Here is a 1,153,433-nt window from a genome sequence, read left to right on the forward strand (position 1 = left end):
CTAGCACGCAAAATTATTGTCACACGATTGACTACCTAGATGCTTGCGACTTCTGTGGATTGACAAAAATAACTTGCTCTTCTAAAGTATGTCTCTTCAGCTCTTCTCAGACGGTATATTAGCAAACATTATCGCCTTCATATTGAGTTACAAAGCACTCGAACAAGGTTTATGATTTAACCCTACAGCATCGAAATTATAGAGGAATATACATAATTTGTCTCTGCGGGCCAATAATATTGACCAAAAAGTGTCTGTCAACTGCTCTTCCACTTTTGTGTAGCGCCTAATTTGGCTACCTACAATTCAGTATTACGCGAAATTGTTCTTTTCATAGTGACAGTACATTCTAAAGTACTTTCCTTTTTCGTAGTGTAATTTAAATCGAAACTAAATCATATGCGTGTCTCTACAGTAGTAATTTTGGAAAAATATTTTGACCATAATTTAAAATACATTTGATTACCAGTTCATGAGTCATTTTGGTGAAGCAACTGCTCATATGTTTTGAAACTGAGCAACGTTAAGTCAACCTGAACAACTCAACAGATTTTCAGAAATAAGTGTAACAACGCTGCTTCAGTTTATTTAAATTTGACACAAATCTTTTTAAATTTTGATAAAAAGGTGTTGCAGAGTAACACTCATCATTGCAGCTTTGTAAAGTACGAGATTGATAAAAAATTTTCTTTCCTTACCGCAACCATCGCCACCTTCTTTTTTTTCATCATCATACGTGTTGATAAGCATGATATGCAGTTAATGGGCCGTACTAAAATGTTCCATACTCGCTATGGTCATCCCAAATAAGTCACGAAAACTACATGACACAAGAATGTTTCACTTGAAGCATTCAGCTTGAGAGCAAATTGCATGCCTATTACTGCAAGAGTTAAATCTCTTTCGCACAACATGACATTCGGAAGCACCTATAATTGCGGTAACAGCTCCTAATCCAGTCTCAGGTGAGCCAGTGGCTAGACTACCTTGTTTCCTCTCAGCACTTGAAGATAGATTATCTAATACGTATCCGCCTCTCCGGCTATCACTCATTTAGAAAATGACGGATTAACAAGTTTCCAGGAGACGCGTCAGTTGTGAAAGTTAGTAGTAAAACAAGATTTATCAGTAGTAATTACAGGTTCAGTTAGCGCAACTCGTGAATACAGATCATATTTACATACCGCCTTTGCAGCTTTTGTAGTTACTACAATTTATTGGGTTGCATCTAAATTTATGCAAATATAAAAGGTAACAAACACCACAAAAACCTGACAATCATTAAAATACTAATGCAGTAGACGAGTTCTATTATTAATGCTGGAGGGATTAGCAGATTACCTTACAAAATACTTTTCTAATTCCCGAGGATATATATATTAATAGGTTGAAAGTCTGGTCAATGAGTACATGTATTAAAGATTTACATATAGTAAGTTTCACTAAAGGAAGTTGAGCAAGTCTTACAACCAATTAGCTGTGTAACAGTTTGTGAGGTCATCAAGTAACAAACCGAACTAAATGATGTCATACTTTGAAAAGGCAAATTCCAGCCAGCGCCTTTTTAGTTACCAGCGAATGTTAAAAATGTAGAGTGCCCATAGAGTGAAAGATTTTCTTCAATTCCTGCCTAAAGACTCATTAGCCGACATCGATTCAGGTTCTACTCTGTGATATGGAACTTCTGGGCTTGTCGGCAACGACTGAATAATCTCCCGGAGGTTAACTTTGTGATCCTTGCTTTCTGTTTTCTGGTCATGCAGCTGTTTACATGAGCAGATGAGGAGGCAAAGGAATAGCACAGTTAAGACAACCAGCCAGAGCAAGAAACCAAGAATAAGGTCGCCGTTCACCATTGAACTCGTGTCTAGAGCTCCGAAGGCAGATGGTGGGGAAATTACAGGTACGTTACCGCAATCTGTAAACAATGAGCAATATGTACTAACTAGTTTAAAAGTTTATCACTATTTTTATTTATACCTATAGAATATAAAATTTATAGAATTTACCGCATTGTAAACTTGTTGAGAAGATTCGGAGAAAGAAAACTTACCTTCTGAGCAGTCTATATAAGCCCTAACACGGCATTTTAAAAACTTTAACTTACAAACTTTTAAAATTTAATTTTAACTTTTAATTTTAAAAACTAAAAATTTAAAAAAAATCTTGAAAGTTATAAATGACCAACTCTGGGAAAAGCAGCATACCCGCGAGAACACTCTGAATTGCTGAAGTTACGACACTTGCATACACTAAATCCATAGCAATTAAGCTACTTATTAGGTGATTGGACTAAAAAATTAAAAAAAAAACCATAAGAACAGTGTGACACCACTCGCTATGCATGATGAGATTATAGCTATAAGTCTATCAAAGCAATAGCTTCCAATTGGTTGCTAAGGACACAATCATTGTCAAAACTGAGGGAGACATCTAATTAATTCTCACTGCCACATCTAGAGACAGTGGCAAGGACCTACATGCATCATGCAAGACAACACACAGGTTTCACAGAGCCCTACACACATGTATATCACATATAGATCTACACATGGACTGTCTGAGTTTTCACACAGATCACACAGACTCCTAGACAAATAGCAGAGGCCTCTATACTGGTTACATAGCCTCGTATAGGCATTGTGCAGTCGACTTTCACAATGCTTACGGATATACATATTAGCTTTGGATGGATGAAAACAGTGCTTTGGAATAATAATGCATAAACCAGTTCAAAGTTTAGTAAGGATTCTGACATCATCAACAAACAGCTCAGCAAATGATAAAGTGTTCAATGACTAGCACTCTGTGAAATTACTTGAACATTTTCTTGGAACTTCAGCGAACATATGACTAGAACATCATGAAAAAATGAAACCAACAATTTTACACAGTTCCAGGCTACGTCTAACATTTGCTATTTGTTATATTTTGTGAATGTTTCCCTTTGCTATTTGCTACAAGTTGAAAAGGTAAGCAAAATAGGCTTGTTCTATTTCCCTTTTACACCCTTAAAATGGGCTTACACAAAGTGTCAGTAGATTTATCAGAAAGTATTGGTATTTTTCTATCATTTGTGGTTGTTTTTTATGTTTAAGGTGATCTGACTGCCAGGATGCTTCAAGATTAAAATCAAACTTGATAGCGGTTAAAATGCTCAGATTATGCAAATGTGCGATTATGATGATGTCTATAGTTGCAAAAAGACCAACAGAATAGAATGCGTAACACTGCAACTTCAATATCAACTCTAGCAATGACAGCAATTAGTGATATTATTTTGCACACATTTTTCTTCTGAGCGTTTTAACCGCGATCAAGTTTTATTGATTTTAATCTTGAACTATCTTGGCAGTCAGATCACCTCAAAAATTAGAACCAATGCAAATGACAGAAAAATACCAACACTTTCTGATAAGATCTAGTAATATTCTGTGTAAGCTCATCCTTGAGGTTAACAGAGTTGATTGATGCCCTAGTTACTTGGAATGTCAAGCTAACTCTGTGAGAAAGAAGTTCTGGCTAGTATACTAAAATTGGTGGTTCAATATATGAAAGTAAAATGGAAGCCTTCAATTTTTAAGATATTAGGCAGTTCAACAAACCTGAATGTAGTTTTTGTTGTTGCAAACATGATTAAAAACTAACGTATCCAGTCACTGAAAAACCAGCAAAATATGGATAGTGTATTTTGAAATAGACGCACGTAATACCCAATGTTTATAGTAGAACATTTCTATCAGCTCACTGGAAATTTAAGATTGGTTCATGCTAAGTACGATTTTCTTGAATATTGTTCAGACAGAGCTCTCATCATTGGTGCTCAAATGAGCTTTCCTTGTAAACATGTAACATGTTTTTGCCTATATTATAAAGCTTCAAGAACAACTTCAAAACGACAGCACTACAATGTCTTGCAGCAATTAAAGCTATATCAATACTATTTGAAGATTACAGGCAATATTAACAGTAGTAAGGGAGATAAATCCATAAAAACGCACCGGTGGTAAGAGGAAAACAATGGAAGCTTCCAATAGTGTTTATGCAGAGCTCATTTTGGGAGCACCCACTGCTTTCTATGGCACACTCATCGATGTCCACACACGACTGACTGTCCCCAGCCAGCGTGTAGCCAACAGAACAAGCGCAGTAGAAACTTCCGACTAGGTTCTTACATTCATCTGTACATCCTCCATTGTTTACACTGCACTCATCGAAATCTGGAAAAACGATAAAATTGAATCTAAACTTGATTTTGCTGAACAAAGTTAAAAGGTTACAATTTGTGACAAAGCCTAGATAGATCAATAACAAAAACAATATAATTAAATTTGCAGTGTTGACGCTGGCTCATGACAGATGTCATGTTATGCATCATCCACAGTTTTAGTACAAGAAAAAAGCGTTTCTTTGAAATAAGCAAGATATAGCAAGACAAAACTGCGTGCTGGATGACATGTGAACAACTGAACAGAATTAAATATGGAAGGGTTAAAACCTTAAGATGGGAGCATCGTTGATACAGCTGTAGACTCAAGGTTAAGTAAAATTCAAAAATGTGAAAGACTACATATAATATACAATATGATATATATTATATATAATACAATATATATAATATACATAATAAGAAGCAACTGGGTAAGAAAACAGTAATAGTTGTGATTTGAAGCCAATAAAAGAATAAGGTTTGGACATCATTCAGAAAAGCTATATTTCAGGGAAGATGACTTCACATAAAGTCATTAACATGAGCTCTCAGCAGTTCAGGTCTCTCTTTGAACACTGAGATCATTTAGAAAAGCTTTTTGTCAGGGGAGATGACTTTACATTTCGGCGTTAGCATGAGTTCTAATGAGCTTAGAAGTTTCTTTGTGATTTTAACAGTGGTTGACAACCATCTCGAATTCCTATAGCCCTTGGACTATATGATTAGTCAGTGATAACTACTAGTCTTAGAGCTTAGACAAAGCAAGTAAGAGTATTAACTGTAAAGATGTGAGACTGATAGAGATGCTCATCTCTCACTTCCGTTGAACTGATACTCCCTAAAAGGTTATTCATAAACGGAACAAATGACAGATAATAATATTTCAAAACAACTCATTACTCTTTTGGACTGACACGAAAAAAACATGTAGCATTCATAGAGAGTATATAGCATCACAGCTTCTACCGTAATAATGGAACAAGATGGCAGATGAGATGAAAGGGCAAGATGAAGTGCCCTAGGCATAGGATATTACTAAGCCACTTTACAGTGTTTGCATAAGAAGCAACAGGACACCCTGGTCAGACAAACAAAGATGAACACAATCAGACGGATTAGTAAAGCCTATTCAATCTGACCAAATCATAATTTTCTTGTGCCATAGAAAATAAGATTGACAAAAACATTAAGAAAACAAGGAATAGAGAGAGCAGTGAGTATTGTTAGCCTAGGTGCAACAGCTTTTTACGAAGCGCCAAGCTTATCATCACTAGGTTCGTCAGAAGGTGCTGAGGCTAGCAAAAGTGTGACTTGCAAAACACGGGACACCTGCGTACATAGAGTGAGTCAGAAAACTGGTCATTTTATGACTGTAATAGGCTCTAAATCGCCGTGCGAGACTCAATTACCTATTCAGGCACATGGCAAACAGCCACCAGGAGTTGCATCTACCAGAATAACACAGCCAATAATAAATTAATTTTATGCACTCTATTTCCAGAACGATTTTATGCATGATGGATTGCGTCCTGTAAAAGAAAAAAAGCATTTTCCATATCAGCGACTGCAACCATATGAAGATTATTAACACCCCAGCCGGCCAGAACAGGATGTCTGCATACTATAAGACAGTTTGACATAAATCCTACTCATTCCCTCTCAACCATATCAAAAAGCATGAAATATCATCATGATTGAAACGTCGTCTCGCGTTCTTTGAACCCGATAATTTTAGACTACTGTAGTCTTCAACTGCAGTTGTCTTCTGTTGTCTCCCTGCGATTGTTAACAAACTAAGTCACCATCAGAATTCAGCCAAACGCCATGATGGTTCTGAGCAAAGAAACATAATCTTGAAGTGTGATGGAAAGGTAGATAACAGCTATCATGGTAGCCTGATGCATCTTCTTTAACAACTACATGTACAACCATTGTTTTAATTATAGGATTATTTTTTTGAACTACATGAACCAATGTTATCATGACAACACACTATAACAACTGTAACTATAACTGTAACACTATAACAACAGTTATTTATAACTGCTTCATTACAAAAACGCTGCAGTTACAAAAGATAAAAGCGGTTTTTAGAAGTGTTTTAGCTTTCCAACTCCTTGACCCAATGTTGTTTTAGTATAAATACCATTTTGGTAAGACTTCACTCTCTATGTCTATGTTTCCATGACAGGCATCATGCGGATTTGGAGTTGTGTTACCGTGCGAATTAAGTATTTCTATGGATATTTGCATGATGCGGGTTGACTGCGGCTCCTTGTTGAAAGAAGGTAAGGAATTGTATCTTATAAGTTAATAATTAGTGACGCAGTTAGCGACGCACGAGTTAGCGACGCAAACATGTGAAACCCGATTGAGAAAGGATGAACGGAAGTATTGAAAATGTTTAAAATTGAATAGCTGGCGCTATTCAATTATTTCTATTGAATATAATTCACAAGTGCTGTTTCCATTATTAGCAAGCATGAGGGATTCAACAAAAAATGCGAATCGCAAAACCTGCTTAGCTTGCTGATTTATCCCATTTCCATGATGCAGTTAACTTGCGGATTGGCTCAAATTTGAAATCATGCGCGTCATGAAAACATAATGCCTGATATTTTTTTCTTACCACAAGCCGTTCTGTGCCATGCACCAATCATAAGAGAGTACTGCTGGGCTTTTGTAGCGAGTTCTATAAACACATTTTTAGCTCCCTTCTTTATATCTTCATCACAGAAGTTGGAATAATAATGAGCGGGGGAGGGGGGTTGAAAATAAAATTATGTAATGAAAGCAGAAGTGAGATAATTGTTGTGGGTATTTTTGTCAATGCAACCAAAAGAAAAAAAGCTAATTAGTTTGTTTACAAAAAAGACAAATATCACTTGCTAGTTACTAAGCCATCAACTAAGGAGTAGAAGAATGGAGAAGAATTGAGGAATGGAGAAGGAATAGAAAAATTATTCTGTATCAGCAGCCAAAGAGAGAGAGGCAGCACTGATTATAGACCAATGAGGAACGTACAAGGAAAAGAGTTATAAACCAACAAGGAAGCGTTCAAGGAAATAACAGCATTGTTTACACATCGATGTGGGGATAGGAGTGCCTACCTACGCAACCACCAGTCAGACCATTCAGTAGTTTTCCTTCTGAGCAAGAGGGTAGTGTAAGAGGTGTCGTCGTGGACTCTGAAACAGATCACATATGCAGATAACCGCTTTTCTACCTTTTTGACACAAGAAAACGCAACTCGGCTAATGGCTTTACAGTTATAAAATTGTGAATCCCCTGAATTGTTTTGTAATTGTAAGAACTATTTTTGCAACTTAGCTGAGCTCGGTACAGAATTCCCCAACAGCTTGAGTGCAGGTGCCTACCACCGACTTTCTTTTCTAATTGGTTCTATATTTTATTATGATTCAGCAAAAATAACTTAGCTTACCAGCTTCAAGATCCTTGCATAACCGGTAGTACCTGGACATCAATATGACAACATCAACAGCGCAAGAAAAACAATATATTTACAACACTAAAATTTGATTTAAGATGTGAGCCGCGTTGCCCAAAGCTGCGGTTCCTCATGGACCTAAGTTAACAATAACTTAATATTGTAAGATTGCAACATTTTCATTAGATGTAAATTGCTTAGGGTTGATCCAAATAAGCGGAAAATGAAGTTTCTCGCATAAAAACTATAAAAAACCTTAAAGATAAACTTATGCAAAATTAATATATTTTATCAGAAAGTATTAATATATTTTATCAGAAAGTATTAATATATTTTATCATAAAAGTATTAATATATTTTATCATAAAAGTATTAATATATTTTATCAGAAAGTATTAATATCTTTTATCAGAAAGTATTAATATATTTTATCATAAAAGTATTAATATATTTTATCAGAAAGTATTAATATATTTTATCATAAAAGTATTAATATATTTTATCATAAAAGTATTAATATATTTTATCAGAAAGTATTAATATATTTTATCAGAAAGTATTAATATCTTTTATCAGAAAGTATTAATATATTTTATCATAAAAGTATTAATATATTTTTTCATAAAAGTATTAATATATTTTATCAGAAAGTATTAATATATTTTATCAGAAAGTATTAATATCTTTTATCAGAAAGTATTAATATATTTTATCACTTGTGATTGTTTTTGATGTTTTGAGCCGATATGACTGCCAGAATGTTTTGAGATAAAATTGACAAAACTTTATCGCAGCTGAAACGCTCAGATTCAAACGAAAAAGTGATTATGACGTCTTTAGTTCTATAGTTGCAAAGAGACCGACAGAATGATCAATAACAAGAGATGTTCAGCCGAACACCTAGTGACACCATTTTGGAACATATTTTTTTCTGAGTATTTTAACAGCGATTGAGTTTTATTGATTTTAATCTTGAATTACCCTGACAATCAGATCACCTCAATCATCAAAAATAATTGCAAATGATAGAAAAATACCGATACTTTCTGATAAAATCTTTTAAAAAGTTGTGTAATTCCATCTTTAAGGGTTAAAGAAATCTTCTACAAGGAGGAGATGAGTGCACAAAATGATAACTTGGACAATATATTACAACAACAATTGCACCATACTGTTAAATTGCTTGTAAGTTTATAAACTGAGTTGGTTTACCAGGAGGAAGGAGGCATTGCATAGACACACAGATATGACCACCCATAGTATTGACACATGATTGTGCTGCTGTGCAGTTGTGTAGAAAGAGGGCACATTCGTCTGTGTCAACGCAGCTCCTGCCGTCTGCAGCAATAGAGTAGCCCTCTTTATGACACTCGCAGGCATAACTCCCGACAGAGTCAACACAGACATCAGCACATCCACCGTTGTTGTGGCTGCATTCATCAGCATCTGCATAGAGATATCTAAATAATAATATATTTCACTTGATACTAACTCTATTAATGTTGGAAATTATCTGGTTATGTAAGCTTTATTACATTATATAGTTACTTACGCATTACAGTTACATTACATTATTATTATATAACATTATTATTACATTACAATACATTATTATTACATTACATTATTATTACAATGCATTATTAGTTACATTACATAACACTGGGTAGCACAGCTAGTTACATTATATAGTTACATTACATTATATGGTCAATAAGTGGTTATATCTCATGATAAAAAGGACACATTCTCCTCTAGATAGTTGCTACTATAGCTTTTTGTATTTAATTATGGTTACTTGACCATATTTATGTCATGAATAAAATGTCAAAAATTGAAAGAGTCAGCAAAAACAGAAATGCTTTTGATTTAAATCCCATCACCTTTTCTTGCTTGTAAGTTTATCACACCGGAATTGTGCAAACTTCTGTTCATTCCACATACATTTATAATTTTAACTATTAAGACAGTTTTAAATTTACCTTAGTTATATGTCTAGTGGTATAAGATTAATATCTGTGAATTAAGTTGTTATTAGTAGTAAAAATCTTGTAAAGTCATGACTAAATTCATGTGAACTCTATTAGAAGATTAAATATAATCTTCTAATAGAGAAGGCAAGGACTAAATCACAGCGAGTCTAGTTCACTGTGTGATGGCATTTTCTGTAAAGTTTGATTTTAAGGGCTTGAATTGCTACAAACCACTCTAATTATAACCATCGTATGAAGAAAACAGATGAAATTAAACGATATTTTAGTATATTTATCAGAAAGTATCAATATTTTTCTATCAATTGCAATTGTTTTTGATGTTTCAAGTGATCTGACAACCGGGATGTTTTGAGATGTATACTCTTATAATTGTATCAACAGAAAAGTGAATACAAATCTGAAAAGTGAAATCGACAAAATCTGATCACGATTAAAATGATCAAATCAAGCAAAAGTACAATTATGACTTCTGTAGTTACAAAGAGATCAACAGAATAGAGACACATAATGCTGCACATTGAACACAATAGCTGATATCAACTACAGCAATGATAACAACTAGTGACATCATTTCACACGTATTTTTCTTCTGAGAGTTTTAACTGCGATCAAGTTTTGTCGATTTTAATCTTGAAACATCCTGGTAATCAGACCACCTCAAACATCAAAATACTTGTTAATGATAAAAATACCAACACTTTCTGATAAAATCTACTGATAGTTTGTGTAAGTTTATCTCAAGACCAAACTCAGTTCAGTTAAGCTGTAGGGCATATGGCAGACCTGACCTAATACGTATGTGGTACTGAGCTATAGATATCACTACATCGAAGCAACCGCAACATTAAAGACAAGAAATAGCCAAGAGATTATCAAAATAGAAAGCGGCGCTGCTATCAACCCATAATTAATATACTTATTCATAATATACAGAGTGGAAACGGAGGAATCAGTCAATAAAATAGCATTTATATTGATTAATTTGTGTATCTTCATGTAGTTGACACTTGAACACATTTTATGGACTTGAGAAATTTGAAGGAAAGACAAAGACCTCTTCAACTTCTCCATGTTGATCTTTTGTGAGTTTAGAGTACACTTGCTAAGGTGAGGTTGGGTATCTTCATGGTGGCATTTGTGCCCGTGCCCAAAATGTTAACTTGGTAAAAACACTTTGTCGTTTAACAAAAGGAAATAACCACTGATGCTCCTGGGAATAGTTCTTGGGGTAAAAAATCTTCTCGCGTAATACCCGATGAGTCATCACCCTTTTGTTGAGCAAGAGGCTGGTGATTGTGTAAAAGAAATTCTGTCACCACAATGTTGAGATTATTGTTACCTGCGAAGTACTAATGCGCAATACAGAATGATTAGGAGGTTCACCAATAGTGGCAAATATTTAATTTCATAAACATGTTTTATTTACTCATGAAGCAATGCAAATATTGCTTTTGGTTACGCATATAGGTATTGCATTTATAATAATATTTATTCGTGAATTGATATCACAGAACATGCCATATTTCAAGTTTGTTCTAAACTGACAGTATACTCCTGTAATTGTACTAACAGAAAAGTGAATACCAAATGAGAACCAAAATTCAGGAGTAGGCTATATCTACATGTACTTTTTATTGTGGAGTTTTAAATACATTTGATGACCATTTTTGAGGTGAAAATAAAACTTTTGCTCAAAAGATACTACAAAATGAAAGAAATATTTATTTTCAGGCACCTCAGTTTTGTAAAATAACTAACAAGTTATAGAAGCATTTTAGTCTCGCAGAGTTGATCTTTCATCGATCAATCTTGCTTACGATATTACTCTGACATATTATGAGTTAAACCAAAAACTAATAAACATTTCATATATGGAAAAATTAGTACTTCGTTCTTCAATAGCTAACTTTGTCTTACACAATTTAACATCCATAGGATAAATTCGTATAGGTCAATGAGGTTCCTCACTAAAATTTATGTAGGAAAGCGAAACAAAAGGCATGTAGAAGAAAAACCTTTTAATTTTGTAAAAGAAAACAAACTACAGAAGAAGTTATAAAAGTTACTAATAAATAAAGAATACGTGTTTTTAAACTCATTTTTTACTATTTAAGAAATGCATAATGGGTAACATACATCTATAAATAACTTCAACTTCTTCTAACATGATTACTTTAGACATACATGCAATATTATTAAAAGATAAATTGACAGAAAATTTTAATAGATTTTTTCAGAAAGTTTTAGTATTTTTCTATCATTTATGATGTTTGAGGTGATCTGACAGACAGAAGGTTTCAAGATTAAAATCGATAAAACTTGATCGCGATTAAAACGCTCAGAAAAAAAAGACATGCAAAATGACATCACTAGTTGCTGTAGTCGATATTGGCTATTGCATACAAATTGCAGCGTTACGAGTCTCTATTCTGTCGGTCTCTTTGCAACTATAGACATCATAATCGCACTTTCGCTTAATCTGATCGTTTTAACTGCAAGCAAGTTTTCTCGATTTTAATCTTGAAACATCCTGGTGGTCAGATCATCTCAAACATCCAAAACAATCACAACTAATATCAATACTTTCTGATAAACTCAACTAAAATGTCAAGTAAGTTCATTTTAAGTGTAACTATAGAGATGACTACTGAGTGCTCAGCGTTGCATGTATAACAAAAAAAGTTTATACATTGAAAATTGACTTTGAATTAGTTAAGTTTTTTACCCAATGAATTTGAGTAACTTTAACTAGTCTAAATTTTTACTATAATAAGAGCCATGTTCGTTCCTTTGAAGCCAACGTTAGGAAAATAAATTGCGTCATGATCTCTCATGCAATCATGATCTTCAAGCGATGGAGTGTGAAAAGTATTTTAACCAATCGGCATTAAAGATTAGCAGGTGTAATAAGTATGATGTGCCCAATTATTCTGTTGTATGTAGTCTAGTGGATAGCACTCCTGTCTGGAGCACGCGCTGAACTGGAGGTTCTGAGTTCAATTCTAGTGCAAAGCTGATTTTTCGTTTTTATAACTTTGTCGCTATAACTGGACACACAGATGACAGACGACAAACAAACCCTGAGATTTATATAAATGTACGTGTGCAGAATCCTCCTAGCATACAGAAGTGCACTTAGATGGAATGCTAGTGCTGCTGAACTCTCTCTTTTACCCCATTCAAATGGTTATCAAATAGTCAATTCATTTATCACTTGACCTACACCAATATCTGCGCATCCAGCTTGTTACCAAAACCATTATGCAGACAAAATCATCCATTTATTTGATGTAATCTATTTTATAGCTATTAAAATTTCACAATCACCTTGTGAATGCAAAGCAGTTACGATCAGAACATATCATTACAAAGGCATTGAAGCGCTTGCTAATCCTATTCCAACACGCTTCTGAAGAGCCGCTGATTAAAGGCGCGAGGAAACACTCGCCTTGTATTGCCAACAGTCTGTTACATAATTCCTTTCAGACATTTACAATGAACGTGAAACAAGCTAGACTTCCCTTCATGACAAATCATGCAGTATCCTATGGATCCGATGTTCTTCTTAGATTACTGCGTTTCCTTGCGTTGATGAGAGCCTTTGTAGGAGTCGTTATTCTTTTGATGTATGTAACAAAATTTTATGAATTCTAGTTGACTGCAGTGATGAAACCAATGCAGAAATATGAGCTAGTAAATTTCTAAGCACATGCTAAACAGTTGGTAACCAGAACTGGTTGCTTATTCCTATAAATTTGCAATATCACATAGTCTTATTTAAAGTAAATTATAGTTATTAGTTATTTTTCACTTGTGCTTTTATTAGCAATGACATTAAAAAGATTTTTATTGTAGCAAACAATATTTTATTGTAGTAAACAGTGTTTTATTGTAGTAAATAATTGTTGTAGGAATTATCAAATGCTGTTTTGACAACTGTATATCGTTCACATCAGTTCATGATTCACTTGATATTATCTGCATCAGATAATATCTGATGTGATAATATAGATCGATAATATCTGATGAGTAACGTATGAATTAATGACTAAAATATTATTTTAGTCATGAATTCATACGATACTTCTAATAGGCTACCAATGATTGGTTTACAGGCAATAAAGAGTCATAGTTGTTACATACGAGGAGTGACCAAATAGTGTTGTCGGTGATCCATTTGAGAAAGTATCCAATAGGACTCTTAGTGGGATCACACTCTTAGCTTTCTATTTTTTATGTTTTATCTTAACCTTTACTCTTCCATAAAAATACATTCATTTTCACCCAATTTACTATAACAGTGGTTTGCATGAGTTTAAATAAAATAGGCCTGGCAAGGTCAGAAATGTTAGGACTGCGAGACGAAAATTAGGGTTAAAAAATATATATTAGAAGTCAAGTTTATTATAGATATAAAAAACAGTAACAATCGCACTAAATAATGCAATAGAAATAAAACTAGTAAATAAACGTTGGCTAATGTAAGTATGTATGTATGACAAACTCAAGCAAATGTATGAAGGGTGAATATGGTGAGTTCATATTACTAATAAAGCCACATTTATAAGTTCGGGAAAAGTGTGTGTTTGTAACAAGAGTCTTGCGAGTTTATTTTTTGAGTTGAATTGTTTGTTAAAAGTAAATATTTACTTAATGCGATACTCTTTCAGATAGTTGAGCAGTATTTACATATTTTCAAAAGACAATGAACACAAGTATTAAATTGTATACTCTTTTATATTATATAACTCCAACTTTATTTGCTGCACTGAGAATGTAAATTTACATGTAGCTATGAGCTGTGTTTAATATTTAGGATCTGTATCAGTAAGAAGTGCAACGAAAATGGCTACACACAATTCCTACACCCAGCTCAAAACCACAACAATAGTACAGATGGAAAAAAAGAGAAAGGGAGAGATAGAGAGAAAGAGAGGGAGGAAGGGTGGGAGAGAGAGAGAGATAGAGAGAAAAGATAGAGAGAAAAGATAGAGAGAAAGATAGAGAGAAAAGATAGAGAGAAAGATAGAGATAGAAAGAGAGAAATAGATAAAGATAGATATATAGAGAGGGATAGAGAGAGATAGATAGGTAAAGAAATAGAAAGATAGAGAGATATAGAGAAAGAGAGATAGAGAGAAAAGATAGAGACATAGAGAAAGAGGGAGATAGAGATAGATAGAGAGAGATAGAGAAAGAATGAGAGAGAGAATGAGAGAGAGAGGAGAAAGAGTGAGAGAGAGATAGAGAGAGAGAAATAGAGAGAGAAAGAGATAGAGAGAGATAGAAAGAGATAGAGAGAGATAGAGAGAGAAAGAGAGAGATAGAGAGAGATAAAAAGAGATAGAGAGAGGTAGAGAGATAGAGAGAGAGAGAGATAGAGAGAGAGAGATAGAGAGAGAGATAGAGAGAGAGATAGAGAGAGAGATAGAGAGAGAGAGAAACAAATAGAGAGAGAGAGAGATAGAGAGAGAGATAGAGAGAGAGATAGAGAGAGATAGAGAGAGAGATAGAGAGAGAGAAACAAATAGAGAGAGAGGGAGAGAGAGAGAGAGAGAGAGATAGAGAGAGAGAGATAGAGAGATAGAGAGAGAGATAGAGAGAGAGATAGAGAGAGATAGAGAGAGAGATAGAGAGAGAGAGATAGAGAGAGAGATAGAGAGAGATAGAGAGAGATAAATAGAGAGAGAGAGATAGAGAGAGATAGAGAGAAACAAATAGAGAGAGAGAGAGAAGAGAGAGAGAGAGAGGTAGAGAGAGATACAAGTAATAAGTGAAGCATGTTTTGACTAGAGCCTAAACTGATTACTAGCACTTGTTACTGGAAGAGATGTCTTGGGAAAGATGTCATGGTCATGTCATGGTCATGTCATAGTTGCCACAGCTCGCCTAAAGATGGGCTTGCAAAAGATTTTAGTACATTATATCAGAAAGTATCACTATTTTCTATAATTTGCGATTGTTTTTGATGTTTGAGGTGATCTGACTGCCAATATGTTTCAAGATTCTAATCCACAAAACTTGATTGCAGTTTAAACGCCCAGATCCAGCCAAAGTACATTTATTATGTATATAGTTGCAAAGATCCTAATAGAATGGAAACGCAAGATGCTGCAATTTGACCGCAGTAGTCTATATCAATTGTAGCAATGATAGCAACTAGTGATGCCATTTCGCACAGATTTTACTTCTGAGCATTTTAACCACGATCAAGTTTTGTCGTGTTTTCAATCTTGAAACATGCTGGCAGTCATTCCCTCAACCATCAAAAACAATCGCAAACGATGGAAAAATACCAATTCTTTTTGATAAAATCTACTAAAAATGTTGCACACGTTCATCTCTGATGATGACGATGATGATGTCAACACTATACTATATAATTACTGCTTCTATAAAGTACAATTATATTAGTATGCAGTGAGTATCTGTGTAAAAGGGTATATATTCTCCAACAACTAAGAAGCAGTAGGGGGTAAGAGACAATAGCCAGTGAAACCAATTGTTTTGATTCAGCAAGATGTACTCCTAATTGATCTCTACAATATTTACTTTTCATTGATCTCTACAACATTTTACAAAATAATGGCATGACCCTTGATGTGACCATAGATGAACTGTATAAGTATTTGGTGAAATTTCTTAGTACAGATAATTCAGCACTGAATTCCATGACCAGTATCATAGCAAGTTGAGGTAGCTCAGAGCTGCTCTATCTCTTGATTGTAAAAGTTTGTCTGTGCAAATGTGGTTCGTTTGGAGGTCAATTTTTCTACCTGCGTATACTTATTTTTTGCACAAAATTTTATTACACGTTGCAGTCAATTGAAGGTTGTCTAGATGTTAAAATGCTGTTAGTATGATACCTATTATATGTTCCATATTTGGAGCTTATTTTTTCAGATTTTAATTTTTTAACTTTTTCAAAATCTGAGTATTCCTATCTTTTCAAATTGATTGCAGTTTTTATGAAGCCTAAAGTATGCTGCATTATCTACGCAAGTATAACATATTCATCATCTCACATTCACAGTCATGAGAATATATTATTTTGCTGTAGACTTACCGCAGTGTCACGAGAAAACCCTAAAAATCAAATACTTTTCTAAAGAGCGCCTAAACCTTTTTTCATAAAGCATTCTTAAAGGTTAATCAATTGTTGCTAACTTGTAACTCATGTCATAGCTGACAACAACGTAGTAAAACAGTAAATTCTTCACCTACGCAAAAAGTTCTTTTGATGAACACAGTTCGGTTTGTGTGTTTCATAGGTTTTCTGAAAATATACACCATGATTCAGAACATCTTCCCACACAAAAATTTAGATACTTTGCTATTTATAGCAATTTCAGTTAATGTTGTGGTATGATTATTGTTCACTTACAATAGATAGTTACAGCTAATGTATTAACTGCACTACGTGAGCAGTACAAGACGAACTAAAGGTTTAACTGTTTAACCTAAAGTTGGTTTGTAGCCAGCATGATAGCTGACCTAACGTAGCTAGCGCGGTGCCATGATGGCCTTTCTTGACTGTTTTTTATAATTTTAACATCCTGAAGGCGTCATTTGCTGAGGCTATATTTAAATATCTTGAAATACAATATGAACTGATCACATTAGGTTATAAAATAATTATATTTCCAAACTTTATGGTCAGTTTTAATCATTGAATTAGATTTAAACTGATTCGAAAAACAAGTCTTTTACCACGTATTATGCTAGGGTTTGACGCATTGTTTTCACCCTTGCATTTTGCAAGAAAATAGTGAATCAACTCAGAAGATGGAAATAACTATGAACAGTGAGTGACAAACGAGGAAAAGGCTGAGAAATTCACTTTGCGGTTTGTCATCTGTGACACATTTTAAATAGACACGGGCGAAAATGGTTGCTGGATACTTGGAAGAAAATAAAGGTTACTGATAAGGTGTATCATTATAAAGTCATTTGTAATGACACCTGCTAGTATCAGCCCTAGAGGGATCTGACACAAACTTTTGCAATTATTCATCTCCTGATTTAAGTTAAGATGAGATTTATATTATTTATTATTTACACTTATATTTATTTATTTCTAAAGATGAACTTACATAAGATTTTTGTAGAATTTATCAGAAAGTATCAGTATGTTTCTATCATTTGCGATTGTTGTTAATGTTTAAAGCGATCCGACTGTCAGGATGTTCCAAGATTAAAATCAACAAAACCTGATTGCAGTTAAACCGTTCAGAGGATACATATGTGCAAAGTGACGTCACTAGTTGCTATAGTTGCTGTAGTTGATATCAACTATTGCTTTCAAGTTGCAGCCTTAAGAGTTTCTATTCTGTCAGCCTCTTTGCAACTATAGATGTCATAAGCAATTATAGATGTCAATAGATGTCTGAGCATTTTAATCGCAATCGAGTTTTGTCGATTTTAATCTTGCAACATCCTGGCAGTAAAAAACAAAAACATTATAAACAATCACAAATGATAGAAAATACTGATACTTTCTGATAAAATCTACTGAAATTTTGTCAAAGTTCATCTTTAAGAAGGCCCTTTGAGTGACTCTCAGTATCAGCAGGTTGTGATATTTGGTAATAGCTGAAGATTTTCTATAAAAACAATGTAAACATCTGCACACATTTGCCAGATTGTAAAAATTATCTAATAGTTCATTGTTCCGAAGTGAAATCCAGCCAATTGCCTCTTTTCGAGCATTAAACAATATTTTCACATATTAATGAGAAACAGGCTACGAAGATTAGGTTAGATTTGCCTGAACCGAGCGCTACTTCCAACTCAAAATTTTTGGCGTTACTCCACAGTTGAATGCTGCGGTGCTACTGGCAAGATTTGCCAAACAGCTTTCAGATTGTGTTGTACTTAACGACAGAAAGTCAGGAATTCTACTTTGTACTAGGCGAGTATCAAGAAATAATAATCATCTCATAGAAGTAGAGGGTCACTTACCAATGCACACATGAAGGGAGTCATCCAAAACATAACCCTCCGTGCATGTGCAGTAGAAGCTTCCTATAGTGTTCACACAACCATCTGAACAGGGATTGTCTACTCTCAAGCACTCATTCTCATCTGCAAAAAGGTTTTTAGCTTTAGATAGCTATTAAATTTCCATTTAAACAAAAAAAACATTGAAACTTTGGCATAAAAAAGGGGTTTTAGCACAAACCTACGCAAGTATTTTGCTAGAAAGTATGCAACTAGGTATTCTGTGTAAAAGTGAGTGTAGGGTAAGTGTCACTGTGTATTTTTCTCTCATCTTATGTTAGCGAATGCTACAGAAGTACCTGCCTCATATACACTACTAGTTGTGCTACCCGGCATTGCCCGAGTAATAAAAATGTCTTTGGTCAGAAAACTGATCTGTATTTAACATATAACAACAGTTCCCATTCTAACTTTCAAACTACATATCATGAGAAAAGTGTTTTGTGTAATTCAAATAAATTAAGAGAGAAAATAAAAACAACTGTTAAGGTTTTCAAACTTTGTCAAACAACTTTTAAACTTCATATCATGAGGAAAGTGTTTTGTGCAGCTCAAATAATTAAAAAAAAAAGAAACTGCTATAAAAAGGTTTAGGTGTAAATGTGAAATAATTAGCAAGTAAGATTAAGTCGGTTTTGTTACGATTACAATAAAAGATGATTCGGTAATGATACAATTAATACGAACTTAGAAAACAAAATCAAAATCCTGAATATGTAGAACCTATAATAACAATTCTTGCATAGAAGTGTGTGTATAAAAAAGGTTACTGTTCCACCACAAGCTATCCAACAAAACTTTGAATACGACTATGCGGAGACAATATAATTGTCCGCGTGAGAAGAATTGGCCTTGACCTCAGATATAGTGATTGAGCCTTACGGAAAATATTTCTTAACAGGGGCATTGTAACCAGTGGCCGCATTGGTATAATAGTCAGCGTGCGCTATAGCAATAGCCAGAATGACAGACAGATCCACATACTTTGAGAAATATATATATAGGTTTACGATCATTGGACCAACATCTCTTAAGGCTATCATAATCCTCACCCACCAGTATCATCTCCTTCTATATTTTAAAATTTGAAATGCAGCCTTTCTCCCACCTCCCATCATTTTAATTTTATGACATTGTATGTTATATCTTACCACGATGTCAAAAAATTTTATGAGCACGATAAAGTGTTGATGCCTCACAAAAAGCATTACCTTGGTACACTGGACCCATTTCTCCTTTACTTCCTTGAGCTCCAGCAGTACCTGGTTGTCCATCATCTCCTGTCTGACCTTGACTTCCTTTTGGGCCTGTTACACCTGTAGAACCAGTCTGGCCAGTAGAGCCAATGGCTCCATTGATTCCAGTTGCACCAGTCACGCCAGGTTCTCCTCGTATTGAGATGCCTTGATTACCCTGGATCCCTAAATGATGACATAGAAATCTTAACATAGATCTGATGACTTAGGAGCTTGTTTAAATAAACTCAAAGGTGCGCCTAACAAAGTTTTAAGTAGTTGTGCGCCACTTTGTCAACCTTGAGTGTGTGTACCAGTTGATTACGAAGGATACCTGGTGTGGCCCTAAACGTAGTAATAAATCTTACTGCATAAAGTTCATTGTTGTTATGCTAATTCCAAAAAAGTAAAAAATTATCTGACAGAAATTGCTAAGATAATACTAAGCTGGTAACATAATTAGAATAAATTCGAGTGGCAATTGTCCACTTTTTCTCACCTAAATCCCAATTAATTTACTGAATAGGAAAACAAAATTTAACAAAAAATACAATAAATATTTTTTCTAGGTGTAAAGCATGGATCCAGCATAGTGTAAGGTGAGCATTTTAAGCATCAGGAAGATTGTCTTTGATTCAAAGGTAGTCTGGAAAAATGCTATCTGAGTGACAGCAAAACTTTAAAGAATCGAATTTGAAAATAAGGAGGATATTTGAGTTTGTATGGCTCATGAACGCCGACAAGGTTATCATTGTTTGAGCTTCCTAATTGTAGAAAAGTAAATTGCAAAGTATTATTTTTGCTAAAACTTGTTAGGAAGTACACCATTGATGTCTGGCCATTGATGTCTACGTTATGCTAGTTTTGTTAGGCAGGTTGAAGCAATTTGATTAGTTTTAAACACAAGTCACAACAGAGCTGTTGGTGGATCGGAGTAAGTCCTTCAAGTTCTACCTTTAACGCCTTCCATTCCTGTTACACCAGAAGGTCCGGTAATACCGGTTGCACCGGTTGTCCCAACAGCTCCCGACTCTCCTGTTGCCCCAGTTACACCGCGTACACCAGTCAGGCCTGTTGAACCAACATCCCCTTTCTCGCCATCCTTTCCGTCAACACCGTCAGCCCCTGAATCAGAAGTAAATATTGGATGATTCCTTGATCACATGATGTGTCCAACTGGCCTTCATCTCAAAAATATTTGTATACATTCATTATTATATACCAAAACACATAAAATGCAAGCAAATAACGGGATCAAATTCTTCAAGGTTAACAATCCTATTAGCAGAGCTGCGTGACCTAGTTAGATATGGGTAGCTTATCTCTCACTCGGTCATTCACGAGTAAACATGACCCCTAAACATGATAGCTGTCACATTTACAATTTATCCTTAGTCACTACTATCTCTGATTCACAGGCTAAACAAAACTGAGATCTCAAGAGATCTACTCAGGCCTTGCAGGAGTCGTCTCTGGCTTTCATCGGGAGTAACAGATACCATTTAAGGGCATGAGACATTTTGGCGACTGTTAGTTCAGAGAGATAGCATCTACATGTATTTCTGATGACTCTGGTTGAATTTACAATGATTTGCTGACAATAAACTTCAATTAGTAAGAGGAGAATCACTCTAGTAAACTGACCAAAGTAAATTGAGTGATGCCAATGTTTAGTCAGAGGGAATGAGCAGTCATAAGACAATAAACAATGAAGTAAGGAATGCCGGCATATACTTATAGTATTATCTCTGAGCCATTCAAGTCAACAGAAAAAAGGAGGTTTGGCATCAGCTGGCTGGATATCTTTGAATAACCAAAACCTGTATATATCCCTCCTGATGTTTTTCTGTGCCACAAAGAGTAATGGTAGAGCTGATTGAGAAATGAACAGAGTTGTTGCTCAAGAGTGTGCCAGCAGGTAAATTAAAAGTTGCAAAATCATTTAGTACCACGCATACCTGGGTTACCAGGAAATCCGTCATACCCAGCAATGCCAGGTGGCCCTATGACACCAGGAGGACCAACTGGCCCAGGTGGCCCTGGCGGACCCTCAGGGCCTATAATAATGGGAGGAGTGGATGAGCTAGTAGAAGGCTCGGTTGGTGGTACAGTTGGCAGGGTGGCCACAGGCACATATGCAGCGCAATCTTCGTTAATTGCTGAGTCACCATCCATATCTACAGCAGAGATAGATATTATGGCTAACAATGTCTTTACGCACTTACACTGCTTTTAAGGCGAGAGAATTTTAACTGCAGGTTTTATTGTCTAGTAAACTCAACTTTCTCCTACAAAATTTTCCTGCTACTAATGAATCACCAGCGTCAAAAATAATTTTGTTGAAGAGAAAACCAAAAGAGAGAGTAGGTCAGGTTCACTGTTATAAATCTTGGAAGTTACCTAGCCATTGCTAGAAGTTATCTGCCCATTGCTAGATGATTCATTACTGGCACTGACTCGAGATAACTGATAAGGCAAACCATGACATTTTATGGGTTGATAATAAGATTCAAGTCCCTATCAGCACACACTTCACATGTAAACGTGGCTCATTGTGCCAAGTAAAAAGCACATTGCCCCAGCAGTTTACCGTTAATTGACATGCAAATAATCTGTAGCTAAAAAATCAACTTTTTCCGCGCAAACTCATCGCAAACAACCTCTATCCTCTATGCTATTAACGTAACCATGCATAATATTTCTGTTATTTTGAGGTGAATTCAGCGACAGAGCCTAACATAGGCCCTATATCTCGTTTCCAAAGCAATAAAACTGTCGGGATTTTGTAATCAAAGCTTTTGCATCCTAGCTGCCAAGCATATAAACATTAAACAATTATTTTCATACACTTTATACAATGTTAATTTGCAGTTTTCATAAATTTTTTTAATTATAATTACAAGTCTATGAGTCAATTATAACGTCAGTAAAAGTGGTGGGAGTTGTCTGCCCTAATAGTAATGATCACGGCTTATTTTGCAGCAATAGTTTAATTTGTCAGCCCATATCATAGGTCAACTTTTAACCGATGCTTAACTCTATTATATTTACTGCTGTTTTTAGAGGCGCTAATATTTACATGGCTCTGTCAATATTCTGGTTTTGGCTTCAAACCAGAAAAACTAGCAAAAGTTTTACCAAAAGCACTCTATCTTTACTCCATCAGACCTTTTGCATTGTATCCAATATACTAACCGACTAGTGTACATGTCTAACTAGTTGTCAACCTTGCCTCTCCAAGAGTACAGAAAAGAAAATATTACAGAGACTAGAGCGACCAAAGCACGCATTGCGTAAATATGACAATAATATTTGTGCCTTCTTTTTTTGGAAACAACAACAATGGTAGTGTTTTAGATGCCAATGAGTCTGATGTTGATATACGCAGGTTTGTGTTGACCCTGGCCTGAGTTCAAATGTTATCTTGTACTCTTGCAGACAGACCTTGCCTTGCAGTCAAAAACCAATGAAAGATTATCAAACCATGATATGACATGATGCCAATCTTGCAAGATGTATGCATAAGCATCGAATGTGATAATTATCGTTTTATCTGCCCGGGGGTGCCAACGGGCTGGCCAAAAAATTCTCAGCCTCGACCCATTCCCAGGCACCATTAAATACACACAATCGAATATATTGCTTCCTTGACATGCTTCTTCAGCTCATCTAGAAGGAAGTCTTCGTTCTAGAAGGAAGAGGAAGACCCAAGGGCTGGTTCACACTATATTACCGTATGTTGGAGTTGTCCTCTCAGCATTCATCATCGACTATGTGCAGTGTAAACCGATGATGACGAAGCAATGGTGATACATCGAGCAAGTTTGCAGCTGTCAAACTTTCCTGTTAGTTTGCTGAGCATCAACAACAGCCAGACAATGTGAACAATTTCGGTGATGGTGATTCGATGTCACATATACCGTATATGATTTATGATATATTGCGATATATTTATATTATATTATATTTTATTATATTATGTATATATTATATTATATTTTATTATATTTTATATATATATTATATTTTATTATATTATATTTTATATATATATTATATTATATTTATAATATCGCGATATTATTTTTTTGTAAAAAACTTGTAAATTTTGTTAATAGTTTTTTGTATATTTTAAATTGAAAAAAAACTGTTTTGTGTTTGTGATAATTACAAACATTTAATTCATGAATGCCCGTGTGTGTGGAAGGCCATGGAATAAGCTTATTATAAGACTAGAAGGCACATGCGTTTTAGTTCCAGTATCACTCATTCTGAAAATCATCAGATGTAAGATAAATCATCGTTACACGATTATATCATTCATACGATAGGCGATATCTCTTTAAATGGTGGCGATTTTCAAATCCTCTACCTCCACAGTCACCATCAAACAATTAAATATCCATATCATGAAGCTCTAATCGAAATGGTTCTCCAGGTTACTCATGCCCAGTTTTTACACAGATTCGTCCATGTAGATTTTGTTGAAGAACTCTTTTGGCCAACATACCAACCAGACTCATACTTGAGCCTTTTAGTCTTACGCTACTAACCAGAAGTAACAGATACCAGTGTTACGTGAAGCGTGTAGACAATTCGTAAACATCAGATCTTGGGTGATCCACAAAATTAATAACAGTAGTCTATACAGTCAGGAACAAAACCGTTCAGGCTGTAAATGGCGATCTTGCAGACTAACACTTTTTAGATTGGTATCTATACATAAATAAAATATCGGAATACGTTGCTTTTTTCACTGTTTGTCACACACCGTGCAGCCAAATTATTTAATGTTACACATTAAATACACACGTATTATAATGTATGTATAATAAGTGTGTATTATATACACACTAAAATACTTCAATTTCAAAATGCTCAAGATTTTTAACATTTTGTGCCTAGTTTGAGAGTGAAACTTATGCCGAGTTGGAAATAATGCATTTATTAGATGAGTTAATATTTGGTAATTTTTTATTGGTGTCATTGCAGATTTCTTTGCTTGGCTCTCACACTGATTAAAATATTTAATCTTTTGTCCTAACGGCCTAACAAGGAAATTTATTTTAAGTGCTGCATGAGCATCTTAAAAGAGAACACAATTTTTTAAGTTCTATGAGTAGGCTTACACTGAGCTACTTTTATTACAAAATTATTAAAAAAATATTAGTAAAATACTGTAAACACAATAGCCATTGGTAATATGTTTGTATCGTAGTTTAGTGTATAGCACCGCCAATAATTTGCATTTGTAGCTTAATAAAACGGCTATTTATGAAATGATTTTCTAATATTCAGCTGGGTGTCAATATCCAAAACATATTTTATAAACTAAAGATAAGTGGAACACTTTACTTCACTTTTTCTATTACAAGGCTCACTCGTGACCTGCCTATGATAAAACATTTTCTCGCATGGAGTACCCTAAGGTTCTTTGTGTAACCAAGGTGAGAAGAATGCCTACTTAGTTGTACTTGCTGTTCCTAATTGACCTTGATGTGTTTTGATTTACCCTTTACATAAACACCAAATTGATGTAATTTGTAATCAAAATTGCTTTACATTGGAATTGAAAAACAGCCAGACAAAAACTCGTGCCAAAATGGGTGACCTAGCATGAAAAAAAATTATGCTTCTTTAAGGCTGAAGTTCTCTCTTTTTCTCTACATGTCTTTGCCAGTGAATTCAAGCACGTTTTAGTAAATGCATCATAATTAGTAGATATGCATTTCTATGTAGTCATACATACAACCTCAACAAACTGATCAAAAGTAAACAACTTATTGCAAAAATCCTGTCTGTGTCTATAAACTAACTGTGCACCTCAAAGTCTGCCAAGACCATAAATATATAAACCTTATATATCTATGTTTTATACATATATCTATGGCCAAGACATAGCTTGAACACATGTCGAGAAGACAACTTCTATAAAGAGAGAACATCTCAGTTCTCCATGGCAAACCTGAGTCCCAGGATTAAGGCTAGTTTTTCAACGTCAAAGAAGCAAGTTTTATCGCCAAATTAATAAGCTATTTCAGTTACGGAAAGAAGTTTACTGAAAACTGAATTAACTTAATTTCCGTCTCCTATTTGCCACAGAGTTAGACAGGCTGTGCACTAAAGTTCCTTCAAAACAAGTGACAGTCTATATAAAAAGTACAATTATTTCACCCGGCAAAATAATATATCATACACTTTCATCAATAGATCCTGTAAAAATGCTTTTAGCTAATACATGTTAACCGGCAGCACTAGCCCTGCTTTACTCTCAGGTTCAGAGTGCCTATTAAGGCTGTTCCATGTACATTTGAGTGGATTGCACTAATACAGGGCATACAGAAAAAACAGTGATTGATTTGAATACGATTACGATTTTTACATAAAGCCTTCCTAAGCCGAGAACCAAAAGAAGTATTAATAGCCCAATACTGTTAGCTAGTTGTTTAACTAAAGCATCACTATACAGTGTACTTGGTTAAGTATAGATCTAACCCACTTTTAAACACAGACTATTTAACTCTCTGAACTTTTATTAAAAATATGTACGATGGAGACTTAGTTCATTGTCATATAGAATTGAGCAAGCATGGCAGTTTTTTGTCTGAACTGCATCGACGAGCACTGCTAATTGATAAATTATCAGCGCGCCCTGCGTACAGAATTACAGATATCCGAGAGACAATAATGACATGGTTAAGAAACTACTAAAAATCGTTTAAAATTTTAATATAGGCTTTTTTACAGAATAGATGTGTGACACAAAAATCATTATGATGTTGATCAAAAGATATACTCAGTTAGTACTTTAGCCAAAATTTTTGTATGAAAATTCATTGCTTTAGTTGACAAATTATTACAAGCCGGAGTATTATGACGTATGAACACTTAACAAAAGCCTAGTGTTTAACATAAGTTATTAGGAGAGATAGCCTCAGATCTAACAATCACTCCTATAACAATACTGAAATTGGCTTCTGAATCTACGTTACAGAAAACTAATCCTAAGGGTAGACAAAAACATTTACGTTGCCTTCTCTTTAATTAAAAAAACAAACTATATCAACACAAAAGGCTGAATATTTCAGGCTAATGAGAGTTGGGCAGCATCCCAGTGTCAGCATATGGGTATATGTATTGAAGGCATGTTCTCACAGAACTCTCTTGCATGCACAAATGAAAACTTTATAAGAACATGAGCAGCAGTTTTAAGCGAAAATTTAAACTATTTCTTGTGTAATGGATCAAAGTAGAAAGATTCAATATTGAAACATGTTCCTTTTGCGAGAATATGTTTATTATGATTTTACTATGAGAAACTGTGACTAGTGCAATACAATAAGACCCAACTTTACTATTACTACTCCACAAACACAGAGGTAATTACAGCCTGTATATGAATCAGATGCCAGTTTGCTAGATTTCCTAGATAAACAGTTTGCGGAGGCTGAAAATATAAAAACCCTAAAGCACCATCAGTTTTTATTTTTGATCACTTTCTAGAAGCTTCCTTTATAACTATAAAAACTAGTTTGCAATGAACTTACAATATTCAATAGTTCTATGTTATACCAGCCAATGTCATCATACGTTGTTACTTCCTTACTGTTGAAACCCAAAAAGTTCTGTCAAAACACGTCACATTTTTAGCAATAACAGTTATTCAAAAACAACACCCAAAAATGTGACAATCATACAGATCCTATAACTTACACAAATCTGTTGATATAAGTTCCTTATCTACATATCATGAGTTGATTTGTTTATTTAAAATCTGAGTCAGGAAAAAGAGCTAGTCAGAAGTAACTAACTGATAAAACTAATTACGGTTTACAACAATTTAAGATTTTCTATTTATAAGATATAAGAGTTGCCATATAAAACGATGTTGGTAAAGCTTGTGTACTTTAGTTAAACATTCAAATTTAATTGAAACCTATACGTATTAGACTTGTGATAAATACTTTATATAATTTTATTAATTGTTAATTAGTCTGATCTCCATAGCCTGGCAGAAGATTTCATTGTGACTTGAAGAAAGTCTACCTTGATCCTAAATACCTAACCTAAATCCTTCTCATTCTTCATTTATAACTGAAAAGCTACGAATACGCTTTCAGTTTATAATTATTGCTATGAATAAAACACAATTTTCAACTACACCAAGAGATCCCCTCATCACTCAAGTGTATTGAATGAAATATGAGTTGCCTGTCCTTGCCATCTGAAGCAGTCACAAGTCTATTATAATGTTCATTACAAATCACCAAATTCATTAGATATTTAAAATGGCATTCGAAGAATGGCATCATGGTGGAAGAATTATGCTTTACCCAACCTCAGAAAGTAACCAGACAGATGTGCATTACAACAGACTATCTTGTTTAGAAATGTCAAACATGGAATATTATTGGGTATACACGTCATTTTGGGCAATCGTTGCTTTTTTTCTAGGTACAGTCGTACCTCAACCACTAGCTCAATGGGTTCTGAGACAGAGCTCGTATGTCAATTTTCTTGTATCTCAAATCACCATTTCTTATATAAAATAACTAAATAAAAATTAATCCATTCCCATACTATGACAACTAGGACAGCGTGTTTTCAATTGTTGTAATTCACTACCAATGCTCGCAAAAGTAACAAATACTCAGTTAGTGGTAATGATTCCAATAAAATGTAACATTATTATGTACAGTACTGAATGGAGTTCATACCTTCAAGTCAGATGTAGTGGCTAACGGCAGTGTGAAAGAAACTTGATAGCAACGCATTGAGTACACTAGACCTTTATGACGCTACGTAACATAAACTTTGAATGTAATTTAAATGAAATTAGCCTACTAAACACACACTTGAAGCTAAATTGTAATCTTTTATAAACTTAACTTTAATGTTGCCTTCAGTTTAATTTTTTATTATCTTTTGATGGCTTGGTGCTTTTTGCCTCGCTTTCATTATAACTTTTAGCTGACCTTTTTAAAAACTTTTTTAAACGGATTCAACAAAAATGACCAAGCAATGCTGTTTACAAAAGCAACCTCTCACAAACTTGGTCACTTAATTGTCGCAGCAAAAACCGGTGCGCATCCCAAAGTTTTTTTAATATCTCAAAGTAGAAACGTAGCTTAAAATTTTGCTTGTATCTTGATTCTCTTGTATGTTTGGACACTCGATAATGTTGATGTATGACTGCACTTACCAAGGTTGGTAGTAGATAGCAGATTCTAATTTAAAACTATCAAATAGAAATAGTAATATTGTCCTACCCATTCCAGTCTTTTCTCCATCACAGATTTCTTCATCGATACGGCCATCACAGTCATTGTCGATCCCATCACCACGTATGCTTGGAGTCACCTCACATGGCTTTAATGACCCAACGAATAACAGTCTCAAGTATAACTTGCAGGAATTGGTTTGATCAATCCATAATGGTAAAAATGGTAAATCATAACAGAGCGATGATTGACAACTATAACATGCAGTATTAATAGAAAATTTAGGAATAATTTATTTTAATTTATTTAATTTTATTCATTATAATTTTAGGTATAGAAAAATAAATTTGTGCTAAACAAATAGGATTAAAAATATTCTAACTTAAATTAGTTGTTTTACTGAGACACTAACAGTTGCTATTTAATGTCAACGTTTTTCCCTTTTTTTGTTTTACTATCGTTGTATGGCCTAATTTGAAAAACATTTATATTTGTGAAATGAAATTATTGCCAATATAGTACTATAATTTATTATTTATTCTGCAGAGGGGTGTTACATGAAACAGTCACACAAGTGTGTGAAGACCTCTACCCATAGCAGGCTTGCGTAACAATGGATTAAACTACATACAAAAAGTGACCTATATAGGACTAGTACATCACAAGAGAATAGTCACGGAACAATAATTATTTATTAAAACAAAAACTAAATATCTAGCTAGTTAAAAAATGTTAAGAAATAACTTATGGCTATCATACTTATATCTGATGAATATTCAAAAGTAATTGTTTTCAATAGTTTCCTAGAATAACTATATATAATAGTTGTAATTATTATTTAAATATTTATCATGTCTGAAAACGAAGCAACATGGATGTACTGCGCTTTTCAACAGGCACAGTAATCCATCTGGGTTACTTACAGCATTGATTCGTGCTAATCTCATTCCAGCAGCAAAGCCATAGCTTTCCTTGTCAGCATTGCCATAAACTATGACACTAAAGGTGATTGTAGGATCAACATGCTGTATGGTGTGAGCTCCTTCCAAAATCATAAATGATGTACCGGTGTAGTTGGTGCCTCTTACAGTAAACCAGGTGGTGAACAATTCTGGGATATACTGTAACAAATTAAAGCCAAACAAAATGTTCATCATGTTCCTTTTGCAAATGAAAGTGTTTACAAACCTTAGATAGTGACTACAAACCTTAGATAGTGACTACAAGCCTTAGATAGTGACTGCAAACCTTAGATAGTGACTACAAACATTAGATAGTGACTACAAACCTTAGATAATATGGAGTGCCATTTGTAAAATTTTGTGATATTCACACTATAAAAACATATTTAGTATATCAGTTTACATGTTTAATATGTGAAGATTCATGTTTAGTATGCTAACTTACATATTTAGTATGCCAACTGACATGTTTAGTATTTGAAGATTCGTGTTTAGTATGTCAGTTCACATGTTTTATATGGCAAGGTTCATGTTTAGTTTGCTAATTTACATGTTTAGTATGTGAAAATTGTTGTTTAGTATGTCAAAATTCATGTTTGGTATGCTAACTTTAATGTTTTATATTGCGAAACGCGCATGTTCGCTATTCCGTTGCGATCCTGTTTGATATGCCAATACACATGTTTGTTATTCAACTTTTATTTTATATGCGATCTCCTTTTTATTACATTTCGAAGAAATGCTCCTAAGTCAATCGCGCCCTTTTTACACGTAGCCCGCGGCCCATCGCTAAATAGTTGGCAAACTATTTAGCGTAAGTAGTCAGTAGTCGTAACTCAGTAAGTCGACGGATAACTTCCCGAATATATTAGAAATAAAAAGGCCGATGAAGAAATCCACGTCGTTGTTACTACAAAACAGAACAGCAACCTACAATACTCACTTGCTGAGGTAAAGAAAATCAGATGTAGAAAGTTGAGTCTTAATAGAATCTTGCCTTACCTTTTTTTCAAAGTCCAAGTAACTTGAATTTGAAAGATTTTTTTATTAAACGAACGAATGTGGCAAAGCTAGCTTCGGATGCACGCGGTGAGGAAATCTCGCTAGTGTCTTCGCTCTCCAGGGTCATCGATCGAAATTCTCCAAGTTTGCCAACTATTTAGCGATGGGCCGCGGGCTACGTGTAAAAAAGGGCGCGATTGACTTAGGAGCATTTCATCGAAATGTAATAAAAAGGAGATCGCATATAAAATAAAAGTTGAATAACAAACATGTGTATTGGCATATCAAACAGGATCGCAACGGAATAGCGAAAATGCGCGTTTCGCAATACAAAACATTAAAGTTAGCATACCAAACATGAATTTTGACATACTAAACAACAATCTTCACATACTAAACATGTAAATTAGCATACTAAACATGAACCTTGCCATATAAAACATGTGAACTGACATACTAAACACGAATCTTCAAATACTAAACATGTCAGTTGGCATACTAAATATGTAAGTTAGCATACTAAACTTGAATCTTCACATATTAAACATGTAAACTGATATACTGAAAATGTTTTTATAGTGTGAATATCACAAAATTTTACAAATGGCACTCCATAAGATAGTGACTACAAACCTTAGATGGTGACTAAAACCTTATATAGTGACTACAAAACTTAGATAGTGATTAAAACTTTAGATAGTGACTACAAATCTTAGATAATGACTACAAACCTTAGATAATGACTACAAACCTTAGATAATGACTACAAAACTTAGATAATGACTAAAACTTTAGATAGTGACTACAAACCTTAGATAGTGACTACAAACCTTAGATAATGACTACAAAACTTAGATAGTGACTAAAACTTTAGATAGTGACTACAAACCTTAGATAGTGACTACAAACCTTAGATACTGACTACAACCTTAGATAGTGACTACAAAACTTAGATAGTGACTAAAAACCTTAGATAGTGACTACAAACCTTAGATAGTGACTACAAAACTTAGATAGTGATTAAAACTTTAGATAGTGACTACAAACCTTAGATAATGACTACAAACCTTAGATAATGACTACAAACCTTAGATAGTGACTACAAACCTTAGATAATGACTACAAACCTTAGATAGTGACTACAAAACTTAGATAGTGACTAAAAACCTTAGATAGTGACTACAAACCTTAGATAGTGACTACAAAACTTAGATAGTGATTAAAACTTTAGATAGTGACTACAAACCTTAGATAATGACTACAAACCTTAGATAGTGACTACAAACCTTAGATAATGACTACAAACCTTAGATAGTGACTACAAACCTTAGATACTGACTACAATCTTAGATAGTGACTACAAAACTTAGATAGTGACTAAAAACCTTAGATAGTGACTACAAACCTTAGATAGTGACTACAAAACTTAGCTAGTGACTAAAAACCTTAGATAGTGACTACAAACCTTAGATAGTGACTAACCATAAATGTTAAGGTACAGATCCAGCTTAACATGACATACTAAACTCCCCAAATAATGTACAATCATACGGTATGTCAAGGTATGACTCATATGTCAACTTATACCTTGAGTCATACCTTGAGCCCCAACGTACGAGAAAATGGAGATACAAGCCAAATTTTGAGAAAGTTTCAAAATACTTGAGAAACTCAAGAAGCTTGAGATACAAAAAACCTCTGAGATACAAGCATACAAACCGGTTCTTGATGGGCACTAAAATAAGAAGTCATTTTCGAGAGCAGTATCACTTGGTATGTTTTGTCGAATCAGATTGGAAAAAGTTTATAAAGGTCAGCTAAAAGCTACAGTAAAAGTGAGACAAATAGCACTAAGTTGGAAACAGATAATAAAAAACTAAGATGAAAACTAAAGTAACATTAAGTCTAGCAAAAGATTAAAACTTTGCTTCAAGTAAGTTGAGTAAGCTAAAGTTATTTAAGTTAAATTCAAAGTTTACGTTATGTTACGTAGCGTCAAAAGTCTAGTGTACGAACACATTGCCATCAAATTTATCTCACACCGCTGTTAGCCACTACATCTGTCTCGAAGGTAAGAACGCCATACAGTACTGCACATGTTGTTTTTTATTGCAGATCATACCATCAAATAGGTATTAGTTACTTTGTGGGTGTAGGTACTGAATCAGAACAATTAAAAACACGTTTTTTCATCGTAATATCTTGTTTTAGGTGATTTGTTCATAGTAGTATGGGAACAGATTAAATTGTATTTAGTTATTGTGTATAAGAAATATTGCATTAAGATAAGAAAACATTGGCATATGAGCTCAGTCCCAGAATACATTACACTCGTATGTCAAGGTATGACTTACTATCAGATACCTCATAAAAGATCTTTTCAATTTGATAGTATCGCAAAATCTTTGTCACACTCACCTGGCCATCAAGTAGAAGTCCACCTATTTGGTCTTCAGGACAAACTATGATGGCAAATGACTGGTAGTCACCTCCCCATTGTGGGTTATTGGCTGGCGTGGAAAAAGTATATGCATTGGCCCACTGTTCGACGGATGGCAAAATTATCATTGTCGGATCTCCAATTTCTAGAATATTCTGCTGACTCTGCGAAAGCTGCAAAAGTAGAATGAATCCATAAAACTATCTGTAAACCTGCCTTCTCTCCAGAACATATTACTAAATCTACCCGCTGTATATATCTGACAAATTTTATGGATGTAGTAAGCTGAAAAGTCCATGTATGTACAATTATAATCTTTTGTAATAATACCAAGATTTAGTACTTTGTTCTAGGTACCAAATTTATGCAGTTAAAGAAAACACCACAGCTGTATTAGAAATTATGGAAAACTTGTGCTATCTTTGGTATGCATCGCAATTAATGCAATTATATAGATTTTTAATGCGTTATCTTGCTACTACCATAGTAGTTTGGGTCTAATGTATTAATTTGTCAGTTTATTTTTAGCAATTTATTTCATGAGGGCAAAAGTAGTTCTAATTTTGTGTAAAATGCAATAGCTTAATCTTTACTATAATAAGGGCCGTGTTCGTCTGTCTGAAGCCACGCTAAGAGCGTAAGGAAAAGATTTTTCGCACAGGAGTTACAATTAAATATCCAGCATTGCAGCCAATTTTGACACTAACTGCGCCACTGCAGTACCTTGCAGTGTCATGGAATAATTGTGCACATACTGTTTATAAATGATGATCTCTTGATGTGCAGAACTGCCAGTGCACTAGTAATAATAATAGTAACAATAATAATAAGATATGTTAGAAGCTGTGCTGGTCCATTTAAGTTTAAGGAGACAAAATTACTACTTTCACCATATAGTAGGTTAAAGTGAAGCCCATATATGCAAACAATATATTATTAGTCTAAACTGTACCTGAGTAACAAGAATAGACTTGTCAGCCTGTATAGCAAGGTGCTCAACAGAGGATATGATGAGTTGTCTCGCCTCGCCTGCCTGCATCGTAAACGCCTCCTTACCATGCACCTGCACAAATGTGTCATTCTCTGCCGCTAGAATGTAGAAGTAATCACCAGTGCTTCTCTCTGAAAATTTTAAAACAGTATAAAAGTCGGCAGCAAAGAAATGAGCTGGGTGGTAATGTCATCGCTGCCAGACATCAAGATATTGTCACATAATAGAAGGATATAAAATGGTTAATTTTGACTTTCATTTCAGAGACACTGATGTTGCTTCAAGCAGCGTTTAAGATTATATGCAAAGCATGCCAATGATGTGTGTTTTAAAGCACAGCTGCCTGAGTAACTGAAACTCCCTTTAGTGTAACTTTTGAGACAATACATCTCGCGCAAAGCAGCTATCATGTAAAATAATAAGTTTAGAATAACAAGCTTGTAGAGAACTGGAGCTTTTTGGCATGAATCTATAGTGGTTCATATTGCTCGATCGTTATAACTCAAACGTTAAACTTCTTGATGAACCAAATAATCGTCAAGACTTAAATAACAAGTGAATACATGAAGTCTTTGTGACTGATAAAAGTGGTACATAATCAAACACACGCAAAATGTAAAAATGAAAGCCATAATTATGATCCTAATTGCAGCAACTGCAAATTACAATTTGTTCTGAATGCACGAACATTTAGTTATTATTATATACTATGTTATAATTATATTACTATGTAAATTATAAAAAAGAAAACATATAACTCTGTATCTATTAGCTCCTCAAAAAACAATTCACTAATATCCATTTTTTTGTAATGTTATAAATCTTTATAATCACTCTTTCTGAATACTCACTTAGCTAGCAATGAAAGTTTGAGGGCTGTGGTTTGCGCTCAAAGGATAAAATGTTGTGTTCGATACAGGGCTGGCCCCAGCAACCTGTCAGCGCACCCGCATTGCACCATTGCTTTTAATTTGGGCATGGTCACTCGTGCTATTATATTTCACTACAGAGCTACTCTTCCCATGTAATGAAAAAACTCACTAGTATATCAACTAGCAAGGCCAATACAGATCTCTTATTTACAGTCAAAAAAAGAGTTTACGCATCACACTTGGGTAGCATTGCTGCTAGCAACTGTTGAACTAAAAGGGAGAAAAAACGAAAAGTACCTCAGGTACAGCATATTAGCTACTAGAAATTTACTTCAAGTGTTTATTTAAATAAATCGATATGTCATGGTAGCTAAATCTAATATAACTTGAGTGACTGCGGTAAGTTAGAAAACTGGCTGAAAGACAAATATTAATATGAATGAACAGATATGAGCATGAACCAAAGGAAAAAATTTTTTGTTTGATTTACAACCTCTGACTCATCTTTGTTTATCACACAAAAAGCAAGCCACAGCTTTGCAGTGACATCAGCTTTTGACCATAAAACTTGCATCAAGAACCAACGTTTTATAGCCAATTCAACTTTAGCAATAATTAAAAAATAATGCTAAATTATGTCATGTGGTCTTGTTCTAACTCATTTAACATCTGCCTATGGGTAAGATAATAAGACCCCCTCCCTGGTGTTTAGCTTATCATTGTAACATCAGAAACTATATAAACAATGCAATCTCGTCACATCTTGCACAATCTAAGTTAAACCAAGATCGCCACCTGGTATGGGTACAGTGCAGTACAGCTTCCCCCAAGACTCCGTTGGTGGTAGCATAGCAACGAGATGATCTCTAGAGCTGCCTGAACCGACAGATGTTCTTGTGTTGCCACTCAAGACAGCCACACGCTGAGTGGACTGCACGTGGGTGCCTGACAAATCTCCTACAAAATGAATGAGCAAACTAGCCATGTGCTCTAAGCAGTATTGAATGAGCATACATGTATGTCTACCCTTTAGCTATGAACATGACTTCTAATCAGAAAATAGAGTCTTGAATGTATTTCTAGAAGAATCACAACCACTATGTTTATGGAGAACTCTTTACTAACTTGGTTTGCATTTTTAGTCAAATAACAATAATAATAACAATTATAACAACCTATACAATAATCTAAATATAAAAATCTCAGTGGTTGCCATTTGTTGTTTATGTGTCCAGCTGTAGCAATAAAGTTTAAGGAATGAAACACCCACTTTGCACTAGATTTGAACTTGGATCCTCTAGATCTACAGGCAGACATCCTATCCACTAGGCCGAGTGGCTACAATGCTATATAAAAGAATAATTGTGGTCATATTCATTACACCGAGTAAAATTCGCACTCTCGAAATGCTTGCAAATATACTAGCACATTATGCCACACATAGCAATAACAACCAGGCTTCAGGGCTTTTACTATAGTAAAGTTACTAGCTTACTACTCTACTAGCTTAAATTACTAGCTTAAATTACTCAAGTTAGCCAATTTGATAATTTTGTCATTAGCTAATTAGTCAGCTTAGTTAATGGCGACTATTTTACCTGCAACTGTTCATAGGCTGTTTTTATTACTCATGTGACTAGTCATTCACATAGTCCTTAAATATGACAGCCATAAATAAATTAATACGTGCGAGGCGCTACTTTTTCTCTAGAGTTGCTCAACTGATCACCAGAGTTATTCCATTATAGAAAACTAGGCTAAAACACTTTCGGCCATGACCTTTTTAGCTACTATTGCTGCCACACTTCTGATGACATAAAAAAGAGGATATTACATAATATTATAATGATTTGAACTGAAGAAATTGTTGTCTACCAATTTTCTGACAGCAATGTCTTTAGTAAATTTAATTGTTTTACTGTAAACTAGCCTGTAGTAGCTTATGGTGTACATATCATGGTTTTTAAAAGCATTTAATAAAGATTAAGTCATAAAAAATGGGTGTTTTAAGTTGTTATCATAAAACGTGACTGGCACAACAAAATTCGCTAATGGTCTTTGAAGGGTTAAACACTAATAGCTATTCCTTTCCTAATCTATGCATTTTATCGCACTTCAATATGTCAACAAGGGCTTACACTCTGATTCTCTCAATCATAATTCTGGGTGTTACCGTGACCATGCCCTATTATGCCCAGAGGATTGTAAATATTTAAGCCAGGGTGACAGTATAACTTTGCCAAATATCTAATAAGATATCAGCAAAAGGGGCTCATGCCAGGTCTGTTGAAATGTCACGCACATTTTGTTCCTAGTTATGAGTCAGTGTTTATTGACACCCTGTCAGCATATAATTCACTGAAAGCATGGTATGTGTTTTTTAAATTTTGCTTCAATTTAGTGTTGAATTTAATTTTGGTTTACTAAAAGATCAGCTGTCAACTTTTTGATGCCTATCATTAAAACTGATCTATTTGAAACATGCTCTTGTAACCTCTTTTTTGAACAGGAACCAGTTTATTTAGAGTGAAACACGGCAGTAAATGTACAAAAAAATACTTTATTTTATTTCCTGATCAACGCAAAAAATTGATTGCTGCAACTAGTGGTATATGCAAGCAAATCAATAAGTAGCCAGCATCCCTTCTTTATTCCATATTATCTTTTGCACCCTCACAAATAAAAGTATACCTACATGTATTTCGATGACCTAAAATCTTCAAAAAAAAGAATTATTTTGGAATAAATAACTGAACATGCCTAACCAATATTTTAGATAATACATGACCATTTTTAAGTTTATTACAGTAATAACCTTTTCATGCTTGAATTTATACAACAAATATTATGGATTTGCCTCCCTTAGTCTGCACTTTTTGTGAAGGGACGATGGAATGCTGATAACTACAGATTTTAATTGCTGACTATGCAATACTTTGTATATGCATGAATAGTGAAAAAGTATAACATAATGTTTTGTTTTTTTAGTTTTACTGCAGCTAAAAAGGGGAGACTTGGCATGTGCTGTTTTTAATATTTAAACAAGTTGGGTGAAAACAAAAACAATACTACATATTAAAGTTTGCTAACTTTTGAACTGCCGCAATAGTAATATAATAATGCTCAAATTCATAGCAATGGTCATCCAGATGTCATCCAGAATTTTAGGTGATAGCCCAACACCTCCACAATTACTTTAGAGGTAAGATTTGTTTTCATATATATTAAGCTAACTTGAACAAAGTTCTTGAAGAATTTGACCAGTAAAATGACTGCTGCAATAATGGGTTGCTCAAAAAACTAAATTCTTTAGCTAGGCGAATAGATAGCCCGTTACATAACAATAATGAAAAGACTTTCTGCTTGTTATTGACATATGTTACAGCTCATGCTCAAGCATACCAAAAGATCATAGGCAGTTTCACAGGAAAATTACTCTTCAATTAAAAGAAGTTGTCTACCCTTAACTATTTTCATAAATGTCATAACTCCTTTAATTTTGGGGTAACATACATGTACGTGTTCTTGTCAACAACTTTTGCTAACAGCAGAACATAAGAATTGTTCTACATGCATGCAAGCAAACAAGGGGAATACAACTCTCAAACTACAATTACTTATTCCTTCAAAATAATAACGTGTGTGCAACAAATGCGTACAGCATGTTTTATAAAATCCTGCAGAAAACTATTTCGAGCAAAAATACAAGCTCATTGTTCAACAAATTATTTGTGGTAAAGACCAAACCAGAAAAGATGATGAATCTATGATGATAATGCAAACCAGATGAATTTAAATTTCTGCTAGTTAGTGGGCAGGCAAATCTTCACATGGCCAATACATAAACAACAGCCAGCAAGATTTTAATCCTTGTCTAAAGGATTTGTTTAAAGCAGAAACATAAATACAAAAGGTACCAACTGCAAAACTTGATCCGACATTTAAACAGCCGATCATTCAAATTGGGAAATCATTCTCAGACAGAGTACTTCTTCTAATATATTTTGTAAATTAACAACTCCGGCCTAACAGGCTATAGGCTAACAGCCTGTGGCCTGTTAGCTTATGGCTTGTTAGCCATTGGCGAACAGGATGTCAACCTAACAGTCTTACAGCCTGCCTAGCTTCTGTTAAACTTTTTGTGAAAGCCTAGCAGAAGCTTTGGAAAAAAACTAAAAATGCCATCTATTTCAACATTTCTATAATCAAGCTACAACATATTCTGTTCTAAACATCATCATATCCAATGTGTAATTATTGAGTTATGTCACTATGCATTCTCTACTATGCAACAAACAAGGACTACTCATTGAGCAATAGAGTGATTCAAAGAAAGTACACGGAGAAAAAAAAGGTGAACAAATCTACCTCTACTTTGGAGCTGCAGGGTAGAATATCTGTTCATAACAACTGACAGAGTATCACCATTTCCATAGATTTGATCATTGTACTCCACCTGCAGGCCAGCCTTGTCGACGGGGAAGGTAATGTTGACACGAGTGCCATCACTCACACCTATGACTCCGATCTGACAGAGGGATGAGTCTGAGTTAGGCCAGTGGGTCACTAAAACACAGATTTATATTGGTTACAGCATCGGATTTAGAGGGGTGAAAATGATCATGATTATTTATGATGTACTTTATAAAAGACACAGTAGGGCTTCTATCAGCTATGTGGTAGAAGATCATGTAAGAAAACTCTCACTCAATGTTACTTAACTGACACGAAATATACTTCGTATTATTTCATGTGAAAATTACAGAGAGGTCAGAGTACAAGGTTTGAACTTAGTTCATTATCTTCCTTTTTTTCGTAGTAATATTGTTACAAACCGATTTTTCGGCAGCAATGTCTTTAGTAAATTTAACTGTTTTACTGTAAGCTAGACTGTGATAGCTTATGGTGTACATATCAAGGTTGAATGCGATTATGTCTGATATAATATAAGACATAATCACACTTTCAGAACGTTTTAGTCGCAATCAAGTTTTGCCAATTTTAATTTTAAAACATTCTGGCAGTCAGATCACCTCAAAAATTAAAAGCAATCAATAATAATAGGAAAATACCAATATACTTCCTGATCAAATCTACTGGAATTTTATGCAAGTACATCGTTAAAGTCGACAAAATTGCTTTTTTAGTAGTTCTGACAGTTAGAATTCTTACAAAGTATTATCTAAATAAAAAGAAAGCGCTCAAAATTTTAACTATTAAAATCTGAACCATGTAATGATAGGCTTGCAGCGAGAGCAGGTAGTTGCTCTTTACTAATTGATACCTAAAACATTGAAAATTAGTAACTTGCCTACAGTGCGTGACACTGACTACAGGTGGTTAATCCGCCAGGGCCATACCTTTGACACTGGCAACAGGTGGCTGAGCTGCATCAGGGCCATATCTTTGCCACTGACTACAGGTGGTTGCTCTACATCAGGGCATACCTGCATAATAGTCCTTTCCAAGCACATCAATAGGCAGAGCAAGAAATGCATCAGCAGAGTACCTCTCCTTATTCACAGCATAAACCGACACGTCGGCATCAGATGTAATGAACAGGGCCTTGCTAGTCATTCCCGTGCCAGTCTCACGCATGGTGTAGGGAATGTAGAATACATCTACTATGCCAAATGCGACCTACATGTAATACACACTGATGACATCATTCTGGTACAAAATATGGAAGAGGATATTTGTCGAGCTAAGGTGTACATATACATTGTGACCCTGTATTTTCTTTTACAATGATGAAGATTAACATAAGGCGTATAATCTAGAGTACTTTGGGATACTAGATATATCAGCAATAAAATATCACTTTTATAGTATATAAATCTCACAACTAATAATATTAATATTAGTGAAGTAAAAAATTAAATTACTAGGGAATTCTTAAATATAATTAAATAGGCAGGTTTGAATGTTTGTGAAGCTGTAAAAAGTGTTAGAAAATCAAGAGTTGTTTTACCTCTGCTGTCTGATAAATGGAAGGCTCAAACCACCGGGGGCTATCAATCTGTACAGAGGTGATTGCAGCTCTCAACGGTGTTACGTAGACCTCCAGAGGTAAGTAAAGAGGTGCTTCTACAGCATTTTCCATGAAGAATATCACAAACTGTCGCCCTCCGCTGTCTGGAACACCTGATCAAGAACCAAATATAGCTTAGCTTAACACAAATATACGCGATTAGAATACAGTGTTAGCATGATGAAGCACTCCACTTCCAACGCTAGCCAATTGTTTGCTACAAGCAGATGCCAAAACATTCTAATAGTTTACAAATCCAGTACGACAGGCTGATATTCAAAATAAATTTCTAGTTTCCAGTATACCTTACCATTATCAGGATACTTATCTGCAATATTCATCGTTATAAATGTATTTATGAGTGATTAAGATAATATGACACACCAAGGTGGGACAACTCTCCATACTCAAGACTAACTAGCTATTATGACAGTTTTCTTGGAGAGGAATAAAAAATGTAGCAAAGCATTATATTATGCCACATTTTAATCACAGTTTATAATAAACTTTATAATCTGAGAATGTTTATGAAAACTAAAACCATTTAGTTAATTGCATTTATAAAATCTCCCATAAACTAGGTAAAATTTTGCTTTATGCATTGTATTAAATTCTACTTTTTACAAAGAGATGTCATAAATGCATTCAAATGCATTATTTTGAAAAAATTACTTATTTATGATGAGGTTTTGTCATAAAAGCCTGCAAACTTTGGATTTTTATTTTTTACCAAGAAATAAAATAAGATAGCAAAAGTATTTAAAATTGCTGCAACTTTCATTTGCCGCATTTTACTTTATATTTCATTTTTGTCAAAGATGCCCGGTGAATATATTAGCTGTGCACAAATAAATACTAAGGTTATTATATACGCATTCTAATAAGAGGCTTACAAATGGAGCTGGTATCATATAGCAAATATTTTATATAGCCTACTGCACTTCACAGTGATATCACTTTGTTAAATGCGTGTTTAATTTCATTTTTTTCTCTGCAAAATAATGCTAACAGTTTCAAACAATAAACATGATTTTAGACTATTTAAATATATTAGCTGCGCACAGATGATTGCTATGTGGAATCTTTACAAGTTTTGTTATTATCATTTTGGTCATGGTTGTGCATAATTAATAAAAACAATGATATAATAGTTAAAATTAATGTGGTCAGCTAATGGTTGATTAATTAAAAAAAACTGCTTCAAACCAGCATAAAGGCTAGCTGGAGTTTAACACTAGTACAATCGGTGTGACTATAAATTTGCTGTTTAAAGCAAAGAAAGTTTGTTATATTCCTTTTGAAACGGTGAGATTGTTCATAGATTTGCTAAATGAAATTCATATCTCTAAAAGAGACTTTATACAGATCAAATAGTTCATAGGAAGAAAAATCTCAATAAAAGTTTTCAATAGTGGTTAAGTTATTACTGATCTACATTGTTGATCAGTAATAACCCAACCGCAATCATTACTGATATTCTATTGTACGATGACAAGCTATTCGTTGGACTATGTTTACTGATACGACTATAAATTGGCAGACAACTTTTAAACTCTGGACTAAACATGAGGTTGAGCTAAAATGACTAAATTTTTAGCCATGTGAAAAAGGTGATCGAAAATGTCAGAACATAACTTAAAAACATGAATAGTTGTCTCCTCAAAGATATAGTACAACTATATGTTGCTCATTAAGATTCTACAAAACCAAGCAAACTTTCATGAATGTAAGATGCCTTTAAAATGTTGTTAATTATAACAACTCAACTTAACTGAGACGTTATCTCTTTGTTATTATTTATACTTTTTCTTTGACCAATTTATTATCAGTTTACTTTATGTTCATTTTAAGTAACCAGAGGAATAATTTAAAATCAGTTTAATTATTTAACACGCTTTAGACAGGACGCAAGGTTTTTAAAAATACATAATAGAAACGCACGTGTCCGGTGCGTATTTAAGGCACTTGTATGATATACCACTGAATCACCCTTGGGAGCGACATTGTATAACTTCTAAATTAGCTCAGATTGTCAAAGAGCTACATAAATATATTCAAACTGTGTATCAAAAGCAGAAAGAAACCTGGGAAGGGCTTGCGCATTGACCTGAAAAGATTTCAATAATGCATGATTTTTTGCAATTGCACTGGGCAAGTGCTTTTCTTTCTCCACCACCATATCGAAACCTATACAAAAGTCTAATGCCAGGTTTATACCTAGTTGTATGCAGAAACAGAAAATTTGAAATATACATATAGCATTGATTTCTAATAACAGATAATCTTTATCAAAATAAGACTATCTAACACAAATAATCCCGTTACCAGAAACTCAGCTCCAAACATTTTAAAAAGGTTTAAAATAAAGAGGAAACACCTACATTTCAAAGTATCCTAGTTTAAAGTTGAAAAATTAGAAATCATTTCGTTAATTTCACTTATAAAATTCACCATAAGCTGGGTTACTCTATACACTCTATTAAACATTACTTCATTTAAGGAAATATCATAGATGATTTAAAATACTATATTTTAATTAATTTATTAATTTATGATGAGGTTTTATCACAAAACTCTGCAAGTTTTTGCTTTTTTTTCTTTTGCTAAAAATAAGATGACATACCAAAATTATTTAAGGTTTCTGCAATTTGCAGTTGTCGCATTATATTTCATATTTATTTTTTGTCAAAGATGACCGGTAGATATGTTAGCTGTACACAAATAAATTCTAGGGTTATTATATACATATTCAAATCAGAGGCTTACAAATGGTATGGTATCATATAGCAAATGTTTTATATAGCCTACTGCACTTCACAGTGATATTACCTTGTTAAATGTGTGTATAATTTCAGTTTTTTTCTTTGCAAAATAATGCTAGCAGTATCCAAACACTAAACAGGATTTTAGTCAGTTTAGATGACTCGACAAGAAGTAAAAACAGCATGACCTATTTGTGTAAGTGTCTCCGATTGTTCAATTTGTTTTGACTTCCTGAAATGAAAAGAGCGGTAACGCAACATTTCTTCAGCTTCACTAGTAGTATAGTTCCTGCTTAGGCTGTTAGTTTACCTGATGTGATTATAGGAACTTGGTGAACTCTGCAATATTCTTGTTTAGTTAGATATGGAGAAATAGGGACTTATCCATGATTAATTAACCAAAGACTTTACATGTAGGTTGACTGAAGTATAGTAGATCTCATGTTGTTACCTTGTTGAATGTCTCTATTGATAGAACAATCCTCATCTACCATGCCATCACCATCAGTATCGGTGTTTATGCTTTCACCAGTACACAGTTCCTCGTCTATCGCACCATCGCAATCATTATCCACCCCATCCCCAAACAGTGAAGCAGTAGGTACACATGGCTACAAAAAACATAAACCATATACATACAATATTACAACTTTAAAAATCTTTACTAGAAAATGTGACAACACAGAAAACTTCACCGATGATCAAATAACAACTAGATGTACATAAAGTTGCATTAAATGTTCCAAATGATCATGTTGATATTTAATTTATTTATTGTATTTAGCTTTATTATTATTATATTGTTATATTATTCAGTTTATTTTTAAAAGATTTTACAGAAATATTATATAAATGAAAATGTGTTTAATTATTTTAAAAAAATAGAGCAGTAGCATGGAGCAAGGGCTATTAGAACAGTAGAACAAACTCAACGACATACTTCACTAGAACCAATAATTGACCAATGTAATTGGCCAATGTCAGCAAGAGAGGAGATGACTCCATATACCTGATTTATGGGTGCCATGCGAGTACCAATCTGAAAAGAATAGCTTTCCTTATCAGCTGTCCCATAGACATAGCCACTGAACCTTGCAACAGGTGATATGTGACGTACGGCATGCGCACCTTCCTCAATGCGCAGCTGGGTACCTACGAGATCCGTCCCTACAGCAGACACATAAGTTGCATGAATACCAGAGAATACGAAGAACTGTAATTTGGATAATGAAAAACTGCTGAGGCAAAGATCAATGTCCAACAGATGAATTGATGGCCGCATAACTTTTAGCAAATTTTTGTCTGATTGGATTATACATGTATTGCTGAAAGCGGCATGCAGACGCAACTCTAATTCTTATTTCTCATGCTTATCATGCGCTTCATTTTACAACAGGTTGTATTTTGTTCGTTATGCTATGCATACCCCTTTAAGGTACACGTAGAAAATCCAAAAATGACATCAAATTGTAGCTGATGTTTTAGCCTTTTATTGGTCTTAATTTTATTTGATCGACTTTTTTGACGCAATCATATCTTTAAACAAGCCTTAGGCAAGCAATAACTACATGACATAAGTGAGTGGCATATTTTTCCACTGTAAGGCACTAACACCATACAGTGAGAAAATATCTAATAATCTAGTAAGATGAAATTTCTTGATAGTAAATTAAATTAAATCTATTTTTTTCAGCTTTAGCCGGACTAAATGCTTACAGAATTTGTTTTACTAAATTTGTATTCCCAGATGAGTAGCATATTATCATAAGTGTTCACTTTACCTGGTAATGGTGACCAGATGGGATGTAGTTCTGCAAGAGGTCTATTGTCCAACATGAGACCTGTGATGTCATAGCTATACGCTGCCAGCATCAACCAGTTCTCATAGCTGCCTGTAATAGTGCAAAGTATCATGATGCCATGATAAGAGTGAATGCTGACTTATGATTTTACAACTTACCCTTAAGTTTCATAAACCATTTAAACCTCTTGAAAAGGGCCTTTAAGGCTGACTTCCATCCTACATCTTAACGTTTTTTTTCTTTTGTTTGTTTTTTGTTGGTCAGTTATAGCAATTAAAATTTAGCAATGAAAAATCCACATGGTACTGGGATCAAACTCGGTAAACCGGAACTTAAAACACATCTGTAACCCACAACACCGCGCAGTAATCTTGCAGCTCTACGGCGTAGAACTCATATTTATCACACATCCCAATTAAAATGCGCTTGGTTTCATATCCATGCATTTGCATGCACCCGGCTCGATTGCTGGGAGGTGCATTTTTTTACCAAAATTTTACCGATGCAATAGTCTCAAACGAGTTTTTCTGTGAGCTGTGTTCGGTTTAAAAATTTGTGTTTTTAAAACGTGCGCTTGAGCTGGCTTGCGTGCTGGACAGCTTGCTTGTCACAATCATTGACTACGAACAAAACTTCACCTCCTTTCTTTATTTACAGTTTTAAGTTCTTTAATTAAAACTAATTTTTTATATAACAAACAATTTTTGATCAATTTTATTTAAAAAATTGTTGTTTGTGTGAATATGGATAAAGTACACTAACACGCCCAATTTCCTTTCTTCAACTGATGAATATAGAGATCGCTACTCGCGTGCACCCTAAAAGTTCATTACAGTATTGGTTTGTGTATTATCTTACACATTTCTCCTTCGAATTCCACAAATTCATGATTTAACCAACCACACTTTAGAACAAATGTAGTTACTATACTATTTTACTGTATTATAGTGTAAGGTTATAATTATCAGTTAATCCTCACTCTCTTAAACTTGTAAAGCTATACAATTATTCAGTCGTATTCAAAATTTTGATGGATAACTTCTGCAGCAACAGTAACCTCTTTTATATACACACATTTCTATGTACTCATTGTTATTATTAATTTAACATAATTATGATTTGTATTTTGTTTTATCATTTCGTTTTAACTGTATCAATATCAATTCACTTTTCATTGTAACCATTGTAACAAATCATGATTTATCTTGCTATTACTTGCTAATTATTTCACATTTAAATACCTTCTCAGTTGTTTTAGTTTTTTCTCTTAATTTATTTGAACTGCACAAAACACTTTTTTCATGATATGAAGTTTTAAAGTTAGAATGGTAATTATATATTGTTGGTTGGTTGTATATGTTAAATAAAAATAAATCTTTTGTGCAGACATTGTTATTACTCAGGCAACGCTGGGCATTCAGTAGTAGACATATAAATATATAGTAAAGTAAATTGACCGCTTAAAAAGATGAACTTACACAAAATTTTAGTAAGATTCGTCAAAAAATATTGGTAATTTTCTATTAATAGCAATTGTTTTTGATGCTTGAGGTGATCTGACTGCGAGGATGTTTCAAGTTATGAGGGTGAGGATGATCAAGGTTAAAACGCTCAAATCAAGCAAAAGAGCGATTTTGAAATCTATAATGGGCATTGTGGCTTGTTTTTCACAAAACTGGTGTTTTCGAGTTCAATTCCAGTGCGAAGCAGTTTGTTCATTCCTATAACTTTATTGCTATAACTGGACATACAGATGACAGACCAACAAATACTTGGATTTATTTATTAACATAGATTGTGTATATAGTGTAGTATATAAGCATAGCAAGCAGTGATCATCAAGATGCTGCTATACTGAACTTGCAGAAAGTTAAGGCTAGTAAAGTAGCCCAAACCTTGAATAGTTTCAACTGTGCTTAAAGCGGTAACAATAACAAATAAACTTTGCAGCTAAGAATGATATAAAACAACCATGTAAATGAAAAGGTAATAACGATGGCTAGTTCTTTGAAACTGAAAGTATAAAATGACAACCTTGAGTGTGGTTGTCTTAGTTACATCGAAGAATCAATTAATGTTTCTACAACAATCAATCAAGCGTTTTAAAAGCGATCAAGTTTTGTCGATCTTATTCTTCAAACGTCTCATCCTACCAGTCAAATCACCTCAAACATCAAAACAATCGCAAATGATAGAAAAATACCAATAATTTTTGGTGAATTCTACAAAAATGTCATGGAAGTTCATCTCTAAGTACATTTAGACTTGCTAAGAATCCAGCAAACAGATTTGCATTTCCAAAACCACCATGAGCAATAGTTTTAGTGGAAACTAAACTTACAAGTAAGTAATATCTTTTTAGTTTTCATATACATACCTCCATCATAGTATTGCGGTGTGCTGAACACGTAGTCAAACATATACTGAGAGATGGCCGTCACGATAAACATGGTCGGATCTGACTCCTGATTTGTTGTCTTCTCCTGGCTTTGAACAATCTGCACGACCATTACTGGATGGTCAGAGGTTAATGTACTACTCACATTGCTAGCTATTTCAAAGTCCACATAGCTGCCAGCAGCCGCAATTTCATACGTCATGGTTGAGCTGCTTTCCACTGATATACGAGTGTTAGCGACGGAGGACACAACTCTCACTATATCACCGAGTGAACGACCTGGTGTTGGTATTATAGGAAAGACTTTACCATATGCCTGTACGGGAGGTAGCTGGGTAGCCAAGTGATCTCGCGAAGTCTTCGCTCCTACCCAAGTGCGGACATTACCAGAAAATGCTGCAATAGGCAGATTTGATACAATTCGAGTGCCAGTCAAATCAGCATTATCGAGTGTCAAACATTGAAAGCTCTGAAACGCATTGAGGGTAATATTTAGCACATCGTTATTAGTAATAATTCTATTGTCGTACGCTATGTTCAACGGAATATTATCTTGCATGGGAGGAAAGGTAATCGTGATACGAGTATCGTCAAACTTGGTAGCCAGCGCAAAGACTGTGTACGAGTTGGTAGGGGTGTGTGACACTGTGTAATAGTCGTAGCCAATTACATCTGTTGGATAGACGAGAAAGCCATCTGTCGAGTGTTTTTCTTTATTGAGGCCATAGACTGCAATCTCATTGTCAGCTTGTACGTAGACAACTTTGTTCTCGATCTGAACCCACCGCAGCCTCAGCAAGTAGCTCAGATCTATCTACAAGCGTATTCAGGTATGTTCAGCAACAGGTAGCTGATACCTGGTATGAGATTTAACTGTGCAATCCGAAGCTTGGGAATTTCTGGGCCGCTTTTAACAGACAGCAAACATGAAAACAAAACATAAAATGTTGATTTTGTAAAAGAGCTAAAGAACTACATTGACTTTGTTAAAATCAAGCCACTGCAATAAAAGCTAAACAAGAATTAGGCCTATTAGTGATATCTTATCAAGTGATGTTTAACATAAATTATGAATTATTATTATGAATATGGTTAGAGCTAATAATTTTTCTAATTAAAATGGTGGGTGACCAAATCTTCTGAATATCGGTTATTGAATATCGGTTAAGAGATTTACAAATCAATACAAAAGTTTGATTGTGTCATTATGAGTCTTAGACGATGAAATAGTGTGTACGCATATACAGTAAAATTAGTTTCAAGTGATATCATTTTAGATTAGGTAAACCGGAAAGCTAAGCAAAGGACAAGTAAAAAAGAGTCAGTAAAATAATGCTTTCTGCCATCTACAAATGTACGTATGTTTTATTCAATTTACAGAAAGTAGAGAGATTTCAAGTGATGAGTGATATGTATACATCTCACAAGACTTTTAGGTAGGAACTCTGTGCTTGTTTGTAATTAAATTAGATAGACATGCATTCAATGTGTTGACAGAATAAATGACAACAGAACTGTATTTATATACAAAATAACACGAGGAATACATTTTGAGTCTTTTTTATGAAGTGTGTATTTAGTTAAAATCATATTGATGTACATCTTAGTCTATATTTAGTGACGGTCTATTGGCTTCATTACAAACTACATGTATATCAAACGAATGAAAAGACTTAAGCTACAAATATAAGCTGCAGACTGAATTCTACAGTACCAAGACTCTCTTCTTCTAACTTTTAACTACTGAGAAATCAGATCTTCATAGATGTGGATAGTTTTCACTTTTTCACAATATTCAGTTTACCTTTTGGACTTGACCGGAGACAACGGTAGTTCTAATACTAGTAGGGGCCTCAAGATAGCCAGGAGTGGTGACTGTGACCTGAACAGGGATGGTACGAGAAGTGGTGATAAACAGTTCTAACGGGATGTTCAAAGGATTCTCCACTTCATTTCTCATGAAGACAACAAGAAACTCGGTTCCCAGATTGTCAGCCAGACCACCTAGAAAAGCCAATAAGGATTATATGCAATCAGCGTGTAATCAAATTAGCGAATGTACAACGGTCATCATACTATAATCTCTAAACATTTCTTCCGAACGAACGTTACTATCCCAGCATTACAGTTCACCAGAAAGTTCTCCAACGCTGATAATCGTAATTAAACTATTAGCTATCCAACCTGAAGAACAGAAATTGATATCGCTACACAGCTATTGATATTTCTACATAGCTATTGATATTGCTACATAGCTATTGATAAAGCTGATTGATAGGGAACTCGAATGAGCTGGAAACTATGACTGCTAGAGTTACTGCAACCAAGAGAGCAGTCATAGTGCGTTGCTTGTCCAAGGAACCTGAAAAAATGATGGTTGAAGGATAATTAGTACTTATGCTTGTCTTACAACTTCTAATCACCAAATTTTAGTATTAATAAACCTTTGCTATAATAAGAGCTACGCCCGTCCGTATATCTGAAGCGTTAGAAAAAAGGATTGCGCCTCATGAAAATCGAACTCGTATATTCGGCTTTTTAGCCAGAGACGCTGCAACCTGTGACACTCAATCGCCTTGTCGCATCATGGAGTAATTGTGCACATAGCTATTACAACTGATAATCTCTCATGGCACACCAGACTACCAGGGTACTACTATAGATGTAATGTTAATTATACACATAGTTATTACACCTGATAATCTCTCATGGCACACCAGACTGCTAGGGTACTACTATGGATGTAATGTTAATTGTACACATAGTTATTACACCTGATAATCTCTCATGGCACACCAGACTGTCAGGGTACTACTGTGGATGTAATGTTAATTGTACACATAGTTATTACACCTGATAATCTCTCATGGCACACCAGACTGTCAGGGTACTACTATGGATGTAATGTTAATTGTACACATAGTTATTACACCTGATAATCTCTCATGGCACACCAGACTACCAGGGTACTACTATGGATGTAATGTTAATTATACACATAGTTATTACACCTGATAATCTCTCATGGCACACCAGACTACCAGGGTCCTACTATGAATGTAATGTTAATTGTACATATAGTTATTACACCTGATAATCTCTCATGGCACACCAGACTATCAGGGTACTACTATAGATGTAATGTTAATTGTACACGTAGTTATTACACCTGATAATCTCTCATGGCACACCAGACTGCCAGGGTACTACTATAGATGTAATGCTAGTTGTACACATAGCTATTACACCTGATAATCTCTCATGGCACACTAGACTGCCAGGGTACTACTATAGATGTAATGTTAATTATACACATAGTTATTACACCTGATAATCTCTCATGGCACACCAGACTACCAGGGTACTACTATAGATGTAATGCTAGTTGTACACATAGTTATTACACATGATGGTCTCTCATGGTGCATCAGACCACCAGCTTGCTAGTCTTTACTATAATAAGGGCCATATCCATCCGTCCAAAGCCACAGTTGGACGTTGGGAAGGGATTGCGTCATACAGGATTTGAACCTTCGACATCCTGCTTTGCCACCTAGCAAACTACCACCTGCACAAAACATTCCTTCAGGACTCATAATAATTGTGCACATACTTATTCTCTGTGCTTTATTGGCACTCATGACGATCTCACACGGTGCTCCAGACTACCAGAGTAGCCTACTAGTGGCTATATAAAGATGATAGAAGCGGCTCCGCTGCCCGTCGTAAAAGTTAACGGAAGAGTTCAGTCAGTTTATAATCAATAGAAAGTGTCATTACCAGAGGAGTATATGATTAATTCAATTAACTCCGATCAATTGTTATTGACAATTCGCCTGCTAGGAACAGACACTTTGTAATAAAACCTTCCAACTATACCCTTATTATCTGTAGATGAACTGGATCATGAAAAATGCTAAACCAGCGCAACAAATACTTACACCGACAATACTTACACCGACAATACATACTCCGACAATACTCACATCAACAATACTTACACCGACAATACTTACACCGACAATACTTACGCCAACAATACTTACGCTGACAATACTTACGTCGACAACACTTACGCCGACAATACTTACGCCGACAATACTTATGCCGACAATACTTATACTAACAATACTTACACCGACAATACTTACACAGACAATACTTACACCGACAATACTTACACCAACAATACTTATACCAACAAAATGTAGAGCTACGGTGTAGTGTTGATATTTGTTGTGGCTAGACACACCAACACTACTAATTGATATGAGATCGACCAATGAGTATTAGCCTCAGTCCCATAAAGGTCATGACGCCCTTGTCAGATTTTCAGTGTTGTTATTAAAGTTTTGTTAGCGTCTTGCTATTTAATATGATCATTGAAAATTGTGATAGCAATAATCTTTTCACAGTGATTTGCACCGCTATATTTTTTTACAAGGAAAGACGTTCGTTAACGATGGAAACGGCAATGTACAGAAATGCTTTGAGTGCTTGATAGGAAAGTCAGGGTGTTAGCAAATTTAATTACTCAAACAATAATCTAAAGGCTTTCATGAATAGTTCTAATTTACACTGTGACCACCATATATCTGTCACAAGTGAGAATATCTTTATCCATATATATAAGTTTCAGTGCTTTATTTTTGTCGTTTTGTTAAACCCTTTGTCCAGTTACAGCAATTAAGGTAGGGCCACACGAGACAAAATTCTCACGAAATCGGCGAAATTTGGACGAAACGATTCGTACGAATTGACATTTAGACGAATTCGTCCATCATTGGCTGCGCACGATGATTGAATCCTGAATTGGACGAAACGTCAGAAATTCCTACGAATCGTTGTTTGATTGGTCGGTTGAAAAGGTTAGTTGAATGTTGAAGGTCGTTTTCTTAAAACGTTTTTGTGTACTGAAGCAAATGATTGAAACGGAATCGGCTTCAATTTATCACCGCGTTCTGATTGGCTAGTTGAAAGTTAGTTTCGTACGAATCCGTGGTGGGGAAACTCCGTGTCGCAGGTCAGAAATTTCGTACGAATGGAATTTCCCAGATTAGTTGAAATTACACGATACGTGTGGCCCTACCTTTAATATATATCACTGGATTTGATCTCGAGACCTCCAGATCTAGAGCCGGCGAAATTAACCATTAAGCTACATGGACAGGCAAATAGTCATTACATTGGTTAAGATACTCACACTTAAGGCACTTGCTTGTAGTTAATAACTAACACTGTTGACCGTTACGCTTAACTATTGTTAAACCATAACTGTCACGAACAACTTTTATCGTATTTTCTAGGTGAATCAGACACGCTGATTCCGATTTTGTACTCAAAATAAAGATTAGCCCACCAACCTTCAAAGTCATTTAGGCTTTTTTAAAGCATTTCAATATCCGTTTCAAAAACAACACAATCGGCATTACAAGCTCCGCCCATAAATATGTGACGAAACCTAGCTTTTCAGAAACGGAAGTTAGGAATGTTTAGTCCGACTTAGAATAATAGAGATGGGTGTCTTAAAACCCATTATTATCTAAATCCAGCCTGTAAAATAGTTTCAGCTTTTTATGAAAGGGATATAAACTATTTAAAATTGCTCGCAGCTTGTTACATGACGTTTAAATGGGCTGGACGCCGAGAAAAATGAGCTCAAAAAGCGCGGGTTTATCACGAGCTAGCGTTGTTATTGCGCTTTTTAAATATGCAATGCTAAATAGCTTATCTACCTTTCAGAAAAAACTGATATTATTTTTAAGGCTGAGTTTAGATATTAATGGATTTTAAAACACCCATATCTATTATTCTAAATCGGTCTAAACATCCCTACGTAACTTCTGTTCCTAAAAAGCTAGGTTACGTCAAGTATTTATGGGCGGAGCTTGTTATGCCGATCGTGTTGCTTTCGAGACCGATATTAAAACGCTATAAAAAGTTCTTCATTACTCTGAAAGTTAGTGGCCTAATCTTTATTTTGATTACAAAATCGGAATCAGCATGTCTGATTTACCTAGTAAATATGATAAAAGTTGTTCGTGGCAGTTATGGTTTAAGCTGGCCCAAAACGCTAGTACCGTTTTATTAAAGATTTTAGTAAAGATCTAGCTTTCAAAGTAAGTTACTCAAATTCATCAGGTTATTATTCTATTACCCGTGCAACGCCGGACATTTGAGTAGTTGTCAATGGAACAAGCTTGTCTTAAAAATAAATAAAACAAAATTGATACTATGATCATTAAAATAAACCATTTCAGCCAATCACAGGTGCTCTGGTTTTATCTTTACTAACATCGTCAAACATATTCTTTTGGAATCGACACACCCGATGATGCATTGCTGAAACATCATCTACGTGTCGGTTATGCAAAACAGCCATTTCATCGATGTGTGTAGCCAGCCCTTAATGCTACACTGTTGAAGGCATGACACATAATAATACAACAAAAATGTTTGTTTGCGCAACATGACTCTTTAAAACACACACAGCCTCTGCTTGCATAAGCAGACGTCATACTCCATCTTCGAGGAATTGCTTACACATAATAATGAAACTTAAAAACATTAGAAATCAAGAGACATGATTTTCATAATTCAATGAAACACAAACACATTGAAAAGATAGTTTTCTTACCTTCTCTTGCAAAATACTCTATGTTGCTAGTGTATAATTTGCTGAATATGTTAGATACAATTCTTTCAAACCAGCTGAAAATATAGAGTCGGAAATCCTCAGATGTTGAGATTTTCTGCAATGGTGCAATAAACCAACAGGATTTGTTGGCAGAACTAAATGAAGCGCATATACTTACCAACGAGAGAGAGGAGGCTGCATATCAGTACGGTGAATGTGAGAAGAGAAAAGACGATATTTCTTCCAACCGGCATTGTGAAGCGCTGCGTGCCTAAAAGCAGCTTTATAACTTTATCTCTCAATATCTATGATCGTCAGCTTTTTTGAATTTTACCGCAAAGAAGAGTTTTTTCTACAAGTGAGATTCTGCATGCAAATTAAACATGACCATCTACTAGCTAGGCTAGTCATGAAACTTCAACTTAACTGTTAACTCTTGTATGTAACCTCACTTGTTGTGGGTAAGTCAGTCGCTCCAGCAAGAGGTTGGCTTGTAAATTATGTGACAAAAAGTACACGCTAGCAGTTATTGATGACTTACACAGTGTCACTAAATTTTATCAGAAAGTATCGGTAGTTTTCTATTAGTTGTGATTGTTTTTGATGTTTGAGATGATCTGACTGTCAGGATGTTTCAAGAGTAAAATCGACAAAACTTAATTGCGGTTAAAACACTGAGAAGATAAAATACAGGCGAAATGGCATCACTAGTTGCTATTGTTGCTATAGTTAATATAGATTATTGCATTCAAGTTGCAGCATTACACGTCTCTATTCTGTTGGTCTCTTTGCAACTACAGACATCCTAATCACATTTTCACTTGATCTGAGTTTTATAACCAAAAAATCGCACTTTCAGAGCCGTTTAACTGCATTCAAGTTTTGTCAACTTTAACCTTAAAACATCCTGGCAGTCAGATCACCTCAAACATCAGAAGCAATCGCAAATGATAGAAAAATACTGATACTTTCTGATAAAATCTAGTGAAACTGTGTGCCAGTTCATTGTTAATGATGGAAACTATAGACTTATTTTGCTATCATCAGTCTTGTTCTAACTTACCTGCATCACACAACCAAATCTCTCAGAGTGCCTGCCAATTCGGCAAAAGTATTGCGCAGTCGACTAGAGATTCTAACGTGACATTAAGTGTCATATAAAGCCCGATTGACAAGAGACAAAAAACAATGTATGCCGATGAATTCATCGATGAACTCGGCATTCAAGCTGTTTGTAAACTTCATCCGTAATCAATCGACTTTCTATAGGTTTATAAATAATTGTACATAATTACTAAAATAATGCCTACTACTGCGAGGTACTGCTATGAAAGACTTCCAACAAAAGATTACTCCATGCGCAAGCACAATGAGAATGTGCACTCAGCGCCAAGCAGAAGGGTCCACCTAGAATACATAGCCTAATGTGTATGACAATTTCCTGTTTTTTCTAACAGCCTCTAGCAACTGCGGAACACCACTCTTTACTAGAAAAATTTATAAGCTTAAAGATCTACTTGTACAAAATTTTAGTAGATTGTATCAGAAATATCGGTATTTTTCTATCATTTGCGTGATTGTTTTTGATGTTTGAGGTGATCTGATTACCAAGATGTTTCAAGATTAAAATCGACAAAACTTGATCGCAGTTAAAATGCACCTCAAACAGTAAGGACGATTGCAAATGATAAATACCGATACTTTCTGATCTTCTGATAAAATCTACTAACATTTGTTTCAAGTTCATCTTTTAAGTTTTCTTCTCCACATCAAATGATTACTGCTTACTCTTTCTGATATAAATGTAGTCAGGTGATCTTTCCATCATGGCTTAAAATCCTGGGCTATGATAACATAGAACCATAGGCTATAATAACATAGAACCATAGACTATAATAACTTAGAACCATAGGCTATAATAACATAGAACCATAGACTATAATAACTTAGAACCATAGGCTATAATAACATAGAACCATAGGCTATAATAACATAGAACCATAGGCTATAATAACATAGAACCATAGACTATAATAACTTAGAACCATAGGCTATAATAACATAGAACCATAGGCTATAATAACATAGAACCATAGACTATAATAACATAGAACCATAGACTATAATAACATAGAACCATAGGCTATAATAACATAGAACCATAGGCTATAATAACATAGAACCATAGGCTATAATAACATAGAACCATAGGCTATAATAACACAGAACCATAGGCTATAATAACATAGAACCATAGGCTATAATAACATAGAACCATAGACTATAATAACTTAGAACCATAGGCTATAATAACATAGAACCATAGGCTATAATAACATAGAACCATAGACTATAACAACATAGAACCATAGACTATAATAACATAGAACCATAGGCTATAATAACATAGAACCATAGACTATAATAACATAGAACCATAGGCTATAATAACATAGAACCATAGGCTATAATAACATAGAACCACAGGCTATAATAACATAGAACCATAGACTATAACAACATAGAACCATAGACTATAATAACATAGAACCATAGGCTATAATAACATAGAACCATAGACTATAATAACATAGAACCATAGGCTATAATAACATAGAACCATAGGCTATAATAACATAGAACCATAGGCTATAATAACATAGAACCACAGGCTACAATAACATAGAACCATAGGCTATAATAACATAGAACCAAAGGCTATAATAACACAGAACCATAGGCTATAATAACATAGAACCATAGGCTATAATAACATAGAACCATAGGCTATAATAACATAGAACCATAGACAATAATAACATAGTCTTCTCTGTTGTCTACTTACGCTATTCCTATCAGGGAAGATATCAGACCTAGTTGAAGGTTTACTATGGTTGTCATAGCTTTGGATGGGGTTCTTTAAAGCTCCATCTAATGAGCATAATTGTTCCAACCATCATGTTCATTGAAAGGGTTGGTGTTACTACACATTCTGAGGCTATATGTGATAATAGGTAGGTATTGTTAAGGCAGTCGATAATACTCATGACTTATAACACCTCAGCTACGATTGCCTTTGATTATTCTCAGTTATGTCTGTATAGAATTGTCATATGGAAACTTTATCTCATTTCGTCGAGTCAGTCACGTGATGAATGATAGCTCACAAGGCATCGCAAGACTTCACCTTGTCCAGATCGTGATGCCGTGGTCACACAATGGCACCGATTACCAATTGCTGGCCTCGAATGCAAGTGTGATTGATCCAATACTGTTTTCAATGGCGATTTCCGTGCGAAACTTTGGTTAGTAGTACAGAATCAACTCAACACTCGCTGTTGTTTCAGCAAATCTTGCGTGGCTGCAGCTATGAGTCGCTGTCGTATAACATTATTGTATTAATCTAATATGTTCTAGTATTATTGTGTTACGGAAACAAATGTGTATACCACCGATCTAAAAACTTATTCAGCTGAGTTATATGTACTCAGTTATACCACTTACAGGCAGCATAAAGTTACAGACTAGCTAAACTTATAGTTGACGTTAATACACCATAACAACCAGGTAAACCATAGCAACCGGGTAAGCCATAGCAACTACGTAGGTAAGCCATGACAACCAGGTAAGCCATGACAATCAGGTAAACATTAGCAATCGGTTGAGCCATAACAACTAGTTAAACCGTCACAGCCTACCTTGTGATTGAGTTAATTTTCTTAGGCAATGTTATACCACTGATGCTATACCACTAACGCTATACCGCTAACGCTATACCACTAACACTATACCACTAACACTATACCACTAACAGTATACCACCAACGCTATACCACAAACGCTATATCACTAATGCTATACCACTAATGCTATACCACTAACACTATACCTATTGTACTATACTACTAATACTACACCATATCAGATACTTTATCAGATAGAATTCTATATATGTACCCTTGCAGCGCTACACTTAATTGTAGTGTCACTAGTGTGCGTTCTCATTGCAAGTAGTATTGTATTGCACATTCAGTTATGCTCGATGAAATCCTTTTTCTGTCGATCTGCCTAACCACATCTCATGAATATTTCATGTGTTGTGTGAGCGTATTTCTCAAATACGTCAGAAAATGGAGTTAGATTTAAGGCTATGTTTAGCAGGTAAATCATATAGAAGTAAGGCTAAAAATACTACCTCTTTTCTCTCAAATAGTTGAGTTAAATGTGTGGTTGCTGCTAGAGCTGCACAACAATTATAAAAATTAATCGCGATTAATAACTGGTCTGAACCAGTTAATCTTCGATTAGTATTAAAATTAATCTAGAAAAAACCTGTCTATTCGAAAAAAATAATGCAGCTTTATATAAATTAATTATATTTAAGACAATTATTGTTAACAGGATTACATGTTATGTAATCTAGCAAAATCTATACATGTAATTAATCTAGCAAAAACCTGCCTATTCGAAAACAAATAATACAGCTATATATAAATTAATTATATTTGAGACAATTATTGCTAACAGGATTACATGTTATGTATAATGTACCTAAGTTACAATGTAATAACTATTATGAGTATGAAAATAGTCTATGAAACTCTATAATTAAGCCAGCCCAGAGTTGAGGCAGCACAATTTAGCCTATTCACTTTATCCAAATGAAGAGATGCCCTCTTCGTACATACAGTATTAGTAGTTATTGTCTGCAACAGCTGGTGATGATTTCTGAGCAGTAGGATGAGAATTAGTTAAATGATATCTTAATGGTGATGTGCTATGGTGGTAGGCAGATTCTTTCTGGCATATATTGCACGCCGCTTTCTTGTTATGCTTCCAACCACATATGAAAATGCGCTACCTAGTACGGAGGACATTTTTCTGCTTTCATGTTCCATTAAATTGTCAATCTTATATTACTATCATTCTCAAGCTGAAATATGAAATTGCAATTTTTTTGAAAAATGAAAATACATGTATAATTCGCCTTAAGAAGTTTTGAAATATAAACAAAAAAAGGCTGTAAAATATTAAATGATACTGAAATCATTTTTGTTGCTATTACCTAGAAACATGTGCAAACAACTAACAACATGGCCGCTTACGGCAAGACTGACAAGGCACTCGCGTTTTTGTATTGTATAAACAAGTTTATGTTAGTGACTCACTTCATGTTTTCATAGTTGATTACAAAATTATTGTGGTTGTCTCTAATTAGTAAAAAAGTGTTGCTTGTCATAGTATTTATTTGTTAGTAAATTCAATGGTAGTAACCTGCTATGTTAATGTTATACCGTATTGTGGCGGACGCCAGGCCACAAATTTATTTCTTATATTTTTATATACTCGCATATAATTACTTTTATATATTGCATGTTGTGTCTGTTTTTATTGTGTTTTACTTGCATATAATTACTCTTTTATATATTTTGCATATTGTGGTTGTCTTTATTATGTGTCTTATCGCTAATACTTTGTTAGTTTGGCCGTAATTAAGCCAATGTGTTAGCGAGTCTATTAATCATCTATACTTTTACGGTTTCTTACCTGGTTCTATTAGACAGTTCGGGGAAAATATATGTATATAGAGAGATTGCTCGCGCAGAGAGCAGAGTAGTCGCAGCTCCACAACTAATTGCTTCGGAATAAAACGAACGGAAAACCATACTCACTTCTTTTACAATTTATGCATTATTATTGCAATCTAGATCGTGCCTTAGTAAAGGCCGGCAAATTCCTTTACAATATATTAAGCAATACAAAGGAATCACATCATGACCATCACCTCGGTTACAATTTATTTGAAAATTAATTGACCAAACTCAGTTAATCGTGTATTTGTATTGATCGCGTTAATCGTTTAATTAACGCGATCATTGTGCAGCTCTAGTTGCTGCTGCTGTTGAGCTTACTTACTTACTTACTTACCTACTTACTTACTTACTTACTTACTTACTTACTTACTTACCTACTTACTTACTTTAAAGCTTTGAGTTTACTATTTTTAATCTATATATATATATATATATATATATATATATATGATTCAAAGGCATGACTCACTTGAAACTAAATTGAAGACAAACACTTATTTTCTATTCAACCACTTAAATTTGAAAGTGCTCCGGTAAGCGTTTGTCTAGCAAATTCAGTCATCAACTCAATAGGAACTGTTGGTGAGATTAAAAGAGACACATAAGATTTAATAGCTATCTTTTTAAAAGCTTAAAGAGTTTCATTCAAGGTTATTACTTTTTGTATTTTGTAACTGTTTGCCTCAGACAGATAATAAAGTCCCAATGAATAGATTGCTGAATGAAGTGCCCATTCTATTGCGAAAACAGTATGAGATAAACAACTCATCTAATCAAAGACTAGCTCTGCACATTCTATAGAAAACTTGTTTAAATGAAGTTTACTCGGACACACTGTGTCAGGTATGGCGCGCTGTCTTTTCTTATACAATGTAAACCTAATTGAGGTGCAAAAGGAACAGCGAGTAAATGTAATCCTTTTTCTCAATTTTTACAAAATATTTTCATATCAAATAATGATGCAAGGATAAAGTTCCAAGTGGAAGATATCGAGAGTAATTTTGAGAAAAGCACATATTGTGTAAGAGTTGATATACTGTAACTGGCAGTAGGGCCTGTAAGCAGCAGCAATTCCAGGTTTCGATCACCTTTCATCATGTCATGTTGCAAATAAGTAGGCCAAGTATCAATACAACGGAACTGAAATGTTTCACTGCGGAGTTGTCCTCTCCCATTTGCTCCAGTGTATTCGGGTTTTCACTTGCAGTGCCTATGCGAAAAATGTAAATAATAAATTTAAATGAAAAAATAAGTTTACAGGAGATTTTGAGTAATCAATTTTTCCATAAATCTCAAATAGTCATCTTTTCTTTAGAAATAACTAACTCGAAGATGCTAAGCTGTCCTACTCTGTTAAGCGTCTTCAGTTTGTAACAGTATAGTTTCACCTGTTACGATATAGAGTTTTCTTTAATGGTCCAACTAGACATAGAGCTGTCACAGATATTTGTCTGTAAGACATATATTTGTAACAGATATAAAACAGCTGTTTGTAAAACCTGATTTTAGAGCCTTATTCAAATTGTTCCAGATCTCAGAGTAATCAGTTGAACTGTATTAGCTGCCAGCGTCATCAGTTAGACTGTACCAGCTATCAAAGTAATTGGTTAAACTGTATTAGCTGTCAGCGTCGGCAGTTAAACAGTATCAGCTCTCAGAGTACCAGGTTAAACTGTATCAGCAGCGAGCAAGTATTACGCTGACCCTCAATGACCTCTTACACTGTCTAAAGCTACAATTTGTGATGTCCGGTTTGTAATCTTTAATAGTTTTTGTGATATTCACTATGTTTCTATGACACATATGATGCAGAGTTGGAGTTGTGTGCACATTGGGTTACCATGTGATAAGTGTTCAACAGATATTTGCATGATGCGGATTAATGCAGGCGCTTTGCTAAAAAATGAGAGTTTTTACGCCTAACTGCTCAAATCAAAATAAGGGCGCCGGAAGTTTGGAAAATGTTTAAAATGGAATAGCAATTGCGCTGCATTTTCTTGCACAAAATCTGTAAGCGTTATTTCCATTTTTCGCAAGCATGAAACATTCGATAAAAATTTGCAAGTATCAAACTTGACAGACTCGCTTGACTTGCGAATTTTTGTTGTTTTCATTTTATAGATGACACAAACTAACTGCGTCATGGAAACATAGCGACACATTCTGAAAGTAGTGGAAATTTATTGTTTGTATAATTGCTTAATATTTGCTGTCAATATTTGCTGTCAATATTTGCTGTCACCTCTACATGAGAGTGGCAATTGAGTATCAAATAAAGTTTGTAGCTTTTACGCTGCTAGTTACTAGATGTTCAAACCTTAATGAATCTCTGTTGTGAGGAAAAACATTTTCAACGTGTCTGTTGGCTGGGGACAAAAGGATTGGACTGATTGTAAAGTTTATTTAAGCTGTGACCTCTGTTACTACTAATTAGTCATTAGAAAAAAAACATATCTTGGGTCGGCTAAAAATTTTTAATGTTTTTCTAGAATATTCTATTATAAGACTGTCCAATATATTACTGATAACTTTTTTATCACGATTATTCTGAGCAAACTGCAGTGCTTTTCAGGCTCACCACACTTGTACTGACACCAAGTAACATACTACAAGGCAATCACTAAACCATAATAGTATGAGAAGCACACTAATCACTAATTTTTCGTGGTTGCTTAGAATCGCCGCTCAGCACGAAATGTGAAAATCTGCAAAATACTAACAAATAAACTCATATTTAATAAAGTCACTTTCTCCTTAACCAAGAGCACTTTCCCTTTTTTTTGAAGCTCATTAGATAATTTTGCTGGTCAAGGTCATTAAAGAGGCATGATGAAGAGTGTCACCAATACTTAGCATTTTTATACTTTACAAAATGTAACAGGAAAACAGCGAACTGCGACAGCTGATATTACAATGATGCTCGTCGAGAGATCTCATTGGGTCAGAGTATGAGAGAGATTTATGTAATTGATATATTTTAGTTTTTTTATTTTATTTATTGCCTTTAATTTATCGCTTGTGTATAGTTTTGAGAATGCATTAGCGTTTGCTGAGCAGTCCACTACTCTATTAATGCTTATTCAACCGACAGCGTTTGACAGCATTTCAGGGACTGGGACCACCCTCCATTCCCTGCAAAAACAGCAATAGCAATTTAAGCTTAGCCATGTTTTATACACCTAGTCCTACCATCATAATTGCTGATCAAATGAACTACATGTGGGTTGCTGACAGATGCCTGTTCCATCAAAACTCTTTTCGCTGTATTTATTTTCACGCCTGCTTCGCAATCAACATCGTCTGAGTCGACGCTTTGTAATAACTCCCTTATGGTCACTCAACGCTCACTTTACGGAGCAGACTCTATACATAATTAATATACTGTTTTGCTTTGTGCAACTATGTAATAGCTTGTTGCAGGCCTCTATAACTTGCAAACTTTGACATTTTTGACCTCGAGAAACTTTGCTAATTTTAGCTCAACATGGGAAGAATAATACCTTGCAAGATTTGAATTTGCATTCTTATAAATTTCTAACACTACTGCAAGGAGCTGTGGTACACATTTTTAATGTTTGTGCCAGGTAGTTACCATAAAACCTAAACCCTACGACAGTCATTGTTGAAACAGCCTGCTGCACGATAAAAAGGAAGAGAGAAAGAGGGAGACGGAAAAGAGGGAAGAAAGTGAGAGGGTGAGAGGGAGAGAAAGAAAGAGAAAAAGGGAGGGAGAGAGAGAAGAGAGAGAGAGAGAGAGAGAGAGAGAAGAGAGAGAAGAGAAAAGAGAGTGGGGAAAAAGAGGAGAAAGAGAGGAGAGAAAGTACAGAGAAGCTGCTACAAGAGAGATAGGGAAAGGGAGAGAGGGAGATGGAGAGGAGAGGAGAAAGAGAGAGGGTGGGAAAGAGACAAGAGAGAGTAGAGAAAGGAGAAACAAAAAGGAGAGAAAGAGGAGAAAGAGAGGAGAGAAGAGAGAAGAGAGAAGGGAGGGAGAGGAGATGAGAAAGAGGAAAGGAAAAAAGAGGAGGAAATAGAGATTTTTAGGAGAAAGAAAGTACCATAAAACTGAAAATGTATGTTGATTTCCTACTAGAAAGAAACAGTCCACGTTCTCTCTTACAGGACTTATTAATACCAATCAACGCTGCCAACCTGAGTCAGACCAGTCAAATTGGATGATTAATATTTGTGTTTTTTAATTGATCTAGTGTCAATATTTATTAACAATATTGTAAAGGTTTTGTGCGCCACATTTACTGCTCCACAAGTACAAGGCTCAGTGCAAAGAGTTTACACATATATTGGTCTGCATTGTCATAAAGAGTTACAAGGAATAGCATGCAACATGGAATGATCAGACAAAGAACAGCTCTGCCTTCTCATCTGAGTACGTGTTCTTATATAGTAAGAGGCCCCCCTCTCGTTCTACTTGGCTGGACTCAGCTTGGCTGGGCTTGGCTCGGCTTGGCTTGCACAGTCCTCCACACACTCCCCTCATTGGCGACTACGGTCTCCAATTAACGTCCTGGGGGAGGGCCAACAGGGCCAGAGCCTCGTGTTGGCAGACGCCCCAGTGGAGGCGCTTTATTTCCTTTGCGGAGGAGTTGTCGCTCCTGGTCTTCCAGTCTTTCTTTCTGCAGCAGGGTCTGCATGGCCTCGGCCGCCTTCTCCCAGTCCTTATAGCAGCCACTCAGCAGACTTCATCCACTCATTCAGTCAATGTTTCCTCTAGCAGAGCCTCTCCGCCCTCGTCGTTTATCTCCAGAACGGCTGACTCGGAGTGGCGTATGTTGGCTCCGTTCGTGGTCTCCTTTTTTTTCTCTACTTCCCTTATAGGCTACAATATTCGCCGGCTTTGGTCCACTCAGTGCTTCCTCAGCTTCTTCCAAGCTTTTTGTGACCGAAGACAATAACTCTTGTAAAGATGTCTCGCAGGCGTTGTCCATTATTTTCCAGTAAACTGATAGCGCCTGAAGTGAGCGAGTGCTTTAATAGGAAAGCTTTGGTAGCAGCTGTAAGAGTCAATTTACCGCTTTCCTTTTCGACCTCCGGACCATTTTCCGGTGACTCTACTGAATAGCATATCCTATCTCCGTACCGATCCGGCCTCCTAGTGGCTCAGGCTGGCTTAGAGTTGTGCCGGACTGGTTCCGATGGGACTATTTTAGTTGCCACTTTTTCGGGTTCAGCTGGAGAAGTCACGGGTTCTGCCGAAGCCATCTCGGGTCCGGCCGGATCTTCTGCCGGGCTTGGTTCTTCACTATTTTCCTTCCTCGGCTAGGCTACTCTTTCTGCAGGAGTTGTTCTCTGCTCGCGGTCTTTTGCTTCCATGAGCAGTTTCCTTCAGTCAGTGGATTGTAACACCGGCATGGGCTCTCCCGGAGCCTCCATTGGATTTTTTCTTAGCCTGTCTAATCTGGCCCCCTTCATGTCAGGCCTCCTTTTTGGCTCTAAGGTGGCTTGGGCCGATCCTAATTTTTCTGGACAGGCGTGGTAAGGCTTTAGTCTTGCCTCGCTCTGTATCGACGACTGGCCCTGTCTCTCCACCAAATACATGTAGTTGTTCTATGCTTTGAGGACCTGGTATGGCCCCACAAACTTCGCTTGCAACTTGGATTTTTCTCCCCATCGTCTGCGCTTGTTCATGAGCCACACCCAATTGCCTGGTGCGTATAGTGGAGGTTCCTCCCTGTCCTCTTGCCGGATTTCCATCTGGCTTTGCCGCAAGGTTTCGTGTATTGTCTCTAGTTTTCTTTGTGCCCTCAGTGAGTGTTCGTGGGTTGGAAAGAACTCAGTCGATGGGAAATGGCTCTCCAGCTGGTCTGGCAACCGTAGTTCACGCCCCAGCATCAGCATGTTTGCGGTTTCTCCGGTCGCGGAGCGGGGAGTGGCTCGGTATGCCCTCATCAGCTGGGGAAGTAGTGCTTCCCATTCATCCTATCTGCAATCTAGCAGTAGTGCTCGTAGGGAGTCTCCTAGTCCATGGTTGTTCCTTTCCACTATGACGTTTGCTTGTGGATAGTATGGGGTAGTGCGGGTCTTCTCCACAATCCAGATCTGGCACATTCGGCCATCAGCTGGCTTTCAAATTGTACCCCCTGGTTCGTGTGGATTTGCTCCGACAACCCCAAGTAGCAGAATACTCGCTCATACAGGGCATTCGCTACCACCGAAGCTATTGCATCAGGCAGTGCCAGTGCATCTTTCCACCGGGTAAAATGATCTGCGAGGACCAGTACCCATTTGTTTCCTTTCGGCGTGGTAGAGAGTGGACCGACTAGGTTGACAGCTACCTTTTGCCAAAGCCTGCCCGCGCACAGTCTCTGCCTCCCCCGGCTGTCCTGGTTCTGCCATTCTTTGCTGCCTGGCACACCTCACAACTCTTTACTAGCCGTCTGACAGTAGAGGTCAGGCCCGTACCAGATTAACTGGAGACGGCTCGTCGTTTTCCCCACCCCAGAGTGGGCCAGGGCATGCGTTTGCCACACAATGGTCTCTCTCATGGCTGACGGACAGACGGTGCTTCATCTGGCGTGGTTCTGAGGAGCCACACGTACCTCCAACACACCGTCCTGTTGAATGCGGAGAGAGCGTCGCATGCGGTTCAGGATATCCAGTTCTCTGCTCCCTACTTCCAGGTGTTCGGTCGGCGCTTCATTCCCTGTAGCGATGCCATGATAAATAAGTGCTACTAGCCCGTTTCAAGTGGCCCTCCAAAGCTGTTGTGGGTGCCCAGGTTCAATCCCGCCCTAGTTGAGGCAGGAGTCTCATTCGGGTCACCCATTGGCGTTACGAGGTATGCGGTGTTGCCCAAGTTCAATCCCGTTTTGTCATGGGCAAGAGTCTCATTCAGGCAACTGCTTGGTACCCGTGTGGTTGGCAGCCTCCATTCTTTGGCCAAGTCCTTCTTTGAAGGGCCTCCGTCCCTCTGTTCAATGCTCGCGCACTGCCGGCAGTCCTCGCAGGTTTGCCTACTTAGGTCGTCTGCGTTGCCGTGCTTGGGGCCTGATCTGTGTTCCAGCAGGTACCGGAACTCTGCCAAGATATCGAGCTATCGAGTTACTTGATTCAAGGGTTCCCTCCTTGGGCATAGCCATTGAAGAGAGGCGTGGTTGGTTCGAAGGAAGAATTCCTGGTCGGACAGTTAGGGTCGGAAGTGCTTTACGGCCTTGACGACCGCTAGCAGTTCCCGTCGGGTGATGCAGTAATTGCGCTCCGAGGAGGCTAAAGTCTTGCTGTAGAAAGCAATGACTCTTTCTCAACCCTCTTGCACTTGAGACAGCATGGCTCCTACCCCTTGTCCACTTGCGTTAGTATCCAGAATATACTGTTCTCGGAGATCCGGATAGCTTAGGACTGGTGTAAAGCTGATGCTGTCCTTCAGCTGGTCGAAAGCAGTCTGTTCCTCACTGGTCCATCTCCACGGTTCCCTCTTGGCCGTCAATCGATGCAGGGAGTGGGCTATTGTGGTGAACTCTGGGGCATACTGTCGGTAGTAGCCAACGGCCCCCAGAAACCTTTGGAGTTCTTTAATCCCGCGTAAGTTTGGCCACTCTGTGACCGCCTGCACTTTGGCTGGGTCTGTGAAGACCCCATTCTGGCGAACGATACCTGGTGGATACCTGGTGTCCCAGGTATCGTACCCAAGATTGCAGCAGCTCGCACTTCAAGGGCTTTTGCTTTAACCCAGCTTTGCAGAGTCTTTGAAAGACCTTTTAGAAACAATGGAGGTGTGTGTCAAAGTCTGGTGCAATGACTATGTCATCAAGATACAATAACAGTGTTAAAATATGATATAGGGCCAATAACATAAAAAAGCAGTGAAGAATTTTAGTAAACTGACCTGGATAGCAGTGCTTCATACAAGGGCTACTTTGAACATCCTGTCCATCACAACGCTGACCATCTCGCCCACTTGGAGGTGGACTATCGCACTGTCTCCACCTTTTCTGGTAACCGTTACCACAAGCAGTATCACACTTCTCCCAGTTGGACCACTGGGACCACCCTCCATTCCCTGCAAAAACAGCAATAGCAATTTAAGCTTAGCTATGTTTTTACACCTAGTCCTACATCATAATTGCTGATCAAATAAGCCACATGTGGGTTGCTGACAGATAAGGTGCCTGTTCCATGATAACTCTCCTTGCTGTAATTACTTTCACGCCTGCTTCGCAATCAACATTGTCTGAGTCGACGCTTTGTAATAACTCTCGTATGGTCACTTATTGCTCACTTCACAGCAAAGACTCTATACATAATTAATATACTGTTTTACTTTGTGTAACTATGTAATAGCTTGTTGCAGGCTTCTATAACCTGCAAGTTCGACAACTTTGACATCTGGAAACTTTGCTAATTTTAGTTCGTCATGAGAAGAATAATTCCTTGCAAGATTTGAATTTTTATTCTTATAAATTTCTAAAATCGCTGAAAGAAGCTGTAGCAAACATTTTTAATGTTTGTGTTATGTAGTTACCATAAAACCTAAACCATATGACAACCTTTGATAAAACAGCCTGCTGCACGAGAGAAAGGGAGGACGAGAGAGAAGTGAGAGAGAAGTGAGGCAGTAAGAGGAGAAAGAGAAGGAGGAGGAGATAGAGATTTTTAGGAAAAAGAGAGAAACCATAAAACTGAAAATGTATGTCGATCTCCAAGTAGAAAGAAACAGTCCGTTCTCTCTTGCAGGACTCATTAATACCAATCAACGCTGCCAACCTGAGTCTCGTCTAAAAGTTAGAGCTTAATAACAAAATGTTTAACAATACAAATGTTTTAAAAAAATTGACAAGGTACTTAAATCTCTCGACCTTGTAAAACCTCGTGAGCATTAAGTGTTTACCAGAGCCATTCTAGTTAGCTTGTAGAAGCTCACGAAGGGACAGCTATGCTAGACAATGGCAGCGCGTAGTAGCGCACTGAGGGACAGCTGGAGACGTGTTTCTTTATGTTTCATCCTTTCACCGTAAGATCCTAATTTTGTTGTAACACAAGATGATAGCTCGGGTTGTCGAACAGTTAAGGTGAAGTCGATTTGACAGGAAAGTATCCCAAGTCACGATTGCTATCGTTTGACGAAATTTAATGAAAATCAAATCAAACATCGTTGGGCTCATTCATGCATTCCTAATTGTCAGCCATGTTGATGTTTGCACCAAAAAAGTGAACCTTGACCTTTTAAAGTTTTACTGCCTCTACTTTACCAGTTACCAATTTGATGAATTACCATGAAATAACATTTAGGCTTCCTAAAGAAAAGTGTCCAAGATTGAACTCTGATACAAACAATCATTCAGTCAGACTGGATGATTAACATTTGTGTTGTTCAATTGATCTAGTGTCAATATTTATCAACAATATTGTTTATTTGTTTAATATCATATTAATAATATTATTTAGTGAATACTGAAAACAATACACAATACTCTATTACCCTATAAGTCGCTTCATAGTGAAGGTGCACATTGTACTCTGATCCTATTGGTCCATTATTCCGCATAAAATTGAACCTTATCAAATGTGTGTGTGTATGGGTGGGCGTGTGTGTGTGCGTGCGTGCGTGCATGCGCGCGCGCGTGTGTGGTGTGTGTGTGGTGTGGTGTGTGTGTGTGTGCGCGCGCGCGTGTGTGCGTGTGTGTGCGTGTGTGTGTGTGGGCGTGCGTGCATGTGTGTGATTTATTTCATCAAATATATGGTACATACATTTGCATACATACGAACAAGAAAACAAAGAAAATTTTCAAACATTTGTATATCAAGAATCAAACAAAAGCTGAGATGATGGGGCCAGTGCGAAATAGCAGAGCTAACCGGTCGCAGGTCCAAGTCGAAAGCATAAGGCGTAGACACTAATGCTCACCAAGCCGAGCTAAGGTGGAGCCTTATCTCCGTTTTAAACTCACCAATAGGTTTTATTAATTTCAACGATGCTGGCAGTTTATTCCACAGTGCAGACATCACAAAGTTAGATGTTCGTTGACCAGCAGATGAAGAATAAAAAGGAGTAGGAAGTGAGGATGATTGAAATCGGGTATTATAATTTGAAGGTTTTTGAAATGTTTGCGAATGATATAGTTTGTGTGCTCTAATAAGTGATTCGTAATGATACATTCTATCAGCAGTCAAAATCTTAGAGTCGTGAAATAAATCAAAAGTTGGGTAACCAAAAGGCTTTTTATATATAATACGCAATATTTTCTTTTGAAACCTAATTAATTTGTCAAGGTGAACCCAAGAAGCATTTTCCCATGATTCTATAGAGTAGCATAATTTAGAGTGAATAACAGAGTAGTAAAGCATTATCAGGATCTTTCTTGGAACAGTAGTGCTTAATTGAAAAAACAGTCCTGAAATAGGTCTTAAGTCAATCAGTAAATTGCGTGTGTGTGAGGACCAACTCAAATTCTTCTCAACTGTAATGCCTAAAAATTTAATTTCATCAACCTCAACAATATTTTTATCATTTAAACTTAATAGTTGTTCAAACTTAAATCTTTTTTGGTAGTTTTTGAAAAAAATGTAAGCTGTTTTTTCACAATTAATTGTTAGTTTAATTAAATGTGACTGACAGGAAACGCTTGCAAAAGATTGTTAATATCTATAAACGCTGTCATACACCAATTCTGGATACTATATTATAACATTGTCTAGAGAACTCACTGTAGACATGGAGCTTGGCTGGTTCAGTCGATCTGGTGAAAAACTCGTTGTCTGCAACGCATGTGTAATTTCCTTCATCTTGAGCATTCACATTACTGATTACGAGAGAACCTCCAGTGGTCACTGAATATTTTGATGGGTAGGACTCCGTGTCTATTCTCACATTGTTCTTTTTCCAGAATATCTGCAACAAAAATATAAAATACTGATTGTATCCATCACAACATTTAAATGTATATTATTGGAATTTTATTATTATTATTTTACTTATTATTTTTAATTTATTTTATAGTATTTTTAAAAATTTTTAAAAACAAATTACAAAAAAAATTGTCTAACAGATGTCTACATCTTAATGTGTAATAAATCACTAAATATACAAGTTAAATTTCATTTAAACGTAAGTAATTTATTGGAGAGGAGAGTTAGACCATACTTACGTAAGGTTTCGGAGTTCCATCAGGAGCTCTACAAATGAGGACAGTCTCTGTTCCAAACTCCTGTGATATCTCGATAGGTGATTGTGGGAATGTATTTTCCAAGTCTGCAATCAATATGCTATGACAGAACTGACTAAACTGAAGAGCAGGCTGGCAGCCGATATGGCATGATGTTAGCTTAAGACTGCTCAATCACCTACCCAGTTCCTGTGGCAGCATATTTAAACGCTGTAACAGAATACTGTGTACCTGAAGCAACATCCTCTTACACATATGAGCACACACTGGTATTCAATAGAACACATTCTTCTGGTTCTTGCTAAGCAAAACAGTTTTATGGGGAAAAAATGAAGTTGAAACCATAACTGCCTCATACAACTTTTATGGTTTTTATGTCTAAGTAAATCAGACACGCTAATTCTGATTTCCTACTCAAAATAAAGATTGGTCCACTAACTTCCAAAGTCATGATGGCTTTTTTACAGCGTTTCAATATCGGTTTAGAAAACAACACAATCGGCACAACAAGCTCTGCCCATGAACATGTGACTTATGCTAGCTTCTTAGGAACGGAAGTTGGGGATGTTTAGTCCGATTTAGAATGATAGAGATGGGTGTCTTAAAACCCATTATTATCTAAATTCAGCCTTCAAAATAATCTCAGTCTCTTATGAAAAGTAGATAAACTATTTAAAATTGCTCATAGCTTGTTACAGAATGTTTAATAGAGTGAACGCCGAGAAAAATGAGCTCAAAGAAGCCCAATTTATCACAAGCTAGCGTTGTTATCGCGCTTTTTTGAGATCTTTTTTCTCGACGTTCAATCTATTAAACATCCTGTAACAAGCTACGAGCAATTTTAAATAGCTTATCTACCTTTCATAAAAGACTGAGATTATTTTGAAGGCTGAATTTAGATAATAATGGATTTTAAGATACCCATCTCTATCATTCTTAATCAGACTAAACATCCCAACTTCCGTTCCTAAAAAGCTAGCATACGTCACATATTTATGGGCGGAGCTTGTTGTGCCGATTGTGTTGCTTTTGAGACCGATATTGAAACGCTTTAAAAAAACCTTAATGGCTTTAAAAGTTAGTGGACCAATCTTTATTTTGAGTTTAAAACCAGAATCAGCGTGTCTGATTTACCTAGAAAATAACGAATAAAAGTTGTATGAGGCAGTTATGGTTGAAATCAGGCCAGAATTTAACAGGGTGGGACACAGATTTGAAAAACTGTCATCAAGGTTCAAAAGGTCAGCTGCCACAATACTGGCTAATGCAAGAGCCAAAGCTCTCTTAGCTTTCTCTTGCACTGTAATTTCTGTTTATCAAGCAATTAAAGATAAATTTTAGTAATTAAAATTTTTCTCAAAAATTCTGTTTATAATACACAGATTTTAATGAAAAATAGTCATGCTTGGGCTTGCCTACAACTTACCGTAAAACCTCTAATCAAACGCCATGGTGCTTTATTTTTCAACCTTATTTCTATAATGGGGGTCAATTGGAAGCAGCATTCAAATAGAGGCTAGCATTGTATTTTTCAAATGGTTCGTCAGAATGTTGGAAAGATAAATTTAGCCCTGTTACAGGTGAAATGAATGCCGCATATATTTTGCCCTCTTTTTTCCAGTAGAGTGATATTAAACTTTTGGATGCAATAAATCTGCTAACATACCTCCGACTTGTCAAGGATATCTTAATAAATATTCTTTGAGAAACCGAGAAATATCTCTACCAGTTGATATCTATTGCTTGCGAGCAACTCTTTCACTACTGCGCTAAATTCGCTATTCTGACCATAGTAATTCCAGCGGGTTTTCGAAAATCTGATAAACCACTAGTATTTAGGCGATATCTCGAGAATCAATGCAGATATTGTTTTACTGTACAACGCATCTTACTCAAAACAAAATTTTCTACAAGATAAGTACAAAACTGTTTAGAAAATCTCACTCTTGTAAAATTTCTGACGTTTCTGATCTTTGCACTGAACGAAGGCGGTGAATTTCTTTTCGACATGATAATAGCGATTTGGTTTTCCAGTTTCAAAAAATAAATAAATATGGAATTGCTTAGCAAAAATACTTTTCATTTTTTGCACATAATTGGCAAGAAGGTTGTTTTATTGGAGGCAAAATTTGATTAGTCTAGCTAATGCGTAACCTTCGTAATGAAAAGAAAAGGGAAACCCTATTGATTAGTCAATTCATCGGCTTACGGTCTGTACTTCTATCACCACGATTGCTGATACATTGGTTCACTGTAGCGGAAGAGTGTAGCGTGTGTAGTGTGTTCACTGTAGCGGAAGAGTTAACATGCAATTATATTATAGTCTGTGTCCTGCTCTGCTATTTGTTTGAGTTTTCAAACAAGTTGCATTTGCGCTAAATGCAATATATAAAAGTTTTGCCCAGCCAAAAATTGTTTGGGCGCTAATATCGACTAGTTCAGCAGTGTAGAAAAAGTGTTGAGGTCAGATGGCATTGTGGAAGGTATTGGACAACCAAAACATGTTCGTTTCATTGACAGCAACAATCAGAATGCAGCTATCTGAGAAAAGGGTGCAAATATTTTTGTTTTAAAAATTTTTGTTTCTTTCGTTAATTTCGTTAAATTTCGTTAATTTTTGTTTCTGCGTGTAATATAACTATGGTTCGTTTATGTCACTTGTTCATGAATATATATTTGTGGCAATCGATAGATTATCATTATATAATTTATAAGTTTGCAGATTTATAGCATAATATTGTTAAGGTTTTGTGCCACCCTCACTTACTCCACCAGTATAAGACTCAATGCATTAGTTTATACATGTATTTCTGCTTTGTTCATAAGAGTACAAGAATAGTCAAGCACATGCAATGAACTGGCCCAGAACAGCTCTGCTCTCTAGCACAAATATTCAGGCATATATAGCGGGTAAGACCCGCCTCCCGTCTCACTTGGCTGGTCTTGACCCGGCTCGGCTTTGGCTTGGCTCTCCTCAGCTCGGCTTGGCTCTACGCAGCTCGGCTTGGCTCTACGCAGCTCGGCTCGGCTTGGCTCTGATTAGCTTAACTCTCACCTCGTTATTCTGCCTGACTGAGAACAGCCCCGGCTTAGCTCAGCCCTAGGCTTAGCTCTCAGTGGATCACATTCCACAACAGTATTTGATAGCATCATTGCTTACAATCTTACAATTGATCGGCGCTCGTAACACATCTTGGTTGTACATAAAAAACTAGTTTTGGCTGTAAATTAGTGAACATATCAATAAGTGCAATGAGTTTTTATGCAACATTGGTAAATATAGGTATAAAATGAAATATGTCTTCAAATTTAGAATGGAAAAAATTGAAAGCTCCAACAAATTGCAAAGCAGAACACAGGCTATAATATAGTGGCAGGTTAATTGCAAGCAAAAGATATCATCTGGTAGAAATATCTGTCGGCTTCCCAATGCATATTTATTTAGAGATCTTTGACAAGTTAAAGGTAAGTTAGCAGATTTATTGCATCCAAAAGGTCCAACATCACTCCAATGGAAGAAGAGGGCAAAATATAGGCAACATTCGCTTCGCCCGTGAAAGGGATCAATTTATCTTTCCAAAATTCTGACGAGCCATTTGAAAAATACAACGCCAGCCACTATTTGAATGCCACCTTTATTTGACCGCCACTATAGAGGAAGGGTTGAATATAGAGTGCCATGGCGTTCAATTAGGGGTTTTACAGTAACATAAATGAATTTAGCTTACTAAACACATACTTAAACTAAGTTTCAGCATGTATTTTTTCAAACCAAACTTCAACTTTGTCATAGGCTAAAATTTTATCACTTATCTGTTTTCGGTTTGGTTTCTGTGAAGCACCTAGTTTTTGTTATCCTTGATTACACAGCCCATCAAGACCTGTCATTCTGAGACAAAGGAACCCGTAATGTGATTCTACTTCTATATTAATATTTATGCATCCTGTCGTAAGAGTATTATACACCTCTTGCAGAACCACTCATACCTTTTTATATAACTACTAGCTGCATTACCCTCCTACAGGAACAGATTCACGCGCAGCATAAGGTTTATTGAGAGTTGTCTTTCATACTGTATAACAACTCCAAATATGCAGTCTACTGAAATTGTTGCCCTGATGTATTATTATGTAAATTGTCTACTGAAATTGTTGCCCTGAATATGCATACACATATACATGTCAATAATGTTGGGGAGAACAATGGAAATCTGCAATGTGTTTTACAGCTAGATGCGTGTAAAATCTAGTAAATATTCTAGATTCATGTGTCTAGATTCATGCATCCGCTCATACCCGTCTATATTTGCAGTTGACGATTGCGCACTTCTGCCGCCAAGCCCCCGCCTTGGCTGACCAGTTTTTACCCGCCGAGCAGTTGACAATCGCGCTCTTGCACTCGCCTCGCAATCAATCGCTTCGCACTCGCAATTAATTGCCTTGCATTCGCCTCGCAATCAATTACCTCGCACTCGCCTTGCAATCAATCGCCTCGCACTCGCAACCAATCGCCTCGCAACCAATCACCTCGCACTCGCAATCAATCACCTTGCAATCAATCGTCTAACAATCAATCGCTTCGCAATCAATCACCTCGCACTGGCCAACTCATCCATCTAGAAAGCCGCGCCTGGATACTCCCGCTGCACTCGGGGCGAAAAAGGTCTCCCAGGCATCCTCGAGTGACGCCACGGCCCCAAACCGTTAGCTGCATTACCCGTCCTCGAGAACAGATTCATGTACAGCAAGAGGTTAATTGAGAGTTGTCTTTCATACTGTAAAACAGCTCCAAATATGCAGTTTACTGAAATTTTTTGCCCTGATCACACTATGCATACACATATGCAGTCATATATGTCAATAATGTTGGGGAGAACAATGGAAATCTGCAATAAGTTTTACAGCTAGTCTACAATGCATCAGTCTCAAACCACTCAAGTCAGAGTTGCCCTATTTGTGTACAGAGAACTGATTATGAAATTGAAATTGCTAGGCAAACTGAAGTTCTTCAAACTGGCAGTATTGAAAAGTTTTGCATCTTTTAAAAAATTATACAAAATATTTTGCTATCGCCAGCATTTATTGAATGGAGACTTCTACATGCTTAAAACACTAATTATGGCTCACCAGTTTTTCGTCTATAGCCTGTGTTTTGACACGGTATATACAAACAGTAATGAGGTCGTGTTGATAAAATTTATATGTATAACAGCACAGACAGTATGATGTCAAGGCAGATACAGCATTAGCACCTTACAATAATAAAACATAACGCCAACATGATAGCCTTTTTATGAGATACAATACGGAAAACGAATGCATGAAAATATATATATACTGAAAAATATGTTAGAAAATGCTGCATGTGGTATAGTAGAACATGACGAACATAGCATGACATAACAATAACACAATGTTGGTTCAACGCAACACTTTCGGATAGACAACATTTTTTGTTTTTCTGTCGGGTGTATGAACACACAGTTTTCAGCTTGTGCCTACTTTTGAGCAGGCGACGTACAGCTGGTCATGGCAAAGCAGGGTGACAGTAAGTCGATACCAGCTGTTCTCTTTTTTCACCATTGCCTATCGCAACCCTTGGAGTACTCGTGCAAGTTCTGTAGTAGTAAGTTACAGTAGGCCTACTCGTAGCTGGAAAAAAATTAGTTACTCAGCTGCTGAAGGAAATGAACTTGTCCCACTATCACGAACAGTGGCAAATCCAACGAGATTAAGTAGTTGAGGTGTGACAACTCATATACAATACACTACAACATTGAATGAGAAGTACTTACCTTTTTGAAGTAGAAATTCAGTAGGTAAAACACAGTAGCAGTACCTGTGCAAGTTCTGTAGTAGCTGTAGTAATGGCAGCAATTTTGCTGTTTAAAATGGGACAGTGCCGTTAGGCACTGTAAAGAGGAGCACTAACAGGCAATTTCGGTTAATGCGCCTTAGCGGTAAAAGAAAAACCACAGAATCGCCACACCTTCATATAAGCTGTTTGGCTCAAATCATCAGAAAAAAACAGCGGCTAATAGTCCGAAAGTACAGTATTTATTACTCATATTACGTAATTCAGTTAGCTTCGTACGACCGAATGGAAAAAGAATGACCGCTCTATAATTTATTTGCTGTTACTACTCATATTAATTCAGTTCACTTCGTACGACCAAAATTTGTACGACGAAAAAAGGAAAGACCGCTCTATAAGGTGGATACACAGACAGACAACGATTGCAGTTTATATAGAAGATTTTTGACATAATTACATGTAGGAAACAGATTTCTGGACTCTTGGTAGCCTGACACGCAATTTGTTATTCTAACTTTCTAGCAACTGCTACTTTACTGCATAGCATAAATTTTATCTGCTTATTTGTACTTACTCACTTACTGCCTAAGAAGTTTTGCAGCGCCCAATCATCTGAGATCTACAGATATGACGGTTGGCTGACTGACTAGGCAAACTTATATAAGCATGCTTAAATCAGAAACCATTTGAATTCCATATTTTACTCACATTTTAGGTATCACTCTGCTCTTGTATTCCTTTCTACATTTTTAATTTGCGCAATTAGCATCAACTCTTGACTTGATTAGCCTTTATATAGTTTTGATTTTCTGCTATTGAAAGTTTGTATCGTTAATAAATATCATCTGTTTTAAAGTTTACCAGCTAAAACAAACCAGTCTCATTCTTGACATTAAATCTACACCTAAAATACAGTCCTCTAAATTCGAAAATCATAAACCAACTACTTGAACCACCAATCTAGCACTTATAGTTAATAGTCCTTAAATCAGATCACCATTACATTTCTACTATAACTTATAACGAATAACGCTGAACTGAGATAGCGAACATCGTATTTCTTTCAAGCGTTGTGGGAGGTATTTCGGCGATTAGCATATCGGCATTTTCATTATTTTGGCCTAACCAGTACACAGACTGCTGAATTTTAATTTTGAGAGAAATTCTTGTTGATATCGTATGATAGAAAAAAGTCGAAGATTTTTTGTCTTGGTATGGTAAGGATGAATAAACACCATGTTCCATATAATAAGACAAAAATTTTATAACAGTGGCATCGTAATCCCTTATCATAAATCATAATCATGCGCAACCAACCGAAAGTTTTCTGTTGTTAAACAATTCCATTTACTGAAGATCAAAGATAGTCAAAGTCACGTTCAAATGGAGTCGGCGGTCAAATGGAGTTGGCAGTCAAATGGAGTTGGCAGTCAAATGGAGTTGACGGTCAAATGGAGTTGGTGGTCAAATGGAGGTGGCGGTCAAATGGAGTTGGCGGTCAAATGGAGGTGGCGTTCAAATAGAGGTGATGCTCAATTAGAGGTTTTACGGTAAGGTCATTTAGCAAACAGCAATTAAATTGTCGATAATTCTCGCTATACTTGTACTTGTACTTGGGGTTGTACTTTTCAATAGCCCAACACGATGTCATCAATGTCAGCTATCATCAAACATGACAGATAATGCTGCCTAAAGCCATTTAGCGTATCTTTGTAAAGATTGTTGTGAAATCAGTCGATGACTTGGAAAATTTAAACATATACACTGATATCTAGTACACTAGTTATTTCTGTTAATATTGACTCAGGTAACTCTTTTTTATACAGCTCACATGGTACAAAAAACTTGAATTTGACCAGCAAACTGTTTCGAACAAGTTAGATAGCCATCGGTTTCCCATTTCAAGGTTTTTTCATTGTGATTAATCTCTAAATAAAGAAGCCACTCATGCAAAATTTAAAAAAAGTAAATTTTCTTATTAAAATTGTATAGCATACACAAATCACTTTCTTCAAGTATATATGTCCATGTAAACATTCTCTGACAAAAAAGCATACATTCGGTTGTTCAACATACCACAGTTTTGGGATGCACTTTATGACAGCGCCTATGAGTTCGACAAATACTCGACAGCTGCCGACCATCTCCACAAAAAATGAATGATTGTAAACCCTCTGCTTATATTCTACTTACAAGCGATTCTAAATTCTCCAGCCCTACTGCGAACTTGTCTTTCACCTTCATCGAGTACGGCAATGCAGACGCACGTGTACCTCGCTAGTATCACAAAAATAGTATTCTTTGTCACCTCAGAACTCACCTAAAATGTAAAAAACAGTCAGTATAATACAAGTACTTTACTCATGAGGAAACGATATGACTTGCATTTCTCGATGTACTGGCAAACAGCTTGTCCAGCCTGTTGTATTGCTTTTAGTTTGTTGCATGTTTAGATAAATCAGAAATTTATTTTAGCAAACGCGCTAGAGCTATCATAGGCGTTTACACAGAAAACATGCAAACAAGCTAACACTCACTATAAGCATTTCTATGCCATTGATTGTCGCTGTAGATTTGCTTATCTCAGAATCTTCTATATAAGTATCTCGGCATTTAATGTGAATGTACGCTGCAGTTTTGGCAGCGCATTTGATTGTAGCTGAACGGTTGGTTGATACATAGTAGATCGGTTCCGGCTGGAGAGTAAATACTGAGTCTGCTTCCTCATCTCCAGCATCTGCAAACAAAAACACTAACATTAATCACAATAGCGATAATATTTACTAATGGTGAAGGTTTTGAAGATCGAAAACCTTCAACGGTACAATGGTTTCTAGTATATCAAAACACCTCAAACGTTACTGCATTTGTGTTATTCGTGTGACATGTTTCAAAATCCTGCATAAACTATGCCGAGAATATTTGTAGTTATCTTTCCACACATATGACAAACAGCGTTTCCTATCTCCATGACACCAACATCCTATATTTACCATCATATGTTTCAGTTTATGAACTTTCTGTTAGTACAACCTTCTACTCACTATCCTGACTCCTCCGCAATGCTATTAGATTACGAACAAGATCTACAAGATTTACAAGACTTTTGTTCAACTCACTCAATAGTTCCTGATTTAATTTCTTTTTGGAATGTAATGAAAAACAGCATTCTATTAATGAATACTAATGCCAATTAAAACAAACAATAAAACAAACTTTATTATTGCATCTAGTCTTTATCTTACCATATTCTACTACCATATCAAGCCATAATTTATTGATTGAAGAACCTTTATTTTAAGGGCACAACCAATTATAGAAGTCTCCACAAGGTTGGTGAGCTTTACCGAATTGCAATCCAGTATTAACTCCTCCAATTCAAGATTTTTGTAAATACATGAACTTACAAAAGTTTTTTAGATATTCAGAATTGTAGAATGTTAACCACACTTATTATTTATTTATATTTGTAAATGGTAATCAATTATACTTTACACTCCAGTCAGAGGTTAAAAGGTACTGAATGCTAATGACTAGCAGAGAGTCAATGCCACGATTAAAGCCAGAACTTCACAAATGAATGTTTGTTTTCTATGTGATCAGCGGTGCTATCAATATACTCAGTAAAACCTGTACATTTATGTTGTAACTATTTGATATTGATCACTTCTAATTGGCTAAATATGTCATCACCTAATGCATTTCTTTTTTTAATAAATTTATCCAAAAAGGAGCGCACAGTTACGATGCTTCTTTTTTGTGATCAAAAGTTGAAAAAGCTGATTGAGGTCTTCAAGGTGTAAGATCATTGGACGATGGAAATTGCTAGAGCAGAGATTATTACAAATAGCTGAAACAATTAATCAATCTTTGTCCTTTGCCAATAAAAAGTATTCTCTGTAGCCCATAGTTGAAATGGTTTATGATGAAAAATACGAGGATATATAATACGAAACTGCTTGATGAAAAAGTTTGTCACAAGGGCCAAGCGCTAGCTGCAACTCGGAACTCGTTAGCAAACATCCTTGGGAACACACATTGGCAAGAAAAGATAAAATATATGACAATGAGTCTATCTGTTTAACATTTTAACTGAAATGCAACTGTGTCATAAAATAATTCTGCATAACAAAACTATCGATATTCAAAAACTTTTATAGTTTTTATAAATTAATGACCTCCAACAAGACAGCAACATCGATTTAGATGTGTGATGACATATAGCTGGAATAACTACAATGCATTTATATAGCTACATTATGACATCATTGTAGCTATATGTCATCATTATAACTATAATGATGACATATATCTACATTAACTACAGTGCAGTTATATAGCTACATTATGACAACATTGTAGCTACAGGTCATCATTATAACTATAATGATGACATATAGCTACATTAACTACAGTGCAGCTATATAGCTACATTATGACAACATTGTAGCTACAGGTCATCATTATAGCTACATTGATGACATATATCTACATTAATAAAGTGATAAGTGGTTGGTTTGAATATAAAAGACAGTATCAGAAGTCCATATAATTTAACCTACGGAATAATGTTTCTACATGACTTTACAAGTGCTGCAGAAGGCACCACCCTACTAATAACTTACTAATATTAGGTACATTCGGGGTACATTCACGCATATTTTCTATCTATTCATGCTCTTACCGTTGCCACGTAACAAACTCGCCGGTGCCGTACCTTCATTACTATCCTGTGCAAAGACTTGACAGAGAGTCAGAGTAAGGCAGAAATATTTGACAAGTGTATATCCTAGCATGTCAAAATCTAGTTCGTTTCTTGCCAAAGTCCATAGTATTTTGATGCTGCAGTTGCATTCGGTCAGTCATGAAACTTGTTGTTGTATAGTCCTGTGAAGTTATATCCTGTCGGTATCTCTACTTACGCCACACTGAACTTAAGTTTACCAACTCATGCTTGTCTAGCTTCATCACACAACAATGTGATCACAACCTTCATTCATTCCATCTAATAATTACTCAGCACGGGCTTTAGCATTAGCCAATGAGCTTTTAGAAAAGTTGAGGTCGAGAGGTCATTACGGTTGATCGGTGAACAAGGCGCCTGCAGAGACGCACGATTCAGGTACACCTCGGTATTGGTTCTCATCACACTTGACTGCTGAAGTACCACTGACAGACCCGTAATAAGCCACTCTCTCAACAAAGGCATCCTTTTCATCTAACTTAATATCCCTATCCACAAATTTATGTTCTTTCAATTACGTATTGTCTATTATTTGACTTTGGTATCTCGCAAACATCTGTTCTCATCTTTTCATGTGACACCTTGTAACAGGAAGTGAGATATAAATTATAAATTCCTTACTAGGTCACAAATAACGAAATCTAAAGTTTGTGCTCTTTAAAGAGCTGCCAGAGCTAGAGACAGAGCATAATTTTATCAATAGTATTTTGTTATTTGTGAATGTTTTAATTTTGTTTAGGCTTTTAAAATTTATTAAAACATACTTACATAAACATAAGCATAAAATTTACACGAGTGCCAATTCTTATTTTAAAGTAAACAAATTAATGTTAGGGCGACAGCATCCCTACTGAATGGAGAAACCTTAGAGCCATTATGGTGCCATAGTCCAGCACTTTCAATTTATTCTCTGACAACAGTAGGCAGCTGCTCAACATCTGCATTTATTTACTAATAAACAATATTGATTAGCTACAAAGGCAGCACTGGCAGCCTTTAAATTATCGCTACAACTTATATTATTTCGATTTTAGTATTTCCAATCATTATTATTTATTATTGCACTCTGACTCAAGGGTGTTATATAATCATGTTGTAAAGATTTGTATACTTTCAAGACAATTGTAGATGTACGCTGCATAAATAAACTCTCTCACTCATAGATTCATTTAGCTGTTTGTATGGGCATTTCGGCAATGAAACACACACATATGTGGTGATCAAACCAGTTTCCTGTTATTTACACTAAAGCTGTTTTGTTAACCTCGCGTTTTAGTGTTGCTGACCTTGTTATTGTCGCGTTTCTTCCGGGTAGCTCACACTGTCATTATACCAGAGTACGGTTCTAAGTCTGGTGGGACCAATAGAAGAATAAAGGTCCAAACACATTAGGCGATTTTATCGGGTGCGTTATGAGGAGCGCGGTGATATCGCTGGCATGCGCCTAAACACACTTGAGCGATTCACCAACAAACGATAACGTAGACACACTCCAAAACTGCCAATAAAATTCCGTATCTTTAGTTCTTCGGAGTTCTTAATAAATTTAAGTCAAAATTGCGTCTTCTAGCCAATGATGTAAACAACTTCCGCTTTTGTTATTAGACCTATCGCTTTCACGGATTGTTCACTACAGGAAGGCATATGAAAAAAACGATTCTTGTACTTTAACAGTAATATTTTACGATTTTCATATATCCATCGTTTTTTTTATGTCATCAAGTCCTTTGCACATGCGCTCGTTCACGAAAAGCCGCCATATTTGTAGAAAACGATGATTTTTCTTTTATTTGCTAGTACTTTTTGGTATTGTTTTGATACTATAATAAAAGAATTGCAAACAAAAGCATCATTTTCAAAAATTCATTGCTAAAGCTTTGTGTTTTTAACGATAAAATTTAACGACAACGATACAATGACGTCACGAAAAAATGAAGGATAATTTACTTTGATGGAGATATCATTGTCTAGTTCCCACAGTTACATGTGTTTATATAAACTCATCATGCTTACTCATTAGTTTACCTAAGCTGTGCTTTACGGTTGTGCTGTTTTTGCATACTTTCACAACCCAATATGTAATGCTTGCTCTGTCTATTGTATGTCAGTTGGTTATGGTATCTTGACAAATAAACTTGCACTTGTTTCACACAAACTCATAATTCTAACAGGTTATGGGCCCAGGAGTGCAGTTACATTATACACTGTGACAACTATTACAACTTGCTATGGAAGAAATATTAGAAGAAAGACAATCAGTCGACAAATTATCAAGAGAGAATTACAGCACTTAGAAATTTAAATTGAGACATCTGTTAATAGCCAAAGAGCTATGGGGCTATGTAGACAACTTTATAACGGAACCTGGCAGCGAAGCGACAGCTGCAGCAAAGTTGGATTATCTAAAGAAGTCTAATCAGACTATGTCAATCATTGTACTGTCAGTAAGTGATGATCTACTCTACCTTATAACATCTTGTACAAAACCAAAAGATGCGTGGGACACTTTGCAAAAACACTTCGAGCGTGATACCCTCACTATCAAACTGTTTCTCAAAAAGCGATATTTCAGAGCTACAATGGAAGAAGGGTCATCACCAGAGCAACATATACAATATATGAAGGAATTAGCCGACAAGCTAGCTGCCATAAATTCTACTCCTGAAGAAGAGGATCAGGTAGTTACGCTGTTAGGTAGCCTGCCTGATATCTATTCAACTCTTGTAACGGCATCGGAGGCTCGAGTCAATGACATCAATCTTAACTATGTGCAGCAAGCACTCATGACCGAATATCAAAAACGTAAAGAGAGACAGGCAGCAACAGACGACGCTAGAAATTCTGACTCGGCACTTAAAGCAGGAAATCGTAACTCGAGGCAAAATAGCATCAATAAACAGTGTAATAGAAAGTGCTATGAGTGCAATAGTCCGTTTCATGTTAAAAGGTTTTGCCCTAAACTTAAAGGTGATCATGATACAAAACCAGTCTTGGGGGCTGATAATAAAAAGGATGACTGTGCATTCATAATTTCTCATGACAAACCACAGGATGCTCGTTGGCTTATTGATTCTGGGGCTACATCACACATGACGTATAACAGAGATCTGTTCAAAACATATAGAACATCGGAAAAACTGCAGAAGGTCAGTCTTGGCGATGGCCACATCCTTGAAGTGGTTGGCATTGGAAATGTGAAGGTCTTTACCCAAAGGAGTTCAAAAGTCAAACCGAACACAATGTATGACGTGCTACATGTACCTCAAATGACGGCAAATCTACTTTCCGTAAAATCAGCAGCAGATAGAAGCATAATTGTGCAATTTGGCCAGTCTCGCTGCTGGCCGAAGAATAAGCAAGGAAAGGTACGTGCCACAGGAACAATACACAACAAACTTTACTATCTGAATACTGCTGACGACACCAGACATCATTGTTCCTCTACAGCAGAGGATACCAACATATGGCATCAATGCCTTAGACATGCGGGCACAGCTAGTATTCAAACTGCTCACCGAAATAAGTTAGTAATAGGGGGGGTCCTCCCATGTTTTGTGACGATTCTGACGACCCGACGACAGGGATATTTAAAAAGTGACAGACGAGACGACCATTTACCAATGTAGGTGACGAGGATTGCGTAAATAGGATTACTAAAGGTACGGCTGCACGTAACGAATTTTTCGTTGGTTCGGAGTTCTGGCCGAAATCACGAAAAACGCAGAATTAATCGGTCAAAATTCACAGAATTACTTGAGCTGTGCATGCCCACCGAGTTCGTCGACGAAACGCTTTTAACAGATTAAACAAATTATTAGCGAGCACGATTCTAGCAGCTTTAGCAATTAGTATAGTCCAAGACATGTACCGTGACACACAATAAAAATACGGAAGCATTTCAACATAGAACACACGATGTAACTGTCTAAGTCGCGCTATTATTAGTTAGCAAACACGACTTTAGCAAATTTTAAGATATACGTAGTCCGAAAACATAAAGCGACACACAAGAAAATTATTACAGAAAGTTATCATAGTAAATACGATGCAACTGACTTGTTTGCGCTAGAGATGTCGACATTCTCTACCACAAAACTTTTGCTGCTAAAAAGGAAATATAATTAAAAAATAAACAAATTGTAGCTATAGCGTCCAAACAATAAATACATTCAATAACGCAATTTAAGCAATTGCATAGTGTGTACTATGTTGATTTGCACTTATACTTTTACTATTGTGTGTCATTATACGTCTCTTTGACTATACTAATTGCAAAAGCTGCTGAGATCGTGCTCGTTAGCACGATTCTAGCAGCGCAGAATAATTCTGTGTGTTTCAATCATTTCGTGATTTTGGTTAGAACCAACGGAAATTTTGTTACGTGTTGCCGTGCCGTTACTAACTTATTATTTGTTCATAAATCACCACGGTCAACCGAAACTTCACTAGTTTTGGTTTGAAGCATCTGGCCCAGCATTTATAGACTGCCAAATAATTAAAGCAATGAAATGCCACGACATTGACAGCAAATCCGTTTCCAAGTCTGTGACTGACAGTGATTATTAAAGGCAATCTCGGTCTATTTTCCGTACAAGAAATATAGCTCTAAAAACCTAAGACGGCTGTCACCCTTCGCGGAGTAATCAGCAACGCTCCCAAACATCACTAATATGTTTGTGAAGGTCGCTGGTTGAGCCATGCTTTTGGTTAGCAGAAGTTCAAACCTAGCGAGTTTCAGATTTTTTAGCGCAACCCAGTGCCACCAGTATAGATATTTGTATTAAAATAACGAATGTGAAGAAAGAAGTTGTTTTGGTTACCACTTTAAAAAAGATGACAGTGATTTTAAAAGTGACGACAGTGATTTTAAAAGTGACGACAGTGATTTTAAAAGTGACTATTCTGACGACAGCTTTGTGTGGTAGGACCCCCAATAGGTGCTGACTTATCTAATGTGAACGTTGACTTATGTGAGCCATGTATGAAGGGCAAGATGACAGGAAAGCCTTTTCGAAGCCATGGTATTGTGAAAAGTACTAGACCATTTGAACTAGTGCACACTGATGTTTGCTGTCAAATGCAAACAGAGTCTCTAAGAGGTAGTGAATTTTTTGTCTCATTCATTGATGACTTTACCAGATATGCATTTGTGTATTTGGTAAGCCAAAAGTCAGATGTTTTTGAGAAATTTAGAGATTTTGAGATGTTTGTTACAAACAAAACGGGGCTAAGCATTGGTGCGCTGTGAAGCGACTGTGGTGGTGAGTACATAAATACAAAATTTGAACAGTACTTTGTCTCAAAAGGCATACATCATCAGCTAACAGTGAGATACTCGCCAGAACAAAATGGTGTAGTCGAAAGATTTGACCGAACTGTGTGTGAATCAGCGAGAGTCATGATCATTGATTCTGAGCTGCCAAAGTCGTTTTGGGCAGAAGCTATCGCTACGGTTATGTACACAAGAAATCGACTACCCACCAAAGCAATGTCAGCTACTCCTCATGAATGTTGGTTTGGCTGTAAACCTAACATTAGTCATATGAAAGTCTTTGGCTGTACAGCTTATAGTCATATTCCCGCAGCCCTGCGCCAAAAATTTGATAGCAAAGCAGAAAAGATGACATTTGTAGGCTATTCTAGCAGATCTAAGGGGTACAGATTGTACGATCTCATATCGAATAAGGTTGTAACGAGGCGTGATGTATTATTTGATGAAGCGAAACTTGGACCAGGCGATGTGAATAAGAGTGATAAGATAACTCCTAGCAAAATAGCAGTGCATATTGATAGCCCACTGCCTAGCACTTCAAACACATCTAGTGTTGAGCCTGTGTCACGTCGATCTAGTCGCACTCACCATCCACCTGTAAGATACGGTATTGACGAATACACCGGTGCTCATCACAGTGCATGCTATGCTCTTAGTATCATTGAACCACAGACTTTTACTGATGCTGTAAATGGCCAGCAATCCAAAGAGTGGCTAGATGCAGCTGAAAGTGAGTACCAGTCTCTGGTTGCTAATGATACATGGGAGCTTGTTGACTTGCCAGAGAACCGCCGTGCTGTCGATTGCAAATGGGTATTTCACGCAAAGTATGATCAAGATAGAAATTTTGATCGATTTAAAGGTCGTCTAGTAGCTCCAGGCTTTACTCAACAAGCAGGAGTAGACTATGATGAGAGGAAGGCATCCGTAATAAAATACTCATCATTAAGAGCCTTGCTTTCTTATGCTATTGTTCATGACATGCATGTACATCAGATGGATGTGGTGACTGCTTTTCTCAGCGGCCACTTAGAAGAAGAAATATTTATGCGCCAGCCGGAGGGTTTTCTAAAACCTGGTAGCGAACATCTAGTATGTAGACTCAAGAAATCTATTTATGGACTCAAGCAGGCACCTAGATGTTGCAATGCTGTGTTAGACCAATTCTTAAAATCACAAGGCTACAAGCAATCATCAGCCGACCAGTGCATTTATATACATGACAATGGCAATGCTCAAACAATAATTGCTGTTTATGTGGAGGATCTTGTTATAATGGCAAGAACAGAACATGCTTTGTTACAGGCCAAACAAAAACTGGCTGAGCGATTTGAAATGAAAGACCTTGGAGAGCTGCACTTCCTGCTTGGCATGGCAATACAATGTAACAGCGATTCTTTGAGTATCAACCAGCAACCATTCATTAAACAAATCCTAAGTAAATTTGGAATGGACAGTTGTAATCCAGTGTCTACACCAGCAGCCACTGATGGAAAATTGCTCAAATCAGATGGAAGCAAATCAGTGGACCCAAAGCTTTATCAATCAATAGTTGGTAGTCTCCTATATCTGGCAGTTAAAACTCGACCTGACATAGCACATTCAGTGGGAGTTTTATCAAAGTTTAACTCTTGTCCGACCGTAACACATCTCACAGCTGCCAAGCGCGTGCTACGGTATTTGAAATAACATGATACATTCAGTTATTTTGTCAATGTCCGGTGTTAGCTGGCAGAAGAATGGGTTTCAGCTTCACTTGTTGGTTTCTCTGATATGCATTTAGCTCATCTTCTGTGGTTGATTATTCTCAGTTTGGAGTTCTTAATTAGCTTGCTGCTGTTTTCTAATTATTGGACTTTGGATGCCTTCAGGGGTCTTATTGCTGGTGTGGCTTGCTATCTGTACGTCCCGTTGCATGTATTGTATGTACAACTTCTGAGGTTTACTCCATTTTTTGGCGGTGTCTTAATATCTCCAAGCAACAGCATAATGTATGTATATCCAGTAATCTGTCCCATTCCCTGTCGGTATCGAGTTTTGGTGAAATGTCAATATAACAATGTTTTCCCAAATGTCAACTGCTTGATTGATATAATTTACTAGAAGAATGCCTGTGTAATGTCTTGGCTTGACCACTTATTATAACCAATTACTAATTACATAATACTGCTCGTTATATTTAGTACTTAGCATAGTAGTTTTATGTTTTTAGACTTCGCGGTGTTGGTGTTGTTGTCAATGTTATAAAGTAATAAAGAAAAGTCCAGCAACCACATCATCGTCAGTAAAGTTCTACGTCAAAAGTTCTAGCAACTCCAAAGGTTCGAAATAAATCTGCTAAAATTTGGGAAGTAAAAAATTAAGCTCTAAGTTCTGAGAGCTTTTTAATCATTGAAACGTGATCAGGAGTTCACAGGCTAGTGGTATGTAAGTCTATTCATACGTAGCGCTACAAGAATCCTCAATGTCCTCAATAGCCTCGGTTTGTATAAAAAGAAAGTTTACAACTATTAAAAACTTATTTGATTGGTTGACAGTTTTCTCCAGACTAACACAGTATGGTACTAATGCTAGCTGCCAGCGTTGCTTTTAACGGAGTCTTTGTTTTACGTTTGCATCATAACCTTTACTCTTTACTTATGAGGAACTTATAATGGTTTTATATCTTTCTGTCGCTATTTGCTCTTTAAAAGTTTTATTTTTAGACCAAAGATGGCCACCATCAGCAGCGTTACGAAGGCTTAGACAGTTACTATGCAGATAAATAGATCTGTGAAAAGTGAGATTTAAAGGATTATAACTGATAACTAAATATTCCAGTAATGCTCTTATTGCACAAGACCTTTTTGGACTCAACTATTTTGCCTGACATTTCCTTAACTGCAAAGAACAGCACTCTATCAGTTTAAAAGGTCTATCACTTTATCATCTTTAAAGGTTGACTTGCATCAAAACTCACATTACAGTTATTTGGTATCAAAAGGTTCACCATGTCTTACTCTGCTGTGTTGTACGCTCTCTGATGAGAAGGCAGAGCTGATCTGCGCCTGTTATACGACTTGTTGCATGCTATTCTTGTAACCACTGTATACTAAACAGATAAAATATATGTATGAACTCTTGCACTGAGTCTTGTATTTTGGAGCAGTAAAAGGCAGCGCACAAAACCTTTACAATATCACTCTCTCTACAGCCACCACACCATTACACTCTCTGCAGGTCCTTCCAAGACAAACAATAGCCAAATATGAGTGTCTTCTATGATAACTCTATCTCTTCCCTTTCCTGCAGAAACACTGACAGACCATCAACTAAATGCAATAAAAGCAACTTAGTCTCTTAATAACAACAATTCCATGTGATATTTCATCTCCGCTGAATGAGCCGACAGTTGAATGATTAGCCAATAAGAAGAGGTATGGCGAGTCAATAGATAATTAGCTACCCCAATTGGTCAACAAGTTTTACATTGTATAGATTATAGAGGCATTGCTTTTGAATAGAGATCAAGACAGTGGGGCGAGTGCAGTATTCCATAGATTAATCGTATACAGAGAGAATGATAATAAAACACTCAAGCGGATTAACTTTTATCGTCGCTGATCAATCATGACATTTTGTTTCTCTTTGGTTATGATAGTCGGATGGTTGGCCCATGAAATCACCCAAAGTCCTATGCTAAAATATAAGCTTCCTAGTGAACTGGCTGTCCTGTGCGCTGTAAGAGATCTTCATGTGTAATAAGTATACGCATAGTTATTTCATGGTGTAGCAAGGTAATTGAGGAGCGCAGTTGGTAGTGTGGGTGGCTAAAAATTTAAATATTCGGGTTCAATTCTTGTGCAGTCGAATTTTTTTTTCTAACGCTCTTAGCTAATTCTGTGAGAAAAAAGTTTTGGCTAGTACACTAGAATTGGTGGTTCAATCTGTGAAAGTAAAACGCAAGCTTTCAATTTTTAAGATATTAGCCAGTTTAGTAAAACTGAATGCAATTTTCTTGCCATAAAGTTGATTGAAAACTAATGCATCCAGTCACTTAGAAACCAGCAAAATATGGATAGTATATTTTGACATAAACGCACCTAGTAGCCTACCTAATGTTGATGGTAAAAGATTTCTATCACCTCACTTAAAAATTTAAGAGTGGTTCATGCTATGTAGAATTTTCTTAAAGATGTGATCGCGTCAAAAAAGTCGATCAAATGATAAATGACCAATAAAAGGCTAAAATATCAGCTACAATTTGATGTCATTTTTGTCTTTGTAGACGGACTCTGTCCAGAGATATAAGCATTTGAAACGCTTTTTTGAAATGCTCAGATTCGAGCGAGTGTTTTATCGTAATGTGTATGATGATACATGTAAAAATAGCTCACGAGCGATAAATATAAGATCTCTTCTTTAGTCGATCATCAGCACAAAATTTTTACATACGTCATAATAAATGTTATCGCTCATAAAACGCATTGTCTGTGATCTCAAAGTTAGGGGTTTTACTCGATTACTAAATCACGCATCGACATTGACTGAATTAATTAACATCGTTAATTTACTGAATTACTACATGGACACATTTTATTGAAGAACAACAGAATTGTTACAATGCTTCCAGCTCCTGCAAAGGTGACTCTGAGTTTTCTGAGCTTTAGCTGGCTAAAGTTTGGGGCAGACAGCTTATGGTTAGAGCTGATAGGTGTCAGCAGCGTTATGCTGCAGAGGAAGATAGGAGAATGGAGGTAAATTTATCTTTAACTTTGACTCTCTTATATATATACTGTTGTGTTTACATTCAGATTATATTTCCCTGTTTGAGACTATAATGTAACGTCCTGCGCATGTGTGGTGCGTGATACGGATGCACAGTGAGTTCTTGGTACAAAATAAACAATGTTGATTATTAAATTGATGGCTTCTTAATTAATCTGTAGCATCTAGCAATATAATGGCTTAGATTGATGAACAAGTGTTAACTATACTAAAGGTAATAATTTTAGTACTCATGAATACATATACTAATTAATAAAATTATAACTTTTGCTATCACCAATCATGGTTCCATAACATTTTTATCGTTTCACCTACATGTAGCTATAATATTTGCTTGAAATTTTCTTTGGCAGCTTTAGCTAGTAAATTAGATTTATGATTAGAATGAATTTATGTTCACTTTTCACTTGTAGAAAGCGAGGAAAATTGATTGATCAATGCTCATCTTCAACTCCCAGAAACAAAGCTTCGAATTGTTGGCTTGGCGTACTTATGCTTTTGTTAAACATTTTTTCATTTTTAAAATTACACTCGCAATCTTTTTAACTCCCAATTTGAAAGCTTTCAGTAGATCCGTGTTAGAACGACATATCTATGAATGACATATATATATATATATATATATATATATACATATATATATATATATATATATATATATTACGTTTGTTTTATTGATTACAGGATGTTTATGTGGTGCCATCAGCGGAACAGTTATGTCAGTCTAGAAACTGCCATAAATGGGAAAGAAAGACATGAATGTGTGCTGCACAAACCATGATATGTCTTGTTTGAGTTTGCTGCAGTTGATTAATTTGTATTATTATATGAGCTGAAACTATGTGAGTGGCCACGACTTGGATAGATGTTTTTAATAAAACTTTATGTTGAGATGAACATTTTTTGCTTATTAAAATTATATAATAAAACAATATTGTTGAAGATAATGCAAAACATGATTTGCAGAACATATTGAATACATCAAAGCCCCATTGCCACCTGCGCTGAAATCTTGTCTGATAGATGGATTCATGAAGAGTAATCAGAGCTGTGTTGACAGGTACTTTTGCATAACAATACAATTTATTGTTTATCCTTTCAGCAGGTTTTTTCTTCATCCTCATCTCAATATTCGTCCACTTGTTTACAAAAATACTGGTCTTCAGTTTTTTTAAATCTAAACAAAAAATGCTATAAACAAGAAAAAAATTGGGTTTAAAACAACAATTTTAGTGTGCCTAATCTTTACTTGAGCATGTGATTTGTTCATTTCAGAAAATAAAATTTACATTTTTTGCACTCTTTAATAAAATAAATACGGTAAGAATGAAAACCTTTCATACAAGTTTGTAAGTGAATGAACATTGATAACACCTGCAAACACTTATTTATATCAAAATTTGGAGATCGGTCCAATGGTAATTATTTGCAAATTAATGAGATTTTCTCTAATGCCAAAGACCTTCCAATATGTAATAAAAAGCTTAAAGGGAAACCGAACACAATTTACTGATGAAGGCCAACTTTTACCCTATTTGGTTTGTGCAATTACTATGTTTAACAAGATATAAGTTATTTCTTACAACAGATAAATACTCAGAATAATATTTTAAAAACAAAAAATGCCAGTGCATTCACATATAACTGAGTACGGAGTCTTTTTTTAACTGCATGTTTTGCAAAAATCGTATAGATAATGCCATTGCGAAAATGAGTATGAAACGAACTCGCCACTGGGAACACTGATTCTCAATCAATCATCCAATCACGAGACACGTAGCGTTTGACTTGATTCGTTATTATCTAATGTGATGGTGACCGCACGTCTCCCGCAATTGTGACAACCCGGAAACAAGTGCACATATAGAACACATTCTATAATCATCATTGCTAATACGTACTATTAAAAAATTTCAACTGTAATTTATTTCTTTAGCTCGTTTGTTACGTTTACAATACAAAGGCTAAAAGACTCACTGCTAAAACAACTACTCCTTGCTCGTCTACGAGTACCTTGGAAGAAAAAACCGTTAAGTTATTCCTTCATGCATGGTTTCCTACTGCCTGATCCAAATGGGAGTTATGCAGGCTTCAAAAATGCAGAATCAGAAAATGATGATCAGAATGACGCAGATGAAGTGGAGCTTTTTATTATGGATGAAGGAAATTAATATAAGTTCAGTTGTGAGTTGAGAAAAATATAGTTTTTAGAAATATTTTAAATGAATCTGGCAGGATCTTTACTTAGCTGATGTTCATGTTTTGTACAGTGAATATGTGATCTTAACAAAATAATACAACCATAATGTATGGTTTGATGAATAATTATATTTCAATCATTTGACTTGCGCCATGACATAAAAACACCACATTTAACAGCTTACGTTGCATAAATTTAAATCATGTTATACAAAGAACAGCATAATATTTATAATTTGTATAGCCTGTTATATTAATTTTATCAAAACGATACGATTGGGTATAACTTTCATGTGAATCTTGGCCTGTGCATTTCTATTGCTGCTCTACTATCTGGTTTTGTAAGATGTTGTTATATCTGATTTCGGTAGTTTTCGATTAGCACTTGGAACTTGGAGTTGCCTCTTGACCTGGATAGCTCATAGAGCGATGTGCAGTCACCAGGTTATTTTGCGTCGCTTGCGCTTGTGCTGTGTTACGGTACTGGTACCTATTCGTCTCAGATCGCGGTTGACGTTTGAATTACCCTAAGGGTGGCGGGATTTTCCCTTAGCCAATAGATTCGTACCAGCAGGTCGGCGTCACGACCTAAAGCCCAAACTCTCTTTTAGTGGGATAATTTCCTGATAACCGTCCCTCCCTTGACTGTAAGCAGCAAGTGATCCTGTCTACACTTCCAGGAGTTTAGAGAGATCAGATTTCGCTATTCTACGCGGCGGGCCTTCTTTCTCTTGGATCCATGGTGAATAGACGTGAGATCCTGCTGCTGACTCAATCAACAACCAAAAATCCACGCTTGTCGTCCAAACTCGCCATGCGCGCTCTCTACAAAACAGGTATGCTGAATCCCTGTATACTTTCGTTTTGCTAAGCTATTAATAATAAATGTAATCATGTAATAATCGCCCCTCTGAATAATAATCCTTAATTAAAAGCAATAATAATACTTTGCCTTTGAGTTAAGAATAAGTTAATAAACGTATAAACTCTTGCTCCAAGTGAGTGTAATTATTAATAATCCTTGTTATACTGGATTGAGTGGCTAGTCGCTCGTGTTATTAATCCCCTCACTACCTCTTGTTAACTCGAGTATCTGAAAACGCCCACATCCCGTCATAACAATGTTTTGAAAGTGGAACTGCTCTGTCCTGCAATTCATATATTTATATTTATTCACAATATAACTATTATCTACATGTACAGCAATTAAAAGTATAACAAACTAGTTGAAATTTTTTTGTGTGTTACACCATCATCATACTAATTTCAGAATGTCGCACAGTACAGTGGTAGGGTAATTTAAGTCGCATGGTGACTGTATGTTTATGCATTATTCTGCAGACTGTGTGACAGTGACTAACTGAACCAACATCTTGACGCAAAAATGTGCTTTTAATACATTGCAGTTCAGGTATGACTTACTGCAGGTACTTTTGGAGTTGATCCCATAGATTTCTTACAGATAATCTTTAAAAGCTCTCTTCGAAATTCAAACGTCTTTCCAGCATATAAATTTCTTGTGCAAAAGCCTTTAGCTTTTTTAGAGTAATATACTGTCATCTTCAGTTCCCCATCGCTATCTTTAATAAATAATTTATAATAATTAAAATTTAATGCCAGTTATCACTTGTGTTAATACAATTTCTGCATAAATTTATCTTTAATGTTGTTCAAGCTGTAAAAGTGGTATCCCTGCTGAAGAGTAGTATAATCCATATATAATTTTATTGTATATACAGCTTACCAGTCAGAACTTCTCTTCCCACATTCGTGTTGTGATCTATCACTGCTAGTTTGATTCTCGTAAAATATTCTGGGGGATCAAAGTCTATTCGCTTTGGTGCATTACTTAATATGAGGCTGTGGAGGTTTTCTAAAGCACCAGTGTGTTGACCATGGTACAACAGACGCAATGTGTTTAGCAGTCTCGCTTGCCCTTACGCATCACAAAGGACTTTGTGCCCTGCACTTCCTGGAATTAACCATTTCACCTTTCTTTCCATTTCTCTGTAAACATATCAAATTATTCGTTGTTATTTTTCAATATATTATAAATCTGCAAAGTATTTGTTTATTCAAATGTCAACCTGCTCCAGAATATTGACCATTTGTACAATCTCTGTTTAGTATTATGCAATAAATGACTACATCTTCTTATATCACAAACCAATGGCATTGTAAGTGATATATAAAATATTATATTACACATTTACCTGTGCTTTGTTATTTCTGAATATATTATTAGGTATAACATACAGCTTTCATGCCAACATTGGGTGCAAATAGTATATTTTTTCATCCCTCACGGATCAATTGGCTCATGAGAGCAGTAGATGAACTTGTCATGTCCTGCAAAGCTCCTATGAATATTAGCGACATGGTATCTTATGCTAAGTACTATCTCAACCAATAGCTTAGCATCGCCTTTACATTGAACCGCAGAATATCACACATGGTTCTTTATTTCCTTTATCCAAGGAAGCAACTCTTATTGATCTTTGCGCACACATGCTTTAGTCAGATTTTTGGCCAGATTCTTGGTCTAATGTCATACATCCTATCAAATAAATAAATACCACTAAAATTAATATGTTTGAGTTGCTTCTAAACCATTACCTACAGTGTCACCACCACTACCACAAACACTATCACTATAATCGCTATCTACCACCATAACCAACACACTCTAACACTACACATAGTTAAATAGTTATACCTGATTGTAAGTATAGGCTAATCACTTCAAGTGATCTGTAAAGCCTATATTAGTAATGGTAGCATGAATATAAAAATAATAATGTTATCCAAATTTTATGATTATATTAGTCATGTATTTTATGAACAATTAGGGCATTTCTGACAATCCAGACCGAACAGAAAATTTAAATTCCCTGACTAACTTTTAATCAGTTAACCAAGTTAATTCAAGTGAATCAGGTTAAAATCAAATGTATGAAACTCAGCCTGAGTCTCATTGTCACCCAGTCATACTAAATCATTGCTTTGTACTCATGTACAGTATTAAATATTTTTAATTATTATATTTATCAATTTATATTATGAAACTACTATATTGGTTATTAGTATTTATTTAAAATTTTTTATAAATTACTTACAGTTGATGTTTTCTTGTTCAATGATCCCATCTTGCTGTATGGTACAACACCACTAGGAAATGGAACTTCTCCCTTTTTCTTCCTTAATCTTGTGGTTGTCCCAATTTTTTCAGAATAAAGCTGGCTCTCGTGGAAATGCCTAATGCACACAACCGCACTAGCAGATAGGCGCGAAAGGTAATATCGGCACGCTTTGCCTTAGACAGCCATAATTTTGCAAAATTTGATGACTGAGATACAGGCACTCTAAAAAAGATTATGCCACGATTTCTTGTGTCAGATTCGCAACTAGCAAAGAGGCATCTACCCATTGTAACTAACTGATTGTGGCTAAACAAAAAAATTAAATGCGTTGGGCGTTATCTCGCTAAGGAATAAGTAAAGAAATTGTTACCGGAAACGGCCGCATTGAGAATCAGTGATGTCCCGAGAATGCACCAAAATATATTTTCAACTTTGAACTTGCTAAACTAGTAAAAATATCTGCTGAAATTTTGTTTTCTTGTTCAATTAACATAGTATCATGCATTACCAATCATATAAAACATTCTTAAAATTATGTGTTTGCTTTCACTTTAAGGCAAAAGATTTACTTGGCTAAAACATCACTATAGTTCAGATGTGTAGTTGTATTCTAAGTAAAAAATGACATTGCAAACATAACGTGTGAAGAATGTTATTGGTAGAGATTTGCTGATGCAATGAGAAACAATTTCACTATCATATCTGTAATTATATTTAACAGTTAGACACCTATAAAACTGTATGACTTCTTTTCTCTCATTCATATGAGGAAGTGACACTCTGCCAACTTGGCATTAGCTTTTTAAACTTTCCAACAAAATGATATAATAGAAAAAGTACAAACCAATTATATAACATGCAAAGTAGAAAAGTAGGAAGTAGAAAGATGCTTCTAAGGAGAAAAGGTAATACGGTATTATAAGTTATAGTCTATGTTGAAAATCTATCTTTCTACTGAGGATGAACAGCTACGGAAACTACAACAAGATTTGTTCATGTTTTAGGCTGTGTGCAGAACACTAGTTGAGCTGCCACCATAGGCAGCAAGCAATTGCGCATCTTACAATCTTTTAAATTGGATCTTTTTCTAAAATGGGAGTTCTCATGGCAGCAGAGAGAAGAGCTCGCATTGCCAAGGAAGAGTCGAACCTCCTGATGACTGGGGTGACGCTAAAATTGTTGGTGGCGAGTTATAGTGGTGACGGTCAAGTATAGCCTATGGCCATTGGCCTTGTACGTTTTTACCTGTGGATGATCATAGGGGCTAAATATTTATAGATAGAATACAGTTAAATATATTTACTTAGCTTGTTGTTACAATAATAGAGGAATACTGATGGCAATGTTTTTTTTGTTTTTTGGGTAAAATATATATTTGTACTTGAATTGCTTTTATTCTTTATAAATGAACAAACAAAGAATGTAAAAAGTTTACTATTTTTTATTGAGTAAAAAATAGTAAACTTTTTACTATTGCTAAAAATTTACTATTTTGTTTGTAGTAAATTTTATTTAATTATTGTTAAATAAAATTGTCATTTATTTAACAATTTTATTGCTATTGTTATTCATATTTTTTAAACTTCATTGCTTGTATTTCTTTGGCAAATTTTGGGTACTCCACTTTTTGGGCTAATCTGTTTTTTGTACGAGGTGCGTTGTACATAACAAACTTTGAGTTCTCACATACATTTCTTAATCGACCAATGTTAGACTAGTTAGTATAGAACATTAGTTTAATAACCTATGATATATGACAGCGACTCATGACTGCAATCAATGAGCTTGTTGAGGTAAACAATAGGTGTAGAGTTAATACAGTACTGCTCACAAATCACCTTCTAACCTAGGTCACTCAGTTTAGAGAACTAACTGTTCGCTTTAAAATTAGGTCACTCAGTTTAGAGAATTAACTGTTCGCTTTAAAAATAGGTCACTCAGTTTAGAGAACTAACTGTTCGTTTAGAAAGTACAAGGGGCCAGTGACAAGCATAACAAGATTTATGCATGTTTAAAAAAAGACACTTAAGTTTGAGGTCAAATTGCATATTAATCATCAGTGAACCATCAAAACTTACTTTTCATTCATGCCCTATTGCTAACCTAAATTTAACCCAGAGGTTTTTTTAACCAACATATTTTTTTGTTTCACTAGTATTTTCCGGTCGAATATAACAAACTGAAGACCAGCAGTTTTATAAACCAAACATATGCGTATTAAAGTAAAAAAAGTCAAAGATCAAGCTGTTGAGGGGATAAACAATAGGTTATATTTAGTGTAACAAAGGTGTTAAAAACAAAGTAAAACAAAAACACAATGACAGCAAGGGCCAGTCCCAAGAAGTCAGTGTGTATGTAATGTTTGTCAGGGTCATCTTGCTGAACATAGAAACAAAGATTTGCGTATTGTTAGTAGAAGTCCATGCAGAAAAAATAAATTGAGTCATTTCGTTTCAAAAGTTCATGAAGTGATTCCTACTATTTGTCACTGAGTCAACCGTCGGAGCTTCTGGCAGTGTTAGTAGGTAAGTCCTAAAGTTACTGTTTTCGCAAAACCACGGGAAGGTTAAATAGGACTGGGCCTTGCAGTGAAGATGAGTTTCGTTGAAGTTGTAATGGAAGAATTAGAGTTTGAAAGACAAGACATTGGATGACTGTGGGATGAGAATTTCGAGCAGCATTGTCTCATGTAATGGAGACTTCTTGTCAAAGAGAAATCGGAGTTTAGTATCTACAAACAGATTTAGTCAGTCAGTCAAACTATATTTTTGTAAAATTGACAAACATCATGAAGCGCAAAACTTAAAAATGAAAGTTTTATGTCAAAACAGTGAAAGCAACTTTAGTACTCATATGAAGCTAAAGGCACCTACTCAAATTGTCATGTCCCATACTTTTAAGGTTTAATTAACAGTTTTTTTTAATATTTCGATGCTATAGTTGTCGTAAATATTTCACAGTTGTGTATTCTTTGTTTAGTTACCCCTTTTCAAGACAGGAAATTGACAGCTCATGTTAGGCTCATGATTGAGTTTTAGGTAATTTTTTTTCTTTTTCATTCCTTGCATCTTTTCTTGCTTGCATTCATTCTCTTCCTTCAGCGTTATGGAATTTTCTTTCTTTATCATACATTTGATTTACTCTTGCCTACCTTAGTTTTATACTACATGAACAATCATTATACGAGGGTCAGTCAATAAGTAGTGAGAATTTTGTCATAACATTTTATTACAATAAGATATAGCTACATTTTTTTCACTTTTCAACATGATCCCCTTCTTTTTCTATGCACTTGTTCCACCTTCCTGGAAGTTTCACAATTCCGGCAGAATAAAAGTCTGGCCGCTGGGCTCTAAACCATTCACACACAGCTTCCATGATGGCTGCATCAGTAGTGAAGTGTTTGCCTCTCATGTGGTTCTTTAATGGTCCAAAAAATGAAAATTGCTTGGTGCTAGATTTGAACTATAAGGAGGGTGTGCTAACACGTCCCAGCCCAGTTCCTCAATTTTGGCCAGTGCGTGTGTGTGTGTGCGTCTGCGTGTGCGTGTGCGTGTATGTGTGTGTGCGTGCGCGCGCGTGCGTGTGTGTAGGAAAGTTACAATATTGCCTTTTTTGTCTGGAGAGATTTTGGTGAGTCATTTGTATCAATTGTATCTACTATATAAACGGCAATCGTTGTCTGTTTGTCTGTCCGGCTTATAGAGTACCGTACTTTTTGGACTATCAGCCGTTACTTTTTTCTGATGGTTTGAGCCATGCGGCTTATATAAGGGTGCGACAATTCTGTGGTTTTTTCTTTCACCGCTAGGGCGCATACTAAAGCGATGTGAGGCTACGAAGCCAAAACGATCCTCGATAATGTTCCTTATTTTTACAAAACCAATACTTTCACCATCATCAGAGTCAGTGCTGCTAGTGCTATTTTAATTATCTGTGTAATCACAAAAATCTGAATCGCCTATAATGTCATCAACATAAGTTATTGTTTTCTAACTCGATGGCATTTTCAAAACTTACACAAAAATAATTGTTTTTAAGTTGGAAATTCTCAAACAAAGATTTAAAATTAAATTGTAGGCTAGTTTTATAAAGAGATCTTTGGACAACACTGTCACAACCACAAAAGTCTTAAAGATTGTTGATTATGTTATCAACAAATAATAAAATTCAGTTACTAGCAATTGCTGGAAAAATCGCAAAAATGTGTTAACGGCGATCGACCATAGAAAACGCATAAATGACTATACTTCAGTGGAAGGGTTGAAAACATTGAATTTGCCACTGTTTGTGATAGTAAACATGTCCATTTCCTTCTGCAGCTGAGTTACTTTTACTTTTTTTCCAGCTATGAGTACTACAGAACTACAGCTACTACAGAACTTGCACGGGTACTGTTACTGCGTTTTACCTACTAAATTTCTACATCGAAAAGGTTAGTACTTCTTATTCAATGTTCTGTTGTCTATGAATTGCCACACCTCCACTACTTAAATCGTTAGATTTGCAACTGTTCGTGATAGTAAGCATGTTCATTTCCTTCCGCAGCTGATTTACTTTTTACTTTTACTTTTTTTTCAGCTACGAGTACTACAGAACTACAGCTACTACAGAACTTGCACGGGCACTCCGAGCGTTGCGATAGGGGACGGTGAGAAGAAAGTGAGAAGCGTATATTACAAAAAAGCACACCATCTCATTCACTTTTAGAAACGCTTGAAGCAGTACAATGCCTCCCAAAAAGCCTACTGCCTAAACGCAAGAACAGATTGATTCCCGTAGAGAAAGAGACCGAATTCGCCAAGCAGCAGCTAGAAGAGCAGAAACCGCTGAACAAACACAGGTACATCGAGAGCAGGCCAGAATAGATGCTGCAGCTGCTAGTAAAAGTGCTGATACTGCTGAGCCGACCTGCTGAGCCGACCCAACAGCAACTCAAACGGCTCAGAGCAGCCGCTACAGCGGCCAGACGTGCAGAAACCTCCGAGCAGATACAGAGATATGATGATATGATGCACTAGCTACAACAGCTGCTCGACGAGCTGAATTTTCAGAGCAGATGTAACGGCGACAACAGCAAGATGCACTAACTACAGCAGCTGCTACCAGGCACCGTGTATGGACAGAAAACTTCGCGCTTGACTACATTCTTGCAATACAGTATAGGATCGAATTTTTCTATGGGACGAATGTCCAAAAATGCTCCAGATGTAATGCCTTACGTTGGAAAGGTGAGGCCATATATTTAGTTTATATAGTAGATTTTATTGATGATAAATTTTAATAACACAACTACATGTACATTACTGCTGCACTGTTTGTATATACCATGTCAAAACACAGGCTATAGACGGAGAACTGGTGAGTCATGATTAGTGTTTTAAGCATGTAGAAGTCTCAATTCAATAAATGCTGGCGATAGCTTAGCAGTGCAATAGCAAAAGGTTTTTTAGAATTTCTTAAAATGTGTAAAACTTTTCAATGCTGCTAGTTTGAAGAACTTCAGTTTGCCTCGCAATGTCAATTTCATTATCAGTTCTGTGTACAAAATTAGGACAACTCCGATTTGAGTGGTTCGAGACTGATGCATTGTAGACTAGCTGTAAAACACATTGCATATTTTCATTGTTCTCTCCAACATTATTGACATGTACGACTGCATATGTGTATGCAGTCTGATCAGCACAAAAATCTCAGTAGATTGCATATTTGGAGTTGTTTTACAGTATGAAAGACAACTCTCAATAAAACTATTGCTTTACGTAAATCTGTTCTCGAACACGGATAATGCAGCTAGTTAGAAAATTTGTGTCTGCGTTTTGGTTGAACTGAAAAAGCGATGACATTTTTCTTTTGCTGCCGGTTTCACTAAACTACCAAAATATTTAGCATTCATTTTGTTTGTCAAAGCATTGATTCTTGTGCAGACTGTTTTGCTGATTAAAGAAAACTGTAAGTTAAGGTTCTATGACAGAAACTCAGAACAATTTCAGCATGACTTAATTTCATCCATATGAGCAAAAAAATTTGCAGTGAAAGATGTTTGTTAGACAAACAGTCAAGGGGCTGAGCTAATGCGTGCGTCAAGTTAGTGGTTGTAGTTTATTGTTATTTCGATATATTGCCATCGGTCAATTTTGGTAAAAATTGATAAAAAAAAATTGATTTTGTCAATTTGGGTAAAATGAATTCAACTGATTCATTAAAGTCAGGACAAGTAAAGAATTGACCATAGAATTGTGGTGTTTTGCGGTTAATTGAATGAATTCTTACATGATCTATGATGTAAAGGAAGTGAGAACTAAATTTTTAATTTTTTGATAAAAATTGAATTGAATCGAGTCATTTTTAATGTCTTAAAACATTTCGAGAGTTACTTTTGATAAGCTTCAGCACGATTGGTCATTGTTGGTGTGGTGAGAATGCCTCATATGTTCAACAGTGTGTTATAATATATTTGGTCCGGGTTCAGTAATACCGGTCATCATGCTCTGCTGTCAGCTGAGTAGCCCCTCATTTTGTGGATGATACTTGTTAGAAAGCTGTCTTGGTGATAGCATCTGGAGTTCGCAGAAGTTGATTTTGGCTCAACTAAAAGCGTGCAAGAATTTATAATAGTATGAATTGTATGAGTTAATGCAACCACTGCTAGAAATATATATAACTGTATCTTTGATTATTTTTATACCACATAATCGAAATATTGTACTGCCCGGTGACAATAAGGATAACTTTGTTTTAGTCAGTTATTGTAAAGAACTAACTGAACGGGAAGATGATAGAGCATGTGGGTATACTCGAAAAACTCAAACAAATTTTGTTGAAGCATTACATGCAATACATGCAATACATGGAATACATGCAATACATGGAATACATGGAATGCAGTGAAAGTGACCGAGGCAATAAAAGATAAGTAAACGGAAAATTCGTTATAGAAGATAGAAAACAAGTCGTTGCAACAGGAAGTTATACTGAAACAAAGTATGTACTGTATGTGAAATGTACGGACTTTTTATAAATGAGCGTAGTGGACATAGAAATTGTATTCAAACTAATTCTTGTTTGCAGAAAATGCTTACGTATCTTACAAGTTGTGGCAAAAAATTCCAACTAGGATCACCCCGTAAGTTAGTAAGTGGATAGCTAAGCTAGCTAAGGTAGTAGTAGGTGGATAACTTCCAAATACATGTAGCAGCGTTGTTGAAATATTGGATGCTCAACACTAATGGACATTTTGTAGATTTTTTCATACAGGAAAATGTATTAAAAAGGTTTTTCAGTATACGCTACATGGTGATGTGTACTGATACAAGGAATAAACTAAACATATACATTACTTATTATTCCTTTTTGTGTGCGTAATCATTATACTGTATGTGTATATTAGGACTAGCCATAATATAATCATGTGTTGAGGGCGGAGCCTGTAGCCATTATATAATCATGTGTTGAGGGCGGGCCTGTTTTCATTATAACTCTTATATAACTAGCCAACTTCTTTACCCTCTTGAACTTTTTACCTACCCCCTTGAACTTACCTGCCCTCTAGGATATAAATACCTATACATGGGCAAAAACTATTCAATATCAAACAACCTTTTATTGGAATAACCTACCTGACAGATTGAAGAAAATTGTAAACAAATTTGACTTTAAAAACAAGTAAAATTCTATCTCCCGTCTCTCTGACTGGGGTGGGCTGAGGCCTGCCTTTGTTCTGCTGCTGTTGGCTGTTTTTGGGGCTTGCACAACATTAGCTGGGCTACAGTGCACCTATGGCTCCATCATCATTATCTCGAGCTCAGGTTGAGTGAATTTTGCTATACTTTTTTCATTTTCTCACTAATTTGTATTTAACCTGATATATTTACTAATATGCAGTTTATTTTTCGGTATTGTTTCTGTTGATGAAAATAAATACACACACACATATATGGTTACATTCATTCTCGTGCTCAATACAAGACATCTACATCTGCAAACATCAACTGGCTAGAAATCTTCTGCATTGCATCAGTATCACACTGCACTAGCAAACATCATCATCAATAAGCAGCTAGGTTGGCAATCTCAGATTGCACAAGCATCTCAGATTGCACAGCATCACAATGCACCAACAAACATCATCACTAATAAGTACCTGGGTTGGAAATTTCCTAGATTGCACCAGCACACAAAGTGCACCAGAAGGGCAGTTGTGTATCTTTGGCCATTTCCACTTGTCAGGACTCAGCGAAAGTGGTATTTTTCTTCAAAAAGTAGTGGCAAGTTTGGAGTTGCGATTCCTGCCAGCAGAGGGTGAGAGATCAGACAACCTTTCTTAGCCTGCTAACCAAAATCCACTTAAATAGATTCAATAGTTATAGCGGTTTATTGTGTGACGTTTTATAGTGAGTGTTACAGGTAAGTTAAGTTTGCTGCAATAACTTTGTTCTGGTATGAATGACAAAACTTCATGTTATTAAAAAAACTGCAATAAATTATTGAAAGCAAGGGTTACAATAACATAAAAAACAAACTTGGAAATCACGGCAATTTTACTAATCCATACTGTGAACAACTAAAGACGTTGAACGATATTACGTATTTATATATTGAGAGGAAGTACCAGTTTGTGGTAGTGGTTGTCAACCTAGATAAGCGCATTATCGAGGAGGGAATAATTCTCCAAACCTATTTTTAACCATGATAACTCTATAGCGCGGAAATCAAATGTACAGAAGTTTTTACACATCTATGCTTAGAAATGTTGATTATAAAAACAACTAGAACGGAATCGCGTGTACGATTGACGTTTTGTATTTTATGCTCCCTAATATGTGACGGTAAATTAGTTCAAAACCCGTCGTGTGTACGTATTTTTTAACAGCCTACCACGTGTACGGCCATCTTTCTTTATCTTAGCAACATAAACAATACATTCTACTATTCTTAATATTTATAATATCGTTAACTGCATGTAAATAAAGAAGGTATATTTTGCATTAGAGAACGAGTCGGTGAGTTAGTTATTTTTATATTAAATACAATAAATCATGCTTTTAGATAAAGACCAATACATTATGCATGAATAAATCTCGTTATAGCACCAATGATATACAGGTATATAGCACTTAGTGGATATTTTTTGTAGAGGAAACGCAATGTCAGTGTATGATCGAGCAGTAAGACCCACTGTCAAGCCAGTTGGTTCTACAGGGCTTCATGTTGGTCCGGGAGCATATGATGTGGAGCTTACAGACAAATCAAAGATACGATCGGGTCCGTAAACTTTGTTTAAAGATTTATTATATCGTGGTACATAAATTGCTGTTGACGTTATTTAGTTCAGAATTCAAATGTAAATTAGTTAGTAAACATACCTGCTAACTCTTACGCATTGGGCGTGAGACTCACGCAATCACCCCAAAGAAAAAAACGAAAATGCGTGAGATTTTTGTCCCAATTTCCACAATTTCATATATACTATCATTGATACATCAATTGCCCCAAAACCAAATTTCACGCATTGCCCCACTCTTGGGTTGGCAGGTCTGTTAGTAAACCGCCAACAATTTGTGATAGTGTTAGCCATACATCTCCTATAAAATAAAAAGTTTCGTAGTACCTTTCAGAAGAAATCAGCATTATGTTGGCTTTTTAGTCACTTCTGAGTTTTTGTCATGACTCGATTATACCCCTAAAATTCTCGTGGTTTATATGGTTATGGCAAGTAGATTATGCCAACCAACGTTTATAACTAAAAGCACTTTGCCATACTTGTAAACATACTAAGTTGTGTTACTTATGTATCCATTTAAAAATTATTATTTTCTTCTAGAGCATTGATTAGGTTAAATTTTGCTTCAAAGCACGCTTTTCTGTGAATAGAATTTTAAAACTACATAAATTTTTATCTATATCGGATTAATTTCAGATGGCTATGCGCCATTCTCTTCTATGACAAGTCGAGACACACATATAAATCTTCATGATACTTCTATTGCTGCACCCGGTCCTGGGCAGTATGACAATCACATGATCCGTGATCATGTTAAAGTGAGTGCTCTATGTTTTTAATTACACTCATCGCACTATATATATTATTACTAAAATGCCATTGTTAGGTTAACCAAGTTTGCGAAGCTTGTGTTTCTAGTATTGTAGTTCTCTGACATCACGGTGCTAATATTACAGTTATTTTTTTTATTGTTGGTAGGACTAGCAAAAAACAGACTGTCTTTTTTTTCAAAATTTTTAAAAACACATAGTATAAATACTCTAAAATTTTAAGCATTCATTTTGTTGCATGTTGTAAATAGAGAATGTCTATACTTTTATTTTAGGGTGGCTCTACACTCGCCAACACATCTTCTAGATTTGTCGAACAGGAAGCATTTACTCCTGGCCCTGGTGCGTATCAGCTCAGAAACTTAGAGGTCAACGGAAAGTCAAAAAAACCGCCAACGGAAAGTAGAGTGAGTAGAGTGCATATAAATTGAATTTGTGTTTTAAAAGTGAATATTCATGTTATAAAATGCATGATTATACATACTAGAGCTACCTAATGGAGTCACTACTGCGGCAGGAGATGACGAATGTTGATAGTAGATGAGTAAAATGTTTGACATTGCAATAGTTTTAAGTTCATCGGTTAAGATCTATGAAATGGCATTGAAATTGCTGGGATTATCAATGAACAACTTTCTACATTATATATCATACCAACAATATATGTCATCATATAAAATATTATATATATACAATGTTAATCAGACCGAAGGTCTACAGTGTTAACGCAGTTGGTCTGCCTCCTGAGATGACAGTACAAGTTTTCTTGGGACTATAAAAGCTTCTTTCTGTGAAAGATGTTTGTTATTGGTCTATGTCATATTATATATTGACTACGTATTGATTATGTGACAGCATTTAGTAAACACTATTTTCTCTAATGATTGTCATTGTTCAGAAATTATTCCTAGTGTGTATTGCTCAATGGTTGGATTGCAGGCGCGTTTGGTTATTGTGAGGAAGCCAGAAGCACCATCTATTCCCACACCCGGGCAAGCGTATGGTTTTGAAGAAAATGAGGACGGAACATTACGACGACAAGATCCACCTGAGCGAGACACGAGTATCGGGCCTGCATTTTACTCAGCAGAAAAGGTTTGCTACGACCATTTCTTGTAGAAATCATTGTTCTAATGCCGTGGATTTTAAAAGTAACCTGATATGCTAAAAGCAATACTCTTTTATCATAGCCCTTCGTTCAAAAAGATACCCTCTTGTTCATCATAGAACTAATAATTTTTGCATAGAAGTTATCTTGATTAAGGTAGTTAGGTAGACAACTCGTAAAATTTTATATATAATAATGCAGTATTTTAAACAAAAAATTGTAAAATGAAATTAAAACAAAATATTGGATTATCAAGAGTTGTCCTATCAATATTCTAAATTGGAAAATGTTCTAGTGTTTTGGAGGCAGGCTATTTGTAAAAAATTGTTATAATACAGTAGCCTTGATTCAATAGACTTAGTAGGTTTACTGAAGGCAAAAGTTGATATAGTCGTACTTTATATAGTTAAACTAATATGCATTGATATGGTTGTAAGAGGCTGATCTGAGAAAACTAGCAATATGAACTGGTATGTGACGATTCTGTTGGTGCATTCATTTTCAAACTTGCCAATTCTAAATTGTGGTGGCAAATGTTGACAGGTCATAAACTGACCAGTTAGCTGGCTTTGCTTTAGCCCCATACGAAAGTAACAGAAACTTACAAGGGAATTCATTGGGGCAAGTACTCCACAAAGAGGACAGACTTCTCTGGTAAGGCTGGACCAGGGCCAGCGGAGTATGACCCTCAGCTCGATATAACTACTGGCATGGAGCATCTAAACTTGAGGAATGAAGACAGAAGCAAGAAATTTGATGCAAAGATTCCTCGCTACCATGAGTGGGTAGTCAAGGAGGAGGAGAAGAAGGTGAGTTATGACTGGGTAGTCACATAGGAAGCAAGACAAGCATGTAAGATGAGCGAGAATGTCATTTTAGGAGTTGTCTATTCTTTTGAATGGTGATATGGCTAATGCCATATTTGACTTCGGAAGGTACCAATCTAGCTGACAGCAATTGACACATTAAGTTAATAAGAGTACATTGAAGGATTAGTAGGTTTTCAGCCGTTTTCTTGACAGTTTAATTTATAAATTCAACCCGTGTTTGTACAACTGGTTAGCAATAAAAAATTTCAATAAAACATATGATGGGGAAAGAGAGAAGACTGCATGAGACAAGGTTTGTTAGAATCAACTTACGACCAAATTGAGTTCTGGCTACTCCTTAATAACTAAACCGTCTGCTCTTTCCTAGTAGATCGCATCAGATGGTTGGTTGAGCATGCTGTCAATTGTGGTCCCTCACAACTTCTCTTGGTAAAATAACGCTTTTGTAGTCTTTTTTGCTATATTGAAATATCATTATTTTGTCACTGAGCTAAATGGTTCCTTTAATTAGTTTTTATACTATATTATGTCAGTACAAAACATTACTTACAATATGGAAGATCCTAATGATATCATCAAGATAGAAAAACATAGGCAAACATTTAAAGCACTCATCTTTATCCGTACTTTCTGGTACCTGTTCGCTGTCTAAAATTAGATTTTTATTAAATGATTGATTTTATCTTTGTTGAAAACACCGTTTACACGATTAATTGGTTACCAGTTATTATACATAAAAAATTAAAAATAAATATAATATAATTTATAATATATAATACATATAGTTTATATTATTTTTATAATATATACAAATATATAATATAATTATTAAAATTATTCTGTAAAATGTATACGTACATACAAGGTGTTACGGGCCTTTTATTTAACATTTTAAGATGTTCTCACATATAAAATTTGAGTAATGAGGGGCGAGTTTGTATACTCATCCGCCAATTCCGGTGTGCATAATAGCCGGTAGGTCGGCCTAAGAACTCGCAAAAAATGTCTAAAGTTTGTGTCTCACATAGCTATCAGAATTTTTTTAAAGATTTCCACATATTTGAGAATTAGCATTGGATCAAAGCATTTAGTTATTCCTGACTGTAGCATCTGTCTGTGATGGCATCAGATGAGGGTCTCTGTTAGTAACAGTAAAAGAATGTGTTTATAAGTTTATAGATAAGATCGTAACGAGAGTCAAGTTCATGCTTGGCATCTGCAGGAGTCAAGTTGTGTCTAGGTTGAAGCTTTCATAATCGTACCTGTCATATTAGTAATTTAGTACCTTTATCAGCTGTCAAATCTGTACAATACCTGAGTTTTCTGTTTATATTACTCATTACTTTTCTATTATTTTAATAGTAATGGTTACTAACAATTGTTAAAATCTTTATAGTTTTTATTTTGTAAAGTTTTGATATTCGAGCCATGCAATAACTTTAACTTTTTTCAAAGAATATTAGCAATTGTGTCATGTCAGTTGCTAATTACAGTTACAGATGTTGGGAGGATGATATAACTTATATAGGCTGTTGGTTTATGTAATTTATTTAGATAGTGAATTTATACATTTGCATCATCATTTTATATACATGTAGTTGTTATTATTTTGTTGCCCAAACATTTGCTTTCCATTGAGTGCCAGCAACCGTCAAATTCATAATTTGTATATAAGTACATAGGCTGCCAGGAGAAAGATTAGGCTCTCTGAACTTCTTGAAAAATAGAGATGGAGAAATAGTTACTCCAGGTGTAGTTACATTTATTGATGGTAGTTACATCTATTGATAGTAGTTACATCTATTGATGGTAGTTACATCTATTGATGGTAGTTACATCTATTAAGGGTAGTTACATCTATTGATGTTACATCTATTGATGTTACATCTATTGATAAAACACTTTTCTGTTGAATCATTTCTACCAGTCTCATTATAATTTCAGGCAGCAAATAGCATAAACAGTTGCTGCCTTCAATTAATATGTCATATTCTTATAACTGAGTCAAGGGGCTGAATCATGCACACTTGATACCAAGTAAACCCTAGTCTGCTTAAGTCTATGATGTCATTTGTTTACCTTCTCATCTCGCATGCAGCAATGTCTAACTACAATACCTGCTGCAACAAGAAGGACAACTCCTGTTTAATATGCTAAATACATGTATTCAGAATAGTTGTTATTTCAGTCAGTTCCAGGCCCTGGGAGATATGACATTAATAGTGGATTTGATCCTGAAGTCAAAAAACTCAACCAGGAAGGGATAGAGGTAGAGCATCCTCCTTTCCTTTCACAGTCCAGAAGATTTGGGGCTAACAAGAATGCGATACCTGCACCAGGCACATATAATGATCCTAGAACTGCTTTAGGCTCGCTTAAGAAAATAACGGGGTTAAAACGAAGTCCGTTCGGACAAACGGCTGTTAGATTTGCTCCTACACATCATACAAGGAAAACCCCAGGTTTGTAGAGTTATGTTCGCGTGTGAGTTTCTATTATTATATGTATTGTGTCAGCAGTGTTAAACATGATGGAGTTCAGCCTGAAAATCAAGCTAAGATGTTACTACTCAAATGGATAGACAATTCCTAAAATGGCTTGCTGGCTCATCTTACTTGTTTGCGTTACTTGCTTGTTTGGTGTTTGGTTTATAGTTACTTTTCTATTATTATTGCATCAAATGTATTTCCTTTTGATTAGCTGTCAAAAAGCATTTGCATTTGCTGCCTTCACTTTGCATAAATAACTTTCTGTGTTAAAAACAAGTTAAAAAAAATTTATTTGAAAAAGTTAATATATTTGAAAGATTAGCTATGCATATTCATGAGGACTATAACATGAAACATATTATTTGCCAGTTTTCCTTTTATGACTACCTTTTGAAGTTGTCCTCTCTTCATCATCGCCTATTACCGCTTTTCATTTTGCAGGTCCTGGAGCATACAACAAGGTAGGAATCGGGCAAGAAAGCATGAAAAAAGCGTACATAGAGAGCACGAGACGCGGTGTATTTGGCACAACGTCTGCAAGAATAAACGCTATGGTGAAAAGAGATGATTACTATCTACCGGGCCCTGCTCACTATGCCGTAAAGGAAGCAACAAAAACAACGGCCGAACTCAAACGAGGCCAACCGATGGGAGTTTTCTCCTCTCTTTCTAATAGAGTGCATGAAGATGTAGAGGCTAAGGTGAGCTGGTAACCAAAGTTTAGATTGGTAACTACCTAGACATACAGCTTTAAACTGTTTGTCTGCGGTTAAGGTGACTCAGAAGATTGGCCGCTCAATTAGAAATAGTATTATTTAAACCAGATAAGACCCTTTAAATAAAGTTATTCATCTTGCCAGCTATAGATAAGATCCTGGGCTATTTCTTAAACGCGTTTTGATTAGGAGAGTCGCTATGAGCACTGTTGCTTATAAAACAATAATTTTATCTTTAGTTGGTTATGTTGAAAGGCTTAAATCCACTTGGCAAGGTGCAGGCAAGCACTGCGAGGCTCCACACGAGTGCAAACTCGTTCACTTCTCGCCCCGCTTAGTTCTGGACCCAACAACGTGTGACAAGGGTATGCCAACTCACAAACAGTTGTCCTCGACTTATTTGCTTACACTGAGAATTTTAAATAAAAATATTGTTACTTCTTTTGATTAATCTTTGACAGGGGCCATCGTCTCCGACGCATAAACATTATCAAATAAAAATATACACTGCCTTTCTACATATCTGGGGCTTTAGTGACACGCAGCAAAAAATTACCTGTCTACCACCAGCCCACAACAAAAAAGTCCTAACTATGTAAACAAAGCGTATTTGGCATATGACTTGTGTTGACGATAAAGCTTTAGATTGGAGGGCTCGTTTATACTGTAAGAGGCTTATGAAGGGCCAATGGTGGGCTTAATTATGCACGAGCATTCGTTGTCTATACATTATCAAAACAAAGATCCTTCACGAGCACAATGTTTTACATGATAGCCTAGCCTCAGTTTCTTGTATATGTGCATAAAGAATCGTTAAAGATCGGACATAAAGTTACGACTTATCGTCAAAGCGTAAAGATGATGTCAGAGTATTGCAGACTAGATGGCTATACACTTAGTCGAGTATTGCAAACACTACAACGGCATCATTCACCTGTTTCGATTTTTATCCTCTTGAGTGCTTTGCTTTCTTTATCCCACTGCTGGCACCGATCCGTTGCAGGCAAGCATCCACGCCACTAGATTTGCATAATAACCATTTATAATTCTCATACGCTATAACAAGATGGAACATAAAAATGTTGACTCTCATGCCAGCCAGCTATGAACTTATTTAGGATGATTGGTATTCAGACAGAGGAAGGAAACTTTCTGTTTGCTTTAAGTGTTAAAAGATATCAAGCTATTTTTGGTCTGTCAGATAAAAATGAAAGCTTCGTTATGAAAAATAGCGAGATAAACCAGACAGAGTTCCAAATATGTCTTTAAGCATAGTTTGCATGGATCAAAAAGTGGATGAATACGTGACAGGTCATATCATTTTCAATACAAATGAGGCATTTCATATAGTGTACAATGGGCTTCCAAAGTGAAAATTGTCAATATGGCTTCTTAGACTTTAGTGAAACCAAGTCTTTTCCAACATTCATGACAATGTAATGCTTGTAGCGTATGGTTGCTACGACCTTCCTAAACATCAACAAATCCATCATCTTTGAAGACAAATTTTTAAGTTTTTTTGTGTTTACCATATTGACCAACACCACCTTCGATAAAAAGCTGTATCTCAGGTTAAATTGCTTCGATTTCAATCCCGAAAACAGTTTTAAAAAGCTGAGAAATTTTTCTATTACATAGGGCTAAAAAACACTTTTGTGGTCCAGCTTCATTTGTATTGAAAATGATATGACCTGTCACAATTATTCTGTTGAAGGCTGTGCCATATTTAGGAAACTGTGACATACTGCGGCTGTATGTTATTATCACATGTTGTAGGCCGTGCCTCCTCCTGGTTCTTATGATGTCGACATGTCCTACAGACAGTCGCAACTCAGAAAAGATCCAGCTCCTCCTAGAAACGAGACCGCGGCAAAAAGAAAGGAAGCATTCGCTACTTCTTCATCTCGTTTTGCACCACCTCGTGACATTCAAATCAGGAAACCTGACGCTGTTAATCCAAGTACGTAGGCATATGTTATACCCTCACATTGAGTGAATGGTGAGTGTCGTGTGCGTGTCAGAGAGTCATATATGCATACTAGAGCAGTAACGTTAGCCTTTTTCTCTTTTCTAACAAAAGAAGTTACTGATCATTTCGGAGTGGCACAGCAGTTGCTAACCGACTTATTCTCGTACGTCTTTTGCCACATTTATGTTGACCTTTGGGTAAATTTTAAATACCAGAAAATACTGATAATTGCATTTATCACAGTCTTTCATAATTTAAGGCCTGAAAAGCATATCTACGGGTGATATTAAATGTCTTCTAGCCGTTGCTCGTCTTTTTAAGGAACGTCCTTCGCCTGGTCTTTGTCTCAAGTTAATTGGCAGGCATAGCTGCTCGCAATTACTTCTGTAACTAAAGCCTCCCTTCTTGCTGATAAATGCTACACTGCTTGGCAACATGAGCCAGCTGTTTATAAAAGAATTGTTCTTTCGTTATCCTTGATGTTTGATTTTAGGAGACACATGTCTCTTCACTAGTAGTGACTGTTGCTGCTTTGTAAAAAAATTGTCATGAAATCACAACGCCGTTGCTTAACTGGGCTGAATCCTGCGTCTCTATCGTGTTTTTGGTTTTCACCATCATGTAGGTGACTTTATATTGAACAAAATTATTTGGGTTAAAAAAGTATAGATTTGCTAAAATAACATAAGTATATCAAATTTGCATGATAAAATAGCAGTATTCAAGTTTTAGTAAATACCGAGATTGGCTGAAACTGAATACTTAGCAGTTTGAACTTTCAAACTTATTTTCGACCTCCGAGCATTGCTTCGACAGTTTAAAGGATTATCAGAAAGAAATCGTTGACCCTCGCTGACTGGCACATGGGACTAATTAGCAGCAATGGTAATCAATCGAGCCATTTTTTAAAATTCTTTCTAAACTATACAGTGTTGAAAATTGATTTTTAAATCAATCTATAACTTTGCATTCAGTTGTTTAAATTTTATCCGTGTAGCTTTTGTTTCAATTATGCTGACTTTACGCAGCAAGAATAACATATCATTATCAACCTAAGATGTTGTTTCACATTATAAGTTTTTGACGTTAAAGAGAGCAATAGATTCTGCAATAGAGAGAGATATTACAGCCGGCCTATAATAGACAAGACGTTTAGATGAGGTTTAACGATAAACTAAAGCAGAGCTAAGTGGGGATTATATTGAGAGCTGCGTCAACAGATATGCCGATTGGGAGCGGCTGGGCTCACCCCAGATACGCGGCTAGAGAAGTGCCTGATCACTTCTAGTGTTACCGCGTATGCATAAACTGCTCGGACGTGTAGAACACGATATCCTTGCTTACATAGCTTTATTGTTTGCTTGTAAACATTCTGTGAGCAAGACGGGTCTGATCTGCGCTACGTGTGGATGGCAGCGTGTCAGCCGAATGTTCTTTGATAATAAAATGATTTTGTGTTCGTAAATGTTGATATTTAATAGGTTGTAAATCTTGTGAAGCTGTCTGTTTTGAAGTCCGCTCTAAACTAGATGGATAATGTAAACCTTTGATGAAATGAATGTTTCTTTTTGTGATGGTCTAGTTCAGTTGTAACAGTGCTGCCTCATGAAACAGGCAGCACCTAAAGTACAGACTTCAAACTCATGTTTTACTTGTTTAATATTAAAGATAAACTTAGACAAAATTTTGTTAAATTTTATCAGAAAATATCGCTATTTTTCTATCATTTGCGATTGTTTTTAATGTTTGAGGTTGTCTGATTGCCAGGATGTTTCAAGATTAAAATTGACAAAACTTGATCGCGGTTAAAACTCTCAGATCAGGCGAAAGTGCGATTGTGACATCTATAGTTGCAAAGAGACCGACAGAATAGAGACCCGTAACGCTGCAACTTCAATGTAATAGCCGATGTCAACTCTAGCAACCAGTGATGTCATTTTACACATATTTTTCTTCCGAGCATTTTAACCGCCATCAAGTTTTCTCGATTTTAACCTTGAAACATCCTGGCAGTCAGATTATCGCAAACATCAACAACAATCGCAAATGAGGGAAAATGTCGATACTTTATGATATAATCTACAAAAATTTAGTGCAAGTTCATATTCAATTAAGCGTGTAGAAAAATATGATAGCAGGTAAAGCTATCATAGCAGGTAAAGCTATCATAGCAGGTAAAGCTATCATAGAAGTATAGATGTGAAGCTGGTGCTCAGAGGGTTAAATTAACGTACAAACATCGTTCTGTCCAATCTGATCAGGTCTCACACTGGGCCATGTCTGATTAATGTAAAGTTGACCAAGTCCATAAAAAGGTCAAGCAGCTCCCAAGCAAAGCATTGAATGATTGGGTCTGTTAGGGGCCTATTTTAAAAATGCTAGCTGTGTTTTATCGCAGCACGCGCGGAGAGTCCCATGAGAATTCATAAGCATCCTTAAAGTGGTAATCACGCAACGACGTTTTTCTGAGTACCTAATTACAAGCAATAACTCTTTTTCTAAAAGAAGATGATTTCTCACATGTTCACATTGCTGTGGAAGGCTTGATATTTAGAATAACCGTGATCTATATATGGAACTAAACGCTGCAATTGTGGTTAGTTGTAATACGCTCGCGTGCTGAATGAATCAAAGGATATACCGGTGGTGTGCGGTGGTATTTATCCAATTTCTGACCACTAACGCGAGTTTACAATACAACGCTTTTCATCCCATTATTGAACAAGTGGTTGGTGGTCTTGTAGAAATAATATCTATAGGTGCTTAGCTGGAGTTGTTGATGTTAGTTTGTGGCATTACTTTTTGGTTCCAGCAGGCGTGCTGCCTGATAAAAATATGGGAACCTATTTACTACGCGGAGCTGGGGCCAACCTTCTTAAGACATTCTGTTGGTGCATTTCGAACTATCGATACTTTATTTAATACGTGGGCAGGTTGAAGGTCAAGTTTTTCTTATTGAACAGGTCCTGATGAAGTTAGAATTATGTCTTGGTTAGGTACATGCAAATGTAAAATAATCAAGGTTAAAAGGAGACAAGACACAGTTTCATGCTGCCATTTTTTACTAAAAATTTGGAAATGAAATATGTTATTGCTGACGCATCAGCGTGGGAACACAGGCTGCCGGGAAGACACTTGCACGGGAGTTGAGATTAGCTTTTTGGACTAGGCAATGTTTGTAGGGGATAATCATAGCCAAGCTGATAAGCATTTCCTTGGTGGAGTCACCTGATATGATGACAAGACAGTGTCACTTGTCTGGGTGAGAGTGATCGAGGAAAAGAAGAACAGGTTGCGAATATGGCATGACTAGAATATTTAGGGAGTGAGATATAACTGAGAAAATGTGACAGAAAGGATGAGGGAGAGGAAAACCAGAAAGGTGACAAACTGAAGTTTAGGGAGAAGTAAAACATACAGAGAAAAACCTGTTACAAAGTAGGGAAACTTAGTCATAAAAAATATAGGATGCGATGATGGTTTGAGGAAGGTAGGGATTGCAGGAGCCACAAGGTTTAAGAAGTGAATTAGAGTTTTATTGAAAAAAACATGTAAAGATAAAAGGTTAAAAGAAATAAATAAAAATATAAAAAGTGGAAAGTTGTGTCTGAAGAGAAAGACAATGCCAATGACAACCAACCTTGTTTGTCATTGCCCATATCCCTCTTAACTGTCATGAATAACGCAAACCCTCTTCTATCATAGGTCCGGCAGCGTATGATCCCAATGTAAAGGCTATTGATGACAAGGGAGGCAAACTTGTGTACAAGGAGAGGAGATTTAGGGACTTGTCAAAGGAGGATGTGCCTGGCCCGGGAACCTATGAGGTGAGATTATATGGTCGATGTATGGCTGACTGAAGGTATTAATCTAGGCTGCGTGCGATGAGCTGTCTAGATAATGATTCATAGGTCTAGTCTTACAGTTAGCATCGCTAAGCATCTGTAACTGTTGACTCCTCGCAGGATGATAAGAGATCTGCTATTACAGGAACGATTCACATGAATGAGCGAGCGTTTTATTTTTATTCATCAAGCTATTTTGTGAGAGATGATACGGGTGATACGGCGGAATAAGGGAAAAATGTTATCTATATATCATCCATTCAAGCATTGAAATTTTAGCTAGGTTTTTGCGACGTCTTTCGACCATCAAGAGCCCGTGTCCATTTCAAGAGTCGAGTACACATTGTTTTATTGTTAGTTTTTCTTATTGTAAATGTATATTTGATTTATGTAGATACAGTCAGTCATATTTCGGTCACATTGTTAGTTATATCAGCTCAAATATTCTCACATACTTTAATCATGGGCGGCTCAGGGTATGGAAACCAGCTGCCATGTTGTTTCGCAATAACATGCAGCAAAATATTTAAATATATCACCCCCACAATTTCTCTGATTTTCCTATAAGGATTCATTGTTTGTTCAATTTTTTTAATCCACGAGTCTTTAAAAAAGTGTCTAGTCTTGGGGACATAATAATTGATGCACTCTAAAATTAAGTGTAAATATCTTACCAGAGGATATTATTTGCTTTAGATGAACAGCGAAAGTTTTATATATATAAATGTCGACAGCGTAGATAATAAACCATGTTTTCTCTTGGCATATAGCAACAGTATGGCTCAGAGTTTAGTCTGTGGCATGTTTCAAGGGTGTGTTTAGCGGAAGAGTTGTGCTCTTTCTAGAACATTCCTTTAAAAGTTAGGAGGTGCTCCGCTTTAAAGCGTTTAAAAACGTTATCAATCATTGTTTTGTTGTAAGCTTTTTAAATTTATATTACTAGAGATATGCTTCATAAGCGCTTTAACAGTTTAGACAATTTCAAACTGTAGGAAAGCATTGTTACAATTATATTTGATTTTATTTGTGTTTATCAAGATTTTGCACAAAAATAAGCATTGGAGAAAACTTTTCAAGGTGTGAAAAGTTTAATATGCTAAAAAATTTTAAGAATGAATAAAATTGGCATAATTATTTCGTTCAACTTTTTTGAACAATTTTTCACCCTTATTCTGATGTATCACGTTGGTTTAATTATATTAATTTTGCATTGTGTGATGTTATATGGTATGATATTATATGGTATGATGTTACATATTGTTATATGATATTAATTTGTATTATATTATATTGTATGATATTACAGTATGTGGTATTCTATTTCTTGTAGTATTCACCGCTTATACAAGACACAGTCCTCAAAGGTACATTCAATGCTACCTTGAATAATCCAATCACGCAGCGGATTCAGGGTAGTCAGCCAATCAAAGGGCAGCAAGCATTCTTGCTCGGAATATAACAGCAGATACCAGTCAACGAAACACTCGCTAATGGCATGGTTGGATCCATTAGCCCACATTCCATACACCAACTATGCGCAGACAATGGGATACATAAAATACCACCCGTACTCGCAAACAAGGGGTTTGGATAGGAACCTGATTGTATCTCATTAAGAGGCACCCGACTCTTCAATTATTTTGTTATTAAAACAGATTTTACGAGGGCCTGTAATTTATTCTCTTACAAACCACTGACCACATAGATTTGATGTAATAAAATATTTATTGGACCACCAGGACCTAGAAATAGAAGAGTCGGCGCTAATCACCATCTTAATCAGATATCGAGTTAGTCTTTGTCATTTTGGCCCGCATAGCTGAGCGGGGAGTGACTCGCTACGTGCCACAAGCATTAAACTTGACAGGAGACATCTGCTGTTACATTCTATCTTCTACCTCCTCTTAATTCCATTTTTATACAGTTGTTTCACGACTTGTCACGACTATAAGCGAGATGACAGCCGTTTGCAGGTGCTTAACAAGTCAGAGCACTTGTTATACAATACCGCACAGTAAATATACGTGTGATAGCTTGAATCTGATAGTTGGGTGTTATCTTGAGAACGACTGAGCAGGTTATATACTTGATCCCACTGCACTCGAGAGCACCAGATCTGAACTTACTTGCATCAGTAAAACATTTGATGTTTTTTAACTTCTCATAGTGATGTCAGTCAAAGTTTAGTGCACTGTGATGTATTAGTTGTCTATTAGATTATGTCATATCTTCACAGATTTTATTATAAATGCTCTGCTCAAATGTGCGTGTACATGTATATAGTATAATATTTATTTATAATTTACCTGTAAAATTTTGATGTCTATAATAAAGAAAGACAGAAAGCAAACAACAATATCTGATGAAACAAATATATTTGAAAGCTCAAGTTTTGCAAGCTCTTTATATAGTGTAAAATTGAAACATAATTAAACTTGATTTGTGGTAAAATTTTCAACAAGTTATGGAACTACATAACCCGTTATTGGCAGTGAGTTGCCAAAATGCAGTTCAAACCAATATAAGCCAAAAATGGCATAACACTCCATTGTACACTATGAACTAACATGCTTCAATGAAAGGGTTTCTTCTCAACCTTGTTCAATTTGATTAAAAAATATTTTCAAAATTTTTACTATAATAAGAGCCATGTCTGTCCGAAGCTGCTCTAAGAGCATTAACAAAGAAATTCCACCATATAAGAATTGAACCCAAATGTTCAGATTTTCAGCCACCCACACTACCAACTGAGTCCCTCAATTACCTTGCTACACCATGAAATAACTATGCGTATACTTATTACACATGAAGATCTCTTACAGCGCACAGGACTGCCAGTTCACTAGGAAGCGTATATTTTAGCATAGGACTTTGGGTGATCTCATGGGCCAACCATCCGACTATCATAACCAAAGAGAAACAAAATGTCGTGATTGATCAGTGACGATGAAAGTTAATCCGCTTGAGTGTTTTATTATCATTCTCTCTGTATACAATTAATCTATGGAATACTGCACTCACCGACTGTCTTGATCTCTATTCAAAAGCAATGCCTCTATAATCTATACAATGTAAAACTTGTTGACCAATTGGGGTAGCTAATTATCTATTGACTCGCCATACCTCTTCTTATTGGCTAATCATTCAACTGTCGGCTCATTCAGCGGAGATGAAATATCACATGGAATTGTTGTTATTAAGAGAATAAGTTGCTTTTATTGCATTTAGTTGATGGTCTGTCAGTGTTTCTGCAAGAAAGCGAAGAGATAGAGTTATCATATAAGACATTCATATTTGGCTATTGTTTGTCTTGGAAGGAGCTGCAGAGAGTGTAATGGTGTGGTGGCTGTAGAAAGAGTGATATTACCGTTCTTATAGAAGATGTCATGGTTAAACAATGCTGGATATATTTTGCTGATGGTGCTGCTCGTCATCTCTTCCCAGGAAGTGCAGAGTAAGAAAAATGGAAAGCGTAAAGGTAAGTTACTTGTCGACCACATAGTCTCACAACTGATAGAGTGCGGTTCTTTGCAGTTAAGGAAATGTCGGGCAAAATATTTGAGTCCAAAAAGGTCATGCGAAATAAGAGCAATACTGGAATATTTAAAGATGTACTATACTCTTTCAACATTTCTCTAGCGTTACCCAAAGTATTGTCATGGGCAACCTGTTGAGTGAGTCTGCTATGAGCTGCTATTTTCATAAAACTGGTAGTATTGCGTTCTATAAGAGCAAGAAGTTTTAAATACAAAAGTATCGAATACGACGTAATTAAAAGTTTTATGGTTTTGAGGTGTAAACTTTAACCTTTGCTTCAACTCAACCATTTGTTTGGACCGCATACAATGATGTCACTCTATAATGATTGGTTAGTTAAAAGCTCGGGCTAAATTAGGTGGCTATGAAAATTTGACTTGAATATTGAAGGATTTTGAATGGCGTTCTATAGCACATGTTTTGGACAAGTGCGAACTTTTTGCTTAAAAGAAACAGCAATGTTCCATGCCCTATAATGAACATGTGTATCTTTCAGCATTCCGTAAACATTTCATGAACAGAGACCGATTAATTTGAGTCTTGCATGAGAAGCTCCGTGCAGCCTCCCAGTATGCATACAATACAGCCATGCCTGTTGAGTACTACATTAAACACACAGCAATGGCTCTCTGATCTTGCCGTCTAAAATACAACTACTAGTTGATGTGACTACCTCGCAGTGCGGGTCTGCAAGTTTTAAAATAATGTGAGCATTTGTTTATAGATAATATTATATAAAGCTTTTTATCATAGACAAATAGATACTCTGCGCGCTATCAGTTATAATCCTTTAAATCTCACTCCTCATAGATCTATTTATCTGCATAGTAACTGTCTAAGCCTTCGTAACGCTGCTGAAGGTGGCCATCTTTAGTCTAAAAATAAAACTTTTAAGGAGCAAATGGCGACAGAAAGATATAAAACCATTATAAGTTCCTCATAAGTTAAGAGTAAAGATCATGACGCAAACGTAAAAGAAAGATTCCGCTAAAAGCAACGGTGGCAGCTAGCATTAGTACCATACTGTGTTAGTCTGGAGAAAACTGTCAACCAATCAAATAAGTTTTTAATAGTTGTAAACTTCTTTTATGCAAACCGAGGCTATTGAGGACATTGAGGATTCTTCTAGCGCTACATAGAAATAGACTTGCATACCACTAGCCTGTGAACTCCAGATCATCTTTCAACGATTACAAAGCTCTTTGAATCTAGGGCTTAATTTTTACTACCCAATTGTTTCATTAACAAGTTTGTTTTTAATAACTTCAATTTAGTTGCATCTCTAAAGGTACCAACAAGTACCTAATTAGGTGTTACCTTCATTGCATCTTAACTCAGTTCTCAAAACCTATTGAGGTAAATCCCCTGGAATCAGAGTGAGAAACTCTCAGCTAATACACATGAGAAAGCATTAGATCTAAAAGCGTGACATACCATCTGCAGACACGGGTGTAGCCAGAGACATGATGGCTCAGACAAAGTGATGGGACAGATCTCAAATATGTACTTACTGTGGTTATGTAAGTTGGCGGCAACTAACCCACTAGTTATGGTCTGGCGACACTGTCTCTCTCGCAAGGGAGACCACCATAAGATGCAAGGGTTGATATATAAATATAGATATAAGCTCCGGCAGTTTGATCAAGCTCGTAATTATGGGCTATGAGTAGAATTAAACCTAGATGATCCTCTGATAACAAGAGTGAGATATAAAATCTCAGGCAACTACGGAGAAATAAAATTCTTTAAGAGTGTAACCATAACCCTTTGAAGTTTGTTTACTTCTCTGGAGCAATTATGTCGGCGAGCCTCGCTGATTAGCATGGGGGCTGGTAATTTCGCAAGCTACAAATGTGAAGCCATTTTAATCATTTGTCTTGTCGATCACAAAAATATCTGTTTATGTAAACAAGTTGGATTTACGAGAAAAGACAGTACTTGCAAGTTTACCACTCGAATGCTGTGCTTGACAGTGTGTTACCATGATAGCCATGGATATGTGGTATCGTTAACAAATATTCATCATCAAATTACCTTGTGATTGGGGCTAGATGTATCAGAGTTAATTTAGGTGATTGTCTAGAATGGCGAAGGAAGGCTCCTAACAGGAAGCCGGATCACATTATATTATCACTGCGTGGTAGCCGTTTGGTCCCAGGTTTGTTTGACACTTGTGTCGAAAGCATAACATTTGACCAACAAGATAGGAGTGCAGTGCTGCTTGAGTGGACAGTCTCCAGAACAACCTTGTCATCAGAGATAATTGTTCTGGCAAAGATTTTCTAGATTGCTACAATAGATTTTCTAAAACTACATAGATTTCCGGAGTCATTTTGTCATTTGTATTTTATACAATTAATTGCGTCCCAAAAATAATGTATTCAAAATCCATTTTACTAATTTATCAATGTTGAAGTTGGCTGGTTTGAGTACAAGCTTCAAAGAATCTAAGATAAAACAGAAATACATGCATCTTTAGACAAGAACTCTTTTGAGAAAAAGGAAAAAATATAATAATTTGTGTTCTGTGTTCTAATGTAACAACCACTTGGTCTCTAAGTGGAGTTGTGCTCACTTGCACTTATTTGGTTTAAGTCAAGAAAGGTGGTAAAAATATAAATCTAGCGTTTGGTATATGAATACATGTCTATTAATTTATAAGGTTGAAGGTGTAGTCTAACAAACAGGAAGTAGATGTCAATAACAAACATGTGTTCGAATCCCATACGATGTTATGTTTTTTCCAACTTCTAGCGGTGGCTTTAGACAGATGCACGGGCGTACATGGCTCTCATTATAGTAAAGATGGTTGAAATTTTAGCATATTAGGCTATTATCCCTTACAATATTGGTACATGACACAATAATTTGTGCAAACCATTGCTAACCTTTTAGCAACAATATAGGAACTGGAAAAGGAGAATTCATTTTAGTTAGATAACATTACATCTTTTGACAAAGTAAATACGTCAATGACTTCAGCCTTGAATCTTTGTTTTGTCTATGGTGCTACAAGTTATTTAGATTATGATAACAACATGCTTGCAAAAGTTTTTTATTCGTAACAACACTGGCAAAATTGCTAAACGCATATAATGTAGTTTTCAGGCTGGTCACAAAAAATAAGTTGTGATGTCAAAGCCATAACACTGCACTTTGAGCTGAGAGTGCGCTCTATATAATATTGATGTTTGGTGTCCACGTAGGCGCACTAATGAGCGCACAGGGTGTAAAATTACCGCTCTGCTCATAGTAACTGGGAACTTGGGATACCGATGAAGAGTTAAGCAAACTTGATTTATTCATAACAAGTTTATTGAATTGAAAAGTAGAACTTGAAGAGACTTGACATGTATTAGATGAGTTATCTATAATATGGCTAGTTGTCTCTTTTCTCCTCTTATGAATATCATTAGGACTAAAGTGTCTACAGGGCTTGAACACGAGAGATGGTTTATGGGGAAAGGCGTGAAGGGAAAAACAAGGATGAGGGAGACAGAGAAAACAAGGGAAGAGAGAGGGAAAGAGAGAGGGAAAGAGAGAGGGAAAGAGAGAGGGAAAGAGAGAGGGAAAGAGAAAGGGAAAGAGAGAGAGAGAGAGAGAGAGAGAGGGAGGGAGGAAGGGAGGGAGGGAGGGAAGGAGGGAGAGAAAGAGAGAGAGAGAGAGAGAGAGAGAGAGAGAGAGAGATAGAGAGAGAGATAGAGAGAGAGAGATAGAGAGAGAGAAGAGGGAGAGAGAGGGAGAGAGAGGGAGAAAGAGAGAGAGGGAGAGAAAGAGAGGGAGGGAGGGAGAGAGGAGAGAAGATAAAGGAAGGCTGAGCCAGTCAGATATAACATTAAAATAAAATGTTGCAAACTAGAGTAGAAAATGAACAACATTAGTATGAATATAAAAATAAGATTAATAATATCCTCTCTGATACAAATAACATGTATAACAGCATCACAGCACCAAAACTGGTTGGCTGACAAATATTACTGTACAAGATCACTGATATCCTTTTTTTCAAATCAGGAGTCAAGGAAACAATTGCATTCCTCCCTACAGATAGAGTGCACATGCGCTCACATGCGTGCGTATGTGTGTGTAAGAAATTAGCCATTGTGGTTCATGTCAACAATAGTAAGAATAATAATAAAAGTTAGTCATAGCGCAAAAAGATGGTGTTGGGGGTTGAAAAAATGTACAACAAAACCAGTTTTCATGTCAAACTTCTGCACATGGCGCATAATTATGTATTTTAAGTTACAAGAGATAAAGTGCAACTTCTACGAGTTTTAGTGGCTTATTTAGGAGAACATTTGGTTGAGGGGAACATTGGGAACTGGAGTTCATGAAAACAAGCCTCTTCGCTAAAGCAAAACCTCTGATTCACTGAAGAGTTTTGACTTATAATCTTTCAGTATAGCATCCATAACCCGCACTCACAAGGATAGTCTCCTCTTTGCAACAAACCACTCCGCCATAAATTTTATATCATGTTAATGTTGATGGATAAAAAAGATTTAAAGGAGTAAAAATATATTTAACTTAACAAGTTTGATGTAACCTTCGTAAGCCTTTATTTCTGAGTCGCAGTTGACTATTTGTTTTTAAACAGTAAATACAATTTGGAGTTTTATCCTCATGCTATTGTGTAAATGTTCACTGCTTAGTCTCAAAATAGTTGCAATTTTACACTAATTCAACAGGATATAAGGTCATAACTATTTTATCTACGGTATCTTTCAGCTTTTTTTAACAACTAGAAAAGTACATTGACAAACCAAATCACAAAGGCTTGTTTTATAAATTTCTTTCTTTAAATCTGAATATTTTCCACAACGACCATAATAAAAACAATTGTAATAAAAATTAATGCTCTTGTAGCAGTTATCAATATTTATCAATTTAAGTAAAACACATTATATGGTTTTTATTTTAGTTTGCTATTTACTATAGACTTGAATATTAATTTATTAAAATAACCCAAAAAAGGAGTAATTTATGAATTCTTGGCTAACCAGATCTGCTATCTAAACGCATGAACCTCTGCTATAACCTATGTGATTATGTAAAGGTATACAACAAACATTTATTAATCCTTTATTGCTAGGTGTCCAGAAACCTTATTACAAACCTCTTGGTTTGGATTTATCGTGCTACCATCTGCTTGGCACACAAACGCAAACCTATACACCGCTGTGCTGCTATTGTGAGGCTGCTTTTCAACATATCTGCCATAGCCAGCCTCTCAGCCCTCTAACACTAGGGAAATGCGTATTTGTATGAAAGGAGACTAAAATTTTGACATGCAAACCTTTGTCGGCATTCAATCCGGTATTCTATTGTCAGCTGTAAATTCGTAAAATAATTAACTAGAGTTTTCAAGTTTGCGTGTCGTGACAAGCTTTCAAGATTGGTGATTATTCAACTTGATGATGGCTGCCATTGTCCTTGACATTATATTCAAGCACTAGGATAAAAGGTTAGCTGAAGAGATGATGTTGTTTGTTAAGGCTGAGTCAGACACGGCTGAAAAACTCTGATGAAAAATTGAACATTTGGCTTGTCAATTTGAAAATGACTAAACTGGATTAAAATTTGTCAAACAATAGGAAAATATTCTCATAGATAGCAAAATATTTCCACCAAATGTTTTATTACGCCAAACATCATGAATAAATAAATGTGAATGATTCAATATGTTGTTAAACAAGCTGAAATGAAAAGAGAGTGAGATGTAAAAGCAGTACTGAGCAGGCTATCAAATATAGAAACACTTTGATATAACCAAAATATTCAAATAAATATAACCCTAATCGCCTCTTTTAAGTCGATATATCAATAATCTTTTATCAAAATATGCTTTCATAAATATAACTTTATTCATATCCATTTAGTCATATATTCATATTTATATATTTATCTATATATTTATATATCTATATATCTGTAGTAACTAAAAGCAGGTGCAAAAGCATATATAAAGAGAACTCTACACTAAAAACATAAAAGATAGTAAGTGGAGTAAAAAATAATAAAAAAATATTAAGAAGAAAGTAAACTTTCAGTAATAGCGCTATTACTGAAAGTTTACTTTCTTCTTAATAGTTTTTTCTATTATCTGTAAGTCTATATATCTATATATTTATTTATTCATATATCTATATATCTGTATATCTTATTATGGCTCCATAGATCCATAAATCCATAGATGTATTTATCCATAGAACCATACATCTATATTCTATATATCCTTATACAAAAGTAAAGTAAGAGAATTTTTACGGAATTTGTAATTAATGATGAGCAGAAATTAAATGATTCAGCAAAACTGAATTTGTTACTGCGGTATTTCATTTATGCCATATAAATTTTCCTATTCCACCATATTTTTTCGCCTCCAATGCAAGATTTTTTAAACAATAAAAAAACAGTTTATCAATTTTGCTGAAATATATAAGAATAAGGTTTGTGATCAGCCACTAATCATTGATTTGTTGTAAACCTGTTTGGTCTTTTAAAATATATGCCATAATCTCGTTTGCATCATCGAGTAACATAAAGATCATAGCCTTTTTTTATTCATGTTTGTCTCACAACTCACATTGCGTAGATAATATTGGGTATCACATTAACAGGAGATATGGCAATGATTTTTTGCACTAGATATTCCAATATAATCAATATAGTAACTAATAAAAGGAATTTTTCATGTTAATTATTAGTTTGGAACTTTTCTGCTAACAGCTGGAATTCCCAACAGCAAATTGCTAAAAGGATAATTGTAAAAACGTTTTTGATGTTTGAGTTTTAAAGTTCTATGAATGAATCGCTGTATCACTTATATGCGACTTACACTTAAGAGAGTTAAAAGCTTTTTGTAAAATCTTGCTAAAAAGAAACTTTATTCTTTTCATGACTAGAATGTAACACAAAATAATTTGAGAAAACGAAGTTGAAATCTTTCTGGAGTTGTACTTCCATGGTGTGTATAAGGCAACTCCAGATTAACCTAACAAATGTTTTGTATGCTGAAGAATGTTTCAGGAGTTGTAACTTTTTATAGTTTCTTGCAAACGATTAGGACTGTGGATGTTTCGCAAAGTTTAAAGTGAACACAACTTGCTTCTAATTTATATCCCAGTGTGGACATAAATTATGTGTAGTAATATGTGGACACTGTCCACACAGTTTTTGTGTGAGCTGTGTGAGTTTGTGTGAGTTTTATTTGAGAGCTGTCTTGGCTTTTATAGAAGTAATGCATAGGTATGGGATATGCATTACTAGTAATAAAAACAAAGAAATTGCTGCTTTAAAAAAGCTAGTTTGTTGATATTTGACACAATTTTTTTAATTTTCTGAAATTAGCTAGAATTTCATAGATTTATGTATTATAGAATGCCTATGACTACTTTTTTAAAATAGGCACTGATCATTTTTGCAATATAGTCTTGTTTGGTAGTTTTATTGTACATATATTTATTTTTTGCTTTATTGCTATACTTAAATTCAAAATTTGTTAAAGCAAATATTTCTATGATCCTAGTAAGTTATCTGTGTATAATATTGCATATGCATAATCTAACAGTGCACAGTTTTGATCTACACTCAATTTTTTCTTGCTAAAAAATATATTAATCCACTGTGACTAATAAATAAACGCAAGATTGACATGTACAAATGGAATCTGGAGTTGTCTAACTATATAACAAGGTAAAGTAACTCCAAATAATAAACATCTGGTTTTGCGAATAGTATGTTTGTAGTGCAATTACTGTCAAAACCTAAATTCATGATATGCAAATGTTAAGCAAAAAGTTTTAAAAAAATGGCAAGTGTATTTTGTGTGGCGGTAAACAAAGACTTGCATTTGAAACATAATCTAGTCGATTAGCTTTTAGGTTAGTCGACCTGCATCAACTATCAATAAGAAGAAATTTTTCACCTGCCACAAAGGAAAAAGATATTATTCTTTGAAAACAAGTGACCCTCAAGTGTACTGATTCATTGCGTGATAAGATTTAAGGCAATGCCGCCCGAGTGCAGTGGTTGACGTTATAGAAGCACACAATGGCACAAGATTTTGAATTAAGCGAATTGAATTGTTGTGTGTGTTATTATATTTACTGCGAATGAATCGAAGTTGGACATGCCAGTGAAGCAACTATTATAACTGACTGACCTTTTTTGTCTTAATTTAAACAAACATGTGTTCATAAATAAAACATAATGTCTATAGGCTTTTTATGTCGAGGTTAAACATCTTATTAAAGTTTGATAAGCCTGCAAACTATGGAATTTGTTTGGTTGAGCATCTCGGGTAAACGAAGGCTGATTGAAAGAGGCTCAGGTTACAGGTGAAACCAGCAGTAAGCGTTGACGCTGAGTTAAATACACGTCTGCAGCATACTCTTAGCAGCCAATCACATATCTTATATGTTCGCCCATGTTTGTTATAATGCAGTTGTTGTGGCAATTTCAGAGCTAATAATGCTTTCAACTCTAAATGATTTAGTCCAAAGTCTACTTAGATGTTTCTAATATACTATTACGAATGTACATTATAGATGTCTACAGGATTAAGAAGAGTTTTATTAAACTCCCCAGATTCTGAGCTACTTTACAAATGTATATTTATCAGATTGTAAAGAAGGATATATCTAAGTATATACGTAAGTGCTTAAAATATAACCTTTATTGTATATCATATTATGTTATACTAAATTATAATATATCTCCATATATACTATATACATATATTTCATATACTATGTATACATATATTACATATACTATATATACATATGTTACATATACTTATATACTAAATACTATATATAGATATATTACATATACTTGTATACTATATATATAGATATATTACATGTATACGTATATACTATATATAGATATATTACATATACTTGTATACTATATGTATACATATATTACATATACCTATATACTATATATACATATATTATATATACTTATATACTATATATGTGCATATATTACGTATACCTATATACTATATATACATATATTACATATACATATATACTATATATACATATATTTATATACTATATATACATAAATGTATATATCTATCTTTTTTACTGATATATTTTTCAGACAGGTAGATAGACAGATATCTTTCTATCTGTCTGATATATATATATATATATATATATATATATATATATATATATATATATATATATATATATATATACACTTGATACTTTCAACAAATCTTATTAAGTAGAAATACTTACGAGTTTGTTACTAGGTTATGAGAACTTTTCCTGAATTCTCTGATGACATTAATTTATTTCGGGAGCTCATAACATGCTTCAAAAACTTAGAATTTTTGTTCAGTAGAATTATTTCGCTTTCTTCGCTTGCGCTAGTTACTTAAAACAATAATAAGTGAAACAAGACTTATCGGGCAGCAGAAAACGTTTGAGTCAAATTAATTGCTTTTGTCGAAAAGACCATGATGGGCTGACAGGACTTTTTAAAACTGCAAATAATACAAAACTGTAATCCCAAAAGTAGCTTAGGCCCAATAGACCGAATAACTACATTTTTTAAAATTGTTCGGACGGTATTTATATTTTATAGTGATGTACTTTCAATCTCGGCACAATTTTGAGAATTCCTCTGCTCTGTTGATCACCTGATAACATGGCATAGAAGCTGTGAAATGTCAGCTAGTCATAAGCATAAAGGCGACACAACTGCTGACTAGCAAGGGCTGCTTATAATAGGAGTTACAAGCATTGCTGTTCTCATCTCATGCCAGCAGCGTCTACAACACAAGCAAATGGTACACACTAGCATGATTCTGGACTATAACTAGCATGACTACAGTAAGCCGCCTATTTATCTCAGCAGTCATATTTGTATGTCTATGTTTTACACAAACTTTCATTCGTCTGGCCTTAGGACAGGAAACTTTGCTCAAGTGCGCAGCGTCTGCATAAAAAGTAGGAACAGCAAGGATTATACTAATTTATCCCTTGCGGGAAGCTTACAAGGTTACCTGGCAGGCTTATTGCGGTTAGTACTGCAGACTCGAATACGAATACTAGCTGGTCTTGCGGTTAGACCATGTTTAAGTCAATTATTTTAATAAATTATAACATATATAGTTATACCAATTTAATTAGCATAATTGACTGATAGTCAACTGAGGGGAGTTGAGGCAAGACCAGAGGCCTAATGGATGACCAAAACTTCTTTGTACAATATTAAGCAGTGTTTTAGTTACACCCTTTCGCCGTTGTTAACTTAATTTCAATTCAATGAATAAGCAAACAAAGAGGCTTTGCTAGGCTTATGTTCAAACACGGATTTGATTTATGCGCCAGTGCTCAGCGGTCTAATGCTAGTATGTAAACAGGAGCCGGACTTAAAGAACAACATGATTATATAACATCCTTGAGTCAGCGCGCAATAATAAATAATAATGATTGGAAATACTAGCATCGAAATAATATAAGTTGTAGCGATAATTTAAAGGCTGCCAGTGCTGCCTTTGTAGCTAATCAATATTGTTTATTAGTAAATAAATGCAGATGTTGAGCAGCTGCCTACTGTTGTCAGAGAATAAATTGAAAGTGCTGGACTATGGCACCATAATGGCTCTAAGGTTTCCCCATTCAGTAGGAATGCTGTCGCCCTAACATTAATTTGTTTACTTTAAAATAATAATAGGCACTCGTGTAAATTTTAAGCATATGTATATGTTAGTATGTTTTAATAAATTTTAAAAGCCTAAACAAAATTAAAACATTCACAAATAACAAAATGCTATTGATAAAATTATGCTCTGTCTCTAGCTCTGGCAGCTCTTTAAAGAGCGCAAACTTTAGATTTCGTTATTTGTGACCTAGTAAGGAATTTATAATTTATATCTCACTTCCTGTCACAAGGTGTCACATGAAAAGATGAGAACAGATGTTTGCGAGATACCAAAGTCAAATAATAGACAATACGTAATTGAAAGAACATAAATTTGTGGAAAGGGATATTAAGTTAGATGAAAAGGATGCCTTTGTTGAGAGAGTGGCTTATTACGGGTCTGTCAGTGGTACTTCAGCAGTCAAGTGTGATGAGAACCAATACCGAGGTGTACCTGAATCGTGCGTCTCTGCAGGCGCCTTGTTCACCGATCAACCGTAATGACCTCTCGACCTCAACTTTTCTAAAAGCTCATTGGCTAATGCTAAAGCCCGTGCTGAGTAATTATTAGATGGAATGAATGAAGGTTGTGATGATCACATTGTTGTGTGATGAAGCTAGACAAGCATGAGTTGGTAAACTTAAGTTCAGTGTGGCGTAAGTAGAGATACCGACAGAATATAACTTCACAGGACTATACAACAACAAGTTTCATGACTGACCGAATGCAACTGCAGCATCAAAATACTATGGACTTTGGCAAGAAACGAACTAGATTTTGACATGCTAGGATATACACTTGTCAAATATTTCTGCCTTACTCTGACTCTCTGTCAAGTCTTTGCACAGGATAGTAATGAAGGTACGGCACCGGCGAGTTTGTTAGATGGCAACGGTAAGAGCATGAATAGATAGAAGATATGTGTGAATGTACCTAATAGTAGTAAGTTATTAGTAGGGTGGTACCTTCTGCAGCACTCGTAAAGTCATGTAGAAACATTATTCCGTAGGTTAAATTACATGAACTTCTGATACTGTCTTTTATATTCAAACCAACCACTTATCACTTTATTAATGTAGATATATGTCATCAATGTAGCTATAATGATGACCTGTAGCTACAATATTGTCATAATGTAGCTATACAGCTGCACTGTAGTTAATGTAGCTATATGTCATCATTGTAGCTATAATGATGACCTATAGCTACAATGATGTCATAATGTAGCTATATAGCTGCACTGTAGTTAATGTAGATATATGTCATCATTGTAGCTATAATGATGACATGTAGCTACAATGTTGTCATAATGTAGCTATAGGCTACAGCTGCACTGTAGTTAATGTAGATATATTTCATCACGCATGTAAATAGATGTCTCCGTTTTATTAGAGGTCGTTAATTTATAACACTATAAAAGTTTTTAGATAGGCTATAGATAGTTTTGTTATGCAGAATCAATTTATGACCCAGTTGAATTTCAGTAAAAGTGTTAAAAAGATAGACACATTGCCATCTCTTTTATCTTCTCTTCTCTCAACATAGTTAAACTTCTAGACAAAATGTTGAGATCTATCGAAAGTCTACAAATCTTTCATTACGTTTATCATCTTCAGCATAGGAGATAGAGAGCTTAACTCTCAAAAAGCCGATTTTGAATCATTGTAAAACAATGACTGAAACATCCGAATCCGATGCGTTCCCAATGTGATTTATTTCTCACGGAGAGATAAGCATCTCAGCCTAATCCATTAAGTGTCAGTTTACCTGTTTTTTCATCAACTAACTCGGTACTCCGCAGACAATAAGCTACTGTACTATATATATAAAACTACAGGAAATCTGCCTCACTGCGCAACACCTGTGAAGGTGTTATGTATAAAGTTTCAACCAGTTTATAAGATGCATACGAATTGATCCTAGGGTCCATCACAGCTGGCTCTCAAACAGATCTGCTCGGTTATTGTTTCACTGAGATTAGGTTACTTAAAAAGACCAGATCTAGCCGTGTGTTTTGTGTCAAGCTAAATAGCCCCCAGGAGGCGTCCCAATTGAATTGCATAATTAAGCATCTATGTAAATTAAATGCTGTTGGCCAAACGTTCGCCACTATTAGTTGTTTGAGGTTTGAGAATGAAGAGGTTGTTTCTTATTCCGACCACAGGCACTACTCCAGCGAGACAAACCACTCGGCTAGTCTGCGCAGGCAACCAGACGATCCTTTGCAAGCTTTAATCCAGTAGATAATGCGTGGATACCCTTCATATGTATTGGAAAAGCAGTTTGCTGCGTAAACACTATACTGTTTGATATTAAGCTATACTAAATTATTCGAAAGCAGTGTTTACAGTACTTGGTATACACTGGAGGTTTATCTCTCCCTTAGAGTTTACCGAGCAAACGTGGTACTCACGGCTAAGCTCGATGTTATCCTAGCCCGCTGACGATATACATGTTAGGTTAGCTGTTGACTTAAGGGTTTAGGGTTACAGAACCTATGATTAAACGCTGCTACTCTACTCTTAAAATATATAAAAGCTGATAATTACGCGCTGAAAAACACACCTGGCGGTCTGTTCGTCATTCTTCAACATTTGACATTTGACTGTTGATGACCTCGGCAGCTTCTCTAGATATTTTATTTTTGCCGATCTGCAGCAGCAATTAAAGTCACAAATTATCAAAGTCCCTTATCCGTGTGCCGACTAGTAAAGTCAACATAATTAGATAAGGGTGTTTGCTAGCGAGTGCCGAGTTGCAGCTAGCGCTTGGCCCTTGTGACAAACTCTTTCATCGAGCAGTTTCGTATATATCCAGATATTCTTCATCAGAAAATATTTCAACTATGGGCTACAGAGAATAATTCTCATTGGCAAAGGACAAAGATCAATCTATTGTTTTATAACTAGGTATTTGTAATAATCTCTGCACTAGCAATCCATCGTCCAATAATCTCTGCACTAGCAATCCATCGTCCAATGATTTCTGCTCTAGCAATCCATCTTCCAATGATCTTACACCTTGAAAAAGTCAATCAGCTTTTTCAACTTTTGATCACAAAAAAGAAGCATCGTAACTGTGCGCTCTTTTTTGGATAAATTTATTAAAAAAAGAAACGCATTAGGTGATGACATATTTAGCCAATTAGAAGTGATCAATATCAAATAGTTACAACATAAATGTACAGGTTTTACTGAGTATATTGATAGCACCGCTGATCACATAGAAGACAAACATTCATTTGTGAAGTTCTGGCTTTAATCGTGGCATTGACTCTCCGCTAGTCATTAGTATTCAGTTCCTTTTAACCTCTGACTCCAGTGTAAAGTATAATTGATTACCATTGACAAATATAAATAAATAATAAGTGTGGTTAACATTCTACAATTCTGAATATCTAAAGAACTTTTGTAAATTTATGTATTTACAAAAATCTTGAATTGGAGGAGTTAATACTGGATTGCAATTCGGTAAAGCTCACCAATCTTGTGGAGTCTTCTATTGGTTGTGCCCTTAAAATAAGAGTTCTTCATTTGGTAAATTATGGCTTGATATGGTAGTAGAATACGGTAGGACAAAGACTAGCTGCAATAATAAGGTTTGTTTTATTGTTTGTTTGAAATAGCATTAAATTACTAATCATTAACAGAATGGTGTTTTTCATTACATTCCAAAAAGAAAATAATCAGGAATTATTGAGCGAGTTGAACAAGTGTTTTAAAAGTTGGTAATCTAATAGTATTGCGGAGGAGCCAGGATAGTGAATTGAAGGTTGTAGTAGCAGAAAGTTCATAAACTGAAACATAAAATGGTGGATGTAGTATGTCTATGTTATGGAATAGAAAACAATGTTTGTCATATGTGTGGAAGGATAAATACAAATATTTTGGGCATAGTTTATGCAGGATTTTAAAACCTCTAACACAAATGCAGTAACGTTTGAGGTGTTTTGATATACTAGAAACCATTGTACCGTTGAAGGTTTTCGATCTTCAAAACCTTCACCATTAGTAAATATTATCGCTATTGTGATTAATGTTAGTGTTGTTATTTGCAGATGCTGGAGATGAGGAAGCAGACTCAGTATTTACTCTCCAGCCGGAACCGATCTACTATGTATCAACCAAACGTTCAGCTACAATCAAATGCGCTGCCAAAACGGCAGCCTACATTCACATTAAATGCCGAGATACTTATATAGAAGATTCTGAGATAAGCAAATCTACAGCGACAATCAGCGGCATAGAAATACTTACAGTGAGTGTTAGCTTGTTTGCATGTTTTCTGTGTAAACGCCTATGATAGCTCTAGCGCGTTTGCTAAAATAAATTTCTGATTTATCTAAACATGCAACAGACTAAAAGCAATACAACAGGCTGGACAAGCTGTTTGCCAGTACATCGAGAAATGCAAGTCATATCGTTTCCTCATGAGTAAAGTACTTGTATTATATCGACTGGTTTTTATGTTTCAGGTGAGTTCTGAGGTGACAAAGAATACTATTTTTGAAATACTAGCGAGGTACACGTGCGTCTGCATTGCCGTGCTCGATGAAGGTGAAAGACAGGTTCGCAGCAGCGCTGGAGAATTTAGAATCGCTCGTAAGTAGAGTCTGTGCAGAGGGTTTACAATCATTCGTTTTTGTGGAGATGACCGGCAGTTTATTTGTTGAACTCATAGACACTGTCATACAGTGCATTACGAAACTGTTGTATGTTGAACAATCGAATGTACGATTTTTCGTCAGAAAATATTTACATGTACATATTTACTTAAAGAAAGTGATTTGTGCATGCTATACAAGTTTAGTGAAAAAATTTATTTTTTTACTTTTGCATGAGTGGCTGCTTTATTTAGAGATTGATCACCATGAAAAAACCTTGAAATGGGAAAAACCATGACTATCTATCGTGTTCGAAACACTGCCTGTCAAATTTAAGTTTGATGTACCATGTGAACTGTATAGAAAGGAGTTATTTGAGTCAATATTTACAGAAATAACTAGTGTACTAGACATTAATTTGTATGTTCAAATCTTCTAAGTCATTGACTGATTTCACAACCACATTTACAAAGATAAGTTAAATCATTGGCTGCCTAGAGCGTTATTCGTCATGTTTGGTGATAGCTGACTTTGATGACATCGTGTCGGGCTATTTGAAAAGTACAACCCAGGGCAGTGACAATGACCACGTGTAAATATCTAATGCAGACTTCCTTACCATGGCTTGTCACAGCGTGGTTTGTCTCTGCAAACTTCTCCTCTTACTGGCTATAAGAATAGGGAACTGCCTAAAGTGACATTTTTGCTGCCAAAGTGTTAATTAAGATCTTAACATGAACTCAGCAGCGGCGTAACGCTACTCTACCAGTGAGGACGCAGGCAGCCTACCCTATTATCCATGGCTTATCTAGTTACATTCAATTAGCATGGCATTAGCATACATTACAGCATAGCCTGATGAAGATTTTCTTGCTGAACATCAGTGTGACTGATTCTTAGTCCTATGTATTATGTTTATCTCTTTTAGTTCAGCAACTTTACCTCAGCTTACTTTTCTGTAAGAACAGAAATATTGTGATCTTCATAATATTTTAAAATAGTTTATTCATATTTTGTTTTTATATAGAGGACAACCATAAGAACAAATGATCTATCAAAGATAATAATAATATAATAATATTTTATTACTAATTACATATATTAATATGTAATAATAATGTATTGTTATAATAATGTATTATTATACTATTATATAAAATATAATTATAATATATTATAACTATATTGTATATAATTGTAATATATTATAATAGTATAATATTATATTATAATATATATACTATATTATAACAATATAGTATAATGATATAGTTTACGAGTATATTATAGTAATATACATGTATATACACCTTAATAACACATTGTTTGTTAATACAGCAACAGTTTAATTGAATGATAGAATACAAGCACTTTATTATTGCTAATGGTGATAAGTGAAGTGTATCCGCAGCATTGCCAATGACAGCATTGCCAACGAGCGGCACTTTAGAATTTTATAATCCAATAAAAGTGGATTGACATACTATGAAAAGGATAGATTAAAATTTAGCCATCAACACTGAAAGAAATCCAAGATGAAGGAGTAGAGAGAAAGAGGCTCACACAGTTCTATTTACCAAGAGATTACTTGAGCTTAGGGGTTGATCCATCAGTCCTAAGTATATGCGACCAGCCAGTCTACACGATTTTCTAAACTACCTGTTTTCAGCCTAATTAATGCTGTCGGCATCTTCTAGGCTTAGCAAAAATTAATGTACAAATTTAGGCGGCATTCAATTCCCAGGGTACCTGCTCCCATGTGTCATTGATGCGCATTTGTGATTGCCGTGACAGTGTGAAATATGTAATGCCTGGGTAGCTTTAGCGTGGAAGAATGTTTGTAGTGATCAGCATTGAAAGACGTTAATGGGTTCTTCGCTGACTGAGTTCTGTCAAGAAGGCTTTATGATTAAGTATAAACATGCACTAGACAAATGTTACGCTTTTGTGAGACTTTCAAAGACAATTGAATTTATTTTGCTCTTTTATATAGCGAGAATTATCAACAAATCAATTGCTGTTTGGTAAACGAACTTAAGATGTAGGTAAGCCCGAGAATGGCTATTTTCCATTAAGAGCTGTGTACTATATAATAAGTTTTTTAGAAGAATTTTAATTACTAAAACTAGTTTTTTAATTGAGTGATAAACAGAAATTTCACCGCAAGGGAAAGTTTCACCGCTAGGAGAGTTTTGGCTCTTCTTGTATTAGCCAGTACTGTGGCAGCTGACCTCTTGAACCTTGCTGACAGTTCTTCAGATTTGTGTCCGACCCTGTTAAATTCTGGCCTGATTTCAACTTCATTTTTCCCACATGAAACGGGTTCTGCTTAGCAAGAACCAGAGGAATGCGTGCTAATGAATACTAGTGTGTGCTCATATGTGTAAGAGGATGTTGCTTCTGGTACACAGTATTCTGTTACAGCGTTAAAATATGCTGCCACAGGAACTGGGTAGGTGATTGAGTAGTCTTAAGCTAACATCATGCCATATCGGCTGCCAGCCTGCTCTTCAGTTTAGTCCGTTCTGTCATAGCGTATTGATTGCAGACTTGGAAAAGAAATTCCCACAATCACCTATCGAGATATCACAGGAGTTTGGAACAGAGGCTGTCCTCATTTGTAGAGCTCCTGATGGAACTCCGGAACCTTACGTAAGTATGGTCTAACTCTCCTCTCCAATATATTACTTATTCTTTAATGAAATTTAACTTGTATATTTAGTGATTTATTACACCTTAAGACGTTGCCATCTGTTAGACAACTTTTTTTGTAATTTGTTTTTTAAAAAATTAAAAAAAAAATTTTAATACTATAAAATAAGTAAAAAATTATAATTAAAAGAATAATAATAAAATTAAAACAATATATGTTTAAATGTTGTGATACGATAATGAACGTTCAGATTTTTTATTTATTGGTTGCAGATTTTCTGGAAAAAGAACAATGTGAGAATAGACGCGGAGTCCTACCCATCAAAATATTTAGTGACCAGTGAAGGTTCCCTCGTAATCAGTGATGTGAATGCTCAAGACGAAGGAAACTACACATGCGTCGCAGACAACGAGTTTTTCACCAGATCGACTGAACCAGCTAAGCTTCACGTCTACAGTGAGTTTTCTCTAGACAATGTTATAATATAGTATCCAGAATTGGTGTAAAACAGTGCTTAGATATTGACGATCTTCCACAAGCATTTCCTGTCAGTCTTCTTTGATAAGGTTTAATTTTATGCGAAATAATGAACCAATAGGATCAGAGTACAATGTGCACCTTTACTATGAAGCAACTTATAGAGTATTGTGTATTGTTTTCAATATTCACTAATTAATATTCTTAATATGATATTAAACAAATAAACAATATTGTTGATAAATACTGACACTAGATCAATTGAACAACACAAATGTTAATCATCCAGTCTGACTGAATGATTGTTTGTATCAGAGTTCAATCTTGGACACTTTTCTTTAGGAAGCCTAAATTTTATTTCATGGTAATTCATCAAATTGGTAACTGGTAAAGTGGAGGCAATAAAACTTTAAAAGGTCAAGGTTCACCTTTTCTGGTGCAAACATCAGCATGGCTGACGATTAGGAATGTATGAATGAGCCCTACGGTGTTTGATTTAATTTTCATTAAATTTCGTCAAACGATAGCAATCATGACATGGGATACTTTCCTGTCAAATCGACTTCACCTTAAATATTCGACAACCCGAGCTATCGTCTTGTGTTACAACAAGATTAGGATCTTACGATGAAAGGATGAACATAAAGAAACACGTCTCCAGCTGTCCCTCAGTGCGCTACTACACGCTGCCATTGTCTAGCATAGCTGTCCCTTCGTGAGCCTCTACAAGCTAACTAGAATGGCTCTCATAAACACCTAATGCTCAGGAGGTTTTAAAAAGTCGAGAGATTTAAGTAACTGGTCAATTTTTTTTAAATGTGTGTATTGTTAAACATTTTGTTATTAAGCTCTAACTTTCAGAAGAGACTCAGGTCGACAGCGTTGATTAGTATTAATGAGTGCTGCAAGAGAGGACGGACTGTTTCTTTCTACTAGGAGATCGACATACATTTTCAGTTTTATGGTAACTCTGTCTCCTTAAAATCTCCATCTCCTCCTCTCTCACTCGTTTCTCGATTTTCTCTCTCTCCTCCCTCTTCCTCTCTTCCTTTCTCTCGATCGGCAGGCTGTTTCAACAATGGCTGTCATATGGTTTAGGTTTTATGGTAACTACATGACACAAACATTAAAAATTTTTGCCCCAGCTCCTTTTAGCGTTGTTAGAAATTTGTAAGAATAAAAATTCAAATCTTGCAAGAAATTATTCTTTCCATGTCGTGCTAAAATTAGCAAAGTTTCTAGATGTCAAAGTTTGCACGTTATAGAGGCCTACAACAAGCTATTACATAGTTACACAAAGTAAAACAGTATATTAATTATGTATAGAGTCTTTGCTGTGAAGTGAGTGATGAGTGACCATAAGGGAGTTATTACAAAGCGTCGACTCAGACGATGTTGATTGCGAAGCAGGCGTGAAAGTAATTACAGCAAAAAGAGTTCTGATGGAACAGGCACCTTATCTGTCAGCAACCCACATGTGGCTTATTTGATCAGCAATTATGATGTAGGGCTAGGTGTAAAAAACATAGCTAAGCTTAAATTGCTATTGCTGTTTATGCAGGGAATGGAGGGTGGTCCCAGTGGGCCAACTGGGAGGAGTGTGATACTGTCTGTGGTAACGGTTACCAGAAAAGGCGGAGACAGTGCGATAGTCCACCTCCAAGTGGGCGAGATGGTCAGCGTTGTGACGGACAGGATGTTCAAAGTAGCCCCTGTACGAAGCACTGCTCCCCGGGTCAGTTTACTAAAATTCCTTATTGCTTTGTTTATGTTATATATCGTATTTTATGTTATATAACATAGTTTAATTGTTATGAAGCGATCATGTTTAGCAGGTTTTAAAGAAGAGAATAAATGATTTTTAGGTGCAGGCTTTTGTAAATTTATAAATCTTGAGTTAGAGAACCCGACCCAGGGTTAGGGACCCGACCCAGGGTTAGGGACCCGACCCAGGGTTAGGGACCCGACCCAGGGTTAGGGACCCTTTACAATGACGAACTCGAATTAAAAATAAGTCAAACAAATCCAAAGATATGTGATTCATGGTTGATAAACAGGCAGAGCCCAGCTTGTAGAGTAAAAATATAAATCTATGCACTAGCTTCTTAGGCAGAGATAAGGTTGCGTTATTCGGTCATCTCTCCGCCTTGCCAGATTAGACTGGGCAGTGAAGAAAACCCCTGCTAAGTAGAGTGAGAGTTTTTTATCAATCTCACTGACAGGTGCTTGTTTATAGCCTCTGTAATAAGATTTCTAACTTATGAGCTTACTTGTACCCTTAAGCCCTTAAATGAGCTATATTCGGGAACGAAACCATCCCGCCCTATTACAAAATGTAAAAAAATGCTTTGGCATTGAAGGTCACAACATCACAATGGGTTCTGTATTTAACTAGCTAATATAATGATAGAGGGTGCTTGTGAACCTAACTTTTTTCTAATCCAGTCAAGTATCAGGTGTTATTAATACCATCCATTGTAACTGAACGTATGAACAAACCATTTGGTTTAGTTGCAGAAACATCGGATAGAATTGAAAGATAAACAGAAAAATTGAATAGAATAGGTAGATAAAGAGAAAAATTGTCTAATTTTAATCTCTCAAAGATGTACCCATTTATGATTACGGTTTTATAAACGTAATTTTTGTTGAGGCCATCTTAAGCTCTGCTGACCAGGAACGGCATAGCATTATAGCATAAGCTTTTTGTTTGGTAGTTTTAATCTAATTTCAATGCTAACAAAACTTTTCTATATCAACTCCTGCTTACGGAATAACAGCCATCTGTTGAGTTTAAAGCTGAAATTAACTTTTATCAAAGCGGATACTGAGCTTATAGATTCCCATAGCAAAGCAGCAGCTGATACGCGGCTATACTAAGCGTCTCTCAAAGCCAACCCCTGTGTTTGCTTATGTGATTTGCCTTTGAATACCGTGTGTACGAATTCGTTTTTGAGTGCAATACTTGTATTAGATTTACATTTTCAAGTGTTACGAACACCGGGCGTGTTTGCGCAGGGGATGAGGTGACGAAGGAACGTATGCACGAGGCCTTAGCACTCGAGTGATCATCCATATTGACGTAGCATGTCACACTCACGTAGCTTTTTGCATGTTTATAGTAGATGGCGGCTGGTCAGAATGGGGGCCGTGGGGAGAGTGTGATCATACGTCATGTCAGGTGTTCAAAAGAAGAAAGTGTGATAATCCCCCAACAATTGGTGAAGGAAAAGTCTGTCCTGGTGCGGACTTTCAAATGACTAACTGCAGCGAGCAAATCTGCAGCAAACCCGGTAGGCTATGGTTTAAATAATTTCATTTGTTTGAAGCTTGGTTTGCAAAGAATGGAGTTTTATCCGTAACTATATTTGTATATTCAGTTCAACTGATTTCTATTTCAGGCCAAAGAAATGGATTTCAAGGCAATAATGAAGGTAAATACATAACAATTCACCTGCTATGACCTGCTATGACTTGACAACTGTCAGCCATTCATGATCACTCCAGTGTTCAGATCATAGCTTTCACTGTTTCAATATTTGTGACACCAAAATGTTGAAGCTTGTTTGTTTGTTCATTATTGTTATGGGTTTATCTACAGAAGGTTCTGGAAGCATATCTACAGAGGGTTCTGGAAGCATATCTGCAAAAAACTAGCTTGTTAAATTAATCGGCATACTCATAGGATTGCCTATTTGAATATTTCTGATCTATTCTAATCTATGAAATCTCTAGTTTCTTACAGTTTACGAGAAAAAATTCCTCGGGCAGTTTTTTAGTTGGCGCCTTCACGATTTATTTGAGACTACAAAAAATGTGCTTTTTCGCACAAACTTGCAAATTGAAGAGCCAAAAAAATTTGTAACATATTTTATGTGGAACATCATCTAATTACAATAAATTAACAAAATAATTGTCTAGAAAACACCTTTGACCTATTTAAGCATTGTCATATCTCTCATATCACTCATGATAAATTGCAGTCGACAGTCAAAACATCATTCTGTGGGTTGTGCTCTGCGCTGCTGTCGCGGTATTTGCCATCATCCTTGTCATCATAGTTATGTGTCTTATGAAGAAGAAACTGAGACACGACAGCGTATATGAGAACAGACCAGCTGATGTCGGTGAGTGTTTTACCTATGTTATACACAAAGCACTGCAATCATGATGCAAAAATGTTTGACTTTTTATTAAGTAGGCCTATTCTTTAGATGCCTCGATAGTTTACTTTAATCTGTAAGCAACCAAGAAATTGGGTCACTCTAAAGTTCAATCATTAGAAAGTTGACTCATAGAGATGACTCATTCCGTTATGTAGGCATAATCATTGTTCTACCACATTTTATAAAAATGTATTATGTATGTCATTTATGCTCGTTGTACGTTACTTTCAAATGCATCTTATTCAAATTAGATTTTGGTACAGAGTTGGAGCTGGGGTTGCATAGGCACAATGATATTTAGTTTATGTATTTTCAAAAAGATATATATAAACAATAATGAAATTTCTTTAAGTATTATTATGGACAATTTGCAAGGAATTTTCTTATAGGCTTTTTATTCATGTTTTTGGATCGACTGTGAGAGTATTTACAAATTCATAATTAGTCTACAGAGACTAGGCAGAAAATATTTTTTAAATAGTGTCTACTATCATTGTAAACTCATTGCTACTTAGATAAGATGTGCACTCGGGTTTTGATCCCTAAAATGCCAAATATGTCCTAGCATCTTGATTTAATATTATAGAGTAGGGTCATTCTCAAGAACATCACAACATTGCATGTAAGTTTGCATGTAACAGTGAGGTGAAGGCAGCACGGATTGGCAGCATCAAAGGATGCATAAATAGTGAATATAAACTGATAACTGATGCACCGGCAGCGTGTCAGCCATACAGGCTGACTCTAATAATCACATCAAAGTATACAACGCCAGCTCTCTCATTTCAATTACCAAAGCCTCTTGTTGCCTGCGTTACATCCCTTCATTAAGGAGAGCAGAGCGTTTGTCTTCCTTTTTTGTATTTGAACAAAAGGAGGCAAAAAGTCACAGACGAAAGGCGAAGCCAGCAGTCGACAAGTTATTGCAGATCTTCTATTAGTCATCCTTTTCAATCGATTGTTGTTTTACAGAGAGCAGAGATAGTCGAGACGGAGAGAAGTTTGACAACACTAGTCATGGTAGGTGACTTGAGGCCGTGAAAGGAGACTTATTCATATAATTTATCTCTTGTGCTCTCAATAACACTTGTCTAATTACGCTTTCTAATGACCGGCAATCAGGGCCTTTCCATTCCCACAACAGGCAATTATCAACCTCTGACAATCATACGCGACCGACGCAAACAATTCTGACAAGTAAATTATAGTCGACTCTCTCGCAGTTGCATTTCTTTGAACTCCTTATAGCGTAATTTAATTTATTCTGAGTCAGCTATGAGAAGGATCTGTCTGAATCAACTATCTCAAATATGATAGTTACACCATATCGCTTTCCTCCACTGTTTATTTTATTCGTATCGCAGGCTGCTAATAATGTCAGCTAATCAACCTGTTCTGTAAGACGACCGGGTACGATGCGTTGTGTTACATTTCTTGTAACCTTTGTTAGGTTAGCTTACTTAGCCTGAGCTGTGCGACTAGGTGTCCGGTAGGGGGTCATGATGCGCTGTAGCTTGTGAGTCATGCGAAATTCATGCTTCAGAAATAATCACTAATTATTGTATCTTTTCCTAGCTGTATATCATCTGTTTTGGGAATTCACTAAATCAGTATAAACAAAGTGACTTCTTTGTTTCAATATCGTCTGTATTTTATTTCAGGCATCTCCACGCAGCCAGATATTATGGCTAGCATGCCCTTGCGACATCAAAGATCCTATGCGACATCTCGAACTGATTCCGTTGGCACTGGATCGGAAAAAATGCCAATGATCTCTTCCAATTCTCGACCTCTCCCGACACAAAGAGAATATTACATGCAGATATCGCCCAATACTAACTGCGATGCTCACGACTATATGCAAATAGGTGAGACAACTTTTCGCTTTTAAAATGGTTTTTAATTGACTGAAAAATCATATATCATTTTTGCTTGCGAGAAAACACCTTACGATAGGGTCAAGGACCAATCGTGGGTAGCTAATGTTATTGTAGACTTACTTTTTAATAGAATACTTATTATGTTTGCTTGATCAACTAGAAACATTGTTTCAACACCGGCTGTACAAACGTTTCATTTTCAAGAAATACTTCTATAAAGTCATTCCAGTTGATAGCTTCGAGGAGTGCCCCATATGCAGGCGATACTCAAGTCAGCAGTGCAAGCAAGTTCTCCATAGAGAACATAGTTTAGTGGAAGTAGACAAATTTCAACACCAAATTTAACATCAAGTTTCCAACTTTGAACAAAACTGAGAGATCATTGCTAATGCACACAAAGATTAGGCCTTGACCTTAGAAAGAGAGCACTATACAAACTTACTACTACAGCTGCCGATGCTATTATTAGTCAAATGAAATTAGAACTCACAACCCACAAATTTCGCAAATCTCAAAAATCTCATAAAGTTACGATTTTCTTAAGAGCCAGAGCTAGAATACGACTAAGAGGAAGACGTGCCAAAACAGAGATGTTTCATCGACAATTTACTGCGAGTCAGTTATTCTTGCTAGTCTACGGATGTGAGTTGAAGGAGCGAGAATGTCTCAGATGTTTCTTATCTCTAGCAACGCTGAATCGCCTCAAGCCTCCGGGTGGCAATGAGTGCAGCACTGATTGCACAATGAAGGTGTATGCTAAAGCTCAGTCAGTTAAAGTGACTTTTGTTCTTGCATTAACTAGAAATTATCGGTGAGACGTCTGAGTATAAAATGGGAGGTACCAGTGCACTGTCTACCTTCTATAAAATTCCCTACTAACATCTTGTTTCCTCGTGTCATTTACTAGCATTGTTATCTCTTTTGCGAGCTTCATAGACATGCATAGTTGTTGTGGTCTTAAAGTTATAGGTTCAATCCCAGTCAGGTGCTATCTTTTGGTGAAGGCGCAATTAAATTCAGTTCCAGCTGATGGCTACATTAGATCTGTTAAATAGATTGATATAGTCACATTAAAACTAGGATTAAGGTTTTCAACACGCTTCACTATAATATTTACTATAAGGGCCGTGTCTGTCTGTCCAAAGCCATGCTTACTTGTTTGAAATGCGCCACTCAATTACCTTGCTGCAATGTGGAATAATTGTACACAGAGTTATTACACATGATTATCTTTCACGGCGCATGGGATTGCCAGTTCATTAGTAAGCATCTATTTTTGTCAAACAATATTTGCAATCCGTTCGGAAATCACGCATTCATTAAAAAGACTGTTTTGTTTTTTTAACTCACGAGAGTTTCAGCTATTAAATATAATCTGTTACATAATGTAAAACAAATGGGGCTGTCGAGTGAACCAATTATATGACGCTGCCTTTAGGTCGGACCACTCTAGTCTTCAGTTATTGCTTCACCACAATTTTCTGCTGTCCTCAAATAGTGATAGATAAATTTCACTCCGTCAAGTGAAACCTTTTCTTTAGCTGATGTCCTACTGAATAGGGCGAGACAAAAAATAATCTTGATTTCTAGTTTCATCAAAGGTTACTCAGTCCAACTGCCCAGATTCAGTGAGTAATCATTCTACAATTAAAGCAGTCTTAAATTTATCTGGTCGCATCTACAATAGCGAATTCACACACAAACAGATGCTTACAGACCATAAAAGAAGTGTTTGCGTAGTAAAACCGGCAGGAGTGAACCAGCCGCATAAAAGTTGCAAAGAATTTATTGTCCTGTATAGGCAGATTTTTATCTGCTAATTGAATATGGCCTTTATATGTGAATCAACAATGTTCTTCTAGGAAGTGGTGGAGATTCAGACGAGAGTGGAGACGGGGATGATAAACTCTCACACCATTCTTCGAGTCCTGAGTCTGGTATTTGTAACTCGAGTGACCGACAATCTATAGCTTCAGGTGCCTCGCCTACGAGGAGTGAGTTGGAGGCTCTAGCCTGGGCCAACATCACTCATGTGGGTGGAAGGCTATGTATAGTTGATACAGGTATGTAACTGGAGGCATGCGAAATATTAGATTGTAATCTTTTTTGGTATTTTTAAAGACTTTTTTCTGTCAGTCATCTTTGTTATTTTAAACCAAGAGTTGTATGAACTGAAATGACCTGTTTTAAATATTTCAACTACTAAAAAATGACTTTTTTGGCATTCAATCTCAGAAACTTGTTCTTTCATTCAGAAACTGTACAAAATATGCTGGAAACACTAAAAAGATTTTCTCAAATTAATGACTTTTTTGGAAAGTTTGCTGTTCAACTCTGTGCTACAGACAATATTGAAACATTTAAATTAGAATGTATGCAGCCCCTTGACTTGATAATATTTGAGAAAGCTGTGAAGGGTGACTGCATTAGACCTTTCATATTCCCGAAAGATTCTTTGAAGCGTTTTGGATGTCTGCGAATGCTATAAACTATTCCATCATGTTCTAAAGACTAATTTCATGGTGCTTGCTCTAATATAGGAGTCTCCATGACAGTTCCGGAAGGTGCTATAGGAAGAAACCAGACAGAGGAAGTCTTTATAGCATCGTTACGAGAAGACAAGGAGAAGCCCTCACTATTAGGTGAATAATCTTACCGATGTCACCAATGTCATTCCCTTGTCTTCTTTACCAATTGGATAAGTTGAAAGATTACATATGAGCGGCAAGTGTCACGAGGAGTAGTCGTATGTAAATTAGTATACTAAAGTAATGATTTGGTTCGAAGTTCATTACGAAATGCATTTTATATCAATACATAGTTCATTTCCTATACAATTACCTCTTAATCCACGTTTAATGTTTGTACAATATAAAATATTGTGAAGAGTTGCGAGGAGTTGATGGAAGTGCACTGGCATTCTCATCGCTCATCGCTCTCTCATCAAAGCAGCTGCCAATCAAGGTTGATGGTATTATCATAATTGATCTCCTATACATTTCAAGAATCCTGTATTTTGGTCTTAATACTCGATAACTAACGCAAAGCTGTGGATGTATTCAAAATCATTTTACCAAAACTATGCGACTTTATTGATGGCAAATACGCTCACAAATAAAAGGTTGGATGAATTGTATATTTGCTTTTAAATTCTTTATGAAGTTGGCTAACAAAATCAATATATGACAACGAGTACTGTTTTTATCAAGCAATTCTCAAAACTGGAGATGATAACAGAAATAAATAGAAGTTAATTGCTCCGCCATATATTGTCCAATCACTTTTATCTCTGATGAGAAAAATTTGTTGATAGAAAATCGATATAAATTGCTTCATCTGATTCAGCAGCGAAACATCAGATGATGTTAACGTAATGTTGTGTATGTGGCCAACAAATCTAGCCATGACTACATCGGTTTATCTTGTTACAGAGAAACAGACATTGCTCAGCCCTGTAATATTTTGTGGACCACAAGAAACTACTTTCAACAAATCGCTCATCATCTCATTCGACCACTGCGCTAGTCTCAAACTCGGCCAGTGGAAGTTGTCCATATACAGTAGCAACAGCGCTTACGATGAGCCCACCCAGTGGAAGGTGAGTCACCCATAACAAAATTCCAAACTCTAATGATAAATTAAATATTTTATTTGTGAAAAATTAATACGAAAATAAAAGCAAGTAAAAGATAATTACCAGAAAATCAAATAACAAATTTCTATTTTGGTAGTGGCTGGGGTGTAATGCTGACGTTCCACATTTCATAAGTTATATTACCTAGGCTAAATTTGAAATTATTGAAATGATTGCTTCCTGATTTACTACTCTATTGCTTCAGTTCCATCATACAGCTAGTATATCTGAGTCATAGTGTCATGGCGGATCACAGCTAGTTTCACAAATAACAAACCTGAATATTGAAACACCTGGCCTGGCTGTAAGCGACGTGTATTTATGCTGGGACTGAATAGCCCCTAATCACTGACAATCAGATATAATCATTGTTAATGACTACAATATTATAATATGTCAAATTATCTAGTCTTATGGGGGATTATTACTGTTGTGACACAGGGGCGTAGCTGAACTAGTTAATGGTAACATACCTCTGTAAAGTACTTCAGTGTTAGGAAGGGTTTTTGGTCAAGGCATGCAATAAATTTTGTACTAGTGGTATAGAGGTTTTGCTCTGTTAAGCGGTTGCCGTACTTCCTCTCAAGATGAAAAATTGTTTCAATAAAACCGGCTCTGTAGAAAATGTTAGGGATCAATGAATTGTCAAGCATTCCTAATGTTCGTTTGAAGCCTATTAAGGTAGAGTGTACACAGTCTACGTGAGTCATAGCTATAAAATGAAACTGTTTTTACCAATACAGAAAGGTTCATTTCGTTTTCTCAAATGAGTGAGCGAAGGAGAAATTTTCTCCTCCGGGTGGTATGTGACTCAAAGACTCCTAGAGCATCGGATTGCCTAAAAAAACAGGTTGAGTGCATCAATCCCTAGTTGGCTACAAACCTTCCACTCGGAACCATAATTTAATCAAGCCATCACTGGCTTTCTTTGTTGCCTGACTCTCTAATGTCAATTTGCAATGCTGCCATCTTCACACTCTTGCAGTTCTGCTGACTTTTACTGTTTACAGAGGCTCGTCACTCTCAACCAAGAGCTGCTCCACATGCCTGTTTTCTGTCAGCTAGACAGCAACCGCTGCCACATTATGGTCGACCAGCTAGCATCGAGATACTGTCTAGTCGGCGAATCGATGTACGGCAGCAAAGCTGTTAAACAACTGAAACTGGCAGCATTCGCGCAGCCATTCTCTAGTTCGCTGGACTCGTGCATCAGAGTCTACGTGTTGCCAGATACCCAAGATGCTTTCTGCGTAAGTAAATTTTATAAGCTCTGGTATCGCTTACAATTTTTATGAAGAGTGTACAATAGGAGCTGTAACAAGAAAATATGTTGTGATTGTGAAGTGTTGCTCTTATAAAGAAGTTGATGTCGAGTTCTGCTACTACCAGTTCTCATGACATTCGCAAGATGGATACGTCAAAGTTCCGCAAGGCAAAAGTGTTTTATTACTCGCAAATTGTTATCGAATGTGTAATCCTCGCAAAAGATGGAAGCGGCTAAAGATGGACGACTCTTGCGAATAATACGCATACGAAGCTATTCCATTTTTAACATTTTCTACAATTCAGTCGTTCCTATTTCGAATTGAGGGAGACAAGAGTGCAAATGTACGATTCTGGGGTAGAGTTCCTTACTCTTTGTAACAAAGCTTCCGCGTTGATCGGAATGTCGATTGTCCATGGAAACACTTATCGCACGGTAACTCGACGTGCGCGCAATTCCCAATCCGCATCATCTGCGCAATAGAAACAGTGCTTGCCTTTTCTCGCTAAACCTTGAAGAACAAAGAACTGCTATGAAATGCTCAGCATGCATTTAGTTGACAGATTTGAACAGTGAAAAGTTTATTTTTCTGTATACATTTTTAACCTAAATTCCAAGAATTGTCAATGATATTTAGAACTGTTTTCAATGACTTTATCCTAAAATGTTAAAAATCGTTTTCGTCCAAAAATTATTCATTATAAATTATATAGCCCAACTAAAAACTTTCCTATGGTAAAAGTGCCTGTAGTTGTCTTTCTGTAGTGCTAGGAGGTCAAGCTACAGCAAACATAAAGCACGTAGGCAAGATTTTATCGGTGTTGTATTCAACGATGCAAGTCTTGTGCCCATGGCAACCAAGCAACTCCCTTTACTACTGGTGCCTAATTCCTTTTTCACGTTGACAGTTAGAGGGCAGAGAGCGTGGTCTCTTATCAAACCAATCTTATTTCAATGTCGCGTGCGCTAGGTTTGATGTGGCTAGTTTATACATGAATTGTCTTTTGGTCTCCATGATCAAAAACGGCAAAACCATAACTAAAAGTTGTGCTTGATGTACCATAACTAAAAACAAAGAGCGACCATTCTCATGCGTTACGCTTAATCTAAGATGTGATTGCTGATGTATTGTAGAATGTGGTACAGCAGGAGAGCAAGCTGGGTGCAAAATTGATGGATAGGCCAAAACAAATCGCATTCCAAGATGGTGGCCATAGTCTATGCTTAATGATAGACAGTATTTCCAATGGCTGGGCGAGCAAGATGCCGGCTCAATACCAGGTGAACAAACTGAATAAACAGCGTAATTCTGGTCTGAGTCTACACTTAGACGGGCTAAATTTATTTTAGGAAGTCAATTAAAAATATATGTAAAGGAAGCCTTTTCTTACGTTTCCTAGCTTTGATTTAACTTCTTCTAGATGGAAAGGTGTAATTTTTACTTTACTACTGTTGCTTAGGTTTTGAGGTTGTTGGTTAAGCATGAATGCTATACTTTATTTTCTTACCATATTACAAACGGAATACTCACATACTGTTACAGCAAAGTTATAAAGCGATAAAAAACTTAACAATACAAGCGATAATAACTTAGCGATACAAACTTGAAAGCGATAAAAGTAGCATTTATTTCAGTTAAAATTGTGGATTCCATATGCCATTCTACATAAACTTACTGCGGTGTTTGTATGATTAACATGATGGCTGGTTTCAACATCAAAGATGTTTTCAAGCGAATGATGCCAAAACAAAACAAAATATCACTGTTGGTCAAACAAGTATTGTAAGAATTTATCTCATTCTGTTATCTAAATGTTGCACTAGCTAAATTAGTTAAAGAACAGCTAAAATTTATTTGCGAACCAAGTTTTGTGTATTAATATTATTTTCAGGGGAGGTAAATCTAAACTTTAATGCGAGCCTTATGATTGAAGAGTATATTGTTGTCCTTTAATTAGTTTAAGTTATTTTAAATAAAATTGGAATATTTGTAGGAGATTCCTTTCCGTCACATATGGAATGCACATTCTAATCTTCATTGCTCATTCGCTTTCGAGCGCGTACCAAACCACCCCAACTCGACATTGAGTTGCAAGATTCAAGTCTACCAGAAATCAGTGCTAAGCAACAGACAACAGATCAACATTAATGGCGGAAGCCTTGAGGTAACTCAAGACTAAACATGATAAGCCCTAACTTAATGAGCAGCCCATAACTGGACTCTTGTGAATAATCATTTGTGGTCACCAGGATTTTCTGCCTTCTTTGAAGTTGAATGTTGAAAATATGCTGAGTGAAACATGACTATCACGGTCGACTGTTCCCAGCATACAAACGTGACTGTAATATGTTTTTACAACTTTGTGGTAAATCTAAATTTACAAGAAATATCTTAGATGCTAATCGTCCTCCGTTGATCTTGTAGTCGAGTTTCAAGGTGGTTGGTCAGAAAGACCTCTCAAGTACGGTTACTGTGAACACACAATCTAGCTCTGGCTGCAGTAGTATGGTGGCTATTGACAATCGAGACCAGCAGATATTCAGGCTGCCGACAGCGTTAAAGAAGAAACTAGCTAATCATTTAGACATGACCTGTATGAGGGGTAATGATTGGAGGATGTTGGCCGCCGCACTCAGTTCTGATCGGTGAGTGTCGCTGCTGTGATTCTTTCAAAGTAGTTGATCAATATACAATAATCAATAATATCAATAATACATTCATAGGTCAAAAATCATAACTTTTGGTTTCAATTGATAATAAACTTTATGACTTGATAGTGGACAGTTTCTTCATGCTGGTTTAGATCAATGTTTCCTGATCAGTGGTGCTCAATTGATTCTTGCACCCCGACCCCATTAGCAAACAACAGCTCTCACCACTAAGGGGTGCGAGCTGAGGTTCAAAAGAAGGCAAGAATCAATTGTGAAATCGAAAAAAACGTATTTGTCATCGCGAAAACATTTGAGTTATCAATGAGTTATCAATGGTATCAATATGAGTTGTCAGTCGCTTATCAGCACATCCAAATGGCGAAAAATCATGAAGTTTTGTATATAGTGTAACACATTTTTCAGCAAAAAATGATCACAAATGATAAGTCAATAACAGCTTCAATTCTGAGTTATCATTTGACAAATCTTTCATCGCTTTCCGATTATTGGTAGAATGACCTTCCAATAACATATTGTTTCCATACAACGTGAATATGTTTGTTTTTCATTATGTTTAGAGCCTTTGTTGTTTTATGCCTAACAAGAGGGTGTGGAATTGCGAAATGAATAAGGAAGCGCTGTTTTAGATGGAATAGCTATTTTTCATAATAGCTGCATTAATTAGTCAACTAAATTACATGTTTAGTGTTTAAGACTCCTTTATTACTCCCTAAAAGATGCACGCCTATCATTCCTACTAAATTTTAAAAGGCAGAAAGTGTACTAGTTGTTAAGAGAGTTGGCCAATGAAGTGTGAGCTATACAAATAGGTTCTGTCCGAAGTACACACAAAACACATCGGTGGCATATCAGTGCCAAACATTGCTATGTGTAGCCACTTCCTAACATTACTATTAAAGATAATATATTAATTTCTTATCATTAGTTAACAAACAACGGCATTATCTAGGTGTTTATCTTTTAAGAAACTTGGTGCACTTGTGGGAGAATAAAAATGTTCCGAGACGTTCCTAGTGCGTGTCAGCTGTCTAGCCAACAACAAAACAAGCAAATCGCCGGTTGCTGGCACCATAAGAAAAAGAAAAGCAGTGTACGACGTTGATATTTGAGTTATAAGGTGATTGTGTTGACCATTTTTGGCTTATAATCCTGATAAAAAATGGTGATAAACATATAAAAAATGATGAGAATCAGGGTTTGCAATATAAAACAAGTTAAGGGGTGACTCATAAAGCCTGACCTTGACATCAAGTTTGTTTCACTTAAAATTTAGCATGTACAATCGGTCTTAATTTTTGGCTTGACCAGAGAGTTGGTCCACTAATAAGCATTTTTCCTCACAACTCATGAGAGTTACATCACTTACTCGTTTCGTCTTGTTATTTTATTTATTACTACTGTTCATCCTAATTGTTATTATTAATCTTTATTGTTATATGCTTGCAGACAGCTCAACTTTTTTGCATCTAAGCCAAGCCCAACTGAAGCGGTGTTGGATTTGTGGGAAGCTCGAATCACCTCAGAAGAAGCGCCGGTAGCTGAACTAATAAACATTTTGCGAGCGATGGGGCGGCAAGATGCCGTCTCAGTCTTAGAACAAAACATGGGCAATGCCTGGGTATAACACCTATATTTGGAGTTATCTCATCTTGATGATATCTATTACTAGTGGCACTAGTCACCCTATATTCTTATTATATAGCTTTAGTTTTATATACCGAGTGCTGTAAATAGTGACCACTGGCTACAGCGCTGCCACAATGAATTTTATTGATATTTTTCATATTCGTCCAACCTTTTGACATTTGGATCTAAAAACAGTTCAAAACACAATGGTGTCAAAGACTCCATATTATATTATTTCTACAACTAACAGACATAATCAAAGTTAGTTGAACTTTTTTAGTATTTTTCTATAAATATTTTACTGAAAGTGAAAGAATGTCGATCAATATTTCGTTACTACGGCTACAAAAAAGGCAAGCCGTGACAGCGTGTCTATAGTTAGACAGGCTATATCGTATGGTGCTGCACATGCTACATACATTACTAATCTCTTTCTATTGTTATTTTGGCTGTACGAACTTCGACAACAGTGAACTTCCATGTTTACTGTTGAAGTTGTTCTACCCTGCTATCCATAGAATCGCGCATGGTATATACTGCTGAATGCTCCTTTCCCATCTTGATATTTTTTCTTTTCCTACCCTTACATATCTGATTGTTTTTATGGTTGAATGATGAGCAGTCTACCATACTGTTGATTTATTCGGTGTACATATTAAATTTTATTGTATATTTCTATGGAATGCTCCTCAACCTTTTATTTAACTCTGAATGCTACCAGAAAATAAATATAATATTTTGACAAGGAACTATCTGTAAACTTGTTGTTAAACTCTATAGCAGTTACAGAAGGGCTAACCGCATCCATTCTGTGCCAAAAATATCTATTTGGCTTCTCCAGAATACATAACAAGCAAATCATTGAAATGATATGTACGCTGCAATGGCCAACTGTTTCCATGTTGAGAAGAAGAAATAAGGGAGAGTTTTGTAACTTTTTGGATCACCTAAATTGATGGTTAAATTTTGAATCTGTAAAAAAACAATAGTTTGTCGCGCAGCAAAAACCTTCCTCTTCAACTCTTTTGAGATCGGATACTAAATATTCAATGCTATACAGCGAGTACTTGCTGAGAAATCACAGAAAAAGTGCATGGTGACAATTGAAACAAGTTAAGCACCTGTGACATATGACACAGGTGCTTTCAACACTCGTATTCAGCAAACTTGACCTCTTGAGAAAAAAGACCGGTAGAAATGAAACAAAACTGATTATGAATAAAGCATTGTTCAGGAGATCACAGTGTGATAAAAGAGTTGCCCAATAGATAAAAAGTATGATCAACAACCAAGCAGTGTAATTTATTGATTTTAGTAGACATCAGCATATTGTAAGTGCAACAGCTAGCAGTGAAGTTAATATGAAGTGATTAGAATGTATGGTGAACAGAAATGCTGCTGAAACTGGAGTGCAAGAAAAGCAGACAGCTCCAATATTCGTGTCTTCGCACACTCCATAGCCCTGGTATTCCAATTTGCAGGTAATATCACATTTATGAGGTAACAAAGCGATCAGCATATCAACGCAGCCTGCAGTAATACCCTTGTTTCCAAGAACTTGCCAGCATCCCGATCTTTTGTCACATGACAAAGTACCTGCAAAGATCGTAGTGGGTCTATATTTTACTGAAAATGAACTGACTAGAAAAGAGAGCAGTTCTTCAACCGCATTGTTAATTTTTTTAAATGATTGAATGCCAACTTAAACGAGTCACTGGAGCGAGAATTACCACCAACTTATTGCAACTGTTAGGCCTTTATCAGGACTAGTATCCTGGCAGTCCTGAGCGCAGTGAGAGATGTCAGACGTAATAAATAATTGCACAATTATTCCAGAACATGGCAAGGTGATTAATCAGCTCAGTTATTAAAGCTTCAGGCTAAAAAGGTAAATGTAACAAGTTCAAATCTTGTAGGATTCAATCTTTTTTCCAACATCTAACTGTGGCTTCCGACAGATGGACGGATGGGGGTCTTATTATAGTCTAAATTTATGCATAGCACAATCTTTACTATAATAAGAGCCGTGTTCATCCATCCGTCTGTCTGTTCGTCCGTCTATCCGTCTGTCCGAAGTCACTATAAGAGCAATAGGAAAAAAGATTGCTCCGCATAGGATTTGAACCCAGATATTTGGTTCATTTGATATTAAAGCCAGCCGCACTGCCACTAAACCACAAAGCCACTTTGCCTCATTTCCAAGGTTGTGCCTATAGTGATAACACATCTTGATCTCTCATGGGCATGAGACTGCCAGCAGCCTAGTATCATCAAATAATATAATACAATTTTCTTATGAGTCATGCTTGTAAACAATACAGAAAATTTAAATAAAAAATACTTCAGTTACAAAATCGCTGATTGTGCCTCATCTTGCTTTAGGCAAAGGAGTGAAAACAAATCTTAGGCTTTAGCCTTGACTCTTTGCTATAAACTACAATATAGCTGTATTACAAACTAGTATGCTAGTAATTGTACACTAGTTGCATACAAAACCATGTACCAGCACTACCATCATTGTAGGCTTACAAAGATTTAACTGAATAAATACACCTTCAGTCATCTGTTCCAATCATCATCATCATCTGCTAGGCTTGGAATGCCATCACTCACATTTTAGTTAGCCCGGGCATGGCTCTTATGGGGGGGAGGAGAGAGCCATGCCCAGGCTACATTTTAGTCATCTCCGTGGGAAAACACAAATTATTCTTTTATAACGCACAGCATAGACTTGTAGCAACCGTAGGACAGAGTTTACATTATTTTTGTGCAAATTACAGAAGATGCAGTTGAAATCCTGAAATTCTCCAAGTTATAATTAAGTAACCGAGCAGATGTGAATTGTTGCGTAAGACAATTTTCATGAAATATTTGGCCGCCCATCTGGATGATAGTGACAGCCATTTCACATGGATGGCAAGGTGAATGCGCTGCCACGGCTGACATATCAGACGCACGGGCAGACTGTATCTACTCTTTCCAATTAATATGATCACCTAACTATCTGTTTATCTATCAAATTATACTATCAAGTGGTTAATCGCCAATTTAACGGTTACTTCTGCAAGACATCTCATCTCTATATTTGGCCAGCCCTGCTATCTCAAAATCTGACAGTAATTGCGAGCTATTGCAAGATCAAACTTGGCTGACTTTGGCCAGTTAGTTAAAAGGGCTCTTAAGCTTCAATTCGATCGTGTTTATTCGTACCCTTCCCAAGATGCACTGAGCTTATCTTGCTAATGTGAGCAATATGCATGGTCAAAGAATTGAGGATTTTACTTGGCCTGAGAGTGACTGCAAATTTCATAATACATGATGCACAGCTGAAATGAAAAAAATGCCTTCTAAACTCATTTTACCTTAATTCTTTCTATTTGAAATTGCGTAACCAAAAGCAGAGATAGCAAAAGATCTTATCTCCTTACAAAGCAAGCACTGACTGATAGCATTTCATTCGGTGCATTATACATAAACACTGTATGTTAATGGTTTATGCCATATATGTGACTATTTAATCTCTAAGTCAATGATAGAACTTCAAAAGCACATTTATATTCAACTAGTGGTGTTTGATTCATGAGTTCAGTCAAGTATTAACACCGATATGGGAAGTTTGTTAACAATATGTATGATGAAATTTACCAAAATACTCATAAAATAGATTTTTGCTTTAATAAAAATAGCTTCCGTAAAAGTGGGCAGAGCAGAGAGTATAATATTTGCAAAAAATAGTTGCACATCCTTGACTCAATAAAAAGTTATAATGTATCAATAGCCTGTGTTCCAGCAGTGATTCATTAAAACTTTAGGTGTTTTAATTGCACGAGTTACATTTCTAGCTATAGTATTGTAAAAAGATTTAAAGTATTCAGAACAGATTGGCTGGCAGCGGTAAACTTAAATATATATTTTTACATTATTTATAATCTATATATAACAAGCTCAGTTCCTCTCTGTCTAGTTGTAGCGATAAATCTACTTTGCAGAGGATTTGATTTCAGCACCTCTATTTCAAAAAGTGTTGAGCTTATTCATTTGACCACGGTGTTGAACAGGTAGCAAAAACAGCTTATAAACAGTTGCAAGTAATTCAATGTACAGGTAGTATAGTAGGTAAGGTAATGTGGGTAATATAATGTTTGTAAGCTGTTTTTTATTACAAGTGCAATGCAGGGCATTTAGCTAGTATTTTTACAACTTAGAGATTGATAGTGTTATCAGGTTCTAAGCAAGAGTGTTTGAAAGAAAGTTACAAAGTGTAGCGTTTAGCCATGAGTATTATTTTTTAGGTTTTGCCGACACTTTTGTTACAAAAATTATAAACTTTGTGATAAAATGTGATATAAATTGTGAAAAATACTCACCAAAAGAATGACCTTGAACTACATGGGGGCATGAGACAACTTGCTGGTAATGTGACTGATAAGGTGAACACCTCCTTGTCTCGCAGTTGTAGAAGAAACCTGGAGCACAACTACACTTGTGGTTATACATGCAGTTGTAGCCTATGTGTGAGGTACACTTGTCAGACACCTGCACGCAGTACTCGTCCAACAAACTTGAACAGTTCCCGTTTACTGAGTGGCCATGCTTACATGGTGCGCATGTCTCCTCGTAATCATCATAAAAACCTTTGCCTGTAAAAAATAAAATACTAGCATTTATTAAAAACGCAAAAATTAGCTTGAAGCAGATGACCTCTTTAAACACCAAAAACTGAGGCTAATATCAAATTTTAAAATTGGAGTTGCTGTTTTTCGTTGGTAAAAATTAATAAAATGTTTTAGTAAAATTTCACCGTGCAGTTTATCACCGAACAGAGTTAATTAAAAGAAATCTTTTAAAAGGTAGTTTGAATGAAATTTTTTTAGATTTCAAAAAGACACCCTTTTAGCATTCAATTTTGCTGACCGCATTCAAAATAGAAGCAGTTGAAACTCTACAAATCGCCTTCGTCAAAAAGACTATAACCACGATAGAAACATTATGTTAAAAATTTATGCAAATAAGTTATTTCTGATGAAATTATAACAGAATCACTTAAAACTCCCGAGCCGTAGCAAGGGTGCTTTTTGCCTGTTTGGTGTATTTGAATCCTGATCTGAGAACTCTGCCTGGTGCCAAAAACTGGTGCCAAATTTGACTTCACTTAAAATTATAGATGATGAGCTGATGCTAACATCCTGAAACTACTGCAACAAACACAGTCTAAACTCTTGATAAATATCATAATGCTTGAACCTAGTCATTGCGCAACATATCAATTTACTAGTCAAGCATCTAATGGGTTAATCAAAATGAAAACTAGTGAAAAGTTCCCACAGTTATCTGGTGATCATATCAACGCTATCTGATAAGACTGTGGGAGTCATTGCCAGCTGTGCAGAATGCTACAAGAATGTTCAGAATGCTGCAGATCACAACTGGCTGCTGTTAGATGATGCATTTTTTACACTTAATTATTTGCTCCTTTGCGTTGACTTACTCCAAGGTTGTTAAATGCTACCACCACAAGCTGAGCACAGTTGCAAAAGAGATAAGTGAATTTACTCATGTTTCAGTTTATGAACTTTCTGTTACTACAACCTTCAATTCACTATCCTGATTCCTTTGCAATCTTGTTAGATTACCAACTTTCAAATACTTTTGTTCAACTTCCACAATTCCTGATTTCTGTTTTTAATCTTTTTTTTTTCTTTTTTAGGCATGTAATGAAAAGCATTCGTAGAGAATTATCTTAAGGATTATGGAATTCAACTGCTGATTAAAAAGAGTTACTACGGTGTTTTTATTTAATTCATGTACAACTGAGGCAGATACAAGTCAGCACTAAAGGCCATCAAAGTTGAGTACATACACTAGCTAGTCACACAAGTGTTGCACTCTTTTACAAACCGATACGAAGAGTAGCTATATAAATACAAATTTCTAATTTTAAAAAATTTTTTAAAACGAAATATTTTAGAAATCAAACTTTTAAAATGTCTTTGTTCAATTCCCTCAATTTTTTATTTCTGTCTTTTCATTATTTTGAACCGTAACAAAAATATCATTTTGTTGATTATTACAAAAGTTATTCGTGCATGCATAGGCTACTCAATGAGAGATCTGATTTCTGCAGTCAAGGCTCAATAGGAGCTGGAATGCATGTCACCTATCTCGGCCAGTGATGTGTAATGAATTAATTGTTTACTTTTGGTGTTTGCTAATAGAATGCAATACGCAACAGTTCGTGGTAAAAAAGAATTAATGGTCAATATATCCATTTCTATTTAAAAATTCATTATTAACAAACAGTCTAAATGACCTTGTAAAAGTAACAAATAGAAACTGTGTAATAGATATCATCTACTTATCAATTGGTTGTAGAGAATGAAGTGAATTGCTCGTGATTATTGTTGGCGTAGCTCGGCGCAGCTAGTATGATGCTGGCAGGCATGCAATTTCCTAACACAGAAAACTGTGTCAAGACCGTAAAACTGGTTTAGAACTGTAAAGCTGTGTACCATAAAATTCTAGCATGAATGGTTCTTAAGCCGCTGTGCTATTTCTCACGGTTATAGCGGTTATATGAAGCTGTTGAACAGCAAGAATTCAATAAACTTCAAAGCTTATCAGATCGAATTGATATTAAAGATAATATTGCACAGATTATCCATATGAATTCACGCTGAGAATCTGCCAAGCGAAGTTAATCTGCCATGGAATTATTTTTGATTGCAGATTATATTTTGACTGCTGTCGGCTGGAGAGAAGCGTGTTGACACTTACTATAAAGTACTCACACTACTGCATCATAGAATAACTGTTAAAACATTCATGTGTAGTACTTGTGTCTAGTACAACTCACCATAACCCTGTTGGTAGAACACAGGTCTTAAAGTTGTGAGTTCTAGTCGCAGCTTGAATGTTTTTTTTTACGAGTTTTTGTTAAAAGCAGAATAATCTTCAATCTCTTATTTTGTTCAGATTAAGATGTACAGTATTAGATGGGATAAAAGTTTATGATTAAAGATTAGCTGACATTTCTATAACAAGCGATAGAAGAATTTAATATGGAGCAAAGAGCATCTTCAAGAGATTTCTGTTTGGTGAAGTAGGTGACAGCATGGTCGAAATAATCATGACAGTCTGTGCAGTCAATTAAATAAACTATTCCTTTGCTGTGATGCCAAAAATTGATAAACAGAAAAAAGAATATATTTCTGATACATTCAGTGATTCTCAAAAATACAGTGGTAACACATTCCTTTATATCTGAGATGCTTTGAAGAGACATACGTGTAAATGTAAACATCTTTTTTCAACAGAGATAGGTGAAGTGCAGACAGAAAATGATAGGAAGTAATTTAGGCACTCTTACCGCCGCCGTGCTTAGAGTTGGAACACATACAAGCGCCGTACTCTGCCTGAGCAGTGTCACATACAGCCAACCCACCCATCCTGTGCTTGCAGATGATGTCACCCAACTGACAAGATGACCTGTCAACTTCCTCTGGTTCCATGAGTGACGTTCCATCCGCGTAAGATGACAGGTTCACGCTGCCTGCGAGGCAAATTATTATTTCTCTTAAAACAAAAATTTCTATAAGTGGAAATATGTCAATACAATATCTGTGTGGATCACGCTTCAAATTGTCTTAAGCAGAAAATATAATAAATAACATTATCAGAGAGTGACTGTGGGAGTTGTCAGGGACTGATGGTAGGAGTTGTCAGAGACTGGCTGCAGAAATTATTTTATAACAAAACCCTGCCAAGTACACTTAGCAAATAAATTTTATGTTTTTGCTGTTAAGTTTTTACTTGCTCATAAATTAAAATGAATAGCAAAAAATTTTGAGACACATAAATTCACTTTCAAATTTACTTTCAGATTTACTTCAAAATGACAAAAGATATTGCAATTGCTTGTCTGAACTGAAGTAAAAAATGAACTTTGCTGCATGGTAAAAGTATAGTTTTCCAATTTGTGTAAAGAATTTTGGGTTTGATTCTCATCCATTATGCTTTTAAGATATTATTTTCATTTTGTGATTTAATAATTCTGTACAGTCTTTTTAATATCCAACTTTAATCAAATGCGAAAGAACAGTTTGTAATCAAATATTGCAAGTGGAAGCAAAAGAAAGAGTGGTTCACAGCAGTCAAATAACAAATCCTGAGGTTAGTATAAAAATGTAGATTTGATATTTTCCGTCAGCTCTCGCTAGTAGCTGTTTGTATCTGCTGTAATGTACAAGTTGACTGCTATTATTTTTGTACTTTTTGCAGATTACTAAAGATATTATAAAGCATTTTTTTTCCAACTTTTAAAAAACATGGCTAATGCCACGAACATGCTAGCAATTGTTGGGTTGAATGGGAAAGTGACCTGCAACAGGCTTTTTTTGTTTAAACTTACAAGGACTATTTGAGTTAAGAATTAAATTAGGAAACAAGGAAAACCAATATAATTACCGACAAGGTGATGCTCTGTAAAGTCTGCCACACAGCAGGTACTGCCAACAGGGTTGTGAAGACAACTCCAAGTTGATGCAACAGGATCAAAGTGAGGAAAATAGCTGTGTAAGCACACGCACCTGTGGCTGTAAAAGACATTTATGGGAATAGAAAGTATCAGCATGTGTGTACTAAAATGGTTGATTGTGTGAGGTTATACTGTGTTTGGTTCTACGAGCTTCAAGCCATACAACTTTTTATGAGTTTGATCTAGTTTCTACTGTCTTCTAATTTCACTAAAAAGATTGTGCTCAATTTTTAACATATATTAAACTGTTAATAAAGTATATAATAAAGAAAAATACCTTTTTTGCGCAGTCATGTTCAAATCAACACTTTCTACATAAAAAATAACTCCAACTGCAGTGACTTTTTGAGAATAAATAATATGATTTTAGTACAGAAGAGCGTATTGTTTCTTTTAAAACTAGATAAGGTTGAATTCCAGTCAGTATAGTGACCGAAGTCACTATCAATGTATCATTTTTGAAAATTTGTTAAATCTTTTTTTGGTTTCTCCCATTTAGCGGTTCCACTGCAAACAGAATATCTTGGCACAAAGTATATTGGGACCATTTGCAGCTGATATTTGGTGCAAGAGTAATTGTGGCTGGATGTCCTTCCTAACACCACCAATGGTCTTTCTGTGATTTGAACCACCGACTTACCGATTGTATGCCAGCGCACTAACCACTAAAGCACAGCTGCTGTCTTAGAACTTTGCTAAATGTTGCGTTATATTTACGTGAAAACCGTGTCAAAATCAGCAAACATCGCAGATCTAAGATTATTTTTGGAAAATGTGCAATTGAAATGCATACATTTAGCATTTGTCTACTCATTTTTCTTTGGTTCTTATTGACTATAAATATAGGAAAGCTAACTCCTGGCTATAAAAAAGGTTTAATACCTGTTTTGTTCATGGGTCAACTTTTGCTCATTATCAACATGATTAACTGGATCTATTAACCCTTAACAAATGAATCCACAAGTCTGAGCTCCATAAAGCTAAACTAAATAGTAATGTTGACAAGTAGCCCATGACATAGAACTTGTATTAGCAAGTTACCATGGTGTAAAGGTATATAGCAGCGCGTAGTGACAGCCTATATAATATGGTAGTATTTATTATCACTTTCAATAAATTCTGATAGTATCCAATACTAAATTAGACAATAGGTAAATTAAGCAGAAAACGTTGCCAACTTACTTGACGCAAATAGAATGATTTGCCTTGCAGTCTATTGAGCTCTGGCAGCCTGAATCAACAGTGGACAAACTTCCTGTCACAGTATTTGACGAGCGATAAGTTGGAGTGATCTTACTTGCAGTGGAAACAACTCCAAGAGTACTAACATCGCCGCTATAATTCTGACTTGTAGAATTACTAGCACAAGCTAATATTTGAAAAACAGTTAAGACTAAATACTGAATAACTGCGCAGCACACACAATGCATGTTAATATTATTAAATGTCAATTATTAAACGTAATGTTAAAGTGATGAACTTCTAGATGGCCCCGGCTAATGTGATATCTGATAAAAAGAATTATGTACAATATGTAATATTGGCTAACAGTTAAAATAGAATGAAAAGAAAAGTTCGCAGAAGGAAAAAATTGATGTACACAAACTAACATGCATCAATAAAAACAAATTAAGTTCTTATTTGTAAAATAATACAGTACTGTATTCTGAAAAACTAATGTCGACTCCAAACACTAAGCTTTGCAATATTTTTAACTGTGTACAAAATCGACACTAAAAATTATATTGATAGTTGCCACTACGAGCTAAAATTGCTATAGCAAAGGACATCACATCATTACTTATAAACATTTCAATAATTTCATGAAACATACAAAAATATTGAAAGGATAACTTGACTGTACATAAAGCTCAGTTCATTTTGCATAAAAACCTGTTAAGAATGAGCAGAACTGTACACAAATACCGGTAGATACAGATGAGCGTATAAACATGTCTTTTGAGACAACTCAGCTGATAATGTTGAAACAAGTTTATCAAATGGAATGCAGTGCCAAGTGAATGACTTTATGCCACGTGTATGAAGCGCACAACGCCGAGTGAATCCCAAGTGCCAAGGACTTCACATATTTAAATGAGCTAAACTGAAAACTGTCTCCTCGTCAGTCCGTGGTGTCCCCGCAGTCAAGGATGAGCTCCTCGAGCCTAGTGAGTTTATATCTGCTGCACAAGTCAAGGATATCTTTAATCACTTCTTGTCCATTGCGAGAAAGCAAAAGGTTGACGAGAGCGATGAGACGAGGTCTTTCACAGCTGCTGTTCATGTAGTTAAGGAGTGAAGGAGTTGTCCTCTCTGACAGCTCATCATCTTCAGTTTGTGATACATCTGTTTCCTAGATTATAGAAACGTGAGGTGACTGACTCAAAGTAGGCTAAATCTCCTGAGAAATTGCTTTCTCATGTTTTAACAATGCTGCGCAATAACAGAGCTAATCTGGCTCGAAAAAGAGAATAATTGTGATAGGCCTGACATGGGTAAGAAACGTGTGGAAGCAACAAATCAAAGGCAACATCTAAATTTATGATGAATTGTTCAAAACGTTACGAGGCTTCTATCTAAAGATGAAAAGATTGCTAAACCCACCAATAACAAACTGCTAGAGCACTTGTAATGATTCATACAATTTATTAAATGACATAGTAAAATGCACAACATGCTTTGATTGGTTGCTCAATTGTTGCTAGCACAGTCACAACATCAAAGAGAATTGTTTGAGTACTACCCACTAAAAATTCATCTGTCATACAGCCCATGACAAAAGTGATAAAGGAAAAAGAAAGGGTACTGCCAGTTGAGAAATGCGATATTAGCAGTCAAATGGCACTGCAGTGCAATAGGAGAACTGCAATGGTCGCTGCAATGGTAGCTGTAATGTACTGGGTGTTATTATGTACAACAAACAGCAATAATGAAAGGAAAATATTATATGTTTATCTCTCCCCTGCAATAGGAGAAATGCAATATTAGAAGTAAAATGGCAAGCTGCTGTGTAATATACACAGGCTGGGGGGGCTGTATATCATTGGTCATAGCAACCAATATCAAGAAGTTGTGATATTTATCTAGAATTCTGTATTTATATCTAAAAAATTATGCTGAATTTAAAAATCTAACAGATTTTAGCTGGTTTTCATAGAAATAGCTGTATATCTATAAGAAAATGTAGGCTTATTACTTAATTTTGCAGATATTAAAAACGGCTTGGCAGTACCGCGATATTGGGCACAGCCGCAGTATCATCAACAAAACCTTTAGAAAAATAATAACAGTAACATATTGCACACCATCGGTCACTATATACTTCAATCTTGTAAATTTGAATGATTATTCTTTTAACTAAATCTTATAATAATCTTATAAAACCGAGTAATTATTCTTATAATTAAATATTGTAAAAATCTTATAAGAATTGTTAGAAAAATATCTCGTCATTTCCTTTACTTTCACTGCTTTGGACATCAGTTGGAATACTAAAGTACTCATTATAAGTATCCAAAATGTCAGAGTCTGGTAGAATCGGCAAAAAAGAAACGATTACTTTTCAGTACTTCTACGTTAATTACAGAAACCTTCGTCAATTGGGCAATGCCATAGACTGATGAAATGTCCACGTTTTTTTTTCGTGAAATGCGCATGACTTAATGGTTCTACTATCTGTCGCACAGCCTCATCAGCGCTTCGTTGGCCGGTCTTAATTTTGATTAACAAAGGTTTGTCAAGTTTTAATGGCGATTTTAGGCCAAATTAATCTGTCTATTTATGTATAATCCGATCAGATGGGTTACTTTTAGGATATTGCGTCAACTTTTCAAAGACTTGGTAACATATTTAAATAGGTTTATATGTGTTTTGTATCATTATTATACTTGAACGACTCTACACAAAAGTGGTTAATTTTTTTCATGGGATTTTGGTACAAGGGTTTGGCAACGGCCGTTGACGGATAATTTTTGGGAGTTGTGTGCGCATATGCATTTATCATAAAGCTCCCAAACAATCGCTTCGCTCGTGTTTGGTCGTGGGATTAGCTGTAATTACCCCTTTCTGGCAACCATTAAAGAAACTGTATGTAGTCAGACTTAAACAGGCATTGAAAGACAACAAGTATAGCTCAAATAGTTGAACAAATTATCACACCATGTTTAAAACTCAACCACCATCTATTGGCTGTTTAAATCCCCTTGAAATCATGTGGTTATTTGTATGCAACAATCTGGAAGCTTCATCCTTATGAACAGTTTTTTCTCTCTTACCAAAATCAATTTACAGTAAACCCTCGCTACATCGTGGCGCACCTTTCGGGTTTCAGTGCTTCGCGGTTATGAAATGTTCATTAAAAAGTTGAAAAAAATTAATTTTAAGGCCTTAAAAAATTAAAATACATATATACATGTATATGCTTACATAAAATACACTTACCATAATGTGACATCCTTCTAACAATGAACCCAGTTAATGACAAGTATGAATATTCAAACCAGATGTAGTCTGAACTACAACAGTACTGCGTGAGTGCATTATCTGGCTTAAAATACTTGGACTGAAGTTGAAATATAAACTCAAAGTCAATCAAGAAAACTTCAATTTACTTACTTATACAGGGAATGAATACAATATTTAGAAAGCAGTTTGTGTTCTGGTTTTAAATTTTGGCTCATAAATTACATTTATATATATAAATCTCAATGTTTGTCTGTCTGTCCTTCGTCTGTCCAGTTATAGTGATAAAGTTTTAGCAACGAAAAATCGCTTTTGTACAGGATTTGAACTGACGAAATTCAAATTGCAAATCTACTAACAAGCGCGTCTAACTACAAGGCTAAACCGTTCTTATCATACCGACCGCTTTTACCATATACTGCATATCATTTTTGTGATTGCATACGCTAAATGTGCACTTTTTATTATTAACTACCATTACCTTTTGCATTTGTTTTTTTTTCAACTTTTTAAAAGTTTTTTACCATTCCTTTATTTTTAATTTGTAATTTTCAAATGGGCTGTTTCAATTTAAAATGTGCCGTTACACTCATATTTCTGGTTTCGGTAAATCTGTAAAACTAATGTTTTTCACATAAATAATTGTATTATCTGGAGTAGGAATTGCCTCTACATTCTCTCTCCATTTGGTCAGACAAAGTACCAAACAGAGAAAGTTCAATTTCTCATTTTTACGTTTGCACCAGTATCAAGAGGTATCAGTATCGAGGTATCAGAGTCGTACATCAAGTCATTGAATACATTGAGCTTCTGCTGCAACAGTAACCTTTTTTATATACACACTTCCACGTACTCATTGTTTATTTTTTCTCTTAATTTATTTGAACTGCATAAAAACACTTTTTTCATGATATGAAGTTTAAAAGTTAGATTGGTAAATGCTATATATGTGTAGGATTTTCTATCATGAGAATCTTGGGTAAGATTTGGTGAATTTGTCAAAGTTTTTCAAACATTCTCAAATTTTCGTTTGTCATAATACAACATCTCATCTATCTAAAACTTTAAAACCTTTTAAAATCAACCTATTGGTCCAAAGTATATTGACAATTTTGTGACGTCTCATCCGAACGCGAATGCATGCGACAAAAGGGCAACATGAGTCATAAGACACTAATCCCCTCGATAGCACAGCATGGTGTGACACCCTGTGTTTACTGACTTGCAGGAATATAGTACACCGGCTTGATGTTTTGAACACTTCATTTCTCTTAGCTTGTCTCTTTTAATCAGTCATATTGTAATTATAATTATGACATTACTGACTGTTGTTTTCGCCTTATTCTTTCTATTCTCTGCAAAGTTTTTAGTAACTTTTGCCTTCTTTCAATTTAGGTGGCATTTCTCTTAAGGGCCTATTTAAAATGACATAATTATGTTAGTTGCACCAGTAGAGTATTATACCAGGTGGCCCGCATAGCTGTTATAGTGCTTTATTCCCAAACCGATCTAAGTAAAATACTGCTTAGTTGATGTATAGAGATTAACACCATCTCAAGTATTAAAATAAAAGAGATTTAATTCAAATAAAATTGCATCAGTATACAGATGCTATCAAACTGCGACAAAGCTATCTATATTTAATGAATAATATTTGAAATGATTTATTTTACTAATTCCATCAACTAAATATTAGTAACTATTCTTGTGACTGGCTAAATTGTTGATAACTAACATTTGAGACACTTAATAAACATTTATAGAATATGAACAATAAATATTTACTAAGAGTAGTTGTAATCTGAGCCTTGGTGATATTTTAATATGTAGTGTCGGACTATTAATATTAACTAATAATAATATAACTAGTATTAATAATATTATTCTATATTTATAATGAATATAATAATTATCATTTAGCTAGTAAATGGTAATTTAAAGTTAAATAAACAATGAAGATAAGGCAATACATTACACCTTGTAAATATAAAATCTTGTTAGATATTGTATTTCAAAAATGCTATTCAATTTCATGTGAAAATAAAAACATTATAATTTCGACTTGACATATTAATAACCATATTGTTAAAACGAAGTGTTTTTTTTAATGTTTGCATTATCGTTATTTACTATCTTACCATTTACTATCTATCACGATCGTAATTTAGACGAAACTAACAAATGACAAGAGTATTTCAAAAGCACATTAGCCTAATCATTAGTGTAAGACAAGCGCATAGTTACCAGTATGTTATATAAAATCTTGATTTTAAATAAAAAATTTACTACCAGTCTAGGTATTTGCTTACAACGCAAATCGCTAATAGAAATGTAGTTATACGTACACTAAAAAGTAATGACTGTGACAATCATCCCTGCTCATACACATCCTTATCAGTATTACTATTTAAAAAGGCGTAAAGCGAGTCTATGTTATTGAAACGAACAGGACTAACTATGAACAGGCAACTAACTAAGATCTCTTCTACAATTATCTGTATATTCAATTTGGCAAATCAAGTATATAGGTCTTTTTTCATTCTTGAAGTTGAAGTTTGGGATAATTTCAAATTAGCCCTGAAGGGTGATAATCATAGTAGTTGAATTAGAGTGTCATATAGGATGCATCATGAGCTCATGAACTGCATCTTGTCTGTTTTGTATGAGGGCTCATGAAATCGTGTCATTATGTAAACATAATTGATCAAAACAATATTTTTATATGAGCAAATATTTTGTTTGATCAATTATGGTTAGCAAAAGGTCGTCGCATAAACTTTGAGCAAAACAGCGATTTTAGCAAATAACTCGAAAATTAAAAACTAGGACAAAAATGGCAATCAGTATAATAAAAATCACTCAACCAAACTCGCTGAAAAAGTTGCATCCTCAAGAATGTAACACTGTTTCTATTATTTTCCATTCTATTTATGATTTTTACTGATAGTAAAGATATAAGCTTGCGTCTACATCTACTGTATATATATATTTCTCCAAGTATGTCATCGTCTTAGGATCTGACTGTGATTTCGACTATAGCTATTAAAATTTTGATATTAAAATTCCGTGTTCTGTAGGATTTGAACTCACGACTAATGCATCAACGAGTTCCTTATTCGAACAATCTACCATTGAGCTACAACAGCATATTACTCAAAAATGTTTTCATATACCGCATACCCCATGCGCATGCTAATTATTAAGCATTGCACCCACGCGTTACGATGCCTATGTTCAGAAATATTTTGCGACCAAGTATATGCATGCGATGTTTTCTCGTCTTTTTTCGTTAGAGTTAGGTAATAGTTTATCTTGAACTTAAAATTTGGCGATTTTTGTACTGATTATATACGTTACTAAAAGACAAACGTTGCATCGACATTTTGTATTTTACATACTCGCTATTTATTTCACATCTACATTTGTTTGCTCTCCTAATTTATTTCCGCTGCTCCGAAAACTTTTTCCCAGCCACGCTACGTTTTCTTGATTCCGATAATAGCGCATTAATTATAAGTATTTCCACGCTAAATGACTTGTTAATTGAAACTCTAAGAATTCTATTAATTCTATGAAATGATGTTTTTTCGTCTTCGCCGTATTAGAGCTAGTTTGTTTTTCTCAAAATGGCAATAATTTCTCCCAAAATTGAAATTTGGCGATTATATCTCAGTTCAGCGTCATCCGTTATAATAAAAATGGTTGGCAAACAGATGATAAACAGTGATAGAATTTAAGTTGAAAGTTTACTAAAATGCATACGAAAACTTCTTTCAAGTATGTGTTTAATAACCTAAATTCATATAAGTAAGATTCAGCCTTTGTGTTACACGTCTGTCTTCAACGTAAGAACCCTGCACGAAAAACATTGTAATGTTACATTTTTTGCAGATCATACCCACAAAATGCACCAAAGTTATGTAGGTAACTATAGTTACTAAGGTTAACATATTGTTTCGTTACTATTTTTAATGATGATGATTTTGATAATTTCTGACAGGCAGTGATTGCATTAGATAATTACTATGGGATTCTATACCACTAATTAATTACCACGGGGTTTCTATACCCAGTGGTCGTCTATACGATATTTTCACCTTATGATGCCAACACTAAAACAAATTAAAATCATATAATCATATTACCAAATAATTTTTCACTGTAATCATAGCTAAATGAATTATATTTAATTATTACTTGCTAATGATTTCACATTTTCATTTAAACACCTTTACAGTTTTATTTTTCCTCCCAATTTATTTCAACGAAACAGAAACACTTCTTTCATGATATGAGATTTAAAAGTTATAGTTGTTTAAAAAAGCTTGAAAACCTTTACAGCTGTTTTATTTTTCCTCTAAATTCATTTGAACTGCTTAGAATTATTTTCTTATGATATGAAACTTAAAAGTTAGAATGGTAAATGTATACGGTATGTTCAATAACAATTGATTTTCTGTGCAAGAACATTTTTATTACCCGGGCAACGGCGGGTAGTACAGCCAGTTGACTAATATAATACATCGCGCGATTAAAATGACTAAATCAATGACACATCTCCAAAATGAAGTCTTTTAGCATTAAAAACTTGGCCAACCATTGCCATGAAATAAAGAGAGAAAACCGTGCTCACCTCAGTATTCATGATAGTCACAGTCTCGGCTATTATAACATAGAGAACTTCTTTTAAAGTGCGAATAAGGCTGCTATTGCCAGATGTGAGGCTAGGTGAGCTCTTTGGTGTGCCAAGAATAACAACCTCTTTGTCACACGCATATATTATCTTGAGTAGACATCTGATACAATCACCTCCTGTAGCAGAAATCAGAAACCAGTTTTACTAAGGCTGAGGAATTGGAACAGAAATGGCAAGTAAAAAACTACTTTACTCCCATACCAAATGTCTTTCTGAGATCTGAGGCTATGAAAATTATTTTGGTTTCATCCTACATGTAGTTAATACCTATCAGACAAGGTACAATCTGGAGAAAATTTAAATTACATATCAGGAAACCAGATATGGCCAATGAAATGCCTAATTTAATTATGTGAAAATACAAAAAAAATTTTCAAATCTGAATATGTTTTCTAAATTTAGCATGGTAGAGGTTTTTTAGTCTTGGTGAAATTTTAATGAGGAAACCAAATGACGATGGTTAAAAATAGCGACTCCAATTTTACTGGAGGCAACAGCCCTAGTGCGCTGCCTAATAATGGAGAGAAGACGTATGTTATGTCTATTAGAGCTGATAATAAAAGAAATAGAGAAACTGGGATTACAAACCAGTTTAATCTACTAGATATAAAAGGTAAGACTGTCTACCAGAGCTTCACAATATGGCGGTCATCCTTTGGTGGTGATGATTTTTAAGGTATACGATTAGAGGTAGACGGTAGAGGAGGAAATCGTATAAACGATACGACAATGTAATGGTGATTTATCTCACATTTGGTGATTTTCAGAGTGAACGATACTAGAAGTAAAACGCTTAAGCCTTCTAGTCTTAAGATAAGCTCATTCCATGGCCTTCCACGCACACGGGCATCCATGGAATGTTTCCAATTGTCATGAACACAAAACAGTTTCTTTTTATGTTAAAATACACAAATAAATCTTATCAACAATTTACAAGTATCTTTACATAATAATATAGCGATATATAGCGAATTATCTATAAATAGACGATCCACTATATATCGCAAATCGATATTGCAAATTTGCAATATCGAATCAAACCGTTTGGTGATTATTGGAAATCTTATGACTTTGTGGTAAGTTATGGTAGTTACCTCCTCATTACAACCTATTTACTTAAAACTGGAAACAATGATGATTGTTTTAGAAAATAGAAGTGATTGTAATTTTTACTCACAATTCACATTGGGGAATTAAATTAAGAAAGCTACACCTCAACTTATGGTGATTTCAGCATACAAATTTTTAGACAGATGATTAAAATCTTGAGCTAATAAAAGTGATACACATACAACATTCAAATTTTCTTAAAATATTGTTCTTGTTTACATAGTTTGATCCTACAGAAACAAATAATAAACATCATTGTTTTTTTATAATAATATTAGCTGTAAACAATCACAAGACACCCTATAAAACGACTACATAGAATATCTCTCTAACCACAGGAAATGAGGTAATGAACCTGAATAAAGAAGGCTGTAACCAGCAGGAGAGGATGTAAGCATTATATTCAACACAGATACCGCTGATGCTACTCCAGCTGACCGAGATTCTGAAATAAACCAAGAAATATTTTCAAAATTGCACACTTTTAACATAAAAATATGAATTATACTTTCGCACCCAAAAATTATGCATTATGAGAGTGTGTACAGCAATATGAATACAATCAACCCTCAACACACAGTCAATTCATTCGTATGTCAAAACGCGGTATGATATTATTGCTATAAAAATACAGGGTGTTCGAGCCATAAAAAAAATACATATTTCAAATAACAATAGACAACATTAAAACAAATTTATTACATAAAACTAACAAAAAAGCTAAAGTGAAACACCTAGATTATATATATATATATATAAGTTTATATTTATATTAAGTTTATAGAAGAAAAATCTCTCTTTTAAGTTTTTATATATATATATAACCAAATAAAAATTGTTATTCTTACTTTACCTCGAAGACATGTAAACAGAACTGTAGACTCGGCAATGCGTACTTACAGTGTTATAGTAAGTGGTTGAAATATGGGGTTTAACTTTCTCCAATTTATTCTAGTTTATAAGTTGATTTAAATATTACTTATTATTTTTATAACTTGGGTTTAATATTTAGTTTCATTATTTTTACTTATATAACTTCAATGTTTTGAGAAATTTCAAATGCTAACTAATGAAAATTACTTCCCATGTTCAGATGAATATTTTCAAAAATTTTACGCCGCGTGAAAAAATGGCATGTATAGGTGATCTTAAATGGAGGTTTGATTGCGCATGTCAGGAAAGCTAAAAACAGTACCTTCCAAGTTGACTATCTCATCTTCACAAATTTTAAGTAAGAATTCGACAAGAACATCTGCAATCGTCTCAACCTGGTCGACAATGGCTGAGACACCGCTAGTCTGTGTTGATATGAGCTGGAGACTATGCAGTAAACTATAGGTACCTTCCTCATTACTCAACCTGCAGTGTACAAAGAATTGCAAGCTACGCATGGCAAATGTTAAATCATATTGCCAACTGCGCAGCCGCTGCTAGAAAAGGATGGGAGTAATGGGAAGCTGGTAAATAAACAATAATAATGGTGATATTAATATTAGCCCGTAAGATAATTAGTCACAAAACTAACAAGTAACCCGAGAGACAAACAGCAATGTTGGCTACTAGCAACAACAACAAGCAAATCATCATGAAAAGGAGAAATCTTTACTATAGTTAGAGCTGATTCCGTTCGAAGCCACGAGTGTAGGTTGAAAAAAATACTGCATCCTTCTGGATTTGAACTAATGACTTTTAGCATGTTAAGCGAGCACCCTAACAATTGCACCAGTCGATCGCTCAACAGGATTATAGAATAATTTTAGGCATGGTTTTTACACCTGATAATCTCTCACAACACCCTAGATTGCCACGGTTGGGAAAACAATTACGTCCAACATGATTTGAACTTGTCTTTACTATGATAAAAACCATGTCTGTCTGTTCGAAGCCAGGATTGAAAGTTGCAATAAAAGATTGCTTCACACAGGGTTCGAACTCCTTTCATTCAACTTGGTAGACCGACACTTCAACAACATTTGTGCAGATACTGTTCTTATTGTCTATCGACACACCTGACAATCTCCCACGCAAGACAGCCAAAGTCGTAGTATATACAATAATTAACCAAAATAACTGACAGACTACACGGTAGTGGTGAAAAGAATGACTAAAACCGATAAGTACGAACTATATACATGTATACTATACTAAGATACTACCGAGTAAGCAATCAGATAAATTGTCAGCTACTAGCAAACACACAGGCCTATAAATACCAAAGCATTGGTTACCCGAGCTGTTTGAGAGCTTCTATAATGGAAGTAACGAGCTGGACTGATGACCAACTGGCACAGAGAACATCTGAGAGATCCAAGAGGTTGTCTAGTAGATTGGCTGAGTTGGATATTAGATCCCCTACAATGAAAACACATATTTACACATTATACAGGGGATTGGACCCATTAACAGAACCACAGCTTCACACAAGTCGCTACTAATTTGAATGCAGATATTATGGAGTATTGAGACATGAATGTAAATTCATATGAATGACGACTCATCTGAACAAAGACTCGTATGAATAAAGACTCGTATGAATAAAGACTCGTATGAATAAAGACTCGTATGAATAAAGAGTCGTATGAATAAAGAGTCGTATGAACGAAGACTCGTATGAACGAAGACTCGTATGAACGAAGACTCGTATGAACGAAGACTCGTATGAACGAAGACTCGTATGAACGAAGACTCGTATGAACGAAGACTCGTATGAACGAAGACTCGCATGAATGAAGACTCGCATGAATGAAGACTCGTATGAATGAAGACTCGTAAGAATGAAGACTTGTATGAATGAAGACTCGTATGAATGAAGACTCGTATGAACGAAGACTCGTATGAACGAAGACTCGTATGAACGAAGACTCGCATGAATGAAGACTCGCATGAATGAAGACTCGTATGAATGAAGACTCGTAAGAATGAAGACTTGTATGAATGAAGACTCGTATGAATGAAGACTCGTATGAACGAAGACTCGTATGAACGAAGACTCGTATGAATGAAGACTCGTATGAATGAAGACTCGTATGAATAAAGACTCGTATGAATGAAGACTCGTATGAATGAAGACTCGTATGAATGAAGACTCGTATGAATGAAGGCTCGTATGAATGAAGACTCGTATGAATGAAGACTCGTATGAATGAAGACTCGTATGAATGAAGACTCGTATGAATGAAGACTCATATGAATAAAGACTCGTATGAATAAAGACTCATATGAATAAAGACTCGTATGAACGAAGAATCATATGAATAAAGACCCGTATGAATAAAGACCCGTATGAATAAAGACTCGTATGAATGAAGACTCGTATGAACGAAGACTCGTATGAATGAAGACTCGTATGAACGTAGACTCGTATGAACGAAGACTCGTATGAACGAAGACTCGTATGAATGAAAACTCGTATGAATGAAGACTCGTATGAATGAAGACTCATATCAGAATGAAGACTTATATGAGTGCAACCTTCCATGAATGCAACCTTCTATGAATGCTGACTATTACGAATACAAACTATTATGAACACCTGTAAATAAGCATGCATGATCACAAATTCACAGAGAACATGTATTCAGAGTGAAACTCCAAAATGTACTAATATTTGAAATATTAATATTATAATATTTAGTACAATATGAAAATAATGTGGTATATATTATTTCCATATTATATTAGTACACTTATAAAAGTGTACTAATATAATATGGAAATAACTACAAATGCGTAAGAATAGCGCAACTGTAGAACACATAAAGCTAATGATAAGACATAATTGTCAATGAGACAATTTATGCAAAAAATAGAAAACCCACAACAAACACTAATTCGATCAAGCCTGTGAGTGAACCATGATATAGCTGTCGTCTCCTAAATGCAACCATCTACTCCTCAATGTATCAGTTGTTATTACCAGCCCACCTACATGTTCCTACACCTAAACAAATGGGTCACAATACTCACTGTTGACTGAGCTACTCAGTATGAATGCGATATTTTGGCAGTGCTGAGTGTCAGACCCCCACGCTTCTAACCATGTCTCTTGACACTTCTCGCTAGAGAGAACCGTGGAGAGAAATCTGGTGGCCTCAACCAGAGTTGGAGTGTCAGAGTTGGTGAGTAGGCGGAGTGAGATATCACTACAATTTTACATACCGGTCAATAACCAAAAAGAACAAATCTCTTGTTTTCTTGTGACTGAAGCGCGAGAAAGGGTCAAGAATATCAAAGATGGTACAAAGCAGAAATTGTTGGTATGAAAAAAAATTGCTGCGAGAAACCAGAACCGCGGTAAAAAAAGTGGTATTATGAATGACTGTGGATAAGAAAACAACATTAGTGTGAAAGAGGAATTGTAAGCAGCAAGAAAGAATCAGTTTGTATAAAAAAAAATTTTCGAATATAAACTGTTCATGTAGAAGAGGAATAGTGGATATGAAGAAGGAATCATGGGTATGAAAGAATTTAGCCTGTCTTGACAAACTGTAGTTTTGTGGAGTTGTCCCCCATTGAGCGGGGCGAGCAAAACAACAGCTTGTCACAAGATGCACTGCCCCTGACGCATCAGCTGCACCGAAAGGGAGTTGTTCTCTTCCGTCTATGTGGCTTGGCTGTGATGTTGTCGGTCGCTCCATTGGTAATCATAACGGATTTCACACAAAAATTTATGTAGAAAAAAATATATAACGTTAAACCAGAGACCAGTCTCTGTGGTAAACTTTAGTAAAACTTAAAATAAAACTGACTGAGCGCACAAATAACAACACGTTTAGTTGTTGTTGTTGCCTAATAAGTTCTTAAGTTCTACTAAAGTTTACCGCAGAGAATACCTTTTTTTTCTACATAAATTTTTGGGCGAAATCTGTTATGATTACCAATGGAGCGACCGACATAACATCGCAGCCAAGCCGCATAGACAAAAAAGAACAAATCCCTTTCATTGCAGTTGATGCATCAGGTGCAGTGCGTCTTGTGACAAGCTGTTGTCTTGCTCGCCGCGCTTGCCGGGGGACAACTCCACAAAAACGACAGTTTGTCAAGACAGGCTAGAAGGAATTATACATGTGAAGAAGAAATCATGGGTATGAAGAAAGAATTCTGGGTATGAAGAAAGAACTCCGGGTATGGAAAAAGAACTCTGGGTATGAAGACTGTATGGTGAATAGGAAAGAACTCTGGGTATGAAGACTGTATGGTGAATAGGGAAGAACTCTGGGTATGAAGACTGTATGGTGAATAGGAAAGAACTCTGGGTATGAAGACTGTATGGTGAATAGGAAAGAACTCTGGGTATGAAGACTGTATGGTGAATAGGAAAGAACTCTGGGTATGAAGACTGTATGGTGAATAGGAAAGAACTCTGGGTATGAAGACTGTATGGTGAATAGGGAAGAACTCTAAGTATGAAGACTGTATGGTGAATAGGAAAGAACTCTGGGTATGAAGACTGTATGGTGAATAGGAAAGAACTCTGGGTATGAAGACTGTATGGTGAATAGGAAAGAACTCTGGGTATGAAGACTGTATGGTGAATAGGAAAGAACTCTGGGTATGAAGACTGTATGGTGAATAGGAAAGAACTCTGGGTATGAAGACTGTATGGTGAATAGGAAAGAACTCTGGGTATGAAGACTGTATGGTGAATAGGAAAGAATAAGAATGTGAAAGAGGAATTAGAGATCGAGATGAGGAAAATATGATAAAAGTTTATAAGTTGTATTCAAAGCAGCATTCGTAAAGAAATAACAAACAACACTCCATGTTCACCAGCAACTAGGCACCTATAACCTATAGTCATGAAATATCTGATAGCATTGGAAGTTCAGTAAGCAAAAAGGGATGAGCAAAAAGAAAACAGATCCAAAGAGTCTTACACAAGAGTCATGCAGTCAGCCATGCTTTCACAAACGCTTGTTGTACAGGCCATGTTTCCAAGTATTCCTACAGCAATCTCCTACAAAAGAAACCAACCTCTCTTCGTTGAACTGCCTAAAGAATTGCTCAACTAACTTCAGATAATTTTCAGACTAAGCAGGAGCACAAAACGTAATATAGAGATACATATACATGTAGGTGCACTGTGCATTTCCATGACCTACAGTAGCTCTCGGTGCTTCTGACTGGGTTATGACTTCGGAGAGCAATTCTACAGCCTTGTATTCCTGTAGCAGTTTAGCCACGTCCTCATCTGAGCTCATGTCCCAGAGCTGACAGAGTTCATCCTGCAGGTCATCATCTATGTTCATAATTCTGGTCTCTTCAGCTTTGTTCTCTTTGTCTGCTGATCCTGTATCATAATTACTAGCTAGCAGCCTGCATAGAGCTACATATTAGCTGTCCACATATTAATTATAGAGGTACTTCCTAGGAGCATGCATATGAATTGAGCTACTCATTAGGTTTCCACTTATTAATAGAGGTACGCACTAGCTGTATATATATATATATATCAATAGAGCTACCCACTGGCTGCACGCTTAATAATCAGAGGTCATCACCAGCTGTATGCACCTGAATAGAGGTACTCAATAGCTGTATGCGTATTAATATACCTACACACTAGCTGTATGTATGCAGTAAATGTCCCTGCGACGTGAATAATCCGTTCCAGGAACGTTTATGTTATAGACATTTCACGTTATACAAACAGTAAAATACATGTGAACTGCCTAATTATTTCCAAACTTATCCCTTTGGCCCATCAGAAAAGAAAAAAATTAAACTTAACTTTTTAATTTAATGACTGAAGCAATTGGGGTATCATTGGTTTGTATCGACAATTTGTTTCTCTTATCATTTACATCTAGTTTAGGATCCATTTACTGTAATTTCGTATTACATTAAGGGGGCCACACACCTTCAATGGCAATTTAAATCACTTTTTTTGCCACAACACGGTCTGTGCTGCAAAGAAAAAATATATTCCATGTTTAAAATGAAGTCAAAGAAACGCAAGAGTAGAATAAAAGCAGCGTCTGTCTGTCCATCTGAAGTTATGGTTAGAGGTTAGGATAAAAGATTGCTTTTAGTGGAACTCGAACTCGTGATATTCAGCTGGTAGACTGGTACTTTAACAACTACACTAATCTACCACCTAGTAGCGCTTGAGAATATTTATGCATATATTTATTCTCAGTGCTTTACCTGATGATCTCTTACAGCACGCTAAACTGCTAGGGTGCTAGTATATGTGGGCCTGTTCAGAAATAATAATTTGACATTTAGAGTTATTTGATGCCGCTACACATGCACAATTGCTCCCATTATAAAATTCTTTGAATTAATTGATGCAGTATTTTCTTGGCTTTCGCGTAATATAAAATTTACTGCTTTCAAAATGGTAGTTCTGGAGCTATGAAGTGCAACATGCGTAAATGATGGGACATTTTGCTCCAGAACCACTGTTTTGAAAGCAGTAAATTTTATACTATTTGAAAACCAAGAAAGTACTGCATCAATTAATTCAAAGAGTTTTATAATGGTAGCAAATGTGCATGTGTAGTGGCATCAAATAACTCTAAACGTCAAACTATTATTTATGAGCACGCCCATATAATAGATATCCCAGATACATGTGATACATACCAGATTCTAGATGTGGCAAAAAGAAAATGATACTTTTAAGGCTAACTTTGGTACTCTCATTATTCAAATCGAATTTGAGAATTAGCACCGACTTGACACTTTACATTATATGAAATTTCTTACATGATACAAAGCAAAAACTACATAAATTACTTACATCCAGAGGTTTTACATAAAAGGAGGTTTATATTTTAAGGTCTACTAGAGTGCAAGAGCAACTTCTTGCTATAACATATTAATAAACTCGAAAGCTACAAGATCAGTAAAAACACCATGATGGATATCTGTCATGGTTAACCACTTTGGCAGCAGACACACTCCCAACCTAATACACAACGGCAGTGTCGATCTGTCATGGTTAACCACTTTGGTAGCAGACACACTCCCAACCTAATACATAACGGCAGTGTCGATCTGTCATGGTTAACCACTTTGGTAGCAGACACAGTCCCAACCTAATACATAACGGTGGTATCGATCTGTCATGGTTAACCACTTTGGTAGCAGACACAGTCCCAACCTAATAAATAACGGTGGTATCGATCTGTCATGGTTAACCACTTTGGTAGCAGACACACTCCCAACCTAATACATAACGGCAGTGTCGATCTGTCATGGTTAACCACTTTGGTAGCAGACACACTCCCAACCTAATACATAACGGCAGTGTCGATCTGTTATGGTTAACCACTTTGGTAGCAGACACAGTCCCAACCTAACACATAACGGCAGTGTCGATCTGCCATGGTTAACCACTTTGGCAGCAGATACACTCCCAACCTAATACACAACGGCAGTGTCGATCTGTCATGGTTAACCACTTTGTCAGCAGACACACTCCCAACCTAATACATAACTTTGTAATATGATAAATGTTCAAATAACTCTAGTCAGTTACCTATAGTGTCAAGAGGCTATCCTAAGCACTGGTTCAACGACCTAGCTTAGGGTTCAACGTTAAGATTAAAGCTAATCATTGCCAACAAACTATTGATACTTAAACCGGGTATGACAAAAAAATTATACAAATGTAAAAAAGAATTACTTTTAATACATATGTACAATGGAACCTCCACTTACAAAATTAATTCGTTCTGGAAGCCATGTCATAAATAGAAAATTTCCTAAGGAATAACTGAACATACTATATGAATGCCCTAATCAGGATATAACAGCTGTATAAATTATAAACACATGTAATGGTTAAAACCTATAACAAATACCTTGTTAGAACCATAAACCTGTTAGAATTATACTACTACATAATAAATAGAAAAAACACATATGGAAAGAGCAGAAAAAACAACAAATAAAAACTGAATGGTACGCTTGTTTACAAGTTAACTTTAAGCCGTCTGAAGAAGGCTAAATGTAGACCACAGGAAGGGGGAAGACGGCGAACAGAAGATATGGTTGTTGTTTTGTTGCCTTGATTTGTGTTGCTCAGAATAAAACCTTTTAACCATAAGTCCTGAACCAACTAAAAAACTTAAATGAAAAAACTTAAAACCTTACAAAAAACACGGAAATTGAACTGCTAGAAACAAAAGTTGTCCTACTTTGTATGTAATATATGATAACTCCAAATTATAAAACGAATGTAAACGAAACGCTTTTCGTTTACTGTACTGACTTTCGCTAGCAAATAAAACTGAGCGAGACAGGCTGTGGATTGCACCAAAAAAAAGCAAACGGGCAAAATACAAAAGGCGTGAGTCGAAGCATTTTTTTATAATAAAATGTTGAGTAATTTGAAAATTTCATATGTAGTCCTTTGTAAGAAAAGATTCCACTGTATATAAATATAAGGGTGCATGTACATACATCGCATGCATTTACACAGTACTGCCTCATTGCAGGTCTGTACATAGGGAGTCAGGCATTATCACCATTCTGATGATATTGACATATATTAAAACCATAACAGACTACCATATCAACCATAGGAAATATGCAGAATTCAATCAATTTGTTTGCCCAATCGTGCTCGTTTAAGCAACATTCACCTCTTGCAATTGAATTGTAGTAGCACTGATTATGTGATGAGCTTTGACAAAAATGTGCTGTGATTCTATGTATAGTGTAACGCATAAGTTGCTACTGCATCTAGCATTGCAAAATACATCCAAGCAACACTCCCACTACCAACAGTACTGTATTAAAGTACAGTATGTAATGGGAGCATTGGTGCAGTGGGATAATACCGCCACGGCATATATTCTGCTTACTGCACATTGGAAAATAGTTGTAATGCATATACACTGTGGATTGTGCAGTGGTAAAAGTATGCAATGCAATTATGCCACAGCTGTGACATACTACTGCTACTGTGACTACAACAATACCCACATGTAAAAATTAACTGTAACGTTAATGTATTTTAAATCTGGGCATCATCGAGTAGTCGATTTTCTTCAATGTCCACAACCCTGATACATACTAATAAAGATACAGGTGGCAGGACAACTAAGGACCTCACCTCCATTCTCTGGTGCAGAATTTTTGCTAGGAGAGGTTGCTTCAGGGTCTACCGACTTGACCGGTTCATTATCTTTGATAGAAACAACCGGTGTTTTTTCTGGAAACATACATTGTACCTAATGCTGTATTACAGGTGCCGACAGAGATATGTAACTTTATTATGTAAGATTATATGTAAGCTGGGAGTGGTGGTTCACTCTTGTAATCCAACTACTTGGAAGCTAGGTTTGGTCTTATGTAATATGCATTATCTAATATTATGTAAGATTTATAGAATAAGAATATGTAACATATGCTCAGTGTTGTCTGTAACTCTTGCCTAGTAGACTGAACTAGACTGACCTCTGGTAGCAGCAGAATCATCCGTCACCTCATCTGTCTTTGGTTTCTCTATTACCTGTATCAGACTGGCTCAGTCAATCGCAAAATAATATAACTAATGAGTGAAAAAATATGGTCATCTGACAATAAAATTAAAATTATGCAAATTAATGAGTGACAATTGGTTATGCTTGACTTGTAAGTGATGAAACTGAAAACAAGACCCTTTAAGACTAAATGATAGTCGAAGCTGAGCCAAGTTTATAAAACTTCCATGCAATTTTCATGTTAAAATAAATCTTAAAAGTATCAATTATTTTGGTATGTACATGGAAGTTATTGGCACACCTTAATTAGTTTCATTAAAGTTGTAAAAAACCAATGTTTGCTGAAAGCTGTCCTCCCAATGCTATCAGACAACCCAATAAGTTCGTTTGGAGGTGATGGGTTTCTTAATGGTGCAGGACTGCAGCTTCCTGGTACCGGACTTTCTCCTCCAGCCAACTTGAAAGGACAACTACTCGCCACATCTTCGTCACAAGACGCACTCATGACTTTCTTCGAATAAAAGACAATACATCGACATTACTGGCTTTGAACTAGAAACACAAAATGATATACATGTATATGCCCAATCAGGTAAAATGATTCGAATAGCGCTTAATCACGGCATTAGATACTTGCACAACTGCGTTTGAAGCGAGAGCGTACATAACAAAAGATACACAAACAAAATTGGAGTACAAATCACAATAAATTGTTAAAAACACATCACACCTAGCAAATAACTTCCACATGTAAACTGTCGCCTTTATAAATTATTAATCAACTAAACTGAATCTCGTCGCAAAACAATAAATTGCCGCATTGAAAACAGCGAGGGCCAATCGTAAAACTGAGTTCTAGTACTGGCTAATTGATAACGAAGTGGATAAATGGTGTCCAGCTCTGGTCAAGATTTTAGGTTATGAAGAGTCTTGACCTTTGACAATTTTTACAACCTACGTCTTATTGACTATGGAGAGGGGAGGGGCAAAACGAACCGTTAGACAACGTCGTAAATGGAGATTGAATAGAAAACCAATAATCGAATCTGTGGTTGCCGACAGTATATTTGTCAAAATGGTAGACTATCGTCGAAGTATTTGAACACTTTCACGGAAATGTTAACTTTTCAAGAGAGCATAACTTTAAGTAGTAACTAACAGCTTGCTGTCACTGCCTATCTTCTGATTTTGGTAGTTGCTACTTGATACTACTATCAAAGTTGTGGTGCAGTAAAACTGCACTGAGTCAATGTACACTAGCAACACTTCCACTGCATCTAAAGCTGCACACTGTACAGTAAGCAATACCACCACTGCACTATTGCTGATTACTGCACATTAAAAAATACCGCTAGTTGTACTGCATGTATGCTGCAGCAGTAAATGTAAACACTGCAATTATACTGCGTACTTAGCAGTATTAAGCATGTTTATTATTGCTGCTACACAGCTAATGCAACAACATATATATCCAGACAACGATTTACTGCGAAGCATTTTAAATCTGAGGATCTATATAGACTTATCAATGCAGCTATAACTTTTTTGTAATCGTTACAGCCCTAACTATTATATACGGGTAATTTGACTTCATCGCAGAAGATGGTATTACCAGGATATACCGTAAAACCTCTTATTGAATGCCATGGCACTCTATTTTTCAACACTTCCTCTATAGTGCCAGTCAATTGGAAGTGGCATTCAAATAGAAGCTGGCAGTGCATTTTTTAAATGGCTTGTCAGAATTTTGGTAAGATGAATTTAGCCCTTCTACCGCCGAAGTGAATGTAGAGTGATATTAAACCTTTTGGATGCAATATGTTTGCTAACTTACCTCCAACTTGTCAAAGATCTCTTAATAAATATACATTGAGAAACCGAGAAATATCTCTACCAGTTGATATCTAATGCTTGCAATTGACTTGCGATGATACAGTATTATAGCCTGTGTCCTTCTTTGCAATTTGGTGGCAGTTTCAAATTTTTTCAATTCTAAATTTGAAGACATATTTTTATTTTCTATCTATGTTTACCGATGTTACATAAAAGCACTCATTGATATGTTTGCTACAGTTTGAGCCAAAACTAGCTTTTTATGTGCAATAGAAGAGGAGTTACAAACGTCAATCAATTGTATGATCAGATTACCGCAAAGATGCTATCAAATAATACGCTATAAATTTGCTATATTATAAGTTACATAATGATAATCTACCAAATGATACAAACATATATTTATGAACAAGTGACATAAATGAACCATACTTATATTACATGCAGAAACCAAAATTAACGTTTTTTAAAAATAATTTGAATTGTTTGCTCGGATAGCGGTATTCTGATTGCTGCTTTCGATGGAACAAATATCTTCTAGTTGTCCATGACCTTCTACAATGTCTTCTGACCTCAACTGTTCTTCTGCACTGCTGAACTAGTCAATATTAACATCCAAACAATTTTTGGATGGAGTGAAACTTTTACATGCTGCTTTTAACCCATTAACCCTTTAAACGTAACCTTTGGCCCAAAATTTGCAAAGCATTTTTATATATGTAAATCGAAGTATTACGACCACGTTAAACAAGGAACTACTATTAGCCTGAGACAGTTATTAATTATTTCTATGGTGTTGCTTTCAAAGTTCATCTACCATCGTAAATTAAAACTATTTTTATATATGTGGTTCGAAATATTAAAATTGCGTTAAATAAGGAACTAGTATTAGTCAGAGACCGTTATTGATTATTTCTATGGTGTTGCTTTCAAAGTTTTAACAACAAAAAATGCGAAAAGCTTTAGAGTGGAACAACAAGAAAATTGATTGTTATTAATGTAAGTGATTCATTATTAATACGATTTTATGAACACTTTTCTACTGATACCTTTATATTATGGGTTCCTAAAGATTTCAGATAGTCAAAGTGGGGTTCAAATAGAGGGTGACGCTCTATTTTTCAACCCTTTTCTCATAGTGGCAATCAAATAAAAGTAGCGTTCAAATAGAGGTGGCGTTCAATTTGAGGTTTTACGGTGTGTGTATATATATATACACAGTAAAACGAGTATATATATGCATATACATATGTATACATATACATGTATATATATACGCAGTAAAACCTCTACTTGAATGCCCCCTCTATTTGAACGCCACCTCTATTTGAATGCCACCTCTATTTGAACACCACCTATATTTTAACGCTACTTGTATTTGAACCCCGCCTTTGTTTCGTGCATAGCTCATCACTTTTGTGATTTGAGCACTCTGGTGTCAGAACACTGACATTCTTAGTCTGTGCGACAACTTAGTTGTTTCATGACACGAAGTCAACTCTCATTGGCAATGGGATTTGTCTCCCTTGCCTCCTCTGAGCTGCACTGATGAGGCTTTACTAGCCAAAACAGTACTGTCTGTAGCATGAGTATATATATAATATATATACATATATATATACATATATATATATATATATACTGTATACATATATATACATATATATGTATATATATACATATACATATATATGTATATATACATATATATATACATATATATATATATATATGTGTATATATATGTATATATATGTATATATATGTATGTATATGTATGTATATGTATGTATGTATATATATATATCCCACCCCCAGCAATCTAGATAAGTGATGGCAGGTCAAATATAATCATTGGAACACAAAGTCAACATTGTACAGATGTGGAAAAAGAGTAAGTTAAACAACAACATCTTCAAGTTCCATTTTCAACTTGTTTTTAATGATATCATATTTTTTGTATTGCAACTGTTTGCATCTGTTTACTAAATAACTTTGGAAATGTTTGTTACATGTAGTACGCCAATATCATCATCAACCAGTGATGGGCAGATAAATGTATGTTCTCATGGTACATCTCCATCTACTCTACAGTCACAAGATAAAATAAGACATAGTACATAATTTTAATTATTGTACAATTATGCGTAATTAAATGTGATCTAAATGTACATGTTTGTTAGACATTACATAGTATCTAATGTAGCTATAAGCTACTATGCATATAGATCCTGTCACCCATTTTGTACACACACACATTTGTACTAATTTGTACTTTTATCAGTTTGATAACTGTCAGGCCCGTATTCCCTGGGGCGGCTGGGCCACCCCAACCTTTTAGTGATTTTCGGTGGCTGAATACTAAGAATTGCAGTCTAAGCTCATTCACTTGAAATTTCCAACTAATGATTATTAGCGCTCTAGCGCAACTCGCGATGAACTGAAGAGGCTCACTAATCTAGTATCGGTTTTGCCTGCCACTAATGCAGTGAGTGAGAGATCTTTTCTGCATTGAAGCAAACCAAAACATCTATGAGGAGCGCTATGGGACAGGCTCGTCTAAATAATCTTGTAATATTACACATGCATAAAGATGTTGAAATAAATACAGAATCAGTTGTGAAATATTTCTGCCATAGACACATTGACAGGACAAGAGCTATTGCAATAAAGAAGTAATAGCTCTTGTTCTGTCAATGTCCCTTGCGGAAATCTGTAATGTCATGAGTTTTATATCATTCATTGAATAAAAAAAGGTTTTTCCTACCATGAACCATAAGAAATATATTTATGTAGTTTTTGATGCTTACAATTGATTGCATTTATGCATACTTTGAGAGTTATTGAGGCTTAAAAGGTTTAGAGCTTCAAGACGCTGCCCCAAACACCATTGGGGGGCTTACATCGCCCCCAAACCTTCAGGTGTTCATAACTAGTCGCCTAACTTTTGCAGCCCCAACTTGCAACCAGGGAATACAGGCCTGATAGCTGTTATCAATATGCTTCAATCTAATTCAGTTTAAACATGTACATCATATGCACGTTTACCAGTTGCGCTTTGCAAATAAAGTTGATAGAGTTTTACACATCTACAAAATAGTATTTCTGTACTTACAATGTGATTACATAAAAAATATTTTCTTCAATTTTTTAGAAGTCATTTTCTCTATTGTAATGAATATCTGGCACACTGTAGGGTAACACTAATACATAAAGTGTTCACACACAAGCAAGATATTCTAGTGTTGTGATGATTAATCTAGTTTTATTTGTAGAAAGTAATGCAACAGTAGGATCCATTGTAACGTCATTGATGTTTACATAATCACCCTTTATCCGAAAGAGATGAAGAGTAAGCACTATAATAGAATATAGGATGCCTGACTCAGTAAGTCTACACTCTACAGTTTTGTGCTCATACGATGTGAAAATTGTAAAAGCTCATACTCTTGCAGACTACATCTTTTATAAATCAATCTGCTAGGAGACATGCTCATCTAAATTATATTTTTCTTGCTATTAGAAAGTTTGTTGTCTTTCAATCTTATTTCTGCATAATTTTATTTCGTGTTGACAATAATGACAATTTATTACAGATCATTAAGTCAGCGTACTTTATTACCACTAGCCAACAAAACACAGAATGACAATTTCAATTTAATAGATGACAACCGGTCACAGCTAAATCCACGATTGGAGAGAAAAAGGTAATATGTAGAAATTAATGTATTGGAACAATTTGCAAATTTTTTTTATTTTATTTTAGAGATAATCAATAATTTTAGTTTATTTTCTTAATAATTATTAAAATTCGCATGATCAATTTATTCAAAATTAAATAAACTATTTTAAATAAACCGGAAATTATGTATGATGCAGGGACAATCATATAATACATTTTGCAAAAAAAATAATATCATGATGACCTATTTACTTCCTGGTAGGACAAGTGTGAGATAGTAAGTTGAACAATTGCATCACAGCACATTATTATCTACACTTTATATAGGTCATACACAACTTGAAGTGCCCCATCAACAAGAAATAAATCACAGCCATGAGATGGAAGCAGTTTGAAAGAGCAGGTCGGTGTTATAAATCAAGAAGCAGATTCAAGGCAGGTTAATGGTACAGATCAAGGAGAAGATCCAGGTCAGGTAGATGCTATAAATCAAAGACCAGATCTAGTCACCGGTATAGATCAAGGAGCGGATCCAGGGCAGGCGCTATAGATCAAAAAACAATTCCAGGGCAGGTATATGATATAGATCAAAGAGCAGATCCAGGACAGGTCAATGGTATAGATCAAGGAGCAGATCCGGGTCAGGTTGAGACGATAGATCAAGGAGCATATCCAGGTCAAGTCAACGGTATAGATCAAGGAGCAGATCTAGGGCAGGTAAACGCTATAGATCAAAGAGTAGATCCATGTCAGGTCGACACTATAGATCAAGGAGCAGATCTAGGTCAGGTCAATGCTATAGATCTAGGAGTGAAAGTACACCACATAGAAGGTATACATTTCTTTAATGACATCACAAATTTGAGCCATAAAAGTGTTAACAAATTGTATATAAAAACAGGACCTACAGCACATTTTACACATTGATTTTTAAGCTGGGGATAAAAATGTGTTAATAAAGTTCTTAAACATATCTCTTTTATAACTATTAATACTAATAGCACAGCATACAATATGGTAATATCATATTGTTGATAGCAGGTCAAATTCCTCGTCATCAATAATGCATCTTGATCCAGGACCTGATGACTTCAACAACAGTGACACTGATGATAGGCAAGTCTAAATAACTATAATTATTATTAGCAATAACCAGTAAAATAAATATCCCAAAAAACTTCTATAGCTTCTTTATTATATCATCATTACAATAATAAGTGATTTTCATACACTGACTATACGATAATGTCTGTGGGATTCATGCATAAAAGAAAACGCAAATTTGATGTCTAAAGGCCCAAAATTTTTAGATCGATTCAAACTATGAAATTATTGATTGAGATAGAAAATCGATTGAGATGAACATCTATGTAGTCGTGTTATGAGGCGGTACCAAAAACATCGGTAGGAAATCAATGGAGAATCAATCTACGAAAAATGGGATGTGGTGAACGTTGCTGTTACAATTGTATTGATATTGGCCTCATGCGACTGCACTGATGTCTTGGCTTTGGCCCACATCAACTAACAGATCGATTGTATGGATTTTTCGCCAACACAGTAATAATAAAAGGAAGCATTTGTGCATTTTGACTCAAATCGTTTTGCTTACTGCAAATAGAGAATTTAATAAAATCCTTTATATGACAGTAAAAACTCGATTCAATTCTTAGTGGTAGGATGCTTGGAGTCAATACAATTCTACCTTAAGTAGAAGATACCGGAGAATAGATTCAATTCATTTGTGAGATGAGCTCCAAGAAATGTGCCTTAAGGGTTGCTCGAGCAAACATGCTAACTCCAGTGCCTATCTCTGATAACTAGCTATAAAAAGGTGAGTAGAAATACAAAATACATTTTTTCTTCCGCCATGAGCAATTCACCAAATCAGCCAATCATATATGTAGATCCAGATATGGGTCCATTTTTATACGGTGGGTATTCGCTTGTATCAATAGCAGTTAGGTATTTAGTCAGTTTTCATTTTTGCTCAGTGAGAGGCTGTTGTTATTACTAGTAGTAGCAGTGAGTATTTTATATCTCTACCTAAATTGATTCTCACCGCTAGCTATCATGGATTTCATAGTTAATTACAATCCAGTATCACATCCTAATAAGCTTATATGCCTTACTAAAGAAAGAAAGCATAGAATCTGATGCTTTTGTGAGCTATGGGGCACTATTTACAAACAACCTGCAAGGTTTGTTGCAAATTAAACCATAGCAACAATGTTGATTCATCCAAATACAAAAGAGTGAATGAGGTTTGCTAGTGAGCCAAAATATCAATCAAAGTGCTTCTCACACTGCAAGGAATCTTATACTACTTGAAGAAACCAAGGTGAGAAAATAGCGAACTCATTTACTCCATCCTTCAATGAATAATCAAATGATTAATCAATTAGGAAGTAAACGCCTTATTTCATTGAAAATTCTGCATTATCTTACCAAATCATCCATCTGCCACAACCATGCACTATGTTGTATGAGAGTGTGTACTGTAGGCAACTGTATGATATGAATATAACCACTATAGGTAGGCCACTGGAAGTAGCTAAGTTGGGAATGATTCAACCACGATAACACCACTGCGAAGGAGCTTTATAGCGAAGGAAGTCTACTATTATTGCTCCTGTAAAAAGGACAACTGTCGCATAGTGTATATGCAAACTGTTCCCCCCACAATTGAAAGCAGTAACTTGAGCTAACGATATTGTGTTGATAAGCCGTATAAAGCGAAATTGAATCTTTCACAAGCCTTTTTCACATGAAAAACTGTCTAATGTTTTGTCTTTGAGGAAGTATATAGTACATCTATTTTGCGTGTTTTATTCAGATATGATAGTAAGTTCTATACCTAATCCATTAGCCTTTTTATAGGTTGTATGCAGTTGAAAATGTGAAATTATTTACACCATTTTTGTAGGCATTTCCAGGTGAAATGGAGTGCACCTTCTAAATGATACCTATATTTTAATAAGGAGCACGAGTAAATTTCTCAGCAATAATCTTCTCCATGAAGACAATTTGCCTAAAAAAAATCTGGCTTACGTACTATTCTATACAGCCAATAGAGTCCCAAAATTGTTATGCAACAAGATATGTTATCTAATTAAAACATCTAATTTCATTGAAAGGTTGCAAAACACCAGGACCACCAAAGGGATATGAATGATACTACTGGCAAGATAAAGACGATGGGTCCAGATGGTTGTGGTAATGGTCATGATGAGAAGATCAACCATATTGTTGACATTCGTCTGAAAACGCTCTATAAGCAAAATAAATAGCATGTCCTGTTTAACATTGCAGGAGCCAAAAATTTGCTGTAGATACAAATTAGTGTCAAATAGCAGAGTGCCATGATGGTTGTTTATTATGAATGAATGGCATTGGTGATTATGTAAGACCGATAGATGAAGGGCTACCAAAAGTGTTCAATCTCTATCTTGTACAGGCAATTACATACATTGTACATGGGTGAAGTGCTAATGTAGTGAGTAACCATGGCTGCCTCTAGACACAATGGTTAAAATGTCTTACAATTATCCTGATCGTTTGACCATCCATTTCACGCGTTCCCTATAATTCCCAATTACTCAACATCTGCTGGTTTGCTCTTGAATTTTTCAATTACAGAGATTTATTGAGTCACAAATAGTTTTTCTACATGTTGTTTTCTCCATTACACTTTTACCATATAGTTTGTGAAGGTTTGAATGGTGTAACTTATATGATAAATTCACTAATCTGTATTGTTATGTAATCCATTCAACCCTACTCAAACAACTTATTGGCTGATGCATTTTTGACAGAATTCTAAAATTTGTGCTTGGGAAAGATTTATCCAGCACACGCATTGGACGTTAAGAGATCTGACTAGAATACTAAAAAAACGTGGCAAGTTATAAGACTGCAACAGAGTTCATGAGACATATGTAGTTGCAGATATATAGGCCATGTGGGTACAGCAACAAAATCTAATCAAAGGCAGACAGTAGTTTGATGTATAGTTTATTATCTATATATATGATATGGAATAGTAGGCCTAAGGAATTATAATCTATATCATTGATACATTGTATATTGCAATACACGCCAACCAATAATAAGTCAGCTTGTCTTTGCAGATGTGTAATTAAATGAATAGTATGAAGAGTTTTCAATGTAGCGATGCATTTTATGATTAATTAATCATTTGATTATTTATTAAATGATGAAATACATGTAGAGTTTGCGAATTTTTGGTATTAGTTGCTTGACATTCCCTGCAGCTCAAGAAGCTCCTTGATATTTCAGTTCACAAGTAAATGTCGCCCAGCATTCAGTAAAGTATTTACAGGAGACGAGCAGTTCGAGTTATTAAGGTGACCTTAACTATTTTTCAATGGACATCTCAGACTCTTTATAGATACAGCTCAATAGCTCACAAAAACGTTCGATTACCGGCTTGGTTTCATTAGCAAAGCTTATCAGCTCACTAAAATATAGCACTATGTTATAATGAAGTAAGCATTCTACTATAGTTAGCAGCGGGAACCTATTCAAGTACAAATATAAAATTTCTACAGAAATTACCTGCAATTAAGGTACAAACTTCAACGACAGTTTCTACCCGTGAGATATCGGAAACAGAACAAGTACCTAACTGATATCGTTGGGCCCAAATAGCCGCCGTATTAAAAAAAAAAGATTTTTTGGCCTATAAAGCTGATTGGTTAACATGGGTAATTACGCATAGCGTAAGAAAAAAGCTGTGTATGTATTTCTACTCACCCTTTAGATGGCTAATTATTGCTGCTTAATGATGGTATCATTGGTAGTTAAAAATAAAAAAGTAAAGGATGCTCCAGTCTACATGTTAAATCTAAACGCTGTTATACTCCATAACCTTGCCTCTTTCGTAAAAAGTGACACCCAATGCCTTGTGGCACCATATCAGACTATATGAGCCTCGATCCATCGCAAGCCCGGTTCAGATGACGGCTTCTTGGTTCTCAAACGGTAGAGTTAGCCAGCATAATGCACCTCAAAAGTGCCATAGAGCAAAATAATTATGCATATGAAATAAAAAGCCTGGAACCTTTTTACAAGATAATATGTTATGCACTTATGCTGGCAGTTCACATACACGAATATCTTACAACACGTGTTGCGCATTATTGAAAGTACATGCACGTCTATTTTTATTTTGTATTCTGACGCACTTTTGGACTCCGAAAACATTTGTAACAAAGTTTTATAGAGGCTCATTGCTATGATTCAGATGTTTTGTGTTTTTGTATGCACTTGAAGTGTACACGATATGCAGATGGTTACGATCGCATTTATTGACCGAAAAAACAGATAATTGTAATGGCGTTTAAACCTCGCACATATAATGATATATATCACGTGACTTTCGTTAGAATATAGCATAGTCTTTAAACACAAAGAGCATCATAACTCTTTGGACACAACATCCCTCCAAGACTTTAGATGGTGAAAGACAATACAAAACAAAAAGTACTTAGTTGTCCTTTAGTTATGTACTCACAATAAAACAAGACAACTACTAACTGGAGCAGTCTAAATTTTATGTGGACAAAATACATGAAATGCACCGAGTAAATGAAAATATAAAACAAGACAAGTACCCCAGCAGTTTGTAGCTAATACGTTTGGAAATCATCAAACCTTGAGGGTCGCTTATGATCCCGAGAACTACACCTACGACTGGAAAGGCCATCCTTCATAATAACACTAGACCTAGATTGCCCGCTTGGTACCTGTGCTACACTTTTATTTACTTGTTGGCTGTTGTCAGAAAAACTAGGAGATACAAGCTGCTTTGCATAAGATGTATTTCGTCAAACCAAAGAACCATTTGGAATCGCACAAGCCATATCATAACCTTGAAGCCTAACAACTGTATGCTCTTCTCGTCCATAGTTGGTGTCTAACTTCCCCTTGCTCTCCTCTTTCATAACCCCCTTATTTCCCACTCCAAACTCGGTCTCTCTAGTGCCCCTATCGGCATAGCTTTTCATTCTTTCCTTATATTGACCATCACAGTCTCTAGCCTCACTGTCTATACCACGAACAACATCGCTGTACATGATCACTTTGTTCTCATTTCTTTTCCAAACATCAAGGAAAAAGGTGTCATTACTGTTGCTGAATGCTCAACTTGTAAGCAATAGCGAATTCGCGCACAGCTTTCTCAAGATCTTTGCCCTCATTCTTCACAACTTTGAGAACCTTAAAAAAGGTTCGGTTCATGCGTTCAACTTCTCCATCGGCTTGGAGCCACAAAAGTGTAGTGGATACACATTGCACCCCACACTGCTTCAAGTATCCTTGAAATTTGCCTGAGACAAACTGAAGACCATTGTCTGAGCGAAGCAACTTCGACTACCCATACAGTGAAAACTCATTTTCTAAAAAAATAACAACTTTCTCCACCGTAGTATTTTTCAGAAAAAAACATTAAAGATTCTACCAAAATAATCGATTAGAACCAAAACAGGATGACCATCCGGTAGAGGACCCAATAAATCAATGGCACAAAACTTCTAGGGACCATTTGGCATTTGGGTGGGATTGATTGGTACAGGAAGATCACTATTACGATCTGACATGAAGTGCACTCTCTACAGAACAATTCAGCCTCCTTATCAACACCCGGTGACCCGACTTTCAGGCGCCATTGTTGTTTTATCTTCACAATTTCTCGGTGCCCTTTATGAGCTAAAAAAGAACTCTGTCGCAGTGGCACCGGAACGAAAATATGGTTGCCGCGGTGTGGAGACTTTTGTCCCGCTTATAAAACTTGAGGTTGCTTTAAAAAAGTTTGAATTCACTGCTAATCTTTATTGTACTAAGATTACCGTGAAGTCTGTAAAACACACTTCTCATAAGCAAAAAGATTACATAACACTAATTCAAATTAATTGATAAGGACATGAGATGTACTGGCATAGCAAAAGGGATATAATATTAGCATAATAACATGAATATAATAAAGCACAACACTTCATATGTAACACTGTAGAGGTTACATGTAGTCATGAAGATAATGTTGGTTGCTGCATAATCTCTGTTCATTATTGCTAGAATAAACTGAGTTACTATTAAACGTATATCTTTCCAACAATTAAAAATATTACAAAAGAGCAGACAAGCTAAATTCAACTAACTGACCGTCTATCTCCTTATTACAACCTTTGTTGATAATATGAATGAACAATCATGTTCTGTGTAAAAACTATATTCACGGTTGCCAGTACCAAGTGGCCAGTAAGAAGACTTCTAACTGACTGTTTATGAAGGTGACTGACTTATTAGAATTTGAAACATAAAAAAATAGATGAGCAGAAAGGTCCCAGGATTGGTCTAACATTCCATGACGCAACCTGACAGTTCAATCCAGCAGCAAAACACCAAAACACTAGCACCAAAACACGCAGCAGGTTGCAGCAAAAACGTATAGAATTTCACACTGACTGACTCAGAGAGACTAACAAAGAGGGTTTGCCTTATTCAAGTGCTTGTAGCTGGTTAATAGTTTCAAGTCTGGTCACTTTAGTGCAATACTCCCTCCAGTGGCTGACCACTTTTGAGGTTTTATATTTATATAATGTGTCAACCGTAATGGTAGTAAAGCTGTGTATGAGCATACCATTGTGGAGCTGGAAACACGAGCTTTCACATCATACTAAGCATGAGTTTGTTCAGCTGAATCTAATCTATGTAACCTTCAGGACAGAGAATGCCTTTGCCAACCAAAAATGACGATTTTCATAAGCAGAGTACAATGTACTGCTTTACTCTAAATACTAAATACTCCATAAGACACATTATTTCTAAATCTACTAATTACTGATTGTTTATGAATTCAACTATGCATGAATAAGCGCAACAATTTTCTGAATGGGTCTTCTCAAGTATGTGGTGGGTGATATGGGTTTGCCATTTCTGTCTAGATGGCTGTTTCTCAATCTGGCATCAACTTTTCTAATAAGATCGTCAGCTCCTCTAACTAGATTAGTGATGATTCTGATTTTCCATTGGTTTCTTGGAGTGGGCTCATCTTTTATAATGACGACATCTCCTGCCTTGACATTTCTTTGAATTATTGTCCATTTTTGTCTAATTGGCAGCTGTTGCAAATAATCAGCCTTCCAGGGATTCCAAAAGTCTTGGAAAAACTGCTGTGCCATTCTTCACTGTTTTCTTCCATAAATCTCATCGTCACCAAAGATTCCAGGCAGCCGGGCTGGTAACGATGTTGGGTTTTTGGTGAAGGGGTGATTAGGCGTAATCACCATTTCCGCTGGGTCATTGATAGTAGAGGCGATGAGTGGGCGGCTGTTGAAAATATTGGCGACCTCGTAAAATGCTGCTCTCAGTGTCTGGGAAGTAAGTCGCCTGCTGTATATTAATGCTATATCATTGAGGACTGAATATATCATTCATATAACACTCCTCCTTGGTGGCTAGCCTCTGGTGTGTTAAACTTGAACTCTATGCGGTTTTCTAGCATGTAATCTTTAATCTTACCACTCGACAGCTCTATCCGCTTGCCCAGTTCGTTATTCGCACCAACGAAATTTGTTCCATTGTCACAGCGTATTGTACTGGTGTTACCACCTTTAGCCATAAAACATCTCATCACGTTTATAAGAATGTCAGGGCTCAGATATTCCAGGATTTCTATGTGAATGGCTCTCGAGTAAAGGCATGTCAGCAAGAGCCCCCATTTTTTAAGCTCGGTGGGTCGATTTTTAACAACATTCGATCATTCTTTTTTACATGAAAGTTGTAAAACATATTTTCGATATCACAACATGCTGCGATTTGCTCTTTTCGACATCTGCAGAGAATTCCCACCAGACTATTAATGTGATCCGGACCTTCTAGCAAACGATCGTTGACGAATGTACCAGCATATCGGGGACTACAATCGAACATTATCTTTTTTCTGAACTTCTTTTTCTGTACTACACTTCTTTTTCTGCGGGTGAACTACAGGAAAGTGGGGTATATACCAAATCTTCCCTGATTTTTCCATTTCCGTGTCAAGAACTGGTTCGGCATGATCATTTTTTATGAGTTGGTTCATGAAGGTTTGGTATTCATTGTTTAATTCTGGATCTGAGGCCAATCGCTTAACAAGCGAGTTTAATCTTTTTATGGCTTGGTTCCTGTTGTCAGGCAGATTTGGTCTCTGTCGAAATGGGAGTGACATCCGGTAAAATTTGTTTTCCAGTTGCTTCGTCTCCTTGGCCATAATCGGCAAGAACTTCAGATCATCCCGAGAAATCGTTTGTTTTTCTTCACGATACTGCAAACACTCATATTCTTGCTGAATACCTTTCGTTAGAGTGGTGTTGACTTAAACCTTGGCTGTCACGCTTTTATGTGAGCTTTCCCTAGCTGATGCCTTGCCTCCACAAACAGTCCAGTCTAACAAGGTTCTGATGGCAAATGGTTCTCCGAGGTCTCCAAGTACAGACTCTATAGGCGCTAATACTTCAGGACAATCGGTCCCTAGCAAGAGACCAATTGATATATCATCCATGTAAGGTGGTAGACTGTCTTGTATCGTTTGAAAGTGTGACAGGTGTTGAATGTCTAGTGGGGTAGGAATATGTCGACACTCACAAGGTAGGCTGGCACTTTCATAAGCTGAGATAGTTATGCTTGAATCTTTCCAAAGGTCTTGTAATTCAATATTAAAGTATTTTGTGAGCTCTATCGTTGAGGAACCTGTCATAGTAGCGATAGTTATAGTCTCCCTGATGCTTTCAGGCTGTAGCATAGAAGCTACCGATTGTGAAATGAAGCAGGTGTCCGATTGAATGTCAAGCATGGCGTAGACGAGTATCTTCTTGCTGGCATTTGTTGATATGTATACTGGTAAAACCATACTGAGTTTATCAGTTTCTGTGCCTTGTGTTATGTTCACAAATTTGTGTGTTATGTGATTTGACAATCTGATCATTCTTGATTTTATGTTCCTTAGCATTGGAGCGAACTTTCATCTGTTTCGTCATTATATTCGGCCTTGCTTCCTTAGGTTCTGAGCTTGCATATGAGGCTTGTGGCTCTCTATTATTCCAATCATCTGGTCTTTTGTGCAGACATGAAGGGAGCATTTTCTTACAAGTCTTACATGTCATCGTTTCAGGGCAATTAGCAGTCCGATGCCCTTCTTTAAGGCAGCCAAAACAAAGTCGCCGTTTTTTTTATGAAGGCTATCTTTGCTTTATACGGCTTAGCTTCAAGTTCAAAGCAGTTACTTGTGAGAAGCACTTTGCCGCAGAATAAACACTCCCATTTAGGAGTCTGCTCCATTGACGTTGAAAAGCTTTGAACCTGTCTTTCTCACCAATGTCTGCTGGGTGCTTACTCTTTCTCTTTTTCTAGTAATGGCTCTGTGAGTAGCTCTGCTTCATCAGTGATGAAATGATCAAACTCTGCAAATGTCGGCTCCTGACTTTCTCGTTTTCTTATATCTATATTCTTTCTAGCCCAGTTGGTCTTCATTCAGCTGGACAATTCGCCAGCTAACTTCTTGATCTTTTCACTGTCATCGAGAACCTTAAGCCCTGGTATTGACACCATTGAGCTGCAGACCTGATTGAGGTAGTCTGCTAGCTTTTGCAACTGCTTACCATCTTCGGGTGGTATCTCAGGCCATTCCTCTAAATGTTTTCTCAGCGCATGTGTCAAAGCCTCATTCTTCCAAAGCATTCTCTTAGTTGCCCCCTAGCTAGAGTATAGGCTTCCGCAGTATTTGTTATGAAGAACCCACTTAGGCACTCTCTAGGCTCACCAATGGCAAACTTTTTTAGATAACTGAGTAGATATCTGACTGGATATACGCATCAAAATCTGTCTCCCAATCAGCAAACTGGAGAGGATCTCCTTTGAAATTGGCTGGAGTAAGCGTTGTACGTTTTGTAGATCTTATCATAGTAACCAAGCTTTTTGCTAAGTGCTCGATAGCGGTTACAGCATCAACTTCATTACATGTGCTGTGGTGCTGGTGGTCTATCGACTCATTACTCCGAGTGGTTGTTAACTCTTTTGCTGGTGGCTGCTTGCTGCTGCTGTGAGTTGGTTGACAACTAGGTAAGCTGCAGTCTTGTAAGAACTCTTCCTGCTGAATAGGCATATCTGCATGAGTAGGTTGGTGGCTACCAAATTGAGCTTGGCCAGTGCTGTCAGATTTCTTGGCATGTAACTGGTTGAGGGATTTCATGCGTACCTGACCCTGAGCTTCTTTTCGTTCCTCGAAGATCTTTCTTTCTTTTTCTAGTGCGTGTTCCATTTCAACAAGCCGTTCTGCATCTGCTGAAGTTCTTCACTTTCTGCAGAGGCTTGTGCTGCTATTTTTTCAAACTCAACAATCTTTTTCAGAATATTCCTTTAATCACGTCAACTTTTTTAATGTGACAATCAAACTGGTTCAGCGTTTGGGGATCGATTTTATCCGATGACGACAAATACAATTTATCAAACACATCATTGGCCTGGGTTGTAGCATCTTCTACATCATACAGTGCACACTCAAGTTTTTCTACCGTACTTAAGCTCTCAAAGTTGCGGTAGATGACATCTAAGATATGCTGATTGTGATTTACAGTTTTGACAATTGAATTGAGTTCTGTTAGTCGGTTTTGTTTAGTTAAGGCTGAGAGGGTTTTTGTCCTAACTGGTCTTTCACTAAATATCCTGATTCTGCCATTTTATCCAACTCGACATCCTTACTGCTGAGGTTTGTATTTTGAAAAAGTTCATGCACACTGATTTCACTACTACTACCTGTTTCACTATTATTTGCATCTACTAATAAACACTGGTCAGATTGGTCAGCCATTTCTAGCCCGCTGCACAGCTCATGAGATACAGCAGTTGTCATAGACTTATCGGTGAAATTGCGCAAGGGCAAATGTCAGTAAGACAAGCAGTCAACTTATCGCAACGGGTCACACCGTTATTTTTAGCCGATAATGATGTTTGCGTTCGTGCGCACTAAACTTCTTAGTGCACTGTCTAGCATCAATTTCTGTCACTACAGCTCTAACAGTTCAAAAGAAAGCAGATGTCCACCAATATGTTAATAATACAAAGGACAATACCCTTTGGTAACAGCTAGGCGTAGTGTCTAAGGGGTAATAAAATAAATGGGGTGACGCCACTCAAAGTTAAATTTGGACAAGATCCAAAAACTTTTGTCCAATACCATGAAGATCTATTACAATCAAATCGAATAAACTATGCCGTGCTAATTATACTGCTGTCCAAGTTTGTTCAGGCTATGGTAAATGTAATTGATGTGATGCCAATTATATGACATACACCGACTGCTGATCCGTTGCACGGACTTACTTAGCTGGCTTCTGCGCTGGTTACATCTACTTGATTAAAGCTTTGTGCTGATGAAGGTGAATTCCTGCTTTCTCCGTCAGAACAGAAGGCTTGATTATAGAGACTTATGCCGATCTTTAGTGTGGCAATTATGAAGGGTGCTGGATTGCTGGAGAGGTTGAGGTTCACTGTAGAGGTGGAATGAGACAGGTTTTTTAAGTTCGAGACGAGACACTGTCTTGTAAAAATTCGAGGCTCGAGACACGAGACAGTAAAATAATGAGCATTTGGTGATGATTTCACTACACAAGGACTAGCGCACTTGCTATATGAAACTGATACACCTCTTTTTAAATTGAATTTTCTCCTGGTGTAAACGATTTACATACAATATTTTAATATGCAATAATAACATCAATATGCATGTATTTTTTGTAAACAAAAGTGATAAATTTTTATTTATCACTTTATTTATCAAAAAAATTTATCTTAGAGTAAACAGATTGCTAGTTTTAGTTCTTATTCGTGTAGTTAAACTCCCTAAAAATGTGAAATAGGTATGTATGTAAATTACACTATTTTATATTTTGATTATTACCTCTTCTCTGATAATTCGATCTCTGCATGATTTCTTTTGAGATGTTTATGAAGCCTTGATGTGTTTGGATCTTTATAGGATACAGTTCTTCCACTTTTTCTGCATATAGGCTGGTTAAATCCTCCATATTCCGTTTTAACGCCAAAATACGACCACACCACACTTTTAGATTGTTTTGGCTGGTGGTGGAACCAAAATTGGCAAAACTTCTTCTGCAGCCATGTTTTAATAGCCGTGCGCAGGCGCTTTAGTTCTATTTCCAGACTCGAGTTTGGCAATAGTTAGGTCGAGACAGGATCGATCCGGGACGAGACAGGTCGATACTCTAGATATCTCGTGTCTCGTTCCACCTCTAGTTCACTGACTTTTTATTTATGACCGATGACCGTGAAGCCTATTAGAAAATGAATAACCATGCTTGAAATATGTTTACAAAATTAGAGCAAAATACAAGTTAAAGGAACAAACAAAGCAATTAATGATATAATAGGCTTCAAATAAATTGCGTAATTATTACAAACCTTCGTGCTATCTGTGCCCCTCTGACACTTCTATCTCTGATGTTAAAGTTGCTGTAATAAGCAAACTGGGTGGCAGAGCCACAAAACTTCTATTGAATTATAGTAAAACTCTCAACTGTCTTTAATGTGTGAGCTAGCATGGTGACACCAGAAAATAAACCGGTGTGACGGAAATGTAACTGGAACTCGATTGGATAAAATAGCAGGTAATGAGAAAAGGAGTAAAATAATTGGTGCAAGTTTACCGCTACTCCCACGCCACTCCTACGTCAATCAGTCCCAACTCTCACCAAGCGCCAAACCCGAACAATAGGCATCAAATGGACCACTTGGAAAGCAAGAAAAAGTTGAGCGCTGACTTGTCACCTTTAAGTGATTTTTGGCAGCTAAAAAAATTCCATTAGTATTGCTCACTAGACAAAAGAACCAATGAAGGGCTAATTTCTTTACAACATTACTATTTTGACAGCCTGAGATTTTTGCGAATATTTATTTCTAGATCTATTTAACAATATTGGCAAGGTTTTTTTGGTACACTAAGTTAAAACTCGGAGCTATCTGAATTTTGGCAATATTTGCCGATCTGGGGTCAAGAATTAGTCTTATAAACTAACATGACCCAGGTCGAATTGTATCGATGTCAGCCACTTGGAGAGGACAACTCCAATCGAAATATTTTGATGTTAGTCTTGGAAGTGTTAAGTAATTATCAGACAGAATTAATTCAAGAAAACATTTAGTTTTTTTTTAAACAGTTCACACCCACGGTGTACATGGGGTGTACGTATAGTATTTAAGAAGCTACAATTCCTCGGCGTGCTTCATGAGCCAAAGAACGAACTCTGTGTCGCAATGACACTGGAACAAAAATACAGTTGCTGCGGAATATTACCTCTTCACAACGACTCAGCTCATTGCGAACAGCTTTTATTGTAGAAAACTGCTGCCGATTACCAGTTTGAAGCGCTGAATTGATTGTCTTAAAATCCTCACAAGTCAGAGCCGTCTCACACATTTTTTTCCAAGACAGTGCACAAGGCATAGCCGTTTCCACAACTGCCCTGATGTATGAATCATTGGTGACAGGCTCAGAGACATCCTTGGATACACCCAAAAGAGACATGGCATCAGCAATATTCTCAGAGCCTCACCGGTAGACAAGATTGAAATCAAATGTCTGAAGCCTAAGACTCCATCTTTCTAACCGAGGGGGATTGGCCTAGATTCTAGAATTTGGGTTATTAAAAATAGCTACTAAAGGTTTATGATCATTGACCAACTGGAAACTGTTCCCTAGCAAGTACATTTTAAAATGCTCACAAGCTCAAATCAAAGCAAGCGCCTAACGCTCAATCTGACAATAACGTCATTCAACATCTGTCAAATGTTGATGACCATACGCCACAATGACAGAGACTCTCTGTTGAAATTGGCATAACACCTCACTAAGACCAGTAGGACTTGCATCTGCGATCACAGTGGTAGGTGCATTTCTGTCATAGTATGCTAAGGTTTCATACGAAATCATCAAATATTTGATAGCTACCAGGGCATCCTGGTGTACCTGCAACCATTCGAAACGAACAGAGCTTTTTGTCAGTGCCCTCAAAGGAGAAGCAACAACAGCAAGATTGGGAACATATCGACCAACAAATTGCACAAGTCCTAAAAAACCCTTCAATTCGGTGACATTTCGGGAAAGTCTAACTGACAAAATTGAACTGATCTTACCCAGGTCAGGTGAGCCACCATCACTCGAAATGGCATGACCTAAGACTTGATCGAGGAAACACCAAATGCGCATTTAGCAGAGTTCAAAGTAATACTACACTCGGAAAAGCAACTCATCACCTTTACCAATCTGACTTTGTGCTCAGCGCTATTTTAACCAAAAACAGCAATGTCGTCAGCTATTTTCAAATTGTCAGCTAATTTAAAATTCCTTCAAGCCGATTTAAAACTGTCCGAATAGTGTATTGAAAGATCTCAAAAGCAGCAGATTCTCCCTTTCCTAACCGCTTAATTTTGAACAGACTGACATGTGTGACAAAAGTAGTAAAGTTTCGAGATGGAGGATCCAATTCACACTGAAAAAACATGTTTCAAACCCAACTTTGAGAACACTTCGGACCCATTGAGCTCAACGAGCATTTTCTGCATGGTAGGCACAGGATAGCATTCCCTAACAATGGCAGTGTTAGCTTGTCTCATATCAACACACAGACAAACCTCGTTCCATTAGGTACAACAACCAAAGGACTTATGCAAGTGGAACCTAAACCTTGAACCTGCTCAATGACATCCTCTTCAAGTAATTTCTGTAAAGCCTTTTCAGCTTTGGACTGGTAACTGAGAGGTAGACGTCTGCCTGGCTGAGTGACTGGTTTCCTGTCTGGATTAATGTGTAACTTTACCTGTACATTTAAGTTTACCCAGACCAGAAAAACACTCACGGTACTTGTCTTTCACAACACTTTCCAAACTGGCTTCAGTACTCAAGCTACTAAAATTAGTCAAACAAAATAGCGTTATTCTACTAGCAGTAGTAGCCCTCAACAAATTACATGCAATTTGTCCTAACATACGTGAAGGTGCACATTGTCCATATGCAAATAATTTTTTTGGTAGCCAATTGTAACAACACTATTGCGCAAAGTCTTGTAAGTCTGTCTATCAAGTACATTATCTACAGCATTTGAATCTACAAGACATGCTACTGCCTTACCCGCCATTGATGTGGTTCACGTAGGTGTACCCTTATCAAGCGTAAGCCCATGCCCTACAGTAAACTCGTGACCAAAATTGTCTACAGTGATAGCCGTAATGCAATAGGCTATAGCAGCGTTATCGACAGCGATAGCGTTCACCCTTGTAGATTTCTTCTTCACTTCATGACAGAAATTAGAGCCCCAAAATTTCCTTCCTTCTTGCATTGATTACAAATTTTACCCAGTGTAGGACAGGAAGTGTCACTAGCTACATGGCCAGCCATTTAGCATCGTAAGGATGCAACAGTCTTGGAAGTCTTCTGTCCTTATTTAGTGTTATTAGTTGCAAAACTGTTATAGTTGGATATTGCACCTCCTTTATGAGCAACAGGAGCGACGACATTAGGAGTAGTGGCAGAGCTAGCTCACGAATCATTATCTACTAACTGAACTGTACCAGCAACTTCCATAGCTCTAGCTAATGTCATACTTCTATTGTCCTCAAGGAGTTTTTTTGATAATCTTGACTGATTAACTCCAGAGATGAATTGCTCCAACAAATTTTCATCAAGTCTATCTTCAAAGTTACATTATTTAGCCGCTTATGCTCCAGCCTCATGTTTCTAGGCTCACCAGAGTGTGATTGTATGCTCAGCTTCAAATCGTCATAATCAACTAATTGTGGCACCGCAGGCGAAACAGTTTCTTAAAGTCTGATACTGACCAGCACTAAGTCCCATTAATAAGATAGATACCTTCTTTGCATCCTCGATACTAGACACAGCAAAGTAGCATTCTAATATTTTTTACAGCGAGTCCACTTCGGTGCCGTCATCAAACTTGGGAACAGGTAATCCAGCCATTGCAGTTAATAATATCAAGTTGAATAACCAGAAAACGAATCAAAGGTTAGCTAAAATCTCTTTGTCCCCAATATAAAAACAGCATAACTCTATAGACACAACAATATGTTTGCTACAATTTGCAGCAAGAACTAGATTTTTATAAGCTGTAAAAGATGAGTCATGAGCCTCAATCCACCGCAAGCCCAGTTTAAATAATGGCCATTGCATTATGTAACGGTATGCCATAAATCTGCAAATTAGTAAGTTATATAATAATCCATCAAATGTTGCAAAGATAGTCATTAGATAGTCCATAATATAATACTTGCAGAAACAAAAATAAAAGAATTAGTAAAAAATTATTTAGCACCAGTTGCAATTTGACTGACTGCTGATTCCACTTTAACATTTCAGCTTCGTTTTGCTTCTCAAATTCTTCTTCGCTGGCTTTTAACCTGAAATATTCCTTTTTACTGCTGTGCTGGTCGATATCAGCACCCAAATGAATTTTTAGAAAAGGAATATTATTGCATAGCTTTTATGAACACTTCACAAAACGGAAAAAACATTCCATCAACCTGCAGAGCCTGCATGCGTGCTAAGCACAAATAATAGCTTTAAAATAGTAGTACAGATTGTGTCGTAAATGCTGAAATTGATAGTTGGTTGCTTATCACACAAATTTATATATACCGTATATACTCAATTATAGGACGCACTTTTTTGACCTGAAAATCAGCCTACATTTCACCTGCGTTTTATAATCGCAACATACCACAAAGGGCCATGTGTTTCTATGAAGCAGCACCGATTATCAGGCCACTGCTATACCGTATACCATGTATACAAGAGGGGAATGGACACTCGGTAGACGGAAGACAATCGCGGCGATTTTAACTGTTTTTAACTCCACTTATTGCTTGCAATATAAAAAGAATACGAGTAAGCCGGTTTTGACATTAAAGAATGATTTAATCCATTACGTTAAGACTATTTTTAATAAGCCTAGCGAGTAGTGAGCTGAAATTTGTTTCTTCACGTGTTGTCTCAAAAATCTGACATGTTTCTGTTTTCTTTTTGTTTACAGGCGTCAATTGCACTCGCGAGGTGGCAGCAGCGTCAATCACGGGGGACGCGTCATTCGATTCTTGTGAGAGGGCGGAAGTGCAATTAAATTTCGTTGAAATTGATGATCAATAAACGATTTTGACAACAAATCTGAGTGAGGTGATAAATAAATGGAATTATGTTTTTACTTCACGTTTTCGTAGCTTTTTATTATTGAGTCAAACGGACGCCTTTTTAAGGAAGATTGAGAATGATTGCTCACTTCCAAGATATAGTCACGTGACTGACAAGAAAATAACAACCAGATTCGTTTTCAAAAGATTTATTCATGACAAACAAAAACAACACAAAAAAACAGCGCATGTGAAAAGATTTATTGATTCCAATTACAAAATTGATTGCCAGCAGACTTCAGTTGAATTCACTCCAGCGTTAAAACTTACCTATCAGTCAGTCAACTGAGCCCTAAAAGTGAGAAAACAATCGATTGATCGTGCGAAAATTTCACTTGTGAAGAGATCAATTGAAGTGCGTCCTATACTTGAATTACCCTTTATTCTCAATAATTGGCTGAAATTTATGCTGCGTCTTATACTAGGGTGTGTCCTATAATTGAGTATATACGGTAAATTGAAGGATTTTAAAAAATGTCTATCAAAGAACGAGTTCTGACAGGCTACATCGGTATTGGTATGCTTCTGTTAAAAATAATGGCAATAATTCATATCAAACCTTGATTCTTTACAAATTTTCTGCATGCCGGTTTAAAAAGAACCTCCAACTGCATCTGGTCCACAGGCCGTAGTTTCCGACCTTCGTTCTAGATGGATCCGCCGGCTGTTTTCATACTGGCATGGTCACCAAGCCTTTTCAGCACTTCAAAGGCTTTCCGGTCTGCTTCGGCCTACTGCCAAGGTGGGTTTGGCTGGTCAGCCAAAAAAAAGGTGTCGCTTTGCTAGCTTAATCCTGTAAGTATTGTTTATAATACCCGGCAGTTCCCAGAAATGCCTATGGTTCGACCAGGTTTTTGGGTATGAACCATTCTTTTACCTCCGCATTTGGCACTGACCATTCACCAAAGAACCATAGTTGAAGACAGAACAGCTCTCATTTCAACTGTTTGAATTGTAGCCCTGCCTTACGCATGCAATTCAGTACCTCCCTAATCTCACTCACATGAGTTTTAAAATCAGGTGCCACCACCACTATATCGTCCAGAGGCAGCAACAAAATCTTCCAAGATAGACCTTGGAAAAACTGTTTCATTAGTTGTTGGAATGTGGTTAGAGTCAAGGTGAACCTAAAAGGTAGCACTTTCCATTGCCATAGTCCACTGCGTTTTGCGAATGCAGATTTTTCTTTTTATCCTGGTCTAGCGGCACCAGTCAGTACACACTGGTCAGGTGTAGTGTACTGAAATGTTGACTACCCGACAGCACGTTTAAACTGTCATCAATTTAGGGAATATAATAAGCCTAATGTTTTGTGGTAGCATTAAATCTGCGGTAATCAACGAAAACCTCCACTTGCGCTCATTCTTTTTTATCAAAACAACGAGGGAACTCTATGCACCGCTCACAGGGTCGATCAGTCCTTTTTCTAACAGGCCTTAAACTTGTTCAGCTTCTTTCTGTGGGCCCAATCAGTGTGGCGCTTGTCACATGAGACAGGCTTTCTCTATGATGGGAAAAGAATGTTCCGCCTAGTTTGTATGTCATTGGTGGTGATGAATACTTGGCTGTACTCATTTAGTAGCAAGCTAACAGGCTAACTGTTGTTGTTCTTCCTCATTCTCACAACCACGGCATGCGTTACGTTACTGTTGTTGTAGATGCTCCAAAACATCTAGAAGCCTGTCCTCGTGTCTCAAAATTGCTACCGCAGCTCCCTAGGGGCTCTATCTCTAGAGATTTTATGTCATCTTTCTTTGCGCCTGTGTAGGTTCTCACATTTTGCCAGCGGGGAATCTCAATGGCTTATCTGGCAGGCTCATACACCTAACCACAATCCTGCCACCCTCATTGGGTTGATTGAAGCTGGTAGCCAAGGGTACTTTTCTTCTGCCTTTCACTACTTCCACTGGGAAGTAATTCTGAGTCATTATCCGACACATCACCGTCATTTCGACACGAGCCGGGTTTCATCGTGTTGGACCATTTGAACCTTGTTCCGTGCAATTACACGTAGACGTCCACACATAGCCCTTATGGTGAATTGGCCAAAATTCATCTGGCACCTATGAGCAGAGAGGAAAGGCATTCCCAAGATCCCATCATCACTAATATTGCTCACAAAGAAATCTCTTTAAACTTCATATCTCGGAGACAGCCAGACAGCTTTGCTACTCCATAAAAGCCAGTGTACTCTTGTCTGCCAGTTGTCCATGTTACACAACTAGCTCCAGCCTCTTTTTGACCTTTGTTTGTTGATTAAATTTGTATTGTCACCAATGTCTATAAGGAACAGTACTGGCTTGCCCTCTACTTTTCCAAATAGGTAATAACTTGTGCTTATAAAGGTGTCATCGTGTCTTTAATTTTTTATCAAGATAGCGTAAGATGCACACCTTGCAAACTAGTTCTGTTTTAGATCAATTCGGAGTTCAGTTTTATTGCCTTTTTTGTATTTCATCCTAACAGCCTTTGCCTGTAGCAATGTGTCATGCATTGAACTATTTTTATCTGAAAAGAAACCAAATGTCGGCATTGCACAGGTAATAGAATAGTTTTCCAGTGAATTTGAATAACTTACCTGGAAAGCTAGATCTTTACTAAAATATTTACTAAAAAAATACCTGTGTATTGGACCAGATTAACAATTGTCACGCATGCTAGTTGTCAACAGTGCTAGTTATTACCCCCAAACAAATGCTTTAAGCTTGAGTATCCTAACCAACGTAATGACTATTTGCCCGATGAACTCATTTTATTCCGTGTAGCTGAATGGTTAAGTTTGCTGCCTCTAGTGGTCTACTTCTACCTAGCTCCACCTCTGGAGGTCTTGAGATCATATTCAGTACCGTGTGGCTTTTTTATTGCTAGATTTTAAATGCTCTGACTGGACACAAGGTTTAGCAAAAAGACAAACACTGAGATTTATGTGTATAGATAGAGAAACGTATGAATCGTTTATCTTCGAATTTCCTATCTTTCCTTCTCTCCTTCACTCTAATAACTGCTATTGTTTGTAAACACTGGTGTGTAAGTCATGGCACACTATTGTCGATGTGCTAAGTAGGGTATGTCTATCACCCAATAATTTTCCCGGCCCTAAAAAGCCTAGGTTTTCTATTACCAACCTGGGAATTTTCCTTGGTTTCAGGACCCTTTAATTAATTACAACTACAATTAAATTAATGACAAAAATAAAGAAGACCCTTTAGTTCAACGATCACGTTGTTGTATTTAATGGTCATGATGATGGATGGTAACAGACATGGTAGTTGAGAGGTAGTCACGAGCATCTAGCTGCCAAGAAGAAACCCCATACAGTTTACTGGCTTGTCTTTGGTTTGGTGACACATATATGCTTCTGTGCACAGCTGCACATGGTTTTAACATATTTTAGATACAGAGATTTGGGTGCATTTCTGGCTTGAAGGTTACCTGCAGCGCTATTATTTTAGTGACCTGCATCATCACCTTCCACATAGAGAGTCGTCACATAGTCTTTTAGTATGATGAACTTGGTGCCATAGCAGTGGACATGCCGTAATGGCTTGGGCTTATGTGTTGTTGTGCATTTGATCCACATGTATGTCCAAGGTTTGACTTTAAATCCATCCTATTTATAACATAACCATACCCCTAGACTTACTCTGTTGTAATGAATGCAGTAATAGTTGCAATTTTGACAAGCAAGTCACCTTCCAGTTTGTCGTACGAGAGATGTGAAGTGGTTTGGGAGTGTTCAGTGATGAACTGAATCAGTAAAGCAATGTACAAGCCATAAATGCTTCTTAAAAGTTTACAATACTTATAGTTATTAACAGTGTTTGCCTTACCTCTATCACCTACCTCAGGTTTTGTTGTACATAGTTTCTAAAAAAACATTGAGTTGAACATGTACAGTTAAATATATCAATAGCAACCTTGACCTATACAGGTCAGTGTTCACCTCAACTAATTTTGATTATGAAGAGGAGATTTACAGCTATTTTAAACTTGATTTTTTAATGTACAAGCAAGAGGTACCTTATTTTAAAGTGGTCAAACCATTTTTGTACAGTAGTTAAAAGTTATAGATTATTTGGCTATAATAACTCATTTTTAGTTAGTTATATATAGCTATGTAAAGCTTATATCACAAAATTTATTTTTCGCATCAAAACTTGCAAAAGCAATTAATAAAGGTTAACTCGATACAAATTAACGTGGACGCGTCCAAGGACTAACTTAGGGTTTTTCATCACACTATCGGTAGGACCTGACCTTTGTACATCTATAGATATATTAAACTCATTTTATATGAAATGGGTTTTTGTATTGTAGCATACAGTACTTCATTGTACTTTCTAAGCATAGTTCAACTAGTCTTTTGATTCCTTTATTGCTAAAAGATTATTTGTAATAATTTGCATCAAACCTTGGTATAAGTCTATAAAACTTGGTGTATAAAACTTATGTAATGTAGGAAATTTCATGTGTAAAACTTATGTAATGTATGAAACTTGATGTGTAAAACTTATGTAATGTAGGAAACTTGATGTGTAAAACTTATGTAATGTAGGAAACTTTATGTGTAAAACTTATGTAATGTATGAAACTTTATGTGTAAAACTTATGTAATGTAGGAAACTTTATGTGTAAAACTTATGTAATGTATGAAACTTTATGTGTAAAACTTATGTAATGTATGAAACTTGATGTATAAAATTTATGTAATGTAGGAAACTTGATGTATAAAACTTATGTAATGTATGAAACTTGATGTATAAAACTTATGTAATGTATGAAACTTGATGTATAAAACTTATGTAATTTAGGAAACTTGATGTATAAAACTTATGTAATGTATGAAACTTGATGTATAAAACTTATGTAATGTATGAAACTTGATGTATAAAACTTATGTAATGTATGAAACTTGATGTGTAAAGCTTATGTAATGTATGCAACTTGATGCGTAAAACTTATGTAATGTAGGAAACTTGGTGTATAAAACTTATGTAATTTAGGAAACTTGATGTGTAAAACTTATGTAATGTATGAAACTTGGTGTATAAAACTTATGTAATGTAGGAAACTTGATGTATAAAACTTATGTAATGTTGGAAACTTGATGTGTAAAACTTATGTAATGTATGAAACTTGATGTATAAAACTTATGTAATTTAGGAAACTTGATGTATAAAACTTATGTAATGTATGAAACTTGATGTGTAAAACTTATGTAATGTATGAAACTTGATGTATAAAACTTATGTAATGTATGAAACTTGATGTATAAAACTTATGTAATGTATGAAACTTGATGTGTAAAACTTATGTAATGTATGCAACTTGATGCGTAAAACTTATGTAATGTAGGAAACTTGGTGTATAAAACTTATGTAATTTAGGAAACTTGATGTGTAAAACTTATGTAATGTATGAAACTTGGTGTATAAAACTTATGTAATGTAGGAAACTTGATGTATAAAACTTATGTAATGTTGGAAACTTGATGTGTAAAACTTATGTAATGTATGAAACTTGATGTGTAAAACTTATGTAATGTATGAAACTTGATGTATAAAACTTATGTAATGTAGGAAACTTGGTGTATAAAACTTATGTAATGTGTGAAACTTGATGTATAAAACTTATGTAATGTAGGAAACTTGATGTGTAAAACTTATGTAATGTGTGAAACTTGATGTGTAAAACTTATGTAATGTATGAAACTTGGTGTATAAAACTTATGTAATGTAGGAAACTTGGTGTATAAAACTTATGTAATGTAGGAAACCTGATGTATAAAACTTAGGTAATGTAGGAAACTTGATGTGTAAAACTTATGTAATGTAGGAAACTTTATGTGTAAAACTTATGTAATGTGTGAAACTTGATGTATAAAACATATGTAATGTATGAAACTTGATGTATAAAACTTATGTAATGTAGGAAACTTGATGTATAAAACTTATGTAATGTTGGAAACTTGATGTGTAAAACTTATGTAATGTAGGAAGCTTGATGTATAAAACTTATGTAATGTAGGAAACTTGATGTATAAAACTTATGTAATGTTGGAAACTTGATGTGTAAAACTTATGTAATGTAGGAAGCTTGATGTATAAAACTTATGTAATTTAGGAAACTTGATGTATAAAACTTATGTAATGTAGGAAACTTGATGTGTAAAACTTATGTAATGTGTGAAACTTGATGTATAAAACATATGTAATGTATGAAACTTGATGTATAAAACTTATGTAATTTAGGAAACTTGATGTATAAAACTTATGTAATGTATGAAACTTGATGTATAAAACTTATGTAATGTTGGAAACTTGATGTATAAAACTTATGTAATGTAGGAAACTTGATGTGTAAAACTTATTATATCAAACTTTGTGTAAAACTTGATGTGTAAAACCTGATGTGTAAAACTTAATGTATAAAATTTTTCAACTTTGAATTCCAACTAATTCATTTTCTATGTTTAATTTAACTTTTTCAACCCGACAAGAGTTTAGTTTTTTTTCTTGTTTTGTTTTAGAGGAAATGCTAATGCCATCACCATGCGCTTAAAGTTAGCAAGAGTGATGTCGACCCATGCATCCTGTTTATTGCGCCAAAACTGCTACTGGAGAATTTTTGACCGTGGACCCTCTCTATCTAGAGGATATTGCTATAAAAACAGAACCAATCCTGATGTGGCACCGAGTGGTATACATAATGTGCAATCAATACGTGCAAAATGGGCTGAACATTTCAAATATCGTAATGTTCCAGAAGCGGAGGTTTCAGCGGAGCTCATTGTCGCACATGTTCTCGGGAGTAAAACGGTTGGCGCTCCATTTATTGTACATTGACCTCATTTCTAAAGGTGGCTTTGCATTGCTTCAATGTTTTACTTTATGTTGACCTGCTGTACCCAGTCTTGTTCCTGACTGGTCTTTGGATTTACCTCGGTGAAAAAAATCTCTTGCATTTAATTGTATTTAAATGTTCGTATCAGTAATATTAGTAAAAGCATTTAAATTTTTCTAGAGTTCGTACTGACGATGAAATCTATTTGTATTTGTCACCTGATTTAAAATCTCTCACCTTTTAGGTGTACTAAAGCACTAGAATTTATCTCATGTCTATGAACAGTGAGGTGATGCTATTGTCTCTATTTAGCTTGCAGGAATCGCTTCATGGCAAATAGTGTCTAAATCAAAGATCGATAGAATTAATGAACTCTGTGCCCTGAGGCTACGAAGGTGAGCAATAACAGACATGTGAGGTAGTTTATTTTATTCATAAACTATATTCATACTTAGTCAATGACTCCACTGGTGTCCTTTTAAAACTTCAACGGGAAAGTATACAAGATCAACAGTATTACTCAATCACACAGCAATCAGTTGCCACAAATAATATCTGTATAAACAAAGAAGAAATAGGGGCGACGACTCTCAGTTTTCATGTTGGTTTCAGGATACCTGTGCAATATGTCATCAAGGAATGGGATTTCCGTGACCTCGTGCTTGAGATGCAGCCTCCTGTGTTAATTCCTCGTCCCGAGACAGAGGTAATTTGTTGCCTTTATCTCTAGTTCATTACTCTGATTAGCAGAGAAGGTTGTAAGGTGTTCTCTTTTGTAGATTCCTTTACACTGTAAAATCTACAATATTTTTTTGTGCCAAAAGGGCTCTAACATATATAATGAAGTACAGTTTTGAATACTCTTAATGTATGGTATACCACATAGGAGATACGGGAGTAGGATAGTAATAAACTAACGGTCATTTATCTGATTTGTTCATAAAACACCATTTTTATATTCATCAAGTAGAGCATATCACAAGTTATTCAAGAATTAACTTCTCTTGGATGTCTCATATTAAAACATGAGGATTATACGTTATAAACTGTGGAGTTAAACGCAGCTAGTCCTGATACTTAGTCGAGTTTCTTATAGTTTTGAGTTCATCCTCTGAATCTGTTAACTTTGGCATCACGTAATTTGCTTTAAAAAAATTGTGGTTGAAATTTCAGAGTATTGAGCGTTGTGCACAAGCCCGATAACATTTAAGACTTTAGCTATATTAAAATGATCTATCTCACGGTTGATCTATTCAGAGGAATTTTAAAGCTGGGTAAAAGCTTTATGGGAAACAAGATGAGAACGCCACTGTTTTCTCATGTTATGCTAAGCTTCTACCTGGTGCTACTATTGTGATACAGTACATGAGAGAGCTTTTAATATCACCTAGTTCACAGTCTCACTACTAGGAGGTTTGGTAGTATGTACTATTTTAGATCAAGGTCACGATGATGGCTTTCACATCAAAATATAAATTTGAGAGATTTTACAGAAAGCTGACCTACAGGTTTTTATTGCCTAATTGTTTTGGTGATTTAGATTAGGTAATAATCTGCACCAAACGTTGCCAGGTTTACTCTTTGCTGTAAATATTCTCACTCACCTGTTTTTCTAACTGACCAATGGTGGGACATGAGTCTTCATTATGTTTGGTGGTCCTCCATAATTTTAAACAACAATTTAATCTTTCTCATTACTCAATACAGACGATTGTTAGCAGGAAATTCAACAAAACTAACAAAATTTCTGAAGTCATTTCAGCTACTGTTAAATTATGAACTATTTAACTATGAACAATAGATCGTTTACCAATAGTCTGGTCACATGCACATTGTTCTATTGGTGCCATCCAATTTTTAAAGCAAACGTTTCATCCACATACTATTAAGTTTTATTGAATGCCCAAACACTCCTGTTTACACGTCTGACTCTCATCTGACTGTTTTGCCCATTGCCAACAGGAGCTGATTACGCACATTGGCAATTATCAAACCATTCAGGATTTGTCTCCACCTCGCAGAATACTAGAGATAGGCTGTGGCTCAGGTGCTGTTATAATCTCTTTGGCTAAGGAATACCCAGAATCCTTTTGCATGGGCCTGGATCAATGCGCAGTGGCATGTGAGCTCACAAGGAGAAATGCGATGAAACATGATACTGCACTCTCTGTGAAAAACATTGAGTTCAATGACACCACAGTTGAAGGTAAGTGGCAGTAGGTGGCAGGTAGCAGCATGGCACTATGTGACAGAAAGCGGCAGTATGTGGGAGGTAAATGGCAGTATGTGGCAGGTAAATGGCAGTATGTGGCAGGTAAATGGCAGTATGTGGCAGGTATGCGGCAGGTAGTAGAAAACAGCAGTAGGTGACAAGTAGTGGCAGTATGTGGCAGGTGGCAGAAATGAGTATGTATTTAAAAAACCTTTCATTATTGCTGTGAAAAAGTAATATTTGAATGCTCTATTACACTAATGTGCCCAAACTTTATGAGATTTTCCACTCTCCAGTTATAGAGCTGGTCAGATCAGCATCTAACACCGATGACACCATGTCTCAAGTCTAACCAAATATTGAATAGAAGTTATCTATTATTCTCATTCAGTAGCTTGTGAGAAAGAACGTTACAGAAATGAATCCTCGATAATTTCTGTTAAGGGCCAATTGAACTGTGTTCATGTAAAACAATACGTTACCCACGTGCCTTGAACCAAATATAGTTATCAAGTTTTGGGCCATCTGAAATATGGAGTTATATGCGCACTGGTGAGTCTCCGATGTTGGTGTTGTTTTGATAAGTGTGAATGAGTCGTTCTCATTTCACTGAGTAAATTAAATGAGAACGACCATGTAATTGAACATGGGCGTGAAACTCAGTATGCATCTAGCTCACTGATTGGTTAATGTATAGGAAGGCGTGGTCAGTTGCACCATAACTACAAAGCGGGTAATATTGAAAGGTTTAGTAAAATGGTCAGAGAGTGATTGGTTTTGTACGATTTAGCCAATTCTAGCTACAAAGAATGCTTCTGCAAAATTTATATTTTAACTCTCAAGCTAGACAATAGTAAGTTGCTACATATATTTTGCTTTTCTGTTAAACATTATTAAAAAAACTCACCAAATTTCCAACAAGAATTGGTTGAAAGTGACTATTGAGTTTGTAAACTACGTATATCTTTTAGAGCGTTGATATCTGGCATGATATCTGGCGTTGATATCTGGCATGATTGAAATATGAGAAAATGTTTGAGCTGTGGTTTGAGATCATGTGGCATGTTAAAGCTTATCTGTTGTAGGTGAGGAGGTATTTCAGAGCAAGTATGACATGATTGTTAGTAATCCTCCCTATGTTCCAACCATTGACCTTGAGTCTTTATCTCCTGAAATACTGCAGTAAGTTGGCAAAGTGTTATTTAGATCATTGCAGACAGACCATTGCAGTGTGTGTAAAGTTGTCTTTCATTTCATGGTGTTAGATGGAGGGTTTTGTTATGAACGATTGCGTCAAAGGATATGCAACTCAAACATAGTAAGACTAGGTTAGGTGCGGCTTTGATTTTTTTTTGATACCACCTGCTGTTTGATGTCAATGTCGTGTTCCAGAGTTGAAGATCAACTTGCACAAGATTTTAGTAGATTTTATCAGATATCATCAATATTTTTTCATCATTTGCAATTGTTTGTTTGGTTTAATCTGACTGTCAGGAAGTTTTAGGATTGGAGTCGACAAAACTTGATCGCAATTAAGACACTCCGAAAAAAAACGTGTGAAACGATGTCACAAGTTGATATGGTTGCTGTAATTGATATTGGCTATTGCGTTCAATTTGCAGCGTTACACGTCTCTATTCTGTTGGTCTTTTTACAACTATAAATGATAATCATGCTTTAGCTTCATCTGAGCATTTTAATCGTGATCAAGTTTTGTCGATTTTAATCTTTAAACATCCTGACAGTCAGATTACCTCAAACATTAAAATAAAAAAATAGACATCAAAAACAATCACAAATGATAGAAACATACCGATACTTTCTGTTAGAATCTACTAAAATTTAGTGAAAGTTCTTTTTTAAACTTCAATAAAAGCAAAAGGCTTTTTAGCTGTCTGCAAGCTAAAGAAAACCAATTTTTTTCATTTGCTGGATTATATAGCGAGCAGCTTTTGTTTTAAATTTCTGTAAAGTTTCTCTTTCTCTGTTCCTGCTTTTGGCCAAAATAGCTTCAGTGTCAAGATAATAGAACTAACTTAGACTTTAGCCACTAGAAAATTTTGAAAACGACTAGTTCATTTATTTGATATGAGATAAAGCAACTCCCATATTTTCTATTTGGTATAAATATTTGTTTTCTCTTTTGTTTTTTTTTTTGAAAAAAATTGAGCGTGGACTACATTGAATTTCTTGTCCGGTTGTCCGATCACTTCAGACATCAAAAACAATCACAAATGATAGAAACATACCGATACTTTCTAGTAAAATTTACTAAAATTATTTGCAAGTTCATTTTTAAAGGTTGACTTGCAACAAAGTTCGCATGACAGCTATTTGGTATCGATAGGTTCTCCATGTCTTACTCTGCTGTGTTGCAGGTTCAAAATATGTAGAAATGTGATTACAAGCTCTTAAAAGCTAAAAAAACGAACAGTTAATCGCAGTCATTGCGAAATCGGCCGTAAGTTGGAATCCCTTATTTTGATGACGTATTTAACTTGATGTGGTTATTTTTTGACACGTGACGTTAACACATGAAATGAAAAGCCTATAAAAGGCTCAATAAAAAATGTCTCATAGCACTAGTTTATGACAAACGCTTCGGGTTCTACCGTAGAGCCATTATCAAATATAGATGCTCGTCACTTTACATTTTGTTTCAGCTTGGTCTACTCATCTAGTTATAATCTGATCATGTGACTCATACTTCCCACCAAATGGCGCGAACAATTTCTGCAGCATTTTTTGACTATTACAGGCCAACAGGCTCCTCATGGTAATCAGAGGATGATATGCAACCCTTCAAGCTGAAGTTAAAAAACTAAAGTTATTTTTAGGCTAAGTTTTGAGATATCAGCTCTCAAAGTGACTGCATGACAATTTTAATGAAATAGACGCGTAAGGACAATAGACATGCTTTTATTGAATGCGTGAAGTTTATATGGGAAAATATTTTGACGAATGGGGTTGCATGAAAGTGGAAACAGAAGCACATCGTGTTCAACTACATCACATTTGAGCCTTTAGAGAGGGATTCCAACCTATGGCCAGTTTTATAATGGCTGAGATAAACTGTTCGTTTTTTAGCTTTTAAGAGCTTGTAATCACATTTCCACATATCGTGAGCCTACAACACAACAGAGTAAGACATGGTGAACCTTTTAATACCAAATAACTGTAATTTGAATTTTGTTGCAAGTCAACTTTTAAGATTATAATCTCTTCTCTGAACCAAATCTTGCACTGGCTATGTGCCGCCAGTCGATCGTGGCGGACATACACTAATCATACCCTGTTAATCCATCGTTTAAAGCTACCGCTTGAGATTCTTTGAAGTTATCCTCAGTTTTAACACATCCCTTTGCTTATAAAAATTTGCAAGACAGCGATTCACCTTTGGACTTACATATTTTCTGGTTTTGAATTAGGGTGGGGTGAACGCGTCTCAACACTAATAGAAAGAACACTTGCTGAATAACACATGATAGTCTGTAAATTATGAAGGCCTGCTTGTTCTAATCATTAACAATCCATAAAGTCAACTGTTCCTAAAAATTGTCAATAGCGGATAACACATTTTTCATTTGTTGGTAATGTCATATAAACCATAATTTGCTGCTTGTTTTGCTGTTGAGCTTGTGGAGATGTATGTTAGAAAGCAATATTGAATGGCTGCTAGCATTCATAGATATCTGTGTTAGGTACGAAGATGTGGCTGGCGCCCTGGATGGTGGTCAAGAAGGCTTGGATGTCATCAAGAGTATACTCCGGAATGCTAGTCGTATTCTTACCAGCGATGGGTGAGTCCTGTCGATGTCATTTCCGTTAGCGATTGACATGTAAAAAGATTGACAGCCCGAGCCAAGCAAACATTGAAATATAAGAATTTTGGCATTTTTATTCAAAATTAATATTCAAAATTTGAAAAATTGATGTAATTTGAATAATAATCTTATGCAATGAAAGACATCGCAAGGATGTAAAACTGATTCGTTAAGGTAACGATGTTGCCGAAAGCAACCTATCAGTACTAAAGAGCGTAGTCTATTTTATTTTTATTATTATGAATTTGCACAAAGAAATCGTCATCCGTATGAAATGCATTGTTTGTTTAGGAAACAAAATCGATAGTTTCATGAAACTGAATTATATTTGTTAATACTTGCCTTTTCATGAGTTTTCAAAACGCAAAGCTAGTTGTTTCAGAGTCAAAAGCTGGTCTCTTGAATTTCAAATTGTTGAAAACTTAACTTTTGGTGCAACGCGCATAACAAAGTGAATTATAGCATAATATATGATATAAAGAGCTCCTAGCTGTTAGTTAGTTATGCCAGTATATAGGAAAGCAGTTGCACCCGTGATGATAACTAGTGGTAGACGAGAACCATATGTGAGAACCTTATTTGTTTTGCATGAGAATTAAGAAACCGTTCAAATAACTGCGGCATTAAATGGATGTAAATATAATGACATTAGCAGAATGTTTGGTGTTGCACAGGTATTAAAAATCGACTTATATACAAAAAAGGTAATGTAGTTGCCTGACACTTGCCATTAGCCTGGCGAAAGCTGAAGAACTGATAAGAGCTAACTACTTGCTCTCACGTGAGAGCAAGCATAGCATTACTTTGCATCATAACGGAGAGCGGTTGCATATTTTCACCCATATAGTGACATATATTGCGCGATGAATCCATCAATCTCGTGTAGCTAAATTGGTAAGGCATTTGCCTGGTGGACAAAAGGTTCTGAGATCAAACCTCCTACGATATGTAATTCTTAATGTGTATTATTACGGGCAGTACAAATCAGAGCACATACTATTGCATATACAACCATTGTTGTAAACAGGATGTTATTGTCTCCTCACGCGTGTTGATTTCTCTCTAGTCTCTTATATGTCGAGCTACACGTGTCGCGTATGCAAAAAGATTATCACACCATTTTTACTCTAGTAAACATACATATTAGTTCACTTATTCATCACCCTAGATTTAAATTAGTCGACTTTACGCCGATGTCGCACTTGATTTCCAAAGAATCATAAACGGTTAGGTGTCTGTGAATGATGAAGATTTTTATACTCTTGGGTATCTCCATATTACTTCTTCTTTGGTAATATTTAGATACCCGATCGGTCCCTTTTCCACTAAGGGATGTCGACCGTTGACTGTAACAGATAAATCCAAGCCCACGAAGGCTTGGGTGGTCAACAACTGACTCCTAGTGGCTTTTGGCCTCCGGTACCAAGTTCGCGCTTGGTACTGGCATAATTTAAATAAAATAACCCTCATCAAATAATAGCAGCAGAAATATTTCATTTCATGGATGCTAGTTTATTTTTTTCAAATCTTATAGGTAAAATTTCATGCCCAAAATTGGGCCATCGGCAATAAGTACGCGAGGCCAATTTCAATGCATATTTGTTATACCGAATTATTAATTTTAGTAAAAATAGTACATGATTTGTTAGTTTTCAACGAAACGGGAATGAAAATGAATTGTTTTTTCATCAAAGTTTTTAAAACTAATCATATAAATGAATGCGGTCATATAAGTTTATGATATCTTTAGGACTCAATAAAACCCTCGAATTTATGTGTGTCATTCAGGTTTTTCTAGGTCACAGCTTTCATTCTTCTATATTTCTTGAGAAAACAGGTTGTAACCGTGTTTTATCCGTTAAAATGACCTACCGAATCGTAATAGAGCACTTTACACTCTGTAAGCATGACACGAATTAAATGGCGTAATAGGTTGTGGTCGATACAGAAAATATGAATTCAGTAAAGCGATGGTCAAAGTCTTGAAAACAGAGAATCGATTCACAAATCTTCTTCGAGATTTACGGAAGCGGATCCCAAACTTCTAAAGGCTACGTAATCACTATTTCATTGTATTCGATCTATTCATCTACAGCGAGTTTTGTTAATACGTAATATTTTAATAAACCTAATCTAACAGACATATTTTAATAGCTTTTGGTTGTGGTCAATGAAAGACTTAATATTATCGATGTATAAATATCTACATAGTTCAGGAAAAGCAAATGTTTCATGGTTTCGTTAATTAATTTCATTATTGTATGCTAGCGACTGTAATGTTCATTCGCTATATATGAATTATTCTTACAATTTTCTTGAATAAGCATTTCCGTTTTTGTCAGATCACAGATTAATTCAATTTGCAGATCACAGCTGACATTTGCAATTTTAGACATTAAGAGATGATAACTCTAGTGTAATCAATAGTCGATGCCTACATATGTTTTATATTCAAAACAACTTTTTTTTATCAAGCATTTTCAGTATTTATCTCGCAATATCATCTCAAAACCTTTCAGCCCAGTCATCTATATCTTTACCTCATTGCATCCCTATGGCCAACATGATCAAGTTAATTAGCTTCGGCATTCCTTATTGTTGTCGTCTAAAACTTTTAAACAACCTGATATTACAAATACAAGAGTCACTTTGAATGATTAGGTGAAGTCGAATATGAACAGTTGATATTCGTAATCTCAGACATTAAAAGCTGACAACTCTGACATGTGTGATCAAAAGCGAATGCTTACATCACCTAAAAACTGCAATTTGTTCCTGAGGAGAAAGCTCTTATTGTAAAGCATCCTAAACACTAGCAGTTCCTTTTTTGATCACAAATATTTAATTCATAACGCCTTTGTTACTTACCCAAATGCCAATTTTTTACTGAGAAGAATGCATTAATCAAAAGTTTGGCAACAAAGATTTGGTTGCCAAAGTTTTTATAAGTTCTGTTATTGCAAAACCCCACTTTTAAAAGTTGTGTAACATCCTTTGATCCATTCAATCAATTCATCAACAAGAAGTTGGATAATATGTTGTTTTACACATCAGCACGTTTTTTGTTTTGATCGTACTGTTGGTGTTTCTCTAACCTCACCAAGCGCATGTCGTCATACAAGTTTTGTACTCCATCAGAAGTATATGTAGTCACACATGTCATTTCTTTGAATGTGCCAAGAAGCAATTGCGGTCATGTTGGTAGTTTTTCTGTAGGCACCAGGAATCGCTTTCAGTCGTTTCGGTTTTGTCTTTTAATGCTTTAGGAAGCGCATGTGGAACCCCAGAATATTTCTCTATCGCAGGGGCAAATCTACTATGGTGCATATGGTGCAAATGCACCACCCTAAATATGGCAAAAAAAATTTAAAAAAAGATTTAAAATCCCTCAAGAATTGAGTGGATTACATTTCATTGAGAACTAGCTTTAGGAGGAAATATACAAAAACGGCCTAGTAGGGCTCGTTATAATGATCAAGATTCAATAACATTGACCTGAATTTGTTTAGCTTATAAACAAATAAGGGTGGTCCCAATAGACATCCCCAATTGAACCAGAACCTTTTTTAAAGAAGTATTACAAGCAATTTTAAAAGCAGTCTCAGAAGAAATGCCAAAAACGATCTTAGGATCATTTCTTTCAACAACAAAACCACAATTCCAAAAAGTAGGCCCTCGGATGTCTGTTTTATCAGACCATCGTTGTGTAGCTAATACTACAAAACATTTTTTATGGTAGTTTGCAGAGATGATGGCTTATTTCTGCAAAACCAAACCAAATGGCTTTGAGGTTTTGTGATTGATTTTGTCTTGATCTTATTTTATTGCACAATTGTTTGTTAACTTTCTGAGTAACAATGTAATATTGATATACATAATATAATAAACATTATAAAACACCAATTTAATTAATCAACCCAAATTCAATTTTTACCTCTAAACTTGTTGTTTGCTTCAAACAAATGATTAAATTTTTTGGGCTCAAAAAACCTCTCCTTCATTCTAAGATGCCTAAATTTCAAAAGGCTAACACGGACCAGGCAAGGGGTGGCCCCACGCACCCCCTCCGACCCTAGATATACTACACAAATTTTGCACCACACACTTTTTTCCTTAGATCCGCCCCTGTGTTGACACCGAAAAGTGCCTGTGTTCACACAGGTTATTTCTCTCTAGTCACCAGGAGGTACATGCGGTCACACAGGTTATTTCTCTGTAGACACCCAGACTAAACAAAATAAAATGTAGTACAACCAGTAGAAATAAGGAAAAGCTCAGGTCAATCAACTTTATGTGAAGTAGAGACCTGATTTTCTCCCTATATTTGCCCAGCTGGTGCTAAAAGAATCTTTTGCATTTGAAAAGTTCCAGACTTCAAGGGCAGATGGCAATGCAGTCAATGTCCAAACTATAAATTAGAAAATTTATACTTTTTCAAATGAAACAAATCAATTGAATTAGCGTCAGGCTCGGCATTGCTTGGGATTTTGGTCATTTTGAATCAGCTAGCCCGCAGCATTCATGTAGGTTTCTCAATACAATAGGTTTCTCAGTTTACCCTCCACCGCTCTTACGACAAAATTCTATGATTGCGCTTATTGAGGGAATTTGCCCTCAATTTGCTTTTTTGCGAAGCGGCATTCTTGAATTTCCTATCAGATGTGTGGTTAATAGGCGGGTCTTGAAGTACTAGACCATGTTTTGAAAACGAGTACTTTTAGTTACTTGACAGAAGGGTCAGAGCATTTGGGTGTGGAGTTTGGTTAAAGTCTACCAACAAATGTGGCAACGTATATCGTTTACGCCGGCTAACAGACACCCTCGCACAGTTACACGCGCACAATGACAAAAGGGGTTTTATTAACAGAGATTCTGCAAAACTGGAATGCTTCATGCTTGGTGAAATCATGATCGTTTTGCAACTTGTTTGGAATGGTCACACTCAAGAAATTATATAGGCGGTCGGATTGCTTCATCAAATATTGCTTTGTACTGGACTGGAACTCATGATGTACAGCTTCATATACTGACACTTTATTATCAGCACTAATCGACTGTCCGACGTATTTCCATGCTAGTAGTAACTTGAAGTAGTAGTATGCTTGAACTCATGATGTACAGCTTCATATACTGACACTTTATTATCAGCACTAATCGACTGTCTTCCGACGTATTTCCATGCTAGTAGTAAGTTCAGTGATGCTCAGGACGCTTTAAAAGGCTCGTTTTCAGAAACCAGACAGAGTTTTCAAGTCAAATATGTATACCGCCCTGTAGAAGGCAGCATAAGCGTGTGATGTTTAGTGAAATCAACCAAATCATATGAAAACACATATCAGTTACATAGACTCACAGAGACAGATGTACACACATCTTGGGATTTCTTAATGTAGATTTATATAAATAAATATATAAATTTATATATTTTATATGTATATTCATATGTGTTTACACAAATATGTATAATTATATATATTTATACGCTTTTATAAATATGTGTTTACATAAATATATATTTTTATAAACATACTAGCTGTAAGCTTGATGATGCATAGGATTCCTTTCATGTACAATCAGATAACCAGCAGGTGGGTTTTTAAGAGGCTGGTTCACAGGAACTAGACGAAGTTTTAAACAGGAATTACGTGGTTGTCACACTTTTTATTTCCATAATTCATTTCCATATTATTTCCATTTCCATAATTTATTTCCATATTATTTCCATTTCCATAATTCATTTCCATATTATTTTCATTTTTATAACATTTCCATAATTCCTTTCCATATTTTTTTCCATTTTCATAACATTTCCATTATTTATTTCCATATTATTTCCATTTCCATAATTCATTTCCATATTTTTTTCCATTTCCATAATTTATTTCCATATTATTTCCATTTCCATAACGTTTCCATAATTTATTTCCATATTATTTCCATTTCCATAATATTTTCATAATTCATTTCCATATTATTTCCATAACATTTCCATAATTCATTTCCATATTTTTTCCATTTTTATAATTCATTTCCATATTATTTCCATTTCCATAACATTTCCATATTTCTAAAATAAAATGTCCATATCCATTTCCATAAAATTATGGAAATATTTATGGAAATGGATATGTAAAAGTAAACATTTCCATAATATGTTTAGCGATACCTGGTTTTAAAACCTGGTAGAAGGCACGCAGCGAATATGTGTCGAGTTTTGATGATGTCAGAGAAAAAAGATTTGACAAATTTGTTGCTTTCTCTCACTTCATTTCATGTTAAGCTCTTTCTAGCTAGGTTTACCAATATAGATAAATAGATGGCTAATCATTATTTTAAAACGCATCAACGACAAGTAGGCATTTGAGACTATGCTGAGGTCTTTTTGTATACCAGGTTTTCGCAGCATTTAACTTTTACAATTTTAAAACATAATTGGCACCAGACTACATAATTTCAATCAGTAGAAGTAAAAAATATTTTTTAATGCAACCTTCTTTACCAGAGTGTTTCCTCACCATTTGAGTTACTCTGATTTGATTGCGTAACATATGTATTGTAGCCTACATGGTTTTTTTTGTTTCAGTAATTCTCGAAAAAGTCAATGTCATCTCGACCTATAATTTTTCAAAACTTTATTTTTTACTTTTGTTTCCGTATAGTCGGTAAGCATATAGGTGTCATATTTTCACAAAAAGATTTCTTTCGTTCTCCGTTTTACACATAGCAGATGTCATTCTATTATATTTTCTCTCTATTATATTTTATTTTAATTGTTGAATTATAAGTCTCGCATCATTTTATTTATTTTATTACTGACACTTTATGTATTCTCTAACACTTCCATTTCCTTGTAGCCTTCTCTGGTTGGAAGTCGATTCAACTCATCCAGAGGCTATTAAGAAGTTAGTAGAGGACAACTCCCACTGGAATATGAAATATATTAAGACTTGCAAAGACTTCATGAACAAATCTCGCTTTTGTCTTCTTTCTTCTAACACTGTTTGAAAGTTTTTCTCTCATTGCCCACTCGGGGAAATTTTCCTTAGATTACAGTTTTTAGTTGCCATGCAATTGTCAAGTAATATGTACATGTACATGTATTATAAAGCCATTATTTATATGATAGAACTATTGATACTTCCTATTTACGGGTAAATATTTGTATTTTTTTACTTTAAGGCAAATAAATAAATGAGGTCAATCCTATACTAGATTAACAAATTTATACCAAGCTATTTAGGGGAAAATGACTCCATATAAAGTCTTCTTGTTCTTCTTTGTATTCAGGTATGCGGCTGCATCAAAATCCACTCGCTCGCAATTCTTGTAATTAACAACTGCAGTCTTATGATACTGTCATTAGAGCTACGGCATCACCAGCTAGGTTTCTCCTCTTCTGATTGGAGATGAGTAATTATACTTATTGGTTCTTTACGGTAATTAGAAACAGAGTGGGTAAATCATAACGTTTCACCCAGTCAGATACCTGCAATCACCCACCATGCCTTATGAATACCTTAATGAGTTCACAGTAATCCTTTTAGACTAAGCTCTCTCTCATTAATCGAACAGAAGCATCCCTCCTCCACTAACCTTTCGGCTAATAAATGCTCGAGAATTAAGACTAAATATCAGGAGATGTTGCTGCAACTTATTGCCTTCACTTACTTGCCGGCGAAAGCATCAGCATCTACCTTCGGAGGAGTGCTCTTTTGTTAGATTCCAGTTAGGTTTGTCAAAGAAAATAAAACAAGATGGATCAGATCAAGAAAGCCATGCTCTCTATGAAGAATGACAAAGACGCAGCGACAGATAAGGCAGACCAGCTTGACCAAACAGTCATAGAGAAAAGAGATGAGAAGGAAAAGGTTTGTATCAAACAATACATATAGAGTGATGAGTCATTTCTATGGCAGTTTAATAGCATAGCTTGAGTTCTATGCTGTTGCAGATAGAGGAAGAGAGAGATAACCTGCTGAAAAGAGTAGCACAACTTGAACAGGACACGAGCACTGCCAAAGACTCACTTGACGAATCTACAAAAAAACTTGAGGACTGGAAAGAACAGAAAGAAAAGGTTAGATTTTTGGTTGTTCCCTTCTGTCAATACCAGTACATGCGTGAAGAAGGGAAGTTAGACCTTTCCTTGTCAATAAATACAGTAACTGTAGATGATGATTTCAAATCCTTTTGGTCGATTGTCAGTTCAATTTTTTTCAGTTGGGATTTTTATCAAATCCATCAGTAGGAGTTATCTTGACAATATGAATTTTTAACTCAACTAGGTATATGAATTGCCCAATTGTTTCAGCTCATAAACCAGTTCTTTTTATGAAGTTTATTAGCTATTAATGCCTTAAATGGTAATACAGACAGAACTAATTTAAATAACGCACAATTTCCAGTAGAATGGTTTTACTCAATAGTTTCTCCACCTTTTTATAATGTCTAGAAATAACTTTTCGTCAAACTGCTATACGCGTAGCACATGTCTACTTTTGAGTAAGGATATCCTATACCCATCGTACATGAATAGCTAGACCAACTGCGCTGTACATTGAGCAATTAACACTAATTATCGCTTCTACATATATTTGCTGAAGACACATGCAATTTGTGCGCTTTGTTCATTGACCATATAGAGTAGGCAGGAGTTTTGTATTACACACAGTGTATTATTATAGGTAGTACAATTATGATAGCTGGTTTTTGATGGTTTCTCAAAACATACATTTGTATACTTTTATTGTAGTTGTGGAGCACTTTAGCTACATCTTGATATAATAGTATTTACCACTACCAATTTACAATTATATAATTCTTTTCATTTTTCTAATAATAATGACACATCACTTAGTATCTTCAACATAGCAATGATGTCTTTAAATGATTCACATATATAGTTACCTCTTGTAAAACTGTATAATTAAGATTTAATGGTTAATTTCTCTTTTTAACAAATATAGATGTATTTGTAATACAATGATTGTGACATATCTATCACAAATTACATGATGTGGCAGCACCCTAGGATGCCAACACGTCTATAATAAATAGGATATTGTTCCCAATTATGTTCAGTGACACTAGAAGAGTTGAACTCCTAACAGGTGGCTATTTTATCTATCTTTGTCACTTGAAGCCTAAAAGATTCAAACAGAATAATGAGTAAAAGAAAAGTGGCATAAGTCGATAGCTTTTATTGCATTTAGATTGTAGGTCAACCGAAAGTTAGAGCATTGAAGTCAGTTTTAAATTTTTTGTCTTGAAAAATTCTGTTGTGCCAAGTTTTTAGCAATTTCAAACACCTTAATTTTAGCATAGTTTTAATCTGCTACCTACTGAACTGTTTACTTCGCACACATTGATAGTAGGATGAGAGGCTGAGTGCATAGGCTGTCACTAAAACAACATAATATTTTTTATTAATCTTTCTCTTAAGGTCATAAAATTTAGAGACTAACTCTGCAGCAAATTGTTTTTAAAGTTACGACTCGCTGAGATTTATAAACTGGTGCCAATGTCATCACTCGAATAGTTGAGATTTGATTGATAGACATGTGATGTCACCATTAAAGATCTCCACGTTCTCTAGCTTAACATCAACTATCTAACATTTATGAACTGAACTCTGGATCAACTACCGTATATAAAATAATTTCAGGGATTCTTTTAGAACTGGTCTCTATGTATAGACAGCGAGCAGTCATCGTTTGAGCATGCTGCCTCATATCCATGTTGTTTGCTATTCATTTACTTTCTTTGATTTTTAAAATCTGTATTAATTTTTTTAATTAATATCGGTTTTAAACTTGTTTTAAAAGTCAGTTTTTATTTAATTGATTTTTAAAATAGTTATTAACTAAATTACACAAGTTATACCAACCTGTAAGAATGGCTATTGTGTACTTCAGAGCTGCAAAATGCATCCTAATCTTTGCCAAGTTTCCTAAACCAAATATGCGGTAACTTTTATTTCAAGTGAATCGGTACTCTATGTGAAGAAACAAAAATGGTTTTCTCTGCAAATACTTATTATATGATAGATCAGGTTTCATCCTATACATATACTGTTATTATACTGCATATTGAAAACCTCCGTGATAAGCCAAATCATGGCATAGTTTGTAGTGGTAAATAATAGGTAAAACTCATTACATTTTGGCTAGTAAAGTTTTTTATGACCAACAAATATTGTGCTGGGATTTGTCAAAGAAATATAAAAACAGTTTGAAGCGTGATATGATAGCAATATCGAACTTCAAAAGGCTACCTATTATTGCTCAACATTCCAGCATTTATGAAGAGACCAAATACTTTGATAAAATTATTATATGCCTGTCAAAATATTAACAGCGAACACTTTTCTGCATTCGCTGCCTTTCAATTTTCTTTCTTCTGTCTTCATTGTTTACCAATTTTCCTTTAGTGCTGCAAGTTTTAAACAGATTACATGCAGTTTGACATGGCAACCACATTTGTTTGGTAGACGTGGACGTTCGTCATGAGGAAACAACTCTTTATAAGACTCATTTGACTAAATTGAGCTTAGATACCTATTACAGTAAACGTAATTGTGACCATTATAATAGGAGTTAGTTCCACCGCTGTTTTACAGAAAAGGACAACTCTCATGTGATAATGTGTTTGCCTCGCTGTGCCAAAAGCGAAAGCTCGTGTTTATCCAGTAAGTTAACGTGGAGGAATATTTGCCATACTCGTTTTGTATTTACGGAATAAAGTAATAATTAGATTTTGTTTTAAATTATAAACCACATTTTTAAATAGATTGTAATAAATTTCAACGTTTTATTTACAAACAAGCCATGTTTGTTCTTTCCTGATAACGTTATTTTGTAAGCGGATTTATTATGCGGCGATAAGATCGGTTGCTTTTCCGGGTCTCCTGTCGTCAGTCTTCTAACCTACTACCGGCGGCAAGAACAGCTTTCGGTGACCTAGTCTTGAATAAATATTTCTCGAAACACATTCCTTATACATAATTGCTAACATGTCTCATCACTCGAGCGATAGAGGAGTTGTGTTGGCATCTGTGAAAGGGCGTATGCAAGCTCTCCGAGACGAATTAGACAATTTGCAAGATAATTATGACGCGAAGTGCAAGGAATGCGCAGCTTTGATTCAAGAGAAAAATCAGGTGATTTAATCATGATATAGCCCTGAATATGATAATTATTTTTGATAGGAATTTAAATATAAGTTGGAATTGTATATGCAAGTTTTTATATGATGCTTTTTATTTTATTATGAATGATCGTTCCAAGAATCGGAAGATCTCTATTTAAACATTTTTAGCATGTACTTATTTCAATGTTAAAGTTGCATCATTCAGGATTATTTCTTGACTCATAAAGTTATTGATTCATGGTAAGCTAGAGCACGGTAGCTTGACAAATCCTGTTGTGCCATTTGGTACATCAAAAATGTTTGCCTTCTCAGTTATAGGCTACTGGTGTTTACAAAAGTAGCCTGTAAAAGCCGACTCAATGATAGTATCAGACTCCTTAAAGTCATCGGTTCATATTAGCTAGCTGTTAAGGATATGGATAGTTAAACGTGATGGTTATGAGGTTTTCATGTGCAAACTAAACTAGTTCAGGATCATCGATTCCTGAATTTTATTTTATTGATCAATTCATCCAATTACAAACATTGTTTATTATCATTGTAAGGAGTAGATAAAAATGTTGAAATAATTGGATGTTTTCAAATGAAGTGGCACAATTTACGAGTTTTTTGTAATTCTCATATCGAGTTCAAATATCTACGAATCAGACTATCGTTTCAAGTTGTAATCTCCGTAATAGTACTGGCTGGTGAGTAGCGCTATCCATTGTGAAAGTTGCTTGGACCACTTCTAAATGTACTTTTCCCTTTCGGAACTGTATAGGAAAAAACAATGTGTAGTGAAATTCTATGCGACTTTCACGTTATTATAGACCAATAATTTAAATTCAATGTTTGCTTAGAGTTAATGGTGCAGTGTCTATGTTCACTGTTCTCCTGAATGGTGGTGTTGTTTATGTTTACTTTTGCAATTTATGTAAGAGTTTATACAATGTTAAATGGTTTCTTTGACATGGTCTGGCGATTTACTGCGCTTAAAAGAAAAAAAAATGATATTTTGTTCATTTTAGATGTAATTTTGCCAACCTCTGCCTTTGTTTCATCCATTACATTCATCTTACTGGCACACCTTCACATAAATTTATGGTTGAATGATAAGATAATATTATCTGTTGTCATCCCAGACCTAACTATGGGGTCACGTAATCCATGTAAGGAAGAGAGGTGGCCCATATCTTTGCTTTTCGTGTAAAGATTCAGCTTGGTCGATTTTTACATGCCATTTTCCTTGTATAATGACAACTGAACGCATTGTGGTTGCCAGAAGAAATAGTAGCAACTTATAAAACTAGCTGCACTATTTTATTTCGCTAATAAGAAGTTTCAGACCCTATAATTCAGGATGAAAATATCTCTGTTGAGAACCTAGTCATTCGCTTCGCTCTTTTGAATGTTAAAATAAACAAAAACGTACTGTTACTTTGTCAAGTAAGATTATTTATTTGCTGTTTAGATTTGCATGTAGCCTGTGTGCCCGGTGTTTCATAAAGCTATAGTGCATTGGTTTTTTATGGCCAGTAATTCGGAAGGTGGATGTGCCATCGGACTTGGAAAGTTACATGTAGTTGTCTTGAGCTTAATCTTGGTGTCTTCTTTTAGTATGACGAGGAGGTGGCAAGTTTAAACAGAAAACTTCAGTTGACTGAAGAAAAACTGGAAACAACGGAGGAACGTCTGGAGCAGGCCAATGAGAAGTTTGACGAGACCTCACATGCCGCTGATGAGAGCGAACGGTTAGTGGGCATAAAACTAAATCTTGTGCTGTTCTTGACCTTTTCAGCTGTTCTTCTTGAATCAATGTGATATAAAGATATAAATTCATCGCGACTGGCGTCTGCGCGCTTCACCTCCCACAGTATATCATGTTTCGCAATAGTGCGCCCTGATTAGGTCTGCATGCTGTTGGTTGGTTGGAAAGGTAGAATTCTTGCCGACTTAACTTGGCCGCCACATCTAGGCAGGGCTGACTTTAAGAGCTCTTTTTATGAGCTGTCATGTTTCTTTCAGACATTTTTACTTCGTGTGACCTACAACAGCCCACTCTCCTAGTTCTACGAGCGATTAATAGATTAATAGTTCATCGTTAAATGTACTGGCAAGTGTCATGCCACAGTCAGATTCAGTTGAGGGTGACACCGCAGTACTGCATTGATGTTAGCAGTTGCTGTTGATATGGGAACCTATCTGATTATGGTGAGATAGTGCGGGGCCTTTGTAGAGCACTTGGAATATGAGCTAGTGTTGCATTCCCTAGACAGTGAGATTATCTCTCATGTAATAAGACCTCTATAGCCTACTTAGCTTTATCTCAAACTTGTTAGAGCTTGAATTAGCTCTTAGGATAACTGCTTGTAACCCGCTCTTGAGCACCTGCTAAGCCAACCAAGCAACATCGTGCCGTAACATTCGTTCCCATGGAGTGTTTATGACTGTATGCATGTATGTTCAGTGAACATTCTCATTTCCTGTTTGTTTTGTTAGTGGTTTACTTAATGTAAATACAAAATATATTTACTTTCAACTCTCCCGCAGAGCTCCCAGAGCTGCAGCCGGGGGGGGGGGGGGGGTAATGGGGGTGTCTTTCCAAGAAATAATTTACTTCTATGTATCGTTTCTAAAAAAATTGAGTCAGTCTCTGCATTTGGAACTTCGAGGAGTGTTATAGTCATGACATTTTTTACTTTCCCTTAGAAGTTCGTTCAAATTGTTTGCTTCTCCTTGCGAATGCAGCCCAGTTGTCACCATGTATTGTGTGTGTGCATGTGCAGTGCCAGAAAAGTGCTGGAGACTCGCAATATGGGTGTCGAGGACCAGTTGTCAGCCCACGAATCACAACTACGAGCTGTCAAAGAGGCCGCAGAAGAGAGAGACCGCATGTATGACGAGGTAACAAGCAATCTTAGCTAGTCGAAAGACACGTGGACAAGTTATTGGCTGCTTAAGCACTTGTCAGGCTTGTTATCAGAAAGCACGAGCTGCTGGCCGAGCTACTACTGCCTGATGAAGATGAGTAGTATATTGATAGGGCATGAAGTAGAGAGAAGATAGCTATAGTATCGCATGTCATACTCTGCTGTGTCCACTGTATCTTTGCTTCCACTGCCATTGCCTTTGTTTTATAACACACCTTTTTCTTTTTAGTGTCCAAAATGAAAGTGTTGTTTGCAGTCAATAGTAATAGATGGTTTATTATGCTCTTGTTTGTTTGTAGGCATTGCGTGTGAATAGCTTCATCGCTGACTGCGTTGTACGACCATTCTTATTCATCCCTCTATATTTCTTCTCCGTAGCACCGTGTGTCGAATGCTATGTCAGCCATACTTGATGAACCAAAACCTATCTTACTGTCTGGCTTTGTCTGAGAAGTGCATTTATTTCTAATCGCTGCCATTTGATAAATACTGTGTGAACACTCCATCGCTTACTGATATTGCTTGAGTAGGACAGTGCAGGCATTGCTTCTCGAATATATGGTTCTGTGATTACAGCGAAATGAAAGGGATGCTGTTGGTGTACATCTAATTAGGTTATTAACCATTGCATGAATGAGATGATATGGGCTCAGAGGCCAGCGACTCGGCCAGGTGTCATTGGCCACTGTAACCTACTTAGGATTTATTTCTCAAGTCTTTAGCCATGCTGACGCTTTGAAGGAGCTCATTATGCAACACTGTGTATTCTAGTGGACGCAAGGTACTCGAGACAAGGGGTGCCAATGAAACATCCAAAATCTCTCAGCTAGAGGAAGAACTGAAAGAAGCTCAATTTATATCTTCTGACGCCAACAGGAAGTTGGAGGAGGTCAGCCCGGCATGTAATTGTGTGTTTCCTTTGCATGGACTGAGTAATGTTTGCTGTTTTTGCAGGCCGTCATGCCGGTCTTTAAAGCAGCTCGTATGACCTCACTTACCCAAGCAGCCGGTTTTTCTCTGGTAGTTGATTCGATGTTGTCTCGTTTGCTTTGGGTTTTGACTCAGCTACATTTTGAAGGTTGACTTGTTTTGCAATAAACCATGAATTGATTGGCGATGTGGTTGAGCCACTTGCACTGTTGTCGTGAAGTTGCGGCCGGCGGATCCTTGTGAAAGGGATACGGTCATGCTCTGATACCCACCAAGTATTTGCGCTATGCCCAAGACGTGCCATCTATGGTCTACAACCAAATGCCAACTAGATGAAACGCCTCAGATGATTCATTGCTAGTTCTGTAGTAATTGTTGCAGTGTAGCTTTTTATGTGACTCATCTTGACTATTTCCTTTGTAGCTGGAGAATACCTTTCTGTTTGCTCTTGTAGACAGCTCGTAAGCTTGCCATGGTCGAGGGTGACTCGACAAGAGCAGACTCCAAGTTGCTGACTGCCGAGCAGTGAGTCTTCAGATTGGCCATTACCCTTTGAGTGGTGTGCTAGTGTTTGCATCCCCATTGGCATGTATCGCTTTGTGTTTTAGACTGCACGTAAATTAGTTATTGTGGAGAATGAGGCAGCACGCACTGAAGAAAGAGCAGATGCTGCCGAACGGTAAGCAAACTCTGATGTCTCTTTGCTAAAAACTAATTTTTATCGCCAACAGATTTTCCAGTAGCAAAATTATTTTCAAGTCATCAATATGACTCATCTTGCCTAAAAACAAAATTCGTTTAGTTTCAAAATTGTTGCACGTGTATATGTCAAAATTGATCATTAATTGCTTGCGGAAAGGATGAAAGAGAGCAACTCCTTTCTTTCAGAGCTATTTAATGCATCTTTTATGAAAATGAGCAGCAAACCGTAGTGGTATTTAATTTATTTTTTATGGAAATGAGCAGTTATCGCACGTGGATAGACGCTGATGCAGTCATCAATCAAAATCAAAAGTTTTGCGTTCACATCGATGGCTGACAAGAGCGTGTGGTTTTCCCCATAGGACCTGTGGTTGGACTAGCTGTGGTCATTTTTGTGAACTCTCAATCGCAACCGTGGTTTTCTGCATGTTTCAGTTACATCCCTTGAGTGGTGTGTGCGATGCTATGCATGTTTGTTACAGCAAGGTCAGAGAGCTTGAGGACCATCTGCACGAAGTCACATCTAGTCTAAAATCCCTAGAAATTAGAGAAGACCAGGCAAGTTTTCATGTCACTACACAGTTATGTTGTTGGGTAGCTTTAAAGGATACAAGTTTGGGAAAAAGGGAGGGGTAATGATAAATGCAGGCATTCTACAGATGAATGAGTAACAATTGTACGCGTGTCCAACTGCTAAACAATGAGCAGCGATAAATTGACTAGTTCATGGCAAAGTACTCCTATATTGTGCTAATTGGACATACTCGGTTGTCCTTCAATGTGTCAAAGTGAACCTAGGCTGTGTTCAATAAATATAATGGATAGGTTTTCTGTGTAGAATACATGCTGCCATGCTAAATAAACGTTTAAAGCATTGCCGAATTGCATGATTGTGTTTATATGTTTTCGCATGTTTCTTGCAGCAGGTAATATTTTGTGTTTCTGTTCTGTTCCCTCTGTATGGGTATGAGCACTTTACAACTGGGATGCCAAATGCTGTTTGTTTTTCTTTGGTGTTATATATGCTCCGGATTGTTAATGGTATCCTGTCGATTATCATTTGTTGGCCAACAACCTTGACAAGTGAAGGTTGGTGTCTAACTTGCTAGACCATATCTATTCTCTTCTCTGCTATAGGTGTTTACTATAATATCTCAGGCCTACAATTATTATCATGTGATACTATACTATCAATGCATTACGTAGAAAAATCACGGTGTTGGAAGAGCAACTTAGGATTGTGGGAAATGCTATGAAATCCCTTGAAGCTAGTACATCAGCGGTAAGTAGAGTCACTGACGTGACAGCCTGGCGACGAGACTCCATCACCGTGTGTACCCCAACGCAGTGCTAGCCAGTTCTTTCTCTGTCTTTCTGTCTGCTTTCTATCGCATCCCTACCTGTTTTTACTTTACAGCAAACTCACCGATCTCGAGGAACAACTGCAAATCGTTCAAAATAATCTAAAATCGCTGGAGAACTCAGTGGCGAAGGTATTAGACCTCTCGCATGACTTGAGCTGATCCAACTCTTTTGTTCTTGGGTTTTGTAATAGTTCGTAGATGTTTGCCGAACCCAAGAGTCAAGATTTTCTCGCGGTGGGATAAATTTTGTTGTAGATGGATTTATGTACTTGCCTCTCATTTGCGTTAGCTTGAGTGTCCCCCCTTAGTATTTTCGTCTTGTTCGCCGCTGATCCAATCCCGCCATTTATTGACTTGCAATGCCTTTCTAGAGGAGACTTTCTGTTTTCCGTTTCCATCGGAAGTTGGTGATTTGAGGACTTCATTCCTTGTAGAGTGTTGAACATGGAGCATGTTGTGGAGTGAGTCTGGGAGTTGGATCTTGGTGAAACTTTTGCTTCCCTTGTAGATAGATGAGCAGTGGTTTTGTTCGTTATTTTTATTTGACTTGAACATAAGAATAGGTTTATTAATGTGTGGCTAGCTTGAATCTGTTGTTTTCACGCGGCTTTGTTTTCTGCAGGCTGCCTCACGAGAGACAACCTATGAGGATACAATCAGGGATCTGAATGAACGACTCAAAGATGTAAGTAACTTGTCTTTCACTATCCTTTAAGGTGATACGTTGGTCAAATGTTTATTGTATATCGTGCATCAAACCGCAGCTTCCTAACGCTCCCATCAGATCTAGATCTTCAAGTGCTGATTTAGTTTCGCAGGCAAGTTACATGTGTAATCTTTTAAATGTCTGCCTTAACAACTGTGTACACGTTAGTTGGTTTGATAGTGTGAATACACTTGGATAGTATCATGGGCACAAGGCAATATCAGCCATACAGCCTTATCTATTCACTTCACTTGTTTTCTGTAGCATATTTGAAATATATAGCCCGTGTCTCATTGCTATTGATGTTAACAAAGGACTTCTATATAAGGTTATTTTATGTGGCAAGCCACACGTAATGCTATGAGCCAAGACACAAAAGCGGGATATGCATTGCGCTTGACAAATCCAGTAAAGGAAATGCCATGCCAATGCAACTGGCATGTGGCTACGAGGGTTTGGCACGCCTTATTTGTATGTAACTAGTTGTCACATCTCTTGCCCAGGCTCAAGAGAAAGCAGTAGATTTCGAAAAGCAGGCAGCTGAGAAACAGAAGAACAATGAGCAGCTAGAAGGTAGCTGAGAGTTTTGTGTGAGGTTGTCTTTTGTGACCCCGGGTTGACTGCATGGTATTCTCTTGTTTTACGCATGCGTGTCTTCGTTTGCTTTCCTCACAGGCTGAGAAGCGTGCTGATGATGCTGAAGGCAGCTGCAAACGGTTAATGAAGGAAAATGAGAAACTTGAAGGTAACAGGCCTGTTTCATGCTTATCTATTAGCATGGTTAGAATTTATCCGTGTTCCCAAATGTTCCCACCGCGCTAAGTGAGGTTTGATGTTGGCTTGTTAGTCAAAACATCTCCAGTTTTGGATACACTGTTCCATAAGTCACTTATTTGGCTAATCTTTTCACCTTCTTTTCTGAATTTGAGATTTCACAGCAAATGTTTTTATTCGAGTTGAAGTACATATTAAAATGCTTTTGTGCGCTTTGTACCGCATCATGCATATTATGTGAACCCATTTACTGCATGTGCAAATCATCCATCTAGAGTCATTGATGATATAGAGGTTAGTGCCACTATATTAGTGGAATTGTTGCTTTCAGTCAAGCCGGGCCAATGTGACAACTCAATTCATCACGAGCCGTGTAGGTTGCTACTCATTAATAATGCAAAACTAACCAAAAATTAATATTATAATTCCATCTGAAATTTGTTGTGCTTTTTGGTAATGAGTAGATAATAATTGTGTCAACTCGACAACTTGCTCATGGCTAGGAAAGGGTTACTAAACTTTGTGATAAGATCAGTTTTACGCACTCTCATAGCTTAGTTTCTTTGTTCCTAAATAATCGTCACGCCACAACTTTGATAAAGTTCTGATAAAAGTCAGCATGTAAGAATACTAAACCTGGGAATTAACTGTTGTGTTATGGCTGTCATGAAATGATTGGAACTGCTTAATAACTGCAAATTTTATGAACTTGAGTGCTGAAGATTTTCAAATTGAAAATTAAGAGCGATTTAGTCGCTACTGGAACCGGCGATATTGCCACTCGTTATTAGGCTTCTATGCAAGATTTGTTACATAAGTGGTATTATTTGTATGAATTTAAATGTTGGGAAATAAAAAAAGGGTATTTTGTTTTCAAGTATTGCAATCCTGTGTTTTTTCTGACATAAAATTTGTAAAATGATTTTACAAATTTAATTGTTTTGATGTTTCCAGTAGGCAATTGAAACAGGCAACTTCGCTGCTAAATCTGTTTAGCAAATCACAATGCAAGATTATATACAAGACATCAATTTATGTCAGTAATTTAATTAATTTGTTAGCGTTTAGCGGTCAAAAGAGGCTATTATCAAATGTTCACTAGTAATAAATGATTAATATTATTCTAGTCTGTGAATAAAATGAACATGCGCTAACACTGACAAATGATATTGGAAACAATTATTGCCGTCTATTTGACAATTGACTAATATCACTGATAGATTGCAGATGAATAGCACATATGCTTATTGCAACCTTTGTTGTAGGTGATTTGAGGCTGCTGATTACTCAGTCAGGTCTTTTGCTGTATTACACACTCGCATATTAGTGAACAATCATTGAATTCTATAAAAATAATTTGTATTCTACAATATAATGGTCTAATCAATTTTTTATCACTTACTGAAGGTACTGACTCGCATCATTGGTCCAAGTACTTGTTTCAATGCGCCATTTCATTCATGGTGCATTAAAATTAGCTACAAATTTGCAATAAATGTTCAGAAATACTTCGAGTGATCATTTTAAAATCTATCAACCCATAGAACACTATTCCAACAGTATTTAGTCAAATAAAAACATGGCACTTTTCATGGCTCTTTTAATAGACCAGCTTCTTATAAAGTAAGATGTTAACTGTTTGTTGAGACAGCCCAAAAACCTAATCAAACAAAATTTGTGGTGTGTTTTTATTTGTGGTGAAATTTTGAAACAAGATAATTTTTCCACAGCGCAGTTGCATTATTTGTCAGCCAAGAAATAATGTGGGAGTTGTTTATTCATAAATAGCAATTTTTGGGATGAGCAGATAATTCTTATTTTTTCTCTTAGATTTCAAAAATGATAAATCGATAGTTATTCTTTAGTGTAACTAAAATCATAATGTAATGCAACTGTTTGCAGAGGATCTGAAGAATGCGAATGAAGCATACAGCGCTCTAAACGACGAGCTGGAGCACACCCTCAATGACCTCGGAGGAATGTAAAGAAGTCTTAAAGCGTCATACGATTATCAATAAAACTTTGACATAAGTCATTTAATGAGCGGGACCGTGTAGGATAACACACAGCGGTATGCATTGTCGTTGACGATAGATTAATTTGTTTGTACTCCGTTTTCATCTCTTCTTACTATTAATTTTTCTGACAATAAGGTGTGCACTGCAGTGCATATCAATATTGAAAATTGTATCAAAAATATTAGAGACAAATATTTTCTTTACGCGCCCCATGATCGACTTCTTGGAGGAATGCTACATACAACCACCGTGGATAAGATGTTTAGATTTGTAGTGTATTCCAGACCTGTACTATCATGTCATGCTTTGTTTGAGCCCAGCTACACTTTTTTTCGTGCTTGACCATACTAGCTTTTTGCTCGTTTCTTACATAACTAGTACTTGCAGCTAACTGTCACCCTTCACAATATTACTTTGACTTTTCTAATTAGTAACGTGAAGAAGTTGGCAAAGTTTGCGTTTGTATTAGAAATCCTTTACTACTGACTTACAGAATAATATTTGCTTTTTATCAGCTTTTTATCAAGATTGGTGATGGTTTTAATATAACATTATTGCTATAGCTGTCCAGGTGGAATTGTAATTACGCATACATGTGTCTTGTCTACCCATATCTAATCTTTGATTCAGATGTTTTTCTGTCTGTCATTCAATCTTATGTTCTCTCGTGTGTACTGTAGCTGAGTACGAGCCCAATCAGCTCAGTCTCCACTGGTCTCCAATGATGGCATCAGCCAACATCTAACAGGAACATATCAAAAATATAACTATTTATAATTATGGGTTCTATTTTGCCTAGTGTAAACACTTGCGCTCTGTCAGCATGCATGTAGGCAGGGGAGATCAAAATAAAATTCTGCTGGCTACATGAGAAAATTTTAGTTTGCATTGCAAACAGCTCAACGAGTGGTCAAAAATACATTTTGTTTATTTAGATAATTCTTTTGACGCAGAGTTGCATGAAAGTGACAAAACAGCTACTACAGTTTTGATAATAGCAACCTTGGCTTAATGTAGATAAATACGGTTTCGCTATCGATATAATAAAGTTATGAACTAGCCCAATCTATAGTTACCGAATAGCATGAAATGAACTCGACAAGCATTATAAAATGGCATGCAAAATGTGTTGGTTGAGACAAAGTTGATCACTCTCGCTTGCAAGCAGGAATTGTGAGAAGTTTAATAGCTAGACAAATAGTGTATCAAGCGGTTTGTAACTGCAGTGTGCAATACATCAATCGTTACAAAATGAAATGCATACAATAGTCACCAACCGCTCTAGAAAATTAGATGAATTTATTCTCACAGAGAAACGTTCTCCTTAGCAAATTTATGGTTTTGTAAAGGAACTTCCGCATGTGTGAAATGATCCATTAAAAATTATCTGCCAGATTCGCTCAGCAGACAAAATGGTTTTATATTTTGGATAAGTTAAACATAAAATGTGATTGATTACGTGGATTATGTTATCTCAAATCTTCACGCATCAATGCTCTTAAGACAACTAGATAATATTCCTTGTTACATGAGCAATAGGAACTCTAAGGACTAGTGTGTACGTATGTGCAACAAAGCAGGTTCTAATAATAGTCCAAATACAGTATTTGTTAGCAAACTGGCACCTGTATTGGTATAAAATACATACCTTTATGCATACTGGTGTGTGTATATAGCTATGTACACGCCAATATAGTACACCCCATATTAATGGGGTGTACTGACTAAAAATGTTGACCTTGTTCACTCGAAATGTTCAATTACATATAGTATAGTGTTTATTATAGTTTTTCAGAGAAAGCCCATCCATTTTTGCACTTGCATATTTCAAGCTTGAACTTTGTTGTTCAGCAAGCTTCTATTTGTCAATAAAATGCATGTAGTGTACTACACAAACATTTATTTTGCCATTGTTACCAGAAATGGCTATTATCACAGCTATTACCTATTGGAAGGGATAGGTATTTTAGGCAGCTAGTCATTAGATTTAATATAAAGCAAAGATTGAGAACACAAATATGGAAAGGTAACATTTTCAGTCCATCTTATTAAGATTGTTAATATACAGAGGCATTACTTTTTGTGAAACAGTAAAATCAGTTCAAATTCTTGACAAAATTTTTGTCATTTTCGTTTTGTAGTTGCAATATAGAAACATTATATTGTTAATTTTGACTTGGCATCCTCAACATATCGGCTGGTTCTTGGTCACAATTGACAAGTTGTTCTCAAGTAGTACGCTTTTACAGAGAAAAAGTTATTTATCATCTCAGTAATTATTTGCAGAGTTGTTCATTACATTCGTAAAACACAAATACCATAGGAACACATGTTGATTAGTTGCTTTATTTTGTAGTAAGTACATGTAGTTAGCATACCTCGACATTTTATTTTTAGAATGAGAGCTAGTATTATAATAAAAATAAATGGAGCGTTCTGTGTTTTAATGTCATCAGTGTAGATATGATTATCTAGCCATTCAGTTTTTTAAAGCAGATGCATTTCTGGACAATTAAGCCAATAAGAGTTATTTCAACCTGCTCAAATACATGTAGATGTCCATGTAATGTACATATATAAACGTAGCTTGATGGCTTGTTTATATTTTTTGGGAGTTGTCATTTCAGAAGTTTAAGAATAGACATAACAAAGAGAGAACCCATAACTCTGTTATAAAATTAGCCGGATATCAGTTTGTCGAAGTATCGCGAAATCTCGTTCTTTTGAGGGTACCCCCGAAACAAAATGGTAAGCACGTTTTCTTAATAGATTAATTTATATTGGATATTGGTTCGTTTCACAAAACTGTGGACTTATACTGCTCATTTTAAATCTAAGGTTTGGAGTACTAATAGCTGTTAGCATCTTTTATTATATTGACGCTGAGTGTAGAGGCAATACGAAAAGACACGCACGCGAAAGCACTTCCTTGCAAACGTGCCGTCTTGTAGTTTTGCGATCGTATTGGTTTATTTCACTTCAACACCTGCCTGCGGCTAAGAAAAATAGTTCAACTGTGTACAGCGACATTTTCATACTGGTTTAATACCTATCATTTTGTGTCAACTGAAGAACATAATTTTGGGGAATCCTGCTTTTAATAATGCACACTAACGCTAACATGTCTTTTAGTAGGTATTAGTTCGCTGGTTAGTGCTTAGTCTTATTTGTCTCACTTTTGGTTATTCATCAAATGTGGATTAATCATGCTGCTGAATGATCGGTCTTCTTCAGTTCCAATGACACGTGTTCTTTTAGTTTGTTTTTCTAATTGTAGCCACCAAAAAAGGGAGGTAAAGATACCAAGACGCCTAGCAAGGCTCCCGCGAAAAAGAAAGAAGGAGGTGGAAAAGCTAAGAAAAAGGTTTGAATGATTCACTTCAGCGTGAAATATCATCAGTTTGTGGCATCATCAGCCACGTATCAATGTGCTTGTATGTTCGATGGAAATATTTAACAGGTTATCTGGTATTTCAGAAATGGTCCAAGGGAAAGGTTAGAGACAAACTTAACAACTTGGTCCTTTTTGACAAGTCAACTTATGACAAGTTATATAAAGAAGTGCCAGCGTATAAGTTGATTACCCCATCAGTAGTGTCTGAGAGACTCAAAATTCGAGGCAGTCTTGCCAGGTCTGCTCTTATTGAGCTCCATTCTAAAGGTTAGTTATTGTAGCATTATATGGAACAATTTTTAAAATGCAAGATTTGTGATATTTTTGTTTCAGAGATTTTCATCAATTTTGAAATCGTTCATTTTGGTGCAAAATCTGTCAAGCAATGTACTAAATAAGCGGCTTATATTTTCAACCGTTTATGTGTGCAAAATATTCGTCAGCCATGTTTTTGGGAGTTTAGTATACATGGAAATTCTTAAAGGTTGACTTGCAACAAAATTCACATTACAGTTATTTGATATGAAAAGATTCACCATGTCTTACTCTGTTGTGTTTTAGGTGCAAAATATGTGGAAATGTGATTACAAGCTCTTAAAAACTCAATAAGAACAGTTAATCGCAGCCACACGAGACCGTCGTAGTTTGGATTCTCTTTCCAAAACGGCTCAAATGTGACATAGTTGTGAGAGAAGGTTTCTGTTTACACTTCCATGCAACCTTATTCGTCGAGATATTTTCACAATTATACTTCACGCTTTCAATAAAACCTATTGTTCTTACGCGTCTGTTTTATCATCGTTGTAATGCTGTCACTTAGCACTGATATCTTATAACATACCATAAAAATTCATTTAACTTTTCAACCTTACCTCGAAGGAGTACATATCATTGTCTGATAATCATGGCGAGTCTGTTGGTCACCTGTGATAATCGAAAAGTGCTGCAGAAATTATTTGCGAAGTATTGGGTCACATGATCAGATTACAACTTGACAATTGAATAATGCCGAAACAAAACTGTAAAGTAGCGAGCATCTATATTTGATACGGGGGCTTCGGTAAAACCCGAAGTGTTTGACATAAACTAGTACTACGATAAGTTTTATATTGAGCTTTTTATTGCCCTTTCAATTCACGGGAGAACATCACGCGACAAGACGATAACCAAATTTCATGGCTACGTCATCGAAATAAAGAGATTCCAATCTGCGGCGGCTTTTCGTTTTTGAGCTTTGAAGAGCTTGTAATCACATTTCCACATATTTGGCACTTACAACACGACAGTAAGACATGGTGAATCTTTTGATACCAAATAACTGTAATGTGAATTTTGTTGCAAGTCAATCTTTAAATACAGTTCCGATCAATTAGGCACAACCAGTGCCATTTTGTAATCATGCCCTTTTCTTAAAATTATGACGGATAAGCTAATATGCAGATTCAATGTTGTATTAGATGAAATTTATTTATGTGTGGTTGGGTCCATTTTTTTAAGGGCTGTCTTTTTTATAGTAGCCATGCAACAACCAAAATGGTTGTTTGCATGAACCTACATGAACCATTAACTGTTTTGGACGAGCCAATATTTTATGACAGTAGAATCAGTAGCAACTTGTTGAAATAAACCTACTAACATTGTTTAATTGAAACTTACAGTAAGGAGTTGATTCTCATAGAATAATTGTTTATAAATCTTTCGCAGTGCCCCCAAAACTGCTTTCAAATAAATTACTGTTACTCATACTATTATTCAATTTAAACCTTCATGTTATTTTTTGTGGATATTGCGAATAGTTTAGTTAGTTTTATATTTCTATTGCTGGTAAAAATGAAGTAGATTTTGCATATTTATTGTTTATATTAACTATTTGATTCAAGAAAGTTGTGTGATGACTTTGAAATATTAGTTTTGACATCGAATGGTTTGTATTGATAAACATCAGCACATGATCTGCCTAAGTTTTTTTGTCATACATACATCATGCCCACAGTAAATGGTTTAATAGCTAAGCCCTTGCTAATATAGTGGTAGTGATTTGTTTTCTTCATTGATTATCTCGAAAGAAGTTTTAAGTTTTTCAAATTATTTATTACCCACATATAAGTTTCAATCTGCACATATTTTGACCTGCGCTACTACTTGCATGCAATCATGTCAGTCAATTACGTGTCATCTCACCAAAAACACTACTGTTTAAAATTATCAAAGTTGTCATTCCCTTTTTAACAAAGTGTGCACTCTCATGTCATAGGTGTCATTTATTAGGGTTGGCATGCAGTGGTTTATTTTTATAAAATAGTTGACTAGATTAGGTCTGAATTATATGGGCAGTGCTAACAAGAAGTTGTGGTTGTTTTACAGACCAAAACTCGTCAAGACACAATTTTTATTTTGTTTCAAATTGTGCAATAATGTACATAAATAAAATCAAGGGTCTGTCGACATTCGGATGTCCAGTTGATAGCGATCGGTTTAAGTACGCAGTCTTGTGCGTTGTGTGAGATCATGATGTGTAATGGTTATACCTGCAAGTATTCCAAAGCATGGCCAGGTTGCTGCATGGTTTAGCGATAGTGCGCTCGACTTCACATTGGTGCATCCAAATGTACAGGTTTGATTTCTGTAATGTGCAATCTTTTTTCCTAACATTCTTAAATTGTTTAGGACAGATAGCTTTGGCAGACATGGCTCTTGTTATAGTGAATAGTACAATGTTAGCTCGAGCCACTCAATTTCATTGGGTAAAGAAACTTGGCCAATGGCAACTGCTCTAAGCTGTATTAAAACTTGAGCTAATCTGTAGCATAAGTAAGAAATATTTGAATGATGCATTGGTCGGACACACGGTGGAATGAACAAATGCCTTAAACCATAACTGTCACGAACAACTTTTATCGTTGTTCCTAGGTAAATCAGACATGCTAATTCCGATTTTGTACTCAAAATAAAGATTAGTCCACTAACCTTCAAAGTCATTTAGACTTTTTTAAAGCGTTTCAATATCCTTTTCGAAAGCAACACAATCGGCATTACAAGCTCCACCCATAAATATGTGACGAAACCTAGCTTTTTCAGGAACGGAAGTTAGGAATGTTTAGTCCGATTTAGAATAATAGAGATGGGTGTCTTAAAACCCATTATTATCTAAATCCAGCCTGTAAAATAATTTCAGATTTTTATGAAAGGTATATAAACTATTTGAAATTGCTCGTAGCTTGTTACATGACGTTTAAATGGGCTGGACGCCGAGGAAAATTAGCTCAAAAAGCGCGGTTTTATCACAAGCTAGCGTTGTTATCGCGCTTTTTTAAATATGCAATGTTAAATAGCTCATCTACCTTTCAGAAAAGACTGATATTATTTTTAAGGCTGAATTTAGATATTAATGGATTTTAAAACACCCATATCTATTATTCTAAATCGGTCTAAACATCCCTACGTAACTTCTGTTACTAAAAAGCTAGGTTACGTCACGTATTTATGGGCGGAGCTTGTTATGCCGATCGTGTTGTTTTCAAGACCGATATTAAAACGCTGTAAAAAAGCATTCATTACTCTGAAAGTTGGTGGACTAATCTTTATTTTGAGTAAAAAATTGGAATCAGCGTGTCTGATTCACCTAGTAAATACGATAAAAGTTGTTCGTGACAGTTATGGTTTAATTTAAACTTCATCTTATGAGAAAAGTGTTTTTTGTGTTCAAATGAATTAAGAAAAAAAGAAAACAGCTGTAACGGTTTGCAAACTTTTTTGAACAAACATTTTTAAATTTCATATCATAACAAGTGTTTTGTTGAAATAAGTTAGGAGAAAAAATAAAGCTGTAAAGGTGTTCAAATGTAAAAGTGAAATCATTAGCAAGTAATGGCTAAATATAGTCTATTTTGCTACGATTACAATAAAAATTTATTTGGTGTACGATTATATGATTTTAGTTCGTTTCAGTGTCGACATCATGAGGCGAAATTATCGTCTAGAAATTAATTCAATTATTAAGTCATTTAGCGTGTGGAAAAGGTAATACAGTAATACTTCAACTTACGAGTGCTCTAACGTACGAGAAACTTGAGATACGAGCCAGCAGTTAAACAAGTTTTAGCGCTAACATACGAGCAATGTTTGAGATACGAGCCCGTGAGTCAGTTGTAAAGTATGCCGGAGGTGTTTTATGAGAACAGCATCACTCTGTATTTTTCAACTACTCTAGTTATACTTTTGTACCGTGTTTTCTGTGTGCAATTTTCAGTGCAGATTTATGTGAATTAAAAGTACGGTGCGTAGACCGAAAGTTTGCCAGTAAAATGAAAGATAATGGAAAGAAAAAGCAAATGATAACAATTGATATTAAACGGAAAATTATTGTAAAATATGCGAAATGTGTATGCGTGATTGATCTAGCTCAGCAATATGACAGAAATACATCTACAATTATCAAACCGAAGGGTTATTTTCAGGGCATTTAGTTTGCAAAAGGACTAACCATAATGCGTTTCTAAACGACGCCACGATCTTCACGACCGCTGATGGAGAGACTGCTCAGGCATTGGAAAACATAAAAGATAAACAATTGGCCGGTGACAGCGTAACTGAAACGATGTTTCAATACAGGCGAAAAGGCCTATGTGAAAAGGCCGGTGCTATCTATAAAAATAGACTTTCGGACAAGTTGGCTAGTGGTCGTGCATTAACCCTTAGTGACGACACCAGTGTTCGTTCTAATCGCAACACGTTGAAAGAGCGACAAAGGCAAACATCCTTAGATAGGTTTATCTTAAAACGGCCGGCTAGTCGTGAAAGCGAAAACAAAGGAAAGATTAGCTAACCGGCGAGAAACTTCCAATTATGAACGCCAAAGAAATTTTAATTACTAAAATGAAAGTTTGCTTTTAAGTTTGTTTTTTAAGACTGATAAAATCCAAATTTATCAAATTCAAATGTTGTAATGCAGAATAACACTTATATCTCCCTCCCTGGCAAATGCTAGCGTTAGCTGCTACTGTATGTATTTAATTTTACCTTTTTCATTAATCACATTTCCTTGCATTGTTTTTATTTGTTGCTTTTTGAAAGCATGTGGTAAGTTAGGTCAATAATCAACATGCCTTTTCTGTTACAATATCTTGTTTTGAGTGTTTTATTTGCATTTTTAGAGTATAGAAACCAATTAATATATATTTATTTGTTCTATATATAAATAAATTGCACCAACATGCGAGTAAATTGACATACGAGCTCAGTCTCGGAACGCATTAAGCTCGTAAGTCGAAGTATGACTGTACACTATACATGTACAATAACACAGATTTGCTCTTTTCTTTGCTGATTTTAGGATCGTTTGCTTGATGCTGCTGCGAATTGTAGCATGTGTGATGTTATCAACAGCAAATTGACAACTTTTTTTGTTCAATGAGCAACTGAAAAAGTTTTCAGTATTCAACAGCAATAGCTAGTGGGTCTTTGGTGACAATGATGTAAATGTTTATTACAGGTTTGATCAAGTTGGTGAGCAAACACAGAGCTCAAGTCATCTACACTAGGATAACCAAGGGCGAGGACGAAGCAGATTCGTAGTTGTTTTCTGTCTTTTCATTTTCTTGCTAATAAAACTTGAGCTGTCAAATCTCTCAAACCTTTGTTGTCAATATCTACGCTGATATTAGTTGATAGCAGCAATAATCTTGTTGTGCTATAGGTCATTTTCGAAAAAAGTCAATTTTTAATTAAGAATTTCTTACTTAGTAACTTGAATGTTCACTTGACAGAAGTATACTTTTAGTTATGCTTGTTTCTAAGCGGATCTTGCAGCATGTGCTGGGTGTTTAACATGATATTGTTGTACAATTAAATGATATTTGCGTGTTCCAAATTTTTGAACTCTTTGGTCAATAGCAGTCAAATCCTTCTGAGAACTCGCAAAATCTTAACTAGATTTTGCGTAGTGCACTGATATTATCAGGAAGCAGGCTAGGTTGTTTGGTCTAGGTCTTGCTACAGTTGCTGAAGATCATAACCACATTGTGCCTCAAATTAACTGTAATCATTTGATAACATTAGTACTAAGAGCAACCATGATAGAAAGTTGTGAATCTTACCATTCGGTCACAAGCAAATTTTACGTGCTTCACCTAGAACCATACATTGCCATCTGCTGCATTCCTTGCTAACATCAAAGCTTTCTATTCAGATACGAAGCTAAAGGTGATGGCATACTGAGGCTGTCTGTCTGCCTGCCTTATGCTTGACAGTAGCAAAAATTAATGCAACACTTAACCAAAGCACATTCGTTAACCATGCCATTTATAGTGCCTCTTGTGACCAGTTGTTCTTTTTAGTAAGTACAGCCCCTCTGTCTTTTTGAACCGGAAGATGCGTCTAGGTTTTTGATGCACCTGCAGTGTGAATGTGTGTAATACACTAATGAATGGATACTGTGATAACAATTGGGCTTGTGACTTATAACGAGGTTGCATTAATCATGTAGTGGTATATGGAGATTAAACCTACAGAGCTAGTTGAGATTATGATGTGGTTTGTAAGTTGTTCATACTAGTAAGCTAAACTTACTATTTCGATCTCTACTTACCTGTTACTTCTTCAAAAATAATTGAAAGGTAGATGCAACTACTAAGAATGTTGCAACAAAGTATAAACTACTCGAACTTCTCATTTACAGATGTTTAATTAATGATGAGAAAAATCCCTTCATAGTAGTTTATCTCTTACACTTATTTACATAGAGCTGCTAAAATGCTGGTTGAGTGCAGTCAGGATTTTATAAGTATCAGATTCTGTTTTTTTAACTCATTTTTTACTATTACATGTACATGTTAATAAATTCAAACAAACTAAGAAAGGTAATTTTAATGAGACAGTGTTATTCAGGCTGGATATTTTCAAAAACATTTTTATTGCGGATGTCTTTTAATTTTATATCAAAGTTGTAATTTTTGGCTATACACAGAACATGCTGCGTATGTCAAAAATGATATAAAGCGTAGCAGTTTGATTAGTGCCTCGTGGGGTTTTCTGAGTGTACAGGCTGCATCAAATTATTGTGGCCGCTCCAGCTAGCTTTTATACACTTGTTTTGTTTTGTATGTATAATGTTAATATTGCAACTGTTTACAATTAAGACTGCTATGGCGTTTGCACTTGGTAACAAAAGCATCCTTGTCTTATGGCTCATCTGCCTCTAGCGGCAAGACAACCTCTAACATTGCTCCATTAACAAGTTTGCTGTCATTGATACAAGTGAATATATACAACATCGTTCTTACAGACTAGACTAGGCCTAATTACAGTTTTATTGCTATCCATATTTTCTCATGGAGGCTTCTCTACCTATACTGGTTTGTATACAAGCAACTGGGTGAAGGACCAAGTGCAGTGGGAGTCAGACATCATGGAGAGCCAGACAGTGGCAACTAGCAATGTTACTGAAGAGACTGGGGCTTTACCAGCCATCACTCTCACACTTTCTCTCGCAGGATACATCTATGCTGTTGTACTGATTGTATTTAATCTGAAGTTTAAAAATTTAAGGTGAGTAGGGAGCAGTAAATACTTTACAGGTTGTTTCTTTCTGTAAATCAGTTCAGGAAAGAACTCATGTCAGATTCAGACACATTGTTTCTCAAGAACAATTTAAAGTTATTTTAAGGTGAAACAGTGCATGCGCTCCTAAGTCTAATCTCAACATTTGTCTCTTACTTATAAAACATTTTATTGTTTGGTATCAATGCTTCTCTTTTTGGTTTGGTAAATTTCTAACAGGAGTCTTGATATCTAGAATAAGCAATTTCAGCCACACAAGCTGTTGATTGCAGTTGTAATATCTTGAAACATGTAGGTCAATTAAGTATTTTTAAGTTGGTGCTGAAACGAGAAAACCTCCCTAGTTCAGCTAATCGCACCTCAATTCTGTGGTTCTAAATTCCAATATAGTAATGCTTATCAGTGAGAGATGCACATACGTATTTACCTTACCTTCACAGATGTGATGATGTACTGGCCAATCTATGCGTCGAACAGACTAATTTGTGAACAAATTTCTTACTTGAGAACTTTTGACAATGTTTTGTTTGAACTCCATTTCAAGCATAATAAAAGTAACAGCTTCCATAGTCGTCAGATATAGAACGGTGTAAACCTCATCACAATCACTGCTGACCATTGTGGCAACTATACATCTTATCAGGGTTTGTTTTATTTTTAGTTTTGCCGACCGCTTCGCAAAACATGACCAGTGTATTAGCTTCAGATATGGATTAAATTGGAAGTTGATCTCTGTTCACAGTTAGCAACAGTAAGGTTTAGTTTGTAAGAATGTTTGGGAACGCCATACTGCTACAACAATCTTACCATCATGCTGGTCTTTCCTATTATTTTTAGGTTTATAAAAATGACGAGTCCAAGAATAAACCTAATAGCAGTGTTTGGTGCCATGCTCATGTACACCTTCACAGCTATGACTGCACTGCATCCTACAACAGTGCTACGTGTTCAACTCAAGCAACAGGTACATACATGTACATGTGCCTTTTCTCCTTGAACAGTTTTGAGTTTAAAATAGTGGCCTTTGACAAGATAACTAGTAGACAGTGCTACTTGCCTTTGAATTAGCTAAATGAGTTCCATCAATTGAGGTAAAAAAAATTCAGCAGCTCATATGCCAAAGAAAAGCTGGTACAGTGTTTAATCATTAAATTAATTTAATTTGTCATAAATAAATTTCATTCAATTGGCTCAGATGACAGAACTAAGCTCACATTGTATATCACTGGTTTTATGAAATATATTTGTAATACTTGTATTTACTATGTATAATAGTAATATTTGAAATACTTCTCATTGCATCTAAAAATGTTTGAACACTGAGTCTCAACATGCATCAGATAGCAAATATCCCATCACAATTCTTTATTAGAGTCAGTAAAATGTTTCATTATGTATCGTACGGCCTTTTCTTACCAATATTAGACATTTGGTAGTTATTCAAGGATTACTGCACTAGAACTTGTGAATTCAATAATTGATGCTATTTTAGGCAATATATTTGAATGCCTTTAATAGAAATATGGCACACAAATGACCAATTCCTGTAAGAAAATATATTTTTATGCCTGTAAATAACAGAAATTTAACATTCTTCTAACAATGCTACTAAAGTTAAATAATACAGTACCTATAATAGTATGTAAGTAATTACTTACTTAATGATAACAGCTCCCTTGAAGAGTTCATTTAAGTTCCATGTAATTAAGTGTCGTCCTGAATACATGTTGGATCCCAAAATTGTCTGCATATCGTTTCATCGTGTAACAAGTCTACCTCGACAGGTACATACATACATGTATAACTTGTTAGAGATGTGAGCTTCTCTCACAACATTTTACACAAGTGATGTCTGATTGAAGACCACGCTCAACACCTAGTTACTATATACTAGTTGCTATACACTAGTTACTGTATACTAGCTACTATATACTAGTTATTATATACTAGCTACTATATACTAGTTACTATATACTAGTTACTATATACTAGTTACTATATACTAGCTACTATATACTAGTTAATATATACTAGTTATTATATACTAGTTACTATATACTAGTTATTATATACTAGTTATTATATACTAGCTACTATATACTAGTTAATATATACTAGTTATTATATACTAGTTATTATATACTAGTTACTATATACTAGTTAATATATACTAGTTATTATATACTAGTTATTATATACTAGTTACTATATACTAGTTACTATATACTAGTTACTATATACTAGTTACTATATACTAGTTATTATATACTAGTTACTATATACTAGATACTATAAACTCTGAGGTGTTCAAATTATACTAGTCACTCTTTGTCATTTAACTGTGATAAGTTATGGGTTATTTATATTTCTATATCTTGCCCCACCTTATGAGTATCTTGTTAATATCCTGTCATTAGTATCTTGCTGTCAACAACTTGTCATGGGCATCTTGCTGTTAACATCTTGTCATGGGCATCTTGCTGTCAACAACTTGTTGTATGCATCTTGCTGTTAACATCTTGTCATGGGCATCTTGCTGTCAACATCTTGTCATGGGCATCTTGCTGTCAACAACTTGTTGTATGCGTTCATGTGCATCTTGCTGTTAACATCTTGTCATAGGCATCTTGCTGTTAACATCTTGTCATGGGCATCTTGCTGTTAACATCTTGTTGTATGCATCTTGCTGTTAACATCTTGTCATGGGCATCTTGCTGTCAACATCTTGTTGTATGCATCTTGCTGTTAACATCTTATCATGGGCATCTTGCTGTCAACATCTTGTTGTATGCATCTTGCTGTTAACATCTTATCATGGGCATCTTGCTGTTAACAACTTGTTGTATGCATCTTGCTGTTAACATCTTGTCATGGGCATCTTGCTGTCAACAACTTGTTGTATGCGTTCATGTGCATCTTGCTGTTAACATCTTGTCATAGGCATCTTGCTGTTAACATCTTGTCATGGGCATCTTGCTGTTAACAACTTGTTGTATGTATCTTGCTGTTAACATCTTGTCATGGGCAACTTGCTGTCAACATCTTGTCATGGGCATCTTGCTGTCAACAACTTGTTGTATGCATCTTGCTGTTAACAACTTGTTGTATGCATCTTGCTGTTAACATCTTATCATGGGCATCTTGCTGTCAACAACTTGTTGTATGCGTTCATGTGCATCTTGCTGTTAACATCTTGTCATAGGTGTCTTGTTGTTAACGTTCTTTCACAAACTTCAGACTGTACTTCAATATTTGACTACAGGCTACAACTACCGCATGTGTAATTTGAGCTCCAGATAACTGCATTCTAGGGAATGATGCCACATCAATGCTTTGGTTCATGTGAAAACTTGCAGCATCGTGTTGAAGTCGGAACAGATGGGGCACATTCTTTGACTTGCCTATTCATTAACCTAATATGTGGTTACTCCACTAACCGGGCACCCTTCCTCATCTGGTCATACTAGTTCTACATTGACTTGTAACAACTTTACCTTAGCTAGCTGTCACTATGAGTCATTGTCACATAGGATCAACCTTACCCTGTACTACTGTTGCCCTGGGGAACTACTACCTTTTATGTGTTTTACTTTAGCTAGCTACTCTGTGATGTCACCCATCTGACTTCAAGTAATCATTACTATGGGATATAAAGTTACTGTTACTTTGAGTTGGTGTTACCTGTGACAGGTGTCACCTGCTGTGTATGTCATCTGTGATAGGTGTGGCCTGCAGTATGTATTACTCTTGTTGTATGTGTTACCTACAGTATGTGTTACCTGCAGTAGGTGTTACCTACAGTAGGTGTTAAATGAGGTAGGTTCAGTTGTAGCTAATTTATCATTCATCACTGCCTTCATTCACTGTTACTTTGGCTCAAGGTTAGCTCTAGCAGTATTTACCTAATTTTTATATAGCATGTGTACCTGTCAGTTACTTTGCTGAAGGCCTCTTTAAACCTCCTCGATAGACATTATACTAGGAACTTACCGAGTTAACTATCTCCTCTATCTTCCACTGTGTTCTTTGCTAATCATGTAACCTTTTTCAGCTTCAATACTGGCTGCTGGTCATCGGGTTCACCCTGCTTGTGGGTTCCATGTTTGTCAAAGGCTGGAGAGTCTACCAGCTCTTCACATATCAGAGAAAGAAGAACAAGGTGTGTTTGTTGGTTCATTAAGAAGTATTTATAAATTAATTTTTGTTATTCTTACAATAGCCAATATCTGCTCTTAGATTTTCTCTGATATTTGGGATAATCAATCACTGTAAGCGATCATTGGTGAGCTGAAACCAGTGATCGTGTTGCGCTTGCTTCTTTCTATTTCATTCTCATTGATTGCAAGTGCAGATAGCACAAACCAATAATGTTGGGTCAATTAGTAGGTTAAGGATATACAACTTTTTCTGGATGCCATCTGTAGACTAGGCATTGTCACATTAAAACAGCAAAATCTGTTTTAGAGTAGTAGTCGGTACGTCAAATGTCTAAGTCTGAATTTTTTTATGAGAATTTGCTGATATGTTTAAGCCTATCTGGTTATAAGAGATACAAGGACTTGAAAAGTTATGCGCTTTCAAGGGTTATTTGTTTTCTGTAAAATTTTACACTCGTCATATTGCAAAGGTCTACTCTATATTTTAATAAAAATAATTTAGATTTTAATTTTGTTCATTCCTAAGCATCAAAACTACTTAGCAATGAATGGACAAACGAAAGCTCATTGCCTGACTAAACTAATAGATCAAGTGAAATGTTCAAGTTACCTTTTGGTGCATTAGTCTCTCAACTTTGGCATTTTGACACAGCTCAACTCTGGATGAAAGCTAAATTTCAGTATAAAATTTGACTTTGTTAAAAGTTCAGCAAAGCTATAAAGTAAAAAATCTATTGAATTTTTTACTTTATTGAAATAGTTTTAGTGGTTTAACTAAAGTTTGCTTTCATGTGATCATTGATGACTTTTTAAGCCTGTTGTGACATAACATAAACTTGTAGCTCAATGCATTTATTATTGTTAACAAGTTGCAACGGAAATAGTTACATGTAGTTGAGGAGCTTTATCATACCTTGTAGAATAATTTTAAGGCTAAAAACATTGCAAAGTAAAACTAGTCATTTTACATAATGAAATGAAACTATGTTCGTTGAAATAAATATCTTTCTCATTGGTTATAATGACAGAATAATCATGTAATAATAAGCAGTCTGAATTTTAATTGATTGTTCAACAAGTTTTTGATTGGGCAGTAATACAAAAAAATTCCTTATGCTTTGAAAGGTTGGTCAAACCAGTTTTTAGTTAATTAAATCTCTATAATTGTTGACCAATGAACACACAGTTTTAGAATGTGCAGAAGTTGTTAGTTTTAAGTGGTTCCCAAATACTTGCAGCAGTTGCCCTTGCCAATGAGCAAAGTCTCAAACACATGTATAAAGCTACTATGTCACTCAAAATCTCTGTCTCTGTAGTTAACTGCACAAGCTAGGCTATTAAAATATATATTTCATAAATTGATGTATTGTTCTAAGGTAAAGAAAGTATACAAAACTATAATAAACCTTGAAGCTGTTTTATTCCTGAAAATAATAGCATTACAACAGCTTTGGAAGCTTAATGATGCTATGTATAGGCACCTGTAAACACCTGTTCACGGCTGTAAGCAATGAACTGAGGTCAAGCTTGGTGCTCATCTCTGTAAGCACTCTGGCCTCATATATAGCGCATTAAAAATGAAGTGTTGGTATTATATGAACAATCAGTGTATTGACTATCCACAAAGACTAATTTTTTATTACTAAGCCTTACAGAATTGTTATGTAATTGGAGTTTTAAAGACCAGCTAAGCTTGTTTTATGACGGAGCACTTCCTGCTCCATTATACCTCAATGTAAACAGCCAAAAGAAGACTGTACAACGGCTGTTACTAGCATCTTCTTTGCGTTTACTTTCAGCTGATCAAAGATGGAAATCTTGTAGCTGGAATCCTCGCCCTCCTCGTCCTTGATATATCCTTCATGCTGGGATGGCAACTGTCAGACCCCATCATATGTGAGTCGGTGTCCACATGTACCTCGGCGCATCACTCAACATGGTTATTGGTTCTTGGAATATACAAGAAGTTATTTATTCTACTCTGCTGTGTCATTGGGTGAGTTTAGCAATCACACTTGTGCTAATAGGTGAATATAGTAGTTTATTTGTCCAGTAGGTAATTGTTGCATTGATGGGTGTAGTTAATAAAATCATGTGTCGCTAGGGTGATGTGAAAGGCTATGTTATGAGAGATATGTGAAGGGATATGGGTTGTTAGGGCAATGTAACGCTGCCATGAGTAATCACGACAATGTGACGCTGCCATGAGTAATCACGACAATGTGATGCTGCCATGGGTTATCAGGGCAATGTGGCAGTGTCATGGGTTATAAGGGCAATGTGACGATGCCATGGATTATCAGGGCGATGTGACGATGCCATGGATTATCAGGGCGATGTGACGCTGCCATGGGTTATCAGGGCGATGTGACGCTGCCATGGGTTATCAGGGCGATGTGACGCTGCCATGGGTTATCAGGGCGATGTGACGCTGCTATGGGTTATCAGGGCAATGTGACGCTGCTATGGGTTATCAGGGCAATGTGACGCTGCCATGGGTTATCAGGGCAATGTGACAGAGCCATGAGGTTTTAGAACTATGTTACAGTACCAAAGGTCAATAGGTCAGAGTGATTCATAAAATCTTTGAAAAACTAGTTTTTTAATGTTTCTATTAATTAATGCGAATCTTATTAAGGGAACACAGTTTCATTCTATCAGTGTGTCAGCCTAGGCCATGTCATCGTAATCTATTCTAGTTTTGGAATCATGTACATATGAAAAGACAACTCTTTGCGGTGATACCAATTCACCTTCCGTTGAGATAAAAATCATTTTGTGTGAATGAATATGCACAGTATTGAGCTACTGTAAGGAATTTAGCTTTGTGTTTGATGAATGAGAAAGAGAAAAACTTTCATTCCTTCAAGTTAAATGTTGACCGTCAAGAGCTGCATAAGCGCCATAAATACCACCCATGTGTTGAGCTATATATTAGTTTTTTTATCAATGTTTGTATATTAGTCAACTGTTCTCAGTTTCCTCTAAAAGCCTAATATGCAACAAGACTAGCAAGTGTTGTATTCAGGGTCCAACTCATCAGTTTTTGATGCTTGTTACCAACAGGTGGTCCATTCGTCATGTAACATTTCCTGCACTGGATGAAGGAAAAAGCATATTACTGACAGCTGGTATCACCCTCATCTCCATATCCGCAATATCCGCTGTTGCAGCTCTATACACAGACAGTCCTCAAGTTCTTGAATATATGGCTGCCATGTTGTGCTGGCTTACCACCACTGTTGGCCTTTCCAGTGCCTTTGCACACAAGGTAGGAAACGCACATTTTGGTAAAATTATTTTGGCCAAAAAGTAGCCTAGTCAGTTGTCAGTCAAAATTAAGTGTGTAGACAAACCTGCACAAAATGTCATCATAAGAATGGCTGACAAACCTGCACCGACTGTCATCATAAGAATGGCTGACAAACCTGCACCGACTGTCATCATCAGAATAGTAAACATCAGATCATTCTGAAATCTTCTAGATGGTTCACTTTATTGTTAAAACATTGTTAGAAAGTCATTTCTCAACATGAATAACTCTATTGTTTCATTGCTTATATTGAATCTCTTCACATCAAAATTGTTTTTTGATAATTGATAGTCTGCATTAAACCCCACTTGCCTATCAAATAAATTTGACAAATATTAGCTCTAGATAACTCTAGCGGCATAGATATAACTTGTTAGGTAATTTTAGTAAATAACTGGTATTGCTCTATTGTCTAGAGGAATATCACAAATATGTTATTATAGGGTCAGCACTTTTTGTTAACTCGGTGTCAGCACTTTCTGTTGACTCGATGTCAGCACTTTATGTTAACTCGGTGTCAGCACTTTATGTTAACTCGGTGTCAGCACTTTATGTTAACTCGGCGTCAGCACTTTCTGTTAACTCGGCATCAGCACTTTTTGTTAACTTGGTGTCAGCACTAGCTTCATCAGTTTGTTAGTTTATCCCCAGCTCAACAAAGTATAGGGCTGAGAATAGAATAGGAGAATATAAATAACATTTAACTGCTGTTCATTCAACTGTCCTTTTAATCATAGTTCGTTAGTACCCTGGTAGTCTAATGTGCCGTGAGACAGCGTCAGATGTAATAACTTCCAGTACAATTATTGTGGAATGCCTGGTGGGTGATTGGTGAAGTAGCTGGGAGTAGTATGTAGAGAGCAGATCTACACATAAAAGTGACGGATCCAGCGGGGGGATAGAAAAAGGGGGTTGCGAATTAAATTGGCTAGGGGTGTAGATTGAATTGCGTGGAGTTGAATGAGATGTTGGGGTTTGGGGGGAAATTGTGGTGTAGAGTAGGGGGTTGAATTCGAGGGGGTATGGATCCGCTCCTGGCGTAATCGGCGGATTATCTGTGGATGAGTCATCCGATTAGTGGGGGGATGAGTCATCCGATTAAACGCGGATTATCGCGGGATTAGTCGGGGGAATCGTCGCGGATTAGTCGGGCGAATCGTCGCCGATTATCGGTGGAATAGTGGGGGTGAATATCTGGGACATCGAGGGCTGGATGGTTTTCCGGAGTGGATCTCGCGGATTATCGAGGAGAGCGAGAGATTACCTACCGGATGAGTGAGGGGGTTAATATCTGGGACACCGAGGGGTTGATTTTCCGGAGATTGTTATATATTTGGTTGAATGAGAGATAAGTTCTTATTATAAAATATAAACTATAAATGTTACAAAAAATTCAAAATCATTCTGTCATTCGTTTTAAAAAGGAAAGTTTTGGAATACATCTTTCTTGAATTTCATTCAATCCCAATTTTCTTCTTCTTCTTTCATTGTCGAATGAGAATGAACTGTCTACAATCAAAACATACATTATTTTTAGTGAGATATAGTAAAAGTAAGACATACAATCAGATTAGATCATTCATTCAAACTAAAAATCAAATATAATGTAATACTTACTGAAGAAGAAGAAGATCCATCCTTTTTCTGAATGGAATCTTCCTGTTGAGATACGGGAGCCTGCAATTGCAATGATTACAGTCAGGATGGATTACTATAACCTTGCTGAGATAGTAGACTCTACATTCACAATGGACTCCAACTTAAATTGTAAATTTCAATTGCATTAGTCATCGAATCATAGAATGATATGCAAGATGTAATGCAGACAGAATAGGATATGCAATCAGCTAGAGTAGGACATACAGACAATAAGAAAAACAAATATGTTACATCACATAGTCAGACTAGGACACACAGACAGAGGAGGATATTCAGTTAAAATAAAGAAATAAATATAATGTACTACTTACTGAAGATTCAAATTCATAAAGCCTTCTCCGAAAAGGACTATATTTAGTTCGGTGATGCCCAGGATCCTACAATTGCATTGATTATAGTCAGAGTAGAACAAGCAGACAAATTAAAACACAGTCAGGTCTTACTTTGAATTTCAATTCCAACTCCTTTTGTTTTAAAGTGGAGTTATACAAAATATTAATTACTGTTTTCACAGATTGATACTCATTTTAACATTCCTACATACCAATTGGAGTGAATTTTGTTGAATGTATTTGATCTTTAGTTACATGTTTTATCATTATACAACGATATTAGACGAAATAAATATAATGTAATACTTACTTTTAAAGTCAATGTAACATCGAAGTTACGAAAGAACTCCTCTCTTTGCTGCTGCATGACCAATGATTTCTACAATAATTTCCAAAATTACTTTGTATAATTTAATTGTTTCATTTAAGCAAACCCTATAATTCGAAATATATTTAATATGTAGTTTATATTCTCAAGTTTCCTTTAATCAAAAATATAATTTAGTAAAATATTATAATGTAGTACTTACTTTCTTTTGAAGGTTGATCTTGAATCGAAAAGCCTTCTGTTTTTCAGGATCTACCTCTCTACCCCAAGGGCAGTAGCCCCATATCTCCACACACGTGTCGATGCAATTTGTCTGAGTTAGGAGTCTATCCACGTTTTTGTCTCGAGCACACATTGTAAACTATTATAAATAAAATGAGATGAAAAACTTATTCTTTCTCGTTGCTTATATAGTAAGTAGAAGCAATGTTATGGTTCATTAAATTTGTGTAATTTATGTTCACGAAATTGTAAAATCAGCTAAACAGTTTTCGCGAAATTCACTTTCGCGAAATTCAATTTCGCGAAAGTTGACTATATAATATATATGTGTAATTTCGCGAAATCCAATTTCGCGAAATCCAATTTCGCGAAATTCACTTTCGCGAAATTCAATTTCGCGAAAGTTGACTATATAATATATATGTGTAATTTCGCGAAATCCAATTTCGCGAAATCCAATTTCGCGAAATTCACTTTCGCGAAATTCAATTTCGCGAAAGTTGACTATATAATATATATGTGTAATTTCGCGAAATCCAATTTCGCGAAATCCAATTTCGCGAAAGTTGACTATATAATATATATGTGTAAATTCGCGAAATCCAATTTCGCGAAATACAATTTCGCGAAATTCACTTTCGCGAAATTCAATTTCGCGAAAGTTGACTATATAATATATATATAATGTGTAATTTCGCGAAATCCAATTTCGCGAAATTCACTTTCGCGAAATTCAATTTCGCGAAAGTTGACTATATAATATATATAATGTGTAATTTCGCGAAATTCACTTTCGCGAAATTCAATTTCGCGAAAGATGACTATATAATATATATATATAATGTGTAATTTCGCGAAATTCACTTTCGCGAAATTCAATTTCGCGAAAATCTGTTTACTATTTTCGCTTCATTGATTCTGTTGGATACGCCACTATTCTTCAATACTCTGTATAAGAAGCTTGCTCAGTGTAATTTTCCTTTTCATCACTTAGTCCTGCTCCTGATGCCTACTTATATACAGATTGAGATTTTGGGGCAATCGAGCGTTGATACCATAAGGCTTGTATGCTTCAGCTAGAATTCTGTTAGCCGGCTACTCGCGATTAAGTTCGTTGAGTGTCGCTGTGTTCAGGCTGTCGTGTGGACAAGCGCCTTGGCAATCGACCTGAGTGTTTTCCTAGGCTTGCCTATGGAATTCTCCTGTTTGGTTTGGCTTAACCATTCCATAACAGTCTCTTGCCCAGTAAATAGAGGGATGAGCAAAAAAAAAGAAGGCCCAATGGACAGATGGAGGAATTGTACTAAGGTAGGTATAGGTAAGTATTCGTTTTGAAGAGAATATAAAGAAAATGAATATATGTATTGTTTTGAATAAATGTAGTATGTATCATTTATTCTCTCAAAGATTGATGAATGATAACAGGGTTCTCTTTACCAAAAGTATTTTGTCATGATTTTATCGAAAGATTGTGTATTATATATCACTTCACAGTCTTTTCCATATTTTGAAGATATCAGTTAGAATGTGATGCTAGCAAGTCTACTAGTTTAATTTAATTAAAGGATTCATGGGTGCTTTACCGCTTCATGGAATAATTCTCAATATACTGATTACTCATGATGATCTCTCACAGTGCAATCAGGAGTGTTAATAAAGTACTGAGAATAAGTATATGTACAATTATTATAAAGTGTAGTAAGAGATCATCAGGTGTGTTAATAAAGTACAGAGAATAAGTATGTGTACAATTATTATAAAGTGCTGTAAGAGATCATTAGGAGTGTTAATAAAGTACTGAGAATAAGTATATGTACAATTATTATAAAGTACTGTAAGAGATCATTAGGAGTGTTAATAAAGTACAGAGAAAAAGCATATGTACAATTATTATAAAGTACTGTAAGAGATCATCAGGAGTGTTAATAAAGTACTGAGAATAAGTATATGTACAATTATTATAAAGTACTGTAAGAGATCATCAGGAGTGTTAATAAAGTACTGAGAATAAGTATATGTACAATTATTATAAAGTGTAGTAAGAGATGATCAGGAGCGTTAATAAAGTACTGAGAATAAGTATATGTACAATTATTATAAAGTGCTGTAAGAGATCATCAGGAGTGTTAATAAAGTACTGAGAATAAGTATATGTACAATTATTATAAAGTGCTGTAAGAGATCATCAAGAGTGTTAATAAAGTACTGAGAATAAGTATATGTACAATTATTATAAAGTGCTGTAAGAGATCATCAAGAGTGTTAATAAAGTACTGAGAATAAGTATATGTACAATTATTATAAAGTGCTGTAAGAGATCATCAGGTGTGGTAAAAAAGTACAGAGAATAAGTATGTGTACAATTATTCTAAAGTGCTGTAAAAGACCATCAAGAGTGTTAATAAAGTACTGAGAATAAGTATGTGTACAATTATTATAAAGTGCTGTAAGAGAACATCAGGAGTATTAATAAAGTACAGAGAATAAGTATATGTACAATTATTATAAAGTGCTGTAAGAGATCATCAAGAGTGTTAATAAAGTACAGAGAATAAGTATATGTACAATTATTATAAAGTGCTGTCAGAGATCATCAGGAGTGTTAATAAAGTACAGAGAATAAGTATATGTACAATTATTATAAAGTGTAGTAAGAGATCATCAGGAGTGTTATTAAAGTACAGATAATAAGTATATGTACAATTATTATAAAGTGCTGTAAGAGTTCATCAAGAGTGTTAATAAAGTACAGATATTAAGTATATGTACAATTATTATAAAGTGCTGTAAGAGATCATTAGGGGTGTTAATAAAGTACAGAGAATAAGTATATGTACAATTATTATAAAGTGTAGTAAGAGATCATCAAGAGTGTTAATAAAGTACAGAGAATAAGTATGTGTACAATTATTCTAAATTGCTGTATGAGATCATCAGGAGTGTTAATAAAGTACTGAGAATAAGTATATGTACAATTATTATAAAGTACTGTAAGAGATCATTAGGAGTGTTAATAAAGTACTGAGAATAAGTAGATGTATAATTATTATAAAGTGTAGTAAGAGATGATCAGGAGTGTTAATAAAGTACTGAGAATAATACAATTATTATAAAGTGTAGTAAAAGACCATCAAGAGTGTTAATAAAATACAGAGAATAAGTATGTGTACAATTATTATAAAGTGTAGTAAGAGATCATCAAGAGTGTTAATAAAGTACAGAGAATAAGTATGTGTACAATTATTCTAAAGTGCTGTAAAAGATCATCAGGAGTGTTAATAAAGTACTGAGAATAAGTATGTGTACAATTATTATAAAGTGCTGTAAGAGAACATCAGGAGTATTAATAAAGTACAGAGAATAAGTATATGTACAATTATTATAAAGTGCTGTAAGAGATCATCAAGAGTGTTAATAAAGTACAGAGAATAAGTATATGTACAATTATTATAAAGTGCTGTCAGAGATCATCAGGATTGTTAATAAAGTACAGAGAATAAGTATATGTACAATTATTATAAAGTGTAGTAAGAGATCATCAGGAGTGTTATTAAAGTACAGATAATAAGTATATGTACAATTATTATAAAGTTCTGTAAGAGTTCATCAAGAGTGTTAATAAAGTACAGAGAATAAGTATATGTACAATTATTATAAAGTGGTGTAAGAGATCATCAAGAGTGTTAATAAAGTACTGAGAATAAGTATATGTACAATTATTATAAAGTGCTGTAAGAGATCATCAGGTGTGGTAAAAAAGTACAGATAATAAGTATGTGTACAATTATTATAAAGTGTAGTAAAAGACCATCAAGAGTGTTAATAAAATACAGAGAATAAGTATGTGTACAATTATTATAAAGTGTAGTAAGAGATCATCAAGAGTGTTAATAAAGTACAGAGAATAAGTATGTGTACAATTATTATAAAGTGTTGTAAGAGAACATCAGGAGTATTAATAAAGTACAGAGAATAAGTATATGTACAATTATTATAAAGTGCTGTAAGAGATCATCAGGTGTGGTAAAAAAGTACAGATAATAAGTATGTGTACAATTATTATAAAGTGTAGTAAAAGACCATCAAGAGTGTTAATAAAATACAGAGAATAAGTATGTGTACAATTATTCTAAAGTGCTGTAAAAGATCATCAGGAGTGTTAATAAAGTACTGAGAATAAGTATGTGTACAATTATTATAAAGTGTTGTAAGAGAACATGAGTATTAATAAAGTACAGAGAATAAGTATATGTACAATTATTATAAAGTGTAGTAAGAGATCATCAGGAGTGTTATTAAAGTACAGATAATAAGTATATGTACAATTATTATAAAGTTCTGTAAGAGATCATCAAGAGTGTTAATAAAGTACAGAGAATAAGTATATGTACAATTATTATAAAGTGCTGTCAGAGATCATCAGGATTGTTAATAAAGTACAGAGAATAAGTATATGTACAATTATTATAAAGTGTAGTAAGAGATCATCAGGAGTGTTATTAAAGTACAGATAATAAGTATATGTACAATTATTATAAAGTTCTGTAAGAGTTCATCAAGAGTGTTAATAAAGTACAGATATTAAGTATATGTACAATTATTATAAAGTGTATTAAGAGATCATCAAGAGTGTTAATAAAGTACAGAGAATAAGTATATGTACAATTATTATAAAGTGCTGTAAGAGATCATCAGGAGTGTTAATAAAGTACAGAGAATAAGTATATGTACAATTATTATAAAGTACTGTGAGAGATCATCAAGAGTGTTAATAAAGTACTGAGAATAAGTATATGTACAATTATTATAAAGTGCTGTAAGAGATCATCAGGAGTGTTAATAAAGTACTGAGAATAAGTATATGTACAATTATTATAAAGTGTAGTAAGAGATCATCAAGAGTGTTAATAAAGTACAGAGAATAAGTATATGTACAATTATTATAAAGTGTATTAAGAGATCATCAGGAGTGTTAATAAAGTACTGAGAATAAGTATGTGTACAATTATTATAAAGTGCTGTAAGAGATCATCAAGAGTGTTAATAAAGTACAGAGAATAAGTATATGTACAATTATTATAAAGTACTGTAAGAGATCATTAGGAGTGTTAATAAAGTACTGAGAATAAGTATGTGTACAATTATTATAAAGTGTAGTAAAAGTCCATCAAGAGTGTTAATAAAATACAGAGAATAAGTATGTGTACAATTATTATAAAGTGTAGTAAGAGATCATCAAGAGTGTTAATAAAGTACAGAGAATAAGTATGTGTACAATTATTCTAAAGTGCTGTAAGAGATCATCAGGTGTGGTAAAAAAGTACAGAGAATAAGTATGTGTACAATTATTATAAAGTGTAGTAAAAGACCATCAAGAGTGTTAATAAAATACAGAGAATAAGTATGTGTACAATTATTATAAAGTGCTGTAAAAAATCATCAAGAGTGTTAATAAAGTACTGAGAATAAGTATGTGTACAATTATTATAAAGTGCTGTAAGAGATCATCAAGAGTGTTAATAAAGTACTGAGAATAAGTATGTGTACAATTATTATAAAGTGCTGTAAGAGATCATCAAGAGTGTTAATAAAGTACAGAGAATAAGTATGTGTACAATTATTATAAAGTACTGTAAGAGATCATTAGGAGTGTTAATAAAGTACTGAGAATAAGTATGTGTACAATTATTATAAAGTGCTGTAAGAGATCATCAAGAGTGTTAATAAAGTACTGAGAATAAGTATATGTACAATTATTATAAAGTGCTGTAAGAGATCATCAAGAGTGTTAATAAAGTACTGAGAATAAGTATATGTACAATTATTATAAAGTGCTGTAAGAGATCATCAGGTGTGGTAAAAAAGTACAGAGAAGAAGTATGTGTACAATTATTATAAAGTGTAGTAAAAGTCCATCAAGAGTGTTAATAAAATACAGAGAATAAGTATGTGTACAATTATTATAAAGTGTAGTAAGAGATCATCAAGAGTGTTAATAAAGTACAGAGAATAAGTATGTGTACAATTATTCTAAAGTGCTGTAAAAAATCATCAGGAGTGTTAATAAAGTACTGAGAATAAGTATGTGTACAATTATTATAAAGTGCTGTAAGAGATCATCAGGAGTATTAATAAAGTACAGAGAATAAGTATATGTACAATTATTCTAAAGTGCTGTAAAAGATCATCAAGAGTGTTAATAAAGTACAGAGAATAAGTATATGTACAATTATTATAAAGTGCTGTCAGAGATCATCAGGAGTGTTAATAAAGTACAGAGAATAAGTATATGTACAATTATTATAAAGTGTAGTAAGAGATCATCAGGAGTGTTATTAAAGTACAGATAATAAGTATATGTACATCTAATCTGATTGTATGTCTTACTTTTACTATATCTCACTAAAAATAATGTATGTTTTGATTGTAGACAGTTCATTCTCATTCGACAATGAAAGAAGAAGAAGAAAATTGGGATTGAATGAAATTCAATAGTCTTTTTTATATTATGTTTTAGCATTTTTATATACAAAACTTTTATTCAATAACATATCCATTGATAGTAAGTTTAAATCCCTATGATATATCATCAAATAAACTATATAAAATTTAATCATAATATCATTTCCTTAACTCATTACTGTCTTGATATACAGAGTTTATAATCTTCGTTTAATTTCTCTCTGAATTCCTTCAGATTGCATGCTCCGTCAATTCTGAAAAGTTTTAATCCTGATGAAGACTTAGAGTTCATGTAAATCTCACTTCGATCCAATATCATGAGAGCTGGTGTCAACCATTGAAATGATGAGGGAATGTTATACTTTTGAGGTTCGATGATCGAACATAATACCACACGCTCTCCCTTACGTTCAACGAAGAATTGCAACGCAATCTCACAATTGTCATTTTCTTCAGACTTATTTGCTTGTATTACTTCTAACGAAGCTGGAATATCCAAAACTTTTAGATCAATCCATTTCCATGGTTCTTGCATTTCCTCGGTTTTAAAAACTGTTGCAATAGGTGACGTAATTTTCTCATCTCCTTCCATATAATTTTCCTTGGATTCGAATAACCGCTTTACTACCGAACTTTTTCTTGATGATCTTCGTAATGACGTAGTTCTGTTCAATCTAGACTTGGTTGGTCTTCTATACTCTCTTTGTTTCATATTCAATTGGGAAGTTCTTTCAGAAATAATGTCGATATTCATACTATTGGAAGTTGACTCCCCAGAAGCTCCAGTAACAATCAACACTAACTAATAATACTCCATCAATTTATACATTATCTTTAAAAAAGTAGTGGAACCATAACAGCGATGGATAATTTCAGAATTTATGAAGTTTACAATCAAAATGAATATTCGTTCGCAGACACATCATTCTCATTCGGGATCGGAAAAAAGAAAATACATACAAGCTCCGACGATCTCGAAATCCATCCGCCACCGTCCGTCAACCCGTCGCCACCGAGCTCTCCGTCAATCCCCGAAACGGCACGGAAGAGCGACCTCTACCGGACGCCAACGAAATCCGATAATCCCAAATACAACCGCGAATCGTCTCGCGGCCCGACTCACCACTCGGCCACCGACACCACCACCGCGACGTCACCAACCAACTCACACCATTACTCGCACCACGAATCACACAGATCGCCATGACTCACACCATGACTCAACACCGCCTAGCTCCGCCCCCCAACTGTCAATCAAACAGATCCTGATGTGATGTCACTTCCTGCTCCCTAAGCTCCGCCTATTATGTGTAGATCTGCTCTCACTATACTACTGCTGGGGTATAATTGGTTTACCATGCCATGGGAGTTCGAATCCTATATGATGCAATCTTTTTTCTGGGCCTCCACAGTTGCCATAGATGGATGGCCATGGCTCTCTCTATAGTGAAGATTGGGCGATACAGCCAACCTGGTCTGACGATTTTTATCATGGATCTAATGCATGATATATCAGTTACCAATAATATTAATAACTACGAGTCATCGACTCGATCAGTCTACGGAAGTCTATTGTGTAACCTGACACAGGGTATCGTAGCACTAGTTTTACTATTAAATATCCAAAATACTGTACTGAAACATTTGCGTTAGTAACTACCCTCAAAATTAGTGACTAAACTTAACATACATCTTGTAGTTTAATACATGCATTACTGCCAAGCCTCAAATCTCAGTTTATATACAACAAACTCGGTGGGATGGAAAAGCAGGTCTACCAGAGGTCACACAAATTTAAAAGGTAGTTCATAACATTTAACAAACAAGCAAACATACTTGAACCTATGTAATTTCAAGATGTTGAGCTTTTTTGTAATGAAAATTTTCAGAATAAGATAATACGGCTTGAAATCAATAATCTAGCTCCATTAGTTTAGGCATTTACGGCTTACTGTTGCATGGGCTTGCCATTTCACAAAGTGGTATCACCTACAAATGTTAACTTGGTTAGAGCATCAAATTCTGCAGACCAGCAAAGGTGACCTGTCATAGCCTAGCTACGGTAATATATTATAGCAGTAATTACGTACAAGAGAAGATGATCCCAAACTTGTATTGCAGATAATTGCTGTCTGCAGCACCAAGGGCGATGAGCCATACATGGCCTCAGCATCCAAGTACATACAGGAGCCGATGTCTAGTAATGTTGGGGACGAACTGCTCAAAATATTAGGAGAGAACCACTACCTTAAGCAACAGCTAGATGAGGTGAGAATAAAAGATGGCTGCACTAGGCATGAAGGCTGAGGGCTGAGTTTTTGTATGTTTCTATTGTCGATGTGTTCGGTAGCACCAGTGGGCTGTTTGAGTACATAAATTATGAAGGCTTGCGGTTTAAATCCAATTTCATCTAATGCTTGGAGGCCAACTGAGCTGTATATCTGACCTATCAATACTCCGCAGTGTAACCGATGTATTACGGGTAAGCACTTGGTGTGTGATTGGCAAGTAGAGCTGAGCTAGTCAGAAATCATTCATTTTAATATGACACTCCAGCAATCTCTCCGACATCGTAGAGTTATGTTCCAGACCCACCCGTGACGCGAGAATTTCCGTGAAGCAGAAACTAAGTTCCTTTCTAAGTATGAGTCACGATTTAAACATCTTAGAACACTTAAAAGGCTCTATAAACTTTCACAATTGCTATACTGGTCAGCGCTCACTGATCTCTAACAAATTTCACTCTTGCATAAATTACATTGCACTATCCAAGTATACAAGGACATGTACATGTATGTACATGTCCTTAAATGTGGTATACTTGGATACTATCCAAATATACCTCATGTATATGTACACATACATGTACCACATGGATTGTACATTGTATATGCAAAAATGAAACTTATAAGAGATGAATGAGAACTGAACAGCAAAGCGTGACTGGGGCAAGAATAGAAATAACTGCTAAATATTATTGAACAATCAAGATAGCAAAATATGGATATATTTTGAAATATATCCATATTTGTATTGCTATACGTGTCCAAAAGATGGTACAAACATGAGCTAGTTCATGGTAGTCTCTCGCTGCCTCTCGACAGAGAGCAACAGTAAACAACGCAACTGATACTGCTGGTCTTTCACTGGTCAATTGGACTTGATTTAGCTGTTTGCTTCAGATAGACTCCACCTTACTGCACTTCAATCATAAAACCTGTTAAGATTTGTTAGATTTTATAGTTATTAACATCGGTCTGTCTGTAAACGTTCAACAGCATGGAAATATCCGTATACATTTTGTAAATACACAGTTACTGAGCTCAAAGCTCATCTAAAATATGTGTGATATCAGATTTACCCCCGATTCATGCCCCTCTTCGTAGAATCATAGGCTATCAGCTCTTCAATATTAATATATTTATAGGTTATGGAAACAACTGGTAGCAAGTACTTAACAAAACTCATCATCATGAACAAAACAAGTTGGGTATTTGATTGCTGCTAGTTGTGGAAGGAGGACATCAAACGTTTGATTGCTCTCTATCTGTGAAATCAATTAGCCGACACCCGAAAAAACGATCTACCTAATAAGAGAAGAACAATTTGGATAAAAAGTGATTTTACTACTAATAGACATCATCTTGTGCTGCTGAAACTGAGTTAACCTGCTACACCCAGTTTCATGAAAGTGGTCATACGTAACATGAAACATGATAATTACTTATATACATCAGGGAATGACTGATCAAGGCCATACTTGCTTTTCGAGTAGCTGTCAAACATTCCCGTAAGTTTCAGCCAGTTGAGAATTGTTTCTCCAAATGACCTGAAGTTTGTTGATTCCACAATGAAGACGCTGCTTAGCTACCAATATTAACAGACTGTTTCACCTGAACAGGACCTCACTGAACCTTTAATCAATAGTCTATCTTTGGTGAAACGGACACTAAATAATGCTTATTTGTCTAACTAGAATCTTTCTGTAACTGAATAAGACTGCTTGTCAACTTTTTATTGACAGAAGCACATCCTTTTTCAAAGCTGGCCAAGACAAGAGTGACATGAAATTTTGATCATTTTATGATAACTGCTGGAGTTAGAACATCACCTAGAGTGACAATAAAAATACATCCAGTGCCTTCTTGGAAAGGTTCTACATTAGAAAGCGGTGTACCAAGTTCATATTGAATAGCAGCTGTGTAACTTGACACTCTCACTACAAGCTACATAAATGACCCAAGTTGTAAGAAAAGTTGTACGTAACATGATAAATTTTAAGGTACAGCTAGCATTGTTTTGGTTTTTTTTTTCTGCAGAAAGACAGAATGATAAACCAACTAAAGAGGGCACCACACCTACACTCGGAGGTAGACAACTATCGAGCTGGCAGCGAAGGCTGTGAATCAGATCAGAACAAGAATTCAACAAATGGACGGTTTCATTCCAAGTTGCACCTTCTCCAACAGCTGTGCATCTGTTGTCTACCCACTTCGGAGCAGCCCGTAGGTCCAGCGACACCTCTCCATAGTCATAAACTAATGATGCCTATGTCGCTGCCAGGGAGCCCTGTCCCGCGTTCCGCAATGGCTGTTACAGGGTCACCCATGCATACTAGGGCTATTCTATCAACTACCGGTGATAGCCCGAGGCCGTATGCTGCAGACCTTAGAGGTGTTACCAATCTTGACTTGATTTGCTCAATTGCGGACACCTATGATTTACCTAGTGACTCAGATACCTATTCGTATATTAGTAATTGTCTGATGCAGAGAAGTTATGAAAGCACGGCTGATTCCCGCAGCAGACGCTTAAGGCGAAGTCAAGGTAGTCTCCATGATCCCAAATTGGCTAACAATGATTCAAATGAAAACCATTCACGACGAAGGAGCAGATCACATTCAGCTTCAAGAAAGACGCGGTATAAATGTGGCAGCAATGTGAATGCAACAAACATGACAGACTCTAACTGCAGCACTGTAATCCTTTAGTAACTGCAGCACCGTAATCCTTTAGTAACTGCAGCACCGTAATCCTTTAGTAACTGCAGCACCGTAATCCTTTAGTAACTGCAGCACCGTAATCCTTTAATAAACTTCTAGTATCTGTGCATATTCTAGTTGATAGTAATGTATAAAGATAAAAAGTTTAGGTATGTATATATTATTGGCTATCATACAGATAAAGCATGCAGAATACTTGCAAAGCTTTTGTGTGGATTTGTCTTACCCTTTAACGTATGGTAGCAGTTCACTGCTAATTGATAACCCAAATCACTTGCCTCTACAGTCAGCATGGAGCAGCGAAGACAATCACAAATCACAATAGCAGCAAGCTTAGTTGTCATTTTTGAAATATAACGAGAGGGGATATTTACCCAACTAGCTAGATTACTGAACAGACCATGCTATGTGAAATCTCCCACAAAGCTGCCTAATTAAATCATAGGGGATGTCTAGCCGAAGGATCTCTTGGACCTGTTGATACTGAGTGTCTTACACATACCGTGACTCCTGATGAATTTCAGCATATCTCAGTAGGAGACGATAATAATTGTGGGTCACTCATGGTGCGCTTCAGTATTCGTACCATTTCAGGTTCACCATTTATTTGTAGCTCAGGAACAAAACATACAGTTGGAGTAGTTGGAGTGTGTGCAGATGACCCGCCGGCTCGTCTGTATTTGTAGTAGGAACCACTTCTACTCATGTGTGAGACAGGAGTGAAACTAGTGCCAGGGTTGTCATATAGGGCTGATATACCGCTCCTCTGGCTGAAGCTTGAGGTCATTAGGCCATAAGAACTCTCCGAGACAACCCCCTCTCTCAGTTGCTTTTGCCTTCTGGAGGCGTAGTTGCGAGATGTGATACACACACAAACTGCAAAGAGCCAGCGTGTGACATGTACTGGTAGCGTTAGGATGGGGTCATGACAGTTTGCTTAGAAAGACCGTGTATAAGATACTTTCATATAGCTTGTCATTGTATGTCCCACTCAACAGCGTAGGCCATAACCATAAGGCACAAATAAAAAGGGATGTGCTGGGGTTTTAGATACACGAACAATAACTGCTCATGTTTGCCCAATGCAAGCTACCATACCATACACAGACTTGTGCTGGGGTGTCAATCCATCACATTGCTCAATTAACTAGCTAGCAGTGAGGATACCGTCAGTCCCTTCGTCAGTTATGAGTATATGTATCGAAAATAAATTAGGTATTTATTTATTTAACAAAATTATCTAAGAAATGAAGTGATTGGCTAACCAATCCATGGCAACCTGACATAACATCTAGCTAGCCAATTAAAATTCGAGCCACCATTATAATTATGTAGCCAATGATGGCAGTTTAGGCTAACACCATGAGAATTGAAGGTTAACTAACAAGAGGTGAGATACCATCACCAATGAACATTATTTAGCCAGAAAAAGGGGTTTTAACATTTCATACACACCTTAGTGTTTAGATATTTGGAAACCTTCACCTAAAATATGCGCTAGTGGTATAGTATGCCAGTTTGAGGAAAATCTTGCTAAATTCTGCTTCATACTTGCTTTGCAATTACCTGATACTCTGAATGGCTCATAAAATAATAAAATTTATCTCTTTTCTGGGCTTATAGCCTTGTACATAGCTTTAACCAACTCCACCATGTCTTATATTGTTTGCTCTGAACTTTTTACACCCTAGCATAGTTGATCTTCTGTCTGGAGTAGTGAATGTCTACCCTCAAGAATATAAAAGTCACTTTTACAGCACGGAAGCTTTTAGTATCAGATGCCTCTTTGAAACCACTTCATTATCTGGCATTTCCTGATACTATATGGCTCCCCTTGTTAATACATGACACCACTTGACAATACTTCAATCTACCTGACACCACCTGTCTACTTCTGTAAAGCTCACAACATTAGCCCTAGGTCATGAACAGTGGGTTATATTGTTAGAATCAAACAGCACTGGTGCCAAGCAGGTATCTTTATTTAAAAGGCTGAAGACAGTATTAGTAATGGCTGTTTGAAAGACTTGTGCTATCATTGGAGGCGTTACATGAACCTGGGAATACAAACTAAAAAAATATTTTATTTTAAGAATATTTGAGCAACACTCGACATGAATTACTCGTCAAACTCAGCACAGTCATAAATATATAGTACTTGAGAGCTGACTATAATAGACTTAAGCTAGTAACCAACTCACGGAAGACTCATAGATATAATAATTTACTCTAATCAGTAAGCCCGGAACTGTGGATTTTTTCAGGATTTTCCGTCAGATTGTAGATCTTCAATGCAAATTGCTACATTATTCCTACACTGTTTTTACAAAAACAATTTATGAACGTGTTCATTGAGGATGGTAGCCTTAATGTATGAGAAAGTGCATTTTTGAGTTCCTAATCAGACTAGCTGTACTACCCAGCATTACCCAAGTAATAAAAAAATCTTTGACAGAAACTTGATTTGTATTTAACATATAACAACATTTGCCATTTTAACATTCAAACTACAGATGCGACAAATATTTTGTGTAGTTGAAATAAAATAAGAGAAAAAAGTTTTAAATTTGATAACTTAAAGGAAGTGTTTTGTTAAAAAAAATTAGGAGAAAAAATAAAAATGTAAAGTATGTGAATGTGAAATCATTAGCAAGTAATGGCTAAATAAAGTTAGTTTTGCTACGATTACAATGAAGAATTGTTTAGTGCACAATTATGCGATTTTAATTCGTTTCAGCGTTGGCAACCAAAGATTGGTATGCCAGATTTCGCATGCCAGTGTTGGTATGCAAAAATATCGTAGGCTATAGACGTACATAGAGTGGTATAAAAACTCATAGTAATTATCTAATGCATTCACCTTCTGGTAAAAATCATCATCATTGAAAATGATTAACAAAACAATATGTTAACCTTAGTAACTATAGGTACCTACAATGACTTTAGTGCATTTTGTGATTAAGATCTGCAAGATAGTATAACATTACAAGATACTACGAGGAGAGTTCTCACTTTCGAGACAGACGTGTAACATAAACATTGAATCTAACTTAAATGAATTTAGTTTACTAAACACGTACTTTAAGAAAGTTTTAGTAAGTATTTTAGTAAACTTCAATTGTTTAACGAAAATTTTATCATTTATCTGTTTGTGAGCAGTTTTTACCACAACTGATAAGGCTGAACTCGCCATGGTGATCAACGTATATCTTTTAATAACATATATAATCAGTACACAAATCACCAAATTCTAAGTTCGAAATAAATTATTGTTGATATCATGGGGCGGAATAAATTGGCCGTACCGAAAGAAAGACGAAGAAGCATCATGTTTCATATACTTAGGGCCAAAATATTTCTTAACAGGAGCATCGTAACGCGTGGTCGCAATGCTAAAATAATTAGCGTGTGCATGCGCCATATGGTATACAATAACGTTTTAGATCATTATGCCTTGTATGGCTCAGTGGTAGAGTGCCTGGTTTTTAAACTTATGATAGCAATCTCTGTGTGTTCAAGTCCATCAGACTGCAGAATTTAAATTCCAAGATTTTAATAGTTATAGTTGGACATGCACAAGACGTAGACAAACACAGACAAATTTTGAGAAATATACATATTGATAAGTGTTTTTGAAGAACCAAATAATGTTGGTGACCTGGCAAAAGGCACTGAGCATATGCATGTGATGTTTAAATGAAATTGGCCCAAAAATGTAGAACGCATTGTTTACTCAGTGTTCACACACCACGCACACACACCACGCACACACTACACACTACACACCACGCACACACTACACATACCACGCACACACTACACATACCACGCACACACTACACATACCACGCACACACGCACACACGCACACAAAGTGGGATTTATATAATTTTAACATACATTCACAGTTCCCTCTTAAAGGCCGGTTCACACTATATCGCTGTTTGTCAGCGTTTCCCTTTCGGCGTTGATCGGCAATTATGTGAACCGTGAATTGATAGCATCGACCAAGCATCGCGGACACGTTGGGTTTGCAGTTGTCAAACTTTCCCGATATTTCGCCGAGCATCGACGACTGCCTTTCAAATGTGAACCATTTCGGCGATGGTAATTCGTGGTCGCGACTTGCGTGGTTTATTCATATCCGTTTATGATAGTCGCTGCGAGAATCATTTGTGATTCCAGCACGCGAAAACAAAGAGTTTTCTTCGTGAAAATTAAAAAAAATAAATGAAAACACTACGTCACGGAGTATTTCCTGATGAAAACGCGGATGGGTTGTGATAGTGTGAATATGGTTATCATCGACGATCACCGAAGTATTGTGGCATCAACGCCGAGATACGGTGATATAGTGTGAACCAGCCTTTAGATTGCTCAACCACCATGCCATATAATTTTCCTGTGAAAATAGACACAAAATGTTGACAATCTCACTTAATTGGAGAAAATTCATGGTTTCACAGTGATTCATGTGTGGAAATAGCAATATTAGCTGCCTTGTTAACAACACAGAACAAGCAGTGTAAACTGTTTTAACCAGCGGCCCTTTACTATATAAGAAGTTTTATTACTAATAGTATGGATAGCTGTAGGCAATAATGTGGGCAATGTGGGCCACACCACGCAAGGTGCTGTTATTCTGTGGCTCACCACTGATTGTAAATATATATTGTATATAATATTACTAATATATTTTTATGGTTTATTCCTGTAGCATTTCGAGCCAATCATCAGTCTTTTTACTGATTCTAGGTGAACCAATTAGATGCATAGAAAATGGTTTAATTACATAAAAGAATAGCTGAACTCCAAGTGGCACTGAGTGGTAGTGAAGGTGATTGGCACTGATAAGGACAGTCATGTTTGCAGTGCTATAGAGGGTACTATAACTCATTCCATTAGCATCGATCTATACTTGAGTACGTCATGACTGCAGGCTATTCATTCCTGTTTCTTAATTTGGAACACTCGACTATTTTCGACAAAATTGGCAAGCATTTATGTTTGTCCGCCTGTCTGACAGCCCTCAAGAGATCTGCAAGGTGCGAGCCTTCGGGCTGGTATATATATATAACTAAATGGCTATATTAGCAATATCCAGCCTTTGAGCCTGTAATAACACTTGCAAAAACATTTCAGATCAGTTTTTTATTGCATTTGTAAATGTAAAAATATTGCTAATCAAATAACCTCCATCATTAATAATCAAGAAGGCCTGACAGAGCGAAAAGGACTACATTATTTGCAAGGCCAGTTACAGGACAGACAACTCTATTTTAGTCCGTAGTAATTTTTTACGGAGCAAATTTTTGAGAAACACAAATTATTGCTTTTAAATATACGCATTGGGCTCTGCACTCATAACACAAGGTTATATCTTAGGCTTTGGTAGAGCCTTACTTAAACTGTAGCTTTCAATGTAACACAAGATGGAGGATTTTCATCTCAGCTTCTCGTAGATAAAAACAGGGTTGTTAAGAAATTTCTACATATGATTTTACAAAAAGTCTTTATATTTAAAATAGTAATGAATGTGCCATGGCCATCTCATCACCATGGTACGAGTACATGTGACGTGTTCAAATTCCTTTCGTGCAATTCTCAGAATTTTAGGAAAAATGTGGGGTAGCTTTCTCCTTGATTAAATTACATGATCACCGAATTGTGCAGGGTCTGTCGACAGTGGATAACAAGCATGTGTGGTGATGCAATAGCAACGCTGCAGCCTGAAAACTTTACAAATACTTCAATGTTTGTAGGCTATTATAATAGCTAAATGCTTGCATAATAACAAACGAGTTTGGCGTATGATAAATATACATGTATTTTATTAGATTCATTCACGGGACTTCCATAGAGTAATTTCTCTGTCAGTCACATAGGGTGAGCGTAGGAAATTCAAAAGCGCCTCTAGTTACTGTATAGCTGGAGGAGACATGTGATTCAGGGTTAATGATCTTTCAACACAACTGATTAGCTAGAAAATTTGAGATTGTTATCATTAGTAAGATTTTTGGGAAAAACTTTAAGCTAAATTTTCTAGATAACTCAAATGAACACGATTTATAGCTCTGTATATATGTATGTATATACACTGTAAGCAGTGCATCAATCAGTGGAAAACTATGACCAATGAGCATATTTAGCTATAATTTGCTTGTATCTGGACACGTTGTTAGAAAGTGGTCTTTATCTCACATTGATCTGACCTTGATAGCTTCTTAATATGCGATTATAAATTGATTTTGTACTTCAGTTGTCACTTACTAACTCAGGGGTTACCAACCTTTTTCATTCAGCTCCCCCCTTTTCATAAATTTGATTCCCCGCACATTTAACTCACAAAACTAAAAACAACTGATACAAATTATAATCCCGTTTTATTGTATATAATTAAATGCACATATAACAACATATTATTAATTTTTATTCAGCACACATACAACACACAACAATACATGACCTTCGGCATGACGGTGAATTGGTTTATGACTAGGTTAACTTACTGGTACTATCCAATCAAAATCTAGATGGGTGTGTTCTCATATATCTGGGTTCTGACTAGTAGCTCATTATTAGCAACTAGTGTTATAGATAAAACCAAAATGTTAAATGATGAAACCCAAACTCACACGGCACCACAGCACATAAATTAAAAATTTAACAAATCAGACACCTCTCTGTTTCCTCTTTTTATATTCAAAATTACCTTCTAGGGGGAAATTCCTCCCTGGTTGGGAACACCCTTTACTTACTATAATTTTATATCTATTTATTTATGTTATTACAAATAAAACAGATTACAACTGAAAGAGAGACTGCAAATATCAAGCCATGATTAATGCGAGGCCTGAATAAGAGCTGATGTTAGTTTAGATCTGCCAATTTTATCTACTATATTTAACAATTTTATCTAAAAAGATTTATCAGTGATGTCACAAAGAAGGAGAGGCTTTCTCTTTGCTATTTTAACTAAAAAATTTACATGTTATATTAATACTTGTAGAGTTAAATATAAAGATTTTTAAACAAATTCTTGTTTACAAATAAAAAGACAGAAAAAGAAACCTCCTATTTAATGCAAAATTGTATAGCAATGTGATGTGCTTTAATCCTCCTGCTGTCAGAGGGACGCTCACAGCTTTTGTTACACTGTCACTGAAACTTCAGGAATTACAATGCTAAAAAACATCAGCTTGTTTTGCATAACAAACAAATTAATTTTTCAAGTTTCACAAAATTTATGTTGTAGCTAGAGCACATATTCGTATACCAAATATATGCTAGCTAACGTAGCTAGCTAGCGTATTCATATATTCGGTAAAATTCAAATTTACCGTTATGGAAGTCAAAGAGCCCACCAGCAACCTGGTTGAAAATTTCATTCAAAAGTGTTTCTTGCCTCGAAGAAAACCCATTTTTATGTCCAGAAGCAAAGCCATTGAAATTCTAAAATGCTTTCAGTAAATGCTCTCTTGTCCCAATTATGGTTGATGAAAATGCAAGGAAGTGCGAACACATGTAACATCTTTAACGTGTATCATTCTTTAGCCAAAATTGAAAGATCGACATATAAATCAAAACGTTTTTTCCCGCTAGCCAAGACTGAAAAAAGATTATCTAGCCCGAGAGCACTGTTTTATATAAAACAAAAATTTCTCACTCTGTACGACTCTAAAGTTGTTTTAAGAAGAATGCTAGCTTTCAATGTTAATAAAAAAGAGTCAATCTTTATCATGTGACCAAAAACATCGATCGCCCCAAGGAAGAATGTGCTTAAGTATTTCATAGTGTCTTTTCATGTCTTTGGCTGTCATTCGTACTTTGTGTGAAACCGCTAGTAGCTCTACTTTACTAGCCTACATGTAGTTTACACTTTATTATTTTATACGATTGTTATTATTATTATTATTATTATTATCATTGTTAAATGCAAGAAATAAAATGAATTTAACAAATTAAAGCATGTGAGTCACTAATATTAAAAAGGTTCACCAACATTCTGATGTGCAATATAGACAATTCTCATGAGCAAAAACGAGCAAAAAAATCAAATTTATCAAAAAGTCATGACTAGACATCAAAGTCGAAAAGAAAATTGATTTAAATCGAAAAAAGCTGACTTTCTTATAAAAACATGTTTTTTCCTAAGCCGGATCCTTAGCAAATTAAAAAATATAGCTAAAGAGATTTACTTTTGCACAATGTCCTTGAATTTGATCCATGGCAGCACTAGTTCACGGCATTCAAGTGCTGGCCAGTTGTTCCACTAATAATACAGAATCCTACAGCTGATATAACTGAGGATAGGTAATCGTCAAACTATAGCTATTAAAATCTTGGAATTTGAAATTCAGCAGTACGATGGATTTGAACTCACGGAGATTGCAACCGCAAGTTTAATTACCGCACTTTTTTATTACTTGGGCAACCCCAAGTAGTACAGCCAGTCTTTAATAAAGGCAACAGTGTCCACTTACCAATAATACAGATGAAGAGAATGCTGATTATTGTAGCTATAATTATTCCATATAGACTGTAATCCGTTATACCCCGAGGGGTCACAGAGGAGCTCTCACTAGTTGTGAATGTCTCACACTTCTCACTGTCAGCCCACTCCTGATCTTCATAAGCTAAACATACTCTGTAGGTGGTGCCACTCTACAAGAAAGGGAAGGTGAAGGTAGCTAGCAGAAACACCCATATCAGACACTAACTCAGAAATACACACTTCTTATGAGAATTTCTTAATATCAAAATTAAGTGCTACTTTAACGTCAACTCATGTAAAGATATTTGCTGTTGCATGAAATGTATTGATGGTGATGTCATTCTGGTTCATATGATGTGAAATATGTATTTAGTAGCTAATGAACTAGAAGCAGATCCCAAATTAAACTACCACCATAAAACCTCTATTGAGATGCCACTATAGAAGGGTTGAAAATCAGCCCCATCCTTTAATTGAACGCCACCTCTAAATGCCCACCACTTTGACATCCTTGGATCTTTATGAACCCATAATAAAAAGTGTTCAGTAGAAAAGTGTCCACAAAATAGTACTAATAATGACTCGGTTACATGAATATCAATTAATTCTTTGGTGGTTGCTGTAGTAGTTGTCATGATTTTAGTGATGGCGTACCTGCAAAAATCGATCGTCATAATCATCAGAACTACACTCTGACTCGAAGTTACTAAGGTCTAAATTATATCTATTGTTTTCAGATTCTTCCCTAATGTAGTTTACAATTTTACTTGAAGACTTGAAAGTGTTTTGATGAATGATGAAAATACACTTTAGAAACACCGTACAACGTAATAGCAGTCATTGTTATAGCGTATTTTAATTTCAAAATGTTAAAACTTATCTTTAAAACTTAAAAGCGTTACTTTATTTTCTAACTTCAAAGATTTATGATGTTTTTTTAAATTTAGAAAACGACACTATAAAAATAATTAATAACTGTATCCTGCTAATAAATCATAATCAAAGTAGGTCCTTGTTCAATTCAGTCTGATACTTCGATGTACGTAAAAAATGGTTTAGCAAAAATGCTGAGGCCGATGACATTAATTTTGATCTGCCCGAGAGAGTGTATCATATTTTGCAACGACATTTGCATCGTTTTGCCTGAAAACAAGTTAAATTTATCTTCCCAAAATTTTGATGAGCAAGTCAAAAAATACAGCGCCGCTCTCTATTTGAAAGTCACCTCTAATAAAACACTACTATAGAAGGAATGGTTGTACAATAGGGTGCTTTCAAATAGAGGTTTTAAAGGTGGACTTGCAACAAAATTCACATTACAGTTATTTGGTATCAAAAAATTCACCCTGTCTTACTCTGTTGTGTTGTAGGTGCAAAATATGTGGGAATGTGATTACAAGCTCTTAAAAGCTCAAAAACGAACAGTTAATTGCAGCCACACAAGACCGCCGTAGTTTGGATTCTCATTCCATAACAGCTCAAATGGGATGTAGTTGAATGCGATGGCTTCTTTTTACACTTTCATGCAACCTCATTCGTCGAAATATTTTCACAAATATACTTCACGCATTCAATAAAACTATGTCTATTGTTCTTACGCGTGCGTCTGTTTTATCGTCATTGTAATGCTGTCACTTTCAGCAGTAATATCTTATAACTTACCGTAAAAACTCGTTTAATTTTTTGACCTTAGCTCGAACGATGATAATCATGACGAGCCTGTTGGTCACCTGTGATAATCGAAAAGTGCTGCAGAAATTATTTGCAAAGTATTGGGTAGCATGATCAGATTACGACTAGACGATTAGATCAAGCCGAAACAAAACTGTAAAGTAGCGAGCATCAATATTTGATACGGGGTCTTTGGTAAAACTCGAAGTGTTTGTTATAAACTAGTGCTACGAGAAGTTTTATATCGAGCTTTTTATTGGCCTTTCAATTCACGTGAGAACATCACGTGACAAAACAACAACCAAATGTAATGACAACGTCAGAGAAATTAACTGATTCGAATCTGCGGCGGCTTTTCATTTTTAAGCTTTTAAGAGCTTGTAATCACATTTTCACATATTTTGCACCTACAACACAGCAGAGTAAGACATGGTGAATCTTTTGATACCAAATAACTGTAATGTGAATTTTGTTGCAAGTCGACCTTTAAGGTAGCTACCCTGCAGGCAGCGTGACAAGTAAAGCTTGACTTACACAACAAGAATGCAACTGTAATCAAACAAGTGTCTTGCATCTCTTATTAGACAAACATGGAATTTCCTGTTTGTTTCGAGAACTTTTTAAACTTCACATATTATACCAATTGAACCTACTTAACTATACTACCATAAACATAGCAAAACAAATTGTGGGGCAGCATGAAAGAACACACTACAACCGGAATAAATGTTACTCATTGCATTGAATAGTTTAACAGCTGAATCTGTGATATTACCCATCAAACGCTGATAGTACCAGTTATATAAAAGTTGGCCATTTGACTAAACTTTGCTTGTTGAGCATTAGATCATCTTATATCCTAGTCTAAGTCAAAAGGTCAAACTACTCTCTAAGATCTAAATGAATATGTGAATCGTTGGAAGTTCACAAATGGATGTGAACAACTTACAACAATCAGAGGATAGTATACTGCATATGCAAAAAACTAGCATGATTGGTTTTCTATTATCACTGTATTACTATATTAATGATATTGGTTATTCTAATAATATCAGTGCATTTTACTTCTAATATTGCATTTCTCCAATTGCAGGGGGAGAGATATAAACATATAATCTTTTCCTTTCATTATTACTGTTTGTTGTATATAAAAACATCCAGTACATTACAGCTACCATTGCAGCTACCATTGCAGTTATCCTATTGCATTGCAGTGCCATTTGACTGCTAATATTGCATTTCTCAACCATCAGTAACCTTTCTTTTTTCCAATATCACTTTGGTCATGGGCTGTATGAGAGGGGAATTTCTAGTTTAATTTATGATCTAAACCAACAATTTAAATTATTTGATTTTTTCATGTTAACTCTGAAAACTAGTATGCTGCATATAGCTTATTGTTTAGAATGTAACATACTCCCATCTATCCTAAAAATAGACTGTGTAACTACTATTTTCTAAATCTTTTAGCTCATGAGAACTTACAGTATCTAACCATATCGATGTATAAACCATTTTGGCTTAAACATATTTTAGAATTTTTAAAAAATGTGAATGTCCCTACAAACCTTCAGACCGGAGATGATATAACCACTTTGGGAGTGACGAGACCTTGTGAACTGTTTGATGGCATAAGAGGTCTGGTTGTTGTTTCGTGTGTCTATGAGAATAGCTTTGTAACGCTTGAGAGGGTTTGATGTCCTCCAAGAAACCTCCACATAGTCTTTGCCTAATAAGTAGATACATTAGGTTTAGTTAATTAGTGATCAATTCGATGTTATATAATATACATTCTTTATAGGATTAGTTTAAGGTGAGACTTCACAATCTTTCAAATTGGAAAGTTTGTGCTTCAGGTCAAAAGGTGAAGCACAGCTGATTTCTAGGTCGATCAGCATTTGACTAAGAGTATTTTAGATGTAAGTTTTGCTTATCAAGATAAAAATGGTGCAGATTTTTACTGCTATGAATGTGTCTGCAAGTTTAGTTTTCAACATTCTTCTGGTATATTCTTCCATGTATTGTATACCTTCACATTATTGATTAATAGGAAGGAGTATTCATTGGTTCTTTATTTTGTTATTAACTCTCTTCTCGTCTCTATTAACGTTTTACAAAAATGTAGCCAAATTTTTATACTGTATATGTACCGGTAAATAGTGTTTGTTCTTTAAAAAAATAACTGTCATTTTGACCTAGAAGTTTCAACTGCTCATAACCGCCAATCATATGTTGAGCTTGTTTCTGCTCACTAACATAAATCTTTGTTTTTGCATTTGAGAGTCAGTCAAAATTTAATTAGCGTGTGAGACATACTACGATACTATAATAGATTTATTCAAGTATAAAAACTCTTCTTTAGTAGTTTAGACAGCTTGGATCAAAGGGTTGCACGTGTATATACACAGTCTGCTATCGGCTGTGATGTATAGAGTCTGTATTAACGGCTCGAACGCTGGTCGTGTCAAAGTGTCATTATGTGTAGATGTCTTGGCTACTGTAACCAGACATCAGTTCCAGCTTGGCCTAGTTGCCCTAATCTTATTTCCCAAATTAACTATTAAAAATGGTGTAAATTGGATCGCTGGTGACTGCTCTAGGTAACTCTGAGCACGAAGAAGAAGACGACTACGCGTTTGATTTTTTTGATAGAAAAGTTTTTAACATCTTGTTTTGTTGTTGATTGTCTGCACTTGTGTTATTATTACCCAACTAATGTTACAATCTATTGATTTTCCTTCAAGTTTGCAAGCATGTATGCTCAATCACGGGTGGTTTTGCTTATTTTCACAGATGATGACATTTTGACCACATGATCTTATTGTTAGCATTTGTTATTGTTTTGTGTGTTGTTTTGCTTAGACATTTCCTTTGTAATAGATAATGCACAGATAATATACAATTACTAATTGTATATTATCTGTAAACACCTATAATGATTGTTTTCTTGCTTATGTCTTCATTTGTGTGTAGATTGTGTTTTAATTTTAGTTGTTTTCACTTTTGCTCCGTGCCTTTTGTTTGGTTTTGCTTGAATTGCTATTATTTGAACACGATTGTATTTGGAGAACTTTAGGCCTATATACTTCTACTTGTCAGCGGTTCTGAACATTGTATAGTTCAATGCCGGGGAGTAAGTCTTTGGAAACTCAAATCAGAAACCTTGTTATATAATCTCACTTGTATTTTTTCTCTCGCAATATAAAATGAGTCAATTACTTTCAACCTTTGAAAGTGAACTGTAAAATCCAATACCAAAAATGAAAAAACTGTACTAAACATTAAATTTTTGAATAGAAACTTGGTACAGGTTTTTGATCAAATTTTGTACAGGTTGATACAAAGTTTGTACAGGTACAAATTGGTCCCTGTACAAATTTTATAAGGGTATCAATTGTACCCGCACAAAATTGTACATGCAGAAATTTGTACCTGTTCAAGTTTGTACAGGTACCATTTATACAATTTTGGTTGTACCATTTGTACAACCAAAAGCTGTCATTAAACCTCTAGTTTCAGAGATATAAGTGTTGAATCAGTTTCAATACTGAATACAGATGTCTTTGTCTGCTCTATCATAGATTTGTCAGAGCAATTTGAAAGCTTCTGCTTCGTGTCAAACAATAATTTATCTGTCTAAAAGTCTCTTATCTCATGAGAAGAACAGAGCTGGTAAAATTTAATTGTTACACAACGTAACAAAATTCTCTACTTCACATTTACTGGTGACAATATAAAGGTATTTATCAATTGTTGCAGAAGATAAAAAGTTACTAAAGCCTTTAAGAACAAAAAAATCAGAAATATATGTTACCATAGTTACCAGGGCTAGTCAAACAGCTAGATAAACAAATCTTTATTTGAAATTTGATTGGATAAAGTAAATTTAATTCTATGAAGAGATATGTTACCATGTAGGTTAGTTCAACATCCTATCGAGGGTGAAATTTTATTTAAAATCTTGCTATTTTAAGAGAACAGATCTTCAACAAAAATCAACTTACCTGTTTTTAATATAATAATTCTTGCATTATCCTTTTTCACTCCGAGGTAAAATGTTTCAGAAACAATTCCTTCTGCGTTTGTGGCAACGCACTTATAGACCCCCGCATATGATGGCCTAGTTTGTGAAATCTCCAAATCTCCATTTACAGTTTTGATTGTAGTACCAGATGGTATTGGGTAGTTGCCATAGAGCCAAACAACCTCTGGTGGCGGCACACCTCCAACCTGTTAGATATTTATAAACAGAGATAGAAATTCACCTGTGATCAACATAGCAGGCAAACAGCGAGGTAATTAGCTGCTCAGGTAAGCGGACTACTCTAACGTTAGCCTGTATTCCAACACTGGAGAGAGGGTTTCATAATATAGGCCAAATTTTTGCAGTGCCGATCTTAAAGATGAATCCACAGTCAGCGGTAAAAATGTCTTTGTTTGTGATAGAAGTTTGGCATCAAAGACAGGTTAGACTTTGTGATGAAATAATCAAACATTTTAGCAAATCATCAAAGTTGCTGTACTTATAGATAATCAATATTTTTGCTAAAAGATAAACAAAAGAGGAAATCAATTTCAAATATTAAACGAACAAATTTCAATGCATTCCAATATAACCTTTATAAAACTATTTATAATCTCCTTTGATGAATCAATCATGAGGGGTTTGAAGTGCTTAACATCAGGTGAGCTGCTTTTTATACACAAATACTCATTTAAGTTCAGAATGCTTTCAACACAAAAGCTGACAGAATGTTACATCACTTAATCAAAATAATTAGCAACCTATATAGAAAGATGTTATAGGCTACAATGCCTGTTTACAGCATTAATAAATTTTAATGAAATGTGAATCACCACAGATCATGTAACTAGAGTCTATATACATCATAAAATAATTGAGAACTTAAAACATAAAATTTGAACAAACATGAATAAACATATCAATTTGTAAAACATATTGTAAAGTTGTATATAAAGGTTCTGTTAGGTTTAGGAATTCAAACTAAAAATGGAAACATCAGCCATGCAGCATAATGCGTGTGAAAAATCCCTCAAAGATTCAGTATGACGTCTGCTTAGGTTACTGGAAGCAGAGGCTGTTCATTTAAAAGTATTGTTACACCAACAACGCATGATGTGATCTTAGCTGGACACGTTGAAGTCCTATGAGAAGAAAACTTCAACACCTGGAGACATGTTCAGCAGCACTGAGCTATTTAAGGTTGGATGTCACTCCTGTCACCATCAATAGATTTTTTGGGAATTGAACCGCAGCCTGTTGTTCGTAGGTCAAGCGCGCTAGACCACTAGACCACGACTACTCTCTATAAGAAATGTTGTGAGAACAACAGACAGATCTTAGCAAGACCTACCTTACACCGTAGCAGGGCTGACGACCCTTCATCGATAACCGTAGCATTTGGGGAGCGAAAGACTACACTTGGTAGACAAATTGACTGGGCACGCCTCGTCTCATCACCGGCAGCACAAAGTGCCGAGCTGTTTGCTGACTCTATTATAATCTTTACCTTCGGAGTAAACATCCAGTTCATGTTACAGTCACAATAAAGTGAATTGTTAAGCACAGAAATATGCTTCAACAGAGGAAGTAGCGAAAGCTCCTCCGGTATGAGATGAAGTCTATTGGAAGAGAGATCCAGATGTTTGATGCTGTGAATGTCTTTAAAAGCTGCAGAATCTATGAATTCTAGTGATGGATTATTTGAAATAGTTAGATTTGTAACGGTGATGTTGATAAAGGCCTGAGCTTCAACTAACCGTAGTTTACCGCAATTTGTTATTTTTAGAGAATCGAAATAAGTGTTGGTAAAAGTATTCTTAGAGACGGCGAGTAGAAGAGTCCCACTTAACTCCAAAGATTGGAGTCTACGAATGCTTTTGCCTAGCCAAGATATGTTTTGGAGCGGATTCGCTTTTATAGACAGAGCAAAGCCGGAGCTTGGAAATTCCAAGTAGGATAAACTGCTAATAATGTTGCCATCTAAGTTAAGCTGAAGAAGTGAATGAAAACCAGAAAAATCAGATGACGACACGCTGCGGATAAAGTTAAAAGACAAATCTAATGACTGCAGATTTGTTAGATGCCGCGACGTGTAAACCTTCTCCATTCTGTTGTGTGAGAGATCAAGGTGGAGGAGGTCAGTGAGCCCGGCGAATGCTTCCTCACTTATGACTTCAATCTCGCTAAAGGTTAAAGACAGTGACATCAGAATCCTCGAAATATTCGACAAAGCATTATTAGACAGATATGTGATGCTTGTGTAGATAAGGCTTAGTATCTTAAGTGAAGGTATCGGAGGAACAAACGCTAAAGTTCTCACTCCACCATCGATCTCTAAATATTTTAGGTCACTGAATTCATCCAGGATATCTGAGTCCATGTTCCCCGATGACTCGGAAGCTCTGTAGTAAAATACATCCACGTTAGACACATTTGAAAGACCGTAAAAACCACCATCTGAGCAGCTAAGAACGTAGTACAAACCAGAACCCAACTCTGGCATTAATTCCGACGAACAGTTGCAATTGCTCGAGCAAATCCTCGCAAAAGCGAAATCTTTGTCTAACACAAAAGTAAGAGATACGAGCAGCCAACGAATATAATACATATCAGTAGCAGTTAAGCGATATCAAGCAGCACCGGTCACCTGTTTCATGCTGGCGCATAGAATGCCATATGTTACAGAAATTAGTGCCCTTGTCTCCACTAATGTAATTAGTTAAAAGCTGAAACATCAAACAAGATTTGCGTTATGCTTAGAGATCAATAATTAAGACTAGTGTTTGTTTTCGAGGGACCAACCATGAAAATCAATAATGCTGTAACGGTACGAGTGGAAAGGAAGGGTTTCATGCCCATAGAAGATAAATAACCTTCCTAAGCTGTAATAAGGAGTACACCAGTGAATCTTCAGAACGAATCGCGTGTACATCTCATACATAAGGCTTGTCTTGAAAGTTTATGCTACTGCAGTTTCAGCTTTACCAGCAGGATTCGCTGAGTAATCCTCTCCGTGATGTAATTATCAAATATTATGCTTAGCTAAAATAGCCCGCCTATATCATAAAAGCTGGATTTTGCTTATACCATGATTAAGAAAAAAAGTAGCTCTACATTGAGCTTGGAAGTCTTTCAACCTCCACCTATGAAAGTGGACACATAATCTAGTTAAATTAGCTGCAACCTTCGCAGTTACAAACAGTGTTGACTTCGGCTAGATATTTGTTGGTTATCTGCGTGTATGTACATCTAAGTGTATGTGCTTGTATGTAGACGGCATTCGTAGCATAGCATAACAACTGTACATCAGCCATCAGTGTTTATCGCAGGCATAACAGACACAAAGTGTGAATAATTATTTATCTCTGCTCTCGCAAAGGGGCTATTAAATTATTGTTGGCGCAACTGCAGGATATGGTTTATTTGTTAGTGAATATCAAATAGTGTGCTGATAAACTCGAGAACAAGAGAATAAACATGAGATTCCACTAACATCACTACATTTATACTGACTTCTGCTCATAAGGAATAGTAACAAACTTTGGTGAAAAAATTATAACAAAACCATCTAATTATACAAGTTTCTATATAAAAATACAAAATTATCCAACCAATTATGCAAGAACTTGTTAGCTTGGGATTCCTGATTATGAAGATGTATTACTAAGCCAGGCGTTACCGGCGCTCCCCTCTAAAGAAGTGAGCCAGGAAAGAGTCTACAAACAATCCAATGAATGAAGTTATGAGACCATATTGTGTGATTTAATGAGATTAGTTAAAACGAAACTGGCAAAAACAGTACAAAGGTGAAACAGATGGCAACAGAAAGCACAGGTGCACAGAACTACGTATATCATTCTTTGCACGGCAACCCAACAAGATCACACATCGGACTGAATGGGCAATCGTTTATTCATAGTAAACCTAAAAATGTATTTTTGTATTTTTAACATCTCATAAGAAGGTGATGTGTTTGTGGCAGTTTCTTAGGCTAATTATTTAAAACAAATTTTTCCTAATACATAATATATTTTATTAGTAGAAAAACACAACTTGAATGCTATATTTTCATTCATTAGATCCTTACAAAACATAACCATACAGAACATGCTAAAACATATTTCTCGATATCAATCGAATAATTAGAGAGACAACAACTCCTAAGGTATTTTGGCACTAGGCAACTTTTGTAGTTTGAAACTGGTTAGAACAATTGTTTGAGAGCTCAGCATGCGGTGGTAGGTACTGTCTGCACCAGTTATAACCATTCTGCACTAGGTTGAAGTGATCTGTCGCTGCTAATTGACCAATGAGATATGGTGATTGTTTTTTGGCGGTTATACATTTCCTACCTTTTTCTTGTAGACATTTTGTCTCATTCACAAGGAGCTTTAAAAAACAATAAACTTGCTTAAATACTTGATTCGTTATCGGTATTGATCGTTCCGTTATCAATTTTATTATCCAACCCTGAATTTGGATCAATCCAAGCTAGAGATTTGACTGCAGCAATCATGTACTCAAATCCCATAACATTAACATACTGCGTAAACCTCAACATCTAGTTGATCTATGAGTCATACGTACCGCATTCTCCAGTTGGTTCCAAAGCTTATCAGACATCAGCTTGGACACATAGTAGTGAAGGAGTGTGTTGAGGTGGCTGTACTGCTGCCTCCCTTTAGCCCATGATATGACAGCTGTGGTGAGTATGTCCAGCCAAGCAGCGACATACTAAAATAGCATCAAGGTCAGGTTTGTCTGATTTTTCTGCGAGAAGATCTAAAGGTGACGGATAGCCAATTGCGAATCTAGTATATATTCCTATGAGAATATGAAATAAGTTAGCAAATCTGAATTTTACTATTCTTACTGCCAAGGAGCCTATGAACTGTAGGATCAGACAACCCTAGTTTAAAATATTTATTTAGACAAAGCAGAGCACAACTCCAGTTATTGTTAAAAGCAAACATGAAAGTAATCTATCTAGCAAAGATTCAAATTAAGCAGGTGATATTCACTCTAGACCAGTAAGTACCTCTTTCGTCAGTCAAGTGTACATCTTAGTAAAGTATTCATATAGCATAAGTAGGCTAAACTGTAACACTCACCTGCTCATCCTTTGAGCCAATGATAGCGGACTGCATCTTTACAAATATGTCTAAAGCTTGGCTACTTGCCAAAACTTTCCAACAGGGAAGTGTACTCTTCAGTAGCCATTTCCTGTCACTAAAAGGTACAAATAATTAGACGTGTATGTATGAAAGATTTCTATTTTACTAAGGCCACAAAATATCAGAGAGCTGTTTGGATATGTCAAGTTAACCAGCGAATTCTCCTCTCAACTTTACTGATATATCATGAATAACATATATATTAAATTCTATATACTACATATAATGGATAAGCCACACAGGGTATACTATACATGGTATATATGTGTGTATATATATACATGCTAGCTGTACTACCCAGCGTTGCCTGAGTAATAAAAAAGTCTTTGACAAAAAATTTATTTTTATGTAACATACCATATACAACAATTATCATTCTAACTTTTAAACTTCATACCCTGAGAAAATATTTTTAAGCAGTTCAAATGAATTAAGAGGAAAAGGAGAACAACTGTAAAGGTTTTCAAGCTTTTTCAAACAACTACAACTTTTAAATTTCATATCATGAAAGAAGTGTTTTGTTGAAATAAATTAGGAAGAAAAATAAAAATGTAAATTTGTTTAAATATAAAATAATTCGCAAGTATTGGCTAAATATAATCTGTTTAGCTATGATCACAATAAAAAATTATTTAACAAATAAGGTAATAAAAAGTCTATTTTATTTTTATATATTATATATTATAGTATAATATTTTTTTATTTACCATATAACAATATTTGCCACTCTAACTTTTAAACTACATATCATGAGAAAAGTTTTTTGTGTAATTGAAATAAATGAGAGAAAATAAAAACAACTGTAAAGATTTTAAAACTTTTTCAAACAACTGTAACTTTCAAACTTCATATCATGAGGAAAAGGTTTTGTGCAGGACAACTAAATTAAAAATAAATAAAACAAATGTAAAGGTTGTCAAACGACTGTAAATTTAAAACTTCATAATTTCAGCGACGTGTAAGGTTGTTCGAAAACGAAGTTGTTCTAAATCCGAAACAATTTTTCCCATTAAAATAAAACTATGCAAATTATGTAATACGTTCCAAGGCAAGAAAACAACTTCGATAAAATATTTTTTCAACATTTTACACCATAAGCTGTAATGCATACTGCATAATATAAATAGAATGGGTAGATATAGATCGTGTTTAATTTTAATAAAAGGTTTTTTATTTATGATGATGGAAATAGAAAACAAAAGTAAACATTTCGTATGTTTGGCTCTTAAAACATCGAAAACATTAAAGGTTAAAATACAATACTAAAAATGCAAAAATTGATAACGAAAAAGTAAAAAATGCAACAGATCAGTTACATCAGAAATCATAAGAAAAAGAAAATATAAACAGCAATGGCACGATTACTTCACATCTTTAAAGGAGAATCCTCCTCCAAAACAATTAAGGGTAACTCGACGGGAGGGGTTATCTCCCTAACAAATTTCTTCAGTAGAGGAGATGTCGTCCCAAATGGTTCCTCCCTTTTTGTAAAGAATTTATGCATCGTAAAACGCTTCTTGGTTTGTTAGCGAATGTTTCCATGCGTTTCCGGAGCTTTGTTAATTGCAATGCGCATGCTCCGATTTGGTCGAGAGCCAAGTTCATATTTGAGCTCCGAGACGACCAAATCTCAAAATCTTTGGTGAAAAACCTAAGGCTAAAATAATTAGCACGCGCATGGATTATGTGGTATATAATAGCGTAACTGATTACTAAATCTTGGGTGCTCAGTGGTAGAGAGCACGCATACGAACCTTGTCCAAGCATTCGTAGAGAGTATGAATCCTTCCTTTAGCGAAATTATTAATATCAAGATTTTAAGATCTATAGCCTGAATGCAGACAAACGACAGACATACTTTGAGAAATATAGATATACATGTTATACAGTATATAGCATGTATGTTATACGGAGTATAATATACATGTTATACAGTATATAGCATGTATGTTATACGGAGTATAATATACATGTTATACAGTATATAGCATGTATGTTATACGGAGTATAATATACATGTTATACAGTATATAGCATGTATGTTATACGGAGTATAATATACATGTTATACCGTATATAGCATGTATGTTATACGGAGTATAATATACATGTTATACAGTATATACTGCGTTATACGGAGTATAATATACATGTTATACAGTATATAGCATGTATGTTATACGGAGTATAATATACATGTTATACAGTATATAGCATGTATGTTATACGGAGTATAATATACATGTTATACAGTATATAGCATGTATGTTATACGGAGTATAATATACATGTTATACAGTATATAGCATGTATGTTATACGGAGTATAATATACATGTTATACAGTATATAGCATGTATGTTATACGGAGTATAATATACATGCTATATACTGTATAACATGTATATTATACTCCGTATAACGCAGTATATACTGTATAACATGTATATTATACTCCGTATAACGCAGTATATACTGTATAGCATGTATATTATACTCCGTATAACGCAGTATATACCATCTTTTGCTTTACATTATACTTGGTGATTGAACAATTGAAGAAAACAGCAAAACAAAAAAATGTTCTTTCAGATTATGCAGAAGCAAATGATAAATTTACATAGAAAATAGTACTGCAGTAAAAAGTTAAAAAGGTGACAAATGACTTACTTACCAATGTGGTATCAGTTGCTCGATCTCTTTCACCACTGCTCCCATGCTGCATTTACTGCCCACAAGTCTGGTGGCCAAGTGTAACCTCAATGCGCCATCTTTTACCTCAGATAAGAGTTGTTCCATCAAAGTACCCTCACAACTGAGTAAACACTGACTGACACCTTCCATGGCTGACATCTGGAAGGTAGAACCACAATGTCAATAATTGCACACCTCCAGAAAAGAGAATATCTATACTCTACAGCATCCAAGAGTTTAGCTCAAACTCTTCGATATGCCATTTCCTTCTTTAATGTGGGACTTCGTATAACATTATTTGTGGTGGCTTTGAGATATCTCCCTCGAGAAACAATGCATGCTCATTTGATATGCGTGTATGTTGTAATCCAAAACCTTTATACAGCTTGTGGAGGAGAGAATTGAACCATTAACTACTAGTTTTCAATTACCTCAACTTATATGTACATGAGGTCATCCACCAACAGCAATGCTATGCTAGTCAAATATACAGTTGCAGCCATTTTGACTTAACACATCGTCCCATCTATTAATTCTCAGAGCTGAATGAGACATTGAACACAGACCGACAAGGTTAGAAAGGAATGCATGTGTTATTGAAATGGTATTTTAGCATGGATATGAGTTGTAAAAAGGTTATTTGACAACTGAGAATTTACAGTATATTTACTGTACAGCATATTTATAGTATATATAGTATACATGTATATATAATATATATTATATATAACATATATATATAGTATATACTAGTATGTAGTATACACACACTACCTTACCATATACACATATACCTTTAGTATATATAGACATACTAGCTGCACAACCCAGGGTTGCGGGCGTAATAAAAAAAGACTGGTCAAAAAATTTATTTGTATTTAACATGTAACATTTGCCATTCTAACTTTTAAACTACATATCATGAGAAAAATGTTTTGCAAAGGTCAATTAAATTAAGAAAATAAGAAAGCGAGTATACAAAAGGTTTAGATGTAAATGTGAAATAATTAGCAAGTAATAGCTAAATTAAAGCGGTTTTGCTAGGATTACAATAAAAGATGATTTGGTAATGACACAAAAATACGAACTGAGAAAACATAATAAAAATCCTGAATATGTTGAATTATTAATAACAATTCGTTACATAGAATTGTGTGTATGTATAAAAAAGATTACTGTTCTAGCAGCTACCTATCAAAACCTTGTATACGATGATGCTCGTACAAATGTAAAAATGAGAACAAATGTAAAATGTCTTTGTCTGACCAAACGGAGAGATAATGTTGCAGCTATTCCCACTCGAGATAATATAATTGTCCGTGTGAGAAGAATTGGCCTTGACCCCAATGCTGATTATTTTACCAATGCGTGGTCGCATTGGTAAAATAATCAGCGTGCGCTATAACTATAGCCGGAATGACAGACATATTTTGAGAAATATATATATAGATACATACACTATATATATACTAAAGTATATATATATATACTATATACACATAGGTATATATATATTTAAAAAGCGCATAAATATACATGAACATATATTTTTAAAAATACATATGAAAATATATAAATATATAAATTTATATATTTATTTATATAAATCTACATTAACAAATCCCACTTTTTTATATATGTACACATGTCTCAGCTAGTCCGTGTATATGATACGCGTTTTTATACTTTTTGGTCAATTTCAGCCAAACTTGACACGCTTACGCTGCCTTCTGCCTGGTCAGTAAATTTATTTGGCTTCAAAACTCAGTCCGGTTCCTGAGAACCTCTTAAACACCCTCCTGCAGGTTATATGATTGATAATGGAAGAGATCCCCGGGCAGTGCCAGGCTTACTGCTAGTATGTATATAAATAATACGTATAATAGTATGTATATATATATATATATATTAATATTTATATATCTTTATATAAGTAAAAATATTAATATATATTTATATATATTTGTATATTCATGTGCTTCTTTAGATGAAAGATAGTTGAGCTTATCTTGAGCTCTCAGCAAGGCTGACGATAAGCAACAATATCGCTGTGCTTGCTCTCAGACACATAATCTAAGGAATATAATGACAAGCACCATAATATGATCTTCAACAGCCAGACATACCACATAGACATAGCTGATTGAACACAGCTAATAAAAGTTTAGATAACATATTTATAAACAGAATGAGAGATAAAGGCTGTGCTGCTAATACACTGAGTAATAAAATATTTAAGACTGTCCATCAAACTTTAAAATTTCTAAATTCTATTAAAATGCAAACAACGCAACACATGACCAAAAACCATATATCGATTTGTCAACAACCTGCCCAATTTAGTAAGAGATGTACAGCCAATAGATGGCAGAACTCTTCAGGAAGTGATTTTAATAATTAGCCAAGTCATATTTTAACCTTGAGGCGCTGAACTCAGTAAAAACTGAAAGCGGTATATAATGTGACAAAGATAATAGAACACATGTCACATTATGTGGTATAGAACACAGGTCACATTATGTGGTATAGAACACATGTCACATTATGTGGTATAGAACACATGTCACATTATGTGGTATAAAACACATGAATCATTATCTACTATATAAACGGCAAAAAATCTGTCTGTATATTTGTGTGTGTGTGTGTGTGTGTGTGTGTGTGTGTGCGTGTGTGTGTGTGTGCGAGTTTGTCCACCTTATAGAGTACCGTCTTTTTTTCGGACTATTAGTCGCTACTTTTTTCTGATGGTTTGAGCCATGCGGCTTATATAAGGGTGCGGCTATTCTGTGGTTTTTTCTTTCACCACTAGGGCGCATTAACCAGAATCTCCGGTTGGTGCGCCCCTAGACATAACCTATTCATCGTTTTCCCGTTTTGACACAAAACTGACGTAATAATTACAACTCTATGAAATTTTTTAGCTCTATGACACGCAATGCTTTTTTGGCCTCGCTGTATAGGGCTAATTTGTTGTCGGTAACCGATATCGACAATAGACTCTCTCGATATTAGAATTTGGCGATTAAATTCTATTAACTCTATGAAACTTGATGCCTTTTTTGTGAACGTGTATTTCCAGCTTTTCTTAAAGGTTGACGTGAAAAAAAATTCCCATTACAGCTATTTGCTATCAAAAGACTCACCATGTCTTACTCTGCTGTGTTGTAGGTACAAAATATATAGGAATGTGATTACAAGCTCTTAAAAGCTCAAAAACGAACAGTTGATTGCAGCCATCACGAAACCGCCGTAGATCTGAATCAGTTTATTTCTCTGACGTAGTCATTACATTTGGTTATTGTTTTGTCACGTGATGTTGTCACGTAAATTGAAAGGCCAATAAAGGACTTGATATAAAACTTCTCGTAGCACTAGTTTATGACAAACACTTTGAGTTTTACCGAAGACCCCGTATCAAATATAGATGCTCGCTACTTTACAGTTTTGTTTCGACTAATCGTCTAGTCGAAAACGACTAATCTAATCGTATAGTCGTGATCTGATCATGTGACCCAATACTTCGCAAATAATTTCTGCAGCGATTTTCGAGTATCACAGGTGACCAACAGGCTCATTATGATTATCAGACAATGATATATACTCATTCGAGCTAATGTTAAAAAATTATACAAATTTTTAAGGTAAGTTATAAGATATCAGTGCTGAAAGTGACAGCATTACAATGACGATAAAATAGACGCGTAAGAACAATAGACATGGTTTTATGGAATGCGTGAAACATATTTGTGAAAATATTTCAACGAATGAGGTTGCGTGAAAGCGTAAACAAAAACCATATTGTACAATTATGTCCCATTTGAGCCATTTTGGAAAGAGATTCTAATCTACGGCGGTTTTGTGATGGCGGCGATTAACTGATTTTTTTGGTCTTAGGAGCTTGTAATCACATTTCCACATATTAGACACCTACAACGCAGCTGAGTAAGACATGGTGAATCTTTTGATACCAAATAACTGTAATGTGAATTTTATTGCAAGTCAACCTTTAAGGTTCAATTGCTAAATCACTGTAAATGTTAATATTTTTCGCGCGGACAATTGTATTATCTTGAGTAAGAATAGCCTCTAGAATCTAGATTCTCTCACCTTCGATCAGACAAAGACACTACAATATCTCACTTTTACATATCGTCGTACCAGTATCATCGTATTCAGAGTTTTGATGGATAGCTGTTGGTGGAACAGTAACTTTTTTACACACACACTTCTATGCAATAATTGTTATTATTAATTCAACATATTCAGAATGTTTATTTTGTTTTCTCAGTTTGTATTAGCTGTATCACTACCGAATCATCTCCTATTGTAATCGTAGCAAAACAAACTCAATTTAGCTATTACTTGCTAATTATTTCACTTTTACGTCTAAACCCTTTTATAGTCATTTTATGTTTTTTTTTTATTTGACCTGCACGAAACATTTTTCTCATGATATGAAGTTTAAAAGTTGTTTGACTAAGTTTGAAAACCTTTACATTTGTATTTAGGTAGAATGGCAAATGTTGTTATATGTTAAATACAAATCAATTTTCTGTCCACACTTTTTTATTACCCGGGCAATGCCAGGTTGTACAGCTAGGTGTATTAGCTTACACATCTTTCCTTTTAAACCTAACCAATTAGTTTTTCGTAATTAATTTCACATTTTACAACAAACATTCGTAAGATTACTGTAAGATTTATCATGTAAGATACAAGTATCAGTTATTCCTCACTCTTTTATATTTACATACATTTACATACTTTGAGAAATGTATATATATACAGATATATAAATTTACATTCTCTTATTACATTTATAAACTTCTTATAACTTTTGAAGTTTATAATATCAGTTTTTTAAAGTTTGTTTCATAGTCGTTATTATTTCAATTTGCATTCTTCTAAACATAATTTGAGTATCGTATTTGAAGTTTAAACATTATTCATTTTCCTATCACTGTTATTATTACTTGATTAGTTTCCGATCTTTATTATGAATACTATTTTTTTATTCAACCACTTTTGGCAGACATTGTTCTAATAAAATTCACCTACAAAATGCTAACATATTCTGTCATATTTTTTAGCATCGTCGAATTCAAAGAATTGATGGATAGCTTCAGGTGGAACAGTAACCTTTTTATACCCACACACTTTTATGCAAGAATCGCTATTATTAATTCAACATATTCAGAAATTTTATTTTATTTTCTCAGTTTGTATTAATTGTATCATTACCGAATCATCTTTTATTGTTATTGTAGCAAAACCGACTTAATTTAGCTATTACTTGCTGATTATTTCACATTTACATCTAATTCCTTTTACAATTCTTTTATTTTTTTTAATTTATTTGATCAGCACAAATTATTTTCCTCATGATATGAAGTTTGAGAGTTACAGTTGTTTGACAAAGTTTGAAAAACTTTACAGTTGTTTTTATTTTCTCTCAAATTATTTCAACTACACAAAACACTTTTCTCAAGATATGTAGTTTGAAAGTTAAAATGGCAAATGTTGTTATATATGTTATATACAGATAAATTTTCTGTGCATAGACCTTTTTATTACCAGGGCAACAAGTACAGCTTATGGTGTAAAATAGCAACTACAAGCTTAGCAAGTACAGCTTATGGTGTAAAATGTTGGGAAAATACTTTACCGAAGTTGTTTTCTCGCCTTGGAGCGGATTAAAATTTACATAATTTTATTTTAAATGGAAAAATTGTTTCACATCTCGAACAACTCGGTTTTCGAAAAAGCTTCTGGAATGGATTATGTTCAAGAACCGAGGTTCCTCTGTACATTATTAAAATATATAGGTTGCTGAAAGTTATAAAATTTTAAATTTACATTGGTTTGAAAACCTTTACAGTTGTTTATTTATTTTTAAATCAGTTGTCCAGCACAAAACCTTTTCCTCATGATATGAAGTTTGAAAGTTATAATTGTTTGAAAACCTTTACGGTTGTTTTATTTTCTCTCTTAATTTATTTCAACTACACAAAACACTTCTCTCATAATATGTAGTTTGAAAGTTAGAATGGCAAATGTTGTTATATGTTAAATACAAATCAATTTTCTGTCCAAAGACTTTTTTTACTATCCAGGCAACGCCGGGTAGCACAGCTAGTGTGGTATAAAACACATGTCACATTATGTGGTATAAAACACGTCATATTATGTGGTACTTCACATATTACATTATTTATACTCACGTAAAAAGAGCTGTCACTTCTGATGTTATAACAAAATAGACCGAGCGTCTCATAAGCAAAGGTTACAGAGGATGGGGAGTGACTAGACGTGTTCTCGACAATATTCTTTAATGACCTTAGAAGTGCTTCCAACAAGTCATTTTCAGTTGGCTCATCCTAGAAATGGTAAAGGATAATGGTACAGGTAAAAACATAACACTAGTTTAGTATCCATGTAGATAGCTAAAAAATTGTGTTGATCTGTTGCCAGCTTCACTCAAGTACTGGCTTATGTTATGCATAGCTGTCAGTTAGACAACAGACAGTTGAAGAATGTGCACAGGACACAACTTGTTTGTAAGCTATCCAAGTACCACATCAATTCAAGTAACTATAAAGCTGAAGGTCCCATTTAAACCATAAGAAATTCAGCTATAGTATGAACGCTAAATAGCGTATTAGAAAGCAGCCAAATAAAAAAAATGCAAAACACAAACAATAAAGAAATATATGATCTGTTCATCAAAATCATTTTTTTTGCACCTTCAGCTAACAAACTTGTTTAAAATAGAAACAAAACATAAAATTTAGATTTGTCTGCTCTTGTATTTTATATATAACTTGTTAGTAAGTTAGACTAATCACACGATATGGTTACAAGCTTATGAAAGTCCTTGGGTCCGGTTTACAATCAGACTTAAGCAACACCGTGGAGGAAGTTAATAATATATTGAGGAAGTACTTTGTATGATAATGGAGAACAAGATAACCAACTGCGAAAGAAAAGGACAACATCTTGAACTCTGTTTGATTGAAACTGGGTTAAAGGGTTGCCACTTATATTTATCTGTTAGACAACTCTAAAACTCTAAAACTGTACAACTTCTTTACTCTCCTTCATAAGAGAAAGTGACACTCTGCCAACTTGTCATTAGCTTTTTAAACTTTCCAATAACAGAGAAATTATGAAAACCATAAACCAAATATATAACACACAAGAGAAGGGTAAGGAAGCATTAGAAATACACTAATGTAATTAACCATCTAATATCTACTATTTACCAGGTGCGTGTCATTTACTCTGTATGTAAATTTTTTGTATAGGATTTGTCTTACTGGCTGTCTTGTTTTGTTAAGATAAACTTAATGCATTGCGTAGCCTTTTGGACCCCCAACAAACACTCCTTATTAAAATTGAACTAACAGCATTGAAGTGATACAAATGAAAATAATATTATATATGTATAAATCTCAAAAGTTTGCCGTTCATCTGTCCAGCTATAGCTGTCCAGCTATAGCTGTCAAGCTATAGCTGTCAAACTATAGCTGTCAAGCTATAGCTGTCCAGCTATAGCTGTCCAGCTATAGCTGTCCAGCTATAGCTTGAATTGATGTGGAGCTATAGCTTGAAGCTCAACATCAAGCTGGAAGCTATAGCTTGGAGCTATAGCTATAGCTTCCAGCTATAGCTGGACAGCTATAGCTGGACAGCTATAGCTGGACAGCTATAGCTGGATTAAAATCTTGTATTAAAAACGATTAAGCAATTGAAGCGATTAAAAGATTGCACATGCTCAATTATTTTTTAATACAGTTCGCCCTCGCGTCACGATGCATTGTTATAATAGTTTTTTCGACTTACTATATGAAACAAAATGTTTTTCCCTCCTTCCCATAGGTAGACGAATTTTTTTCAATTTTTTTTCTGCCATAGGCTATCAACAAAAAGTTCACATAAAAATTACAAGTCGACAGTTGGTATGGTGATTATGATGAAATAACAAAGGTGTCGACATGCTATTTGCCGGAATCCCTCCCACAACACCTGAAAGAGATATATGTTGCTCGCTATCTTAGTTCGGCATTAGTCATTAAAAGCTAGAGTGAAAATAAATTTGAAAACAGATGAGTAAGGGAAAAAACTTCGGCCTATGACATAGTTGAAGTTTAGTAAAACACATACTAAAACTTAGCTTTAAAGGTTGACTTGCAACAAAATTCACATTACAGTTATTTGGTATCATAAGCTTCACCATGTCTTACTCTGTTGTGTTGTAGGTGCAAAATATATGGGAATGTGATTACAAGCTCTTGAAAGCAAAAAAACCAACATTTAATCGCAGCTACACGAGACCGCCGTAGTTTGGATTCGCTTTTCAAAACGGCTCAAATGGGACGTGGTTGTTACAGGATGGTTTCTGTTTACACTTTCATGCAACCTCATTGGTCGAAATATTTTCACAAATATACTTCACACATTCAATAAAACCATGTCTATTGTTCTTACGCGTCTGTTTTATCGTCATTGTAATGCTGTCACTTTTAGCACTGATCTCTTATAACTTACTGTAAAAAATCGCTAAACTTTTCAACATTATCTCGAAGGAGTACATATCATTGTCTGATAATCATGATGAGCCTGTTTGTCACTTGTGATGATCGAAAAGTGCTGCAAAAATTATTTGCGAAGTATTACGACTTGACGATTGAATAATGCCGAAACAAAACTGTAAAGTAGCGAGCATCTATATTTGATTCGGGGTCTTCGGTAAAACCCGAAGTGTTTGTCATAAACTAGTGCTACGATAAGTTTTATATTGAGCTTTTTAACGGCTTTTCAATTCACGTGAGAACATCACGTGACAAGACAATGACCAAACTGTAATGAATACGTGAGAAAAATAAAGAGATTCCAATCTACGGCGGCTTTTCGTTTTTGAGCTTTTAAGAGCTTGTAATCACCTTTCCACATATTTGGCACCTACAACACAACAGAGTAAGATAAGACATGGTGAATCTTTTGATACCAAATAACTGTAATGTGAATTTTGTTGCAAGTCAACCTTTAAGGATGTGTTTTTAAGCTAAATTTAGTTCAGTTAAATTCAACGTTTATGTTATCTGTCTGTCTCGAAGGTAAGTACTCCCCACGGTATGCACTGCTCGTAGTACATTGTTGTGTTACATTTTCTTGCAGATCATAACCACTAAATATACTAAAGTTACTGTGGGTAACCATAGTTACTAAGGCTAACATATTGTTCTGTTACTAATTTTTAACATATACAGTGCGTATATAGATTTTTGATGATTTCTACCCGGCGTTGCACGGGTATTAAAAAACAGCTTATAAACAGCAGCAGGTAATGTATTTGCCTGCCACTTACCATTAGCCTTGCACATTGCCGATGACTAATTTGGGTAAGCTACTATCTGTATTGCTAAACTTACTAATAAGAGAGAACAAGCTTTAGTGACGTTGCGTGATACAGAGTGCTATGCGTATTTCAACTGACATAACGATTCATATCGCCCAATGAATGAAGTGCATCTCGTGTAGCTTAATTGGTTAAGTTATCACCTGGTAAACGGGAGGTTTCAAGATCAAATCTAGCATGAAGCGAATCTTTCATTCTTAGAGTTTAATAACTATAGCTGGACACACCGAATGATGAACTTTGAGATTTATATATATATATAGATGACTACAACTCATTCAAGACGGCATGAGACGCTTTTGAACTAAGATGTAATTAATACCTTGCTACAGGCCACACTGAGTTGAAAATATTTTACTAAACTTACGCTGAAGAGGTATTGGCAACTCACAAGAAGTATAACATAACTAAAGTGTTTGATATCCATGTCTGCTTTAGCCCTATTTTATTGTAATCTGTGGCGGCCCTTCAACTACTTCCCCTAATCAACTAGCTATGCAAAATACATGAGATAGCATTACCGCAGACTATATTCATACATGTACAAACCCGGTTTAAGAGAGGCAACCATACTTTGTCCCTCAAGTCCCTTTGTCTCTGGGCTGCCACTGAGTCTATGTATTCATCCAGTTGATCAGCCATACAAAAGTGTGACTTCTCCTACAAATTGTGGTGAATAGGTGTTGTGCACTCAACAGTGAACATATGTGTGCAATAATTTACAAGGAATGTTGAACAATCTACGTAAAACTGAGAAAGTAATGGTTATTAAATACTCATAAAAAATAGTCTGTTTTTCTTTTAAAAGTGTATTATGTTAACATATATCTCATAACATATTGTGGTGTATAAAAAATCGGTCGAATAGTCTCACATGTTCTATTAAAGACAAACAACATCTATCTCTTTATTGTTCATACATGCACGCATATATTCCTGCTGCCAACAGCATTGTGGAGTTAACTTATGATTAGTTAGTTTATTTCATAATAACTATTTTTATTTTTAGATGGGAGAATAAGTCTCGGCGAGAATTAGACTAGGCCTGCTGTTAAAAGAAGACAACTTCAATCTAAACAGCATACACCTAGTAAAGCATTCATGACAGCCTTATGATATTAACAGTATGCAGAACTGAAGCAGCGTTTGAAGCTGGGTAAATAGTGCTGACTGGTAGACTAGCATCAGATAGAAATACATAGTAATATCTTGACAAATGAGAAATTTGAGATATTAGGAAAATTCCAAGCAAATTTTTGCCTTGACATTCGAGAGAACTTTGAAATAGGAGCATACGAGACGCTTCTCGATGTGACTGCTAGGTGGCCAAGTGTGCGAGAGGCTGCTTCCGAGAACAGCGCACTTGGTCTTCCTTGTCATATTAAGAATTTAAAAAGGTCGGCTAAGAATGGAGGTGAAAGTGAGTCCAAAAACCAGAAGAAAAACAAATGAAAACAAAATTAGAATCAAGTTTAGTGTAATGTAAGATTAAAACTTATTTTCAAGTGTTTGTATAGAAAGTTAAGTTCAATTAAGTTGAATTTAAAGTTTATGCTATGTTGCATAGCGTCACAAAAGTGTAGCGCGCTGCTGATAGAGCTACCGTATGTCTCGACGGTAAAATCCATACAGTACTTCACATAACAAAGTCACATTTTATTGCAGATCATAACTATTAGATAGGTATTTGTTACTTGGCGAGCATAGGTGGTGAAATAAAACTATTATAAACGGTTTTTTCCATTGTAATATCTTGTTTTGTGTTTTTTCAGAGGGTGGTAACAAATTAATTTGTATCAAGTTATTCTATATAGGAAAATTGACTTGAAATACAAGTGAATTGACATACGAGTTCGGTTCCGGAATGCATTAACATGCATGACAAAGAGAAGCACTGTACTTACTGACAATTTGTTGTAGTGCTGTGGAAGGCAATGCTTGGAGATATATGCAGATGAGAGAGAACAACCTTTAGACTGGCTTATTGCAATTGCTATACAAGAAGTTTCAATCTCTTTTCCTGCAAAAGAATTTCGGAGTCTCATAATGATGAGAGAAAACAACTCCCAGAAATGTAAAATTAATTGTACTGCGAGACAAACATGCTTACAATACAGGTTTCATAGACAAAAACGCAAGAGAATTTGTTTTTTTTATTCAATGTCACAATTATTCAGTCAACATGTAATAGTCTTAAGCAAGCAAAATAATTTTAAATAACTGAAGATTTCGTAGCCTCAGGTCAGCAATAACAGCCAATGTCTGGGTACCTGTAGAGACTTCACCTCATCTAGTGTTTTAGCCATTTTAACAGCTTTGTATAACAACAGACTTTTCTGTTATAGAGATTGGAGGAGATGAAACTCTAAGCTAATCAAAGTGAAGACAACTGAGTGTAGTTGAATGGTTGGTACCTTGAACGCCAGTTACTCTCATCAGAGGAGTGAGCAGGGAAGACCAGTGAAGCAAAGGGAGTTGTTTCCTTTTTGCTCCTGACAACAAACACCGCATCAGCAGTAGCAGCTGGTCCGGAGTGGCTGGTTGTCTAGCTGTGGTGTGACTGTGCAAACGTTCCACAACATATCGCAATATAGATGTGGTTGAGAGGCTACGTTTGTAGGTTCGTGGGTTGCTCCTGCCTGGTGAGACATGAAAAAACATAATTTATACATAACAAATTTTTTTCTATATCATCAGATGCTACCCGTGCAACCAAATAGTTTTGATTAGCGGCTATAAGGAAGCTGATCTATCTCACAAGATAGATAAATAGATCTGTGATTGGAAGAGGGAAAATAATTAAGTGATCATTCCCTCAAGATATTTCGATTCGTTTGCAGAATTCTGTTATAGCATTTCTTGTAAAATCCACTATAGCCCTCGCAAACATGTCTTTGAGTACATGAACTTTTGTGTTTGTATTACGTACTTGTTTCAGCCCTTAAAAGAGAAGCAAAATTCAAGCTGAGATGGCACCTTTTTAGCAAACACTGCACTGTTTACGCAGTTATTTAAGATATGAGCAGTTCTCTTTCTTTAGGTCCTTCGTCTTTAGGCGGTAGTATATACAATAATATATATAATATATATATATACATGTATTTAATATTGTTATTTTTTATAATATGGAGAGTTAAGGTGTTGTTAACTTGGGCCCAATCCAGAGGCAATACAAAGAGATAAATTGTTAAATTGTTTAAACCCAGGGATAAAATTGAGAACATGGAGACAGACTATACTCCCTACTGCAGGCAGGTTGGCTATATATAGATGACAATCATCGGCCTGTGCAAAGCCGAGTCAACTACTGAGAGATTTATCAAGCTAAACTATTAGTGAGCGCAGAGTTAACTAGAGCCAACATAACAACATAATAAGGATGACAAGTCTTCCACTATGAACCGACTTGGTTTCCCTTCACCATTTCACTTACATTCCCTTTTAACTTCTCTATGGTGCCCCTGGTGAGCATAATATATGTAAGAAGGGGAGATGTATATTATAATAGTAAAGCATTGACTACTACGTAAACATGCTACACACTGATCCCTAGTTGTGGTTGTCATATATAATTATTCATATTTCACTACATTCAAGTTATACCCACAATTCCTTTCACTTTCAAGCACAAAAGTATTTAGTTATTGACTTGCTAGCTGTACTTACTCCTAGAGATAAGAGACCGAACATGCCCTAGCTAGTGCTTCATATGAAAATAATAAGGAGAAGAGAGGAACTTGAGAAAGTCACCCACTGTGTAAAACACTCTGTGATGAAACAAGATAGAAGAGAGCTCCACTCATCCAGCTGTACCCTTTTGATTTGTCTGTGAATGACTGCAGAGCCTCCCCGAGTTCATCGCACAGAGTGAGAGCTGTGGCAGTCAACTGTCCATCTCCTATCTAAAGTGAAAATTCTGAGGATAACTATAACACCAGACAGGATATTGTTGTTTGCAATAAATATTATTTCATAAAAGTAAAAAAAGTAAAGTTGATTAACAATTTGATGACCAAAGAGTTGTAATTATGGTGTTGAACTTGAAACAAGTAACCATTTACTGGCAGTCAAGGGTAGATGACTCCTCCCCAAATAGGAGTACAAAATTGTCATAATCACCACTGTTTATACTTCATGGATAATATAATAATATTCATAAGCAAGATAAAACAACCGATAAAATAAAACATCATCCCAAGGTCAATGCTGACTCATTGCTGACTGAAGATGAGTCTGATGAGATGTGTGTAACAGTGAGGAAAACCGCAGAAGAAATAAAAAATGATCCTTACACATTTTACAAAGATAGTGTTTTAATTTAAAATAGTCTGAAGTGATACTACAAAAAAATTTAATTTAAAATATTTTGAGATATTACTGGAATGAATATAATTTAGTATAATCAATACAAGCTCTGTATTACTCCTAGCTCGTGTCTACTCCTCTGTAAGTGACCACATTGGAGCCACTCTTTCAATATAAGATATACACTAATAGCATCAAGTCTAAAGTTATAAAATTTGTGAAAGACAGATGTAAGGTAGACTTTAGCCAGGTGATAAAATAAAGCAGCGAACAGACAATAAATGAGATAATTCCTTCATAGCCCACCTGGTAGTTGAGCAATCCTGTGAGATGTAACAAACCTCTAAGGTAGCAGTGCATGCTGGAGCATCCCTAGAAACACAGCAAGACAGTAGTTAACGGTGATAATGTGTTATTCGAGTAGAGAGACATATCAATAACCCCAGATTGAACATTGTATATATTTCCTCTACAATTATCTATACAATTCACTTACACGCTATATATACATGTAATATATAACTGTATACAATTATATTCTATATAATTGGGTGTTGTTTTAAGAAAAGCTGAAGATTTTGACACCATGCATTATTAATACACGATTTTATGATTCATAGACATGGTCTTTGTTACGGGCATCAATGGATGAACAGCCACTGACTAAATGACGTTTGAGAGATGTCAAATCAAGGAAGCTTATAAAAATTATTATAAGATAAACAACACTGTTTGAATTCGAAATATTCCATTCATGAAATAATCAGTAAACAATTTGGTAGACTAACAGTGGCGCCCTTTCATCATAATGAAATAGCGCCAACATTTGTCTTTAATAAAACATTGCATTTAGTTATAAAATATCTAAAAGTCACAATATTGATCAGAACGCTAAGCTTTTTAAAAATTTCGGTTTTTCTTAGAAAGGTTGTAAATGATAGAGCTCATTTCTATCAAATCCTATCAATATTCATCGAACAAAAAGCCTCTCGCTGACCACTGATATCACACGTGTACATCCTCTAACAGTTAGCAGCATCTTCATAAAAAGAGGCAGAGTTCACTGCTTCAGACTCCTAGAGTAACTTATTAAGAACATCATCCACAGATTAAAACAATGGCAGCAGATGAATGGCTGCTTGTAAACCCAGTAGCTGATAACTCCCTAGTATTGAGGGAGAGGCAACAACTCTGAATCTGTCCAGACTACAAGCCTTAAAGATGAGCTTCAACAAAAGACATGTAGATTTTATCAAAAGCTATTTTTCTATCATTTGCAATTGTTTTTCATGTTTGAGGTGATTTGATTGCCAGGATGTTCCAAGATTAAAATCGATGAAACGTGATAGCATTTAATACGCTAAAAGAATACGTGTGAAATGATGTCACTAGTTGCGATCACATTGCTAGAGTTGATTCCGGCTATTGCTTTCAAGTTGCAGCGTTCCGTGTCTCTATTCTGCCAGTCTCTGTGCAACCATAGACGTAATAATCGCACTGAGTGTTTTAACCGTGATCAAGTTTTATTGATTTTAATCTTGAAACATCCTGACAGTCAGATCACCTCAAACATCCAAAATAATCTCAAATGATAGAAAAATACTGATACTTTCTGACATAATCTACAAAAATGTTGTGTAAGTCCATCCTTAACTATAAGATGCGTTAGGAGTACCTGTGTTTTATATAAACAAGAAAGGAGATAATCCTATATGTTTCTGCTTATCAGTTATCATGTGTTGTAGTGTGTAATTTGTGTTGAGGTAAATACTTGCGTTTGACAAGGCATCACTACTCACATCATCTCCAGAGCTCTCCTTGAGTTGTCGTAGTGAATTACTAAGAGCACTGGTCCAATCCGCTGCCTTCGGGTGGTACACTTGACCCATCGCACTCACGAGAACGCCAGCACCGCAGGCTATTTGACTAGTCTATATAAAGCAACTTAGGTTATAATGAAAATATACATGTATATACAACAAGTGAACAAATATATAAAAAACTATTAGAATAGCGGTAATGATAATATGATTGATGATGGAAGCACAAATAAAAAGGATATATGAAACATGAGGCTACAGGTTAACAGAACAATTACATAAGTAAACAAACCATTAGTTTTGCATTACAAAGTTGTTGATTATCATGGTAAAAACATCCAAAAGGAATTGTATGTAAACGAGCGTATTTAGCTTGACTAACAATTCCTAGAAACTTTATTATATTCATATCTATCTATATATATTTCTCAAAGTCGGTGTGTATGTGTGTAGTTCTAGCTATATCTATTGAAATCTTGGAATAAAAAATCCGTTTTGCAAAAGATTTGATCTCAGACCCTCCGCTTCACCAGTCCGACGCTTGACCAATTCAGCCACACGAACTTGATGGTTTCATTAGGCGATATATGTCGCTATATGGGAGCAAATACACTACTGCTTTCCCTCACGACACAAAGTGATCGCGTCACTTTGCGTCATGAGGGAAGTAGCTTCTTACGTAAGGAGCTACTTCCCTCGCGCTAGTAGTAAGGAGCAGTAGCTCTTTATTAGTAAGGAGCTACTGCTCCTTACTAATAAGAAGCAGTAGCTCTTATTAGTAAGCTTACTCAAATTATCCATTGGCAATGTGCCAGGCTAATAGCAAGTGGAAAGCAACTCTCATTACCTCTCATTGTTTATAAGCTGATTTTTAATATTCGAGCAATGCCGGGTAGTACAGCTAGTATATATGTAAATCTCACTGTCTGTGTGTCTGTCTGTAATCTGGTCTGTCCAACTATAGCTATCAAAATTTTGGAATGAAGAATTCATAACACAGAAGATTTGATCTCAGAACCTCCCATCCACCAGGCAATAAACTAACCTATTGAGCTACGAAGAATGCAGTTAATGCATTGGGCGATATGAGTCGCTAAGTAGGTTAAAAATTAAAATACGCATAGCACTCTGCGTTACGGCACAACGTCACTAAAGCTTGCTAAGTTTAGCAATACTAGCTTACTCAAATTAGCCATTGGCAATCGGCCAAGCTAATGGCAAGCAACTAAATTGCCTGCCACTGTTTATAAGCTGCTTTTTAATACTCATGCAATGCCGGAGATTCGGCTAGTAAATTTAGAAATTTCAAAGTTGCGTTAATAGGACCATAATAATGTCAGCCAAATTGTTTTTATTCGTTGTTTCAGCTTTTCATGTTTGAGCTATAGCCACAGCTGAAAGAAAGTCATATAAGTCTATCAACTACATGTATTGTAAGTCGTGTAAGTCTATCAACTACATGTATTGTAAGTCGTGTAAGTCTATCAACTACATGTATTGTAAGTCGTGTAAGTCTATCAACTACATGTATTGTAAGTCATGTAAGTCTATCAACTACATGTATTGCGATAATTAAAAACACACTAATATTAAATAATAATACATTTTATATACTGAAAAATAATACATGAATAATTAAAAATTTTGTGAAGTTGAATATGTACTTGAAATACTTATTGTAACAATATACAATCAAAAACTTAATCCTTAAAGTTGTTACTAGTCACTGTACAGTAATATATGACCACTTCGCGCTCTAGTTTTTGCAGTTTCAGTACTTCGCAGGGCAGAAATATTCATTAAAAAATTAGAGAAAATCAATAAAATAAAATTCATAAAACACATAAATCTCTCCTATTTTTGCCTAATGAGATCCATTAGTGAACCTCATTATGATAGCGGTCATTGTAGTTTGCTGTTTTCCTGTACATTTTATGAAGTGTAAAAGTGCAAAGTGCTTGTGACACCCTTTATCATGCTTATTAAACATCCTTGACCCTCAGAACCGCCTAATCATTGTAAGAAAAAAAGAAAAAATGCTTACAATTAGTGAAAAAGTGAGTTGATTAGACTTATTAGGTATATTAGTTTCTATTTCACTTTTCTTGGGAGGTGGTGGTCCCGATGAACTGCGATAAATGAGGTTTACTGTAATCTAACTATCTGAAGTGAATTATAGGCTGTTTGCAGGTGAATAGACCAATAGAATAAAATAACTATACTGTGGACCTGCGCCATACAATATTAATTCGTACTGGTGTTGGGATTGTAAGATGAAAATACTGTTCACAGGGGGACCCATAGTAATTATCTACTGCATACATGTCGCTTGGTAAACAAAAAAATCAAAATTTTATATATATATTGCACATATTAAAATTTAGTAAAAAATCACATATTAACTTTAGTAACTATAGTTACCTATTTATTGGTTATGATCCGCAATAAAATGCAACATTACTATGCACAGTACGTACGGTATGGAGTAAGACCTAGAACTATGAATAGAACTTAGGACCCATGGCTAACGAAGTACATTTATATAGTTATATATTTACATATAATGAGTTAAAGTTTATAGTAAGTATTATATTAAATACTGAAATGTGCAATAAATTTGATATCGTTTCCCTCATGCAAGATCAAGCCTTTGTGAAACACGAAGAATGCTGAACTGAGAGAGAGAGCATCGTATCACTTTCAGGCATTGTGGGAAGGATTTCGGCGAATAGCGTATAGGCATCTTCGTGACTCTGACGAATGCAGCATACCGACCGCGTTAAACTGAATTTTAAAAGACATTGCTGTTGATGTCATTTGGCTAGGAAAACGCCATAATGAGGGGCCAAAAGAACTTCGTGTTCCACATCATAAAACGAAAAAACCGTAACACAAGGACGCCGTAACTCGGGGATCCGCTGTAATTAGTCATGAAACGAGAAACTACAATGCGGAATAGATAGACAAGCCACATGTATGAATGTAGAAGCAGACACTGAAATAGCTGTGAATATTACCACAGACAATAGAGTTAATATAGAATTAATATAAAGTTAACACGCTGACATAGAGTTATTGTAACAGGAAGCTTCTTACCATCGGTCTTTGTAATACAGCACTGATCTCTTCATCTACTTCTCGCTGCAGCTCATTGCTGACATATAGATTGGCTGCTAGTATAGACCGGCAATACCAGGCTAGCTGTAGGTCAATAAAGTGATGATGTGAAAGTAATAGCAGATAAAATATGGAGGTAGCAAATGTATTGGTTATGTTGACAACTAGGAGTTGTGACAGTAAATGTGGTGTAAAAATTATGCAGTAGGGCTACTGGGAGACTCATAGAAGTGGTTTATACTGGTTTACTGGATGTCACATACGTACAAGTGAGGTGTGTTGTTCTAGTAGTGGTTGTATACAAGTGATCTGGGTGTTTATTTTAGTGATAGTTGTACAGCAGGAGAGTGTGTTGTCATGGGAGCCATGAACAAGTGGTGAGAGTTGCGTATAAGTCGTGTGAATTGCAAAAAACTGAATAACTAACTTCCAGCTCAAATTATGACTCATTGTGTTTTCAAACTTGATGTGCTAACCACAGATAAAACTGAAAAAGGCTGATATAGCAGTCTAAAGAGCAAAGTTACACTATACTTTGGCTTGTTACTTGATTTTAACCACAAAATTACCTGCTCACAACATTCTCATAAGTAACTATGCTAACTACCACGGTCTAATTACTATGAAATGATGCCACCTTTCAAAATACATGTTTACGAAGCCGACAGCTCGTCAACGTAGAGAATAACTACTGAATAAATGACACCCACCCATAATTCCTTCAGGAAACAGAATGCTCTATGGGACAAAATAGTATGCTTTTAACAATGTGATGATAACGTGACCAAACAAACATATTACACTCCTTGTAAACTCTGGATTATCTTATATAGTGTTTTTATAAAATGGCATGAATATTTTGATGTTTTTTAATTGACCTTTAATTGACCCCCATACATTATAAAATATTATAATTTTCAGGCAGCGTAAAAGCGCAATGTAAAGACTTTCAAATTTATCCTCAGGATGTGAGAAGAGCTTAACCCTCACATCATCAGGAGTGTCCTTCACAAGTTGCTTGAAGACTTTCTGTACGAGTTCCACATGACAGGCTTCTGAGTTGAGTAAAGCAGGGACCAGTTCTAGGAAGCCGTGAACACACCCTTCCCTGTAAGATATGACATGAACTCAGTATGTAACACAACATATCCTCTTACTAACACCATGGTGGTATAATAATGTAGAGATATATTAATGTTGCTCTATGTAAAATTTATTTAGTAAGGAAAACCCCCTTGAGGTTTCTATACAGAAAGTGATAACACGGTGAACGTTTAAATACACCGCACAAGACACATTTTCCAGCATTATTGGTTTGCCATATTCAACAAGAAGTTAGGCCATACATTGCTCATATTGTATTTTAATCAAAACGAAAAAAAAATCAATTCTTTAAAGGAATCTTTTGCTCGTTCTGATGGATTTAACACAAGCCAAAAATTTTTTGCTCCCATAAACTAGGAATCTTTGCTGTAAAAGCTAGAGTTTCTGTCATAGAACTTTAATCTAAAGTGTATTTGGAATCAGCGGAAGCCTCTGCACAAGAATCAATGCAGTTGAAAAACAAAAGCCAAGTTTAATACTTTTTTAGTCTGGAGAAACCGGATGCGAAAGAAAAACGATGTCATTGTAGTAGTCTGGCTAAAACGCAGGCTCCCATTCTCTAATACATGTATAAAGTATAGTTATCAGAAATGTCTGAAACCCAATGTTAAAGAATTTCACTAGCAGAAATACGTTAAGTTTGCTGTTTACATTGTTTTTATCCATCCTAAACAGTAAAGAAAAAAAATTTGGAAATCATGATATCGTGCTGTAAATTTTGAGAGAAAAAAACGAAAACTAACTGGTTCAATTTTTTGGCAAAATGATAACCCAATGGCCTAAATTTTATTGTAACAAAATTACTTACTATATGAAATGAGTACCTTTACAATTTGAGCCAAAGAAATAGTTTTATCCATTTTTATGCCATTACTAAATTTACTGAGCCAAAATTTTGGGTGGATCTGTTAGGTCTGTGATCCATGATCAATGTTTATGTATAATTACTAAGGTGAGCCGTTATAAAGACTTTGCGTGCCCAAAGCATTAAGCAAAATTGAAATGTCCTACAACTTCCTACACAAAGAGATGTTTTGTCAACAAGTCTGTATTGGAATCTTACACTATGATGTGTATTGATTGGCTGACTCATGCAAGTAGCCCTAGTACTACACTCTCATTGCACACTGTAGGGTGATATACTTTAACTTCGGAATACCACCCACTCTCACTGAACATGTTAAAATCATATTGCTACTGTCTATTTTACTTACTAAATGAAATGCTTGAGATTGCCATAGAAATATTTGTGTCTATGTTTACCTATTACTAAGGAACTATGACAAATACTCCTCCACTTAATGTATCTTCTTGCAAGTTACATACATATTGCTAAACCTGCTATAATCTCAATATGAATAATTATTATTCTTTTACAATCAATAGCATGCTCTACTATGACACCTGCTTTCTTTACCTCATTCTACAGCCTGCTGCCTGCCACCCTTTATCTTATTACTGTAAATTTTTTCCATCTAGTAGGCATCTCTTGAATGATTTTAAATAATTACAAAAGGTAAGGTTACAAAACAGTAGGTTTGTATAGTTGGTGACTGAGCCAGCAGAAATACAAGAGTTAAAAGCAACCAAATATACCTCAAGTGACCATACCTGCCAATTCTCACGCATTGGGCGTGAGACTCATGCAATTGCCTCATGCCTCACGCATCTCACACTCGTGTCACGCAATTGCCCCTTTTACCCAAGCAAACCTGTTTTTTTGCCCTAATCTTCAAGTAGTAATCATATATTTACTACTAATAAACAACTATGTATAAACATTTGTGACATTCTCATCTATCAATAACCTCCACCTCCACGACATATGGTTTCCATATGGAGTTATATTATCTTTCGCTGTGGTGTTTTTATACGCCATGAAAATTTATCCTACATCAAATCCTCGCGTTTTCATTGCCCACAAAATAGACTCTCACTCCTATCCCCACTCAAGGGTTGGCAGGTCTGTAAGTGACCCCCATAAAAATTGTTTGTGTAACGACATTGATGATTGAATTCTTCACAGAGCTAGACTTTCTTAAGATGGCAATATTATATGCAAGGGGTATGTAATGTATATACACCTATTTTAAAGAACTTGTGCATTTACAAGTGTTTATTTATCATAGGATATCTAGACCTATGAGTTAGCTGAGCTGAATATAATTTTATGTCTTAAAATGATAATGCGAGTCAATATGTCTCCAGGTTAACAAGACTACCAGTGTATGAATTTACATATGTACAAGTTCAAAGGTATGTACATGTTTACATATGTACAAGTTCAAAGGTATGTACATGTTTACATATGTACAAGTTCAAAGGTATGTACATATTTACATATGTACAAGTTCAAAGGTATGTACATGTTTACATATGTACAAGTTCAAAGGTATGTACATGTTTACATATGTACAAGTTCAAAGGTATGTACATGTTTACAGACGCACAAGTGTACAGAACTACATGCCTCTCAAGGTGTACACAACTACAGGTGTACAAATTCACAAGTGTACGAGCATATAGGTAGGTATAGCCCATAGGTTAAAATGTAACTTCAAGAGAACATCACAAAGGTAAGCTAAAGGTTGATAGCAAGTTTTCCAAAGACGACTACTGTAACAGTACCTAGTTTCAGAGGAAATAGAACTCACATGATCACATCCCCATAAGAGTGTTCATACAGGAAGTCTATGCATGCGTCCATAACAACTGCCATCTGAAGATCAAACAAAAGATAGTTGATGGCTGAGCATAATGTATTCAACATGAAAACATATATTTTATGATCAGAGCTTTAAACCATAACTGCCAAGAGCAGCTGTCATCGTTTCCACTAGGTAAATCAGACACCCTGATTTAGATTTTGTACTCAAAATAAAGATTGGTCCACTAGCTTTCAAAGCCATGAAGGCTTTATTACAGCGTTTCAATATCGGTCTCGCAAACGACACAATCGACACAACAAGCTCCGCCCATATATGTACCTCCACCTTGTATCTTGTAGGATGGATTTGCAAAACTAAAAAAATTTATCAAATCTATATTAATAAATCCATTTTGTCATTGTCTGTCTGTTAGTCTGCGCTCTGCTTTTCACATTTTTGGCTGATTTCATCCAAACTTTACACATATATGCTCCGTGCCTTTCACCAGGTTACTAAAATGTTTGTTTTCTAAGAATGCGCCTATTAAACACCCCCCCCCCCCCCCGCAGGCAATCTGATTGAAAATGTAAGAGATCTTAGGCCATTTACTGCTTGCAGTACATTGTTGATAATCTAATAGCTCTTAGCCTTGGAGTTACACTAAACTATGATTGCAAATTATCTCACATGAACTGAAATTTTCACAGGTTTTTCCAGCTTCTTCGCTGAGTACCAAAACTGATTCTAGATTCTTAGGTAAGCCTAAATTTCAAGGAAAGCAGCCTTTAAATTCTTTAGTTAGTGTTCAGTGATTCAGCTTTCTTCGACTTCTTTCCACAAAAAAAGGTTCATCCATATAAAAATACTCGTGAAAGCATGAAATATGTCATTGCCAACAGAGCAAATGATTTTTCAAAGTGCTTGTCAACAGCTTCCTAATTTTTTCCATAAAAATATGCCACATTGGGTCAGCTCTGATTGACACCTTATAACTATGAAAAAGTTAGTATGAATGGCTTTAGAGTTGGTAGGTATGTTAGAGGTCAAGGACTAGTTTGACCTTAGACTCACCTCATCACTGCAGACGTCCTGGTATCTGCTATTCAGAAGAGATGCTAGTATAGAACCGAGAGCCTGACCAGAGTAGAAGCCTTCATATGGAGATTCACCTGCATGGATGCAAATAGCAAGAAATTTACCTGCATGAATTTAAGAAGCAATGACCTCTAAGCCAGCTCTGATATTTCCTCACCTACCTCTAACTTCTTCCTGAAGAGAGTTAAGCAGCGTTTGCAAAACCGTCATCAACAGCTCGCTGTTTGCCAGATAGATTGTTGGAGACAAGTGGCCAAGGGAGACAACAGCTGTGTTGTAGCTCAAAGCCTGCCCCACTCCAGTGAACCAGGGCATCCTTTTGCTAGAATATCAATTCAATCTAACGTAAGCTGGCTCACTGAGCTCTGAAGGACAAGGATAAAAAGCAAGCCACTAATTTCAAGTTTCTTTGGGAGTTAGCACAAATAAATAAAAGACTTCTTTGAAAATGCTCCAAATCTTTAGCTATAGTGAAGGATATGAAGCTATCTATTTTGACCTTGACCGCTACTCAAGTCCACAAGGACTTGAGTAGCGGTCAAGGTCAAAATAGATAGAGTCACGTTATTGCATAGCCTCAGTTTATTTATTCTATCCTGCTTGGTGTATTGTAATTCTAGGTTAGGCAACTTCAATGCTACTTTATTTAACAATTTTTATTGCAAACTCTATTAGGGCCAAAGTCAACTCGTGTTTCCAAAATATTTTCTGTACATAATTCACATTGTACCCAAGCTAGCAACCATAGAAGCATAGAGATCTACCCAAGCTAGCAACCATAGAGGCATAGAGATCTACCCAAGCTAGCAACCATAGAAGCATAGAGATCTACCCAAGCTAGCAACCATAGAGGCATAGAGATCTACCCAAGCTAGTAACCATAAAGTCATAGAGATCTACCCAAGCTAGCAACCATAGAAGCATAGAGATCTACCCAAGCTAGCAACCATAGAAGCATAGAGATCTACCCAAGCTAGCAACCATAGAGGCATAGAGATCTAGCCAAGCTAGCAACCATAGAGGCATAGAGATCTACCCAAGCTAGTAACCATAAAGTCATAGAGATCTACCCAAGCTAGCAACCATAGAAGCATAGAGATCTATCCAAGCTAGCAACCATAGAAGCATAGAGATCTACCCAAGCTAGCAACCATAGAATCATAGAGATCTACCCAAGCTAGCAACCATAGAGGCATAGAGATCTACCCAAGCTAGCAACCATAGAGGCATAGAGATCTACCCAAGCTAGCAACCATAGAAGCATAGAGATCTACCCAAGCTAGCAACCATAGAGGCATAGAGATCTACCCAAGCTAGTAACCATAAAGTCATAGAGATCTACCCAAGCTAGCAACCATAGAAGCATAGAGATCTATCCAAGCTAGCAACCATAGAAGCATAGAGATCTACCCAAGCTAGCAACCATAGAATCATAGAGATCTACCCAAGCTAGCAACCATAGAGGCGTAGAGATCTACCCAAGCTAGCAACCATAGAGGCATAGAAATCTACCCAAGCTAGCAACCATAGAAGCATAGAGATCTACCCAAGCTAGCAACCATAGAGGGATAGAGATCTACCCAAGCTAGCAACCATAGAGGCATAGAGATCTACCCAAGCTAGCAACCATAGAGGCATAGAGATCTACCCAAGCTAGCAACCATAGAAGCATAGAGATCTACCCAAGCTAGCAACCATAGAGGCATAGAGATCGGGTGATAAAAGAGATGAATGAATATATATAATTTAAACTGTCTACCTGTCTAATTTACAAGAGAGAACAGATACAAGACCAGCCAGGAGATTAGATTCCCATTTGAGGTATGCTGTAGGTGTTTCCCTTTCAGTCACAGAATAGTCAGAGAGGAGGTTCCTGACACAGCTAGACAGCGCGCTCTGAGCGATCAAGGCATTGCATTGCGATACCGTATCATGCCTGGCAGACGAGCAGATAACTGCATCAACTTGTTCCCTGGCCCTCATTAGCGTCTCCAGATTGGTTTGGGAAGAGCTCTATGAAAAGAACCAATGAGCTTGTTTAGATAGTAATACAAATGAAAATATGGCAACTGTCGTTGGTACGAAAATAATTATGATTAGAACTGAAGAGGTTTTTATCGTTTGAAGATATACATGAATGGAACAAAAAGATATTTGCGGTTAGCTAAAAATAGCCATGATTGGAATTGAAAGATTTGTGATTGGCTGATAATAGTGATGAATCAAACTAGAAGAGGAGTGTGATTGGGTGAAAACATTTATGATCCAAACAAGGAAATATGTTATTAGCTAAAACTACTCATAATAAGAAACAAAGTCAAAACACAAAAAGTGCTTTAAAACCCGTTTGAGGTCAACATTTTGAACTTTGGTTCATTTGTGTTGCAAAATGTATTTTTATTAGATGATTTAGGCATGTCCATTTTAATATTTTTTAAGTACTTGCACCCGATCGTCTGTTCACAAACTATTGCACATTTTTAGCTAAGCTACACCCTATCCTTCAACTTTTCGTGACGTCATTTTTTCGTTGTCAGCCATCTTTACAGACAATTTTTTTGTTAAAAACACGAAGCTTTTGCAGTGAATTTTTGAAAACGATGCTTTAGTTTGCAAATTTTTTTATTATAGTATCAAAACAACACCAAAAAGTACTATTAAAGATGTGGTTGCGTCAAAAAATTCGATTTAATGAAATTAAGACCCATAAAAGGCTAAAACATCAGCTACAATTTGATGCCATTTTTGTCTTTGTAGACCAACCCTGTCCAGAGATATATACGTTTGAATGAGGCCCTCTTTTAAAAAGCTCACGTTCCAGCGGGTGCTTCTTTCATGACGTCACAAGCAATATATCTGAAAAGAAACCACGAGCGATAAATATGAGGTCGCTTCCTTAGCCAATCATCAGCGCGAAATTTTTATAAAGGCCGTAATAAATATTATCACTCGTAAAACGTGTTGTCTATGATCTCAAATTTAAGGATTTTACTCTATTATTAAATCGCATGAACATCGATATTTACTAAATTAATTAACATCGTTACTTTAATGAATTAAAGTGTCGATCAACGTGTCGATCGACACGTTTTATTGGCGAACAACATACATGTAATTGTAAAATTGCTGTAAAATTACTGTGAAGGTGACTCCAAGTTTTCTTGGCATCAGGAAGTTAAAGTTCTCCGGAGGAAGATCGGAGAATGGAGGTAAATTTATCTTTTACTTTGAGTCTCCTATAGAGTTTCCTGCTAAGTTTACATTCAGATTATATTTCCCTGTTTGAGGCTAAAATGTAATTTCCTGCGCGTGTGAGATACGTATGTACAGTGAGTTCTTGATGGCTTCTTTTTAATCTTTAGCATCTAGCTATACAATGGCTTAGATTGATGAATATACTAAAGGTAATACTTTAGTACTCATAAATACATGTACTAATTAATAAAATTATAACTTTTTGCTATCACTAATCATCGTTTTATATTTTTTTATCGGTTTACCTAGTTACATTTGCTTCAAATTTTCTGTGGCAGCTTTATCTAGTAAATTAGATTTATGATTTGACATTAGATGTTCACTTTTCACTTGTAGAAAGTGAAGAAAATCGATTGATCAATGCAAATCTTTGATTTCCAGAACCAAAGCTTCGACTCGTTGGCTTGGCGTACTTGTGCCTTTGTTAAACGTTTATTCGTTTTTAAAATTACACTCGCAATCTATTTAACTCCCAATTTGAAAGCTTTCAATAGATACGCTTTAGAATGACATATATTTATTGCATTTGTTTTACTGATTAAAGAATGTTTATGTCGTCCCACCAGCCGAAGCAGCTTTGTCAGTGTGGAAACTGCCATAAAGGGGAAAGAGAGACTTGAATGTGTGCTGCATAAACCATGATGTTTTGTTTGAGTTTGTTGCAGTAGATGAATTTGTCTTATTGTATCAGCTAAAACTATGTGAGTGGCCACGACTTGATGAATATTTTTAATAAAAGCTTTATGCCGAGATGGAAATATTTTTGCTTGTAAAAATTATATAATAAAATAATATTGTTGAAGATAATGCAAAACATGATTTGCAGAATATTGTAGTGAATTGGATATGGTACATGGATGTCCGTAGAACTGGAGAATGTGAGTTCAAATTCAGTTTGCAGCAGACTTCTCATCCTTAAAACTCTATCCCTATGTATATTCTTTTCAAAGACGCGGCTCACTTACGTAAGCAAGCCGCATCTTTGACAAGAAACTAGTTTCTTACTACCGTTAATAACAGTAGTAAGAAACTAGTTTTCGGTGTAGGCAATGATATACAGCCCCGCCCCAAGGATAGGCGACGGACATAAGGTGGGCGAGACTCATGGGAGGCCGTATATCGTTAGTATGGGTAGCGGCGGAACTGTGCTGATACAAAGACCGTATTCTACATAGTCAGCTTGACAGAATTACCGTAGACCGGTAGAATTGGTAGTCGGTACCCAAATGTTTACACAACATTTGGAGAAAGTGAGTAGAACAAATTTTCAATTTTTGTTATTTGATGCCTTTGAAACATTCATAATAATGCACCTGTAGCTGGATTTAAAATTTTGTTCTAGCCGACATGAGCAAATACAAAATAAGATATATGCCAATAGAGCCGCGTAGCACTAGACTTTTATTGCAAATAGCTGATGTGAATACGAGAGATAGAGACAGGTTGTATAATGCGTGACATCATTTTGGGCAAGTCTGGGCACGTTTTTGTGGCATGAGCGTTTTTACGGCGATCAGATTTTTTCGATTTTAATCTTCAAATATCTTGGCAATGAGATCGCGTAACACAACAAACAACATATCAACTGATAGAGAAAAAAATGCTTTCTTTTAAGATCAACTCAAATTTGACGCAACCACATCTTTAAATAAAAGAAAAAAATCATTTTCAACAAATAGACCTATGGTGAACGAGCGCATGTGCAAACGGCTTGATGATGTAAAAAAAAACAATGGATTGGCTAGACCAAAAAGCAAGTTAGTTAATCACCTTGTCACCATCGTATAAACCGTTGTTTTACAACAAATCGCCCATTATGCATTTCGAGCTTGCGTGTCAGTGCATTAAAAGTCTTCAAAAAACTTAAAATGTTACGATGAGCTGAAAGCATTCATACACTGCATTAAGGAAAAAAGAAGGGAGATTCCACTAGGTATTCTACGAGGTCTACTAGTTCTATTCATGAATTGAAGTTTATTAATTCCAAAAACACAGCAATAATCAGAAATATTTTTTTATAAAAAGATGAACCAATTTTTGTGAATATGGTCAAATGATTATGTGCACATTTACTAGCAAGGTACAACAATGACACCCAACATTTTAGCGAGACTCATTTGCTCAAACATGGCTGTAGATTTTGCACATAGCAATGCCAGCCTATGTAAATTTAAACTATTGCTGACGATCATTTAATCAGATTATTAGATGCAAGCAATTATTTGTTATACTCATTTGAAATTAGCCCGTTTTAGAATGCTAACAGCAATGTGAACTTCATAGAAATCACATAAAAAATTGTATAAATAACAAAAAAACTCGATCTTTAAGTTGCGAGAGTAAAACCTTGAGGTCTAGAAACGTAGTTATGTTAAAAGTTAGTTAAAAGTAGTTATGTCGTCTGTGGTCATTGACGCCGTTTGTCGTCATCAACGTCGCTTGTTGTCGTCATTTGTATTCGTCGTCATTTGTCATCATCGTTGTTTGTCGTCATCGTTATTTGTCGTTGTCTGTCATCATTTGTCGTTGTCTGTCGTCGTTTGTTGTTGTCTGTCGTCGTTTGTTGTCATCGCTTTTCTTCATTGTTTGTCGTCATCGTTTGTTGTCGTTTGTAATCAACAATTAAAATCTAGCAATGAAAAACCCATTGCGCAGAAGATTTGGTCTCGTAACCTTTTGTTCATCAGTCGAAAAGCTAACCCAATGAGCCATGCGGGACGCAATGGATCTATTGGGCAATACGAGTCATTATCTGGGTTAAAATAAGCATAGCAACCCTGCGTTAAAAACAACATTGCTAAAGTTTGCTCTCATGACTATTAGTATTAAATTTAGCAATACAGATACGAGCTTACACAAACTAGCCAAGGGCAACTACGTTACCTGCCACTGTTTAAAGGTTGACTTGCAACAAAATTCACATTACAGTTATTTGATATCAAAAGATTCACCATGTCTTACTCTGTTGTGTTGTAAGTGCCAAATATGTGGAAATGTGATTACAAGCTCTTAAAAGCTCAAAAACGAACAGAAAATTGCAGATAAAAACGAACAGATATATACGGTATAATAAACACAATTTGTCTTGCATTAATTTGTTGCGGATGCACATGAGTGCATTTGAGACAAATATGGATGGCAAAAAAAGTAAATTGATTAGCGCTGCTCACTGAGTTAGATAGCATCAAGTCAGCCTTCCTTCCATCAATGGCACTAGTTAAGACATGATAAATGTACCCTCTCCATCCAGTAAACAGCTGATGTGTAAAGAGTGCATCGTGTGAGAGGGATATGGAAGTACATTGCTTAATAAATCTGGACAGTTGATCAAGAGTTCGCTTGGATGAACCAAACGACAAGCGAAGATCGGCAGCAGTCGGAGAATCCTTAAGTTTGGATGTTTTTTGGCAGAACAATGCACCAGCTGCAAAAAATAAAAAGGAAAGGCTGATGAAGTAAATTAGTTGGGTGAAAAAATCATTTGGATCATTTGAACAACCCTTTAAGCAATTGACTTTACTGCTCGTTGAATTAGAAGAATAAAAACTAGATTTATTGGATTCGATGCTATGGAAAGCAATTTAGAAATGAACATAAGTGAGGCCTTTTATTTGGAAATGTGTACATAATCCAATGAGGATTTCATGGTTGCGCAAATCCAATAAAAACTATTCGTTTGACTGGCAACTGACGGTTGTGTCCCAAACCAAGATATGTTTCAGAGAGATAGGGGCAACTAGACAGTAATATAGAGACAGATAAGAAGACTAAAGAATGCTATCAGAAGAGTGGTAAGGTGATAATGATGCTCTGTAAAGATAAGACATCTAGAAAAACAAGTACACATAATCATCAGTAAAAATATGATGACTATGAAAAGTGCTTTATATGTAGAAATCTGGGTTTCAGTAGTTGACAAAGCAAAAATGTTTGACATATTTTTATTCAAGATTACTGATACTTGAAGTGATAACAAACAAAAAAAATTTGAACCTTACATGAAAACTCAAAATGGTAAACTTGGTGACTTGGGCAAGGACTTGGAAACACCAAATATGTAAAGTGGTAAATAAAACGACAGATGTACAAGTTCAGTCAGGTCACGTCAGCCTCTTGCAAGTAACCAGTCCTAACAAATAGTTTGGTTTGTTGGTCTAGGGGTATGAATCTCGCTTAAGGTGTGAGAGGTCCCAGGTTCAAATCCTGGTCAAGCCCAACGGTTGCGTTTTGTTTTCTAGCAGCCGAATGGCTGGCGTTGTACGGATAATAAAATAATTACCAAATGAATTTGGGTAATTCACCTATTATGTTAGTAGTCTAAAGCTTTACTAAAACAATGGCCGCGTTTGGCACTAGTTTTATAATCGTTACGCGTAATGATAAGATGTGCTAAATAATACTCTCAAGTGCTTTAAATGTGAGTGACCCAAACATTTTAATTGTATGTATTTTAATTGATGTAATAAATATCATCACAATCATTTACCACTACGGTCAATTGAACGATCGTAGTGTAAAGGCTTACACCGCTGTCATTCAAACGTGGGAGTCTGGAATCAAACCCTCTGCAAAGCTACATATTGCTATAATTGAATCGCTATAACAGGACACATGGAAAGACGGACAAACGAACAAGAGACAAACATTGAGATTTATATATATTTATAGATGATGTTGCTGAAGGGATAATGTGAAAAGTTAGCGCAGACGGATACGAGGATTCCGACCAACATTAAAACAAAAAGGTGTTGAGAGAATAGAACCACTTCAGGATAAAGTCAGATAGCCTAAATAATGGGACGTGCTTAAGGTATATTACATACAATTGCTAAAAAATGAATGAGTTGGGTGTTAAACCTGTTTTACATGACATAAAGACTAGTTTCCGATGTTAAACCGAAAATTGTCGAATAGAACATGGTCGAAAAGACGAATATCAGTATTGGCGGCAAACTAGCTTTTTGAAAAGCCAACAGTTAAAGTAGAATTAGCAAATTGGAAACAACTTTCGATAATGGAAGGTTTTCGGGTGGAATAGCCCGGCAGTAATAAATGTTTGCATCACCAAAATTTTTTCTAGCGATCTGAAAAGTAGAAACTAACAAAACAAAGAGGCTTGTTGGTCTAGGAGTATGACTCTGGCTTTGGGTGCGAAAAGTCCCGGGTTCAAATCCCGGACAAGCCCAATGGTTTTGTTTTATTAATGAGTAACGGTTTTCTATGAAGTTTTCTGACGATATGATCAAAAATGTTAACGGAAGCAGATACGAATATTACAACAAACATGGAAACTAAAAGGTGTTGAAAGAATAAAACCACTTCAGGGTAAAGTCGGATAGCCTAAATAATGCGATGTGCTCAAGATATATTACATACAATTGCTAACAAATAAATGAGATAGCTGTTAAACTTGTTCTAGACGACACAGAGACTGGCTTCAGATGTTAAACCAAAAACTGTCAAACAGGGCATGCTTAAAAGTATGAATATCAGTATGGGCGGCAGACTAGCTTTTTGAAAAGCTAACATTGAAAGTAGAATTAGCAAACTGGAAACAACTTTCGATAATGGAAAGTTTTTGGGTGGAATAGCCCGGCAGTAAAACATGTTTGCACCACCGAAATTTTTTTCTAGCGATCCGTGAAATATGAAAGAATGAAACAAGGTGGCTTGTTGGTCTAGGGGTATGATACTCGCTTGGGTGCGAGAGGTCCCGGGTTCAAATCCTGATCTCCCCCGGTTATGTTTTGTTAATGACAAGCCCGACGGTTATGTTTTGTTAATGACGAACAGTTTTCTATGAGTTTGCTGAAACTATGATCAAAAATGTTAACGGAGGCAGAAACGACTATTCCATCAAATATGAAAACTAAAAAGTGTTGAAAGAATAAAACCACTTCAGGGTAAAGTCGGATAGCCTAAATAATGCGATGTGCTCAGGATGTATTACATAAATGTACAGCTTCTAGTAAATAATTGAGTTGGCTGTTAAACTGTTAAACTTGTTCTAGACTACACAGAGACTGGCTTCAGATGTTAAACCAAAAACTGTCAAACTGGGCGTGCTTAAAAGTACGAATATCAGTATGGGCGACAGACTAGCACTTTGAAAAGCTAACATTGAAAATAGAATTTAAGCAAATTGGAAACAACTTTCGATAATGGAAAGTTTTCGGGTGGAATAGCCCCGGCAGTAATAAATGTTTGCATCACCAAAAATTTTTTCTAGCGACCCGAAAAGTATGCAAGAATGAAACAAGGAGGCTTGTTGGTCTAGGGGTATGATTCTCGCTTCGGGTGCAAGAGGTCCCGGGTTCAAATCCCGGACAAGGTCGACGGTTATGTTTTGTTAATGACTAGCAGTTTTCTATGAGTTTGCTGAAAATATGATCAAAAATGTTAACGAAGGCAGATACGAATATTCCATCAAAAATGAAAACTAAAGTGTTGAAAGAATAAAACCACTTCAGGGTAAAGTCGGATAGCCTAAATAATGCAATGTGCTCAGGATGTATTACATAAATGTACAGCTTCCAGTAAACAAATGAGATGGCTGTTAAACTGTTAAACTTGTTCTAGACGACACAGAGAGTGGCTTCAGATGTTAAACCAAAAACTGTCAAACTGGGCATGCTTAAAAGTACAAATATAGTTCTGGGCGGCAGACTAGCACATTGAAAAGCTAACATTGAAAGTAGAATTAGCAAACTGGAAACAACTTTCGATAATGGAAAGTTTTCGGGTGGAATAGCTCGGCAGTAAAACATGTTTGCACCACCGAAATTTTTTTCTAGCGATCCGTGAAATATGAAAGCATGAAACAAGGAGGCTTGTTGGTCAAGGGGTATGATTCTCGCTTTGGGTGCGAGAGGTCCCGGGTTCAAATCCCGGACGAGCCCGACGGTTATGTTTTGGTAATGACTAACAGTTTTCTATGAGTTTGCGGAAAATATGATCAAAAATGTTAACGGAGGCAGATACGAATATTTCATCAAACATGAAAACTAAAAAGTGTTGAAAGAATAAAACCACTTCAGGGTAAAGTCGGATAGCCTAAATAATGGGATGTACTCAGGATGTATTACATACAATTGCTAGCAAATAAATGAAATAGCTGTTAAACCTGTTCTAGACAACACAGAGACTGGCTGCAGATGTTAAACCAAAAACTGTCAAACAGGGCATGCTTAAAAGTACGAATATCAGTATGGACGGCAGACTAGCTTTTTAAAGCGCTAACATTGAAAATAGAAGTAGCAAATTGGAAACAACTTTCGATAATGGAAAGTTTTCGAGTGGAACAGCCTGGCAGTAATAAATGTTTGCATCACCATAGATTTTTTCTAGCGATCCGAAATGTACGAAATAATGAAACAAGGAGGCTTGTTGGTCTAGGGGTATGATTCTCGCTTAGGGTGCGAGAGGTCCCGGGTTCAAATCCCGGACAAGCCCAATGGTTTTGTTTTATTAATGAATAACGGTTTTCTATGAAGTTTTCTGACGATATGATCAAAAATGTTAACGGAAGCAGATACGAATATTCCATCAAACATGAAAACTAAAAAGTGTTGAAAGAATAAAACCACTTCAGGGTAAAGTCGGATAGCCTAAATAATGGGATGTGCTCAAGATATATTACATACAAATGCTAGTAAATAAATGAAATAGCTGTTAAACCTGTTCTAGACAAAACAGAAACTGGCTTCAGATGTTAAACCAAAAACTGTCAAACAGGGCATGCTTAAAAGTACGAATATCAGTATGGGCGGCAGACTAGTTTTTTGAAAAGCGAACATTGAAAGTAGAATTAACAAACTGGAAACAACTTCAGATAATGGAAAGTTTTCAGGTGGAATAGCCCGGCAGTAAAACATGTTTGCACCACCGAAATTTTTTTCTAGCGATCCGTAAAATATGAAAGAACGAAACAAGGAGGCTTGTTGGTCTAGGGGTATGATTCTCGCTTTGGGTGCGAGAGGTCCCGGGTTCAAATCCCGGACAAGCCCGACGGTTATGTTTTGTTAATGACTAACAGTTTTCTATGAGTTTGCTGAAAATATGATCAAAAATGTTAACGGAGGCAGATACGAAAATTTCATCAAACATGAAAACTAAAAAGTGTTGAAAGAACAAAACCATTTCAGGGTAAAGTCGGATAGCCTAAATAATGGGATGTACTTAAGATATATTACATACAATTGCTAGTAAACAAATGATATGGCTGTTAAACCTGTTCTAGATCAAATACAGACTGGTTTCAGACGATAAACCAAAAACTGTCAAACAGGGCATGCTTAAAAGTACGAATATCAGTATGGGCGGCAGACTAGCTTTTTGAAACGCTAACACTGAAAATGGAATTAGCAAATTGGAAACAACTTTCGATAATGGAAAGTTTTCGGGTGGAACAGCCTGGCAGTAATAAATGTTTGCATCACCAAAGATTTTTTCTAGCGATCCGAAATTTACGAAATAATGAAACAAGGGGGCTTGTTGGTCTAGGGGTATGATTCTCGCTTAGGGTGCGAGAGGTCCCGGGTTCAAATCCCGGACAAGCCCAATGGTTGTGTTTTGTTTTCTACTAGACGAATGGCTGGCGTTGCACGGGTAATAAAATAATTACCAAATGAACTTGAGTAATTCACCTATTATGCTGATCGCATGAATTTTTACTAAAACAATGGCCGCGTATGGCACTAGCTTTATAATCGTTACGCGTAATGATAACAAGTGCGAAATAATACTCTCCAACGCTTTAAATGTAAGTGACCCCAAACACTTTACGCGCGAGTATTATAATCGATGTAATAAATATCATCACAATCATTAATCACTACGGTCAATTGAACGATCGATGTGTAAAAGTTTACATCGCTGTCAATCAGACATGGGGGTCTGGAATTAAACGCTCTGCAAAGCTACATATTGCTATATTTGAATCGCTATAACTGGACACATGGAAAGACGGACCAACGAACAAGAGACAAACATTGAGATTTATATATATGTATAGATGATGTTGCTGAAGGTATAATCAGAAAAGTTATCGAAGGCAAATACAGCAATTGCGACCAACATAAAAACAAAAAGGTGTTGAGAGAATAAAACGACTTCAGGGTAAAGTCGGATAGCCTAAATAATGGGATGTGCCCAAGGTATATTCCATACAATTACTAGTAAGTAAACGCTATGGCTGTTAAACCTATTTCAGAAAACATAGGGACTGGTTTCAGACATTCGTACTTCTATGCATGCCTTATCTGAGGGATTTTTAGTTCAACAAGGCAAAGTTAGAACGAAGAAAGAGGCTTGTTGGTCTAGGGGTATGATTCTCGCTTTGGGTGCGAGAGGTCCCGGGTTCAAATCCCGGACAAGCCCGACGGTTACGTTTTGTTAATGACTAACAGTTTTCTATGAGTTTGCAAAAAATATGATCAAAAATGTTAACGGAGGCAGATACGAATATTTCATCAAACATGAAAACTAAAAAGTGTTGAAAGAATAAAACCACTTCAGGGTAAAGTCGGATAGCCTAAATAATGCGATGTATTCAAGATATATTACATACAATTGCTAGTAAACAAATGATATGGCTGTTAAACCTGTTCTAGATCACATAGAGACTGGTTTCAGACGATAAACCAAAAACTGTCAAACAGGGCATGCTCAAAAGTAGGAATTTCAGTCTGGGCGGAAAACTAGCACTTTGAAAAGCTAACATTGGAAGTAGAATTAGCAAACTGGAAACAACTTTCGATAATAAAAAGTTTTCGGGTGGAATAGCCCGGCAGTAAAACATGTTTGCACCACCGAAAATTTTTTCTAGCGATCCGTAAAATATGAAAGAACGAAACAAGGAGGCTTGTTGGTCTAGGGGTATGATTCTCGCTTTGGGTGCGAGAGGTCCCGGGTTCAAATCCCGGACAAGCCCGACGGTTATGTTTTGTTAATGACTAACAGTTTTCTATGAGTTTGCTGAAAATATGATCAAAAATGTTAACGGAGGCAGATACGAAAATTTCATCAAACATGAAAACTAAAAAGTGTTGAAAGAACAAAACCATTTCAGGGTAAAGTCGGATAGCCTAAATAATGGGATGTACTTAAGATATATTACATACAATTGCTAGTAAACAAATGATATGGCTGTTAAACCTGTTCTAGATCAAATACAGACTGGTTTCAGACGATAAACCAAAAACTGTCAAACAGGGCATGCTTAAAAGTACGAATATCAGTATGGGCGGCAGACTAGCTTTTTGAAACGCTAACACTGAAAATGGAATTAGCAAATTGGAAACAACTTTCGATAATGGAAAGTTTTCGGGTGGAACAGCCTGGCAGTAATAAATGTTTGCATCACCAAAGATTTTTTCTAGCGATCCGAAATTTACGAAATAATGAAACAAGGGGGCTTGTTGGTCTAGGGGTATGATTCTCGCTTAGGGTGCGAGAGGTCCCGGGTTCAAATCCCGGACAAGCCCGACGGTTATGTTTTGTTAAATGACTAACAGTTTTCTATGAGTTTTCTGATGATATGATCAAAAATGTTAACGGAAGCAGATACGAATATTTCATCAAACATGAAAACTAAAAAGTGTTGAAAGAATAAAACCACTTCAGGGTAAAGTCGGATAGCCTAAATAATGCGATGTATTCAAGATATATTACATACAATTGCTAGTAAACAAATGATATGGCTGTTAAACCTGTTCTAGATCACATACAGACTCGTTTCAGACGATAAACCAAAAACTGTCAAACAGGGCATGCTCAAAAGTAGGAAATTCAGTCTGGGCGGAAGACTAGCACTTTGAAAAGCTAACATTGAAAGTAGAATTAGCAAACTGGAAACAACTTTCGATAATAAAAAGTTTTCGGGTGGAATAGCCCGGCAGTAAAACATGTTTGCACCACCGAAATTTTTTTCTAGCGATCCGTGAAATACAAAAGAATGAAACAAGGAGGCTTGTTGGTCTAGGGGTATGATTCTCGCTTTGGGTGCGAGAGGTCCCGCATTCAAATCCCGGACAAGCCCGACGGTTATGTTTTATTAATGACTAACAGTTTTTTATGAGTTTGCTGAAAATATGATCAAAAATCTTAATGGAGGCAGATACGAATATTCCATCAAAAATGAAAACTAAAAAGTGTTGAAAGAATAAAACCACTTCGGGGTAAAGTCGGATAGCCTAAATAAGGATAAAGTCAGATAGCCTAAATAATGGGATGTGCTCAGGATGTATTACATAAATGTACAGCTTCTAGTAAATAATTGAGATGGCTGTTAAACTGTTAAACTTGTTCTAGATGACACAGAGACTGGTTTCAGATGTTAAACCAAAAACTGTCAAACTGAGCATGCCTAAAAGTACGAATATCAGTATGGGCGGCAGACTAGCATTTTGAAAAGCTAACATTGAAAATAGAATTTAAGCAAATTGGAAACAACTTTCGATAATGGAAAGTTTTCGGGTGGAATAGCCCGGCAGTAATAAATGTTTGCATCACCAAAAAATTTTTCTAACGACCCGAAAAGTATGAAAGAATGAAACAAGGAGGCTTGTTGGTCTAGGGGTATGATTCTCGCTTTGGGTGCAAGAGGTCCCAGGTTCAAATCCTGGACAAGCCCAACGGCTATGTTTTGTTAATGACAAACAGTTTTTTATGAGTTTGCTGAAAATATGATCAAAAATGTTAACGGAGGCAGATACGAATATTTCATCAAACATGAAAACTAAAAAGTGTTGAAAGAATAAAACCACTTCGGGGTAAAGTCGGATAGCCTAAATAATGCGATGTACTCAAGATATATTACATACAATTGCTAGAAAACAAATGATACGGCTGTTAAACCTGTTCTAGATCACATACAGACTGGTTTCAGACGATAAACCAAAAACTGTCTAACAGGGGACGCTCAAAAGTAGGAATTTCAGTCTGGGCGGCAGACTAGCACTTTGAAAAGCTAACATTGAAAGTAGAATTAGCAAACCGGAAACAACTTTCGATAATGGAAAGTTTTCGGGTGGAATAGCCCGGCAGTAAAACATGTTTGCACCACCGAAAATTTTTTCTAGCGATCCGTAAAATATGAAAGAACGAAACAAGGAGGCTTGTTGGTCTAGGGGTATGATTCTCGCTTTGGGTGCGAGAGGTCCCGGGTTCAAATCCTGATCTCCCCCGGTTATGTTTCGTTAATGACAAGCCCGACGGTTATGTTTTGTTAATGACTAACAGTTTTCGATGAGTTTGCTGAAAATGTGATCAAAAATGTTAACGGAGGCAGATACGAATATTTCATCAAACATGGAAACTAAAAAGTGTTGAAAGAACAAAACCATTTCAGGGTAAAGTCGGATAGCCTAAATAATGGGATGTACTTAAGATATATTAGATACAAATGCTAGTAAATAAATGAAATAGCTGTTAAACCTGTTCTAGACGACACAGAGACTGGCTTCAGATGTTAAACCAAAAACTGTCAAACAGGGCATGCTTAAAAGTACGAATATCAGTATGGGCGGCAGACTAGCTTTTTGAAACGCTAACACTGAAAATGGAATTAGCAAATTGGAAACAACTTTCGATAATGGAAAGTTTTCGGGTGGAACAGCCTGGCAGTAATAAATGTTTGCATCACCAAAGATTTTTTCTAGCGATCCGAAATTTACGAAATAATGAAACAAGGAGGCTTGTTGGTCTAGGGGTATGATTCTCGCTTAGGGTGCGAGAGGTCCCGGGTTCAAATCCCGGACAAGCCCAATGGTTTTGTTTTATTAATGAATAACGGTTTTCTATGAAGTTTTCTGACGATATGATCAAAAATGTTAACGGAAGCAGATACGAATATTTCATCAAATATAAAAACTAAAAAGTGTTGAAAGAATAAAACCACTTCAGGGTAAAGTCGGATAGCCTAAATAATGCGATGTGCTCAGGATGTATTACATAAATGTACAGCTTCTAGTAAATAATTGAGATGGCTGTTAAACTGTTAAACTTGTTCTAGACGACACAGAGACTGGCTTCAGATGTTAAACCAAAAACTGTCAAACTGGACATGCTTAAAAGTACGAATATCAGTATGGGTGGCAGACTAGCATTTTGAAAAGCGAACATTGAAAATAGAATTTAAGCAAATTGGAAACAACTTTCGATAATGGAAAGTTTTCGGGTGGAATAGCCCTGCAGTAATAAATGTTTGCATCACCAAAGATTTTTTCTAGCGATCCGAAATTTACGAAATAATGAAACAAGGAGGCTTGTTGGTCTAGGGGTATGATTCTCGCTTAGGGTGCGAGAGGTCCCGGGTTCAAATCCCGGACAAGCCCGACGGTTATGTTTTGTTAAATGACTAACAGTTTTCTATGAGTTTTCTGATGATATGATCAAAAATGTTAACGGAAGCAGATACGAATATTTCATCAAACATGAAAACTAAAAAGTGTTGAAAGAAAAAAACCACTTCAGGGTAAAGTCGGATAGCCTAAATAATGCGATGTATTCAAGATATATTACATACAATTGCTAGTAAACAAATGATATGGCTGTTAAACCTGTTCTAGATCACATACAGACTCGTTTCAGACGATAAACCAAAAACTGTCAAACAGGGCATGCTCAAAAGTAGGAATTTCAGTCTGGGCGGAAGACTAGCACTTTGAAAAGCTAACATTGAAAGTAGAATTAGCAAACTGGAAACAACTTTCGATAATAAAAAGTTTTCGGGTGGAATAGCCCGGCAGTAAAACATGTTTGCACCACCGAAATTTTTTTCTAGCGATCCGTGAAATATAAAAGAATGAAACAAGGAGGCTTGTTGGTCTAGGGGTATGATTCTCGCTTTGGGTGCGAGAGGTCCCGCATTCAAATCCCGGACAAGCCCGACGGTTATGTTTTATTAATGACTAACAGTTTTTTATGAATTTGCTGAAAATATGATCAAAAATCTTAATGGAGGCAGATACGAATATTCCATCAAAAATGAAAACTAAAAAGTGTTGAAAGAATAAAACCACTTCGGGGTAAAGTCGGATAGCCTAAATAATGCGATGTGCTCAGGATGTATTACATAAATGTACAGCTTCTAGTAAACAATTGAGATGGCTGTTAAACTGTTAAACTTGTTCTAGACGACACAGAGACTGGCTTCAGATGTTAAACCAAAAACTGTCAAACTGGGCATGCTTAAAAATACGAATATCAGTATGGGCGGCAGACTAGCATTTTGAAAAGCTAACATTGAAAATAGAATTTAAGCAAATTGGAAACAACTTTCGATAATGGAAAGTTTTCGGGTGGAATAGCCCGGCAGTAATAAATGTTTGCATCACCAAAAAATTTTTCTAACGACCCGAAAAGTATGAAAGAATGAAACAAGGAGGCTTGTTGGTCTAGGGGTATGATTCTCGCTTAGGGTGCGAGAGGTCCCGGGTTCAAATCCCGGACAAGCCCGATGGTATTGTTTTATTAATGAATAACGGTTTTCTATGAAGTTTTCTGACGATATGATCAAAAATGTTAACGGAAGCAGATACGAATATTCCATCAGACATGAAAACTAAAATGTGTTCAAAGAATAAAACCACTTCGGGGTAAAGTCGGATAGCCTAAATAATGCGATGTGCTCAGGATCTATTACATAAATGTCCAGCTTCTAGTAAATAATTGAGTTGGCTGTTAAACTGTTAAACTTGTTCTAGACGACACAGAGACTGGCTTCAGATGTTAAACCAAAAACTGTCAAACTGGGCATGCTTAAAAGTACGAATATCAGTCTGGGCGGCAGACTAGCACATTGAAAAGCTAACATTGAAAGTAGAATTAGCAAACTGGAAACAACTTTCGATAATGGAAAGTTTTCGGGTGGAATAGCTCGGCAGTGAAACATGTTTGCACCACCGAAATTTTTTTCTAGCGATCCGTGAAATATGAAAGCATGAAACAAGGAGGCTTGTTGGTCTAGGGGTATGATTCTCGCTTTGGGTGCGAGAGGTCCCGGGTTCAAATCCTGATCTCCCCCGGTTATGTTTCGTTAATGACAAGCCCGACGGTTATGTTTTATTATTTAGTAGCGGTTCTCCATGATATTTCTGATGGTAGGACGAAAAAGTGTTATCAGAGGCAGATACGAATATTTCATCAAACATGAAAACTAAAAATTGTTGAAAGAATAAAACCACTTCAAGGTAAAGTCGGATAGCCTAAATAATGCGATGTACTCAAGATATATTACATACAATTGCTAGTAAACAAATGATATGGCTGTTAAACCTGTTCTAGATCAAATACAGACTGGTTTCAGACGATAAACCAAAAACTGTATAACAGGGCATGCTCAAAAGTAGGAAGTTCAGTCTGGACGGCAGACTAGCACTTTGAAAAGCTAACATTGAAAGTAGAATTAGCAAACTGGAAACAACTTTCGATAATAGAAAGTTTTCGGGTGGAATAGCCCGGCAGTAAAACATGTTTGCACCACCGAAAATTTTTTCTAGCGATCCGTAAAATATGAAAGAACGAAACAAGGAGGCTTGTTGGTCTAGGGGTATGATTCTCGCTTTGGGTGCGAGAGGTCCCGGGTTCAAGTCCTGGACAAGCCCAACGGCTATGTTTTGTTAATGACAAACAGTTTTCTATGAGTTTGCTGAAAATATGATCAAAAATGTTAACGGAGGCAGATACGAATATTTCATCAAACATGAAAACTAAAATGTGTTGAAAGAATAAAACCATTTCAGGGTAAAGTCAGACAGCCTAAATAATGGGATGTACTTAAGATATATTACATACAAATGCTAGTAAATAAATGAAATAGCTGTTAAACTTGTTCTAGACGACACAGAGACTGGCTTCAGATGTTAAACCAAAAACTGTCAAACAGGGCATGCTTAAAAGTACGAATATCAGTATGGGCGGCAGACTAGCTTTTTGAAACGCTAACACTAAAAATGGAATTAGCAAATTGGAAACAACTTTCGATGATGGAAAGTTTTCGGGTGGAACAGCCTGGAAGTAATAAATGTTTGCATCACCAAAGATTTTTTCTAGCGATCCGAAATTTACGAAATAATGAAACAAGGAGGCTTGTTGGTCTAGGGGTATGATTCTCGCTTAGGGTGCGAGAGGTCCCGGGTTCAAATCCCGGACAAGCCCAACGGCTATGTTTTGTTAATGACAAACAGTTTTCTATGAGTTTGCTGAAAATATGATCAAAAATGTTAACGGAGGCAGATACGAATATTTCATCAAACATGAAAACTAAAAAGTGTTGAAAGAATAAAACCACTTGAGGGTGAAGTCGGATAGCCTAAATAATGGGATGTACTTAAGATATATTACATACAAATGCTAGTAAATAAATGAAATAGCTGTTAAACCTGTTCTAGACGACACAGAGACTGGCTTCAGATGTTAAACCAAAAACTTTCAAACAGGGCATGCTTAAAAGTACGAATATCAGTATGGGCGGCAGACTAGCTTTTTGAAACGCTAACACTGAAATTGGAATTAGCAAATTGGAAACAACTTTCGATAATGGAAAGTTTTTGGGTGGAACAGCCTGGAAGTAATAAATGTTTGCATCACCAAAGATTTTTTCTAGCGATCCGAAATTTACGAAATAATGAAACAAGGAGGCTTGTTGGTCTAGGGGTATGATTCTCGCTTAGGGTGTGAGAGGTCCTGGGTTCAAATCCCAGACAAGCCCAATGGTTTTGTTTTATTATTGAATAACGGTTTTCTATGAAGTTTTCTGACGATATGATCAAAAATGTTAACGGAAGCAGATACCAATATTCTATCAGACATGAAAACTAAAATGTGTTGAAAGAATAAAACCACTTCAAGGTAAAGTCGGATAGCCTAAATAATGGGATGTGCTCAAGATATATTACATACAATTGCTAGCAAATAAATGAGATAGCTGTTAAACTTGTTCTAGACGACACAGAGACTGGCTTCAGATGTTAAACCAAAAACTGTCAAACTGGGCATGCTTAAAAGTACGAATATCAGTATGGGCGGCAGACTAGCATTTTGAAAAGCGAACATTGAAAATAGAATTTAAGCAAATTGGAAACAACTTTCGATAATGGAAAGTTTTCGGGTGGAATAGCCCGGCAGTAATAAATGTTTGCATCACCAAAAACTTTTTCTAGCGATCCGTAAAATATGAAAGAACGAATGAAGGAGGCTTGTTGGTCTAGGGGTATGATTCTCGCTTCGGGTGCGAGAGGTCCCGGGTTCAAATCCCGGACAAGCCCAATGGTTGTGTTTTGTTTTCTACTAGACGAATGGCTGGCGTTGCACGGGTAATAAAATAATTACCAAATGAACTTGAGTAATTCACCTATTATGCTGATCGCATGAATTTTTACTAAAACAATGGCCGCGTATGGCACTAGCTTTATAATCGCTACGCGTAATGATAACAAGTGCGAAATAATACTCTCAAGCGCTTTAAATGTGAGTGACCCCAAACACTTTACGCGCGAGTATTTTAATCGATGTAATAAATATCATCACAATCATTCATCACTACGGTCAATTGAACGATCGTTGTGTAAAAGTTTACATCGATGTCAATCAGACATGGGGGTCTGGAATCAAACGCTCGGCAAAGCTACATATTGCTATATTTGAATCGCTATAACTGGACACATGGAAAGACGGACCAACGAACAAGAGACAAACATTGAGATTTATATATATGTATAGATGATGTTGCTGAAGGTATAATCAGAAAAGTTATCGAAGGCGGATACGGTGATTGCGATCAACATAAAAACAAAAAACTGTTGAGAAAATGAAACGACTTCAGGGTAAAGTCGGATAGCCTAAATAATGGGATGTGCCCAGGGTATATTCCATACAATTACTAGTAAGTAAACGCTATGGCTGTTAAACCTACATGTATTTCAGAAAACATAGGGACTGGTTTCAGACATTCGTACTTCTATGCATGCCTTATCTGAGGGATTTTTAGTTCAACAAGGCAAAGTTAGAACGAAGAAAGAGGCTTGTTGGTCTAGGGGTATGACTCTCGCTTTGGGTGCGAGAGGTCCCGGGTTCAAATCCTGGACAAGCCCGATGGTTATGTCTTGTTAATGACTATGAGTTTGCTGAAAATATGATCAAAAATGTTAACGGAGGCAGATACGAATATTTCATCAAACATGAAAACTAAAAATTGTTGAAAGAATAAAACCACTTCAAGGTAAAGTCGGATAGCCTAAATATTGCGATGTACTCAAAATATATTACATACAATTGCTAGTAAACAAATGATATGGCTGTTAAACCAGTTCTAGATCACATACAGACTGGTTTCAGACGATAAGCCAAAAACTGTCTAACAGGGCATGCTTAAAAGTAGGAATTTCAGTCTGGGCGGCAGACTAGCACTTTGAAAAGCTAACATTGAAAGTAGAATTAGCAAACCGGAAACAACTTTCGATAATGGAAAGTTTTCGGGTGTAATAGCCCGGCAGTAAAACATGTTTGCACCACCGAAAATTTTTTCTAACTATCCGTAAAATATGAAAGATCGAAACAAGGAGGCTTGTTGGTCTAGGGGTATGATTCTCGCTTAGGGTGCGAGAGGTCCCGGGTTCAAATCCTGGACAAGCCCGACGGTTATGTTTTGTTAATGACTAACAGTTTTCTATGAGTTTGCTGAAAATATGATCAAAAATGTTAACGGAGGCAGATACGAAAATTTCATCAAACATGAAAACTAAAAAGTGTTGAAAGAATAAAACCATTTCAGGGTAAAGTCGGATAGCCTAAATAATGGGATGTACTTAAGATATATTAGATACAAATGCTAGTAAATAAATGAAATAGCTGTTAAACCTGTTCTAGACGACACAGAGACTGGCTTAGATGTTAAACCAAAAACTGTCAAACAGGGCATGCTTAAAAGTACGAATATCAGTATGGGCGGCAGACTAGCTCTTTGAAACGCTAACACTGAAAATGGAATTAGCAAATTGGAAACAACTTTCGATAATGGAAAGTTTTCGGGTGGAACAGCCTGGCAGTAATAAATGTTTGCATCACCAAAGATTTTTTCTAGCGATCCGAAATTTACGAAATAATGAAACAAGGAGGCTTGTTGGTCTAGGGGTATGATTCTTGCTTAGGGTGCGAGAGGTCCCGGGTTCAAATCCCGGACAAGCCCAATGGTTTTGTTTTATTAATGAATAACGGTTTTCTATGAAGTTTTCTGACGATATGATAAAAAATGTTAACGGAAGCATATACGAATATTTCATCAAATATGAAAACTAAAAAGTGTTGAAAGAATAAAACCACTTCAGGGTAAAGTCGGATAGCCTAAATAATGCGATGTGCTCAGGATCTATTACATAAATGTACAGCTTCTAGTAAATAATTGAGATGGCTGTTAAACTGTTAAACTTGTTCTAGACGACACAGAGACTGGCTTCAGATGTTAAAACAAAAACTGTCAAACTGGGCATGCTTAAAAGTACGAATATCAGTATGGGTGGCAGACTAGCATTTCGAAAAGCGAACATTGAAAATAGAATTTAAGCAAATTGGAAACAACTTTCGATAATGGAAAGTTTTCGGGTGGAATAGCCCGGCAGTAATAAATGTTTGCATCACCAAAAACTTTTTCTAGCGATCCGTAAAATATGAAAGAACGAATGAAGGAGGCTTGTTGGTCTAGGGGTATGATTCTCGCTTCGGGTGCGAGAGGTCCCGGGTTCAAATCCCGGACAAGCCCAATGGTTGTGTTTTGTTTTCTACTAGACGAATGGCTGGCGTTGCACGGGTAATAAAATAATTACCAAATGAACTTGAGTAATTCACCTATTATGCTGATCGCATGAATTTTTACTAAAACAATGGCCGCGTATGGCACTAGCTTTATAATCGTTACGCGTAATGATAACAAGTGCGAAATAATACTCTCCAACGCTTTAAATGTAAGTGACCCCAAACACTTTACGCGCGAGTATTATAATCGATGTAATAAATATCATCACAATCATTAATCACTACGGTCAATTGAACGATCGATGTGTAAAAGTTTACATCGCTGTCAATCAGACATGGGGGTCTGGAATTAAACGCTCTGCAAAGCTACATATTGCTATATTTGAATCGCTATAACTGGACACATGGAAAGACGGACCAACGAACAAGAGACAAACATTGAGATTTATATATATGTATAGATGATGTTGCTGAAGGTATAATCAGAAAAGTTATCGAAGGCGGATACGGTGATTGCGATCAACATAAAAACAAAAACTGTTGAGAAAATGAAACGACTTCAGGGTAAAGTCGGATAGCCTAAATAATGGGATGTGCCCAGGGTATATTCCATACAATTACTAGTAAGTAAACGCTATGGCTGTTAAACCTATTTCAGAAAACATAGGGACTGGTTTCAGACATTCGTACTTCTATGCATGCCTTATCTGAGGGATTTTTAGTTCAACAAGGCAAAGTTAGAACGAAGAAAGAGGCTTGTTGGTCTAGGGGTATGATTCTCGCTTTGGGTGCGAGAGGTCCCGGGTTCAAATCCCGGACAAGCCCGATGGTTATGTTTTGTTAATGACTAACAGTTTTCTATGAGTTTGCTGAAAATATGATCAAAAATGTTAACGGAGGCAGATACGAATATTCAATCAATCATGAAAACTAAAAATTGTTGAAAGAATAAAACCACTTCAAGGTAAAGTCGGATAACCTAAATAATGCGATGTACTCAAAATATATTACATACAATTGCTAGTAAACAAATGATATGGCTGTTAAACCTGTTCTAGATCACATAGAGACTGGTTTCAGACGATAAGCCAAAAACTGTCTAACAGGGCATGCTCAAAAGTAGGAATTTCAGTCTGGGCGGCAGACTAGCACTTTGAAAAGCAAACATTGAAAGTAGAATTAGCAAACTGGAAACAACTTTCGATAATGGAAAGTTTTCGGGTGGAACAGCCTGGCAGTAATAAATGTTTGCACCACCGAAAATTTTTTCTAGCGATCCGAAATTTACGAAATAATGAAACAAGGAGGCTTGTTGGTCTAGGGGTATGATTCTCGCTTAGGGTGCGAGAGGTCCCGGGTTCAAATCCCGGACAAGCCCGACGGTTATGTTTTGTTAACGACTAACAGTTTTCTATGAGTTTGCTGAAAATATGATCAAAAATGTTAACGAAGGCAGATACGAATATTTCATCAAACATGAAAACTAAAAAGTGTTGAAAGAATAAAACCATTTCAGGGTAAAGTCGGATAGCCTAAATAATGGGATGTACTCAAGATATATTACATACAAATGCTAGTAAAAAAATGAAATAGCTGTTAAACCTGTTCTAGACGACACAGAGACTGGCTTCAGATGTTAAACCAAAAACTGTCAAACAGGGCATGCTTAAAAGTACGAATATCAGTATGGGCGGCAGACTAGCTTTTTGAAACGCTAACACTAAAAATGGAATTAGCAAATTGGAAACAACTTTCGATAATGGAAAGTTTCGGGTGGAACAGCCTGGCAGTAATAAATGTTTGCATCACCAAAGATTTTTTCTAGCGATCCGAAATTTACGAAATAATGAAACAAGGAGGCTTGTTGGTCTAGGGGTATGATTCTCGCTTTGGGTGCGAGAGGTCCCGGGTTCAAATCCCGGACAAGCCCAATGGTTTTGTTTTATTAATGAATAACGGTTTTCTATGAAGTTTTCTGACGATATGATCAAAAATGTTAACGGAAGCAGATACGAATATTCCATCAGACATGGAAACTAAAATGTGTTGAAAGAATAAAACCACTTCAGGGTAAAGTCAGACAGCCTAAATAATGGGATGTGCTCAAGATATATTACATACAATTGCTAGCAAATAAATGAGATAGCTGTTAAACCTGTTCTAGACGACACAGAGACTAGCTTCAGATGTTAAACCAAAAACTGTCAAACTGGGCATGCTTGAAAGTACGAATATCAGTATGGGCGGCAGACTAGCATTTTGAAAAGCTAACATCGAAAATAGAATTTAAGCAAATTGGAAACAACTTTCGATAATGGAAAGTTTTCGGGTGGAATAGCCCGGCAGTAATAAATGTTTGCATCACCAAAATTTTTTTCTAGCGACCCGAAAAATATGAAAGAATGAAACAAGGAGGCTTGTTGGTCTAGGGGTATGATTCTCGCTTTGGGTGCGAGAGGTCCCGGGTTCAAATCCTGGACAAGCCCAACGGCTATGTTTTGTTAATGACAAACAGTTTTCTATGAGTTTGCTGAAAATATGATCAAAAATGTTAACGGAGGCAGACACGAATATTTCATCAAACATGAAAACTAAAAAGTGTTGAAAGAATAAAACCACTTGAGGGTGAAGTCGGATAGCCTAAATAATGGGATGTACTTAAGATATATTACATACAAATGCTAGTAAATAAATGAAATAGCTGTTAAACCTGTTCTAGACGACACAGAGACTGGCTTCAGATGTTAAACCAAAAACTGTCAAACAGGGCATGCTTAAAAGTACGAATATCAGTATGGGCGGCAGACTAGCTTTTTGAAACGCTAACACTGAAATTGGAATTAGCAAATTGGAAACAACTTTCGATAATGGAAAGTTTTTGGGTGGAACAGCCTGGCAGTAATAAATGTTTGCATCACCAAAGATTTTTTCTAGCGATCCGAAATTTACGAAATAATGAAACAAGGAGGCTTGTTGGTCTAGGGGTATGATTCTCGCTTAGGGTGCGAGAGGTCCCGGGTTCAAATCCCGGACAAGCCCAATGGTTTTGTTTTATTAATGAATAACGGTTTTCTATGAAGTTTTCTGACGATATGATAAAAAATGTTAACGGAAGCAGATACGAATATTCCATCAGACATGAAAACTAAAATGTGTTGAAAGAATAAAACCACTTCAGGGTAAAGTTGGATAGCCTAAATAAGGATAAAGTCAGATAGCCTAAATAATGGGATGTGCTCAAGATATATTACATGCAATTGCCAGCAAATAAATGAGATAGCTGTTAAACTTGTTCTAGACGACACAGAGACTGGCTTCAGATGTTAAACCAAAAACTGTCAAACTGGGCATGCTTAAAAGTACGAATATCAGTATGGGCGGCAGACTAGCATTTTGAAAAGCGAACATTGAAAATAGAATTTAAGCAAATTGGAAACAACTTTCGATAATGGAAAGTTTTCGGGTGAAATAGCCCAGCAGTAATAAATGTTTGCATCACCAAAAACTTTTTCTAGCGATCCGTAAAATATGAAAGAACGAATAAAGGAGGCTTGTTGGTCTAGGGGTATGATTCTCGCTTCGGGTGCGAGAGGTCCCGGGTTCAAATCCCGGACAAGCCCAATGGTTGTGTTTTGTTTTCTACTAGACGAATGGCTGGCGTTGCACGGGTAATAAAATAATTACCAAATGAACTTGAGTAATTCACCTATTATGCTGATCGCATGAATTTTTACTAAAACAATGGCCGCGTATGGCACTAGCTTTATAATCGTTACGCGTAATGATAACAAGTGCGAAATAATACTCTCAAGCGCTTTAAATGTGAGTGACCCCAAACACTTTACGCGCGAGTATTTTAATCGATGTAATAAATATCATCACAATCATTCATCACTACGGTCAATTGAACGATCGTTGTGTAAAAGTTTACATCGATGTCAATCAGACATGGGGGTCTGGAATCAAACGCTCGGCAAAGCTACATATTGCTATATTTGAATCGCTATAACTGGACACATGGAAAGACGGACCAACGAACAAGAGACAAACATTGAGATTTATATATATGTATAGATGATGTTGCTGAAGGTATAATCAGAAAAGTTATCGAAGGCGGATACGGTGATTGCGATCAACATAAAAACAAAAAGGTGTTGAGAAAATGAAACGACTTCAGGGTAAAGTCGGATAGCCTAAATAATGGGATGTGCCCAGGGTATATTCCATACAATTACTAGTAAGTAAACGCTATGGCTGTTAAACCTATTTCAGAAAACATAGGGACTGGTTTCAAACATTCGTATTTCTATGCATGCCTTATCTGAGGGATTTTTAGTTCAACAAGGCAAAGTTAGAACGAAGAAAGAGGCTTGTTGGTGTAGGGGTATGATTCTCGCTTTGGGTGCGAGAGGTCCCGGGTTCAAATCCCGGACAAGCCCGATGGTTATGTTTTGTTAATGACTAACAGTTTTCTATGAGTTTGCTGAAAATATGATCAAAAATGTTAACGGAGGCAGATACGAATATTCAATCAATCATGAAAACTAAAAATTGTTGAAAGAATAAAACCACTTCAAGGTAAAGTCGGATAACCTAAATAATGCGATGTACTCAAAATATATTACATACAATTGCTAGTAAACAAATGATATGGCTGTTAAACCTGTTCTAGATCACATACAGACTGGTTTCAGACGATAAGCCAAAAACTGTCTAACAGGGCATGCTCAAAAGTAGGAATTTCAGTCTGGGCGGCAGACTAGCACTTTGAAAAGCAAACATTGAAAGTAGAATTAGCAAACTGGAAACAACTTTCGATAATGGAAAGTTTTCGGGTGGAACAGCCTGGCAGTAATAAATGTTTGCACCACCAAAGATTTTTTCTAGCGATCCGAAATTTACGAAATAATGAAACAAGGAGGCTTGTTGGTCTAGGGGTATGATTCTCGCTTAGGGTGCGAGAGGTCCCGGGTTCAAATCCCGGACAAGCCCCACGGTTATGTTTTGTTAATGACTAACAGTTTTCTATGAGTTTGCTGAAAATATGATCAAAAATGTTAACGAAGGCAGATACGAATATTTCATCAAACATGAAAACTAAAAAGTGTTGAAAGAATAAAACCATTTCAGGGTAAAGTCGGATAGCCTAAATAATGGGATGTACTCAAGATATATTACATACAAATGCTAGTAAATAAATGAAATAGCTGTTAAACCTGTTCTAGACGACACAGAGACTGGCTTCAGATGTTAAACCAAAAACTGTCAAACAGGGCATGCTTAAAAGTACGAATATCAGTATGGGCGGCAGACTAGCTTTTTGAAACGCTAACACTAAAATTGGAATTAGCAAATTGGAAACAACTTTCGATAATGGAAAGTTTCGGGTGGAACAGCCTGGCAGTAATAAATGTTTGCATCACCAAAGATTTTTTCTAGCGATCCGAAATTTACGAAATAATGAAACAAGGAGGCTTGTTGGTCTAGGGGTATGATTCTCGCTTAGGGTGCGAGAGGTCCCGGGTTCAAATCCCGGACAAGCCCAATGGTTTTGTTTTATTAATGAATAACGGTTTTCTATGAAGTTTTCTGACGATATGATCAAAAATGTTAACGGAAGCAGATACGAATATTCCATCAAACATGAAAACTAAAGTGTGTTGAAAGAATAAAACCACTTCAGGGTAAAGTCAGACAGCCTAAATAATGGGATGTGCTCAAGATATATTACATACAATTGCTAGCAAATAAATGAGATAGCTGTTAAACTTGTTCTAGACGACACAGAGACTAGCTTCAGATGTTAAACCAAAAACTGTCAAACTGGGCATGCTTGAAAGTACGAATATCAGTATGGGCGGCAGACTAGCATTTTGAAAAGCTAACATCGAAAATAGAATTTAAGCAAATTGGAAACAACTTTCGATAATGGAACGTTTTCGGGTGGAATAGCCCGGCAGTAATAAATGTTTGCATCACCAAAAATTTTTTCTAGCGACCCGAAAAATATGAAAGAATGAAACAAGGAGGCTTGTTGGTCTAGGGGTATGATTCTCGCTTTGGGTGCGAGAGGTCCCGGGTTCAAATCCTGGACAAGCCCAACGGCTATGTTTTGTTAATGACAAACAGTTTTCTATGAGTTTGCTGAAAATATGATCAAAAATGTTAACGGAGGCAGATACGAATATTTCATCAAACATGAAAACTAAAAAGTGTTGAAAGAATAAAACCACTTGAGGGTGAAGTCGGATAGCCTAAATAATGGGATGTACTTAAGATATATTACATAGAAATGCTAGTAAATAAATGAAATAGCTGTTAAACCTGTTCTAGACGACACAGAGACTGGCTTCAGATGTTAAACCAAAAACTGTCAAACAGGGCATGCTTAAAAGTACGAATATCAGTATGGGCGGCAGACTAGCTTTTTGAAACGCTAACACTGAAAATGGAATTAGCAAATTGGAAACAACTTTCGATAATGGAAAGTTTTTGGGTGGAACAGCCTGGCAGTAATAAATGTTTGCATCACCAAAGATTTTTTCTAGCGATCCGAAATTTACGAAATAATGAAACAAGGAGGCTTGTTGGTCTAGGGGTATGATTCTCGCTTAGGGTGCGAGAGGTCCCGGGTTCAAATCCCGGACAAGCCCAATGGTTTTGTTTTATTAATGAATAACGGTTTTCTATGAAGTTTTCTGACGATATGATAAAAAATGTTAACGGAAGCAGATACGAATATTCCATCAGACATGAAAACTAAAATGTGTTGAAAGAATGAAACGACTTCAGGGTAAAGTCGGATAGCCTAAATAATGGGATGTGCTCAAGATATATTACATACAAATGCTAGCAAATAAATGAGATAGCTGTTAAACTTGTTCTAGACGACACAGAGACTGGCTTCAGATGTTAAACCAAAAACTGTCAAACAGGGCATGCTTAAAAGTATGAATATCAGTATGGGCGGCAGACTAGCTTTTTGAAAGGCGAACATTGAAAATAGAATTTAAGCAAATTGGAAACAACTTTCGATAATGGAAAGTTTTCGGGTGAAATAGCCCGGCAGTAATAAATGTTTGCATCACCAAAAACTTTTTCTAGCGATCCGTAAAATATGAAAGAACGAATGAAGGAGGCTTGTTGGTCTAGGGGTATGATTCTCGCTTCGGGTGCGAGAGGTCCCGGGTTCAAATCCCGGACAAGCCCAATGGTTGTGTTTTGTTTTCTACTAGACGAATGGCTGGCGTTGCACGGGTAATAAAATAATTACCAAATGAACTTGAGTAATTCACCTATTATGCTGATCGCATGAATTTTTACTAAAACAATGGCCGCGTATGGCACTAGCTTTATAATCGTTACGCGTAATGATAACAAGTGCGAAATAATACTCTCAAGCGCTTTAAATGTGAGTGACCCCAAACACTTTACGCGCGAGTATTTTAATCGATGTAATAAATATCATCACAATCATTCATCACTACGGTCAATTGAACGATCGTTGTGTAAAAGTTTACATCGATGTCAATCAGACATGGGGGTCTGGAATCAAACGCTCGGCAAAGCTACATATTGCTATATTTGAATCGCTATAACTGGACACATGGAAAGACGGACCAACGAACAAGAGACAAACATTGAGATTTATATATATGTATAGATGATGTTGCTGAAGGTATAATCAGAAAAGTTATCGAAGGCGGATACGGTGATTGCGATCAACATAAAAACAAAAAGGTGTTGAGAAAATGAAACGACTTCAGGGTAAAGTCGGATAGCCTAAATAATGGGATGTGCCCAGGGTATATTCCATACAATTACTAGTAAGTAAACGCTATGGCTGTTAAACCTATTTCAGAAAACATAGGGACTGGTTTCAAACATTCGTATTTCTATGCATGCCTTATCTGAGGGATTTTTAGTTCAACAAGGCAAAGTTAGAACGAAGAAAGAGGCTTGTTGGTCTAGGGGTATGATTCTCGCTTTGGGTGCGAGAGGTCCCGGGTTCAAATCCCGATAAGCCCGATGGTTATGTTTTGTTAATGACTAACGGTTTTCTATGAGTTTTCTGATGGTATGATCAAAAAGTGTTAACGTAGGCAGATACGGATACTCCATCAAATATGAAAACTAAAAGGTGTTGAAACAATAAAACCACTTCAGGGTAAAGTCGGATAGCTTAAATAAAGGGATGTGCTCAGGATGTATTACATAAATGTACAGCTTCTAGTAAATAAATGAGATGGCTGTTAAACCTGTCAAACCTAATCAAATAATGAGCAAATAAATTTCAGTAATTCACCTATTATGGTGGTAATCTACATCTTTACTATAATAATAGTCGCGTTTGGCACTAGCTTTATAATAGTTACGCGTGATGATAACATGTGTTAAATAATACTCTCAAGCGCTTCAAATGTGAGTGACCCCAAACACTTTACGCGCGAGTATTTTAATCGATCTAATAAATATCATCACAATCATTCATCACTGCGGTCAATTGAACGATCGTCGTGTAAAAGTTTACATCGCTGTCATTCAGACATGGGGGTCTGGAATCAAACCCTCTGCAAAGCTGCATATTGCTATATTTGAATCGCTATAACTGGACACATGGAAAGACGGAACAACGAACAAGAGACAAACATTGAGATTTATATATATGTATAGATGATGTTGCTGAAGGTATAATCAGAAAAGTTATCGAAGGCAGATATGGGGATTCAAACCAACACGAAAACAAAAATGTCTTGTATGAAAAAAATCAATTCATAGTGATTTCACGCTGCATAGTCTGTTACATACAGTCATCAATCGGCAAATGACAGGAATCGCACGTTCAGGCGCGTAAAATCCTATGTTCAAATTCTAAAGGTCATGTTTACTTTTTTGCTGCATTATAAAGCATGGTTTTGTTTTCCTAAACCTATTATAAAAATATTTACCAAAACCAAACAGTGGTATTACAAAAACATTAATAGGAACAGAGAAAATGAGACATCGTTTCATCTGAAAGATATGGATGTCATAGGGACAAATACATAAAATCATGAGAGTTGAGCTGGTCGCCAGTATGCCTACATGGAGTAAATAAGTTTTCCTGTCCAATCTACCTTCCATAGATGAGTGAAGCACTACATATTCACGCTTGTATACAAAAACGATGAGCAAATGTTAAAGGTCTTGCCCCGGTACATTTGTCCCAACCTTCAAGCTATAACAACTCTTCGTTCTATATACTACGATAAATGAGCCTGTAGATAACTCACCAGTTATGTTGGAAAGCACTGTTCCAAGGTTGCCAGCTTTAACTCCTGTATAAGCATTATTTATTACATCTGGAATTTTCTGCACACTTTTAGGCATGCTAACCGGTCGGGTCGCAGCATTAGATCGCGAAAGTCCAATTCCAAGTGTATTCACATCCTGTAGGACCAGATGGTCTAATTTATTTAGTAGCATCAGAGCAAAAATGAACTTTTTACTGTTTTGTGGAAGCTGACAGTAACTTACATTCAGAAGGTAAGCCTTTTGAATAGCAATATCTGTTTTATAAACAGTTCACAGGTTAGGAAAAGGTATGCAGTTCTTTTATTATAATTGCAATGCTTGACCTGGAGCATAGACCACTGAGACATAATTTATAAGCTCTCGCTTGTCAATGGTTAGTAAAAAATGCACTTATCAGTCTTTTCTTAAAGGTTGACTTGCAACAAAATTCACATTACAGTTATTTGGTATCATAAGATTCACCATGTCTTACTCTGTTGTGTTGTAGGTGCAAAATATATGGGAATGTGATTACAAGCTCTTAAAAGCTAAAAAACGAACAATTAATCGCAGCCACACGAGACCGCCGTAGTTTGGATTCGCTTTTCAAAACGGCTCAAATGGGACGTAGTTGTTACATGATGGTTTCTGTTTACACTTTCATGCAACCTCATTCGTCGAAATATTCTCACAAATATACTTCACGCATTCAATAAAACCATGTCTATTGTTCTTACGCGTCTGTTTTATCGTCATCGTAATGCTGTCGCTTTTAGCACTGATATCTTATAACTTACCGTAAAAAATTGTTAAACTTTTTAACCTTAGCTAGAAGGAGTACATATCATTGTCTGATAATCATGACGAGCCTGTTGGTCACCTGTGATAATCGAAAAGTGCTGCAAAAATTATTTGCGAAGTATTGGGTCACATGATCAAATTACGACTTGATGATTGAATAATGCCGAAACAAAACTGTAATGTAGCGAGCATCTATATTTAATACGGGGACTTCGGTAAAACCCGAAGTGTTTGTCATAAACTAGTGCAACGATATGTTTTATAGTGAGCTTTTTATTGGCCTTTCAATACACGTGAGAACATCACGTGACAAAACGATAACCAAACTGTAATGACTACGTCAGATAAATAAACAGATTCCAATCTACGGCAGCTTTTCGTTTTTGAGCTTTTAAGGGCTTGTAATCACACTTCCACATATTTGGCACCTACAACACAGCAGAGTAAGACATGGCGGATCTTTTGATACCAAATAACTGCAATGTGAATTTTGTTGCAAGTCAACCTTTAAGTTGATCTTATAAAGCGATACAAGCTCTTGCATGTAAAAGGTAAAATAATTAACTCGTGCTTTGGAAGAAATTCACTCGAATCCTAGAGTACTTTTTGCTTTTTGTTACTTATCTTCGCATGAAAGTCCTTCCATTGAAACAAAACTTTGGTGCGAAGACGTGTGATAAAAAAATGTTCGAGAATGGATGCAAACTGCTCTCAAAGCATAATGAATAAATTTAACTACATTTCAGGTGCAAGCACTTCTTCAAATTAACTTCAACGTCTTGTCGCGCTAGATTTTCACGCGAAACATTGTCACAGCATTCAGATGAATGGTCATTATGCAACGATCTTGTGCAATGTTTCTTCGTCTCTAGAGCGGTGCTGGGAATCGTATGTAGATTAGGCCATGAATAGCACAAACTCGGCCAGCCAATACTATCAGATAAAAAAATACAGCCAATATGGAAGCATTTACTTAGGACAAAATATCATTTCTAGCAATCAACCTGAAATGCTGATTTATTCATTCAATTAAAACTAAATAAAGTTAAATATATTAAAATAAAATCTGGTAAATTTCCATTTCCGTTTATTTTGCATAATCCACTATGACACCTTTTTCCCACCCCATTCTCTGACCTCCATGATAATCATTTCTCTCATTCAGCCCCTTTTACCTTGACTTTTTTATAGTTACCGACACCGTGGTCTAGAACACCTGACCTACAAACAACAGGTCGGGGGTTCAATTCCCAAAAAGGCCACAGATGGTGACAAGAGTGACATTCAACATTAAATTGCTCTCTGCAACTGGTCATGTCTCCAGTCATCGAGGTTCTCTTGCCATAGGACTCGGACATGTCCAGCCAGGATCACCGTGTCATTGTTTGTACAACAATGCTCTTAAAAACACACACAGCCTCTGATTGCAGAAAGCTACACAGACATTACACTCGATATTCAATGCATTGCTCATATACCTACCGCAAGCAATAAAGAATTCAAGAATATATGGTAGCCACCGAGAGCTAAAGGAGGAAGAGTGTCTAGCAAATCGACTAGCGCTGATGCGCTGACCTGCTCTGAGTCATATTTAGACTGGTTGTCAAGGTAATCAGGAGCATAAACGTCTCGTACCTACAAAATGTTTCATTATATACATTAAAGCAACCAAAGTCTAGGGGATTCATGCTATTCAATGGTTTGGACTTCGCTAGGTTTTATATGACCTATCAATAATACTTCAAATAATACGCTAGCAGACTAACAACATAACATAAACAACACAACATAACAACTAAACATATGAGCCCAGATATGTATTTACTTACACGCATATATAAACCAGTTCATATGTAAAAATCTCTACCTAGAAACTTCTCAAAAAACGACTGCCATTGTTCTCTGGATGTCTTCAAGGTTACAAGATTTTTGAGATCGCCAGTGATGTATCATTTAGCCTAGTTTTCAGCAACATTTTCATACCTACTCTCAGACACAATCCATAGACATCGAAGCTAACTACGGCTCATTTTGAAGCAATCTCTTACTTATAAGGATTTTAGTTCATTTAAAACTTATTAAAACATCTTCTGAGGAAAGCATCTGATTCAATCATGGATTTCATATGACAGCAGCATTATATATATTGTATGTACAGTGCACCCTCAGGATACGAAGACCCTGATATACAAATTTTTTCACCTTACGAATTGGAACATGATCACTTTTTCACCTCACCATACGAATCTTATTTCACAACACAAATTCAACAAAATTCTTGCCCGAGTTCAAATTTGGTAGTCGGTGCGCTTATTACGTACGTCATAATAACAAAGATGTTGAAATGCTGCTTGCCGAAAACATCTTTACAACGCCTGAAAAAGACACGATGACCGATTTCTCTTAGTTCAGCAATTCTAGTGTGTAAAACAGTAATATTTCCCCGTCAAACCCAAAGCAAAGTTGGAGTTGCAATTCCTTCCAACAGAAGGTCAGTGGTCAGACAACTATTCTTAACCTGCTAACAAAAACCCAACTCATTACAAAAACGGCATCATTCGAGCTTTCTTGCCTAATTAGGTGGAAAACGGCTTCAATGAGATCGTCTAAAATTATATTGAAAACGAAGCCAGAAACTAACAGGCGATAAAATTTTAGTAATGATAAGTTGAAATTCAGTAACATAGTTGAAAAACATACTAAAACTTAGCTTTAAGTGTGTGTTTAGCAAGCTAAACTTATTTAAAGTGAGTTCAAAGTTTATGTTATACGTACGTCTGTCTTGAAGGTAAGAAAGAACCTTCTACGGTACGTACTGCACATACCACATAGCAACGTTACATTTAAATGCAGATCATAACCACTAAATATTCTAGATATACTAAAGTTATTGTAGGTAACTATAGTTACTAAAGTTAACATACGATTTTGTTACTAATTTTCAATATGCACATCACTTGTATAAAATTTTGATGATTTTTACCAGGGAAAGTTTGCATTGTACAATTACAATGGTTTCTATAACCCTCCATATGATTTTTTCAACATACGATGCCAACCCTAAAACAGATTAAAATCATATCTTGAGGGTGCACTGGAATGTTATGATATACAATAGCATTATATATATAATATATATATAATGTTATTATATATATTATATACAATAACGTGAGAATAACCATTAACATACAATAATCTTTACTATATTAAGAGCCAGGTTTGAAACCACTCTTAGAGGTTAGAAAAAAAATTACTTTTAACAGGATTGAAACTCACAACTTCCAGACACTTTAGGTAGACAGGTAGACACTCTACGTTAACTGTACATGTAATTATTACACCTGATAATCTCTCATGGCACACCAGACTGTCAGGGTACTACTATAGATGTAATGTTAATTATACACATAGTTATTACACCTGATAATCTCTCATGACACACCAGACTGTCAGGGTACTACTATGGATGTAATGTTAATTGTACACATAGTTATTACACCTGATAATATCTCATGGCACACCAGACTGCCAGGGTACTACTATGGATGTAATGTTAATTGTACACATAGTTATTACACCTGATAATCTCTCATGGCACACCAGACTGCCAGGGTACTACTATAGATGTATTGTTAATTGTACACATAGTTATTACACCTGATAATCTCTCATGGCACACCAGACTGCCAGGGTACTACTATAGATGTATTGTTAATTATACACATAGTTATTACACCTGATAATCTCTCATGACACACCAGACTGTCAGGGTACTACTATGGATGTAATGTTAATTGTACACATAGTTATTACACCTGATAATCTCTCATGGCACACCAGACTGCCAGGGTACTACTATAGATGTAATGTTAATTGTACACATAGTTATTACACCTGATAATCTCTCATGGCACACCAGACTGCCAGGGTACTACTATAGATGTATTGTTAATTGTACACATAGTTATTACACCTGATAATCTCTCATGGCACACCAGACTGCCAGGGTGTACTACTATAGATGTAAGGTTAATTGTACACGTAGTTATTACACCTGATAATCTCTCATGACACACCAGACTGCCAGGGTACTACTATAGATGTAATGTTAATTGTACACATAGTTATTACACCTGATAATCTCTCATGGCACACCAGACTGCCAGGGTACTACTATGGATGCGATGTTAATTGTACACATAGTTATTACACCTGATAATCTCTCATGGCACACCAGACTGCCAGGGTACTACTATGGATGTAATGTTAATTGTACACGTAGTTATTACACCTGATAATCTCTCATGGCACACCAGACTACCAGAGTACTACTATGGATGTAATGTTAATTGTACACGTAGTTATTACACCTGATAATCTCTCATGGCATACCAGACTACCAGGGTACTACTATGGATGTAATGTTAATTGTACACATAGTTATTACACCTGATAATCTCTCATGGCACACCAGACTGCCAGGGTACTACTATAGATGTAAAGTTAATTGTACGCATAGTTATTAGACCTGATAATCTCTCATGGCACACCAGACTGCCAGAGTACTAGTAGGCATATGTTCTCCATGAAGCACGAAGCTTTAGCGCGAAACCCCAAGTGAATGCTAGACTTATGTATTTGTTTTTAAAAAAGTATAATCTCGCAATCAAACAATTCCAAAGCAGGTATACATGTTTAGCATGCGTTGGAAAACTTATAAAACATTACTAATTATTGAGTATTGTGCATACAGACAAACAGTGCTTTGCATGAACTATAATAATAGTAATAATATAATAGACCAACCGATGGAGAAAGGTGAGAATATTTGAAAGTGTCAAAAGGAAACTTAGCCAGAGACGCGTAAGCAGCAGACACAACATCAGCATTTGAGTCTCTTGTGTAGGACCAGAGCTTGTCTAGTGCCTCCATCCTAAAGTCCTAAAATTATCAAAGCATTGGACAATTATATTCTATTTATCGCATGCCAGATAGAGATAATGGCAACTTCCATAGAAATTCCTCTTACAGCTTCCATAGAAATGATTGAATACAAGATATACCGAGATAATACACACACACATATATATAATACATGTATCATAAATATGATATATATACCATATATGATATATATACCATATATGATATATATATATACCATATATGATATATATATATATGATTGATATGATATATACATATATATATACATGATATATATATATTGAAATTTATCATACCTAGAACTAAAATCAGAGTGCTCAACATAGAATGGAGCCTGAGATCTACAGTTGAGATCATTCAGTTGAGATCTACAGCCTGACGACTGCGTAACCAAGAAACTGACAGCAATTGGCAAAAGATAAGTACACTATCTAATTCTTTACTAGTTTATATATATATGTATGATATATACATAAATATATATATATATATATGATTGATATGATATATATATATAACATGAAAATAAAATTTTTTTAACAACATGACAACATAGTGATGACTGTTACGAATCATTTTGGCCTTTTAATAAATAAAACGGAAGCTACAGTAGATACTCCTACAACGTAAATAATCCAGGAAGGTTTACATTATAGGGATTTTATGTTATACAAACAGTAAAAGACGCTTGAATCCGATTCGAGACCTTTCCAAACTCACCCATTTGGTCCTTCAAAAATAAGACACTAGACTCAACTTTGTAATTTATTGGTTGCACCATAACTGCTGTATCATTGGCTGTACCATAACTGCTGTATTATTGGCTGTACCATAACTGCTGTATTATTGGCTGTACCATAACTGCTGTATTATTGGCTGTACCATAACTGCTGTATTATTGGCTGTACCATAACTGCTGTATTATTGGCTGTACCATAACTGCTGTATTATTGGCTGTACCATAACTGCTGTATTATTGGCTGTACCATAACTGCTGTATTATTGGCTGTACCATAACTGCTGTATTATTGGCTGTACCATAACTGCTGTATTATTGGTTTATATCAACAACTTTTTTCCTTTTTCTTATCACTTTCTCTGGGTTTACGGTCCCTGGTTGCAGTATTTGTACAATCAGTTAAGGAGAGCGTAGACCTTCAACGTCAATTTGCAACGATTTGTTCAGTTTTTTTAGACAAGGTTTATTATGGAAAGGAAAAATAATAAAAAATATTTTTATGTCTACAACAAAATAAAACAAATATTTATATTTACCATAATAAGAACGGGGTTTATCGGTCTGCCTATCTATTCATGTCCAGGTTTCCAGGTTAAGGTAAAAGATAGGTTTCGACGTGACTCCAACTCGTGGTATTCCAATTAGTAGACCGACACTCTAACATCTGCACCAATCGATTGTCCTTAAGTATTTCTGAATAACGGTGTAACTACAGATTTTATGTGTTTTATCGACACACCTGACGATCTCTCACAGCGAGCTACACTGCCAGGGTGCACGTATATATAATAGAGATATATACACCATTTTCTCTCCCAAACGCTGTAAGAGAGAATGCGATATTTTAGGGCCAACTACGAGATTCTTATTATTATAAAATCGAATTTGAGAACTTGCACCGACTTGACACTTTAAGTTAAATGGAGTTTGTTACGTAGTACGAAACAAAAAATTTAAGTAAATTCGTTGCATTTTGCAGATGTTGCATTATAGGAGCTTCTACTGTTTATCTAAAAGGAGTTGTCCCTACAAATCAAGAACAGACAACTCCCTCTAAAATCCCTTACTCGTTAGCATTGTAATAACATTTCACAAAAACTGATGTGAAACGTTGCTATCTACTCACAACTATGACTTACCTGATACAAAGCATCGTCTAGAGTAGAGCTCAATGCTAAGAACTGGCACATAGCTGACACTACAAGTGGTCTGTAAAATAAGTAAGATAAAATATCTCATACACAGTATTGTTGTCCAGAATATTTGTATTTATCATTCCAGACATATGACAAACATCGCTTTCTATCTCTATGACACCCATATACTACATACACCATCATATGTTTCAGTTTATGAACTTTCTGTTACTACAACCTACAATTCACTATCCTGACTCCTCTGCAATTAAATTACCAACTTTTCAAACACTTCTGTTCAACTCACTCAATAATTCCTGATTTCTGTCTTTTTTATGGCATGTAACGAAAAACATTATTTTCTTGATAATTCCTAAAGCCAATGAAAAGTTATACATAAACATGGTTTAATTGCAAAAAGCTGCATAATAGTGTATAGTAAGAGAAGCATATTCTATAGAATAAACAATTTTATGAACTAAAGAAAGTGTTTACTATGCGAGGGTACTCGCAGAAGCTGGTGCTAGAGAAATGACATAAAAAATACATGCAACAATACAGTGCAGGCAGGCTAAGGTGACATGCGTTATCTACCTGTCAGACATGTCATGCAGGTGGCTTGTGATGACCTCCCATGTAGACACAATGTCAAGCACCTCTGCTTCTACTAAATGTCCTAGAGACTGTATAACTAGAGACAAGACGATACTCTGCTGGGTCTGGTGAGAGGTTAGGATGTGGTTGAGGTATGGTATAAGTTCAGTCGTGTACAAAGCTGGTCTTTGGTTTTAACCGAATAAAACAGTGGCATTTAGAAACATATAGTTTAGTGATAGCTGAGTATCCAGGAATAACCAGAAATGCACTATCATGAATCAGTATGATATAAAGCCAACATTAAAACTATCTTCATAAAACTCACTACATGATAATATAGTGATAACTGACTCAACCACACTCCATGTAACTGCCTATATACTACTAACTCACTACATGTAACTGACTATATACTTCCAACTCACTACATGTAACTGACTATATACTACCAGCTCACTACATGTAACTGACTATATACTACCAACTCACTACATGTAACTGAGTATATACTACCAGCTCACTGCATGTAACCGACTATATACTACCAACTCACTACATGTAACTAACTATATACTTCCAACTCACTACATGTAACCAACTATTTACTACCAACTCACTACATGTAACTGAGTATATACTACCAACTCACTACATGTAACTGACTATATACTACCAACTCACTACATGTAACTGACTATATACTACCACTCACTACATGTAACTAACTATATACTTCCAACTCACTACATGTAACTAACTATATACTACCAACTCACTACATGTAACTAACTATATACTTCCAACTCACTACATGTAACTAACTATATACTTCCAACTCACTACATGTAACCAACTATATACTACCAACTCACTACATGTAACTAACTACATACCACCAACATGTTACTAACTGGCTATAAGTAACTAACGGAATAACTTCATGTATCTAACTAACAATATCCTTTGATTTTAACCAGAAAACTCAAGGCTCTACTAGCTACTGAAGAGCACTCGTTTTTAACTTTCATCACTGCCTCCTTCATTCTACCTATTTCACCTAACGTTGACTCTGAGTGCATTAAAGTGGCAAAATACAATATCACACGATATCCATATCTGCAAACACAATTGTTTTTGCGTATCCCCTTTCTTTCTGAATATGTATGAAGCGCATTACCAGTATTTACATGTATTAAATGATAACTTTGTTGAAGTTGAATGCCATTCTAACACGGTTCTGACTCCTAAATTAAAGATGTCAAGGGATAATAGTATTAACTTCATCTGGTAACTATCAAGAACCTCTCTAATGATTGGTCAAAGTCACTTCTCCTCTGCTGTCTATGTAAAACCTTGTATAGTTATACCTTAATTCACATATGTGACAAATGGCTTTGGCCTTAGCTACCATCACAGCGTCTCCCGTATTGCTCTGGTATGTGGCGATAACTTGTACTAAATGAGGAAAGGCTTTAGATTGTACAGCCGTGACATCACAGTACAGTCTGAGAGCCATTGCCCTCGTCTCGACAGTTTCAATTAAGCCCCTCAAGTACTTCAATACTGCGGGAAGATTGTACTGCAACAGTATGGTTCCTTTGAGGCTCAGATGGTATCATATTGAGATGTGAAATGTTTAAATATCTGATTTAAATATGTTTAAATGTCTTAACAAAAAGTTAAGAAAATAGGTCGTTATTTAAAAGTAATGGTGAACCCTGATACAAACTGAACTTGAGAAAACTTAGAATTAACTACACTCTATTAACCAGTGACACTCTAAAACCAATGTTTAGAAATAGCTGATGGGATGAGGACTAAATATATACAATGTAGGTTCCACCCAAAATGCAGAAATATATAATTCAGGATAAAAAGGTCAACTTGACACGTTTTCCATAAACAACTGTACTATTTTAAAGTCAACTGTTTTATAAATTTCACTGATATCCTACCAAAGAATGTCACAACTACTAATGAATGTCATAATACCGACAAACAACAACATGTTATAAGGTAAATTACCAGTTCAATTTTTAGTATAATATAAAGTCTTCACCATTTTTAAACATCTACATTTTTAACTAGAACAATCAACAATTAAAAGAGCAAAAACCATTTTACTCTTTTCGGCTCAATAAGTAGCAGTATAATTGGAATTGCTTCATCAAACTCATCAGCATTCTAAAGCAGCTTGTCATCAAGTACGGTATATGGTAAATTGAATCGTATGAATTTGATTACAAATCAGAATATAAGCAGCAGCAAATCAGTGTAAGCACCTTGTGGAGAGCAAAAGAGGGCAGGGAGTTCAAGGCAGCCATCATCACATCTGGGTGGAGACTTCTCTTCATCCAGTGCACAATCAACAAAAACAAGCCAGGCGCCTACAACATGGGAGACAACTAATAAAAACGTTGAAGGTTTAATTGCAACAAAATTCACATTACAGTTATTTGGTATCAAAAGATTCACCATGTCTTACTCTGTTGTGTTGTGGGTGCAAAATATGCGGAAATGTGTTTACAAGCTCTTAAAAGCTCAAAAACGAACAGTTAATCGCAACTGGACAAATCGAATCACACACAAACACTGAGATTAATAATATATAGATACATCATATGAGACTCAAAAAGATCTCTGAGAAACTATGAATGAGTTGAGAAAGGACACTCGACAATATATCTGTATGCTGGTGCAATACTTGCCAAAGAAGCTGAAAGTTTGTAATATTTTCATTTCTTTCATTGTAACAGATGTACCAACAATTTCAATAAAACAAAACACGAGGTAAAGTTAACTGAGCAAAAAGCATGACATCCTCGCATTTGTATTGGCCCAAGATACTTCTCTGTTGTAAGCATTTATATTATGAGATAAAAGTCAAATACAAATCTTGCAGCTTTTGTAGTGATTCGAATGAGACAAAAAATGATTGGTCTTGAAACACAATTTTGAATATAAAAGGAAATTCTTACAAACTACAGATAACTGCAAAATATCAAAAGAGAGTCGAGATGGGAAGGCGAGTTGTGGCAAGATCAATTAGCGCGTGACAGACGATGCAGTAACCGGTAACCGAAGGTCGGCTAAATCCCTAAAAACCTTGGTATGTAGACTCATCTCGGCATTTCAAAACTGATTTGTAAAAATATTATGTACTATTAAAATCATTAAATTGAATTAAAATTGAAAATTGAATATCATTGAGGAATTATGGAAACAAGTTAAAAGAGTTCTGTTGGCCAAATATGGAGTTATGAAGACAAGTCATGTAATTACAGGTTATTGGCCTAAACATACTTGTTCTGGCTGACTGATAACAATGGCCTTAAATGTATGAATTGCGGCCAACTGCACTCTTGTAGAAATGGTAGACACGAGAAGTGCTCCTGTGGTGTACACGGAGAGCGAGCTAGCTTTGCCTCCGACAGCAATCATATTGTCTATAGAAGTCAGATAAGATAGCGCTGACTCAGTTCCATCAAAGATTTCCAAAAATCTGAAGCCAGTCATCAGCTCAGGGTCACAGAGTTGGCTGACAAAAGGTTCATGCACCTGCAAGTATGGTCTACAGGTGACTAACTACCAGACCAGCTACTAACTGAACACATCATTAAGTTAGAATAAACTGTGCGTTGAGAAAGCCTTTAATTCACTTCTATAGATGGTCAGACCTAAAGATTTTGAGATGAGAAATAACGCAGAGTTAAAGCCAAGCATTTTTATGCAAATCTTGGTTGACTAGACTAGCCAGCCTATCAAAGAAGGAAATTCAAACCCTAATCAAGTACCAACATGAAATACAAAAGATTCACCTTTAGTAACCATACAGCTTGTCAGCAATAACCAGAAACAAGCGAGTAATTGATTAAATGTTTGCGAATTCCAACAAACGACTACGTGTGTCAAAAATGAATGATGAAAAAGGGTATTACAAACATATTCTCTGGCCTACATCAACCTTTAAAAATGATTTCAACGTAAGCAACCTATGATAACGACCAGCTGAAATAGTCTGTGTGGAGTTATGAACTCTTCTCAGAAAAAGGGAATAAAGAAGACAGCAAGAATTGTGACAAATATGATTCTAGATAAATGTGTGAGCAGGCAACTCTAATATAATTGATATGTATGTCTTGAGGTGATAACTCTTTCAATGGGGTCCTAACCATCAGCGTCACTGTTAGGAATGGACAACTTAAGCACAACACAGAAGTCTCATCACTTTAACATACAAGTCTCATTACTTTAACATACAAGTCTCATTACTTTAACATACAAGTCTCATTACTTTAACATACAAGTCCCATTACTTTAACATACAAGTCTCATTAGTTAAACATACAAGTCCCATTACTTTCACATACAAGTCTCATTACTTTAACATACAAGTCTCATTACTTTAACATACAAGTCTCATTACTTTAACATACAAGTCTCATTACTTTAACGTACAAGTCTCATTACTTTAACGTACAAGTCTCATTACTTTAACATACAAGTCTCATTACTTTAACATACAAGTCTCATTACTTTAACATACAAGTCTCATTATTTTAACGTACAAGTCTCATTACTTTAACATACAAGTCTCATTACTTTAACATACAAGTCTCATTACTTTAACATACAAGTCTCATTACTTTAACATACAAGTCTCATTACTTTAACATACAAGTATCATTACTTTAACATACAAGTCTCATTACTTTAACATACAAGTCTCATTACTTTAACATACAAGTCTCATTACTTTAACATACAAGTCTCATTACTTTTACATACAAGTGTCATTACTTTAACAAAAACAACACTCTTCTCATTCTCCAACACAGTTTATGCTTGTGAAGCCAGACAAAACTAAAACATTGCTTTTAGCTCCTTTGCTTATGCACGCAAAAATATTTGCAGTTAAAAATTACCCGTGTAAAGACATCGTGAGCTTATAAAACCAATAAGTGTTTTACTTAACAATTCCTTACCATGAAATGTGAGCTTGATGCTGCACTCGGGTACAAGGCGGAGTTGTCCAGAAGGGCAATACATTTCTCTGCCTCCATCAGCAATGGTTTGGAAGAATGACAGAGGTTTAAGGAAGATACGAGCTCAAGGAGTGGGATAATGAGGATATAGGATGCTAGACATCTGTCCTGGTCCATCAACTTTCTGACTGCAATAAAATTAAGTAGTATAGCAATGCTAAGTCAGAGTTGTTTCCTCTTGTGTACAAATTAACATAAAAACATGCAAGCAATGCGACATTACTGAGAATCTTCATGCTCTCAGCACTTAATATGCACAAAAAAATTCAAATGTCCTATGAGCTAGAGTAGGGATGCATATTATTGTTAGTCTGGGTTGAATTACACCTAGATCAAACATGTGGGAGTGACAACCTCGAGGTCATTGGCTCTGCTAAAGCTCACATCACCCCCAACTAAGTAGCGTCATTGTTGCAATGACGACCTTCATTGGCCTAGAATGTTGGGATGCATAAATATATTCATGCATATAAACAGATACATAAATGCATGAAAGCACTGAGGGCAACTGTAAACTGTCATTGCTTCGGGTAGGTAGCTGAAAGCAGACACCCATCCAGCCAATCTAATTGACCAGCTGTCTGTGAACTTATTTCGCCTGTTCACACTCATCAAATTTTATAATTGAGCCAGTCAAGCGGTATAAAACGTTGTTTTAGTTCAATTGAATATTGATTTCTATTTAGAGATTGTCAGAGCTAATGAGTCTAGGTCTGCAGAAGATGACAGGTTACAATTAAAGTCATCCTGAGGCGGTAGAGTGTTCGTCATTCTTCGACTCATTGACTGCAAGACTACAATATTAGCGCTGCCGGTGAAGGCATCAGTTGAGGATAGGTCTAATCATGACTTCCGCTGAAGTCAGTGCGTCCGGACTCATTCGTGCTTTGCCTATACACGTATTTGGTGTAACTAAGTCAGCACATCAAAGAAGATGTGACCAGATAGGGCAGTGTCTTATAAGCATAAGATATTAGTAACATCTTGAGTGAATAGAAGCCAGGCTCAAGCGTAGAAAATATCTTTTCTGTCAGAACATTTTGCGAATAAAACTTTCTACAGATTGCTATTTCTTCTCGCTACTAGTTCTCTGTACACTTGATCATATTCAACTTTTGATATCACAATTATTCATAGAACTCTCACAAAATGAACTATTGTAAATCCAATTAATGCTACTCAAGAGCTCATTGTACGCCTTAACATCCTGTAGACGAACTAGATCTACTCTATAAACTTGCCACTTTCTAGAGCAGGATGGTATTCACATAGTGATCATGAGCGCAGCCATGCACTGTGAAAAGACAACTCCTTTGATAAGCCGTTTCACCAGCTACAGATAGACTCAATTCCAACCGAAGTCAATAGAAGGTCATATGTATGATATTTATTTAAGTAATAGGAGGATACTGTAGCAGTGCCTCCTATTCATATTTGCTTCCTATCTGTTTTATTAATCCATCACCCTATTACAGTCTGCTGTAGCCCAGCAGGTAGTAGATTTCCTTGTTGAGTAAGATGAGCTCTCATCTAATTCTTACATTCTTACTATTATCATCACTATCATTATTAGTTATATTATTATTACTATTATTACTACTATTATTAATAATATTATTATTATACATCCCATCAACTAGTATCAACTAGTTATACTAGGTGTATCATTGTATGTATACGTATATATACATTTACATGTATATGCAAGTATGTATACTAGAAATTCCCCTGTCATACAACCCACGACTAAAGTAATAATGAAAAAAAGAAAGGGTACTGCTGCTTGTTGAAAAAGTAGTTACAAAAGGTAAAAATTCTATATATATATTACATTATATTATACTATTATATAATTATATATTATATAATAATATAATATAATAATATATAACAATAATTATATAATTATATTATTATAATTATATTATATATACATTTGTATATTATATTTATATATAGGGGAATTATATATACAGTCAAACATGAATAACTCGCCCACGGATAGCTCGAACATATGGTTAATTCGAATGGTTTCTTTGGTCCGTTCCTACGTAATGATAAATTGCTATAGATAACTCGAACTCAACACTGTTAACTCGAACTGTTTTTTGCCCAACGACTACCGAAACGGTTGTTATCGCTTTAGAAAATCACTTTATTCCAAGCCATAGAGGTAAACCTCAACTTTTCGTAATTCATAAGCGTCGTTATTACCACCATTGGCAAAATATTTTTGTCAACGACTTTTCTAAAGGTTTGGTGAAATTTGATTTATACCAAACATCCGCTTAGCGATTGCCCTTCGGAAGCAAGGAAAGTGGTATTCGTTAAGAGCAACACTCCGAGGCAGTTCAATTAGAAGTTTTACAAGGTTTGACGGTACATTGTATATCACTCTATCACTCACGCTTTTTGAATGGATACTTATTGAACATACATGTATTCTGTGTTTAGGTCAAATGATGAATAGTTTTTTTTAGCTAAGACAACGTATACGTTTAATTACAACAATTTTTAAGACGTTTTAAACATTCAACATTCCGACGTTGATTCAACACGGAATCAACGTTGGAATGTTGAATGTTTAAAACGTCTTAAAAATTGTTGTAATTAAACGTATACGTTGTCTTAGCTAAAAAAAACTATTAATCGTTTGACCTAAACACAGAATACGTGTGTACATTCAATAAGTATCCATTCAAAAAGCGTGAGTGATATACAATGTACCGTAAAACCTCGTAAAGCTTCTAATTGAACTGCCTCGGAGTGTTGCTCTTAACGAATCCCAGGTAAAGTGAGGTAATCTTTGCATAAACTTCAAGAAAAATCGGCAAAATTGATCGTGGGTAAAACGCTCAAAAGAAAAAGATGTCTTTTCTTTTGAGCATTTCAACAACGATCAAGTTTTGCCAATGTCAATCTAAAAAACGTCCTGGCAATAACATCACCTCAAACAACAAACCAATCTCAAGTGATAGAAAAATCTCTATACTTTTTGATAAAAACGTTTTAAACTTAACATTAGAAGCATTTAATTTGAAACAAGCTATTTGTGCTTTTGATTTATATTATAGTTTGTATATGTACATGTATCTACTAATAAATAAGTAAATACATGGACTTGTGACAGTGCTCTGATAACTTGAACGCTCTGATAATTTGATCACTTTGGCTCGGTCCCGTGAAGTTCGAGTTATCCATGTTTAACTGTATATATATATATATATGTATACATATATAGTATACATATATATATAGTATATATAGTTATACTAGTACTAGTATCAACTAGCATCACTATTATTATTACTGCTAGAAATTCCCCTGTCATACAGCCCACGACCAAAGTGATAATGGAAAAAAGAAAGGATACTGCCGGTTGAGAAATGCAATATTAGCAGTCAAATGTCACTGCAGTGCAATAGGAGAACTGCAATGGTAGCTGTAATGTACTGGGTGTTATTATGTACAACAAACAGCAATAATGAAAGGAAAATATTATATGTTTATCTCTCCCCTGCAATAAGAGAAATGCAATATTAGAAGTAAAATGGCAAGCTGCTGTGTAATATACAGTTTGAAAGCTGGTTGTGTTGAATGTAGAATGGTTTTGACAGCGATCTGTAACAGAAAGCAAGCATTAGCATTCAAGTGTGTCTGTAAGTTTTCTGCAAACTGGAGCAAAATAAAAAAATGTTCTTGTCATAAAGGGGCATTGTAGCTCAGTCCTAGTTTTTACCTAAGATGTAAAGAAATTTGGCTAATGTTCTAGATAATTTAATGAAACCTTCGGTAATTGGACAAAAAGACATAGGCTGATAAACTGTGTACCACATTTTCATACCTGTAAATCAATACTGCAATGTCATAATGTTACGGTTTACTGAAGGTAAAACAAACGGTCTACGTTTATTACGAAACCTTCGGCAATTGGACAATGCTGTAGACTGGTGAAATGTGCTCATTTTTCTACTATCTGTCGCACGGTTTTATGGGCGCTTTGTAGGCCAGTCTTAATTTTGATTAAAAAGGCTTGTCAGGTTTTAAAGGCAACTTTAGGCCAAATTAATCTGTCTAGTTATGTATTATCCGATCAGACGAGTAAGTTTTGGATGTTGTCTCAACTTTTCAAAGACTTGGTAACATATTTAAATAGGTTTATAGGTGTTTTGTATCATTATTACACTTAAACAACTCCAAAGAAAAATGGTTAAATTTTTTGATGGGATGTCAGTACAAGAGTTTGGGTATGGCTGTTGGTGGATATTTTTCATGAGTTGTGTGCACATGCATTTATCATAAAGCTCCCAAACATTTGCGCTTCGCTCGTGATTGGTCGTGGGAAGTCCAAGTCGGTGCAAGTTCTCAAATTCTATTCAAATGAAGAGAGTCCCAAAGTTAGTCTTGAAAATATCAATTTCTTTCTTGCTGCACTTGGGAAAACAATGTATGAGGGTAGCTTTATTATATATACTAGTACCCTGGTAGTCCAGTGTGCCGTGAAAGAGTCGGGTGCGTTAGTAAAATGTGGATAATAAATAGCTATACAATTATTGAGAAATACCCAAGGCGGGCGATATGTGCAGATGTTGAAGTGTTGGTTCACCAAGCTAAATGTCACAAGTTAGAGTCTCATTAAAAGCAATCCTTTACCCTGACCTTTAACCCTGACTTCAGACACACAGACATACAGATAGATATCACTGTTATTATAGTAAGTATATCATTTTCTTTCACTTTATTTTACACATTAACAATATCTTATTCACCATTTGCCTAAATATCTTTTTTGATTTGAAACTTGTATTACTTTATAAGTCTAAAGAAGCCATGTTCATTTATTGACACTAAAAATTGTTGATAAATAAAAGTTGATACAATATAATGAAGAGGCGATAAAGTATTGCGGAGGTTACCTAAGGACAAAATACAAGTGAGGATGATTTCATCAGCGTTGAGGTAGTTCCTTATGGAGACAGCCAGTAATTGCTGGTAGCCTCGAAATGTTTCCTACAAACAGAATATGAAGTGATCTTTTACGTCACTGACACTAGAGTAACAAGTGGTTGCCCATATTAATTGCAATAAGGCAATCATAGAAGAGTATGCACTGTAAAAACTTACTAAAAATTCCAGTCAGCGATACAATATTGTTATAATACTACTATAAATATTCATCCCTATTGCGATCATTTCAGTTTTGTTTCATATCTGGCTTTATCAAATATTATTCAGCCAAACCTTTCCTTAGTGTACATGTAGGAATTGTCCACAAAATGATGTGAAATTTGAGCGAATGTAACTCTACAACCAAAAGTTTTCAACAGACAACGTCTGAAGTTTTTCAAAATTTTAGAGTTTTTTAGGTGAAAGTGAAGAGGATAAAGAAAATTAAAAAACCATCAAAAAAACTATAAAAAATGATAAAACAATAAATTAAGCTAAGTTTAAAATTTATTTAGTATAGTTAACCACCTCTACTTCTAAACCTAGGCATCGCTGAGCATACATGTTCATTTGTGTGTGGCTAATGTAAAGTAACAATAAAACCCTAATTGACAGTCTAGTGTACCACCAGTGATCGTCTAGTGTACCACCAGTGATCGTCAGGCCCCCCGATGAAGCATAGAAAAAAGTACCAATATGTACAAATATTCTACGATGCTGAAAGAGGTCGATTAGCGCAGGTGCTAGTGTGTTGGTCTACGAAGGTGAATATCACAAGTGCGAGTCCATTCAAAGCAATATTCTACCCTAACTTCTAACCCTGACTTCTAATCCTGACTTCTAACCCTGACTTCTAACCCTGACTTCGGAAAGACGTACAGACAGACACCACTGTTATTTCAGTCAGACTGCTTTCTCGATTTAGTTTTTGTACATAGTTTTATATAAACCACATCATTAAATACTAAATAGTTTGTGTAATTACCTGCAGTATTTATTAAGGAGTGTAAAACTAATTAAACCAATGACTGCATATTATTATAAAAATATTTTTTGCAACATACAAAAACTTTAATATATAAAGCAGAGCTTGAAATAGTTTATGGTACTCTTGTATGTGAAAGCGTGACTGCTTATTGTAGGGATGAGCAAGTGACCTTTAATCCATTAATCTAAAATGTTTGTCACCATTCACACTCATTATTTCCTAAATAATAATTTTCACGATATTTATAACTTTCAAAAATAAAAGTAAAAAGTATGCAGACAGTTTTGCATTGACCAAGTTAAAAGTTCGAGATACCTTGCAAAAGGTTAGCATTCAAAACCTATCATACATTTCTAGCACACCTCCCTTAAGCGGATGTCTCTGCCCAACCATCAGGCTACATATGGTTAATGGTGCACGTAAGTACAGATACAAGTCAGATGTCTATGTAATTATTTAACAAAAGTTACATGCACAATTATGATGATTGAAATTAAATTTCCGACATTTACTGATTTTATGAAGCAACAGATGAATTGGGTAAATACGCACATAACGTAATTAGATTTCTTGTGACAGAATGTGTCTGCAGAAGGTAGAATAGATGAGGAACAAATGGTGGAAGAGAGTGAACGGAGCTGGGTGAACCTGGCTACAGGTAAGTTTTACATAATATTTATTTCAACTAGGTTGCATCACTCTATCAAAATCACTATGTCTCTAGAACCATGCTGCAATACTGTCATTTTAGAGCAGTATCACTTATGACTACGCACATACATAAAATTCAAATAAGGACCAGAACAACCTTCAGTGGCAGTATATTATATACTAGTCTATCATACAGAAAAATACTTATCACGCCTAAAGTAATTTTCTCGCATCCACATTAAAGTAGCTAGTAGCAAGGAAAGCAAGCTTTTAATCACTTTTGGAACTATTTTTTCTATTTAAAATTGGTGAACTTGATATAAATTCACTCATTTTAAATATCATTTCCATTTGATGTAACACCACTATAACTTAAGGCATCATTAAATAACATTTGGATGGACACTCATAAAATACTGTAAAACCTCTATTTGGCTGCCGCCATAGGAAAAAGGTTGAAAAATAAAGTGTCATGGCATTCATATAGAGGTTTTACGGTTATTGATAATACAGACAGTAATAGCATATGAAAATGATAAAATCGAACCAATGTATTTGTATTGCTTTGTACCGATTATATAAGCCAATAGCATAAAAATATACCATGATTACTCCACAATAATAAATTTTAGAGCTAGCCCCATTGCGATCGCTTAAATTCATGGAGGAAGGTGCTCAGAAACATTTGTGACAGCTAGTCATAGTGCAAGTTGCTCTTAGCACTTGTCACAGCTGGTCATAGTGCAAGGTGCTCTACAAGCTCTTGTAACAGCTGGTTTTGGTGCAAGGCACTTTAGGAGAACTTGTCACAACTGGTCGCGGTGCAAGCTGCTCTAAGAGCACTTGCAACAGCTGGTCTTAGTGCAAGGCGCTCTAGGAGCACTTGTCACAGCTGGTCCTGGTGTTAGCTTCCTTAAGAGCCCTTTTCACAGCTGGTCATGGTGTAAGGTGCTCTAGGAGCGCTTGCAACAGCTGGTCATAGTGTGAGGCGTTCTAGGAGCACTTGTCACAGCTGGTCATGGTGCAAGCCACTCTAGGAGCACTTGTGACAGATGGTCACAGTGAAAGGTGGTCTAGAAGCACCTGTCACTGTTGGGCATGGTGCAAGCTGCTTTAAGAATACTTGTCCCAGCTGGTCAAAGTGTAAGGCGCTCTAGGAGCACTTGTCACAGCTGGTCACGGTGTAAGATGCTCCAGGAGCACTTGTCACTACTGATCGTGTTGCAAGGTGCTCTAGGATGACTTGTTACAGCTGGTCAAAGTGTAAGGTGCTCTATGAGCACTTGTCACAGCTGGTAAAAGTGTAAGGTGCTCTATGAGCGCTTGTCACAGCTGGTCATGGTGCGAGGTGCTCTAGGATGACTCCACATAGGATGAACATCAAAGCTTATTTTTTACCTCAAAACTTCTAACAGATATGCACACTGTTTACCAAAGTGTTGTGACTGTAGAGAGTCTGGGGTGTTAAACAGCATCCTTGATATAAAGCAGGCATCAGCAGTTTTCCTAATAATCCGTAATAATTATACGTACTTGTTTCTCAATAACACTAGTCAGCAGCTGCCAGAGTCGATGAGATCGAGCTGAGCCACCGGATATGGCAGTTATAGTGAATCTGGTCAAGGAGTATTGTTCACTTTCAGAGAGGCAGCCAGGGAGCAGATTGGCTTGCTGCAATAATAGCTCCAGCAAATGCATGTTTCTTTCATTTTGTATATCCTAAAAACATAAAAAATAATGGAAATATTGAACTGTGCATGAAAATAACCTGCATAGCAAATCAAATGATATTTATCAGAAAGAGTAATTGTACACAAAAGGGTGCAAATAAAAATCGAGATTGTGACTATGAGAGCATTTCACCATTTACCACCTCCCAAATTTTGCCACCTGTTAAGCATTTGCGATTTTACATGAACAGGTGTTGATTGTTTTTAAGCTAAGTTAGGCATACATATGTTGAAAGTCAAATTACATTACTAAGGCTATGTTAGGTATACATATGTTGATGATTAAAATACAGTATTAAGGCTATGTTAGGCATACATATGTTGATTATTAAAATACAGTACTAAGGCTATGTTAGGTATACATATGTTGATAGCTAAATTACAGTACTAAGGCTATGTTAGGTATACATATGTTGATAGCTAAATTACAGTACTAAGGCTATGTTAGGTATACATATGTTGATAGCTAAATTACAGTACTAAGGCTATGTTAGGTATACATATGTGGCCATATGTTGATGGTCCTCAGGCTATGTTAGGCATACAGGTGTTGATGATCATACTACAATCCTTAAGCTATCAGATTCCTATCAATCATAATAAAAATATTATTCTCATTCATTCTGACAGTGTCGATCATTGTTCTAAACCAATTCAGCATTTATACAGACAGTTGGTATAGAAAGTGCCAAATAGATGTTCCGGCTCTTGGCTGATGGCGGCATTACCCTAACGGTTAGTTCCTGTCTACACTGAGTGGAATTGAAACTGTAGGATTTGTAGAGCACATACACAGGAATGTAGAAGATATAGTTAGGCAAAACACTTGTTGAAACTATTTTTCAAGCAGGAACAAGAGTGATCTTACGTTCATCCTTTCATAGCTCATCAGAGTCAGCAAAGAAAAGGTAAATTTAAATATAAGATGTGAGTTAAACCTGAAATTAGTTGTTAATAAGTTCGCTGCATTTTCATATAACAAACGTCAATGCATTGAAACAAAAGCATTGAAAAAGTATCCAACAAGACTATTGTAAAAAAATTCTAACAAACTAGCAGACAGCTTGTCTCTGATTTTTATTATATACAATCGCATGCATTTAATCAAAAATCTAAACCAATTTTTAAATAGAAATACTTTTATATTCAAATAGCGGAGTGTGAAATTATTTACTGACAAGTATTTACTGGAAAGGCGTTATTGTTTGTTTGACTTCAAGAAGATGATAGAGCTGTAGTGTTTTGTGTGTTATAGATGCGAAAATAAAAAATGCTATGCATATGTAAAAAAAATAATTATCAACAGGTTAAGAGAGGCGACTCCAAAATCATTTAAACGATATCGGCAATTTGCTTTATCTTCAGAATTGGACAACTCTATTCAGTTATTTAAAGATATTTTTATCGAAGTATCATGAAAACGAAATAATTTGTTCGATAAAAATTTTCATTTAGTTAAATCTATTCAGTGTGTAGTATAGCGTCAGTTTATAACCAAGTAAGTTAATAAATAATATTAACGAGCCAGTATTTCACACTTGATAAGTTTTAAAGTATGAGCAACAAAGATATCTGATACTCCTTCTGGTCACATACCTAAAATGAGATACGATACACCTTTAACTAGATTATTGAATACTGCTGTAATAGCAGCCCTGCACCGCACCTTACACTTCTTAAGCATCTCTAGAAGGTAAACTATGGTGTAGTCCAAGTAATCATGGAATGACAGGCAGGCAGAAAATAATCGGCGGAGAAGGCTGCTGTTAATCGAGGTGCCGTCAGAGAAGAGGGCTACGAAAAACGACTTGTGATATTCCAAGGCCCTGCACCACATTTCTCTACAAACATTGGCATGACAATTGCAAATAAATTATTGCTTTGTAATAAATAATAATAATAATAATCTGCTTTGCAAATAAATTATTTGCAAAGCAGCTTTAATTTTTATGAAATTTCCAGTCTGAAGAGCATGAGGTTCACAGGCTAAGTGAACGTAAGGGCTCGTTTGAAACTAGGCAACTAAGTGACCTTCATACAATCAGGCAATTGAATGGCTAGATTATTCTTGCTAGTGCAAGTATTTGCTTGAACCGTTTGCTAGCTGCGAATAAAAACTTGCACAGTTCACAGTGATTGCCTATTTCTGATTACCATCAACAAACTTACTGCATATTTATGACTTTTTGATTCCATAAGAGATTTAGCAACTCACAATTATAATGACAAATAAAATCATTAATATACATATATATATCCCACATTAACATAATACAACTGATTATAATATAATGTAACATGAAATATCCGCTCATCTCTTTTTATTTTTTTTATTTAAACAGAAATAAAAAGAATTAATTTATGACTCCATTTATTGTGGCAGCATTTTACATATAGTGCCACAAAAAATTCTTTATTTTCTGTAAGCACCATATGCAAAACATTATTATAATAATATATTATATATCATTTATTTATTATTTATTATATTAATATATAATATATTATTATTAATAATATAATAATAATATATAATATATTATTAGTAGTAGTAGTTAGAATATATAATGACTTGTCTTAGTACTTGCTTCCCTAATAGAGGTACAAGTAACAAAATATACCACCTTTTATCCGCTGACTCTCGCCTGTGAACTGCTGCCAGAGAGTTGTCAAGTTCATCGGCAATCTGAGGCCAAAGATCTAGAGGTGCTGACTCATAAACCTTTATTAGAGGGTGGCAGCGATTGTCTCTGCAAGAATAGGCAGTTATTATCAGTCAAACCCCTACTTATGAACACTTTCGTGTACAGACTTTTCAATGCGCAAGTAAATTTGAGGATGTATTGGATTCTCTACCTGAAGTATTTCCGACATACAAATGACATTTGAAGTTTTTCCTAACATAGCAGTTTTAAAAGTGTAAGTGAAGAAACTAAACAAAATGAAAGTAAGATATAAAAGCAAACAAATGATTAAAATACAAAGCTTAATTAGGGTAAGTTAAGGTGAGTTACACTGAATATCTATCAGATATTCACTTCGATTCAAACATCTCTCAAGTTAAGTTACTATAAAAACATATTTTCAATGACTATTACTTTATTAACTCACCATAGCCTTTTTACATTTAATTTATTTCCACATAACTTCCTATAAAATATTAGTTTTAATGTTATAATTACTTGCAGTATTTATTAAATTTTCATAGGATTTTAGGTTGTTGAGCAAATAAAACAAGTAAATAGTGTATTCTTATCGAGATCCTATCTTCAACACGTGTCGGATATAAATACAAGGCTGATCTTGCACGAAATCAACTTCGTATGTAGACATTTGAGTGTATGTGTCAACAACTCAGCTCGAGTGGTCCTCTACTTGTGCTCAAAATCAGAGTAACGCCTAATTCTCATAATCTCCAACAAATTTAAGATGAAACGAAACGTTAGTTCCGTCTAGGCACTTCACCAAAATTTCTTTAACGGTTGATCTGACTACCGCTTCAGCTAATAATCACGAAAGCTATATTCTGATGCTCTCACATTCCCACCAACAGTTGACTAATAACATAGCTTTAGCTTCAACTGATGCAGACGCATCAAAAACTATAACTATACAATCGTATTGAGCCAGATCCATTGTATCCATTGTATCCAGAGTATCGTAACAGATCCATCTCTTCGATAAAACAAATTTTATTGCAAGGTTTTGTAGGAGGCTCGCCTTCATGTGAGCTAAGCATAAGGGGGCTCCCAGATTAACTTGGACACTCTTTCTGGGATTTTTTTTTAAAATTAATCATTGAATGGCAGTATTCGCTAAGCAATCATTGAGATTTAAGTGGATTTAAGTGGATATAACTTGAAGTTAAGTGGATATAACTTGGAGTTAAGTGGATATAACTTAGAGTTAAGTGAATATAACTTGGAGTTAAGTGAATATAACTTGGAGTTAAGTGGATATAACTTGGAGTTATCCTATACATGCCATTTTCAACTACTGTAAATCCTTTAATTGAACGCCATGGCGCTCTATTTTTCAACCCTTCTCTCATAGTGGCCGTCAAATAGAGGTGGTGGTCAAATAGAGGTGGCATTCAATTAGAGGTTTTACAGTATGTTCCAGACAAGTTAATTATGTTATTAATTAGAGAATGATCCACAAAAGAATTCGATAAAAAAGACTCTTATCATTCAATGAACGGGTTTGTTTTACAGCACGGTTATGACGGCCTACATAACACTAATCATTTACAAAGATCTAATACCTTAGTTCCTAATGATATATCGGGAGGCATAGGCTTACCCACTACTAATGAGTCAGTTATCTAAGACTCAGCTATCGCATACCATTACGTAACTAATAATCACAAAAATTACTGTAATTCTTCTATGATTATCAGGGATGTGCGAATAGAATTCGAACAGCATATGTGTTCCCAACGCATACACCCTACACAGGAAATTTGATACTGATAACCTGTGAGCTGCCAAGAGATGATAACTACAGTTATAATTAGTTTTAGTAAAGTAAAATAAATACTCGTATATATTGGCGAGCAATAGCACTCATAGTAGTAGAATATGCAGAGCTTTAGTATAAGTATTTTTACAGTATTACATACAGTACATGTATTATTAGGACTAGATTCATCTAGATACACTTTGCCTAGATAGAATGCCTCTAAACCAATGAGTGGGCCAGAAATCGTATCTTGAGAGACAACGAGTGTTTTTGTTGATTGGTTCGAGAGTTAAACCACTTGGACAAAACAGCAACAAACAATACACAAGATGGTTGGATCTTGGTTTCGAATTCGATAGAAAATCTCTTGAGAACCAAATGTACCGTAAGCACAGGCCATACTATCATTCAGTTATCCAGAACATATTCCTAGAAGCTCTTTAGGCAAAATCGCTTTGACGGTAGCACATTGATCAGATGCATTTCATCACATCGAGTTGATGCGAGGCTACATAAAAATATATAGTCTTCTATTTTGTTCTTTAAATGGCAAACCGAAGAAACAATTTCACTAAAATTGGCTGACTTTAGTGTACGTATATGAATGCTAGTTTGATTAGCAGGTGCTTTAATTAACAGAATAATAACTAAAGGATAAAATGAGACCAAGATCAGGTCAAGGTCTTTCATCACAGTTAGGTCGGCTCTCTCTGATGGACACTGGCTGAGATTCACTGAATCATATGATCTGATCAAACAGCTGCTGTAATTACATTAAATAATAAATCTCCAGAAAGGAAAATGGCAGCAGAGGTGCTGCCAGCTCATTAGAAAATACGATATGATTGGATAAAGCCTTTGTATACGTATCAGGCCAACACCTTAAACTATATTCATGAAGGGAAGCTAAGCGGATGCTTTAGAATTAAGCAAGAGAATTATTGAATGATCATATATATAATATATAATATATATAATCATCTCTATTTAACAATTTAACAACTTTTCTATTTAAATTCATGTTCGTTTTACATGAGTCTTCAACTTGACTCACCAACTACTAATGACTTAGGTTGATGAGACAATTCAATAGACAGTCTCCAATGTAATGCTTTAGTATTGAGTATTGAAAGGGTATCTGTAGAATAATCACATGCAGGTAAATAAAGGTAATATAATATCAATATTATTACAGAGCTGTGATATAAATATAATAACAATACATTATTATATAGCTGTGATATAAATATAATAACAATATATTATTATATAGCGGTGATATAAATATAATAACAAACTATTATTATGTAGCTGTGATATAAACATAATAATAATATATTATTATATAGCTGTGGAATAAATATTATAACAAAATATTATTATATAGCTGTGGTATAAATATTATAACAAAATATTATTATACAGCTGTGGTATAAATATTATAAAATATTATAATTATATAGTTGTGACGCAAACATAATAGCAATATAATATATAGTTACAATATATTATATAATTATATAGTTGTGATATAAACAATAATTATATATAATTATTTAGCTGTGATATAAAAATAATAATTATATACTATTATTCATAAACATCTTGCCCATCTTATTTAGAAAATTTTATATTATAAGAATTTCTTGTTTAAATACAACTCAATTTGATTTCCCATATTTTTCCCCACGGCATGTTTTGCTTTTATCGGCATTAGTCATTATAATGACGTTGAGATCAAATCATTAGTCAAATTAGACAAAGTACAATGTATTCTTACAAATATATTTGCAATGGTATAGATGTAAGTATTAAAAGGATTAACTTCGCCGTGCTCGACTGTTTATAAGTTACCTAACAACTAATATCATAATCAGCATGACAATAAACTAATACTCATTAACTTTTGCTGCATCCGATTTCTCTGGCTATGTGTAAACATCCGCCCGCAATCATGTCTTCTTATGAAGGTCATATTCATAGTATGCATGGAAACAAAAACTATAGGCCGACTATCGGCACTCATAGAAATGCTTTAAGCGCACACATATTATGTCATAGTGGCCATGAATAAATATTTTTAACAATGTCCAAAAGCCTTACAACAGTTGCTAATCATGTTTTCAATAAGTGAACAAGAGACCCTAGTTACTGTCCTGCACATCGGGCTTGCAACTCACAGCGAGACAAACTTATACACTCTCTGCCGCTGTCACGCTGCTGCCGTAATCGGTTGGATTATTTCCATTTACTTTATAACTTAATTAATAATTAATAACTTGCTGATGATAGTTACATTATTATAACTAACAGACATCAATGAAATATTAACGAGGTCTGATATAACTAGCATATCCTTGACAATGGGCAGGCTGACTTTTGGAATCAGTCCAAAAAATAATTTGTGAAGTTGCTTAGCGTTTGTTTACTTAAAACAATTAACAAGATTATAGCGTCATAAATAAATTTTATGTATTACTAATAGAAAATCACAATAAACTTTATATCACAGAAAAAATGAAAATTTTGTACAAATGATAACGATTCTAGGACAAGAGTGTGATCACAGTTAAAATCGAATGATTTTATGTGTACCACATCTTTAAACTATTACCACCATCAAATATATTAAGTAATTTGATTTATCTGTTTGTCACTTCTTAATATACAAGTTCTACCCATTCAGCTACATAGAGACATCTATCTCAGGCACACTGTCCCCAGGTGAATCTAGGCAATCCTAATGATACTCATATGTAATAATATGTGCACAGCTGCTCTGGTGCCAGCCAACAGGCATGTGAGATCACTTAAAAGTGATTTCTTTGAAATAGAGCTATTATCAACTGCGGTCAAACAGGTCCTGGGCACAAATACCAAAAGCTTCCACTACTTATTTCAGAGGTATCATCATAGAAAAAACTTACATTAAAAAGTTAAAAGCTACAGATAATGGATTAAGTTAAACATTTGCTAATTAATAATTACATTATATATCTATATTTCTGTTTGTCCCTCATGGTCCAGATTGTCCAGCTATAGCTATCAATTAATATCTCGGAATAGAGAATCCAGATCGCAGAAGATTTGAGCCCGGACCCTCCGGTTTGCCAGTCCAATGCCTTACTAATTCAACCACACAGGCTTGATGGAGTCACTAAGCGATATATGTCGCTATATGGGAGCAAATACGCTACCGCTCTCCGCCACCATACAAAGTGATGGCATAACGTCATGACAAGCGGTAGCTTTTATTAGTAAGCGTACTCAAATTATCCATTGGCAATGTGCCAGGCTAATAGCAAGTGGCAGGCAACTTTCATTACCTCTCATTGTTTATAAGCTGGCTTTTAATACGCGGGCAACGCCAAGTAGCACAGCTAGTATATATATAAATCTCAAAGTTTGTCTGTCCTTCGGTATGTCCGTCTATAGCTATTAAAATATTGGAATGAAGAATCTGCATCGCAGAATATTTGATCTCAGACCCTCCCAGTAGCCAAGCAATTGCCTTATCAATTTAGCTAGGTAAGATTGACGGATTCATTGGGCGATATATGTCGATATGCGGGTGCAAATACGCTGCCGCTCTCCATTACGTTACCGCGCAACGCCATTCTATGTATTAGTAAGAGCTGACTTAAATTAGCCATTGGCAATGTGCCAGGCTCGTGGCAAGTGGCATTGTTTATAAGCTGTGTTTATAAGTGTAGCATTGCTATCACTGTTTATAAGCTGATTTTTAATACCTGTGCAACGTCGGGCTTTCCACTAGTATGTACATATAGAAAAAGTTTTAGGAACCTTCCAATTGAAAAAATCCAATTCGAACAGGCTTTGATCTCGGAACCTCCAGTTCTAGAGGTACAGCTTCCCATTAGACCACAGGTCCAATCGAGTATAGTGATCAATAATAGTGAAGATATTCATTACATTAGTTAAAATATACACTTATAATGACATTGCACCACACATAACGATTACCAGCTGGCCTCATGACTGAATGTCCAGCGTTGCATGGGTAATACAAACAGCTTATAAACAGTTGCAGGTAATGTAGTGTAAAGGTAATGTAGTAGGTAAGATTATGTCATGTTTATAAGCTGTTTTTATTCCTGTGCAATGCAAGGCATTCAGTTAGTAAATTCAAACAAATGGTTTGGCATATAGCGTTTAAAATACATTTCACTGCTAATAGAATTGATATTAAGTGAAAGATTGTTAAAGGTTGACTTGCAACAAAATTCACATTACAGTTATTTGATACCAAAAGGTTCACCATGTCTTACACTGTTGTGTTGTAGGTGCAAAATATGTGGAAATGTGCTTACAAGCTCTTAAAAACTAAAAAACGAACAGTTGATCGCAGCCACACGAGACCGCTGTAGTTTGGATTCTCTTTCCAAAACGGCTCAAATGGGACGCAGCTGTGGTAGATGGTTTCTGTTTATACTTTCATGCAACCTTATTCGTCGAAATATTTTCACAAATATACTTCACACATTCAATAAAACCATGTCTATTGTTCTTACGCGTCTGTTTTATCGTCATTGTAATGCTGTCACTTTTAGCAGTGATATTTTATAACTTAACGTAAAAATTCATTAAACTTTTTACCCTTAGCTCGAAGGAGTACATATCATTGTCTGATAATCATGACGAGCCTGTTGGTCACCTGGGATAATCGAAAAGTGCTGCAAAAATTATTTGCGAAGTATTTGGTCACATGATCAGATTACGACTTGCCGATTAGACCAGGCCGAAACAAAACTGTGAAGTAGCGAGCATCTATATTTGATACGGACTCTTCGGTAAAACCCGAAGTGTTTGTCATAAACTAGTGCTACGATGAGTATTATATCAAGCTTTTTATTGGCCTTTCAACTCACATGAGAACATCACGTGACAAGACAATAAATAAATTTCATGACAACGTCAGAGAAATAAATAGATTCCAATCTACGGCGGCTTTTCGTTTTTGAGTTTTTAAGAGCTTGTAATCTTATTCCCACATATTTTGCACATACAACACAACAGAGTAAGCCATGGTGAATCTTTTGATACCAAATAACTGTCATGTGAATTTTGTTGCAAGTAAACCTTTAAAGATGAACTTGCATAAAATTTTAGAAGATTTTATCAGAAAGTCTCGGTATTTTTTTATCATTTTTGAATGCTTTTGATGTTTGAGATGATCTGATTGCCAGGGTGTTTCAAGGTTAAAATCGACAAAACTTGATTGCTGTTTCAAATGCTCGGATCAAACGAAAGTACAATTATGACGTCTATTAGTTGTACGGAGGCTGACAGAATAGTGACTGCAACTTAAACGCAATAGCCAATATCAACTATAGCAGCTAGTCACATCATTTCACACAATTCTTTTTCGATTTTAACTGCGATCAAGTTTTGTAGATTTTAACCTTGAAACACCCTGGCAGTCAGATCACCTCAAACATTAAAAAATAATCTCAAATGATAAAAAAATACCAATACTTTCAGGTAAAATCTACTAAAATTTTGTGAAAGTACATCACCCAAGCAGCTAGCATTGATGTTAACTCGAGTATACTCTCTCTATGACTGGGAATTTTATCAGGAATACGACTTATAGTAACTAATGGCAACACCAGTTAAGGTTTGACTTGTTTCTACAATAAGACGTAGTTGTTTATCAAGTTTACATAAGATGCATCACGCAACAGTCAATGAATATAATTAGAAAAAATCTATAGTAACACTCCTTTGCTAATCTCTTAAAAAACACAAACCACTTCCAAATCCCAATAGTGCAAATTTATTCAAATTATCAACATGAGCCTGTCCTCATACATAATGTACGCCACCTTGAAACCTGTTAATATATTATTATTTAGCTCTGATATAATCATAATACATAATAACGATATATTATCATTTGGCTGTGATATAAACACAATGATTGTATATTACTAAATAGCTATGATATAAACATAATAAGAATATACAGCGTATTATTATTCATAAACGCTTTGCTTTTTTTAACTTCTCTATACACAGGTACATTCTATGACACTACTAAACAGTTTGACAGGGGTTGCAGGTGTAGTTCATGACACGAGTTCTAAAACCTCCATTAGACAGTTATCATCAGCGTCATGCCTATAACCAGGTCTCTACCTTCACCATTCTACATCATTGCGTACGTCTCTTTCAAATAATACATTTCCTCTAACAGGAAGTCTAATACGTTGCAGGAAACTCAGGCAGATGAGCTTTTATTGATAAGTCTAGTTTAATCTCAGAATTCTGCCGTCACGCAGTTGAAATTAGCATCAAAGTAAATTTTCCATCAACTCATGACAGTTGTACAAACAAGCATAGGTTTGTGTAATACTTCTGAAAACCTTGGACTGTTTTGATGTGAGCTTCATTAAGTTAAGTATTGCCAAGTTTTCATTCCATTTAAGACTTCAAATACCAAAATTTCAGCTGGAACTGCTTTCATCTCGCGATATTTGAAGATGCTATATTTTATTACACCCGGCAGCTGTGTAATAAAGCAGCTAGACGCTATGGTTTTTAATCAAGCAGTTACCAGAGTCATCAAGTTAAAAACCGTCTAGCGCCGTAGTAGGCCTACAGAAACGCTGATCAAAACTCAATCTTTCTGATTATCAAGTATATTCAGCAGACTGTCAGGGCAGAGCTCAAGTCCTTTCCTTATACGAAGGTTGGCTTTTAAATTTTTAATAATATAACTTCATGAAATGTATGAATTTATGACAATTGTAAATATATAGCAAGCAAATACAGGTTTTTGTTTCACAAACCAAAACAAAGCGAGTAATTTTTCATAATGTATGTATAACTTTTCATTGGTTTCAAAAATGATGTTTTTTATTACGTGCCAAAAAGAAAGAAAATAAACAAACATATACCCTATATATCATATATAGATATCAAGAAATAATAAGTGAGTTGAATAAACATGTTTTAAAAGTTGATAATCTAATAGTATTGTGGAGGAGTCAGGATAGTGAATTGAAGGTTGTAGTAACTGAAAGTTCATAAACTGAAACATATGATAGTGGATGTAGTAAGTTGGTGGCACGGAATAGCAACAATGTTTGTCATATGTGTGGAAGGATAACTACAAATATTCTGGGCGTAGTTTATGCAGGATTTTAAAACCTGCAACACAAATGCAAAAATGAGCAAGTATTTGGATAAGGCAAAATGTTAAAAGATTTTGTGATGTGGTGGGTGGAAGTGTAGTAAGCTGGAATAGGTGATCAGAGGTAATACAATCAAGGCAGTTTTACCACCCGCTTTAAACTATTGCTGATCAGCTGAAGTCAGTAAGTTGAAGTGCAAAGGTTTAGGGACACCTACTGTCACCTACTCCTACTCTCACCTACTCCTACTCTCACCTACTCCTACTCTCACCTACTCCTCCTCTCACCTACTCCTACTCTCACCTACTCCTACTCTCACCTACTCCTACTCTCACCTACTCCTACTCTCACCTACTCCTACTCTCACCTACTCCTACACTCACCTACTCTCACCTACTCCTACTCTCACCTACTCCTACTCTCACCTACTCCTACTCTCACCTACTCCTACTCTCACCTACTCCTACTCTCACCTACTCCTACTCTCACCTACTCCTACTCTCACCTACTCCTCCTCTCACCTACTCCTATACTGTCACCTACTCCTCCTCTCACCTACTCCTACTCTCACCTACTCCTACTCTCACCTACTCCTCTTCTCACCTACTCCTACTCTCACCTACTCCTACTCTCACCTACTCCTACTCTCACCTACTCCTATACTGTCACCTACTCCTCCTCTCACCTACTCCTACTCTCACCTACTCCTACTCTCACCTACTCCTCTTCTCACCTACTCCTACTCTCACCTACTCCTACTCTCACCTACTCCTACTCTCACCTACTCCTACTCTCACCTACTCCTACTCTCACCTACTCCTACTGAAATATTGGTCGAAAGCTAGTTTGTGCGCTCGGAGCTGCCACCAAAATTTGTCCTATGTAACCTTTCAAACTGGCCTTTTCTTTGATTAAAACCATGCGTACTGCATACCAACCAATTTTAACTAGCGGTAAGTCAGGTGATGCTCAGCAGCTCCTTCAATTTCACTCAGACAGCCTGCAGGTGGGTGTTAAGAGGTTCTCAGGAGCCAGATAGAGTTTTGAAAACAATAGATTTGAGACCTGGTGGTCACTAAATATATTTGTACAACGACTGACAATATATTTGTTAGTCGTTGTACAATTTGTTAGTCAATTGCACAACATATTTGTGTCATTTGTATATTTGTTAATATATCTGTACATAATGTTTTAATTAACTGATATACTTGCAAAAGGGTTAAACATGGTTCGACATACATATTTACTGTATATATTGTATATACTGCATTATGAGCTATACATTATTAACTACTAGCAGTGAGCCCGTGAGACGGATGTCTTTCATTGTGAATTAGATAGCCTGCAGGTGGGTGCTTAAGAGCCTCGTTCTCAGAAACCAGGCGGAGTTTTTGAAATAAAATATTTTAAGCGACCATATATATTTTATAAATATAAAATATATTTATAAAATATAAATATATATTATAAATATATATTTATAATAAATATGTATAAATATTTATTAAATATAAATATATTATATTTATATTTTATAAATATAATATAAATATTTATAAGTACGGAGCACACGCGTGTGAAGTTTGGACGAAACCTGGATAAAATCGGCAAAAAAACTGGAAATGCGCAGTGTTTGCGCAGACTAACAGACAGACAATGACAAAGTGGATTTATTAATATGCATAGGTTACATCTATGAGCGCTGGGAACGAGTTAGTATATTTACTTAAAGCTATGACGGATGTTTGTAGAAGTTTGGCAATTTAATCCATAATTAGTTGAGCCAGTTAGGTGGTATTTGATATTTGGACAGACAATATATATTTGAAAACAATTCTAGAGCTATAAAAGCTTTATAATTTTCAATTAGCAAACATCTTCATGAACACCATGTTGACAAACCTGGTAGCTGGAGTTCCTCGTTCAATCTGTAAGTTCATGAGGCTTGTAAAAAAAGTCAAAACGCTACGAATCCTGTGAAACATAAAAACACATGGATTAGTAGATGTAGAAGAAAATATGGCTGTGGCCTGGCTACGGCTAAGCTATGGCTGTGGCCTGGCTATGGCTAAGCTATGGCTGTGGCCTGGCTATGGCTAAGCTATGGCTGACTCAATAATGTGACCGTTCAGATAACAGTATACAAAAAATTGTGTAATGTCAGCAAACATATCAGCTTTTCAAAAAAAAATCTCAATAACCCAGAAAACAATCGCATTATCACACAATTATAAAGTATGTTATCATACTTTAAATCGTATCAAACTTTGCATCATGTGGTTTTTCAAACACCCAAATATTGTACCATGAGTCAGTTAGTCATTCAGTTATGGCTTAGTTTCAAGTTTGTTGACGATTTTGGGACCACAAGCTAAGCTTGACGTAATTTCTCAAACAGTCATTTTTTATATCAGCATCCGGTTGGTTTATGATTCTACAGATTGGCATTTGATCGAAGAACTACCCTTTTCAGTCACTCATAAATACCAAGTTAAAACCACAAGTATTACACTGGTTACTGTGCACCTTCAAGGTTGGAGTTGAATCCTTAGAGACAAGTCACTCAGACTTATCATTCACCTCCTTGTAAGTTTTTCTGTTCAAAACCTAACATTAACCCGGTTTAAGTGTACCAAGCAATACTGAAAGAGCTATAAGAAATATGTAACATCCTTTGCAGGTATATATAGAATATTTTCCATCAACTTAATTATACACGTTTAACAACTTTAAATTGAATAATTTTTTTAATTTACACTTTTATGAAATCTATTAATCTAAAGTTTATGAGTGAAAGGTTTCAGCAAGCTAAGTGATTGTTCATCGCTATTATTTATAAATACAGAACTATTGAGGTTGTAAATTCAGTCTGTCCAACTTGAAAAGATGTAACCTACAACTTTTTTTTAGTTCTTTCAATAAAAGTTGTTTTACAAGTAGATCAATAGTGTTTATACTAACATACCGGTCAGGAATATTCATTAGAATGTTCTACCTGTGTGTATGACATACTGTGTACAGTGTGTCATACAATTCTACCTGTGTGTATGGCATACTGTGTACAGTGTGACATACAACTCTACCTGCGTGTATGACATACTGTGTACAGCGTGTCATACAGTTCTAGACATACCAGCCATCCAACACGGTCAATCATAGTTGTTAGCTGTTGGTTAGATAGGACACTATTTTAAACTAACAACCCTCAAAGACACGTAATCTAGTCAATATTTAATAGAATTTGTGTTATAATTTATCAGTAAAGAGTAAAGAATTTTGTTACATCGGTGAATATTTTATTGATTAATATAATTTCATTGAATTAACATGTAATAGAAATAAAGCAACTCAATTTATCGCCTAAATAACAGAAAGCTTCATTCATGTTAATCCCAAATCTCATATTTACTACAGGAGGTACTTCCATCTTGTTCAGAATTGTTCTCCATTCTAACAGCGGCCTGACACAGATTGTTCTAGAAGGCATCCAACTGTGGTTAACTATATGATCTGCATATATATTACCCTAAGCACACTTAGTTTAATCAACTAACTGCGAACACGAGAAGTCAAAGACACCTATAACCTATGCCAGCGTCACCAAATGGTGCACGGATAACAAACAAGCTGTCACACAGAATATTAATGCACATTCGGAGCTGAATGAAGACAAATGATAGGCAGAACAGACAGACCTCATGGTCACATTATAGTATATGATTACTTATGCATCCTTTGTAGAGTTAGAAGAAGCAATCAGCGTGCAGTAGGCGAGTCCGTAGGAGCGAATAAGGACCTCTTTACTACAACCTTTTCTTTGCTAGCATGTCTCCAATGATTTAGATGAGCTTCAATTCTGGCAGCGAGGTCAGTCAATGATTTAGATGAGCTTCAATTCTGGCAGCGAGGTCAATCAGCAAGAGCGGTAAACCAACAGGTGCAACTTAACGTGTAAGTGTTGACAAGCTTCCAATTGCTAGTTATTTAGTTGTCAGTCAGTTCAGTTTCACTCTGATGTGCATTTAGTCCTAAACTGTTTGAACTTGAAAACTTACAAGGAGGTGAATGATAAGTCTGAGGAATTTGTCTCTAAGGATTCAACTCCAAACTTGAAGGTGTACACTAACCAGTGTTATACTTGTGTTTTCAACTTCAATCTTGAAGGTGCACACTAACCAGTGTTATACTTGTGTTTTCAACTCCAACCTTGAAGGTGCACAGTAACCAGTGTTATACTTGTGTTTTCAACTTCAACCTTGAAGGTGCACAGTAACCAGTGTTATACTTGTGTTTTCAACTTCAACCTTGAAGGTGCACAGTAACCAGTGTTATACTTGTTTTCAACTTCAACCTTGAAGGTGCACACTAACCAGTGTTATACTTGTGTTTTCAACTCCAACCTTGAAGGTGCACAGTAACCAGTGTTATACTTGTGTTTTCAACTTCAACCTTGAAGGTGTACACTAACCAGCGTTATACTTGTGTTTTCAGCTTGGTGTTCATGAGTGGTAGTTTTTTCAACAAAAATCTTTCTGCTAAATCATAAACCGGATGCCGGTATAAATAATGAGTGTTTGAGAAATTACATCAAGCCTAGCTTGTGGTCCCCAATTTGTCAACAAACTTAAAACTAAACTATAACTAAATGACTGACTCATGGTACAATATTTGGGTGTTCGATACGATTTAAAGCCTGACAACTTAAAATATTAGAAAAAGGGAGACATTTATTTAAAATAAGCTTTTTGGTAAAAAGCTGAAACCTACATTATCCACAAAATTTTACATCCATTCACAAAGATTACAAACGGGTAAATACAACTAAATTCGTGAAATTATATAGCCTATTACTGAGTAGAATCAACTAAAGAAAAACCAACATGGCAGAAGGCACCATACATATTGCTTTTCGGTAGCCTTGATCGTTGCACAACTATGGAATGCATATTCCAGTCAATGCATGTATCTTCCCGAGACTTCCAGTGATTACACTCGGAGATTAAAATGAGAATTGTTAACGTTAATGATGTTCGACTCTGTGAGTGATCAGATAAGTCAAATGAAGAATACGTGTTTGTTTTCTTAGCTTAAGGGTTCCAACAGAGACGCTGCTATCAGAGTGCAGAGGCCTGTATAATTTCATGGCTCTTGCTACGGTCAAGCGTGTGTACGGTATAATTAGAAAACATACGAGTCTGAATGGAGACTGCTTAAGCTCGAGGCCTTTATTAGCCATCAATGGCAGATTAGAGCAGAGTGTAGACACGCTTATATTCAGCAGAACACGAGTGCGATCAGTTTTAAAGTTTTCAAACGTCTTCAACATACAGAGCTGCTATATTTGGATATATTGCGGGGAAAGTAGATAAAAACAGTTCACAGAATAGAATGAACAAATGATATAATCGACAGCATCTGGTGAGATACTGCTTGTATACCTTTTGTTCGTTTTTTTAAGTGTCGCGCGTAGATTCAAGCAAAGTTCATTAGAACTTGGCAGGTTTTTCAAATGACTTCATTTTTCTAAGAATATTACAACCTAATGTTTGATACTTTAAAATAATGGAAAACTAACCCAAAGTCGTTCGTATAAAGTCAAACCTTGGCTTACAATCACTTTAAATAGCATACGAATTTGATGACATAAGACCAAAAAAGTAGAACAAACATTTGAGTTGTCATCCGAAGTAATTTTCAACTTTTTCTAATTAATTTCTAATTTTTATGATACACAAAGTTTTTCGAAATATTGCATTTTTTAATCGATATAAATACAGAATGATAATTGACATAGTTTGGTTCTTTGACGTTAAAATAATATTAAAAACTGTACTATATCTTTCTTTTTTAGTTTAGTATTATAGATACCAAAAAGCGAGCACAAATGGTAGTTGTGGTCAAAAAGCAACATTGCCCATTGAATTAAATACGGAAATTATATAAAAACACCAATAAACATTAATCAACTTTTTTCTCACTCTACAATGTCATCTAGTAGATATTAGATAGATATTAACCATATTTACACCAGTTAATGCTCTTTAAAGCAATTTAGACCATGAGACAAAAACAAAAACAGTAAATTAAATTATGCGTATTGAAAGAAAAAGCTCTTTTTGTATCACGTTGTTCTGTAATACAAATGGGCAAAGTGCTGGTGTCTGGTATAAAGTGTCGTGGTTTTTTGGAGAAGTAGAAATGTAATGGATGGTCAGGGGGATTGGAGAAACGACTTGAGTATTTTAAACAGAAAATACATTGCGAAGAAGGAAGTTAAAAGTGAAACGCAAAAGGAAACCTTAAACGAGAGATATTGAAAATAACTTCAAATAGTTGTTTAAAAATGAAAAATATAAATAAATAATGCTAATTCTTCTTAACGTTATGTCCAAGTTATGCTAGCTTCGTATCTCTATTACTTCTCCTACCCTGTAACCATCCATCCCCTGCATCGCTAGGGCTACACGTTAAATTGCATGTATTTAATGTAAAGGGGATGTGACACTAAAAACGTTTTCGTTAAATTAATTAATTACATTAATTTTGTTTTGTATGTGTAGTTTTCTATTTATGCCATATATTAAAACCTATAGTAGTCATTGCTAATTCTTGAGCTACGGAATGAATTAAAGAAAATACAGTGTATATTTATAAAAATACTCTCTCGGGCATATAGTGGTTTTGACAGGGAAAGAAAACTTTGAAAGGGATTAACTGTATGTAAAGGTTTGCCTGTTTTCTAGACCAGACCACACAGCTTTAGGATAATACAAAAGAAAAGTCAATATCTTTGATTTTTCTTTCAAAAGACGAAGAATGCAACGAATCTTTTAAATATTGGGGAGAAATGGTAGAATAAAAGATACGACTACTAAATTAACTCATTGGATCCCACAATTGGTATTATCATGTGTAAGAAACCGTCACCCATCCCCTCAAAGCAGCGACGGTCAAAGCAGCTGTCAAGACTATAGTCAAAGTAGTGATAATCGACGCACAAGAATAGATATAAATAATGAGCCCTTATTAGCATACAAATACTGACAAGTTGTAATAACTTAAATGAAAAATCTTTACCAAGCTGCGCTAAAACAAATCCTAGCAGTTATGACATCACTGTCGAGTATTGATGGAAAAATTTATAACATTCGATACGATAGCATTGATGGACTAAGAAAGCCTTTTTCTTACTAGAGCAAGAGCAGGAAATCACTAACTAGAGTCTAGAAGTCTCCTAAATATCTGTAAATCGAGCTGAGTGATAGCACTTGTCAGCCATGACTCTCATGACATTCAGATTTGCCTACTCACTCTTTAGCCTACTATTTTGAATTCTTCCTTTTTGTGTATGATTGATGTATAAAGATGATTTCAACAATGACTATCACAGTCTTTTGGAACAAGTATAAAAACTAAACTGTTTTCATTGCAAACCTATAGCATGAACTGATTGCAATGATCACTTATAAAGTTTGTGTTACATGATGTTCTCATCGCTCATCCTAATCGTGATAATATGTATAGAAGTTCTGGTGAGAAGCACACTTGAAAAAGCTTTATTGGTAACTGCAACCTAAGTTTTAAACAATATACCGTAAAATCTCTAATTGAACGCTATGGCGCTCTATTTTTCAACTCTTCCTCTATAGTGGCGGTCAATTGGAGGTGGTGTTCAATTAGAGGTGGTGTTCAATTAGAGGCTTGACGGTAATATTTATTTTATTTCTACCAGTGCTACCAAAGGGACTCCTCAAGTTGATAACAGCAGTAGTATAGGTAGTAACGTGACGTGTCAGTAAGTTGTGATCTTTTATATTAGAATGAGTAATTAAAGATATTACAGCAGAGATACACACAAGAAGTTGGAGATGGTTATTGTAACATACATTATACTAGCTAGCTGTATTGAAAGACAGAGTGAATGCATGATCACGTGCAAAGCTTGCAAAGTTGTGTTAAGATAAAGTCTATATAAGATTGAATGGATGAATGAAATGCATGATTAGTGATATAAACCCACCCGGATATTAACCAGACTACTATAGCTATATGAATAATATCTTGCTAGCAACCGATAAATGTGGGATGGAGAAACAGTATGTATCTTAGCTTTATTTTCAGTTTTAATTTGAGCCAGTATGGGTTTGTTTTGATATTATATAATATGTCATCTAGCGCATACTTCATGCGGCGTACCAGGCATTAATTCAAGGCGTGAAATAACTCCTAAGAGACCACATATTTTAACAATCTGACCTTCATCTTTATGTATGCATTCTATTTTAGTGTTAAAAGAACAGTCGAATCTCGTGGCATATGAAATTGAATTGTTCTAAAAGTCTTTCGCATGTCTAAACCCTCAAATGTTGGTACAGATACTTGTATGAGAATACAATGTACTCTTTCCAATTCATCTCGCAGTTTTAAAACTTAAATTCATATAACTATATACATGTATATATATATAGCATTAAAATTTTCACATCGAGCTTATACTTCATCTGCCTCCCTGCAGGTCATGGAAGGCCTGAGCGAACACCCATACATTTTGTACATTATATAATGTGTTATATATATCTATACATCTATATAAATCTCAGTGTTTGTCTTTTTGCCTTTTTGTTAAATCCTGTGTCCAGTTATAGCAATTAAAATCTAGCAATGAAAAATCCATACAGCACTGGATTAGATCTAGGGACCTCCAGATCTAGAGGCGACAAACTTAACCATTAAGCTGCACAAAATACAACAGATTCATTGAGTAAATAGTCATTATATTGGTTAAGATACTCCTGCTTAAAGCCCTTCCTTGGGGTTAATAGTTAGCCCAGTTGACAGTCAAGCGTAACGATTGTTAAGCTGGTCAAACATGAGGGCATTGTTTTAGTAAAGATTTTAGTAAAAATCTAGCTTTAGAGGTAAGTTACTCAAATTCATTAAGTAATTATTCTAATATCCCTGCAATGCCAGCCATAGTATATATAAATATATATACGCATATATATTTATGTGTATAAATATATATATATATATATATATATATAAATATATAATATATTTATGTATATATATAAAACAATTATCAAGGAAGAAACCTTGATAATTAATATGTAAGCATAACTAATAATGATATTACCCATAGTATAGCAATGTTTATAAGCAAGAGCTGTATTGTTTATTTTAGCTATATCCCTGCATATCACCTATATACAACTGCATCAGTAGTTCTAGTAGTCTATACAAAGATAAGGGAGAAAGCTTGCGCCCAAGCATAAACATTAATAAATTGCATTATAGACTTACTCAGTAGATGAGCTGAGGAGGATGAGCTGTCGCAGGCAGCCATCCAGATCGACCAATTCTTGAGCTATAAGATAGTGCATGCTCTGCTGGGCCGTCTTCGCTATTAGTCGATTTTCGTGGCAACCTAATTTTAGCAGGAAATCTAACTCTGGAACCTGTGCAACAATAATAATATTCCATGATGATTTTATTAGCAATTACTGAATTTCAGACATGAAGATACTTTCTGGCAAGATAAACCTTTGAGGGGTCAAGCATTGTCCAGCATGTCATTTGTAAATTCTTTCTTCAAGCGACTAACAATTATATCAAAATAACCTAATGACTTGAAACTAAAACTTAAAATGACTTGATCTTAAGTTATGAGATCGAATATCCCATGATGCAAGGAGTAAAAATACAAACTCATCTCACCTCGTATTTTTTGAAGCCGACTGTCGATGCGCTGCCTAGCTTAGCTGCCACCATTTTCTGCAGAGCATGTACCGACTACAAGCAGAGCCAAAACACGGCATACATTACCTCTCAACAATCAAAATACAGCATGCATGACATCTGCAGAGCCCAAAATGTAGTGATCATGACCTCTTTAGTAAGATGTCTTAAGCTATAGCTACGCACTTAGGATGAGCTTTTGTCCTTTTACTAATATGCTGTAATACGAGTGAAGAACTGACATTTGTAAGATTGATTAGAGCCCCGCAATAGCGCTGCTGAGGCGACGTAAAAACTTTGTCAACCGAAAGTGGAATGTTTTTGCCTTAACCTACATCAGTAATTTACTACAAACATCTTTGGCTGTTTTTACCTTGCTTTGTAATTTATAATTTGCTTTGTAATTTATTATTAATTTATTATAATTAATAATAAATTAATATTAACTTAAAGTACAGATGAAAATGACAATACAAATTTTTGTTAGATCAGTTTAATCAAGTAGATTTGTTAGTGCAGGTCAAGGTCGTCTAGTCATGACTACTCACAGTTTAGGTCCTTATTGTCTATAAGAACTAAATAATAACAATAATAACACCACTAAAGCCTAAATATTGTGAAGGTTTGAAAGATTAACAACCGTGTGGCGTTATAACATATTAGACAAGCAAGTTACACCTTATGAAAAGATTTTTGTGTCGAAAAGAAACCAAACTAGATGTGAGGTAGGCGAATTATTGAGCAATTGAAGGTCACCACCATTGACCTTCGTAGGAACTAATTAAGTAATTAATTACAAATCAGACACTCTAAACCATAGCGTCTACACTGACTGCTACTGTAATAGTAGTAGTATGTACTCTATCCACACTCTATGTCGCTATAACAATACTCTCTACTGTAGGTCACGGGTAGTAAAGACAGCTGTAGTAATTGCTATATCACGTTGCTTCTATTTGGTGATAAAACTGAATGCACAATCTGCGAGCAAAATCGTTGAATTACCATCACTTTTCTTTGTAGACTTCATCTCAACAACCCTAAGCTGATAGTGTGAACCTAATTATGAAAGTGTGAAACCTGAAAACCATTCACCATTCACCGAAGAGAACGCAATGGGCCTAAACAGCTCATCTGAGCAAACTCAATTGATAGCGGGAATCAGTTACTACCTATCCGGAATCACTTTGCTAGTCGTCTGCATTTTGGGACTGTTTGCTAATGGTCTCGTGACGGCAGTCTTGAGCCACCGATCTTCAAGAGGAAGTTCTACAAATGTGTTTTTGCTATCATTGGCAATGTTTGATTCAATAGTGCTCGCGTGCACACCGTTTCTTATCTGTCTTCAACCGCTGTCCCAGGCCTATAGTGACCATGTGCATCCAAACATTATGCCATATGTTTACCCTTTGGCGCTAACAGCCCAGACGTGTACCATATGGATAACCGTTTCTTTCACACTAGAGCGATGGATCGCTGTGAACTATCCTCTGAAAGCCACATCACTCTGCACCGTACGACGGGCCCGGATAGTAACGATCGCTGTTGCATGTGCATCCATTCTGTACAACATTTCGCGTTGGTTCGAATATAAAACCGAGAAGATGATAATCAGCAACAATGACAGCGTTGAGGTCGCGTACATTACCCGTCCAACAGACTTGGAGCTCAATCCTAAATACGAATCAGCCTATTTCACATTCCTCTACCTAACGATCATGTGCATAATTCCTATATGCGCTTTGTCAGCTCTTAACTATCTTCTTATTCGAGGTGTCCAACGGTCTAGGAAGGTTAACCTCAGTGTGGGAAACAGAACAAGAAGTTCGAAGGAGAATAACATCACCATTATGCTAGTTGCAGTTGTGGCTGTCTTCATTGTCTGCCAGGTAAATCATTGTTTGTGATTTTAATGTTATTTTTCATGTGTCTTTTCTCTTGTCTCCTAATGCCTTTATTTCCATATAGCACAGCGTTTACTTTTCATATTAGCTTGTTGATTAGGCTTATGTGGTTACAGTAGAGTGCTCAAAAACAAATAAGACTGGACTTACATAAAGGCATTTAATCTGTTAAGTAAACTTCTTGTACAGATATTGTACTCTTAAGAGCTGTCGACATAAAAATAAATTATAATAATATATAAAAATCTTGAAGCTTGGATAAAGTAATTTCATTGTAACAAAGGGAGTTGGTCATGTGATATTTCTACAAAATATTGTTTAAAATGGCAATCAGTATAGAGCACACGTAATGATGAAAGACAAGGAGCCGTTTATTCAATTGTCAAAAGCAACCTAAATGTTAGTGGTCATGATACTGTCGAAATCCATCATACTTTTGTAGTTTGTGTAGTTTTTCTCCAAAAGACAAATCAAGATTCATTAAACACATTTCACATTAAAACAGTTAATTCACATAAAAACATTTAATTCACACTAAACAACAACTTTGATCGTCTTGCTCATAAATTTATATTTATGTCTGACAAGGTTAACATGACTTATTGACTTTTACTTTTACAGGTACCTGCTCTAGTATATAATGTCGCCTATGGTATAACAAGGTTAAACATGACTTATTGGTTCTCACTTTTACAGGTACCTGCTCTAGTATATAATGTCGCCTATGGTATAACAAGGTTAAACATGACTTATTGGTTCTCACTTTTACAGGTACCTGCTCTAGTATATAATGTCGCCTATGGTATAACAAGGTTAAACATGACTTATTGGTTCTTACTTTTACAGGTACCTGCTCTAGTATATAATGTCGCCTATAGTATAACAAGGTTAAACATGACTTATTGGTTCTTACTTTTACAGGTACCTGCTCTAGTATATAATGTCGCCTATAGTATAACAAGGTTAAACATGACTTATTGGTTCTTACTTTTACAGGTACTTGCTCTAGTATATAATGTCGCCTATGGTATAACAAGGTTAAACATGACTTATTGGCTCTTACTTTTACAGGTACCTGCTCTAGTATATAATGTCGCCTATGGTATAACAAGGTTAAACGTGACTTATTGGTTCTTACTTGCACAGGTACCTGCTCTAGTATATAATGTCGCCTATGGTATAGCAAGGTTAAACATGACTTATTGGTTCTTACTTTTACAGGTACCTGCTCTAGTATATAATGTCGCCTATGGTATAGCAAGGTTAAACATGACTTATTGGTTCTTACTTTTACAGGTACCTGCTCTAGTATATAATGTCGCCTATGGTATAGCAAAGGACACTGTAAAAAGAAGTGTTGGCTGGCGGATTTTATCGATAGTCCGAAACTTCCTGGTGAATGTCAACAGTGCGGTTAACTTTATCTTATATTGTGCATTTGGTCAGAATTTCCGTAACATCTTCCTGCAAAGGTTTTGTAAATCTCGTTTGGGCAAGATAAAAGGCTTAGCCGAACGGAAAACTCTCTCAACCCAAAACGGTTCTGTGTCAGTACAGATGCCAATACTAGACAAGAACTACAAAACAAATCAATTAGACAATGACTCTGAGCTTGGAGAGTTGGAGGCATGACACTTTCAGAATCATGATATTTATCTAATATGATGTTGTACGCTTTAGTAACAGATTTAACCTTATTTAAGCAGATGTGATGCCTTTATTATTCAAATAATCAACATATTTTGTAAGGAAATTTTACTATTTTTAATTGTATTGTAAAAATGTTTAGTAAAAAGTCATTTCTTAATTTCATTGTACACTACTTTCAGAAGTTTGTTCCCAATGAAACATGTATTTGCTGATACAGGAAAAACTTGCTAACTACTAATGTACAACTAGATATCAGATGTTTTGTATTAAGAACCAGTTTCATGAATAAATAAATGTTCAAAATGTTGTACATAATGTCAAAAAGAGTATTGATAGTGCTACAAATGGAAGAACTGGCAACTGTTTGTCAGTCTGGCGATTCTATTCATGAACCAAGCTTGTAACAGGAGTTGTCTCACCAATAAAACAATGAGGAAACAATTCTAGGATATGAGGATTCATAAAGCATGACAAACTAGACGCACCTGTATTTGAAAAAGTTCGCTGTTGAATTCCAAGCGCTTTCGAATGCCTTCCATTTCGGCCTGTAATAAAGCAGTTCTGATATAGCAATGTAAGAAGTTTCTGGAAATACAAGTTTGAAAGCAAAACTCAAATCGAAACACAAATGAAGTGTTTGCTATTTTTGTCAACGCTTGAATGGATCTTTTCAAAATCGATTATTTGTAGCAATATGTAAAATTTATTTGATTTGTCAAAAAATAGAACATTCTACAAATGAGCCATGGCACAAATCAGCAAGAATACAATAACTAAACATTTAAAAGGTTTTTTGTTGGAGCAAAATGCCACTTAATTTGATTTTGCTATCTTAATTACTTTAATTTGTGATATTGAAGAAGTTGCATGTAAAATCTATAAGCTATGTTGAAATATGTCAGCGCAAGAGGCAGAATGGTGAAAAAAGATGAAGATAGTACTAAACGATATGTAAATGCCTTGCTGCTGCGCTAATAGAACTATAAAAAACTGGAGTGCATTACAATAGTTTAGGGTGACAGCAACAAATTACAAAGAGCAGCATAAAACAACTAGCCAGTTAGGAGTCTGCTTCTAACATTTTACTCACCAAAATTAATATAAATGAAAGCATTCTGCTGCTTGGAAATATTGATCATATTTAAATCATTTGAAGCTTCAAATGATTAAGAATAATACTCTATGAATTACTCTATGAATTACTTTAATCGTTTCTCGATTACCATATTAGACGTTAAATTGTTTGATCTAAGCTAAGTAAAAATTAAACGTTAAAACTGCTCCAAAAATTATTTATTCACCCGTTTTATGCTTATTTATGCATGTAGGTCTTTAGCCACAAATTCTCTATAGGTATAGATACAAAAGCTAGCGATAAAACATCAATTTCGAGTTGGAAAAGTGTTTAAAATAATCAATTACCCAGGAACTTTTTCAACCTGATACAAGGAAAGCATCTATATTCATAAAGCCCATTAGATCTTTGTGTAAGACTAGATGAGCGCTTCAGATTTTCACATTTGTGGCCGATTTCATCCAAATTTCATACGCATATGCTCAGCGCCTTCCACGGGGTCGCTAAAATATTTGGTTTCCATACTCCTTCCGGTTCCTGAGAACCAGCCTCGTAAGCAGCTTACTAGAATTTTCCATTGGCAATGTGCCATGCTAACAACTTGAAAGTTACAGTTGTTCAACCAAGTTTTAAAACCTTTACAGTTGTTTTTATTTTTCTCTTAATTTATTACATCTACACAAAAACACTTCTCTCATGATATGTAATTTGAAAGTTAGAATGGGAAATGTTGTTATATGTTAAATACAAATCAATTTTCTGTCCAAAGACTTTTTATTACCCGCGCAATTCTGGGTAGCACAGCTGGTGTAGTATATAAACAAGGGTCTTGTTCGGTAACCACCGCAAAAGTGAACAGTTAGTTGGGATCAAACCTTGGCCCTAATGGTCATCAGCAGACACCCTCATCAACTAAACTATCTGTTATATTTATGTAGTTGTCTGCTCTTTATCATGAATAGCGGTAAGCCTGGTGATGCCCAACCTTTCTTTCATTATCAATCAGATCGCCTGCAGGTTTAATAAAATGGCTTCTAATGGCACTAAGCCATGACTTTGCGTGTGCATTGTTGTCCAACTACGACTATTCTAATAAATGATATAGCCGGACAATCAAACCTAGAATACCCATATGGACATACTTTGAGAGATATATATATAGATTAGTTAATGGCTACAACCTCTATGATAAGAGCAACAACTAATGTAAAGTCGGCTTAAATATTAACCAGTCAAACAACGTATTTACAGCCTGTAGCTGAACCAAGACAAGGCTGTGAAAAATAGGCTACCGGTTGTTATATGAAATAGTCTCAGATCGGAATTAGAGTAACAGATAGTAACAGGAATTTTGTACAGTGTTACATTATAAGCAAGAGAAGCATGGGAAAGATGCGACAACTTCATATTTAATTGTTAGATAATAGAATCATTACTTTATAATACATAATAATATAATACTTTATATTTATACTTTCATAATACTTTATAACATCCTTCCAAATATACATATAGTTTGTAATTAGTTTTGGCTGTGCTCTCTTAGAGTACTATTCTATTAAATTAAACTATTCTTCAAGTTAATTATAGTTTCAGCCTGAGTAGAACATAGAAGAGTATAGACAAGCATGTGAACATCGTTTTATATAAAGCCTCACTTCCGGTGGCAACGTACGTTCAGAAAAATTGCATACACTTGCATTGAGCTGAATTTCTTTTATACTTTTTGAAGCTTAGAACCAGTGCTAAATGAATAAATATTGACTGGAGGACTTTTATATTAGTCTAAACTAACAAAGAATTTTAACTTCTAATAATAATTAAAAAATTAATTATTACTCAAAAAACAGATTTTACCAATTATTTGGTATACAATTTTTGAGTTTTTTAAAAACATTTAGGAAAGGAAAACTTATAATATATGGAAATCGCCAACAAAGTAAAGAATGGAGAAGTAGAATTGTTGTGGTTAAGTAACCCTAGCTACTTTTTGAAGTGGGTTTTTGGTAGGTGAAAGTTAGTGTCTCAGTAATATGTTATCAATTGGAGGCGGGGCATTTCCACCACCACAGCTAACCAGCTATCACATGATTGTCTAAACTCTTATAATCTTTAACTCGGGTTTCAGCCCAAACTTTGTGTTGAGCACTCCTTATTAGCTTAACATCAATTATTATTTTTTAGTTAATTATTTACTTCAGCAGGTTATATCTATATTAATAAAACCCATTTTGTCATTGTCCACATGTCTGGTAGTCTGCACAAGCGCGATACAATTCTACATTTTTGGTCGATTTCATTCAAATTTGACACGCATGGGTTCCATGCCTTCCTCCAGGTCGCTAAAAATAATTGGTCTCAAACTTGATCTGGTTCTTGAGAACCAGTTTCCTGAACACCCACCTACAGGCTGATAAAAAAATTCCATTCTTCTTTCTATAAAGTATCTCACTCCAAGTCCCATGTCCTGTATGTAGGCAATTATGATTATTTCCTACTTTTTATAATCATGACTTTTCTCGGCTACTTTAAACAGTAGTTTGCCTTCTGTTAGATGTTTTTATTGAAACATCATAATCAGCTAACTGGACGCTGGCTTGCAGAGGAGCTCCTTCGCCCTTTTGCCAGGTTTTTGCTAGCCACCCTCCTCATCCACGCTGGAGCGCAAATGGAAGGCCAGTTTAGTTACAATCGGCCCGACCAGGTTTGGGGCAGGAACAATTGTGATTAGATGTCCTTCCTAGCAACACCAAGCATTGTCAATGGTCCGTATGTAACTTAAACCAATGACCTACTGATCATTAGTCAGCACCCTAACCTAACCACTGCACCTCGGTTGCTCATATAGCCTCAATATACGGATAAATAATAATTTAATAAACGGACACTGCATATGAGTAAATTAATACAAGAGTACCTTCGTTCAAACTGCAGTGATCACCAAGTATTAATGTGCTCGGGTGTGATCTAACATAGCCTACTTTAGTAAAGGATTCTGCACTCAGATTCTCATTATTTTAATTATTCTTAGAATACCAGAATTTTTTGAGATTGTTTTGCTTGTGCAAAACAATCTCAAAAAAAGATCGTAGGCTTCGTATTTCCAATTTTTCAGTCAATATTGCTATCGTGGGAGACGATAAGGTTTTATCTTTTCGTTTTTTATGCATGTACTCGTAGTGCATTTTGGATGTTTTAAAAGTTGTGACGTTGCGTGAAAGCAATGATATACAGCCCTGATACAGATATATATGTATATGATAAAATCACTGATCAAATGGATGTGGATGACTGGCTTTCTCTTGAACGGCGTCGCAAACTTACTGACATAAAAGTAAGGGAAAAATTCTAAGTAAATCTGCTTTAGTGGATACTGAATTTTCTGTGCAGCATTGTGAGGCATACCCTTCTACTCGTGTAGGTGGAATTAAATCCCACATTAATACAGAGACTAAGAGAAACTTCTTCTTTCATTGCATTGCACGCTTATAACATATTGTCTTGTTTTACAGCCTTTAACCACTTGTATACTAGTCACTAACAACATCTGGCAATCTAAAGTTTTGAAAAACTGTCGACCCCAATCTCTAGTTCTATAGGATATCACAATAAGGCTTCTGCACAGGAGCGGATGTGATTAGTGAAAAGAAGCCCCCTCCAGTGGAGGCTGTATATCATTGGTTAAAGTAAACAAAATCTTACTACCTACAGTTTGTCAACACATTGCAATTCTTTAATTTTCTTAAAACTGCAGCAACTGTGCTACGCTACTGTCAGTTACATTTACAAGTATGTGCAAAAACATCAGGATATGAATGAATTAAATGATACTATAATACTGATTATTTATCTGTTTACAAACTCAAAAAATAGTATTAACATAATTAGTAAACAAAAACTGCTGTTAAATGCTGCGTCTGTTCTGTCTCAGCAGTTTTTGTTATGGGCCTCTGGTCAAAGAAAAATAAATGAGAAATTATAATTAGCGCTTTTACAAATGTTGAAAACGGTTTAGGCTATAAAATGTTCTTGAGGTTAGCGCAATTCTTTTCGGTTTTTAATTTTACCCATCGATGTGTTTGATATGGCAAAATTAGTCATAGGTTCATCTACAACGCCATTCTACAACAATTTGTTCCATCGACAACGAGGCTTTGCTAAGGGAGTCATGGCGACGATCCATGAAGTTCCGGTATAAATTTGTTAAATGTAGACTGTTTATTGATCACCCTTTGTTTGAACTGAACACATACCACTAAAATTTATCATTAGTGTCTATCAACATAGGCTTTACGTAAAATATAATTGGACAAAAGTTTAACAATAACCAAAAGCAATCTGACTAATTGCTTTTGCTTAGAAACAGAGATAGTCTCGCTTATATCATTTCATGAAACGGTATTTAACATTTTGTTATCGCAATTTCAGAGCCTGGTGTAAAATCTGTGTACATTTTATATATTTTTTATTTAATAAAGAAGTGATTTTGTTAATAGTAAATTCGTTGTTATTCTTTTATATGTGCGTTATATTGTGGTAGATTTACGCGAGAGAAGTCGGCTATAACATGTGATGTAAGGCACACTTTATCACTACAGCAATCGAGCAGGGCTGGACCTTGCGATGTTGATGGAGCCAGTAGCCGTGGCCAAAAAACTTGATGGACCTGATGAAAAGGTAATGAATGGTTATAACGTGTTTTACTTTCTAAACCTCTCTCGTCTATTGCTTCAGCGCGTTTGTAACTGAGTTAATTAATCTTTTTATGCCTTGCTTTTTTTAAAACAAAGTTGAAATTATATTACGGATTTTTAATTGTTTTGTTTGTAAAATGTGTAAAGTATTTTGGCTTATTTAAAATTAGTAACGTTGATAATGTTTGTATATCTATTGTATAGATTGAAGATGTCACTCAGCGAGCATGGGCGTCACCAGATCGCGCCATCATTAACTTCAGTCCTTCCCCTGGTACTACTGTGGCCGAAAGGATAGAAAGTAGTAAGCATTTGGTATATTTGATCATTGAACTAGTTAAAAAAGTTTAACTTCAAATGTTCGTCCCTCATAATGATCATAATGTGTTGTATATTTCTCTATTCCTGCACTATTAAACTGTTTTTCTCTACAGGCCCCTACATCCAGACTGATGTTTTCCGGCGTCCCTCCGCAATTTCACAGGCAATGAAAAGTCATAACAAGTAAGTGATGCTGTAAGATGTTTCTAAAGTAGGACACACAACACCGATTACCTACACAAACGTGAACACACTCTCTTAACTTTAAAATGTTAACAGTTACAAAATCAAAAGATTTTGTAAATGTGAACCGAAGATAATTTCATTTGTCAACAAATCTGTATAAATGAATAGATTTTACTTTGAACTCAAAATATTTAGTGTACATGCATTAGTGTTGTTAAACTCCACTACACAGGCAAAATTTATCTGATCATGAACTGGAAGGTAGAAGTAAAACATTGCTCACTCTCAGTCCTGCAGTGGATAGAAAGCACAAAAAGCTCACATCACTTAATGTGAATCTAGAAAGACTTCAGCATGCCAAAGATACTGCAGAAAAAGCTATCAAGGTACGCAGGCTACTGTAATTTATGAACACACGACTTTTGCTATAACATGTTTAAACAAAACTATGTTATAGCGAATGTCATACGCCAAATTACATATAACATGTAGTTTGACGTATGTTATAGCGAACGTCATACGCCGAATTACATATAACATGTAGTTTGACGTATGTTATAGCGAACGTCATACGCCAAATTACATATAACATGTAGTTTGACGTATGAAGGACTACCAAGTTGTCAAGACCTCATGGAATTTTCTAATTCAACTATAACAAAGTCTTGCCCAACTGCTCCTCGCCATACAACATAACTTGGTGATAATTTCTGGTAATGTGCTTGTCTCTGTTATATTGTTATCATTGTTGCTATGCCAGAATGTCGCTACCCTGGTATAGTTCGTGCGTGAACATGTTTGGCTTTTTTAATGACGTTTTTACTTTGATCTAAATCAAGTCATGAATATTGGGTTTTAACTGCCGGCGTCATGGTGTACAACTTTGTAATAGTGTAATTCTACTTGTCTGCTGCTCTGTAAGCCATGCTATAGATTACACAAGGTCAGCAACTGTTGTCCGTGTATGACTTTCTGATAAATCAATGCCTGCTGAATGCCATTTTTAATTTTGACATTGGAAATTTAAATTGTGTTTTTCCTGGGCTTTGACACACAACCTTTGCATATCTATACATTTACTTAAATTTAGCAGAGTTATTTCATTATGATATCAAAACTGTACATACAAAATTTGCTATGTAACAGTGCAATGTGCTGCAGACGCACCCATTACTTCATTGCGTGTTATATAATTTGAAGAAAAGGTAGTTTTGCAAGTTTTTAAAACTGTTAATTCAACAGCGATTGTTGCATTTGTCTACAAAATACCTAGCAGTTTTTCAAGAGCATCTTGGTTATTCTCACTCGTATGACAACAGGCTAAAAAAATATTCACCATCCAAGGACCATATTACCATGTGCGTGAGGCTCTCAGACGCCGAGGGTGGATAGAAAAGTTCTACAAGATGGACGCACCTCCCAAAAAATCACCAAGAACAAAAAAGATGAAGCCCGTCTGCCCTGCTGGCGGTAGCGATGACTCAGACGCTGATGATTACGACGATGATGGTGTTGATGACGACGGTAAAAAACTAACATATCTTTAAAAGTAGTAAATATTGTTTTTATCAAGTTTTCTTAAACCAATAAGGCTTATAAACACATACAATTGTGTCAGTTGAACTATCTATAAATTCTTATAAGTCATGACTTCTCAAAACAATTTCATCACTTTTATACGGATCAGGCACCTCTTAGTACTAATAGACACTCGCAAAACTCATTGATGTCATGTTTGGTGATGCGGTACATTTTTCATATTCTAAAATTGCCTAGCAATGGCTGTAACTATGTAGCATTCCATAAATGTGATTTGTACTAGTAGTGTACTAACAAAAACAAAAAATAATTGTTTTATGTTGTTATGGCATGAAAAGATAGCACCAGCAATCGTCGATTGGACCATTAATGTGCTCTACACCAGAGCCGTATAGCTTCACAGAGTCCCGCGACCAAAACCGGAAACAAAAACGCTTGTTTCCAAACAAACCCGATCGACATACTGATCTCTAAGGGAATATTCTTACCTCGGTCTCAACATCTCACTCTTTTGCATTTACTTTACTTTATTACAAAACATTATTGGTAGTTTCTTGTAGGGGATTTTGTCTTCTTTTAAATTGTGTATAATACAACAATCAATTTCAAAATGACTGCCAATGGGAGTAATTTTTATTGGTTAATGTTGCGGTCTCTCCATTATAACTTATATACAAAAAATAGTGGGCGTGGCCTGTTTGTTTGAAACCGAGTGAGCTCCCATATACGCTTCCGTTGGTCACGGTACTCTGTGAAGCTACACGGCTCTGCTCTAAAATTTTTTTCCTTTTATCCGACAGCTTCAGTAAACAAACATAGCCCATTAACCACGCCTAGTTTAAATTTATACTCCAACTAGTCGAGTTGTACGCAGCTACGGATTGTACTACACGTAATCGTAATACTCTCCAAACATCAAGTGTTTCTTCTCTACTGGTGTTTAGTTGGTGAACTGCACTCTATTAAATACTTGAAATAGTGGACTTGTGCAGTAATGTTTTTATTTTGTTGAAAATTGCAAATGTAGTAAAAGAAATTTCTCGTAGCAAAAATCCTCAACTGTTACAGATGATGCAATTAAGGAAGATGAAAACATTCCTAAACCTTGGGAGGAAGAGAATGGAGTTTACGGAATTATGGTAAGTGATTCAGATATTATGTTTTGTTACTGTACCTATGTTTCTGACTTGATAAGTCATCGCAGGTATGCTTGGAGGTTATAGCTATACTTGTATTTCTTCCATAAGTCAAACTTACCTGGCTGGGTGAATGAAGATGTGCTGAAAAAGGCTGGTGTTTTCTGAAACCGCCACAAAGCGAGGCGTATCATTACAACTAGACAAACCATGTCGATATTTTGTCCATGCAGCTGATATAAAACCAAACTTCCGTATACCAAGTCAATTTGGTTTGGGATTTGCTTCATATATTAAACAGTTGTATGCCGGATCGACTATTTCGAGAAGAATATACTGTATACCAGATTGGCCGCTGAAGAATGCCTAAGATAATAGTTCTCAGGAATGAAATAGAGTTTCAGAACCAAATATTTTAGTGATCTAGCGGAAGGTACGGAGCATAGCGTGTTAAGTTTGGATAAAACGGGCAAAAAAACTGGAAATGCGCAGCATTCACACAAACTAACAGACAGACAATGTCAATGTGGAATTTATTAAGAAAGATGTAAAGACTCAGCAATGCCAGAGGTTCAGAGGCGGTGACTTTGATTAAGACCTAAGGTTAACTTAGCCAATTTCATGTTTCTGTGACGGTCCACCGTCTCTTTACTATTTACTACAGGGTTTTGAAAAGCTCTGTACATGAAATCTTAATTTAGTATTTAAATTATTAAATGTTTAAATATTTAAATTAGTTACTTTTGGTGTTGAGTCAAATATTTACTCCAATTACTATTCATGTGCTGGAAAAGTTGCATATTTGAAGACCATATTTAAATGTTTGTATAAACTCACTATTTTCAATAATTTTTGCACCAGTTATGCATCCTGAGCTAAATAAGATTGTCACAATGGCCGGCTTATTGTTTGCACTACTTTTTCAAAACAGAAAAAAATGTCTTTGATGCTGACACAATTAGCCAGTGAGATGTATGTGATGCAAAATCACCTTGATTGGATGTCAGTATTCTTAGACTTAGTTATAACGGCATCAGAATTCTGTGCTAGCAGGTGCTGGGATTAATGCTAAGTTTCACTCTTTGTAGGTGCTCTTGTAGAATTTTGTAGGCAGAAACTTGTTTTTGTACCTTTTTAAGAATGCTTGTAAAAAGATTAGAATTCATGCTACGAAGTTGGCAATTGAACCAACTGACCTTTACCTTTGGAAAGCTCACAAAAACAAGTGCGAATTGTGGGAGACGCTTTTTTGTATTTAGCTTTGAAAAAGCTCCTATTGTATTATAAACAACAAATCTATATTAATCTTTGTAACAAAATGTGAATAATGGTTTTACCAGATGGTAGTATTTTATTACAAGTGGATGGTTTACTTATAAGTTAATCAGTTTTGCACATGGAAGGAAACTCCCTGTGCCGCATTCTGTATTGCATTCTCTGGTTTATAACCGACTTGTTTACACCTTTCAATATCTTCTAGAATGACACCTTCACGATGATCCAGGTACAAATTGCTTTAGACTAGCCGTAGTGCTTTCGCATTCAGTTGCCCGTGATTCTCTGATTCCCCTTCTTTTTAGACTCGGATCCTCAAATAATTATACAATCAGTATCAGTGATGGTACATCAGTTAATTGCAGCTATTAGATCTGCAGTCTATTCTGCTTCTCCCAGAATTTTGAAGTTCTGTTTCTAATAAAACAGCAAAAAACATTCATGATGACAATCAGTAGTATGAGCTCAGGCTATGCTGAAATTTTGCCAGGGTTGTCTTCTCTCTACTGCTAGCTGGTGTTTTTCTCATCTGTAACTATCTCTATAGACAGCTGGTCACAAGGTCGCTGTCTTTAGCATTACATGTACCGTATATATTATTATAGCGTAGTACATTCATAATATTGTCTTTTAATCAGCTGTTAGCAGCTGAGTGTACGTATAGTCACCGCAAAGACAGCTTCTCACATTTTAGTTTGGAGTGCTATGAGAGTGTACCTTAATCTCTTCACTCTCTCACGTAGAACCAAAGAGCCTACTTTTAAAAGTAAATTGCAAGTCTAATCCGAGCTTTTTGCACTTTTAGTCAAGGATGGCTCGAAACTACGCTCCTCAATTTATTTGGTGCATAAGGAGAGATGCTGTCGACTTTCGGTATCTCCGTAAAGACCAGATGGTAAACCACTATGGACACAATGGCGCTTTTACCACCAAGGTCGGACTCTGCACTAACCTCCGAAGTTCTCATTGGTATGAGAATGTTGGACACGAAACTTTTTTTCCACGTTGTTATCGTCTGAGTCATGAGGAAGAGAAGGGTGCTTTCATAGGTGAGTCACTCTGTGTCTGGCCTGTATCGAGTATTTGGCGTGAGTCATATGGTGTCTGTTTATATTTATGATGTAGCAACTGCAGGATTGCTCTTGGTCTGCAGTCTATCATATTTAAAAAGCCAAGCTGTATGCTGACCCTTTTTACCTTACTTTGTAAGGGAATAACGTTAGCCCTATAACCTCCCATCAGGCTCCATGGTTTGTGTATGTCTTTTATATTGAGCCAAATGCTGGTCAAGTCACATTCCGTCTCAACAGCTATAAATATAACGCTCTCCTATATATCACTTGATATATTTGTTGTGTGCAATATGAGCTCTTAATTGCAAAATAGCTCCTTTGGGTCATTCAGAATTAGTACAAGTGGTTTGCGTCAACATACAATCCTAGCGACTAGGCAATACATTTTAAAAGTTGTTATTGCAACACAGGCGACGGTGTATTTCATAGGATATGCTCATTTTAGTTCTCTCAGGAACCATGAAATAGTTATGATTTAAGATCTGCTTACTCATTCATTTTAAGTATAGTCAATGCTGTACTCGGTTGTCTTAAAATTAGCTTATTTCATGGTATAATTATATGACCATTCTTGTCTCAAAAATGCTCTCGTCTGGTCGTGTTTCGTGTACTTTGGCTTTAAATGTAATTATCAATAGCTCCCTTCCTTTAAATTGAGATCATGTGCAAGTCTAGCCATGTACTCTGCATACAGTGGTGTACTACCAGTTTAACAGTCTTTATCAATCGCAGTGCTTGTCTGGTCAATTACAGCAATACAGTTTTAGGCATAAAAGTCTGCTGTATACTGGATTTGAACTCAGAATCTTCAGTTCTGCAGATAAGCATTTATCCAATACACTACACTATCCAACTGCTTATACTTTGGAATAAATTGGGCTCATACTTATTGCTTATGCCAAACTTTTATGGTTTTACGTTTAACACTGCAGCTAGCGTTACGCATGAAGCCATACCAGAAAAAAATTGCATGCCCATACATGAAAAAAAATGTTTACTTCTCATGGCCAACTAGACTATTGCAATCGATATATATCTGTAGTAAGCACTGCAGCCACTACAGTACGAATTACACGACAATAAACACAGTGCACAGAAATAAACACAGTGTAAAAAAATAAACACAATACACAGACATAAACACAGTATACAGAAATAAACACAGTACACAGAAATAAACTAAACACTTTCATAGAAAAGTTAGAATAGTAAATGTTGTACATGTTGATTACAAATAAATTTCTTGTATAAAACCTTTTTTCTTACCTGTGCAACACTGGACATTTAGCTAGTATATACTACATACAGTAGTTTACTACCAGTTTAACAATATATACTACATACAGTAGTTTACTACCAGTTTAACAATATATACTACATACAGTAGTTTACTATCAGTTTAAAAATATATACTACATACAGTAGTTTACTACCAGTTTAACAATCTATACTACATACAGTAGTTTACTATCAGTTTAACAATATATACTACATACAGTAGTTTACTACCAGTTTAACAATATATACTACATACAGTAGTTTACTATCAGTTTAACAATCTATACTACATACAGTAGTTTACTATCAGTTTAACAATATATACTACATACAGTAGTTTACTATCAGTTTAACAATATATACTACATACAGTAGTTTACTACCAGTTTAACAATATATACTACATACAGTAGTTTACTATCAGTTTAACAATATATACTACATACAGTAGTTTACTATCAGTTTAACAATATAAACTACATACAGTAGTTTACTACCAGTTTAACAATCTATACTACATACAGTAGTTTACTATCAGTTTAACAATATATACTACATACAGTAGTTTACTACCAGTTTAACAATATATACTACATACAGTAGTTTACTATCAGTTTAACTATATATACTACATACAGTAGTTTACTACCAGTTTAACAATATATACTACATACAATAGATCATTCCTGCTCTCACCATGTAATCTGTTTACTTGTTCATCATTACAGATGACTACTACTTGTCCGCCTGCATGAGCATCATCAGATGGGTAATCGTGAGGAACAGAGAGAATTTCAACTCTGAAGTGCTTTCTGATGAAGAAGAAGAGGTGGTGAAGCCTACGACTCCAGGGAAACAAGCTGACGATCCACAAACTAACTTTAGCACTGAAACTAGCTGTGTGTCTAATGCTGCCAAAAAAGATGAGAGTTCATCCGCTGATAATAATGACTCTCGTGACAGTTTGCCTCAACTTGTACCTCCTGTTGTGACTAATAAAGAAGGGAAAACTCCTCGGCGAGGTAATGTCTTTTTAGTAAAATCTTTAGAAGTTTAAAATAGTTTAACAATAGTATATCTAGTTTAGTTTGTCTAGTGTGGTACACCCACCTAGTTACTTATTCAAAGTTTATACATGTTTACAAATATTCTGCATTATATACAAGATTATGTATGTGTGTATATATACATACAACACAAACATATAATATACATATATATCTATATAAATCTCAAAGTCCGTATGTATGTAGTTCAGTTTGTCCAGCTATAGCTATTAGAATATTTCTATTTCTATATAAGCTATTTCATCTCGGAACCTCCATTCGCCAGGCAAATGCCTTACCAATTTAGCTCTGGGATATTAATGGATTATATGGGTGATATATGTTGCTATGTGGGTGAAAATACGCTACCACTCTCCATTACAGCGCAACTTAATTTTATGTTTGCTCTTCTGTGAGAACAAGTAGCTCTTATTAGTAAGCTTACTCAAATTAGTCATTGGAAACATGTCAGGCTAATGTGGCAAATGACTGACAACTACATTACCTCTCATTGTTTATAAGCTGGTTTATTATACCTGTGCAACGCCGGACATATTGCTAGGAATATATATTTGACAGATGAGTTTGTAAAATCATAAAAAATTACAGTAAATTCACTAAGATGACTAAAAAGAAAGTGCTCAACAAGTTAATGGAGCTTTTAATCTTCAACTTATCTTTGTTTCCAGCTACCGGTAGTTTCATGCCTTTTCATTCTTCAGGCTGTGCTAGCTTAATGCTAATACAGATATGCAGTAATAATAAACGGATCATCTGCATTATCATTATACTAGATTATGCCAGTACAGTCTGTAGAATGAAAATGCAGTAATAACGCGTAACTAGTTTAACGGGTAACTGATACTTCGAGGTACATATATGAGAAGCGGTTAAATTTATGATGGTAGGTGAACTTTAAAAGCAACACCATAGAAATAATTAATAACTGTCTCAGTCTAGTAGTTCCTTTTTTAATGCGGTCTTAATAATTCGAAGAACATGCATATAAAAACAGATTGCAAGTTTTGGGCCAAAGGTTACATTTAGCGAGCAAACTTGTTGCTTTTGTGCTAAATACAGCGCATAAAAGTTTTGCTCTGCTACAAAACTGTTAAGAACAGTTCAGCAGTACAAAAGAAGAATTGAGGTCAGAAGACATTGGACAACTAGAAGTTGTTCATTCCATCAAAAGCAACAATCAGAATCACAGCTATTTAAGCAAATGAAAATTTTTTGGTTTTCAAAACGCTAATTTTTGTTTCTGCATGTATTATAAGTATGGTTCGTTTATGTCACCTGCTCAAATATATACTTGTAGCATTTGGTAGATTATATTTATTTAACTTGTAAATTTGTAAACTTATAGCATATTATTTGGTAGCACCATTGCTGCGGTAATCTGATCGTACAATTGATTGACGGTCATAACTCTTTTTCTATTGCACATAAAAAGCTAGTTTTGGCTGCAAGCTGTAGCAAACATATCAATGAGTGCAATGAGCTTTTATACCATATTGGTAAATATAGATATAAAATAAAAATGTCTTCAAATTTAAAATGAAATAAAAATTGAAAGTGCCAACAAATTGCAAAGAAGGACACAGGCTATAATATCATCGCACGTCAATTGCAAGCAATAAATATCAGTTGGTAGAGATATTTCTCGTAGTCGCAATACATGTATAAATTTTTAAGAGATCTTTGACAAGTTGGAGGTAAGTTAGCAGATTTATTGCATCCAAAAGGTTTAATAGCGCTTAACCAGAAAAAAGAGAGGAAAATATACGGCAGGCAACATTCACTTTGCTCGTAATAGGGCTAAATTTATCTTCTAAAAATTCTGACAAGCTATTTGAAAAATACACCGCCAGCCTCTATTTGAACGCCGCTTTTAATTGACTGCCACTCTAGAGGAATGGTTGAAAAATAGACCACCATGGCGTTCAATTAGAGGTTTTACGGTATATGTATATATACAGACATATGTATATATACGCGCACGTATGTATAATTATATATAAGTAGATGTATATACATATGTGTATCTATGTGTACATATACACATGTTTGTTATAAATATGTGTATATATAAGCCTACATATGTATATATGTACACATCTATATATATAAATATGTATATATACACATATCTATATATACATACACATACTTGTATATATATATATATATATATATATATATATATATATATATATATCTACTTGTCTCCTCTGTATCGGTGTTTAAACCCAGATGAGAAATTGTTCTATAGGATTGTCTTCCCATTTAGACCATGTATTGCTCACCTAATCTCACGAATCTACGAATTGTCATCGCTGTAGAGTTAAGTAGCTGCAGTACCAGCTCTGATTCACACGAATCTGATGACGACAGCGGTAGACTCTCTGGTACGCTATTCGTTCACTTTGCTGCTTTGTTATTATTTGTTCAGATCCCAACTTTCCCACTTGTCAACTGAACTGATGCACATTTCTACTGGCTTTTGCACATCATTGGGCAGGTCAAATTATCATTCTGTGATTTGAAAGCTATCTTGGACCTTTGAACTTTGGTGTTATTATTTATAATTGGTTCTATTATTCATGGTACGGTTCGTTAAGAGAACATTGCATATGATAAAACTATCAGTGAAGTCCTATTAGCCTAGTTACAAAGTTTCAGTGGAGACCAAACAGCGTCTCAAGCTCGCAGGATGTTTGGTACTACACTAAGAGTCTGATAAGGTTAGATGTTGACATAGGATATGATGTGATGCCTACATAGAAGCTAAAACCTTTTTCAAACGCAGCGTGTATATTTTAGATTCATGTTTTCCTTTGATGGAGTCTAGATAACACCCAGTTTTAATTGCCGTAGTTTTATAATGATGCTTAACAGAAATCAGTTTTTGCGCCTTCTGCGAGGTCATACACTTATAGGTCATTCGTTAGGTATCTGAACATTTTAGATAAATTGGATATTTGCAGAGTTTTTAAGAAAGTAGCAAATGTATACGCTTGACTCTCGTATGTCTGTTTGTGATAAACTTGTCACTGATATCTTTTCTTTTACACTACGCTTATTTCTTACCTGTCGTAAACCACCACCTTTTATCAATGACACTTCGCTTGGATTACAGTCCTTCAGCTCATGCCTCTATGGTGACACACCTGCCATGCTTGTCATTCTATTTAACCCACCTGGCATTGAGATGTGATACACCTAACATGGCTATTGAAGTCATTCTTAAGCACCTGCAACAAAACGTGTTCAAACTGAATCCTATTCAGTTGCAACTGTTTCACTATATGTGCTGACATACGCTGTAGCCAAAAGGAGATTTGTTCATATTCATTATGGTACATGAATGAAAATTTTCTGATGAGTAGAAATCTGCACACGTTTATCCATTTATAGTGGTTTTCGGACGTTTTATGAAAATATTCACCCAACAAGTGGAAAGCTCACGTAAGCCAATTTAGATGTACTCGACCGCTGACTTCAGGCTGCCTTGGAATATTTAGTCTAATCCTCATTCAATAGATTCACCCACCGACCACTGGCACATTTACCAATTGTATTGTTAAAGTGCATCCACTCCTTTTGTTGATTGTCTCCTTTCAAAGTTTCCTTTACGTTAGCACAGGCCGCAGTAAAGACAAACACGCCTAATTAGAGGGATAAATGCTACTACGTGCAGTTTACTGGTTTTTCAATAATGTAAAACACGCCTATGACTTTATGCTTAGTTCCTTGTATTGTAGAAAAGAAGTCAAAAAAGACACCTCGGCTGCCGATCACTCTACTGGACACGGCCCTACTTCAGTGTGAACAGTTCCTCAGGTTCTCTGATAACGAAGAGCTTGAGGACATCCATGTACGCGAAATGTTGGACATTGACTGGGACGCGTTCCTACAGCAGTATTACCTCCTCTGCCAGTGGGTAGTCCTATCTTCTTCCTTTCAGCTATTGCTTGCCCCCCTCCTTCTTATAAGGCTCGTCATTTCGAAGGTTTTGCTTTGGAAACTTGGGCTATAGAGCTCGGAAACATGTATTAGGGTAAAACTTAACTAATTCTGTTATCAACCGGTGTTTGGCTGTTAATCATTGCTCTCCAAAAGATGTTCTGTACATTTGACGGACTTTGAGCTAATATTTTTCCTTTTGTGATATTTATAACTCCAAGCTTTAACTCCATGTTTGCCTAGCTAACTTGTATGTGTATACTAGACTAGTTGTCTCACCATGTCATGTTACACTAGACTAGTTGTCTCACCATGGCATGTAACACTAGACTAGTTTTTTCACCATGGCATGTAACACTAGACTAGTTGTCTCACCATGGCATGTAACACTAGACTAGTTGTCTCACCATGTCATGTTACACTAGACTAGTTTTTTCACCATGGCATGTAACACTAGACTAGTTGTCTCACCGTGGCATGTAACACTAGACTAGTTTTCTCACCATGGCATGTAACACTAGACTAGTTGTCTCACCATGTCATGTTACACTAGACTAGTTTTTTCACCATGGTGTGTAACACTAGACTAGTTGTCTCACCATGGCATGTAACACTAGACTAGTTGTCTCACCATGTCATGTTACACTAGACTAGTTTTTTCACCATGGCATGTAACACTAGACTAGTTTTTTCACCATGGCATGTAACACTAGACTAGTTTTCTCACCATGGCATGTAACACTAGACTAGTTGTCTCACCATGTCATGTTACACTAGACTAGTTTTTTCACCATGGCGTGTAACACTAGACTAGTTGTCTCACCATGGCATGTAACACTAGACTAGTTGTCTCACCATGGCATGTAACACTAGACTAGTTGTCTCACCATGTCATGTTACACTAGACTAGTTTTTTCACCATGGCGTGTAACACTAGACTAGTTTTTTCACCATGGCGTGTAACACTAGACTAGTTGTCTCACCATGGCATGTAACACTAGACTAGTTGTCTCACCATGTCATGTTACACTAGACTAGTTTTTTCACCATGGCATGTAACACTAGACTAGTTGTCTCACCATGGCATGTAACACTAGACTAGTTTTCTCACCATGGCATGTAACACTAGACTAGTTGTCACACCATGTCATGTTACACTAGACTAGTTGTCTCACCATGTCATGTTACACTAGACTAGTTTTCTCACCATGTCATGTAACACTAGACTAGTTGTCTCACCATGTCATGTTACACTAGACTAGTTGTCTCACCATGACATGTAACACTAGACTAGTTGTCTCACCATGTCATGTTACACTAGACTAGTTGTCTCACCATGGCGTGTTACACTAGACTAGTTGTCTCACCATGCCATGTTACACTAGACTAGTTGTCTCACCATGTCATGTTATACTAGACTAGTTATCTCACCATGTCATCTTACACTAGACTAGTTGTCTCACCATGACATGTAACACTAGACTAGTTGTCTCACCATGTCATGGTACACTAGACTAGTTGTCTCATCATGTCATGTTACACTAGACTAGTTTTCTCACCATGGCATGTAACACTAGACTAGTTGTCTCACCATGTCATGTAACACTAGACTAGTTGTCTCACCATGTCATGTTACACTAGACTAGTTGTCTCACCATGGCATGTAACACTAGACTAGTTGTCTCACCATGTCATGTTACACTAGACTAGTTGTCTCATCATGTCATGTTACACTAGACTAGTTGTCTCACCATGTCATGTAACCTAAACTAGTTGTCTCACCATGGCATGTAACACTAGACTAGTTGTCTCACCATGGCATGTAACACTAGACTTGTTGTCTCACCATGTCATGTTACACTAGACTAGTTGTCTCACCATGTCATGTTACACTAGACTAGTTGTCTTACCATGGCATGTAACACTAGACTAGTTGTCTCACCATGTCATGTTACACTAGACTAGTTGTCTCATCATGTCATGTTACACTAGACTAGTTGTCTCACCATGTCATGTAACCTAAACTAGCTGTCTCACCATGGCATGTAACACTAGACTAGTTGTCTCACCATGTCATGTTACACTAGACTAGTTGTCTCATCATGTCATGTTACACTAGACTAGTTGTCTCACCATGTCATGTAACCTAAACTAGTTGTCTCACCATGGCATGTAACACTAGACTAGTTGTCTCACCATGTCATGTTACACTAGACTAGTTGTCTCATCATGTCATGTTACACTAGACTAGTTGTCTTATCATGTCATGTTACACTAGACTAGTTGTCTCACCATGTCATGTAACCTAAACTAGTTGTCTCACCATGGCATGTAACACTAGACTAGTTGTCTCACCATGGCATGTAACACTAGACTAGTTGTCTCACCATGTCATGTTACACTAGACTAGTTGTCTCACCATGTCATGTTACACTAGACTAGTTGTCTCACCATGGCATGTAACACTAGACTAGTTGTCTCACAATGTCATGTTACACTAGACTAGTTGTCTCACCATGTCATGTAACATTAGACTAGCCTTTCTTTGAAATGTTATTAAACAGTCATTATCAACGTGCATCTCAATGAAATGAGTCCCAGAACCTTTGGCTGTAATATTGTGTTATTTGTGACCGTAGTCTATTGCATGTCTGCAGCTGGGTTAGTGTAGATATGTTGCAGTCATCTGGGTCTGCAGTAGTCAGCATTAAGGACATTAGTTGAAATCTGGCCATTGACCTGAGCACCTGATAGAGCTGGCTGCTGCTGTCCGGTTAAATCAATAGTAATTTTTGTCTTTTGCAGCAATAGTTGTAATCCCTTGGTCAGCTGTAGCTATGAAATGCTGACTTTATAACTACTTCGCTATGCCGCTTTTAGTATTTTTAATTTTTGTCGTTTCATGACAATTCATTTAAAAGTATTAAGTAAAAAGATTGGTTATAAAAGTTAACATTTTAAACCTTAGAAAGGATACAGAATTATGTTACATTTATAACAAAATTTTGCTCTTCTTAAAAGTTTTGTTCAAAAGAAATTCGATCTCTTTTCACCCAATCAAAGCGGGTTCATTTGATATTATTGTCAGTTTCTTACAGTATTAATCTTGCTAAGTACCTTTAAGCTTGCAAATGTTATTACTATTCCTAGATATAAATATCATGTAACAAGATAAATAAATGACAACTCACTATATTTAGACTTGTGAGTACGGATTGTCGCGCCTTCTAAACTAATACTGCTTGCTGCTATTTTGTTTATTGACCAGAGTCCATCTTTAAATTTAGTTTTTAACAAAATGGTGTTGGAGAAGATAATTTCAAATTAGCAGTCTCCAAATAATGTCTGTCAAGCAACTAATCTCTGTGATATTGCTGGTTAAAAAAATTCTCTTAATTGATTTGACACTTCCCTATAGATTGTCCTACAAACTAAGGTCATGCAGTGCTTATGCTATAAAGGTAATAAGCAAGAAAACATGCTTTTTAACTCATTTACGGAAGTGATTTTTCATGGAATGATAGAAGAAAAGTTGTCAAACTGGATTTCTTTCCCAGGATGCACCAGAATCAGCAGTTATAATTAAAGATTATGTCATATTATTCTTTCATCAGGCTATCTGTCTCTGTTGCAGTAATAAAGGTGTGATAGCTGGCACCGCCTCTCGGTTAGACGAGTGTGAGAGAATGGCAAACGAGCTGCGGAAATACTGTCCTCAATTTGACCTTGACGGAATAAAAAATCTTTGGATTGTCAAACCTGGTGCTAAGTCGCGAGGCCGAGGTATGGATTGTTTATCTTTTTATATTCATATATCTTTATTATTACCTTCAATTCTTGTTTATTACATGTCAGTCAGCTGACTTTACTATGAACTTTTCAGAATGCCAAGTTGGAATCATCTCCACTTGTTCATCTTTGCTTTTACCCTGATTTCATTACAATTCATCGAGTTTTTTATGCTGTCTGGTTCAAATGTTGTTTATATGTTTGGTTTTTTATTAAATATTAGCAAACGTATATATAAAGATTTTAATATGTAAAAACAGAGTCATCATCGTGCATTTTCACAGTGGCTATGTGTCTCAGAGAACTGCCAAACAGTATGACAAAGTTACACTAATGCTAAATATCTGGTGTAGTTTTTTGTGGTCAACTTTTTACAACCAAATTATCTAAATATGTCGTGGTTAATATAGGATAACTATCAATCAATTTGCCTTTTAAAATTAGACAAACATTAATGAAATTTCTATTGTAATTGTGTTTAGTAGAAACTTGCATTCAGTAGAAACTTGCATTCCAGTGGCTTTTAAAACTGGGATGCTGCACTGCACTTTGACATATTAGTCACAAGGTCGATAGGTCAAGTACTTTCCCTGATTACTCAATCATGTTTTTTGGTAAAATTATTGCTAGAGCTGAACGTTATACAAGGTTGAGTCATTTCTCGTTTAAGACAAGAGTTTCTCCAAAAACTAGATGTTCACTTTTAACATCCCTCTCTATGCTCTTGCATTCGTATAACAAATTAATACTTCTTTCTTTTTCAGGCATTGTCTGCTATGATAAACTGCATGATATGCTCAAATTAGTCGACTCGGTCGTCCGCAAAGACAGCAAGTTTGTCGTACAAAAATACATCGAAAGACCGCTTTTGATCTATGAGACAAAGTTTGATATTCGCCAGTGGTTTCTGGTGACTGATTGGAACCCCCTAACTATATGGTGGTACAAGGACTTCTATGTGAGGTTCTGCAAGAAAGTCTTCTCTTTAGATGAGTTGGATGAGTGAGTGTTTGTCATACAACCAGTCGTTCTGATGCTACATACGATAGTAGACTGATGAAACAAGCAGATGCTTTACGATATATACTCTAGACATGCTCTTACAGTACTCAGTAGGTGGGCAAAGAATGTTAATCAGCAATATTGCAGTTCCAAATCATGAGGATTCATCTCACGGTTTTGACATGTATGAGTAGGTAACTCCAAATTTGGAACGTGTTTTAAAAACTAGGAAATCTACATTCAAATTGCTTGTATATCATGATTAGTTTTTTGTGTGATGGTCAGTGATTTATCACTCAGTCTAGCAAACTCAAGTCACTATTATCTGTATTTAATACCATGTGTACTATCTTGCAATGTTGAGCACGATTCTATTTCTATTCTATTCACGATTCTGCACGCGTTATGTATGATAGTTCTGTACTCAATGTTTACTTGATATTTTAATACAGAGTCATCCACCTCTCCAACAATTCCATACAAAAGAATTATGGCATCGATCCAAACCGGAGTAAGAAAATTCCGTCTGATTCTATGTGGGCATCTGATGATGAGTTTCAGGAGTTCCTAGAGTAAGTTTATGGTTTAGGGTTTGCTCCAAAAGAATGGTTAAGAATAGGTGGGCGTTTTTTCTGTTTTCTCGTCCTTTGATTTTCTAAGTCTAAGCATGTAGAAAAGCGTGTCAGCAGCTCCGGAGTATCTTTATTGCTCCAGTGTGCACATCTATTGTTGTAGAACTGAAGTTAGATCTTATGACCTATTAAAACTTATGGTTATTATCCTAGTAATAAAAGTATCAACTAAAAAATAGCTGGTCTTGATCCCTTTTCTCATTTATTTTGCATTGAAAAAATATTATTTATCAAGTCTTGTTTCTTTGTAACAGAAAGAGAGGCGCCACCCACTACCTGGATGAGCGGATTCAACCAGGAATGAGACAGGCTGTGATATGCTCTCTACTAACTACTAGGGACATTGTGGAATATCGAAAGGTAGTATGACAACACATATCCAGATGCATATACAATATATATACAGCATATGCATGTATACATGCTGTATATATATGCAGTATATATATATATATATATATATATATATATATATGCTGTATATGTATATGCTGTATATGTATTGTATAACATATATATACATGTGTACGGTTACTTAAAGGTTGACTTGAAACAAATTCACATTACAGTTATTTGGTATCAAAAGATTCACCATGTCTTACTCTGCTGTGTTGTGGGTGCAAAATATGTGGAAATGTGATTACAAGCTCTTAAAGCTCAAAAACGAACAGTTAATCGCAGCGATCTCGAGACTGTCATAGATTGGATTCTCTTTCCAAAATGGCTCAAATGGGACGCAGTTGTACAATATAGCTTCTGTTTACACTTTCACGCAACCTCATTCGTCGAAATATTTTCACAAATATACTTCTTGCATTCAATAAAACCATGTCTATTGTTCTTACGCGTCTATTTTATAGTCATTGTAATGCTGTCACTTTTAGCACTGATATCTTATATCCTACCCTGAAAGTTCATTTAATTTTTTAACCTTAGCTCGAAGGAGTACATATCATTGTCTGATAAACATGACGAGCCTGTTGGTCACCTGTGATAATCAAAAAATGCTTCAAAAATTATTCGCGAACTCTGGGTCACATGATCAGATTACGACTAGATGATTAGACCAAGTCGAAACAAAACTGTAAAGTAGCGAGCATCTATATTTGATACGGGGGGTCTTCGGTAAAACCCGAAGTGTTTGTCATAAACTAGTGCTACGAGAAGTTTTATATTGAGCTTTTTTTGGCCTTTCAGTTTACGTGAGAACATCATGTGACAAAACAATAACCAAATGTAATGACTACGTCAGAGAAATAAATTGATTCCGATCTACGGCGGTTTCGTGATGGCTGCGATCAACTGTTTGTTTTTTAGCTTTTAAGACCTTGTAATCACATTTTCACATACTTTGCACCTACAACGCAGCAGAGTAAGACATGGTGATTCTTTCGATATCAAATAACCGTAATGTGAATTTTGTTGCAAGTCAAACTTTAAATACCCCAAGTTGATTTTGGATTTTGCATAAAATAATTAAAACAAAAATGGCGGGTTATGCATATGCTGATGCTTATGGTGATATCCAGCGTGGTACAAACTGCTCCGCATCTACCCTTATTAACATTAAATTAGGATTAATTAGATTAGGATTAAAATTGTCAAGCTCTTAAAGGTTCAAGAGGCAATAATTGTTAGCCGTGATTCAGAGAACTGCTTTTGTCCTTTTTAACTATTTTTAGAAAGAATGCCTGCCAGGTTCTTTAGTTGTCTCCAATCTTAGTGCGTGTTGGACCCTTGAAGTTCATCCATAGCCCTTTGAGCAGTTACATATCAGGATGGTGTGTTTGATCAGTTCTTATCAGGATGGTATGTTTTATAGAGCTCATTTGAGCTCTACGGCGCAGACTTCATGCTCACTGAAGACTATCGACCTTGGTTGCTAGAGATTAATGCAAGTCCTACCCTTTCTACTAATACTCATGTCACGAAAAGGATGTGTGATCAGGTTGTAGAAGACACGATGAAAGGTAATGCTGTAGTTGCCTATAGTTTTGATGAGCTCACAGCAAAAAGTTGCGTTATTACAAAATATAAAATATATTTATTGCAAGCATCAGTATTGAGTATTTTGCCATAGACGTAGTATCATCATAGACATAGAATCATCATAGACGTAGTATCATCATAGACATAGTATCATCATAGACTTAGTATCATCATAGACATAGTATCATCATAGACATAGAATCATCATAGACGTAGTATCATCATAGACATAGTATCATCATAAACTTATTATCATGGACATAGTATCATCATGGACATAGTATAATCATGGACATAGTATCATCATGGACATAGTATCATCATGGACATAGTATCATCATAGACATAGTATCATCATGGACATAGTATCATCATAGACATAGTATCATCATAGACAAAGTATCATCATAGACATAGTTATTGTTAACAAGTCTTGCGGAGCTATTTTTTGTTATTGGAAAGCTAGAAGTTGTTTAGAACTTTAATCCTGCTTCTAGAATTTCTTTAAAATGTCTAAAGATGGTATTAAAAGACAGATTTGGTCAGGTGTGACTTAAACGTTCCTTTTTGTTTAGGCAAAGATATTCCTATTAGACGTGGTCAAGCATGGTGCAGCTATCTTTGTATTCTTTAGTGGTCATTGATCGAAAGTTCGACAAGAATTGCGATACAGGAAACTTTGAGTGCATATATAAAACGAACACAGTGCCTGTTCCACAATACTTAGGAATGAACTTGGCTGTAGAAGGTACAGCTCTCAAGGCACCAGCACCAGCATATGTCCCACCCAAACCACGGCGTGTGATCGTACCAGAGACCCCATATCAGCACACATCTATTAAAACTGATGTGAGTCACGGCAATACAACGAAAAAAGAAAAAACAGAAAAGAAAAAGCGAACCTCAATAAAGATGTCCCACAGAGAACAACTGACGACTGACAGTGGAAAGGTGACATCTGAAAAGGTTGATACCGGCAAAAGAACTAAAACGCCTCCAGAGCATTTAACAAAAACTCCAGTTTTAGAAACTATCAATGAGAACAAGAGTACGAGTGAGCCGAGTAGCGCAAAGGCGGAACGCAGTGAAGGGCTGCTGCTGAAAAGAAAAAGAAATTCTTCAAAATCCGTCGAGCTTCCAAAGAGTCAACTGGATGTCATGAAACCAACTGATTCGTACCTTCGCAAGATTAAGGAAGGTAAGAAAAGCATTGTAACAAGGTTTCACTTTACGCATTCTAAGAGAGCGGTTCTTCCTGGAATTATTAGTCTTACAAAGAAACCTGATGATGTCATGACTCTATCCATGGGGGTGCAAGGCCATTCACCTAGCCATAGTGACAAGTATCATGCTGGCCACTTCCGTTCCACCTACAAGAATCAATTTTTTTCTCATTTGGAATACTTGAGTTTCCTTAACTTTCCCGATTTTCACAACTTGCAAAAAAGTGTGAAAAGTCAACTTGACATGTGAATATTACAGAACCTGGCACTACTTTTAATAATTATGCTAACTTTTATGTCTTTGTTTAGCTCAGAGGTTCACTGTGATAACAAAGTATTACAACATTGCCACCATAGGCAAACGCTGTTAATAACACTCCCCTCTCGGAGTTGTTGCTCCTTGAGCTATGCAGCGAGGTATAAAGCGTCTTTCCAGAGTATCGTGTGCTTTTCCGTTAACGTCTTATTTTGTTCACAAATGTCTCGCACTGCCATGTTTAATTTCATGTGCCTATTGCCTCACTCTTTTATTATTTCGCTTGGCAATTATACTTCTCGCACCTCTTCAAATATTTTCCTTTGCGCACATTTCTCTTGGCTTATTTGTTTCATTCTAAAATTTTAACTCGAAGTGATTCATTTGCATATTTCTTGACCCAATGCACTTTACCCTCTACCATTGATGTCTTGCCATAGATTTACTTGCGTGTTTTACATATGCTCTAGAGTTTAAGGTCGCAAATTGTTGTTGCTAGAACGTTGTTTAGCTTTTTCTTAATTTAGGATGATTTTTCCTTATCCCATATCTGTTAGAGGTTATTGACATTTTGTTATTCCCCGTGTGGCTTCGGCTAACTATGTGTTTCTTCCAATTTCTAGGAATTGATAATGCTAGAAAACTGTTGAAAGTAGAGCCAGGAGCGACGATAGAGAAATCATTTTGTCCAAAATGCGGTGGCAACAGCATAATACGTCTGGCAGCAGCGAGCGATGATTGCTCTTGTAGACAGGACTGTATTCAGATGGACCAGGGTCTGGTTTTACACTCAGACGTACTTCCGTACCAAATAAGGGCAAATGGATCCATCACTGCGACGTCTGGTAATCTAAACACTTCAGCAAGAAATCGGGTCATTAAAGTATTGGAGAAGGACTCATCTGCGCAGCTCATCGTTCCATTTGCCCCGAGAAAGCTTGTGATAAAGCCTCCTGAGGGTTTGCCATTAGTCGCTTCAGGCAACATGCATCGGTTTCTAAAAGTCACACCAGGCCCAGATACTTTGCCGTATCGCAAAGCTAAGAAACAGTGTAATCGCAGCTACAAACTGCAGAAAAGTCTTCCCGATCAAACAATGTTCGTCCTCGCTGAGAGCTACAACACTCATCGATGACTCATTCCTTTAAACTTTGCAGATATTATTTTTTGTTACTGTGAAATGCTTATTTCAAAACATTCCTTGAAGAATCTTTTTTATTTAAGCTGTGATCTTTAGGCAATAGAAAGTGCTTATTGTCATTCCATTTGCTCATTATAAAGTGGATATTTTTTAAAGTATATCATCAGTGGAGATATTTTTATCGCTTCTGTGATAAAATTTTATTCATTTGTGGAAGAAGTTGTGTTTATAAAAATTTTTGAAGAAAGATTTTGTCAATGTATTCATTTGCTCACACAATAGTATTACTTCAGAAAGGCCACGATTAGGTAATGTCTATATATATATATGGACTTTCAATTGTTATACGTACTTCATTTATTTATCTACCCTATATATGGCCAAGTGCACTCTCAATTGAATTCTTTTTTTGATGCGCAGCACCATGATATGCCATTTCAAACAAATATTTCAATAAGCTAACAAAACAGTATTTACTACCTGTTCATATACGATGTTAGCTGTACTTATTGGTAGGGTAAGTTTTATATTTTCTTAAAAGCTAAGATGACATCAAGCTTTGATGCTTGAATACATCTCAGAAAGCTAGGTAGGCAAGTGTTCATGTAAGCTTTTTGGGTAAGCTTTCATGGTTAACAAAGTACCTCGACAGTAGGGTTTATCGTCAGAATGGTTTACAGATGGAGTTGATGTAGTAATTTGAGACAGACTCAGGCAGCTGTCACTCTAGAGAGGCAGCAGATTACATTAGATTTTTTTTCTGTGTTTAGAGCAAGAGGTCACTGAACTGAAGATCACTGGCAGTTATTTGCTTCACACAAGTCGATTGACAAAGTCAGATACTGACTCAGCTAGCATGCAAAACCAACAAATAGAAGTATTTCCTTGATCAGCTTGTCATCTCACAGCACAGCTCTAAGTTCAAAAATCTGAGCTTGCGTATTCCTCTAATATTGCAAGTTTGGCTTTTTTCAGTTTAAATAATTACGTATTTATAACGGAACATTACAGACAGGATACAGTACATCACTAGGTTTACTGATAGTGGTGTACTGCATGGTGGTGTACTGCATGGTGGTGTACTGCACAGTGGTGTACTGCATAGCGGTGTACTGCACAGTGGTGTACTGCATAGTGGTGTACTGCATAGTGGTGTACTGCACCGTGGTGTACTGCATAGTGGTGTACTGCATAGTGGTGAACTGCATAGTAGTGTACTGCATAGTGGAGCAGCTTACATATATACACGGCTGCTAGTAGAATTGTTAGGTTGCGACAGGGCAATGGCTGTAGGGCCGAGTTTACAAAAATAATTGGTAAGGGAGTCTTGATGACATTTTATATGCTAGCATACACCTGGAAAGTATTTACTAATTCTTTTTGTGAAATTATAATCACAGCTCTAGTAGCCAACAACTGAAATGCTCTCCACCATACAAAGCTATTACTTTACGACTGCGTCGATGACGGAATCCAAATGCCTGGGTGCTAATGTATCGGCGCCCTCGGTGGTAATTCTGCTAGAGCCAATATTTTGTACTTTTCGAATTTAACAGAAATTATAATAATATTGTTAATTTGCAATAATAATGATTAAATCAAAAGGATAAATATAATGATGGAGTGCATTAAACTTGATTAGTTAATATTAATCAAGTGCTATTGATTTGCTGAGAAGCCATCATGTTCAGTATGGTAGATACAAGCCCAATAAGATATTGCTATCTAAATACTATGACCTATGAAATAACCAATGAAATTATATCTTTCTGTATTTGTTACGAGAGCAGGAGCTGAAACCTTGAGCTGACATGAAATATTAAACAAAGATCTCAAGCATATGAAAGGTTAAATGTCATGCAGCAACACTGTTCTGTTATCTATAGATCCTCACCAACCGTCGACAGCCGCTAGACAAATGTTTTTTCAAGAATTTACATATTGCAAATGAATGCAGACAATATTTCAAACTCATCACTTACCGTATATTGACAATCATAATATACATTTTTTGTCTTGCTTAAATGTAAGAAGGTATTCATACAGTCTCATCCATTCTCAAGCTTCATCCAATTGCGAGCATTCTCTCACAATGTGGTAAGTTGTTCTTGCTAGTTTAACCTCCAACGTCTCAATATGAACCCAAATTTACATCAACTGATTTAGAGAGAACACGTTGTTCATACAGTGAGAATGTCTCGAGCGTGTAACGGAAGAATACGCTTTATTCATAAAAGTTAGAATTTATAAAAGTAAACCTATGTACATTCTGATCAAACATATTCATGGAAAAAAGTGAAACAATTCATAACATATACAATGTATCGACAAACTATTTTTTAATAAAAAGTCGATTTTAATAAAAAGAAATCAATAACATATATCAATAGCTAAAAACAATAAATGAACATTAACTGTATCGATAAAAAAGACGCACTGAAATATGTACATGTATGTTAGTACAGTACCGCGGGAACGAGTAACAGAAAATCAAACTGCATCGAGTGTGTTGACTGCTTATAGGCAGAGGAAGCGGCGAGAAGTCAAGCGGAGAGACATGACAACAGTCTGTCTCGTCTAGTACGATATTAGATAGGACGGTACGGCGTTTGCAAATGTTGAGCTAGCAGTGGCCTTTACTAACATCACATAGGTCTACACCCTCTACATTGCACGTATTAAATATACGGTATTTGGGAAGCATTCTACACACGGTTAGACTATCTACATATGTTACGTCACGTAAATACAACATGATAGAAAAGGAAGTTGACCTCAATATTATAGAAACCACCGGATCATCGTGTCTTAAAATATCCATACCGCTAAAACCAAAGTTGGTAGAAACGAGTCTTAATATCTTACACCTTCTATAGAACTGCTGGTATATACTACAAGTGTCAAAAATAAAACTAAACATTACATTATAGAACTTGTGAGGCTCTATTAAAAGGGATGAGCTAAGAGTTATTTGTCCCCTGCCAGTTTATACTACAACGAGGGGATTAGAGCTGTGGCTGTGTTTTTCTCATGGCCTTGCAAGGGACTTATATGGCTGCCACTGGTCCTGATGGGAAGACATCCATTTTGTCATTGCCTAGAAAAGCCAAATGAGAGTAGATTACCAAGAATCATATAAAAGCAATGCTAGAGGGTGTTTTTATGAGTAAGCTAAGACTAACCGAGTTCTGTTAGAAATGAGACATTAAAATTTACAACAGCATCAACCAGATATGAGCAACAGCATGATGGCTGTGGTTTATTCATTACTAGAAGAGTGACGAATAGGCAAAATATTTAGCTGGCAACGAAGCTACCTAAAAGTAGTGGAATTTATTACTAGAGAGGATCTGAGTTAACCACATGACAGCAACAGTTGCAGAAAGGTAATTGGAAAAGAGATAGCTATTTCAATTTACGGTATAAACTTAAAACTTCATAAAACTGACCATCTGAAGCGGTAGGTGTTACATACGCTATATACAACTTACCTCCTAATTCTATGCTAACACTAAGGCTAAGGAGTGTTGAAGCTAATGAATTCCTGAGACTAAAGATAGATTAAGACTAAATAGTGCCTGAAGTTGAAAGGAAGCTGCCGAGGCTAAAGGAATGGGAAAGAGGGCACAACTCACAAGAAGCGAGACTGGGCTGCTGTATGACTAGATCCGAGAGGCTCATGCTCACATCCTCAGAGCCGCTGCTGGTACGGTTGGAATTGTTTTCAAACACGTCTTCTGTAAGCAGAAAAAAAACCTTATTTAGAGTGGCCACACAAATATCAACTATCATCCATGTATAGTTAGCTACGTGTGCCAAAACATGTTAACAACTGACTAAATAATGTAGAGGCGAGCGCCAATATGCTATGTTTCATTCCAATATATCAAAGACTAACGAACGGAAATGCACCAATTTTGGCAAAAGCTGCAACCTTTAGCGCCAACATGACTGATATGAGGTCAATTGCAAAAATTGATTAACAGTGTAGATTAAAATTACTGATAGAATCGTCTTCTCATTACTAACTTGACATGAAGGTACAAAGATTTTACTAAAATTGAAATATTGGTAGCTCCAACTCGACTTTTATTTCCAAATTTGAATCAAAATTACAGAGTGGAGTATCCAGCACAAACTTGAACGAACATCATGGCAGCAAAAGCTTTTTGCTGCCATGATTGAGAAAACTTGTAATAATCACAAAAAGCTTCTAAAACATCTTTTATAGAATACTGCTAGTAGACAGTCTCGTGTGCCATGAGAGATTGTCATGTGTAATAGCTACGTGTATAACTATTGATAGATGTGGAGAGGTGGCCACATGGTGTAGATAGTTGTGCACTTGGCTTGGAACCCAAATATCTAGGTTCGATCCCTACATGATGCAATCTTTTTACTAACGTTCTTAGCGTGGCTTTGGACAGACGGACAAACAGACACAGCTCAAATTATAGTAAAGATTTGGAGACAGTTTAAACATACTTTTTGACCCAGTTATAGGTACAAAGAAAGCTGGACAATAATTTGTATTGGTTTGCATTCTCAATAGCATAACTATAGAGACAATCCGGTAAATAGACCCGCTAAGGCTTCCTAAAACTCTCTATATTTATGTACAATCTATAGTTTTTATTATTTATTGTTCGAACTGTTTTACAATATTTTTAAATCTGAAGTGTAAAAGTAATCAGAACTTTACACATGAAACTTCTAATAACATCTTGCATGCTTAGTGTCTTTGGAGTACAGTCTAAATCACATTTTTCCCGCAATACATCTTTACATATCGCGTTAAATAGTAAAAATAATTATTATTTTATTCGGAGAAAAGCTGAATGATCATTGCATTATCAAACAATGTTTTCGCTTTTACTAAATTTCAATGATGTGCAGTTCTTCGCAAAAACACAATCTCAAACCATCCTCCGTAAATGACTTTGAGCTTGATAAAACCCAGGTATATCAAAGAACATAATATCATATACATGTATCTCAAAAGGTCTTCACATTTACCTAAAAATTCGAGTTAAAATGGCAAAATGATGCGACTGCGACAGCCAACAACAAAGCATTGATTCTTAGGAATATTCCGAGGAGTGCACACCAACAAAAGTTGCTGACTAAAAATACATTTGGAAGAACGTGACACATGACACATTAGGACAGGTGACATATTGTCATACGACATGTTACGGCAGGTGACATACCAGAGCAGCTTATGTTACTGAAACTATCAGATGAATGCCGGTCCTTGCGTATAAGATAGCTGAGCACATCTGAAAGAGATATGATTCCATCTAGCCTGTTGTCTTCATCCACAATAATTAGCCTGTGCACCTGAAGTATCCAGAAATATTTGGTTTAAACATCTCATCATCAAGCATAAATGAAACACTCAGTTAGCATACAAACAGCTCCTTTTCGTATTACATATTACAAGAGAAAGAGAAGATAAATCTTCAAGTTGTTGACTATGTTGTGTTTATGGTCGGAACTGAGAAACATATTTGGTGTTTAATATATGAGCAAATATAGCAGAGTGCAAGATACCTCTGTAGAAACAAATTTTTCAACGACATCCTGAAGAGAGTCAGTTCTACGACAAGAATGAACCCCTTCTGTTGGTGTTCTCCTCATACTGATGGCATGCGAAATTGGAACCTCAAGGTCATTGTATGATTTGTCTGCAGCCAAATTCTAAAACAAAAGCAAAAATGCTTACAGTATTCCGAGTAAGTGAAGTGAACCATAGCAATACTCATTATAGCAAAGCAAAATATAGCATAGACTGCTATAGCAAAGACATCCATAGCAATGCTAAATATAGCATATTCAAGGGGTAGACACATCGGTTTACCCCACTCTCCTAGATTATGTACTTACTTGCAATAACCCAAATATTTATGAAATAATTTTGAAAATTTTGAAAAGCCTACCGCAGCAGTAGTTATAATTTATTGTGTTATCAGTTTACAACTTCACAGTATGGCAAATTTATTGAGAATGAGAAACAATCCTGCACATTGGTTAAAATACCAGAAAGGAGCCTATTACTGTAAACTTTATGTAGCAGTTTTAAAGTGATTCGTGTTGTAATACTTTTGTTTATAATCGCTGATAAAATGAATGGTAAATTCTAAAAAAGTTAGTTTTGCTCTAGATGTTGAGCTGGACTGTCATATTGTAATGGATTAACTGGATGTCGCAATGCCAGAGTTGACCGACACGTGAACCCTTGCCAAGCGCGAGTGGTAGACCAGTAAGTGTCTATAATGAGGAGATCAAGTTGTGAGTGACAATAAAGCCTGAGTATTCAAATGCACATGATTATAAACATATTATTTTTAACTCCCACAAACCACAAACAAACATAACAACTTGACCAGCATTTGTGGAAAGGATGCCTTAATACAAACAGAGCACTTCTCTCCACTTAATACACAGCCAGACATTCCCTCTCTAACAAACTCTATCATTTAGCGTGTTGTAAAACAAAACGTTTCATTATATCATCAATTTTGGAATATATTTAGATTTACTGAAGTAATTTAATTAAAATTAATCCAATTTAGATTGAACACTGCTAAGACTTACAATAACATCAAACTTGGCATAGATGTTTTCCACCTGGTCCTGCGCATTCAGCACTGGCAAGGCAGACACCCTCCTCTCCACAAACATGTTGAGTGCATCTATAAGTCTTGTATCCATGGTAACCTGATACATATAACAACATCCTGATAGCTTGAAAAATAAAGGAGCCACCGCGTAAAACGCTGAAAATGTTTGGCAGTAAATTAATAAATGAGAGTTATCCTTCACTGTCAGGCCTAGAAACCCGTTCAGCTCAGGTGAATAAACGAAAAACACTATCTTGATAACAGTCAAACTGATAGAAATTTTTTATCTTACGGAATTCAGCAAGTTCCTAGAATGTTAAACCATGAATTGCATGAGTTTCAGTACTGAATCACTTCAGTTTGTTGGCAGCGCCAACCAAAATATGATGGAGTGACTGCAATATCCAACAACACTGCATTGACAGCGAGTAGCATACTCACACAAGTGTGGCCATACATTTGTACATATAAGTGTGAGCATACATGAGAACACACACAAGCAATCACTACAAATGCTGAATAACGATATATAGATAGATAAATAATGTTATGGTGCGATGTCACCCAAACACATTCAACACTCGCTATGAAACGTGCACACCAAAGGTAAGTATTAAAATAAACACCAGTGATAGAGGTAAGATTTTTACAAGTCAAAATATTTGCAATTTCAGTAGTGATTTAGAGGTTCGTTGCTGCTAAAATCACTAAGGATTTTTCGTGTCCATCAAAGCTACCAATAACTGAATTTGTTCAGACAGGCCTAGGCAGCATTTATGTCAGCAATAACAAAAGTGTACAAAAAATCAAGATATGGATTAGGTGGCCACTGTTGGAGTTTTCCCCACGGTGATTATTTGGTGTAAATGATTCCATAGTTTAAACCTGGAATATGCAGCACAATGTGCTATTTACAGCATTTTTGATTGGTTCAAATTTTTTGTTGGACAGCAAACCCTATCACTTGATCCAAAATTTCCATTAAATTTCACTTAACCATAAACCATCAAATGCTGGTGTCATATTGTGCCATCACACCATAAGCCATTTACGTTGTTTGTATTGGAATCTAAATCATCCAGTAAGTTGAAAAGATTAAAGTGAGTCTCGTCTGGCTAGCAGAGTATCTATCGACAAACACTATATAAATAGTGTATTATAGCGGAATAGCATTCTCACGCCGATATTTCATACTAGCTAGTGCACAAATAGCATACCAGCTATCGTACACATAGCATACCAGTTAGTGTACACATAGCATACCAGCTAGTGTACACATAGCATACCAGCTATCGTATACATATCATACCAGTTAGTGTACACATAGCATACCAGTTAGTGTACACATAGCATACCAACTAATGCACACATAGTGTACCAGCTATCGTATACATATCATACCAGTTAGTGTACACATAGCATACCAACTAATGCACACATAGTGTACCAGCTATCGTATACATATCATACCAGTTAGTGTACACATAGAATACCAACTAATGCACACATAGTGTACCAGCTATCGTATACATATCATACCAGTTAGTGTACACATAGCATACCAACTTATCAAATCACCAATTTCAGGCTAGTTTGCAACTAGACCTCTAGAAATAGATCTCTAGAACTGGACCTCTAGAACTAGACCTCTAGAACTAAACCTCTAGAGCTAGACCTCTAGAACTAGACCTCTAGAACTAGACCTCTAGAACTAGACCTCTAGAACTAGACCTCTAGCCAGCCTTAAACAGATGGAAAGGTATCACATATACTCACAGTCACAATGTTTGTCATCGTTCCTAGTTTAAGTTCTTCAATAGATTGACTCATATAGGGAGGTGATGGAAGCCGCCTCATCTACATTAGAAGAAATTCTGTAAGTAAGACTATCTACTTACATTTTAACTACTGCTATTGTTACATCATACACGTACCATAGTGCTGCACGATAAAACGATATTGCACGATAGGTGTCGATTTTGTGTGGGACGATATCATTTTGGGGCGTTTTGTAGGTCGATTCTGTAATTGGCTATCTCGACAGTTTTGATATCATGTCAAAACGATAAATATCTGTGTTTAATTGGCAGAACCAACATCGATTGCCGCCGGATTCCGTGACTCACTATCGGCACAGCACTAGTACCTGAAAACTTATTTGCGAGTTCGCGGATTTCCTTTGTCTTTGAGAATCCTCCAGAAACGGACCGGCGAGGTAGAAGAAGTTTCATAGAAGTTTCTCAAATAAAGTTAGAGAGAAAAGACAACTCCTAACTTTTTTGTATTTGGACACGATTATCACCGTCATATTTTTGTATTTTTTGGTGAACCGTCTCAATAATCTATACCGAGAGAGCATAACTCCAAAGTTTTGATACTGAACGATATCGATAGTTCACAGGGCCAATATATCGTTTTGGCATGTGGTGTCATATCGCACAGCAGTAATGTACCATGCATTAGTCCAAAAAAGATTTCTCCATCAAGTCAGGAAGCCAATTTTCTTGAAGAAGCACATTTAACCTTGAAAAATTGACTTTTAAATTATGTAGAAAAAATATATAGAAATATGTATTCAAGTTTTTCAGCAAAATTAATAGCAAGACGATGAAACTGTGACAATCGCTCATGTTAGATATCGTCATAGGGATGGAAGCAAGAGTCTACATGAGTAAACAAGTTGATAATATCGTCATACACTCCTGTGTGGTATTCAGACGGTGGGATAAGCTTGTAGGGTTGTATTGAGTGTTATGCTAATAGTGGATAAAAAAAGTGGAGTGCCTCAAGAAGACACATGAAGGGCTTTGTTATTTCCCATGTATATCGAGCTCCAATCAACAAACAAACGCTCGGCTACATTTATTCGCAAAGCAATCGTTTGCGCAATAGATTACTGAGGCCGGCTCATAGGTCAATCCTTCCCTTCTCGCCATCTGATTGGTCACAGCCTACATACCCTGGACGCGGTTAGTATTACTAGAGCAGTCATCGCAGTTACAGACTGCCAATCAATAATTGCAACATAATCATTGAAAGGCCTTTCATTCTGACATAATTAGAAATCAAAACAAGCATTCAAAATAGTTCGGAAATGAGTAGATTCAGGGGAGTGCCAATAACAAATACTGCAGAGAAATTAATACATTTGAGCGGCAATCAGTTGTCTTCAGCAAAGCAGCATGAAATGGAAGAGAAAGAAACATTCTAGAATATCAATATTTCTGCACAAACACAGCTGTAAGCATCGCTTATACAGTGGACCCTTGCCATATGACATTCATTCGTTCCAGTGTATTCCTCGTATCGAGGGGTATAAAAACCCATTGTAAATATCACCACATAGTGCAAACACCCCCTGGTAAAAATAATCGAAATTTTATACTCGTATTGTACACAATAAAAAGTAGTAACACAGTAGTACGCTAACCTTAGTAACCATAGTTACCTACAGTAACTTTAGTGTATCTAGTGGTTATGATCTGCAATAAAAGGTAATGTTACAATGTACAGTACGTACTGTGGGCAGTTCTACCTTCGAGACAAACGTATAACATAAATGTTGAATATAACTTAAATGAATTTATTTTGCTAAACTCGCACTTGAAGCTAAGTTTTAGTATGTTTTTTACTAATCTAAACTCTAATTTTGCTATCGGCTAAAGTTTTATCACCTGTTTCCGGTTTTGTTTTCACTATAACTTATAACGAATAATGCTGAACTGAGGTAGCGGCATCGTATCTCTTTCTGGCGTTGTGGGAGAGATTTCGGCAAATAGCATATCAGCATCTTCATTATTCCGACGTATTTACAGTAGCACACCGACTGCTAAATTTGAATTTCGAGAAAACTTTTTATTGATGTCGTATGGCGAAAAAATCTTGTATGCCAGAGGGCGAAAAAACATTGTGTTCCACATCGTAAAGCCAAAAACCCGTTTAACAGAGTAATCATAACTCGGGGGTGCACTGTACTTACAAATAGATATTTGAGAACTCTCTTGTGCGTGAGGATATAAATGGCATTTCCAGTGAGAGGGTCAATGATGGGTAGCCTGTGAACCTTGGTATGGAGAAGGGTCGCTACCGCGTCGTGTAAGCTGGCATCAGGGTAGATAGATATGAAGTTATTGTACTTATCAGAAAGTGAGCTGCGCCATGTCGATATTCTGTGTTCCTCCAACTCGGTTATGGTAGCCTAAAAGGAGAGCAACATCCGAGACTAGGGGTTAGCTAACAGTTCTCTGTAGTAGGCAAGTACCTCATGTCATGGCCTTCTCCAATTTCTTGGATAAGACATTTTATGAGTTCTCTTGGGAGGTGCTCCCGTTGCTTGCCTTAGCTTTTCTGTCAGGATTGTCTCCCTTAGCTCGGGATTAATTTAAGACTGGATGGATGCCATTCCTGACATCTCGTAGCGGCTCGAGCTATTGGCCAGCCGGTTGGCAGCCCATAAAGCTAACCACTACAACACGGCAGCTCCCTTGCCTATCAGTCATGGTGGCCTAAAATAAGCACGATACCCCCAGACTAATTTGGCTTAGAATAAGCAAAACAGTGTAGCTATAATGACAAAATAGAAAAAATATTGCAGGTAATAATAGCTTAGCACAGGTAAAACTTGACGAGCTTGAGGACAAATGTCGCCAAAAACGTAAAAATACATGCTGAAAGAGAGTAACGATGGTTTTTGTAAAAGAGGCAATAACTCCTAATCACACAAAGTTACTCCTGAGGTCATGTGGCGAGTATGTAACTAGTGGCTCACATTGTAATAAGGTATACTGTTAAATTTTTCTTTTTAAAACTTCCAAAAGTTTTCATTTAAAAAAGCGCTGATAAAACACAAGGAGATAACTCTAGCCAGACAGATGGTTAGCCGATTGGCTCCCATTGAAGGAGCAAACACATAAAACAAATGCCAGGCAATGGAAAGCAAATGACGCCATAACTACCCTGGTAAAACTACAAATACTTTTATAGCAGTCCTCAATGCAATCTTACAAAGGAAGACATTTGGCAAAGTGAATAGACAAAGCCGTAAGACGACACCCATTTATCAAAGTGATCGCCAAATTCGCAAATAGCAATTATATTCCCACATCCGCTGCACAAATCGCTTCTTCGCCGCGTTGCATAAAACCAAACAAATAAATAAATGTCTTTATGATAAGTATGAGAACAAGAATCCAGCCCTCGAGCAGCGCTACTCATAGTAGACACGTGATTTACATTCCCAGGGTAGAATACAAGACACAAGCCTGGTCGACAATAGGTAGTAACTTCTCTACGCCATATTCTAATGAGAAAATAATCATGGAGACCTGACAAAACTAGTTTAACAGGCGTATCACTCTAGAACATATTATTGTTTGTCGCTAACTTGAAAAGACTTAATTATGCTAGCAGAAGATACAAAGCCTTTCGCAGACTGTCTGTTTCTGTTCTAATCTAGTAAGATATCACAAATGCACAAACAAACAAAAATTCCCAATATAGTTGCTCACTAAAAAAGGTAACATTTTCCCATAGTCAAAGCGTGTGGTAATGTTGAAAGGGGCTGGTTCGGTAAGTTTGGTAGGAAAACAAAACAATATGACAATTATATGTGACTTGATAACACTCATAAACATCTCATTTTATGTATTCCTAGAGGAGAGTATAACTGGATGCCAAGAAAGTGCATTTTTATTTTTATGGCTAGGGCTGACCTATAATAGCCTGATACAATGTTTTCCTCCGACTTATATTTAACCTCTCGATGACCTTTTGTTTACTAGCGTACAATTCCTTATGGATATACTTTTCAATGTAATTACCTTTGGTGTTTTGTAGTACTTGGTAAGTACGTAGATAAAGTCCGAGATGGTGAGCATGCCTATGAATTCTTGTGAGGCGCTGTCCCAGAGAGGGGCAGCTCGCACGCTGTTGTAGACCAAAGCATAAAAGGCTTTCTTCACCTGAAGAAACAGAAATGAATGAATATAAGAATGATAATGACAACACGGTAAGTAATCTGGTAAGTAATCCGACTCAGTTACTCGAATTACAAGGATAATAAACTCGACATGAACTGTTGACTCTTCACGAGTATCTATTGACAATGATGTCCAATGGTTACACGAGAGTAATATTTTGGCTGTCAAAGGGTTGATGACATGCGGGTGATGTTTTCTCCAATGCAGACACAAACGCAAAGACTGATGTGTTCAAAGCTTATGGTTGCTTTAAACAGTGTCGGTAATAGAATCCAAATGCCTGCATGCTATTGTATCGATGCTTTCAGTGGTTAACTCAGCTAAAGTCAGCATACTTTGTACTTTTCAAATTTACTAGAAATTATAATAGTGATTATTTGCCATAATAATGATAAATCAATAGGATAAACAAAAAGATGCAGAGTATCACACTTGATTGATTAATATAGAAGAACATGGTGAGAAGCCATAATGTTCAGTCTGGTAGACCGGAGTCCAATAAGATATTGTAGTTTAAATACTAAAACATATATCACAACTAGCCAATGAAATGATAGCTTTCCACAGCTGTCACGAGAGCGGGAGCTGAAGCCCTGAGCTGACTGAGAGATTAAAAATAAAAATCTAAAAAATATGAAAGGTTAAATGTCACACAGTAACGCTGTTCTGTTATTCATAGACCCTCGCCGACCGGTTGACAGCCGCTAGACAGTTTGACAACCCCAATCCTTTATTAAACACTCGGCAAGTTTTGATGGACACATTTAAGTATCTCTAGAATCAGAACAGGAAATGCAAGGAAGATGGAACTAGGTTTTGGAATAGATTTTAGGGACATGTCAAGAACTTGTTGCTGATAAAGTAAAGTTGAAATGCTAACATACACTGTATATCATAGAGTGAAATACAGACTTGAAACTAATGTATTACTATGTATAATTTGAATCTGCAGAAGTTGCTCTACATGTTAAGCGCTATAGAATTTCCAAATAGTGTAGAGAGTGAGCAAAACTTGCAGATTAGTGGTGTTTGCAGGTGATAACTTTGAAGCCATCTTGCGTTAAAACTCGTGCTCAGGAAGTGACATCGCAGTAGCACTCCACAGACAGATGATTTATGCACTGTCATCTCAATACCAAGTCTCCTAATTCATTAGATGTAAATGATTCCAGATTGCGTAAACACGAAGGAAAGTAATTTTATAGAATGAATGTAAAACATCAAACTTCACTAAGTCAGCACTAACAGGCAGAACATAGCAATCAGAAAAGAAATTAACAATTACTTCTGGAACTTTGCCACCCATTAATCGCCCATGCAAATCCTGTGGTATATTAGACCAAGGCCCACATAATAGACGTCAACAATGAACATGTAGGTAGAAGCTAATCAGCCTCATATAATAGAGTCAATAAGGTACTGGGTGCACCTGCAGACGATCAATATCGCTAGATAACCTCAAGGCTTGCACATTCCTATCAGCTAAACTAAGAGCTGGTCCATCGATTTATCAACAGGAAGAATGTAATAATCATTACTATTTCATTCCATAGCTCCAAATAGGCTGCCAGTTTGCTCATCCTAAAGACCACTCGTCCTAAAGACCACTCGTCGTCCTAAAGAACACTCGTCGTCCTAAAAACCACTCGTCGTCCTAAAAACCACTCGTCGTCCTAAAAACTACTCGTCGTCCTAAAAACCATTCGCCGACCTAAAAACCACCTGTCATCCTAAAGACCACTCGTGCTAAAGACCACTCGCTCTAAAGACCACTTGCCCTAAAGACCACTCGTCGTCCTAAAGACCACTCGTCGTCCTAAAAACCACTCGTCGTCCTAAAAACCACTCGTCGTCCTAAAAACCACTCGCCATCCTAAAAACCACTCGTCATCCTAAAAACCACTCGTCATCCTAAAAACCACTCGTCCTAAAGACCACTCGTCCTAAAGACCACTCGTCCTAAAGACCACTCGCCCTAAAGACCACTCGCCCTAAAGACCACTCGCCCTAAAGACCACTCATCTTAAAGACCATTCGTTCTAAAGACTACTCGCCCTAAAGACCACTCGTCCTAAAGACTACTCATCCTAAAGACCACTCATCCTAAAGACCACTCGTCCTGAAGACCAGTAGAAAGGGTAAAGATTCCTTAAAATAACAAGTTCGTACATCACTGATCAAGAGATCGAGTCAACTGTTAAGACGCTTGAGATGAGAATACAAATATTTGTGAATATCATAAGTTTGCGCGATGTTATGCGTGATATCGTGAGTTTTTGTGCAGTTCCTCGGCTTTCATATACGATCCAAACTCTTCATCATTATCATATGTTATAATTATATATTCACTGCATTACATATTATTCATAAACCAGGACATACAGTGAACAGTTTTTGTCTTAGAACTAGATAAAACGTTTAGTCGAAAGTTTAAATGAAAAATGAAAAAAGTAGACAACTCTTAGAGTTTCAATTACAAAATTTAAACATTCACTATATGGCAGTTTAATTTGCTAACATCTTTGTTAGTAGAAGAGATTAGTTTAAAATAAAAGGATTGAAGATATTCAAACACTGTTCTAGATAAGAGAACCATCCCACAAGGAGCAGACTTACACTGAGTTGAGTGTCAAATACGACGAGTTTGGCACTCTGGGGCATGACATCGCAGCACTTGTGAGCTCTCATAAACTTGTTGAAAATCTCTGGGTCTCCGATTACTACAAGTGAAAAAGGACATAGAATTCATATCTTAGCCCTATATAACCTGTCACGCTTAGCATGTGGTGAGTGTTTACCTATATACAAAGCAAACTTTCAAATTAAAAATTTGTATGTAAAGATAAATAGAAGGCCTGTTATACATGGATATCTGTTATTGACAGTGAGAGTATATTAAATTTACATTAGGTAAGCATTGCAACCGGACAGCCCTGCTTCAATCCATCAGTCAACATCCCGCAAAGGCGACTGTGATCCATAGTTGAGCAAATAATACTAGTATATGACTCCAATAATATGCTGGTGAGCTAGCTGAGTAAATATAATATACTTGGACTATATTCATCCCAAAAATTAATTTATGAAACCATCAACATTTTAAATGAAAATATAAATTTAAATAATTATATTTCTGTAAAATTGTGACTATTTTTTCATCTTAATCGGAATAGATAAAAAGCAACATATTTATATGTTATATTATATAGATATTATAACCTTCATAATATATATACTGTAAATTTTATAATGTATAGATCTAAATATTTGTGTTTTTTCATTGATTCTGTACTTTGGTGTATCCAGCTATAGCTATTAAAACTTTGGAATGAAATATCCGCTTCATGCTGGATTTGAACTCGGAAATTGCTTGTAGCCTGTTACATGATGTTTAATAGGCTGAACGCCGAGAAAAATGAGCTCAAAAATGCGCGATTTTATCACAAGCTAGCATTGTTATCCCGCTTTTTTGAGCTCATTTTTAAATATGCAATGTTAAATAGCTTAACTAGCTTTCAGAAAATACTGAGATTACTTTGAAGGCTGAATATAGATAATAATGGGTTTTAAGACACTCATCTCTATCATTCTAAATCGGACTAAACATCCCCAACTTCCGTTGCTAAAAAGCTAGGTTACGTCACGTATATATGGGCGGAGCTTGTTGTGCCGTGTTGTTTTCGAGACCGATATTAAAACGCTGTAAAAAAACCTTCATTATTCTAAAGTTAGTGGACCAATGTTTATTTTGAGTACAAAATCGGAATCGGTGTGTCTGATATACCTAGTAAATCTACAATAAAACTTGTACGTGACAGTTATGGTTTAAGCTACATAAGATGCATTGAATTCTGAGGCGATATGAGCCATTATGTAGGTTAAAATAGACATAGCATTCTGCGTTACGCAACCAACCCAACTAAAGCTGGCTCTCTCGGCTCATGTTAGTGAGTTAGGCAATAGGGATAGTAGCATAATCAAGTTAGTATTTGGCAATGTGCCAGGATAAATGGCAAGTGGCAGGCAAATACATTACCTGTCACTGTTTATAAGATGTTTTTAATACTAGTACAACGCCGAACTTCAGGCATGTATGTATGTATGTATGTATATATACTAGCGGAATACCCTGTGTTGCTTGGGTAATAAAAAAGTCTTTGAGCAGAAAATCTATTTTATTTTACATATACAGCTGTATGTTAAATAAAATAAACTTTCTGCATGTATTTCTGTATCCTAAAAAAATTTAGAATGGTAAATGTTGTATATATACAACAATGTTGTATATATAGGTAAATGTTGTATATATGTATACAACATTTACAATTCTAAATTTTAAAACTTCCTATCATGAAAAAAGTGGTTTTTGTCAGTTCAAATTAATTACGAGGAAAAATAAAACAACTGTTTTTCAAGGTTTATTCAAAGGTTTTTTCAAGTTTTCAAACTTTTTCAAACTACTGTAACTTTTAAATTTCATATAATGAACGGAGAGTTTTGGTGAAATAAATTAGGAGGAAAAATAAAAGCGAACAGATGTATAAATGTGAATGTGAGTGAAATCATTAGCAAGTAATGGCTAAAATTTTTTTGCTACGGATACAATAAAAAATTAATTGGTATACAATTATATGATTTTAGATCGTTTCAGTGTCGGCATCATAAGGCGAAAATATCATATAGAGCGATATAGAAATAGTAATTATCTACTACAAAAACCTGATAAAATCATCATCATTAAAAATAGTAACAAATTAACCTGAGTAACTATAATTATCTACAATAAGTTTAGACCATTTTGTGATTACGACCTGCAAAAAAATGTAACATTACAATGCACTACACTTGGAACGTACCGTGAAGAAGTTTGACCTTTGAGACAGACGTGTAACATAAATGTTGAATCTAACTTAAATGAAGTTTAGCTTACTAAACACGTATTTTAGTAAACTTTAAACTAAAAGTTTATCATTTATTTGTTTGCGAGTTTGTTTTCACCATAACAGATAACGGTGAACTCGCCCTGGCCAGCAACGTTATCCGTTACATCTCTTAATAACGTATATAATCTGTACACAAATCGCCAAATTTTAATTTCAAGAGAAATTTTTGTTGATATCCATGGCGGGAAAACCAATGCACACTAGTATGACGAGGACGAAAAAGCATCGTGGGCAAAACGTTTGGCGAAAAATAATTTATAACAGGGGCATCGTAACTCGTAAGCACAATGTGTCAATTGATACGTCATTTAGGGTGTGAAACCAGGAAAAAGGTATAGTGTATATGACACGAGCTATGAATCAGAAGAGCCTTCCTAGACCCGTGGTTAGACAAATTGGACTACAAACCAATCTTCAACAGTTGCAATCTTCGTGAGTTCAAATTTAGCACGCTGCGAAATTTTAGTTCCAAGATTTTAATAGTTATAGCCGGACATACTGAAGAACACACAGATGACAGACTTTAAGATTTATATACAAGTTGTACAACCCGGCTTTGCCCGAGTAATAAAAAAAGTCTTTGGACAGAAAATTGATTTGTATTTAACATATAACAACATTTGCCAATCTAACTTTCAAACTACATATCATGAAAAAAGTGTTTTGTGTAATTAAAATTAAGGGAGAAAATAAAAATAACTGTAAAGGTTTTCAAACTTCGTCAAACAATTTCTAAACTTCATATCATGAGGCAAATTTTTCGCAAAAAACTATGACTATAAAAGGGTTTAGATGTAAATGTGAAATAATTAGCAAGTAATAGCTAAATTAAGTCTGTTTTGCTACAATTACAATAAAAGACGATTCGGTAATGATACAATTAATACAAACTGAGAAAACAAAATGAAGATTCTGAATATGTTGAATTAATAATAACAATTCTTGCATAGAAGTGCGTGTACAAAAAGTTACTGTTCCACCAGCAGCTATCAATCAAAACTCTGAATACGATGATACTGGTACTTCTCGATACTGGTACAAATGTAAAAATGAGATATTGTACTGTCTTTGTCTGACCGAACGGTAATAGAATGCAAAGGCCATCCCTACTCGAGATAATACAATTGTCCACGTAAAAAGAAATGACCTTCACCGCGATTTAGCAATTAAACTTTACAAAAGCCAAAAATAGAAGTTCACGAAAACGCAAAAAAGCATCGTGTTTCATAGAGTTAATAGAATTTAATCACCAAATTTTAATTTCGAGAGAGTCTATTGTTGATATCGTTTTGCTGAAAACAAATTAACCCTAATACGGCGAGGGCAAAAAAGTATTGTGCTTCATAGAGCTAAAAGAGTTCATAGAGTTTACATCATTTTGGTGTGAAAACAGAGAATGATGTATACGCTATGTAGTAAGAGTGGGTGAATGTATGAGATTCCGTGGTCTCGTGGTTAAGGGAGCTGGATAATCAAACTGCGTTCGCAGTCTTCGTGAATTCAAGTCCAGCAAAATGTGGAATTTTAATTCCAGAATTGTAATAGCTATAACTGGACATACTAAAAACAGACGACAAACTTTGAGAAATATAGTATATAGATACACACGTATGTAATTACTTTTATTGGACAGTCCATGATCGTTTTTTATAAAAAAAAAGTGTTTTACATATGTTGTCACACAAAATCAATAAACAAAAATAATGGTATTGCCATGTGGTGTCATAAACATAACAATGTGTAGCCTACAAAGGATAAATCAGTGTATTTGAATGATTGAATCAGAATCCAATCAAAAATATTTAAAAAAAAAGTGAGTAGGGACCTTTTACTCATGCTATACACTAAGATCTGTATGAACAATGTATAACTGTCAAATCCTGACCACTCCTAATCAACGTGTGTGTAGAGTCAACGCATGTGTTCATTTTTTATTTTATTGTGGAGAGCGATGTCCATTTGTGTAGCTACTAAAATGACATGAGAAACTTCTCTATCAATGCAAGCTTTCGACAAATCACAAAAGACAACAAAAAGGACTTACCTAAGTCTTCAAATTCTGTCTCCATCCTATCCGCTGTCTTCCACTGTAAGAGATTAACCGTACTTGTAAAGCTAATAAAGGCATTCATATGCAAATATTATTTTGCAAATCTTTCTGACACGCAGTTTTGCAGGAAGTTGATAAAAGACCAAATCAATGATTTAGACTTTAGAGGGTGAAGCGATAATAGCGGAAGGTAATCGCAGTCATGCCGGGTAAAGGCTTTAAATTAAATGGAAAACCAGAAGAATGGCTTGTCATGCGGGCAGGAAAGGAAAGCGTATAAACCACATGGCACGTAGCCAGAAATAAATGAGGCAAGAGTTGTCGTAATCCTGATAAAAATGGAAGAACCTCTCAGCACCTTGCAAGGAGACAATCCAGCATTAAAACATTGAACCATAGCTTGTGAATCAAATGACCATTTGAGTTGCAGAGAAATAAAAGTTTACTAATATAAAATATGATTTAAAGATGAACTTGCAAAAAATTTTAGTAAATTTAATCCGAAAGAATCGGTATTTTTCTATCATTTGCTATTACTTTTGATGTTTGAATTGATCTGCCTACCAGGTTGTTTCAAGATTAAAATCGACAAAACTTGATCACAGTTAAACTCTCAGATCAAGCAAAGGTGAGGTTATGATGTCTATAGTTGCAAAGAGAGCGACAGAATAGAGACCCATAATGCTGCAACTTGAACAGAATAGCTGATTTGGACTATTGCACCTATAGAAACTATGGACATCATTTCTCATGTATGTTTGTTCTGGACATTTTAGCCGCAATCAAGTTGTGTCGATTTCAATCTTGAAACATCCTGGCATTCAGAGAACCATAACCCTTTGAACCCTAACGGCTCGTTTTGCGGCATTGCGTAAGGTGTGTCAGAATCTTTAAAGGCCGCTATTCTGGCATTCATATGGCTTTGTTTACAAAAGCTGTCGCTAAGTAACAGCAGAAACCAATTAAATTAATTCTTGCACAAGATGCTAGATCGGAATTTTCACTTTCATTTGTAACAGCTTTTAAATATCTTTACCCACTGCCTTCGTTTTAATAACAAATTTTATTAAAACGATATCGCGAAAAAAATCGATACGACTCATTTGTTGGTAGGTCATAAATGATTGTGATGCAAATAAAAAATTTTATGATCCTAACTATAATTTTCCAGTATATTTTGAGTCATGAAATGATGATAACCAAGTGCACAATAGATATAATACCACTGTAAATGTTTTCACGAGTTTTATAAAATCGTACAAACTTTTAGTTTTAGCCCGAATAATGGTGAAATACGGTTTTTTCTATTTGATGACATTTTTTGTAGGTTGCTTGAATTTTTTTCCTAGCCTAGTGTTTTACCAAATATCATTGTATTATGAGCGCGTTTAGATATATTTAATAAAAGTTGAAAAACCTCGGATGGTTGGACAGATTGCCCAGGGTTACTGACACGCATTGACAAAAATGGCCAGGGTTCAAAGGGTTAAACATCAAAAACAATCAAAAATCATAGAAAAATACCGATACTTTCTGATAAAATCTACTAAAACTCCTTGCAAGTTCATCTTTAACGCATCTCTGAAAAAGCATCTCTGAAAAAGCATCTACATGCATAATTTTATGTATGAATTAATTAATAAATTGTTTGCCTCTAATCAATTTGTTTTCATTTATTTTACAACTTGCAAGTTTTTAATACGCGAATAACTTCGGAGTGTTCTTTGTAATGCGAGCTAAAGGTGGGTAAGAAGTTGATCTCAAACAAAGGAGCAGCTGCAGCACAGCTGTTGTGCATCAATCATCTCTTGTTCATAAAACAACCATCTACCTCTTTTCAAACATAAAAGGAATAAACAAGGTTTTGGATGATAGTTCTTTCATGAAGGCAATTACAGAATGATTGGGAGAAAAGTACTCATTAGAGCGATACACATCATGATAAGCATTATAAATGTCAAGGTCATCAGCGCGGTTAGTTATGCAACCATCAGTGTATTTAGTTTGACAGCTCTTGGCAACAAAAACAATCAGTATAATTTTGACATAATGTCATAGAACTGGCATAAAAGGAACAGTGGATTATAACAATCCCTCAAAAATGATATGTAGTTGCGTTTTCCTGCCTGTACATGTAGGCTGAACATCAAGCAAAACACACAAAGCATGCTGAAGAACAAACCACAGAACAAATGATTATAAAAACAACCTGGGGAGATTAATTATTCTAGATTTCTATGAAATCAAGCGAGCTCAAACTAAAATCAATCAACAACAAACAGACAAACCTTTCTATTGACAAACTGGGCACGTCTGGCAGCTGCATTAGATGATTGTGCCTGCCGGTAAAAGGATTTGGCGTTAAAACTGGGAAAGATAACAGGCTATGTTCTGGTATTTAAATATGAGAAACAGAGGAAGTAAAACATTTAATTGTTTTTGTTTTAATTTCAATTAGGGGTCAATAATCAGTCAGTGAGGTGAGGCTCTTGAATGGTTCGATGTCACGATAGAATGTGTATTTTCCGATGTTCGTAGCGAACAAAATACATGTGTCAACGAAGAGACATTCCAAGTGAGTCTACTCGCTGCAGGTGGATGGGAGAAATCAGATAGCTTTGAATGATTATAAGGCTTTGTATTTACATAATATGGTCGTTCTGGATAGATATTCCCGAGCTTTAACCCTTTTGCAGTCATAGCGAAATTTTTGTCGTTTTGCGATACTGACGCTAGTGGGCAGAGCGACTATTATGTCACCACACGAACGTTTTTTATAAATTGATTTCTGGTTAGCTAATTGCCTTCTTTTTGCTCAATTATTTTTACCGATAGTAAACTAAAATAGATTGGTCTCTGTTAGCAACAAAATAGCCGTTTTGAGAAGAAAAAACTATCGTTTTTGCAATACTAAACGAACGAAAAATCTGAAATAAAAACGTATTTAGAGAAAATTGGTAATTTTGTTTATAGCTTGTTTCTGATTTCTGAATGTTTTCCCATAGTGCAAAAAACTTCCTGGTGCTGTCATGGTGCCTCCAAAAGCTATAGGCAAAGGCAAGGCTATAGAGAAACAAAAATAAGCACATGGTGTCAAGACTGTGATGTAGGCCTCTGCGAGGTCAAATGCTTCCAAAATTACAATAGCTAGAAAAACCATTATATGAAGAATTGACTTGAAACATGTTTATTTGTATTTACCTGTATAATAAAAACATAATACACATATACAATATAATAAATAAGAGTGTTTTAATGATTTTTTTTATCAATTTGTGAAAAATTAATTTGCCCGGGGGGTCTCAAATAGCCCAAAAAACTTGCCTGCGGAAGGGTTAAAGACAAATGTAGGGCCTACGCAACTTTTTGTATATTTAATCAGAAAATATCAGTATTTTTATCATTTGCAATTGTTTTTGATGTTGGGGTGATCTAACAAGATGTTTCAAGATTAAAATTGATAAAACCTGATCCCGATTAAAATGATCAGATCCATCGAAAGCGCGATTATGAAGTCTAAAATTGCGAAGAAACCGACAGATGAAGATACGTAATGCTTCAACTTGAACGCAATAGTCGATATCAACTATCACAACGATAACAACTAGTGATGTCATTATGCACAACTAGTGATGTCATTATGCACAACTAGTGATGTCATTATGCACAACTAGTGATGTCATTATGCACAACTAGTGATGTCATTATGCACGTATTTTTCTTCTGACCATTTTAACCGCGATCAAGTTTTATTGATTTTAATCTTGAAACATCCTGACAGTCAGACCACCTCAAACATTAACAACAATCGCAAATGATAAAAAAATACTGATACTTTCTCATAAAATCTACTAAAGATTTGTGTAAGTTGATATTTGAGTCTATCTATTTACGGAGGACCAAAGCTGAATCTCATTAGATAATTTAGAGAAATGGGAAACCAGGATAAGCAGTTTGAGTTTGATGCAGACGAGTGAGCCGCTGCGATGAGTGAACCACTGCGACGAGTGAACCGCTGTGACGAGTAAACCGCTGCGACGAGTGAACCGCTGCGACGAGTGAACCGCTGCGACAAGTGAACCGCTGCGACGAGTGAACCGCTGCGACAAGTGAACCGCTGCGACGAGTGCACCACTGCACGCTATCTATATTCCTCTTACTACCGTTGACAGATATGCACCGCATCAAATCACTGGTTTAAAGCAAATATTTGAGGAATGCAGAACCTGCTAGAATAGGAAGGACACAAGAGAAAGCTCATGTTATTTAAAGTCCAGATGTGTCTCACGTAAACTAGAGAGTTGAATGTATCTCAGAGTCAAGCTGGGTAATGAGCAATGACTGGGGAGGGTCATTCCCCTGCCTCATGCCATCTAATAGTATATAGCAGCTCTATCCTTCAATGCCCATCAGTGCTCCCCTCAGCAACATTAAATGGTGGCCAGCCAACCGTTGAGAACCTGTCAATTCTGTCGTTACAGCAGTTTCTCAAAAGGCTGGTGTTTTCAGGATAATATATACTGGATAGCAGGTAATTCTTAATATGGCCTAAACTCCACTTTTAATTTCCTTTAAATGTGAATTTCCAACATATGACCTTGAAAAATTCTGAAAGCACCGCAGTCTAATGAGCTGGGGAAGGGGCTGTTAACAATTTAGGAAAAACAAATATATTTAAATTAATTATATGAGCTAATTTAATTTAAGGTTTACCAAGTATAGTTAGTGACACATTATATCTCTATAAGCCCTTCGACCTCGGACTTTACAAATAGCTGAGCTTGTACTTCTGCTCATGTGTCCCCAAGGTAAAGTAACAGAAAAACGCCTTTCATTGATTATTTTATTAATTCATCTTTTTTGCATATGAAGAATTTTTTCATTAGGTTTTTCATGTAGTTCTATATAATTTACTCGTTTTAAAGCTATACACAATCACTAATAATATTTATTCAGGGATCATAGTAGGTGTTTGGGCTGGAGAACAAATCAAACTAATTTAAGTGTACTCTTATTGTAGGCCTACTCTCAGTGTACTCAGTAGTTTTAACATATACAGTCAAACATGGATAACTCGCCCACGGATAGCTCGAACACATGGTTAACTCAAACGGTTTCTTTGGTCCATTCCCACGTAATGATAAATTGCTATAGATAACTCGATCTCAACTCTGTTAACTCGAACAGTTTTTTGCCCAACGGCTACCGAGACGGTTGTTATCGCTTTAGAAAATCACTTTATTCCAAGTCATAGAGGTAAACCTCAACTTTTCGTAAATCATAGACGTCGTTATTACCACCGACGGCAAAATATTTTTGTCAACAACTTTTCTAAAGGTTTGGTGAATTTTGATTTTTACCAAAAATCCGCTTAGCGATCGCCTTTCGGAAGCATGGAAAAGTGAGGTGACCTTCGCATAAACTTCAAGAGAAATCGGCAAAATTGATCTCGGTTAAAACGCTCAAAAGAAAAAGATGTCTTTTCTTCTGAGCATTTCAACAACGATCAAGTTTTGCCAATTTTAATCTAAAAAATGTCCTGGCAATAACATTACCTCAAACAACAAACTAATCTCAAGTGATAGAAAAATATCTATACTTTTTGATAAAAAAGTTTTAAACTTTACATTAGAAGCATTAAATTTGAAACAAGTCATTTATGCTTTTGATTTATATTATAGTTTCTATATGTACATGTATCTACTAATAAATAAATACATGCACTTGTGACAGTGCTCTGATAACTTGAACGCTCTGATAATTCGAACACTTCCGCTCGGTCCCGTGAAGTTCGAGTTATCCATGTTTGACTGTATAAAGCAGATCTCCAAATGAATTAACTTCATATATAAAGGTCTGACGGCATCTGATATTGGTTAGAATCAGTATGAAACAAAAATTACCTGAATATTTTTAAATAGAATAGTCTGCACTGATGGAGAGTATTTCTAACCAGAGCTCATGCACGAGGACTCTAATTCTACCGATTAACTGATCATCAGCTGAAGCCTTTGTTCCATGGATTTTTTATCTCACTCCTTATACAACCAATTATTCAGATGAACCAATTTTATACCAGACTTCCTAGAAAAACTTATTCACCCACTAGAATTAGAAATTGTATATAAAGGGTTATTATATGAAGGAGACTATTGGAGCTTGCGTGAGTAATATCTTTGATGGAATAATACTGAATCATCGACATTTCAGGTGTTTCAGCGTATTATTAATCTGGTATAGAGATGTTATTAACCATCTGCTTCATGGCTCTCCATTACCTAGAAGTTGTGATGCTTGAGCAACATCTTCATAATTTTCTGATTTGTCACTCGTGTCGACATGTGGAAGCGACATTCAATGCTTTCTGCCAACAAAATTAACTTATAGGCTATGCAGAGTTTTACGGCTGGCACTATTGCAACTACTAAAACCTGCCAACCATTATGGAGTATTACTGCTGAAACCATGAAACGAGAATCTCAATCATAAAACAACTTGTTTGGTATGAAACTAATGCTGTCCTTGGCAAAAGGCAGCCAGTCAGCGTTTGTCAGAAACACATCAATTTCATAATAACAAAAAAGTGAGCCTAAGAAAGGCAGCAAATACATCACCTATACACGATGTTTCCACGACGCGGGTGATCCACAAGTTTACATCATCCAGTAAATGGTACCAACAAAAACCCACAAATCAAACCAGTTTTATTACTCGAAATATTTTCGAATGCTTCTTGTTTGTGAAAGATGGAAACGGCAATTGCGAATGATGCGCAAGAACATGCCACGCAAGTTTCTCCAATTTAAACATAACCTCTGTCACAGAATTCCTCATACTTTTTAACAAAGCGCCCATGTCAATCCAAATGCCAATTAAAACACTTATAGTACTTTTCGGACTATTAACCGCACCCTTATATAAGCCGTATCTGCTTTATTTTCAAAATGCCGATAATAAAAAACAATACATAAGCCGCACCTTTGTATAGGCCACAGAACTCAGGACGGTGATTTTTAACATGGCAGCAACTTTGCTAGTTAAAACAAAATAGTGCCTAACAGCTATGTTCCGTATTAACCGACGCTTTTCAACTCAGTGCCTAGCGGAACAGTACCGTTAGGCATTGTTTCGTTTTTTCTTTCAACGCTAGAGGCGCACTAACCGGAGATTCTGGTTGATGCGCCCTAGCCATGAAAGAAAAAACCACAGAATAGCCGTACCCTTATATAAGCCGCAGAACATCAGAAAAAAGTAGCGACTAATAGTACGGTAGTTCCAAATCCACAGCATCAGCACAATGGAAGAGTGGTGAATAAGCAATATATCTGAAGCAAACGTGATTTGCACAGATACAGTTAGAATTCTGAAGCCTAGATCCACAATCAACAAACCCACTGCTCGCTGAGAAAAAGCAGGTAAGAACAACATCTTGAAGGAAAGAGAACTAAACAGCAATCGTAGAGCCTGACCAAACATTTCGGGTACTGTATGCTATCTTAATGCCGCAAAAGTACACCGTGTGGCCACAGAATGGTTTGAGAGGCTGCCAAGAAAGAGTACACAGGAATAAAGGAAACGGAGATAAGCATGGTAAAGAGAGCCAACGAAACCAGCATTTCAAAGTTCATCAATATCATCATGATTGTAATGAAGTCTCAAAGACGATATTTAAATAGAGTTGCTGCGGTTTGATCGCTAGACTGTAAAACCACTGGCCGGTATTGGTCAACCATGATGTCTATGCCAGGTACATGTATGACTGGCAATACTACGCTGCCGCTGCTGCAGACAGTCATTTTATGCCACTGTCCTTAATAATTATTCAAGCTACAGCGTAAACTGGCGGAAGACAAACGGGTGAAGAGCGGAGCCGCTTTAAAGCTATTAGTCACGGTTGCCATAATGTAGACTAGCAACATGTCATCCGCTGACCGTGAGAAGAGACAACGTATCTCCTCATTTAGACAGTCAAGCGTGAATGTAAATTATTAAAATGAAAACATACAAATCTTTTTTATCAAAAATCATTGGTAAACGACAACATTTACTGTTACCAAATTGAATTCAACAAATATGGCAAGGCAGAAATAAACACAGAACGACAAAATTATTTGAGGCCATAGAGAATAATACTTGATGGCAACGTGATAGCTAATAGTTTTTACCTCACTTTTAGGGAAGGTTTATACTGTGACTTAATGATATTAAATCTGTAGTAAAACCTATTACAATGCAAGTTGACACGAGGTACTCTGGTGGTTTGTTTACTTGTCGCCATCAGCCAATGAAATTCATTAGAAACTGGCCAATAGTAATAAAGAAGTAATACTTGACCGCATTTCCAATTGAAATACTACTATCAAAAACAAATACCACCATACCAATAAAAACATGATTGTTAAGTACCAATCTGCTATTGGCCAATAAGATTTGACAAATTAATTCAACTCAACCCTAATACAACTGCTGGTGACTACCAGTTGTATTTGACAGATTACACTGGGAGATCTTTATAACAGGTGAGATTGTTTTAGCTTCAAATTGCCTTAGTTCCCCATTCTATCTCACGGGTAGATACTACTATGGCCTTAGTTCCCCATTCTATTTCACGAGTAGATACTACTATGGCCTTAGTTCCCCATTCTATCTCACGAGTAGATACTACTATGGCCTTAGTTCCCCATTCTATCTCACGAGTAGATACTACTATGGCCTTAGTTCCCCATTCTATCTCACGAGTAGATACTACTATGGCCTTAGTTCCCCATTCTATCTCACGAGTAGATACTACTATGGCCAAATTTACTCAGCATCACAAAAAACTGTCAAATATTATGATGCTATCAACATTGATTAATGTAATTTGTATAAATGAAAGACGCGCATATATATGCCAGCTTGATCGAACCATTTCCTTTTCAAATATCCACACTGTGAACTTTTCAACGAGGATCTGCACACAGAGAACCGCCATCCCAGTCTCTTCCTCTGTAACCCATCTCTATGAAACCTTTTTTGCAACAGTCCAAACGCGAGTGTGACAAAACATCAGAATTTATACGCCATTGACTTTCGAAATGGTCCAGAGAACTTCTACATATTCCAGTGTCATTTCTGATCTGCATAACTACATCATTACACAGTGCCAATACCACTAATTCACCAGACTGCATTAATGCACCAAGCTGCGCGGCATGTAGTGGTGAACACAGAACACTACCTGTTATCTGTTAACCACACCAAAACTACCAGTCTGGTTCTTTGGTCAGATTTCTGACGAAAAACATCAGCCATATTGACATGCTTACTCTAAAGGAGGCACGAGACATTTTAGTGAGATAAAATGGCAAGCTGTATTAGAGTTATAAAAACCTGGGAAAAGCGTTAGTGGATGCCAAGGGATTACTAGGCTGTAATAAGGGGAGCAATGCTGTCTGTATCAAACCACAACACAGCTAGAACCGCCCAGCAGGACATCAAAAGACGAGCTCTAGCGGCAGTGTCTAGAAATAGGTCTATAGAGTAGCGAAATTGGCTAACTTCATACAGTCGGTCAACCACAAACCGACTTGGCTTTAAGATAAGACAACTACACAGTAAGATATTAAGAACTAAATTCTAGCAGCACAAATATTTCACCTTGCCTTTTTTAAACTTGAGCCAAAGAGACAATAAGCAATTACGACTATATTAGGGGATATCCTAAACCTTCAGCATACGTTTTTAGCAACCAACTAGATTAGTTCGAACTAATGAGGCTTTCTTGCTGTCTGATGCCAGTGGAAAACTATTTTGAGAGTGTAACATACCCGTCTCGATGACTCGTCTATCGACAGCGTTCGATTCCACATGAAAGCTGCAACAATAAAGCATACGCTCTTTACGCGTATCGAACATATGCACACTACATAAATAGCTAATGACTCCTATTTAACGATGGATGATGGTGAAACATTCCACGACTTAAATAGTTTGGGCATAAGATATCCATATATATCCTGCGAAAAACATACTTTGAGTAGGTTGTAGATAAATTATCAAAAAACTATAATAGCCAAAATTTTATTACTTCAAAAGCCTAGGAGGCTGCGTGGGGCATACATTATACTGTTGTTCACCAATTTCATTAATCGATTACTACGGATTCATTTTTGTGGTTACAACAAGTGGAACTTTTAGTTTTCAGTTCAAATTATGTTAAATTAAAATATACTAACTGGTATGAATGACAATGATAGCATTACAACACAATCATTAAAGGTTGACTTGCAACAAAATTCACATTACAGTTATTTGGTATCAAAAGATTCACCATGTCTTACTCTGCTGTGTTGTAGGTGCCAAACATGTGGAAATGTGATTACAAGCTTTTAAAAGCTAAAAAACGAACAGTTAATCGCAGCCACACGAGACCACCATAATTTGGATTCTCTTTCCAAAACGGCTCAAATGTGACGTAGTTGAAGGAGATGGTTTCTGTTTACACTTTCATGCAACCTTATTCGTCGAAATATTTTCACAAATATACTTCACGCATTCAATAAAACCATGTCTATTGTTCTTATGCGTCTATTTTATCGCTATTGTAATGCTGTCACTTTTAGCACTGATATCTTATAACTTACCATAAAAATTCGTTTATTTTTTTAACCTTAGCTCGAAAGAGTACATATCATTGTCTGATAATCATGATGAGCCTGTTGGTCACCTGTGATAATCGAAAAGTGCTGCAGAAATTATTTGCGAAGTATTGGGTCACATGATCAGATTACGACTTCCCAATTAGACCAGGCCGAAAAAAAACTGTAAAGTAGCGAGCATCTATATTTGATACGGGGTCTTCGCTAAAACCCGAAGTGTTTGTCATAAACTAGTGCTACGATAAGTTTTATATTGAGCTTTTTATTGGCCTTTCAATTCACGTGAGAACATCACGTGACAAGACAATAACCAACTGTAATGACTACGTCAGAGAAATAAACTGATTCCAATCTACGGCGGCTTTTCGTTTTTGAGCTTTTAAGAGCTTGTAATCACATTTCCACATATGTGGCACCTACAACACAACAGAGTGAAACATGGTGAATCTTTTGATACCAAATAACTGTAATGTGAATTGTGTTGCAAATCAACCTTCAAGTTTCAATTGTGCGGATGATGCAGATTTGGAGTTGTGCACACATTGAGTTACTATGTGATAAATATTCCAATGGACAGACGGAAGTTGCGGATTAATGCGGGCGCTTTGTTAATAAAGATAAGGAATTCTACGCTAAAGGTCATAGCGGTGCACTTCTGTCTCGCTGCGCAGTACGCTTTCAAAATAATAATGAATAAAGTATGGAAAATGATTAAAATGGAATAGCCTGCGCTACATTTTCTTCTACATCCTCCGCAAGTGCCGTTTCCATCTTTCGCAAGCATGAAACAGTCGACAAAAATTTGCGAGCAATAAAACTTCCTAGACTTGGGGAGTTTTTGCAAGATGATGCACACCTGCAGCATAACCACGACATAGACACATAGTGAGTATTCATAGACACATAGTGAGTATTCATAGACATCTAGTGAGTATTCATAGACACATAGTGAGTATTCATAGACACATAGTGAGTATTGATCACAAAACATTTATCAATTGCAATGTGCTTTAATAGTTGAAATATTGAAAAATATTCAATTCATCAGATGACCCTTTGTAGCCTCAAATCTTCACAAAATAAGTTTTAGAGAATGATCTCTATTAGGATACCAAAATCTTTGTATTTTTATACTGCTCAATGGATGCTACAAAAGTTCAAACTTTTAAGCACGGAACTGTCAGGGATTTTGCCTCGAAAAATCCCTGACAACTTTCGAGAACATCACGCATTACCAGTTTTTGGCTTACCAACAGAGTAACAATGAGTAGCTTTTTACAATTGTTTAAAAAAAGAATATTCTAGAATACCAACCCTACCTTTGCCTGTGAACCGACTATCGAAGCTGCTACTCAGAGGCGGGCCCTGCAATGTAACAATCAAAGATGTATGATCGAGATCGCAGAGTCTCAAAGCTGGAGACAATGAAACTGGGAGACAAAACTGCATCACACAAACTTTGCATAGAAAGCTAATATTTTATAACAGTAAAATAGAAGAACCAAACACAAATTCACCATGGTATTGAAGTTGAAATTAAGGCTGTTCATTCAGCAGTAGTGGATGCTTCAAGAAGCAAGTTTGACAAATGACACCATGGATGCCGCTGTTTGACTTTGGCGCTGAAAGACAAGCTGCCGTAGCGGTTTGTCCCAAGCTGGAGGCCTAACAGAAGGCATACCGGACAAAGAACAACAATACAAATGGGGACACTCTCCAGAGCTAACCCGTAATGCCACTCATTAGTGAGGCAAATGCTCTGGCCATCCCAGCGTAGCTCACTATACCAGTTGCTTACTGCCTTAGTACAAGCTTGAATGCAGCGCGTAGTGTACTACCAACATAAGAGAGAGAGCATGAGCAAGTTTTCATATATTCTCGCATAGCATTAGACTGTGTAAATGCCAGCATGGCTGTTATTGCAAATAGACTCGCCACTCTCCTGCATCTCAATCATCGATCAATGGCGAAAAAACTGACGAATTCAATTGGAGAGATATTTGGCAGATTGCCAGTCTAAACAAAAAGAAAACAAGGCAAGGAGTTTTAAACTACTATTGGAGAGTGGAATGGGAACACGATGACTCAGAGGGCGATGGTAGGAACATGCAACAGTGAGCTTGACTAAAGGCTTTGATTGACTGCATGGCAGGAATTTATTATATATTAACATATATATGAAAGCATGGATGTATGGTGCAAGTCGTAAGATAACATGGGATTAACAAGAGTCATGCTGAGGCAATAAAGATGGCCAATGAACTAAGTGAAATGGAAACACGATTCCAAAACTATTCGCCTGACTGGCAAGATCAATATAGACTGGGCAATATCGTCAAAGCTACTAGAAGCAGAGAATCAAACACGTACATAAATGATTTAGGAGTTGCAAACCCTTGTACTAATCTTCAGTTAGATAGCTGATGAGAAGCAAATACCATGCAGTGCTGTCTCAGCACAGCATCCAGTGACACTAAAGCCTACATGTAAGTCTAAACAAGGTTATGTCCACCATGCAATAAGCTCTGCTGCTCTACTGTTCGGTATGGCAACAAACAAAAGATTAATTGCATTCCACTTATCTGGACGAAACACTAGGGAAAATTATATGATTGTAATTTCATCTCAGCAATACGCATTCAGTTGGAATTTAGTGGAGAGCTCGTGGAATGGTGCAGATTTATAACAGTGACGCAAGAAGACACTGCGAGTGATAATAGCAACACAACTGGGAGTTAGGGACTCTCAACAGTACAAACCTGTGGCGGCACCGGCTGCCAATCCAAATCCATCATTTTCACCTGAAACATCGCCTTAAGTACAGCTGTAGGCAAGGATTAGTGCAGTGAAGACTCGCATTTCTCAGATGCAAAAGTACCAAGAGCCCAACAGATAACGTTTAACCTGAGCCATGCAAATAACCCAAACCTTTTGCTAGACCTACCATAAAATTAGGAGCAAGTGACCTTGACCTATTCTTTGTAACCTGAAAGTCAATGAAGGAGCGGAGTGCATTAGAATGGCACAATGCTAGAGATTTGCAAGGACTTAACCTCAACTATAAATATTAATTGCGGAGGTTTTTACACTTACTCGTTCTACCTTCCGATTGACAGGTACAGAGCCAGCGCTTATCAGTTGGCTCATAGCAGTTGCCTGGCTGGTTAAGCCATTTCCACCAGATATTCTCATCTGTTTGCTCCTAGCCAGCTTCTCCTGAGCACCAAATGACGATGATCTGCTTCTCTGCACCGGTGCATGATTGTTATTGATTGCATCTGCATGTGCTGCGGCTATCTTCGCTTGTGGACTACCAGTGCTCATGTGACGATGCCTTGACATGTTGTTCCGTGTTGATGTAGCGTCCGATTGGCTTCGAGGTCTGAAGAAAGCCTTTAGGCCACCTTTATTGCTTTTCTCACCTCCTACGTCACCATTAGCTAGGGCGGCTGAGGAGGCACTGTCAGTGTTAGGGGGTTGAGTGTCGCCAGATTTGTGACGGGATTTTTTGAAGCTACTTAACAGTCCTTTAATCCCAGCGGAGCCAGCCCGTGGTCTAAACTCCTTGGAATTTGTATTGTTGTTGTCCACGTCCTCTTCTGCAAGCTCTGGTAACACGTTCACTGTAGAATCCTGCCGAATAATAGTTAGTAGCGTTTACACTCATTTGCAGTCGCTAGAACATAAATGGTATTATAGATAGGGAACATGAAATCTTCAATTAAACAGCATTCACCTTGAAATAAAGAAAACTTACACTCGTTCCGATATTAAGCACATACACCAAATCTATCGCAAAATAACAACATATTAGTAAGTGAATTGGGCAAGTAAGCAGAAAAGTAAATGAGCGTTAGAGGAAAAAGCGTGATCGCCGATTTTTGTAAGAAACGTAGAATAGCCATGCACACAATGTAGACTACGATTGTGTTTTAGAAAAAACGATTGAATCAGTCTGAAATGACCAACTTTTATAGCCCCAAATTTCTTGGGTCATTAGTTACATTATTTATTATCGGTTCATTCATTTTAGTAACAAATTTTAAAAAGCTAAACGTTAAAGATATTTCAAGATAGCACTAATGATACAAATATTAGCAAAAATATTATTAGCTAAACTGCCATTCTGTTTAAATAAAAAGTGATTACCTCTTCAGTCCGGTAGAAGGACTGTGTCGTACAGCGCTTCCTTCGATTCTTCGGCGCACATGCGTTGTTGCGTAGCGCGGTTGTTGTCTTCCATGACCCATAAACCAAATCGAGGCTCCGTAAATATTGCGTGCCTGGCTAGCGTTTGCAAACGAAATCAAAAATATTGAAAAGACAACTCTCGTTTTGCTGTTCATTTTCCGAAAACATGGCAACTACAAATAATCAACTTGTGAATTTGCGTTCATTGTCCCACTCTGCTCATCGCAGTTTTATGGGTGTTGATTAATAATTACTCAATTGGACAGTGAACCCCAGTTACTATTAGCAAAACGATATCATAAGCTATTAGACATATACAGAATACTGGTCAACCCTGGTCAGTGGCACATAATTGTTCCCATATGTGAATAAAAATACAATGCGGCCCCAATATGCCAACCGAGTGCAATGCGCAGAATTATAGGTCATGCCGTGTCTCTAATGTGTAAATGCAATCATCTATACTTTCATTAAAACCAATGACTAACACGAATTCCAAACCACCAGCTCTACTTCACATGTATAAATCGGCAGTCAAATAGTATATGGCTATCTTTTCATAGTTATGCCTTCCGAAAGGCAAACATATCTAATTACGAGTTACAAAAAAGTTTACTTATTTCAGTAGATTGTTAGAACACCAGCAGGCACACTTAAAGTTTATGGCATAGTGATTAGTAGTGAATTAGCAATAGATATGACTGATAACAGAATTATGGTCAAATAGAAAGTATATTTCAAAACTGCAACCTACGAAGAACACTATATAACACCCGTCCTGTTTTCAATAACTGATTTTGGAGCTCACAAGTAAGTCTAATTTTTAATAGAGAAACTCAAAATGAGCAATATAACAGTACCAGCAATTGTAACGAAAAAAATAAATCATTTTTATATATACAAATTGAGGAACGAAAGCGCTAAACTTTTTTTTAATTACTTTTTATTTATCCATAATTCACACTTAGTACTGTGTTATGATACTATCTCCGTGTTGTACATATACTTAGTACTGTGTTATGATACTATCTCCATGTTGTACATATACTTAGTACTGTGTTATGATACTATCTCCATGTTGTACATGTACTTAGTACTGTGTTATGATACTATCTCCATGTTGTACATATACTTAGTACTGTGTTATGATACTATCTCCATGTTGTACATATACTTAGTACTGTGTTATGATACTATCTCCATGTTGTACATATACTTAGTACTGTGTTATGGTACTATCTCCATGTTGTACATATACTTAGTACTGTGTTATGATACTATCTCCATGTTGTACATGTACTTAGTACTGTGTTATGGTACTATCTCCGTGTTGTACATATACTTAGTACTGTGTTATGATACTACCTCCGTGTTGTACATATACTTAGTACTGTGTTATGACACTATCTCCGTGTTGTACGTATACTTAGTACTGTGTTATGACACTATCTCCGTGTTGTACATATACTTAGTACTGTGTTATGATACTATCTCTGTGTTGTACATATACTTAGTACTGTGTTATGATACTACCTCCGTGTTGTACATATACTTAGTACTGTGTTATGATACTATCTCCGTGTTGTACATATACTTAGTACTGTGTTATGATACTACCTCCGTGTTGTACATATACTTAGTACTGTGTCATGACACTATCTTCATGTTGCACATATACTTAGTGTAGTATTTATATGTCATGTTTTTTTTAAACCCTTCGTCTATTGCAGAATGCGTATACAACTAGACTCAAAAAGAAAATTTTTGTTAGTAAAGCTTACAAAAGCAGTTATTCCTTTCCTCAATACCTCGGTACTCTAATAGGATGAACAAACACAAAGCACTAAGGCCAATGCTCTACTTAGCAAATAATTAGCATTATAAGTACTCTATTGAGGCAGCCTTTCTGATAGAACAGCGAAACTTGTGTGACAAATAAAGAGTGCTTTACTTTTGCTGACTGGCCAATAACTCAAGTAGGGTTGAAAGTATCAGCCTTTGTGGCAGCATTACCACAATGCGTGTGAGCAATTCACAGATTGCTATAATTCTTGAAGAATTACTAATCGTTCATGTCTGGTAATAGTAGAAGGGTATGTGTCACGTCACGTGCAAAGTGTTTCTATGACAAGATAGCAGCTGATCAATTTTAAGCAGCTTTCTTAGAATTGGGTGGTCTGGTGCCCCGACTATAGTCTGGTGCTTTGATTTTGGTACTGTGGTATTATGGCTGGCATTATGACAATGGTCTGGTACCTGGACTATGGGTTGATACCTTGGTTATGATCTAGTACCTCACTATGGGCTGATTCCTTGGTTATGGTCTGGTATTCTGACTATGGGCTGATACTTTGGCTATGGTCTGGTACCCCGACTATGTGTTGATTGCTTGGCTATGGTCTGGTACCCCGACTATGGGTTGATACCTTGGCTATGGCCTGGTACCTCGACTCTGGGCTGATACCTTGGTTATGGTCTGTTATCCTGACTATGGGCTGATACCTTTGCTATGGTTTAGTATCCTGATTATGGGCTGATACCTTGACTATGGTCTGGTACCCTGACTATGGGATGATACCTTGGCTATTGTCTGGTACCCTGACTATGGGCTGAAACCTTGGTTATGGTCTGGTACCTCGACTATGGGCTGATACTTTGGTCATTGTCTGGTACCCCGACTATGATAAACTTACCGTTATGACACTAGTTATTTCTAAAAACTCCCAACAACCAGGAGGAGTATTAAAGATGTATCAAGCTTTTGGAGTCATGACAGTGCCTTGACTTCCATAGCACGTAAAAACCTACACACATTGCCATTAGGCCTTATCATAAAACGGCCTTTGTAGAACAAAAAACTAGTTCATGTTTTTTGGAAATTTAGTGATTTCTTAGACTGGACAGTTATAAACCAGAGTGCAATGTTGTCTAGTACGTATCTATATGGTTCATAATTATATTGAACCAGAGTGGAGTGTTGACAAGTACGTATCTATATGGTTCATATATTGAACCAGAGTGGAGTGTTGACAAGTACATATCGATATGGTTCATATATTGAACCAGAGTGTAGTGTTGACAAGTACATATCGATATGGTTCATATATTGAACCAGAGTGGAGTGTTGACAAGTACGTATCTATATGGTTCATATATTGAACCAGAGTGTAGTGTTGACAAGTACATATCGATATGGTTCATATATTGAACCAGAGTGTAGTGTTGACAAGTACATATCGATATGGTTCATATATTGAACCAGAGTGTAGTGTTGACAAGTACATATCGATATGGTTCATATATTGAACCAGAGTGTAGTGTTGACAAGTACATATCGATATGGTTCATATATTGAACCAGAGTGTAGTGTTGACAAGTACATATCGATATGGTTCATATATTGAACCAGAGTGTAGTGTTGACAAGTACATATCGATATGGTTCATATATTGAACCGGAGTGGAGTGTTGACAAGTACATATCGATATGGTTCATATATTGAACCGGAGTGGAGTGTTGACAAGTACATATCGATATGGTTCATATATTGAACCGGAGTGGAGTGTTGACAAGTACATATCGATATGGTTCATATATTGAACCGGAGTGTAGTGTTGACAAGTACATATCGATATGGTTCATATATTGAACCAGAGTGTAGTGTTGACAAGTACATATCGATATGGTTCATATATTGAACCAAAGTGGAGTGTTGAAGCTTTCAGGAAATTACCATCAGAGCGATGTCAACTAGAGGTTGTTTCCTCTTGTCAACATTTCTAATCAGAAACTATAAAAAGTGACACAGGATTTTTAATAGGTTTATATAATAATAATCTCTTGGAGCTTGATTTTAAGCTAAAACAAATTTAGATTTGTTTTCCTTGGTCTGTCTTTTTGGCGATAGTTTTTAAATGTTGACGACTCCATATTTTAATTGTCGAGCATGCAATACTTCATATAAGCATGTGTCGCGAGAAAATCAAAATTTGGGCTGCTTTTTTATTTTTAGTACAGTTAAAAATAAGAAGTTTTGCCTGTGTCGTTTTTGTAATTTAAAATAAGGTAAAAAAAATTAAAATAATATCAAATTTTACTGGCATTATAACACTATCCCGATAGTGATGTAATATCGTGCGGATTGGTAGACAGCTGTGGCAATAGATCTCAATTTCTTAGTAATGCGTAGCAAAAAAACTAGGTAGAATGACAACCCATTTTATTATCTGCCATCTTAAACAAAGTTCTTAAAAAGCTTCGATCAGCGGAAATGTTGTGGTAGCAATGTGTCGTTTAGAGCATTGAGTTTTTTAGTGAGTTGCTCAAATAGTCAGCTGTATAACTGTAACAGCAGTATGAAGTACTTTTAGTTATAGAGGAGAAAATGATGAAAAATTCTCTCATGGATGAGCTTAGTCGTTGAAGGGAGCCTTTCTAAAGCAGTGGTTAGTGTATATTCGTTGACCTATAAGAGGTCAGTGGACATGAAGTCATTTTGCAATTCAAAACCCCATCAATTTTTAATCCTCTACCTGCATTACTGATCAACTGCAAGCTTTTGGAATGATTGCAGATTGTTTCTTAAGCAAATTACTCTTGAGAGAAGTAAAGTTGTCTGCTCCATGACCACCTTTGCAAAGTCACCCATTAATCTTTGCACAACCCTGCTTTTAGTCAAAAATATATTACATTAAACTCCATGCATGGTTGCTCAAAAATTTTTCAAATAAAATGCAAGAGAGATATCTTCAACATTAGGCAGCATAGGCAGCACGAGGCAGCTCTACTAGTTGTTAAACATGCTACCATAAGTTACAAATTGTAAGAAAAAACTTGAAACTTTTCATCTTGTATTAATTTGTGGTATATTAAGATAAGCCAATAAATTTAAATACATATAACAAGGTTTATTAAGGGCATTAGTTTTGTGTACAAAGAATTATGGATAATACAAGGACAAGTTCTCAAACATCCAACTACTAGTCTGTAGTAGCGTGCATTTGGCAATGTCAACTATTTTAGAATTTTCTGATGCGAGAACACCAATACTAATTTTTAGACAGTCATAAATCAAACATTAAAAAATAAATGCCAATCCTTCAAAAACTAAATAATTAAGTTTAAATTTGTTAGCTTTCTCATCAATGGATAGAACCAAAGGCTTCATTTACATAGCTTGGAGTTTGTGCAACTATTTTGCTGTGCAGTTTTATGTAAAAGGGGGTGAGTTACAATATACTAGTCACGGTATCAAAATATTGTCCAATTTTAGACGAATAGCTTTTTTGGGCTTGTTAGGTGATGTAATCTAGCGTACTGGTGTGTTCATATGGCAGATAATCTGTTCTCAAGTTTTTTTAAGTAATATCATTAAAAGTAGTGGTGAGTTCATTTAATTGTGGTCAAGTACTTCTATGGTCATTTAAGAACAGGCTATGTCTTATGCACAAGGCTCCATGCCCTTCACATATCCTTGTTTGCTCAAGCTAAGGCTTTCTATTGCATTACCCTATTGACAGTAAAGGATTAATCAATACGGCTCTGAATAGATACGTGCAACTTTACTAGTATACATGCTGCTCCTTTTAAAGTTTGCCTGAGAAAAAATATCTTTCATCCTCGAAATTCAACATTCGATTCTGCTCACAGATATATCCTTCGTTTTCTCGTGATGTCATTTTATCGTTGTCGGCCATCTTTGTAGACAATTTTATCGTTCAAAACATGAAGCATTTGCAATAAATGTTTGAAAATGATGCTTTTGTTTGCAATCTTTTTATTATATTATCAAAACAACACCGAAATGTACTTTTAAATAAAAGAAAACCGATCGTTTTCTACAAAGATGGCGGCTTTTTCATAAACCAGTGCATGTGCAAACGGCCTGATGACGTAAAAAAAAACGATGGATAGCGGTCGCTGTTTGATAGTTCGGTTATTGTAATGAGATTAGAGTATTTTTAGTGGAGCAAGATATCGCTAACAATTCTATAACATGCTGAGAAAATATTCGAGTCAAACGGAAAGCTTTTCCAATCTGTAAAGTTTAAACCAGCATCTTCATAAGAGAATAAAAAAGTGACAAGTGACAAAACTCGAACTCTCTTGTTAAGATGTGCCAACATACCGACCAGTAACACAAAAAAACCTTTTTAGGCACCTCATTCTGTTCAAGCAGGAGTCTTCTCTCTTTTCCCAGCTTTTAAACATACGTTACAGTTTTTGCAATGAATTAAAAAGCGCACAGTAAATCATGCTCTACATACTTACAATATCATTAGGTGTGTTTGGCAAAAAAGGCACCATATTGTTATTCCGATTTTCATAATTGTTTATATGCATAGGATGTAGCACCGTATCCTCGTGTACCGAACATAATGTTCTCGGTGAGATGTTTGAGCCTTTCGTTGGCGGTAGAACAACTCCTCCCCCAAGCTTTTGCTGACGTGACAACATCATCAAACCTTTACGATGAGTTGAAGATGTAAAACACCCCACGCATCTAGCTTCTCGCACATCCGCTCCAAGTCGGCTAGGCTAATGGCGAGCCCAGTTACTGAATTTGTGCAAGCTGATAAAATGCCAATACAGCTTTGTGTTGCGCTGCTGTGTGTCCAGCTATCTCTCCTAACAATGCTACCGCTGGTGTCTATCAGTTTATAATAGAGATGATAATGTCACTGAGATATTATTCGCTAGATATCCTATACGGTTAGACCCTTGAGCCTATAATCAAGTGTCTCTGAACGTTGAATGCGGACAGTCTCAGCAATAGCAGTGTTATTGTGATTAATAGCCGCTGGTGAGGTAATTGATTAGATCAGAACATATTGACCAATAGCGGCTACAGATTTCAAACAATGCTTAGATTTAAAATTAGTATAAAAAAATCTATCAAAATTGACTTTTATTACTGACTATTTTCAACAAGCAATTAGCAAAGATTGTGGCTAATCCCAACAAGCAATTACCAAAGATAATGGCTATTTCTAGTAAGCATTTAGCAAAAATAATGACAATTTCTAACAAGCAATTTATAAAGTTAAGAAGAATTCTCAACAAGCAATTAGCAAAGGCACGAAAAATTCTCAACAAGCAATTAGCAAAGACAATATTCTCTCTTCTCAAGATTTTATTAATAAGTTTTTTTCAATTTCGAAGGTTAAAACATCAAATAGCAATTGTTTAATCTCATTCAACCTCAATTGCCAGATATCTGAGGCTGGACCATTACATTTGTTTCAACTTTACATTCACACAACCACTAGTCGATATGTTCAGATCATACTAATAGCAAAGATTTCTAGACAAGATAGCAGTGAGAATTACTGGGCAAGTTGGTCTTTAAGCGTTCAAACTGTGGATGAGCCACTGGATTGCTGTTAAGAACTAATGACGACCAAATAGCAAGAAGACAAAATCAAAATTAAATCGCACCATTTTTCATTACCTACGCTATCAATATACTCTGGCATATATGTTGCCTTAAATAGAGAGACGGTGCACCAGAACTATGGTAGATCATCTCATTAGATCGTCTCAGAGCTACACTTTTATGGTCATAACTGCAATACGCAGATATATTCAGGTAATCGGTAAAAGTGCAAAAAATATAAAAAAGCAAACCATTAAAACTTACTGGATTATATAATGTAAAAAATAGTACAAAAAATAGGATACAGTCCAAAATACGCAGCGAATTTGCACACAAAAAATATCAAAATTGGCCAATTATAGTAAAAAGAGTTTCAACTCAGTAGCAGTAGGTTCCCACAAATCATGATTTCAAATAAATATTATCAAGTTCTTAATTTATTTATTTAATTATTCAGTAATGTAACTTTTTATATTTTATATAACTTTTTATTAAACTAGTATCGTTTTCATCATTATTTTCAACATATTACCATGATGAGATATCTATCTACATAAGTACATACCTATTTATCTACCTAGATATGTATCTAGGTAGATATAACTTAAGCACGTACATGGTTACATACCTAGGCACATACTTAGGTAAGTTCATAGGTATGTACCTAAGTTACCTACCTAGATAATGTAGGTCTTGTGTCTAAAGGGCCCAAAATAAAAATTTAGTTCATTTAGTAATACATATAGATAGTTGGGTACATGATTATTACAACAGTAATTCACATTTATCATTTGCCCAAAGTGTCCTAAACTATTATAAACTGTTTCATGAGGCGATCACTCTTGATTCAAATAAATTGTCCCGCACAATTCTCACAATATCCGTAGTAGACTTTGTACCGGTCACACCTTGAAAATGTAAGCCGTAAAAAATAGGTTATTGGATTCCGGTGATAAGTCATTCGCTCACTTTTTGTCTTATAAAAAATAATATATATGCTTTGGCAAGCACTGAATTGAACTGTAAAGTTCTTGTTACGCTACTAGTCAAGTTTGGCTTTCTGTTTGTTTCGAGACTGCCAGGTCACACTCTATACATGGACTTGATAATCTTTGAACGATTTGTGTGCAGTTGGCGATCAACGCATAATCATTGCCGATGCGCACGACAATAGAGCCTTTTGTCGCAATTGGCTGCGCTGTGATCAACTCCTTTGTTCCCTCCTTTGCTCGATGAAGGCGTGTGCAATGAACAGCATTCCGATTGGTAAACCATTATAACCAATCACAATCAGTGGACAATTATGTTTACTTTTTATTGTGCCAGTTTTAGCAGTTTGATATAATGTTGGGTGAGAGTTTGGCTGTTGTTTGTCTGCGACGAAAAGATGGCTGTTATTATTAAGGGGTTTTCCAATGGAAAACCAGTAGATTCAGCACATCAGCTATGCTTGTGGACACGCTTCTAGACTGTCTTCTTCCGGCCTTCCCATGAATAAGCGCTTTTGATAAACTATTCAAAAAGCTGCAATATGCCTCTGGTCATCTTTGTATAGATTTTTTCCTGTTACAGATTATAGAAACATTGAGTGTACATATAGCCTTTAGACCTACTGTTTGTATGAGCAACAACTACGACAGAAGGAAAAAACACAGTTCAATTGATTACCCAATATTGACTAAATTGGTCACTAGAAGACTCATTCTATTGGCATGTTTTATGATTATTATCACTCATTCATATGAAAGCTTCAAGGCCAGATCAAAGCTATAAAGGTCGTAATGCTTGTTCTCCTATAGCATAGAAGATAAGCACAGGTTTGTACCATAACTACCAGTAAGGCTATCGACGGCCGGCACTTCTTTTATAGTCAATCAGATAGCCTGGAAAGGGGTATTTGAAAAACATCTTCAAAAACCAAACAGAGTTTTGTAATCAAACATTTCAGTGACTTGGCGAAAGGCACGAAGTATACATGTGTGAAGTTTGAATAAAATCGGGCAAAAAATGTGGATTTGCGCAGTGTTTGCGCAGACTAACAGACACACAATGACTAGGTAGAATTTTCTCTTCTACATATTTAGATATCTCAAAGTTCATCATTCGGTGTGTCCAGTTATAGTTATTAAAATCTAGGAATAAAAGATTCGCTTCATGCTGGATTTCATCTCCAAACCTCCAATTCACCAGGCGATAACCTACCCAGTTAAGCTACACGAGATGCACTTCAATCATTAGGCGATATGAGTTGTTATGTCGGTTAAAATATGCATGACACTCTGCGGTACGCAATGTCACTAAAGCTTGCTCTCACGGTTCTTATTAGTAAGTTTAGCAATACAGATACTAGTTTACTCAAATTAGTCATTGGCAATGTGCCAGGCTAATGGCAAGTGGCAGGCAACTACATTACCTGTCACTGTTTATAAATTGTTATTTAGCACTTGTGCAACGCCGAGCATTTGGTTAGTATGTTAATATAAATGATGGCTTGCTATTGTTATAACAGTCACTGTCTATCCAAGCTTCACCACATCCTTAATAAGAAGATTTTTTGGAGAAATGATTGCCGGCGTGTTTTCATAAAGTCAGAGAAGATAACAAGCAAAAATTCATAAGTTTTAGTTTATTGCTGGACTAAAATCAAAGCAATTTTTTTGAACAGCTGAGCACAGTCTATGTGATTGTCAACTCCTTCCAACTGTTTATCGCTTTTTATTTACAGTGCCAATCACCCTTTTTCAGGATATTTATTATTGTTTTTTACTGTTATTACATATTACTAATAATTTTCTTCAAACAAAAATGTTTTCAAAATTTCATATATCTGAAGGTTCGCTAATGTTCAGTTTTAAAAATTTTGACTTCTAAATTAAAATTGAGTTAAACTAATTGTTGCTATAGCAAACCAACATGAATGAAAAGAGAAATTAGAACATCGTTTCTTTATTAAAGTTTCCTTAAATTATAGCATCGTTGCTGCCAGACATTCTCGCTTATCAGAAGAGACTTGTTCAACTCCATATACTGAACTGTCTTACAACTTTGAAGTTTGTTGGCACAAAACTTTCAACAACAGGAAGTAGCTTAACCGAAGCGCTAATTTTACGCTCACATGATCTTTAGCTTTTTCGTTAGCATGTCAAAATGCTGGAGGTATAGCTCGTTGGGATATTGTAGCAACAGTCTTGAGGCAGTACTGTCAATGAGGTTGTCACTCATAAAGTATTTGAAAGTATGGTACTTGCTGCTTAGGCTACACTGCTCTTACATACAAAATGCTGTTGCAATAATAACACCTAAGCAACTGCTAACAATGCTTGTATTGAGTTTGTTGCTTCAATAAAATCCGTGCCACGTCATGAAACAGACCTGGAGGCTGTTTTGAATGACCAGAGATATCACACAGGACAATAACACCGAAGCATTAGTTGAAGTCTTTGTGAAAAATTATTCTTTTGTTTGTACATTTCATAAACCGCAATAATATTTTGAGAAGTTGCAAGGCATGACGCGTTTATGTCGTAAGATGAAACCGCGGCAATAATTTGCATCAATGCCGTGTTCTTCTTTCAGTTCTTTAAAAACTAATACCTTAGCCTGAGGATCTATTATTGAAAAATCTTAGAACTGGATTAGGTTTCAATCATCAGGCATATCTAAAACAAATATTTAGGGGATTTTGTTTTTAAAATATCACTACACGTATTATTGAAAGTTGTCTTCTCATTAAGGGTATGCTTAGAACAATTAGCAAAGTATATATACATGTATTGGTAAAAGGAAAAGATACTTAGCTAATAGTCACTGCAAGTCTGTTTTTGCGCAGCCACACTTCTAAAGAGACAAATTGTGTAAAATTTGGCACAAAACAGATTTGTAGTGACTACTAGCTGAGTAACTTTTCATTTAACCCATATTATTATCATTATTATCATTATTATCATTATTATCATTATTATCATTATTATCATTATTATCATTATTATCATTATTATCATTATCATCATTATCATCATTATTATCATTATTATCATTATTATCATTATTATCATTATTATCATTATTATCATTATTATCATTTCGCTCCACAGAAATTCTATTTTCAGGGTAGACTGCTCGTTAGTTAGTAGTTTAGTTTTACTAACTGTGTATATGTAGAGATATATGTAAATGCGTGTATATACATGTATTATACATGTATATACACGTATAATATATATATATATACATATATATATATATATATATATATATATATATATATATATATGTATATACATGTATTATACATGTATATACATGTATAATATATATATATACATATATATATATGTATATACATGTATTATACATGTATATACATGTATAATACATGTATATACATGTATAATATATATATATATACATATATATATATATATATATACATATATATATATAAAATATTTATAAGTGGAACTTCACTCTGTAAGTTAAACATTTTATTACTGTAATAAAATGTTTAACTTATAGAGTGAAGTTCCACTTATAAATATTTTATAATTTAGCTCTGATTTATCATTGAGCACTCTGTAACGAACTGTGCAGCGTCCACTTTGTCTATATATATATATATATATATATATATATATATATATATATATATATATATATATATATATATATATAACTACATGTATGTATATATACATACATATATTTTTGTGTGTCTTTATTTATATATGCAAATATAGATATAGTAGATAGATAAACAAACAAGAATAGCACAAATTAACTGAAGCATTATGCAGCTGTAATCATATACAATGAAGGTACACAAGTATTTGGATTACTCTTAAACGTACCCTGAGAGATGAGGAATTGGAGTACGCATATGGTAGTCGAGTTTTAATTTTGTATTTCTCAGAATTGTAGAAGGATCATGATAGATTTTACAATGATTAAGGCATGCGATGGTACATGACAACTACGTACATACAGTACTGCGTTGTATGGACCTTATAGGCAGCGGGTAAGTGTACCCTTATGATCCTTGTAGGCAGTGGGTAAATGTACCCTTATGGACCTTGTAGACAGTGGGTAAGTGTACCCTTATGGACCTTTTAGGCAGTGGGTAAATGTACCCTTATGGACCTTGTAGGCAGTGGGTAAGTGTGCCGTTGTGATACTTGTAGGCAGTGGGTAAGTGTATCCTTATGGACCTTGTAAGCAGTGGGTAAATGTACCCTTATGGACCTTGTAGAAAGTGGGTAAGTGTACCCTTATGGACCTTGTAGGCAGTGGGTAAGTGTGCCGTTGTGATACTTGTAGGCAGTGGGTAAGTGTATCCTTATGGACCTTGTAGGCAGTGGGTAAGTGTGCCGTTGTGATACTTGTAGGCAGTGGGTAAATGTACCCTTATGGACCTTGTAGGCAGTGGGTAAGTGTACCCTTATGAACCTTGTAGACAGTGGGTAAGTGTACCCTTATAGACCTTGTAGACAGTGGGTAAGTGTACCCTTATAGACCTTGTAGGCAGTGAGTGAGTGTACCCTTTTTCACCATTAGAGATCATGACCTGAGAGTTTTGTAAGAAGTTAGTGTTTGTAGGCTACGATTGCTGAACGTGTTCAGTAAATGTTAAACCCTTTTATGCAATAGCTTACAGGCTGGCATGGTATTTTCACTAATAGCAACTGGTAGAGAATAACTCCAAGTTTTTAAGCAGATATAGGCCTGAACAGTGGTTGCATATAGCCATTCAACATCAAGTTTTTAAAGCGTACTTCAAAAGTGCAAGCGCATGGAACCCGAGAACGCAATAAACTTTCGTTAACTTTATTAAGTTCTGACCAAACGATTATTCTGCACAAATTAATTCAAAAGGATTTTTGAAAAACCGACATAGTGGTAGTATGTAAGCAACATCTCGAGAATCCAAACAGATATCGTTTTACTGTAAAATGCATCTTATTCAGAACAAAATTTTATACAAGATAAGTATAAAATTGTTTAGTGAATCTCACTTTCGCAAACTTTCTGACGCTTTCTTTGCGTTGAACAAATGCGGTGTGTTTATTATTGCCGTGACGATAACGATCTGGTTTTCCCGTTTTGAAAAATAATTAGAAATGGAATTGTTGAACCAAAAATTTTTCTATTGGTTGCACGTGATTGGCAACAAGATTGTTTCGTTAGAGACAAAATTTGATTGATCTAGTTAATGTGTGGGCTTCGTAATGAAAAGAAAAGTGAAACTTAATTGAAAAGCCGATACATCGGCTTACAGTCTGTACTTATATTACCGCGAAAGTTGATAAATCGGCTTGCGGTAGCGAATGAGTTAAAGGTTGACTTGCAACAAAATTCACATTACAGTTATTTGGTATCGAAAAATTCGCTATGTCTTACTCCGCTGTGTTGTAGGTACAAGATATGTGGAAATGTGATTACAAGCTCTTAAAAACTCAAAAATGAACAGTTAATCGCAGCCATCACGAAAATGCCATAGGTTGGAATCCCTCTCAAAACAGCTCGAATGGAATGTAGTTGAACACGATGTGCTTCTGTTTACACTTTCATGCAATCTCATTCGTCAAAATAATTTCACAAATAAACTTCCCGCATTTATTAAAACTACGTCTATTGTCCTTACGCATCTATTTCATTATCATTGTAATGCTGTCACTTGGAGCACTGATATCTCAAAACTTACACCAAAAATCACTTTAATTTTTTAACCTCAGCTCGAAGGGGTGCATATCATCTTTTGATAAACATGAGGAGTCTGCTGGCCTGTGATGGTCGAAAAATGCTGCAGAAATTGTTCGCCCCATTTGGCCGGAAATATGGGTCACATGATCAGATTCTGACTAGACGAGTAGTCCAAGCTAAAATGAAACTGTAAAGTAGCGAGCATCTATATTTGATAAAGGCTTTTCGGTAGAACCCGAAGCGTTTGTCATAAACTAGTGCTACGAGACGTTTTATATTGAGCCTTTTATTGACCTTTCATTTTACGTGATAACACCAGGTGCCAAAAAAGTACCCACATCAAGTTGACTGCTTCATCAAAATAAAGGAATTCCAACCTACGGCCGTTTTTTATAACTGTTAGTTTTTGAGCTTTTAAGAGCTTGTAATAATATTTCTACATAATATGTATGTTCAAAATATCATTTTGAACCTGCAATACAGCAGAGTAAGACATGGTGAACTTTTTGATACCAAATAACTGTAATGTAAATTTTGTTGCAAGTCAACCTTTAAACTACGTGATTCAACAACTTTCTACAGTAATCTATTATTTATACTTTGAGTAATGACAAAACAATCATAGTTTTACCTCCCTTGATTTGCTTTATGCATAACTAGAAAAAATACACGATTTGGGCTGTTTTATTTTGTGCGTGTTATTTTTGTAATAATTAAATAAGTTTTATAAATTTAAAAAATAAACTTCAACTAATAATAGTTTACTGATTTTTGAGTTATAGTGATAACAACACCACAACATAATTGTAATAACAACATACTTGCAGTAATAATACAACGTAGCAGTATAATTACAATAACAATATAACAATATGGTTGTTATAACAATATAACAATATAAATGTAATAACAGTATTATTGCAATAACAATATTATTGCAATAACAATATTATTGCAATAACAATATAATTGTAATAACAGTATTGTTGCAATAGCAATATTATTGCAATAACCATCTAATTGCAATAACAATATAATTGTAATAGCAGTATAACAATATTACAATATAATTGCAGTAACAGCATTACAATATAAATGCAATAACCTTACAGCATTGCACAGATCGATTGAGAGTGGTGCGCAGTAGATCTTAGTCTTAGCAGTAGATCTTAGTCTTAGCCATAGATGTCCATGAGTATTCACGATAAAATCTGTCTATGAGATCAATAGCGACCTTACACAAAGTTCAAATGCCTCTGACTATGGACAATGATGTGGTAATGCTGCATTCCCCAAAGCAGTAAACTTAATAATTAGTGAAACAGCAAGTTGGCTACATAACTAATAGCAGCGTGACTTTATGTTTGTCATTATTGACTTGAGTTCTTGTCTGTGCACAAGTTTGCTGAACTTCTATAAATTGTTTTATCAAGAAATTATGTTTGGCAAAAGGTTTTCTGTTCCCGAAACCATCTTGCTGTTCTCATCCCTTTTTTAAAATGCTTTGGGCTGACAAAATTTTAGTGAACTTAAAATACGAAGTTAGTTATTGACCTAAGAAACATCTATACTAGTCTATATATACTATTATATAATATTATATACTGATATGTAACATACAGAAATGAGGGCATGATAATAAATACAGCACCTGTGAAACAGGCAAGTATCATTGACTAACAACACTGCTTGTAGCTAGGATTAAGCTGCCGGCTGTTGACATAGAACTATATTAACCTTTAGATTACCTTCCCGTTTAGCAACACATCTTAAAGTACTTACCATGCTGGCAGCCTTTCCTAATATCAATCGCCAAGCCACTTTTCACCAGAATGATGTAATGGCACATTGAATAAATAAATCTTATTAAGTAGCGGTCGGAGACTAGTGATGTTTGATAGGTGTGCAAGTTCATCTAATTATATGACTACGTAAAGAGCTCTGTGTGTATATCTAATCATTTTTCGCTCTTCTCTCTCCGGGCGTCAATCATGTTGCTATGATATGCTGCGCCTGTGGGGCGATTACCATTGTGCTAAGCTTATCAATAACTGCCAGTAGAACCGGCAAAAACAACCTATTTCAGAAAGTTATACGTGATCCATATCATGTTCACCGACCTTTTGAGCTAATTAAATAATTTCATGAGCAATCAGGCGTTTGTACAATAACAACTCTTTGTCATTCCTTGTCAGTCAGGAACTAGAGTTGAAGGTAACACTTCACATTCTGTTGCCTGGACGACGCTATATAGCCCTGTTGTTTACTCGTTTCCTTGGTGACCATAAATTATACGCTCACAACAATCGGCTATTTGAAAAATCGTTTCCTCTTACGACAATATATTGGCAAGGAAGGATGCTAACGATTCTGTTGAAGTGTCAGTGTTAGCCATTAGTAGATTGCAGAAGCGATTTTGTTCGATGATCGTAAAAACAACAGGTCTCAAAGTTTCACTGATGTGTTTAACAAATACTTCTGATCGCGGGTGTATCGCTCGCATCTCATCTCACTTTTTCCATTTTAAAAGACTACCATTAAAAGCTAGTTCCCGTTATATTACCATATGTTAGCGCTGTCCTCTTGACGATTATTTGTCGATAATGTGCGCCATAAACCGACGACGCCGTCATGGCAATGCAGATAGTTCAGGAAATATTGCAGCTGTCAAAATGTCCTGATAGTCCGCCGAGCATTTTCGACAGCTTGTGCACCACTTAGACGAAGGTGATTGGCTGTTATGGACTGCTTGCTCTATATTTTATTTAATGAACATTGTTGCGGGACTAGTATTTTTGTTTCCGTGACTACATTATATATTGCGAATGCTATGTCACGGATTATTCGCTGATGTAAGCGCGGGTGGGTTTGTGATACACTATGTTTCCATGGTGCGCAGTACTGCGAAGCAGCCCCCTCTGAAGTCGAGGGGATTGTACGTTTCCATGCTGCGCAGTGGTTTTCAGCAAATACCGCAAATTAGCCAGAGAAGAGAAATTGTATAAATCGAATCGCCTGATGGAGAAATAGAATCTATCACGGATACCGAACGTCATAAACGGTCTTTTTATGATTCTGTCGTCATTATACTTTTATTTACAATACACATTCACAAGGTTTTACAAACCTTAACACACTTTTTACATAGTAATGTATTTTTAATAAGTATTTTTAAGTAATATATTATTTAAACGTTTATTTAGGACTTGCCACCTATTTTTCGAAAAGTGTTGGCATCGATAACAAAGTCCAGGAAAGTAATCACCTCATCGTCCTCGTGAATGCAGACCATAATTAAATTTAGGTGAAAGAAGATCGGAAGAATAGTAAAAAACAAGATTAGCAGGACAACCTTTGTACTAGTTTATGGCCCTCGAAGAATCCGTCTCTACGGCATGAGAGCTATGCGCAGCCACTGCGCAGTCGCTGTTTCCTTGCTGCGAATTCGCACTGATCAGTGCGCAGTGATTTCAGTGCGAAGACGCCATTTCCATGATTCGGAGATAGTGCAACTCCGAAGCACTGCGCATCATGGAAACATAGTGATAGTGTGAAGATTGTTGTCACAGACGATCACCGAAGTATTGTGGGATTAACGTCGACATACGGCGATACAGTATAAACCAGCCTTAAATAAACAGATCCTATGTCAGCAGCTCGAGATATGATATGTAATTTATTCTATAAGAGTCTCTGAGCATTACATAGGGGGCTAAAATAGACGCCATTACTAGCTTTGACTAGACTGCTGGTTACCGCTAAAGACAGCCTTCACCTAATAGGTCTCCACTCGGTTTACAGAGTTTCTAACCCTAATCGGAGCATGTGTAGCACCAGACAAATCCACACGCACTCAGCAGGCATGGCGTAATTAATAGTCCATCAACCAGAGAGGTGCTGATGATAGAATTATGTAAATAATATATCTGGAGATATTATGAATCGATATTGATCCTCTGCTAGCTCTTTACCAGCTGCTTGTACTCGTTCGCCATGGTCATAGAGCAACCTAAACAAATATGCTGCCCATCCATCCGATTTCTCATTGGCCGAAGAAATAGCTCTAATTATTGTAGTACTCTATTATTATACTCTATCCTTTAATTGAGTATAATAGTAATATTAGAGTATTATTATTAATATCTGTGCAATTATTATATCAAAGTTTTTACAAAGTTACGAAGAATTCTTAACAAGTGATTAGCAAAGACTAGGAGAACTTTCAACAAGCAATTAGCAAAGACAAGGAGAATTCTTTACAGGCAATTAGCAAAGGCACGGAGAGTCATCAACAAGCAATTAGCAAAGACAAGGAGAATTCTCAACAAGCAATTAGCAAAGGCAAGAAAAGTTCTCAACGAGCAATTAGCAAAGACAATATTCTCTCTTCTAAAGACTTTAATAATTAGTTTTTTTCAACTTCGAAGGTTAAAACATCAAATAGCTATTGTTTAGTCTCATCCAAATTCAATTGCCAGATATCTGAGGTTGGACCATTACATCTGTTTCAACTTTACATTCATATAACCACTAGTGAATATGTCCAGATCATACTAATAGCAAATTAGTAATAGCAACTAATAGCAAATTCCAGGTTTCAATAAATGAACTGAAACATGGCATAATAAAAATAAATAGGTAAATTCGAAAACACAATATCTTCAGGATCATGGTTAAACCTGAGTGTAGATTTACATAAAATTTAGCATGGGCATTTATGCTAGATTTGTTGGCTATTGTTGATGCCTCTATTTCACCTTAAACACCTCTATTACATCGTCTACGACCACCTTTGCTATCATTTATGTATACCTTCATTGTTGTGACCTTTTGCGCATTTTACCTTAAGTGCTTCAAGGGCAGACAACTCCTACACTTTCTGATCAACACAACAAGCACAGGACAGAGCAAGACTGAAGTCTGAGCTAGTTGACTGAAGTCTGAGCTAGTTGTCTGTACCAAATACTACAAGAAAAATGCTAAATATCCTGTTGAAACAACTGATATTTATTATTGACCTTAATATTCCTTAATAAGCTTATACATGCTGCAAATAAAGTTTACTTCAAGTGTGATGAGCGACAAGCGCGAAAAAATACAGTAGTTGTTGTAGGAAAATTTATTTTAGTCAAAAATTGTTTAATTTTAATATACTCAACTCGCAGAGTTTAGAGTTTTCTTTTTAAAGCTAATTTTTTTGAAACGACATATAAATATTTGTACTGATGAAGAAGGTTACAGTTCACTAGAAGCAGAGTGCTCAATATTAAAATAGACCATTTACATAAAATGTATTAAGAACAAGAAACTTTAAAAAGAAGTAGTAAATAGTTTTTAAAGTTATAAATAAATGTATATACAGATACATATCGGTTTGAAATAAGTTTCTAAAGAATTGACCAAAACCGAAGTACACTTTATATTTTATTGTCTATCCACATATCATGAGTTCTAGCATACAAGTTGAAAATTTGACACTAAATTTCAAGCTTAAAAATCTATACTCGATTTTTATGGCAGTTATGCTTTTTACGACTCAAATTTTAATAAAATTTAACTTCAAAAGACCATTGCAAATCACACTTACATGAAATGATATATAGGGATTTATTTATAAAATTATTAGTAAAATACAAGCAATCCTAGTCAACAGGAAATGGACCATGCACAAAGTCCCATTCTTCACCCTTCAAATTCTCATTGCTAGGAGTTTTTGTGGAACAGTGTGTTTTTTACGATGTTTTTTATTATTGTTTTTTTCTTTTTTGAACATTGTGTTGTTTGAACAATAATGCTTTTTCCATAGTATCTGCATACTAGCCCACACTTCGGTACTACACACTCAGGACAATAAAGTTTAATGTTGGTGTGATTATAAAATTTGTATAAAAGAGGATAACTTTGGTTTACCTGCAGTTAACTGCAATTATTGTATTTGCTTGCGCACTGCCTGAGATTCCTCCAAGCTACGTGTTGCTAATACATCCATATTTACTCTAAGGCTGCTAATTGGTCCTTTTGATACACCGCGCTATTTTTCGAAATACACACAATACCGATACAAGTTCAAACTATTATTTCTGTTATGTATCTGTCTTCTTCTTATATTAGCTGCGCATCTAAATATTTCTTGTGTGAAAACAAGCTTCTTTCAAATGCTGCATATGAAAATAACAGCCCTGGTGATAAGAAGCTTTCATGTCACGCTGCTATCAATTTTGTTTTTATGCAGTGAGCTGGCATGGAATAACCCCGCCCCCACCCACACTATTTGTGTAGTCTAAGCTCCTAGCATGGTTACTGGTAAGTGTGTTTGTATGCGTGTCAGCTCACAGCTGCTGCACAGCGTAAAACACCTAGCGTAAACACAGGTATTTTTAGACACTTAAGCCATTGTTTATTGCAGTTCGTAATGATAGCATTAACAAAACGCTTCAAGGGCTCTTAAAAACAAAAAGGTGATACAATCTAATGATCAGGCTGAGGGAGGTCTTGAGCTGCCAAGCTGCCAAGCTGAACAGCTAACATGTGAAGTAAAACAAGCAGTCTAATCACTTTATACATAAACAATTGCTAGTGAAAATACTTGTTTTCACCAGACAATCTCGTTTATATTTTGAATGTTTTTATAGCTGACAAGCATGCCTTAAGGCTTATGTGGCTAACGCCCCCACGCGCTCACCAAAACACCCACACTAGCCAAGGGCTACTAGTCAAATAGGAGTTACTCGAAATGCCCAGCTATCTTATACGTTTATCTTGACCTGTTTGCGGTATCAACTCAATTCTAACAATAATGTTTACAATCGCGCTGCCCCTTGCCGAGACATGAATACTTGTAATAATTCTACAGCGATAATGCTAAGCATGCGCTAGCTTCATTCTTACACGAATATTTTTAATGCAGAGGTTTGAGAGGTTTGCAAGTTGTGACAATCAAAGACCTTATTAATTTTATACCTTATTTACAGAATATACATTTGATAGCAGTTTTGGCCTAGTGGTCGAGCATGCCTGACCTGCAAACAACAAGTTGGGGTTTAATTCATAAAAAATCATGCCAAAATCATGCCAAAATCACACTCACAGACATCATCCTTAATCTTTGAGGCACTGCTCACACATACACTAAAACACTATGAAGAATGTGCAGGCATAGCTTGACGTGACTAAGTTTGTAAGATAAACAAAGTTTTTAAACCCAAATCTGGAAGGCATCGGCAGGATTTGGCATACAAATGATTTGTAGTCTGGGTATGTCTGATGTTATTCTTGAAAAGTCTTTGAACACATGGTTTTGAACCAGCTTAATTCAACAATGTGTTTAAGGGTTGGCCAGACAATAACTGACAGACACTTCCAGAAGTGTGCGTATTTGCTGGCATCTAAGAGCATTGGCCTGGTTGTCGTGTGCCTCCCATTTAGACACACAACTCTTCTTTCTTTTAATATTTGCTTTGACTGCGTCGTCAGCTGACGTTGACTTCTGCTCTATCATCTCAAACTTATGTCAAGGTCAGGTTTTAAAGTCACACCTTAACGCCACACTTACCTTAGGACCGCTGCCACGTCTTGGCGCCATCTCGACAATATGTGAATACGCTGCTGTCTCTTGCTCCGATTCTGAAGAAGAGATGAGAGTTGTTGGTTGGTGAACTTCAGCAGGCATCATGCCACAGTTATGAGTTGCAGTTGGAGTTGTCTGCTCGTTATGCAAATGCTTGCGTTAAGTCAAGCAGCTGACTCTCGTGAACCTGCAGCAAACCCAAGGTACAAAGAACCTTTAGAAGAGGAATAGAAGAATAGAATAGAAGAAGAAAAGTTCAACTATTAAGCTTCACAGAAAGAATTCATGTTTGACACACCTAATGAAGCAAGATTGATAGCTGTAGCGAGCTATTACAGTTACAGATGTCAAGGAACCAAAGGGTCCAGTAGCAGTGAGTCTTTAATAATATTATTTCTTTCTATTGAATATTTCTTTGATATATTTCCTAATAAAAATATGAACTAAAGCTGGTGCTTGTTCCAAGCAGTTTGGTCTTTCTGCAACTTTTGGTCAATGCGATAACGAGAATTAAACTGCAAACCGTAATAGATGTAACATTAGAACAATCAAAGACACTGGCCTTTACTTTTCTACTAGCCAAATGTCCGGCGTTGCATGGGTATTAAAAACAGCTTATAAACAGTCGCAGGTAATGTAGTTGCAATTAGCTAATTTGAGTAAGCTAGTATTTATACTACTAAACTTCCTAATAAGAACCGTGAGAGCAATCTTTAATGACGTTGCACGTAACGCGGAGTCATTATGTGTATTTTAACCTAAATAATGACTTATATCGCCTTATGAATCCATTTTATGCAGTGTAGCTTAATGGCTTAACTTGTCACCGTGTGAACGGGAGGTTCCGAGATCAAATCTTTAGCGATACTAACTTCTGGATACGAATTTTTCATTGCTAGGTTTTAATCCCTATAGATGGACAGACGCCGAACGACCACAGTCCACGACAAACTTTGAAATTTATATATATAGATGGATAGATTGATAAAAGATCAAAAGGTTGTATGCAGCTTTTTATGTTTTTCAACCAACCTGACTATTCGAATGTTAATGTTATCAACCATAAGGTTTTGAATGGTGCCCTATGTCCATTACATAGTTTAGAAAATCTGTATAAAACCACAAACTACATTGAGTGTTCTGCCAGTATGTCATACAAACCTTCCGATTGCGTATTATAAAATTAAACTTGTTTCAAAATTTAGGCAGCACGCTGTCGGATGCAAACTATATTTTAGTCTATCTTCCACAAGTTCAGTAACTAGTTTGTACACTTTAAAACTTCTGATATGACTGTTTAGTTCAACATTTTATTTATGGCAGCACGCTGTCAAATACAAACTATATTTTAGCCTGTTTTACGAAATGCTGTAATTCGTTCGCACAAAACTGTACTTAAAAAACATCTTATACTAATGTTGAATGTGCTCAGCTCAACATTTGATCTACCTGTTTACTAAAAACTATTCCTCACGCTGATCAACTTCCAATGTCATGCTAACAATGTACACTTACCTAGGAAAGCGGTTTCACGGCTGCGTTTAAGCTGTGGTCTGGCATACATCTCTACTCAATCATTCGAATAACAATAGTGTTTTGATCTATCATGGTCCAATGAGAAACGACATAAGAGAGAGATAACAACTAGCAACTGTGTGATAAACAACATTCACCTCTGTCCCGCGCGTGTCGGAACTGGCTAAAAGCACGCTTATTGTTAACGCAATGAAAGCATTAAAAAGCCATATATGAATGTTTACATTATATTTAGGAAATAAATATTAATCATAGAAAATGATTTCTCACTTCCAACATATAGTTGGCTATGCAAAAGTTCGCTGACACGATCATAGGTCAAAGCAATGAGATAGAAATATAGCATCATTAAATGCCGGCTGCCGAAGACCTGACACTGTTTTTGATCAGCAATTGATTGTACTCCTGAACAATGGCAGCACATTTCTCAGATAGAGGCCTGTAGTCACACTCTTGCGCTTTGGATGCTATGAACTCCTTCACAACAAAGTTATTCTGCTCTAGATGCTGCCATTTTCTCTCCAAATTACCCAACTACAAACAGAACAGACATAAAAGCAACTGTGTATATCTGAATACATACTGTCTAAAGATAATTCATATATATTATATACTCATATCTTGTGATGATGTGTTATCAAACTCTGGTTACAGGGTTTGACTTGAACGGCAGCACCAAAAACGCTGACTAGGCCACAGTTGTTACCCTACCCTATGGGTTTGAAATGACTACTTTTATTAGAGCAGATAACAACTTGAAAGATGTCGAAAACTTCGTTCATTGTATTGAGAAAGAGGAGAAAACTTCCGTAGCTGCAGCGGTAGAGTCTTTGAACGATCTAAACAATAATAGCTTTTACCAAAATTATTCATGGGTGAACTTATCATCACATCAAATGAATAACTTTTAATGGAGTTACAAGTTAAAGGAAAGCTGAGTGGATGAATAAATATATGAACTAGATAATTCATAAGCAAAATATACAATCTGAAACATACAATTTACCTCCTTCAAAAATCTTTTTTTTCAGATAATGTGTTTTACCAACTGTTATTAACCACATAGAAAGCCCTACAGCTGTAAGTACCTAAACTCTGCGCCGTAGCTGTTGCTCGATGAAGTTCTGCTGATGCCATAACACCAAATATAGATTTCTAATTTTGTACTAAATGCTTTTAGCCAGCCAACCTCAACAGTGATTAAGGGGGTAATGTACAACATGATTATTAGGTGATATTGCGGCTAGCACTGGTCAAGCCGAGGAGATTCTGGCCTGGATATGGTCACTGGGCATGATGATGTCAGTTCTTTCTTTGATTTCTCAATACTCAAACAAACATGTTTATTTGCTACATGATAGCCTTAAGGGTGTGTTTAAACAATTTGAGGATGCTACGCGGGTCAATGGGGTGGTTCATGAGAATGGTCTAGATATCCTGGGCAGTTCTACATCGGTTCGTCTCATTTGACTAATTTAATTAGCCGCAAGCACTTTATTGGTTTAGAAAGTTGCTGATAGGAATATGTCTGCTGATGAATTATTTTTTGTTACCAATGAATCCATTGTATGCGGTATGGCCTAATGGGTTAGCTTGTCGCCTTGTGAAAGGGTGGTTCCGAGATCAAATCTGCTGGGATACTATCTTCTGGATACGAATTTGCTACATGCTAGCCACAGTTTTAAAGATATAACAATAGATATATATATATATATATATATATATATATATATATATATATAGCCTAACTGGTCATTATGTCTGACTTGATTGATCAGCATAACCTTAATGTCTGACTTGATTGGTCAGCCATAGCCTTAATGTCTGACTTGATTGGTCTAGTCTGACTTTCTTCCACAAGCAATATTTTTTTGATATGATTAATCTTTAAAATTGATTCAATCTAATTTCTGTCATTATTTACTTGTGTAACATAGATCCATGTCTATATCTTTATCAAGCTTCTAATGTATCAACTTTTTGTCTATAAAATTTGTATCCTTGTCAGAGGCTTAGCCATAGAAGGTCTAGAATATTCATATTTGCTAAGAAAAAGAGATTGTATCTAATAATAGAAACAATTAGTCAAGAGATTTCTATACAGTCAAACATTACCAGCTATGAGAATGCACTTGTATTATGGTGGTTTATATCATAGTTATACCAAATTGTCAAACATGAACTGGTCTGTTTACTTGTAACATCGCAAAAGACTGCATGATCAATTTCAGATAAAGAGACAATGTAACTTGAGGAGATACCGGGCATCGGTGACGCATTTTAGGAAGTGAAGCCATAGCCTCTATTCTATACTAATTTAGGATACTACGGGTCTCACAAATCAAATTTTTTTATATGTCAAAGAAATCAGAAGGATCAGTCTAAGGATCAGAATTGTCATGGAATAAATGCATTCCTATGCCAAATAAGCTGATCTAAATCTCATATCGTTAAGGGTATTATTTAAATCCAGAGCTTATCTCTGTCGAGAGACGTTGCCATGGCTACATCTAAGACGTTTCGGAATCTATACCTTTTTGGTTTGAGTAGTGAAATCTTGGGATGGATTGTTTTGGCTGAGCGCCAAAGACTAAAGGAGGAATGCAAGGCTCTTATAATTGGCTTAAATATTTAAGATAAAGTGCTAATGCTGCTAATAGCTGCGGAGAAGCTTAGAGATATGCAAATCAAAAATAGAATGAAAATAAAGTCTTTTCATTTTTCAATTGAAACTATTTCTGGGCAGCAAAATAGAGTTACACTATATCTCACATAAATGGTAGACACGAGTGGTTGCCGGTGAAATTATTTCAAGTTGCTCACAATTATTTTACTACTTTGCACTGAAAACTGTCCTAGTATTTTAGAAGTAAGTTTTATGAAGCTTGCATAAGGCTAATTCTCGCAGCTCTCACATATTTTGTATGTGAAAAGAATATTTGTTAAGCTATTAAAAGGTAATGTACTTTTTGTTGTAGGAATTGTGAAGCAGATGTCCATTGACTGAACCATGTGTACAAAGTTGATAGGTCCAAATACACAGATATAGGTCACAAGAGCCAAAATCAAGGAACACAAATCTCAATAAACACCAGCCTATGCATACTGGCCCATAAGGCCAAATAAGGCCCATGCATACTGTCGCTCAAATCGACAATTAGCTGTGCGATTGACCGCGCCGATGGGCTGCTGTGATGTCATTTTGCGATAAGCGGCCAATGTAATCGTGGCTAGCGTAGAAGCGATGGACTTCCAACATGTTGAACTTTGACGCCGATGATCACAACTTTTAGCATCTTGATTGGCTGTTTGTTGACCGCATCGAATCCAATTTCGACAGCTGTGAAGATTGGTGCCAATTCATATTCGGAAGCGCGGCGAAGAACTACGCTCATGATGAATTGCATAATCAGACAATTAAAAAATAACAAAAGGACCTGCACTATCACAAATGCAATTTTGTAATTTCTATTTGGTTGTTGGTTGGCGATCACCTACAGCTAATCGCTCATAGTTTGTACACCTTATCATTGGTGATGCCGTGAAAACAGCTAATCGTTGCAGTCTATCGCTCAGCTAAATGCTGATTTGAGCAATAGTGTGCACAGGCCTTAATAGCAAATGCCTCTCGAGCGGCAAACCAACAAGAGGGAACAACTGTTTATAGGAGTAGACTACATTATTATTGAGGTATCTTCGTATTTGATATTTCTGAGTAGGAAAACTTGGTGATTGGCTACCACCAATTTATGAAATAGAGTGCACCCAGGGTTACAATGTTCTTGCTTTACGGTTTTTTGCCTTACGACGTAGAACACAATGTTTTTTTGGCCCCTCGCTATGACTTTGTTTCGCTATACGACCTCAACAAAATGTCTCTCTAGACTCAAATTTGGTGATTGGTATGCTCAATATGTCAGAATCATGAAGATGCCGATATGCTATTCGCTAAAATCACTCCCATAACGCCTAAAAGAGATACAATGAATGCTTCCCCCCCCCAGTTCAGCACCCTTTGTGTTTCATAAATGCTTGGTATTGGCGTGAGTGAAACGAAAATAAATAAAAAGTAAGTAAACGTGAAAATTTATTGTGCATTTAATATAATATTCACTATGAACTGTAATTCATTATACGTATATAACTACATATGTTAATAACTTTAATTCATTAGCCATGGGCCCTAAATTTGATAACAACGTTTAAGGAGAAGAAAATGATTACCATAGCAACACAGCTAGAGTTACTTAGTAATTAACTAAAAATTAACTATAGTTACTAAGGTTGATAAATTACCTTGTTCCTAATTTTTAATAAGTTTAGTACGTATATAAAATTTCGATGTTTTTTACCAAGATATGTTTGCATTAGAAAATTACTATAGGTTTCTTATACCCCTCTATACAATCTTTTAGCCTTACGATGCCAACACCGGAACGAAGTTATGTCGTATGGCGGGGTGCAGTGTATGTCTTGTGTTGTTTGATTTGATAAACTTAACTGTCAATACTGAGGTTTCATTAATTTGATCATCAATTTATAGAGTTGACTATTTTTGTATATTAGGCAAATCTTAACTCTGTTTCTTGTTTGCTATGTGCATTCCAAAAAATGTTGAGCTCATTGACAACATGGTCGTAAAACTTTGCTTGCACCGCTTCTGGTAGCAATCATGGCTAGACAGAAAGCGGTAAACAAAAGGAATATCATGACAGGGCTAGTACATTTCCAGACTGAACTGGTTCTGAAATTTTCCATGATATAAAGCTGAATAAAATCAGCGTAAGTGTCAATATTGCCTTTTTTCAGATTATGTAAAGCAACTTTGCGATTGAGGCCATAATTTTCCTTTGTTAAGACTATGTCCATGATTACACCACACATACAAAGGATTAGTATAAGTTGGAACATGGCTAAAAAGGACTGAACCAACTGACGTTACAAACAGGAGAGAGGAGGCGAAGGAAATATACCTGAGTGTATGTCTCATTCTCGTTCAGGGTAGATTTGAGAGTCTCATATGAGCTTGCAAGACTGGTCACTGATGCCTTGATGTTTGCCGCTCTCTTGGCCAGGGTCACCCGTTCATCCATCAATTTCTGCACAAGAGAAAAAGGCTAAGCTGACCAGGCACTCCAGAGTTAGCCAATTACTGAAAGGCATTTACAACATTCTCAAAAGTGTAAACAACATTCCCTTCTATATTTAGCCTTAGAACTCTTATTCCTGTCTGAGGCAGTATGATCCAGTTAATAAAAAACCGATATTTATATCAACTTTTATAAATCAATACCAATATCTGTGAAAATGAGTCATAAAAAATAATTCAGAGTTCAAATGTCCACACGTGATTAAAGAAGGTTAGAGATCACGGCTAGGGCAAGTTAGAGATCACTGCTGGGCAAGTTAGAGATCACTACTGGAGCAATAATATCACTTTCCACAAATCTGGAACAAATTGATGCCAAAATTAAAGAGCAAAATAAAATTTTACTGGTCATGTTACGTGCTACTTTTCAAACAGCGTCTGTTTCATACAATAATATTGGTGAAGGAGCTCAGAAGCTGTCGCCCTGGATTGACCTCTACATTAACCAGTGCAATAGGATTAACTGAAAGACGAACTAAACAAAGAAGATGTTGTTAATGTAAAAAATATGCAGACATTTGTACTATTAGATGTTGAGAAAACAACTTCAACATTTAAATAAAAGACGATATGTGAAATTCACATCTACCATAATACGGGAATAGTGGGTAGCAAGACTGTTGTAGAAAGTTTTGCCTCAAAGTAAAGGTTACTTTTATCTGATACAGCAGACGAATAGATACATCTGATGAGCAGACGAATAGATACGTCTGATCAGCAGACAAATAGATACGTCTGATCAGCAGATGAATAGATACATCTGATGAGCACACGAATAGATACATCTGATGAGTAGATGAATAGATACATCTGATGAGCAGACGAATGGATACATCTGATAAGCAGACAAATAGATACATCTGATGAGCAGACGAATAGATACATCTGATGAGCAGACGAATAGATACATCTGATCAGCAAACGAATAGATACATCTGATGAGCAGACGAATAGATACATCTGATGAGCAGACAAATAGATACATCTGATCAGCAAACGAATAGATACATCTGATGAGCAGACGAATAGATACATCTGATGAGCAGACGAATAGATACATCTGATGAGCAGACAAATAGATACATCTATTTTTTTCTCTATTTAAATTTTCGTGAAGAAACCTCTTTGTTTTCGCGTGCTGGAATAAAAAACTAATCTCGCAGCGACTATCATAAATGGATATGAATAAATCACGCTATCCATGACCGCAAATTACCATTGCTGAAATAGTTCACATTTAAAAGGCGGTTGTCGATTTGGCGAAGTATCGGGAAAGTTTGACAGCTCCAATCTTTCCCGACGTGTCTGCGATGCTTCGTCGATGCCATCGATTCACGGTTCACATAATCGATGATGAACACCGAAAGAAAACCACTGACTAACGGCAACATAGTGTGAACCGACCTTTAGTCTTGTGCGAAGGACCAGAATGTGATAGTTTCACCATAAAATTATGGATGACAGTAGGGCTAAGTAAAGCAATTTGTGACCAATGTCAGGACAAAACATTAGCATACAAAATGGCATCTTTAGCTGCCCTATTCAGCTCAACAACGTGGCATGAATGTAGGGTATCTGAGAGGGGCCAAAGCAATGAGCCTGAGGAGATTTTGGACCAGATTAGGCAATTTACATGTATTTTACAGTTCATATAAATTAACACCCCATAATGTAAACATTCTCAGAACAGATTATTTACATTGTAGAAGAGTCTACTGCATAGAGGAAATAGTTGTATGATGCTAGTGTTCATAGACTAGACATTAAATAGAGTGAACGTGATTAAACCAACTTTGGTCTTTGGAAAATCAGCATGAAATATGACGAACCTGTTTGAGATGTTCTGCCTCCTCGCGCTGCTTGTCCGTGTTTGAGTAGGTGCCTAGGTCTTTGTTCATCTGATCTATTTTACTCTGCAGCTCTGTGAGCTCCTTCGTTACCTTGCTTTCCAACTGCTCGACTTTTTCCAAATCTAGCCTTAGTTTCTCATCCTCTACAATATCGAATATTCAATGCTTTCACAATATCATGGCCAAACATAGTTTTAGACAAAGCTTGGTACAAACGTTTCAAAATACTTAAATTTGAGCACAAAGCAAAGTAAAATAACATTAGAATGCAATTGCAAAATCAGCTATCAAACCATGGATTTGTCCAAACATTTTAGCGTTAGACTGAGTGGTCTACTTGGTCGTTCTACTCCCCTTCGAAAACTGCTGCCATGGCAGCCAAAGGAGAGTCAAGTGCTAATCACTGTGTACCATATACTTGTACTGCTACAGATAATCGTGTCTACAAACCTAAAATGTAACTGAACCAGTTTTACCTGATGTAAACCTGTTGTTTTCATTGGTGGGGCAAAAACTTAACTTGTTTTAAAAGTTTGAATTTTACATCAGCTATTTTTAAATATCACATTTTTCTCAAAAATTAATAAAAACACTTTTTTAGTTATTTGTTTAAAGATGTTATAAATTATCCTCGGCGAGAATCAACTCTTGGATACAATGAATAACCTGCCCTGCTGGTTGCCAGTAATAACCCTCCATTAGTAATGGATATTAGAGTGTATTGAAAGAGCTGTTAGCTTGAATGATACGCGCTGTATGAAGAGTGGTAAGTGTTATTCGCAACAACAAGCTGATCATATTTTCATTATGACAGCAATCCTGGATGTGTGCATAACTTTGATAGAAAACACTCCACGGGTGTTTACATAGCAGTACCTCGGCATTCATGCCAGCGAATCTGCGAAGATGAGTCTCTACGAATGACCTTTACCCTTACACTCCGACAAATGAATACAACTGTAATAATAGCAACAGTACGATTTTTTAAAATATACTTTGCAAGCATTTGTGGCTATTTGTATATAATGGCAGGAGTTGAATTGTATCATTTATGTGAGCTGCTCAATGTACAGAAATAGCTCGCTTAGTTTCATCTTGCTGGGTTAGACTGTGAGTAGAGATTATTAGAAGTCTTGCGTTTCTTTTAGACACACCCATGCCTCACAACGTACAGCTCAACTTTTAAGACTGATCAATGACTTGCAAATTTGAAAACTTTTGAAAATGATGGACAGCTTCAAACGAGTGCTGCAAAAATGAGACAACTCCAATCTTATTAAAAAAAAGTAAAAATGGTAAATGATGCATTTCGAACAGACAACTATGAGTTGGCATAGAGCCAAACTAGTAAAAGTCTGTTATGATAAAATTTCTTTGCACATAAATATTTATATTATATGTTTATATATTATATATATTATATGTATCATGTGAGTATTGTATTGTTGATGTTGAGGGTCAAGTGTAATAACTAAATTTTATAATAGGAATGTTGAACATTGACAATAGAGGTACTGTGTGAAGGTTTGTCGGTATTCACTAAACTACTTGTGGGAGGTGTTTCTATTCTCAAGCAAATGAGTATTTATAAGATCATTTTATGGTTTAAAATTCTTAGCCCCATAGTCTAAAACTCATCGCCCCATAGTCTAAAACTCATAGCCCCATAGTCTAAAACTCATAGCCCCATAGTCTAAAACTCATAGCCCACAGTCTAAAACTCATAGCCCATAGTCTAAAACTCATAGCCCCATAGTTTAAAACTCATAGCCCATAGTCTAAAACTCATAGCCTCAGCCCCATAATCTAAAACTCATAGCCCCATAGTCTAAAACTCATAGCCCATAGTCTAAAACTCATAGCCACATAGTTTAAAACTCATAGCCTCAGCGCCATAATATAAAACTCATAGCCCCATAGTCTAAAACTCATAGCCCCCATAGTCTAAAACTCATAGCCCCATAGTCTAAAACTCATAGCCCATAGTCAAAAACTCATAGCCCCATAGTCTAAAACTCATAGACTCATAGTATTAAACTTATAGACTCCTAGTCTAAAACTCATACACTCATAGTCTAAAACTTATAGACTCCTAGTCTAAAACTGTTGCTAGTCAGATGCCGATGTCAAAAATATCCCTATTCACCTACAGATATAATATTACCGCTATCACCAGATAACAATATACCATATATATACTCTCCTTGCCATTATGAACCATGACAGATGTAAAATTGTGTTCTGTATGAACAGGAACCTGTTCATACAGAATCCTGTTGAAGTACAGATGACAACTGTTGCTGACCCTAAACCTAATAACCTACCTCTCGCCAATCCGGTGGCTGTCATTTCGGAATGCTTCATTTCTTGAGTTTTAAAAGATAGGTCATCCTTCATGCTACTGAGCTCAGCTGGTGTAGGTAAACTGTGGGTACGAGCCATGTTCTACAACAGTCATTGAAGTTTGGCAGGGAATAGATCAGTACTCCCCTAATATGAGAGTTTCAGATTATTGGCTATTTAAAACAAATGAAGGTACTCCTCGATTGTGACTGTCAATACGTTTTCATGAAACCTAAGTCTATGCATCATAGAAAAGATAAGTAGGAGGCTTAGAATGAAATAAAAAACTCAGCGCACCGAGGAAAATTTAAACAACCAATAAAACTGGCAGAGGTGTGATCTTAAGTCAACATCTTGTATAATTGTCCCTTTTTTCATTTATAAAAAAGAACTTTATTCTAAAGATAAAAATATTCAAACTCTCTGAAGATGCCAAACCTGTTATCAATGGTATCACAGAACTATAGTTACAGTGTGGCTGAAAAACAGATTTCTAAACAAACTTGATAATGTTGAAAAACAGTTTTTAGATGTCTTCATGTGACAAACAACTTCTATAAAAAAGCTCCCCTTCATGAAACTCAATGAAAGCCCTAAAAATTTAGACACCGTATAAAAACCCTGCAGATCTTAACTCACTTTTCATAGAGGAGACTAAAAGTTATATGAAAAACAAGTATTGCAACTGCTAGTACATGTATCTCGGCTAGTACATGTATCTCTGCTAGTACATGTATCTCTGCTAGTGCATGTATCTCTGCTAGTACATGTATCTCTGCTAGTACATGTATCTCTGCTAGTACATGTATCTCTGCTAGTACATGTATCTCTGCTAGTGCATGTATCTCGGCTAGTAAATGTATCTCTGCTAGTACATGTATCTCTGCTAGTACATGTATCTCGGCTAGTAAATGTATCTCTGCTAGTACATGTATCTCTGCTAGTACATGTATCTCGGCTAGTACATGTATCTCGGCTAGTACATGTATCTCTGCTAGTACATGTATCTCTGCTAGTAAATGTATCTCTGCTAGTACATGTATCTCTGCTAGTACATGTATCTCTGCTAGTGCATGTATCTCTGCTAGTACATGTATCTCTGCTAGTACATGTATCTCTGCTAGTACATGTATCTCTGCTAGTACATGTATCTCTGCTAGTGCATGTATCTCTGCTAGTACATGTATCTCTGCTAGTACATGTATCTCTGCTAGTACATGTATCTCTGCTAGTACATGTATCTTTGCTAGTACATGTATCTCTGCTAGTGCATGTATCTCTGCTAGTACATGTATCTTTGCTAGTACATGTATCTCTGCTAGTACATGTATCTCTGCTAGTGCATGTATCTCTGCTAGTACATGTATCTCTGCTAGTGCATGTATCTTTGCTAGTACATGTATCTCTGCTAGTGCATGTATCTCTGCTAGTACATGTATCTTTGCTAGTACATGCATCTCTGCTAGTACATGTATCTCTGCTAGTACGTGTATCTCTGCTAGTACATGTATCATTATATGGCCTGCTTCTAAGTCAGTTGCTGAGTATGACAGCACAAAGCAAAGCAATAGTAATATCAAATATACAGAAAATACTAATGACACAAACCATCATTGACAGGTTAGGAATTGTCTTACCCTGCTCATACTTTCTAAAATAGCTACGACGGACTCCTCTGTCTGCTCCAGTCTTCCCTATAACAATTGTAAGACAATGTAAGAAAATGGAAGAAAGAGAAAGGTGAGATCCTAGTGCTACAACTTGAGCGGATAAATAAATATTATTCTGCTAAAAGTTTCTTGATGTATATGAACATAATAGGATTTACTAGGGTTTGACAAAAAAGTTTATGTAACTCAAATGGGTTGAAGTGAAAAAATACAGGTTCTTTACCATGTATTTTAAAGAGTTATGAAGTTGGTCAGCAGGTACAAAATGTCTGAATATGAGTGGCTTGTTAGTAGGAAATCACTAAAATTAAAAATAGATTTTAATTGAATCAAAATATATTTGTTCATTCTTTTAATCGTTTCATCCATGCTAGCAAACAGAACAGATAATAGATTGCAAGAGATAATCAATTCATTGGATATTGTTCTATCAAGTAATGATTTCCTGCTTTAGCAATAATGCAAACAAATGTGTAAAATTTCACAAAATTAATATGATAATGTGAAGGAAACCTTTGCGATTGCAAACAGAATCATATTAAAAAAAGCAAAAATCACATTTCGGCCTTTAAATGGCAACTTGTTTTGCTTAGCAAAGCCTGTCTTATTATTTAGAACGCTCAGAGAAATAGCCAGAGAAACTCTCAACAACAAGAAAAAGAAAGCCATTTTCCCATTGAGGCTCCAAACGAGAATTGAATAAAGTAAATGAAAAGCAAAACCAACCAGATTTCAATGAAACAACAATAAACCGACATTCATTTGTTTTATACTAGTCGACTCACAGTTTCAGAGGCGAGTGACTCATCATAAGTGTCCAGAAACTGGTTCATTGTCTCTTCTCGCTTCTTCAACTCTTTGTATTTCTGGTTCTTCTCTCCAGACATCTCTTCAAGATCAGTTTCCGTCTGTCGCAGGTCTTCCTCTAACTTCTCAATGTTCTCCCTCATCTCAGCAGTTCTACGAAATCAACAACTCATTGTAGAAATTAAAATAGAATAGATCTAAGAGAGTAAGCGAAACCTTTCACGAAAAGAAACTAGTTATGGCTAAAAGTGAACTATCAACAGACCTTGAAATTGAAGAGTTAACTTGATTGAATAATCTGTTGCATGCCGATAAGCAATAATCAATAGATAAAGCAATAATCAACTGATAAAGCAATAATCGATAAATAAAGCAGTAATCAATAGATAACATGATCGAGATATACAGATCGAGATCGACACTCACCAATATGATCGGGATTAAAAAAATTACAGAAATTCAAAGAGTTAAAATTTTTTGTTCCGAATCGTGCTCAAGCTAAACTTAGAGTTGTCTCCCTTCCATGGCTGTGTCTGTCGTTTTATTATAAACTACAAAAGTTTAAATAAGCCAATACTGTATGAGAACATATCCAAGTGGGCTGGGTTTAGAATTTGGTTGCCTAAAGTAAGAAATCAACATTTTTATTAAAATAATATTAAATATTTCACAAGAAAATTAAAAACTGGATTGCTATAACCTATAACTGATTTTTGAAATAGTAATAAAGCACAAATGATTGTATTAATTGCATCATTTACTTATTTTATTAAACTGACTACTACACAAAACGAAAAGAGTTTAGGCATGCTCAGAAGGTAACCACCCTGCCAAACCTCCGCCTGATAATAGCTTATATTTACTTATAATATTTAAAACTAATTTGGACAGGAATCAAACTCAAGACTCCACATTCACCACAGTCTCAGCACAACCTCTAGTTCACAAGTACTAAACAATAACTAACAACATGATTCACTGTCTATATAGTATTAATTATACTATATACTATAGTATAGTATAGTAGTATAGTCCCACAACCAAACAAGAGTGAAGCGATTGATTGGGAAATTTATGATACATGCACATGTGCACAAAACTCCCGAAAAATTATCCGTTAACAGCCGTCACCAAACCCTTGCAACGAAATCCTATCAACAAATTTAACTATTTTTCAGTAAAGTTGTTTAAGTATAATAATGATACAAAACGCATATAAACCTATTTAAATATGTTACCAAGCCTTTGAAAGGCTACTGCAAATTCCTAAAACTAACCCATCTGATCGGATTATACATAGATAGACATATTCATTTGGACGAAAATCGCCACAAAACGCTTGAAAAGCTTGGTTTAATAAAAGCTAAGACTGGAAATTGAAACGCCGAGCGACAGAGAATAGAACGATAAAGTCTTGCGCATTTCACGAAAAAAACGTGCACTTTTCACTAGTCTATAGCATTGTCGAATTGCCGAAGGTTTAGGCAATTAACATAGGAGTACAGAAATCGTTTCATTTGTGCCAATTTCAATTTTTTCATTTTCAATTTCCTTTGCCGACACATTTGAGTACTTTCGTATTCTAACTGATGTCCAACGCAGTATAAGTAAAGGAAACGACAATGATATTTTTTAACGGTTCTTATGAGATTATTACAATAATTAATTATAAGTTTGGATGACTACAGAACAATGACTACGTAGTACAGATTTTCTAAAAATCTATATAAATATCACAACTTCGTGATATTGTTAGTTATGATGTTCTGAAATGTAAACAAAATTGTGCATTGGTTTTATATTATTACTATATTAACAATATTGGTTATTCTAATAATATCAGTGCATTTTACTTCTAATATTGGCAAATATTGCATTTCTCTTTTTGCAGGAGGAGAGATATAAACATATAATCTTTTCCTTTCATTATTGCTATTTGTTGTATATAATAACACCCACACTCAGTACATTACAGCTACCATTGCAGTTATCCTATTTGACTGCTAATATTGCATTTCTCAACCACCATCAGTACCCTTTCTTTTTTCCAATATCACTTTGGTCGTGGGCTGTATGACAGTAGAATTTCTAGTATATAGTATACTATATACTATATATTACACTATATATAGTATTAATTACATGGTACTGAACAATAACTAACAACATGACTCACTGTCTATCTATAGTATTAATTACATGGTACTGAACAATAACTAACAACATGACTCACTGTCTGTCCATAGTACTGATTTCATGGTTGTCTTGTTTTACTTGTTCCAAGAGTCTCTCTCGGATCTGCTTGGGTGACTCATTTGATTTCTCCTCCTCCATCAGCGTCGCCTTTTTCATTTCCAACTCATTTATCTGCTCATAGATCTTCACCGCTTCTTGTTTTACATGAGACATGGACAGCTCCTACACAGACAATGTTAACCGCATATGTGGTTTGTGAATAGTACATTTAGGTAAATAGCCTAGCTTATAACAACTACAGCTGGGCACAGCTCCTTATGAAAGTGCAATTATGAAATCAGATTTGTCCTGTGTATTCAAAACTACAAAAATTCATTAGATTACGGCAGAATATGGACGATGTTCAACTACATGTCATACCATAACAGTTCCATTTGATATATTTTTACCTTATAAAGAAGCATTTCATAACTGCTTAATTTTAAATTATTTTTTAACAACATATAAGTAAATAGAAATAAATTCAATTTTCTCATTAAATGAAATAAATATAAAACCAGCTCGAAATCTTCATTTCTTTTTATTCTGCCTAATGCTAAATATCTATTCTGCTGCAAAAAGAGGGAAGCAAATCCAAATTGAGTTTTAGCACCAATAAAAAAGTTTCAACTTATACTAATTAGCTGTCTATCCATTTTGAGTAGACGTGTATAACCTTTGGATGTTTAAAGGAAATGGAAAAAATATTATCTAGAATTTTATTACCTCCTCCAAAGTATCTTTCTTCAAATTGAGAGCATCTAGTTCTTGTTGACCTCGTTCTAAATTCTTAAGGAGGTGTTCATTGGTGCTCCTCATCTCCATGTATTGCAACCTCATCTTCTCAGGCTACACACATACAAATGCCATACAATCTTATATACACTCCAGTTACAAGCATGCTCGCCGCACTGGATCTTACATAACAGCAACACAAAATGCAGTAAAACATACAAAATATTAAATTTATAAGTTATTATTGTGTTGTTACTACATACAAAGTATTAAATATCAGTGATAATTTAAAATTAAAATATAAAATAATACCTATCAGTTATATTAATATGCAAAGTAACACTTATGTTGGTTACAGAGCTTGATGATGTTCATAATAGAATAATAATAATAGAATATAATAATGTTCGTATTATTTAAGAGCATCACTGTGTTAAACAACCGGCATACAGACAGAACAGCTAGTTTAAGCTGAAAATAATGAATATCCAACTTTGTAACTGAGCTGAGAGGACAGAGTTTATAAATAACATCAAACACACAGTACATAAAGTAATCATTTGCAAAGACACTACGTTACAATTTACCACAGCGAGAAATAAGCTCAAAGTTTATTACAAAATGCTAAAAAGCACAATTTTGATCTATCACAATGCTTCAAACAAATTCTTATTGCAACAGAATTTACAACCTTCAACAACACATTCATATGTAAATTTTATACTCTTGTGTCCAAATGCAGCTTATTTGCTGGTGCACTTAGGTATTTCAAAATTATCATTTGTCATTTAGCTATATCAAATGGGTAAAACAACAACGTAAAAGAATAAATTTACTTTATTTCCACGAATCAGAATATTTAATATTCTTATATAGTCTTCGAAAAAATGGTAAAAGGTAGTTTTAATCAGCTAGGCTCGGGTGCTTTATATCGATTGTTAAAACAGCAGCTGTCTTTCGAGCGACTACATAATAGCGATTGTAATAAAAGAGAATTTGTCATACCATCGCTGTGATTATTCAATATTTCACCCAACACTTCAGCCAAAATCATTAATGAAATGCATTGGCCAACCAAAAACACCCAAACTAAAACTAGGATTTGATGAATGCACATGGACACCACTGCCCACTGGGAGGTGTTTTCACTGGCAACAGTAAAGCCTTTACACACTTTCAGTTAACTATATTTAAATTTATTGTCTTGTCTGTAACAAAAACTTTCCTAACTTATCACGTTATCTTTTTTTTATGATATAAATTCTATTTAAAACTATATTAAGTCATTTGTGACATCTTTTTCCGCATATCACATTTTTAGCAATGACTAATCAATGAACTCAATCCTCTAGAAGTCCCCTTTGGGACAATCGCTGTTTTAATAGTCGCTGTTATAATGTGGGTGCCATTTTGAAAACTGCAAAACTTGTTATGCCAGTCTTGTGATGTTGCCTTTTTAACAGTCGCTGCTTTAACAGTTACTACCAAGCCTGACAGCAGATATGTCATACTCTAAGGAGGTGTCAACATTTCAGCACTCATATCAGCTGATTGCAGTTGCTGTTTCATGACAAAGCTATCTTACCAGAGTAATAACACCGATAGTTGATTCAATATGAGAGTAAAATACACACCATGTTTTCCACCATTGTGTCAGCCATCATTGTTTCTTGTTTTAACTCTTCATTCAGAGCTTGTACCTGAGCATCTTTACTACAAGAACATCAAAGGCAACATAACTCCACATGCAGATAGAGCATCTAGTTCCTAGCAAAGAAACTTATCATAAGTTTTACTTGTAAGTTTCTAGTTTGTGTTCCAAAGATAGTCTCTACTAGTTCAGGTCTAATAACAGAATGTTTTCATCATTCTTGATGCGATCCAAACTAGTTAAGCAGACTGCCACCTAATCACTTTAGTGTCACAGGAGGTAAGTCAGTAGAAAGAACTAGCAGAAATGTTTACTGTGTCTGTGTTTATTCCACAGGTTGAGATGGTTCTGTAAGAACTGGAACCATTCAAAGAGCAACTTTAGATAACAAAATGTACCTAAAGTATCGCACAGATCAAAGTTTGATATCTGAGCTGAATGATCGTTATAACCTGAGATTTACGAATAAGAAACCGACCTTACAGACAAACATTAAATAAAAATTAATGAATGAAATTAATGATATGGTAAAATTAATGATGAAACCTTTTTTATTGATTGTTAATCTATTAATTTGTTTTACAAACATTTTCAGTTTTTCACATAATGTTATGAAATCTATGTGTTTTAATGCTATATGTAATTGTTCAAAGTACTTATTGTTGCTTTTTGGGCTCTATAATGAGTCCAACAAACTAAAATGCACCCTCATAAAACATTTGTAGCAAGATAGGACAGTTTTAACATATGAAGCAGATTTCTGAATCAACGAATCAACTTTCAATGTTGAAGTTTGACGGTACAGTAGAAATGAAGGAAATCAAACATTCATAGATGTTACTTTCTAGCAAAGTGAGCTTTAAAATGTCTATGACAATATAACGCCATTTTAATTTTGTAATTCAGTAAGTCATAATCTTTTAAAACTACACTTAAATTTAAAAATGTGTGACTTCTATAGTTTAGTAGGGTGCAAGAATTATGTAACAATAGAAGACAACTACCAGCAATGTGTATAGTTCGCTCATTCTCCATGGATGAAAAATAATATGGCTTCAGTTGTACATGAATAATGCTATAATAACGTGTCACTTTGAGTCTCAGCTGCAAGCATATTTTGCTACTGACCTCTTCTTTTCCTCAAATATGCTATCAAGCCCTTTCTCTTCGACATCATTGTGACTTTTTAGATCATCATAGTCTCTCTCTACATCTCTTATATCTGTATCTGTGTTGAGCTTGTCATTTAGCTAGAGCATAAACAATGAAATCAATTTTCTTGCAGAGCTCATTGTCATTATATATAATCAAATGGTCAGACGCCACCTTTGTACAGCTAAATTGTGTATCTTGGTAACTTTCATTATAGTAGAAGCTGGAATAAGCTATCAGCCATTCGCAGTTATACCAACCATTTTTTTGAAAAACCTTGCATCTAATATTTCAAGAAATAACAGACATACAATTAAAAAATCTTTACTATGATAATAACAGTTGTGTTTGTCCGTATGTCCGAAGCCATGTTTATAGGTTAAGAAAAATGCATCACGCCGGAATCAGCTCACGAGATATTCAGCTTAGCAGCCAGGCAGGCTACCACTGCGCCACTCAACTACCGTTCCACATCATGGAATAATTGTGCACATAATTATTACACACATTATTGTCTCATGTCACACGAGACTGTCAACGCACTAGTTGAAAATAAAAACAATAATTCATTGAAATTAATAAAAAATTGTCTGCCCAGAAACATTTTTACTAATGAGTACGAGCTGTCACAATCATCTTTGTTAATAGATGATTGACAGCTACAATATACCAAGATATTGTAATTATATATTTATTACTGATGTATTTTTAACTTTTTGGTAAAATTTATAGTATAAGATATAAAACAACTAAAGTAGCCCTAACTTGTAGTGATATGTCAACATTCTCCTTTAAACAGAAAATGCTTGTCAAGTCACGGAATTCGATGGCAGCAGATTTTTAACAAATTTTTTGCTGGTTCCTCCCTAGCTTTAAAAATGTATAAATACTGCCAAGAGCAAGTAACAAGTTTATAATTCTGGCACTACATGTCATTGCGGAATGTTAGCGTTTGAAAATTTTTCAGACTAGCAGTGAATAGCACAAAATCTCTGCCCAGATCAATCGGGATTTCGATGTTTGCTTTGGAAAAATTCAGCGGTTATTTGGGATTTTATTTGAAAAATATTTATATATATTCGGGCTATATACATGTATATAAGCTATATATATTTTTATTTATTGTCATTAGTAACACTAGTTTCCTCAAGAAAAATAAAGAAAAAGCACTCAATACTCTAGGTGCAGAGTGAAAGTGTATGATACATAATATAAAGAGCACTTAGCTGTTAATTAATCACTACAAATCTGTTTCAAACAGATATAGTTCTGCTCTCATCAGGTGATTAGACAAAAAGTTTCCGAAGTTATCCCACGATGAAAGCTAATGTATATCTGCTTGAAACAAACTTGTGATTGACTACTAGGTTAGTGTTCATGATATTATGTATCATATCATCCATACAGTCTGGTCATTTCACATTACACGGAGACCTTTAATAAGGCGACCGATAAGATAGACCGTCTAATACATACAGTGTTGTAGTCCCCTAGTTCTCCTTGCAGGTTTTTAATCTCATTCGCCAACATCTCCGCCTTTTTTTCATACGAAAGAAATGTCTGACTCTCTGACTGCACTTCCTCATACTCTTTGTTTATTTTCTGAACCTCAGCTCTAAGTTCATTCGTCTTCGTCCTTGCAAGTGAACGATGATAAAAATATACAAACACTCAGAGGGTACTTCTTTGTATATTCTGGGTTTCTGCATAAACAATTGGTAAGCGAGCGAGCTTGTGAATTATAATGGCTCCCGAGACTGGATGCATTCTCAGCATCTAAACATGTCGACATGAGAGAATCTTCGAAAAAATTTGAGTGTTTGAAGTCAAGCCAGACCACAACCTTAAGGCCACTATGCCATGTAATTCGAAGTTTTTTTATACATGTACTTCGAAGTATCAAGACTGCGTTAAAAAAAGAACTACATTGTTATTCACCTGAGACAGTTATTAATTATTTCTATGGTGTTGTTTCCAATGTTTTAACAAAAAAAAAAGCGACAAGCTTCAGCGTTGGACAACGAGAGAATTGATTGTTATTGATGTAAATGATTCATTATTAATATGATTCTGTGGATACTTTTTTACTAATCACTGGATATTATGGGTTCATAGAGATCAAAGAATGTCAAAGCGGCGATCAAATGGAGGTGGTGGTCAAATGAAAGTAGTGTTCAAATAGAGGTGACATTCAATTAGAGGTTTTATGGTATGTCCAATATTTAAAGTTAGTTATTTTTTACATTGTATATATTTAATGGCCCAACCACAACAGAATATCATAAACACATTCTACAAAAACCATTTTTAATAACAGAATGAAAAGATAAACAGCTCCTTTATCCTCAACATATTGCGAAGCGCACCTGGAAAACCTCTAAATGAACCCTGTCTTATGTCTCAAAAGTTTTTGATACCTGAGCAATCCTAAAAAGTACGATTTGTCTTGCACTTGTCGGTTGGGTCCTCTACCACCTGTCTTCAAACCACTAAGCCCTTGCTGGGTTATAGGTCTATCAGTCACCTGAACTTGTGATGAAAGTGCTACACCACCTCCAGCATTGCCTCCTCTGGTGCCTGGCCTCTGCTGTGTAAAATAGAAAATATCTTCTTTGAGTTCATTGACAAGCAAATAAGATTTTATCACTTCTTTTACTAAAGATTACTCATTAAAAATTTCCAGAAATAAGCAGATAGCGCCACTGACAATGTGATACAGGTGGTAACACTGACAACGTAAAACAGGTGGTACCACTGACGACATAAAACAGGTGGTACCATTGATGACATAAAACAGGTGGTACCACTGACAACACAAAACAGGTGGTACAACTAGAAACGTAAAACAAGTAATACTACTGACAACGTAAAACAGGTGATATCACTGACGATGTAAAATACATGTAGATGTACCACTGACAAAGTAGAACAAGGAGCACCAAAGACAACGTAAAACAGGTGGTACCGCTGTAAATGTAAAGTGTGTAAACAATCTGCATTACGCTTGAAAAAAACAGCAAAAGTGGAATGGGTGGAGACACAAGCTTTGTCACACTTTATTGGCATAGTTATTTATTCTTTTTAAATTGAGGCGGGTATTAATAAAAATCTACTTCGCTCTACATTTTTAATTATAAAAAACAAATCTAAGCAAAGCGAATACCGACAAATAACGATCAACTCACCATGGCAGCAGTAGCCAATCGTGAGGCAGTGCCTGGCGGTAGACCTCCAGCAGCTGAAATTGAGAACTAAAATTTATACGAAAATAAAAAGCTTTTTGGGTTTCATAAGAATACACTGGAGTGTGTGAGCAGACTTCTCATATAAGTATCACTAAACTCTATTGCCTAGTCTTATGAATAGGAATGCCAAACCCGATTATCTCCTGTGGCCTGCATATTGCCAAAACAAACACCAGCAACTTCTGACACCAATTTTAGAGAAAACATATGACTCAACACTACTATTGTTACTAAAACTGATACTACTTGCAACTGCCAATGACTGTTTTCATTTATATTGATAGTGTACTTTGACTGACTAGGTGCTTACAAAAATGCAGTCTCATAACCGGCGATACATTGTGCTTGACATGCCTAAACTGTAAAGTTCTGGAGATTATCAATTGTAGTTAATAACAAATAACTTGAGATGAACATCAAAACTTAAACAATGCCATCTAAAAATACCCGTTTTTAAATATTCACAAATTTTCTCATCCCTACTTGAGATATTTGTGAGTGTGTGCATGTGTGGCAACATAAAATACGTAACTATCGAAGACAAGCTCATCGATCATTTATTTTTGTGCAGTTCAATTGAATTAAGAGAAAAAATAAACAATGAGTACATAGAGGTGTGCGTATAAAAAAAAGTTACTGTTGCAGAAGAAGCTCATTATATTCAAAGTTTTGATGAACGGATAATAAAAAGGTTTTTGCGCAAAAAACTTATTTTTTATTTAATGTATACAACATTTACCATTCTAACTTTTATCTTATATCATAAAAATGTTTTTGGGTATCGAAAAAAACTTCTCGATACGACAAACAAGCAAGGAAAATAGTGAATTTTCATCAATATCTATAGAAAAGCAAACTGCTAATTATAATTGGTGCAGGTATAATGCCATGCAGACACTTAATAAAAAAATTTTAAAGTGCAAGACTACAAGCATACGTAAGCAATATACGTTAAAATAGCGAAATTAAAAGGAGAAAATAAATGCTATGATGAAGAGCCTTTATTTAAGCAAGATATTGGACATACCAGTAGAAAGTGGCATACCTCTGCCACGAGTTCCTGGTCGTGCAGCCCTGAAAACAGAATATAATTTATATCAAAGCCATACAGCATACAGAACCATTAAAAATGATATTGCTAATAAAGCTCTATTAATAGCTCTTATATAAAGAAGCAAATTTCTATATAATTTGCTAACTAGCCATAGATCTGTTTGAAACAAATTTGTATTACCACGTATTACCTCGTAGTTGTCTTCACACAAGACTACTTAATGTGGAAGTGGTGTGTCTCATATGATTTAATTTATTTTGTTAGTGGTTTTCAATTTTCGAGTAATTGAGTTTAATGTTAGCCAGTAGTGCAAGCTTAACTTGCTATATAAGTTTATAGTGCTTTAGCTGAGTGGTTATTTGTAGGACTTTAGTGTCTCTTATGGTTCTAGGTAAAAAGCTGTTAAAGTATTCACTTTTAGTGGCATGCACAGATGATAGTAGCCAGATAGTAGTCCTTTACTGTTTGCGCGAGTTTGAATGTGAGGCTTGGATTGGTTAATAAGTTGGTCGTATGAACTGTTCAGCGCTGAATGCTTATTCTCTTCACTAAGTATCCTCATTAAAAGTCGTAGTCTGATGTCGCGACGTCTCTTTTGTAGTGGCTCAAAACCAAGCTTTTCTTTCGCTTCACTAACACTTTCTCGTCCGCTTATAAAACGTACAGCTTGACTTTGAACAACTTCTATATCTGCTATGTGCTAGTAATTGACTAACAGCTATGTGCTCTTTATATTTTATATTATACTATCATTTACATCGCACATACTGTATTGAGTGCTTCTTTTTTTAAATTATTATTTATGAAACTAGTTTTGCTAGCGATAATATATTTATTATAATTTTTTATGTACATGTATATATAGCGATAATATATTTATAAGTCCTACAATACAAACAGCAAAATATATTTTATATGAATTTTAGTTTCTGATGTAAAAGGTCATTTTTAGTAGTATGCAAGTACTCGTGAAAACTTATTTATATTTGGTGATGTAGCAGCAAAGAATTAGACACAGGAGACTTGTAATATTATCGCTTCAAACCATTGAGAGTACACAATCTATTGTAAGCTAATCGTAATGCTGTAAAGCATAATATTTTCTGATCAGCAATCCCACACAAATGTATAGTAACTTTGCATAGAAGGAGCATAATTTAAACATTCCATGATTAACATTGTCCCATTACATCTATTACAAATCTTCAACAGCGCAATGAAAAAGTCAGCAGTATTTTACAACCATTATATTACGTCTACATATACTTACATTTTAAGACTTGTCTTTTACAGACGATGATCTGAACTTGTAATATCGTTACTAGAAGGCGTTGCTCAGAAAATTCTTTCTCTTCCCATGGATTCCAAATGCTGAGTAATCCCGCAGTGAAACACACCGTTGATAACAATTGGTCAGAAACTTCGAATGTTAAAAAATGGTGTTTTACTAACTTGGATATTTAGTATATTTACAAAATATATTTTGCAATAATTTTTTAAAATTTTAAAAGTTGAAAAACTTTTTAAAAATATCTGTTATTGTTATATCATTCGGCAATCGTTGACCTGTCGGTGGCAAAGATTAATAAAGCTCAACGACAAAGTGCTGCAGACGAAAAGAGGTCAATGCAGGAAAGAATCCAACGTTTGGTTGACCTCTTCAGAAAGAAGTCTGAAGGAACTATTTATTTCTTATTGAACTAGCTAATTGTATGTTGTAATACCTGCGTTTTTTTATTATTTAGTGTTGTATTTATCAGCTTTCAATTGTTTATTTACTATTGAAGTTGCCAATTCAGATAAGCGCAATAAAGTGCAATGGTCTGTTCTTCTGAATTAATGTTAATTTTTACATTTGTTCACTTGCTACGTACCAAAGGGTCTTGCTTAGAAGTGATTCTCTTCCACTTATTGTTTTTAAAATTTCTAAAAGCACGTATAAGTTTGCTCAAAAGTGTCAACGTTTCATATTTTATGCAATTCTACTTTGGCAAAAAAGTTATTTTAAAATCTCTTTAAAATATTAACCATAAGCTGAACAATAAAAGAAACTATTTTTAAATTAGGCCATATAACAACCGTAAGGTCTAAACCGTAGTGATCCTATTCGTCATTGGCTGGACTGATTTAAAGCATTGCCAAGCCCATGTGATTGTTGTACATGGTATTGGCCACCATTATGATGAAGTACCTCCTGCAGCTTTGCAATACAGACATACATGGGAAACTTTGAATTGAATAAAATCAATGAATTAATTAATTTACTTTAGCACAATTTACTGAAGATGTTATGTCAATGTTGTACTATTTAATGATTGTGCAAAATAACTACCCAAAAATGGTTGGTGCTGAAGTAAATTTTACTAGACAAGGATAGACGACTCCCAATTCAAGAGTGAGTTCACACAAACTCGATGAGTCGATGAACAGACTCGTGGGTGAGACGATAAACAGACTCGAGGGCGAGCCGATAAATAGACTCGTGGGTGAGCCGATAAACAGACTCGAGGGCGAGCCGATAAACAGACTCGATGGTGAGCCGATAAACAGACTCGATGGTGAGCCGATAAACAGACTCGATGGTGAGCCGATAAACGGACTCGTGGGTGAGCCGATAAACAGACTCGTGGGTGAGCCGGTAAACAGACTCGAGAGTGAGCCGATAAACAGACTCGTGGGTGAGCCGATAAACAGACTCGACGGTGTCTTTTCTCAACTCTTACACCCTAGTAAGCCAAGCGTAATAATTCTTGATATTCGGTCAATAGCACTTATAGTGAATGCAGCTATGATACGCTGGCTAATATCACAATGCTAAAGTCAGAAACAGTGACAAGAATTTTATACACTATTTGCTTTGGAAATCAAGCAGAGCTATTGTAAAGAACGCAGTATCTTTATTGGTGTTATTATCTCACAGCACCAAACGGTGACCCACCAGCAATGATAAAACTGGCCGGTTATATAGCAAATCCAGGAAAAAATCTACCATTGATTGGCTGCACAGTAATTAGGTCAACCATTGCCACAATAACGTATTTCGAATACAAAAACGATAACATTTGTCACTGAATAATCACGCAATCCAAGTATTAATAATTTTTTTAGTGTTTGTATAGTAACATGCAAATCATAAAACGATATGGTAATAAATGGTTAACATAAAAAATTGCTAGTATAACACATACATATACACTACATTGGACAAGTGTTAAGCATGCGCCTTATAAATGAGTATTCAAATTTGTCTGAACTGCGACGAATGTAACATAGATCCAGTGAGTTAGCAATTTGAAGCTGCCAGATTATAGGCTTAGAAAAGACATCATCAACTCTCTTACGCATGTTGACTGTCTATAAATACTGGTACACACTGATTGACAGTTCATTCGCTTTTACAAGCATTAAGCACTCGTGTACTTTTTGCGACTTTTCTTGTAACAAGGAGCGTGACCTACCGAGAACCTCCTCCTGTTATGAAGTGTTCACCACCCAGCCTCTCCTGCAAGCGCACATCTCTGCTAAGCACCGGAGAACACAGTCTACCCAGACTGAACCCCAGAGACCGAGGGCGTGTTCACCCCGTCGCCAACACCATCACCGAGGGCAACGCAACACAAGGCCACGGCAGGACCGACGGCCGTACTGGAGGCCAGCCCGTAACGCTTGCCCTACTCCACGGCATGAAGTGGAGTCCAAGATCATTTGCCCGTCGGTAGACCCTATCGGGGATGACAGTGACCCTCTCGGGCTACTGGACTCACCAGTCAAAATCGATTTCTGAGTGCCAGTAGTCCCACCAACCACCTCGGCCCTTTTCAGGAAAACCATTTCCATTTTAAGGGTTTGGTTCTGCGACGACGATGGTGGAAACGCAGTGTCGTACTTATCCACTTTTTTATTACATTGCCATATATCTATATACTTGTGCATGCTTTGATGGGGGCTTCAAAAAAATATAACGATATCTTCATACTAACTAAAAGGTATTTCCGAATTGCTGAAATGAAAGACATCACTAAATGAAAGACATAAAATGTGTGTATAGATAGATATAAATATTTTGATAGCATTGCACTGATCAGCACATAAATTATATTAGCTTTCACTGAAGCATTGGTGGCAATAACAGACAAACAGATGTTGGACAAAACCATGTTTAGGGAACTATGGCCAATTTTAAAAGATTCATACCCAGAGCATTAGAAGCCCAAACATTTTTTATCATCAATGTTTAGTAGTGCTAGGTGATATTGGAATCTCTTCTAGTTCTACTGCGATTAGATGTGTTTGCTCAGCTATACACCATTGCAAAGGAAAAGTATGTTTTCAAGCTAATTTAGCTGCGTAGTATACAATTGTAAGAGATATATCTATCCTCCATGCGAATGCTTTCAGTTTTAATAAGAAGAATTTTTTATTAGGCTTACTTGTATTTTTATTAACTGTGTGTGCATATTATTAAAGTTGAAATAATCATCAGTTCATAGTCTGTATTATTGCAGGTGGTAGACAAGAAGCAAATGGTTCACCATGAGTCAGGATGAGTTTGATACCCATGATATTGGCGATTCTAGGTTCACAGTACTTAAACGATACACACATCTTCGATCTGTGGGTAGTGGAGCACAAGGCATTGTTTGGTAAGGCATCACATAATAGCAGTATGCACCTCATAGCTTTGCTTTTAAGGTCCAAACACAGTAGGCAATTTTATCTTGTGCGTCATGAGGAGGGCAGAGATATTGCTGGCGTGTGCCTAAACATACTTGAACGATTCACCAGCAAACGATATAGTGGACACGTTCACAATCTGGCAATAAAATTCTGTATCTTTAGTTTCTTCGGAGTTGTTAATAAATTGTGGTAAGTCAATATGGCGCCGTCTAGGCAACGACGCAAACAACTTCTGCTTTTGTTATTAGGCCTCTCTCACTTTCACGGATTGTACACTACACGAAGACATAAGAAAAAACGACTCATGTATTTTTAACAGTAATATTTTACGATTTTTATATATAGTTTACTTTATAGTAGTTTTTTTTATATTGATATATTAAATATTTACTATTCTCAAGATGGTCAACCTGCGCAATGATTGACTTCAAATGTTGGTTTTCAACTAGCAATTTTTGTGAGTTATGTCATACAGGACTGGGATTGCTTTTATTAAATTCATGAACAATTCAGTGTTCGTTCTGATGATGTTTCAATCGTAACAAAATAGCAAAATGTTGCTGCTGTACATTGATGAACACCGATAAAAAATAATTACCCGCCATTAAATTGCATTCTGGGAAAAACCAACCAATTGAAATTCATCTCGCTAGCAATAAAGTTGTAATAGAGAATGTCTAGCGTTATCTCTCTGCATGAGCTCGCTGAGCGAGTTCTAGCGCAGATTATCGCCACGCAGAGCGATATCATGCTAAATATCGCTTAGTGTGTTTTCACCTTTACACTAAGAGTAGCACACTCTTCTCAAGCTTGATACCTTGGTAGAAGATATTTTGCATGAACGATTATAAAACAGTAAACCTTTCATTTCATTTGGAGTAGTTCTCACTTGGATAAACTTTTTATTTCGTAGCTTGCCCACATGTAGATCCGTGACATATTTGTATTGCAGGTGACTATCAACTCGTTTAACTGAAACACTTCATGCTATTAGCAATGTATTATTATTGCTGTGCTTTTACAGTCGGTTTTATTGAATTTAGTTTAAGATATTCTCACATTTGTCAAAAAAGCAAATTCTTTTACCAAATTCCAAATTTAGCAAATTCTAAATATTATTATGAGAGCTTTGTTAACAAACTTCATTTCCTTGGTATGCATTGATAAGAAATTCGAGTACCATCAAACGTCAACTTATGAATTTTTCGACGTAGAAAATAAAATTTGAGCAAACATTCAACTCAACATTTAAAGTAATTTTCAACAAATAGCATCCAAAGATTGTTCAAGTATTGCAGTTTGTATATCACTATATTATTACATGCAAAAGAGAACTACATATGTGCTCAGTTCTCCTTTGCATTTATTTTATTCTTAAATTGTTATATATATTGTTTAAATCTTTTCTTTTCACACTGCTTCATATATCCCTATAAATATAAGTTTTAAGATCATGGATTCCTGGAAGACTAGTGCGAACGTTAATGGTGCTGAGAAAAGGAAGAAGACAATACTTTTAATATTATATGAAAAAATTATCGCAAAACATGAAAAATTTTTTTGATTGATTCTTTAATAATCTTTGAAGCCATGTAATAGTTATCATGTGAAAGAAAGTGAGTGTTGCAAAAAAGACGCGTAATTGATTGAATGTGGAAAGTTTTGATGCAGTAATTAAAAATAAAATGTAGAAAATATGAAAAGACTGTTGTTTGGTTAATTTAAAGTTTGCACAGTCAAAGTTAGACTGGCTGCATATTTTTATCACCACCTCAACATACCCCTTTATTGTCATGCTTGCACCACCATTTGCCTGTCTTCGTCTTTAACAAAAAGGCGCGGTGATAATTAAAATTATTTTTGTTATCACCTTATTAGTCTACTCTTCTGTTTGATTTTTGCATATTTTTACTTCGGTTTGTGCAATATTTTGTAGTAATTTTATATCATACTTTAGGTAATTACTTTTAGCAGTAATTACCTGAAGTAATTGCTGCTAAAAGTTTTGGACTGTTGAATGAATTAAATTCCATGCTATGTATTGTTAAAAGGATGTTTGCTCCTACAAAATTTTATCGTTATTTAAAAACACCAAGTTTTTACATAACAATAGAATTTTATAGTGGACTAGTTTCATGTATTGACACGCGACTGTAAACTATGACAAAATTCGCTTCATTTCAATTCAAGGCATTTTATATTATTCCTTACACAACTTCAAATATTTAGCATGTTTAGTATTACAATGCATCCCTGGGTGATGACATCCCTGTTTTACGGTTTTTCCGCCTTACAATGAGGAACACAATGTTTTTTCATCTCCTTGTTACGCCATTTTTTCACTATATGACATCAAGTTAAATGTCTCTCTTAGTTCAAATTTTAAAATTTGGCGGTCAGTGTGCTGAATACCTCCGAATAATAAAGGTGATGATATGCTATTCACCGAAATCTCTCCCACAACGCCTGAAAGAGATACGATGCTCAATCTCTCCCTCAGTTCAGCATTTTTAGTGTTTCGTGAATGCTTGATATGGCGTGAAACTAAAATTGGTGAACAGTGAGTGAAAGCAAAGATTTATTGTGCATTTTAGCATTTAATATAATATTTACTATAAACTTTAATACATTATACATATATAATTATATAACTACATACATGTATATAACTTCAATTTCATTAGCCATATGTCCAAAGATTGATAACAACATTAAAGAAAGAAGAATCATAACTGTAATCTTGCACAGATCATAACCACAAAATACACTAAATGCAATAAAGTTACTGTAGGTAACTACAGTAACTAAGATTAACATACTATTTTGTTATTAATTTTTACATGTACAGCCGTTCATAAAATTTTGATGTTTTTTTTACCAGGGGGTGTTTGCATTAGATAATTACTATAAGTTTTTATACCCCTCTATATGACATTTTCGCTTTACAATGCCAACACCGGAACAAATTAATGTTGTATCGGTGGGTCCACTGTACTAATGTCGTATGGGAGGGTCAACTGTACTAATGTCGTATGGGAGGGTCCACTGTACTAATGTCGTATGGGAGGTTCAACTGTACTAATGTCGTATGGGATGGTCAACTGTACTAATGTCATATGGGAGGGTCAACTGTACTAATGTCGTATGGGAGGGTCCACTGTACTAATGTCGTATGGGAGGTTCAACTGTACTAATGTCGTATGGAAGGGTCAACTGTACTAATGTCATATGGGAGGGTCAACTGTACTAATGTCATATGGGAAGGTCAACTGTACTAAAATTTGATTATTATTTAATTTGCTGAACTATTATTTAGCTGATACATGTAAGTAAAATCTGGCATATTGGCTGCATTAAAAATTTCAATACGGACTAATTTGTGCATGGATTACATACAGAATATGCTTACGTGAAAATACGTGAATAAGTTGTCACTATGGTACATCTCTGAAACGCTTTTAAATTTTATGTGATAACAGTATACAATTTCGTGCGACTTACGCAGTTGTACGTCAGCAAATTTGTATATAGAGGTAATTGTAAGTAGAGGTTTGATTTTATATATTGTAACGGCTGTTAAATACATGCTCTAAATATTTGATATTGCGTGAGTGAAACGAGAATTTGTGAAATTTTGCATACTAATGTATGCATTACCAGCTCGATGTGACAGTTAGCTTTCTACAGCTACTTGCCATTTTATGGGATGAAAATATTTTGATTATCAGTGCGACAACTCTTGCAAAGTTGACTGGAAGCACTCTGCGTAAACTCCAGGATAAAACAATATTTGTAGTTCCAGTTGTTCAATGCTATAACAACTATAAAACTGTTTTTTATTCATTATGGAACAAAACCTAGTTTCAGCCAAATTTCAGTTGTTTGAAAGTAGCTTTGATCATAAAATCTTTAAAAAAATCTCTTTTCCTTTTCACTTTTGGTGCTTTCAGTAGATTAATACCTTCTCAAAACTCTTTGGCGGATCTAGATGACATTGCATTTTTCATTCATGAATTCCAACTCATTTGCTAGATTGATATGGAGTATCAGGGTTGTCTCGCAGCATTTGCACATTAGATGCAATCATTTCTATAACCTTTTGTGCAATGTTTGACTCGCTGGTTCTGTTGACAGCGCTGCCTATGACACGGTGCTCAAACAGCATGTTGCAATAAAAAAATTGAGTCGGCCATTCCAGAATCAGACTCACGCGAAAAGAGCCTACAGGGAGTTTGTAATCATGAAACTGGTCAACCATAAAAATGTGAGCCTTTGTTTCCTAATTATGTATACAATTTTGCTGCATGACTACGCACTCGTCATTCAACTTCCTTTTTTCCTTATTGCAGGCCATTTGTTACACAGCTGAGCAATTAAATACTTATATCCTTATTTTAGATTATCCAGCTGTTGAATGTATTCACTCCACAGAGCACGTTTGAGCAGTTTCAGGATGTGTAAGTGTATCTTGCAATATTTAGTTAGTTACTCATGCCAAACTTCCCTAAACCTGACATGAGCGGAAACCATTGTACTGCTTGTGACATAAGTCAATTAGTGATGACAATCTGCTTAGTATGTCGTTTCTTTTGTATAATGGTAAAGCGGAGGGCAAAGGAATTCTGATTTTATCAGGAAAAAATTTGAATTCGTCTGCTTTTGATGTATTCATCTCTGCTAGCTTGCTCCTGGATAACCACTTAACACACAATTCTAGCAACGATTGTATTGTAAGCGAGTAGGTGAAACAAGAAATAAGGAGAGATGTATCTCTCTTTGCTTAACTACTTCCACCTTATAAGTTCATATAAATAACTCTGGAACTCGATATACGACAATTCTCTTTATGACCTTTTCTTGCTGTAGTTAAGCCTTTTCTTTAATATCTACATGCAAAACGTAGCACCATCGATCCTTAGGGGTATCTCAACATTTAATTTTATGTTTCTATAGAGGATACGTGTACTGATGGTTGCTAGTAGCTATAAATTGCCCTTTTTTCCTTCTTATTTATGTCATTTGATTATGATACGATGTACACTAAGCTGTGTCAGAGGCACACCTAGTCGAATCTTCTCATATTTTCTTTGTGGGTATTGCTGATCTAGTCTGTGACATTTGCTGTGGAGAATTTTGCAATTACTGTGTGAATGGCGATTAATTTTATTTATTTATAAAAGTATCCAGAATTAGTCCATATAGTGCCACGTATTATCTTTTTGTATTGTATTAAAACTGGTTATTGCACTTTATTTGATGGTAAATAGTAGTAGCTTGAATGTAATTGTGACAGTTCTATAATACTCTAGTATAACGTCTCCTCTACTCTCTAATACAATCAAAGATCAATGAAAATGGCCTGTGGGAGGACATGATGCTGTAATCAATGATAGCTTTTCCCAGTCTTATCAGCCCGACACGAATATGGAGTTATCCTTTTTCTGCAGATATCTCGTTATGGAACTGATGGATGCGAATTTGTGCCAGGTTATTCAGATGGACCTTGACCATGAGAGGGTCTCCTACCTTGTTTACCAAATGCTCTGCGGCATTAAGCATCTCCATTCTGCAGGCATCATACACAGGGTATGTCTTGAATTTGTTTAGCAACGGTATATGGATTGTCAAACCTCCACATATGAAGTTGATGGGTCCAAGATTTGCTTCTTGTGTCATATGCTTTACTGTCACATAGCCTTTGTTCTAATGAGAGTCAAGTTGAGGTGTAGCATTGGTGTTGCATAGCTAGAGGCCACAATAGAACCATGGAGCTAGTCTAATATATGCTACATGGTCTTTAAATTTACATAATTCTTTCATATATTTTAGTTTTAATATTTTATATTTTTGCTCTTCATCTTTTGATTATCCGCAGCAACCCTCTAGACTTTTTTAGGTTTCCTTTTATTCACGACGCTCATTTTCTTCCTTACAATAACTATTAGTTGGTTTTTGAGATTTTTCAAGGAATTCAAAGATCTTTGCTCATTTTTCTTTTCTATGTTGTTGGTATTCCTTGTTCCTTCGAGGAAGTATTACCTTGTTCCTTCCTCTTCCACTACTACCACTCACGGCTAATGTTTTTAGCACCCTCGATATTAACATTGAAAAAGAAAGTTTGGTATTATTTTAACAAAACTATATGAACAAAATGGCGTACACAGGTACTAATTTACAAAACTTTAAGTTGTGAGAAACTTTTAACTTCGTATGCTGGGTATTATTTTATATGCTGCTCAAATGTATGTCAAAAGATTCATCCACTAAGGTGATCATAAGTACAGGTTTGACTATTCAATTTTTTCCTTGCATGTTCATGATACACTTGAGTATATATATACTGTGGGTGCAACTCTTTAGTTAATAGTAATATAATGTAGTTTATAATAAATTTTTGGCTGCATAGTGTTAAGAATTGATTAGCTATGGTAAAATTATTGCCTAATTCAGAGTTATCTGCTCTACATCATATGTTGACCAATATGAAACTTGTCACCAAAATAGGTGCAGACATCAATGGAATAGCATTCGTTCATCTACAGTAGATCAACATTTGTTGTTTGGGTACTATGGAAACGGAAGCAACAAGAGTTTTCATGTCATAAAAAATTACAAAGTGAGCGTGAAGCATTAGACAGCTATAATAATGAAGAATATAGTGTGTTTTCTGTGCAATGATATAGTCAACTATTTATGGAGTGATTACATTGCAGTTTTTAAAAAGTGTTTATTACTTATTGGTCAAATAATAATGCTCGTGGTTAGCGTTAATTAAGCCATTTGGTGTGAATTTGTTATAGGTCTGCTTGCACCAACTCTACTTTTTACTTAATTCCTGTTTTAGTCGAGTGAAGATTTTATGAAATTGTGTTAAATATTACCAATAACTATCAACCGACTTTTCACTATGCTTGCACTTACTGTTTGTAGCAGTTGTTGTGTTGTCGCGATGTTAAATGTTGTTTAGCGCTAGTTAGTTATTTTAATAATTCATATCTCAACAAAAGCCATGACCACAAATTCCATAGATCTATCAAGTAATGGTTTGCCGTTCAATCACATGGATAGGTTGATGATGCAAAAATTCTCAAGTTTTAGACCACATGTTTGTGGCAACCAAGAATCACCCGGTAAAGGATTATTTTGCCTCGGTTCATTATGGAGCATGACATGTTTTTCTCGCTGCACTCAACTTTATGCTAATGGGAAATAGCAGAGGATTCTGGCTTGTCTTGGAATGTACTTTGTAACACAGCTAGTACAATATATACATATTGGCTGATTTTCTAGCTCTACAATAATGGCTCTAGCTTAAAATCATTTTAGTTTTGCTAGCCTCCATATTTGTCATCCAAGTCGTATATATGACGATTGGTGCTAGCAGTGTGCTTTGGCTTGTACTGGTGAGCGGAGACGTTAATTACCAACATGCGCTGTTCTCTGTTCTTATTGCATGCTACTCATGGAGGGAGAGTGACTGCAAGTCTCACAGCCCCTTTTTCTTTCTCATGTTTTTATGGTAAAAAGGTTTGTTAGCATTTGTGGTCTGCGCTATTTAGCGATTCTTTAATGAAAAGATGAGGTGTTGTTAAAATAAAATAGTTTTAAACAGCAATATTGTAATTGTTAGATACATTACAATGGTGTTTGCTTCCTTTGCAAGAGCACATGACATCTTGTACTAATTGTGTCATCGGGTTTATTTTGGGAGAATTTTGTTAATGGACTTTGGTTGAACCTTGCCTATGTCTTTCATGGTTCTATTCATGTGATTTAAGTTTCAATTATTTGTTTCCAGTGCAGTCTAATGGTGAACTAGGCTATCAAAAAATATGCATGCCCTTCTAAATAGGAATTATCTGCTCTCTATTCACAATGAATAATCCAAGGCTGAACAGAGCAGTTGAAACTTACATCGACTGCATATCGCAGCATGACTATGAACATTCATAGATTATAAACTCTCAAGTTTGTTGCTAAAAATAAAACTATTAAGAAATTTATTTGATTGGAATTTATATATTTTATTGAGCTTGTTTGTTAGCTAAACCTGAATCTAGCTGAAATGAAACATACATAAAGCTTTTAACCTAGAAGTTTTTGCAAGCGTTTCTGACTGAGCCTTTGTAAACACAAACATTGTGTTAGCAACAGGGCCTGTATCTTTGTGAATACTCACATTATTGAGTTAACGACATGGGTTGGCTATTTCAATAGGAAAACACATGAACCTGAATTGCTAGCTATTTTTATGATGGAAGGCAACAACTTGGGTTTGCACTATATGTTGAGTAGTATAACAGCCCTGTGTGTTAGGTTATGATAATAGGAACATTGAACTTGCAAAGTTTTATGGATTGTTGAACTTGTATTTTTAAGATACCTGTCGGAGGGTTTTAGAGGTTTAGTGACATTTCAGAGTTCAACTTTTGCTACATTGAAGCACATGCTTCGCATGCCATTTTTCTCTTGGTAAAAAATTAAAGATGAGAGTATCAATAATTTGATTCACACTGCCTTGTGAAACTATCATGTTAAGCTACATTTGAAACTTTCAAACTTCAGTTCGGACTGGAAAAGAACTATTAAAATCCTTTTTGTTTTCCAACAGTGTTTATCAAAGGGAATAGGTCTACAGAGAATATGTATATGTGAAAATAATACATTCAGCTACAGCTGACAGTACTAACAAAGTATTGTAAGCTTTGATTAATTGAAGACGCTTTGGGAATGTAGGCTAGCTAGCCATAAAATGCTGAGAGCTAAAGCTACTTCAGATGAGCATCGTGTTGAGTTCATCTATTGCATTAGCTAGTAACTTCCTCAAGTCAGTGCTTAGAGACACCTATATATATGTATACTAGCTGTGCTACCCGGCGTTGCCCTGGTAATAAAAAAATCTTTGAACAGAAAATTGATTTGTATTTAACATATAACAACATTTCCCATTCTAACTTTCAAACTACATATCATGAGAGAAGTGTTTTGTGTAGTTGAAATAAATTAAGAGAAAAATAAAAACTGTAAAGGTTTTAAAACTTTGTCAAACAACTGTAACTTTCAGGCTATTAGCCAGGCACATCATCAATGGAACATTCCAGTAAGCTAATAAGCTAGGCTTCTAATGGCGGTAAGCCATGACTTTGCGTTTGCATTGTTGTCTAGCTACAGCTATTCTAATAATAGCTATAGCCGGAATGACAGACAGATATACGCCATGCGACACACGGACATACTTTGAGAAATATATATATAGAGGAAGAAGATATATATATATATAGATATATATATGTGTAGAGTAATACTGACTATTCCTGTCTTGGTAATTTTTCCTAGTCTGTGAGATCATAAGATATTTCTCCAAAGTATTGATAACCGCCGCATTAAATAATGTTGCACCAACTTCAATAAAACTTTTAACCAATTCAGTTGCGTAAATGAAAAGTGAAAAATTATTGATAAACAAGCAAGAAGCAGTTTTTGTGTGCTTAGTTTACCTCTCTTATGGTTTATGTATTGTACTAGCGGAATGTCCAGCGTTGCACGAGTATTAAAAATCAGCTTATAAATAGTGAGAGGTAATGTAGTTGCCTGCCACTTGTCATTAGCCTGGCACATTGTCAATGGCCAATTTGAGTAAGCTTAAGCCTGGTTTCCATATACGCCACAAACACCGGCAACAGCGTCGCCTGGCTATCAGCGGTGAAATGTTAACCTACGCGCCGAGTATCGCCGGTAGTAGGCGGTCAACGCAAAAGTTCAGCGCTGTTCAACTTTCACCAAGAGCCGCAGGCAAAACCTTTCTGAAATGCAATGTACAGGTGAAGATCAGCATTTTCGAAATGGCATGACGAGCGAACATTTTTTATTTGATTAGTGATGCGGCTTTATGTAAACAGAAGCCGCCGAGCCTAGCATTACAAGTGTTTTGCTGCGCAAGGTCTCGCAATCGATATGGAAACCAGGCTTTACTAATAAGAGCTAACTACTTGTTCTCATGGGAGAGCAAGTATAAAATTATGTTGCGCCATAACGAAGAGCGCTAGCGTATTTCCACCTACATAGCGACATACATCACCCAAAGAATCCATGGAGCTCAGCCAACTTGGTAAGGCATTTGCCTGACGAGTGGGAGGTTCTGAGATAAAATCTTCTGCGATACCTATTCTTCATTCTAATATTTTAATAGCTATACCTGGACAAGCTGCACTACACAGGACTTTGAGATTTATATATATATATATATGTAGGTAATCAATATGACGAAAAATTCATCAAAATTTTGCTACAATGGTTAACCTAAAATGACAATGTTTTTCTCTGTATTTGTAAAGGCTGGTTCACGCTATATCGCTGTATTTCAGCATTAATGCCACAATACTTCGGTGATCGTCGCGGATAACCATGTTCACACTATCACATACCCATCCACATTTTAATTTTCGCGAAGAAACCTCTTTGTTTTCACATGCTGGAATCAAAAACTAGTTCCGCAGCGACTATTATAAACGGATATGAATAAATCACTCTATCGGCGACCGCGAATTACCATCGCCAAAATGGTTCACATTCGAAAGGCGGTCATCGATGCTCGGCGAAATATAGAGAAAGTTTGACAGCTGCAAACTCTCCCGACGTGTCTGTGATGCTTTGTCGATGCCATCAATTCATGGTTCACATAATCGATGATCAACGCTGACAAACGGCGATATAGTGTGAACCGGCCTTAAGAGTCTGTTCAAACTCTTTGGAGTTGTTACCATCTGTACAAGATTTGTACAGATGGTCAGGCATTCAGCTCAGTTCGCTTTAATGTAATTAATAGATGCATGTTGAATAAATGGTCTTGAAATACTATTACCCTATATAAGATTGTGATATAATTCCAATAAGATACTCACAATAGCATGCAGTGTATGCGTTCATATTTTACTGCATTTTCCACTATCCGGTGGTTTGTCTACGGTGTTGTCTACAGCTAACATGTTTGATTTAGATTAATAATATTTGAAGAAGCTCTCAGCCATTGTGATGGCTTCTGTTATACCGAAGGGGTGCAAAAGTCTAAATGGTTTCAGCATCATTTTAAATTGTGGAGAAATAAATAATTTATCAGAAATAAATTATTTATCTTGAAATGCTAACTAGCTAGATAAATTAGCACGGAAATGCTGTATGATGAAAATATTTAAGTATCAGAATGTTCTAAGTAGCTTGAAGAAGTTAAACTTGTATTAACACCAGGAATTCATCAAGTTGGAGCAGTGTGTCTTTTAATGAAACGTTTTTGCGCATTGTTGTCCCTGTAAGTGCAACGTTTTATAGTTGTTTGTTCTTAGCATTATCACTGTTTGCAAATCCGGTAACATAAAACATGAGCTCAAAGCCAGCAGGTGCAATTTTTCAGTTTGACCAGGCTAAATCGCTCCGACAATGAAGTATGCTTGTTAAATTTGGGTAAAGAAAACAGTTGCATGAATATGGGAATAGGGGATTTCCCGTCATTAGTTTTCCATTTTCATGAAGGCACTCCTTTGAGTTTATTCACACTGTTGTTTGATAGCTGCCCCTTGTCTAGTTGACTATCTACAAAAAGGAAACATAGCCACATTCATATCAGACCAGTACTAGGTGGCTTTGCTCTCAAATTGCTTTATCATACATATCTTCTTTTAGGATTTGAAGCCTAGCAACATCGTAGTCAAACAAGATTGTTCCTTGAAAATCTTAGACTTTGGGCTTGCGAGAACCGCTGGCATGGCCTTCATGATGACTCCATACGTAGTAACGAGGTACTATCGTGCCCCCGAAGTCATTCTAGGGATGGGATATGAGGCTAATGGTAGGAGATCTTACTTTTAATAAGAATATATACATTTATAGCCAGACATAGGAAAGAAGATGCCCATAAAACTTGTAAAATGTTTAAGGACACAGTCCTAGTTCAAGGATGCATTTAGATTTACTGTGCGTACCCTAAGAGGCTACTGTCACTACTGTGCTTCTAATAATATATGGAAAAAATCCTATCATGGAATGAAGTACGAGATAAGTGTTTGCTTAATTTTTTAGCGATCTTTGAGTTATCTTCTACGGAATAGCGGTACTAACTCTATTTGCGGTAGTACTCTACTAACTCTACTTGCGAAAAAATTCAGTGAAATATTTTTAGCATACACTTAATGTTTTGGTTATAAAGTGAGCATGCAGTTATTGTATCCTAAATGCATCAAAATATTTATATATAGATCTCAGGGTCATTTTTTCTGTTGCTACGCCACGCATGCACTTATCTACTTTCAACCACACTACCCAGTTGGTTATCGCGTATTCAGCCAAGGCAAAAGCTATCATATTTTTCCTAAAAGTTAGAGAGGTGAACGATATCAATCCAAATGCCTCCTAAATGGTTATAATCCATACTTGCGTTAGAATCCCCATATATTTTACATACACTCAATTCAACATTCGTAACTGAGCACATGCGTTTACATGTGCTAATACTGTTACACAGCAAACTTGTAAAAATATGCATAGTATGAGGACACAGCTACAAGTTTAACTGTCATAGTGATACCAAGAAGTATCATATGATTTATTACCTCTTTTCTTGCAAGGAGTTTTGCTAACAAGTTAGTGAGATATTTTAACAAGAGTAGATCTGCTCAGTTTGGTCTTCCATCATTTTTACTGCAGGGTCTGACGCAAAGCTCCTTTTCAACTAGGCAGAGGATAAAAGGCTTGATCAATTTTTCATTGAAGATTGTATGATGAAAAGATCATTTCTTTCTCAATTGTAGTCGATATTTGGTCTATTGGCTGTATATTTGGAGAGATGGTTCGAGGGGGGGTTATGTTTCCTGGTACCGACCACATAGACCAGTGGACAAAGATTATAGAACTGCTAGGCACTCCTTGTTCAGACTTCATGAGCAGACTGCAGGCAACAGTCAGGTTTGCTTTCTAGTCCGTCAGTTTAATGGCTTCATCATCGCCATCATATACATTTAGATGCCAAATCGCTCTCTCTCCAAGCTCTAACAATTAACTTGCTCTTATTCTTCTAGGAACTATGTGGAGAATCGTCCTAAATTTCCAGGCCATTCTGCTGAACAGCTTTTTCCTGACGTGCTTTTTCCTACACCGAGCCAAGATCATGAGACGCTGAATGCTAACATGGCTCGGGACCTGCTCAAGAGGATGCTCGTCATAGATCCTGACAAGCGAATTTCTGTTGAGGAAGCTATCAACCACCCATACATTCGTGTCTGGTATGACGAGGAGGAAGTGAATGGCGTGAGTGGTTTGAATTATCTTGTTTCTTGCATATCCTTTGAAGAACTGAAAATTTGAAGGCTAAATTTGGTATTTCGTCAGCGAATTAATTCTGCGGAGTTCAAACAATCAATAAACATTAAATAGGATTAATATAATTTGCCTTGCAAATGATGAGAACATATCTTATGGAATCATGTAACTTATTCCTGTAGCATATACCACGGCCATTATTCCAATTCTTTGTTTCTCATTAAAATGTCTGAGATATTTGCTTTCAAGCTCTTTGTGCATTTAACTGCATAAGCCTTATTTATTAGATTTTCTTGAAGGTCATGTTGGGTCATGTTCAGGTGAAGTGATCTGTTAGCACTATGTTCAGCAAAGGTTTTATGTGAAAATATCAAATTTTAGGTAATTTAATTTTTGAGTCATGACCGAATATGCGTGTGTGGTGAGCGATGTGTGGTGCCAAACAAGGGGCACAGTTTGCTAGTCAGCTAATGACCGAGCTTTGCCAGCTCTGGCATGTGGAGAAGACGCATATTACTCCCTACCACCCTCAAGTCAACAGTATAGTGGACCGTAAAACCCTCAAGCCAATGGTATAGTGGACTGTAACACCCTCAAGCTAACGGTATAGTGGACTGCAACACCCTCAAGCCAATGGTATAGTGGACCGTAACACCCTCAAGCCAACGGTATAATGGACCATAACACCCTCAAGCCAACGGTATAGTGGAGCGTAAACAGCTGGGTGACTCGCACCGAGCATTGCTACTGACCCAAGATCAAGAGTAGTGGGGTACACTACTCCCTCAACTGATGAGAGCGTACTGAGGAACATCCTACTCGACAACAGAAAAGATCACCAACTTATTGATGTTCAGCCAAGAGTTGCCTGACGGACCATTAGAGTTTCATCCACCACCCACAAAGACTCAGCCAATGCATGGGTATGTGGTGGAAATCCTCAAGAGGCTGAAAGAGGTACACACGTCTCTCGGAGAAGAGCAATTGGCCATTGGACAAGAAGATAGAGATAAACCCCCACTCTACACCCCAGGAAACTGAGTTTTGCTGCTAAATAATAGTAGAAAAAGAGGAGACAATCTTAAGTTTTAGGCCAAGTTTGTGAGACCATACCGGGTCATAAAAGCCTAGCCCAATCACACTCGCCTAATCGAGCACCAAGGACAGTCCTCCACGCAATGTGAGAGCCGGCTCAAACCTTTCCCTGCTTGCCCGGAGGAGCAAAGACGAGCGCCAGCCACTATCAAGCCTTGAAGGGGCCTAACATAAAAGGGGCCATTTCCTGAAGGAAAGAAGTCAAAGCCAAGCTGGAGTTAGTTAAGTCGAGAGCCGAGGCTACAAACAGCCTGAAGTTTAGCAAAGCATTCGAAGCTTGGCTAAAGGAACTCTGAAAGTAGCTAGAAGAGCGTCAAGCTGATATGGAGCAACTGGCCTGGTCCCAGAGCCAACGGCACCAAGTGCTGTTCAGCATAGTCCTCGGCCAGCTGGAACCACTTCACAGCCGGACCGGTATGAATAGTAGGCGCAGCTATCAGCTGTGACAACCTTTCGTAGAGACTAAGACCGAGAAAAAGGACCAATCTCGGGATCTTAGTAGGCTAGGGTCATTTCCATTCACACACCACGGAGAGCAAGTACTCTCCCGGAGACACACAGATGCCTATATGCCGAACACTACTCGATATTTTACCAACCTGTTGACATGGCTCAATCGGGTAAGACTGCAAATTTTCTCACAGATATGTTGAGCCTGTTAGAACTTTCATCGAGGGGAGGAGGAATGCTTGGTGGGCCTCCTAGTCTCAAACGAGGAGTCCGTGTGTAAGAGTACGGGCACACCGGCCTCGAATGAGGCAGTGGGGCCCTCTAACATGGAGAAAGGAGAGCATCTTGGCCAGGCTGCCTCCATGTGTGACTGTTTCAAGCAGATGGACTCATGAGTCACATTTGGTTGGTGCTCTGCCTTCCAGCAACCAGTTGAAGCCAGCTCAGATGTACCATTTAAAAGGATGCCAAGCGGCCAGCCGAATGAGAAACCTCTTGAGATGCATGCCAAATTTGATCAGGTGGAGGAGTTTAAACAGAGTTCGCCGAGCCAGCTCAGATCTCGTGCTTGACTAAGGCCGATCTGACTGAAAACCGACCTCTACTCAGACCACGGTCCGGCTTCGATAGCCGTGTGTGAGTTGAAGAAGTTGCTTGTCGAGTCGGCCAAGAAGGACATCATCTAGGCGGAGCATTTAATTAGTGACGCCACCAGGATGAAGGTGATTGAAGCGATGCAGAACAAGACCAGCACTTGCGAGCTGTGTGGTGTCACCACCAGCATTCGGAGGAGCAGGCAGCACATGTTACGGCATTTCGCCATGTACGTGTGTCCCTGTTGATGGCAACATATTTCCCATGTCCAAGTGATGTCACTCCGAAGGACAAACGGGGTAGCAAGTATAGTGGAGGCCAAGTGGCCTATCTTTTTACAGAAAAAGGATGGCCTGCCGACTTCATGAAGCTGTGTACTCCTACACTGACCACGGCACGCCGGCCCCCAAGGATCTAGAAGACAAGTCGGTCAGTATTGGACAGACCTAAGAGTGGCTGACCCAAATGACAGATCGAGTCACCAGAGCTAAAGCTGACTTGGCGATCCAGGGTCATCTCTCACCTGCCGAGTCAGCCTGGATCGACCGAGTAGCAGGCCAACAGCGCGCCTGTCAGGATGAGGAGACAACCGAAAATCTAGCCGACAGCTTGCCTGCCCAGCCCAGGAGACATGCCGAGGAGCCCTCAGTCTGGACCGAGTCACAAATCATAAGCCAATCCGTAGCGATTAGCTCAAGTCGGCTCTGGTCACAGCTGATATCTCTTCCGGATGCTGAGTAGACAGCTCCCAGGGCCCCCACTGGGGAGAGTGTGGTGAGTGATCGCCAGGTCTAGATGCCAGAGAGGAGCCGACCTCCAAGGCGACTGGTGCCATGACCGGGCCGAGCCCTGACTTGGCAGACGACATGGCTCCTGGTTATACTTCTGGTCGGCCGAAGGTTGGATGCCTAGTCGATCATGCTACCGAAGGGCGGACCCAAGCAAGAATAAAAATATAAAAGGAGCCGTAGAAGCAACGGAGACCAGAGTACCTGAAAGTCACTTCTGTGCAGTTAATTGTATGTGCACTACTATTGACTGTATCATTATACAAGTATATTTGTGAAATATACCATAACATCTCTAATTGAACGTCACCTTTATTTGACTGCCACTATGGGATATGGGTTGAAAAATAAAGTGCCATCCTTTAATCAATGTCGCTCCACCAGAAAGAAACCACCTCCATTTGACCTCCACTTTGATATTCTTTGATATTTACGAAACCATAGTACAAGTGATCAGTAGAAAAGTGTCCACAAAATTGTATTAATAATAAATCGTTTACATCAATAGCAATTAATTCTCTCGCTGTCCAACTCCAAGGCTTTTCTTCTTTTTTTTCGTTGAAACTAAAAGCAACACCATAAAAATAATTAATAGCTGTATGAGGCTAATAGTAGTTCCTTGTTTAATGCAGTCTTGATACTTTGAAGTGGTATATGAAAAACAGTTTACATTTACAATGGTATATGAGTGACTAGTTTTAAGCGAAACATTGTACTTAGCGCGCAAAACTTTTACGTGCTAGATTTGTGCAAAATGCAACGCGTACTAGTTTTGTTCTGCTAAAAAAATTGTTTCGTTGCTAATATCGGCTAGTTCAACAATGCAGATGGGTTGAGGTCAGAGGACATTGTGGAAGGTATTGAACAACCAGAATATGTTCATTCCATCAAAAGCAACAATCAGATCGCAACTGGCTGAGCAAACGATGCAAATATTTTTGTTTCAAAAACGTTAATTTTTGTTTCTGCATGTATTATACATACAGTTCCTTTATGTCACCGGTTCATGAATATATATTTGTAGCATTTGATAGCTTTTTGTTATATAACTTATAAATTTGCAGATTTCTAGCATATTATTGGACAGCATCATCGCGGTAATCTGATCTTACAATGAATCGACACTTTTACACTCTTTTATTACACTTAAAGAGCTAGTTTTGGCTGTAAACTGTAACAAACATTTCAATGAGTGCAATGAGCTTTTATGAATCATTGGTAAATATAGATATAAAATAAAAATATGTCTTCAAATTTAGAATTAAATAAAAATTGAGAGTTTCAACAAATTGCAAAGCAGGACACCGGCTATATCATCACAGGTAAATTGCAAGCAATAGATGTCAACTGATAAAGATATTTCTCGGTTTTTCAGTGCATATTTATTAAGAGGTCTTTGACAAGTTGAAGTTATGTTAGCAGATTTATTGCATCTAAAAGGGTTAATGTCGCTCTACCAGAAAGAAAGAGCAAAATATACGATAGGCGACATTCGTCTCACTCGTAATAGGGCTAAATTTATCTTCCCAAAATTTTGATGAGCCATTTGAAAGATACAATGCCAGCCTCTATTTGAACGCCGCTTCCAATTGACTGCCACTATAGAGGAAGGGTTGAAAAATAGTCCCATGGCGTTCAATTGGAGGTTTTACAGTATATTTCTTGCCTTGCATGTAGAGAAGCAAGTAGAGGAACAAGTAGAAGCAAACAATAATGTACCCAGTATGACCTTTAAAGGTCCTGTTGGGTACATTGGTACAGCGAAAACTCAGTTGTATGAAAGTGTATCAACTAGTACAGGTAATTTCTGTATACATATGTTGGTCGATGTACAGTCCAAACATAACCAATGGTTGACAGTATAACAAAGATCACAAAGAAAATTGACAGTTTTTTAGAAAGCTTAGTCTATTATTTTAAAAATCAACATTAAAGTTATAGAGTTATCACTCAATGTTGTTGTTGTCCCTCTGATCTGTGAGAGGTCGCCAAAAATCTAGAAGTGTCCGATTTTTGAGCATGAATGCGGTGATGTTACATCATTCAACTGAGTTTTTTGACTCGCCTCAGTTACAGAGCTAATAATAGTATGCTGGTGAATGATTCCTCAGCACATCGACTTTTTTACACATGTCGACCAACCCTATGTTTAACGTATGACTACCTCTTACACTCAGAGTGTTGATTGAATATGCTAGTATGCAATCGCTAAGGGTTACATGGTAGTTGTTACTTACAGCCTCCACCTGGGCCTTATGATCATGGAGTGGATGAAAAAGAGATATCTGTGGAAACATGGAAAGGTAGGAAACTGTATTGTTTACTTTCATAACAAAACATTGGTATCAAAGATATTAAAATGTAATAGAATGGTTTTTTGAGTGACTACATCGTATACCCAACCAGTTCTATTTTCTTGATAACACCTAATTTTAAACATTCACTCAAATTGTTAACCAGATAGCTCTGAAAATGGAGTTGTCCATACTGCTAGATACTGGTTTGTATACTTATATGGATGTGGCCTCTGAAGATCATGTATGGGTACTTGACAGTGCTCAATGATCTTTTGAATGTTCAGCTGAGCCTGCATGTTATAAATGTTTTGTATGATCAACTTTTCTAAGATATTTAACATTCCAATGAAGTTGTTTTGACATGAAACTCATGTGAATAATGAATCTCATGTTAGCTGATCCAGATAAATGATCACGTTCAAATAACTACTATTTGAATAAAATGATTGCCTCCATGACTCTCTAGTTGAATAAAGAATAATTTTATAATGTGAAAATAGCAAAATAAGTCCATTAAAAGATGAAAATGGTAGAGGGCCACACACTTGATGTCTTGTCACTTCCACCATTGCTGAAAATCACATCCTTCCACTCAGCTCCTATGTCACAATACTATCACTTGTCTCAACGAGACATATTCCCACGTCTTTACTCTTGGCACAATGACCGACTAATGCAGTGACTAATGCTCATCAAAACCATCATCTGCAAAAATCGTGATCCGTATTATATAATTATGATGCGTGGGGTCACATCTGTTGTCTGTAGGAATGACTTCTGTACTGATATGATTAATTGTAGACTTGATATACAAGGAAGTTGTAGCCTATCAGAAAGAAAATGCCAATGTTCAAGGTGGTGCTTGACTCTACCAAAGTGATAGGTATGTAGCATATGAGCCAGCAGACTCGTCTAGCACCTACAGCATTATGGTGTAATGAGAAATGTGATTATATTCAGCGGGCACCATCGAGTTCTTTTTGGACAGGGTATTACCGCTGTGTGAAGTTGCTCACAGATATTGTTGTTTAACCGTGTGAAAGGATTTTTATTCATTTAGTGCTAAGACACCTTTGATTTTTCTTGTTCTTAAATCACTAATCAGAGGTGAATAAAGATGTTTATGTTTTATTAGCGCTTATCAACTACTGTTAGACCTTATATAATGCATGTTTTTATATTTTTAGTGCACCCTTTTGCATTGGTACACTCGTTTAACTCAGTAATTTTGATGCATGCCTGTTGGCATAATTTATGTAAAATCAAACATATTGTTTATGACGGTCTGTGAATTTTTAAATGATTTTGTAGTAATCTCTATTGTATTATAATTGGTTCACTTTATTGTTCTACAGAGTGTGTAGACCCTGCTAATAAATTCCTGCTTGTAATACATGCTACAATACATCATGCTTGGATTTGTCTAACTGTCTGCTCTCTTACCAACAAGTACATAGATCTTTCAGACTCTTATTCCTACTAAAACTATACTTTGGTGGTTCAATGTACTCATGATTTGGAATATTTGTGCTTTTTTATGTAGACTAACTGAATTCCCAGCGTTGCCCGGGTGTCAAAAAATCTTTGGACAGAAAATTTATTTATGTAAACTGCACAAGGTTTTTTTGCTGTTCAAACAAATTAAGAGAAAAATAAAACAGCTGTAACGGGTGCTCAAATGTGAAATAATTAGCAAGTAATGGCTAGATAGTCTGTTTTGCTAGAATGATACAGTGAAAGACAACTTGTCACTGATACAATTATTATGAATTGAAAAAATAAAAATCATGAATATGTTAAATTAATAATAACAATGATTACATACAAGTGGGTGGGGGTGCGGTGTGTGTATGTGTATAAAAAAGGTTGCTGTTGTAACCGAAGCTATCCATCCAACCTTTGAATATGACGATCCTGGTACCTCTCGATACTGGTACAAACGTAAAACGAGATATCGGAATGTTTTGTCGAATGCTTTGTCTGACCAAACTGAGGGAGAATGTAGATGCAATTCCTACTCAAGATAATACAGCAGTCCACATGTAGCATGTTAGCGATTGCCAGGACAAAGAACTGGAAGTTGGTAATAGTATATTTGTAAATGACAAGTTTAAAAATAAGTAATGAATTTTGAAATGGATTTTAAAAAGCAAAATAAACACGAAAGGTAATATAAATAATAATAAAAGTTGCATCCCCATTTAGCGATAAAGATATCATAAATAAAATAGGTAAGAACGATAGTAAGAATGGCTCAGCCTTGTGGTTAGGTGCGCGTGTTTGCAAACTTGCAAACACTGGTTGAAATCCAGTACAAAGTGCATTTTTTGTTCTTAAAACTTTATCGCTATAACTGAACAGACAACAAACATTGAGATTTATATATATAATATATGTTAGATTTATATATAGGCTAAATGAGTACCCGGATAACAAAAGTCTTTGTGTAAAAAACTTATTGTTATTTAACATATACAAAATTTACCAGTCTAACTTTTAATTTTCATATCATGAGAAAAGTGTTTTTGTGCATTTCAAATTATATTAAGAGAAAAAATAAACAATGAGTAGATAAAACTGTGTGTGTATAAAAATGGTTACTGTTGCAGCAGAAGCTCGTTGTATTCAAAGTTTTGTTGGACGATACTGGTACCCATTGATACTGGTACAAACATAAGAATTAGATATCGAACTTTCTTTGTCTGACCGAGCAGAAAGAAAATGCAGAGGCAATTCCTACTTCAAATACAAATGCCCAGGTGAAAAGCCTTTAGCTTTTACAATATTACTGAAACCGAAAATCCAAAAAGAATATACAGTATGTGGTAAGAGTGATGGGAATGATAGAAACAGCTAGCCTTGTGGTTACAGGCGCTTGTTAGTAGACTTGTGATTTGAATGTCGCCAGAGCAAATCCAGTACGAAGGTGATTTTTCATTACTATAACTTTATTGCTCTAACTGGGCAGATGAATGACAGACTAACACTGAGGTTTACATATATTAGGAGAATGTTCATTATGGTCCATATTTGAAAAGCCTTTTTGTAGTAGAGGCCGTTTTGAAATTGTGCACAGGGTGCGTTGTACAGCAGATTTGAAGTGCTATATGGGATTTTTACTAAAATAGTATTTTAATGCAAGTAGTTTTAAGTACCATTGTTGCTGAGCGTATTTTGTACGAACTTTTGTGCATGGCATAATGTTGAGGTATCGCTCCACTTTCAATGAAACGGAAGACTCTAAAAGGTGAAAGATTAGTGATGGGGAAATTTATCTCAAGATTACCTTCTGGGACAAAGTGATGCTGGATAGAGAACAGGATATTTATGTTGTGAGCAACTTAACATTCAGACTCACATCTAATCATTCATAGAAATTGTGTGGGCATAATGATTTGTAGGGGTGTTTGACTCACCCTATTTGATAAGCCATCAGGATATAAATTCTTTGAGTTTTTATTTGCTTAATTTATATGAGGTCATACTGAATTGTTTCTCCGTAATCTCTGCTTTTTATAGAAAAACGAATGCGTCTAAACTGGCTGTAAATATTGCATCATATTTGTTCGTCAAATGCGGTAGACGAGTTGCGTCAACATTGCATTTGCAATTTTATTGAAACCCATTCATAATTTTTTATGCTGTTTTATCAGACTCAATCAAGCATGTGATTAGAGTTCAGTCCAAACAATAAAAAACAACAATTCATCATTCGTTTCTATTTGCAAATATTCACATTACATTTACCGCCTAGTAGATGTCATTTTCATTGGTTAGTTGTTATTACACTGAAGCGTGTATGTTTGAAATGTAAATCAAAGAAATGTCTCCTCTATTCCAAGTTCCTCTTCTCCACCCCTCTAACTATTTGTCAGCAGTAATCATGGAAATGGTGCTCGTACTGATTAATGATTTTTTATAAACAATCAACAGGACTTGACTGGAGTCTGATAACACTTTTACTTTTCACTGGTTAACGCTTTTACAAGTGTCATACCAATTTATATCCTACTTTTTGACCATAATAGTATTAGTTGTAGTCGAGCATACAATGGTCTACTCCCTTGATATGGACTCACCGACATGCTTTATCATCAATTGCTGTGGGTGTGTGAAGAAGAAATACATCCATGACACTTCTTATCACTGCTTGGGGTGATTATTACCTGAGGTTTCAGTTTGACTCCCGTCCTTGGCTAAGATTGGAAATCTCAATAATATTGCTTGATTAAACTATCCATTAGGAGTATATATTGGCAAGGCTGCAACAAAAAATATCACAAATGTGATGTTAAAAGTGGTTCACATCATATGCGCATAAGTATTTGCTTGAGATTATTATTCCATTAATATAGTAATTGCTGTTAGATTGTTACTCTGCTAGATTTTTAACCCAATATTTTATTAGAAAGTAATATTTTATTTTGTTTTCATACCAACATAATAAAATCAAATAATAATAATAAAATAATATTTATATGCATGCTAACACATTAAAGCCAGGGCCTGAGACAATTTAGGGAGTTGTTTTCCCACCTGATACTACTCCTGAGTAAACTCAGCTGCGTAGTTTTACTTTGTTTGTCGGCACTTGCAGTGTTTGTAGAGTTACAACATTCTGCTTGCTTTGTACGGAATATGTTTGCAGTATAATTCCAAATTTTTCAGTTGATTGGACTATTAGTGTTTGAGATATCGCCAAAATACCGAGGGCACTTCTAACTGACCAAGAAATGAAAGATCAACTGTCACGAGAAAGTATGCCGAGTATGCTTTTTGGAACTAATGTTTTAACTGACAGAATACTAGTTGCTAATGGCATACTCATTGAAATTCTTGGTAATAGAGGCTCAGAAATAGAGGAAGCTAGAAGAGGTTCTTCTCCTCAGCAACAAGAGCTTTACACTATAACTATTGGATTTGCTATTCATAACAAATATACACACTACTGGTTCGGTGTACTGCAATCATTACGTTTTCTCAGTTACCTCTAAGACCCCATTTTTTTGAAAGAGTGAAAAAACTGTTTAGTCTATTTGATTTCTGTTGTTTCTTGAGTTCTACAAGCCTGTAGCTTCAAAATATATTCAGTCCAGCAGGAATTGTGCTATTCTAAATACTTTCGCCGTCATTGGAAAGCTGTTAATATGGTCTAGGATCAGTGGTCCTGCTTGTACATGAGCCTACAAGGGGTTGTTTGCACATTTTCAAGGCGTTCAGGTTATTTGCACAACGTGTCTGTAAATTTATCTGAACCAATAAAACCGTCCTGTGTTCTGATATAGAAACAATTTAAGGCTACACTTTGCGTCAGCTGTTGTAGTTATTTTCATACATCACTTTGTCACTTCAACACCCTTGAAAGGAAATGCCCTCACTTGATCCTCTACTTGCTTTATCAAGCTGGCAACATTTGGTTTGCACACGACGTCATACGTGGTGCTATCAACTAAATTCTCAGTTTGAAAGACTATCCAGGTGTGGCTACGATGGCTTCAACGACTTCTGGAGATGAGACGGCACTCCTATCAACTGACAGAGCCTGTAAGTTTTATTGGTGAGCTGATGAAACGTAATGCGCTTTGCTAGCTGACATAATAAGCACCATAAATGGAGACAAGAAAACAGATTGTACAATCGACAAATGATATAGTTGTTCAAACACTCAAAAGTACTCTTTACTGGGTTTTAAACAGAAGCTAACTTACTTTATTATATTTTTCACCTAGTACAGCCATTTCATAAAACTATCATTTCTGACATTGATTACGTAACTTTTTTGATAGTTTGCCATGAGCATGTCAAGTCTTGCAAACATGGGGAAAATATATGTTATTATTTCTTCATATGGTGAAAAGGTAATGTGAGTATGTGGTTCCTCAAGTTCGTGCTATGCTGCTGTTGTTTTAGGTACAACATTTACAGATTTGAATGTTCAATATATACAAAGTCTATATACACATATACCCCAATATATGCAAAGTTTATATCTTTGTATATACTCCAATATATACTACAATATATAGCATATATGTAGTAATACTTTGTATATATACTTTGTATATATATATAAAGTATATACCACATATATACTTTGTATTTATACACAAAGTATATATACACAAAGTATATATACTAAGCATATATATATACTTTTTATGTATACAAACAGCTTTTTAGACTGCATCAACTGTTTATATACTTTGTTTATATACTTTGTATATATATACAAAGTATATACATGCATATACTTATATAATAAACATATATATTCACTAGGCTATATATGCAAAGTATATATAGCCTGCTAAAGTAGTAGTAACAGAATAACTGAGATGTCGAAGTGCCTTGAAGTCGAAATGAACTTCACCTAATCCTTGTATTCTGTTGCTATTGATTTTGAGGATTGTGGTCAATTTGCTATGTTGTTTTGTTCCAGCTCATGAATCTTCAAGCAGTTCATTCTTTACTAGTGACTCAGAGCACAGCTCGAGCAGCCTGCTGCCTGCAGTGAATAGTGATAAGGAGGAAATAGCAGACACCGTTCTAGTTCGGAAAGCGTCTGCTTATAAGATCCTTGTGATAAATCTACCCTGGTTTGGATTGGCTCTGATGTATCTGATTCTCACCGTAGAAGGTCTTTGTCTGTCTGTCTGTCTCATTCTATTAAACACTATTACAAATATCTTAATATTTTGTTATGAGTGAAATTGTATTTTTTACAGTAAATCTTTGGAAACAAAGATTTTTTTTCTTTATTTAGAAGGATGATGCTGCCAGACCATTCGCTGCTTCCTGCTCAGACTGTGTCCATTGAATAGTCAACAAGTTTCAATAATTTCGGTGTTCAGATGAGTAATTTGAACATAAAAAATAAAATTTAACAACTGCGATCTGGAACAATATTCTTTGGAACATATTTGGAATATTTTTGGCAAAGAAAGCTTTATGACGATAGATGTGTAGTTTACAAATTTATGAAACAGGAAATATGAAACAGAAATAAACACCTGACCCAACATGAAAATTCAATTACAACCGCAGCTCTGAAAATCTCAAAAAAATATAAGAGAAAACCAGCTGACTATAACAACAGTGTTCTTTCCTTCAGCTGGTTCTCATTTCTTCTTTTGATGAAACAGTCTGATAATTTGTCTCTATTGTCTTTTAGTTTAATCATGAAATTCCAAATCGTAGCATATAGAGTCGATGAACTGATCACGTATTGAAATGTATATAGATAGTAATATTGCACTACACTTATAAAACTTGGCAGACATTTGCAGTTAGGAAGGTAGCTGGCACTATAGCAAATCCATCATATTAGACACGAAGTCTATCCAAGGTGATATACAACAATTTTTACAAAGTCTGCATTTTACTCAGGCTAGGTATAGTCTAAGACTTGTTAAGTGTAAGCATTGCTAATGCATGCCAACAGGTAGCACCTAGCAAAAGCTACCTATATTAACCTTTACTATAAGTATAATCAGAGATGTATACCTGCTAAGAGGTTAGAAAAAATGCATCGCAACAGAATCAAACTCGGATAGTTGGTTTAGCAGCCAGGCAGGCTACCAACTGCAGCACTCCACCAAGCTGCTTTCTTTTGGAATAATTGTGGTCATACTTATTACACACGAGATGTCACTAGATAACAACGGAGTGATAGTTCGTTGTCTTTCTCTCATCAATGTGACTATGCGATGTTCCTTTAATATATTAATATTTAATTATTTTGATTTGATATAGTCGTTCCTGCACAAGTAGAAGCAATGGTGGGGATGAAGATTAAAGGAACTGTGCTGGGTCTCATGGTAGCTGTAGGGGCGGGTAGGTAGTCGTCCCCTCCTATTTTTCAATTAATATAGTGCAGCTGAAGAATAATATGGTCTCACTTACACCAGCTGGCTATTGTAAGCATGCTTTTAGTTGTTCCTACAATGATACAACAGCTGATATAAAGGTATTAACCGTTGTATCACTATGATATTTTAGCTAGCGTATTGAAAGGTATCACCCCACAGCTAGGCGCTTCAATTGGTAAACTCAATTTTCTATCAATACAACATTAGTTATAATCAATAACTAAGAAATCAATCAGAGCTTTCAAGTATACAAATCTTAAATAAAGTTTGTAAAAGTGTCCTCGGAAGCTTGAACCGATCTCGTGAAATTAACGTTGCTCCAGATATCTCCGTTTTATTGCCATGTAATTCTTATCGTTGTGTTACAAATCACGATTAAATAAATTATTTGATAATTAAAAATGCAATTATTGGATTCGTTAGTATTAAGTTGTTTAATCAAATAAATGCCTAAGTTGCAATTGAACATGACTGAAGCCATTCAGCTGCTAGCTTTTGAGTCACTTCTGCTGCTTCTAGAGTGAAGCTTTTAAAATTGGAGGCGCCAATTGGTGACCTCTTTTTTACGCTCTTCGTCAGTTTACGTACATCATTCTTCCATAAGTAGCTGTTTGCAATTTAACTAAATCGAGTTGTCTCTAACTCTTTTAATGTTTTGTATTTATGAATAAATTACTACTTTTCTAATGCTCAACACTGTTGTAGTATCCTAGCATATTTCCATTTGGTGTATAATTAGTTTCTTGTAATAAAGTATAGTACATCAACTAAAAAAGCTAAAAAAACTGTATTGCTAATTTGATAAAAATGGGTTTAACACAGAAGTGCTACTTACAATACATAACATATACATTTAATTATTATATGTAAAGAATCATCCTTTTTATCTGTAACTAAGTTATTTCTGTTTGTCAAATTTATAATCTTGCTATTGTAAAAGGTTAGGACTAATTTGTTACATCACTTCCAACTACCCATTGAGGAGTTTAGAATTATTAATTAGGGTCAGTTACCTTTGAAAGCGGAGTCAATGTTTGTCCTTAGTTCAGTCAACAGCTAGAAAGCTCATTAGAAACACCCGTTGGATGGTTTTAGCTTCAAATTTGACCACATTCCAAAATGATCATTATTGCAAAGTTGGAATACGTGGCATATAAAGAAGAACCATTGCCCATTGGTGAAAGAAAAGTTTTTGGTGAAAGGCTTTATAAAATGTGAAGGCGCAAGTTAAAGGCTCTGTGCTACTTAACAAACATGGAAGCCATTTTGGAATACACAATTGACCCTGATGAACTTGTTCTGTGCAGTCAATTGTTCGCGAGACTTTGTTTTAGCATGATGCCAGAATATACAAGCAACCTCTGTTTGATTTGTATATAATAAACATTATGTTTTGAAACTGTTTAAAGATAGCCTCAGGGCTTTAAAATAGACACAAACAAGTCTGACAAACAACAGTGTAGCCAACTTGTTCATATAATGACAAGCTGGTTATGGCAGATGGATTTAACTCAATGTTTTATGGTGAATTACAGAGGCCAGGCGTATTACAAGCAGGTCAATAGCCAGCTCTTTGCCAAACTATCTCTTGTATTATAACTGCCTTCAAGGAAATTGTGGTTTTTTTCGCACGATCCGAAATACATTTTATGTTAATGCATTTATCATCCAGGTTGAATACATGTTTAATGAAAATGTTAAACTATAGTGTAAATATATGGTAAAGCTGCACCATCCCATCCTCGAAACACTGGCTCCGGTCTAACTAATAAAATGCCTTGGATCTGTGTAATTTAATCATGAAATTAATTCAATTGCCAAATCTTGGGTGAGATATTTTTACTCCCATCATAAATGTTACCTTATGAAATATTTTGCTTTTGTCAACACAAGCATCATTATTTGCCAAGTTTGTGAAAAACTGCTTTATTTTTTTCTGAGAGTTTTATGAAGCCATTTAGGTTTAGTAGTTATGCATGCCGGATCCTAGAGCTCGCCAACAATGTCAAGGATGTGTCATGATAACATAAATACGGTAGACTCATTTCTTCAACTGCTCTTTGAACGAACTCCGAGTTTCTTCGAATTTCCTGTAACTGATCTGAATTTCCTGCACTGATCTAGAGTTCATCTCCTCCATCCTTGTTATTATTTGTAATGAAAATGGTGCCATTAACTGTCAATATAAGGTCACTGACATGCACTTTGATCTCTCTATTACAGTCTGGAAAAAAACCTAATTTCTGCCGTTTCAACCTTATAATCTTAGCACGTGTTGAGTGCTAGGTGAGAGCATTACAGAAGGGTTGATGCATACAATCCAACATTTGACATGACACATTCACTGTGTTTCCATGCTTCGAGTTCGTTTTCGGAGTTTCAACCCTACCGTTTCAATGATTTGGAGTGGCACTTATAGATCTTTCCAAGATTTGCAGTGTATCCCTCAAAACAAAGCTTGTTAAAGTCAACTCTTTTTTAGGTCATTTTTTAATTCATACATAGTCACTACGTGCGCTAAAAAAATTATTATATATTAAAAAAAGGAATTATTTTGTCATCTTCATACGGGCAACTCAATCTTGTCATGTAAATCTTAATGTAGATGCAAAAAGTCAGACAGAATTGTAGTGAGTAGCAGTGGAACGCTATCATAGCAAAGACCTGCATGGCTGTGTTGGAATCTTTTTGCCTCCACTTGGGAGAGCTTAGCCGAGTATTATTGATTCATTATTGATTCAAATCAATCAACAGTGAAAGTTTCTATCATGTCGAAGTACTTTCACAGCGAATGCTTTCGCACAAATTTAGCGAAGCAAAATGGCATCAAATGCTTTCGGATTTTACCGTTTCTATGATTCGGAGTGGAAGCAACTCCAAACCCATTCAAAGTACGGAAACGCAGTTATAGACAGTCATTGAGAAGTAGGTTTGATTGTTGTAATGACTTTATCATCACAACATGGGAGATGGGAGATAACTATTAATCATGTCTAGGCATCGAAAAGTTTATACTAATCTCAATAAAGTAAACAGCATCGTTTCTAGTGGCTTTACCTACTGGAAACTGCAAAAAATCATTGGAGCTTCAGTTCCAAAAATTTCTTTCTCACAACCCTTTCACAAAGCCTATCATAATCGTTGTAGTTTTTTAACTAAAATAAAAAACAATAATATTCTCAAATATACTATCCATGGTTTTTTTTTGTCATCAAGTCATTTGCACATGCGCTCGTTCACGAAAAAGCTGCTATATTTGTAGAAAACGATCGTTATTCTCTTATGTAATAGTATTTATTGTGTTGTTTTGATACTATAATAAAAAGACTGCAAACAAAAGCATCGTTTTCAAAAATTCATTTCAGAAACTTCGTGATTTTAACGATAAAAATTGTCTATAAAGATGGCTGATAGCGATAGAATGACATCACAAAAAAAACGAAGGATTGTTTCAGTCAAGCCTCCCTGCAGTTATTCTGCCTTACTATTCATAGGCATTTACAGTGAGATTGCCTTTCATGTAAAACAGTTGTATGCAAGGTTAGGTGCTCTGACTCTGAGGGAATAAGTCAGGCCTCATGCAAGCTTCTGTACACCGCTAGCTGTTTCAGTGACTCACCATGAATGCATGTCTCTGCTCATTCTAGTGTAGCTTTAGTGTAGCTTAGTGTTCATATCGTCAATGATGCATTTACTTTTAGGGTTGACTCTCGTCATTGGGCCCTTGCTTGGTATTCTCAGCGATAGAATACAGACTAGGATTGGTAAAAGACGGCCTGTCATGTTAGCCTCAAGCCTTGTCTTATGGTAATAGTCATTCTCATCTAACTGGGTCTGGCACATCTGGTTGAATCTGTAAATACTTTGCTAAATTAATGAGAACACATACACATAGGCTGTCATGTTAGCATTATTGATGTCAAAAAAATCATTAAAAAAACTTTGTAACCACAAAAAGCATATGTATTGATAATAGTGGCTAGTAATGGGGTATACATTGTGCGGCGCATAGCTCAAGTCTTCGCTATATGGCCTTACAAATTGAATCCGTCACAGGTATTTTACCAGAGGTCTAAACCTGAGGCTAAAATGAGTGAACATGTTTTGTATCAATTTGCATCCAATAATTGTTTGGATTTTTCCCAGTACGATTTTTTTGAAAATTTCAAGTTATGAGCCCTTTTTATTATGCTGTCATTGGATAACCTTAGCAGTGTTTATAGCAATGATTGTCATAAAAAATTTCTGCTTTTTGCTTGATAACAACTTTTGTCAGTGTGCAGGTTCTAAGGCTTCGAGTTGCTAATGTGGCATATAATGTCAGATGTACTTCCTCATATCACCGTTTGTTGGACTCATGCTAGTTCTGTTGCTCTCACCTATAGAAAAAAATTGATGTTCTATTGACCTTGGATATTCTTCAAAATCTTTTATAGTATTGATCTGCTTGGTTAAAACTGTATTATTGCCATGTCCTTTGATGTGACCTTGTTTTACTCGATTTTTTGGTCGAACATTGAATAAAATTGATCTGTTAATATTGCTAGCGGCAGCCTCATGGGAATGGCCCTCAGCACATCTGATGTTACTTTCAGCAGTAACTCGACTGAAAATGAGGTAGGACTTATAAAATATTTGTAATGGGGTTGGATTTTCATGAATACTAAACAAAGAAATTACTGAAAGAAGCAAGCTGAAAAAAGACTTGCCTTATTCGAGATTTTTAGAAAAAAATTTCATTATACTCATTTCTTAACCTCCATTGTCTTGTTGGTACAATAAAGATTTTGGCTGGAATTATGGTTCAGTCATGGCTGTCTCGGACACAGCTTAATGCTACGCCTAAATTGCTGCCGGCTGGATGACCTTGAAAAACCACATGGCACAATTTTATTTCAAACTATTGTCTCATTAGAAGCCTTTCATTACAAATCAAAACAAAGTTTTTCAAATTTCAATGTTTTTCTTCATAGCAGTCACACAATGGGCCCAGCTGAACACGTTCAATCTAGATTGAAGGTTGCTGACTTTAACCTATAATTATGCTTGAATGTGAATTGGTGAAACATGCTGACTCACTACCATATGACAGATGACTGCAACAAAAACATGCTCTGAGTAAGATTTCAGAGAAAAATTTCTGAGAGATATGGACAAGGTCTAGATGGGTTCATAAGTTCATAACCTGTCACAAGCTTTGATCAAAGTTTTGGCAGAATAGTAGCATCTGTAAAACGTTCCTTAGAAATAGCAACTTTTATATAGATAAAAGTTGCGAGCTTGTTGAACTTCACTATTCACAAATATGATTTTATTTCAATCTGTAACCATTGTTTTATGTCAAAAACATTATATATCTGATCAATATTTCGCATATGAATACGATTAACATGAATTAATGCTATTAAGCGCAAAAAACACCACAAATAATAGTTAAATTACCCACAATATACACCAGTTGTATGTTTAAAAAACATAGTAGGCTACTATGATAAATGGTAATAAAATCAATAAAAAAAGAAATTTTACTTAGCACAGTGAAAGTGAGCTGTGGCCTGCAGGAGGAGGAAAAAGAAATTGTATTTACGTAATGTGTTTAAACACAGAATCATAGCTAAACATATTTCTAACGCTAAACTCACTCAATGTTTTTATTTGAGCGGGTGGATTTTCAAATTTTGCTTTTTTAATTTTTTTGATGTAATCCTCACTTAATTTTCGCTTTTATGTCAATCACTTAATCAATCACTTTTTACCTCACTTTCGAGTTTTTCACTGAGTCATTCACAAAGTAAGGATCATGAGATGTCTGTTTCGGCTTCCTTTTTAGAACGTTACAGATGGTTGTGACACATATCATTACTCGCTCTCCCTGTAGATCACTCTCAGGGTGTTTTTTCATAAAATCATACGCTTCCTGCCACTCACCTATGATATCACGTTCTTTATGTGATGTTAGTTCCTTCTCCTTCTCAACATCCTCCTCAACACGTACTGAGTACTTGCTGAAACCTTGTCCAATTTACACTCCTCTGTCGTGAACCGAGGAGCGTAACGACTTGGACAAGATTGCATCTTATGTTTGTCACTAAGTTCAACAGGTACAATCTCCTTGTCCACTAGTTCAAATTCCTCAGTCTTTAAAACAAGTCTTTGAATATGAGAACCTTGAAAAAATGCTTCATAAAAAGTTTCGTAAAATTTGATATGATCGTCTGCTGATCAATGGGTTGGAGGTTTGAGAACTTTAATGAATTTAAGTTCACCTAAAAATAAAACGTCATTCGCTATACCAGAGGGTTACCGGGGTAGGGGATTATCGAAGAAAAGGACACACAATGGCGGATCATTATCGGTTATGTCTTGACTGAAGGTTCAAAAACTAAGCTCCTCCATTCAATAAAAAACTGATGCGTCACTCATCCTTCACTATTTTTATACCACACGCTTGTCATTTTTCTTCAATCCATTGTTTTTTTACGCCATCAAGTCGTTTGCACATGAGCTCGTTCACGAAAAGCAGCTATTTTTGTAGAAAACGATCGTTTTTCTTTGATTTGTTACTACTTTTAAATGTTGTTTTGATACTATAATAAAAAACTGCAAACAAAAACATCATTTTCAAATTATTATTGCAAAAGCTTCGTGTTTCTAACGAAAAAATTGTCTGTAAAGATGGCCGACAACGATAAAATGACGTCACGAAAAAACGAAGGATTGCTCATAAACTTTGAATGCCCTTGGAATTTCTATATAATAAACTAGTCATGATTTCACGGAAATTGCTGCTGGCGTTAGTACGAAGGGCAAGAGTTAGTCTTTCATAGGCTTATGACTGTGAAGGCTTTTTCCTTCCGCCATGATAGACGTACATGGCAGAAAGAATTATCTAGGCACACCTAGGCGTTATCTTCTTAAAGGTTGACTTGCAATAAAATTCACATTATACAGTTATTTGGTATCAAAAGATTCACCATGGCTTACTCTGTTGTGTTGTAGGCGCAAAATATGTGGTAATGTGATTACAAGCTCTTAAAAGCTCAAAAAAGAAAAGCCGCCGTAGATTGGAATATCTTTATTTCGATGATGTAGTCATGAAATTTGATTATTGTCTTGTCACGTGATGTTCTCACGTGAATTGAAAGGCCAATAAAAAGCTCAATATAAAACTTTTCGTAGCGCTAGTTTATGACAAACACTTCGGGTTTTACCGAATAGCCCGTATCAAGAGCTTGTAATCACATTTCCACATATTTTGCACCTACAACACAACAGAGTAAGACATGGTGAATCTTTTGATATCAAATAACTGTAATGTGAGTTTTGTTGCAAGTCAACCTTTAAATAATCCTGTTTCCTGTTTCAACATAATAGAAGAGTCGTTGTGGCAAGTATACTTTATCATGAACAAAATGTTTTGACCTCCGTGACATCAGCCCTCGACGCCTCTTTATGATGAATAACAGAATGAATGCTAACCTCATTTTTTAAAGCTGCCAAAACCATTTATGACTGGCTTTGAACTCTTGACTCCTTGATGCCTGCCCTTCCACCCCCTCCCTCCCCACAATGATTCACCTTCCATTCTGGGTGCTAGCCTTTTCACGGATGAGTCACTTTAGAAACGGAATCTTCAGCCAATTGCTTTTAATTTTATGTTTAAAGCAGTAGTTCCATCTCATCATGTATATTAGAACATATCAGTACGCAGTGTATATATAGTATATATATACTGTATATTGTATATATACAGTATATATATACAATATATACAATTTAAAGTATATCAGTAGCTTGGAAATAATGAATCACTGTAGCAACAATTTTGTAAGATGATCTGCAGGATGAAATTCTACTACCGATTTCTTCTGATATGTTTCGACTTATAGCGGTTTAATTCTCTCACCTGTTATGTCATCATTGCTGTTTTTACATTTTCCTTGTTATGATCCCATCACAATCATTCTCTTTATTAAATAATTTATTTCACATAAAAAAGTTTCTATTCTTTGACACATTTTGAGAGTGAGTATTGTTGATAGTTATAAATAGTCATAATTAATAAACTTCTTTGTAGCTTTTGTTATGGTTTAGATAAATGAATATACAAAGCTACTGAATTTTTATTGCTTGAATTCAAGGGAAATGTATTGTGTCACAACATTCTGTAGTAGATGTACATAGGAAGTTATCCCCTCCCATTTTCTGCCAGCTGTACAAAACCTCTGCAAGTGCTTACTGATTCATAGAGAAATGTATTGTGTGGCAATTAATTGTGCAAGTCCTACATATTAAATGTTGAGTTATCTCCCCTGCTAGCCATAGTGCGCGTGGTTACTAAACTCATGTCATGTACTCTATAGAGAGTAGAAGGAAATCATTTACAGCCTGGGGGTGTCCCTTGATACTATTGTGATGTAAGTTTACTTTATGACTTTAATAGGCACCCTTGACTTACTTCCTTTACAATCAATTGCCTCTTGTTAACTGTTATTACGATTGAACAAGTCATACAGCTCTCTTTTCTATACCTACTATAAATAAATGCGATGGCAATCCACCTCAGACTCCTTACAAAACCATCAAAATCACTTCCCCCCTCGGTACATTCTTAGCAAAGCTACCTAGTTCGTTTGTTAATATATTTTTTGTATTAGGTGTAAGTTAACAATAATATTTATAAAAAATGTAGATATTGTTTGAGTTCCATTTGCTTTTGGCTGGCATCTAACTTGCAAGGGCATGTCACTGAATACATAACAGAAACTGTCTTGATTTAGTCAGGTTGAATTTGCAAGACTTAAACTTGATACAAAAATTCAATTAAATATATAGCTGAACAAACTGTGTAAATATTTGTTGGTCTCTGCTTATTATCTATATAAATTTTTGCTTTCCAAGCGTGTTATATCATAGTTTAATTGCTAATTTTAAAAGCTTAAAGGTTGACTTGCAATAAAATTTACAATACAGTTATTTGGTATCAAAAGATTCACCATGTCTTACTCTGTTGTAGGTGCAAAATATGTACAAATGTGATTACAAGCTCTTAAAAGCTCAAAAGCGCTCTTAAAAGTTCAAATATCAAATAACTGTAATGTGAATTTTGTTGCAAGTCAACCTTTAAATTAGTTAATAAGTATTTGAAAATATTTGAAAAAGCTACTTATACTTTCTGTATAATTTTTATCACATAAATTTCTCTAATATGGTACGTTTTTGCCATATACACACCTAGTCAGTTTTTCTACTACTTCTTCCAACTCTGGTTATGTGTATACTTTGTATTATTTGTTGGCGTAACGTCATACTATAATGTACTGCATTTATGAAACAGAAATTCAAACATTTGGTAAGGCAAATACATATGTTGGACATCAGAACCTTCACAACGCAAGATGCAACTTGGATTTTATTGTTTTTACGGTAGTTGTCCCATCTTTATAGTTATTCACAAATATTTAGAAATGGGTGTGTTAAATTAACAAATTTTACTCTTTTACATGTACTACAGAATTGGTTTTGCTGTTTTCTCCAGTGTCATCCTAATTTGACGGCAAGAAGATGCAAGCCATATGCTAATTATAGTGAGTCATTTAGCCTTGGTGGCCCGCACGTCAGGATTGACGGCGAAAAAGAGGTGTCTCAAACGGGCTCCGTAGGATTTCCGCTGTTTGACTTCATCTCTTCAGGACAGATCACAGGCTATATGGGTAACTTCCTTCTCCTTTCTTTAATGTACACGGTACTATAATAGTACCTACGTTAACAGTGCAACATTAGTTAATTTAATAGTACAACACATGTACATTGTAGACATTGTACATTACATTGTACATGTACATTGTAGACATTGGACATTACATTGTACATGTACATGTAGACATTGGACATTACATTGTACACATTACATTATTCATGTACATTGTAGACATTGCACATTACATTGTGCATGAACATTGTAGACTGTACATTACATTGTACATCGGGAGCTGAGCGTAAAATTGTTGTAATTTCATATAGCACAAAAGAGAAGTTACAACAATTTTGCGCTCAGCCCACGACATGCATATTGTAGACTGTACATTACATTGTACACATTATACATGTACATTGTAGACATTGCACATTACATTGTACACGCACATTAGAGACATTGCACTAAAATTTTCTGATTGTAGCATGATTCAATTTATTTATAATTTATTCTGTATTCATCAGTAGCAGTGTGTATCCAAGTTCTATTTGCTAAAATGGTACATAAATGGTACATAAATGGTACATAAATGGTACAATCTGCATACAAATCTTTAGAATTATTTATTAAAACTTAGCATAATTTTTTGTTTTGCTAATTGATTTATTTATCCGTGTGATGTCACACTTGTTATAGTTTAGTGAATCAGCATTGTTGGTTCTTCCTCAACTCTCAACCAAAATTATAGGAGGAGTTCGAAAAAAACCACATTTTTGCGTAAATTTAAATCTTTGACTCACATCAAAGCGTTTTTCCTTATCGAATGTAGCGGCAACTTTCTGAGAAAAGAAAAAGCTGCAGTAGGTGTGATCAATCACCAGCTAGGTAGGGCTCTCTAGTTATTCCTTGTTCCTCTCTTATTCAGGAACCTATGCTGGATGTTATCTTTTGTCCGTGATTGCCTACACAGGAATAGCAGTACCATATAATGCTCTTATTGCTGATAAAACCCATCCTACGCAGAGAGGTAAATCATTCTTATCAGGGCCGCTGCAGCCTTTAGACATGGTGACATTTGGCAATGTCTTCTAATCAGCTGATCACATATTGTTTGCTTTTGTTTTCCTCGTTTGGGCTGGCAACGCGCTTATCACCAATTTTACGCTTAATGCCCTTGTTTGTTAGTTCCTTTTCATCTGCTCACACAAATCTAAAGTTATTCTGGGAAATACAAGCTATGTTTAAAAATAATTTCTCTGTGTTTACACGCACTCTGTTTCCATTGCGCAGATAATGTGAATTTGGAATTGTGTGCACATTGAGTTACTGTATGACAAGTGTTTTCATAGACATATGAAAACCACGGCGAAAAAGACATGGGGGAAAACAACAGGCGAAAAGGACATTTTTCGCCTGTTGCGGATAAGCCCACACGCTTCGTTAAAAAAGAATTTTGAATTTTTAAGGGATTTTATGCCAGAGGTCAGAGGGGCGCATTTCTGTCTTGTCAAATCGAAATAGGAATGACGGAAGTGTGAAAATTTTTTTATAATGGAATAGCTATTTGCCAATACAGCTTTCATCTTTTGTATCCTGTGAAACATGTTTTGCCGTATGGGCTTGTATAAAATACCGTGGAGGCATCAATAGACTTGAGTGAACAGCATTTCAGCATAGATAGACAGGGCAAATCAAAAGTTACTTTTAATATAGATTTAAATATGGAAAAGCTATTAGTGCATAAAGTTTGTAAAACACGCATGCCATGCTGCAGGTGAACACATCATGAAACATGCAGAGTAGACACACTATATAGAGAGTAGCTATATAGTTTGATATAACTTGAGCTCTTGGTTCACTTAAATAAAATAGTTTAAATAAAATAAATAACAATAAAATCCACTTTCATTAATTCATTGATAACCAACCATAGTAGCATAACGAAGTACCAAATTGTCAAGCAGTGTAGTGGACGAAACCTTTTGTATTTTATACCTGATGTATACCTGATTCTATACCTGATATAACTGAATTAATACTAGCAGTAGTTTTCATGGCCGCAAAAGTTGATGATTAAAATAAACAAAGTTAATTAGAACAGTTCGCAGGTAAATATATTAAATGTTGGTTATGGCTGCCGATTTTATAGCTGGTACATTTTGTTCCTTGTTTCATTTGATGATGCATATTTATCTAATGCACGTCTGCAAGCTTCTTTCATCTTCCTTTCTTGTCTCATAAATCAGAATATGGATGCAAGTCTGCAAGTCTGTTGATTCTGACTAATATTAGTTGTATCTATTGAACTTCTTTGCCCGCAGTTTTCCACAATTTCCCCCTTAGGGTAGTTATCAAGGTCACTTGCCTTTAGTCTCTGCACTTGATAAGCTTCTGTTTACAGCTTCTTTTTCTATTGTTGGAACCATTTTAATCTTTTCATGGCAATTAGCCAAGAAAGGTTGTAGCCAATCAGATGGAGGCTACTAAAATCATCACGTTTTCGTGCATGTTTTGTCAGCATGCTTAGCGTGATCAGCTAAACAGTTTGAAAGTTGAGTCATCTTACTCTGCCTATACTAGATGTTTATTTCACACAAATTATAGGTTTCAAGATATTTTATGGTTTGTGTCCTCATTTTTTACATGTCGGTTACAAGTTTTTACCTCATTTCAACAATTAACTCATAACAATTATTTTGAAAATATCATTGCTAGCTGCTTTAACAATCTTTCACTTAATTTCCATACTCTGAGCAGAGAAAAGTATTTTAACCGCTATATTCGACTTCATTGGCTAACTGTTGCCCTTTTTTGTGTTTTTTGTTGTTTAATGATTCTTGAATGGCAGTTTGGAGAATATTTCTTTTTGAAATGAAAATATGGCCAATAATGTAGTATATAAATTATATGACTGTTGAATGAAAACATCAACTAACTTGATAAACATAAATTGTTTTTTGAAAAAAGAGCTAAGGTGTGACCGCTTACCTAAAGAGTTCATAACACAAGGCTGCAGAGATGATAAAAGGAAACATTCAACTCTTGTTTGTATCTGATTCAACACATGATGACATTTGATACAACTTCCTTATTCTAGTTGGGAAGGTTGAGAATTGCCTGACAATAGTCCTTTGAGGAAATCTGACACTAGTTGTATTGATTCGACAAGAACATTTCAACGGTCGAACATCTTAAAATCATAAAGATAAAATCATAACGACCACTGTTATATAACTCGTACTGAGTGCCCTCTATGAGAAACCAGCTGTTTGGATTACCCCTAGAGAGCTGATAGTGGGCAACTCTACAGATTACCACTGAAGAGCTGATAGTGGGAACTTTACATGAGGTCAAAAACTTGATGTACACCTTTAGATCACCACAGCTCTTTAGTTGATAAGTTCTGCCAAAAAATATTACACGATGCCGACACCTTGACAACATGAAATGAACCGTAACTATATCAGAAAAAGTGTCTTCTGTACATCGTCAGTCGTAGTACACATATGTAGTGTTTTTGACTTGAACTTTAAGAAATAGATCGAAAGCATTACCAAATAAAACTGAATTATTCAGAACTTTCACTCAAATAAAATTGAATGAGCAGCCTTGACTTAATCTATACGAATCTCAAAGTATGTGTGTATGTGTGTACTTCGGTTTGTCCAGCTACTATAGCTATTAAAGTTTAGGAATGAAATAGCCGTTTCATTCGATAATTTGTGTCCGGCCGTTCATTCGTTCGAAGCCTCGATTAGAGGCAATAAAATGCATTGCACAGAAATCAAACTATAATATTCACCTTAGCAGCCAAGCAGGCTACCAGCTGTACCACTCTATACCTTGCTGCATAGTAGAATAATTGTACACATAGTTATTACACATGATAATTACATATTATATTTTATCATGTAATATATATTACATATTACACGGGACCGCCAGTGTACTAGTACTAATAAAACAGGTGCGCTGCCCACCTGTAGGACATTCAGTACCAATTAATATATTCAGTAGCAAATCATAGAGTTAATTTTGGTAACACATCTATGGAACTAGGTCGTTCATGCTTTTCAAAAAATTCATAAGTGTTGTTTAAAGTTCAATGTGTTTAACCAAACTATTAACGAAATTCTCAGATCAAACTCTTTCATACACCAGTAGCCCAAGTGGAAGCGCAAATTTAACTTAACTTCAAAGCTTGAAGTTAAAAATGTTAAATAGAGAAGAATCTCTCAACCCTTTCATACCTGACAGTAAATTGTATCACACTGTGGCAGAATAGAAAAGAGCTTACTGTTTATCTTTTCCTGCTTTTGCACACGAATCACTTGACGTTGGCTTTGTTAACCAGTGCTTGCTTCTCTGTTTTATATACCCAGTTGAGTAAAACTGTACTTTTGCTAGCAAAAAAATTAAAAATAATGATTGCAATAGAAAACAAGCTGGTGTGTACTTTCAGTAGCACCTAGAATTTACCATAAGATAGCACTATGTCATTGATTAGGCTCTCTACAAATTTATTAATACCCAGTTTTGTGAAAGATTTTCTTAATTAGTGGCCAAGTGGGCCTTTCAACTGTATTATTATACAGTTGAAAGGCATTAATTGTAATTTAGATATTAATTTGTTTTGTAGTTTTACAAAATTAAACTGGAAACAATGGCACAAAAAGCATTAATTAATTGCTTACTTTCCAGATAAACTTACACAAACTTGTAGATTTTATCAGAAATTATCAGGTACTTTTTATCATTTGCGATTGTTGTTGATGTTTGAGGTGATCTGATTGCCAAGATGTTTCTAGATTAAAATCGATAAAACTTCATCACGATTAAATTGCTTAGATCAATAAGGTCAATAAGATCAATAAGATCAATAAGATCAATAAGATCAATAAGATCAATAAGATCAATATTGTATCACTGAAACTGAATGATGCACTGATGATGTCTTCCTCCATCACAAGCATAACCAAGCGTATTTATCCTTCATTCATAACCTTGAAACAGCATAATTTGAATTCGCTGTAACCCAAGGACTTCGTGTTTTTTTATATTATTTGGTTATTACTACAACTTGATGCTTTCCTTATCCAGACACTAAGTGATAAAACATTTGTTGACATGATGATAAGAATTTACCTTATATTGTGATAATAACAGAATTAATAATTTTACTCCTTTACCATGTAATATGTTGCTTAGTATTGATTTGAAGTGTCGAGAGCGAGAAAGATGTGTGCAAGAGATTGATGTTACCACAGAGTTAGTTTTCACCAGGTGATGGCGTACCAAAAATCCAACGATTGTAGGAAAATAAGATAATATTAATAATAATAATAATAAGTGTATTGAAGTTGTATGAGTCTTTAAACTTTGTTGATCATTGTATCGTCTCTGCATCTAAGTCATTATGTCTGAACCTTCAGTAAGCTCTCACAGACAACAACGACTTCGAATAAAAACTATTAAAATGTTTATACACATGGTATCGGCTTTTTCTTATGGTCAATATATTTTAATCATAACTCAACCTATACTTGTTTATAAAAATGTTGGTGATTGTTGGCACTCCTTCATATCACAAGATCATTGACATTTGTCAACAGCCACTTGTCTAAACTATCCAATAAGGAACAACATTTAGAGGACTTCGGCCTATGTAGTTTTTTCCTGGTTTTTTGTGTTGTTCATTGCAACTTCTTTGCAGAAGCAGGATTGGCAAGACCTGTTTCTTTTGCTTCATCTACTTTTGGCATGGCTGTCCAAGGAATGCGACTATGTATAATTCAAATGTTACTCACAAGGAAATGTTTCTATCACCACATTAGCGGCTTCCTTGTAGAGTTGAACAAGATCAACTGAATAGCTATAAACAAAGGCCTTCGCTTTATCTTCTAGCGAAATACAGTTACCGTTTCAACGTTACGAGACTGTACAGGAGCCATTAGACGAGAAGTTCGCATACTAAAAATATCAAATTAAAAATAAATTACACTTACTATTTATTTACGATTTATTTACTATATAAAAGCTGCATTTTTCAGTCTGTCTGTCCTTCTGTTTTCCCGAAGCCAAAGGGTAGATGTTGAAAAAAAGATCGTATCATATAAGATTTAAACTATCTACATTCAGTTTGGTAGACTGACACTCTGACATCTGCACCAAGCAACCATCTTGCCTTATTTTGGAATAATTATGCAGATAGTTATTACACCCGATGAGCTCTCATGACTGCCAGAGTAATAGTTCTTTACAATAGTTTGGGTGTTGAATTGCGGCTTCATCAATGACCTTGACTCTCTGAACCCATAAAAACTCACCTGACGAAACAATAAAAACAATATGTCTTTCTATAACTGCATTGCAAGTAGTAATATGTATTTCTATAACTGCATTGCAAGTAGTAATATGTATTTCTATAACTGCATTGCAAGTAGTAATATGTATTTCTATAACTGCATTGCAAGTAGTAATATGTATTTCTATAACTGCATTGCAAGTAGTAATATGTCTTTCTATAACTGCATTGCAAGTAGTAATATGTATTTCTATAACTGCATTGCAAGTAGTAATATGTCTTTCTATAACTGTATTGCAAGTAGTAATATGTCTTTCTATAACTGCATTGCAAGTAGTAATATGTATTTCTATAACTGCATTGCAAGTAGTAATATGTATTTCTATAACTGCATTGCAAGTAGTAATATGTATTTCTATAACTGCATTGCAAGTAGTAATATGTCTTTCTATAACTGCATTGCAAGTAGTAATATGTATTTCTATAACTGCATTGCAAGTAGTAATATGTCTTTCTATAACTGTATTGCAAGTAGTAATATGTCTTTCTATAACTGCATTGCAAGTAGTAATATGTCTTTCTATAACTGCATTGCAAGTAGTAATATGTCTTTCTATAACTGCATTGCAAGTAGTAATATGTCTTTCTATAACTGCATTGCAAGTAGTAATATGTCTTTCTATAACTGCATTGCAAGTAGTAATATGTCTTTCTATAACTGCATTGCAAGTAGTAATATGTCTTTCTATAACTGCATTGCAAGTAGTAATATGTCTTTCTATAACTGCATTGCAAGTAGTAATATGTCTTTCTATAACTGCATTGCAAGTAGTAATATGTCTTTCTATAACTGCATTGCAAGTAGTAATGCAACTGGCAGCTTTATTGTGAGACTACTTGGTCAACAAAGGTTTGCAAGGGAGGTTTATTGAGATGAGTGAATGAATCACTTTCGGAAAAGTGATATTGAAAGAAATATTTTGATTCTCATTAAAGAGATAATTTGTTGTTCTAAATCTATTGGGCGAATGCTCTGTGGAAAATCATTTATAAACACTGAATCACTGCAATTTGATAAGGTGCTTAGAATAGAGATTATTTCTGTGAAAAGGAACTACATGTAGGTGCAATTATAAGATCCTGTTTTTAAGTGCCGGCGTTATGAAGTTTCCCTCTTCCTTATCAAACAGCTGTTATTTTACGAAGGGTCTAGTTTCAAGTTTGATCAATAGAGTCCGTAGGTGGTTGAGTTCATACAAGATTCGAAAACAACTTAGCATGCCTTTGGTAAACATTTGCATTGGACTATCTGTTTTCTGTCAGAGAAAAGCAAACATAAAATGTTTGATTTATTATTATAGATAGATATTAACATTATTTACACTGGTCAGTTTCAGTTTAATCATATTAGACCTGGAGACCAAAACGCAAAAATAGTAAAGTAAATTATGCGTATTGAAAGAAAAAGCTCTTTTTTGCATAACGTGGTTTTATAATGTATTGCTGGCAAGGTGTTGGTGTCTGATATAAGGTATTGTTGGCAAGGTGTTGGTGTATGGTATAAGGTATTGTTGGCGAGGTGTAGGTGTCTGGTATAAGGTATTGTTGGCGAGGTGTTGATGTCTGGTATAAGGTATTGTTGGCGAGGTGTAGGTGTCTGATATAAGGTATTGTTGGCAAGGTGTTGGTGTATGGTATAAGGTATTGTTGGCGAGGTGTAGGTGTCTGATATAAGGTATTGTTGGCAAGGTGTTGGTGTATGGTATAAGGTATTGTTGGCAAGGTGTTGGTGTCTGATATAAGGTATTGTTGGCAAGGTGTTGGTGTATGGTATAAGGTATTGTTGGCGAGGTGTAGGTGTCTGGTATAAGGTATTGTTGGCAAGGTGTTGGTGTATGGTATAAGGTATTGTCGGCAACGTGTTGGTGTCTTGTATAACGTAATGTTGGCAAGGTGTTGGTGTCTTGTATAAAGTATTGTTGGCAAGGTGTTGATGTCTGGTATAAGGTATTGTTGGCAAGGTGTTGGTGTCTGGTTTAAGGTATTGTTGGCAAGGTGTTGGTGTCTGGTATAAGGTATTGTTGGCAAGGTGTTGGTGTCTGGTATAAGGTACTGTTGGCAAGGTGTTGGTGTCTGATATAAGGATTGTTGGCAAGGTGTTGATGTCTGGTATAAGGTATTGTTGGCAAGGTATTGGTGCCTGGTATAAGGTATTGTTGGCAAGGTGTTGGTGTATGGTATAAGGTATTGTTGGCAAGGTGTTGGTGTCTGGTATGAGGTATTGTCGGCAACGTGTTGGTGTCTTGTATAAGGTAATGTTGGCAAGGTGTTGGTGTCTTGTATAAAGTATTGTTGGCAAGGTGTTGATGTCTGGTATAAGGTATTGTTGGCAAGGTGTTGGTGTCTGGTATAAGGTATTGTTGGCCAGGTGTTGATGTCTGGTATAAGGTATTGTTGGCAACGTGTTGGTGTCTTGTATAAGGTAATGTTGGCAAGGTGTTGGTGTCTTGTATAAAGTATTGTTGGCAAGGTGTTGATGTCTGGTATAAGGTATTGTTGGCAAGGTGTTGGTGTCTTGTATAAAGTATTGTTGGCAAGGTGTTGATGTCTGGTATAAGGTATTGTTGGCAAGGTGTTGGTGTCTGGTATAAGGTATTGTTGGCAAGGTGTTAGTGTCTTGTATAAGGTATTGTTGACAAGGTGTTGATGTCTGGGTATAATTGTGGCTTTTTTGGGGAAGTAGCAATGTAGACAGATCAGAGATAAGATTAGAGTAATATAAACAGAAAATATTTAAAAATACATTTAGCTCCTCAGCATAAGGGTTGGTCATAGCTGTCCATATCAGGTAGCATAACCATGAAGCATAATTTTTGAAATCGTTCAAATCTTTTTTATCAGTTTTCGATACAAAGGGATACCAGCTTTGGTTGGTTCAGGTGTAGTGTTTTTTTGCGAAAGTAAAAAAAAACTATCAAATTCTGTTGAATTCATAACTTGAACACAGTTTGGAATATTTTTTTATGAAAAAAGTAATAGTTATGGTAAAATTTTTATAAAGCTGATTATCTCTAACATCATTTTACACAATTAATATTTAATATTATTATTATTAATATTTACTTCCATAAAGTAAAGGCAATAGCTAGTTAGATATTTAACAAATGAAAAAATATTTACCATAGATTTAAGATTGCATTTCAAAGAGACATAGATGTATTTAGTTGAGGACAGTACGTTCATTAAACCTTCAAGCTGTGAGTTTGTCATCTATATCATCTCAGTGTTGTCCTCTCCTGCTTGTGATATAAAATCAGGACTATGGTGATGGTAAGGGTATCTAGGTATTCTAACATTAAATTAAATGTGATGGTTTATACGACTGAAGTATTGCGACTCAATTGTAGTTTTAATCAACAAGTGACAGTTGCAATTAAATATGATCAGCTCTCTTCTTTCCCTTATCTAAGCAATTGAATTTTTCATCAAATTATGTAAACTTAGAGCAAATACTGACTTCTACACTCAAAGTAATTCTATCACATGACTTTACAAGTCATATGATAGAATTACTCAAAACTCAAAATTTCACAATTTTGTAAGAGAGAATGAAGGAACTAATAAAATTCAAAATAAAGTGCCAAAAACAATAAGAAATGTAAAAGCAGAGTTAGTCGAAACTTCACAGTGAAAATTTAAAGTAAATTACATATGGCATATTCCTATCAGCAATTTTACCTTTTGAGTTAGGGTTCCCATAATAAGGTGGTAATATAACTTCTTTTATCTTGATTATTGATGATTATTGCTTCAATAGCTAAGCTTTGTACAAGTAATATATTATTTTTATTTAGTATTCGTATAGTTCACCATGCACCCATGTAAAAATGATTTTGTTAAAAATGCATGTGTAATCATCTATGCTATTTATTGTTAGGTATAAGGATAAGGAACTAACTAAATGGGATACAGCATTTTCTTATAAGACTAATTTGTTGGAACTAATTAGCTTTGAAGTTGGACTATGATGAATGATAAAGCAAATTGCCAGACCTAACCTGGCTTATGATCTAGTAAAGCTTGGTTCTCATATCGGCTGCAGGCAGGCAGTAATTTCACACAGCACTTGCAGCGATAGGCTCATTGGCTAATGTTCACATAAAGCTGCGGCGCTGATGATTGCATATAAAGGCTCCCCTTACCAGGCTCCCCTTACTTTGCCAACGTGCTGACCTTCACATGTTCGATGCATTTCAGGAAGATTTTGCCTGTGGCTCCTTGCGAATGTTCAACAGCGCTGAGCTCTTGCATTGACCGCCAGCAACTACCAGTGATACTCAGTGTGTAGGTTCCCATTTCATTCCCGATAGCCCTGCGATCCTGCCAAATCCTGCTATATCATTTGTTTGCAACGTATATATATGGGAATCAGGCGTTAAGCTAAGATAAAGCCTGCTTTCCATGAGTTGAAACTGAGATAAATCTGAATTGAAACTATGATTCATGCATCATGGGAACATCTTACAGATAAGTTCATGATAACAGTTTTTCTCGCTTTCCTTTTCTCTATCTATTTGGTCTATCAGATATCATCAACCGAGATTATTTGGTTTATCAGATATTGTCAAACGAGATTATTTGGTCTATCAGATATCGTCAACTGAGATTATTTGGTCTATCAGATATCATCAACCGAGATTATTTGGTCTATCAGATATCATCAACCGAGATTATTTGGTCTATCAGATATCATCAACCGAGATTATTTGGTCTATCAGATATCATCAACCGAGATTATTTGGTCTATCAGATATCATCAACCGAGATTATTTGGTCTATCAGATATCATCAACCGAGATTATTTGGTCTATCAGATATCATCAACCGAGATTATTTGGTCTATCAGATATCATCAACCGAGATTATTTGGTCTATCAGATATCATCAACCGAGATTATTTGGTCTATCAGATATCGTCAACCGAGATTATTTGATCTATCAGATATCATCAACTGAGATTATTTGGTCTATCAGATATCATCAACCGAGATTATTTGGTCTATCAGATATCGTCAACCGAGATTATTTGGTCTATCAGATATCATCAACCGAGATTATTTGGTCTATCAGATATCATCAACCGAGATTATTTGGTCTATCAGATATCGTCAACCGAGATTATTTGGTCTATCAGATATCGTCAACCGAGATTATTTGGTCTATCAGATATCGTCAACCGAGGTTATTTGGTCTATCAGATATCGTCAACCGAGATTATTTGGTCTATCAGGTATCGTCAATCGAGATTATTTGGTCTATCAGATATCGTCAACCAGGATTATTTGGTCTATCAGATATCATCAACGGACATTATTTGGTCTACTGGATATCGTCAACCGGGATTATTTCGTCTATCCGATATCGTCAACCGAGATCCAAATATTGCAGAGTAGCATTAATAACAATGCTATTCTGCATCACTACACAAAAGCCAAGCTTATAAAAAATGCTATACATTTAAAGATGATATGACTAATTGGAGATGTTTAGTAATCACTTTATAACTCCTCATTTCCTCGCTCTTACTTAACCTTTGACCTTCCCTAGACCTTCCTTAAATTATCTTTTAACCTTCATTTTACCTTCCTTGGACCATGTTTGACCTTCAGTTGACCTTAAACCTCCCTTAAACCTTCTTTATATCGTCCTTACACTTTATTCTGACCTTTATTTAGCCTTAGGCCTTGACACTCTGGTTTGGATGCGCTTGACAGCAGCCTTTTTGCTTGCGGTTCCACACACATTATTTTAAATTAAAAATTGACAAAGTTGTTCTGATTGCTACTCCATAAGCACTGGGTACATTTCTATTCTGTATACAGCAATCAGCTTAATATTAGCTTGCAGGTTCAATATAAAACACTTGATAGATTGGCAGGTAGTACCAGTAGCTATACCTGTATTTTGTTTTTATACTAATCTGTCTAGTAATATCATTTAGAGCATTATCCGCAGATCCTGATAGACTTTTTATACATGTTACATTAGAATTATCAAATAATATTTTCATATTGCAAGTAGTGACAAATTGGTAAATATAGCGATTACGGCACCTCAAGTGTGCAAGAATGTCTCTTTTACTTACTAGGAGAAAAGGATTTCCTTGTCAGAGTTCCAAATACTTACTTCCTCTTTTCATTACAAAAATTCTTATGCCCAGGCATGTCATGCTTATGCAAAGGGAAATATAAAGGGTTATGTAAAAAGTTTCCTTGTAGCTGAGTGAACCTTTTGTGATTGATTGTTATTGATATATGTATTTAATGATAACAACCTTTATTGATATTCCTCAAGAAGCTGTCTCGTTATAAAGTCTGTCAAGCTAGTTACCGTATGTGTGTAGCTGAAACATTTGCCATATTATATATGTCTGTAGCTGAAACATTTGCCCTGTTAGTAATGTCTGCAGCTAAAACATTTGCCATGTTAGTTATGCCTGTAGCTGAAACATTTGCCATGTTATATATGTCTGTAGCTGAAACATTTGCCCTGTTAGTTATGTCTGCAGCTAAAACCTTTGTCATGTTAGATATGCCTGTAGCTAAAACATTGACATGCTGACAAATGTTACTGATTTGAAGAATCTGCTGTATACTCTAGGACACTTATATATTCGCCTCATCTAATTTTCGCGTTTTCGCGGAGTCATCCTCTCGCGAAAAATTCATGTGCGAAACTAAACTATCATAACTAACGAGCGAAAACGCGAAATTAAATAGCTATGTTCATTGATAGTCCAAGAAACAAATGGCAGCAAGCGGTCAAATTGCATTATCGATCTTGGCCACACCATTCTACCTGCGGTTCACAATTACAAACTAGTCCCAAATTGAATTTTTTTTCTTATCGGTGAACTGAACCTGAGGAATCTAATTATGTTTGTTCCACTGCATTTATTTTCACATCACTATATTTTCGCACTCATCAGAGGTGCAGCGAAATTTTACTATGTATGCTACTCACGAAACTAAACACTAGCGAAATATAAGTGTCCTAGGGTAGGCTTTAAGCATAATCTGATTTTTTAATCTTGGAGATGATATAGTCAAATCTGTATCAACACAGTGTATGGCAAGTGCTTGTGAGGTGTGAACTTTGCTATTGACACCTAGTAGGCCTATAGTGTATGTGCATGGAAACTATGGACTCGGTTAATGACAAATTTAACCGGTGTGTGTTTGTCAGGTATGAACTCTGGTATAATGGGAGGTATGATATTGCTTGGTAACATCGGTGGAGCTTGTCTCGGGCTGTTTATAGCGGTAAGTTTTAACATTTTTTGATGCAAAATGTACAGAAGATGTATTAAACAAAGGCAATTAGAAGAATAGAGGCAATTTTGAGGAAATGCAAGAAATTTGCCTTGTTTTTGGTTCATCTGCACTTGCAATTTCTAATAGTTGACTCGTTTACATTTGATGATGGAAAACAGAAATCCTTGAAAAACAGTGAATAGCTGTAAAGAAAATGCATTTGGCATCTGTTTCTGTTTCGTGTCAAAAATGAATTATTAACGAGCCTAAATACCTTTAAATGAAGTTGTTGATATACATTCAGACAGCAGTATCTACCTTATAGGCTGTTGGGCTATACATCTGCTCAGTACATGTGGTCTAGACAGGTTTCTATGTCACAAGGTGTCCAAGCTGTATTACTCATCTCAAACAGTCAGACAGAGTGAGTTTTTACTGCATTTTGTAGGCGCTCGGGCTAAACATTGTATATGGAGTCATCTGTGGCATCGTGCTGCTGTGCATCAGTATCACACTTCTCTCCGTTACAGAGAGCCACTCGTCATATGAGTATGAAATACTCAGTAAGTACTCCAGCTAACACCTCAGATCATAACAGAAGACAACATCATGTTGACCGTACCATATACATTGTATTACACATCAGGAAAACGTCCTGGTTACACTCTTTGCAGTCAGCTAGCAGGTGCTAGCAGGTGCTCATCATGACACAATCAGGACACAACCTGTTTCCTGACCCCGAAATGAATACAAAGTGCATAAGAGGAGGATGTACAATAATAAATTGACAGAGTGATTTTTGTACCAGCCCTTCAAGTGACATATTTGGCAGGTTATAAAACATTTTAATGAGAAAACCAATTGCATTAAATTTTACTTGAAATGTATTCAATTATCTTGCTTTTCCAGAATTTACATAAAAGGAATCAGGGGGCATAAAATATTAATAAAATAATAAGGATGGATGCCCGCGATCAAATAGATTCAAAAGTTAATAAAACACAATAGGACAGGCCTTTCAAAGGATTGCCCCGCTACTACACTTCCGTCTGCTTGAGCTTCGCTCTAGGAAAAGCTCAAAAGCTGCAAAGCAACTTTTAGCGTTTGTCAATTGTAACAATTGCAGCCAAAAGATAGCAAATGAGATCCGTAGTGACTACAAAATTTTTTCCGAATGAATACAAATTATTAGATTAGAGATATAGTATTTAATCTGTCTGTACTCTACTTCCCTCCTTTTTTATTTTCAACTTACTTAAGATTCTATACTACTCAGTATGATAATAGGATATAAACTTGGTTACTTTCAAAGGAATGCGTCTCTAGGAAACCCTAGCAGATGGTTGGCTACAGCTGAGAGACGTTATACGGCTCATGCGTAACCATCTATGACTTTCATAGTATTTTTAGAACAAGAGGTTCATTTTCAGGAAGTTAGTTAGAGTGACAGCCTTTGAAAATTTTTATGATGTAATGATTTAATTTTGACATATTTTCACTTTTAAACTTTAATCAAAAACGTTTATTTAATTGAAGGTTGAGAATGATTTTACCTCTAAATAAAAAGAAACGATTGGATATTGGATAATGCTTTACATGTCTTGAAGTGGACATTGTGAAATGTGTCTATGTATCTATATTTGTTTTACTAATTACAGTCAAACCCACAGTAATTATATTTATTTTACTAATTACAGTCAAACCCACAGTAATTATATTTGTTTTACTAATTACAGTCAAACCCACAGTAATTATATTTATTTTACTAAGTGCAGTTAAACCCACAGTAGTTATGTTTATTCTACTAATTACAGTCAAACCCACAGTAGTTATATTTATTTTATTAACTACAGTTAAACCCCAAAGTAATTTCTATTTTACAACTTTCAGTGATTTTCAAATAATTTTGAAATGGAGAAAGCAAAAAATTGAAATGTAAAAATAATAAATGGCCTAGTTAAGTTAAACTTCACTTATTTTAAAGTAAGTTTTACCAGGTACCTACCTCTAACACCATCTGTATTTCTAAAGCGATGCATCGTCAAATCGACACGTAAACTTTCAATCGCATGTCTTTAAGGCGAAGTGATAACTATAAGCTCTTTTCATTGGTCATTGTTGTATTAATTTAGTTTCTCAAATAGACTTTAGTTATTTTTTATATATGCATAGCTTTTTATTGGCAGTAGTAATCATCAAGAAAATGATGTTTTTCATTACATGTTAAGACAAATGCTGTGGTGTGACAGCAATGGAACAGCGGTATGACAGTGGTATGACAGTGGTATGACAGTGGTGTAACAGTGGTATGACAGTGGTATAACAGTGGTGTGACAGTGGTGTGACAGCAGTGTAACAGTGGTGTGACAGCAGTGTAACAGTGGTATAACAGTGGTGTGACAGTGGCATGACAGTGGTATGACAGTGGTGTGACAGTAGTATGACAGTGGCGTGACAGCAGTGTAACAAGGGTATGACAGTGGTATGACAGTGGTATGACAGTGGTATGACAGTGGTGTGACAGTAGTATGACAGTGGTATGACAGTAGTATGACAGTGGTGTGACAGCAGTGTAACAGTGGTATGACAGTGGTATGACAGTGGTGTGACAGTGGTATGACAGTAGTATGACAGTGGTGTGACAGCAGTGTAACAGTGGTATGAGAGTGGTATGACAGTGGTGTGACAGTGGTGTGACAGCAGTAAAATAAATGCAAATGTAAAATAGTTAAAAGCATAAGAATTTTTCATTCAGACAAGGACTCTGATAGGATCAGCGTATGCGTGTCCTTGAATGCAGTGCACGTGCACCCACCGCTACTTTCTATCCCTTTCTCAGCGTTACGGTGGATTGTTTACTTTAGCTTCATAATGATAAGAAAATGTTAAACATGACCATGCGATGGAACTCCCTTTAAATTAATAGCAGGCTGACAGTTCTGTAACTTAACCTGTTCTTGTGTCTCACATACTTAGAAGCCTACTTATCAGTTCTTGTAGTAAGAATTCCTTTCTTTGTACTTACAAACTTTCCAGGAAGTAAAATTTCATCAGAAAATGCTGGGTTTATGGAAAACTGAAAATGAACCTATTGTCAATGATGGTTGTGTAAAGAGTCTTTTGGCGCATAGCCAAATGTGATAACGCTTCTCTTCCCTACTTGTAGGATCGTGGAAAATGCCCAAGTGTCATCCTGTTAGTTCTCTTGTCTACTCAATAAATTTAAGGTTTAGGATATACTCTATGTCGTTGTATATTACTACCTGAAAACCATGTGTTGGTAACATGAATGTGCTATTCCGATGGCTTCCTGTTAACTTCTGCCACAACTGATATCAACAATTACCTAATAGGATTTGAAAAAGAATGATATCTTCAGATCTTCATAGAAAGCCTCCGTCCATAGCTTTTATAGTTACCCCACTCTTTCTTTTCCCGCCCTCTTACCCCCCCCCCTCAACTTTTTTCATCTAGTAATCATCACTCTCCCATTATAGGTTATGGCCTATTGCGATATCCTTCAGTACAGCTCGGCTTTCCCATTGGCGACACTAGATCTTTATATATGTTTGTTTCAGATTGTAAGAGATACGTGAAGGCCTTCTTCGAACCCTTTCGAGGTAACCACTAATAAATTATAAATTATAGTCTACTCATTAACAACTATGGCGCCTTACAGTGCCTCGCGTTGCGCGTTCACAACTCGAGTTGTACAACTCGAGTTGCCGTGTTGTCCAACTGGAGTTGCCGAATTGTACAACTCGGCCTGGGTTTAATCATTAAAGAAAGCAAAGTGAGTAATTGGGGTGTCTCATTTACAGAAATTTAATAATAATAATTTAAATATGTATACATATTTAAATTATATATATTGGCGAGATTTGCGCATATTCATTTCTATAAATATAACGAGACAAAAACAATTGTAGAATGTAAAAAGCAAACTAAGAACAATCTATATGAGAACCGAACAGCAAAATTTTTTTCCCAAATAGGTTTACATACGGCAGTAAAATTTTGGCTCATGATTGGCTTTAGTAATTGAGTTTTAGTAATCAAAACCTACATCATTACATTGAAAGTCAATAGTTATAATTTGAGAGGAACACAAAATTCCAAAATTTTATTCAAAATGGCTTAAATTAATGAGTTTTAAGTGAGCACCTCTTACGTTTTAACAGCACTTTTTGAATGATAACATCAGTTTTGCTACTTTATTTCGAATTTTGTGTTCCTTTCTAATTATAACTATTGATTTCTAATGTAATGATGTAAGTTTTGGTTACTAAAACTCAATTACTAAAGCCAATCATGAGCCAAAATTTTACTGCCGTATGTAAACCTGTTTGGGAAAAAGAAATTCGCAGCCAGCCGGGCAACTTCTTTTTCAAATGAAAAAAGAGTCATCTCTCTAGAATCTGACAAGAAACTGAATGAACACCGAAAATGAACATAGAAATTATTTTAACGGCGTTTAATGATGCACAAAAAAATTCCATTTAGCTAGAGAAAATAAAATGATGAGATGTTCTCAAGCCGAGTTGTTGAACTCGAGTTGCTGTTGAAAGAACTCGGCTTGGGTTTTGATGAACTCGAGTTGTGCAACTCGAGTTGTACAACTCGAGTTATATTTACAAACTCGAGTTGTACAACTCGAGTTGTGCAACTCGAGTTGTACAACTCGAGTTGCAAACTCGGCACAGTATAATTCTAATAGTTCGTTATTAGTTTTAGTTTTACAGTACAAACATAGTTTAATTTCTATTAGCTAACGGGTGCCTATTGATATACCATTGTTAATATAACTAGATCTACGGTTATGCTACCGTAATACCGATATATTGCACCTTACTTTTGAAAAGTCGCGTTGCGTGTTCACAACTCGAGTTGTGCAACTCGAGTTGTACAACTCGAGTTGTGAACGCGCAACGCGAGGCACTGTAAGGCGCCATAAACAACTGTGTTCAGCTACATGAATCTGCAGGAAAACTACTGAGAGTTAAGAGTTCAAATAGTGGGTCAAGAAATTTTAATGCACTAACCACTAATGCAGTAACCACTAATGCACTAACCATTGCTGCGCTAACCACTAATACACTAACCACTAATGCACTAACCACTAACTCATCAAGGCATGTAAACATTTTCCTAGTTGTTATATACTAATTGCTAACTACTGATCGCCCATTATTAATGCCTGCAAAGCACTGGCCCTCTAGTCCCTAACTACTAAGCACCTACCACTAATGCATGAAAACAAACAGTGACTTGTATAGCTTCCTTGTCATTTTAACTAGTTGCAGACTATTACAGCTCTGTCATCCAACTTTAGTCTAGTTAGAGGTTGACTTATCAACAACATGAGAGTTTTTATCTTCGCGCTGACAATCGACCCCAGCATAATTATCTAGATTAAAGCAGGCTTCCTTAATTACAGTAGTGCAGTAATGCTTAGTGCAGTAGTGTTTAGTGCAGTAGTGTTTATTGCAGCAGTATTTAGTGCAGTAGTGTTTAGTGCAGTAGTGCTTAGTGCAGTAGTGCTTAGTGCAGTAGTCCTCAGTGCAGTAGTGTTTAGTGCAGTAGTATTTCTTGCAGTAGTGTTTAGTGCAGTAGTGTTTATTGCAGCAGTGCTTAGTGCAGTAGTTTTGTAACATATATCATACTGACCAACCAATTCTGTTCATATTTTTTATTATGTTGAAAACAACTAAAAGTTTTGTTGAAGTTAATGTTGCACCTCTCAGCAACATGACAAAACATGCTATATTATATGTGAGTGTTTACAAATATAGGTACATTCTGAGTACAAACAGCTATACAAGCTACAAAACACAATAACGATGAGGCTGAACTACAAACAACCTTACATAGATTTTTAAGTAAATATTTTGAAGACAACTCAATAGTAGGCTAACATATAACGCTAAAAAAGTTTACCAGGTCCACACAAGTTTTGTTATTGCTTATTGACATAAATTGCTGCGGAGCGTGACTGGCTTATGTCATATGGTAACGGGAGCTACACCTGTCAGGTTGCACTGATTCATGAGCCAAATTCTTCATGTTTACACTGTTTAATGATTGGTCACTCTGGCTGGCCTCTAACAGGATACATAACTATTATTGATAGGCGCAATAAGGAAGAGGCGCAGCGACAATTTTACATGTATCACCAAGGAATGGCGTCACCATAGCGTCACGTCTCGCACTAAGATGAACGTAGGAATTTGCATTGAAAACAAACATTTTGTTGAGCAAGGAATTATGAGTAGTGCTGAGACATGAATGTAGTTTCCTGCGCATTTACTGAGTGCAAACATCACTCGGTTCTACCCTGTGAATCAATTATATGACACAAATATTGTGTTAGTTAGTTTCTGTAAACTCACAGGACCATTTATCAAGAGTGGTGTGCAATAAATAGGCATCATATTTAATTTATCTTTATATTATATATAATATTATATATAATATAAATACTATATTCATAATATATTACATATACTATATATATTTTATTACTTCGTCTTGTTACTTCCAGAGGTAAAAAAAAATTCCTAAAATATTTTCTTGTTTTTGCAAATAGATTGTTGTAGATCGGTTGCCAATTTATGCGTATTTGTAGCAGGATATGAACAAGGTGCTGTAAGATCTGTGCTGCCCATTTATACTAGCTCTGAGTTCATCAGTCATCACCTACCCTGTTCATTTATACTAGCTTTGTGTGCTCTAACATTACCTACCTTGCTCAAATACAATAGCTTTGCTTGTGCCAGTATTGCCTGTACTGCTCATCGAGCAAATCAGTCAGACTTCTTTTTAGAGTATTTGATTATTCTGTATAAATAGTTCATTTAATAAAGCTTGGGTTTCATTGTATTCAATTGCTTTAGAAAGGAGTCGGTTAAGGGGGAAGTAGTGGAGGGAGAAGTAGTAGAGGGGTTAAGAGAGGAAGTGGTGGAGGGAGGAGTAATAGAGGGGTTAGGAGAGGAAGTGGTGGAGGGAGGAGTAATAGAGGGGTTAGGAGAGGATGTGGTGGAGGGAGAAGTAGTCGAGGGGTTAAGAGAGGAAGTGGTGGAGGGAGGAGTAATAGAGGGGTTAGGAGAGGAAGTGGTGGAGGGAGGAGTAATAGAGGGGTTAGGAGAGGATGTGGTGGAGGGAGGAGTAATAGAGGGGTTAGGAGAGGATGTGGTGGAGGGAGAAGTAGTCGAGGGGTTAAGAGAGGAAGTGGTGGAGGGAGGAGTAATAGAGGGGTTAGGAGAGGAAGTGGTGGAGGGAGGTGTAATAGGGAGTTGAGAGAGGAAGTGGTGAAGGGAGGAGTAATAGAGGGGCTACGAACTAACAGATATCTTGCCAGTTTACTAATTAGAAAAGTTTATCAACGCATTTTGCTAGATTGTTAAATTCTAATCTCCAAAAACAAAGCATTTTTAGGCTGTTTTTCTATACAATATTATAGAGTTGTTGTTTTACTATTTCCTCTGGTGACCAAAGAACTAGCCATTTTTCAATCATGATTCTGAACATGTAACTAAAGAGTCATATCACTGAAGAGCAGTTGACACCACCGTTCTTTCCCTCAGAGGCCGTACCAAGTTGGTGCATTAGTGAGCGTTTCTTGTAACAAATATGATTGTATGCCCTGCAGATGATTAGTGGGTTAGCCTGTGAAGATACAGGCTTATTTTATCTTTAGACCAATCAAATAGATATGATAAGATAGAGTGACCTTGAACTTTATGCGCTGGTTTGCAGGTCTTCATATTTATAGCTCTACATGTATATGATTTTCACAAAGTACACTTGAGCTGTGCAAACTCGCAGATCTCTAACCAAGGATGGATGGAAACCCACCCTACTAATAACCCATTAATGAGTTTTTAGATAGCAGTGTTAAAGGTGAACTTGGACAAAATCTTAGTCAATTTTATCAGAAAGTATCGGTATTTTTCTACCATTTGAGATTGCTTTTCATGTTTGAGGTGATCTGATTGCCAGGATGTTTCAAGATTAAACTTTACACAACTTTATTGCAATTAAAACACTCAGTGGGAAAATATGTGCCAAAATGACATCACTAGTTGCGCAGCTGACTCTCTATCATAATTGATATCGCTTATTGTGTTCCAATTGCAACATTACATGTCTCTATTCTGTCAATCTATTTGCAACTATAGCTTCATAATTACACATCCGCTCGAATCTGAGTGTTCCAATGAAGGGTCTCATTCAAACTATTATATCTCTAGACTGGGTCTACAAAGACAAAAATTTCAAATTAGATTTTTGATAAATTAAAACTCGATGTTTTAGCTTTACATTAATATTGTTTTTCTTTGCATCACTTCAATGCTGTTAGTTCAATTTTAATAGGGAGTGTTTGTTGGGGGTCCAAAAGGCTACGCAATGCATTTAGTTTATCTTAACAAAACAACACAGCCAGTAAGATCAATCCTTACATAAAGGGCAAAATTACTTGCACCTGGTAAATAGTAGATATTAGATGATTAATTATATTAGGGTATTTCTTATGCTTTCTTACCCTTCTCTTGCGTGTTATATAAATGGTTTATGGTTTTCATAATTTCTCTGTTAACAGTTAAATATAAGTGGCAACCTGTTAACCCAGTTTCAATCAAACAGCCTTTATGATATGCTTTGTTGGTAAGTTCACTTTTGAGGATGTGAAATTATTGTACATTTTTGAGATCGTGAGTTGATGTGCCTCAGTTGGTTTCCTATCGTAGTAACTTAGTAATTGTCACTAAGTAAGTGTAAGTAGTAAGTAGTAACTTGGTGAGTATGTTCTTACCATATCTCTCGTTTACTGATAATTCGGTCATACCATCAAGATTACTTATAAAAATAGTGCCTTGTTGTCAAAAGTGAACAGTCCTATAGACTAAAAAGTAGAGCATCTTTTTTACACAAATTGTAATAACTCTGGAACATACTAGATGCTGGCTCACTCCTGGAGTCTTCCTTAAAAATATTCTTTTTGAGCGGCACCCAGCTACATTAATCTGACTTGTCTCCGTGTGACTACGGTAATATTTTTTTAAAAGATAAATTCGTTTGCCATGAATTCCGACTGAACAATGATCTCTCTGGAAAAATAGCATCATTAAATTAGAGATATAGTATTTAATCTGTCTGTACGCTACTCCCCCTCCTTTTTATCTTCACCTCACTTAAAATTCTGTTCTACTCAGTATGATAATAGGATATAAAATTAGTTATTTTCAAAGGAATGCGTCTCTAGGAAACCCTAGCAGATGGTTGGCTACAGCTGAGAGACGTTATATGGCTCATGCGTAACCATCTATGACTTTGATAGTATTTTTAGAACAAGAGGTTCATTTTCAGGAAGTTAGTTAGAATGACAGCCTTTGAAGATACACTATTGTAGTCTTCAACAGATTTGTCTATTGTACAACTTGGCCAATCAAATTCACAGTTTGTCATTCAGGAAGAGAATTGTATAGTGGATCTTGGAAAAGCAGTAGTTTCTCAAGACGCTGACTCAACAATGAATGCCACACTTTGATTTTTTAGTTCCTGGAATATAATTGTGTCAAGGTCTCACCAGGAACGAGCAACTTCACCGACTAATGATATATATATCTATTACGTATTGTCTTGCCTTAAAGGGGAATATACATGTATATTAAGGTTGCCTGTTGATTGGATGAAATTGACAGACCTGAGTAGCTGATTTGAGTTGAGGCAAGAAGTGGTTTAAGGCCTTAGTGATTGCGGTACTGTACAAGCACCAATCACCTGGCTCTACAGCCAAAATGGACTCCTCCTTGACTCCGTCTGACAGCTCAAACGCAGGGGAATTAATAGGGAAGAACTGAGCTCTTTAGTCCCTGTAATCCCTTTAATCCCTGTAATATTTCTATATCCTCCATGGTTGACCAGACTACTAATCCTTCACATGAGGAAAATTGTTTTATTCAAATTATCTATCTTACTACATGCCCAGTTAAAAGAATGAAAAAGCTTCTTCCGCTTGTCGAGGGTTTGAGTTGTTAATACGAATTATATGCCAAAAGAGCTAAAGATTATAAAAATAGTTTTTTTACTAAAAATACAATGGTGTGCGAAATAAACTGGACCTCTCTATTGGAAAATTAAAATTCTCACTTACCACATTGTTACTCATGGTGAATTTAGTTAATAGCATTAATAGTATTATTAATTATTGTTATCTAGCTATAATAATAATTAATAATTATTATTATAGCTATATAATAATTTAATAATAATTATTATATATTAAATTCTTCTTCATATTCTTCATTTTGTCCTGATTTTAAATATGTAAACCAAACAGCTGTAAAACTATGTTTTGGAATGATTATGTAGGCTAAATTCTGAACACCTTATTTTCAATGGTTAAAAATAACAGCCTGTACATATATGATCACGCCACAGACATTTTTATTTGTATATTTCAAGTCATGCACATGTACATGACTTCCAGCAGGGTCCAGTTTATTTCACGGACCACTGTAACTGAAAGCCTATCTCACCTGTATGACCATTACTAAATTTCCAAACAGCGATACTGTAGGACATCTGGGTGTCCCAGTGCTGAAGTGCTATGTTGGGCTGATAATCAGATCATGGTTTCATAGGGTGCGATATAATAACGTGGTTTTATAATGTGGTTTTATATAAATAGTGGTTTTATAACACCTCATTTCAATAATTAAGAGGTTAAGGACAAAAAAAGCCAAGGATCATCAGAAGGAAAAGCTGCTACTTCTTATGAGCTGTTACTTCTCTCTTCTTCTTCGTTATGCGCATGACAGAACACAGCTTTTGTTCCTACTGCATCAAGGTATAATTCAACAAAATACTCGCCAAGTCCATTTCCATGGCATAAAGATGTCACATCCAACAGCATAGCGACACCTAGGTGCGCCAGTGTCCAAGCACTACACATGGCTGACAAGCAGGTCATGTTTCCATCGGGCGCAGTAATAGAGTCACGGTTGTACAATGCCTTATGTCAAGGTTGTGTCCTTAACCTATGTGCGCACATGCGAGACCATTGGTGACACAAGGATGGCATATCGCATGCCTGTTTCGCTTTCTATTTGAAACTGTTATATATAAACATATTTTTATTTGAAATGAAATTATTGCCAATAAAATATAACAAAAAAACTAAAGCTTTCCTTGCATAATCGTATAAAATTTATCTAATAGCTAACAATAGCCATGGTTTTCCATTCTATTGAGTTGATAATATATTGGTGAAACTTTATTGGTGTGACAAAACGTTTTATGCGCATAGATATAACAGCTTTGGCCTAAACACAATGATTCTTTGACTATCAAAAAACAATAAAATGTGTGAGTAACGAGCAGAAATGCACCACGTATCTGCTAAAAGAAATAAGGAGAAGGTCGCTATCTCATAAATTTTTATGTCGCCGGCGCTTGAAAGATGGTAATATGGTCGCACTAGATTACAGTTCCTTATTGTTAGGATACACCTTATAGTATCAAAATAACCATTTAGACAAACAAAAAATTTATGTAAGATTTTTCTATTTATCTCTGTTTTGAAATTCAATTGCATCTATGTACAATCGCACTAACATACAAATTACGATCTAAAATACAAACTCTAACATACAAACTCCAACATACAAATTTTCCAACAGACAAGCTAAAGTTTCAAGTAATATTTTCCTCACCCTTGTTGTATTTTTAGCTTGCAACATCTCAAAGCTTCTCAAATAATTTCTGCTAATTTTGAATCACAGGATGCAATAGAGAGCCTAGACTTTCTCAATGCCATTTTTTACAAGGACATATTTTACTTCACTAATGTCTTTGAGGCTCAACCTTAGTTTTTTGTTTGTTTCCTCCATTCTCCTCCATGGAGTAATCAGCTGGTTGACCATAAAACCAGGAAATATGCTACACCAGATTATTAATTGGGCCATAACAGTGCATACTATTAGCGCCTATTAATTAGTTTACGTGTAACAAATCTTGCATTTAAAAATACTAGACTTTGAAAGAGGAATTTTTTAGAGAATAAATCAAAATTGAGAAACTTGTTATGGCTGCCCCTTTACTAAACAATGAGCTGAATAATAAGAACATTAATAATAAAATAATATAAATCAGAATTAAAAAGAACTACTTTAGGAATGACCCTGTATGCTACAAATTTGAATGTTTTTAAATACGCTCTCCCTAGCCACCTCGTACACATATGTGCAAAACATGTTGCGAGCAAATCATTCTTGACATATCTGCTAGATACAAACATTCTGCTGAAATGTTGCAATCAGTTTTTCAAGCACAACATCCTTTAACGATATCATCAACTCAGAATATCAGGAAATAGAAATAAATATGTGAATTATTGTTTGTGTTTTCATCTTTTCACAAAAAAATAAACCCTCGAGAATGAAGACTTTTCTTTTTACCAAAATTCTTGAGTTGACTTGGAGTTTAATCTAATAGCAGACTGAGAGATACAAAGAATGTTAAGACATATTGCATTACATTGAATTTGTTTCAGCTAAATACACAGAACATTGTATATTAGTACACTCTAATCAAAACAAACTCAGCGTATAAGCAGAATTTTGTCTCAGGTTCTGATAACGAAAAGAGAAGTTAAAACTCCATAGTAGAAGTTGGCCACTGTCACTGATTTAATCTTGGTTCACGCTGGGCGCTGCTGATGAATTACTAGGAAGCTCGATGAACTCGAGTGCCAACATTGAGTTACTGGAGGTACTCTTGTCATCCGGGGCAAATTTCGGCAAATAATTTTGTTTGGTCGAATAAGTGTGGACTTTGACACAGCCAAACAATGTCTCAGTGGGCAGGTTTTCATTGTTTTTGCTAACTTAATATGAACTTAGTTTTTTTCATTTTTTAACTGCACATATATCTAAAAAAGTTACCCATATTTTAGCAACTAAAGTTTTGGATTTTAGTCAAAACCAACTAATTATACACACAGTTTAAACCCAGAAAGCTATCTGTAAAAAATATGTCTGACAATCTAGTTTTCTGTTGGATATATATGACAAAATGACTGGAAACGCAAGCTAAATGTTTATTCTTGCTTTGAGCAAAAACTACTCTTTCCAAAAAATGAGTCGTTATAAAAGCCTTGACACACGATAACCTGAATCTGTTGTCATAAGCGAAGTCTGGATTAGAAATATGACCAAATCCTTGCTACCCTCCCATAAGAGGAAACTCTGCTACCCTTCCATGTGTCTACGTGCATGTGCACACATAGCTATATAATAGCTCTGTAATTCAGATATCGTTCAGTTCTGTAGCGTTTGATAATCTCTCTGTGGAATGACATAATTAGTCACGGCAATGAGCAGTTTCCTTATACACAATTGCTTTAGGGTCGTGTCACCATGGAATAAGCTACACATCCTTAATACGAGCCCTTGTTTTGTGACAAGCAGCAATCTGAATAAAACCATTTCCTCGTGACATTCTTACTAATATCCCAGGGTGGCGAACATGATTTATCTCACGCGGGTCGTGTTAAAGATGGATATGAGCTTCTTACAGCGTAACGAGACAGTTTCGAAGCTACCTAGAATAATCTCGAAGAAATGGAAATAAACTAGTTGTATTCTTATTTAACAAAGAAATTTGTTTTACAAATATAATTACTAATTTAAAGGTTTGCAAACCTTTAAATTATATTACTATATTATTTACTATATAAATATAAACCATAAGAGACCTTTAGCAAGATTAACAAGTTTAGGTGCTTGAAGCTCTTGCGTAATCACTATAGGTATCTATAAGGTGATAGTAATACTATGTTTCCATACAGTGGCGGTGTGGTGACACCTGGGTGCTGAAGCGCTGCACCGGGCCAGCGAGCAGATCATTGTTTCCGTAAAGTGCTGTAGTAGAGCAATGGTTTTTTTGTTTTTGTGTGTTATTTATTTTCATCAACAATAGCAGTTAAACAAAAAGCTGGAAAACTGATGAAGCTCATAATACGCATAGCTAGCAGTGGCGTCGGGCTTGTCGTCATCGTGTAATCAACGTCAATTTTTATGGGTAATTAGGTTTTATTCACTTGTTAAAAGATGTAATTTAAGCTTTTTCTTGAAACTGGCCTCCTTCTCTGCTTTTATAGTATTAGGGAGTTGGTTCCAAGAAATGGCCGGTTGGTAATCCACCCAGCGATGGCCTGTTAGTAATCCACCCTGCGATGGCCTGTTAGTAATCCACCCTGCGATGGCCTGTTGGTAATCCACCCTGCGATGGCCTGCATTGGAAGAAGATTGTAGGAGATTTAGCCAGAAATTTCATAATCGAGTTTGATATATCGTGCGAGGGATGTAATTACAATAAAATTCATGATGGGCTAAAAGTATAATGCCGTATGAATATAGTGAACTGATAGGTAGTATGGATGATGATTTAAAAAGAGGTTTGGTGTGGGTGAGGCGGGATTTTTGCGAATGGTCCTTATCATGTGCTTTTGAAGTGTTATTAAATTCGTGCAATGGGTGGGAAGTGCGTTGCTCCATGCCTCAATTCGATATAAAAAGTTTGTGCGATGCCTTATGTCAAGGTCAAGCAAGACCTTTGCGCATGTCCAAGTGAGACGCCGTTGGTCATTAAGATCATCTCCATAGACAAAGATGGCGAATTGCACGAGTGTTTCACTTCCAAACAGCAACACTGAATAACGAAAAGACGTGGGCAATACGGCTGTTTCCATGATGACATTGCAGCACCATATGGAAGTGTAACTTAGTAAATGTCAAAGGCTCACTAACATACACTCACTAACGTACACCAAAGGCTCACTAACGTACACCAAAGTGACAAAATTCCATATAAAGATGTTACTTGGGGTACAATGAGAGTAGAACCAGTGATCGATGACTTTACGAGGCTCTGGTCGCTCTGTAAGAGAATAGCAATATTATTAGTATTAATCGACTTGCTGATAACTGTTGATGTTGTTTTTCCTATTGGTAAAAGATTGGCTGTGAATCTAGCGTGACATAATTCTGTTCATTAATACATGCATACATCGATGAACTCTGTGTTTGAACGGATTCCTAGTAAAAAACACTTTAGTGTATTGATGGATCATTTTTCGACTTATTGATTTTCTCATGTTGATGAACATATTTTTCAACATATCATCGCCTCCTTGAAAACTTAATACTAGCAAAAGAGAGTATAACAACGATGAGAGCATATACCATTGTTACATGGAACATATGCGTAGCTAGAAGTAAAGTTTTTTGAACAATCTTGTTATATTCCTGCCATCAGACAAGCACCAGAATGACTGCCCTTTTGTAAGCTGTTTCACGCGAAGAAAAATGAAGATGATCTTAAAATTATAAGGCAGTTCTGTCGATAGTCGCAAGAAATTTGTTGTTTATAATCGCAACCAAAGGACTGAAATTCTTGGAACTGCAAGAAAAAATGAAAGCGATATTAGAGTGGTGCAATAAAAACAAGGAAAGTCGTAATAGCTTACAATACCTATCTTTTATGGAGAGAATAGCTTTGTACCATTCACAGTACGCGTTAAAAATTTAATAGTGGCCAGTCCCATCTGAGTTTTTCCAGTTTGTGATAGTTTGGTACTGATCAACTAGATGGAGTTCAGCATACCAAAAATATTAATTCAATTAGGCTAACATTTCTAGGGACCCTGATTAGTCACTGAATAAGAGGTTATTTTATTCAACAAGTACAGAAGTTAAAACCTGAACATTAGGCAATCAGTGATAGTTCATCTTCTGGAAGCTTGCCAAATACCCTAAATTGCTCACCCAGTTGGCTCCCTGCCACTTCCTTTATGCTTTAAAGTTCCCTGGGAGCTGAACCATTTAAAACTAAACTTCACGAACCTAAAAGTCTAAAAGTCCTTTGATTGGATAGAACTTAAGTGTGAAAAATTAAATACAAAATATAATAATAATAATAAATCGTACAAAAAAAATATAATAAACCTTTTTAAAATCTACTGCTAAAAAATTATAAACCAAAACGTTCAAAGCGCAGCGATGCATCTACAGGTAAGTCTCCAGTTAAGTCATCTACAGTTAAGTCTCCCTGCTGGATGTAACAGTTGAGCTTCTTTTGTAGATTCCAACTTCAGGTGGCTTTTTATTACAAGGTTCATGATGCAACAAGGAGTGTCAACAGTTTTCACGTAAGGAATTATGGAAAACCGTATTACGGTCCAACTTTTACATAATTTGCTTTGAGATCTGCTTTGTATGTTAAAACCATTTTATGTTGAAGCAAATATTCCCATAGGAATACACAGTAATTTCTTTAATTAGTTTCACAGTCTAAAAACCTATGATAAGGCCTAAATAAATGCTGCAGGTAATTATACAAGGCATTAATACAAACACACTATATAAAACTAAAAGCGATTAAATTATATGTTAGAAAATAAATTAATAAAGTAATAGTTAATAAAAAAAAGTGTTTACTGTATCTTCACCTTAGAGACAAGTGAACAGAAGTTTAGGCTTGGCAATGGGCAGATAAGGATATACCTGTAAAGGTGATGCTAAGCATTCCATATAACTTACTCTAACTTACACTGAGTATAATATAAACTAGAATAACTTACTCTAACTTACACTAAGTGTAGTATAAACTAGAGTAACTTACACTAACTTACACTAAGTATAATTTAAACTAGAGTAACTTACTCTAACTTACATTAAGTATAATTTAAACTAGAGTAACTTACTCTAACTTACACTAAGTGTAGTATAAACTAGAGTAACTTACTCTAACTTACACTAAGTGTAGTATAAACTAGAGTAACTTACTCTAACTTACACTAAGTATAATTTAAACTAGAGTAACTTACTCTAACTTACATTAAGTATAATTTAAACTAGAGTAACTTACTCTAACTTACACTAAGTATAATTTAAACTAGAGTAACTTACTCTAACTTACACTAAGTGTAGTATAAACTAGAGTAACTTACACTAACTTACACTAAGTATAATTTAAACTAGAGTAACTTACTCTAACTTACACTAAGTATAATTTAAACTAGAGTAACTTACTCTAACTTACATTAAGTATAATTTAAACTAGAGTAACTTACTCTAACTTACACTAAGTGTAGTATAAACTAGAGTAACTTACACTAACTTACACTAAGTATAATTTAAACTAGAGTAACTTACTCTAACTTACATTAAGTATAATTTAAACTAGAGTAACTTACTCCAACTTACACTAAGTGTAGTATAAACTAGAGTAACTTACACTAACTTACACTAAGTATAATTTAAACTAGAGTAACTTACTCTAACTTACACTAAGTATAATTTAAACTAGAGTAACTTACTCTAACTTACATTAAGTATAATTTAAACTAGAGTAACTTACTCTAACTTACATTAAGTGTAGTATAAACTAGAGTAACTTACACTAACTTACACTAAGTATAATTTAAACTAGAGTAACTTACTCTAACTTACACTAAGTGTAGTATAAACTAGAGTAACTTACACTAACTTACACTAAGTATAATTTAAACTAGAGTAACTTACTCTAACTTACACTAAGTGTAGTATAAACTAGAGTAACTTACTCTAACTTACACTAAGTGTAGTATAAACTAGAGTAACTTACACTAACTTACACTAAGTATAATTTAAACTAGAGTAACTTACTCTAACTTACACTAAGTGTAGTATAAACTAGAGTAACTTACACTAACTTACACTAAGTATAATTTAAACTAGAGTAACTTACTCTAACTTACACTAAGTGTAGTATAAACTAGAGTAACTTACTCTAACTTACACTAAGTATAATTTAAACTAGAGTAACTTACTCTAACTTACACTAAGTGTAGTATAAACTAGAGTAACTTACACTAACTTACACTAAGTATAATTTAAACTAGAGTAACTTACTCTAACTTACACTAAGTGTAGTATAAACTAGAGTAACTTACACTAACTTACACTAAGTATAATTTAAACTAGAGTAACTTACTCTAACTTACACTAAGTGTAGTATAAACTAGAGTAACTTACTCTAACTTACACTAAGTATAATTTAAACTAGAGTAACTTACTCTAACTTACACTAAGTGTAGTATAAACTAGAGTAACTTACACTAACTTACACTAAGTGTAGTATAAACTAGAGTAACTTAGCTGGCATGGTTTTTATTAGGTTGATATACTTTGTTTTATATTTAGTTTTTACCAGCTGCTCTACCTCCCGTTACAAAAGTGCAATGTTTTGAGAAACTGCCAATGCAGTAAGTAGGAAATTACTTCGAGCAAAGCCAAGAATGTTTTGGAATTACAAGTGCTGGGAAGTTTTCATGTCGGGTGATTGAAAATAGAGATTTATTTGCCTAGACAGCAAAGTAATTGTGCCGAGACAACGCCTAGCGACAGTTGTCAGTATGTGCGTAGCGGACAGTCATTTCATAAGTGACACAGAATGTTTGAACCTTTTGCACCAGAGAAGGAAGTAGGTATTTCTCACTAAAGATTGACTAACCCTTACTACATTATGTGAACAGTAGGTACCGGAAGAACCCAAAGAATTATTCAATATTGTAGTAACTACTGCATAATTCTTTTACTGTTTTTTAGTTTCACTAATCTAATATAACATTGGAGCGTTTTTTTAGAATTGTAACATTAATACAACATCTAACAATAGCAAAGGTTTTCTATATTATTATATTATATATTATTATATTATATATTATTGTGCTTATATAATAAGTTGGTGAAAACTTTTAGCTGTGACAAAACATTTGATCCGCTTAGTTTTTCAAAGCTTTAATTACTGACAATCTTTATCCAATCAGTTCTGTTCTTGTCTTTCATACGGGTTTCCTCATCGCCTTCTTTGTAAAAAATCTCACATGACATAACACTTATTTCAGTTTTGCAACTGATAATCTTTTTTAGTTGTTAATTTTATTAGAACTGTTTTATCTGTCTGATATTTAGGCTGCACATCTGCAAATCAAGTCGGCAAACAAATATGTGGTGAATTATATGAAGATGAATAACGTTCGCTACTAAATGGGACACACTGAGAAAAACAGTTGAAATACCACAAAAATTTCAAATATGAATTACGGAAACAGGAAGCGATATACAACGATAAATAACAATATAAACGATATACAATGATAGCATGTCCGGCGTAATAGCGGTGTACAACATACATATACGTAGATATAAAATGTATGTATACGTTTAACTGCATGAGGAAGTACAGTGAACTAACAGCTTTTCTTTCGGTGACTGTTGGGAAAAAACATGAATTTGTTATTGTTGACTAGTCACTTGCCAAATCCATAATCTGTGTGTGTTACGCAATATCAGTACTGACTGCTCTAAACACTAGCTACGTCCTGTTTCAGTGCTCATTGGGAGACACCAGCGGGCGTCCTTCATGCTGCGAATACGATTTGCGCACAGAGGCAACATCCCTAACTCGACATATTACCCGCTAGTAATGATATTCTTTGAAAATTCTCGCTTCTCTGATCATACTTGACTAGTTTTTCAAAAGTATTCTGTACTTTGCAGTTTTTGTATAGAAACAGCATCAAATACAAACTCTGGCAGTTGAAGATCAGTAAATAAGAAGTGATCTAATTGCTTATTACTGCAAACTAATATGCTGACGACCGTGTGCTGTGCGAGATCATCATGTGTAATAACTACGTACACAATTATTCTTAGTTGTGGATGAGATCGTCATGTGTAATAACTATGTACACAATTATTCTTAGAGGTGGAAGAGATCGTCATGTGTAATAACTACGTACACAATTATTCTTAGTTGTGGAAGAGATCGTCATGTGTAATAACTATGTACACAATTATTCTTAGTTGTGGAAGAGATCGTCATGTGTAATAACTATGTACACAATTATTCTTAGTTGTGGAAGAGATCGTCATGTGTAATAACTATGTACACAATTATTCTTAGTTGTGGAAGAGATCGTCATGTGTAATAACTATGTACACAATTATTCTTAGATGTGGAAGAGATCGTCATGTGTAATAACTATGTACACAAGTATTCTTAGAGGTGGAAGAGATCGTCATGTGTAATAACTATGTACACAATTATTCTTAGTTGTGGAAGAGATCGTCATGTGTAATAACTATGTACACAATTATTCTTAGTTGTGGAAGAGATCGTCATGTGTAATAACTATGTGTACAAATACTCTGTGATGCTGCAAGTGGTTTGGGGGAAGTGGTTAGCGTGTTGGTCTACCAAGCCAAATATTCTAGTTAAATTCTCAAGCAATACATTTTTATGACAGACAGACAGACAGACGGACAGACAGACGGACAGGCCTTTGTCATAGTAAAGATTTCACTGGTTTTAACCAAATTAGTTTTTTGATATTATGAAAGCCAGTTTGTACTTTATATTTTAAATGAAAAACGCATTCAATTCTCTAACATATATCAATTGGCTTGATAGGGCGTAACCGCAGCATGCTGCTTTGAATTTAAACTAAAATATACTTTTGAAACATCTCTGTCTCCATGCATTGAAGACCCATTCCTTTGACTCGTTTTTTTAAAACCAATGTTTGGAGAACAACTCTCTTCAATGACCATTTTAGTCTCACGGAGTTACATTAACTGATGCTCGATACGATAGAAAATGCCTATTATTCAATTTGCTAATTAGTTTAAAAGTACACTCTTGATGAGCGTTGACACATTGTCTGGCACTTGGCCATACTTACTTCCTCATAGCCTGTTGATAAGCTATGCTGTCATAACAGCGCAAGAATAGGTCAAGCATAAACAAGTTTGATCACCTGATAAGACCAGCTGAGCATAGGAGATTAGGGTTCAAGGAATGAGCATAAGTGTGGTTCTAATAATAGACTTATATTTATTTAAGATAACAATCAGAAAACATAGCAGGTTGGGACGTGTTTGTTCAGCAGAGACCATAGCAGCTTATGATGGGCATAAGTACTTGTACAGCATTTGTGCTACCGTGTCCTCTTTTCTACCCGTCTGTGCTATTTGAAACTTTTTAGAAATGACTAACAGCTATCCCACTGTCGGCTAAACAGAACTTTCTTGAATTTGCACCTCTTAAAAATCCCGCATGTATGCGTGGCATAAAATTATAGCTTGATCGGTTCACCTCTAGATGTTCTACGCCTTCAGAGCTTCACCAGCGGAGTTGTTAGCTTGTACGTCAAAAAATATTATCTGATTAAATTTTAACATGTAGGTTCATCCAGTACTGGGTGTCAGACATGGTGGACATCCCTAACTGCTGGTCAAAGGAAAAGGCTGTAGCTGTCCTTATGATTCCTCTAGTAGTCGCAGCCGCCATCTGGTGAGTTGTCTTCTTTAAACCATAACTGTCACGAACAACTTTTATCATATTTATTAGGTAAATCAGACACGATGATTCCGATTTTGTACTCAAAATAAAGATTAGTCCACTAACCTTCAAAGTCATTTAGGCTTTTTTAAAGTGTTTCAATATCCGTTTCGAAAACAACACAATCGGCATTACAAGCTCCGCCCATAAATATGTGACGAAACCTAGCTTTTTCAGGAACGGAAGTTAGGAATGTTTAGTCCGATTTAGAATAATAGAGATCGGTGTCTTAAAACCCATTATTATCTAAATCCAGCCTGTAAAATAATTTCAGTTTTCTAAAAGGTATATAAGCTATTTAAAATTACTCGTAGCTTGTTACATGATGTTTAAATGGGCTGAACACCGAAAAAAATGAGCTCAAAAAGCGCGGTTTTATCACAAGCTAGCGTTGTTATCGCGTTTTTTTAAATATGCAATGCTAAATAGCTCATCTACCTTTCAGAAAAGACTGATATTATTTTTAAGGCTGAATTTAGATATTAATGGATTTTAAAACACCCATCTCTATTATTCTAAATTGGTCTAAACATCCCTACGTAACTTCTGTTCCTAAAAAGCTAGGTTACATCACGTATTTATGGGCGGAGCTTGTTATGCCGATCGTGTTATTTTCGAGACCGATATTAAAACGCTGTGAAAAAGCCTTCATTATACTCTAAAAGTTAGTGGACTAATCTTTATTTGAATACAAAATCGGAATCAGCGTGTCTGATTTACCTAGTAAATACGATAAAAGTTGTTCGTGACAATTATGGTTTAATGTGTTGATGCTTAGCTTCGCTCTTGTGCTTTGTCTTCCCTTGCTCAAACTGATAAACAGCTTTTCTTTCTTCTTTTCTATTTTACCTTTTTATACCTTTCTTGCAACACCGCACCGATTTGATATTATTTCTTTTGCTAACCCTTTCCTCTCTTTCCTTTACACCAACAGATAGATTGATTATCTTTTTCCTTCCTCTTTTTTCCCCTTCCTCTTTTTTCCCCTTTTCAATTTACTTCCTCATTTCCATTTTTCTCCCTTTTTGCTACGGACGGTATTTTCTTGTCTTTATTAATCCTTTCAATTCCTCCTATTTTTACTAGATTTTGCTTGAGACTATTTCTATGTTTCAAATGTTATAAATATAATAATTTTTATCTTAAATTGGGATTCATAAATATGTGGATTAAGTTGAACCTTATTCAATGTATTGGTCTCAGGACATTTTAAATAAGCAAAATCGTGTGGTATCTACTGCACAGGGTAGAGCTGTGAAAGACGATATTCAGGCATCATTGAAATTCAAAGACATAATAAACCTACAGGAGATACAAAGATAAGTGTGTTTCTATGAGTAGTAACAGTATTTGTACTGACAAACTTAGTGAATTTGTCCTGTGATGACTTGTCCGCAGAATAATGCCAGCAGGTTAGCATCAACTTGGATACTTGCGGTTTTTATAGAAAAACACGAGGTACACGAAAAGGTCTCAATCTGGGTATGCCCTGGATGTCAGATTCATCAACAATGTTATACAATATCTGACAACTGTGACCTGTATTGATTTTGGTTATGAAAGAATGCAGCGAAATGTGAACTAAACAAGGAAACAATTAATCATGTGCCTGCCAATGAACCGCCTCTGCTTTTGATTATAATCATGATATTTTCTGCTATGTTGTTTTGAATGTAATGCTTTGCTCTTATGCAAACCTTATACAAAGCTTTTCTGACTTGTATATCTTTGTCTCTTTCCCAGTTCCATTTTGTTTGGACTGCTCTCAGACAGAATCCGTAGAAGAAAACCGTTGGTTCTTATTGCAGGTATGCTTATCAACTTCTTGGAGCGAAAACATATGACTGCACAGCGCATTTAGAACTTACAGAACACTGCATAAATCTCTACTGTAGTACTTGATCCAACTTAGCTTTAGCGAGTCCCACAATTTAGAGGGTGCCAATGTATGACTGATAGTAATTGACTGTCATTTTATATTATAACGATTGTTTTATTATAAACTAGTACCCTGGCAGTCTGGTATGCCGTACATGATCATCAGGTGCAACTATATGTACAATTAGGTATTCTGCAATGTACTGGCTGGTTGACTGGTGCGGATGGTAGTATAGTAGTATACTAGGATGCAACGCTGAACTTTATGAGTTTGAATCCTATTTGATGTAGTGGTTTTTCCCATTTTCCAGGCATGGCTATGGACAGACAGACAAACACGACTCTTATTATAGTAAAGGTTGATCATGCAAATATACTGTAAAACCTTTATTTGAATGCCACGGCGCTCTATTTTTCAGCGCTTCAATTAGAGTGAAGCTTTATTAAAGGTGATGTTAAAATAAAGGTGACGTTCAAATACAGGTTTTGCGGTATGCATTTAGTCATAGCTTTCAACGCAGAAGGTCAGAACTTTTGCTAACTATTCGACGCTATTGGTATTCATGTCCTGTTTCGCTTATCCCTCCGGCTCTCTATTCATTTGTGAAAGTACAGCTGCCATGAATGTGCATCTGCCTGTAATAGATTAACTAGGTTCATATTGCTATTACAATAATTGCTTTTGCACCGTAGAGCTACATTCACTGAGTTCAATCGGCTGCTGCAAATTCTAAGGCTCTACTTCCTTATGTATATTTATTGACCGAGCTTACGCAAACATCGTGTATAACTTGACTTACAGAAACTAGAAGAGTAGGTCAGGGGCGGATCTAGGAGAAAAAGTGCTGGGTGCAAAATCTGTGTAATATATCAAGGGTGAGGGAGGGAGTGCCTGGCCCCGCGCTAGTGGAACTTTTTGAAATTCAGGCATCTTAGAATGAAGGAGAGGTGTGTTTGAGACCAAAAAAGTGTAGTAATCATTTGTTTGCAGCAAACAACAAGTTTAGAGGTAAACATTGACATTAGATAGGATTAATTAAATTGGTGTTTTATAATGTTTATTATACTATGAATCTCAAGATTACATGTAAACAGAAAGTTAACAAACAATTGTGCAATAACATAAAGCAAGCAACGCAAAATTGCTTGTAGTACTTCTTTCAAAAAAGTTGTGGCTCAATTGGGGATGTCTATTGGGACCACCCTCATTTTTTTATAAACTAAACAATTTCAGGTCAAGTTCATTAAAACTTGATCGTTATAATGAACCCTACAGCCGTTTTTGTTCATTTCCTCCCAAAACAAATTCTCAGTGAAATGAAATGTAATTCACTCAATTCTTGATTGATTTTAAATCTTTTTTTTATACTTTTTTTCCATATTTGGGGTGGTGCATTTGCACCATATGCACCACAGTAGATCCGCCCCTGCCTTAACAAGGGCCTGTGAGTTTATAGGATGCTGTTACTCATTTAAAAAAACCTTAGAAAAGAATGTGACAAAGGTTCACAAGCTTTTCATATGTCGTGTGAAAGCAACTTTGCCGCACGTATTGACAACTTAGATTATCAAGTAGTTTTGATGCCACATTAGCTTCAGTTACTGGCATCATGTGCTGTCAGTGATTAGTTCTGATTTAGCACTTGTCAACCTACGTAGGTAGCTACATAAAGTAAGTACGTAGAGCAATCTCTGTTCTAAGCCTTCAAATCGCTGTTAGCGAGTTAGAGGAGTTAGAGGAGTTAGATAGATATTAACTTTATTCACACCTGTCAATACAGTTTAAAGCAACTATGAGACAAAAACAAAAAATAGTAAATTAAATTATGTGTTTGAAAGAAAAAGCTCATTTTGCAAAACGCTGTTGTGCAATGCTAATCTGTTTATGTTCGTAAGGTAATTAGCAAAGGGATTTAACAATGTCAATATCATTATCGTAATAAACAACAATATTTATATTTCTTAATAACCATATTTCGTCTGAAAAATGAATTTGGAATCCTAATGCACTGCGATATGAAAACATGCTTTGAAAAGCTTGCAAATTAAATCAACTATCATGCTTGCCAGTCCTGTGCACTGTGAGAGATCGTCATGAGTAATCAGTGCATGGAGAATTATTTAATAGATTATTATTATATTTAATAGTTATTTGTTCCTGAGTGGTTTGGTGGCAGCGTTTGAATTTTAATTGGATGACCATGATTTGATTCTTGTGCGATTTACGGGAGTCTTTTTTCTAACGCTCTTCTTTAATTCGATAAAACCTGATACTTGTCGTATAAATCATCATAACTTTTAAACCACATGGTCTACAAAAAAATATTTTGGTACCAAATTAATCATCATAAAATTTTACATTAGCTGATGCCGTAAAAAAATACCACAAATGCGTTGCAAAATGAGAACGAACACCTTTTCGGCCTTTTTGAAAAGATGGTGAGCACGCCCGAGTCGGACAATTCATCAATATTATTCCAGTTTACGGCATTATTACTGATAAAATGTGAATAATAACTTTCAGCAGGACTATAAATTGTTCAATAACAATCACCCAAAGTCCACAGATCTAAAATTTGTAAAAATTCGTAACTGTAATGCGTCTAGCACGACTGGCCATTGCTAACAATAGGTTACGATAAAAAATATATGATTTTGCAAAGCGAACCTACATTCACGATGGGTTGTCAACATATTTTTATTGGCTCAAGGCATGCAGTTATTTGTTCCTTTATAAATCCTGTTACAGCAGGTATTTGAGTAGTGTAGTAGTTTGATTGCTGGCCTGTAGATCAGACCACCCGAGTTCAATTTCCAGAAAGGTTAATCTTATTCCTAACACTTTTCTCTAATGCTATGGATGGACACTGCTCTTAATATGGTATAGATCAGTGCTGCCCAACCTTTTCCGAACATGGGCCGAATTTAAAAAAAAATGACGCCAGTGGGCCGGACTCACATTTCTAGTCTTACATTCTTTAATAGAACTATTTGAAATGGTTTGGAAAAGTATTCAGAACTGTAAATATTGATTGTATTTTTTATTTATAGAAATTACCCTTTATACAATTATAATTCATAACTCAATTTAAACATAGGGGGTCCTACATATGATACTACATGTATTTCTATTACTTTTATTGCTATCAAAAGATTATAGTCTCCAGATATTACATGAATACGAAATGATCATTAGAAATTTTGATTTAGTGCCTTAAATTCTATAAAATAAATTCAACAATTTATCAAGATTAAAAAAAACATTGTTCAAATGGCTTTGTATTTCAATAATAAAACAATTTCATTTTAGATGTAAACCGGTAATGAACGAAAATATCAGTGAGAAACTTGAAATTGTTTCGAGTCATCAAGAAGCTTTTCGATGTCTGCCGGAATATTTGTTAAGGCCAGTCGGAGTTCATCTTCGAGGTGAGCGTCACTCAAAGAATTTCTTTTGTTCGATTTTATTAATTGCATGCGACTGAAGAGATATTCACACATCCATGTCGAACCGAACAAAACGAGAAAGCGTTTTGCGTAGCATGTAAGATTTGGAAATTGAGTGTGAGGCAGACCGTATTTGTAGAAGTCCATCAGATTCCTATTTAAAAATTGACTCTTGACATCAAAATCACTTTGTAATTCATTCAATTCCATTTGAAGCTCAACGGGGGCATCAGCAGGATCCACGTCAAAAGGCATTGAAAAAAATTTCAGCTGGTCTTCACAAGCACGGAAATCCTTAAATCTCCTGGCAAATTCTTCCTGCATCCGTTTTAACTCACTCACAAAGAATTCCCGGTTCATGGTTGAAATGTGCGACTGTTTCTGAAGGCAAGGAAAGTGGGCATAATTGCTGTCAGCAATTTGAGCAATCCACAAATCCAGTTTCTTTTGGAAAGCTGTCACCTCCCCAAACAAATTATGGATGAGTTTTTCTTTTCCTTGTAACCGCACATTCAACTCATTCAGTTTGTCTGTAATGTCCACCAGAAAAGAAAAATCATTCATCCATTTGTCGTCATCAAAATTGATGCATAAATTTCCTTTTGCTTCAAGAAATGCTGCCACATGTTCTCGAATATCGTAAAAGCGTTTCAAAGTACGTCCACGGCTGAGCCACCTGATCTCGGTAAAGTAAGGAATGCCAGAAAATTCGGCGTTTATCTCATCGAGAAAATTTCGAAACTGTCGATGATTCAATGCACGACTCCTAATGAAGTTGACAGCTTTCACGACATTATCCATGACGTGATCAAACTTAAAGATTTTGGAGCAAAGTGATTCCTGATGTATAATGCAATGGTACCACAATATTTGGTCTTTACTCACATTCAGGGATTCCAGTTTTCTTTGGATGAAACCACGCAAGCCTTGCTCCTTGCCGATCATGGCCGGTGCACCATCGGTAGCAATTCCCACCAGACGATCATAAGTCAGTCCCGCCTTTTCGAGTGCAGTGTCGATTTCTTTGAAAACAGCAGCACCCGTGCAATTTCCTTTCATGGGGCATAGAGCAAGTAATTCTTCAGTGATATTAAAAGTTGAATCAACACCTCTCACGAAAATCGCCAGTTGTGGTGTATCAGTAATGTCAGTAGATTCGTCGATGGCAATGCTGTAAGTTTCGAAGTTTTTACAAAGTTCGTTCAACTGCATTTTCGTATTTTTGGCCAGTTCTTCAATCCTTCGGGTTATTGTATTACGCGACAAGCTAACACATTTTATAGCTTTCTCTTTCTCTGGGCACAGAATTTCAATCGCCGAGGTGATACATTCTTTGACAAAATCTCCTTCCGAAAAAGGTTTCATGTTGCGTGCAATCTTTTCAGCAATGACGAAACTCACTTTGGCGTACTTTTTCGATTCATCATCTACTTTCCGAAAAATGTTCTGTTGTGAGACTAAATTCTTTTGAAGTAAAAGTGCTTTCTCCTTGCGTTGATCTCCTTCATAACGATTATGGGTCGAAGCGTGCTTTAATGTGTAATGCCGTTTCACATTTTCAGCTTTTAGAACTGCGACTGTTTCACCACAGATCAGACAAAGACATTTTGCATTTGATTCCACAAAGAAATACAAATTTGTCCATGCTTCGTTAAACCTGCGATTCTCCTTGTCTACTTTTCTGATTTTTCTAGCCGACGCCATGGATGAACAAAATTTGAAATTTATTGTGAAAAAGAAACTACTGTAATTTGCTCATCGGTATAAGAAGGCTTCCTTATCAAAGGTTGTGCTGGAGTATATTTGAAATTGAATCACCTCAAAAGCCAGTTTTATTGATGCGGAAAGTCAATAAGGCGTGCGCGCCTCGGTGGAAAATACCATAGATATTTCAATAAGCGGTAAAAAGTTCAGCGTTTTCTATTGAAATATCTATGGTAATTTCCCAGCAGTCCTTCTTCAACCAGCTGAGGTGAGCGCCCTGAGGCTTTTGATTCGACGATCGAATCAATCAATCGTACACGCTGTGATACTTCACTTTTTATCAATTTTTCAATGTCAGCAAAGACACTAATTTTTGACCTAACGCTACTGAATTCTTCAAACTGAAAACTATTGATTAGTAGCCAATCATCTTCGAAGAAAAATAACAGTTGTAAGCTTCTGCGTTAATAACAGGAATAAGTTAAAGACTGACGCACGGGCCGGATTCTAAGGCTTCATGGGCCGGATCCGGCCCGCGGGCCGGACGTTGGGCAGCACTGGTATAGATGATGTGTTTCATTGAACACAAAAGTTGCGCCTCAGTAGTTAGACAAAGAATATTTCAACACTATATCCTTCACCATAGCATTTCATCCTTCACCATAGCATTTCATCCTTCACTAAATCTTTCAGCCTGCTGACAAGCTTGGTGCTTTTAACAATTACAAATAGTTGGATAAAATTGTATGACATAAAACTTAGTCACTGGTATAGCTGAGGAGCTTTGGAATAGTTGCTCTTAAGCCGTAACAGTTACTTTGCGCTACTCGTTGTAGGAAGACAAATATTAAAGATGAGCTTTCATAAAATTTAATAAATTTTATTAGAAAGTATTTGTATTTTTTATCATTTGCGGTTGTTTTTGATATTTGAGATAATCTGACTACCAGGTTGTTTTAAAATCGACAAAACTTGAGCTCCGTCAAAACACTTGAAAAATAAAAAAAATATGTGAAATGATGTCACTAGTTGTTATCATTGCTGTAGTTGATATCAGCTATTGCTTTCAAGTTGCAGTGTCACACGTCTCTATTATTCGGTCTCTTTGCAGCTATAGAAGTCATAATCGCACTTTTACTTGATCTGATGATGTTAACCGCGATTAGGTTTTGTAAAGTTTATTCTTTAAACATCCTGGCCGTCAGATCACCTCAAGCATCAAAAACCATCGAAAATGATAGAAATGTACCGATACTTTTCGATAAAATATACCAATAGTTTATGCAAGTTCACCTTTAAACAGATAAGCAACATCTTCCTGGTGTTATATATACACCATTCTGCATATCTCACAGAACTGTAAGCCTTACAATTGACCTTTGATCCTCTATATTGACCTTATATCCTATGTACACCTTTGACGCTTACTTATTGATAGAAATCCATTGAACTTCATCAATCCCTAGAAGTTCCTTGTTTGCGCTTTTCACAGCATCGCTCGTTTATTAGAACGATGAGATTATTTCTAAACGCTGGCTCCCACCATATCACGTTATGTCGATGTTAGTCACGTAATACATCACTGATCAACTGTAATCACAATGTTCACACTATCATAAACCCATATGCATTAACATCAGTGAATAGTTTGCGGTATAGCATTCTCATTATACGATGCAGTCGGGAAAATGATGACATACTATTCCCGCAGCAATTGTCAGGAAAAAAATCTAGATGGAGCAATCCACGATGGCCAGTCATCATCATTCCTGAAATTATGCACATTACATAGGCTGTCGGGGAGGCACTGCGAATTATCGGGAAAGTTTGACAGCTTCAAACATACTCGACATATCCGCATTCCTTCGTCGATGACATCGGTTAACAGTGCACGTAGTCGATGGACAATGCCGACATGGAAAGACTGGTAGCGGTGCTCATGTAAATGTGGTACTTGTTGGTATATCCCTGCTGTGCTGCCGCCGGAGGTAGAACTTATGGCACAACAGCGAGCTCATTCAAAAATGCTTAGCGTATTGTTTGTTGGCGAGCATGGCTCATCTCACGGTAGTTGTTTTTAAAGAAGCCATTTGTAATGTGTAATGGTTACTATGACACTAGTATCATAGCTGAGAACATCTTGAGTGGTAACAGGCTGTAATCTGGTCACTGAGGTGTAGAGTCTAGGTTTGGCGTGGGTCACAGGCCAAGACATCCTTCCTTTAGGATTGTATGTTTTACCCAAAAAAAAGACATTCCTGTGAAAACACTCCCCAAATTGTATAATATTCTAGTAAGCTTAGTCACAGCAACTGCTTTTCTGAATATTCATAGGTAAAACTATTTGGTGCGCAAATACAACAAAATGACACAAATTCACACACACACTTGGTTCTATGAGTCATGTTTCTATTTCAGCCATATTGATGAGTGTGTCAGCAGGGTGTTTCACAGTGATACGAGGTGGTTTCCTATCTTACTATATAACTCTCGGGCTCATATTTCTTAGCGGTAAGCTGTCACTTATGTAATTGCTTTGACTGTATAAAAATATCCTTAATGATTTCTTAAATCGCTGCCTTGAGCTAAGAATGATCATTGTCACTTGGTTAGCTGAGGAGACATATTGGGGCGAGACACTCAAGCCTGGTTCACATATCAGCTGGGAGTCTCCATTGGGAATCTCGTGCAACAAAACACGCTGCGCTAGACTTTACGGCATATGTTCATATAAAACTGTGTCACTCATCTTCGCACAAAAATGGCCGGTCACCATGTTGTTTTGAAAGTGATTACCTTCAACTGTAAAGTGCATTTTGGGAAGGTTTTGCCTGCGGGTCCTTGCAAAAGTTGAACAGCGCTAAACACTTACGTTGATGACCACCGCAAACTGATGGTACTCGATTCATAGGTTGCTATTTCACCACCGATAGCCCTGTGATTCCGCTACCGGTGCTTACGGCATATACAGTATGAGAAGCAGGCTTAAGCTGTAATGTGAGAAAGTTTTAGGTGCCTGTTAAGCTAGCCCATAGATTAGTGGGCTACTCAGTGTCAGAAAAAGTGTATAGTGTACTGTTGCTCTCTAGTATATTCAACAACTTTGTTGACAACCACCTGCCGATGTTACTCGCAATCAGGATTGAAATGAATAAAATAAATGGTCAAAATACCGGTGATAGGTTATTACGGTAAAAAACAAGCTATGGGGTATTATAATAGATCCATTTAACCTAACATTTGCAATCGGACTAGCTCTGTCTTCTACACAGCTTACTGAAATTTTAAAAGTGACTACAGCCTTGCAAGGTTTTCATAAATTTAATGCTCAACTAAGGATTTGTTAGATGGTACAGCTCTGAAAATGCCTTGTAAATGGTAATTCTCAGCATTCCCTAGCATAGTAAGAAGAACGTGGTTCCTCCTAACAACTGATTTATAGCAAGTATGATTAAGTCAAGTAGGTTTTTGAAGTAATTTTTGCTGCTTCTTAGCATTTTGTTAGCATACATAATGTATATGTCTATTTTGTAATTCGACTAGTATCTCATAACAGCTAGACAAAGCAGTCTAACAAAATTATTTCGGTCAGTGAAATAGTTCATCTTTGCACATTACAAACTCATCCCGATCCTAAAGGTTATTAAAGTTGTACTCGATATAAGAATTGTAGTCGATAACCAGACAGATGAACAGCTTATATCTACAAATGAAAGGCACACTTCCTGCTTGTGAACATCATGCAGTCACGATGCGCATAGCAAAACTGCATCACATTGTGGGAAATACCATAGCATTCTAATGCAGGCTAGAGTTTGAGGAGGTTGCAGAGTTCAGCATAATATTACGTGGGGGTCCTCCCATGTTTTGTGACGATTCTGACGACCCGACGACAGGGATATTTAAAAAGTGACAGACGAGACGACCATTTACCAATGTAGGTGACGAGGATTGCGTAAATAGGATTACTAAAGGTACGGCTGCACGTAACGAATTTTTCGTTGGTTCGGAGTTCTGGCCGAAATCACGAAAAACGCAGAATTAATCGGTCAAAATTCACAGAATTATTTGAGCTGTGCATGCCCACCGAGTTCGTCGACGAAACGCTTTTAACAGATTAAACAAATTATTAGCGAGCACGATTCTAGCAGCTTTAGCAATTAGTATAGTCCAAGACATGTACCGTGACACACAATAAAAATACGGAAGCATTTCAACATAGAACACACGATGTAACTGTCTAAGTCGCGCTATTATTAGTTAGCAAACACGACTTTAGCAAATTTTAAGATATACGTAGTTCGAAAACATAATGCGACACACAAGAAAATTATTACAGAAAGTTATCATAGTAAATACGATGCAACTGACTTGTTTGCGCTAGATATGTCGACATTCTCTACCACAAAACTTTTGCTGCTAAAAAGGAAATATAATTAAAAAATAAACAAATTGTAGCTATAGTGTCCAAACAATAAATACATTCAATAACGCAATTTAAGCAATTGCATCGTGGGTACTATGTTGATTTGCACTTATACTTTTATTGTGTGTCATTATACGTCTCTTGGACTATACTAATAGCAAAAGCTGCTGAGATCGTGCTCGTTAGCACGATTCTAGCAGCGCAGAATAATTCTGTGTGTTTCAATCATTTCGTGATTTTGGTTACAACCAACGGAAATTTTGTTACGTGTTGCCGTACCGTTACTAACTTATTATTTGTTCATAAATCACCACGGTCAACCGAAACTTCACTAGTTTTGGTTTGAAGCATCTGGCCCAGCATTTATAAACTGCCAAATAATTAAAGCAATGAAATGCCACGACATTGACAGCAAATCCGTTTCCAAGTCTGTGACTGACAGTGATTATTAAAGGCAATCTCGGTCTATTTTCCGTACAAGAAATATAGCTCTAAAAACCTAAGACGGCTGTCACTCTTCGCGGAGTAATCAGCAACGCTCCCAAACATCACTAATATGTTTGTGAAGGTCGCTGGTTGAGCCATGCTTTTGGTTAGCAGAAGTTCAAACCTAGCGAGTTTCAGATTTTTAACGCAACCAAGTGCCACCAGTATAGATATTTGTATTAAAATAACGAATGTGAAGAAAGAGGTTGTTTTGGTTACCAATTTGAAAAAGGTGGCAGTGATTTTAAAAGTGATGACAGTGATTTTAAAAGTGACGACAGTGATTTTAAAAGTGACTATTCTGACGACAGCTTTGTGTGGTAGGACCCCCATTACGTAGCCATAGATAGTTCTTAGATTGAAAATTTTGAAATGACGTCTTTTTTTCTCAAAGTTGTTGTTTCTCAAGCATCTAGAAATATGGAATAAAACCTATCTTTTCACAGGTGTTGGATACGGAACATACCTGTCAGTTGATTTTGCCCTGTTGTTGGATATATTACCTAATGAGAACGACAAAGGTAAAGATATTGCTGTTTGGAATCAGGTATGCTATTAATCTAACAAACTCACATATTTCAATGCTGACTCAATTAGACCCAAATGGAAACACTTTTTATCCTAAGATGTAAAACAAAAATTCCTGATCTTTGTAGCAGCAAACAATGTAGTGTTATAAAAGGAGCTTACACAAAACTGGTTTATTTTAGGCACTCATCCTCCCCCAGGTGCTCGCCACCCCAACTGGCGGCTTCATTTTGGATTTATTTGAGCAAGTCAACTGCGCTGTGGGACTTGGATATATCATATTATTTGCACTGACAGCTTTGTACTTTTTTGTTAGTGGAGTATTTGTAATAATGATTGATGTGCCATGAATATACATAACGCTAAACTTTGCATAAAGGTTTGATTTCCAGAATAAGTACAACCGATATGTTGGAAAAAGAAGTTATGCCAACAAACAAATAAATCGACAGCAAATGCAACAGTGTAAGCAATAGGCTTAATAAGGCTTTAATAATTTATTAACAATAAATAAATTGAAAATGAAAAAATATTTCTATCAAAAAACATGTAAAAAGTAGGTTCAACCCTTTAAACAAATCTTTATATGATTCCTATATTCTTGTAGCACCATGAATTTAGTATCACACCTAGGACATTTGAAAGTTTTGCGTTCAGATGCAGATGGCAGCTGGACCCCAGCATGTGCAGCAGCATGTGTCGGGAGTGTGTAACTAGATTGTACCATGCGACTCGGAGGTTCTGGAGCTGACGGAGCTAGACCTTTACTTGCATATGTTGATAGGCTTTCAGGAAGCTTGCGAGGAGCGGGTGACTGCGGCGAAGGAGAACGACTTAATACCTGAGACCGAGATTGGACACGCGGAATTTCTCCATACATGGATTGGCTGAAACTGTAAGCTGGTTGAGGCAGACTGGCAGGTTGGCTAGAATGCTGAGGCGGTACTAGCTGAGGCGCTTTGCTCATAAAAGGTGGTTGAATTGTTGGGTGTCTATCTGTTGATTTGTGGAACTAAAAACAAGGGAAAAGGCTATTAGCGAGTCTAGTGGTTTCCTTTTGTGATAGATTCATAGTCAGGCTACGCTACAAGGAAACTTTGAATCATCAGAGGGACTGGAATAGCGCTTAGAAATGGGACAAGTTATTTCCTTGTTTCCTCCTAGCGCGCAATCCTAATCTTTATAGCTAAGCAATCAATCATATAACTAGTTAACACAGACTGTTACTGCAAGTCAGATGAACCGCATCGCTGCTCTCTTCTAATCATGATATGCATACTAATTCATTGTAATGGCTTATTATAGTGACAGCAGATGCTGACGTGAAGGCAAAAATCAATAGCCTTACCTGTGAAGCCAAAGTATTATAATTTTTTTCAGCAAGTTCTCGATCTTCTTCTGCCTTCTCCAATATTTGTTTAACATTTTCAACTTCTTTAGTAAGTGAATCAATCTAAAGAAACACAAGGAAAAAGGTTAGTGACAACAACCCGCAAGTACTCACAGGCTATATCAACATAAAAATAATCTTATGCAAGCGCTGTCCTCGAGGGCAAATGCACCTGCAGCATCTATCCACCGAATAACTTGATCCCAGTATCCTCCACCGGTTGCTCTCCGTAGTAATACTTTGGAGACACTAGTTTTAACAATGATTCGCCATTTGAAATTTTACAATTTGACATTCTACGGGCAGAGGTACATGCAGAGGCACAAATATTTGAGTGCCACTTTGCATCTTTGTTCAACAATTCGTGTCCCCTGCCACAGTACGAGGAACTAATCAATCACTCTTATGAATTTACAAGGAGCTCAATGGAACTGTAATTGGTCAACCGTATGGGGCGTGGAACAGGTTAGACCAGAATAACTCAGCATTTTATAAGATACTTACTCTAAGTTCTGCATCTTTCCTTCTTTCTGTCTCCTCCTTCAAACTTCTCTCTAATTTAGCTATTCTTTCCTGCATTTCAACAACTTGGCCCTATAAAAGGAAAAATTGTTAAATAAGTATATTCAATAAAAAAGAGGGTGAGAACTAACATCAGTCCAAACGTTTACTATTGAGATAACAAGTATTTGGCACATTCACCTTGCACAGAATGCGTGAAAAAATGTATACCTTTTACGCATCATCAACATGCAACAACAAAAAAGCCTGACACTCATGCATACCTTAAAAGGCTTGCAATGATGTAAAGCGTTTTCAATTTCTTCTTTATCTCGTTTAGCTTGAATATTGTCTTGCTTCAAAGCATCGATAACTATTTTGTCCATCTCTGCGGTTTCACGATAGTAGTCAACCTGCAACAGATACGAGACACGCGATGTAGCTTTGCAGCTTTGCGGAGAGATATTAACCAAACGGGGAGATATTAACTAAATGCATTAAATGAATGACACTAAACAGAGCACTAAAATTATCTGTTTGGAAGCACGCATACCTCCTTGTGTAGGGCTTCTAACCGTGAGGCTACTTGTCCCTGGCTGCCTCCCTGGTTAACCAAGTCATCAATTATCAGCTGTTTTTTTGATAATTTTCCTTTCAAATCATTGATAACTTTCTCTAGCTCTTCGCTGGTCTACAATTAGAGACAGATACGGTCGAGCGATAGCTAAATGAACTCTACAAGGAACTAAACTATCTCCCGTTGGAATGATAACATCTCTAACCTACTCATATCAAAATTCCAGTAAACTTCGACCTCATTGATGCAGCAGCCAACATCAGCTGCCACTCTCCAAACGGTTGACTCTAATACTGTGGGCTTCATTCATGCATACGTTGAGATATCTCTATCCCAGCTTGCTATAAGCAGGCATAAAGGTTTCTACTTTTTCTCACCTTAGATTGCTTTGGTAGCTGACGTCTGTCTAATTGCGCTTTGAGTTTAAGATTTTCCTGTACAAGTTTCTTGAGCAATGCCGTTGACATGCCCGGAGACCCGACTACGCTCAAGCTAGGTGGAAGAGACTTAATATTTGTACTATCCTCCGATATAGAGAGTCGACGAGTTTGTGCAGTTAAGGAGGAGGTCTGAGAACTTGCCTTCTTCACCGGACTATCATCTCCTATTGCTCTACTAACCACTTCTATGGTATCCGACGAATCGGCAGTAGACATAGGTTTTGGTTGGGATTTCTTTAGAGGCGCAACCACTCTCACTGGACGGTGCGCAGTTGTTTTCAATGAAGACGTTGACTGAAGATGTTCACTTTGAATACAATTATCCAAAGTCTTCTGCGTCTTGAGCAGCTTACACTCGAGCAGTTCAGACTTTTCCTTGTAACGTTTTACATCCTCATCCCTAGTTATTAGTAACTTTTGAAGGTCTCGCAAAATTGACTGATTGTCTTGTAGTTTATGACAGTTTCTGTAGTTTTCATACTCCTTTATGGGAATGCATATAGTTTCTTCTTCGCTATCCATTTTCGCGGAAGGAAACTTCTCTATCTGTAAAACCAAGCCATACAACTATAGGACTGTCAAACACCTTCATTACTGTTTACACACTAAGACAGAAGAAATCATAGACACACTTACCAATTCAGATATACTCAACATTATGCGAGATCCTAACTAACTTCACAGTGATATCATTCATTCACTAACCGCGCACTCAGCTCTACTATTACTGCCTCTTTGACCACAACAGCTTCATATATAAAGTGAAAAGCAAGCGAGAGCAAGCTCATTGGCCAATTGCTGAGCCTATAACGATCAGTTTATCCAGCCATGATTAATGGTCAAGAGTTAGAAACTGTCATTATGACACAATCACTCTGTTATGGAAATGTAAAACTCATACCATAACAAACAATATCCTATCCAGCTAACCAATAATTTTACGCCGTTGTGTTTCAACCCTCATCCTTCCTTATTGGGAAGGCAATGAAACACCAGAGGCCAAGATACAGGAAGTAAATGAGAGAAAAATTACAATAACATGAAAAGTCAATGCATCCTGGTTGATTTGCATACGCAACAGAAATGCCATTTATCAATATAGTAAAATAGGCCTAGCAGCAACTGGCTACGCTCACAAATACGAAGCTGCTCATTGGACATCTGCTATAGATGGCTTTATTTTACAAGTGCTAACAGCTAAATTGACCAATGATAATTGGAAAAAAGACCTTGAAATTTGCATTAGATTTTCAAACTTTCAAAAAAAAATTACTGAGGTAAATTATCAAATTATGTAAATCATGAAAGCACAAATGGTATGTTTCAGCAAAGGTATTTGCAGTAATATCTGCGGAAATGTATATTTTACTGGAAGATGAATAGGCTGTTCAATCTGTTAGCACTTGCAAGACAAACTCAATCAAAACTTTTCGAGCTGGAAACAGATACCAGGGAACCGAAATATTATTTAAAGCACATCAATTATATCAGTACATTTACCATATATTTCAGTACTTCAGAGTCTTGGCTTTCGAATGAGCCTATATTCAATACACAAAGAATCATAGAACTATGAAAAAACAGGGTGTCAAAAGTATGTCGTGCAATAAAAAAACACTTGGTTATGGTTCCCATAATGTGATGTCATAATTAGCATTTAGCCTTAGGTCGTCGATCCCTCTCGCTGCCATTAAGGCTGCGCTTTTCTGTGACAATTGGTGCTCTTAAACCCAGAGAGCACTAATAATAAACTAGGATTCTATATAATCAACAATACCCTGGGATCGTGCTAACGCCCGACCTATACAAACACATGTTCTGGGTTAACAGATTTCGGGTGATTGTTAGAGTTTGCTTTTTTCATCCTTTCGTTCATTTTAAACATTTATAGTAATTATTATCACATCATTTTATATACCCCCTGTTCGTAATTCGTATCGCTTTCCATGTTGCTTTCTAAATATGATAATGCTTCAATAAAAATACGGTCGTTGATTAAGGTAATGAAATAACATCAATTAAATTGTGACCTGCAGTGGCATGGCCCTAGTACTATATGTAAATTGCAATCTCGGAGATCTCGCCATGCTTGAAATTAATTAGCCTCAGTCGTGCCCCTCAACATCACAATAAAAAGAGAGGGCTACTGCATAATACCATCGGGAAAACATAGTATGGTGTTTGGAATCTGAGTTATTTATCACAGAAATAATCGGTACATGGAGAGCTAATGACGCTGATTCCTTTGTCATCTTCCTTGGTTCTCTGGAGTTGTCCTACCTTCGCCTGCCACTAAAGTCTTTATCGTAGTTGATAAATAAGCGGTAAGAGCACACAACACCGATTATGAAAATTGTGACATCATAATTTGCAGGCTTGTACTATTGAACATTTATGTGGTAGAGCTCTGGGGAAATCCTATAAACACCAACCAATGTCTGTCTCACCATGTCAAACAATGGCTCATTTGAAAGCCAAGATATTGAAGAATCTGAATAAACTAAAACAGTACTAATATAATTGATGTGCTTTAAGGGAATTAACTCCCTAGGCCAATCAAAGATGTACAGACTCCAGTTCATAGAATATGTTGGTTTAGATACACCCTGCAGTATGTGCTTGTCTGCTATGTGTTTAATACGCATTTTCTCAGCGTATAAAGCTACACTCTATATACCCTATATTACTTAATTGTCAAAGTAAAAAAAATCACTTTATTGATATACTCTAACATGCCGCAACTTCTTTCACAGACGCCGCCTTGTTAGTGTGAATATCATGAAATTCACCGCCTTTGAATCCTTGGCAATAAAAACAATGAAATTTTTCTGACAGCTTGACTGCTACAGTTAAATCTATGAGCCACGAATTTCATACCTCTTGACTATACAAATCGAAGCAGCCAAAGATTTGTCAAATATATATAAAATTGAAATCCCTGCAAATCGTTTAATAATGATTACCAATTGTTAATAGTGATTACAAATGTTTACCAAGCAGTTTCAAGCATCTATGTAAAACAGTTCAATGATATTTGTCGACCATGTCGACCAAAATAAGGAGCAAAATATGACCCTTTTGCTATCTATTTAACATTGTTACATTATTTACAAACAATTTTGTACTCATTCAGAGTGGATTAGCAGAAGTCTTGAGATATCGTGAACATGTTTATTTATGAACACTGAAAGTTAACTCCAAAGAATGTGACGAATTACATCTCAATATCAATTTAATTATAACAAAGATTTTTTTCTTTTACTCATTTTTCCTTGTAATTATTAACATGAACATAATAGTATACTAATGTCAAACAGACAAGAGCTTGCCATCACTTTTATGTAGATAAGTATTTCATTTTCTAAGCCAGACATGTCGCCGTTGTGTTTTCCAAATCAGCTCACAATTAACAATTGCCACACAGCTGCTTGGCCCTTTGGCTGCCAAGTTGATCACATCTTTTTTATACTGGCATCAAAATTTAGGTCCTTACAGCTTAATGAAGCATTATTTTGCTGAATAGTTAAAGTCGAATAAGTTTAACCACAAACAAACTAATGTTTCAAACTAGTTAAAATTTATGTTGCAGAATACAGACCCTGTTCTGCTGTTTATTACTGTGAAACCAATTAATAAACCATTTTACCTTAACCAAATATTTAACTATACCATTGCCACAGCTGGTTACTGTATGTAAGCATGTAAGGAACGTTTTGAACATTCAAATCCATGATCTACTATGACAAAATAGTGCCTACTAAGATTAAAAGTTAAACAACAGCAGTTTAAAATTGTATAAATATTATATATATATATATATATTAAAAGAACAATGTCAGTTTTGGATACAAAAACACTCATGATGCAAGCTCAAAGCTCTGACAAAAGGGTGGCTATTTTTTTCAGTGAAACACAGATTTATGCATTACGGTGTCAATGTTGACAATTAGCAAATTCCTGAATTCGAGACAAAATTACTTCTTTTGGCCGCTATTCTTTACCAAATTTCACTCATATAGTCTCAACATAGCAGATAATTTTAATGCAAGGTCGAAGCAGATTCCACAAATACCGAAAAAGACTGCGGTTTTATTTATACATCCTACATTAGCTTCCGAGATGTATAGAATGACACCAATGGACTTGCGCATTCATCTTGTGCAAAAAATTCTTCCTTCACATAAATAGAAAATTCTCGAAAGCCATCTGTTTAAACCTGTCAACAAATGCTCGGTTTTGGTGAATCAAGATTTTTAATGGACAATTTTGAGGTAATTTAATTCAAACAGTGAGCGAACCTAATATAATTATATAGTGTCATAACTGTTTCCGTCGACGCAGAGATCTCAAATATTTCTATCCATTATCATTGCTTTAAAATGTTGATAAAACTTGGCATTTGGTCTAAAGTACACAAACCTTTTATTTAAACCTCAATCTGCAATGTTATCTGATGTTATTTATTTAATAAGATTGTGTGCTAACAGTTAACCTTTAAAGGAACTAATTAATCAGGTTATCAGTGCATGTGAACTGGTTCACCAATTCACATGCAAAAGTTCCCGCAAATTTGTTTGTCAGCTCTTTCAAATCTTAACGCTACACTGACTACAGCAATGACAAGCAATAGGCGAATCCAGTTTGGTGAGCAAATTGAAAGGCTGTATAAGCATAACTATTAGTGCTCAGAGGTTGCAACTAAGGACCACGCATAGAATTGAACACACCTAAATTACAGCATTGTTAGACGTATTGTGTGCGTCTAGACGTGACCTTTCCTACTTGCATTCCTGCTTGGTCCAGTATCTTCCGATAGCATTCCAATATACTAAAGAAACCCCAACAGAAAGATTGACTAACACACTATTGAATGGGATAGCTAAGAAACTTCAAAATGAGTGAATGAAACTGACAATTTTTGACATTAGAGATACACAATGAAAGATGTACAGCAATTTTACCTTTACTTTATCATTTCAGTCTTCAAATATTATTCTTATGTAGCATATTTTGATACATTGAACTGTATACAATTACAAAGAACTTAAACTTTGAGGGTTTCTTATGCTTAAATGCTTATTTTTGATGAACAGGTTCCACAAAGAATACATCAAAGCAAGAAGTAGACAATCTTTCAAACGACTGATCATTACTAAATGGTTGAAAACGAATGACTATGACAGAGCAAGAAGCTATTGTATTAAACGATAGCCTTCACGATAGCTTCACAATAACGTAGCCTTTGAATTGAATGTGTCTTTGGTGCAACATGAATTTCCAATTGGATATCTGTTTGTATACAATCTTTATCGAATACATGAAAATACACCCACAAGTACTTTTTCAAAGAAATAGCGACTCTGATGGATGAAATATTTGATGTGCCGAGTCCCTATATGCTAGTTAAAAAACTGATAAGTTACTTGATACTAACGCAAACAGACCACTGGGTGTATTCGACGACAGACAAACAGCTGTTAAATAGCCTACACACTGAGTACAATAGGGCGGATGTATTGAATCACCTAACTAAACAATAGCTAATCTCACAATACTGACGCCTATACAGAAAAAAGCTTACCTTGATGCAAAAATCATTGTGATTTCATTATTAATAAATGAATCAGCATCAACCAACCCCAACATGAAATCTTATCAATTCAAAAGATAACAATTGAAAGAGGCGGATGTGAACAGACGCTACATCCTCTAAGCATTCGATTAAATATTTTAAATAAAGCATGAATATTTTTGGCCTTGCAAATCTAAGTGATGAATTTGGTGAAAGACTTCAATACAAAATAAAAGTTCTTTATTACAGGCCGCTGCTTTTTACTTCTGCTTCCTGCCGATTGTAAGTTTGTGAAAACAAATACATAGGCAGAGAGTTTACATGCAGAAATGGAATTGTCAGCCCTCACACAGGTCACCGCATAAGTGCACAACTCCTAAAAATACTTGAGGTATTATAATGACAAATACAGTAGGCGCTCCTACAAAGTAAATAATCGGTTCCGAAAGGTTTACGTTATAGGGATTCATGTAAAATTATGTTTACTCATATAATATAACTCATATAATATATATAATATAACTCATAATATATATATAAAACGTAAAACCTCCATTTGAATGGCACCTCTATTTGAAAACCATCTCCGATTGACCACCACCATAAAAGGGTTAAAATATAGAGGCCCACCTTTTAATAGAACGCCTCTATTTGACATTCTTTGATATTTACATACGCAGGTACGTAAAAAAATGTTCATTTCAAAAACTTTAATTTTTGTTTTTGTATGTATTATAATTATGGTTTGTTTGTCACTTGTTTTTGACAATATATTAGTAGCATTTGATAAATTATTATATAAATCGTGAATTTGCAGGTTTATCGTATATTATTTGATAACATCATTACGACTATATAAACTCGGCTTACACTCAGAAATCCTTTTCTATTGCACATAAAAAGCCAGTTTTGCCTGCAAACTGTAGCAAACATATCAATGAGCGTAATGAGTATTCTTACACCATTGTTAAATATACTTATAAAATATAAATACAGTCAAACATGGATAACTCGAACTTCACAGGACCAAGCGAAAGTGTTCGAATTATCAGAGCGTTCAAGTTATCAGAGCACTGTCACAAGTCCATGTATTTACTTATTTATTAGTAGATACATGTACATATACAAACTATAATATAAATCAAAAGCACAAATGGCTTGTTTCAAATTAAATGCTTCTAATGTAAAGCTTAAAACGTTTTTATCAAAAAGTATAGAGATTTTTCTATCACTTGAGATTGGTTTGTTGTTTGAGGTGATGTTATTGCCAGGACAATTTTTAGGTTGACATTGGCAAAACTTGATCGTTGTTGAAATGCTCAGAAGAAAAGACATCTTTTTCTTTTGAGCGTTTTACCCACGATCAATTTTGCCAATTTTTCTTGAAGTTTATGCAAAGATTACCTCACTTTACCTCGCTTCCGAAGGGCGATCGCTAAGCGGATGTTTGGTATAAATCAAATTTCACCAAACCTTTAGAAAAGTCGTTGACAAAAATATTTTGCCGATGGTGGTAATAACGACGCTTATGAATTACGAAAAGTTGAAGTTTAGCTCAATAGCTTGGAATAAAGTGATTTTCTAAAGCGATAACAACCGTTTCGGTAGCCGTTGGGAAAAAACAGTTCGAGCTAACAGTGTTGAGTTCGAGTTATCTATAGCAACTTATCATTACGTGGGAACGGACCAAAGAAACCGTTCGAGTTAACCATGTGTTCGAGCTATCCGTGGGCGAGTTATCCATGCTTGACTGTATGCTTCAAATTTAGAATGAAAAAATAATTGCAAAGCTCCACCAAATTACAACACAGCCTCTAAGATCATCGTAGGTTAATTGCAAGCAATAGATATGAACTGGTAGAGATATTTTTTCAGCTTGCCAATGCATATTTATTTAGAGATCTACAAGTTGGAGGTAAGTTATGGCAGATTTATTGCATCAAAGTATTAATGTTGCTTCGATCGAAAGGGAGCGCAAAGTTGGGCAACATTTGCTTCGCCTGTGAAAGGGTTACATTTAATTTCCACAAATTCTGATGTGCTATTTGAAAAATACAACGCCAGCCTCTATTTGACCGCCACCTCTAATAAAACGCCACTACAAAAGAAGGGTAGAAAAATAGAGAGCCACGGCGTTCAAATCGAGGTTTACGGTATGCAGGAAAAATCACACTAATAAGGCTTACCGTAAGTCCTTATGCTCAAGCCGCGCGACTTGTCGTTGAGTGCGGCTTCTGGTTCAAGGTAATAAGCCGCGGCTAAATCCAAGTTTTTAAAACTTACGTGAGGCTTAGGGCGGCTTCTCGATAAATGCGGTCTCTGCTCAGTTCCGCGCTATAACCATAGAACCGCAGTCATGATACACTTTTATGTACGGGATTTTGGCAACCTACTTGTTTATTTTCAGGGTCATGTTTATGGAATACTTTAGACCATAGAGTTATCTCCCCTAGAGTGATAACTGTGCCTTCAACAACACGAGCGTTTCCGGTGCCAACAAGGAGCGTTTAGGCCATGCCCCTTTTTTTTGCTAGTCAATCGTAGTGATTGACAGAACAATAACATCAGCCATGAGAATGATCATGAATTTCCACAGTTAAGATAGTAATTATTGCTCATATTAAAGAAATGATGACTATAGTTTATTACTCTAATATATGCTTATTATTTAAAGCAATTTAATACCTACATGCCTTGCAAAGGCACTGAATAGATAGTGTAAGTACAGTGAGTTAGTGAGTTACTCATAGATAAGATAGATAGTCATACTGGGGTTGTATTACATTGGTGTGATGGGAAGCTAATCGACTGCCATCCACTGAAAGTATTGACATTGTATGGTGATAGAGTGATTCATTGACACCACAGTCCACAAACAGCCCTTGCATGTAATATTAGATTTTGATACATATCAATCAAATGCATAGACTAGCTTGAAAGGATGTCCACTAGTTAGTGGTCATCCTTGCTTGATGTAAGCAAGCAAAAAGTTTGAAAGTTAGAGTGGCAAATGTTGTTATATGTGAAATAAAAGTAAATTATACTTAAATATACTAAATTATAATTATTTAAAAATAAAATAGACTTTTTTATTACTTTATTTATTAAATCATTTTTTTATTGTAATCATAGCTAAACAGATTATATTTAGCCATTACTTGCTAATTATTTCACATTTAAACACATTTGCAGTTTCATTTTTTTCCTAATTCATTTCAACGAAAAACTTCTTTCATGATATGAAATTTTAAAGTTGTAGTTGTTTGAAAAAGCTTGAAAACATTTACAGTTGTTTCTGTTTTCTCTCTTCTCTCCATTTATTTCAATTACACAAAACACTTCTCATAATATGTAGTTTGAAAGTTAAAGTGGCAAATGTTAAATATGTTAAATAAAAATAAATTATACTTAATTATACCAAATTATAATTATATGAAAATAAAAAAGACTTTTTTATTACCTTATTTATTAAATAATTTTTCATTGTAATCACAGCTAAACAGATTATATTTAGCCATTACTTGCTAATTATTTTACATTTAAACACATTTACAGTTTTATTTTTCTTCCTAATTTACATGTATTTCAACAAAACACTTCTTTCATGATATTAAATTTAAAAGTTGTAGTTGTTTGAAAAAGCTTGAAAACCTTTACAGTTGTTTTCTTTTTCCTCTTAATTCTTTTAAACTGCTTAAAAATATTTTCTCATGTTATGAAGTTTAAAAGTTAGAATGGTAAATAAATGTTATATAAAAATAAATTTTCTGTCCAAAGACTTTTTTATAACTCGGGTAGTACAGCTCACAGTTGATGGCAGTCAATTAGCTTCCCATCACACTAATGTAATACAACCCCAGTATGACTATCTATCTTATCTATGAGTAACTGATTGCATTAACTCACTTACTTAACACTATCTATTCAGTGCCTTCGCAAGTCATGTAGGTATCAGGGATTGCGTGTATGTCACAATTTCTATTTCCATAATTCATTTTCATATTATTTCTATTTCCATAAAATTTCAATAATTTATTTCCATATTAATTCAATTTCCATAACATTTCCATAATTCATTTCCATATTATTTCCATTTCTATAACATTTCCATAATTCATTTCCATATTATTTCCATTTCCATAGCATTTGCATAATTCATTTCCATATTAATTCCATTTCCATAATTCATTTCCATAACATTTCCCTACTTCATCTCCATAGTATTTCCATAATTTGTTTCCATATTATTTCCATTACATTTCCCTACTTCATTTCCATATTATTTCCATTTCCATAGCATTTCCATAATTTATTTTCATATTATTTCCATACCATTTCCATATTTCTAAAATAAAATTTCCATACCCATTTCCCTAAAATTATGGAAATATTTATGTTTATGGAAATGGATATGGAAAAGTAAACATTTCCATAATATGTTTAGCGATCCCTGGTAGGTATTGAATTGCTTTAAATAATAAGCATATATTAGAGTAATAAACTATAATCATCATTTCTTTAATATGAACATTAATTACTATCTTAACTGGAAATGCATGATCCTTGTTTAACCCTTTTCATGGCTGATGTTATTGATCTAGTCAATCACTACGACTGACTAGCACAAAAAAGGGGCGTGGCCTAAACGCTCCTTGTTGGCACCGGAAACCCTCGTGTAGTTATCACTCTAGGGGGAGATAACTCTATGCTTTAGACTAACGAAGAATTTATCGCTAATGTTTAACTGACCACAGTCGTAGGTCATTAGAACCGTTTCATTCCTGACCGCATATTTCCATAAACGTGAAGCCCTCTAACAGCGCTATAAAAATTTATCTGAGACATGACAAAAAGCTGTTGATGCAAGGGTTTAGAAATTTTAATTCGAACTTGGAAGTAAAAGAAAATTCTTTTCACATGTACTGATGTAGCCTGTTTTCTTATTCAAGAGTACTGGGTATAACGAAACCCTTCTCAACACTCTCGCTCCCGAAGGGGTCAAGGACGACAAAACCTCGGTCATTAGCCGCGGTCTGTGGGCATACGCGGCTTGTTGGAGGATTATTTTTTCTTTCGTGAATCATCTGGTTTTGAGCACAAGCCGCGCGGCTTGAGCATGAGGACTTACGGTATATACATTGTACTACATACTGAGCACTACACATACTTTTAAAATTGTAGTCTATGAAAAAGAAATTACAGTTTAAATAAAAAAAAGAAAACTAAGTAATATTTACGTGTATTTACATTATGTAGATGACATTGCTAAGACATGATGAAAAACAGAAGTTTAAATTAGGTTTAAACACATAAATATTCCCTCAAAACGCAGAGCACCAGAGTGTGAATTTGGTATACAAAGTAAATTTTGGCAGGAACCGTGGCAGCATAGGCTGTAGAGAGCCATCTATTGGTGACCTCATCACGAACATCAGTACATTGGACAACTTAACTTCAACGCAGACAATGTCTGTCCTATCCGATGACAGATTAACGGGGTCCGTTTCAACGATGGTCGGCCGTATTCCTATTACTGACTTGACTGTAATTTCCACATTACTTCACCTACACTTCCATCTGATTATCATTCTATTATTCTAGTTTTTACATATCATTTAGGTTTTTCAAATGCTTTTTTTTCCACATTATTCTTGGAATTATATGGCATATTTCTCATTGGTTTTTTTTGGATTATGGACGAAGTCAAACAAAATGCAGTGTATTCTCACCGGAATATTTGCTTGAATATACGATGAACTACACGGGAAGTAGCAATTGAAACATATTAACTATAAATGACAAGGTTTGATTGGTATAACATTATAGAACAGTTAAATTCCTTAGAGGCTGCAATAACTCATCTGAAAAAAAACATACCTTTGGTGGCTACTTGCTACAGTCATATCTAGACATACGAATACCCGAACATGCGAGAAACTAGAATATTTATACGAGCAAGTTTCTACCTTAAGATACGAGTAATCTTTGAGATATGAGCCATGCATGAGCATATATCGATGGCCACTGTATGGCTAAGTATGCTAAATTTATGCTGCTTGTGAGAACAGCATCGCTTGGTTGTCCTCCTTGATAAAGGCTGGTTAAAAGTTATAGCGAATGCGAGACAAAACGGGGCAATCGGAAACGTATACCACCACAGAATGAGACGAAAAAATCAAAATAAATTTAGTTAAAAATTTAAACTTAGCTTCAAGTGTGTGTTTAGTAGATTCAAGTTAAATTTCCAGTTTCTATTACGAAGGGTTACAAAAGTTTAGTGTACCGAAAGCTTTGCTCTCAGGTCTTTCTCAGACAGTTGCTATCCACAATGTCCGTCTCAAAGGTAAAAACTCCATAAAGCATTGTACATGTATAGTGATGTTCTATTTTATTGCAGACCGTAACGACTAAATAGGTATTTGTTACTTTTTAGCGCATATCCTGAATTACAACAACTAAAAACATGCTTTTCCACCGCAATACTAATATCATGTTTAAGTATTTTTTCCATAGTATGCTAATGGATAAATTTGTACTTACCGTGAAATCTCTAATTAAACGCCATGGCGCTCTATTTTTCAACCCTCTACAGTGGCGGTCAATGGGAGGTGGCATTCAAATAGAGGCTGGCGTTGTATTTTTCAAATGGCTCGCCATAATTTTGGGAAGATAATTTAGCCTTTTTACGGGCGAAGCGAATGTCGTGTATATTTTGCCCTCTCTTTCCGGTGAAGCAATATTACACCTTTAGGATGCAATAAATCTGCTAACATAACTCTAAATTGCCCAAGATCTCTTAATAAATATGCATTGAGAAACCGAAAAATATTTCTACTAGTTTATATCTATTGCTTGCAATTAACCTGCGATGTTATAGCCTGTGCACTGCTTTGCAATTTGTTGGAATTTTCAATTTTTATTTCATTCTAAATTTGAACACATATTTATATTTTATATCTATATTTAACAATGTTGCATAAAATCTCATTGCACTCATTGATGTTTGCAGCCAATACTGGCTTTTCATGTGCAACAGAAAAGAGGAGTTATGAGTGTTGATCCATTGTAAGCTGTGTTAAGATAACCACAAGGATGCTATTAAATAATATGCTATAAATCTGCAAATTTATAAACTATATAATGATAATCTATCAAATGCTACAATACATTCATGAACAAGTGACATACACGAACCATACTTATATTACATGAACAAAAGCAAAATTAACGGTTTTAAAACAAAAATATTTGCGTCGTTTGCTCGGATAGTTGCATTCCGATTGTTGCTTTCGATGGAGCGAACATTTTCTGGTTGTCCAATACCTTCCATGATGCCTTCCGATCTCAACTCTTGTTCTACACTGCTAAGCTAGTCAATTTTAGTGTCCAAACAATTTTTGGCCGAGCAATACTTTTACGCATTACATTTAGAACAAATGCAATGTGTGAAAGTTTAACTCGCTAAACCCAACCTTTAGCCTAAAACTAGTCGTTCATCTACTATCGTAAATGTAAATATAAAATGTTTTTATATACATGTTCAGTGCATCCTCAGAATATTATTTTAATCCGTTCCAGGGTTGGCATCGTATGGAGGGGTATCGAAACCATAATAATTATATAATGCAATATAATATAATTTTTAATATAAACACCTGTTGATGGAAGTCATCATAATTTTATACAAGTACTGTACATATTGAAAATTGGTAACAAAATAGCATGTTAACCTTAGTAACTATAGTTACCTACAGTGACTTTAGTATACTTGGTGTAATTATTGGTTATGATCTGCATTAAAATGTAACATTGCAATGTGCTATGTGTAGTACGTACCGTAGAGAGTTCTTATCTTCAAGACTGACGTACGTATTACATAAACTTTGAATTAACTTTAAATAAGTTTAGCCTACTAAACACACACTTGAAACTAAGTTTTAGTATGTATTTTTAACTATTTTACTGAATTTCAACTTTTTATCCCTAAAATTTTATCACCTATTAGTTACTGGCTTTGTTTTCAATGTAATATTAGCCGATCTCATCGAAATCTTTTTTAACTTAATTCGGCAAAAAAGCCTGAATGATGCCGGTTTCGTAATGAAGTGGAGTTTTGTTAGCAGTTTAAGGGAAGTTATCTGACCACTGACCTTCTGTTTTGAAAAGATTGCCACTCCAACTTTGCTACTGGTTTTAAAGGGAAAATATTAACATTTTACACATGAGAATTGCTGAGCTGAAAAAAATTGGTCATCGTGTCTCTATCAGGCGTTGTGAAAGTTTTTCCGATGAACAGTATTTCCCCGACTTTGTTATTTTGATGTATGTAATAAACACACCGACTGCCAAATTTAAACTCGGACAAAAATTTTTGTTGAATTCGTATGGTGAGGTGAAAAAATTATCGCATTCCACTACTTAATGTGAAAAAAATCATATATCAGGGTAATCGTATCCTGAGGATGCACTGTACTTTGAAGTATCAAAACCGCTTTAAACCATAACTGCCACGAACAACTTTTATCATATTTACTAGGTAAATCAGACATGCTGATTCCGATTTTGTAATCAAAATAAAGATTAGACCACTAACTTTCAGAGTAATGAAGAACTTTTTATAGCGTTTTAATATCGGTCTCGAAAACAACACGATCGGCATAACAAGCTCCGCCCATAAATACTTGACGTAACCTAGCTTTTTAGTAACAGAAGTTACGTAGGTATGTTTAGACCGATTTAGAATAATAGAGATGGGTGTTTTAAAATCCATTAATATCTAAATTCAGCCTTAAAAATAATATCAGTCTTTTCTGAAAGGCAGATAAGCTATTTAGCATTGTATATTTAAAAAGCGCAATAACAACGCTAGCTCGTGATAAAACCGCGCTTTTTGAGCTCATTTTTCTTGGCGTCCAGCCCATTTAAACGTCATGTAACAAGCTGCGAGCAATTTTAAATAGTTTATATCCCTTTCATAAAAAACTGAAACTATTTTACAGGCTGGATTTAGATAATAATGGGTTTTAAGACACCCATCTCTATTATTCTAAATTGGACTAAACATTCCCAACTTCCGTTTCTGAAAAAGCTAGGTTTCGTCACATATTTATGGGTGGAGCTTGTAATGCCGATTGTGTTGTTTTTGAAACGGATATTGAAACGCTTTAAAAAAGCCTAAATGACTTTGAAGGTTAGTGGACTAATCTTTATTTTGAGTACAAAATCGGAATCAGCGTGTCTGATTTACCTAGAAAATACGATAAAAGTTGTTCGTGACAGTTATGGTTTAAACCAGGTACTATTAGCCTGAGACAGTTATTATTAATTATTTCTATGGTGTTGCTTTGAGAATTTTAACGAAAAAAACGAAAAGCTTAGAAGTTGGACAACGAGAGAATTAATTGTTATTGATGTAAGCGATTCTTTATTAGTAAATTTTTGTGGACACATTTTTACTGATCAATTAATATTATGGGTTCGTAAAGAGCAAAGATCGTCAAAGTGGCGATCAAATAGAGGTGGTGCTCAATTAGAGAGTTGCGCTCTATTTTTCAACCCTTCTCTCACAGTGGCGGTCAAATAGAGGTGGCGGTCAAATGGAAATAGCGGTCAAATAGAGGCAGTGTTCAAATAGAAGCGACGTTCAAATAGAGGTGGGGCACAATTAGAAGTTTTACGGTAGATATTTTATATCGGAAATCATGCCTTGAGAGGTGAGTAAATTGACATAAGAGCTCAGTCCCAGAACGCATTAAGCTAAATATAAATAAATATAAATAAAAAATATAAATATATAATGATATGCTCTCCTTCAATCTACTTTACAACAAGATCCAGCCTAGCTGGACATAAATTTATTGATTTCTAGAGGTTAAATATTTAGTTAATATGATTTTAGGTAGGCTCTTCAGCTTTTGTTCATTTATACTAACGAAAATAAATGACCAAAAATTCAATAGTTTTTGCGATGATTCAGAAATTTTGCTAAGAAGCTAGATTCTAGGTTATAGCCTTAAATTAGGAAAATTGTTCATTTGAGAATATTGAGCTTATTTCGATTTGCTGAAAAAAAATGTTCAAAAGCTTGCTAGCCTCTGTTTTGATGATAACAATAGCCTATATAACTCAATTATGCATTAACATTCATAGGTGATAAAAACGGAGTACTCACGGACTTGCATGAAGGGTATATTCAAATGACTGCGTGCACAAGTTAATGATTACAACAATAACTTATTAATAATATTTCCAAAGTTTGTGTTTTGAAGAAAAATCAACATCATTAACTTTGGATACATTAACTTGGTGATTAATAATGAAGATAAGCGTTTTATACATACTTTGAATGCACTGAGCACAATATTATTGTATTCATTACTTTGGTTAGCATTCTTTGGTAAGTAAGAATACCAGCACAATACAAAATATCTCATCCAGCTATCACGGTAACAATTTTACATTTAAGTTAGTTAATGGAATATACCAGCACAGAGCGATGGAAAAGTAAAACTCTTTGACCATTTAATTAGTTCAAAAGATACTATTACCTAACAGAAAAAAATCTTTCGATTTTCAAGCAAATATAAATAACAACCAGACCGAATTAGACAAATTGTGTAGAAGCGGTAGTAAAAACTTGTTGCGACTTAAAAAGACGTTACTTTATTAAAAAAAATTCATGATTAGTCACTAAAAAGGATGACCATGCAAGTGAAAACTAAGATAAGAATGTGTATGTGATACTAACAATGAAATGAGCTGAAAATGCAACTAATCATATGCAGTGTTACAATTAATCATTAAATGAAGAACCGATGAATTGTGCTCTAAGGTCTAAACTTTATGAAACGTGCAGCTTGATGTACTGCCAAGTGTGTCTAAATAACTCGCTTGTATAAAGTAAAGGACAATTACCTTTTATCAGACTGGTGAGTTAATAAGCATTCTACAACCTCCTTGCGCAATCTTACTTTAGAAGTTGAAGAAAAGAAATATTGCTCGATGTTCAGTTTGTCTAAAAACTGTTCGACGCGCTTAGGCATTTATATTTGATTGAGAAGATAACTCGGACTGTAAATCCTTTCTGATTAACTGTTTTTATGTTACCGTACATTCATTATTTTATCCGGATAGGAAATTGATTTTACAGGTAAACTACCAATTCATTTAATTAAAAAACTAAAACAATAAATATGCACGCAACAAGCTGTTACGATTAAAAGATAAAGTTGCTCAGGGAAATCCTACAGATGATGGTTTCTGGCGGGTTCTTATGCTGGGCAAACTCAACATGAGTGGTGAGCATTGACCAATCCGTTTTCCTCACATTCTACAAGTGAGAAGAGAACATAATTTTTAATCATAGATCTAGTTTACCAGCTACCATTTGACTCAAGGTTTAAAAAACAAGAATTTGCTCATTAGTTTAACTTGAGTGTAATTGTGCATGTAGTTTGTCATGTATTATTATTACTAGTATTGAAGTAAATCAAACATTCTAACTACAAAAAGGGTTATGTCAGATAATTATATAAACTTGAAAAAATGTCAACAAAAACATGAGACAAGGTATATTTCATAGATCGAACTGTATTTGGAACCCATTAGGAACCTACAGCATAATCAGGTGCTACCTTTCAACCTCAGTAGAGCACAACACCTGACGGCAAAACATAAACGAAAGCGCAGTGTAGAAGTTATCTAACCTTGGACAATTTAGAACTTAAGCCGAAAACTGTGTTTTCGAGAGCGACGATATTTATTTTGGCGAGTACTTTGGCAAGCGACTTGTCAAAAGTTACTTGCACGCAACGATACCATAGAGACTTTTCAGTATCTTTGACTTGACGTGTCGATAATCGATGTATGCACACACGTACATGTAGACAGATTCGTAGAACTAAAAGACAGCGACAACTGCTATTGTATAAAAGAATAACTAAAAATAGACGTCAAATATTAAATACGCTCTTCTCTATTCGAACCACGAAGCGGTTGATATTGATGACAAAGACCGATCTAACCGTGGTGCGCTGAGATCCATATTTTATTGTCAAGCGTTCCCAGTCAGGTCTCGGACTTCAAAGATAGTCTGAAACAACTACAACAAATCCACCGCAGCTAATCAATCGTCCGTCAAGTTTTTTGTGTAGGCTAAATCATTACAATACTGTGAATGTTAAGTAAGTGGAGATGCGAGATTCAGGCTTAACGTTTGCCGTATTATGGCTGTTACGTTTTATCTAAATTATTGCCATCTATTGTGAGCTGTACTTATTTCTCACAATACAAGCTAACACTTTGTACTATCGATAGGATATTTGTCATGTTGCTCACAAACTTCTAACCTATGGCAGTTGGGTTTCTTGTTAACTTGTAGTTGAATCACAATAAGTAGGCAGTGAAAGCTAAAAAATAGCACCTAGTGTCTCTTACATCTAACTGCTAGTACGAAGAAATGTGTAAAATTATAGAACTAGAGATCATGTCTGGATGGAAGTCCATTAAAGTTCTACTCTATGTCGATTAGCAGGTTGCCTGTTTGTTCACATGAGGAAATGATGGTTTTAAATTTTGCCAGTATTAGATTTGCTAATTTGAAACGTGGAACATTTTGCAATAATAGCAACTGCTACGTGCAATGACTAGAATTTGATAAGAAAATGATAAAGGTAACGGCTGTTTCATCTGTTTGAACGATCAATACATAACAATCTTCATGTACCTAAACTTATCGTATCAATTGCACATAATACGGGATACAACCTGTTTAAAACTAAATTATCAAATCGATCTTGATGTTACTTTCCAGAGTAACAAGTTATGCTGATATACTGAAAGCAAGTATGTTTGTTGACATAATTCAGTTGGTTAGCTTTTTTTCAAAGTTTTAACTTGTTTAAAGTAATGGTCAGCAATTTTGTTTTGATGGTCTTCAACCATCTCAATGGCTGTAATGAAAGAAAGCAATCTTCCTGCGGATTGCATTGGTGTTAATATTGGTTGTCTTAACACACTTTCTAAGCATGTAAGTGTAATGAAAATCAAAGAAAACTAGCTCGTAGTTTATGAAATTTTCATCATAATTTTCTTTTCCCTTATTTGCAGCTAACTATTTCATTTGGGTTAATATCAGGAGATTTTGAGAACACGCACCCAAAACTAGTTAGCATCTGTTGTCTGTCTTATTTTTTATTTTTGATGTTTAATCACAGTTACAATATCTTTATGATCATATGTTCCATTTTTAGAATTTTGTCTCAATTCATAATCTATTCATTCTTTACAAGAGTCACAGGAAACATTGATTAACAGAATGAAAGTAAACGACACCACTCTTTATGTCAATAAACTGATAAATGTCTTACCTAAGTTATAATCGGTCTCACCAAAAACAGTGATAAAGAAGTTTTGAGCAAATATGAGCTTACTGATTGATGAGTTCTACTAACGCATAATATATGTATAGTAGGCCTACAAATTATTATTAGTGTTGTCAAATAATGTAATTGCTCCGAATTCCAATGTTTCAAATCATTTTAAACGATAAACTGATTGCCTTGCTGGGCTCGATTAAAGATGAATGTGGGTAAGGTCGATGTAGGTAGCTGTACTCAACTATATGTTTCCAAACTGATTAGATTTGTATCAACAAAAAAAAACACTGCACAGAATAATTAATTGCCCAAATCTACTATGTTTCATTTTTCTTTTCATTTTATTTTTAGTCGGCGAATTTTTAAACTACAACATACTAAGCATTTTTGGTACTTTTTGCAAATCTAACAAATTGGCTCGATTATATCAGGTTTAACCGTTTAAATTCATACGATTGCAGGTAATGTTAGCAAAGACAACTTACTGACTTGTATACTAATATCATATGAAATATTATTTCTTGCGTTGACGGCTCCTTCATGTAAAACATTGGTCTCTATAGATAGCTCTTCACACTTGATGTTATCAATTGTGGGACTTGATAATGGTTCCTTTCATGTACATATCTTATTCTCATATCTGTATTAGTGTGGTTTTGCATTAAAACTTTTAAACACAGATGACCTATCAAACTTTCGTTTGTCATTTAAACAAGCTGTGATAGGCATACAGATGGTGATAATAATATTATGGTAACTAACAATACAATCCTCGGTATGTTCGGAAAATTAGCCTTTTTTTCCAATACACAAACGCAGTTGTATTTGGAACACTATTATCAATATTTTAAATTGAATATATATATTTTTTGTTAGAAGCATGAAATATGTTATTGGTTCAGTAATTATGAGAAATACGCTGTTAAAGAGAACCAATTCTTATTGCAATGTATGCCTCAACTGTTTCAAAAGTATGATTTCCGTATCTAAAAAAAAAAGGTTCATTCAATCTCTCCTTATAGCATAACAAACCTTTCGCTTCTAGTTAACCCATCTCCAGTCAGTAATGTATTGCTTTAGTGTTTATTGCATTCTGTGCAGTACTGATGAATGGGGCTACCACACACAAGTCTGCAGTTAAATAAGTCTGAATGAGTACTTCTCATTCAGACGGTTTCCACCGGGTCATGATAATACTTTGAAGAATTGCTAAAACAACACATAATTTTACTTAATTGCATTCTTTAGTGCTAGTTAAAGCATTTGTGGTTTTCTGCAAATTCTGGTGTTACTATTATCATTTGGGGAAAAGGTTGTGACTGATGACATCTACAGCAGGTTCTCAAGTCACTTAGCTACTATCGCCGTTATAAGCTGAAGTACTGCCCGTCGAGACAGTTTCTACCTGAACATGGAGCCTGCAAATTTTTTTCAGACATCTGCCATACTTCAAATATTGTAAAATTCCACAAAGAGCATTTGCTAATAAAAGAATATTCTTTGTAATTAGGGCCATCACTGTTTTGCCTTCAAGTTATATCCAACTACATTCGATAACGAAAAAAACTCGAGGTGCTATATAATATGTACAGCCTGGTTATACAATTCTGATATATAATGCTGTGATACAAAACAAAATATAAAAAAGCACATATTTCAATATGATAGTCCAACGGGCTGACAATTTGAAGGAAACTTAATAATAATTATTACTAAGTTTTCATACATCTAACGCGTAGTCACACACCCTCATATGGTGCTGCAGTGCCATCATGGAAACAACCATGGCGCTCTCAATATGTCATGATTCAGTGTCACTGTTTGAAAGCGAAAGAGGCGTGCGATATGCCATATTTGTGCCATGAAAAATTGTTTTAGCGACCAGTGGTCCCGCATGTGTGCGCACATAGGTTAAAGACACAACCAGGACATAAGGTACCGCACAACCGTGACTCTATTACTGCGCTCGTTGGAAACATGACCTGCTTGTCAGCCATGCGTAGTGCTTGGACACTGGCGCACCTAGGTGTCGCTATGGTGTCGCTGGCTGGAAACTTAGTAATAGAATATTGGCCCACAGTATGTACCTGAAGTATCAGTTGGTATGTATTTACAGCCAGCAATCTCCACCAGCTACTGAGTATATAATGCAAAGTGTTGTCAAGCTTCACCTGATAAGCTACACCTGGTAGTAGCTCATCTGACTAGTTATTCGTTACAAAATTGGGGATTTTCTGTACCTTTAGAAAAAACTGAAGACACAGTTGGATAGTAAAGGAATGGGCTACTCGTTTTCTCTGACTGAGATCTCCTGATTCAACATGTCCCAAACAGAAAGGTAAAATGTGTATTATTCTGCATCTGTAGCGGGTTTCTGTGAAGGTTTTTGGCCCTCTCATTGCTATGATTCCTTCACAGTTTGTACTTTATGCATTGAGTGGCTGTAAAATCTAGATAACGCTACACAAATGCGAACTGTTTGAATTTGGAGTGAAATTATGAATCATAAAAAGAGGGGCTATATACAAAAAGTCAGCGTGCCCAGGGTAAGCGTCGGGTATAGCATAGACTTATATGGAAACCTTGTTATTAAGCGTCAATTGGTGATTTCAGCGAAACAAAAGGTTCTGCGATAGCTGATGAACGATTGGCTGCATGCAGGGCTCTTAAACATCAGTTTAAAATAAATTTGTGAGTTGTTTCATGTTAGAACTTGTAACAAGCAGTGCAAAAACATTACTGCTCCGGTGAGAGTTTCCCCTTTTGTTCTTCCTAAGCTGTTTATAATGTGCATACTTGTGAATTTGTATTTTCGTAAACACCAAAGTGATGACCAGCTACACTGATGCGCTTATTCATTAGTTGTCGCCTGATTTGTGGCAAAAAATTTCAATCATGGAAGTTTTAGGGTTCTTATAAGACCGTAATATTGGATTACATTGAAAACAAACATTATATTATACATGAGCACTAAATATTTATATCGTTAAACTTGAGCGCACATACAATCGCATAGCTTAATAATTGCAAAAGAAGGCTGCAAAAGCAATGTTTTCTCCAAACTGCATAAGACTTGTGCAAGAGTTCTCTAACATGTTAGATTCATCATCAGAGCATAAGTTCTGACTGAATATTTATCTGCCATGATAACTGTAAATAGATTGATATACATTTACGTATGTATACGGACACAACGATTGATTTGAATCGGTTTATTGGTGCAACAGATGGAAGAACACCTTTAGGGAACACCGGAATAAAATCTTGTCTAATATATTAATAAGATTATCTCATTATTTAGCTTGTAGAACCTGTCCTAAGTAGATAGCTTGTGCCAATATGTAAGTATTGTAATGACTGTACAAACACTTGCTGCTGTGTGTCAATTGTAATAACCGCCGAGTAACTCTATGTGGCATTTGCAGCACAATCTTTATTCATCAATCCTGTTTTTGAGTGTTTTATTAGCGTTATTAATTGTGCAAGACTGGTAATCTGTGACATCATAAGGTATATAGTTTAATTAGCTCGGTCTGGCTCTCCTAATTTCCTCTGTTTTTTAAGACCAACTAGTCAGCATTTACAGGCCTCATCAGTTTTGAGAACAATCAATTTTTAACCACCAAATGCGAGAGGACAGCTGAGGCTTGAGTATATCATGTGCTGCTTTTGTGTCTATACAATTTTGTATGTTTACATTATGGAAAAGTACACCATGCTTTAATATTAAGGGTTTTGGGCACACGAATGAGCCATACAAGTACCATTTGTTCAGAAAAACTTATCATTGACACTGAAAACCCGTACCATCCATGATGTAGATAAGCGAATAGATAAGCCACTTAAAGGCGAAATGTGAACTGTAGCCCCAACTGATAAGACAGCTTTGTGCAAGGCATTTTAAAGGTGGCTACTTGATTTTATCTAGTCAAATTAAAAATCTCTTCCTGTTACCATATGGCTCAGTCAAACCTCAACATACGAAGTTCATCTGTTCAGACACTTGTTTTGTATGTCAAAACCGTTTAATATTAGTAATACTGAGGTTTGGTGGTAGAGTCAAGGCTAGAAGTATGCAGTGTAATGTACCCTAACTTATATATATTGTTTCAGTTAGCTTAATTTATGTATTTTGTAATATTTTTGGGTTTTATTTTCTATTTATTATTTTTACTTATTACTGCTTACTTTTGCTGTTTCAAAATATAACGGACATAAATGTTGGAAAATACCTCGTATGTTGAGACAAATATTTGCTCAAAATTAACTTTGTGTTGAGAAGTTAGTATATATATATATATATATATATATATATATATATATATATATATATATATATATATATATATATGTATATATATGTATATATATGTATATATATGTATATATATGTATATATATATAGTTTAAGTAAAGGTTTGACTATGTGCTGCTCTACTATGTGTTGTTGGTGAGAATTGAAAAGACCAATTGCTGGCTCCTCTTCGCTAACCATCTCTAATTGGTTAGCAGCTTGTAGGGCGACAGCGTCGGTCTACAGTTTCTCCAAGCTGCCTGAAGTGTATGTTCAGTCACATTTTTTGGACTTTTCATATTTTACCATTTATTTTAGAACAAGAGGTAACATTTTTTCGAAGAGGCGATTTTTACCTTGAAACTTTCAATCATAGAGGTGCTTATGAGTAGAAGTACTTCTGTATCTGTGCGTGTGATAGCTGTCACTGGTCACTACTGTTGCATTTGACTGAAGCAACAGTAGCCGATTTTGAAAGCTGAAGTTTTTTCATTGTTTCTCAAAAGTGATATTAATGGAACATCTAAACTAAACTATGTGGTTCCAATTTTAAAAAGAAATGCCATCAATTATTTAGGTACATACATGGATTCCTTACGCAACTGGCTTGTCTAAGAAAGCTATTTAATGAACATACGCAGTTTATTTCTGTTCAAAACTGGTGAGAGCAATTCTTGAGTATGACTAAAAGCCATTTTATTTATAATATCAACGTCTGAAGGTGAAAATTTAAAGTCTCGAATAACTGAGATATTAGTCTAAAAGCCGCAATTATTTGATGTAGGCCTAGCTGTTTTCGATCGATCCGCCATTACTCCTGATTTAATTTTGCAGAGATGGTTTCCTGGTAGATGTGGTAGTTTCACATGGTTAGAGTGTTTAAATTGATTGTAAGTTTAAACTTTGCCGCTTCAAGTTCCTAAGGCGGATCGTGTCAGGCTTTGGTCTACGCTGTTAAAATAGATCATTTGGCCTACGTTCTTTGACTCAGTCAAGTCTCCAATACTCTTGGTCGATGCCATTCACCCGATGTTTGTTGGGGAAGTTGTCTAGCTCTTGTTATCTGGAGTATTACATGTACAGTGCAACCTCGGTTCTCGAACACAATCCGTTCCAGAAGGTTGGTCGAAAACCGAGTTGTTCGAGATCTGAAACAGGTTTTCTCATTAGAATTAATATGTATAAGTTTTAATCTGTTCCAAGTCGATTTAACAACATCGTAATTTATTTTTCAACATTTTACACCATAAACTGTACTGTATACTGCATACTATAAATAAAAACAGGTAGATGTAGATCGTGTTTACTTTAATAAAAGATTTTTTATCTATGAGAATTAAAAAAGAAAACAAAAAGTAAACACTTTATATGCTTTGCTCTTAGAACATCAAAAACATTAAAGGTTACGGTACACTACAAAAAATCGCAGAAATTGACAATAAAACAGCAAAAAAATGCAACAGATCAATTACATCAAAAATCGTGTGAAAGAAGAAAATAGAAACATCAATGGCAGGTTTACTTCAATCTTTGAAGATGAATCCTCCTCCAAAACAATTTAGAGTAACTCGACTGGAGGAGTTGTGTCCCTAGAAAATTTCTTCGGTAGAGGCGACGTCCTCCCAGATGGCTTCTTTTTGTAAAGAATTAATGACGTGAAACTTCTCCCTTCTTTAGAATCTTACGAAAGTGGCTCCTATCTACGTTAAACGTATAAACATGCTGTTTCCGGAACTGTTGCGAATGTTTAATTCAAATGCGCATGTTCCGGTTTAGTCGAGAACCGAATTTATGGTCGAAATCCGAGACAAACAAATCTCAAATTTTTTGGTCGAAAACCGAGTTGGTCGAGAAGCGATGCGTTCGAGAACCGAGGTTGCACTGTATGTATAATTATCAAAGAGGGCTAGGGGGTTTAGTTTTTACATGCCCCGCTCCTAACCAATCGGTGATTTTATTTTTGTTAAAACAGCCACATTTATGCATGCGTAAAGGCAATGCAAACACAATTTGAGTCAGGTTTATATCAATAAAATGAGAGTTATCGCATCATGTTAATGGTAATGATACTCTCCATTATAAGCATTTTACCAAATGCGAGAAAACTAGATGGTTTGTGGTGCCTATGACTTGTTGAAGTATACTCATAGCAAGGCTCTATGTAGGCTATTATAAACCTTTGACTAATGTTGATACTTCACTTGCTATCCTGTCATGTGAATGTGAAAAGGCTAGTCCGACTCTCCTTAACACTTGAACGCATATGAATGCATGAGAAGTAAGCGTCCTTTGTGTGTGTTCGTGAAGATTCATCACTCTCGATGTTAGCACGCTTTGTGTGTAAGTTGGCCAGGTCACTGGTTATTAGCATTATATATCATATCGCTTGCTTAGTTTGTTGCCTATGTCATGTTATGGTATACCCTAGGACACTTATATTTCGCTAGTATTTAGTTTCGTGAGTAGCATACAGAGTAAAATTTCGCTGCAACTTAATTCTGCAGCTCTGATGAGTGCGAAAATATAGTGATGTGAAAATAAATGCAGTGGAACAAACATAATTAGATTCCTCAGGTTCGGTTCATCGGTAAGAAAAATTTTTTCAATTTAGGATTGGTTTGTAATTGTGAATCGCAGGTAGAATTGTGTGGCTAATATCGGTAATGCAATTTGATCTCTTGCTGCCATTTGTTTCTTGGACTATCAATGAACAAAGCTATTTAATTCCGCGTCTTCGCTCGTTCATTATGACAGTTTAGTTTCGCTCATGGAATTTTCGCGAGAGGATGACTCCGCGAACACGCGAAAGATAGATGAGGCGAATACATAAGTGTCCTAGGGTAGGAGAGTCATTTCAACATATGCATCTAGCCGATCTGCACTGGTATCTGGTAAACTTGATTAATAGTCTAATTTTATTGGGCCAGATGAACGGTTCGTTCGTTAAACACAAGAAAAGTGAAGCCTACCTGGTAGTCTCCGGCATAAATTCCTAAAATTATCACTCAAATGGATTTCTCTGTCAATCATAGATGAGTAGAGATGCTTCAGTTTGTTAATCCTTTATAATGATTTTCCTGCATTTGATTTCGGGATAATTCTTTAAAGGCCATCTCAAAAATGCTAACTTATAGCAGAAGTTGCCACAACATTGTGTTGCTTTTTGTCTGAGTATAGCTTTTTATTAAAATCTTTGGGTAGGTTCAATCGGAAAAGCGGAATATGATTCGAGAAATAGATGGTTTTTCCAAAAAGAAGCACCTCTTTGAAATCTTAATTTATAGTCTGTAAATGTATGTACTAATCAGAAAATTTTCTTCAGATCATGGTTGAATTTTTGAGAAATCTTCGTTCATTTTCAAGCCAGAATTATCAGAAAAATATTAGCTCTCTCGGTGTTGGCTGCCTGCTATGGTGTGATCAGAGCCTCTCTCGGTGTTGGCTGCCTGCTATGGTGTGATCAGAGCCTCTCTCGGTGTTGGCTGCCTGCTATGGTGTGATCAGAGCCTCTCTCGGTGTTGGCTGCCTGCTATGGTGTGATCAGAGCCTCTCTCAGTGTTGGCTACCTGCTATGGTGTGATCAGAGCCTCTCTCGGTGTTGGCTGCCTGCTATGGTGTGATCAGAGCCTCTCTCAGTGTTGGCTGCCTGCTATGGTGTGATCAAGGCCTCTCTCAGTGTTGGCTGCCTGCTATAGTGTGATCAGAGCCTCTCTCAGTGTTGGCTGCCTGCTATGGTGTGATCAGAGCCTCTCTCGGTGTTGGCTGCCTACTATGGTGTGATCAGAGTCTCTCTCAGTGTTGGCTGCCTGCTATGGTGTGATCAGAGCCTCTCTCAGTGTTGGCTGTCTGCTATGGTGTGATCAGAGCCTCTCTCAGTGTTGGCTGCCTGCTATGGTGTGATCAGAGCCTCTCTCGGTGTTGGCTGCCTGCTATGGTGTGATCAGAGCCTCTCTCGGTGTTGGCTGCCTGCTATGGTGTGATCAGAGCCTCTTTCAGTGTTGGCTGCCTGCTATGGTGTGATCAGAGCCTCTCTCGGTGTTGGCTGCCTGCTATGGTGTGATCAGAGCCTCCCTCGGTGTTGGCTGCCTGCTATGGTGTGATCAGAGCCTCTCTCAGTGTTGGCTGCCTGCTATGGTGTGATCAAGGCCTCTCTCAGTGCTGGCTGCCTGCTATGGTGTGATCAGAGCGAGTGCAAGCTATGTTCAAATGGCTAGCTGATGCTTCATGTTTCAAAGAGGTTTTTTATTCTGTTTGGAGTGTGAATTTTAAGAAAACATTATATTCAGGTGTAACCTTCATAATCAACTTTAAATGAAATGTTATATATTGTATCAATACTACTATATTGTCATGGGAAATATTTTGACAGTTTAGATTCAAAACATAAGCCAAAATAAATTTTGGCCGTATTGATAAACACATATATCGTTTATATTGATATGAACAGTCCCTTGGGATATTGAGAAATAAATTCAATGGAGGGTTTCTAGATTCACTCTCTATTGCTATATGGGTAGATCCTATTCACTGTATTTGTTCTTAATATTTTATGAATACAATACAGAGCTACTGATAAACGCCTACTAGTTCTATAGTGCCCATTTGGAAAGCTGGGAACCAATGTTTTCTAGACCAAGTTGTAACTTTTATAAAATGTTGAAGTAATTGATAACTTTGTGGAATGCTTTGACTAAATATCAAACTGTTTGAAAGCAGATATATCCAAATTACATGACCTAATTAATATGACCTAATTAATTACAGGCTATGCAGTCATAACAACTGACTGTATGTTTTGTATTCAATTGAATACTGCACCAACTGCATGGAACTCATAAAAAATATTTTTTCATACAACTGTAATGGTGCAAGGTTTTATACACACTGCATAGTCAAACACCAATTAAGAATGTTAGTTGGTTTTTCAGAAGTCAAATCTCACATTTTAGTAATTTGTTGGGTTTGTGTTTGATCACGGCATGATTAGTATGTCATGTACTTTTGGTTAGAACGAAAATTTACTAAATGTCAGACCAAGTTAAAAAATGAGTGACTAACGATATGGTGAGTGACTAAACATGACTAAAAGAGATGAATGACTAAATGTCAGACCAAATTATAAAATGAGTGACTAACGATATGGTGAGTGACTAAACATGACTAAAAGGGATGAATGACTAAGTATTAATCTGCTAGGACTCCAACATTGAAGATGTAATTTTTTACAGTTGGTTATGACATTGAGCTATATTGTGAGAAGCATGGCTCAATCATTTCAGGATGAGTTCTATATGTTATCGACTTATTAAACTCATGAAATAGATCCTGTACATATCACAGTGTACACAGGTATACATTGTGTATTCATTAGATGTACATTGAGGTTGATTTGCTTCACCCCACTTTGTGTCTGAAAAATTGGAGTTATGCCTACCATGAACTGTGGCAAGAAAACTCTGACGAATACCGTGCCATCTTGGTGAACAAAAATTCTATGTTATGCTTTGGTACAATTCTCACTGTTTTGTCAGCTGAAAATTTTCCAAAAGTAACTTAAAACAACATTCCGATCAAATGAAGAGTTACATGTATATTATGTACATTAATCTAATAATAATTTATTTAATTAATATGTTGTATTAATTTGCAGCTTACCTGTTATAGTTGTACGCAACAGTTTATAAAACCATATTTTAACTGTTTCAAAAGTATTAACAAAATAATAATGATTACTTCATGGTTGGTAGATTTTGAAAAACATTAATTTCAGTTTTTAAATTTATCTGTATATATTGTAAGTTATAAAATATAAGAAAAATACTCTTCAACAATCTTTAAAAAGGAGTATGTTTGGAGTTGTCACCCATTTGCTTTGCTATGATATGCTGTTTTTGAATTAGCCCAAGTATTAGTTTATGTAACAAAGTCATCCTCAAGGAGCCTTGAATAGTTTATTAAGGATTTCTTATGTTGCCATTATAATGTAAAACACACTAAGAGTTCAATATGACGGTCTTTTTGAGAGTCATAAACGATCAGTATAAATGGCAGTACTGTGTATTAGCTGCACTAATGGCAGTTTTGGTGTCAAAATGTATAAAACAGACCAGTGTCTTTTTAAAATCCGCTAAACACAGTTTAGTGACCAATCAGAGCTCATGTGTTGGTAATGTGTTGATAAAGACTGCTGTTAAATCAGTTAACATGCTTTGTCCTCTTTTCAACCATCGGTCGTTCGGTAACACGTATATATATTAGTTTCTAATATTTCTCATGTGTAACGTGAATTATGAAATCAATAACGCCATTTTTCAACAAAATGTTTAAAAATGAGTATGTTAGGCATATAAGCGCAAAGCTCCAAAGCGCAAAGCTCCAAAGCGCAAACTATTCACCAACAGAAAAAAACGTAAATATAATTTTTACACAGTGACATATAGTCAAGCTTTACTGTCATGGCAACTGCCGCAGAGAATCTGCATTAAATATCAACTGCTTAGTTATTGGCTAATGCTCGAACAATGAATTAACTATGTTAACATTAATCGAATGTCTAAAGTTGTCATCTACAGCACAAGCGATAAGCATCTGTCGATAATAGCAAAAAGCGGCGAATGCTTCAGGGATGCTAATGTGACTGTACTATTAGAGAACATCTGTGACAGGGAATCTCTAATGTCTAAAGTTTCCTTAAAATAAATTTGTCAAAATCAACAAGCATTATTAGTCTACGATTATATTAATTGTCTTTGCTTCGAGGTTAGTTAAATTAGACATCTTTGGTACTCATTCGTGTATTAGAATGTTGCAATACAACTTGAAAGTTTTTCCGCAATAGATATATAATATATTTAAATAGATAACATTCTTATTCTCCGTATTATATGCTCTGAATAAAAGGGTATTTCATTCATGATGCTCTTCAAGCATTTTAGATCTCTTTCGTGTAAACACTGAGTCATGAAAATGATGACTTTCATTTTAATGCAAGGGATTCATATGTAGTTTTACTCCTGTTTATCTAACCTGAAAGCGTACATTTAATAGCTACTTTAGCATGCAAACCACGGTATTGTAACATTTTGATCTATAAATCTTATTATTACAGAACTAGGTTATAGATTTATTGGCTGCGGTCTGTAGTCGAAACGCGATACATATCTCATGTTAAGGTCACAGTCTTAAGAAACGACCATCATGTATATGGTAAATAAATAATCTTTGATAAGACCGACAACTGAGAAATATTCTGAGATATTGAAGACAACTGAGATTATAAAGTTTCCTTGAAAGTGCTAACTATCAGTCACGTTAAGAATTTCTGGATAACTTGGAAGAAAACGACTCCTAAAATAGCTGTAAACCTCAAGCCCTTGGCTCGACCCTCAATGCTGCCCTCTTTGTGGCAGCATTGAGGGTTGTGCTGAGGTTCCGTAAACAAAACAGACGTGTAAACATTTTTAGTTTGAACTCGGCTTTCATCTAGTTCATATTGAATGAATCACTGATTTATATTCACTGTGGTGCGTGTATGAATTATATTGTCGGCTGACATGCAGCTGATGAGCGTGGATTATAGGTTATTAACAGCCAATTGTCTCTATACTGCCTCTGTATACTAACTTTCTTCATCCTCCAATTAATTCATTATATTATTAGCATTAACTCTCGGGGATTGCTGTAGTCAGTGGGCGCAGGCGAGCGAGATTATCATGCCGTCAGTCAAGTATGAAGGCCTCTGCGCTCGCACATGATTGGTCCAATTATTGAAAGAGGATGATTTCTGTATACTAATAATATATGTAGAGCTGGGCGAAGATGAACTGAATCGTTGTGGTTCTGACGGGCTTGACTGGCTACTAACTACACACTACGCCTAGTATAAGTCGCAGCGTTGCGGGGCGAGAGACGCTCTCTCCTTCATAGAGGATTAGCATATGTGTATCACCTCATACACAGACTTGGAACATATATGATGATATAACTACAAGTAAACTCATGTATTCTATGCCACCAGTGGCCTCCAAATGCCTGTAAGTTCTGTTTTTCTTTTCGTATTCGATTGTTTTGCATGCACCATTGTCACGCTGTTTGGTGGTGGTCGCTGTAAGCTAGCAGGTTGTGGGCGCAAGCGGCTTCCCATCAGGGTGTAGAGAGCGACATTTTAGTCACTAACGACTTACCATATTAAGTTTTCGAAAAAATGCAGCCGTTGCATAACTTATTATGAGTTTTAATAGATCAGCCTATACAAAATTTAGTAGCTTTTTTCAGAAAGTATTGGTGTTTTTCTATCATTTGCGATTGTTTTTTATGTTTGAGGTGATCTGATTGCTAGGAGGTTTCAAGAGTAAAATCGACAAAAATTGATCGCAGTTAAAATCGCAGTTAATCGGGACAAAACTTTGTCCCATTTAAAACACTCAGAGGAAAATTTTTTGCCAAAATGACATCACTATTTGCTATGCTGCCTGTCTCTATCGTTATTGACATCGGCTATTACGTTCAAGTTGCAACATCACATGTCTCTATTCTGTCGGTCTTTTTGCCGAAGTGTAAATATAGATGTCATAACCACACTTTCGCTTGAATCTGAGCGATCAAGTTTTGTCGATTTCAATCTTGAAACTTTCTGGTAGTCAGATCACCTCAAACATAAAAACATAAGGATAGAAAAATACCGATACTTTCTGATAAAATCTACTAAAACCTTGCGTAAGCTCCTCTTCAAATATCGCTCCGCTGCTTCAGCCATCTTTTGTTCTCAAGCGCTTGTCCGTGGATAGATACAAATCCGCTATAACTCGGTGTATACTATGAGCTGGAAGACCGAGCTAGCCACAGTTAAATTCAACAAGTGTCTAGCAGCTTTCAGGCCTTGAAAGGCAATTTTTAACATTTGTGTAAAACGGACGCTTTCCATCGTCCATATAGTCGCAAGATGTAATAGTTGTCACCATTGCTTCGAGTATAACCTCAAGGTTGCTTGGCTCCGATGCACAATAATGCTAAACTTCCATGTGGCACCATCAATGAGACAACACAGTTTTGTGACGATGTATCCATCACAGACATACTCTTGTGCAAATGGATCTAGTTATTGTTAATAATAGTAGCTTACGTAGAGTAGTAACGATATTGCCTCAAATACATACATATCATTTAATGTGACTCCGCTTTTACGTACGTACGTGATGAGCTTGTAAGTCTCAGTTTTGCTACAAATCGGCAACACTACATACACTTGAGATGACGACATAAGTATTTTCTTAGAGGATAAGTCAGCATGAAACTGTGTTTCCATATTGATGCCACCACATTTATCTTTAGTATCTCAAATGGCTGGCTTATTGCTTCTCTCGAGGCTAGTGAGAGACCTCTCACTGCATCACTGGCAGCAGGCAGCTTACTGACTTTACTCACACAGGCTGCCTAGCAGTCACTCACAAACGAATGTCACCAGTTCTTGTACTGATTGGATTCGTTAAAGCAAGAGTTCCGTGATATCTTGTTTTTACTGGAAGTGTATGTTGCAGGTTGAATGGCCCTGTAGGGAATGGTAGGGGCACGCCAGGGGCTGGCGATCAAGGACCAGGCACTACAACACAGCATGGCAGTGAGTAATTGTGTGCATTTTAAGCATAATATATATTTTTTGCCTCCCTCGCACCTCATTCTCCTTTAGCTCCATATCTCTCATAACTGTATAGTAGTTACCATCTTGATATGGGTTTAGTTTAACTAGATGTTAAGCATTTGTAGGGTTGTATTCAAAATTGGTCCTGGAATGGACAGAGTGCTAAACATGGCCCCTTATCTACGCGTGATGACCTTCTTCTGTCTGTCATCGCACCCGTTTGTGAGCCAATGATTTATTTGTTTACATTGTTGGTTTTATCTCTACCCTCCACGATGTATTCACTTTTACCCCCAGTTGTACTAATTACGGCAGTTCTAGGATAGGGCCCCCCCATGCATTGCTTCATATCATGTGCCACGAGTTTAACCAGGATTCTAAGGGGAAATTGTACATCATTATATCTATTGCCTGGCTCTGGCACATCGGCGCCATGTCATCGGGGCAATAGCAGCGGGGAATGAACGATGATGATGGGAGAGGCCAAATGGAGTTAAATCACTCGCTAGCGTTCGCTAGTCGTTAGTCGGTGATATGTCAACACGCTCAGTGATTCGTGTCTCAATCCATTGTTTGAGCTGCAGATGAGCTTGGGTAGTAGAATGACTTACTAGTAGGCTCCATGGGAATAGCTGACAATTATTTGATATGCTCATCATGCTCAATCATGCGCAGCCCTAGCTGGCTGTACGCTTTCTTCTCTCCTTCTGTTCATGAGTCACTGACATCTCGCTATCACAGCGCTCAGCTGCAACTTGTTGCTGAATGCTGCTTGTTGCAGAGATAACTGTAAATTCTATTGGTTGTTTTAAGAGATATTCTGTTCTCCACTTTTTAATTTTATGGTCCTTTGGGTTGGTTTAACTTTTTTAAATAATTGATTAAGTCATGATCAGGAATGTTTTAGAAGTCTGAACCTGTAGGTCAGCAACTGTTAAAACTTCTTAAGTGTTACTATGGTAAGGAGACAAAGGTCTTACTAGACTGAAACCCTTCGGATAAAATATTTAGAGATTATGTACAGTCCCCGACAGCTAGTCTACAGCCTGGTCGATCTCACTTGATAGAAATACCTGCTTCTACTAATCACTGTTTTCATCGCTCGGATTTGGAGTTGTGCACACATTGAGTTACCGTACAATAAGGGTTTTAATGAACATCGGCAAGTTGTGAATTAATGCAAGCGCTTTGTTAACAAAGATAAGATTTTACACCAGAGGTCAAAACGGTGCATTCGGAACTGCTCAAATCGGAATAAGATCGACTGAAGTATAGAAAATGTTTAAAATGGAATAGCTTGCGCGGCATTTTCTTGTGCATCATTCGACAAGTGTCAGTGCCATCTTTCACAAACGCGTAATATTCAGCAAAAATTTCTCTGTAGCAAAACTCACTTGACTTGCAGAGTTTTTGATGTTTCCATCTTGTGGAGACCACAAACTTAAGGATTCACTGCGGCATGAAAACATAGTGCATCACTATGAAAAGTTTTATTGATCACATAGCTTCATGGAATTGTCAATGCTGCACCTGGTCCTTATTATCTCAGTGTACTTACGACTACAGCTGACATATAGGCTTACTAGTTGTGTATAGTAGAGACCTACCATAGCCCAAATCCCTTGATTACTTATTGCCCAAAAGGGTATTTAAGTCTTATTCCTCTTGTCACTCACTATCTGTTAAAACATGAGAATTGCTGATGCTATAGAAAAATCGAGGCATGATGGCTCTATGGACATAGTAAAACCTTTGTTTATCATAACATCGACATAGTAATTTCACAAAATACAATGTAAAGCTGGAGCAACTACTTGATTCTAGACCCAAAGTAATTTCAAACATATGATGGTCGAAGTATTTGATCGTTGAGCGTGATAAGGTTGATAAATAAGTTAAAGTAAAATATATAAAGATTATAAAAAAGTTGTTGGTTTAAATTTTTAGTTTTCTAATTAGAACAAGTTATTCTGTGTATCTTTATTATCACTTCTGCGGTTTTACTTCTGAACCTCTGCATCACCATGCCTATGCTTTCGTTTGGGTGTCTCTAAAGCCTGCTTCCCATATACGTCACAAAGCACAGGCGACAGCACCCGCAGGCTATTAGCGGTGAAATGAGAACCTACGCGCCTGGTGCCGCCGGTAGTCACCGGTAGCAATGCAAGAGTTTAGCGCTGTTCAAATTTCACGAAGAGCCGCAGGGAAAACCTTCCCGAAATACACTGTAGGCTACATGTGAAGGTTAGCATTATCGAAACAGCATGGTGAGCGAACATTTTTATGCCGTTGTTAACGATGAAGCTTTATGTGAACATAAGCCGCCTAGCGTCGCAAGCGGTTTACTGTCCAATATTACCGCTGGAGTCTCGCAATCAATAGGGGGACCAGGCTGAAGGCAACGTAACAATAAACACCTATTTTTGTTGATTACTACTCTATTATTTTCATGTTTCACATGTTGCATATTATATAGTTTTACATGATGCCTTTATGTTCATGCTATGTCCGATTGCATGAAGCACTTATTCTATGTTTCGGACCTTTGAACAAATTATAATGTATTCTTATGGGAGTATTTTCTGCAACACACATTTGTCTTAGCATACAAAGGAGATGTCGAAATGTATTAACTTAGCGTGAAGAGGTTTGACTATGTCTATTAGTGTCAAAAAAACTTATCGCTCTATGGAACTACACATTTGCATGTTTTAAGGCTATTACTAGTTTATTAAACATACTAATTGATAACCAGCCCATACAAATTCTACAATGGTCTCAACCCGAAGCACCTGAGGACTTTTTTATATTCAATGAAAGTACAAAACAAGTACTTGTGAGCTCTGACAGCCCTTTAGCAACTAGTTTTTTTACCGCACCAGAACCCCAGGGGAGGATGTGATCACAGGAAGGCAGTTCACGGAGTACCATCATCTGGCTGTCTGCCAACAGATAGCAGAGGATTGTTGCTAGATTCTTGATATAGGATTGTTCAGTATATCATGATTTTTCTCCCTTTCCAGTGCCACTTGCCTACTTAATGTGGAATGGTACTGTAACAGTATAGCAAGTTAGCAACACTTGTGTTTGAGTATTGAATGCCCTCACCTATCAATCATACCTGCAGACAGTTGTCAGTAAAGAGCCGTATCAATTTTGTGTGCTAAGTTCTTCCTAATTTCTATGTAGTTTGTGTATAAACGTATTCAAGTTTGACTGATGTCTGTGGTCACCGCATGTCAGTTGACCAGACCTGTGCCAAGCATATTTTTAATACCAGTTACTCGTTTTGCAAGCTCGATAAACCAAGTCTTGCATTACAACAAAAGTTATGGTCGTAACCAGCTGGAAAGAGGCCATTTTAAAAAGAAGAAATGACAGGTGCACCACACAAAACTTAAAAACAGAACAGAAGCCCCTACATCAAATAATGAGTGCAAAATAAGAATATAGGCGTTTCTATAAACTGGTAAAGACTCTATAACAGAATATCAGTAGGAAGTAAACAGTATAATTTGAGCGCAAAATTGAATTTTGCTTAAAGTTCGTTATTTCATGGTAATCAACAGATAAGAAGTGGCATGTGCAGAGAGAGCTATCACTCCAACATGAGGAATCGTCATAACTTGATTGTTGTAGCTTTGTATATTCGTTTTACGTTGCGTCTCTCAGGTTTTAATAGTTCTACTCTTTGCCTGAAAGTTTGGTTCATCTTTCGTAGCAAATTACATGATGTGGCGGATCATAAAATTTGGAAGTCCAACTATTTAAGATAGTATAAAAGTCGACTGACTCTTTACTTAATCACTTGCCGTTAAGACTTATGAGTATGTATTTGCAGATAAATAGTTATCATAGCTCAAAAATATACAGAAAAGGCGCAAGGTTCTTCTGTTTTCTTTGCAATCACTCCTTTTTATACCCTTCTATCCGGTTGGGCTCCACCCTGCAGTCATGTGTCGAGGCGACTTCAGACTGAATTGTGCCAGGGGCTGACTCGTCGTCTGACCAAGTCATCTATCTGAGCTTGCATGGCTACCAGCCAAGCTGGCTTCCACTACAACAGCATCGGTTTGTTCAAAAATTCGTTTTTGTGGTTCCTACAATCTTCAATTTGTACTAGCCATAAAATCAGAAGATTGGGTTTGTTTGAATAGCTTGCTTGAAGATGGACTTACACAAAATTTTAGTAAGTTTTATCAGAAAGTAACAGTATTTTTTTGATCATTTGCGATTGTTTTTGGTGTATGAGGTGATTTGACTGCCAGGATGTTTTAAGATTGAAATCGACAAAACTTGATCACAGTTGAAACGTTAAAAAAAGTGTCGAAATGATGTCACTATTGCCTATCGTTGCTATAGTTGATACTGGCTATTGCATTCAAGTTGCAGCATGACGAGTCTCTATTCTGTCGGTCTCTTTGTCACTATAGACATAATCGCACTTTCGATTGATCTAATCGTTTTATCTGCGATCAAGTCGTGCTATTTTAATCTTGGAAGTACTCTGGCAGTCAGATCACCTCAAACATTAAAAACAATCATATATGATGTAAAAATATCGAAACTTTCTGATAAAACCTACTAAAATTGTATGTAAGTTGAAATTCAAGCAATAGCTTTGCGATCAAAGGGTTTTCAGTTGGTTCTGTCCAGCATTCCTCAAAATTAATACATTCTTCATATAAATGGCAAGTAAGCGGCTGATGTACTGACTGCATTTTTATAATGCTAGCACATTCAAACTGCGATCTATCAATTTGTCTACTTTCTCTGAGTTTCCTAGTGTGACTGTCTACAGTGAGCTATTAATCCTTGGTAAGATCAGGTATTAACAATTTTATATCTCATTGTTACAATATATATATATATCTCATTATATTACATCATAGTCGCAAAAAGTTAAAACTAGCAAGTGCAGTCATCGCAGTAAGTAATTGATTTGTATGGCGACAGTAAGTTTATGTCTACCTTACAATAGATACATTGGATGATATAGTCTATGTCTCTGGAGTTAACTTGGAAACATACATCTAACTATTGTAGTTCCATTAACCAATTTCCTGCCAGTCCAACATTCCTTACACAAAGAGCGTGCTCATAGCAAACTCTATACTAGTAGTCAGGGCCTCGCTTGAGATGTTTGTTGTGGCATTCATCTTGGATTCCTACTGACACAATTAACAATAGCACACTGAGATGGACTTGGCTATAGTCATTGTGCAATGACTATAGTATAGTCTTGGCGATTCTTTTGTCTGTTCCCAAGCTCAGCATAGTAATACATCCTACTCTATCGATAAATAAAGTCGACGTAAATGTATGTTTGCTGTTTGACTTCCCTATTAGAATCTCAATAATTTATAAACAAATCAATAGCTTTTATCCTATGCAAAAAAGAGCAATCGGATGTAAGAATACCTGCATGTTACACTTTTATAATAATAGTTGCATGTTCCACTTTTGCTGCCTCTTTGATAACTTGATGCTAGGACAGCAATTAATAAAAACGGATGTTAGCATCAGGCGGTAATCATGAGATCGCCTAGAAAAAAGTTTTCAAATATTAAAATGTATGTAGGCCTATAAGTGATGAGATAATAGAGAGAGAACCTTCTATAGAGGCATCTGTACTGCTTACAAGTTTGAGCCAATTTTCATTACATAGCATATTGTTTATACGCTAAATATTCTTATTTTATTTATTTGATACATTCTATACTTCATTGTTGATCTCGCGTGTTGTGACATCACAAAGGTGGTGCAGTGTCACGCAGCCTGTCCTCTATGGATATGCTAATATCACCGCAGCCAAAGTGCCTAGAGGTGTAGCCAAGTTGTAGCATGGTTTAATCTGGAAATGATCAGGGTTGATATACTGTTACCAGTGATATAGCTATGCATTATATATTCATAGTAGGCCTACCATACAAATACCTAATGCATTACAATAGCGTAAAACCTTTTGTATTGTGAACAATTATACAAAGCTTTCTGATTCGTCCCTCTCATCTAGGGCCAGGGTGGGCCACTCCGCGTGACAAAGAAAAATGGTGCACATCACTGCTCATTAGTGTATAGGGTAGTTTTGTTGACCGGCGCAATAGTTCGGTCGACAGCCGAAAATATTGAAAAAAATAGTAAAACTCAACGTTCCGTTATTAAGATAGAAAACAAGCTACGAAGTATCAATATTGACAGTCAGAATAGCTCGAGGTCCTTCGCAAAGCTTGCTGAAAACTAGTTGCTCAGGCCTTGTAAGATTTTCCTAATTAGTACTGATTGTGCCTTGTAAAAGTGATAATAGTATTAATAATAGTATTAATAATAGTATTAATAGAATTCTACTTGATCGCTATCGTAACTGGACTATGTCCCTGTACCAACTCGGAAATACCCCTACCGCTATGCAGCGTTGAATGATGTGCCCTATCTACCACTTGGCATGTAATAGCGGTAGATGGATTATTGTAATACATGTAATATATTAAGTACTATCCATGTAGTGAAAATTGCTATGTGATTTACTAGATAGAGGTTTAGTAAGTATTTATTCATCTTGTTAGGAACATTATTTACAACCTACGTAACGATTATAACCCTGGAATATCTTCTTTGCCCTATTCAGTTTCATTGATGCCAAATTAGAAAGAATGCCATCTTTCTCATATACAAACACATTGCACAAGTGTGCTGCTCGCTGCTCGTATGAACTTTGAGCCAAGGATGAGGATGAGATGTCTGATCTGTAATAACCTTCTTATGAGTGTACTGACCTAGCTTTGTCTATTATTACCGATTTGACAAGTTGTGTCAGAAGCTGCCTACTATGACATGTCTATGTCTGGCTAATCTATGTTTAACCTGCACTCCTACCAAACAACATCATTTCATGTTTTTTTCTCCATTGATGGTGTCATAGACATCATTTCATGTTTTTTTCTCCATTGATGATGTCATAGAAAGGTTCTAGTTTGTCCCACTCGTTAGAGCTGAGACATTTCGATTGTTAAAACTTTTTCCTGTGCTTAAGTTATTTCGCAATCTCTAGAAAAATCTAAGAAAGTTGAACAATGTTGATTCCATTACAAAAAAACTAAAACTTATGAAATCGTTAGAAGAAAATTGTCTAATAGCAGAAAAAATGTCTTTCTCATTGCTATTTGCCCGTTTATTTCATAGACTTTTTACTTGTGTTTGTGAAAGAGTTATTACGTCCATGAAATGTCCCCATAGGTATAAAAGTGTTCACGCAATGTTGTATGATCACCATGCCATATCTATGGAGCCCATTATATACTTATATTATGCCATAATCTAACAGCAAAATAATTACATTCTGTTTCAAAAACTACAGCCGAATACATTAAGGCTTCAGCTAATATTCATAGCATACGCGCCATAATGTTTTAGACTCAATTTTGTATGCGGATATGAGGTCTGGTAATGCATCCATTTTTACAGTTTGTTACACACTATCAATGTCAACCAGTTGAGATCAAGTAAAATTGTTAGTGTCTTCTGCGAGTCTGACGATGAGATGTATGTTCGAGTATTGCTCAAGTATTCAAAAAGGAAATATGATTCGGTTGTCTAATGAGTAGGTTTGCGCTGAGCTGTTCAATTTTCTTATTTCAGCTTTTGGTATCGCTCTATGCTACATACAAATTTATATAGACTATCCCCAAAGTGATTGATTTTTTTCTTATTTTTATATACATTAAAAATTATATTAAGCCTTGATTAAGTGTTTTAAAAAGAGAAATTTTAATTTGTATGATTGTGAGTCAATTTTAGGTAATCATTTGATTGCTTTTGTTGTTACTTGAGAATTTCTTTACCGAGCTCTCAGACTGACTAAATGTGGTTACTTTTTGTCGAGTTTAACAGTAAGTTTTAGGTCTCCTAAAAAGGGATATAATTTTGAAGTTTGTGCCAGTAAGTTTCTACTGAGTTGGCCAGTTTGAATTCTAACCTATCAGTAAATACATTGCAAACCGCAAGAGCCATTCATTGTGAGTTTTTACTGGAGTTAGATGTGTTGTTGCCAATAATTTGACATGTCGAGTTTGTATTAAAAGGAACTTGAGAATCGGAAGATCTTCAGCTCTATGGCAATCGCAAAATTACATTTTCTCACCTGGAACGACCTATTCGAGGGAGCATGCTCCGTGTTGACGCTTTAGATAATGGATTTTTCTTACAAGTGGCGCTTCGCGGAACGCTCCAATCTTAGTCGCTCCCGGCGATTTGTGTAACGGGAGTAATCGTAGTAACTTATTTATGGTCATACTTCGCTCTCGATGATGCTTACTAGCTTAAACATGTCAAGTGATAGCATGGCATTTGAATGTTGTGTTTACTCACTTAATTGGAAGAATTAGCTAGACAAAATCTATAATGGGAAATAAAACCATTGTCCAAACAACCTTTGGGGAAGATAACAGTTGGAAGCACTTTAGCAGGCATACTTCTTGATTTGGTTGCTCTTGGATGACATTTTAAAATTTACCAGTTTATGGGTTAAAACATAACCTTTAAACTTTGTCAGTTGTCTCTACTTGTGCTAATTGGAGGTTCATGACAGGGTACGCACGCACTCATGCGCACACACACATACACATATACAGTGAAACTCAAATAACTCGCCCTCGGATAGCTCGAACACATGGTTAACTCGAACGGATTTGTTTGGTCCGTTCCTACACAATGATAAATTGCTTTAGGTAACTTGACCTTAACTTTGTTAACTCGAACAGTTTTTTGTCCAACGGCTACCAAGACGGTTGTTATCACTTAAAAATATCACTTTATTCCAAGCCATAGAGATAAACATCAACTTTTAGTAGTTCTTAGGCGTCATCATTACCACTATCGGCAAAATATTTTCGTTAACAACTTTTCTAAAGGTTTGCAAAAAATCAAATTTTACCAAACATCCGCTTGGCGATAGCTTTTCGAAAGCAAGGAGAAGCGAGGTAATCTTCAGATAAACTTAAAGAAAAATCGGCAAAATTGTTTTGTGTTAAACCGCTCAAAAGAAAAATATGTCTTTTGTTCGCGTTTCAACCACTATCAAGTTTTGCCTATTTTAATCTGAAAACGTCCTGGCAGTCACATCACCTAAAACAAACAAACAAATCTCAAGTAATAGGAAAATATTTATACTTTCGTATAAAAATTGTTAAAACATTACATGAGAGGCCCATTAACTTGCTACGAGCAATCAATGCTTTTGATTTATATATAGTTTGTATATTTACTGATAAATACATGCACTTGTGACAGTGTTCTCATAACTTGAACGCTCTGATAACTCGAACACTTCCTCTCGGTCCCGTGAAGGTCGAGTTAGCCAAGTTTCACTGTATATATATATATCTATATATATATGGTATTTAGATTTCGATTCCAATCGCGGAGGAGTTTGATAGTTTTTGTCTTGATTGTGGTAAAGGAGGACGTGCGACAAGATCGTTATAACCCATGGCCTGAGATCTATGAATAGTTCATACATTCGGGCTACAGCAACCGAATACTTGCTATATAACATACACGCACGATGAATACTACGAATGTTTTCATTGAATTTGTCAACAGATCATCCATCAATTTATAGAATGCTTACTGTGTCAGTCACATCTCTTTGGAAGTGGCATTTGGAAAAGCTTTTTGTTTGTAGTACATGGAGGCCTAACGGAATTATCATTGTGAGCCTCGATTTAATGATAATAAAATACTTAAGTATTTTATTACCAGTACCTCTCTAAGTAATGCATAGCGAATCTGAAAGCACTTTTAATCATTTCTTAGTAGGGGACTAAAATAACTAACTTGTAGCCAGTTGGTACGCTGCTACTTGGTTGAGTGCCAGTGCAGTCAACAGGAGGCAGCAAGGCAGCAAGGCGCTGCTGTAATGATCAAAGGCAATGTAATGAGTCTGCCCTTGTATTATTGACAAGTTACAGCAGATAACAGTTTTTAGCATACAACTCTTTCATATGAATTAGATTCCCAGATTTGTAAAGTTGCCTGTAACTTAAGTTTTAGAAATGCTCATTTTTAGCCTCAATGTAATGCTAGGTACAAAACATTTAGATTTCTACATGGTAATTTGTAAAAGCATGGATAGTATTCATTTAGTCATTGATTCCAGTTGTGGGTCCAGGTTCAGGGCTGGTAGTAGCTCAACATCCGTTTAACAGGTCTATTTGTGGCTGATCATTTACCCGTAGAGTACATAGCCATGCACCACGGTGAAAACATGTTTGCTTCTCTTTCCAAAACAAATCGACAGTGTTGAAACTAGCTTTTGACAGGCTGCCCCATGTTATGATCACCTTGCATCATATTAATTAAAATGTTGCATACGCAAGACTTGTTGTCTTGTTAACTGTTCTACTGTATTGAATGTCCCACAACACTCTTCCTGAGCTACTCATTAACTTCATGCGACCTGATGTAACCAAAAGATGTTCGCCTTTATCTCCTCAAGCCAGCAAAAGTTTGGAATAAAAGTGCTTTGTGATTATATGATGATGATATAGATTTGCCTCATTTACTTCTTGTAAAGCGTAATTGTGTAAAAGGATCTGGGTGAGGAGAGCATTAGCTTTCAAGAAGTCAAAAGCTCACAGCAAAGTGTTTGTCGTCATATCAGAATGGTGAAGAGATGTATTGCATGTATTTCTGGCTGCACCATGATGCTGTTAGCAGAAATTTGGCAAAAAAATGTGCCCCGAGTTCCAGGATATGTTACCTTTTTTGTAACCATAATTATTCTTTGTTGATGTAATGGCTAGCTGATATAAGTATGAACACACCCTATGCATTAGTAAGTGCTAGACAAAGGAGACAATAGCCAAACAGCCTGCAGGATGATTATCCAAGAAAAGGAGGTGTAACTGAAGGCGTATTAAGATGTGACCCTCAAATTATCCCATATTTGTGCAGGAACTTGGCTAGGATTTTATATCTCCTCTCATAGGAAGCACAAATTCCTGACACGTACATAGTTCCAATTGTAGGGATGCATCGTTCAAAAGTGACTTGGCATCCATGCTATGACAAGCAAAAAGAATGTCTACTATTTTGTTGTACTTGATTTGGTGCACATTTCAATTCAAATAGCTATCTTCGTCTAAAAAAACATGCAGTTGGCCTCAGAATCACGTTGCATCTCGATGTACAAAGCCCTACACGCTAAGGGCCGCTTATATATCCGTGGTAATAGGAATGTAGAGGCACTCCTGATATATCTAAAATGAAGAGTCTTTTGGCTATATCCTGCCATATACCTGTATTCTTTATAGCCATTTGTATGCTTGATGGATATTCGCTATGATTTGAGCTGGTCTAGACTAGTTGTACGGGAAATCAACCACTTCACTAATGTACACGGTGAGAGGTTAATATCGACACTTTGCATCACCGCTACCAACTGGTCATTGATTGCTGTCCAAATATCTTAGCAAGTCCGAGATAAGTTCTGCAGGTTGTGCCAGGTGTGGAGTGGGATTGACAATTCCCAATTGTGCCGGATATTGTCAACCGGTTGAGCGTATCTGCTTTTCAGTGAATGGCCACTTCAGCCATGGCAGAGGCTGAGCTTGTTCTACTTCAGTCCTGTAATATCTCGCTTCTTCTATTTTCTTTGCCCATTGATGAGAATATTGATGGTGCTTTTTTGATTATTGATTGAATATTTCTTTGCCAATTGACGGTCCTTGATTGATCTTTTTCCATTCTTTACAGAATTGATATATCAGAGTATGTGGGGTTTTAACATATCGGCTAGTAAACCTATTGCATAAAAATTTCATTGTGCAGATTATTTTAGAAATGACTTTGGCTGTACTATAAGAGAGTATTAGTTAGTGTTGCTCATGTATGCTGCTGCTAATGGCTATTCTATTGTTGCATTCATTGCATTTCCGTCTCCGTAGGAGTTATCGTTCCTTTGAAATATTCCTTGTCTGTTTAGAGATAGTTGTCACACTTTGCATGTAACCATTTGGTAGTAATCTGTAGTTTAATTTTTTAGCTTACCATAAAACATAAAAAGAAATTTTATCGTGTGACTGATATGAATAGCCTAGTTAGTGATTACAATGGAAGATTTAACATAATTTAGATATCGCTGGTAACAAACAGTTGAAATCGTCAACAATTGCCTGTTCCATACATCGGAGCACCCTTCAATGAATGAATGTTGTAGGAAAAACTATCCTCAAAGATCAATGTCTTCTAATGTATATTTTGTATGGTTTTCCTTGTTAAAGGATACATTCACCAATCATCGAAGTATGGAGACGCACTCATGAGGATTACTAACACTTAGAGTAGCTCTTTGTAGCCGGTGGTTTTGTATGATGCACTTGGTCTCATTTTCCTGGTAAAGTGGCCTTTAAGGAGTTATTCATTTCAAGTGACCCAAATCACAAATTTTATTCTAATCAGATTCAGAGTTTTTAAGACTTATTCATGATGACTACATATATTAATAAAACAATTTCATGCAATCGTCGCCACTGTAATTCCAAGTTGTGCCATCGCTCTTTTTATATTCGTATTCTTTTCACAATTGTGCAATGTCCATAGTCATTTGTCTATCTTCCTTTGAGCATATGTCAGAAACATATGTTCCTCCCCACTTATATGTATTAGCATCTATACGTCTCCTTTCCATATCGGACAGGAAATAAATGGGGAAGGGACGAACTGGTGTGTTGGGTATATGTATCCAATATTGAGGTGTAATTTATAAAATTTGATTGATCAAAATGCAAATTAGCTGATGATATGACATGTAGGCTACTAGCGAGGTTTTTTAACACAAGCTCCAGTTGAAGGTGAATGCCAACATTGTTCACGGCTGCTCGTTCAGTTCTTCAAGTAATCGGTTGTTTTCCTCGCACTTTAGAGGTTACACTACTTTCTCCTGCGGCTCTTATCATTCAGACTGCCAACTGTTCCCGTAGACCTTACATTCACACTTTATCGGCATTATTCGTGATGCCAAATCTTTATCTAGCACTGCCTATCACACTGCCTATCACACTGCCATCAAATGCATTCTTATCGCAATGCACGATACTGATTGCCAACAACAGAATCATAAACCTGCAGGACTTGCATAACAAGCGCCGAAGAACTTAACTAAATCTATGGCTTCACATTTTCTTATCACATATTATAGGTTAGTTTACCCATTGATGCCGACCATTTGGCTTTTGTTCTTGTGCAACCGACATGAGACATTCAGTTGTCTATTGCGTATTCATACTGCCCTGTGAATACTTCGAAGTAAGGAGTTGTCTTTCATTACAAGTACTAGCTCAAGGATGTTTACCGTGTTATAATAAAACCTTTCATCTTATCCGTCTATCATTGCAACATTTTATACAACAGCTTTAAAGTTTTTGACGTAAACAGCAAACCATTTCCAATTATCTTGTTTGTTGTTACGCTATTAGCATAGACGTGACTGTAGAGAACGCGTCTCACATCTAACTCTTGGTCAGGGAATCGACTTACGGGACAAACTTTGATTTGCGAACATAAAAGTTATTGTCGACATTAAAGTTATTGTATACTCTCTAAAGTTATAATGGATTTACTCAGCCATATACCAGGTCACTGGTATTTTTCTTTGTTACATAGTATAACTAATTGGGAAATTTGTGTTTGAATTCAGTTGAATTTATTGGAATCTTGGTTTGCACAAGCATTTGTAAAAGTTATACAACAGCTGTAAAAGATGATGCTGCAAGTTACTAGGTATGAATTGAAGAATTTTCAGCCCAAGCTAGATAGAGCAGACAACTCATTGTCGTATTTTGCTGTAGATCCTTAGACTTACATGAGCGCTTGTCTGAAACGTACGCTTTGATAATCGTTCAGTTTGAGTAACTGATAGACTATGTTTCCATGATGCGATTTATCCGCGAGCTCGCGTCGTCCGCAAGATAGAAACGGGCAAATATCTGCAAGTCAAGTGAGTTTTATTACTCGCAAATTTTTATCGACTGTTTCATGTTTGCGAAAGATGGAAGCGGCACTTGCTTTGGATGCGCAAGAAAATGCCGCGCTTGCTATTCAATTTCAAAAATTTCCAAACTTTAATCATTCTTATTTTGATTTGAGCGGTTCCGAATGCACAGCTATGACCTGTTGCATAGAAATCTTTATCTATTTAAGAAGCGTTCACGTTAATCCACCACATGTGAATGTCCATTGGAATACTTATCACGCAGTAACTGAACATACGCACAACTCCAAATATGCATCATCCGTGTCATTGAAACATAGCGATAAGCGGGTCAATTTATTTATTATTATTGATATGTGTTTGATTATGCGTATAATTGTCTTTTAGCGCAAGGCTTGATACAGCTATGTGTGATCGTGACAAAAGATGAGTCAGGTTATGGTCTGACTGTAAGTGGAGACAAACCTGTCCACGTGCAAGTCGTAAAAGAAAGTGAGTACATCGACGATCAGCTTCTCTAGTTTCCTCTTCTGATTGTATTTATAGCTTTTATTGTTTATTTTGGTTGTGCTGATTATAGCTGCAGTTGTACATGAACCCCCTGTGTGAAAGGGAAGACAAATTCAAAAATTGTTATCTTGGAATCTCAATCTGGTCATTAAGTTGAATTTGTACAAAACCACGTTGTTCTACCTACATGTATTTGTATAAAGTTACTTTATAAGTTGTATTCTAATTTATATTTTATTATTGTTTGCATTATAAATTACAGATGGAGCATCTGCTAGGGCTGGCGTTAGAACTGGAGATAGAATTTACAAGGTGAGTTATGCGGTAGCTACCATTATCAGGCTCTAGTGGTAATCTTCTGCAGGCCAAACGGCCCGTTTTAGTTGCTGGAAGTGCGTTTTGCGCTTGAATAGTGATTAGTTACCATAATTTAAGTAAGTTTAACCCTACAGAAAGGAACATTTCTGTATAATATCACAAGTTCACCAGGTCGCTGACAGCCTCTATTATGCATGTCTTCACCGGATGGCTCATCTCACTGAACAACCTTTTAACACTCTCATGGGAATAGTGACTCATTTTTTATGTGCTTCCATTTTTCACATAATAGTGATATTACTATTTATATAAATAATAATACTTTAGAAATGTCAACATTTAGATAATAATAGCTTTTTAACATATATTGATCTCAAATAATTCATTGTGTATATGTTCGTCAAACTTGACTATCCACCAATTGAAAGAATTGTAATTTGTTGATTACGATAGCTGCTCCATAAAGCTTTAGCATTTGTTGTAACGCTAACCCTCGTTCCACTGAAACACAAGCGGTTGTTAGTGGATATACGATGTTATATGTTGTGCACTAACAATATTCGACCAGCCAAAATGATTTGTAGAACTCTAGCCAAAAAATTTGGGTGCATCCGTATGTTTTATTAGCATCTGAATAAAGGATCAAAGGGTTAGTGGAATTACTGTCCATCAGTGCGTGTGCCAAATTCACAAATATTTACTTTTTGAAAATGAAAACATTTCACAAGTTTTATTTAATTGTTGCTATATTAGATGAAAAAGTAGGAAAGTTGGTTGAGGACTGATTTGAATGCAGAAGAAGGCCATCAGTAGTGGACTATAATTTGTAGAGCACAAGCTATATTTTATTCCTGAAACTGTGTAGTCTAGTACTGGTGGGAATGCTACTACCTGTAATCATAGTAGTAACACTGGCTAAAGGCATAAGATGTTTGCTGTGGCTGACAGGAACATTTTTGTAAAAGCTTTTTGTTGTTAATCTGTTTGATTATCTTAATTAATGGAAATGCAACTTTTAGACGCCATTTAAAAGTTTCTCATTTATTATCGGAATATTCACAACATTTCCTAAGATATCACAATTCAGGTCATGTTCTGTTAGGAAATTAATTGAGTAACTTATACAGGGAAAGAGTTTTTGGGTTATGGTTACCGAGATGGGGATAACCTCCCTCTACAGAGTTTCATACCTTTTTTAAATATATCACCAAAACATATATGCTTTTAGTATCTTACTTGGATTAAAAATCATTTTACAGAACAATTTAGCTTTTTAATGTTTTGGTTGGTTGCAGCGAAATCTATATACGTATGATAAGCCCTTCCCATTTGATGCTCCTTGTGTTTCTATACCCAATCCTAAAGGAGTACGTGCGCAAGATAAAATGGGTCGCGATCACAGAAACCATGGTTAAGTCGCAAATCACAAAGTTGAGTTATCCGTCTTAAAAGTTGCACTAACGGAATTTATAATTTTGGTAACCATTTTTGTAACACGTGCAACTGGACCAATCATAGAGTGATATTTCTGAATCTGATATCAGTTTAGCCAATAGAAGTTTTTAATCATCGGAAAAACCCCCTTAAAGCCGTTGCTATGCTAAACAGGAAGTACCGACAAATGGCGTCCGATAAAAGTAATAGTTTCTTTTTTGCCGATTTTAAAGATATTTTTGTCATTTTGGACACTTATAATGAGTAATTTGGTATTCCAACTGATATCAAAAGCAGTGAAAATAAAGGGAATGGCGATGATATTTTCCTAACGATTCTTATAAGATTATTACAATATTTAATTATCAGAATAATTATTTGATTTTATAAAATTATTATAAGATTTAATTATAAGAATAATCATTCGAATTTACAAAATCGAAGTATATAGTGACTGATGGTGTGCAATATGTTACTGTTATTATTTTTCTAAAGATTTGGTTGATGATACTACGGCTGTGCCCAATATCGTGGTACTGCCAAGCCGTTTTTGATATCTGCAAAATTCAGTAATACATTTTATTATATATATACAGCTATTTCTATGACAACCAGCTAAAATCTGTTTAGATTTTTAAATTCAGCATAATTTTTTGATATAAATACAGAAATCTAGATAAATATCACAACTTCTTGATATTGGTTGCTATGACATTTTGAAATGTAAACAAAATTGTGCATTGGTTTTTGTTTCTCAAACTTTAACACCAGTTTTCTCAGAACTATGTTTTTGCAATAATGGTGAACATGCATTCAGTTTATTGACCATAAAATCTGCTGTAATTAAACTAGAATCAAAATCTTTTTTGCAAAATAACTGTGAGAGTTTTCTCCTTCTGCTAATGTAGATAACTCCAAATCTCTTACACCCGACTCAACCATGGTTTCTGAGATCATGATCCAAATACAGTCAAACATGGATAACTCGTCCACGGATAGCTCGAAAAAATGGTTAATTCGAACATTTCCTTTGGTCCGTTCCCACGTAATGATAAATTGCTATAGATAACTCGAATTCAACACTGTTAATTCGAACTGTTTTTTTGCCCAACAGCTACCGAAACGGTTGTTTTCGCTTTAGAAAATCACTTTATTCAAAGCCATAGAGGTAAACTTCATCTTTTCGTAATTCATAAGCGTCGTTATTACCACCATCGGCAAAATATTTTTGTCAACGACTTTTCTAAAAGTTTGGTGAAATTTGATTTATACAGCGATACGATGAATAGCACGGGCTAGCCGGGTCACGCGCGCAAGAATTTTCGCCACGCACATACAAAACAAAAATCGCATGTTGTTTTGTATGTGCGTGGCGAAAATCCTTGAGTGCGTGACTCGGCTAACCCGTGATGAATAGTTTTCCGACGTTGATTCCGTGTTGAATCAACGTCGGAATGTTGAATGTTTAAAACGTCTTAAAAAATGTTGTAATTAAACGTATACGTTGTCTGAGCTACAAAAAACTATTCATCGTTTGACCTAAACACAGAATACGTGTGTACATTCAATAAGTATCTATTAAAAAAGCGTGAGTGATATAGAATGTACCGTAAAACCTCGTAAAACTTCTAATTGAACTGCCTCGGAGTGTTGCTCTTAACGAATCCCAGGTAAAGTAAAGTAATCTGCATAAACTTCAAGAAAAAACGGCAAAATTGATGGTGGGTAAAACCCCAAAAGAAAAAAATGTCTTTTTTTTGAGCATTTCAACAACGATCAAGTTTTGCCAATGTCAATCTGAAAAACGTCCTGGCAATAACATCACCTCAAACAACAAACCAATCTCAAGTGATAGAAAAATCTCTATACTTTTTCATGAAAACGTTTTAAACTTTACATTAGAAGCATTTAATTTGAAACAAGCCATTTGTGCTTTTGATTTATATTATAGTTTGTATATGTACATGTATCTACTAATAAATAAGTAAATATATGGACTTGTGACAGTGCTCTGATAACTTGAATGCTCTGATAATTCGAACACTTTTGCTCGGTCCCTTGAAGTTCGAGTTATCCATGTTTGACTGTATTCTAAAAATATCTTTAGTGGAAGGAGGTATGCTGTAAGCATTTGTTTAGTCTTGTGCGTATCTATAAACTTGGAGTTATTCTCTCATGTCACTTTCATTGAAGCGTGACAGACTTAGTAACTGCTCTATGAAGGTCCCAAACAACTCCGCTAAAGTATTTTTAGCATGTAGTGAATGTGTTGGTAGTAACGCAAGCATTCGGTTAACTTAGCCTAAAACATTGAAATGTCTGTACAGTGCATCACCTCCATGCGACATTAATTCGTTCCGATGTTGGCATTGTAAGGCGAAAATGTTGTATAGAGGGGTATAGAAACCTATAGTAGTTATCTAACGCGAACACCCTTTGGTGAACAACATCAAAATTTTATATGCGTACTGTACATGTATATTAAAAGTTAGTAACAAAATACGTAGTATATTAACCTTAGTAACTAGTTACTTATTAGAGTTACTAGGTTAAATTATAGTTAACCTAGTAACTTTAATTTCGTTGCAACGGTATTCATTTTCTTACTTGCTCCTTTAATTTAGGACCCATGGCTAACGACTTAAATTTATGTGTAGTTATATAGTTATATATGTATAATGAATTAAAGTTCATAGTAAATATTCTATTAAGCGCTAAAATGCACAGAAAACTTTCATGTTCGCTTACTATTCATTAATTTTGGTTTCACTCACACAATATCAAGCATTTACGATATTTGAAAAATGCTGAATTGAGAGGGAGATCAAGCGTTGTATCTCTTTCATGCTTTGTGGGAATTATTTCGGCGAATAGCATATTGGCCTTTTCGTTATTCCAACATATGCAGGACACCGACCGGCAAATTTGAATTTCGAGAGAAATTTTTGTTGATATCGTATGGCAGTGGTGAAAAAACATTGTGTCCCATATCGTAAGGTAAAAAAACCGTATAACAGAGACATCGTTATCCGGGGGTGCACTGTATAGATTTTGGTACACTGTATAGATTTTGGTACACAGCTTTCAATGATGGATGACCATGCATGCGCTTAGCTATTGAAATTTTTCTGAAACAGGGATCAGTGTACAATTGGAATCAAAAAACCTTCTGCATCTCCGAATTTGAAAGCGATCTTACTGTCTGCATATTTGCTCTTCTTTCCAACTCAATGCAATTGTTCATGAACATGCCTGCAATATAAGAACTGAAACAGAACTTTGCAGACTTGAATATTGCTCGTTCATACTGTATACAAATATTAGTGACGACGCAAACAGTTTCCTGTGCTTTCTTGGTGACTGAAAAAAACAACTTGCCATCTGAATCACCTAATTGAGGATAAAAACCACAAATCAGATATTGCAGATAGTACATTTGTCTGATCAGTTCAACAGCTCTCTTGTTCATATGTCGATCTAGCGAGTTGAATGACAACATATGTATTTATTTAGTGCAAAAATGCTGTTTATATTATTAGTAAAGCGTGTTCTGTACTAGTGATGCATCTAGAAAATGTGATGTACTCTGGAGAGAAGAAATCTACAATCAAGTCAAACTCTGTTTCCTGTTTGTCGCTGATATTTCACAATGTTATTGTGGTCTAAAATTAAATTTACACATTTTATTTTGCTAATATCTTGTTATTGTCCGCGTATCTGCCGGACTTTCAGAAAGTTACTCCTCGGCGATGCAATCTAAGGGGTCTTGTTCATAATTCTGCTCTTTTTGGGTTGACTCAATTGAAAGTGTATGTATATTCGGGAGTTGTCTACTTGTTTAAAAACTATCAGTCTGTTCAGTAAGTTGAGCGCTAGCTAAGTATTTGGAAGTTGTCTTGCTTCAAGAGAATATTTGCTTGCATAACACAATGGTTTCAAGCAAACGGGTGTTATTCTTTAACGTTGGTTGTGCAAAGCACTCAAACCATAGCTGCTACGTACAACTGTCATCAGTTTTATACTAGGCAAATCTGACACGCTGATTCCCATTTTGTACTCAAAATAAAGATTGGTCCACTATCTTTCAAAATCATGAAGGCTTTTTTACAGCATTTCAATATCGGTCTCGAAAACAACGCGATCGGCACAACAAGCTCCGCCCATGAATATGTGACGTATACTAGCTTTTTAGCAACGTAAGTTGGGGATGTTTAGTCTGATTTAGAATAATAGAGATGGGTGTCTTAAAACCCATTATTATCTAAATTCAGCCTTCAAAATAATCTGTCTTTTATGAAAGGTAGATGAACTATTTGAAATTGATCGTAGCTTGTTACAGAATGTTTAATAGGCTGAGCGGCGAGAGAAATTAGCTAAAAAAAGCGTGGTTTCATCCCAAGCTAGCATTGTTATCGCGCTTTGTTGAGCTCATTTTTCTCGGCGTTCCGACTATTAAACATCATGTAATAAGCTACAAGAAATTTGAAATAGTTTATCTACCTTTCATAAAAGACAGATTATTTTGAAGGCTGAATTTAAATAATAATGGGTTTTAACCCTTTCGTAAGTGATGCGACATTAATGTCCCTCGGAGTTTTGAGCAAAGAGACATTTATGTCGTTTGGGAAATCCCGAAAGCCGTTATTCGTCAGTCATTTTGTTATTCGCTATTTTTGTTTAGCGCTTCAAATATTCTTTTTGCTTTATAATACTAAACATAACACTATTGTGTTCGCTATAATGGTCAGTCAAGAACAAAGTTCTTATGGTCACTACGGCGATCAACTACCACCAAAACATCTTCTATAGCAAACCGCTACTACGCCTAAAACTACTATCGAAGCGAAACAACGGCAAGTCAAACGAAACGACCGCGTCAAAAAATTGCTACTAGAACCAACTACGAGGAATATATTGCTGAATATGTGGTTGAAACTGATGAATCTTGTTCTAGTGGAAGCGATATTGATACCAATGATTTCGATATAGAGTCAGAAACCGGTAGCGATAGTGATGAATCTGAACGTGCCGACGGTCATGATCCACGACGACGGTGGGGTTATGCAAAGGTGACTGCTTCAAGAAATATTAAATGTAGTGACTTCTATGTGTGTGAGTTACATGTATTTTAAATTTCATGTAGTTATCCCTGTAAATATAAAAGTTATGACGTTTTATGTATCCCTATGTACACATTGCTAGTTGTTTTGCAAATATATTCACTCTGTACACAAAGGTTTGATTAATTAATATACTTGCGAAAGGGTTAAGACACCCATCTCTATCATTCTAAATCGGACTAAACATTCCCAACTTCCGTTGCTAAAAATCTAGTATGCGTCACATATTTATGGGCGGAGCTTGTTGTACCGATTGTGTTGTTTTTGAGACCGATATTGAAACGCTGTAAAAAAGCCTTAATGACTTTTAAAGTTAGCAGACCAATCTTTATTTTGAGTACAAAATCGAAATCAGCGTGTCTGATTTACCTAAAAAGACGATAAAAGTTGTACGTGGCAGTCATAGTTTAATGACAGTGAACAAGATTTTAAAATACAGTTGGTAGTTAGCGGAACTTACTGTTGTCAATGACATAGTATCACTCAACTCTAAAGCTCTATAGTAGTTATGTAATCAGTGGTAGCTTTTCAGCATGGCTTATCATTAGGTAGTCTCTACTAGGTATCAGTTTCTCAAGCCTTTCCATTCCATCTGTCACGAAGATGGAGGAGTGCAGCAAATCAATCATTCATGCTTAAGCATGTTGCACCGCAACAAATGCTGTAACCTCCAAAACGACTCTAGTAGACTAGTATATAGTGTTTTAGCAAGTGTTCCGTAATAAAATATTTAACCTAAGAGTTAGCAAACTTTTGACAGTAAATTATGTTTTTAGAATATTTTTTATAATGCATAATTTTTATACAATGCTGTTGAAATATTGCGTTTATCAATCTAGTAAACTTTAGTGGCATATTTTTTTATTTTTAATCTCTGGTTGGCATTATCGCTTTTCATAGCGCAGCCAGCTATTCTGTCAGCATGTTAAGAGAGATCTACAGTTACTCCCACTACTCATAATGGCGATCGATTTAGACTTCCATCTGTGAAAAACTGCTTTATTGTGATGAAATATTTCAGTAAATCTTGTGTAATTAATTTTTTTTGTTTGTTTTTTGTTGAACATGTAAAGGTGTAGTTTTATTGCGTTTTCTATTATAGGTTAACGGCTCTCCTGTGGCTAACTGTGATCATACTGAGGTCGTTAAACTAATTAGAGGTGAGTATGTTTGCCTTGAACTGCTATTCAGTCACGTTGCAGTTTGTCATGGTGCGCTGGTTGAAATCGTACAATTCGTTATTGTATGAGAATTTTTTTCTTTGGTTTATGGCCACTCTTAAGGAATAATTCTTTAGTAAATTGGAAGATGCCTCTATTTAAAGACTACGCCTGCATCTTTGGAATTATTGTTCCTCGCACAGAAACATCTCTCTTCAATTTGCCATGTTTTTTAAATTTTGCTTGTAGACCTGCTACTGTTTGGTGTAAGGGTTTTGCCGGCTCATTTTACTCATGGATGGGTTGTAAATTTTGTTCTCTGAATTACGTTAACATTTTGGGTGCTGTGAAGATTTTTGGCATTGTTGATGGTGGCCGGAATGTAGCTGGCGAAACGAAAATTTTTAGCCTATGAAGCAAGCTTTTTAGTCTACCTTTTTTAACATTGCCTAATCAGATTTAATTCACTATTTATAACACTGCACTTGGCTTAAAACAGTTGATACTATCTTCTGTCAGTAGATGGTAATTTTGTTTGTTTAGGTTTCTGTTCACCGTCTGTGTACTTTGCTCTGTGCACCAGACAATGCCTTCGCTTAGCTGCTGCTCCTTATTTTCATAGGCCATTTTATTTTAAACTCACATCCTCCCTGACGATTCCATTGTCAATGTGAAAGTAATTAACCGAATCTCATCTCTTGACTCGACGTATCAGGTGTCCTTATCGAGTTTGCCAAGATCAACAATTGCAACTTTAGAAGGCATGATACTCAGCGTAATAAGTACTTGTGTTATCCGGGCCCGCCAGAGCCACTCACAGGAATTGGATCACGCAGTCAGTTTCTCGCCTAGTCTACCAGATTGCACTTTGTATTACAGTTCTTCATGCAGCTATTACCGGTGCTCTAAGCAGCAACTACATCATTTTACGCGTTGATACCGTGCGTTGACACAGTGCGTTGACACAGTGCGAAGACACAGTGCGCTGACACAGTGCGCTGACACAGTGCGAAGACACAGTGCGCTGACACAGTGCGAAGACACAGTGCGCTGACACAGTGCGAAGACACAGTGCGCTGACACAGTGCAACAAGTTTGCTGAAGTCTTTTCCTGCTTCATCTTATCAGTCGAGAGCTCTCAACTAAACAAATCCGTTACGTGCGCATGTGACGGACTAGCTGATAAGATTCATTTTGACTGTTCTCACACTCATGGACGATTCGATCCGCGTGTTGACCAAACACACAGTATATGCTCGTTCCTGCTCAATTCCCAAATCATTCGCTTGATCCGTATGACTTTGGAAAGACACAAACACTCGCATTCTGCAGGCATGGAATAATTTGAGATCGCTAGGAGTAGATTGAGTCCAGCATTGCGTCAGTCTTCACAATCGCCAAAGGAAAGCAGCTGTTCAAGAGCAAAGATCACCCTTTAACTCACTTAGCATCTCACTCGTCATGCAGTGCAATGCGTAATGAGTTTGAGAAAAAAGTTCTCTCGACGAGGGAGTCTGCCCGCAGAGACTTTTTCTTGCGCTGATCTCGCTGCCATTGGAGAAAGCTACAGTGTCAGCAGCGAGAATGTTCTGGATTATGTTACAACAAAGTCAGCACCTGTTGAGAAGCGGAGAACATCAAAGTTTTTTCGTACGTAGCTGAAGAAGCATTGTAGGTTACAATGAAATATCATGGTACATATATTGATGTTGTCTGATGTTGATCTGAGTGGTCAGTTGACTACTTTCATTCAATCCTTTTTGCTTTGGACTGTATTTCCGTCGTGGATCGATACCATTCTCATTAATAATTAAGCCCTCGTATAAATTTGCTGTTTGTCGGTAGATTATATTGAATGAAGCCATTCAACGATTCAAAATTATGTTAGAAACTCTGGCTTTCCATGCTGCTAGAAATGTGTCAACATGAATGTTTAGTAGTAATATAAATGTTTTTGTTAAACATAACTTAACTTACAATTACTTAAACCATAACTGCCACGAACAACTTTTATCGTATTTACTAGATAAATCAGACACGCTAATTCCCATTTTGTACTCAAAATAAAGATTAGTCCACTAACCTTCAAAGTCATTTAGGCTTTTTGAAAGCGTTTCAATATCCGTTTTGAAAACAACACCATCGGCATTACAAGCTCCGCCCATAAATATGTGACGAAACCTAGCTTTTTCAGGAACAGAAGTTAGGAATGTTTAGTCTGATTTAGAATAATAGAGATGGGTGTCTTAAAACCCATTATTATCTAAATCCAGCCTGTAAAATAATTTCAGTTTTCTTCGAAAGGTATATAAACTATTTAAAATTGCTCGTAGCTTGTTACATGACATTTAAATGAGCTGGACGCCGAGAGAAATGAGCTCAAAAAGCGCGGTTTTATCACAAGCTAGCGTTGTTATCGCGTTTTTTTAAATATGCAATGTTAAATAGCTCATCTACCGTTCAGAAAAGACTGATATTATTTTTAAGGCTAAATTTAGATATTAATGGATTTTAAAACACTCATCTCTATTATTCTAAATCGGTCTAAACATCCCTACGTAACTTCTGTTCCTAAAAAGCTAGGTTACGTCACGTATTTATGGGCGGAGCTTGTTATGCCGATCATGTTGTTTTCGGGACCAATATTAAAACGCTGTAAAAAAGCCTTCATTACTCTGAAAGTTAGTGGACTAATCCTTATTTTGAGTACAAAATTGGAATCAGCGTGTCTGATTTCGATGTCGATTTCTGATGTTGATCAAAGTTGTTCGTGACAGTTATGGTTTAAAAGTAACCAGTGGTAGTTTTTTATTAGCAGTCACAGGTCATCTACCTCACTGTAAGGCTATTCCATATTTACTTGTGACATTATTTGGGCATGAGCCAGCTCTACCTATCATAGCTACCTTTCATGTTATATCCTCCGTCCCGTTAGCCACTCTCATTAGCAAAATTCATCAACAGTTCACTGACAACTTCAATCAAATGATTATTAGAACATAACTTTATACAGTCCAGAGAGCTGCAGTAAAATCCTATGAGCTACAGTAGAATACTATGAGCTACAGTAGAATGCTATGAGCTACAGTAGAATCCTATGAGCTACAGTAGAATACTATGAGCTACAGTAGAATACTATGAGCTACAGTAGAATACTATGAGCTACAGTAGAATCCTATGAGCTACAGTAGAATACTATGAGCTACAGTAGAATACTATGAGCTACAGTAGAATACTATGAGCTACAGTAAAATACTACGGGCTACAGTAGAATTCTACGGGCTACAGTAGAATTCTACGGGCTACAGTAGAATACTATGAGCTACAGTAGAACACTACGGGCTACAGTAGAATACTACGAGCTACAGTAGAATACTACAGGCTACAGTAGAATACTACGAGCTACAGTAGAATACTACGAGCTACAGTAGAATACTACCAGCTGCTGTAGAATACTACGAGCTGCTGTAGAATACTACGAGCTGCTGTAGAATACTACGGGCTACAGTAGAATACTACGGGCCACAGTAGAATACTACGGGCTACAGTAGAATACTATGAGCTACAGTAGAATACTACGAGCTACAGTAGAATACTACGAGCTACTGTAGAATACTATGAGCTACAGTAGAATACTATGAGCTACAGTAGAATACTACGAGTTGTTTGTTCTTTTTCTAGCAGTGATTAAAATGAGGATGATTTTTAAATTTGTATTTTAGCTAGCATTATAGTTGTTCATGATATATCCTCAACCTTCTCAAAGTACTGCCTAGGTTAGTTTAAAATGTGATTAGTGAACAAGTCGTGAACTTCCCTCTTCCTTCAGAGTTTTTATTTTAGCATTTAAAATGCATGGATTGTGCGAGTATTGCTGCATCATACTTTTCTGTTTTTAAGCTGGATCTCATGTAGCCCTAACGTTGTTGCGGAAACCAGAAAAGGATCAAGCAAGGCAATCCAGGGTGCCAGTATCACCGGGCGCCCACAGCACGGTGTTTAGTGTCAAATCTTCGGGATCGGACAAAATAACTCATCCTATACCTGCAGATGTAAGTAGTACTATTGCGCAGCTGAGGTGCCTTTGAGGTGCCTGAGAGCGGGTGTTCGATCTAATCCATTGGTTAGATGAGCAACCGCTATTGCCAATCTCATTAGGTAGTGTAATTTGATAGAGTGCCTGTAGTGGATCGCAAGCATTGCCTAGCAACTGCAGCGAGACACCGTGTGCAGGTGATGTTACGTGTCTGTCTGAGTAAGGTGAGGCCATAGAGCATGCCGAGCTGGTGGGTAGGATGTCGGGCACGCATTGCTGCAACTCACTGACATGAAAGACCAACTAAGCAAACAGAAGTTGCCAGCTATGGGAGATGAGGGGGTAAATGCATGTTTGGTTCAAAGGAATGTGAAGGGATCAGTCACTTTGCTGCTTGTATTAGTTTACGGGAGTGCAGTTAAAGTTTCTAGAGTTTTTTTAATGGGCAAGGTTGGTCTTGTTCCAGTGATAGGGGGATGAGGCAACGGTAACTGAGCTTTTGGCATGAAATTTTGAATGAAAGCCTTGACAAGTACTTTCCGGACAGAACACGCCTGCTGCCAGACCCGTGTGCACCTCATTATGCAAATGCCATGTATAATGCCTCTTGCAAAATTTTATTGTGTTTCAGGTGAAAAGGCGACAATCTGCGCAGGTGGTTACTAACAATCTTCTCCAGAAAATAATGCTTGGCCTACTGTGTGCATTCTAATGCATGTAGACCGTCATAGGCTTTTCTTTCACCAAAGCTCTTAGATATTTACAGTTTTATTGCACTCAATCTGCTTTTGTTAAACTTGGGAATCAAATCTTCTCACAACGGTGTTTATTATTAGCACGCTGTCATTTATTGTATACTTTCACGAGGCTGGGGGCAAATTCCATACTGATAAGGCGCAATGTTATACCTTGATAAAATGGATAGCTGTCGAGCTAGTAATCTTATGTTTTTGTGCTCTTAGTGTCAGTCAGTTGGTCTCATCCTTGTAGCTGACTTAATGAATGTCATTTAGCATGTTTGAGGCCCTTTCAGTCAATGCGTCAGCATTTTTACAGGCTCTGCAAGAACAGATGGTTGCTAAAGAAAAGATTGAGACCGTGCGGAGGATGTACGAAGAAGCCCTCGCCAACGAAAATGTAAGCTTGTCTAACCTTTTTGTCGGCCATGTGTGACAGCCAAGAGGCTGCGGAATCGTTAAAAGATGCTTAACTTAAAATCGGATCCACTGTAAAACCTCTATTTGAACACCACCTTTATGTGAACAACACCTTTAATAAACCGCCACTACAGAATAACGGTTGACAAATAGAATGCCACCTCTTTTTACCCGCCACTTTGGCATTCTTTGATCTTTACGAACCCATAATAGAAAGTGGTTATTAGAAAAGTGTCAACAAAATAGTTCTAATAATGGCTCGGTTACGTCCATAACAATTGTTTCTTTCATTGCGGCTGTAGTGATTGTCATGACTTTAGTGGCACTGTACTTGAGAAGATCGATCGTCACAATCATCAGAACTACACTCTGATTCAAAGTCACTAAGGTCTAAACTTTATCTATTGTTTTTAGATTTGTCCATAATGTATGTAGTTTACAATCTTATCTAAAATATTTGAAGCGTTTTGATAAACGATGAGAATTTTCTTCAGTCATACCGTACGACGTAATAGCTGCCATTGTTATAGCGTATTCTAACTCGACCTTATACTTTGACCTGTGTGAAAGACGGCTTAGCAAAAATGCTGAGGCCGACAGCATTAGTGTCGATCTGCCCGAGGGGAGAGTGCAAAATATAAGTCACACTAACATCAGTTCATCTGTAAATGGGTTAAATCTATTTTTTTCAATTTTGACGAGCTATTCGAAAAGTATAGCGCCGTCCTGTATTAGAACGCCACCCTGTATTTGAACGCCTTCTCTAATAAGCTGGCAATATAGGGGAAGAGTTAGAAAGGAGAGTGCCATGGCATTCAAATAGAGGTTTTACGGTATTGAGAGGTTGCATATACAGTCAAACCTCGACTTATCGTAACCTCATATAAAATTTTCGACATATTTAAAATTATAGTAAATATTTGTCTCCATATTAGAGCCAATTTCTTCCATGCAGTGTCTAAAATTCTTTGGTCTATCAGTTTTGTCAGAAAAGTAAAAAATATGTCATAAATTAAGAATAAATGTAGCAATGATAAAGAGTATATACATTGTAGATTGAGTTCGTTTAGACTACATCTAGTGTAAGTTAGTAAATTATCACATATTTTATTTCTCATTCTAACACCGAACCTATGCATTTCCAAGCCCACACTTCTGTTTATTGGCGTCTAAGAGAAAGTAATAGTATAAACCTCTTCATACTGAATGTTACTTTGTTAGCTATAATGTTTGACCTCTAAAGTTACCTCTGCGTGTTGCTCTAAAATCAAAACCTGAGTTATAGCAACAGCCATGTTAAGGTAACTTGCTCTGCACATGCTGGTTTTTTAAATTTTTATTCCAAGCTAAAAATTGACTGAACGACACCAGTTTAAAGGAACTGCGTTTCCTCTGATGTCAGGAATGGTTGAGAAAACAAGCCTAGAACATGACGAAACGAGAAAAAATACACATGTTTGTTTACACGTTGCTTTACCATGGCTAGGTCACTTTTTAAAGAAATAATCAAAACGAACTATATATACTCTGAAAGGTAACCTGATTGGCGACTTCATGACATCATCACATGTCATTATCCGTTGACAGAATTCACAATTGGTTCCTAAACTTTCTGTGATTGGTTGATCATAACAACGTTTCTTCGCACTCGGTTTAGGATGAAATTTGGGGTCTTCAAGTGAGCCTAAATCAAATCTGATTGCAGAAATAGAATCCGCAGGTTTTAGTTGCTCATAAACTTTGTTAAACAGAAAATTCATGATAGTCACTCAACAAAAGCTTATTATATTAAAAAGCTCAATAACGCGTTATAGCCTGGTGAGCAACACGCACCCTTTTTAGCCGTTGCATCTCAATTTAATTTTATGTATACTTTAGGGTTTTACACTTTCTAAGGATTTCTATAACGTATTTGTTTTAATGCTATTTGTATTTACTTGAAATATTTGTTATTTTTCAACTTAAGACCAAGCAAACAGAATACAATGTATTTTTATGAAAATATTTGCTCCGACATATAACAGTTTTGATATACGAAGCAAACATTTGAACAGATGCACTTCGTATGTATGATCTTTTGACTGTACGATCTTTTGACTGTACGATCTTTGTATGCATGCCTTAGTGGTGAGCAAAGTTGAGTGAGGGGTTATAGGATAGCTGCCAAGTTTCATGCCTACGGTATTTCATGGGCAAGTTCATTTCTCACAGGTGTATTAGCCCAGGCAGCTACACTTTACTAGAATAGGGAATATTGCCAAACTCCGCTGTGATATAAACAAAGCTATTATAGGCAGCGTCAGCCATAGCAGCTCTTTTTCCAATGCTTATTAATTAGGTATGTTTAGATGTTTAAATCTAAATATTTTGCCATGCAGAAAAATTGCCCGCATGCCAGATGCAAAACCATCTTGTTAGCGCGTACAATGGGAGGGCTTGTTATCAGATAATCTCTCCTGGCTGTTTCATGGAGTTGGTAACGCTGTTTGCTTTACAACCATGTTATCAATGTAAGTTACAAAACTAGCCCTTCAGTGCTGCCAAAGGACTAACATATTGCCATATAGCTAAGGTTTCTCAAAAGTAAATGTGTGAAAACTAAAAAAACTTTCGCAGTCTCCCGGGCACAACTACAGCCTGGCCATAGACGCTCCTAAATGACTCCAATTCTAGTTTATGGAAAACTGTATAATCTAATCAGTTACATTATAGGCTGGCAGAACTTTGGCCGAAACATTGAATATGATTTTTCCTTCAGCGTATTTCAACACAAGCTTCAAAAGGTCTACACATATAACCAACCTGTATTACAACAGTAACCTGTTTACAAGCAGTTGACACAGAAGAGCATTGTCTCTACAGATGTTTGACCAAGCGCTAGAATCAAAATAATCACAAGAGAATTTGGGTCAGTCGGGTCCCTGATATCTGGCTGTATGAAGTTAGTTTAGTAGCAATGAGAGCTTGCTAATGACTTACTATGACTCACTCTATTCAAGGGTATAATAGTTGAGCTCTTCCTCCTATTGTGAGATGCGGATCAAAGTCTCAGATACTGCGCTACGACAATAGTTATGCAAATTATAAAACTTGTAAATACGTGTATAGCGTGTGCAGCGCGCCGTTTGAGTTCTACTGGCACTAAGTTACCGAGTTTAGTTACTGACTTTAGACTTTCTGGATTTAGTAGTTCAACTACTTCGTAGTTGATATGACTCTGATATTTGAGTAAGGAGTTAGGCATGCTTATTAATTTTGACATTTGACTTTTTGCGTTGAGCTTTGAAAAGATTGGTTGAATTGTAAGAGCTAACATATGTATAATAATTTGTAGCAAGGATAAACAGGTATCACTGCTAGTATGCTCACAGTCCTGTGCCCTGTGAGACATCACGATGTGTAACGATTATATCCACAATTAATCCAAAATGTGGCAAGGTAGCTGCATGGTTTAGTGGTAGTGTGCTCGGTTTTGAATCCGTGCACTGGAATACCTAGGTTCGACTCCCATGCGATGTAGTCTTTTTTTTAACGCTCTTAGCTGGCTATGAACGGACGCAGTTCTTATAGTAAAAATTGCAGCAACAAATTTAAAGAGTTTTCCTTCTCTTGTTTTTTTGTTAACGGCTCAGTCTATATTGTTGAGTTTGCTGTCTTATAGGTTACCGTAGTTTCTTCTTCTAAAAGCTGCAAGTCACACCTGCTAGATGTTAAGTTATAACGTCATATCCTAACTAACTACTAGTAATGTAATAAAGTATAATAGAGCAATGCTAATTCACACGCGCGGTATCAATTATTGCAGGAGAGGGCGACTTTCAATGGTAATTTCTTTCTGGTCTTCAAACCAATACCAGGTTTCAAGAGTGACTAACAATGCATCATGTGTAAAGACTAGGTCATTTTGAGCATTACAAATTAAACCAGTAAACCTTTATCAAGGCACATCCACTCTGCTGGAAATGACCAACTCCAGCCACCACCATATCACATTGGTTTGAAGTGGTTACATATTTCATTTTATTAGTATCGTCATATGATTAACTATTAACTATTGTTTATTATTAATTATTGAAGTAAAATGACTATAGCGAACATTAATCTTTGGTTGCAATTATCATCCGCCATCTCGAAACATATGCGTAGACAACAGATGAATGCGTGGTCAACTTTTATCTCATCCGTTGAAAAGATTTGATAATGCACTTGCGAACTCCCTGTAATGGTAAGATGATCTGGTATGGCTGTAGGCAAGTCAGAAATTTGTCTACTCGTAGGTATTAATGGCTTTGTAAGGATGGGCATGTCTACAAGTATCGTATCAAGTGGCTCGATAGTTGTTAGTTGTTAGGTGAAACAGCCCAATCACTGTGATAAGAGCGTGCGGCTGTCTTCAGTGTTAGTCACTCCGATGGAAATAATTCTATCGATTGCACCTCTTATTTCTCCTATCAACTCTGTAATTTTTCAAAAATGTATAAAAAAGCCATCATGAATACTTTTATATGTAATGTTTACGAAAGGGTCTTGATGGTTGGGGCATTACCATGGTGGATAGATTATGATGTAGCGGAGAGACCATGTCTACAGATTGTCAGTATTTGATTGTCAGTACAGTAATACTTCAACTTACGAGTGTTCCAACGTACGAGAAACTTGAGATACGAGCCAGCTTTTATGCAAGTTTTAGCACTAACATACGAGCCATGTTTGAGATACGAGCACGTGAGTCAGTTGCCAAGTATGCCGGAGGTGTTTTATGACAACAGTATCAATCTGTATTTTTCAACTGTACAGGTTATACTTTTGTACCACGTTTTTGTGCGCGCTTTTCAGTGCAGAATCATGTGAATTAAAAGTACTGTGCGTAGACCGAAAGTTTGCCAGTAAAATGAAAAATAATGCAAAAAAAAGCAAATTATAACAATTGATATTAAACGGAAAATTATTGAGAAATATGTGAATGTGTATGCATGATTGAGCTAGCTCAGCAATATGACAGAAATACAGCCACAATTATCAAACAGAAGGATTATATTCAGGTCATTTAGCTCGCAAAAGGACTAACTGTAGTTTCTAAACGGCGCAGCGATCTTCACCGCTGATGGAGAGACCGCTCAGGCATTGGATAAAAGATAAACAATTGGCCGGTGACAGCGTAACTGAAACTACGCTATTTGAAAAGGCCGTTGCTATCTATCAAAACTATAAAAATATTCGGACAAGTTGGCTAGTGGTCGTGCATTAAACCTTTGTGACGACACAAAGGTTCGTCCTAATCGCAACATGTGGAAAGGGCGACAAAGGCAAACGTCCTTAGATAGGTTCATCTTAAAACGGCCGGCTAGTCGTGAAAGCGAAACAAAGGAAAAATTAGCTAACTAGCGAGAAACTTCAACTATGAACGCCGAAGAAATTTTAATTACGTCAAGTTAAAAATGAAAGTTTGCTTTTAGATTTGCTTCCAAGTTTGTCTTTGAGGACTTTGATAAAATCCAAATTTATCAAAGTCAACTGTTGTAATGAAGGATAACTTATATATCTCTCTCTGGCAAATGCTAGCGTTAGCTGCTATTGTATGTATTTAATTTTACATTTTAATTTAACACATTTCCTTGCATTATTTTTATTTGTTGCTTTTTGAAAGCAAGTGGTAAGTTAGGACAATAACCAACATGTTCTTTCTGTTACAATATCTTGTTTTGAGTGTTTTATTTGCATTTTTCAGAGTTTGGAAACCAATAAATATATATTTAATTGTTCTATATATAAATAAATTGCACCAACATGCGAGTAAATTGACATACGAGTTCATTCTCTGAACGCATTAAGCTCGTAAGTTGAAGTATGACTGTATACTGGTGCATAAATAGACAGTACATTCAAGCCTCTGCACGCAGAGTTGATTTGTTCCAAGATCAACTTTGTATGCATAATTAGATATCCGAGTATGTAAATGTAAAAATATTGTGTGCTAGTGCAAATAGGGATAGCGCTTGTATATTAAACTCGTGGTTTCGATAGTAGTCGTTTAGTCTACCACGATGCATCTTAGCTCAGGCAAAACCCGAACATGTAGGATTTCTATCAATCAACTTTTGGTATTTTTTGGGGATAAGTTTGGTGTTTGTAACTATCCATTCCTCACAATCATAAATATATAACTGTAAAACTTTAACGATTTATGAAAGCCTTTAATGGAGTTACCCATGCAACCCCATGGCCGGTGAATTAAAATTCTCAAAATGTTACTTCTAAAGCTTAATAATATTGCAATAAAGTGGATTGGATTAATTTGCTCTATGAGAGATTCATAGAGCATATTGGCATTCATTAGCATATCTATAAGCAGCTTAGGTCAAAGGTTTGCAAGTTGCATGCCGAGAGTCAGCAACTCCAGGTAGAGATCAAAATAGAAAAGATCGAGGTGATAAAAAACTCCCTCTAGCTAGTATTCTGCATGTACTAAACTCCTTGTGTACTACATGTAGATAAAACTGTCGAAATAGTGCCCGCTTGACTTTCGATATTTTATTAAATAAATTTTATATAGAGCGTTTCTCTGCTCCTCAGTTGAACATAACTTCTTGTATGTTTTACACCTTGTCATGACCGAGATTGCAGAGCTATAGGAGGTGAGCAGGTGTACACCTAGATGTACACCTAGTGTACACTAGGTGTACACCTAGTGTACACGAGGTGTAATATTCGCATAGCATGTTTAAGAGTCAAGAGTTAGGAATGCCTATTTTTAGACTGGTCAATAAACGTATCAATAATGTAATAGGAGCCACCAGGTAGCTCCAACATGTAACCGGGATACATTAGAGGGCACACTGTCTGTAAAGTTTGTGTGTGGCGCTGCGATGTTTAGAAGTTATGCCACAATAATCATGGCTATCAGAATAACTGCTCAAATTACTTATCCCTTTGTCTCGATAGTAACATCAATAGTCTAATGACGGCCGATGCCTTGTGGACCAGTTTAGCTCTTGCGCTATAGTTGTGTTCTCTCATAAATGGGAAAAATCATGAAGGGAAAATAACTTTACACTGTTATATGACTGATGACTTCTGACAACTACCAACTAAGAAAGAAAGAACGTAGATGGAGTGACAAGACAATAGCGCTATCACCAGGTTTTGTGACTGTAGAAGCAAATGTTTGTACTGGTCAGTCAAGGCTGTTTGTTCCGGAGTTATCCACCTTTTTGAAAACTGATGAGAGATGAATATGGTTTGCGAGAGTTAGCATCTAATACAGCCTATAACCTTTATTAGATTCCTCAAAGCTTTGTGGTTTTTTTTTCAAATTTGTAAACTACCAGAAGTAATATTTGGTGAATAGTTTACCGAAAGTGTATGTCTGTGTAACGTTGTTGCATGGCCTAGTCATTGGCAAGAAAAAGAGTTAGGGCACTATTAGTGAGCTGATCCATGTGAGAAAAGTGGTCTATGCCACACAACCTTTATTTTAAAAACCGCAGTAATGTTGATGACTGCATACCATTGTTGTTCATGATCACACTCTAAAAACAGGTTTGTTGGTGAAAAAAATAAAACAGTGAAGCTATGATTTTTAACAGAAAACAAGCTTTTGACTCACAGTGCCTAATTTTTGCCATAAAAATAGCTGTATTCTCATTACAAGGCTTAAGATCTTATCAGTAGCTTGTCCTTTGTATAACCTTTCCAATAACTTCCTCGGTCTGGGACCTGTTATCCTGGCCCAAGTGTGCTTTGGTAATTTTTGGTGATTATCAATAGTATTTAATGTTATTTGCTTTGATTGGAGATTGTGCTGTGTACACTTTAAATGACTTTCAAAAAGGCGCTGGGGTTATTTTATTGCCTAAACAGTCTTACAACTCCAGGTTATCTCCCCCTAAAATTAAAGTCTGTGTCGGTATGCGCTTATTACCTGAATAATGCACTTTCTAAAGGCCTATGCTCTATTACCAAAGTAATTAAAAAAAATATTGTAATTAGCGTCTAGGCAGTCCGGTGAGCTGTAAGAGATCGTTGTGTAAAAACGATACGCACTATTCTGTAAGGCTTATGAGATGGTAGCGTGTGTGGCTGTTATGCTGAAAGTTGCTTGTTCGGATCCTGTGCGATGCAATGTTTTTTTCAACCTCCGATCATGGTGTCGCACAGATGTAAAGGCATGGCTCTTATAGCAAAGACTGCGTTATGACATTATTTCACAACAATACTTGTCATAGTCTGGTGAAAATTAAAAATCATCTAATTCAATGGCTTTACTTTTTTGTTAACTCGGGTTAATGATGCTTAAATTTGCTCAGCATTACTATTATACGCTCCAGTGCTTGCTCTGTAAAAGTTTAAGTTCTTGACTTGCATTGATTTACAGCATTGGGATGTTGGCAACCGCCTCGAGCCCTATTGGCTGAATACCTAGTCAATAGGCTAGTAACTCCCTAGCTTTTAGCATCGCTACAGCTGATACACTTTGCTAGCGCTCCGCCATGACATAACACTATGGATTTATTGCTACAGAAGCTGCAACAAGATTACTCCAAGAGTAAGAGCCAGAAGGCTGAGTCAAGGTTACAGGATGCCAAAAAGATGACCAGCACTATACGTCACCAGCTCGAGTCACTGACTCTCACATCGACTCCTGATGTGAGTTTGATAAATCTCTGTTAACGATAGCTAGTTATAAGGCATTCTAAACTTCTCTCTTCCAAGCTTTCGGCTGATTCCGCCTTTTCTTCCAGAGAGCTAGTGATAGTTTTAGTATTGGTTCATTAATTATCCTTCGCAATCTATTAGTCTCAAAGTACTTGATCGTAAAATTTCAACTTTTTATAAAAGCTGCTGGTGAAGTTGACTGAAAATTTCCTCTTTCTCCTTGAATGAATCTTTATTTGATTTAAAAGTTAACAAATAGCGTCTAGGACTCTCTGTGATTTCTTTCATACAAAGAATCATGAATTCAATGACTAGCTTCGCTGTCTTTGTTCTCAATTTGACCTATTCCTAGCGTGTATGAGCAGCCTACAGCTCACATCAATGTCAGTTTTTCCTCTGCGAGCCCATCTTTTCCTTTTTCTCACCTTTCTCGCCCTCTCCTCAGATAAGCAACAGGCTTACCTCATCAGACAGAGGTAGCTAGACAGGTGGCTAAGAACTGTTCAAAGCTCAAATGGCAAAAGCCAGTGCTCCTCGAACGTTCTTATCTGATGACCGTAATTACCTAGTAGTAACTCACTCTTCCTGTACCCAGTACCCGGTACTGTTGACTCACAGACCACTGCTGCTTGCTGACTCAGGTCGCTTTGGGTACATGTGGAGACACGTGTGTTGTTGATTTGGGTACACGACGAGCAATCATCAGCTCTTACCCATTTCTAATAATTTGGGGTTATGCGCTACATTCCTCTTCTAACACTATGCAGTAGACCGCGGTATCTACTCCATCTATTAGAGGGTGACCCATGGATGAATCTAAAAATAGTTTTATAGCATTTATCGAACACGTCTGTTACATGGAAAGTAATCCGTTATCATAGCCTCAAAACAACCTGCTGTCATGCCTTGGCATACGAGGAACTGAGCTCATATTCAATTCTCTCATATCACAAATCAACTTTTGCTATATAAAATAGCTAAATATGAACGAATCCACTCCCGCTCCTTGAAAACCCACCTAAACATCAGATATTACGTTGGAGAACGTGTTTTTAACTGCTAATTTACCATCTACGCTCATGAAGTAACAAATACTTATCTAGTGGCTATAATCTGCAATAAGATGTAACATTGTGTCTAGTACTGTGTGGAGTTCTTATCTTGGATACAGACGGTCGCGGTTAACGGTGGTGTGAGAGAAACTTGACGGCAACACATTCGGTACGCTACACTTTTGTGATGCTGCGTAACATTAACTTTAAACCCAACTCAAGCCAAAAATTTGTTCAGAATCTTTCTCAGATCTCAAATTTCTTGTATGTTGGGGCACTTGTATGTCGATGGTATGACTTTATTTAGAAATATCCCCGGCCATAGTAGGCATACCTGTTACCGATTTGCCTCTATGATTCTATTCTGTTTTGTTTGAGCGTGAATATTTGCCATCGCGTACTCAATCAGCATAAAAACTAACTGAACGAATTCAAATGCCTCATGTATAGTCTGTATGCATATTCCGTATGCATAGTCTGTATGCATGGGGTGTCTGAAAGAACCCTCTAGGCTTTTGCATTCCTTTACTGTTGATGTAATGCTGACTGTGCTTATATACAAACTTGTTGCAGTTTTCATCACTCTAAAATTCTTTGTGTCAGCTGACTCTGACCCTACGCTGACTCCATGACCCTTTCTGATAGCTCTTTGTTCTTATGGGAAATTTCTAGGTCTACCCTGACTCTGTTCCCAACCTATTGTCATTTCTTCTATTTAAGTTAGTTTACTAATGACGATTACTGCTGTGTGTACCTTTGAGCTGAAGTTCCTTTCACATTCTCAGTTCACTCAACCATCACCAAGTGTAGTTGTTGTGGGTTCACTATGATCCAAGGATTATTGGTACCGGTCACAATGCAACGCTTTCGCCATTCTATCCTCACATTCTATCTCTTGTGTAACGAATTACTATTATTCGCCTTCTAATCAATAGTCATAGGCTTCTAATCTCTTCTCACATGAGACTTCACACTCTCATTTCTGTCAGTCCCTGCCTACTTCCTTTTTCTGCTGTAGAAGAGAAATGTCTCTAGCAGAAACAGCATTTGTTTGGGAGAGTTTCACTCTACGGCTGTTGATAATATTCACCCTACGGTAGGTCGCTCTCTCGTCTCCACTACCCTGCTCTGTCTTGTCTAGTCTTGTCTTCGCTTTTTTCTCTCCATATTCTTGCTTGTTGTGCCTGATGCCAAGCTGTACCCGCTACGCCTGTCTGCCTTGTCCGCTCTTGTATCCCTACCAGCTTCTCTGCATTTCATGAGAGTTGGGAGCGAGTGGTCACCCTCACATCAGAATTAAGACCCTTGAGCATGTTAGCAGGAGACCAACTACTCATGTCACGCCGCATGACAAATGTAGAAACCGAGCCTTTCGTTGAAAATTGATGCCACATTTTTTTCTAAGTTAGACTATGTTTTCATTGGTCCTATGCTGCCAAAGAGTGTTGTTTGTGATAAAATAATGTAACCATAATGTGATGCCCTGTGACATGCATGTAGCCAGTCAGTCTAATACCTGTCATCTTCATACGCCTCTTCCCTTGGCTCGGTCTACTGCTTTGCATATCAAGGCTCTACCTGCAATGTACTAATCGCCATCAGGCCTTAATCCGACATCATACTTTCACCTGTTTGCATGTTGCACAACTTACACATACAATGTTGGATTTTTGGTTTAAATTCATAACCTTAAAGCCATTAGAGTAGGTCTTTAACAATGGTATTAGACCTAGTTTTAGCTGTATAGCTTTGCATCTTGCATGTCTGTCCCCATTAGGTCCCCATTGAACATGTATTAGCGCAGCCATCACATTCCTTGTTAATGCACATTTTGCCTCATGGCCTAGGTCGGGGCTCAGCGTCCTCTCAAAGCTTCCTGGTCCATCGCTGGACCATTTAGCAAGCGACAACCATCTAGTCCGAGAAACTTTTCTCGGACTAGAAACATGTCGGTGAAGAGGTCCAACTCAGACTCAATGAGGAAGAGTAGGCCTCTATCACAGCAGGTTGGTGGCATGGTATTGTACGCAGTACAACGCACGCACAACAATCAATTTTGTCGGCATTATCCCTCAATTATTATGTTGCTGAGGCTCAGCTCTTTCTTTTGCTAGTTTCTAAATTAGTTGTAGTTTCTGATACTCCTTTCCTTTTTTGTACTATGTATCGCTAGTCCCCTTGTAGTCTGTGTCGCTAGTTCCCTTGTAGTCTGTTGGTGAATGGTTTGTTTCATTGTCAGCATCTCTTGGTTTTGTTTGAATGTAAGTGTTTAATTTTCTGGACAGTGATCAGTTAGTTACACACACATGTACAAATAATAGATATACATATATATACAGAGTGGTTTTAATTACAAAAAACAACAGAAGAGGTTATATATTCTTATATGTATATGAGTGTTCATGTTATAGCAAAATTATTTTAGTATTCTTATATACGCATACTATCATGTATGTATATATACATATGTGTATATATATATTATATATGTATAAGTGTGTATATATATGTATATGTGTATATATATATATATATATGTGTATATATATATATATATATATATATATATATATATATATATATATATATACATATATATATACATGTACAGTAGCGCTCCTACAATGTAAATAATTCGTTAAAAGATATAGTGATAATTATGTGTTATAAGAACAGTAACATAAATGTAAATTGCCCAATCCGTTCCCCGATTTTTCCAAACACCCCTTTAGCCATACAAACAAGAAAAAATTGACCTAACTTTTTTAATTTGGGGGCTGTACCCTAACTGCAGTATTATTTGTTTGCATCGACAACCTTTCTCCTTTTTTGATCAATTTCACTGGTTTAATAGACCATGACTGCGGTAATTTTACAATAATTTGAGAGGTGAAGGATCTGCACATCTTCGATGTTCATTCACAACAGTTGTTTTTTTAACAGCAAAGTCTAATCTGAAGAAGTGAAACTAAAAACAAATATTTTATATACAACAAAGCAAAACAACAAAATATTTACTATAAAAAAGCAGTGCTACCTGTTCATCGTTCATCTAGGAGTCAAAGTTAGGATAAAAGATAACTTTTGATGGTACTTCAGCTCGTGACATTTAAATTGATAGACCAACACTGTAACACCAGCACCAAACAATCGCCTTCAAGTATTTCGGGACAATAGCGCATGTACATGTACCTATTCTCTGTTTTGTCGACACATCTGCCGATCTATCACGATGACCTAGAATGTCATGGAAATTGTATATATAATAGATATAACGCTATACGCCTGTCATTTTTTCTCTCGCAAGTGCGGCAAGATAGATTAATATTCAAATCGAATTTAAGAACTCACCCGACTTAACAGATGTTATATGAAATTTTTACATAGTACGAAGCAAAAACTTCACATAAATTTTTTACGTTATCTGGAATTTACGTAATAGGAGGTATACATTATAGGAGCATCTAATGTATAGATATACATACATGTGTATATATACACACGTATGTATATATGTATACATTCATACATGTATATATATGTGTGTGTGTGTATATACATATATACATGGGTGTATATATATACGTGTATACATATACGTACATGTATATATATACATTGGAGAACCTTTAGTGAGTTGATACATTTTAGCTAGTAACAGCTGTCAAACTGTACCCAAGGCTTGGTGGTATGTAAACTACACGCTACACATGTAAGCTACACATGCGCTACCAACACATTATGAACAGTTCATGTACAATAAAGACACCATTGTCTAACTCAATCTAGAATTATTGTCTCTTTGACAACACGATGTATTTCATCGTTTACTAGTACTAGTACTCAGCAACCTTGTTAAGATGCTCAAGTTTATATCAATATAATATGCAAGCGGATTTGCGAGAAGAATTGGCGTACTAGATTGTACTCATGGTTGTGATAATCTGATGTTTTCCATGACATTCTAATGAATTCGTATAGTTTAAATAAGGAATGGACAACTCCTGTGCTTGAGTGAAGACTGCGACCTTCAATGCTATTGTTTGCGCATGCCAAAGAGAATAAAAGAAGAAATATGATTAGGTGAAAGGCTTACTAATGAATGCGATCAGACATGAGGAGCTCTGTAAGACTAGATCAGATAAAATTATATAATGATGATTTGTCCCCTCTGAGCAGACGCTCTTATAAACATATTAATGCTGCTATTCTTTCTATGGAAGAGGAAGTATGCCGAGCTTTTTGTAGCCTTCTCTTTCATCTTCTTAATCAGGCAATTTTCAGTATCAACTTATGTTTGAGCTGATCATTTCGCAACTAGAAGATCAATGTGTCCCTGTAGGCTTGTATATAGTATTTTTAGTTTGTATTTGCAGCACAACGACTGCTTCTTAATCAAGTTCGGTTTATTTTCTCAATGTAGATTATTTTATGAATTGTTGTAGGTTGTTATTTGATTTCTACGTGTAATTGTATGATATAAGATTGTCAGCTCGGCTTTGTGTGCTACCATTGTCACTAAATGTCTCTCTGTAGCTTCTACCCATCGCATTGAAACGCAAACTGATGATGCGGAAGGTAATTCATTCATCCATCTCAGTCTGTCTGTCCTAGATGTGGCTGGATGTTACGTGTAACCATGTCACGCGTAGCCGCCTGACTTTGTGTTATGTTGCCTCTATTTGTTTGTGCTTACGGTTTAGGGGTGTGTTTGCCGTGTGCCCTTCTTTCGACATGGCATGCGTTTTGTCCTTTGATTCCTACAGCATGAGGTATGAGGCTTGAAGACGCGATCTGCTTGGTCATGTTGGTTATTCAGTTGCTTCGGTTACGCATCAAACTCAATTTTAAGCACGTTTTCTCCCTAGAAATGGTTTCATCTTTTTGTAAAAGTAGTCTTATCCGTTGTCTGGAGCTAAACGTGTTTGGTCTATTAGCAGAGATGTTATTGTATTGCATATCCTTAACACGGGAGTATTCTCTGCATTAATGCTGTGATTGGCTGTATTGACTAATGGATTCGTCTCCACTTCGCTATATGTCGATTCACTAGTGAATTCACATGTCACACATAATCTGGAAATTAACTAACTCTTAATCACGTCTTGGCTCAGGTTTTCTTGCTTTTAAAGCTAGCATCAGGCTGGTCAAGTTCTAGCATCCTTTGATGTGTTTCACATTGTAAACCACTGGATGCCACAGCCTGTTTCGGTGTGGCTGTAACAATAAAATAGCAATCTTATAAGCAATTTTATACCATTCGCTGTAAATTCTAGCCATAATCAGCGACTAAAACTACCTACTCCTTGCAAATAGAAAAGTGTTAGAAATATTTTGAGACTAAAAATGAAACTCCATTTTTTTAATTTTAAATTAGACATCCTTTTAAGGTTTTTTGTGAAATTTATTTTAAAACTTGTTGAATCTGACCACTTCTCAATTGGAGCAATACCGTTTAGATCAAACCTTAATACAACATGGCTGCTGGTGGCAGTTTTAGCCAATAAAACGTCTCATAAGTAGCGCTGACATTAGAACCCATAAGCATCTCACGCGCTCATTGAGAAGTAGATGAGCAGTAAAGCTTTACTCCTCTTCACTCATGAGGAGTAAAGCTGCCCTTTTTGATCTATGACACTATTTTGAACGATAGACGTTCAAATGTGTCAAGTTTTATTGGGGGTTTTAGGCAAAGAGGGAGAGGGCCCATCTAGCAGTATGCTAAAGGCCAGAAATTTGGTAAGTGTCATGGCTCTTCAGAACCTAACATGAAAAGCATGACGCACTAGTTTAAAATCAACCGATAGGCAATGACATGCCTTTTTTGTCAGCAGCATTGATTATTTATTCAGCTAGAATGGTCACCGTGGAAACATGTATTTTTAAGGAAATTTCGGTTTGGTTCGTTTAAACTTATTTGCAAACATCCGTGTACAATGGTATTGCAGGCGTATCTGAGAGTTTGCTCTGTGAGAATGCATTTAGTGTCATTGGCCAGCTGACATGCTCCGACCATCTTCAAACAAGCTACCATGAAACAACCGCTGTTTTTAGCTGAGTTTTTGCTCTAACTGTTGATCCGGATGATTTTGGGTATTTAAATTGGAACTTCTGCTTCTGATGAGCAAGAGATTACCGGCGTCCTAGCTCCTATGGCTGTTCAAAAAGTTTTTCAGAAAAGCCCTTTTTTCATTAAAGGACTTTTTTAATGTGAACTTTAGCGCTTATATTTAAATCTCAAATCACCGAACATGTAAAGTCATTCGTGAGGCTTTAACTTGAGATGGAATGTTTCGAACTAGTCAGAAATTCACTTGAACAAATACAGTTGGAGTGAATTAGCCTACAGCCTTTAGCTGTATATTTTAGGACACGAGTTTCAAATAGTATCCATTACAGTTCTTGACATTCCATAATGTGTTATGAAAAACCATGGTTACTTGGAGAGTTAGGTATTGTGTAATAGTTTCATCTTGGATTTACTGCTTGGAATTGCAATGAAAATGTTTCTGTGGCTACTCTATTTATAATTTTCATGGTTAGTGGCGAAGGGCAGTAACTTCTAGTCTCACCATATGATGGATAATAAGTTTACAACTCGTGAATCTCCAAAAATTGCTTGACTTAGGATGTATTTCCTGGCCCCAGATTGGTTTACCTCTGAAAATTATTGGCGGCTCGTATGTCTATATCGGTATTCACTTTACAAAATCACATAAACTACCGGATTTATTGGGGAGCCAGAGCATGAAAGTAAAACTAATTTGCGATTTTTTTATTCCTCAAAACATTTTGTTCCTTTTGGTATCGGCAACAGGCGTGGCAGAAAAAACTCATAAAATCTGCTGCACTCATCAACTAGTTTATGTCAATGAACAAAATCGATGTTGTATTTTGTGTAAATAAGAATTCTCTTGGGAGCTGTATTAAATGTTAGGGCATTCACGGCAGACGCATCATCTGGGATGATCAGATCTGTCATTAGCTAAATTTGATTAAATTATTTACTAACCAATAACCATTCCAAGGTATGTAGGTTGCTTAAGGTCAGGGAACTGTTTAGCCATCGTTTTTCTATTGTAACTCGGATAAAAAGTTTTCTCATAGCAATGAAGGCTGTCGCGGGATAGGTGTGATATCGCCAGCTGGATGGACTGGAAAGAGGCGTAGCGTCCATGACAAAATTTATATTCATCCCCATGAAGGCCGATCTTGTTTAAATGTTAGACTGCGTTATTGTCAGCTGCCCTTTGACACTTGATAACATCAACCTTTGTTAATCGGCTCTATGACACTGCATTCTAAGCTTCAATGAAGCAATAACAGCAATAATAGTGGCGAACTTGCTAGACCCATGTCAAGGTCGGTAGCGTGGATTGCAGATTTACTCTTTTTATTTTTTAGTTTCCTAATTTATAAAACTATTTTGCTTTTGCTAACTTTTGATGCCATGTTTGTGCGATAATATGGATATCTTTAGAAGCGATGTGGAGAGCTATTGTAGGGCCAACCCATTCAATAGCAAAATTTTCTCTGCGAAATCAATCTGTAAAATTATATCAAAAAAATTTTGCTAGTTCAATTTTTATTGAAGTCTTTCCGCCACAATGTCAGTCTAGGCTTATATTTTTACCCATCTTTTAATATATCAGTTTTTTACTATCAAATGTGTATTATGGGCGGAAAGCAGCTTTATGTTCCACAATCACGATCAGCTAGTTAATGATCATATGCTAAATCTCTTTCGTCCCCTTCACTTTTGTACAACTTTGCTTGCTACTAGCTTGTCAAACACATTTCACAACTATCGCATTTTGACATTCTTGTTGGCCAGGTAGTTGATAATTCCAGACTCAAAGAATTCTAAAAGGGCAAACTGATTTGGCTAGTGATGCATAAAAATCAAATTACCCATTTTCTTGTCAAGTAACTTGATTGACGAATTTTATTTCACCTATTTAGAAGGCCTGATTTTAAGGCTTATCAGCGATGTTGTTTTCACTGTCCTTTGGCGATGAGCGCACAATTCCAACAAAGCTGTCACCCATAAATATGCCGCGTACTACATGTATGTCTGAGTAACACACGGGCTTGCCTCTTTCTCTTGTTTACAGTAAACACTTGCACATGCTGCATAATGGCTTCTTTCTTAGTGCATTTTCTCAATTAGCACTCCTAGGTTTTGAGTGGAAGGCGTTATTGATTAGGGATTCGGGTTGTAATTGCTGTGACTTGCCATTCGTCTGACAGCTTTTTCAGGTGCCGCTAGGTGACTGCATTCTAAAAGGTAGTTTACTAGTAGCTAGTTGTACTTAGATCGAACTAATCATAATCAGACCTAGCTCTCCAGGTAACTCCGTGATGAGGCTGATTATTAACGAACGAACGGTCTTATCGAGATTGTCAAAGGTCAATATAATTGTGCTTAGTCGGGCTAGTACTAAGTCAGGTAGGAGTTGAGGGTGGGCTTTTGCCGTGTTCAGACAGTGTGTCATAGCAGCTCTCTTAGCTTACGTAGGCGGTGGCGTCTTATCGGGTTAGTTATTTGGTTAAGGTTCTTCACATTTCTCTGTTTCTGCCTTTCATCCGGTGAGCGAGATGTAGACAACCGTGAGCTGTTTGAATCATTTAGCATTTTGTAACAGATAGCCATTTCTTAAGTAGTCTCATTTGTCTAGTAGTTGAGGTTTGCTTGGAGTCATTTGTGAGCTGGCACTCTGGGAGGATCAATCTTTTAAGAAAACTGTTATGGTTTCAAGTGAAGGTGTCCATTGTGTCGAACTAGCAAAGGTCTCCAATATATGTGGTAAATATAGAAACAGTTGTTTTATAGGTCTGATAAGGTATATAGAGAGCATTTCGAATCACATATTGCACATGTTACCAAGTATATCATTTTTGGTTTCATTGTTTAGTAAGATAAGTGGGGGGTTCTTGATTTGTGTGTTTGGTTTTTCTCTACATAATAACCAAGTCCTATGTGGACTATTTGTGCTAGCATTCAACTAACAGTAGACTGAACTAATGGCTGAAGCCCGCTGAAGGCATATTGAGTATATTGAGCGTGTTCACAAGCATGCCGCAGCTGACGCTAGCAGTAAAAGTCAGCGTGCTTGGCATCTTCATGTGCCACTCCTGACTGACTACGGAGTCTTTGGAGGAAAGGTTTTAAAATGAAACGAGAGTGAAAGTAGTTTAACCGTACCTGTTACAAAAGGCCGAGTCACTCTAAAATAATATATCATCATTCTGAATATTAAGTTATTTTTCAAATAGAATCATTGATAAGGAATACTAAATAAAAAACAGTCTAAATTACAAGCGTCAAAATAACATAACAATAATTACGTAATAACATAACGTAATAAAATTTAATCTACAAATATTAAAGACAAAAGATTACTCTCATGGTGTAACTCTTTCGGTTTTCATAATAAAGCATTTGTTTCAAGGGTGACTCTACTACAATCGTTTTGGTTGCTAGTACTATCATTACTACCTCTTGCCCTCCACGGTGCTTCAGCTTTTTGGGGTAAATTTGTACACAGTACGATCAAACTTCATGTTTGATTATATCAAAATTCTTATAACCAATACCCAGCTACCTTTAATCCTTTGGTAGCTTACGGTCAACGCTTTATGTTACTACTTTTTTCTGATTTGTTCGGTTTCTAAGAGTAGTGTCATGGTATAGATCCATTATATACCATAGCGTTCACACTTCTGAGCTCTACTACCTCTTGCAGTCTACGGAATTTCTAGGTGTTTATTCTTCCTCTAGTTGGTATGAAGGAATCGTTTGAGATGTTTTCTCTAGTGCAACAGCCGGTGTGTAGAGAGGCATTTTGCCAAATACTTAACGGATATGGATATCTGGTGTTTTATGATAGGTTAATCCACCCGGTGGTATTTCAGCTGGCATTGAGTAATATTCAACTATGGTGGGATGCATACTCTGGTCTCATACTGTCTAAATAGCTTTGGATCACCGCTGTCTTAACTTACTGACTCAGGCGTAAGGCCTAGCTTTTGTCCGCCTCTAGCTAGCCAAGTATTATGTTTTCTCTGTACTCATATGTCACGGCGAGAAATTGAGAGCAGTGGCAAACAGAGCAACAAAAACTGTTTTGCACATGGACAGTGCAGGACAATGCTAGCTTTTGACTTTCATTGTTCGACTGAAAATTGGCACTAATTGTATGGCTTGCTAAGTATTACATTTGATTGTATGAGCTTGCAGGACTATTGTCCTAGTTAGTTTCAAGGTTTGTACAGCGGGCAAGGTGGTGAGCTCGAGTTAGGTAAGAGATCTCCATGCCAGATCGTTTGCTTGACTTTTCCCTTCCTTTTTGTTTGACGCTTGCATTTGCGTAGATTTATTGAGTGCTCCGTGCAAAGAACCTACTCACTATATTGCATTTCTGATCAATTCCGCTCACGGATAGTTTCACCTGAACTCTGTCTCGTTCAGGCGGTGTCTATGCCCAATACTGTGGATTATCCAGACTCGAGTGTATTAAGACCTCCAGCACACAGCGTTATCGGAGAAACTACACCAGTATCAGATGACAACGACGATGAGGTGAGAGATTTCATTTGAGTAGGAAGAGTGGCTGGTTTTTAATGGTTAACTTGCCCAAAAAATTATGATGAAATGTGTATTAGTTCGTAAAAGTCGATCAGCTTGATGTCAGAATGTGACTATCAAGATGTTTTATGAATCAGACGATCCGCAAGTCAGCCGCAAGATGGAAACGACAAAAATTCACTAGTCAAGCGTAAAAATGTTTTACGCTCGCGAATGATGGAACTTGGCATTGCGAATGATGCGCAAGAAAATGGGGCGCTAGCTATTCTGTTTTAAACATTGTTCAATGTACAGTTGTTCATATTTCGATTTGGCGATACAGGAGTGTGCCGCCATGACCTCTGGCGTAGAAACTTATCGTTTTCAATGAAGCACCCACGTTAACCTGTAACATGCGAATGTCTATTGGAATACTTATCACGCGGTAACTAAACATACCCACAACTCCAAATCTGCATCATCTGTGTCATGGAAACAGTGAATGAGAGTACATCAATAAAAGTTAAGTCTGTAATGTTCACTGACACTTCTTCCTGCTGCTCTTAATTGTCATTAGGCAGTTTGATCGAGAGTTTTGCGAAGCCAGCCATCCATTTATGGCTATATAGTATTGGTATTGTAAAATACTATATCAACTTGTAAGCCATGGCTTCAAGAATAATAGTTTTGGTTGGGGTTGCGTAAGGAAGAATGATTTCTACGAATATAAGTTTTGGTTTGTAGCCTTTGTTCACAAGTTCGCATGAGTACATACCGTGTCCTAAGTTTAGCTTGAAGTATAACGTGAGAAAAAATGGAAAAATAGGCGAACAATTTCGCCAACCGATAAATAGACAAAAATATGATTGTCTCTTGTTTCTCCTATTTATTTAGCTACATAGAAATATTGTGTAGTGGGATAGTAGTGTATGGTGATAGTGGTGTCTGGTAAGTAGTAGTGTCTAGTAGTAGTAGTGTATAGTGGTAGTAGTGTCTAGTAGTGTCTAGTAGTGTCTAGTAGTGTCTAGTAGTAGTAGTGTATAGTGATGGTAGTGTCTAGTAGTGTCTAGTAGTAGTGTGTAGTGGTAGTAGTGTCTAGTAGTGTATAGTGGTAGTAGTGTCTAGTGGTAGTAGTGTCTAGTAGTGTCTAGTAGTAGTGTATAGTGGTAGTAGTGTCTAGTAGTGTCTAGTAGTAGTGTATAGTGATAGTGATAGCACTGTATAGTGGTGGTGGTAGTACGGCTAGTACTGGTCGCAAGAGGCCTATTGGTAGCTGTAGTGAAAGCTTTCTTCGTGGCAATGTAAATAAACAGCCGTTTAATGTACTCAAATATCATTGATTCGTTTGCCTATGGCAGAATATGAACCTCGGTGTCTATGAGAAGTTTCAGCGCCTTTTTGCTTTCTCAAAATGAAACACTAATAAGCTGTCGAGGGTCACTTATTTAATCGAGGTATGTGAGGCATTCGGAGGAGAGGTGGATAGCTAGCAATGTCATATAAAGGCTAATTATAGAGTCTCAGGCCAACTACCGCCGGCCACCTCCCACTTTTCACATACACAGCATATCGATAAGCTTGGCTTATTCCTCGACTTCCTCTTACAGTTTGTTAATCGCCTATTGAATTTCAGCCATGAATTGCGCTTGCGCTTCTAGACTTAGTTGAGTGTGGAAAATCCATAGTTCATAACTGGCAGCCTGGCAGCACCATTAGAAGCGACAGTGATACGATCATGCTGGTCATTATAGCCTGTATAACAAGCTTGTGGTTTCATCAAAAATGATTTAACCCTGAGCCGTGTCGTTGTAGCTCATTTCCTAAAATAACTGACAAAAGTTCGCGCAAATACAGTGAAACTCGGATAACTCAAACTTCAAGGGACCGAGCAAAAGTGTTCGAATTATCAGAGTGTTCAAGTTATCAGAGCACTGTCACAAGTCCATGTATTTACTTATTTATTAGTAGATACATGAACATATACAAACTATAATATAAATCAAAAGCACAAATGGCTTGTTTCAAATTAAATGCTTCTAATGTAAAGTTTAAAACGTTTTTATCAAAAAGTATAGAGATTTTTCTATCACTTGAGATTGGTTTGTTGTTTGAGGTGATGTTATTGCCAGGACGTTTTTAGATTGACATTGGCAAAACTTGATCGTTGCTGAAATGCTCAAAGAAAAGACATCTTTTTCTTTTGAGCGTTTTACCCACGATCAATTTTGCCGATCTTTCTTGAAGTTTATGGAAAGATTATCTTACTTTACCTGGGATTCGTTAAGAGCAACGCTCCGAGGCAGTTCAATTAAAAGTTTTACGAGGTTTTACGGTACATTGTATATCACTCACGCTTTTTGAATGGATACTTATTGAATGTACACACGTATTTTGTGTTTAGGTCAAACGATGAATAGTTTTTTTCAGCTAAGACAAAGTATACGTTTGATTTCAACAATTTTTAAGACGTTTTAAACATTCAACATTCCGACGTTAATTCAACACGGAATCAACGTCGGAAAACTACCATTTTCGCCACGCAAATACAAAACAAAAACAACATGCTGTTTTTGTTTTGTATGTGCGTGGCGAAATTCCTTGTGCCCGTGACCCGGCTAGCCCGTGGTATTCATCGTATAGCAGTATAAATCAAATTTGACCAAACCTTTAGAACAGTCGTTGACAAAAATATTTTGCCGATGGAGGTAATAACGACGCTTATGAATTACGAAAAGTTGAGGTTTACCTCTATGGCTTGGAATAAAGTGATTTTCTAAAGCGATAGCAACCGTTTCGGTAGCCGTTGGGCAAAAAACAGTTCGTTATAACAGTGTTGAATTCGAGTTATATAGAGCCATTTATCATTGCGTGGGAACGGACCAAGCAAATCTAGTCGAGTTAACCATGTGTTCGCTATATCCGAGGGCGAGTTATCCATGTTTCACTGTATGTGGGAGCAGTAGTTTTAAGGAACAGAATATGGATTGTTCTACATTGAAAGAAGTGGGTTGTTTTTGAGCACAGTTAGGCTGCAGCAACATTATTACATTTCAGAAAGAGGGCAACCAGGTTATAATTTTTACTCTGCCCAATAATTTGTCAATTGTTATTTTTCTGTTGTGTTCACAGTTATTTTTGTTGTCGTTCGTATTTTGTGTCAAGAAACTATGGTTGATTAATATTTAGATTGGTTACATATTACAAGTAAACATATTATTGAAAACTTGATTATTGAAAATTTAGAAAGAAACACAAATCTTCTAAACAATGAATTATAGTTTTTAATTACCTTTCAAGTAGTATAATTAGCAAGGATAATTTATACACAAATCTTTACATCTACTACAGTGTGATGTTGCTAACCATGTGAAACTGGCCTGTTGTTACTCCCATGGGAAAAATAACAACTCGAGATAAGCGTTAGTCAATTTATTTTAACGCTCTAGTTGTAAATGTATATTTATGTACATGTATGTGTGTATATATATGTATGTATATGTATATGCAGATGTATACATATGTGTGTATGACATATATGCATATACATACACTGGATGTATATGCATATATGGATGTATTTATGTTTGTGTGCATGTATAGGGCCTACATGTGTATTTGTTTGTATGTATTTATGTGTATTTGTATGTATACATATGTGTGTATACGTATTTATGTATATATGTATCTGTATACAGTCATACCTTGACATACGAGTGTCCCAACATACGATAAAATCGAGATACGAGCAGAGTGCCGAACAAGTTTTTCCTTGACATGGGAGTAATCTTTGAGATATGAGCATGTGAGCCGGCTCTCCATGGTCACTATTTGCCCAGGTATGCGAGAGGCCGCTTTCGAGAGCAGCATTGCTCGATCTTTCTCCTCGAATCAGTTTGGAAAAAAGTTTTTAAAATGTTGGCTAAAAGTTAGTGGAAACCCCGAGGCAAAAGGCGCCAGAAATGGATAATAAACAATCAAGACAACAAAATTAAAGTCAAGTTTAGCAAAAGATTAAAACTTAGCTTTGAGTGTGTTGAGTAATCTAAAGTTAATTATGTTAACTTCAAAGTATCTGTTGAGTAGCGTCACAAAGGTTTAGTGCGGCGAACGCGTTGCTGTCAAGTCTCTCTCAAACCGCTGTTAGACACTACATGCGTCTCGAAGGTAAACATTTACAGTAGTGTTCATAGTAATGTTACATTATATTGCAGGTTTTAACAACTAAATACACATTTGTTACTTTGTTAGCATATGTACTGAATTACAACAACAAGAAACACGTTTTCTCATTGTAATATCGTGTTTTGTGTGGTTTTTTAGAGTATAGTAACGAAATGATTTGTATTTAGTTATTTTATATAGGGAATAGCGCTTTTAGGCATGAGTAACTTGACAAAGCTCAATCCCAGAGCGAATCAAGCTCGGATATCGAGGTATGACTGTGCATAATAGCTGTTTGCCATGAACCACTGGAGATAAAATCTCATTTGCTCATAGTATTGGGTAAAACTACAGACCTTTTACCTCTGACATTGCACAAGTACATCTAATTGGATGTCTAGGAAGTATGAGTCATATATGACCAGTTAGTTGAACACAACCGCAACTGTAGCCATGGGCGATGCTTGTTAATTCAATGAGAACGGCGTAGCTATGAGATTCTATGGTAGCAAAGAGGTATGTATGCCACCAGAACAGCTGCTGTGGTCACGGGTTACTTATGGATAATCAAAGTCAAACATGGTGTGAGTGTAAAGGTATTTCTTCATGGTTCACACAGATTACAAATGACATTGCTATGCGAATTATTTTTGTTTTATTTGTTTCCACTATTCATTTCTCTTCGTGTAGGACAAGAAATATACACAACTTTTTTATCAACTACATGTTTTGAGCGTTCACTTAAACTCATATCTGAGATATACGTGTAGGTCCTACTGTACAGTCATACCTCGACATACAAGCTTTTAAAATGCGCGTTTGGATTGAACTCATATGTCAATGTGCTCGTATCTCAACGTAAGATGTCCTATATAAGATAGCTAAATACAAATTAATCCATTTCCATATTATGAGAAAAACACTAAAATAGGATATTACAATAGAATTGCAGTGTGAGAAAGACTTGACATCGACGCTTTCAGTACACCAGACTTGCCACGCTACGTAATGTAAACTTTGAATTTACCCTAAATGAATTTAGCTTATGTTTTAATCTTTTACCTAACTTTAATTTTGTCTTCGTCTTAATTATTCATTATCAGTTTCCGGCTTGGCGCTTTTTGCCTTGCTTCCACTATAACTTTTAACCGACCTTTTTAAAACTTTTTAAAACTAATTCGATGACGATATTGTTCTCAAAAGTGTCCTCTCACATACTTGGCCATTTATTGGCCATTGAGAACTGGTTTGTGTGCTTGTATCTCAAAGGTTACTCGTATCTCAAAGCAGTAACTTGCTCGAAATGTTGCTCATATATCCGTTTTTTCATATGTTGAGGCTCTTTAATGTCTAGAGCTGACTATATTTGATTGAGGGAGTGATTTAGGGTGAGAAGCTGACTGTTTTGACTAGTTGTGACTGCTGACCATAGAGTTGTCACGCTGACTATAGACTTGCCATGATTGGAAAGCTGCTATTGTGATTGGTTTCATAATATGGCTAAGGAATGTGTGTAAATATGGGTAATCAATAGGGACTCGGCCAAGCATGTGAACACTCATAACAACTTGACTAAATGAAGATCATCAACTCTCCCCCAGCGAGCTCAGTCTCCTTATGTACAAGTACCTGCCGACGCAGTCGCTCTTTCAGAGAACAAGTCTAATGATCAAAGAGACTTACTTCTCTTTCTTGCTGGCAGTTAGGTATTAGGTACACATACTTGCTTCTGTTGTCATGTAACTAAAGCAAGCCTTCTGGCCCCATGATAGTTAATTTGTTTGCAGTTTTGTTAGCTGTTCACTGATTTTATGAAGTTAGTTTGGAATGTTTTTAAAAATTAAACAAATATGTAGATACGTATTTAAGATGTGACGCTAGGTTCAAGGAGTAAAAGTTGATCAGTAGGTGAAGCTTATAAATGTGCCTTCTAGCGTTGGATGCTGAATTTTTGCAAGTTGTCCGTCATTGTTAGCTAGTGGGGTGAAAACGGTCTGACTGCTTGTTATTAGCTAAAGGATTGAGCAAACTATCTGCACTATTATGATCGGTTCATAGTTTAACACCTATGCATAATATACTAATCCATTTGGAATTTTAGATTTTTCATGACCAACGACAAAATGTATAGTATAAGTATATATTTAGGGTTAATGTCAAGGCCATTTAATAAAAGTTGATTATATCATCTTTTCACTATTTAATACAGCACTGTTATAACTTTTTTATTGAAGTTTTGTTAGTACATTTTTACAGAGGTAAAACTGAATTATAGAAAGTTCAGGTGTATCCAACAATGCCACGGTTAGGGTTATGCATCTTAGGGTTCTGAACACCCAAATGTTAGTTTTTAATTGTTAAACTGTCACATTAAATGGTAAAATAAGAAACGATATTTAGCGATATTCCGTCTTGTGGTGTTGTATTTATGAAATTGTGATGATGAGCGATTGACATGGTGATTATTTTAACCTATTAATGACATTTTATCGTTCAATAAGTCAGGAAACATGTCAACTATATTGCTGAATGATGCGTCGTTGGAAAGGCGTATGCCTACTGTTATCGTGTACCCGTATTAGCTCGGCAGCTATCATGATTTTTCTAGAACTATTATAGTTGAGCTATGCACTGTTTCCATGATGCGATTTTTCTGCGAGCTTGCGTCCATCCGCAAGATAGAAACGGGCAAAAACTCGCTAGTCAAGTGAGTTTTATTACTCGCAAATTGTTATCGAATGTTTCATGCGAAAGATGGAAACAGCATTTGAGAACGATGTGCAAGAAAATGCCGCGCAAACTATTCCATTCTAAACATTTTATACACTTCAGTCATTCTTGTTTCGATTTAAGCTTTTTCATGAACAGTAATGCGCTGCTATGATCTCTTGCATAGAGTTCCTTATCCTTTTTAACAATGCACCCATGTTAATGCACAACACCCATTGAAACGATTATTGCATGGTAACTCAACTGCTCACAATTCCAAATCCTCATCATTTGCACAATGAAAACATGGTATATTAGAATCCCGTACACATACCGATAAACATGGGGTGCGGTCTCCTTGTTGGCCATAAACAAACTGTTAAACTACAGGGATCCATTGTTACACTCCGTGGCTTGCTTTCCAAACCAATGGTAATCTATAGATTCATACATACGTATGTGAAATGTTCCAATGTGTCTTATTGCAGGTGTCTCAAAGGCAATCGGTGAGCAGCGAGCATAGAGATTCCCTCTGCACCCCAAGACCCGCCGATATATTCAGCATGGAGGAGGAGGATTTCTCCCCAGAGAGTCAGGCGGTGGGTGGAGTCAATAAGCCCTCAGCAGGCATTCTTATCAAGATCTTTCTCCAATTTGGAGGCTTGAACAATACCCTTGACCCTTGAAACCATTGGTACAAGTGCGGATAGTGATAACTGTGATGGGGTGATCGCATTGAGTTGGCATTCACTGATGGCAATGCTCGTTTCAAAGTGGAAGATATGGCATATTTTTTATCAATAACAGAGAAATGAACGCCTGCTAGCAAGTTCAAATGATGAGGTCGCCCTCAATATGTAAAATATGCGTGGCGATATGTACACTTACTCATGGCGATATGTACAACATGTCACACGCAGCGGTACGGATAGCTTCTACTATCCAGTCATCCCACTGTTTGTCTCTTCATAATGGCATGAAGATAACACTAAAATAGGATAGTTAGCTTTTGTGTCTATTAAATTAATCGTGAGCAAGTGAAAGGAAATCAAGCTCTATATACAACAAATGACTTTGCTAATGAAGTTACGGGAGGGTTAAGCTAGTTTTTAAGTAATTTTGAACCAGTTTGTTTCGAACTCTGACATTTATTTCAGAGCGCCATGGAAAGATATTCGGTAAAAGCTTTGATAAACTAATCTGCAAAGGTCTTTGGCCAGCCTCTATTGCACAACGCCACTGCCATGTTTTATTCCTCATTAACTCATAAGCGTTGGCTTAACTACCATTGCTTTTTGCTGTACCAAGTCATAGAAATAAATCACTTGGAGGGGAGACAACTCCTTAGTGTTCATTATAATAAAAATCTAATTCTAATTCAAGGTCAAACTGCAGAAGTCTGCAGTCACATAGTGAGCAGTATAATTTTATACAATGTATTTATTATTTACTTTTCTCCAAAGATGGAATGTTATTTTCAAGTTGTCTTCTCTTTTTTAATCATCTCAAAATAACGCATACTGCACTCAGCATTCTCGACCCCTAGCGAAAGTCTCTAAGCTAGCACTCAGTAAAAACGCTTTTCTTGATCCTTTGCTATGAATCACAGCAAAGCATTCAACTGTTAAAATTTGCTTTGAAAACATCGCTGTTGTTCTATCCAGTGAAAACTTAGAGCTGAACAGAGTGCACTTTTCTCTTTAATATCATCAGTCGAGGCAACTGATGGTCAATTCTGTTTTTCTTTCATACATTCAACTCTCTTTTACCCAGATTTTATTGAGTCATCACTCTATAGCTTTGTTGATAAACTTCATACGTTGAAAAGAGAAAGGTTGTCTTCACTCAAAACTCATTCTGAATGAATTGCGATTTTGGTTTTTTTACTTGGTATTGTTTACGGACATCTTATCTTCACTTTCTTAAATCTCCAACATTAAAGAAGACAACGCTAAGCTTTCCACACCACATGGAGGTAAAACTAACTTTACTGTAAAAACCTTCCCTTAGCCATTATTAACTTCTCAATCTGCGGTAGGTTTAGTTATTAATATAAGAATAAATTCACCTAGCTGAGGGACGCGCTAAAGCACCGAAATAATCACATCACAGTTGCTTAGCCATTCCTGTTTCCTTGCATGTAAATTGTGTCACACGCTTATGGGAAGATACTACTGTAGCAGCTAATGACATGGAACAATCATTCCTTTTCCTAGAATTCAAATAACACCCTATTTCTAGCGTTTTAATATATTTTAACCGCCTGCATGTTAGCTTTATCAGCCAATGCTGCACGTTTGTAGAAAAACGACTGCAGTTGTCTTTTCTCTGTGAAATAAATTTCTCTTAGCACTTTAATGAACTTTACAAAACCTTACCAATGTCAGGTTTTTTCAATAGTACAGCAATTCAAAGGTACTAGCTGAGGCTGACAGTTTGTTGTGAATGGCATCACATCACGGATGGATCATCACTTCTCTAGCTAGTCCACTAGTAATAATAACATGATAGATTACATGCCCAGTGAGTCCGAACAGTGGCCCAGTGTGCACTGGGTGCCCATCGATATTTGTGTGATGATGTCATCCATTAGAGAAAAAACCTTCTCGTTCATCTCATCTTTTGTTCACATTTGCTTAGTCTCTGGCCCTCAGCATGGATTTAGTTAAAAGGTTGGGTTATCATCGTGTATGTTGCATTTTACAGTTCGTTAAGGATCACGGACCATTTATGGACTTTGAGCAGCTGAGAAATAGACACGCGCACTGTTCTGTCTTTCTATCATTCCTTATATCCAACGGAGATCCAGCACCCCTGGTGAGTTTGGAGTTTGGTGTCCAAGCTGCATCGAGCTGCTCGTGTTTTGGCATAGTTCGACATTTGCAAGTTATGTATGTGCTCAATGAGTTGTCAGGTGTGATAGAGCAATGAAGTCCGGTCGGCTGAAGACATCAGTGAAAGGGTCATAAATATTGAAATGATTAAAAGGAACTGCAGTAGACGCTCCTATAACGTATGCGTAAATAACGTAGATTCCTCTAACGTAAAAAATTGATGTGAAGTTTTCGCTTCATACTACGTAAAAAATTCCATTGAACGTAAAGTATCAAGTCGGGCAAGTTCTCAAATTTGATTGAATTTTGAAAAATATTGAAATGGTTTCAATGAACTAATTGCTTGCTTGAAAAAGTTGAGAACAATGTTACCGTAGAGTTAAACCATTCTTCAACGATATCATCTATCTACTCTTCAATGCCTTTGCTACATAACCACTCTCAGAAGTAGTAGGGAACTATGGTGACCCGATAGAAATTATCACACCTCTGATTTGGCTCTTGTGCGCTTTTGTTAGGAAATAGATTTCAACTTTGGCAATGATGATTAAACTAGTTAATGAAGTATTTTATTGTTGGATATCATAAATGGGGGTGTGTACCGGTGTTGATGTCTTAAATCCAAACAGAAAGAGGATGCTATAGATTGTTTGTACACTTTTGTCTTGTAGCTATTTATACTCACCTCCGACATATATGTGTCCGGTTCGATTAAGGACATGAAACGTTGGGCATATGAAATACATTCGACCTTCATTCTAAAAGATGCTCCTTTAAATGTCAAGATGGAAGAGGCCATAATAGAAACCATCGATAGCACACTCAAAGTGAGTATCTCCGTCTATCAGACACCAAAGTTATTGAGGCTATTTACCCAGGATTCTAATTGCTCATGAACTGGTCGTTATTCCTCACTCCCTCTACTATTGCAATTTTGTCCGATTGCTGCCATGTGTGGATATGACAGTATTGATCTCATGTTGACCTCTTGACCTTTGTCATACTCACCGCTGCAGTACGCATGGTCACATATTTCTTGTAGCTTCATCTACTTACATGATGCAGAGATAATTGTAACTGTCAGCCATATGTTTGCATATTTGTGATGGCTGTCACCGGGTAGGAGATGATGACTCTATAGATCTCATTTGTTTTGACAGTCAAGTCCTGTGCGAGAAGAACTCTGGAAGAATATATTTCGGAATGCAAAGATGTCTGCTTTAGACGATATCAAATCAGCTTTGGCTGCCTTTAGAGAAAAGCGAGAGCTCGGTGAGTTGGATTATATAATTTTGTGTGAGATATGTGAGGTCCGGCTGATGATTTTTCAAGGTTTATTTCTCTTGATTTTATACATTGTATGTAGTATATGTTTAGTATAAGTGTATCATATGTGCAATTTATGTTTAGTATATGTGTGGTGTATGTGTAGTATATGTCTAGCATAAGTGTATCATATGTGCAATTTAGGTTTAATATATGTGTAGCGTATGTGTATCGTATGCGTATCGTATGCATAGCGTATGCGTAGCGTATGCGTAGCGTATGCGTAGCGTATGCGTAGCGTATGGGTATCGTATGTGTAGTATATATGCAGCTAGCGTGTGTAATTTTGCTATCAGGTCATTGAGTTCATTTACGTTTCAACCACATTCACACAGCATGTAGTTAGCTACTGCTGGTCTGAATGAATGAATGATTTATATTCATGAAATGAGTTTGTTCATCTGCAAAGTTCAGCCTGCAGCTCTTATACCAGAAATAATATGGGGGTCTCATGGAATATGTAATCAATATGTGTTACTAATAGCTACTTGTTTATGAGGTGTGAAATACAAAAAGGAACTGGTATTCTCCACATTTGTTCATTGTCTCGTTTGATAATTTCTCTATCGTTTGTTTGTTTTTACCAGGTCTGGGCAGCCTCTTCGGAGACGGAGAGTTGAAAGACGTCATAGACAAGACCTCCGAGGCCAAAATTGTGGAGAAGACATTGAAGTTTCACTATGATAAGCTGTAAGTCTGGTCAATAAATAGGATTTGAGGAGTTTTAGGTATAAGCTGAGCATGTATCTCCACCAATTCGGTATCTCATTTTTATTGTAAGTTTAGTCAACACATTTATTTTATTCACTTCATTACTGCTGCGATTACAGGCAGCTAGTCAGTGATTTTTCACTCACCAAAAGCTTATTGTTGTGAGGTACTACCTACCTACATGGTAGGTACTCATAACAGATATCTTATAAAATCATTTCAAAACTATTTCAGCCATTCTTGAAGTTTTCTATTTTAAAAATAAAATATCTAGTGGGAATCTACATCTCCCCACTTTTTTTTTCATGCTCTATTACCATAGTAACTTCTCCACGCGATTGACCTCTGTCTTAGCATTGCCTCCCAGTAGATATGCTTGAGAACCACTCTGTGAGACTAAAGCTAGTCAACCAATCTGCTGGTGATAAGAACTTTACTGCTATCTTTCTATACCATTTCTACTGTTCATGTTTGTCAAGCGGTAGTGCGGTGCTGATAAAATTATTCAAGTCCAGTAGAATGTCGGTTCTCGAACGCTTCAGTTCTCAACCAACTCGGTCTTCGACCAAAAAATTTGAGATTAGTTCGTCTCGGATTTCGAACATTAATTCGATTATCGACCAAACCAGGGCATGCGCATTGGAAGTAAATGTTTGAAACAGCTCCGGAAACAGCATGGAAACATTCAGCGTTGTTATGAGCCACTTTCAGAAGGTTCTCAAAGTTACGCTTCATAAATTCCTTACAAAAAGAAAGGAACCATCTGGGATGGTGTCTCCTCTACCGAAGAGATTTGCTAGGGAGACAACTCCTCCAGTCGAATTACCCTAAATTGTTTTGGAGGAGGACTCTCTTTCAAAGATGTGAAGTAAACGTGCCATTGCTGTTTATATTTTATTTTTCACACGATTTTTGATGTACAGTAATTGATCTGTTGCATTTTTTGCTGTTTCAATTTTTGCAGTTTTTGGTATTGTATGTCAGCCTTCAATGTTATCGACGTTTTAAGAGCAAAACATACGAAATGTGTACTTTTTGTTTTTTTCTTTTTTCATCATCATAGATAAAAAATATTTTATTAAAATTAAAACATGATCTATATCTACCCGTTGTTATTTATAGTATGCAGTATACAGTACAGTTTATGGTGTAAAATGTTAAATACTTTACCGAAGTTGTTTTCTCGGCTTGGAACGAATTAAAATTTACATACATTAATTCTAATGGGCAAAATTGTTCCGGATCTCAAACAACTCGGTTTTCGAACAACCTTCTGGAACGGATTTTGTTCGAGAATCGAGGTACCACTGTATAGCTAAAATTATTTATATAAGATAATTATATAAATTACATGAAATTATTATGGTCCGCTGTTAGTTTTTATTTTAAGCCTACGATGATAGTTTATCTATTGCCAAATATTACTTGCTTATATTCGTTAGCAGGCGTTTCAACTCCTTCCAGTGTCACACTTGGGTTCAGGCAGCATCATTATTTTGAACGTGTATTCAACACCCAATCAACACACTCATATTATGCCTACTGCTGAGTCTCAGCCTTTATATTCAGAGTTACTGACACACTTTCTACACGGAGCCAAGCTCTGGCATACTCCCTTGCCACAGTCATGAAAGAATGGGGAGTACACAAAGGCAACATCGACCGGCAGCTCAGCTTTGCCATGAAAGACAACAAGGGCGGCATTAAAGACTTCTTCGGCGGCAAATTTAAGAACAACAAAAAGGTAGCAGTGAATATTCAAGTATCTAGTAGTGCTAGTGCTTGATGACGGATAACGGACAGCATCCTTAGTTATATAACTCAGTATTGTCAACAATAACCTAGTTTGCTGTATGCCTGTAATTTATTTGGAATATTTGATTGCTTTTAGTAGAGCTGTCCTCTCGTGTGAATTTTAGTAAATAGGTATTTTTGTTGACACGAGCCATGTATGTTTGGGCTTAATGGCATGATTGTCATTAATAAGATGTGACTATGTGGATCTAGTAGGAGATATGACTTGCAATAGAGTGTTTCCTTTTGAAAGGTCTAGCTAGTAAGAGGGCTGGGTAATTGATGAGCTTAGCGCTGTTTAGGTGTAATACGACACTCTCCGTTATAGGAAATAAAGAGTCACACATTCAATCCACAGATATACTGCTCAACAACCTTCTGCGAGCAGTGTGAAGGTCTCATCTGGGGCATTGGCTACCAGGGATACAATTGCTCAAGTGAGTCCTCACCATTTGGATAGTAGTAAAAATGCGTATTCACGGAATATCATAAGATGGAGCTACATGTAAAATGATTCAGTTTGGTTGTCATGTCTTGTCAAATATGTTTGTGATGCAGACTGCGACATGAACATACATAAAGACTGCCTCAGTCAGGTGGGCAGCTGTAAGAAGAAGAAACGGGGCAAAGGAAGTACCAAGCATCCAGCAATGAGAACCGTAGGATCTACGAGTAAGTGACTATTAATGATTACCGGCGCTCGACTCGTTTCCTTATATATTATGTGATTGAAAAAACTTGGTTAGTTTTTGTGGACATCAATTTTGTTCTGACCTCCGATTGGCTGTTAAAATCTATATTCCCTGTTTGTATAGAGTTTCACATACCCATCAGCCCTAGTCTCACGGTGCCGTCAGGTAAACACAGCCATGTTGTGCTTCACATATTCGCTTTTATATGATTGTTGTTCACCTTTGAACAGTTCCATTACCTTACGCAGTCAGTCCATGACCACAGGCTAAGCATCGGTTACACCAACTCTCAAAAACGCTTGTGACACTACGCTGTTTGTCTGGCATCTTAATCTTTGGAGAATTTTCATCTTTTTCACAAGCCATACATGAGCGTATTTCAATTAATTTAGCCTTCTGTTTACAGTCATGCGGGCAAATGTTGGTCTTTTAAAGAACGTTTGTAAAAATGTTTGTGCACAAATAATTCCTTCAGTTTGACATGTTTACTATTTTAATTCATGATTAGCCGCTGTTTAAATATTGTTAAGGCTCTGAAATAAGAAACAAATATCAATCAATTACATTAGATCATGCACTTTACTGTGCTCTTCATGTGATTCTCTGATTCTCTATTTACTATTAGAATTGTTAACAAATATAGTTGCAGTACACCATCCTTTTTATTAGAATGTGTGTGAATATTTTGAACAAAAGAAAGGTACTAGGCAGTTGGCCATGTGTCATGCTGTGACATCTACAATAAGGTTCCTCATACTGTATACATGTTTATTTACTCTAAAGAGGGGAATTATAAAGGACAAGTCGTGTCATCGTCGCTTGCACAAGTAACTATATTGACATTACTAAAACACTACACATTTCTCATAACAAAAAACTTAGTTATTTTCAGACTGTATTAATTGACACACCCGTGTCATACCATTTCTGTAATGAGCAATTGGCAGTTTATGGCATTATAGTATTACGGTTCGGTCGTACGTCAGCGGTGTACTGATAAAATCCTGTTATTAACCTGTTGACAAATGCTATAAAAGTTTTTGTAATCGGTGCCAGGCTCAGTACTTGTTTGGCGGTAACAAATTGTGCATCCTGACAGACAGCGGTCATCGACCATGGCTTGTAGGCTTGATTATAGAATGTTGTTTCTAGTTAAATTTGTTTTTGAGATGTCGGAGTGAGCCGTATTGTTTTAGTGCATCTGTTGGTCACGAATTGAGAGTTGGTGTAATCAGTGTTCTCAGCCTGTGTAAGATTAGATTTGTCATACCAATTAATGACTCCTGATTGTACCAGTAGCTTTTCACCGATCTTTGATTTAAACACATATGATTTCGTCTACACACATATCTGGTACAAATGGATTGAACTGCCCTCCGTTATAGTAGTAAGGCAGACTTTTACCTGTTTGCCTAGCAAAGCTGCTCAGCGCTCATGAATTTTGTTCACCATTGAATGATGGTTTGTATGCTCTCGTTTAGGCGCCTTAGGCTCCGCTTTAGGAGTGCCTCATCATCAGCCTACGCGTTCGCACTCATTTGGTAGGTCGGCTTTCCTATTGCCTCTTTTGCTTTCGGTAGCATCGTAGTTGTCTACTCTTTTACTCTTCAACTCTATTTCTCAAGTTGCCAGTTAGAATAAAACTCTTCTCTCTCTCACCAGTTCTGTCTTCTTTTTTGTGATTGCTCGATCAGAGGCTTTGGTGATAACCTTCTCTCTCACTAATATGGCAGGATCTCCAGCAATCGCTGAGCTGATAGGTAAATAATAGTCGCTCAGCTCAATAATTGTTGAATTTCTCTTCGCTTGTAATTAACCATTCGATGACTTATATTTTATTCACGCTTCAGTCACACTCACTGATTTGTTTGTCTTCCGCAGCCTTTCCTACTTCTACACATGTCCCACTTAACTAGCACTGTCTCAAATCAATGCATAACTCCCGCTATCTCAGGGCTTATGGTGATTACTCTAGGTTTACACAAACTGTTGGGATAAGGGTCACTTTTTGTAACATTAACTTTGAGCAGCAGTCGCAGGTGCTTTCAGTGTCATTTTTGACCATTGCACTCTTGAGTGTTTATATCGCATGCTTTTTATAGATGTGTTAGATTTACATATTAACACCGGTTAGTCTTGATGTATTGTAACACTTGTTAGCACTGGGGAGTGAACTACTAACATAACTTGACTGGCTGATTGTAAAGTTCAATGGCATGAAATTGAGTTGGAATGGAATTGTGGTTTATGTTTAATCAGACAGTGCAGTCGTAATGTCTATAGAAGTGAGCACATTATAAATTGCATGATCGGATGTAATTAAATAGTGTATGCCTGTCAGAGCTGGTGGCTTGTGCGAAGTTCCTCTTGCCTGCCTGCTGAGCAGCTTGATGATAGTGTATTCACCTGTTTGCATTACAGGTTCGACAACCACTATGCCCGAAGATTTGAAGGAAGTGACATCACCAGCTACGGATGAAGGTTAGTAACCAACACTGCAAAGCTGGCATAGTTAACTTCATTTTGGAATCGTAAACCAACCGCATTTGGCTGTTTTAATTGTTGATATTTATATGCCTATTTACTATACAGCTATTTATCTTTTTATCATGTATCGATGAACATTCTCTGAATGAAGACATGATTTGTTATATTCATAGATAGTGCATAACAAACCTGTATGTACAATGAAAGTGTCATGTTTGCATTGCTCCTGTATGCTGCCTATCACCGCTTCTTAGCTGATCTTGCAGAGACTGAAGGTCACTCTGTCGCTGACCTCAAGCGAAAGTTCGAAGCGCCGGTGAGTCCTGTGACGGTAGACAAGCCCAAGCCCGGTGTTGGTCGGTCTGAGAGCTTTCGCGTAAGTTGTGGTCTTTTTCACTATCACAACTACAGTGTCAGTTATTGCGCTTTCACATCCGTCAGCCCATTAAGGCGCTGAAATCATCCTGGATTAGCCCTAGTGTAAATACACCATAAATTTTTGTAGAAGGAGTCTAAAAAGTCAGGAAAGGATGCTCGGCGATCTCACAGTGATGTTGACAAAGATGGAGGAGAGAAGATTATCACTGCTATTGGCAGAGCTTCGTCAGGCTCATCTATGTCGAGTCTGTCCAACAGGTAAGAGGATGTAAGAATGAGAGTGAGGAGGGAAGTGAGAATGAGAGTGAGAATGAGAGATAACATAGATGCAAATTGAGATGAAAATAGAAAGTAGATGAAACTATCAAAGTAAGACAACAATAAATGTTTGTGTGGTAGGAATGGCATAAGTTGTGGTTAGGGACGACAGGGTCGGGAGCTAAAGGATGAGGTTTGAGAGTAGAAAAAACATTGATTGGACATAGAGAATATGTGGATTGGCAGTAGAAAAGATGAGGGTTGGACATAGGGAAGACGGCCTGGACATACAGAAGGGCTGGGTTAGGAATAGGAAGGAGGAGGGTTGAGGTTAGGGAAGACCAGGGTTGAATGTACAAAAGAGAGATCAGAATAATGTTATTTAACTGGATAATAGCTAGCATTGCTTTTTCTGGAAGCCACACTTGCAGGCTTTAATTTTAATCTCTCCTATCACATTTTCCACTGTTCAATTGGACAAGCTTTAAATAGCATGACTTGTTAGAGTGGGACTCTGTTTGTCATGGTGGAGAAGTCATTGAGAAACATTTTTGCCTTCACGTGGCTTAGACTGAAGACAGCAATTGCCAGTGCTTTCTCGCCTTATGTACGGGCTCGGCGGTGAGTTTTTCTCACCACTTGGTATGAAATTTGGGTTGCTTACACTCTTTTTGTCTGTGTTGAGTTTCACAAGTAGTGGTGGAGAGAAAGGACAGGAATTTTACTTTAAGGTAATTGACCATTTGGTTAGACTATGTATCAAGGTTCGGTTCGGAAAGGGGTGGTGAGCCGCCTCCTCGCTTTTTTTTTAGTTTCACTGGTTTTATGATCCTTCTTCACTTGTAGGAGTGACTCGAGCTCAACTGAGAAAGTTAATGATGTATCTGTGAAGGCTACATCTATTGATGAAGAAGTTGACAGTGATCTAGAAGTGGAGGACTCCTTACCTCCTCTAGACGCCGTCATTAAAAAGGAGTTGCTCAGAAAAATGCACCCGAATCAGAAGAAATTGCAAGAAGTTATAAACGGTGAGTTTTGAGTCACTCCCAGATGCATTTCAGGTTGGCGTCAGGCTAGTGGTCTCATAGCATAATTGCTATTTGTTAGGATTGTCTTTCCTTGAATCTATCTTGTAATTCTTAAAGGTTGACTTGCAACAAAATTCATATCACAGTTATTTAGTATCATAAGATTCACCATGTTTTACTCTGTTGTATTGTAGGTGCAAAATATGTGGAAATGTGATTACAAGCTCTTAAAAGCTTAAAACCGGACAGTTAATCGCCGCCATCACAAAACCGCCGTATATTGGAATCAATTTATTTCTCTGAAGTACTCAAACCATTTGGTTATTGTTTTGACACGTGATGTTTTCACGTAAATTGAAAGGCCAATAAAAGACTCAATATAAAACTTTTCGTAGCACTAGTTTATGACAAACACTTCGGGTTTTACCGAATAGCCCGTATCAAATATAGATGCTCGCTACTTTACAGTTTTGTTTCAGCTTGGTCTAGTCGTCATCTGATCATGTGACCCATACTTGCTGCCGAACAGCGCGAATAATTTTTGCAGCATTTTTCGACTATCACAGGTGACCAACAGGCTTGTCATGTTTATTAGAAGATGGTATGCACTCCTTCGAGCTAAGGTTAACAAATTAAACGAATTTTTACAGTGGGTTTTGAGATATCAGTGCTCAAAATGACAGCATTACATTGATGATGAAATAGACATGTAAGGACAATAGACATGGTTTTATTGAATGCGAGAAGTATATTTGTGAAAATATTTCGACGAATGAGGTTGCATGAAAGTGTAAACAGAAGCCATCTTGTTCAATTACGTTCCATTTGCGCCGTTTTGGAGAGGGTTTCTTGTATATGGCAGTTTCGTGATGGCGGCGGATGAACTGTGCGTTTTTGAGTTTTTAAGACTTTGTAATCACATGTCCACATATTTTGCACCTACAACACAGCAGAGTAAAACATGGTGAATATTTTGATACCAAATAACTGTAATGTGAATTTTGTTACAAGTCAACCTTTAAAACTTGGGTGCAAATGAAAACTGCTCAAATTATACTGATAAAAAGAAAGCAGAGCTTGTATCATTTCTCTCTGACAAATTGTTGTAACAAAGGCTAGTCTAATCCAATTTGAGAAGTTCTTTAATGCGGTCTCGCTGTTTGTTTGATGAATATGTTTGCATCATTGACTTGGACACATTTGTCTCTGATAATAAGAATCAGTCATTGTTTAAAAGTTTTGACAAATTTCTTATTTTATGTATTAATTCTAGTTGCTACTAAGTTTTGAATAATTTTCTTTTTGCAACTGTAAAAATCTCTCTACTTCTTCGAAGGTATTTATTAGATCAAAATGTGCGAAAGTATTCAGTAATGCTTAGATTTTGCTACTTTTGCAGAGTTGTTATACACAGAAAAATCACACGTTAGGAATCTGAAGCTACTGGACTTACTGTTCCATCGGCCAATGGCAAGGGCAAGCTTTTGTAGCAAAGAGCTTGTCGAGCTTGTATTCCCTGACATAAGTTCCCTCATTGATATGCATGTTCAAATCAACAATGAGATGAAGGAGAAGATGAAGGAGGACCCCTTAGTTTCAATCAAACATGTCGCCCATATTCTCCTTAACAGAGTAAGTATGCCCGTAGCCGGTGCTTGTGGGGCGTAAAGCTGCTTTCTCATGTGTATTCAGTTTTCATTTGAGGGAGTATTTGTATCGCAAAGGGATGATGACAGAAGCTCTGGAAATGTATTAATATATATATATATAATAATATATAATAAATATTATTATATGTAATTATATATATAATATTTTATATAATAATATATATTTTATAATTATATATTATTATATGTTAATTATAAATTTTATATATAATTAATTATATATTATTACATATTTTTAACATATAATAATATATAATTTATAATTATATATTATTATATATTAATTATAAATTATATATATAATTAATTATATATTATTACATATTATTAATATATAATAATATATAATTTATAATTGTATATTATTATATATTGATTATAAGTTATATATATAATTTATTATATAATTAGTTATATTTATAAATTAATATATATAATATATTATTCATATATATATTAGTTATGTATATATATAATTAATATCTATATATATAATTAATATAATTGATGAGGAAGTTGTTCATATGCTTTAATTATCAATTGAATAGGAGGTATTTGTACTCGGTCTCTCACTGTCGCTATGTTTCCATGGCGCGTTTAATCCGTAAGTTTGTGTCATCAGCAAGATGAAAACGTCAAAAATCTGCAAGCCGAACAAGTTTTGTTACTCTCAAATTTTTAACGAATTTTTCATTAATGCGAAAGATAGAAACGGCACTTCAAAGGATTCGCGAGAAAATGCCGGGCAGGCTATTCCATTTTAAATATTTTTTACATTCAAGTCATTCCTATCTGTAAATCGTGCTGCTAAGTGAGACAGAAGTGCATCGCTATAACCTCTGGCTTTAAATTTCTTACCTTTTTAAAAAAGCTGCTGTGTTAATCCACAACACGCGAAAGCATGAGCGAGTTGCAAGAAATGGCTCTCTGATAGGAAGTGTCAACGAGTAGACAACTTATCTGTTCTTTATACGTCATGTTGAGCAAGGAGCAGACAAATCTTCAATAGCAATGTAACAATAGAGATAGTGTTCCAACTTAAAATTGAATAACAAGTTATGAACAATACTAAAGCGTTATACACTATATATAATGAATATAATATTAAATGAATATAGTTCTTGACTAAATATTGATAAACAATTATGAATAACGCACAAAAATTAAATGGTTAAAGCTTTTAGCTTATTTTTCCACTGCATTGATTAGTTGACATTTACGAATAGTGCAAGTATTCACTTGTTGATCTACCCAACTCGTCCCTTCCTGTTGAGTTGATTATTTTTTATTCATGAGTGATAAGCTTCAAACAGATTGTGTACACAACTGCGAGCGATTGCGTGTAAGTTTATACATTGTAGTTAGTCAAGGGTTAGTTGTGAAGCGTGTAAGTTTATACGTTGTAGTGAGTCCAGGGATAGTTGTGAAGCGTGTAAGTTTATATGTTGTAGTGAGTCAAGGGTTAGTTGGGAAGCGTGTAAGTTTATACGTTGTAGTGAGTCAAGGGTTAGTTGTGAAGCGTGTAAGTTTATACGTTGTAGTGAGTCAAGGGTTAGTTGTGAAGCGTGTAAGTTTATACGTTGTGGTGAGTCGAGGGTTAGTTGTGAAGCGTGTAAGTTTATACGTTGTAGTGAGTCAAGGGTTAGTTGTGAAGCGTGTAAGTTTATACGTTGTAGTGAGTCGAGGGTTAGTTGTGAAGCGTGTAAGTTTATACGTTGTAGTGAGTCGAGGGTTAGTTGTGAAGCGTGTAAGTTTATACGTTGTAGTGAGTCGAGGGTTAGTTGTGAAGCGTGTAAGTTTATACGTTGTAGTGAGTCGAGGGTTAGTTGTGAAGCGTGTAAGTTTATACGTTGTAGTGAGTCAAGGGTTAGTTGTGAAGCGTGTAAGTTTATACGTTGTAGTGAGTCGAGGGTTAGTTGTGAAGCGTGTAAGTTTATACGTTGTAGTGAGTCGAGGGTTAGTTGTGAAGCGTGTAAGTTTATACGTTGTAGTGAGTCGAGGGTTAGTTGTGAAGCGTGTAAGTTTATACGTTGTAGTGAGTCAAGGGTTAGTTGTGAAGCGTGTAAGTTTATACGTTGTAGTGAGTCGAGGGTTAGTTGTGAAGCGTGTAAGTTTATACGTTGTAGTGAGTCGAGGGTTAGTTGTGAAGCGTGTAAGTTTATACGTTGTAGTGAGTCAAGGGTTAGTTGTGAAGCGTGTAAGTTTATACGTTATAGTGAGTCGAAGTTTAGTTGTGAAGCGTGTAAGTTTATACGTTGTAGTGAGTCGAGGGTTAGTTGTGAAGCGTGTAAGTTTATACGTTGTAGTGAGTCGAGGGTTAGTTGTGAAGCAAGCATCGGTGTTACCTGACTGTATAATGATCAGTATACCGTTAATTCTTCTATTACTGGTAAATGTGGTACTCGCTGGCATTAGATGGTATCGTAATCACCCTGTCATTTTGTTGCAGCTGGACGGGGAGGCGGGTGAGAAAATGAAAGAAGTTTGCGCCAACTTCTGTCGAAACCACTCTTACGCACTCAATGCTATCAGAGACAAGCGGAAGCGAGACCCTAAGCTCCATGAACTCCTCACGGTTAGTTCGTCAGGCGAACAGTTTTTGGGTGTGCGGATCACTTGCTGTGATTCATCAGTCAGTATATCAGCCCCTTGTAAGAGGTCATCAATGTGCAGTTTATTGATCAGGTTTATGAACCTCTTTCCCGTCAGCAATAGCAAAAATCGATTTTTGCAGTTATTTACTATGTAGGCTAGTACGCTTGCAGTCCCATAAAAGGTCATCCGGTGTAATAAGTATGTGAACAGTTATTCTTCAATTGGGCAAGGCGGTTGAGTGGCACAGTGCTAGCATGCCTGGCTGTATAATATAATATGTGAGTTCAAATCTTGAGTAGTGCAGTCTTTTTCCTAACGCTATAAGCATGGCCACAGATGAACTGACACGACTCTTATTATAGTAAAGGTTGGTACAAGCCCCCCCCCCCATCATTATGACTAGTAAGCAATGGTTATCGTTGCAGGCAGCGGAGACGAATCCAATGTGTCGGAGACTGCAGTTCAAGGATCTCATGATAAGCCAAGTTCACAGGCTGACCAAATACCCTCTACTCATAGATTCAATGTGCAATTATACAAGTCGTGAGTGCCTAGCCTCTGTTCTCTATTGTTGACATATCATACCTTAGCTACTTTATCTGCCCCTTGTCCGTTTAGCCTTGGCATCAACTGAACTATACTTTACCCATATCCTATATCAGTGATTTTATATCTTACCTATGTTTTGTTCCAGTTATACTATGGCCTACCTAGTCCCTCTACCGCACATATTGACCATTATTTGTCATTATATGTTCATTTTGTAGCTGTATTTTACTTGCATATCGTCTATTCGTGTCAAGGTATACTGACAACCTCATCCATAGCTGTTGTAGTTGCTCGTTGCCAGGAAATATCGTCATGAGTTGTCAACATTGTAATATAGATAAGCTATTGTTAAATCGTAGCGCAAAGTGGTGAACGCGAGCTTCTAGTCAAGGCTTCCAAATGCAGCAGACAGATTCTAGACCATGTCAATCTGGCGGTGAAGGACTGTGAGAACCATCACAAGCTTGTCGCTTTGCAAAAGAGATTGGACACAAAACCTATACAGAACTCCCAGAATCCTCTAGTTGCTGATTACAAGGTACAATCTACGATCTACACTCCACGGTTATATATTTATCTTCAGCATATTTAATACCGGAGTGGTCCTGTCGTGGTCCTTGCTGCGGTAGTCCATTAATAGTTCATAGCTAATGGATTTGTCTTCTCACTGATATCTTGTCTTCATCGAGGAGGGCTGCCACTTTCCCAGCTAGAATGTCTGAAAGCTGTTTAGGTCAAGCACTAAACCACTCAAGATTTTATGATATTTATCAGAGCAGACCTGGGAATGGTTGTGTGTTCGGTCTCTGATGTTATATTAGATTTATCATAAGCGCACAACAGGATTGCTGCCTGTTTGTTCCTAATACCAGCTTGTGGGCTATAAACCCTTTATCTTTATTACGGCTTAAATAAGCGTGTTCAACTATGGCTGCCATTCTCAGTACTACCATAGCATTTTAACATACTGTTTTCTTGTGATAATCTGTCTATTCACTCATTTTTCACTCGGGGCCAAGGTCGAATGTGCGGCTTCGTATAATCAGCTTGAGTATTAGTTGACTAGAGAAGGGTTCTCTTGTATCGTATTCATATCTGTATTCAATTTCTCAGTTGAAAAATGTTGTTTTAGAATAAGTCATGACTCTCTTTGAACCTCGTCAAATCCAAAAAGACAACCCTTGCACCTTGTTTTATTGCCATGACTTATTTGTGTTTCGCCAAGTCTACACAAACATGTGATAAACTATACTTTTCCTCTAGTTTACTGACCGCTTGTTGCACATATTACAATAATGCTTCTAAAACTTACCCTTCTGACTGATAAATGTGCCCAGTTACACACATACATGTACATTGATAAGTATCATTTACTCTATAACAAGGGGAAGGTTGGCACTCTGCCTGGTTTTTAGGCTAATCTAAAATTAGTTGTTGGTAGAGGGCTTTCTCGCAGTCATGGTATCCAGTTGTACTGCGGTATATGATTGTATCACTGTATCCGTTTGTACCATGTTACCCTGTTCTACTACAGTACTTATTTGTATCAGTTTTACCATTGCTGCTGCTACTACTGTTATCAAATCTTAGCTTTCCATTAAAGATGTGATTGCGTCAAATTTTAGTTGATTTTAACGGAAAGTATTTATTTTTTCTATCAGTTGATATGTTGTTTGTTGTTTTAGGCGATCTAATTGTCAAGATATTTGAAGATTAAATCGACAAAATTTGATCGCGGTAAAAATGCTCCGAGAAATAAATGTGCCAGACTTGCCCAAAATGATGTAACGAGTGATAAAACCTGTCGCTATCTTTCGCATTCACATTGGCTATTACCATAAGTTTAGTCCTACGCGGCTCTATTGGCATATATTTTATTTAATATTTGCTCGTGACTGCTAGGACAAAATTTTAAATCTAGCTACAGATACATTATTATAAATGTCTCAAACGCCTCAAATCAGGGAAATTAAAAATTTGTCATACTATTTTCCTCTAAATGCTGTGTACACATGTGAGTACCGACTATGATTCTGCCAGACTATGGTAATTAGGTCGACGAGTTAACGCATTTCATCGCGGCTTTTGTATCAGTGAAGTTCTCAGTTGCTACCCACAACGGAAACTGGTTACTAAAGAAAATAAGCAAGCTGCATTTTTGAAAATAATGTTCGAATACATGGGGAAACGCACTGCATCCCTAAAAAAGCTATGTATAGTTTACGTTATCTAGTCATTATTAATACCAATTTGTAAAAACAATATTCTGGTCACATTTGATTAGTTGATTCAAGTACAAAACAAATGGTTTTATGAGTTGACCAAAATAGTGAACACAAAACGTCAATTTCTTTGCAATCAATCAACAAACCGATTCTGGAAAAGGGTTATTAAAGCCATTCTTGCAACTGGTTGGCGGTTTGTGGACTTGCCTATTTTCATTTAGTAGCGTGGAGCATAAAAAATTTTCAGATTTTATTATTTGGTCCATTGGAATTGAGTAAAACTATGCAAAAGTACCTGTCGATCCAGCTCTGATTACACTTCATAAATCCATCTATCCGACAAGATTTCAGCACAGGTGGCAACGGAGCAATGATGTATTCAATATGTTCTGCAAATCATGTTTTGCATGATCTTCAACAATATTATTTTATTATATAATTTTTACAAGCCAAAAGATTTTCATTTTGGCATAAAGCTTTTATTAAAAACATCCATCCAAGTCGTGGCCACTCACATAGTTTCAGCTTATATAATAGGACAAATCAATCTATTGCAGCAAAATCAAACAAAACATATCATGGTTTGTGCAGCACACATTCATGTCTCTCTTTCCCATTTATGGCAGTTTTTACACTGACCCAACTGCTCCGTTGGTGGCATCACATAAATATCCTGTAATCAATAAAACAAATATAATAAATATGTCATTCATAGATATGTCGTTCTAACGTGTATCTACTCAAAGCTTTCAAATTGGGTGTTAAATAGATTGCTAGTGGAATTTTAAAAATGAATAAATGTTTAACAAAAGCAAAAGTGTGCCAAGCCAAAATTCGAAGCTTTGTTTCTGGGAGTTGAAGATGAGCATTGATCAATCAATTTTCCTCGCTTTCTACAAGTGAGAAGTGAACATAAATTCATTCTAATCATAAATCTAATTTACTAGCTAAAGCTGCCAAAGAAAATTTCAAGCAAATATTATAGCTAGGTGAAACGATAAAATTGTTATGGAACCATGATTGGTGATAGCAAGAAGTTATAATTTTATCAATTAGTATATGTATTCATGAGTACTAAAATTATTACCTTTAGTATATTTAACACTTGTTCATCAATCTAAGCCATTATATTGCTAGATGCTATAGATTAATTAAGAAGCTGTCAATTTAACAATCAACACTGTTTATTTTGTACCAAGAACTCAGTGTGCATCCGTATCACGCATGCGCAGGACGTTACATTATAGTCTCAAACAGGGAAATATAATCTGAATGTAAACACAACAGTATATATATAGGAGACTCAAAGTTAAAAATAAATTTACCTCCATTTTCCTATCTTCCTCTGCAGCATAACGCTGCTGACACCTGTCAGCTCTAACCATAAGCTGTCTGCCTGCCCTCTTCACTTCAACTTTAACCACCTGATGCTCAGAAAACTCTGAGTAACCTTCGTAGGAACTGTAAGCGTTGTTACAATTCTGTTGTTCGTCAATAAAACATGTCAATCCAGTAATTCAGTAAATTAACGATGGCAATTAATTCGGTAAATAGCGATGTCGATGCGCATTTTAGTAATTGAGTAAAATTCCCAACTTCGAGATCACAGACAACGGGTTTTACGAGCGATAACATTTATTATGACCTATATAAAAATTTTGTGCTGACGATTGGCTAAAGAAGAAATCTTATATTTATCGCTCGTGGAATCTTTTCACATGTATCACTATACATGTCACAAATAAAGCACCTGCTCGAATCTGAGTGTTTCAAAAAATTATCTCATTCAAACGCTCATATCTCTGGACAGAGTTAGTCTACAAAGACAAAAATGACATCAAATTGTAGCTGACGTTTCAGCCTTTTATTGGTCTTAATACCATTTGATCGACTTTTTTGACACAATCACATCTTTAAGTCAGTATTTTAACAAGAAGGCTGATACCAAGGTTTAAGTTGGACTAACATGAGAACATGACTTTAATGAGTCTATAAAAATGAATTTAAATCCAAATTTAATAAGATTTAAATCCATTAGAAATTTTGTTAGCTCAAAATCACTTCCTTGATGTCTTGGAGGTAATGTAAATGATCGATCATATACAATGTGACTCGCCTGCCGTTTGATTCACACTGCTCAATATCAGTCCATGTTGCATGGCCTTCTCTGTCATTGGTTATGTTCACATACAAGTATACCAAGATCTTTGACTGGCTGGTCTTAACCTATTGGAGAATCTGCAGGTTTAGTTCAAAATTAACATAGATTATAATAGTCATCATAATGACTAGCTTTCAGAATTGGTAGTTTTTTTTCTTAGACAGAACTTACCCTTACGTTGTGTAGGTGGGAAATTCAGCTTTTAGTGCAAAATAACCAGCCGTACCGGCAGTACCATTCATTATAGCTAACCATAAAAATCAATGAAATATGTTATGTATACTTGGGAAATGTACATGGTGTTAATTAGTAACATGGACTCATAACTGTTAATACATGTACTACTGGAATATTTTGCCTTAAAACTGTTTGGGTGTTGGTAGACTATGAAATATAGGATAAATTACATTGCCAAAATATTAGTAACGTTTTATTTTAATTTAATTAAGTAATTATTTTAGTATCTCATTTTGTTAGTAAGACATTTTTAAACATTTGAAATGTTTCGCATATTTTGCTTTAGTAAGTGTGTTGCAATTCTGCGTACAACGACTCCAATTTCACATTAGTCCAAGCAGTGCAGAAAAGTTGGCCCAAACAGGATATTTTTGTGTGCATCAACCGACAAGCCTACGTTCTTTATGCCCATGTTCACACGCAAGTACAAACAGTGTACCATGATAACTAAATTCTGACAGATCGCCTGCTCGCAGCACTGCATTGGTTTCTAAGACTATCCGTTTGTCAGCTTGGGTAGTCAGGAGGTTGTTAGTATGGGCCGACTCATTATTTTACAAGAATGAAGTTCTAACGAAATAATCGGTTGTATTATTGATTGTAGTGAGGATAAAGCTATTTTTATGGTTAGCATGCTTTCAACCGGGGTTCTCTCAAAACTGATGGCCACAGTATCAGTTTGAAGACTTGAAACAATTATATTTGCATATAATGTTATGAAGGATGGCTGGAAGTGTGATCAGCATTTCTTACAATAAATTTAAAATGTCTTGATGGAGTTTAATGCTGCCAACTTTTAACTAGAGCAAAAGTGAAATAAAAAGTGTGCATTCAGCTGTAATCATACAATTTTCCTCCAGATGTTGATTTTTCGCTGATTTGAAAATAATTATCTTTCTCTTTTTTAGAACCTAAATCTGCAAGACTACAAGCTGGTGTACGATGGTGCACTTACCTGGCGCATGAGTACTAACCGTTCTAAGCAAATCGACTTGCACGTGATCCTCCTTGAGGAAATGCTCGTCCTCCTCCAGGTCCAGGACGATGGGCGTCTCGTTCTCAAGTGTCAGAGCCCGATAGCGACTCAGTCACGAGACGATAGCAAGTTTGGTCACAGTCCAATCATTACACTCAACAGTATGCTAGTACGGCAGGTGGCAACAGGTGTGTATCACGGTGTGTCGCCTCTTCACAGCCTCAAAGTTTAATCTACATGTGAAAACACACTTGGCGATATTTAGCGCGATATTGCGCTGCGTGGCGCTGGAACTTGCTCATGCAGAGCGATAACGCTAGACATTCTCTATCACAACTTTATCGCGAGCGAGATGCATTTCGATTGGTCGGTTTTTTCCCAAAATGCATTTTTATGGCGAGTAATTATTTCTTATCGATGTTCATCAACGTACAGCAGCCACATTTTGTTATTTTGTAACGATTGAAACATCATCAGAATGAACACTGAATTGTTCATAAATTTAATAAAAGCACTCTGTCCTGTAGGACATAACACACAAAAATTACAGAAAACCAGTTGAAAACTAACATTTGGTTAATATTCAATATATTAAATATAAAAAATTACAATAAAGTAAACTACTGTATATATGAAAATCGTAAAATATTACTGTTGAAAATACAAATATAAGAATCGTTTTTTCTTATGTCTTGTAGTGTACAATCCGTGAAAGCGATAGGCCTAATAACAAAAGCAAAAGTTGTTTACGTCGTTGACTAGACAGCGCCATATTGACCTACCTAAATTTATTAACAACTCCGAAGAAACTAATGATACGGAATTTTATTGGCAGTTTGTGAGCGTGCCCACGTTATCGTTTGCTGGTGAATCGCTCAAGTGTGTTTAGGCACACACCGTCGATATCTCCGCGCTCCTCATGATTCACGCGATGAAATCGCCTAGTGTGTTTGAACCTTAACAATCTGGCTTTATATAAATATCTCACAAGGCTTCGTTCTTAGTGTGAAGTATCTTTGTGAAAATTAGTTTGCAATATTGTATTAAAAAATGAGTTAAGAATTTTTATAGCCTGTGGTCATTGTTATCGCTAGTGTGAGTAATAAAACCAACTTTGTAGAAAGCCGTGTGTCAAAATTCTGCTGGCCATTACTAGCTTACATGAACATTTTATGCACTTTTCCCCCGGTCATGAGTTTGCTATGTGTCGGTGAATAGTACTTAGATAATATACTGTAACGGTTGTTGAGCTCTGTGATAATTACTTCTTGTCCGACATTTGGACAGATTCCTACATGTTATGGGCAGCAAAGTGCAAATTGGCTGCATTAACGGTCTCTTGACACATATACAGGCCCTAATTGCATGGGAAATGTGTTCCCTAGATACCTTTAGCCATAGCTTTGAGATGTCCTCCATGTTTTAGACAAGAAGGCCATCTTCATTATTAACACTTCTCAGCTCGGGCCGCAGATATACGACTTGGTAGCCAACTCGGAGCAAGAGAAGAAAAGGTGAGTAGAGGACAAGCGCAGCCTTACGTATCTTTCTATACGAGTTATATCTGTCTAGCAGCTGTTTCTACTCGCTCGTCGAACGAGCTTTAATAAGCTCATCTCCAGTCAAGAGCTTTTGCGCTGAAGGCCCGGGGCTTGTGCCTGATGCAATAGCAATCGACGAGGGATTTAATTGAACAGCACTGATTGGCTAGTTTCTTGCATTAAAAAACTGGGCGGAGTTGGGCTGTGTCTATACTCTATATAGTCAAGATTATTCACTCATTTCTTTCGTGAAGTAGTAGTTTGCCATGGCTGGTGGGTTGTTAAAGATGATTGATTGGTGACTCGAGGTGAATGCCATAGGTTGTGGCATGGCTGCGGCAGCTGACGAGCAACCTGAGCAAAAACGGCAGCAGAAGAAATTGAAGCGGCGAGATAGTTTCTTGTCAAGGTTTGAATGTGACGGCACTGCATCGGACTAGCTAGCGTCGTGTGTAGATAAATGGAGATCATATGGGGTGCTCGGGCCATTCCAATGCAGTTTAAACCAAGTATCAACATTAATAGCCTAAGTTTTTATGCTCTAAAAGAATTACTAGCTTGAGGTAGCGGGTCATTATAACTTTCATTGCAGCTTCATATAGTTTTATAGCTTGTCCGTTGGTTATGATCTTTCCTGTGTCCAGGTGGTTCCGTTCCATCACTGATGCGGCCGATAGCCAGAAGAAGTCAGCGTCACTTCGGCGACCTACGCGTCGGGCTCACGTGAATAAATCAAAGCTGACGCTGACAGAAACCAGCACAGACGAATCGCCGCCAGAAGAAAAAAGCAACGAGGTAGATGTCAATTCATCAGCTGAGCCAAACATCACAACTAACAAGTGAGTGTATCTGTCGGAGATGCGAGTATGGCATTTGATTGACCCGCTCTCTATTGTCAGTGTTTATTAACATTGCTCACATCATCCCGGCTGCATTTCTCTTGTCTGGCAAGTGGGTGATATTGACCTTTTTGGTGACGCTAATCCAGTGTCGTCTTTGACCGGTCCGTGCTTGCCATTCAGTAAACTTGCATAGACCTTGTGCAGCGTTTTCATTCATTGCGCATCAATCGACGGGCTTTGCTAGGAACCTGGGGCACTCTCTCGCTCCATCCCTTTTATATCTATCGTTTTGTTTCCAAGCGTTTGTGATTTCTGATGTGCACTAGTCGGCCCATGCTGACCCTCCTTTATCAGTTCTAAGATCTTATGTAAATAACAGCTCGCTAGCGGTATGAAGTTTGAATTCTCTTATTCTACGTTGAACCGTGTTTGCATACACTCAAGCATGACCATCCGATATTCATCATACGCCTAAAGCTAAGCTTTCCTTATTGTTATGGCCCGTATGATTGTACTTTGCACCGTTAGTCCACCGATTTGCCTTGGCCTCTATGACATCTCTCTAATCGCCTTAATCTGAAAAAACATGTCATTTCTATTTGTCACCGCAATAACAGCATTCCTTTCTACTAAAGTATTTATGGGCTATAATAGTTTTCAATGCATCTTTGTTGTAGTAATGTGAGACCCGAGACTTGGTCTCACTCTCTACTACTTGAGCCTTCACATGAGTCGGGTAAGGTTCTTTCTATTACCTTTTTTTATTCTTATTATAATTGCCTCATCATAAACAATATTGTTTGAATGATAAATTAGGTTTTGCATGTAAATAGAGATACATTTTTATGGATAACCAACTGATCATGGACAAGGCACCGATAACTAGTATGCGCTTCCTTTGATAGTGAATATAATTTCATTTTCCTCGTAGTTTCTTGTTGTGTAACGTTTTCCCAAGTCACTTTTTGTTTATAGATCTATTCTCTATGTTGATTCAATGCAATAAGCTAAGTGGTTAGTCAATAAGTGAAACCGTTGCTGTAGCTGTATACAGCTGTGATTTATTGCAGAGCCTCTGGGCAACTCGCAAGGGGACAGAGCTGATGCAGCTGATGAGGTTAGTATATCCCCTGCAGCTTCATCTGCATGGCTTCCATTATCCGCGTTGGTGTTTTACGCTGCATAGCCCTTTCTATTCACCTAACTTGGCATGGGTCGGGCTCGCTGGTCCCTTAATTTTCACTTTTGAATGGTTGATGGTCGCACTCTGCACGTATCTTAAAAGCCTAGGGGTGAGGGGCAAGACTGCAGTCGCGTGTGTCTGTTGGTAGGGGCTTGTTGACAGTCACAACTGCTAGCCGTTTGGAAGAGTGGGTTGGTTACTAGTGCTGCGTCACTATCTCTCTCTCTCACACGCACTCTGTTTCTCCTAACAAACAGGTTTCCAAATTCGAGAGCTCGCAAGAGGAGGGTGAAAGGGATGCCAAATCTCTCCTTGTAGCCTCCATATCTGATACAACGCTTCTCAAGCAATTCTTGTCTGTCAGTACACAAGCCGCTGCATTGAATGCCGCCCCCTCCCCCACACCTATCTTGTCTTCACCTGGCTCGGCTTCTAAGCAAGAGTCGAGTGTGACTACCGCTGCATCAACCGCGTATGAACAGTGCAACTCTGTGTTGAACAATCTCTCTCGGAGATTAAACTGTCTTTTGGTAGGTGGAGTTGTCTGATCCCATTCTGCCATGTGCATAGACATGGACATTGGCATGGATAATGTAATTACATCTCGTTATTGCGTTCATGTCGCTTAGGCATCCGCCTCCTCTTAGGCTTGATTCTCCAGATTGGTTGGGCTAGGTAGCTGCTACATTTCATAGCGATTGCTAGCTTCTGATTGATTGGGCTAGGTAGCTGCTACATTTCATAGCGATTGCTAGCTTCTGATTGATTTATTTATTTGATGAACTTGCACAACTTTTAGTAGATTTTATCAGAAAGTATCAGTATTTTTCCATCATTTGTGATTGTTTAGAATGTTTGAAGTGATCTGACTGCCAGGATGTTTCAAGATTAAAATCTACAAAACTTGATCGCGGTTAGAACCCTCAGATCAAGCCAAAGTACTATTATAGTTGCAAAAAGGCCGAGAGAATAGAGACGCACAGTGCTGCAACTTGAATGCATAAACCGATATCAACCATGGCAACTAGTGACGCCATTTCACATGTATTGTTCGTCTGAACATTTTCACTGCGATCAAGTTTTATAGGTTTTAATCTCGAAACATCCTGGCAGCCAGATCACCTCAAACATAAAAACAATCGCAAATGATTGAAAAATACCGATAATTTCTGATAAAATATATTAAATCTTGTGTAAGTTGATCTTGAAGAGCAGAGCATGTGCTAGCTGATCATTGACTTATGCGTTCCCCTTTCATGCGTAACTTCAGCTTATTTGTCTTATTCACTGGTAACAGTTTCTATTGTCCCTAACTACATATATGACAAGATTTCCGTACTCTTAAAAACCAAATTGAAATGATTCGCCAGCATTCTCTGTACATCCGTAGCTTACTACCTTATTTTTTCTCTACTAACATGTGTTGGTGGCTATTATTCTTGTCTCTCATCGCAACACCGCACACTCATGCGTGATTGGTGGGCGTTACAGGAAGTCGTGGAAGAGCAGGACAATGAACGAGCACGCTTGCAGCATCAGCTAAAAACGGCCGAGCAGCTCCTTACAGAGGCACCAAAAGATTCAGTTGACAGCAGACCCAATAGTTTCGTTTCAAATTCTTCATCTAGCACGTCAGTTGGCGATGCTGCCGACTCGCAGCCGCATGGTTAGTTTTTAGACTAAAAATGCCTTTCAGTGTGTTTGTGCTTTTGGTGGAAAATTAATTCATTAATTCATGTCTAGCTTCTTTGTCTTTGGAAGACTTGTAGAAGCTTATAAGAATGGCATAGTTACATATTTGTGTAAATACTCTAGGTTATGATATTACCTGCTGTAACTTGTTTGGCACGTTGTAAGGTTTTTGTTGCTATCATCTGACATTGTTGGCTATGTCAAAAGTTTTCTGCTTGATTCGTGAAAACTCGTATCTCTTCATTCACTCTAATTCCTTGTTTATAGCAGCACCAAGCGACATGTCGGTTGCGATCAAAGGTAACCCTCCTCACCACTCCGCCCCTTCTCGAGCTGATATGACTGACTCGGCTCATTCCTCGGCAGCCGAAAGTGACAGCGACGAAGAAGGCACTGTGTACGCTGACTCCAAGGAAGATTTTGCTGATGTTTGTAAAGACAACAAACATGGCGTTCAGCGGCCAGAGAGCTCATTGTCGAATGTATCCAATGCACTGACAGATAATACATTAGTATCAGCAGACAATCTTTCTGATGACGTTGCGGACCATCCAACCGCTAAGGACGATCATATAATCAATGTTGGCAATGGTGACAATACAGCTGACAACATTCCCCACATACGAGTGAACAGCACAAGTCTGAGCATAGGGTCGGACTCCGACATAGAAAACACAAATATTGACGATGTTGTGACTGAAAACGCTTCTACCAATACCTTGACAGGGAGTGAACACACTGCCGCAGCCATGATAGTGCAGGAGGCCATGGAGGCAGCATTGGACATTATGAAAGCTGAATCTGCTAATGCAAATGAAACGGATTTGCCAGCCATCAGCTCTAACAATATAGATGTTAACTTTGTGCCTCTAGGCGCAAAGACTGTCGGCACCAGGTTATTATCAGACAGCGACATTGATGACAGCGACGAAACAGATGCACTATCAGTTAACTCCCTAGATTAATATTATTCCTAGGTAGTTCTTCTCTAAGGGCAGCCTTTCAGGAGTTATGTCCCCACAGTGTACACAGTGTACTTGTAATGGGAGACCTGCCTGGTCGCACCTCAACCTCGTGTATTATATAACTTCTACCTTGTTAGATAACAAAATAACAAAACTATTTTTGTATGTTTGCCCTCATTCCACTCATTTTCGTGTAAGCAATCGACATTGCCGGAATTCATGTTGAAATGGCCACGATCGTCTTAGTATTTATTTATATTCTTGAAAATTCGTGAGAGAAGCTGGTGCATACATTATATTTATAATTGTTAGCATGCCCGTGCAATGACACAGAGTGAATTCTCGCCTCATCCATAGATAGGCAAGATACAATAAGGATTGTCTAATTGTTATTGCTCTCTCTGTACCATAATGCATCAGCTATATCATTGATTCATTGGGTTATTGTGGGTGCCTCGGAGATACGATAGATTAGGTTTTTTATCACATGTACATACCTATATGCTAAGTACTCTATTATTGTTACAAAGATTTATGGAGTTGTCTATTACTGGCAGTGATTACTTAACTTTGTGCTTATTACTCGTCACCCAACATTCATTTGAGCTCTGAGAAATAATAAATCTTGTATATCTATTTTTGTGTGTCCCTATTTTCTCATGCTCGACGTGGTCGTACCGTACAGCATCGCGATTGCTGCATGGATGTGCAAGAAATATTGTTTCTTTCACCGCATTTATACGATTTGCTTGTTCTGTTTGCGCCATCTCTGTGTGACGTGGCAGCGCTAAGTATTCGTTCGTTCATAGCGTCAATTATCTGGTATCCTGAAACTGCTCGCTCCTTTTGGCAAGGCGGCTCCAATTTCTACAATGAACGATGTTATACAAGGTTAGTGTGTGTCATAATCATAATTTGTATAATAGCGGCATATAGCAATATTGAACCGTTTATTTGCTGATAGTTCATTATTTAAAATTGTAAAGTTTTTGTTACTACCATATGACATTGTTGGCTATGCCAAAAGTTTTCTGCTTGATTCGTGAAAACTCGTATTTCAAATTATACATAATTTGTATAATAGCGATATCAATCGCAATATTGAACCGTTTATGTGCTGATAATTCATTATTTAAAATTACTCGAAGCTGTTTACATTTATTAAATGCACCTACAGTCGCGGCCGAAAGTATTAGCGTAATAGCGCGATAAATAAATTAATACGAAAAATGTTGGGAGGTGTTAATACATTTGGCCACGACTGTAGATATGATAGGTTGCTTTTCAAGAAAAGAAAAACGTAATGAAATTTTGTCTTGCTATTCAAATATTTTGTGTAATACATAAGACTAGCAATTGATATGGTCAGCTAACAGCTCTCTTTCTCTACACCAATCAATTACTAGTGTTCGTCTACTTGCTTACTAGATTTTTAATGTTCTTCAAGTCCCAAAAATAGTTGATGCCTACAGCTACATGTAATTACTTCAAATGCCTACTTCCATAGCCGAGACTGATCATAACCAAATTGGTTTGTAAAATAGAGTTGGTTATATCTTAGCCTATTATATAGCAAATGTTGCAGGTGGTCAGCATAGCTACAGAAGATACACGCATGTTGATATTACCTTAGATAAGGTTCAACTTTAATTCTATTACGTCTAATCGGAGGTGATCAATTGATAAAGAGATTTAGGCTTCAATTGCAATTATTTTAAAAGATCAAATTCATCAGTTTTTACCTGTATCAAACTGGAGATATTGTAATATAAAACCTACCATTTCTTTTACGATCGTGTCATAGTTTACAGCTTTATATACAAGACTCTGTTGATTCTGTACGTAATAAATGCTGTAGGTGAAGTAGACCATGGCAAATGCTGTGATGACAACTCCAACACTGCTAGAAATATCCTACAAGATATAGACAAGCAAAGACAGCTGTGAGATGAAGTGAAACAAAAATTGTTAGCTTTAAGGTTGTTAGAATAAAGTGTAGAGTAGATACGATATAAATAAATAAACATTTTTAATCTTAAGAAAATATACTCAAGATGAAATGGCTTGAAATTCACTGCAAGCTGCGGTTTAATTTATAGCGGAGTTGTTTGGATTTGTATTTAATTTTTAAAAGTCTTGCGTTGATAGCGTCAAAAACCGGACCCTTCATCAAAAGAAGTGCATATTTCAATCTATATCCATGTGTATAAATCTCAATATTTGTGTTTTGTTTGTTGGTCTGGCATCCATGTGTCAACTTAGAGCGATAAAGTTTTAAGAACAAAAAATCTACTTAGCAGATAGTTTGATCTTTGAACCTTCAGGTCTGCAGACCAGCAACTAATCTACTATAATATCCAACTGAACGTACAGTTGAAATAATCACGCTTGAAGTTATTAACCAGCACAGTTGATCATTACGCTTAACGTAATGATTATTAAGCTGGCTTCAATTATTGCCATTGTTTTAGTAAAGATTTATATTACTAGCTTACCAGGTAAGTCACTCAAATTCATTAAGTAATTATTTAATTTCCTGTGCAACCCCTGGCATTCGGTTAGTCTATCAATATAATATCTACGCGGCAATATAATGCTTTTATATATTGCATTAACAGAGTTTAACAAATGTTCATTATGTGCTTTTTTCTTAACTGATGACACAAGAGTAGAACAAACCACAACAAGTGTTAAGAGTTGTAGTGCAAGCGTTAACTTGTGCAATATGTCATCACATACAGTTTATTAGATAGGAGTAGTCAACCCATGTTGAGTCATACCAAATTAAACCAGAAGTGATCAAGCCATCTATTTTTTGCAAACTACAAATAAAATGTGCATAATAATAATTTTCAAGTTTTATTGATTTTTTCTCATAATGTGTTTATGTTGTTATTAATGGATTCAGCGTTATCATTCCAAATATTAAAACATCATTGGAACATTTTTTGCCACCAACTAAAATTTTCTAGGTTTCTGTTAAACGTAATTATACACTAAAGTTTTATAGATCATGCTATGAATTATATATTTGTTTCATTTTTATATTCATGTCATAAGAGAGATTACGAATAGTTCAGAAATCTCACCTCATTTGAGATCATAGGGAAGGAGCTGCAGAGCTCAGATATTGCTGCGTCTCTGATATATAGTGGGAACTTCATTACCATGAACTCATATGCCAGCAGTACCAACACAATCCTGCCAGATACATAAATTGTTTTGATTAATAAATCTAGACAAATCTGCCATATTGGTTTATGATGAACCATCTGCAAGGCAGCAAATAAGACCAGCCACGAGCTGACCGTCATGAATAGACCTAAGTTGAAGGTGAAAAGGGATTGAACAAATTCTTTCCATAGCTCACTGCTCTGCCAGGTGAAGGAGAAACATCGATATGCCAGAGAAAACCCTCCAGAGTTGGGATACCAGTAGAAATATTTGTCCATTTTACCATACTGCTCATGACATCATCAAAAAGTGCATGAAGACTGAGTTTTATATGAAAAACACTTGCAGTGATTCTCTCAGTAGCTTTATGCAAGTCTAGCATAGTTGTCAAATTATATTAGTTGAGGGTTGTGCTCTCCTTTTATAGATCTGAGCTTAACTCCAGAATTAAACCAACATTTGTTACTTTAAAAAATCTGACTGACAACCATCTTGTTCAGAACTGAGCTCTAGACAGAAGCTAAATAGATAGATAGATATTAACATTATTCACCCTGGTCATTGCTGTTTAGAGCAAATAAGACCCTGAAATAAAAAACAAAAAGTAGTAAAGCAGATTATGTGTACTGAAAGAAAAAGTTCTTTTCGGGTCATAGTGTTCTGTAATGCAGTTTTGGGGAGGTGTTGGTGTCTGGTATAAGATATTGTTGACAAGATGTTGGTGTCTGGTATAAGGTATTGTTGGCAAGGTGTTGGTGACTGGTATAAGGTTTTGTTGGCAAGGTGTTGGTGTCTGGTATAAGGTATTGTTGGCAAGATCTTGGTGGCTGGTATAAGGTATTGTTGGCAAGGTGTTGTGTCTTGTATAAGGTATTGTTGGCAAGGTGTTGGTGTCCTGTATAAGGTATTGTTGGCAAGGTGTTGGTGTCTTGTATAAGGTATTGTTGGCGAGGTGTTGGTGTCTGGTATAAGGTATTGTTGGCAAGATCTTGGTGGTTGGTATATGGTATTGTTGGCAAGGTTTTAGTGTCTTGTATAAGGTATTGTTGGCAAGGTGTTGGTGTCCTGTATAAGGTATTGTTGGCAAGATGTTGGTGTCTGGTATAAGGTATTGTTGGCGAGGTGTTGGTGTCTGGTATAAGGTATTGTTGGCAAGGTGTTGGTGTCTTGTTTAAGGTATTGTTGGCGAGGTGTTGGTGTCTTGTATAAGGTATTGTTGGAGAGGTGTTGGTGTCTGGTATAAGGTATTGTTGGCAAGGTGTTGGTGTAAGCTGGTCTTGCATAGCTACACACTGACAATGTACAACCACACAGTCTGATATCGCACAGCCACACACTCTAATGTTGCATAGCCACAAACTTTGATATTGCGTAGCCAGATAGTCTGATATTGCCTAGCCACATACCCAATATTGCATAGGTACACACCCTAATAATGCATAGCCATACACTCTGATAATGTAAAGCTCGAACAAACAATTTGGGTTGTCAAGAATGCAGAAATAAGCAACATATAAATTGTACCTACATGAAAATGCTTACGAATACTTGTTTCTATGTTTAGTAGTTTGCATCATCATCAAACAATCCTTGCTTAATTTGCATCCTTTGTATTTAAATAGCAAAATCTAGAAAAAGGTCTGATGTAGATTGTGACTTTTGAGTTGGCCGTGTAGGTAGTTGTGTGATGATACTAACATGTGTAGTCAATAGGATTGCCCCGATTTGTCTCTTTCAAATGATGTCTAACTGTTCGCCTGAACTTAAGTGGTTTCAAATAGTGATACCACTAAGGGTCGTTATCATTAATTAAATGTATTTTCCGCCACTATACCAACACTTTCAGAAAATGTGTCATCTATTTATGTTCATATACATTTATTTACCTTAATTCAAGTAAACTCTCATGCTGTTGATTCTTTAATAAAGGATTAACAGATTTTATTCTATGCATTTACCTCTATTGTTATTATTTTTACAGAAAACATAAGTCAGGTTTATTTCAGAATGTAGAATCAATAATAAAGCTGAATAATTTATTATATAATAAGAAGCAGTAAGTGCGCTGACCCAACAGAGAGTTGTTCAGCAATACACGTACAGAATTAATGCTCAAAAAAGGAGCTAAAAACCCAATGGAACATAGCAATGTTTTATATATAGTCTAGCCAGCTATTTAAACAAAAAGAAAATAAAATAGCAAAGCTGTAGCTGTTTTATGAAGTTTAGTGATTTCGTTTGAGATATGAAATGCTAATTGTAGAAAATAAATTATATTTTTATATGCACCACATTTAAATTAGAATACAATAGAAATATATTATTTTAGGCAGTCAGCTCACGAGATTAATACGATTTCTAGATGTTTCTGCCAAGCCACTTTGTTACGCAATACATCCGAGTCTGTGCATAGTTTATAATCAGCTGCCAAAATTGAGAAACTAGTCTTTCTGTGAAGATGACAACAAGCATCCTGAAAAGAAGCTTGCCTTTGAAAATATTTGATTTTGACTTCAGTAGAGGGACATGATTTCTACTCGCGATGTAGGCAATTATAAAAAACAAAGGTAGATCTCAAGGGAATGGCAAACTGAAACGGCAGAGGTTTGCTTCAAATTCGTTTCCCACCAGATATGGCAGCCAATCTACTCTGTCTAGTTCCAGAAGTCGTATCATTGTCACTCGCTCTGCTTTCATGCAAATTTCTTCTTCTTGTTCTGGGAGAACCTGTCGATTGTTGTCTGTTTCTATCAGGTAACAGGCCTCGACTAGGTGAGCCATACAACTGCAGGCTGCCGTCACTGCCAGTTCGGGCTTTCCTACCTGAACCGGCGTCACCATCTAAACGAAGTCTGCCTATTCTACTGTCATTTTGGGTATTTTTCTCCGCTTGCCCTGATCTAGAGGAAAGTGGTCCATTTAACTTGCTTCTACTGTCAGCACTTTTATCTGTCTCTCGTTGTTTCTTTCTGGCTTCCAAATTAGCTCGCCAGTCATATTTCTCATCTTTTTTTTCAGGTTCTGGTTTTTTTGGCTGCATATTGCCGATCGGCTTGCATTCAGCTCCAACTATAGTGTTAGACTTTCTTGACATAAACTTAGCGCTGCAACGCTCGAGTCTGTTCATTGCGACAATTGCACGTATTGCTTTCTATAAAGAGAAATAGAAAATAGACAAAATCGATAGAAAATTTTGCAACTGTATTCATGATTTTCATCAGCTAGTCGCATCATATGATCACAAATAATATAGAGCCATTTAAGATGAACTCTGTTTAAATGTAAAAAATGATATATTACATTGATGTGTATGCAAAGCATGTGAAAATGTTACCTTTTGCAAAAAGGTAACGGTGCATCTTAGGTCGGTACAACGCGCATACAACGCAAGCGCAACACACATACAAGGCACTTGCAACGCACAAACATTGTGGATACAACACCGACACAATTACCAACGCATGCGTCACAACATGACACTGTTAACACACTAATATTATTAATAATATCAATGTGTAATAATAATAGTAGTAATAATATTATATTATTATTCAATATTCTATTTATATTTATAGTCTGTTAATAAAACAGGTCTAAAACATTACGCAAAGTATTCTATTTATTTTCCATTGACCGTTGTATGTGCGTTGTGATGATAGTGTATGCGCGTTGTATCCACAATGTTTGTGCGTTTCAAGTGCCTTGTATGTGTATTGCGCATGCGTTGTATGCGCGTTGTACCGACGTAAGATGCACCGTTACTTACAAAAACAGATGACAATCAAGTTCCATCTAACAACCAAGCTAATATCATTGTAGACTTGTTTTTGACAGTTCAGTATGCTGACATTTTCAAGCTGAAGTGATACAATAACATTAGCATATCTATTTCTTCTTATATATTCAGAGTTCTAGCAACTAGCTCAGTGGTTAGCAACTAGTACAGTAACTAGCAACTAGTACAGGCACTAGCAACTAGTACAGTAACTAGCTACTAGTACAGTGATTAGCAACTATTAGAGTGACTAACAACTAGTACAGTGACTAGCAACTAGTACAGTAACTAGCAACTAGTACAGTGACTAGCAACTAGTACAGTGACTAGCAACTAGCTCAGTAACTAGCAACTAGTACAGGCACTAGCAACTAGTACAGTAACTAGCAACTAGTACAGCAACTAGCAACTAGTACAGTGAGTGGCGGACTAGTGCAAAATCTAGGAATTAAAAACTTCTAGGAACTAGCACCTCCAAACTAACAACTAACAACTCACTATTAGCAACTAACAATTGGCTATTAGCAATTAGCTACTGGTAGCTACCGAGACTATTGGTTAAAGCCTAATAAAGGATCAGGTTCAAACTCAAGATTGAAGCATGTAACAGTACCTTCCATTTTCTCCTAGCAAAGAACTTGACATGGAACTTCTTGGACAAGTGTCTTGTAGTCTGACTCCGAGATATCGTCTGCAGCCAGCCGTGTTTCATACATTCACTCGCTGTCAGACGATCTCTGAATGAAAGCGTACAAGCTTCAGTGGAATGCATAAAAAAAGATCCTTCAACAGAAGATAAGTAAATAAAGTGAGGTAAGTAAAATGCACAAACAAGTTCAGTTTTAACATTGTGCAGCATTAGATTAAAAATTATCATTCTGTTTTGTCTAAACGATATACATGTAGAAGCTAATGCATACAATAAAAATAACTCAAAATGTCAGAATATACTGCTTTAGCAAGAATTCTATCTTCTATCTATATATACGGTATATATTTCTCAAAGGTCGTTGCATGCACGGGCTAGCCTAGTCACCCACTGAAGGATTTCCGGCACACACAAAACACAACACAAACAACAGGATAGACCCACTATTCGCGGTCTTCCGTACGAATATTTAAAAATACCAACATATGTCAATTCTATCGGCCAAACACAACCTACTAATGGATGAGCAACCTATTAATGCATCCGAATACCTCATATAAAATAGGCCAACCAAGTTACATAATGGTTAATACTCATTTTTTCTCTGGAAATATGCCTGCCTGCGATTTTTGGCCAAGAATAACCAGGGTTCATCATACACCAAAATGTCTCTCACGGGTTCCGGAGGTAGTCCATTATCTGGCAATATCGGGTGGGTCCATTGCTCTCGTACCGAAACTTAAACTATTTTTAAGCTAATCAAATTCAACTGCAGTCAAAACAGCAGCGGTAAATTCAAGCAGGCGTTAGTATGAACACTATTAATTTGATTAGCTTAAAAATAGCTATCAGCTATATTATTATATATGTATAGCCGGAATGACTGATCCACAGACATACTTTGAGAAATATATATATATATATATATATATATATATATATATATATATATATATATATATATATATATATATATATATATATATATATAGATGTATAAGTGTATGTGTACTTGTATGTTCATGTGTCTAAAAGATAATATATAAAATAAACATTTTAAATAAAAATAATAAATATTGCTACTGATTCATAAAATGCTAACATAACTGTGATTGGGAGTAATCCTACCATGTTTGGTTGCAATTAGTCATGAACTGAAGAAACAGTGTACCTCTTGATGGTAGTAAAGCATATTTACTCACTCTGGTTTTTTAACAAGTAGTTTTGAAATAAAGTTTTTGCAGGAAGCTGTGATGGCATCAAATTCTTCAGCGTCATAGTCATAGGAGCACTTGAGTATGCTGGACGTCGTCTCGTTGTCATTGTTTCCCAAGAATGGAGATAAGCCAGACACGCTAAAGCAGAAAAGTTATTTGAATGAATTATTCTATTCACAGCTGTATCTGTGCTGCTTTTGTACCAATATATCAACATGTAACCGATTGCTATCTATATGAAGAAATGTTGTATTTAGAAACTGTCAAGACCATATTTGCACTTTTTTCTAATAATAGCCGTTAGAATGCCATGAAGTTTAGATTATATTATTAAATGGGGTTTTGAAAGAATGACAGAAGTGCTGTCATATAAGGTTATGTCAATGTAAGGAGGCAAAGCTAAAAGTCTGGAAACTGATTTGTTATAACACAACTAATCAAAGTGATTTATATGATTTCCTAAAACATATTTTGGCGTGACAGTCTGAGATTGACGAATGAAACATTTAATTTGAACATGCACCAGCATTGCAACATTGTTTTTTTTCTCGCTGTTTAGACTAAATACTTTTGTCACTTAGCCAAGGAAGACAATCACCATTCTTTTGCAAGCTCGACAAATGGGAACTAATGGATTTTGTCATAGATGGATTTTTCATATATATTTTTTTTCATAAATATTTTTTATAATATTTAATATAACTCGTAGGTTGTAACATATAATTTGTTCATGTGTATGCCTACTTTTAATAATGAGCAGAAAACTCCTTTTAGATCAGATGGTTAACAATAGTTCAATATGGGAGAAAAACAAAACACAAGCACTATAATTAACATGATGAAGCTCCGGCATAAACTAGGGGTTAAGTAGAGTACTAGGGCAAAAGCACTGTTTATAAGCATTCTACCCAAATACAGATTAGAAAATGGTTTTTGTAAAAACACATTTAATGAGTAAGTATGTTTGTGGTACAATATGCAAAAATACTTACAGTACATAACATATCACACCAACACTCCACATGTCTGTTGCTGGAGAAACATCTTCAAAATTAGCTACTTCAGGAGCCATAAACTCTAAAGTACCGGCCATTGTTCGGATTCCGCATCCAGTATCGTAGCGGAGTGCCAAACCAAAGTCTATAATCTTTATTCGGGTGCCCGTAGTTGCCACACAAACTATATTCTCAGGCTATAAACTCGAGCAAGACAACAGAATTACAAGATTAATGCATGCTAGGTACGAAGGTTAGAGCTTACTTAGCATGCAAGGGTGGGTAATTTCCATTTTGCTACAAGATTTACACAGAATGTGTTACAATATGTAGTTATGCAGATATAAAAGGTTTTTTTTATGTTTTAGGTGTATATCTTCAAGAATGAATGAGTTAAATTGTACAAAAGCAGCATATACATGTAGCGTGAGTTTGGCAAGAGGGAAACATTAACTACAAGCCAGCAAATGTGAGTCTGCTTTGGTAATGGTCAGCTAGAGGAAGGGGCTAGCTAGACAAACTTACAAAGAGTTACAAGCTGTCAATTATTTGCAGAAACCATTTCCTGCACTAGCGGCAGACGGCAGGGAAATGCACAACAGGAAGTAGAGATATAGCAAATGACAGACCTTCATATCAAGATGGATGATGTGTTGACTGTGTATGAATGACATCCCGTCTACAATTTGTCGCATGAAAAGAATGGCGACTCTTTCTGTGAGATCAAATTTGGGGTCAACGACCCTGTCGAACAGCTCACCTCCTTCCACCCTGCAGATATGCAGAGAATGTCATGTAGTGTACAGCCATATAAACCATTCACAGCATCATCACATCACCACACAGCATCATTGTTAATATTCAGAATAAACAACTTATGCACAAAGCATGTAGATAACATCAAATTTTGGAGTTATTTTTTCAACATAGATTTTTTCTGTCTAGAGTTGCCTGAAAGTTTCATTTCCTTCTAATTTATCAAATTAACCCGCAGGATGCGTGAAGATTTTCAGCAGAAATTGCTACACTGCTGTGACCACAAGAAATCCATGAATGCGTTCATTGAAGGCAACTGTAGTAAATGCATGCAAAGGTGTTTTTTAGAGTTTCTAAATCAGATGGATTGTGAGGCATTTATACGGAAAATGAAAGTTCTAGTAATGCCATTTGAGCTCGGCATTACTAGAAGTGAACCTGCTCTTTTAAAGTTTCACAGGCTATAGCGTGTGAAGCCCTGGTGGTTCATTATTATAACTCTTCCATCACACGAGAATTTGTCATCGACACGGAACGTCGCTTTTATTACGGTAAAAGTTATTTATTTTTCAACTTTGCAAAGAAATCAAGCGGCGCGTGCAGTAGGCTGTTCGTCTTCCAACATAAATGTGGGATCGACACCCGTACAAAGCAATATTTTATGAAGCAGTAATCAATTCTTTGGTGCAACAGTTTCAAGGAGGGTTACAAGTTCAGAGTTTTACAATATAGTAAATTTCAGCAATGGTATTATACATTAGTTACTCTGTAGTCTCATATTACTGAGTTGAATGTCCTTTCTATTTTTTTGATTAGTCACTTGGGGCTGATGCAATCCTATCGTGTCACAAAAAGGTATTCCAAGGTTTCACAGATGGAGCTAAGGTCTACATAACACACATGCTTACAGACAAACAGGAAGAACATCTTACCTAATGAGATAATTAACTTTTATGTACACGCTAATTACTATCTAAACTAGCTATCAAAAACTTCTCCGTTCACTCATGAGCTCTGCGAGGAGTAACAAAGAGGCAGCCGAGTTGCTGTCGGTGCACTTACACGGTCGCTGACTTAAGTTTCAGCAGATTAAGATTCCTGCTTGTGATTCAGAGAGCTGCATAAATGAGTTGATGGACAGATGTTTGTCTGCTGATCGCCAGTATTTGATTAGACGTACCTTCGTGTTTAACATGTCAGCCATTGTGAGTAGACCAGCACAAGGTCTATCAGATATCACAACAACAGCGCTAGTTGTTTACAATGCCACTTTAAGAACTCTGATCACATAGTTTAGGAAGAATATTCTCAGAGTAATAGTGTGAGCAGAGCTGCGTTTACAGATGGAGTTGTCTTCTTTATCTTTTGTACTTAATTTTTACGCTGATTTTTGCTGTGAAAGAATATACCAGATGTATTTTTTGTATACCTTTCTATACACCAAAGTAGTGCTTGTAGCTGTGCACTATGAGGATACTCTCTACATACCTTTCTACACAAAATTGCGCTTCAGATCTGAGTTAATTAGGAACCAGCATATATGCGGTGTGGCGCATCCACTTTCCACATTTCATCTTTGCAATCAAGATCTTTTTAGTTGCTCACTCCTTGTTTGTAGCAATAAAAAGCACTCTTCTAGACAACTGCGCCCAAAACAGTTAGATTTCTGTTTACTGCGATATCATAATAGTTTAACAAACTTACAGCTCCATGACGATACACATCTGCCTATCCTTTTCAAATGCATCATAGAGTTGCAGCACCTTAGTATGGTGTAGTGTAGACTGCAGCTCAATCTCTTTGATGACTGCTGACTTATCTCTGTCGCAGTGTATGGCTATGAACTTAGCAGCTAATTTCAGACCTGTGGTCTTTTCCACACACTTTTTCACTTCTCCAAACTTCCCCCTAATAACAATAATTTGTACCAGCATGTTCGGTACGTAGAGCTCATTACTCCCTAGAGGTCAGTGACCAGTATCATTAAAGTATATAAATTAGCTCTCCTTCATTATTAGAAAGACGTGTTTTTCTAATAAGAAAAACTTAAACATACACTTGAATAGATCCTGAAGCATATTGGGTAGAGCTGCTAGTGGATATCACAAGCCGTTTAAATGAGCTCAAGAGAATGAAAAGCATCTTCAATAATGGCCAGCAAATAGTTGAATGTGATCATACAGCGAATACAATACAATTTTTAGGTGAACACAACTCTAGCATGTGATTGGACACCGGTCTTATTTCAAGGTAGGAAACTATAAGTTGTCAATCTTCCACAGGGAATGCTTATGCTTCTGAAGTTTATCTTTTTTTTACTGCTGTCGGAGGCATGAGACAGCTAATTGATTCTGAGATGTCCTTATTTATTCCTCCAGCGTCATTAACACAATTTAAAGCTTCACCAAGTGTTTGTAATATGTAATGGGTTTCATTAGCTCACTGGTTGAACACCCAAAGACTAACGTGAAATAGTTCTTATCCTGTACTTACGGAGACATTTTTTCTATGGACCAATATAGTTGTCTGTGTTTAAAAGGAAGTTACATTAGATCATTAAGCTTTAGCAGGTAAAAATTTTACCTGCCGTAAAATACGAGGCTTCGTTAAAAGCTTGCATTAACAATACTAAATATGAAGTTCTGTGCAGTGGTGAGTGAGTCATGGGTGAGTGGTGAGTGAGTCATGGGTGAGTGGTGGTCGAGTGTTAGGTGAGTGGTGGGTGGTGGGTGAGTAGTTGGTGAGTGATGGGCAAGTTGTGGGAAAGTCATGGTAGAGTTGTGAGCAAGTGGTGGGTGAGTGGTGGGTAAGTGAAATGAGTGGAAGGTGAATTATGGGCGAGTTGTGGGAAAATTGTTGGAAGGTTTTGAGAGAGTTGTGGGCAAAAAATGAGTGAGTGATGAGCGAGGGGTGAGCGCATGGTGAGGGAGAAGTTGGTGAGTGATGGGTCAATTGTGGGAAAGTCATGGCATAGTGTTGTGGGCGAGTGATAGATGAGTGCTGAACGAGTGGTGGGTGATTGGTGGACAAGTGATGGGTGAGTGGTGGGTGAGCGGTGGGTGAGCGGTGGGTGAGTGGTGGGTGAGTCGTGGGTGAGTCGTGGGTGAGTCGTGGGCGAGTCGTGGGTGAGTGGTGGGTGAGTGGTGGGTGAGTGGTGGGTGAGTGGTGGGTGAGTCGTGGGCGAGTCGTGGGCGAGTGATGGGTGAGTTATATACAGCAAAAAGTAGCAGCTAAAGTAAAAGGTGGAGTTTCTACATGAACAATGATTTTTGTTCGCTGCCAGCTCTGAAGCAATTAAAGAAACATTAACTACTACTCAAGGAATAATGAGCAGAAGGAAGGTCAGCCATAAAAGATTTGCCTTGCCTGCCGAGTATTTCTCCTGTTGTAAAATCTTTAGTGACCCATCTATCTGTACGCACTGTGATGTTCCGAGGCTCGAAAGGAAGTTTCTCTCCTGAATACAACAGTAACATTAGCGTAACTAAAGTATACCGCACGCAAATTGGATGACTTTCCTAGTGTTAAAGACAGTGAACCTAGCTGACTGAAACTAGCTGCCTATGAAAGATGTTTATGTATTTCAGCCGCAACAAAAACCATTTGTAAAAGGCTAGTCAGTACTCACATTGTAATTATACTAGTGATAAAACTAAGTACTGTTTATGCTTTTCACTTTATCTCCTTAAAATAGTTCGAATGTAAATTTTAAAATACTTTCTAAAGTTATCCAATGGGATTCACTCATCAAAGCATGTTTTGCTTTAATGAGTGAATCAAATATTGCTTTGTTTATACTTGCAGTCTTCAACTCATTGAATACTTAAAATCTATTTATTTAAATTAGTTCTAATTATAATAATATTTATTTCATCAGTATTCACAGTTTTGCTTTTAAAAAGCTTTTAACAGATAGTGAAAACCAAATTTAAATGCATTTCATATTACGCAATATCAAGTAATAATAGCTAAAGCAAACCTTTACACTAGTGATAGGTTATTAAATAGGAAACTGGAAACCTTATTGAAGTAAGTCTGTAGATGCTGTAAGTCAGTAAGTGCTGTCTGTAAGTTATATAAAGTTACCACTATTATCGTCAAATGGTACAGCCAGAGATCGAACACAGACAGCGCATTGTACTAGCAATATAAGAATTTCTTTTAATTTAGGTTAATTTTTTAAGTTCTCTCTTATCTTGAAGGATAAAAATCTACTCACAACAACAGCCCTGAGTTACCTTGACAAAGGAGTATTCTAATGACGCCATTGTTGTCCCTAGTGGCCCATGTTTCACAAAATTGTCATATTTAAATATTGGTAGGCTAGTGTCCCTGAGTACCCTTTAAATTTATCGGATGTCTATGACATGAAGAGTTGTACAGTGTGAATTATAGCGATGGAAAGTTAAATTGTATCCTTTTCAGTTATTTACCTTTTGAACCCTTGAAAACCGCAGAAGGTACACGAGAAACTGCTTCGGAAAAGCATATGGTATCTCAACAACCAGCTAAACTTTTGCATTATATAGCACTCTGAGGCTCAACGTCAAAATGTTAGAATTTTTGATAGACTTTAAAAGATGGTAAGCGTTACTGCGGCAGTGACTTAGATTGTTCTGAAACTCATATTGATACTGATTTTTCAAAGCGTGAACCTAAATAATAAGTAATAATATTAATAATGGCTAATAATAACGATTGGCTTCTACTTAAAACTAGTGAATGTTGATTCACTGATATCCAGCGTAGCTTGATATAAGTTCGAGTAGCCGTAACCCTAACCAGTAACTGACAGCTATGCTGTCTCTTAGCATCAAGTTTTCTCATTTTTCATCGTGTTTATCATCCCATTTGAAGCTACATGCGCTACAAGTCTACAGCTCAGTCTTCCACCTGTTTACAGCGAATTTTTGAAAATGATTTAACAAAGCTTACCCTCTTCTTCCGGATCGATGCAGTTCTTTTTCGCGTATGCTACTTTACGTCTGCTCATGTTGGCTCTTCTACTCGCGACGAACGCCTCCTAAAATTACTTCTCTAACATCAGACTCATGAATCTGGAGAATCTAACAAAGCCTAGTTTATAACCAATATATGTAGACACGTAATGTGTGTAATTATTCCACAACGCTGCCATGTAATAAATGAGATGAGCAGCAAACGGATAGTTAATACTATACAGGGAGCGGAGTCAGCGTTATTAGTCTCTAATTAACTTGTGTGCGGAGTGAGTTCCTTTCTGTCGAAGATAAAGAATTTCTAAGGAGAATTATGAGCTTGTTTTTTCTTGGATCCCGTACATTAGTGCTATGGGCACTGTGGCATCACTGAATGGAAATTGAAGGGCTGGCTTCTCTGAATCTGGATTGCTATAGCTAGCTATAAATATATCTGTATGTAAACAACTGAGAGGTGCACAAAGTTGGGGCTGTACCATTTACACTTAGCCTCAGTTTCATACAGGAACAGGGACAGTTATTTTTCATCGAGTTGAGTTAAATTATCGAATAACTTAACTCATCGAGTTAAGTTATCCGGTGAGTAACTTAACTCATTGAGTTAAGTTACTCACCTGTACAACAGGTGTAACTTGTTGTACAGGTTACACCTGTACAACAGGTGTAACTTGTTGTACAGGCGTAACCTGTACTAGTTGTACAGTTACACCTTTACAACTAGTACAGGTGTAACTACTAGAACCTGTATCGATAATTACATATACATATATACCTGTATATATGTATGTATGTATGTATTATACATGTATGATGCTTTGCGACCAAATGCTTGTAACAATCTGGTGGAAGGCTCTGAACATATGGGTGCAATTTTTGCGTGAAGTCTGACATAAAATGTGGAAACTCAGAGAGTGTACACAGACAAACAGACACACATCGTTGTGTGCGTGCGAGTGGGTGCGTGTGTGTGAAAAAAATGTGGAAGTAAACTTCGAAATTTCTATGGCTCTTTCTGCAAGAAATACCTTTATAAGAGGTACTAGATTAAAGGTATTCTAAAGAATGTTTCGTATTTGGCCCGCAAAATATTCTAATAGTACATTGTAGAACAAAAATCTATAGTCCCACAAGAGGAGACAATTCATAGCTTTCATACAATTTAATTAACTACTAGATCTAAAGACATACTATTTCTTGCTGTCGACTCATGACAAATTGCACTTTATTCATTTAGAAACAGTATCATAAATTGAAATAGCTTGTGATTATAAACACAAATTTGAGGAGTTAATTTCAAGGACTTTGGGAATTTTTGTAAAAGTTGATGTAGCTTTATTAGTAGTTTAAAATGCTATTAGTACAAATTATTCTGATTGTTTTAAAATTACTGCAGATGTACTTTGTACTGTTATATTATGGACTGTTTTATATCCCTTTGAGTCCTTATGTCCCCCTCAGAGGACAGTCATAAACTATACAGTATCATCAACAAAAATGAATTATAGAAACTAAGAACCATATTTCCTATTTAAGGGACAAATTGTGAGTTGTTCTCTCACAATTTTATATTTGCTACCTCCTTCAGTAGAGAACTACAACAAAAACAAAATGGCTGCTTCCTGTTCTGATCCATGTGCCTCAACTTCTTCAGGTAAATTCTTCAATTAACTAAGTTTTTCTAGTGTTTAAAAAGTTTTGATTAGTTATTGTTGCTGTGAACATATTCCTCTATCACAAGCTCAAAAAAGCTTTGCAAAAACGTTTTTGCTACTGTTTTTATTGAAAATAATTTTTCAATGTCCCCCACAAGGGACATTGGGTTTTGATGCCTATGAATTAGATCAACTATAAATTTAAAGTTATGGTGAATGTTTCTTTCTAACAGCTTTTTCATCTTATTTAATGGTTTTTATTTCATGTTAGCTAAAAAAGTCTTTCACATTCCCACTAAATATTTTGCTGAATAGCTATAATTAAAAATACTGAAATAAAATAAATTTCGATTATCTTTACTATTAGGATTAATGTTAAACCTGAAGCATTTTTGTTTTTATTCATTTTAGGACTACCAAGGAAAAGACCATCAGGAAATTTAACTGACATTGATGCCATTGATGTATTAGAACGGCTTGACGACTCTGACCTAGACTTATGTTCAGATGACAGTGATGCAGATGTAGATTATGACCCTAGCAGTGCATCCCTATTGAATCATTCCGAGGAATCAGATGATGATGTTGAGCCACCACCATCAAAAAGGAGCAAAAAATCTTTAAAAAAAACATGCTCTTTCCGCAAAAGTGATAGCTTTGCCAGCAAGTTCAAAGTATTACATCAAACTGCTGAGATGGATGATTGTGAAAGCCCAGTAGAAGCCATTGGCAAGTATTTTTCTAATAAAATATTTGAGTCAATGGCGGATTTAACCAATCGCTATCATACTCAGCATTCAGGTAAATCTCTGAAGGTTACGCCTGCTGAGATCAAAACGTTTTTTGGGATCAGCTTGGTAATCGGATGCATCGGCATGAAGCGCCTCAGGATGTATTGGGAAAAGAAAACCAAAGTGCCTATTGTTGCAAATGCGATGACTAGAAATCGTTTTTTTAAGATACGGAACAACTTGAAAGTTGTAGATAATGCGCTCATAAGTGAAGAAGCTAAAAAAGAGGACAGGTTGTGGAAAGTTACACCATTAGTGGAGCATATCAGAAATATCTGCACTGAATTACCGCGAGAAAATTTCTTAAGCATTGACGAGCAGATGATTTCATTCACAGGCAGGTGTCCAGCACGGCAGTATGTTCCAAGGAAACCAAACCCCACAGGTTTAAAAAACTTTGTTTTGGCGGGTTCAAGTGGACTAGTTTATGATTTTGAAATTTATAGAGGAGAAGGAACATTTGCTAAATTCAAGTTAAAAGATGGATCAGGAGGGCAAGGAGTAGGAGCGGTGCTTCGTTTAACAAAAGATTTAGGGCCAGGCAAGCATGTGTTCTGTGACAGGTTTTTTACAACAATTCCACTGATTGAGCATTTAGCCAAGCAAAGTATCTCTCTTACTGGAACGATAAGTGCTAAATATGTGCCAGTGCAGTTCTCTTCTGACAAGGTCATGAAATCAAAAGGAAGGGGCACAATGGAGCAATTTGTTACAGTGAGTAGAGGGAATGAACCAATTAGCATCGTAAAATGGTTCGACACAAAAAGCATTTTAATGGCGTCTTCTTTGCATGGATTGCATCCAGTTGAAGATTGTAAAAGATGGTGTAAGCAAAAAAAGCAATTCATTACTGTACCCAGACCAGCGGTTGTTCAAAAATACAACTTATCGATGGGTGGTGTTGATCTTTGTGACCAAGCCATTTCTTACCACAGAGTAACAGCAAGGTCAAAACGATGGCCCATTCGTGTGATAAATCATCTTCTAGACTTAGCAGTTAACAACTGCTGGCTTACTCAGAGACAATCCAACTCTTCAAACAAACTCATGCAGTTATTTGACTATCGTTTCATTATGGGCGAACAAATAATAGCATCAGCAGCAAAGGAAGCTGATAGTGATTACTTGACGGATGACGAGCTACAAACTACCAGAAAAATAGTTCCACTTCCAATGGCGTACAATCGGGAAAAGGGAGCAAAACATTTGCCAGAAGCAGTGAAACTGAATAATAGTGGTCGTTGTAGACGAGAAGGTTGCTCGAACAAAACTAGCATACGCTGCACAAAATGCAATGTTTTTTTGTGTATCAATGCAAGCAGAAATTGCTTCATGTTATTTCATAAAAGTACCTGCTAGTTTTGCTTACAATTTTAAATTGTTGATTTCTGTTTCATGCCTTTATGCTTAGTTTTAATGTTGCATCTATAACAAGTGTTTTAGACCACTTTTATAGTCACCGAGTTCCAGTGTCCTCTACAGGGGACAGTCAGTAGTGCTGCCGATAATATACATTTAGAAAGAAAACTTGGTTTTATGTGTTATTTTGTCTAATTTTGTCATAGAAACATAATTGCAAGTTTAAAATATTTACTCAAAATCTCTTGGGTCTCAAAGGGATATAGTATATTTTATCATAATACATCAAATCATTTTTCATATCTTCTTTTTTATTTATACCTTTCAAACATTGTGCTAAGTGGTGCCAAATCATATTATGTACAGAAATGCATATATATATGGATTTCTCATACACAACAAGAACAGCAACAAGATGACAAGGAAGTGAGTAATGCAGAAGAGATGAATAATGATGAGTGATGAGTCACATGGCTACTTAGCCTCAGACCCTCTGGTGCCATTCTGGTTATATTTCCTTATTTACCTCTCGATGACAACCAGCAATGCAAAGCTATGTTAATCATTCTAACATAATAAGAAACTGTTCAATAGTGACTGCTTTGTCATTTTCTATGGTTGAGACAAATTAGTGTTGCTAATGAAGCCACTTTTTCTTCTTTCTTCAGTGTTCAATCACATCCATTTTACTTTATATTCTAGTTTATTAGCCAATAGTTGTCCTGAGCAACCACTGTTAAGTTCATTAAATAATTCAAAGAATGCTTGAAGTAGCTGGCTTCATTTCAGCAAACTCCTTGAGACTGTCTGCAGAATAATGAGCTCTGTGAGAAGTCATTAAAACTAGTGACACTCCATGATGGACTGTATGTAATCCTTCAAATGACGAATCCTACACATGTAGGTATAAACTCATAATAGCTCGTGTAATAAAGTGTTATATAACAAAAATATTGGACATAATTATTATTTCCTTACGGCGTAGATAAGCATTTTCAGTGCGTATGGCTGAATGCTGAAGTGATTGTCTTAATATTTTGCAAGTAAAAGTGATGCGAGGAAAATCCCTTTAAAGTAAAGTAGTACACATTTTATTAAGGTGAACATTTTTGACAGCAGTGCACATGTGAATTGTTGTACTTCGGGTAGTCACTGAAAAAAAACACTTTCTCTCATAATTTTTTGTAAGACCTTTTGTAAAAAAAATCTTTTAGGAAAAATTACAAAAAAAGGGTTCTTTTTTGCATAAAAATTTTTGTAATGAAAATTCTCACAGACCTGTATGGAAATATTTGATACAAATGAATTTTTTTGCTTCAATTTAGTAGAGTGACCAATTCAATCTTTAGCTGAAGGCCTTTAATTACATACAACATAACACTATGTAGTTATTAGTACTGTGAAGTCACTCCTCATATGTACCTACAACATAACACTCTCCAGTTACTAGTACTGTGAAGTTAGTCATCAGAAGTAAATGTACATGTATATAGTAATTCTTAGAGTTGGTTAGCATGTACAACTAGATGCATTTTAGGAGAAGGCCAGTAGAGAGTTTCTCGTGAGTTAATTGTAGACTGTATGTTTTCCCTTTAGTACTTTGCAATTTCTTCTTTTACAGGAAAGATGGAAAAGCCGCTGCATTGTGTTTTGTTAGCCTCTCTCCTGAGTACAGTTAAAACTCTCTCCTGAGTAGAGTCAAGACTCTCTCTCTTGAGCAGAGTCAAGACTCTCTCCTGAGTAGAGTCACGTCTCTCCTGAGTAGATTCAAGACAAATGGTAAACCTGCTTATAATATTAAAAAGTTAAGAACGCATTGTCTATAATATTATAGATTAGGAACACATATACTGGCATATGCTTTTTGTTGCCTTTTCTTTTGTATGTCTTTAAGAAGGTCATTTAAAAGTACACATTAATATTTCTCACATTGTGTCAAAGCTGAACTGTTCAAGGCTCATAAGCAACCGTGCTTGTTTGATGACAAATGGAACTCAACGAAGACCGTCATATAGTTTGGTAACTTGAAATGTTTTACAATGTTTTAACCGAGTTTCGTTATTCTGAACAAGCAGAATAGCTGCTAGCTAACGTAAGGATGTTCTTAACTATTGTTTTGGTTGGAGATTTTGAAGGAAAATTGCTATGTACACAGGTTCAATTAATCATGAGTGCACTCACATTGGCACAGACATGAACATGCACCAAAACTGTACAAGCAGCATCGCTTATAATTACAAGGTTGTGGTGGCGCTCACATATTTAAAAACTTTGAGATGATCTGCTATTTTTTATAGTCAAAATTGTTGCATTTTAGCTGCTTATAATTCTAGGAGTGTCTTTTTCTTTTTAAGACCATTAAACTTTACCAATGACAGATTGTCGTTTTTTATTGATTATTTGACAGCAAGACTGTTATAGTGTGAAAAGGCAGCAATGAGCAGACAAGGAATTATTAGTTTTTGCCTCAACTCATTGAACTTTGATGTATGCACAGATTCTTAACATCGTCAAGGTTTCGTTGGCTCTTTGATTTTTTATGTTGCCAAGCTTCCCTTTCCTTCTGGTCAAAGATGATATTATTATGATATGGAAAGTTAAGCTATATGTAGGTAGGCTTCTAGTTGCAATTAACCTTGACATAAAGTTACTCAGTTCCAATATTTCCTGTATATTGACACTGCTGTATGTTGCAGCAAATAGGTTTTCAACAATATTTCGTTTAATTCAAATTTGAACTTTGTTCATTTGAAACCAGGGATAGCAAATTTCCATTGCATGCTGTATTTCTAAAACGGTTTTTTACAGTATTTTCACATTAGTATACCTGTTATATACCTGTTTACACCTGTTATACACCTGTTTACACCTGTTATACACCTGTTATACACCTGTTATACACCTGTTATACACCTGTTATACACCTGTTATACACCTGTTATACACCTGTTATACACCTGTTATACACCTGTTATACACCTGTTATACACCTGTTATACACCTGTTATACACCTGGTATACACCTGTTATACACCTGTTATACACCTGTTATACCCATGTTCACACCTGTATCTACATACTTGCATTTGGTTCAATTGGGGTTTAAACGGACAAAGAGTTCTTTGCACGAACATACATATTTTGCGGAGAAGACTAATCTCTTCCTGTTTGGTCAAGTTAATTGTGACTTGATTCAAATATTTTTAATACACACATATTTATTACTGAACACTGCAATTTCAACCATTTTAAACGTACTTGTTTATCTGGCTATCAGTAGGTTGTCAGTTAGGATGTTCAGGTGTGGCCTTAAAAACATGATAGGTTTACCAAACATTGTATATATTATTTGAAATACTATAGGGATTCATGGTGAGTAATAGAAAGCATAGAAGAGCTAAAACCACTGACTTATAATTTATAACTCAGTCATGAGATACGGTATTCTTTTCTGATATACTTTTTGCTAGCATCTATCTACTTGCAGATACTATGTTACTATATGTAATAGTTATTACTTATATGAACTTATAATGACTAACTTCACAGTACTAGTAACTACAGAATGTTATGTTGTATGTTTTTATGAGGGCTGACTTCACAGTACTAGTAACTACAGAGTGTTATGCTGTATGTACTTATGAGGGCTGACTTCACAGTACTAGTAACTACAGAATGTTATGTTGTATGTACTTATGAGGGCTGACTTCACAGTACTAGTAACTACAGAATGTTATGTTGTATGTACTTATGAGGGCTGACTTCACAGTACTAGTAACTACAGAGTGTTATGTTGTATGTACTTATGAGGGCTGACTTCACAGTACTAGTAACTACAGAGTGTTTTGTTGTATGTACTTACATGTATGAGGGCTAACTTCACAGTACTAGTAACTACAGAGTGTTATGTTGTATGTACTTATGAGAACTACTTCAAAGCACGAGTAACCACAGAATGAATTAGTCACTCTATTAATTAACTGAAGCAAAGGATTTTATTTGTATCAAATGTTTCATTACAGTTAAGTGAGATTATCTATGACTAAAATAGTTTTTGTCTTTTTAGTGACTACAGAAGGTTCAACACTGCACCCGCCCGCTGCAGTTATAGCTGGTATTTTTTGTAAACTGTGAACAACTTTTTCTTAAAGTGATTTTTCTTGCATATTTTCGACTAGCAAAAATTTAAGCCATTTACTTCAACACCCAATCATACACGCTGAAGTTTCTGATCTACACCATAAAGAAATACATTATACAATTTTTTTTTTGTAACGCTGTATTACAGCAACTATAATAGAGTTAAATTTACATGGGTATGATTCGTGTGAAAGACTACATGTATACAGTAGATCATCAGCTAAAATGGCTGCTCACAAAGCTCATCATTCTGCAGACAAAAAAGTTCGCTGAAATGAAGCCAGCCATTTTAAGCATTCTTTGAACTGTTTGATGAACTTAACAGTTGTTTCTCAGAACTACTATTGGCTAATAGTCAACTAGAATATACACTAACACAAATGTGATTGGACACTGAAGAAAGAAGTGAAGGCACCAGTCACTACTGGTGATGCTAATGTGTGTCAACTAACAGGCCATTGCTAATACATAGAAAATGACAAAGCAGTCACTATTGAACAGTTTCTTATTATGTTAGCTTTGCATTGCTGGTTGTCATCGAGAGGTAAATAAGGAAATATAATCAGAATGGCACCAGAGGGTCTGAGGCTAAGTAGCCATGTGACTCATCACTCATCATTATTCATCTCTTCTGCATTATTCACTTCCTTGTCATCTAGTTGCTGTTCTTGTTGTGCATGAGATATCCATATATATATGCATTTCTGTACATAATATGATTTGACACAATTTAGCACCATGTTTTGAAGGTATGAGTGAAAAGACAGGTATGAAAAATGATTTGATGTATTATGGTAAAATATGGTATGTAAAATATGCCATAATATAACAGTATAAAGTACAACTGCAGTAATTTGAAAAAATCAGAATAATTTGTACTAATAGCATTTTAAACTACTAATAAAGCTACATAAATATTTAATTATTATAATTGGCAGACGCCTTTTCATGCTGTGTGTGGGATGTTTATGTACATACATGTGCATAAACATAACGTGAGTTGACACTGCTTCGACCCATGTCTTGCCTTGTGTCAAAACATTTTTTACCAAGTGCTTCTAACCTCCTATTTAATATGGCTCTTCAGTTTATTCCAAAATCTTTGTACTCACTGTCTCTGATTAGCCCTTTTTTCCTTTGGTTTCATTAGCCTTGTCCATTCTGATAAGAAGTTGTGCCAAGTGGCCATAACTAGCTAAATCTTTGTGCATTTATTGTATCATTGCTCATAAATAATCATTACTTTTTATATAAACCTTTTTACACACTTTACTATTAAAAAATTATTTTCAGGCACAGCCGTATCCACAGCTGATTAATATATCTTATTATTTTGGGTAAATAGAGTTGTGTATATGAATACCACTCAGATGTTCCAAGTTAATTTTTCATACAAAGTTTTTACAATAGTTGTGCTTAAAAACTTATTTACTTGAGAGATTTATGTAAAAATTTAATGTTGCTAAAAATAAGGTTGATATGTAAAATAGGTTTTTTCAAAAATGGAACTAAAGCACTTTCAACAGAAAGCTCCTCAATTGCCTTTAGCCTTTTTCAAATTTAACTAAAACGTAAGCGTACATAATAGCAGTAATACAGTAAGTTGCACTTTATATTTGTTGCAAAAGCTCCGTATGTCCATCTGTCAGGCTAAAGTCACACTTAGAGTGTTAAGAAACAAATGCATCCCACAGGTATCAAACTAGAATAACCTGCTTTGCAACCAAGCGCTCTACAGACTGTGCCACTGAATCACCTACTACCATTTTGGAATAATCATGTGCAGACACGATGATCTCTCATGGCGTACAGAACTGCCTGTTCACTAGCAGAACTATTAAAATCTGTATTATTGACACTGAACCTGTCGCTGATTTCACTAACACTGCTGTCAGTGCTGCTATGCACAACATATTATGTAATGAAACACTGTTTACTGATATCTGTAGTTGGATGCTATATGAAACAGTATGTGATGAATTCAAGGTCAACATCATTGAACCAGCAGCTATAACTTCATAAAGACCACAGATCTTTGATAATCAGTTTCAGAGAGGCAGTCAACTCAAGCTAGAATTCATAAAGTATAAGAAGTGCACCTTTTTTTATTTTATGTTTTTCCATTGTTTTAGTAACATCTTTAAATTTGTAAAGTGCATTGTCTATTTATATATATAAATGTCAAAGTCGGTGTGTATCTGTGAGTCATTCAGTTTGCCCAGATATAGCTACTAAAATATTGTCATTGAAGTCTGCATCCCAGAAGATTTAATCTCGGAACCTCCTGTTCTCCACGCAAATGCCTTACCAATTTAGCTGCGTGAGATTGATGGATTCATTAAGGTAGGTGAAAATACGCTACCGCTCTCCGTTACGGCGCAACGTCATTCTATGTATTAGCAAGAGCCTTCGATAACTAGCTTACTTAAATTAGTCATTGGCAATTTGCCAAGCTAATAGCAACTGACAGGCAACTACATTATAAGCTGGTTTTTAATACCCATACAACGCTGGGCATTCTGCTAATTGATTATAAACTAAACAAGATAGAATGTTTTTTCTCACAAGAAGTTGCCCTCTCTTACTTGACATAGTATTTGAATATACAAGTATAAGGTGAAAGTATAAAAGTTAATATCTCTTGGTGACATAGATGAGTGAACTCCACTCTGGGAATACAGTATTAAACAGTATAATAAGCTTGCTGTGGTAATATTAACCATATTTGTCTCATGTTTTTTAACATGAATTTGCCCTCTTTTACTTGACATATGTAAAAGTTTAGGCCACTTGATTAGTGCTTTATAACATTTATCGGACTTTGGAAGTTCATAAGATGATTTCATTACTAGTTTTCATATCATTATCATTGATTGTAAACAGGTTTCCTTTGAGTATGACACCATGTATTACATTACGTTTGAGAGTTTTAGCACTTGTTAGTAAACATTATTCAAGGCAAGATTACCAGTTGTTGAAACTTTACAAGTTGTGGACCAGCATTGAGCGTAGCTAAAAAGATAGCTTGTAGTTGCCCTCTCTTACGTGACATAGTTTGGTGCGTTTTAATTAAGATAAGCTGTGTCATCTGGTTTGACCATGAAGTAAAACCTACCGTGTAAAACTCTAACTGCGTTGGCATTCATAAGTTGTGGTATTTTTTGCTACAGTAAGTTGTTGCTACAGTAAGTTGTTGCTACAGTAAGTTGTTGCTACAGTAAGACTAGCTATATACTAGCTTGACTAGTTTTTTGGATAAATTTTTTGGCAGAAGAAAGTTCAAAGAGCTAATATAATTATGATGCCAGTAGAAATATATTCTTGTTATGAAAAAAGTAATTCAACTATGGAAAGCATTGCAGCCCAAAATTAGAACTTCATTTTTATTGTGGCCACACTCTGTTAATACTTGTCCTTTTGAGAAGAGCCTTTCATGAGTTTGAATATAACATGTTTATATTAGGAGATGTAAACTTGATGAATCTGATCCAACCAATCGCAAGATACCATGACAGTCGCCAGGGCAACAGCGCATATGATGTTGTTAATTTATTTAGAAAAGCAATTAAAATATTATTTTGGTTTGTATTCAGAATCTGAGAGATTTGTATCCAGAATCAACTTCCATTTTTACTCACCCAAGTGTGTTAACTTGCTGTATTTGCATTTTTTAATTGTCTCATTGCAAGTTTTGATTCTAGAATATTCCTTTTTAGAAGTGTATTAGGTCTTCCCTAGGTATGACAGCAAATACCCTGGCAGCATTTTTCATAATTCCTACTGCGTAATTTGAGCATGACAATTTAGAGACTGCGAATAGAAGGTGGCTCCGGTGTAGGGCTATGCGTGGGGGGAGGCGCCTTATTCCTGTCTGTCACTTTAGGAAGCTTGCTAGACTGATTTCCTTTATATATTTTACCATCATGACCAAATACTATGTGATTGTGTACATTAATACTTTGCTGCGAAGGACCACCGGTAGGCAAAGGTGATGCCTTTCCATTCAGGATCTCTTCATGAATCTGTTAAATGAGAAATAAAACACATTAGTCATGCAGCCATTTCATGGGCAACCTTTTTATTTATAGCCACTCAAATATTTTACATAAAGTACAGCTTTAATCAAATTATCAAAACTCCTAGACAGAAACGCTAACTTGAACAATTATTTTTAGAGTTGTCTGCTCTTATCGGATGTATACCGCTACAGAAGGGTTGTGATTGTGCCTGCAGGCTAAACAATATATATATATATATATAAATCTCAGTGTTTGTCTTTTTGTTAAACTCTATGTCCAGTTATAGCAATTAAAATCTAACAACGAAAAATCTTCATGCATTTGGTCTGGAGACCTACAGATGTAGCCAACTTGATCATTAAGCTACACTGAACAAAATGGAATAATTGAGCAAATAGTCATTGCATTGGTTAAGATGTTTGCGCCTACAGCGCTGGCATGGAGTTAATAGTTAGCACTGTTGACTGTTACGCGTAACGATTGTTAAGCCAGTCCAAAACGTGGGTATCGTTCTAGTAAAGATTTTAGTAAATATCTAGCTTTGCAGGTAAGTTACACAAATTCATTGCATAATCCCACGACCAAACACGAGCGAAGCGTGTGTTTGGGAGCTTTATGATAAATGCATATGTGCACACAACTCCCGAAAATTATCTGTCAATCGTCATAACCAAACCCTTGTACTGAAATCCCATCAAAAAATTTAACCATTTTTGTGTAAAGTCGTTTAAGTATAATAATGATATGAAATACGTATAAACCTATTTAAATATGTTACCAAGTCTTTGAAAAGTTGAGACAATATCCTAAAACTTACTCGTCTGATCAGATAATACATAACTAGACAGATTAATTTGGCCTAAAATCGCCATTAAAACCTGACAAGCCTTTTTTAATCAAAATTAAGACCGGCAAACAAAACGCCAATAAAGCTGTGCGACAGATAGTAGAACTATTAAGCCGTACGCATTTCACGAAAAAAACATGCACATTTCACCAGTCTATGGCATTGTCCAATTACCGAAGGTTTCTGCAATTAACGTAAAAGTACAGCAAGATAATCGCTTCTTTTTTGCCTATTTTATTATTCGATTAAATTATTCAATTTTATAAGACTATTATAAGATTTAATTATAAGAATAATCATTCGAATTTACAAGATCGAAGTATATAGTGATCGATAGTGTGCAATATGTTACTGTTAATACTTTTCTAAAGATTTTGTTGATGATATTACGGCTGTGCTCAATATCGCTGTACTGCCAAGCCGTTTTTAATATTTGCAAAATTAAGTAATAGGCCTACATTTCCTTATAGACATACAGCTATTTCTATGACAACCACTTAAAATCTGTTTAGATTTTTAAATTCAGCATAATTTTTTGGATATAAATTCAAAAACCTATATAAATATCACAACTTCTTGATATTGGTTGCTATGACGTTTTGAAATGTAAACCAAATTGTTTAAATTTCATTGGTTTTCGTTTCTCAAACTTTAACACCAGTTTTCTCAGAACTATTCTTTTGCACTAATGGTAAACATGCATTCAGTTTATTGACCATAAAACCTGTTGTAATTAAACTGAAATAAAATTTTTTTTGCAAAATAACTGAGAATTTTCTCCTTCTGCCTGTGTAGATAACTCTAAATCTCACCCACCCGACTTAACCATGGTTTCTGTGATCATGACCCATTTCTTCATTTTGCTCCAGTTTGCAAAAAACTTGAGAAGACTCCAGTTTGCAAAGATCTTGAGGCGAGTGCTCAAACTCCCAGGTCTCTGGTAGGAGACCCGAGTTAGAGCAGAATTTACCACCCATACGGAGTATCCGGGGTGAGGAAATAATTTTTTATATATATATCTATGTATATATATATACTGGACAGATAGCGTAGTTGGTAAGGTATCATAACAGTGATCAATAGGTCCTCAGTTCAAACCCCAACAACTGCACTTTTCTGGTGGTCCTTAGACAAGACCCTTGCTTGTATAATGTCTACGACCTCTATGATGAGTGCAATAACCAAAGCCATGCCGGCTCGGACGTCGCCCGGTCAAACAAGGTCCGCGCTGCCTGTAGCTGAACCAGGACAAGGCAGTGAAAAATAGACTACTGGTTTAAAACGGATGAAATGGACTCGGACTGATGACATGGACCTCATGCAGTGCTACTTTATGAGTGAACCTCAAGAGTGGGGTTACATGGGAAAGATGCACCAACTGTGGATAAACATGCGCTCTGAATTGTCACTAACCGCTAAGCAACTTGTAGCTCAGAGGAGTAACATAATCAAGCGGCATCTCATACACTGGTTCAAGTGTATTTATACTACCGGATATGTTTCTAATGGCTTTTCTGAAAACTGGTTGAGACATCCTGTAAGTTGCCTGCTTATTCTGGCAAGTTTATCCCATTGCTGGTTGTTGTACATGTACTTGAGATGTGTAGGTCGAAAAACAGTGCGCTAGTGCTTTTTTATATCACTAAAAGGGGTTGCGATATTATAGATATAGATGCTATCAAGCCTACTGAATTTAAACTGTGAATTTAGAAGAGTAACATAATCAAGCAGCATCTCATATCGGAACTTGAGGTAGATGAAATTAGGGAACAGTTCACCCAGGTAACCTTCAGTTCACCCAGGTAACCTTGACCAACGAGGAGTGCATATCAACACACACTGTCACACATACACAATCTTGTGTTGTGTTGACTCACGGGTTGAAGAAGACATGCACTTTAACCTTGACCCAAGGGAGAAAGATCTTGCGGAAAATATCATCAACAAAATGCCAGCTTCTAATGATGATGGAAGCAGGGTACCAATACGAAGAGTTGGTCATACCTAAGAAGCTGTTAGAAGACATTAACTTGGCACTGGGGTCAATCTCAACTGTATCGATCAGTGAGACTAATGCCCTAATCTACAGTACAGCAACTGTCATCTTGGAGGAGATGGGTATTAAGCGTTCAACAAGCGTTCAACAAGGCTTCAAGCCATTCCATCCTGGCAGCTGAGGCTACAAAAGGACTTGCGCAAGAAAGTTAGTAGGCTCAGTGAGAGATCTAACTACTGTTTGGAGCGTCCAAAAAGGGAAGCCACAATAGAAGCTCTAGAATCTGCCAAACATCAGCTAGTAGCACTCTCGGCACGACTGAAGCGGTACACCAAAGAGCGGGATAACAAGAGAATGAACAAACTGTTCATCAATAATCCACCTAGAGTGTATTCCCAGTTCAAAGGTGAACTGCAGAGGCCAATGTCAGATCCTCCCCGATCCAGCACTTGAAAGTTCTGGAAGGACATTTGGGAGAAAGAGACTACTCATAACACCACTGCAAGTTGGCTGAAGAGGCTTAAAGAGAGCCATCAACACACTGTGACTCAGCAAGGACTCACCATCAGCAAAGTGGAAATCAAGTGCAGAGTGCAGCGTATGAAGAGCTGGGCAGCACCTGGCCATGACATGATTCAAGCCTTCTGGTTGAAGAAATTGACTCCACTTCACACTAGAATGGCTAAGCAGATGGAATGCCTAATAGAACAAGGTGACCATCCAGAATGGCTGACCAAAGGATGAACTGTACTTCTGATAAAAGATCCTAAGCAGGGGCCGACTCCCAAAAACTATCGACCAATAACGCTCTTGCCCACCACCTGGAAACTGCTCTCAGGAATAGTTGCAGACAAACTGGAAGAGCACATGAGTCACTATATGACCAGTGCTCAGAAAGGAATTGGGCGCAACACCCGAGGAACCAAACATCAGTTACTGGTGGATCGGACGGTCTGTCAAGACAGCAGGAGAAGGCAAACCAATCTTGCCATGGCTTGGATTGACTACAAAAAGGCCTATGACTCAATTCCCCATAGTTGGATACTTGAGTGCCTCAGTATTTACAATGTTCACCCTGCTCTAGTGGCATTCATCAAGATATCAATGACCAAATGGAAGACGGAACTGGAGGCTAATGGCAAAAAGCTGGCGAGTGTAAAAATTAAGCGAAGCATCTATCAAGGTGACTCCTTATCACCGCTGCTCTTTTGCATATGCCTAAACCTTTTAAGCAATATGCTGGAGAAGGCTCAATATGGGTACTAGTTTAAGAGTGGCACCAAGATAAACCACCTCTTCTACATGGATGACATCAAGCTGTACGCTAACAAAGAAAGGGACATTGATTCGCTAATACACCTCACTCAGGTATATAGCAAGAACATCAGAATGACCTTCGGTATTGAGAAATGTGGAAGGCTAATTCTTAAGAAAGACCATTCTGTGCTCACAGATGACCTAAGAATGCCAAATGGTACCATCAAAGATATAGAAGAAGGGTACAAGTACTTGGGGATTATGCAAAGCAACACCAACCACGAAGCCGAGGTACGTCACAAAGCCATTACCGAATACAAGAAACGCCTTCGGCAGGTCCTACGGAGCCAGCTCAATGCCAAGAACCAAGTCATGGCAATAAATACCTACTCACTGCCAGTAATAAGATATCCAGCAGGCATAATAAAGTAGACTGAGGAAGGCATCAAGGAAACAGATATAGCAACTCGTAAACTGCTGACCATGCATGGAGCACTCCACCCAAAATCTGATACTACTAGATTGTATCTCGATAGGGAAGATAGCGGTAGGAGACTCAAAAGTGTACAGCAGACAGTGAAAGAGGAGGAGCAAAGCATCAAAGCATATGCAGCCTCCATGGCCACTTCAGATAAGTTGCTAGCTGAATTTCAATCGGCTGCTCTTACAATGGACCTACGCTCTGATGATGAGGAAATTGACTGGCACACGAACCCTCTTCATGGTGCTTACCACCGACAAATATCTAAGGTTGGCGATCTTCACCAGACATATATGTGGCTAAACAAAGGAAACCTAACGGCCAATACAGAGTCGCTAATCATGGCAGCCCAGGAGCAAGTGCTCCCAACAAGGCAACTCCAAACAAAAATCTATCACACTAGAGACGATACTAGATGCAGACTGTGCAAAGATGCACCTGAGACCATCCAACACATCATCAGTGGATGCATGCAGCTAGCAAGAAACGCATACACCGAGCGGCACAATCATGTCGCAGGTGTTGTGTATGGAAGTCTATGTGACGAGTATGGCCTTAATAAACCACAACACTGGTGGGAAGCTCCTGGTAAGGTGAATCAAAATGACTGTGCTAAGATCCTCTGGGACTTCTACATCCGGACTGACAAGCATGTCCTAGCAAACCAACCAGATATAGTGGTGGTAGACAAGGAGAACAAGAGGGCTACTATAATAGATATAGCAGTACCCAATGACTACAATATAGCGAGCAAAGAAAAAGAAAATGTAGAGAAATATCTCCTTCTTGGAGAAGAGATTGAAAAATGCTGGGATGTAAGAACAACTGTAATCCCAGTAGTCATTGGGGCACTGGGCGCAATAACACCGGTGCATAAAATGTGGCTTGCCCAAATACCAACAGCAATCAACTCAGGTGAGTTGCAGAAAAGTGCGCTAATGGGAACAGCTAAGATCTTGAGGCGAGTGCTCAAACTCCCAGGTCTCTGGTAGGAGACCCAAGTTAGAGCAGAAATTACTACCCATCTGGGGTGAGGAAACAATTTTTTTTTATATATTTATATATACATACAAAAACAAAAATCAGTTAGTTGTACCTACAGTCGATAAAACAAAATACAATAAAAGCACTTACAGCAATATTACGAGCATTTCTTTGCTGTCTCAACGGGTCGATCATAGTGTAGTTTCCACCAACAGGTCGAGGAGCGCTAAAGGGGTCATATATGTCATCTCGATTTTGGAGTTGTTCTCTGATGCTTTTCAATTCATACGATGTATACGGTCTGTGCGACTTATGGCCAGAAATGCCACCCTCCATGGGTAAATTGACGCTTCTGTGGAAAACAATCAGATTGGGTAAAAATTCTAGCAATCATCTAATGCTTGGTGGCCTATATTATTGTTTATCTTGCCAGATAAGCCTGACATCATTCTCACTACTATCTCATTGCTCTTCAAACCTACTAGATTGGCTGTAAAAGAATTAAATATTCATTCAGCTTACATTTTATTAGGGTCTAAACTAACATTCTTGTTGCAGGCAAGGCAGTTGAATGGCATCATTTGTTTCTTGAAGGCGGTAGCATCGTCAGCGTGTAACTACAACACAGCACTTACGTATACAATGTGACCTGTTATGTTACATACCATACTACACACAGTATTACATATAACCCTACTTAGTCTGATACATGCCATGTCACATGTACATACTGTACTACACTACGTGTGACATGTACATACTGTACTATACTGCCTGTCACATGTACATACTGTACTATACTACATGCCACATGTACATACTGTACCATACTACATGCCACATGTACATACTGTACCATACTACATGCCACATGTACATACCGTACCACACTACATGTCACATTTACATACTGTACTATACTGCCTGTCACATGTACATACTGTACCACACTACATGCCACATGTACATACTGTACCACACTACATGCCACATGTACATACTGTACCATACTACATGCCACATGTACATACTGTACCATACTACATGCCACATGTACATACTGTACCACACTACATGCCACATGTACATACTGTACCATGCTACATGCCACATGTACATACTGTACCATACTACATGCCACATGTACATGCTGTACCGCACTACATACCACAGACAATGCTTTACACCAAGCTACATGTGACATGGCACACTACCTAACAAAAAATACTGACTGCAGAGAAGTGTACTTAAAGACATACAAAACTGGTTGGCTTTATCATGTTATAAAACAAATACAAACCCTATAATCTGTCATCATCAGCTTTTGCAGTTTTGCCTCAAAGTTTTGAAGTATCTTTTTAATAGACAGCACCTCTTCCTGCTCTGCTTTGCTGTTCATTTTTGACAGCACTTTGTCTATTGTTTCTCTGCAGCATGATAAACACACATAGTATCACATAACAATCCCAGATCTCAGCTCTCTCTTTTAAAGACAATGCAATGTAACAGTTAGGTAATCAACTAGTCACTTCTAATCAGGTATTGAATATTCTAAATACACATATTAAACTATTTGTTATGCTAAAATTAAAGGAATAATCACTGTAGGTTTTTAATAATAGTAACAATGTGACAATATGAAACATTCACTAATTGATCAAGTGACATTTTGCAATTGCAATTTATTTATCGATTTTGTTACAGTTTAAAGTTTTTACAATTTTTGCTCACCTCAAATATCACGAAAATGGAAATAACTTGGTATTCCATTATTTTTATGCTAATATATGTAGTATCAATATTAAAAACTGCTAGCAAGTCAGCATTAGAATGCTAGATTCTACAAATGAATGATGAGAAAATATTTCTTATTTTGAAAAGACAAGCAGAAAAGTCATAAAAACCTTACTGACTTAATATAATTATCTTTCAGTCAATAGATGGGTTTGAAAATCTTGAGGGACAAATGCAACTTTGGAGTTATCTGCTCATACAGTTTGCATGCAAAAATCATGGGTGTTGCAAATATAAAATGTAACAAGGTTTTTACAATACACAACTTCAGGGCAAAATATAGTGAATAACAGAAACTTACCTTAAAGCCATTCAAAGGATTCACGCAATGGTTTCCATGAGTTAGAGATGCCCCGATTCTAATTTCACCAGCCGATTCAGATACCGATTCGATATACGTACCGATTCTTATTGAAAAATAATCCGATTCAGATCTTTTGTGTTGCATAGATAATTGGTAATTTTGTTATGCAAATATAAATATAATGCAAAGAAAATATAAATATTGAGGTATTTATTTGTTTGTGTTTATGGAAAAAAGATATACATGTATGTATTTTCACATACTGCCATACCATGCATTTAGTAACATAAAAGTCCATGTTTCTTGAAATCAGTTATCAATAATGATAATTACTGTTAGGGGTACAGCTTTCTCTGTGATAATGAAGTCTCTCTTCTATTGCTGAACGAACTGCTGTGCATTTTTAAGTTTAGAGCAAATAGATTTTTCTTTTAATTACCGTTAGTGATTCAATTCTCTCAGCGAGACGTTTTTATCTTTTATCACTATCGATGTAGCCAGTCATACTGAAGACGGACTCACTTGCCACAGATGATGGAGGACAGGCTAAATACCGATAAGTCACTGAGGTTATTTTATGCAGTACAAACAATAAATCATATCGTCAGTATCAAGCGAGAGATAGATAACTTTATGCATCAACTGCTCAAATTACTTTCGTAATGCTAGTAAATAGAAGCATTACACCACATTCTTGTTTCTCATCATTATTCTCTTTTTCGTGATTGGCTGCAATAAATCATATTGCTGTAATTGGGAAATACCGCACTTTGTGATTACGTCCTGACGAAAGCCAAAATATTCCTCAGTTGTGTGGATGTTTATTAGGCTATAGATATGAAATAGATTGTGTGACAGGCCTGGAATTCGTTAGGTAAAAGTAAGGAATTTGCAGCTGATTATTTTTTATTTGTGTAGCAGGCCAAAATATGGTTTTCTGCTAAATAGTTGATCTGTAAAAAGTATCTGAAGTTTCCGATCTTTTAAAAAAAGATCGGCTGATACCGATTCAGATACATGTACTTAAAGGTTGACTTGCAACAAAATTCACATTACAGTTATTTGGTATCAAAAGATTCACCATGTCTTACTCTGTTGTGTTGTAAGAGCCAAATATATGGAAATGTGATTACAAGCTCTTAAAAGCTCAAAAACGAAAAGCCGTCATAGATTGGAATCTCTTTATTTCGATGACGTAACCACGAAATTTGGTTATCGTCTTGTCACGTATGTTCTCACGTGAATTGAAAGGCCAATACAAAGCTCAATATAAAACTTATCGTAGTACTAGTTTCTGACAAACACTTCGAGTTTTACCGAAGACCCCGTATCAAATATAGATGCTCGCTATTTTACAGTTTTGTTTCGGTTTGGTCTAGTCGGCAAGTCGTAATCTGATCATGTGACCCAATACTTTGCAAATAATTTTTGCAGCAGTTTTCGATTATCACAGGTGACCAACAGGCTCGTCATGATTATCAGACAATGATATGTACTGCTTCAAGCTAAGGCTAAAAATTAAACAAATTTTTACAGTAAGTTATAAGATATCACTGCTAAAAGTGACAGCATTACGATGACGACAAAACAGACGCGTAAGAACAATAGACATGGTTTTATTGAATGCGTGAAGTATATTTGTGAAAATATTCGACGAATAAGGTTGCATGAAAGTGTAAACAGAAACCATCTTTCACAACTACATCACATTTGAGCCGTTTTGGAAAGGGAATCCAAACTATGGCGGTCTCATGTGGCTGCGATTTTCTGTTCGTTTTTGAGCTTTTAAGAGCTTGTAATCACCTTTCCACATATTTTGCACCTACCACACAACAGAGTAAGACATAGTAAATTTTTTCATATCAAATAACTGTAATATGAATTTTGTTGCAAGTCAACCTTTAACACCCATATCGGCACCGATACCGATTCCGATATTGAAATCGGGGCAACTCTATCATGAGTAAAAGGTCACCTTGTAAGAGCAGACAACTTTATAACTGCATTTTTCACCTAAAGGCTGTGAAACTGGTAGAAAATGTTACATATAGTTTGTGTATTAAACAAATTTGAGGTAGAAATCCAAAATTAAGGTTGAGAGATCTGAGTCCAACCTACCTCCAATTAAATTCTTGCTCCAAATTTTTGACCTTAAATCTGAGCCCGTTGATCGAATCTTCTAGAATTTTGTTGGTTCGTTTAAAATACTTCATATCGACTAACTCAGCTATGTCTCTTTTGTCACTCTTCATGGACAGTGCAAACTTGAGATAGTCTCTGTCTACCTTCTGTGATGAAACATGCCTGTAAATAACTCATACTTACTGTAGTTATATTAGATGTGTTACTTCCTGTAGTTATATTAGATGTGTTACTTACTGTAGTTATATTAGATGTGTTACTTACTGCAGTTATATTAGATGTGTTACTTACTGTAGTTATATTAGATGTGTTACTTACTGTAGTTATATTAGATGTGTTACTTCCTGTAGTTATATTAGATGTGTTACTTACTGTAGTTATATTAGATGTGTTACTTCCTGTAGTTATATTAGATGTGTTACTTACTGTAGTTATATTAGATGTGTTACTTACTGCAGTTATATTAGATGTGTTACTTACTGTAGTTATATTAGATGTGTTACTTACTGTAGTTATATTAGATGTGTTACTTACTGCAGTTATATTAGATGTGTTACTTACTGCAGTTATATTAGATGTGTTACTTACTGCAGTTATATTAGATGTGTTACTTACTGTAGTTATATTAGATGTGTTACTTACTGCAGTTATATTAGATGTGTTACTTACTGTAGTTATATTAGATGTGTTACTGACTGCAGTTATATTAGATGTGTTACTTACTGCAGTTATATTAGATGTGTTACTTACTGCAGTTATATTAGATGTGTTACTTACTGCAGTTATATTAGATGTGTTACTTACTGTAGTTATATTAGATGTGTTACTTACTGCAGTTATATTAGATGTGTTACTTACTGTAGTTATATTAGATGTGTTACTTACTGTAGTTATATTAGATGTGTTACTTACTGCAGTTATATTAGATGTGTTACTTACTGCAGTTATATTAGATGTGTTACTTACTGCAGTTATATTAGATGTGTTACTTACTGTAGTTATATTAGATGTGTTACTTACTGCAGTTATATTAGATGTGTTACTTACTGTAGTTATATTAGATGTGTTACTGACTGCAGTTATATTAGATGTGTTACTTACTGCAGTTATATTAGATGTGTTACTTACTGCAGTTATATTAGATGTGTTACTTACTGCAGTTATATTAGATGTGTTACTTACTGTAGTTATATTACTGTTTGTTTGTATTATCATCAAAAAATAAAAAAAACATAATAGAAAAATCAATCTATATTTAATGATGAGGGCCCACATGCACAATAGCGTAGCTAGTCAAGGTGCAGAGCCCGGGTAGACAGTCAACAAAAATAAAAGTTCATTTACTGCAAAAAAAGCTATGTCAGAGAGTCAAGGAGCCATTGTTTCAGAGTAGTTCGGAAAACAGTGCGATTTCCAATCCGCCTTAATCCGACCGGCAGTCCGTTCCAGGCAGACGCCAGCTGGTAAGCCCAATGCCTGTGGCCAACAGCGGAGGTCGAAGGTGGCAAGGGAAGAGAAAATTGAGAGTTTCTGGTATCATAAGGCGGATCTGGCTTAGATTTAATATAGCTTTTAAATTCAGAATGAGCCAATGTGCAAATATGTAAAAATATAATTCATGAATAGGTAGAATATTTGCTTTTTTGTAAAGATCAGAAGTACGATAGGTGGGGGGTTTATTAAAAATTATTCTCAATAGTTGATTTTGAATTACCAAAATTTTATTAAGGTGACTCTGTGGTGCAGTTCCCCAAGCCTCAATACAATAGATAATTTTACTGTTGATCAGACTGTTGTAATGCAAAATCAAAACATTTCTAGGCAATAAACCTGATGCTATATAAATCAGACCTAAGCTTTGTCTAAGTTTTGAACGGAGGCTGTCAATATGGTCTTTCCAGCTTAATGAGCTATCAATGATAATTCCAAGAAATTTAACGTTATCTGAGTAATTCAGTTGTCTGTCATTTAAATAAACCACTTCGTTTAATTGAAATCTGTTTTGGGATTTTGAATTATCATGTAATTAGTTTTATCTACGTTTAACGTCAGTTTATTAGCAAAACACCAAAATTTTAACTTCTCTAGGTTCAGGGTGATTTGAGCCATGTCTCTCTTTAGATTGTTACTCTCAAAAAATAAAGTGGTATCGTCTGCAAACAAAATTGTTTCAAAAGAATTGATATAGAGGAGGAATAAGGTAGGACCCAAGATAGATCCCTGGGGTACCCCACAGGTAATGTTTAGAGACTGAGATCTGACTTTGTTTACATTTACACATTGTGTTCTATTAGTTAGGTAGTGTTTTATTAGATCAATAGAGTTGTATTCAAAGTTTAGGTTTTGAAGTTTATGCAAGAGGATTGTATGGTCAAGGGTATTAAATGCCTTCGAAAAGTCTATAAATATACCAATAATCACCAAGCTGGAGTTTAGCGCTGCAAATGCATTGTTCACAAATTCTATTAAGGCATGGTGCGTACCTTTGTTTGTTTGGAAACCATATTGGGAGCTAGATACTATATTTTCTTCTTGAATGTGCAATTGTAGCTGGGTGTTTAATACTGATTCGAACACTTTAGAAAAAATTGGGAGTATGGAAATAGGGCGATAATTAGTTAGACTGGATTTACTACCTTTGTTTTTATATATAGGTAAAACTTTGGCACATTTCATTTTAGAAGGCACTGAACTAGTCAGGATAGATTGATTTATTATGTGCGCTAAAGGAGCGGCAATGAAGTCCGCGCTATCCCTAACTAACCCCGCAGGAATTCCATCGATACCTTCAGCTTTGTGCTCATTTAAATTTTTTAGAGTTTGGCAACCAAGTCAGCATCAATTAGATGGAAAGTAAATGGTTTATGTTGCTTTTGCTCAGAGTATGGATAGCTTGGACAGGATGGAATTTTCCTAGCTAGATTTGGCCCTATTTCAGTAAAGAAAGTGTTAAAAGAATTTGCTATATCTAAGGGTTCACAAAGGGTGTGTTTATCATTATCTATAAGCTTTTCAATAGTCGAATGACAGCTATTTTTGCGTCCACAAGCTTCGTTAATAGCTTTCCATAGCTTTCTAGGATTACCAGTCAAATCATTTACTAATTGAGTGTAATAGTCAGTTTTAGCCTGTCTTATTAAGCTAGACACTTTATTTCGTTGTTTAATATAGCGTGGTTTTAATAACGGGCTAAAGGGGTAAGTTTTATGCTTTTGAAATAGCGCATTTTTTTTCGTATTTTTTTTAGAAGCGCTTGGTTAATCCACGGATTTTTAAATGTTTATAAATGATTAGATGTGTTACTTACTGTAGTTATATTACATGTGTTACTTACTGTAGTTATATTAGATGTGTTACTGCAGTTATATTAGATGTGTTACTCACTGTACTTATATTAGATGTGTGACTTACTGTAGTTATATTAGATGTGTTACTTACTGCAGTTATATTAGATGTGTTACTTACTGCAGTTATATTAGATGTGTTACTTACTGCAGTTATATTAGATGTGTTACTTACTGTAGTTATATTAGATGTGTTACTTACTGTAGTTATATTATATGTGTGACTTACTGTAGTTATATTAGATGTGTTACTTACTGTAGTTATATTAGATGTGTTACTTACTGTAGTTATATTAGATGTGTTACTTACTGTAGTTATATTATATGTGTGACTTACTGTAGTTATATTATATGTGTGACTTACTGTAGTTATATTAGATGTGTTACTTACTGTAGTTATATTAGATGCGCAACTTACTGTAGTTATATTAGATGTGTTACTTACTGTAGTTATATTAGATGTGTTACTTACTGTAGTTATATTAGATGCGCAACTTACTGAACAATCTCCCGGAAGGCTGTCAGCTCGCTATCATGCCTTCCAACTTTTTCTTCAACTCGATCAAACCGTTCATCATTTCGCTGTTCCGCCCGCTCTAATAGCAGTTTCTCAGCTTTGGACCTGTTTATATTATCTACAACTTTAGAGAGCACCTGCTGCCTGTTAGGAGTGTCACCTGCAACAGGTGTCAATCAAATGTATTCCATCTACCAAAACTCATTTCTTCATCTATAACTGTGATTTAGAAGTGTTATCACTGTTTAAAGGACAGATAATAGAAGAAGAGCCAAGCCAACATAGTTGTATACAAGCAAGGGTTAGTTGAATGTATGTGTTGCTATTGATTATACAAGGAGAGTGCATGTGAAAGTTTGGGAGTAAATTTTAATTGGTAGTTGTGGCTCATGTAATAATAATTGCTTGACCTAGCATTAGTTCTTGTTATTCACTTGTGTAGTGAGTACTGTTAGTATTAAGTAAACCTAACTTTCATCTTCAGTTAAAAAGAAACAGTTGTATAAATAAAAAGATAAATAATGACTGAACACAAACCATAATCATATTTTTAACAAACATAATTGTATAAAATAAATTAAGGTAAATGAAGTCTACTCAATGATTCCAAAGTTTTCTGTAAGTGGTAAGATGGACCATCTTTCCTCCCTTCATATTCAGCATCTGAAGACGGAACACCTTGAATTGAGCTTTGCTGCCTGTATCTTCTTGATGTATCCTCAGTTGTTCCTATCTATAAATAAGGCAAAGATAGGAAACCAGACAAACATTTAAGGTGCATTTTCTAATGAGAAAAGTTAACATTGACTTCATGTGATTCAACAGCCACCATTTAACCATTTAACTGTCTAACCGTTTCTTCATCTAACCATCTAACCGTCTCACAGTCCAACTCTCTGACCGTCGGACCATTTGACTGTCTCACTGTCTAACCACCTAACTGTCTAACTCTCTCATTGTCCAACCATCTCACTGTCTCACCATCCAAGCATACTGTCCAGCCCTTGAAACCTATTCTCCCTGCCCACCGTCCATCTTCTGCTGAGCACCGTTGACCATCTATCAGTTACTGCCTAACACCTGTTGCCTTCCATTTAAGACATAAAGACTGACACATAAGTTCTAACGCTTACAGATAATATGGTAAAAGTTCTTGCAAAATCTTACAAAACATGTGGCATCATATCTGATGACCAGCCAACTGCAAACATAAGGAAACACTATAACAAGTACAAGAGAAATAGGTTACTCTTGAGTAGCTGGTAACTTTTCTACAAGTCCATGTTTTGTTATTCTTACCTGAGGTTGTTGAACCCATTGTGTTTTTCCCATCTTATCATTGCCTTGTTCAAAGGTCTCTGTTATCTCCATTTGTTGAGAATTATTTTTTCTTGAAGACTTACGCGTTCCATCCCTACTGCCGCCAGACCATGTAGCAGAAAAGTTCAACTCAGACCCACCTTGCCAATCATGTAGCTGTTCAGTATCCTCAGTATGGACGGCAGAAGTTATGTCCTCCACAAAGATCCCTTCCTTTTCTATATACTTTTTTTTTGCTTCCCCTCTATCTAGTTCTTTCTCTTGCAGTTGTATATCAGTTGTACTTTCTCTTTCGTTATACTCAAGTCTTGTCCCTTTGTAAGTTGTTTTTCCTTTAGATGCTTCATCATATCCATTTATTAACTTTTTACTAGAATTTTCAGATGTTTCTTCATCATATCTAAATTGCTCTTGCTGATCTGAGTCAGAATCCGCAGAATGAGCTGTGGTCGGGTCCAAAGCGTGAGTTCGGTTTATTGATATTCTCTCACTAGCAAAGGGGCACAGACTTAAAACATGACAGTACAACATACCATACATCTTCTCGGTTTCAATTGTTTTTAGACACGGCAATAAGGATCAATTCAAAGACAATAAAACAAATAAAAGATTTGAGTAATTTGAAGGCAAAACTGACATTATGTCAACAATAGTCTTTACAGAGAGCCAATTATATTACATGCCCATTACATTAAGTTTTGTCAGTTGTAAACTTGAAACTCCTGGCAGTCAGAACACCTCCAACCTCAAAAACACTCGCAAGCAGTAAAGCAATATCAACACTTTCTGATAGAATCGACTAAAGTTTTGTGTAAGTACATCTTTAAATGACTTACTTTTGATACGAACTGCACTTATAACATCACATGTAAGTAAAAATCAATCATGTTTTAAACTAAAGTGTTAGTTTCAGCAGTCCTAAACTCACACAAATATGGTTAGGTAGCTTGACATCTATGTGTACTAGTTATTGACAAGTTATAGTAGTTACTGACAAGTTATAGTAGTTACTGACAAGTTATATTAATTACTGACAAGTTATAGTAACTACTGATAAGTTATAGTAATTACTGACAAGTTATAATAGTTACCGACAAGTTATAGTAGTTACCGATAAGTTATAGTAGTTACTGACAAGTTATAGTAGTTACTGACAAGTTATAGTAGTTACTGACAAGTTATAGTAGTTACTGACAAGTTATAGTAGTTACTGACAAGTTATAGTAGTTACTGACAAGTTATAGTAACTACTGACAAGTTATAATAGTTACCGACAAGTTATAGTAGTTACCGATAAGTTATAGTAGTTAGTGGCAAGTTATAGTAGTTAGTGGCAAGTTATAGTAGTTAGTGGCAAGTTATAGTAGTTAGTGGCAAGTTATAGTAATTACTGAAAAGTTATAGTAACTACTGACAAGTTATAGTAGTTACTGACAAGTTATAGTAGTTACTGACAAGTTATAATAGTTACCGACAGGTTATAGTAGTTAGTGACAAGTTATAGTAATTACTGAGAAGTTATAGTAACTACTGACAAGTTATAGTAACTACTGGCAGGTTATAGCAGTCAGCAGGTGAGAACAAGTGAAACATTAACTTGTTGTGTTAACAGATACTTAATATACAGTACTTACTTGGCTCTGCTTGCTGGAGCAGCACCCGCTGATTCTGTCAACGGGATGTGAGAGCTGCTAGATATCAGCAAACCAGACTGTTGGGTAGTCAAATGCCTAAAGGATTTAGACATACACTACATAATAATCTATATAGGTATATATTTCTCAAAGTTGGTCATGTGTATGTGTGCGTGTCCAGATATCGCTATTAACATCTTGGAATTAAAATTCCATGTTTTGATGGATATGAACTCACGGAGATTGCTACAGCAAGTTTAAAATCCAGGCACTCTACCACACCACTTAGCCATACAAGATGTAGTAATCTATGACATTATTGTATACCGTATAGCATATGCACACGCTAATTATTTTAGCATTGTGCCCACGCGTTACAATGGTCTTGTTACAAAGTATTTTGGGACCGTAGTATATGCAACACGATGCTTCTTCATCTTTTTTTCGTTAGGGCAAATTTGTTCCGCCCCATGATATCAACAATAATTTATCTCGAACTTAGAATTTGGTGATTTGTGTACTGATTATATATGTTATTAAAATATATACGTTGATCACCATGATGAGTTCAGCCTTATCAGTTGTGGTAAAAACTGCTCGCAAACAGATAAATGATAAAATTTTAGTTAAACGTTTGAATTTTACTAAAATACATACTAAAACTTTCTTAAAGTACGTGTTTAGTAAACTAAATTCATTTAAGTTAGATTCAGTGTTTATGTTACACATTTGTCTTGAAGGTAAGAACTCTCCTCGTAGTACATTTTAATGTTATATTATCTTGCAGATCATAATCACAAAATGCACTAAAGTCATTGTAGGTACCCATAATTATTAAGGTTAGCATATTGTTTTGTTACTATTTTTTAATGATGATGATTTTGATGATTTTTACGAGGAGGTGATTGCATTAGATAATTACTATGAGTTTCTATAACACTCCATGTACATCTATTAATAGCCTACGATATTTTTGTAATTGGCATGCAAAAATTGGCATGCAAATTTTTGCATGCCAACACTGAAACAAATTAAAATCATATACTTGTAAACCAAATAATTTTTCATTGTAATCGTAGCAAAACAGACTATATTTAGCCATTACTTGCTAATGATTTCACATTTACATTTAAACACCTTTACATTTTTAGTTTTCATCCTGACTTATTTCAACGAAACACTCCTTTCAAGTTATGAAGTTTGAAAGTTACAGTTGTTTGACAAAGTTTGAAAACCTTTACAGTTGTTTTTATTTTCTCTTTTAATTCATTCCAACTACACAAAACACTTTTCTCATGATATGTAGTTTGAAAGTTAAAATGGCAAATGTTGTTATATAGTAAATGCAAATAAATTTTTTGTCCAAAGACTTTTTTATTACTCGGGCAATGCCGGGTAGTACAGCTAGTCTGTTTTATATTCAATGAGCCTCTCAGAGTCTAAACTGCTAAGGATTTGTTAAAAAACAGTTAATAAATTGTTAACTAAAATAGTTTTTTCTAAAGACCAAAATATATATAATAATATAAGCTAAAAAGATATTATAAAAAATGTGATTGAGTATTTTCTAATACAATGGCAGTGTGTACTTGTTTAAATTATACTCAGATAGATATAAAAATGTTTTGAGTTATGCGATGATAAGATATCTATAAATATAATATATTTACTCACTATTTTTTGTTTTTGGCAGAATTGTTGCCTTGCTAGCTGACGAAGCTACTTAAACATAACTTACCGTTCTAAGTCATCCCAAGTCACAAATGAGTCTAACTTGTTGTTCAACTGCTTCAAGTGATCGCTGATGAGTCTGTTTATCTCAGATGTTCTCCGCTTCTCTGCTGCCATCTTCTCACGGATCGCTGATAAGTTCAAACACAAAGAGATTGTGTAATATGACTAGAATTTTCAGAAATGGTGAATAATAACATTAAATGATAAAATATTATATGTTCAATATACTTTTGGCAGCAAAATAAACTGCCGCATCAAAATCTGCCTTACATACTCGAGTTAATTAGTTCAACTTTTGTAAAGAAAAAGATTTTCTTGATAGTATTGTTGCCCAGAACTGTGTATAAAAATCTAAAAAGTTCATGTTGACCATCATCTGTCATTAGTTACTGTAAATGATTAATAGTTTAGCCAAACTTTAAATATATAGTATAATAACAAGTTTATTAATAATAGATTATCTTTAAAGATGCTGATATAGCATACAAACACTATAGTAGGTATAACATTTTAGAACTGAGTAAAATTGAATATCATCATGTTTGGTTTTGGATTTATTTAAAGATTGAAAGATATTTGTGAAGCTACTGCAGAAAATTGAGTCAGCCATAAAGAAAACTTTAATATTTTCTGATGAGTTTTTATTAGTATCATTACACTACCCAGAATCCACCTCACTAAATTGTGTGCCACTCCAACTAGACTGAGTATGTTTAGTTTTATTACGGGTAAAATATTAAAATATTACTGTCAACTATCTCATCATTTTATCCTGCATTCAACGACTACTTATATATCGCAAAGATAGTATGTAATTTATTTGATGTGATCTTTAAGAGAATTGCAAGCTTTGCTTATCTTGGGAAGATGTGAGTATCTCTGTTTCTGCTGTAATCCGAATCACTTAAAATGCGTTGTATAAGTTTACCTCTTCAGTTGAAGCTGTGTGACGTTATGTACTATGTTATGTAGTGTGTACATATACTGACGTTATGTACTATGTGAAGCTACAGTAAGGCACGCTTGCTGCTGGCTGACTTAAAATAAACTTGTGACAAAGATGACTTACTCGATTAAGATTACAAGTTAATTGTAGATATGGTAAGTACTACAGTTTATGTGTTGAGCATTAGATTTAATAATAGTACAGCATGGTTTAACGGAAACATTGCAGGAATCAGTAGGGATGGTTATTGGTAACAGCCTCACTAGTGTATGCATATATGTTTTTAGATACCTAGTGTTTTAGTCAAACAACATTTATAATTCTCATGACATCGTTGCTTTCTTATGAAAATTTTATCATAGTCTGGAAACATTAGTCAGGCATTCAAAGAATCAAAAAACTAGCAAATTGCTAAGGATAATTAAACACAAAATTGCTGAGGTAGAGCGCTTAAAACAATGATCAGAAGGAGATCAGTACTAGCATTTTGCAACGAAAAAACTTGAAACTTGCTGCATTTGCTGTATGGAGTCCTGTAAAGTTATGGCTTATAACCACATGATAATGGTGTCTAATAAGATTTATGAATGTGCTCAATATATCTCAGTGCAGTACTTTTATATGGTTACTTGGAAAATGATTATATAATATAACAATACAACAATATGATAATATAACAACACAAATATACAGCAATATAACAATTTAACAATACATGATTGCTGTAGTTTTTAGTAATTTATTTCAAGCAATCTTAATCTATCAAAAGTTATGTATTTTATGCTTACTTTTATTTTAGTTATTATTTGTGACGTGTCAGCCAAGGAGGTATCTTTGAGAGAGAAAAAAATTTCATGTACATACTAATAGTCATGTACTTACTAATAGTCATGTACTTACTAATTATAGCCATGTACTTACATGATACTTTTTCATCACAAATAGCAAACTTCTGAGCTAAGTGGTTGAGTTTTTTCTCATTGAGCAATTTTTGTTTCTCTGCTTCTAAACTTTCTGTCATAATATAATATAATATGAATATATCATTTGATGTAATAAAAAGATTTTCATAGTGTAAAAAGTTACTTATTACAGAGAGAAGAAGCGGAACAAAACTATAGAATGTCATTGACTATCTACTTTTTGCTAGTAAGATCAACCAGTGTGTTACATCTTATAACTATAACCAATAATAATTTGTATTCAACAGGTATGATTTAAAATGGTTATTTTAGTTTTATTTCATGTTCTTTAAAAGCGTTCTTTGCTAGTAGCTATCATTTTCAATCAAACAAGTGCGGAGTGTTCTTAACAGCAAACAGGTTTTGTATTTATTTATCTATTTAAAATCTGGTAGAAAAAGATAAAGTGGCATCTTATGTAAAGTAGTTGAATAGTGTACACTGAAGCTACTTATTTTGTAATATACATGTAAATTTTATACCTTTTGATGATTTGGTAGCCTCCTTGACTGGTTTATCTGAAACAGGTATCACTGGTTTATCTGAAGCAGGTACCACCGGTTTATCTGAAGCAGGTACCACCGGTTTATCCGAATCAGGTGTCACCGGTTTATCCGAATCAGGTGTCACCGGTTTATCTGTATTTAGAAAGGGTTTATCTGTAGGTGAGGGGTGTTCTTGAATCATCCCTTCATCATTAGATGCTCTGCCTTCATTTATTTCTTTCTCTGCTCTCAAGGTTTCTTCTAACTTTTTTATTTGTTTTCTGCAATTCAGGAAGTTGTTTCCATAACCAGAGCTACTACTGAATTACGAGTATAGTTATACCGCAAGGTCGTTCATACCATGTTTAGTGCGTGGGATCTTTTTTAACTTTACAAGGTACAATAGCTACTATTCAGATTTCACTATACTACATTTATGGTATGCACTTCATGTATCAAACAAATAACTCAAACTGTACCTGGTGTTCCACCTGTACATCTACAAATGTTAATGTTTGTTGTTTGGTCTGTTTGTTGGTCTGTCGCTCATGTGTCCGTGTATTATTATTAAGCTGGCTTCAGATAAGGCTCTTATTATAGGAAAGATTTAGACTAGCTTAAGTTATTAGCACACCAGGCTGATAATAATAAAGTTGATATCTAGTTATATATTGCAAGCACTACAGTGACTAGACATACAATAGACATTACGCATACTAGATATGTACATATGAAGCACACAGTACATACCAGACACTTTTATAATATCTAAAACACTGCACATGCCAAATATTTTGTGCATATTAAACCCATGGTACATACCAGGCATGTTATTTACCCCAGGCGCACTGTACATACCAGACAAGTTATGCTCTCCAGATGGACTGCATGAGCCTTATGCGTATACATTTTACTTACCTTGCACACGTCATCTTACCTACTGTACACACTATACCCAGTGTTTATACCAAAACTCATCTATACAGTACGTACATGATGCTTGCCCCAAGCTTTTATTTTCATACATGTACATGTACATACTTATCATTATAAAGTGAATCTATCTGTTGGTGAGTAATGCTCAGATCATCCTGGATTGCACCAACAGCTTTTATCATTTCTGCCATATTTGTCTCCATCATCAACAGACGAGTCTCTATATCCTGCGCAGCCTCACCTTCCCCCGACTGTTTCTGAAAGCAGACCGGAAGATTTGTGTCAATAACAGCTTTTCAATATGTTGCTGTGTACTTTACATTCTAACAAAAACTAGTTATATTAAATTTTAATTGTGTATGCAGATAATAATTTTTGATAATGATATATTATTTCTAAAGCTTAGCATAACATACATCGTATTCAATCAGGAACTACTTGAATTTTTATACATGCACTTTGTTCTTAATGAAGCTTAGGTCGTAATAACGAACCACATTTTTCTGGACTAATAATAATATTATTTCTAATACAGAAAAATATTGTTGCATAAAAATATACTTCAACCACTGTGATTGAAGGTAGTTACCAGATTTACAGATTCAGTTTCCAGATGTGTTGGCTAGTTCTGAAATTCATTAGCAAGTTTTATGAATCACCTCATATCACATGTAACTGGTCACCAACTATACTAAAGCTCACATGTAACTGGTCACCAACTATAGTAGAGCTCACATGTAACTGGTCACCAACTATAGTAGAGCTCACATGTAACTGGTCACCAACTATAGTAGAGCTCACATGTAACTGGTCACCAACTATAGTAGAGCTCACATGCAACTGGTCACCAACTATAGTAGAGCCCACATGTAACTGGTCACCAACTATAAAAGAGTTCACATGTAACTGGTCACCGAATATAGTAGAGCTCATATGTAACTGGTCACCGAATATAGTAGAGCTCATATGTAACTGGTCACCAACTATAGTAGAGCTCATATGTAACTGGTCACAACTATGGTAAAGCTCACATGTAACTGGTAACCAACTATAAAAGAGCTCACATGTAACTGGTCACTGACTATAGTAGAGCTCACATGTAACTGGTCACCAACTATGGTAGAGCTCACATGTAACTGGTCACAACTATGGTAGAGCTCACATGTAACTGGTCACAACTATGGTAGAGCTCACAGGTAACTGGTCACCAACTATAGGATGAACATGCGCACGTGTAGCTAGTGAACGTCTGATACAATTCTGCTTCGCTGACTATGGGTATGAAAATAGCAGCACCTGATATATTATTGGAATATAGTTTGGTTGGCATGCTCAAAAATATACATTGTGTACTTTATAGTGTTTGAAAAGAAATTGGAGCATGTCCAAAAAAGTGTTATATTTTGTAGGTCAGTCATACTAGAATTCTATACCGTAGCACTGATCAGAGTATTATCTATGCTATTCTGTTTTATGTCTGGTTACCTACTTAACCGTAGCAACCGTCAGTATCAGAAGATTGTCTACTACATTGTCTCACAAGAAAGTATCCAGCTCGGAGCACAGCATTTTAGTCAATCAGAAAATGCTCGCGCCTCCAAAATGTGATTATTAAATACCGCAAGGTTGTTTAACTGGCAACTATAAAACATTGTGTGTCTCTCCATGAGAGCACAATTCTCATTTTTGTTCACCAATTGCATCTCACATATACTAAATGAGAATTTTAAGCTGATTTACTACAATAAATACAGTAAAGTAAATACAAGGCTGAGTACCTTTAGGAGGGTCACGGTAGAATTACTCAATGTTGCCACCACCTGCTCAAGCTCTTCAACTCTTTTAGTTAATTTCTCACCTGGTTGTGAAATATGTAACTCAGGAACTGAAGCTTTTTCCTATAAATATTGCACACAGTCTATAAAGATTGCTGCTTGTTGAAATTAGAAAGAACCTAATACGAACAGGAAGTAGTAACCATCAACATCTTTTACGATGAAATACTTCGATATGTACGTATGACTTTTTATAGACATTAGTTATCATCAACAAAATAATGCTTTTCATTTGATGCCAAAAATGGAAATAAAATGAAAAAACAGAAATTATTGAGTGAGTTGAACAAACATGTTTTAAAAGTTGGTAATGTAATAGTATAGCAGAGGAGTCGAGATAGCGAATTGAAGGTTGTAGTAACAGTAAGTTTATAAACTGAAACATACAATAGTGGATGTAGTATGTTGGTGTCAGGAAATAGAAAACATTGTTTGTCGTACGTGTGGAAGGATAAATACAAATATTCTGGGCATCGTTTATGCAAATGCCACGACTAGCTATGCTATTGCGTATAATGGGCTTCATTACTCTTCCAGCTTCTTTCTTTTGCTTAACTAATTTTTGTCGATTAAAATAAATCACAAATCAAATCACAAATAAAACCTGCAACACAAATGCAAAATGAGCAAGTTTAGGATAATAAGGCAAACGTTGATAGATTTTGTGATATGATTGGTAGAAGTGTGGTAAGCTGTAATGTGATTGGTGGAAGTGTGGTAAGCTGTAATGTGATTGGTGGAAGTGTGGTAAGCTGTAAAACTAGCGCTAGTATATCAGCTTTAGTAAAATATTATAAACTGGTTTTATTGCATAATGTTTTCATTTAAATTACTGTTTTTATTTTTAAACTAGTTTTCTAAAATTATTTGATGTTTGTTGAACTGCTCACTCTATTGGTTAGAAAAACAATTTGATTCAGATATTTCAGAACAAGATTTCTTAATTTTGCGCAGGTTTCAAGGTCTGCTAACTTTGTACATACTAAACGCAGTTATGAGGCTGAATGGATACATCTTCTAGTCTTATAAACAACTTTCTAAGTCAACCTCATGTGTGAGGCAATGACAAGATTAGTAAACAAGCCACCACTATCATTCCTTTTAGGAGATTGAATCCCTGAACAGAAGCTATACAGTGAAGATAAATTTGAAATAGAAACACCAAGTTCTGCGATAGCTGAGAATAATTTATGATGAAAACAAAAGCATTATCTTTATCTATATATACATAAACTCAATGTTTGTCATTTGTCTTTCGTCTGTCCAGATATAACGATAAACTTTTCGACACAAAAAATCTCCGCTGCAGCTTGTACAAACTCAAAACCTTCAGATCCAGCAGGTAGATATATCCAGTCCATTAAACCACATAGCCTACTAGCTTTACAATGGAATAATTGTGCACATAGTTATCACATCTGCTAATTTTTAATGGCAATCGGTTAAAATATCTACACTTCACACTTGAACTAATTTAGTAAAAGAACAATTTTACTTGAAGAAAAATATCTGCCCATATTTCCCAAAATGCTATAAATATATGTATATATAGTATGTACTTTATTAAACTTATACCAAATTTATACCAGAAATAAGCAAACATGTTGATTTAATATTTAGATGGTGAATAAATGGTGATTTTTCTGTACAATAACTTTTTTTATTACCCATACGACCTCGGGCATTCACCTAGTCTAGATAGATGTCACAGGGTGACCTTAAGATTAGTGATAGACCTCCGTATACAAAGCAGATAAAAACACTTGGTACAAATATCTCATAGTAGGTATGTATGCAATAGCACCTGGGCTGGAACCGGCATCATATGCTGTTGAGATTTTATAGGAGGTATAGGTTGGTCTGTAACCACTGCTGGTGATCCATCTTCAATCGCCGCTTCTTCTACAACGTCATCACTTTGCTTCTCAACAGGCTTCAATTTTAACTCATTTTTTAGCTGTGCCATCTCTTTCTCTTTCTGTGTCTTGACAGCATGCGCTGAGTGCTTTTTCCCAGTTGTCAAACTATCTCCTTCAGATATATGGGGCAAGTTTGGTGCAGACTCTGGCGCTCTGCTGAGTTCAGCATCTACCTGTGAGCATTAACTGAGAGCTTATCTGCTGTCTGCTTCAACCTTAACTACCTGCAAACAACTGCCAGTTCTCTGCTTGAACACCTGCAACCAACTGCCAGTTCTCTGCTTAAACACTTGCATACAACTGTCAGTTTTCTGCTTAAACACCAGCAAGCAACTATCTAATATATGCTCTAGGTTACTGTAGTTTTATGTGAGCGTACTTGCAGTGAACGTTATGCTAAAACATCTGCATGCTCCTACAGTCACCTGCAGGTATCTGCAGTGACCTGCAGACACTTGTACAGACCTGCAGACACCTGCAGACATATGCAGACACCTGCAGACACTGGAGCTTTTGTAATTACTTTTTGGTTTAATTTTGTAAGCAAATGAATAATCATAATCCTAAAGCATCTCCATTGAAAACACAATTTTGACCGGCAGCAGCTTGCTTTTGATCAGCAATTTTAGCAAACATAATATTAAAAATTATTACATTTTGTGACAAATATAACCAAAATTCGGTTGTATGTGACTACTAACTATTACTAATCTAATTGTCACAAGCAATTATCAGATAATAATAAAGAAACAAGGTGTGAATTTCTATACATTTTGAGTCGCTTCTCCATAAAATATAACTGAGAAAATAAAATGTTAGTAAGAAATTCACAGCTTACTAGTTTTATATGCTGTTATGATAAATATTGAGACAACTGATTGTTATTAAAACTTAATGCAATATTCAATAGTTATGCTAATAACAAAAGTTAAAGTTAAATATTCACTTGTTTGTCATTTCAAACAGTTATACAAAGTCTTTCACACAAGTACATGTAGTCTTACTAAGCAAACTGTAGGAAACACTGATGTGAAAAAGATATAATGTTAGATATAATATATAATATAAAATATATATAATATAAAGAGCTACCTTATTTATAAAAGAACAGTTTTGTGAATGAGAAACTAACTTCACACTCGTAAGAAAAAATGTACCTACTTATTGCATAAGAAAAATGTCGTAAAGATTCAACTAATTATTCATTCAAAAGAAAAAATAATTTCATAATTCATAAGACATTAACCACTGAATCACAAATGACGCATGATGGTTGTTTATGATTCATAATGATAAGTGGTCATGATGAAGAACTCATGTTTGTAACTTCTATAATAACTAACATGATCATAGAAAGCTGAGTATAAGCTTTACTACAGCTTTACTGAAGCTGATGTAGATTTCACACTGACATAATGATATTAGAGAAGAGTTGGTCTAGTAATCTGCATAACTATTAGGATTCTTTTCAGATTGTGGTACCAGCAAAAGACCAAAATGACTCCCTTATTCATTACCTATAAGGTTTTGACATGATAAAACTTATCAATCTATTTCACTAATATTAGCCTACTACAGTCATGTGAAAATAATTTCAGAAGTACATACAGACTTGAGCCGTCGAGTATTCACATTAAGTTCACTTAATGCTAGGCTGTTGGCAGCAGAGATGAACTCTGGAGGAGATTCGCTGTCATACGACAGAGCTGTCTTTGAAAGAACGCCTGTAAAAAGTTATCAATTGTTTCGACTTGATGCAATTGCTATTTTCATATGTTATATATGATATATGATACATACCGGAATGTGATATATGATACATACCAGTATATTATGTATGATACTTACTGGCATATGATGTATGATACATACTGGCATATGATAAATGATACATACCAGTATATGATGTATGGTATTGTAAAAGACTCAACCCTCTCCCTTACTCTCCACAAGACAAGCAAAGCAAATAAACACACCGAATGTTTAATCATCCGAATATATATATTTCACCACAAGTATGTATAGACACATGAAGTCATATTAAAAAAACAAGTGAACGTTTATGCAGAGAGTGCGCGCATAATGAGTCTGCCTAAATGATGTTAATTCATTCCTTTTACATTGATCTCCTTGTCATAGGCTCCACCCCTTTACTATCTTCTCTCCCGATCTCTGCCTTTGCTCTCTCGGCTTACCTAGTCGGATCACGGGCGAATGAGTTTTCTGATGTAATAGAGAGACTCAGCTCGGCTATGCTGGTGCTTGTAGGGTTGGCTGTGCCAGCCCTGATCCTGACGCTCTGTCATAACACTTTCCTCCTCGGTTGAGGCCCTAGGGGCTGTCCACTCAACGCTGAGAGGCAAGAGTAGCTGTGACCAGAGCTGGTGCTGTCTGACATCAAACTCGAGTCGCTTTACCTTGGTCTTGGTGAACGTGTGGTCCTCTCCTTGCAGGCACCAGGCCCGTATCAGCCGGCTCGTCCTTAGAGCCATCGCTTGCCAGTAGCGGTAATCTTCCATTATTAGTATCAGCGGCTATCTTCCTCTCCTCCTGTCGGCTTTACAAAGATTCATCAGCGGTCGGTGCACCGAGGAGGTGAGTCAGCCTCTCTCATTCTGGGATTTCACCTGAGTCGGAGGGTCTACAGCTCGACTCCTATGTGGCTCTGGTGGGGAAACTCTTGACGAGCTGAGCAGGTCTTTTCCTCGGTGACAGGCTGTTAGCTCTAAGCTCAGGGAATCAGGCAGGCTTGGTCGTGTCACAGCAGCTCAGGTCCTCCAAGTCGGGTTGGGCCCTGGCGCCTCCTTAACTGGCTGCTCCTTCCTCCGGGTCGTCATACTCATGACAGCTAGCTGAGCCACCAGTTCTTTAAAGAGGTGGTTGTCCACAGTCACTGTCAAAGTGCACGATCGCATTTCAAGGTCAGCTGACTACCCTCTGAACCGCAAAACTTGTCTCCAGCAAGAACGGTCAACCAAGTATATTACATCGCCACATCCGGCGCCCTCACACGTTTTCCTGTATGCCATGAGCTGATCCCACGAGATGTGCTGATACCAGCAAGAGCAGACGTAAACAATGTTAATGCTGCATTAAGTGCTGCTGGTTCCTACGGGCACGCATAGTCACACCACACAGGCCGCATGGGCTAGATTTCTCCAACGCCTCACCCAACTGCTGTTCTTCTCCTTTTATTCAGGAGCCAGCCCCAATCTCCTGGTGCATACAGCAGAGGCTCCTCTTGGTCTCCCTGCAAGATGGCTATTTGCTCCTCTTGGAGGGCCGTGTGTACCTCTTCCAGCCTCTTTAACATCTTCACCACTATTAGTGCAAAAGTTGGGCCTTGATATGTAGTGGGCTAAACTCCAGCTAATCAGGTAGCCACAATTCCTGTTCGAGTGTCAGCAGCTTGGCCATTGTTCCAGTGGCCAAGTATAGTGTGCCTCAATACGCTCTAATCAGTTGAGGGAGCTACCTGTCCTACTTCTGACCTTGGGTCAACAGTAGTGCTCGCAGAGAGTCGCCCAGCTGTATGTTGTTGTGTTCAACAACACCGTTGGCTGGGGGGTGGTAGGGCATGATGTGAGTCTTCTCCACCCGCCAGAAGCGGCACAGCCTGGTCATCAGCTGACTCACAAACTGTGCTCTCTGGTCAGCGTGGAACTGCTTTGGTAAGCCCATGTAGCAAAACACCTGTTCATCCGATACTCACTACTATTGAAGCTCTGGCCTCTGGGAGAGCTAGAGCACACTACCATCTCGTAAAGTGATTTGTGGGTACCAGGATCCACTTGTTCTCTCGCGTAGTCTCTGAAATGAGTCCTACCAGGTCCACGGCTACCTTCTGCTAGGGGTGCCTGGCATAGAGTCTATACCTGCTGATGGCCGTCTTGGTACCACTGTGCTTTGCCTCCTGTCAGATTTCACAGCTCTTGATCAGTCTTCTTACTGTGGCTGTTATCTCTGGCCAGTACCAAGTCAGTCTCAGTAAGCTGATGGTCTTACCCACCCTAGACTGAACCAGGGTATGAGCCTTCCAGATGGTTGTTTCTCTGATTGCCGGTGGACAGGCAAAGCATTATCATGGCTAGCCATGAGGGGAACTCTTCAGTACCCGGACGGATGGTACTGAGGAACTATCGAACTTTATGCAGTTCCCGGAGGGCTTGCTTCTCTAGCTTCAACTGCTTTCGGATCAGCTCCTCGACTCGTTCTTTGGCGTGTTACACGGTGACAACCAGCCCCTGCCATCGGCTTGCATCTGAGCCAGCTTTTTCTTGGCGTCTCTCTAAGTTGTTACCCGTACGGTGCAACAGAGTTACAGGGTAGCCTCGGTCTGTCCTGGGCTGACTCCCCCGGCTGCTATAACAGCGAATGAGCCCATTTGGCCAATCATCTCGCACGCTGTCTTGGTGACTCTTGGCACAGTGGACGGCCTTTTCTCAAGTTCCTCTGATGAGTACTGGTCTTCCATGGCAAGCTCTCTTTGGGTCAGTCTTTCGTTTTTCAGCTCGATGAGCTCACCGTGCTGACAGTCTTTGCAGGTCTGCCAGCTGAGCCCATCGGCGTTCTCATAATGGAAACCGACTCTGTGCTGCAGCATATACTGAAACTCGGCTAAGATGTTCAACCTTCTGGTCACCTGGTTGGATGGCTCCTTCCATCGACACAACCACTGCGGAGAGGCGTGGTCCGTACGCAGGAGAAACTGTCTGCTGTACAGGTAGGACCAAAAGTGCTTCATGGCCTTTAACACGATGAGCAGCTTCTTCAGGTCCCGCAGTAATTTCTCTTGGCCGGCATCAGTGTTTTGCTGAAAAAAGCTATTACCTTTTCAGTCCCCTCTTGCACTTGGAGAACACCGCATCTGCAGCCACTGGCATCCGCATCCAGGACATACGGCCGGCTCGAGTCTGGCTAGCCTAGTAAAGGGGTTGAGGAGAGATGTCCCTTTAGCTCATCGAAGGCTGTCTGCTCTGCCTTGCCTCACGTCCACTCTTCTTTCTTGCTCATCAGTAGGTGTAAAGGTTGTGCTATGGTGGCAAAGCTGGGAACATACTGTCGTTAGTATCCTACGTTCCCAGGAAGACTTGCAGCTCCCAGGGTACCCTGGGGTTCACCCATTGACGGACTGTTTGGGTTTTTTCTAGGTCAGTAGCCACTCTTTCCAATCTCACCAGATAGATACCTAGACACTGAACTTGTGACTGGACCAGCTCACACTTAGAAGGCTTTGGTTTCAGGCCGGCTCCTCTCAGCCGCTGGAGCACCTCCTTCAGTTGTTACAAGTGGGTGTCGAAGTAGGGTGCAATGGCTATGGTGTCATTTAAGTAAAACAGTGGTCGTAAACTAGTTATTCCTAAATGCTATGGTTTATTATTTATCATAAAACCTGCAAAGAATATTTTAAATAAATTATTTTTTATACAAAAAAGTGTGCAACTAAAAATTCTTAACTTAGCGATGTTAGGATACAGTTTAAATGCCAAAATTACAGCTTGATATTTTTGTTAAATTTAACCACTAATGCTCATGCCACACACAAAGCCACTCGCAATGCCACAGGCAATATACAACATACTGCAACGCGTATGCGCCCGCGCACACACACACAAAAGTTAATAAATACATATTTTTATAGAACAACCAGAATTATGGTGTTTGCAGGAAATTATCTGTAGTTATTTTACAGTAACTAATATAATCTACCACTATATGGCATAACTCTGATATAAAAATGATTCAAAGATGTGTTGACATCATCAATATCTCAGTTTTTTGAATGGCTTCAATCGCTGCCATATTACTTCCTTGATTAAAGTTTATTCTAGAATTTTTGTTTGGTTTGAACTATCATTGCAAATGTATGACATTACCGATACTCTATAAATATTATGCAATAAATAAAGAAATATTTTACAGACACAAAAAATATGAAATATTTTATCTGAAATTCTGTCATAAGAAAAACTTTTACTAGCCTAAATGATTTTGTAGTCATCATTTATAAACTTCCAGTTTTGATTTCCTGAAATAGTTTGTCACGCATATAAAATAATATAATATATAAATATAAAATAATCTGGTATGATTGACTAGCTAGTCAGTCTTAAGTCTTTATAATAGAGAGCTCAGGTTAGCTAAGAGTCTAAAATCTATAGGCTACCATGTTGAATACAGAAGGAGTGAACAGAATTTAGATATTCGTTCAAAGATGTGTTTCGTAGATAGCTCATTTACTAAAGTGAGATAGGTATCTTATACCACCCTACCTTAATCGAACCTTGCTAAATCAAATGCAATTGATTTTAATCCTTCTCTATCAATTTTAGAGCCATGACAAACCACCAACCAATAAGTAAACGCAGCTCCACTGTTGAAGTGAGATACAAGGTAAACCTGGAGCTTGGTAGCGTCTAGATAAAGTCATGCTATGCACAAAGCTAGTATGTGTCTGATGCTATTTTGCTTCGCTGACTACGACATGACAATAGCAGCACCTCATATATTATGGGAATATAGTTTGCTTGGCATGCTCAAAAATATACTTTGTGTACTTTTTAGCGTTTGAAAAGAAAATCGGATCATGCCCAAAAAGTGCTATATTTTCTAAGTGAGTCATACTAGATTTTTATACTGTAGCACTGATCAGAGTCTTATCTATGCTATTCGTTGGGCCACCTACCTAAGCATAACAACAGTATGTATCAGAACATTTTCCCCCACATTATGTTCTACTAGTTGCTATTATAATAGTAATGATGGAATGCGATACAACATTAATATGAAGTAAAAAGTTGAAGCTAAAGATTTATATGAGACATTATGATATTTTCACAAACAATAATATAAACATGCAATAAGGTAAGATGCTAAAGATCATTCAATATACCAGGTTAGCCTCAGAATCATTTATTCTGTTATTAGGAAGAATGAGACAAAACTGTCGCGCTATACCACAAGTTTATGTAATGTAATGAAATAGGGTAGAATATGAGATAGATTGAGCACCAAAAGTTCACTAAAGAATCCTTAAAAAGATATCATACCCATTCTGTTAACGATGGCCAATAGCAGCTCCCGTAACAATCCAAAACTGATTGATCCATAATTGCGGGAGTCTTCCGTTTGACCTAATGAGAGGTCAATGAGTTCACCAAAGTTGAGCTTGATGACATCAATAGCAGGTATAACTGTTGCATCGCTCTTTCTTACACTTTTAATAGCAGATTTGCCAGAAAGTCGTTTAGACATTTTTCTCGATATTTGTTGCGGAAGCCATTCTACACGAATGGATGATGTCACACATAATTGTATAGAGTATAGCAAGGTTTGCTTTGGTAGACTATATTCTATATCAGACGTCTACCATTCTGTTAAATAGAAACAGCTATGGGTGGACAAATTATAGTAAAAACTATACTGCGTAAAAATATTCTTCATGTTGAAATTGGCATATATACATATACATAATAGTATTTCATTTGGCCATTGTTGATTCTTTCAAAAAAAAGTATTCTCTGATGTCTTATTAACCATACTGCAGGAAATGCTGATGTAAAAAGACATATACATTTATATAAACAATGTTACTACTCTAATGACTTAAGACTTGTACTCTAAAGTCATTAGATTTGTCTAATGTCTAAATACATTAGTTTTTACTACTCCATTTTTAAACAGTTCTGTGAAAGAGAGAATAACTTCAAACTCGTAAGAAAAAGATAAACCTACCCACTGCATGATTCAACTAATCTTTCCTTCATAGAGTTAGTTTTCCTAGATGAGGCATGAGCCATTGAATAACAAACAGCACAACAAATGGTCATAACAAAGAACTCGTGTTTGTAACTTATATCAGACGCTGTAAAGCTTATATTTAGCTTTTCATCACCCTGTTACCAAGTTTTTAGAGTTTTGATATGCATAATGACGTCACAGAGCAGTGAAAATGCTTCCATTTCTACCTTCGTTTGCAAGTGACAGAGTAACATCGAGCGCTTGCATATAATTATAAAAGCTGTCATATACGGTAAGTTAGGTAAACATAGACTATATCTAGACTGAAACATGCCAAGAATATTCTCCTTAGCTGTCACAGAAAAAGAGAAGAGCTGCATGTAGTAGTTGCTTTAGGGGCTAGTGTTATAGTCTTAAGTTTATCTGCTTGGCAAGACTTCAATACATTGTCATCTATAAAGCCATTTCAGTAAAATTATAAAATCCCCCTCTGTTACCGACAATATGATTCTGCACAGGCAACAACAGATTCCAATTGAATCATCCATTTGTAATCTCAATATATTGTAGTGACAAAATGTATCAACCAACAAAATAATACCAAAGAGAATGACTAACAACAGGTTAACATGCGATAGCACAATTCAATTGCATGGAGGTGGACATACACGTACGTACAAGTACATTATGTATGCAAATTGCAGCATGCAGTTGCGTTACGAGTAGATATAAACAGTGAAGTTAATATGAAAGTGGGTAATTACATAAAATAAATATCAAGTGAATATGGATAATAGGCAAGCTTTAAACGTTGTGGATATCATGATACAAAGATGGTAAATAACAGAATGGATAAGAATACATGATCTCCTTAGGTACGCCGACAGTAAAGACATCGGCACCGCTGCAGGGCATCATTCAGAACCCACAAAAGAAAATACAATATATGAAATTTATTAAAAAAAACTGATAACATTCAATGATAAAAGCTAAAAGACTGAAACGATGAACATTATATCAAAAATAAAGCGAGATAACTCCGATGAAATAACTCCGAGGAGACAGCTTCTAAGAGATAACTCTGAGGAGATAGCTTTCAGTAACACCAATGTTTTTCTTCGCATACCATATACATTTAAACGGAATAACATATGTCTAATGCCCCATGTGGAGATGACACACAGGAGAGATATTTTGTATACTAACTGCATGTTATTGTGATATACTACTTCGACACATGGCAGTGATTACTAAAGATTTTACAAAATCTGCAACCTCAGAAATCATCCTGAAGAAGTTCGGGGATGTCGATATCAGCGGGAAGACAACCCCTCTGCTGAGCGTACTGAAGGATCGCGATGTGACAGAATACATACTGATCAGGCATCTGAATTGCAAAGGCCCTCTGTGTGCGGATCAGTCTGACAACGGCCTTGATGTTCATCATCCCGGTATTGTCAAGGATGTACATACAAATGTCAGAGCAGATGAATGTACCTGCAACCCATACAAGAGCCAACCTCAGACTATGGCACACCAGAGGCAAAGGATATGACTTCAGGAAATGAACCTATAAGTCTATACAACTTTTCATCTAATTATATAATTCTTTAAAACTAATAATACTACAATGCTTGCTTGAAAGGCTAGGATCTAACGGAAGTCTTTGAAGGATGATTCTTTTTCAATTCAAATTATCAAAATTGTCAATTCTTGACAGAAAAGAGCCAGTGATAATCGGAAAAGTTACATAACCATTGTTGAAAACCAACTGGCTTTTTTGATGTCGCTGGACCATCAATTAATCTTTTTTAAATCCTGAAACTCACAGAGCGCTGCCAATGTGTTGATTTAAGTTTCTCAGACAAACATAATACAGTCACACAACATACAAGCTTAATAATACAGTCATACCTCAACATACAAGCTTAATAATACAGTCACACCTCAACATACGAGCTTAATAATACAGTCATACCTCAACATACGAGCTTAATAATACAGTCATACCTTAACATGCGAGCTTAATAATACAGTCATACCTTAACATACGAGCTTAATAATACAGTCATATCTCAACATACAAGCTTAATAATACAGTCACACCTCAACATACAAGCTTAATAATACAGTCATACCTCAACATACAAGCTTAATAATATAGTCACACCTCAACATACAAGCTAAATAATATAGTCACACCTCAACATATGAGCTTAATAATACAGTCATACCTCAACATACAAGCTTAATAATACAGTCTCACTTCAACATACGAGCTTAATAATACAGTCACACCTCAACATACAAGCTTAATAATACAGTCTCACTTAAACATAAGAGCTTAATAATACAGTCATACCTCAACATACAAGCTTAATAATACAGTCACACCTCAACATACAAGCTAAATAATACAGTCACACCTCAACATACAAGCTTAATAATACAGTCATACCTCAACATACGAGCTTAATGTATTCTGGGACTGAGCTCACATGTCAATTTACCCGTGTCTCAAAACACTATTTTCTAAATAAAACAACTAAGTAAAAAGTAATGTTACCATATTATGAAAAGCCACCTAAAGCGTTTTTAATTGTTATAATTCGGTACCTACACTAACAAAGTAACAAATACTCATTCAGTTGTTGTAATATAAAATGCAACATCACTATGTACACTACTGTATGGAGTTTTTACTTTCGAGACAGACGTAGTGGATGGCGGTGGCCTGAGAGAGACTTGATAGCAACGAGTTCGGTACACTAAACTTTTGTGACGCTACGTAATAGAAACTTTGAAATTACTCCAATGAAATTTAGCTTACTAAACACACACTTGAAGCTGAGTTTTAATCTTTTATTAAACTTGAATTTCGTCATATTTTGTTAATATCTGTTTCTGGTTATGCGCTTTTACCTCGGATTCACTATAACTTAACCAACCTGTTGAAAACTTTGTCAAACTGATACAGAGCGAAAAATTGAGCGATACTGTTCTCGAAAGCGGCCTCTCGCATACTTGGCCATATAGTGTAGCGGCCATCGAGAACCGACTTGTACGCTCGTATCTCAAAGATTACTCGTACCTCTAAGAAAAAACTTGCTAGAAAGTCAGCTTATATCTCGAGTTTCTCGTATGTTGAGTTTCTCGCATATAGAGGTCTGACTGTACTTCTTAAAAACCTTGTATACAACTTCCGGAAATGACATAATCTCACTCTCTATAAACATTTATGTCAACTACACTATGAACATAACATTTTGTAGCTACATACCCGTCCGGCCTATTCCAGCGCTGCAGTGAACAACAATAGGGGGGCCTCTGGGATGTCCCTGTTAACAATCAACAAGACTTCATTTACCAACAGGCTGAAGTAGAGATTGAAGACATTCATTGCAAAGGTAGAAGGAACAACTTTAGACCAAATAACTATGTCAGCATAGTTCAGATTTTTGATGACAATAGTGAGATGGGATGGTTCAAAGAGATGGTAAGGTAGCCCTAAACTAGTTGAAGTTCTTAGTCTATGACATTCCTAGTTCACTTAGTCTATGACATTCCTAGTTCACAATTTCCATACACTCTCTGATGAGACTCATTCAGAGTTGAAGGTATAAAACTATAGATCTGAAGACTGTTGACCGACTTGAAGTTCCCTTCAGGTTGTTAGAACAAGAGAGGCACCTTTAGAAAGGCAACCATAATATGTAATAAGAGCGCTGCTCACCGGATACCATTTGAATCTATACACATGGCAATAAAAACCACACAAATTATGAATTTTGTTAATCAACACGAGTGCTGAAGTTACAAATAACAGAAAAAAACTACATTAAAGTTCATGTTGCACCCACCTTCCATTCAGGCATCTCTTTGACAGATCTAGCCTGAGTCTCTCGGACACTTTTAACAAAATGGAGAAAAGCGTGCGAACTTGGCGGAATGCCATAGTCAGGCCACTTCAAGAAGAGCATATGTTTCACAAACCTCGTCTCCCCAGTCTAGAATGACATAGAGTGGATGCAAAGCAAATCAAAGAGGAGCAAGGTCAAGAGTGATAAAAGCCTTGGATAGACTGGTAATATTCAAGCTGCCTTGTAACCGAAATAACTGCCGTAAGTGAAACTACTTTTTAGCATTTACCAATGTATTACACAAAGAAGACCCACCAGTCATATTAACAATGTTTGCGCAGACAGTCATTTACATAAATATACATTATACATCATAGGTATAGAGTTCGGCTCCCTTCTGCCATAGGCAAGGATGGTTCTCATCATTTAATGCATATGACTGATTATTTGTAAGTAGAAGTTGTCACCTCATGTTGTCTTAGGGGTGAAATGAGCATAAGCTTTAAACCATAACTGTCACGAACAACTTTTATCGTATGTTCTAGGTAAATCAGACACGCTGATTCCGATTTTGTACTCAAAATAAAGATTAGTCCACTAACCTTCAAAGTCATTTAGGCTTTTTTAAAGCGTTTCAATATCTGTTTCAAAAACAACACAATCGGCATTACAAGCTCCGCCCATAAATATGTGACGAAACCTAGCTTTTTCAGAAACGGAAGTTGGGAATGTTTAGTCCGATTTAGAATAATAGAGATGGGTGTCTTAAAACCCATTATAATCTAAATCCAGCCTGTAAAATAGTTTCAGTTTTTTATGAAAGGGATATAAACTATTTAAAATTGCTCGCAGCTTGTTACATGACGTTTAAATGGGCTGGACGCCGAGAAAAATGAGCTCAAAAAGCGCAGTTTTATCACGAGCTAGCGTTGTTATTGCGCTTTTTAAATATGCAATGCTAAATAGCTTATCTACCTTTCAGAGAAGACTGATATTATTTTTAAGGCTGAATTTAGATATTAATGGATTTTAAAACACCCATCTCTATTATTCTAAATCGGTCTAAACATCCCTACATAACTTCTGTTCCTAAAAAGCTAGGTTACGTCAAGTATTTATGGGCGGAGCTTGTTATGCCGATCGTGTTGTTTTTGAGACCGATATTAAAACGCTATAAAAAGTTCTTCATTACTCTGAAAGTTAGTGGCCTAATCTTTATTTTGATTATAAAATCGGAATCAGCATATCTGATTTACCTAGTAAATATGATAAAAGTTGTTCGTGGCAGTTATGGTTTAATGCATTGCTAGAGGGCGCTATGTTATGTTCATTGATGTTCGAGTAAATAAGAAATAGCGCATGCTTCATCCAGTAATTCTAACAGTGGTACTAATTTGCTCAACCGAAATAAAACAAACAATTTAAATGCATGTGCCAAAAAACAATTGAACTGATGTTTTTTGTTTTTGTCTTAAACATAAATCATCTGTTCCAGGAGCGTTTACATTATTGGGGTGTTACTTTATACAAACTGAAAGATGCATGTAAATTGCCCAATCCATTCCAAGATCTTTTTAAACTCACCCCTTTGACCATACAATGAGGAAAAACTAGACCTAACATTGTATTATGTTGGCTGTAATGTAACTGCACTATCGACAACTTTTCTCCTTTTTCTGATCAATTTTACTGGTTTTATAGACTATGATTGCGGTGATTTTACAATAAATCAATGGGAAATGTACTTCCTCAACATCCATTTACAACGATTTGTTTATTTTTCTAGACAGCGAAGTCTATTCTAACAAAGCAAAAACAAATTTTTACTGTAAAAAAAGCGGTGTCTACCTGCTTGTCATCTATTTGTATCCAGGAGTCAAGGTTACGATAAAAAATAACTTTCGACGATACTCCAACTCGTGACATTCAGATTGGTAGACCAACGCTCTAATGCCTGCGTCAATTGATCGCCTTTAAGGAATTTGAACAATTGCGCAGCTACCTATTCTCTGTTTTGTCGACACATCTGATGGTCTATCATAATGGACTAGAATGTCATGATAGTTGTATGTATAATAGATACAACGCTATATGTACATCGCTTTTTCTTTCACAAGTGCGACGAGACATGTTACAATTCTTGATACTTGACGTTATATAGCATCTTTTGCGCAGTACGAAGCAAAAAATGCATAAATTTGTTACGTTATTTGGAATTTTTGTTATATGTTAGAAGGTATACGTTATAAGAGCATCTACTGTATACTACAGGACGTAGACTATCCACACCTTCAAAGAGCTGCATGATTGTTCACGGTGTTACAATCGGTTAACGCCATGTTATGTAGTAGTCTTTTACTTGTAATTACCAAATTTTAAAATACTTGAAGCTCAAGTCTTCTTGTAACTTGGTAAACTGTAGAGGCACGTTTGATGACCGACTTGAAAAATGTCTAGCCTTGATCAGTTATTTGATGACAAAAAAGTGACCTTGTTAATAAATGTTTCAACCAATCACAATCTACTTTTCATTTGATGGCAAAAGAGTGACCTTGTTAATAAATGCTTCAACCAATCACAATCGACTTTTCATTTGATGGCAAAAGAGTGACCTTGTTAATAAATGCTTCAACCAATCACAATCGACTTTTCATTTGATGACAAAAGAGTGACCTTGTTAATAAATGCTTCAACCAATCGCAATCTACCTATAGAATAATCGCTTCTAACGACGAAGAAGGGATGAACTAATAAGAGCAACAGCGTGGAATCACGTAGTGGAACACGCGTGAGAGATTACACTTTAATGATGAACTATGTCAATATATCGCAAGCACATTTTATTTTTTGAAAGACTACAAACTCATTAAAAGAGTGAAATTATTTAACATACTCCAAAGGAAGTGTCAGTACGAAGGGCGGTCCCTTATCTGCCTCTTTATTAAATGATTTTGCTTCATGAAATCGGCTAACTGATTATTCAACTATCGGTAAAATATGATGCATCTATCTGTAAGGTATGCATGTTACCGATTCATTGGTAACATGCCAACCAATAGCCTGCTATAACCAATAATATTCGCCAAACAATTGTTTAAGAGTGTAGGTTTTTTCAGACTGCTGGCCAAATATGTTTTCACTTCTTTTTAAGTTAAATGAAGATTTCGCTTCAAATAGGCTGAAATTTTATGATACTTGTAAAAGTCTTCATTGTGCAATAAAAGATTGTTTCACCTGACCATGGTCCAAAAGGTCTTCAAATAAACAGGGTAATAAGAAGTTACGTTCATTACTTTTAGGCTATAGACAAGATATATGGCTAATAAAAACATTGCTACTGTCTTTAGTGAAAGAAGAGGAAGAATTTATTCTAAAAAAAACACTTACAGACTTGTTCGACACACAAAAAGTTGAGATTTGAAAGTCACCAGACTCCTCCACAGTCCTATCCATGTTCATAACGTTTATGTTTCCATAGGTTTCCAGTTCATTTACTTCTTGAGGCCAGTATGTTCCGCATTTCATTTTTCCTTTTTCAACTAACCTGGAAGAATATCAAATGGAATCATTACCCAGCGATTATCTAAAAGACACTAGTATGCATGCGAGCTGACATCTCTCCATTCAACATCAGCAACAAGACTGGTTCAGTGACAGCGTTACAAGGACTTGCAGCGATGTGACAGGTAGCGGCATTACGAGCCTCCACATTGTTGCTTCAGTTTTTTTTATAAAATTCAGTATAACCAGAAATAATATGTTTAACAATAACAATTGTTAGGTGCATAATACTATAAATATAGATTATACTAGTGTAAATAAGAACCTGGCACTTTATGAGTAACCCAACACAGCATCCATCTAACAAACATATAATAACAAACATAGAATAACCGAATTCAATAGCTAATCCATCTTGAAAAGATAACGCTTCATAAATTAAATCTTTATAGTCAACTCATTATCACTGGGTAAATGATAAACAAGATCTTGCCAAAAAGGTTCAAAATATGAAATGTCTAAACATCTCACTTAGTTGTCATGACGATCGTTCGAACTTTCTCCTGCCATATCATTCTCCAGAAATCTGCGAATGTTTTAGGCAAAGGTCCTTGGCAAGATATGTAGCCTCTTTTCTGATTGAAGCTGTTGACATGGTTGGCGTTGATATAATCCCCTTGCGCTCCTTGCATGGGCTCTAACAGAACTCGAGTAAAGTCGTAGCAGAGAACATCCGAGTAGCGATTTTTGCCTGCATTTACTGCCAGCCTACGGAACAGGACACAAAGCGTGCCTTTTACTTTCTTCAGTGATTTGCATCAGCTGTTAAAAACTGCTCACAAATGCATACATAGCTACTGGCAAACTTACAGTACATCTCGCTTAAAATTTGTAGAAATTACTATCACAGAAGGACAAAAATCACACAAACAAAGCAATGGTCAAATAAATCTGAAAATCGACTTATTACAGTTACTGAGCATCCTCGTGTATAAACCGTGATCATGCATAGGCCACATCCTAAACTTTGAAGGTTTTGTTTTTTGAGTTATAGGTATACAGCTTGTATAAACTGCACCCACTGTTCTATTTAACCTAGCCACGTGTGTCATTCGCCAATTCTACCGCCTCTCTCTGTCGTCACTCACACACATTGGCCGACAAGGTGGCAATCGGCCAATGAGTGTTCTCAACTTCAGCAAACCACAGCAAATGAGTACCGAATCATCCAGAACAATTTGTAACCCATGTCATCGAGAAAGACAAAATACGATGCGACATTTAAATTGAAACTTGCGAATGCAGCTTTGGAAACAACCAACTAAAATGATGCTAGTTTTTGGCCGCGATGAAAAGCAACCCGACAAATGGAATCAAGTGCTGGAAATGTCACATGACAGTTACAACGACTAATAACCTCATTACGTCACTACAAGTACTGGATACATCCTAACGTCTTATTGTTGAATAAACTATGTTAAGCATTTGCGCATTCTAAAAAGTACCTTAATCTCAAACGTAGTCAGAAGTTTACAGATATAGTTGTTAAACTGCTTGCATAAGCCACACCCCAAACTTTTAAACATAATTTTAGGTTCACAAGTGTGGCTTATACACAAGGATTTACGATATTTACAATAATTATGATTACACCAATAAATATTTACTATAATAAGACCAGTGTGTCTGTTGCCACGTTAAGAGCATTAAGAAAAAGATTGTCCCACACGGAAACTGACGCCAGAGCATCAGATGCAAAGGCAAGCACACAATCACTGTACCACTCAGGGGCCTTAATGCTTCACGGAATAATTCTCTATATATACTGATTATTCATGATGATCTCTCACAGTGCGAAGGACTGGCAAGCGTACTAGTATGAATAAACTTTGTGTGAACATTTATTTGGAGGTTTTAGACAATTGCTGCAGTCAGACCTCTGACTATAAAAAAATTAAAGATACATACTTATTTTATAGGACAAAGTGAGCTCACGCATAGCCACAACACAAACCTTGAATTATAGAAAGAGTCACGATGGGGCTCCATCTTTATCCCCATGTACTCTGACACTAGACCAGACTTGCCGAGCTTACTCGCCCTTTGCAGCTGCTCGCCTGGAGAAAGCAGGTCTTCGATATTTTTAGAGAAAACTGACTCAAACGGGTCTGTATCAGCCCAAGAAGGTGGCAGCGATGGTATGACAACACTTCGTTCCATCGGCACATCTCTAAAGCAAAAGCTAAATATGATGCAAGACGAGACAATATAGAAAAAGATACTAGCTATTGGCGCAGGCATTGCTTAAAAAGATGATTCAGTGTTGGTACTAAAGCCTGCAGCTACTATTATAACATCAATGGCCTGACATTGGGATGAATGTATTACCAGCCTCATGAACAGAGGAGAAAGTGAAGCGGGCTGGTGGTTAGTGCTGTATTTAGTAGAGTGAGTGAAGATAGCTAGTGGTTAGTGCTGTATTTAGTAGAGTGAGTGAAGATAGCTAGTGGTTAGTGCTGTATTTAGTAGAGTGAGTGAAGATAGCTAGTGGTTAGTGCTGTATATAGTAGAGTGAGTGAAGATAGCTAGTGGTTAGTGCTGTATTTAGTAGAGTGAGTGAAGATAGCTAGTGGTTAGTGCTGTATTTAGTAGAGTGAGTGAAGATAGCTAGTGGTTAGTGCTGTATTTAGTAGAGTGAGTGAAGATAGCTAGTGGTTAGTGCTGTATTTAGTAGAGTGAGTGAAGATAGCTAGTGGTTAGTGATGTATTTAGTAGAGTGAGTGAAGATAGCTAGTGGTTATTAGTAGTGAAAATAGCTATAGATAGGTTCTTGATAGCTATAAGACACATTCACAGTTTTCCTCTCGGCAGCTACAGGATAATTTCAGAGATTGGTCTTTTTGACAGCTACGGGACACCGTCAGAGATTGTCTTCTTGATAATTACACAACATTTTTAGACTGCTTAAAGAAAATTGTTAAAGGAAATTGCCTTCTCTCTTTTTTTCACACCTTCTACCAGTCGCACTGGTATTCTAAGGACCCATGACAAAAATAGGAAGTAATGTTTAATACTATATGACCAACATGGAACCGAACTGTGTGAGGAATTCAGAGGTTGGCGCTGTGAGGAAGCTGCTGACATCAGAACTAATTTACAGAACTCCAAGCTTTCGATAAATTTAAGACATCATATATTAACAAAATACTTTGTATGTCAAGACAAATATTCGCCAAAATTTAGCAATTTGGAAAAATTCATATGTTGAAGTGTGAGTGTAGGTTTTTAGTAAAAGGTCCATTAGCAAACTGTCTTTTTTAAGCTTAAATCATGTTTATGTAGTGGCACAATTCGAAAGAAGTTGGAGTAGTGCATAGCAATAGTAATACTAACAACACATTCGGATAAACCACTCAGACACTTGAGAATATAAAAAAGTTAACAAACGATCGGTGCAGAGACCGATCACAATGACATTGGCTATTAGCAAGCAGGGTGACAGCATGGAGAGATAACTCACTGCCTTGGAGGAGCGGGTGGAGGACCAGTTGGGGCACTACCATTTGATAACGACCGAGTAGACTGAGGGTGAGCAGTTGGTGTTCTTCGACTTTCCACGGGTCTTGCAGCAGGAAGTGGTCTGGAGGCTAACAAGGAATACCAAGTTGATAAAGCTATGAAGTAACTTTAAACCAAGAAATTAGAAAAGGATGTAGAATCAAACTTCCTACAAACGGTTGACATACCTTCATACATGAAAACAAAACAACATCAGTGAATTGAAGAGTTGTACAGAAAACTGTAAAATATTTGGTAGAAATCTGTTAGTTTCTATCATAACAAAACGAAATTGTAGTTTCAGCAAATCGAACTCACATGCATCAAAGTGTTGTTCTGGGATTTGTGATAGGAGGTAGGACATGCAAAGTTTACAAACGTCACACACTAACGACTTATGCTCATTTCAATTCATGCAAAAACCAATTTCAGATTTATCTTCCGTAGTCTGCCCTTTACAAATGGTGTGCTGAAATGCGGACGACTGCACTTGGACAGTTGCATAAGCAAGTGTACATAGCAACACATTGAAAAAATGAGGCTTTCTCATATTTTTAAGGCAAAGATTTTGTGGGTGTAGTTTTTGTAGTATTTAAAATAGTTTCAAGTAAAGCAACCAAAAAAGCCTTTAGAAGCAAAACAAAAATTCCCATAATAAACTTTGCTGATTTCAAGCTATCATAATAGTGATATAACATTGCTTGTATAGATGTCAGCAAGCAATAAATCTAAAATGCTCATCGATGTATACTAAAAAAACTAGGCACAATAACAGTGCACTCATAATCTCTTTGGGAGTGTGATTTATTTCTGTGATGAATATTTAGCTAGCATAAACAACAATCTACGAAAGCCTCAAACAAGAAAAATGTCAAGGTCATTAACCATTGCCCAAAGCATTGAAGTTTTGGTAAGATAAGTATATAGTCGACTACATAATGATTATAATGACTATAATTCGACTTTGTTGTTAACCTGCACGACTTTTTTGCAGAAATCGTTTGACACTCGTGTCGACCGATTATAAATTGTTACACGTACAAACTACATATGATTAAAGTAAAAAGGCCTGTCCGTTAGTTGTTTATACAAAACCTATAACTCACACGATCAACAGGTTAAACACTCAGACAAACAAGTCCTGAAGATCAATTCTATCTAGCCACATATTTACCATCTGTAATATCCAAAAGTTGTTTGGGAGGCCCATAGTCGGGGTCCTTTACTCCTTCAAAGAACGCATGAACCGCTGGCTCAGGGAGCCTATGAATCTTGAGGCATGTGCGCAGCCAGGAGACATGGTTCACCGTATAGCTGCCTCCGAGGTGGGCTGGCAGAGCTTTGTGTGGAATATGACTGAGGATTTCCGTGTCGCTCACTGTATACACCTTTGAAATAGTGAATATCATGTGAAATCTACTACCTGGTATTCAACTCTCACCTATGTACATCAACAAGTGCTGTTTAGATAGATAGTATAGTTTAACAAATTGCAATCATGTAAAAACACACGCTTCAGAACGACTCAACATACGACTATTCTTGCTCTATTAAAAATTGCTGGCTTTTAATTGGTTTCTTATAGAATTGTGCCAGCGTGTACATTATATAGTAACAATATCATGGGATAACAACTCTCGAAGTTATATTCTGTCATTAATGAACAAGGTAATTGCTAAAATTTTCTTTGACTTCTACTACTTGATTATGTTATTGATTGTTAACAACTCATTAATCTAAAAACTGTGCTTACAAAGATCGTATGTTAGATTAATGATGAAAACAAGTTGCATGTTATTGATAAATCCATATCAACTGTATACGCAAGTAAAGTGCACATCACAATAAGCGCAGCTTGCTTTCCATAAGTCATATGAATAATATTTAAATTCTTTTAATTGTATTGTTTGTATTTAGACTGTGTAGAAACAGCAATACGCGTAAACAGGATTCAAGTATGAAAATGTCCCATTCATAAGCATGTAGATAGATTTAAAATGGAGCCAAGCCACTAAAACAGTACGCAATACTATGTCTTGGAACTGCCTTGACGAATCTCAGCAGGTTGTTTTCAAACCCAAGTATAAAATAAAAATAAAACGATGTTTCAACCAGTAATCAGAAGATATTGAGAGAATAAAGCAAACCATATATGCACCCAACGTGATATTTGAACTTTTCGAAAAAATTTCAGCTAGCTGAAAAACAACAGCCTTGTAGGACACCTTCCCTAAGAACCAAGTGTTGATAAAGCAGCAAAACCAAGAAAAAGTGAGTTCGCCAAAATTTAACTTATCAAACAGAAGAGGTCGACTTCTGCTTGAAATTGTTTGTGGTTTGACAACGACATTGTTTAACTACAAACAATTGCACGATAAATCATTCATTCATTAAACAGACACAAACAACTTGTACTACATGTACTATTTATTATTAATGATGTCCACTATCAAAATCGCACGAGTCATTAACTCTCTATACATCAGATAACATCATCTATCAAAACCTCAACAACAATGCTTCGGCGTGAAATCATCATCAGCTAATGGCATCATTATCATTGTTTGCCGTCTCTCACATCATCATTATCATAATTTGTCATCATGAATGACTCACTCCATCCATCGCAATAGTCTACTGTTGCTACGTAATCCTATACGGAACTCAACTCATCCAGATTTCTATGGCAACTTACCCTGTCTCTTAGTTTCTCCTTGACAAATAGACGAAGAATCTTAAAAGGGGCTTTGAACCAGAGAGGGGCCAACACTATGAGCACTTTCTTTAGTCGAGCTGGAAAGGAACCCTGGCAATATATGAAAATAAAGAATATCTAAGACCGGTCGCCGATAACAGCTGATCCCATAATGCAACTCATATTTGCCATGGTATAGCCCTAGGGTTCTCTAAATCTTGTATATAAAAAACTCTACAACAATAGGGTTCATTCTTTCTTATATGAAATTTTAATCATGAAATGATGGTAATATATTATATATTACTAGCTGTGCTACCCGGCGTTGCCCGAGAGTTACAAATCAGCTTATAAACAATGAGAAGTAATGAGAGTTGCCTGCCACTTGCTATTAGCCTGGCAGATTGCCAATGGAAAATTTTAGTAAGCTAACTAATGACAATCATTTACTTATGCAATCACCCTACGTGGTATGCAAAGCCGTTGGGTATGTGCTTCCATATAACGGTTTATATCGTCAAGCTATCAACTGGGTAGCCCGTCAGACTCGCGAACGGTAGGGTCTGAGATCAAATCTTTTTCAGTACGGATTCTTTACGGACTTTATTCTCTTTATTCTTTTTCATACGGACATACTTTGGGAAATATATATATGTAGATAGAGTCTATATTACATAGGAATGTCCCACATAGTAGAAAACTTAGTCCAGTGCCTGTTATAAATACAAGTTCTCTAACCAAATGTAAGACGCAATATGTTTCGGAAAAAGATGATTTCCGGAACGCCAACGGTTTTACTTTAAATTTCGCGGTCTTACATTATACTGCTACTATAAAATATCGTATACATAACCAAAGGTTGTGCCCATTTTTTTATATTTTTGAGTATCTTGGTAGTAATTTGATCTTCATTGAAATAGGCCACTCCTAACAGGAATTATTTCTGCCTACACCGTTGTTGTAAAAATACTAATGATAATATTATTATTGTTAACCATAATGTTATTATGTTTATAGTAGTGCTTACTTGTTGTCAAACTTATCAGGAGAAACGAGATGACTAGACATTTCTTCAAGAGCACAACAGATATAAAAACATCTGTCCGTTAATGCAATATATAGATTAAAATCTAGAAATCCTACTATTGTACATCTTGCCTATTTAATGACCCTTTGAATTTCATGTATTGCTTGATGCTTTGAATGTGAGCTGTGTGCTGAATAATAATACACTACTGCCTAAAGGTCATGTAAAGAGAAGGCAACTTTAAAAGCATATTGCCGATTATGCATACACTACAACCAATGATAACACTCTAGGAATACTGTATTCCCTATATATAAGAAATACCTACACTAAAAGTGACCAAACAAGTTCTCATAGCCATCAGCAGCACGCCATTTCTGCCATTGTGCAGCTATATTTTCCAAAGTTTTGTTTGCAAAAATCTGTGCTTAATGAATATTCCTGGACTTACATGCCGGTATTTTTAGAAATAGATTATTGTATGTATATACCTAAATGTACATAAAAGAGTGGCCGAAAAAGGTGACTGAAAAAAAATCCTCTGTGTTGGCTGATATAATTTCATAAGTAAATCACTTGAGCTAAAGCGAAAAGCCTTGACCTCAATTGTAAAACGAGAACGTAAAAGAGTTAGGATTACAGAAATTCCCTAAGACGACGATGCATTTCATTGAGTTTGGCAAAATGATTTATTATAATAATGAGTGCAATGCAATGTTCACCCTAGTTTTTAACTACAATTTATTGATGTTGAGTGATCCTGATGTTGAGCAATAGGCCACGCAACAAACTACAGTGATTTCCGTGCAAATCTGAACCAATCAGAAACATAATTTTTTTTCCATTCTGTAATCAGCCTAACCAGAATACCCAAGTTAAAATCACAAGCGAATTAACATATTGTAATATTGAAATAATTCATATATAAGAGTTAATAATCATTTTGAACACTAGTAATACAATTGAAAGGTGTACAAACCAGTGTTTATGCCCTTTTAGTAAAACTGAGTCTACAACATGAAAAGAAGGTATGATTTTGTGGGAGCTGTGACAGGCTTAGCTACAACAGCATCAACATGCTGTATACACCCTTATGAATTCCGTTAAACATCAACATTTAAGTTGAAAATATTTTATATAAGTCACTCTGAAACAATTGAAATCATTGTTGGTCACATAAGTTTTACCCTCATTGGAATCCTGCAAATCACAGCAGTGTAATCAGGTCATTTACTAGCGAGTAATCTTTATATCGCAAAACATGAGCTGCCACAAATTTGACCAACTAGTCGGATAAACAAGTAACAACCTGTGTGGATTGGTCAAACTTCATTTCCTGTAGGTGTTTTTTGAAAAGGCTGCACACCCAAAATGGCCTCTTGCGTCGCTTTTAAAACATTATCCGCTCATGATAAAACATTAACACACATGTGGTATCGGTCTAATGGACCAGTCTAATCCAACCAACCTTGAGGAGGTTGAGTATCTTCACACTCAAATCATAGTCAAAGTTGCTGAACTTGGAGCCTGTCATGTCATAGACAAACACAAGACCATTCCTTTGGGTCTGTATGCTACAAAAGAAAGTACAATTAACAACTTAAATTTATCAACAAATACAACAAGTCTCAAGCACTAGACTTGAACAACACTAGATTTTCGAAGAATATTTTGGCAAATTAACAGATGCAGAATTATTTGATGAAAAGGAAAGTTTTTATGTAGATGATTTTCCATGTTCAATTGATGCCGAAGATGATTATGAAGAAATAATTGTACAGTTAGAAGCCGTTAGAGTTCAGACTACGCTAGTAAATTTTATTCACGAAAGTGAATTTCACACCGGTGACTAAAGATTCAACCTTCCTAACCACTCTCTTTTTTGTAAATGTTCCTGTAAATTGTGTTCAGAAGGCTTCAAGTGTATAACTCAATTTGAGAACAATGAAATCGGTCTCTGCAGATATGCTTGCTCTGAATTATCCAGTAAGCACACAGATTCTAGAAAAAGAGCTAGTAATCCACTTAGAGAGAAAGCTAGAACTGAGTATAAACACCATAGTATGCAGACTTGTTTGCATATATGCACATTATATGCGTCAACATGCTGGACGATATTTTGAATCACTACAAGTCAGTCCAGTTAATTATTCTAAGGAAGCTTAATTGTGGAGGCAAAACAAATATCACATATGAACAGAGTCCGTATGATTTCAAGCATTCATGAAACATTTCTGCAACAGCACAGTTTAGTGCCACCTAGTAGATTGAATGGAATATTCAGAGAAGCTACGGAAGTGTTGCCTTCACACATGACTAAAAAATATGTCCACGGCCAATATTGTGAGGCAAGTTTTAATGCTGAATCTTTGAAAATCAGTATCTCTAGTTTTAAACAACTGTGGAAGTTGCTGTTCCCTGGAATACGCTGCTGTAAACCCATGTCAGATCTGTGCTGGACAGAAGACTGAAGAAAAAGTAACAGTGAAGTAGCCATAACCAGCAACATATTTTATCCTCTAATTTTAACTCAGTATGGATAATTATTAATATGGAAAATTACTAATGGCAAAATTTTAATTTAACTACAGTCAAACATGGATAACTCGAACTTCATGGGACCGAGCGAAAGTGTTCGAATTATCAGAGCGTTCAATTTATCAGAGCACTGTCACAAGTCCATGTATTTACTTATTTATTAGTAGATACATGTACATATACAAACTATAATATAAATCAAAAGCACAAATGGCTTGTTTCAAATTAAATGCTTCTAATGTAAAGTTTAAAACATTTTTATCAAAAAGTATAGAGATTTTTCTATCACTTGAAATTGGTTTGTTGTTTAAGGTGATGTTATTGCCAGGACGTTTTTTAGATTGACATTGGCAAAACTTGATCGTTATTGAAATGCTCAAAAGAAAGACATCTTTTTCTTTTGAGCGTTTTACCCACGATCAATTTTGCTGTTTTTTCTTGAAGTTCATGCAAAGATTACCTCACTTTACCTGGGATTCGTTTAGAGCAACACTCCGAGGCAGTTCAATTAGAAGTTTTACGAGGTTTTACGGTACATTGTATATCACTCACGCTTTTTGAATGGATACTTATTGAATGTACACATGTATTCTGTGTTTAGGTCAAACAATGAATAGTTTTTTTTAGCTAAGACAACGTATACGTTTAATTACAACAATTTTTAAGACGTTTTAAACATTCAACATTCCGACGTCGATTCAACATGGAATCAACGTCGGAAAACTATTCATCGTTTGACCTAAACACAGAATACATGTACGTTCAATAAGTATCCATTCAAAAAGCGTGAGTGATAAAGTGATATACAATGTACCGTAAAACCTCGTAAAACTTCTAATTGAACTGCCTCGGAGTGTTGCTCTTAACGAGTACCACTTTCCTTGCTTCCGAAGGGCGATCGCTAAGCGGATGTTTGGTATAAATCAAATTTCACCAAACCTTTAGAAAAGTCATTGACAAAAATATTTTGCCGATGGTGGTAATAACGATGCTTATGAATTACGAAAAGTTGAGGTTTACCTCTATGGCTTGGAATAAAGTGATTTTCTAAAGCGATAACAACCGTTTCGGTAGTCGTTGGGCAAAAAACAGTTCGAGTTAACAGTGTTGAGTTCGAGTTATCTACAGCAATTTATCATTACGTGGGAACGGACCAAAGAAACCGTTCGAGTTATCCGTGGGCGAGTTATCCATGTTTGACTGTATTTGGATTTAGAATTACGTATTATTGTATTGCCTACAAAGTGAAATGTATTTTTATGTTACATGTTACCATATTCTTGTGCAATAACAAATCAAATTTTTACATTCAACAATATTTGGTTCAACTTGTAGCTAATATTATCTATAGACATGAAATAACTAAAACTTTCTAATTTAAATATTCAGATTCAGCATTAAACTTTGTTCTAGAATCTATGTATTTGTAGAATTACAGCTAAATTTAATAGTGGTTGCTAAGATGATTCTAATTGTAAACAAATAGTTACGCCACTTGAAACTTTAAATGCGATTATGTCGGATTCACGTTTCAACTGTTTTAGACAGTTGTATGTAACACGTATGTAGACTTTTGACTATAATATCAGTTCTAAACAATGTAGAAATAAAGTATATTTTGCAGAGGAATTTGTAAATCTTCCTTCGTTAAGCTGAGCATCTATTTAAATTTTGACAATTTCCAACTTAACTCCAATCTATGAGATCATGACTCTAAATAAGTAAGTCGAATATTTGAAAAGAATATGTTCGAATATATGGTGAAACCAACTGCAGCCCTGAAAAGTCATGTATAGTCAATGTTTTCTAGTCATTAGTATTAGTTTGTAGAAAAAAAATTACTGGTCACATTTGGTTAGTTGATTCAAGAACAAAACAAATGGTTTTATGAGTTGACCGAAATAGAGAATGCAAAACAATGTCAATTTCTTTGAAATCAATTAACCCACTGATTCTGGCAAAGGGTTAATAAAGCCGTTCTTGCATCTGGTTGACGGTTTGTGGACTCGCCTGTTTTTACTTAGTAACGTGGAGCATACAATTTTTTGAGCTCTTAATATTTGCTTCGTTGGAACTGAGTCGAGCTATGCAAAAGTACCTGTCGGTACAGCTCTGATTACACTTCATAAATCCATCTACCAGACAAGATTTTAGCACAGGTGGCAACGGGGTTATGATGTACTCAATATGTTCTGCAAATCATGTTTTGCATTATCTTCAACAATATTATTTTATTATATAATTTTTACAAGCCAAAAGATTTTCATCTCAGCAAAAAGTTCTCCTTAAAAACATCCATCCAAGTCGTGGCCACTCACATAGTTTCAGTTCATATAATAAGACAAATTACTCAATTGCGGTAAACTCAAATAAAACATATCATGGTTTGTGCAGCACACATTCATGTCTCTCTTTCACATGTATGGCAGTTTCCACACTGACACTACTCCGCTGGTGGTGCCATATAAACATCCTGTAATCAATAAACAAATGTAATAAATATATGTCATTCAGAGATATTTCGTTCTAATGTGTATCTACTGAAAGCTTTCAATTTGGGAGTTGGATAGATAGAGAGTCAAAAATTACAAAATGAACAAATGTTTAACAAAAGCATAAGTACAAGCCAACAATTCACTTTGTTTGATTAATCCATTTTCCTCCCTTTCTACAAGTGAGAAGTGAACGTAAATTCTAATCATAAATCTAATTTACTAGCTAGAACTGCCAAAGAAAATTTGAAGCAAATATTACAGCTAGATGAAACAATAAAAAAGTTATGAAACGATGATTCATGAGAGAAAAAAACTATAATTTTATTAATTAGTAAATGTATTCATGAGAACTAAAATTATTACCTTCAGTTCAGTGTATATATTAAACATAAATTTACCTCCATTCTCCTATTTTTCACCGAAGCATAACGCTGCTGACGCCTGTCATCTCTAACCATGAGCTGTCGGCCCTAATCTTCAACTACCTGATGCTCAGAAAACGTAGTCACCTTCGCTGGAACTGTATGCATTGTTACAATTCTGTTGTTCGTCAATTAAATGTGTCAATGCAGTGATTCAGTAAATTAACGATGTCAAATAATTCAGTAAATTAAATAATAATGTCGATACGCGAATTAGTAATTGAGTAAAAACTCTAACGACGAGAATCTTCAAGATCCCAAACAACTCGTATTACAAGCGATAATATTTATTATGACCTATATAAAAATTTTGTGCTGATGATTGGCTAAAAAGATCTTATATTTATCGCTCGTGGACTCTTTTCATATACGTTTACTATATACGTCACAAATAAAGCACCTGCTCGAATCTGAGCGTTTAAAAAATGATCTCATTCACACGCTTATATCACTGGACAGGGTTAGTCTAGAAAGACAAAAATGACATCAAATAGTAGCTGATGTTTCAGCCTTTTATTGGTCTTAATTTTATTTGGTAGACTTTATTGACGCAATCACACCTTTAAACAATGTATTAAAAACTAGAAGAAGTGGACCAGCAGCAGATCGTGGTTTCTACTTCAAGAGTATATTCCCCTTTTTATGACAGATTCTTTGTTCAGTTCATAAAATATATTTATTTCAGTTGAATATTTGTCCACTCTCATGTGCACTACTCCAGCAACACAAACTAACATTGTCAGAATTTGGAAAAAAAACACTAGCAGTGTTACAGGTTTAATCACAAGAAAAGTTTGAACAAAATAACTGACCCTACTTTGGTAACTTTGTAAATAACTTTCCAGGACTGAGGGGGCAAATCCAGTCAATATTTCATTACTGAGTCAATAGATTAACTGAACACAAATGTACATCTATATGGGTACCTTGTCAAGTCGAGGTTTATTATTGGAGTACACTTATAGAACAACCAATAGTAATATAGAATTACTTACAAAACAACAAATGGTAATGTAAAATTACTTACAGAACAACCGATGGTAATATGGAATCACTTACAGAACAGCCAATGGTAATACAGAATTTTCTTACAGAACAGCCAATGGTAATACAGAATTTTCTTACAGAACAGCCAATGGTAATACAGAATTTTCTTACAGAACAGCAAATGGTAATATAGAATAACTTATAGAACAAATAATGGTATCTTACAGGAGCAATAAGATATACTTCCTGTAATCTACTTATTATTTATACTTATAGTTACTTATAGAACAAATACCTTTTTATATAGGCTGGTCACACTATCGTTTTGCCCACTAATAGAGCTGTGGACAGTATCAGTTAGCAACTTCTTAAAGTAAAATCTATCACTAATGACAAAACCAGGTATCAAAAAACTTTCGAAATCAGGACAGAAACAGTTTCCATTTGCCAAGATTGCGCAAACCATGTGCATGCTTTCCTCATCATTAATATCATAACCGGCATCTGCGCCATTAGTTTTATTGTTGCACCTTTTTACAGTTTACTACCTTTGCTATTATTGCAAGAACATTCAAACTAATAACATCCATCACACTCAACTGATAACAATCAAGTTTGAAAGAAGGTTTTTACTAAAGGATTCTCTTCAACATGAGTGAGCTTAAACGAAGTCGTATGAAATTAAAGTTTTACCATATACTAAATGTTGCTTGTGCTTCAATGTATGCATCTTTATTAATAAATCACACTTTGTCATTGTCTGTCTGTCCGCGTGAACCCTGCGCATTTCCACATATTTTGGAAAAACAAGCTTCAAACTTAGCCCGAGATGTTTAAATTGAGAGTTAGAGTTGAGAAAAGACAAATGATATAACCAGGTGATTAACAGTGTCAGCAGTCTTTTCAAGGAAGCTGAAGGTAAACAGTTACAATGAAGACGCAGACACATGGTCCTTCAATAGTGAATCACCAATTTGCTCTCTATAATGGCATGAATTGAAGCTAGACATGCTATGTTGTAAAGCTGATCTTTGAATACTTTTCAATGCATTTTAAACCACTACAAAATGCTTGCTAATGACACATTGGGACAGCACAACTTGACAACTCTGAACATGCGTTAGAGCTCTCTGCGTCATCTATAGCAAATAGCAGAGGAGAGTCTAAAGAATGGATCACAACAGAAATCTAACCTGTCAATGACTGCATCCAATTGGTGCACGAGTGATTGAAGTGTGACGTTTCTAGAGGTGCTGAGCGGATTATGGAATCTAGCGGTAAATAGAGCAATGGCTGCACCGTTCTCGTCTCGTGCATCCTGGTCAATGATCAGACAATTCAAGAATAGTGTTTAGCTTAATTTGGCAGCAGGCAATAGAGAGAGAAAGCGGGTGAGCCTCGCGCAACAATCAGGCAATGTAGCAAATGGTTTGTAGTAGTTACCAAGTATTACTGGTACAGGCATACTAAGCATCTATAAGATTAAAATAAACATTTGACTTAAAAATACACCCTAACCTAAAAAAAGGCTTGCTTACACCGTAAATCCCAGTGTAGAAGTCAACATGGCATACAAGACAAGGTCTATAGGTTTGGTTTAAAAATCCTTGTTTTGTTATATACCTGTCATGTAAACCGACCCCCTTCTCTGGCTCAAATCGCCTGATTGGACTATTAGAGTCAGCATATGAGGCAGGCGATGAGTAGCTGTGGAAATGGCATTCAATAATCAACTGCGTCATCAGTAAAAGTGGCGATTTTTTTGGTGTAATCACAAATATAACAATTAAAAAAACGCGAGAAGACAGTTCTGGTGAAGACAACAGGGCACGAAAAACAACAGTACACCCGCGTATCGACCCGCCTCGACAATAAAAAGAAACTGCAACCTTTGATAATATGCATTTAAAAGAAAAGCAGTGCCGCAGGACAGCTTTTCGCCAGGAATTGTGATTCATGTACAAAAACGAATGGATGATAGTGGACATGTCAAATAGATTATCGAAATATACGCTCGTGGGCTGATACTACGAAAAGAGCATTAAATTTTAAAAACCCTTTTTCAGAAGAGGATCCTTACGATGACCATTTGAATGATGAAGAATGGGACTTTGTGTTTGATCCAGGATTACTAGTACTTTACTATTTTATAAAAATCCCTCTATGTCATCATGTAATTTTGATTTGCGATAATTTTCTCCAATTTGAATTTAATAGAATTTGTGTCATGTAAAACTTCACCGCTGTATGAGTCGAGGATGGATTTTTAAGCTTGAATGTGGTGTTAAATTTTCTTTTTATACGCTGAAACCTATGGTGCATTAAAAACAGACATCTGAGAACTAAAATAGCTATAGAACCACCAACTAAATATACTAGTAGTGAGCTGATTATAGAAATATGTTCAAGTCATAAGGATGAAGTATAAGGAGTACCAAAATTGTGAGCTTGCCACTGATTAGTTCTTTTCTGATCTCTGCACTGCACGGGTTGATGTTTAGTAGCCGTTCTTTTAGATATACTTCCTGTAACACAATAAGATATATTTCCTGTAACATAATAATATATACTTCCTGTAACACAATAATATATACATCCTGTAATGCAATAAGATATACTTCCTGTGACACAATAATATATACATCCTGTAACATAATAAGGAATACTTTCTGTAACACAATAAGATATACATCCTGTAATGCAATAAGATATACTTCCTGTAACACAATAATATATACATGCTGTAACATAATAAGGAATACTTTCTGTAAAACAATAAGATATACTTCCTGTAACACAATAAGATATACTTCCTGTAACACAATAAGATATACTTCCTGTAACACAATAAGATATACTTCCTGTAACACAATAATATATACATCCTGTAACATAATAAGGTATACTTTCTGTAACACAATAATATATGCATCCTGTAACACAATAAGATATACTTCTTGTAACACAATAAGATATACTTCCTGTAACGAGTAATATATACATCCTGTAACACAGTAATATATACTTCCTGTAACACAATAAGATATACTTCCTGTAACACAATAATATATACTTCCTGTAACATAATAAGGTATACTTTCTGTAACACAATAATATATGCATCCTGTAACACAATAAGATATACTTCCTGTAACACAATAATATATACATCCTGTAACATAATATGGTATACTTTCTGTAATACAATAATATATACATCCTGTAACACAATAAGATATACTTCCTGTAACACAATAATATATACTTCCTGTAACACAATAATATATACTTCCTGTAACGCAAGAAGATATACTTCCTGTAATGCAAAAAGATATACTTCCTGTAACGCAATAAGATATACTTCCTGTACCATAATAAGATATACATCCTGTAACACAATAAGACACTTCCTGTAACACAATAAGATATACATCCTGTAACACAATAATATATACATCCTGTAACATAATAAGGTATACTTTCTGTAACACAATAATATATACTTCCTGTAACACAATAATATATACTTCCTGTAACGCAAGAAGATATACTTCCTGTAATGCAAAAAGATATACTTCCTGTAACGCAATAAGATATACTTCCTGTACCATAATAAGATATACATCCTGTAACACAATAAGACACTTCCTGTAACACAATAAGATATACATCCTGTAACACAATAATATATACATCCTGTAACATAATAAGGTATACTTTCTGTAACACAATAATATATACATCCTGTAACACAATAAGACATACTTCCTGTAACACAATAATATATACTTCCTGTAACACAATAATATATACTTCCTGTAACGCAAGAAGATATACTTCCTGTAATGCAAAAAGATATACTTCCTGTAACGCAATAAGATATACTTCCTATACCATAATAAGATATACATCCTGTAACACAATTAGATATACTTCCTGTAACATAATAAGATATACTTCCTGTAACACAATAAAATATACTTCCTGTAACACAATAAGACATACTTCCTGTAACACAATAACATACAGCAATCCAGTTACCTAAATATTTGGCTATAAAATTCTTACGACTTATGCATGACAGATGCTAAAATTAGCATTTCAGAATGTAATGCTAGTTTGATTCTGATTTACTTGCGATATATCAGATTTCTAATAGTAGCTTTTTCGTAGCGCAATAGCACAAGTTGCATAGACAAGTTTTAATACTAAAATCAAGTATTTTACGCACAATGATCATCAAGGTTATATGCTAAAAGGTCGTTGTAAAATATAAATCCACTTTTTTATATCTGAACAATTAAAATACATCAAGCTAAGAATTACGGAAATATGACAGACTATTTTTGAAAAAATGTTTATAAACTACAAAATGTTTTTCCATGCACATGTATTTGCTATACTGGTCAAAAATTCACTCAAGTAGTAAAAATGGTTCTCTACAGTGGTGAACACTTCTTCACCAGTTGGCTCAGGAATCTAAGTGATCCCATACATCTACGCAAGCTCTTTGCACTTCAGAATGAAATGCTAATTTTAACATGCCAAGATTTAAATGCTAATCCAAATCTTTATCTTTTATGTTTTTACTAAATATTAATGTGACAAATGATGGTTTACAACACCACAAAAGTGAAACAAACCCCAAGAGCCTGTAATACTATAATGTAACCTCTCCTAAAGCTGACAGAGATATCTGAGGCATTGAAGAAGTGCACTGCACATAGAAGTGCAGAAAACGTATTCAATTGCTTGCTTTGAAACCTTTCTCTTTCTACAGGACCATTGAGCAAGACAAAACTGTTAAAAAGAAGAATCAGACCAATTATGTATAAACCATAGTAACCTAAATCATGTGGAAAATGCTACAGGATGTGGAATGAGTGCTTAGATAGACATCAGTGCTTCCAATTGTTTTCAAATGAATATGCCCTTAAACCAGCCTTGACCTTGGCGTATAAAATCAATATTTTATTATATTCAATACTACTAAACTAGCTATCACTAGTAAATTTATCCAATCCAATCTGTTCACACTGACAAGGAATTAAATTCATATTCAATTCCATCAACCGTTTAAAACTAAACCCCGCCCTTGCATGGTAAGAATAGATTTGACCATTCTAATAAGGATCAGATGCAAACAAGTTTAACACATTCTCACTGAATGATGTCGCTGCAACTCCAGTGCACGATCTTTATCAAACTTCATTGCCATGCAAAACTTTACTGCCTCCTTCCATGTTACTGGTCCAAGATTCGACTGCCGTCTGCGGAGATTCACATCCTCTAAGAATTGCTTGACAATCTATATTCAACACAAAAAAATGTTAATTACCCCATTGAGGTTTTTCAATTATAACTTTATTGTATGTATTTGACATTTGAAGAAAATATAAGCAATATAGGCCTGCTGTCCTTTGAATAGAGATATGACATTGAGTCATCACAACCAGGAAGAAAGCATAGAATTGCTACAAGTCATACATCCTCATAATAAATCAATTATGTTTAGCTAAGCAGCTTGACTCCATAGTACTATTCTCGTCTAATGTTACATGGAAAGGAGAGCGTATTGATTAAAATGTATCAACTTGTTCAACTCAGGTGTTGAGTACTCTCCTGTATCTTAGCTCTAGCACTAAGAGGAAGGTTGAGTCAAGTAATTATCCGATATAGGCAGCCAGTGGTAGACTATCATTATCACCTACATGTTGTAGACCGAACTAGATATTTAAATAAAAATTAACTTGATTACACGCTTTTGCAATAAAACTCTGTACAAATAGATACAACTAAAACAATATTTAACTTTATATTTTGCTCCAAGATGGTAGAAATAAAATTCCTTACTTTCTACTATTGCAATTCAACAACTTGTGGTGACTAATGCAGCAGATATTTAGCTATTCAACAACCCGTTGTTGGTACTGCAGCAAGGATTTATAAGGATATGTGTCAAGGCAATACACACACCTAAAGTACTAGCCCTTACAACATCGTTTGGTGCAAAAATACTAACCAGCTCATAAACTATCAGCCAGCAATGATGGTTTAAAGTAATAAAGCTTAAAATAAAACTGAATTGATATTTTAAAATATTCTTCCATTGACAAACCCTTTAAATTGATCTAAGTTACTTTTAAGGTTTTTTCGATGATCACTTGCAAGCCACTACATATTCCAGCTATGTGTAAATGGCCTTCACCTTAGCATTTGACATTGATTTGACTTTCATGATACTATATCTACATTATATATATAATACATATTCCCTTATAACCATAGCAAATATTAAGTTAATTGCGCACAACTAACTAAAATCAGTCAACAATTTTGACGAATGCCTAAAATGATAGGTGTTACATTCAATAAGACACAAGCTATCGGCATTTCTTGCAGTGCTGCATTTATCTGTTTATACAAAATTCCTGAGCCTGGAAATCTAGAGAAATACTTGAGAAGTTACGATAAACATTGACATTATACAGAGCTACTGAAAAATTTTAAAGTGACACAGTAGCTACCATGTGGTAAGCTACTATTTTTGAATTATACATTCAAAAATTATAAAACACTGCGACACAAGCTTTTTTGTTAAATACTCACTCTCAATTTACCTTAAACGCAATGCAATTTTTAGATCTCTTGGATAAATAATAAACTATGAATAGGCCCACTAAAATCTGAGAAAACACAATTTCAAAAAAAGCTATATTACTGATTTCAAATAAATTTATTAGGTAAAATCGGCAACTGTTATAGCATGTGTCATTTGTTCCACATAATTCCAAAAAACAACGCAAAGTTGTCTAATAAAACTACTTCATGAAGGTTTCTTTGTCAGACATCGAAGTGGTAAACTAAAATAAGAGATGGGCATTCAAGTTAAACTTGCAATAAAACTTTAAAAAACAAACTATTACTTTTTGCTAGTGATCTTTATCAATACCCAACATATGATCATTCTATTGGTAGAAAAAACTATTCGATTTTGTCATTCATACTATTCTGGTATGAATAATGGCAAAATAACACAAATCAGAAATTTCCGTTCAAACGACGATACTGCGCTGTGGTGTGCAAGCATATAAAAGCTTTACCTGCTCCTCGCCAGGAGTCAACTCAGACGCCATAAGCGATTTACGATTTTACAATTCTAAAGCGTAATAATTAGACTCTTCGGCAGCAGTCGTGGCTAAAATAGCTAGCGGTTGACATATAAAGAAATAATGAAGCGACTCCTGGTCATTTGCAGGATACCTGACAAAATACAAGACAATGACACGTCAATTCAAAATTGCTTTCTCTTGTACGCATTCGCAGGTTTATCCGTTATAGTTCAGCGACAACTTCCGGGTGACTGCGTGCACTAGGCGAGAGTGTCGTTAACCGGAATAGGTTGCCTGAATAGTCTCATTGAATAATCACGGGTGGACCGCTAAGGCACCAGCACATATTCAAAAGAAAACCATGTGGTTAGCTTTTGTTGTGACATGAAAACGATGGTCTGGTAGTCATCACAGCCTTAGTTCAATGAGTTAGTTTCTACAAGCTCCTACTCTTACGCTGACAAAGTATTTTTTATTTAAGCTTTTGGTACATTAGCAAAGTTGATTTTGCTAATTACAAACGGCCGGCATGGCGTTCTCTTATGATAGGAGTAAAAAGCTCTGCACCACATGACTTATCGGCTAACTAAGTTACTTATTCAAAGTATTTATGAGCCCTTACTATGTTCTTTAACGGAATCTAAAGTTGCTCATTTTTAAATTAATTAGATTTTTAAGCAATTTATTTTAATGTTTCATCGGCAATGTTAAAGAGTTGGTCGACACGCGTGAACACACAAAAAATTGTGGTGGCCTCATTGAATAACCTAGTTCGGATTTAATCTAATATCTAAAGTTTAAAAAAGACCATATTTAGACTTCAATATTTGAATACAAGTCAGCAGTAGCACGCAACACAATACCCAATAAGAGACATTCGAGGGTGGTATTCAAAAATGCATTCAACTGTTTCAGAACCTTTATTATATTTGTAAATGTTGATTTATTCGTGAATATACCATCTAGAATTATAATTGAACCACATTTGGTACCATTCTAATTAACCCTTGGCTTATAATTGCTACAGTTGAAAATAAATTCAAGATCTGTCAATTGTGTCCTACTGGATTTACTTACTATTTACCAGATTTCTAATAGTAGCTTTTTCGTAGCGCAATAGCACAAGTTGCATAGACAAGTTTTAATACTAAAATCAAGTACTTTACACACAATGATCATCAAGGTTATATGTTGAATGGCAGTTGTAAAATATAGCTCCGCTTTTTTATATCTTGAAAATGAAAAAAATTAATGCATCAAGCCTAAAAATTACGCATACATTGTTGTATTCCCACTGGTCACTTACCAGTAAGAAGAATCTTGAATGAAAGTACATTGCCTAGTCTCCCAATATATATAAAGGGATCTCCCTTTTACGCCACATGATGTTCTAATCCTGGTCAGTTCTTGCGAGTCCTTTGTATCCTCAGAACCTATAATGTGCATAGATGATAGACGCATGTATAACATGCTCCCTTTTTGTTCCTTTGGTCCCTAAACATAGACACAGTAACTATTGGGGTTCAAATAAAGGTATTACCACCACCAGGAATCATGTTAAGAAGCAACAAGCTTCAGACACAGTGTCTGACACGCATGTATACTATCTGCTAGCACACTAGTAAGGCCTGCACTTATCATGAGCTCGCCAAGTGTTAGTCTCACTGGGAGCAGGAGAAGTTAGCAAGTTTACCAAAGGTGTTAAATGGGAGCATGGTAAACATATATGAGCATGGAGATGGCCTGTAGACCAGATGTTAACCATGTACTAAAATCGATATCAGCCTTGTATGGGTTGGGTTGTCCTCTTTCCATATTTACCCTTCGGGTCATAGCAGCTCTTGCTAGCCTAACATTTTGTCTTCAGCTCGAACCAGTGAGTTCTGAAAACATACCTGCTCCTGTGCCTTGACTAGGCATCCGGGTCACTCTCTTCTTTTACCAGCGTCATCTGAGCCATACAGAAGGTGGATCCTGAACTCCTCCTCAGAGCCTGGCTTATCTTCTATTACAGCCTCCATTGTCTCTATCCCTTTCGTCCAAGAAATTTTTTCTTGGGCTGCCGTGCCACTTGTTTTGGCATGGCTAGCCTCATGGCTAGTACAGGCTGCTGCCGAGACAGCATTCTCCCTGATTTTAGGTGCGGGAGCCAAGAGCCTCCCCGCCAATAGACAGCTGGTTGTTTGTAGGTGACTTTACCTTAGCCTGGGTAGCAGGTAGTTTAGCACCCGTCAGAACTTTGTCTTTCCCATCTGTGGGACCTTTACCTTGTTTTATTAGATTCATTTGTCAAGTTTTGCAACCTGCCATCATCTGAAAGATGCCAACATAGACTAGTAAGTCTAGGAGGCAACAATGTAACTGGTTTAGAACTTTTCATACATAATGCATTTAAGACAGCCAATAATTTCAGCTGCCTCAACTCATTCCTAAGTTTTTGCTCAATCCTTTTATAACATGAACCTCAGTGACCATAGACCTGTATCTACTTCTCAACTGAACCTCTGCTTTGCCCACTACTCAGAACCATGTATTGCAGTCAAAACAGTTGATGGCGCTCTCAACTGTAAATTTAACCTGTTGTCTGTTTTTCCGGTAATTGCTGAAACTTCAGCCCCTGTGTCAAGCACAAAATCAACTTCAATACCATTTACCTTTATTAAAGTTTTTACTATCTTATCATCTAGTCGTTTAGGACCAGATTAAGAAAGCCTTACACTCCTTCTAAGATGACGGGAACATGTGTAGTCCCTCCCTGTCTCTTCTTTCTGACCCTTTGTCCATACTCCTATCATTTTTGCTACTTCTGTCATAGCGGTACCTGGTGAGACCCCGTCTCCGAGAGTCCACAGAACAATTCCTAGCACAGTCAATACTAGTATGACCTTTTATATTGCAAGTAAAGCACCTTGCAGCAGGACAACTGCGAAGCTAGTGCTGCCAACTACCACAACTGACATTTATCACTCCTAGGTGAAAGTTCACCCCTAGATCTAGTACTCCAATTATCGCTATCAGCACTAGAATCTCTGGAAGACCGACTAGACTTACTAGAGTTTCGATGTCGGCTTCTACATTCATGTCTAATAGACTCATGACCTGAAGATCTACACCCAACCTTGGGGCACCTATTCCTATACCTATTATCATAATAGCCTTTAATTTCCTTCCGAGAAATTATATGAACTTCTGCACCTTCACAAAGGTAATAACTAGCGCTTCTAGTTTTATTTTTAGATTGCCTAAAAACAATGGCCACTACTTCTGAAACCTTCATACTAATAACTTTAGCCTTAACATCTTTTAATACAGCTTCTGAATCGTGAGCAAGTTGTCTTGCTCTGAGAGTATCTGATAACCTTGCCTAATCTAAATCTTTTTCCTGCATTGATTACATACGTAGCTTTGACTCTCTGAGTCCATTAACAGTTATCGCAAGATCAAAATCTTTTCTGTTATCACCACCAAAGTTTAAATTCCTGCTTAGTTTCTCAACTCTTAACATGTAACCATTTTCATTTTCATCACATGTTTGAGAGCAAGTAATGAATTTCATGGTCCCAACATATACTGCCTTCTCCCCACCATACATTTTATTTAGGTGCTCCATGACCTGCTCATAGGTAGAATCATAAGACTAAACTAAATCCTACAGATTGTAGAGCCTCACGGCTGTTCTTTCCTATAACACTTAGTAGCGCAAGCAGTTTAATGCGACCGCTAAAATTATTTTGATTTCTTTCAACCATTCCCATTTGCAGAGTGGTAAGTTCTACACATAAATTAAATTCTGGTAGCTAAGACTTGAAAGAAATAGCTGCATCACTAGAGTTAATAACTAACCTGGGAAAGTCATTTACGTTAAACCTGAATGCGGCCATCGTTAAAAATAATGTAAGCGCCTCTACCACGATCACTACACTAAGTTATACAAACACCTACTCTCGCTCTTCCTAAAATGAATAGGTAACTAATTCCTGTGACCCAATCACTGAACACTTATCTTTACACCACTCTTGAATGTCAACACGACTATTTGAATATGAATACTTAACAATGTATCACTTCTCCTTACACTACTCTCGAATGTCCGCCTGACAATTTGAGCACTAAACACTTTCAATCACGATCACTTTCCTCTGCAAACCAAGTTTGAAAACGGCGCTACGTTGGATTCCTATTGGTCACTTAGCAGTAAGAAGAATCTTGAATGAAAGCATGCCGCCTGGTCTCCCAATATATATATTGGGATCTCTCTTTTACGCCACATGACGTCCTAATCCCGGTTAAGGTTCTATCGAGTCCTTCGTAGCCTTGGAACCTATACTATACATAGATGTATATATAACAACATGGCAGTCTATTCTTTTAAAAAAATGTTTATAACCTACATGTTTTTCCATGTATTTGCTATATTGGTCAAAAATTCACTTGAGCTTTAAAAATGGTTCTCTACAGCGGTGAACACTTTTTCACCAGTTGGCTCAGGAATTTAAGTGATCACATACATCTACGCAAACTTTTTGCATTAGCAGGCCAAGAAATTTTGCCAGCAAAAGTATCTAAGGACTATTATGATGATAATGATGTAAAGCTCCTAAATAGTTCTCGCTATCCTAGGTGGCCATTTTCACTATGCCATATTCACAAACACTGTCCTTTTTATTGTTGCAATCAGAGCCATAAACTGTATACTTCACACAAAAATTTTTACAGTTTGTAGTTTTGCTTTGGATGTTCTTACAGCAGCTCACTTCATGTTCACTACTCTCAATCCCACATACACTCTAATGTTTATCAGTAATCACTTCACAGATATATTAAAGCCTTTGATAGCATATGAAACAAATTTAATATGCTATCCAAGGTATCCCAGACTGTGGTCTTGACTGATGGTGCTGTTACACAAATTTAGGCAATATATACGGTATATCAAAAACTTATTTTGTCGTTTTATGAGATTAAATATTAACAGACCTGAAGCCAGGCAAAAGTTGGCAACAGACAAGAGCTGTTTTACCTCAATATCTTCTCAAAAATGTGGTGATGAATAATTTTAGGATGCTGTATAAACTGCAAAAAAATTATGTAACAAGAAGGAATGTTTTTGGCAGAAAGACATTGCACTAAAGCCTTTTTATTAGTCAAACATACTCTCATCTTTTTGTGGTCCGGCTACATGGTCCCCAATATATAGCGGAGGTTTCTCCTTTAGGTTTCAGTTTACTTGTAACCTTGGTGTAAAAATTCAAAACAATGTTGTTAAAAGTTGACTTGCAACAAAATTCACATTACAGTTATTTAGTATCAAAAGATTCACTATGTCTTATTCTGCTGTGTTGTAGGTGCAAATTTTGTGGAAATATGATTACAAGCGCTTAAAAGCTAAAAAAAGGAACAGTTAATCGCCGCCACCAAAATACCGCTGTAGATTAAAATCTTCTTCCAAAACAGTTCAAATGGGACGTAGTTGTACAAAATGGCTTCTGTTTACACTTTCACGCAACCTCATTCGTCGAAATATTTCCACAAATATACTTCATGCTTTCAATAAAACCATGTCTATTGTTCTTACGTGTCTATTTCATCATCATTGTAATTCTGTTACTTTGAGCACTGATATCTCAAAACCTGCTGTAAAAATTTGTTTAATATTTCAACCTTTGCTCGAAAGAGTGCATATCATCCTCTGATAAACATGATGAGCCTATTGGTCACCTGTGATAGTCGAAAAATGCTGCAGAAATTATTCACGCTGTTTGGCAGGAAGTATGGGTAACATGATCAGATTACGACTAGACGATTAGACCAAGCCAAAACAAAACTGTAAACTAGCGAGCGTCTATATTTGGTAAGGTCTCTTCGGTGAAACCAGAAGTGTTTGTCATAAACTAGTGCTACGAGAAGTTTTATATTGAGCCTTTTATTGGCCTTTCAATTTACGTGAGAACATCGCGTGACAAAACAATAACCAAATGTAATGACTACGTCAGAGAAATAAACTGATTTCAATCTACAGCGGTTTCGTGATGGCGATTAACTGTTCGTTTTTGGGCTTTTAAGAGCTTGTAATCACATTTTCACAAAATTTGCACCTACAACACAACAGAATAAGACATAGTGAATCTTTTAATACCAAATAACTTTAATGTGAATTTTGTTGCAAGTCAACTTTTAACAACATTGTTTTGAATTTTTACACCAAGGTTACAAGTAAACTGAAACCTAAAGGAGAAACCTACGCTATATATTGGTGACTACTTAGCTGGACCACAAAAACATGAGAGCATGTTTGACTAATAAAAAGGCTTTAGTGCTTTAGGCTTTACTGGTATTTTCAAAATTGATTAGAAAACCATATTTTTGGGCAGCTACTTTGATGATAGGTAATGCAGCACAGGATTTGCACACTTTTATGTACGTTAATTGCCTTTTTAGGCTAGAATTTATGCCAAAGCCAATTCTAGATTTGCCTTCCTTGTCCAACCCTTTGTGCAATGGGCTCTTGAAATATTAGTGACTGCTCATTTTAATTCCTGACTAGACAGTACTTCATACAAAAAATTGACTGTTTTTAAATTTCAAGTGCAATTTGAAATGGAATATTTGCATCTGCATTTGAAATATCCAAATGTACTGTATGAATTGAAATATATACTGTATGTATGCCTCTAAAAAGATCTGAAAAAATCCAACAGTTCTGTTTGATGATTAGTTTTATTTGTGTATATATTTTTATAGTATATTTTAATTATTCATATTGCATGGTTTCATTTTATAATGGTATTCTGAGTATTATAAGTTTTATTTTTGAATGATATCTTTGTTTCTATGTATTATATTTATTGTGATATATAATGTAGTATCAGCACATTGCTTGTCTTACAACCACAACCATGAGTGTTTTACCAGATGACCTGATAACATATCTGTCTTTTTTGTTTTTGTACTGAAGCTCAAATAATAACTTGACACATGCTATGGAGAAAAAGTAGCTGTCAGGTTTGTGAAAAACATCATTCATTATGTTTTCAAGCTCCACCATGAGTGGTTGCTACTAGAAATTTATTACAAGCCTTTGCACATTGATGACTAATAGTGAAAGTGATAAAATATATATATATTACTTTATGAGCAATAAAATCATTTCAACTAACAATGTTTTTCTAACCGTACTATACAACAATAATAAAACAGAAAAAAAGTCAACAGTTAGCCACTAAAATCGAATTAATAGTTTGACAAATAGTGTTTAAAATGCCTTTCTCTGCTATGAGAACAGATTTTAAGTGGAAGATTGTTAAAGCAGTTGGCAATACTTTCAAAATACTTTGTACTAATTGTATGCAATTTGTTCATATCACGTAAGTTGAAACAAGTGTAGAATCTGTGATTGTCATATAAAAAATGAAGACACAAACCATGAAATTAAAACCTTAAAACCTTTAATTAAAACCATTAAAACCGAAAAGCATTCCTGTTAAAAGAAAAACTTTTTTACTTGGTTATTTGTAGCAGGCAAGGTCAATGGAGGATTATTATAGCATTTTGGGCTGCTCTATCGACTCATCATTGGACGAAATAAAACAACGATACAGAGCACTTGCTCGACTCTGTCACCCTGATTCAATCAGAGCGGATGTAACTAGCAAATGTGAGGAGGATTTCTCGAGAGTAAGTCACGCGTACAAGGTACTGAGTGACAGCCTAACGAGAAGAGAGTATGACATAAGGTGGCATCAGATGAAACTAGTCCAAGATCACCCTATTCACGATACGATTCATCTCTCCGATATGGACTCTGATGAGATGGGAGAGTATTCATATCCATGTAGATGTGGAGACACATTTGAACTTTCTGAGCTCGATGTCTTCATTAGGAATACCTATGCCTTTTGTTCATCCTGTTCTCTTTGTATAGAGATTATTTATCCCACATCTAAGAAATCCTAGTCAAAACCTTTTTGATATTTTGCGTTATTTTTATAATACATTTTAGTTCTGCAAATATAAATGTTACTGGTTTTTATTGTAGTTCTTGGTGTAGAATGGTTTTTATTCAAAAATAGTAACCTGACAGGCCAGTGTGCTGTGACAGACTGTCAGAGGTGCCAATAAAGCAGAGGGAATAAGTACGGTATATGATTCTAAAATATTATAGGCAAATGATTGGTGCAGGTGGTAATGTGCTGGGTGGGGAAGCCAAATATTGCAGGTTCGAATCCCATACGAAGCAATCTTTTTAAACCTCCAATTGTTGTGGGAGGACAAACACGGCTCTTATTGAACTAGTATCTAAATTTAATACATTTTTATATATTATAAGTCTTTAAGACTTGCTCGCATGGTTAAACAACTTGATGTAATTTTAAATTTTTGAAAAAAATGTAAAATATAGCAAACATTAAGGATAGGAATAAGAATGATATGCTTGTTTGAGGGTTCCCTAATGTTCAGCATAAAGAAATAGTAGGTAGGCCATTTTATATGATATATAATAACAATAACAAGCTGCTTTGAAGGACTATGCTAATGTGCATCTGACCAAATCGCATTTCTAGCAAGTGTAAATCATAAAAAGATTTGGCATCAATTATGCTTTTAAACAATTGTCTATGAATCAGTTTGTGTACAGACGTGCAAAACTGAACAGATGTCATTCAAAGAATAACAATTCATTTTATTCCACTGGTACAAGCTGGAGAAAATAGTCTATAGCCAAATATGTGGTTAGATGAATTGGTATTTATGGGTAACTCATACTAACTGATGATTCATCCTTTTGGGAACATGCTAATTGCAACATAGAGCAAATAACTCTTGACTATGTACACTCTTGCTTTTGCTACAACCTGTCCTTTACATGTATATGTCTATTTAGTTTTTGCCCTAAGGCAGATAGTAATAAGATTGTTACTGTGAATATAGTTATTACAAACTAAAATCCTTATTTAAAGAAACAGTTAAGTTGCAGCAGAGATAAATTTCATTAAATCTGTTGTAGCTAGCATGGCATCCAGTTCATTGTTATTATTGGTTGTTTAGAAAACAAGTCTTTTGAAATGAAGCTTTTAATTTGACATTGCAAATTAATTGTCAATGCTACTATGGAACACAAGCTATGAGGTAATATCAAGCTGTTTAAATAGTGAAGGATGATTGCAGCTAGCTGCTAGCTGGACACATTAAAGTCTGTATGTGAATGTAAAAACATAACAACCGACTACAGCTAATTGGTACCTTGTTATCTGAATAAACTTGACAGAAAACTAAAATCTATCACTAAAACTTTACAAAAATGCTAAATGAAGGTTTCAAAAATATAATAGCAAACATTGAAGTCAACACAGAGAGACAAACTGGAAATAAACAGGTAGAGGTTAACTCCAAATAGCCAGTCAAATAATTTACATAATATGTTTTATTTAATTGGCTGCAAGTTTCAATGCTAGAAATTAAACTAATAACTTATGATTGATCGGGAAAGTCTTTTGAAAAGGATAGAAGGTAGAAAATAGCTCAAGTGGCTATTAATGTAATCGAGTACCAATTTTATTAATATTGGTGTGCTAAGTTTTTATTACGATTACCAACATTAGAACTTGAAGAACCTTTGTTTGATATGTTTGTGAAACAGCACAAATTAATTAAAGTAAATAGCAATATAAGCCTAATTTATTATCTGACAAATATGAAAGGTCGTATAGCCTGTAAAGACTTGACACAACCGATACAATAAATGATTTTTAGAAGTTGCTCCAGAACCTGAAGAAGTTGTTTGGTGCATCAGATGTTACTTATAGACTGGAAAAATGCACTATGTACATGTATAAACTACTTCTGAAAATTTCTAATTTTACATAAACTATTTTAGTATGAGTAAAACGCTAATCAAACATTTTTGTGAAGATTTTTATCAATTTGTCGGCATTGAGAGTTAGTTAAATTTTCAATGGTCAAAGTTCAAAAGTTATTAAATTTTTATATGCTACATGATATTATAATGTAGTGCATTTGGAATATTATAAATTAACATATACGTACATGTACATATATGAGCTGTCGTGATCTCCAATAGGTTGACTTACAAACCACATTGTAGCTCAGTTGCAGCTGAGATTTCGTAGGGAGCAGTCAGCTTTTTGAGCTCTCTACACAATCACATAAAGAGCTTATAACTAGCTGTTATTACAAGTTTCAAGTCTTACTCATGACAGTCTTTTAGAGATACAGCAACTGATCCGAGTCTTGTCAACATAAGGGGTGGGGTATATTTACATGAGCCAACCCCAAACTGGGTTAAGTCCCTAACACATGCTCAAATATGGGAGGACCTAGTAAGGGCACAAGAAGTAACTCTGAGAGTGAAAGTACTGCGGCTATAATGAAGGATGTTCTTTCTCAGCTCCAAGAGCTAACCAATCGTATTACCCGGCTTGAGGAAAAGTTTATCGGCATAGAAGAGGGAATAGCTTACAATTCTAAATGTATTGATGAACTTAAATCTGAATTTAACTTGATTAAGGAATCTCTGCCTGCTATCAAAGATAAAGTAGAAAAACAAGATCTTGTTCATTTAAATAAGTTCGTAGACATTCAAGGTATACCACATCACACTAACGAATCTCGCAACGATATGGTGATAAAAATGGCGGAGTTGAGAAACAATACAATTACTCCCAACAAAATTGACATAGCATATAGAAACAAATCTAAAAAGTCTGTAGTAGTGCGCTTTCTTCAAACTCATGTGCGAAATAGCTTTATACAGGCTTTTAGAAACTCTAGCTCTCCATCCATGAAAACAAAAGATATTGGATTCACCAGAACTAATAGTAACATATTTGTAAATGACCTTCTTTCTTTTTTTACTGGTAAACTGTTTTTCTTAGTCAAAACTTTTAACAAGAACCATGGGTTATAAGTATGTTTGGGCTAAGAACCAAAACGTGTATCTTTGAAAAGATCAGAATTCAAGAGCAATTCTCATTAAATCTGAAAAGGACATTAAAGAACTGAGTATTGATTAGAATGTAATAAATACTACACTATACTCAAGTTTGTGATAAACTTGATTTTATCTTCAAGGACTTGGAAAAAAATATAGCCTGTCAAAGTTATGACCCAAGTAGGCCGGATTCTTTAACCACTAATGGATTTAGTATTATGGGTGTAAATATTTGGACTCTAAAAAGAATTGTGATTGATTTTTAGAGTTGCTTGTGTCATTCAAATTTTCTTTTGACATTATCCGCCTTAAGTGAAACTTTTTTGTATTGTAGCCAGCACACATTCTTTCCGATTTCTAATTAAATGTTTATAGGTGACAGCCGTCCATCTCGTTGCGGAGGCACAGAGGTCTATGTGCGCAGTTGCATGGCTGTTTTGGATTCTTCAACTGCGTCACTATACAGAGCAGAGTCGATCTCACCGAGGCTGACTGGGGCTGATGGAGGGCTGCTCTTGATCACATCTCTATATCGTGCTCCATCTGCTGACACCGATAGGTTCTTAATTGATTTAGACCGGTACATGGCATTTCCTAGTGTGAGAGAGTGGACCATGTGATGGTTGGTGATTTTAATATTAATACTGTCTATTAACTCAGCTGATTATCATGATTTAATTCACCAGTATAATTTCCAAAATATTATAGATATCCCTACTCTAAAAACTTCCTATTCGGCTACTTGTATAGATCATATACTACTTAATTTTTATTATTTAAATATTGATTGTGGCACTGTAGAAAAAGACACATCTGACCACCAACATATATCTGTCTGTTTTGATGAAGTTTTGATGAATGAGTCTGAAAAAATTCCTAAACGGAGTTATAAAAACTTTAATCCTGACAAGCTGAAAGATCTTTTGAATGGGGTCGACTGGGACCCTTTGGTTTACCAGATAGAAAATGTAGACTTGGCTTATAACAACCTTCTGAACACAACTAAAGAAATTTTTGACCAAAATGCTCTTATAAAGGAAACAACTTGTTGTAAGCCCAAAAGCTTTAAAAACTTGTGGACGACCAAAAAGCTTCTTTTGGCAATACGCAAAAAAGAAAGATTGTTTGGCAAGAACAGAGTTTACCCCTTAGTCCTGATTTAAAAAAGAGCTACATAAAAGCTAAAAATAAAGTTTCATCCCTTATCAAAAACCCTAAAGCTGATTATTTTTTATCTATCTTTTATCTATACTTTTTATCTATCTATTCTTTATTTATCCTTCTGTCTCTTCTCATATCTTTCTGCAGCTCTTTCCATAATGAGTTTGTTACAATTATTTTTCTAACAGGCATAATGAGATAACAAGTCTGAACTCTCATCGAAGTTCTCAATGCTTAGCACTTTTTGAGCAAGTGTACATTGAATGCTCTCTTCTTCCAATATGAACCATCTGTTGAATAATGTTTGGCTGTCTCAAATTGAACTTTAGTCACTTTGACTAAGGTTTCATTCACAGACTGATCAAGACTGGGAAACAAGCAGTCTTGCTGCATCCTTGGCATGGATTAAGAAATGCTGCGAGTTGACTCACCTAATCTTAAATAAAAGCATTTATTATTTTTTGAGATTATAAACTAGTGTTCATTGTCTGATATGTAAGGTTTTCCAAGCAAACTTGTAGTTGCCCCCGCCCATTTCGAAAGTGCTCTCTAGCTCAGAAATGTCAAAACACATAGGTGTAGAAACGTTACAATTGAATTCAGCATGAATTTCTGACTATGAAACATCTCTGTTTGAGTAGCCCACCCTCTGAAGGAAAAAGCTGAAAGATAAGTTTATGTGCCTACTGTACTATCCGTGGTCTCATAGATAGAGATTTGGATAACCATCCTGCGGATGCATTCTTCGAGAGTTCGAGTTCAGCAGAATGCGAAATTTTAATATCCAAGATTTTAATAGCTATAACCGGACAGACCGACAGATATATCCAAACAGATATCCAAATAGATAGACAAACTTTAAAAAAATGTATATATAGACTAGCTGGATGCCTGGCGTTGCCCGAGTATTAAAAATCAGCCTATAGACACTGAAGGGTAATGTAGTTGCCTGCCACTTGCTATTAGCCTGACATATTGCCAATTTGAGTAAGCTTACTAATAAGTGTGAACTACTTGCTCTCACAGTTGAGCACGCATAAAATTACGCTACCGCGCTCCATGATGTTGCGCCATCACGGTAGCTTATTTGCACCCATATAAGGACATATTTTGTCTAGCAAATCCATCAAGCTAGTGTGGCTTAATTGGTAAGGCATTGAACTGGTGAATGGGAGGCTCCGAGATCAAATCTTGCATGATACGGGTTCTTTATTCCAAGATTTTCACAGCTATAGCTGGACAGAAACACACACAAGGTGCGAGAAATATAGATAATATAGTTATAGATGAACATAATATAGGTGACTATCCATACATATAAAAACTCAATAACTCATGTAGTAAGTACAGTATAGAAAGGTGTTAGCTGTTATAATGGAATACAATCACAAGTGAATTTGACAAAGCTGATGTATTCACATTCAACATTCAAACAGTCTAATAAACATTGAAAAGCATCTGTATTTAAAATACTGGGCTATAATAATCATTTTTGAGATTACATCTAATTGTACTTTTTATTTTGAACGTTCTTTATAAAAATTTTCTATAGTGGTGAATACTCTCTTCACAAAATGTAAGGTATCAGCTGTATTACATTCCAAAGCAGAGGAGAAGCAAAATGAAAGAAACAAAGGCAAGCCTTTTCATTTTATCACACGTTTGCGGCTGCGCCTGATACCTTGCATATAACCACTCTAAGTACCGTTTACGGATTGCCAAAATTGACTCATTAGGTATTGGTTTGTTTTCGATTTTACAGTTAATGAATAGTTTGTACGTAGAATATCTGTTGCTGCAGGCTGCATACAGTTTATACCTCAAAATACAATTTTCTACAAAACATCAATCAAACCATTACAAACATTTGTTCAGCAGTTAAAAACGGTTTGAGTTATGACTGTACAATATTCATTTACTCTGTAAAGAATCTATGTTTTGGCAGATCTACCACTCAAAAAAAGCCTTTGTGTCCAGGAGGCAAGTCTTTTAAATTGGCCTCCAAAATTTGAACTTTCTACTCATACTTTTGTTTAGCTTTTTTAAGGATTTTACCCGACTGTAATACAACTTCAAAGTACCCTTTTTTAGCAACAATTCGTCCAGATGAATGAGTTTTCCAAACCATTTCCAAGAACATTTAAGCACTTTTTCTTTTGGTCATTTTGGATGGTGATAGAATGGACACTCATGCATGAGGCTTCATGTTTACCATAAAATGATGTTTCATTCTTTCCTAGCAATCGCTCGACGGCTTTGTGAATGGGCTCCAAAACATCTCCCTCTTTAAACAGAACAGAAGTTGAATACTTTGATTAAAATGTTTACAGTCTGTCCGTGTATGTTCCAGATTTTATATACACTCTGATACTGTTTTGGTATGACAATGCAAAAGTAGCCGGGTCTACTTGAATTATTCTCAACTTGTTTGCTGAAACGTGGTCGTTCGAATCGATGTATAAACCTTTTAGTGTAACATCTTTTTCATCCTCGGAGCTTTCAGACTATTTGTCATTAAGTCCTTTTATTTCATGATTCTCATCTTTACCTGTTGGTCTGAAACAATTCAAATTCAATTCAAAACAATTCAATTCAAAACAATTCAATTTAATGCATCAGTTTTTTGGTATGAGAATACAAGCATGGCATGCAGATAGTAGTAATTGTTAGCATTTTATGTCGCGTTTTTCGTGGTATTTTGTAGAACTTTGACAACTTAATAATATCTTATACGACTGTATGCGCACAGAATCGCGCGTATCTTTGCATGGTTCATATAGTATGTAATATCATTTACTTGGTATTATTACCAACTTGTGCACATAATATTGTGTGCAAGTTTTTTTCACTGAATTTGATGTGTAATCTTTTTACACTTAGAATCGCAATTAATAATAGGTTTTAATTTTGTAATTCACTCGCTTAACTGTTTTGATGATTCCCCAATTTTGTTTGTTATAGAGCTTGTTTTCTGGGTCAAGCTCTATGATGAGATAGCTTCTTTGCTAAAAAATTTACAATTATACATTAAATAATGGTTACTAAACCTATTCTATTCATACATATTTAATTTAAATTTGGTGTGCAAACAGTTTCAGCAACAAATATTCTTGTTCGGATATTCTTAAATAGAAAACATTTAACGGTAATAATAAACTTGCTTGTCATATTTAGACTTTCTTTTCTTTCCCGATGGAGTTTCATCGCTACTCTTTTGCCTCCTAAATAACAAAAAATTGATTAATTATGTTAATGCAATGAGTTAACCTGCATTAACACATTGCGATAGCATCATTGACCTGGACTCTTAGTAGCGTCTCACCATTGCTGTAAATATCTTTACGCTACATAAAACCTCCAAACACGATTACACACAATTTCCTTGCTCTATATATCTAGATACCCCTCAAAACCACACTTGAGAACAATTAGAATAAAAATGTACCTTTAATTCCTTTTCAGTGCGGGCATTTGCTCCACTTTCCATAACTTCCTACTCAGAATTATGGCCTAGACTCGGTGAAGTGAACAAAGCAATGATGTTGCGTCGCAAGAATGGGACACAATGCTGAGCTGTGATGCATTAGATTGCCCAGTCTAGTCTAATTAATAGGTCTATGGCTCCCAAGTTTCAACAAAATTCCTCATTGATCTTTTCTGTATTGTTGTCCACAACATACGCTTTCCTACATTCCCTACATTTCCTTTCTTCATCTATGCATTTGTGATGCCGAGTTGCATTCACAATGGAGCTGTCTTCGATTGAGATTACTGGTGAATGAACGGCGAGCGGCACCTGACTATTACATCCAGTATATCTCAAGCTAATAATAGACGCGTTGCCTTCTGCACATTTTCAACTGTTTCCGCTATACACAACAGTAACATTTTATCGCATTGGGAGCGTTAGCACGCATACATTTTAAATAAAAAAAGAAGCCCCTTAATATATTTACATCGCTTGGCGGATTTCAGTTTGAAAGTCAAAAGCCTCAGACCTGGATACTTCAATACAGTGTGTTTTAAGCGACATGCCATGAATGAGGCATCTAAAAGCAATTGTTTCTCATCGATGGTTAATGCTAACGCTAACAGCAACAACAGTATGAATTATTCTCAAGCAATCAGAAGCAAACTGCAGCAAGCCTTTTTTCTGTCGAGGTATGTACCACGAAATAAATCAGTTTTTGAGATCTCATGCATTGGCAAAGAGCAAAGAATATCCTTGACACAATCTAGTAGTCTAGCAGATGACACAACTTTTGACGCATTTGCGTGTTTTGCTAACCTTTTCTATTGAGCTACAACTTGCTCTTCAGTTGTAGCTAAATGTGACGACTTGAAGTTTTGAACTTTAGTTTTATTGAGATTTGATTATGTTTGTATTGTATGTATACGTTATGTAGCCCTGTAATTAAGTTGTCAGTTTTGTATGTGGTTGATTTTTTGCACAGTTGTATAGATATTTTTACTTATTTAAATATATATAGGGCACGTACATATTGCCTGTTTTAGTTTATAGATAAAATTCAATACTTTGTATACTTGGCTAGCTTTTGTTTTCACTACCTCTTCCACAATTCCTTTTCTAAGGTTGCTGTTTTGATTTCACAAATCATCTAGAGCCCATTTCATGCATTTATATATTTTTGTGAAACCCTTTTTATTTTTTGTGTTTTGTCATTGGTCTCATTTATATTCTCACCTGTTTTGCCTTATCCTCTAGTTTTTTTCTAAGATAGTTCATGTCTGGCCTTTCAGATCAATTCTTTATTTTGTGTAGCAAATATAACCTATATAATTGTCGATTTGGTGATTCTATGTGCAAAGTTTTATCAAAAAAGTTATTGTATATGTATTGTGTGAACAAACTGGTCGCTCTGGCATGCAGTAGTACTATGCGTATTGCTGTTTGCACTTTGAATATTTGCTAATTTTGGTCATGTATCAAGTCATTGATAGAACTGCTTTTACTCATGATTGAGCATTTTTCATAACCTAGATAGTAAGACTCGGTGTCTTACCAAGTAGGATGAAGAAAATCCAGCACTTTTTAGTGCATTTGATTTGCAGCCTTTCACTGTTCTTGTCAGTTATAGTACAAATCCTTCAAGATAATCCTCCTCATAATATAAGGAAGGATTTTTGTGTTTGACCAGAGCGTGCTTTACCCTTTCAGGGCTCTGTGTTTTCGTCATGTTTGATTGCAATTGGAGTGTTACTCCTTTAGATGTGATATGCTGTATAAAAAATCACAGTTTGAACGTCTGGGCAATAGTCATAGCAACAGAGCTTCGATGTATTGCGATACATGTGCAACAAATTTGGCAAGGGATTTGCCAGGGGAATCTTCACCTTGGAGTACCACAGCCAGCAGCGGTTTGTTAAAACAGAGAGAGGGCGAATCTGAAGTGCGACAAGACAGAGCTAGTGGCAGGATATAAGGACGATCTGTAGAAAATTCTCGACGACAGTTTTGGTTTCCACCCGTTACTGCAGATCCCATCAACCCAGCAGCACACCACCAGTGACTAGTTCCAAGTGAGGGTAGATACCAGAATACCAAAAATTCAGAGACACAGAGGCCTATGGTTAGGGTTGCTAAAGACAAACCACATGTAGGTATTGGGTACAGTCATCTAATCCAATGGTCTGGTGGTGCCAAGAAGAAATGTTTTACTGCTAGATGTTGATCAGCAGTGTGCTTTTTTTTTCATGCTTGTCAGGGCCTAAATTACCTCTATCTAGTTTACTCAATCAACTCAATGTTGAGTCTTCATATGACTTCAAACTCAACTTTTCCTGTTTGACTGATGTTGTAGTTTGAAGGGGGCCAAGGCTTGTTCGTGTTAGTTTTGATTAGTAGACACTTCTTCAGATAGCTCTTATATTATTTGAGTTTTTGAGGGTAGCTCCAGTTCTATATTCAATTCAGTAAATAATATTTGGGTACATCAGGAGTACCCATTGGACACCACATACCTAGGCCTTCCGCTTATTGGTTTTTTAATGAAAATTGAGTGCGGTTGCTAACAAGTAGATTACACCTTGCTAATGCAGGTACTGTTGTCACTGGGTTACTGTTGTTGCTAGGTTAACAACTATTGGCTCTGGCTGATACATTTTGACTGCCTCATATAAATGTGTGGTACTGGAAGGGATATAACTGGATGCAAAGAAGCCAGGATCTTTGTCAAGGATAATTCTTTCAATTTTTTTCCAAAGCGCTTTCATTATGCACAGCTGAGTCAATCAGAGCTTCTAGATTTGAGACGGAGCAGTGCTGTTCTGTGAACTGAAAGTAACTTAACATCTCCCAAGAATAAGACAGGTCTGCTCTTATACGTAACCACATGGGATGCTTTGGGGTGCACACAGCATCAGCTCCTATTAATTTTGTTAACTCACTCTTGCTTGTCTGGGGAGAGGGTCTTCCTGTTATAGTTGCAAACCATCATGCCATTGATGTCATCAATCTGCTAAGAGAGTGCAAATCTCTCATCATTTTCACTGGCATCATGGTCCAATGTATATATATAATGTCATTGTTGTTTAGGTAATACTAGCATCGGCACTTTGCTAGCAGCTTTTTCGGATAGGCAATGACATTTGTTTGTTTAAGCCTAGCTATAAAAGGGATGCTTTACTTGTCAGTTGGTTTAGCTATCGTAGCAAAATTAGACATAAACTGTATAATCTCTGACAATCCTCTAAAGGCTTTGTGGGAGTGGCTTAGTTTAGCTTACACTCTATTTACAGGATCACTTCTGCATGCATTCGATAGTGTCCCAAACAGTTAGCTTTAACTATTGTGAAATAGATTACACTAGCTTGGCTTCAATTTCAATCCAGATTCTTATAGCTTTTGCAAGATGACTTGGAGTCATCTAAGTCCTCTGCCACCGCAATTACATGATTGAGGAACAACAGCAGTAGCATACACTGATGGAGTGGTTTGAAGATAGTCTCCATAAACTCCTGGAAGGGGGTAAAAGCTATTTTCTGTCAAAAAGGTGGTGCCTCCTACTCTGTGAAGACTGACCACAGTCTACTCAAACAACTAAATTTGTATCTTGGACAAAGGTGCTCACAGAAGAGTTAAGCTCTTATGATTCTATGCTACTTCCTCCATGAGAAAACAACTCCCATTGTACTGATCAAACTGGTTCAGTTTTTCAGATAAACAACGAAAACTAGGTTGTTGCTGTTTGTGCTGTGATAGGTACTAGCAAAGCTAGTATTGCTTAATGGCAGCAAATTTTTTTTGTCAAGAAATTATATTTCCTATGTGTCTGACTTCCGCTTAATTTCAATTAAAGGATGATGACCAGCTTACCATTACTAAATATTGTACCGATTAAAATAGTTAATAAAGAAGCAGATTCTATTTAACTCACGATAACTAGTTGTCAAATAATTTGTTTGATATGTTTTATTCAATTGGCTGCAAGTTTCATTGCTAGAAGTTAGACTAATAACTTGTGATAGATCGGGAAAGTCTTTTGATATGGAAAAGGATAGAAGGTAGAGAATAGCTCAAGTGGCTATTAATGTAATCGAGTGCCAATTTCATAAACATCGGTGCGCTAAGTTTTTTGTTACAATTACTAACTTTAGAGCTTTAAGTATCTTTGTTTGATATGTTTGTGGAGCAGCACAAACTAAGGAAATTAAATGACGATATAAGCTTAATTTATTATCTGACAAATAAAAAAGGTCATATAGTCTGTAGAGGCTTGACACAAAACAAGCTTCTTGATACTCTTGAAAGTTGTACCCTTCAAAATACTGAAGTTCTCACTTGAAAATATCTTTAGTAATATATGAGGCTAAGTTTCATTATACCATTGTTTAATTGGTGAATTCATAAAGCATGACTCTGCCCAGCAAATCCTTATGCAGTTTGACCAACATTAGTCGTGTTGTTGTAGGCCGAGTGGAAAGAAAATATTTCTTGCATTTATTTTGCTATTTGCTCTTCTCTACTACATCATTCCTCTCATAAGATCTGGTGGTCATAGATACATTGTACTCAGTGAGTAAAATATATATCATCACTTTACTCATTTTAGTTATATATATACTAGCTGTGCTACCCGGCGTTGCTCGAGTCTTAAAAGTCAGCTTATAAACAATGAGAAGTAATGAGAGTTGCCTGCCACTCGCTATTAGCCTGGCGTATATGTATATATATGATGTATATATATCACATATACGTATATGATATATATATATATATGATATATATATATATGATATATCATATATATATATATATATACAGCATACATACATGTATATATGCTGTATCTATATATACTGTATATACATGTATATATGTTGTATGTAAAGTGTGTGTGGTTTATAGTGTGTGTGCAAACACACACTAGAAACAAGTCAAGTGAAATTCCTATCTATTTTAGCAAATCCTGTTTTATTGATTTTGCGAACACACATGGGCATGTATGTAAGTACATGTACAGCAGATTATAAGCACACGTCAGAGCCATATGGCTTCACAGAGTCCCGCGACCAACGGAAGCGTATATGGGCGCTCGCGCGTTTCCAGAAAAACAGGCCATGCCTACTATTTTTTATAAAAAGTTACTATGGAGAGGCTGCAACATTAACTACCAAAAATTACTCCCATTGGCAGTCGCTTTAAAATTGATTGTTATATCATACACCATTTGAAAGAGGACGAAATTCCATACAAAAAGCTACTAATAACTAAATGCAAAAAAGAGAGGTACCGAGAACGAAATAAGAATATTCCATTAGAGATTAGTATGTCGATCGGGTTTGTTTGGAAACAGGTGTTTTTGTTTCCAGTTTTTGTCGCAGGACTCTGTGAAGCTATATGACTCCGCACCCATATAAATTCTTTACTTAGGGGTTTTCTACAATAGGATTTGAACTCGTAGCCATAATGTGCTGTAGTCAAAACCATTATATTTCTATGTAATCCTCTATCATGGTATGATCTGGCTGCTTAGCGTTAAGCGGAGTGTGTAGCCATGTGTCTTCTATGGAGATAATCTACTGTATATATTTACATATTGCTAAGTTTGTCTTATTCCTTTTAACTCACAATGCTCTCATCCATAACAGACACTCATGTAACCCTGACTACATACATCTGTAGTCACACTAGCCCGTAGTACGCCGATAGTTACTCTAGCCTGTACATTTATAATTATCCTAGCCCCGTATATTTGTGGTTCCATTAGGTGATGCTGTCTGACGCATTCTGTTGCAGACAGGAAGGAGAGATGCCTAGAAGATAGGCTAAAACAGTATACAGAAAAGCAAGACTCGAACAACGTTTTTATTTATCATAAGCCCGCTCTGTCCAATCTGCCAGAGAAGTATTTTCTTCCTTACATAGGTATTACCTCCATTTTCTCTTTCAAGCAGAGGTTTCAAGGTTTAAAAAACTTCTAGAAAACTGTCATGTTTTTTGTGATACCGGTCATTCTATCTAGCTGTATACGCTCAATAGTAAAATGTGTGTCGCTTAAGGAACTCTTTTGCTAAGTGAAATACTTTTGGTTTTGGTAATGCCATTAACTAACCTTTCTACAAAATATCTTATTATTTGTACTACTAGATCATCGCTGCTGATTCACTAGAAGATGAAGTAATTAAGTTCTATTACAACGGGTGAATGCAAATATTTTGGCTTTAGGATGATGTTGCTAACTGCATCATTCCAAACATACCAGCAAAAGTTTCAGAGCTTTATCTAACTAAGCTCTGAAACTTTCACTCTAAATAAAGCTCTAATATTGTATATTAATAAATATACGATATTTATAGTTCATTTATTGTAGTTTTCTCACATAATCTCCTTCATCTAGTTGCCAACTGATATTCTCCGTAATAAGAGCTGTGTCTGTCTGTCTATGCTAAGATCGTTATGAAAAAGAATTGCACTGTGTGGGAATAGTGCTCGGATATTCGGCTTTTCCGTCAAACACACTACCACCTGCGGCTCCCAACCTCCTGTCACATCTAAGAATAATTGTGCACAGACTTATTACACATGATTCTCTCCCACGGTGCACAGGACTGCCTATTCACTAGTTATCATTAAAGAGCTGTTAGCATTAACCTAACCTTTTGATTATCAATCATTTACAGTATGCTGGTTTAGGAGTTTTGTAACAGCTGGGAATTAAGTTGCTTGAAGGTGATTGTGTATTTGAAGATGTAAGCTGCCGGTGGTTGTGGTCAAGTGACAGCAGTGATGAAGGTTGGACCAATCAGCATGCATATATGTAACATAACTATGCTTCTAGCTTGGTCTATGCACTGTTGTGCTCGTGCATCCCACCTCCAAGCGTGATATAAATGTAACACTTGCAGGGAATGGCTATATTGGAATATCACTGGATGGGAATCACGGAGTTTGGCTGAAAGGACAGAGAGGGCTGGATATTGCTACAGACTATAACCCAATAGTTAATTTTGAGCTCAAAGGATATGACTTGCAAGGTGTGTACACATAACGTAATAGACTGCTTTTTGTAATTTTTACTGTTTCAATCATACAAATGCTTTGAGTAATTTGATGCAGTTCAAGTAATTTTCTATGGGAAAGTGTGTGTCAATACACCTGCAGTTATGCCTTACTAGGATGCAGTTGAGGCAGTAATGTATAATTATGTTTGCTAAACTCAGATGTGAAGTTGCCTGCTCAATTAGTATGAGAATAATTGTGTCATGATCACAGAAACCATGGTTAAGTCGGAATTATAAGCTTCAGAGTTATCTAAACTAGCAGAAGGAGAAAATTCTCACAGTTATTTTGCAAAAAAAATTTTGATTCTAGCTTAATTACAGCAGATTTTATGGTCAAAAAACTGAATGCACGTTTACTATTAGTGCGAAAACATAGTTCCGAGAAAACTGGCGTTAAAGTTTGAGAAACGAAAACCAATGCACAATTTTGTTTACATTTCAAAATGTCATAGCAACCAATATCAAGAAGTTGTGATATTTATCTAGATTTCTGTATTTTGATCAAAAAGATATGCTGAATTTAAAAATCTAAACAGATTTTAGCTGGTTGTCATAGAAATAACTGTATATTTATTAGAAAATGTATTACTTAATTTTGCAGATTTTAAAAACGGCTTGGCAGTATCGCGATATTGGGCACAGCCAAATCATCAACAAAATCTTTAGAAAAATGACAACAGAAACATATTGCACACCATCGGTCACTATATGCTTTGATCTTGTAAATTCGAATAATTATTCTTATAATTAAATCTGATAATATTCTTATAAAATCGAATAATTATTCTTACAATTAAATATTGTAATAATCTTGAAGAATCGTTAGGAAAATAGCATCTAAATTCCCTTTAATTTCACTGTTTTTACCATCAGTTGGAATACCAAAGTACTCATATAAGTGTCCCGAATGTCAAAGTTATCTTTAAAATCGGCAAAAAAGAAACGATTATCTTTATCGGACGCCATTTTTCAGTACTTCCTGTTTAGCATAGCAATGGTTTTAAGGGGTTTTTTCCGAGTGTTAAAGACTTCTATTGGCTAAACTGACTTCAGATTCAGAAAGATCACTCTTTGATTGGTTCAGATGCACATGTTACAAAAATCGTTACCAATATTATAAATTCAGTTAGTGCAACTTTGAAGTCGGATAACTCAACTTCGTGATTTGCGGCTTAACCATGGTTTCTGTGACCGCGACCCAATTTATCCAACACCTTTGATAACGGCAGCTTATGAATAGTCTCCTCTCTCTCTATCTCTATGCAATCCCTCTCTTTAGAGTAAGATGTCTGCTTGCTTTATTGATGTGTTTGGTGTGTTTTAAGATGGCTCCGTAGTCCGATCATTGCTCTGCATTGACGATTGCAATGTGGACATTGGTAGTCATCATTCATCAAAGTATCAGATGAGCTAAGCCGCACCTTTCGTGCTGCCCTGAGCTCTTCTTTGTGACGCATTTTTTCATTTTCAAATATCTTCACCCCTTTATGAGTTAGAGTTCTCCATCCAGTTCTTCTCGTGGCATTCCATTCCCAGGTTTCACATCTGATGTGACAACGCTTCAAGCTATCTTTGAGACAGTCTTTATAGCGCTTTCTTTGTCCCCCCTGTGACCTCTTCCCATTTTCTAGTTCGGCATGCAGAATCTGTTTTGGTAGTCTGCAGTCTGGCATTCTAACCAAGTGTCCAGCCCAACGAAGTCTGTTCTTAACGATCATACTTTCGAGGCTGTACATCTTAGCTTGTTGATACACACTATTGTTAGTGTGTTTGTCAGACCATTTGATCATTAGTAGTTCTCTCATTTTCCTCATGTGATAGTTCTCCAGAACCTTGACGTCAGTGCTGTAAGTAGCCCATGTTTCTGAGGCATACAGTAGTGTGGGGACAATTACTGCCTTGTACACTTTTAGCTTGGTGTCGACTTGCAAGACTGGATTTTCAAACACTCTTTGTCTCAGTTTGCTGTATGCTTTGCTAGCTCCTTGCAGTCTTCTCTCTATCTCCTTCCCTAGGTCGGCCTTGGAGGAGAGATTACTACCTAGGTATACAAAATCATCTACAGGGCAAAGTGGTTCGCCTCCGGCAACAATGCGTGGAGTGACTATGTTTTTTCCAGGTTTCGGCTGGTACAATACTTGAGTTTTCTTTGCATTCAGCTTGAGTCCAAGAGCCCTGTAAGCATTTTCAAAAGCTGTCATGACTTCTTGAAGATGTTCTTCTGTATGAGCCACGAGAGCATTGTCATCAGCATATTGGAGCTCCAGAACACTTTGTTTCGAAGTTAGAGTTTTAGCCCGAAGTTTCTGCAGGTTGAACAGATCGCCTATTCGATAGTTCAATGTGATACCCTCAGAGAGTTCTTGTTTCACAAGGTGCAGTACAGCACACAAGTAGATAGAAACCAGCGTTGGCGCAATCACGCAGCCTTGTTTCACCCCAGTTTTTACTCCAAAAGGATCCGTTTGTTGGCCATCCACCAAAACTGATGCGTTCATCTCATCATGCAGAAGCTGCACAATAGCCACAAATTTGGGAGGGCAGCCGATTTTCTCAAGTACTTTGTATAGAGATTGTCTGTCAACAGTGTCGAAAGCCTTGGTAAGGTCTATGAAGGCCATGTAAAGGTCCTTGTTCTGTTCTCGGCATTTTTCCTGGATCTGTCTAGCAGCAAATATCATATCTACTGTACCCCTGCTAGGCCTAAAACCACTCTGCGTATCTGGAAGAATTTTTTCCGCAACACTGGAGAGTCTATAGGACAAAATTCTAGCTAGAATCTTCCCCGTTATTGACAAGAGGGATATCCCCCTGTAGTTCCCACACATCGTCCTATCTCCTTTTTTGAAGATGGTAACAATCAGTGCATCACGTAATTCATCAGGTATTTTCTCAGTTGTCCACACAAGTGTAAAAAGGCAGTGCAGTTTCTTGGTAAGTTTAGTTCCACCATGCTTGAAAACTTCTGCAGGTATTCCATCAGCGCCAGCAGCCTTCCCACTCTTCATTGCTCGAATGGCGGATTTCGTCTCGACTAGTGTTGGCTCTTCTCCTAGCTGCAGATGGGTTGGCAGCTGTGGGACTTTCTGCAGGGCTGGATCAGCTACAGTGGATGTTTGGTTCAAAAGATTTGAAAAGTGTTCTTTCCAGCAATCTCTGATGGCATCTTTGTCTTTATGGAGCGCACCATTCTTGTCTCGAACAGGTACAGAGCCATGTGACAGAGGACCGTACAGTTTTCGTGTCTTTGCAAAGAAATCCCTTGTCTTATTCTGATCCGCCAAGCTCTGAAGCTCCTCTGCCTTTTGTGTCTACCATTCATTCTGCATCCTTCAAACTCGTCGCTGCACATCTGTTCGTATGCTGTGGTATGCCTTCTGTTTCTCCTTGTTTCTAAGATCGTTTTGCCAGGCTGCAAATTTAGATCGTTTTTTATTTTTAAGTTGTTCTATTTTTAGGTCATCCTCATCAAACCAGTCTTGGTGGTGCCTTTTCGCTTTGCCTAATACCTCCTCGCATATCTCAGTGATACAGCTCTTTAGATTTGTCCAAGTCGAGTTGACATTTTGGTCATAGATTTCAGCTGATAGTCTCTCATTGATTTTTGTTTGAAAGTCTTTTTTCACATCCGGTTTATTGAATAGATTCACGTTGTACTTTGGCCTTGCTGTCCGTTTAGCTCTTCTCTGTTTGGGCTGTAGAGTGAAACTCAGCAGAGTTTTCACCAATCTGTGATCCGTCCAGCAGCTATCTGTTGAGTTGATCGCATTGGTTACTCTTACATCTGCCAAGTCCCGCTGTTTGGTGATTATTTAGTCTATCAAGTGCCAGTGACCGGAGCGAGGGTGCCTCCAGGTTGTTTTCCTTCTATTCTTCTGTCTGAACAGGGTGTTTGTAATCACAAGGTTAAGTTCTGCACATTTGGTGAGAAGCATGAGACCATTGTCATTCATACTGCCAATTCCCTCTTTGCCGATGACGTCCTTCCATGTCGTGCTGTCCGTACCAACTCTTGCATTAAAGTCTCCAAGAAGCACAACCTTGTCGGCTCTAGGAATATGCGATACAGTGTCATCAAGAGCTGAATAGAATAGCTCTTTATCCTCTTGCTCGGCCATCAGAGTCGGAGCATAGGCACTGATCAGTGTTGCTTTCCTGTTCTTACTGATGTTTAGTTGTAAGGTCATCAGTCGATCTGAAATGCCGACAGGAAGATGGTCCATGTGCTTAACAAGCTCATTTTTAACAGCGAAACCTACCCCATACAGCCTATGATCTTTAGCATCTCTCCCTTTCCAATAGAATGTATAACCACCTCCCACTTCTGTCATCTGGCCCTCATCAGCAAGTCTTGTCTCCTGTAGTGCAGCAATATCAATATCATGTCTTCTGAGCTCACGTGCCACAAAAGCTGTGCGACGGTCAGGTCGATCACTGCGCTGATTGTCCATGAGCGTGCGTACATTCCATGTTGCTAGTGTAATCTGTTGTTTTCTACCGCAAATAAGGTGAACCATCTGTACTTGTTAGAGAGATCAACTCAGTATTGTATTTGTATACAATAATATATCTGCATCATCTCTTCTTATCATAAACTGTTGAGCAGGTCAAGTGAATCGGTTGATGTACTTGTACGATCGTAAAGTTGTAAAGGTGAATTTAAGATATTCTTACTTTTAGCTTGTATGTGTATAGATTCCTGGCAAAATGATCGTTGACTGGAAAAAGCAGATGGTAAATCTCATTTATTGAGAAAACCTATTTGCTTGTAGAGGCGATGGTCTTGGATATAGTCGATGGGATGCTTGTGAAATATAGCTGCTTTCAGCGACACGACTCGGTCAGTTTGTAGGTTATCTGGATCAAAGGGTGATGGTTATATTGCTTCCGTACCTTTTGTACCTTGGTAGAATTTTTTTATGTTCAGACAGCAATAAGAGATAATATAAATAATAGACTTTAAATTGTACATTCTCAGCTACTGGTTTGATATTCAAATAGTCTACATGTATATATGCTCAGGGTTTATGGTTAACCATGGATGTCAGATTGTCTTTCATATTACTTTTAGTGCAAACTGTTTCTCATTTTTTTATTTGTGATAGCGATATATTTTGTTTTCAATTTCATATAACAATTCTATTTGCTTTGGGTATCTATTATCCCTTTGTGTTAAAGCATAAAAATAGGTGGCACTTAGTAATGATCAGCTATAGACATTTCATTTGAGTCATGGAGGCACAACTCTTGGATATCACAACAAACTTAACATTGGTCTTAGATGGTGACAAGAGTGAAGTTCTACATACACGGACAAGCTTTGTTAAGCAATTCAATTGATAATATTACATACGGGCGACTTCTATCGGAAGCAGTCTCCCGCTGCCTTTATCAGCGGAACAGTTTTGATTGTTTATTTAAGTTTCTTCCATTATTGATGAAAATATAAATTATTAAATGATGTTTTGTTACAATTAAAGGTATTTAGACTCATAGAATAGTCAATCCCTTTAACCTCGAGTATGGTTTTCAGAGCCTTGTAACAGGGTCCACCCAGTCTGACGTGGTACTATTTACATTATTGTCACAGTCATCAGGCTGTAATGGTTAGTATGTCTTTTATTTATAGACTCTGTCAAACTGCATCTCGCTTGTTCAGACCTGGTATGTACACCGCACTCGTCCTGGCCTCCTGGTTCAGGAAGTCAACTTTTACAACCCATCTGATGAAAACATAGAGGTATCTGTGAGTCAAGGCCGACTGTCATCTTGGGCTCAGGAGTCTAAGCCTATTGAGAAAATGTAGGTAATGTTTCACTATTTGAAAGTGAAAAGAGTCAAAAATCCAATGATGTATTTACTAGTAACTGATTGTGTGCTACAACTAAATGTGGAGTTGTCTTCCCAAGGAAACCTTTAATAGCTGGACACCACAGCTACTTGAGCAGTTTTTCATGTAAGCTTACGGAGGATGAACAGCATTTTTTAGCATTTCAGTTTAAATACACTTCAATAAATTGCACTATTTGGAATATTTTCTCAGGTTGCATATAAAACCTGTAGGAAACTGATGATTTGTAAAATCTACTATATAAACGGCAATCGTTGTCTGTCTGTCTATTTGTCTATCTATCTGTCTATCTGTCTGTCCGCCTTATAGAGCGGTCTTTTCTTTTATCGTCGTACGAATTTCGGTCGTACGAAGCGAACTGAATTAATATGTGTAGTAACGGTAAATAAATTATAGAGCGGTCTTTCTTTTTCCATTCGGTCGAACGAAGCCAACCGAATTAATATGAGTACTAATTATCGTAATTTCGTAATATCGTAATTTCGTAATATGGACTATTAGCCGCTACTTTTCTCTGACGATTTGAGCCAAGCGGCTTATATAAAGGTGTGGCGATTCTGTTGTTTTTCTTTCACCGCTCGAGCGCATTAACCGAAATCCCCTGTTAGCACGCTTTTTAAACGGCAAATTTTCTGCCGTGTTAAAAAGCACCTTTCCTGAGTTCTGCGGCCTATACAAAGGTGTCTATACAGCTATACAAATGTACTATTCATTAAATAAAATAAATTAATGAGTAGTTATTTACATGCAATTAATATTTACTGCCAACGTGTACCGAGAAGGTCATGTAAACGTTTGTTTCTTGGAGCCACTAGAAAAACGCATTTCTCACCTACTAAATTTCCACATCAAAAAGGTAAGTGTTTCTTATACGATGTTGTATTGTCTATAAATTGCCACATCTCCACTACTTAATAACATTGGATTTGCCGCTGTTCGTGATAGTGGGTCATGTTCATTTCCTTCAGCAGCCGAGTTACTAATTTTTTTCCAGCTCTGAGTAGGCCTACTGTAACTTACTATTACAGAACATTCACGAGTACTCCGAGGGTTGTGATACGCTATTGTGAAAAGAAAGAGAGCAGCTGCTATCGACTTACTGTCACCCTGCATCAGCCATGACCAGCTATACGTCGCCTGCTCAAAAGTAGGCACACGCCGAAAACTGTTTCTTCATACGCCCGACAGAAAAACCAAAAATGTTGTCTATCCGCATGTGTTGCGTTGAACTAAGGGAGAGAGAGAGAGAGGGAGAGAGAAAGGGAGAGAGGTAGAGCGAGGAGGAGAGGGGGGGAGAGAGGGAGAGAGAGAGGGAGACGGAGAGAAGGGGAGAGAGAGGGAGAGCGAGGAGGAGAGGGGGGAGAGAGAGAGGGGGAAGAGGGAGGGAGAGAGAGAGGGGAGAGAGTGGAGAGACGGAGAGAGTGGAGAGACGGAGAGAGGGGAAAGAGGGAGAGAAGGAGAGAGAGAGAGAGCGAGGAGGAGAGGGGGGGGGGGAGAGGGAGAGAAAGAGGGAGGGAGAGAGAGAGAGAGGTGAGAGAGGGAGAGGGGAGAGACGGAGAGAGGGAGATGTAACTGCATAGTTGGCGTTGTTTTACAGTATGAAAGACAACTCTCAATAAACCTTTTGCTGTACAAGAATCTGATCCTGTTGACGGGTAATGCAGCTAGTCTTCACTATAATAAGAGCCTTGTCTGTCTGTCTGTCCGAAGCCATGCTGGAAGCGTTAGGAAAAAATTGCAGAAATTGAACTCGGATACTCCTTTTTACAGACCAACGCACTAACCGCTACGCCATTCGGTCGCCTTGCCCCTTCACGAATTAGTTACCAGTATCCACATACTGATCACTCATTACGATGAGTAATCAGTAATAATTTATTGAGCATCTAGCTCGCAATAGACTTAATTTGTGCATATCAGAATGTAGCAGATAATGATGGGCTAGTGATGATACACCCACACTTGTAACAATTTTACTAATAGGGTTGACGATTCTAATGCTTCCTAGTCTTAACATATGCGAGTATAAAGTTTGATTTGTGTTTAAATAGTTATTACAAAAGCTGCTTGAAGCGTTCCACAATGACAAATTTTTGTATTTTATATCAGTTACTGAAGCTAATCTAGATGCTGAAGCTATATTGTACGGTCATGAATCTGAAAAATATCATGTGACTTGTGATTACTGTTGGTAACTATATTGGTGACATGGTAGTGCACATTATTTTCATGTCTTCTCTATTCACAGACAGCATTATCACTAGTACAAGCTAGTAATAATGCTATCAGTCGACAATTATCGCATTTACAGCAGGATTCCATGTTACCAAGTTACTCAAGAGTGTGATGAAATCCATTGATCTTTAGTTTTCAATCTAGAGATAACACGGAACAATTTCAAAATCATACGATAACAAATTTTTTTATAGTTTTCATAACATTTTTCCCTTTCAGAAAAAGGGAGATATTTTTATAGATTTTGGAAATAGTTTCCTTTGTAACAGTTTCTTGTCGAGTCTAAGTTTGTCCCGAATGAATTATAAACTGCTAACAAGATGAACAAAAACACTGCCATTTCCTGTTTGTAAAATAAACATGTGTTCAGCATCATATATAAATGCAGGAGATTATTTATTATTGTTAGTGAATTAAGCTTTACAGACTATGCTTTCGTTCTTAAATTTTTCTGTATGGCGAACAACTAAAGCAAGGTTGTATAATGTATTCCCAAATTTTTATATCGTATTAGGGCTTACAACGAAAAGGAAAGCTGAAACATAGAGGGTGGAATAGATCTCAGACCTATTTCAGACTGATACTTTATGTCGCTGTATTCTTCATCTTCTCATTTTAGTAAAGACAATTCACAGTCTGATGCTGACAGTGACACAACGTGGCATGTCGGCAGCAAGATGCTGGCCAATGAAGTTTTGCTGACGGTTGCTAGTAGACAGTTCTCTGAGACGGGTATTCTCGAGTTACCAGCTAAACGGTTGGTTTGTGAACAGAACACGTCTTACTAGTAGACAAGAGCCATAATGAATATTCAAGGAGAATTTATGAATATATAGCTCAAATAGATATCTCACCCTTTTATCGAATTGTATTCAGTACTCAGGAGCAAAGGCTACAATATCTGTTGCTTAGAGAAGCAGTATTTCAAAGAGTGCTTTCCATTAGGTCATTTCTAGAGTTCTATCTATAAATGCTCAAAAGACAGAGACTCTTCAAAAAGTGTTGGTAAAAGAAGTGACTGACCCGTGTTGGCAAAATATGAAATGACAATTCCAACGTATCTCAGTAGCAACGTTATACTACGATTGGTGAAAAGACATTAAATTTTAATTAATGAAATAGAAATATGTTAAAACCAGATTCGAATAAAGAATCAGATGATGACAGAATGTTTTTCGTATAATTTTATTGTTGCGATCAGATGCTATTGGATAACTAGAATGAAAAGAGCAACATGTGGTTAGTAAAGCGTTCATATTCACATCAATATATTCTAGGAAACGTACTAGTCAAGAGATATCACTCTACTTTACAAGAACCTAACATTACTCAACATATACACAATGTAAATAGACTGAAGTCATGACGTTTCACTCAAGTACTTCGTCATTTGTAGACAATTCTGGGAGTATTTTTACATGATAATTAAAAATGTTTCCTTTTTTTCTTCTGCAGCTCGGTAAAGAGGCAGTCTTTAACTCTGTTTGACTACACGCTGACACAAAGCAGTGATAAGAATGTTTCATTCAAGAGGAAAACTCACACAATTAAAGCAGTTCAGAGTGCATTGACAGTGGGCCTTGATGAGCTGAGACAGCAACACCAGTCAACCTGGCATAAGGTGTGGGCTCTAGCTGGAGAACAGAGATCTTCTAGTCATGTCAATACCTCGTAGGCGAAATGTGGTCATCTACTGCTCTGTCATTTCCTGTTGTAGTTGTGGCAGTCTGGATTTGCTATCAGTGGCAGTAAAGATGTAAACTCTCTCAACTCTGATGTTATCAATTCAACACTTTATTATATTCTGTCACATGTCTCATCTCCGCTTACTGATGTGACATCCAATGACAGTGAACGACAGGTGGCTACCAACTTTTTAAACACCCCTGAAGCTTGCTACCACAACAAGCATCACACATTGTAAGCTATTTCTCACCAGGAAGTGATTAGACGTTGTCATTGCGACTGCATTGTTACAGTTTCTATGCACTAGCTCACAAGTTTAATATTTGTAAGTTACTTTCTCTTGCAAGTGTGTATGTACATAAAGAGAACAACTTCATTATAAGTCCAAACTCTTTTTAACAGACAGTTCAGCTCACTGTGGGAGATTGGACACACTGTGGAAACAATGAATAAAGGAGTCGATACTCACCTTAGTAGTCTTGAACATTATGGATGTTCCAATTATATTAAAGCAGGTAGGTCATGATAGCAGAATCTATATTAGATGTATTAGAACCATGCTTAGTAACTAGACAAAGGGAATTTATAGATTTGCCCTATTGCTGCTTATTACTCCTAGTGAATAATTTGCGATTAGTGCTTTACACTTTGTAGAAATTGATCACTCATTTTACAAGTGAAGCTGATCATTTCGACTGGCTACTTTTTGAAGAATTTTCGATCATGCATTTCAAAAGTTATTTTACCAATTGTACTTCAGTTTGTAGAAAACTAGCTGTGCTGCCCGGCGCTGTTTGGGTATTAAAAATCAGCTTATAAACAATAAGAGGTAATGAGAGTTGCCTGCCACTTGATATTAGCCTGGCACATTGCCAATGAATAATTTGAGTAAGCTTACTAATAAGAGCTACTACTTCTCATGACGTTACGCCACAACTTTGCGTCGTGACGGGAAAGCGGTAGCGTATTTGCTCCCATATAGCGGCATATATTGCCTAGTGAACCTATCAAGCTCGTGTGGCTTAATTACTCAGGTGTCGAATCGGCAAATGGGAGATACCGAGATCAAATCTTCTGCGATACGAATTCTTTATTCCGAGATTTTAATAGCTAGAACTGGAACGACACGCATACCAACATTGAGAAATATATATACATGTATAGATTACAAGTTTTAGGAAAAAAAATTAGTTTTTACTATCATAAAGCTCTTTGTATAATAATACATGATGTCCAAGTATGCACAAATGCTGTAAAATATATTTTTGTATGACAGTGTCGAACTTACCTTGCCCGAGTATTAAAAATCAGCTTATAAACAATGAGAAGTGATGAGATTTACCTACCACTTGCTGGCAGGCAACTCTCCGGCAAGTGGCAGGCCCATAGAGTTATCTCCCCCTAGAGTGATAACTACACGAGCGTTTCCGGTGTCAACAAGGAGCGTTTAGGCCACGCCTCTTTTTTGTGCTAGTCAGTCGTAGTGATTGACTAGATCAATAACATCAGCCATGAGAAGGGTTAAACAAGGATCATGAATTTCCAGTTGAGATAGTAATTAATGCTCATATTAAAGAAATGATGATTATAGTTTATTACTCTAATATGTGCTTATTATTTAAAGCAATTCAATACCTACCAGGGATTGCTAAACATATTATGGAAATGTTTACTTTTTCATTTCCATAAACATAAATATTTCCATAATTTTAGGGGAAATAGATATGAAAATTTTATTTTACAAGTATGGAAATGGTATGAAAATAGAAATAATATGGAAATGAATTATGGAAATGCTATGGAAATGGAAATAATATGGAAATGAAGGAGGGTAATGTTATGGAAATAATATGGAAATGAATTATGGAAATGGAATTAATATGGAAATGAATTATGGAAATGGAAATAATATGGAAATGGAAATAGTATGGAAATGAATTATAGAAATGGAATTAATATGGAAATGAATTACGGAACTTTTATGGAAATGGAAATAATATGGAAATGAATTATGGAAATGGAAATAATATGGAAATGGAAATACTATGGAAATGAAGTAGGGAAATGGAATTAATATGGAAATGAATTATGAAAATGGAAATTGTGACATACACGTAATCCCTGATACCTACATGACTTGCCAAGGCACTGAATAGATAGTGAGTGAAAGTGAAGGTAATGCAAGCAGTTACTCATAGATAAGATAGATAGTCATACTGGGGTTGTATTACATTAGTGTGATGGGAAGCTAATCAACTGCCATCAACTATGAGCTGTACTACCCAGTGTTGCCCGAGTAATAAACAGTATTTGGACAGATAATTTATTTTTATATAACATTTACTATTCTAACTTTTAAACTTCATATCATGAGAAAATATTTTTAAGCAGTTTAAATGAATTAAGAGGAAAAAGAAAACAACTCTAAAGGTTTGCAAGCTTTTTCAAACAACTACAACTTTTAAATTTCAGATCATGAAAGAAGTGTTTTGTTGAAATAAATTAGGAAAAAAAATAAAACTGTAAATGTGTTTAAATGTAAAATAATTAGCAAGTAATGGGTAAATATAATCTGTTTAGCTATGATTACAATGAAAAATTATTTAATAAATTAGGTAATAAAAAAGTCAATTTTATTTTTATAAAATTATAGTTAGTAGAATTAAGTATAATTTATTTTTATTTAACATATAACAAAATTTACCATTTTAACTTTCAAACTACATATTATGAAAAGTGTTTTGTGTAATTGAAATAAATGAAGAGAAGAGAGAAAATAAAAACAACTGTAAATGTTTTCAAGCTTTTTCAAACAACTACAATTTTTAAACTTCATATCATGAAAGAAGTTTTTTGTTAAAATGAATTAAGAAGAAAAATGAAACTGCAAATGTGTTTAAATGTAAAATAATTAGCAAGTAGTGCTAAATATAATCTGTTTAGCTATGATTACAATAAAAAATTATTGTAATCATAGCTAATTTTTATTACTTTATTTAATAAATAAAGTAATTCACAACTACTTTTTTCTTGCTTTATTTAATAAATAAAGTAATAAAAAGTCTATTTTATTTTTAAATAATTATAATTTAGTATAATTAAGTATAATTTATTTTTATCTAACATATAACAACATTTGCCACTCTAATTTTCAAACTTTTTGCTTGCTTACATTAAGCAAAGATGTCCACTAACTAGTGGACATCTTTGCTTCAAGCTAGTCTATGTATTTGATTGATATGTATTGAAATCTAATATTACATGCAAGGGCTGTTTGTGAACTGAGGTGTCAATGAATCACTCTATCACCATACAATGTCAATACTTTCAGTTGATGGCAGTCGATTAGCTTCCCATCACACCAATGTAATACAACCCCAGTATGACTATCTATCTTATCTATGAGACTATGAATAACCAATGATATACAGCCCCTCATGTGTGGGGGCTGTATATCATTGGAGTAACTGATTGCATTAACTCACTTACCTAACACCATCTATTCAGTGCCTTTGCAATGCATGTAGGTATTGAATTGCTTTAAATAATAAGCATATATTAGAGCAATAAACTATAATCATCATTTCTTTAATATGAGCAATAATTACTGTCTTAAGTGGAAATTCATGATCATTCTCATGGCTAACGCTATTGTTCTGTCGATCACTACGATTGACTAGCACAAAAAAGGGGCGTGGCCTAAACGCTCCTTGTTGGCACTGGAAACGCTCGTGTTGTTGAATGCACAGTTATCACTCTAGGGGGAGATAACTCTATGGGCAGGCCATTGCCAAGTAGCCTGGCACATTGCCAATAGAAAATTCCACTAAGCTAGTTAGTAAGCTTCTAATTCTGGTAGGCAATGACATTGTGTCAGCATTGTTGCCCAGCTACGCTATTCTAATAATAGCTATAGCCGGAATGACAGACCGACAAACGAACCTTGAGAAATATAAATAATGAAATCTATCTTTGCAAGAATGTAAGTCAAGATTTAAATTTCAGTACATGACAATTGAGCTGTTGACATACAAAGATGATAAGAATGATCAATAAAAGTCATTGTGCTAAACTTTCTAGCAATCGACAAACATGAGCCTGCAATCGGTCATTTGAATGTCTGGCTCACAATCAATTTTTCAGTATTAGCCATGCCATTAATATTTTACAGCTCTATAATAATAAACACACAACAGTTTTTTGGTATTTCAAGAAATATGGCAGCGATTTGCAGATTTTTAATGCTGTTGCTCTGCCTCTATCTGGCAGATGTTTTATAAATAAACTGCTTTGATACTGCTACATGAAGCATATAGTTTGTATGAAGTCTATATTCTATGTATGGGTACTAGCTGTACTAACCGGCGTTGCCTGGGTAATAATAATAATAATGTCTTTGGACAGAAAATTGATTTGTATTCAACATATAACAACATTTGCCATTCTAACTTTAAAACTACATATCATGAGAAAAGTGTTTTGTGTAGATGAAATAAATTAAAAGAAAAAATAAAAACAACTAAAAGTTTTCAAACTTTGTCAAGCAACTGTAACTTTCAAACTTCATATCATGAGGAAAACGTTTTGTGCAGGTCAAATAAATTTTAAAAAATGAAACAAATAGAAAAGGATTTAAATGTAAATGTGAAATAGTTAACAAGTAGTAGCTAAATTAAGTCGGGTTTGTTACGATTACAATAAAAGATGATTCGGTAATGATACAATTAATATGAACCGAGAAAACAAAATAAAAATCCTGAATGTGTTGAATTAATAATAACAATTCTTGTATAGAAGTGTATAAAAAAGTGTTACTGTTCCACCAGAAGCTATCCATCAAAACTTTGAATACGACGATACTGGTACCTTTCGATACTGGTGCAAATGTAAAAATGATATATCGTACTGTCTTTGTCTGACCGAACGGAGAGAATGTAGAGGCACTTCCTACGGATATAATACAGTTGTCCGCATGAAAAGAATTGGCCTTGACTGCGAATACAGCAATTGAAGCTTGCGGAAAACCGAAAACCGAAATTCTCGAGCTAGCTGGTAGCTCGAGAATACCCGTCTCAGAGAACTGTCTACTAGCAACCGTCAGCAAAACTTCATTGGCCAGCATCTTGCTGCCGACATGCCACGTTGTGTCACTGTCAGCATCAGACTGTGAATTGTCTTTACTAAAATGAGAAGATGAAGAATACAGCGACATAAAGTATCAGTCTGAAATAGGTCTGAGATCTATTCCACCCTCTATATTTCAGCTTTCCTTTTCGTTGTAAGCCCTAATACGATATAAAAATTTGGGAATACATTATACAACCTTGCTTTAGTTGTTTGCCATACAGAAAAATTTAAGAACGAAAGCATAGTCTGTAAAACTTAATTCACTAACAATAATAAATAATCTCCTGCATTTATATATGATGCTGAACACATGTTTATTTTACAAACAGGAAATGGCAGTGTTATTTGTTAGCTTGCGGAAAACCGAAAGTTCAAGAAAACACGAAAACGTGTCATGTTTCATAGAGTTAATAGAATTCATAGAGTTTTAAATAATACATTATTTGGTGTGTGCATACAATATACGATATATAAAAGTCCCTTTGATCAATACGCATTGTATAGCTTAGAGATAACTTGCGGTTGCATTCTCAGTGAGTTCAAATCCAACATATTACGGAATTTTAAAATTCCAAGATTTTAATAGTTATAGCTGGACATACACAGACACATACCAACATTGAGATATATATATATATATATATATATATATATATATATATATATATATATATATGTATACATTGAGATATAGAAGATAGTCTATATATGTCTATGGTCTATGTATGTCTATATTCTATATACGTATGTCTATATTCTATATACGTATGTCTATATTCTATATACGTATGTCTATATTCTATATATGTCTATAGTCTAATTCTACTGTCTACTACCTAGTATGACAAGCCATACTGATAAACACTGTTGTTCACTGGATGTTATTCTTCTACTTCTAAACTATAGTCAAGCCTCTAGAGACAAAGTTAATTAATTCCATGGTCAGCTTCGTATGATAAATCATTATATGTTGGAGCGAATATTTCCATTAGAATACAATGTAATTTTCTAATTTGTTTTACAATCCATAATGACACATAATGACGCATAGCATTGAAAACAAATGCATTACATACTAATAGGCACTAACAGACTCGTAGGTTCAGCAGTGCTTAGGCTTAGATATAGAGGTGATTATAGAGATACAGTAAGTCATCGACTTACGACCTATGCGACATACGTTTACCCGACTTAACGACCACGTTCGTGGAAAGGTCAGACAGCTCAGTGCTAGGCGTAGCAAAAACCGTTCTTCATTATTTTCGTTAAGCCGTTCCATTATTTTTTCGTTAGGGCGAATTTTTTCTGCCATACGATATCAACAATAATTTGTCTTGAAATTAGAATTTGGTGATTTGTTTACTGATTAGATACGTTATTAAGAGATGTGCGTTGCTCGCCATGGCAAGTCCAGCATTATCCATTATGGTAAAAAGGGACTCGCAAACAGATAAATAATAAAATCTTAGTTAAAAGTTTGAAGTTTACTAAAATACATTTCCTTCAAGTATGTGTTTAGTAAGCTAAATTCATTTATGTGAGATCAGAATTGACAAAATATACAGAATCGACTTACGTCAAATTTGTCTTACGGCCGGCCGGAACCAAACGCCGTCGTATGTCAACGACTCACTGTACACTGTATAACTTATTCTAACTCAGACTCAGTGAAGTTTAACCTAACTTAGTTTATCACTGTTTTTGTGTTTTATTTGTAATTTTCACCAGCCTCTTTGCTTTCGCTTATGAACTGTAACATTTCAAAACATCATGAAAGCATTCTAGAACTTATTTAGGTGTATCGTCAATTCTTTGTACAAATTCCACTGTCGTATCTTGGAAAACTACTGTATTGAGGTGATCAAAGTAGAGGTTTGACTACTCAAAAGTAGAGGTTTGACTACTCATAAGTAGAGGTTTGACTGTACTCATAAGTAGAGGTTTGACTGTACTCATAAGTAGAGGTTTGACTCAACTCATAAATAGAGGTTTGACTCAACTCATAAATAGAGGTTTGACTACTCATAAGTAGCGGTTTGACTGTACTCACAAGTAGAGGTTTGACTGTACTCACAATTAGAGGCTTGACTGTACTCATAAGTAGAGGTTTGACTATAGTCATCAGTAGAGGTTTGACTGTTTTTCACAGAAGTGACACAATTTCATTGCCTGCTGTTAATGGCTTATAGGAGCTCCTGGGGTCCTTCAAGCTGTACTACTAAGCCTTGGTGGGTTTAGCTTTCGTACAGCTGATGGTGAAGTGCTGCACATGGAATTCAATGCTGACCCGGCTGACCTTCACCGAGACTATCAGTTCACTAACATACGATATGCTGACCTTTCTCTGCTCAACATCTCTGTTATTGTGGACGAGAGTAACTTTGCCGTCCTCCATGTCAGCTCTGGCGCTGATCATTTCTATGCGTCTGATGCCGCTCTCTCCGAACCTGTTGCACTCAGGTAAACAACAGCATCAGTACTCTTATCCTTTGTGGAAGAATAATGAACTACAAATGAAAATTAATAAAAGCAATTACATGTTTTTAGTGAATATAAATATTGCAGTCTTTGAAACTACGCTGACAGTCCAGATAGTAATTGTCATGATGTTGCATATTTGAAATTTCCTTCGATGACTCTTCGAATCGTTTTCCTTGTTTAGATGGGAGCAATCACTCTACTACGCTTTAATCTATGCTGAGAGATTTATAGTTGTAAGCTTGTAACTGCATTAGTCTCAATCAAACCACAGCAATTACTTCTACGAAACATTGGGTTATTCGTTTGTAAGAGACTTTCTGGGAAGATGGATAACCTTGAGTGAGAAATCTGTAGTGGTGTAATAACAGGAAATGGTTTAGACTGGTCGTATTGCATAATCACATGATTAAACTTTTTCATTATTCATTAGTCGCATGTATTTTATTCTTCCTGCATCACATGGACCAGTTCTACTTAACCTGTTACCTGCATGCAAAGGACTGCTATGTATTCTCTTGTGATTTGAGTGATACTGAAAGTTGTATCACTGTTGACATCCTGCAGCAGCCTCAGTCTTGCAAGGGGATTCGATCAGCAGTCATTCTTATGCCATTTAAACTATCTAACTGTTACATCTCCAACGTCTCTCTCATCGAAAGGGTTACTCAATCTCACACAAATATTATTCTGTAGTTACAAGAAGCGCCAAATTTATCTCTGATTGTGATTTCATTTGATTTCGCAAGAGGAAACATGTTAATGATAGGACAAAACCTTCTTACTCACAGTAATGTGCGTCAGTTTATTGCTACAGGTATTTTCCGGTTGGCTGGCCAAGAGTGACAATTTAGAAAGTTTTTTTAAAAAAATAAGTCTGTGTACATATATGTATGTTAGCTGTTGGTAGACAGGCAGATATGCGTAGTTTAGTAAGTTATATGGTTATCTGAATGATTTGTAGTAGAGAAGTTGTTACACTTCCGGTGAAGCTGACAAAACCTTTGACCGCCATCTTGTATATCTCTAATAACAAGGACCATTTGCTAGCTCTAAGGAAAGTTGTACAACACGTTGAGGAGCCAGTCATCGGTACACTGCTTTATCTTATATTGTTCATCCTTGCATCACAACAATTTTAACATGTCTCTATAAACAAGTGACATTTTTAAAACCTTCCAAAACCTTACTTATCTATAAACAATTGAGTTTTGAAACCTTCCGTTAGAACAGTGGTTCTTAACCTGGAAATGGTTCGACTGAACCTGAGGGGTTCGGTCAGTCAGTCTCAGGAGTTCAGTGGAGGTGTGTTAAAGGCAACAGCACAAGTCACACTGACTTTCAAGGTCGTGTATTTATGAAAAGATATGTAATTTGTTGTGAGTTCATGCAATGTAATGGTTTTGTTCTTTGAACACTCTGATGTTAATGCATAGTTCATTTTGTGCACCAGTCAAACATGTCAATGGTTAAAGCCAGTCAAACACAGCCTGTCTTCAATGTGAAAAAAGCATTTTATTTTCAATACAGAGTTTGGTAAAAATGCATATGAAACTTGTAGGTTTAGTACTGGTGGGTTTCAGTGTGTCCAACAAGGTTAAGAACCACTGAGTTAAAAAAACTCTATAAGGCACTGCAGTGTTTCTCGAGTCGTTAATTATACGTATACCAAAAGCTATTTTATTAACTGTGTATCTTATAATTGAGATGCATGGTTTCCACTGACCATTTTGAGCTTATGTAAAGGTGTGTAGATAGATCTATTCTTGCCCATACAGTCCTAAATTCCAAGGTAATCCAATATAACATTTGCTTCTCATGTTAAAACTCTCAAATGTTGGAGCCAATATTTTTATAGGCATACACCGTAATTCATTTAACTTGTTCGGCAGTCCTAAAACAAATTTACTTATAGGGTTAAACCTAATGCATTATAATACATGCAAATTTATGTAAAAAACTAAATGTAAAAAAATTGTATAAAAAAACTTAACGAATAGTCATAATCTATAAAGTTATTGTCACTTTGCCTTTACATTGAAGATGGGTAAACAGAGATGTTACCATGGCAACAGTTATCATGGTCAGCCTTCACACTCACTATTTCTAGGCTTTCTTCACTTTGTATCACTTGTTTACATGCTTCTTCATGATAACTAGATGGCTTCAGACTTTTTAAAAAAAATTTTTGTAATTGTCATTTTATTCTTTTCTGTTATACATTGCTTTTATTTTTAAGAGAATCATCACTTTCTTTTTATCCACTACTACCACTCATTGTAGTGTTCTTGGGATGCGTGAATTTAAAAGCAAGAAATCGAAGTATGAAACTTTCTTTAATATTAATGTTTCATATCTGTACTTTCTTGGTTTTAAAATCGCGCAACCCAAGAAAACTAAACTCAGTGGTAGCAAGCAATGTAAAACCACGTGATTTGAAGGAAAATTGTGTGCATGCTTTAATTCACAAAGCTCAAATGTTTCAACACTGTATGTTGAAAATTAATTTGTGTTGAGACAAATATCTGCTAAAATTTTAAATCTCATGTCAAAAAATGGATACGTTGAACTGATCTAAGTCAAGGTTTGACTGTATATGCACTTAACTAGAATACAAATAAAAACTCAGCTGATAATGATCGCAATTTGATATCTCATCCATTTATATACCAGCAGGAAAACTCAACATGGCCAGCATATATTAGTTATATAAGGTATAAAACAAAAGTTAAACTGTCCAGTCTTCAAACTCAAATCTAATATTATTTTGTCACACTTGAACATCTTGAAACTTGGTGTCATTCAAAATACATGGTAGAGTTGGAATGCTCACAACCTTTAGGTTTGATCTAGAATGTTCCTCGCTTATCGGTGAGGCTTGAAGATTATGTTGTTTATTTCAGCCCCTGCTCAAGACCACCGAGTGCTAGCAAGGCATAAGCATGGCCATTCATATGGAGGACTCCCAGTCATGTTTTGGATAATGCTAGCCTTACTCATCGTAGCGTTTCATTTCTTCTTATTTAAGATGGTTTTTAGTGAGTTATGCAAGGGCGACACTAACTCTTATTATAGAAGGAGGGCCCATTCCTAGCTCAAGGCTATTTTATAGTCAATTGACTTATAATGGTGTTATGCAATCCACATGTAATCACTTTCTTTCTTGCCTGGTCTCATGGTTGCTTTAATATAACTTATTTCATTTAATATACGTACTAGGAGTGACTTTATTTACAATCTTACAAAGGGCATACACATATGTACAAAATATATAAAACTAGACTACGTCATGGAATCTGTATAAATGGTAAAAATAAGAGTAGAAATCGCTTAGAGATGCTTCGGGTAGGTGAATGTATGGAGTCGGGAACAGTAGAAAGTCAGTGGTAGGGGTCAAATTCATCTTCTGAAGCGTACTGCACAAAGGGCACCATGTCATCTGCATCATCACTGTGCTGATAGGAGCTCTCCTCAGGATTGTCGCTCTCTTCTAAATGGTTGGAGTAAGCCAGCTCATCATCGTCTTTGGAGTCGTCCCATCCCATCGCTGCATCATCTGTGCATTTACAAGCTAACTTTACCATTTAGCCTATTCAGCATTCTTTGTTGATATTACCATAAAATGTTCATAAAGATGTTTTGAAAGCTCGTATCAGCCAATAAGGTGTTTTTGCCAATAATAGCGTAATTGTTGGCTTTTAGATCTTACTTTGAACACATTTAACGTTTCTAAATGAGCAGCTAACATCGACATAATATTCTCTAGCTCTCTGCCTAAGCCGAAATGATTGAATAAATGAAAATACAAATTCAAGATATGTCTCAACCATAGAGTTATCTCCCCCTAGAGTGATAACTACACGAGCGTTTCCGGTGCCAACAAGGAGCGTTTAGGCCACGCCTCTTTTTTGTGCTAGTCAGTCGTAGTGATTGACTAGATCAATAACATCAGCCATGAGAAGGGTTAAACAAGGATCATGAATTCCAGTTGAGATAGTAATTAATGCTCATATTAAAGAAATGATGATTATAGTTTATTACTCTAATATATGCTTATTATTAAAAGCAATTCAATACCTACCAGGGATGGCTAAACATATTATGAAAATGTTTACTTTTTCATTTCCATAAACATAAATATTTCCATAATTTTAGGGTAATGGATATGGAAATTTTATTTTACAAGTATGGAAATGGTATGAAAATGGAAATAATATGGAAATGAATTATGGAAATACTATGGAAATGGAAATAATATGGAAATGAATTATGGAAATGGAATTAATATGGAAATGAATTATGGAACTTTTATGGAAATGGAAATAATATGGAAATGGAAATAATATGGAAATGGAAATACTATGGAAATGGAAACACTATGGAAATGAAGTAGGGAAATGGAATTAATATGGAAATGAATTATGGAAATGGAAATAATATGGAAATGGAAATAATATGGAAATGGAAATAATATGGAAATGAATTATGGAAATAGAATTAATATGGAAATGAATTATGGAAATGGAAATAACATGGAAATGGAAATAGTATGGAAATGAATTATGGAAATTGAATTAATATGGAAATGAATTATGGAACTTTTATGGAAATGGAAATGAATTATGGAAATGGAAATAATATGGAAATGGAAATACTATGGAAATGAAGTAGGGAAATGGAATTAATATGGAAATGAATTATGGAAATAGAAATAATATGGAAATGGAAATAATATGGAAATGAGTTATGGAAATGGAATTAACATGGAAATGAATTTTGGAAATGGAAATAATATGGAAATGGAAATAATATGGAAATGAATTATGGAAATGGAATTGATATGGAAAAGAATTATGGAAATGGAAATAACATGGAAATGGAAATAGTATGGAAATGAATTATGGAAATGGAATCAATATAGAAATGAATTAAGGAACTTTTATGGAAATGGAAATGAATTATGGAAATGGAAATACTATGGAAATGAAATAGGGAAATGGAATTAATGTGGAAATGAATTATGGAAATAGAAATAATATGGAAATGGAAATAATATGGAAATGATTTATGGAAATGGAATTAATATGGAAATGAATTATGGAAATGTTATGGAAATAATATGGAAATGAAGTAGGGAAATGTCATGGAAATAGAAATAATATGGAAATGAATTGTGGAAATGAATTATGGAAATGGAAATAATATGGAAATAAATTATGAAAATGGAAATTGTGACATACACGTAATCCCTGATACCTACATGACTTGCCAAGGCACTGAATAGATAGTGAGTGAAAGTGAAGGTAATGCAAGCAGTCACTCATAGATAACATACATAGTCATACTGGGGTTGTATTACATTGGTGTGATGGGAAGCTAATCAACTGCCATCAACTATGAGCTGTACTACCCGGTGTTGCCCGAGTAATAAAAAAGGATTTGGACAGAAAATTTATTTTTATATAACATTTATTATTCTAACTTTTAAACTTCATATCATAAGAAAATATTTTTGAGCAGTTTAAATGAATTAAGAGGAAAAAGAAAACAACTCTAAAGGTTTGCAAGCTTTTTCAAACAACTACAATTTTTAAATTTCATATCATGAAAGAAGTGTTTTGTTGAAATAAATTAGGAAAAAAATAAAACTGTAAATGTGTTTAAATGTAAAATAATTAGCAAGTAATGGCTAAATATAATCTGTTTAGCTATGATTACAATGAAAAATTATTTAAAAATAAGGTAATAAAAAATATATTTTATTTTTATATAATTATAGTTAGTAGAATTAAGTATAATTTATTTTTATTTAATATATAACAACATTTGCCACTTTAACTTTCAAACAACATATTATGAAAAGTGTTTTGTGTAATTGAGATAAATGAAGAGAAGAGAGAAAATAAAAACAACTGTAAATGTTTTCAAGCTTATTCAAACAACTACCACATTTAAATTTCATATCATGAAAGAAATTTTTTGTTGAAATGAATTAGGAAGAAAAATGAAACTGCAAATGTGTTTAAATGTAAATTAATTAGCAAGTAACGCTAATTATAATCTGTTTAGCTATGATTACAATAAAAAATTACTGTAATCATAGCTAATTTTTATTACTTTATTTAATAAATAAAGTAATAAAAAGTATTTTTTTTTTTAAATAATTATAATTTAGTATAATTAAGTATAATCTATTTTTTTATCTAACATATAACAACATTTGCCACTCTAACTTTCAAACTTTTTGCTTGCTTACATCAAGCAAAGATGTACACTAACTAGTGGACATCTTTGCTTCAAGCTAGTCTATGTATTTGATTGATATGTATTGAAATCTAAGATTACATGCAAGGGCTGTTTGTGAACTGAGGTGACAATGAATCACTCTATCACCATACAATGTCAATACTTTCAGTTGATGGCAGTCGATTAGCTTCCCATCACACCAATGTAATACAACCCCAGTATGACTATCTATCTTATCTATGAATAACCAATGATATACAGCCCCTCATGTGTGGGGGCTGTATATCATTGGAGCAACTGATTGCATTAACTCACTTACTTAACACCATCTAATCAGTGCCTTTTTAATGCATGTAGGTATTGAATTGCTTTAAATAATAAGCTTATATTAGAGTAATAAACTATAATCATCATTTCTTTAATATGAGCAATAATTACTATCTTAACTGGAAATTCATGATCATTCTCATGGCTGACGTTATTGTTCTGTCGATCACTACGACTGACTAGCACAAAAAAGGGGCGTGGCCTAAACGCTCCTTGTTGGCACCGGAAACGCTAGTGTTGTTGAATGCACAGTTATCACTCTAGGGGGAGATAACTCTATGGTCTCAACTCTCAAGGAAGGAAATACACTTGTCTTATCAGATTGTTTTTCCATTTCATGTTAAAATTACTAACTTACCTAGCTGCTCCGTATCGCTGTCATACAGCGACTGCTCTTCATCTGATCCATCGGCTTGCGACGTTAAACTGCTGACACTGGATGCCGCTTCCCACTTGTCATTTCCGTCGCGTTTGATTCTCAGTTTGATGGGTGGCGGCAGTGTAACTTTCTCTTTTGGTGGAGGTGACTCTGAGACACTCCGTTCTCTAGACCACGAGTATTCTTCCAGCTGTAACGGGTGTCAAACAGCCATCATAGGCATATGAGCAAGATAAAAATGCATGTTTTCCCTAATCAGATTCATGATTTAATTGTTAAGGGGTGAGTAGCCCTTCCCAGAAGGAGCTAATAGAAAGGCAAATATAAATGCGCATTCACCAGATTATAGGTCAGAATTGCCATAATACCATAAAGGATGACAATTGTACCTAGAAGGCACAGGTAGGGCTAAAATACACAATGCCATTTCCACTTTTAGGTTTAGGCAGAATTTCTAGCAGTGAGAAAACGACATATAATATTTGACAAAATCTCGCACCTTTCTCTTATCTATTCGAAGAGGCATTATCGGACTAGTACCAACAATGGGGTTACTCGTCGTATCGCACTCATCAGCAGAGAGATCAGTGTCCTCACTAACTGCTTCACTCTGTACATTGATGCTGTTATTTTCCCATGTGACTGGTACGCCACCAACATCCTGTTCCTCTGAAGAAGAGGAGCTACTAGCTGGACTGCTCACATCTGTAGCTTCAGAATCATGTCTTGACAGATCGCTTTCACTTGGCCAGCTTTTGTGAATCTCACCATAAGATTGTTGATATGTGGTACTAGATGGATGAGTTGATCCAGAAACGGATTCAACTGATCCAGAAACAGGTTCCCTCGAGAAATGGCTGAGCGTGTTTAGAGATTGCGAATCAAATGTTGATACTGGTTTCTGATAAGTCATTGGCACGTATGTCTGCTCAGACTGCTCTATAACAGTTTCACTGTATATAAAAAAGCCCTTCCTCGGAGAGTTGGAGTCATTGACTGCTATGGATGGACTACTGAGAGGCGAATCAACTCTTTGACAAGACAGAGAAATCACCGGAGAGGTATGGTCTGTGGGCGGAGACAATGGAGAACCTATGTCTATCAGTTCGTCTTCTGAATCACTGCTGCAGCTTCTGCTCGTGTCCGAGCTCTTCGAGGATTTGACGGGTGAAGTCGGACTACCAGCACTACTAGGTGATTCACTAAGCACAGATGGCTGAGTAATCAACTGGCTCGTCGACCCATCTTGTGTGGTGATGAAAGGAGGATTGCCAGTCTCATAGCTATTATCTACTCTCTGCTCAGTAACGGATTCTATATCACTTATCTCATCACTGACGGCGATGGAAGGTGACTGTTCATCTGAAAGAGGAAGTTCAATCGCCTCCTCATCGCCAATCTGCGTTGATCTCCTTCGACGTTTACTTTTCTTACTAAACCCTGTTGATGGTCCTTGAGCGATAAGGTCAGAGTCGGCTTCTCTTCTTTTGGCAGCGCGCCGTTCACGCGCTTCTCTTGCCGTCTCTCGTTTAACTCGATTTAATACATCAGCCTCAGGAATCATAAGGTTGAGCAAAGGTCTAGTAGATTTTTCTGCCGACTGCTTCACAAGCTGTGTGTCATTTTCGAGATCATCTGTGAGACCGGTTGTAGAAGAAGGGAGAGAGGTATCGTGTTGGCTAGAAACTTCATCTGCAGAAAGATGAGGAGAGGCAGGTTGGGAAGTAGGTTGCGGGGAGGTAGGTTGAGAGGTGGAGGGCTGAGATAAAGCGAGCTGTGGAGAAGTTGGAGGTGTCAGCTCTTTCTCAGGAACTCGATATAACTCCTTAAACTTCTCTGCAATGGAGTGTAATATTCTAACAAGATTTCAAATGCAATACTTCTTCACAATTCATGGAAATGCTACATGCTCATCATTGAAAAAGTCTTGCTTAACACTTTACAATCATATGTAGATGATTGTGAGATAACATACATGTATCCCCAGTGTTGCACAGGTAATAAAACAGCTTATAAACAGTTGCAGGTAATGTAGCGTAAAGGTAATATAGTAGGTAAGGTAATGCGATGTTTATAAGCTGTTTTTTATTACCCAAGGAAAAGCAATGAGCCAATTTTCGAGTTTTTTTTAATAAAAGTACTGAATAAAGTTTTTTTTAAATGTGATGCTTTTAAATGACAATAGCTTTCCAGTCAATTTTTTTTAATTTTTCAGTCTGTTTCTGAACAACTCGCAAATATCTGAACTCGGCTCTGGAATTTATTAAAATTCCATCAGTTCATGTAATTTTGACAGGTTGGAGAGTGTTGCTCATGTATTCTACAAGGGAAATATTACATTTATCATTAGAGGAGTAGACATGCAGTAAGTATACGGATTATCTTATAATCTGCACTAATCTGAACTGTACGGATGATACACACAATTTCATTACTTAATACTCTTTAGTTGAAATTGTTACATATTGGTAATTCTTTAAATTAATAACTCACATACATATAGAAAGTTCCTTCAGTTTTGCCTGATATAATCACAAATGATCTCAAAGCAACAATTCAAAAAGATTAGCGAAGCCATGATGCCATTTGAGCCATTAAGATGCTACCATCTAATGCACACTGGGAATGAACTTCAATACCAAAAGGACAGATATACCAATATTTTCCATTTCCAGAAGCTCATCTTTTTCCAGTGCTTCCTTCTCATCTTGCAGTAAAAGCTGGGCAATGAGAAGGTCTTCGGCTCCCTCTGATGCAATGGTACTGTCATGCCAGAGCTGCTTTCGGAAGTCATCCATTAGCCTTTCCTTGTTCAACACTGTTTCATGAGCAGTCACTCTGTAGAGCTGCTCCTCTACATCACAAAAGTCAAGACATAATACACAACATCACGAACATTATACTCAATTTGAATTTTTGTTCCAGCTTGTTATGAAACTTGCTACTTTTAGACAAATATTTGTGCAATGTAGAACTTACCATCTAGACAAGAGTCTGTAATTACCTCAGTGTGTCATTACTGAGGTTGAAGGAAATATTAAAGAAAAGCCCACAAACGTTTACCAAAAAGTAATAGCAAATGCCCAAAGATGCTTGTAGTTTAGACCAGGTACAGACAAAGCGCTATAACCTATGTAAAATTAAACCATAACTGTCAGGTACAACTTTCATCGTATTTACTATGTAAACCAGACACGCTGATTCTGATTTTGTACTCAAAATAAAGATTAGTCTATCAACTTTCAGAGTAATGAAGGCTTTTTTACAGCGTTTTAATATTGGTCTCGAAAACAACACGATCGGCACAACCAGCTTCGCCCAAAAATACGTGACGTAACCTAGCTTTTTAGGAACAGAAGATGTATAATAGATAGACAATATTCCAATCACAACTCGAATATCTAAAGATAAATTCTGGTGTAAGGCCGTCTCAGATGAACCTACCTTGCAACTTACGATAGGCTTTATAAGGCCCAGCAGTGTAGAAAAGGTGAAAGCGTAGCAGTCGCTCTTTCACCTGATTCTTGTTCACGAAAGCTTTCTTGTGATTTCCAGGCTTCAATAAAACTTCCTGGTCCTTCATGATTTGCTGAAGCATTCTGGGACACAAGAAATAATGCTCTAACATCTTCTCCGACCAATAGCTCAGACATTCACACACTGATACCAGCCAGTCTTTAACAAAGGAATACTTACACGCTATTTGTGAGCACACAACTCCAACCAGTTTTTGCTATGATCACAGAGACGATATATATATATAGACATATATTTAGCATAAATTTCTAAAACCTGTTATCAACGAACGACGATTTCTATGCATTACTTTGATATTGTTTTCTCGAAGGGATCCAGTTCAACTAACACAACATTTTCTGAACTGCAAAGTTCTTGAATTCAAGGAAGACATAGTAACTCACTTTTCACCGATGCGTTTAGTAGACATGTGGGGAGGACCTCGGGGCTTTTTGGGAGCAGATCTGGAAGGGTCTGGAAGAGTTATTGATGGAACAGGAGTTCGTACTGGGGTGTTAGAGGGAGAGTTCACCTTTCTACCCCGATTTGTCGATCGACGTCCCAAGCTTGGCCTTCCCTATAAACAAATATCTATTGCAAGGTGTCGTTAATCAGCGCGTGGGCTGCTGCAAGGTCGCTGCAGACCTTGCAGTGATTACTGTTGCAGTGATCAATGTTACAAATGTGAGGCTATGTTGAAACCAGAAAACACAAATATAATATCGCTTCATTACACCTCATGTGAATAAAACTTACAGCGGACTTAGCCTTAGGAAGATTAGCGAGAGGATTGGGCGGAGGCGGTATGGCGGATGGTTGAGAAAATGGGACCATGGGTTGGCTGTGAGTGGTGGTTTGGGCTTTCATTTGCAGTTCCTGCTGATTCTTGAAAACGGTTTGCAAAATTTGCATCTGTTGTTGAGTGAGATAACTGTGCTGCTGCTCCGCATCCATTTTACTCATTTCTTCAATAAAGGTCTTCTTTTGGTCTTCCATCAACTGAATGTTGTATATCTGATTGCCAACCTGCAGATAATTACGTGTGTCCAAACAGTACAGAATGAATAAAAATAGCAGAAACTTTAAAAATTTGCCCAACTGAAGCAATAAACAAAAAAACGAACAAAACATTTGAAAACCAGTTTAAAAAATGGAAGAAAGCTATGGCATCCTTAGAATGCTAAAAAAATGCAGAAGCAGTTTTGAAAACGCAATAACAATGTGAATGACAAAAATAACTTAAACAAAAATGCTGTTAAACAGATTATTCTTCCAACAGAGAACTTTTACATAAAATGAATAATCCTCAGCGAGCAACTTGTTCATTTAGTAAAAGTCAAGCTGGAATTGACAGTCCTCCTTGGCATCAATTATAGAGGTAAAGAGCGAGCAATGTAGATGTAGGTTAACTTACTAATTTATTTTGGTTCTGTTATCAGTATTATGACTCGGATATAATTGGAGTTTCTCAAGGAGAGCATCTAATAGAAACTCAAAATAATGATGGTACTTAGACTGACCTTAGGCTGACCTTGCTAGATGCTGGGAATAAAAAGCATATTTTCCAACCCTCCAGGGCTGAATTGGCTGTGCAATAAAACTTGGAGGTATTTACAAAAATTTTATGGACTTAATAAAGAAATTTTATGATGGCTTCGAAGTCTCACAACATAACTGGCCTTGAAAAGTTCGGGAGTAAACAAAGATTAGTTGAAATACATAATTATAATTAAACTCTTATTATGTGTGCACCATTAAAATAAAATGTCAATTTATAAATTATATAAATAAGTCAGTATGCTGTAATAAGGTTTTACAAGCAATAAAGGAAATGCATAAAAATATTATTATCCATATTTTAAAGGACTTGCCATAATAAAATGTTGGGTTCTGGCAAAAAGGCAAGTTATAAATGCAGGCCTCAACGGGTTTTAGTGTAGCGAAGAGTACTTATTGCAATTAAGCTAGCAAAACAATACAAGTGTAATAAATCTTTAAACTCACCTTGACATTGGTAAAAGCGTCAATAATAGCTGCCACATTCTCATCAGTGAATGGTGATGCGCCATCAGCAACTGAAACATGAATCCAGGTTAGTGATCTCTAAACAGACCATGTTTGAGACAATAACACAATCATAGAGTGACTCAAAACTCCACTGATATACACAACAGAAACAAATCTCTTTTAATATGTTTTTGTGTTATTCCTGCAAAGAATGTAGGAGCTGTGTTAAGTTTTCTACTAACATAAAAACTGGGTAAAAATCATATATTTTACTTACCTGGTTTTATAATAAGAGATTTATCCTTGACATTTGACTGTAACGCCTGTTGTGTTACAAACTGGGGTGTTGGGTGTATAAAACTCGATGACTGCAAAGGAGCCACAGCAATTCCTCCATTAGGAGGAACATGTTGTTGAGGAGCTCCCGGCCGCACAGCCATCTGTGCCTGATTACGTACATTCGCAAGCACCCTCTGCTGAGCCTGTTGCAACTGCAGAAGGGTCATTTTGGAGTCGTGGTCAAGAGTTGGCTTATTTTTAAAAGCATCTATTTGACTCTGAATCCGTGTGAGTAATTGTTGTGTTTTCGCATCTACAGGCAACGGAGTCTTTCCTGCTGAAAGAGGGTTAGTCAACTTAGGTGTTCCATTATTTGCAGTTTTATACATTTGAGGCTGAAGTGAATGAGGGTTTGAGCTGTTGTTACTGGAGCTAGGTGTAACTTGACTATTCGTCTGAGGAAGCATATTCGCGGCAGCGTTGATCGTAGACTGAGCAGATGGGTCATTTGTAGTTGTATGTTGCTCTGATGCGGATGGTGTGGGAGGTTTACCCGGTAAAGCACCTGGTGCAGCACTGGTTGCGGCGCCAGACACTGCTCCGGCAACAGCGGCTGTCACAGGAGGAAGAGTTCCCAGCTGTATTGGCTGGGCAGTGAACAACTGTTTGCCGGGAGGCTGAACCTGGCCAACAGGCTGCTGTATGAGCAAGTGGGTGCCATTGGCTGTCTGTATGATAGGATAGAGGTGTCCATTGATAAGCACGTGTTGGATACCTTGAGGCACAAGAAGATTTGTGGATGGTTGAGCTGTCAGCTGTTGAACCGCTGAGGTCAGTCCATCACTCTTGGGAACAATTTGTCGTTTGTTAGCCAGGCTAAAAAAGGCCTAAACATGGTAACAGGCCTTTACTAGTTAAAGCATGAACAAACACACAGTAATTTTCAAATGTAACTGAAGTATCTAGATAAAATAAAAAATAAAAATATGTGTAAAATATTTAATTCAATAGAATTAGTTGCGGCCTATATCACAATATATTGGAGATAAAAATAATGCACAGTGCAAGTTTGGTTGAGGTATCATAACATAGACAAAAACGATTCATCAGAAGATCCAACATACAATTTACCGCGTATGCATACATATTTTTGTTTAGTAAGGTAAGAAAAAATTGCAATAATTTGAGAGTGAGAGGATAATGAAAATACAAGAAACAAAAATATCTCAGACCTATCATGCATCTTCGGCTGAATGTTGGAGAGCATCTTAGCAGGGGAAGAACTGTTAGCAACTGTTGATATGATTGCACCGTCGGGAGCAGTTTCACCACCAAGAGCCGCCATGGAAGGAACACGTGGTGGCTCTAACTTATGACCGTTAGCCATCACCTAGGCAGCACAGCAGAGACAGATACAGAGAAGTACGGAAATTTCTCCTTTTTAAAGGCAAATGATCTGTGTTCATTGATGTTAGCAAACCTTAACAAATAGTGTCTATTAATGTTTATTCTACATAAGATATCATATGTTTGTTGTTTGCTAAGTTCCTTTACTGACAAAGCGATATACGCTAAATAAAATAAGTCTGTTATACGTAACTGACATACAACAACAACAACTATACAATAGTTAAATCAATAAGACTCCTAGCAATTTGGTTAGACTATAAAGCATGCTATAAAATATTCCCTAAAACCACAATCTGTGTTTATCAGTTCCTGTATTTTTCTTGCATAGCTATGAGTGGGCACACAGCTATAAGTGGGCACACAGTTATGAGTGGACACATAGCTATAAGTGGGCACACAGCTATGAGTGGGCACACAGCTATAAGTGGGCACACAGCTATGAGTGGGCACATAGCTATAAGTGGGCACACAGCTATAAGTGGGCGCACAGCTATGAGTGGGCTATAATGAAGCTTAAAAACAAAAAAAATCATATTTTAGTTCTTTGTCAACCATGCGAAACCCAACATGAAGCATTGCTTGATTTTGATCGACTTTTATATATTCAGTTATTTGGACTAAAACTTTGCTTAAGTGCTTACTGAATTGTGTTTCTATTTTTGATTTAAATTATATATATCCATTTATTATATATAGATTTACTTTTCCTTGGTTTGTTAAGTCTACATATTATACTTCTCATACAACGCTTAAACCATTGCATGCTGCAGACTACATAATTTAATGCAATGACAAGCAAATATTATCATTACACGATAAGTTAAATTAATTCAACTCGTTTTGTAATGGGTGTATCTTGCGAAGTTTTTGGAATTATAAAATCAACTTTATGCAACAATCCGGCATCAAGTGTTAGCCAAACAAAGGCGTTCCGTTAAAACTTTTCTTGACAACCCCAACAATTATCACTGGCAATAAAAATACATGTGAAAGTGTATTTTAAAACCAATTAAATGTGTTACCTTCTACCAAAAAGACGTTCAAGTATGTTATGAATGAAATAGTTATGTAGCTCGATATCGTCACGACGCACTTGCGGACTATGAGGTGGCTTAGAAGATATTTAAAACTGGGTATATATTAACAGTATAGAAATAGAACAATCACTCTGTTTGATAAACTTCATAGCAGTATGCTGCAGAAGTAATACGCAAAGTACATGAACCAAGAAGTAACCTTACATTTTCAACATTTTCTCTGCCTGAACTCTCCGGATCATTTTCCATGCCAGACTTGACGCTGATTATAATTTTGCAGTGCGTCACAGCATTCTTAGCAATATATAGCAGTTTAAGGTATTCATCAACAACAGCTCCTGAAAGAGGGGGTCAGTTCAAGATTTGGCTACATTCGTGTAATTATCTAATTATAACCATAGGATGTAACAACGAGGATTTTACTTGCAAGAATTTGTGTTTAACACCAAAAGCTTGATGAGTCAATGAAAAAGTTGTTCATATTATATAAAAATAATGTCAGTTAATAAAAAATACTTCATTAAAAAGAATTATTTTTTATAAATTTTAGCATAAGCAATTATCTTCTCCTGTTCTAAATGATATTAAAAGTACCATGGTATTAGTTATTATAAATACGTCTCATTGCATAATGGTATTTATATGTTAATATAGTTATAGCTAACGATGGAAAAACGCAAGAATAAGCTTTTTATGAAAAATGATGTATTCGTATAAATTATTTAATTTAAACCATCTAAAAAGTGCTACACCAGATTTCCTAACGAACATTATACTGGGAGGAAGTTGCTTTCAACTTAGAGAAATTTCATATTCGTGATTAATTAAACAATACGTTTTCATACAAGGAAATTCACGGAGAGTGAATAGGACAACAGTTCCTCATCTTACTACATCAATTACTTTTGCGTGTTCGTCGAGGTAGTTGCCACCCCTCTTGTTGTGGCGAACTAATTTACGCCTCATTACCACCGCGTAAGTCAAGATGGCGCACAACAAACTAAACAATATGGCCTCTCGTTGTAAAATTATCCCTGAATTTAGAGATGATTGCAGCAGCTAATACACTCAATTTTGCACAAAATAGTTTCTAATGGTTGATTAAAAACATTAAAATTTCAATATTGACCCACATACAGACAGCTTTGAACAAATTTCTCAAGTTAACGAAACGAGATCACTTGTATGAAGTCGCATAACAGAAAAACGGGTAAAAAGAGGGGAATCTTGTTGTGCATTCATTTTACTTGCTAGCTGCCTTTCTACAATGCATGCACATGTACATATAGGCCACCATACACCACACAGAGCACTACACAGAATAATATAAGCCAATGAGTGACAACAAATCGTAGTTAGAAAGTACTCACCCAGGTTACTTTGTTCAATAGCTGGCTTCTCATTGGAGGGTGCTGGTGCGCTATAAACTTTGACCCTTATTTACATATGACGTCACCGACAATAATTATGACATTCTAACTCTCGGTAGAGACATTGCGCACTCCACTCGTTACTTCTAAAATACTCAAAATCTCAGACTACCAGAAGGGGCTTGATTTGCCTGGTTAGTCATCGACTGAGCTAAAGGCTAAGCTACAAAGATAAAAATAGTCTGCTGTTTTCACCCTAGCAATTGGAACAACTATTATCATCATCATTGTCGCGATATACTAACTTAGATTGACGCGGTCTTGCTGTAATTCGCGCATGGTAAGTCACAATCTACAAAAGCTATTGCTTAAAACCAGTCTTCAATAAGGGTATTGTCCCATTTCCGCCTTCCTGTAAGCTGCCAACTGATTCTGAGCTTATAACTTTAGTTACGTTATTTTGTACATTGATTAGTCTAGTGTAGTAGCCAGTTCTTACATGTTGTCCTCTGTTGGTTAAAAGAATGCTAGACGTAACAACTAACAATGTCAACGTAACGCACCATCATTAGCCTACTATAACATATTCTTGTACTAGTAGATTAAAATACATTAACTTTTCGTCATTTCAGTATCGTTGTCATGAAAATAGATGTGCATCTTTATAATAACTGGTCGGAAACCAGCTGTCAATATTTAGTATTATTGCGATAAATTTACTCAGCTGAGCTTTCCTTATTACCATATGCGTTCAGCTATTTTCGGATTAGCTCTGTAATTCACGAGTCAGCTTGCGTGGAAAGCCTATATACCAACACCCAGCGCTTGTATATAAACAACTGTGCTCCAGTGTTAAGGGGAGAATGGAAACAGAGCAAGGAAGTACGAGCTACAAAGCCAGAACTACAAGACCGAGAGTTACGTTCCTAATCATCATAAAGAACAGTGTGGTTAATTTACCACTGCGCAGCTTTGTGTATACATATTTATATATATTGACATTGTATGACACGTATTTCCAAGTGTAACCGTTTGAGTATTTATTATTTGTCAACTCATTTTAGTATTACATTTGATTGCATTGAATTATATTTAAATGTTCTGTGTTTTCATGCTAATAGAGCTTTAGTAATAAAGAGCCATACTTGGTCACTAGTCACCTTGCTTGCAACAATTACAGTCGTGCATGAGATCTATTACTTAATCAGCATAAAACAACTTTTATGCAGAACCCACTTGAAAGTGGCTAGTCAGCGCTGACTTCCACTACATTATTTACCATATTTCTGTTGTCAAATAGATTGATAAGTGGGTGCTATTAATAATTAAAACACTGTAGCGGGCAAACATCAATGCGTCATGCAATATCACTCAAAAATACATAATAAAAATGTTGTGTCTACGAGCTCATTCAACTTGACATACACTTCTCTCCTGAACTCACTCAAATTTGGCTGTAGTCTTGTGGTCACCACAATCTCTTCCAGCAAGCCTGAACCTCTTCCAAGATCAAGTTTGCTCCTTTAGGCTGTTGTACTTTAAATAACTAGCCCAGGTTGTTTTTTTAACTCTTACCTATTATGATAATAGAGGGCTAACTCTTTACTGTTAGAGCCGCAGATAATGTTTCAAGGGCTGCTTGCAAAACCTGGATATCTACCCAAATGAATTTTCAGCTCATTTTAGGGTAGATAATTTCTGTGCATACAACTATGTATACGGAAAAATCATTACCAATTTGATAGGCTGACTTATACTATTTTAACCAGTTTCAACCGACGAGTGCAAGTTATAAATGTAATAAGGTTTCTAAATACTTACCGCTTCATAGTTCCTTCTGTCTTAATTATAAACTAGTATTTTATAGACTTACATACATTAGCTTTCAGCTAGATTCTAGGAAGAGGAGTTTTAAAAAAGCGTGTGAAGGCTCTAGAATAACTTGTACTTGTTAACTTATTCTTTGGTATGTTTGTTTTTACAAAACAGGTGCTTACACTTTTTTAAACCAAAACTAGACACCGTCAGCATTTGTGTGTTTGTTATCCAAACACTAATGAAAAATCAGATCAGTGGCTGTTGGTCTATGCAGGATTTTGAACAATGTTTTAATTGGGCCGTAGAAATTTTTGATACTTTCTAATTGCGAGTAAAGAGGTTGCACAAATAAACAACTTTAGACAAAGATAAATTATACAAGGCATTAGCTTTCAAGGCACTAATGTGACAGTTTCAAATGAAGACTTGAAGCATTTACCGGGAAGCAACTCCTGACGCAATGTTTCAGTGTTTTGCCCACTAAGAATCCGACGATCCAGCGCACAGCGTTTCCATGTTTCTTGACTTTCACAGAATTTGCTGTTTGTAAAGAATTCTGGGTTGTTTAGAGGCTGTTGTTCTTAGCACAGATGTATCAAGACTAAGGTTTCTTGCTTGTCACTGAGCTTATATTGTCTGACCTGCACACAACTATTATACTACTCAAATACCACCAATTCTTGAGTAACATTGACTATTTTACTAACTGCGGTGTAGTCGATGATTGGTTCGAAAATGGGTCAATTTTTGCGCAACAAACTCCTTTGCAAAAGGAGTTCCACACAGATTGAAACATGCACAGTTTCTAAAGAAAACCATGTCTTGCAATTTCGAATAGCTGGTGTTTAATCAGCAGTCTTTTCTGAACATAAATGTAGGGAATTGCTTCAAGTACTATACCTGTGCTTTTTTCGTAGGCACTCTATTATGTAAAAGTACAATGTAGAGTATGAGCACACTCTTTTTTGCAAATTTTTAATGGAGAGACATCTAAAACCGCTACAGTACCACTACAGTACCCACCAACGCACACATTGCGTCACATACTAATACATGGAAGTCGTCCATTTGCTGTTTATTTTCCCTGCGACGGCAGGTGAGAAAGTTACACTGGACAATCTTTGGTCGAATAGCACTTTGAAGGAATTTTAGTGAGCTCATTGGCTAGATAATACCAAGTTGTGTTTGAGGTTTAGTTTAATTTGTATTTGTAGAACCTCTGCTGTTCTGTGAAGTTACCAGCTGAACTTTGCCATCATGTGTGTTGGTGTAAGTAGAGCCTTTACATAATGCTAGTTAAGGACATCTCTCTTTACATCCAATATTATGTAATTAAAACAATATAACACTATAGATTGAAAATATTGAGTTGCTTTCTGTTACTTTTTGATATTGTTTTCACATGTATATATGAGAAAGACACAAAATAATTCCTTTGATAAGGGTGATATTTGTCGTGATATCACAACCCTACAAAGAGATAAATCCAGGAAGTACTAGTCGAATCCCCGGCGTTGCACGGGTATTAAAAAACAGCTTATATACAATGACAGGTAATTGCTTGCCATTAGCCTGGCACATTGCCAATGACATTTAAGTTAGCTAACTTAGTAATAAGAGCTGTGAGAGCAAGCTTTAGTGACGTCGCGCCACATACACTATGTTTCCATGATGCGCAGTACTTCGATGCAGCCCTCTCCGAAGTCGAGGGGATTGTACGTTTACATGCTGCGCAGTGGTTTTCAGCAAATTAGCCAGAGAAGAGAGATGGTATAAATCGAATTGCCGGATGGAGACATAGAATTGATCATGGATACCAAACGTCAGAAACAGACTTTTTATGCATCTATTGTCATTATACTTTTATTTACAATACACATTCACAAGGTTTTACAAACCTTAACACAATTTTTACAAAGTAATATATTTTAATAAGTATTTTAAGTAATATATTATTTAAATGTTACTTTAGGACTTACCACCTATTTTTCAAAAAGTGTTGGCATCGATAAAAATTCCAGGAAAGTAATCACCTCATCATCCTCGTGGGTGCAGACCATAATTAAATTTAAGTGAAAGAAGATCGGAAGAATAGAAAAAAAAAAAAAAATAAGCGAGATAACTTTTGTACTAGTTTATGGCCCTCAATGAATCCCTTCTACAGCAAGAGAGCTATGCGCAGCATAGCTCTTGCATATGTGCAATTTCTGTTTCCTTGCTGCGAAGTCGCACTGATCAGTTCGCAGTGATTTCAGTGCGAAGGCGCCGTTTCCATGATTCGGAGAGAGCGTAACTCCGAAATACTGCGCATCATGGAAACATAGTGATAGTCATGCGGAGTTGCTATGCGTATTTCAACTTAGATAACCACTCAAATCGACCAATGAATCTAATGTGTCTTGCGTAGCTCATTTGGTTTGCCTATCGCCTGCTGAAAAGGAAGTTCCGAGATCAATTTTTCTGCAATACGAATTCTTCATCGCTAGATACTAACCGGCTATAGCTGGACAGACAGAATCGCGGACGACACAAATTTTGAGATTTGTTTATAAAGATTTGCATTTTGTAATAGGTTCATTCCTTTCTGCTTCATGTCACTAGAGGATTCTTGACAGCTAATCAAAGTGCTGCCAGCTTGAGCCACTTTGTATCATGTCGTATACTATTATTTACAGCTGGCGTGTTGTGTTACAAGTGCAGCATGTAGTCTCTGCTGCGCTTGCTGTCCAAGCTGTAAGAACTCAACTAGCTCCAGACTTATGTACGGAATAATGCTACTTCTCGGCGCTATTCTGTCATGCATTCTTCTCGCACCCGGATTAGCGGAGGCGTTGGCCAAGGTAAGACAAATCTCTTAGGGAAGAAACTGCAAGACTTGTCTTACAGATCTATTTGATTCCTCCTTTGAAGCTTTGCCAGAAAAATACATGAAAATGGTAGGAAATTCTTGTTTTTTTATTGTATTTTACCACATTTAGACTCTGAATTTTCATATTGCCCATAGATCAGAAGTGGTATACCATCAGGAGTTGTCATTCCAATATTTTTAGAGGGCTTATTAAAGAGTAATTGTTATGGTGCAGGTTTGTGCTGCCATAAGTACATGAAGTTTTGCTTTAACAAATTTGTGATTTTACTAACTTGGCGAAAGCACTCATGCCAATGCGCTTAGGCAGTTTTACATGATAATAAAATTTCAAACTATTTACATGTATTTCTGTGGCAAGATACTGTTACTATCGTACTATATTATTATAGGTGATGCCATTATTGGAATTTCAAATTATCAAATTAAGAAAAAGTAAAAATTTTAGGTACATTGATTTCAATACAACAAATAATCGTATGTTGAGAACTTTTTTTAGATCTATGCATGTTATTGATAACATTACAATGTTATAGAATTAGGATTAATCTATTCTATATTGAATCATTTTATGTTTTACATAATCACCCTGTCTGCTGTTTTGCAAGTTTGCTGTAACAACGATTATATAAGAGTGTTTATAAAAAGTGTTTAAAGCGATTGTTTGACATTCATCGATGTCTACACCACTTGTTGATAGATTCCCTTCCTCTGCACCGGTATCGACCTTCCTCTAAACTTCTTCAATGCAGAGATCAACGGAATAACAAAACCTCTGGCTCGATGTGAGGTGGTAGTAGGGTCAAAAGGTGTCTACTCCATTTGTTTTGGCATGGTCATTTTCTTCGCATTCATGTCCGTGCTTATGCTGTGTGTGAAGAGCTCACGAGACCCCAGAGCTGGCTTTCAAAACGGGTATGTAAAGTAGCAGCCTATTGGTTGAAAGATGCTTAATGTTTTAATTACAAATTAGTTACTTTGTTTAACTCATTCACTACCACGAGCCGCGTAGTACGGCTCGGCAAAGCGTAGTGCGGCTCGGCAAAGCGTTTGCGACTTTGCATATGGCCAAGAGCCGCATGATGTAGCTTCGGTAGATTTCATACAAAATGTTTCTGATAGTACGGCTCGGCAAAGCGTTTGCATATGGTCAAGATCCTCATGATATGGCCGTAGTAGGCTTCGTACAAAATGTTTCTGATTAATGTGAGTGAGTAGTTAATAATTAGCCTATCATATCTGTACTTAAACAAAAGGAAACAATTTTCTGCATGCGTTGAGTCAATAAAAAAATATGTTTATAAACCACCCTGAGTGTGGTTTCACTTTACGAAAACTTTATTTTTTTATCGCAATTCGTTAGCAATGATCAGTCATGTCAGAGGCATTACACCAAGGAGGTTTCACTAATTGTAGATCAGTGGATTTGAAATGGTTATTTATTGAACAATAGTACTACTGAGAGAGATTATTTTATTTTTAGTATTAATAATAATGTCATAAGCTGTAATAATATTGATAACTCGTCCGACTCAGGCATAATTTCGCAAACATATTTCTGAAATTTTTATGGCATTAGATGATATAGAATTTTATGCTGATTAATTTTGTATCAAGATATTTTTTATAGACTAGTTCTAAAATTATGGCAGTCTATATGCGCCCTTGTCAAATACTAGGTATTACTGAATATGTAATTGTGTTCCGGTAAAGAAATTAATTTGGTAGCAACAGAGTTAAAGGTGCACATTGTGATTTGAGTCGTGTTATTAAGTTTTAGTATAACAACGAATTTGCTGCCTGGACAGCTCATAACAAAACTTAAAATTTCTGATTCCCTAGGTTATACTATATAGTGTATTGGGAGTTTTTATTAACCCTTGACTTTATTTGTATTAAAATTTGCTTTATGGAAGGACAGTCTGTCACTCACACTCCTAGATGTACATTCTAGCAGTCTTTTTAGGCAAAATGTTTCCAAGGCTATATGTTTTAGCTGTCAGACAATACAGTGAGAAATATCTCAATGATTTTAGTCAGATTTCTTAAAAACTATCACGTTGCATGTTAGACCGTTGAACTTAGAGAAAGTTTTGTGTGTGTATCCTTAAGTTTATATTATAAGTACGTTTATAAGTAGCCCAAGTTCTTCAAAATAACAATGCTAGTTGGGTGCCTCTTAGAGACGCGCTGGTAGCTTTTGAGCAGTAGATAATAATCTCAAGTTGCGTATTAGGAAATCTCATATGTAAGCAGTACATTTTGATAAGTCACAAGGGTTGTGTTTGGAATGAGTCGTTAGCACGCCATCCATGTTAAAGTCAGTTGCAGTAGTCAAATTGATAATCTTTGATTGAATTGATCAATCGCACATTTTGGGTTTCTTTGTGCTATGGCATATTCATGTCTATTTACAGGTTTGTTGGCTCATTTAAACTTATGATTTGTCAAGTGAAAACTATTATAAGAAATTATATGATAAAAATTATTCTAAATTGATAGCTGTTATTTGCTTTCAAAAAATTGACATATTGGCAAATTATTTCATAATACGTCAGCCACAAGAAATTTAATGTGAATTTTTACTAAATTTAAAATAGTTTGCTTATGTGATATTGCGGGTTACTTTTTTTACCAATTAGGGGATAACTGAAAACCGCGTACTTTTCTCAACACGAGGTGGGAGTTTATGTATTACTCTGAGTGATCGCAGTAGCATAAGACGAACAATTTCATTAATCTTTAATGAAAGCTCATACTTTAATTTAAGTCAAACCTCAACAGGAAGTGGAAGTACAGTTGCAGCTGTGTTCAGAGCTCATGCAGAATGCTATGTTTTGTAGTCTATCTGGTAATTCATATCTTTGTCTTTACAAATGTTTTAGGTCAAGGCTAGATCCTATGTTAATCGGTGTAGCCTGTACGTTTTTATAGCAGTAGACATTTTATTTTGCTGTAGTTGTTTGGAAGTATAGTTCCAAACTTTTTTATCCCTTTCGTAGGTTCTGGCTAATAAAGTTTCTCATGTTGTTCGGTGGGATGATTGGAGCGTTCTGGCTTCCATGGGACACTTTTGCCAATCCTTGGATGATTATCGGTATGATTGCCTCCTTCCTGTTCATCCTCATCCAACTCATTCTTATTGTCGACTTTGCCTTTGGTATCAGCGAGTGGCTATTGAGAAGGTACGAAGAGGATGAGAGCAGAGGATGGTACACATGTAAGCTCTCTTACGATTGGTCAATAAGCACTAGTGGTTAGGTAGAGTTTAAATTGGCTTGCTAGCTTTAGCGATTTCGGCGGTCTATCGACCCTTTCAAAGCAGACTGTTGCCAGTGTTAACATGCAGGTACTGATAATTTTTATATCAGTACCTGCTTGCTAGTACTAAATGCATGCAAGTACCGATTTAGTGGTCTTCGCTGCCATGATGCATGGTCAGGTTGTTGGGTAGTCTCTGAAGTATTGGATATTTGCTCATGAACCCTTCTTACCAGAGCTTCACGAGTTCCCAAAATCACCAGGCGATTTGATATTGCAAATTGGCAATATCAAATCGAGTCACGATATATTGTGGATCGTCTATTTATTGGCGATTTGCGATATATCATATTATTACGGAAAACAAACTTGTAAATTTTTGTTAATATTTGTTTGTATATTTTAACTTGAACATAAACTGTTTTACGTTCGTGGTAATTAGAAACATTTTTTGCATGAAAGCTCGTGTGCATGGAAGGCAATGGAATGAGCAGACTATTAGACTAGAAGGTCCATGTGTTTTAGTTCTAGTATCACTCACTCTAAAAAATCATCAGGTGTGAGATAATTCGCTATTGCACGATTATATCAGTTATACGATTGGCGATATATCTTTAAATGGTGGCAATTTTCAAATTGTCTACTTTCAAAATCGTCACCAAACAAGTAAATTGTGAAGCTCTACTTTACCCACGGTAACTGCCAGATATGTCCTTCTCCTTGGTAGCAGTGCCTATCTACGCTGACAGGCTCTTCTATGTTTCTCACACTGACCATAGAGCACTGACCATAGAGCACCGACCATAGAGCACCGACCATAGAGCACCGACCATAGAGCACCGACCATAGAGCACCGACCATAGAGCACCGACCATAGAGCACCGACCATAGAGCACTAACCATAGAGCACTAACCATAGAGCACCGACCATAGAGCACCGACCATAGAGCACCGACCATAGCGCACCGATCATAGAGCACCGACCATAGAGCACTGACTTTAATACCTCTCAAGTCTGCTTAGTTTTTTCAAATTAATCAATTAATGAATCCGCAGTTGAGGCAATACTTCTCATTGGGTGTATAAAGCCATCGTTTTTGTTGTTCTAAGGTCATAAATTACTATCTTGTGATTTTACAGGTATGTTTGTTCTTTCCTTCTTCTTCTATGGATTAAGCATAACTGGAATTGGACTTATGTATAAGTTCTATGGTACCTCAGACAATGTAAGTGCTGGCTGGTTTATCATTAAGAAGCTGCATCTGAAAGTAGTACTAGATCATTGGTCTCCTTATTCAGCATCAAACGGTCAAACCTATCTTATCACCTTCCACTTTCACCTTAGATTACCACAGGTTGAATATATGTATATGTATTTACATGAGCCATCCATATGTTGTTGTATACATGTATGTGCATATGTAATCACTTGTACTTTTCTTGGGGTATTTGTGTGGGATTTACCTTCTCTCGCTATCCTAGACTGACTTGTGGAATATCTGTGTTTATTTTTCATTGTCGTCTTATCCTATAATTGACATGTCGGGTATATGCATTTGCTGTATGTATATACTTTTTTATTGTTGTTTTATTGTATGGCATGTTGAGTATATGTTCCTACTTTGCATTGTTATATTTGCTTAATACTTTGATGCCAGGTCTGAGACAATTTAGGGAGTTGTTTTCCCACCTGATCTACTCCTGAGTAAACTCAGCTGAGTAGTTTCACTTTGTTTTGCGTACTTTCGGTTTACATGAGGTTACAAAAATTTTGAAATTTTGAAAAATACATTTTCAGTATGATTCTAGTGTTTCAATTCGATTGGACTATTAGCTTTTGAAATAGCACCAAAATATCGACAGTACTTCTAATCGATGCAAAAATGTATTTATTTATTATTTGTTTTTCAGTTCCCTCTAAAACATCACTTCTTTAAAAGCATTGACCTATTAACTATAGTTAACTATTAACTTCATTGACCTATTAACTATAGTTAATAGGTCAATGAAGACTGGACTGAAAATTGATTTGTATTTAACATATAACAACATTTCCCATTCTAACTTTCAAACTACACATCATGAGAGAAGTGTTTTGTGTAGTTGAAATAAATTAAGAGAAAAATGAAAACAACTGGAAAAGTTTTAAAACATTGTCAAACAACTGTACCTTTTAAGCTAGTAGCCTGGCATATTGCCAAACCATTAACTATAGTTAATAGGTCAATACTTAACACACTGTATATTTAATAAGTCTATGTTTAAGACTGATAAAAAACTATTTACTCTATTTAATTTCTGTTTTTCCTCAAGTTTTACAAGCCTGTAGCTTCAAAATGGTACTCAGTTCAAAAGGAATCGATTGTGCTATTTTAAATGCTTTCACAGTTGGTATGGTCTAAGATCAGTGGTCTTGCTTGTGTGTACAAGATTAGGCTTCAAAGTGTTCGAGTGTGTTGTATGTATTTATTGGTCTTTCATTGGTTTTTAGTACATGTATAAGACATGTTTAATGTATGTATTTACCTTTCGTTGTTATCTTTTATGGTTCATGTAGGATTCACTCCTTTGTTGTAGCCTGAGGATAAACCCGGCTGTACGAGACATATCGCCTTCCTCACTGTAAACCTTATTTTATTCATCATTATGTCTATCCTTTCTATTCTTCCTCCAATACAAAAAAGAAATCCCACTTCTGGTCTCCTCCAGCCAGCTATACTCTCTGCATATGTGACCTACTTGACCTGGTCAGCTGTCAGCAGCGATACTCGTAAGCGACTACTCGGCATCTCGTCTGTGTTGTATTTCTTTGCATTTTTGTTTACTCATTTCATAACATGCATTCAACAGGTCAAGATACCTGCAGCAGAGAGATTTGATTCTTTCTGTGACTTTTAAATGAGATTTAACTACTTCATGTTTAATTTGCGCAGGTGCTAGGTCATCTTATTTAACGCGCCTTTAAAGACAAACTCATACAAACTCTTAGTAGATTTTATTGGAATGTATTGATATTTTTTTATCATTTGAGATTGTTTTGGATGTTTGAGGTGATCTGACTGCCAGGATGTTTCAACATTAAATTGATAAAACTTGATCATGATTAAAACGTTCAGAAGAAAAATGCATGTGAAGTGGCATTGCTAGTTGCTATCGTTGATATCAGCTATTGCATTCTAGTTGCAGCTGTACACTTCCCGATTCTGTTGGTCTCTTTGCAACTATTATAGACGTCATAATCACACTTTCACTTGATTTGAGCGTTTTAGCCGCGATCAAGTTTTATTAATTTTAATCTTGAAACATCCTGGCAGTCAGATCACTTCAGACATCAAAAGCAAGCGCAAATGATAAAAAATACCTTCAAATATTTTCTGATGAAATCTGCTAAAATTTTATGCAAGTTTGTCATTAGCCATTGTTCATAGCAGTAGGAGTCGTGCACCCTTTTGAAGTGCTTGTCATCAAACACTTTATGATCGATCTTATGGCTTGTTTTGACTCTAACCGCTGAATTTCCTCACACGTTATGTCTGTATATTACTTGTAATACCTCTCAGTTGAGATGTGGAAACTTTCTAAATTTAATTGAGCTTGAAGGAAGATAGAGAGAAATTGAGTATTATCTAACAGTAAGCTTAATGGCTCACTCGTTGTTTGGTTACCTTGTCTAATAACAGAAATCACATGATGGTAATACTGCAGGTCAGTCATAATACAGTTTGCCCTTTAATGGAAAAAGACTAAAATGTCAAAACTTCGGTATTTCCTAGGCAAAAAAATATCATTTTATCTGTCTCCAGTTGTCAAGAGTTTGGTAGCATCAGTTTCTGAAATACCTGACCAAAGACACGCAGCTCTACAGTGCAATGAGGAAGTGAGGCTTATACTAAAAAAAAATTGAAAAGATTTGAGACGCGCAATATAATTACACAAAAGTGTTACTTTGTTTCATGTAAGTTGCTTACGGATAGATAATTTTCAAAACTAGCCAAAGTTTGTTGCAAGCTACTCTTATAATATTAGGATATATGCATCTAGTATATTAATATCCTACTTCTCAGAATACTTCAGTGTTAAAGTAGCTCGTAGTAAGCATAAATGTATTATATGTCATTCGACTTCACTAAATGCTTTAGTTTTGTCCTTATGTTTTGGGCATTACCCTTGTTTTGAAAAGAGTTTGCTGCTCTTAAAATAGTCGTGTTTTAGAATTGTCCTTACGGAATAGTAAACATCTCTTTACTTTGTCAATTGTGTTTGTGGATGTTTTTATGCTGTAATTTTTATTCCAGAATGCAGCCCGTCGCTGACCCATATCTATATACAGCTGGGAGGGAGCAACACAACCACAGCAAGTAATAGTAGCACAGTAAACGTTGGCAGTGGCTTCGATGCTATCAGTATTATCACACTCATCATCTGGTTTGCTACTGTTTTGTACTCCAGGTAGGCTCTACGCGGTTACCATATTCTATTTTAAGCATTACTGTCATATTTTGCTGTTTTAGAAAGTCATCGTATGCTTATTCTGTTAGTAAACTTGTTTAAAGCTAAGAAATTTGCAGCGAAGTGAAAATGGCGGTATTTTAACCTTAGTAATATTTTTATAATATATATTATACTCAGCTCGATACTTCCATATATCAGCCCTGGATTCTTCATCTGAAATGCTCCTCGCATTAATAACTATCAGTTGATATTAGTTGTCAAACAACTGTAACTTTCAAGCTACTAGCCTGGCATATTGCCAATGGAACATTCTACTAAGCTGCTTAATATGCTAGGCTTCTAATGGCAGTAAGCCATGACTTTGCGTCTGCATTGTTGTCCAGCTGACAATGACAGCTTGTTCAATGACAGACAGATATACGACATGCGAGACACACTTTGAGAAATATATATATATATATATATAAACTGTCTTAGTTTGGATGATAAGTGAATAGGGTTTTTACAGAAGGGCTAAAATTTTGAGGGAAGAAATGTAAATAAATCTCTGATAATTGATTCTAACCAGTAGAAGAATTGTTTGAGGACTCATTAGTTTATTAAAGCATTTAGTAGATGGCCATACCTGGCCTGCAGTGTTTAGCCTACTAGAGTCAAAGAGCTTTACCTACGGTGTTTTTACTGCTCAGAAATGAATCTGTGAAGCCAGGCTGTGGTTAAATGTGAAATGTTTTTAAGAATTGTTTCAACATAGCCAATATCCTTCTTCAACACAAGTGTCTACCTAGCATCTACCTAGTGTAACTTTTGTCTCTATAACTAGTAACATGTTTGGGTAAGAAACACGCTCATTCAGCTCTTTCATAATGCCAGCCTTCTGCCTTTACACAAGGTGGCAAGGGTTAGAGGGTTGTATGCGCTCAAGCTGGTATAGCTCTCTGGGTTTCACGTTGGCTTATTGGTGTTCATGATATTGGTGTAGGCTTGTGTTTTGCAAGCTGTATAATTATTAGGTTACATAGATGTATCATGGTAAATGGAGTAAATATTTATAGACTTCAAAAAATGTGTAAATGAACATTTGATTATTTTCTTGTTGATGTGACGGCAGGGAAGTTCGTTCAATCAGTCGACAATCGTAACTGCGTGGTTAGTTGTTACGATTGGTCGGATTGACTACATTATCACTATATCTGAGATAAAAATCATTCTGGAGATGAGCTATTTAGGTTGAATGAGGCAGGAGCCTGCTCACCTACAGTCTTTCTGGTTGTATTTAATTGGTGGCTTTACAATAAGATAGCTAGTTTTTATTATCATTTAAATGTACTATATTGTTGTTAAGGAGATTTATCCTAATTCATACTCTGCAGGATGAAATTATTCGACGGATTTAATAATTCGCGTATTCGCGTACTGTCAATTTCGCGAATTATTAAAATCCGCGAATAATTTGTTACTTTTCAACACAAGGGAGTATAACTATTACCTCAAATTGAAAACCAACCGCTAGGAAAAGTTAGTAAACGTAGCTGAGTTCCAAACTATTTTAAAATCATCACCGGAGCTTTGAGTGAGCCCATTGCCAATGCATCATATTTCTTTACACAATTATTCAAGGTTATCACAAGTTATTCAGAATTTGGCATGGCGTCATCATCGTAAAAATCTCTCCTGCAGTTCTTTACATTGAAAAAACTCGTAACTTACCACAAGTTGTTGGTTCACCAAAAGCCTCCAAATCGATAAATATTCATGAAAACCTCTGAATTCAGTCAAAAATTTATAGCTTAGCATGATCGACATGAATTTCCTAGCTGAATAGAAACCTAAACACGTAGTATACGCACGTGGAGTTTTTACTCTATTGCTAGCTGCTTTCACGGATAAATTTGTTCACAAATGTGTTCATCCGCGAATAATTTAGTTCGCGAATATGCATGAAAAGACAATTCTTGCTAAATTTAACTTCGCCAATATTTTCATCCCGTAGGGTAGCCTAACATAATATTGATTAGAAAATTAGACTCAGTAGTCGAAGTTATCCTCTCATGCCGTTATTACGCTAATATGGTATATCATTTTTCCTTATTTCATCCTAATGCTTTTCATTATTACAACATTAATTAGGCGAAAGCTAATACATTGAGGATGGATACTAATAAACTAACATATTTCTCTGGTCATTCACAGCCTTGAGCTTTTGCTATCACTGCTAGTTGCCGTGATTGGCATCTTGGAATAATATGCTTTTACGGCACTCAGTGAATTTAAGCGGTGAATAACATAATGCAGTGTTAGTCTCATTATAAATGGTTTTGAGAGACTCCTGATCAGCTTGTCACTGTATTCTGCATGAACCTAGGTGCTTAGACTTCACGTATGTGAGTTCTTATCATTAGAGCAAAAAATAGAACTCTGTTGGTTCTATGTTCAATCAAGTGAAAGTGAGAAATATTTTATTCTGGTCACTGGGAAGCTTGGTACGCACTACGCAGGCCAAACCTTAGGTTTCAAGCAGTTTCAATAAACTTTAAAAACATCGTTTTTTCTGCTGTCGACATGATTGCTTTTGTTTAAACCTAATCTTTGTTATTCTCCTTTATCCGTATAATTGAGTCACTTTGAACGCCTTGATAGGCGATTTATCTATAACACTAGATGTCAGTATCTATCTATTGCACTGGATATTGTCAGTGAAACAGTTTTTTGGGTAGTCACTAATAAGCAGCAGTCGGAACAAACAGGTTCACGATTGAACACATCAAAATGCTTAGCAGCCTCGTGAATTTGATAAATAAAATATAATGATAATGATTTTCGAATATACAGTATATACATGTATCAATAAGTTGTAAACATCGACACGATTTTTGGCAAAACTGGAATACACAAGTTAAAGTCATAATAATTTTTAAATGTGATTTCTTTTAAATACATGCAAGCCAAATATAATAAATATGATAAAATTGAAGGCAGTTGACTTATCTTTTGTTTTTTATAAAATGTATAAATGATGTTGTAATTTGTTATCAAAGACACAATCGATAGTTTGATACTTACTAATGATGAACCATTTAAAATTGCTAACATGCAGGGAAAAGACGTAAAGTTTGTGTTTTTCGTCTGCTCCTACTAAGCAAAACGCTAAAAAATACATTGAAAGTTTTATGTTGATAAAAACACTTTTCTGTTCTGGTATAAGTTACGTTGACCCATTCTATTATTTCATTTTCTGATTGAATTATTAACTATTCGGACATTTTTGAAATATTCTTAATACTACTCACGACTTGTATGTTTGACTAGCTGTTCATTGAACCAGAACTCATCGGCAACTTCTGATAACAATCACAAAGCCAGTTTTGGGTCTGTATGTTTTGAGTCGACCATCAGCAATGAAACTCGATATTGTTTACTCAGCCAACATTTAAAGTTTTACAAATTACAAAAATTATTATTATTTTAGTTTAAGAAACAGTTCCCATAGCAACATGGGAAAGCTGACACTTAGCTCTGGGCAGGAAGACACAACTCTTTCTGAGCCAGCAGGCGACGCTGAAGAAGGCCGAAAAGTATATGACAACGAGGGAGAGGGCGTTGCATACAGCTACTCATTCTTCCATTTTATGTTCATGCTCTCTTCGTTTTTCGTCATGATGACCTTGACCAACTGGTACCAGTGAGTGTCTAATGACAGGCTATTGTATGTTTCAGCTGGAGTGATTACATTGAGTTTATATGGTGTAGTATAACCGCTTGGATTTAAATTAATGTTGTTTGGAATCGAATCAAATTTTTTAAAAACACCCATAATGCCAAAGTGCTTAAAAAGGCTTACTTCCTATAATTAAGCCTAATTAGAGCATTTCTTCCAATTTGGGTTAAGACTGTTTTATATGGGCGAAAAGTGCCAAAGCAATTCAAAAAAGATGACTACAATGAATTGACCTAGTTAGAGTTTTTAATCGAACTCTGGTTGTAACCTTTTACACCCTACAGCACAGATTTCTAACAATTTCAATGCAAAAGTAAATTAAAAGACAGATGGTAAGCTGTCTATTCTTGTCACTGTGTGTTATGGATTGTGCTGCTGGATTTCAAAGCTCACAGACCACGTCGACTAAATGTTATTTTATCAAGGCAGTTGCCTCTCGAATTTATTTGACATCAAACAGAGATTTTCACTTCATATGTTAAACTGCGCTACTTACATTCACAATTGTCAGTAAACTTAGCAATGGCTACAGCTGACCACTTTGTTATTTTTTGTTGGATATAGTTGAAATACGGTTGAACTTTATATACAGTATATCATTAAACATTAAAGGTTGACTTGCAACAAAATTCACATTACAGTTATTTGATATCAAAAGATTCATCATGTCTTACTTTGTTGTGTTGTAGGTGCCAAATATGTGGAAATGTGATTACAAGCTTTTAAAAGCTAAAAAACGAACAGTTAATCGCAGCCACACGAGACCTCCGTAGATTAGAATCCCTTTCCAAAACGGCTCAAATGGGACATAGTTGAACACGATGGCTTCTGTTTATACTTTCATGCAACCTCATTCATCGAAATATTTTCACGAATATACTTCAACTCAATAAAACCATGTCTATTGTGCTTACGCGTCTATTTCATCAATATTATAATGCTGCCACTTTGAACACTGATATCTCAAAACCTACCGTAAGAATTTGTTTAATGTTTTAACCTTAGCTCGAAGGAGTGCATATCATCCTCTGCTAAACATGACGAGCCTGTTGATCACCTGTGATAGTCGAAAAATGCTGCAGAAATTGTTCGCACTATTTAGCAGGAAGTATGGGTCACATGATCAGATTACGACTAGATGATTAGACCAAGCCGAAACAAAACTGTAAAGTAGTGAGCATTTATATTTGATACGGGCTTTTCGGTAGAACCCGAAGTGTTTGTCATAAACTAGTGCTACGAGAAGTTATTTATTGAGCCTTTTATTGGCCTTTCAATTCGCATGATAACATCATGTGTCAAACAATAACCACAATGTTTGAGAACGTCATCGAAATAAAGACATTTCAAACTACGGCTTTTTTATAATGGCTGTGCTGCGATTAACTGTTCGTTTTTGAGCTTTTATGAGCTTGTAATCACATTGCCATATATTTTGAACCTACAACACAGCAGAGTAAGACATGGTGAACCTTTTGATACCAAATAACTGCAATGTGAATTTTGTTGCAAATAAGAAATCACCCTTAAAAAATCACAAATTTTTCGTTATATTATACAAGCTTTAGATGAATATTGCATAGGCAGCAATGGAGTATGTAGTCGACATCATTACGCAAAAGTTAGTTTAAGCTTTAAGCAAATGAAACCTTAGTTTCTTGTAAGACACGGTAAGGCTCTGCTGTTTCGCTTCATTATGGGCTGACTGATGTCGGAAGTGGTGTCAGGAGTCGTCAACTCTCACATATATTACCATTTTAATTTGATAGATTACTGATCTAGGTTTGTTATATGGCTCTGCGCTGTTTCAGATTTAACTAAAAGCTACACCAGTAGTTGCTCTATTGCATATATTTTTATAGCCTATCATTATTCCAGCATAACACATGTCTCTAAATCATACCTGGAGAATTCATCTGTAGAATGCACCTGTAAAATGTCTATGTAGAAGGCATCTTTAATATGTAGCTGTAAAATGCCTTTATAGATTTCATCCGGAGAATGCATCTGTAAAATGCTTCTGTATAATGCATCTGTAAAATTTATCTGTCTCTCTGTAGAAGGTATCTGTAGAATGCAACTGTAGATCATAACCTAGCAAAGGTGAACCTTTCAGTTGTGATGCTTTATTGGAGCGATTTGTGCGAATATTTCTGGAAATTGCTACCGTTCATTCTCTTAGCGATAACTTCTCAGTTCGAGAAGTACTTAGGATTGTATGCTCTTGGACTAAATATCTTGATTACTGCTATAACTGCATGATTGATGGTCTGAAAAAACTTTACAATTGCATAATTTGTCATATGAAATTGAGTGTTTCAGTTGCAAACTGTTTTTTTATGTCTACTTGTATGTTGCTACCTTCTGTTAAAAAGTTATGCATTTTCATTGAAGGTTGTACCTTGTTGTGGGAGATCATACCTAGTAGTAGGATGTCATATCATACTTAGAAGTAGGATATACCTTGTTGTGAGAGATCATACCTAGTAGTAGGATATCATACCTAGAAGTAGGGATCATATCTTGTAGGTGATCATACCTTGGTGTAATGATTTTCATTTGAAAATGAGCTCATGCCCGGTCAATGGCCATTATAATTTAACATTAGAGGTTATATTTTGTGTTAGAAGATTACGCATGCACCTGGTTGTAAGGAAGATACCTTGTCATAGAAAAATATTCCTAGTCCTGAAAGACTAAACCTTGTCTTATGAAATTCGATCTTGTCTTAAGAGATTATACTTCACACATAAGAGATGATGTCATAGGAGATAATACCTTTCCATGGGATACTATACGCCTTGTAGGTTTTTATGACTATATGCCTCTTGGTAGGAGATTACCTAGACTATAGCTTGTATTAAGAAAGTCTTCTTTAGTGTATGTGTTTTATTTTATTCGTTTCTTTCAATAACGGCTCTTTTATACTACATACACTGTATCTTTCACTTTTGTAACACTTGACTTTATGTATTATTACTGTGACAAGAGAAACACAACAGTGGGTTTAGCAGTATTAAAGCTGGCTTGTGTTTGTTGCAGGCCTGTGACTGCCACCGCTGGTGAAGAAGCTTTAGTAGTTTTGGCCAAAAGTCAACCTGCCATGTGGGTCAAAATCAGTTCAACTTGGGTCTGCATACTTATTTACGTTTGGGTTGTCGTAGCCCCTTCCATCTTTCCAGACCGTTTTGATTAGCTAAATGGCTACTTCTGTATCATAAATGTTTTATCATATTATTTTCCTTTTGTCATTGCATTTGTTTGTAATTTTAGTTTGAATATTCTCCTCTGTACATTAACATTCATCAATTATTCTGACAATTGGTGACACAGCTTTATTGTCTATTTTGCTTTTCATATTTTGTATTTATAAATATATTTCTTTTCATTTAATATTCATTCTTGAATCTTTAGCAAAATTTTTATATCGCAAAAATTATGAAACAGTAGGTTTGTGGCTACAGCAAATCTAAGTTTCTGAGATGGTAAAATATATGATACATTCAAATTGTAGCACCTTATTGATAATCTAGTGAATAAGGAAATAGACATTCAAACGAAATGATGCCTTTCAAAACATTTTCCTTTGTTTAAATTTGCTTGATGTATTATTGCTAATTGGGATCAGAGCTTAATGAAGTACCGTAAACTGGGGCTACTTTGAACAATTTTGCATTTCAACCGCAGCTACCGTGCAAGTACTGCAAGCCCCACACAATCATTTGTGCCCAGTATTGGGGCTGTGGTTGGTAGAAGCCATTAAGTTGATCAGCAACATTCAACAATCATTGCTTGTTAAGCTATGAGATAAATCATGTGTTCAAGGTAGCCCCTGGCGCGGGGCTACTTTGAATAGGTCTAAAAATCGTTCAAATTAATGCAAAACACGAGTGAAAAGTTATTAAAACATTTTATTTCATTATTATTATTGCCTGGAAACAAACACAATGTGCAATTCATTCAATCAATGGCGAGTGGGTTTATGGCCCGTTTTTGGGCCTCATCGGTTTTCTATATCAGGGAAAGATATGACCCCTCGATTATTTAACACAATGTAGCCAATGTTGGCACTCACTATCTCTGACCAATTGTGGTGTAATATGTCTGCAGTATTAGGCCATCGCCATCCTGCCCTTTTGCATTTTATCATGCTGTTGATGGTGGCCCCATCTTCATCTACCTCCAGTACTTTGCTAGGATAAAACTCCCCTTTTTATTTGAATATAGCAAACACCCCTTCTTTAACCTCGGTCCTGTTAACCCCTAATCCTCAAAATTTATCACCGTCTCAGTTATCTCCGGCTCATCAGTGTTATCTTCAGCATCACCATCAATAACTGGCATCTCTGTTTCTTCATCTTCGTCTAGTTGTTGCGAGGGTCCTAAATAATAAGTTGTCCACAACTCTTTGGCCTTGTAGACTACATAGGGTAGTAGGAGGTTCCCATTAGCATCTCCACAGTGCATCAGAGAAATGCTGGTTTTGGAGCTCTCTTTCACTCTCTTTGCATGTTTCAAACCCCTCTTAAAGACACATTTTTTTACCCCTGGATCATCGCTCAAATTGGTTTCGTCATAATTGAAGATGTTGGAAGGGGAGGGAATCCAGCTTCTCTAAGAGTACTCTCCAAGTTGTTAAAACATTGCCTGACTTCTTCTGCACTCACTCTAGCTCTGGAACATTTGGTGTTTTAGCATGTTCTTGTGCAATGTTTGTCTTTGTGCCTTGTGATGAATGACTTTACCCAGTCAGTTGACGGAAGGCTGCTCTGGAAACAGTTGACGACCCTTCCGGTAACAGTGAGATATGTACGCACAAGTACTCTGATGTCCATCATATCAAATGGGAAACCCCATTCTGATACTTTAATGATATGATTGGTGAATGCTTGCTCCTGGATGGTGAAAGCGAGTTGACCCCCTGGAGATTTTGGGTGTTTTTGGCGTGATTTATGAGACAAAGTCTCCAGTGATATCCCATAATGCATGCTTGCAGCTCTTAAAGACATAGATCCACTTTTCATGCAATCTAAAGCCTTCTTGAGAGTTTCGGCATCAAACTGTATTTCCGAGCATCTGGCGCTCTCTTGTAGGTTTGCACCATGGTAATGATTGTTTCAGAACACTGTAAATGAGAAGCAAATGACCAAATAAGTTTTTGACATCAATCTAGGGTAGATTTTAATAGGTTTATACAATGTTCAGCTATCAACAAATAAAATACTAGTGTTTCTGGGCTTCAAATGCACACATGGGGGTACTTTGAATGGTGTTCAAATTAAGCCCGTGTAGGCAGGCCTGCCAACCCAACAGTGAGGCAATGCTTGAGATTTGGTTTTGGGACAATTGATGTATCAATGATAGTATATATAAAATTGTGGAAATTGGGGCAAAAATCTCCCGCCTTTCTCACGCATTCTCATTTTTTCTTTGGGGTGATTGCGTGAGTCTCACGCCCAATGCGTGAGAGTTGGCAGGTATGCGTGTAGGCTCTGTATTGGGGTTCTTGATCAATTTTGGTCTGGTCCAAATCATAATCATAATTGCTGCTTTTAAAGGCAAATATGGGTGAAGAACATGAAATAGAATATATTATCAGCTGTGGAAATGTTTTAGCTCATTTAGGTTTTAGATTTGTAATTAAATTTAGCTTACCTTTGTGATGTGTGAATTTTGTCTGTTCCAATATGGCTGCTAAAGAGTCTCTCAAAAAGGTTTTCAAAATTGAGCACCAATATATTTTTTTCTCTAATTATGCAGAACATCCATTGATCAAAATATGATATTTGAATTCAATGTTTATGTTGTGACATGATGTGATTTTACTGTAATACATAAATCCAACAAAACTTCAAAAAGCGTTCAAAGTTACCCCTGCATTCAAAGTAACTCTGGTTTAGGGTATATTTAGGTGCTAGGCCAATAGGCTAAAAGTGCTCAAAAATCAATTTTTTGTGGCAAGGTCTTGGACATACATGAAAATTTGTGTCTAGTACCTTTAAGACCTGAACTGTTGGAAAATGCAGAGATACTGCGGCTAAAATCTTCACATGTACCTCTAAATGGCCCCTAAACATGACCCTCAAGTGCATTTTTGTCCATTTTTGCCAAAATTTTGGCCTTTGAGACTCCTAAATCAATTTTAAGAAATATTTTCTTTGTTCTAATTAGTAAATATAATTGATAATTGTCTGATGATGATATAAAACAATTTTTAGCCAATTGTGGCCAAAACTGGCAAGTACAGCATAAAAAATCTTTCGTTTTTATGCCCAAAACAGCTATCAGCGGCTGAAAGAGAACTCAGCTATATGAGGTGGAAATCTGATTAGATTACAGCAACCAGTGAGCATGGAAATCATTTGGGTATTCAGATATCCCGTTAAAAGTGTCACAATTTGTTCAAAAGCTTAGTGTGACAATTTGACAAATGAATCATAGGGGGATAACTCTGGTAATGTACTGCATTACACACAAAGCCCATTGCTTGTTGATTTTGCATATACATATTATTAATTATGGTACGTACAAAACTACCTTTACGCAATTAATGCAGCTTACAACAGCCTCACTACATCAATGGCTCGCTCACTTCAGCACTCATTGTCTTGTTCATCAGATTCCTCAAAGACTAGCTCTTCATCCACATCGGACCCAGAGTTTTCACAGTCCTGGCATTTACATAGATCCCTGCATGGGTAGCTGTTGCGGTAGCATGAGCAGCTGTTTGCCATACAACCCTTCTTACATCCACATGAGGTTAGTTGAAGAAGTGAAGGAGATGAAGTAGGTCCATCAAACCAATGTAATCTGATATCTTCAGTCCATCCATGCCCCGATGGTTTTGGGACATTCATTATGGGTAGATGGGCGGATTTCCATACATATGAGACATAGTTAGATCTTTTTGTGTGTTGGAGGAGTGATTGTTTGCATGGTGGAAGTTTGGCAGAGTCTGATTCTTTTGTGCAAAATGACCGATACCTTACGCTGTTGATACCTGTTGCATCAGCTTCTCTATACAGTGCACATGTCATCTGCTTACAAAGTTGGATTGTTTGGTCTTGAACGGGAAGTGTTTCACCGAGTGAATGACAGACTTCAAGTGTGGCTGCAATAGTTTTGGCCAACCTATAGGGTATTTTCTTACCCTTGCCACTGAAGGCACTCACCGCATCACATCCTGTCAATGTATGTAGCCCAATCAACCCTTCACACAAGTCATTTCCTAGTTGAGTACACATCTGGCCGATGTCAATTACTCTCTGTCTATCTTTACAAACAGTGAGAAACATCAGTCGCTCCCTAAATCTGTGGTTGAGAGCAATACACATGATGTACACATCTGTGTCAGGGCTAGATACTAGAACAGAGTTACCAAGTACTGCCATGCAGACCATGAGCAATCATCCCCATATCAGCCTCTTCATGATCTGATTTGAGCTCTCCTCTATCAACCAGTTGTGGATGGCTGCTTGGTGAATATAAATGCTCAACACACTCTGTGTTGTAGAAAATAAAGAGAATTCAGTGGTAGATGAACAGGTTTTCCAATGTTTATGCAGGAATGCCAGAAAGTTAGCTTTGTTTGCAGCACAACTAAGAAAGGCTTTCCAATTAGCTGGTATCTTTACATCTCCATTATTTATGTGTACAACTGGTATTACTTTTGAAGACCCTCCAGCCGTTCTCCTCTCTGTCTCTCTGCGTTCTTGATACTTTGCTCATAATAACAGTCTATCACAAAGTCTGCTCGAACCGCTCCATGTTGCTTAACTCTATTCTCAATAGGGTTGAAGACATGATCTCCCAGCTGTTTGAATGTTGATGGAATATCAGTGTTAGGGATGCTCTGTACCAAAGCCATTGCGTCGAGTATAATGGCATCTGCTTTGCTGCTTTCTATGATGAAATCTTTACAATTACTTTCTATTACATGTATGAGATTGGCTTTGCTTGTCTTGCATAGTGAGCCATCTGCTGAACTGAAGGGTAGAGACACAGCATTTAATGGATAGGATAGAATGTCACCAATGTTAATTTCACGAGATGTTTACCTAAGAATTAGTAATCCGCCAAAAAGAAACAAGTCTTGTTTACAAACTAAATCTCGCTGCTTAGCTTTACTGACCTTCTTCTTCATAGCACAGAAAGTCACAATATTGTTACGCTTGATGGATGTATGGAAACCCGTAAACTTATTTTGGACTCGGTCAGCAAGAAATCGTTCAACTTGTTCCTCACCCAATCTTGGCACAGATAGTAGGTCTTCTTTGGCTTTCTCAGGTGCTAAAACCCCTGTAACCAGGTTCACCAAATCATTTCCGTCATAGATCCAAAGGTTCACAAAGGTACCGATTGTCTCCATCACGCTGCATACATTTCTCTTGTCTATTCGCTGCCTAAAAATTATAAAAAAAAACACATTTATCAGTGTCAATTTAGCAAATGAAATGTATAGAGCTCTAAGTATAGACAGTTTACACAGCAAGGACACTATTTGTAGGATTATGCACCTGCTCATGCTGAGTTCTTTCGAGTCTGATCTGGATTTGGAAGTACGAGCAATCTCCTGACACATCCCTGTGGTAGCAGATCGTTCTTTTTGTGCGATGTACCATCTCCACACTGCACCTATAATTGAGGACAAACAAATTGGAATTGAGTAGGACAGCAGCATTTTTGAGCAATTTTATGCATGAATGTCTACTTTCTTCTCCAAATCTGCGAAACCTTTTATCCACAAAAAATAAAAATGTTGGAAATTAATATTCGTTAACTTTATCAACCTCTGTTTAATGAAAATCCTCTCAGTCCACCTGTCGTCTTTACATCACGGTTGACTGACTGTTCTATTGCCATGTCAGCAGCAGTTGAAGTGAATGGCTGCAGGTGTGATCGACGTACTGTCCAGCATCCAGGGTCAGTGACATTAGCCTGGTATACATCAGGGTGTGTGCGTTCAAGATTTGTCATCTCTATCGAGTAGGCAGAGGCATATCTGATTTTAAACAATTTAAATTAGGTTTAACAGAACAAAAAGGAAAATTGTCTTACTAATCACAGCCTTATATTCATGCTTTGATCTTACCTGGCAAAGTTCTGCCGATCTAGAGCAAAGAAGTATGGAAGCATCAGCCTAAGGGAAGCTACATGGCTCTTCCAGTCAGATTCTCTTGTTGAGCGAATAAACATCAGTAGTATTCGAACCATTTGAAGGTATGAGTTCTAGAATCGGTATAGCGGAGAGTCTGCAGCTTTAGTTTGCACATAGCTTTGGAACTCTTCATGGAGCTGTGAACTGAGCTCAAAGCCCATCTCAAACACTGCTAACCGTGAGACCGTGTCATCATAGTCCGGCCCTTTTGATTGCATGAAGTCAATTAGCTGCAGTCGACTCAAAGCTTCATACATGACCTTGTGAACATGAAGTGATCGATTGTACATGCGGCCATTGAGTACACCATTCACAGATTCACCAGCCAATATGTTAGCTTCAGTCATGATGTCTTCTAGCCCAGAATGCTTGAATAGCTTACCAATAGTACCTAGAAATGCCAAACATGTGTGGAATTCTCCAAGGCGCATAAATATTCGGTCTTTCAGACGAGAATCCTTCCAGCGAATGTCGTGAGCTTTACAATACAATGCTTGGTCCATCACAATGGTTATCGACTTCAGATCTAATTCATCAGCAATGCGAATACACATTCTAAGTAGATGATTTACTGTTGAAAGGCAAGTAGGAGGTGCTTCTACAACGTCGAGGTAGTGCAATTGGGACTTGGGTAGCAACTGTTCTTCATAGCATTTCATCTTGTTGTAGCCTGTCCATCCAGGTCTGAGATGTAAGTCAGTGTTGTCAGCATCTTGCAGTTGATGGTGCGTTTTAACTGCGACATAAGCAAACTCCTTCAGCAAGAATACTTGAAGGCTCTCCAAGCTTTCAGAATGTGACTGTAATCGAACATGGTCATTCATTAGAGGAAGACCTGGACGTTTTCCTAATGTGTATGGTGGTAGACAAGGCTTTTCTGGGGCTTTCAATGAGCAAGCTCTCTTTGATACAGGGGTTGATGTTGTAAGTTGTACAGGAACAGATACATGGCTGTTTTGAAATATGATACCATTTACCTTATGAGTTGTTCCCTCTCCAGTTTGCGTTTCTTCGTTGATGTCTATGTTGTCATACACTAAGGTGGTCGGTCTATGTAAAACATGTTCTTGAGGGACCATGGAGTCTTTGTCTACTTTTCTCTGGGCAATGCTGGTTTCAGCTCTGTAAATAGTCTCATTGCTCACACAGTGTCTATAGTTATTCAGCAAAGACACAAGATCTGCGGAACCAGTAATGTTTTTAACTGCTATTCCCAATACCATAGATTTTGGACAAGGATTCCTTCCTTTCATGCGCAGCATCATAATGTCCTGACATATACTGAGAAGCTTTGTTGCATAGTCAGACCTGATAGAACTATATTCAGAGAAATTGTCTATACCTTTAACAAGGCCTGAGATGACAGCTAAGAAGTTGAAAAGCTCGTGTTGAAATGTTGTGTTTGAAGCACTGGGTGGGAATGGTGCGTTATACTTATGATTGTCTATTGAGTTTTTAGTGACATACTTGCATGACTTAGCTCAGAACCATCAGCGTTGATACATATTTCTTCCAAACTGCAATCGCTGTCGTCGTCTAACTTTGAATTGGACATGATGTCTGCAAGTTTCACATCTGGAGCGTAGACTAACTCTGAGGCTTTGCGGGATTTAGGTTGTTCGAAGATTAATTCAGGGAACTGCTTTTTGAGTAGTGTTTTCAGTTTTGACGTCCTGTATGAAAAAAATGTAATTTTTCTAAAGGCATACACCAACACACAAATTACTTTATAAGTCACAGTAGTCCATGAACATTAACCAGCCATACATGCGTTAGTCGATTTCGATGCTCTTTTTTACCTTTTATATCATCAGTGAAGCTTTTGTGGAGTGCAAGCAGCTCTGTCATGGCGAAGCACTCCATTGAGATGATAACTTTCTGGAAAAGTTCCGCAAAAAACTGTGGATGTAGCTCTTTGGTAGTATCACCAGTAAGGCCAGATCTAGATCTAATAATCAGACACAAAAATCATAACATCATCTGACATAATTACCAGGAGCTAACAATAGTAGTGGTAGTATATTCCATAATATAAGGGGTGCAACATACAAAAAACAGTATCAATGGAAAAGTAGATTAAGAAAGAATATGCAGTGTACTGTCTATACTAGTTCACTATCCTACACTGTTACATAGTATGAAAGCCATAACCATTTTCATGAGTAGCCACACAAGTGTTAGGTGTTAATTGTTATTGTTATATGTTTACACACAAAACAATATACCATGAGATTAAAGCTGCCACAATTTCGCAAGTTTACCTGGTTGTAGTGACTATCTGTAAAAAGATGATAAATTGGCAGACTATATGCATGCAAGGTTGTGCAAAATAGATGAACCAATTTAGGGAATATGTGAAAGCTGTGTCTTCCAAAGAATCAATGAAAATGATTTGAAACAACACTTGTTGCCTGTTGCAGTAATTACAGAGACGTAACGCTTATATTGTACATGTATACAGTATGTTACAGGTGAGTTGACAACGAATTGACCAACCTTTCAGCATCAGCTATATTTGTGGGTGAACCTCTCCTTATATACAGCCTGTAACAACGCTCGTGATACATCATTTCTATTGACACTGCATCACCAACACCAAAATGTACAGATATATTGTCGTCTGTAAACCTCTCCGCAACTTGCTTCAGCTTGCCTATAATGTAGTTTCAACAGAGTATATAAAAGAAGTTGAGCTAACTGGGGCCTCATCTCAAAATGAGTTCTATTTTGCATGTAAATATAAATAGTGGCCCGTAGAGAAGAAACCACACAGTAAAAGCTAATTAATCTTTGATACCTGCTTCTTTTGTTTCTGCCTTTGTTAGTTTGTCTCTTCGAGTACCGTGTCCCTTCTTATAGAAGAAGCTATCCTTTTTCTTGCATATGACACATATTGCAGGCAGCACAGGTTTGGTCAAGCAACTAGTCTTGACATCTGAATATGAGCGTAGTTTCTTCCTCACTAGAGGATCAGCGTCAAAAGAAGAAGATGTTAAGGATACCTGGCCTTCTAAGTTTAATGTCTTTAGAAATATAACAGGGTTATAGTCTCATCAATTATCTAATGTGATCTTCATTGTACTTCTGATCATGCTAACCAAAACCCCTTTGTCTGTTTGAGTTCTAATTATAGTTTTGTCTAGTTAAGTGAGTGAGGTAGGAAAATAAGTAAAGCAAACAACATGAAAATGTGTATAAACCAGTGAAGTTGAACAATTCTTTGTTGGGAAGAAACACCACTCACCTGTACAGTAGCTTTTTGCCCTTTTCTGTGCATTGAACAACTTTTTTTATCAGTAAATCTAGAGTAACAGGCCTTTTAAATGTAAGCACACTCAATTGTAGCGGGCACCACTGAGGCCAAACTTTGTTCTGGCTGTTTTTCTGAAGATTGCCATATTTCAAGGCATTTTTTTTAAATTCTCTAATGTTTTGTCGGTAATTTTTCAGATATTTCCAAGATTATTTTATAGGAGATGACAACAGCACTTCATAGCTAGCACACGTTAAAAAAATGTATAATCAAAAGCACCAAATAATAATAAAATAAAGATTAATACATAACGTAGTGACCAGTTAGCTGTATCACGGTACTGCGGGAAATTCCCGTTATAAATGTGCACTTGAATCGCTAAAATCAACATTTTCCAATAGGATTGCTCGATTTTGTATGAAGGAGAAAATAACTCCAAAGTATTTTTTGGAATTTTTTCCTAAATTTTCAGATACAAAAACTACCCTTTGTGAAGATTTTCTACGCAATATTTTACTATATTTGAATTGAATTCTTTATAAAAAATGCCTCTAGTAGACAATTTTCACCCATGTCTATGACCTTGCCACAAAATTTTTCCGAAAAGTGCTTTGGCCTAGCACCTAATTATAATGATGTCTGCTACAGCTACGCAGTAAAAAAATGTGGTCAGTTGACCTTAAACCATGAGTAGAACATAGAAGAGTATAGACAATCATGTAAACACTGTTTTATATAAAGCCTCACTTCCGGTGGCGGCGTACGTTAAGAAAATTTGCATTCACTTGCATTGAGCTGAATTGTCTTAAATTTTTTGAAACTCAGAACCAGTGATAAAAATAAATATTGTCTAAAAAACTTTTATATCAATCTAAAATAATAAGAAAGTTTAAATTTTGATAATGAATAAAAAAATAATTATCATTCAAAAAACGGATTTTACCCTTTATTTTGTATACAATTTTAGAGTTTTTTTTAACATTTAAGAAAGCAAAATTTTTAATACAAGTAAATCGTCAACAAAGTAAAAAATGGATAAGTAGAATTGTTGTAATTGAGGATCCCTAGCTACTTTTTGAAATGGTTTTTTGGAAGATGAAAGTTACCTAGTCTCTCGGTAATATGTTATCAATTGGAGGCGTGGCATGTCTGCCGCCTCGGCTAACCAGCTATGACGTCGATGTCTAAACTCTTTTATAATCTTAAACTCAGCTGATTCACTTGGCAATTATTTGCATTATGAAGTTTTCCTTCGATCTAACGCTTTTTGTGCGAAAGTTCCAAATTGCCGAGAATTTGAATAGTAATTTGACATCAACGTTGTAGAGTATTTCAATGTTTTCAGAGTATTTGACGCTTTATCGGCGATTTCCAATAATCTTTTAATTAGTAGCTTTATGGATAACTCTTTAAAAATAGAACTTGTTCGACCTTGGTTTTTCCTTCAAAAAATCATTCTCAACATCGCCGTCGGGGAGAGAACGACAAGGTTTACCTAACGCGTTTGTCATGAGTTCTTCTAAGTGTAGTTGCTGTACGGAGAAAGATGCCACGCGAATGTGCTTCAGTTGTGATCCATCTGGTAATATTTGTTTTGATGTAAAATTTTGTGGTATTTGAATTGCCTTTGTCACTTTGAACTAAGTTTCATATTCATTCATGGCGCTATTCATTCTTGGCGGTAACAAACAGCTAACCGTATAAGTGAGCACTGCGTTCGAAAGGTAGTTGTATATTTTGCAATACGAAAGTTGAATTTGGTCTTCAAACATTTAATTGACGGTCACGATTGATATGGACGACAAAATATTATGACACAACGTGATCATTCTTTTAGGCGTTTCGTCATTTTTTGTGTGATTTATGTCTAATTTTCCTGTATAAGTAAATGATCATGGTTTCTAATTTCATCGACAACAACTGGCATGTTGAGAACTGCGTTTATAACAAAAATTAGTCTAGCTTAAATAGTCCAAAAAATGTATAATCATCTATCTGTCTATATGTATAATCATCATCTGATAGTTGATATACGATTTCTTTATCTTATATGTTTGTGCATTGAAGCACGAATTCAATTGGTGAACAAGTGTTCCCGACTAACATTTTTCTTGCCTATAAATGTATATGGAATGTAAGATAATGTTAAATATATTGAAATATCCTTCTGTATGTGTACAGTCATACTACTTATGTCACCATTGGTCGATTTAAAAGGTGCTTTATGTTAAATATGCTTGCTTGATGAGCAAGTTTATAGGCTATGAGATTTTCTATAAACAAGTTAAAGATGTATGCAGTTGCATAAAGTATCACTTCTTTTTCTGTCATGACAGCTTTCTCGTTTTGCTAAAGCCTTTTCTCTCAAAACCTCTTATATTCTGGCTAAGTTTTGAGTAGGAGTTAATCAAATTTGAGAACAGTTGAATCAGTTTAGAAATATTAGCAGTAAATGTTTCATTTTGTGCAGAATAGCATCTTTATAAGCCGATCTTGCATATGAGCTTAGAAAAACAGCCCTAAACCAGTGAATTAATAAAAGTTCTCATAAGCTGACCATACCAACCATAATACCCATATAGCCTACATCTATTGCAGCAAAAGTTTGCAGAAGAGAAATAATAAAAATGATAACCATTATTGTTCTACTTTTATTGAATTGGTAAATTTTTTTCAATTCTGCTAGCGGTACTATTAATGCAAATAAACTGCATGTAAAGTGTATGATCGACCAATCACAGACTGTTATTGTTGTCACCGTGTACTACTATCAACCAAGCACTGCTGTGTGCGTGCATGCATGTTCTTACCGCGATAACAAAAACTGGATCAAAAAGCCAAATGGTTCGGTTTAGTTACGTTTTTTACTTTTTTAAAGGAACCTTCACATGCTGCTGCTTTTTTTTAAGTGTAAGCCGTTTGGTATGGTATAAAACAAACTGCAAGTAACAGACTACAAGTCCATGCTTAGTATGGTTCGAGTTGTAGTTGTTGGAATTATGTTAGTATAATATCATTTCGTTTAAGTGTGTCAGTGTTATGCACTTTTAAGCCGACCCCCGACTCTAAGTTTGGTAACAGTTTTTAGTTTTAAACTCGGCTTATATGTGAGGACCTAATAAAGTCAACATTCATTTCAGGCTAATGGTGGGAGTTTTCAATAGTCTCTGAAAATAGCTTTTATTGACATTCTTTCTGGTTTTCATTTGTATCAACTCTCTCCTAAGAATACTCTATACCTGTTGTTTACACTGCATCAAAAGATTGTCAACTTGTTGCTTGCTCGCACTCTTCCTATTTAGTGAATTTTTATACTCACAATTAGGAGCACTATGAAAGCAATTCATCAATTTAACAGCTGCTGGATCAAACCTTCAGCTAATATTGTTAATTTGCAATAAGCCAAAAGCACCTCAGTCAAGATATGGAAAATTGAGGTAAAGCTGACAATCGACAGCTTGTTAATGGTTGTTTTGCATAGTGTTGATTTTATTTCAAACAATATCAGGGTGTCTATGACACACTAATTTTTATGAGCAAAAATCATCTCAAGGATACACGAGACATGTACTTCATGACACTTGAGTTTTTAAACAGCGATTCACTCGGCAATCTCATGAAAGTTGAGTGCATTCTGTTAAACACTTGCCGAAATTGTAGATTACGATAAAGCATTATCTTTTTTTATCTTGGATCAATGTATCGCTCTTATTATTATGTTACTTGGTGTCTTTTGGCATTTTATTGGTGCATTATTATTGGTGCATTATTATTGGTGCATTATTATTTGGCATTTTATTGGTGCATTAATGGTCTATTGTAGGAAAAGATGTTGTGTATATGTGTGGTGCATGCAATGATAGAGCACATTTTGGGCCTATGAAACTATCACATCATGTGAAGTCACTGGTGAATTTGGTGAGTGGTGTTAATTATTGAGCAAATATTGTAGTCTTGATGGTTGCCAGTTAGTTTATAGTGCATCTGTTAAATTCACTCTCCTGCTTACTGCCAAGGTGGAAGCACAAGGCATGAATATTGCATGACTTCTGAATTTAGACGAAATTTGTTATTTGCGCGTTGTCGTAATTGGATCACTGATTAGCATAAGCATGTATTAAAATGAAATCTTAAACACCCGGAAAGAAAATAATTAAAGCTAACATAATAGCTAGGTTTGTCTGAAATAGCATAAAACAGCCTCCGAATAAAATCTGCCTAATGAACAAAGCTATTAGACAAGTCATATTAAAAATTATTTAGTTTTTGCTCTATGATTTTAAATAGAGGCCAGTGAGGCCATATATATGCTAAGTGCAAACAAAATGATATGCATATAACATCTTCGATGGTCTTAAATGGAGTCACAAGACATCCCATAAAGCTAGTTTGAAGCGCACAATGATCCTGATCAACTCTTTTAAACAGCCTTAGGTTTATAAAGTTGTGTTAATAATAATGTTCAGCTATGTATGGAGTGCTCACCCTATTGGCGGTAATCCTAGAAGACAGTATTGTGGGTCTCTGTGAAGTGTGTGTTGTGGGTCTCTGTGAAGTGTATGCTGTCCCACAAGGCGAGGGCGTCTCACTAGCTGGTTCGTTGTGGCATATCAGCTCATCTCACAAACTAAAGAGTTATATCGTGACTTTCAAGCAGACATTTATTTGATGTTTTATATACAGTTCAATTACTACTGAAATAATGTTTGCAGGAGGATAATGTTTTTTTTTGTAGGCAGCCAGAGAGCAAATAGTAGCAGCTCATAAGGATTGGTCAGCTACGTAAGTGACAAATGTTGCACTTATATGTCTGTCAACAGTAACTTGGAAATTTGAAATTTGACTGTTCATCTTTTTACTACATTATCTCGTTTTGAAGAATAAGTCTTCAATGGATGAAAAGGATGATGAGTTTGTCTTTTGAAACAGGCTTTTTCTTCAGTGTTTATCCTTCTATGAACAGAAATGATAACTTGAAGATTTCAAATTCTATGAAGATACAAATTTCTATTTGTATTACAGACCGTTTTCTAACATTTACTGTGGCCATTTACGTCAGCTTGCTATAATTTACAATAAAAAGATAGAATTTTGATATACAATAGGAGCCATAAAAACTTATTACTAATAAACATATGAAAAATAAAAACTTGTTGCCTATCGACATTGGTATTGATAGGTAACAACTGTGCGAAATATAATTGTGAACTTACCTTCATTTCAGGGTGATAATTGACCAGAACTTCAAAAATTTGGCCCAACCTATTCTGTTCATTGTGAAAATGCGTCTGTAATTCTCTTTTCAAAGTGATGAATACTGCTGTACTAGTGTATCATAAATTGATTTGTATGTTCTTGCACATTTTAATCTTCTACCATTGTTTTTTACACCCATATTTTCCTCAATCATATACCTGTTCAAGATTGTAATTATTTATCCTGAATTACTTTATCACAGGTCTTATTTACGATTGGTCTTTTCTCTTGCATCATATCTCCTTCGCTGCCTTTATTAGTGCCTTTATTATAGATTTTTCATATCCTTCCCCCCCTCTCCAGTATGAGTCACTCTTTCTATCTATAACTTTTTCTTTATCATGAATGTTTTCAGCTGTTGTATAACTGTACTCTAACTTGCATGGTCTTTGCTCCGACTTGTATGGTCTGTACTTTTACTTGTATGGTCTATATACTCTGACAGACTTGTTTAGTATGACTGAGTCTTTTGTTGTATACCATTATTTCCCTGCAGGAGGCAAAAAGCTGTCATGGAGTGTATAAAAGAACTAAAAGCTTGTGTCAGCGACTTGGAATATCAGTGAGTATTTTTTATGATTTTAAAGAAATATCCACTCTATTATCACAGCAAAAAATCATAGATAATTGGTTTGTTGCTATATGTTTCTGTAGTCACGTCCTCTCATGCTATTCATAAATTGTATCAATAAGTAATATATTTGGGACAAAGAAGGCCGGCAGGTCTCTGTGCAAATTGTTAAAAGGGTGAGAGATATTTAATGGCTGTAATAAACTAATACTTTTTAGGATAGGTCATTGGTAGTAAGTCTGCAACAACAGTTTTGAGCTAGTGCATCTGTGCATCTCTAATCTAAACTTAATCAATATTCTAAAACATCACATTTTTGCATTATGTAGCAAAATGCCTTGCTAATTGCTAAATACATGTGCTTTACTTGTAGGATATAAGTCCATGATATTTTACATAAGCGTTTGTCTTCCAGAATTGCATGAAGAGTTATAATATTACATCGTTTTAAAAAAAGAATTTTCTTTCATGGGTTCCATACGAAGTTGTCGTTTCTAATTTATTAATATTGCTTAAAGCAGTTAGCTTGTTCCACAACTGGCACCTATTTCTTCTTCTTTTTTTGTTTAATAGTAGGTATAGAGACATTTAAAGGTTGACTGCAACAAAATTCGCATCACAGTTATTTGGTATCAAAAGGTTCATCATGTCTTACTCTGTTGTGTTGTATGTGCAAAATATGTGGAAATGGGATTACAAGCTCTTAAAAGCTCAAAAATGAACATTCAAATCGCAAGTCTACTAACAAGCGTGCGTAAGTCTAAGAAGCATGCGGAACCGCAAGGCTAAGCCGTTTTTATCATCCCCATCACTCTTAGCATTTACTGCATATCCTTTTCTTGATTACACTTGCCAAATGTGCACTCTCTCCTATCAATTAATATTAATATTGCCTTTTGCGTTTGTTATTTTTTCTAAAAGCTATTTTTTGCCATTACCTATTTTTTCATTCGTAATTTTCAAACAGGCCGTTTCGATTTCAAATGTGCTGTCACACTCATAGTTTCGGTTCCGGTACATCTGTAAAAGCTTACTGCTTTCCGCATCGACAATTGTATTCTCTAGGTGGGAGTTGCCTCTACATTCTCTCTCCATTCGGCCAGACAAAGTATCAGACGAAAAAGTCTGTTATCTCATTTTTACGTTTGTACCAGTATCGATAGGTACCAGTATCTTCCATCAAAACATTGAATACAACGAGCTTCCGCTGCAACAGTAACCTCTCTTATGTACACACACTTCTATGTACCCATTGTTTATTTTTTCTCTTAATTTATTTGAACTGCACAAAACACTTTACTCATGATATGAAGTTTAAAGTTAGGTTAATGTGTTTGTTAAAATAAAATAAGTTTTCTGTGCAAAGGTTATTACCCTGCATTCATCTAGATATCCTATATTATTGTTTAGAGAGCTTAGATTATGTCCTCTCCCATCAGAGACAAATAAAGCGGATAAGAATGCTTCCGATAAACCTAATTATGTTCTCATATTATAGCAATATATTCATTATTATTCCAAATACCATCAGTTTAGTACAGCTATCACTTTCGTCTAATTGGAATACAGTAAACAATAATTTACCGAGCCATCATGCTTGACGTTGTGTCATGAAGGAATTTGAAAGTGTTAATTCATTGTTTACTAGGTTATACATTTTCAGCTTATTATGTACCGCTAAACAAACTTTTAGTTCATGGTACAAAATACTCAAATATTATTTTATAAATTTAATAGTTTTACAAATTTAATAGCTGTATTCTTTGCCTTACAAGTTTTCATTTCGTATTAGCTTCATTGGTCTTGAAATGACCATAACTCAATAGCTTGCAAAAGAACGCCGCTAATTCTGCAAACATGTAGAATTGTCATTGATGGATATGACTTTATGTCTAGGACTAACAAGGCAAAATGAAAGCGCTATGTGAGAGTGCAGAGAGGCACATTCAGCATATAGCACTGCTATTAAACAAGAAGGAAGTGAAACTGATACATGTTATTATACATAATGAGTATGTATGCTTATTAGTAAGTTACAATAAGTAACAAAAATGTAATAATGAGTTATTGTACTTCCATAGGTGTGTTGCTGAGTTATAGCTTTATAATATAGCTATTATAGATAATAGCAGTAATAATAACAGCTTTGTGGTACTTGTTAGTTGTCTCAAGCTTTACTGTTACTAGCAACAAACTAATTCACTGGGCTCTGGTCTCTTATAAACGCATTTTAGCATATTCAAACTCTAAGTTTTGACAACTATAACACGTATACTAACGAAAAGGAAATACTGATGAAGTGAAAATGAAACTATAAAATTCACATCTGGCTAAACAGTTATTACAAACCTTGGATCAGTTTGGTATTTTGTTCAATATCACAAATTGGATAATTGTATCCTCAAAAGTCTTTTTTCAACTCAGATCGCTCGGATAAATCCAAGTTTTTGATTCAACCGTTTGAACAACTAAATCAACGTTTTTTTCACCTTATTATTTTATTTATTCGCCTTAACGTTATTTTGTCTTAACTAATGGTTGGTTTAGCTAGTTGCTAACTTTCTGCAGAGGCGCTTCTCATCATAAAGGAAATACTATCCATTTCTGTTAGCTGCTAAAAGCGATGGAAGCTAACTGGCCAGCTTTTTGATCGCCTAATCAAATTATACAGGTAAAAATGAATCGGTGTTCGGGCTGAAACTGAATCGGTGTTTGAGAATTCTATGTGTAATGACCATAAACACGGTTTTAACCATGATCGAGCACTCCCTAAACACCTTTGTAACCTGTAGTTCAATGGCAAGAATACGAGTCTAGCGTTGTCCCTTTTGTGCGACTGACTACGATTGTACAGTACTCGTTTTAGATCAGGCGATCAAAATTGGCTGGTTTCAATTGGCTAAACCATTTCAAGTAAATCCTTTGAGATAAGGAGATTCAAGCTTCAACTCCTTCCAATTTTATTGATATTGACTATAGGTTTTCTGAAATTAGAAATTTCAGCAATTCCCGGTATACCCCAGTAGATGAAATACAGTAATTGATGAATTATATTATGGTTGATAGTGAATTTAATAAGGAACACAAGAGGTGAGGATGAATGTACGTTTGTAAATGTGTTTCATATAAGGAAAAGCTAGTGATTAATTGATAAAGAATTTTGAGTCATTAATTTTTGTGGTGACAGTTAGAAGGTAGAAGTAAGTTGGCTATTACGAAGACGATTATCAATGTACTATTACTGATGACTGACTTTATACACATTCATGTGTTAAAAATATGTGTTTGATGTTGCGTAGCAATAGTGAACCTTTCAGTTGTACAATTTTTATGGTTACTGTAAGCAGTCAAATATTAAACTAGTTTTCTTTGTGCATGTATTTTGTTTTTAAATTAATATACTATTATATGTATAATATTACAGTAGATTGCATGTTTCATATTACATATAATTATAAATGTTGAAATCGTAGTTATTTTATCAAAGCATTTGCTCATGGAAGCTAAAATAGAAAAAGTTTTGGGTTCTAATATTGCTCCAATGTATTGGTTGGTGCAAGATTTATACATTCGCAAGTTGGTCACTTCTAGGATCAGTTTAAAGGTGAGATCTGAAGATTTTAAATTGCGTACAATGTATATATTTTTGCTCAACAGTTAAGCTCTATATTATGTATTTGAAAATTACTAAAGTGGTCAGGCGCGCGATCGGTTACAACTAACTAATGATTGAACTGCAAAGTGTTAACCACTTTTACTCGTGTATTGAGTAGCCACCTTTTTATTTTAGGAAGCGAGTAGACTTAGACATAATGAGTGCAGCATTCGATCCTCTCAAGAATGCAGTTGTGAACAGGAAACGAGAGCTCAGTGCTCAGATCATCTCGCATTATGACAGCCTTAAGCCAACCCTTGCTGGTGTCATTCATGCTTGTGAGGATCGGCTGAAGGTCATTGACACTGTGAGTTAGTTGCGTTTAGCTGTATTTCTCACTAGCTGTTCATGTGGTGTTTGTGTTTAACGGTGGAATGTTTCGTTGGTACTAGTATTACTAGTGGGGTCTGCAGTTTAAGAGCTCTTATGGAATATTATGAAATACAAACAATATCTGTTGGTCACATGTAACGGTCAAATTGAGTGAAATTTCCACATAGGGCCTATTTGATATCCCAAGGGTTTAGGTCTAGTTTTATCTTTTTGTTCATGATTCCTGATATCCAGCTCGCTTGTTGATGACACAGTTATCTGCCCATTACTTTTAGTGTGTTTATTTCTTGGTTAAAATATTTATGAATGTCACGCGTGGATTTTCGTGCATCCAGTAATTCCACAAATGTAACTTGAACAGCCCTTTTCAAAAAAAGGGCTGTTCAGTTGCATGGAGTTTTGCTGGTGGAGTTTCACAAATGTTATATATAGCCAGTGATCTGTACTGATGATTGTGTAATTAGACGGGCACGGATATAAAGCAGCTCAATGATTCACTGGAGGATGAGGAGTATGCTCTACTGACTAAGGCCTTGCAGTCAAAGGTTTATTTTGTCTCTATCTGCTGTCTCTCTAGTTTTCTATAGTTCTACGTTATATCGTCTTTGCTCCTCTCACTTCTACCTCTTGAGCATGCCACTCAATTACACATTCATGGTACTTGGGCTATGTTTATATTATCACAGTGTAGTTATCCTCTCCTGTTTGCTATCTACATGTATAGTTATGACTTGTTCTATCCGATATTGGCATGATGACCAATGATAAGGCTTAACAATGCAACTGTTCTTTGTCTTGTTTGTTCACCGGTAGTCTGTGGATTGTAATCAAGAATATTGTTCAACTCTCATACTATCTCTGAGGTGTGTGGCCTTTTTAATATGCGACTCTATAGCATAAGATTTAATATTAAATATATGATCACGACGGGTCTCAATCTTCTGTGCTGCATTACATAATTACATTATTACATGAATTGCAAATAAAAAAGCTGGAAGAGATTAAGTTGTAAAAAAACTCCATTTTTTTATTTTTCGGAAGTTCTGTTGGTATAAAAATAATATGTTGTGAAGAATTTTTGTCCTATGTTGGTGCTACGCACTATCCTTAGATGAATAGCTGTCATGCACCCTTGCATTATTTTGTTACGCAACTACAGATGACGGACTTTCAGCCTTCCTCCATCAAAGATCTCCTTCCTGAATTCTCTGAGGGTCACAGAACGATATTTCCTCCTGAATTTGACCTAGCTTCAACCATTGAACAGATAAAAGAATGCAAACTTACATCCTCACTCTCAGGTTAGGGTTGCTAGGGCTCGTGATGATCCGCTCGTGTTTAGTATTTAGTAACAACAAGCTTTCCTTACATTTTCAGAAGTGCTCACTTGGCTCCTTAATATTTGCTTTTAATTTATGGTGTAATACACATAATTTCTGATGCTGTTATAGAGGCAACACACAGTTACGTTTAACTTTTTTCACATCATTTTCCTTTATGACACTGATGTATTCGCCTCATCTAACTTTCGCGTTTTCGCGGAGTCATCCTCTCGCGAAAGTTTCATGAGCGAAACTAAACTATCATAACGAACGAGCGAAAATGCGGAATTAAATAGCTTTGTTCATTGATAGTCCAAGAAACAAATGGCAACAAGCGATCAAATTGCATTATCGATCTCGGGCACCCATTTCTACCTGCGGTTTACAATTACAAACTAGTCCCAAATTGAAAATTTTTTTCTTATTACCGGTGAACTGAACCTGAGGAATCTAATTATGTTTGTTCCACTGCATTTATTTTCAAATCACTATATTTTCGCACTCCTCAGAGCTGTGAAATTAAGTTGCCTCAGAATTTTACTCTGGATGCTACTCACGAAACTAAATACTAGCGAAATATAAGTGTCCTAGGGTCATTAACATGCGATTACAAGACTCAATCGGTTTTTCCTGCTGTGTGAGTTATGTAAACTCCTAGAGTATATTTGGTCCGAAACCTTAGTTTATGTTCAAATTACTAAACTCCAGCGTGTTTGTACAAGATTTGAAACAGGTCTGAATCATTACCTTTTCTACTTTGTGCTGGCGTAACAGTTTAAAATAATGATAATATAAGATTGTTGTCTAAAATAAGTTTTTGAGTTTGAATGACAAGCTTATTGAATATGCATTTCGATACAACTGTCTCTCCGAGTACAGTAGCTCTCTGGAAACTTCACAAATCCCGTGTTTGCACATTTTCTTGCACACTACCCTTGGACTATGCCAATCCTTTTAGACTCGTCGTCAGATCTTCATAAGAATCTCACACTGTTGCCGGGTGATGTGGTTGATGTCACATCTTCATTGATGGACAGTGACGGTGTTTTCTGGCTCAAGCGTAACACGTCTCCTGAATATTTTGCACCTCTTAGTCGCCTCAGCTTTGATTGCAGGTAGTCATCAGCTAGTAATCACATGGTTCTTCGTCTCGAGTTTGTCTTGATTGCTCAAACAAGCATATATGTCGGTTGGTGCCGATATCAACAAACATGGATCACTTTGTAAAGATGATATAAGTGTGTGTTGCAATGGGGATGGAAAGATGTTTGGCGTGTCTCTATCTCGCTTGTCTAATATAATTGCATGAACTGATCTATCATATCTGAAAGGGCTTGCTCTCCTTTGTTAGCTTGTCTATGCTATGGCTATGCATAGCATATTTCGGTTGGCCATTTTAGTATTGGACATAGTTTGTGTAAAGGTAATGTTAATATTAAATCTCAAGTGTGTATAGGTAATGTCAGATTTAGGTGACTTGTGTTTATAGGTTATTTTAAATTTAGATGACATGTTTGTAAAAGTAGTTATAGATTTAGGTGTAATGTGTGTATAGTTAGTGTTCGATTTAGGTGTAATGTGTGCAGGTAATGTTGGATTTAGGTGTAATGTGTTTATAGGTCATGTTGGATTGATCTGTAATGTGTGTATAGGTAATATTGGATTTAGGTGTAATGTGTGTATAGAGGTTATGTTGGATTTAAGTGTAATGTGTGTATAGGTTATGTTGCATTTAAGTGTAATGTGTCTATAGGTTGTTGCATTTAGGTGTAATGTGTCTTTAGGTTATGTTGGGTTTAGGTGTAATGTGTCTATAGGTTATGTTGGATTTAGGTGAAATGTGTCTATAGGTTATTTAAGTGTAATGTGTCTATAGGTTATGATGGATTTAGGTGTAATGTGTCTATAGGTTATGTTGGATTTAGGTGTAATGTGTGTATAGGTCATGTTGGATTTAGGTGTTATGTGTCTATAGGTTATGTTAGATTTAGGTGTAATGTGTCTATAGGTTATGTTGGATTTAGGTGTAATGTATGTATAGGTCATGTTGGATTTAGGTGTAATGTGTGTATAGGTCATGTTGGATTTAGGTGTAATGTGTCTATAGGTTATGTTGGATTTAGGTGTAATGTGTCTATAGGTTATGTTGGATTTAGGTGTAATGTGTCTTTAGGTTATGTTGTATTTAGGTGTATTGTGTGTATAGGTCATGTAGGATTTAGGTGTAATTTGTCTATAGGTTATGTTGTATTTAGGTGTATTGTGTGTATAGGTCATGTAGGATTTAGGTGTAATGTGTCTATAGGTTATGTTGGATTTAGGTGTAATGTGTCTATAGGTTATGCTGGATTTAGGTGTAATGTGTCTATAGGTTATGTTGGATTTAGGTGTAATGTGTCTATAGGTTATGTTGGATTTAGGTCAGCAGGAGATTTAACACCTGTTTAGGCAAAGACAAATTCCGTGGCATTCACAGTATTTTCTCATGTTAGATGCATTTAATGAATTCTAGTCGAGACAAAATGACCTTGAGGTCAGGCTAGTTATCCATAAACAGCATCGGTCACATGGCCTCGGTAATATTCTTGGACACTGGATACCAGCTAATTATTTCTTTCCTGTTGTGTCATCCCCTCACATTCTATGACTAGTACAAAATTGCAGTAAACTGGTCATATCTTCATTGCTCATCGATTGAAATTTTTCGTTGTATGAGCCGCAATATTGCAGGGTATCTATTTGCTTTGTAATAAATTTCAGGCAAAAGCTAATTTTGGGAGAGAAAAAAAGATACAGTGAGTGCCCACAAGATCTACACACTGGCCTTATCGTCATGGCCAACCTTCCAGATGATGGGGTTTGGAGAAGAGCTGTCGTGGCTGACCCATGTGTCAAGGACAAGGCGGTATGAAGTTATTAATATCCTCCAAGAAGCAAAGATTATGTATGATGATCTTGTACAGAACAAAACTTTTTAAAGCTATGAGTGAAACATGTGTACATCTCTACTTAGCGTGCAACATGGTAAATGTGGGATGTGTTGTGACTTCCCCTGGACAACCATCATGTAGGACCAAAGTCTACCATATTCTTAATATTTTGATGTGAACAGAGTTTGAAAAAATGTTACAGGACAGCATTGGTCACATGGCCTCGGTAATACTCGTGGACACTGGATACCAGCGTAATCTGTACCATAACAGACTGGCTGTATGCTGTCAGGCAGCCCAAGCCCTTCCTTTTTTTGTAAGTATTTCTTATAAGCTTCGTTTCACTCCGTAGACACATGAGAACACCCAACTTGCGTTTCTTCTGCTGTTTGCCCAATGCTGAATGGTTGTTTTGTGATCCATATGAAACTTGTTATCACTGCTACTCGAGATGCATTTGCTCTTCTCTTCTTAACATGAAGAGTAGATCAGTGAGAGGGTTGTTAATACTTGGTGTAATTTATTTAGGCCAGCCAGTGTTCGCTCTATCCTGGTGAGCACGAGCCTGTGGGGACAGAGCCCAAGTGGCTCTATAATGATCTTGTCATGGAGCAAAATGAAAAACGAAAAGTTTTGAAGGCCAGGTTTGTGCATAAGAAGGTATGTGGTATGACAACTCCAATGTAGAAGAAGGTAGTTGGTTCTAACCATTTCTAAGGATCAAATTATCATGGTTAGGCAACGGTGCTTATACCAATAAGTTTCGACTTTTATATTTATGATCGACATGATGATGTCACAACTGGTATAGTACGACAAAGTTGATGTTTTGTGACAACTCAACTGTGCATAGCTATGCGATGCGAATCTGGTATATATTTATATATGTATATATTTGGGTCGCGGTCACAGAAACCATGGTTAAGTCGCAGATCACGAAGTTGAGTTATTCGACTTTAAAGTTGCACTAACTGAATTTATAATTTTTGTAAGGATTTTTGTAACACGTGCTTCTGGACCAATCAAAGAGTGATCTTTCTGAATCTGAACTCGGTTTAGATAATAAATGTCTTAAAACCTCAGAAAAAACCCTTAAAACCGTTGCTATGCTAAACAGGAAGTACTAAAAAATGGCGTCCGAAAAACGTAATCATTTCTCTTTTGCCGATTTGAAGGATAATTCTGACATTTTGGACACTTATAATGAGTACTTTGGCATTCCAACTGATGCCAAAAGCAGTGTAAGTAAAGGGAATGACCATGATACATTCCTAACCATTCTTATAAGATTTTTACAATATTTAATTATAAGAATAATTATTCGACTTTATAAGATTTGATTATAAGAAAAATTATTCGAATTTGCAAGATCAAAATATAGAGTGACCGATGATGTGCAATATGTTACTGTTATTATTTTTTTTAAACATTTTGTTGATCATACTACGGTTGTGCTCAATATCGCGGCACTGCCAAGCCGTTTTTAATATCTGCAAAATTAGGTAATACCTTTTCTTATAGATATACAGCCATTTCTATGACAACCAGCCAAAATCTGTTTAGATTTTTAAATTCAGCATAATGTTTTTGATATAGAGACAGAAATCTAGATAAATATCACAACCTCTTAATATTGGTTGCTATGACGTTTTGAAATGTAAACAAAACTGTGCATCGGTTTTCGTTTCTCAGACTTTAACAATAGTTTTCTCGGAACTATGTTTTCGCACCGATGGTAAACATGCATTCAGTTTATTGACCATAAAATCTGCTGTATTTAAGCTAGAATCAAAATTTTTTTTGCAAAATAACTGAGAATTTTCTCCTTCTGTTAATGCAGATAACTCTAAATCTTATAATAACGACTTGACCATGGTTTCTGTGATCATGACACATTTATATAGACGTATATACAGTCAAACATGGATAACTCGTCCACGGATAGCTCGAACACATGGTTAATTCGAACATTTCCTTTGGTCCGTTCCCACGTAATGATAAATTGCTATAGATAACTCGAACTCAACACTGTTAATTCGAACTGTTTTTTTGCCCAACAGCTACCGAAACGTTTGTTTTCGCTTTAGAAAATCACTTTATTCAAAGCCATAGAGGTAAACTTCATCTTTTCGTAATTCATAAGCGTCGTTATTACCACCATCGGCAAAATAGTTTTGTCAACGACTTTTCTAAAAGTTTGGTGAAATTTGATTTATACTGCGATACGATGAATAGCACGGGCTAGCCGGGTCACACGCGCAAGAATTTTCGCCACGCACATACAAAACAAAAATCGCATGTTGTTTTGTATGTGCGTGGCGAAAATCCTTGAGTGCGTGACTCGGCTAGCCCATGATGAATAGTTTTCCGACGTTGATTCCGTGTTGAATCAACGTCGGAATGTTGAATGTTTAAAACGTCTTAAAAAATGTTGTAATTAAACGTATACGTTGTCTGAGCTACAAAAAACTATTCATCGTTTGACCTAAACACAGAATACGTGTGTACATTCAATAAGTATCTATTAAAAAAGCGTGAGTGATATAGAATGTACCGTAAAACCTCGTAAAACTTCTAATTGAACTGCCTCGGAGTGTTGCTCTTAACGAATCCCAGGTAAAGTAAGGTAATCTGCATAAACTTCAAGAAAAAACGGCAAAATTGATCGTAGGTGAAACCCCAAAAGAAAAAAATGTCTTTTCTTTTGAGCATTTCAACAACGATCAAGTTTTGCCAATGTCAATCTGAAAAACGTCCTGGCAATAACATCACCTCAAACAACAAACCAATCTCAAGTGATAGAAAAATCGATACTTTTTCATGAAAACGTTTTAAACTTTACATTAGCAGCATTTAATTTGAAACAAGCCATTTGTGCTTTTGATTTATATTATAGTTTGTATATGTACATGTATCTACTAATAAATAAGTAAATATATGGACTTGTGACAGTGCTCTGATAACTTGAATGCTCTGATAATTCGAACACTTTTGCTCGGTCCCTTGAAGTTCGAGTTATCCATGTTTGACTGTATATATGTATATATATATATACACATATATATAGAGCTCTAAAGCACTGGTCTGAAATCACTGCAACTCAGGTGAAGCAGAATATGTGACAAGCCTATATGAAAAGCCTGACAGGCTTTCCTGTAATTTACAAAACAGATGGAATGGTTTGGCTGACTGCGTCTCTAAAGATAGGTAGTTGATGTCAATAAAACTACGGAGTTGAATTCTAGTCTTTCAATTCTAGTCGTTTTCATAACTGGTGCCTTTGGAATTCAATTTTTATTGTCAAACGCAATGACAGAGAACATCCCAACCGCTACCTATAGGTACAAATACAATCTACTAGTGTGCAAAAATATATTTTAGACACGTCACGCAGTCAGAGCGGTAAGGATGAAATTAGTGTTTGCTGTCTTAATTGCACTCTAATTGGTTTATGCATGCGGGTCAATCAACTTTTTGAAATTATCAATAACTTTTACAGTTTAGAAACCAAGACAAGTGTAGGTGCTTAGGCTAGCTAAACTTTTGGATCGTTGTCATTTTACAGGAGCCTGCGTATAGTACAGTGCCTGTGTGGTATGTTGAGCTGGTCGATAAAAAGAACCCTGAAGTAACCATTAATCAGCTGATCGAGAAGAAAAGTAAGAGCACACGATGCACTTGTTAATATAGTATTGGTACAGACCGGTTGTCAGTTTATAGTTGTGGTGGTAATCTCTTTGGTGCACCCGGCCTCATCAATATGACAGGAAACACTTTCTATGACCAGCCTTAGGTTTTCACAACTAAATTGACTTTCTGTTTCTGTAGCGATTTCATCAACCACCATGTTTTTAAGTGTTTAAACCTTGGCTAAATATTTGTATATCACGAAGTTGTGATATTTATATAGATTTTTAGAAAATCTGTACTACGTAGTCAATGTTCTGTAGTCATCCAAACTTATAATTAATTATTGTAATAATCTCATTAGAACCGTTAGAAAAAATATCATCATCATTCCCTTTACTTACACTGCGTTAGATTTTTAGAAAATCTGTACTACGTAGTCATTGTTCTGTAGTCATCCAAACTTATAATTAATTATTGTAATAATCTCATAAGAACCGTTAAAAAAATATCATCGTCATTTCCTTTACTTACACTGCATTGGACATCAGTTAGAATACGAAAGTACTCAAATGTGTCGGCAACTGAAAATGAAAAAATTGAAATCGACAAAAATGAAACGATTTCTGTACTCCTATGTTAATTGCCGAAACCTTCGGCAATTCGACAATGCTATAGACTGGTGAAAAGTGCACGTTATTTTTTTGTGAAATGCGCAAGACTCTATCGTTCTATTCTTTGTCGCTCGGCGTTTCAATTTCCGGTCTTAACTTTTATTAAACCAAGCTTTTCAAGCTTTTTGTGGTGATTTTCGTTCAAATCAATCTGTCTATTTGTGTATAATCCGATCAGATGGGCTAGTTTTAGGAATTTGCGGTAATCTTTCAAAGGCGTGGTAACATATTTAAATAGGTTTATATGCGTTTTGTATCATTATTATACTTAAACGACTTTACTGAAAAACAGTTAAATTTGTTGATAGGATTTCGTTGCAAGGGTTTGGTGACGGCCGTTAACGGATAATTTTTCGGGAATTGTGTGCCCATGTGCATTTATCATAAATTTCCCTATCAATCGCTTCGCTCTTGTTTGGTCGTGGGATTATTCGTTATTCTCCCATTTTTGACTTGTAGTCTAAAAGTGGTGAGATTGTAAGCAGACTGTTGCAGATAGAAATGTTTTTAAATAGGTGAGCTATAGCTCATGTTATATCTTGCTGTTTAAATAGGTGAGCTATAGCTCGTGTTATATCTTGCTGTTTAAATAGGTGAGTTATAGCTCATGTTATATCTTGCTGTTTAAATAGGTGAGTTATAGTTCATGTTATATCTTGCTGTTTAAATAGGTGAGCTATAGTTCATGTTATATCTTGCTGTTTAAATAGGTGAGTTATAGTTCATGTTATATCTTGCTGTTTAAATAGGTGAGTTATAGCTCATGTTATATCTCGCTGTTTAAATAGGTGAGCTATAGCTCATGTTATATCTTGCTGTTTAAATAGGTGAGTTATAGCTCGTGTTATATCTTGCTGTTTAAATAGGTGAGTTATAGTTCATGTTATATCTTGCTGTTTAAATAGGTGAGCTATAGCTCATGTTATATCTTGCTGTTTAAATAGGTGAGCTATAGCTCATGTTATATCTTGCTGTTTAAATAGGTGAGTTATAGCTCATGTTATATCTTGCTGTTCAAATAGGTGAGTTATAGCTCGTGTTATATCTTGCTGTTTAAATAGGGGAGTTATAGCTCATGTTATATCTTGCTGTTTAAATAGGTGAGTTATAGTTCATGTTATATCTTGCTGTTTAAATAGGTGAGTTATAGTTCATGTTATATCTTGCTGTTTAAATAGGTGAGCTATAGCTCATGTTATATCTCGCTGTTTAAATAGGTGAGCTATAGTTCATGTTATATCTTGCTGTTCAAATAGGTGAGTTATAGCTCGTGTTATATCTTGCTGTTTAAATAGGTAAGCTATAGTTCATGTTATATCTCGCTGTTTAAATAGGTGAGCTATAGTTCATGTTATATCTTGCTGTTTAAATAGGTGAGTTATAGCTCATGTTATATCTTGCTGTTTAAATAGGTGAGCTATAGTTCATGTTATATCTTGCTGTTTAAATAGGGGAGTTATAGCTCGTGTTATATCTTGCTGTTTAAATAGGTGAGTTATAGTTCATGTTATATCTTGCTGTTCAAATAGGTGAGTTATAGCTCGTGTTATATCTTGCTGTTTAAATAGGGGAGTTATAGCTCATGTTATATCTTGCTGTTTAAATAGGTGAGTTATAGCTCATGTTATATCTTGCTGTTTAAATAAGTGAGTTATAGCTCATGTTATATCTCGCTGTTTAAATAGGTGAGCTATAGTTCATGTTATATCTTGCTGTTCAAATAGGTGAGTTATAGCTCGTGTTATATCTTGCTGTTTAAATAGGTAAGCTATAGTTCATGTTATATCTCGCTGTTTAAATAGGTGAGCTATAGTTCATGTTATATCTTGCTGTTTAAATAGGTGAGCTATAGCTCATGTTATATCTTGCTGTTTAAATAGGTGAGCTATAGCTCATGTTATATCTTGCTGTTTAAATAGGTGAGTTATAGTTCATGTTATATCTTGCTGTTCAAATAGGTGAGCTATAGCTCATGTTATATCTTGCTGTTTAAATAGGTGAGTTATAGCTCGTGTTATATCTTGCTGTTTAAATAGGGGAGTTATAGCTCATGTTATATCTTGCTGTTTAAATAGGTGAGTTATAGTTCATGTTATATCTTGCTGTTCAAATAGGTGAGTTATAGCTCGTGTTATATAGGGACCAGCGCCTTTCGTGAAACATGAAAATCGGCGAAATAAAAACTAATGTTATCAAGTATGAGTCATAGTTTTAACATCAGAACACTTACACCGTTGTCTAAACTTATTGTATTTGTGTGGATGTCATATATAATAAGTAAATAAATTAAAGTTTTCTTGATTTTCTTTCAGTTTATTTGTCAATTTAAGTCTGAGTACATTAAGCCAGAAAAGGCACTTATGCATCAGTATGGAATATTCCTGCCTGTGATTAGCTGAGTTCAGAGAAGGCACTTATGTTTAGTTATTTCACTTATCTTTCAGTTTATTTGTCATTTGTTTATTTTTCAATTTAAGTCTGAGTATGTTAAACCAGAGAACGCATTAATGTAGTGAATCTTCATACTTGTGATTAACTCGGTTCATTGTAAGAAGGAAGTCACTTGTTTGTAAATATGAGAGGGTATGAGAGAGATTTTGTTCTTTTTATGTATTTTAGTTGTTCTTATTTTCTTCGGTTTTCAATTTTTTATTGAATGTTTCTATCCCATGATGTACCGGAACTGTACAAGCCGAACCGCAAAATAGCGAGCTATTACTGTACACCATTGTTGAGCAGGAAGTGATGGCATCGCGTCATGTGTTTGTGTTGAAAATCCATTAGCATGGCGGTCACAGCGAATATTAATAATAGCTTCCATGCTGACATCACACTAAAGCAATCAGCTGGTTCAGAGTTTAAACCATTTACAGCACCATGGTGATTTCTACATCGCCTCGTCTGAGACATCTCAACTGTTGCTAACAATGCACTCTCTATGCTCACAACATTTTTTCAAATACGTACATGTGAAAAGAAGTGTTAAAACTCATGTCAACTTCATTTCCTGTTAATTATTTTGAATGGCAATTTTTTTCTGGTAAATGGAACAATTTTTTTTTTGCCAGGATGTGCTAGTTCAATTGGTAAGGGAGCCATTTTGCACAAGGACATCAGAGTGGCCACTGGTGAGGTTGCCCCTTCACCAATACAGATATGCACAAATAAGGCATCACCTGCCGCCTCTGTGGATGTAACGATAACATCTACTGTCACTACATATTCTGTCACGCCAGCGAGTCTTGTCACAGCCATAACAACAAGTGCTGTCACAACCATAACAACAAGTGCCGTTGCAACCATAACAACAAGTGCTGTTCCAACTATTACTAGTACTTTCCCAGGTACTGACTTTGTTTCAAGCTCTCTAAATAAAGACGGTTAGAAAATGTGTGCCTTCCAAGTACGATGGAAAGAGGCCAGCCCTTGCTGTCTCCATCTATATACAGTCAAACATGGATAACTCGAACTTCATGGGACCGAGCGAAAGTGTTCGAATTATCAGAGCGTTCAAGTTATCAGAGCACTCACAAGTCTATGTATTTACTTATTTATTAGTAGATACATGTACATATACAAACTATAATATAAATCAAAAGCACAAATGGCTTGTTTCAAATTAAATGCTTCTAATGTAAAGTTTAAAACGTTTTCATGAAAAAGTATAGAGATTTTTCTATCACTTGAGATTGGTTTGTTGTTTGAGGTGATGTTATTGCCAGGACGTTTTTTAGATTGACATTGGCAAAACTTGATCGTTGTTGAAATGCTCAAAAGAAAAGACATCTTTTTCTTTTGAGCGTTTTACCCACGACCAATTTTGCCGATTTTTCTTGAAGTTTATGCAAAGATTACTTCACTTTACCTTGCTTCCAAAGGGCGATCGCAAAGCGGATGTTTGGTATAAATCAAATTTCACCAAACTTTTAGAAAAGTCGTTGACAAAAATATTTTGCCGATGGTGGTAATAACGACGCCTATGAATTACGAAAAGTTGAGGTTTACCTCTATGGCTTGAAATAAAGTGATTTTCTAAAGCGATAACAACCGTTTCGGTAGCCATTGGGCAAAAAACAGTTCGAGTTAAAAGTGTTGAGTTCGAGTTGTCTATAGCAATTTATCATTACGTGGGAACGGACCAAAGAAACCGTTCGAATTAACCATGTGTTCGAGCTATCCGTGGGCGAGTTATACTTGTTTGACTGTATATCACATCTCAGGGAAACTTCATTTTGTTTGCTGTTACTGCTAATGGTTTTAAAGCTCTGATGCAGTGTCGTAACACATCGCAATCAGTTTCAAACCTTTCACAAATAATTGGTGTCTAATCATTTTATCGTGAGTGTAGTAGTCGTCTTGCCACTGTTACATATTAGGGGAGACAACTTACTACACAACTATAATGCCTGGTTGGTAATTGTTATAGGCTGTCTCACTGTCTATCTGTATACTTTAGCTGATGAAGATGATAGCAAGTGTGAGTCAGCAGACACTTTAGGCGAGGCCGTTTCAGCTCACTCCACCGAATCTCACCCTCACGATACTCTCCACAGTGAATGTAAGTAGGTAGTCACTGCCGATCATTCTTTTGCAAAAAGGTCACAGCAATTTGATCTCAATTGGTGCTGCATTCACGTCGCTTAAATTGAATACATAATTCTGTAAGGAGTTTAACTACGAGAAACTTTCTTACTGCTGTCTTCCAGCTTGTGGAGTTCTATAAGCCAACACTGCTACTAGTTGTGGTAAATAGCTTTTGTACTATCACCGTTTGTTAGTTGTATCTGTTAAATAAGCGGGAGCAGTCGAGTGGTGTTAGGTAATTGTTCCTTGATTAAAAATGAAAAGCATATTGTGCCTCTACAAATGAAAGTACAGTCATACCTCAACATACGAGCTTAACGGGTGCTGGAGCTGACTGAGCTCATATGTCGATTTGCTCGTATCTCAAGGCATGATTTCCTATATAAAATATCTATAAGTATAAATTAATCCGTTAGCATATTATGAAAAACATCTAAACTGGATATTGCGGTGGAAAAATGTGTTTCTAATTGTTGCAGTTCAGTGCATGCGCTAAAAGGTGACAAAAACCTATTTAGTCGTTATCATCTGCAATTAAATGTAACATCACTATGTACTACTTTATGGAGTTTTTACTCTCGAGACAGACGTTGTGGATACAGCTGTCTGAGAGAGACTTGAGAGCAGCGTGTTCAGTACAGTTAACTTTTGTGACCCTACGTAATGTAAACTTTGAATTTAACTTCAATGAATTCAGCTGACTAAATACACACTTGAAGCTAAGTTTTAATCTTTCACAAAATTTGCTTTAATTTTGTTGTCTTATTTTTTACTATCCGTTTCCTTTTAGCCGCGTTTTGCCTCATGTTCCCTATAACTTTTAGCCAACCTTTTAAAAAAAATTTCAAACTGATTCAAGGAGAAAGACCAAGCGATGCTGTTCTCGAAAGTAGCCTCTTGCATACTTGGCCATATAGTTGCCAACGACAACTGGCTCGTACGCGCTTATCTCAAAGATTACTCGTATCTCAAAGAAAAAACTTGCTTGAAAGTCAACTCGTATCTCGAGTTTCTCGCATGTCGGGGCACTCGTATGTAAAGGTGTGACTGTAATAGAATGGTTGCCAAATAGTTTTACCATGTTCCTGCACAGTGCAAGACAGATCACAGGTGATTTCACTAGCAAAACATAATCTCAAATATCTTTCCTAGATTTAATGTGAGAAGTCTTGTGAAATATGATGCTTCAATGTGATACAATACATGATTTTATACTGAGCATTCTATAGCTATTTCATAGCTATCTCCGTTATTCTCTCAAGCTGATATTCCTCGTACGATATATGAAATGGGTTATTCAATGATGATATGGGAGTATTGATTCAGTTACAGCGTGTTACAGCATTGAATAGAATATACAACTTATGTCTTGCGATTGACTATAAACTAGACAGTCCTTTGCGCGCAGCAAAGTATCCCTCTGTTACTATTATAGTATGAATAATAGATAGGCTAAGTATATAGCTATTTTTATAAGGAATTAGCCGTAATTTCCAAAAATGTAATGTTTTCAAACTTCATGTAATTAGTTTTAAGCTGTTAACTTTTGTTTTCTGTGTCTTGTCATCTCACTAGAAGTATTCAGTCCCAACTACCCGTGTGTGTAATATCCTATCATTGTGGTGGTCGTAAGTTGAAGTAACTTGGGGTTGTAGCTCTTCTGCCTCCAACAAGCGTATCCGAGGTTTCTGTCATCATTAATGAAGGTGAACCGACTCACAATTCTACAGTAATTTCTTCCCCCGAATTGATAGAAGTTCAACCGGGTGCAGGCGAAGGCGTGCTGTTGGATACTCCGACAACGGAACTTTCAGGTCCCAAGGCCATGTCAACCATACCAGATTCTCAAATATCTCACGCTCAAGTATTAAATAGTCAAGACTTTGTCGATGCTGCAAACTCTCTTACGACGGAAGACAAAGTTGTGCAACACACAGCTTCATCAACCTCTCCGATTGTAAAAGAAGCTTTTGAAAATGAACATGAAATTGAACGTCGAAGTGATTCCGGCTTCAACTCTGTGTCCAAGATAAATTCGAGTGAGGTCGGAGAAGAAAGTTACATTTCATATTCGTCACAGATACCTGCAATGAGTCAGGTTTTGTCGAAAGAGGAACTGATCAATCAACAACAGGAGGTTAAAGAGGTGAGTGTAACAATGATGGATTGCTTTAGCTGCACATTAAGGTAACTCTACTACATATTATATGTATATGTACATGCATATTGAATTCATAGATAAATGTTTCCTCTGAGCCTATTAAAACTATCAACTTAACATTCGTGAGATCTCTTTTGTAGATGCATTTAGTTGGAATTAATGAGGCTGGGTATTTGTGGTCTTGTACCAATGTTTTTTCGTTCAGTGTGCTAAAGCTAATTATAATACTGCTACTTTCACTCGTCAGCCATTTTCAACTTTTCGCATGAATCAGATTCAGTTCTCTTCCCTTTGCAAGCAGCTGCTGTGTTGTAGTCATTATAGTTGTTACGGTCAGTCATTGCTTTACCTTCCCTTTTGATTAAAATCACAATATTGGACTGATTTCCTAATATATTGTTGTCATTACTGAATGTTTTGCAATCTAAAAGAATCGATTGGCTGAGAAAAGAAAAAGGGTTTTTGTAAGCCTTCCATCATCTCTCTTATCATTTGAGATCGATGCTGTGTTGTTGACTTCTCACCACCTCACATGTTTTGCAACTTGTAATTCAGGTAGATGTCGTGGTTGACAGCGCAACATCTGGTGCTTCAACTGTTTGCAACAACAATGCAGATAGTTGTGTATCCTCCCCTTCAGAGAATTATGAGGCCTGGCAAGAACCCGCAAACTCTTCAGCTCTTTCAACAAGGAGGTAAGGCTATGGGTAAATCAGGCATGTATTGATCTTGCATGGGACTTTCATTTCTCTATTAACTACTAATAGGAAAGTTGATTAAAGCCTGGTTCCCATATCGATTGCGAGACTCCGGTGATAACTTACGCAGCAAAACGCTTGCGACGCTAGGCTTGGCCGCTTCTGTTCACATATAAAGCTGCATTGCTAAGCGTAATCATATAAAATGTTCGCTCGCCATGCCATTTCGATAATGCTGACCTTCACCTGTACAGTGCATTTCGGGAAGGTTTTGCCTGCGGCTTTTCATGAAATTTGAACGGCGCTAAACTCTTGCGTTGACCACCAGCAACTACCGGCCGTACCCGACGTGTAGGTTCACATTTCACCGCAACAGTCTACGGTGCTGTTGCCGGTGCTTTGCGACATATATGGAAACCAGGCTTAAAGATTGGCCTGCAACAAAATTCACATTGCAATTATTTATCAAAAGATTCACCATGTCTTACTCTGTTATGTTGTAGGTGCAAAATATGTGGAAATGTGATTACAAGATCTTAAAAGCTCAAAAATAAAAAGCCGCCGTAGATTGGAATCAGTTTATTTCTGTGATGTAGTCATTACATTTGGTTATTGTTTTGTCACGTGAATTGAAAGGCCAATAAAACGCTCAATATAAAACTTCTCGTAGCACTAGTTTATGACAAACACTTCAGGTTTTACCGAAGACCCCGTATCAAATATAGATGCTCGCTACTTTACAGTTTTGTTTCGGCTTGGTCTAATCGTCTAGTCGTAATCTGATCATGTGACCCATACTTCGCAAATAATTTCTGCAGCATTTTTCGATTATCACACAAGTGACCAACAGGCTCGTCATGATTATCAGACAATGATATGTACTCCTTCGAGCTAAGGTTAAAAATTTAAACGAATTTTTATGGTAAGTTATAAGATATCAGTGCTGAAAGTGACAGCTTTACAATGACGATAAAATAGACGCGTAAGAACAACAGACATGGTTTTATTGAGTGCGTGAAGTATATTTGTGAAAGTATTTCGACGAATGAGTTTACGTGAAAGTGTAAACAGAAGCCATCTTGTACAACTACGTTCTATTTGAGCCGTTTTGAAAATATATTCCAATCTACGGCAGTTTCGTTATGGCGGCGATTAACTGTTTGTTTTTGAGCTTTTAAGAGCTTGTAATCGCATTTCCACATATTTTGCACCTACGACACAGCAGAGTAAGACATGGTGAATCTTTTGATACTAAATAATTGTAATGTGAATTTTGTTGCGAGTCAACCTTTAAGGTAAACATTATTGTAATGCTGTTATATCATGCAGAGATGTATCAGCATTGAAATGCGTGCAAGTGTGCTTGCTCCTTACTCTCTAAAGGCGTGGTCACACTAGCACCGAACCGACGTAGGTTCGGTTTGGAGGCTGGTTCGGTTCGTGGCACATGTCACACGGCATCCGAAGTCACTTCGCTTCCTAGAAACCATACATATAGAGACAGGACACGGTTTCATTAGTAGTTTTTATGTATTTGAGTCAAATATTTCTATTGTAAACAAAAAACTTTGAGGAACAATTATAAATTATAATTACACAGCAGATTTATCAGAAGATCGCTCAGCTGCTCAAAATAAATCACTCGATACAAAGATTTTGCCAACCCTTCCCATCAACATAATTATATTTTTTTGTTAACATATGAATGTTCTTCTATGCTGAGTACATAACAAACAAAAACAGTCTTTATCATAGTACCGTGGTTTTACATAAATAAATCAGTCAACGATACTTCATCAGGATGAATATAACACATTACTTAAATTCTACACGAAAAAAAATCACAACCATTCTCTTACATTTATGCAAAACTTAAGTGCAACATCTTACATTTATGCAACATAATCACAAGTCTGGGTGAACCTTGTCGTAAATTGCTTCATGTTGTTTATTTAACGAAATAAAAGTATCGTCCCATTTCTTTTTTAACTTTACTCACACGCACGAAAGGAGAAATGTGACGCGTGCTCGCTAGAATTCTAGAATTTTAACCAACCAATAAGAGCAAGGGTTCGGCCACGAAATTTTGAGCAGGACCAAAATGGTTCGTTTCGGCCAGAAATGTCTTCGGCCGAACTTTTTACAGCTGAGAGCAATGTCGTTTTGCAACTCGGAACCTTTGCTCTTCATTCTTAATTACTTTATATTCAGTGGTGTGGAACACTCGGCTAATTTTCTTTAGTTGAGTTGGATTGCTCATAATTTATTAATAATTACTATTCTACCTATGCTCGTGCTATAGGCAACCTATGCTCGTGCTATAGGCAACCTATGCTCGTGCTATAGGCAACCTATGCTCGTGCTATAGGCGACCTATGCTCGTGCTATAGGCGACCTATGCTCGTGCTATAGGCAACCTATGCTCGTGCTATAGACCACCTATGCTCGTGCTATAGACCACCTATGCTCGTGCCGTGTGTCACTTATGTTCGTGCTATGCTTATGCTGCTCACTTAAAGACCACATAAGCTAGCAGGTAGTTAAATTTGTTGTTATGATGGAAAATTAGTAGCGCTTGTCGTCTAACTGAGCGCCATGCATTGATGTAAACTCGTGCCTCTTATAGATTAGTTGAGGTATAATCTGACATTTCATTTTGTCAGCTTAATCTTCCTATTACATCTTGCGATGTTTAATTCTGCTGAGCTTTCAAAGATATGCATGTACCCTAGGACACTTTTATTTCGCTAGTATTTAGTTTCGTGAGTAGCACACAGAGTAAAATTTCGCTGCAACTTAATTTCGCGGCTCTGATGAGTGCGAAAATATAGTGATGTAAAAATAAATGCAGTGGAAATCACAGATTACATTCCTCAGGTCCAGCTTGCTAATAAGAAAAAAAATTTCAATTTTGACTAGTTCGTATTTGTAAACCACAGGTTGAAATGCGTGGGTGAGATCGATAATGCAATTTGAACACTTGCTGCCAAGTGTTTCTTGGACTATCAATGACGTCTAGGTCAGAGCCGTATAGTTTCACAGAGTCCCGCGACCAACAGAAGCGTATACGGGAGCTCGCTTGATTCCAAACAAACAGGCCACGCCTACTATTTTCATATAACTTATAATGGAGAGGTCGCAACATTAATCAACAAAAACTACTCCCATTAGCGGTCACTTTAAAATTGATTGTTGTATCATACACCGTTTGAAAAAAGACAAAATTTCATACAAAAAGCCACTAAAAACTTTTTTTTTAAAGTTAAGTAAATGCAAAAAAGAGCGGTATTGAGAGCAAGGTATGAATATTCCATTAGAGATCAGTATGTCGATCGGATTTGTTTGGAAACATGGGTTTTGTTTCCGTGTTTGGTCGTGAGACTTTGTAGAGCTATACGACTTTGACAGTACAGAACTGTATAACTTTACAGTTTCGCCACTAACGGAAGCGTATATTGGAGCTTGCACGGCTCCAAACGAACAAGCTATTGTTCAAACTATTGTTTTATTTAAGTTATAATGGAGAGGCCGCAACACTAAACAACAAAAATTACTCCCATTAGCAGTCGCTTTGAAATTGATTGTTGTATTATACACCATTTTAAAAAAAAAATTCCCTACAAGAAACTACAAGTGATTTTTTTGTAATAAAGTAAAGTAAATGCAAAAAAGTGAGATGTTGAGAGCGAGGTAAGAATATTCCATTAGAGATCAGTATGTCAATCGGGTTAGTTTGGAAAAAAGCGTTTTGGTTTCCAGTTTTTGTCACGGGACTCTCTGAAACTATACGACACTGGTCTAGGTTTCACATGTCTTTCACACTCAAGTCCCAAAAAGAAGAAAATAGGTAACAACCAACTTCACAATCAAAACTGTATAACGTGGGTGGACCTGGTGAGGGTTGATATTGTTTTTAGTTGGTAATAAAATTCGTCACTACAATAATTATTATTCAATTTTATGACTTCACCTACCAGACTTTAATCTTCATCAGTTACAAATTCAGTGACTAAGCTGATATCATCATCTTAATTTGCTTTGCCATGCTGCTCAGTCGGTGTATTAGCTATAATGAGTTTACCAGAATTTTCCCATTGATTCCAACCACACACGACAATTACCTGCATTTCTATTATGACGGTTTTATTGTGGATATCAATGAATAAAGTCATTTAACTTCGCGTTTTCACTCGCTCGTTATGATAGTTTAGTTTCGCTTATGAAATTTTCGCGAGATGATGCCTCTGCGAAAGTTAGATGACGCGAATACATAAGTGTTCTAGGGTAGGTAGAGTGTATTAACAAGGTATAAAGACTCAAGTTCACAATTATATTAATAGTAGATATTATATAGTATTAACAATTTTAATTAATTTTTGAGTGTTTCCTGCTGTAGTACTCATTTTCTTCATGGCAGTTTGCTAGCTTCTCCAGCGCTACTCGGCAAATACAAATACATGTTTAGCAAATTGATATCGCAGCTCAGTAAGCTTAAGTCGCTAACACTTGTTACTTACTGTCTAACATGCTCAAAATTGGTTGTTGTCTTCTCTATGTTATAGCTAGAGTGAGGAAAAGTACGAACCCCTTTGTGAAGTTAAATTGGATTTTATCACTTGCTGGTCTGAAGCAATAGTCTATAAATAATTAAGCTGATTTTGTGTGGTGGGCTGATTTTTCATGAGGATATGTCTCAAAGCTTCCCTTTGTTTCTATGCTTGGTTATCAACTTTTAATTAACCTTGTATGATTCAACTGAACAGACGAAATTTCATCAATAAGTGATGGTAGCATCTATACAAAGATGGTGTTAGGTTTTTATTAGCATCCCATACTGTCAAGGGAAAAGGCTAATAAGCTATTCAAAGGATCGATTATCTGTCTCCTCAAATAAAACCAACATTATTTGTGTATCTTTGTACGCTTAAAGATGAACGTACACTAAATATTAGTAGATTTCATCAGGAATATATCCGCCTTTTTCTATTATTTGCGATTGGTTTTGATATTTGAGGTTATCTGACTGCCCGGATGTTTCAAGATTAAAATCAACAAAACTTGATCACGGTTAAAATGCTCAGAAGAAAGTTGGCGAAATAAATCACTAGTTGCTATCGGTCTCTTTGCGACTACATATAGACATCATAATTGCACTTTCCCTTGAACAAAGTGTTTTACGGGCTATTCAAGTCCAGTTGATTTTAAACTTGAAACATCCAGTCAGATAATCCGAAACATTAAAAAAATTGCAAATGGAAAAAAACGATACTTCCTGATGAAATCGACTAAAATATTTTGTAAGGTCATCTTTAAAGGAGGTGAACTAGGAGAAAACTATGAGCATTTTATGAAAAAATGATTACGAGGCAGACACTAGACCTAGCTTTAATCGAGAATTGTCTGCTCTTGAAGCACTCTGTATGTATGTATACGAGGGGTGATCATAAAATTCCCGGAATCGTTTTCGTAGTTAAATATAAGACCATGTGCAGTTGTTTTGATTGTTCCATGTTGCTAAGCAGCACGGATTTTCCCCATAGCCAAAGTTTTACATCTGTAAAAGCACGCGCAGTCAAGTTATAGTAGGCAATGTCAAAGTCATTTTTCATCGTTCGTCGGATTTTTCCAAAATGAATTATGTAGAAGAGCAACGCGTTTGTGTAAAGTTTTTTTGTAAAACTTGGAAAGTCCGGTGCTGAGACACTCCAAATGTTACGGACAGCTTATGAAGACTGCCCTTAAGAAAACAGCCTGTTACGAATGGCACAAAATATTTAGAGAGGGAAGAACAAGTATTAAAGATGATGACCGCATGGGAAGACCTGCAACTTCAAGGACCACAACTGCCACAGACCTTGTGTTGTAGCAGGTGATGAGAGATAGGCGATTGACTATACTTGAAATATCAGCAGAAAGTGGGCTTACTTATGGTACATGTCATCTTATTCTCACTGAAGATTTGGGCATGAGAAGGATCTCTGCAAAGATGGTACCCAAACTGCTCACTGACGACCAAAAAAAAAAGAGTTGGCTGTTGTATTGAACTAAAAGATGCTTTAGCACAAGATCCTGACTTTCTTTCAAAAGTTGTGACTGTGGATGAAAGTTGGGTCTATGGTTATGACCCAGAGATCAAATCACAAAGTTCTCAATGGAAATCCGCTGGCTCTCCTAGGCCTAAAAAGGCTAGCATGTCTCGCTCAAATGTAAAAACGCTGCTGATAACGTTTTTCGACATCAGAGGTGTGGTACACTCTGAATTTCTGCCACATGGGCAAACTGTGAATCAGCATGTGTACAAAGACATTCTAATAAGACTTAGAGACAGTATCAGAAGGAAACGTCGAGATTTGTGGCTCTCAGGTGACTGGTACCTACACCATGACAATGCTCCGGCTCACACCTCATTGATGGTACGTCAGTATTTGGCAAAAAATTGGCGACTGTGGTTAACCATCCCCCTTATTCACCTGATTTAGCACCATGTGACTTCTACCTGTTCCCCAAAATCAAATTGACAATGAAAGGTGAAAGATTTGACGACATACCAACTATTCAAGAAAATGTGATAAGGCAACTCCGAAGCCTCACGGAAAGTGATTTCCAGCATTGTATGGATCAGTGGAAACACAGATAGGACAAGTGCATAGCAAGCTCAGGTGATTACTTTGAAGGGGACAGTTTAAATTAGGTAATTACGATTAATGGTTTTCGTGTATTAAGACAATTCCTGGAACTTTACGATCGCCCCTCGTATATACATATATCTCTCTACATGTACAGTGAAAAATTAAATCAAAGTCAAGTGAGAAGCTCATCAGATTATCTTCTAACAATGCCTGCTGTGATTTTTGTCTTGTGCTATTAAGTTTTTAAGGTTACTCTGAGGCAACTTACTGCGTGTCTGTTTACAAATCATTTGATGAGTAGGAGCATGTTATGCAAGGCCATACATAATAATATCAAAGTTTTATAGCTGTTTATAAAAGTAGTTACTCACCAGAGACAAGTTCCTAGTTGATAGCATCTGACTGTGACTGCTTCTAGATTGCCTGTGCATACCACTCTGGGGTACAAGCAACATTGGCTGTTGACTTGGGAAGTGCAACTGCAATTATTAAGGTCTACATTTAGCTAATTATTCTCTATGTGCATGCAATGATGAGTGGTTAGCGCAGCTATTACTCTATTGATCGTAGAAACATTCGCATGCCAAGACATGTACATTTTTAGCTTTTACAGAATGTCCGTTTTACTGCAAGTGGTTGATTAGCATAGACTACAATCATTAAATACTGTCGAAGATTTTAATGACTTTTTCAGAGGCATATGTATTCTTCTTAGAATACATATGCCTCTGAAATACAGCTTCTTGGTGTAATACCTATTACCAACAAGGCATGCACCATCAATCATGGCAAAACTACCATAAGCTTGCAATTATTTGTGATACTCAATGGAATATCCCATGTACATGTACACGATGCACACAGAATCCAAAAAAGCACTTATTTGCAGTGTATATTTGCTCATATGTTTATGCTTGTGCCCGCTTTCAATTCAAAGAGTTTTTTATAATGCAATTACTTTTGTACTTACCTTTCCGTAATGTTCCAGCGATGAATACGTTCAGAAAAAGAACAAAAAGCGAAAACAAAAGAATTCCAAGAAGAATGGATGCTCGAGCTCCGATACACTGAGTGACCCGGGGATTGGCCGCCATGTTTCTCAGGCTTCTCGAGGAGATGAACAAGGATTTCGTCTGGCAAAAGTAGTTGGTCAGAGTGCCATAAGGTTAGTGAGAAAGCACCCAACACTCCGCTGAGATAACGTTTAGTGTGTTCTATTGAACTCATCACGAGCTGGACAACACCCAAGCTTTGATATTATCTCATATGAAGTAAAGACTGTTTGTTACTCTGCAATGTTTACTGTTGGCACACGTGACACTTTATAAATGCACACTTGGTCAGCAGCTGATATGCGTCATAAGCTAATGTAGATGTCCTTTGAATAGTCTGTTTTTTAATTTGTTATCTTCATTTCTTGGCAACTGAATATTGACTTTAAAAAACAAAAATCGTCGGGAATAGAATTAACATTTAATTAGATTGGTTATGCTGTAACTATCTAGGATACAAATCATGCTGTTCCGCAACCTTGCAGATCTTTTTAAAGGCGTTGCTTGTTGATTATTCATACGATTTTGGCAGCTGATATATGGAAACAATCTTGCCAAGATCTTCCGCTTCAACATTATTAGTTGTTTATTCCTGCAGAAATTGGATCCGATCACCGGGTCGATCAGCGTATGGTTTGCCTACCCTCACAGATGTTGAACGAGCAGCGAAGACTTCTCATCCGCCTTCAACAAATACAGGTACTTTGCTGAAAGTTCTTGTTGATTTTTTAGTGCCTGGCAAACCCTTCTATGCTAGGCAAAAAGAGCAATGTGACTTTCTGCTTTTGCTTAGCTTTTTGCATGCGTTTCGTCTATATTCAAAGAGGTCGACCAGAATACGTGTGCCAGCAATGGAACGGTACAGGAATCATCCATTCCATCTCAAACATTACACGGTACAGGAGACGGGACACAAGTCAATGCATCTGGATGGGAGAAGACTGCTCCACACTCACAATTAGCTCCTCCTACAGGCTCATCTCAGTGAGTGCTACTGCTATTAACCGAGGCACCAGCTACTGGCGCCATAAAATTGCTGTCACATAGAGTGATGAATGGGGAAGCTGATGTTGCTTGTAGCTAGTTAGCGCTGACTGTAAAATATTACTACTTGCATGTAGCTACTGTTAGGTTTGAGTCATATCTTGGTGAGTCGTTACCTATTTATCCGCCTGACTCTGTCTTGACTGGAAATTCTCTCTTGTCAGTGCGAATCGTTGAAGCAATGCAAGTCAAAACGAGCTTCTTCCATTGGTATAGTTTTTTGCGGGAGCATGCTAATATATTATCTTATAGTTGTATTAATATGAGCTCTATGAGTTGTAACCTCTCTTGCATTTGTGAAATTATTTTTAATTCAGCTATAGATTTTGGTAAAATTCACTTTTGTTAAATTATGAGTTTGCAAATACTCATTAATTGTCTCATAACTTGACAAATATCTACCCGTATGTCTCAATATCTACCCGTATGTCTCAATATCTACTCGTATGTCTCAATATCTACTCGTATGTCTCAATATCTACCCGTATGTCTCAATATCTACCCGTATGTCTCAATATCTACCCGTATGTCTCAATATCTACCCGTATGTCTCAATATCTACCCGTATGTCTCAATATCTACCCGTATGTCTCAATATCTACCCGTATGTCTCAATATCTACCCGTATGTCTCAATATCTACCCGTATGTCTCAATATCTACCCGTATGTCTCAATATCTACCCGTATGTCTCAATTAATCTTTAGGTAACTCAAATTTGTTAATGCGTAAACCCTCTGATCGATTGCGAAGCCTTTTTATTAGCTCTATCTCTACATGTCGTCTATTATTTGAATGATCATTATGCATTGAGATGAGCATGCGTACAATTACTTGACGAAACCGAATTTTTCTGTAGATTCTTGCAAGCTTTTGAATTACTGCCATTTCATAGCATGGCCGACGCGCATTTTATTTTTGTTATCCATTCTGACATTCTATATATGACACACTTGTGAAGTCTTGGTTATTCGTGTGGCTGTGTCAGTGCTTAGTTAAGTTCTACACTACATTCTGACATTCTATATATGACACACTGGTGAAGTCTTGGTTATTCGTGTGGCTGTGTCAGTGCTTAGTTAAGTTCTACACTACATTCTGACATTCTATATATGACACACTTGTGAAGTCTTGGTTATTCGTGTGGCTGTGTCAGTGCTTAGTTAAGTTCTACACTAAGTGTGTATACAGATTGATGATATAGTATTTGATTGTTTAAGATGGTTTATGGTTCCAGAACAGATTTTGGAGTTTTATCTTAGACATGTATCTACATGTAGGTCACCATTTTTAAACTGCTTTTGCTGCCACACGTATAAACAATATGCTTGCTTTCATTACAGTCGTCATTATATTTCCAATCTGTGTTCTATAGCAAGCGTTTCTCACTTTCATCCCAGGCCTATTGAGGACCAGAACCGAAGAAACAGATCATCAGGTGGGTGTTTTGTGTGTAAAGAAACTGGACACTTTGCTCGTAACTGTCCATTAAAGGATCGCTACTATGGCCAACCGTGTTTGTTGTGCTCTCAACCTCATGTGACGGAGGAGTGTGAGTCGGCCAAAAAGATGTATGATTCAGGCGGTTGTCCGTACTGTCTCACAACTACTCATAAGATGTCAGCGTGTAACACGAAGAAGCAGTACATCAACTTTAGATGGCTAGGTGGCTCGCACAAGGTTCGTTCTATGTACACTACATTAGATACCTCGGTACGGTCTCTTCTAATACAAATGTTTTGCTAAAACCTAACAAGAATCTTATGTCTATGTACCATAGATCGGTCAACATATACAAGGGGTGTTTTAGCTGTAGCCTACGGTGTATAATTCTCCATATCTATCCGGTTTGGTTTACATTAAACTTCTCTATATATTGCTGTTGGTCCAGTCAGATTGAAAAGCTAGATGCATCTCTCTCAATGTCAATAGCTTGTGGCACTGAAAGGCTGCCATTTGAACTCAGCATGTGATTTGCATAACATTTGAAGGTAGACAATTCGACGGACTGGACAGCAACCAGTTCTCTGTGGAGATTGCTACATGTACATGTATATACTGAAGTAAAAATAGAGTACATATTATCGAGAATACTCGCATAACATGTGTTACCTTGTATCTATGGTTGTATGGAATGTTTTCAAATGTAAGTACTGATGGCACCGGTGTTTACAGTCGAGTTCTTGGCTGTACAGGCAGGTCTCGCGAGGCAGGTTTTATGAGGCAACGCTTTTGAATTGCTCCTATCACAGTTTCTAATTCAGTTAATATCGAGCGTATATGTGGTGTTGTTGTCATAATAAATTGTATTCCTGCTGTTGCGAAAGATTCGGTAAAAAGGTTTTATCAGACATAACTTGTCTATGTTCATTGGCCAATAAGAAACCGATGCCGGTCTCATCAGAAAATCGTCATTTTACATAAAACATATCAGAAACACTAACAGGATCTTTCACTCATTCAGCAATGCCTTCAGCATCCGCAAAGCCATTCAGCATAGCTTCTCATTTACGCTCCTGTGTAGTCAAGGTCCTTGAGGCGATCTGGTGCTGTGACCAAAATATGTCTTTTAATTACCTAATGAATCACAAACCACAGTGTGCATCTTATTTTTAATCTTTACTTGTCTTGATTGGCTTGTCTTGACTGGATGTAATAACATTTTGTGTATCAAATAATAATGGCTCAATTTTGGTGGTCATTCACAATTTACAATGCATGAGAATCAACATTTATCAATATCAAAGATATAATTTTGCATTGTGAGTGTCTTCATGACTTGTTCCATTGCAGTCGGGCAGACGTGGCGGATACTAACAAGGTCACCCTTATTGATCTGATCTCACGGATTTTGTGCTACTACACAACTCCCCCAGTTATTATCATGTTTGTGGCAACATGTCACAAATCAGTAATCCGAGCCATAATATGATCAGTTTAAGTATTAATTATTGCTGCCAAAGAATAATGAACTGCCTAATTTCTTTTCTCTAGTCGTCTATAGTTCTTTGTTCCGATCACTCAGTGTGCAATAACGTTTATATAATTAGTTACAAAATTCATTGTTGTATTTTTATTTTTTCTTCATAATTTTTGAGTTGCAAAATAAATCCAATGTTAGGATTGATGACTGGTCTCTTTGATCTAACAATCTCCCATGCAGCCTCATATGGTATTCTCATGTTGTTCATGAGGTAGGCAATGGTTATGGCTGCCGATCTAGAGACTCCAGCATTGCAATGTACGAGCACTCGGCCATCGCTTGCTTTCGCCTTGTCAATGAATGCGAATGCATCTGGGAAGTACACACTGAGGTCAGTGTCAGGCAGGTCTAGAATATCTAAGGTGAGATGTTCTAGTTGGGCTGGTGGTTCATAGTTAGTCAGAGGAGCCACAGATAATATGTGACTGACTCGGTGCTTTGACAACAGGTCTAAATCTGACGCAGCATCTACAGAGCCTAAAAATGTAAGTAATTATATATTAATGGATGTCATATCATTTCACACACAAAATGCATGTTTTAAAGGGTTACCAAAAATGTTACCCCTGGTAAGCGATAGCAAATCAATTCGGCATACAGCCTTTTGATGGGTGTTTCCTCGACTGCTGTCAATAACACTTGTGAAAATTAGCAAGCAAAATGGCAACGCTGTTCATTTTTAAGAATAGGATGTCATATGTTCTGTGTTTAATCACTGATTTAATGCAACGACAATCTCACACCAGTGGAGACAAGAGACAAATGGTCACTGGTTCAATGCAGATCAAAATTTGACCAAATGTACATTAGATCTGTAACTATGAAAGCCACTACTATACCATATTAAATCCTTGTCGGCCTGTGGTAGTCATTATCTTGGACACCGTCATTGGAAGATGGCCTGAACAGTGACAACCCTTGATAAATTTCACAACTTGTTTTGAGAAACCATTCAAAGGAACAGTGTTGTTACAAATGATCATAGAGTAAACCTTGCACACAAAAAATGTGGCAGCTCAGTAGAACACAGTGCAGATAATTTGTCACAGCCTATCATAGAAATAAGATACACTGGCTTGAATTACAAGACTATTAAAAAAATAAACTAGAATTGTTTCATCCAGCTAAAACCCTGCTGCATTGTTACTGTTAAAAATATCGAGTGACATCAGTGACACTACCATTAATTCGGCGACAAAACGGCAGCTAGTGTAAAACTTGCAATGAATTATAAAAGAGCTCAGACTGTAGTTTTACAAATTCTTGAACATGTTTGCACCTCTAGAAAATTGCTGAAGTAAATTTTTCTACAGCTATGTGAGAAATTTAAAAAACAATGCATTTAGGAGTCGTTTACTCTTGTTTACAGTTGAAATAGTACACTCGAAGTAATTCGAGTAAGTCATTGAAAAACAAATCATTTGTGAGCTAGCTTTAAAGCAGAAAACTATCTGCTGAGCTATGTAAGAGTGGTGTGATTATAATCTATGTGAATGTACATCATTTTAGTCGAGCAACTTAACATTGGCCATACAGCGTTGATGTTCATACCACAGGTTAATGTAAGGGTCTTGAAAAGAGCTGTATCATCAATTATGCTTTATTCTACTGAAAATTGTTTTGAATAATTCCTACTTTAGGAAGGCGAATGCGTTGATCTCTTGTATATAAGTCCATTAGTATGCAACAAAAATGCATTAAAAGAATAGTATGTCTGCAGTAATGGATCTTATTACCATAAGTGATTAATCACTTAGCAAGCGTATAGTCAACTTATAATGTATGTTGAAAGTGCAGAAGCCAAGACAACACTCCAATCTTTCTTTTAGTACATAATCGTTGAAATTTTCATTGCTACAATTGTCGAAATCTACAGAACTGCAAGAGTATGTGAGCTCTTTTCAAGCGCGAATTATTATTATCTTGAAATTCCATCGCCTTTCTCTTCTTCGTCTTTAGTCAGTCTCTAATGACAAAAAGTTGGACAATATCATTTTGTGCTTCCCTCATGCAATGCCTTATATGAAAGCAATCTGTCACTCTCTTATTCAGTTACTTTGGGTTATTCAGTTCATTTGCTTTGAATGTCAAAATGTCATTTCTATTTTCATTGTGATTTGTTCCAGATCTCAAATGACAATGATAAAAACTACAAGTAATTATAGGCCATATTACAATAAATACATCATATAAAACTACATAAAAATCTAGGTGCAAACACCTGGATTATATGTAAAAACTGAATTAATAAAGCAGTAATCTGTAAACGAGGCTTTGATTGTGACTTTATTTTAGAGACAAGTGAACGAAAGTGTAGGATAGGCAAAACACAGACAGTGATAAAAACATGTGACATAACTTCATCCAATTTCCACTAGTTTTATTATCTTAATTTATATTTTTTTATTTCTTCTATGTTTTATTTTATGTTTTATTTGCAATTCTATCAGCCTTTTCTCTTCTTTACTCACTAAACAATAAAGTTTCAAAAAATTTCAAACATACGTTGGGAATTAAGTCGTCATGACAAATATTTTTTATCTTATATCATATGTTCATGACTGAATATATTTAAGCAGTTTTTATTTAATTGTTGTATCTGGGAACAATTTTCAGGTTTAGTAAAATCATATCAAGTTTCAAGTGTATCTCTTTTTAAAAACATCACTGATGTGACACTGTGATACCAGTCCTGTCTAAAAACATAACTGATGTGACACTGTGATACCAGTCCTGTCTAAAAACATAACTGATGTGACACTGTGATACCAGTCCTGTCTAAAAACATAACTGATGTGACACTGATACCAGTCCTGTCTAAAAACATCACTGATGTGACACTGTGATACCAGTCCTGTCTAAAAACATCACTGATGTGACACTGTGATACCAGTCCTGTCTAAAAACATAACTGATGTGACACTGTGATACCAGTCCTGTCTAAAAACATCACTGATGTGACACTGTGATACCAGTCCTGTCTAAAAACATCACTGATATGACACTGTGATACCAGTCCTGTCTAAAAACATCACTGATGTGACACTGTGATACCAGTCCTGTCTAAAAACATAACTGATGTGACACTGTGATACTAGTCCTGTCTAAAAACATCACTGATGTGACACTGTGATACCAGTCCTGTCTAAAAACATCACTGATGTGACACTGTGATACCAGTCCTGTCTAAAAACATAACTGATGTGACACTGTGATACCAGTCCTGTCTAAAAACATAACTGATGTGACACTGTGATACCAGTCCTGTCTAAAAACATAACTGATGTGACACTGTGATACCAGTCCTGTCTAAAAACATCACTGATGTGACACTGTGATACCAGTCCTGTCTAAAAACATCACTGATGTGACACTGTGATACCAGTCCTGTCTAAAAACATAACTGATGTGACACTGTGATACCAGTCCTGTCTAAAAACATCACTGATGTGACACTGTGATACCAGTCCTGTCTAAAAACATCACTGATATGACACTGTGATACCAGTCCTGTCTAAAAACATCACTGATGTGACACTGTGATACCAGTCCTGTCTAAAAACATAACTGATGTGACACTGTGATACTAGTCCTGTCTAAAAACATCACTGATGTGACACTGTGATACCAGTCCTGTCTAAAAACATCACTGATGTGACACTGTGATACCAGTCCTGTCTAAAAACATAACTGATGTGACACTGTGATACCAGTCCTGTCTAAAAACATAACTGATGTGACACTGTGATACCAGTCCTGTCTAAAAACATCACTGATGTGACACTGTGATACCAGTCCTGTCTAAAAACATAACTGATGTGACACTGTGATACCAGTCCTGTCTCTAATTAATCATTTCATCTTTTCTATTTCTTCAACTTTATAAAAATCATGACATCATTTGATTTTAAATACATCCATATTAATTAACACAACTTTCACACGTAATCTTACTGATTTCTGTGGCAACATTAATGCTGTGCAAATGTTACATCTGTAAGCAGTCATCTATGTCATAAACCAAATATTCAAAAAAGTTTTTAATCACTATAAAACCAATCACCAATCATACATGCACTCTTCACAACTAAATCACACTCCAACAACCATACTCTCTCAACCATATTTTGCCCCAAAAGTTGTCAGAAAATGCTTCCATAGTGCCAGTTGGCTACATTATAATCCAATTCATAGCTTTTCAGATTGCAAGCATCTCTATGATTTTCCATTAATATTAACCTCACATTATTATTATTGTATTATAATTATAACATAGTAATAATTCAAATAAAACGATATTACTGCTTTTTTTAAATCTGATTTTGTTTTAGAAATCTCTTCAACTTATGCAGATTCCAACAAAAATAATGAATCACAGCGAAGGTTCATACTAGTGCATGATGAAACAACTCTGCATTGGGTTGCAGGTAAATGTAATACCTCACCCATTAGTAGGTATTCAGTTATGAGGCCCACATGTAAGTCTGGTTTCTCATCCACAACATAGCCGGGACCTGGAGAGCTGAGATCTAAATTTAAATTATTGACGCGACTACGTCTGTTGCTTGCGACGTTATCATTAGGCCGAGGCTCAACATACTGCACCCCATCCGCTCGAGTGATCAGGGTTGTTGTAGGCTTCAGCTCTCGCTTTTTGTTCTCCAAAGCTGACTCACTTAACCAGTTCATCGCTGCAATCTAGAATGTACATTCATGTGCCAAAAGGAAAAAACGATGTTTGTGTGCGAAATCAGCTTCTGTCCAAGATAAAATGAACATTGACCGTGTACCATTATAGGTTTGCAAAACGTGCAATAAAAATATACAAATAACAGGTTAGGTGACGATGTATGGCTTTAAAAGTGTGAAGAAAACAAAGTTAATAATTTCTTATTCGTGAATCAGTACTAAATAGCATACTGTCTGCATTGAAAACTAACAACAATAAATATTTGGATGACATCAGTAATTAAATTTAGGCAGTCATAGAGCTACCACATGTTTTGATGCTCAGAACTATAGCACAAATAGGCAGCCAAGTGATGGAAAGTATAAAATTTTTCCAGAAAAGACGGACAACTTGAAATTACAGTTACTCCGGTAGAAACTGATCAAAAAACAATTTAGTATAGCCTATGTTAATATTCAATCTATAATAAAATTTTGTAATTTTTATGGGGCCCAGTCCATATATCAGCGTCTGTTATCTTAGCCTGCCATGTGTTAGGATTTCTACAATTTCTAGCTTTATCAACATTTCTTTAACTACAGTGTTGACATTTATTTAAACTTATCTGTTTACCAATTCATCATGTCTTATATTTATGCTACAAAATAAGGCAGTGAAAAAACGGCCGCATAAAATCGCAAAAAGGTGAAGTTCACTTACCTGTTTTAGCACTTTCCAAAAATGTTTTATATTTATTCAGTGTGTTACAATATCAGAAATTCACTAAACCCTTTTTACGCTTAGTCTGTAACGACTAATACTAGCGTAGCCTTAACCGCATACAATTACTACTCTTTAAGTGCTACAGTGAAGTGGATTTAGGTTAGTAGGCTAAGAGAGATTGTCATATCCCTGACCGTCTTTTTTAAAGGGATCGCAACTGCTAACTTGTTGCTGTTTTGGTAAGGGAAAAATACCACTTCTTTTGGGACCTGACAAGTAGAAATTACCAGAGAGATGCAACTGTATTGCTGGTGCACTGTGGTGCTAGTATAATCGGAGATGCTGGTGCAATCTGAGAGATTGTCAGCCTTGCTGCTTATTGGAAATGATGCTTGCTGGTGCACTTTTTCAACATCTTTTACTTGAGCTGCCAGTACCCGGATACACGGTCCAATGTTGAGAAGTAGATGCTACCTGACAGTGCATCCAGGCTGTTATCTATGTGTGGTAGTGGGTACGCATCTTTCCTGGTAACTGCATTAAATTTTTTTGTAATTGATACATAGCCTCAAAGAGTCGTCTTTCTTTTTAACGAGTACTACCGGGGAGCTCCAGGCGCTGTCGGCTAGTTTCAACAGGCCATGTTGCACCAACCCCTGTTTTCAATCTCTAGTCGCCGAAGCGCCTGTTTGATAGGCTGAGTTCCTGGCAGAGTAGGGATTTCGTGTGACCAGCTCAGTCACCTCCAAGTCATCTTCTCCTGTGCTAAACGTAGTTGCATACTTTGTAATCAGCTGTGTAAGCTTATTGGGTTGTTGTGTATTTGTGCAGTTTTTGGATGCTTGTTCCAGCAGAAGTTGGCTCACTGCCAATGGAGTGTTAGACATGGTGGATTACCGTTGTGGGGTGGAGGTTTTCGTGTAGTGGTAGTGATGATCTGTTCTTCCTCGAGACACCTAAACAGCCCGAGACTTGTGCCTGGTCAGATGTCGATGAACGTCCAGTGTGGGTTGATACACCATACTACTATTTGTCGATTGTTTCCTGAGACCTTTACTAGTGTGGAGGCAATTCTCAATCCACAGTCCTTGGCGCTGAAACATTCCACGAGTCCAATTTGTGTGGTTGTTTTAGTGATGAGACAACACTCAAGCTAGCATTCAGAGTTGGCTAGAATACTTGTGAGCCGTTTCACTTGTACCTTCGAGCAAACTGGTTCACCGCTTGTACAAGTGAGGAGGTATTCTCCTAACCTGAGCATGCCTTTGTTCATCAGTAGCTGATATTGGAAATCTGTGAGAAACTTCATACCAAGTATGGTATCTTCTGCTATGTTTGCGACTCGAAAAAAAAATTCTGCCGGTACATTGCGTATTTGGCATTGTAGAGTGATTTGTCCGTAGAGCAAGAGGCCGCTGTCATCCGTCATTGATGCTGTGATTCTTTGTGCATCGAGTCTGTCCTTTATTCTGGAGGATAGGTGGTCAAAAGCTCGTTCTGATAAGATGTTGTCACTGGCTCTGGTATCGAGTAGATAGTGGACAGATTTTCCACCTTCGATTTTGCCAGGTACGTATAGACAACTTTCATTGGCTAAGCTTTTGGCTTCTGGTTCCAGTATAGGTGTGTCCTCTTCACAGGGTTGTCTTGCCTCATGTTGGGTAGGTCTGGTTTGGTGGTCCTCGCTAGTCCAGGCCGAGTAGAACCAGTTACTGGGCCAAACAGATGGCGTTTCCCTACGGCTGCTTGCGGGTCTGTACTGTTATTGCCCTTAGTTTTTGGCAGTCCTTTTCCTAATGTCCTATCTTCTCACAATAGAAGAATGCTCCGACCGTGTGAGTGGCTTCTTTGGTAGATTTGTTAGTTTGTCTCATCAAGTTAGCTTGGTTGGTAATAAAAGTCTTCAAGCTCTTTAGGATCATGTCTAGTTTCTCCGGTGAAATCTTTTGAACTTGTTCGAACAATGGTTTAGATCGACTATCGTGTTCACTCTAGTTTTGATGTCCAGTTGCAAGAATTTATCTGCTATCTGTACGGCATATGTTATAGTGTGGTGAGACATAGCGAGTATGTGTTGCTGTATCCTGGTGTGGTTTAGTCCTTTCTGGAACTTTTCCACAGCGGTCTAAGTTCGGAAAGTTTTGAACTGAGTTTCGAAGTTTAGTTTATTGATCTCAGCTCCGTAGTCATGTAGGTTCTGCTTAGGAGTGCGCCTGATTTGGTCTAGACAGTCTCTGGTTTGGCGGGCTGTCATGCCATACTGCCCCGCAAGCTGCTATAGAACTCTGTTGGTGTCTCCCCTCTCCCAGATTCGGTTGCTAGTCCGTCCAAACAGGCTTGAAGGTGTAGTGTGGTTTCTTTGGCATTTCAAAGGTTAGCTTTTGCTACGTCATTAAATTGTGAAATGAATAGCTCTACATGTACATCAGTAGTACCACTGAACTGAGGGGGTTTGAATTTGGGTTTCTTGGTAATCATTTGCACTAGTCTGGATAATAGCTCCTCTCTTGGGCTAAGGTCATTTTCCTTTTGTGTTCTTTGGCGCTCTCTATCCTGAATATCTTCATCCAATCGTTGTAGTTCATTGGGCGTATGTGTCGTCATCCTTCTTCTTGGCATTCTGTGTCCTGGTCTTCTACCTTCGTGTCTTGGATCCCACTGCTGCCACCAATGAAGTGGATTTAGATTAGTAGGCTAAGAGGGGTTGTCTGATCTCTGATTTTGTGTTTTAAAAATGTTACAACTCCTAACTTGTTGCTGCTTTCGTTAGGGAAAAATATCACTTTCTTTGGGTCGTAAAGGTTGACTTGCAACAAAATTCACATTATAGTTATTTGATATCAAAAGATTCACCATGTCTTACTATGTGTTGTTGTAGGTGCAACATATGTGGCAATGTGATTACAAGCTCTTAAAAGCTCAAAAACGAACAATTAATCGCAGCCACACGAGACCGCCGTAGTTTGGATTCTCTTTCCAAAACGGCTCAAATGTGAGGTAGTTGTGGTAGATGGTTTCTGTTTACACTTCCATGCAACCTTATTCGTCAAAATATTTTCACAAATTTACTTCACGCGATCAATAAAACCATGTCGATTGTTCTTACGCGTCTGTTTTATCGTCATTGTAATGCTGTCACTTTTAGCAGTGATATCTTATAACTTACCGTAAAAATTCATTTATTTTTTTAACCTTACCTAGAAGGAGTACATATCATTGTCTGATAATCATGACAAGCCTGTTGGTCACCTGTGATAATGGAAAAGTGCTCCAAAAATTATTTTTGAAGTATTGGGTCACATGATCAGATTACGACTTGACGATTAGTTCAAGCCGAAACAAAACTGTAAAGTAGCGAGCATCTATATTTGATACGGAGTCTTCGGTAAAACCCGAAGTGTTTGTCATAAACTAGTGCTACAATGAGTTTATATTGAGCTTTTTATTGGCCTTTCAATTCACGTGAGAACATAATGTGACAAGACAATAACCAAACTGTCATGGCTATGTCAGAGAAATAAACGGATTCCAATCTACGGCGGCTTTTCGTTTTTTAGCTTTTAAGAGTTTATAATCACATTTCCACATATCTGGCACCTACAACACAACAGAGTAAGACATGGTGAATCTGTTGATACCAAACAACTGTAATGTGAATTTTGTTGCAAGTCAACCTTATTTATTAACGAATTGAAATGACCAGAGAGCTGCAACTGTCCTGCTGGAGCACTGCGATACTGGTACAATCTGAAATGCTGGTGTAATATGAGATATTGTCAGCCTAGTTGCTTATTGAAGATGATGCTTACTGGTGCACTTGTGTTTGCTGATGCAATGTGTATGCTGGTGCAATGTGTATGCTGGTGCAATGCAGGTGAAGTCGAGCTAGTTGATGTTCGTAGAATGATCTAGTGAAGGTTGCAGTATGTCTTTTAATGTGCATAATAATGAACATATCCATACAGGCAGAGTATTTATATCTTAGAACACGGGCCTAGCAAGTTCAACCAGGTTAAAGAGAATAGCTAGGTACATAAGAGTTTATAATAAAAAACAGGCCCATCCTCAACATATGATTAGATAATGGCTACACATATAATGACTACGCATGCAGAAACAAGGAAGAATTATGAATATGTATATTTGGTTATTTGTATCAGCCCACATCAACAGACCAGAAAAACATCATCGACTGAATTTAAGAGGTGGTACATCATTCAGCGGTGCACGTTGAGACTTATGAACATTGCTAATTAATTTCTGTTGAAAAATTTATTTTGTTCAAAATTTTAAGCCTCCAAATTTTAATACAAAGTTTTGGAATGAAGCAAAAACTGATGCTATATAAGAAATTTGCATCGCGTTAACTCTTACCGTAAGAATATGTGTAAGGGTATCAAAATACAAGCATATTGTAACCAAACGTTTAATTTTATCGTATGCAAAGTTTCACATAGACAAACAACTTTGACTGACGTTTTACTAAACTACCAGAAATATCGTGTACGTACAAGTACAAAACAGGTAAATAAAAAGCGATGACTGAAAATGGCAATGACCTTTTATTCGTAGTTGTCTTAGCGGAGAACCAAGCTCCGTTTTAGGAGAACTCAACTTGGAATTGCGGAGTTATTTGCCCATCCCAATAAACTAGAATTCATTGGCGGAGAGATCAAAACTCTTCGTAACGCATGAAACTAAGATCACGCAAAAACAAAACTAAACCTATAACTGTTATTATGTTGGTTAATATGTAGTTCGCTATAAGCTACAATTACCGAAAGTTGATTTTGTTTGCAATTAACACAATTTCCTTGTTATTTTAATTTCTGCAATTCATTCACATTTTGATTTCCCAGTCATTAAAAGTTTACAAACATTTAAAAGCTTCACAATATCATAATTTTGTAAAGATGTTTAATGTAATTTTGTGCCTGAAAATTTTATAAGGCTAATAAGAGTGCCTCCAATGATATACAGCCCCCCTGTATATCATTGGTGGGGCTGTATATCATTGGTGCCTCTCAAGCTTCTGTATTGTTGATTATAGAATTACATAGTTTATAAATGCAGAATGTTTATTTTCATTTATTCTAACCAATTCATATGTAACATAAAAAACAAACACCAAGTAACGAAGACAATATTAAAAATATTTGCAACAAATTATAACAACACTAATAACACAAGAAAAACTGACTAAGCTTAACATTCTAAACAATTTTAGCTAAAGCACATGCCATAACGGTAAAGATAGTGTCATTTTCTTATGGAAAAGTCAAAACTTCAGCTGACTTTTCAAGCATCTTCACATAAACATTAGCGAAGTCTTCATGAAACGCTTTTTCATCTTGAGAGTAGCGGCGAACCTGCAGATACACAAGTAATATTCAACCGACGGAATAATACGTTACAAACAGGATTTCATCTTTAAATCATAAGCAATACGAGTACCATATATATGGTTCTAAAAGAAGCAACAAGCATCTTACAAGGTTCATTACTGTTGCGCAACAAAAATTCATCAGAGTGAAATGTTTGCTCAATAAAACGTAACAGACAAGGTTGTAATAGGCAAGTTTTGTTGCCCCATTTTATATTGTCATGATGGGTAATATCGGTAGAAGCTGTCTCAAGCTTCCAAACTGTAACAAGTGACTGGTTACAGTGACCACAACTTGATTTAATTTAAATTTAATGTGATTTAGAGCAGCCAATGTTCGACACATGCTACCTTTATTAAAATATACAAGTTAGACTGATATAACAAAGAAAAAATAATAATTCGAGACTCACAAATAACTCATAAAACACTTTTTTAACACAAAACTATTGCTAAATTTTTACAATTGCTACTTAATATAATATTACTTCATAGTTTTTAAACTCTACAAAAAATTAATAGATAAATAGCATGTATTCTAAACCCTTTTTAGCTAACCAGTTTTACTAACGTACTTTTGGTATTACTGCCCCATCTTAGAGTCGCAGTCATACTGTACTTATAAATATATATGTTAATATGGTTCTTATATATGTGATAATATGGCACTTATAGATATATATATATATATATATATATATGATAATACAACACTTTTGGCATTACTGCACGACCTTAGAAGAGTGGTAATATGTGAGCATCAAAACATACAAACAATAGTAATTTAAATAGTTTAATTGTTGAAAATAACAGGATATATTAAATGAGGAACAAAATTTTTAAGGAAAAGAAAGAAACCTTTATAATAATAAGAAACTGGCTTGTTATTTGTGCATTATTGGAATGTACAATCAGTTAATTGAGGACAAATTGGGATTTCTTACTGTCGGCTCGTCAACAGAAGGAACAGTGCAGGAAGCCATGCTGGTACACGATGGCTCACTTGAATTCCCTCTTACAGTAAACTGTTTAAATGTCGCCATGTCAGCATTCAGCATCATGCGAGAGTCTGGATTGTTCCTATCCGCTGTCCATTGAACTTTTCTACAAAATTATACAACGAGTACCCTTCAAAAGCGTGTAACAAACGCATTAGAAAAAATCTAGCACACACAGTTTTTTACAAACGCTTTTATAAACTAGTTTTTATAATGTAATAAAAAGATTCTGGTTGTAGAATGTAGACTTTCACTCACCATTGTGTTGAAGATTACTATACAGATAGATACACAAACTATGCATACAATATAAAACAATTCTATGCGTTTTAATGCACAGTTTTTGCTGTAAGAAAACAACTATCTGTTTTCAGCACGATATTTGGAATAGCAAGTTATTAAGGACTTAACAAATAGACTATGACATATATTCATGAATTTTCTTATGCAAGTCACTGTTTCACAGTAACAAATCTTCGGACCAAAACCTAAAGAGTTAATGAACAAAATCATAAAGCAAACAAAGATATTTGTTGAGCTTATATTGATAAACAAAACTCTTCCATGTTTTTTCTTTGATGATACCGAATACAGTATGTATTCCGTTTATGCCAAAGTAACTATTTAGATATCGATAACTAATTTTAGTATTCCAATGTTTTTGTCAACAGCCATTTTTTTGTCTGCCCTAAATCTGTTATTCACTTGTACAGAATAGAACTTTCTCAAATAGACCGAAACAAATTTGGAGAAGCTTCTAGTTCCTACTTTAAATAAAATTAGCCACCAGCTTCAGGAATACTCAGTGTATCAAGCCTTAAAATTTGGCTTTACCACAATTAACGCTAATTAATAGGTATGTACACAAATGTGTACACCGTGTGTACACATTACTACACAGATATATAAGAATCGTACCCTCCTGGTCCAACCGTTGTGACCCAGTCAGTACCTAGAAGGCTCCTGTAATATGCATTGTCTAGTTTGTTGGGGCTGTTGTCCCACGGTCCATGGAAACCAGAATTTGCTCCTGTACAACGCCCCAAAGAGTGAGCTCCTACAATCACAGCATTCAGATGGTAAGGTGTTATAATATCCTTCAACTTGAAAACTACCAACTACTCTAAACATGGAATATTTTGTTCGCTAAGTGCAGAATTAGCTTTAGAATGGTAAGTCTAGTTATATCAATTATAACCTTCTGAAACCATGCAGTTGTCTTTTAGAGAAACTTGAAATGGAGTGACACACTTCAAACTATACTCTTATGAAGATTTTATTAAAGGAAAAACATTCTCGTGACTTGAAGATATTTACAAATTTGTAAAAATGCCTTTAAATTATAACATCAAAAATAAAAACTGCTATAGAAAATACGCAAGCTGGGTTTTTAATGTCTAACATTATAGCAAACACTATCCAGAGAAATTTTTTAGTAAAAGCATTCTCTTTTTTATGGACAAAAAAATGTTGTGTTTTATAGTTAGGCAAAAACTATTTTATTACAGGAGCATTGTAACCGTAGGCGCAATGTGTCAATTAATACGTCATTTAGGGTGTAAAATCGGGACAAGGGTATACAGTAAGAGCAATGTAATTGTAAGAGCCATCGTGGGCTTATGGTTAGATAATTGGTTTTCAAGTATGCGATTGTAATCTTTGTGAGTTCAAATCCAGCGTGATGTGAGCTTTTCATTCCAAGATTTTAACACCATAGCTGGACATATGAAATCACACACAAACTTTGAGATTTATACGTATAAACTGAGCTGCTGGCAATACTAAAGGCCCTAACTGAAACCTATCACTTGTTGCAAAGAAACAGCATATTAAACGAGTGCAATATCTTCCAATTTAGCAGTAGTGTAGCCTAGAAGTTAGTAAATGAAAAGCCTGTTTTTTAATATAAAGCACAACAAAGCATTTGCATAACTCATAAAGGAAAAAACGTTGCATCTGCCATTAAAAATGACTGTTAGCTTTTATAATTCGTTAGCCTCTGTTCCATCACACTGATAAATGCCTACCTAGAAGTGCAACAGCTTCTAATCTGGTAATGCTAAACTCATTCATCAATACCACAATGGCATTCGGGTCGTGTCCTTCCGGAAAGAGGGTTTGTTTTCTCGGAGCATCTGGGTCGGCACAAGTTTGGCGACCAATTCTGTACGGAATATCTGCATCCTCCTTCCCTATAAGATTATTACTTGCTAGTAACACTTTTTCATCTTCTCTATGCACAAATTTATTAGAGTTTATAGATATATTTACAAAAGCACACACACATACTGATAAATATACATAGATATATTGATGAAAGTACATACATAATTATATTGATGAAAGTACATACATCTATTGATAGAAGTACGTACATCGATTGATAGAAGTACATGCACATATTGATAGAAGTACATGCATATATTGATGGAGGTACATGCATATATTGATGGAAGTACATACATTGATAAAAAAAATAAGCTTTTAGCAGCTGTAAGTCAGCCACATCAAAACAACACCACCGTGTGCCACTCATAATAGATTTATCTGGTGTTCCTTTTACCTGCATGGTTAATTGGTAGACTATAATATACTCTTTTACTTACCTGATGCTCGGAGTCCTTCATTTCCTGCCTCCACAGCAGCGAGAGCTATCAAGTCAGCTAGGGTGATGTTGCTTGAGTGTGTAGAATGCAGATTTCTTAATTCTCTGTAGGAGTTGCCCAACCCTGCAAGTTTAAGCTTTCTATTCAGTTGAAACTAATTTCATTATATCTTAATTTTCTTCTCATGCTCAGGGCTGTTGTTGTGAGTGATATCAAATGCTTTTCTTTTATGCTGGGTTAGTGCTATAACATTAGCAGATCAAATTGCATAAGAATAAAATATATTACATTCCCACTATAATCCTCATGAAAATATTTACTAGCTAACAATTTTTTAAAATTTTGAAATAAGATAAATAAAAGATTATTAAATTTTAATCAAGTTTGTATTTGTTAGCTTGAGTTGCGTGATTTGTAAAGTTGATGTTTGTGCAACTTTATATATATATATATACTATATCAACTTTAGCGCTGCCGACATGCATTGTAGATTTATCTTAATTCATCGATCCGTTTTACTAAATATTTATCTTCCTTTCTATTTGTTATGCAAAGCACTGACTTTAGTTATTTAGCTAGTTATGTAAAACTATCTGCCCAAGCAAACAAGATTAACCCAACTCTAAGCAGATTCTTCGATGTTCACCAATATAACTGGTATAGTTGGCTGCTAGAGATCTTATACCTCATAATAGATTGTGAGTCTTCTTCCTTTCCTTTTTCAATTGTTCACCCTTCTAACTAATCATATTTAAGTGGGTTCATCATCATTACCGTTTGTTAAATCAGTTCTATAATATTACTGCTACAAATTATTCATATGGTGCAAAGAAGAGTAACAGAAATCTAAACAGTATTAATTAGTTGAACTCCAATGAAAGATTATGCATCTCATTCGTACTCAAAATGCAAAGCTTCGATAAGCAGTTCAGCTGCCTATTTGAATTAATTATTTGAAGATGCGTATGTATAGAAAGCTATGTTTGGTTTATTGTTAATGTAAATGACTGGTTGATTCTATTATCCTGTCAAGGAGGTGGCATAGCAACCCACAATCTGGTCAGCTATTATGCATATGGCCAAATGAGTACTTTATGTAAATATCTAGCTTCTGAAAGATTTCAGCTTTCTATTTTATTCTGCTGGTCTGAAATAAGTGATTAATTATGTTTGCTTCCACCTAATTTAAAAAAATTAGCAATTTTAGCTTATTTGCATGACAACAGGATTATCAGAATTTTGGAGTAGTTAGAACGTTCTAGAATGCTTTAGATTTATACTAATTACGAAAAGAAATTTGGCAACAAATGGAGTCAGAAAATTATGAAGGTTTTTTGTAAAAACTTGCAAAAGAGATGTTGAAAATATGAGCCAGTCTGTTACCATAGTTACCAATACAACAAAGTTCAGGCTCAATAGAAATCATAAAATGTGATATTTTTTCTTTCTCTAACCCATTGTATGTCTTTTTTCAACGTATGCTCCACCACAAGTCTGCCGGTCTAACAGAGACATTATGAGAGAAAAACTCGCATTAAATTAAAAACAGTTTTACCGTTATTGTGATGGTTAGTTGTGTCAATACACCCGTCACAGCCGCCAATACAGGTGTGGAAACCAAGTTGCACCCAGTCTGCTATACGTGTAACCTGCAAAATAAAGGTCGTTAGGATTGATAGCCATCTCAAGCGAGTACCGAGCATTCTAAAACTGCTAGTTAAAAACTAACTGCTGGTTGTGTATTGGCTTGATGATAGCAAAAGTAGAAAAACTATAAAAGCTATACATTAAACGATGCAAGCAAATTTAAGACTTTATGCAAAAATAAAATTTAAAATTAAATTTAAAATTTAAAATTACTGGAAGAGGCTGAGTAAATGTTTGAACACACCATCTGCGCCGTTATCCAATTTGTTTGTAATAGGATATGGAATTCAATGGTTTGGCTCTCTCTCATTTTTTCAGCCAACTCTACCCAAGCATGACAGGATATGTGCGGAAACTGTTTATGCATGTATCTCAAACCTAAACCACACGAGACAACGTCATCCTTTTTCAAGCCTACAGCAACCCAACACGAAACTCTTGCAGAAATAGATGTCATGAATATTAAGTAGCCAATCAGGTTTTGCCTACGCAGCACGTGGTGGTACTTGCACTTGACCACTTGATTGGAGTTGCCAAAAAAATTTAGATCAAAGATTCTAATTCTATTAAAGATGGAAGTGTAAAGACCTAGACCACAAACCACATTTTCATTTATCAAGAAAGGAAACACAAAGCTTAAGCACTAATTTACCTCAATCTCAAGCAAATGACATGATCACATTACAGATGGCCTTACCAAACTTGTTTCATTAATTAAACATGGAAGAATGCGCCCATTTATCTTGGTCAAGTCACGCTTCCCTGACATAATAGAAGAGGCGCAGCCCTGAAATCTGTTATCTGACAGTTTATTATCAATTGCTAGCGCTAAGATATGCTGGAGTCATTTCTTTAGCTACATGTACGTTTGAAACAAAGTTGAACCAAAAATTAAGCTTTGGTGATTTTATTGTTGCATAAAGCACTACGTGTAATGTTTATTCGTAGTTTCATATAATATATTTTCGAATAATTTTAATCATTCAGTAAAACGTCAAACTTTCTTTGGGAGTCTTGACTTCATATCATTCAGCATTAACCATTATAAATATTACTGTTTGTTTTGATGTTTTTGAAATAATATTAACGCTAGTAAAATTGTCTGCAATCCTTCTTACTCTTCTTATAAAAATTTAGTAGTCGGAATACTCAATACTCACATCCTGTTGGAGCATACCATGCAGCTCACTCCTGATGTGACCTATCGCTGCTCCATTTGTTCTTTGAGCATTTCGCTGTTGTAGCATAGCTGGCTGCCTTGCTACAGGTCGATCATCAAGTAAGGGAGCTGAACGCAAATTTGGTCTTCCTCTGGTTACAGGTTGGCGAATGGGAGCAGGTGTCGGACGAACGTTTGGTCTTCCTCTGGTTACAGGTTGGCGAATGGGAGCAGGTGTCGGACGAACATTTGGTCTTCCTCTGGTTACAGGTTGGCGAATGGGAGCAGGCATTGGGCGAAAGTTGGGTGTTCGTCTGGTTATTGGTTGGCGAACAGGTGCAGGCGTTGGACGAAAGTTGGGTGTTCGTCTAGTTACTGGTTGGCGAACAGGAGCAGGTGCTTGTCGGAAAGCTGGTCTTGGTTGTGTGACAGGCTGACGAACAGGTGCAGGTGTTGGACGAAAGTTGGGTGTTCGTCTAGTTATTGGTTGCCGAATGGGAGCAGGTGCTTGTCGGAAGGCTGGTCTTGGTCGTGTCACTGACTGGCGAACAGGTGCAGGTGTTGGACGGAAGTTGGGTTTTCTTCTGGTTACAGGTTGTCGAACTGGAACAGGTGCTGGACGAAAGTTGGGTGTTCGTCTGGTTACTGATTGGGGAACTGGTGCAGGTGCTTGTCGAAAGGCTGGCCTTGGTCGTGTGAAAGGTTGACGGTCAGGTGCAGGTGTCAGACGAGAATTGGGTCTTTTTCGAGTTGTAGGACGTCGAAACATCGTTGCTCCTTGACGAAATGTAGGCGATTGAAAGGCAACAGCTGTTTGTCGAAATGTCGGTGTTTGGTTTGTGACTGGTCGCATCGGAACAGTAGTTCGAAAATTTGACTGCTGCCTTCTTGGCCGAACAGGTTGTCGAATAGGTTGCAAGTTTTTGTTTGTAGACAATTGAGATCTACCTGTGAGTCTGTCACTGTTTCTGAGCCTTTGTAATGGAGTCAAGGAACGTGATGGTTGGAATGGATGAAGAAATGGTGATTTCGGTTGACTGGGTAGTAGTGGTCGACGGGGTTGAGGAAATCTACTACTGAAGCAATCAAACCGAAATGCATTCTGTGGAAGAGAGCATGCAGGAGGTCTGGTGCTGCAAAACATAAATAGATTATATACCTAGCTTTTACTAGCGATGTTATTTTTAGCCGTTTGATTGCTCTTAGTTTTGCCGATATCGGTTGCTTGGAAAATTTAACAGCATTTTAAGAATTTTCTGGAACTCCTGTTTTTATGGTTGTGTAAAACTTATTTTTCTATGATAACTATTAAAAAATAACACTAAACTGTATGCGCAACTTTTAGCTGCCGATAGCTGATTAATGTTGCACCTTGAAAGCAGCCGTGGCCTAGGAGTTTAGAACACCTGCAAACAAGTGTTTCAACCTGCAAACAACAGGTCCAATTTTCAAAAAAGACCACTGGTGATGACAGAAATGACATCCAACCTTAAAATGCTTTCTTCAACTGGGCATGTCTCTAATTGTTGAGGTGACCTTGCCGCTGGACACAGAAATGTCAAGCCAATGCTCATAAAAACATGCACAGCATATTCTTTAGGTAGGCTAAGCAGACACCATACTGGACCTTCAAGGAATTGCTCACGAAAATGTAGCTATGATGCCTCCTCAAATGCTAACAGGAGGAGACGACTCATACGGTTGCCAACTTCATGACTCACTGTTTGGAATATTAGTAACTGTCAACCTACCTGGCAGTGGTCAGGGAGGTGCAGCAAAGTGCCAGAAGGAGTGGCTACAATAGAGATAAGAAAACAAAAAAAGGTAATTATTTGAAGTTAACCCACTAGCCCTAGCCTATACTCATCTGTGTAACTTTATTCTACTATGAACATTGCCTACAATTAGTGTGTTTGACGGATATTTCACGGATCACTTTGCAAAACAAAGTATTCAAGGAAGCAACCTTTAGCATCAAATTTTGGCATGAACAGGTTTTTGCATGTTTTTTTAGGCTTTTCAAGTTCGTTTGAGATGCCAGTGCTTGACCTTGGTAACGTTAAGATATAGCCAACTATCTAGGAGCCTTGTATTCCTATCAAGAAGGTATTAGTGAAGGTCACACGAAGGTCTGCAGATATATTCACTTCATGTGAACTTATAGATGGAGATAGATGAGTCAAAACTTTACAAGCACTTATATAAAAAGATAACTCTGCTTAGTTTTTAAACTTTAATCATATATTATACTATTATATATTACTTTATTGGCATTAAAGTATATTATATTATATTATGTTTATTATAATTTATTTAATATTCCTGCTATAGTTTTTGTAAGCAAATTGAATTGTTAAAAGAGCTACTATATTATGTTTTTGAAATTTCCCTCGGCATGCTAAAATTTAATTTTTACTATAATAACATTCATCTGAACCCACGCAAAGAACTTTAGATAAAAAATTGCACTGCAAAGTGATTGCACCGTGTTTAATTCCAATTTGCGAAAGATTGTAGATTGGAATCAAACACAGATATTCAGATCCCGAGCCAAGCGCTACCATCTGCGCGACTAAGCCACCCTTCTAATCTAAGAATAATTGTGCACATAGTTATTACACATGACAATCTCTCACAGCGCACAGGACTACTAGCATACTAGTATTAGCAACAAATAAATGATAAAGTTTTAACCAATAGTAAAAGACAAGACTGACTAGAGAAGACTCATGAAATAACTGTGTTAGCAAATGCTATAAGTTTTATGCTATAACCATAACTCATGAAAAGGTACATGTTACTGTTACCGTATTGGGGTTATATTTTATTCGAGCTGTTGAGTGTGCAGCATACAGTGATACCCTAAATGAAGGGGGGAAAGTTCACGCCCGGTGAAGGTGGTTTAAAAATTATTAGTCTGGCAGCAAAGGCCCTTTTGCTCGGAAACCCAGAGCTCTTTGGTTCTAAGTATAAGCTCTATAAGTACTAGATGAGGGCAGGTTGGTTTGGTTGGTACCAGGGTGGAGTATATCTAATGTCAAAACTCATAATAAACACGAATGAATGGTAGAAGGATATGCATGGAGCCTTGTGGAAAAGAACTTATGTAATGCATGTGTGACAGCTACATCTGGTGTTAAAATGAATAAAATTACAAAAAATAACAAATCTTGGAAACTCTATGCATTTTTGAACAACAAAAAATTAGACTATGGATAAGGAGGTAGTTTATCGTGTCTGCTTTACATGCTTTTATCAGTATTTAGTACCCATAAATAGATAGTTTGAGAGCAAATACAGCATCGAGTTTTTACATATTCCGAATTGTGAACTAGCGTTGTTTAACTTAAAGAATGTTTTAGAATGATCATGACTGTTTTAAATGACCCTTAGGTGTTAATTTTAAACAAGTTGAATATTGTTGCTATGGGTTGAGATATTAAAATTATTGTATTCGTCTATGCAAAACTAAACTAATTTAATGAGTCAAAAACTGTATTTGCAAAAAAACGATTAATGTGCCAAGTAGGGCTTAAACTGTCATCTTTACAATTCCAACAGTGCCATGATTTTCTGCAATGGCCCAAACTTTATTAAAACTAATCGCTTACTCTTTGATAAAACTTACCATTAAAGATGAGAGTCCGGAATAGAGAACGCCTTTCATGGTGCCTATGACAGGGTACCAACAGTAGTACTGACAGCAAGAGATCAATACATACAATGAGCTTCTCGTTATTGATGCGCGGAATTTGTAGTAAAATTGTTTGGCTGTATTTCTCAGAAGACTAATGAAAAATAGCTAGTAAACCATCAACCTCTTATCTCCACCTGTCACCGTTCATGTCAGACTAATTAATGTAACCTAGCTGGTATGCGGAGGTACTTGTCGAGAAATGGTGATATGTTCAGGACAGCTGAATGCTAAACAAAAAGGATATATTCCAAGCAGAAATAAATTACCATCTATCTTATTGATGTCGTTGAGTGCTTGCGTATATATGGAAGACATGTCGAGGGTTGTTTACAGGCTAAACTCTCTATAGACTCCCTTATTATCTATATTAATGCTTATATAATTGAAAAGATATAATTTAGAATAAATATTAGATATGATCAACCTGTCAAAAACCTCCAATCACTAACAACGTATTAATAAAACTTGAAGCGCGCAAATTTATGTAGATAAAATAAATATTATTTATTTTGAACTTATTTGCTCTTCAATAGGTTTTGCTATATTTGACTTCAGACTCAAAGGAAGACGTTCTTATAGTTATATTTTGGATTTCATTATCAAGTCAACCGATCATCTGCTATACTGCCATTTAGCACTCAATTACCAATTCGCCGCTTCACTTATGCATTACCTGTTGTTGAATAAATCTGCCATTAAATGATGCATTGATCTTAATCTCGATCAGCTCTTTAATTAACGCTTTTGCATAATAAACTGCTTAAACACTTACGTAAGTTAAAATAATAATTTATAAGCATCTATACTACAATATAGGCTAAAACTAATCTAAAATATTTAATTTTTTACAGATCGCAATGAATTTGGTTCTAAGTTGAACCAAATTCATTTTAAATTTCAACACGCGACGAGCAACACTGTGAAACAGATTTGTAGTAAAGATAAACTCAATTTTTTAGATAAGTTTCAGTTTAACCAATTACTCCACTTGTTACTATTAGTGCAGAATTCTTTTGCAGCTTTGAATTCTACTATTACGTTTAGTCATAGAATTACTTTTAAGCATAAACAAAGGATAACCAACTATTCATACTTACACTATAATATACATACAATGTACATAAATAGACATTAAAATTAAGTAAAATGTAAGTTAAACTTTTACAACGCTCTATTTTAATGTCAAGCACTTTCATGCACGAGACTATAAATCCTGCATCTATTGCATATAGACATATATATCACATAGTAACTTAGTGTAAATATCAGCTCTGCAGAAGGTTTTTTTCCTCACGGTTCTAGTATTCTTTGCTATGCATAGATTAGGGGTGTTCTTTAAAAACTCCCTTTTCTGACCAATATTATGCAGCATGTATAAGTAGACTTGTACACCAGCATCATACTCTGAGGCTATTGTCACACAGTGAAACACCGAAGACAGAATAATATATAATAAAATATATTACTACATTAGAGTAATATTATACAGCAATTTCATTTAAAAAATAAATAAAACTGTTCATGGCTATGTAATAGAATGTGAAAAACCATGGTCCTCTAGCAACACCTTTCAATCACCTGACACTATACTCTCAGCTCCTACAGTGCTACAAACCTCACGTAATTGTAACAGCGATAACTCTGTGATTCGCCCCATATATGACTGAAGTATTATTGTCTTGTCAATGGTGCAGAATTCTACAACTTCTAGAGTTTTTGTAGCTCTGTACATTGATTATATATAATCTGTGAACAAGAAACAGGATATATTTTTTTCTATTATTAGTTGTAGTGTTTGGTAAACGTATGCAGAGTCAATCTTGTCCGTTGTATACGAAATCATAAAAAATTTTATCTTCCCATATGCTGTAACTTCAAATGATAGTCATATACTTTAAGCTTGTGGAGGAAGAACAATGCTTCTATGAAGGAGATATAGAATGTTGGGTTCTTCATAAAGTTTTGATGAGAAATGATATCATCACTTGATCATTTCAATAATTTTTTGAATGAAAATATTTTCCTTAAATTGAGCCATCTAACACTTTGTTGATATTTGGAAATTTCTGAGAACATAACAAGTATTTAGCAAAGTACTGGAATATTTTTATGCTCCCCGGGGGAGCCTCCCCCATATATCTTGTGAATAGAGAACTCTGCTATTTGGTTACATCATAAAGGGTTCACATTGACTTTGCCCATCTAAAAGTTGAACATAAAAAGATTCCCTTTCTAACCATTTTTGTGTGAAAACCTAAAGACATACCAGGAAACCTCAAACAAGCCCACGAGTGTTTATACATTAATCACAACATGCTAATATATTGCCTTATTTCAATGCTTGGTTTCATTTCTTATTACAGCACGTCACACAGATATATTTTATGTTCACCGGTGTGTCATGACTTGGTGTATCTTTGGTATTACTTCATGAATACTCGCTCCAAAATCTCTTCCTTTAATCAAGCCATTAATACTTCCTACATTTAAATCAAGGAAATACCTTAGAGCCGCGTTAATTTGAAGATAAATAGATTTCCACCAGATGAATTTGGATTAAAACTTTCGTTACTGAGCAATCTTATGATTCCGTCACCTTATGATTCTCGAGCACTCATTTAGTATAAATTCATTTGAAGATATGATCAAATCAGTCTCATTACACTTTTACTTTAACATTTATCTGTCATGTTTAGTAGAGGGGAGGTAATTTGGGTCGAGATAAGAGGCAGTCTATTTACGATGATAATAGGTTTAGAGGCACCCCAAATGTTGCCACACAATCTCTTTTGAACATCCGTTAGAATAATTTTGACCTTTTAGATTTTTAAGCGTTATAATTTAGCATACATCCACTAAAAATAGCATTTTATTGGTAAAGATTGCTAACACTTTGCAATTCAGAAAATAGAGTTAAACAACATGAGATATTTTTGGTGAATTACGTGTATTGTATTGGTGAACAAGATGTGATGTATTGGTGAACAAGATGTGATGTATTGGTAAACAAGATGTGATGTATTGGTGAACAAGATGTGATGTATTGGTAAACAAGATGTGATGTATTGGTGGACAGGGTGTGATGTATTGGTGGACAGGGTGTGATGTATTGGTAAACTACATGTGTCGAATTGACGTACTGAAGTATATATATATATATAATATATATATATATTATATATATAATACATAATATATATATTATATATAATATATATTATATATATATATTATATATATATAATTGCTTTCCATTATTTCTGCAATTCTCTGCGTAGTCAAGTCAAATTGCCATGACAACTAACTATATAATATATATATATATAAATTTGGTAAGAAACTTATTAAAATTTGACTAAGCATAAAAATTACTAAGGGTTTCATATTACACAAAAGGTGTGTAACACTCATCAGATAAAATGCTTAGGGAGAACTATACATAAAATTCGGCATTAGCTGGTAAACTGAAATAAAAGCTCAGGTATTAAAAACTAGATGGATGAAGTCTATTATGTAACGCTATGTTGTAAAAGATGTTTCTTAGAATGTCTACATGTAGATATTAGTTCACTTCGTTTGTTTAGAGTCGCCTTCTCAGGTCTGTAAACGATGAAATATTTTTTCAAGTACATAACTTGCCATTTCCGCTGTTTTTAGAGTAAGGCTTGCTTTCCACTGACGACAAGCTAGACAAAATCTTTAACAGAAATGTTATAAAATTAAGGTTTATATATATAGATATATATATATATATATATATATGACAATTGACAATTTGTTGTCAATGACAATTTGACTTGACTACGCAGAGAATTGCAGAAATAATGGAAAGCAATTATATATATATAATATATATATATAATTGCTTTCCATTATTTCTGCAATTTCTGCAATTCCATTATTTCTGCAATTTCATAACATTATATATATATATATAATATATATATATAATATATATATTATATATATAATATATATACTATGTATTATATATACAATATATATATATTATATATATACAGTATATACTTCAGTACGTCAATACGACACATGTAGTTTACCAATACATCACACTCTGTCCACCAATACATCACATTTTGTTCACCAATACATCATTTTGGGGATTATGCAAAGCAACATCAAACACGAAGCCGAGGTACGTCACAAAGCCATTACCGAATACAAGAAACGCCTTCGGCAGGTCTTACGGAGCCAGCTCAATGCCAAGAACCAAGTCATGGCAATAAATACCTACGCACTGACAGTAATAAGATATCCAGCAGGCATAATAAAGTGGACTGAGGAAGCCATCAAAGAAACAGATATAGCAACTCGTAAACTGTTGACCATGCATGGAGCACTCCACCCAAAATCTGATACCACTAGATTGTATCTTGATAGGAAAGATGGCGGTAGGGAACTCAAAAGTGTACAGCAGACAGTGAAAGAGGAGGAGCAAAGCATCAAAGCATATGCAGCCTCCATGGCCATCTCAGATAAGTTGCTAGCTGAATTTCAATCGGCTGCTCTTACAACGGACCTACGCCCTGATGATGAGGAAATTGACTGGCACACGAAACCTCTTCATGGTGCTTACCACCAACAAATATCTAAGGTTGGCGATCTTCACCAGACATATATGTGGCTGAACAAAGGAAACCTAACGGCCAATACAGAGTCGCTAATCATGGCAGCCCAGGAGCAAGTGCTCCCAACAAGGCAACTCCAAACGAAAATCTATCACATTAGAGACGATCCGAGATGCAGACTGTGCAAAGATGCACCTGAGACCATCCAACACATCATCAGTGGATGCAAGCAGCTAGCAGGGAACGCATACACTGAGCGGCATAATCATGTCGCAGGTGTTGTGTATAGAAGTCTATGTGATGAGTATGGCCTTAATAAACCACAACACTGGTGGGAAGCTCCTGGTAAGGTCAATGAAAATGACCGGGTTAAGATCCTCTGAGACTTCTACATCCAAACTGACAAGCATGTCCTAGCAAACCAACCAGATATAGTGGTGGTAGACAAGGAGAACAAGAGGGCTACTATAATAGATATAGCAGTACCCAATGACTACAATATAGCCAGCAAAGAAAAAGAAAAGGTAGAGAAATATCTCCCTCTTGGAGAAGAGATTGAAAAATGCTGGAATGTAAGAACAACTGTAATCCCAGTAGTCATTGGGGCACTGGGCGCAATAACACCGGCACATAAAATGTGGCTTGCCCAAGTACCAACAGCAATCAACTCAGGTGAGTTGCAGAAAAGTGCGCTATTGGGAACAGCTAAGATCTTGAGGCGAGTGCTCAAACTCCCAGGTCTCTGGTAGGAGACCCGAGTTAGAGCAGAATTTACCACCTATACGGGGTATCCGGGGTGAGGAAACAATTTTATATATATATATATATACAATAAAGTATAGGCTAAAAGTCAGCATAAAGTGCTCGACACTAAAGTAGAGCTTACTATGAATTTGGTAAGAAATTTTTAAAACTTTGACTATATATATACATGTATATCTATATGCATATATATCTGCATGAAAGTATATATTACATATATATACATATATATGTATATATAGGTATGTATATTTGTTGCATATATATATATAACAAATATATATATAACATAGCATATATAACATAACATATATAGCATAACATATATATAATCATGTTTAACATAACATACATAAATAAATATATAAGTACAAAGATGGAAAAAGTTTTTAGCAACAGTTTATGACTAAAAGTTTCATACTGTATGCAGTAATCATCAGATGCTAATGTCTGATGACATTAGCATCTGATGATAACTGCATGCAGTATGAAACTTTTAGTCATAAACTGTTGCTAAAAACTTTTTCCATCTTTGTACTTATACAGGCTCGGTGGACAACTTTGAGCACTATATCAGTGAAGTCTCAACCATTATCTGTAAATAAATATATATATATTTATTTATATAGGCTCATGCCAGTGTAACAACTAACTTAGCCTTTTTATTAACAATGAGAATTTAATAATTTTTTGCTGTTTTGCTCCAAGAACCCTATTTTAAAAATAGTTTGACTCGATAGGAAACAAAAAACACTGAAGGTTGCTGATAGGTCTTTAATGTGCTGCCCTTTGGCAGCTGACTGCAGGCTTTCCAAACTTTTACTGCTGAACCAGAGATGAAGCGATAAAGGTACTGAAATCTCAAATGATTTACAAGGTTGGTCGTCCATGTTTTATACGAATGACAAGTATCACGGAAACCAGACTGCCGTATTTTCCATCGTTAACAAATCATTAAGACAGACGCCATTAATGACATTAGAGGCAAGTCGGAAATAACCAGATTCTAAAAAAGAGCACAACAATGAGGTGTCTGCATATTTAATAATATTTAACTGATTCTGCTTTGTCACGTTTTGATTTAAAGTGAATTTTTATTCTCTGTAAGTGTCTCAATACCAGCAATTCTACCTGTTTAGGCAATTGTGTCAGTTTACCACAATAGCTGATTTGAATGTTTAATTTAAAAGACTATAAATTTTCTTTGACACTATGTCTTTGTTACTTACATCACTCATTTAGCGCTGCTAAAAAAAGGAGTGAAATTCATATGTTATCTTATTATCATTGATCAGATCTTTAAAGAGGGATCAATAGTATGAAAATATTGCTACATTTTTATTATTGAAAACTTCAAAAGAAAAACAAGCGTTGTCCCAAAATATGAAAGCTTGAAAAGATTAATTTAAAAGTTTGTAACCTTGCTTAGAGTAGGTTTTTAATAACATCCGTTATGTATACTATTGATAGACAATCTACAGCTGACTGACTAATTAGGAGTTACCCTCTCCGTATAGACAACTCCATATATTTTCCATATCATTACACTTATATGTTGATCTACATTAGCCAATCAGATTATTAGATTAATTAGCTGCTGACTTAGCGCTCTTCCTGTTATGCTGCAAAAGCCTGTAATTGTACAAATATTATTACACCACTGTATTACACCACTTATTACACCACTGTGTATTACACCACTGATTCCTATCATCTCTACTCAAAATGAGTACCCAAAGCAGAAAACTCACTCACTCAACATATAATCCTTCTAAAATTAATAATGCTATCTATAAACATTCTAATTCTATTATTTCAGCAATTCTCTGCGTAGTCAAGTCAAATTGTCATGACATATGCTTCCGCTAGTTAGTATAGACATAACCTGTTTTCCATTAACATATGCTTCCACTAGTTAGTATAGACATAACCTGTTTTCCATTGACATATGCTTCCGCTAGTTAGTATAGACATAACCTGTTTTCCATTGAGGTATGCTTCCGCTAGTTAGTATAGACATAACCTGTTTTCTATTGACATATGCTTCCGCTAGTTAGTATAGACATAACCTGTTTTCCATTGACGTATGCTTCCGCTAGTTAGTATAGACAACCTGTTTTCCATTGACATATACTTCCGCTAGTTAGTATAGACATAACCTATTTTCTATTGACATATGCTTCCGCTAGTTAGTTAAAGATATAAGCAAGAGAGTTTGCAAGCACTAGAAAGATATAGCTATGGGCTAATATAAAAGTTAAAACATCACTCGGCCTCCTCCTCTTTCTTGTCAACATCATGAGAGTCGTGTCATAGAACTGCTGGTACTTTACATTGCAAAAACGTTTTAATGTCTGCAGATCAATATACATAGCTCAGCTTATTGGTCACGCTTGGTTATACGGTTGCTTAGCTTTTTGATGTCTTAGCAATCACTGATGTTGTAGTCTTCTCATAAAGAGCCATTATTTTTTGTTTTTAGGTTTGCCTGTCACACTTGGATATTCATCAGAATTTTCAACAGTAGCAGCCTTTGTTGTACAGTAGTACCGCACAGTTTTAGATCCTGAGCTCTGATTGTAATAGTACGTAGTCATAAAAATTTGCATTTTAATATATTGGATACAATTGAAAAACCAGTGTTGTTCACAAAGTAAAATGAAATAATCAGTGTTGTTCAACAATTGTTGTAGGGAAACACTGGTTTTCCCATTGTAGCCAATATTTTAAAATTCAATTTACTAAAACCACACTCATTTTTTCACTGTAACATTGACGTCACATTAAACTACATATATGAGTTCATATGGTAGGACATAACTCCAAATTGTGACAACAATGGTTTTTCCTTTAAAGTCTTGAATTGGATCATACAGTTTTATTGTAAAGCTCTGCTTTTTATAATTATAAATCTACATCGTTTTTATAGCCTTTTAAAGAAAACAGTAGTTTTATTGATTGACCATGCAAACTGCTACAATACAAGAAGCTTAAAGAGCAACTTTGAGCATTATAATGGTTATGTTTAAAGCTAATTCTTTTAAGTAACTTAACATCTTAAATATATCTGAGAGCACAGAATGTAAGTTCGGTAGACATTGTTAATTGCAAATGGTGCAGTAAAGAAGAAGTATTGAATTGTAAAGTAGTAACTCAAAACACTGGTTTGCAGCATTCTGTTAATAGTGCTTCATTTATTGTAGCAAAACTCAGCAACATCTGTACATTGTATGTTATAATCCAAAATTAGTCTTTATAAATAGTTGCAAGTATAATAGGGCTAAACATAAGTCTAAGGAAAGTTATAGAATGAAAGTAATGGTGTGTATGATATAAATCATAGTACAATCTCGAAAAGAAAAACAAGACATTTCTTGAGCTATTCACCAAATGCTGAATGAGAATATTTTTTGAGCAAATTTTGATAAAGAAGTTACTAATATAGCACAAAAAACCGTGCCGGGCTAGTTATAACACATGAAATAAAGATTTATCTTCTCTTGTATACGTATCATTTTTAGAAAAAGAGTACACAACTCGTAATGCTATATTTTGTTTTAGTACATTTATATAAGCGCTTATCCAAAGCAACAATTAAATAACCTTTTGATTTGACCATTCAAAAAAAAATTTTTAATTTTTCAAATTAAGAGCTAAAAAGGGCTATTATTTCAATAAATAACAAGCCTCCTTATATAGAAACTTATTGCTCGTCTACTATGGCTCAGATATATTGTTTCAAGTCAGCCCATTGTTGAGAAAATATCCCTTCTGATACTAAATAATTGTTCTTGTTTGTGAAATCAAAACGACCTGATAGTAAAAGAGAATTGCTGAAAAAATTAGATTTTGTTTTGAGAGTGTTTAACAAAATACATCCCCAATAATATGTGGTACTTTGAATCAGAACAGTAAGTGACAGCATTTTAACAACTACTATTTATTACAACTGTCATTGTTGCTACTGTATGAGTTGATAGACCAAATATTTTGGTAAACAGGGAAAATTTCACAGAATTTTTGCAATTAAAACTACAAAACCCTAAAAGAGTGTTATACGACACGCTTTCTTCCAAGAGTAAACAACTACTGTAACCAGTATCCCATAATAAATAAGTGCAGCATTTTTGCTCATAGAGAAATCTTTATGTAGCTCTAACTTGGAAAATGTTATTGGAAGGCCATGTTAAGAACTATCAAGTCTATCAAATAAAACCTGATAAAAAAGGTGAAAAAGCGATTTCAAGGGTGGTAAACATGTTTCTCTCTCTATGTACCATGTCCTGTGAGAACGTAGGCAATCATGATTCTCTCCACTGTCTATAACCATAACATTTTTTGACAGGTTTCAACTGTGGTGTGCCATTGCCTTCTGTAGGGTGTTTTTATCTCTAGCTAGCAAGCTATTGGCTCGCGAAGGAGCTTCTCCGTCCTTCGCCAGGTTTTATTTTAGTCCTGCAGAGTTGCCAGCCAGCCTCTCTGTTGGAGTGCAGATGTGGGAGCCGGTTTAGTTGGCCGACGACACGACCAGAGTTGGCACAGGACTAACTGTGGTTAAATGCCCTTCCCAACACCACCAATGGTATTTACGTAGTAAGCATGTCTCAAAGCAATGTAAAAGCATCTACAAGGTATCGTGGAAATCCCACTCACAAAGGTAAAAATTCTTGTCAGACACGACACCTTGTCATAGTCATTTAACAAAACTTCTAGCTATTTAATGGGCTGCACATTTACCTGAGTATCCAGCTATTGCCAGAAAATATTGCTCAATCTGTATGATATGTCAAGGCTAAGATAGCTACGTAAAGCTAAGATAGCAACTCGTCTACAATTGGTGGTTAAGGATGTGTTAAATTTATAGTTTCATCATTTCATTTCTATTTATTTCATTGTTTATGCAGTAAGAAACTTGGTGTTCCAAAGAGGAATTATTAGTAAAATTCTATTTTATAACTCAACTTATTTTACCAACTAGTTGGGTATTTTTCCATTCAATAGTCAAAGCAAACACAGAGCTGAGTACATTATAAATATTTATTCATTGTTTTACCATTAAGCTCACATGATTTAACTCTATGCAGCATTGTTCATATTTATCCAGCTTAGAGCAAGTCTTATGGCAGCCATTTTGTTAGGGAAGTCTGAGAGTCCTTTTGTGAGCACATACGCTTGGACTGTAATTGAAACCAGACCTAAGGAATGCCGAAACTTATAAAATATGACTACTAGGAAAAAGAGGCCCGTGAATGAGCTGCAAGGGCAAGTAAAAGTTCCTCTCTGCTTCCTCATTCATCATGTTGAACGAACACTATCAGACAACAGCGAACATGTGACCGGACCTTGAGTCCAAACTACTTCAAATCATGCTGTGGGACATTCCATGCATGTAATATCATCATTGTATCAAAGGAGGAGCATTGTTGGGTAGGTTAGTACTGCGTCAGAAAGAATGCTTTTCATTGAAGCTATACAACTGAAAAGATGTACATGAAGTTTGATTTTGCCCCCTAAGAGCTAGCGCCTCAACTCCAAGTATAACTCACAAATCTGACTGAAGAGAATATTCTAGAAGATAACAAAATTGCGTAAGAAGTAGAAGAAGAAAGGCTGTACAGTTAACGAAATGTTGATCTCTGTTCTTACAGGTAGATATGAGTGAAAATGAAGGCCAGCAGAAACTTCAGAGACAAAGGTTGATCATTTCAGCAAAGATAACTGTCTTTAAGGTATGGGTATTGTAAAGGAATTTACTGTGCTTTCTTTACTGACTCTACTCCTAAACTCAAAGAAACCACTCAGTATGCTTTTAGTTTAGAATATATATACCAGTACATACATATATATATTTGCTCGACTTGAACACTATGGAACCGGTATTGACAAAGTGCAAACACACTCTACTCTCTCGACCTTCTCTTGGTCTTCATTTAGTCCTTGTGAGACTTAGTCTCTGCCTCTTTCTAGGTCAACTTCGGAGCTATTCATGAGTTGGGTCGACCTGAGCTGAGTCGACGTTCCACTTATTAGATCAGTTTTTCCACCACAGCATTTTAATACGACAACTGTGATCAATTTCTATTTTCAAATGGATTTGATTAATGGTACACCAAATATGATATTTTCTATAAGTCTTACTCATGTTTGTTTCACTTGACAGAACCATTTTTTACCCAAAAAATGCTGTAAACAACAGTGGCTGTGTTACCAAAAACAACGAAAAGCAAATATCAAATTTATATATATTTACCACATTCATGCAAATGATCACAAAAATCAAGTATAAAGATATCCAACATAAATGGCTACCTTTATCAAAGCAGCAATCTAAATGAGTCAGCAATAGCTACATTGGAAAGGGATTTGCCAAAACTGCAAGCAAGATAGAAAATGCCACGAATCTTAGACCTCTACAGAACAATATATGAAATATAAACTAAAGCTCATGACGAGAAGACCACTAGCAAGTTGTGAGCAACTTTATAGTTATAGCATTTTTTGTGAATAACATAGTTTTCATACAAACCTTCCTTTGAAAGAATGTATTCCTTTGGCCTAACCAACCTGAAATAAAACCTTCTTTCAATGGCGTCTATTTAAAGGAAAGTTACCATTTTTATTTTAAGATTTTCCAAATCGAAAAACACTGAGTAATAGAAATCTATTGACTTTTGCCTCATGAATATCTTTAAAATCAAATATTGACTAGATTATTGGAACAGTCATATTTGTTAATAGCAATTCCTACATACACAACTATTTCAGAAACTTAAAAAATGTTATACATTGTTAACATTGCAGCAGAACTTTAGAATTATAAAGCCACAGTTTGTGTAGCCTTACTTAATATGCTGACACAAATGTTTGCTGAGGTATGCAGGGCCAAGCTACTTGGTGAAACAATACTGTGGACCCGCTGCCTTATTGACTGCTGACAAACAGCACATAAAATCAATCCTACCACCATAAATCGGCACTAACGGTAAATATCGGGAAAGTTTGGATAATGAAGGTGGCAAGTAGATTTTAGCTCTTAAAGGGGTAGACATGACATACATTTGTTATAGAGAGTAAAACAAGGAGTTGTGATATATATGCAACTCTTCCTATTTTGTACCATATCGAGGGGCTCAAATGAAAAGCTCTATTATTTTGGTAATTCATCTGATTTCTGAAACAGCAGGCTGATTACCAGGTATGTTAAAATTACATAAATTTTAACTAAATTACGTAATAAACAATGATGATAGCAACATATAATATTAAGTAAAAAAGAGTTACTGGATCAATATGAATCAACATCGTTGCAAGAATACTACACCCATGTGACAGGAAACCAGCAATTCGTTTTTACTGTTAGGCCATTTAGTTCTCTGTTTAGCTACTAGTTTTAACTTAATAATAGCGTGGTCACTTACACCAATAACTCATCTCTTGATATTCCCCAACAAGTGTCTGTCTGAATATTACACCACAGCGCGTGTATAACCAAAATGAGCAGTGTTTATTCTCTAGTGTTACAATACTTTGTATTCTGTATCATATTTTTAGACGCTACAGTTCATGATCGTTATCAACAAACTCTGCCGATGAGCTGTTTCCAACTTGTCATAACATTGTTTCCGAGTTACATATAAGTTTTTCAAGGCTATTTGCTTGCTCAGTAGGCCCCTAAGGAATTAATTAAGGAAAATTTGCTTCCAAAGGATGACAAGCAGAGTAAATTGTATTAGTTGGGCAGCCTACTAAGTAATCATAGTAGCTACAGTAATAATTACACTTCACACCAACGGAGAGCGCTTGAAATGGCCCTTTGAATATTAGTACAAAAATGGTACGCAAACCATTGTTGTATAAAGTACCATATCCATGCTTACTGAGTACAAATGCCTCTATAGTAGCCGAACCATCAAAATGTGACTACTTCTATGTCATTATTCAGCATCAGATTCGCCTCCTGTTCAGTGACCAGGAAATTTTAGTTATTTGCTGACAAGAGCGATTTGGCACCTGCCCTGAAATGTTTGAAGATGCTCTATGAATGTCTCTTTGATACCATCCTAACTTTTGAAACTCTAGGAAAAATGTAAGTTTAAACAATTAACTACACGGATAACCACTAAAAAAGAAACTGAATTGTATGAAATGCACTAGGTCAAGAGAAGGTCACACTTACCTGCAGGAAGAGACAACAAATTTCAATGGACAAGTGAATCATAACTTCGAGACCATCTACGTACATATTAACTTGAAAATAGATTAAATTACGGTATACAAGTATTAGTATTTTATTGTTTAGCATATATAAAAACAAATTATTGATTTAGGAGTTATTATTTTCATTACTCAAGACAACTCCACAATTTACATATACAATTGATCTTGAGCAGAATCATCTGATAGATATAGAGCAAAAGGACTCATAGAAAGCTTGTCTATTGCAAGCACAGCAATATTGTGCTATGCTTGTAATAGACAAGCGCACTAATTCTCCTCCACAATGGCCTGTGAGCCAATTCGTATATTCTTTCTTTGGTGCACATGGACATCGAAGCCGAAAGGTAATGAACACCTCATTTTGCCAATCATGAAATGTGATCAGAATCTCTCAAACATTAACTAAGATGTGGCAAACAGCAAATTCTAAAAGCAGATGAGCTTGTTCATCAATTATATTTGTATGGATTCAATTTTATTGTTAGACGACTGTGACATCATAGAGCTGCAGATGTTTTTGAAAGTATTTGATTGCCAATCTTAAGATTATCACATATCGCTAATGTGATATAGAGAACATTGACAATCAAAAGAGCGCCTTTACATATCACTGTAAACATATATTTTAAAGTTCATCGGTATGCAAGTCTACACAAAACTAGAAAATTATAGAGTCACCAACATACTGAGCAACCTGGAAATCAGACAAGTCGACTGTAAGCCAAAAAAATTTGTCAAAAATTCTATGACTCAATCATATTAATTAGGACCAATAAACCGTAAAACATTGACAATAGAATATACATCGAATGATTAAACAATAACTGGGCTCATCGATGTGTCGTTTACTGCGCAGACAGCATAGCAATCTAGCTCAATTCTGAGCCCCGTTCTACAACGAAATCGCAAACTGAATGAGCAACAATTAGAAACAATCATTCACTATTATTTTCATATCTTTAATTTGATAAATGTAAGCATGAGCCAGAAGCACAACGATGCAAACGAGCCACAAGCAACTGGTTGAAAGAATTCAACTTGAGTGACTAACAAAATGATCTTCACACGGACAGCAAACATAACATAGGTAAGAAACCGTAGACATACAAGTACCAAACACAAGCTATTCGGTAAACAAGCGTCAAGAACCAAGACATATCATGCCCCATGAGCCCATTTCATTAGATTTGATGCACGGGTCCCTTGATGCAAGTGAATAGTGCTAAAACCACTTGGACCTTTACTTGCCATTGAAACAGCTCTGAGGGATGCTTAGTCGGATTCAATGTAACACAAGTCCTAATTTATTTACTCATATCACAAAATCATGAAAAGCCAGAAAGCTAAAAGAAATACTGGCTGATACTTACAAAGATCTTGGGTGACATTTTCTTTCTTTCGGCCATATCACCCCCCTCTTCTACTTCTTTCTTTTCATAATGGCTGAAGTCGTCGAAGATTGATGTAGTATGTTTGTAGTTATGTATGTGTTTCAAAACTTGCCTTCCTTTATCATATGGTACTTCTTGTGTGTCGCGGGAATTTGTCACAGGTTTGTTTTCATTATTTTCAAGTCGAATGTGGCGAAGTACACTATTTGGAACATCTTTCACATAAATCCACTTTATTTCCATACTACCTTTCCATTTATCTTGTGTCCAGACACCCGCATGTGTCTGGTAGTCTACACCAGACATCATCTGGGCCATGCCACAGAAATGGCCACTACCATTAACTGAGTAGAACAGATAAATTGGACCCTTGCCTTCTCTGTCTTTAAAAGCATCATCTAACCGCTTGTTACCATGTTCAGTGCTGCACCAAACGCGATATTTGATGGCCCGATGAATATCGTCCTCAGAGTAGCTTTTAATAACAAAAAACCTAGCATTCTTAGGATTCAATTCGAATGACTTCGGATTGTAAGCGTTAGACTGCTTTAGCTGGCTCAGAGTCGTATCAGTTTCAGACTCTTCTGAACGCTGACCAGAGGTACGATCAGCATTAGAAGCGTTGCTGTTACGATTACTTCTAGGTGCTGACCAGTTGCTAGTCCGTTGATTTTGGCCTCCAGAGCCACCCCTAGAGGCACCTTTTTCCCAGCTGTTTTCTGAAACTGATTTGGCTGGCGGCGATGGTCTAGTCAAAATCTTGGGTGCTACCGGAACTGGCTTAGCCGGAGTTTTGGCAATGTTTGCCCAGGAAACGCTCTTGGGTTGTTGAGATGTTGAATTCGAAGCAGATGCACTAGAGTTATTTATGTTACCACTCTCATGCAATGATGTCTCGCTCGGCGATTCCTGACTGTCTTCTGCATCACCACTAACAGTCACTTTTTGCAAGCTCTGGTCTAGATCTGCCACCTCATCTCCTTCCACAACAACATCCTGACCGTTAGTCACTGGCAGCTGATGGTTACCAGCTGGGCTAGGATACACTCCACCATAAGCTTGGTCCATCGATGGTATATAGGTTTGTCCGTCCACAATTTTCATTGGATCTTGTTGCACAGAAGTTGCAGACCATTCGGGATAGTCACTAGCGCTGTAACTGTTCCAAAAGCCAGCTGTGTTGTACCCGAAGCCAGGAAATTGCTGCATATAGTCTACATTAGGCTGTTGACCATAACTTCCCAGATATGACAGCGTGTCAGCGCTAGATGTTGCCCAAGGAGTCGTGCCATCAAAAAAAGCATTTGGATAGCCGATAGTTGGGTAATAACTGTAACCTTCCGGTGTTGGACTGGGCATCTGCATTGTGGCATTGTACTGTGCCTTCAAGCAAAATGAAACTTGTATAATCCCATTAAATCAAATTTCAAACAAAATGACAACATATGGTTTTATACTACATAGATGGTTCTGTGAGCGATCTTGGACTAACTACATTTAAACAAGAAAATGTAAGGCTGTCAAAAAATCGGCAATACGCTTTTACTAGGTTGTCACAATCAATTAACCAAAAGCAGTTTTTTGAGAAACTACACATTTTCTGTTTGCCATTATTACGAAGTGTATCTGTTGGTTTGAAAGAGTTATGAGCAGTGTGTAACAACAAGTTTTCATTGAATTAAATTAGTTATATCATTGGAAAATTGCATTTTACACTGGTGTAATCATGTGTGTCCTAGGCCAAACCTTTAGTACCACTTTTATTAATAGATGTTCCTAAAACTGTATCTCCAAATCACTTGATCAAACATAACTATACAAATTAATGAAGAGTTGGATGTTAAAGAAATTTGCTTTGATTGTTTTTATCAACTAGTAAAGATTGTGGTTTTACAGTTCTGGTCAGAGAGTATAACAAGGAATTGGGTAAATGTAATTGGTTAAGCAAATTTTATTACTGAATGATATATCAAAACAGTTGAGTCAAGTTCAAGGAAATACAAAGCTAATCATTTTTGCCAAACTTTTGCAATGGCAATGCAACTGCGTTTTTATATCCTACAAATGTAGAATAAATATTTTGACAAGTTTTGCTATGACTATTGCAAATCGAAACATTTTAGGTGGAGGCCCTAATAAAATAGTTGCGAAGCAAAATACCATATGGTACCTTATAACTCATTGTCATCACAATGGGATTAATTATAATCAAACCACCAGTGAGTTTACTTGGAAATATCGTATGTGAAAAAACCAAAGCATTTGCTAAATATAATAGCTTTCTCATGAGTACTGTTAATTAGTATTTTATGCGACTAAAGATAAACCATTTTATCTTGTAAAATTTTTAACACATCTATTTGGAAAGATTTCAACACTATATATTCAGGGTTCCACTACTACCTTGGACAAATCTAAGTTACCACATCATTTATTTTAAGGTTAGCCAAGTTAATATGCAAACACTATATCCCAATCCAATGTATCTAGCTACTTCATTTACTAGATAGAACTCAACTTGGATAACAAAAATTCAACTCATATAAAAGAACTACCAAAAGCTTTATTCACCTCATAAGTGTTATACAGGGCAAATATTTATATGCTATTGTGAACAAAAGCTCTTTCTGCGATGAGTAATGAAATATTTTCAGCATAACCTATATGAAGCACAACCAAAATTCACGCGCATTAGTTTGCGCATGAATTTTGGTCGCACATCAATGCAACCTAAACCATTTGCACGCCACAAATGTTGGTATCATACTCTTTCCAGCAACAAGAAGCACACAACTTGTGATATCACCAGAACCAAATTACTACGAGGTAAGGAAGGAAATAATGGCGGTCCAGTCAAGACAATTATGGGTTCAAGTTAATGATTGATCTCGGATCTGACAAAACAACTTGTTTGTTTTAACGCTACAACACCATGCACAACAGTTCACAGTGAATCATACCTATCTAATAATGGGTTTACAATTCAACCATCATACACTAGTTAGCAACAACTATATATTCCAAAAACCATTGCAACAAATTCAACCCAGAATTAATCACAGTGGTTATTAGTAGTTTGGGCTTACCATCATCGTTTCAAACCGGGCCAACGCCTACAGATGCAACACAATTATACCTACACTTGTTTTCACAAAACATAAAAAGATGAATTTTTAAATTATTCTTCACATGTAGTTGTTTTTTGCGAGGGACACAGTAGTTTCCATTTTCACCAGTGGAACGATCAGAAAGTGACATATCTACACAGTGATGAGTAACGTACAAAAGCCATACTATGTAAAAAACAAAATCTGTTACTTTTACCTGCTGAGGTAAAGGCTGGGCATGCATTTGCGTATGAGCTTGGGTGTATTCATACTCATCATGCCTTACTCCGCTGCCGCCATTCACTAAAATATGATTAGGAAATTATATTTAAAGTAACTCGGGTTATTATGTCTATTGTAATAGTTTACACAGGAGATACTTTGAACACATTGAAAAAGTAAATGAGAAGCATGCATCAAAATTACACCTCATGGACATTATTCTCCATAGAAGTGCATTCTTTTTAACGAATCTCTGGGTGAAACCAATCTATGGTTGCAGGATTAGGACAAATTTACTTTTTGATAAGTTGTATTAAAAATCGAGAGACGATATTCTTACTGCTAGCCAGTTTTAGCAACTAGTACAATGGTTTTTCTATAATTATATCAAGTTATATGCCTCTTTTTCTACTTTTAGCTGCATGCAGCATTATTGTAAAATTGTATTTTCGTCGCTCGAGACATACACAGTTAACCACGAGATACAAATAATAATATAAATGACAGTATACAGAAAACAATGCAAAAATGAACTCATCTTTGAAAAAATGACTTGTAGGTACAAGAGTGAAATGATTGATGACGTGTTAAGCCGGTGCCTCTCAATTATTCGCTCTTATAACCTCTATTGAGAAGAAAACATCTTGCCTTATACCCCTGTGGCTATAAATAATATCATTTGTCTATAAAATGGCTACGACCACACCTCTGCATAGAAATACATTTTTATTAATTAATGTTGAAGAAAAAATAAAGTAAGAAGACCAACTTACAACATAGAATAAATTTATTAGCTGTATGCGCCTGGTCTGTGTGAGGTGCAACAAATCCCCTACACCCCTGGTACGAATTCTCCATGTACACATGATAATGAGAGCGCTACTGCTCCTAATGCAGGGGAGGTGCAATCACAATTTATTCTAGGACAACAAGAGTTTCTCAAGGTCACACACACCCACTCATTGATGGAGCCTCACACCCTTGCAGGAGGAGGCATACCACTATTTGCGAAGGAATACATTATGCTAAACTGAGGTTTTACATACCTTGCCCTGGATGGGTTTGTTGCTGCTGCTGATTTTTACCTCGCTAAAAAAAAATAGAATTGATAACTACCACTTCTAAAAACTTTTTAATGGATATATGATATGGATGGTTTTAGAAATTCCACATATCCACACATTTACATGATGAAATATATAAGTTTAACTGACTTAAAATTAGTGCTGTTTTTTTGTATATAAATCTACACAAAAAAATGTAATTGAAATGTATAGAACTGAAATTGCAAGACTAGGCAATTACTCTTCCTGTATATTTGATAAGCTCAAAATTCTTATCAAGTTAAGAGATAAAGTAGCAGAGTAAGCTTTGTATAATCAGGAAACACTGTAACATGAAGCACGAAAGATTAAACATGTAAATTGATTTTCAAGGAGAAGTAAATATGTAGCTGTGTAAGTGATGTCTAGCCGAAGCAGCAGTGACTCCAATAAATAGGTATTATTAAACAATTTCGGTAAAACAAGCCCAACCCGTGGCCTGGGTGGTACACCCTAAGTGACCTTAGGATGTAGCCTGTCTTGACAAACTGTTGTTTTGCAGTTGTCCCCCCCCCCGTCGAGCGGGCGAGCAATACAACAGCTTGCCACAAGACGTACTGCATGTGATGCATCAGCTCCATTGGTAATCATAACGAATTTCACGCAAAAACTTATGTAGCAAAAAATAAGATTACAACGTTTAACCAATGACCAGTCTCTGAGGCAACAACTTAGGCAACAACTTAGGCAACAACAATGACTAAACATGTCGTTATTTGTGCGCTCAGTCAGTTTTATTTCTATTTTTGTATCAGTCAGTTTTATTTGTTCTTATGGATTTCATTTTCATTTTATTCTTAAGTTCTACTAAAGTTTCCAACAGAGACTGGTCTTTGGTTAAACGTTGTCATCTTATTTTTTTCTACATAAATTTTTGCGCGAAATCCGTTGATTACCAATGGAGCGATCGCCATAACATCGCAACCAAGCTGCATAGACGGAAGAGAACAACTTCCTTTCAGTGCAGCTGATGCATCAGGTGCAGTACGTCTTGTGACAAGCTGTTGTGTTGCTCGCCCCCTCGACGGGGGACAACTCCGCAAAAACAACAGTTTGTCAAGACAGGCTACTTAGGCTGTGGCCTGTGAAGATTCATATTAGACACGACAAAATTCAGCATTATTTGGCTAAATTAGTAAACTTTGACCCAAGCCGCACTAAAATTCATTCTTGTCAATATCATGTCAAGTTGTTGGTATTTAATGCAATAGCCTTGTATAATTTTATTTTTGTAATGAAAAACACTTTTAATGTACTACATTGGTACAGCAAGTGTCACCGAGCATGGTTTTAGAGCAGAAATATACACTTTAAGGACCATAGCTAGCACCAATCATCACCATTTTTCCATCAGTGCAGAACTATTACTAGTGTTTGCAGCGCAAATCGATCTTGTCAAACTGATAAGTAATTAGGGAGTAAGTAATTTGTTGTAAGTTAATGACAAACAGCAATCATCTTAAAATAATTCACATAATTATTGGAAACATTTTCCCTGTGACTATGAAATCAGTGATCACAAATTTCCATAACTCCTTGAAAATATTTTTGTCAGATTTTTCAAAGGATCATTAGTACAGAACATTCATTTGCAAATGTGTAGAAAAAAACTGTTCTGAGCTAAATAATTATTACATCAATTTTACCTCAGCCCTGCATCCCAGAAAGCTGAGCCAACACACTCTGCTGATTATAGAACACAGCTAGATTGTCTAAAAACTTCATTAGCTGAATAGGTAAAAAAAGATCTTAACCAGTTTCTACCTTTGAAATGAAACTTGGCTGAGTTGTATCAGGCGATACACAGGCATAATCTTATAAGAATACTATGTAACAGTAAAGTAACTGATAACTCAAAATCATGTCCCAAACTGTAAATACAAACCGCAATACAAGTGTTGTTTCACTGAGCCGAATTACATGCATATTTCCGGAAATTCATTTTGACAGTTATATGGCTTTATGCCACCTTTTACAAACATTTGAAGCCAGCAATGCATATAACTGTTCACGAATTTTTCAAACAAAGCATAGTTTTTAGAAGTACACAAAAAATATTAATATCAAAAATGTCACATGAGCTAGCCGAGAACTAGAAACAATCAATTCTTACCAGGCAGACTTACACGATCCATTACGCAAAATGTTGTAAAAAAACAATTTAATAAGCCAATCTAAACCGAACTTTAACATTAACTAACTAATAAACAAGTTGATTCTTCGTTAATTGTTATATACAACCAGTTGTAGCTTCTTCAAATCATCAGAGATTACATATGTAGCTTTTTAAAGTAATTTCACAAATAAGGATAGGTACACAAGTTGGATAAGCAGTCTTCTTTCTATAGCCCAAATGTTACTAATCGCTAGCCAACCGTCAATGAGAACTCTCATAAGCTATTCTTGCGACTAACCCGCATAACGAATGTCCGACGCTTGTAACAGATGTTTGCTAGCTTACATTTAAATCATTTTTAAGACAGATTAGTCGCTAAAGAGTAAAATTATTCAAAAATAAATCAGCCAATATAAACTATACCATATACCTGGTCTATCCGAGCAGACATATCTTATACAATCGAGTTTATTGCACTGCTCATGAATACCAACAACAACTCCAAGACAACAATTACAGGAATGCTCAACAATGGCGATGAACCTTAGCCTCGCTCTCAATTCACGACACGTGACTTTATTGATTCTTCGAGCGAACAATCGACCAATAAGCCATTTTATGCGTTCCTAGCTTCTTTTCAAGAAGAGCACATGTGCGAGCTAAGCACGATCAAGGAAAAAATATAGCGTGACATATTAAAATAAAAGAGGGGTACGCATAGAATGGGTCCACCTGGATTTTCTCCACGAGGAGGTACGTTATAATTGCATGTGAAAAAAACTACGTAAAATATAGCAAACAAGCGTTAATCGTAAGTTTGTTATAAAATGCCGATTAGTTTATATATTGTTGAAGTATTAATGCATGACCAGTATGATTTTGTAGAAAGTTTTTGTTGTCTTAAATTTGGAGAAACTATAATGATTTTGTTACTAAATCATATAGTGGTATAGCATTTTGAGAGTTCAGCAAAACCATTTTGTGTTCTTTCACACAGGTGGCAGAGGAGGCTTCTCTCCAAGAGGTGGAAGAGATGGGTTTAGTCCACGCGGTGGAGGGAGAGGCGGTGGTAGAGGTGGTGGAAGAGGCGGTGGAAGAGGTGGTTTTAGTCCTCGTGGAGGCAGCAGAGGTGGTTTCAGTCCTAGAGGTAGAGGCAGCCCAAGAGGCCGAGGTCGCGGCGGCTTTAGAGGTGGTAGCAAAGTTATAATCGAGCCGCACAGACACAAAGGTGATAAAACTATGTCAAGTATTAACATAGTATGTGGCAGTTGCTATAACAATTTCACTGATGCAGTTTTTGTTTGTCCCTGTAATTTAGTATGTTATTAAACAATGAAAAATGTACTTTATGTTTTAGGAGTATTCATAGCCCGAGGGAAGGAAGATGTGCTGGTTACAAAGAACCAAGTTGTCGGAGAATCAGTTTATGGAGAAAAGCGAATGAGCGTCGAGGTAATTCTATAGTATTGAGGTTGTAATTAATGAGATGCCAGTCATGAATGATTTGCAACATCCTATATAATAGTCCTTAAAACTGAATAAAGGGTATTTGTATATAAAAGTGAATTTATATTTGCAAATAGAAGTGAAATTAGCAGATATTTAATCACAATTCTAGGAAAAGTTACTATTAGACTACCAAGTTGTTGTAATTGATGATTTTACTTTTACACATATCTGTAAACTTGAGGTCTGTGTCTAAAGGTGTGAGAGTCTGCCTTTTGCTAGAATGTTTACGAGACAGACAATTTAATTGAAATGTGTACTTTTCTCGTGTAGTAGCCCAAGTCTGTCTGACAAATACAAGGCGGCGTTGTGATAATTTGCCTGAACACACTATTTTAAATGTAAAATCAAAATATAAAAGAGCAGAAATCTTGCAAAGGTCTTTCATCATAATATTTTTAGAAGTCTCGTCTCTGGTTTGAATAGGCTCGTAGATTTAGTTACTGACGACGTGTCTTTGCAGATTTATAGCGTTTCACCAGTAGGTAAAATTATTTTATTGGGGAAGATCGCTGAAAATGCTCAAAAGGTTTTCCTAAAATTCCTAAATGAGCGAAAACAGTCTGTTGAGCAACAATTTTGTATTACTTCTTTTGTACTTAGTATATTCACACAGTTTTGAGATGCAGTCCATAGATTAATTTTTGTGCATTCAATGCTTAAAAATAACAATAAAAAGTAGGCACGAAATTCATCCATATACACCTCTGCTTACTTTGTGGTATTGGCTGATATAATTTATAACAAATAGCTAAATGGCGTATAATATACAGAATGTAACTTCCTTTTGAAAATTACTTACTAGCTAAAATTCTTCTGGATGAAAGTGGAGGCACGGAAATAATAATAAAATAATTACGTAGTCTCAAGAAATAATTGGAACCCCGTAATATGAGTGCGACTTAGACAAGACAAGGTAAGACCATTTCAGGAGGGCTAGTCGTGACTGGAGATTAGCAGTTTGTACCTAGAATTTTTGTCATCAATTTGAAATAATTTTTTATAGAAACTAAACCTAATACTGGCTCAGGCCGTGTTGCCCGAGTAAAAAACCTTCCCATATACAAAATAGGTTAATAAGGAAAAGCTAAAAGCACTATATTGAAAGTTATCATTTTTACAAACATCTCATCACTAAAGTAAATATAAACTAAAAAAAAGTTTGTTGGAAAGATATAAATGATCAAAAAATGTACAAAATGGAACTTTACTGAATGGAGATTTGTTTTCGTGCTTGGTTGTGTTCTACTTGCGATCATTTATTTCCAGTCCAAATTTCAGAAACTATCCGAAATCTTATAGTTACTTGTAATCTTTGTCAGCCTGCATAAATCTTAACAAACAGCCGTTGTATTAAATGGCAAACCGAAAATGGTGCATGTATTGTAGTGACATTGATGTACATGTATTAGGATCCTCTCAATATTTTTATTAGGTTAAGACAAGACTTAACTATGGAGACCTTTTGATGTATATTTTTGACAAAGTGATCTTCTTATTTAGGAAGGAGAAACTAAGATTGAATACAGAGTTTGGAATCCATTTCGATCCAAGCTTGCGGCTGCAATCATGGGTGGTAAGTTGACTTCAAAAACGTGTCTGAGCCACTTGGATATATTTCAGATCATACAGATTTTTACTGGGACTGTCCAATGTCTCATCAACAGTGTTAAATTATGTAATCGTATTGCTCACGCAATCACTAATGATTTGAAGCTCTGATGGATTTATTAGTAACGATGATTTCAGCACCCAGATTTTTCGACATGCAATGTGAAATTTGAACAAGTATTTGACACAGCATCAGAAGCAGTTTCTTTTCTAGCCTACGACATCGAAGTTTCTCATAATGTAGCAGTTTTGTAAATACTGTAAAATGTACATATGTACTCGATTCTCTCACATAGTTTGGTGATACGGCGTATGTATAGCATTAAATTGTGTTTTATATCTTCCTTTTGCAATTGACAAAATAAATTAAAGAAGGCGCTTAGTAATCGTTGTAAGGAAGAACTTGAAAGTGAGAAGAAAAGCAATCCTGGGCTGAAACTAGGTTGTAGTTCTTGTAGTCTAGTTAGTCTGGCCTCGTACTCTATTTACCACCTCTAACCTATGCTCTTTACGCTTACACCATCATCCACTTGTTAGTAAGACCTTTTTTGTTGATTTTAAGCTTAGTGGTTTAGTTTCTTACACATAATCACATTCATCAAGTTTTTTTCGTTTTATTTATATTAAAATGCTGTTATCTCTGAAGTACTAAAAAGTTTTCTTTTTTTACAGGAGTAGACAACATACACATCAAACCTGGTGCTAAAGTTCTGTACCTTGGTGCTGCGTCTGGCACTACAGTAAGTCATGTTTCGGACATCGTTGGCCCAACTGGTCAGGTCTATGCAGTAGAATTTTCACATAGAAGTGGAAGAGACCTCATCAACATGGCCACAAAGAGGACGAATGTAACGCCAATTGTTGAAGATGCGCGTCACCCTCTCAAGTACAGAATGCTTGTTAGCATGGTCGATTGTATCTTTGCCGATGTAGCCCAGCCTGATCAGGCTCGCATCGTTGCTATTAATGCTCATCATTTCCTCAAGAATGAAGGCTTTGTGGTTATCTCTATTAAAGCTAACTGTATTGATTCGACTGCTGAGTCTGAGGCAGTTTTTGCTAGCGAGGTTAGCAAACTCAAGAAAGAAAAAATCAAGCCAAAAGAGCAAGTCACTTTGGAACCATATGAGCGGGATCATGCTATCGTGGTCGGTCAATATAGACCTCCACCAAAGAAGAATAATTAATTGTCATATATTACAATTTTAATAGCTGTTGCGGACTTCTGCACAAGCATCTGTTCCCGTGTCTGCCCAGATTATGTAATTTTTGTATTGTCATAGTACAAGATTTACACATGAAATAGTACATGCCCGCTTTTTTATCCTTGATTATATTTCCTACATCATTGTATATACAGTAATGATAAAATCCAGTAAGTGAACATTCATTTCTTGTTATTATGCATATATTACAGTGTAAAAGTTCTGTTCCTGTTGACTATCTGTGAATATCATTAACAGTTTAAAAAAGTTAACAAAGTTGAAAATAATTGCGAGACCTAATCTATAGCTCAGGAAGGCTAGTACGCGATCGCGCGCGTTCCTCATTCCGATAAACGTTGGAGTTGTCTAATACTACTCGTCGGTGACATTCTACTTCCTAATAGGTGGCGCTACGACCACAACAATTGATGACGTTTTCACTGAAGAGGATTTTTACCATAGAGGTAGAAACGACGAAAATAAATTTAGTGTCGCCAATTGCGAAGTTACTGCTGACCTAGTTTGATGTCGTAGAATGGGGAATATGCGTACATGGTACACATGAAGATTAACACCAGCTTAGCCAGCGTCTTCCACAGGAAAACGCATCATGTTCAAGTGCATACCTATATTTAAAGCATGCAACAGACAAGTAGATTACATTGATCGTCGCCATTGCAGCTTAACTACTGTTCCTGATGAAATTTTACGCTATGCAAGATGTCTAGAAGAGCTATTACTGGATGCTAACCAAATACGAGAGTTACCGAGAGTAGGTTAATTTTACGTTTCTTCAAATGATATTTATGATGTTTCAGCAATTACTTGTGCAATATAAACAGGTTGTGTGACTTGTGTCAACCTTTTGAGAAGTAAAATAGTTCGTATTTATTTTTGTTAGGTTCTATTAATGACTCTAGATCTAGTCTTATTTATGATTACAGTCATCGAGTAGGCATGTTTTCGTTTTTCATATTTGCAAAGTTTGGTTATTTGGCTCAGTTGAGTGTTCAATTGTTCATAATTGTTTTCACAACTAGCAGTAAAAGCTCGGATGGCACCAAATAAATATAGCTAACGCATTTTGTCTTTGCTACGCTGGGTTGTCAACGATTAAAATAGGTGATGATTGAAAGTTATATTGCAGGTTCTCGCTAATAATTATTAACAGGCCTGCCAACCCAAGAGTGGGACAATGCGTGAGATTTGGTTTTGGGGCAATTGATGTATCAATGATAGTATATATAAAATTGTGGAAATTGGGGCAAAAATCTCACGCATTTTCATTTTTTCTTTGGGGTCATTGCTTGAGTCTCACGCCCAATGCGTGAGAGTTGGCAGGTATGGTTATTAACCTCTTTTTTAATTTGCCATTCGCTTTCATGTGGACCCAACAAAATTCAGTTGTAATGGAAGTCGTAACAATATATTTGTTGCCCTTTGTTTTACACTGTTGAAAGCCTTGTGTTAGATTGGTCTGAAATAAATAACTTGGCACTATAACTCAATTTTGTCAACCGATTGGGATTGGTTACCATAATTGCCTCTAGTGTCTTTGTACACTGTTGGCAAAACTTCACTCTAATGCAGTTTGTTAAGTTTGATATATAGGCCTAATGTCAAATAGCAATCCTTGTTGATATAACGAGCCACTCATATCGTATGCACGTACTTGCAAAATAAAAACAAATCTGCGGTCGAACATATCTAAGCAGTCAGAAGACCACTGCTCGGTAATGGTGACAACTATGAGTGACTTGTCAAGGTTTGTTCTCAATGTTTCTACAAATGTCTTGAATAAAATGTCCGTTTTATCAAACTCATTCAAGATGGTATGGTCATCTATTGCATACAAAGGTTTGTGCAGAAATCTGCATTAAATATTAACACTGTTCTCTATTGGAGCAAATATTCCTATGAGACCATGATTCAATTTGTTTCATAGCTTAAAAGTGTAACATAACATTTTTAGCGTACCTATAAGAGCTTACCTTTTCTAAAAGCTTTACCATGGAGACATGGAAGTGTAATTAAAAGATTGACCCTGCGTAGGTTTTGATTGAAATACTTCTAAGTTTAATCTAGTTTATTTATTCTTCTGTTTTATATCTTCTTTAGTTTTTAACTAATGTTCTCATATCTACTTGAAAAACTGCAATGCTTTGAGAAACTTTGAGGGTTGTATGTTAAAATTTACGTTAAAAATATATTTGAATAATATTGCTAGACATTTACACTGTATGTTGGAAAATTCATATATCAAGGCAATCGTAAATAGAAGTTTGCCTGTACCAGTCTTTGTAAGCACCCATTAAAAATTTTACGCATGTTTATAATTAGAGAAGTAGTAATCAATTTAACAATAACATTGCAAGAACATAATTTGAGTTACTAGTTCTATCACATGCAGATCTTTTACTTTTTTACTAATTAAAATGATAACCAGTAAGTCAACCTGTGCATATTTGGACTTTAGCTACACCATTAGTTTACTTTAGTATATGTATATTAAAGCAGCTGCTACCTCGACTGAAAATTTTTTCTGCAGCTTCAGTTTCATGCAATATTATTCAACATGTATATCCAATCGTGCCTAGACAATATTTTCGTCGCTACTGCGAGTTTTCTTGCCACAATTAAATAAAGGTATTTGCTTTGAATAGTTATTTCCGTGTTTTACTATAACAAGATATACATCTACAGAACTGTTTTTAATATTTGCCAGTTACAGCTTATTTTATATATATAGTTGAAGTTTCTATTAAGATATTTTAAAAGAGGCTGTGTAATTTTTTAGGATTTTACATTTTCCTACAATTGGTAGAACAAAATATTTGCATGTACTTAATTTGCAGGCTATATAACTCTAAAATATGTTCATCTGCTCCAGTGATTGTCTCGATTATTTTAATTATCAATGAGATTGACGCAATGACATTTTGTGCATTTTTGTTTTATTTCCACTGTTAGTATCAGGCAAAACTAGGCTCTAATTACAAAACTAGTAAGTGCTACTAACATTTTCTATATTCATCATCAGTTGTTGCTAGCCGTTACACCAGTACCCAAAAGAAATAAACAAACTGAAGAGACAATATATATTAAATGATTTCTTTCATTTTAAAATGGATTAAACAACCGCTAACTCTATTGAGCCTATGTATATTTTTAACTGCTTGGCTCTACGAAAAAAGATTTAGCCAAAACCAAATGACTGACATAGGAATTGTAGTGTAATTTATCCTCAATATTACACACACTAATTTATCCTCAATGACTGATAGAAAGGCTATATATGGTTTAGGAATCTTAGTTTTATTTTAGCTTTAACTACATGATTTTTATTTGTTAAGTTTCTGGGTTTGTTTCGTGAGGAATGTTACCTTAATGAGTTAAACATCGCCTGAGTGTAGGTAGACAATTTTTTCTCGATAGAGCTCAATGCATTGCCACATTTGAAGGAAGGTGAGGAATTAGTCTCCAGCTTATTGTTCAACAATGATAGTTTCGCAATGCACTTGCTGTAGCTAAATTTTTTAATTGAAGTGGACCTTCCTGAAAATTGCGGTAGCTGCACGTGGCAATTGGTGAACAAATCTGAATTTAAAGTGATGTTGTGGCTAGCATTGGCGGTCATTTTGCTTTTAAAGAAAATGCAGTGCATATGGCATGAGTAAAACATCATAAACTGGTATATACACCAATGTTCTTAAAGAATAAACCTTAACTTCCTGTTGCACTAATTTAGTAAAACCTAGCCTGTCTTGACAAGCTGTTGTTTTTGCGTAGTTGTCCCCCCGTCGAGCGGCGAGCAACAACAGCTTGTCACAAGACGTACTGCACCTGATGCATCAGCTGCACATATAGGAAGTTGTTCTCTTCCGTCTACGCAACTTGGCCGCGATGTTATGTCGGTCGCTCCATTGGTAATCATAACGGATTTCACGCAAAAATTTATGTAGAAAAAAAACAAGATTACAACGTTTAACCATAGACCAGTTTCTGTGATAAACTTTAGTAGAACTTAAGAATAAAATAAACTCAAAATAAAATCCATAAGAACAAATAAAACTGACTGATACAAAAATAGAAATAAAACTGACTGAGCGCACAAATAACGACATGTTTAGTCACTGTTGTTGCCTAAGTTCTTAAATTCTAATAAAGTTTACTGCAGAGAGGGGTCGCCAGTTAAACGTTCTTATTTTAATTTTTCTACATAAATTTTTGCGTGAAATCCGTTATGATTACCAGTGGAGCGACCGGAATAACATCGCAGCCGAGCCGCGTAGACGAAAGAGAACAACTCCTTATAAGTGCAGCTGATGCATCAGGTGCAGTACGTCTTGTGACAAGCTGTTGTTGCTCGCCGCTCGACGGGGGGACAACTACGCAAAAACAACAGCTTGTCAAGACAGGCTAAGTAAAACCCTACTTACTAACCAGTTGAAGTGGGTGTTTGATTGATTGGCATATTTTGTTTTGATCAGCCGAATCTCAGATTGATGTAAATATTTATATTAAGACGCAGTAATATGAGCTTTTAGCACCTGTAATATGGAAGCTAGTAACTTGTATGAAGTGATGCTATACTTAGAAGTCGTCACAATGTACACAGTGGTGAAGCTGCTTGTTTATTGTATGAGGCCGCTAGTAAGGTGTTAAATCTGCTTATATGTATTATGTCATAGATATTCGCACAATAGTGCAGTTTTTGCATTTGGATAACTTTACAATTATTTCAATTCAATCGTACTTATTCTCAATGACACAATCAAAGGATTTTTACCATAGAAATTGTAATAATTGCAATATTCTCTCTCTGAAGTAACTTGTGTTGGCGGACATATGTTAAGCTAAAACTCAGAGTGTGGAAATAATTCACTATTTACTTGGACATAGTGTTTATCAATTACCCTTTTTTGTTTCTTCAACAACTTCTTCAACTAACTTTTTCCATTTTGTCATCCAGAATTTCAATTTTTAGCATATAGTGACTTTTAAGCAGTACAAAATCAGTACCTACTTGACTAGGTTATCAAATCTTCTAGGATGAACAAAGTTGACTAGATTTTCCTCTTATCATTATCAGCATTCGTACCAGGTGTTGATCTTTTTGTTAGCTACTGCATATCTTCACTAGAATGCTTTTACAAGTGAGATTATTTATGAGATGCTATTGTAATTTAACGGAAGTTTATGCAAGAGGCTCTTACTGACTATTCTTACTGATTATCATGAGTATTTTTGCAAGAGTCCACTCTATTACTGACTCAAATAAATTGAACCTTTCCAACATTTTGAAATATTAGGCATGCTTAGCTAGCCACCTGCTATCTCAAATCTCATGGGGCCAGTATAACATTTTTATCAATGAGTAAAAATTTTTTTACTGTAAGGAATATGCCTAATAATAATCTGCAAATTGCCCATCACAAGGGGTTGTCAGAGCTGCTGGCAGGTGATTTTATAGCAGAGGCCAATCATTATCCAACCTGTGGTCAGAGCATGCTTATGTATCTTCATGTGCTTGTTAACTTAATTAGCGTAGGCATGAATACTTTAACACACCTGCTGCCAAAGGAGAAGTTGCAGCCTTTGCTCCAAAACCACAGGAATTTATATGCCTATATTTTAATGAAGCACAGCTTTTCATGCCAATAGCAAACAAGTTATTGGTATTTGAAGTTTACCTTGACCTTTTACTGAGCAACATAAATCTAATTTCCCCTCAAAGAGGGTAAACAGTGCATTAAACTTCGTAATGGAACAGCATATTTTGCTATAGTCTTAATTTTTCAACGGATTCTAATGCAGGACTTTTTCTTGTCCGTTACGATAGCCACATGAAATTATTTGAAAAATTCGTTAAGAAGTACTTTGACACAGCTTAAACACAAGTACATTGTTGTTGCACCTGACTGAACCAACTTCAATTGGAAAACGTGCTAATACAAATTGCTAGTAAATTGTAAGCATTCATTGCTTAAAATAGCAAAATATTTGCTAAGGACACAAGTAAATATACTTAACTACAGCCTATCTAGATTTCGCCAACTACTGTCCTCAAAGTGGCATCCTCAAAAGGTGATACAAAGGCTCTTCATAACCCTTTAGTTTTTCCCAGCAACAAAACATTCAAGTAGATTCTGGCCAAATAATTTCAATATATTAGTCATTACCAATGGATAATTCACAAGATGACTACAATTTTTACTTTGGTAATAAGTTACAATAAAACAAACTTATCCCCAAAGATATCTCTAGTGATTCTTCTAATTGTAAATGAAATTAGTGGGGCAAGATTCAAAATTTGTCGCTACATCAACTTTTGGTATACTGTCATTGATAACTGCTGAAGAAAACCTAATAAAGTGCTATTTTAACAATTTTATAACTGAAAACTTTTATTTTTAGGTATAAAATGTTGTTCAGGCAGCTGGAGTTTGAAAACATTGTCTACAAAATCATAGAATTTTAGAAATTACAATTAATTGAAAATTTTTGCTGATTATTCATTGAATTACACCCAAGTGGTGAGCGGTATGTGGTCTCGAAAGCTTTCCACTCCAACTGAATTGACTGACGGTAACCAAAATTAGTGCTTATGTACATCAGTGTACCAGTTTTAGTTTGAAAAGGACTTATGTGTAATCAAAATTCTCATGAGCATAAAGACTTGTGACAATACAATTAGAATTGCTTGCCTGCCATAAAATCAGACAATCTGCTAGGTAATTGACTAAAATACACTGATGATCATCCTAATTACAATACGGGTTACTGTTGATTTACTGTTTATATGGTGTCTTCTGTAGAATATGATGAGTGAATATGCTTATTTGTGTTGCGTAGTATAAAACTGTTTTTAGGTTTATTTAATGTTGCCTTTCATTCTGTTTTTATTTTCAGGGATTTTTCAAGCTAGTAGAACTGCGGATCCTTGGGCTAAGTGACAATGAATTGCAACGATTGAACTCAGACATCTCCAACTTTGTCAATTTGATTGAACTAGATATCAGCAGGAATGGTAAGTTCCGTTAGCAAAAAACAAGGGTTGTCGTTACTAGCTGTCACAGACATCTGGATGATCCACCAATGCTATAAATAGTGCATGATGCGAGATGCTAAAGTTTTAAGTGACCCATTTAAGCGACCCATTTAAGCATCATAAAGCTCTGCTTATGTCAAAAGCTAGTCATCTTAGGTCAGTACTGCTTATCTCGCTCTCTGTTGCATCACCATGTTTGCTGTCCACCGCTGGAATGGAAAGCTGATCCTTTAGTCACAATGACAATTGAAAAATTACATGCTGGCATTAACAATATCATGTTATAACCATGGCCACCATGGCATATGCCACTTCTCTATTGCTGGACTGATCACTCACGGCTCACCCAATCATGGTACACCAGATGGTAAGAATATTTTCTGACCAGGCACACTCAGTGGCGTGTTTCATATAACAATGGTATTTGTCAATCCGCTACCTGTTGAGTAGCTTATATCTTACTTTATGCAATCATTTGCTATATACACTAGTAACCTGTGAGTAGAAGTCTTTCATTACATATAAAAGCAACTGTATTAGCTCTTCTAATCCAAAAACACGAATAAGTCGTATTGCTAACTGCTTTACAACATGTCTTTCGCATTCAAGCCAGATGTCGACGATTGTTGGTTATGTTTAACCTGTGTGTCGGCTAGCATTTGAACTTTTAATTCGCTGCATGAGCTTGCACCAAAACTATTATAGTATCTGGTACAGTATCAGTTTGAATAGTTTTAGACATCTTCTAGTTAATAATCAACGATTCCAGTGAATATGAACACAAATGAGTGTCGATGCCAACTAATAAAAATAAATAAACTTTGCACTCAAAGTATAAGAATGTCAATTTGCTCTTCTCTTACAAATAACTCTACAATAACAATGAAGTTGTTTAGTGGATAGCGGATTGTGTGGTTTTGTGTAGTGAAATCCGGTTCCAAATAGACGTTTAAATTTTTCACATTGCTTGCTTAGTATTCCGATGATCTTTTTCTAATGTGTGTAACTTGTTACATTTAACTGCCCATTTTAATTTTATGAAAGCTACGTAGCTGTGTATCACAGGTTTGCAGAATCGTCATTGCATCATAAATGTGAAGGGTCATAAATGCTTCACATTATTGTGAAGCCAGCTGCAGCTAGGTGAGGTGCTATTTTTGCATCGTGAGGAAACAAATACCTAAAGGTTTTTAATTTATTACAGGCATATATTTAGCAAATCCCCAATCTCACTGCATTACATTGTTCTCTGGCACCATTTTTCATTGTGATAACCGGTTCTCTTCTTTGTGCTTTTTGGGACCCCAATGATATAAATCTACCAATATATTACTCATTTGTTTTTCATGACCAGAAACACGTAACATGTTCTTGAAAATTGCAGACATTGAAGAAATCCCTGAATCGATAAAATACTGTAAAAACTTAAGAACTGCTGACTTCAGTTCAAACCCCATAGCGAGGTAAGTTATCACACTCTTGAGCACATCTGTTTCTTTAGCGTGCACTCTCTCTAATATGTGAAGTTTTGAATGAGTCCTAGACTATTGCTACGAATAGCAATTCTTGTAAATCAAAGAGATGGACTATTCTAGAGCTGTCTTTGAACATAACTATTGGTGATGATGGCATCATTGTAAACAACCAGGGTCTTGTGTTACCATTACTTGTGTCTATGTAGCTTCATGCATACATTTTAAATCTGTTAACATGTAAAATGGGAAACCATTGCTATTGTAGATTGCCTGACACCTTCACACAGCTTAAGAATCTTCAGGTCCTATCAGTTAACGACATATCTCTCATTAGACTTCCAGGGGATGTTGGCAGGTTGGCTTTTTTTCCATTGTCTTGGCTGGTTCAAGTAGGAACCTTCCTTAGTAGGAAATGTCGTAAACAAGACATGAAGTATCACCTTATGCATGGCGTAGATCTGGAAAAGTTTTTATTTAGGCTGGCAGAACATTTAAAACTCAATCTAAACAATAGTAGTGGTTAAAGTTTTTCTTTTACTAGTAAATTCATGTCCATTATTGTAGCTGTTCATTGCTTTGCCCGGTAATCATCACCAACTTTACACGGGATGTTCTGATGTTTTGAGCACACTGTTTAATTCTAGGTAAAGCTTATTAATTGTGCATTGATGGCGCAGGAAACACAAATATGGTGCAACTTCTTTAGTTGTGTTGTGTGAGAAAACCTATGATGTTGTTAACTAAACTCTGCTTTTAACTAAATACTTTTCAGTTCATGAGCTGATTTTAAGCTATTGATAATTATTTTTTGTGACAAAGTCAGGTTTGCCTCATGATTGCTCATTGTTCTGTTTGTAATTTTTGTACTGTGATTTTTTTAGATTTGTGTTATGATTTGTTACTGGCCCTACTTGAGGTTATTTATTACAATGGAAACATGTTAGCCTTTTGATAAAAAATTTTTAAACTCAAAATTATTTAAAACAGTTAACATAATGTAGTGAACAGTATACGATGTAACAAGAGATTTTTGCTATTTTCACAATGCAGCAACATTTTCCATGTGCTGATTTATGCTAAAGTTGAATTTCGAATTGCCTTCTACTTCTTGTACAATGGCACTGTTGAGCTTTTTCAACTACGCATCTTTCACAGCTGTCTGTGCTAAAGTTTGTTTAAGCCTGTAATTGAAAGATAGTAAAAATGGCATTGTTTTCAATTAAATTTAAACTAAATTAGTTTAAATTCATACACACTATCCTTCCATTTGCCTAAAATTTTAAAAGCTTTTTTTAACGAGTTATAAAAACTGATCATCCAGAAGCTTTGTAGACTTTAAAAATGTTGTCCCCGCTACATGATATGCTTAATAACTATCCTGGCAGGCATAACACAGAAGAATTTAGTGGTATGTAACAGTTTGTAGTATTTGCTAATGAAAATCTAAGTTTTATAAAGACTTCGGATATAAAACAACTATTTGCATACTGCTCCAGAATATTCAGTCCTGTGATGATTTTTTACTAATGCATAGTAGGTTTAACCTCAGCTCTGAGAGTCAGAGAATTAAAAGCTATATCAGGGCTTTTCTAAAAATTTTTGTTTTGTCAGTTTAAATTTAATGTTGAATTGGTACATGCGCTCAAGCGTCTGCGCTATTCTCAGAACGCTCGAATTTGAGAAGGTATATGCTATGGCAGTTTTCAGTTAGATGTATCATTATTGTTATAATCTTGTAAGCTAAGCCAATAGTATTCTGCATGCTGTGTTATTTCGTTATTAAGATGGATATATTTCCTCACTGCTATTTCTTCTGCAGCCTGAGCAATCTCGTCTCCTTAGAACTTAGAGAGAATATACTGAAGACTTTGCCCCAATCCTTATCGCACCTTGTCTCTCTTGAGCGCTTGGATCTTGGAGCCAATGAATTGTCAGAGCTGGTCAGTATCCCAGTAGTAGTCGTAGCTACAAAAACATTTGAGGAGATTTACACTATAAGGGAACGAATATCTAGTAGAAAGTATGGTTTGTTGATATTTGAGAAGCTTCACTATTGATTGATGGAAACGAGTTGTCCAAATGTATTCCATGCCTTTTCTCTAGTGCATATCTAGTCGACAACTACACGTCTGAACGCTGTAAAAATTCTTGTTATCACATTTTGCTGCAGATATGCTTTATTTTATACCATATTAAAAGCCTGTGTACACTATAGTTCAAATCAACGTTTACCTGTGCGGTGGGGCCACAACGATTAGCTGTTATGACATCATCACCAACGATAAGGTGTACACACTACAAGCGATTAACCGTCGGTGGCCGCGAACCAACAACTAATAGAAATTACAAATTTGCATTCCTTATGTCGCAAATCCTGTTGCTATCTATCGAGCCGAGTTCTTCGCCATGCTTGCCGAAAGACATTGACATTGATCTTCACAACTGTTAAAATTGGATCGGATGCCATCAACAAACAGCCAATCAAGATGCTAACAGTTGTGTTCATCGGGTCAAAGTTCAACCCGTTGAAAGTCCATCGCATAGTCGCTAGCAATGGTTACGTTGGGCGCCCAAATCAATGTTTAGCTGTGCTCATCGCACAGTTAAACATTGATTTGAGCGATAATGTGCACCTGCTTAAGAGAAAACTTCATAGTCCGATTAAAAATATTATTAATTTTTTAATAGTAGCTCTGCTTCCTCTGGCAGTTAGGCGATAGGCTGAACCGGAATTATGATGTATAAGGGGAGATGATTACTTGCTAAAACAACTCATGTGTTGTATTTATCCTGCAACTCACTCATAGTTTTATGACCACACCTCGATACAACTTTGATCTAATTAATAATTTGTATTTTTTTAAATATTACAGGCGCTTAATGAATAAAAATATTTTAAAATATTTACCTACAGTAAATATGTAGAATTATTTTACCAGTATGAAAAAATAGCCCACCAACACATTTGGTAAAAAACTTGGATTTTGCACGAAATTCTTTTTAGCACACTATTTTACAAGAGCCTTTTCCCATCTCTATGAAATACTTAGTTCAAAAATCAACCGAATGGCATTTGCAAACATGACTTTACCTATCTTTAATGGCTAATGATTGATTAGTCCATATTAACTTAAAATTTGACTTCTGTTTAAATGTAGTTAAATGAGTTTTTGATTGCTACAGCAAGGACACGAACTTCTTTAATTTAATGGCAACAATATTTATTGAAATTATAAAAGAAAAATAGTGAGTGTCATATTTTACCAGATACTGTTGAAATGATGCTTCAACCATTTGAATTTAGTAATAATTTAGATACAATTGTAACATCTTCTACCTCACATTGTGCACATTATCTAGCAGTACAGTAGTTTTGAATCTTAGTGAATTTTTAATGGGTTCAGAAGCATAAAAGTTTCGTGAAAGTCAATTGCTAAAGTTCAGAGCATGCATGTACCACTAGCTCAGGTGTTAGTGGTAAGCAAAGGTAGAATTGTTTTGTTCATATTAAACATGCTGTGGTCAATGATCTGCTATTTTCCTTGATTAAAAATTGGACAGTTTTGGGTAAAATCTTTATAGCAATGATTTTCTATGAATTATGTTTGTCATTTGGTACTTTTTGTGATGAGCCAAGCCTGAGATGAAATTGTAGGATTCATATCAATGTATGAAAATGAATGTCTCTTCTTCGGTGCTGTGTTATCTTGGATATCCTTAACATCTGGTTTGTCTCATTTTGCAGCCAGCTTGCATTGGTCATCTACCGAGTCTGCAAGAGCTCTGGCTTGACCAGAATGAACTGGAAGCCTTGCCACCTGTGAGTACACAATTCAATCCTCTCTCTTCTACGTGTGGCAATCATGGTTACCATTCAAATTTCTAACGTATCTCCGAAATTGTTCTATAGATTAAGATATATTTCTAGCATTTCTATGACTACGAGTGCCATTCAAAATTGCCTTGGGTGCCATCAAGGGCAGGCTCCCTTTTTGTTATAACAACATATGGTTTCATTTGTTTTTGTGTTTGCAGGAAATTGGAGAATTGAAACAGCTACAACAGCTTGATTTGACAGAAAATCGACTGTCCAGGCTGCCTGACCAGATAGCCGGCCTAACCAATCTGACGGACCTCCATCTTTCCCAGAACCAAATAACTGAGTTGCCTGAAGGCATAGGTGAGTAGTTAATGTATGTACCCTGGTTAGCTTTGTTTGGTACCAGTCTGCTATCAGCTCCGCATTCCCATGTAGATCAGTGCATAGGAATTGCTTACATTAGCTAGAGAAATTGATATAAGTGTAAAGAGTTTATTTGAAAACACGTTTAATTCAACAGACTCGTAGTTGGCAGTCATAATTCAACTATTAAATGACATGCTCGTAATCAGTCCAAACTTGCAGCGCTGCTAGCAGAAAGGATGTAGAATACAGACTTAATCCCTAGCATGTTAATTACAGTATGCTTGTTGGAAGGCTTATTTTCATAATGTGACAAATGGGTACAAATACGATAACTGATGAATTTCATAGATATTCTATTGCATAAAGCTAAATCATTGTCGAGGCTGATAAAGGCACAAAGGCCTACCTTCACTCGCATATCCTTTCACCATTTCTAATAATAACATCTGTTTAAAGAGTTTGTAGTCTTCCAAACAGTAAATATTCTGGTGATCTAAAGGGGGCCTGGCGGAGTTTGTCATTGAAGGTCTTATCTTGCATTAGTTTCACTAAATGCTATCAGTACCTGCGGGAATGTACCACTGAAATGCTCTCCACATACTGCTAGCGAGAGATCCTTACATCAGGAATGGATAGTGAATGGTTGAAGCATTTAGAACTTGGACTAACATTTTATAAACATTAACGTGTCATGATCTTGATACGTCATCAAATGACTTGCGGAGACCGTAGTTGTTTTTCAAACCTTGGGCCAAATATGTATGTAGATTTTACCTAGTTACTAAACACATGCTTCGATTGATCGGAAGTTTGATGATTTCATGGCAGGCTCCGCTTAAGAACATGGTGTTAACACATTGTTTTATCTGAACATGGCCCTCCAGAACCTTGAATGACGATTCATACGAATCGTCTATAGCTCTATGCTGTGATAAGGTCTAATGAGAATGATGCAAATTTGACAAATGAAAACGTCTAAGCTGGTCTAAATAAAATATGGTTCTTTCAGCAACCATCAACAATGCTAAAATAGTGTCCAGACAAACTTGCTTTTTATTGATGTCATGTGATTTAATGTGCATCCTACCAAACAGCTTTGAGCTACTTTGTACCCTTGATACGCCGGGTCTAATTTCATAACCTGCGGTACAACCACTACTTTGTCATTTTGCATTTGTTAGAATTCTTAGCTTATATCATATATACGGTAGATTCGTTCTCGGCGGTGTACAAACGAAATTATTATTGGTTTATTTGGTCTTCAAAAAACAAGTTAGCATTGAGTTACGCAAGCAGTGAAAGTCTTTATCTGTTGCAGCTCGGCTCAGGCGTCTCCAGATACTAAAGTGTGATGAAAACAGACTTAGCGTCCTCACCGATGCTATTGGCAGGTTAGTTAGACGCATCTCTCTATCTCGGTTGCAGGGTCACTGTTATCGGTCTAGCCTGTATCCAAGGACATGTAAAATGTTTATCTCTGTCCGCTACTCTAAAGTTAACTTAGCTCTCTGACTACAGAATGCTTTAGTAGCTTTCTCTTCAATTTCATTAAGTAGTCAGACACTAGTCAACATTCATTATCAATTTCTCATTTTCTCATAATCAATATTCTTCTGTTGCATTATTTGTTGGTTTGTTGACCATAAACTGGCGTCGGTCAGCTCTCCGTTACCCATAAGACGAGACAATCTTAAGGAGAGACGATCTGAACATTACCTTTACAATGATTTAATTTTGCAGGCCGGTTGGTAAAGATCTTCATTTCAGCGTAAATCAGTTTTTCATATTTGTTTCTGCTATGTTTCTGCTATTGCCTTAGATGGGCATTTGTGTTAATATTTAATGTTACAACAGCTTGTTGGTTATTGCTCACAGTGATAGCCATTTAGAGATTTGGTTTGTGTTTTTCTGTCTGGGTTATGATACATGTAAGTCGTTTTTGCTATGGAGTAAGATAATGGTGAATGTTTATTCTTGAGGTACCTCAATTTTTTGACCACATGCTATTCCAAAATCTATTAAAAGGTCATTTGTCTGGATTCGGAAAGAATTGTTTCCTTTAAACTTGCATAATTTCGATATTAAATAGTAGAAAACTACTTTTCTATGGATCATTTTCTTCATCATGAATTGTATATTAAGAAAAGAAAGCAAATAATATAGAAAATCCACTGAAATACTCAATTTAACTACACCATTAATGGACTTGCTAGTCTAAGGAATATGTTGATGTCTGTGTAGTAACTCTGTATCCCAGCTTTCGTCTTTTCACATTTTTGAGTAAAAAACTGTGAAAATAGCTTGAGTGTTTTATTATCCTACAAAATAAATAATACACTGACACACTATGCAAAACACGAAGTACGAGTTACACGATCATGTTTTATGGGTTTATCCCCGAGGTATTCGAGTTCCAAATTTTTCTTCGGCATCTGAATAAAATAAATCTCAAATTTTTTATTGAACTCCAACTTATTCGAGATTTGAGATTTGAGACCATTCAAATTAAAAAAAAAAAATTTTTCACAACTAGAGTATGCTAACTGATTCTTGGAAATCTAAAACAGGTTTTCTTGCAATATTATTTTAAACTAAAGCTTATAGTTTTACCACAAAACTTGTAAGCTTGTCACATTTGAATGCATCTCTCATGAGCCTGAAGTAGTCGGCACACCCAGCCGGTCTTTATCAAGTTAATAGCTGATGTATTGTCTCTTTTAGCTGTGATAACTTACAGGAGTTGATCCTAACAGACAATAGCCTCCGGTTTCTTCCGCCCTCCATTGGGCAACTCAAAAGACTTTACCACTTCAATGTAGACAAGAATCTGTTAGAATTCATACCCCCTGATATCGGCAGGCTCACAGCTCTCTCAGTCCTTTCACTCCGAGACAACAAACTAGTCAAACTCCCCAATGAAATTGGAGAGCTCAAGGAAATGACGGTGCTAGACGTTGCAGAAAACAGGTACTTGCGTTCAGTTTTAAATGAATGCGAATGTTTTCTTCATGTTGGATTACTGCGTGACATATTGATTGGAGAGGATTTTTATTTGTGCAAATGACAAACTTACGTTTGCATGTTATGAGCAAAGCACGCTACCTCTGTACAAATTATGCGAGTTAAGACGTTTGTGTTCATGACACAAAAAGTATGAATCCATGGTTTGCTTATACAGCTAAGCTACTATTTAATTTTTGCAGCTTGTCATGTAAATTTTACACATTTGGATTGCTTGTCATTTGGTGACCTACACCGCTTATACACCAGTTTTGTTTTTATAACTGCGTTATGACTGGATCCTATGACTGGAATCGCTGGCAACTCAGATCCACAGATATTTGTTCTAGTCTTACATTTTCAGTGGAATGGTATTAGACTAACCAGAGGTGCAGGTTTGCATTAACTAGCCATTGATTCACTGGTACAGACATCTGAAATATTAACTGTGTATTAGAGAATAGACTAATAGATGTATAGGTTTTTACATTTACGCAACAATCTGGTATTATGTCACTCCTGCTGTATGATGCTCTGGTGTTTGTAGGCTTCGTAATCTACCTATGTCAATAACTCACTGTAAGCTCAACGCTATATGGTTGAGTGAGAATCAAGCGCAGCCCATGCTCAAGTTCCAGGCTGACGTTGATTCGATAAGAAATGAGACATTTCTTACCTGCTATTTGCTTCCTCAGGCTGACTGGAGGAGCAAGAGTGAAGGTTAATATATTTTTGTCTCCATTGAGGTCGTCGTACCTTTGCTTCTACTCACATGACTCAAATGATCTATTTGATTTGTTTTTATTCATTGATTATAGATATAACTAGATGAATCCCCGGCGTTGGTATAATATAATGAGCACATGGAACATCTTAATTTCTGAAAGTATCTAAAGACTACGCTAGCGCTGTTGACAGCATTCTTTACCGTTACCACTTTAGCGAGCTTATCGTACATCAGAGTTTACAGTAAATGTGCCGGGCTCTCTTACTGTGGTATAGTAACCCTCATGGTAGTTTGACAGTCAACTACTTTATAGAAGAGTTGGTTTGCTCAGTTTTGAGCCATAATATGTTTGCCCTGAGTTCTTGATCGCATCTGTGATCTGTTTTTTTTCGTAAGCACTACCCAAATGCCAGTGTATGCGCTCACATGGTTGTCTTGAGAGGAGACACAGTCTCATCAACACGTCTCAATATAGTCGCAAGCCCTAGTTGGCCTCCTTGACTGAAATTTGCATATATATTAGGTTAGAATCAATATATATATATATATATAGAGGATGTGTATTAGCTACACATTAGTTTCTCTTGAGATATACTTGACCAGATATTTAGCATCACTTGAAGACTATCTCTGTCACCAGCCCAGCAAGGCGAGATTGTGCTGTATCGTTCAATGATTTGTACATTGGCTTCATTTCATCAAATTTTAGTGGCTTGGTAAAATTTGTAGAAAATCTCTCATTGTATTTGCACTCGAGGACACGTCCTCTAAGCATTGTCAATGTCGGCATGACTTGGGAAACGGTTGTCTCATTGTACTCTTCGATATATGGAGTTCAATTCGTATTTGTTGTTGCAGAGTGCTTGCTGAAAGCTGAGCTAAAACCGGAGCCAACACGGCGAGACGGTGCTACAAGGATCAAGATACTAGATGAGAGCAAGAACGATGGTAGTTATGTTTGGGTGTTACTAGTTATGTTTGGGTGTTAATAGTTATGTTTGGGTGTTACTAGTTATGTTTGGGTGTCACTAGTTATGTTTGGGTGTTACTAGTTATGTTTGGGTGTTACTAGTTATGTTTGGGTGTTACTAGTTATGTTTGGGTGTTACTAGTTATGTTTGGGTGTTACTAGTTATGTTTGGGTGTCACTAGTTATGTTTGGGTGTTACTAGTTATGTTTGGGTGTTACTAGTTATGTTTGGGTGTTACTAGTTATGTTTGGGTGTCACTAGTTATGTTTGGGTGTTACTAGTTATGTTTGGGTGTCACTAGTTATGTTTGGGTGTCACTAGTTATGTTTGGGTGTTACTAGTTATGTTTGGGTGTCACTAGTTATGTTTGGGTATTACTAGTTATGTTTGGGTGTCACTAGTTATGTTTGGGTATTATTAGTTATGTTTGGGTGTTACTAGTTATGTTTGGGTGTCACTAGTTATGTTTGGGTGTTACTAGTTATGTTTGGGTGTTACTAGTTATGTTTGGGTGTTACTAGTTATGTTTGGGTGTCACTAGTTATGTTTGAGTGTTACTAGTTATGTTTGGGTGTCACTAGTTATGTTTGGGTGTCACTAGTTATGTTTGGGTATTACTAGTTATGTTTGGGTATTACTAGTTATGTTTGGGTGTCACTAGTTATGTTTGGGTGTTACTAGTTATGTTTGGGTGTTACTAGGTGTTTGCTAGTATCTCTCCTAGCTTATTGAGTAGATTGTACTACGAGCAATGTACTACTGTCACTAGCCGCCTCCTCTCCGACGATTTAGCATTTACATTCATTCTCGCAGGGGACTTGTACAACATAGAGGATGACAAGCGAAAAAGTCTCGTGCAGTTTGAAGCAGGTGATGAGGATGAGGACGACAAGCCAGGGCTGAAGAGGCACGCGACTCCTCATCCACGGGACATGAAGGAGATGAAGAAGAAGATAATGGAGGCAACGCAAGCAGCTAAGGAATCCAAAGTTTGCCACAGAAACTCGTTTGATGCACATAAATTGGGAGCCATTGATGGTGCAGTTATACCCCATAATCCTAACAACCGGCAGCGGATAAAAGAGGTACGATTCTCATTGACGGTACTAAGGGCTCAGTCTATTGTAGCCTTTCAATCTTTTGTGCTTTTTAGAGTAGGATATTTCTGAAACTTTTGCTCTGTAATGCTTTGTTGCCTATTAATGAATCAAATGTCCGATATGACAGTAGTTTTCTCATTCATTCTCAAGAGAACACGGGTTTAAAACAATTGCTTGTTTGGCTATTTTTGTAAGTAAATATTCAAGTACAGAAGCACATTTAGGCTTTTTATTAACATGTGCACTGTTTTCCACAGCTGCACACGTTATGTAGCAGTCATTCAGTCAGCTTGGTAGAGAAAAAGGCCTTATCTGATGGTATTGATTATCATGCGTGTAATAAGGAAACAGCAGATCGAGACTGTCATAGCGACCCCGAGACTGTCATAGCAGCCCCGAGACTGTCATAGTGACCCCGAGACTGTCATAGCGACCTGAGACTGTCATAGCGACCCCGAGACTGTCATAGCGACCGCGAGACTCTCATAGCAGCCCCGAGACTGTCATAGTGACCCGAGACTGTCATAGCAGCCCCGAGACTCTCATAGCAGCCTCGAGACTCTCATAGCAGCCCCGAGACTCTCATAGCGACCCCGAGACTCTCATAGCGACCCCGAGACTGTCATAGTGACCCGAGACTGTCATAGCAGCTCTGAGACTGTCATAGCAGCCCGAGACTGTCATAGTAGCCCCGAGACTCTCATAGGTTTTCTCTAACTGTAGGGGCACCGACCGCAGAGCTTCAAACCGCAGAGAGACAGTGATTATGTGACCAGTGAGGAGAACAGCCCGGATCATTCCAGGCTCTCACCTGCCAATCATCCACCAGCTTCACATACGCCAGCCAATCACAAGCAACCAATACCAGGTAAGAGGAAAGCCTCTAGCATGACAGTTGTCTAGGCTCTTCCTCCCTGCCTCTCGGACAGCCGACTTGCTCAAAGCGTTTACCCATTTAGTTTAGTATTTAATTCTGACCTGCACCAAACCTGTGTGCAATAACTCCACTATGGGACGTTGCCTCATGAAAATATACTAGTCTCGTGCAATTTCTTTTATCCGCACAAGTCACTCTTGTTATTATTGTGTGATTGCATCATTTACTAAAGTCGCGATTTTTCTATACGATTCATGTCTGTCCCATTGATCTGAATTGTTGACACTTAGCTTCTTGAAATCTCATGTACCTGGTACACACCCAGCAGTAGTTGGACTGTTGGAAGCATATGCTCTCTTACATCATATTCTCATATGTATTTTTGTAGGCGAATTACACGTGTATAAGAATTTTAGGCACTAATACTATTGTAAAGCCTGTGCAGGCAGGGTGAGGCAATCTATTTTAAAGCAAATATTCAACACATCATTTACTGCTGCTGGCCAAGTGTCTTCCTCTCCCCAGTAATTGCAAGCTGTTACATCTCTGTATGATCAATTAGTCATACTTTGAGGTTGTCCCTCCTGCGGATCGGGTGCGTATTCTCTACCCTCTAACCACAGGTGGGACAACGAGCTAAGTGAGGTTAGAAAGCTTTACCAGCTAGTCTTTGGGTATACAGCAATCTGGCCACCTCTCTTTTGTTAATTCGTTAACTGTAATCCTATGCTGTACTTTTTGTGTCCCATCATGCATGGCACTAACCTCTATCTCACTTTATTCTGTACAATCTGTCCTCTTTTGTTATACTTTGCTTATACTATTTCTCTCTCTATCTCTCACCTTGCCATTTGTTGGTTGCGTAATGTGGCTGGTACCCGGAGCGGAGCGTACTTTATGTATAATATTGATAGGGCATTGCTTTGGCGTGCCTGTCTTTCAGGCACTTTGCCCTACCTGCACAGTGCTATTAGTTTTCATGCTCGCAAACTAATTGCACTCGATCAGCTGTTGATAAATTGTCAGCTGTTGTATTAACACCTTTACATATTGTAATATTATATATGATATAATATCTGTATATACGAGGTTTGTGCTAATATTATAGCAAAGCTTTTGGTGTTGCCATTTTTTACACGCTTTTTATTCAAGAGAGAATTTGTACGAATTTTTTTTATATTGGTATGACCTTTTGCTTTGGCAGTGCTTCACAGCCTACTATTAGTTTTTACTTGCTATCTATAAATACAAACATTGGCAACTTCTTACTTTGTCACCGATTCTTTGCTGTGCATGGTAGTCATTTTATTAGTTGTCTCCCCTAGCCCTAGTCTCGCCTACCCTTTCTTTGTTTATTCACGTTTCTGCTGTTGTACCCGCTCTCTCGTGGTGAAAATGCGAATGTCATTGTGTTGTAAATCTACTAGTAGGTGGTAGTTATTTCTCATGGTTCTGCCCCAGACAGCTTGGCTAGCAGCAGTGGTGTAAATAACTCGCCATCCCTCCCTTTTTCTGCACTGCTCACAGCACGACTAGTAACACCGCACTTATGTACAATCGAGCACTTTTAGCCTGCCACCCTAGCCTTAGGAGATACTACTGATCAGGAATGACCATTATGGATGGGTGTGGCTAATTTGCTAAGGTAGAGGATTTTTACTAGTCAGAGTGATTAAGTTACATATAAAATTGAACAGTTACAACTACTGAAATATGACCTTACATTGTCTCTCTTCAGTCGCAACACATTGATAGTTATACGGTGTTGTCTTTAAACTGAAGACAACCTTGTAACGAAATATTTGCAGTGTTAGCAACAATAGTCAATAGTACGCGTTATTTTAGAATACATGTTTTTGTTGTTGCGAGTTTACATATGTGTTAAACGGGACATTTCACTGGAGTAAATATGTCAACTTGAGCAAATTAGTATGCCTTGGTCAGGCAGAAAGTTATCTACAATTTAGCTTTGTCAAGCTAGTTTCGAACTACAGATCTAAATTCTTTCCGAGTGTTTTATCATTGATAGGGATGTTGTTCCAGTCCTTCATACATGGTCATAACTAGATACTAACTGACTCATAATATAGATAAGGCCTTGTTGTAATTTTCACAAATCTCAATTGCCATTGTCTTGAAAAGCCTCAGCAAGCTTTTGTTTGATTGCTGATGACCGATGTGAACTTATCAGGTTTTTGAGCTAGTCAAAAGTTTTCAAGAATGTTTTCAGCTTGCATAGAAGAATTCTGGCTCAATTTTACTAATAGAGTTTGCATGGATATGCGTCCGTCCTATGTCATTTTTGAACTTGCGAGATTTTTTATGGTGCACAAAAATTTAAAAGAGCTTTTGTCTTATTTGTTGTTAATTATAAAAGAAATGTGACAATTTACAAATTTATTACGTATATGCAAACAGGTCAGGGTCTATGAACATACAGATCTAGGCTTATCAAACCCACTTGCGCAATATTTATTCCTTGTATTGCGTGTATTGATTGCTTGTGGCTAGTCTGATGCTAATTTAGGCTCACTGGGGAATCTTCCAGGCATATCTGCAGTATATATGTAGATAAAATATGAGACGTAAAAACTGACGTTAAAATGTATGTTACTGAACAAATTATTCATTAATAACAAGGCTATGTGAATATCTGTAAATGGTGAGGCGGACCATTTCCCAAAATCAGACGTGATATCATTGCATAAAGTTTAGCAAAAATTGAGGCGTTACAATATTTGATTTATTAATAACTGGATATATACAGCAATGGGCAAAAGTATGAAACTACCCTATAATCTTCATCAATTTTCATACTCCTGAACTTCAAGACTCAATAAGCCCGATATAATCAACATAAATATAACAAAATTATGTATGATTTCTATTTTGAAAATGTACTTTTTGTGTGATGTTGGATCATTTGCGAAATAGAAGTTTGATCCTCCTAATTGCATAGTACCATCATATCTGCTCTGTATTAATGAAACCCTAGCAGAAGCTGTTTGATTTTTGATGAAGCAAAATTCTTTGAAGTTTTTTTAAATGTTAGACATTTCTACTTTCCCAGCAGTATAAATTCACTCATTTTTGACAGTTTAAGCATTCATTTCTCAAAGAAGGATTTAGTAAAACTAAATGCGTTTACATTTAACAGCATTTACATTTAACACTGCTCAGCAACGTAACAGCCATATTATTGTTTTTAAAGACTTAAAGTACGGATGGAGGAGATTCTGATCATTCAAATGACACCAAGTTTCTGTGTTGTTTTCCTTTTTAAAACAACAAAACAGGTCATATATATATATTTCAAGAATAATAAATTGCTGTAGACCGCTCCATACTTTTGCACATGACTGTGTGTGTGTGTTTTTGCTACCGTTGATATAATTATAATTACCAAAAATTATATTCAAGTCTTACTCAAAGTTGAAAAGAAAATGCATAGTTCCTAACAGACCTTATGCAGCGAGAATGGCAGGTCAAAAATAGCTTCATATTTCTTTTTGAGTCATTCTTGTAATTCACCTACATTTGTATACGATGCAATGTAAGGCAGACAATACTCAACATACCAAGCTAATCTGTAGCCAAATCTTTGTATGTCAAAACTATTGAATCTTGAAGCAAATATTCTGATAAGAATGCACTAGTTCGTTTAATTCATTTCACAGCCCAAAACAATATATACTTCAGATAGTTACATATAGCATAAAACGAATGCATAACATAAAAAACAAACGCATAGTATAAAATTCTGTAAAAAACTAAATGCCAAAAGTCGACATTAAAGTAATAATCAATAAAAGGATGATTCTATTGTCACTTCACCCTTCTGTTAAAGTTGTGAACAGAGGTATGGCTTTCGTCAAACAGGATAAAAATGATGTCTAGGTAGAGCAAACATCTTTGGATCGATATCTAAAAAACCATATTGTTGTTATTTAGTTACTGTGAAAAGGAAAATGAAATGGCTGTGAAAATATAGCCTAAATGAGTGAACATGAAGATGCTGAGCGGTTTGAACGTTGTCCTAGTATATGTTGGTTCATATATCCATCAACAAAGAAATGTTTGCCTATGTTTTTAAAAATAATTTTCTGCTTTGATTCTAAGGAAAACATTGACTGCTTCCTTATTCACAGCTAATATCACTCGCGTTAGTCTTTTTGGGATTCACAATTTTAGCACTAAAAATAAAAGGTGTGAAGCGCTGTTTAATATAATTAATTTTAATCACCGTAGAAGTCAACTCTGTGAATCGTGACTGTACGCATAATATATGTTTCGATTTATAAACCCAAATTGTTTTGAAAAACTTCAGGCATCCATATATTTAAAATTATTTTGGGTGTAGAATAAAATATTTGCTCAAAATTGATGTTGCAGTTTGAAAAATTATTTTATTAAGAATCCCACAGTTTAAATGTTACTACATTGTAGATACCTTTAAGAGCCGTCCTTGTATTATGTGCATAGATTAGCTGATACAGAATGTGTAGAATGGATGATATAATGTAATTTTATCACAACCTAGATGTATTGTAGGGTAACATGATCAATGTCCCTATAACAGGGAAATTTGTGACCTGTTCTCCATGTTCACTGAATCTTTAAAAAATACCGGTTTTACCAAGTTTTGTTAAATAACATAAACAACTTCACTACAAGGAGTGATGTATGAATTTAGGAGTCGTCTTTTCTTTTGTTTTAGTTATCTATGGAAACTCAGTGTTTTTTTCTTTTGCCATAACTTGTCAAAGTAATGTGAATATTTGTTTAGACTAATATTCTAATAATCTTTGGGTTTGAGCGTCGGTGAACGAGGTGCAAACGTACCTGTCATGGTCAATAATATGCATGCGCGAGGTAGTATAATGTAGGTAGATTAGATAATATAGAGCTATGATATACATGTCCTGATTGCTTAGTAAGTATTTGCATCTACTACTCCACTCACTATTATTGCTAGTACTCACCACGCTTCACGTGAAAGCCATTTGTCTTGTTCTGACTTTCACTTGTCTTCTAGCTCGTGCACTCGCATGTTTATTTTGTACAGAAATTCTTCCAAATGAGCCAACTTACGCTGAAGTTGATTCAAATGATACACGTGCTACTGAAGGTAAGTTTACACATGAATTGGCCTATCGTGTCTCAGTTCTTGGCCATATGCATTCTTGTTGGTGTAGTGTCAGTCATGTTACCTCGGTAGTTCAAATACGCTATAAATTCAATCACAGCCTATTAAAACGCTTTCATTTCCACAACCTTGCTTTCCATTTGCTAGAATATTTAGTCTTCATTTGTCAGACATGCTGCAGATCGTACGCATGTAGGTTAATACAACTGCGCTGCAATAATGCACAACAGGTGGTTTTTGGCAAAAGATATCATAAATCAACAACTGTAAGCGTGATAAAATGAAACACATGTTGTCCTCCATGTTCCAGCATATGCCGATGTCTTTACATAAATATGCAGTATTAGTTGTTGTGGGTTGCTTGATAAGGTTCGTTTTGATTACAGTCTAGTTCACACTAAACATCATTTGACCGTCGTTTTAATTACCCTGCTGTCAATGGTTTCGTGACATACATGCATACACACGTATTACGACTTCATAGTTTTGAAACTAATCTAGACCCTGTCTATAACAATATATAACTAGATAAGTCATAACGTTGTGTTTTTGAAATTAGCGGTTTTTTGTTTGCAATAGTACTTGCATTTACATTGCGTGGATAAGGGTATGGTTTTAATGGTAACAGTTAAATACAGTTGGGCAAATGGTATTATTCAAAATACTCAGTCAAGAGTCCTAATGACAGATAGGTTTAGTATAATTGTGACATTTATTTGAATGTTAAGTTATTAGATGAACCCTTTACTAATAAAAGTCTGCTTTCAAACTGTTTACATAGTAAGTTTAGTGTCAGTAAACACTGAACACATAAAGGAACAGTTCAATTAAAAAAATATCGGTAGCTGCTTATAAATATATCATAAAATGTTTGAAATGCATATCCATCATTTTAATTTACAATCATAATTCATAATTTATACAATCAAACTCTTTTCTTAAAGACACAGCCAAGGTTCACATTAGTCAAGAGTAGGTAGAAAAGTTTAACCAAGACATAGATACCTGCAGTTGGTCTCATGTTACAAACTTGTGTACTTTGATTACGCCAATGCTCACACTCGGCATTCAATCATTACACATCAGTACTACGCTTGAACAGCGTTCGTTGTCAACTAGTCTTTAGTAACTTTAGTAAGCTAAGAAATTAGGGAGTTTTAACATTCCATAACTCTGCAAGACCTTACACAAGATATAAACGGGCTTGGCTTCTCTCGCATTGGTGATAGATTGTGTATTGGATGAATGAAATATTTCACATTCTTAAGATAACAAATCATGATAAGATCCGTCTTTATTCTCTCACAGGGTAAGTAAAGCTTTAGCATCAAAGAATCTATCAGCTCCTTATCAGTTCCAGTGATGTAATCACTTTTTCTGCAGTTATTCCTTTCCAGTGGTTCATGATATTCTATCTGAATGCCGATTAATAAGGAAAGTTTGGCAAAAAAATGGAAAAATCCAGCTAAAAATAGAGGGAATCTCCATTTCTTAGCTGGATTTAAAATTACTAATTTCAGCAAATATATTCTTCCATCTACCATGTTTCAAATGCAGAAATTTTTAATGCTCACCGTTGTTCATCGATATGGGAGTTTTTTTCAGTCACTTTTGTTGCCAAACAAGAAACAGGGTTGGTGCAGCGATCTCTTCCATTTATTTAGATTAATTGGTTCTGGTCTTAACTCTAAGAATCAATTTTAAAGCAGGCAATGGGGGCAGATTTTACTGTGATTTGCTAGTAAATAGCAAAGAAATGTTGAATCAAAAAGATTAAGAAAGACTATCATTGCCGTCCATATTGCGTGAAACAGGTTAGGTAAAAACTTTCCACCGATAGAAATTGGTGTGCATGATGCAATAACAAAAATTAGTTTTATTGTCAGTCATAAAGCAAACAAATCCATAAAAGAATTCAAAAATCAGAGTCCTAAAATCAAAATTCTTGAGAAATTCTTACGGGTTTTGCTGACTTAATATATTGTTGGAAAATCGTCTTATTTGAATTGAAAGTAAATCAGAATTTACCTACATCACTATCTTGTACTATACAAAATGTATGCCCTCTCTTAACATTGCTAAAGCCACTAATTTTTTAATGAGTGTTGTCGTAAAGCACTATTTTATTAAATGTACATGTATATTCTAAAAATTGACGGAATGCAGCTGTGTGAATGGTTTGTAGTGCCAGTTAAACGTCCCACTGTCCTACCTACACCAAGGGCCTCTGCCGTGTTGCCCGGTGAAGAAATATATGCCAAGGTTCAAAAAGACAAGAAGGGCTCTCCATCCACACCAACCCCCATCTCAGACAATCTTGCTGACACCAGTTCTGAATTGTATGCTGCCCCTGAGGTATGCACACCGCTAGCATTCAACACATCCATTTGCTTACTTGAGTATTAGGTGGTAATCGTCTTCTACCAGCCGTTGAAATGCCACAGGCTTTCATTTTGAACATTTGTTTATTTAGCTGCGTTTTCATGCAACTGCGCATAATATAAACTATTCGGTTTATGTGATGCGTTCTCACGTATTTGCATATTTTGGTACCTCTAAAGGCGATGACAACTTGCAAGAATTTTACCAAAACTGTTGTGGATATTGTAAAAAGAGTGGACAATCCTCAATTCACCAAAATTCGAATCTTGAATAGATTTTTGTGAATTTTGAAAGTAACTGAGGGTTGTCTTGTTGAACAATGTAATTAATTGATGCATTGTGCCGTACATATTTCAATACCATTTTAAAATTAATAACATCTATATAAGTAGATGAGAGTTTTAAAACGATAGAATATGGATAACAACCACTATATTATGTCACACATTCCGCTCCCTCAGTCATAGCTTAAATAGATACATTGTCAAATGTTTATTATCTGTTAAAAAATATGCACTCTAATCGCATTTTTTCCAAGTTGATTCAGAATATTGTTTTTAGCCAGTCCACAAGTTTTAGATGAAAATTTGAATACAAAACTTGATTTGCATGCTAACTGAAAAGTATATATACTTTTTCGCTTCGTATAGTTTGATTATTGCTGTAATATATATATTATTGCGATTGTTCTTTAGGCAGATTGAACTAGTGTGTATATTTTTACCATTACACTAGCACAGTTTATGTTGAGAAAAATAAAAGTTGAGAAAAATAAAATTTAAAAACAATAAACTAAGTTACATTGTCTTTCCACTGTAATATATGGCTCGCGGTTTCAAATAAAATCAAAGGTGTTTTTTGAATTAGGTGCAGTGTAGCATTCATGATGATATTCATGATATTATGAGAATAAAAATTATTGTAATAAATATTGAACAGTTGAAGATATCACAAGATCGCCATGAAGTACAACTCAGTGTTGAGATCATCAACGAAATGTTTAGAATGTTTTAAGGCCAGAGTTTACCATTTCTCATTTTGATATTTGAGGTGACCTCATAAGTTTTTTGAAATCTTCCGAGGCTTAGAGTGTGCAGGTTTTAATTTTGAAGTTTTAGCAGACAGACAATAATGGCGCAGTGTGAACTTTTCTACTATACTGTAGCAACCTTTTTCATTTCAGGTCCCTGACAGAACAGAGGAGAGGAATGAACCACATTCGTATCTTAATTTAAGTTCTCTAAACAAACCATCTGTTGCTGATAGCCAGGTTTGTCTACGCAATGCTTCTATTGCTTGTCTCGTCAACCCCTTTCATCACTTTTGTATTGGTTCATAGTTAGTACAATATAGCACCGCTATAATACTGGTAGCAAATTTAACAAGTTCACAATATGCTGGTTTATATAGAAAAACTGTTATTGTTTTTTGTTATTGCATTAAAATTGTAAAAAATATGGTCTTATAATTTTATTTTTGCAATATTTTGTTTCATAGAAGATAGCACAGTAGTTCTTAATTCATTTCTTTTTTAATTTACTTGCATGATTTGCAGTAGCCCTATATTACCATTGTAGGGTGGGAACAGTACTCCTCTCCGTGATTCAGTCTTTGAAAGAAATGTACCAGAAGCCAATGTTGAGAGCCTCGTAGACGGTGATACTGATGAAGAGATTCAGGTAAGTCTAGACGCAGACAGCGCTTTTAACCTAAGGAATCGCCTCGCTGCCAAGAATGCTACCAAAGGCTTGTCACACTTTAGCCTGTCTTGACAAACCATTGTTTTTGCGGAGTTGTCCCCCGTCGAGCGAGCAACACAACAGCTTGTCACAAGACATACTGCACCTGATGCATCAGCTGCACTTATAGGAAGTTGTTCTCTTCCGTCCATGCGGCTTGGTTGCGATGTTATGTCGGTCGCTCCATTGGTAATCAAACGGATTTCGTGCAAAAATTTATGTAGAAAAAATAAGATTACAGCGTTTAACCAGCGACCAGTCTCTGCGGTAAACTTTAGTATAATTTAAGAATAAAATAAATTGAAAATAAAATCCATAAGAACAAATAAAACTTACTGATACAAAAATAGAAATAAAACTGACTGAGCGGCACAAATAACGACATGTTTAGTCGCTGTTGTTGCCTAAGTTCTCAAGTTCTACTAACGTTTACCGCAGAGACTGGTCGCTGGTTAAACGTTGTAATCTTATTTTTTCTACATAAATTTTTGCACGAAATCCGTTTGATTACCAATGGAGCGACCGACATAACATCGCAACTAAGCCGCATGGACGGAAGAGAACAACTCCCTATAAGTGCAGCTGATGCATCAGGTGCAGTATGTCTTGTGACAAGCTGTTGTGTTGCTCGCTCACTCGACGGGGGACAACTCCGCAAAAACAATGGTTTGTCAAGACAGGCTAGTCACACTTCAATTCACCATGAAATAGAGGAGCATGTTTTGTCTAAAGTCTATTTGTAAGGAGCTGTTCAGAGTTCCCAATCATGCCATGAGCTGAGCGTCGTTTGGGATCGCTAGCCATCACATTGTTATTCTGTTGCGTATAGTCTAGTTATTTACCCATGACACCTCCGTATAATCATAGAATCTTTACGCAGGCACCTGGCAGAGTCGGGTTCTCTGAAGACACTTCTGACACTCAAAGCTATGACTGGAAGAGAAAGAACACACCTCATCCGAATAGGAACCAGAGAGTCAGTCAAAATGACAGCAATGAGGATAGAGTTCGACAGATAATGTCACGGATGGAGCCGGCTCGGTAGGGTGCCCTATTTGTTTTTGAAACTGCTGCTAATTATGACTTGTGTAAAATAATTGGCTATGATTTAAGGGTAATTCGCTGGTGGGTGAGTCTATTGTTTTACTCCTTAGAGCTAATTTGTAGCTGTGTGTTCTTAGGGCAGCATCTTAGTTATTTCATGAAAGGGAAGCTTTGTTAAAGTCAAAGCTTAACTGCGCATAATGAAATAAGGTATTGCGCGCAAAGCATATAGGTATCTTTTATAGAATATTTATTTTATTATTGAAACCGGGCTAATAATTGTTGGATATTATTAATATATCCTATTATTTAGTAAGCTGTATGAAAGTCATCTTTTAAATGTGTAACACAAAAGTTTTGCAAACTATGTGGTAATAACTTAATCCTAGCTGATTTATGTAATATTTAAACTTAATAGAAACAAATGTAAAATTTGAATAGTAATGAACCTAACCAGTTTTTAAACTAGTGTAATAGTGATAATAGTTTGTAATAATAATACTAGAAATTCCACTGTCATACAGCTCACGACCAGTGATATTGGAAAAAAGAAAGGGTACTGATGGTTGAGAAATGCAATATTAGCAGTCAAGTAGGATAACTGCAATGGTAGCTGTAATGTACTGGGGGTGGGTGTTATTATATACAACAAATAGCAATAATGAAAGGAAAAGATTATATATTTATATCTCTCCTCTTGCAAAAAGAGAAATGCAATATTGGCCAATATTAGAAGTAAAATGCACTGATATTATTAGAATAACCAATATTATTTATATAGTAATAATATAAAACCAATGCACAATTTTTTTTACATTTCAAAATGGCATAGCTAACAATATCACGAAGTTGTGATATTTATATAGATTTTTAGAAAATCTGTACTACGTAGTCATTGTTCTGTAGTCATCCAAACTTATAATTAATTATTGTAATATTCTCATAAGAAACGTTAAAAAAATATCATCGTCATTTGCTTATATTTATTATATATATTATATTATTAAACTGCGTTGAACATCAGTTAGAATGCGAAAGTATTCAAATGTGTCGGCAAGTGAAAATGAAAAAATTGAAATCGGCAAAAATGAAACGATTTCTGTACTCCTATGTTAATTGCCGAAACCTTCGGCAATTCGACAATGCTATAGACTGGTGAAAAGTGCACGTTATTTTTTCGTGAAATGCGCAAGACTTTATCGTTCTATTATCTGTCGCTCGGCGTTTCAATTTCCAATTCTCAACTTTTATTAAACCAAGCTTTTCAAGCGTTTTGTGGCGATTTTCGTCCAAATTAATCTGTCTATTTGTGTATAATCCGATCAGATGAGTTAGTTTTAGGAATTTGTGGTAACCCTTCAAAGGCTTGGTAACATATTTAAATAGGTTTAAATGTGTTTTGTATCGTTATTATACTTTAACGACTGTACAAAACGATGCTTAAATTTGTTGATGGAATTTCTTGACGAGGGTTCGTCTCATTGTTGATGAATAATTTTCGTAAATTGTGTGCACATGCATTTATCATCAAAACTCCCACACTTCGCTCCGCTCGTTTGGTCGTGGGAATACCATTGTTTGTAGTAATAGGCAGCAGCACAAAATTGGCTCAAATTTCTTTTAAAATTTTTACCTAAAACATGCTCGCGAAATGAACAATTCCGCGAGCCAAAATTGCATTGGTGGAAGAATTTGTTTTGGTGAGCAATATTAGGCTATCGTAAACAATGTTCGACAAATGATGTGGTGCTAATGTGCTCTCTATAGCATATAAAGTGTCTTACCTACCAGGATGGATACGGTTGTTGCATGCCGTAAAACCTTTATTTGAAAGCCATGGTGCTCTTTATTATTCAGCCCTTATCATAGAGTGGCACTGTATTAGAGGTGACGTTCAAATAAAGGGTGGCATTGTACTTTTGAAACACCTCATCAGAATGTTGAGAAGATGAATTTAACCCTTTCATGGGCGAAGCAAATGTCGCCTATATTTTGCACTTTCCTTCAGGCAATGTGACATCAACCCTTTTGGAGGGAAGAAATTTGCTAACTTACCTCCAACTTGTCGTAGATTTTTTAAATACAGGTAAATATGCGCAAGGAAATTGATACATGTTTCTACCAGTTGATATCTATCGTTTGCAATTAACCAATGATGAGATTATAGCCTGCATTGCCATTTGTTGCAGCTTTTAAGTTTTATATTTAATTTTAAATTTGAAGGTATATTTTCATTTTATAACTATATTTAACAATGTTGCATAAAAGCTCATTGCACTCATCGATGATATGTTTGTTACATTTGGCAGCCAAAACTGGCTTGTTATGTGTAATAGAGCAGTCGTTACGAGCGTCGATCCATTGTAAGCTGAGTTCAGATAACCGCAGTCATGCTATCAAATAAGATGCCATAAATATGCAAAGTTTTATAATAATAATAATAATCTAGCAAATGCTACAAATATATATTCAAGAACAAATGATATAAGCCATAATTATAATACATGCAGTCACAAAAATTAACATTTAAAAAAAATCTTAACTCTAAAAAAAATCAGCATAGTTTGCTCATCCAGTTGCATTTTGATTGTTGCCTTCGTTTAAAACCATTTCATTATTTTCTCGCTGTTCAATACCTTCCACAGTGTCTTCCGACCTCAACTCCTCTTCTGCATGGCTGAGCTAGTCGATATTAACGTCAAAACAATTTTTTAGCAGAGCCAATCTTTTTACACCATTTTAAAAAGAAACATCTAGTGCGAATAACCAAACGAGCGGAGCGAAGTGTGGGAGTTTTTATGATAAATGCATGTGCACACAACTTACGAAAATTATTCATCAACAATGAGACGAACCCTCGTCAAGAAATTTCATCAACAAATTTAAGCATCGTTTTGTAAAGTCGTTAAAGTATAATAACGATACAAAACACATTTAAACCTATTTAAATATGTTACCAAGCCTTTGAAGGGTTACCACAAATTCCTAAAACTAACTCATCTGATCGGATTATACACAAATAGACAGATTAATTTGGACGAAAATTGCCACAAAACGCTTGAAAAGCTTGGTTTAATAAAAGTTGAGAATTGGAAATTGAAACGCCGAGCGACAGATAATAGAACGATAAAGTCTTGCGCATTTCACGAAAAAATAACGTGCACTTTTCACCAGTCTATAGCATTGTCGAATTGCCGAAGGTTTCAGCAATTAACGTAGGAGTACAGAAATCGTTTCAATTTTTAAACGATTTCTGTACTCAAGAAATCAGTATACGAACACGAATATAGAGAAATCGTGTGTAATCACAATAGCCTCAAAGTACGCAGTAGCACATTTTCCATCGTAAATGCGAAATCTTTTTCCAATATACATCGAAGTATCAAGACAGTGTTAAAAAAGAAACTGCTATTAGTCTGATACAGTTACTACTTGTTTCTATGGTGTTGCAATCAAAGTTTCTAACGGAAAAACCTAAAGACTTGGAGTTGTTGGAACATGGACTTCGATACGAACAGAAACAACAGATTAATTGTTATTGATGTAAATGAGTCATTATTAGTATGGTTTTGTGGACACTTTTTCTACTTATCATTTCGTTTCATGAAGATTAAGGATGTCAAATAGTCTGTCAAATAAAAGTGGCATTCAAATAGAGGTGGCGTGGCGTTCAATTAAAAAGGGTGGCCCTCTATTTTTCAATCCTTCTCCCATAGCAGCGTTCAAATAGAGGTGGTATTCAAATTGAGGTTTTACAGTATCTTCAACTACAATAATTAATGTTTGTTAATCACCTTTACTACCGCTCATGGTAACTATATTTCATGAGAACATTATCCCAGATTGAAATACAGTTGTCAGTCTTGTGTAAGCATTTTTGCGAAATGTATAGACTCGCTACTGTCTCATCTTGAATAATAGGAATTTACCGGTAGACCTTAGCAGGAAGGATGGTGATCACTTCTGCTCCATCTTATTTCATGAGATGCGCTTTTAAATTTCTAGTATACAAATGTAAACTGAATCCCTTTTGGAAATATAAATATTTGCAGGGATTTAATAGTGTTCTACCTGAATAGAGGTGAAGAGGCTCGGTACATGCCAACTTGTCAGTGCAGTGTTAGTTTCTGGTAAAGTGACAATATGTGCAGTCTTTGAATAGCGAGCTATGACTGACTGTTCTATGCTGTGATTACTATGCGCAGGTAGTCGCATGTTCATGAAGCTGTTCCTTAAATCAGCCATGAATTTTAGTGGGTTATGATCGGGCTAAGATCCGTGAAAGTGGAAGTAGTAAAATATTTACTGTAGTGTCATGCATGTAGTCTGATTGTATTCAAAGTGCATTAGTAGCTATTTCAAGTCGAATGATTTGTTTAAAGACAATACGAAAAGGCCAAGGTTATTCTTTTTACGCTGTAGCGTTCTTCACCATAGTGATGTGACTAGTGGACTTACCTTGGACAATCAGCCAGTAAGCCTTTTTGGGATCTATTAGAAATTCAAACTTATAATGCCAGAGTTATTTTTTCTGTCAAGCCAATATTATTTCTTTTTTAAATTTACTTATTTTTAAAAGTGCTCTATTCAGAAAGTCAGCTCAATTAAATGTAGAACAGCACGATGCTAAGATGCTGGGTTTATCATCAAACCTTCTATGGTGTTACTCAGAGCCGTCGACCAAAACCGAAATACCAAATTTGCATGTTACATCTCCTTGCTTTTGGTTTAAAAATGGAAACTTAAAAAATTCTGCAGTTGTATTTTTGGGCAGACCTTGTCATTGTCACACCGCTATCCAAATTTCTCATGTTGCATTGTAAATCTATGCATTGTATAGATTTTATGTGCAATTTGAATTACTGCATTACAATATGTATAATAATCTAGATTTCATATTTAGACAGTTAACTTGTTGGATTCTGTTTAAATCTTAGTATTAGCAAACACCTGAAAGTGCTTCAGCTCGTACATGTTGGAACATTAAGATGATATTTTTGTGTGCCCTTCTGTGTTACCGCTATATCCCTGCGCCTTTTTGAGAATCTTTTTATCTCACTTCCACCGACTCACCTCGTGAGGCACTTCCAGGAAACTACCTGATGAAGATAGCCAAGCAATAATAGGTAATTGTGAGCTGGTACAAATAGTCGAGCATTGCATAGTGCATTGTATAGGCTGAGCAATTAGTAACTGCTTTTTAACGTACTAGCCTCTGGCTGCAGCACTTCATTCTCTATTACATAGCTACTGATAGCGAGTGGCCTACACTTGAGTCGCGAACATGTCGAGAAATTGTTTCCTTTGCTGCTTTAGACTCGGCGATGAAGAGGAGGCGAATGGGCTCGAGTATCAGAACATTCCGAAGGCGCGTTCCAACGTGCCAACCCCTCAGGCTAGCGTCAAAGCTCAGACCATAGATGATAACAATACAATGGAGTACATGAATATTCCTACTAAGTCTATGCCTCATCCGGTAAGTGATTCTTTAGTGATTTAATGATTGTTCTATGCCTGCTGTATGTGAACAGAAGTCAGTCTTATAAGATGACTTGATCTGGCATAAAAGTATTGCTCTTTGCAGAGATGAGCCATATATGCATGCCGATTAGTTTCATTATAAGCAATTATTCAGAGGTTAGAAATGCCTTGACTGTTTTGATAAAACAGTTTACTAAACAGTAAATATTATCCAGCGGTGAGATGAGTGGCTGAAGCTAGCACTGCTTAGCATATCACAACCAGGAAAGTCATGCTGTAATTTCCTTCTAGGCTTACATTGGTTGGTTATCTTCTCTGATAGCTGGTGTTGGAAGGTACATGACTCTCAACTTTCCCTAAATCATCAATAATTGCTTTTTCTAATCCATTAATGAGTTATATAGTTATATATATAGTTATATAGTTATATTAATGAGCTATATGAAGCTATGCTATAAGCAAGAGTACAGCTCGGGTCCTTGCTCCCAGGAGTTCCATTATTTTATATGCACGCAGTTTGTTGTTACCGTCATCTAATCAAACGTAAGCAATGTTCATCCACTAAACATTGCGTGGTTGGAGTTGTCCTTATTTGATGACAGTGTGATAAATCTATGTAACTTCATTATACTGTTTAATTGGGCTAGCGTCGACCATGGAAAGTGAGAAATGGTGATAATACATAAGAACTTGGGGAAAGTATAGCCAATAGTTCAGGTATTTGTTTTACCTAAAAATAAAGATCTAAACTCGCTTGCTTGTTCATTTTTAAAATCGTAAGGAAAATTTTGCGTGTGACCATGTGACTCCCTCACCCATACAGCCTTTGTAAACTACAAAGCTAGGCCAGATATGTTTGTTTTACCAATCCCATTTTGAAAATAAGAAGCAGGCTTTTTTTTAATTGTTTAAATCATTGTGGAGTTTACGTTCTCCCCGTATCATTAGAACAGTAATTATTGACAAATCTTTGATGCACTGAGAGAGTAGGAGCGCTGAGAGAGTAGGAGCGCTGAGAGAGTAGGAGCACTAAGAGAGTAGGAGCGCTGAGAGAGTAGGAGCGTTGAGAGAGTAGGAGCGCTGAGGTGCCAAGTAGCAGGGATAACAATATTTTAGATATATCTCTAAACCAATGCGCTTTGTTTTTACTTTTACTTACAAAATACCCAATTCAAACATATGCTTAATCATGGAGTGTTACAGAGCATAGAATCAAACCTTCTTTGCTTTCAGCAACCCAGGAACAGCGGGCAATCGGTTAGCAAGATACCTGTCGCTGACCAACCTCCAGATGTCATTAAATATGAACCATATGAACCTCACTCCGCTGCCGCTGATGTCAGAAAAAGAACTCAGTCGCCGACAGTACCCATGTCAGCAGGTATCAGTCCTGATGACTTCCAATCACCTACTCATGAGTTTGAGGTGATAGAAGAAATCTATGATCTGGTCATCAACAGGCAGTCGGGTCAAGGACTTGGAGTGAGCATCGCGGGGGGCAAAGGCTCCCCTCCTTACAAAGGCAATGATGAGGTAGAGTTCACTAAACTGCTGGGAAGTTTCTCAAACTTAGCTATTAATCTGATTGTTGTTCAGTTTTTGCGTGCGATTCCGTGTCTGAGAGCAATACTAATAATCTAAGCATATGTAGAATTGAGAGAGTAGAGGTGATTGCAGTATTCAGTCGCTCGGCCTTTGTTAAGGTCAATATTTCTAACTGATAGAAGTAGCCTAGAAGGTAAACTCGCACCTATTTTCCTGGTGTTCGCTCATCAAGGTTCATATTACGGGGTCTCTTGCTTCAAAACTCAATTTATTGATTTGTTGTAAATGTCAATCAAGACTTTCATATGTTATAATGGGAGATTGTCATACATAATTCAAGTTAAAATGATATTACTATCATTCATTTAAGTCTTTGGAGCTGACAGAAGAATAAAGTTCACACTATATCGCCGTTGGTCAGCGTTTCCTTTTTGACGTTCATCATCGATTATGTGAACCGTGAATTGACGGCATCGACGAAGCATCGTGGACACCTCGGGAGAGTTTGCAGCTGTCAAACTTTCTCTATATTTCGCCGAGCATTGACGACCACCTTTTTAATGTGAACCATTTCAGCGATGGTAATTCGTGGATAGCGTGATTTATTCATATCCGTTTATGATAGTCGCTGTGTGACTAGTTTTTCATTCAGGCACGTGAAAACAAAGAAGTTTCTTCGCGAAAATTTAAAAAGATAAATGAAAACACTACGTCACGAAGTATTTCCTGATGCAAATGCGGATGGGTATGTGATAGTGTGAACATGGTTATCATCGACGATCACTAAAGTATTGGGGCATCAACGCCGAATTATGGCGATATAGTGTGAACCAGCCTTTACGGAGATCATTGTACTACTGACTCCCAGTATGAGTGGTTTCATCTTAACTTGTTTCAATAGGTCAAGTCTACCTGTAGTACTTGTTAACTTAAGTACTAGCATCATGCGTACTATTGCGGTTATTATAGTGAGTCATGTTTAAGTTAGATGGTGCCAGTTTTTTTTCATAGTGCCTAAGTTCTTACTCCAATAACAGCAGTTTTAGCAGTCATACTGAATCAGACATATTTACAGGATAGAAGCAAAGGGCATCAATATAGTCGATTAGTTACTGCAAGCATTCCCTTTGCTTCACACAGCTTGCTGCGCCTTAACCTCTCGTGTAAATGGCACTTGAGCTGCATTTTATTGTATGCACTATTGTATACACTCATTTTATTGTATGCAGAGGTTACATTCTTACGCCTGGTCTCTAAATTTTATTTCCTAAGCCAATTTATGAGCAAATTAATATGTTTTTGGTTTGTTACAGAGTATATTCATATCAAAGGTGGTTGACAATGGCCCATCTTTTGAGGCAGGTCTCAAAGTTGGAGATAAACTACTCATGGTACGTCTGCTTCCTGCGTTCAATTTTCACTTAGACTTCTGGTTTCTCTCACATTTACCTCAGTTCTTTTATGGCTGATGAACAGCCTCAGAGTTTGCCAGTGTCCAAATAGAATCATTTCTGGCTAAATACACTTTAGTATTGTCCCTGGTATTTTAGCATTAGTTGTAATAAAGCTCTGTTCACAGGTCAATCAACAGAATTTGGTGGATGGCTACCACCCCGAAGCTGTGGATGCATTGAAAAGGAGTGGCAACAGAGTTTTGGTTAAAATCTCCCGCGAAGTTATGCTCACTGTGGGAATTCCTTCGGTAAGATAACTCCTAATATAGTGTTTTAAGCAAATTGCCTAATGTTTGATTTAGACGCTACATGTCTGGTGTTTTTCTCAATCACATGAGCCAAATAGACTAGATTCTCACTCGTTTGATACATTTCTGAGATTAATTTGACCAGTATAATACTGAAAAATTAGTTGAAATTTGTCAAGTGCTATTGTAGTTAACCCTTGTTATCACAATGATCTGGCTTGTTAATAGTCATGTCAGATGTATATAAACTGAATGTAGTACTTGACCTATTTAGTCTCCTCAGTTTTACTATAATGTATTAGTTGTATTTCAGTAGTCATGTTGACTCCTATACTAAAAGAGTACCTGGTATCATGTTTAGTTACTACAGGAATATTAAGCAATTCAAGTATCCGTTGAGGTCACTAATGCACCATCTTCTGCGGACAATGCAGTGGAACCTCTACTTCTAGTTGACTTACCAAGCAAATTTTAAAGATCATGTAAAATTCAAGTGAACATTTCACCCTACACTTAAACTAGCTCAAAGCAACATCATTTTGTAAGTAAGAGTAAAGCTGAAGGTAAATGAAAAGAAACCCTTAAAAAATATAAAGTTAAAATAATAAAGTTTAGTTAATTTAAACATGACCTAGTCTAGGCTGGAGTAAGTTATGTTGGAGGTCATATCATCACCCATACCGCTGTACTGTCTCTCCTCTGCATCATCATGTCTATACCTCCATTCACCTGCCTTTGAGGTAAAGTTACAATAAAAAAACTGTTTTTATAAAGCATCTCTTTATTAGTTCACTTATATACATTTCTTTTATTTAACACATTTTTTATTGCTACGTGTAATTACCTGCAGTATGTGTTATGAAGATATCATGAGTTTTTTTGCTTTGGTTCTTTGGAATTACAGTGGATCCTTATGGGCAGTATTTGATGCACAATAATATTATCGTATGAAGCAGATATCTAAACTATACAAATTCATATTCAGAGGTTCCACTGTAGATATAGTCCTCAAGTAATAACCAAAATTGTACTCCATCCAATCGTTGACTAATGGGATCAAGTTTCAAAGTTAAGAGTTATCCTATCCTGTATATTATAATTCATAGTGATAGAAGTTGCCCTTCATCGCCTGACTAGAGATGAATGTGCTTTATTCCTTTGGGGAATACCATGTATCCTATCAAGCTTTTCAGACCGGAAGCTATATGTTTATTCTTCTAGTTATATAACTAACTAATATTGTTGTATTTTGGCTAGCAGCTGCCTTACTTAGTTCCACCTCATGAATGTAGCGCATTTAATGATTCTGCCTTCTAATAAGCACGGCTTTATTCATGGTCTTGGTAGCTCGGACTATTCCGCAAGGTGCTGAACATTAATGTTGTGTACAGCTATGTCCCCAATGTCATAATCCGAAGTAACTCTATTTGTTACCCTTTCACCTCTCTTTAATTAGAGTTATTGCGCATGTCATTATTGTTTTCTGATAGGACCCCAATGCTGACCTGCACAGGATTGCTGAGGTATTATTTATTCAATCGTAAAAAAGTTTATTTCTCTGAGTGGTTTGTTTAACCACATTCATGCGTGTGACAGAGTGTGCATTGGTGTGGCTCTTTAGCTGGTGTAGCTGAAAAAGTTTGTTTCCTTCTGTTAAGCTACTATCTTGAGCTGCGAACTGGTATATAATTATCACTCTCTATCTCTCTCCATATTAGATAGCTTCTTGAGCATCTCATAGATGTTCTCATACCTGCATCCAAATGATTGGAGGATTCTTTTTCAGTTTTTACTGCTACACCCTTTCTCAAATTATCTCTTCATTCTGTCTTATCATCAAATGATTCCTATATTGAAGCTATCAAACCTTTTTATATCTAGATCTTTTCTCTATCGGAACACTCACCAGTTTTAGAATACCAACTTTTTGTAACGTCTTTGTCTTCATTTCTCTGTTGTTTTCCTTGGGGTAATGTTTATAGACAAAGATCTAACCTTCTCATCTTTTTACCGAATTTAACTTACATTGTATGTGTAATTCAATTGCAATGATACTGCTATTGATTCATAAAATGTCTATTTTCTAAACTATTGCCATTATATGGAGATGTGTCAGTCCAGCTTGTGTATTTAACGCTTTACTAACAGCTCAATTCTGTTACTAGTAGAGTGCATCAGAATGGTCTTATTCAAATTGTATTATTCATAATTTTAAGGTTGAACTGGCCAACTCGAGTATAAATAGTAAACTTTTTGATCTGATTGTAGCTCATGAGATTTAAAAAAGAATTGTAATGAAAAGTCAATTCCTCTAGTAATACATTTAGCTGTCAACACCAGTGCGCTTTCATTTAAAACACTTGTGCGAAAATCGTACATTAATTCTTTGGTGATCTAGTGAAAAGAGAATTTGTCTAAGCACATTTGAAACAATTGCATAAGTGAATGTATGCTATTAACCTTGATGGTCTTACCACCCAATGCTACCTGTGCATAGACGAAGGTTTATATAACACACTGAAGATAATCAAAACCAAATCCCACCTAGGTCCGCGCTAAATATTAGCTTTTGCTATCACGCACATGGCCTCATCATCACCTTTCCTGGATGCTCGTTGTCTAGTTTTCATTTCTTTTGTATATATTCATATATTAATGATGAAATAAAGCAAACAAACGTTCCAATTTTTGGCTCGTAACATTGTGATAAACGAACCACTCATTAGTTGCCAGTGTTTTTTATCATTTTTATGGAAGTCAGTTCATATTTGGCAGAGGCTCAATAGTTTCAAGGTTTGTTTTAGATCAATTGAAATCCTGCCGATTGTTACCGTAACCAATTTGACATCATGCAGAACCCATACTAGGTCTAGGAAATAAGTTAACAGTTGGAAATGTTATTCTGGACTTATTTCATCTACATAATCCGTCTACTGAGAGTGGTTATGGTCAGATCTAGAGAAAGCAGCTCATGATATAAGACAATATTAAATCAATTATAGGTCGATACATTTACTATGCCGCCCCCATGACCTTTTCACTTGAAAATGCAGATTTGTAGAAATTTCAATCAGTTTTTTTTTATTAATTCCAATTGAATCATCTACGAAGACTTGGTTCATCAAGATACTAGTGTGTGACACTTTGGTATGGCTTACTTTCTCAGTTTTATAATGCTCTACTAACTGTGTCTGCTTTTACCAATGTGTTCTAGGGCTTGTAGCTTTTTAGTATGTTTATAGCTAATGTATGTGGTCGCATGTAACTTACCAACAAAGGAAGTACAATATATGGAACAGCTGTTAGCATTTTTATTTGGTTTCGTAGCCTACAAGAATTGAAGACATTGCTTACATCTATAGACAGAGTATTATCTCAGCCAAGTTCATCTTCTTGCGTGTGGCTGACAGTCTTGTTCAGATTAGTCTTCTGTTCTGTTGCAGACCATAGAAACAACACTGCTGAAAGTCAATGGTGAGCTTGGTTTCAGTATAGCTGGTGGAAAGGGCTCATTGCCTTACAAGGGAAATGATGAGGTATTGTTAATATAATTGTTATTATTCACTGACTCCTTAATGGTGAGCTTGTGAAGTCTGATTGACTAGTTCCGCTCCATACGTTCACCAAGAAACTTTGTATATTAAGAAGAATATATTTAAGCGTCAAATAATATACTCGGGACTGCCATTTTGAGTGATTCAAGATTGCGTGTGTTTCCTCTTTCAGTCAACTTACATCACCAAGCTAACACCAAATGGAGCAGCTGTACAGAATGGAAAGATCGAGGTTGGAGACAAGATCCTAAAAGTAAGTAGTTAATTCCGCAACTCTTGTGTCAGCAATCAGGACCCTGATCTGTATTTGTTTGCTAGAGCTTGAGTAATGTTTGATTCGTTGTGGATGTCAACTTGTAGTATGCAGTTCTCTCTACTGAGCTCTGTTGATACAATCACAAACCTCACATTAGTCTGATAGATTTTTTCAGAATATTTTTCCTATTAATTATTATTAACAAAAATAAAATTGATCAAAAATGGAAACTTGTCTTTAACATTCGTTTTTAGATTATGTATTTTCAAGTGCATTAGACGCTCCTATAACATATACCTCCTATAACATATACCTCCTATAACATATACCTCCTATGACGTAAATTCCAGTTAACATAAAAAAATTATGCAAAGCTTTTGCTTCGTACTACGTAAAAAATTTCATGTAAAGTGTCAAGTCGGGGCAACTTCCCGAATTCGATTTGAATGGTAAGATATCTCGCCACACTTGTGAAAGAAAAATTTAATGTACATATATTGTTGTATCTATTATACAAACAACTTCCATGACATTTTAGTTCGTCGTGTTAGATCGTCAGATGTGTCGACAAAACAGAGAATAGGTAGCTGCTCAATTGTTCATAAATATCGATTGGCGCAGGTGTTACAGCGTTGGTTTACCAATCTGAATGTCACGAGTTGGAGCATTGTCAAAAGTTATTTTTTATCCTAATCTTGACCTCTGAATACAGATACATGTAGATGACGCGCAAGTAGACGCCACTCCTTTCATAGTAAAAATATATTTTTGTTTTGCTTTATTGTAGGCGTACAAAATATTTGTTATTGGTTTGACTTAGCGGAATAGACTTGACTGTCTAGAAAAAATAAACAAATCGTTGTAATTGGACGTCGAAAAAGTGTGTTTCCAAACAACTTATTGTAAAATTACTGCAATCATAGTCTATAAAACCAGTGAAATTGATCAGAAAAAGGAGAAAAGTTGTTGATGCAAACTAATAATACTGCAGCTATGATACAGCCAACAAATTAAAAAGTTATGTTTAGTTGTTCATTTTTTGTATCGCCAAAGAGGTGAGTTTGGAAAGATTTTGGAATGGATTAGGCTATTTATATGTATTTTACTGTTCTTATAACGTAAAGTCCCTATAACATAAACATTCCTGGAACAGATTATTTACGTTATAAGAGCGCCTACTGTAGTAAGAGTTTTGCCTGCAGAACAGCATTTCTTAGGTTACACGTTGTAGATATTCAATTTGTGCGTTTAACTGTAGATAAATGGTGTGGATGTGACAGATGCGAGCCATGATGAAGTCGTCTCACGTCTCACCATGCCCCAATCATCCATAGCTCTTACTCTTTATAGAGAGCAGCTAATTAGGAAGGGCACTGGTTCCCCTCGAAAAGTGGTAAATGGTAGGTTAGCTCACCAATCTTGGCAATCGGCCATTGTTCAAACATGTCATTTTTATAGTATTTGCTATCGACAGTAGAATATTTGCAAACGGATAACTCCTAATGCGCTTTCTCATTTGTGTAAATTTTTGCTTTACTTCTTTGTCGTTGTTCAAATCTCTAAAAAATTGAAACAACTAAGAAAATTTGAAATATAATTTTCCTCTTTGACAGCTTCGCCTCACTTTTGGTTCAGCCTTTAAAATATAGAGGAGCATTTGAATGCTGCAGCTAATTTATGTCCTGTTCTAGTATGGAATCGCATTTCGCTAAATTAGAGCTCTAAATTTTATGCAATTTAGGAGGCGCCGGGGAGCCTGTAGTCATTGAAAAGGTCACCAAAGTTACCAAGACCAGTCAGTACATTGGGGGAGATGTCGAAAAAACTGATAAGTTTAAGCAGATCACAGTGGAGTCATCAAATAACCGGAGTCGTTCCCCCCTTGTCAAACCCGTGAACTCTTCCAGCAACTATGAGATAGAGGTATGCCTGCATACAATAAGGTTGAGGTGCAACAGAAGAACATTGCGTGAACGCGGAACTGCTTACTTTGTGAGAGACACTGCGTTGTCTCTTAGTGCGATCACTTCAATATGCATCCAGTCACACATAGATCAGCTTTTGGCTATTTCTTTAAAAGAAGCATTAGATTAACATTATTCACTCAATGCTATACTTCTGGTCTAGTTTGTCGGTGTCATTCTGTTGAATTCGTGTTAACAAGTGGAATACTTATTCGTTCGCGTGTGTTTCAGGAGGTTTGCATTATGAAGGCAGGGGGGCCTTTGGGTTTGAGTATAGTTGGAGGCATTGACCACGCTAGTCATCCGTTTGGCAACAGCGAGCCAGGTGTCTTCATATCTAAGGTAACATTGCTATCACACTAACTATATATACCCTTTCATGATCTTATAATTGTAATATTAGAGATGCCGTAAAGCTGCACGCATTGGTCAAGTTTACTCTGGCCAATATACATGCAGCTTATTATAGTTATAAGGTAAATGCGCTGTCAGTTCCTAACATTAGTCATAAACTGTTTGACAACATCACTCTCAAAAATTTGAAGATACAGTAAGGAATTTTCTTGGTAATATTATCCAAAATTTCATAGGGTACTTCTACTGATGATGCCAGGAATACACGTGTTTTATTGCAAAGCATTACCAACTTTAACTTGTTCGATTTTTACCGAGCAGAATGTTTTTAACCATATTGACTATACGCTAGGGGAATATTTGACAGAGATCTATAGACAGTGTAATTATATGCTAGGGGATTCTCTTGGGTACATTGCCCAATATCTTTGTTTTTTTTATAGATTAGCGTGTTTTTTTGCACATATAATCGTTTGAACCACCTGAATATATTTATTTTGTAGATTGTGCCTGGTGGCACGGCGGCGCAGACTTCTCTCAGTATAGGCAATAGGATTTTGACAGTGAATGGACGAGACATCAGTGGAGCGACGCATGAGGAGGCTGTGAAGGCTCTCATTGAACCCTCATATCAAATATTACTCAAGATACGCCATGACCCTCCACCACCTGGTCTCAAGGTCTGTCACAGCTTTTCCATTAAGTTTATTATTCTGTTGATGGTTGGCAAAACAGTCATGGCATCTTGGATAGTGTTTGCTCTGCCCTGATATCAGATAGTATATCAACTAGAGACTTAGTATCTATTTTAAAATGAACCAGACTTTAAAATCGCTTCTGCTCAAGCCATGTTGAAAGGATCATTAATAATCTGTCCCTAAAACAAATGGAAAAGTAACTTACAGGTAAAAAATTACCGTACTTTTCGGGCTATTAGCCGTTACTTTTTTCTGATGTTTTGAGCCATGCGGCTTATATAAGGGTGCGGCTATTCTGTGGTTTTTTCTTTCACCGCTTGAGGGCATCAACCGGAATCTCCGGTTAGTGCGCCTCTAGCGGTGAAAGAAAAAAACAAAACAATGCCTAAGGGTAATGTTCCGTTAGGCACTAGGTTAAAAAGCATCGGTTAATACTGAACAGTGCCTAACGGAGCAACGTTAACTAGCAAAGTTGCTGCCGTGTTAAAAAGCACCCTCCTGAGTTCTGCAGCCTATAAAAAGGTGCGGACTATGTACTGTTTTATTATTGTTTTTTTGAAAATAAAGCAGATGCGGCTTATATAAGGGTGCGGTTAATAGTCCGAAAAGTACGGTAGTTAGCAACATATTATACTTGTAAAAAAAAGTTTAAGACAAATATTTTAGATTCCAAGCGGTGAAAGTGCACCAGATGCCATTAATTGTAGTAGTTTATGCCATGTCTTCAATCAGAATTGCAAGTGCTAAAGTAAGTTGCAGGATACTCTAACAAAGACTTTGCAGATACACGAATGTTTGCTAGTCATATCAAATAGTCACCAAATGGACCAGCTTTAGTCAAAGGCATGAAGATATAAAGCATCAGTTAGTAACTTCTTTATAGAAGTTTGACCTTTAGTTTCTATTTGATCTGTATTAGACGAAACATTCTATTAGCATTGAGTTTGCGACCGGTTTACTATGAGAAATCAAGAATGCGGGTTGCAGGACTTTGATCAATGTTGTTACATGTTATGAGGACTTTCAAATAAAATATGTTTTCAGATAATCTTTTTGTAGTGCATTATTATATTATAGTATAGATTGTGTTATGACTCATGAATAAGCTAGCTTGTTTTAATATAGTCTTAGAGCTTTGATCAGCAGTAATACATGAGTTACTTTTATAAATGGGATTATTTGATCGGTTTATTTATTATGAGTTCTAGAAATCTTTTAAACCGTGATGTTGTGCATTATGGCAGGAACTGGTCATTGAGCGTGAGCCCCGTGAGAAGATTGGAATGAACATTAAGGGTGGGGCAGGAGGGCCCCCTGGCAATCCCGCAGACCCCACAGATGAAGGTGTATTCATTTCCAAGGTATCCCTATGTTATTAACCACATTTGTTAAACAGAAATTTTATGGATGTTTTACACTAATATATCGTGTGTGGACTGTGTCATTACTTTGCGCAAGGCTTGACCCTTGCACTACTAACTGTGTCTTTTTATTGTGCGCCTTTATTTTGCGTAGATAAGTGCCGAAGGGGCTGTTGCACGAGATGGCAAGCTGGAGGTAGGCAAACGAATATTAGAGGTAAATGGCCAAAGCATGCTAGGAGCGACGCACCAAGAGGCTGTGCGTGCGCTGAGACAAGCTGGAAACAGGGTGCAGATAATGGTATGCGACGGATACAATCTGGGCTTAGAATCAGCTACCCTTAGCAAAAGTATGAGCAGTCTAGATCGAGAAGATGATGAATACATACGGATACAGCAGGTAAAGTATTGGAAAGCGGAAGTGTTTAATGGTAGCTGATGAGGTTGGCCTTACGGAGAGTCATTGGCAACTTGCATGAACATTAACATAGACATGTAAATAGGTATAGTCATGTAAACATGACATAGTCAATAGTGCATGCAACAAGGTGTACATCCTAGCTGTAACAACCGGCCTGCTCTTAGTGCCTATATTGTGCTGTCAACTTAGCATAGAACTTACTGCATGTCTGCGTTATTGCATGTTTTGTTACCTTTTCTTTTTCAACTGAGACATGCTCTTCACGGGCTACCATGCTCGTTTCTCCTGCCCCATTCCCCCTCTCTTTACCTTTCATGTCTTGGTGGTTTAGGTGATCGCGTCTGTCTATGTCATCTTACTTTCTTCTTGGCTGGGCTTGGTGATCTTAAGCGCTTTACAGGTTGAGGAGGTATGCTTGGTGCATCGGGTTGGCTTATTAAGAGTTGCTTGATCTGCTGTTCTTATTCATTGGTTGCTGATAGAAGTTGGATCATGTGATTCTAATACAAGTAAACATCAATATCTCTTTAAAATAAAGGTTACAGGTTGAGTCTCTGCGTGCAATAACATATCTTTAGTCAATATACCTGCTGGTTAACTTGCTTATTTCATAGATTTGTAATTCTTGGAGAAACATTGTGTTGCATTCACGCGAAGAGAAAGAACCTTCTAGAAGGTAAATTCTACAATTTGTAAGTCATAGCTCGAAATAAATAGCTTTACTCTCGTGTAGAGGTGCCAATGGACTGAGGGTGGAGTACTGATATACCTACTAGTGTTTTATCCAAGTTTCTAAGCTATGGTTTACTGCAGACATTGTTGGACATGAACAGTTTGTCGTTATTGTTGACGTTCTACAGTTTGAGGTGTATTTTCTGTTCTAGTGTATTGTTGTTTGTTGAAAACTACTTATTTGCTTAGTTAGTCTATGTTATTGTAGGAATCATACATGTAAATGGCCTGTTGTAGGCTTTAACTACAATTAATTCAGCAAGGTTGGATGTTGTACTGAAGTATATCAAAAGAATAATAATAATACTTGTGGTCGTTTACTTCTTGCGACTGTCAAAATTCACCAACTTAACAAGCCTTCTGAATTTACTATAATTACATTTGAATAATTCTATTGCTGATACGGGAGGTTTCAAAGAATTTAACCCATTCATAACAGCTGTATGCAGTATCCTCCGGAGTGTAATACATAGTACGCTTGATTGATGATGTCCAGAATGAGCTGCACAGATCCAAGGCAAACTTGTGTACAACAAAATTCTGCAGATGTTCGGTTTACGGTGTCATCTTGTTATAAGACACATTTTATAAATATGGACAATACTGTCCTTTTCCTGTGCCATAATTTCTCTTAATCTAAGTGTGATATACATGTATATCATATATGATCCTGCCTTAGTTTAGCATGTAGTCTACCGAGTCAAATATTTCACCCAGTTACGGTTGATAGTTTGTAATACCAAAAATAATCTGCAACTCTGCTGTTGGTTGATTGATGCTGAAGAGAAAATGCAATCATTTGGTAGTCAGAATGTACACGTTAATATATTTTATTTGAAGAATGAATGCGGCATCATATAAAATATTATATACCAAGTATCATCCACACTTTCATTTGGAGTGTGAGTTGAGTTCTGAAGCTATAATATGGTTGGCCTTGAATCAGTTTGTAAAAATGGTTTAGAGCTGAGTGGAGAAATTGATCTGCTTATCATCATGCCATGATGAGTAATTGAATGCGAATATTGCTCCAGGAGTTTTCCTCTCATTGTTTATTTAGTGTGACACATGGCTCTGCATCAAGCATTTTAGATGCCTTAAAACGACTGCAGAGTATTCCTTGTTCATCGGTGGGTTTGGCGTCTTCTAGCTGTTTTTGAATGTTGAACTCAGTCGCTTACTGGTTGAATCCTTCCACTCGTCGGTTGCATCTTTTATTTGCTGGTTGGTGGTCGGTCGTATAACAAGTACCATGATTGGTAGGAGAATGATGCTCTGCGTGAAGAGCAAGAGTTTGAGGAGGAGTTAAAGAGAGAGAGGCAGCGACGCGAGGAAGAGAATGCTCGGTTGGAGCGGGAAGCTGTTGAGCAGATGGAGATTCAACTGCGCAACAATGTGAGATGATATGGTTTGCGCATGTGGTGTGCGGTGGATGTTGGTCTTGCCCATGTTTCCTATTATTCTCGAAAATCTCTTACAAAATTATGTCGATTCACAAGATATTTTTGCAAAATATTCTTAAAGGGAACTTTTGTAATGGGCTTGTTAGCTATTCCCTGGCAAAACACAAAATATTGATATTTAGAATTAACATACATCAATTATTCAAGATATGTCTGTATACAGGTTTTGCGTGTTTTGCAATAGCGAAATGATATGTAATACGCAAGGCACCTGACCGACTCGCATACCACACGCAGTTGCTGTTATGGCAGTTAAACTTTTGATAGCAGTCATTTAGTTAATTTTGTTTTTTTTATCTTTTAATACCTTTGATAATATAATTTTACTAACTATTCTTTTGAGTGTTCTATCCCATAGATATAACATAGTCAGCGTTATAACCTGGATAACACAGCCTCTTTCTCGTTCACACCGTGTGCTCGCTAAATCTCTTCATTCTCAGCAATTTCTTGTTTCCTCGCTTGGGAACCTATTTGGTTTTTCTTTATGTGTGTATCACTGTTCGTGCCCAAGTCTATTGCATATGAGTATAGCCGGTGTATAATCCCTCTGGTCGTAGGCTGAAGAGAGGCGGAGGCAAGAGGCACTTGCCAGGGAGGCAGACCTTAGAAAACAACAGCAGGAAGCTCATCGCCGCTCAGAACTGTTAAGAAGGCAAGAGGAAGAGCGAATACTGGCTGCCGAAAGAGAGGCTGCTGAGAGGGAAAGAGAGGCGGCAGAGGCTGAACATCAGCGTCAAGTAAGTGCCACTTGTATTAGCTGGTATAGGCTGATAATTTACTATTGCTACCAACTGGCCCAGTTGTCTTCTACCATGGGTCAGATTTGTAGAGCCAGATACCACTCTCAGCTTTATTCGTCTTAATGTAAAATATTTGTTTGCAAGTTGAGAGGTATTTATTGCTAAGGCCATAAGTATAGATTAACACCGTACAAATCTATGTACCCATGTACTAAGGTAATAGATATAGATTAACACCGGACTATAATCTATGTACCCATGTACTAAGGTAATAGATATAGATTAACACCGGACAAATCTATGTACCCATGTACTAAGGTTATCGATATAGATTAACACCGGACTATAATCTATGTACCCATGTACTAAGGTAATAGATATAGATTAACACCGGACAAATCTATGTACCCATGTACTAAGGTTATCGATATAGATTAACACCGGACTATAATCTATGTACCCATGTACTAAGGTAATAGATATAGATTAACACCGGACAAATCTATGTACCCATGTACTAAGGTAATAGAGGAATCAGAAGAAAGTTTTAAAATCCTAGCTGATAGTTTACACAATCATTTACCTGCTCACAACAGAAGGCTCCACACATGCAATGTATTCTATAAGTAACGTAGATGACTCGTGGTTATTAGGAATTAAAGAACATTCAACAATGTGAATTTATCTTGGTAAGATCTTCCCTTTGGTATCTATTAAAAAACAGCATCACTAGATTCTATTTCACTGATAGACTCTGTAGAAAAGAAAAAGGCTTGCATTGTAATTTTAAGTTGGTTTTATAGGAGGAAGAAGAACGGCTGAGACAAGCTGAAATATTAAGATACGTGAGTATTTGCTAAAAACTCGTACCAGATCAAAAGGCCTTCTATATGTGGGGGTCAGTCTAGGTCATGGTGTAGCCAGTGTTGGCTCAGTCTAGGTCATGGTGTAGCCAGTGTTGGCTCAGTCTAGATCATAGTGCTGCTAGTGATGGCTCAGTCTAGACCATAGTGCTGCCAGTGATGGCTCAGTCTAGATCATAGTGCTGCCAGTGATGGCTCAGTCTAGATCATGGGGTAGCCAGTGATGGCTCAGTCTAGATCATAGTGCTGCCAGTGATGGCTCAGACTAGATTGTAGTGCTGCCAGTGATGGCTCAGACTAGATCGTAGTGCTGCCAGTGATGGCTCAGTCTACACCACTGTATCCATTTTGTGCAAATCATTGATGCTGCCATGACTAAAGCTTGGTTCCCATATCAATTGCGAGACTCCCGCAGTAACATGCGCAGCAAAACGCTTGCGACGCTAGGCTCGGCGGGATCTGTTCACATAAAAGCCACATCGTTAATAATAGTTAATAATATGGTAAACATCATTGCGTAATCAAATAAAATGTTCGTAATCAAATAAAATGTTCGCTGGCCATACCGTTCCTATAATGGTGACCTTTACTCGTACAGTGCATTTCGGGAAGGTTTTGCCTGCGGCCGTTTGCGAAATTTGAACAGCGTTAAACTATTGCGATGCCGCCGGCAACTACCGGCGGTACCCGGCGCATACATTCCCATTTCATCGCTAATAGCCTGCGTGCTGTCGCCGGTGCTTTGCGACGTATATGGGAACCAGGCTTAAGAACTTTGAATAGTATATTTAAGCTGAAGCGTAGGCAGTGAGTTATCTGTAGATGTCAACATCAAGAAGCACCTGCAGCCCTATTGGAGTCATGGTAGAGCCAGCAGCTACTTGGCTTAATTCAATCCTTAAGTCAGCTTTTAAAGAGATTCCCTGTATTGCGCTTGGTTCAAGTTAGTTAGAACTTGTATTATCGCATATGAACTGGTGATGGTAATTGAAAACTGCAAATGTAGTTTTGCTGAATAATTTTAGAATGGGTTTGTTGTATTGATGTTGAGATATGTCAGTGAGACCCTTTCAACTAGCACTAGATGTACTCAGGATTAAATATTTTGTCTTGTCTTATGTAATTGTGGTAAACTGCTATTACCTTGCTGCTACCAATTTACTAACTGGATTCCTTTACTGCTACCTACCTATGAGTAAAATAGTTTTATCTTAGGCTAGACTAAAATAAACCTTGAGTCACCTTGAAACTATCTTAAACCTAGAAACTGAAAAGTTTCTAGTTTTAAGATAGTTTCAATAATAATAAGGTTTAATAGTTTCATTATCTCACCGTCTGTTACCCGTGAGCTGCATGGTTGCGCTTTATCTTAGTGGCTAATAGTAATGATGGTGTTCAATTATTGTAATTTAGGAGCCAGAGGGTACCAGCTTTGGTACTCCACCTCCAGACCCTCCTTCACCATATCCTTCTCCACCACCCGCTCTTTCTGAAGATGTTCCATTTGCGGAAGGCTCAAGCAGTGATGAAGAATCTGGGACAACATCAGCATTCGCTTTTGGCAGCCCCAAATCAGCAGCTTCGGAGAGCAAGGTCTGAGCCTCTCACCAATCGCTGCTTATCGTAGTTTTTTCCACCTTTACCCCATGCTAGTGACTATTCACATTATGTGCTGTCAGTTTTTGGGTTGAAGCGAATCCTGTATGAGAAAGTCAGAACGGCATTTGAGCTGGTGTGCTGTTGTAGATGCGTACGCCGAGGATGAACCGTGAAGTATCGAGAGAGAATATACTGTCATATTTTAATGTTTTCCTTTTACACACCGCCACCGATGTTTTGAAAATCTGTCACTCTTTTCACTGCAGCCATTTACTGCAGTCACATGGAACTTCCTGTGTACACTAATAAATATAGTACATCTTCAGCTGAGGCACTAATTGAAAATTTTTTGCGTATCTCAAACCACTAGTAAGCATTTAGTAAGAAGCCATATGAGTGGCATGGAGCTAGTCCTATTTTGAAGAATTTTTCTTTTTCTATCGCAATAAATTAGCGTTGCTATTTTTGTAAACAGTATGGCAATTTTTGGTAACTAGAAATTTGTTCGCTAAATGATTATAGTGGAGATAAAATAATATGGAGATATTATAAAATCTTCCTTTTAACTTTAAAAGCAAAGCCAGGTGTCAGTTTGCTTTTTATACCAGCAAGCCACTCATGTTTCATTTATTTTCGCGTGCCAGGAACATTCTAGAACACATGTTTATATGGCACATTTAGTGGCTCACCAATCTGGTTTGCCCAGGAATGGTCCATGTCACAGTGGTATATGTCACAATGGTCTATGTCACAATGGTTTATGTCACAATGGTCCATGTCACAATGGTCCATGTCACAATGGTATATGTCACAATGGTATATGTCACAATGGTATATGTGGATGAATCTCTTAAGGTGAAAACACACTAGGCGATATTTAGCGCGATATCGCGCTGCTGCACGGCACTAATCTGCACTAGAACTCGCTCAGCGAGCTCATGCAGAGCGATAACGCTAGACATTCTGATCACAACTTAATCGCTAGCGAGATGCATTTCGATTGGTTGGTTTTTCGCTGAATGCAATTTTATGGCGGGTAATTACTTTTGATCGATGTTCACCAACATACAGCAGCCACATTTCGCTATTTTTGTACGATTGGAACATCATCAGAATGAACACTGAATTGAATTGTTCATAAATTTAATAAAAGCTCTCTCAGTCCTGTACAACATAATACCCAAAATTTCCTAGTTGAAAACCAAAATTTGTAGTCAATTGTTGCGCAGGTTGATCATCTTGAGAATGGTAAATATTTAATACATTAAATATAAAAACTACCATAAAGTAAACTATTTATAAAAATTGTAAAATATTAATGTTAAAAATACAAGAATCGTTTTTTATGTCCTTTTGTAGTGTACAATCTGTGAAAGTGAGATAGGCCTAATAACAAAAGCGGAAGTTGTTTACATCATTGCATAGACAGCGCCATATTGAATTACCTAAATTTATTAACAACTACGAAGAAACTGATGATACGGAATTTTATTGGCAAGTGGCTGGTGAATCGGTCAAGTGTGTTGAGGCCCATGCCAGCAATATATCCGCCCTCATGACGCGCGCGATAAAACCGCCTAGTGTGTTTGGACTTTTAGGGTTCACAGTTCTATGAATTGTAGTTTAATCATTGTTAATCAGTCATGCTGTTATCGCTTGCTATGGTAGATGTATCATAATATACCATAGATTATGTCCTTTCATAGATCTCAGGCTATAGCATAGTTCACAGCTTGTAGATCTCATTTTATTGTATGTCTTATTGTAGATTCCCGTTGCTGCCCAACGTGTCTCCAAACCTGCACCTGCTGTACCACAGAAACCCGTCATAGCAGCCAAACCAATTGTTGCTTCTAAACCCACAGTTAGCAAGTCTGGCATCCCTGTTGCAGCTGCCTCTAGTCCTGTGGCAGCAAGCTCTTCCAAGGTATTTGATCGACTAAAGGTTTTTTCATTTTGGCCTGTTGCGTTTTGTGAGTTTGTGTAGATTTGTCTGTTTATTTTCACATTGTACAGTTTATTTGTGGTTTATTTTGTGATGAATTCTCTACTTATTGTATAGATGGAATGTCTATAAGGGATTGAACCCTGCCGTAGTTAGCTTGCACTTACCTTGCCTTCTATAACGTGTAGATTGAATCTCTATGAAGTATTTAGTTATAGGGTGTTTAGTTTTAGTTTCAACTAATTCTCTACTTTACCATAAGGATGGAAAGGCTGTAGGGCATTGAACGCTCTCGTATTTATGCTAGGCATACCTTGCCTGGTACTAATTCTTTACTGAGCTTGTTTACCTAATTTACTACCACTCTAACAACAGTATCAATTCTGCCTTCATGTTGCCAATTGTAGGCGGTTCAGTTTGCGTGTTGTTAGCAAAGTGTGCATATTTTCTAACTATTTAGCAAGTATCAGGAAGTTGCTTCTCTGCAAATAGTAATAATGCAAATGCTAATAGTGAGAATGACTGGTAGTAACTGGTGGGAATAATTAGCTACTGAGGTTGAGAATCTCTAGTAGCATCGCAGATACTAGGAATACCGAAGAGACATACTAGCAATACTCGTGGGAAATACTAGAAATACTTGTGGGAGATACTAGTAATACTGGTGGGAGATACTAGTAATACTTGTGGGAGATACTAGTAATACTCGTGGGAGATACTAGTAATACTGGTGTGAGATACTAGCAATACTTGTGGGAGATGCTAGCAATACTCGTGGGAGATACTAGTAATACTCGTGGGAGATACTCGCAACAACTTGGAGGAGAAACTATCAATAATGTCAGTAGATGTTGGTAATATGGTTGAGATTGACTGGTAGAAGTGAGGATGATCAGTAGCAATCGGAAGAGATAGTCATAGTACTGGTGGGAGAAGCTGATAGTAACAAATACAATTTAGTACTTGAGTTGCCATTAGTAAAAGACATTATAAGGCTGATTATAACTAGAGCATGGTTTACGCAGATTTATTTTGAGTTTCTAGCATTTCTTTGCTATTGCTTTTGAGATATTAGTTAGCATGCTTACTAGAGCAGCATTGTTTATTTATATTGCTTGTGTGAATTCATTCTCCTCCTTTCTCGTCTTCCCTCTCCCTTTTCTCCCCCTCAGCACGCTTGTGTGTCTATAGATGTTGTGCCACTCGTATTGCACTGCTATATTTTATCAGCCGCCACCTTCATCTAGACTCAAGCCACCAGTTACCTACCGGACGCCATCGGTAGCCAAGCCTGCAGCTTCTGGTATTGACGTTAACTCACAGGTATCCGTCATGTTATTGTGTGTACTAATATCTATTCTGGCTTGTAGCTGGCTGCTTGTACTCATTTTGCTCTTTCTGCAATGTCTTATCCAACCTCGTAGTGTGAGTTAGACTAGCTTTCGATTATATAAGCTCCTAACAGTATATGTGGTTTTACATGTGCAACAATAGGTAAAACGCTGTGTTCTCTTTGTCTCGACTGGAATTGTGTAGATTTTTGCTGGTACGTTAATAAACTTAAAGTGGTTACACATTATCGATAGACAATTGGTACGGAATTCTGTGTCAGCACAGTTCCGTAGGTGTGGCTATAGTTCTAAGCTGTGGAGCTCATTAGACTCTATCTTTTCTACCAGAATGGGGAAAGGATTGATACCAAGAAAGCAAGGACTAGCTTCTTCGACACAGCAGCAGCACCCCCTCCTGCCAACAATCCTTGGAGCAAATATGGTAAGCATTGCAAATCATCGTTGAGTTCAATATCTAGTCACTAGTTCGTCTAGTTACCAGTTAGTCTGGTCCCTGGTTGGGCAAGTTACCAGTTAGTCTAATGACTGGTTGGTCTAGTTACCAGGTAATCTAGTCACTGGTTGGTCTAGTTACCAGTTAATCTAGTCACTGGTTGGTCTAGTTACCAGGTAATCTAGTCACTGGTTGGTCTAGTTACCAGTTAGTCTAATGACTGGTTGGTCTAGTTACCAGTTAATCTAGTCACTGGTTGGTCTAGTTACCAGGTAATCTAGTCACTGGTTGGTCTAGTTACCAGGTAATCTAGTCACTGGTTGGTCTAGTTACCAGTTAGTCTAATGACTGGTTGGTCTAGTTACCAGTTAGTCTAATGACTGGTTGGTCTAGTTACCAGTTAGTCTAATGACTGGTTGGTCTAGTTACCAGTTAGTCTAATGACTGGTTGGTCTAGTTACCAGTTAGTCTAATGACTGGTTGGTCTAGTTACCAGTTAGTCTAATGACTGGTTGGTCTAGTTACCAGGTAATCTAGTCACTGGTTGGTCTAGTTACCAGTTAATCTAGTCACTAGTTGGGCTCTTACCAATTAGTGTAGTCACTGGTTGGGCTTATCAGTATCCAAATGGATTAGTGTGTTAGTCGATAGTTGATTCAATCACCAGATACTCGAGTCAGTAGATCATTTAATCCTCATTTGGTCTAATCACTTGATGGTCAATTCATCCTATGCTATAATTATATGTAGTTGTAGTACTCTGACATCTAATTGTATTAGTGGCTCCAGAAGGACGATCTGTACTATAAATGATTTGATTTATGCCTAAAAATTGATGTATGTCTGTTGGTGCAATAATACTTCGAAATAAATAAGCTAATGAATTGAGAAATGAATGAATTGTGAACCTTTCCACTTTGTATTTTGAATCCTGTTAGTCTTTTCTGAGCAGCCGCTTGTCTACAAAACTGTTACTCATTGCATAGTTAATCCATATTTTAGTTAACTATAGATAACTTATTATATCCTTGTTTCAATAAATGTTCATACACATTATTGGTTTGATTTTGTATTTGTAGATCGTAAGAAGACACCTGGGTAAGTTTTTCATGAATTCTATGGCTGCTTTATCTCTAATGGTAGTTATGTTCCCTGGAAACTTACCTTTCAACTAACAGTCTTTCGTGATTGTCATATGATTTCCCCATCCTTTCACTTGTCTGCTCATAATGTGATCTTTCACTGGGTTGATTTGTTGCACTGGACGTGCACCTGCCTTATTTTCAGCATTTCGTGAGTAAGAGCTTGCTAGTAACTAACATAGTCTTACCTTGTCTAGAGCTTCAGCTGATATTCTAACTTACGCGCAAGTGAAAGCTCAGCAGGCAGAGGAGCGGGAGATGCAGAGAAAGCAGAGGTAACTATGTTTAGCAATTGTCGTGCCGCTATCGTGAGTGCCGACTCGTTTGCTATCTCCTTTTTCTAGGTGTGAATTCTCCTGCATCATTCCTCCTATTTATGGTTCTCATGTTGCCATTTGTGGGCTAACAACCATTTACTTAATCTGAAAGTCTAAATTATTTAAAACTTATCTTTATCAATATTCAAGGGTGGAATATTTCAATTCTCCAAAATTATGGTACAGCAATTCCTATCGAGACTTTACTTTTTCAAAAGCCATCTGGTCCTTATTTTACACCTATTTAAAAGTCAGCAATGGCAGCAAACTATTGCAAATATAATATTTTGAATTAGATTTGTATTTCTAGATTATACCCTCTTCAATCAGACTAATCTTGAAAAAGAGTAAGACTGAGTAATCTGGTCCAATACATACTACAAACTCAGTTTCCTAAGTTTATGCACCATTTGTATCACTTTTAGTATGGAGAAATCAATCTCTCGTTTGCGTCGCCCAGGATTCACTATTCAATATGTCTGTATACTTATATATCACCATCCAACAGGCATACATTAATTTTTTTACACATCTGAGTAGGCGTGTAGTAAATGTTTTATTAAAAATGGGCAGCTATAGGCATGTGTTCCACTTATAATAACAACACTAAACCGCTTGTATCCTCTAGTGAAAACAAATTGTTGAATGGTGCTCAGCTAAAACGAGAGAGTCCATAAGGGCATGTAATGATTTTTGTTACACTTTTGAGACAGTATTGTTAAAGGGTGGCCACAGGGCAACTGAACTTTCCATTCTGTGCATATTTCAACCAAAGTAACAATGTGTACATATCTCAAGCACAGTAACCAAAGTGTACACATCTACTTGCAGTAACCGCAGTTGTACATATCTCAAGTACAATAATTACAGTGTACATATCTCACGTTCAGCAACCAAAGTGCACATATCTCACATGCAGTAACCAAAGTGTACGTATCTCAAGTGCAGTCCATTTGTGTACTGAATCACCATTAATTCAATGACTTGGAAAGAAATAAAGTGAGATATACATTACCTAATAATAAATAGTTCAATCAGACAACATCTTCAATTGCACCTGGCCCAATCAGATTTAATCTGACCAAAGACGTGCGGCTGCCCTATTTTAGGTTCTGGTTACTTTGGTTAATGATCCAGTCTAAAGCCTCAGATGCCGGAACCTTTGGTTCAGTCGTTGTATGGCCAGTGCTTTATTATTACCCCCAGACATCCTAGTTATTATAATCAATGTGTGTAGATGTCTGCTCGCAGTAGCTTTCTAATAGCCATATTGACTGTTATATATGGCTATATATAGCCATATTCTAATAGCCATATTGACTGTTATAGCGATTTTTGCCTCAATTTCAACTTCTCTTACATATACATTAATTTTTAGTTTTATTTAAAGTTCTGCGATGGTTTAAAATTTAAATACTTGTTTTTTGTATTGTAACCATTAGCATTCCTGAAAATTGCAGTGTCTTTGCAGTTCTGGTGCACTATCGTGCTTATGGGTCATACAACCACATTTCTTCTCTTGTTTTCTGGATCAATCAATTTTTATGTTTGGCGTCTCTGCAGAAATAATTCAAAACTTCTTTCTTTTTCCTCTTCATTGAAATTGTGTGTTTGCGAGTCAGATCAATTCGCTCTTTCAATATATATTGAAAGGTTTTTATCAAGTGTGGATTATGTGCCATTTTTCTCCCCTTTGTGTTACAATGCCAATTCTTCACCCGTTCCTCTCCAGACCTCACCCGTTCCTCTCCGGACCTCACCCATTCCTCTCTAGACCTCACCCATCCCTCTCCAGACCTCACCCATCCCTCTCCAGACCTCACCCACTCCTCCATAAACAACGCTTGCTCATTTATTATGTTAATACCTCTTCATTTCTAAAAGCTTATCTTAGAGTTATAAATTATAAATCTCGCAATTAAAAATGTTCTGTATTTTTCCCATTTATCCTTTACAGAAGTTTTCATTTCGATCATTCATATAAATGCAGTTTGTGTAAAGTATCAAATATTTCTTTGTTTGTTTCATCAAAAGTAAGTCCCTAAATGATCAGGTTTCTAAAGTTCATTTTGAATAGCGCAGTTTGCATTGGTAGTCAAACTTGCCTGTGTTAAGTGGCGGAGCGGTTAGTTCACCATATTCTCGTGTTTGTCACTGCAATTCTTTGCTTCCCATTGGACAGGTTGGCTGACATGGAGAGGGATGCTAAGCATACTCATGCGATGACATCACAAGGCGTAGAAGGTCATGCCGGACCCAATGGATCTGTAAGTGCCTCTACTGATGCTCCCATCTTCATTTCTTGTCTCGTCCTGAAGGCCTTTATTTTATTGATCGATAAGCTTCACTGAGCTGTTTAAAGTTATCAAAACCGTTCTAAAGTTTTTGATAAATTTCTCTGTAGATAAAAATTTAAAAGACTAAAAAGCAATCAAAAGAGAACGCTCACAAAACATTATTATTAGATCAACAGGGTTAATCAACAGGTATTAGAGTTTGGGGCCAGTTCACCACATTTATATATGAATCTATTTTTAATATAAAATATTCCTTAGATTATAAATCCCAAGTCTAAAAATACGTGAGAAACTTCAGCCATGATAGGTTGTTGCTTCATAGATATTATTCAGTTGCTGAGAGACTGAGCTGGTTTTACTCTCTTATCACCTTTACGTGACGGCGACTATTCCTGGTTGGTTCAATGTCATCCAGGGCTGTTACTAATCATATCAGCTGGGAATTAGCAGCTGCCTAAGTGGTTATAGAACTTAGGAAGGTCAGCTAATGTGAACAAATGAGTGCTTAGGGAACTGTATGCAATCTAGTTAGTCCGACATTCAACGTACCATTAGTACATACAAAATCTTTTAACTAATACTTTACTCTGTACACCAAGTAGTTTGTGACTAAGATGGCTAAAGTTCCTCGAAGCATTTCAGTTTTTTAAATTAAACATTTGTGTGCAGTTCATTCTTAACATAGTTTGGTTCTACCGTACTCGAATGGTAATAATAGTAATAATAATAATAGTAATAACAGTGCTTGTTCCTTGATTGGTTTTTAAATAATGAATTGAGAGAAGTCTTGTCCTCGTGGAAATACTTGTAAATAAAGGAAGGTGATGATTTTCTTAGGGTTGAAGCAATAAATTATAGAAATCACTAGCAAACACTTTGAAAATCTAAAAGCTCACTAGCAATTATTATGAAGAAGAGTGATGCAACGAGGAGAAATTCTGAAACAAGTGAAAGTAGGAAGGCTGGATGTGATAAAATATAGCACAAAAAATATAAATGAGTTGTTACTTTAAAGCTCACATTCCATGAATTGATTGGTTCTGTATATCCATCAATTTTATATCGTAGGTTTAAGGATTTGTATGTTAAGTTGATCATAAGTCTGTCTATAACATGTTGACTAAACACAGCTCAGTGGACCGAACACATCTCAGTGGACCGAACACAGCTCAGTAGACCGGACACAGCTCAGTAGACCGGACACAGCTCAGTAGACCGAACACAGCTCAGACCGAACACAGCTTAGTAGACCGAACACAGCTCAGTCTACTGAACACAGCTCCGTAGACTGAACACAGCTCAGTAGACTGAACACATCTCAGTGGACTGAACACAGCTCAGTCTACTGAGCCCTACAGTTTTATCAGAAAGTAGACAAGTCACACTCTGACATTAGAGGGTGTTCAAGTACATGAAACACAGTCATTACATATTTGAACAGTATATTTAACGCCCCCAAATCTCTTTCTCTGCTTGCCGTGAGTGGGTAGTGAGTGGGTAGTGAGTGGGTAGTGAGTGAGTGGGTAGTGAGTGGGTAGTGAGTGGGTAGTGAGTGGGTAGTGAGTGGGTAGGTGAGTGGGTAGTGAGTGAGTGGGTAGTGAGTGAGTGGGTAGTGAGTGAGTGGGTAGTGAGTGGGTAGTGAGTGGGTAGTGAGTGGGTAGTGAGTGGGTAGTGAGTGGGTAGGTGATCATCATACTGTATTTGTGTAGATTTGGTATTGTTCACCGCATCGTGATCGTCAGAACAGCTGACTTGAAGCACTTTACACCCCAAACCTAATTGATGTTGCACTTGATGTTGAGTAAATACTAACAAAGTGGTTTGCACAAGTTTACTATCATTCACTAATTCAGGGCAGTATACTTCTTTGCCCATTTGGTCATAATATCCTCAAGTTATTTTATGATCATTGACATTACTGAAAGCAGAAGTTTTCATTGGGTGGAAAATCTATTACAGTAGTCTCTTGCTACTTGGTGGCTTACCTTTCGGGTTTCAGTACATCGCAGTTAAAAAATCTTTGTTAAAAAAATTCTGAAAAAAAAATTAATCACAAAAATATGAATAAAACTAAAATACATAAATATACATATGTAAATACATTTAAAAACATGTGACTTCCTCATCACATTGAACCAATTTAATCACAAGTACGAATATACCGACCAGATGATGTTCGAACTACGCCTGTACTACGTAAGCGCATTCTCTGGCCTAAAATACTAGGACTAGTATTTAAGTAGGAACTGAAAGTCAATCAACATAACTACAATTTACTTACTATATAGGAAATAAATACAATATGTTTAGAAAGCAATTTAGGTTCTGGTGGTAAATTTTGGCTCATATCCTTTTAAAAAAAAAGGTTAATTTGCGGATTTCACTTATCGCAGGGGATGCTGGTCCCCATTAACCGTGAAAAGTGAGGCTACTGTAAAATCAGCAAATTCACTTTATTGTGATAGTGAATTGTAATAGCCATACTTACCATGATTAAGTATGGCTATTCACTGTAAAGACACCCTAGACTCCCAGGCTGAACGTTACTAGACTTAACACACTCTAGCTAAGAGAGTTGGTACTGTGGTGTTTGTACCTTCTGTTTTGACTAGCATTTGACGTAGCTCTGCGTTTTGACTGATCTTTTGATGTTTGTTTTGTATGTATATTTTGTTTCAAATCTAGATTTCACCATTACCTGCAGGGGCTGGCCAAATATAAGACTGCTATATACTTAGGTATAAAGTCTTTGCTATTGCGTTAGGTTGTAAATAATTTACTTGTCTTTTTAAATATCCTTTAGTAAATATTTACAAAAGTCTACCATCAAACTGTTCATTCTGCACATCATTGTTTGCATGTAATTTGCAAATAGAGTTTTTACATGAATTGCATCCAGCCCTGACTAGATTTAGGGCTCAGAGGTCAATGTTACCCTAGATTTGCAAAACTGTCTTGCCAGTTTCCTGTTAATTTAATAATGAATTCGCCTTAATTGGATGGTAACTGCAGTATCTAGTTTACCCTTGCTCTCAAATGTCCTCTTGTTGAAAGGAGGGAGAAGAGGGGCGCAGCCTAACACCACCCGGTAATGGTAATCTGAGTGAATGGTGCATCTGCTTATCGCTCTCGTAACCATTCCTTCACATAGTAGCCTCTGATCCTTAACTTTGCCTCATCACTTATCATGCTTGCAACTCATGAGCATCAGCTAAGCTTTAGGTTTATGGGCTAAGCAACTGAGGATGAGCGAGAGAGAGCATGTGATCCCAACCATTCTGTTTCTGCCTCCCACATTTCCTAATTATTTCGATTTTCAGCAACTTTCCATATCTGATATCACTTGAGCAAGATAACCATCTGTTATGTTACACAATGTCGTTGATTGTTTTGAGAGTTTTTTGCCTTTGTTGAAACTTGCTTATCATATGTAACAAGTCATTAGATAGTAAATGTGCAAGGGTTTTGTGTGCCATTAATTTAGTGTGTGGTTATCAAACACTTTGCAAAGTTAGCAATATTTTCCTCCTGGCCTAATATTCTACTATGACCTATATACACGTAGATTCCATTAGGAGAAAAACAGGTTTCTCATTCTTTGTTTTTTCTGAATGTCAAAAGCTAATTATTTTTATGAGGAGATCGTTATCTTCAATGGAGAGGATTGTTTGTAGGACTTGATTAAATAAATGAAATTTTATGTTTTGTGAATTTCTAAAAACATGTGGCAGAGGTTTTTCATATGGCACCTTTTTATGTGCCAAAGTAAAACAAAGCAGGACGATTTCATGCGTCAAAGTCTTGCCTACAAGTTTTACAATAATCAAACAACATATACATCTCTGCCCATGCATCATAATGCTACAATAATTTCAACGGCAAGGCATTATTTTGTAAGCTATGTGGAAGTTCAGTACCTAATTCCTGCATTCACTTGCACTCCAAGTTTCGTTAGCTTCCTACCCTTCCACAATTATTTTCTACTTGCTAATTCATGGTTTATTGGATATGGTCTGTTTGACAGATTCACTAAGAAAGTTGAGGACTAGCAGTGGTGAGAGTAAGATACCAGTGAGTGTGCTCACTCCACGTCATAAGTCAAGCCAGAAGCACTAGCATTTCCTGTCATACGACCCGGTCAAATTGCCTTCTTCACAGTATTTTTTGGGGGCTGTTCTTTCATGACAGCCATAGGAATATGACAGGTTGTATTTTAGTTTATACAGTAGATGTCAAATTAAAGCGTATGAACACATGTGCCCATTACATTTACAAATTGAAAGCATTTATCACTGTCTCTATGAATTTTCACTTAATCTCGTCGCCTTTCCGTATATTTATCCATACTAGCTGAGGCTGTTCCTGTCGCGTATCATTATGGCTGAAAGGTTCGACTAGAATTTTTTATGGATGTTTTCCTAGATTCTTGTAAGTTCGTTATGGCGTATCTACATATCCACAATTATTTGCTGCTACATATGCTGTCCTACTGTTGTGTAATTTTCAATTATGCTGATTTTTAAGGTTTCAAAAATTATTTTTATATACATATGATGGGGCTTAACGCTATTTAAGTTATTAATGTGAATATACTTGTATATTACAAGTTCATAATGGAGATGTTTCAGGTATCTTTTTGGAGATTTGATGTATGTAGCATACTCGGTTTATATTACAATTGTTTTATATCCACGTTTTATCATTATCAATATTCTTTTTTTGATTCCAATACACAAATAAAGCTTATGTTGAATAGAAGTTTCCTTTTTTAATAAAATTATATTCAGCCAAATTTCAGCACTGTTTAATATATAGTTAGTCAGTGAGTCACTCTTATAAAATATTTAAGAGTTTCATGGCTTGTCTACGTGTAAGAGATGGCTCATACGAATGGTGAGGTAGTTGACCCTTGTCTACGCTTTCCAAATGTTTCTGTAGTTGACGTACGTCGCTATTTTTCGCTATTAATTTTTGTGGATGTGTGCCAACTATTTCCTTTGGTAATTGCCACCTGCAAAGGTCAGTCAACTTTATTACTACCAAATCAGACAAGTGCTAACTGTTGTGGCAGAATATTGGCAAAGACCTGTTATACTATATATATATTTCTCAAAGTATGTGCGTGTGTATGTCGTATGTCTGTCTGCATTCCGGCTATAGCTATTATTAAAATAACTGCAGCTAGACAACAATGCTGACGCAATGTCATGGAGTACTGTCATTGGAAGCCTAGCAGCTTACTGCAATTTTCCATTGACAATGTGCCAGGCTAACAGCTTGAAAGTTACAGTTGGTTGACAAAGTTTTAAAACCTTTACAGCTGTTTTAATTTTACTCCTAATTTATTTAAACTACGCAAAACATTTCTCTCATGATAGGTAGTTGGAAAGTTAGAATAGTAAATGTTGTTATATGTTAAATACAAATCCATTTTCTGTCCAGACTTATTTATTACACGGGCAACGCCGGGTAGCACAGCTAGTTAGTATATATATTATTGGAACCAACTAGGATCTTTAAACTTATTGCTTTGCTTAGCAAAATCAGCATGAAACATACTATTTACCTGATCGTGTTGACGGTGGAAGCTGTATCTAGACCTGGAACGGTGGATCGTTGTATAGCTCTGTGTCCTTGGCCAGAATTGTATGTGCCTTTTGCATAACCACTCACGGATTTACTGGTTATGTCACTTTGTTCGAGAAAAGGCAGCTTTTCGTGTGATGGCACATCATGAGCTCTAAGAGGTGGGTGAGAAGAGCTTGATCTGTAAGTTAATTATCTGGTGAGGAATTTTTTTTGTGCAAGAATTGATTGTCGCCAAGTCAAATAGATATGTATATCGAAAAGAGATAAAAGAAAGATTTATGTTTCAAAACATTTCACTAGTCCTTTCTTTTTATGTGTAAGGCAGTTGGCCTCTTTTGGAAAGACCAAATTGCTTCTAATCAATCATGCAACTCCATTTATTTCATTTTAAGAACAATGTAAAGATGTAATATAAAGATGGGAAAATAAAATTGGTAATGATCCGCCGAAAAAAATAACTGAAGAAGAGTCACGGTAAATAAAAAGACTTAACTTTTTATTTGGTCTAAAATCTGTGTATTTCAATAACAAAACCTCAAGTTTCACTGAAAATCGCTAACATTTTTTAATGGAAAATATAAAAAAGAATACAAAAGAAAAAATAAATTTTAGACATGATTGGCTAAGAAGTAAAAAGAAATGAGAATGCTAACATCATTTAGGAATAATAAATACACACAAAAAAATGTTTGAAAACCGCCACTGGACTATGGCTAATATACGCTGTTATGCTTACCTCTTAAATGAACTTTTGTATATCGTCTCCGAGTGTAGGCTGCTATCTGATAGTAACACTGGTTTCCTGTTTAGATAGCTATGGCGCTTGATGGTGTCATTTCTAACAGGAAATCCTGCGGCGATCCTTGACAGGAGGCTGTATCCTTCAGCAGGCATTATGGTAGTGACCGAGAGAAATTATGTTTGCAATTTCAAACAATGCTTCTCATGACTATCATTGTTGAGAGATTCAGCATCGTGCAGGTCTCTCATCAGTCTATGATAGAGTTTTTTTCATCATAGCACCAAAGACCTAGATAGCATTAGTTACTAAAATATACAATATATTTAATTGTGTTACGAAAAAGTTTAGCATGACATGTGAACCCACTTTATTAATAGGGTGGATTTTGGGTTATCTTAGCTCAGACTCGCAGCAGGCATAGCATTGTTTATGACTTCGTTAATTTTCAATCAGAAGATAATTCATATCGGCTAATAGGTTCAAGTTGAAGCATTACTCATTTCTATTCTGTATTCTATAGACATCATAATCACACTTTTGCTTGATCTGAGTGTTTTAATTGTGATAAAGTTTTACCTATTTTAATCTTGAAACATTTGGGCTATCAGACCACCTCAAAGATCAAAAACGATCGCAAATGATGAAAAATATTAACATTTTCTGATAAAATTTACTGAAATATTTGTGCAAGTTCATTATTAAATTCAGAGCATCAATTTGTTGATCCAGATGCTGATATTGCTTTTGTTGTTAAGGAGGTAATAGATGTAGATAAGTGTACATAGAAATGAGTCAGAGCGTAGCATAATCTTTTCCTTAACAGTAAATAAGAACGGTATTAGTCTACACGTTATCACAGAACTACTTTTTTTTGGTCGTTATGCTCAAAACTACCGGTAGTTTTGAGCATAACGACATTTATGTCGTTTGAGAAATCCTGATAACAGTTTTTTGTCAGACGCTCTGCTACTGGCTGTTTCATGTCTAGTTCGTCGAATTATGTTTTTAGCTTTATATTATCCAATATAATGTTATTGGGTTCGCAGTAATAGTTAGTTATACCCAATAAAATAACAAAGTTTTATTCATTACTACTGCGGCGATCAACTACCGCAAATCTGAGACTAAGAAAATGTCTAGAAACATAAAATGGCTAGTCAAACGTAGAGACCAAGTCGAAGAAGTGCTAACAGAACCAACTACAAAGAAAATATCACTGGCTATGTGGTTGAAAGTGATGAATCTGATTCTAGTGGAAGCGATATTGATGCCAATGATTTCCATGTAGGGTCAGAAACGGGTAGTGATAGTGATGAATCTGAACATGACGATGGTCAGATGGTCACGATCTACTACTATTATCACTAGTGCGACACCAAGGGTGAGGGCAAATGATCTAGATGCTGACTCAGTCACTCTGAGTAGTTTTACTGAAACAAGTGGGCCTGTTTTTAATCCTGTTGAAGACACTGAACCTGTACAGTAGTTTGATAAGTTTTTTGCCCCTTTTACTGAAGATGGACAGTTCCGGTGGGAGCTCATAGTACATGAAACAAATCAATATTACCAGTATTATTTGTCACAAAACCACACAATCAAAGCAAATAGTAAAGTCAAGTTATGGAAAGGCATTAATGTGAAAACTATGCCGGCTTTTATTGGCATACTTTTGAACATGAGCCTTGTGCGTAAGAATTCATTCCACTCGTACTGGGACACCACTCATTTCTCACAGGACACTCCAGTGTTTAAAAAAACTAGAAACTTTCAAACTCATTCTACGTTTATTTCATGTCTCAGAGCGTAACAAAGAACCAAGATGCGGTTCTCCGGAGTATGACCAAATATACAAATTCTGCCCAGTGTTTGACCATCCAAATGCTAAATGGTCACAGCAGTACAAACTGTCATGTACAATATCGATTGATGAATCTATTATTGGGTCCAAGGGTCACCATAACCTTGTCAAATACATACGAATAAAGAAACAATAAGGTCCAAAAGAATGTAACCTTTGCGATGCAAAAACAGGCTACTGTATCCGAACCCTCTATCACACCAGTGGAATGCCCACATCAGTTCACAATCAGCCTCATAAGGTGAGTGAAACGCTGATGTCTGACCTCTTTGATAGAAATCATCATCTCGTTGTAGACAATTATTATACCAGTTTTTGCTCTGTGAAGAAATGTTGAAAAAAGAATGTACATCACTGGCATAGTTCAGGCCAATCGTAAAGGGCTTCCACCGGAAATGAAACAGAGACTGAAACAGAAAGGAGACTTATTGCATGCAGAAAAGTAAGCATGCTAGCATTGAACTGGGTCGATCACAAAGAATAAACAAGTGCAAGTGGTGCGACAACGATTCGGTGACACCCGAACAATCTCCCAGGCAGTACAGGAATACAAGGCAGAAATGGGTGGCGTTGATTGAGTGATCAGATGACAGATGCGTCTGAGGGAGAATGTCGAACAGTAAAATGCTGAAAGAAATGAGCGTTTCACTTGAATAACCGAACTCTCACAAATGCATAAATATGTTACAAAGAAAATCCAAATAGGACTGACAAATCACTGACTCATCATCGATTTATTATTGGGTTGTAGAAGTCTTGATTGGCGACTACCAGGAGCCTAGCAGTCAAGTCAGAAGACCTAGTATTGGCACACCTGCAAGCAGAAAGACTGAGAAAAACCTTTGAAAAGCATTCCAGACAAAATCGACAGAAATGTGCGGTATGTGCTAGCAACCGAGGTGATGGCAACTACAAAGGCACCAGAATTACTACATGTTGCAGGGATTGTCGGGTGCGGTTGTGCAAAGGTGCCTGCTTCAAAAATATCATATGTAGAGACTTCTATGTGTGTGAGTTACATGTATTTTAAATTTCATGTAGTTATCCCTGTAAACAAAAAAGTTATGACGTTTTATGTATCCCTATGTACAAATTATTAGTTGTACAAATACATTCTCCACTCTGTACACAAAGTTTCTATTACCTAACTGATATACTTGCGAAAGGGTATATACTTACATATACATGTATGTGATATATGTATAAGTATATATACATACTTACATATATACTTACTATATATTTACTATATATATTGTATATACTGCGTAATAAACTATACGTTATTAACTACTAGCAGTAAGCCAGGTGATGACTGGGATCTCCTTCATTTTCAATTAAATTGCCTGCAGGCTGGTTCTAAGGAACCAGACAGAGTTTTGAAATTAAATAATTTTAGCAACCTGGCGGGAGGCACAGAGCAAATGCGCACGCACGATGTTTGGATGCAATCGACTAAGAAATATGAAAGCATGTAACATTTACAATGACAAAGTGAAATTTTACAAATGCACGGAAATTATTTTATTCTCAATCAGACAGCCTGCGTGTGAGAGTTTAATAGGTTAATTTGCAGGCACCAGACAGAGTTTTGAAGCCAAAATTTTTTGGCAACTTGGCGGAAGGTACAGAGCATATGCTGGTGAAATTTAGACAAAATCAGCCAAAGAATGTGCAAACTAACACACATCGATGTATACACAACACAGAACACAACACATTTATCGATGTAGATAAATATTTTCAAGTAACCTTTTTGTTATGATTTCCGTTTCGTTGTTCAAATAGTACAAAAACTTGTCATACATTAGCATGTTTTGTGACGCTTTACTGTTGGATTTTATGTAAAACTGGGCTGTAAAGAGTCGCTGTTGTTCAAAGGTTTTGATAGCTCAATTATTCCACAACCTTTAATACTTGACATGTGTTGTATTGTATGTAGCCTGCATTCCTTGCCCATCTGAAAGATTGGAATCTACTTAAAATTGAGAACGTCTCGCATGAGGAAATGAAACTTTTATAGCAGCACTACATAATCATTGGACTGACTCATGTTTGCTTGCTCTGTTACCATCTACCTATAATGCTACATGCACTGTTGTGAAATAGTTGGACGAAAGTTCGTCAAGCCGATAGAATCTTATCATGGTAGCATTCCTGGTCATGAAGTATACATTTAAGTTTTGAGCTGCGAGATGTTTTCCCTTTTTAGTTGAAATAACTTTATGTCACGCATAGAGCTACTTGAAGTATCGTGTATGTTGTTATCCTTGATGTTGATACATCTATTTATGTTGATACAGTTTTCCATCATCGCAAGTTCAATGTCCCATAGAATTCTAATCGTTATGAGTATTTATTTTATAATGATTGTGTACACATCAGGGCTGTGGTGTATCATAGCAACTCTCCTCACAATATTTCCTTTAAAAATTGATTTACCATAATTTAAAACCGTAAACTCATGGTTAGGGTGGTGAAAGCCAATGATAGGGCATTATTGATTTTTCACAAAAGTAGTCTTCGAAAGTCCGTGAATGCTAAAAGGTATTCAAGTAATCTAACTGGGTGTCTGTTGATGAAGCCATTGCCAAGAGCTGCTCTGGCCTCTACGTGCTCTGGCCGGTCTCGACGGCATGATGGCCTTCACTGATGCTCTCACGCTAACAGGTATGTGTATACAACTGAGTCAAGTAAAGATATAGTCTTTCAGGTTTACAGCAGTAGGTCAGTATTTCCTCGTTTTAAGGTCCAAGCATTCGCATGTTCCATATAAATGTTCCCATGTCAGTTATTGTGAAATGATACCACCCTTCCAAGCCAATATAAGCTTTCACCTTATTCTCTCTCCTGCAGTGGGCAGACCATTAAATCGAAATCGCTTACTATCAATAAGTTTGTGGGTTTTTAGTTATAGCAACTATAAAACTATCTACATGTACAATTACAACAAGCTTTATCACTTTATTTTTATAGAAAACTAGCGGAATGCTCGGCGTTGCACGGGTATTAAAAATCAGCTTATAAACAGTGACAGGTAATGCAGTTGCCTGCCACTTACCGTTAGTCCAGCGCATTGCCAATGGCTAATTTGAGTAAGCTAATGCTGCTAAACCTACTAATAAGTGAGAGCAAGCATGAAATGATGTTGCGCCGTAGCGCAGAGCAGTATGCTTATTCTCACTTACATAGTGACATATATTGCCTAATGAGCCCATAAATCTCGCATAGCTCAATGGTGTAGCATATCGTCTAGGAAATGGGAGGTTTTGAGATCAAATCTTCTGTGAAGCGGATTCTTCATTCCAAGATTTTAATAGCTATAACTGGACAAATCGAATCACACACATTCTTTGAGATATACATTTATAGCTTAACTTGAAGAATTTATTCCTACCTTTCCAGATTTCATCGAACAACTTGTATACTCTAGTGGCAAGAATTATGTCAATAGTATTCACACAAATTAAAAAAAATCCGATCAAATGGAATATTTAAAAGAACTGTCTTCATAAAAGCATTTTGAAAGCTTCAATAAAACTATTTGTAAATCTAATAGTTTGTAAAAGTTTTAAGGCTACAAAATGGAACATGAGATGGGCTGTGTACTCAAGCTGCCTCTCTATGCACAGAGGTTGGAAAACTGCTTAAAATGCTGTCACCTTTCATCAAAAACGAGTTAAAACAGATTTGTGTTATGAAACACCATTCATTGTGCTGCCGAGTGTGCATGCCGTTTGTACAAATCATTTTAGGAGAGGCGCCAATCTTAAAATAAAAGTCAATGCTATGGCTCTTCTTTTAACGTGGTAACAGATGTCCGAGTTAGTTGTTGTAATGTGTATTGGTTTTTCATGAAAGTATTTTAACAGACGTCATGACAACCACACTGAAGCTTGGTTTGATCAAGGTCATATGGATTATGAGAAACGGTGAGCTGTATTATAGGTTGTCATTTATTTGTCTGCATGAATAGCTTGTAGATGAGAGTACTCTTTCATAAATCCATTACCAAGATCGCTTGTAGCCACTGACTATTGATAAACTTTCTATAAAGTAGATGTCACTTTGCTTGCACAGTCATTATATGTATACTAGCGAACTGCTTGGCGTTGCACGGGTGTTAAAAATCAGCTTACAAATAGTGACGGGTAATGTTACAGTAGTTGCCTGCCACTTACCACTAGCCTGGCACATTGCCAATGTGCTAATTTGGGTAAGCTAGTTAGTAAACTTATTAATAAATTTACTAATAAGAACCGTGAGAGAAAGCTTTAATGACTTGCATAATGCAGCGCGGTATTCGTATTTTCAACCACATAGCGACATATGGAGATAAAAATGAGTCCATGAATCTCGGCGTAGCTCAATTGGTAAGATATATGCCTAGTAAATAGGAGGTTCCGAGATCAAATCCAGCATGAAACGGATATTTCATTTCTAAATTTTAATATTATACATGGACAAACTGAAACACATACACACAAACTTGGAGATTTATAAAAAAGATTTATTGAGATTTATTGGGAAATGTTGTATTTGCGAAATTTGGTGGCTAGCAGTTATCTGAGAGCAAGGGCTAATAGTCTGGTTGCCACAGGTCATTTTTGTGTCATTTTCTTGTAAAGGAGACAGGACAAAGGACTACAAAGGGGTCTTGGGTTTAACAGGTAAACCAGAGCAATCCTTCCCTTTTGAATCACACCTACTGGTGATATCATTGTACAGCGAGGATAATTATCCATTTAAAAGCGATATGATACTTGAACATACTTTTACTGTACTTACCTTGACTTCAGACCAACTAAATGTTCTGAAAGTATTCCCCAATATACAAGTGTCATTGAGTGTAAAGTAGGTCATTACACAAAAATAGGTCATCATATAAAATGCAATACTGTTACCAATTGGTTTGTGTAAGAAAAGACTATTCATTATTTCGCCCACTTGCCCTTCACTCATACTCACATTTCATAGAAGTTTCTGACTCTGTTTACAATTATATTCTGGACATGACAGTGATGCTCCTAAGTGTGGCCGCAGCGGTTCCTGACTATGTTCAGCCACCCTCATCTAAAGAGTGCAAGTTCATGAAAGAAGGTCAGGACTACCGTGGAACCTTGTCTGTGGCAGTTAGCAACAATACATGTAAAATGTGGCATCTCTATAGTGACATCACCGATGCAGATTTTCATGGTGATTCTGTAAGAAAGGTAAGCATATAGAATGTCTTGACGCTGACATCTGAGGAAGCCCTGCTGCGCAAACTGTAGGTTGTCAAATGCACTATATATCTACATGTAGTCACATATTTCTGCATTTATAAAGTTACGTACAACAATGCATGTGTGGCAGTAATCTAGTTAAGGCAATACATGGGATCATCACTCAGTCGTTTCAACTCAGACATGTACATATGTATTGAGTTTCAACTCAGGCATGTAAATATGTATTGAGTTTCAACTCAGACATGTACATATGTATTGAGTTTCAGTTCAGGCATGTGCATATGTATTGAGTTTCAACTCAGGCATGTACATATGTATTGAGTTTCAACTCAGGCATGTAAATATGTATTGAGTTTCAACTCAGACATGTACATATGTATTGAGTTTCAGTTCAGGCATGTACATATGTATTGAGTTTCAACTCAGGCATGTGCATATGTATTGAGTTTCAACTCAGGCATGTAAATATGTATTGAGTTTCAACTCAGACATGTACATATGTATTGAGTTTCAGTTCAGGCATGTGCATATGTATTGAGTTTCAACTCAGGCATGTACATATGTATTGAGTTTCAACTCAGACATGTACATATGTATTGAGTTTCAACTCAGACATGTACATATGTATTGAGTTTCAGTTCAGGCATGTGCATATGTATTGAGTTTCAACTCAGGCATGTACATATGTACTGAGTTTCAACTCAGACATGTACATATGTATTGAGTTTCAACTCCAGCATGTGTTTACGTAAAAAGTTTTAGTAGAATCAAGCTTTGATTCTGAAACAATACAATTAACATAAATAAAATATTGTAATATTATGCATTTTAATAAAATGAATTGGTATCATTTTTATATTTGTAAAAACCATCCAAATTTACTCTCTAGATGAGAAACTACTGCAGAGCACCTGTGATGAATGGCACATCTGATATGACAGAGGGGCCCTGGTGCTACACTGTCGAAGGGAAAGAATACTGTGAAGTCAAGGACTGCAGCTCTGAGGACATATATTTCAGAAGTAACTTCCTTTATAGCTATACACTTGCACTAACCTATGTTGTTCACATTGTAGTGTAACATCCGTGCGTATACGCATATGGTAAATGATTACATGGAATTGTCTTATGTAGCTCTGCACTTTATTGCCCAACCGGAAAAAAAATTTTACGATTCCTTCCTCTGCTATATGTTCTTCGCTTGCAAAGAGTTTTATATAGAAGCCTCTATATTTAGAAGCTCAGAAGCCTCAGAATCTTCTATATTTGGTTAGAAGCCTGACACATCTACAGCTTTTACAGAAGTATGTAGTTCATAGCTATGGTTAAGAAATTACATCCAAAAGAAACATTGCATCACTGTTTCATATTTAGTTGTTACAAATGCTGACTCGCAACTAACTTTTCTCCTTCTATTGGTTCAACTCACTTGATCTGAGCTGTAATATCTTACAAGCCCATATTCCTTGTTTAAACAGGCGTTAAGCTGGTTTACCTATATTTTCCTTTGATATGAGGCATTAGCAATTATTTGTTTACTGTGAGCAATGATATACATATACAGCCCCCCATGGGGGAATGTATATCATTGCTGTGAGGTAAAGTTACTTTAATGTTTGTATTGTATGTACTTACACTGTATTGATGACTTTCTGGTTCATTATACGAGACACAATAGTTAGATATTGCAAAATTAATATACATGTAGTAGAATGGTAGTGTTAAATTTGTGACCGGTCATATCATTTTCAATACAAATGAGGTTAGATCGCAAGTTTGTTTTTAGCTCTATGTAATAGAATAATTTCTCAGCTTTTTAAAACTGTTTTCAGAACTGATATCGAATTAAATTAACCTGAGATACAGCACTTTTTCTAAGGTGGTGTTGGTCAATATGGTAAACACGAAATACTTAAAAATTTGTCTTCAAAGATGACGGATTGGTTTTTAAACAGTATTATTTGTTGACGTTTAGGAAGGTCATAGCAACCGCACAATACAAATATTACATTTTCATGAATGTTGGGAATGAATTGGTTTCCCAAAAGCCTAAGCCATATTGACAATTTTCACTTTGGGAGCCTATTGTGCACTATATGAATTGCCTTATTTGTGACCAGCTGCATTTTCTAAGCCTAACTAACACAAGACTTTCATGGAAAGTTTCCAAAACTCAAACAGTGATAATTTTTTTGTAACCGAAGTTCACATAGATCGTAACGACTATTTACAGGTACCAGGCAGTGCGTGCTTGACAATGGATTCATGTCATACGCTGGCCATCAGACAGTGCCAGACACGTGCTTGCTGTGGACTGATGACATCGTTCAGCTGCAAGACTTTGAGCTCTGGCAGTTTCCGGGCTCCTCCTCGTGGCATGATATGGTCGACTACTGTAGAAATCCAGATAACGATGTGTCGCCTTGGTGTTACAACAAAGAGATCTATGATGTGGAAGGACGTCTCGAAAAGGTGTATTGCATTAACATGACCAAATGTGGTGAGTTGTGTACGGTAACCTACAGACTTTTAGAATATAAGTAAGGATTTATTGGTATAGGCTAGAAATGGAGCTTATAAATAAATGTTATTTTCTTTCAAATGTTTAGGAATTACATAACTGCTTGATGGTATTTCATCAAACATTTTTAAAGAGCAGCACAAACAACTGTTATTCTGTTTAAAATATTTTCTGATTGTGGATATCATTAAAAACAGAATGTAAAACTTCTATATAATTTAATTTGTGAAGATAAGATAGTCTGTTGAGATATATATAACTTAATGTAAAACTTTTCTGAAAAGTTAAATTTGTCTTCACTCTAGATCTTTTTCGCGTTGTTGCTCTTCAGGTGTGTTCGTTACGCAATTCCTAACAGAATACATGTATATACAGTCAATATTATTAAAATGCTAACTAAAAAAACTCTCCACAGAAACATTACTAAATCTTGAAGCGCATGCTCAAACTTTCAAGTAAGAAACCAGAGCTTGAGTAGACAGTACCACCTCTCTGGGTTAACCGCGGTGAGGAAATAATTATATATATATTTTTAACACATAGAATAATAATACTATGATTGCTAACAAGTATTTAATCACTTTTTATGATGCATGTTAGCTATCAAATACACTTCTGTTGGTGGGACTGAAGTATTCTAGCCTTAGCTTATAGTAATCAGTATAGCTTTAGTACAAGTGAGTATAAGTATGTGTATAAGTAAGCAAGGATTTAGTACAATGTCTAAAGCTGGTGTTCGACTTAACATTCTGAAGGTAGTTCCTAAAACTTAAGATTTTTTCAAATTGATCATTCCACTACGTTTAGATGGCAGTCTTAGTTATTGCTAATCGTTATCTGATTTCTCAATGTGTCTGAGCACTTGAAAAGAATCGATCAATTGCTCAGATATGTTCTAACTGTTATGTTATGAGGCTTATCATGTGAGCTTGATTTTATTATTTGACACCAAGCCTCTGGTTTCATTGCAGTTGGGTTGGTCTTCAAAAAAACTTTTTATTATTGGATTCATTTTACTACTAAATTTTATTTTCTTAAAGCCTTTTTTACAATATTTTTCAATAAACTCATAAGAATAAAACAGAATTGTGTGAAATAACATTAATTATCTGTTTAATATGCTGTAGCCAAACGATGTCGAGTAACGGAGGCAAGTTTGGAGTATGTGGGCAAAAGAGATAGGACGGAGACAAGAAAGCCTTGTATAGCGGCACAGGAAATGATACCAAAGATATTCCAAGGAGACGACGAGCGCAAACTCTGGTTTGAAGCCAGGTAAGGTTGCAAATCCCATGACGAAAGTTTATCTATCATCTAGAGCCTAGAGTCTAGACAAACATGAGTAAGTCTTAACAAACTAACTGTCACATCTTTTCTCTTAAAAATGTAGCCCATTACATACAAAATACCTCTATTCATAATTAGCTATATGCTTGACAAAAAGGTTATTTATATTAAGTAGATTGCCTTCGCAATTTAATGTTATCACTCATGTTACTTTGGTATGACTTCGGTACCTTTACCTTGGTATAATCTACTCAGAAGAAACCATGTTTTTAGTTCTGTTTTTGGTCTGTTTTAAATAGTTATAAGATCATTTTTTTCCGTTTAGAGGGTTTCAAATATCACATATAGGTGCATGGAGCTTAAGAAATTGCGGTATCTATTTTTTTAAAGTATAATTGGCTCATATAGACTCGCAACAGCAATGCTAAACAGCAGCGAATCACTTGGCTTGAGTTGCGCTGATGACTTCTAGGTTTGACGAGTTCACTTTCATGATATGAGAGTTAAAACTCATGATAAATAAGTAATCATTGTAAGGAAGAGGTTATCACTAGCTACAGTCAGACCAATTAAAAGAGTTCTCTTCCTTCTGACTGCAGTCACCTATTTCTGTTCAAAACAGTCTAACATCCAGTATTTCTCAACCAGAGTGGAAAGTTGGCGGGTCACTAAATTTCACAGACTGTGCTGACCTTTCACTGTTTGATTCAAACTCTTGCAGATATGTGAATGACGATTACTATCGGCCCTTGAAAGAGTGCAGAAGCTATGAAGACCAGCTAACGGATGATGGGTACAACACCCTTGGACCTGCGTGCTATGTTAATAACACTGCTACCAATGAAATTGTGGAAGAGAGTTGTGCTATACACTTCTGCAGAGGTACACAAGAAGTTTATAGATTTCACTATAGAGTTATATTTACTGTAGAGCTATACCAGCATTTACAGATCCTACTGTATCCTACAGTGTTATTGAAGAGCTACATAAGCAAGCTATAAATGCTACTGTAGAGGAACAACAATATTCTATGAATGGTATTGTATAGACACATTGGTGATTTGCAGTATATGTAGGTTTGCCAGGTCATGTTTTATGTGGTATGTAGGTTTGCTAGGTCATGTACTTGTGTCATGTGAAGGTTTTCTGGGTCAAGTACTTGTGTGATGACACAGGGTCTATGAGACACCCCAGGGGTTATGAGACATCACAGGGGTTATGAGACATCACAGGGGTTATGTGACATCACAGGGGTTATGCGACACCACAGGGGTTATGAGACATCATAGGGGTTATGTGACATCAGTAAGAATTCTGTCATTACAATATTTGAATAAAAGTTGCGCAAAGCTACTACCGTATTTTGTAGGAGGAATGTACAACATCACTACAGGATTTACAGGTTTTGAAACATTCCAACCAGCAGAAGAGACAACAACATCAGGTGAGCGTATTTTACAAATGAGATATCGTGTGATGGTATTTATGTACGCCTGGGTGAGAATACTTTTGTAAGTAACTTTTGATCTCCTATTTTTTATTTCTTTATTGTAACTCCCTTGAACCATTGAAATTGATTACATAACTTGTCCACCAAAAAGAAAAAATGTGTGATGGAGAATATTTTATAAATATACAATGTATTATTATTCCAACTTATTTTTCAACATATCGGCAAAATAAAAGTTACTCGGTTTATCTGATGAGAGGTGTCATGTGATGAAGGGAAATTTTAGTCAGTGAAGACAACTTTAAATGGTATACTTGTACTTTCTATTTAATAACAGTTTAAAGATGAGAGTAGCTTTTGAGGCTTAGATAATTAGCAACTGGCATTAAAAAAAAGTTGTAAATAGAAAAAAAAAAGAAAAAAAAAAAATAATATAACATAATGTAAAAGAAAAAAATATAACTAAATACATCTACGGTCATAACGTTAAATCAAATGGAAGTTACTAGGGTAACCTGCCAATGCAAGATAAAGTATATCCTAATGAAGAATACGCGTATATAAAGAATGATACAGAATGTGTAAGACAATTCATCTGTCACCTGTAGATTTGAGAAGTGGATTATATAGTAGTCAAAGACTGCTGGTCAATACAAAGGTCTTCGACTAGAACAGTTGCTGCCTGTTTCTAGGACAGCTCTCCATGATTGTCCAGTAGCGGATACCATCCTATGAGACGGGCATGCGTGTCTATTTATAGTTGGCATAGAATTATATTCACTATTAGTCATTAGTAGTACTACTACCAGCATTAGTCTTATATTATTAATATTATTAGTCTTATTGTTAGCTGTCATTCCTAAACCTCCTGATATTATATTAGACTAACAAAGTTGGCCAGTATGAAACCCCATGTTAGTTGAAACGCAAAAATTTCACAAGAGTAGTAACTTTTGTAATTTTACAATAGTTGACCAAATATGTTAAATACAAAAATTTATAACAAATGGACTGCATCAGGTTTCTCTCTGATGCACACATAACTTTAGAGAACTGATGATTTATATAACAATTTTTTGTTTATAATGACAATATTGATGTCAGAGGAGGTTGGAGAGGCTTGGAATATTTTAACTAACTGGACGGATCATTCTATCAAGCATATTCCACAACAGCTGCCAATAGCTGTTACGATTGGAGTCGCTATTTGGGCAGTTACAGGGGCTTTCCTCTTGGCTCTCATGCTGCTCGACTGCAGCTCCATCGACCAGTGCCGCAACAGATGTAAGAGGAACTCTAAGCAGGTAACTATTATCGTAATATTAGGTGTATCTATGGCAGTAGTAATATGACTAGCCATTGATACATCTGCTTTATATCTGGAACTCAGATTTATAATCCTTGCAACAAAACGTCTGTGGCAAATCGGTGATAGGGAGATAACTCCTTAAAATGCTGTTTCAGGAGCCAGTGTTTTAATTGAAAGGCAATATGTCACTGCCATAGTAAACCTAGTCAACTTTCATATGTATAAATGCTGAAGATAGTCATTATATTATTCACAAGACTGCAACGTTAATATTATGATATTATAATTATTATATCTATTTTTTATTAACATTTACTATAATATTCATTTGTCCCTGCGTCACTGCAACCCGTCAGATCAGTTACTCAATCAAAATTCTATCATCTTTTTGTTTTGGCACATTTGAGGAACGGCATATTTGAATATTAGTCAGCCATAAAGCTGAGGTGTTTTAATCTTACATAAATGAGCTAACGGATATCATGGCTGAGTAGCTCTTTGCTATTGGAGAGAGAGCGAGGTTTCTAATTGGCTCATAAACACATCCACAGTTGAAAGTATTGTTTTTGGTTTTCATTTCTGGAAAACACCTATCAGTCAGTTGCTCCCCCGGTGATCTATGCACACATATATGCATAGATGCGTAGATGCATAGATGCATATGCATACATGCGCACATATATGAATATGAATGCGTGACCAATCCCATTAAACCTGCTGCCTTTTGTCTGCTATAATAGTAATATCTGCGCATCAAACAAAGGTTATTATAAGGTTGGTAATCTCCGCAGCTCCAAGAAAGAAAGGCAGTTGTTTTCTGAAACCATATGGAATATTCACAAGACAGATGTAAAAGCTCTACATTATGAATATTTTAGATGTCTGTGAAAATGAAGGATTTGTACGGGAGTAGAATCTCTTTGCGTAGCAACCAGATCTCTCCCGACAGCGAAGTTATCGAAGATGAAACAGTCAGACAGAAGAAGGCATGGGATACAAAGTTCTCATCGCCGAAGGGCAATAGTAATTAATCGTGCTCGGCTCAATGCGGACCATTTGACAAGAGAATCACTTTGATAATAATGCAAACTTATAGGATTGACAAACTTTCCGTTTCTCTTCTACCGTGAAGAAGTTCAGGTTCTCATCTGAAGAGCAAAGTAGCTGGAAAGCGATCAATAAAACATAAATATGTAATGCCTTTTCTTTTAAATATGTTTTCGACTATTTATTTTCGACTAGTTATTCTCCACTAGAGAGTTGTTCTTCTACTTATTGTAATATGTATATGCTGCTGTATTTCAGTCAATAATATTGATGTCACATTAGAACTCCAATACCACGCAGTGAAATCTTAATCTCAAAGATCGCTTCAACTGATAAACCTTAGCATGTTTATATTCAGTTTTTTTCAGAGCTTTTAAACAATTATAATATAAACCATTATAATATAATAATATAAACAATTATACTATAATAATATAAACAATTATACTATAATAATATAAACAATTATAATATAATAATATAAACAATTATAATATAATAATATAAACAACTATAATATGATAATATAAACAATTATACTATAATAATATAAACAATTATAAAATAATAATATAAACAATAATAATATAATAATATAAACAATTATAATATAATAATATAAACAATTATAATATAATAATATAAACCATTATAATACAATAATTTAAACAATTATAATATAATAGTATAAACAATTATAATATATTAATCTAGACAATTATAACATAATAATATAAACAATTATAATATAATAATATAAACAATTATAATATAATAATATAAACAATTATAAAATAATAATATAAACAATTATAATATATTAATATAAACAATTATAATATAATAATATAAACCATTATAATACAATAATATAAACAATTATAATATAATAATATAAACCATTATAATATAATAATATAAACAATTATACTATAATAATATAAACAATTATAATATAATAATATAAACCATTATAATATAATAATATAAACAATTATACTATAATAATATAAACAATTATAATATAATAATATAAACAATTATAATATAATAATATAAACCATTATAATACAATAATATAAACAATTATAATACAATAATATAAACAATTATAATATAATAGTATAAACAATTATAATATATTAATCTAGACAATTATAACATAATAATATAAACAATTATAATATAATAATATAAACAATTATAATATAATAATATAAACAATTATAATATAATAATATAAACCATTATAATACAATAATATAAACAATTATAATACAATAATATAAACAATTATAATACAATAATATAAACAATTATAATATAATAGTATAAACAATTATAATATATTAATCTAGACAATTATAACATAATAATATAAACAATTATAATATAATAATATAAACAATTATAATATAATAATATAAACCATTATAATACAATAATATAAACAATTATAATACAATAATATAAACAATTATAATACAATAATATAAACAATTATAATATAATAGTATAAACAATTATAATATATTAATCTAGACAATTATAACATAATAATATAAACAATTATAATATAATAATATAAACAATTATAATATAATAATATAAACCATTATAATACAATAATATAAACAATTATAATACAATAATATAAACAATTATAATATAATAGTATAAACAATTATAATATATTAATCTAGACAATTATAACATAATAATATAAACAATTATAATATAATAATATAAACAATTATAATATAATAATATAAACAATTATAATATAATAATATAAACCATTATAATACAATAATATAAACAATTATAATACAATAATATAAACAATTATAATATAATAGTATAAACAATTATAATATATTAATCTAGACAATTATAACATAATAATATAAACAATTATAATATAGTAATATAAACCATTATAATACAATAATATAAACAATTATAATATAATAATATAAACTATTATAATATAATAATATAAACAATTATACTATAATAATATAAACAATTATAATATAATAATATAAACAATTATAAAATAATAATATAAACCATTATAATATAATAATATAAACAATTATAAAATAATAATATAAACAATTATAATATAATAATATAAACAATTATAATATAATAATATAAACCATTATAATACAATAATATAAACAATTATAATACAATAATATAAACAATTATAATATAATAGTATAAACAATTATAATATATTAATCTAGACAATTATAACATAATAATATAAACAATTATAATATAATAATATAAACCATTATAATACAATAATATAAACTATTATAATATAATAATATAAACAATTATACTATAATAATATAAACAATTATAATATAATAATATAAACAATTATAAAATAATAATATAAACCATTATAATATAATAATATAAACAATTATAATATAATAATATAAACTATATAACATCTGTCAAACAAAACAAAAACCTTTTTAAATGATATTAATTATTTAGTATTGATATAATTTAGTATTCTTTGTTTACCCAGACTGGAGCTTACATTGTGCTTTGCTTGTACACGTAGAAAAGCTCGAGATGATCAGAGCTGCCTTTTAGGCAAGTCAGAAAATTATAGTTTTAAATACCCACTACAGAAGTACATAACGGGCATTGAAAATATGCATGTGACTTCAGATAATAGGTACAGTAATGTGTATGACTGCGTACAGAATAGGCTCTCAGCTACTGGTGATTATGAGCCAACAGTACCAGAGCCCACCGAGATGACCCAAACGCACACAGAGCCCACCGTGAGGACCCACATGCATACAGAGCCCACCGGTAGGACCCACATGCATACATAGCCCACAGTGAAGACTCACACACACACACGCGCGCGCGCGCGCGCACACACAGAGCCCACCGTGAAGACTCACATGCACACAGAACCCACCGTGAGGACCCACATGCACACAGAACCCACCATGAGGACCCACATGCACACAGAGCCCACCGTGAGGACCCACATGCACACAGAGCTCACCGTGAGGACCCACATGCACACAGATCCCACCGTGAGGACCCACATGCACACAGTGTTCTGTGGGTTCTTGGCTTTATTAGAACAACTACATGGTTATCTACCAAGTAGGCCATATTCTTTAAAATTTATGAGATGATGTTGTCTACAAATAAAATAATTACATACAGTAAGGTGTCTTCAGCTGCTATCTTGGTCTTCTTGTGTGAGCAGCAAACTTTGACAAAATGTCTGATCATCAAGGGAAACTTTTTTTGTTATGTAGTTTAGTTTAAATGATCACTGATAACTAGAGCGCAGCAGCAGGACACATTTAAACCATTAGAGTCAGCTAAGAACTATCTGAGGTTACCACTTATCTTCACCATGCCAACCATGAGAGCTGACATATGCTCACTACGTGCCCTGCGCTCTCTTAGAGACATCATCCGCTGCCATTCCTAAAGACCAGAGCCACCGAGAAACATGTTGTTGCAGGTGTTCGCAGTCATCTGTGTCCTTGGTGAGTACAGTACAGTTGGAGCCTGCTGGCTATCACTGAAATAGTGGTACTTCTTGTCATGCAATAAATTATTGTTGTTGAACTATTAAACTGCAGGAGAATGGATAGTTGTCAGAAATTGATATGCTATTATGCTAGTTGGCATTTTTCATTAAATACTATATTTTGCAACAGAATTTTATTACATTTTATTTTAAAAGTTAATCATTACTATGAACTTTATTGAATAGCTAATCTAGCGTTGTAGCCATCAAAAGCACTGCATATTCATCGGTAAACATTCTATGCATTTTAATATACTTAATTACGTAGATCATATGTATATGGTACAAAGGATACTCTGAGTTCCTAACATTTGTAGCCCCAACATGAATGTAAATGAATGTAACAGTCGTAAGGATTTCACACACTATTGATTAAATAAAAATAGGTAACCAATTGAATACCAGCTATATAATATATAAACGGCAATCATTGTCTGTCTGCGTGTTTGATTGATTGTCCGCCTTATAGAGTACCGTACGTTTTTGACTATTAGCCGCTACTAGGTATCTAGGGCGCGTTAACGGGATTCTCCGGTTATTGCGCCTCATAACCTAGGTATTCATCGTTTGCCGTTTTCACCCCAAAATGACGTAATAATGACAACTCTACGGCTTTCTTTTAGCTACATGACACGCGATGCTTTTTTGTCCTCGACGTATTAGGGCTAATTTGTTTTCGGCAAAACGATATCGACAATAGACTCTCTCGATATTAGAATTTGGCGACTAAATTTTATTAATTCTATGAAACACGATGCCGTTTTTGTGAACCTCTATTTCTGGCTTTTCTTAAGGTTCAATTGCTAAATCGCTGTTAAGGTCACTACTTTTCACGCGGACAATAATGTATTATCTCGAGTAGGAGTAACATCTATATTCTCTCACCTTCGATCAGACAAAGACACTACAATAATTTACTTTTACATAACATATCGTCGTAGCAGTATCGTCGTATTCAGAGTTTTGGTGGATATCTGTTGGTGGAACAGTAACTTTTTTATACACACTTATGCAAGAATTGTTATTATTAATTCAACATATTCACGAATGCTATTTTGTTTTCTCAGTTTGTATTAATTGTATCATTACCGAATCATCTCATATTGTAATCGTAGCAAAACAGACTCGATTTAGCTATTACTTGCTAATTATTTCACTGTTACATCTAAACCCTTTATAGTCGTTTTATTTTTAAAGATTATTTGACCTGCACGAAACCTTTTTTGTCATTATATGAAGTTTAAAAGTAGTTTGACAAAGTAAATTTGAAACCCTTCACAGTTGTTTTAGGTAAAATGGCAAATGTTGTTATATGTTAAATACAAATCAATTTTCTGTTCAGTGTTTTTTTTATTAGCCGGGCAACGCTGGGTTGTACAGCTAGATGTATTAGCTTACACACCTTTCCTGTTAAATCTAACCAGTTGGTTTTTCGTAATTATTTTCACATTTTACAACAAACATTTGTAAGATTGCTGTAAGATTTATTGTGTAAGATTGCAAGTATCAGTTATTCTCCACTATCTTATATTTACATACATTTACATATAGTAGATATTTAAATTCTCTTATCTCCACTACTTAATAACGTTGGATTTGCCGCTGTTCGTGATAGTGGGTCATGTTCATTTCCTTCAGCAGCCGAGTTTCTAATTTTTTTCCAGCTACGAGTAGGCCTACTGTAACTTACTATTACAGAACTTTCACGAGTACTCCGAGCGTTGTGATATGCTATTGTGAAAAGAGAGCAGCTGCTATCGACTTACTGTCACCCTGCATCAGCCATGACCAGCTATACGTCGCCTGCTCAAAAGTAGGCACACGCCGAAAACTGTTTCTTCATACGCCTGACAGAAAAACCAAAAATGTTGTCTATCAGCATGTGTTGCGTTGAACTAAGGGAGAGAAAGGGAGAAAGAGGGAGAGCGAGGAGGGGAGGGGGGGGGGAGAGGGAGAGAAGGAGAGCAAGGAGGAGAGGGGGGGAGGGGGGAGAGAGGGAGAGAGAGAGGGAGAGAAAGAGGGAGAGAGGGGAGGGAGGGAGAGAGAGAGGGGGGAGGGAGAGACGGAGAGGAGAGAGAGGGAGGGGGGAGAGAGAGAGAGGGGAGAGAGAGAGAGGGGAGAGAGAGAGAGGGAGAGAGAGGGGAGAGACGGAGAGAGGGGGAAGAGGGAGGGAGAGAGGGGAGAGACGGAGAGAGGGGAAAGAGGGAGAGAAGGAGAGAGAGAGGGAGAGCGATGAAGAGAGAGGGGGGAGAGAGAGAGGAGAGAGAGGGAGAAGGGGAGAGGGGAAAGAGGGAGAGATGGAGATGTAACTGCATATTTGGAGTTATTTTACAGTATGAAAGACAACTCTCAATAAACCTTATGCTGCGCGTGAATCTATTCCTGTAGACGGGTAATGCAGCTAGTATAATATAAGACAGTGCCATAGCCAATACACAGAGAGAGAGAAGTAGCATGCTTAAACACTCGTAGCTAACAACATAGACCTATTAATTATACTATTAATATTAACTATATTAAGTATAGTGAATAGATCTATGGCTAACAATGAGTGCTGAGTGTAAGGAAAGTACTTTTTCAACTTTATTTATTACTGATTTTTATAATTACGCATATTTTATAACTGTCCACCTACCGAGGTCCAGGTTTTCAGCAGTAGAAGCTTGTCTACATATGATACTTTCTTCACCGTGCAGTCTCTTCAGTCAATATCTTTTAACAGTTATAAAAAATATATTAAAATATTGATCAATAGATTCACGCTTTAAAGGAAATTTTCAAATATTTTTTTGCTCACATATTCCCTGAAAAAATTACTGGAATAGAAGGCATACTATTTCTGATAACTTTGTTAAATACAAAAAGTACCCTCATTGCTAACAAAATAAGCCAACAGAACGCTGTCAACACAGAACTATTGCAAAGGTTACGTTCTGACTGTCAAAAGAATCTGTCAGAATTCATCGGCGTCACGGCCATTCACGTTGGCATCTATATCAATACCTACATAATACCTAAATTTGAATCTATATTGGTGCCTACATTGATATCCACATAGTCACTCGCATTGGTACCAACATCAATAACCTCATCGATATCTACCTTGTTGCCAAGACCAGTGCCCATGTGGTTACCCACACTGAAACCCATATTGATGCCTACCTCAATGCCCACTCCAATACCGACATTGTCACTCATATCAATGCCCAACCTGCTGACCTCACCATCGTCCATTATTGCGAACGAACGCTTACATTCACAGGTTAAACCTGAGGTTAGGTAAAACCTTGCTATTATTCCAATGAGAGACTCTAATCAGAGCCAATCACCTCGCTGCTGCTCCCTACTACTCCCTTAATCACCGGTGTAAAATCTCTCTGTGTGAATGACTGGATCCGTTCTAGTAGTTTCGCATCAATTTCACTCGCTCCACCTGACTAAAACACTAGCAAGTTGACCAGCGCATAACAATATTACCAAGTTTCCTGATACCATAGCAACACATCAAAATATAGTGCTGCAATGCCAATTGGATACAGCCGTGTTGCTGTCATTCTGTCATGATTCAATGTCGCTGTTTGAAAGTGGAACACCTGTGTGATGCCCCATCTTTATGTTATGGAAGTGCCCTTGGCGACCAATAGCGTTGGGCTTGTGTGTGCATAGGTAACGATATAGCCATAACATAAGACATCGCACAACCATCGCTCTACCATCTACATGTATACCGCTCTATAAAAGCAGGATATGCTTGTCGGCCCATGGAAGCATGTCGGCACGGGTGCACCCAGTTGTCGCTACACCGCTGTATGAAAGCTAATTAATTATAACCATGTATGGTTCTCTGTGAGCGCTGCTCGCATGAAAGCTAGCCGATCAAAACAGGTTATCATGAAAGCAGTGAACTTGCTAGGCCAGCCTAACCAATAGTAACAATTATAGCAGCCGTACTGTTAATAGCCCAGCATTAATCTTTATAAACCTTAGTGTGTGTACTTCTGTGAAGGTATAATGATAGTTTTAGTAACTACAACTTTATCATTATAACTTTAATAACTAAAACTTGCAGAGGATCGGCAAGTTCTTTGCAAGAGAAACTTGCAAATCTTCTTGCTTTGCAGAAGATTTGATATTGAAACCTCTAGTTCTAGAGGGGTCGAGCTTATTCATTAAACTACGGCGTTCGAGTGAGCGCAATGAACAATAATGCGGAAGATAGTCATTACATCGGTTAAAATACGCATAACGTAACGCACTCTTGATTAGCAGCTGGTCTCACTAAGTGAATGAATGCCCAACGTTGCATGGGTAATAAAAATAGCTTATAAACAGTTGCAGGTAATGTAGTGTAAAGGTGATGTAGTAGGTAATTTAATGTTTATAAGCTGTTTTTTATTACCTTTGCAACACAGGGCATTCATCTAGTTCATTTATATATTGTGAAAGTGGTACGAGGTGCTATATACATTATATGTATATCAAGCCTATTCGAGAAGAATATTTAGGTCAAGTTATGGCTCTTCTGCTTGCTAACAATGTTTGTATTTCCTTTGCCTTTGTGAAATTAGGCTTGTGTAGGAAAGAATAAAATAATGCAGTTGTCACGTAACAACCTTTATAATAATGTGCTGGTTTCTCTGAAAAGATGGAATAGTTTCATGTAAACAGCTGCCTTGAAATTTGACCTTTGCCCAAAAAAATATTTATATATTGATTGCCACTTTAGTATTCACTGTAGCATGGAAATGACAGATATTGATTTCTATTGATATATTTCAAACTATTAATATAAATAACCTAAGTATAGAAATATTACCCACATTTGTGATTATATAGTGCATAATTGGGAGAATGTAGAAATTTTGAGTGTGTTTAGTTTCTTCTATAAGAATATTTAAATGTACAGCTGAATAACTGTAGAGTGTGTTTGGTTTCTTCTATAAGAATACTTCAATGTACAGCTGAATAACTGTAGAGTGTGTTTAGTTTTTTCTATAAGAATACTTCAATGTACAGCTGAATAACTGTAGAGTATGTTTGGTTTCTTCTATAAGAATACTTACAAGTGCAGCTGAATAACTGTAGAGCGTGTTTGGTTTCTTCTATAAGAATACTTCAATGTACAGCTGAATAACTGTAGAGCGTGTTTGGTTTTTTCTATAAGAATACTTCAATGTACAGCTGAATAACTGTAGAGCGTGTTTGGTTTCTTCTATAAGAATACTTCAATGTACAGTTGAATAACTGCGGAGTGTGTTTGGTTTCTTCTATAAGAATACTTCAGTGTACAGTTGAATAACTGCGGAGTGTGTTTGGTTTCTTCTATAAGAATACTTCAATGTACAGCTGAATAACTGTAGAGCGTGTTTGGTTTCTTCTATAAGAATACTTCAATGTACAGCTGAATAACTGTAGAGTGTGTTTGGTTTCTTCTATAAGAATACTTACAAGTGCAGCTGAATAACTGTAGAGCGTGTTTGGTTTCTTCTATAAGAATACTTCAATGTACAGCTGAATAACTGTAGAGTGTGTTTGGTTTCTTCTATAAGAATACTTACAAGTGCAGCTGAATAACTGTAGAGTGTGTTTGGTTTCTTCTATAAGAATACTTACAAGTGCAGCTGAATAACTGTGTAAAGAGAACGGCTAAGTAATGCATTGCGGAAGAACGGCAGAACGTAATCTTATGAATGCAACAAGGCTAATTACTACTCAGTATGTCTTTATAAGAATGTGACATTGTAAAGCGTATCACCAGTGATTGCTTCTAAAGGATAATTTGCTCTTTCCAAGTGTAAGTATGACAGAGAGCTATCTCCGCACTAGCTGGAGAAGCTACAACTGTATCATGCGTTTTGTGGTAAAATCCAATGACATATACATCTATACTACGAGTTATTGCTGCCTGTCATTAAAATACTTCCATGGCATATGATCAGCTACGACACTTCTCAGATAGCCTCTCTCCTATTCAAATTTAATACTTTTACTAGTTTTTTAATTCATCGACAGGCGTTCAAGGAGCATGGGATGCGATAAGGATAGATGCCTCTACTACCTACATTAACCGGCAAGTGGAGGTTATTTATGACCCAGGGGATGTCTACATCTTCAGAGCGTCGACCTGCGGCTTCTACAGTTCGAACCATGATGTCACAGTTCAAATATACAACCCTCACAACCCATCCAATAACCGGGACATGGGTATTGCCCTGTTCGCTGTTACCAACAAAAAAACTAATGGAGTGAGTTTTGGGCTGCATGAAATATTTGTATGTAACCTTGTGAACAACGGGCGATAGGGGCTCTGCGGAAGGTGTGATCACTAGTGAACAATCTTCATTATAAATCTTTTGAAACAAGGACATTAGGCATCAACAAACATCGTCACTGTGCAAGCTCTCATTTATATTTTCATGGTTTAAACCTAACCGGATGCAGATACCCTAAAACCAGCCTCTGTTATTCTTTTGGGAAGAGAATTTGGATTAGGGAAAATGGAACCCAACAAAGAAACATGAATTTCTCAAACATGAAAAAGCCTCGTTTGATAAAAGTTTGTGTTAGATGCTTTTCACAATCTGTTTTTCAAGCCACTTTTTAGTTTTCCAAAATTTTAGCTGTGACTGATAAGTTTTTCCTACTTAGACTTTAGAGCTAATTAAGACTGTTCAACATGGCATCAAAACAATTTTAGTCTGATCTTATACTCTTTTTCCTGTAAAACAATTTCTTCAATTTCCATTTCATCATGTTTTACTATCATTCTTACAGAATCCTTTTAATTGTGACTTTTTGTGACAGTTGTGCTATTTTGTTGACAGTTGGGCTATTTTGGGGCAGTCGTGCTATTTTGGCGACATTGATACTATTTTTGTGACAGTTGTGCTATTTTTGATCAAACAGAAGCCAGGATGTTTTATGACTTCTGCATCCGCTCTTTTGGAAAGTCGCTTCTGCATTTTCAAATTTGCAATCACCTACTTTTAGGAAAATTAGTCATCCTTTAAAAAATTGCTAATCTGATTGCTTCACAGCAGACCCACTGTTTTAGAGGTAAAACTTTATGCAGGATGATCTACAGTGAGTTGCCTGTAGTAAACTTTGAACCTCCTGCATTAATGGTCAGGCCCCTCATTTCCTGATAACCTGTATCATTTATTAATTAGCTCAGTGTAGTAATAATTTGCATCACTTAAACAAGTAAATAACTCATTGTAGTGAACTCCACAACACATGTCAACTAATTCATTGAAGTGATAACCTGCAATACATGTCAAGTAGCATATGCTAGTGATCACCTGCAACACATGTAGAGTAACTCACTGTTTAAGTTTCATCTACTACTGTGTTTCTTTATAGACGATTGCGCCAGCTGATCTAATCTGCAGCAGAACTCTAGACAACTACGGTAACACATGCACAGGGCCCGTTGGTCAGGGAGATATTTATGTGCATGTTAAAGGCAACAACAAGTACATGATTAACTTCTCCCTTAATGTAACCTTTACTGTGGCCAACCCTCTGCTGCCGGTACGTAAAAGACAGAAACACTGGAGTCTCTGAATAGGCTTCTGCATAATATCGTAAATAGTGGGAATAAAATGGCAAAATTTCTTGGGCTGTGTAGACAAATTTGTTAGAATATACCATAGTCCAATTTTTAATTTAGACCTGTAGAATATTTTTGTTAGCATTATTGCAATAATGTGAAAAGCTACAGTTTTAGAAATTTCACCTGCAACACAATGTGAGATAGGTGACAGTGCAAAAAGACCCATGACACCTGGTTATTATACATGAAACCTCCTAATAAGACCAAGTGTAAAATCCACAAAATATATTTCTTTTAGAGACACCCGCGTCCCAGCCAGGCATTCTATATGCCACAGAGTGGCAGCATCACGATTCAGGATCTTCAGCCAGTGATCACATATGGCAGAAGCATCGAGCTGCCCTATGGAAACAGCACACTCCTCCACCTGAGGATATGCCCCAACGATGTGACTACCAACAACTTCAAAGTTACGAGCATTTTTCAGGCAGACGATAAAGATGTCAAGAGTTTGATAGCGCAAACTATATGCACGGTAAGATCTCTATCTGCGTGATAATATTAAATACAAAACATAATAATAAAAACATAATCCAAATGAATTACACAGCTCTATCAGTAATATTGAATTTTTCTTACCATAGGTACAGGACAGTGAATAATTTTGATAAAGCAGTGGAATGCTTGTTAGAGGAACTATGATTGGACAGTAAAAATAATACTACTAACCACGATAACATCAATAACTCCCAATGAAAGGCGCATTTAGATTCCTTACTCATAGTCCAAAAGGATGTGTATGACAAAATATTAAAAAATATCTATCCTTTAATCAGGTACAGAAGTTGTCCTTTAGTACTATCCATGATTATGAACTTGGAGTTATCCTTTCAGCGATGTGACCAAAATGATATTCGCTAAATTGATGACCCATGTACATAGCATACACTAACACATTTGTTAGAAAGTAAGTGTTCGGTTATAGTAGCTTGCAAACTGCTAAACTATTTATGGAGATCTCATGTGTCGGCTTTAAATGATGCATCGATGTACGCAGACTTAACCAATACCAACAGACCTTGCGAGTGGAACATAAGATACACGCTCGATACATAAGACACAATCGAAGCAAAACTAAAGTAAATCTATCATTGTGAGTTCACAATTAGAATCTGAGCATCTCACACAGCCATAATTGATTACCGACCAAGAATTAGGAGTTTATGAAATCACTCAGAGTAGTTTCTTCTCACATTGCTCTAGAGATCAATTACCGAAATACTCCAAGAGAGCTCTGCACCTGTTTTATTAGTTCATTTTCTGTCTTTGCTACATCACAATAGATTTAATGTACATCCTATGCAAATTCTTAATCTGTTATGTCATAAAACAAAGTTTGGTTGTTTGTTTAGAGTATGGACTGTGACTTCGATGCACCTGCTGTTGGAGGAAACAGCCGTGACCTCCCAGTAAACCAAGCTGAAACTAAAGCCGGTAATTACAAAGAGCTATACATCTATGCTGTGGCCTACAACGGAGAGCTGAGAAACAATTGGCCTATGGGAATTTTCAGATTTGGGGCAACAATTACAAAGAAGTAGATCCTTGCCATTCGTATAAACTTGATAATAAAACTGTCAACAAAAGAACTGGTCGATGCTTCATTCTTGATACATTGCATCACGCAAATTGTATTATTCGAGAAAAGAGAAAAACCAAGTAATCAAGGCACAAAACGAACAATGTTAACTGTTTGATGTGTTTTACAATATTAGAAACAGATAATTGATACATATCCTCAAAAATTCATAGCATATACCACAGCATCAGCAGAACAAATATTAAGCAGATATCAAAACTATATATTAAGGCCAATGCATAATATAGCACATTTGCAAAGAGGTAAAGAGGAGATTACTGCCTATAGCATAATAAAACTTCAGAAAAATATACCAACTGCAGAACAGATCTAATCGGAAAAATTGATCCCGAATGCAATCGGTTAGATATTCGACCTGATGAATAAAAATCCATTGTGCAATATTGAGTATGATAGCTAGTGCAACCACAAAATATGGCCGACCAAATAGCATACAATGCATCCAACATGTTTGGTGCATTCAATATCTGGAGATTACTTAAATCGGAGTTGTGCTCTCAAGTACTTGGACTATAATCTCAGTCTAGCAATAGATTACCCATAGAATATGTATCTTGCAACTATGGCTTTTTGTAAGCACCTTGAGCAGCTTGTAATGTGTTTTTCATCAGCATTGCGACAGTCATTGGTCCAACACCACCCGGAACTGGCGTTATCCAGCCTGCCACTTCTGAACAGCCTACGAATGAAATTTAATTTAACTAGAAACAATTAAAAACGTTTGATATTTTAATGAGTTCACAAACAACTTGTAGAAATTTTTTATCGTGAAAGGCCACAATTACATAATCACTACTGAGCCCAAAATAGCTTTTAATGACAGTTATAGAACAAAAAAACTAGGTGTTTCTTGTAATACCTCAGATACACAAAGATGTCAAACCATGACCGAAAAGAAAGCTGGGTGGATGACTATTAAATAAATTTGATTACTGTTTTGGTTATCTCTTCAATGACATCACGACTCCGGTGTGTCCCCACTTTATTAATTGTTATTTGTTAAGCAAATATTCAATCTTATTGTCGATTTTGCTGCGTGATACGTATACACCTTTTTTCAATATCAAGCACTATCTAGAACATTTTTGTTACATATTTTATGTTGCCACCATGTTAACGAAAATAACTATGCAAAAAAATTAAATGTATCTATATACAGTGCACCTCAATATACAATTATCCTGATATAAGATTTTTTCGCCTTACGTGGAACATGATGATTTTTTTTCACCTCAGCATATGAATCTTTTTTCAACATACGAATTAAACTAAATTTTCCCCTGAGTTCAAATTTGGCAGCCGGTGTGCTTATTACTACGTCAAAATAACAAACACACCGAATCGCTGGTCGTCGAAAATATTTTCACAACGCTTGAAAGAGACACGATTGCTCTCAGTTCAGCAATTCCCGTGTGTAAAACGATATTTTCCCTTTAAAACCGGTGGTAAAATTGGAGTTGCGATCTCTTCAATAAGGATTCAGTAGTCAGACAACAACTTCTTTTAGCTTGCTAACAACAATCCATTTCAATACGAAAACAGCATCATTCGGACTTTCTTGCCGGATTAGGTTGAAAAGGTTTTAATGAGACCGGCTAAAATAATATTAAAAAAAACAAAGCCGGAAACTGATAAATTAAAATGCAGTAAAAAAAAAAATACATAAGATACTAAAACGAAGTTTTAATTTTGTGTTTAGTAGGCTAAACTTATTTAAAGTGGATGCAAAGTTTATGTTATATGTACCTCTGTCTTGAAGGTAAGAACTCTCTACAGTACGCACTACACAGCACATTGCAATGTTACATTTTAATCCACATCATAACCAATAAATACACTGAATACAATAAAGTTATTATAAATAACTATAGTGGCTAAGGTTAACCCTTTCGCAGGCGAATTTTCACAACTATATCAGGCCCACGTGGGCAAATTAATTTTCCGGAAAATCAATTTCTTTTAAAATGTTTATACACTCTTTTGTATGTTATTGTGTGCATATATCTATGTATAAACATGCATATGTATACGTGTATATGTCCAGATGTATATATATATCTATATATCATAAATGAATAAAAATGTATAACATAAAAATATTTATATATGTAGATCTACCAAGATAAATATATATATTGTATATCTTTTTATGATACAAGTGTACACTTTAATAAGCACAATTTCTGTACAATATATCCAGAAGCATTCTCCTTTACAAAGGCCTACATCACAGTCTTTGCACCAGGTGCTTATTCTTGTTTTTTTGTACCAATCACACAGCATCTACTGGAGTAAATACTGGACCTGTCACTACTACAAACTGATGAATGGTAGGAGATTTATCTCTTTTTATATTGGTAATATTCTTCCAGGCACTAACATCACCCCACCAACCTCATCATCATTACTGCTACCAGCTTTTTCATCAATATCACTTCCAGATGTAAAATAATTACAATCACAATTTGAACCTGATTCATTGTCATCTCTGGCTACTAAATCTAAAAAGTCACAGTCAGCTGCGATTCTCTTAGTAACTCCGGTACTAGTACTTGCTGTATTAGAATAATCACAGAGAGTTCTCTTAGAAGTCGTCATGACGACTAACTAAAATAAAACTCTCAAAGCTTTCAGTAAATAACGGCTAAAACAGAACCAAAAAGAAGAAAATAATTAAAAATTATTTAGAACGGTTTTCTAATTTTTTTTTGCAATATTTATTCATTTATTACTGCTAAAAATGATCGTTTTGTGCATATAGAAAATTTTTTTTAGAGGCTAACCGAAGCTAATGTATCGTAGCTTGCTATCGATCAAAAAAGTAAACAAAAACGGCATTGAGCTAACCAAAAGCCGTAATAAAAGAAATATATTTCTCTGGTGACAAAATTGTCGATCCGCCTATTTGAAGGAGTATCGCAAAGCGACAAAAATGTCGCCCGCGAAAGGGTTAATATACTATTTTGTTACTAATTTTTAATATGTGCAGCACTTATATAAAATTTTGATGATTTCACTAGATGTTAGCATTATATAATTACTATGGTTTCTATACCCCTACACACGAGTTTTTCACCATACGATGCCAACCCTGGAACAGATTAAAATCGTATCCTGAGGGTGCACTGTATTGCGCATTGCTCAAGCTATGTGAATTAACGATCACTGTGGAGATATTACGATCCTCTACAACAGCAGTCCCCAACTTTTGTCTAATTGTGAACTGGTCAACACTTGACAATTTAGTGCGGACTGGTTGGTTGAAATAATAATAATAATAGTAAATGTGAATCCCTCATGTACTCATATGAAACTTTATTACTACATTGCTCCAACAGTAAAACATATTATAAGGTTTACAAGTTTACAGGTTTATAATTATATATAGGTTTACATTATAGTTGTTTTACATCATTACATGTCAATTGCCTAACACATTCTAAGATCTTTCAAAACTCCCGCATTTGGCCTTTCCAAAAGGAAAAACTAGACTTGACTTTCCTAATTTAAAGACTGAACAGTAACTGTAGTATTAACTCATGTAGATGGTTGACAAGTTTTTACTTTTGCTTATCAATTTCACTCTTTTTATAGTTCATGATTACGGTAGTTTTACAAAAAGCTAAAGGGAGCTCTTACCTTCAAGGTCAATTTACATAGGTATGTTTAATTTTTTAGACAGCATTGTCTACTCGGCAAAGAAAAAATATTTTGAAATATCTTATGCACCGAAAAGTAAAACAAAAAGATGGCTTTATAATTCGTACTAGGAGTGGGTATTTGACCGACCGTCGCCTGGGTTCGAGGTCCGTATAAAATATAGCTTTCGACAAAAATAAAACTCGTGACATCAAGCTTGGTATCTCGACACTCAGACTCGTACACCAATAGATCGCCTTAAGTATTTATGAGCGGCTGCTTATTTTATGCGTTTGGTCGACACACCTGACGATCTTCGACGGCAGATTAGATTGCTAAGTATTAGTACATAAAAAGAGAGCCCTTCACGTACGTTGTTTTCGTTCTAGACATATTTATTTCCGCCCGGTACTGATGGATCCACGGACCAGTAATGGTCCGCGGCTCGGCGGTTAGGGACCACTGCTGTACAATGTTCCTAACTCTTACAACACTATTACTTTCACAATCATCAGAATAAATGTTGTCAGTCATTACCTGAGTATTCACTAAAGTCTGAATCTGCTATAATGCCATCCACAAAAGCTATTCTTCCTTTTTTTAATAGCTTGTGCTTGTGGAAGCCATATTATAACTAAAAAGTTTGATCGTTAAAAAAGTATGTTTTTGACTTGGAAAATTCTGATCAAAAGGCATAGTTTGCTTTGCAAATATAGATTAACTTTTGAGAAAAATATTCGGAGATCACTGTCAATGCCATAGAAGTACCAAAGAAGATTGGCTATTATGTCAAGAATTAATAACATTCAGTTACTACACAACCACTTTAAATTTTGCCAAAATTCATCCACGGCAGTCAAACATAGATTTCGTCTAAACTAGCGGAGGGCAGTGAAAGGTTCAAAGGTTGACTTGCAACAAAATTCACATTAGTTATTTGGTATCAAAAGATTCACCATGTCTTACTCTGCTATGTTGTAGGTGCAAAATATGTGGTAATGTGATTACAAGCTCTTAAAAGCTCAAAAACGAACAGTTAATCGCAGCCTTCACGAAAACGCCAAAAGATTGGAATCCCTTTCCAAAACGGCTCAAATGGGACTTAGCTGAACACCATGGCATCTGTTTACACTTTCATGCAACCTCATTTGTAGAAATATTTTCACGAATATACTTCACGCATTCAATAAAACCATGTCTATTGGCCATCTATTTCATTATCATTGTAATGCTGTCATTTGAGCACGGATATCTCAAAACCGACCGTAAAAATTCGTTTAATTTGTTTACCTTAGCTTGAAGGAGTGCATATCATCCTCTGATAAACATGACGAGCCTGTTGGTCACCTGTGATAGTCGGAAAATGCTGCAGAATTTGTTCGCACCATTTGGCAGAAAGTATGGGTCACATGATCAGATTACAACTAAATGATTAGACCAGGCTGAAACGAAACTGAAAAGTAGTGAGCATCTATATTTGATACGGGCTTTCCGGTAGAACCCGAAGGGTTTGTCATAAACTAGTGCTACGAGGCGTTTTATATTCAGCCTTTTATCGGCCTTTAATTTTACATAATAACATCATGTGTCAAAACAATAACCAGAATGTTTGAGTACGTCATCGAAATAAAGAGATTCCAAACTACGGCGTTTTCGTGATGGCTGCGATTAAATGTTCATTTTTGAGCTTTTAAAAGCTTGTAATCACATTTCCACATATTTTGCACCTACGACACAGCAGAGTAAGACATGGTGAACCTTTTGATACCAAATAACTGTAATGTGAATTTTGTTGCAAGTAAACCTTTAAGCATGCTCTGACAGTCAGTGTAAGGAGTTATTGTACAATGCACTCATATAATAATAAATATTGACGTACTGTCAAAATCGCAATCTCCTACGATTTTATTTTTCCCTGTCTCAGGGTCTTTGATGCGGTTTATTCCAACATCGATAACAGCACAGCCAGGCTTGAGCATATCTCCCGTGATGAGACCAGGTATGCCAGCAGCCACCACCACTATGTCCGCGTACTTGACAAAATGCCTGAGCTGTTCTGGCGGAGTATATCTGTGGCAGATGGTAGTCGTAGCATCTCCTGTAGATGATTACATGTATTGGAGCCATTTAATAGAGGATAAGTGGAGTTAACTTACGACTCAAACTGTTGTGGATCACAAATACATCTCTCATAATTGTGACTAAAGACTACTCTAGGATGTTTGTGTTGATGACTGTTAAACGCATAACAAAGAATATTATCGTTTACTGGTTGCTTGACAAGAGCGACAAGACATTGACATCTCAAAAGATGGCACTTCAATGACAACACAAAATTTGACAACTAATGACAACTATTAGATGACTTCATAAAATGTGTACAGAGTTCACCCAAAAATGTTCAACAAGTGTATTTCTATGATTTCTTATTTTTTCTTTTCTCACCACAACTTCCACTCGCACTTGGGATCCAAAATTTTAAATTTAAAGCTAAAAATTGTATAAAACACTGTTTAATATGATTTGAACATCGCAGAGCCAAACCATGTTAAGGAAAACTCTGTCCATATGTACTGTACGACAACACTTTTATGTTTCTGTCAAAAAGCATGACTTCGGTTAAAATATTTGCTCAAATTTTACTTGTATGTTGAAAAATGAGTATGTTAAAATGATCGTCAACCGAGGATAGACAGCCATTAAAATTACTATTTGATGCTAGACAGCTATTTCAAGCAGCAATGTGGCTGTAAAGCATAAGTGCGGCAACCACAAAACTGAAGAACTTATACGCTTTCTTTTGTATAGTCTACGTCTCTGTCATAGCCAGCTCTACTGGTGAGTGCAGGTGCACTTTTACTGCCAAGGCAAGTACACAAATGCATTGGTTTAATAGCATAAGTTTTAAATTATTAAAAGTAGCAAGCGCGAAGAAGGCGAAAAGAAATTTTTATGATTGTTTCCCCATGTTCTCTGAACCAAACCATTACAATAATGACTTTTCAATTGTAGAAATCTAGCATGAGATGATAAGTTAATAACATATCAGCTGGCAATATCTAGTTGATAAAAACAGGCTGAAATGTCTACTTGTCTTATATTTTAACAATGCTTATGTATCAGCTATTACGCAGTGTAGCACCACTGGTGTAACACCACTCTGACGCGGTGTTCACCAGCAAAGAGTCAAACCTGCAGCAATATGAACAAGGCTTTACATGATGGTGAGTGCTGACTCACCTGCCTGCGTTTCTCCAATTCCATCAGCGTGCAGCAGCATGGCTATGGGCATGCCTACATTCTTAGACCTGCCTGCGACAACAGCATTTTTGCCAAAAGTCTCAACACCTGCAAAAAATATTAAAGCGATTTGCTTTTGAAGCTAATAATGCAATTAATGTGCATTTTCTATATATGCAAAATATTTAAACTATCAGGACATGTTATTAGGCTAGTGAAATGATTCGAAGCAATATAGCCATACATAATATGAATACATGTTGTATACTATAACTAGTAACAAAAAACTGGGAGTTGTGTACACAGTATACATACGCAGACAACTCTGGATGAAAAGTGTATTTAGTTATTTTGCAGGTTGCCTTTTTTGTTTAAGACAGTAAATAAACATACAAATGAAAAATTACAATTGAAATTAAACGTGTTAACAAAGAAGAAAAATATCTATAAAATGTAACACATTTCAGTTTTACAATGTTCAATGTTTTATTTTAGCTGCTATTTGATTGACAATTCTACTGAACGCTCTCTTCTAATAACTAGCAACATACTAGGTTGGAGTCAATCAAATTAAGAATGAGCTTATTATCTTTCTTCCTTTGTTGTTTCTTCATTCTCAGATAGTAATAAGATCAGAACATAAAACGTTCACGCTGGAATTCTAGCAACATTACCATAGTATATACCAACAAGTTTGCTAATCAATCTCTATGTTAGCTACAATACTAGAAAGGAAAGCTAATAAGATAAATAATCAAATAAGATTAGTACTGAGAAGGTTTATAATTAAATTAGACTGAGTACCAAAGAAGAGCCTAACATAAATCTCCATCTCTTAATAAAACTAATAACAAATATAAATGTAGGTCAACTGAACAATGGTACAGGACTATGCTTGATTAAGTCCCTATCAAACTTGAATAATTCACACAATACATGTACCAGCCATCATTCATATATAATTCAAATTGTTCTTGTTCTTGGTGATTGTTCTTCTGTACTAACGACTGAATACTAAAATTAGTTGTTATTTTCACCAAGCTAGTTCATAACATACCTACGAATTGTGCAGGTAAAGAAAACAGGGTCACAGGCAAACATTCAAATTCTAAAAATATTGATTCAAGAACACAAAGGAGAGGCGCTCGGTATGTATCAATAACATGAACACACTGATACAATCCGTGCCTACATGATGTCTACCAAGTCTTAAGTAACTTCACACAAACAAATCAACTAACTCAGAAGGATGTGAAAAAATGCCTAACTCCGTTGACCCTAACGTAAACAGGGTTCAGGCATTCCTACAAACAGAGATAGGCAATTCGTGCATGATAGCAGTAACAATGTTACAAAGTATGAAGATAGAGAAGACTAGAGAGTACATATAAGACATAAGTACCCCGGCAGCCCGATGTGTCGTAGATCTTTAGGTGTAATAGCTATACATACTATTATTCTACCATACTAATGGGTGGTCAATTGGTAAAGAGGGTAGCGCGCTGAACTGCCAGGCTGAAAGTAGCGAGTTTGAAACCCGTGTGATACAGTCATTTTTCTCAGCCTCCAGCCATGGCTTCAGACAAAAGGACACAGTGTGGGCTTGAGTTAGCCAGCAGTACCTACTTCAGTAATACCAAGTTAGCCAGCAGTACCTACTTCAGTAATACCAAGTTAGCCAGCAGTACCTACTTCAGTAATACCAAGTTAGCCAGCAGTACTTACTTCATTAATACCAAGTTAGCCAACAGCACCTACTTCAGTAATACCAAGTTAGCCAGCAGTACCTACTTCAGTAATACCAAGTTAGCCAGCAGTACCTACTTCATTAATACCAAGTTAGTGAACAGTACCTACTTCATTAATACCAAGTTAGCCAACAGCACCTACTTCAGTTATACAAAGTTAGCCAGCAGTACCTACTTCGGTACCTACTTCAGTAATACCAAGTTAGCCAGCAGTACCTACTTCATTAATACCAAGTTAGCCAGCAGTACCTACTTCAGTAATACCAAGTTAGCCAGCAGTACCTACTTCGGTAATACCAAGTTAGCCAGCAGTACCTACTTCAGTAATACCAAGTTAGCCAGCAGTACTTACTTCATTAATACCAAGTTAGCCAACAGCACCTACTTCAGTAATACCAAGTTAGCCAGCAGTACCTACTTCATTAATACCAAGTTAGCCAGCAGTACCTACTTCAGTAATACCAAACTAGCCAGCAGTACCTACTTCAGTAATACCAAGTTAGCCAGCAGTACCTACTTCAGTACCTACTTCAGTAATACCAAGTTAGCCAGCAGTACCTACTTGATAGCAATAAGCCAAGAGACATCCCAACATGTCAATTCACTGTCATACCATAGACTTAGACTTACCGGTCCGCCGAAGGAGCTCCATAACCCCGGCTGGAGTTGCTGGAAGCAGACACTTCAAATCTTGGCAGAACTTTCCCACACTCACAACATTGAAGCCATCGACATCTTTAGCTGGAGAGACGGCATTGCATACGGCCCTTTCGCTATAATTAGAGATAGTGTTCACTTTGGGAAAATTGTATCATGAAGGATGTATTAACAGGTTATTTGCTATATACTGCTGATCATCTGGTAGAGAAAGAAGGTGGGATGAATGATAGACAACTAATCCAACATCCCTCCAATCCCCAAACATCTGAGGGAACAGCAAGTATCATTAAGATAAGTGGGTAATATGGCCATCAACTATTGAAAAGGTTGCTGTTACAAACTACATACTTTAAGAAGATCACTAGTCTAGGAATTATAAACAGGACTCGAGTGACTATGAATGTCACTTTAAGCAGAACAAAAACTATATCCAATCTGTTATACCATTTTTTATCAAATGGGAAGGCATTTAAATCTATGTAAATTTTATGTAATCCTCAAATACTGGACACGCTTGACGTTATTTTCAAGTATACCTTCTTAATACAGAACAAAGTAGTAACATTGGCAGACATCTTTAGACTTTGGCAGACACCCTTGATAGAATAGACATTGAGAGATAGCCCTGATCCTATGAATATTGACAGATATCCCCGATTCAATGAACATTGACAGATATCCATGATACCATGAATATTGACAGATATCCCTGATCCAATGAACATTGACAGATATTCATGATCCAATGAACATTGACAGATATCCATGATCCAACGAACCTTGACAGATATCTCTGATCCAATGAACATTGACAGATATCCATGATACCATAAATATTGACAGATATTCCTGATCCAGTGAACATTGACAGATATCCATGATCCAATGAACATTGACAAATATCTCTGATCCAATGAACATTGACAGATATCCATGATACCATGTGCATTGACAGATGTTCCTCATACAATGAATATTGACAGATATCCATGATACCATATGCATTGACAGATGTTCCTCATACAATGAATATTGACAGATACCAATGATGCAATAAATGTATAAACTATTTCTTCATCATTGTCTGACAAGCTATGCAAGAGGCTAGCCTGCGTACCCGATGTGCTGGGGGACGGGTAGCTGTACAAGAATCCCATCTACTGAGCTATCTTCATCCTTCTCTTTGATCAGTTGTAGGAGTTCAGCTTCTGACACAGAAGGGTCTAGGGTGATGGTAGTACTCTCGATGCCTACCAAACCAACCATAAAAGTATATTACTAGATTTTATAAAGAGTTCAGCTGAAACAAACCATGCCGTTTCTTATTATTATTATTATTCACATTTACTACAAATTGTAACAGCTAGCTGAATAATAGGAAACAAGCTACTGCTAAAAAACATGCTACTGTTAGAGGTTGTGTGAGTGAGCGAGCGTGTGCAGGTTATTTTTTTGTGCTGTGTTTTTTTATCAATTATTAAAAATTTAACACTAAACAAAAAATAAATATACTGTAGTTACAGTATTGATGAAATTAAAAAATAAATAAAAACCTAATTCCAACACATTAAGGTAAGATAAGGCCCACATGCGCAGTAGCACTGCAGATAGTCGAGGCGCTGGGACTACAGAAGTTGGCATATTTTGGCAATGAAGACAAAATTCATCATTAAATACCAATTGGAATAGTAGGTCAGTCTTGATTACTGGTTCCTGACATTCAAATGAAACTTAACAAATGGTTCCTGACATTTCTCTTAAAGCTACCAAATGTTTAAATTTTTCGTAAGTCTATTGGAAGACTGTTTCATTGTGATGGAACTCTGCATTGGATTGTTTTTTGACCGGAAACCATATAAATATTGGTAATTGTAAATGGGTTTTCAAAACTATAGTATTATAGTGAGACTCTTTCTTTACTGTATTATTATGTGAATAAAATTCTCAATGCGTTATCAAGAGAATTTTGTGCTGGTAAAGTATATCAACAAGCAACAGCAAAAGCTGATCAAACAGCGACTGAGATCTAGTCGGAAGTGGCTTATAACCGCTGACTTCATCAAGCTAAGTAAAAAACCTTGACAAAAGACACATATGTCAAGGTTCTGTTTAAACAAACATAAATCAAACATGCACCAAAATACACAAGAACCCAAGCAAATGAATCTATACCTACCAACACTAGCTGCAGCCTTCATTTTGTTCTTGATGTACGTCGCGCTAGCAGGATCTGCGCCAACCTGTATAGCTGCCAAATATGGAGCTCGTTTGCCCTCTGCAAGCATTTTTTCAACTTCGATCTTCACTTCATTTCGTATTGTCTCTGCTATCTTCTTTCCATCAATTATTTGTGCTTTTGGTCTGAGGGTGTAAAACACAAAGACACATGGGTTAAAAGCAATTCACTACAATGCAGTTCTAATAATTATCCAATAAGGAAGTAGAAAACAAAAGTCTAATTAGTCAACAATCAACATCTATGACAACATTTTACATTTCACTCGGTTTAAGGATATCATCCTAAATTGTGGCCATGCAAAAAAGAGGAAAAGCTGTTATTTAGACAAATTAAAAACTGCATTAAAACACTTTATAAAGGAATAGTAACTTTCGACAGTTTGTGGTTGAATTGATGTGCTGCAGGGCCAAGTCATTGATTAATTGACATTAAGCTAACATGATTTTCACACTAAGCCAAACAGTGCAGAGATTCCATAATTTAACCATTACTGAGAACACTGAGAACTTATTCACAACTATTAAACAAAAATGAATAAAAAATTTATTTGCGTGATCTTATAAACGAAAGTAAATTTGTTATTATTTAAAGTGTGCAGTGATGATATCTCACGAGCAATTCTTTGGCTCCATCCAGTCAGTATTGTTCTATCTGTTTTTTTACAATATTAATAGTTTTACTGTCTTAGCATCAACGCTAAAACAATCCTCTTATCACTCTCAAAACTCAATGAATTTCCAGTGTATACACACATGTGAGTACAAAAAATATGCTGCTTAACTGTAGGATTAGAAAGATCTGCTGATCCCTGATATAACAGGATGCGGGCATGTTATCTTAAGAAAAATATGCATCCAAAATTATAATACTTAGAGTGAAGTTAAAAGATTTTCCAAATGGTAATAGCGTTCTCAGCTACAGATTCAGCCTTAGCTACACCAGGCTAAAATAAAGAAACGAAAATATGCTAACCTTTGAGATGAAATAGAAATTGACCGTCCAGAGCAACGCATTACTTGTCCATACACCAACCAAGTCTTCTGTGAGAACATGACTTCTGCTTTTGACAGGGTTGACTAACCCTGAAAAACTGGTCTAAAATAGTACTGTAATAACTATATTCCACAGCATACTCAAAGAGCAATTAATTGTTGTATTACAGTCTTATTAACTGCATAAGTAGGCCTAAATTAGTATTGGACATGGTAAAAAGAAATCCGCTTCAACTTTTAATACGACATGCTAAATGAGCATTTTGTGGGGTAGTTTACCCTATACACGAGCTTAAAATTAAAAATAAACTTGTTAGTTATAGTATTCACTTGAATGATATTCGAAAGTAAATTGCCCAACTATCGTATTCATACAATTATGGTTATATTTGCAGTTTAGAGTACAACAAGGCAAAGCAATTAAATATTATTTCAATGAGATAAAATTATGGATTCGATTACGCTGATGAGCGTATAGTCATTACACTGCAGACGTGAAAATAAATATGGAAAATCCGTCGGAAGATCATATCTAACACTATCTCAGACATGTTAACCATTTTGACCACGATTTGGCCGTGCAGCCGGTGTCAAGTTGGAGAGTTTCCGCCCTTCAACTATGTGGCGTTCGATTAATGTTCTAAAATACCATGCAAGGGCGGGAAGGAATTCAGCGGAGTACCTACGGCTAACATATATCGCGAGTCATTACGTACATGTATATATTTTATCTTGCTGGATCTCTCAATTCTGAAATTTTCAGAAGGCTTTCAAAGGTTCTTGTCCAAGTATTGCTCAATTGTTTTTTTTGTCACAGAAATATTCAAAAGAATACAATTTCCTATTTTGCAGCGAAAATTTCAACTCCCCAAGGCTTTTACAGGAGCTCATGCACCAATGCCCTTCAACAGTTTTTTACCCAAAACCGTTAAGAGACTTACGACTTAAATCTCAGACGGAAACACAACTCAGCCTAATGCTGGAATCTAGGTGAACCAAATAAAAGTCTTAACCAAATTTTTACTTCTGATGCACTTTCTCAAGGCCCCTGAACAGACCTGCAAACCCAAGAGTGGGGCAATGCGTGAGATTTGGTTTTGAGGCAATTGCTGTATCAATGATAGTATATATAAATTGTGGAAATTGGGGCAAAAATCTCACGCATTTCTCACGCATTTTCATTTTTTCTTTGGGGTGAATGCGTGAGTCTCACCATAGAGTTATTTTCCCCTAGAATGATAACTACCCTAGCGTTTCCGGTGCCATCAAGGGTCGTTTGGGCCACGCCCATTTTTTTGTGCTAGTCACTCGTGGTGATTGACAGAACAACAACATCAGCCATAAGAATGATCATGAATTTGCACAGTTAAGATAGTAATTATTGCTCATATTAAAGAGATGATGATTATAGTTTTTTACTCTAATATATGCTTATTATTTAAAGCAATTCAATACTTACATGACTTGCAAAGACACTGAATAGACAGTGTTAAGTAAGTGAGTTAATGCAATCAGTTTTTCATAGATAAGATAGATGGTCATACTGGGGTTGTATTACATTAGTGTGATAGAAAGCTAATTTACTGCTATTAACTATGAGCTGTACTACCCGGCGTTGCCCGAGTAATAAAGAAGTCTTTGGACAGAAAATTTATTTTTACATATTATAATATACTGTATACAACACTTACCATTCTAACTTTTAAACTGTATTCCCTGGTTGCAAAGTTGAACTGTAAATGTTAGACAACTCGTTATGAACACCTGGGGGGGTGGCAGCTCCCAACGGGGTTCGGGGCAGCACCCCGAAGCTCTAGACCTTTTAAGCATCAACAACCCTCAAAGTATGCATAAAGGTAATCAATTGTAAGCATCAAAATCTATATAAATATATTGTTTATGGTTCATAGTAGGCAAAACGTTTTCTTTATTTGATGACCAATATAAAACTCATGACACTAAAAATTTCTGTAAGGGACATTGACAGAACAAGAGCTATTACTTATTTACTGCAATAGCTGTCAATGTGTCGATGACACAAATATTTCATAACTGATTCTGTATCTCTTTCAACATCTTTATATATGTGAAATATTAGAAGATTATTTAGCCGAGCCTGCTCCATGGTGCTCCTCAATGTTTTGATTCGCTGCAATGCAGAAAAGGATCTCTCACTCACTACATTACTGGCAGTCAAAACCAATACTAGATTAGTGAGCCTGGAAATTAGTGAAAATGCAAGTTTGGGGTCTTCACACCCCTTCTCCCCAATTAAAAGCAATAAAGTTCAGTTTATAAGTCTTAACAAAGTCTTACAAGATCACACATTTGGCGAAATCAATAGATTAGTTATTGGAATTTCCAACCGGTCTTGGAATTTCCAACTTGGAAATTCCTTCACAGCCAGTAACAACCATTCTGCAGCGGTGTGAGCAGGTCATTCTCACATTCCTGGACCCTATGTTTTTGACTCAAAAGTGTGTAGTCGCTTAGTGCTAAGCTAGAAGCATTGGTGTTCAAAAGCCTGATGGAGGATCAACCAGCCAGGCTTTTTACACACCAATGTGAGCTGGTTGAGATGGAGTTGGAACATAGGCTCCAGCTTGTGAGAATGGTAGCCAGCAAATATCTTGACATCAGGATAAAGCACTACATCACAAAGCACAGCAGGCTGATTGTAGAGGGAGGGAAAGGGAAGGAAAAATCAGTTCTCTCACGACTGATAATTTATAAACACCAGTAATATATATATATATATATGTATTGGGATGCGGTATCTGAGTATCTATCTACTGATTGCATTAACTCACTTACTTAACACTGTCTATTCAGTGTCTTTGCAAGTCATGTAAGTATTGAATTGCTTTAAATAATAAGCATATATTAGAGTAATAAACTATAATCATCATCTCTTTAATATGAGCAATAATTACTATCTTAACTGTGCAAATTCATGATCATTCTTATGGCTGATGTTATTGTTCTGTCAATCACTACGAGTGACTAGCACAAAAAATGCGCGTGGCCTAAACGCTCCTTGATGGCACCGGAAACGCTCGTGTTGTTGAACGCACAGTTATCACTCTAGGGGGAGATAACTCTATGAGTCTCACGCCCAATGCGTGAGAGTTGGCAGGTACGCCCCTGAAGCTAATTACAGGTGTACTATACTCATACCTGTCCACTCACGCAATCACCCCAAAGAAAAAATAAAAATGCGTGAGATTCTTGCCCCAATTTCCACAATTTTATATATACTATCATTGATACATCAATTGCCCCAAAACCAAATCTCACGCATTGCCCCACTCTTGGGTTGGCAGGTCTGACTATACTACTATTACTATCGAGTAAGTAACAAAGAATCACTGAGCTTCTAAAATGGTGTACTCCGCTGTATGACTTTTACACTAAGAGATACTGTGAATATTACTTATGGGTTTAGCTACATAGCCTATAAATCTCAAACAAATACGACTGTATAAGAATCTTTAAATTTCAATAGCCTGCACCTGATTTCACTTGCCAAGATGTACTAGAACTGAGACCAGCAAGGCTACTTTACTGTAGCGCAATGGCAAGCGTTCTTTGCCATTTTTAGTTAACAACTTCACATATAAGTCTCGTTAACAGAGAGTGATTAATCTGGCTATTTAAGCCTTTTACTTTTCTCCTTAACTTAGTGCTATAGGTCTAGGCCAACAGTCTAATTTTGACATTACATACTTAACTGCAGGTTTTAATCCGCCAAGTAGGGTTTTCCGAAGCCATTCCACCGCAGCTCCTGTCCAAACTTTCTAGCTCACCTTTTCTCGGATAGTCATTTACTTATCTGTACTTGTAATTGGACTGATGCAAAGTATCTGTCCAGTCCCTTGTCGAAATACAATTGTTAGTAACAAACAATTTGCTGAATTCTAAATATTGAATATATTACATAAAAATACATAATCGCACAGCATTATGGCATAATGCTCAAAGGAGCTTGTGAGATTGGTTGCAACATCATCTCGGGCTCATAGGGTAAGCTACCCAATCAGTTAGAACATTTATAATATCAATGACAACTGCAAAACCTTTCATTTTTTGGCTAAAGATCGCATCCTACTCTATGATTACGTAAGCATACCTACATGTAGACCACGTCTGAATGCTGATCATTGTTTGTTTGGAGTTGTCTTATTATTACAGTAAATATGACACTAGTACGATACAATTGGTATGCTCAAGCAGTTACTGTCTACAACTCTACATGCTTCGTGTTCATTTCAGGCTACAAAATGAGCTGACCACAACTTTATAGGACTGAACTGGTAGTTAGGCTTCATTCTCATGACTGACTAAATCTGAGACATTCCTAGTCAGTTTAGCTGTTTGATACTGAGCAATGGATGCAGGCCTGTAATTATTACTGAGAGTTATTGGTGAGATGGTGGGAGCAACATAACATAGAGGCAACAAAAAAGGTATTCAGTGTTCCTCTAGAATAGCTAGCGACAGGGGTAGTAGAGTAATTATATAGAGAGCTGTATATATGAACATTATTCAGATGTCACCTTTCATATCTATGCATAATATTATTTATCTTAACTAGTTTATATATGTTTGGTATAGATGTCTTTGACCATTCAAGTGGCCAGCCACTTATATTATTTTTTCATACTTTCTGTATAGGTTGTGTTTGACTCTTTCATAAATAAGTCATTAGTTAGAGTAGTTATATAGACTGTAAACTTGTGTAGTGGGAAATGTAAGAATCGTAAGTGAACTTGTCAAAGTGGTATGCCTGCACATAAATCAATTCCATCTCACACTTGTCAATCTTTTGAAGATTGCTTTATTGACAGGACAACTCCACATCCCATTATTGAATTTGTGCTAGCTGATATTTAATGAGCTGTCTTGTGTAATAATTTATACAATACCTACGGGATACTGTCCACACCTCTCCTTAAATTTATTAAAATAAAAGGATCTATCTCTAAATTGCTATCATATGCTTGTACACATACAATGTAATGTCACTTCTCATTTTCACCTTGTTTTTTCTGGCATTTCTAAACACGCTTACACTTATCTTTCAGACCTAAATGTTATTGCGTACCTTTCACTTCACTGGTTAGTGTAACATTCGCAACTCACCGACAATCTACCCACAAATTTCCTCTGTTGGTGACTCATAACGCTCACAAATCCACTAAATTTGTAACAAGCAAGTACTTTACAGTGCATATTGAGGCAGCATATAATTCTTGTGTTCAATAAAAGCATATGTTATTATAAAGGATCAAAGAACTATTCTGAATTCTACGCCATAAACTTGCATCTCCAAGCTAGGTAACTGTTACATTAGAAGACAACTACAAGCTATCCTAGTTCATAATTCTCCAAACTAGGGCATTTAGCGAGCATGATACCTCAAACAGAGATGCATAACTGAAAGACTTTTCAGGCCTGTACTATACTGTATTCTTTAGTTGCCCCAGTTCTAAGACACTGCTGTCATTTATTCAATTAATCAGCTGCAAGGCTGACAGACTAATCAACTGTTGGTATGGACCAAATATCAGAGTGCACTTTCACCAATCTCTCATCTACAGCAGAGACTAACATTATTACTGAGAAAACATAGCAGGACAGGTTTTTGCAGTATTTATTTTACTCAATAAATATACAATACAAAACATATATAATCTCTCCACAAGTCTTTGTTATATAGGCTTCGATAGCATAGCTAAGGATTTCAATGGAGTTTTAACTGTGATCTGCTTTCATAGGAGCCATAAACAAGTTATTGCAGATAATAACCTACACGTATTCTATGTGCAATATGCACTGACTGAAAGAAAAGCATTCCATTTGAAGCTTAAAAATGTCTTCAATTATACATGTGCATAACTTCGCATTAAATAAGCAGTGAGGCAGAGGCGAGTGTTGGCTGGTGCTTTTTTATGTGGGATCGCGTTTCAATCCTTGAGCAGAAAAACTTTGAAATGTGGTTGACTTATATAGGAAACTGGGGCCAAAATGTTTGCACTCCTCTGTTTAGCTTACTTGATCTATCCATTCACATATAGTTGAGCTAATTTTTATCCATCGGATACATGCAAGGATTATGTCGAGGTGTTTCAAATATAATTGTGTGGTTTTTTACACTCAATGGTTTTTCATAGACTTTACCTACCTAAATCTATTGCAAGCAAAAGGCTGAGAAATCCGCTAGAAGTGGTAATAGACAGCGTAAATGTTGGAAGAGATCTAGTGAGTGAAAAGACAGCTACTTTGGTAAAGAGCACATTTCACACGCTGTTGGATTGGTGTTGATGAATGTGCAATGGGCACATTGCCAAGTGGATCCGACTGGTGTTAGGGAAGAGGCATTGGCTCCAGCAAAGGAGTTACTTGTGGCGGCAGCTGCTCCAGGTTGGTCGGATGAAGGAACTAAATCAATACAAACAGGAAGTATGAGTGAGCGAAAGCGCGTGATATAACTTTCAATCTGTGCAGCAACCTAGCATGTCATCAACTTGAGCCATCACAGCTAGATACGGACGAGCACAATGTTGAGAGACACGAAACTAGGCAGGACATACCTGAAGCGTGGAGAAGATGCTGCATAGTAGACCACTGGTCATCTTGTGACCATCGCTGAGCTGCCTCAGCGTCTTGCGTTCGTACAGCCTCAAGGAGGGGTGCCATGTGTTCCCTTAGAGGCAACACATCGCAATTGGAGAGGTATAACAGTACGTCAAAGTCTGATAACGCTTGTAAAAAGCTCAACTCATCAAATTGGTGCAAATAGGTGGCAAGTGTAGCTAAGGTTTGGAATTCACCTGCAAGGACAAATGAAATGTAATTGCGTTTGCAGAAACGGATGTGCATGTTCCAAAACAGTCATGCACATTTGTTTGTATGCCTTGTTCTCTTCACACAATCATGTTCTTGGTATTCAGTTTCATCAGTTTGAAACATTCCCTAAATTACACACAGCTCAACTACAAATGCATGAAGCAGGTGATTTAGCATGTTGGGGGATACTGAGTAATACAGCTAAATAATCTTAAAAGTGCAGAAATTCACAACTCACACGACCTGCAGAAGATTTATCACATATTAAAAAGCTGATAAACTAAGTTGAGAATGACATGGAATAGAAATAAGAAGAGTAAAATGATATATTGACACTAAATCAATCCAATCCTAAAAATCACTTGATTATCAATAGAAAAGAGACAAATGGAACTCATAATGTTAATCATGTATTTTAATCCCAACGTATAAACATATTAATACCAAGCTACTTACGACAAATACAATGCTATTACGTTTATACGACTTCGAGATTGAATAATTGTTCCATCATTTGATGTATTGGACTCATAACGAGTCCAATACATCAAATGATGTAAAAAATTATTCAATATACATCAAAAACATTTAAGGGGTCTTTTGTTAGGTCACAGGTACACATCTTATTACAACACCTAAAATATGTAACTCAATATCAAATGAACATACCAAAAATACAGAAACACTTTTTATGCCAAAAATGAAAGAACGTGTCAACAGTCAGTGATATCATGACTGGGTTTGATATTTTTCTTTTTCCCAACATCTGATTTCACTGCTTTTTATGTTTAAATAAACAGGAATGCTGGGCTTCCAATAATGCTTAGCTAACAAAAACATGCTGATAGGTAAAGATATGAACATTTTTACTAGTGGCCATCAACACGTACAACCTTTTTTAGCCTGTATACCATTGGGATTTTTTTCTTTTTCCCAACATCTGATTTCACTGCTTTTTATGTTTAAATAAACAGGAATGCTGGGCTTCCAATAATGCTTAGCTAACAAAAACATGCTGATAGGTAAAGATATGAACATTTTTACTAGTGGCCATCAACACGTACAACCTTTTTTAGCCTGTATACCATTGGGATTTCTATTGCACAAATTAATAAAAGTATCCAATGATACAACTCATGTTGAACGCCATAAATATACATTCATCAGAATCTTTGCATGGTTATAGGAATTAGCCTAAATAGGCTTACAGATATATTCGTGTGATTAGATATGCTTCCATCTTTGGCAGATCATGTTCAACCTCACTTTTCACACCAAGTTTGCCTTGTCTTTTCTGACTTGTAAACATAATGCAATATTTACCCTAAAGCTATTTGTAGGCATTGAGCTTATCTTTCTCATATGCATAGTTGTGAAAATACACTTATGAAAGAAACCTACCAATTTGATCTCGATTTGCTGCAGGAAAGGGATTCTTTTGAGATTTTAGTGCTGAGAAAGTATAGAGCTGTTCAATGGGAAAGCCAACAGACATGTCAGTTAGCAGGTACTCCACAGGCAGCGGTCTCGCTAAACGTGTGATCTCATTTCCATACTTGTCTTTATTCTAAGTAAAAGTAAACAAATAGTATTTGCTAAAAAATATCAAGAGAATATAATTCTTAACAATAAAACAGTGCATCGAGTGTCAAGAGAGTTGTCGGACCGTCAGTATGTAGGAATGAGCTAAATCTTATTATCAACTGCACCATATCTGCTAGTCACAATTTAGCAGCAAACTACCAGAGATAGGGAAACATGGCTTCACCCAGAGTCCTATGAATTCAATAAGGAAGTTGTTTGCCCACATTTTTACCATGAGAAAGCAACTTTCATTTTTCTCAGCATTTAAGTTTAATCTTTTTGTTTGCCAGAGAGTTAATGAATTCATCCTCTGATACTACATTTGATCGCATTCCCTAGCAATCATGATTCCTTATCGCTTATTAAAATGAACAACAGATAAGTTACTGCTTCTAAATAGAATTTACGTTGAAGCAAACTTAACATATAAGAAGTAAACCAATCAAGTTTGCCATCAGTAAAATCAAATATGACGATATCAATAACGTAAAAGCGTATTTCACCATTATAAAAATGCATGTAAACAGTTTCTTTAAACTACAACAAACCTCATTTAAAATCTGGTAGAATAATTCAGAAGCAATTAAAACCAAGTTCAATTGTTATTATACAATGTATATGTTAGAAAAGAAGTTTAAGCAACAAAGATGCAATGGCTAAAAAAGAAACTGAACAAAATGATCATGATAAGACTCACCCTAAGTTATAATACAACATTTGAACTGTTTTGACTTCATCAAGATGATATACAAAAAACTTCTATTTACCTTCACTTTAACATACGAATGCACTGACACGCGATGCGAAATTCAGCCAATATTCAACTTTGCATCTGGTGTCTATTTAACATACAAAGTTTAATGTTTTTAGAAACAATGCAGTTTCATCGGTGAAAATGAAGAAAAGCTGATAAAATTGAAATGTGAAAAATTAGTTTAGACTCTCCTTGGTCTAAGTTAGAGTAAGTTACAGAGAGTAAGTAACTTTCACCAGCTCTATCTCCAAATCTACGCGTAGATGATCCTACACACACTGATTATCATAGTTTTAATTTAGTTTGTTACCGTTTTATATAATGCTTCTGTTTTATTAGCATGAGTAATTAGCTGTATTTGCTATCAAATTACCAGATTTTTTAGTGTAAAAGAAATTAAACCGACAACAGTGTGTTGTTATGAGAATATTTACTCCAATACCCCAGAGTTTTCACATACTAAGCAAAGCTTGCAATGAATTGTCTTCTTATGTTGATGTGCGATTGTAGACTCAACTGAATGATTTACTTAGAAATCATCAAGGAATTTTCCCTATTTTGCTAGCAGACTATTTATGAAAAGAAATCCTAATATCAAAGTAGCAATAAAGATTGTCCCCAGCGTAGCTCATTCAATTACGTTTGTAATTTGTTGCGAAGAGCAAACTAGCGCCTTAAATTCAGCAATTGTGTGCATAGTTAATCTTTCATAATAAACGACTGCGCTGTTCCTCTTTGTGCGAATACTGTTAGAACAGTGCTTTCACGACTGATAGCTGGGCCGCACTCAATTTATTAACCGTTATATCGTAGTTATGTATACTCATGCTAAGTTTTTTATAACCATTCTAGTCATTCATCAGACGAAATAATGATAAACTTTCTATTATTGAGTGTGCCATGTCAACACTTCTGACAACAAAAGAAGTGATTAACTGCTTGCTCCACCCGCCTATTTGTCAACAAAAACATACAATGGGCAACAAATTGATGAATTCCGCTGAGATTGCACAAGTCTTTCTGTAAATTTTACAAGCGTTTGATGAGAGCACGGTGAAACTTCACCAAATCTTTCAAATCATAGAAGCTTCACATGTTTTTCGTTATACTCTCTTCTGACGATGTTCACTTCAAGTAGGCCCTTAGAATAAAGGCACATACCTTGTAGAATACGTCTGGCACGTACTGCTCATTACTTGATTCCTTTACATAGCCTAATTCCGGGGCATCGTAAGTCGGTATAAGACACCCGTCCCTAACTAAACCCATGCATTGATCAGATACCTGCAAATAAATTTTGTGTTATTAGCGATGAAATATTTCCAATCAACAGAAGATATACCCGAAAAACGAAACAACAAAAAAGGTGAACATACCATATATGTAGGAGATCAAGCACCCATCTAAACTAAAAAAATATCTTTAACAAGAAAGTTCTATAGATAAAATTCAGTAGTTGCTAGTCTCACCTCATACTGCACTCACAAATTAGAAAATAATCCGCATGTCAAGTGTGTCACTGCTTGACAATTTTTACAGTTGCGATACACTATGTTTCCATGGTGCGCAATATTGAGCCAATCCGCAAGTTAACCGCATCATGGAAACGGCATAAATACTTTCTTGCAGTCGCAATCTCTATTTTACTCTTAAAATGCATTCCACTGGAATTCACTGTATACTTTCTAGTTACTACTTGTCTTTTAGTGAAATAACCTTGCAGTAGAAATAAGTGGTAAAACCTACTGGTTAGTTGATTCCTAGCTGTAGCGGTATGAAGTTTGGGGTTTAGTTTGTAATTTTGAGATGAAATTATAGCTTACACTGGAAAATCAAAGAGATTAGTTTATTTATGCATATCTCATTTGGGGTTCACAATCACTATGTTTCCATGACTCGCATGATACACAAATTTAAACCAATCCGCAAGATAGCCGCATCATGGAAACAGCATAAATCCGCAAGCTAAGCAAGTTTTGCGATTCGCAAACTTTATCGAATCCATCATGCTTGCGAATAATGGAAACGGCACTTGCGTATAATTCGCAATAAAATATCGCTGGCTATTCCATTATAAACATTTTCACCCTTCAGTCATTTTTATGCCGACTTAGCAGTTTCAATGCGGATTGATTGATCGAGCGTTTCATTGAAACGTTCGATTGCAAAGTAACTCAACTTGCGCACATACATATCATGCGAGTCATGGTAACAGTGATTGTGAACCCCAAATGAGACATGCATAAATAAACTAATCTCTTTGATTTTCCAGTGTAAGCTATAGTTTCATCTCAAAATTACAAACTACACCCCAAACTTCATACCGCTACAGCTAGGAGTCAACTAACCAGTATGTTTTACCACTTATTTCTACTGCAAGGTTATTTCATTAAAAGACAAGTAGTAACTAGAAAGTATACGGTGAATTCTCGTGGAATGCATTTTAGGAGTATGTTAGAGATTATTGCACTGCGCAACACCTCGTAAAAAGCTATCAATTTCATGTTTGAAGGTTTATTCAACTTGCAGGTTCTCCATGAAACTCCAGCATTGTCAGAAATTCCAACTCGTTCTGATTTGTTTGTATTCTGTGAAGCGCTTACCAAGAGGTCAGCTTTAAAATAAACAGGATCAAAGCTTATAGCTAACCTAAACAAAGCTAAACCAACTAAATGACTGACTGCAACATTAGGGCACGAGGAATCTCAAACGCTCCTTACCTGATAGCCTTCAAAGTGTATTCGATTATCCTTATCGCCCGTGACTATCACTGTTACAAACTTTGAACCATAAATTCCATCAGAGGACCAGCGACACGGGTTGGGGTACCTATTCTGAAATTCTGCTGCCGTTATACATTCCTCAGCACTCAGGAAGTACGAGTCCTACAAAGGATGTCATGCTTTACCAAGCTCCGCCCTTTCCTGATACTATTGTTCTTTTAACTAAACCCGCGAGTGACTGGATATTTAGCAATTGGGCATAAACAACTCTGGCTTTTAAGATATCTCACCCTGGGGAATAAACTGTTATCGGCACACATGACGATCTCTCATGGCATTTCAGACTTCCAGGGTACTAGTGCTAGTAACATGCGTAGTTCATAAATTAACACATTTATAATTGTAGTGAAAAACTTTTAATAGGTATATATGGTAGCTTAGGGTGGTCATTATCCATGCATTCAGCTTTAATGAATGTGCCTAAGAAAATCATAAATTCCTTATCGATGACACGATGCAGCTATGCATATATAATAGTAATGTGATGTACATGAAACTCAGGCTAAATGGCCAGATCTAATTACTCGAAGCAAGAGCTGGGCCTCCCCTCTGACACAAACAAAGGTTTACCAATTTCTAATTTTCTAATTTTTACTGATCAGACAGCCTGTAGTTTTAGACTGTAGTAAGTGGATGCGGTAGACACCCATATATAGCAACTTAAACCACTGTCAAGAAGTAGTCGTAACACTTATAAGAAGTAAATGTTGACCTATTCATCATAGCGGTAGTCGAGGACCACGATAACTACGTGCAATGATATGATGGGAACCTATTTGAGACTATCTATGCAATTATCAAATCGACTCCCAGTAGCAACAATTACTTCAACAACATAATTACTGCTTCAGCATGACTGTTTTCCATATAGCGGTTATGTTCTCAACATGTTATCTTAAATTTCTTTGTAAGGTAACTCGGTATCCACAGAAGGAATCCAGGAGGATTGTCATTATCACAAATCACAAGACATTTTTACCGAAGTGAAAACATATGTTCCACCACAACATTAAACGGGTATAGAAAATATATTAGTCACTAAAAACTTGTCCTCACGAATAAGATAGAAGTCCAAAATGAACTAAAAGCTAATGCCAGAATAAACAACCTGACAATTCTGTAAAAACTGAGGGTAAAAATAAACCAGGCTTAGCTACAAGCTGCCTTGTCTGCTCACACTGGCTATATCAAATTCTAATCAAATTTATAAAACAATAAATCTAACTAATCACTTATTAGTAAAGGAGGAACAACTTCATATTTCCACACTGGTGATTCGCAGACAACTCCCTATATATTTAATATAGCTTGATTTAATAAACCAGTGCGAGTACAGTACTTCTCTGTGTGAATATGAATGAATTATATAATAGTGGAGTACTTCAGTATATATGTGTACATTTTCTGGGCCACACGCTGAGTTGAGATTGATGGTAAGTTGCTAAAAAGAACCCTTGGGTAATGCATAGACAGGGCACTCTAAATTCCACTACCCCGTGTGTCTCACTTTCTGAATATAATTTCTATCAATAGATGGCGCCACTAAAACTTACCAGGGTGCCGCGGCTGTGCTTCACTGTTCCTTTCGTCAAGTCTTCAGCTAAAAGATCAGTCAATATCCAGCCTACCCGGCGCAGACCCAATGCTGCCAAGAGTGCATCAACAAGCCATCCATTTGGATCTTCATGCATCTCGATGCTGTTTTTGGTACATGTCTGCAACGTGAGACAGATGAGGTCAAATATTTAATGACTGAAAAACAAAATACTAACACATTTTTATACCGACTGACATACAGTCAAACATGGATAACTCGAACTTCACGGGACCGAGCGAAAGTGTTCGAGTTATCATAGCGTTCAAGTTATCAGAGCACTGTCAAGTCCATGTATATATTTATTTATTAGTAGATACATGTACATATACAAACTATAATATAATTCAAAAGCATAAATGGCTTGTTTCAAATTAAATGCTTTTAATGAAAAGTTTAAAACTTTTTATCAAAAAGTATAGAGACTTTTCTATCACTTGAGATTGGTTTGTTGTTTGAGGTGATATTATTGCCAGGACGTTTTTAGATTAAAATTGGCAAAACTCGATCGTTGTTGAAATGCTCAGAAGAAAATACATCTATTTCTTTTGAGCGTTTTAACTAAGATCAATTTTGCCGACTTTTATTGAAGTTTATGCGAAGTTACCTCACTTTTTATCGCTTCCGAAGGGCCATCGCTAAGTAGATGTTTGGTCAAATCAAATTTCACCAAACCTTTAGAAAAGTCGTTGACAAAAATATTTTGCCGATGGTAGTAATAACGACGCCTATGAATTACGAAAAGTTGAGGTTTTCCTCTATGGGTTGGGATAAAGTGATTTTTTAAAGCGATAACAACCCTCTCGGTAGGTGTTGGGCAAAAAACCTTTCGAGTTAACAGAGTTGAGGTCGAGTTATGTAAAGCAATTTATCATTAAGTGGGAACAGACCGAAGAAACCGTTCGAGTTAACCATGTGTTCGAGCTATCCGAGGGCGAGTTATCCATGTTTGACTGTACTTTTATACCTACTGACATACTTTTATACCTACTGACATACTTTTATACTTATTGACACACTTTTGTACCTGCTAACACACATTTATACCTACGAACACACTTTTATACCTACTAACACACTTCAGCACCTACTGACACTTTTTTGTACCTACTGACTCACTTTTGTACCTGTCGATTCCACTGTCCTAGTTAGCAAGATCGAGCGTACTCTCTTACCTGTTAATTAACTCAAGTATACAATGAAATGATAAGCTATAGCAGTTGAGTCTAACCTGGGGTGGCTCATATATAGCCACAATGGTAGCTCTTATACCGAGAGGGATGTCATTATGTTCCTCATACTTTCCTATAAGATAACCCATACGCTGCTGCCCACTGCTTCGCCAGAAGTTCAGAAACTTGTCCATGATATTTCCATTCTCAATTGTAATATAATCGACGTGTCGGTATTTCTGCAATGTATTCTCTTCACATTATAGATCATAATGATAGATAATAATAGCCTACTATGTCTAGATTTCTTCCGCAACAAGACGATAACCATCAAACGTCATTGTAAGAATTGATACACGATTTCCATATTTAATAAAGCTTTGATACTATTTCACTTCTATACTTTCTCTAGTATTTTTGGATTAGTGTTAGTATTTGATTTAGTGAGTATCTTTATTTTTTACAATTGGAAGTTTCCTTTTGTAATAAAAATATGCTTTGAAGTTTTGAAAAAACAACTTGGTTATATTGCGGTGTTAATGCTATCTCTACAAATCAGTCCTCTACAATCACAAACCAATTAATGTCTTGTAATTAATGTTGTGAATCAGAGGACTATTAAAGACGTACTAACCAACTCTGGAATCAACCATGGGAGCCCACCAGCCCTGGAATGAACCATGGGAACCCACCAACCCTGGAATCAACCATGGGAACCCACCAGCCCTGGAATGAACCATGGGAACCCACCAACCCTGGAATCAACCATGGGAACCCACCAACCCTGGAATCAACCATGGGAACCCACCAGCCCTGGAATCAACCATGGGAACCCACCAACCCTGGAATCAACCATGGAACCCCACCAACCCTGGAATCAACCATGGGAACCCACCAACCCTGGAATCAACCATGGGAACCCACCAGCCCTGGAATCAACCATGGAAACCCACCAACCAAAAGGACTAAACTACAAGCACATGCTAACCAACAAAATGCATATATAGACGCCTACCAAGCAATGAGGGTTCATCTCCAAACAGTAACCAACAAATAATCTATTAATGTAATAATTTATCAATTGACTTCACACTGAAACGAACCATCTACAGTATCTAGTAGTTGTCTTATCTTAGAATAAGAGACTTGAGGCATATATAAAGGACATACATTGTGTATTTACTATAAATCAGTCCAGAGAAGACAGATGAACACACAATCTATCACTCCTTCATATTAATCCACATAAACACACGATCGAGAGCTATAGTTTACTGCAGCTACCAGTTGAATTCAATACACATTGGCGTGAGTAGAGTTTATATTCCAACTCTTTTTCCATAGTTAAATATACAGTATAAAATAAAAAAATTTAAATCTAAACCAGCGACTTAACTAGAACTAGGTAAAAAGCAATATTTTAGGAAAATACATGTAATGTGAATACTAGAGAAAGATCTGGCTTCCTTGAACATATCTACGAATACCAAACAACAAACAAAGACAAGTCGTGACACCGGTAGTGAGTGAATACCACCCCAACTAACTAATCATATGTATTTATAAATAGACTACAGTTATTCTTCTCACTAGTCATAAAGTCATAGCGTACTAACACGCTTAACCTGTGAGATGATTGTTTACATCATGACAATAAACAGAAATGAAACGTAAACCTAGCCATACAAGTCAGTAATACCCATGAACCTATAGCAGCTGAGATCGATTAACAGCAGCCACTAACAGCCTGTTGTTACCATAGAATATGTCGTCTATGAATGAGAGATATTGCATCGGTCTACGGAGCTTGACAACAGAGAGCATGTGGAATGACTATACAGTCACTCACCTGCCTGTTAAGTGTAACTGCATTTGGCTGACACTTGGTACAAATTCCTGCTGGCCAAGGAGCGTGCTCTTTGCACTCTTTTATTTTACAACTCAGGTTCTCCAGATTAACAAACTTTCCTCTGAATTGGCAAAAAAATAACACTGATGATTACAATTTGTAAAAACAATATAAGTCTAAGCCAACAACAAATTATAAAAAATAAGTCATGAAAACCGCGCACTAACAGGCTCGTCAAATAATTAATATCATTATACAAGCAAAACTCCATATTTGTTTTTTTATTTTGCAGATCGGATAATATATTCATTAGTAAAACTGAACATAAAAAACACATTTAACCCAAAGCATTAGTATAATCCAACAAAGAAATGCGTTATTATTTTACAAAAATATTTGTGTAAAATAATGGAAGAGACAGCGTAAAATACATATGTATCTCAGTGGGAGAACAAGGTGTGAATAATAATCTTATACCAAAAAAGAAAAGGTGTTTAATATAATCAAATTGGACCATAGAAATAACATCTAATACATATACAATGAAAGTACAGTATATGAATGAATTGTGACTCACTTGTCTACGCCACTCCTAAGCTTTCTAATGTATGAATGAAAAGATAGAAATTTGATGGGGGGATCACATGACTGTAAGTAGGTCTCATCAAATGGCTTGCAAAGAAAACAAAAAGATTGAGATGTTACACTCTACTAAGATGGTAACACACACTTATTGCTAGAGCCTACACAGAATATTGAGATGTTACACACTACGAAGATAGTAACACACACTTATTGCTAGAGTCTACACAGAATATTGAGATGTTATACTTTACTAAGATGGTAACACACACTTATTGCTAGAGACTACATAGAATATTGAGATGTTACACTCTACTAAGATGGTAACACACACTTATTGCTAGAGACTACACAGAATATTGAGATGTTACACTTTACTAAGATGGCAACTCACACTTATTGCTAGAGATTACACAGAATATTGAGATGTTACACACTACTAAGATGGTAACACACACTTATTGTTAGAGATTACACAGAATATTGAGATGTTACACTCTACTTAGATGGTAACACACACTTATTGTTAGAGATTACACAGAATATTGAGATGTTACACTCTACTAAGATGGCAACTCACACTTATTGCTAGAGACTACACAGAATATAGAGATGTTACACTCTACTAAGATGGTAACACACACTTATTGTTAGAGATTACACAGAATATTGAGATGTTACACTCTACTTAGATGGTAACACACACTTATTGCTAGAGATTACACAGAATATTGAGATGTTACACTTTACTAAGATGGCAACTCACACTTATTGCTAGAGACTACACAGAATATAGAGATGTTACACTCTACTAAGATGGTAACACACACTTATTGTTAGAGATTACACAGAATATTGAGATGTTACACTCTACTTAGAAGGTAACACATACTTATTGCTAGAGATTACACAGAATATTGAGATGTTACACTTTACTAAGATGGCAACTCACACTTATTGCTAGAGACTACACAGAATATAGAGATGTTACACTCTACTAAGATGGTAACACACACTTATTGTTAGAGATTACACAGAATATTGAGATGTTACACTCTACTTAGATGGTAACACACACTTATTGCTAGAGATTACACAGAATATTGAGATGTTACACTTTACTAAGATGGCAACTCACACTTATTGCTAGAGACTACACAGAATACAGAGATGTTACACTCTACTAAGATGGTAACACACACTTATTGTTAGAGATTACACAGAATATTGAGATGTTACACTCTACTTAGAAGGTAACACACACTTATTGCTAGAGATTACACAGAATATTGAGATGTTACACTTTACTAAGATGGCAACTCACACTTATTGCTAGAGACTACACAGAATATAGAGATGTTACACTCTACTTAGAAGGTAACACACACTTATTGCTAGAGATTACACAGAATATTGAGATGTTACACTTTACTAAGATGGCAACTCACACTTATTGCTAGAGACTACACAGAATATAGAGATGTTACACTCTACTAAGATGGTAAAACACACTTATTGTTAGAGATTACACAGAATATTGAGATGTTACACTCTACTTAGAAGGTAACACACACTTATTGCTAGAGATTACACAGAATATTGAGATGTTACACTTTACTAAGATGGCAACTCACACTTATTGCTAGACTACACAGAATATAGAGATGTTACACTCTACTAAGATGGTAAAACACACTTATTGTTAGAGATTACACAGAATATTGAGATGTTACACTTTACTAAGATGGCAACTCACACTTATTGCTAGAGACTACACAGAATATAGAGATGTTACACTCTACTAAGATGGTAACACACACTTATTGTTAGAGATTACACAGAATATTGAGATGTTACACTCTACTTAGAAGGTAACACACACTTATTGCTAGAGATTACACAGAATATTGAGATGTTACACTTTACTAAGATGGCAACTCACACTTATTGCTAGAGACTACACAGAATATAGAGATGTTACACTCTACTAAGATGGTAAAACACACTTATTGTTAGAGATTACACAGAATATTGAGATGTTACACTCTACTTAGATGGTAACACACACTTATTGCTAGAGATTACACAGAATATTGAGATGTTACACTGTACTAAGATGGCAACTCACACTTATTGCTAGAGACTACACAGAATATAGAGATGTTACACTCTACTAAGATGGTAACACACACTTATTGTTAGAGATTACACAGAATATTGAGATGTTACACTCTACTTAGATGGTAACACACACTTATTGTTAGAGATTACACAGAATATTGAGATGTTACACTCTACTAAGATGGTAACACACACTTATTGTTAGAGATTACACAGAATATTGAGATGTTACACACTAGTAAGATGGTAACTCATACTTATTGCCAGAGACTACACAGAATATAGAGATGTTACACACTACTAAGATGGTAACTCATACTTATTGCTAGAGACTACACAGAATATTGAGATGTTACACTCTACTAAGATGGTAACACACACTTATTGTTAGAGATTACACAGAATATTGAGATGTTACACTCTACTAAGATGGTAACACACACTTATTGCTAGAGATTACACAGAATATTGAGATGTTACACACTACTATGATGGTAACTCATACTTATTGTTAGAGTCTACACAGAATATAGAGATGTTACACTTTACTAAGATGGTAACACACACTTATCGCTAGAGACTACACAAAATATTGAGATGTTACACTCTACTAAGATGGTAACACACACTTATTGCTAGAGATTACACAGAATATTGAGATGTTACACACTAGTAAGATGGTAACTCATACTTATTGCCAGAGACTACACAGAATATAGAGATGTTACACACTACTAAGATGGTAACTCATACTTATTGCTAGAGACTACACAGAATATAGAGATGTTACACACTACTAAGATAGTAACACACACTTATTGCTAGAGTCTACATAGAATATTGAGATGTTACACTCTACTAAGATGGTAACACACACTTATTGCTAGAGATTACACAGAATATTGAGATGTTACACACTACTAAGATGGTAACTCATACTTATAGTTAGAGTCTACGCAGAATATAGAGATGTTACACACTACTAAGATGGTAACTCATACTTATTGCTAGAGACTACACAGAATATTGAGATGTTACACTCTACTAAGATGGTAACACACACTTATTGTTAGAGATTACACAGAATATTGAGATGTTACACTCTACTAAGATGGTAACACACACTTATTGCTAGAGATTACACAGAATATTGAGATGATACACACTACTAAGATGGTAACTCATACTTATTGTTAGAGTCTACACAGAATATAGAGATGTTACACTTTACTAAGATGGTAACACACACTTATTGCTAGAGTCTACACAGAATATTGAGATGTTACACTTTACTAAGATAGTAACTCACACTTATTGCTAGAGTCTACACAGAATATTGAGATGTTATACTTTACTAAGATGGTAACACACACTTATTGCTGAAGACTACACAGAATATTGAGATGTTACACTTTACTAAGATGGTAACACACACTTATTGCTGAAGACTACATAGAATATTGAGATGTTACTCTTTACTAAGATAGTAACTCACTCTTATTGCTAGAGTCTACACAGAATATTGAGATGTTATACTTTACTAAGATGGTAACTCACACTTATCGCTAGAGACTACACAGAATATTGAGATGTTACACTTTACTAAGATAGTAACTCACACTTATTGCTAGAGACTACACAGAATATTGAGATGTTATACTTTACTAAGATGGTAACACACACTTATTGCTGAAGACTACATAGAATATTGAGATGTTACACTCTACTAAGATAGTAACTCACACTTATCGCTAGAGACTACACAGAATATTGAGATGTTACACTTTACTAAGATAGTAACTCACACTTATTGCTAGAGTCTACACAGAATATTGAGATGTTATACTTTACTAAGATGGTAACTCACACTTATCGCTAGAGACTACACAGAATATTGAGATGTTACACTTTACTAAGATAGTAACTCACACTTATTGCTAGAGTCTACACAGAATATTGAGATGTTATACTTTACTAAGATGGTAACACACACTTATTGCTGAAGACTACATAGAATATTGAGATGTTACACTCTACTAAGATAGTAACTCACACTTATCGCTAGAGACTACACAGAATATTGAGATGTTACACTTTACTAAGATAGTAACTCACACTTATTGCTAGAGTCTACACAGAATATTGAGATGTTATACTTTACTAAGATGGTAACACACACTTATTGCTGAAGACTACATAGAATATTGAGATGTTACACTTTACTAAGATAGTAACACACACTTATCGCTAGAGACTACACAGAATATTGAGATGTTACACTTTACTAAGATAGTAACTCACACTTATTGCTAGAGACTACACAGAATATTGAGATGTTATACTTTACTAAGATAGTAACTCACACTTATTGTTAGAGTCTACACAGAATATTGAGATGTTATACTTTACTAAGATAGTAACTCACACTTATTGCTAGAGTCTACACAGAATATTGAGATGTTACACTCTACTAAGATGGTAACACACACTTATTGCTAGAGATTACACAGAATATTGAGATGTTACACTTTACTAAGATAGTAACACACACTTATTGCTGAAGACTACATAGAATATTGAGATGTTACACTTTACTAAGATAGTAACACACACTTATCGCTAGAGACTACACAGAATATTGAGATGTTTCACTTTACTAAGGTAGTAACACATACTTATTGCTAGAGACTACACAGAATATTGAGATGTTACACTTTACTAAGATAGTAACACACACTTATTGCTGAAGACTACATAGAATATTGAGATGTTACACTTTACTAAGATAGTAACACACACTTATCGCTAGAGACTACACAGAATATTGAGATGTTTCACTTTACTAAGGTAGTAACACATACTTATTGCTAGAGACTACACAGAATATTGAGATGTTACACTTTACTAAGATAGTAACACACACTTATTGCTGAAGACTACATAGAATATTGAGATGTTACACTTTACTAAGATAGTAACACACACTTATCGCTAGAGACTACACAGAATATTGAGATGTTTCACTTTACTAAGGTGGTAACACACACTTATTGCTAGAGACTACACAGAATATTGAGATGTTACACTTTACTAAGATAGTAACACATACTTATTGCTAGAGACTACACAGAATATTGAGATGTTACACTTTACTAAGATGGTAACACACACTTATTGCTAGAGTCTACACAGAATATTGAGATGTTACACTTTACTAAGATAGTAACACACACTTATCGCTAGAGACTACACAGAATATTGAGATGTTACACTTTACTAAGATAGTAACTCACACTTATTGCTAGAGTCTACACAGAATATTGAGATGTTATACTTTACTAAGATGGTAACTCACACTTATTGCTAGAGACTACACAGAATATAGAGATGTTACACTTTACTAAGATAGTAACACACACTTATTGCTAGAGTCTACACAGAATATAGAGATGTTACACTCTACTAAGATGGTAACACACACTTATTGTTAGAGTCTACACAGAATATTGAGATGTTACACTCTACTAAGATGGTAACACACACTTATTGCTAGAGATTACACAGAATATTGAGATGTTTCACTTTACTAAGATGGTAACACACACTTATTGCTAGAGACTACACAGAATACTGAGATGTTTCACTCTACTAAGATGGTAACACACACTTATTGCTAGAGATTACACAGAATATTGAGATGTTACACTTTACTAAGATGGTAACACACACTTATTGCTAGTCTACACAGAATATTGAGATACATGTCACACTTCACTAAGAATCTACACTGAGAGTGAAAACATGACAGTCTACATTAATATTCATGCAAGCATGCATTGGATAACCATACGCACGAAGTCACTTTGTATTATATTAACTAAATTCATGGATAGAAATGGATGTACATTACTAGGTAGCCTGCAAATGCAGCAAAGTCATTGTTATTCAATTAAAAATCACAGCTTTGTTTTAACTACCAGCAAACAGCAGATTAGACACAAATTTTAGATGTTTGCCAGGTATGAGCAGCTTTTTATAATGTTTTACAATACTTCATCCAGCTGTGTGACTATCATATACAGTTTACAATGTTTGAATTCTCTTTTAATCATGTCACCATTTCAACTATTTGTGTATACATTGTAATAACGATCCATTTTTTCATGGTAATAGATAGTTTACTGAACTTCAACCCCAAAAGAAACAAATATAGGTTTATCACTGATCCACGCCTTCACCACCTTATCAAAACAACCCGATTAACATACCTAACAGATAAAATACTTTAGTATCTTCCGTGTGAACAAGGAAAATGCATAAAAACCAACCTCTAAAGGCACACAATGCAGACACTTTCCACCTGGTCCGTGACGGCACCTACAACAAGTAGCATGTGTAACCCACCGGCTAGACCTGACAATACATGCAATAATAAAAGATAGTACGAGTTTAAACTCACATGGTTTCATTCTTCTCACGCTGTATCCTCCCATCCTTTTTACCAAGGATAACATCCACTTCATCCTCGATTGTTGTGAGGTTAGGAGCTCCAGCAACATTTGAGCTGAATCCGTTGTTTGGGACAGGCTTGGTAGCAGATGCATTGCTGGTAGAAGGAATGCTGTTGCTGCTAGCTGCGTCTAATGTTATATTGAGGTAGATCATATCTCCGTGACTAAATCAAAAAATATATGATTCCAGTAGGAACCAGACGAGGCTTAACAGATGAGGATAGAACGCAATGTGATTGCAATATCGTTTGAATGTCAATGGACAATAATATACATAGAACAGCAATATATATATATACACTAGCAGAATGCCCGGCAAATATACATACAATAAATATATATATACATGTATATACATACCCTATTTCCCTTACAATGTTTTGCGTTCATAAAACTTGTGTTCGATAGTGACATAATTATCAACAAAGATGCATATTATGAATTATGTTAAGGATGCTGGTTAATCATAAATCTGCATTTAAAAGAAATATTGAAATTGCAAAAAATTAATCTAAAAGTCTACGATTTTAGGGTTCAGCTTATACAACCAGACTACTATTGTATTGCTCATCAATTCAAAAGTCTACGATTTTAGGGTTCAGCTTATACAACCAGACTACTACTGTATTGCTCATCAATTCAAAAGTCTACGATTTTAGGGTTCAGCTTATATAACCAGACTATTATTGTATTGCTAATCAATTCAAAAGTCTACGATTTTAGGGTTCAGCTTATATAACCAGACTATTATTGTATTGCTAATCAATTCAAAAGTCTACGATTTTAGGGTTCAGCTTATACAACCAGACTACTATTGTATTGCTAATCAATTCAAAAGCACAAATACATAGTTCAACGACTCAGGAGCCCTAGTGATGACACTAGCTATACACGAAGCTATGACTTTTAATCTCTCCAACAAACTTAAAGGACTTCATTTTGAAAAATAGCTTTTGTATGACTCAATTAGTAGCAATAAGCACTTCTTAAATCCATGATAAACTGTAAAGGGCAGACAACACACTGAAGCATTCAAAGTAAAAAATATTAGACTAAAATGGCGACACTATCGAACGTTTTATCTCCTTGACAAATTGAGCTAATATAGATAAACTTGAAATCATGGTGGTATTTCTAGCGAAGCAAGATGGTTAATTCACATAAATCCTACATGACTCTACGAGTCAAGCTTATTCATTAATCCTTACACTGTGACTCTATAGGTCAAGCTTATCCATTAATCCCCACAATATCACTCTACAGGTCAAGATTATTTAGTAATCTCTACATCATGACTCTACAGGTCAAGATTATCCATTAATCCCACACCATAACTCTACAGGTCAAGATTATCTATTAATCTCTACATCATGACTCTACAGGTCAAGCTTATCTATTAATCCTTCCACTATGATTCTACGGGTCGAGCTTATCCATTAATCTTTACACTATGACTCTACGAGCATGTAATTACGAACCTTACAAGATCCAATAGTCTAACAAACTTAGAATACAAGTGGTAGAAACAGCTCTTTGTTACCTAAAATGGAGGTAATCCTACACTAATAAAAGCTTGATGACAATTTTGAAAAGATGAAAAACTCACCTGAGATAAATGTTGGAAATAGACTTGACTCTAGATTTGGCAATTTTTTCAGAACCCTGTCTATCCTTAAAGAGTTGCCAGCCAGTGTCTGCTAAATTGAATTGCTCTTGCACCTATCAACAAAGACGCATGAACTATCATAACATAGGTTTGACTTATAGCAAAGTGGAAGAAATGAAGCAACTCCGAATAAAATTAAACCAAAAACAACTTATAAATTTATATCCAGTTCTTGCAGAGAGTCGAATTTTACAAACAGGTTGGAATACAACTGCCCACTGCAAACAGTAATAATAACTAGCGATTTGTAAAACTAACACAAAGTTTTGTCCGTTACACACAGAGAATAAATCATTAAAGAAAAAATCTTGAAGGAAGAAAAAAATTAAACTCTTTATGCTTAAATCATATAATAATTGTTTAAGTGAGCTACAACACAAATACAGTGATATAGTCACCTATTATACATATACATAAATATATATATATAAACAATTATATAAATATATACAAATATATAATATAAATATATATTAATATATAAAGGATAAGTATATAAAATATACATATAAATATATAAAGGATAAATATATAAAACTACATATAAATATATACAATACAGATATATACATATAATATGAATATATAAAATATAAATATACTATAATATAAAATAGAAAAGTACTTAGATGCTAGAAAATTCACAACAAATTTGTTTCAAACACATATAGCCTGCTCTCAGCAGATAATCAATTGAGAATCAATAATATTAACACATAAATCATAAAACATGGGTTATATTAAAATAATTAAAAGCATTAATCTCAATACATAGAGATCAAAATTAGTGCAAAAGATTTAAACAAGGGTACACTTTGAGATATGATGTGCTTCAATGCGTTTAATCATCTATGTACCTTTTTATACAAAGATACACATGTTTCTGATGACTTGATATTAATCCTCTTCATTCCGTGTTTACCTGATTGCACTCTGATGATCTGTAAAACAACAATTGCTGCTCTATAATTGAACAGCATACATTATCAGCTAACAACTAGCTAGGATGGTAGTTATACTTTAAAGCACCCAGTTATCCAATAAAGCAAAACAATTATAAGGTATTCATAATTTCATCCATGCTTCAATGATGAATATCAGCATACAATACAATAATAATCAACATACAATTACTATTTGAGCAACCATTTCAGTGAGAAAGAACAATATGATCATACATATCGTAAAAACATCGTAAAAGCAGCAGAGTGCAAAAAAACTTTGGAATAGCGGAATGACCACTAATTTAAATGCATTAATGTTTTGCCCTTTAATTTGTCTCACAAAGGCTTCCCGCAAGTGAACCATCTACAAAAAGGCAACACTAACTCTAATGAGCACAAATCTAATAGAACCATCGTAGCATTTTGCCAATACTGTAAGACGACATTTGTTATTGTCCTACTCACCCAATTTTCAGCCATCTCAAAAGTCTAAGAAAGACTTGTCTCTGTAAACAGAAAAGCAAGACCCTTACTAACTGCGTAGACACTTATCTGTACTGATTACTTCACCACTTCAATTAGCGCTTAACTGCATAGTAGTTGACCCGAGGAAACATTAAAAAACTTAGTTATTGGATGTTTTAATGAGGTAACTAACCATTTTAATGCCAACTTGAAGACCTTAAAAATTCAAAGATTGAATATTTTGAAATCCTTATAACTCAAACTGAGCATGACTAACAAATGGCTATTTGATTTTTAACAGCATATGAGAAGTGGCAAATCATTTTGTAAGCTTTTTAATCAAATATTGTAAATAAGAAACAATGTTATTTACATAGTACCCTACAGGATGAAAATATTCGATGGATTTAATAATTCGCGATTTCGCGAACGGTCAATTCCGCAAATTATTAAAATCCGCGAATAATTAGTTCTATTTTTAAACACAAAGGAGAATAACTACTGCCTCAAATTAAAAACTAGCCGCTAGGCAGATGTACTAAACGTAGCTGAGTTCCAAACTTTTTTTTAAAATCATCGCCGGGGCTTTAAATTAACCCAATGCATCACACTTCTTTACAAAATTATTCAAGGTTTTCACAAGTTACTCGGCATGGCGTCGTCATCGCAAAAATCTCGCCTACAGTTTTTACATTGATATTAACTCCATCAACCTCTAATACCGAAGTTTATGACGATCATGATTCTGATCTGGACATTATGGTATGTATTTGATTTGCTGTGCAGATACGTTTTTCCATAACTAACTGCGTTAGTTCATTATCTTGTTTAAGAACTGATCGCTTTCATTCAATACTTCAGCTATTGTTTGTGTACTTCTTTTACACTTGTTAATGTTTTTCTTTTGTGTTTACTGCAGATTGAGAATGAAACAGAACCTATTCCGATTAAGAAAACTAGAGACAATCAGTAATATTCACCATGGCAGGAATACTGGCAGAGAATTAACCAGTCAACCCTTTCATCAACAACTCCTTGATATCGCTGCAGCAAACATGATTATGTTATATATATAATCATATGTAGAGATATATATTCAGATATATATACATATTTTATATATATATTTTTTAAGGATTTTTAGAGATATTAGAGATATATAGATAGAGATATTTTTATGTATAGATACATTACTGCATAATTTATTACAAACTTGTGTACAAATAAAATATTTCAAATACAAATAAAATTTTACAATCAATGAATGGAGTAAATAAAAACAGTTTGGCCTATATGGCGGTTGTCTGGCAATAAAATTAAACTGATACTCTTGATAAGTAAATACTAGCATGTAATGGTGCTCTCTGACTAGTTATTTTGGTAGCAGCAGCGCTATATCACTGTCACTGTCTTGGGTAGATGTTAAAGGCGATTCTCTCGCTACTACATGGCTGTTAAGGCAGTTATCATCAGAACTTTCCTCGTGGCTTACTATTGCAACATTCTGCTGATTGGCCAAAAATTTGTGATCGTAAAGGCGTTCTTGTTCTTTTTTTAAAACAGATATATTCTCCTCGTTAGCAGCTGCGGTCACTTCTACCTCAAATTCAAGACCTCCCTGAATGATTGGTGATCTTCTAGGAATGACATTCACCACCCTTGCAGTCATTGTGCCTCCGTGTATGATAAAAAAAGCTGCTTGCTCTACTTATTTCACGGGGTAGATGACCAACAGTTGCGCAGTCTGTTTTTACTAGCTTTACTGCAAATGGGTCGTGCAGATTATTGGGCTCTTTCTCACTAAAACAAGTAACGAAGCGGTAGAGATGGAAAAAATAAATATTGCGTTTTACCAAAGAACCAAAGTAAAATTCAATTATTAATTTAGTAAATGGTTTTAAAAAACTCATTACTTACCATAAGTTGTTGGTTCATCAAAGGCCTCCAAATCGATGAATATCTGTGAAAATCTCTTAACGCAGCAAGAAATTTATAGCTTAGTATGATCGACCCGTAGTTGTAAGCTAAATAGAAGCCTAAACGCGTGGTGTACGCATGTGAAGGGTTAACTCTACTGCTAGCTGCCATAGAGCTAACCTTTAATAGAGAGTGATTGTGTTCATCCGCGAATAAATTAGTCCGCGAATATGCATCAAAAAGGCACTGTGCGCGAATCTTAACTCAGGGAATAAATTCATCCTGTAGGGTAACTTTGATAGCAATAGTAATAGAATGATATAAGTGAGAACCAAAGATATTCATTTCATGGTAACAAAGACCTATTTTCTTAGTGAAAAAAATCACCATAGCAGGTCAAAACTCTTTACAATTGAAAACCACTCACTAATAATTTGATTTGAATACCGCAAAGGTGAAGAAAAGCAGCACAATAAAATCATTTAAACCGAATCATTTACCTTTTTAATAATAACTCATGACTAAGTACTAAAATTATGGATGAACAAAGGCGAGTTCTAATCAGAACAACAAATTTATAAAAATGAAAAACAGCCGATTGAAATTAGCAAGCTTTTTTGATGGCTTATGTAACATAAGCTGGCCCTAAAATGTACTTTATTATACTGAAATAAAAAAGTGAATGAAAAATTCAGCCGTTACTGAATCGTGGAATGCCACTGAACATTGACTTGTTAAGAGCTGATGTTTATTTAATAGAATGAATATATTCTAATTAATTGAATTAATGCTAATTATTTCTATGTGAGATTGCAATGAATACATTGGAATAAACGTTTTCACTAATCAACAAAGTATTGTAATAGGAATTTGTGAGTATCATAGAATATAAAAAGTAGTATAAATCAATTGTTGTTAGCGTTGCTACTCTAAATGAACAAAATCGCAGAGTGAGGTCTTTTATACCAAGAGCAATTAAACCTATTAATGTTTTAATTTTATGTACATTTTGTAGTAAAAAAGCACATAGCACTGGAGATGAGTTCAAGTGCATAGACAAGTAGTACAATATATATATTTTTAAGGTATATCAACGGGTAAATCCTATTCAATATTAAAAATGAGTAATTTGCTACCAACGTAAAGATGCGCAAGGAGAAATTGTATAGCAAAAAAGATTTGTTCCCTGCTTTCTTAATTGACTGGACTAGCCTAGCTTTTGTCAACCTTTTATTTTTTAGTATTTTAACCAGAGCCATAAGAAAAAAAAAAAGTTGTAGACAGCTCCAATATGAGTGATTTGCGTAAAAAAAGCTCTGGTAGCAATAAGTACTGGTTTCACACGCGAAGTGTAATTAGATTGCGTGTAACTCGTACTTTGTACAGTATTTCCATGGAAGCGAAAATTAGTTCAAAATATTCGTGCCCAATAAAGTCCCTTTTTAGAGCTCCTTCTAAGCAGATTACCAGCTACCTATTTGTAACCAGGTAACAAGCGAGCAAACACACATAAACCGTAGCTAGAGTGTTTGAAATGAAAACTTGATCAATACCGCTCATATTATCATATACATATGGTAAATTATATAGGAGAGTTTAAAGTGAATATTACATTTTTTTAAAGTACCATCTAAGGCCAGCTTTAATTTTTTAAATTATTTAGCAGTAGTAGCAATGGAAATCAATCTAGCATTAGAAGTTATAAAATGAATAAAGATGATTTCTTTTGAAGTGTCAAACGGAAACGTCTTTCGCAACTTTGGCGACCAGTTAAGAGCAAATTATGGAGTCTTGTTTTGCTGCACTCATCGCCCTCCACACATGCCTATTTTTGGAACCCAACAATTGATGGTAATGAAATCTTCGCGTATCAATTTATACGCTTTGTGTTCGGCCTGTATAATTGTATTTGTAGACTTTATTAACTCTTTTTTCATTTGCAAAGCGGTTTTTAATTATTTATTTTATTTGTTTACACGTGAGTTTTAATTCAAAACTAGCTATACCATTTTATAGACGCAAATGAAGTGCCTCAAAGCAACTTTTTTGTAGTTAATTTCTATCAAACGTTGCTGCGTCGAGAAAAAATAAGACTACATACACTTTGCGTTAATTTATGCTGTTTTTATTTTCCACGTAGACTTGCTTTGTTTAATGTCGCTTCGTGTTAGCAAATCGATATATTCAGTAGCAACAATTGAAAGGTTGCCAACACGTTCATTAGTAGTTTGATCTTCTGTTAAACGTTTTACAAACATATTAGGCAATAATAGAAGTACATATATATCTAAAATATCAATTTAACGTAACAAAACACCAGACTAACTCGATGCTTTTGTTGCATCAATAAATCGTTTTTAATTATTCTTCTAATTTTAACCTTCTGAAGAAATAGCCAAAGTATCGACGGATCATCGTTTTGTAAAATGAGCAGCGTCTATATAACTAAATAATATTGTCGAAATATTGTTGAAAACGTAATCCTTACATTTTGACTTTTGAAAATACAAATTAATAATAATCCTGAGATTTAGACGTACCGCTGTAATCGATGGTCACCTTGATATATATTGCTCTCAATTATTAAAAAAGTTCATGAGCAGTTGGCAACTAATTCTAAGCCATAAAGCAGCTACATAGCATATCTTGCTAGCTCTATTAGCAAAAAGCTGCTGTGTTTAGTCATAAGCATAAAAATACACAAAGCTCATTTTTGAAATCAAACAATGGTTTTTTGAAGCAATGTATACCTATATCTTGCTGGTCCTCACTCCTTGAGTGTACAGGTATTCTTAACCTGAATGTCAAAAGCCAAGGTCAACATACAGTATAATTTTATCATTTAACAATTATCAATAGTTTCTGTAGTCAATCTAAGCTTGCTTAGATGAAAATAAAACTTTATTTGTTTGCCATATGGTAGGCATTTTTGAGAAGCTTCTCCACCTTATCTAAAGTAATCTCATCAGTCCCTTAATTGGGATTTTTGTGCTAACATTACTCATTCTGTAGTTAAGATATTAGCTTCATATCGTCACTGTATTCAAATGCTTTGATAAATTTAATTTTACTTATCCTAATTTCAGTGATGAGAAATCTATGCTCATGGCTAAAAACATAAGCATGCTACAACTAGTTGGTGTTTTAATTTTACTGGCAACCGGAAATTGTTAAGCTGGTGATGTATTACTTACTTTTCTAACAAATTGTGATACACTTTATACTGTGAGAAATGATGGCACTTGAATGTGCATTCTCTGACATGAAATGTGTATGTTAATGTATCCTCTTTGTGCAAGACCGAGGGCACCTGAACTTTGTTGTAGTTTTAGTTAGCACTGTCTTAAATTAGATTTTCTAACCATGAGATTTAATATTGTTCGCATCATCTATATATCTATTTTCATTCCAGCACAACTATTGTATTACAATTTACACTTGGCTATTAGTATTGCTTTGACATAAAGGATATTACTATTCTCTCTTCCTTTTTTGTTATAGTCTGTTATTCCTATATTGCTTCGAGCAGGACAGTTTTATTCTAAACTTTTACACACGTTGCGTTGAAACAAATTTGTATAGTTAATGTGTAAAGGTATCGGTAGCCAAGTTCCAGTAAACGGGTAAAAGGTATCGGTAGCCAAGTTCCAGTAAACGGGTAAAAGGTATCGGTAGCCAAGTTCCAGTAAACGGGTAAAAGGTATCGGTAGCCAAGTTCCAGTAAACGGGTAAAAGGTCTCAAAAGCGCCCGAGGTAGTGTTGATATAAGCTTACTTCTTCAAACTTCAAAATCACTTCATGTTGAACATAAACCTTGAGATATTCTGATTAGGTCATTTCATTCCTAGGAAAGAAACTGCTAAGGGAACAACATACCGGGGAGTTACTGAAGATTTGGTATGGCTAATATAAGGAATGTCCGCTTTTTGGCAAGGACAGTTATAGTAGAGAGACAAGATATTGATGCTGCATATCGACATCTAGAGAGGTAAACATACCATTTACCAGGTTTCAACCTCCAGTATTGCTATCTCTCTCTTTACTGTCAATCCAGTGGAATTATTGATGTATCTGGAATTAAGAATTTGGAAGGTTTCTATAGCTATTTTGGTAGTGTATTCTCCAGAGCCTTATGTTCACTTATAAGCAAATCATTACCACGATGACAGATGGTTTCAAAACAGAATTTTGTCATGAAGTCACTGAATAGGAAAAGTACTATAATTTGTATGATGCAATGTTTTTGTTTTCATTTCTAATCCATGTTTATCAGATTCTTCTCAATACACAGCATGAATATGTTTTCTACGCTGTAGTCTGTGTTATTTGATGGTTGTTGAGTAGAACCAACCTCCTCAAAGATATCTCCATTTATTGCGCGATTTCCACCCTAATTACTCTTTTCGTTCAGATGTATAGCATTATTGTGGTTCTTCAAATGTTATAATGAAAATCGGAGTCAAAATTAATTATATTTGTTAAAAAAAGTCCCCTCGCATCACTTATTTTCATAAGAATTGTACAGTGAATTGAAGTCTTGATTTTTACAGATCTGCCTCTGTTATGTGTTAAGTAATCAGAAATATTCACACGGTTGAGATGTAGTTCAATATTATTGTCTGTAGACAATATTTTAAAATCTCGTAATTTGAAACACAAACAGTAGCAGAATTTTGGTAAATTTGATGAATTTTAGTGAATATCTAGGTGAAAGTTGAAGTTAATGGCAAATGTTGAGAGTTCTTTCTGTTGAACTCTTATTTGTTAGTTGCTGTGGATATATCTCTGAACAGCTTTGCAGTTTTGATATCTTCAATGATATACAGGGGGGCTGTATATCATTGATATCTTGAAGCTCTCACCAGAACTTTGAAATCCTGTTTCTAAGAATGCTTGCTTACATTTCATATTCTTTTAGAATAATGAGGAATGACAAAATGACCCAAGAACTTCAACAGCGGAGATACAGAGAAAAACCATACGAGGAGAGAAATAGGTTAGCGTTTGAGAAGTGCAAACGGGTCTACAACATGGAGATGGACAGGAAGATAAACTTTTTATTGAAAAAGAGTAGATCAAATCCATATAATTGTTAAATTTGTCTTTGATGTTTATAAAATTTTCCAACTAAAAAAAACTCCAAAAATAAATCAACTATAAATGTATTCTCACTAAAATAAGTTATATATAACATAATATTATAATATGTTATATGTAATATGAGTTTATTTTGTCATATTACATTGACTCAAATTGCAATGCACAAAATGACCCTGTTGAGCAAACCTGTTTGAAGAACTACATTACTTCCTACTTAAAATTATTAGGAGAATATATACATGATATGGTCTTTACATCGTTTGCATTGGACATCGTTACCTTTTCAGCCCTTTTCATTTGTAACGCATACAGATACATGGGAAAGACAATAGGAAGAAATGGTGGAGCACCATTATATGTCGATAATCATAGCAGTACTGCATAGGATGATGCATTGTGATACGCGATGGAGACACATGGCCTTGCCGTCATCTCCTGGGGATAATACTCTGGGTTCGCTGTCTCTGTTTCCATTGGACGGAATAGTCGTAAACTGATTCTAAGGGCGTCAGCTACTAGGCTCAGCTCTATCTGTAATATATGGTCAGGTTATGAAGGCTGAGATTGAAAATTTTACATTGAAGGCTACAAATGCAACACGTTTAACATGAAACTAGAAAATGTAGTTATTTGCCGTTGAAAATGCTGATGGACTGGCATGGAGTAAGCTCAACTTGGCAATTTATCATTTCAAACCTACTCGCTTTCGTCTAATCTAGTTTGCGGAGCACATTTAATCAATATTTCATCATTTCAAAACGATCATAATATAATAAAATATTAGTATAATAAAATACATTATTTTAGTATTGATATTGCTCATATTTTTGACAAGCAATAACTTTTGAGCATCCACTAATTTTGAGATAAGATTTTGGTAAAAATTATTTGCAGTTAATATTAGAGTGTTTTAAAGCAGATAAATATATTTATTATGTATTAAAACATGCCAAAGAATATCGGTGAGTTCCTAGATGGAAAGACAGCAATAATTTGGTTCCATGAAATCAAGCAATGCAGATCAAAATGCTGTCTGGAGCCAAGTTAGATGTCGGTATAAAAGATGGAATCATACAAGATTCGAACTCGTGACTCTAAGCTTGGTAGACTGACACACTGACTACTACAGCAATCATTTACCTTCCATGTTTTAGAATTATTGTGTACATACTTATTCTCTGTGCTCTATTAGGACACCTGGTGATGTCATACGGCACAACGAACTGCCAGTGACTAGTGTCAATAATGTACATGGTAATCACTCATATTAACACTTATACATTTAAATCACTGCATATGCTTTGTTCTATCAACTTGACAACACACATGCTAATGAATACTTTTGAAAGAAGTTGGGAACTCCCCCTCTTGATTCGCTGTTACACGCGCTGCTGAATCATGGTCTATGCCACATCTGCACTGATGAATACTCACATGGTTTAGCTCAGATTTGGAGTTGTCCTGTATGTGGTTTATAAAGTAGCACCTAGGACTGGTTGATGTGTCACGTGTGAAGAGGAGCCAGGCATGCAGCGGCATTTCTCCACCAGCTATATATTCTCTATAGAGTTCATTCACCCTGAGAAACACCTGCAGGCGTATCCCTTCGAGAATCAGTGCCCTGGAACTAGCAGTATGATTGAAGATGTGCATTGCCCGAGCGGCCTTTTCATTGGGGTCAGATATTGATCTGAGTTTCTTGCTCTGTAACGATTATGCTAGAAACTGTTTGACTTGGATACATATGACCTAAGCTCTTGACAGCGTGAGAATATTAAGGTATCACTGGTGTTACAATTAGCACACTGTTTAGGTTAAAACTAGTTCTTGTTATCAGCTCCTACCGACGCCAAAAAAGTTAGCATGGTTGATAGACAATACCAGATCTGTTTCACAAATCTGTCTGCGCATCATTAGACTGCTACTAGTTTGCAGGTTTCCATGAAAATAGAGGCAAATCCTTTTTCATAAGCAGGTTTACATTGTTAATCATACTAAAATAGCTATGTTAGTTTATTTATCTTACCTTTAATTAGAACAGTAACATCTATCTCTTCAAAGTTGTCTACTCATGCTATGAAGCAGCTGAACAGACAATTCCAAATTTAGTAGTTTTTATTTTTGATTGCTCACTAGTAAATTGTTGCGTAATGACATTCACCTGTTCAATGCAAGTTTTGACACAAAGCTTCATGGTTGACAACTTATCAGCAGATGATTGTAAAAGCACAGAACTGAACTTCCACTCCTCTAAGAAACTGCTTGTTGCCTGAATATCCTCTAGTTTCTACAAATATATTAGTTATTTAGAAGTAGTTTAATGTTCCTGCACGCTGTTAAGGATAAAAAAAGTTCACAGATCTTTTACAATAGACGTAAAACATCAAATTTATCAGCTGATTGATATAAACTTTCTTTCGCTCTGAGTTTAATTTCTTATGGTACCTTTAGCCTGTGCTATATGATGCAAAACTGGTTTTGGTTCACTTAGCTCTCTAAAAGCTGTATACCCTGAATATAAGTTCATTATCTTGTCACTCATTTGGCATACGGCATGCAACTATTCCTTGCGGTGCAGAGTATAAAAATGTAGCTAAATATCTGCAAGGTAATGCTATTACAAGACTTAAAAATGACAGGAAACACTTGAAAGAAACCTGGCTGTAAGGCTAAAAAGCTGTAAGACTTCCACTATCTATCTATTGCACAAACCCATCAGCTATAATTATTGGTGTTATGTTAAACGTATGAACATCCATTAAAGAAAAAAGCAGCAGTCTACCACATTTAGTCATAAGTTACTGCTTACGCAGCTATCTATACTGGCAGCAAATAAACATGTGCTGACAGCTATATATTGACCTTTTACTAATGAATGTACAGACTTCACCTACCCACCTTATATATCGAGTCGATGCTAATTTCATCTTCACATTGACCGTGTTGAATAATGTGACCGACGTAAGCCGCTATGTTGGGCGGATGGTTTGTCGTACCAACGGCATACATCTTCGTGAAACCATGCTCCTTGACTATTTTGGAGTATCCCTTGATAGTGAATAATTAATCAATATCACAGTGAAATATCTGATTATTGATGAAGAGGCGACTGGCAAATACTAATAATTGAACCAAGTTATATCACTGCCTCTTTACAGAGAGCTCAAATCTAATTATTCTCTTATACAACTCTCACTCAGTATCGCTCAGTTATAACATAAAAGCCAGTTTGGCAGGGAACCATTTTGCTATCGCAAAATATGATCTGGATCATACTGCAGAAAGCGAAATATTTGACCAAAATATTAAATGTATAGCTAGGCAATTGTGCTTTTTGATTTGTCAAATTTGATTTTTGGTTATTATTATTATTTGTCATATTATTTTTTGTTACCCTATTATGGGTAGTCATTGGGGTCTTCTGTTGCTCACCGCTCCTAACGAAATAACGGACAAGTAAATGTATGGCAGTGCCAGACGAGTCTATGAGTAATTTTGGAATTTAAACTTTTCTCTAACAATATCTCATGCTTGAACATTAAAAATACATCTGCTATAACATTCAGCAATCCGGCTGCGTCGAGCTGAACTCATATCTTGCTAACTAATGACCAATAGCAAATCTCAATTGGTACCAATGTACATTTGTGAACAGGCATTTTCATTCGCTGTTATTTTCGTCTTGCTAACAGTTAACTTTAAAAGACAGCAGACAGCAGGACCGCCACTTTGCTGTCAGTTATTGTCAGCTGATAAAATCAAAGGTAAAAACTTGCACACCAAAAATCATTAGCATAATTAGATGAACTTTTTTTAATTTTTAAAAACTTGTTTATGATACATAATATGCCTTAAAATTATTTCCAATGATTTGAACAAACTTGACAACTTTGAAAAGCCTAACTACTTCAGAAAGCATGTTTACTTCAGATGAGAAACCAATCAAAGCCAAGAATGCACAGATAAAATAATATGTACTTACATTCTAATACAAACAAACTTTTTGTTGTTATGATTTGCTGATTAGAAGTAGGCCTATAAAGACATTAGCAAACTTTTTAAAACTAGAAATATAGCAGCTATCTATAACCTTTACACACACTCATCGATTCCATACTGGAGTTTATTCAAATAAGGAAAAAACCTTTCGTATATTAACACTAAACTCATATTCTTGCCAATAACTAATGGTGCTGCCATACGTCTACAGCGTTCAATAATATATAAGTACTTCGACCGTTTGCTTTCATTTTAGCAGCGCTACAGCTGTGACAAACGTGAATACAAACAAGGCAAAGCAAGAGGCTTATTTACGTAATATGCGGCTTACTGTGGCGCAATGCTGTCGCGCTACATCTCAACAAAACAATGTACCCTAGCGAAGATTGCTCGACGAAATGTCAGACAAATATTTATCAAGGAGTGGAGCACGTGATCAGCCTTCATAAGCATTCTACGGAGTTATCTCTACCTGCTTCTTTTGGCATTATGGGGCTGATATGGTAACTGCTCTATCGAAGACCCATGAACAAATTCTGTGCAATATTTTTACCATACCCCGAATGTGTTTGTTATTAACCTAAAAACATTAACATAGCTATAAAGATCTCGAGCTATGGCGTTTGCTAATGCATAACCCCTCACTTTCTTATACGAGCTCAACGGACTTTACGCAGCCTGGTTATTGTCATTTAAACCAATTAAGGAAAAAACTATTTCAAATTGTGAGGGGGAGGTGATTGGAAGCCAAATGACTCGTGTGAACAGCACATGCATTGCACATTCGTGTGAAATCACATACTCTCTACGCATAGGAAACACAAAAACACCGCTATAATAACAGTGGCCAATGACTTTCCAAGGACGGTTTAAAATGGAAGTACGGCACTAGGCAAAATTCAAAGTCTTTTAATCAACAGAAATATTCCACAAAGCATTTAAAATGATTTCAACTAACTTATCCATAGCTTTTCCCTGCTCTTTAGTCAACAATGATCAGGTATTCATTGTTTATAATACAGATGCCTAAACAGCGCCAGAAAATCTAAACAACTCAACTTCGTGGTTAGTGTACAACTATTTAAAAAACTGCTTCAAGATATCGCATTCTAGAAGCAGCACTAGATCTGAAGCTGAATATAACTAAATCGCTGACTTCGTCAGCAAGTAAATACTTACAGGACAGCTGTAAGGATGGAGGTCACATAGGTCATACGCGTGGACAATCTCTAGAGTATCGGATAACGACATCGCGCTAGGATTGGTCGTATCGTCCTTTTTTGATTTTGGGGTACGAGAGTCGGCCAAATCTAAATAGGGTAAAGACTTTGTAGGCATTTGAGGAGCTGTTTCTGCATCAGCCTCTCCTTGGCCTAAAAGGTGCTTGCGAGCTGGACTCGTGAATGTGTATCGATACTTCCGTAAGATTTGAAAGGCTTTGGCAATCTCATTCGATGTGAGGTTTACATCTTCGGAGCTGAGCACCACCTAAAATATACATACATATCTTGTTAATTCAACACACTTACCATAAGTAGACAGAGCAGATAAATATTGTTATTACAAGGTCAGCTCAAGGTCAGACAGATTGACCAGGCTTCTGAGCATGACATGTGAGAAAAAACTTTCTGAAATCTTCGGAAATTGTCATGGGGGATGATTGATGAAATCGTGGTTGTAGAGTCAGAAGAACATGAAACAACATTTATGTTGTCATGTCAGTAATAATTATGTTAATCGCAAATTTTTACCGAATGCTTTATGCTTGCGAAAGATGGAAGCGGCACTTGCGAATGATGCGCAAGAAAATGCTACACAAGCTATTCCGTTTTAAAAAGTATCAACACAAGTCATTCCTTTAGTTGAAAGCAGGCTGCTAAGCAAGACAGGGGTGCACCTCTTTCAATAAAGCGCCCCTGCTAATCCGCTACACACGAATGTCCATAAAAACACTTATTATGTGGTAACGCAATGTGCAGACAATTCCAAATCCATTTAATCCGCACAATGAAAACTAAGTGACAAAGTAAAGACGATGGGAAAGATTGAAAATACAATATAGAAAGTAAAAAGTATCTAAATTAAGTTAATTCAAACTATGTTTAGTGTTATAGACAGTTCTCTCCTTGCAATTATTTGAAGTGCCTCAGGTCATCTTTGGCTGAAGCTTGTGTATGATAGCTGATATTTCCATAACTCGTTTTATTACTATACATCAGCATAGCTGAGCCTCCACTTCTATTTTGGTGTTGCTATGGTAATAGTAACAACACCTTTTTATATTGATTATTACTTTATTGTTGAAACTTATAACATATAACATTAGTTCTTCACATTTATCTTTTACAAAGCGCTACATAAGGAAATTGTTTTAATCTTTATGTAATTACTGTAATCTCGAACAAATAAAAAAATGCAATGTATTCTCATAAGAATATTATAATGATTCATCGTTATTACTTATTAATTATTTATTGCTCTTTGTTAATAATAATTTATTCTTTAAGGAATATAAAATATTTTTTTAAAAAAACATTACGTGTTTTTACATTGTGTTATATGTTGAAACAGGTGTATACTGAAACAAATTTTGGTTCAACAAACACCTATTTCAATATAAAATGTTAATCTATACTCGTTATCATATGATAAATAGGGTTGGTTTACACTTCTTTCGAAGAGTTTATATGATTACACGCTATTTATTTGCTAGTCCGATTGAAATCACTAGTTTTGGAGTAACATTTTACCCATGCAAAAGCAGCAAATTACAAGAAATACCTTTGAGCTCTAACCTTTTAGCAAAATTAAAAACAGACACCTGCACACCAAGTCACGTACCATATTTAGCATACAGCTAATGTTCAAAATAAAGAGATAACAAAGAATAAGCAGAATGATTTGTTGTGGTCTGTAGGTTGGCCGATAATGTTCCTAAGCATTTGGTAATTGAGTTACCAAAATAATAATTTATGGAAGTTAATTAGTGATATTTGAATAGCTCAATCCCTAATGGGATAGTATAATAGGTAACCAGTAGAGCGTGGCTACAGCCACAATATATTGTACCTTCCGAAACTGTAGGCTAAAGTCCCTTTAGATTGCAAAAGCCACTGCATTTGCTAATTAGGATATAAACAGCCTGATCATATGCTGCGTGTAACAATGTACAAATGTAAACGGTACATATTTGTGGTGATGCTCATGAGAGCAAATAATATGAGGGGTTTCTATTTAAGTACCCGTAGATTTACACAAGACTAAAATGAGAGGCTACTAACGTAAACCTACATAAAAATACACGTATAGAAACTAGCTTTCCAAAATGAATCAAAGATGCTTTTGCTGTGTGAGTTGCAAGAACTCTAAGGCCTGACCAACATACCCCAGCCTTCCAGATATATTGTTTTCATTGCGCGGATGATGCAGATTTGGAGTTGTGCGCACATTTAGTTACAGTGCTATGAAGGCTGGTTCACGCTATATCGCTGTATCTCAGTGTTGATGCAACAATACTTCGGTGATCGTCGATGATAACAATGTTCCTACTATCACGTACCCATCCGCGTTTGCATCAGCAAATACTCCATAGCGTAGTGTTCTCATTTTTCTTTTTAATTTTTTGCAAAGAAACATTTTCGTTTTTACGTGCTCGAATTAAATACTAGTCTCGCAGCAACTATCATAAACAAAAACAAATACATCACACTATCCGCAACCCACTATCCGCAACCGCAAATTACTATGACGAAATGATTCACGTTAAAAAGGCAGTTGTTGGTGTTCGTGAAATATTGGGAAAGTTTGACAGCTGCAAACTTTCCCGACGTATCCGCGTTGCTTCATCAATGCCATCGGTTTATGGTTCACATAATTGACGATGAACACCAAAAGTAAAACGCCGTCATTCGGCGATATAGAGCGAACTAGCCCTTAGTGTTTCAGTAGTCATCTGCATGTTGCGGATTAACGGAGGCGCTTTGCTAAAGTTTGCATGTTAAGCACATGAGTTGAAGCGCATGAGTTGAAGCGCATGAGTTGAAGCGCATGAGTTGAAGCGCATGAGTTGAAGCGCATGAGTTGAAGCGCATGAGTTGAAGCGCATGAGTTGAAGCGCATGAGTTGAAGCGCATGAGTTGAAGCGCATGAGTTGAAGCGCATGAGTTGAAGCGCATGAGTTGAAGCGCATGAGTTGAAGCGCATGAGTTGAAGCGCATGAGTTGAAGCGCATGAGTTGAAGCGCATGAGTTGAAGCGCATGAGTTGAAGCGCATGAGTTGAAGCGCATGAGTTGAAGCGCATGAGTTGAAGCGCATGAGTTGAAGCGCATGAGTTGAAGCGCATGAGTTGAAGCGCATGAGTTGAAGCGCATGAGTTGAAGCGCATGAGTTGAAGCGCATGAGTTGAAGCGCATGAGTTGAAGCGCATGAGTTGAAGCGCATGAGTTGAAGCGCATGAGTTGAAGCGCATGAGTTGAAGCGCATGAGTTGAAGCGCATGAGTTGAAGCGCATGAGTTGAAGCGCATGAGTTGAAGCGCATGAGTTGAAGCGCATGAGTTGAAGCGCATGAGTTGAAGCGCATGAGTTGAAGCGCATGAGTTGAAGCGCATGAGTTGAAGCGCATGAGTTGAAGCGCATGAGTTGAAGCGCATGAGTTGAAGCGCATGAGTTGAAGCGCATGAGTTGAAGCGCATGAGTTGAAGCGCATGAGTTGAAGCACATGAGTTGAAGCTCATGGAACAGCTCAAATCGAAATGAAGTGTGAAAAATGTTTAACATGGAATAGCTTTTTTACGTATCATTCGCAAGTGCCGTTTCTTTCTTTTCCAAGCATTAAACATTCAGTAAGAATTTGCTGGAAACAAAACTCAGTTGAATTGCGAGTTTCATCCCAATCTTGCCGCATGGAAAAATAGCGATAGCCAACACATTATCTGAGATTAGATGACCTTCCAACATCGCTCTGACAGAAGCTTGAACCTACGCAACGCCTACACGGAAAGCTAGCACTGAATCAACCATACCCAGGCCACTCCACTATGAGGGGCGGAATGTCATTTACAATAAAGACAGTCATAACAGCGCATAACTGGCATATCTCGAACTAGCGCATTATTCCTTTAATTCACTGCTGCTCCCTATCAGTGTTTTGCTCAGTGCCATCCATAGCAATAGTATAACTATTATCTGCCAGTCTCCACAGGGCCTCTGCCTAATACATGTACACTTGATTAGTGAAGGGGTTTAGCAAGATATTTTCTGTTATATGACTGCCATCTGTTCTCTTCAATCGCTGTATTGATTTGTACTGTATGAGGTCAGGCAGGAGTTGACTCATCTACTAGCTTTCAGGTAAACCTGAGTCATTGCTTTCTCCTTACCTCCATTAATTTTTTCATGCTGTCGACGTTAAAATAGAGTTTTGTCGTATCCACTTCCATCATGTCATTCAGTTTCTCCTCAATTTCGTTCATTTCCTGTCGTATGTCTTCCAACTCCAATTCCATGGTCCTGAGGTTGCCATGTGTCTGTGAGAGACAAGCAAAAATTTCTTATAACAGATGATAAAAAGGTAACGTATATGCAAACTACATGTATATTACCTACACTTATGCGCTCTAAAAGTAGAGATATCAAGTGTTGTCTCCCCATAACAACATATTGGATAGTGATAATATTAGGACTATTGCGCCACAGCATAAGTTGATCTTAAGCAAAAGCTTACAGAGACAATTATGCCAGCATTCAAGTGTACCAAACTTAGAGACTTCTAACTCAGAGCGACTATTATTATAGATGTCTTGCATAGCAATCGCAGCAGCGTATTAATTGTTGGTGTATATTTAATGCACTGTGTAGCTCACTTATATAAAACGATCATCCTTTTTAGTGATATAATCGACTTTGGTATATCATCATCAAAATGTCATAAAAACTGAATACTAAAGGCCATTAGCTAAAAATATAAAACTTTAAAATGCTTCCCCATTACCTTTGCTCAAATTGTCGTCATACTTTTATATAATATGATTTTCATCAGGTATAGAGTTCAGCTACTTCCTGCAAATGTTAATACTACTATTGTTTGTGGCAATCAATGAATATTTCTTTCAAGCTGTGAAAAACTAAAGCGGGTTCTAATACTGGCCATGAGACCTCAACGAGAATCTTGACTCAAAAGACTATGATATAGGGTTAGACAGCTTATGCTCACATAAAGGCGGCATTGCCACTATGGAGAGTCACAATTGTTTTGAAAGTGGCTGCTCTCAACAGAAGACCAAAGTGAACAAACATCATTCTAATATTGACTGTAAGACCACAGCTACTACCTGCTGACCTTCATTTGCACATAGTATTTAAAAAAAAGCAGTTTGTTTTGCATTGAACAGTGTTCAACATTCGCGCTGACCACCGAGAACTACTAGCAACACTCGGGCTGTGGATTCTTATTTGTAGGAAGTAAGCATTCGACTTATAGCAGTGTGCTATGAAGAGCTATGATAACTCGGAAATGCCACAGATATATCACGTGCATATCATCTCTACAGGCTTTTAGTAGTCGCTGATAATTGCTAATACACACACTCAGAAGGCAAGAGTGTGATTATCATCCAAGGCTTCTACATGTAGATGGTCTTACACTACAGTGTTTGGCAGGACAGACGTATATAATATACAGATATATATAATACAGACGCGGATAATATCGTTTGTAAATAAGAAGGAAAACACATCAAAGATTTGATATTTTAATGTCTTCAAAAAGAGGCAATCTTAGTTTAAAAAGTTTTCAAATCTGTGAAGAATTTTATAGCCAGCACCTTCAACAACCATAGGTAATGTTAGTAACAAGTTCAACAGAGTTGTAAACTATTTTAAAGCCTTGCTTAAGAATCTATCCTTATTTTCTGTTAACTAGGTAGATTTTTATTACTGTCTCTTATCTCAAACCGAACTACAAATGCAAGCACTTGGGCGATTTGCTAACAACATCATTAATGTGAGGTATCAGATGATCTCAGATGATCTCAGATGATCTCAGAAGAAACTCAAATAGTAACTAAGCTGTTCAGTAATTTTGAGTAAATTAATAACTCGTACTCGAACCTTTCATTGACAGCAATAGAAACAAACTAATCTATTATAGTAGAGAGCTTGAAATATTGAACGAGCTAACCTCATCTTCATCAGCTGTCACTGGCTCCCAATCGATATCAGCTGAAGCGGTACTCGATGATCTCGAATGTCCACTGACGCTAACATTTTCAAACAATGGAGAACTAAAGAGACTCGATGGCCTTGAAGAACCCGAGCTATCGTCTTCCTTTCTTGCAGATATAGTTGGGCTAAAGTTGGAACTCATGGAATGATGGTCGGTAAGATCAATGTTTGAACAATGTGTTTGATCAGCCAGGTGACTTTGCAAGCTGTCTGTATCTGTGGTGATTGTGTTGTCCGTTAAATACTCCGTGTTCTCCCCGTCTAGAATGGAATTTAGTATAGCAACAGCTTCCGACTCTACAAGGTCGTCTTCATTGATCTCTATTCGCAATACATCATCATCCGCATCGTCTTGTTGATGGCTCGAACCATTTGAAGAAAAGTCACTCAGGGTTGTGTCGAGGCCAAGGTCACGGATGTATTGATCACTTAAACTACTGATTTCACTGGATTCGAGTTCATTCACTAAAGTGTCCTTTGAATATTTATGATCTGCTGCTTCGAGGTAACCACTGTCACACATAGCTATAGAATCCACGGTTTGTGCAGAGCAAGTTGGCTCTGTGACTGAAACTAGAAGCGGTAACCTACTAGCTGACCCTATTTGACTACAAGATTCTGTAATGCATTGATCACCGCTAGAGGTTTTTGCTGGCATCACTAATGAACTTTTATTGGTGTTGCTGAAGAAAGTACGGGAGATGTAGGCCCCAGACACATCCTCTACTATAGAAGCGCTGACATCTGTCCTCGTAGTGCTCCGATGTCTCACATTAGAAGCACCATTTTGATCTATCGAAACATTGTCAAGTTCGATGCCAGCCGTCAGTCCATTTCCCATCGTGAGATGATTTAAACCCTGTAAATATAAATTGATGATATTTACAATTTAGAATAGAATGCATATAAAATACACGACACTAAACATTGACATGGCGAAGGGCATTTTTCGTACGAAAGGTTATGTCAGTGTGTATGTGCGGAGTCTGAGGAAAGGTTATGTCAGTGTGTATGTGCGGAGTCTGACAAATAACATTTTCTCTGACATTTCGGAGACTAAAATCAGACTAGTTTGTGACCTGACAAAGTCTAGTCATCGTTAAACCTGAAGAATATAGTAGAAGTTTTTTTACTAACATACATATCGCTGCATGTTGTTATCATGCATTGAGTTATCCATGATAGAACCAAAAATAGTAAGAGTAGTTTACAGTAAAAATAGCATTGTGACTGATAGAATAAAAAAAATTGATGTATAGTTTTACAAGGTTACTTAAATATTAAATATAGGGGCCTACTTATAGGAGCTGATAAAATAACATTTACTCTAATGCTTGAGATCCAATAGAAATAGCGGCAACAGTGAATTCTGTTATGATGAACATACTACTGAAGCGACTGATTCTTATCTCTAGCTAAAAATTAATTACCTTCACTGCATTTCAATAGGAAACTTTTATCACAGACTCGACAAGGTTTGTAGATCAAGCCTATCTAAACTAATCCCTAATTTCCACCTGCCAATAACTAAAGAACAAACATACTTCATGTAGACGCTCAAGAAGTCTAATGACCTACTTTAACCTACCTGCCTGTTAACTATTTGCTTCTTCTCTGAGTTATCACACATGAAAGCCAGTCAGCCAGATTATTCGTAATGTCAAAGGTTAACTTTCGGCATCGATTCTAATTGGCTGTGTTAATTTGTAAAAGATAACTTTCATAAATACACCATTAGATAAATTTGCATTCCTCTCCACCATGAAAACACTATTATTGTATCATACCAGGAGGCTGGAGACGGTGACCACAAAAGGCTTATATTTTATGAAGATATATATGCACTTATACTCAATACATGCTTGTGGTGGCAACAGCACTCAACTGAGGATGGCGTGTTTGTTCAGAATACTAACATTTTATTGGATAATATAGTTTGTGATAAACTATTTTTTGCTTGTTACAACATTACTAGAAATAATAGGTCTGTTATTGCGTTTTTTGGCTTCAGAAGAAAGAAAGGTGACCGGCTATCAACTTCAGATTCTGTTTGTCAATTTCAGGACTGTACAGACATTACGAACTGTACAAACATTACAAACTATAGAAACATTACGAACTGTACACACATAACTAACTGTACACACATAACTAACTGTACACAGATTGCTAACTGTACAGACATTACTAACTGTACAGACATTAGGAACTGTACAGACATTACGAATTGTACAGACATTATGAACTGTACAGACATTACGAACTGTACAGACATTACTAACTGTACAGACATTAGGAACTGTACAGACATTAGGAACTGTACAGACATTACGAATTGTACAGACATTATGAACTGTACAGACATTACGAACTGTACAGACATTACTAACTGTACAGACATTAGGAACTGTACAGACATTAGGAACTGTACAGACATTACGAATTGTACAGACATTACGAACTGTACAGACATTACTAACTGTACAGACATTACTAACTGTACAGACATTAGGAACTGTACAGACATTACGAATTGTACAGACATTACGAACTGTACAGACATTACGAACTGTACAGACATTACTAACTGTACAGACATTACTAACTGTACAGACATTACGAACTGTACAGACATTACTAACTGTACAGATACTACTAACTGTACAGACATTAAGGTATAGAAACAATGATTGTTGCAATACATCAAGAAAACTTTAGGGAAATGTGCTTGGCTGGGCACACACTGATTAATGAACACACTAGTCAATGTGTCACTGATCATCACTGACACATTGACTAATCAGCATTGGCCTTAGTCATGTGAAGGCTATGATGTCATTGTTGGATTTTCCATCTCCATCATTGAAATATTATCAGCATATTGACAATCTAATATAGACTAACAACAATTTGCGATGACAATAAAGTTTGCACAAATATTTGCATTACAATATTTTTGCTCAAGAAAAAAAACGATAATGATAAACAATCGATATTGGCTAAGAACAAAAATAATTTGGGTTGATGAAATGAAACAAATAAAAGAAAAACTTTGGTAATCAGATTCAAGTACTTACAATTTTATCGGAATGATTTCACGGACAGTTCTAATTTACACCAGAGGTCGTCCCATATCTGTTACAAGTATAAATATTTTTGTTTAGGCATAAATACTTGTGTGCATGAAAACTTATTTCTGTTCAAAAGTGCGTCTCATATTAAATTAGGATGCTCTGAAAATGAATAAAATAGAATCAAGATCATGCTCGTTGAAAATCAACTCTTTTATCTAAACATCGGTGCATCAGTTTTTTTCCTACAGACGTAGACCAGCTTAGCATTGTGTATAGACTGAAGCAACGATATGATAGCCTTCACTAGCCTGGGTGGCCTAAAATTTTAACGGATGTAGTCAATGTCAAGGTTATGTAATTGGAAACAAATACTCTCTCAGATAATTTTTGCTCAAAGGAGACCGATAATCATGATATGCCGCTTGAAGAGTCCAAATATTATCAATAATATATTTTAGCGACGATCATCCCCATGCATCGATTCTACTGTTGGATGTCTGAATTGATCCAACGCAAGGATGTATGATTAGGTTAGCTGTTGGTCCATCACCCTTGATATCTGCCAACTAACAGCTCGTGTGTGACTGGCCTTTTCATTTCTATCCAGCGGGACTAATTATAACTTGCTTGGCTTCCTTTGACAGAGAGTTATATATATTCTAATAGAAAACAAGCATCGAGCTGAAAAGGATTAGGTCAGCTACATCGACACGCAATTTCTGGAGTCTTTTGAATGATTCCTTTTATATGGGAATATTCCCATTAGTTAACAAATGTGACAGCAGACCACCACACCTGATAAACATGTTCAAACGAGGTTGGGCGGCACAAAAGTTCAACCCTTTTAGAGAAATGATTACAGAATGGCTAGCTTTATCACAATCTGTAGCCCATAGATATAGTAAACCCTATATACTTGTAGGGAAAGCATCTGACTCTCAGCAGGAGGTTATGTTTTCGTATATTTGATAGACCATTGTTTGCCGGGTCAGCGGTCTGAGTGTTCGTTACACTTCAAGCTGACTCAGTTGCTTTCTGGTTGGTTGTGGGGGCATATGGGCGCGTAAATCTGGCCAATGAACAGAAAACGGGTGACCTCTACTGGTAGTTTTTTGCCCTTCTACTGACCTGCCTTTATTAACAAGTATAGCTTGACTCAGTGAATGCGATACAACAGAGCATCCACTAAGGCATAGCCGCGAACTATAGATAACGTATTGAACTTATTAAACCACTGGGATTGCAACCATAGAGATAGAACAGGTCAGTTACGCAACTTTATTCACTCATGTTTCAGTTTATATTCATTAATTTCAATTTGAATTAATTAATACTGTTGGCAGCAATTGTGTTCAAGCATTACCATGATTATTGTCATGTTTTCTGTACTTGATATGGACTGAATTTATTACGATTTCCATACTTTAACAGGCTTCACGGTGTTATTATGCAATAAAGCAATAACTGGCATAGTACACATCAGTAAAGTTCCTCTACTCTCAATCCCAACAATCACCAGAGTTTTAGAGTTTGTTTAAAAACTCTACAGTGAAGCCTTCCGATCTCTAACAGACAGAGCGGAGGATAAAGAACAACAAGCCAGCCAGAAGTCAGCATCAACAGAATCTTGTCAGCTAAGTAGCCTAGTAAAGGTCAACTTGTTACTGTAGCCATTCTACAGAGTATTGCTGGAGCAGCAGCTGAAAGAGTATCCACATGCATGTAATTGCGTACGATCTATCCATATTGAAACTGTCAATCTAGCAGCTGCTCATACCAGGAGTTAACTCAAACTGTTCCTATCTAGGAGTTATCTCAACCAGTCAAATTCTAGAAGATCATTACCTGAAAGCATATTTCGTGACTATTTCAAGCCATTCATACCTTTATTTTAAGCTCCTTATATTCAGGAAATCGGCTATAAACTGTATGCATTTAGAAGATAGCTAGTTAATTATTAGAGTACCAGAATATATTGTTTTAGGAATTTGATTCGAAGTATAATCTAAATTCTTTTTTTTGAACTCAATATTTTCATTAACCCACTGTAAACCATTAGAGGTCACTCCACTTCTGCGAACTTGGCTGAGTTTTGTGGCCCTGTGCTAACCCATGGCTGACTCTGGGGGTGGTGAGTTGATTGATGGCGATGGGGAACACCCGGGGGGTTCTGACCTTAGCAAACAACCAGAAATTCACAATGCAGTGGAACACGATCTAAACCCTGCTAGTGAGTCAGTTGTCACCGAGCTACACTCAGAAAAATTGACTCTTAGCGCATCTAGTATTAGCAGCTCTGAAACTGAAAGCAGCGCTTCAACAGACGTGCATCATGAATTTTCAGCACGTACGCGTCGGAAAACTGCGCTAACATTGGTCGGTAAGGAGAGTAAAGCTTATCAGTTGCAAGTAAAGATCTCAAAAGAGATCAACTCAGAGTACAGATATCTTAATGAAATACAGGACAATCTAGCTCGTGGTGTTGCCCTAGAGGCACTGTATGACATGCATGATTTGTTAGCTGAGAGAGTGAACACTCTTTTGCACTCATATAATGATCTTGTGAACTTGTATGATAAAGATGAAGGTAGAGTAGCGCCACAAACCAAAACAATGTTCTATCATTTTATAGCGCATGCTCGCAAACTCAAGGAGGCCATCGAGGATCGGCTTGACAGGCTGGAAGAAGAACAAGCAAAGACAGAAGAAGACATGAAAAGAAGATTAACTGCAGAGTTAGAAGAAGAAAACCGACAATTTCAAGAGCTGGTTAGACTGTCAGAAAACAGCAGTATACAGTTCGGGGATGCCAGCAGCAGCCAAGCGGAGGCAACTCCCGCAGTTGGTGACCCTGGTCAAACGGAGGCAACTCCCGCAGTTGGTGACTCTAGTCAAGTGGAGGCAGCTGTTGTAGAGCAGAACTCACCCCAAACGAGGACAGCTCTTGAAGTAAGAAACTCAACCGCAGTAGAGACGTGCCCAGAAGTAGTAAATGTGATAGCAAAATCCGATGCGCCTGCTTCAGGCACACTACCACAAACTCAATGGCTCACTGCTACACAGCGACAGCATGCTATTGCTTCTAACCAAGAAATCTCACCAGAAACTAATGCAATGAACAGATTAGCTGAAACTCTGACATTGGCAATAAGTGCAAATAAAAGGTCTGTAGAACCAGTTATCTTTGAAGGTGATGTTCTCCAATTTTCTGATTGGGAAGTGGACCTCAACAACTTTCTACAAGCAGAGAACATACAGGGGCATGAAAGACTGCGTCACCTCAAAAGATTCATAACTGGAGACGCAAGAAGGTGCATTGAAGGCCACTTTATCACAAATACAAACGAAGCATACCTGTCAGCAAGAGCTATTCTTAAGGAACGATTCGGAAACCAACATAATATTGCCAGAGGATTTCGAAAGAGGCTAGATGAGTGGCCACAGATCCATCCAAGAAATGGCAAGGCACTGACAGAGTACAGTGACTTTCTTTGTCACTTAAAAAGTGCTATGTCATCTGTCAGCACACTTGACGTTCTAAACGACTATAATGAAAATGAGAAAATGTGCCAAAAGCTTCCAGATTGGCTTAAGCTTAAATGGGTTAGAGTGGTTGGCAAGCTGGAGGAGTGCGAGCAAAGATATCCAAAATTCCATGAATTCTGCTCCTTCGTAAGAGAAGAGGCTCGAATTATGTCACTCCCTATTTCGCAGGCACTCAGCTCGCAAGCCAATAGAATCAAGCGTAACAATGCTTCTGAGTCTCCAAGGGCAACCAAAACCTCAAGTTCCGAACCCCTGAGAAGTGTTAAGAGTTACTCTACTTCTACAGCAAAGGGTTGCCTGAACTGCACACTTGGCAACCACGAAACCGTCGACTGCTATCGTCTGCAAGAGATGGAAAAATCGCAGAAGCAAGAATTTGTAAAGAAACAAGGGATTTGCTTCCGTTGTTATGTTAAAGGCCATCGATCTAAGGGCTGCAACTCGACTTTAAGATGTCTTTTATGTGGAAAGAGTCACGCGACGGCCAATCACGATAACAATTGGAAACCAAACAGAAGTGACTCTCAGAAGGTATCAGCTTTTAGTGAAAGCAAGGAAGGCCAAAGACGTAAACAACCTGCGAACTTACCACAAACTACCGGTCCACCTTCTCAGAAGCCTATGGATCAAGCGACATACGAAACTCCCAAAACCTCAAAAGAAGACAAGCAGAAGTCTTGTAAGGCCACTTGTTTGGGAAGTAGACTGACAAGTATGGCTATACCAGTCTATGTGTCAGCAGGAACTGGCCAGAAAATGCTAGTCTATGCATTGCTAGACACAATGTCTGATTCCTGCTACGTTTCACCAGAAGCAATCTCACGGCTGGGAGCCACGGCTAGTGCAGTAGAGCACGACATAACTATCCACACAATGAACGGTCCTGAAACGACTAATCTCGAGAGGTATGACAACATACTTCTAACAGGGTACATGAATGACAACCAAGCTAAGATTAGTGCATACCAAAGAGCTATATTCTGCAACAAAAGTCAGTTGCCCTCCCCAGAACAAGCAAGAAAGTTACCTCATCTCAGAGATATAGCAAGCCAAATACCACCATTGCTAGACATACCAGTAGCATTACTGATAGGAATGAATCATACTGAGATCATTCAACCTCTAGAAAGTAGAACTTGCATGGATGGCAGACCGTTTGCATCAAAAACACTATTCGGATGGACCATGTGTGGTGGTAGAGAGCTGACCGCCGCAAGAAAGTCATACAATACATATACCGCTAGGGATACCGAACTACTCAACCTTCTTGATCAGGACTTCAGAGATATTAACACTGAAGGGGCCACTTCGCAAGAAGATATGAAATTCATCGATATACTAGAGAGCGGAATCACCAAGGACGGCAAGGGAAACCTGATGATGCCGCTACCATTTAGATCTGAACCAGAGCTACCAAACAACCGCCAGCAAGCTGAACTACGACTGAAGCAACAGCTGAGAAAGCTCGAAAGATCAGAAGGGGATAAGAGAGAGTATACAAAGTTCATGAAGGATCTCATAGCCAACGGACACGCTGAAGAAGTCATGTCAACTCCCGCAGAGCAAGGAAAGGTGTGGTATTTACCACACTTTGCCGTTCGGCATAAGAGAAAGGGAAAACTACGAGTAGTTTTTGACGGTAAGGCACGGTCAAGCAATGTATCATTAAATGACATGCTCCTCACTGGACCTGACCATATAAATTCCTTGCTAGGAATACTGCTAAGATTTAGGAAAGAAACCACCGCCATTACCTGTGACATCCAACACATGTTTTACAACTTCAAGGTGGACCCGTCTCACCGTGACTACTTAAGATTTCTCTGGACAACAGGCGAAGACCCCAAGACCATCAAGGAATATCGTATGACTGTTCATCTATTTGGAGCAAAATCCTCTCCTGGAGTAGCCACCTATGGGCTTAGAAAGCTAGCCAATGACAACAAGTCAACATTCCCGAAGGCAGCAGATTTTCTGATGAACAATTTCTATGTAGACGATGGAGTCACAAGCGTGGCGACCTATCAAGAGGCCGTAAACCTAATTCAGACCGCCACAGAGCTATGTTCCAAAGCAGGTATACGCCTGCACAAATATCTTTCAAACGACAAGCAAGTGCTAGCGGCAGTACCCCCTTCAGAGAGGGGTGAATCAACCAAGAGTTTGAACCTTTTTGCCGATCAATTACCATGTGACAGAACTCTTGGGATGGAGTGGAAGCAGACACATTCCATTTCACCACCCCTGCTTCTTTGAACAAGCCGTCAACAAAGAGAACCATGCTTTCCACAATAGCCCAGATCTATGATCCTATGGGACTTATATCACCTGTAATATTGAATGGAAAGCGAATCTTACAACGATGTATCTCATCTGGACTGTCATGGGATCAACTAATCCCTACTGATGAAGCAGAACAATGGACAAAATGGACTTCTGAACTGCCCAAGCTGGCGCAGCTAAATGTACAACGATGTTTCAAGCCGGAGGGAAACATCGTGTCAACTGAGTTACATCACTTCAGTGATGCGAGTACAGCCGGGTATGGAGCTTGTTCATACGTGAGACAAATCGATGATCAAGGCAAGATTAACTGCAACTTAATTCTTGCCAAGTCAAGAGTAGCCCCTCTGAACAAACCCACAACTATCCCTAGGCTCGAACTTCAAGGAGCAGTGACAGCTGCTCGTTTGTCAGTAACACTGAGAAAGGAGTTGCATATGGAGATCGACAAGTAAATGTTCTGGACGGATTCCAATATCGTTCTAGGCTACCTCAACAATGACTGTCGAAGATTCCACATGTACGTCGCGAACCGTGTCAAAGAAATAAAACTTCACACAGACACTAAAAAATGGAACTATGTAACAACAGCAGACAACCCCGCAGACATTGTGTCCCGTGGATCATCCACTAGTGGTCTCATATCAAGTCCAAATTGGTTCCAAGGACCGAAGTTTCTACACAAACTAGACATTTCAGTGTATACTCATAGCAACAAAGCTGATGCTGTTCTTCCCGAGAATGATCCAGAGCTACGCAAGGTAACCTCTCATGCTACAACGAGGACCTCGAATATCACGCAGAAATTCAATATATACAGTAACTGGATGACGCTCATCAGAAGCATAGCTATTCTGAAGAAATTCGCAAGACAAAAGACCTGGAAAATAACCGAAACAACGCCAAGCGAGCTACAAGAGGCCGAAATTTTTATTATCTTAGAGATTCAAACCACAGCTTACCCAACGAAAGCAAAGAATAAATCTCTTACTAAACTACACCCATATGTGGACAACAACGGGCTAGTGCGTGTTGGTGGGAGACTGGAAAACCAAACAGACTTAACTATGGAGGAAAAGCACCCAGTTCTAATACCGAAACACACCCATGTGTCATATCTGATTGCCAAACACTATCATGAAAGAATCTATCATCTGGGACGGCGAAGCACGTTGGCAGCAATAAGAGAAGCTGGATACTGGTTAGTGAACAGCACCGGACAAATTAAGAACTTGATAGGAAAGTGTGTAAACTGCAAACGCTTGAGGAAGGCTCCCGCGACTCAACTAATGGGACAACTTCCAGAAGAAAGGTTAGCCCGCACACCACCCTTTACTCACGTAGGCGTTGACGTATTCGGTCCATTCTATGTCAAAGAAAGACGAACGGAGCTAAAGCGATGGGGGCTGATAACTGCATGTTTGTACTCCAGAGCCATCCACATCGAAATTTTGGAGGACATGAGCTCCGACAGTCTGATCCAGGCACTAAGATGTTTCATGGCTATCCGGGGTCCAATTCAAACAATTGTATGCGACAACGGAACCAACTTGGTTGGTGCTAAAAACGAGCTGGAAAAACAGTTTGACCTGGCTCACCCTGACTTGAAGCAGTACTTGCAGAAAAACAAGATTATCTTCAAGTTCAACTCGCCAAATGCAAGTCACCAAGGTGGCGCCACAGAAAGACTGATCCGATCAGTGCGTGCAGTACTCAACGGCATGGCACTGAAGTTCAAACACAAGATGGACACAAAAACTTTGAGAACAGCACTGTGTGAAGCAGCCAACATTGTCAACAACAGACCATTAAATGCCACCTCAATCGTCTCTCCCGAAGACGAAATCCACACTCCTAACCACCTCCTGACCTCGAAACGGTCGACACTGGTAGCACCTCCACCGGGTGAGTTTCCTGACGAGAACTTGTACAGTAGGGCTAGATGGAAGATATCACAGAGGATGGCGGATGAATTCTGGCTGGCTTGGAAGACGGAGTACTTGAACTCAATAATTCCGCGACAGAAATGGAAAACAGAGCGTAAGAATATTAAGGTGGGAGATATCGTTATGATATTGGATGAAAATGTGGCTAGATCTGACTGGAAGATTGGCAAGGTCACACAGACATCACCAGGAAAGGATGGCCTAGTCAGGAACGTAGAAGTCATACTCGGAAACAGACACATCGATAGTGAAGGGAAGCAACTACAACCCCCGACTGTGTTGAGGAGAGCAGTTAATAAAATTGTGCTTCTCCTGAGATCATAAATCGCACTCTTTCTCATTTCATGCTAAGCAGCTTAAGCAAGTATTTGTTACGATAATGCTAGGGTTGTGGTATTCCATATTTTATGCTAGCATAAATAAACATATCAACAATAAGTTCTTTTAAACTGTAGGGTAAATTTAAGTAAATTTAGATGGGAGTGTAGGGAAAGCATCTGACTCTCAGCAGGAGGTTATGTTTTCGTATATTTGATAGACCATTGTTTGCCGGGTCAGCGGTCTGAGTGTTCGTTACACTTCAAGCTGACTCAGTTGCTTTCTGGTTGGTTGTGGGGGCATATGGGCGCGTAAATCTGGCCAATGAACAGAAAACGGGTGACCTCTACTGGTAGTTTTTTGCCCTTCTACTGACCTGCCTTTATTAACAAGTATAGCTTGACTCAGTGAATGCGATACAACAGAGCATCCACTAAGGCATAGCCGCGAACTATAGATAACGTATTGAACTTATTAAACCACTGGGATTGCAACCATAGAGATAGAACAGGTCAGTTACGCAACTTTATTCACTCATGTTTCAGTTTATATTCATTAATTTCAATTTGAATTAATTAATACTGTTGGCAGCAATTGTGTTCAAGCATTACCATGATTATTGTCATGTTTTCTGTACTTGATATGGACTGAATTTATTACGATTTCCATACTTTAACAGGCTTCACGGTGTTATTATGCAATAAAGCAATAACTGGCATAGTACACATCAGTAAAGTTCCTCTACTCTCAATCCCAACAATCACCAGAGTTTTAGAGTTTGTTTAAAAACTCTACAATACTATATCTATGGTTTACTATATCTATGCTGGGTTTACTATATCTATGCTGTAGCCATTTCCTAATGTAATAATTTTGAATTATTGTATAATTTCACAAGTGCAGTAGGTTAGGTCAATGACAAACCCTGATTGGTTTCATGATTACCTGCTAAGTAACCTGACTAGTAACTAAGCCCCGTGATTGGAACTGTTTTATTTACTCTACCTTTTTTAAATGAAGTGGCTTGTAGAACTGTTCAAGATAAGATAAACTACATATAAGATAACTACATACAGATAAGATAACTACATATACATTTGTGGTTGCTCTGCTCTGGTTGCCCAATATAATTTCTTTATGTATACATTTGCTTAGAAATTCAAATTCATTACGTGTCATTATCATTAGAGTTGCCCCGATTTTGGTATCGGAATCGGTATCGGTGCCGATATGAGTGTCAAGTATCTGAATCGGTATCGGCCGATCTTTTCTTAAAAAATCTGAACCTTCCGATACTTTTTACAGATCAACCATTTAGCAGAAAACTGTATTTCAGCCTGCTATACTAATAAAAAATCATCAGCTGTAAGCTTCTTACTTTTACTTAATGAATTTCAGGTCTGCCACACAATTTATTTCATGTCTATAGCCTGATCAACACAGCGAAGGAAACTTTTTAGCCAGAACGTAAACAAAAAGTGTGGTATTTCCCAATTACAGCGATAGGTTTTATTGCAAGCAATCACGAACAAGATAACAAAAATGGGAAACAAGAACACAGTGTAATATTTCTATTTACTAGCATTACGAAAGTAATTTAAACAGTCGACGCATAAAGTTATCTATCACTCTCTTGATCCTGACGATACAATGGATCGTTTGTATTGTACAAAAAACGGTAACCCCAGTGGCGTATCGGTATGTAGCCTGTCCTCCAACATCTGTTGCAAGGGAATCCCCCTTCAGGACGCTTGGCTACATTGATAATGATGGAAGAAAAGAGACGTCTTACTGAGATAATTGAATCACTAACGGTTTTTAAAAGAAACATTAATTTGCTCTAAACTTGTACAGGCACAGCAGTTCATCTAACAATAGAAGAGGGACTTCGTTATCACAGATAGAACTGTACCACTAACAGTAATTACCTTTATTTACAAATTACAAGAAACATGGACTGTTTTGTTACTACATGCACGGTATGTCAGTATATGAATATGTATATATTTTTTTCCATAAATGCAAACAAATAAATACAATAATATTCATGTTTTCTTTGCATTATGTTTGTATTTGCATAATAAAATGAGCTACTATCTATGCAACACAAAAGATCTGAATCGGTATCTGAATCGGATTATTTTTCAATTAGGATCGGTATATCGGATCGGTATCTGAATCGGCTGGTGAATTTAGAATCGGGGCATCTCTAATTATCATATCACTTATGCAATAGGCTATGAAAATCAATAAAGTTTATTACAATCCAATGTTTTCTTTTGTTTTTGTCAAACATTTAAATATTATACACGCAAAGTGTAAGCACTATCTTATTGCCAAGTCTAACAAAAATAAGAAAATAGCCTAAATTTTAGACTTTATGCTAGAAACACTTGTACCAACGACTGTGTAGGCTCTAGTAAAAATATGTAGCCAACAAAATTGGGACCTAACATTTTACAACAGACAGACAGAAGAGACAAACTTGGATCGATTTTATGTATAAACTAGATGAATGCCCGGTGATGCACAGGTATTAAAATCAGCTCATAAAGCAGTGGCAGTTAATGTAGTTGCCTACTACTTGCCATAAGCCTGGCACATTGCCAATGGCTAATTTGAGCGAGCTAGTAATTAAAACTTACTAATAAGAGGTGGGAAAGCAAGCATAAAATCATGTTGCACCCCGCGCGGTATGCATATTTTCTCCCGCATTGTGACATATATTGCCTAATGAATTCATCAATCTCCTCCCATAGCTCAGTTGGTACGGTATTTGTCTGGTAAATGGGAGGTTCAAACTCAAATCCAGCAGGATGAGAGCTTTTGCTTCCAAGATTTTAATGGCTATAGCTGGGCAAACCGAAGTAAACACAAACTTTGTGATTGATATTTATAGGAAAAGCTATCACTGCTTTGTTTTTAAAACCCTAGTGTTGCACCTCCACTGAAGACTTACCTATCATGAACCCCTAATCAGCTAGTTTCATGCTAAACCTATCAGACATTATCAACACAACTTTCTATCATCTCTCTAAAAAATAGCTACTGAACAGCAGCGACATGAGATAAGAGATTATCATTTGTTTAGATAATGTCTGTGAATGTACTAAGTACAAGGAAAGCAAACATATCAGCTAAAATCACAGGTGGTATAACAAGTTTCTTACGTGCCTTGTTATAGCTTGTGTACCTGAAACTAAGCATGAGTAATCAGCAGGTAGAGTTGCAATGGCTATATATACTAAAAGACATCCACCAATCAGATACTATTGCCAGCTGAATAAAATCAGCTATACTGCAGTATGATTTAACATTAGTACAATGAATTCTTTAAAAAACGTCTAAAGAGGAACTTGAACAAAATTTAAAAAAAATTTCATCGAAAAGTACCGATGTTTGTCTATCATTTGAAATTTTTGATGTTTGAGGTGATCTGACTGCCAGGATGTTTGACAAGATTTTATTGCAGTTAAAACACCCAAAAGAAGAGTATGACCTGAAATGACATCACTAATGTGGAGCTGCCTGTCACTCTTGTTATTGATATCGGCTATTGCTTTCAAGCTGCAGTGTTATGCGTCTCTATTCTGTCAGTCTTTCTGCCCAAGTACAACTATAGACGTCATAACTACACTTCCGCTTACGCTAAGCGTTTTAATAGTGTCCAAGTTTTGTGGCGATTTCAGCCAACCAACATCCTGACATCAGAGTCATCCTGACATTAACTCTAAAATAAACTCTCATATTTTCCCCGGCATCATTAACATTTTCGAATCTTTTCTGTTAAACAATTATGACAATAAGGAAAAAGCTTGTGAATTTACCGAGCATCTTGAATCTTACTGTGTTTTTTATTAGCTGAGAAGTTTTGAAGGTAGAAAAATTCCTTCGCAATACTGATAGGGGATGAGTGTGATCAAAATTTGACAAACTTAGAAAAAAGAAAACGCAAAACATTTAATACACAGGAAAAGGAGAACCTTATACATAACCTGGGAGAACTTATAGAGAGCTTTGAGGAACTAGGAGGGAAGACTGAACCGATCAACTATTGCCATGGAAAGTGTAGACCTTCTATGCATACATCTGCATAATATGTGGCTTATCTACACTTACTAAAGACACATACTACCAAACAACTGTACTTCCCGACCTTGACATAAACCACTGATGGGTAGTTTCACAGTATATTTATAAGATTGACTGACAACAAACACTGCAACTGATGCCTTCAGCTTCAGGTAACATCGATATCATGTTAACATTCTAGTATTACTGGTATCTCATATTCTCGACTCATAATGATGGATTCGGCGTTCTTCTTTCAAACTTACAGATGTGTTCACTGACAGCCTCGATCGACCTCGTCCTTGTTACTACCGGTAGCTCAAGAGAGTTGAACGTCTTAAATGACTGATCAAATCCTCATTCATAGGACAAACATTGTTTCTATTCCATGACACCAACATACTACATCCACCATTGTATGTTTCAGTTTATGAACTTTCTGTTACTCCAGCCTACAATTCACTATCCTGACTCCTCAGCTATACTATTAGATTACCAACTTTTAAAAAACTTTCGTTCAACTCACTTAATAATTCCTTTTTTCTCATTTTTTAGCACGTAACGAAAAATGTCATTTTGTTGATGATTAATAATGTCAATAAGAAGTTATACAGAAGCTAATAGAGATCATTGTGACTTATACAGAAGCCAATAGAGATCATTGTGACTTATACAGAAACCAATAGAGATCATTGTGACTTATACAGAAACCAATAGAGATCATTGTGACTTATACAGAAGCCAATAGAGATCATTGTGACTTATACAGAAGCCAATAGAGATCATTGTGACTTATACAGAAACCAATAGAGATCATTGTGACTTATACAGAAGCCAATAGAGATCATTGTGACTTATACAGAAGCCAATAGAGATCATTGTGACTTATTAAAGTACATGCTCAGTTGACATGACATGGCATGCTCTTGTCAGTAAATAATGAACCCTAAATAACATGAGACTGCTCCCTTTTGCACAAGCAATAATTTACCAAATCATGCTAGGCCATCTTCTACTAACCAACATTTCAGAGGGATGAAGCTTACGAGCCACTCAATACGACTTCCGTTAGCAAAGAGAATGGATGAATTAAGAATGAGCCTATTGTATCTTATAAAATAAACTCTGTAGAGAACACCCATCTTTCATTTAAAATTGGTTCGCCATATCTTAAAGACAATCTCATGTTTAGTGCAAATAGCTTATATCTAAAGGCATAGTTATACAGCCCGATGTTTCATTGTGATGAGGTTTTTGTGAAAAAGCGCCACTTCGGGTAGCTACACTCACCATCCTATTTACTATATAATATCCTAAACTCGTGTGTTATCATTTAGCGCAATGATATATTTCGCAGTTATAGATCTGAAATGTTAGGCGTTTCTATCAGATACAGACAACTTACAGCATTATCACTCCAAACAACCTCACTAAATACTTGGCCTAGTATCGATGCCATTGACAGCATGTACCAAACATGCCGGTGCTGCCGCAGTGATCACTCTTTATACAGAATGACGCATCAAAGATAAGTAATTATTAATACAAGTTTCAAATGTAAACATGAGCCCATACTGGGGTCTAGTGAAGATAAGTGAAGCCTTGTTGGCAAGGCAGCTGCAAACACAAGACGGTATCTTTGCCAACCCAATTTGAGAGACCACTAATCAAGTGCAGTGGCATCGTAGGGTGCACTTTTCAAACTATACGCTGTTGATACAAGGCACAAGCCAACTAATAGATCCCTTACTGTGATGCTAATTAGGAAACCTTGCAAGGTAGTGAGCCATTAATAAATTTTAAACAAGCCATGTTAAGCCTGGTTCCCATATTGAATGCGAGACTCCGCCGGTAATCTCACACCAGTAATCTCACGCAGCAAAACACTTGCGCCGCTAGACTTGCCGGCTTCTGTTCACACAAAGCTGCATCGCTAATAATCGCATAAAAACTGTTCGCCCGCCATGCCGTTTCAAAAATACTGACCTTCACCCGTACAGTGCAATTTGGGAAGGTTTTGTTTGCGGTTTTTCGCGAAAGATGAACAGCGCTGAACTTTTGCGTTGACCGCCTAATACCGGCGATACTCAGCCAGTAGGTTCACATTTCACCACTGATAGCCCTGCGGTGCTGTTGCCGGTGCCTGCGGCGTATATGGAAACCAGGCTTTTGGCATTGAGGGTGTCGAGGGTTACTACGCCGTAGCTTGTTTTCTCATAGTAATGTAGGTTCGTTTTTTGCTGTTTCTTTCGGCAACTGGAAATTATTCGTTGATTGTATGGCATGTCGTTATTAAAAAACAAATTTAAAACTGAAGAGCAGCAATACGCATCAAGTTTTCTTTCTGCCATGGATTGGCCTTCTGGTGGTGTGCTTCTTCATGGGCAAGCCAGATATCAAATTTTTTTCTCCAAATTTTTTTTTACCGCAGCGGAAGCTTGCTCTAATCTACATGCATGTAAGAATGGTTATTTTTTGCCATGTATTGCAAGTTCCATGAGATTTTAGGTTGCATCATCTGATAATAGCTCTATGTAATGTTTCTTCTACTAAACCTGTAAGACAAACTTGTTTAGTAACGGTATTTAACGGCAATACCTGTTACGTTGAATGGTTTCATTTATCTGTCGCTTCTATAGTGCCATTAAAATTAAAATTTAGCACAAATATAAATAAAGCTCACACAGTGAGATAAAAATTACCCGAAGGATTAGCAATGAGTAGCATCTGCACAAAACCAGAAAATATCTGCAAAAGCAGGAGTACTTGAAGGTGAAATTGAAGGCACTGCAGAAGGTTACCACTAATTCCTATCTTGCAGTGGGCACTCTATGAAGCGTACCCTTGCAGTGACCACTCTATGACTCGTACCTTGCAGTGGCCACTCTATAAAGCACACCCTTGCAGTGACCATTCTAAGCGCCGTACCCTTGCAGTGGCCACTCTATGAACAGTACCCTTGCAGTGGCTATTTTATGAAGCGCGCCTTTGCAGCGGCCACTCTATGAACCGTACCCTTGAAGCGACCACTTTATGAACCGTACCCTTGCAGCAGCCACTCTATGAAGCGTACCCTTGCAGCGGCCACTCTATGAAGCATACCCTTGCAGCGGCCACTCTATGGAGCACACCACAGATATAAAATGTATCCGAAATCTTTCAGTCGGCTTGACCTTTCTATATAATAATTTCTGTTTAAGAGCTTGTGACCATATTAGAATACAAGTTATCTATGTTAAGTTTAAATTATGACAATATTATATTATAGAGCACTTGTATTTTTATTCTAAAACACCAGCAAGCCTGGGGATCAGACACCCTGCAGGGAGTGTTTAACATTCTCTCAGGAATCAGACTATTAAACACCTTAAAGCCTTCAGCTTTAAAACTAAACTGAAGATATCCAGCAATTGTCATCGCAGTCGCCGTGGTGGCAACAAACGAACCTAAGAGTACGCTTTGCCTTCATCACATGACGCCGTCGATGAAGCAGAGCTCAACATCAGGAGGAAGCGAGACTTTTGAGGAAGCAAAAGTCCGTACTTATTTTACTGTTGCTGTCTCACATAAGCCTACAGCACTTTTTCATTACAGTCTAACCGATAGAACAGCTGAACAGCAAGACAAGCTGTCATATAGACCTACCCACACAGATCAAACAGCAGCATCAATGACATGGCATGATTGATAGTCCCATTGTGGTATGCATTACAGGCAGTTACCCTATCATTAGCGAAGAGATCAAGTGACAGGCGAGCCATTAGTAAGAATGTTAACAAGCTTTGACTAGAAAAATTAGAAAATTTGTTTTCGACCAATGAATTGCCATGCTAGACAGTCATTTGCTTCCCAATATCAAAACCATTAAGATAATTGGACAAATACATCGTAAAACCTTAATAGGGTGTTTTGCCACACAGAGTTAATGAATATATCTTTGTAAGTAGGTGGTAATCAATAGAAGTACCTCTGGTCATCAGCTCTCCACCGTCTTGATAGGAATGACGAGCAACAGAAATAATTGTAAAGATATTGACTATTTTAAACTCCAGCACTAAGAAAAGGCATGCTACCAATCATCAACTACTAACCGCACAAGATGGTTCATGTGTTGGTGTTGTAGCGATGCTGAGACTCTCCAAGTTAGCTTCTTCATCCGAATCCTCGTCGTTCCCGTCGTCCTTTCCTTTGTGAGAAAATTTGTAAAGAATGTATGCTGTTAATCCGACGCCTAGTCCGATTCCTATAAGGTTGAAGATGCCTGTCGTCTTCGCTATAAGAAACATTACAGATGAGTAGAACATTCTATCTAGGAGTTGACCAGAATCCATGCCTGCCCCGCCACGTATTCCACTTGCATGGAAATGCAAGCCATGCGTCTAGTAACCATCTGCAACTCTATAGCGAAGACGTGCCATGATTAACAACAGACACTCGAGTGATTGATGATTATAATCGAAACGTAGAGTGGGTGATGTTTCTGAAATAGTTAGCATTGGCCGCGCGCGATCAGGCGTATCCCTGTGTCAAGGAGGTGCATTGTTTGAAAAGCCCTAGTGCACCATTTAATCACTATCCAAACAATGCTTTCTCATTGGTTCTAACACTGGCTTGCAGAGGTTTATCAGGAAATAAATTGGTATATATGTGTTCAGAGAATTGTGTTCAGAGAAAAGCCTTTTTAATTACTCGGAGGTTGACCAACACATTTACCTAGCGGTTAATATGTAAGCCCAACACATAAAGCTGATTAACATACAACAGGTTATTAGTCTCAACAGAATGTTAGTCACACTCAATATACTATGATGATGCAGGTAAGTAGAAATACCCAACAACTAAATTCGTGGTAATGAGCAGTGTACAAGCAACAGCTATTGACACGTGAATCCATACGCTGTAGCGGTATGCGTGTGTTAGGTGTCTCAAGAGGCTATCTGTTCTACAGAATGTAACAGAATTAGTAGCGTAGGCATTAGTGCTGAAGTTCATATGCTGCGTTACTCAATATATGTTATCAATCAGCAGCAAATGTAATTTGTATTCATACACATTATTGAGAAGACCGGCAAACTAAGGTGAAATGGTTTGATATGTAACATCAGCAGTGATTGAAAAAATACAATGAGGCCGTTCAAACTTAGACTTCTTATGGAAGACATGTGCTGAAAATTGGTCATAAAAGAGCATAGCTTTATAGAAACTCGTGGAATTACTTTTTATTGCCAATGAAAGTCCCCTATGATGAGAATTGAGGTCCTATTAAGAATGTGTCAAAATCATGAGAAATGCGTTGAGTGGTGTCCACAGGATGTAGGATACACAGAGGAAGAGGTAAGGTGTACAGAGTCAACGTGTCGAGTTGTGTCCACACGATGTAGGATACACAGAGGAAGAGGAAAGGTGTACAGAGTCAATGTGTCGAATGATGTCCACACGATGTAGAATACACAGAGGAAGAAGTAAGGTGTACAGAGTGAACGTGTTGAGTGGTGTCCACACGATGTAGGATACACAGAGGAAGAGGTAAGGTGTACAGAGTCAACGTGTTGAGAAGTGTCCACACGATGTAGGATACACAGAGGAAGAGGTAAGGTGTACAGAGTCAATGTGTCGAATGATGTCCACACGATGTAGAATACACAGAGGAAGAAGTAAGGTGTACAGAGTGAACGTGTTGAGTGGTGTCCACACGATGTAGGATACACAGAGGAAGAGGTAAGGTGTACAGAGTGAATGTGTTGAGAAGTGTCCACACGATGTAGGATACACAGAGGAAGAGGTAAGGTGTACAGAGTCAATGTGTCGAATGATGCCCACGCTATGTAGAATACACAGAGAAAGAAGTAAGGTGTACAGAGTGAACGTGTTGAGTGGTGTCCACACGATGTAGGATACACAGAGGAAAAGGTAAGGTGTGCTGCAGAGTCAACTTGACTCGGGTTTAGCGTGACGAAAAATGACTAAAACTAGCTTTACACAAACCTGGATAAATGACTCTGCTAAGGTAGAGTAACAGTTCATGTAAATCCATTTCCAGTTTAGTTATATTTCCGCCATCATGTAGCGAATAACGATGTCTATGTGAGTTCACGATAGAGAAGAGTGATTGAAAGGTGGCTGATGAGCATATCCAATAGGCATCGGCGCTTAAAATTGGTGAAGCTTTTGGGCAGTAAATAAATACGGAGCGATCGGCATCCCATTTTAAGATCATATCAATCGCTACCTCACCGACCAAACTTGCCAAAAAAAGAGCAAAGACAGCGAATATCCCCTCCTTGTAACCATTTGTAACAAGCAGCAGATGCTAACAAGATCCAAGAAAGTTATCAAAGCGCTGATCCAATTGTACTAGTCATAAATTTATCTCTGACGCAGAGGATCTGAGAGTAGAGAGCTGTCAAGTGGCTGCCGCTGTACGACGCTTCCTCGCTGTCAGGTCTCCGCTGTGAAATGCGATACAGCTCTCCCGGCTTAGCATAAACAGAAGAAAAGCATCTTTCTCGTAGGCCTGGATAGCGTGATTATCTTAAATTTACGCCGATCTATGCTTATCAATTATTATGCAAATAAATTGTAAAGAAAAGCGTTCCTATTGGACACATTAGAGGGAATAATAGCTATAATGGCCATTTAGTAAGCTTAAACTCTACGAATGCAAGAATGTCAAGTTCAACTAACCTGTGTAATGCTCTTGGTTAGTACAAGAGTCCTCCAACTTAACAAAGCACATGGCAATGCTAGTCAGCTAAGAGGTCGTTATGCTCTAAGAAATTTTGCTTCTATACTCAAGCGTTCATTAGTAATCTGCCAGGCTACTATTAATGAGTTTTCCAGTAGCTCCTACTTAGCCATCAGCATTGCAGAGGCCTGGTTTATGCAGTTAGAAATGAATGCGCAGCCACCAGTGGAACTAAAAAAGATTTCTTTCAAATTGCAGCTCTGATTTCTGAGAAATTAAAATGATAAACCTTGAAGTTTACATACTATTAACTAAACCTGGTATAACTTTTTAGTATTTATACAGTTAGTTGCCAACCATATACCCGTAACAAACTGAAATAAGAAAATTGCGGTCATTTTTATTTTCTCTCTCATCAGGTTCAATAAACTACAGAATCAAATATAATTATTCTTTAAAAGTTGGCACATTTATATTAGTCATAAAACAGCTTCTGCAACCTCTAACAGATCATGAACAGGTTTATCTGGTTCAAACCATAGCAACAATTGAGAGTTGTCAAACCTTTAACCCGAGTAAATGACTCCATTAATATGCAAATAGTTCCACTCAATTGACAAAGATTTGTTTCTCCAGTACCATTTTAGGATGTTATTTTTCACATTATGTTCTATATTCTGATAAACCTATAAAAAGCCACCACTTGATGTGCTCACTGATCACCAAATTGAAGCAAGGTTGTTTGACTTTCAGAGTAGTAGTCAAATTACTTGCATAGGAAAAATGCCATGCTGGAAGATTTTTGGTATGCGCTTGCGGTATTCAATGAAGAAATAAACCATGAATTCATAAAATAGAGCAAAAATTTTCGGACTGAGAATACATGTGTCATGATCATGAGTTATGCAAAATGAACATCGCTTAAAAGCTTTTACTGGCTGTTGACAATTTTTGAATGTAAAATTACTTGAATAATTTTATATTAAAATTGAAACAAGATAACTTTAGCACTGACACTGTAACTATCATATTGAAATTGACAAATCTAATTATAAGACATACTTTATAAGACTGATATGGCTACTACTCTACTGCGGCCTCTGCACACCCTCGCAGCAGATAATTTATCAGACTTAAAAGGGAGCACTTTCTATGGTCTTTAGTTTTTCTTAAAGCAGGACTCCGGCCAAAAACTTTAAAAGATTAAAACTGTTTTTGTTTAATTGATGAACTGCTGATTATTTAAAACACCGAACCACATGAGGCAATGTCTACTTACAAAAATTCTTCTATTCGGTGAATGATTGTTACAGACACAACAATACCAACCATGAAAGAGAGATAATCCTTTGCTGTGCATGGGTCAACCAGCTACATTCTATCCCTGGCCTAGCTTAAAAACCTTGCAAACCTGATCTATGTCAATTTTTGCTATAATGCTGCAGTCTATTACCAATCAGGTAAGACAAATGCTGTGTCATGTAACAGTAAACAGTTTTACCTACTTGACCTACTTAATGCTGGAATAGCTTCTGATTGGCTCGGAGGTTTTCGGGTCTAGCAGTTTATAAACTAAAGTGCGATTTGTATACAAAAAGTGATATAGTGCAGGTTGGTGAACTATGCATGCAAGTTGATGATACGTATATCGAAGCTTTTAAGCAGTGAGTAACCAACTGCGCTAAAGTGGCTAGTATCTCAAATACCATGGGTAGGCAACTCCTGGCTGTGTGTGGAACAATACAAAATAATCTATTTTAAATCTTTAAATCTTAAATTTTTATATCTAAATTGATCAACCACTCTTTATTTCTTTTTTAAGAGTTGTCCTTCATCGACAAAAGGCGATAAACCAGTAAATCAAAAATTACCAAAAGTGGACAGATAAATAAAATGTATATTGCAATAGACATTTTGCTCATTCATAAAGAAGGTGTGACAGCACAGCCTTTTATGAAAATTTTTACAAAATATACATATATCTATATACAGTATTTCTCAACGTTGGTCGTCTGTCTGTCCTTCGGTATGTCCAGCTATAGCTATTAAAATCTTGGAATTAAAATTTCGCATTCTGATTGATTTGTACTCACAGGAATTGCAACCGCAAGTTTTAAGATAAACAAGGCGGATTGATCAAAGACGTTATCATATACTGTATAGCGTATGCGCACGCTAAATGACGTATTATTTGGAACTTTATGAATTCTATTAACTCTATGAAACGCAATACTTTTTCAGGTTTTCTTCAACTTCTACTTTCGGTTTTCTGTAAACTTTAATTGCTAAAAATCGCAGTCAAGACCAATTCTTTTTACGCGGACAATGTATTATCTCCGCAGGAAAAGCTTCAACATTCTCTCTCCGTTCAGTCAGACAAAGACAGTACGTTATCTCATTTTTGCATGATATCTCATGAAGAAGGTTGCAGTTCACTAGAAGCAGAGTGCTCAATATTAAAATACAGCAAAATATGTAGTAAATAGTTTTTAAAGTTTACAGTGCTTAATACATTATATATATATTTTTTTTTATATATATATATTGTATATATTATATGCATATATGTACATCTATATATATTTTATATATATTGTATATATTATATGTATATATGTACATGTATATATATATATAAATATATATATATATATATTTATATATATATAGAAGTCAACTCTCATTGGTAATGGGATTTGTGTCCCTTGCCTAAGCTCTGAGCTGCACTGATGAGGCTTCAATAGCCGAAACAGTACTGTCTGTAGCATGAGTATATGCTCCCGAACTTCGGTTTGGTTGAGCACTCTGTGAGAGGTGCGGCACTATTAGCCTTTGTGCAAAGCTCACCACTTTTGTGATTTGAGCACTCTGGTGCCAGCACATTGACTTTCTTAAAGTCTGTGAGACAACCTAGTTGTTTCATGGCAGGAAGTCAACTCTCATTGGTAATGGGATTTGTGTCCCTTGCCTAAGCTCTGAGCTGCACTGATGAGGCTTCAATAGCCGAAACAGTACTGTCTGTAGCATGAGTATATGCTCCCGAACTTCGGTTTGGTTGAGCACTCTGTGAGAGGTGCGGCACTATTAGCCTTTGTGCAAAGCTCACCACTTTTGTGATTTGAGCACTCTGGTGCCAGCACATTGACTTTCTTAAAGTCTGTGAGACAACCTAGTTGTTTCATGGAAGGAAGTCAACTCTCATTGGTAATGGGATTTGTGTCCCTTGCCTAAGCTCTGAGCTGCACTGATGAGGCTTCAATAGCCGAAACAGTACTGTCTGTAGCATGAGTATATATATATATATATATATATATATATATATATATATATATATATATATATATATATATATATATATATATATATATATATATATATATATACTACATATACTACATATACATACATGTATATATGTTTTATAAACATATATACATGTATGTACTACAGATGTACATACATGTATATAATTATATATATGTATCTTTAAATATTTTTTGAATTTATTGGAACATTTCCCCATTCGAATAATAAGATTTTGTTTTACTTATCAGAAACCTTATCGACTTATTGATCATGATGAGATCACATGTCTGTGTATACTTATACTAATAGTCAACCAAAAGCATCCAACAAAATTACAACTGAAAGCAAATCCGTCTGAAAGCAAAAGTGCTATCAGTATGAATACTTACTAATTTACAAGGACACTCAAAAACCTCCTTATTTACTCAGTTTATACGGCGCAAACAAAACCATGAAAAAAATAGCTACTCCTATTGTTACTATTCACAATTATTCGTACAATCAAAATGGCCTACCTTACTGAAACAAAGAGAGTATAAAAATTAATTACACTCAAAACAACAGTAGTCCTAACTCCTAAATGAATTGCTTTTTTTTCCGTAATATTCTGGTCTTGCTACCAAATTTAAATAAGTTCCAACAGCTTCCGACTGTCATATAATCAATAACAAGTCATATAATATAACAGCCGGCTGAGTATCGCAATGTCTGTGATTAAATATTTGTCACAGCGAGCTTTTGTATGTTAATACTGTACAGATTATCGAGTAGGTTTTAAGCTAAATAAATTGGATTGTTATAACAATCTGTTGTAAAGTAATATAGCGTATCGGGTAAATTAATATTGGCTGGTTTTTTCAATTGTACATGAAGTTCATGAAACAATGCCCCACTAAAAAATTTGAGAAACACAATTTTATACAAGCCTTAAAGTTTCAAAATCCGTCACTAGGGCGTACGCTTACGCAATAAAGCTGCCATTCAGCGGCATCAATCGCCTTGAATGCAATGACATTTGGGCCAGAAGATATAAGGATTTGAATTTCGAAGCCATGATATTTTGGCTAGAACAAGTTCCTTCTACACTCTGTTGGTTTCTGGTTGCTGACAAGAGGCGGTAACCATGGCTCACTAATGCCTAAATAAGCGGCTTGTACATCACAGTCTCTACCGAGGATGGTAGCCACTATCATATAGTATTTGGACTTATCATAAAATCCCTATTTGAATGCAATGGCACTCTACTTGTTAACCATTTTCTTATAGTGACAACCAAATAGAGGTAGCATTCAAATAGAGGCTGGCGTTGTACTTTTCAAATACAAGTAGCTCTTCAGAATTCTGGGACGATAAATTTAAGCCTTTTACAGGCGAAACGAATGTCGCCTATTTGTTTTGCACTCTCCTTCCAGAGAGAAGAATGGAGCGTAATTACCCTTTTATACGCAAGAAATCTGCTAACTTAGAAACTTACCATGGACTTGTTGTAGATCTCTAATTAAATATAGGTTGGGAAGAAAGAAATATCTCTACCAGTTGATATCTATTGTTTGCATTTAAATTGCGATTATATTATAACCTGTGCCCTGCAATTTCTTGCTTTCATTTTTTATTTAATTCTAAATTTGAAGGCATATTTTTACTTTATATCTATACTAGCTGCATGCTTGGTATTGTACGGGTAATAGAATGGTTACTTCATAAATTTGTGTAATGCACCTGGAAAGCTAGGTCTTCCTTAAAATCATTACTAAATCAATACCCAATAAACAATACAATCATTACCGTAACGGTCAGCAGCGCTAGTTATTAACCCCAAGCAAACTCTTTAAGCGAAGCATGAGTATCTTAACCAATGTAATGATTATTTGCCCAATTAGTAAATTGTATTCCAACTAGCTTACTGGTTAAGTGCGCCATCTCTAGATCTGGAACTCCAAAGATCAAATCCATTGCCATGCAGATTTTTTCATGGCATTTACATTGCATTGCCAAAATTTAACTGCTATAACTGGACCCATGGGTTAACAGAAAGACAAACACTGAGCTTTACATATAAATTAGCCAAATTTTCGGCGTTGCATGAGTATTAAAAACAGCTCATAAACAGTGACAGGTAATTTAGTTGCGATTGGCTATTTTGAGTAAGCTAGTATATGTCACATACACACATACTTTGAAAAAAAAGAAGATATAATTATGTATATATGCCGAATGAGGAAAAGTTTAAATAAATTAAAAAGCTGAGCTTACTGATAAAAGCTGTGAGAGCAAGCTTTTGTGACGTTGCGCACAAGGCAGAGTCGCTATGCGGATTTTAACCCAGATAATGACTATCTGGAAAACAAAAATTAACATTTTTAAAACAAAAATTAAAATTTTTAAAACGAAAAATAACATTTTTGAAACGAAAATTCACATTTTTGAAACAAAAATGAACATTTTTTAGAAATGAACATGTTTGAAACAATAAATTAACATTTTTGATATGAAAATTAACATTTCTGAAACAAAGATTAACATTTTTGAGACAAAAGTATGTGCATTATTTGCTCGGCCAGTTGCAATCTGATCGTTGATCTAGTCTGGAAGCTTTTCATCTTCTTCTGGCTGTTTAATATCTTCCACAATGTCATCTGACCTCAACTCTTCTTCTGCACTGCTGAACTAGTCAATATTAACGTCCAAACAATTGATTTATCACAGTAAAACTTTCCTACGCTGTATTTCGCAAAAATAATAAAAAACCTTTAGCCGCATGGGCTCTAAACACAACTTTTAGCCTAAAACTAGTCATTCATATACCATCATAAATGTAAACCGTTCTTCACATAATATTATGTCGAAGTATCAAAACCGCATCAAACAATGAGCTACTATAAAATTGACCTGATACAGTTATTAGTTATTTCAATGGTGTGGCTTGAAGTTTTCACAGAAAACTTGAAAAGCTTTGCCATTGGAAAACAGACTACAATAAAAACAAAAAGAAAAAATTGTTATTGATGTAGCCGAGCCATTATTAATACAATTTTGTGGACACTTTTCCACTGATCCCTTGCTAATATGGGCTCGTGAAGATCAAAGAATATCAAAGTGGGGGTCAAATAAAGGGTGACGCTCTATTTTTCAACCCGTCCCTAAAGTGATGGTCAAGTAGAGGCAGTGTTCAAATAAAGGTGGCGTTCAATTACAGGTTTTACGGTAATTGACACATCGCCAACCCGAGACATTGTGAGAGCATTGATATTGGCTCTTGAAATTACATTTGCTTTGTATATCTGGCACTGCTGCCATTAACGATTGTAATTTTTGCTCTAAGCTGTCATTGTGAGATATTATTATTGAAATACATCTCGCGAAATAATGGTATTTATTGAAATCATGAACTATCTTCTACACTACACTGCAGCCTACATATGAAAAGGACAAGAAACTATAACTGTTCTCTTTTGCCAATTGTCAAAAGCGTCTGGTAACACAAGTTCATTTGTCAAAAACATGACTTCATCAAGCAGCAATGTTATGAAATAAATTAAGGATTCAATATCAGTAAATTACCTGCTAAAGCTATCAACTTAATTACAATGTCGTGAAAGTCACTCGTAGTTATTATGGATTTTTTAAGGTAGTAAGTTTAATGTTTTCTTTCCATCCCCATTTGACAAAAGATTTTTAATCTTACATACATTTGAACATGTATAATAAAATAGTATAATAAAATAAAAGTTTAACAGTATGGAATTATTAATTTATTATTAGTTTTGTGTATATATGGCTCTATGTGTTTGTAGCTTCATAGGTGATGGTAGGTTATGGACCTCTATGTTGATATTTCCTGAAACAAAACCTGCCAAAGACTTAGTGACACACCTGACCAATTATGTTGCTGATTTAAAGATCATGGAATCAACCAACCAATAAATGTTGATAAAAGAAAAGATTAATACCATGCTAACGGAAATTTCCTTCTCCAAGCCAATACCAAGTGTGTATTTCAATCTTTATACAAAATATTCCTGCCATTGTCACAACAATAGTTTCCAGAAGGGTCCAATACTCAAAGCATTACATGTATGTTGATCTATAATACACTCATATTAAAGTGTTTTGTTATAGCTCTCTGAGGTGTCAAAGATATGAGTTTTCATATCACATTGCCTTATGGCACTCTGATGTGCCACATCCTGTTAGCCAATTGTAGTTACCCTCTCTCATAGGGTATTGCAATGTTGATTGGCTCCTACTGTTTGCCTCTCTTGCTGCCCTGCAGCTAATGAAGGAGACTTTGTTTTTTATTCTTTACCGCTTCTAAAGACATTTTGTCGCCTTCCCTCCAGTCAGAGTCCTTTGTCACATTTTCTACCCGCTTTTATTTTGGCCTTTGTTTTAAAATTTATCATTAGCAGAGCTATTATACAGTATCACTAGTTGCAAACATTTGCATGTAATGAAGTTTGTAATGTTGCTTAATTGTTTACATGTTTGTTTTTTATGCTCTGCGGGTTGAGCACTGCTGTGCTAAATGTTAGTATTCCTATAATATGTCAATGATTCCTATACCGATTTCATAATTTTAAAGCAATAAACGCCAAACATCTAGCTACAGCTGAAGAACTATGGTAATTGAAACTAAATTATCAATGTGTTAGAATTCTACAACGTATTACGCATTGATCTGCGTAATTTATAATACGAACTGACATACTTTGGCAGAATCAACATTGTTTAGCACTATGCGACTCCAGTTCATTATGCTAAAATATAAATTAATGGACTATGCAATGTGAGCCTGTTCATTAACATACGATTTTGCAACAAGCATGATACTGTAGAGTACTAAAATCTGTTTATTCATGAGTGAGCATTTAGGCATTTATCACCTCTTTTGTGTTTTCCAATCCTTTTAACACAAACACTTGTATCTCTATCCTTTCTGTGCAACCACGTTTGTGGAGTTCCCTATGCATTCCAGTGGTGGGTTTTTGCTTTAGGATTATAAAGCATGCACCACCTCAACTTCTATTTTGTTTCTTCGCTATATGCTTATGGCAATTTCTGGACAATGCGTTGTTTAGTAATCAAGACTTTGGTAATATTGAGCAGATTGATGGTAATATTGAGTAGATCACTCTATTGCCAATGTTTTGAATCCAGTCAAAAAAGGTCAGACAACTCTTTCCTTGATAAAAGCGCTTCGTACCGTATAGATACTATAGACAAGGGTATTCAACCGCGAGCTATAAGCGAGCAAGGTCAGTCTCAGCTCATTATGGATAAACACCGGAACCTTTTCATCTCATGAGCACACCGCCGCAACTTAAGATTTC

The 1,153,433-nt window shown here is 36.0% G+C and overlaps 39 protein-coding genes, 1 long non-coding RNA gene and 32 other non-coding genes across 99 annotated transcripts; 52 read left to right on the top strand and 20 right to left on the bottom strand.

The window, feature by feature from the left end:
- Nucleotides 1–1,227: 1,227 nt before the first annotated feature.
- On the bottom strand, nt 1,228–55,259 carry LOC137388426 (uncharacterized). The gene is made up of 18 exons (XM_068074914.1): nt 55,184–55,259; nt 50,173–50,372; nt 48,348–49,182; nt 45,178–45,335; nt 44,620–44,779; nt 39,744–39,941; nt 34,465–34,634; nt 33,491–33,685; nt 30,032–30,229; nt 29,157–29,256; nt 21,846–22,064; nt 20,842–21,012; nt 19,864–20,073; nt 18,614–18,736; nt 8,871–9,104; nt 7,321–7,398; nt 4,002–4,220; nt 1,228–1,918 (listed from the first exon to the last, which is right to left on the bottom strand). Exons 1-18 carry the CDS (start codon nt 55,257–55,259, stop codon nt 1,620–1,622), a joined length of 3,843 nt encoding a protein of 1,280 aa, XP_067931015.1. The 3' UTR covers nt 1,228–1,619.
- A 6,026-nt stretch (nt 55,260–61,285) lies between these two features.
- Nucleotides 61,286–82,492, bottom strand: LOC137410573 (netrin receptor UNC5A-like). 2 transcript variants are annotated; one of them, XM_068096011.1, is made up of 7 exons: nt 82,249–82,492; nt 80,069–80,268; nt 79,725–79,851; nt 71,699–71,802; nt 71,259–71,442; nt 68,440–68,613; nt 61,286–61,809 (listed from the first exon to the last, which is right to left on the bottom strand). In XM_068096011.1, exons 1-7 carry the CDS (start codon nt 82,325–82,327, stop codon nt 61,694–61,696), a joined length of 984 nt encoding a protein of 327 aa, XP_067952112.1. In that variant the 5' UTR covers nt 82,328–82,492; the 3' UTR covers nt 61,286–61,693. The 2 variants fall into 2 exon arrangements, with proteins under 2 accessions (XP_067952112.1, XP_067952111.1); XM_068096010.1 differs by having other exon boundaries at nt 82,216–82,492.
- Nucleotides 82,493–106,634: 24,142 nt separating this feature from the next.
- Nucleotides 106,635–120,966, top strand: LOC137401935 (sperm-tail PG-rich repeat-containing protein 2-like). Its single transcript, XM_068088411.1, has 11 exons — nt 106,635–106,655; nt 106,790–106,917; nt 107,573–107,694; nt 107,982–108,113; nt 108,646–108,801; nt 109,393–109,623; nt 111,833–112,106; nt 112,575–112,834; nt 114,626–114,809; nt 118,524–118,645; nt 119,994–120,966. The coding sequence occupies exons 2-11, from the start codon at nt 106,800–106,802 to the stop codon at nt 120,120–120,122; spliced, it is 1,728 nt and encodes a 575-aa protein (XP_067944512.1). The 5' UTR covers nt 106,635–106,655; nt 106,790–106,799; the 3' UTR covers nt 120,123–120,966.
- Nucleotides 120,967–121,994: 1,028 nt separating this feature from the next.
- Nucleotides 121,995–156,603, top strand: LOC137393628 (netrin receptor UNC5C-like). 2 transcript variants are annotated; one of them, XM_068080276.1, is made up of 19 exons: nt 121,995–122,141; nt 136,936–137,135; nt 137,353–137,479; nt 140,030–140,133; nt 140,407–140,590; nt 142,173–142,346; nt 143,734–143,904; nt 144,013–144,045; nt 144,595–144,738; nt 145,750–145,797; nt 146,439–146,645; nt 148,520–148,720; nt 149,198–149,299; nt 150,089–150,255; nt 151,302–151,541; nt 152,690–152,836; nt 153,550–153,720; nt 153,981–154,201; nt 155,675–156,603. In XM_068080276.1, exons 1-19 carry the CDS (start codon nt 122,045–122,047, stop codon nt 155,850–155,852), a joined length of 2,916 nt encoding a protein of 971 aa, XP_067936377.1. In that variant the 5' UTR covers nt 121,995–122,044; the 3' UTR covers nt 155,853–156,603. The 2 variants fall into 2 exon arrangements, with proteins under 2 accessions (XP_067936377.1, XP_067936369.1); XM_068080268.1 differs by lacking the exon at nt 121,995–122,141 and adding an exon at nt 133,552–133,772.
- A 134-nt stretch (nt 156,604–156,737) lies between these two features.
- Nucleotides 156,738–165,817, bottom strand: LOC137393659 (uncharacterized). Its single transcript, XM_068080301.1, has 5 exons — nt 165,570–165,817; nt 164,318–164,445; nt 163,221–163,403; nt 160,222–160,494; nt 156,738–157,450 (listed from the first exon to the last, which is right to left on the bottom strand). The coding sequence occupies exons 1-5, from the start codon at nt 165,815–165,817 to the stop codon at nt 157,176–157,178; spliced, it is 1,107 nt and encodes a 368-aa protein (XP_067936402.1). The 3' UTR covers nt 156,738–157,175.
- On the bottom strand, nt 165,808–195,225 carry LOC137393643 (protein saal1-like). 2 transcript variants are annotated; one of them, XM_068080291.1, is made up of 12 exons: nt 195,184–195,225; nt 185,392–185,601; nt 185,065–185,119; nt 184,721–184,819; nt 180,756–180,943; nt 180,531–180,610; nt 178,621–178,796; nt 176,883–177,006; nt 175,850–176,013; nt 175,010–175,099; nt 173,482–173,660; nt 165,808–166,740 (listed from the first exon to the last, which is right to left on the bottom strand). In XM_068080291.1, the coding sequence occupies exons 2-12, from the start codon at nt 185,593–185,595 to the stop codon at nt 166,510–166,512; spliced, it is 1,590 nt and encodes a 529-aa protein (XP_067936392.1). In that variant the 5' UTR covers nt 185,596–185,601; nt 195,184–195,225; the 3' UTR covers nt 165,808–166,509. The 2 variants fall into 2 exon arrangements, with proteins under 2 accessions (XP_067936392.1, XP_067936387.1); XM_068080286.1 differs by lacking the exon at nt 195,184–195,225 and adding an exon at nt 185,821–185,909.
- Nucleotides 195,226–195,542: 317 nt separating this feature from the next.
- LOC137410544 (MTRF1L release factor glutamine methyltransferase-like) lies at nt 195,543–228,928 on the top strand. Its single transcript, XM_068095980.1, has 8 exons — nt 195,543–195,609; nt 215,405–215,693; nt 216,031–216,113; nt 216,331–216,424; nt 217,681–217,924; nt 219,016–219,112; nt 221,632–221,730; nt 228,609–228,928. Exons 2-8 carry the CDS (start codon nt 215,427–215,429, stop codon nt 228,757–228,759), a joined length of 1,035 nt encoding a protein of 344 aa, XP_067952081.1. The 5' UTR covers nt 195,543–195,609; nt 215,405–215,426; the 3' UTR covers nt 228,760–228,928.
- Nucleotides 228,929–229,401: 473 nt separating this feature from the next.
- LOC137393690 (tropomyosin-2-like) lies at nt 229,402–243,088 on the top strand. 6 transcript variants are annotated; one of them, XM_068080365.1, is made up of 9 exons: nt 229,402–229,622; nt 229,706–229,831; nt 234,502–234,635; nt 236,586–236,703; nt 237,199–237,269; nt 238,653–238,728; nt 239,433–239,495; nt 240,020–240,089; nt 242,193–243,088. In XM_068080365.1, the coding sequence occupies exons 1-9, from the start codon at nt 229,509–229,511 to the stop codon at nt 242,273–242,275; spliced, it is 855 nt and encodes a 284-aa protein (XP_067936466.1). In that variant the 5' UTR covers nt 229,402–229,508; the 3' UTR covers nt 242,276–243,088. The 6 variants fall into 6 exon arrangements, with proteins under 6 accessions (XP_067936466.1, XP_067936455.1, XP_067936474.1 ...); XM_068080354.1 differs by lacking the exon at nt 240,020–240,089 and adding an exon at nt 240,192–240,261 and having other exon boundaries at nt 229,403–229,622; XM_068080373.1 differs by lacking the exons at nt 236,586–236,703; nt 238,653–238,728 and adding exons at nt 235,671–235,788; nt 238,864–238,939 and having other exon boundaries at nt 229,404–229,622.
- Nucleotides 243,089–245,001: 1,913 nt separating this feature from the next.
- Nucleotides 245,002–274,738, top strand: LOC137388442 (uncharacterized). The gene is made up of 12 exons (XM_068074930.1): nt 245,002–245,056; nt 245,586–245,672; nt 245,786–245,969; nt 251,194–251,272; nt 251,890–251,903; nt 253,007–253,247; nt 254,097–254,223; nt 257,311–257,418; nt 259,216–259,412; nt 260,483–260,687; nt 271,854–272,000; nt 274,052–274,738. The coding sequence occupies exons 1-12, from the start codon at nt 245,054–245,056 to the stop codon at nt 274,721–274,723; spliced, it is 2,064 nt and encodes a 687-aa protein (XP_067931031.1). The 5' UTR covers nt 245,002–245,053; the 3' UTR covers nt 274,724–274,738.
- A 517-nt stretch (nt 274,739–275,255) lies between these two features.
- LOC137388451 (leucine-rich repeat neuronal protein 1-like) lies at nt 275,256–291,427 on the bottom strand. Its single transcript, XM_068074938.1, has 5 exons — nt 290,276–291,427; nt 288,905–289,130; nt 286,469–286,629; nt 283,219–283,399; nt 275,256–275,611 (listed from the first exon to the last, which is right to left on the bottom strand). Exons 1-5 carry the CDS (start codon nt 291,425–291,427, stop codon nt 275,256–275,258), a joined length of 2,076 nt encoding a protein of 691 aa, XP_067931039.1.
- A 910-nt stretch (nt 291,428–292,337) lies between these two features.
- Nucleotides 292,338–399,616, bottom strand: LOC137388456 (focadhesin-like). The gene is made up of 35 exons (XM_068074945.1): nt 399,561–399,616; nt 395,501–395,575; nt 395,087–395,241; nt 387,659–387,757; nt 376,787–376,912; nt 375,829–376,003; nt 373,966–374,151; nt 370,763–370,856; nt 365,787–365,974; nt 364,105–364,359; nt 363,084–363,188; nt 362,169–362,380; nt 360,799–360,984; nt 360,208–360,277; nt 358,189–358,323; nt 354,862–355,014; nt 352,578–352,734; nt 326,727–326,980; nt 322,061–322,314; nt 320,463–320,623; nt 320,278–320,375; nt 319,213–319,277; nt 316,445–316,562; nt 315,434–315,538; nt 312,317–312,448; nt 310,824–310,889; nt 309,967–310,114; nt 308,627–308,851; nt 308,117–308,232; nt 306,762–306,872; nt 303,016–303,171; nt 296,772–296,950; nt 294,036–294,153; nt 293,512–293,658; nt 292,338–292,640 (listed from the first exon to the last, which is right to left on the bottom strand). The coding sequence occupies exons 1-35, from the start codon at nt 399,612–399,614 to the stop codon at nt 292,572–292,574; spliced, it is 4,947 nt and encodes a 1,648-aa protein (XP_067931046.1). The 5' UTR covers nt 399,615–399,616; the 3' UTR covers nt 292,338–292,571.
- Trnap-cgg (transfer RNA proline (anticodon CGG)) lies at nt 329,819–329,891 on the top strand. The gene has a single exon. It is a non-coding gene; the product is annotated as a tRNA-Pro (tRNA).
- Trnap-ugg (transfer RNA proline (anticodon UGG)) lies at nt 330,384–330,455 on the top strand. The gene has a single exon. It is a non-coding gene; the product is annotated as a tRNA-Pro (tRNA).
- On the top strand, nt 330,937–331,008 carry Trnap-agg (transfer RNA proline (anticodon AGG)). The gene has a single exon. It is a non-coding gene; the product is annotated as a tRNA-Pro (tRNA).
- Nucleotides 331,491–331,562, top strand: Trnap-ugg (transfer RNA proline (anticodon UGG)). The gene has a single exon. It is a non-coding gene; the product is annotated as a tRNA-Pro (tRNA).
- On the top strand, nt 332,044–332,115 carry Trnap-agg (transfer RNA proline (anticodon AGG)). Its single transcript has one exon. It is a non-coding gene; the product is annotated as a tRNA-Pro (tRNA).
- Trnap-ugg (transfer RNA proline (anticodon UGG)) lies at nt 332,863–332,934 on the top strand. Its single transcript has one exon. It is a non-coding gene; the product is annotated as a tRNA-Pro (tRNA).
- On the top strand, nt 333,416–333,487 carry Trnap-ugg (transfer RNA proline (anticodon UGG)). Its single transcript has one exon. It is a non-coding gene; the product is annotated as a tRNA-Pro (tRNA).
- On the top strand, nt 333,969–334,040 carry Trnap-agg (transfer RNA proline (anticodon AGG)). Its single transcript has one exon. It is a non-coding gene; the product is annotated as a tRNA-Pro (tRNA).
- Nucleotides 335,117–335,188, top strand: Trnap-ugg (transfer RNA proline (anticodon UGG)). Its single transcript has one exon. It is a non-coding gene; the product is annotated as a tRNA-Pro (tRNA).
- Trnap-agg (transfer RNA proline (anticodon AGG)) lies at nt 336,249–336,320 on the top strand. Its single transcript has one exon. It is a non-coding gene; the product is annotated as a tRNA-Pro (tRNA).
- Nucleotides 336,819–336,890, top strand: Trnap-agg (transfer RNA proline (anticodon AGG)). Its single transcript has one exon. It is a non-coding gene; the product is annotated as a tRNA-Pro (tRNA).
- Nucleotides 337,942–338,013, top strand: Trnap-agg (transfer RNA proline (anticodon AGG)). Its single transcript has one exon. It is a non-coding gene; the product is annotated as a tRNA-Pro (tRNA).
- Trnap-ugg (transfer RNA proline (anticodon UGG)) lies at nt 339,090–339,161 on the top strand. The gene has a single exon. It is a non-coding gene; the product is annotated as a tRNA-Pro (tRNA).
- Nucleotides 339,643–339,714, top strand: Trnap-agg (transfer RNA proline (anticodon AGG)). The gene has a single exon. It is a non-coding gene; the product is annotated as a tRNA-Pro (tRNA).
- Trnap-agg (transfer RNA proline (anticodon AGG)) lies at nt 340,196–340,267 on the top strand. The gene has a single exon. It is a non-coding gene; the product is annotated as a tRNA-Pro (tRNA).
- Trnap-cgg (transfer RNA proline (anticodon CGG)) lies at nt 340,752–340,823 on the top strand. Its single transcript has one exon. It is a non-coding gene; the product is annotated as a tRNA-Pro (tRNA).
- On the top strand, nt 341,577–341,648 carry Trnap-ugg (transfer RNA proline (anticodon UGG)). The gene has a single exon. It is a non-coding gene; the product is annotated as a tRNA-Pro (tRNA).
- On the top strand, nt 342,119–342,190 carry Trnap-agg (transfer RNA proline (anticodon AGG)). Its single transcript has one exon. It is a non-coding gene; the product is annotated as a tRNA-Pro (tRNA).
- On the top strand, nt 342,671–342,742 carry Trnap-agg (transfer RNA proline (anticodon AGG)). Its single transcript has one exon. It is a non-coding gene; the product is annotated as a tRNA-Pro (tRNA).
- Nucleotides 343,241–343,312, top strand: Trnap-cgg (transfer RNA proline (anticodon CGG)). Its single transcript has one exon. It is a non-coding gene; the product is annotated as a tRNA-Pro (tRNA).
- Trnap-ugg (transfer RNA proline (anticodon UGG)) lies at nt 344,059–344,130 on the top strand. The gene has a single exon. It is a non-coding gene; the product is annotated as a tRNA-Pro (tRNA).
- Nucleotides 344,612–344,683, top strand: Trnap-agg (transfer RNA proline (anticodon AGG)). Its single transcript has one exon. It is a non-coding gene; the product is annotated as a tRNA-Pro (tRNA).
- On the top strand, nt 345,164–345,235 carry Trnap-ugg (transfer RNA proline (anticodon UGG)). Its single transcript has one exon. It is a non-coding gene; the product is annotated as a tRNA-Pro (tRNA).
- Nucleotides 345,720–345,791, top strand: Trnap-ugg (transfer RNA proline (anticodon UGG)). The gene has a single exon. It is a non-coding gene; the product is annotated as a tRNA-Pro (tRNA).
- On the top strand, nt 346,273–346,344 carry Trnap-agg (transfer RNA proline (anticodon AGG)). The gene has a single exon. It is a non-coding gene; the product is annotated as a tRNA-Pro (tRNA).
- Nucleotides 346,854–346,925, top strand: Trnap-cgg (transfer RNA proline (anticodon CGG)). Its single transcript has one exon. It is a non-coding gene; the product is annotated as a tRNA-Pro (tRNA).
- On the top strand, nt 347,673–347,744 carry Trnap-ugg (transfer RNA proline (anticodon UGG)). Its single transcript has one exon. It is a non-coding gene; the product is annotated as a tRNA-Pro (tRNA).
- Trnap-agg (transfer RNA proline (anticodon AGG)) lies at nt 348,226–348,297 on the top strand. The gene has a single exon. It is a non-coding gene; the product is annotated as a tRNA-Pro (tRNA).
- On the top strand, nt 348,778–348,849 carry Trnap-agg (transfer RNA proline (anticodon AGG)). Its single transcript has one exon. It is a non-coding gene; the product is annotated as a tRNA-Pro (tRNA).
- Trnap-ugg (transfer RNA proline (anticodon UGG)) lies at nt 349,334–349,405 on the top strand. The gene has a single exon. It is a non-coding gene; the product is annotated as a tRNA-Pro (tRNA).
- On the top strand, nt 349,887–349,958 carry Trnap-agg (transfer RNA proline (anticodon AGG)). Its single transcript has one exon. It is a non-coding gene; the product is annotated as a tRNA-Pro (tRNA).
- On the top strand, nt 350,443–350,514 carry Trnap-cgg (transfer RNA proline (anticodon CGG)). The gene has a single exon. It is a non-coding gene; the product is annotated as a tRNA-Pro (tRNA).
- On the top strand, nt 396,637–399,057 carry LOC137385339 (FMRFamide receptor-like). Its single transcript, XM_068071788.1, has 2 exons — nt 396,637–397,410; nt 398,872–399,057. The coding sequence occupies exons 1-2, from the start codon at nt 396,637–396,639 to the stop codon at nt 399,055–399,057; spliced, it is 960 nt and encodes a 319-aa protein (XP_067927889.1).
- Nucleotides 399,617–404,773: 5,157 nt separating the features above from the next.
- On the top strand, nt 404,774–427,071 carry LOC137388465 (tubulin tyrosine ligase 3-like). Its single transcript, XM_068074954.1, has 16 exons — nt 404,774–404,827; nt 405,049–405,148; nt 405,279–405,348; nt 405,584–405,737; nt 406,671–406,875; nt 407,959–408,029; nt 410,107–410,350; nt 412,381–412,674; nt 416,463–416,637; nt 420,299–420,447; nt 421,218–421,455; nt 421,908–422,027; nt 422,342–422,447; nt 423,910–424,057; nt 424,711–425,274; nt 426,179–427,071. Exons 1-16 carry the CDS (start codon nt 404,774–404,776, stop codon nt 426,688–426,690), a joined length of 3,204 nt encoding a protein of 1,067 aa, XP_067931055.1. The 3' UTR covers nt 426,691–427,071.
- A 2,672-nt stretch (nt 427,072–429,743) lies between these two features.
- On the bottom strand, nt 429,744–507,555 carry LOC137388470 (uncharacterized). Its single transcript, XM_068074959.1, has 30 exons — nt 507,457–507,555; nt 506,160–506,206; nt 505,073–505,125; nt 504,305–504,474; nt 503,364–503,523; nt 501,864–501,985; nt 500,719–500,797; nt 499,076–499,198; nt 498,348–498,532; nt 496,093–496,267; nt 495,275–495,331; nt 493,619–493,739; nt 491,274–491,437; nt 489,269–489,394; nt 484,647–484,829; nt 482,745–482,894; nt 467,392–467,658; nt 460,024–460,563; nt 459,690–459,731; nt 458,250–458,295; nt 456,100–456,146; nt 450,517–450,519; nt 446,285–446,327; nt 441,914–442,017; nt 439,139–439,279; nt 437,299–437,517; nt 435,096–435,176; nt 433,290–433,416; nt 430,188–430,229; nt 429,744–429,793 (listed from the first exon to the last, which is right to left on the bottom strand). Coding segments are annotated over exons 1-30 (3,669 nt in total). The 5' UTR covers nt 507,459–507,555.
- A 206-nt stretch (nt 507,556–507,761) lies between these two features.
- LOC137401509 (stress-activated protein kinase JNK-like) lies at nt 507,762–530,822 on the top strand. The gene is made up of 10 exons (XM_068087897.1): nt 507,762–507,896; nt 510,692–510,829; nt 514,998–515,127; nt 515,262–515,320; nt 516,311–516,449; nt 522,540–522,705; nt 523,664–523,817; nt 523,931–524,159; nt 529,338–529,401; nt 530,197–530,822. The coding sequence occupies exons 2-10, from the start codon at nt 510,720–510,722 to the stop codon at nt 530,259–530,261; spliced, it is 1,116 nt and encodes a 371-aa protein (XP_067943998.1). The 5' UTR covers nt 507,762–507,896; nt 510,692–510,719; the 3' UTR covers nt 530,262–530,822.
- A 4,062-nt stretch (nt 530,823–534,884) lies between these two features.
- LOC137388477 (uncharacterized) lies at nt 534,885–594,843 on the top strand. Its single transcript, XM_068074966.1, has 17 exons — nt 534,885–534,939; nt 535,835–536,032; nt 537,148–537,228; nt 540,965–541,070; nt 541,811–541,880; nt 546,802–546,976; nt 547,886–547,987; nt 560,510–560,586; nt 561,026–561,140; nt 561,224–561,272; nt 567,471–567,856; nt 576,721–576,787; nt 581,869–581,976; nt 583,768–583,832; nt 591,472–591,564; nt 594,412–594,512; nt 594,676–594,843. The coding sequence occupies exons 1-17, from the start codon at nt 534,885–534,887 to the stop codon at nt 594,841–594,843; spliced, it is 2,016 nt and encodes a 671-aa protein (XP_067931067.1).
- On the bottom strand, nt 587,239–589,526 carry LOC137385342 (general transcription factor II-I repeat domain-containing protein 2-like). The gene has a single exon (XM_068071790.1). The coding sequence runs from the start codon at nt 589,051–589,053 to the stop codon at nt 587,239–587,241; it is 1,815 nt and encodes a 604-aa protein (XP_067927891.1). The 5' UTR covers nt 589,054–589,526.
- A 104-nt stretch (nt 594,844–594,947) lies between the features above and the next one.
- LOC137405265 (dynactin subunit 1-like) lies at nt 594,948–613,939 on the bottom strand. 2 transcript variants are annotated; one of them, XM_068091499.1, is made up of 7 exons: nt 613,888–613,939; nt 597,339–597,947; nt 596,938–597,075; nt 596,669–596,797; nt 596,388–596,477; nt 595,842–595,946; nt 594,948–595,505 (listed from the first exon to the last, which is right to left on the bottom strand). In XM_068091499.1, exons 2-7 carry the CDS (start codon nt 597,921–597,923, stop codon nt 595,056–595,058), a joined length of 1,497 nt encoding a protein of 498 aa, XP_067947600.1. In that variant the 5' UTR covers nt 597,924–597,947; nt 613,888–613,939; the 3' UTR covers nt 594,948–595,055. The 2 variants fall into 2 exon arrangements, with proteins under 2 accessions (XP_067947600.1, XP_067947594.1); XM_068091493.1 differs by lacking the exon at nt 613,888–613,939 and adding an exon at nt 598,038–598,123.
- Nucleotides 613,940–615,124: 1,185 nt separating this feature from the next.
- Nucleotides 615,125–713,929, top strand: LOC137398039 (rho guanine nucleotide exchange factor 11-like). 12 transcript variants are annotated; one of them, XM_068084152.1, is made up of 39 exons: nt 615,125–615,155; nt 618,596–618,687; nt 630,180–630,259; nt 644,658–644,762; nt 645,043–645,092; nt 652,755–652,812; nt 656,713–656,864; nt 657,905–657,985; nt 666,526–666,651; nt 668,731–668,808; nt 669,560–669,718; nt 672,249–672,290; nt 678,184–678,294; nt 685,638–685,748; nt 687,856–687,966; nt 688,655–688,810; nt 689,144–689,255; nt 689,897–689,999; nt 691,590–691,764; nt 692,143–692,251; nt 692,373–692,486; nt 693,988–694,047; nt 694,240–694,266; nt 694,928–694,987; nt 695,260–695,369; nt 695,499–695,629; nt 696,476–696,657; nt 698,057–698,289; nt 700,777–700,902; nt 701,348–701,465; nt 701,831–702,009; nt 707,003–707,258; nt 708,497–708,584; nt 709,256–709,450; nt 710,131–710,189; nt 710,524–710,570; nt 710,894–711,166; nt 712,128–712,302; nt 712,596–713,929. In XM_068084152.1, the coding sequence occupies exons 2-39, from the start codon at nt 618,671–618,673 to the stop codon at nt 713,291–713,293; spliced, it is 5,067 nt and encodes a 1,688-aa protein (XP_067940253.1). In that variant the 5' UTR covers nt 615,125–615,155; nt 618,596–618,670; the 3' UTR covers nt 713,294–713,929. The 12 variants fall into 12 exon arrangements, with proteins under 12 accessions (XP_067940253.1, XP_067940246.1, XP_067940240.1 ...); XM_068084145.1 differs by lacking the exons at nt 615,125–615,155; nt 618,596–618,687 and adding an exon at nt 628,529–628,676 and having other exon boundaries at nt 656,713–656,868; nt 657,894–657,985; XM_068084139.1 differs by lacking the exons at nt 615,125–615,155; nt 618,596–618,687 and adding an exon at nt 628,529–628,676.
- Nucleotides 713,930–718,495: 4,566 nt separating this feature from the next.
- On the bottom strand, nt 718,496–729,002 carry LOC137404693 (myosin light chain kinase family member 4-like). The gene is made up of 8 exons (XM_068090927.1): nt 728,795–729,002; nt 727,226–727,316; nt 725,564–725,767; nt 723,733–723,874; nt 723,101–723,300; nt 722,094–722,246; nt 720,856–720,979; nt 718,496–719,618 (listed from the first exon to the last, which is right to left on the bottom strand). Exons 1-8 carry the CDS (start codon nt 728,850–728,852, stop codon nt 719,079–719,081), a joined length of 1,512 nt encoding a protein of 503 aa, XP_067947028.1. The 5' UTR covers nt 728,853–729,002; the 3' UTR covers nt 718,496–719,078.
- A 1,423-nt stretch (nt 729,003–730,425) lies between these two features.
- Nucleotides 730,426–732,619, top strand: LOC137388487 (piggyBac transposable element-derived protein 3-like). The gene is made up of 2 exons (XM_068074975.1): nt 730,426–730,468; nt 730,881–732,619. The coding sequence occupies exons 1-2, from the start codon at nt 730,426–730,428 to the stop codon at nt 732,617–732,619; spliced, it is 1,782 nt and encodes a 593-aa protein (XP_067931076.1).
- Nucleotides 732,620–740,562: 7,943 nt separating this feature from the next.
- Nucleotides 740,563–768,085, bottom strand: LOC137388495 (centromere protein F-like). Its single transcript, XM_068074985.1, has 16 exons — nt 768,064–768,085; nt 767,824–767,939; nt 766,101–766,388; nt 764,240–764,359; nt 762,567–762,718; nt 761,523–761,806; nt 759,137–759,260; nt 757,399–757,494; nt 755,744–756,254; nt 755,042–755,177; nt 754,427–754,604; nt 750,560–750,745; nt 747,644–747,770; nt 746,866–746,960; nt 746,494–746,695; nt 740,563–740,781 (listed from the first exon to the last, which is right to left on the bottom strand). The coding sequence occupies exons 1-16, from the start codon at nt 768,083–768,085 to the stop codon at nt 740,563–740,565; spliced, it is 2,856 nt and encodes a 951-aa protein (XP_067931086.1).
- A 6,413-nt stretch (nt 768,086–774,498) lies between these two features.
- Nucleotides 774,499–802,369, bottom strand: LOC137392139 (tyrosine-protein phosphatase non-receptor type 9-like). Its single transcript, XM_068078770.1, has 14 exons — nt 802,142–802,369; nt 800,203–800,346; nt 797,474–797,563; nt 796,232–796,356; nt 790,065–790,170; nt 787,570–787,680; nt 786,049–786,262; nt 784,837–784,963; nt 783,331–783,546; nt 781,848–782,084; nt 781,203–781,359; nt 777,816–777,962; nt 777,236–777,293; nt 774,499–775,452 (listed from the first exon to the last, which is right to left on the bottom strand). Exons 1-14 carry the CDS (start codon nt 802,172–802,174, stop codon nt 775,232–775,234), a joined length of 1,986 nt encoding a protein of 661 aa, XP_067934871.1. The 5' UTR covers nt 802,175–802,369; the 3' UTR covers nt 774,499–775,231.
- A 7,308-nt stretch (nt 802,370–809,677) lies between these two features.
- On the top strand, nt 809,678–810,103 carry LOC137388503 (DPH4 homolog). The gene has a single exon (XM_068074993.1). The coding sequence runs from the start codon at nt 809,678–809,680 to the stop codon at nt 810,101–810,103; it is 426 nt and encodes a 141-aa protein (XP_067931094.1).
- A 5,355-nt stretch (nt 810,104–815,458) lies between these two features.
- Nucleotides 815,459–817,943, bottom strand: LOC137406643 (uncharacterized). The gene is made up of 3 exons (XR_010979930.1): nt 817,705–817,943; nt 817,421–817,480; nt 815,459–816,815 (listed from the first exon to the last, which is right to left on the bottom strand). It is a non-coding gene; the product is annotated as an uncharacterized lncRNA (long non-coding RNA).
- A 209-nt stretch (nt 817,944–818,152) lies between these two features.
- LOC137386051 (uncharacterized protein KIAA2013 homolog) lies at nt 818,153–845,450 on the top strand. Its single transcript, XM_068072707.1, has 13 exons — nt 818,153–818,420; nt 822,191–822,294; nt 823,519–823,647; nt 824,628–824,756; nt 829,556–829,623; nt 830,413–830,585; nt 833,489–833,626; nt 834,325–834,490; nt 834,587–834,789; nt 834,958–835,070; nt 841,872–842,142; nt 843,125–843,252; nt 845,064–845,450. The coding sequence occupies exons 1-13, from the start codon at nt 818,296–818,298 to the stop codon at nt 845,252–845,254; spliced, it is 1,938 nt and encodes a 645-aa protein (XP_067928808.1). The 5' UTR covers nt 818,153–818,295; the 3' UTR covers nt 845,255–845,450.
- Nucleotides 845,451–845,525: 75 nt separating this feature from the next.
- LOC137386050 (BRD4-interacting chromatin-remodeling complex-associated protein-like) lies at nt 845,526–857,694 on the bottom strand. The gene is made up of 11 exons (XM_068072706.1): nt 857,566–857,694; nt 856,147–856,304; nt 854,913–855,790; nt 854,633–854,703; nt 853,385–853,654; nt 853,033–853,205; nt 852,557–852,711; nt 851,769–851,966; nt 849,612–850,948; nt 849,092–849,302; nt 845,526–845,716 (listed from the first exon to the last, which is right to left on the bottom strand). Exons 1-11 carry the CDS (start codon nt 857,608–857,610, stop codon nt 845,541–845,543), a joined length of 3,672 nt encoding a protein of 1,223 aa, XP_067928807.1. The 5' UTR covers nt 857,611–857,694; the 3' UTR covers nt 845,526–845,540.
- Nucleotides 857,695–858,920: 1,226 nt separating this feature from the next.
- Nucleotides 858,921–878,239, top strand: LOC137395100 (probable serine incorporator). The gene is made up of 10 exons (XM_068081897.1): nt 858,921–859,071; nt 861,764–861,818; nt 863,225–863,389; nt 864,116–864,330; nt 866,418–866,635; nt 867,817–867,902; nt 869,254–869,446; nt 870,972–871,125; nt 874,598–874,810; nt 877,889–878,239. Exons 2-10 carry the CDS (start codon nt 861,807–861,809, stop codon nt 878,040–878,042), a joined length of 1,410 nt encoding a protein of 469 aa, XP_067937998.1. The 5' UTR covers nt 858,921–859,071; nt 861,764–861,806; the 3' UTR covers nt 878,043–878,239.
- Nucleotides 878,240–888,737: 10,498 nt separating this feature from the next.
- Nucleotides 888,738–924,918, top strand: LOC137386078 (uncharacterized). 3 transcript variants are annotated; one of them, XM_068072754.1, is made up of 21 exons: nt 888,738–888,838; nt 891,080–891,174; nt 891,992–892,038; nt 893,009–893,074; nt 896,874–897,045; nt 897,536–897,616; nt 898,231–898,372; nt 899,352–899,508; nt 901,154–901,298; nt 901,526–901,639; nt 901,852–901,983; nt 904,889–904,982; nt 908,693–908,968; nt 910,081–910,182; nt 911,864–912,354; nt 912,925–913,064; nt 920,685–920,861; nt 921,347–921,447; nt 921,573–921,732; nt 923,192–923,471; nt 924,585–924,918. In XM_068072754.1, exons 1-21 carry the CDS (start codon nt 888,766–888,768, stop codon nt 924,606–924,608), a joined length of 3,069 nt encoding a protein of 1,022 aa, XP_067928855.1. In that variant the 5' UTR covers nt 888,738–888,765; the 3' UTR covers nt 924,609–924,918. The 3 variants fall into 3 exon arrangements, with proteins under 3 accessions (XP_067928855.1, XP_067928857.1, XP_067928856.1); XM_068072756.1 differs by lacking the exon at nt 908,693–908,968; XM_068072755.1 differs by lacking the exon at nt 897,536–897,616.
- LOC137386079 (dual specificity protein phosphatase 19-like) lies at nt 924,839–929,463 on the bottom strand. The gene is made up of 2 exons (XM_068072757.1): nt 929,220–929,463; nt 924,839–925,251 (listed from the first exon to the last, which is right to left on the bottom strand). The coding sequence occupies exons 1-2, from the start codon at nt 929,461–929,463 to the stop codon at nt 924,851–924,853; spliced, it is 645 nt and encodes a 214-aa protein (XP_067928858.1). The 3' UTR covers nt 924,839–924,850.
- Nucleotides 929,464–935,236: 5,773 nt separating this feature from the next.
- LOC137407061 (uncharacterized) lies at nt 935,237–945,674 on the bottom strand. The gene is made up of 9 exons (XM_068093669.1): nt 945,588–945,674; nt 943,711–943,754; nt 941,961–943,092; nt 940,709–940,802; nt 939,154–939,276; nt 938,575–938,739; nt 937,466–937,604; nt 936,494–936,653; nt 935,237–935,535 (listed from the first exon to the last, which is right to left on the bottom strand). The coding sequence occupies exons 1-9, from the start codon at nt 945,624–945,626 to the stop codon at nt 935,434–935,436; spliced, it is 1,998 nt and encodes a 665-aa protein (XP_067949770.1). The 5' UTR covers nt 945,627–945,674; the 3' UTR covers nt 935,237–935,433.
- Nucleotides 945,675–959,823: 14,149 nt separating this feature from the next.
- On the bottom strand, nt 959,824–967,723 carry LOC137385859 (YTH domain-containing family protein 3-like). The gene is made up of 5 exons (XM_068072437.1): nt 967,594–967,723; nt 964,991–965,033; nt 963,940–964,025; nt 960,595–961,998; nt 959,824–960,116 (listed from the first exon to the last, which is right to left on the bottom strand). The coding sequence occupies exons 1-5, from the start codon at nt 967,612–967,614 to the stop codon at nt 960,099–960,101; spliced, it is 1,572 nt and encodes a 523-aa protein (XP_067928538.1). The 5' UTR covers nt 967,615–967,723; the 3' UTR covers nt 959,824–960,098.
- A 68-nt stretch (nt 967,724–967,791) lies between these two features.
- LOC137394641 (rRNA 2'-O-methyltransferase fibrillarin-like) lies at nt 967,792–971,664 on the top strand. Its single transcript, XM_068081399.1, has 5 exons — nt 967,792–967,916; nt 968,161–968,391; nt 968,521–968,615; nt 970,173–970,245; nt 970,953–971,664. Exons 1-5 carry the CDS (start codon nt 967,886–967,888, stop codon nt 971,465–971,467), a joined length of 945 nt encoding a protein of 314 aa, XP_067937500.1. The 5' UTR covers nt 967,792–967,885; the 3' UTR covers nt 971,468–971,664.
- A 275-nt stretch (nt 971,665–971,939) lies between these two features.
- On the top strand, nt 971,940–1,036,163 carry LOC137385331 (protein scribble homolog). 2 transcript variants are annotated; one of them, XM_068071781.1, is made up of 43 exons: nt 971,940–972,257; nt 978,398–978,515; nt 979,921–979,999; nt 980,277–980,366; nt 981,831–981,951; nt 983,757–983,831; nt 984,047–984,191; nt 985,516–985,588; nt 986,919–987,164; nt 987,745–987,917; nt 988,783–988,872; nt 989,709–989,980; nt 990,719–990,863; nt 995,938–996,000; nt 998,204–998,373; nt 999,584–999,670; nt 999,978–1,000,079; nt 1,001,020–1,001,180; nt 1,006,500–1,006,659; nt 1,007,898–1,008,197; nt 1,009,523–1,009,600; nt 1,009,789–1,009,911; nt 1,011,402–1,011,434; nt 1,013,355–1,013,447; nt 1,013,638–1,013,718; nt 1,014,980–1,015,121; nt 1,015,463–1,015,644; nt 1,015,917–1,016,027; nt 1,016,543–1,016,719; nt 1,017,982–1,018,098; nt 1,018,253–1,018,498; nt 1,020,515–1,020,646; nt 1,021,275–1,021,454; nt 1,022,261–1,022,302; nt 1,023,734–1,023,913; nt 1,025,688–1,025,846; nt 1,027,095–1,027,187; nt 1,027,544–1,027,637; nt 1,028,729–1,028,747; nt 1,028,989–1,029,066; nt 1,031,291–1,031,375; nt 1,034,460–1,034,493; nt 1,035,430–1,036,163. In XM_068071781.1, exons 1-43 carry the CDS (start codon nt 972,096–972,098, stop codon nt 1,035,519–1,035,521), a joined length of 5,403 nt encoding a protein of 1,800 aa, XP_067927882.1. In that variant the 5' UTR covers nt 971,940–972,095; the 3' UTR covers nt 1,035,522–1,036,163. The 2 variants fall into 2 exon arrangements, with proteins under 2 accessions (XP_067927882.1, XP_067927883.1); XM_068071782.1 differs by lacking the exon at nt 1,011,402–1,011,434.
- Nucleotides 1,036,164–1,042,158: 5,995 nt separating this feature from the next.
- Nucleotides 1,042,159–1,055,306, top strand: LOC137388511 (plasminogen-like). Its single transcript, XM_068074998.1, has 10 exons — nt 1,042,159–1,042,264; nt 1,044,614–1,044,807; nt 1,045,712–1,045,844; nt 1,047,056–1,047,322; nt 1,048,471–1,048,618; nt 1,049,352–1,049,512; nt 1,050,000–1,050,074; nt 1,051,185–1,051,384; nt 1,052,268–1,052,389; nt 1,055,027–1,055,306. Exons 1-10 carry the CDS (start codon nt 1,042,231–1,042,233, stop codon nt 1,055,304–1,055,306), a joined length of 1,614 nt encoding a protein of 537 aa, XP_067931099.1. The 5' UTR covers nt 1,042,159–1,042,230.
- Nucleotides 1,055,307–1,065,245: 9,939 nt separating this feature from the next.
- On the bottom strand, nt 1,065,246–1,078,721 carry LOC137394873 (bifunctional methylenetetrahydrofolate dehydrogenase/cyclohydrolase, mitochondrial-like). Of its 4 annotated transcripts, none has more exons than XM_068081666.1 (8): nt 1,078,703–1,078,721; nt 1,077,742–1,077,851; nt 1,076,707–1,076,891; nt 1,075,648–1,075,780; nt 1,074,501–1,074,643; nt 1,072,123–1,072,230; nt 1,070,762–1,070,980; nt 1,065,246–1,065,922 (listed from the first exon to the last, which is right to left on the bottom strand). In XM_068081666.1, the coding sequence occupies exons 2-8, from the start codon at nt 1,077,819–1,077,821 to the stop codon at nt 1,065,804–1,065,806; spliced, it is 987 nt and encodes a 328-aa protein (XP_067937767.1). In that variant the 5' UTR covers nt 1,077,822–1,077,851; nt 1,078,703–1,078,721; the 3' UTR covers nt 1,065,246–1,065,803. The 4 variants fall into 4 exon arrangements, with proteins under 4 accessions (XP_067937767.1, XP_067937759.1, XP_067937751.1 ...); XM_068081658.1 differs by lacking the exon at nt 1,078,703–1,078,721 and adding an exon at nt 1,078,478–1,078,495; XM_068081650.1 differs by lacking the exon at nt 1,078,703–1,078,721 and having other exon boundaries at nt 1,077,742–1,077,879.
- Nucleotides 1,078,722–1,083,398: 4,677 nt separating this feature from the next.
- On the bottom strand, nt 1,083,399–1,108,669 carry LOC137394281 (nuclear protein localization protein 4 homolog). The gene is made up of 15 exons (XM_068081001.1): nt 1,108,654–1,108,669; nt 1,104,636–1,104,676; nt 1,104,084–1,104,167; nt 1,103,167–1,103,279; nt 1,101,509–1,101,724; nt 1,101,378–1,101,426; nt 1,094,924–1,095,018; nt 1,094,347–1,094,467; nt 1,092,557–1,092,736; nt 1,091,285–1,091,446; nt 1,089,669–1,089,833; nt 1,088,110–1,088,232; nt 1,086,012–1,086,177; nt 1,084,355–1,084,594; nt 1,083,399–1,084,202 (listed from the first exon to the last, which is right to left on the bottom strand). Exons 2-15 carry the CDS (start codon nt 1,104,648–1,104,650, stop codon nt 1,084,039–1,084,041), a joined length of 1,893 nt encoding a protein of 630 aa, XP_067937102.1. The 5' UTR covers nt 1,104,651–1,104,676; nt 1,108,654–1,108,669; the 3' UTR covers nt 1,083,399–1,084,038.
- On the top strand, nt 1,108,408–1,111,717 carry LOC137394289 (small ribosomal subunit protein bS21m-like). The gene is made up of 3 exons (XM_068081009.1): nt 1,108,408–1,108,530; nt 1,110,401–1,110,540; nt 1,111,471–1,111,717. Exons 2-3 carry the CDS (start codon nt 1,110,452–1,110,454, stop codon nt 1,111,646–1,111,648), a joined length of 267 nt encoding a protein of 88 aa, XP_067937110.1. The 5' UTR covers nt 1,108,408–1,108,530; nt 1,110,401–1,110,451; the 3' UTR covers nt 1,111,649–1,111,717.
- Nucleotides 1,111,592–1,144,163, bottom strand: LOC137394267 (uncharacterized). 2 transcript variants are annotated; one of them, XM_068080994.1, is made up of 9 exons: nt 1,144,098–1,144,163; nt 1,142,204–1,142,385; nt 1,122,831–1,123,733; nt 1,121,032–1,121,178; nt 1,116,831–1,117,139; nt 1,114,551–1,114,700; nt 1,113,814–1,113,939; nt 1,113,087–1,113,356; nt 1,111,592–1,112,183 (listed from the first exon to the last, which is right to left on the bottom strand). In XM_068080994.1, the coding sequence occupies exons 1-9, from the start codon at nt 1,144,144–1,144,146 to the stop codon at nt 1,112,019–1,112,021; spliced, it is 2,301 nt and encodes a 766-aa protein (XP_067937095.1). In that variant the 5' UTR covers nt 1,144,147–1,144,163; the 3' UTR covers nt 1,111,592–1,112,018. The 2 variants fall into 2 exon arrangements, with proteins under 2 accessions (XP_067937095.1, XP_067937091.1); XM_068080990.1 differs by lacking the exon at nt 1,144,098–1,144,163 and having other exon boundaries at nt 1,142,204–1,142,528.
- Nucleotides 1,132,233–1,134,187, top strand: LOC137385351 (uncharacterized). The gene has a single exon (XM_068071802.1). The coding sequence runs from the start codon at nt 1,132,233–1,132,235 to the stop codon at nt 1,134,045–1,134,047; it is 1,815 nt and encodes a 604-aa protein (XP_067927903.1). The 3' UTR covers nt 1,134,048–1,134,187.
- Nucleotides 1,144,164–1,153,433: the final 9,270 nt, after the last annotated feature.

This window comes from Watersipora subatra, chromosome 1 (genome assembly GCF_963576615.1).
Source record: "Watersipora subatra chromosome 1, tzWatSuba1.1, whole genome shotgun sequence".
Classification (NCBI taxonomy): Eukaryota; Metazoa; Bryozoa; class Gymnolaemata; order Cheilostomatida; family Watersiporidae; genus Watersipora; species Watersipora subatra.

Excerpts from the sequence above, each read along its gene's own strand:
- LOC137388426 (XM_068074914.1), bottom strand. The coding sequence starts at position 55,259 with ATGCCGGTTGGAAGAAATATCGTCTTTTCTCTTCTCACATTCACCGTA. Across the intron at positions 39,942-44,619 it reads CAATAGAGACATTCAACAAG|TGACCCACTGGCCTAACTCA; the intron begins GTAACAACATGA and ends TCTGTGTTTTAG. Across the intron at positions 30,230-33,490 it reads GACTTCTACTTGATGGCCAG|TATATCCCAGAATTGTTCAC; the intron begins GTGAGTGTGACA and ends AATTTGTTACAG.
- LOC137410573 (XM_068096010.1), bottom strand. The coding sequence starts at position 82,327 with ATGCTAGGATATACACTTGTCAAATATTTCTGCCTTACTCTGACTCTC. Across the intron at positions 71,803-79,724 it reads TGGAGAATTTAGAATCGCTT|ACTTGGAAAATACATTCCCA; the intron begins GTAAGTAGAATA and ends TATTGATTGCAG. Across the intron at positions 61,810-68,439 it reads TATGAAGCACTGCTATCCAG|GCACTGCAAGTGAAAACCCG; the intron begins GTCAGTTTACTA and ends TTTTTCGCATAG.
- LOC137401935 (XM_068088411.1), top strand. The coding sequence starts at position 106,800 with ATGTCAGTGTATGATCGAGCAGTAAGACCCACTGTCAAGCCAGTTGGT. Across the intron at positions 108,114-108,645 it reads AACCGCCAACGGAAAGTAGA|GCGCGTTTGGTTATTGTGAG; the intron begins GTGAGTAGAGTG and ends GTTGGATTGCAG. Across the intron at positions 112,835-114,625 it reads ATGAAGATGTAGAGGCTAAG|GCCGTGCCTCCTCCTGGTTC; the intron begins GTGAGCTGGTAA and ends CACATGTTGTAG.
- LOC137393628 (XM_068080268.1), top strand. The coding sequence starts at position 133,661 with ATGCTAGGATATACACTTGTCAAATATTTCTGCCTTACTCTGACTCTC. Across the intron at positions 133,773-136,935 it reads GAGTTTGTTAGATGGCAACG|ATGCTGGAGATGAGGAAGCA; the intron begins GTAAGAGCATGA and ends TGTTATTTGCAG. Across the intron at positions 143,905-144,012 it reads GCAAATCTGCAGCAAACCCG|GCCAAAGAAATGGATTTCAA; the intron begins GTAGGCTATGGT and ends TTTCTATTTCAG.
- LOC137393659 (XM_068080301.1), bottom strand. The coding sequence starts at position 165,817 with ATGCATTGTGTGTGCTGCGCAGTTATTCAGTATTTAGTCTTAACTGTT. Across the intron at positions 160,495-163,220 it reads CAACTCTAAGCACGGCGGCG|GCAAAGGTTTTTATGATGAT; the intron begins GTAAGAGTGCCT and ends TATTTTTTACAG. Across the intron at positions 157,451-160,221 it reads AGTTCAAGGTCATTCTTTTG|GTACTTTGTCATGTGACAAA; the intron begins GTGAGTATTTTT and ends CGATCTTTGCAG.
- LOC137393643 (XM_068080291.1), bottom strand. The coding sequence starts at position 185,595 with ATGAGTGCGTCTTGTGACGAAGATGTGGCGAGTAGTTGTCCTTTCAAG. Across the intron at positions 180,611-180,755 it reads CAGAAGCACCGAGAGCTACT|GAGATTGCTGTAGGAATACT; the intron begins GTAGGTCATGGA and ends TTTCTTTTGTAG. Across the intron at positions 178,797-180,530 it reads GCTGACTGCATGACTCTTGT|TGATATCTCACTCCGCCTAC; the intron begins GTAAGACTCTTT and ends GTAAAATTGTAG.
- LOC137410544 (XM_068095980.1), top strand. The coding sequence starts at position 215,427 with ATGCGCTTAAAGTTAGCAAGAGTGATGTCGACCCATGCATCCTGTTTA. Across the intron at positions 216,114-216,330 it reads TGTGCCCTGAGGCTACGAAG|GATACCTGTGCAATATGTCA; the intron begins GTGAGCAATAAC and ends TGTTGGTTTCAG. Across the intron at positions 217,925-219,015 it reads CAATGACACCACAGTTGAAG|GTGAGGAGGTATTTCAGAGC; the intron begins GTAAGTGGCAGT and ends TATCTGTTGTAG.
- LOC137393690 (XM_068080365.1), top strand. The coding sequence starts at position 229,509 with ATGGATCAGATCAAGAAAGCCATGCTCTCTATGAAGAATGACAAAGAC. Across the intron at positions 229,832-234,501 it reads GGAAAGAACAGAAAGAAAAG|TATGACGAGGAGGTGGCAAG; the intron begins GTTAGATTTTTG and ends GTCTTCTTTTAG. Across the intron at positions 238,729-239,432 it reads TTGAAGCTAGTACATCAGCG|GCTGCCTCACGAGAGACAAC; the intron begins GTAAGTAGAGTC and ends TGTTTTCTGCAG.
- LOC137388442 (XM_068074930.1), top strand. Across the intron at positions 245,970-251,193 it reads TATTGAGCTCCATTCTAAAG|GTTTGATCAAGTTGGTGAGC; the intron begins GTTAGTTATTGT and ends TGTTTATTACAG. Across the intron at positions 272,001-274,051 it reads TTAAGCAACAGCTAGATGAG|AAAGACAGAATGATAAACCA; the intron begins GTGAGAATAAAA and ends TTTTTTCTGCAG.
- LOC137388451 (XM_068074938.1), bottom strand. The coding sequence starts at position 291,427 with ATGCCAGAGTTGGGTTCTGGTTTGTACTACGTTCTTAGCTGCTCAGAT. Across the intron at positions 283,400-286,468 it reads ATATCATCTCCGGTCTGAAG|AGTGGCACCACCTACAGAGT; the intron begins GTTTGTAGGGAC and ends CCTTTCTTGTAG. Across the intron at positions 275,612-283,218 it reads TCTCTTCATCTGTATTATTG|TTTGTGTGTGTATCACATCT; the intron begins GTAAGTGGACAC and ends GGCTCTTTGCAG.
- LOC137385339 (XM_068071788.1), top strand. The coding sequence starts at position 396,637 with ATGGGCCTAAACAGCTCATCTGAGCAAACTCAATTGATAGCGGGAATC. Across the intron at positions 397,411-398,871 it reads CTGTCTTCATTGTCTGCCAG|AATTTCCGTAACATCTTCCT; the intron begins GTAAATCATTGT and ends GCATTTGGTCAG.
- LOC137388456 (XM_068074945.1), bottom strand. The coding sequence starts at position 399,614 with ATGGAAGGCATTCGAAAGCGCTTGGAATTCAACAGCGAACTTTTTCAA. Across the intron at positions 296,951-303,015 it reads GAAGTGACAGCTCTTTTTAC|ATGTCAGCCATGGAAGGTGT; the intron begins GTGAGTATAAAT and ends TCTACCTTCCAG. Across the intron at positions 293,659-294,035 it reads TTGGCTCAAAGGATGAGCAG|TATGTCGCTGCTTGGCTGGA; the intron begins GTGAGTGTTACA and ends ATGCTATTTTAG.
- LOC137388465 (XM_068074954.1), top strand. The coding sequence starts at position 404,774 with ATGTTGATGGAGCCAGTAGCCGTGGCCAAAAAACTTGATGGACCTGAT. Across the intron at positions 408,030-410,106 it reads ATGGAGTTTACGGAATTATG|TCAAGGATGGCTCGAAACTA; the intron begins GTAAGTGATTCA and ends TTGCACTTTTAG. Across the intron at positions 424,058-424,710 it reads TGTAGAAGACACGATGAAAG|TGGTCATTGATCGAAAGTTC; the intron begins GTAATGCTGTAG and ends TGTATTCTTTAG.
- LOC137388470 (XM_068074959.1), bottom strand. Across the intron at positions 501,986-503,363 it reads AACTAGGGGACTACAACACT|CTAAATGACAAGCTCAACAC; the intron begins GTATGTATTAGA and ends TTTATGCTCTAG. Across the intron at positions 482,895-484,646 it reads GGTCTTCGGCAGCCGGCATT|ACAACTCCAACTGCAACTCA; the intron begins TAATGATGCTAT and ends CATAACGAGCAG.
- LOC137401509 (XM_068087897.1), top strand. The coding sequence starts at position 510,720 with ATGAGTCAGGATGAGTTTGATACCCATGATATTGGCGATTCTAGGTTC. Across the intron at positions 515,321-516,310 it reads TTTGAGCAGTTTCAGGATGT|ATATCTCGTTATGGAACTGA; the intron begins GTAAGTGTATCT and ends CTTTTTCTGCAG. Across the intron at positions 516,450-522,539 it reads CTGCAGGCATCATACACAGG|GATTTGAAGCCTAGCAACAT; the intron begins GTATGTCTTGAA and ends ATCTTCTTTTAG.
- LOC137388477 (XM_068074966.1), top strand. The coding sequence starts at position 534,885 with ATGGCTTCAACGACTTCTGGAGATGAGACGGCACTCCTATCAACTGAC. Across the intron at positions 537,229-540,964 it reads CATGGTAGCTGTAGGGGCGG|GGTTGACTCTCGTCATTGGG; the intron begins GTAGGTAGTCGT and ends ATTTACTTTTAG. Across the intron at positions 581,977-583,767 it reads GTAGTCGCAGCCGCCATCTG|TTCCATTTTGTTTGGACTGC; the intron begins GTGAGTTGTCTT and ends TCTCTTTCCCAG.
- LOC137385342 (XM_068071790.1), bottom strand. The coding sequence starts at position 589,053 with ATGGCGTCGGCTAGAAAAATCAGAAAAGTAGACAAGGAGAATCGCAGG.
- LOC137405265 (XM_068091493.1), bottom strand. The coding sequence starts at position 598,058 with ATGTTGAGTATATCTGAATTG. Across the intron at positions 596,478-596,668 it reads ATCATTGCAAGCCTTTTAAG|GGCCAAGTTGTTGAAATGCA; the intron begins GTATGCATGAGT and ends TTCCTTTTATAG. Across the intron at positions 595,947-596,387 it reads GGAAAGATGCAGAACTTAGA|ATTGATTCACTTACTAAAGA; the intron begins GTAAGTATCTTA and ends GTGTTTCTTTAG.
- LOC137398039 (XM_068084145.1), top strand. The coding sequence starts at position 628,642 with ATGTATTCTATGCCACCAGTGGCCTCCAAATGCCT. Across the intron at positions 630,260-644,657 it reads CACTACAACACAGCATGGCA|CGCAAGGCTTGATACAGCTA; the intron begins GTGAGTAATTGT and ends ATTGTCTTTTAG. Across the intron at positions 657,986-666,525 it reads AAGCCCTCGCCAACGAAAAT|AAGCTGCAACAAGATTACTC; the intron begins GTAAGCTTGTCT and ends TTATTGCTACAG.
- LOC137404693 (XM_068090927.1), bottom strand. The coding sequence starts at position 728,852 with ATGAGCAGACGTAAAGTAGCATACGCGAAAAAGAACTGCATCGATCCG. Across the intron at positions 725,768-727,225 it reads ACAGGAGAAATACTCGGCAG|GGGGAAGTTTGGAGAAGTGA; the intron begins GCAAGGCAAATC and ends TATTGTTATTAG. Across the intron at positions 723,875-725,563 it reads ATGTGTATCGTCATGGAGCT|GGTGGAAGGAGGTGAGCTGT; the intron begins GTAAGTTTGTTA and ends GCATATCTGCAG.
- LOC137388487 (XM_068074975.1), top strand. The coding sequence starts at position 730,426 with ATGGCTGCTTCCTGTTCTGATCCATGTGCCTCAACTTCTTCAG. Across the intron at positions 730,469-730,880 it reads ATGTGCCTCAACTTCTTCAG|GACTACCAAGGAAAAGACCA; the intron begins GTAAATTCTTCA and ends TATTCATTTTAG.
- LOC137388495 (XM_068074985.1), bottom strand. The coding sequence starts at position 768,085 with ATGTATCATACATCATATGCCA. Across the intron at positions 762,719-764,239 it reads CTACCGTGACCCTCCTAAAG|AAACAGTCGGGGGAAGGTGA; the intron begins GTACTCAGCCTT and ends GTCTGCTTTCAG. Across the intron at positions 754,605-755,041 it reads GAAAACTTTGGAATCATTGA|GTGACACTCCTAACAGGCAG; the intron begins GTAGACTTCATT and ends CACCTGTTGCAG.
- LOC137392139 (XM_068078770.1), bottom strand. The coding sequence starts at position 802,174 with ATGGCGTCTGAGTTGACTCCTGGCGAGGAGCAG. Across the intron at positions 777,963-781,202 it reads TTTGTGTGTCGAACAAGTCT|ACTGGGGAGACGAGGTTTGT; the intron begins GTAAGTGTTTTT and ends ATGTCATTCTAG. Across the intron at positions 775,453-777,235 it reads CGCTGGAATAGGCCGGACGG|GTACATTCATCTGCTCTGAC; the intron begins GTATGTAGCTAC and ends TATGGGTTGCAG.
- LOC137388503 (XM_068074993.1), top strand. The coding sequence starts at position 809,678 with ATGGAGGATTATTATAGCATTTTGGGCTGCTCTATCGACTCATCATTG.
- LOC137386051 (XM_068072707.1), top strand. The coding sequence starts at position 818,296 with ATGAATGAGGCATCTAAAAGCAATTGTTTCTCATCGATGGTTAATGCT. Across the intron at positions 818,421-822,190 it reads CAAGCCTTTTTTCTGTCGAG|GCCGAGTGGAAAGAAAATAT; the intron begins GTATGTACCACG and ends GTGTTGTTGTAG. Across the intron at positions 843,253-845,063 it reads CGTTGAGGAGCCAGTCATCG|CCCCTGCTCAAGACCACCGA; the intron begins GTACACTGCTTT and ends TGTTTATTTCAG.
- LOC137386050 (XM_068072706.1), bottom strand. The coding sequence starts at position 857,610 with ATGGAAAATGATCCGGAGAGTTCAGGCAGAGAAAATGTTGAAAAT. Across the intron at positions 853,655-854,632 it reads ACGCTTTTACCAATGTCAAG|GTTGGCAATCAGATATACAA; the intron begins GTGAGTTTAAAG and ends AATTATCTGCAG. Across the intron at positions 850,949-851,768 it reads TCTGGAAATGGAAAATATTG|AGAAGTTTAAGGAGTTATAT; the intron begins GTATATCTGTCC and ends ACTCCATTGCAG.
- LOC137395100 (XM_068081897.1), top strand. Across the intron at positions 863,390-864,115 it reads TAGCGGAGGCGTTGGCCAAG|ATTCCCTTCCTCTGCACCGG; the intron begins GTAAGACAAATC and ends ACTTGTTGATAG. Across the intron at positions 867,903-869,253 it reads TCTATGGTACCTCAGACAAT|CCTGAGGATAAACCCGGCTG; the intron begins GTAAGTGCTGGC and ends CCTTTGTTGTAG.
- LOC137386078 (XM_068072754.1), top strand. The coding sequence starts at position 888,766 with ATGAGTTCTTCTAAGTGTAGTTGCTGTACGGAGAAAGATGCCACGCGA. Across the intron at positions 893,075-896,873 it reads GTCAGCGACTTGGAATATCA|GAAGCGAGTAGACTTAGACA; the intron begins GTGAGTATTTTT and ends TTTTTATTTTAG. Across the intron at positions 901,984-904,888 it reads CCAGGTTTGTGCATAAGAAG|GAGCCTGCGTATAGTACAGT; the intron begins GTATGTGGTATG and ends GTCATTTTACAG.
- LOC137386079 (XM_068072757.1), bottom strand. The coding sequence starts at position 929,463 with ATGAACTGGTTAAGTGAGTCAGCTTTGGAGAACAAAAAGCGAGAGCTG. Across the intron at positions 925,252-929,219 it reads AACTGAATACCTACTAATGG|GCTCTGTAGATGCTGCGTCA; the intron begins GTGAGGTATTAC and ends TTACATTTTTAG.
- LOC137407061 (XM_068093669.1), bottom strand. The coding sequence starts at position 945,626 with ATGAAAGGCGTTCTCTATTCCGGACTCTCATCTTTAATG. Across the intron at positions 943,755-945,587 it reads CCGGACTCTCATCTTTAATG|CCACTCCTTCTGGCACTTTG; the intron begins GTAAGTTTTATC and ends TCTCTATTGTAG. Across the intron at positions 935,536-936,493 it reads CTTCTGTTGACGAGCCGACA|GTTCGCCGCTACTCTCAAGA; the intron begins GTAAGAAATCCC and ends GTGTATCTGCAG.
- LOC137385859 (XM_068072437.1), bottom strand. The coding sequence starts at position 967,614 with ATGTCTGCTCGGATAGACCAG. Across the intron at positions 965,034-967,593 it reads TGTCTGCTCGGATAGACCAG|CGAGGTAAAAATCAGCAGCA; the intron begins GTATATGGTATA and ends ATTTTTTTTTAG. Across the intron at positions 961,999-963,939 it reads CCCAGCCTTTACCTCAGCAG|GCACAGTACAATGCCACAAT; the intron begins GTAAAAGTAACA and ends TTTTGCTTGAAG.
- LOC137394641 (XM_068081399.1), top strand. The coding sequence starts at position 967,886 with ATGGGTCCACCTGGATTTTCTCCACGAGGAG. Across the intron at positions 967,917-968,160 it reads TGGATTTTCTCCACGAGGAG|GTGGCAGAGGAGGCTTCTCT; the intron begins GTACGTTATAAT and ends TCTTTCACACAG. Across the intron at positions 968,392-968,520 it reads CGAGCCGCACAGACACAAAG|GAGTATTCATAGCCCGAGGG; the intron begins GTGATAAAACTA and ends TTTATGTTTTAG.
- LOC137385331 (XM_068071781.1), top strand. The coding sequence starts at position 972,096 with ATGTTCAAGTGCATACCTATATTTAAAGCATGCAACAGACAAGTAGAT. Across the intron at positions 972,258-978,397 it reads AAATACGAGAGTTACCGAGA|GGATTTTTCAAGCTAGTAGA; the intron begins GTAGGTTAATTT and ends TTTTATTTTCAG. Across the intron at positions 1,016,028-1,016,542 it reads CAGGTGTCTTCATATCTAAG|ATTGTGCCTGGTGGCACGGC; the intron begins GTAACATTGCTA and ends TTTATTTTGTAG.
- LOC137388511 (XM_068074998.1), top strand. The coding sequence starts at position 1,042,231 with ATGATGGCCTTCACTGATGCTCTCACGCTAACAG. Across the intron at positions 1,048,619-1,049,351 it reads AAACTCTGGTTTGAAGCCAG|ATATGTGAATGACGATTACT; the intron begins GTAAGGTTGCAA and ends AAACTCTTGCAG. Across the intron at positions 1,052,390-1,055,026 it reads AAGAAGGCATGGGATACAAA|AAAAGCTCGAGATGATCAGA; the intron begins GTTCTCATCGCC and ends TTGTACACGTAG.
- LOC137394873 (XM_068081666.1), bottom strand. The coding sequence starts at position 1,077,821 with ATGTTCTCACAGAAGACTTGGTTGGTGTATGGACAAGTAATGCGTTGC. Across the intron at positions 1,075,781-1,076,706 it reads GAAGGCTGCAGCTAGTGTTG|GCATCGAGAGTACTACCATC; the intron begins GTAGGTATAGAT and ends TTGGTTTGGTAG. Across the intron at positions 1,065,923-1,070,761 it reads AGGAGATTGCGATTTTGACA|GCTGTTCAGAAGTGGCAGGC; the intron begins GTACGTCAATAT and ends TTTCATTCGTAG.
- LOC137394281 (XM_068081001.1), bottom strand. Across the intron at positions 1,103,280-1,104,083 it reads GTGTATCTTTGTATAAAAAG|GTGCAAGAGCAATTCAATTT; the intron begins GTACATAGATGA and ends CTTTGTTGATAG. Across the intron at positions 1,094,468-1,094,923 it reads CTTAGGAGTGGCGTAGACAA|AGGAAAGTTTGTTAATCTGG; the intron begins GTGAGTCACAAT and ends TTGCCAATTCAG.
- LOC137394289 (XM_068081009.1), top strand. The coding sequence starts at position 1,110,452 with ATGGCTAATATAAGGAATGTCCGCTTTTTGGCAAGGACAGTTATAGTA. Across the intron at positions 1,110,541-1,111,470 it reads GCATATCGACATCTAGAGAG|AATAATGAGGAATGACAAAA; the intron begins GTAAACATACCA and ends ATATTCTTTTAG.
- LOC137385351 (XM_068071802.1), top strand. The coding sequence starts at position 1,132,233 with ATGTTCTGGACGGATTCCAATATCGTTCTAGGCTACCTCAACAATGAC.
- LOC137394267 (XM_068080990.1), bottom strand. The coding sequence starts at position 1,142,443 with ATGGATTCTGGTCAACTCCTAGATAGAATGTTCTACTCATCTGTAATG. Across the intron at positions 1,113,940-1,114,550 it reads GCATCGACTCGATATATAAG|AAACTAGAGGATATTCAGGC; the intron begins GTGGGTAGGTGA and ends ATATATTTGTAG. Across the intron at positions 1,113,357-1,113,813 it reads TCAAAACTTGCATTGAACAG|AGCAAGAAACTCAGATCAAT; the intron begins GTGAATGTCATT and ends TAATCGTTACAG.